The following is a 1,153,433-nucleotide window of genomic DNA, read 5'->3' on the forward strand; positions in this document are numbered from 1 at the left end:
GAGCCTGGCATGAGTGCCCCTTATGTTCACATGCCCTTGAGCATTACCCAGAGTTTTCTTGGAATATGACCCCACCCCTTTCTCTCCTACTCATGACAGCATATGGGAATGTTAGTGACAGTTATTTATAAAGAAACTCTTGAATCTGCTTGAGTTTATTTTCTTAAGTAAATCAGATACAAGCTTTGGTATTTGATTATTAGAAACAAATACTAACTGATTGTCAGACACCAGAGTGTCCTGAAATCAAAGATGAGAACCTGTGGTCCAAAGACTTTCTCCTTCATGACCCATCTGGAGGCTTCAGAGAGGTATAACTCAGCTCAATCAACCTTCCCCTGGGACTGGAGATCGGATTACTGTAAACAAAGGTCTTGGGTGGCCTTCATGAGGCAGCCTCGAAGGCTGTGCACCTGATGTCTGGACTTTTGAACATGACTCTGGCTGCATTTGACACAGACTCCCATGCCCAGTCACGTATGTAAGAGATAGTCAGGGCCTGACTCAAGTTCACTAGCCAAAGTTGGGGAAAAGGGAAAGGAAAACGGGTGTTGTCCCACTGTTTTCTAGACTCCAGGATGTATGTTTCAAAGCTCCACCAATGGGAGTGGCACTCCGGAAAGTTCAATGGAACTGAAAGCGACAAATATTGATACTCGACAGTCAGCTTCTATAATAATAATAACGGTACCGCCTGAATGCAAATAAGCAGAACAGATGTTCCTCATGTGTTATGAGTTGAAAATCATTCCTTCATGTGGGATCAGTTAAAATCAAGCTTGAGACTTAGTGTATGTTTAATATAAAAATTCTCAATAAAAAGACTTTGGAGGCAAAATCCGAGTGAGGGCATGCTAAAATCATCTGGGCAAATAATCAACCATTCAGCATTCGCCTGGAAAATATCAAGGGATATAAGCATAGGAGGATAGCAATCCTGGGAACAGAGGTGTTGATGAGAGAAATGTCCTTTGCAATCAGATCTAACCAGAGGTCAGTGTGTTCAGTTCTTCTCAGCGTAAGTGTGGCTTAGAGCTTGCTGCTCTAAGGTGAGGCCTGGAGGAAAGGAAAACCCAATTCTTTTGACATTTAATATACAATGGAAAAATTTTCAAAAGCTGGGTTCTTAGAAGAGCTAACTTCACCTTGAACCATCTCAGCCCAGTAACTGGCATGGGGATTAATGAGAGAACTTCAGCCTTGTTCACTGCCTTCAGGACCCCATCCACACCGTAGAAGAACTTCATATTTGAGCTGGCAGACACACTAGGAACCGTGATCCAACACTCTCAGCTCACTGACAAGGAGACAGGTACAGGAGTGTCTTTGATGTGCCCAAGGTCACACAGTGAAATGAAACCCAGGCAGAGGTGAGACATGACTCCACTCTGGGAGCCCAGCTGAAACAGGCAGAAGTCAAAATGGAATATAAAAGCATGACTGCTTTTTCACAATAACAGCATAAAATTAGCATTCTACAAGGAAAAAAAAACAGAACTGGCATGCCGTTTCATTCCATAGCACCAGCTAACAGCCCTTTTGGTTTTAAAGAATTTGTGTGATGTAAAATAGTCACCTGATCCCAAGGAAGATAAACAAAACAGGCAACCATAAAGAAAGTCTTAAAGAAGCCAAGAAAAGGCCAAAGGCGATGAGAGACTGCCCTATGAGGCCAGGCAGGAAATATTAGAGCAAAATAGCAAGGGAAGATGAAGGCATAGAAGGGATGTCATATGATCAAAGTTTATAGAGAAACTCCAGAAGACTATAGATCCAAAGGACTTAAACATGCCCTCCAGATTCTAGAGTACGAGAGGGGCAGCCTTTGTAGCGCATATCAGGAAAAATGGACAAAAGGCAGCCTTACTGTACACAGTGAGTACTAGTGTTAGTTGTGTCCAACTCCTTGTGACCCCATGGACTGTAGCCCACTAGGCTCCTTGAGTACTAGATGCCCAGTAAACATGAAGGAAATGCACAAACCTTCTCCACCTGAAAGGTGTTACAAAGTTACAAAGCATTTCTCAGAGAACTTCAAATAAACCAATTTTTGGTGTAATAATAATAACAGCTACCATCTACTGAGTGCTTACTATGTGCCAGGCACCATGCTGAGCTCGTCACATGATTTTCTCATTTCATCCTCACAACCACCCTGTCACTACTTTCGGATGGGGAAACTGAAGCTCAGAGAGGTTGATTCATTTGCCCTAAGTCACACAGCTAGTCAGTGGTGGAACCTACCCTCAAATCCAGGTCTCCCTTCATTCCAGAGCATGGAAACACTCCACTGTCCTGCCTCTGTCATCATAAGGGCTTCGTTTCTTGGGACTCTCCCTCTGGCAGTAAATAGCTGACAAAAGTGATGTTCTAGAACACTCATTCCAGTTGGTGGGAAAGATGAACTGGAAAGAGAAACCCTGGGATTAGGGAACCAGTTAGGAGCCTAAACCAATAAGAGGGGATGAAAAGCAAGGACTTGGTGAGATGATTGGGAGGAGGAACTGACAGACTCTAAAGACATATGGGATCCTACTGTACCGAACTTTGCTGGTTTCCTTTAGGACATCCTGGAGATCTCTCCGTGACCATACATGTAGATCTGTCTTACCCTTTTGGTGACTGCTCAGGGTTCCATTCTATGGGAGCACCACTATTACAAACAGTTTCAGTGAATACTCTGGATGTGCATACATCTTTGCATCCTGGTATAGATGTGGGATCAATTCCAAGCAATAGAATTTCCAGGCTAAAAGAAACACATTTGAAATTGTGATAGACTTTTTTGAAAAGATTTTCAGCGTTGAGATGATTAATATTTTAAACTAGGGATAAGGGAAAACCTTTCTTGGTACTATTAGGGAATGATATATTATAGCAGATATAAATGGATTGGTCACCATTCAATCATATAATCAAAAAGCACAGGGCCTTCCATTCCTTTCTAAAACAAATGAACACCCATATTGTCGCATCTAGTGACAGGTAGAAAGGGAACCGAAGGCCTGGTAACCCTTTGGGAATCATTTTCAAATGTTGGAAATCTGGTAACTCGTCTCTCTTCATTACTTAATTTCAAAGGAAGAGGGACTAAGCTGGAGTGTGTAACAACAGGATGGCTGTGGCCATTATTTAATAAAGCGTACAGAGGCTCCCAGAAGGAAGGCTGGCAAACTGAAAGGAAGGAAGTCTTCAGACATCATAGGAATTTGACTTTATTTGTAGCTTCGAGAACGTTGGCCATTGTTTTCAGGTAGGTAATCTAAGTAGCTTCTTAAAAGTAGCACCCAAAGGGAAGGGAGGGTAAACTCAAGTATTATTATTAAGCATCAAAATCTGGTCCCCAGGAGACATTTTGTTACACTGCTATTAGAGTCAGTTCCACCTGCAAATCCCCAGCTTCTGACCAAAAAGCTACCTGACCATGGGCATCATGGGCCAACAAAAATGGAGGAAGAGGACAGGGAAAGGAGGTAGCTGAGAGATAGCTAGCTGTCTCTCCCCAGAGAGACAAGTGGTCAAATGTAAGAAGTTTTAGCAAGAGACCTGTGCATGAAGACAATAGGTGTGCTTTTTAAATTTCCACTGAATGGACTAGTGAACAGAATCCCAGCATTCTATTCATTCATGCAACAAGTATTTATTGAGCATCTACTATGTGCCAAGCACTGTGGTAGGCATTTGGGAAGTACAGCATTGAACAAACTAAAGGTGGCCCCTGCCTTCATGGAGCTTACTGTGTCAGAGGATAGATGAGCATTAAGCAAGCAAACACACAAATAAATCCATAGTTATAAACAGTCATAAGTGCTGTGAGCAGGAAAAAAATAGTTTCTGGGAAACGGAACATTCAAATGGGGCCCAGCCTGAGGAGTCAGGATGGTCTCGCCAAGGTAGCCTAGCGTTTAGACCTAGTCCTGAGTGGCTTAAAGAGCCAGGCAGAGAGCCTTTAAGGCTGAGAGAAACGTGTGAAAGGACTTTGTGCAATCAGACCCATAGAGTTGCTGGGCAGGCAGGAGGCTACTTGGGAGCTGCTCCCTCTCTGGACAAACCAAAGTGCTCTAGGCCTTGTGGTGGCTCCGGGACCCAAGTGAGTTCCAGAGACCAACCTGGAAGTTACCCAGTGAGGATCCATGGTGACAGGCTGCTTGGAGGTTCAGCCAGTTCGATATGGTGAGCTTCCAAAGGATTCCTAGTCTCCCTGACCTCAGAGAATCACGTCCCAGTGATTTCTGTCTCTGCTCATTGCTTGCCATGGGCGGGGAATGCCTGCTTGCCAAAACACTGAGCCTCACCTTGGTTAGGGTTAACGATGGATTGAGGCAGCTCTGGCCTTCAGGAAAAGCGCAAGCAGCAATGGGGAGTGAGAGCAAGAGCCGGAGCCAAGGAGGCAGCCCCTGCCAACAACTTCCGCTCCTTCCCTTCCCTCCGGCATGGCTGCCCAAGGAGCCCCGGTGACTGTGTATGGTGATCTGTTTGTTTTGCAACTGACAAAGAAGGAGGGAGCCCTTTCTGACATTTTTGCCCAGAGGCCCCAGATTTCTCAAGTATGAAACTGCCAAATACGCAACTTTGGGTGGATATTTGGCTGAATCACTTTGAAGGGCCTGTCAGTGCCTAAAATGGAAATTGTTAGAAAGCAGAGGAGGGTGGTTGCCAGCAACCATGAAATGGTAATGACCAAATCATTTATTTTTGCAATGAAATGTCATCCCCTAACACTACAAAGGCCGGGTTTTTTTCCCTAGCTTAGAAGTACTGAATACCTATAAGAAATCTTCAAAAGTGACTCTGTGTGCCATGTACACATCCACATGCGCCCCTGTCCCTCTCTCACCCTCTGTCTTCCCTCCTGAACCAAAGCTCCTCCATGCTTCCGAAGCCCAACTGCAACCTGGGATGAATTAAGAAGTTGGCTGATTGTGAAAGGTAATCAGGCTTTAGCTACCCTATAAAATGAAAGGGAGTTCATTTGGCTATTTATAAGATGGTGTGTGGCCAGCTTTACCACGTGGGAAAGTCAGTAGGCAGTAATAGACTATACCCCAAAGCATGATGTGGGTCTTTGAATGATCTGTTCCAGTATAGCTATAGTTGCACTTAGGAGACAAGACACTTCATAAGGTTTTACCGTACGTAAAATTCAGTAGCAGGCAAATTAGGCCAAATCTCCAATTCTGTGCCTTTTATTTTTAAACTCTGGTACTTTTTTTTTTTTCTTTTTTGAGTTTACGAGGAAAAAACTGGAAAGTACATTGTGGGTTAACACTGGGGAATGGAAGAAGATCTACTATTTCTTTGAAAACAGCTATTAAGATACCATTCCTTCGGGCCAATTCCTGGGCGGCTTAACCAAAGACAAAGCCTCAGGTCCTTTCTGTTTTTCCACATTGACTCCCGGTTAGGATCAGTGAAATTTTATATGGCCATAAAATTCATTTTAAAATAATACTTTACAAGCCTTTTGGCCTGAAAAATATTTCAATAATGTCTGCACATTCAATACGGAAAAGTAAGCTAGTTCTCTTGAGCTCTTATTATGATAAGCTTTGAGAGGGATCCTTGGATCACAATCATCACTCTGAACTCTTTGATCACCTGTTTTTTTCAACAGAAGTGGTTTTCCCCAAAGTTGTTTGTGATTGTCACTATGAGATCCATTTTGTAAGCGGGTCTGGTGTTAAGACAGGTAATAGGGACATTATGGTTTAGCTGTGGACCATGGCCAACTGAATGTGGCAGTGGCATGATGTCTCGCTGCATTTGAAGCCCACACTGCATGGGATCCCCATTATGCCAGGGGTTGGGGTAGCACACAGGAAGAAGTGTCTCTGTTGTGGGTGAATCCCTCCTTCTGATTTCCTTGGAGGGTTGATTCAAAGAGGAATTATAAACTAGTCCAACTCTGTCATTTCTGTCACTTTCCCAACCTTTGAAGAACTCTCTAACCCTCAGTCCCCATGAGTCTAATCCCACTCTCTCAGCTTTGGCTTCCTCACCTATAAACATGAAGGACTTTGACTAGACAAGCTGTCAGTTCTTCCCAAACTCTGACACTTGACAAATCTAATGGACTTACCAGCACAGAGCAATGTGGCCATTTTCCAGCACTTTCTGTAGTTTGGGGATACCCATTTTCTTTAGTGTTCTTTCCCTCTGTGACCCTTTTAAGAGGGAAACACAACCCATTTCCAGTGTCATAAAGTCAACATTTGGCATCACTGCCTGTGAAAACTTTATTCTCTGTAGAAGGGACACAGAATGCCGTGGAAGCCAGGGCAAGCCCCTGTGACTGACAAGGGTTGCAGGGATGTGAGGAAGGTGGAGTGCGCAGCCCTCACAAGAGCCAGAAACATAGTTACCAGCTTAGTCCTCTCATGGTGCTTGTCCCACTCAGAAGTATGATGGCTCAGGGCAGACCCCCAAGCTAGCAGTCCTGGATTAGAATGCTTGTCTGCGTGCTCAGTTGCTTTAGTCATGTCCGACTCTGTGTGACCCTATGGACTGTAGTCTGCCAGGCTCCTCTGTCCATGGGATTCTCCAAGGCAAGGATACTGGAGTGGGTTGCCATGCCCTCCTCCAGGGGATCTTCCCGACCCAAGGATCAAACCCATGGCATCTCCTGCATCTTCTGCATCGCAGGCAGGTTCTTTACCACTGAGCCTCCCAGGAAGCCCCATGGGTTAGAATAGCAGCTACTTAACCTTGAGCCAGCTAATGAACCTCTTTGTGGCTCAGTTTCCTAGTCTGTAAAATATGATTAATAATCATACTGTTGTGAGGATTAAATGAGATCAGATGAGCATGTTAAAGTGCCTAGAACAATGTACAACACATTGTTCATTGAACATTATTAAGTTCAGTAAATGCCAACCATTTTCATCATCAGGCATCCATGTCCAGGTATGGAGCCAGGAGTGGCAAGGGTCACATTACACAGAGCTATCCTTTCTCATGTGTCATGTGTCTCTGGGGTCTAGGTCACCTTTTGTGAGGTGTCTGCTCTGGATGAGGTGAATTTCTTCCATCCGCAGAGCTAACTGCCCACTGGATAGTTCATCTACCCCAGTCTTAGTCTCTCTAGATTCACAAGTCAGGGATAATGACTGAAAAAAAGGGTGGGAATCTATTCCATGAGAGGAAAAGTGTGGTCATTTAAACCAAGCAAGTTAAGTCCCCCAAGTTAGTGGAGGACTTAACAGAACTCTGACTTGAAGGCTCTTGGAGTTGACAAAGCATCTTTAGAAAAGAATGTTCCCTGGGGGTACTCCATGTCCACAGAGGTCCAAACAAGAGAAAACAGATTGTGGTTAGACCCAGGGAAGAGATTTTTACCACAGATGGATAAAATACTGGGCTAGATTCCCAAAACAGGTTATATAGTGTCTTTCCCTGGTAAATTGCGCAAAGAGTAGCTGGCCATCTGTCCTAGATTGTGTTATAGACCATCCAAGCAGGAAAAGCCCTTAGAGGTCATTTTATCCAAGGCTTGATTATAAGAATGAGAATGCTAAGATCCAGAGAGAAGGGACAATTGCCCTATAGCCAGAGAGCTAATTATTAGCAGACCCAGGATTTAAATCCTAGGCCAAAAGCTTAGGCCATTGCACCACGTTGTTGTTCAATTGCTAAGTGGGGTCTGACTCTTTGCCACCCCATGGACTGCAGCACCCAGGCTTCCCTGTCCTTCACCATCTCCTGGAGCTTGCTCAAACCCATGTTCATTGAGTCAGTGATGCCATCCAACCATCTCGTCCTCTGTCATCCGCTCCTCCTCCTGCCCTCAATCTTTCCCAGCATCAGGGTCTCTTCTAATGAGTCAGCTCTCTGCATCAGGTGGTCAAAGTATTGGAGCTTCAGCTTCAGCATCAGTCCTTCCAATGAATATTCACGATTGATTTCCTTTAGGATTGACTGGTTTGATCTCCTTGCAATCCAAGAGACTCTCTGGTTCTATAGTACCAACATACTAAAAAGTAATTGAGGCCCACCCAGAAGGACTCAGGGGTAATGAACAGGGCCCAACTTGCCAGTCCACCCATGTATCCATCTGATTTTGAAGCTCCGGCTGTCCAAGTGTTTCAGCCAAGCCTCCTCACCCAGCTAACTTGTCTTCTTAGCTTACTATTTGAAAGCAGCTGTGGTTAAAGCAGAGCTTGCTGACTCAGCCCATGTAGTAAGGATGACTAAACACAAGAATTTCCTGTGGGGGGGGTAAGGGGGATGGAAAATATCTTTCGAATGCATTTGTTTCAGGGAACCATTCTGATCAGTCAGGAGCTGGCCCACCGTGGGCCCATGAGGAAAAGCCGCAGGCTGTCCCCGCTCAGCACCAAGGCAGGGTTTACAGATGTTTCCTTTCTTTTCTGCTAAACAACACTGTGGCTGTCTCGGCACCATTTTGGTCTGGCCAGCATTTGCACAGAGCTTCATCTGCCAACTGGTACAGCCCAAAGCCAAGGGGAGCAGATGTCTCCCCTGACCGGAGGGCCCTTTCACATCCCCCTACGTGGAGGCCTTCCCCCAGGGGTGAATGGGCCTGATCTGCTTTATCTCAAGGCAGCTTCAATCCTGAGCCCACCTTGAACTCGAAAGAGAGGATCATTTCTGCTGACTGATCAGAAAGCAATGTGGGCTGCCTTCCATCTCCAGGGTGCACTTGGGGGAGTTTGCAATCTGGAGTCGAGTCATCATTTTCAGGTCTGAATACCACACAGACATTGGACAACTTTAGGAAACGAACATTGACTTCAGTTGGATTGCTCACCAGCTTAAGGCATTAATTCAGTGAAACTAAAATGCGGATAAATATTTCAAGGCTCTTGGCTGGGAAGGAGTCTGCCTTGCTCAATTAGAAAGTTAGAGACACCTGGTGCATTTGGGGTCGACATATTTTTATAACTTGCAAATTAGAAACGGGGGGCCAGGAGAGAGGAAGAGGGAACACACAGCCATCTTCTGAAAGCCATAGACCACAGCAAAGGTTCCCACACAGAGGAGTCAAGTTCGAGGGGCCTGCCTCACCCTCTCCCCATGACCTCTATCCCCACCCACTTAGTCACAAGGAGAAAACAGGACCAACTGCCAACTGTCTCTAAGAGGGTCGAGAATTTATTTTTCAGAAGTGAGTAACAGTTTCTTATTCCAATGAAGAGGAGTGTTCTGGGTCAGCCAATGTGGTCTTGGGGGAGGGGAAGGGGGAGAAGGAGGGTGCCCCAGTTCCTTGTACACCTAGCAGTGTGAGCTTGGAAGTGTAATTTCACTTTTCTAAGCCTGTTTCTGATTCTGTAAGCACTTACTTGAGCTACACATTGTGCCTGATAATAATCCAGCCTCTAAATATTCAGTGAATGAAAGGGAGGGAGAGGGCAAAAGAGTCAAAAATGTAAGACAGGACAATAAGGATCTGTGCAGCCCACAGAGTTGGTTTGAAACTTAAATGAAATAGTTATGAATTCTTCTGCTTGTCTAACACTTTACAGTTAATGAAGTAAGTATACACCCACTATCTTATTTGAATCTCACAAGACGCCTGTGAGAGAAGCAGAGTAAAGATTATGTGTCTGATAGAGGTGAGGCTCATAGAGGTGGGAAGGAATACATGAAGGAACTAGGCTCCAGATCTGGTGCGCCATCAAACATTGGGCTGGCCAAAAAGTTCATTCGGATTTTTTTCCATAGGCACGTATGGAAAACCCAAACAAAGTTTTTGGCCAACCCAATACTACACACTACTCTTATTTTCAAAGAAAGGGTTTTTAAAGGAGAAAGTGCTACTGGATCAAAGCCTTGTAACTAAGCATACTTTGTATGAGGGCGCAAACACTGGAGGTAGGCGCAGAAGAAGAAATATCAGTCCATGACTAACAATGATATTCAAGATCACAGTTAAGACCTGTCCACTCAAAACACAAGAAGCCAGGGGGAAATGTCCTTGGAATGACTTGGGCTGGGATTATCTGATATTTTTGTAAAAGAACAATAGGGCCTCTGGTTGGCAGGGAGCTAACGGTTGCTATTTGCAACAACATGGGCTAGTGTAAGGAGGTTGACTCTGGCTTCAGGTGAGCGAGCCAATATATACTTAGTTCACCCCCATCAGGTACCTCTCATGAAGCCATTAGCAGCTGAGCGGGAGTGGACTTGTGGTCTGAAACTTCTCCAGGTTTATGTGGATCTTAGAACCTTTGACATATCCTGAATGGGGCTATTCAGATTATGAGTCCAATCCCCATCCGATGAAGACACTTCTCTCTGCTGAGTGGCTGCCCAGCTTCCAGTGACAAAAAAAAACGTACTACCACTCTATGTAGTTTCTAGCTCTGGGTTCTGGCCAGTTCTAATGATGGCTGTCTGTGCCACTGACGTTTCTGACTGCCTTTCTATGGGAATACAGAGATGTTGATTGCAAATGCACCTCGTGGAGGCCATCAGTCATGTTCCTAAAATGTTATATGAAAACAAAATTTTCACAAAACACATCCTGGTTTTTGTGCCCTAGGTTGGTTTGTGATTTAAAAGAATCATTGTTTCTGAATTGATCACTTTTTAAAATATAGAATTAGGTTTGCTTAAAGCAGGAGTTTTTAACTTAGGGTCTGTAGTTCTTGAAGGAGATACAGAAAATTGCATGAATTTTTCTGAAACTATCTGCAAAATTGTGTATTTGCATCTATACATATTTCTGACAAGAGACGTTTTTCTCAGATTCTCAAAGGGCTCTACCCTCAAAAAGGTTAAGAATGATGGGCTTAGAGGAAGGTGGAAATGTAATTGTGTTATGAATCATGCAACTTCAACTGCAATTTAGTAAGAAAGTGACTTCATCTATGTCAATGTCCATGGTCAGATTCTCTTCCCTTGTGCGACCTCTGAAGGATGAGCACCCATAGGACATGCTGCCATGCTTTGATCTTCTCCCTGACCTATTTGCAGGGTAATGGTCACACTAATAGGATGTGAGTGGTGCTTGTTGTAGACTGAAATAAAGTACCTGATAACATTTCCAGTCATCGAGTGGGCCAAAAATTTCATTTGAGTTTCTCTGTAAGATGGTACAAAAAACCCGAATGAACTTTTTGGCCCACCCAGTACTTGTCTTCAGTTCTCAATCCCAGAGTGCAGCCTATAAGGCAGACATGTGTGTTTCACATTATGAACTTTGGAGGCTGATAGTTCTGATTGTGAGCAAGTCACTTAATCTATCTGAGCCTCAGTTTCCTCACCCAATAGATGGGGGTAGTATCATGGTTGTCTGAGGATTGTGAGATGGTGGATGTAATGTGCTTGACATATAGTAAGTGCTCAATAAATAACAATGCCAACAGTATCTATGCCAGATGACCAAGTCTTTCAGTCCAGTTCAGTTCAGTTCAGGTGCTCAGTGGGTGTCTGACTCTTTGCGACCCCATGGACTGCAGCATGCCAGGCCTCCCTGTCCATCACCAACTCCCGGAGTTTACTCAATCTCATGTGTATTGAGTTGGTGATGCCATCCAATCATCTCATCCTCTGTCAACCGCTTCTCCTTCCACTTTCAATCCTTCCCAGCATCAGGGTCTTTTCAAATGAGTCAGTTCTTCACATCAGGTGGCCAAAGTATTGGAATTTCAGCTTCAGCATCAGTCCTTCCAATGAATATTCAGGACCGATTTCCTTTAGGATGGACGGGTTGGATCTCCTTGCAGTCCAAGGGACTCTCAAGAGTCTTCTCCAACACCACAGTTCAAAAGCATCAATTCTTTGGTGCTCAGCTTTCTTTACAGTCCAACTCTCACATCCATACATGACTACTGGAAAAACCATAGCTTTGACTAGACGGACCTTTGTTGACAAAGCAATGTACCTGCTTTTTAATATGCTGTCTAGGTTAGTCATAACTTTTCTTCCAAGGAGCAAGCATCTTTTAATTTCATGGCTGCAGTCACCATCTGCAGTGATTTTGGAGCCCCCAAAAATAAAGTCTGCCACTTTTTCCATTGCTTCCCCACCTATTTCCCATGAAGTGATGGGATCAGATGCCATGATCTTAGTTTTCTGAATGTTGAGTTCTAAGCCAACTTTTTCACTCTCCTCTTTCACTTTCATCAAGAGGCTCTTTAGTTCTTCTTTGCTTTCTGCAAAGCAGAAAGGGTGATGTCATCTGCATATATCTGAGGTTATAGATATTTCCCCCAACAACCTTGATTCCAGTTTGTGCTTCATCCAGCCCAGCGTTTCTCATGATGTACTCTGCATATAAGTTAAATAAGCAGGGTGACAATATACAGCCTTGACGTACTTTCCCAATTTGGAACCAGTCTGTTGTTCCATGTCCAGTTCTAACTGTTGCTTCCTGACCTGCATACAGATTTCTCATAAGGCAGGTAAGGTGGTCTGGTATTCCCATCTCTTGAAGAATTTTCCACAGTTTATTGTGATCCACACAGTTAAAGGCTTTGGCATAGTCAATAAAGCAGAAATAGATGTTTTTCTGGAACTCTCTTGTTTTTTTGATGATCCAGCAGATGTTGGCAATTTGATCTCTGGTTCTTCTGCCTTTTCTAAATCCACCTTGAACATCTGGAAGTTCACTGTTCACGTACTGCTGAAGCCTGGCTTGGAGAATTTTGAGCATTATTTTGCTAACATGTGAGATGAGTGCAATTGTGCGGTAGTTTGAGCATTCTTTGGCATTGTTTTTCTTTGGAATCAGAATGAAAACTGACCTTTTCTAGTCCTGTGGCCACTGCTGAGTTTTCCAAATTTGTTGACATACTGAGTGCAGCACTTTTACAGCATAATCTCTTAGGATTTAAAATAGCTGAACTGGAATTCCATCACCTCCACTAGCTTTGTTCATAGTGATGGTTCCTAAGGCCCACTTGACTTCACATTCCTGGATATCTGGCTCTAGGTGAGTAATCCCACCATCATGATTATCTGGGTCATAAAGATGTTTTTTGTATAGTTCTTCTGTGTATTCTTGCCACCCCTTCTTAATATCTTCTGCTTCTGTTAGGTCCATACCGTTTCTGTCCTTTATTGTGCCCATCTTTGCATGAAATGTTCCTTTGGTATCTCTAATTTTCTTGAAGAGATCTCTAGTCTTTCCCATTCTATTGTTTTCCTCTACTTCTTTGCACTGATCACTGAGGAAGGCTTTCTTATCTCTCCTTGCTATTCTTTGGAACTCTGCATTCAATTGGGTATATCTTTCCTTTTTTCCTTTGCCTTTCGCTTCTCTTCTCTTCACAGCTATTTGTAAGGCCTCCTCAGACAACCGTTTTGCCTTTTTGCATTTCTTTTTCTTGGGGATGGTCTTGATCCCTGCCTGCTGTACAATGTCACAAACCTCCATCCATCTATCAGATCTAGTCTGTCTATCAGATCTAGTCCCTTGAATCTATTTCTCACTTCCACTGTATAATCGTTAGGGATTTGATTTAGGTCATACCTGAATGGACTAGTGGTTTTCCCTGCTTTCTTCAATTTAAGTCTGAATTTGGCAATAAGGAGTTCATGATCTGAGCCATAGTCAGCTGCCAGTCTGGTTTTTGCTGACTGTATAGAGCTTCTCCATCTTTGGCTGCAAAGAATATAATCAATCTGATTTCGGTGTTGACCATCTGGTGATGTCCATGTGTAGAGTCTTCTCTTGTGTTGTTGGAAGAGGGTTTTTGCTATGACCAGTGCGTTCTCTTGGCAGAACTCTATTAGCCTTTGCCCTGATTCATTCTGTACTCCAAGGCCAAATTTGGCTGTTACTCGAGGTGTTTCTTGACTTGCTACTTTTGCATTCCAGTCCCCTATAATGAAAAGGACATCTTTTTTGGGTGTTAGTTCTAAAAGGTCTTGTAGGTCTTCATAGAACCATTCAGCTTCAGCTTCAGCTTCTTCAGCATTACTGGTCGGGGCATAGTCTTGGATTACCGTGATATTGAATGGTGTGCCTTGGAAACGAACAGAGGTCATTTATCGTTTTTTTGAGATTGCATCCAAGTACTGCCTTTTGGACTCTTTTGTTGACCATGATGGCTACTCCATTTCTTCTAAGGGATTCTTTCCCACAGTAGTAGATATAACGGTCATCTGAGTTAAATTCACCCATTCCAGTCCATTTTAGTTCGCTGATTCCTAAAATGTCGACGTTCACTCTTGCCATCTCCTGTGTGACCACTTCCAATTTGCCTTGATTCATGGACCTAACATTCCAGGTTCCTATGCAATATTGCTCTCTACAGCATCGGACTTTACTTCCATCACCAGTCACACCCACAACTGGGTGTTGTTGTTGTTTGGATCTTCAAGTCTTTATGAAGATCCAAAGCTCTTTTCAGAGGACATGAGGACATGGATCACTCTAGGGCCCACCCTGCTGCCTGGGGCCATGCTCAGTGACCCATTCATGGGCATAGAAACAAAACCCATTGGACCATTGTCATCTTGTCAAAATATAAGCTTTGGCCTGTTCAGCACTTGTCCTCTGCTAAAAGCTGCTAAGGAACCCTGAAACCACATTTGATTATTGAATGGAATTCTATGTAGAGATTCAGGCAGTGAGTATAGGAGGCTAGAGCAACTGGTGCAGTCAAATCAGCTCAAAACCTTCATTCAGTGCTTTGGCCCAGTAGCAATCATAGTGTCCACAGGGTTTTCCCACCCCTCTTCCTATCTGAGCCTCAAAACATCTGGATGAGGTCAGCAGGACAGATGTTGGAGAAGCCATTTATTACAGCAATAATATAAACAAGTCTGGGAGTTTTGAGGACTTGGCGAAAATGCAGTGTTTTGCACAAAACAAACAAACAAAAATGAGTGTGTTAGCAAGAAATGGTAATTGAGTATTAGTTTGTGAGTATTGAGTCTATAAATGAGTATAGCACAGAGCTGGGCATGTGGAAAGGCTTACCTACATTGGGGTGTCTAGAATCCCATAAAAGGAAAAAACACAAGAGAGTCTAACTGAACGCTGGATGCTCTCATCCAATTAAAGGCAGTAAGTCTTTGGAGACAGGAAGTCCTAAGTCAGTTGTAGGACACCAGAGAGCCTACCTCAAGGAAGCAGTATTTGGGCTGTTCAGAGAGGCAGAGGGAAGAGGTAAAGGCTAGGAGGCAGATAAGCAAGAGCAAAGAAGCTGGGAAGAGCCTGCAGGAGAAGGGAGGAGCTCAAACAGGGTGATGAGACAGGGTGCTGCTTTGGAAAGAGTTTTGGGTAAAGAGGTTCTGGAGACCACACCCAGTTGCCCAAATGAAAACAGAAGGCATCTGGAGCAGCTAAGTGTGGCAGCAGAGGGACAAAATGAGGGAATGGAGTCAAAGTGTCCAGCTGGGAGCCAGGAATGAGAATCCAAACTTAAATGGTTAGAGTCTGGGCTGAGATGAAGCCACAGAAACCCAGGAAGGTGAATGATGCAAGGGAGAGCGTGCTGGTCTCGAGCCTTTACCTAGAGGAGCGCAAAGACTTTCCTTTCTGTATGGAGCAAGCTGATTTGGGGCCTTTATATTTCTCTGGCATGAGAAATTTATATTTCTTCAGCATGCCTCCTTCATGCAGAAGCACGTGGCTGCCTGGCTTTAAGACAATCAGCAAAATCACTTGCGAACGACAGAAACCGAGAGGTGATTCTTCATGTTGCGAAATGATTCTTTACCAAAGGACATGCAGAGAGTGCCTTGACTTAGACCCTCCCTGAAGTGCCTTTTTGAATGTAGGATGAACCAACTCGAAATTCTATTGAAAATGTTTGTTTAAATAGCTTTAAAAAGTAAAAAAAAAAGGGGGGGGTAGGGAAAAAAAGCCAAATGTTTCCAGTTGTCTTTTCTTGTGATACATGGGAACTGTATAAAACTTACACTTTCTGAAAATAATACTAAGCTATGGTAATTTACTGAGATGAAATATCTGAGGATTAACCAATAATAATAATAGTAGGCAACGTGTATTGAAGGCTTGCTAAGTATGACATATTACTAAACAAGTTAAAGTCATTATCCTGTTTTATCTTCACAACAGTCTTTTGAGGTATTCTCTGAATTTCAGAGATGAGGAAAATGAGACTTTAAGAGGAATTAGCTAAATTGCACACTATCGAAAGAAAGAAAGAGAGGGAAGGAGGAAGGAAGAGGGAAAGAAAAGCAAAGGAAAGGAGAAAAGGGAAGGAATGTAACTCCCTTAGGTTATATGCAGGGTAGCACCCTGTGTCCTGAGAGGCTTTGGAGGGTAGGGTGACAAAACCCCTAGGCAGTCCCCCTCCTCAGCCTTTGCCCAGGCTTCTATTAATACTTAATGTAACAGGTCTTGTGAAACTTCTCTGATGGAAAGACACCTCTGTCAGCCTGCAGAGATTGGTCAAGGCCCTAGTCCAGCGGTGAAACAATTTTGTTGACATTTCAGCATGAAAGGTACAGAAGCAAGGTCTGCAAAGGGGGCTCAGGATTCAGTTCCCTGGGTCGTCCTGAGATTTTCTTCCTCAGATTTGATCACTTCCCTCAGTTGAGAAAACCCAGGGCTGTGAAGCAGTTCTTCACTCCTGCTCTGGACACTGGGTGAAGAGTGGTGAGAGTTGACCCCTCCGAGCATCACATTGGCTGGAGCTCTGAAGCGCTGCTTCTACCTGCCTCGCGTGCCTGAGAGGCCAAGCCTGGATCAGCCCCAGAAACCCCCAGAGGGCAGGGGCCGTGCACTTGATCAAGGCTGCCGACAGTTACTGGATTCATTCCGGGTTCAGCTCCTCAGCGGGGTAGGTGAAGGTGCCATACATTCATGCTCAAGGGAGGAAGAGAATTTTGTTTTTACAAACTTTAAAGGAATATAAAAATGACTTTGTGGTGTTTGAATTACCTTTGCTGGATAAATAGAGCCCTGTGGCCCGAGGGCTTAAGGAGCATTGTGGGGCGATCACGTATTTCCTTATGCATGTTTCTATATAGATATGTTTCCTTATATGCATGTGCCTGAGAGCTTGTCACTGGTTCTCACTGAAACTGGTTGTTTCCTGTGGGTGACTTCTCTCTGTCCATCTAGGTGGTAAGTCCTTAGTTTAATATCTGAGCCTGTGTACTCTGAGGGGTCCTAGGCAGTTGTGTTTGGGGATCTCAGGCTGAAACTAAGACTGATATTTTTGAAACTTTCTTGGATGGAAGATAGGGGTCTTGTTTGTTGTTGGTTAGTCGCTAACTTGCGTCTGACTCTTTTTGCAGCCTATTAGACTGTAGCCCACCAGGCTTCTCTGTCCACGGGATTTCCCAGGCAAGAATACTGGTGTGGGTTGCCATTTCCTTCTCTAGGGGTCTGGAAACCCTATTTAATTGCTGCTAGCAGTCTGTAGCTTACAAGAGATGAAACTTTTGATTTTCATTGTTAACAAACTATTCTTGTTTTAGTGGTGACAGCAGCTCCTGTATATTGAGATCTTCCCATGTGCCTGACTCTACTAAACCCTTTACATACATAAACTCGTTTAAGCTTCACCATCTTTCGGATCACTTATCCTCCATTTTGCAGATGAGGAAACTGATAGAGAGCTGAAGGGATTTGACTAAAGTAAGGCTCCTAGTAAGTGGAGAGGTGGGGTTTGAACCTGTAATCTTTTTTTTTTTAAGATCTAATTGGCTTTATTTATTTTATTTTTAATTGAAGAGTAATAGCTTTACAATATTGTGCTGGTTTCTGCCATACATCAACATGAATCAGCCATATGTATACATATATTCCCTCCCTCTTGAACCTCCCTTCCACCTCCCGTCCCATCCCACCCCTCTAAGCTGTCACAGAGCACCAGATTTTGGTTCCCTGTGTTGTATAGCAAATTCCCGCTATCTGTTTTACATATGGTAATATATATGTTTCAATGCTAGTGTCTCAATTCATCCCACCCTCTCCTTCCCCCACTGTGTCCAAAAGTCTGTTCTTTATGTCTTCATCTCCTTTGCTGCCCTGCAAATAGGATCCTCAGTATGGTCTTTCTAGATTTCATATATATGTGTTAATATATGATATTTGTTTTTCTCTTTCTGACTTACTTCACTCTGTATAATAGGCTCTCAGTTCATCTACCTCATTACAACTGACTCAAATGTGTTCCTTTTTATGGCTGAGTAATATTCCATTGTGTATATGTAGCCCAATTTGTTTATCCATTCATCTGTCGATGGACATCTAGGCTGTTTTCATGTCCTAGCTATTGTAAATAGTGCTGCAATGAACATTGGGGTATGTGTGTCCTTTTAAATTACGGTTTCCTTGGGGTATATGCCTAGTAGTGAGATTGTTGAATCATATGGTACTTTTATTCCTAGTTTTTTTTTTAAAGGAATCTCCATACTTGAACCCACAATCTTAATGACAATGCAAATCTTCCCTGGGAAAATTGCTCAGAATTCTTCTCCCTGCAAATTTCAAGCAGGTACTCTTTAAGGGAATTAATATGTGTTTCAAGAAGTAAAAGTGGCTTTGGGAGGAGAAAGATACATAAAGTTGTCCATGAGCCAGGCTGGGAACCATTTGTGCAAACTAGTCTGCTTTGGAAACAATTGTATCTTGACTGGGGAGAGAACAAGGAAGTTGATAGGACCATCTGGAGCTAGACAGCCAGTCCCTGAACTGGGCTTAAGCCTCGAGAGGGAGAAGGCCAAGGCCAAGGCCAGAGGCTAATAGGCCTGGGAAACTGGCACCATGGCACTGCTTCTAGGCCTAGGTGTCCTAGAATTGTATAGCGGAGACACCCAGCTCTTTGTACTGGGTAATATTCCCATGCACACCTCTGTTATGACTTGTGTCTTTTTTGCATATTTTCTAACTGGTTATTGCTGGTATATAAGAAAGTTTTTATTTCTGCATGTTCACTGTACATTTAAGTACCCTACTGAACTCTCATTAACTTTTGATGTAAAATTATAATTCACTCACATCTCAGATTTTCTAGATCTGCAAGGATATCATTACAAAAATAGAGAGAGAGAAAGAAAAAACTTAGTCACTCAGTTGTGTCCAACTCTTTGAGACCCCATGGACTGTAACCACCAGGCTCCTCTGTCCATGGGATTTCTCCAGGCAAGAATACTGGAGTGGGTTGCCATTTCCTTTTCCAGGGGATCTTCCCAACTCCAGGATTGAACCCAGGTCTCCTGCATTGCAGGCAAATTCTTTACCGTTTTTGCCATATATATATATGTATATATATATATATGTGTGTGTGTGTGTGTGTATAAATATATACACACAGTATGTATATATATGCATCTACATATTGGGACTTCCCTGGTGCTCAGGTGGTTAAGATTCCATGTTTCCACCTCAGTTAACGTTTGTTGGTGGAAGAAAGACAGGAATGCCATGCAGCTCCCTGGGAGAGATGGTCTTGGATAGAGCCTCTCTTTGCCTTCCCGCCACAGGGCATGAACCACCCCTCCTCTCACATCAACCTCCTTTCCATCATCCATAACTTTGGGTAGCACCACCACAATCACTCAGTGACAAGCAAGCCAGGTTACAGCACTTTTCACATCAACAAATTGGCAAATCACAAAAACCAGTGTTTGTCATTACCAGGTATTCTGATTTTTGTTTTGAACACTATTATCATTGTTCCCTTGGGTAAATCCCTAGTGTCCAGGTGTTTGCCTTTCCCCACTGTAAAATGAGAATCTTATTACTGGTTTCTAGTCACCTCAGAGCATTGTGGGGAGAGTTGAAGCCAGTCTGGAAGCTGGATGTCTAAACATCCCTGGGCTTGTGGAGTTCTCACCAAGCCTGTCACTGCTGTTGACATTGAGAATACTGGTGTGGGAACAAGTGCTGTCTTTGTCACAGGCTCAACTCCAGGGGCCTCTCCTTCCCTAAGCTGGCAGCTGAGGCTAAGTACTCGAGATCCCTGGGCCAGCTGTTGTGAAGTAAACGCCAGGCAGTAGGTAAGGCAAGATTCAGAACTGGGCAGACAGCCAGGCTTGAGTGGGAGCCCTGATTCAGGAGTGGAGGGGGGCACAAAAGTTGGCAAACAAGTGTTTTCCAAGGGAGGAAAACTAAAAAAATACAATCTTATTTCTAAGGTAGACAGTGCACCAACGGGCTGTGGGGAGGCTGCCTGAAAATTCCTTCTTTAACTCACTTATCAGCTGAAGAAGATTCTAGTACTAGAAGGGCACTGTGAGCGATGTTTCCCAAGGAGGCTTCCCTGGGAGCACAGAGAGATAGCCACACCCTTTGAAGTTCGCTGGGAGCTTACAAAGGGCAGCGTTGTTTCCACTGAGGAAGAATGATAGCCCCACATAATGGTGTCCTTATTCTCTAAATCTCAGACCTTGTGCGATGAGGGGCCAGTGAGCCTTCAGGCTCAGGCAAAGGGGCGGGGGGTGGGGGGGAGACACTTGGCACAACGCACATGCTCACAGCTTGCTTGCTAGCCAACATGGAAGGTCTTTCCTAAGAAGATAGTGTGGTCAAAGTCTGGGGTCTGTTTCAACTCGCTTTCTAGGAGGATTGCTAAACCATATCCAGGTATTGTTTTAATTTGATGATGGCTGATAAATGTTTCCAAGTGGAGTATCTATCATACTTCATAGATTTTGGTGAAATATGTCATGCGCTTAGAGGCTGTAGAGATAAAAGACCGATGAGAAAAATATTGTTTTAAATTAGAATGAAAAGGGTGGTATTTCTGAGTGGTGGGATTCCTAGCGCACAAAAAGGAAAGGGAGTGGGCTGGCAGGAGCTGTCTAAGGTGGTCAATTCTCCAATTATTAGTAAGTGGAGTCCTCAGATTGGGCTCTAACATAGCCTTAATCAACTTGGGGATGCCTATGGTACTGCATCATCCATGCTTCTGTCAGGGACCACTTCCAAAATTCTGACTCATTTCCCAGGCCAATGGAACCATGTAAGCATATGAGTTTCATGTCTGGTGTCATCTCTGGGAATTTCTGTCAGCTTTGGTGCCTGGGAATAATTCCATTAGACCCAGTAGAAGCTGGGTGGTGCAATGGCAAGAGTTCGGGCGGAGACCTAAGCTCCAGTCCTAGCTCTGTGCCAATTAACTGTCATTCCAAGTGGGTCTTTTAATGAATCTGTGTCTTGGTTTCTTCAGTGGTTAAAAAGAGTCTTTAATTTGATGATTGAGTCCCTTCCAGGTTTAAAAATAAGAATGTCTGTTTCTTAGCTTTGGGTTCAATAAAGAATTGTTGTAGGTATGCCAGTCATCTGATGTTATAAATTCTTTCAGGTCCGAAAGGGATCTTAAAGGTCATCTAGTTTAATCTCTTTATATTATGGATATATCAATAGAAACCAAGACTCAGAGAGAAGGGAGTTGCTCAATTAGTGCAGATTGAAGGTTAGAGATCAGGTTTCATGATTCCCAGTCCAGTGCATTTTCCATTGCCTTTATTTTTAAATCAAAGCAATACATGAGAATGATTTTTAAAAATCAAATAATATAGGAACGCTTGTAATTTAAAAAAAAAAAAAGAGTTTTCTGCCCTACCCCTAGTGCCACTCCTCAGAAGCAACCATTTTTAAGAGATTCTGTTTTCAATTCATCTGGTGGTTATTTCAATATTTCTAAATATGTCTCTATCCTACTTCTTAATTTATCAATTTGGGGGCTTATCTATTGACTCCTTGCTGTAAAAACTATAGATTTAGCTCACTTAGCATTACTCTCAACCTCCTTTTTTTCTCCACCTCCCCATGTTTGATAGTATTATCTTTATGAGGTTTTTTAATTCACCTTTTAAAATAGTATTCAGTAAAGTTTCCTATTTGGGTTATACAATTCTATGAGTTTAGACAAATACAAAAAGTCATATAACTACCATCACAATCAATCTATATCACCCCCCAAAACTTCCTTATGCTGCCCTTTGTAATCAACCCCATCCTTCACTCCCAACCCTTGGTAACCACTGATCTGTTTTATGTTCCTATACTTTTGCCTTTTCCAGAATGTCATAGAAATGGAACCAGCAAATATGTGATCTTTTTACACTGCTTTTCTCACTCATTATAATTATTTTGAGATTTATGTCTCAATAGTTCGTTGTTTTTATTGCTGAGTAGTATTCCATCACTTGAATGTACCAGTGTACTCATTCACCAGCTGAAGACATTTACATTGCTTCTAGTTGGATAGTATTATTTTTAGTGAATTCCATTGGTCACCTTTTAACTTGAAATCATATACTAAAACTTCTATTTCTATTTCTCTAGACAGTATCCACTATATATTAAGTGGGTCTTCCTTTTCAGAATAGTAAATGCTTTTGACTAGATTTCAAAACATGATACTTTCATTCATTTCATCTCTGTTTTAAATGGATTGCATTTGAGGGTATAATTTTTCATGTGGGTGAGAGCGCTTGTTTAAATGCTATCCAGCAGCCCCATTCAGGGCTACTACTATTCTCAGTGGCTCCTGTAGCACATGGGCCTTCTCTAACTCCGGACATGCTTGTTGCTGGGAACATATACATGTACTTTCTGTTCTGACCGTTGCTAAGTCAGGCAGTAATTTTGGGGAAAAAGACCTTTCTTCATGTGGATTTCAGCTTTTGTCTGTCATGCTTTTGCTGTTCCAGCTGCCTTCACCAGTGAGCACAAAGCCACATTTCAAAGGAGACTGACAAATTATCCCCAGCTGCCAGAAGGAGGTTAGCTTTCTGTGTGTTCTGTGTCCCCCTTCTCTGATAACTAACAGGTTAACTTTCTAAAGGGAATTGACAAAAGCAGAAATTGTCCTTTCACCCAAATAGGTTTTTTGATTTTTGAAAAGTTGTGGATTTGTCATATTCCTCTCCATTCTGACCTTAATTTACATCGGGAAATACAGTGTAGATGACTACAACTGAACCCCTGTTGTTTGAAAGGTTCACATTAGTGCGTTTCTTTTTTTTTTACAGCATGTATGAGATTGCAATTCTGTTTGAAAATTTGCTAGCACAGTGTCTTTCTTCAAAAAGTGGCTATTTGAAGACTGAATGATATCAAGCCTGGCCATAGAAATTGATATGCGATTACATTTACTTGTATTTTTACCCATCTTTGTATGTGTGTTATCTGCCTAGCACTTACACTGCATAATGGGGGGTGAGTCTCATACCTAGCCTGGTATGCTACACATAGTAGGTGCTCAGTAAATGCCTTTTGAATGTAAATGATCCAAAATATTGTCATGCACACGTATGGTGAAGTATTCTGTATCAATGCAGTGAGTCAGGCATTCTCAAACACTACTGGGCATGCAAATTGGTACAACTTTCTCACAGGGTCATTTGCCAAAATGTGCCAAAGCCTTAACAAAGTTCTTGTCCTTTCACCCAGTAACTTTCTTTCTAAGGACTTACCCTAAAAAAAAAAAAAAACAGAAATGCACAAAAGATATAATACTAAGAAACTCATTGTAGTATCATTTAAAATAGAGAAAAAGTGAAATCAACTTCAATGTCTATATTTTAAAATCTTATGTAGTAACATTTATACTATAAATGCTATGTAGTTATTTAAAATCATGTTTAAGAGAGTCTATAACAACATGAGAAAATGCTCACAACCTAAATTAAGTGGAGAAAGGGAGGATACAGATGAACATACAGTATGATCTCCTGCATGTGTGTGTATGCACATGCAAAAAGAAAGAAGACAGAAAGGAAAAATAAAATATTAACAATGATTCTAATAATAAAATTATGAATTATTTTCATATTTCAAATATTTCTAATATTTGTAACTTCCAAATTCTCTACAATGAGCTTGTATTACTTTACAACCTGAAAAATACCTTTTTAATTAGAAAGAAAGAAATACTATCCTAGTCACAAAATGTGAAATGATTTCTCAAACCAGAAGAGTCTACTCTTCAGATGCCATGTGGAAAGTCATGGCAGCGCTGTTTTCAGAAAAACAAAATTATGCCTACAAGTCTTTTTGAGTTTTATTAAGAGCCTCAGTTTGATATTGAAAGGCAAAAGTGTTCTTCCTTTTCTCTAGGCCTAGTTAGGTTTCATCCTTCTCTCTCCTCATCCCCACCCATTTTAAAACTGTCCAGATCTGTGGAACAAATGTTGAGCAAACTGGAAATAAATAAAATCCAATAGCTTTAAGATATCACAAAGCCCTCCCTTCCTGTGTACTAATGGCTACCTGCCCATTGTACTCCCCAGAGTGGAGGGCTGGAGTCAGCCAAAATGGAGGCTTTTCTGATTCAAGCATGAAAACTGCAAATGCTCAAAATTTAGGAAGTCTGAGAAGATTGAGACACAACATGTACAACCTTCCCTCCCTCACATTCTGACCTTTACATAATATAAACTGGTGGGCTCTGCTGGGAAAAAAGCTACTAAGTGAAAACTCAGTCATAGAAGGCAGATACAGTAAGTACTCTTCACATTTCAAAGAAATCTCAGAATCCTAGAACTTCACAGCTAGAAGAAAAATATTCCAACAAGTACAGAGTTCTTTCCAAATACCAGATACTATGCTGGTTGCTGATCAAATGTTATCTCATTAAAAACCACCTAGCAATGCACCCCACTTTACAGATAAGGAAATCAAAACCCAGGGAGGTGTTGTAAATTGCCTTGGACTACATAGTTTTTTTGGCTGCAAAGCTGGAGCTAGGGCCTACATCTTCTGGAGACTCCCAGGTGAAAAGATGAGTTTTTCTAATATCATCTTGTCCCCCTCAGTTCCAGATGGTCCAAATACCGTGCAGTTGTGCTTGGATCTTTTGCTAACAACTTAAGCTAATCAGGTCCAAGATCAAACATATAGTCTTCTGCTTGGCTCCCAGTGACACAGGATCTGAACCAAAGTCTGGCTTTTTACTCTCTTTCATGCCCCACTCCCCACATAAACAGTCTGTTAACAAGTACTGTCCATTTTTCCTTCAAAAAAAATACCTTCAAAAAGGCACAAACTTCCAGTTACAAAATAAATAAGTCATGAGGATGTGATGTACAGCATGGACACTATAATTAAAAAAGCCGTATTATTATATTTGCAAGTTGCTAAAAAGTAGATCTTAAAAATTCTTATCACAAGAAAGAAACATTTGTAACTATGTATGGTGACAGATGTTAACTAGACTTATTGCGGTGATCACTTCACAATATATACAAATATTGAATCACTATGCAGTATACCTGAAACTAATATAATGTTATATGTCAATTATACCTCAGTAAAAAAAATACTTCTATATCCAACCCAACCTACAAAACAACCCAACCTCTTCCTCCTTCTTGACTACTCCAAACCACAGCACTGCTTGTCTTCTGGCTTCAGACAACAATTCTAGTCTGCATCACACAATTATTTTAGCACCTGTCATTCAGGGACAGTTAACATTTGTTCAGCAGCACTCATCCTAGCATCAAGCAAGTATTGAGTGTCTACTATATGCCAAGTCCTGAGATGGAGAATTCATTTGCCTTTTCTCCTCAACTAGACATTAAACATCCTGAGAGTGAAGGCTACAGCTTTCTCTATAACCTCTTAAAAACCCGTTGCAGCTCTGGGCACATACTGAAGACTTGTTTATTCAAGAGCAGAACAGATTTAAGGAATCTGTCACCAGCTCAGCAGCTGGAGAACTCTGGGGATGCCTTAATCTATGGATCTGCTTCAATATCTCACAGGCTACTTGAGCATGATCCACTCACTCAATGAGGACCACATATCAAACTGTGACTTTTTAACACCATACCTTCAAGGATAAGTGAAGAAGTTTAGCTAATAAGAGGTGTGGAGTCCAAAGCATCAAATGAGGATTTCTACCTCCAAGAAAAGAAGCTGGAATAGATGTACTCATCCTTATTTTTGTCACTAAATACAGCTAAAAACCCTGGGTGTTATATATAAAACAAATATAAGAAGACCAAGAAAGGTGGGAAGAAGAAGGCAGAGTGACTAAGGACCTCAGTAACCAATGAATGACGTGATGGTGAGTTCCCTGGATTTTCTTTTTGCCTCATTGATTCTAGACTGGATGCTGGAGACACCAGAAGTTAAGAAAAAACCAAGTGGGAGCAAACAAACAAGAAACGCCTGCTCTCTTTAGCCAAAGGACCAATAAAGGGGCAGCCTAGCAAAGTAGACAACTTTTAGACAAGTACTATTCTACTGTAGCCAAACACCACAGGAAAAACTATGACTTCCACACACACTCATGCCAACGAATGATGAGTGGAGAGCCTGACCTTCTACCCCATTGTGGCAGTAACAAGGCAGCAACTCTCTTTTCCCTGCCAGAGTAGGGGAAACTTCTCCAAACAGGAAAAACAAAGGCTTAAGTAAGAGCCTCATTATATGATACCCAAAATGAACAGTATTCAACTGAAAATCATTCATTATACCAAGACCAAGGAAGATCTCAAGTTGAATGAAAAAAGGAATCAACAGATGCCCAAATCAAGATAAGAGATGTTACAGTTATCTGACAAAGATTTTGAAGAAGCTACCATAAAAACACTTCAATGAACAATTACAAACATACTTGAAACAAATGAAAAGGCTAGAAAGTCTCAGCAAAGAAATATAGCATCCCAGTAAACAAATACAAAGATACAAATAAGAACTAAATGAAAAATTTAGAAATGAAAAACTCAGTGGATGAGCTCAAGAGAATAGAGCAGACAAATGAAAGAATTAATGAACCTGAAGGTATAACAATAGAAATTACACAGTGAGAACTGGGAAAAAATGAAAAGAGCCTCAGGAACTTATGGGACTATAACAAAAGATGTAACATTCATATCACTGGAGTCTCAGGAAGAGGGAAGAAAGAGAAAGGGGCTGAAGACCACTTGAAAAAATAAAATCTTAAAATTTCCAAGTTTGGAAAAAAATATAAACCTACATATTCAAAGAACTGAAAGGACCCTAAGCAGGATAGACGCAAAGAAATTCACACTAAGACCCATCATAGTCAAACTTCTGAAAACTAAAAACAAAGAAAGTCTTGAAGGCAGAAAGAAAAGAGAGCAAGGAGACAATGTTCTAATAAGGAATTGGCACATTTTTCAAGCACTAAAACAAAAGGACTGCTAACCCAGAATCCTACATCCCTCAAAAATGTCCATCAGGAATGAAAGGGAAATGGAGACATTCTCAGATGAAGAAAAATTAAGAGAATTTGTCATCATCACACCCACCCTAAAAAATAGCTAGAAGAACTTCTCCAAACAGAAAGAAAATAATAAAAGAAGGACTCTTGGAATATAAGGAAAAAAGAACACAATAAACAAAAACATGAATAAATCCAGTAGACTTTCCTTCCCCTCTTGAGTCTATGAGGAAAGTAAATGAACATAAATGGAGGTAAGGTTTCCACTTCACCCAAAATGGTAAAATAACACCATAACTAGAGTGTGATAAGATATATATATATATATATATATATACAATAAATATATAATAAATATATATATTTATAATATATATATTTATATATAAAATATCTAAAGGAACCACTAAAAATCTATACAAAGATATACACTCAAAGCCATGACAGATAAATCAAAATGATATTCCAAAAAATATTCAAGAAACCCACAGGAAGGAAGAAAAAAGAAATCTGAGGAATAAAAGGCAGAAAACAAAAAATAAAATGGCAGATTTAGATTCTAATTCATAAAAAATTGCATTAAGTATAAATGGTCTGAGTATATCAATTAGAAGACAAAGACTGGTGGAGTGGATAAGAAAAATATGTCCCAATTATATGCATTCTACTAGAAACTTACTTCAAATATAATGATATAAAGAAGCTGAAAGTAAAAGGATGTAAAGAGATACCTCATGCAAACATTAATAAAAAGAAAGTATGTGTCTATCAAAGAAGAGCAAAATAAGCACAAAGCAAGCAGAAGGAAGGAATTCATAAGGAGCAGAAATCAATGAAATTGAAAAAAGGAAAACAAGAAAGAAAATAAATGAAAGAAAAGCTGTTCCTTTGTAAAGATCAATAGACTTGACAATCTCTAGCAAGACAGACAAAGGAAAAAGAGAAGAAGCAAATTACCAATATCAGGAACAAAATAGGAGATATCACTACAGATCATGCAGATAAGGGTGGGGTACAATAAGGTAATCCCATGAACAACTCTACACACTTGTATTTAAAACCTTAAATGCAATGGACCAGTTCCTTGAAAAACACAAACTACCGCAAGTCACCCAATATAAATAGAGTTCATAGCCCTGTAACTATTAAGGAAATAAACTGCATAATTTTAAAACTCCCAACAAAGAGCTCTCTAGTTCCAGATGATTTCACTGGATAATTTTACCAACTATTCAAAGTAACAGCAATTCTACATTATCTCTTCCAGAAAATAGAAGTAGTGGGAACATTTCCCTATTAATTTTATGAAGTTAGCATTACCTTGATACCAAAACCACCTAGAGACAGTACAAGAAAACTACAGACCAATATCCCTCATGAATATAGATGTAAAAATGTTTAGCAAAATATTAGCAAGTAGAATTCACCAGTATAAAAGGAATTATATGCCATGACCGAGTAGGGTTCATTACAAGTATCCAATTCAGTTCAGTTCAATCGCTCAGTAGGGTCCAACTCTTTGCGACCCCATGGACTGCACCACTAACACCCAGAGCTGGCCCAAACCCATGTCCATCGAGTTGGTGATGCCATCCAACCTTCTCATCCTCTGTTGTCCCCTTCTCCTCCTGCCTTCAATCTTTCCCAGCATCAGGGTCCTTTCCAATGAGTCAGTTCCTCACATCAGGTGGCCAAATTATTGGAGCTTCAGCATCAGTCCTTCCAATGAATATTCAGGACTGATTTCCTTTAGGATTGACTGGTTTGATCTCCTTGCAGTCCAAGGGACTCTCAAGAGTCTTCTCCAACACCACAGTTCAAAAGCATCACTTCTTCAGCGCTCAGCTTTCTTTATGGTCCAACTCTCACATCCATACATGACTACTGGAAAAACCATAGCTTTGACTAGATGGACCTTTGTTGGCAAAGTAATGTCTCTGCCTTTTAATATGCTGTCTAGGTTGGTCATAGCTTTTCTTCCAAGGAGCAAGCATCTTTTAATTTCTTGGCTGTACTCCTGGACACTCACAGGCAATTCTGGCTCAATCTTTTATGAGGTCCCTGCTCCTTTCTCCTGGGTCCTGGTGTGCACAAGGTTTTGTTTGTGCCCTCCAAGAGTCTGTTTCCCAGTCCTGTGGAAGTTCTGTAATCAAATCCCATTGGCCTTCAAAGTCTAATTCCCTGGGGGTTCTCAGTCCCTTTGCTGGATCCCCAGGTTAGGAAATCTGTTGTGGGCCCTAGAACTTTCACAACAGTGCAAGAACTTCTTTGGTATAATTGTTCTCCAGTTTGTGGGTTGTCTGCTCAGTGGCTCTATGGTGGGGCTCACACACTGTGCCTCCCAGGTCTGCTGCAGCCAGAGCCCCTGTCTCTGTGGCAGGCCACTGCTGACCCATGACTCTGCAGGAGACACTCAAACACTCACAGGCAGGTCTGACTCAGTCTCTTGTGGGGGTCACTGCTCCTTTCCCTGGGTCCTGGTGTGCACAAGGTTTTGTTTGTGCCCTCCGAGCATCTCTGGCAGGTAAAGGGTTTGATTCAAAACACAATTTTGCCCCTCCTACCATTGGCTTCCCTGATAGCTCAGTTGGCAAAGAATCCACCTGCAATATGACAGACCCCGGTTTGATTCCTGGCTTGGGAAGATCTGCTCAAGAAGGGATAGGCTACCCACTCCAGTATTCTTGGGCTTCCCTTGTGGCTCAGATGGTAAAGAATCTGCCTGCAATGCAGAAGACTTGGGTTCTATCCCTAGGTTGGGAAGATCCCCTGGAAAAGGGAAAGGCTATCCACTCCAGTATTCTGGCCTGGAGAATTCCATGGACTGTATAGTTCATGGGGCTGCGAAGAGTCGGATATGACTGAGCAACTTTCACTCTCCCTTTCACCATCTTGCTGGGGCTTCTCCTTTGCCCTTGGATGCGGGATGTCTTTTTCTGCTGGGATCATTCTCCTGTCAATGGCTGTTCAGTAGTTAGTTGCAATTTTGGAGTTCTCACAGGAGAAGATGAGCACACATCCTTCTACTCCATCATCTTGTGGGACAGTGACAAGTATCCAAGTCTGGTTCAATATTAAAAACCAATCAGTGTAAACCGTCATATTAACAGGCCGAGAGAAGAAAAATCACATGAGCATGACAACTGATGAAGCAAAGACATTTGACAAAATTCAGCATCCAGTCATGACAAAATCTCTCAGCAAGCAAGGAATAGAAGGAAACTTCCTTAACTTGCTAAAGGGTACCTACCAAAAAAAGCCCTACAAACTAATATTATATTTAAGGGTGGAAAACTGAATGCTTTCACTCTAAGATCAGGTAGCAGGCAAGGATGTCCATTTCTACTATTCTTTTTTATCTTAGTGCTAGAAGTTCTAGTTAGTACAATAATGACAGATAAGACATATAGACTTGAAAGGAAGAAATGAAACTTTCTATTTGCAGGTGGCATGATAATTTACATAGATAATCTCAAGGAATCAATTTTTTTATTCATTTTATTCAAGGTATAGCTGACTTACAGTGTTAATTTCTGCTATACAATAAAGTGAGTCAGTTATATATATACATATACATAGATACATACATACATACATATATATATATATATAGTATTGTTTTCCATTTATCACAGGATATTGAATATAGTTTCCTGTGCTATACAGTAAGGCCTTAAGTTTATTCATTCTCTATATAATAGTTTGCATCTGCTAATCCTAAACTCCCAATCCTTTCCTCCCCCACCTAACTCCCCCTTAGCAACCACAAGTCTGTTCTCAATATCTGTGAGTCTGTTTTATAGATAAGTTCAATTGTGTCATATTCTAGGAATCTTCTTTTTTTGGCTTCATTGGATCTTCATTACTGTGCACAGGCTTACTCTAATTGTGGTGAGCAGAGGCTACTCTCTAGTTGTGGTACATAGGCTTCTCATTGTGATGGCTTCTCTTGTGGAGTACAGGCTCTAGGGCATTCAGGCTTAGTTGCTTCGGCATGTGGGCTCAGTAGTTGTAAAGTATGGACGTAGTTGCCCCAAGGCATGTGGGATCTTCCTGGACCAGGGATTGAACCTTTGTCCCCTGCATTGGCAGGCAGATTCTTAACCACTGGACCACCAGGGAAGTCCAGGAATCTATTTTTTAAACTCTTAAAACTAATAAGTGAGTTCAGCAAGGTCACAGAATAAACATTAAAAATCTATTATGCTTCTATATACTAACAATGAAACATGGGCACCAAAATAAAAAATATAATACCATTTAAAATTGCTTAAAAAAAAAGACTTCAACATATACCTAACAAATATGAATAAGACTTGTATGCTGAAATATACAAAATGCTAATGAAAGAAAACAAAGAAGAGGGGAATTCGCTGGCGGTCCAGTGGTTAGGACGCCATGCTTTCATAGCCGGGGACCTGGGTTCAATCACTGGCAGGGGAACTAAGATCCCACAAGCTGCTTGTGGCATGGCCGAAAAAAAAAAAAAGAAATTAAAGAAGATCTAAATAAATGGAGAGACATGCCATGTTCCTGGATATGAAGACTCAACATAATAAAGATGTCAGCTCTCCTCAAAATGATATACAAGTTGGTTCAGTTCAGTCGCTCAGTTGTGTCCGACTCTTTGCAACCCCATGAACCGCAACATGCCAGGCCTCCCTGTCCATCACCAACTCCCAGAGTTTACCCAAACTCATGTTCATTGAGTCAGTGATGCCATCCAACCATCTCATCCCCCGTCAGCCCCTTCTCCTACATTCAATCTTTCCCAGCATCAGGGTCTTTTCAAACGAGTCAGCCCTTCACATCAGGTGGCCAAAATATTGGAGTTTCAGCTTCAGCATCAGTCCTTCCAATGAATATTCAGGACTGATTTCCTTTAGGATGGACTGGTTGGGTCTCTTTGCAGTCCAAGGGACTCTCAAGAGTTTTCTCCAACACCACAGTTCAAAAGCATCAATTCTTCAGCATTCAGTTTTCTTTATAGTCCAACTCTCACATCCATACATGACTACTGGAAACACCATAGCTTTGACTAGACGGACCTTTGTCGGCAAAGTGATGTCTCTGCTTTTTAATATGCTGTCTAGGTTGATCATAGCTTTTCTTCCAAGGAGAAAGTGTCTTTTAATTTCATGGCTGCAATCACCATCTGTAGTGATTTTGGAGCCCAAAAAAATAAAGTCTGCCACTGTTTCCATCATTTCCCCATCTATTTGCCATGAAGTGATGGGACCTAATGCCAGGATCTTAGTTTTTTGAATGTTGAGTTTTAAGCCAGCTTTTTCACTCTCCTCTTTCATGTTCATCAAGAGGCTCTTTTGTTCTTCTTCACTTTCTGCCATAAGGGTGGTGTCATCTGCATGTCTAAGGTTATTGATATTTCTCCCAGCAATCTTGATTCTAGCTTGCATTTCATCCAGCCTGGCATTTCACATGATGTACTCTGCATATAAGTTAAATAAGCAGGGTGACAATATACAGCCTTGACATACTCCTTTCCCAATTTTGAACCAGTCCATTGTTCCATGCCCGGTTCTAACTGTTGCTTCTTGACCTGCATACAGATTTCTCAGGAGGTAGGTAAGGTGGTCTGGTGTAACCATCTCTTGAAGAATTTTCCACATTTTGTTGTGATCCACACAGTCAAAAGCTTTGGCGTAGTCAGCAAAGCAGAAATAGTTGTTTTTCTGGAACTCTCTTGCTTTTTCGATGATCCAGCGGATGTTGGCAATTTGATCTCTGTTTCCTCTGTCTTTTCGAAATCCAGCTTGAGCATCTGGAAGTTCACAGTTCACGCACTGTTGAAGCCTGGCTTGGAGAATTTTAGCATTATTTTGCTAGTGTGTGAGATGAGTGCAACTGTGTGATAGTTTGAACATTCTTTGGCATTGCCCTTCTTTGGGATTGGAATGAAAACAGACCTTTTCCAGTCCTGTGGCCACTGCTGAGTTTTCCAAATTTGCTGGCATATTGAGTGCAACACTTTCACAGCATCATCTTTTAGGATTTGAAATAGATGAACTGGAATTCTATCACCTCCACTAGCTTTGTTCATAGTGATGCTTCCTAAGGCCCACTTGACTTTGCATTCGAGGATGTCTGGCTCTAGGTGAGTGATCACACCATCGTGATTATCTGGGTCATTATGATCTTTTTTGTACAGTTCTTCTGTGTATTCTTGTCACCTCTTCTTAATATATTCTGCTTCTGTTAGGTCCATACCGTTTCTGTCCTTTATTGTGCCCATCTTTGCATGAAATGTTCCTTTGGTATCGCTAATTTTCTTGAAGAGATCTCTAGCCTTTCCCATTCTATTGTTTTTCTCTATTTCTTTGCACTGATCACTGAGGCAGGCTTTCTTATCTCTCCTTGCTATTCATTGGAACTCTGCATTCAAATGGGTATATCTTCCCCTTTCTCTTGTGCCTTTCACTTCTCTTCTTTTCTCAGCTACTTGTAAGGCATTCTCAGACAACCATTTTGCCCTTTTGCATTTCGTTTTCTTGGGAATAGTCTTGATCACTGCCTCCTGTACAATGTTTCGAAAATCCGTCCATAGTTCTTCAGTTGGTAGTTCCTAATCAAGTTGGTAGCTCCTAACATACAAGTTGGTAGTTCCTAATAAAAATCTCAGCAAGACTTTTGTAGAATTTTATCTAAAATTTACACAAAAAGTCAAAGGAACTAGAATAGCTAAAGCAATTTTGAAAAAAGAAAAAAAAAAGGAAAGAATCAGTTAGCCCTACTATGTATCTATAGTAATCAAGACTATGGTGGGAACTTCCCTGGTGGTCCAGTGGCTAAGACTCTGAGCTCCCAATGCAGGGGACCTGGGTTCGATTCCTGGTCAGGGAACTAGCTCCCATATGCCACAACTAAGGCCCAGCACAACCAAATAAATATTTTTTAAGCCTGTGGTATTGGCAGGAGGATATATAGACCAACAGATCTGAGTAGAATCCAGAATGCACCCACATAAACATGCTCAACTGATTTTTTTTAACTATAACTACAATTCAGTGAAGGAAAGATGGCATTTTCAACAAATGGTGCTGGAGAAATTGGATATCTATGGGCAAAAAAAAAAGAACCTTAGAGTTCTTTAGCGAAACATAGCCAATAAAGTGTGTGTGTTTGTGTAGAGACTGTGTGTGTATAGAAAGAATGTGAGAATGTGTGTGTATATATATATGTATATATGTGTGTATATGTGTGTATATACATACATCCAATTTCTCCAGCACCATTTATTGAAAAGACTATCCACCTTTCCTTCTTTGAATTCCATTTGTACTTTAAATATATACAGAAAGAAAGAGAGAGGTGTTTATTTTAAGAAATTGGCTCATGCCATTGTGGATACTGGCAAGTCCAAACCTGCAAGTCAGGCCAGCAGGCTGGAGACCCAGGGAAGAGTTGATATTGCAGCTCTAATCTGAAGGTAGTCTTCTAGAAAACTGCCTCCTCCTTGGGGGAGGTCAATCTTTTTATTAAGGCCTTTGACTGATCAGATCAAGCCCACCTATATTTTGGAGGGCAATCTGCCTTATAGTCTACTGAATTGAATATTAATCTTTTCTAAAAATAAAAAATACCTTCACAGCAACATTCAGCTGTTTTACCAATATCTGGGCACCATGGCCTAGCCAACCTGACACATAAAATTACTCATCAAAAACCTCATCCTAAGTCTCATAACATACAAAAATTAAGTCAAAAAGTATCACAGACTTGTATGTAAAACTAAAAATTTTAAAAACAAACAGAAAATCTTCAGGACATAGGACTAGGGAAAAAGTGCATAGACTTGACATCAAAAGCACAATACAGAAAATGAAAAATCAATAAATTGAACCTGATCAAAATTTAAAACTTTTGCTCCATGAAAGGTCCTGTTAAAGAGGATGAAAAGACAACCTATAAAATGGGAGACAATATGGGTAAACAATACATCTGATAAATAACTCATATCTAGACTATATGAAGAACTTTTTAAAAACTCATCAGTGAAGAAAACAGACAATCCAACCAGAAAATGGGTAAAGGACATAAAGACACATTTCACCAAAGAGGAAATACAGATGATAAATACACAAGATGTTCACCATCATTAACCATTAAGGAAATGCAAACTTAGATAATGAAATGTTATTAATACTACACACCTATTAGAACAATTGAATAAAAAGCAGTGACAATATCAAATGCTGGCAAGAATGTGGAAAAAACAGAACTCTCTGATACTGTGGGTGGGAAAGCGAAATGCTGCAGCCACTCTGGAAAAATAGTTTGGCAGTTTCCTATAAAACTAAACATGCAATTATCATAGGACCCAGAAATCACACTCCTGGACATTTATCTCAGAGAAATGAAAACTAATGCCCCCTACAAATTCTTGTACATTAATGTTTATAGCAGCTTTCCCTCTAATGGCCCCAAACTGAAAACAACCAAAATGTCCTCTGATAGATGAACAGTTAGGCAAACTCTGGGTGTGATGAAAGGAATGGATAACAACTTGGATGGACCTCAAGGGTATTATCCTGAGTGGCAAAATTGTTTGCATCAAGATCTCCACCCCTCACTCTGTAGTCTCCGTACCCCACCATCCCAACTGCAAACATTCTAGATTCAGTTCCCTAAGATTCAAAAGATAAATTGATAAAAAGAAACACCCTGGTGATTTCAATTTTGTGGCAGTGTATGAGGAATGGTAGTTTCTAAAGTAATATATTTTATTTATTTATTTATGGCTGTGCTGGATCTTTGTTGCTGTGCATGTGCTTTCTTTTTTTCAATTAATTAATTTATTTTAATTGGAGGATAATTATTTTACAATATTGTGATGGGTTTTGCTATACATCAATGAGTTTTCTCTAGTTTTGGCAAGCAGAGGCTACTCTCTAGTTGCAGTGCATGGGCTTCTCATTGTGATGGCTTCTCTTGTGGCAGAGCATGTGCTTTAGGGCATGCAGGCTTCAGTAGCTGCAACTCCAATCTTCTAGATCACAGACTCAGTAGTTGTGGTGTACAGGTTTAGTTGCCCCACAGTATGTGAAGTCTTCCTGGATCAGTGATCGAACACATGTCCCCTGCATTCGCAGGCAGATTCTTAATCACCAGACAGCCAGGGAGATCCCTAAAGCAATGTTTCTTAAATATTATCATTATCTTCCCACATCTACATGACACACACTCATGTACACATATACATAACCAAGATGTCGGGCTTTTCATGCTATCGGATTCTCTGTTGCCTCATTTTCAAAGATGAAAGATAGAGACCCACCTAAGCTGTACTCAGATGAGGGGAGAAAGTGATGGCTGGTGGCAGCGTAGGGGAAAGAGGAGCAGGGAAAAGAGGAAGATAAAGCCAGTAAGAGTTGCAGGGCTGGCTTGTGCTGACCTGTTCTGCAGCTCTGTAGCTTTGGTCTTGGTCATTCTGTTGACATGTGCTCACTATCTCACCATCTGCAGCCCCAGTTCAGAGTCTGAGAACTAGTGTGGAAATGGCCCTTCTTCGGGGAGGCCTTAAGCCAGACCCCAAGACTAGGTAAGATCCTTGTGTTACACACTCTCACAGCACTTGAGTCTGACCTTGGTGTCATTTATCACAATTTTAGTTACATGTTTTTGAGGCTAACTATTGAGTGTTAGATAATGATGTGAGTTTATCACATGTCTCCCATTTAGGACTGTAACTGGAATGAATGTTGGAACCTTGTCTTAGTTCATTGTTGTATATTTCCAAGCATCTAACAGGGCTTCCCAGGTGGCACTAGTGGTAAAGAACCTGCCTCCAAATGCAGGAGACATAAGAGGTGCAGGTTTGATCCCTGGGTCAAGAAGATCCCCTGGAGAAGGGCATGGCAAACCACTCCAGTATTCTTGATTGGAGAATCCCATGGACAGAGGGGCCTTGCTGGCTATGGTCCATAGGGTCGCAAAGAGTTGGACCCGAATGAGGTGACTTATCATGCATGCATGCAAGCATCTAACACACTAGGGTTACTAAAAAGTGCTCGGTAGGTATTTGTTAGATGAATGAAGACCCTGCAAGATTCTCACTGAATTAAACATAGTTACTGAAAACCATTTTAAGAAAAATAAACTTTGATTTGTATTTACTTTCTCTATTATGAAAATAGGAAAAACATTACTTATCCCCCATGTCACACTGTGTACTGTGCTAAGTCACTTCAGTCGTGTCTGACTTTGTGACCCCATGGACTGTAGCCGGCCAGGCTCCTCTGTCCATGGAATTCTCCAGGCAAGAATACTGGAGTGGGTCGTCATTTCCTTCTCCAGGGGATCTTCCTGACCCAGGTATCGAGCCCGTGTCTCTTACATCTCCTGCATTGGCAGGTGGGTTCTTTATCACTAGCACCACCTGGGAAGTCACACTGGATAGAGTGAATAGATATGGAGATACTCCGGAGTAAAAAGCACTATTCAAGTCCATGGGCTAATGATAATAAAGCACAGACTTCCTACCTATCGAGTTTGGGGAGCCATTGTACATTCTTTTCATGGAATCCAGGCCCTGGAGATGCTATGTATGAAAATATGTCCACCTCTAGGGGGCTTCTTTAGACCCACCAAGGATCTCTCCAAATCACCCTGCAGGAACCATGTGCTAGGTTAGAATGCCTGCCCAAGCTACATAAGGACTGTGAGGGATCAAAAATTATAGTTTCCATTACCTTTATTTATTTCCCCCATGGGAATAACTGAGTTAAGTTGAGTGAGTACAAAAGATTTGAGAAAAGAGTCTCCTTTAGACTTTGACTGTAGAGCCCAAATACTGTTTCCCATGCTTCTCCAAGTTTCCATTCCCTGTCACTCACATAGGAGGCCCCCTCCCCACCAGTCAGCAAGTAAGCCAGATTTTTCCAGTGGGAGGAATTGGAAGGGGGGTACAGATGTTCCATGTCAGTACATTTCAGGGACAGGTCCAACCTGTTTAGCCTTTAACTCATAAACTTGCCTTTTCTTCTCAATATACCATGATCCAGCCCCAAGCCACTCAGGCTCCCCCCAACCCCCAGTCCCTTAGGGGAAACAAGGTCCTTGCTGGCTGAATTTCACATGCAATTCCCAAGTTACAATGAACACTGCTTTCCTCATGGCCACCTGACACCAGAGCGGTTGCTCAACCCTCCCTCATTCCTATGCCTGCAGGGCTGGAATTAACTTGGTTCCCTGGGCCCCTGACTAAGTCAACTATTTCCCAAGGTGCCCTTCTGTTTTCTACTGCTCTTGATTGATTTCATACCGAGTTTCCACTCCTTTCCTCCAGCTTGAACTTTCTACATCCTTGAGGATTCTCCCCTTGCCTGTCATACTCAAGTCGACTGTTTTCTCATAATGCCCCTCCCCACATCTGGCCCAGGCTCTTGTTTGGATACAGGAGTGGTCCTTTACCCATCAGCAACTGGCAATCGCCAAACACACAGTTTCCTGAAATCACCTCAGTGTCCCCTGCCAAGAGGATCTAATTCCAGTACACACAGAACAGGGCAGATGCCTATAGAAAAAAACAACCAAGATACAAATATTACCGAGTTTTCCGACGAGAGTGGTTTTCAACAAAATAGCTTGAACTGGGAATGGCTAATCAAACTATAATCCATGAAAATATACTCAAGGGCATTTTACAACACTTTCCTAGGAGCATATTTTTTGTATACAGACCTTATTCAGCATTCTCTGAGGATACAAGTATCAGAACTTTATACATTGGTCTTATTTCTAGGCCTGACCAGATTTTTTAAGCAGGGGAAAATGTTACCAGTTCAGAAAACAAAGAAATGTGTTGGCATTTGATTTATTCTGCATGAAACTTGCTCCTTTTTCTAGTTTGGAGGTTAAGCATGGGGCCAGAAAGGACAACCACATTGACGTTAATACCTGTCCCCTTCCCTACCCCCACCTACTACCTTGAAACCTAGCGGGTCTCCTAAATAAGCTGATGTGCCAAGCAGAGGCCATTGTAAGTAGCACATGAATGAAGTGAGAGAGAAAGGAAACTTAGGAAGGCTCAGAGAGCCCTTAGTGGGGTGTTGGGCATATTGTGAGCACACAGTGAATGTTAGAGGTGCGGAGGAAGAGGAAGGAGAAGTGATATGGAACCAATGGCCAGATGACCTTGGATTCTACTGGAAAGAAGGGGTCTGACAGCCAGGGTCTCTTTGCCCCGCCACTCTGCCTTTCCAGCCGTGGCCCCTCAGGTAGAACAGTTGAGACTTTGTTCCCAAACTCACAGGTGTTCAGTCCTGCACACCTGGATGGAATGTGGTTCTCGCCTTCCTGCAGTTACTGAGTTGCTCTGAGGGAAATGCTGTACATTTTTTCCAAGGGAACCTGCACTTACATTTGCTCACAGTGATTTTTAAAATTCAGAAGATGATGAGCTTGTTGACTAACTAAATATGTCTGTTTGGATCCATTTGTAGCCTCTCCCAGGCAGATGCCTCTCCCTCCGGTGGCTGTGGGCTCCAGAAGCAGGGAGGGCAGTGGGGTATGAACATGTGAGTCGTTGGTCTTCTTGGACCCAAAACTTATTTACAGAGCACAGGATTTACAGTCAAAAAGGGTTTTTTTTTAAACATAAGTGGGCAAATCCTAGATACTCTCTATGTATACAAACCTCCCTTCCAACAGTTATGAAAGGACATTCTAAACTTTAAATGAGAACCCTGTTGGTGAAGCTCCACCCAAACATCGCATTGAGAGGAAGGAGATCACATAAGAATTGCTACCTTCAGGACCTGAAATCTCCCCAGTAATGCTGTGACTCCAGAAGTAGGCAAAGGTCCTTGTTATGGCCCTGGCTCACTTCCCCACCGCTGTTCATCTCACGTCAAAGCATAAGCTGGTAATGTACACCGAGGGATCGAATTCGACCCAGGGTCAGGTCAGCTTGAACAGTTCTGCACAGAAGTCCAACTTTAAATTCTACCCTCTGTGGAAGCAGTCCCCTCCTGCAGCTGCTCACTCCCAGCTGCCCAGCCAGCTGCCACCAGGCCAAAATTACCCCTACCTCAGGGTCCTCTCCACATACTGCCTAGGGCTCATATGCTGACCCATTAGCTGGAATTGCCCACAGTGGAAGTCAGCTCTGATTTTCACTAATATATATATATATATATTTTAACTATAAAAGGGCAACTTAGAGATACCCCTCACCCTCAGCATATGTGGAATGAGATAATACAAAAGCTTGCTGAGTCAAACCCCAAGAACCAAATTGAGCCAGAGATGATGTGAATGTGGAACCAATCAAAAGTTTCCTGGCTTAGAAAGGCCTGGCTTAATGGTTCTCTTTAAAATATTTTTAAAATTTTCAATCACGTAGGATGGAATCCTCACACTCTTTTTCCAGATCCTTGTTGGTGGTGGTGGTTTTATTTTTTTCTTTTCGAGATGTTGAGCCTGTTTCTATGTGTCATTAGCAGAGTTTGTGGGCAATAGGAGACTAGGTGTGACATTGAGGCTGGGAGTCCCAGGCAGCAAGAGGTCAAGAATCAAGGATTCAGGATCAAATCACTGTTGCTTCTGTAGTGAGAGGTTGTCACCCAGGCAATTAAGTGTACATTAATTTTCCAGCAATGTAGTTTGAAAACCGGCACATCAAATAAAATATTTCATACCCAGGAAAGGCCAAATGCACATTCCTGCATGTGGGTCCTTAAGTGGTATTTTTATGGAAGGAAACTTTATTTGAAACAAATGTCAGAACAGAAGTTGAACGTATGAAAGGCACTGAGAGACCATGGCACAGAAGGTTTTAAGACATCACCGGTAAAAAGCACAATCCTCCACCTCAGTGCCTTGCACAGTCGTCATGCACGTTCAATGCCCAGATGGTCCACCTGTGTGTGCAGGTGTGCACACTCACTTGCACATCGTTCACAGTGAAACCTGGTGGTCAGACTGCTTGTGTGTGAAATGAGAAATGGAAGTGGCTGGTGGATCGGTCATCTGGCCCTGCAACTGCTCAGCCTCAGGACAAGAAGGGATCTCACAAGGCTGGATGGGGCTCTATCTGCACATCCTTGGATGAGCAAGGAAATTAAGCTGTTTTCTTACACAGCTTAGAGATTCAGGTGCTCTGAACCCCAAGTGGAGAGCTTGGATCCACCACCACACTTCTGTCTGGGTGTCTTGGAGTGGGTGTGATGGGTATTTGCCGGTAACCTGTGCCTGAGGAAGGAGAGGATTAGGGTTGGCCTTGGTCCCCTGCCTGGGGAGGCCTCTGCAATTGAGAGATGTTGCGGGTGCATCATCAGGAAAAGGTTGCCACGAATCTCATTTCTGTCTCTGCCTTCCCGGATGCCTGCCCACCACCTCTTTTTTTTCATTCATTTGTACATACATTCCTCAAGTATTTACCGAACACCTATTTCAGGCATAAGCCTGGGCTCGCCAGGGCAAGAGTGTACAGAAGACGCTTGTTTTCTCCTCTCCCTCTCAATGGGTCTTCTCTCCTTCTCTCTCTCCCCATAATTCAAGTGGTAACAGGGGTGGATGGAGGAATATCCAAAATCCATCCCTGTTTGAGACATCCTTGCCAGGAATTTCCAGCAACCCCCTGGGGAGAGTGGCAGATTGATGAGAGTCCAGCTGGGACTCACAAGGGGGTGGAGGGAAGTGGGGGTGAAGGGAAACCCGAAGCCAGGCTGTCTGCCCAAGCCCAGGCTATAGGTCTCGTTTATCAGGCACTTGCTCTGTGCCAGGCCCTGGTTGTGCCATCCCTCCTACTTCATTCAACCCTCCAACCCAAGAGGTAGTTATTATACCTGGGCCTGTCTCTTTATGGGGAAACTAAGGCCAGGAGGGAGGAATGACTTGCCCAAGGTCACCTAGCTAGGAAGCAACATAGCTCCAGTTCAAGCTTAGGTCTATTTCCAATGCCCAGGCATTTAAAAAACTCAGAATGTGGTTTAGACATCAGCATTAAAATAGTTTGAAAGTATAGTATTAGTCGCTCAGTCGTGTCCGACTCTTTGACACCCCATGGACTGTAGCTTTCCAGGCTCCTCTGTCCATGGGATTCTCCAGGCAAGAATACTGGAGTGGGTTGCCATTTCCTTCTCCAGGGGAACTTCCCAACCCAGGGACTGAACCCAGGTCTCCTGCATTACAGGCAGATTCTTTACCATCTGAGCCACCAGGGAAGTAGTTTAGGAGCTTCTAAAAGGTTCTAAGAGCCCTGTTTCTCTGCCTAGTTTACTTGAGTTTCTGTATTCAAGAATCATGATTTTAGAGGACTCCCGATGGTCCAGTGGTTAAGACTCAGCACTTTCATTGCTGTGGGCCTGGGTTAGATCCCTAGTCAGGAGACTAAAATCCTGTACATCTGTGCCATGGCCAAAAAAAAAAAAGGAATGGTTTTTAATAATAGCTCCCATTTTTTGAGCACTACTAAGCACTTTTACACTCATTGGTTTCATTTACTCCTCACAACAACCCTAAGAAGTATTGTGTTGTTGTTACTATCCTTGTTTTACAAATGAGGAAAGAAACACTTAGAAAGTAACACTTAGAGGAGTAACAAATGAGTAACAAATGAGGAAAGCGACACTTGCAAAGTAACAGAGGAGTAACAAATGAGTAACACATGGGGAAAGCGACACTTGCAAAGTAACAAATGAGTAACAAATGAAGAAAGCGACACTTGCAAAGTAACAGAGGAGTAACAAATGAGTAACACATGTGGAAAGCGACACTTGCAAAGTAACAGAGGAGTAACAAGTGAGTAACAAATGTGGAAAGCGACACTTGCAAAGTAACAGAGGAGTAACAAGTGAGTAACAAATGTGGAAAGCGATACTTGCAAAGTAACAGAGGAGTAACAAATGGGGAAAGCGAAACTTGCAAAGTAACAAATGAGTAACAAATGAAGAAAGCGACACTTGCAAAGTAACAGGGGAGTAACAAACGAGTAACAAATGAGGAAAGCGACACTTGCAAAGTAACAGAGGAGTAACAAATGAAGAAAGCGACACTTGCAAAGTAACAGGGGAGTAACAAACGAGTAACAAACGGGGAAAGTGACACTTGCAAAGTAACAGAGGAGTAACAAACGAGTAACAAATGTGGAAAGCGACGTTTGCAAAGTAACAAATGAGTAACAAATGAAGAAAGTGACACTTGCAAAGTAACAGAGGAGTAACAAATGAGTAACAAACGGGGAAAGCGACACTTGCAAGTAACAAATGAGTAACAAATGAGTAACAAATGAAGAAATCGACACTTGCAAAGTAACAGAGGAGTAACAAATGGGGAAAGCGACACTTGCAAAGAAACAAATGAGCAACAAATGGGGAAAGCGACACTTGCAAAGTAACAGAGGAGTAACAAATGAGTAACACATGAGGAAAGCGACACTTCCAAAGTAACTGAGGAGTAACAGAGGAGTAACAAATGGGGAAAGCGACACTTGCAATGTAACATGGGAGTAACAAATGAGTAACACATGGGGAAAGCGACACTTGCAAAGTAACAGAGGAGTAACAAATGAGTAACACATGGGGAAAGCGACACTTGCAAAGTAACAAATGAGTAACAAATGAAGAAAGCGACACTTGCAAAGTAACAGAGGAGTAACAAATGAGTAACACATGTGGAAAGCGACACTTGCAAAGTAACAGAGGAGTAACAAGTGAGTAACAAATGTGGAAAGCGATACTTGCAAAGTAACAGAGGAGTAACAAATGGGGAAAGCGACACTTGCAAAGTAACAGAGGAGTAACAAATGAAGAAAGCGACACTTGCAAAGTAACAGGGGAGTAACAAACGAGTAACAAATGAGGAAAGCGACACTTGCAAAGTAACAGAGGAGTAACAAATGAAGAAAGCGACACTTGCAAAGTAACAGGGGAGTAACAAACGAGTAACAAACGGGGAAAGTGACACTTGCAAAGTAACAGAGGAGTAACAAACGAGTAACAAATGTGGAAAGCGACGTTTGCAAAGTAACAAATGAGTAACAAATGAAGAAAGCGACACTTGCAAAGTAACAGAGGAGTAACAAATGAGTAACAAATGGGGAAAGCGACACTTGCAAGTAACAAATGAGTAACAAATGAGTAACAAATGAAGAAATCGACACTTGCAAAGTAACAGGGGAGTAACAAACGAGTAACAAATGTGGAAAGCGACATTTGCAAAGTAACAAATGAGTAACAAATGAGGAAAGCGACACTTGCAAAGTAACAGGGGAGTAACAAATGAAGAAAGCGACACTTGCAAAGTAACAGGGGAGTAACAAACGAGTAACAAACGGGGAAAGTGACACTTGCAAAGTAACAGAGGAGTAACAAACGAGTAACAAATGTGGAAAGCGACGTTTGCAAAGTAACAAATGAGTAACAAATGAAGAAAGCGACACTTGCAAAGTAACAGAGGAGTAACAAATGAGTAACAAATGGGGAAAGCGACACTTGCAAGTAACAAATGAGTAACAAATGAGTAACAAATGAAGAAATCGACACTTGCAAAGTAACAGGGGAGTAACAAACGAGTAACAAATGTGGAAAGCGACATTTGCAAAGTAACAAATGAGTAACAAATGAAGAAAGCGACATTTGCAAAGTAACAGGGGAGTAACAAATGAAGAAAGCGACACTTGCAAAGTAACAGAGGAGTAACAAATGAGTAACACATGTGGAAAGCGACACTTGCAAAGTAACAGAGGAGTAACAAATGGGGAAAGTGAAACTTGCAAAGTAACAAATGAGTAACAAATGAAGAAAGCGACACTTGCAAAGTAACAGGGGAGTAACAAACGAGTAACAAATGAGGAAAGCGACACTTGCAAAGTAACAGAGGAGTAACAAATGAAGAAAGCGACACTTGCAAAGTAACAGGGGAGTAACAAACGAGTAACAAACGGGGAAAGTGACACTTGCAAAGTAACAGAGGAGTAACAAACGAGTAACAAATGTGGAAAGCGACGTTTGCAAAGTAACAAATGAGTAACAAATGAAGAAAGTGACACTTGCAAAGTAACAGAGGAGTAACAAATGAGTAACAAATGGGGAAAGCGACACTTGCAAGTAACAAATGAGTAACAAATGAGTAACAAATGAAGAAATCGACACTTGCAAAGTAACAGAGGAGTAACAAATGGGGAAAGCGACACTTGCAAAGAAACAAATGAGCAACAAATGGGGAAAGTGACACTTGCAAAGTAACAGAGGAGTAACAAATGAGTAACAAATGGGGAAAGCGACACTTCCAAAGTAACTGAGGAGTAACAGAGGAGTAACAAATGGGGAAAGCGACACTTGCAATGTAACATGGGAGTAACAAATGAGTAACAAATGGGGAAAGCGACACTTGCAAAGTAACAGAGGAGTAACAAATGGGGAAAGCAACACTTGCAAAGTAACAAATGAGTAACAAATGAAGAAAGCGACACTTGCAAAGTAACAGGGGAGTAACAAATGAGTAACAAACGGTGAAAGCGACACTTGCAAAGTAACAGAGGAGTAACAAATGAGTAACAAATGAAGAAAGTGACACTTCCAAAGTAACAGTGGAGTAACAAACGAGTAACACATGGGGAAACGACACTTCCAAAGTAACTGAGGAGTAACAAATGAGTAACACATGGGGAAAGCGACACTTGCAAAGTAACAAATGAGTAACAAATGAAGAAAGCCACACTTGCAAAGTAACAGGGGAGTAACAAATGAGTAACAAATGAGGAAAGCGACACTTGCAAAGTAACAAATGAGTAACAAATGAAGAAAGCGACACTTGCAAAGTAACAGGGGAGTAACAAATGAGTAACAAACGGTGAAAGCGACACTTGCAAAGTAACAGAGGAGTAACAAATGAGTAACAAATGAAGAAAGCGACACTTGCAAAGTAACAGGGGAGTAACAAACGAGTAACAAACGGGGAAAGTGACACTTGCAAAGTAACAGGGGAGTAACAAACGAGTAACAAATGTGGAAAGCGACATTTGCAAAGTAACAAATGAGTAACAAATGAAGAAAGTGACACTTGCAAAGTAACAGAGGAGTAACAAACGAGTAACAAATGTGGAAAGCGACACTTGCAAGTAACAAATGAGTAACAAATGAAGAAATCGACACTTGCAAAGTAACAGAGGAGTAACAAATGGGGAAAGCGACACTCGCAAAGAAACAAATGAGTAACAAATGGGGAAAGTGACACTTGCAAAGTAACAGAGGAGTAACAAATGAGTAACAAATGGGGAAAGCGACACTTCCAAAGTAACTGAGGAGTAACAGAGGAGTAACAAATGGGGAAAGTGACACTTGCAAAGTAACAGAGGAGTAACAAGCGAGTAACAAATGTGGAAAGCGATACTTGCAAAGTAACAGAGGAGTAACAAATGAGTAACAAATGTGGAAAGTGACACTTGCAAGTAACAAATGAGTAACAAATGAGTAACAAATGAAGAAAGCGACACTTGCAAAGTAACAGAGGAGTAACAAACGAGTAACACATGGGGAAAGCGACACTTCCAAAGTAACTGAGGAGTAACAGAGGAGTAACAAATGTGGAAAGCGACATCTGCAAAGTAACAAATGAAGAAAGTGACACTTGCAAAGTAACAGAGGAATAACAAATGAGTAACAAATGGGGAAAGCGACACTTGCAAAGTAACAAATGAGTAACACATGAGGAAAGCGACACTTCCAAAGTAACTGAGGAGTAACAAATGAGTAACACATGGAGAAAGCGACAGTTGCAAAGTAACAGAGGAGTAACAAACGAGTAACAAATGAAGAAAGCGACACTTGCAAAGTAACAGGGGAGTAACAAATGAGTAACAAATGAGGAAAGCAACACTTAGAAAGCCCAGGGTTACTCAGCATGTAAAAACTGAGCATAGTTTTATACCACGTTTCTCTGACACATCAAAGCCACTTAGCTGCTGGAGTATCACCTTGCCTTGAGCCCTCTATGATATTATTTCGAAGAGTCTTTCCTCAGACTTTCTTCTCACCCTTTCCCTGTCCATATAAATCTCACCCATTTCTGTCCTGTAAGGTGAGCTGTGTCACTGTCTCCTCTATAATCCCCTCCCCAAGAACACTTATTATTCCTGATACCAATCAGCCTAAAACTCCCAAGCATGTATCCATATAGGAGGAATCATAACCAGAACGTTACCAGCACCAAATTTTTAGTCACCTTTATAGATAAGCTCATGGAATCTTCAGAAGACAAAGTAAAACCATAAATTCTTATATTTAGAAATAACAAATACTACTTAAAACTTGATTTTTAAAAAAATGCCTCCTAGTTTGATGATCTCTCACCAGCAAAATCTCTCAAATGAAGGGGAAAATCCCCCTTCCTGAAAATCAGTTTATTTTATAAACAATGATGAGGTGACCCTTTTGAAAGTGTTGCTTAATTAGAGATTCAGAATTTAAACATACATTCCTAGTGATGTGTCCCAAATGACCATATCCCTTGAGAAGGACAATCCTTCCTATTTCATTAATCTGCTCCTTCCCCCTGGTTTTGTAGCACAAACACCAGGACAGCTGCCATTTTGTGCCAAGAGTTTGTCTTTCCATTTTCCAAGGGAGCAAAGAACAAGGAATATCTCCCTTATCTCCCAATCCCCTGGATGGGGTCATGCCCTTTGAGGACTTACTCTATTTCAGCCTCTACCTCTAGGCAGTCAGAAAAATAACTCTGAACCACCCAGAGAATGAGCACCTGCTTCAGTGACTGTCCCAACGTGAACACACTAATCCCCGGGTTTAGCAGAGGGCCGCCTTCCATGCAAAATGGCCAGGCTTTTCTGCCAGGTCGGCCGTGCTGGTTTTAATAGCGCTGTCTTGATTTCTAACAGCTGGGGGCCACAGTTGTTCAGTTCTTATTGTGAGCTAGTGCATGGCTCAAACAATGTAAGATTCTTCATGAGGAGTCTGAGAGAATGCCAGATGGTAGTATTAGGGGAAACCAGCTCAGTTCCTTTCTCCAACAACTCAAGCTAGTGCCTTTGACCAGGAACGAAGAGCACCCCAGCCCCACAGCTTTCTTAACGCTCACCATGTGGGCTTTTTTTAAAGTGACTACTAAAATGTTTCTAGAAGCTCAACTTTTATGAGGGCCCCAGGGCTGCCCAGCAAGTTATTTAGAACATGGAGCCAATGTGAAGTCCCTTTCAGCGGTCTGTTCCCTTCCCCCTCCCATCCAAGCCCTGTGCATAGCTTCACAAACATCCAGGCCTGGTAAACATACCCCAGCATTCCTTTTAAAGACATGATGAAATCAAAAAGAGACACAATCTCTGTCCTCGGGGTGTAAGTAGGACCATGTGATTCCCCACTTCTGTAACAAATGCAAGAGTTTGAGAAAGTGCGGTACCTTTTTTCCAGTCATAGAGATCTTGGGGGTTGAGCTTGCAGGCCATTCTTCAGAGTTGGGGTTGCCATATTTGGTGGCTTTGTACAGAAGCCATGCCCATTTCCCTTGTCAAAATAGACGGGGAAGGCCTGAATATACAGCGTGTCCTAAGGTGCATTATACTCTGGGTCACCATGCACCTCATGGAATAAATGTGTTCCATTGAAATCAGGAATGACAGCTTGGTCTTAAGAAGTCAAAACTACAAGGAGTGATCAGTGACCTCAAATTGTCTTCTCTGAGTACTTCTGAATTTCTGTCTCTCATTTATTGCTTTTTTTCTCGATTCCTTCTGTTTGAAAAGCTATTAATTTTCTCACCTTCCCATCTGTCATCACCCCATAAATAATCTATGCCTCTTTTTGTAATGTCCTCTTTGTCAGACACCTGCCCTGTATTACTTTCCTAGCATTGGCAAATACTAGAGAGAAAACTCTGGAAGCACCATGCTTATGGCAGATGCTTCCAGGCCTGTCTTTGCCACTTACTAGCTTTGTGTCTTTAGTGAGTTCCCTAATGTATCTGATCCTCAATTTCTTCTTCTGTAAAATGGGGCTATTACTAACAGTACCTCCCACAAGGGGCTGCTGTGAGGATTCAGTGAGATACTGTAAGTAAAGCTCCTTAGCACAGTGTCTCAGTAAATGTTTGTTTCCTTCCTTCTTCAGAGGAATTTCAGTTTCTCCACCAGATAGCTGCCTCTAATGAACAGCCTTGGGTGGACTCTTTGTTCCCATAACTTAGGAATACAAAGAAAACTTTAAAAAGTGACAGGGGAAACACAAATGACACGTTCAGCTGCTGTCTAACAGGACTGCCATCTTCAGCCTGTGAATACTCTGTTCTTCCTCTTGTCATTTTCAAACCTTGGGCTATTCTGGAAAGTTCGGTCTCTGCCCCTCACTGCCATTTGCCCTCTTAGAGCTTCTCTCAGCTTTTTGCAGCTGTGGAAAGTTGCTCCCAGAGGCCCTCTGTTTCTTTTGTTTGCTCTGCTCCCTTGGCTGAGTTTGAGAGTCAATTCTTCTCCCTCTCCTAAACAACCCGGCCGCCAGCACTGACGCAAAATTCACCACGTATCTTGAAGCAGTGGTCCATAGGTCAAGTCACTGCAGGACTTTCCCTTCCTTGCCACAATGATTTGCTCACTATAGTATCTTCCAATTTTGTATCTGGTGTAAAGGCGGAGAGAAACTAGGCAGGCTCCTGGGAAGGCCCAAGGCCTAGAGTCTCCGCCCTTCTGGGCCTCTATTTCCACAGTTTTAACATGTGATGTTTGCCTTTGAGGACCTTACAGGATTGCTGCAAGGATCAATGGAGATAACAAGAGAACACACTCTACGGGAGGAGTGTCTCTATACACAGAAAAGATAGCCAAATTAAAGCCAAAAGCGGAGATTTATTGCCATATGTGACTCATATATATTGAAACAAACTTCCAAAAATCCTCAGATTCTGCAATTGCTTAGAACATTGCAAAGAAGCATAAAAAGGGGGGGGGGGTTGTTGTTCCCCCCACTCCTTTCTAGGTTAAATAAAGAATATTTAAACTTTTGAGCACTTGCCCTATAGCTATGATGCTAATTCCAAGGAGCAGAGCCCCAACACTTCCATTCAGTGCAGGAAGTTTGAAAAGAGAACCCCCAGTGTGAGACTTTCAGAGGTTGTGCTGCTTGAAAGGGCCAAGTCAGTCCCCAGTCATTTAGAGCTGGACAGTAAGCCCCATTCTGATGCCTACATTGTGACTCACCCTCCCTTCTCCCCTGGCACCTTATCCTTGTCACTGCCACCAATATCAGCAAGGGCCAATCACAACAAAAACCTGGCTGAAGACTCAGGTCCCTGTGAGGCCGTATTGTGTAGTCCTGTAAATATCAAGAAGATGTATATAAATAACTGCATACTGTGTGTGTGTGTGTGTGTGTGTGTGTGTGTGTGTATTCTCTCCTGCCTGTATTCATAATATATGCACTAATTATGACCACATTATGATACATGATTACGAACACATTATGAATTATGATCATATATTACGAACACACACATGGGAACACACATGAGGCATTTGGTGATAGAGCCTTCAAGACACTGTAACCTAGCCTCCCACACAGGACAGGAATTCCCTCTCCAGCCATCCTGACAAGTGACCACCCAGACTCTACCGGAAGGCCTGCAGAGAACCAAGGAAGCTTAGTTCTACAACAGACTTCTCTGTGCATTTTTGGACAACTTTGAAAGTCAGAAAAAGCCTTCCCGATGTTACATTAAAATCTCCCTCTCTCCTTCCACTCTCTTGCAGGCATCCAGTACCACTAGCAGCTTTAGACAGTAACTTTCTTTAGACAGGCTTCTTTCTTTCTAACTTCCTGTCTCCATTCTTGGTTAGTTATCATCTTCCTAATCCCAAGTGGAATTTAATGTTGTAACAAGACAAAGAGTCAGAACGTTCATCCTTTCAAACTCTTATCTCAGGAAGGAGGCATGTGTGTCTGTTCAATTTGTTGGAAAAATATATTTATTAGTTTCCTAAGGCTGCTGTACAAAGTAGCCCAAACTGGGAGGCTTAAAAACAACAAAAATATATTCTCTCACAGTTCTGGAAGCTAGAAGTCCAAGATCAAAATGTCATCAGGGCCGTGCTCTCTCTCTGACGGCTCTAGGAGAGGATCCTTCATTGCCTCTTCTAGTTTCTGATGTTTGATGAAAATCCTGGGCCTTCTTTGGCTTGTAAGTGCATCGCTCCAGTCACATGGCTGTCTTCTCCCTGTGACTTCACATCATCTTCCCTCTGTGTCCAAATTTCCCCTTTTAGTAAGAGCATCAGTTATATTGGATTAGAGCCCACCCTAATGATCTCATTTTAATTTCATTATCTCTGTAAAGACCCTATTTCCAAATAAGGTTACATTCTGGGGTACCAGGGGTGAGGACTTCAACATGTGAATAGGAGGGGACACAATTCCACATGTATATGTGTATACATATACACACATATACATTTATAGCTAAATGATGTAAGTTCAACAGCTTGGCCCTTGAGAAATATTTCAGAAAAGAGGCCTTTGTTCTTAGTTAAGAGGAAGATAGATTTTCAGGAGTAGAGGCCCTCCTCTTTTTGTTGTTAATATATATTTTAATAGTATTATATATCACATATGTATATATTATCAGATATAATAATGTAATAGGTTAGCCTGACACTATTTATATGCTATATATTTACTTTTAAATATATATACATTATAACAGACAGATGATGAACACAGGTTCAACGTATCATGTATCTATTTTAACAAAAGACTAATTGCATAGAGAAGGTACCAAGCCTACACTCTGCCTTAAGTATTTTGACATTGCTGGGATAAGGACCTATGATACCAAAAGTCAAATTTTTGTTATATAAAAGTTACAGATGGCAGAGATGGAGAGTGATATCTGCCAGTGAAATACAATAGCATATGTGGAGATGGGGTCAACTTCAAAGCATTCTAGGGGAGCACTCAGGCTGGGGGCGCTGAAACAAAACCTGGAGTTGGCCTGGATCTCTCAGTTTGGAGTTGGTGGAGTGGATTGAGCGAGTCTGGCCCAGAGTGAGCCAAGGGTCAGCTTGCACTGGGGGAGACTTAATCCATCTTGCCTCTGATTTTTCAGGAACCTCTGGTGCTTTTTGATTTCCACCTCTGTGCTCAGAACTGACAGTGGACATGTAGATGAGCTCTGAGGAGGAACAGACATCCAGCCCATGTTTTGGTTCCTCCTTGTAGCCAAGGGAATCCATCCATGGGCAACTTAGGAGATCTGTGTCCATTGGCTTCAGTCAACCCAGTGGTTCCAGGAAGCCCCTTCTAGGCACCCAGTGCTCTTCAGTACCTTGTGGACCTGGGACTTTTGGTTCTGATGATACTGTGTCTCTCAATTGCCTGACTTGGTCTGGGTGGTCTTAAGAATTTCTTCTCTCCTCCCATGTAAAGTCAGACCAGAGGAAAGTTGTACCTATCTTCTGTGTAGAGGTTGACTTCTTTCACTTATCTGAGACCATCAGAGTGGGGGTAGCCTGTGAATCTCCCATTACATCTAGGCATGCTGACACTTGTTGTGATTGGTTGCTTGATAGCAGGAAGGAGGACAGTGACCCGGGTTGGGGAGTTAGTGCATGGAGTGCTGGCTCTGTTTGGAGTGGCTGGCTAGCAGCTAATCGAGAGGGCAGTGGGTACAGTTGTCCTGGGCTAACATACAGCCCTTGGCATCAGTGAGCTCAGTAGACAGTCAGGTGGGTAAGTGGGCAGGACTCTTGATGTGGGCCCTACACTTTCTACCAAGAAAATTTTCACTGTTGCCCCAGGACATCAAGGAGGAGTTTGGGGAATGAGTGGAGGAGAGATTTAGCCAGTAACAAGGTTCAGGCCTGTAGGGGCTAGATAAGGAGGCACAGGGGAAGATGGTAATTTCTGGTGGTTTCTTCATTCTTTTATTCAATAACTATGTACTGAGTACTTACCATGTACCAGACACTATAGTAGATCAAGACTCAGCTCTCCAAGAAATTTATAGCCCAAGAATTAAGGGATGGGAAAAAATAGTAAGGATGATGGCAACAGCAGGAAATGGATTTGGGTTTTCCTTTCTTCTTAATGTGTGTGTCTGTGTATTCGTCCATCTGTCCATCTGTGTGTGCCTGTATATGTGTGTGTGAGAGAGAGAGAGAGGGAGAGAAGGATTTGCTTTTCCCTCAATGTCCTGGCCTCAGGGCAATGCCTCTTTACCTATTCCAATATGCAGGCAAACCTCCCAAACTATAGGCTCCCTAACAATGGGCAACAGCTTTCCTACCAAAGGAACCTTTTCTAAACCTTTTTTCCCCCTCTCGGGAGCCAAGGGATGGTGAATGGCCTCAGTCAGGGTGTACACACATGGACCAAGTGGCCACATTCTGGGTGGGGGCATACACAAGGTAGCTTTGGGTTTGGGAGAGCCACATATTAGTCAAGTCAGGTAAAAATCAGCCAAACAGTCTGTAAAGTAAACTGTGGTTTGATTTGGACTTAAGCCATCCTTCAGCTGGGGCCGTAGACGTGCACCTCACTTTAAGAAAACCTGTACCCAAAAATCCCAACTTTGAAAGGGAGAGAGGAATGTGCCTGACCATTTTTGAAAGCCATCTAGAGCCCTTGTTTATTGACACAGGTGTATCAAAGAGGTGGTGAAGCCCTTGAAGGAGCATCTGATTCAGTCCTCTGCCTTCTGATGGTAACACCCGGAAGTCATCTTGGGAGAAGGAGCCTTTCTCTGGTTTGGGCAGCCCTCCAGAGATGACTAATGGGTTAAAAAGGCGGCCATGCTGCTGCGGACTTGCAACCTCTGCCCAGACACAAACTTACCTTGTCTTTTGAAATGAGAAGGAACTCTGGGGCTTTGTGGCAAAGGGTGTCATTTTCTGAAAAATCAGACTCAAATAAATTATTAAATTAACACATAAACTGGGTTAGGGACACGCATTTGGGATTTTCCTTACATTTTATGGAAATTATGAAATACATCCCTTCATTCAACTTTAAAAACTGAACTAACTCACTTCTCTTCACGAAAGGGAATGAGTTCCCATAACCTGATATTTGCCATTTCCATTAAAATACAGCTTTCTATATTTATTTGGAAATGCTTATGTTCAGTCAGGGTATGGTTTACCCTTGTTTCATAGGCTTATTATAACTTGATTTCACATCAGACTCCTCACCTTTTAGTAACCAAATTTATGACCCAGCGAAAACTTCTCTCTCTTACAAGGAGCTTGGATTCTTACTTATTTCGCAACCTTTATTTGTGCATGAGATGAACCATGACATTTAAACTATGCTTGATAGCTTAACAGATTATAAGAACAAAACCAGATGGCCCAAACAAAAATAATGCTTTGATTGCCTTCAAATTCAATGTCAAAAATTAAAAACAGCTTTCAAAAAGCCTTGCCTTTTTTTTCCAGAAATGACTTTGGATCATATATATGTATATAGACTTTTTCTGCTCCCCCCAAAACTAAAAGTATAGAAACTAAAAATTTAACAATGATTATTTTGAGATCAAAGAATGCTTTCTTTTTTTTTTTCTGTATCTCCCAATTTGTCTACAGTTTTTTCCCTCCACTGTTTCCACCTTTAGACTCAGAGGAAAAAAAAAAAAAACACTTTTAATGATTAGTTTAATTTGAATGAAATCTTTCCTAGGGTTGAGTCAAGGTGTTTTCCTCGGTTGAGAGAATGGACATTGTTAAGCATTAGCAGTTCATAATTCTTCTTCCTCACCAAACAATGAATAATGTGTGGTTACTTTAACAGCTTGCTTCATGAGGCTGGAAAACGAAACTGGGCCCAGATTTCTTTAGAATGAATGTAAATTCTACAAAAGCAGTAATTTAATTTTCTAACTCACCTTAATGTACCTTCAACATCATTAATATAATCACAATCCTCACTTTCTTTGAGAGCAGCGAACCAAGTAATTCTTTAAAACTGGGCCTCAATTTTAAAAGGCTCCCAAGCTTTGAGATAGTTGGCTGGGAAAGTCAACATGAGACTATTTGAATTTCTAAACTAAAGGGTCCACAGAGTGTTAGGATTCTTTTGTTTTTATTTTTTAGAAGGATTTTTATTCCAACTCAGATTCATTTTTCTTCAAATCAGCTGCAAGAGCGTGAACAAACTTTGCTGCAAATCAATGCCCTGACAGTTATATTTCCCTGAGATAATTGCATACTGCTTTGGAGTTTCCTTTTCCCCTCTGTTTCCTTTTGTTTTGACAACAAGATTCTGGGAAAACAATATACAAGTGATAACTCTGCTGTCATGAGTATACTGAATTTTAAAAATAAATAACTGTCGATCCCAAAAGCTTCCAGGAGCCTATGGAGTGAATTCTTTTTCCAAACCGTTCTCAAACCAGATGTGGAAATGTTTAGCTAATTCCCCTCCCCATTCCCCATGCAAAGAGTTCATATGTGTCTCTAACGACATCAGAGGCGATGGGGAGGCAAAAGTCCTGTCTGCTTTCAAGGAGATTTGTGTTACACATCTCCATTCGCTCACCAACATCACAAGACTAAGTTGGATTTCAGCTTTTGTCTCTCTTAAAAAGTATCTTCTTTTCCCTGAGATTAAAAATGCTCTGTGTTTAGGCCAATATTCAATCTCTTTCTTGTAAGACATTAAGAAATAGAGTTCATATTCCCAGAATGAAACGTTTCATGTTTTTTTAAAAAAAAAAAATGTAAAGGATGTATTAAGATTTAGGCTTATTAGGGAATTTTTTTTAAAAGGGGAAAGGAGGAAAACTCTTTTAAAAGAACTGATGGAAACTGTGTATGCATAAACCACATTTAGAAAAACAGAAAGCCACTGTACTCTATAGCTGCAAGGAAAGCAAACATTTTGCATCCACGTGTCATTAGCAGCTCTGGATTTGCTGGCCTCTCTATAGCTCAGTTCAGGACTGTAGGTACCAATAGCTGAGCCCTGTTTGATTATACAAATGCATCGAAGCTCATAGCTTCTGGGATGTCACAGGGATAATTTGCAGTTTTTCTAACAGTCCAACCTCCTCTAAGAAGCCAGGGTGAGCGTTCCACTCTCTGCAGTTATTTCTTCCCCAGATCTCAAGTCCCTTAGCTCCTGTGATGCTGTGCACAGACTATGGCTAAAAATAGCTCTAATTTGCCATCCTCGCACAGCCCTCTCTTCTCGCACCCCCTTGCCATCTTTACCCCTTCAGCCCTCTTTTTCCTCTGCTCCCCCTCACCCTATAATCAGCGCCCACCCTCTCCCTCCCCAGTCAAGTCCAAGATCCCATTCTACCAGCACATCTCAGCTGGATGTTAGAAAGGGCTGCTGACTTGATGAATTCACACTGTGTTGTGAATGACTTATAACCATCCCTTAACTCACACCCACACTCCCACACACACACCCTCTAACTTTCCTGGGAATTGCAGGCATTAGGGAAGGGAGGCTGCCCAGTTCTGATGACCTGTGCTCAGCAAAACGGAGCAACTCCCCAAGAGTGGCATTAAGCTAAGCCTTAGCAAGTTCATTAGCAAGTGCATTCTGCTCTCTCCTGATGTCCCAACTCCTCTATCTCATCTTAGAGATGCAGCCATTTTTTTCCTTTGGTCACACACAGCTTATGGGATCTTAGTTCCCCAACCAGGTATCAAACCAGCACCCCATGCATTGGAAGCACAGAGTCTTAACCTCTGGACCACCAGGGAAGTCCCTAGAGATGCAGTCTTAAACATGGGTCCCACTAACTTCATTTTTCAGTTTTATCTGAGCCCAAGCTATGTTGTCACACACATATATTGCTCCAATCTTGTGGCTACAAGAAAATCAGAGGAAACAAATTCTGTCCTATGCTAAATAAACTCCCAAACTCAGTGATGTTTACTAACCCCCTTCCTTCAAGACTGACTCAGTGAATGTAATTCAAAAAGTTAATGTTGGGGGTGAGAGTGAGGTAGTCTAAAATGATTGGTTAGGGGACAACTGTAATGTTTCTCACACAATCTGTGCTTTTTATAATTCTCTTTGGATTAACCATGAGAAGGAGGAGAAGGGAAGACAGAAAAGATACTCAAGGGAGGGAGAAGAAGTGGATGGTGAACTCCTTGGAAGAGAACACAGCCTTAAACTTGGTCTCAGTTTCCCTGGCCTATTCCAAGAAGTACTTAAAAGGGAAGTTTTTGTTCAGGGCAAATAGGTCCAGACTGTGAGACGTGAAGGAAGGAGGAAAGAGGGAGAGAGAGAGAGAGAGAAGGACACTCCTAAAGCGAGCTCAGGACAAGGTGGTCTCTTCCTGAGACCAAGACAATAGTTCAGCAGTGATGGAGTAATGACCTCAGCTTCCAGAAGCAACCTCAGCAAATACACATCATTCTGGAGCAAGTAGCTTGTTTATTTAGCTGTTGAGTCATTATCCAGGAGCAGCTGGCATCAGAATTTACTTGGTTTTTGTTGTTGCTGTGGTCATGATCATTGTATTTTGTTTGGTTGGTTTTTTGGAGGGGTAAGAGGGTTGAGTTTTCGGTTTGTTGCTGCTGTTGTTTTTTCTTTCTTTTTCTTTGTGAAAAACAAACAAAAAAATAGTCTTAAGAGAGACATTTCAGAACAAAGAGGAAAGGAAGGAGCCAGGTAAACCTCTTAGGCTTCTCTTTACACCTCAATATCCTCAAGAGAATGAGGAGTCAGTAACAAGGGAAAGAAAGACAGGGGCACCAATCAGATCAAGTGCTGATATAAAAACAAAAGTTTTCATCCAGGCCAGAGCACCTGGCTAGTGGGCTCCTCTGCCATTAAAGAAAACAGCGAATTCATCAGTATCAAAGGAAGAGAAAGAGCTGTATTTTTGAAACTGAGAAAGAGGGGAAGAAAGAACTGTCTTGGGATGCTTTTTATTTAGCACAGTGCTGGGCACATAGTAGACACTCAATAGATCGAATGAGTTCATTTACTCAAGGATTACTTAACTCTTCAGGGAACAAAAGTAAAACCCTGCATAGACACTTCCTTTGAAATTTTAGGCACTTTTCTATTTGATTTATTCTATTTTCACTTTTAAAATGAAAGCTGAGTTGAACAATATGTGATTATATTCGTGTTCCTTCCTTCTTTCTTCATGTGTACACCTTCTGAAGCTGTGTTTTAGACACTGTTCTTAGCATGACTCCTTTTTTCTCTTTATTACTCTGCCTGTCACTCTTTAGGAGGTAAAAGGCAATAGGACTGGGAAATGGCTACAAAGCTTCCTATTGAAAAAGAAAATAAATGTAAAAGACCAGTGAAAATAAAAGAATGTCAAGCAAAGCATATGACTCCACAAGGTGCAAGCCATGGCCACAAAGAGCACCTTAGGAGATGCCTTGACAATCAATGTGTAAAGTGCAAACCCATGACTTGCTTTCTTCAATATGGGACTTTTGGGTAGTTTTCATGTGTAATATGGATGGGAAAATGTCAAAATAAAAACCATTATGTTTTTATTTCTGCAATTTTACTATTTTACAAATAATATATTAGGGAATCTGTTGGTTATAATGACTTATGATGCTACTGCTGGCATTTTTAAAGCATTCATTTGATCACTTTAAGTGAGCCACTTGTTTGTCGGAAATAAACCACAATTTCTTGCTGGGTTTTCATTTAATTAAATTTGTTGCTAACCAAAAGAAGGCAATAGAGAAGAGTTCATTAGTATGGTATAGGGGAGGACATTGGGCCTTCAGGAGGAAAGTGCTGTCAGCTTGAATTAAACTGTTATTTTCTGTCACCTTATTTAATGTTTGGCATGAAAACAGTTTTGTTTTCTTTTTTGTTGGGGTTGCACACAAAGGAATGCTACTCCTAATCATTGACTTTCATTGTATATGTGAGGGAGTTGTGTTTTATACCAAAACAACATGGTAAAGTCATTTAAAGAAATCATTGTAGTTATCTAGAAACCCATGAGTTCCAACAATGAAATAAAAATTCAGTTCTCTCTCACAAAGATATTTTCCTTTGCTTCTTTTTTTTTCAGTTTTATTGAGGTATAATAGACAAATAAAATTGGAAAAGATTTAAAGTGTACAACATGCTGATTTGACATGCATTTACATTGTGAAAGAAGTCTCCCTACTGAGTTAATTAAACACATCCCTCACCTCACATGTTTAGCTTTTTTTCTTTTCAGTGAGGACATTTAAGTTCTACTCTCTTAATTTTTTTTTCAGTGCTTTAGGAATGGCCTCTTTTTTTTTTTTTTTTTGGCTGCAGTATGTGGCATACAGGATCTTAGTTCCTGGACCAGGAATCGAACCCGTGTTCCCTGCGGTGGACGCAAGGAACCTTAACCAATGGACCACCAATTTTTTTTAAAAATGGTCACGTTTGAACTTACCATAAGAAATACAATGATTTGCCTTTTGTGTTTTTGTGTGCTCTAGAACTCCTCACGGGATAGCTTCCTGTTTCCTGAGAGTTGTTACCTGATAACCTACCAGAATGAAAGTTTTCGAGCTGATAAGAGGCCTGATCATCCTCACCTCTGTGTTTCCAGCCTGTTCCGGGCAAAATCCAGTGACTGTACTGTGCTCCACAGATTGGTTCATGGTCACGGTACACCCCTTCATGTTGAACAACGATGTATATGTGCACTTTCATGAGTTACATTTGGGCCTGGATTGCCCTGTCAACCATGTTCAGCCACATGCCTACCAATTTACCTACCGTGTGACAGAATGTGGTATCAGGGCCAAGGCTATCTCTCAGGACATGGTTCTCTACAGTACCGAGATATACTACACTTCCAAGCGTACCTCATCTAAGTATGTGATTCCAGTGTCATGTACTGCCCCGCTATGTTCCCCGTGGCTCACAACGCCCTGCTCCAGGAACTTAGCACCCAACGGAGGGCTCACCACCCGGAATGGCGAGACATGCTACGAAGTGTCCACCTTGTCACAGTGCAGCCCAAGGCCCAACTGCTATTGTCTGCCTTGTGTCTACAATGAAAGAGGGAAGAGCCAAGGCCCACGTCACCAATCAGACAAATAGAAGCTCTTATGACCCTCCTATGTGTGTTTTTGAGAAAAAACAACTCATAGTGATTTCATGAATGAGCTTTTTTAAAAATTTTTTTGTGTATTTTTAGGGGAAAAATAAAACCCTGCTGGCATAGAAATATCAGTTGGGCATTTTTATTTCATAAACACATACAAACCTTTTACTATGCACCAGACACTCTTGTAAGTGCTTTACAAACATGAGTGCCTCGTCCCTTCTCTAAGATGACTTTTCTCTCCTTCAAGGGCCCCCAATGAATCCCTCCATCTGTCTATGCATGTCCCTGAAACTCTACACCACCCAACTTAGCACTTAGCCACATACCTTCTTAGTTTGATTTATCAATTTTCTGTATCACTTTTTGTCCATGGAAGGCAGAATTCACACTCAGTTCAGTTCAGTCGCTCAGTCGTGTCCAACTCTTTGCGACCCCATGAATCGCAGCATACCAGGCCTCTCTGTCCATCACCAACTCCCTGAGTCTACCCAAACCCATGTCCATCGAGTCGGTGATGCCATCCAACCATCTCATCCTTTATCGTCCCCTTCTCCTCCTGCCCCCAATCCTTCCCAGCATTAGGGTCTTTTCCAATGAGTCAACTCTTCCCATGAGGTGGCCAAAGTATTGGAGTTTCAGCTTCAACATCAGTCCTTCCAATGAACACCCAGGACTGATCTCCTTTAGGATGGACTGTTTGGTTCTTCTTGCAGTCCAAGGGACTCTCACGAGTCTTCTACAACACCACAGTTCAAAAGCATCAATTCTTCAGTGCTCAGCTTTCTTCACTGTCCAACTCTCACATCCATACATGACTACTGGAAAAACCATAGCCTTGACTAGATGGACTTTTGTTGGCAAAGTAATGTCTCTACTTTTAAATATGCTATCTAGGTTGGTCATAACCCTCCTTCCAAGGAGTAAGCGTCTTTTAATTTCATGGCTGCATCACCATCTACAGTGATTTTGGAGCCCCCAAAAATAAAGTCTGACACTGTTTCCACTGTTTCCCCATCTATTTCCCATGAAGTGATGGGACCAGATGCCATGATCTTAGTTTTCTGAACGTTGAGCTTTCAGCCAACTTTTTCACTCTCCTCTTTCACTTTCATCAAGAGGCTCTTTAGTTCTTCTTCGCTGTCCGCCATAAGGGTGGTGTCATCTGCATATCTGAGGTCATTGATATTTCTCCCGGCAATCTTGATTCCAGCTTGTGTTTCTCCCAGCCCAGCGTTTCTCATGATGTACTCTGCATATAAGTTAAATAAGCAAGGTGACAATATACAGCCTTGATTTATAAACCACCAGTGGTTCTAGGAATCACTCAACTCACATCCCACCAAATAGAGGGTAAACTCCTGAGGCCACGGGGTAGATCTTATACTCAGTCACAGACTGATAGTACTCTGAAAAGTTGCCCAACATATGTGATCAGAAATTTTTCAGCCAAGCCTGGCTATCCATTACTGTTCTCAAAGACTTACCAAAGGAAGGTACATCAGTTTATTCAACAGTGAGTTCTCTGGGTCTCTTTTATAAGTGCACTAATCCCATTCATGAAGACTCAATTCTCATGACCTAGTTACCTTCCAGGGGCCCCACCTCCTAATACTATCACATTGGGGGTTAGGATTTCAACATACAAATTAGGGAGGGGGGACAAATACCCAGTATATTGCAGTCATGGCCATTGAAGAAACACATCTGTTCATTTAAAAATCTCCTGCCCCTTCTTGAGGAAAACTAGGTAGCAATCCCTGAAAACAGTGTGTTCATTCAACAAACATTTAGCACCCTCATCCTATGTTCCAGGTATCATGTTAGATGCTGAGCATGCATTGGTGAACAAGACTAACACGGTCTAATCAGGAGAAGACAAGTAAACAAGCCTAGGGAGCTAGAAGCTATTCTAGCCCAGAGAATGAGCCTGTTCAGAGGCCTGAGGATCAGGGCTGTGGCCATCAGAGAAACTACAATTAGTTTAATCCAATGCAATTGTGGTGGAGGGCAGTTGACAGTGGTGAGAAATGGGGTAGAAAAGTAGCAATAAACAAGGCTATGTACAAGAGAACGAGGACTGCCCTTCCCCATCCTCTCTTCAGAAGCTTATGGATTATTAAACACTGCTGCTGCTGCTGCTAAGTCACTTCAGTCGTGTCCAACTCCTAGCAACCCCATGGACTGCAGCCTACAAGGCTCCTCCATCCATGGGATTTTCCAGGCGAGAGTACTGGAGTGGGTTGCCATTGCCTTCTCTGTATTAAACACTAAAACATCTATAAATAACGTAGCAAACTGTCAGTACTAGATATAGTAGACCTGGACTACACGTGCAAGTTTTGCACTTGACAACTGCAAGGGGCAGTATTCGTGGAGACACCCCCCGGGGCTGTGCAATGTACCAGCCTTGGAGGACACTCAAGACCTACTAGCTAATAACAGTTGTTACCATATGCCTGATACATTATACACATGACCTTTTCTAATCCTCACAACTGCTCTGCAAGATAAAAATTATTTTCTCTGTTTTCTAGATGAGGAACCCGAGTCTCAGAGAAATTGAGGCTAGACAGTTAATACGTAACATCACTGGGATTCAAACCCAGGTTTGACTAGCTCCGAAATGCATTTTCCTCCCCTACACTCCACACTCCCTCCCAGAGAGGAGAAGCTTCCAGTTGGGTTGAAAGATCCAGGAAGATTTCCTGGTTAAGATGGGCAGTGATCTCATTCTTAGAAGATAAGGAGGAGTTGGCTAAGCAGAAAGTAGGACAAGGGGCATCCTTTGTGAGCATAAGAACTGGCACAGGACAGTTATGTGCACTGTTGATGGGAAGACACCTAGTGTGTTAGGGCTGTAAGTTAGGTGAGAGGACATGAGAAGAACAAATAGGGGAAGATGTAGAAGTGTAGGAAGAGATGAAAATGAGACTGATTTCACGTGAAGAACAACAAGACTTCATTCATTTTAGCCTATGAAACAGTTAAATGTCTATAGAAGCCCCATTCCTGATCAAGAGAGAAAGTGAGCTGTGCAGGCAAATTTGGAGTGTGACAGACTCCAGACCCTGGAGCAGAGCGGACACGCTCCACAGAGGCCATGAGTTTGGAGCTAAGCCCTGATCTGTCTGACAGGATATATGTAAAAAAGAAGAGACTGAATCAAAGAAGATGTCATCACTTAGAGCCCTGGGAGCTCAGAAGACATGGTCAGTTCTGGCTTTAAGTAAGGAAACTAGAATGAGGGTAGAGGATAAGGGTGAAGATGAGTCCAGGTTGGACAAGTTGAGTTGGAGATGATAGTGATATCCAAGGGAACATGCCCAGGAATTAGTTCAAGAAATTGAGCTTCCTTGAACTGGAGCTCAAGAAATGGGTATAAGAGGTAATTACTGGGAGATAAAGCCCTGGGAAGATGACATGAATCTAGGCGATTAGGATCAGAGAATGAAAACTCCCTAACATTCAATCTTCAAGGCACAGTTGCAAAAAAAAAGAGAGACAACAAAGGTTACCAAAGAGAAGTGATCAAGAGATGAAAGAAGTATGACTCATGGGATTCTAGACCAGAGACCTGGATGGGTTAGTTTTTCCAGTGCAACAGATAAGGCAAGATGGAATAAGCCTAGGCCTCATGGAATTGGGGGCCTTTGAATTAGGCCTTAAGTGAGAGAGAAGATTTCATCAGGTGAAGATGGAGGGCAAAGGCATTCTAGGCAAAGGAAACAGCAAGAACAAAGATCCAAAGCAATATTGTATCAAGAATCAAGCGAAGCAATGGACAAAGAATTAATCTCAAAAATATACAAGCAACTCCTGCAGCTCAATTCCAGAAAAATAAACGACCCAATCAAAAAGTGGGCCAAAGAACTAAACAGACACTTCTCCAAAGAGGACATACAGATGGCTAACAAACACATGAAAAGATGCTCAACATCATTCATTATCAGAGAAATGCAAATCAAAACCACAATGAGGTACCATTTCACACCCGTCAGAATGGCTGCTATCCAAAAGTCTACAAGCAATAAATGCTGGAGAGGGTGTGGAGAAAAGGGAACCCTCTTACACTGTTGGTGGGAATGCAAACTAGTACAGCCACTATGGAGAACAGTGCGGAGATTCCTTAAAAAACTGGAAATAGAACTGCCATATGACCCAACAATCCCACTGCTGGGCATACACACTGAGGAAACCAGAATTGAAAGAGACTCATGTACCCCAGTGTTCATCACAGCACTGTTTACAATAGCCAGGACATGGAAGCAACCTAGATGTCCATCAGCAGATGAATGGATGAGGAAGCTGTGGTACATATACACAATGGAATATTACTCAACCATTTAAAAGAATACAGTTCTAATGAGGTGGATGAAACTGCAGCCTATTATACAGAGTGAAGTAAGCCAGAAAGAAAAACACCAATACAGTATACTAACACATATATATGGTATTTAGTTAATCGGTAAAGATAACCCTGTATGCGAGACATCAAAAGAGACACAGATAAATAGAACAGTATTATGGACTCTATGAGAGAGGGCGAGAGCGGGATGATATGGGAGAATGGCATTTAAGTATGTAAATTATCATATGTGAAACGAATCCAGGTTCGATGCATGATACAGGGTGCTCGGGGCTGGTGCACTGGGATGACCTGGAGGGATGGGATGGGGAGGGAGGTGGGAGGGGGTTCTGGAAGGGGAAACCATGTACACTCATGGTGGATTCATGTCAATGTATGGCAAAACAAATACAATATTGTAAAGTTAAAAAATAGATAAATAAACTAATTTTAAAAAACAAAGTAAAATTAAGCCTTATGAATATATTAAAATAAAAAGACCTTCCCATTAAAGTTAATAAAAAAAAAAAGAATCATATTTTACCTGGGTAAAAATCTCTGTATAATTAAGCATAGTTTTTTTCAGAATTTAAGAGTAATCTGCACTTGTTGACTCAGACATGTCATTACTTAGTAAAAGCAAACTTCAACCAGTTCAGTTCCATGTTTGATCTTTTCTGCTTGATCATGTGCTTCTTGAGCATAGGAGACCCTGTCCTATTTGTTTGTTTGTGTTGCTTTTCTCTTATATAGTACTTGGTGAAGGTATTCAGTAGGTGCTCAAGCCTGTTTGGCGACTGTTACTGAGAAAGGGCCTGGCAGTTCATAAGCATAGAAACCATTCAAAAGATGGGAAGATAAAAATGCTTTAAGAAAAAAACGCATTTTGAGTTGGCTAATTTATTTACCTTTTGACATGCCGCTCTGAAAGGGTGTTTTCTTCCTTTATTGTGGTCATGTCCATTTCACTTTTAAAGTGACATGATTTATAAAAATCTACCACATAGTTTTAATCATATTTGTGATAATAATAAGAAATGCTTTATGGCCCTCAAAAGAAATGAGCATTTTCACATTTCACATTTTGTTCACTCTCTGAGAAAGCCAAAAATGTTTGAAACCATGGGTTATGATAATTGCTTGTCAAATATTTAAAAATATTTCACTGATAGAAGGAGAGTCAAAGTAACATTTAAATTTTAATTCCTATATCCTGAAAACAGGGTATTATAATACTAATTATAAAACAGCAGCCAGATTTTTAAAAAACAGTATAAAGTATATATAAATGTCAAGGGCAAAAAGTCTTTTATCCCTGATTTTAACTAATAGGCCATTTTGCAGCTGCATGTCAATATTCCCATCCATCAAGAATGAAAGTCTGACCAAGTGTTAAACTAAACACAGCATGTTCACATACACACACACACACACACACACATGCAGAGGCACACACACCATGTTTATAAGAAATACACTATCCAAAAAAAGAAATACATTATCAAAGATCAAGTGTTTAAAGAAAGGCTAATTTATGAAGTAACATCTTTTAATTCTTTTTCTCTGTTTTCTTTAAATCTAATTAGTATTGCAATCCCTGTGGTTGATCTCTATGATATACTGCTTAAAGTGTAATCATAGTTGTTTATTCCAATACAAGAGAGAAAGAGAGGGACAGGGAGAGAGACAGAGACAGAGAGAGACGTAAGGAGAGAGCTTTCAGTCTTGTGACTTTCTACAACTTTTTCAGAAGAAAACAAATGATTTGATTAGATTTCAGCTTATAAACTTATACACTGATTATACAATTATAAAACTTTCTGTGTTAGTTATCTATTGCTGAACAATGTGCATGCATGCCAAGTTGCTTCAGTCGTGTCCAACTCTTTTCGACTCTACAGGCTGAAGACCACCAGACTCCTCTCTCCATGGGATTCTTCAGGCAAGAATACTGGAGTGAGTTGCCATTTCCTCCTCCAGGGGATCTTCCCGACACAGGGATCAAACACATGTCTCCTATGTCTCCTGCATTGGTAGATGGGTTCTTTACCACTAGCGCCTCTTGGGAAGCCCTTGCTGAATAACAAATTACCCCAAAACAGGACTTCCCTGGTGACCCAGGGGGCTCAATTCCTGGTCAGGGAACTAAGATCCCACAGGCCATTTGGTGCAGCAAAAAAAAAAATTACCCCAGAACAACAACTAGTTATTCTCTCATGGTTTCTGCGGATCAAGAACCTGGGCACAATGTAGCCAAGTGCCTCTGGCTCAAGATCTCTGAGGAGATGCCATGAAATTGTCATTTCAAGATGCAACTGGGGTTGGAGATTCCACTTCCAAGCTCACTCAAGGGGCTGTTGGCAGGAGGCCTCATTTCCTCTCTGTGAGCCTCTCCATAGGCTGCCTGAGTGTCCTCATGGTATGGAAGATGATAATGACAACAAAGATAGGAAGTGGGAGCGGGGGGAGGGAAGGAAAGGAGGGACAGAGTCCAAGTTGGAAGTACAGGCTTTTTATAAACCAGCCTCAGAAGAGACATCTTGCTACTTCTGCCATGTTCTATTTGTTAGGGAAGTGACTCTGGAGGTCCAGCCCCTACAGGAGGGGAGGGGATTACACAAAGGTGGGAGCACCAGGATGCGGGATCACTGGGGACCATCCTAGTGATGACCTGAACTCCACAAATGAGACATTCTTCAATTTATCTGTGTATATACAATCAATTTACAATCAATGGCAGGACACAGCCTGGGTGGAAAAATACATGATAAGTCACTGCTGTACCCTTGCCTCTGTCGGTTCTATTTTCCTTCTCTGGGGAAAATAAGTCCTACCAGCTGCAAATTACAAGTCCAAGTGATTGGTGAAAAGTATTCCAGAGGAAGCTTCTATTTATTTTTCTAAGAGGACATTGCTGAAGACATTTAAAGCCAAAGGGGAAAAGTGTAAAAGGTAAATCAAATAACATAAATGATGATACTAGTTCAGATCAGACCAATGATTTCCTAATGCAACTCAGTGGGAGTGGGGAGATGGGGGAATCTGAGTCATATATATGTGTATGCACATATATTTTTTATATATCCCTGGAGAAGGAAACGTCAACCCACTCCAGTATTCTTGCCTGGAAAATTCCATGGACAGAGGAACCTGGAAAGCTACAGTCCATGGGGTTGCAAAAAGTGGGACACAATGAGTGACTGAGCACACACACACACTATATATATGTGTGTGTGTGTGTGTGTGTGTGTGTGTGTGTGTGTGTATGGCATTTTAGCCAGCTTCAAAACTGAGAGGCAGGGGACTTTGCTCATTGATTTATATATATATATACACTAACACAATGCTTCCCGTCACTCTTCCCATTACTACTTTCTTTCTTTTTTTTTTTTTTTGCTTTGTTCTTATCCAATCCACAACTATCTGGCTTGGCCATTGGTGAAGTTCCTGTAAGTTATCTGAAGGGTAATGCAATGAAATCAGAGTAGCTCCCCGAATTATGAAACAGCAGGAACCGAGAGGGGCTAACAGGGTCTGAGCAGGTGGGGGATTGCAGGAGGCTTCATAAACAAGTTCCTGGAAGTGAAATGACAGGCTTGCCCTTCCCTGCCTGGCTCTGTCAGCCTTCATTTGTAGATGTTCTCTGACAGGCAAGGGGGAATTGCTCTGAGTCAGAGAATTAAATGCTAATACCAGTTTTCAAATGTAAAGGAACACACACAAAAAAATTCCCTGCCAGCTGTCTAAAAACTTAGCACTCCCCCCCTTCAAAAGCACTTATATTCTACAGTTACCAGGAGGAATATTTAAATGACTCAAGTTATTTTCAATGTTATTTTAACTTTGTCACACACACCCTATTATATAAACACCAGGCTAATGTAAATTATTCACCTTTTAAAGTTACTTCAAAATTTTTGACTTCTAGCCAAATACGTATTTCTTTCTAGTAAGAATTCTTTTGAGTTGAAACTCTACAACTTAAGTACATACACATCTTTAAAAGTTTATTTTCCAAGTAATGCCCATAGAATATTTATTGTGTTTTCTAAACTGCATTTACATGACAACATACTGAAAGAAAGCCAGTGTGAGGAGAGGAGAAATAAGTCTTAAAGCCAAGTCCTAAAGCCATAGTGAGACTGGTTTCTTTGGGGTTAGAGAAACCTCAGCCCTCCCCACTACCAACAGAGGGTCAAGTTGGGAACAAATCGAACCAAAAGTAAGCCTCAAAGTCATTCCTACACTAACTCCCTATAATAATTTACAGTCTGCAATCAAAATAAAATTATCTCTTCAAAAATCTGGCTTTTATGATCTAAGCTACAAATTAATTCTGGTGTTCATTTCATATTTCATCTCCTTAATTTTTGCTCTACCAAGCTATAGAGAAATCACACTTTTCTGATTATATTGAGGCACCTAAGCTCTAAATATGTTGGGATATTTGGTTACAGCAACTACAGTGAATATTTAAGTTGTCCAAGTTGCTTTCAGTGTTGTTTTAACTTCTTGAAAATATTTAAGGACAATTTTTTAAGCTGCCCATGAAAAAAAACATTCTCCAGTTTGAAGCTCTGCCATCACTCCAAAACGATTAGCCTCAGTCCAGAAGGTGTGTTTCCGTTCCTCTCAAATCAGCACATGAGGTTAAATTTCTGTATTCTTCTGGTGAATTTTTTTGCCTGATATTTACTGGTATTTTAAAACATATTTTTATGACTAATGTCACAGGAAATTGATTATCCTTAAAGGCCAGTAAAGTCCTAGTCAGGGGCAGGGGGTTATATTTTGGTGGGGGCCTATGCAGTTGTCTGAGAAATAGAGGAAAGGGAAGAAAGGGGGGTAGGGAGAGGGAGAAAGAGAAAAGCTGCTGGGGAAAAAAAGTCTAGCACATCACCTGATACACAGTAGGCATATATGAAGCAGTATTTTCCCATCTGTTCTCTTCTCCAGTAAGAAAACTCACTCCTGTGTGCATGAAGAAGAGGATATTCCAATGGTTCAAATCGTCCTAGATTTATCACAGTTTTAGTTTGTAGAGTTACCAGGTAAGCCCAGTGAATCTACTGCAAACAGTTTTCATTACATCACACTCCTCAAGGCCCTTCAAAGACTCTTCACAGTCCCATAATTAAAGACTCCTCTGCCTACTTCCACACCCCTCTAATCTATTTGTCCTGGAGGGGCGGACCTTATTTGTCCAGTTCAATCTCCACCTAATTCCCCAAAAGATAGCCTCTGTCTTGCTGAGTCTCCTTTTAACTCTTCTCTATCTGCAGGTCCCTGAACATACTGTTTTCCCCATTCCACTCAAATTGCACCTTCCCTTCAAAAATTGGCTTGAAACTTAAAAGTATGAAATGATGGTGGTTGGGCCAGGGGTTAAGACTCCATGTTTCCAATGCAGGGGGCATGGGTTTGATCCCTGGTCAGGGAACTAAGAACTAAGATCCCATACACTGTGCCGCACAGACAAAAAAATAAAAAAATAAAAATAAATCAAATGATGGAGGTAGTTTTTCAGGAGAGGGTTTCTAGTACTGAGTAGCAAATTTTAAATAAACTAATTCCATATTATTAAAGAGGATGAGTTTCAAATGTCAATCTCAGACCAACTTGTTAAGCAACCATGTTGGCTTTGGGTTAGACAACCCTTGGCACCATGGGTGCCAAAGGGCACCTAAGCCAACTGTTGAGGATATTGGCCACAAGCTTCACCAGCAACACAATCTTTCTCCTCACTCCCTCCATCTCTTTTCCCTTCTCAGGTAGCATTTATTTGACAAATCCACGTTGGACACCAACTGACACAAGTAATTGTGCAAAGTGCTGAGAAGAGATCCATAGATGGGCATGTCCTTACACTCTAGGGGCTTCCTATCTGCTAGGAAGAGACTTAGAATGACTAGCTTTATTAATGTGCTGTGATGGGACAGGCCAGAGGCAGTTAACTCCAACCTGAGATCATCTGAGAAGGCTTCAAGGAGGAGATGGCATTTGGGCTGAGCCTTGAGGGATGAGGAAATGAGAAGAGCAAAACTCTCCTGCGTGGAAGGATAAAAAGGAAGCTATGGTTGGAGGGTGGAGGGGTACAACCAGAGGGGCATATCGGAGTCAGGTTGGAGAGGGCCTTGAAGGCCACATTCAAGGACTACACTTTTCGTTGTGTGATTTTTTAGTGCCAAGGATCAATATGATTAGAATTGTGTTTTTAGAGTTGAACTTAGGGAACTAGGGTGAGAGGGGGCAAACTAAGCTGGGAGATGAGCAGGGAGCCTGAGAAGGTTACCTTGGTGACCTAGGGGTGGCAAGTTAAGGGTTTGCATTAGAAGACAGAGAAGAAATGGGGGGAAGGACTTGGTTTTCTTTTTCTTCTTTCACCTTCCTCCTTTCTCTTTTTTGTCCTTGCCCTTACTCTCTGCCTCCCTCCTCTTTCCTTGCCTGAGGCCTAAGCATTCCTTGGGGACGCTGAGCTAAGGAAGCTGCTGAAGCCCTGGGTTTAGGGCACATGCTAAAATGGAAAACTGGACCCAGAACTCCAGCTCCATTTCCTGCCAATGGATGGAGCTCACCCTGGTCATTAGCTTCTGTGGAATCCCACCTGATTTTAAACCCGAGAATTATTTTAAGAGACAGGAGGTAAAAGAAACGACATTTTCCACCAGTCCTAGAAACTCTACATATCAAGTCTTTTAAATATTTTTTAATGTAAACAGCTATGTTATGGACACAAGAAGTTCTGGATATTTTGGCATTAATAGCTTTAATATTAATGCTTCAGTTATACATACTGACTTTCCCTCCTTTCCTATTTCAACAAATATTTCATGGTTTGGAAAACACATCTTGGTTTTAAACAAAGATAGCATCCCTTAGCACTGTTCACTTTCCTGTCCCCTCCTCCTATCTCTGCCCAGCGAGATATTATTTTTCCCCAGGAGTAGCAAGATCCTAAAAGTGAAGTCGTTCCAACTTGGGGAGCTCTGTGCTTTTGACAGCACCTCCTTGGTGCTGGCCAATTTGGAGCTTTAAAAAAAAATTTTTTTTTATATAAAAGGAGTAACCAACTGTCCAAATGCACTTCAGCCTCCCTGAATCCAATTGCATTTGATGTGTTGACATTGCTCTATACTGTTTTTGTTTTTATTTCTTCTGTATAATTAGGTAATAAGACTCAAGGAAAGTGCTAAAAGTGTAAGACTAGAAATTGATCATAATGTTTATGGTAAAAGCAAGTGACCAAATCTTGTCCAGGAGGTGGGCTTTCATCTCCATGCCCCTGTCATTATACTGTGCTGTGAGCTCACCCTGGTGCAAAGGAGAGTCCAGCTGGCTTACAGGATGGAGACCCTGTAGGGCCAGCACAGTGTAGAGACTGAAGTCACCCTCCACCCCTTTGCTGTGGCCTTCCTTTGTGCAAAGATTCGATCATTTCTGTCATCTGAGAGAATCTTTGATTTCATGGGCCAAAATCCAGGAATAATTAAGACAATAATAGTGCACACCCAACAAGAAAAACATGCCCTGTTTAAAGAAGAAATCCCAGCAGCACTGAAGGCAGTGATTCTGCATCTTTGAAAAGAGACTTCGAAATCAAAAGCAACAGCCATCAAGGACTTACTAAGCTTCTCCTTGGCAGAAAGGAAAAATTTACTAATTTATTTTACTTTTTCCTGGTGAGATCATGGGGTTGGGAGAAGTTAAGATTTGACATTTCCCACTACCCCCCACCCCACGAAGTTCTAAGTTTTGCAAAGAACTATTTTTTATCATAACCAATTTCTCAAAATAAAATAAAAATTACTAAGGTGCACTATATATTTTGTTTAATCTGACAGTAGGGCAAGCATGAGTCTATTATTTCTGCTCACTACTAGCCTTTTCTTGAACCCTGAAAAAAAAAAAAAAGCTTTTACAAATAACACAGTAGAAGCTTCATAACACAATTCCAGTTGTTTTCTTTCTGTTAAATCTGTAACTCTATCCTGATTTTATCTCTCTGAAGACTTCTGGATATTTACAACATAAGGAAAATCTTGTTTCCCTAACTCAAGGCCTTCGTGAAAAACATAATCATAAAAGACACTTCTAGTTAAAATGAAAATGCTAAATTCTAGACATTTTGTTTACAGTGTAAAAAAGATTTTCAATTCAACTCCTTTTCCTAGTATCTAATTCCAAAGATTTATTTGCAATTGCTTTTCAGAAAACACTTTCCAAAAATTCTTCTAAATACCTTGTTATGGGTTACTTCCTTGCTGAATTTCTCCAGTCTAGGGCTAATTTATTTTCCTCAGCTGCACCTTCAGAGCCTTCAAAGCTTTTTTAAAACTCTCCTCCCACGGCTGACTAGAATTATTTCTTATCAAGGTAATTTCTGAACGTTTTAGGGAGGAAAAAAATATGTGCTATTTTCCTGAAAATACCTGCTTTGAAGCTGAATTTCAGAAAAGACAAAAAAAAACAAAAACAAAAACAAATAGTGAGTGGTGTCCACTTCATTGGGGGATTCCCGGTTGCCCAGCGAGAAGTTCCCTCCTTGACACCCGGGGTTGGTGGGCTGCGGCTGGGTTTTTAATGCCAGGCTGAGTTTCTAAGCGACTCTTGGAGCAACTTCTGTTTTGTGAGGTTGGGAAGGGCCTACTAAACTGAGAAGCCATTTGCAGAATCAGGGTTTGTTTCAGAAGTCCTAAGAAAACCTAAGGAAATCCTTAAGACATCATATTTGAAAAATACTCGAAGATTGTTCACTTGAGTAAATACTTAGCTTGCCCGCCCTCACTTTCTGCGGCCTGTAGCCATATTACTCACCCTCAAAGCATTCATCAATATTCAACTGGTTCTCTAATTTGCTGATGTAGCAAGAAGAGTTTAATAAAGGAAACTTGCTTCCCCCCCCCCTTTGGAGGACGTGCCACAAACTCCACTTTTATCTTATAGTGCTGGAATCTTCTGCCCTTCTGCTAATCCAAGGAGGGGAATGCACGCTTGCGCGCAGCTAGATCAACCCAAGCAAATTTACCCACGAAGCCGAGCCTTAAAAGCCCAGAAAAGTCTTTCACCCCAAGGACACTGGAGCTTTATAAATGATCTATCTGAGGATTTAGAAGCTTGTTCAGTCACGTCTGACAGCCCGACAAACTTTCAGCCCTATCCACGAAGCATTCTGAAAACTTTCAGAGGGAAATTATCGTTTAGAAATAACTTCTTAGCGCCCACCGAACCCTTACATGTCACTGCAGTCTTAAAACCTTTCCTGAAAATCAAATCTTGGCCTGTAAAATCTTTTTGGTTAATTTTTGAAAATAGTTTTGCAGACCCTGGAAGACTCTACTCTCCCTCCCACCCCCCCACCTCTAAAAAAATGAAAGAAAGAAAACTGCCTCAGAGGCAAGCGACAGGCCGCGCAGCACTTGCAGCGCCTCGGGTCTGCGCGATCGCCCTTGCAAGGAAATTAAGAGTTGACATCGGCGCTCCAGAAACCTCAGTGAAATGCATGCGAGAGTTAAGTAGCTCAAGAAACTTGAGCGCCGAGCAAGGCAGAATCCGCGGTTTTATTTTTGTATACTGATTTCGTTTGTGTGGTGTGTGTGTGTGTGTTGCTCTTTTTCTTTCAGCACCTGATTTTTTTTCCAGTGCAGCTCGCGATTCCCCACCACCCCGCGCGCAGGGCGCAGGCCGCTACAGCCCCGGCCTCCCTCGGGGAACGTGGGGGACCCGGGCCGCGGCGGCGGCGGCGTCAGGCGCGCGGCTCCAGCTCTCCGCGGCCCATCCGTTTTCTCGCCCGACCGCCGCGCGGGCGGCTGGGCAGAGCTGAGCCGAGCGAGTCGGAATCGCACCCGGGATGGTTGAGTCGCCCGCGGAGCCCCCTGCCCAGACCGGCGCACTCGGCAGCTCCTCCACCGTGCTGTGCGCCTGGCTGCCCACCTGCCCAGAAGCCCCCGGGTCCCTCCGGGCCTGCGTCCCGTGTCCGGGGCGGTGGCCGCTGCAGGCCAGCGCTACCCATTGCCCTTCCCGTCCAGAACTCGCTGGTCTGAGCCCTGCGTGCTGACTGATTTGTTCCACCCGGGACAGGGAGGGAGAAAGGAGTCGCGCTCATTTTCCTAGACAGCATTCAGGCGCTGTTTTTTTAACGAGGAGAGGGAGTTCTCACAAATTTTTTATTATGACATTTTGCAAGTAGACAGGGAAGTTGAAAGAACAGTACAACAAACGTCCACTTATCCTCCACCTGGATGTAACAACTTAACACACTATAACACTTGCTCCCTCTGTCTGGCACAATGTGTGCGTGTGTAGGCTGTATCATCTGAAAACTGCAGACACGGTGACACTTCACCTCTCCACTCCAGCCTTCATCTTCTAAGGGCATCCTCCTACTTACCATCAATACTATTCTCACTATTCTCACCTAAGAAAATCAATTCTCCGTCCCTAACAGCCGCTAGCATTTACTATAAGGGCTCATTTCCCTCCTGTTGCCCCGGGTCAATCATAAAAATGTTTCCCCTTCTTGGACTGGGACGTGTGCAGACAGTTGTTCATCCCTCCGGGCTCTGTGCCCCCAGCGGACGGCCTGCAAGTACGGGGCCCGCACCGGGGCCGCTCTCCCTGAGGGCTTGGAGGGGTGGCGTGGGCAGGGGAGTCCCCACGAGGCTGGCCTCAAACGCTTGGGGAAAGCGCTACGCTCACGCGGTCCGAAGCACCCCCCCTCGCCGTTTCCTCCCTCAACAAGTCAGGCACCCCCAGCCGGCACAGCGCCAGGGGCGTTGCTCAGTCACCTTGCTCCCTCCTGGCAGCTCAGGGGGTACCGAGAGGGGACCAGTGGGCGCGGGGTGGCTACCGTCCTACACATCTGGGTGCGCGCTGCGCTACCCTGTCCCCGTGGCTTTGCCTTGTCCCATTCTTTTTTCTCCCTGAACCCCGGCTCTTCGACTCTGTACCGGCTCTACTGGATGCCCCGCGCCCTTCTCGGCCCCATCCCGGCTGCGGGCCAAGGCTGTGGCGTGGAGCGCCGGCACACACACACACACACACACACACACACTCACACCGCCCCCCCATCTCTCCCCTCTTCCCCTCCCCCTTTCCGCCCCCGGGCCGGGAGCAGCGCGCCGAAGGGGGGGGCGTGGGCACCGCGTGGCCACGCCCCCAGAGCCGGCTTTTTCTAGAGCTGCTGCTGGAGGCTCTCCGCCGGCCGCCCAGCTTGCCTCCCAGGGTGCGCGCGGCTCCGGTCCCGCGCTCCGCTCCGCTCCGCTCCGCCTCCGCCACGCCGCTCTCCGAGCTTCGGCCGCAGCCAACGCAGAAGCGCGCCCTCCGCGCCACCACCCCGAACCCTGGCCCCGGGCTCCCGCCTCTCCGCGCCCGGCTCCGGTCCCTATGGCTCGGGACCCGGTCCCTCGCCCCCCGCGCCCTCGCCGACCCCAAGCCCCGACCCCGCTTCCCTCCCGGGCCCCGCTCTCTCGCTGTCTGTCTGTCTCACCCCTCCGCACCCCCTCCGTTCCTCCCTCTCTCTTTTGCTTGCTTGCTCGTTCGCTAGCTCTCAGACGCGGCGAAGCAGCTTCGCAGGAAAATCCCAGAAACCTTTGCAAAAAGCTGACAATGAAATTTAAGAAATTCTTCGATTTCGGCGCCATTTTCGAGTGGATCGTGAGGTGACATGCGATTTTTTTAAAAGGGATTTGTTGGCTGGCATTTCTCCCTTTAATCACGTTGGTTACGGCAGACTGAAAAAAATTCGAGTTACCACGCTGAAAAAGTTATGTGTTGCTTTGGGGTTGTAAAGTATGTAGGGGGGCCGGGGTGCGGGCGAAACAGACATATGAGTGGGCTGGGAGAATTCTTAGGAAACGGGCTGGAAAAAGCTAAGATGGAGGGGTGGGGAGGGAAAATCGAGTAAGGGGCTGTGACCGCTTGTCAGCTTCGCTAGAGTCGGAATCCACTGGTTTTGACGGACTGTATATGAACTTTTCGTGACTCTTACTTGTAAGCCGTAAAATATGTCTTGGAAATAAATGTGTGATTAGTTTTGCACTGTCTTTTCCCAACTAAAACTTTCAAGGTTGTTTTCGTTTTCCCTGTAGGAAACATGACATTGGGATAAATGAGCCGAGGGAAGGTACATCGTGTTTGTGGTGGGGGGAAGAAGGCATCTGCAAAATTAAGACAAAACGTTGTAAAATATGAACAGAGGAAGAGGCGTATTCTTTGGCTCTTAAATGATTTGGCCAAACACAGTTCAGTTCAGAAGGGGAGGGGTGGGGCTGTGGGCAACTCGAAAGTATCGATTCTTTGTCTATTGTATCAGCGACTGACTCTCTTCTGAAGTGACAAGACACCACTTTGTAATCTCTTTTCGTAAGTAAACTTTAATCTAAGGGGAAATCCATAAACTAGGGGAGCGAACTGGCTTTTTAAGAATGTAAGTCGTTGTACTGTCACTGGGAGAGAAAAAAGGGGTTAAATGACAGGTACAAATCAATTCGATTCCAGTGAGTTTGCAGAGCAATCTGGAAGGGACCTTCGCCTTTGACACCATTGCTATTTCTAGTGAACTTTTGTTTTTCTAAGTAGTCAACTAAGGAAATGTTAAATTAGGGACGACTTTAATATCTGATGTGAGGGTTCTCATATTTGTGTGGGGCATAAATATTTAATTGGGAGAAGGTTGTGGAGTTTTAAAGTAAAACTGTACATTTGCTAAACATGTTTTTTTTCTTTCTTTTTAAGGGCAACCAAGGACGTTTATCTCCATTAATCCCCAAAGTGAGAGTTGTTTGTAAATAGCATAGCCAAAACAAGATGGAATTTACAGACACTTAAATGTATGTCTCAATTTAGGGAGCGAGTTATTAATAAATTAGTTTACCATAAGTAGTGCACTTGGTAACACTGGACCTCAGTCTGGCGTTATGAATTTTGTAATTAGTCTCATTGAATACTCTGAACATTTTATCATCTAATAAACAGGACACAGCATCCGTTATACTGGTGTTGGAAAACCGATGTAAATTTTAAATGAACCAAAACACTTAACAGACGTGGATACTTGTCGTGTCTATTACTTATATTGAAACGTATTTTAACTTTCAAAACCATTAGCATTTTGTACTAGTTGTGTTGTTTTAACTTACAGGTTTGTGATTGAGGGTTACAGATTTATTTTCTTCTGCTTGACTATTCCGTTTAAACACTGTAGGAAAGGATGCATGTAACTTATTGCTAATGTGTGTCCATTTCAAAAAGGAAATAGCGGTATGTAATGAGTTAATCATTAAGGAGTATGCACAGTGCCGGCCATTTCAGAACGGGAAAGCATTTCTGGGGAACTGCTTGAGACAAGAAGGATTGATTTGACATCAAGCATTTAAACTTTTTGACTTATGTTTTGATAGCTGATATTAAAAGGTACAAAGTATTTATGAATAAGTTTGAGTTAGTTTCACATGTAAACATCCAGATATTTCATCTCAGAACAGTTATCTCTCATTCTTTAATACCTTTAAAGAGAACTCAAGGCACGGTGTTTGCTGTAATAAGGAAGCACTGGTTAGCTCAAGAGGACATCTCATGCTTCTAGGGATGGATCTGTATTTCCCAACTATCACATATGTTAAAATCAGCTGAAGCCGCCAGAGACATTTTGGTGATCTTCTTTAAGTCAATAAATGAAAAGTTATTTTTTTTTAGTGGGGACACTGAGTGAGGCTTATTTATAACATACACCAGGAAGAAGTTCCAGGAAGACTTTGAAGCAGGCAAGAGTGATCCAGATGTTGCCAAACTGCCTTAATTTCTTTTCTTACTATTCTTTCCTTCAGAAGTAAGATTCTTTCCCACCCTAATTCCTCTCTCTCAGCCCTCTGTCTTTCACCACTACACTTTTCCAAGATTCATCTTCTGAGGGAAAAAAAGAAGAAATCGAGTAACATTCTTCACTCTACCTGCTGATCCTGGAAATCAAATTTCTAAAAAGTATGTCGATTTGGACTGACGTTTTGCTTTATTCCTCGCCATCGGGCGGGGGTGGGGGGGGGTCTTCCTTCCAGTCACCTTGTCTTTCTCCACCTGCAGGTACCCCAGAGCGATCCTCCTTCGTTGACTCCGAGGGGATGCAGCAGCAATTCATGTTTTGAAGTGCTTTAAACGGTTCAAAACGTGAGGCGCTGCTATACCCCCTTGAGAGGAAGTAGGAAGGTGGGGTTCTGCTGGACGCGCGTGCGTTCCTGAGGAGCACCGGCTCCCCAGGCCAGCTCTGGAACAGGTAGGTAGGCGGAGGCTTGCATCTCTCTTCCTCTTCCCTCGGTGCCCTTTCACCTCCTACGAGTCTCTGTCAGAATCCGAAGAGAGTGCTACTGCTCGCCGGGGGCTGGGGGCTGAGGGTGGTCGGGGCCACGAGCACCGAGCACCGAGAAGGGGGTTGCCGTGCAACACTCAGCCGTGCCCTAGCAGCGGGAACAGTACTGCAGTGGGTGATCGGTGATCTGGAGTATTGTTTCTGCTGCCCGGGCAAGGCTGGGACTCCCGCACGGGCCTACCCACCAGGTAAGTCCTAGTCCAGTGCCCGCCGCGTCTGCTCCAGCAGCGAGACTCGGTGAGGCGAGTTTGTCCTCGGTCCAACCTTTGCCCGCCTTTGAATAGATGTGAAAGAAACTGCATTTTAGCACTCTTTTCCCTGTCTGGGTAAAATTTAAACGAGGGTGGGGGGAGAGAACCCTCCTGATCACCTAGACTACCACTCATAGGACAAAACACGGAGAAAGACTACCTTCAAGTCTCAGCAACTAAATGGTGTGGGGCGGCGGGGAGGGGAGTAGTTGGAAAAGAAGTAAGGGGACGCCTTAAGGTGACCCATTGCAAGCAGTCGCCAGGCTGCTGTGCGGCTCCTGGTAAATGACTCACGTCCTGCATGTGGAAAGGACACTGGAGTCCAGGAAAGACAATGTTTCTGGCCCCTTCTCGACACCTTCCCAACTCTTCTCCCTGTCTCTGTTGGGGGGAGCTTCTGTCGAGATCTGGCGAGGCACAGGGCCTGGCCCGCAGGTGAATCCCAAGCTGTCGCGTGGAAAGGTGCTGACCTGAGTGATCTGAGGCCTGCAGGGAGCGAGGTTACCCGAGGGGGTGGCTGTGGAATGAGGCCCGGCGTTTCAAGCTGCTTCTTGCCCTATCTCCCAAAATCTGGTACCAGAATTCCACTCTGGAGGCGCTGCCCCAAGGCCACCGCGGTCGCCCAGGGGCCCGCCCACAAGGGATTGCCCCGCTGGCAGGGCACTGGCTGGACAGCTCCTAAGAAAACGGCAGCCCCTGAGCTGTCGACTCTGGGGCCCTCCGTGCCTGCAGAACTCCAAGCACTGTTGCCAAGGTACCCTCACTGTGCGCCCCCCACCCCCCAGTCTAGGCGAGGAGCTTGAGAGCCGACCTAGAAAAGAGAGGACTCATTCTCTGGCTGAGGTCGCACTTTGCCTGTGAAAATCACTTTAGGTTTTTTGGTTTGATCCAGCGCATGGGCAGGTCAGGGACTCTTGGCAAAGACAGAGAGAGGTGTGGAATCTTTCCCACGCTTTCTGTCATTCTAAAAGAAACCAAAGACACGAAAACCCCTCTGGTCTGTACGGGCTGCCTGGAACTTTCTTCCCGGGGGCCGGGAGTGGGACCCCTGGAGGAGGAGCAGGAGGAGGTCGGGTTTGGGGAGCCCGGGGTTCCAGGCAGCCCGAGCCGGGGCTCAGGCTCCCGCCGCCCCCACGCGCGCTCTCCCAGACTCCCTGGCGCTGCGGCCGGCGCGGGCGGGTCGAGGCCCTTCCGGCCGCCGCGGACCCTTGGGCTCCGGGGGCGCCGCCACCCGGCTGCTTGGGGCCAGCCCGGCTCCCCGCGGCCGCCGCTGCCCCGCCCCGGCCTCGATCCCGGACCGCGAACCCCGAGAGTTGGCTCTTAGCCGGCCCAGGGCCCCGCAGGCCCGCAATCCCGAGGCCTGAACGGCGAACAGGTTCCCGCACCCGCCTGGCTTTGCGCTTAGGATGGGAAAGGCGCCTCGAGACTGCCCCCGCGCCTCTCATCTTCTCCCTTTCTCCCTGCTCAGGACGGGTCCCCTCGAGCCAGAAGGAGGCCTGGCAGCAGCCAGCGCCCATCCCACAGGAGGACCACGCCCGCGCCCTCTTGCTCCCTCCAGTGAGACCCAGGTGAGAGACCCGGCCGGTTGGGGACCGCAAGTGGCGGAGGGTGGGAGCCACGATCTGGATTGGGGGCATTGCCTTCCAGATGCGCTGTGGCCCTTGGCCCCAGGCCCCCAAGAGGCATCGAGCTTGAGGGCGTCCACACAGCCTTCGGACTGCGTAGTGCCCTTTTTCTGACTTAAAGCAGTCTTCTTACACCATTATTCACACGGTCGAAGTTGCAGTGTGCCTAGATTTTCCTCCAAGGACAAAAATGTGAATAAAGCAATATTTTAGCCAAACATTTCCGTGTCAATTAAGAAGATGGCAATTCGTTCCTGACTATAAATTCTCTTTAACTCTCTAAGGTATTCATTCAAATTGTTTTTCAACGTTGCTAAATGTGCATCATAATATGTGGGAGTGTGAAAGGAATCCACTTATAGTCAGCAGATCAATTGATCCAATGTTACCACCTTCAAGGAGGCACCTTTCCATTGTTTTCTCGTCTTTTCCCCAGCACATGTTATTTGTTAGGAAGCTGCGTGCACACAGCCTTGTATTAAGTTTATTAGACAGATGTGGCCCATAAACTAGGAAAAGTTTAGTCAGGCTCTAAATTTAAAATTACACATTTCTGTAAGTTGTGGGACAAGATATATAGGTTACATTTATAAGCTAGAATTGAACATAATTTAAAATATTTTAATCACAAGGATATTTTTTGAAGGCATCCAGCATTTCCAGTTAGCAGTAATAACTTTTTTTCCAACAAAGGAACACTGCATCAACACTCTTGGCCCGGATCTGGACACAGAAGACTTCTGTTTCAAGAAAATACAGTCATCTCTCAAATCCTGTAATTTATATGCATTCTAAACTCACTAGGTATTGAAAACCACCCAAATGTCCCACAACATGGGATAAAATATAATCAATCACTCAGTGTAATATTATACATCCTTTAAAAATGTTATTGGAAAATGTTTTATGATCTGTAAGTCAAAATAACCCTCTCCCACCATTTCTTTCTCCCTGCTGCTCCCTGATACCCACGCTTCTTTGTTCCAATTGGCATGTAAACTTGTTTTCCCCGCCAAATGAGTCAGTCATGATGGGAACGTCAATTGATTTGAACAGATGTGTGTCAATGTTACTTGGAAAAGTAGATGCCAATAACCACAGCCACAAAAAAAAAAAAAGGCAGCGGTTGCAACTATGTAAAAATTTATGCATGCATACAGACAGTGACTAAAGTGGAACCCTAAACAGGAAAACAGTTGGATATACTCCAGTCCTGGGACATTAAATGATTGTATGCTGCTTTTGATTTTTATTAATATGAATAACTGTCCAATTAAAAAGACCTACTAAGGACTCTGCAGTGCAAATTATTTTGCTGATTGTTTTAAAAACACCATACCAATCAAATCATCAAGGCAGATGGGACAGCAGGGGACTGGGTTTGTTCACCCAATCCTGGAACAGGCTCAGGGCAACACTTGGAGAAAAAGTCATCCTACACAGGTGTGAGGTAACTTCTAGGCAGCTTTCCTGAGAAACTGCACAAGATGAAAATAAAAATAGGTCCAAAAAGCATTTTTTGGAAGATCAATGAAAGTTTATAAATAGGAATTAAAGATAGTCTTTAATTGGGAGTTGGGAGCTATATCCAAGTTGGAGTAAATTTTTAGAGACCTATTTTCCCATCAGCCTACAGTGTAACTTATCCTCATAACCCTAAAACTTGGTATGCATTTGTGTTTAGAATGATTACATTACTCCTAAAGGAAAATCGATCTATGCACCAATTATAGCAAATGTGTATCTCCCTGCTTTTCTACACTCCAGTTATCCTTCCCATTAGTTACTGCTTAGAAAATGAACAAACATCTGCTAGCTCTTTCATAATATCTCACCTACCTTCAGCCTTTACCTCCCTCCCCTGCTCCAAGAGTGATCTCTTTGGCAAGTTTAAAAAGACATAGACCCCTGTAGGGATAGTAAATTAAACCATTGGGGAGGAGCCCTGACAAGACCTCCATTTCCAGGCAGCTGCTCAGCTTTGGAGCACTCCACTTATGCCAGTGAGCTCTAGAATCTGAGCAGCCAGTTCGGGAGTCAGTGGCCCTGGCTTGGCTGCTGCTGTTAGTCAAGGAGCTGAGAACAGAGCAGTGTCCATGAGCTCCGAAGGCTTTGAAGCATGCCTCTCCCAAAGCAGCTCCCTCACCTGTCCTCTAACCCACCCTGACCTGCCCTCCAAACCAGACTGTTGCCCCAAGGCCAGACATTTTAAAGTCCTGGCCACAAAAACTGCAATAATCTGAAACATAAGAATCCTAACATTTTTCCTTTTTTTTTGAAAAAAAATTGTGCTTTTACATGCTTTTTCAAATGTTTTCATATTTTCTACTTGCAACAACCCCAAGAGATAGATAGGATAAGACATCAAGAAAAGCAATTGCTGACAAGAAACCCGGGCCTTAGGCTTTTATGGGGGTCTGAGGCTAGTCTGGGGCCTCTTCCTCCTGAGCTCATGTTGTACTTCTTGTTTCATTACCTGTTAATCAGAACCAACTACACAGTAGTGACTAGAGCAGGAAGTGGAGTTGAATTTGTTTGTTTAGAAAAATTAGAGGTGAAACTGATTAGTTGTCCGATGAGCTTTTGCCTCTACCCTGGACAATTCCTGCTTGAGGCCCAAGATAGGCCCCTGGATGGGTAAATAGTGACAGTAAATAACCAAGGTATATACACATAAGTATGCACAAACCAAAACAAAAGTGTGATTGAAAATCATTTAAAGTCTCTGACCTGTATTGGATGCTTTCTAAAGACTCAACCAAATTAATCTTAAGCAAAGAGATGGAATGTCCAACGATAAGAGTTAATGTAGTCACTCGCTCAGTGGAACCTCTTTGAGCCATGACGAATAATAATTTTAAAGAGTGCGTTGAAACCTGGAAAACACTTATGATATCAAGTTTTAGAAATCAGGAACACAGAATCATGTGGACACTACAATTGACAAGGGGGGTCTATGTAGGAGCAGAAACTGGAAAGAACATCAAAACAAACATACTTGTTGCTTAAGATGGTGGGATTCGAGCCGAAGTTCTTTCTCTGCTTTTCCATGTGTTTTTTGTTATGCCGTGTTTTTTGTTACATTGTCAAACATAATTCTCTGAAAAGTCTTTAGGGGTCACAGACGATACAGAAGTTTTGAGTCAAGGATGCACAGACCTCAGACATCTCGGGGATCATCATGTCACGAGATACCACTGTGCACTTGTGACAGATTGATAACTGAAAGGTCTGGGAGCCGCTCATCTTCACAGCAATACAACTGGTAAGTATTACAAGACCCATTGATGAAAAGATCAAAAAGTGGGTTTTGAGCGAGGAAGAAAGAGGTTGCTGAGGTGGAAGGAATGGGACAAGCTGTACTTTACAGTTTAATGGGAGGTGGGGGGAGTCAGACTTTGTGTCTTTAGTTGTTTTAAGTCCCTTGTAATGAATTGCCATTCATTTAAGGCATAAGATTTTATATTCTGGCTAGAATGTTAAAGAATTTATGCTCAAGCAAACAACTGAAAAAACATGAACCATAAGCACTACAGACACAGGGTCATCCTTAACATGTTGTTGATATAAGTTGTTAAGAAAAGGCATAAAAACTCCATGAGCAAAAACTCACAGAAGAAGAATACATAAAAGATGCTCATTTCAGTACTTTTTTTTTTTTTCCTGTCCACGCCATGCTGCATGTGAGATCTTAGTTCCCCGACAAGGGCTGGAACCTGCACCCCCTGCATTGGAAGCGTGGAGTCTTAACCACTCGACTGCCGGGGAAGTCCCTCATTTCAGTATTTTTAAGAATAGAAATTAGAAACATCTTGATGACCAATGAAAAAGGATTGGGTAACTAAAAGATGGTGCCTCTGATATGTGGCAAGAGAATATGCTCCTGCTGAAGTATTTAGTAATAAAAGAAATGAGCAAATTTTTGCACCTTTCCCATCTATGCAATCTGAGGATACAGGGGACATTCTGTATGTAGTTTTGTGTCAGTATACAGATAAAAGGCTAGGAGGAAATGTATCAAAACGTTAAAAGTGGTTATCTATGAATTGTGGTATAAAAAGTGTTCAAAGAAAGATGCTAAACTATTTTTGCGATGTGTTCCTAATATGTAATCTAAATGTATTGGGAACATTTTGCATTCATAGTTTTGTATCAATATTCATATTATTATATGGAAAGAAGGCTAGGAGGACGGATACCAAAAGTCCATCAAAGAAAGATGCTAAACTATTTTTGCGATGTGTTCCTAATATGCAGTATAAATATATTGGGAGCATTTTGCATGCATGGTTTTGTATCAATATACAGATAAAAGACTGGCAGGAAGAAACCAAAAATTATATCATGGTTATCTGTGGGTTATGATGTCATAAAGTGATAAAAGTAAGATGCAAAATTATTTTTGCAATATGTTCCTGAATATTTAATATAAGTATATTGGGAACATTTTGCATCCATAGTTTTGTATCAGTATTTAGAAAAAAGGCTAGAAAGAAATATACCCAAATTTAATAGTAGTTATTTCTGGGTTTTAGTATTATAGATGATATCTGTCTTTCTCTTTATACTTTTATGTATTTTCCAAGTAATACTTGTATAAACAACAAGATTCATTACTTTTATAGCGATAATAAAACTTATTTTATGTTTTTAAAGAGTTTGTACTTATTTAAAAAAAAAAAAAAAAGCATGGTCCTTTGACCCGGGGATGGGGGAAGACTTCCTATTTGGGCAGCAATGGGCCTAGAATACATTTTCAAACCTGTCTGAGCAGCTTTGGTTGGCTCTGTGGTGCAAATGTATGTTATCATTTACTCTTGGCAAAGGAAAGAGAAAGTATAATTTAAAAATATAACCATGACAGAGTAATAATAGTAATATTGCTAACCAGACTGCTATCTCCTGTCTAATCAGAGTAACACTTTCAGAAGTACAGAACGTTGAAACAGGCTGCTTTTCCCCATGAGCAATTGAGGCTGGTGGGACTTGGATTGTTGCCCAGGGCCTCAAGACACATTGGCCAGCTTGGGACAGGCCTGAGTCAGGAAAACACCTTACAGAAAGTTTAATTCCACTTAGCTAACTTTTGCAGATGCAGATAAACCCCCTGCATTCCCCCACAATTCTGCTGCACTTCATAGCAACCCTGGTGGTGAAAAACACATGTGCCACCCGAAATTTAAGCTTTCCCTGTTCTTTTAAGAGACAGAGACCTAGAGGGGTGGGATGGGGGGTGGTGGGAGGGAGGCTCTAGAGGGAGGGGATATATATATATATACTTATAGCTGATTCACATTGTTGTACAGTAGAAACTAACATAACACTGTAAAAAATAAATAAATAAATAATTTTTTTTAAAAAAAGGAAGAGTCAAAATAACCTACCCAAGGTCAAGCATGAGGCCGGCAGATAGAATTTAAAAGAGACAGACAGAGGCATTTGGAGACACATCAGGCTCACAGCCTGACAAGACAGCCACCAAGGGTCGAACGTTCCTCAGTTGCACTGATTTGAACAGAGACACTTTATCAGAAGAGGACTAGGGTCCCACCCCCATCCTTTAAGAAGCACTCTGGGGAAATTGTCTCCCCTCAAAGAATCATTCACACCCTATAGCAAGTCCATATTATTAGACATTACTTTCGAAATAAGACTTTGAGAACAGCCTTCCAATTTCCTGGTGTCATGCCCCTTTTCTGCTTAAGGACAGTTACCATACAACCAAACATGTCCTTTTGCATAAATGGTCATGCTCCTCTTTAATCTTTCATACGCACTTTTCTCTGCCGCATTCTAGCAATCTGAGCACATTTTCAGGATACCTAGCTCTGTGCTACTTACTTTTGCAGGGAGGAGAGGACAGAAGAGAAGCGGGTGAACCTGATACTAAACCAGAGTGCCCTTGAACACACCAATCCTGTCCTCTGTCTGCCACCGAGAACAGAGCTGCGGCTTTGACCTTCTGAGACAGGGCAGACCATACGGAGAATCTGCTTTGCTCGGCTGAATTATCCAGCATCCTTTTCACCTAGATCCAGAGCATGGAATGGGGGAAGGGTTTGGGAGGGCCCACAGTGGAAGCTTTCCTGTACAGCTGAGAGAGAGAGAGAGGGTGGTGGGGAGAAGGAGAGAAAGAGAGAGAGAGAACCCTTAACATAAGCACTGACCATAAACTCTTCGTTACCAGAGAAAAAAGCCCTCAACTCCTGATTTTCTGAACCAATAAAATGTCCTAGAATTTGGCCACTAAAGAGAGTACTCCTAGTTGGGAATGTGCCAAGAAGGGCAGGGCAGCGGGGGGCAGGGGGCCGGTGCAGGAGCTGGGAGCTGCCCTTTGCTAGCAGGGTCAATGCAATCCCTCATTTTACAGAAGAGGAAACCGAGTTGCTGAGAGAGAGGAAATAACTTGCAGAGCAGTCGCAACTTGCAAAGAATTGGTGGTGACGTTAGAGCTTGAACCTTGATCTTCAGGGCTCTTTCCACTGTAATTCATTGCATCTAAAGGACAGAGAGAGTGACTCAGGAAGATGCTAGATAGGATGTGGGGCTTGATGAACATCTGCAAAGGTAGATGGAGCCAGAAGAGGCAGAGAGGCATGTGAGGACACTCTAGGTGGGGGACAATGACCTGGCGCAGGCACAGGCAGGGTGGGCGTGCTGTGGCACTAGGGCAGTCAGGAGGCAGGTCTGGAGGGAATTGCTAAGGTCAAGTCTAGATTCTCAACGTGGGCTATGCAGAGCCTACAGGGGATAAGATATTGTCCCAAGTGGTACAAAAAGCCACGGAATACAGATGACACAACTTCTGAGAGAAAAATTTGATTCAACAGTGGGTCATTTAAAGCACTGTTTTTCTGTTAAGCACAGATTCAGGAAGATAAAACTGAGATCTCAAAATCATTTCAAGTTTGTTGCAGGCCCATGTGGGCTGCCCCACATCTTCCATCCCAGTCTTATCCTGAGGGAGGATTTATGCATTTGTCTCTAGACATTTGGCTTTCTGCTTGTTTTACCTGCCAGTTCCAGGATCCTTGACTTCTGATAACAGCTGCTCTGCCCTTTAATGTGATTGCTGCTCACAAGCCAGTCACATGATTCTGGAAAAGCTGCTCACCCCCAGGAAACTGCTAGAGCCCCATGTCAGGAACAGGACCCAGGTCAGGCCAGTCCCATAGTACCTCATGTCCCTTTACACATCAGTTACATTCTAAAAATCTCATGTGACCCCAGCCTAATCAATGAGAATACTTCTCTGATTGATGGGGGTAGGAATGGGTTAATCCTGAAATGGGGAGTCTTTCTTGCAGTTTCTAAGCTTGGGGCTGTATGTGGCTATGCCCTCACCAACCTTGCTCTTCCATGTCCATCACTGGGAGGAAGTCCATCTTCAGCAGGAGAGAATGAGAATAGCATGCACCTAGAAATACTTAGAAACACAGCAGGAAGGGGAGGAGCAGTGGGGAAGGGGAGGGAGGCAAATGACCTAACTTTAGTCCAGTCCCAGGTTGGGAACACGTATGGTCTGTTCCTTTTTTGTTTAAGCTGGTTTCATTTGATTTGTTAGAAAAATACTGAGCACCTTCTAGGTGCCAGGCACCATCCTAGGGCCTGGACATAGAGCAGTAAACAATGCTCTCATGGAATTTACATTCTAGATTGAGTTGTGCTTCTGTCACTTGCAACAGATTGCGGAGGAATGTACATGCTAAGGATAAGGACCAGAGAGAGAGAGTCTGTACTATAAACAAAGGAGTCTGAAATTTCTTGAGCAGGGGACTCATGTGATCTTTTACAGCAGGCCTGACTGGAAGCAGTGACTATGAAAAGACTGGAATGGCTGGGGCTCCAATTTGCTCCATTTTTGAGATACCCTCGTGAAGAGAATGTCATGGTTCCTGCAATGAAAGTCAGCTTCAAAGGAAAATAAAATCCTTCCAGAAAGTGTTCCAGGCCCAGCTCTTCTGGCCCTCCCACCACCCCTACTCCCTCTGGTTGTGTGGTTCTGCCTTTGCTGGGCTGCTCCATTTTCCTGCCCTTTGCCCATGTGCAGTACAATGACAGCTGTCTGCATGTGAAGTGCAGATGCCACTGACCAGAACATAGTAGCTGAAGGGAAGGCCCACAGGAGCTGCCATCTAGGCTGCCCTCTCCCTGCCCCAACCCACCCACCTAAGACCCATCCCAAGTGCTTCATTCTCTAGAAGACTCCCTTGACTGCCCCACCCAGGTAGAACCTCCTTTGGGCTCCTGCCACTCTCGTATCCGGACGCTTGCTTATAGCAGAGGTGGCCTTTTTTTTTTTTTTCAGATGATCCTCCTACAATTCAGTAGGAAGCTGTCTGAAGACCAGAGCCAGGCTCCCCTATGCTACCTCCCCCCACGGAGCCTAGCCCTGTGCCTGACACTGCAGAGAGGGTGCTCCACCCCAGTTAGTTGATGAGACTGAGTGTGGAGATGACTGAGAGGTAATGATCTGAAGTCCTTTTCCTGGAACAGTCCTGGTTTCAGCCTACGTTATTGCCATAATCATCAGCAGCATCCTCCCACTTTCAAAAGTATCTTGTGATAAAATACACTGTTGCCTACTTGTCTGGAGGGCACCAAAGGAGCTGTTGTCACAGCCAAGTTGAAAGGGCTCCTGATATAAGACAAAATGCTTGTAAAATCAAAGCAGCGTTATATTGCAATTCTGTGCTCTGGTTACTTGGAACTGAACATGCTCCTTATAGAGCTCCGAAGAGACTTGCCTGCTAGGCTGCATCTGGTTCCCACACTCGCTCAAGCACATGAAGTGTTAAAGTCACAGTCCAGCCTGTCACAACATCCTGGTATTGCCTCCATTTATTTCATGCCATGGGTATATAAAATAGTGCTGTTACACCCCACAAAGACTGAAAAGGCACTGGAGCTCAGTCCAGAAGCAGAAAGAGTTCAAAGGCAATCATGAACACACCAGAAATCCAGCAGATGGGGCAAACTGCTGCTTGATGATTCTTTTCAGCTCTTAGCTTGTGAGAATCTGCCTCCCAGGGGCAACCAAAAAAGAAAAAACAGCCTCACCCCATCACCCTCCCATCTCCCTCTCTACCTCTGTCTCCCCACGGTTACAGCATCATTTTGCCACTGCTCCACTTGGGAAGTTCGAAGTGCTCACCATACTCACTGGCTTCTGCGTGGAGCCCTGTGAGACAAACATTTCTCCCTTGGATGGATTAAAGAGGGCCACAAATTCTTTGACACATGGTTCCCACTGGGATATGAGGTCTATGTCCTCTCCCCTCAAATCTGGCCTGGCCTCAGTGCCTTGCTGCCCCGGGTGGCAGAAGTGGCCTTGCAGCTTCCACCTGGGCCTCTTGGAGCCTCATGCTTCCATGTATGAGTCCAGTTGCTCTGAGGAGCATGCTCCAGTTGCTCTGGAGAAACCATGTGAAGAGATGCCATGGAGAGGACCCGAGACTCCAATAAGGAGAGAAAGAGATGCCCAGGCTGCCCCTAATTGTTCCAGCTCCCAGCAGTTTAGGTCACCCCAGCCAAGTCCCTGGATATCACAAGTCATCTCTGCCAAACTGCAGATTCCTGAGCAAAATCAATGATCTTCATTGTCTTAAGAGACTAAGTTTTGGGGTGGTTGTTCTCTAGCAACCCATAAGCAGGGTACTCCCTCTTGCCAATATTGATTTATCAATTCTTGTAGCATAAGTCTGGTGCACTGTTCAGCTCTAGGACCAAAAGTGAGGATGGGGAAGGATCCAGGGGTGAGAAGAAGAGGGAACCCTACACTGCTGCATTCCTGGTTCAGTAACCTGAGAGCACAGCTGGGGGTAGGTGACAGAATGGTTAGACAGTAAAGGGGAATTTTTTTTAAATTTAGTACTATGATTGTTTTTAGCGTCCTTTTTTTATGGCAAGCAGAAATGGTTTTGTGTTTACCATGTTGCTGTTGTTGTTGTTGCTGTTCAGTCACTAAGTCATGTCCAACTCTTTGTGACCCCTGGACTGTTGCACGCCAGGCTTCCCTGTCCTTCACTATCTCCCAGAGTTTGCTCAAACTCATGTCCATTGAGTCAGTGATGTTATCTAACCATCTCATCCTCTGCTGCCCCCTTCTCCTCTTGCCTTCAATCTTTCCCATCATCAGGGTCTTTTCCAATGTGTCGGCTCTTCGGATCAGGTGGCCAAAGTATTGGAGCTTCAGTTTCAGCATCAGTCCTTCCAATGAATATTCAGGGTTGATTTCCTTTAGGATTGACTAGTTTGATCTCCTTGTTGTCCAAGGGACTCTCAAGAGTCTTCTCCAGTACCACAATTCTAAGGCATCAATTCTTCAGTGCTCACCCTTCTTTGCAGTCCATCTCTCACATCCATACTTCCCTGGTGGCTCAGACAGTAAAACGTTTGTCTACAATGAGGGAGACCCGGGTTTGATCCCTGGGTCAGGAAGATCCCCTGGAGAAGGAAATGGCAGCCCATTCCAGTACTATTGCCTGGAAAATCCCATGGACGGAGGAGCCTGTTAGGCTACAGTCCATGGGGTCACAAAGAGTCAGACATGACTGAGCAACTCCACTTCCATACATGACTACTGTAAAAACAATAGCTTTGACTATACAGACCTTTGTCAACAAAGTGATGTCTCTGCTTTTTAATATGTTGTCTAGGTTTGTCATAGCTTTCCTTCCAAGGATCAAATGTCTTTTAATTTCATGTGTTTACCATAGTGAAATCAAATTATACTTAAAAAATAAATGTATGTCACACTCTTTAGGATGGCTACTATGGAAAAAAACCAGAAAATAATAAGTGTTGGCAAGGATATGGAGAATTTGGAACACTTGTGCATTTCTTATAAAATGGTACAGCTGCTGTGGACAACCACCTGGCAGTTCCTCAAAATTAAACATAGAATTACCATGTTATCCAGCAATCCCACCTCTGCATATATATACAAAAGAAAGCAGAGATTCAAATAGATATGTGTACACCAGTCGGTGTTCATAGCAGCATTATTCACAATAGCCAAAATGTGGACATAATACAAATATCCATCTACAGATGCATAGATAAAGAAAATGTGATATATCCATATAATAGAATATTATTCAGCCTTTAATGGAATATTATTTGGGCTTCCCTGGTAGCTCAGTTGGTAAAGAATCTGCCTGCAATGCAGGAGATGCAGGTTCGATCCCTGGGTCGGAAAGATACCCTGGAGAAGGAAATGGCAACCCACTCGTGTATTCTTGCCTGGAAAAGCTCATGGACAGAGGAGCCTGGTGGGCTACAATCCATGGGGTTGCAAAGAGTCAGACATGACTTAAGGACTAACCACCATTCAGCCTTTAAAAGGAAGGAAATTCTAACGCAGGCTACAACATGGATGAATCTTGAAGCCATTATGCTAAGTGAAATAAGCCAGACACAAAGGGGCAAATATTGTATGAGTCTACTTATATGAGTTATATGCTTTTATGAGTAATCAAACTCATACAGACATTAATTCTGGCAGCTAGCCACATTCTTCAAGGGCCCAGCAGCAGAGTCATCCACAATTAAGAGTCTTCCCGGTTTTATTCCCAGGGTCCCAGCAGCAGGGGAGCCCCTCTGGCACAGCACATTCTGGGAGAGTGTCTCTAGACATCCAGTAAGAGATCAGACTCTGGACAGGTCAGAATGCTGACCAGGATGCTGGGACATCCTTCAGGCACCCAGGGGGTCCCCACCTCCCCCAATAACGGTGGGGATGTGCTCTGCCCCACGACTCTGACAGACTCCCTCCCAGAAGACTCGGGGATGGACCCACTTGTATTACCCCAGTATACCTGGCGGTGGAGTCTGGGGGAGAAAGGTCAGGCCTTCTGGCTCTCCCAAGGTCAACCACCAGGACCCAAGGAGACTGACGACCGCCCAAGGGTGTTTAAGCCTCCGCCCCCGATGCTCTTTGGTACTTGGACGAGGACGCACGACACTGGAGCTGGAAGCTCTGTCTGCGACCTGCCTCAGGACACAAACCTCAGCGCAGCACTGCCGACCTGTGAGCACACATCCATGCGGAGGGATACCCTGACACATGTGGGGCATCTTGGCCCAAGTGGGTTAAGGAAGGCATCAATATAGGGGGTAGGGGTGAATTCTAGAAGATCTGCCCTTGGTAACACTTGACACAACTAAGAATGGGAGCTATTCACCAAACCAAAATGGAAAGGATTAACTGAAACTCCAAATGAATGAGAACTATATTACCATCACCCCAACCTGTCTTTCCCACTGAGCTTCCAGAATGCTGGCAACTGGGCTTATGTCCCCCAGACAGCAGGTGGGATTTTATTCTATGCAGTAGAGACACCTCTGGTACCTCTTGTCCCTTCCCCTTGGGGCACCTCTGATTTCAGTTACACAAGTGCACTGTTTTGTAGATCAGACTCACCTCATATTGGCAGTGTTTGACCTTCAGAGAGTATTAGGTCTCTCTTTGCTTTCAGTTCCAAGGCCTTTTCTAATGCTGTGTGTGTTATGATGTGGATGTTTATATCTCCACTCCTGAAAATTTATATGTTGAAACCTAACCCTCAAGGTGATGGTATTGGGGGATGGGGCTGATTAGGTCAGGGTGGGAGGCAATTAGGTCCTGAGGGTGGAGCTGTCCTCAGGAACGGGAGTAGTAACCTCATAACGAAAGCTGAGCACTGAAGAATTGATGCTTTCGAACTGTGGTGTTGGAGAAGACTCTTGAGGGTCCCTTGGACTGCAAAGAGATCAAACCAGTCCTTCCTAAAGGAAATTAGTCCTGAATATTCATTGGAAGGACTGATGCTGAAGCTGAAGCTCCAATGCTTTGGCCACCTGATGCAAAGAACTGACTCATTGGAAAAGACCCTGATGCTGGAAAAGATTGAGGGCAGGAGGAGAAGGGTACGACAGAGGATGAGATGGTTGGATGGCATCACTGACTCGATGGACATGAGTTTGAGCAAGCTCTGGGAGTTGGTGATGGGCAGGGAAGCCTGGCATGCTGCACTCCTTGGGGTTGCAAAGAGTTGGACATGAATGAGCAACTGAACTGAACCTCATGGAAGAGGCTGGAGAAAGATCCCTTCCCCCTTCTGCCAGCTGAGGACACAGTGGAAAGAGGCCAGTCTATGAATCAGGAGGCAGACACCATGATGCTGCACTTCCCAGCCCCTAGAATGGTGAGCAAAGAATGTCCGTTGTTGATAAGCCCCTCAGTTTGTGGTATTTTGTTTTGGCAGCCCCAGTGGACTAGGAGGCTGTAGGAGCTACTTATAAAAGTAGCTTGTAAGTGTGGTCAATTAACACCCAAGGGTTAATAAGACTTTATTAAGGGTTAGTAAGGCTTTACCCTCTCCCAACAGGGATATGGGAGCTGGTGTTTAAAGGCTATAGCTTCTTGTTCTTCAGTGGTCAATTCCGGAAGGTCTCTGAAAGCTTCTAGGGAGGCCCCAGGTGGAATAAAACTCATGTTTCCCACAAGAGTGACCTCAATAACACTTGGTTATATTGGCTTTTCCTCTTGCCCTGTGTCACTCTCTTAGCTCCCTCATTCCAACTTCCCAAGATCAACTCCCAAATAAACTACCTGCTCTCAATTTTTTTTTCTGAGCCTCTGCTTTTGAGAGAATGCAAATTAAAATAGTCTCCATTTGAAGATGCCAGAATGAAAAGCCTGTGTGCTGGTCCAGCTGTTCTAGATTGGAGCCAGTGGACAGGCCTGACATAGGTCACAAAGCTTCCAGTCAGCATGTTAGTGTCTCATCCCTAAATGTGGATCAGGGCCCAGAGCTGGGATGAGAGTGAGGCAAGGGAGGCACCCAGGGTGTCCTGTTTGCCTCTCCCGTGAGTCCTGGCACTGGCTGAGACAGTAGCAAAATGCCTTAAGACTAAAACCAACAAATGGGAAAAAGAAACACTAATAAAGGAAACAATGCACACAGCAGAACACAACTTTGAAAAATCCACCGTATCTCCAGAAACATAATTTATGCATTCTTCAAGAAGAAAAGAAGGAGCATTTAAAGAACAAGAAATGAAAAGTTTAGGGCATCTCTCAGAGAGTAGAACAAAAAGGCAGAGTAGGAAAATAGAAAAGAAAAGGAAAAGAGCGGAAAAGAGCATTAGAGAATTGTTCCAAGAGACAAATCATAGATGTTTCTAGAAAGAGAGCCAGAAAAAAATAAAGGGGGAGAGGATATTATCAAAGAAATAATACATAAAAATGCCCAGGACTGAAGGACATGAATTTCCTGTTTGGCAGAATACAATGTGTGCCTAGCATAGTGAATGAAAAAAACCCCACATTAAGGCACCTCATCATGAAAATTTCAAACGGAAAAATAAAGAAAAGATTCTAGGAGCTTCCAAGAGAAAAAAAAAAATAGATTACACGCAAAGGATCAGAAACCAGGATGACTTTGGGTTTTTCAAGAGGAAAACAGGCAGCTAGACGACAGGAAACAATATTCTGAAGGAAAATTAAGATCCAACCTAGAATTCTGTATGCAGCTAAAGCAACAATTAAGCATGAGGAGAGAATATAAACATTTGCACACATGCAGGGTCTCAGAAAAGTTGCTTCCTTTCTCAGGAAGCTCCTGGAGGCTATATGCCGCCAAAATGAGAACGAGAGACTTCAGCTTCTGCGCATGGCAGGCTAGGTCACTTGGACCAACACTCCTGCTGAAGACATCAAAGAAGGTGGATAACATAATTTTAAAATATCCTTAAAAGCATGAAACACTTAACAAGATAGAAAGTAGTGAGCCAAGATCCAGGAGAGATGAGACCAGCTCTTGGGGTCACTTTGGTTCAAGGAGATTTTTCCAATCAGAAAGAAGAAGCCAAGAGACTGAGCATTTGCAGTGGCCTCGCATGGGTAGGGAACAGAAGTCAGAGTCCAGGGTCAGGCCATGACAAAGATTCTGGTAAATCATCACCTGTCTTGGGCTGGTATTTGGAAAAGCTGTAGCCTAGGAGTCAGGATGGCTTGGAAAAAAAACCAGCTGTCACAAGCAATGCAGCTGGCCTTCCATTCTTCCAAGTAACCCCCAAAACCTCATGCCCTGAAATTGTATTCAGTGTATTTCACATAGCTAGCAGTCCCAGGCACCTGGGAAAAACAAATCAAAATCTTTGGAGGAATAGAACAGTATCCTAGGCTTCATATAAAAAAGTTATGCCCAACACATAATCAAATTGCTAAAGTTTTTAGACACTATGATGAGCAAAAACCAGTAGAAATGATAAGCAATACAAATTAAAGCAGAACTCCCAGCACCACAATTTTCAACCATGATTGTAAAACAGTGATGTGTATTTTGTTCAGAGGCGAAATGTCAAGTTTTACAACTGTAGCAGGAAGCTGAAAACCATAAAACAAGTCATAGAAGATTTAAAAAAAAAAGTGAGAGTAAACCAATTAAGACGAAGACATGGGATCCATCAAATAGAGAATGTAACACAGGTGAAATACAAAGGAAATTCCCATGGCAATAGGGAAGGAGGATGCCAGGATGAAATCTGTACACTAGACCTTGAGAGCTACCGGTTCAGGTTGGAGCAGGAACTGGAAGGCCTCAAGAGGGTTGTTTTCCAGGAGGAAAAAAGTGGAGCAGGAAAAAAAAATAGAGTGGAGTTGGTAGATTCTCTAATGTATTTCCCATATGAAAAACTGAGTTGAAAGTTGTTGTTCAAAGTTATTGGACATTGAGAATTCCTCTGCAGTCCAGTGGTTAGGCCTTGGCACTTTCACTGCCTAGGGCACAGGTTCCATCCCTGGTTGGAGAATTAAGATCCCATAAGCCACATGGCACAGCCAAAACAAAAATAAGTTATTGGGTATTATGAAAATATTTAGCCAAAGATTTGAAGAAAGTCAAGGAGAGAAGGAGAAGGTGAGGAAGAGGGAGGGAGAGAGAGAGCACAAGAGACGGGACAGAGGCAGTCAATAGGAAATATTTAAAATTTTAAAATCAGGAAAGAGCGGTGTTACCACAGAATTTTATTTGTTTGTAAGTCTAATATCTCACATAGCTTCTTCTTTGATCTATGGGTTATTTAGAAGTGTGTTAGTTTTCTAATATTTGGGGATTTCCTGCCTTCCTTGGATTAATATTTCTTTGTGATGATGTAATTTTTCTCTTTTGTCTTCTTAGCTTTACTTCTTTTTGTTATGTTTTAGCAGTTGCTCTAGGGTTAACAACATACATCCTTAACTTAGAAAGTCTATTGAGCGTCATTATTGATACAGAGACAAAACATCAGACTTCCAGCTTTCCCCTTCTCACCTTATGTGTGATACTTCACAAATCTAAGAACCTTAACAACACAATAATTCTGTACACTTGCCCTCCTGTTCTCTGAGCAATCATTGTCACATCTTTTACTTCTACAAATCTTATAAAGCCCAGCTGACAGTTTCTATTGTTTATTTTTATAGTCATTTGTCTTCTAAGTAAATGACAGGAAGAAAGCACAGTCTTTCATGTTTACTCACTTACTTGCTATTTCCAAAGCTCTTCATACCTTCTTGTATATCCAGAAAAAAAATGATAAGGCTATTTTGATTAACAAATTAATCACTCTGGTTAATTTTAAAAATCCCACCATTGGGGGTATGGGTCAAACAAAGACCCTATTTTGGAAGCTTTAACCCATCTCAGTTGAACTGTGAAAGGACCTGCTCTAAGTCAGGGCCCTCCAGAAACCACAGGGAAGAAAAAAAATATTTTGATTTTGAAATAGTTACTGTTTTAAAAATTATATACAGCTGTTAAGGGCTTCCCTGGTGGTCCAGTGGTTAAGAATCCACCTTGCAATACAAGGGACACTGGTTCGATCCCTGGTCCAGGAAGATCCCACATGTTTCGGAGCAATGGAGCCCACCTGCCACAACTACTAAAGCCACACACCTAGGTCCCATGCTCCACAACAGGAGAAGCCACTGTGATGAAAAGCTCTCACACCACAACTAAAGAGTAGCCCCTGCTTGCCGCAACTAGAGAAAACCCCTGTGCAGCAACGAGGTCCCAGTACAGCCAAAAATAAATATTAAAAAATAATTATAATATACAGCTATTAAGAAGATTGGTAATAAAAGTCTGTGTAACAATTGTAATAAGGATTTTCATTTATTGACTATCTACCCCATGATGTTGGAATTGGACACTCAGTGGGAACTGAACCTTGTTCAGAAGCCAGGGGTAGGGAGGAAGTGGAGGTGAGCACATAAATTCAATTCTGACAGTAGATACATGTTGGTTTTCTCATGCAATAGCCTGGAAATGTGTATGACACACAAATGTTAGTGTTAGTTGCTCAGTTGTGTCCAACTCTTTGTGACCCTATGGACTGTAGCCCACCTGGCTCCTCTGTCCATGGAATTCTCCTAACAAGAATACTGGAGTGGGCAGCCATTCTGTTCTCCAGGGGATCTTCCAGACAAAGATCAAACCTGAGTCTCCTGCATTGCAGGCAGATTCTTTACTGTCTGAGTCACCAGGGAAGGCACAAAGCTAAGCCCCAAAAAATGTCATGGTCATATATAAAGTATGATTAAAATTAGGATAAAAAAATACCATGCACTATGACTGTGTTTGGATATGTCCTACTTTTCTCTAATCTCCACATTTTTAAAAATCAGAGAGCATTAAAATCTATAGGAGCACAAACAGGTTTTCTTCTTGATGTAATCAGAAAGATTGAAAAATAATTGAAAAGAGGAAAAATCACAGAGCGTTAGCTTCATTTTAAAAATTATTTTCTTCTTTCTCTGTTTTAGCTACAATGCAAATAGTTTCATCTTTTTCTGATTATATGCTTTTATCATGCATGCTCAGTTGCTCAGTCATGTCCGACTCTTTGAGACCCCACGTACTGTAGCCCACCAGACTCCTTTGTCCATGGGGTTCTCCAGGCAAGAATACTGGAGTGGGTTGCCATTTTCTCCTCCAGGGATCTTCCCAACCCAGGGATTGGACCTGTATCTCCTGCATTGGCAGGCAGATTCTTTACCACTGAGACACCTGGGAAGCCCCATAAACATTTAGATATATACATAAAAGTTCAAAAATCAAATAAACAACCTGATTAAAATGGGCAAAGGACTTGAATAGACATTTCTCTGAAGAAGGTATACAAATAGCTAATAAACAGAGGAAAAGATGCTCAACATCACTAATCATAAGAAGATGCAAATCAAAACCACAATGCAATGCTATTGATACTTCAGACCTGTGAGAATGGCTGTTATCAAGAAAACAAACAGTAATAAGTGTTGGTGAGGATGTGGAAAGTTTGCAACCCTTGTCCATTTTTGGTGGGAATATAAAATGGTGGAGTCACTGTGTAAAGCAGGATGGCAGTTCTTCCAAAAAAAAAGTTAACAGAATTATATAGTAAACATCAATTCCATTTCTGAATATATACCCAAAAGAATTTAAAGCAGACACAAATGGATATTTGTATACCCATGTGCATAGCAACCTTATTCACAATAGCCAAAAGGTAGAAGCAAACCCAAGTGTGTTAATTTGCTAAGGGCTGCCATAACAAAATACTACAGACTGGGTGACTTAAATAGCAGAAATTTCTTTTCTCAGTTTTGGAGACTGGAAGTCTAAGATCAAGCTGTCAGTAGGGTTGGTTTCTCTTGAGACCTCTCTCGTTGGCTTATAGATGGCCACCTTCTTGCTGTGTCTTCACACAGGCCTTTTGCACTCGGTGTCTTGGACTAGGGTCTTATACCTATGACTTCATTAACTCCATTAGCTCTTGAAAGTCCTATCTCAAATGCAGTCACGTTAGGGATTATGAATTTTCAGGAGACACAATTCAGTCCATGACACCAAATGACTATCAATGGATGAATGGATACAGAAAAAGGCTATATATACATGCAATGGAATATTATTCAGCCTTAAAAAGGAAATTCTGACACATGCTACATGGATAAACCTTGCAGACATTATGCTAACCGACATAAGCCAGTCACAAAAGGACAAACACTGTGTGATTCCACTTATGTGGGGAATCTAGAGGAATTAAATTCATAGAGACAGAAAGTAGAATGCTGACTGCCAAGGGCTAGGGGAAGGAGAGACTGGGGAATTATTGTTCAATGGGTACAGAATTTCAGTTTTGGAAGATGAAAAAGTTCTGGAGATGGATGATGGTGATGGTTGCACAACAATGTGAATGTGCTTCATGCCACTGAATTCTACACTTACAAATAGTTAACATGGTATGTTTTATGCTGTGTATATATACCACAATAAAAAATGTGCAAGAACTTCCCTGAGATAGTAATCATTAAAACTAGGGAACAGGACTTCTCTGGTGGACCAGTGGATTAGAATCTGCCTGCCAATACAGGGGACACGGATTTGATCCCTGGTCTAGGAAGATCTCACAGGCTGTAGGGCAACTAAGCCCATGTGCCACAACTCCTGAGCCTGTGCTCTAGAGCCCGGGAGCCACAACTATTGAGCCCACACACCACAGCTGCTGAAGCCCATGGACCCTAGAGCCTGTGCCTTGCAACGAAGATTATCTCCTGCTTGCTGCAACTAGACAAAGTCTGCAAGCAGCAACACAGACCCAGAACCTCCAATAATTAATTTGTTAATTAATTTAAAACACACAAAAACTTGGGGAACTCATCTTTTCATGCATCTTTACACTTACATGTATATATATTATGTGTTTTTTGTCCTCATAGAAATCCTTTTAATTTCAAAATATTTTATTATGGTATGATATTTCAAATGTATAGAGAATCATAACGCAGATGCCCATGTACCCACCACTCAAGTTTAAAAATTTTTTTGTATTTTCCCATTCTTGCTTGAGACCTTTTATAAAAGTCTCTTATCATGTAATATTCAGTACCTATAATATTCTGTGTGTAATGTGCATATTTTTTTGGGCTCCAAGATCACTGCTGATGGTGATTGCAGCCATGAAATTAAAAGACGCTTACTCCTTGGAAGGAAGGTTATGACCAACCTAGATAGCATATTTAAAAGCAGAGACATTACTTTACCAACAAAAGTCCATCTAGTCAAGGCTATGGTTTTTCCAGTAGTCATGTATGGATGGGAGAGTTGGACGGTGAAGAAAGCTGAGAGCCGAAGAATTGATGCTTTTGAACTGTGGTGTTGGAGAAGACTCTTGAGAGTCCCTTGGGCTGCAAGAAGATCCAACCAGTCCATCCTAAAGGAGATCAGTCCTGGGTGTTCATTGGAAGGACTGATGTTGAAGCTGAAACTCCAATACTTTGGCCACCTCATGAGAAGAGTTGACTCATTGGAAAAGACCCTAATGCTGGGAAGGATTGGGGGCAGGAGGAGAAGGGGACGACAGAGGATGAGATGGTTGGATGGCATCACCGACTCGATGGACATGGGTTTGGGTAGACTCCGGGAGTTGGTGATGGACAGGGAGGCCTGGTGTGCTGCGATTTATGGGGTCTCAAGGAGTCGGACACGACTGAGTGACTGAACTGAACTGAACTGAATGTGCATATAAAATTAAAATGCACACTTAAGAACCCTCCACAACACCCAGGCTTGGAACTAGGCCCTGTGGATACCTTTGAATCCATCTGTGTCCAACACCATGTCATGTCATCCCCCTGCCTCTGCCTACCTGCACCCTGTCCCCTGCCACCAAGAAACACTGTTCTGACTTTTGTGTTTATTCTTCTCTTGCTTGTCACATATGTATCTAGCTCTATTCTGGCCACTTCTTGCTGCCTGAAAACCTGTTTCAAAACAGTGATTTAAAGCATCAAGCATTTAATTATATCTCATGATTCTGTGTGTCAGGAATTCAAGCAGTGTTCTGGTAGGAGATTCTTCTATTACAAAGAGTGGATGGGCTGGGCTGGAAGGCCTACATGGGCTCAGCACAAGTCTGGAGCCTTGGTGGAGATGGATGGGTAGAAGGCTGGATTCAGCTGGGACTGTTTACCGGAGCCAAACCTCCTGAATAACTGACTCTGGGTAGTCAGACTTTTCCTAGGGTAGCTCAGGGCTCTCAGTGTCCCAAGAAAGCCAAATAAAGCTATAAGACTTCTTATGACTTAGTCTAGAAGTCTGGAATGTCACCCTGCTAGTCTATTGCTCAAGCAAGTCTCTAAGGCCAGCCCAGATTCAGGAGGAGGGGAATTTTCTCCACCTCTTGATGGGAGGATTAGAGAAGAATTCTTGGCCATATTTAATCTATCACAACAGCCCCTAGACTATATTTTTAGTATTTTTATTGCTAGATGGTGACAGGGGTCCTGTACATGCTGAGCATTCCACCTCAAACATCACCTTCTCAATTAGGCTTATCCGGATATTTCATTTTTCTTCCTTTCATTAAAAACAGTTTTATTATGGAAAATTTCAAATGTATAGAAACGTACAATAGATCCATCACCCTGCTTCAATGATCATCAGCTCATGGCCAATCTTGCTTTCACGCCCCCACCTATTTCCCCCCACTCCCATATTATTTTGAAATAAATCCCAGACATCAAAACTTTTGTCTATAGATAATTGAATATTATTGTATTTCTAAAAGACAGGACTCTTAAAAAAAAAACACACAGTATATTATTTCATATTCTAAAGTGAAGTTGCTCAGTCGTGTCCAACTGTTTGTGACCCCATGGACTGTAGCCTACCAGGCTCCTCTGTCCATGGGATTTTTCCAGGCAAGGGTACTAGAGGGGGGTGCCATTTCCTTCTCCAGGGGATCTTTCCAACCCAGGGATCAAACTCGGGTCTCCCACATTGCAGGCAGGCACTTTACCATCTGAGCCTTCTAAAAGCCACAACAATTCCTTGATATTAATGTACGTTCAAGTGTGTGCAAATTTCCAGTTGTCTCCTAAGTGTCATAAATGTGTATTTTTTTCTACACCAACTCTCCCTTTTTAAAATGCGTGTGTATTTTAAAGTTTATTTGAATTGGGATCCAAATGAAGTCCATATGTCACTATTGATTGATATTTCTACTTCTTTTTTGGCCATGCCACATGCATGACATGTGGGATCTTAGTTCTCTGACCAGGAATCAAACCTGTGCTCCCTGCAGTGGAAGCCCAGAGTGAACCTCCAGGGAAGTCCCTAATTGATATTTCTTGAATCTCTATCTATTGGTTTCTCCCTTATGTCTTTTTTCCTTGCAACTTATTTGTTAAAGAAACCAGGTTGTTATCTGTATAAAAAACAATTGATAGCATCTTAGATTAGAAACCGGAGAATGCAATGGCATCCCACTCCAGTGCTCTTGCCTGGAAAATCCCATGGATGGAGGAGCCTGGTAGGCTGCAGTCCATGGGGTCCCTAAGAGTTGGACACGACTGAGTGACTTCACTTTCACTTTTCACTTTCATGCATTGGAGAAGGAAATGGCAACCCACTCCAGTGTTCTTGCCGGGAGAATCCCAGGGACGGGGAAGCCTGGTAGGCTGCCGTCTATGGGGTCGCACAGAGTCGGACACGACTGAAGCGACTTAGCAGCAGTAGCAGCAGCAGTAGATTAGAAACACAGGAATATTTTTGCTTTATGAACCCTAGAAAGTTTTCCAGGTTCTCCAATTTTTCACTTAACAGACATAATACAGTTTCTTGGTGCTTTTTGCCTCCTTAGCACAAATTTCTCTCTTATTCCTTCTTCATTGAATCCTGAATTTGTTCAACATGTTCCCAGGGAAATTAACTATAATCTTAGCTTTAAAACTGGTCTTGACTGGGGAAAAGGCAATCCCATCCCCAGTTTCCAGTGATTGATTAAGAAATGGGACATTTGAGCCATTCTGGCTAGTGGGACTTGAGAGATTTGTCACTGCTGTTGAGAATTGACTCAGAAAGCCTTTCTCAAGGAAGCTTGCACTCACATGACTATTGTCAGCCTTTCTTCTGAATATTCATTGGAAGAACTGATGCTGAAGCTGAAACTCCAATACTTTGGCCACCTGATGTGAAGAGTTGACTCATTGGAAAAGACCCTGATGCTGAGAAAGATTGAAGGCAGGAGGAGAAGGGGACACAGAGGATGAGATGGTTGGATGGCATCACCGACTCAATGGATGTGAGTTTGAGCAAACTCTGGGAGATTGTGAAGGACAGGGAAGCCTGGTGTGCTACAGTCCATGGGGTTGCAAAGAGTTGGACATGACTGAGTGACTGAACAACAATTCCTGACCGCAAGAAGGCACAGACTTAGGATGAAGTTGGCATTATGGACCGCAGAGTAGAGCAATGGAAACCCCGTGAGTCCTTGGCATCCTAGTGGAGCAGTGGATCAACTGGTTATGCCTGAGCTACCTCTGGATTTCCCAGTTACATAGCCAATAAATCTTATTGTGTAAGCCAGTTTGATCTGGGCAATATGACTGGGAGCCTAGAACATCCTAACTGATACAAAGGCCATTCTGATGACTCCAGTCCACCTGTCTGGCTTCCTGTCTTGTCACTCCCCTCTACCTTCCCTTTTGCAACCAGAATAGGTTACTCACCATTTCCCACACTCCCCTGAGATTTTTTTCCCTATGCCTTTGCCCAAGCAGACTTTATGGCTGAAACATTTTCCCCAGCTTTGTTTCCTCTATATCTCCATGTCAAAACCTTTCCCACTCTCCCAGGTTACATTTCAAATATTGTTTCTCCCTGAAGCTTCTCCCAGAATGCCCCCCCCACCTCCACCTCCTTCTTCTGAGTTCCGTCTTTGAATTCCTGTTGCATTAAATGTGTCCCTCTTCTAGCACTGAAGGAAGAGTTGCCTTGCTTTACAAACGCTTATATACTTGATCCCTCTCCCCTACTAGACTTTAACCCCATCAAGTGCAGGGATAATTTTCTTTATTCTCTATCCCTGAAGAACCTAGCACAGAGCGTGAGACACAGAAAGGCCTCATAATAAGTCCCTCACATACAAAATATTTCCATTTCAAGTGTGCCTTCGTAAGTCCAACAAAGTTAGCCTAGGTACCCAACTAGCACAATTGACTGTATGGTACTGTACTGTAATAGGTTTACAATAATTTTCACACAAATAATACATGAAAAAACACAAAAAATAAAGAAAACACTTTTAATCTTACAGTACACTACCTTGAAAAGTACAGTAGTGCAGTACAACAGCTGGTACATCTTAGCAGTACCAGCTACATCACTACTGCTTTTACACTTGCTTCCAGACATCCTGGGTTTGAAGTAAAGATACTGTACTACTATACTCTATATAGCACTGTACAGTAAAGTACACTAAAGTACAATCACTTGTAGAGGATGCACGCATGTGACAATGTATGCCAGACACACATGTTCGCATCTTTGAAAGTTCGCAACTTGAAGGTTCTTGTGTAGGGCGCTTGTACTGAGCTGAACAGCAACAATACCAAATGTGGTTGCTTCTTTAACTTATGTGACTCCAGACAGTTGTTTCCTATGAAGGCTCAGTGACTTTTTAAAGAAATTGTTATGTCTCCAAATTTACAAGTAACATATGTAAACACATTTTGAAAATGGGGAAGTCAGATTCAACTGAAGGCAGTGTCTTCCCTCAAGTTCCAACAAAAGGCCAGGTGGCCCCTTGTGAAACTTGTTTGACCACACCTGACCAACTAGAGCAAGTGCTGCAACCATTAACAAAATGTCTTCAGAAAGGTGATTTTGGAAGTGCTGAGTTTCAGGAAGACCCAGACTGAGGAAAGACCAGATAACTTTAAGAAAGGGGTGGTTTGAACACCATCCCTGGTGTCAGACAGATCCCGGTTTCAGTACTGGTTATGTTCCAGATATGTCACCTTGGACAAATTCCTTCCACTCTTTGGGAGCTCAGCTCCCTCATCTAAGAAAATGGGAAGGGGAAATAATAGTGCATAGTCAAGAGGTTGTTGTGAATAGGAATGAAGCAGTGCGTGCCCGTTGTCCACACGTAGTAAGTGCTCGGTAAAGATGTAACTGCCATTAACAACAAGGAGGGTGATTCTCAAAGGATGGGAGGGGAAAGCAGGGGAAAGTAAGGGTAATGGGGACAGGATAGTGTGGACTGGGGAGGGAACATCTAAGTAGACCTTTTTGTATAGCTCTGACTCTTATGTTTTGCCATAATAAGTAATTACGACTGAGAGCTGGAAGGCCTACATGAAGTATAAACACTAACAAGTGAATCAAATTCCATTACAGGTGAATAAAGTAATTGTGGAAAACAGCATTTTGACAGAATACTGTAAGTCTTATGACAAAGATCTGTCCACAAATACTGGACTCTAGTTAATAAATCTGTCACAGGCATATGTAACTACTTTATGATACTAGGGTCGAACAAGCTAGTGAATTGAGCCACATTCTCTCTGTCAAAGAAAAAAATGTTTAAGAATAAAGAAAAGGGGAAGGTTAGAATGAATCTTGTGGTGTGGATGAGAGTGAAGACAATAGACATATGGAAATAAATATACTGACGTCTCCACTCTCACTCAAACTACAGGATTCATTCTAGCCCAGATACAGAAGTAAACATAGATGTGTGTGTACATGGGTTAGCATGCATGCTTGTATTTCCTAGCTCTGTCCACTGGGAGCACATAGAAGCAAGAACACCCCAATAGTCATAAGCACATCTAGCCCTTGGATCTTGATTTCTAATACCATTGTCCAGTAAAGGAACCAGAGCTTCTTGAAGTAATGGTTGATTCCATACCAGGGCAGGGTAAACACAAGGTAAACCTGTAACATCCCATGGTGCCAGGAAATAGGAAAGTGCTTGAAAAAGGGTAGGACTAATGGGAAGATGCACAGCAAATGTTCCAGGGGAAAAAATGTGCAATATAAATGAACCTGTGATTTACGTTCAAAACTCTCAAATATTGCCATAATGAAAGGAATAGGAGAAAAAATGTTAAGAAGAGAAATTCTACTGAAAAGCTACCAAGTTTGAAAGTCATTTCAGTCATGAATCATAATGAGAAGGCTCATTATGATGTACACTCAGGCTGTATAAAGAGAAAACTTGAAACTTAATTTGGCAGTTTTTATTGGTAATGCTTGAAGTTACAAATAATAATGAAAAACCATTAAAAAATCATTATTCTTTCAAGTGGTTTGAAGTATCTATAAAATTCACATTTAAAAATGGCAAAGAGCACACACAATCCTTCATGCCAGAAAGTTATTTTGTCTGAAGCTGCCCACGGGATCATAAAATAAGCCAGCAGAAAAATTTGAAGATCACATTAGAAGAACTCTGTAATCATCTTTGAAAATGCTTCCCAGTGCCAGAGGAAGTCAGTTTACATTCTTAAAGATCAGCCATGACCTCAAAAAAGCACTTTAATGTACAAGTCATTTGGAATTATTACCTTCAATGAGCTTAATATTTTCCTCTATGCCATCAGTGTATTCATTTCCACTTAAGAGCTGAGTGCCAAAGGTTAAGTGGCAGTGAATGAAGAGCCAGGTTCTGGACTAAGATTGCCTGGGTTCAAATTCCTCATCTGCCACTTCTAGCTGTGTGATCCTGGGCAAATGATGCAGCCTCTCCAGGCTTGCATTTCTTTATATAAAAAATTTGGGTAATTTAAAAAACCAACCCACCATCATAGTGTTTATCATAAAGATTCAAAAGTGCTTAGTATGGTTCTATTGCATATGGTGATAATTCAATAAAAGATTAATAATAAATAGGGTTTGGGGGTTTTGTGTGGGTTTTTTTTTTTTTGTTTGGGTTTTTTTTGGTTCAATCTGAACAAGTTTTGCTTCTTATTCTAGGTAATTCAGATACAATTTTAAAATATTATATTTACCTTTTAACTTTCTATCATTTATTCAACAAATATTTATTGGGCACTATAATTTGCCAGGCACTGTTGTAGGGCTCTGGGATAAAGCAGTGAACAAGACTGTCCAGGGCCTGCCCTCACGGAGCTGATGGTGTACCACCAGAGACAGCCAATAAATAGAAAAATAAAGGAAAAGCTCCACTAGGCAGGTGCTTGAAAGGGAACAGCTCTGCCATAGGCCATGTGGACAAAGTCAACTGCAGTCAGACCCAAGTCTCAGAACAATGACCCGTGACCCTCCCAGGAACATGGTAAACAGCTTTGTGAGGAGCTGTCCTGAGGCTATTGGTCACCCACCTCCCAATCTTGAGGGGGCTGCCTCAGTAGGCAGTTTCTGGTCCCTCTCCTTGGTTCCCGAAAGGCATGGGACTTCCAACCTTGCACCACTGAGGGTACAACTGAGGGCGATACAATCATTAAGTTGGAGTATGGAGCTGACTCCACCACGACAGGGCAACCCACCACTTGTGTCATCTGTCCTCCCTGGTTTGGTGCCATCCTGCAGGGACTGGGGATGCAGGAAGCTGACATCATGCTGGGATCTCGCCTATGCTTCAAAGTAATAAACTCTCTGCATCCATCGTGGGCTTTGTTTCCTCCCCACCCCAATCGATGGCAGAGTAGCGAGTCCCACCTAGCATCTGTGGCAGCAGTTGCCATTTAGTGACTGCCTGACCGCTTGACAGAGCTAAGGACCATGAGGAAATTAGAACAGAGGCAATGGAGAGAGACTTTGAGGCTATTAGGCAGACCAGGGACATGTCCACCAAGGTGATAGGTGAGCTCAGCTGGGGGAACAGAGTAATAGGTGGAAGGAACAGCAGTGTGAAGTGAAGTGAGACAGGAGGTGGAGGATAAATGAAGTTAGAGGAGCGGGTAGGGGCTGATTTACACATGGGCTTGCAGGTCTGAGGATAGCTTGAGTTTTCAAGGGTTAAGAAGGCAAGCAATATACAGTTGACACTTGAACAACACAGAGATTAGGGCCGCTGACCCTTTAAGTAGTCAGAAATCCACAGAGAAGTTGTCAGTTCCACGTGCACAGATTCAATGCACAGCAGAGTGTGTAGCCCTGTAGGTATTTTTTGTAACACATCGGTGTATAAGTGGTCCACACTGGTGAACATTGTTATTCAAGGGTCAACTGTAATATGATTTGCATTTTTCAAAAGACTATCATCCAAAAAAGACCAAAAAAACACATAAGAATGTAAAAAGGATGTCCCAAACTATGGCAACCCATTCCAGTATTCTTGCCTAGAGAATCCCATGGACAAAGGAGCCTGGTGGGCTACAGTCCATGGGGTCACAAAGAGTCAGACACGACTGAAAGCAGGGACCTAGCATTCTGGTGAAATATGCTCAGAGTGCTAGGAGCCTGGTGCTAGGAGCAGCAAGGTGGGGAAGAGATTATCCACCCTTGTAGGAGTTTGGCTTGAACTCTGAAACCAGGAGCCACATGAAGGATTTGAGCCCTGTACACATGCACACACAGCCCTGTCAAGAAAGATACACTCTAGGTAAGATTTAAATTAGGATCACATAGGCTGCTGTGTTGAGAGACTGTCTCTGTTGGTCAGGGGAATAGGGGACAAGAATGGAAGCTGGATTTCTAATCAAATCGAATCAGAGGTTACTACCATAATCCACGGAAGAAAGTATGGCCAATTTGTCCATGGCAGCCTTCCCTCCACGATTTTGGCAACTGAAGCTCAGAGATAGTCTCTTCTGTGAAATGTGCTTAGAATGGATAAAAAATAATGTATATAAAGAATTTAGCACAGCATCTGACATATATTAAACCTATTAATTAGTAGCTAGAAGCGAGGCGGCTGCGACGGCTCTGTGCAGAAGCGTGGCCGAGAGGAACTAGGCCGGGCCGGGGGCCGGGGGCGGCGGCGAGAGGATTTACCCAAGGCCCAAGAAGCAGGGGCTGCATGGGCACAGGAGGGCCGAGAGGAGTTACTCCACATTCAAGGTCAGGAGGGGCCGTCGTGAGTAGATACCCGTTGTCCAAGGTAAGGAGCAACGGCTGCACTTTGCTGGAGCAGCCGTGAAGAAATACCCCACGTCCAAGGTAAGAGAAAATCAAGTTAAGACGGTAAGTGTTGCGAGAGGGCATCAGAGGGCAGACACACTGAAACTAAAATTACAGAAAACTAGCTAATCTGATCACACGGACCACAGCCTTGTCTATCTCAATGAAACTAAGCCATGCCGTGTGGGGCCACCCAAGACAGATGGGTCATGGTGGAGAGGTCTGACAGAATGTGGTCCACTGGAGAAGGGCATGGCAAACCACTTCAGTATTCTTGCCTTGAGAACCCCATGAACAGTATGAAAAGGCAAAAAGATAGGACACTGAAAGATGAACTCCCCAGGTCAGTAGGTGCCCAATATGCTAATGGAGATCAGTGGAGAAATAACTCCAGAAAAAATGATGGGATGGAGCCAACGCAAAAACGATACCCAGCTGTGGATGTGACTGGTGATAGACGCAAAGTCCGATGCAGTAAAGAGCAATACTGCATAGGAACCTGGAATGTTAGGTCCATGAATCAAGGCAAATTGGAAGTGGTCAAACAGGAGATGGCAAGAGTGAACGTCGACATTCTAGGAATCAGTGAACTAAGATGGACTGGAATGGGTGAATTTAACTCAGATGACCATTATATCTACTACTGTGGGCAAGAATCCCTTAGAAGAAATGGAGTAGCCATCATGGTCAACAAAAGAGTCCGAAAGGCAGTACTTGGATGCAGTCTCAAAAACGATAGAATGATCTCTGTTCGTTTCCAAGGCAAACCATTCAATATCACAGTCATCCAAGTCTATGCCCCGACCAGTAATGCCGAAGAAGCTGAAATTGAACGGTTCTATGAAGACCTACAAGACCTTCTAGAACTAACACCCAAAAAAGATGTCCTTTTCATTATAGGGGACTGGAATGCAAAAGTAGGAAGTCAAGAAACACCTGGAGTAACAGGCAAATTTGGCCTTGGAGTACAGAATGAAGCAGGGCAAAGGCTACTAGAGTTTTGCCAAGAGAACGCACTGGTAATAGCAAACACCCTATTCCAACAACACAAGAGAAGACTCTACATGTGGACATCACCAGATGGTCAACATCGAAATCAGATTGATTATATTCTTTGCAGCCAAAGATGGAGAAGCTCTATACAGTCAGCAAAAACAAGACCAGGAGCAGACTGTGGCTCAGATCATGAACTGCTTATTGCCAAATTCAGACTTAAATTGAAGAAAGTAGGGAAAACTACTAGCCCATTCAGGTATGACCTAGATCAAATCCCTTATGAGTATACAGTAGAAGTGACAAATAGATTTAAGGGACTAGATCTGATAGACAGAGTGCCTGATGAACTATGGACAGAGGTTCGTGACATTGTACAGGAGACAGGGATCAAGACAATCCCCATGGAAAAGAAATGCAAAAAAGCAAAATGGCTGTCTGAGGAGGCCTTACATATAGCTGGGAAGAGAAGAGAAGAGAAGCGAAAAGCAAAGGAGAAAAGGAAAGATATTCTCATCTGAATGCAGAGTTCCAAAGAATAGCAAGGAGAGATAAGAAAGCCTTCCTCAGCAATCAGTGCAAAGAAATAGAGGAAAACAACAGATCGGGAAAGACTAGAGATCTCTTCAAGAAAATTAGAGATACCAAAGGAACATTTCATGCAAAGATAGGCTCGATAAAGGACAGAAATGGTATGGACCTAACAGAAGCAGAAGATATTAAGAAGAGGTGGCAAGAATATACAGAAGAATTGTACAAAAAATATCTTCATGACCCAGATAATCACGAGGGTGTGATCATTCACCTAGAGCCAGACATCCTGGAATGTGAAGTCAAGTGGGCCTTAGAAAGCATCACTATGAACAAAGCTAGTGGAGGTGATGGAATTCCAGTTGAGATATTTCAAATCCTCAAAGGTGATGCTGTGAAAGTGCTGCACTCGATATGCCAGCAAATTTGGAAAACTCAGCAGTGGCCACAGGACTGGAAAAGGTCAGTTTTCATTCCAATCCCAAAGAAAGGCAATGCCAAAGAATGCTCAAACTACTGCACAATTGCACTCATCTCACATGCTAGTAAAGTAATGCTCAAAATTCTCCAAGCCAGGCTTCAGCAATACGTGAACCGTGAACTTCCAGATGTTCAAGCTGGTTTTAGAAAAGGCAGAGGAACCAGAGATCAAATTGCCAACATCTGCTGGATCATCGAAAAAGCAAGAGAGTTCCAGAAAAACATCTATTTCTGCTTTATTGACTATGCCAAAGCCTTTGACTGTGTGGATCACAATAAACTGTGGAAAATTCTGAAAGAGATGGGAATACCAGACCATCTGACCTGTCTCTTGAGAAACCTGTATGCAGGTCAGGAAGCAACAGTTAAAACTGGACATGGAACCATAGACTGGTTCCAAATAGGAAAAGGAGTACGTCAAGGCTGTATATTGTCACCCTGCTTATTTAACTTATATGCAGAGTACATCATGAGAAATGCTGGGCTGGAAGAAACACAAGCTGGAATCAAGATTGCCGGGAGAAATATCAATGACCTCAGATATGCAGATGACACCACCCTTATGGCAGAAAGTGAAGAACTAAAGAGCCTCTTGATGAAGGTGAAAGAGGAGAGTGAAAAAGTTGGCTTAAAGCTCAATGTTCAGAAAACTAAGATCATGGCATCTGGTCCCATCACTTCATGGGAAATAGATGGGGAAACAGTGGAAACAGTGTCAGACATTATTTTTGGGGGCTCCAAAATCACTGCTGATGGTGATTGCAGCCATGAAATTAAAAGACACTTACTCCTTGGAAGGAAGGTTATGGCCAACCTAGATAGCATATTTAAAAGCAGAAACGTTACTTTGCCAACAAGTCCATCTAGTCAAGGCTATGGTTTTTCCAGCGGTCATGTATGGACGTGAGAGTTGGATGGTGAAGAAAGCTGAGCGCCGAAGAATTGATGCTTTTGAACTGTGGTGTTGGAGAGGACTCTTCAGAGTCCCTTGGACTGCAAGGAGGTCTAATCAATCCATCCTAAAGGAGATCAATCCTGGGTGTTCATTGGAAGGACTGATGTTGAAGCTGAAACTCCAATACTTTGGCCACCTCATGCAAAGAGTTGACTCATTGGAAAAGACCCTAATGTTGGGTAGGATTGGGGGCGGGAGAAGAAGGGGATGACAGAGGATGAGATGGTTGGATGGCATCACTGACTCGATGGACATGGGTTTGGGTGGACTCCGGGAGTTGGTGATGGACAGAGAGGCCTGGCGTGCTGCAATTCATGGGGTCGCAGAGAGTCGGACATGACTGAGCGACTGAACTGAAGTGAACTGAACTGGCTTTGCCAGTTTCATTCCTGAAGCCTCTGCACCTACCTTCAGAACCGCTCTTACAGGTTCTTGTGTCTTTAAAAAATGCAAATACAACCTTATCTCTGTCTACTTAAAAACCCTGAAGTGCCTTCTTCGAACTGTGGAATGCAGAAAATCTACCTTCCTGGTCACAGCCTACTGGGTGGTCCATGTCTGGCCTTGACCTTCCTCTCCAATCTCAGGGCCTGCCTCTCTCCTGGCTCAAAGACACTGGCTTTTCTTCTTTCCCTCCAACCCCTCAGATGGTTGTCACCATCAGCTCATCTCTTCATGTGGCTGGTTTCTCTTCCATTCAGTTGCAGCTCAACCATGACCTTCCCTAACTGCCTTATCTAACATAGGGCATCCACCCCTCACCCACCAGTCCCTAGCACATTGCTGTTTTATGTCCTTCACAACCTGCCACTGTTGGAAATTATTTGATTTGCTGTCCCTCTCCCCAACTAGAATGAAATCTTTGTGAAACTAGGAACCTTGCCCAGCTTTCCCAGGACCTAGCATATTGTAGATGCTCAATGTATTTCTAGGATCTCAAATGCAGGGAAGGACATTACTTGATTAACTTAAGCCTAGCTAAAGGATTAAGGCACTAGCCCAGGTTATCTATAAATCTTTTATACATGGAATTAAAATGGGGACCTACCTATATTTACAGGTATGATTCATAGAATATTATAAGCATTCACAATATGGGAACATATGAAGGCTTTGACATAATGAATTTTCCAGGTTGCTGAGGTTTTCTTCTTTAAGCACCAACATTTCCCTGTATGGCAACATTCCTAAAACAGAGTCTGTGTTGCCCTAGCTCCTAAAATCAAGTAAGTGAAATTTCCTTTTCCCTTCCTTATGAACATTCCTTATTGTAAGAGGTTGAAGTGAAAGAGCAGCCCTGAGGGATTACTGAGGTATGACATTTATGACCATCTGCTCCAATCCTCAATGACTAAATGGTCCCGAAGCCTGCAGCTTTTTCCTTTCAAATATTCTTCCTCTACCTTGACAGGCTGTTATCCTAAAAATTACTGCTATTCCTGTCGGTATCTCCCCTCCCCTTTCTTATAAATGGACTACATCTGATCTGTTGAAAGTTGGTTAAAGAAATAAATCAGAAGAGGAAACAGTTCTGATTCTTCATGATATTGTGCCAACAGGCAGGCAGATCTCGGTTTAATCCTTACCACTTACTAGCCATGCACCTATCTTCTCAAAACATTTTTTTCTCATCAGCAACTCATGTTTATGGAGCACTTGCTATGCCCCAGGCTGCTGTCCTGTTACACCTGCACAATCCCATCTAACAAATCCTTACAGTAAGCCTGTGAAGGACACATCTTCATCCCCATTAATCAGTTAAGAAATGTTTCCAAAGTTAAGTAACTCGTCACATAGCTAATAAGGAATGGTCAGTGTAACCCAGAACTCTTAGTTATTATGCTACTATTTTTGAAGCACTAGGTATACCTCAGTGACAGATAAAAATTCTTGGCCTCCTTTATTTTACAGATAGTAGTTTGAACCTCTTAATCTCCTCCCCCTTATCCTTCCCTCCTCTCTTCACTCTATATTTGAATAAAATGAAAAAATTCTTGCCCTCCTTTGGAGCCTGCCTTCTAGAAGACATGAGAGAGACAAACAGTGAGCAACAAATACAAATGTAAATTATATCTCACGTTAATAGGTTATGTCACTCAAAATTGCCAATAGATCAACTATTTAGACCTATACAAATGGTAATTTCATATGGTTCGACATAAGAGAAGGTGGTGGGCTTCCCTGATAGTTCAGATGGTAAAGAACCCGCCTGCCAGTGCAGGAGATGTAAGAGACACGGGTTTGATCCCTGGGTAAGGAAGATCCCTGGAGAAGGAAATGGCAACCCACTCCAGTGTTCTTGTCTGGAAAATCCCATGAACAGAGAAGCCCGGTAGGCTACAGTCCATAGGGTCACAAAGAGTCAGACACGATTTAGTGACTAACACAGAGAAGGTGGTAAGTGCAACTGGAAAGAGGAGGGTGAGGCAGGTCTGCAGTGGGAGGCAGGATGCAGTGGTGAGTAGGGTGGCCTGGGACACCTAGTGGGGGGGACGTGGCGAGGAGAGGACTCGGGAGTCATCCTCTCCCTGATCCTGGATGCTACACTCACAGGGTAACACTTACCTCAGACTCACAGCTACGAAGACCAAATGAGATAACAAAAGTGAAAATATTTTGCAAACTAGGAAGTTCTAGGACTATAACACATTATTATTCATTAGCATTCAAAGTTCCCTGTGGGGAATTACAGCAAAGTTTTTAAGGCACAAATATAGCTGGATGGCCTACACAGTTGCTAGTTCATACCATACCTGAAGCAGAGAAGCAATGAAGAGTTTTGGTTTAAAACTTACCTTCCTGCTCCCAGAAAACAAAAGGTTTTGTTGTTGTTCTTTAGTCAATCGAGTATTCTCTACCCAAAGAAGGTAGCAGTCTATGTTTGAAAAGCTGTGGAAGTATAGGTGAAGTTGTGACTGAAACAATTTAACAGAATTACAAAAGAGAGAGAGCCATGTTATTTTATATTATTTTATTTTTGGTTGCCCCTCTCAGTTTGTGGGATCTTTCTTCCATGACAAGGGATCGAACTTGGGCCCTTGGCAGTAGAAGTGCGGAGTCCTAACCGCTAGACCACCAGGGAATTCCCTGAGCCGTGTTATTTTAGCATAGGAAAATATAATAAACTATATACTATGTGTCTAAAATCTAAGGCCTCTGAAGAAGGTCTAGCTCCACCAACCCATTTTAACAGATAATCATTATTTGCTGTGTTTGGTAAAGATTACAATTAAACTATCTACTAAAATTTAACAGACAAGGAAAAGGTAGCCAACAGAAAACTAAACTAGGTTAATTTGTAGAGAAATGACAGGTATACATAATTTCCTTTAAAGAGACAGCCTTTATTTGAAGGATTTTTACACTGAAGAATTCAAAAAGTGGTAGGTGTTTGGAACTTATTGATCTATATTGAAAAGGAACTGCTGACAAAGATTCACCAGAAATAATCTGAAGAAGCAAGAAAATATAGTTAATACTACTGATACCTACTAAAAAAGTTCCAGGACATACGGTTTCTCTGACATAACAATACCTCTAAGTGCTGTCATGGATATGAAACTGACTGCTTGTTACTTTTCTAAACACACAGTGGTATAGTTAACAATATTCAGTCACTTCTGTTCTTTCCTATATATATAAAAATTAAAATACCAATTAAAAAACTAATATATTCTTCTCTTTAAATGTTTCTTACAGATACAATTTCCATATTTTCAGTCAATAGTGGTGTGGTTTAAGAGATATTTCATTCACAAGTCAAACAACAATCTACCCAAAGGGAACTGATAGTCTTTAGGTTCATAGTGCAAATGAAGAGTTCGGGAATGCAGCAACTGACATTTCTAAAATACAAAACAGATCAAATTCTTAGGAGATACATGCAGTAAGCTCTACTAAGCAGCTGGCCACAGAACGAGAACATTGGATCATGTCACTAGTGATTTCAATGGGACGCCAGGTATTTCCAAACTCAACTCGAACTCTCATCTTAGGCTTTGTATTTTGCTTTTCCAGTTTCGCTAATGACACACACATGCTATAAAATAAAAATTGAGAAATTTACATTGGAAAAGTCTCATCTGAAGTGAAAGGCAAGAACAATATTTGGCATGTCTTCTATGAATAGTATTATGCTGCGGGGGTTTTAGTGAAACCAACAGAGGTCTGTGTGCCTTCATCTTCCTCACCCATGCTCACAAATGCATTCTCCAGATTCCTGCCTCCAGAGGAGGAGGTGGGTATTTGAAGGAGAGTGACTTAAGAGACTGAAACTAGTTCCTTTCTTTCTTATGACCACATCCATCATCTGAAATAATAATGGGATGGTTATTGTATATTAAAGCTATTCAACTGTTGAGCCAGCAAGAAGTGTCACCCTCGCCTGGCCAAGTTCCAGCTCTAAGGACGTCTGTACTTGACTACAGCTTTATGTGACTAATGGGAACCATCAGTCTGTTCGAATTATGAGGTGCTGGAAAGAGAAAACAAGTCTTCCCTTTTGTAAATTTTTATATGGGTTCTGAAAACTGAGAGCGAAGAAAAGAAGCATTACTTACATTCAAGTCCCTGAAGTATTCATTATAGTCAAGGGCATATCCCACAACAAACTTGTCTGGAATTTCAAATCCAACAACTAAAAAGAACCATAATTCATCATTCAGATACAGAAAACATCACTTTCAAACCTAATATGTGTAAACATTCTCTAAAGTAACTCTAAACCATTTCATATAAAACTTGTTTGGGTTAAAGATGGTTAACTGATTGACGAAAAGTAATTCACTTACAGTCTGGTCTGTATCCAACACTTCGAGGGGTCCTTTTCACCAGCAAGCTGTTAATTATAAAATGTGACATGTGACACATGGAGACACCAGAGGGCATTACAGAAGAGAACATGTGTGTTCTGCAACATAGTTGCATCTGCCGTTTAGCATGCTAAGGTCAGTCTTCAGAAACTCAAAGAAAGACTGTGAAATGGAGAGCAACGTCACAGGGCTCCCTGGGCAGGGGCAGCAATGAGTTCACACTACAGACGGGGCCCTTGACTGATCTCCACCTGGGACAGAAGGGACTGTACTGACAGCTGCCCCCTGACTACCCACATGCCCATCAAAGGGCAGCCCATTGGGAGGATGAATGGGTGGGGAATGCCAATGAGCAAAGATGATAAGATAAAGGCTCTTAGTCCCAAATTCCCAGAAAACAATCCCTAAGCCACAAATAAGTGGCTTACAAAGAGGCACTTTAGCCAAAAAAAAAAAAAAAACTACCACGCTAAAGGAGTTGGTATTTACTTTGGAGAGCAGAAACTGCTGGTAGGATGCAGCAACCCTACAAAAGCTAATTTCATAACCCAAATGCCGCCTGCAGAATTTTTTCAGCTGTTAAAAAAAAAAAACTGTAATGGTGCTTTGAAAGTCTTTACATATGATAAGGGCAGTCCCAATAAAACTCAAGATTTCACACCTTCAAAGATAAGTATATTAAAAGGGCTGGAAAGGACCTACACATTAGAATCATCTGGGAACCTTAACAAATATGTAACAGAACTCAGATGCCCAAGCCATACCCCTCACCAATTACATCTGAAGCTCAGGGGAAGGGACTTTTAAATTCTCAGGTGAGGGACTTCCTTGGTGGTTCAATGGCTGGGACTTCCCACTCCAAATACAGGGGGTCTGGGTTCGATCTCTGGTCAGGGAAGTGGATCCTATGTATCAGAGATGTGAGTTCACAATGTCACAACTCATGATTCCACATGCCGCAGCTGGGGATCAAGGATCCCAAGTGCCATGGCTAGGACCTGGGGCAGCCAAACAAATAAATTAAATTAATAATTATTAAAAAAAACCTCTCAGGTGATTACAACGTGCAGCCTAAGTTGAGAAGCACTAGCCTAAGCCTTAGCCTCCAAGAGATCATAGTCTAGTAAGTCCTTCGTGATTCTCCTTCCAGTAACGAGAGGAGACACTTGGACTCGGTTTTTATTTAGAAAGAAAATAACAAATCGATCACAGCAAAACCCCTTCCATCTACCTAAACTCATTCAGGAACAATCCAGAAAAGGTATCATTAAACTCAGTAGAAGCTGTACTAAGAGCTCAGGGGAACTCAGCACCTTATGTTCCTATAGATCTGAATGAAATAACTGGAAGTTACTGAAAAATGCACAGGGAGGACCCCTGTGTCCTCTCTCCAGTTTCTTCCAATGAACATCTCACATCATGTGGCAGATTACTACAACCAGGACGTGGACACTGGTGGACTGACCCTGTCCAGATTTCACCAGCTTTACACGCTCATATTTATATATGTGCAGTTCTAGGCAATTGTATCACGTGTGGATTCAAGTAACCACCACCACAATCAGGATACAGAACTTTCCATCACACATGGCTTTCTCTTGCTACCTCTTTATTTATAGTCACCTCTAAACATCACCTCCTAACCCTTGGCAAACACTAATCTGTTCTCCATTTCTATCATTTTGTCACTTTAAGAGGTTGTATAAATGGAATTATACAGCATGCACCCTTTTTAAGATTGGCTTTTATCGAACAGTCCCTTGATCCTCCTCCAAGTCATTGTGTGGATCAGTAGCTTGTTCTTTTTTAGGGCTGAGTAGGATTCCATGGTAGGGTGGGCCATAGTTTAATCAGTCACCTACCAAAGGACATTCTCGTTCTTTCCAGTTTGGGGCTATTACAAATGCAGCTGCCATGAACATCCACACATGGGTTTTTGTGCGGATGCAAGTTCGCATTTCCCTGGGAGAAAAGCCCAGTGTAAATCTGTTGGGAGTTGTATGGCAGATACAGGTTTAGTTTCTTAAGAAACTGCCAAACTGTTTCCCAAAGTGGCTGCAGCATTTGACATGCCTCTCAGTTAATAGTTTTTTAATTTGCAATTTAACTTTGAAGTTAAAAAGCTTTCTAGTCATTCTTAACCCTGCTCTGAATAAAAAGAATAAGCTTTATGTTTCCTCTCTTTATGCATAAAGCACAGATACACATACACTACACAAACAAATGCACAATATATCTGTGATGGTAAAATGTAATGGCAAGGAAGAGATTAAAAAAAAAAAGGTTGCAAAACAACTGACTTGGGTCAAGTCCATCACTGAAATGACCTCAGTATTCTTTGAATACTTCACACCTCCAGCACCAGGAGGCAGTCTTTCTCAGTTTCTCAGCGTATTCCAGGAGAGAGGCACAAAAGAATATCTAGAGAAGTACATACCACGGTAGGTTGACATTTAAAACCCTAAAAGCACGCAGAGAAATAAGCAAGTGCACTGATTGGTTTACAGGAAATCGCTTAGAGCACTAGAATGCATCATTTCTACACTTTCATCATGCCTGTCCCAAATCCTGATAATAAACTTGCACCAGCTATCAGAAAAGCCCCAAAGGACAAACTGCAGACATATGACTCAGTAGAAGGCTTACTCTGATTCAAAGATGTTCAACAAATACTTTGTTCCTTTAAGAGAGGTTTATAAAAACCAGGTAATCATTTAGGGGAAGAAATTGCAGATTGGTCAAATTTAAAAAAAAAAAATAAGGAAAAAAAAAATCCGCACAGGAATGTCAGTCGACAAAACACTTAAAATAGTACAGCATAAACTCAGCCAGGTTTCTGGGTTCAAATCTCACGTTTACAGTGATCCAGCTCTGTGCTTTTGGGATAATTCCCTATGCCTTGCTATCCCCATCAGTGAAGTGGGACTAACAACTGACTTCAGAGTGGGGGGGGGGGCAGGTGGTGAAACTATAATTAGGGATAAAATAAACACAGGTAGAATAAAGCAAAAGCCAGACAGCATAGGTAGGACCAGGAGGTGAGGATGATTCAGAAGAAAGGAAGCAGGCATTGTCCATTTTCAATGTAGTTACAAAACAAGATGCAATACACAGGACCACTCCATCACTCAACTGCAGGAGCTAAGGAGCTTCAGGGCCTACCCTTTCCCACCATCTCCTAACTTGTCTTTAGGATCCTTGGCCTCAATTTTGCAAAGTGGCCCCAAATCCTCTGCCATGCTACACTGGACAAGTTGGTATCAATTATTATATTGTTGAAAAACCAAATATTAATAACATAAGACAATAAGGCAACTGCACTGAAAGGCTTTAAAACATGATGAATGATTTACAAGGACGTTTACTGAGTCCTATTTGAGATTATATTACTTTTTGAAGATAAAACTGGAGTTGAGAAAATTTACCCTCACAAAGAAGCAAGTACTCTTTTTTCAAATGAAGTAGCTTATGTCAAAATGTTGTATACATACCTCGCAACCTTGACCATCTTTGGTTTATACTTCTTGACTATGGAAAGCAAAGTCTGCATTGTCTTCCCAGTGTCAATTATATCCTTTAAAAACAAAGAAAAGATATTTAAATGGAAAATAAAACCATCACAGCTTTAAATTCAGTCATTATACAAACACAAACAAAAAAACCAAAATCTCATGTATAACTGGAATAATGCCACTTTTTTCAGTGCAGTTATTCTCACCACAATTCATACTGAGATATTCTGGAATCTGAAAATCAGTTGGCTCTCAGCAAGCAGTAGGAACGCAAGTCCTCAGGGCTGGATTTTATAGGCACCAAGAGGTCAATGACAGCTAGTTGTAATATATATGCAAGTATGTACACACGTATTTTATTAGAGAGTTGTGGTGCTGCCCTTCATTATAAGAGATTAGATATTTTTTCATAAATTCAAGATGAGGATGCTCTCCTTCCAACTCTTAGATGCGGGTGGTTAAAAGACCACACTGAGAAACACTGTTTTATATCATCTTAAAAGTATCCAAGGGACTTCCCTGGTGGTCCAGTGGCTAAGACTCCACATTCCCAATGCAGGGGCCGGGGTTCCGTCCCTGGTGAGGGAACTAGATCCTGCATGCCGCCACTAAGACCAGGTGCAGCCAAGTAAATAAAGACTAAAAAAAAAGTATCCAAAATATTAAGATTTTACCATATAGAATGACTTTACATGAAAGTGAATTTTAGCTATTTAGTCAAAAGTAGGACATTATTCAAAAGAAACCCATCTCTAATTGGGAAAATATTTCTTCAACCATAACCCTAATGTTCTTCAGTGAAAATATTCTCTACAGATGGTCTAAAGCAGTGCTCAGAAAATGAAGCTGTAAATCATCAGAAACATCAGAGCTGGGGATTTGTGAAAAATACAGATTTCTGGGCTGTGGTAGACAGACTCTGACTCCAGCCCCCTAGTGGACACATCGAGAATAATCCCCTGCTCCCTGAATGTGAGCAGGACTTGTGAAATGATGGAGTCGTCATTAGGTCGTGTTACACAAAACGGCTGGAGCAGCCTGGAGAGAGATTCGGTTGGTTTTGAAGAAGTCAGCTGCCATGTGAGAGGGCCGTGTGCTAGGATATGAGGACAGCCTAGCAAGAAAATGAGGCTCCCAGTCTCACAACCACAGGAACTCAAGTTGTGCCAACAATGGAAATGAATTTAGAAGAGAGTACCAGAGTACCATGAACCACAGGTGAGATCAGAGTGCCAGCCTTGATTCAGCCTGATGAGACCTGGGGCAGAGGACTCAGCTACCCTGAACTCAGGCTCCTGATCCCTGAACCCTGAGATAATAAATGTGTGTTGTTTTAAGCTGCTTAGTTTGTAGTAATTTCTTAAGTGGCACTGCCCTAGACAAAATGAATCAGTCTGAAGTGGAGTTAGTGAATCTGCATTTTAAAAAAGCAACCAGTTCCCAGGGATACTCATGTACACAAACCCTTTGGAAAGAGTCTTACTTGTTTATTTATTTTTTTAATCTATAAGCTAAAATCTAAGAACCCTGATAACAATAAAAAAAAAATGAACTAGGGGTTACTGGCGGCTCAGATGGTAAAGAATCCGCCTGTAATGTGGGAGGCCTGGGTTCGACCCCTGGGTCGGGAAGATCCCCTGGAGAAAGAAATGGCAACCCACTCCAGTATTCTTGCCGGGAGAATCCCCATGGACTGTAGCCCGCCAGGCTCCTCTGTCCATGGGGCTGCAAAGAGTCGGACACGACTGAGCAACTAAGCACATGCTGCTCTTAAGCCTTACACCATTTTACATAAGAGTAAAGAGAATTTATTCTATATAGTACTTTGATGAGTAATTTGGCAATAACAGTCAAATTGAAAATGTACAAATTCTACAACCAAGTCATTCCACTTCTAAGTACCTGTATCCAGAGGGAACTCAAACACATGCACACAGGACATTGCAAAAAGATGCTCTTAGCAACCCTGTTGTAGTAGGAAAAATTGGAAGCAAACTCTCTATTTGTAGGGCAACAAATAGGTTGATTCATACACTGCAATGTTATGATGGATTTTGAAGTCAAGTAACTCTATATGTCTCAACATGAATAACCTCAAAACCAATTCTGAGTAAGAATAACAAGTTGCAAGAGAGAAAATATAGAGACTATGGGCTTCCCTGATAGCTCAGTTGGTAAAGAATCTGCCTGCAATGCAGGAGACCCCGGTTTGATTCCTGGGTCAGGAAGATCCACTGGAGAAGGGATAGGCTACCCACTCCAGTATTCTTGGGCTTCCCTTGTGGCTCAGCTGGTAAAGAATCCACCTGCAATGTGGAGGACCTGGGTCGGGAAGATCCCCTGGAGAAGGTAAAGGTTACCCAATCCAGTATTCTGGCCTGGAGAATTTCATGGACTGTACAGTCCATGGGGTCACAAAGAGTCAGACACGACTGAGTGACTTTCACATGCAAATTATCAAAAGATATGCTTTGTATATGGTTATATATATGCAAGAGAAGCATAAAAACATGGATGGGAATGATATATGTAACTTTAAAAAAAATTTTTAAATTCCAAGCCAGAAAGAGAGAGGTAAGATATATACCATAATGTTTCCACTATCCAATTTAACTTAAAAATAAATTACTAAATACTTCTTACAAACAATCTCATTCCCTTATAACACAAGCCCATCACTAAAACTGATAAAAAGGAATTTCTTTCCTTGGGTTACCTTTAGTACTGCGTATATCAAGTTAGAAAATCATAAACACCATGTTAAAAATATGTAAAACTTACTTCGACAATCAAGACATTCTGGAAGAAAAAGAGAAATGAAAATCAGTACAATGAATCAGACACTGTTTCCAATTATAGTTGAAGTCACATCATAACAAACTCTAAGGATTTCTCCAAATTCCTGTTTTAACCTACTTTACTATATCAAACCCTGATTTAAACAAATGGGCCATCTGTTGGGATTTGGAACTCTTTAATATAAAATTTTCACTGCAATGGAGTTTTTAAAATAAAATTTGACCCATATGTTCAATTTTTTAAAAGAGTTTCCATTACTTAAACAAAATAATCTTGGGAAAGTTGAAAAATTTCTCTGGGCCTCAGTTTCCCATGTAGAAATACACTAATGTGTATTCCAACTCTAACATTCAAAAACTGTAATTTGTACAATAACTCCAAAATCATGCATTTAATTTACCATATGGAATCCTATTAAAACCCCCATTTTCTTGGTAGGCTGAAATTGATCTGCATGTGCTCATATTCTTGGACTAAACTAAAAAAAGATGCCAATGCTTCCTGCTACCATAAACCCTTTATCCCAATTTCTACCTCTCAGAATTTTATAGCTGAAAGAACCCTTAGAGGAAATACTGCCTTAACCATCTAAGGTAGAGAAGAGTCCTATCTATTCTTGGGAATGAGGTAGCATTTCATATACTGATTATAATCAGTCATAAGAAGATTCATGTTATATTATTTATTTGTAGTTCTCATTTCTCTGTCACATACCTATAGCATCAGGTATGATGTTCTCTATACTTTTCTAAGTCAGTGGTTATCAAGGGAGGTTTGAAAGAAACATTAGAAATTTTTTAAACCTCACCTTATTTAATCTATAATTTTATAACTGCATGTATTTTATAATATACATTGTATTACTACAATAGTTCATATACAATACTCTCTTCCTCATATTACAACTAATTTCTCTCTTCTCAAAAGATACCGTAACCTATATCTTTAGGAAAATTGAATATACAGTTGACCCTTGAACAACAAGGAGGCTAGGGACACCAACCTTCCACACACTTGAAAATCCATATATACCTTTACAGTCGGCCCTCCATATCCACAGTTCCTCCATATTCACAGATTCAGCCAACTACAGATTGTATAGTAGTATAGTACAGATTGATGGAAAAAATGCGCATATGAGTGGACTCACACAGTTCAAACCCATGTTGTCCAAGGGCCAACTGCAATCAATTAATGAACCAATAATTGTTTCACCACCCACCATGTGGTTTTCTCAGCATTTTCTCTAGCCCAGCTAGCATATCTGAAGGATAATATTTTCCCATCAGTAACTTTGGCTCATTGATGTGGCAATCAGAACCATGGGATGGAGTTATAGTTTGAAAACAGCATTGAATTATGAGACAGAGAAACTGGAGTCTAGTCTTGGCTCTGATACTAAGTAGCTACAAAAGCTTGTCTAAATCATAATCAAAGACTTTTAGTACTATGAGACAGTTTACACAAGTCAAAGTCTAGAGAGATTAAATATTTGCCACACAAAAGTATAGTATCCAGAGTATGGTATCATTACTGTTTAAAAGATGAGAATTGCTACCATTATTGAGAGTTTATTTTATATCAAATAGCTACCTCTTTATTTAATAAATGAAAAAAAATGAGGCTCAGAGGTCAAACGATTTGCTTAAAGTTATAAAAATAGTCAAGTGGATAGTCCTGAAGAGAAGCTTTCAGTGTTCAAAGCCCATATTCTCAGCTACTAACTGGAAAAAAAGGGAAAACTACTCATAGAGACAAACTGAGATAGAAAGTCTAAATAATCCATAATCTCACCACTAAGAAATAACTTCACCCAACTTCTGCATCTTGATTTTTTTCCACAATAAATGAGCTTACTCTAAGTTATTTCAGAAGCAAAGAACTTGTAAGATCACAGAGCTATGCAGTGGGGCAGCCATTAGGTGGGAAAGGCGAGGTCAAATGGAATCGGAAAGCTTTGAAGGCTAGGTCCCTTCCAGCACTAAAAACTGATTCTGGGAGTAAGGGCTTCAAATGACTTCTAAATATGGACAAAGCATGCTGAAAGGGAAGGAGGATATGTCTGGCAGAAAGGGAGAAGAGTCAAACAGATTATGATTTCTCCTTTGAAGTTTTCAAAAGATGTTGAGGAAGATAACATTATTTTGGCATGACCCTGATATGGGACCATAGAATTTGACACAAGTGTTGTATGTTAAAATTGCCTTACAGATACTCACTCATGTAAGTAAGCTATAAACATTAACATCTAAAAACCAGAGGAAGAAAAGATCTTTGGAGCTAGACAGACCTAAATTTAAATTCAACTTCTATCATTCGCCAGCTTCCCTGGCAGCTCAGATGGTAAAGCATCTGCCTGCAGCGCAGGAGGCCTGGGTTCAATCCCTCGGTTGGGAAGATCCCCTGGAGAAGGGAATGGCAACCCACTCCAGTATTCTTGCTTGGAGAATCCCATGGACAGACCGTGGGGTAGCAAAGAGTCGGACATGACTGAGCGACTAACACTTGAACTTTCTTTCACTGTGCTGGCAGAGTGACTTTGGACAAGTCCTTCAACTTTTCTGAGTCTTAAGTCTCCTGATCTATAAAACGAGAATGATAATATCTACCCCACAAGATTCTTGTGAAACTTTTATAAGTTTATGCCTTTATATTTGGTACTGTGTCTATCAGCAAAAAAAAAAATAAAATAAAATAACTGGCAGCTGAAAAAGAAATCATAGCATTCCATCATTTATCGCTGGTTACTCAAAAATCATTTCAGTGTATCAGAAGAATAATATTCAAATATTTTAATAGCTCTATTATCTCAGCTAAACGTCTATACTGGAAGATTTTTGATGTATTTAAAACTCTTTTTGCGATTCCTTAAAATAATAGTATATTTGAAGTGTTTGAACTACCAGAAACTGCTGAAAGAGTTCTACACGATTATTATCTCTTGACCCTTTTAACTCGCTGAGGTGGTTGCCAGTATCACCCCACTGTACATACGGGAGACAGAGAAGTTAAAGAACCTGCCCAGGGTCACGCAGTTAGGAAGCACTGAGTCAGGCATTGAATTGAAGTTCTCCAGCTCCGAAAACCACACTTTCCGTCACTACGTTATACTGTTTCTCTTTTAAGAAACTCTGGGTGATCTATTTTTGAAAAGGAGGCTTTTCCCTCCATATATTCTTTTGAAGGATCCCAAATTAGATCCCCACAGGAGCATACCAACAGTACTTGGCAACAAGAGATTTGAAGTTTAATGTTGGATTCTGCGGCCTCTTTGCTATATGACCTAGCTTAGACGTCTAACTTAGATTGTTTCCAAGGGCTACATAACTTGTGGTTGAGTCCATAAATAACTATCTAAACTGCCTCTTGGTGATGGATTGAAAGCACAGTATGACTCTTGGTATGGAGTGTTCTTTCCTTCTCCCTCAAGATACATACCTTTCCCTAACAGGAAGCTTATCTATGAGCTTGCCTCAAGAAATAAGGAAAACGTCAAATACACAACCTCACCTTATACCTAAGAGAACCAGAAAAAGAACAACAACAACAAGATACATACCTTTCCAGTTAAAGTTGAGAGATCATCTCCACCAATCACTTTTATGTCGCCTGTTGACTGGTCGTTCTAATTGAAAACAAAAAGGTATAAATATACATGTATATCCTTCCATATATACACACACATTTCAAGTTATCAAATGGGAACTAGGAGATTTAAGAAGTTAGCTATCTCATGTCACAGCATTATGAGATTCTAAGAATTATGTTTCTAGAAATGAATGACAAAAAAATTAAGAAGTTCTAACTGGCCATTACTGATTTGATGCTTTGAAGGGTCCTAAAAATGAAGCACACGCATTTTCGAGTGGGCAGTGTTACAGCAGCCATCCATCTTCAGTCTCAGTAATTTCTGAACCATGAAAGAATTTATTAGCATGACAGGTGTCTGGTTCTGGCCCTGGACCATTCCCATGAGTCAATCAAACTGTAGAGTCTGGTCTATATCACGCTCAACTCCAAAGATATCTCCCTCAAAACTCTAGCTGAGGCCCAGGCCATCTTCAGCACAGTCTGGGAAATCAGGTCTTATCAGCAGTCCCCTTTAAAGCATACCTCTTAGGCTCCCAGTTTTCTGCTATCACAGAATCTATTAGAAACCATTAAAGGAGTTTCAAAAAGGAATGCTCCACACCCACTCTAGCTGGTGGTGATAATGATCGTAATTCAGCTGTGCTGGATTCAAGACAGAAAACTAGTGAAAGAACAGTGAATGAAAGAGCTTAGATTTGCCCTACCAGAAAGCAAACCATACCAAAGTTCTGCCAATTACAATGGTGCTATACCAGCACAGTAATAGACAGAGATCAAGGAACAGAATGGACCCCAGAAACAGACCCAGGAATATATGAGGATTTAGTATATGATAAACATGGTTATTTTAAGTCAATAAGAAAAAGATGAATTATTCAATAAATGGTGTTTCATCAACTAGTAATCCATTTGGGAATAAAATAATGTATGACCCCTACCTCACAGCATACACAAAAATAAATTGCAGATGGATTACAATCTAAACATAAAAAATAAAGCCATAAGCAGACCAGAAGAAAACGCAGAATATTTTCACATTCTCAACAAAAATTGGAGACAACCAACATGTCTATTAACAGGGAATTATTTAAATTAAGTTCATCCACACAGTGTAATACTGTACAGCTATTAAAAAGAATCTGACAATCTGTACATACTGTCACGAACAACAGTAACTAAAAATACCAAGTTGTAGAGCAATGTGCTGCCTATGAAGCCGTTTCTGTTCAGCATTTTTAAAAAGCTTACAATTGCAATTACCTCTGAGCAGTGACAAGGGATAAGAAGACTTTCTACTTTTACATGTAGGAATACTTCAGAGATATTTTGGGTTTGGTTCCAGACCATCACGATAACATGAATGTCACAATAAAGTAAGTCACACAAACTTTTTGGTTTCTCAATGGACATAAAAGTTACGTTTACACTGTACCGTAGTCTATGAAGTGTGAAACAGCATTACGTCTGAAAAACAATGTACATTCCTTAAATTAAAAATACTTTATTGCTAGAAAATGTTATCATTTATATGTGGAATCTTAAAAAATGGTACAAATGAACCTGTTTACAAAACAGAAATAGAATCAAAGATGTAGAAAACAAACTTAGGGTTACCAGGGGTGAGGGATACATGGGGAGATTAGGATTGACATATGCACACTACTATATATAAAATAGATAAAAAGGACCTACTGTGTGTAGTGCAGGAAACTCCACTCAATACCCTATAGTCGCTTCTATGTGAAAAGACTAAAAAAAATGGATATATGCCTATGTGGGGCTTCCCAGGTGGTGCTAGTGGTAAAGAACCTGTCTGGTAGACAAGATGTGGGTTCGGGAAGATCCCCCAGAGGGCGTGGCAACCCACTCCAGTATTCTTGCTTGGAGAATCCCATGGACAAGGGAGCTTGGCGGGCTACAGTCCATAGGGTCGAAAAGAGTCAGACACGACTGAAGCAACTTAGCATGCATGCATGCATATGTGTAGCTGATTCACTGCTGTACACTTGAAACTAACACAACACTGTAAATCAACTATATTCCAATAAAAATTAACTGAAAATAAAATAAAGTAGTGACAGCAAACACTGTGGTGGATGCAGAGAAACTGGACCATTTATACTTTATGTGAGTGTAGAATGGTTCAGGTACTCTGGAAATCAGAGTTTCTTTAAAAATAAAACATGAAACTATGGTACAACCTCCCTCCAAAATATATAAATAAAAATAAAAATTCTAACCATCATCGGAGCCTTCAGTAAGTCTTAATCTTTTTGTAATGGTAACATCAAAGATCACTAATCACAGATCACCATAACAAATATAATAATAATAATGAAAGCTTGAACTGTTGTGTGAATTATAAAAATGTAACTCAGATGCAAAGAGCACAAAAGTGTTGCTGGAAAAATGGCATCAATAGACTTGCTTGACACAGAACTGCCAAAAACCTTCAATTTATTTTTAAAAATGCACTATAAAGTGAAGCACAATAAAACAAGGTGTGCCTGGTGCCGAATGCTTCTATATACATGTCCATATTTGATGGAGTGTTGTTTTTGAAAAACACAAATGGGCCAACAGAACACAGTGATGCAAACTAATATAAGATACATAAGTATGACTTCCAATATCAAAAAACCCTTGCATATCACTTCTCATCTCCATCTCTTTTTCTAACTAACTTAAAACCTAGAGTTTCAAACACAGAATAGAAAACAAAGTGTGTAAAACCTGAAGCGGTCAATGAGCACAACAAATCAAGGTAAATAGCGACATCTTCTGTTGTAATTTGGTATTACACTCCAACTTCAATTGACCCTTTTGAACAGAGGAAAGATCTGAGAACTGAAAAGTATGGAAAGTATGAAATCATGGAAAAAACCCTGTGATCCAAAGGCGATGGCAATAGGGAAACAGACAAGAGAACTCCAAGTATGCAAGACATTGCTGCTCTGGTAGATCGAAATCTTCATATTCGTGTTTGCCCCAAGGGTTTTAGCTTCTAAGGCTTCTTTGATGAAAACACAGACTTTTAAAACGCAGGCTAAAACAGAACATTCATTTAAGAAAAATGTTACAGTCCACTGTGCTAGAATACAGGTACATGTTCCCAAATCACATACAAATGACAACCATGAATCCATTACCCCACCAGAGGATTTTCCCTCACTCCCTCCATTCCCATCTAGGACAAGGTTCCCACTGTCTCCCTGCTACATTTCATTACTGAGTGACTCTCAAGTACTTCATCCTTCATGAGATGATGGTACTGGCATGGGAGAGCCCAATCTGTCCTTAACTCAGAATGTCACTGTCCACTACATAAAATTCCCAGAGAAGCTCTTTGGGTTTACAAATACATACCCTTAGTGTCTGTGTTTCCATTTTATCAAACTTTCTTTCTTTTTAAAAAATATTTATTTATATGGCTGCACAAGGTCTTAGCTGTGGCACTGGAACTCTTAGTTGCAGCATGTAGGATCTAGTTCCCTGACCAGGGATTGAACTCAGGCCCCCTGCATTGGGAGTGCAGAGTCTTAGCCACTGGACCACCAGGAAAATCCCTCAATTAAAAAAAAAACAACTGTGGTTTCATTGGGCCAAACGGGACTACTTCCTTCATGTTCTATGAGTCAGGGTGCTTGTATAAAACCTAAGCTGTGCAACAAGGACTGCTGCTAATCCGCTTCAGTAGTGTCTGACTCTGTGCGACCCCATAGACGGCAGCCCACCAGGCTCCGCCGTCCCTGAGATTCTCCAGGCAAGAACACTGGAGTGGGTTGCCATTTCCTTCTCCAATGCATGAAAGGGAAAAGTGAAAGTGAAGTCGCTCAGTCGTGTCCGACTCTTCGCGACTCCATGGACTGCAGCCCACCAGGCTCCTCCGTCCATGGGATTTTCCAGGCAAGAGTACTGGAGTGGGGTGCCATCGCCTTCTCCGAACAAGGACTACATCAAAGTAAAAATCCACAGGCAAGGATGAGAAAGTACACTTTTGACCTTTCTGTTAGAGTTTCTTTATACCGTGGACAGTACATATCCCCATTCCTGCCAATTTAAACTGAACAAATTCTTTCCCCCATCAATGTCCAATGGTCTTAGTTCAATAAGCAGAAGAAAGGCATAAATCACTTCATTTGCTTTATATATATATATAAATAGATTTACAGAAGATAAGCTTTAGACCACATCAAAGTGGTACTTTACATTTAAACTTCAACTGTTCTGGAGAAAAAAGCATACCTTAAAGCAATTGACTAAATACATACAGACTGAAAGCTACTGACCTCTTCTTAGAAGAGATACTTTAAGAAACTACTCCAATATTTTCTGCATTTTTCTTTAACAAACTCACTCAAAAAGCCAGCTTCTTACAAATAACAAATCGCTATAAGTAATTTGCACCTTTCATGTATTAAACAGCTGGCCTAATCAAGCTACTAATCAAGTGACCTCCAAGATTAAGAATGAAACTTACAGCTTTATGAATCTTGATTATAATTGAGGAAAAATCCCATAATTGGCAAAATGAATTGTCTTTGCATGCAAAACGGATGAAGAAATAATAGGAAGCCCATATCAGAGGATACAAGTCAGTTAAAAAGTTTTCCCAAGTAAGACTCTTCTGCACAAAATTAACGGCCTGGGTTCAAATCAAAGGCCTGCAAGATCTTGGGTAAGTCACTTAATCCCTCTGCCCCTCATTGTTCTCAAATGTGTTGTTGTTGTTTAGTTGTATCCAACTCTTTTGTGACCCCATGGACTGTAGCCCGCCAGGTTCCTCTGTCCATGGGATTTCTCAGGGAAGAATACTGGGGTGGGTTGCCATTTCCTTCTCCAGGGGATCTTCCTCACCCAGGGATCGAACCCGGGTCTCCTGTGTCTCCTGTGTTGGCAGGTGGATTCTTTACTGCTGAGCCACCAGCGAAGCCCTCCCAAATGCACATTGAGATAATTCCTAACTCAAAAAAGTTTTCTGAGAGATTTAAAATCCTAAGAACAATTTCATTTTAAGGTAAGCCACTTAGTCTGAACACATCACAAATCAGGCTAGTTTTTCCTTTGATTACAGCCCACAAAAAATTTACTCATCTGACAACTTTCCCTCCTGAGGCTTTCCTCTTTTTTTAAAAAAAGTATTTATTTTTAATTAGAAGGTAATTGCTTTACAATGTTGTGTGGGTTTCTGTTGTACATCAACATGAATTAGCCATAGGTATACATATGTCCCCTCCCTCTCAAACCTTCCTCCCATCTCCCAACCCATCCACTCCTCTACATTGTCACAGAGCACCTGATTTGAGCTCCCAGCATCACACAGCAAATTTCCACTGGCTATCTATTTCACATATGGTTATTTATATGTTTCCATGCTACTCTCTCAATTCGTCCCACCCTCTCTCCTTCCCCTGCTGTGTCCACAAGTCTGTTCTCTATGTCTGCATCTCCACTGCTGCCCTACAAATAGGTTCATTGGTACCATTTTTCTATATTCCATATATATGTTAATACATGATACTTGTTTTTCTCTTTCTGACCTACTTCATTCTGTATAACAAGGTCTAGATTTATCCACTTCACTAGAACTGACTTTATGGCTGACTAATATTCCATTGTATACATGTACCACAACTTCTTTATCCATTCATCTTGTCGATGGATATCTCGGTTGCTTCCACGTCCTAGTTATAGTAAATGGTGCTGTAATGAACATTGGGGTACATGTGTCTTTTAAAATTGTGGTTTTCTCAGAGTATTATGCTCTTGGAGAAGGAAATGGCAACCCACTCCAGTATTCGTGCCTGGAAAATCTCATGGACATAGGTATATCCTCAGTAGTGGGATTGCTGGGTCATATGGTAGTATTAGTTTTTAAAGAAATCTCCATAGTGTTCTCCATAGTGGCTGTCTCATTTTTTTAATTAAACTATTTTAGTAAAAAAAATTACTACAAAATTGAACTCACAATAGAGAAAACACATTTGCACACTTAACTGCTTTTTTTTTAAATATCATAGATCTTTAGTGATAGAAAAGGTCACTGAATATATAACATTTTATTTTTGAAGGATATATATATATATATATATATATATATATACATCTTAACACCTCCTGAAATTGACATATGACAGTTGCCAGCAATTTACAGCTATAACTGGCAGTGTCTTCTTTCTTAGCAGTACAAAAAGTAGTGGTAAATCTTAAAATCGAGGCTATCTTAGATTTAAACATGGTATCTGGAATCCCTAGGCAATTTCTCAACTAGGCAGGAAGCAAATAAAAATCTGAATAGCTAGTCTAAAAGTATGTAAATTATAATATGTGTGTGTATACACAGAAAATTCTTCAAAATATTAAAATTAAAAGAGGTACTGGAATTTAATTCCTTTATAATTTTTTATGGTTGTATGTTCTTTTACAGTTTTTTTTTTTTAATCAGAAAAATTTACTTTTCATTCTGAAGAAAAACTAGATAGGGTGTGTTAACACTGTTATGGCTGTTCATATATCCGGGAAAATTTAATAGTTCATGGAGCATTTCTTTAGGATAAGTACAGATCAGTTAATGTTTAATTCACTACTTCAAACTGGTGAAGATTACACTAACATCATTGTTACCGATGCTACAAACAATTTTAAATGTCTATTTTACGATTATATCAAGCTGTTTTATAATATGCACATGTAAATATCTTCCACAACAAGTTGATGAATTATTAAAGAGGGTAGAAATGTTACTTCAAATCAACGAAGTATATATGGTTTTCCTAATTTCTATTGTTTAGTAGTAAATCGACACAAAATGTCACATAAAATAGAACAGATAATTTTTTTCTCTATGGGAAAATTTACCTAAATGCTTGCTTTAATTATGTTCAAGATTTCAACACTTTTTATCAGTTGAGGAGTTCAGCTTAACAATCCTCTAAGATCTAAAACTAACAGGAAAAAACTAGCAATTCCTTGGTGGTCCTGTGGTCGGGACTCCACACTTCCACTGCAGGGGCACAAGTTCAGCCTCTGATCAGGGAACTAAAATCCTGCATGCTGTGTGGCGTAGCCAAAACAACGGAATTAAAATGTCAATGTTCCTACTGCTTCAAATTGCTCTACGACTATAAATACACTTAAAAAGAAAATATTAAACTCCCTTCATTTTTTAATGAGCTTTCTTTTCAAAGAAAGAACATTCCACACAAGTCTCCAGAGTGATGAAGTAGAAGTCATAAAGTAACAAAACTGATTTTTATGTGTATGTGTGTGGGCAGGAGGATTCTTAAGAAGATCAAAAAGAGAAACTATGCCCTGGACTGTGAGCCTCTAAGCAACAGCATATTAAAGTCAGTTATATTGACTAGAATTAAATCTTAGTGTAAATCAGCAAAACAACTTCTGTTAAGTAAAAATCCAAATTTTGCATTTAAGCAAGTCTTTAATTCAAGCGAGACTTTGACAAGTTAAAAGGAGTTGATAATGACAAAGTAATGTCATGATATATGAGCACAAAGATTTTTAACAGGATAGGGAAACTGTCTATGATGATACTTAAATAGTTGTCCAGTCACCGGCAGGACTGATGAAAATGGGGGAAAGATCAAAGACTTGGGTCAAATAGATGATTAACGAAAAGAAAGGGGGTTGAAAGTTAAATGTAGATAAGTGGTCCTTATTTCCAAATGAAAGTGTAAACATAAGGCGAGTTTCTACAAAGATGCCCTTCAATACTGATTTATGAAACAGGAAAAGATCGGAAATTCATTCTAATCCTTGAAGAAGCTAGGAAAAAATTCTATTATTTAAGGAAAATAGTAACTCTCAGGAATTACAATGCCAACATGCAACCAGAAAAAAGGCAACAGTATGAAGTAATAAAAATCAAACATACAGATGATGAAATGCACGTGAAAAGATGACATGGATTTTGGTTCACCCCACAAGCATCAGTAATGCTTACCTTGTCAATATTCTGAAGCATTTGAGACTGTGTGACCCAGACAGAGCGACTGTGACTCAAAGGTGGTTTCTTCAATGTGCTGACAATGCTCGCACTCCAACACGCTTTCTAAGGGACAACTGCTAACCCTCCTTATGCAAGTCAATCTAGTGCCAGAGAGGATATCTGCCACCAGTAAGTAGAGGATCCCCTAAGTCCCAAGAGCAATTCCTCAAGGGGGTTTTAAAAATCCAGAAAACCAAAACTAAACCAAAAAACTTTAAAACAAATATAGGCTTTGGGGGAGAATGGATACATGTATATGTATGGCTGAGTCCCTTCACTGTTCAGCTGAAACTACCACAACAGTGCAAATGTCCCTAAGACAAAATACAAAGTTAAAAGTTTGAAAAAAACTAAAATAAATACTGGCAACTGTATAAGGCAACTAGTTTGAAAAAGACAATATTCACTTGGATATAAAGTACTAGGGAATATATTAGAAAAGCTCAGTAACCATGTAAAATGAACATATAAGTATAGTTTGAAGAGCTTCAAAACATAGGAAATCCTACAGCTGCCATGGGTTTTTTTGGTTTTGTTTTTTCTTTCAGCAAAACATCTTGCTTCACAATAAATTCATGTTAATCTGAATTTTAGAATCCATGTAGTTTTGTTTTTATTTATTAATATAGATCAATTTTGATTCTTGTATAAAATTTATAAACAAAAGGAATTTATGCGTAATCAGTTAAAGCTGATACATATAGGATACATATAATAAAAATGCCATGTTTATGTTAAACATGTATGAAATATACTTACACAGTAGCTCTTCAGTCTGATAAAATCTACAGTCATAGGAATGGATTTGTCACTATTTCTGTTCAGTGCTTTGATGTAATCCAACAGGTCGGCAAAGAACTTATAGCCCCCCTTGAGCACACAGAGGGCCACGATGTGATGGCCACCCATCTCCTTCATCACATCTCGAGCCAGTCGTTCGGTCCTACAGAAATTAAAATCAATAATTTAATAGAAATTAAATTATATTATTAAAAAAAAAACATTTAAACTTTATGGGAATTCCCTGGCAGTCCAGTGGTTAGGAGTGCATGCTTTCACTGGTGAGGGTCTGGGTTTGATCTCTGGTAAGGGAACTTAGATCCTGCAAGCCAAGGGGAGTGGACAGACATTTAGAAAAAAAAAAAAAAAAGGAGGTTCAAGTCAGTAAACCTATGGCTGATTCATGCTGATGTATGGCAGAAACCAACACAATATTGTAAAGCAAGTATCCTTCAATTAAAAATAAATAAGTTCAAATGAAGCAACAGACAAATAATTAATCTCAAAAATATACAAGCAACTCCTGCAGCTGAATTCCAGAAAAATAAATGACCCAATCAAAAAGTGGGCCAAAGAACTAAACAGACATTTCTCCAAAGAAGACATACAGATGGCTAACAAACACATGAAAAGATGCTCAACATCACTCATTATTAGAGAAATGCAAATCAAAACCACAATGAGGCACCATTTCACACCAGTCAGAATGGCTGCTATCCAAAAGTCTACAAGCAATAAATGCTGGAGAGGGTGTGGAGAAAAGGGAACCCTCTTACACTGTTGGTGGGAATGCAAACTAGCACTGCCGCTATGGAGAACAGTGTGGAGATTCCTTAAAAAACTGGGAATAGAACTGCCATATGACCCAGCAATCCCACTGCTGGGCATACACACCGAGGAAACCAGAATTGAAAGAGACGCGTGTACCCCAATGTTCATCGCAGCACTGTTTACAATAGCCAGGACATGGAAGCAACCTAGATGTCCATCAGCAAACGAATGGATAAGGAAGCTGTGGTACATATACACAATGGAATATTACTCAGCCATTAAAAAAATCATTTGAATCGGTTCTACTGAGATGGATGAAACTGGAGCCCATTATACAGAGTGAAGTAAGCCAGAAAGAAAAACAACAATACAGTATACTAATGCATACATATGGAATTTGAAAGATGGTAACAATAACCCTATATGCGAGACAGAATAAGAGACACAGATGCATAGAACAGTCTTATGGACTCTGAGGGAGAAGGTGAGGGTGGGACGTTCTGGGACAATAGCATTGAAACATGTATATTATCATATGTGAAACAGAACACCATTCCAGGTTCAATGCATGAGACAAATGCTCAGGGCTGGGGCAATGGGATGACCCAGAGGGATGGGGAACACATGTAAACCCATGGCTGATTCATGTCAATGTATGGCAAAAACCACTACAATATTGTAAAGTAATTAGCCCCCAACTAAAATAAATAAATTTATTAAAAATAAAAATAAATAAATAAGTTCAAAAAAATATGAATAAATAAATAAAATCAACGCATTACAAATGTAAAAAAAAAGGATTAAACTTCCACAAAACACATTCTCTGTCTCCATGAAGTCTATCTGTGCTCATAAGGCGAAGGTAAAAATTTCAAAACCCTTCAAAATCCATGTGTACTATAACATCTATCATGAAAATTTTAAAGAAGCAAATTAAAATAAGATACAATTTTCACCTATCAAACTGGCAAATTCTGATAATACAATATTAGAAGAGATGGTGAGGAAAACAGCACTCTCATATACCATTGGGAGTATAAATTAATATAACTTTCTGGAGGATACTTTGACAGTATCAAAACATTCAATAAATACTTTCCCTTTGGCCCAAAATTTCCCCATGGATAAAGTTAACTGCCCAAATATCTGTAAAAGGATGTTCCCTTCTAGTATGATCTGTAAAAGCAAAATCATGGAGACATCTTGCATCCATCAACAAGGAACTGGTTATATCAATTATGGTACAGCCAGAAAGTGGAATGCCATGCAACCTTTAAATATATTTTAAAGGTTGAGACAGCTCCAGATGTACTAATCTGAAAAAATGTCCAATAAATTGTAGATCTATACAATAGCAATACTCATGTGTTAAAATATATGGTATGCATACATAGGCAGTGAGTAGGGAAGAAATGTATACAGGAGACTGAGAGAACTTTACTCTTCATGTTTAAGCCTCTAGAGTTAGAATATTTTAGAATATAGCTAGAATAATGATATTATAATCTTAGAATAAAAAGGAACAGCCAGACACACAAGGCAGGCATTTAAATAAAGTGAAGTTTTTCACTGCAATTCATTTAACAGAAAATTTTCAAGCTAGTGTGCATAATAATCAAAATATGACCTTGCCTTCCCATGATTGAGCCCCAGTTCATTACCCTGTTCAGGGTTGAGAAATCAAAGACTTTGTGACTAAAGTTCATTCTTCCAGTTTCCCTTCAATATTTACTTTATTCTACTCCATACAAATTCCCAGTATACCATGACTTATACTGGATTATTCATAAGTTCTCCTTCCCTCCCTTTTTTGTCAAGAGGGCTTCTAAAACAGAAAGCATCAATTATGTGAAAAGCTGGCCTAGTTTATGTTCAAATATCAACTACTTAAAACAGTTGCTGACACTAGAAATTAATATAAGAAAAGACAAAATTCCAACTTGAAATCATACTAACCTGTCCATAATTAGTCCATGAGGAATAAACACCTTCTCCAAATCCTCAGCATAATGATTGGGTATACAAAATAAATTTAGGTCATAACCTGGTTCATCATCTTTAATCTGAAAAAGAAATACAGCTGTGTTCATGAGAGCATTTCAGGATACAAACACTTGATTGGATTTAGATGTTTAAAAACCTTAGCCTATCACAGAAGTTTAGATATTATGAGATATCTTATGTGTGCTAAGTTGCTTCAGTTGTTTCCAACTCTGTGACCCTATGGACTGTGGCCAAGAACTTTCTGTAATTTCATAGGTACAATGAATCGTAGTTATAGAAGAAATCAACCACATGTTTCAGAGATGAACAGTTAAGATTACAGAAGTAGAATGAGATGAAAATTTCTTTAGTTCAGCAGAGAAGAAAAACTTTAAATAGCTAAGACAAATATGGCAAAATCTTGATAATATTATAAACATGGGTGATAAGTATATGGAGATCAATTATACTTTTAATATGCTCTCCACTTTTGCATGTTTGAAAATTTAGTAAAAAATGTTTAATACACTATAGTCTCACAAGTCAAAATATCACAGTGAACAAGAAAAATTGATGTTCCCTAACTCAAATCAAAATAGTCTCATCTCACAGTAGGGAAAAAAAACCCTCCAAAGAAGTTAAGTGATTCCTTAAAAACCCACACTTGCATAAGTCTGAGATTGTTATAATCAACTCATGGGGAGCCTTCATACTAGACACTCTAAGATTGTTTGAGTAGGACCACATATTGGTCATCTTGGTATGTGCAGTTCCTGGAAAATAAAATATTAATAACACTGATGATGTGGTACCTGTGGTGGTAAAATATACTATGACTACAGCTTTCTAAATTTTATATATGAACCTATACACACAGAGGACTTCCCAGGTGGTGCTAGTAGTAAAGAAGCTGTCTGTCAATGCAGGAGATGTAAGAGATGCGGGTTCGACCCCTGGGTCAGGAATATCCCCTAGAGGAAGAAATGGCAATCCATTACAGTATTCTTGCCTGGAGAATCCCATGGACATAGGAGCCTGGCAGGCTATAGTCCATAGGGTCACACAGAGTCAGACACAACTGAAGTGATTTAAAATGCATTCACACAGAAAAACTATAATAAAATCACAAAAACCTTTATCTGGGGGAGTGGAGTTATAGTGATTTTATTTAGCTATATATTTCAAATTGTCTTCGATGAGTATATATTGCTTTTTAAAAATTTCAAGTCCTCATTAATTGGTTGTGGTAGTATGCCTTTTCATACATATATATGAAAAGCATAGGGAAATTTTCCAAGATATATTAAAACCAAATCTATAAACAAAAAATTATAATAGAAATAAAAGGAAGACAAGAAAAAAAAGAAAGGTTGGTATGCAAGAATATACCAAACAATGGTCAACTGTAAGAACTGGGGACCTGCCACTTTCTGCACATTAATCTTGACTTGGGTTTTTCTCATTGTCAATTTCACTTTTTTAAAAAAATTATAGTTTCTTTATAATTTCTATTCGGCGTTATATTTAACTTATTCAGCACCTGGCCAGTTAGCTCAATTGGTAAGAGTGGTGCTAATATAGCTTATTCAAAGACACCAGCCAGAATTATAATATTTTGTTTCACATTTTATTCAAGATGGAATATCTTCCAAATCACATTCAAGAAGCTGAAGACATGAACTTTGGCAGTTGGCAAGAAATAATGGTCAAACCATAATTAAATCTTGCCAAGTCAGTTATTATCTGTTGAGCATCTTCTGCTCCAGTCAGCACTGTGTTAGGTGCTTAAGGACAAGTAGCTTGGTTTTCAATAAATTTTAAAAATATATATTTAAGATGCATCTATTATCCACAGAATTGATAATTATATTTTAAGAAATTTGAAGTTCATGTCTTCTTTCCTTCAGGCCCCCGAGCTCTGAGTTTTCCAGACTTTGGTGGAGTTTCAAGTGCTGTCAGACTGGTAGTAGCTGCACGCCACTTCCGTCTGGAGCTGTGGCTAGGATGCTGGTGGTCATCTGGGCAGGTGGATCGGGACATGTCCACGGGCAAGGTCCAGCAGCATGCAGTGCACAGGCGCTCGCTGGGGATGCAGCCTGAAGTCAATATTGGTTTGTTTTAAAAACAAACATGTATTACTTTCATACGCAGGGGGGAAAATCCTATTTTGGGTATGGGAGAAAGATTATGCCAGATCCTCTAGGGTGAAGTACTAATGTATCCACTCAACATTCACATCAGGCTTATTTCAGAAGACATTACTACAAAAAGAATGGCAATGGGACATCTGTGACACCTACAGGAGTATTTTAAGTGAGTATTATTTTTACAATGCTTCATAACAAGCAAGGTACTGCTTTTCTAAATTTTATAAACTGAAATCTAATGAAAGTTTTAGGAAAAGGAGAGGTAGACCTTGCTAGATCCTATGAGAGGATAAACATTCATGTCGGGCTTGTCAGACTAGATCTGCTATTACCTACCAAGAATGAAAATGTACCATTTCAGAGTGCTTTAAAATCAAGATCCAGAGCACTAAAATGGCTTCCCTGAGGCTTACTCACCCCTTCCTCCCAGTTACTCACTGTTTCTGTCACAAGCATAAACCAGGACACACCCAGGACTCGGAAACATGCAACACTTTCACAGAAGACTACCGCTTCTGTGAAAATGGCTCAGTATCTGGCTATGGGTTTTGCATGCATCCCAAGAACTTCAAGAGTCTTGTTTGTCTCCATCAGAGCTAATGTAAATTCTGCCCAGAGTTCATCCCAGACACACAGTCTAACACAGACAGACCAGCAGGGATATATCCCCAAACAGGAATTCTCTCTGTCAACATGCCAAATTCATTTCCAACTCAGGGAATTCCCTGGCAGTCCAGTGGTTAGGACTCCATGCTTTCACTGCTGAGTGCCCAGATTCGATCCCTGGTCAGGGAACTAAGATCCCTCCAGCTGCGTGGCACAGCTGAAAAATGAAATTTTTTAAAAAAAGTTTTTCTAATTCAAAAGGTTTCATTTTCAATCAGTACTATTCGATTTATATATCACATTCAGCATAAAAGGACTGATTTGTTATTTGAAGCATTAAAAAAAATACATCAATATAACTCTTTCCAAAAGGCAAAAACAAGAATTCATAAAATCTGCATCACTTGAGGTACTTTGGACATAAATTCACAACTTTGTTATAATTCACTATAAATACATGGGGTATATTTATGAGGGTCCTAATTTGAGAAACATGATTTTGTCAGAACTGGGCAGACTACATGAGGGTTCATTATACTAATATGTGCACTTGTGCATGTTGTGAATAAAGTTAAACAAGGAGCAATTTATTTTAATGACAAGGCACCAACATCAATTTTTCTCAATTTTACACTTAAGAAAAAATATCCAAGTTTTAAAAGTTTATATTTAATGATCAAATATGTATTAGAATAGCAATTTTTAAAGTGGTTAGGACCTTACTCAGAACCTGTAATTCTTATTGCCAATACTCAAATATTTATTGAGTACATACTATGTTGCACATACTAGAGATGATTAGATAAATTTGACACCGCTACCCTCAAAGGGCTTATAGTGTAATAGAAACATGACATATAAAGGAATAACCATAAGACAGTGTTAAACTACTTTAAAAATAAAGAAGTATTATGGGAGCTTAAGAGGGTATGAAACTCTCACTCATTAGCCTTGCTTGCACCTAGATCACTATTAAGAAGAATTAACATAAAATATAATTCAATAAACAGGAATTTGCTTTTATCACCCCAAACACCAAAGCTTCATATTAAATAGGCCCAATAATCTCAATCCTTAGAAGAGCTAGACAGAAATATACTTGGCGGTCTTTAATCTTATTAGCCCTTATTTGTTTCATCTGATGTTGGTTATTTGGTTAATGTTGTTGTTGCTCAGTTGCTCAGTTATGTCTGACTCTTTGCCACCCCATGGACTGTAGCCCACCAGGCTCCTCTGTCCATGGGATTCTCCAGGCAAGAATATTTGCCTGGAAGTGGGTTGCCATTTCCTCCTCCAGGAGATCTTCCCAACCCAGGGATCGAACCAGTGTCTCCTGCCTTGGCAGGTGGATTTTTTTACCACTAAGCCACCTGGGAATCTCAATATTAATTGATTAATATCTGATATGAATTAACCCCATCTAATATGGATCAGTTAACAAACCAGTGGGTACTTTGACAGGAAGGGATCATAATATATTTAATTACATAAAAATGCATTCAGCATCCACCTTGATTACAGCACTACGCCACAGATTTTGTAGGAGGATACAAAGATGATTATAAATCGAGAGACTTCAAAGAGTTCATAATCTAATGGAAAAGATATCTATATATACAACTAACTATACAGCACATTAAAGCTTATAATCTGTACCATATCTAATTCCACAAGCCCACAAATGTGTGATTATCAAAAGTGCTTATACGCACTGAAGATGAATGGAACCCAAGGTCACCTAGCACCAATGACTCCCTCCTAAAGAAATATTAAGCTTAAAGTATATGATAAAGTATTATATTCTGTTGCCTAAATTGCAAACTGAGTAAATTAGACTGGCATGTCTCTGGCACCGAATTAGCACAGCCTTCTAAATCAACTAGGTGACAGAAATGCCCAACTTTGTATATGAGTATAAATTACATGTTATTATTTGTAGCTTGGTGTTGTGTGTTTAAGGACAGTGGTTACTACCAACACTTCCTAAAAGAACTGTATTAGTGTGCTGTAACAAAAAATCATAGACTGGGTGGCTTAAACAACAGTAACTTATTTCTCACTGTTCTGGAGGCTGTGAAGTCCAAGATCAAGGTGTCAGCAGAGTAGGTTCCGTTATGAGGCCTCTTCTCCTGGCTTGTAGGCAGCTATCTTCTAGCTATGTGTGTGTTGAAGGAGGGGCCGCGGGGCAGGGAACTCTGGTGTCTTTCTTCAAAGACCAATGCCCCACCCTCACAACCTTATCTAATCCTAATTACCTTCCCAAGGCCCCATATCCAAATACCATTGCTTGGAGGGGGGTGGGCTAAAGCTTCAACATGTGAACATAAAATGGCTCAAGCTCACAAAGAAGCTTCTGGATGGCTTTGGGAAGGGCCCAACCCCAAAATATTTAGGGGAGAGCTCTGGAGGGGCTGGAAGTGGTAAACAAATGAAAGTGTGGTTTCTCTGCAGATACACCTTTCCTACTATGATTCCCAGTTCAGCCAGAAATGGCCAAAAGATAGGTTATTAATGGCTCTGAGATACTTACCACTTACTCAGTTCAGAAATCTGACTGCTTCTCTTCAGAGCTTTAGAAGGTAGCTTTCAAATTCTAACTTATCTATAATAAACTTGTTAATGGTAACATCTACAAGGCACTTTTATTAATATGAAAGATTACTGAAAAATGTAACACTACTATATATCTTTTGTTTAGGACCAAAGTCAATCTTTTGCTATCATAAATTATCAAAATTATTTTATTTTCCAGTAAAACTGGAGCCACAAATTCTTAATAATTATATGTGTCACATCTATAATAATGGTTTTCATACATGAAAATGTTGTGGTTTGTACATAAGATGTCTAATTACAAAGATATATTATCTAAAATTATAGTAAGCAAGGAAATTAACTAGAACTAAGATAACACATGCAACATCAATTCATCATCTGTGAGCTGGATGGCTTAGGTCTATTTGTGATCAAAAAATGACAATGTTTATGGGTCTAAACAAGACTAAATGGAAGTGAGGAAGTGAGTTTTAAAATGTGAATTAAAAGGTGTACAGTAATAGATAAAATACATTTTATTTTATTCTTAGTAACCAACCATACAGACTTCCCAGGTGGTGATAGTGGTGAAGAACCTGCCTGCCAAGGCAGGAGACTTAAGAGACAGGAGTTCAGTCTCTGAGTCAGGAAGATCCCCTGAAGGAGGAAATGGCTACCCACTTCAGTACTCTTGCCTGGAAAATCCCATGGACGGAGGAGCCTGGTAGGCTGCAGTCCAGGGGGTTGCCAAGAGTCGGACACGACTGAGCGACTTCACTTTCACTTTTCACTTTCATGCATTGGGGAAGGAAATAGCAACCCACTCCAGTGTTCTTGCCTGGCGAATCCCAGGGACGGGGGAGCCTGGTGGGCTGCTGTCTATGGGGTCGCACAGAGTCAGACACGACTGAAGCGTCTTAGCAGCAGCAGCAGCCTGGAGAATCCCATGGACAAAGGGGCCTGGTGGGCTACAGTCCATAGGGTCTCAAAGAGTTGGACACGACTGAAGCAACTTAGCACGCACACACCAACAATAATTCCAAGCTTCTAGAATGGGCAGAAATGACCAGGTGGCATATTTTTACCTTTTATATTCAGACACTTCAAAACTCTCAAAAAACACCAAAGCAGATATGTCATACCCTTGGGATAATTTGTGATAACTCAGGGTATCTTAAGACCAAAATTATGAACTATTGATGCATTTATTCCTAAATGTGAAAATAATTTAAGCTAGTAGTATGTTCATTTTCCAATTTTATATCAGCCTTACAAATAAATTACATATATCACTTGCTTGCCCTCCCTTCTAATAGGTAAAGAATTAAAAGCTTTACAAGAATCTAAGGCTTACAAGAATTAAAATCAGCATTCTATTCAACTCAGGGATAAATTATTACCTGCTTCTCTGTAAGCAGGCCCATAACTACTATCTACATGAACAAGGACATGCATTTAGCCAACATTATCATCTTTCCTTTCCAGTGTGCAGAGTAGAATAACAGGCATGTTAACTCTGGGCAAAATATATGCCTATCAATTATCAGAAGCACAGTGCTGAAGATGGTAGTTCACAGCAATTGAAAATGTTTGTTTGAATTCTTATTTGTAGCAAATTTTTCCAAATATTAGAAATTTGGCAGCCACTGGTAGGGAAATAACAATCTAGTCTCAATATTGATATTAACAATGGTGGCTGACAATTTTACAGCATATAAATCTTACTGATGTACACAATATACAATTACAGAGGAAGAAGAGGGCACTTTCACATCTTCATCTTCAGCATCTCTTCACACTGGGGGTAAAAATGACATGGCCTAATTACTGCCTAGTGAACTACAGAAAGCTAAAAGAACTCCAAGACCCTTCTTCTCTGCTGATCTGGTTGGTCCTTTTGTCTTTTTCCCACCTCCTGCCTACGGACTTTCTGTGATACCTAGATATAAACAATGCACAGAAAAAGTTAAGATGAATCTATAGGATGCATGTCACATTAATTAATCAATTTGTAGAATGAAACTGCCAATTTCAACTACTCCATTTCTCAGTGGTCACCAAGGATAATTTTGGTCTACACTGTCAGCCTGTTGATAAAATGGTAGTGTTGTGGACCCCCAAAAAGCACTATTTTATCAATTCTGTGAAAATCTGGCAGGGTAAGATTTAAGCCCAGTTAATAGGGATTACATTTCCAGCACTACCATCCTGAAATGTAGAACATACTTTATCCACATAATGTATTTCTGATGCTTCATAATAACCTGCAAAAATTCAGAAGCTTGTTCTTTGTTCAAGTGTGTCCAAGTTTATCCTGGTAGTTTAGAGACATAGTTAGAAGTAGCATGGGTCTTACCAGGCAGATCTGGGGGGTCAATTTCATCTGATTGATATTGGGTAAGTTACTTCATCCATCTATGCCTCCAAGGTCCTACCAGTATTTATCTACCTCCCTCAGTCTCCCTCGGAATATCTATTATGTATTCTTAGGGCATTTACATTAGATAATGTTGTAAAATAATTACCTCAATGCCTAAGACATAGTATGTACTAAATAAATACCTACTACTGTCACTTTGAACTTAAAAGTGGAGAGGTTAAGAGCAGACTCTGGGGCCAGATAGCTTAGATTTAAATTCTAGTATTGCTGGGTCATCTTGGGAAAGTTACTTAACCTCTCTGAGACAGGTAAATTTTTTAAATAAACATCAAACCAATTAATATGTTTAAAGGGCTTAGTAACCAGCATATAGTAAGCAGTATTTGAAAGTGAAAGTGAAGTCGCTCAGTCGTGTCCGACTCTTTGCGACCCCATGGACTGTAGCCTACCAGGCTCCTCAGTCCGTGGAATTTTTCAGGCAAGAGTATTGGAGTGGGGTGCCATTGCCTTCTCCAGGAGATCTTCCTGACTCGGGTCGAACCCGCCGTCTCCCACATTGCCGGCAGATGCTTTACCGTCTGAGCCACCAGGGAAACCCCAGTAACAAGCACTATTTAAGTGTTTGTTATTGCTAACATGCCAACAATTTCTGGGAAGGAAATAAAAAAGGGAACAGGAATTTGCAAACCAAAAACACAACGAATATCTTGATGTCCAAACAAAACTAACAGCCAGTTATAGCAAAAATAATTCACTGTATGCTGGGGCAAGCATTGGACCTCAAAACTTAAAACCAATGAACCTCCTCAGCAACTGAATAAAAATAGCTGAGTACGTACTATTAGCATCATATTTAAGCACAAGGGCGCTTGATAGAGACCTAGGTTTGAGTCTGAGCTCCTCTCAATAACTTCAAAGATTTAGAGCCTAAAAGGATTCAAGGATTCCTCATCTGTAAAATGATAATCATACTTCTGTTAGCGGGTTGTTTTGAGGACTAAATAGGGATAGGTAGGTAACGACAATTATAGATAGGATCCCAGGGTAGACTCCATTAAGAGCACTGCTCTTTAAGTCACAAGGCCTAATATGAAATAGAATCCTTTCTTTTTTAGGGCTCAATGGTTTATTTAATTTACTCATTCAACAGAAAATCATTGAGAATTTCTTACGTGCAAGGCACTGTGATTCCTGCCTGTGTGGGAGAGACAATCAACAGGTAATAATGTAACTGTTAAAATAATAATAATAGTAACAATGCAGGCTAAGGCATTTAACTATTGATAGAGGGTTGGCTGGGAGAAGGCACTGGCAGCCCACTCCAGTACTCTTGCCTGGAAAATCCCATGGACGGAGGAGCCTGGTAGGCTGCAGTCTATGGGGTCGCTACGAGTCGGACACGACTGAGCGACTTCACTTTCACTTTTCCCTTTCATGCACTGGAGAAGGAAATGGCAATCCACTCCAGTGTTCTTGCCTGGAGAATCCCAGGGACGGCGCAGCCTGGTGGGCTGCCGTCTATGGGGTCGCACAGAGTCGGACACGGCTGAAGCGACTTAGCAGCAGCAGCAGAGGGTTGGCTCTTTTAGCAAGCATGATCAGAAGGGGAGAGCAAGGGGAGGGAGCAGCTTGGCTTCTCGGAGAAACAAGAACCAATGAGGTTGCAGACAGGATACCAGAGACGGATTATGGTACCAATGTCCTTGAAGGTAAGAACCAATTCGCATTTTTTTGTCCCCTGAGACATCAAAGAGCAAAGGATTGGGATTCAAGCATATCTGATTACGAGGCCTGGCTTACCTCTGGGCTGTGGGAAAATTACCTAATATCAGTTAACTATTTTCTACGCGTGTAGGCATAGTTACCGCTGCCAAGGCTGCCGCGAGGATGCAATGAGGCAATGCGCATTCCCAGAAATATTCATCATAGTGTTTGCAGAACTAAGTGAAAATACCAGTCCCCACATGCCTCCCATGTGGGTGTTTCCTAGCTCTGCCCCGGGGCCCTCTCCGGAGCTGCCCTGAGGACCTCACTCCCACACCCCAAACCTACAGAGAAGAGCCTCTCCTAAAAAAGCCCCCACCCTCACCGCGCCAGATCATTCCCGGACTGGCCCACGGCCCCTCCCCATAGCACGCTCGCCAGCGGCACATGTCAACCAAAACGCCATTTCCACCCTCTCCTCCCACACGCAGCCCTCCTTCCCGGGGCTCCCCGGAGGCGGCCACCCCGACCTCGCTGTTCCGTCACCCCAGCGCCCCGGGGTGACACGCGGCCGAAACCAGGAAGATGCGGCCGCCCCCCCCTTCCCGCGACCCCGGGCCACCCGGATCCAAGCCCGCACTGCGGCCCCGCGGCTCGGGGGGCCGGCCGCCGCCGCCACGGGCCTGGCGGGCCAGGCTGCTCACCACCACGCTGGGGCTGCGGGCCGCCATAACGGAGCCGGCTGGAGCGGGGGCTGAAGGCAATCTGGGGAGCAGGAAGCTGGCGGCTGGGCCGAGCAGGAGGCGGAGGCGCGGCGGTGGGCGGTGCCGCGCGGGAAGCCGAGAGGTCTGCGGGAGCGCTCCCCGCGCCGCTCCAAGCTCCGGCGCAATAGGCCCCGCCCCGGGCCGCCCGCGCGCTCTCCGCGAGCCTCCGTGGGCGCCTGCGGGTCTCCACGCTCCGGGAGTGGCCGTGGGAATTTTCTTCCCAAGGAAGAGGAGAGTCGTCCGCAACCTCTCTTTTTCCTTCCCTCAGTCTCTGTCCAGACGGCCCCCAAATTCCCAGACCTGCCGCCGCCCTCCTTTCCTCCCAGTGGCCCTAAATCGGCTTTCTGTCGCCAAGTGGTTCCTCTCGCCCAGCGTCCCCTTCCCAAGACCTTGGACTGCATTGCGGCTTCCATTTTCCTGACTCGTGGCCCAATTCTAACAAAAATCTAACTGGGTGTAAGAGTTGAGACCTAGAACCGTAGAGTCAGCCTGAACAGGGTACAAATCTGAAGGGAAACCTTAACTGTTCTTTGGCTTTGTGCGAATCAGACTCACTGAGCCACTCTTTTGCGTCTCAGTAAAGTGAGGATATTAACGAGGATCGTTGAGAAGTAATGATATGTACGTAGACGTTGTTCTATGAGCACACATTATATTTATATATATGTGTGTGTGTATATATATATATATATATATATATATGTAATGTATGTGTGTGTGTGGTACAACACTGAGGACGGTGCATGATCAGTAAATGAGAACTATCGCCTTCACTGATCTTTTTTCTTTGCCACCACAATTCCCGATATGAACATCTTCCCCTACACTCCAATAGGTCGAGCACGCCAATAACAGTTGTTCCATTTCTACTGTGCTCATCTGTGTAGCTCCAGCACCCACCACAGCGCCTAGCACATAGTTGGTGGCCTCCATTAAGGCCACTGACAGGTACGTGGTGGGAGGAGATTTGTGAAACTGGGCAAGTCATTGAACTCGGAGCCTCAATCCCTTTCTCTAAAAAGTAGTGCAGTTATGAACTTTTTTGTACCTATCTTTTAGTAATCATGAGTGTATTTCCATTGGTATAGACTTGGACGTTCATATCAGCACATTTTTATTACTTCCTCCTTTAACAAACACGGTTGCCCTGGGAAGTTAATTCGGAGAAGTTTCAATTACACATTTGACCCCTGATACTTTCGGATTCAGCCACATACACTGGTTTCTAAATCACGAACCAACAGCTTGCTTCTGCTTTGCAGTTTCTTTCTCCAACTCCTATACTCCTGTATTTTAACAGAGATTTGAAATAAATGGTGAAAGCCAGTGATTTTAAAGACAAAGGAACAAGTCATTATTTCAACCCTGTCATTGTAGGTGACAACTTGGAGCTTTTACTTGTGTTTAAAAGTTTAAAACAGCATACAGAGTGCAATCTACAAGAGGTAATCCTTTTGTTTGGTAAGTGAAAATCTGGTTCATATATGATATCTTTTGCTGATTTTGGACAATATATTTTAGTATATGTGCTGCCGAAGTGAGCACTGATTTTGGACAATATATTTTAAATTGAAATGTATTCATTTAAATTTTTAATTGTTTTAAAACTAAAGATGAAACAAGAAAATAATGGTTTTTACTAATTACTATTTTTTCTGTAGTAATTAGTAATAACCATTATTTTAACAGAAAATAATTTTGTCAGGTAGGCAAAATAATTTTCTCACATAATTTTGTCATTCTGGGTGTCAAATACGCTAGGTATGCCACCATTCTTTACTAGAAGATCTGCATGCAGGAAGAAATAAAGAAAGCATGGGTATAACGCAACATTACCCTGCCTGCCCCACCTCTGCCTTTCAAGAAACAATTTTGGAATCCACTTATGTGGACAGAATGAGGAATTATTTCTGTACTACAGCCAATTCTGAGTATATTTCTGCTCCACAGGTTTCTTTGTTTAGTAAGAACCTTGTTTTTACCATGGTGCTGTGTATTTCTATGAAAAAAAAATCACTGAAAAAATTCTTATCCTAAATGTTGAATTTTCAAACTGCATTTACAATAGCTTTCTCAATGTCAGATGTTTCTCCATCAGAATAAATTCCCATTAGCTTTACTTTAATTCCATGAATTGGATGAGAAACTGAACAATTACCGGAATTAACTAATGGGATGGTTTATTTTATGTGCCAACTTTGCTGGGTTGTGGTGCCCAGATATTTCATCAAACATTATTTTGGATGTTTCTGTGCAGGTGTTTTTTGGATGAGATTAGCATTTAAATCACTGGACTTTGAGTATACCAGATTGCTGCTGCTGCTGCTGCTAAGTCGCTTCAGTCGTGTCCGACTCTGTGCGACCCCATGGACGGCAGCTCACCAGGCTCCGCCGTCCCTAGGATTCTCCAGGCAAGAATACTGGAGTGGGTTGCCATTTCCTTCTCCAGTGCATGAAAGGGAAAAGTGAAAGTGAAGTCGCTCAGTCATGTCCGACTCGTAGCGACCCCATGGACTGTAGCCTACCAGGCTCCTCCATCCATGGGATTTTCCAGGCAAGAGTACTGAAGTGGGGTGCCATTGCCTTCTCCGGAGTATACCAGATTACCTTTCCTTATATGGGTGGACCTCCATTTCAAGGCCTAAATAGAACAAAGGCTGACCTCCTCTGCAGGCAAGAAAGAATTCTGCCAGCCAGACTGGAACTGCAACTCTTCCCTGTCTCCAGCCTGCTAGCCTTCTCCATCAGATTTTGGACTCACCAGGCCTCCACAATCGCATGAGCCAAGTCCATAAAATCTCTCTCTCTCTTTCTACACACACACACACACACACACACACACACACACACACACACATCCTGTTGGTTCTGTTTCTCTTAAGAATCCTGACTAATATAACTGATTTTCAATTTAATCATCTCACGATATCAGTATAAAACTGACGTCATTTAACTGTGAAGTTCTCCTGCTAATAGAGGTACATCTTAAAAGCTGTTGTTTCACTTTTCATCATGTACAAGGAAACTTGACACCAAAAAATAAGTAAATGAATGTTGAAAAGTATTTGATCTAAACAAAAGTCATTCATGAGCAATATGAAGCTACCCTCTCTGCAGCTGGACCTCCTTAAGTCATCCTCTTTGGGCACAATTTTCTTAAAATAACTACAAACCTTTGAGGTAGATGATGCTGTCTCTGCAGGCATGCATACGGCTTCTGGTTTTCATGTGATCAGTGATATCACTGAGGAGCCCCACCCACATGTGGATGATAATTATCAACAAACGTTTTGTTCACGTTACACATTCATGATCAATTTTCTTAAATAACAAGTTCAGTATTTTTCATTAGTTATGTACTTTAGTTTTTTAAACTCATGCTGAAAGGGTGGACTGCAAGTTTTAAAAAAAAAATAAGGGTTGTAGATTTGCAACATATAATGAATAACTATTGTACCAAGAGCACTCAGATTAGTTGCTGTATTATGTTCTATGGCAGAACATATTTCTACTTCTATTTCCTGAATATATTTTACATACACGTACATATTCTTGCCTGGAAAATCCCATGGATGGAGGAGCCTGGTAGGCTGCAGTCTGTGGGGTCGCTAAGAGTCAGACACGACTGAGCAACTTCACTTTCACTTTTCCCTTTCATGCACTGGAGAAGGAAATGGCAACCCACTCCAGTGTTCTTGCCTGGAGAATCCCAGGGACGGCAGAGCCTGGTGGGCTGCCGTCTATATGGTCGCACAGAGTCGGACACGACTGAAGCGACTTAGCAGCAGCAGCAGCACATATGTAATTTCCTATGTCCACTGGCCTAGTGGCTTCATGTATCTCGCAGGTTTTGGCATGGGCACACCCAGCTGGCACACCCAATGTCCAGCAAGAGGCAGAGTAGTGAATACTGCTCCCCCAACCCCCACCCAGGACAGGAATGAGTAGGTTGTCTCTAAATTATAGTGTCAGTGCCCTTGCTGACACCAGTGAACACCCAACACACTGTCCTTGAGAGGAAAAGGGAGAAGGTTTATCACTGGCTGTCCACTGGTTGTTGCTTAGGTTTAACTGTGTTAAAGTGTGAATTTGGTTCTCTGCATATTGCATCTCACAAGCTAGTAGACAAGACCAAGGCAGAAGCTGGAATTAAAAAGTGGTATGCAACTGACCCATCCTGGCTTATTTCGATTCAACTATTAATACTTACACTTGAGACTTCCCTGGTGGTCCAGTGATTAAGAATCTGCCTGCCAGTGCAGGCAACATGGGTTTGATCCCTGGTGCGGGAAGATCCTACATACCATGGTACAGCTAAGCCCATGAACTGCAACTAGTGAAGCCCTCGTGCCTAGAGCCTGTGCTCCACAAGAGAAGCCACCACAATGAGAAGCCCACACACAGTGCAACAAAGAGTAGCCCCTGCTTGCCACAACTAGAAAAAGCCCACGTGCAGCAACAAAGACCCAGCGCAGCAAAACATAATTAATTAATTAGTAAAAAGAAATACTTGATAGGAAAATGAAAAATCTGGGACAAATACTAAATTGGACAAGATGCAGGGTAACACATAAACTGGGATGTCTTTGGCAAACTGGAATATATAGTCTCCCTACAATGGTGTAGGCCAGGTTGAGGATGCTTTCCAATGCACCTGATTGGCAGCTCCCAATCTCTGACCAGTTTTCTTCCTCTCCAGTTCATGTTGGCCACCATGCCTAACATAATTTGTGCTTCAGATTCATGGCAGGTCTCCAATTTCATCGTCTAGCATTCTGTTCTTGGCTCTCCTTACAACCTTTACTTCCCACTTCAGTTTGGATTCCACCTGTACCACTCTCTCACCACCGCCAGAGGTCCTTTGTACCCTTCTAATTCTGCTCTGCCACAATGGCAGTGCCACACCCTTGTTCAACCCACAGCCTGCTTTGCCCACCCTATTAGGCCATGAAGGGCTGCAGGAGAATATCCCACAACCGTGGACATTGATTCCTCTACAGATTCATGGTCTCAAACCTCAACTGGGCCCTAAACACCCATGCACAATCCTTTACAAGTGCTTGGTCAGTTCCCCCTCTTGTTCTCCTCAGGAATGTTCTGAACACATCCTCCTTCAACTCCATCAAATTCACCCTAGAACACAGATTCAACCCATTAGTTTATGAAGAGATGGAAGGAATCAGACCTGTATCCCATCAGTTCCTTCCGCCAACAACTACACTGCTTCTTCACCTCTTTTCTCCAGGCCAAGAGGTGATGAGTCTCTCCATACTTGCTCCATCTGCTTTTTCATTTCCCATCTCCTCTCAACAAACCTTCATTACCTCTGTCTCCTGCACCAACCATTGTACTGAAAAAACTTTAACAAAGAACACCATTGACTGCTATCTTGCCAAATCCAATGGACATTCTTTTTGGCCTTACATAATTGTCCTTCACACTGCATTTGATACCATTTATCACTTTGTTTGGGAGAAGGCAATGGCATCCCACTCCAGTGCTCTTGCCTGGAGAATCCCATGGACAGAGGAGCCTGGTAGGCTGCAGTCCATGGGGTCGCTAAGAGTCAGACACGACTGAGCAACTTCACTTTCGCTTTTCCCTTTCATCCATTGGAGAAGGAAATGGCAACCCACTCCAGTGTTCTTGCCTGGAGAATCCCAGGGACGGGGGAGCCTGGTGGGCTGCCGTCTATGGGGTCGCACAGAGTCGGACACGACTGAAGCGACTTAGCAGCAGCAGCAGTAGCAGCATCACTTTGTTCTTGAATGTTTCTATATCTCTTTGGCAGCTGGAACACCACCTTCCTGATTCTCCTACTGCCCTATTTCTTCTTGCTCTTTCTCTCAAACTTCCCAATATACCCTTCCCATGTTAACATCCAATACAATCACACCTAGTACAATTATCAAAATCAGGAAATTAACATTGCTACCAACAGTGTTAAGTAATCTAGAACCCTTATTTCAATTTCACCCATTGCCTCATTAATGTCCTTCCTGGACCACGACTGGTTCCAGGAATGCATATTGCATTTCCTTCACTCTCCTTCATTCTGGAACAGTTCCCCAGTCTCTGTGGTCTTGACATTTTTGAAGGGCACTGGTGAATTACTCTGAACAATGTCCCTCAATTTGGGTTCATCCAATGGTATGACATCATTAGATTTTAGGCAGTCCAGTTTGGGTCAGAAAGACAATAGTTGTGATGGTGTGTTCCTCACAGTGCTTCACCTTAGGTGGCACACGCTACCCATCTGTCCCATTATGGATGTTCACTTGGATTTCTTAGTTAAGGCAGTGTCTGCTAGGTTTCTTCACTATAAAGGTACTATTTTCCCCTTTGTAACTAATAAAGATTATGAGGAATGATACTTTAACACTATGTAAAAAATATTGTTTCTCATCAAACTTTCACCAATTTTAGCATTCTTGCCTGAAATAACTATCACTGGGGTGTTTGTCAAATGTTGATTTTCCTATTAATATAATTCCTTTTTAGTTTATTAGCTTGAAGATGCATAGAACAGTCTTATGGCCTCTGAGGGAGAAGGTGAGGGTGGGACGTTCTGGGACAATAGCATTGAAACATGTATATTATCATATGTGGAACAGAACACCATTGCAGGTTCAATGCATGAGACAAATGCTCAGGGCTGGGGCAATGGGATGACCCAGAGGGATGGGATGGGGAGGGAGGTGGGAGGGGGGTTCAGGATGGGGAACACATGTAAACCCATGGCTGATTCATGTCAATGTATGGCAAAAACCACTACAATATTGTAAAGTAATTAGCCCCCAAGTAAAATAAATAAATTTATTAAAAGATAAAATAAAATAAAATACTTCTGTTGTTTGAAAGTGATTATATAGTACACATTGTACAGGACAGATTTTAATACTGAAGATTTATCAAGGCTTCCTATGTTCATGATATGTTCTTGCCTCAGGGTTATCATACACTAAGGAAATAAAAAGCTACAAGTAGGTCCATTTGCTTGTGTACTGTTGTGGTCCTTTAATGGACCGGAACTTGGGGGTACAGAGATAAGAAAAGAAGGAAGAAAAGAGGCTGATATTCCCTGGTTTGCACAGTATGCCAATATAACTCTAGGACAAAGAGCTAGCACCGGCTACGTAGGCTCAGGGCGCCCTCTCGAAGGGGTCTTGAAAGCCCGGGCAATAAGCAGACACGATGGACACCTGTGCTCCGTGGAAACAGCCTGAAACGGAGAGAGGGAGAGAGCGAGAGGAAGAGAGAGAAAATGAGGAAAGACACTGTGACCAGTGTTCTGGTGGAACAGAGGCATTTATTCAACATATTGTGGGCATATGTATACTCTCTTACCAGATAGCCCTTTTTAGCAGAGATAGGGATCAAAAGTCTAACAAGTCATCTAGAAAGCCGGATGCTAGAATTATTCTCTAGAGAGGGGGTTGTAACAGTTACTTTACATATCAGAAAGGAGGAGACTTGTAAATGGCTGCTGTTCACCATATGGAATTTCCATATGAATGAGATACATGAATTTCTATTATCCCCGAAAGCCGGCTTGCCAGCTCTCTGGCACCTGTATTCAGGTGCTGTTAAGGAACATAGAATTCATGCAAGACTGAAAGTAGCACACAGGAAGCCTCCTATTAAATGTATCCTGACAGCTCCCTGTTTTATTATATTTGTAAAAAAAAAAGTCCCTGATCATATGAGTTTGTTTAGTATAAACCAATCTTATAGAAAGGCAATGGTAAACAACAAATAAAGTCACCAAGGTAACCACCAAAGTTACAGTTTCAGACCTGATGCTGTGAATAATATTTTGAAATCAACCTCGTGGATATAGCCCAGATAATTAAACTGCTAGTTGCTCAGCTAAAGTCTCTAGATTAGTGGAAGAAGGCAGACGTTTTAACAAGGAGTTCTTTTTGTACATACAGTGAGGCATTATTATGTATGTTTCATAAATGAATTTTGATTTGTACCCAGTTGTAGGTACTATGATTAGATTGAACAGAAGTAACACAGTATTGAGTAGAATCTCAATCACAATCAAAAGGGAATCATTTTTTAACAAGTATATAGTTAGCAATTAATACAGGTTACAGAAAGTAAAGTCTTATTAGCATGTCCTTGTAAAATGTCTGTTCCAAGTTTCAAGTTTTTAGGTGCTCCCAACAGGTTTCCAGGTGTCTCCTAGTTTAGGCCCAATCTGTTTATTGATCTGAAGGCGAGGTGGGGAGATTTTTCTGTTAAGTCACTCAAGAAGTCCTTTGTCATGGTAATGAACTCTTTCCCTAATTCTTTCCCTAAGGTTTTTGTAGTGTAACCATGGTTTACAATTTAAGCAAAGTCTGAAAGTCTTTTTTGGGAGGCAGGGCGAAAGTCCAAGTTTGTTGGAATTCTGTTGGTCCCATGCACAAAGGAAGGACTGCATAACCTAGAGAAATATTAATTAGTTTTTTCTTCTACTTCAGGGTGTGAGGGCCCTTTAATGCTCTAGGAAGAAGGCATATGTATAGAGTCATTAGTAGAAACAACTGATCTCGCCATCCATTTTATCACCTGTAGTGAAAAAAGGGGTTGGGTATGAATGATTAATTTGCCTCGGGCGAGGGGGTGGCACAGGAAAATGTTTTCTGGATTCTTCGGCATTCCCTGTTGAGAGAACAAATTTTCAGCTCGATTAGTAAGAGTTTTTATGTGTCCCCAAGTGGGGAGGTTATAAGGTTGATGTCGCCAAGGGTGGCGCTTCCTGGAGATCTTTAGAGCTGCCAAGGCCCGTATTGGAATTTCCTCCTCCTGGGGTTTTTGTTGTTTCGTCTCTGTTTTGAAGGCTGGGGGGGCCCCCTTGAGTCCAATTTTCTGAAGAGGAAGCTATGTGAGTTCGTTGGATCCTTCTGGGGAGACACAAGAATACCCTTTTCCCTGTAAGATTAGTTTCCCAGATTTACACTGTATTGTTAACCCGTCTTGGTACCAAATGGGCAGAAGAAGAGAAGTGTCCTTCAATTTCTCAAAATGTTTTTCTGCTCTAGTTAAAATATCTCTCTGTGGAAAAAAAAAATCTCTCTGTGGTAAATTTTAAAAATTTAAAACAATGCTGTATTCTAGTAAAGTCTGCTTTAGATAGGGGAGACAGTACTGTTCCTGTGTATTCCCCCTTTTTTAATTTTTAGAAAACATACACTAATCACCCCTGTCTCCAGACAGGCCATAAATTTTTTTGTACCTCTCAGAGTGTAACCTCGGGCTTATTGATTATTGGCCAATTGTTTAACTGTTTGAACACACAACACACAAATGATGGGATTACTGTGATTGCATTTACCCTTCCTAGTTTATGTAAGTCTCAAGGAATTTGGAGTGGTGAGTTTGGACACGTACACATAGGGTATCAAAGATTTTTACAAATGCTAGTCGGGGTCTTTGGCTAAGAGAAGACTCTGCCTTGGGCCCACCGGTGCAATAAATTGTACTCTACTATCTGCATTGTCCTTCTGAGTGGGTTTGTATCTCAGAACACGTGGCTGCAACAGGGTGAGTAAAGCTTCTCCCTATTAAATTAAGGGGGGCATCTATCACATAAAATTTTAATGTTGTAGGTTGGTCTTCTGGTCCCTCACATGGATATATTTGAGTACTATGATAAACCTCCTGTACTTTAGTTTGAGAAATTCCTGCAATTTGGCAAGAAATTTGTTGTATAGGCCAAGATTTGGGCCATAAATGTTTGGAAATGATAGTAATATTAGATCCAGTGTCGAGGAGACCAGAAAATTTGTTACCATTAATTTTGATATTTATATTTGGTTGGGCAAATTCAGATACTAATGAAGTCCACAAGGATTGTTTTTGATCTGTACTGCCGAATCCGCCCATCCTTACATCTTTAGAGGAGTTAATAGAAATGTAAGGAAAAAGAAATAATTGAGCCATTTTGTCTCCCTTTTTAAATTGCCATAAAATCTGGGATGACATCACAACTTGAATTTCTCTTCTATAGTCTGAATCAATTACTCCAGGATGAACAGTAATTCCTTTAGAAGTCAAACTAGAGCGGCCAAGTAAAAGACCAAAAGTTTGTCGGGGCAGGGCTTCAAACAGTCTGGTAGGTATTGGAGAGGGGACTGTTTGAGGGTTTGAGAGAAAAGATGGAATTTTTCCCTGGTTATTGTTGGAGGCGACCTGCGGGGTCCCCTGCTTGGAGTTTTTCGGAATAGGTTTTCCTTCAATGTCAAATCTCGATTTACAATCTTTGGCCCAATGCATTCCTCTATGGCAGCAAGGGCAGATTTTGGGGGAGTTATTATTAACCTTCTTAGAGCAATCCCTTTTTAAATGGCTTTTATCTCTACATGTAAAACAGCTTTCATTTCTCTTTTTAAGGGCAGCAACCATTGTTTTAGCTAGCATTTGCATCTTTTGAGTTTCTGATCCTAGATTGTAACAAGTCTTTAAATAATCTAGAATAGTCTCTGCCTCCTGAATAGGAGCTATGGTCTTTTGGCATTCCTGATTTGCAATCTCATAAGCAAGTAGTTTCTCTATTTGTCTTTTAGCTTTTTTTTCAATTACACTACGGGAAATAGCAGTTTGTAATCTAGCTAAAAAATCAGCATATGTTTTATTAGGTCCTTGCAATATTTTAGGGTAGCTACCGTAGGCTCCCCTTGAGGAGTAATTCGCTCCCAAGCTTTAAGGGCCACTGTTCTTACTTGTTCATATAGCAACGGAGGGCACTGTATTTGAGCTTCTAAAGCGTCAAATGGTCCTGTACCAGTTAACATCTCAAAAGTAATTTGATTTTGGGGAGCACCAGCTCGAGCATTTCTGTTAGCATGATCTCTGGCTATGTCATGAAACCACATTGTCCATTGAAGATATTCTCCTGGTTTAAGGAGAGCTTTTATTAAAGTATGCCAATCATGGGGAACAAAATTTCCCAGAGTGGATGTAATAGAATTTAGAAGTACTTTAGTAAAAGGTGAATGTGGGCCGTACATAATTATAGCCTTTTTTATTTGTTGCATATGATAAAAGTTAATAGCCTCATATTGAGGTATTACGTGCCCTTGAGCATCAGGATTTCTTAAAACTGGAAAAGCGGAAAAACCTTCGGCTTCAGAGACCTGTGATTGTAAAGTCAGCAATTTAGAAAGCCTCTGTCGAGAAGGAGAGTGGGCAGGTAGCAAATTTTTACAATTAAGAGTATGTGGTAAAAACTCATCATTGTTATTTAGAAAGGTGTTAATTTTAATGTCAAAAGGTGTACTGGATGAGTCATTGCTAGAATCATTAGGTTTTAGCAGAGGAGCTGCTTTTAAATTTGCATCTGCTGGCAGACAGGGAACGCTTGGAACAACCCGGGGAGGGCTTGTAAGTATATTATGTTTTTCCAATTGGGCCTTTTGTAAGGTTTCATCTTTTAGTTCATGTTCATGTACTAAGTGTTCTGCCTGTTGCTGAATATCAGGAGGGCCAGGGTTAAGTGGCAGAAGCACAGTTTCAATAGGAGCCCATAAAGGCCAGAAATCTGTAGGAATGTTTTTTCCCTTTTTGGTGGCTCATTTAGCATTCTTTTTGACCTGGTGCCAAATTTCTAAATTAATATCGCTTTCCTCAGGGAACCGAGGGTTACATTCAACCACTGTTTGAAGGCCAGTCTCTATTTTCTGGCGTAAAACTAAAAATCCCTGAGCTTTAAATAAGTGATAAAGTAAAAATAAGTGATAAAGTAAAAATAAGTGATAAAGTAAACTAAAAAAGTGATTGGGATTTCCCACCATTATATTTACGTCTTTAATATTTACCAGCCTCAATAGGCTCGCCGTTATACCCATGTCTTTAGTACTTACCAGCTTCAATAAGCTTTCCGGGGTCACTCTGCCCGACCTGCCATATCCCAAGTCCCTGTTCTGGCGCGCCAATTGTTGTGGTCCTTTAATGGACCGGAACTTGGGGGTACAAAGTCGACCGATAAGAAAAGAAGGAAGAAAAGAGGCTGATATTCCCTGGTTTGCACAGTATGCCAATATAACTCTAGGACAAAGAGCTAGCACCGGCTACGTAGGCTCAGGGCGCCCTCTCGAAGGGGTCTTGAAAGCCCGGGCAGATAAGTAGACACGGTGGACACCTGTGCTCCGTGGAAGCAGCCTGAAACGGAGAGAGGGAGAGAGCGAGAGGGAGAGAGTGTGAGAGTGAGAGAGAGAGAGAGAGAATGAAGAAAATGAGGAAAGACATGGTGACCAGTGTTTTGGTGGAACAAAGGCATTTATTCAACATATTGTGGGCATGTATATACTCTCTTACCAGATAGCCCTTTTTAGCAGAGATAGGGATCAAAAGTCTAACAAGTCATCTAGAAAGCCAGAGGTTAGAATTATTCTCTAGAGAGGGGGTTGTAACAGTTACTTTACATATCAGAAAGGAGGAGACTTGTAAATGGCTGCTGTTCACCATATGGAATTTCCATATGAATGAGATACATGAATTTCTATTATCCCCGAAAGCCGAAAGCCAGCTTGCCAGCTCTCTGGCACCTGTATTCAGGTGCTGTTAAGGAACATAGAATTCATGCAAGACTGAAAACAGCACACAGGAAGCCTCCTATTAAATGTATCCTGACAGTGTACTATTCTCTAATCAGACATTCCATTTTCCTCCATTCTGATACTTTTGATTACTCAAATGAAGCAATCATTCCATCATTCAGCACAGTAGTCTCTGCTCTCCCTTCATGCTTACTTAAAGGGCCCTACTATAAATAAGATAGAGCTGTGCTAAGAGAGCAGTCACTAACCACATGTGGCTCTTTAGATCTAATTTAAATGAACTACAATAAAATCAAATTTAAAAATTGGTTCCTCAGTCCTACTTAGCCACATTTCTTTTAAAAAATTTTAAATTGGAGTATAATTGCTTTACACTGTTGTGTTGGTTTCTGCTGTACAACATGAATCAGCCATATGTATACATATGTCCCATCCCTCTTAGACCTCCCTCCTGGTGGCTCAGATGGTAAAGAATCTGCCTGCAATGCAGGAGACTCAGGTTCGATCCCTGGGTTGAGAAGATCCCCTGGAGAAGGGAATGGCAACCCACTCCAGTATTCTTGCCTGGAGAATTCCATGGACAGTGGAGCCTGGCAGGCTACAGTCCATGGAATCAAAGAGTCAGACACAACTGAGTGACTAACACAACACCCCCCCCAATCAGTTCCCTCTAGGTCATCACAGAGCATCAGGCTAAGCTCCCTGTGTTATACAGCAGGTTCCCTCTGCTGCTGCTACTGCTAAGTCGCCTCAGTCGTGTCCGACTCGGTGCCACCCCATAGACGGCAGCCCACCAGGCTCCGACATCCCTGGGATTCTCCAGGCAAGAATACTGGAGCGGGTTGGCATTTCCTTCTCCAGTGCATGAAAGGGAAAAGTGAAAGTGAGGTTGCTCAGTCGTGTCCGACTCTTAGCGACCCCATGGACTGTAGCCTATCAGGCTCCTCTGTCCATGGGATTTTCCAGGCAAGAGTACTGGAGTGGGGTGCCATTAGCTATCTATTTAACACATGGTAGTGTACATACGTCAAAGCTACTCTCAATTCATTCCACCCGCTCCTTCCCCAAGTCTGTTCTCTGCATCTGTGCCTCTATTCGGGCTTCCCTGATAGCTCAGTTGGTAAAGAATCCTGCATTGCAAATACATTTATCGGTACCATTGTTCTAGATTCTATATATATTTAGCCACATTTCAAATGCTTAATAGCCATTTGCAGGTAGTGGCTACTGTATTAGTGCGGACACAGAACATTTCCATCACTGTAGAAAGTAGAGTGGGTCTTCTGGAAGGAATGCCAAAGAACAGTCTCAGAGCCTCAGGAGGAAGGAAGCAGGCTTCTCAGTGTAAGCTGATACTGATCCCCAGGTGCATAAAACTGACAGACTGTTGCAGTGTACCAAAGACTCACAATTTCCAGGACTATTTTAGTGCAGAGGGAGATGAGTTCACAAAAGCAGATGACTATGGGGGGAACACATGTATACCTGTGGGTGATTCATGTTGATGCATGGCAAAAACCATCACAATACTGTAAGTATCCTCCAATTAAAATGTTAATTTTTTAAAAAGTAGATGACTACTCCAAGTGGAAAACAAAATAGGACTGAGTAAAATGGATGAGAAATCTAGTTGTGGTTGTTTTAGACTTTTATCAGAATTGCTTTCAATATTCTATTTTCCATTCTTTCTTTTTTGCTCTATTTGTAACGCTAGTTAGCAGGTGGCATCAGTGCCCTTAAAATGAACACATTTGCTCAAAAACCACTTAAAATGAACACATTTGCTCAAAAACCACTATCAGTGGACTTCCAACTGAAACAACATTTCTAAAACAAAAGCATAAATTCTTCCTCCGGCTGATACATTGTTTCCATTATCTGAGGGAGGAATAGAAACAGGAGAGTGAGAGTTGTGGGCAAGGATACAGAACCCCGGACTGATCCCCTTCAGGAGTCCTGCCTTCGAGCCCAGGTGACAAGGATTTTGTATTCTGGTATCACTGGCTACCTGGGAAGATGGGGGGGTGGACCGTCTCAAGCTCCTATCAGTCAAGTGCAAGAAACCAGAGGTCCCTGTGTAAGGTACACTTGAAGCTAATGCAGGATAGGGGCATAGCTAGTAAAGGGGCCTGGCAGGGCACTGCCAGCACAGAGCCATAGGCTGCACAAAATAGCTACCAGTGGAAATGAAGTATCATGGGGTTTTCCTTGGAAACACCTTCCTAATATAGGAAACTAGTTTGAAGGACTATTATCGGTATGACTAAAAATAATGCTAATAATGACTTTGTTACTATATAATTAAGACTATGCCTAATTTCCACCATTTATTAGAAATTTAAAAAGCAGCTGCTTTTTAAATAACTCATTTTCACCGGTAGCTATTTCAAAATAATTTAATGTTTGGCTGAATCCAAGTAAAATTCTGTAATTTTCATGAATATATAGAAATGTTTCCACTCACCTTTGTGTGTGGACTTTTAAAGGCATACTATCTGACAGATGTTTGTGATAATTATTTAGCAATTGTATTTTGCCTCTATTATTTTGATTGTACCTCCTAATCTTCTTAAGAATCTTTGGAGAGTTTAAATTAGCATTAAACTAGATGAATAAGCACTTGATTTTATATATCTACCAGAATTGCCTGTATACCTATATAACACATAATATAGGGGTACTTATATGTAAGTGAATTTTGACCTTTAAGATGATTTCAAACAAAACCTCAAGAACTAGTGTTTGCTTCTTCCTCCTCAAATCTGTGGAAATTCAGATAATAGCAAACACTTAAGTAGCGTTTACCATTGGAGAAATTTAAACACTGGAGGGGTTCAATAATATTATTGTGATTATATTTTTTAAAGTCTTCATGCTATATATATATATATATGTGTGTGTGTGTGTGTATATATGTATAATAATGGGATTTGATTAAAAATAAACCATGGTGTGTGGGAGAGGAATAGGTAGGGGTATATATGAAACAAGATTGGAAATTAGTAATTGTTGTATCTGGCTACTGTGTTCACAATAAAAATTTTCTGCAGGGTATTTAGTTATGTGAATTAATGGACTTTAAAAAATGTGCACAGAACTTTGACTTGGGAGTTTCTGTTTAGAAATTCACCTTAAGGAGATAATCAGACAGGGCAGAAAGCTATATGTTTAAGAATGTTCATCTCAGCATTATTTTTAAATCTTTTTTACTCATGTATCATATAAGAAAAAAAGAAATGTTACTTTAACAAAATGAAAAGGAATCTAAGATGAAGACATCAAATACAAAGCAAAACAGTGGCAGGTGAAGGGTCAAAACAGCTCAAAAGATCAGTGTCCTCTATTTTGGGTGTATGTCAGTAGAAAAGGTAGAGAATCCTCTGATTCTTGATTCCCTGATTACTAAATGGGAAAGGAGAGAGTCCTCTCTAGGCCACCTGATCCAAACACAGTTTATACCCTTTCCTCCAGATGTGGTTCCTTAGTGAAACATCCTGATGACTCACCAAGGCTTACTCCTGTTTCCTGAGACTGGGCCTTCTTCAGGCTCCCTTAACAAGAGCTGCTGTTTCTGCTTGTGTGTTTAACTTTAAAAATAAATAATAATTTCAAAATTACAAATAAGCTACAAGAATAGTACAAAGAACTCCCGTACATCCTTTACCAAGACTTACCAACCTGTGACATTTTGCCCTATTTGTTTTGTGTCTTTTTATACATAAACACACATGGATTACTTTTTTGAACCAGTTAAAATGCAGACATGACACACCTTTGCTCCTCAACACTTCAGTATGTATTTTCTAAGAACAAGGATATTCTCTTATATAACAATAATCACAATCAGAAAATTAACACTGATACAATATCATCTAATATTCAATCCATATTTACATTTAGTTAACAGTCCCCAAATGTCCTGCATAGCAAGAATTCTTTTTCTGAACCAGGACCCAACTCAGGGTCTCACATTGCTTTTAGTTGTCATGTCTCTTTGGTCACTTTTAACTTGAAACAGTTCCTCTGCCTTTGTTTTTCAAGACGTTGACTTTTCTGAACAGTACAGGCCAGTTGTTCTGTAGAATATTCTTCAATCTAGAGTTCCCTGTTGTCTCTTCATGATTAGATCAGCCCTCTTTGCACTCGCAAAATAATGGCAACAACAAAACCTGCAAGCAACTTAACTTTGTCTGATGATAGGGAAATGGTTAAATAAACTGTGATACAACCACAAAAGGTACTATCATGCCACAGACAAAAATGATAGAGTGTATTTACTGAGCTGTGAAGAAATTTTCAATTTTCAATTGAAAAAAGCAGAATACAACTTAATAGTTATAACATGAGCCCATTTTATATAATTACATATATGCATAGAAACCCTGAAGATTTTACAAAAAAATATAATGATGACCTATAGTCAACAGGAATATGATGGATTAAATTATTTTTTTCTTTTTTTTGGTGCCATGACTGAGATGATGGATTAAATTTTTAAAAATTTATCTGTATTTTCTATGACTGTACTACCAAATGCAATACAGACTCAATGTGATCCCTATCAAATTATCAATGACATTTTTCACAGAACTAGAACAAAAAATTTCACAATTCATATGGAAACACAAAAGACTCCAAATAGCCAAAGCAGCCTTGAGAAAGAAAAATGGAGCTTGAGGAATCAACCTTCCTGACTTCAGACTATACTACAAAGCTACAGTCATCAAGACAGTATGGTACTGGCACAAAACAAATGTAGACCAATGGAACAAGATAGAGAACCCAGAGATAAACCCATGCACCTGTGGGTACCTTATTTTTGACAAAAGAGATACGAATATATGATGGGGAAAAGATAGCCTCTTCAATAAGTGGTGCTGGAAAAACTGGATAGCTACGTACAAAAGAATGAAATTAGAACACTACCTAATGCCATACACAAAGATAAACTCAAAATGGATTAAAGACCTAAATGTAAGACCAGAAACTATAAAACTCTTAGAGGAAAACATAGGCAGAAAACTCAGTGGCATAAATCAAAGCAAGATCTTCTATGACCCACTTCCTATAGTAATGGAAATAAAAACAAAAATAAACGAGTGGGACCTAATTAAACTTAAAAGCTTTTGCACAGCAAAGGAAACTACAAATAAGATGAAAAGACAACCCTCAGAATGAGAGAAAATACTGGTAAAGGAAACAACTGACAAATAATTCCCAAAATATACAAGCAGCTCATACAACTTAATACCAGAAAAGCAAACAACCCAATTAAGAAGTGGGAAAGGGACCTGAAGAGACATTTCTCCAACGAAGACATACAGATAGCTAACAGGCACATGAAAAGATGCTCAGCATCACTCATTATTAGAGAAATGCAAATCAAAACTACAATGAGATATGCCTCACACTGGTCAGAATGGCCATCATCAAACAGTCTACAAGCAATAAACGCTGGAGAGGGTGTGGAGAAAAGGGAACACTCTTGCATTGCTGGTAAACTTATGGATGTAAACTGGTAAACTGGAATGTAAACTGATAGAGCCACTATGGAAGACGGTATGGAGATTCCTTAAAAAGCTAGGAATAAAACCACCATATGACCCAGCAATCCTACTCCTAGGCATATACCCTGAGGAAACCAAAACTGAAAAGGACACATGTACCCCAATGTTCGCTGCAGCTCTATTTACAATAGCTAGAACATGGAAGCAACCTAGATATCCATTGACAGATGAATGGAAAAAGAAGTTGTGATACATATATATATACAATGGAATATTACTCAGCCATAAAAAAGGAACACATCTGAGTCAGTTCTAATGAGGTGGACAAACCTACAGCCTAATATACAGAGCGAAGTAAGTCAGAAAGAGAAATATAAATATCGAATACTGACACATATATATGGAATCTAAAAAGATGGCACTGATTAATTTATTTTCAGGGCAGCAATGGAGAAACAGACATAGAGTACAGACCTATGGACATGGGGGAGGGGAGGAGGGAGAAGGGGAGATGTATGGAGAAAATAACATGGAAATTTTACAATAGCATATGTAAAATAGATAGCCAATGGGAATTTGCTGTATGACTCAGGGAACTCAAACAGGGGCTCTGTGATGGGCTGAAGGTTGGGATGGGGAGGGAGATGGGAGGGAGGTTTGGGAGGGAGGGGACATGGGTGTACTTAGGGCTGATTCTTGTTGATGTATTGAACAGAAAACCACAAAATTCTGTAAAGCAATTATCCTTCAATTTAAAATTTTTTTAAAAAACTTAAAACATTATCTGCATTTTCTAATTTTGTCATATGAGCATCAAGTCATCTGTGAATAGTGAAAATATCTTTTAAATAAAACTTTTAAAAGTAACAGGATAGCTTCACTTTTATATCTGAAGGATCACCATGTGGAAAAGGAAATACTTATTACTTTTCTGTACCATGAACCAGCTAATTTCACTTAAAATCACTTCATCTTATTTGCTCTTTATGACAACCCAGTGGTTTAAGGGATATATATTACATATAACATGGATACTATTTTGACAGAGGTGTAGGGGCTGAGACTGAGAAGAGAAAGGTACCTTGCTCAGAGTTTACCACTTACTGGACACAAAGCTAGGACTCAAACCCAGGACTTTCAGACCATAAAGTTCCTAATTTATCCACCTCACTCTGCTCTTGTGTGGCTCTTTTTCAGGTGTCTGCTGCCTGACTCTATCTGCATAATGGGCTTAGAATTTTGACAGTTTCCCAGATTTTGGTCTTACCATCATACCTCTGATGATTTTCATAGGTTTCATAAGTAGGCACATACCTTAACTTTTAATTTTTTCTACTAAGCAAGAATTATATATGTGTATCTATGTACATTGGAGAAGGCAATGGCACCCCACTCCAGTACTCTTTTGCCTTGAAAATCCCATGGACAGAGGAGCCTGGCAGGCTTCAGTCCATGGGGTCGCTGAGTCGGACACGACTGAGCGACTTCACTTTCACTTTTCACTTTCATGCTTTGGAGAAGGAAATGGCAACCCACTCCAGTGTTCTTGCCTGGAGAATCCCAGGGACGGGGGAGCCTGGTGGGCTGCCATCTATGGGGTCGCACAGAGTCAGACATGACTGAAGCGACTTAGCAGCAGCAACATCTATGTACATTGGAGGAGGAAATGGCAACCCATTCTAGTATAGTCTTGCCTGGAAAAATCCCATGGACAGAGGATCCTGGTGGGCTTCAGCCCATGGGGTCACAAAGAGTCGGACACAACTGAGTGACTGAGCATCTATGTACAGTAAATGATTTTGCTTTCTGATGTGCCTCAAGCTTTGAGTTATCTTTATTATGTGGCATTTTCCCAAGCAAGGTGGCTAATCAACTTCATTACCTCACGACACCATTGGCCTCAACATCTTCCTTCTCTCAACTTTCCCTTCCACCATTTTACCTCTCAGGTACCTATGGTTCCCTCCACTCTGTATTTGTAGGTCCTCTGCCAAGGAAAGGAAACCAGATGGTGATTTTGCACAGGCACCTATTAAATCTCTCCTAGTGGGGAGGGGCTAGGTAGACAGTCCACACACAGTCCTAACCAACAGAAGGACTTTTCAGTATTGGTCTTGTCATCTAGTGGGTTACTCTTCTCTTTGGGTCATCTGCAAAAGCAGATTGGCAGAGAACCGTGTGATGGTGCATGGACTATCATGGACACTAAATAGAGTCAAGGAAGTCAAGTAAAATAGGAACTCAAAAGCGCAAACTGGCTTTAGCGACAGTCACTGGTGAACTGTGCCCGAGTGGTTTTAGTGTAGTTGAGAGAAATGGAGAGATGTAGACAGAAGTGAATACAGTGAGCCAAAGAGTGTATAATAAAAATATTGAGTGGAAATATCAAGTGAAGACTTGACTTTCAAGAAAATTATATGAAAAGAGAAGGGAAAGTAAAACTAGAACGGAGCACAGGAACAAGGGACAGCGTATTAGGGGATGGACATCTTCAGTCTGTGTTCTCTCCTCTAATTCTCACAGCTCATGCATGGGGTACTAGCTTCAACTGCATTTAAAAGATGAGAGATAATGTAAGTGGAGAGTCAGCAAAGTCATCAAGGCCACCGAAATCTGGAGTCCATCTGTAAGCACAAAGGACTGCAGACTGATGTGGAGAATCTGAGACTAAACACCAGTATTTATGGGGCATCAGTCTGCATTGTGATTTCCTCTAGCAGGTCATCTTCCACCAAAGTAAGAGTACGGTAAACTCTAGGCAGAGGAGAAGCAAAAAGTGGAAGAGAATTACGAGAAGTGGGAAGTTGAGGCCAGTGGTGTCAAGGGGTCATGGAGGTCATTAACCATCTTATCCAAACTGGGTAGTTAAGGACGCAAGACCAAAGAAAATGAAGGAACTAAGAGTCTGGTGAACATGGGCACAGAGTAGAAGTTAGGAATCTTGGCAAAAAGTTCAAAAGAAAAACAAAGAAACAAACAAAACCCAGTAGAATCCAAACTAGTTTATCAGTGGTAAAAATAGATCCAAAAGACAGAATGAGATTCTCAAGGAGTATATGTGGAAATCAAAGCAGATCAATTTTATCACTATGATTGATAGTATCATTAACAGGCAGATAAAATTCAGGTCAGAACAATTTGATGTGACACTCATACTTGAGTAGCCAGCACATTGGGTAAAAACGTCCAGAAGAATAGCATAGTGTCCCATTTGAGACTCAGCTTCAGTGAGTGGAGCAGACTGTGGATAGGGACTGGAACTAATCAGCAGACCAGACAGGTGACAGTTTGATCAGTTGATTGTAGTGACAAGTGAGAACAATACAAGAGGGCAAAGACCAGGACACCATGGAACACTTAGACCAGGGTAGGGGGAAGAGTCAGGAAAGGAGTAGTATTGAATGGGTGGTATAGATCATGGAAATTAAGGTAAGAGAGTTTCCAGGAGGGCATCAAAGGAAAAAAGAATAAAGATAGGAATGTTTTAAAGTTTTATGTCAACCACCTTTCTAGGAAATGGCCTACAAATAGTTGGCTGCATTTCCAAGTTTCATGAAATGGAGTGACTCTAGTTATTAAATGCAGTAAAGGTGGCCTAAATCCTTTCCTACCTTGCCTCTTTCCCAGGGAAAAAGAAAACCTGTCAAGCCTTTTTCCTAAGCAATGTATGTTTTCTTTAACCCCTTTCCCTGCCCCCTGCCCCCCGCCCCCATCTCCACCCCCAGCATACTGGACACCTGCCCTAGGCTGTTTGGACACATGGGATGAGCTGAATCACTTAAGAACCGTTCTTCCAAGGGAGGTCTGAGAAGACTATCGTATTTGAGGATAATGCCAAAATCTCAGCTCTCTGATCTGCAAACTTTCAGACACTGCTTATCTTTTATGCTTGCTCTCTAACAGAGAACACAGGACCGGGGTCCGAAGAATTACTGCTTCCTGGTAACACTAAATCAATACTAAATATAGAACAGAAGCCTATTGGGCTTAAGGATCAGGAACATTTGAAAATAAGCCTTTGTGTTAAGTTGTCTGGCTAAACTCTGAAATGAAAATAATACCAGTCTTCATTCTCACTGAAGTTTCAAGTTACAAAAATGAACTCCCTAGTGTAGTTATCCGGTTTTTGGCTCCTCCTTAAAGACTTAATTATTTCATAAGCATATGAAAAAAAGGGAAGGAAACATGACCAAAGGTCAAGTTATTGGTAAAATATTTCAAAAAAATTTTTGTAAAAAAAAAAAGACAGTGTACCAGCCTCGGGGCTGGTGCACTGGGATGACCCGGAGGGATGGGATGGGGAGGGAGGTGGAAGGGGGGTTTTGGAAGGGGAAAACATGTACACCCATGGTGGATTCATGTCAATGTATGGCAAAACAAACAAACAAAAAAGACAAAAAAAAGAAAAGCTATTTGTAATATTATACATCTGACTTAAATCTATTTAAGTAAAATAGTTGTTTGGCTAAAGTCATAATACCCAATTAGCACAAAATGTTAAACTAATGGCATCAACTCCTGGTTCCAAATCAGGAAAGGAGTACATCAAGGCTGTATATTGTCGTCACCCTGCTTATTTAACTTATATGCAGAGTACATCATGAGAAACGCTGGGCTGGAGGAAACACAAACTGGAATCAAGATTGCCGGGAGAAATATCAATAACCTCAGACATGCAGATGACACCACCCTTATGGCGAAAAGCAAAGATGAACTAAAGAGCCTCTTGATGAAAGTGAAAGAGAAGAGTGAAAAAGTTGGCTTAAAACTCAACCTTCAGAAAACTAAGATCATGGCATCTGGTCCCATCACTTCATGGAAAATAGATAGGGAAGCACTGGAAATAGTGAGAGACTTTATTTTGGAGGGCTCCAAAATCACTGCAGATGGTGACTGCAGCCATGAAATTAAAAGATGTTTGCTCCTTGGAAGAAAGGCTATGACCAACCTAGACGGCATATTAAAAAGCACAGACATTACTTTGCCAACTAAGGTCTGTCTAGTCAAAGTTATGGTTTTTCCAATAGTCATGTATGGATGTGAGAGTTGGACTATAAAGAAAGCTGAGCGCAGAAGAATTGATGCTTTTGAACTGTGGTGTTGGAGAAGACTCTTGAGAGTCCCTTGGACTGCAAGGAGATCCAACCAGTCCATCCTAAAGGAGATCAGTCCTGAATATTCATTGGAAGGACTGATGCTCAAGCTGAAGCTCCAATACTTTGGCCACCTGATACGAAGAACTGACTCATTTGAAAAGACCCTGATGCTGGGAAAGATTGAAGGCGGGAGGAGAAAGGGACGACAGAGGATGAGATGGTTGGATGGCATCACTGAATCAATGGACGTGAGTTTGAGTAAATTCCGGGAGTTGGTGATGGACAGGGAGGCCTGGCGTGCTGCAGTCCCTGGGGTCGCAAAGAGTTGGACACGACTGAGTGACTGAACTGAACTGACTGAATGGCATCAATTCATTCTTGACTACATTCAATTTATTCTTTAGAAACTTTCTTGATAACCAAATATTCACATTTTTTCCCCTAATTTATTTATTTTCTTATGGCTATGCTAGGTCTTCTTGCTGCTCAGGCCTGTCTCTAGTGTGGCAAGCGGCGGCTCCTCTCTAGTTGCAGCGTACAGGCTTCTCATTCTGTGGCTTCTCTTGTTGAAGCACAGGCTCTAGGGCACTTGGGCTTCAGTAGTTGCAGCACTTGGGCTCAGTAGTTGTGGCTCCCAGGCTCTAGAACACAAGCTCAATAGTTGTGGCTTATGGGCTTGGTTGCTCCATGGCATGTGGCGTCTTTCCGGACCAGGGATCAAACCCATGTCTCCTGCATTCACAAGTGGATTCTCTACCACTGAGTTACCAGGGAGGCCCCTATTCACATTATTTTTACTCTTATTTCTTATTTAATATTCAGACATGCAGGTAACTGGTGCTTGAAATTCTTAAATGAAAAAAAATTTCTAGCAGATAAGCTAAAAGCATGATATGTACATCAGGTCAGATTTTCTAGTTAGTCTTAGATTTTATTCATACAAGGACAAACCAACTAGTTGAAAAGGTCAAGTGATTCTACCTTACTTTTTACATAATTGACCAGTTGTTAGACAGTGTTTGGGGAGTAGGAACCATCTGGACAGAAAAAGGTCATAGGAATTCTTCAACTAAACAGAACACAACCCCTTCAAGTACACTGAATTGATAACATCTGACCCTGGACACACAGAGAAGATACATCTGGCAACAAAGAAACGCTATGAGCAAGCTGTTACTTTTCAGAAAGCAGAATGAAGGGAAACAATTCACCAATAATTAATACGAATAATAACACATACAAAACTGTTGATAATACATACGAAACAAACCTTTTGACTTAATCTTCTCACAAATGATAATATAGTGTCCAGTTTCCCAAATATAATTCATATTCCACTTTAAGATATAGGCTATTTGGTCTTTACAACAAAATCAAAACTCCACAGAATTCTCTATAGAGCATGTATGATTTTTTTTTTTAAAGGCACCACACCTCTTTTTCATTAAAAAGCACTCCTTTGGAGTAGCAGAGCAGGGACGCTTAGTCCCTATAGGTGGACTTTTAAATTGGTACAAATTTTTTGGATGGTGACTTTTTTATCAAAACTTTCAATGTACATACCCTTTACTTAGAAGTTCCACTTCTGAAATGTAGCCTAAGAAATTACTTGCTTAAGAACATGAAGATGTACATGAGACTGGACAGAACTCCAGTTCATCCATACACTCCAATGCCATGGCGCTGCTAAACAGAATGTGAGAAATCTAGCTGTGCTGACACTTTATAGTGGTGTTCAAGTGAAAAAGACAAGGTGCAGAACTGGAAGTACAGCATGAGACTATTTATGCTAAGTTATATCTTAACATAAGCATTTGGCAGAATACACATCAAGTACAGGGGACTAGGCTGGTGGAGAAAGGGGGATTTTAGCATTTTGCTTTATACATCTGTATATTTTCATGTTGCACAATGACTACATTTTTTTTAGACTGAGGTAAAGTTCACATAACATAAAATTCACCCTTTGAAGTATATAATTTGTGGGTTTTAGTGTGGTCACAAAGTTGTATAACCATCACTACTATTTAATTTCACATCTTTTCATCAGCCCCAAAAGAAACTCCATGCCAGTTATTTCTTACCCACCTCCCTTGACAGCTCCTGGCACCCACTAATCTGCATTCCATCTCTATGAATTTGCCTCTTCTGGACATTTCATATAAATGGAATCCTACACTATGATGATCATAGTGTAGGAAACTGGCTTCATCCATGTTTAGTATGAATCAGCACTTCATTTCTTCTCATGGCTATATATGACTAATAAATAACAAATCTGTAAGTAGCTCTGATTTTAAAGCTATTCAAATAAACAGAAAAACCTTACCCTTTTGTACAAATGACTTTATAGAAACTCAACAGCTCTAAATCCAGTGTCCATATTAAAGTACAGTTTATTTCTACCTCCCTGCTCCTAACTCCCTTGACTATTTACTCTCTCAGGTCCCATTTAAAAGGCTGCCTCTTCAAACAGTACTTTTGTTTTCACATAAATCTGTTAGACTATTATCATTCACACAGCAGATCTAGTTAGCTTTTTGCCCAGTTGTACCTTCCCTATCGCCCCACCACTGGCCCCACTCCCAACATAAAACACATTTGTAAGTCTATAGACGTGTATAGGCAAAGGTAGAATTGGGGAGTTTATGGATCCGCTATCTTTTGACAAGGACCCAGGTCTGGAAGACTTCAGTACATTGACCACAGGCAGAACATGTCTGCTACAGTGTAACAAAATAAAAAGCTATCATTAACTTCCATAGTAACTGGTATTTTATAGCTTTCATCTTCTGAATAAAAATCAAGACTATATTTTTGCCTTGTCCTTCGAGTTTGGTTACCTCATTATCTGAACAAGGCAAAATTATGTAATACTGGTTGACACATAAAGCAGCACTGTCATAGGGACTGGGTTTTTCCCTTAAAAACATGGACTGGCCATAGAATTTTCCTAGGAAATTCTACCACATTTATGCTTTGGAATGACCTCAGCAATGCTGAAAAAAGAAAACAAAAAACACCCCAGTCCCAAACCCCAGCTGTAAATAGTTTCAATCAGCTAAAGAAAAACCACATAATTCTCTTCTCCATATTTTTATTGGGTAATTAAAATAAAGCTAAGTAATGGATTTTCAATGTGCCCGCACACACACACACACACTCACTCACTCACTCACTCACTCACTCAAACATGACAGGTAACATTTGCAATAAAGCACACTATAATTCTAGTTCCAGCGTTCATCAGAAATCTCTTACTTGATTTCTTTTTCCTCTTGAGTAGGGATGCAGGCATGCAGGTTAGAAATTATATGTATGAAATGAGCATATTCTACCAACTAAAACTTTGATTTCTGCCCTCAATAGGACCACCTCAATGTATGAGCACTACTGCTAGAAATAAGTTGTCCACAGTAAAGGGAGTACATTTAAATCTTTAAGGTGGAATTCCTTTATGACAAGGATATTAACCTTGCACCCTTATGAGCAAGCTGATAAACTATACTAGGAATTTGGGTTTATCTTTAAAATCACCTTCTAACTAGGTTTCAGAGGATCTGATGTAAGTCATAGGTATCCGAATCATGTGATGATAAAAGAAACTAGATGTAATGCAGTTCTATCATACTTTTGAAAGATTTGCTGTTTCTCTCCCTGATAAAGCCTTATGTGTGAACGTTGAAATTAACTCAAATTCACATTTTTTCTCTCTCTCATACTTGTTTAACCACAAAGTTATTAAACAAACTAGGCATTTCACCTTGAAATAATAGCAAGACTAAAAGGAACAGTTACAGATAAGCTTCATCATACCCTTGCACAAAAAAGACATACGTACAAACATGAAAGTCATAACTCATTTATTGAATGAATAGTATATGCAAGAATACCAATAAAAGGAAACTAATACTACAAACTACAATTTTGAAAATAAAGCCAATATAACAGGAACAAAATATACATAATATGAGAGGAATGTTTGATTTTGACCCATAATGCATTCCTTATCTTTACAATAACCTAAATGTCTGTTAGAACAAAACTGTATACCTTGGTCTAACTTTAGTGCTTCTTAAAAAAGCAACAACATTCTAGAACACTTTTCTTTTCTTTGAGATATTTAAGATTCACACATTTGTTCAAGTACATAGATTCTGATTCAACAGTAGATCTACATATCTTGTTATTCTCTTAATATCTTGAGTAACATGTACTCCTGAGCAAGTACTATCTGAAATTCTAAAACTGCTGATCCTTGAAATAAAATGTACTTCAGTTGTGGGTTTTTAATAAATTGAGATGAAAGTAAAACTCACCCTTCCCACCCCTCCTCCCCCCAGGAACAAAGAGCTTTATTAAAGTATAGAAACTCAAGTCTATCTTTCTACTCTAAAGAACATTTCTTACTAACATTTCTGGTAAGGCAATAAATGCTCCAGAATAATCTTCAATATATGCTTGCAAAGATTACACTGTTTAATATCGATAACAAAAACAAAACAAAAAAAAGGGAAAAAAGGAAAAAAGAAAAAATGCTTCAAAATTTTAAGCTAAAATATGCATAAAGGACAGTCATGGCAGTATTTTTGAAATGATGTAAATGTTATATACTTATCAAATAATGTCATGCTTATTAAAACTACAGTTAAGGACTTAGGAGATGAACAGTAAATACACTGCTGAGGTCCATTTTTCTAAATATTCATACCACAATGTAATTACTACCCAAAAGATGATGATGCTACTTGGGAACATAAGTACTGTACAATTTTTACATTGTAAGGCACTTTTACTCAGCATGTGACGAAAACATGGATAGAGAATCAAAATATTGGAAGTTTACAACCAAAGGTGATTTTTCATGTGACTTCAATTTACATTTCAATTTTTAATGAAAGACTGTTTAGCCAATGACACCACAGTGAGAAAAATAGGTAGCCAGCCACTTATCTAGCCAACCAAATGGTAAAGTGCTATTCTGGTTGCTAGTGGCAGAGAAAGGGTTGAAGAAACCCATACAAAGTCATACACTTTATTACATAACAAATTAACTGACAGCTATAGTATTTGAAGTCCATTACATGATTATTGACTGGCCATTATTACCCCTTGGCACCTTCCATTTTTCCTAAAAATATCATTACAGTAGTTGTCCAAAAATGAAGGTGCTCTATTATTCCGTGGGTAAGTCTATGGCACACAATGTAAAAATGATCTAGACACAGTGATTCAAAGATTTAAAATAATGGGTTTCAAGCTGCTGTAAGGAAATAAAGTACAGATCCTTTGGGAAAAGTCACATAGCTTGGTAAACAAACATCTAGATCTGTTGTTGCACTTCAAGTCATGGTGAATTTTGAAAATCCATCACATACATACACAGAAAAATCCAATGGTATATTTAGAACAAAAGGAGAAAAACGTATAGGGCAATCCACTACTAAAGCTAGTTTCCTTCTAAAAATAATAAAAGATGGTTAAAATAAAGCAATCATTGAGTCCCTTGATTTAAGTAAATGTGTGAATACACACTTGACAAATGTGACTTTAAGGGACTAGCAGTTAAAAAAAATCAGTCATTAAGCACAGTGTAATTTTCCACCTGTTACATTTTTAAAATGCTTTTCCATAAGCTGAAGAACATCTCAATGTACAGTCAAGTTAACATGTTATTTCTTGTTGGCTAATCTGCTTTAATGTGGTAGGTTAACTAATAAATCAGAAATCAGAATCCTACCCTTGATACTGAGGTGCTATGGTAATATTAGGCAGAACACAACTAGTTTTTTGGTTTTGCCACAAAGAAATAGATAAATGTGCTTTAGCAGGTAAGTGGAAGAAAATATCACTAGCTAGAAATGCCAGTGTGAAAATCCTTTCTAAAAAGCAGGGTTCTTAGGCTTTGAGAAACAATTCTGATGATCAATAAAACAATACAGAACGTTACCAGAAGGAAAATAGGTCACAGAAGCCTATTTTATAGATAAGCAAAGCAATGAATGAAAACATTAAAAACATTAAATAAAGTTTCTAAAATAGTGGTCACAAAATTAAAAATAAATACTGTTTTATGCAAAGACTGGTTTTTTTTTTTTTACTTCTACAGCACATGAGACCTCCTTACATACTTTGGGCCAATATATGAAGTGTTCCACAAAAACACGGCACTTGAGAGGAACAAGTTTCAGACATGGTGGCTAAAGTCCTTAGTAAGTGGTAACCCCTTAAATCTTAAAGAGGTTTCATTTGCTGTTGCCAAATGTTAGTTTAAACTTGAAAAGATCCAATCATTTTGCTAGAAGCTCTTTGTATGACATGAAAAGAGAAGAGGTTTACTGTCAAGAGAATTTTGGCATAAGCACTGGAGCTCAAAGCTTATAATCACCAGTTGCCCGAGTCCATGCTGGTCAGTGAGAACAACTTTAACAGGAACCAAATGAAAAGCTTTAGCACACTTCTTGGAAGAGATTTTTTAGCATGTGCTGTCAAAGCCAAGAGAAAAAGAAGGTTCTCTTCATTTCTAGCCTCCGTTACTTGAGCGTGGAAAAAAAATTCAAAAATTCCCATGTGTTGCCACCAGAGGCGTGTTTGCACTGTAAAGTGAAATTTGCTTACGCTTTCCCTTGAGTATGAATCCACTAAACAAACTTATACACTCTAAACAGTAGAACTTTGTTCAGTCCAGAAATATAGCTTACTTCATTTCAATGTCTGCTTTAACTATTGACACTATACACAGGGTTAATAGTGTTTCAATTGCTTCCCAGAAACTGCAAACTACAGCTACGTAATATCAACATGTCAAACTCTGCCATCTAATGAAGGCTCATAAAACAAACAAGATGCTTTTAGGCAGTTCAATGAAGGATCTAAGAGTTGGGCAGTAAAAAGTTACAAACCCTTTTTGATTTTAGAAAACAGTGAAAAAAGAATAGTAGTTATGGATGTCTTATTCATTCCCAGTTTTCTAACTCTGTCCCATGAACCTGTTTAAAAGATGATAAAAAAATGTAAAATATGATGCTTGAGGGGAGCACAATAAATAAAATGTTATTGAGGAGCAAGAATATCTTATTGGTTTGACACTACAACTACATTTATTGATAAAGTGGATAGCTTGTTTTTACAGTTACAAAATCAGCTAGCTAAAAGAAAAAAAACTATGCAAGCCTACACATCCTCAGCATTCTAGTAACATGCTTAACTAAATATAATAGCATTAAAAAAAAACCAAACTGCACATTATTAGTTCAATATATATTTATCAGTGTGTACTGTATTCTGACAACACAGCCAATATAGTTAACTTTCATACCTAGTTTCCATTAAGCTGCTGCTGAGTTAGTTGTTGCTGATCAATTTCTACTTTTCCTCGGCTTTTACTCTCTCGTTCTTCATCTTCTTCATCTCTCTCATCATTTCCACTATGATTTTTACAATATAGTCTACAACGATGAAAGATAAAAATCTCAAAATGTTTTGTCATTATTGATGAGAACATATTTACATCATTAGTAGATGAGGTTGACGCCCATTTAAAATATGGTCTCCTCATCCATGCTTAAAAACACTCCACAATTAGGTAAAGGTTCATTTCTATTTAATAGAAAGGAAAGCACTCTATTAATGAGATTACAAAAAGTTCATCTCAAATAAAACCTCTGGTTTAGGATGAAAGTTACCACATATGTCCAAATATAAGGCAATTCCTCACTTTGCCCAATGAGATTAAAAAGGTTTTCAGCCAACATGAAAATATCAACTTTCAGTATATATGTGAAAGTGTCAGTTGCTCAGTTGTGTCTGACTCTTTGTGACCCCATGGACGGTAGCCCACCAGGTTCCTCTGCATGGAATTCTCCAGGCAAAAATACTGGAGTGGGTAGCCACTGCCTTCTCCAGGGGATGGTCCCAACCCAGGGATCGAACCTGGGTCTCCTGTATTGGCAGGTGGATTCTTTACCATCTGAGCCACCAGGTAAGCTTTACTATTGGTGCTTTACTATATACACACCAATATATTTTGCATAATCAATCATCTCCACCATAGTCAAAGAAGGGTGGGGGATGATCTGAGCTTAGTTTTAGGTCAATTATACACAAGATGACAAGATGGAACAATGCTTAAAAAATGTTCAGTAGATGCCCTCTTGTGGGCAGCAACGGATAAAAGATGATCACATAAGAATTCATCTGCCACAAACGATGTAAGAGTAGCTTTCACATCAAAGTTTCTAACAAGTGAGTAGAATAAACAGGAGAGGTGGGGATGGGGGGCAACAGGATAACCGACTTCTGAAATAGTTTTGCTCATCACTTTTTATTCTTAAAACATTTTCAATAATTTTCAAAGAACTATGGAGAATTTCTACTTTTCAAACACTCCACATTAGGAGTCACTTTTTAAATCATGACTTCAAATATCAAGAGTGAGACTTCTATATAGTGTACCTGTGAAGTATCTTCCTCCAAAATACAACCTGAATCTTTGAACCAAGTTATAAATACAGGAAATACAGAGGGGTAGGAAATGAGGTATATGAAACCACGAACAAGCAAATAGATAAAATCTAGAACATAGGGCTTCTCCAGGACAACTTATCAGGGTTCTTCAATAAGTAGGAGGAAAAGGCAAGGGTGGAGTGGGGACTGCTCTTTATTGACAGAGACTTAAGTGACTTCCATTAAATGCTATGTAAGGACTGTGAATGTATTGAAATTTGAACAAATCAAGGCCAAAAGAACATTTTCAAGACAACTGGGGAAAGGTGCAAGTGGACTGGGTATGAGATGATACTAAGAACTTACTGTTAATTTTAAAAAGTGTGATAATAATCACATAGTGATACTAAAGTATATAAGGATAAAATGACAGAAGATCTGGGATTCTGCTTTAACATACCTCAGAAAGAAAAAAAAAATGTAGATGAAACAACTGTGGCAATAACTTGGTACCTACTGAGACTGGGAGTTGTGTAGTTGTAGAAATTTTTATAACAGAATTTTATCTAAAAGATGAGCTCTTTCTTTGTTAGAAAAATTTTAATCTTTTCTGGGGTTATTTTTCACTCAAGGAGTATTTCCCATAGGCCTATTATGTGTTTTTCCCCACTCTGGACACCCAGGCCACAGGTGTCGACCAGTCAAAGAAGATCTCTGCTGCCGCAGAACTTACTGTTTTATGGTGGGAGGCTGAAATTTTAGAAAACTATATATTTATATAGTTTAGAAATACAATAAAACAGGATACATAGATCACTATATAATCTTCCCTTGCCTTTTTAATATGAATATATTCATGATCCATCCTAAAGGAAATCAGTCGTGAATATTCATTGGAAGGACTGATGCTGAAGCTGAAGCTCCAATTCTTTGGCCACCTGATGCGAAGAACTGACTCATTTGAAAAGACCCTGATGCTGGGAAAGATTGAAGGCGGGAGGAGAAGGGGATGACAGAGGATGAGATGGTTGGATGGCATCACCAACTCAATGGACATGAGTTTGAATAAACTCTGGGAGTTGGTGATGGACAGGGAGGCCTGGTGTGCTGTAGTTCATGGGGTCGCAAAGAGTCAGACATGACTGAGCGACTGAACTGAACTGATTCATGATCCAGAGAGGGCTGGTAAAGAAAGAAGGGAAGGAAGCCATTTCATGCAGAAATATTCCTCCTTTCATTTCCTCCTATCTGCCCATTCTTCTCTCCCCAAACTACTCGGTTATGGACTTCTTTGAACTCAATGATCTCCATGAAAAAAGCTAGACTCCACCTTCTAATTTTAGAAACAAATTTCAATGTGAAAAAATAAAAACATTTCAAATCATCATAGATCCCAGTCCAAATATTTTTGTTCAGAGATGACCACTGCAACATGGTGTTCTAACAACTAAAAAAACCATGTAAACATCTAAAATAACTGATTAAACAAGCTTATACACCCATTCAATGGCATACTAGGCAACCATTAAAATGGTGATGTACTACTGTTTAACATCACAGAAAAAATGCCTCTACTAAAGATAAAGGAAGTGGAAAACAGGTTATAAAATATTATATGTAAGAAAGTTTTGTTTTTATAAATGTATACATGTAAATAATCACATAAATGTCTAGAAGAAAACATTCCAAAAGATTTAAAAGTTATCTTGGATGCTAGAATTAAAGTTGATACTAAGTTTTATTTTTATCTATAGTTTCCATTTTCTTTCTGAAATGAAAATGGATAACTATTGTGAAAAGAATATCTAAATAAAGTTAAAATTTAAATACAATAATTCTCCATATATTTGATCTTAAATATTTTAAATGAGCTTGTTATTTTAAAATATTATTGGGGGACTCCCCAGTGGTCCAGTGGCTAAGACTCCATGCTCCCAATGCAGGGGGCTGGGGTTCAATCCCTGGTCAGGGAACTAGGTCCCATATGCCACAACTAAGACCCAGCCTAGCCAAATAAAATAAATAAGTAAATAAAATTAAAAATAAAATATCATTGGCTACTTTAAAAAATAATGTATTGCTCCAGTACTCTTGCCTGGAAAATCCCATGGACGGAGGAGCCTGGTAGGCTACAGTCCATGGGGTCGCTAAGAGTCGGTCATGACTGAGCGACTTCACTTTCACTTTTCCCTTTCATGCACTGGAGAAGGCAATGGCAATCCACTCCAGTATTCTTGCCTGGAGAATCCCAGGGACGGGGGAGCCTGGTGGGCTGCCGTCTATGGGGTCGCACAGAGTCGGACACAACTGAAGCGACTTAGCAGCAGCAGCAGCAGCTCATGAACTATATAAAGGAGACTATAAAATTGCCTCTTCTCCTTCCCTATGCAATGAATAAGAGGTGACAACTATTACATCTGCTGACTATGCTCCTAGAAATTTTTCTATGTATAAAAACCATGCAACTTCCCTGGTGGTCCAGTGGTTAAGACTCTGTGCTTTAAATGCAGGGAGCATGGGTTTGATCCTTGTTCAGGAAATTAAGATCCCACATGCTGTGCAGTGTGGCCAAAAACAATCCTATAATGTGATGGGATCCAAATATAATTTGGACAAATAGGCTTTAAAAAATACACATATCTTGTATACATGTGTGCATGCATGTACTTTTCATATGCTAAAATAGAATTATGCAACATTTTCCCCGACTGGAAATACATCTTTCACAACTCTACACATGGATCTACTTTATTCTTTAATTGCTGCATAGCATTCCACTAGATGCTTGTATGTACTAAAATTCATTTACTAAGTCTCTTGATGGAATTCTGATTTTTTTCTTTCTTCCTTTCTTTTCTTCTTGCTATTGTAGGTGAAAAGTTAATAAAAATATTTCCCCCTTCTGCATGAGAATTTCACCTTTGGTTAACTCTTTAGCTCTGTTCCCCTGGCAACTTAACAAACATTACTGTGTCACTATTTTACTAATCTATGTTATCCCCCAATTGGTAGACTACATCTGGACTGGGGGCTTCCCCGACGGCTCAGCAGGTAAAGAATCTGCCTGCAATGCAGGAAACAGAGGAGACACAGGTTCGATCCCTGGGTCAGGAAGATCCCCTGAAGAAGAAAATGGCAACCCACTTCAGTTTTCTTGCCTGAAAAATAAATCCCATGGACAGAGGAGCCTGGCAGGCTATAGTCCAAAGGGTCACAAAGAGTTGGACACGACTGAGTGACTAAGCACATCATTGAAACATTACAACTTCTCTAAGCAGAAAGCCTCCAACTCTGAACATTTCCCTTTCTAAAATTAGTTTTAATGGCGTCCAAGTCCTTACTGGCAACACACACAGTTTAACCAGGAGAGGAAAGTTCCTCTGTAAACTGTGCCTCCCCCCAAATAAAAGCAAAATATTTAAATTCTCTAAAGAACCACAGATATAAAATGGAGAGCAGTTTATCATTGGAGACCTAAACCTTAAACAATATATATCTTTTACTACTAGTCTGCTTGTGTGGACTGTGCAGACAACAGTGCAAGAACATGTATGTGCAAGAAGTTTCACTGCATTGTTAGTGATAGCAGCAATACCCACTAAGGCATCTTCTTAGATTCTAAGATTTCACCAAAGATATGGATCTGTCTTCAGTGATCTTTACCCCTGGGCCAGTACCATACTATTTTCCCTACTATACTATATGATTGGCTTTGATATATAACAGGAAGATTTCTCTTCTCAATTGCATTAAAAATTTTCTTGGCTTCATGTGATAAAGATTAGTTGGCTACTCCAATATCTATCCCTGCCCTTACCTACATAGTACTAAACCATATTTCGTTTGGGTAGCAATGTGTCCACTAAGAGTATATTTCCCAGACTCCTTTGGACATGTGACTAAATTCTGGCAAATGAGGTGCTGAGTGTATGGAAATTCCAGGAAGGCTGATTAGAGCCTGACTGAGGTGGAGCAAGAGCAACTTTGTCCTTTCATCTTCCTTTGCTCCTGTTTCCTCCTGCTTCCATTCGGGAAGATGGAAATGGGGACCAATAATAACACTGAAAAGCTGCCTACCACATCTGCATTGCTTTCCCTTGGACGTCTTTCAGAAGAGAAACAAACTTCTATCTTGTTTAAGTTTCTATTTCTTTTTCCAGTTATATAAGGTAATAATCATTACTAATAGACAATAATACTACATTTATTTTTTAGATAAAACTGTCAAAAAGTTGGATTTCATGAAAATTGTATTAAAATATATAACTTGGGAAGAAGAGGTATCTTTCAAAGTTGAGTCTATCAAGGATCATAATATACTTTGTCATTCATTGGGGTCCTGTGTAAGATGCTATTTTTTTTTAAAACAAAGTTCACCTTTGGTATATGTGAGTGTGTGTGAAGAGGGGTGAGAGTTGGGGGTGGGAGTAGGAGACAGTTTTCCTTTACATTTTTTAACTAGCTATTTGTTGTTTAGTTGCTAAGTCGTGTCTGAATCTCTTGTAACCCCATGGACTATAGTCTGCCAGGCTTCTCTGTTCATGGGATTCTCCAGGCAAGTGTACTGGAGTGTGTTGCCATGGAACTGTGGCTTTTTTTTTTTGGTCATGGAATTATTTTTAAAAATTCATCTCATATTCAGCAGCCTTACTGACTGAGCTCTTATAAATTTTTAATAAATTCAGAGTTGATTTCTTTGGATTTTCTTGGTAGACAATGAAATCAATAATATTGACAATTTTTTCTCCTTCACAATATTTTCTATACATTTTCCTTCCTTTCCTTGTACCAGCTTAACCCTCCAGAAGAACAGTGAAAGTGACATTGGTAGTTGGCACCCTTGTCTTGTTGCTGATTTGAATGAAAGTGCACTGGTATAGTGGTTCTCAGTTACAGATGAACTTGAGAATCACTTGGCGAGTCATAAAATACATGGTTTGGGCCTCAACCTACTGTGAGGGGAAGGCCCAGGCATAACCATTTTTAAAGAGGACTCTCTCTACCTCCAGGTGATTCTAAGGCTCAGTTCTGGTTAAGAACCATGGTCCATTTACTTTAATGCCAAAGAAGCTGTTTTTTCCTCTTAACACTCTAGTAAGACTCCTAGCTTACAACCAAGAGCACTTTTGCTACCTTACTTTACAATTCAGAAATGGATATTGAATGATATCAAATGTCTTTTCAGTTTCCACTAGGAAAGCGCTAGGATTTTTCTTTATTAATTATAATGGGTCACATTCCTAATTTTGAAAAATCTTGAAACTGTTAGACTACAGCCCTGGGTTTGATTTTCTAATATTTTATTTTGGATTTTGGTACATTTATTTATAAAAGTAAGATCAGTCTCTAGTTTTTAAATTTTTGTTGTTAAATGGTATCTTTGTCAGGTTTACTGTCACAACTATGCAAGTGTTACAGAAGTTTTCCATTTTTTGCTATGTGCTAGACTTTTAAAAATAACATTGGAATTATCTGTTCCTTAAAGGCTTGATAGAATTCATTTGCAAAACATGTGCCTTTATTATTAAGCAAAGTTTGGCCAAGTTTATAATACAGCATTAGCACCTCATGCAGTCACCCAAATGGCTTGGTGACTGCTGACACAAACTGCTTTGTCCATGAAGTAGTTGACTCTGGGTCATTGGTTTACTGCACACTGGGAATGTGTGAGCAAAGAAGTCCTTTACAACTTGCAAAGACAAACCAAATAAATATTCAGGGATTCCTATCAACTTACTCTCCATTTGATTAAACAATGGGAACCATTATAGATTCATATTGATACCACTAGTCCAATGCAGCACAGGTAAGGAGAAGACCATAAAAAAAGAAGGTAACGTGTAATCCCAAATCTCCAAACCTTACTCTTTCATCAGTCTTCCAAGAGTACCTTTAGACTTCTATCTTCACAACTACTATTCTAATCTACCAGCAATTCTCACCTGGACTTTCAGCACCATTTGCACCCTGGCTTTGTGTACCATCTTAGGGCCTTGCACATGCTGTGCTCTCTGCCTAGAACACCTTCCCAATACCCACATCCATTTTGCCTTTCATATCTCAGCTCAAGCACTATTTCCTTAAGGAAATTATCTTAGACACTCCTCCACTACAGACTAGGTTAGCTCCTCCTTGTTATACGCTCTCACAGCACTTTGTAACAGAACTTTTACATCAGGGGTCCCAACCCCCACCAGTACCAGTCCATGGCCTGTTAGGAACCAGGCCACACAGCAGGAGGTGAGCAGTGAGTGAGCAAACCAAGCTTCATCTGTATTTACAGCTGCTCCCCATTGCTTGCATTACCGCCTGAGCTCCGCCTCCTGTCAGATCAGTGGCGGCACTGAATTCTCATAGAAGGGAGAACTCTACTGTGAACTGCACGTGCAAGGGATCTAGGTTGCACACTCCTTATGAGAATCTAATGCCTGATGGTTGGAGGTGGAGTTGAGGTGGTAATGCTATCGCTGGGGAGTGACTGCAAATAAAGATTATCATTAGCACAATAAATGTAGTGGGCTTGAATCATCCTGAAACCATCCCCCCACTCCCCCCAGTCCATGGGAAAATTGTCTTCTGGTTCGGAACCAGAAACCTGGTGCCAAAAAAGTTGAGGACCAATGTTTCATACCATTTATGAAGTTTGTGATTGTATATTTATTTATGTGGCCATTTGATTGATGTTTCTCCCACTAGACTGTGAGCTTCCATGAAGACACAGTCTGTGTCCATTTTGATCACTGTTGTATGCCCAGCTCCTAGCCCAATGCCAGGCACATAGGAAGCATAACAAACACTGGATAAACAAATGCTAATCCAGAGATGTCTAGGCAGAGGAAAATGCCATTGCAGTACTCATACAGAGTCCTCAGTATTCTATACTTGGCTAAACATCACCTAAGAAGAGTGAGCAAGTAAACTAATGTCAGCTATTTAAGGGCGGTTACTTACTGACAAGTTTAGGAAAATGGACAATTGTTGTTCTCTTACTTGTAAATTCCTCGTGACATATTTTCAATGTATTTAGCTTTGTCTTGTACTCCACAGTGGTAATGGTAAGTCTTAACACAGGCTTTTATTTCACATCCAATAGTAGCACCGGGCTGACTGCAAAGTGTACATTTCTGTTTAGGGGAAGAGAAAGAATAATTATAAGCAGTATTTCCAAGTTTATGCAATCTTATTTTTTCTATTTTAGCCATATTTCAGCCAAACATTCCATGTTACAAAGAAAACAGCCAGTTTTTCTACTGAAAGAGAGTGCACTGAACTTATAGTATAGCATATATATTAAATAATGTTGCAATCTAAATCATACTTTGACTTTCTAATATGTAGTCAGCCCTGATGTTTCCATTATTTAACTCTACTAACCATCAGCAATCTGACATTGAAACATAAAGGGAACACTCCTTAATACTGGCAAACACACATAAAAAATATATTGTATATTTTAGTGGTTGGCTTCTTCTCTTTCCTGCAATCGGTCCCTTTCTTATTATGAACAAGGGGAAGAATGAGAAGATAGGAAAGCAATGTCCCCCAGAGAGGGATTGCTACCAAGTAGGCAAAAGGGCAGAAAGAGACTAAGGGGCTGAAATTCTTGTAAGACTTAAGGTGATTGTTGGCAAAAGAGTTTCATAGTCAAAGAAGTTTGAGAAATGCTCGTTTTAAACAGATTACTTGATTGCAGAACTTCTGACAGCTTTTCCTCCAGGAAGGAGGGTATAGTAAACAGTTTCCAACTTTATTGAATTCCAGATGCCCTTTTAATTTTGGAGCAGTGGGAGAGCATCTTGATGGAGCGATTTCCTTTGAAGCACACATGGGAAAATGCTAGGTTAGTGCTGCCACTAATGGTCAACAGTGTAGAAGTAAGCAAGCTGATCAAGAGAACTGAATTGTTATCCTAGTCACCTATTTGACTTCAGATGTATGACATAACCACACTGCTCAACATGATATGATTGTTTTCCCCTTTATTTTTTTAGTACTCCACATTCTGTTTTAAAGGAGTTTCCTTTTTTAAAAGAATAATCAAAGTATCAAGAAACTGAACTGGATTTAAATGGAACAGATGATATCAATAATCTTTATACCTTCAAAAATGCAATTCCACAGAGAAAAAGTCATTTCTAATGAATTCAGACAAAGATCAACCATGTCTGAAACAAATCGAAGGGGAACTTCACAATGGAGGGATTGACTCACCACCTGAATCCAAGGATCAGACATTATGACTTGTCTGATGTGATAAAATATGGACGATATAGTCCCACCTGTGAAGAGTTCTTACCCCCCAAAATGTTGGAAACTGAATCTAATCAGTTTTTTACATCTAACTTCCACTTTAAAAGAAAATCTGGCGGATAGAGGGACAAGTTAAATGGCATTGTGCAAAAGCAAACAGACAAATAAAACATGTGGGATGTTCTATAGGACAATTAATTCATTTTCTACAACAAGTCAATGGCATACAACAAAACAGAAACAATAAAGACAGGGAGGACGGAGTGCCCTAAATTACTCAAGGGATATGTAACAACCAAATGTAATGTGTGAACCTCCTCTGACTCACACAAACCAACTTTAAAAAGATAGCTTTAAGACAATTGGGGAAATACAAATACGAACTAGGTATTAAATGACACTGAAGACTCACTGTTAATTTATAAGTTGTAATAACATTGTGGTTAGGTAAGAAAATGCCCAACTTTTAAGAGATACATACTGAAATATGTAGAGGTGAAATGATATGAAGTCTCAGCTCTGCTTTAAAATACTTCAAGCAACAAGAATAAAAGGCATAGATGAAACGAGTGCCGCAAATTCTTGATAACTGATGAGTCAAGGTGATGGATAGACGTGTGTTACTAGTCTTTCTAATTTTGATGTTTGAAATTTTTCACAATAAAAATTTTTTAAATAAAGTCATTTCTAGAGACAACTGCTGTCTTAAATATTTTGCATTCCTAGGACATTTTATAATATTCATAAACTGTAAAGGAGTAAGTGATCAAATAAAGATGCCAATATTTCTTAAAGCTATTTATTAGTAATTCAGTATGTTTAAAAACATGAGACTTAGGCACATTTTATAAAGGAAACTTTAAAGCTATGATAAACATATTAAGAGACAACTATGTATGTGAACTTTAAACAGAAGGCTCTGCAAAAAATCTTTTCCTTTTATTAAAAAAAATGAATAACAACATGGGGAGGGTCTCAATACTCTATTGGGGTCATGAGATTTTTCTTAAAGCGAGCTTAAACAGTTTAACATTTTAAACTTAATAAGGTGTGTCACATTCACATCTTCATTTATTTTATTAAAAGACTCTCAAAATACCCTGAAATATAAATCTCCATATAATTCTCTTAAGTAATGAAGTTACATAGAAAGGAGAATAACTTTCAGTAACATCAGCATCCTTTATTATATTACAAATGAGTCAAATATATACTTTGCTTTAACACATGAACTACTTTATATTGAAAGTTTTGGTGACTGGATGAATTTAAGATGTGTTCTAAATTTAAAGCACAAAGTCAGAAGAGTAACGTTGCATAGCATAAACATAAAAGCACAGACCATTCTCTTCCCTCGCTTAATCTCCTGAAGTACAGTTTTAATATCAAAATCTCCAAATTCTGCTCTTGAAGTTGTTGTGAGCTGAACGGTGCCAGAAGAAAATAACTAGAGAAGAAAAATGCAAAAAACATGTAATATTCAGAATACTCGTGAGAAAAAGATGAAACAATGTGTGAACGAACGTGTTATATTATTTTAATATCCTGAGAAAGATGACTTTTCCTTAATCAAGTACTGCCTCAAATATTTTTTTTAATCTATTCACATTTCTGATTAAAATATAACTCAAAATAAGAACAATGGAATAAAACTAATGTTGCCAGTATAGCACCAAGATTAAATGCTTCATTAAACAAGAAGAGTTTAGCAGTGTCATCCTGTCATCTCAACTACTTTACATTTCCACCAAGTTTAAAAAAATAGTTTCAAATGACAAATTTCAACCACAGATACAGATCAGAATCACCTGGAGGTTTTTTTTTCAAACTAGACATGTTTGGGATCTACTCCAGGGATATATATTTTGGGAAAACCTCCCCAGGTAAATTTGATATGCATCTCTGATTAAGAACTCCTGAAGTAAGTAATATAATTTTTAAAAATTTTCGGCCATGTCACATGACTTGTGGGATCTTCCTTCCCTGACCAGGGATTGAACCCAGGCCCTCAGCAGTGAAAGTATAGCGTCCTAACCACTGGACCACTAGGGAATTCTATAAATAATATAATTTTTAAAATCTAATCATCAGTGGGATGAGTAATTTCAATACAACCTATTTCAAAAATGCTTACATATACTATATGTCAGACCTGTATCTAAGGATGCAAAGATAAGATATGCACTCAAGGAATTAAGGCTCATAAATGAATAACTGCAATACAGTGTAAGAAGTACAATAAGAGAGATTTTTACCAGGTTATAGTGGAGTCTAAACATAGCTTCCAAGAGAAGTTTATAAAGGTGATGTTTTTAGTTATAAGACTGTTAATTATGGATTATCTGGAACATAGTAACTACAATCAGGATTACTTTAAATCCCACTAAAATCATAAAAACTATACATTTTAAAATCTAGAGTTTATGCAGATTTGGGATTATAGAACATAATCTAAAAGAGACGCTCAGAGGGCTCAAACAAACTTTGTGGGCACCCGGACCCAGGGATCCCACAGAGACTGAGACAGAACTGTGTTTGAGTGTCTCCTGAGGAGGCACGGGTCAGCAGTGGACTGCTGCAGGGGCAGGGGCTTTAAGGTGCAGCAGACCTGGGTGTGGCATAAGCCCTCTTGGAGGAGGCCGCCATTAACCCCACCATAGAGCCACCAGAACTTACACAGGACTGGGGAAACAGACTCCTGGAGGGCACAAAAAAAACCTTGTGCACACCAGGACCCAGGAGAAAGGAGCAGTGACCCCACAAGAGACTGACCCAGACTTGCCCGTGAGTGTCCAGGAGTCTCGGCAGAGGCGTGGGTCGGCAGTGGCCTACTTCAGGGTTAGGGGCACTGAGTGTAGCACTGCCTGGATGGGACCTTTTGAAGGAGGTTTCCATTATCTTCATTACCCCCACCATAGTTTGGCCCCAGGTAAATAACAGGGAGGAAACAAAGCCCCACCCATCAACAGAAAATTGGATTAAAGATTTACTGAGCATGGCCTCACCCATCAGAACAAGACCCAGTTTCCCCCTCAGTCAGTCTCTCCCATCAGGAAGCTTCTGTAAGCCTCTTATCCTTCTCCATCAGACGGCAGAAAGACTGAAAACCAGTCACAGAAAACTAACCCATCTGATCACGTGGACCACAGCCTTGGCTAACTCAATGAAACTATGAGCCATGCCGTGTAGGGCGACCCAAGACAGATGGGTCATGGTGGAGAGTTCTGACAAAACGTGATCCACTGGAGAAGGAAATGGCAAACCAAGGCAAGGTATTCTTGCCTTGAGAACCCCATGAACAGTATGAAAAGGCAAAAAGATAGGACACTGAAAGATGAACTCCCCAGGTCAGAAGGTGCCCAATATGCTACTGGAGATCAGTGGAGAAGTGACTCCAGAAAGAATGAAGAGACAGAGCCACAGCAAAAACAACACCCAGTTGTGGATGTGAGTGGTGATGGAAGTAAAGTCCAATGCTGTAAAGAGCAATATTGCATGGGAACCTGGAATCTTAGGTCCGTGAATCAAGGAAAAATGGAAGTGGTCAAACAGGAGATGGCAAGAGTTAACATTGACATTTTAGGAATCAGCGAACTAAAATGGACTGGAATGGGTGAATTTAACTTAGATGACCATTATAACTATGACTGTGGGCAAGAATCCCTTAGAAGAAATGGAGTTGCCATCATGGTCAACAAAAGAGTCTGAAATGCAGTACTTGGATGCAATTTCAAAAACGACAGAATGATCTCTATTCGTTTCCAAGGCAAACCATTCAATATCACGGTAATCCAAGTCTATGCCCCGACCAGTAATGCTGTAGAAGCTGAAGTTGAATGGTTCCATGAAGACCTACAAGACCTTGTAGAACTAACACTCCAAAAAAAATGTCCTTTTCATTATAAGGGACTGGAATGCCAAAGTGGGAAGTCAAGAAATACCTGGCGTAACAGGCAAATTTGGCCTTGGAGTACAGAATGAAGCAGCTGCTGCTGCTAAGTCGCTTCAGTCGTGTGCAACTCTGTGCGACCCCATAGACGGCAGCCCACCAGGCTCTGCTGTCCCTGGGATTCCCCAGGCAAGAACACGGAAGTGGGTTGCCATTTCCTTCTCCAATGCATGAAAGTGAAAAGTGAAAGTGAAGTTGCTCAGTCGCGTTCAACTTTTCGCGACCCCATGGACTGCAGCCTACCAGGCTCCTCCGTCCATGGGATTTTTCCAGGCAAGAGTACTGGAGTGGGGTGCCATTGCCTTCTCCGAATGAAGCAGGGCAAAGGCTAATAGAGTTTTGCCAAGAGAACATACTGGTCAGAGCAAACACCCTCTTCCAACAACAGAAGAGGAGACTCTACACATGGACATCATCAGATGGTCAACACCGAAATCAGACTGATTATATTCTTTGCAGCCAAAGATGGAGAAGCTCTATACAGTCAGCAAAAACAAGACCAGGAGCTGACTGTGGCTCAGATCATGAACTCCTTATTGCCAAATTCAGACTGAAATTGAAGAAAGCAGGGAAAACCACTAGAACATTAAGGTATGACCTAAATCAAATCCCTTACGATTATACAGTAGAAGTGAGAAATAGATTCAAGGGATTAGATCTGATAGAGTGCCTGAAGAACTATGGACGGAGGTTCGTGACACTATACAGGAGGCAGGGATCAAGACCATCCGAAGAAAAAGAAATGCAAACAGGCAAAATGGCTGTCTGAGGAGGCCTTACAAATAGCTGTGAAGAGAAGAGAAGTGAAAGGCAAAGGAGAAAAGGAAAGATATACCCGTCTGAATGCAGAGTTCCAAAGAATAGCAAGGAGAGATAAGAAAGCTTTCCTCAGTGATCAGCACAAAGAAATAGAGGAAAATAATAGAATGGGAAAGATGAGAGATCTCTTCAAGAAAAGATACCAAGGGAAGATTTTTTGCAAAGATGGGCACAATAACAGACACAAATGGTATGGACCTAACAGAAGCAGAAGATATTAAGAAAAGGTGGCAAGAATACACAGAAGAACTATACAAAAAAGATCTTCACAACCCAGATAATCATGATGGTGTGATCACTCACCTAGAGCCAGACATGCTGGAATATGAAGTCAAGTGGGCTTCAGGAAGCATCACTACAAACAAAGCTAGTGGAGGTGATGGAATTCCAGTTCAGCTATTTCAAATCCTAAAAGATGATTTTGTCAAAGTGCTGCACTCAATATGTCAGCAAATTTGGAAAACTCAGCAGGACTGGAAAAGGTCAGTTTTCATTCCAATCCCAAAGAAAGGCAATGCTAAACAATGCTCAAACTACCGCACAATTGCACTCAACTCACACGCTAGCAAAGTAATGCTCAAAATTCTCCAAGCCAGGTTTTAACAGTACATGAACCGTGTATTTCCAGATGTTCAAGCTGGATTTAGAAAAAGCAGAGGAACCAGAGATCAAATTGCCGACATCTGTCAGATCATCGAAAAAGCAAGAGAGTTCCAGAAAAACATCTACTTCTGCTTTATTGACTATGCCAAAGCCTTTGACTGTGTGGATCACAATAAACTGTGTAAAGAGATGGGAATACCAGACCACCTGGCCTGCATCCTGAGAAACCTGTATGCAAGTCAGGAAACAACAGTTAGAACTGGACATGGAACAACAGACTGGTTCCAAATCGGGAAAGGAGTACGTCAAGGCTGTATGTTGTCACCCTGCTTATTTAACTTATATGCAGAGTACATCATGAGAAACGCTGGGCTGGAGGAAGCACAAGCTGGAATCAAGATTGTTGGGAGAAATATCAATAACCTCAGATATGCAGATGACACCACCCTTATGGCAGAAAGTGAACATGAACTAAAGAGCCTCTTGATGAAAGTGAAAGAGGAGAGGGAGAAAGTTGGCTTAAAACTCAACATTAAAAAAACTAAGATCATGGCATCTGGTCCCATCACTTCATGGCAAATAGATGGGGAAGCAATGGAAACAGTGAGAGACTTTATTTTGGGGGGCTCCAAAATCACTGCAGATGGTGACTGCAGCCATGAAATTAAAAGACGCCTGCTCCTTGGAAGAAAAGCTATGACCAACCTAGACAGCATATTAAAAAGCAGAGACATTACTTTGCCAGCAAAGGTCCGTCTAGTCAAAGCTATGGCTTTTCCAGTAGTCATGTGTGGATGTGAGATTTGGAGTATAAAGAAAGCTGAGCGCCAAAGAACTGATGCTTTTGAACTGTGGTGTTGGAGAAGACTCTTGAGAATCCGTCAGACTGCAAGGAGATCCAACCATTCCATCCTAAAGAAATCAGTCCTGAATATTCATTGGAAGGACTGATGCTGAAGATGAAATTCCAAAACTTTGGCCACCTGATGCGAAGAACTGACTCATTTGAAAAGACCCTGATGCTGCGAAAGATTGAAGGCAGGAGGAGAAGGGGACGACAGAGGATGAGATGGTTGGATGGCATCACTGACTCGATGGACATGGGTTTGGGTAGACTCCGGGAGTTGGTGATGGACAGGGAGGCCTGGCGTGCTGCAATCCATGAGGTCACAAAGAGTCGGACACGACTGAGCGACTGAAGTGAACTGAACTGGGGATGTAATGTACAGCATAGGAGACCTAGTTAATAATGTTCTAGTAACTTTGTATGATACATGGTAACTAGTCTTATTGTGGTGATCATTTTGTAATATATAAAAACATTGAATTGCTATGGTGTATGCCTGAAATATATAATATTGTAAGTCAATTATAATTTTAAAAAAGATTTGGGATTACAGGATATGCTGTTCCTAATTTGAAAACACCAATACTGTGGAGGGAAGTTCTATATTTGGTTACTAGCTAAATGACTTTCCAAAACTTGGATTTAAAAGCATATAAAAAGAACCATACTTACCATGCACTTATAATGTGCAGCTGCCTTCTTGGCATTAAATATATGCAATTTTCCTCTTGCTTCATTTTCTTCCTCCCCTACATGACAAAATCCACATTTAGGCCTGGTGTCACTAGGGCTGCTTCTATGTGGAGACCGATCTCTCTGCAAATGTGAAAGAAAAAGAAAAACTTGAAAAAAATCCATAAAAAATATGCTACCAGTACCTCAAGCTTAGTTAACACTTCAAATGATTAACTTTACCTATAAACACAGTTTAGATTAAATACTCATGTTGCCACAAAAGTAAGAATCCAACATTTTTCTACTTACATAGGAACTACTTTCCATTTCATCTGTTCCATGGGAGGATGTGGACCTGGTATCTTCCGACAGTCCTTTAAAGTTAGTTTTTCGTGGCCTTCCTTTGCGACTTTTCTTTTTACTTTTAGGTGATGAAGGCTCCAGTTCATGTTCATTAAAACTTTCTTCTAAATCAGCTGCTTAAAATTGAACAAAAGCTTTATTCACATGGACCAATCTTAAAATGAGCATTAGTTCATGGATCCTTAGAACATACGTTTCTCCTCAGAATATCACCTCAAGATATGAGGAGAAATGGTCTGTGGTATGTTTGATGTAACAGCCTAACATTTCATATAAATGCAATGAAAATCAAATACAAAGAAATAGTTTTATGATAACCATTGTAAGTTAATTATTTCCATCAAATATATAATTCTATGCAAATGAGTTTTGTGATCCTGACTGTGCACATAATTCAGTAAACATTTCCAAATATTAATAAGGGAAATTTTAGAATTAGATCTTGTTGGACTTCCCTGGTGGTGCAGTGGACAGGAATCCGCCTGCCAATGCAGGGGATACAGGTTTGATCTCTGGTCTAAGAAGATTCCACATGCCATGAAGCAAGTAAGCCCATGAGCCACAACTACTGAGGCCACAATTTAGAGCCCGCGAGCCACAAATACTGAGCCTGTGGGCCATAATTACTGAAGCCTGCACACTCTAGAGCCTGTGCTCCACTAGAGAAGTCATTACAGTGAGAAGCTCACACACCACGACTGGAGTATAGTGCCCGCTTGCCACAACGAGAGAAAGCCCATGCAAAGCAACAGACACTCAGTGCAGCCAAAATAATAATAATAATAAAATAAATAATTAAAAAAAAAATAATTAGATCTTGTGGGTTTTTTTTTTTTACACCATAGGTTTCAAAGAGTTTTCCCTCACACTATTGGTGAAATCAGAAAAATTACCCAGAAAATAAACTTACCATAACTTGGAAAACTAAATGAAAATAAAGCAGGTATAACATGCATGTGTGCTCAGTCCCTCAGTCGTGTCTGACTCTTTGTGACCCCATGGACTGTAGCCTGCCAGTCTCCTCTGTCCTTGGAATTTTCCAGACAAGAATACTGGAGTGGTTTGCCATTTCCTCCTCCAAGTGGTGGTGGTGGTTTAGTCACCAAGTCATGTCTGATTCTTGCGATCTCATGGACTGTAGCCTGCCAGGCTTCTCTGTCCATGGAATTCTCTAGGCAAGAATACTGGAGTGGTTTGCCATTTCCTTCTCCAGGGGATCTTCCCAACCCAGATATCAAACCTGGGTCTCCTGCACTGCAGGCGGATTCTTTACTGACTGAGCTACCAGGGAAGCTCAGTCACCTCCTCCAGGGGATCTTCTCAACCCAGGGATTGAACCTGTGTCTCCTGCATTGCCATGTGGATTCTTTACCACTGTGCCACCTGGGAAGCCCATGGTATATCTGTGCTGTCCAATATAGCAGCCACTGGCAACATGCGTTTTTTAAAATTTAAGTCATTTATAATTAAATAAGATTAAACCATCAGTTTCTAAGTCTGACTGACCACATTTAAGTATTTATTAGTCACATGCAGTAAGCTGAGTCTCTACTGGACATCACAGATATAGAATGTTTCTATCGTGGCAATAAAGTTTTATTGGACAGCACTGTTCTAGATAGCTCTTTAAACTAACATGAAAATCAAAAGGCCTAATTCAACAAAGAAGTCATCTACAAACGAGCTAACCAACTGATCAAGTAATTAAACAAATATTAAGCCCTGCTGGCTCTCAGATGGTCAAGAATCTGCTTGCAATGCAGGAGATATAGGAGACCTGGGTTCAATTCCCGGGTTGGGAAGATCCCCTGAAGAAGGAAATGGCAACCCACTCCAGTATTCTTGCCTGGAGAATTCCGTGGACAGAGGACCCTGGCAGGCTACAGTCCATGGGGTTGCAAGAGTCAGACACAACTGAGCGACTAACACTTTCATTTCCTAAACATAAAAGGAATTTCTAACGTAAGTGGTAGGAAAGCTATGTTGCAGGCTGTCTGTATATACTTCAATGGATTAAACAAAATTAATGTGAAGTTTCAGAACTGTACTTCCCAGCAATTTGAAAAGAATTTGTACCATTAATAGAGGTGTTTCATTTGGTTATTCACTACAAATATTTTATTCATTGAGGGCATACAGTATATAAGACAATGTATTTAGTATTCAAAAGACATAAAAACCAAATATTCACTGTCTTAGAGTCAAACTACAGAAAGTTTTAGGTACAGTTCTAATACCTATTTTGATTTTTCTTTTTACCATAAATTATTGACTACAATTCCATGGACTAATTTCTCCATGAGAAAGCATATTAACTCCTATTCTCAGATGCTGATCTTTCCTAATAAATATTTTAAGGGGTTTTATAAAGCAATAAAAACACATTCATTATGATAAGAAAGGGGTAATTTAAGTAGTGTACTTGCATATATAAACTCCAGGAACTGAGAGCATTAGATCATTTGCAAAACAGTTACTAAAACTTGTATCAATGTAACTTCACCTAACCATGGTAGAATTTGAGAGAAGAAAAAGGGGAGGGGGAGAGTTTTACAGGCAAAAATCTGGATAACTCTCCCTGTGAAGACAGACAAGTCAATTAAAGATATATTCTAATCTTAACACTATAGCAGGGACGTCCCTGGTGGTCCAGTGGTTAAGACTCTGTGCTCCTAATGCAGGAGTAACAAGTTCAATTCCTGGTTGGGAAGCTAAGATTCCCACATGCCCAAACATGGCCAAAAAAAAAAACAAAACACTATAGCAAATTTAACATCAGAACACACCACCTACTTTCTTTAAACATTTAATCTGAGAATTCTTAAGACACAATTTCATTAAAGCTATTAGAATTACTTGCATGTACCAAAAATTAAAATGAAAAATCATAACCAAATGTTTCAATCATCTTGGTACATACTATATCATATATGTAAAATACATAATATTCTGTCATTTACAATGAAAATAAAAATCATTAGCACTATAATAACACTACATTGTTAAATACCTATAAAGAAATTACTTAACTGATTCCATTATCAGGCCAACATGTCTAGCTTTCTACATGGCATATCTGTCTGTCCTAAATATGAAATCATTCAGTATAAAATTTCAGGGGACTTTAATAGCAATAGTAAAAAAAAAAATCACAAAAGATTGACAAAATTTAACTATATTAGACTCTTAAACTTCTGAAAGTAAAAAAAAAAAGTGATAAATTTAAAAGGCAAGCAACAAACTGGAAAAATATCTTCTGTACTTATGACAAAGGATTAGTATCTTTATGATCTGATAAGCTCATAAAAGATTAAGAACCTAACAGAAAAATATGATCAAATAATTCATAGACCATAAGCAGTTAAATATACTTTGATAAAATTTGACTTCGCTAGAGTCAAAGTGTAAATTAAGTGATATATCATTTTCACCTATCAAAATAGCAATCTCTAGTTATAAAAAGCTGCAATAAATCCAACAAGAAATGTGTTAGAAATACAAACATAAAAGAAACCCCACAAATATATTGAGATAAATGATGCTTCTGGATGAACCGGATCAAGATTAGAATGGTATCAGTTCTTGCTAACCTTACTTAATGAAATGTTGAAAAGACAGAACTTAAGTTGATTCCCCAGTTTTCTAGAATAGCAAATGTACAATACTATCTTTTTAAAAAAGATATCAAAATACACCATAAAGCAACAGTACTTCAAAACACTGGCATAGGAATAGACACATATCAGCAGAAGAGAAAGCCAGGTTGAAAACAAACCCATATGGATACGGGAAATCAGAGTATAATGGTGGCATTTCAAATGAGTTGGGGAGAGACATAATGGCACAAATGGCTACCTATTTTCTAAAAACTGAGATTCCTATTCTCATACAATATGAAAAAATTAGAGATGGAGCCAAAAAATCTAGTAAAATAACAAACTATAAATGTAATAGAAAATGGAAGAGAATTTTGGGGTTAGGACACCTAAGAAGCCATTTAGTGGCAGGGAATTAATATCTATACTTTACAGAGAGCACTTCAAATCAATTTTGAAAAGATAAACCTTGAAAGAAAAACATGTAAAAGATAGAACTGACAGTTTACAGAAGAAATATAAATGACCAAAAAAATGGGCAGAAGCACAACCTTATTAGTGATAAGAGAAATGGAAATTAGGAAATTAAATGAGATAATCAGATGGGTAAAAGTTACAAGGCTGATAATATCCAGCAGAGGTATAGGGAACTGGACACTCTCATACAATGTTGGTACATATTATAGTACTTATTTCCAATGTTAAATGCATAGACTCTCACCTGCCATCCCCATTTCTAAGATTTTATCCTATAGAATCACTTGCATAAGTACATAAGTATATATGTATAAGGAAAATCAATGCAGTTTTATTTGTATGTGGAAAAAATAGATATAGGTGATTTTTTAAAATACTTTTGTGTTTATTTGCTTGGTTGCACTGGGTCTTAGTTGCAGAATGTGGGATCTAGTTCCCTCACCAGGGATCAAACCTGGGGCCCCTGCATTGGGAGCTGCCGGGAGCCAGCTCACGAGATTCCCACTCATGACAGGGTCATGAGAAAAAGGACTGATTCGAGCAAGACTTCTCAGGCCTCAGGGATTCTCGGAAGGCTGCCTCAGCGCTCACCTTAAGGATATCTGTCTTTCTGATGTTTACTATAATAAACCTCTTCTTATTTTCTATGATTTAGGCAAAAGGCCTTTCCTGATTCCCTTCTAAAAAAGATCATTCTGAAACCTCAAATCAACAAGGCCCCTGAACAGTAGCACCCTAAATAAAATTATCTGGGATATAGAGTATGCTGATCTAAATTCCTTTTGCTAACATATTAGTTTGTTTAATAAACGTACCTGTGCCTTTGGAGCTAATGTACATAACTGCTCCCTAGTAATAAAACAGCATTGAGAGCCTCCGCACAGAAAGCCCCTATGGGCACAAAACCCTTCACAGGAAAAAAGGCTTGTTAGGAAATACAAAAAATATTGTTTTATGAAACTGTTACTTAATCTATATTTACTCACTATGTTTTTACTCTTAACATATTTAGCCTATATAATGAAAGCATAATAGTTAGGGATTTATATAAATAGAAGTTTAGCTTTAATACAAATAATAAGACAATTGTTGATTTAACTGATGATTCTTACTTAGAGCTGAATTTCAGCTTGCTGTTCTTTGACTTTATGGAACTACATTGTTTTCTGTTAAGCTCAAGGCATAGAGTAAATTACCAAAAACAGGTTTTACCTCCTTAAAACTTCCTGTTGATGAATTGTTTCCTGGTGTGCCCTATACAAAAGTGTTCTGATTGATCAACCTCCATCAATGGAGAGTCACAAGGTGTTAGCAGGCCACCAGGCCAGAAGATGATGCAAACAAAATGAGGCTTTTTGTAACTAAAGACATGCAAACGGCTTCGATGAGGGTCGAAACCGCTGGCCCATTGAGCTAACTTGATAGCGCATTAAAATATACCCATTAAGCTAAGTTGGTATGTCCCTTAAGCTGAATCGGTATGTCCCTTAAGCTGAATTGGTATGACTCTACTTTACATTTGTTTCTATATACCACTAAAAATAGAAAAGCTGTCTTAAAACAATCAAGTGGAGAGACACTTGGAAACGCTGAGACTCGCTGTGTCTTCTCATTCGTATCGCCGACGCCCTCCTTCCTGAGGGAACTCTGGACCCGCTGGAGCTGGACTCCGGCAAGTGGCGCCCGGGACAGGGACCTGAAGGTAATTCCCCCCAATTGTTCAGTTTTCGGGACGGATAGGACCTCACTAAGGGTGCTGCAGACCCCCCTGCATAAGATAGGTAGGGTGAGGAGTAGTGGGTAGTGCTGAGAACTTGGAGAAAGAATTTTGAGAACAAAAAGGAGATTAAGATGGGTAATAGCGAGTCAAAAGAACAATAACTTTTTATACAAGTAATCTTACAATTATTGAATAAAAGAGGAATTAAGGTGAAAAAAGCTAGCGTTCAAGAGCAATGTCCTTGGTTTCCAAAAGAAGGTACTGTTAACTTAGAAACTTGGGAGAAGGTAGGAGAGCAATTGAAAACTTATTCCACTCTGCATGGTCCAGAAAAGGTACCTACTGATACCTTTTCCTTATGGAACATGATTAGAGATGCCCTAGATCCCGTGCATGAATCTAAAAAAATATCTATTAAAGAAAAAAATGAGGAAGAGGAGCCCAAACCTAGCTATCAACAATTAAGAAATATGCTGGCTGCCATGACCACCGATGGGCCTGTAGAAAGTAAGAGATAAAAAAGAGGAACAACTTTCACCGCGGGATGAGGGAGATTTAGAAGAAGCTGCAGCTCATTACCACTCTGATGAAAATTGGTCTTTTTTAGTCAGAGACGCTCCTAAAAGTTTAAAAGCAACGTCTCCAAGTATACCATCCATAAATATGTGGGGAAAAGAGCGAGGCAAAAAAAGGTATGAGATAGACATCAGAGAGAAAAAATACAGAAAGAAAAGCAAAAAAGGCAAATAGACATTTTAAATTTGAAGTGGAAAACTGTGAGGTTTTTGTCTGTCCAGATTCATGTGTGTCTCAGTGTGTGTCTCTGTCGTTGTACAACATTGCTGAAGCCTAATTAGTCAATGAGCTCTACTTAATTGGCCTAAAAGAAAAGTAAGCGCTTACAAATCAGACAATTCTAAACACAAGAAAAATTAACCTAACTAAATTTCAGATTCACGTGAACTGAAAAATATTCAATATTAAGTATCTAGTATTAATGTTTATTTGCTAATCTAATATAGACATGTCTAATAGTCATTAACATTAAGCATATTTTATTGTACCTAGGTTTATTATAAGTTAAATATTGTTATATTGTTATATCTGTCACAAGTTTGTCGGCAAGGAAGGTACCTCGAGTGAAGAAACTTAAAATATATATATATAAAAATGAGATATGAACTTTTAGATAAACTCTATTAAGATTAAAAATGTCTGTCTAAAACAGTCTCTCTAGATTTCAGTAACCTGAATTTCTAAGGTTGTGCTAAACTAAATAACAGAAGTTTATTGAATAGCTAGGTCATTTCCAAATAAAATAAGATTCTAAAACATTCATTACTAAATACTAACTTACAAAAAAACTAAAGATTTTGGACTATTAAATACTGTTTGATGCCATCCTGAGATGTTCGCTAGAATTTTTAAAAAAAACTATCACTGGTATTTATGTTCACCAATCTATAGAATGCTAATATAAAGGTCAGTTCTTGATTGTTTAAAGAAAGTAAGATGTGTGTTTTCAGTAAAGAAGGTATGAAGAATGAAGTTACATTTTATGAAGAGAAAAAGAAGTAGGTCTGACTTACAGGTGGCTATTTCAAGATGGGAAAACAAACGGGTACAGTAAGTGATAGAAAGTTTTTGTGGAAAGTGGACCCCAAGGAAAGAGTTTTGCAAGTTTTCTTGAGATGGTGAACTGCCTTTGATAATGAATTTTAAGTTTCTTTACATCTGAAGTGATCTATTCTATGTTTACCTTACCTAAAATCTTCCTTGCTACTTTGGCTAAGTAAACATATTATTTCATAGTGATCTATATGATTTTATCTGACTGAGTGTTATAAACTCTTTTGATATTTATCGACAAAACTGCCTAAATAACTTAAGACTTCTAGCTGACTTTGGGATGCTTCAGAGGGCCCCTGAGACATCCCAAAGAGCTATTAAACTACCTGAGTTCATTTTCTTTCAATAACAGATTATGAATTTCTTTACCTTTAAGTGATTTATATTTGTTTTTAAAGTCTTTTGTTACTTTGGAAAAGTAAATAAGCATTATTTAAGATTATGGTACATGTAAAAGCTCATTCTGCTTATACAAAAAATAACCCCTCACTGTTAGACTTGTGTTATCCTAATGTCCTTAAAACATGACAACAGTCTACTCCTAAACTGGGAAATTAAAAATGGGTGAACAATAGCTAAAAATCAAAGAGTCAGGGCTATGGGAAATCCAAGACGGCCGCTTGGCTTTTCCCAGCTCCCTGACAAACCTCATTTTTATTTGATGGGTTAAAGCCTTCCTTGGCTACAGGGTTAATGCCTCCATAATAAAAAAAAAATCATGTTTCACTAAATATTAAGTTTTATAAATTGTTAAACTAAGTTTCTAGTTTTGTTAATTAAAGTCTAGTGTTTACTAAGACTCACTTCTGAGATAGTTCTTCCTTATGTTATATTGCAAAAAATTTAACTAAGTTATTAAAAGGACACTCTAAGTTTGTTTCTAAGGCTTATCTCAGTAACCAATCTTCAGATAAAGATCAGATGCTCCATGATGTACAGCCAAGAGATTAACACCGTGCTTTGTTTATAATTAATCATTTAAACGCAGACACACAGGGGCGGACTGCAATGATGAGGCACTGGATTCCTGAAGGGGCTACGACTCGGCCCCTGGTCAAGTAAAAAGATCTCCTTACTAGAGAGTAGAAAGGGCCATTTGTGCTGTTAACTTGCGGGAGAGGGTATGCTTGTGTTTCCGCAGGATTCCACTTCTCCTGTTTAAATTACTGACTTAAAAAAACCAAGAAAAAGCCGAGAGGCGAGTGGTCTTTCACCTGAGGCTTCACTTCGAGTACATCGTCTCAGGCACCTGGCGCTTCAAGAGAGACACACTGCTCGAGTCCATCTTCAGCCGCCGCTGGAAAAGCAGCCCCCACTCCCTCCCTACTTTCTTTTCAAAAAACCACAGCCTCTTTCAGAACAGGCACCGCCCTGTCAGCAGTTTCAGAATCTCACTGGGAGCGACGCGCCAATACCCATTCGCCCCAGACGGCGACCTACACCTGTGCCGCGCAGACATCCTCCCCCTGCTGCTTCGACCGGAGCCGCTGATCCTCTGCCTGGGGCCGAGTTAGGAGGTGGGCTGGGGACGCTCAGTGGGGAGCCGCCCCAACTCCCGGGCATCTTTTTGTTGTTATTGTTATGCTTACATTGCTTGCCTGTCACAGTAAATACCTATTGGTATGACAATTACAGTCTAGCTGTTCTACAATAATTATAAGATTTAATGTGTCCCCGACGGTTTGTAGGGCTACTTGTCTTAAAAATCGCTTTAATAACAGCAATTACTTCTGTTACTGTGGCAACAATATCGTTGACTCAACAAGTACATACTGCTCAATATGTCAATACTATGTCCGAAAATGTTTCTTTAACTCTAGCTATGCAAGAGATTATAGACAAAAAATTAAAAATGAAAGTGGACGCTCTAGAGGAGGCAGTTATGCATATTGGAACCGAGTTACAGGCTTTAAAGGTAAAGTTAACATTATCCTGTCACTCCGACTATCGGTGGATTTGTGTGACACCCTTAAAAGTAAATGATACAGATTATAATTGGGAAAAAATTAAAAATCATATTTCAGGTATTTGGAATAGCTCCAGCATTGGCATAGATCTGAAAAAACTTCATGATCAAATAAGGACCCTAGAGCAGTCCCGTCTAGATTTTACTACTGCAGGGGCCGCTAATGATTTCTTTCATACCTTTTCTGACTTTATTACTAAAAAAAAATCTTATCAACTATCTTCAGTTATGTTGCTGTAGCTGCCTTGATTCTGCTTCTCATTATAATCCTTCCTTGTATTGTCAGAGCTCTTCGGCTGAGTACTCAGAAGCTCGCGACTAAAATCCATTTGGCCATCTTAAAAAATAAAAAAGGGGGAGATGCCGGGAGCCAGCTCATGTGAGTCCCACTCATGACAGGGTCATGAGAAAAAGGACTCATTTGAGCAAGACTTCTCAGGCCTCAGGGATTCTCGGAAGGCTGCCTCAGCGCTCACCTTAAGGATATCTGTCTTTCTGATGTTTACTATAATAAACCTCTTCTTATTTTCTATGACTTAGGCAAAAGGCCTTTCCTGATTCCCTTCTAAAAAAGATCATTCTGAAACCTCAAATCAACAAGGCCCCTGAACGGTAGCACCCTAAATAAAATTATCTGGGATATAGAGTATGCTGATCTAAATTCCTTTTGCTAACATATTAGTTTGTTTAATAAATGTACCTGTGCCTTTGGAGCTAATGTACATAACTGCTCCCTAGTAATAAAACAGCATTGAGAGCCTCCGCACAGAAAGCCCCTATGGGCACAAAACCCTTCACAGGAAAAAAAGGCTTGTTAGGAAATACAAAAAATATTGTTTTATGAAACTGTTACTTAATCTATATTTACTCACTATGTTTTTACTCTTAACATATTTAGCCTATATAATGAAAGCATAATAGTTAGGGATTTATATAAATAGAAGTTTAGCTTTAATACAAATAATAAGACAATTGTTGATTTAACTGATGATTCTTACTTAGAGCTGAATTTCAGCTTGCTGTTCTTTGACTTTATGGAACTACATTGTTTCCTGTTAAGCTCAAGGCATAGAGTAAATTACCAAAAACAGGTTTTACCTCCTTAAAACTTCCTGTTGATGAATTGTTTCCTGGTGTGCCCTATACAAAAGTGTTCTGATTGATCAACCTCCATCAATGGAGAGTCACAAGGTGTTAGCAGGCCACCAGGCCAGAAGATGATGTAAACAAAATGAGGCTTTTTGTAACTAAAGACATGCAAACGGCTTCCATGAGGGTCGAAACTGCTGGCCCATTGAGCTAACTTGATAGGCCCATTAAGATATACCCATTAAGCTAAGTTGGTATGTCCCTTAAGCTAAGTTGGTATGTTCCTTGAGCCAAGTTGGTATGTCCCTTAAGCTGAATTGGTATGACTCTATACTTTACATTTGTTTCTATATGCCACTAAAAATAGAAAAGCTGTCTTAAGTGGAGAGACACTTGGAAACGCTGAGACTCGCTGTGTCTTCTCATTTGTATCGCAGACGCCGTCCTTCCTGAGGGAACGCTGAAGCCGGACTCCGGCAGGGAGCACAGAGTCTCAACCACTGGAGCATCAGGGAAGTCCCAAGGTGATTTTTTAAAGTAGAGAAATCTAGAAGTAAACTACAGTTCTATTTATTCTATGGGATATAATACAACTATTAAAAAGAATGAGGTTGATCTGTACGCAGACAGAGAAGGGTGTCTGATATATCACAGAAAGAAAAAAACAAGTTGCACAACATCACCTACTATGATGCCATTGTATTATGAATAGTGCATATATGGATACATATGTAAGATTGTACGTATGTAAGAAAGGTTCTGAGAAGATATACAAACCATTATTAGTAGTTACTTATAGTGTGATTCTTGGGTGAAGAGGGGGCTTTCTGAATTACTTTAATAGTACGATTGTAGTATTTAAATTTTTTTAACAATAGGCAGTATACTACCTTTGTATTTAAAAGAATTCATAACATACAATTTGGTGAAAGGAGGGGGTAAAGTCAGCCACTGCTGATGGGAATATAATCTAGCACAATCTTTCTAGAAAGTAGCATGGCAGTGTGGACTGAGAACCTTAAAAGATTAAACCTTTTGACCCCAGCAATATTATTTTGGGGAACTTATTCTGAAAATTATTTGCACATGAAAATGTGAGTAGGAAGCTAGTCACAGCACCTTTGTTTAAATTTTTCATGGTTGCTTACTGGTTTTTTTCCTATTCAAAACTGTGAAAATATTTTAACATTTTTAAAGTTATCCTTTTTAATAATAAAGAATTATCTGCATGAAAGAAGGAAAAATCTTCCTTTCCACCTTCCAATTCCAACTGCTCTGCACTCCCAGCTCTTGCCCTAATTTTCTTGCTTCCCTTTCTTCATATTCACCCCCTCCCTTCTCAAGGTACTACTGTTAAGGCTTCTTTTCTCAATCTCAAGGGTAGAGAGCTTGGTTTTGAATCCTGGATCTGTTGTCACAGACTTTGTGTGCTTGGACCTGAGACCTACCTCAGAGGGTTCTTGAATTAAAAGAGTTAAGTAAGGTACTTAATCTAGAACAGGGCCTGGCAGAGAAGACACTCTCAATACATGTCAGCTGTTATTTTCTATGCATATGCAAATCCAAGCACACTGCTCTACCTCTTGCCCTTTTCCACTTAATATATAAACGCAAATACGCAAAATATAAGACCTAACATTTGAGCTTTTACTATACCAGATGTGCTATGCAGTTTACATGGATTATTTCATTTGAGTCTCGAAACAGCCCCATGAGGTTGTATCAGTCATCATCCCCATCCCCCATTTTACAGATAAGAAAAGTAAATTCAGAAAAGTTAAAATTATTTTGCCCAAGATCCCAAAGCTGGGGAATAGCAGAGCTGGGACAGACACGTTTCAGTGAGTGATGATTGGCTCTATAAGTATTAATACTGACTATCAAGGAGATAAACATTTTCATATGCTCCTGCAAGGTAGAAAACTGATAGCTATACATATGCTTATGTATGCATATTAGTGCTCTCGAAGGACACAGAAGAAACTGATCCTAGATGTTGCCTTCAGCGAAAAAATTTGGAAACTGAAAAACAAGGATAAGGATGAGAGGAAAGCTGCCTTTCCAGTACTTAGTAAATCTTTTCTATGCACCTGAACTTAAAAGGTTTTTAAAGACCTTGATACCACATTAAGATCTCCCTAAATTTCCATTTAATTGAGAAGGAAATGGCAACCCACTCCAGTGTTCTTGCCTGGAGAATCCCAGGGACGGCGGAGCCTGGGGACGCACAGAGTCGGACACGACTGAAGCGACTTAGTAGTAGTAGTAGCAAATTTCCATTTAATAAAAGTGATGAAGATTGGAAATTGCCATCATCCTAGGTGATTTCACTGTCCACATGGACAGTCCAAGCAACACATAGTCATTCAGCTCCTTAATCTTCACTAATGTCCTCCATCGACCTCCTAATCCCTATAATCACACTCAGATACCTCATAATCACCTAAAAGGATTCTATCTCTGAAATCACTGCCTCATACCTTCTGACCACAGATGATTGCTTTCCTAAGTAGTTTCATTCTCATTGTTCTTCAATTTTACCAGGACCTCCAGTCTATTAATTCCTTTCAGTTCATTTCTCTCTAGCAAATATCCTAAACTTCCTATCCCTTTACTTCTTTGTTGAACTCATTTGGAAAAAATCCTGCTTCTGAATGAACCAACTAGCCACTTCCTCTGTGCTACACCCAGGATCCCAAATTGCTGGAGGAAATGTCACACAACGTGACGGCATCATTTTATAAACTCAAGGTTACTAACCTCAACTGTTCCAATAAGGTCTGGAAACTTTACATTTCTTTAGGTAAACTTTCTCCCCTGGTTTTCACAACTAGTATTTCAAAACTCTCTCCTTCAACTTCCAACCCTCACCACTTTCTTTCCCTCACAGAGAAAACAGACCTAATAGGAACCACCTATCTCCCTTCTCTCCTATCACAGTGGAAAGGTTCTCCTTATCACGGGGCAATTGTTCCACCTGTGCACTCAACCCTCCTTCTTGTACCTTCAATCTCTTCTTGTCCATTGAATCCTTTCCTGGAAGCATTAACAACTAATCCCCCTCCCCGCAAAGGCCAACTAAGTGAAAGAAACCAACCTGAAAAGGCTACATATTGTATGACTCCAAGTATATAACATTCTGGAAAAGGCAAAAGTATGGAAGATGGTACAGAGATTCTCAAATTTAAGATTTCAAAACACAGTTCATGTTATATCAAGCTAACATAACAGACTGAATTATATAGTATTTATCACTTTAAGTATTAGCAAAGTAGGTAGTGAGCCACAGATGGCACATGATCAAGAAACTGCCAAAGGTATCAATTCCTCTTTGCTCTATAGACTAGTGCTGTACAGTTCTCAAAGACAGTCCCTGAAATACAATCCTATAACCCCCCACCATAAATTACAATCATAAAGTAGAACATATGTTTCCCATTAGATAATAATGAAATAAGTGGAAGTTCTGTTTCTGACAAAGCACCCAATATCTAATAAATTCAAGCTAGATAAATGTGATAAAAGTCTAAGTTCAGTAAATAGAAGTTGCCATATTTTTAAATTGCAAAGTTATGCTCTCAAGTTCTACAATATGAGTATATACACAGACTACATATGTCACTAATACAGGGAACCCCGATGTGCTATCAAAGTATACACCGAACCCAAATTTCCAATCAATTGTATCATAAGTTTGAATTGTAGTATTCCTGCCAGTTCTATTGAAAGAAAAATCCTCTCGAAAAGTATGAATTTAGATCTTCCTCATTAAAAAGTTTCTCAAAGCAAAACGGTGGTTAAAATTATTCTCCTTTGTGTAGTCTGCAGTGACTTATCTCCACCACTAGATGGTACTATCGGCTTCAGAAACTAAGGGAATAAGAGGGCCGATGGCTATATGACTCACTGTTGCCACGCTTAAATACCCTGCCCCAGTATGCTGATACACTTGCCTTTGTCAGATCTTTAAGTCTCAGTCCTCCGTTTACTACATACGCTCACTAAAATTTTGAAGAGAATCAAAATACAGTGTTAAAATCTGAAGCAATGAAAGGTGAGAAAGCTTACTCTTAACCTTTCACTAAAGGCTTTTCAACTCAATTCCAGAATTAAATGAAAAAACTGAAGGAAAACACTATAAAGTTTATCAGTTGCACTTTATCAATTCAAAAACATTCTGTTCTTATATTTGTCCAATGTGTTTACCTTAATGATAAGCTTTTGCTAAAGACAATCTTTAACCAGCACTTCTAAAGTATTTAGATTAATCTGGTCCTAAAGGGAAAACAACATTATTTTGTATTTTAAAACCAAGACCTAAGAAATCAAAAAGGGCCACAAACTTTAATGTGCTAACACTGATAATTAGGTAAGTCTTTATAAAAGAGACAACTTCCTAAAGCAACAGGCTCAAGTCATTCTTAATTCTAAGCAACATGCTCTCAGAAGCTAACAAAAACTAGAAAGATCTCTAATCTAAATGGAAGGATAGAACAATCTCAGATTAAATCTAAGCTTTTCATATTGCTAGTAAGAGTATCAAAACTATCTGTGTGAGAAATTTGAAACTAGTCAGAATTCAGTTTCAGAACTTTCCCATACCTTTTAAAGACCAACTATACAGCTTGGCTAACTATATATAAACATGACTGTCCTGGTTTTGTACAAATTTAAGTGGAAACAAACCATAAAATAATTTTAAAGGTTTGTATTTTAAAATTGATTACTTCTTAGGAACATGTCTGTATTAAGGGGGGTGAAAGTACTGCAATGTGAATAAAAATTCAACAGAAAGCTTGTTTATCACAAAATGTACCAGTATTTCTAGTCCACGTTTTATCTGACAGTAGCAAGGATTCTATAACTATTACCTTTACAATCCACTAACATAGTTACCTGAACACAGAAACCCATAACCACTAGCATCACTTCCCCCTAAAGATAAATATATTCTCCATGTACTCTTTACAGGAATTTTAAGGTAAAAGTTTTCTTTAAAAATTCAGATCTTTTTCACTATTAGTTTAATGTAAACTTTTCACATTAGTTTATCCGAATACTCTTCTCTCTTTTTCCCACTGTTCTGGTTCATTCATAACTTGAGTCATTTTTATAGTGCCTTAACTTAATTAAAAATGAACAAAAGTGTTCTCTATACTTAAATATCTTCATTATAAATCTTAATAATAGGAATAAAAATTCATTTGCAGATATAATAAAACTGCTCTCAAAAGGCTTTGAACCTCTGTAGGAACTGGGTTAAGTATTCTTTTAAAAAAAAAAAACTGTAGTTGATTTACAATGCTGTGAAAAATATGGAATGCTTCATGAATTTGCATGTCATGCTTACACAGGGGCCATGCTAATCTTCTCTGTATTGTTCCAATTTTAGTATATGTGCTGCTAAAGCAAGCACCCGAGTGCTTTTCTTAATTCTTCAAATAGCATTTAATTTTACGATACCTCTTGTGGTGAAAATTAATATAGTATAATTCGCTCATATTTTACTCAAATTTCCTCTTGAAATTAAAAAGTGCCTGAATGACGTACCTTCAGAATTATGTGCAGTTTTCTTGTGTTTTCGACAATAAACCCTACAAAAAATGAAAAAAATTAAAAGTTACCAAGTAAACAAACCAACTCATTTTTCAAATTAAGAATGAGCAGTATACTTCACCCCATTCACTAGATTCCAAAAACCTTATCATTAAACTTTCTATGCCATTTCTCGAAGCAGTCAGTTCCCTACCAAAAACACCCTTTACAACAGATGATGAGATGCTTGGAAACAGGCAAAAGTTTTTTACAAAGACCTAAAGAAAGTATGACTGTTTTAAAAAAGCTAAGAGAAGGTAAATAATTACATGTATATTCCTTGTGAAGGTTTCTCTCGGATTTGAGCTTTATCATGCAATGCACAGTGGTAGTGGTATGTCCTGTGACAAGTTTTCACATCACAACCAATTGTTGCTCCGGGACAATGGCACAAAGAACACATCTACAGCAAAACAATAAAATATTATTAGTGTGAGGTTTTGCTACAGCTATGATATCAGGTTAGAGGCATAGCAAATCTCTGTCAAGGAAAAGAAACTAGTTATTGAAAAGTTCTGTAGCTAATATTGTTATTTTTCTTATTTTTCTCACCTAGAAATAATTCAAATAAAATTCTACTGGGAGTATTTTTTCCCATGTTAAACAATGACAAAATTAATGGAATATTATTGATGTCTATTGTGTTATTGTGGTCAAGAGAAAATCTGAAATGTTGCAGGAATACAAACTGTAGACCTTTTCACAATCTAGATATTCCTGGAAGTGAGTAACCGGGGAAAATGGCTCATACCAGACAAAACCACCCTTCACATTTCCACTTATCAGGGAGGATGTTTAGAAAAGAAATTTCACATACTATTTGCGAACCTGGTAAAATCAATTTCAAGTGAGGGAGGGAAAGAAGATAAAAGAATTAGGTTGATTTTTAAATCCCTCGAGCCCTAAAAATATTCTGTGATGTCAAATTGATTGTGAAAACATGCTCATCTATTTGAATTTAATCTGTTACTTACCTCTCACATTAGGAATTCAAGCAAATAGATAAAACAGATACTTTCAACATATTTTAATATAATTTACCTTCTGACTTTACTGGATAATTCATATTGTTTAACTAGCTCATATCTAAATTTAGAAAAAAAAATCTTTAAGAAAAGTACATAACGATGACTGTTAGTGGTTTTGATTAACATATCATAGCCTACTGTACTATGGTGGTGGTTTAGTCGCCAAGTCGTGTCCAACTCTTGCAACCCCGTAGACTGTAGCCTGGCAGGCTCCTCTGTCCACGGAATTCTCCAGGTAAGAATACTGGAGTGGGTTGCCATTTCCTTATCCAGGGGATCTTCCCTGCCCAGGAATCAAACCCAGGTCTCCTGCATTGCAGGCAGATTCTTGACCGACTGAACTACGAGGGAAGCCCATACTGAGTGGACTTTTAATGAGGCTCTCTCCTAAGCTATAAATGCCATGCCAAAATAACTTCACAGTAAGGTAAATCTTAAAAACTGTTCACTTGTTTCTTGGTAGGGATGCCTCATTGGGAACTGTTCTCATTCCTCTTTACTTGGCCCCTAAGTAATTTTGGTGCACCAAGAGGCTAATGTAAATTCTAATAAAATACTTTCTATTTCTCTAAGCAAGTCAAACACTCAACCTTTCATTCAAGCTATCATTTAAAAAAGACTCCTATATAAGTCAGAAACAGAAACATTCTCAATACAGGTACTTCCCAGAAAACACGAGGGCCAGTGCCCATTATTAATGCTAAAGAAATACACCACTTCCTTAAATAAATACAGAAACTTCAAAGCAATACTGTAAAAAGAAACACTGTGCCAAATTATCAAGCAGGGAAAGTTGTTAAATCCTTTTGGGTGGCTTATAAATTGTTAAGGACATGGAACATTTGTACTCAGCTTACTTATGAGGTTATATTATTTTAGTAAATTATACTTCTAATTAAAAAAACATAGACTTATTATAGAAATTGCAGAAAACATCAAAGAGCACAAAGAAAATTAAAAAATCACTCATACCAACCAAGTGTAGACACCATTACAGTGTTGCAATGCTTATGTGAAAGTATTTTTCTCTGTAATTCTATACATATTATTTTGTCACCCGGTTTTTAACTTAATAAATTGAACATTACCACTACTTCATTAAGAACTGTACTGCAAGTAGCTCATTTTGAAATTACACTGAAAATGGGTTTGCACAGGTACATTTTGAAAATATTGAATGCAATGAGCAAGCAAAAATAAAAGGAGAGGTACTGTTAAAAATCCTGTACCAGCTCAGCACTGGCACACATATAGTGAGATGGGCAATTTCAGATACTGCTGGAAATTGGTATACTCTCTGGAAAGCAACTTGCCTTATTTATCACAGAGCTTATTAAAAGTTTATATACTCTCTGATCCAATAATTTGCCTTCTATTAACCTAGTCTACAAAACAAATCAGACTTAATTTATATGCAATCACATTCACTGAAGAATTATTTAGAATAACTCCAAATGTAAAACCACCTGTGGAAAACAGCCATTGAAAAGCGTTTAAATAAGTTACATAGTACAACCATATGCAGGAATGTTGTTTACTCTTTTCAAAAACATTTTAATGGCATGGGAAAAGGTTTATGCATATTAAGTGAAAAAACAGGATACAAAGGTATGCAAATTATGACCCCAATTATGTTTATAACTTTATTGTTTGAAAACAGGTGAAAGTAAACAGTGAAATGCTGAGTGGCAATCTCTGATTGGTTTTCTGTCTCATAATTTCCTGTATTTTCTGATTTTTCTACAATGGGAAAATTACTTTTATACATGAAAAATTATTTTAAAACCATTGGGAATACTCCAGCAAATGATTTCAATCCCCATCTCTCAGTTTATTGAGAATGAGAAGGAAACCAAATACCAAAATATATCAAAATGTGTTTTGGTTGGTTATAAATTCAAATCTGCCTAAAGTATAACCAGTTAACTACAGCAACTCAGGACAAATAAATTTTTTGAGTGAGAAAAAGCTTCTTATTTTTGTCAGTTTCTCTCAAGGAAGAAAGGAAAGAGGAAGATATATCAATAAAAATGTTTTCAGAGAGGAAGATTCTTCTCAAGGTTAGCAGTAGGAATTTTTCTTAGTTAGAATTTATAGGAAAAAGAAAGAATTTACAAGATTTTATGCAGCATTCATATACCAGCACGTATTTCTGCTTATAAATACATTCTGCGAAGGTACAAAGAAAATACCAAAATACTATCCATAATAAAACTAAATATGAAATGTAAATCTGATTGTGTACCTGTGAATACAGAATGAGAACACTACTGTTATGTTCAAGATATCATTGCTATATTGCAAACCCTGAAATAATACTTGAACTCCTATGGGACTTAAGATAGAGTATTCATTTTGGCTCTTACCATTTTACTTCTTTGTATGACTAATTATCTTTGTAAATGTACAGATTTTATCCACCGATTGCTTCTAGACCAAGTTTTTTGAAAGATAAACACTGTGACTACCATGTAGTCCTCAATAAATAATTTGATTTTAAGCTTACTATGTTATTGAAAATTTTCATATCATATACCATATTTTTTCTCATTCGTGTTTCTAACACCTGCAGACTTCACATAATTATCTTCAAGCATGTCTAAAAAATATTTTCAAAGTCTGATTTGAAAAGGTAAAATTGAGAACAATCCAGTTGAAGGGGCAGAGAATGAGCAGAGAGAATGAGGAAGAGATAAAAAGACAATTAAAGACATAAAAATCCCAATTAAAGTTTGGAAACTAGATAGGTGGCTAGTATACTTTTCTTTTAAAAAATATTATGGAAAATAAAATAAAGAAGACCTCTACCGAAAAAAAACAAAGTTGAACAATAGGAAAATAACCCCTGCCCTGACACAGCAAGGCACTAGCTGGCTGGACCAGGGTGATGTTATCCTGAGTTCCTCTTTACACAAAACATTTATTTCACCTTCCATCAGTTATAGGCTCTATTCGGCCCTCATCAGAAGAGTGTTAACCTGCCATTTAACGTCATGCTTGCACTGCACTCAGAGTGCTCTCAAATGTGGAGAAATGAAAGTTAACCTGATGGGAACACGTTTTTCAAGGACAATGGTGGACTTCTTCCTCCTTGAAAAAAGGTCTTTTCCCTCATATCAAATATTCTGTTCAAGGTCAACTTCCTGTCTTCAGGATAGGTATAATGTCAATTCTCAGCTTATTATGCCTCTACCCTGATTTCAAGTTCTTTAAATAGAGGTGAAAATTTCTTTGTTGTTAACAATTTTTCTGTTACTTTTATCCCTCTATTCAGTTTGCTATCTAGTAGACCTAATGAATTCAACAAACAATTTGTCTTCCAAAATGGGGAGATTAGAAAACAAGACTCAACAGATGCTTGCATAACATGGTATCTTTTTTAAAATTTTTAATAAAAATTACATATATTTAGGGTATACAGCATGTTTTAATGTACATATACATAGTGAAATAATTACTATAGTTGAGCTAATTAACATACCCATCTCTCCAATATAGTTGCCATTTTTTGGTGCATTGGTATAAGCCCCAGAAGTCTACTGTCAGCAAATTTCCAGGATACCACAGAGTATCATTAACTACGGTCATCATGTTGTACAACAGATCTCTAGACTTATTCATCCTACATAAGTGCCACTTTGTACCTTTTGACAAACATCTCCCATTTCCCCGACTCCTCCTGCCCCTGGTAACCAGGGTTCTACTCTCTGGGAAGCTATACTATATTAATATTAAGTTGAGCCATACAAGCAGAGTCTCAAGGAGCTAATCCACAAACAAAAGAGGAACGAAGTCATGCATGAGAGGAGATCAACAGAACTGAAAGGACTATGACTTAGCTAAAGTCCTGCAGGAGCCCGAGGTTGGAACTTATCTGCTCCTCAGTCAACTGACTGAGGCCAGGACTGAAATTCACTCTACAGAAGGAAGAAGTCTTGAGTAATAAGAGGAAAAATACGGCTTTGTTAGTAGCTATGGGGGAAACTCGGGGAAAAACTCAATTAAGACCACAGACAGAGACAAGGCAAAACAAATGAGATGCCAACTTCTAGGACAGGTAGAAAGAAAAGGCTCTCGAAGAAAAGTTCTAAGACTTAGTTTGCCCAGCTCAACTGCTGTGTATCTACTACGTATGTCAGTAACTGCCCACAAGTGTATAGGTATAAATTCTCACAGCCAAGTAGTTACTACTCTCAAGATACTTGTTCCAAGAAAACTGCTACAAATGTACAGAGAATGCAAGAGATTTCAAAAAAAAAGTCTGTAAGAAAAAAAATACCAAAAGCACTTGGAGTTGGGACTAGGGTACCTAAGATATTTTCACAGGAGAGATGAGACAAAAATTCAGTGAGAGCAGTTTCCCTTACACTGGTGTTTGTCACTTTGCTTTTTTCTTAATAACAGAAAACACTACCTGTAGTTATTAATAATAAAATAATTAGGTCTAAATGGAAAGCTAGAAAGCAAAACTGAACTCTTAAAGTTGTCTAAGTCATTTAAAAAATGACTTGATAGATTGGGACCTTAAATTCTCCAAGTGCTTCTAAAAAACAGGGCCACTGAAAAGTATTCTACTAGAGTGACAGACTAAATCTAAGCAGTTACTGAATAAATAATTTCAGAAGTCTTTTAGAAATCAGAGGGCAAGGAACTAATAAGTAAGCCTATCAAGCTCTTACTTAACCTAGTCTCTTGACCCTGCTCTCAATATCACATACCCCAACTCCATCCAACTTTATGAATCTTCATTATGAGGAATATAAATTCTCTTATTGGAGCTTTTGAGATTTGTTTTATTTATCTGAAAGATTCCGATTCAGCGTTTTTTGGAGCTCAGATCTTTATGTTTAAGCTCTTCTAAGATGTAGGTCTTACAGGCTGAGGGTACTCTAAAGTGCCACACCGCTTGCTATACTTAATCTATGAACACCAAAAATCCATGCTCAAATAAGTACCAAGACATCCCCCCCAAATCAGACATAGATTATTTTATATTATTGGTTGGGTTCTCTTCCATTACCACAAGTAATTACAAAATGACATAAATTTACAGTATTCTCAATTGCAAAGAAGTATTAAATGAAGGCAAAGGAGAAAAAAATTTGAATTTTTTTTTTTTATTTTATAAATTTATTTATTTTAGTTGGGGGCTAATTACTTTACAATATTGTAATAGTTTTTGCCATACATTGACATGAATCAGCCATGGGTTTACAAAAATTAATTTATTCACTAATAGCCAAAGACCTGATTTTCTCCATCATTAGACTTGAAGTTTCTCTTTGGCCTCACATTTATTCTCTTTAATCACCTCCAAAGTAAAACAAAGTTCATTTTTTAATAAATGACAAGTAAAACATCTGCACATTTAATCTGCATGCCATAATCTGAGCTTTGAAAATAATTCACATTTATACAAATACCTTCATGCTGCGTCTACACTTAGTTACACAGAGGACAATGAAGCCAGGGAAATCTTCTGGAAAAAATTTACCTGTTTTCTCCCAGAAATACTCCAAGGCAGGGATCCTGCAAGCCCAATTCAGCCCATCACCTGTCTTCACAAAGAAGGTCTTACTGGAACACAGTCACACTCACTTCTTTGGGTACTGTCTATAACTGCAACTGAAACAATATGGCTAGCAAAACCTTAAACATTAATTATCTAATCCTTTATACAAAGTGCCGCCAACCCCTGTCCTAAGGCAATGATCCATAACTGAGTGCTCGTCAAACATCATTTGGGAACCTTTTTCAACCCACCCACCCTCCTTTCTGATTGCTGGTTAAGTATCCCTGATTTAAGGATTTAGTAGCACCATTAAGTCACTGGGCATTTTGTGCTTCTTTGTATGTAGTAAGCAGTGGTAACATTCTATACACTTTGGGTGCTTCATTTTACCCTTACTGAATGCCAAATAAGCCACATACTCTAAATAGCTCTGGGGGTGATATATGTATAATTGTGGCTGATTTGCATTGTTGTATGGCAGAAACCAACACAACATTGTAAAGCAATTTTCTTCCAATTAAAAAATAAATTTTAAAAATAGCACTGGCATGCACTACTCTATACTTGTCAAAAGTACTTCCTCCTCCTTGAAACTCTTCCCTCTTTTGAGTTCTACAGTATCATTTTCCCAGTGGAACACACTTCAAATGTTACTCTCTCTGAAGTCTTCTGATTTCTCTGCTGCTGCTGCTGCTGCTGCTAAGTCGCTTCAGTCGTGTCCGACTCTGTGCGACCCCATAGACGGCAGCCCACCAGGCTCTGCCATCCCTGGGATTCTCCAGGCAAGAATACTGGAGTGGGTTGCCATTTCCTTCTCCAGTGCATGAAAGGGAAAAGTGAAAGTGAAGTCGCTCAGTCGTGTCCGACTCTCAGCGACCCCATGGACTGTAGCCTACCAGGCTCCTCGGTCCATGGGATTCTCCAGGCAAGAGTACTGGAGTGGGGTGCCATTGCCTTCTCCCTCAGGTAGAATTACTTATGGTCTTCTCTCCCAGATCCCCTGTGGCATTCTTCACATTCTAAGGCTAAAGTACATTTATTCATGATCACATACAAAGTGTCTAACGTTGTGCTTGGTACAAAGTAGGTGCTCAATTAAGTATCTGATAAATAGACAGACAGATGATTTCTAGACTCTAGATAGAGGCCTTGATAAATATAATGCCTAAGGAAAACAACAAAAATTTAACACCCTACTGGGAGAATGAAGGTTGAAGAAATATGGAAACACCCTTGTTTGAGGCATACACAGCTCTTCACAATCCTGAACAAATAAGCAACCTGATCTTTTCCTCTATATTTCTTTCATTCCTCTTCAAACAGCTAGAATTGCAAACAGCACTAAAACACTGATTAGCCAAAACAGGAATTTTATGCCTATACTCTTATCTCCGTGGTCGATTTACACCTAGCCCATTATTAAAGCTTCACGCTATTGTCCCACTGAAGCCCTTCCCTCCTTCAAATTCAGCCAACAATTAAGGAGTGCCCACTTACTAGAATACAACTGAGCACAAATGAGATGTCAAGCACTGTGCTAAGTGTTTTCCATGGATGCCCCAGCCCCCACCCCCACTTAATCCTATGCTGGACAAAAAGAATACAGTCTCTGCTCTCCCAGAGCTCACAACACAGTGGAGAAGAAAGGCTTGCGCACGTGTAACAAATACAATGCAGGGTGTTAAACCCTATGTCAGAGATGAAGGTTGAGTTGGACTCAAAAACCGAAGTTCTGAGAGGCAGCTAGGAGATGAATAACGTCAGTACATGCACAGCAGTGGGGGACAAGTTGAGGATATTCAGGAAACAGCTAGAATGAGATAGGGGATGAGATAAACAATGGAAATGGTGGGTTAAGTTATGACTTCTGAAGGGTAGATATTCTATAGGCAGAAAGGAATCAGTAAAGATTTGGAGTCAGGGAGTGAGTGATATTAGGTTATAAAGGTAGAGATCAAGTAATTACCAGCAGTACGCTAGAAGGATGGAAAGAGGAAGGCTGGCTATAGGGTCGCAATAAGAAAGAAGGCTGAGACATCCCAGAAATAGAACTGATGTGAGTGATATGGAAGAAGGAAGGTAAAGGATTCAGAAAGAGAATCGGGTTTCAGGGCAGGGAGATGATGAACAGTGGAATAGACAGGTTGAGTTTAAGATGCCTGCAGGACATCTAGGTACAGCAGACAAGTATGCTGCCATTATTGTATTTCATTTTCCACAATGACTTGTATATCACTTGTCTCCTGAAAAATCCTGCTTTGCCCTTCCCTTCCCTTCTTACCTGAGTTGAAATTCCTGTCTAACGTTTAAAAACCCTGCAATCATTCCACCTTTTTCAATTCTAATCCATTACTGCCAGTCTCAATGGCCCATTCTCATATAGTTAACCTATTTCATGGACTCATACTTCTTTTCCCTTTTAAATCTTACCATCTCTGGGAGGTAGTCTTAGCTACCTAAATTGGCATGACTCCTCCCACACAAAATAAAAAGGTGTTTCTATAAATTGTCATACTGCAGATTCATATATGCAGATGATATCTAGATTATGATCTCTCAAAACCAGACATCCTGTTTCTCTGCGGTGCCAAGCACTCAACTGGTAGTTAGTAAATAACAAAGTCAATATGTAGAATTGTAGAATTGGTCTTTTTATTTTCAGAGGCTACTAAAAATATCTTGCAGGTAACACAGACTCAGAATATTCTTAGATAGTATGTAGGCAGGATTTTTGTTCTAAAAACTAACAATGCTATTAACAGACTATATTAATAGGAGCCTGATAATGTCCTAAATTCAGTATTATTTCCATCTTTCTTAGAAAACTATTAAGCTTTACTTTTAAAATGTGATTTTGGGTTAGGGAGCTTAAAAAACAGTCTAGTATAGCCTAGTGATTAAGAGTTCTGGCTTTGGAGTTAACTGGCCCTGGATTCAAATTCTAGCTCTGCCACTTACCAGCTATATGATCATAGTCAGGTTACTTCTCTGAGCCTTGGGGTCCTAATCTATAAAGTGAGAATAAATACCTTGCTATCTCACAATATCCCTGTGAGGATTAAAAAGGATCATGTATTTAAAGTACTTAGCCCAGTCCCTGCTGCTACTGCTACTGCTAAGTCACTTCAGTCGTGTCCGACTCTGTGCGACCCCATAGACGGCAGCCCACCAGGCTCCACCGTCCCTGGGATTCTCCAGGCAAGAATACTGGAGTGGGTTGCCATTTCCTTCTCCAGTGCATGAAAGGGAAAAGTGAAAGTGAAGTTGCTCAGTCGTATCTGACTCTTAGTGACCCCATGGGCTGCAGCCCACCAGGCTCCTCCATCCAGGGATTCTCCAGGCAAGAGTACTGGAGTGGGATGCCATTGCCTTCTCTGACTATTAAACATAACTACCTCAAATTGAGCTTAAAGCAATTCTGTACTTATTATATAAGTGTTTTATATTTAAGAATGAAAGTAACATACTTTTCTATTTTTGTCAAGTGAAAACAGTCCCTAGCACATACTAAATGTTCAATAAATGTTAGCTATCTCTGGCTACTGAAAAAAAAAACAAGAAAAATGTTCAGAGGATTTCTCAAGACGTGAGAAAAATTTAGTTTAAAAAGAGGAACGTTTAGGAACGATCTGAGGATAGTCATCAAGTATACGAAGGACTTTTCATTCTTAACACAGGAAAAAAAATACTTCCCTTAATGGAAAGAGACAGACTTAGAATAAATGACTAAATTAAATGAGATATTTGATTTATATAGAAGGACGAATTTCTCAATTGTGAAGAGTGTTATATAATACTGGTCCTGTTTCAGCTTGCTTGGGTAGAATCACAATTTCTTAATATATTTAAACATAAGATAGACAAAAAAATCTGTTACATGGCTTGTAGGTAATCTTGCCTAAGAGGAAGGAAAATGAACTAAATGGCTTCTTAACCCCTTTTGGTCTTAAGAGTCCTTGATATATTTGACACAGGTACCAATTAAAACAGTTAATTATTTGATGTAGGTATCTTTTGGGGGGGGGGTGTTGGATTTTAGTTCCCTGACCAGGGCTCGAACCTGGGCCCAGCAGTGAAAGTGAGTTCTGATCACTGGGCTGCCAGGGAATTCCCCCATAGATACTCTTAACGATCTCACCACCTAGCTCCATTCATCAAGAGTATGTTCTTCAATATTCCTCCCAAGTATCTCCTTAAACAAAATGAAAACAGCAACAATAACTCATAATTTTACTTGGAAATTTGCATTTCTTGGCTAGATAGCTAGAGAATAAGAGTAAATGGTATAGATGTTGTATCTCCACACATGGATTCAACAGGAACTAGAAACCATTCTGGAAAAAAAATTGTCTTAATTGCAAAAAGACTTTCAAATTATAAAAGCCTTATATGCTGGCAAATGTCTTGATGTAAAAGAGATAAACATGTTGATGCAGAATGGCTTTTCTCTCCAATTCTTGTGGCTGACATGATAATCTTGGAAAATGGATGATGGCAGCAAGAACACAGAAACTAGCCACCTGTACCCCCTTCTTGTTTGTGGCTTCCCATCCTCTCAAGACTCTGACGCACCTGGCCACCTATATATTTTCACCTTACATCCCAGTCTCTTCTGTTTATGGTTTTCTTTGGGGCAAGCACAAGATACAGACTGGAACCTGCCTTAAAAGCACCTATGGACCAGCACTCTTGCTTTTCATTATTCTCAATGGGTATTGACCCACTTCTCACCTAGAAGTCTAGATGAACAAGAGCCAGGGCATACAGACTCACAAGATAAACTGCCTTAAAAAGTGAATTGTGCTTAGTTGCTCAGTTGTGTCCAACTCTTTGTGATCCCATGGACTGTAGTCCACCAGACTCCTCTGTCCATAGGGATTCTCCAATCAAGAATACTGGAGTAGGTTGCCATGCCTTCCTCCAGGGGATTCTGCCATATTGCAGGTGGATTCTTCACCATCTGAGCCACCAGAGAACCCCAAAAAGTCAATTAGGGAAGCTGATTATCTAGTTTTCATACAGTTTACCTACTTACATGAAACTCTTCACTTTTTGTCTTTCTGATTTATGCCCTTGTAATTGCTTACACAAATCTACACAGGGAAAAGTAAAGAAAAAAACCAAAATCTGGAATTTTGGTTACTTGATAATATTTCATGTACAAATGATATTATGGAAGGACCAAAACTAAGGGCTAAAAGGAGACTTAAAAATTATTTCAAAATTTAACATATAAATGCTACTCTAGTCCTAGGCCCTACGTAAATTATTTAAATTCTGACATTTTAAGAGAAGGAAAGGGAGCAAAATTATATACCTGGCTCAAAAGTTCTCTCCTTCTGCCACTATTACTCAAGGCTGGATGCCCACAGCCTCAAAATTTTGGCTACAAAACACCTTTCCTAAGGAACTTCCCTGGCAGTCCAGTGGCTAAGACTATGCTATATCACTGCCAAGGGAGCGGGTTCAATCCCTGGTCGGGGAGTGTCAAAAAAGAAAAGGAAAAAAAAACAAAAAACCTTCCCTAAGGTAACTCTTTACGTAGTTTATAGCACGTTTTAGTTATGCAACATCACTGTATAGCAAGCAGTGATACAGCATTATCCATTTATACTGCTGGTAAAAATACAAATAAGGTAATGACTTGTCTAAAGTTACATAATGTATCAGTGGCAGCTACTAACAAAACAGGCGTCATGAATTCTCAACCCAGTAGGCTTTTCATTAGCCTACAACAATATTAGCAGGATCTTATTATTACTTATGAACAATAACTACAACAGGGCTGCCATTTTTCAAGTCTTAACTATGTGCCAGGCACCATGCTAAGTCCTGTACAGTTTCTTTTTAATTCTCACAATATCCCTGGGAGGCAGGGACTATCGTTATCTCCATTAGGCAGGTGAAGAAAACACGGTGTAGAGAAGTAAATAACTTGTGCAGGGTCACCCAGCTAGATAGTAAGAGAGCTGAGATTCAAATCCCAGTCTGTTACTATAGCTTGTGGTCTTAACCTCCAGCACTGTTCTACCCCCTAGATCAAGGAATAAGCTTAGTTATTAATAACTCACTAGGGCAAAAAAAATTAACTCCCTACATCTTGCCATTAAAAATTAATCAAGACAATTCATAATAGTGAAATTTGTACAAAGTTCTGATGCTTTCTGCACAAAGGGGAAATTTTATCTAATTTAAATAAAGTAAATCTCCACTGAATTTAGCAATACTGATAGATGTATGTTACTGCTTCTTATAAAAATAGGCATCGCATTTGTTAGTAACACAGTAATATCAGGGACCAAAACTGCTCCTGTTCTGACTAGAGCAGCCGTGTAGAATAACAACAATGCTAACAAGTCAGGATGTAGACACGTTTTCCATGAATATTCATCATGCCAAGGAAAAAACAATGGGTGATAAGGGTTACAGTACAACTAGTTTCAAGTAAATAGTATTCTTTCTTCATATCCAAATTGGTTTTTAAGGACTAGGAAATAAAAACATACTGCTCCGGTTCTCAAAACTCAGCAAGCACAGTAACATGAAGAAATCTAAAACCACCAAATGAAAAAAAGATCACATTTTTTTTTTAAATGGAGCATTCTATTGTTATCTGCAGTATTGGGGATGGGAAAGATAAACATTGTCATGGTTAAGGTCTCACTGCAACAACAACAACAAAAATGTCTGACCTCTGAATTCCCATTTCTGCCTATAGTGACTCTAGAGTTTAAGACTATTTATCCTAAAAACAAATCTCAAATGTTCTCTTTGAACTTCTTCATACTGCTTTTATTATTAAACTATAAAAAACTGACTTTTCAAAATAGATTATTCCCTATATCAAAATGATAGCCCTCCTTCCTATCAGATTCTTTATGAAGTAGGAGATTACTCAGTGACTAAGGACATAGATATATGTTCTGCCAAACCCATCTTTAAAATAATGAAACACTTGATAGTGAAGTTACTGAAGGTACATTTACAGATTCAATAAAGAGCTCAGAAGAGAAAAATAACCATATAAGAAGAAATTGTTTCACTGTAAACCATAATGTATCAAATAGCACCTGAGACAATACTACTTTTCCACCAGAATAACATAGTATCTTGCCAAACTGGTTACTTGGTAGTGAAGGCAAATGCAGGAACATTACACTGGTGAAGTTTCAGAAAAACTGTAAAATTCACCAAAAGTTATCCAAAGTCATAAACACTGTGTTGTATAACTGAATCACAATAAAATATGCTATTCAGACACTGCTAACATTTTCTTGTTGAAAGGGTTCTGTCATCTTCATTTGTAATGATCACAATTACTTTATGGAAAGTAAAATCATTTCAGAATTTTAATTATGAAAATAAACTTGAATGATGACTTTAACATGAAACATTCAAATTAAGCAAACAGCTTGTTTCTAAGTGAACACAGCCCCCAAGAAGATTTTAATACTTTTTGGGAAAAAAAAGATAAATATACATATTGATTTACTCCTTTTTTGTTCATTGGCAGACAAGTTAAAACTAGCCTTGCAATTTGCTGGTTTGGGGGAAAAAAACAAGACTGCAATTTAAAAAAAATTGCACTCAGTTAATAAGGCAATACATTTTAAAATAAGCAATTTCCTCGTTAATGAGCTTAAAATAAGTTTTATTCTCAAGAGGCAGAAATGGCAACTTACCAGCTTCGTGCCTCTTTTAATTTCCTTTTGGACATCTTCAATAGAAAATCCACCAAGACTTTCGTTATCAGAGTGTGATGATACCAAAGCAGATGAGAAGAGCTATAAATTACATTTAAAAGAAATTAAGGCTCATATAAAAAGAAATTACAGTGAAACAGTGAATAAGATGCTAAATTTAAAAGGAAACATTAAAGTAAAAATGACACAACATTAGTGAGGAACCATTTCTTAGACGTCTAGCTGGTTTTGTTGTTGTTTTATTTAGTATTCAGGAATATTCATTGTTAAGATTCTCCTGGTTTCAGGTCTCTTAGTTGCTGCGAGCATACTTACCATGCACTTATGGTGTGCTGCCACCTTCTGGTTTTCAGATATTAGTAACTGTCCACATTCCTTGTCTCTATTTGACTTACAAAAGCCACATTTGCGCTGTCTTGTAGGCCCTTTTTTCTGTTCAACAGAGCTTGACATGATTTTTAAATTGCCTTTAGAATGCCACTTTATGCCTCAAGAAAAGCTACAGAGGATAAGAAGGGCAACAAAATGGTTAATTTGTTTTAAAAATCAATTTACACATTCATGTAAATGGTTTAATATTTGACCTAGGTTTTAATATATATAATTAAAAATAGCTATTAGTATAGACAAATTAACATTGAAACCTCCATAATTTTAAAAAGTGTACTATCTACGCATAAAGATAAATTAATGAAGTAACAGGGAAAAATCAAACTGCTCTCAAATTAAGGGACATGTGAAATAATTAGAACTACTTCTGCATGGATAAATAAAGCATGAACAATGTGTGATATTAAAATAGTCATCTGCTGACATAATTAATGAAAAACATTTTTCATGTATACCGGGGTGCCCCTTCAAGGAGACAAAGAATTATATATCTAAGAGCAGAGCAAAAACCACTGAGAACTACACAATATCCAGAGTGAACAGAACTCTTTAATTGCACAATTCTGTAAAGTTCACATATTGATAATCCAACAAATGAGAAATGAATTTTACATAACCATGACTTTGGAACACTTATTTTTAAAATTTGAGTTCTTTTCAAGTTTAAAAAAATCATTTATACATCTTTATTAGTTTTTGCTATTGTATTCCTTTTGCAAGTAAAGGAAAACTTAAGTTTTACAGCAGTCGATTAAAAAACATAGACTTTAAGAACCAATTATTTATAAAAACAACTATGTTATCTGACTCTGAGATTTACTCCAAAAGTCTGCTAATTATTAAAGTTACAAACTGACAGTGGTGTTCTACATGCAGTAACTTTCATACTTAAATTAGTAATACTGTATAAAGGATGGGAAATTTTTCTGAATGAGCCTTCAATTTAGTCAAAATTATAATTATAGGTACTATAGTCAAACAAAAAAGGGAAGAAAAGTTCTAACATGGAAGGTTTCAGATTTAGATCATCAGTCTCAACATGGATTCTTCAGAAGAACAAAAACAAATGTAAAATCAGTTATTTGAATTGTGCCGTTTTCCCAAATCAACAAAACTAAGCAGTTCAGGACCCAGGTTACCATAACACACATTACAATCAATAAAATCTCAAATTTTTATCTTAAAACTTACTAAATTCTTTCCATTCTTTCATGTATTTGAACCTCTTCATAAAATGCTGAAAAAATGGACTCACTAACACTACACCACTACACGGTGGCTTTCTGAGAAGCACTTGTTCACCAACAGAACAGCAGCAGCTGGATGCCAGCAAGGTGGTAGCTGCAAACCATTCAGTGCTTCACAATATAAAAACACAAATACTTCAAATTGAACATAAAGTCACAAAGAAACAGGCCTTCTCATTAATTTATATCTAGGTTTTTCTGTGTAAGGAAACTTCACAGGCCCTGACAGTCTCTGCATTGATGGGTTTAACAAACTCTTAATGCTATCAACAATTTTAAATACCTCCCTCTTTCAAATGGCATCGGATACTTTACAACAGTACTGTATTCACAGCACTGGCTATAAACTGTGAAACTGATTGAAAACAGGCAGCAAATACTTTTAGGATTAAAGAAAAAAAAAGAACATTACAGAGAAACAAAAGAAACAAAAGGGGAAGTGTGTTTGCATTTGCTCAGGCAAATATGTGTTCAGTTGCTTTATCAAGAATATAGCTGCCAACATCTTTAGAATTAAATATGCAAAACACCAAAATTCATAAATAGCACCAGAATTTGCTACTTGAGTTGTAAATTAGCTTTCTTTACTACTGTGCAATGAACAGTAAACACTCTGAAAGCACTGTAATGTATTCAGCATTTTTTCCAGTCATCCTTGGCCAGTTGAAAGGATGGTACCACTACGAATCCAATCTATACAGACATCTTAATGTGTAATTTCTGTACAACCCCAGCATAAGCTATAAAATCAGCTTAAGATAAATTCCTAGATTAGAAAATTACTCTTTATTCTTAAAATTAATTCTGAAAATGATGTCCCCAAAATTCTACTCATATTGAATTCTACCTCTTTCTGTTTATAAACAGATAAATGTCTCATCCTAATTTTGAGAAGCTACTTTACTACATATCAAAGACCCCAAAATCTAAAAGAGAAAAAAAGGTACACTTTATTTTGCATTCAAAAATATTCTAGTGTATCTTTTCTGTAATCAGTTTAAATATAATTTGTTAAGTGAACAGAAACGCACACAAAAGTGCACCAAACCAATTAAAAACTTTCCCCAACGTGCAATGACTAAATGGATTTTTCCACTAAAATTCAAATAATGCATCTGTGCATATCTTGCTAATTTTTTTTTTACAACCTCCTTGTAAAACATGAAGTGGAGAACATCATGGAAACAATGACTCCTAGCAAAAAATGTCTTTATCATAAAAATATAGATTTTTATCTAATGCTGTCACATTCGTGGTTTCTACTTAAGGAGAAAAAGGGCATCCCAAGGACCAATATTAAGTTCATAATGATCCATACAATATATGGCATTTTAATTCTAGTCTAAAAGGTTTTTCCGGGCATGCAGAGATCAAACTTTGATGCTTTCGCCCAACAATGAAACCTTTTCCTTAAAAGAAATACAGCATTATGAATAATGTTATAAAGCAGAAATAAACAGGCAAAGATACCAGACTGAGAAACATTGTCTGAAAAAGTAGAAAAGCCTGATTAGTTACGCTGAAGCAATCAGTGCATTTCTGATTTTCTAAGATGCTGTAAAGCACCAAGGTGGCAATAACCTGAAACATCAAGGAGAGTCTTCAAGAACCAACTCGAGAGCTCATTCAATGTCTGGTATCTGAAAGACCATTTTCATAGAAAAACAAAACAAAAACTGCAGTTCCGGAAGATCAAACAATTCCACACGCAAGCAAGTTGAAATATACAGATCAAAATATATATAAACATGATCCAAGAAGCAGTATTTCTCTCAGTTACACTGGAGAGAATTTAACGAGTAAGAGACGAACCGGAAGGGCACCTGAATTTGGTTGCACGATATTATTACATGCTTCGCACTGTTTTTGCGGTTATTCAAAAGGAAACTGAAGGAATTTTCCAGTTGTTTCAAACCCAAGGGTAGAGAAAGAATTTGAACTGTATGAAGAAGACCTGATATTACGTAGTAAGCCGATGAAAAGAAAAGGCATTTCAAAAATAAAGGCTTTTTCAACTTCCACGCAGAATATCGAAACGAAGAAATTTCAAAAGAATGCCGAGCTGCTCGTCCATATAATAAAGGATGGTACACAGAACGTACCGGATCCTCTCCGTTATTTATTCCTCAATACACACTAGACTCCAAGATCTCCCTCTAATCAAGCGCTAGATAAACTCGCAAAACTATCTTCCACTAAAACACTTGAGCAGGTTCCTTTCGGTCGTGAAGTCAGGGTCCCCTAATTGTCCTTTTCCAATCCTCCCGGATCCAGGAAAAGATCACCCTACCACTTTCTTGAACCCTCCTCCTCCCAGGAGTTCGCCCTCTAATAGTCTCCGTTTCGTATCTCAGTTTCACCCCCAATTCCCCCCACCCCGGAGTTTTTCCTCATTCCGAAAGGCTAACCTTCTTGTCATCCTAACAATTTTTCCTCTCACTCTTCCCAAACTGGGAGTCCCCCTCCTCCCCAAATACGTCCTAAGCGATGGTTAAGACTAAAAATTCCCTCTATTTTGTCCTCCTTAAACGTTGCGCCCCCTCCCCCGAAGTCTAGGCTTAAGCCTAACGTCTCCCTCCGCTCCTCCGAAGCACTTTTCTCAGCAGCCGCTTTGCCCAGCGCCTTCAATGAGTGGCGCTTCTGGGGTCCCTGACAATAAAGCGAGACCACCAAGAGTCCCCCTTAACAACGGGCAGGGGCGGCGGCCTGGCCACCGCCATCCTCCTTGTCTTTCCCCGCTGGGCAGAGAACGGGGGGCCCCAGGGTGCCGTGGGGACTCACCGGCGGGGCCCAGAGGCGAAGGGAAGGGGAGAAGCGCCAATAAGGGGGAAGAGAAAGAAGTCGATCTCGGTTCTCCGGCAGCGCCTGGGAGCGGGGCTCTGTCGCCGGAGGTTGTTTCCTTTCATTCGAGGAGAGACGGGCTCGCGGAGCGCCCTTACGTCGCCCCCCTCGCACGCAACGACACACTCAGCGTTAATACGTCTCGAGCGCGCCGCGGGCCCTGATTGGCCGCAGAGAGGACAGCTGAAGCCGCCCAGCCAGGACGCATGTGTAGAAGCCACCCCCAGGATGGATCCGGGCAGCAGGCCCCACCTCCTGCTCGCGCGCGTACCTTCTATTCTCCGGTCCACCGCTCAGCCAAGTGTTTGGGGGCAGGATCCTAGGAGATGGAGAAAGAGATTCAAAGATATCGCTGTGGGTTGGGCGGAGAACGGACTGGGCTGGGACTAGAAACCGTTGGCCAGGGGCCCTGGGTAACCAGTTTTCAACAGTGATTCAAGTGGGTAGGCCTTATCCCTTGCACTTGTTCACTGAGGCCTTTTCACATCCATTATTTCATTGTACTCTCGTGGCATCTCTTTTAGGTCCTCCATTCTGTCGTTTTACTGCCAGGAAAAACTGAGAAGCTGGTCGTGGAGTCAGTCTGCCTGGATTTCAGTCTGTGGGCGAATCATGTTTCACCTCTGTGCCTTAAATTTGTGTGTATCTTTAAAATGGAGATAAAAATAGTAGCTCACGGGTTTATTGTGAGGTAGAAATGAGATAATGCCAGTAAACCGTGTATTAGCATCCCTGACGTATACCAGGCCCTGTATAAGTTCTGAGATTTTCACAATCAGAAAAGATAAGTGATTTTCTTCATAATTTGCACAGGTAAACCCGACACCTAAACTGAGCAGTTTCCTCTTTAACCGTATGAAGCCAGACTGCGTGGGTTTGAATCTCAGCTCCCCCCACTAATAGTTCAGTGACCTTGAGCACGTTGTATTACCTGTGTCCCTCAGTTTCGAGACATCGAAAATGGAGATCACAGTGGTATCCATCTCATAGGGTTGTTAAGAGAAATGGATTGGTATATGTAAATCACATAGAATAATGCTTGCGCACATAGTATGCCATAAGGGTCAGCTTTTGTTATTTTTCTCCTGGGCTCACAGACTGCTAACTAGTGGTTTAAAAGAACAACAACAACAACAAAAAGCCCTAATAAACCGATGAAAATTTAAAGATGTCCTTCAAGTAGCTATTTTTCCCGTCTAAAAAAAAAGAGGGGAGCAGTGTATTTCCATCGTTTTGATCCACTACCGTTTCAATGCTGTTTCACCATGTTTTTTTTTTCCGACTGCAATGGCAGCATTCAGTTGTAATCCTCAACAGTAACTGCGTTTTGACGTAATGTTGTATCCCGTTTGAAAGTGTTAATCGCACAGTCCTGTCTGACTCTTTGGGATCGCATGGACTTAACACCTGTCAAGCTCCTCTGTTCATGGGATTTTACAGGCAAGAATACTGGAGTGGGTTGCCATTTTCTTCTCCAGGGGATCTTCCTGACCCAGGAATCAAACCCATGTTTCCTGCGTTGCAGGCAGATTCTTTACCCGCTGAACATATACCTAATAAGGGTAGACAAAGCAGGACCCTTTGCCCTTTCATGCAGGCCCTGTACCCTTGAAAGGGAGAGACTAGAGATTTACATAAGATCCAGAATGTGTATTCCAAATGTTTACAGTCTGCTTGAAAACAGGTTCCCCCTCCCCCCTCCCCAGCATCGTTTTCCACCAGCTTCACACACTTACTGATGTGAGGATGAGACTGATGATTGTGTAAGTGACAAAATGTAGTGCCTGTGCAGTATGTCATCATTTTAGATTTCCTCACAAGTCCCCGTATTTTGCTCTCTTTTATTCATTCTCTCATCCATGCATTCCTTCTAACACAATTTGAGTAAACATCTGCACAGCTACTAAGTTCCAAACACAAGAAGAGACATGCTGCCGCTGCTGCCAAGTCGCTTCAGTCGTGTGCGACTCTGTGCGACCCCATAGACGGCAGCCCACCAGGCTCTGCCATCCCTGGGATTCTCCAGGCAAGAATACTGGAGTGGGTTGCCATTTCCTTCTCCAGTGCATGAAAGGGAAAAGTGAAAGTGAAGTCGCTCAGTCATGTCCGACTCTTAGCGACCCCATGGACTGTAGCCTACCAGGCTCCTCCATCCATGGGATTTTCCAGGCAAGAGTACTGGAGTGGGGTGCCATTGCCTTCTCCGAAGAAGAGACATAGATCAACTCAATCCCTGACGTTGAACTCATGGTCTAAAAAGGGAGACAGACAAGCAAACAAAAACATTATGATGTGAAATATGCTATATTAGGTGTGTGCCTGGTACAGACATCCTCTATTATGTACAAAGTACCATGCTAGGGTACAACGCAACTGTGAATAAGACACAGTCTTTGCCCTCAACTCTTTACAGTGTAACAAGGTTAAGATGAATAGCTGCGATAGGGGATAGACTATAGCAAGTGACTTTACAGTGGAAAGGAAGTACAGGGAGAGTCCAGGAGAAGAAGAGATCAGTGACCCTAGTTAGTTTCAGGTCCCAGGTCTGGTAACTAGTTCAAGTTAGCCTGACTGATAGATGCAGCCTGTTATTTCAAGGGCTACAGAAAGGAGTCAGATGGTGATAACTTGCTCTTAACAATGCCTGAGGATGGAACATCGGCTCTCTTAATGTCTTACTGATTCACCAGCACACTCCCACCCGCTTTTTCTTCAGGCTCTAGGTCTGGTTTTTTGTACCTGATTCTCAGCAAAGTCTTTAGTCCTGAATAAGTCCTGACTTATTTAGTGTAGGGCCATCTGAGCTACGCTACTTTATCTTGTACACCCATCCTCTCTGGCTTCCTTCAAGATGCAGAGACAGAATTGTCCTTCCTGCTTTTTAAAGTTAAAGCTGTAGTTTTAATCACATTGTTTCTGTACTCTGGAGGAACTGATTCCCTACTTATTTTTTGCTTCAGCAGCATCAGTTGCCCTGCTCTCATTTACCTGCACTGCCAGACTCTACCTTCACTGATAGACTGTGTTATTTCCCTCAAATTGCTCTCCCATCACACATTAAGCAGGCATTTGCAGATATTTTCTGTATGCCAGGTATTATGCCAGACATTGCATGTTTGGAAAGGAGTAAGACACAGCTCCTGCCTTCAAGGAATTCTCAGTCTAATGAGATAGACAGAATTTCAGTGCAATAGTGAAATGCTACAATAGAATTACATACCTCCAAGATTTATGGACTCTGTCCAGTGGAGCAGGAAATACATCCCTGAAGAGGAAATGTTTTGAGTTGAGTCTTAAAAGACAGGTCCTGGTCTAGAAAACTCTGGATCCCATCTTCATGACTCTTCTGTCTTCATTCTTTACATCTTTGTTACATTTGACTCTTTAGGCCATTTACTTGTTCTGAAACTTTCACCTTCTTTGTCTTGTAACATGGACTCTGACTCTGGCTTTCTGGCTGTTATTTCAGTCTCTTTTGTAGGTTTCCCTTCTTCTCTTTTTAAATGCAGGCTTCTCCCTATACAGAATCCTATACCCTCCCCTGTTCTACTGTTCTATAAGCCCGTGTGTGTGCTATGTTGCTTCTCTCGTGTCCAACTCTTTGCAACCCTATGGATTGTAGCCCACCAGCCTTCTCTGTCCCATGGGATTCTCCAGGCAGGAATACTGGAGTGGGTTGCCATTTCCCTCTCCAGGGGATCTTCCCAACCCAGGGATCGAACCTGCGTCTTTTATGTCTCCTGTACTGGCAGGCAGGTTCTTTACCACTAGCACCACCTGGGTTGAACCCAGGTCTCCCGCATTGCAGGCAGATTCTTTACCAGCTGAGCCACAAGGGAATCCCAAGAATACTGGAGTGGGTAGCCTATCCCTTCTCCAGTGAATCTTCCCAACCCAGGAATTGAACTGGGGTCTCATGCATTGCAGGCAGATTCTTTACCATCTGAGCTATCAAGGAAGCCCTCTATCAGCCCAGCCAATCTTAAACTTTGGAGGTGAGAATTACCCGAGGAATTTGTTAAAAATGCAGAATTTTTGGCAACCCTCCTCTGAGGATTCTGAAGGTTTGGGTCCAGGAATCTGTGTGCTTAAACTGGCCAGATAGTCTGATGTGGTTATGCTGGGAATCACACATAAGAAACTTCCCTGCTTTCTTTTTTTGTAGAACAGATACAGTCTCTTGACTTTTGCTACCCTGTAAACAACCATTTAGCAACTGCGCTTGCTCTGCTTAGATCAGCCCTGTCCTTGAGCTTAAATCATTAAGTCCAGTACAAGCAAATTCATCCTCTCCAGCAACTACAAAGTACTTTTTCTTCCGTCTTCAGTTTTTTTTGTGTAAGATACCACTAGCATTTCTGCTCCTGCCTGAACCAAAGGCTAAATTCACCTAGTGCCATGACCTCCCTTCTAGCCGTAATCAACACCAGTGGATTATGCATTCATTCATTAAGTACCTATTGATTACCTACTATATTGTTAGATAAATATGGACATGGTCCATTTGGGTCGAGTGGGGGAGACAGACAGTAATCAATTAATCACATAAACCAATGTAAAATTATAATCATGACAAATTTTGCACAACTTGTTCAAAAAGAAGCAAATGTCCCTTATATGAAACTGAAGTCCATTTGCATTTTGTATATTTGATACATTTTTTTTATTCTTCATTTTTAAAGTGGATGGATTAAGCATTTTAAATGTTTCTGTGGAAAAAAACGATGCTATGTATTTGTGTGAGATGCTGCATAAGAGTCAGAAGACCTGAGTTTGAATTGCTGGCCTGCCACTAACTAGGAGAGTTACCTCAGGTTATTCATTTGGCTTTGTTTCCACATCAGTCAGATGAGATTACTGTTACTTGAAAAATTGATTGCAGGTCACTTGCGAGATTTCTGTTACTTGCAAGGACAGATAATGAGGTACATGAATGTTCTTGCCCAATAAATATGAAGGACAATTTTGTATCCCTGAACTGCCGTATCATCTGCTTGACCTACCTGCTAACGTAGGCTCCCAGCATTTGGCCGCTATACTCTTCTACTTAGTTTTTGTTGTTGTTGTTGTTTCAACTTCCACTTAGTGTGTTGATGAGCCTTTATAATATTGTTAACTCTCTCCACCCTATGGAGCTATTCTGGTACCTAAGTGAGGAGATGGGGACCTTGAGGGAATTTGTATAGATCTCTTTCCCTAGTTTAGCAGTTTGAAGCTGAATGTGGAGAATGGGCAATGGAAAAGAGAGCAGAAAATGGAGAATGGGAAAGAGACTGTAATGAAGAACAGGAAGAAGTGAAATTGGAATGGGATGACATCATCTCAAAAGTTTGTTAATAATACAGCAGCCCAAGCCCCTACCCCAATAATTCTGGCATAGGTATGAAATGAGGCCCAGCAACTATATTTTTAGCAAGCTCCCCAGGTAAAAAACTGTGATAGATACAAAAGTTTGAGAATGACTGGCCTGTAGCCATCAAGATGAAAGGAAGAAAAAAAAAACCTATCACTTGGGCAATTCATCAGTTTCACTTGACTCCCCAAGAGATTTCATTCTGATAAATATCATTCTTAGACATAGATGTTAGTGAGGACGTGCTTATAACTGGCTTTGCCATTGGGTCCCAGGTGATCTTGAACAACGTGGTTCTCTGGCCCTATTTTGGCTGTTGGCTAAATAGCATGATCAGACAAGTCTACACTAATCTCACATATTATAATAATGTTTTAAAACCAGAAGAATTGTACGTGAATAAGATTTGTGGAGAGCTAATATTCACAATGAGATATAGTCTGAGCCAGGAGACAAAAACCAAATGATCTGGACAAAAATTCTGGTTTCAGGTTAACTTTTCAGTGCCTTAGTTTCCTCATCTGTACACTGAAGATGATGGAAGTGCCTGTCTCAAGGATGTTTTTTAGGATGGCTGGAGATAATCCACATATAGCATCTGGCACAGTTCCTGGCCCACAGAGCTCAATAAACACTTAATGAGCAGCTATAGTTGTCTTCAGTTTTTCTGATAAGTGGAATGGAGAGACAAAAGGCTTTTGTTTCTTTCTGCTGTATTTGCTTCCTACAACTCCTTTGACAGCTTTCTTGGACTTGCTAGGACCTAGGAGCCTTCAAACTCTGGTTCAGTTGTCAGCCCTTAGCTTCCCAAAGCTTTAATTACCCTGCCACTGGGCGAAGCTCCCATCCTCTGTTTCCAAAGCATCCTGGCCAGACCTTGATCTTGTCATTTTCCACCTTGTATTGGAGTTATTCGTACTTCTGTCTCTCCCACTAGACAGTGAGCTCTTCGGGAGAACAGGCCATGTCCTATTCATTTTTCTACCCTTTTCACCTAACACAGTGCTTGCCCCATAAATGTTTGCTGAACTTTCTCAGAGGAACATGCTAGGGAGCCAATGGTTACTACTTTTGGAAGACTTTTTCCTGTCTGAGACTGCTGTCTTTATTATTTTATTTATTTATTTGGCTGCACTGTGTCTTAGTTGGGGCATGCAGATCTTTAGTTGTGACATGTGGGATCTAGCTCCCTGACCAGGGATTGAACCCAGGCCCCCTGCATTGGGAGTGCAGTCTTAGCCGCTGGATCACCAGAGAAGTCTCTGAGACTGCTATTTTGTTCTCTGAGCCTTGGCTCCTACACCTTTCTGTTGTGCTGAGAATCATTCAATGCAACTTAGCAATTAATTGTATACTATATACACTATGCTATTTTAATTGTTTCATATGTTAATCTTATTTCCTCTTCCCTCAGGCATTAAGAGGAGACTGGGCGATAAATGGAAAGTGGATAATCTAGCTGGAAGCCACACCCAGTTGTCAGTCAGGTCTGCTTATTGAATGCACAGGATATCGTGGATGATACTATCAATCACCAGAGGTAAATGCAAATGAAAAAGTAGCATAATTTACCACAAGTGCCTAGAACACTTAGGCACTCAGTATTTGTTAAATGAATGAGCAATTTTGTGAAAAACAGTAGTGTACTTGATTAGACTAGAAATCAGGAGCCCTGGCTTCCAATCACATTTCTGTCACTTCATTTTGAAGTTGAAAAGTCACTTCATCTTCCTGGGACACATTTTCTTGTTCTAAAAAATATGAAATCAGACTAGATTATCTTTAAGATCTCTTCTAGTTTTAATATGCAGTTCTTCTGCCCAATAGTTAGGCTCCTCAAGGGTAAACCTGGTAGATATCACCTCTTACCTTCTCCATAGCACCTAGCACAGTGGTGAGCACACAGGAGGACTTGTTGAGTTCAGTTCAGTGGTTCAGTCGTGTCCGACACTTTGCGACCCCATGAACTGCAGCACGCCAGGCCTCCCTGTCCATCACCAACTCCTGGAGTCCACCCAAACCCATGTCCATTGAGTCAGTGATGCCATCCAACCACCTCATCCTCTGTCGTCCCCTTCTCCTCCTGCCCTCAATCTTTCCCACATCAGGGTCTTTTCCAGTGAGTCAACCCTTCGCATGAGGTGGCCAAAGTATTGGAGTTTCAGCTTCAACATCAGTCCTTCCAATGAAAACCCAGGACTGATCTCCTTTAGGACGGACTGGTTGGATCTCCTTGCAGTCCAAGGGACTCTCAAGAGTCTTCTCCAACACCACAGTTCAAAAGCATCAATTCTTCGGTGCTCAGCTTTCTTTATAGTCCAATTCTCACATCCATATATGACCACTGGAAAAACCATAGCCTTGACTGGACGGACCTTTGTTGACAAAGTAATGTGTCTGTGCTTTTTAATATGCTATCTAGGTTGGTCATAACTTTCCTTCCAAGGAGTAAGCGTCTTTTAAGTTCATGGCTGCAATCACCATCTGCAGTGATTTTGGAGCCCAGAAAAATAGTCAGCCACTGTTTCCACTGTTTCCCCATCTATTTGCCATGAAGTGATAGGACTGGATGCCATGATCTTAGTTTTCTGAATGTTGAGCTTTAAGCCAACTTTTTCACTCTCCTCTTTCACTTTCATCAAGAGGCTCTTTAGTTCTTCTTCACTTTCTTCCGTAGGGTGGTGTCATCTGCATATCTGAGGTTATTGATATTTCTCCCAGCAATCTTGATTCCAGCTTGTGCTTCTTCCAGTCCACCGTTTCTCATGATGCACTCTGCATATAAGTTAAATAAGCAGGGTGATGATATACAACCATACTCAAAGTCAGAAACTTCACCAAGATATTTTTTTTACCAAGATATTTTTTTTTTAACGCACAACCGATGGATACCAAGTGTGCCATGAAACATGCCTCATCTCTAAAAATGGGACCTAAAAAAAAGTAGGAGAAAACCTGGAAACCTGAATTGTTGCATTGCAAAATCATTAAAATATTTATGATTTGAAATCCTAACTTAGGCTCCAGTTGACAATCAAGTGATTTCCTTTCCTTAATCCAAGTGAAAACTTGAGTGCATGTGGGGTACAATTACAGCTTGATCTTAGACTCTGTTCTCTCTCTTACTTGGTAATCATCCACCCCCACCACTTTATTTACCACCCACTGGGATTGACAGCACACTCATTTAGCTCTCTAGCCAAAACATCTCTCCTCTGAATTCTAGGGCCATATAGCCAACTGCCTATTTGAAATTGCTTAGTCACCTTAAAAGCATCTCAGACTCAGTATGTCTGAAACAGAACTCGTTATCTTCTCCCTATAACCCTGGTACTGGTCCACTGTTTGCTAACTCACTGACTGGTACCTCTGTCCACCAGTTCTGCAGGCCAGAGATCAAGAAGTCATCCTTGACACCTCCCTCTATTTCACTCCCCACACTCATCTCTAGTCTATCAATAATCATGGTAATTTTGACTCCTAATGATCTCTAAAATCAGCCTACTACTTGTTATCTCTACTGCCTCTAGCATCTCCGACCTGGGCCACTCCACCAGTTTACTCACTTGGCTATCTGATTTAATTTTCTCTCTTCCAATCTATCTCCAGCACTCTTGCAAGTGTCATTAATTCATTTATTCACCAAAAAAAATATTTATTAAAAAAGGAAAAAGAAAGAATATTTATTGAATACCACCTACAAATGATGTGCCAAGCATTCAGGATATAGCAGTGTACAAAACAAGCAAAAATCCCTATTTTCATGGAGTTTGCATTTTAGTAAAAGAGAAACACACTAAAAATAATACGTAGGGACTTCCCTGGCAGTCCAGTGGTTGAGACTTCACCGTCCAGTGCAGGGGTTACAGGTTCGATCCCTGGTCAGGGAGCTAAGATCCCACATGCCTCGGGGCTGAAAAAGCCAAAATATAAACAGAAACAATGTTGTAACAAATTCAATAAAAGATTAAAAAAATAAAAATAATATGGAGAATACATAGTATGGGAAATTTATTTCCAGCATAATGAATTAAGAAAGTTAACAAGTCTTCTCCACCCAAAGCAACTATGAAGCTTTACTAAACTATCAAAAACAGCCCTTTCAGTGCTCTGGAAAGCTGCCAAAGGCATAACAGGGTGACCAATTATCCTGCTCTTCTTGGTTCTGTCCCAGTTTCAGCACTGAAAGTCCTGCATCCCAGGAAACTCTTCCCCAGTATGCAAAAATCAGTTTTCAGCAATGGCTGCTCAGGTTTGAGGGAAAGGTATCAAACTCATACTGTGGCTCCAAATACAGGGGCTGAAAGCAATGCTATTTTCAGTGTCCAATGAATATGGTATCAATTATCTACCCCTAGTTACCCGTTGCTGTTTTTAATCCTGACCACTGATCTTGGCAACAATGATTCACTGTTCACAATAGCCCATCATTCATTGTTGTATCAGTCAGAGATGCAACTTTAAGTTTACAACTTATATATACTGTAGTCATGATTTGTAACATTCTGTCTTTGACTTTGCCTGTGGATTAACTGTTGTGATTTGTATGGAGATAGTGGTACTGTAATTTTTTAAAAAGATTTTTATTTTGTGTTGGGGTATAGCCAATGTTGTGATAGTTTCAAGTGAACAGTGAAGGGACTCAGCCATACATATACATGTATCCATTCTCCCCAAAATGGGATTCCCTCATAGCTCATTTGTAAAGAATCCACCTGCAATGCAGGAGACCCTGGTTTGATTCCTGGGTCAGGAAGATCTGCTGGAGAAGGGATAGGCTACCCACTCCAGTATTCTTGGGCTTCCCTTGTGGCTCAGCTGGTAAAGAATCTGCCTGCAATGCGGGAGACCTGGGTTCCATTCCTGGGTTGGCAAGATCCTCTGGAGAAGGGAAAGGCTACCCACTCCAGTATTCTGGCCTGGAGAAAGTCACAGAGGGACTGAGTGACTTTCACTCACTATTTTCCCCCAAACTCCCCTCCCATCCAGGCTGCCACATAACATTGAGCAGAGTTCTATGTGCTATTCAGTAGGTCTTTCTTGGTTATCCATTTTAAAATAGCAGTGTAGTGGTACTTTAATTTTAAACTTTATGAACATTGTGTTCGAAGTGTTCAGATAAAGAAAATGAGAACAATTACAATACCAACAGCAGCTTGACCCAGAAATTACCCAAAAGGAAAACTAAATAAATGACTATGTTATTTTGATGACAGACGGAAGGACACATAGAAATGGATTAGGGAGGTAAACAATGAAAACAACATACTGGATAATAAACTGAAAAGAATTTGGAACTGAGCATGTCAGAGAAGGAAACGTGTAAGCACATATGGCGATTAAATCTCACAGGTGAAGGGTAAGACAGATAAGTGCTTATAAATCAGTCAAAGGCTTTTGGTCTTCCAAAAAGACACTAATATTTGGTTGAAATTGGTGGCCACTAATTTACCCTAGGCATATTGTAACAAGTATGTGTTATTCTATCATTCCTATCATTGCTCTCTCACAAGTTGTAACTTTTACAAAGTTGTAACTTTGTAAAGTTACATTTCCTGATTCTAAGACAGCAACTAAAATGTCCTGTGGGTGAACAAAAGGGGAAATTTTGGTATAAGATGTTTGCCTCCTAGCAGTCTGGAGTTGATTTTACCAAAGATCTTACCAAGGATCATGCTTTGTACAGTAAATCAAATGATGTGTCAAATCATGGCAACTGAAAAATGTTCCTAGCTTTCAGGTACTTTGATTTGAAAAGGAGGATTTCAAATCATCTTCTTGACTTTTTTGAAGATCATAATGAAGCTTCAAAAAATAATAAAAATAAAAGATTGTTGATATCTATCTTTGGTCATTGTTCTGCATATTCAGTAGACAGTGCCAATGTAAATTTTGGAAAGCAGATGGTTTTAGAACTCAAAATAAAATGTCACCCAGTAAAGGGCAGTCAAGTTAAACAGTGCTTCCTCAATTTCTTATGAAAATTCTAACTTGTTTGGAATCCAATTTTGATTTCACAATTTCAAATTTCCTCTGTACTTTTTTTACCTTGAGAACAAGGGTTAACTTATGAGTAAAAATTATAGACATTTTAGGCATGGATAAACCCATACAATGAATTTATATATACAAAAGACCTGATTGGCAAACAGCTAGTCTAACAAAAGTAGCTTGAAGATACAAAGTGAATGAATGTACATTTTTGGAGAGTTGGAAAATAATTCCTGCAAGTCTAGCAATCTCTTTCCACTTAGTAAAATCTATGTATTCTGTGCTCAACACTTTTGTTGAGAAGATATTTTAGCTCTTACAGTTAAGTCTTTGATCAATTTTTGGTTAATTTTTGCATATGGTGGGAGGTAGGGTTCCAACTTGACTCTTTTGCATGTGGATATCCTGTTGTCCCAGCACCATTTGTTGAAAACGAAATTCTTTCTGCATTGAATGGTCTTGGCACCCTTGTTGGAAATCAATTGACCATAAATGTGAGAGCTTATTTCTGGACTCTCAATGCTCTTCCATTGATCAATATGTGTATTCTTTTGCTAGTACCTCACTGTCTTGATTATTAGAGCTTTGCAGAAAGTTTTAAAGTTAGGAAATGTGAATCCTCCAACTTTGTTCTTCTTTTGCAAGGTTGTTTTGACTATTCTGGGTCCTTTGAATTTACAGATGAATTTTAGGATCAGCTTATCAAATTCTGCAACAAAACCAGCTGTGTTCTTAATAAAAGATTGTGTTGAATCTGTAAATCAGTTTGGGAGGTATTTCTATCTTTGAAATATTAAGTCTTCTGATCTGTGAACATGGGGCTGTTTTTAATATTTTAGGTTTTTTAATTTCTTTTTTTAAATGCAATTTTATTTTATTTATTTTTTGCCATTTTTTAAATTTTAATTGGAGGCTAATTACGTTACAATACTGTGGTGGTTTTTGCCATACATTCACATGAATCAGCCATGGGTGTACATGTGTTCCCCATCCTGACCCTCCCTCCCACCTGCCTCCCCATCCCATCCCTCAGGGTCATCCCAGTGCACCAGCCCTGAGCACCCTGTCTCATGCATTGAACCACAGTTTTCAGTGTACAAGTCAGCACATCTTTTGTTAAATTTATTCCAAGATATTTTATTCTTTTTGATGCCATTGTGAATGGAGTCATTTTATTTTTTATTAATTGAAGTATAGTTGATTTACAGTGTTGTGTTAATTTCAGCTGTACAGAAAAGTGGTTCCATTATGCATATATATACATTCTTTTTTATATTATTTTCCATTATGGTTTATCACAGGATATTGAATATAGTTCCCTTGCTATACAGTAGGACCTTGTTTTTATCCATTCTGTATATAACACTTTGCATTTTATGGAATTGTTTTCTTAATTTCACTTTCTATTTGATCATTGCTAGTATATAGAAATACATGTGATTTTTGTATTTTGGTTCTGTGTCCATGACTTTGCTGAACTCATGTATTATTTATACTAGGTTTTTAATGTATTTGTTAGAATTTGCTATATATAAGATCAGTTCAGTTCAGTTCAGTCACTCAGTCGTGTCTGACTCTTTGCAACCCCATGGACTGCAGCATGCCAGGCCACCCTGTCCATCACCAACTCCTGTAATTTACTCAAACCCATGTCCATCGAGTCGATGATGCCATCCAACCATCTCATCCTCTGTCGTCCCCTTCTCCTCCTGCCTTCAATCTTTCCCAGCACCAGGGTCTTTTCAAAAGAGTCAGTTCTTCGCATCAGGTGGCCAAAGTATTGGAGTTTCAGCTTCAACATCAGTCCTTCCAATGAACACCCAGGACTGATCTCTTTTAGGATGGACTGGCTGGATCTCCTTGCAGTCCAAGGAACTCTGAAGAGTCTTCTCCAACCACAACAGTTCAAAAGCATCAATTCTGTGGCACTCAGCTTTCTTTAGAGTCCAACTCTCACATCCATACATGACTACTGGAAAAACCATAGATTGGACTAGACAGACCTTTGTTGACAAAGTAATGTCTCTGCTTTTTAATATGCTATTTAGGTTGGTCATAACTTTCCTTCCAAGAAGTAAGCTTCTTTTAATTTCATGGCTGCAGTCACCATCTGTAGTGATTTTGGAGCCCAGAAAAATAAAGTCTGACACTGTTTCCACTGTTTCTCCGTCTATTTGCCATGAAGTGATGGGACCAGATGCCATGATCTTAGTTTTCTGAATGTTGAGCTTTAAGCCAACTGTTTCCCCTCTCCTCTTTCACTTTCATCAAGAGGCTCTTTAGTTCATCTTCACTTTCTGCCATAAGGGTGATGTCATCTGCATATCTGAGGCTACTGATATTTCTCCTGGCAATCTTGATTCCAGCCGGTGCTTCATCCAACCCAGCGTGTCTCATGATGTACTCTGCATGTAAGTTGAAAAAGCAGGGTGACAATATACAGCCTTGACGTACACCTTTCCCGATTTGAAACCAGTCTGTTGTTCCATGTCCAGTTCTAACTGTTGCTTCCTGACCTGCATACAGATTTCTCAAGAGGCAGGTCAGGTGGTCTGGTATTCCCATCTCTTGAAGAATTTTCCACAGTTTGTTGTGATCCACACAGTCAATAAAGCAGAAATAGATGTTTTCATGGAACTCTCTTGCTTTTTCAATGATCCAACAGATGTTGGCAATTTGATCTCTGGTTCCTCTGCCTTTTCTAAAAACAGCTTGAGCATCTGGAAGTTCATGATTCATGTATTGTTGAAGCCTGGCTTGGAGAATTTTGGGCATTACTTTACTAGTGTGTGAGATGAGTGCAATTGTGTGGTAGTTTGAGCATTCTTTGGCATTGCCTTTCTTTGGGATTGGAATGAAAACTGATCCTTTCCAGTCCTGTGACCACTGCTGAATTTTCCAAATTTGCTGGCATATTGAGTGCAGCACTTTCACAGCATCATCTTTTAGGATTTGAAATAGCTCAGCTGGAATTCCATCACCTCCACTAGCTTTGTTTGTAGTGATGCTTCCTAAGGCCCACTTGATTTCACATTCCAGGATGTCTGACTCTAGGTGAATGATCACACCATCATGATCATCTGGGTCATGAAGATATTTTTTGTACAGTTCTTCTGTGTATTCTTGCCACCTCTTCTTAATATCTTCTGCTTCTGTTAGATCCATACCATTTCTGTCCTTTACTGAGCCCATCTTTGCATGAAATTTTCCCTTGGTATCTCTAATTTTCTTTAAGAGATCTCTAGTCTTTCCCATTCTACTGTTTTCCTCTATTTCTTTGCATTGATCACTGAGGAAGGCTTTCTTATCTCTCCTTGCTCTTCTTTGGAACTCTGCATTCAGATGGGTATTCTTTCCTTTTCTCCTTTGCTTTTCACATCTATTTGTAAGGCCTCCTCAGAAAGCCATTTTGCTTTTTTGTATTGCTTTTTCTTGGGGATGATCTTGCTCTCTGTCTCCTGTACATTGTCATGAACCTCCATCCATAGTTCATCAGGCACTCTGTCTATCAGATCTTGTCCCTTAAATCTATTTCTCACTTCCACTGCATAATCATAAGGGATTTGATTTAGGTCATACCTGAATGGTCTAGTGGTTTTTCCCTACTTTCTTCAATTTCAGTCTGAATTTGGCAATAAGCAGTTCATGATCTGAGCCACAGTCAGCCCCTGGTCTTGTTTTGCTGACTGTATAGAGCTTCTCCATCTTTGGCTGCAAAACATATAGTCAATCTGATTTCAGTGTTGACCATCTGGTGATGTCCATGTGTAGAGTCTCCTCTTGTGTTGTTGGAAGAGGGTGTTTGCTATGACCAGTGTGTTCTATTGGCAAAACTCTATTAGCCTTTGCCCTGCTTCATTCTATACTCCAAGGCCAATTTTGCCTGTTATTCCAGGTGTTTCTTGACTTCCTACTTTTGCATTCCAGTCCCCTATAATGAAAAGGACATCTTTTCGAGGTGTTACTTCTAGAAGGTCTTGAAGGTCTTCATAGAACTGTTTAACTTCAGCTTCTTCAGCATTACTGGTCGGGGCATAGACTTGGATTACCATGATATTGAATGGTTTGCCTTGGAAACGAACAGAGATCATTCTGTCATTTTTGAGATTGCATTCAAGTACTGCATTTCGGACTCTTTTGTTGACCATGATGGCTACTCCATTTCTTCTAAGGGATTCTTGCCCACAGTAGTAGATATAATGGTCATCTAAGTTAAATTCTCCCATTCCAGTTCATTTTAGTTCGCTGATTCCTAATATGTCAATGTTCACTCTTGCCATCTCCTGTCATTTTGCCTTTTCATACTGTTCATGAGGTTCTCAAGGAAAGAATACTGAAGTGGTTTGCCATTCCCTTGATAAGATCAAATTATTTGCAAATAGAGATAATATTGTTTACATTTTCATTTCCCATCTGGATGCCTAGTTTCCTTGCTAAAGCCCTGGTTAGAACCACCAGAGATGTTGCTTATGGATGAAAACTTGCTACTAGTAGGTAAATAAATCCTGGAAATCTAATACACAGTATGGTGAATATAGACAACAATATTGTATTATGATCATCAAACTTGCAAAGAGACTAGATCTTAATTATTCCCACCACAAAAAAGAATGATAATTATGTGATATAATAGAGGTGCTAACTATCCCTACACTGACAATCATATTACTATGTATATATGTATAACACAGTGTTATATGTCAAATATATTTCTTTTTTTAAAAAATATTTATTTATTTAGCTTAGTTGTGGCACATAGTATCCAGTTCCTTGACCAGGGATCGATCCTTGGCCCCCTGCATTGAGAGTGTAGATTCTTAGCCACTGGACCACGAGGGGAGTCCCTACGGCAAATATATTTCAAAAAAAATGTTGAAACATGTGGTTGACTACTATTGACTTGAGCAGACATCCATGTTTCACTCCTGATCTTAGGGAAAAACTTTTAATCTTTCATCATTAAGTATGATGTTAGTTGTGGGTTTTTCAAAGATATTCTTCATCAGATCGAGAAAGTTTCCTTCAATTCTTAGTTTATTGAGCCCTTTTATCATTAAGGGATGGTGAATTTCATCAAATACTTTTTCTGCATCTATTGAGATGATTGTGTTAGCTTTGTCCTTTATTCTAGTTATATGGTATATTATTAATACATTAATTGAGTTGTGGGTATTAAAACAACTTTGGAATCCTGGGATGAATCCCACTTGGTCATGGTATGTAATTCTTTTTTATATATTGCAGGATTCAATTTGCCAGTATTTGAATGAGGATTTTTGTTTCTGTTTTTATAAGAGATACTGGTCTTTAGCTTGCTTTATTTGCCGTATTTTTGTCTGATTTTGGTGTCAGAGTAATAGCGGCCTCATAAAATGAGTTAGGAAGTGTTCCCTCCTCTTCTATTTTTTGGAAGAGTTTGTGGGAAAGTGCTATTAATTCTTCTTTAAATATTTGGTAGAATTCGCCAGTGAAGTCTTTTGTGTGTGTGGGTAGTTTTTTTTAATTAATTTATTTTTTATTGAAGGATAATTGCTTTACAGAATTTTGCTGTTTTCTGTCAAACCTCAACATGAATTAGCCATTGGTATACATATATCCCCTCCCTTTTGAACCTCCCTCCCATCTCCCTCCCCAGCCCACCCCTCTAGGTTGATACAGAGCCCCTGTTTGAGTTTCCTGAGCCATACAGCAAATTCCCATTGGCTATCTATTAAAATGACAAATTCAGTCTCTTTGCTTATTATAGTTCTATTCATAATTTTCTATTTCTTATTCTGTCCGGTACAGTAGTTTGTGTCTTTCTAGTAATGTATTAATTTTATCTAAGTTATCTAATTTGTTGGCATATAGTTGTCCTGGTGGTGCTAGTGGTAAAGAACCCGCCTGCCAATGCAGGAGATATAAGAGACATGGGTTCAATCTGTGGTTCGGGAAGATTTCCTGGAGTAGGAAATGGAAAGCCACTCCAGTATTCTTGCCTGGAGAATCCCATGGACAGAGGAGTCTAGCAGGTTACAGTCCATAGAGTCGCAAAGAGTTGGACGTGACCGAAGTGACTTAGCACACAATTGTTCATAGCATATGCTTATAATCCTTTTTATTTCTGCAAGGTTGGTAGTAATGTCCTCTATTTCATTCTTGTCTTTAGTAAATTTTTTCTTGGATAGTCTAGTTAAATGTTTTTCAATTTCCTTGAACTTTTCAAAGAACCAACTTTTGGTTACATTAATTTTTTTCTATTTTTTCCTATTCTCTACTTTATTAATTTCCACTCTACTCTTTATTATTCCCTTCTAATTGCTTTGGGTTTCAGGTTTAGTTTTTTGTTTGTTTTTTAGTTTCTTAAGGGGGAAATTTAGGCTATTGATTTGAATCTTTCTTCTTTTTTTAATGTAGGTGGTTTACAGCTATACATTTCTCTGTAAACAATAATGTAGCTGCATCACAGAAATTTTGTATGTTGTGTCTACATTTTCATTTATCTCAAAGTATTCTGTAATCACTCTTGTGATTTCTTTGGCCCATTGTTTATTTAGGAATATGTTGTTTAATTTCCACATATTTGACTCCTATTTCCTATATGCACACCTATGTTTATTGCAACATTATTTATAATAGCCAAGATATAGAACAATCTAAGTGTCCATCAATGGATGAATGGATAAAGAAGATATATACAATGAAACATGACTCAGCCATAAAAAAATGAAATCTTGCCATTTGTGACAACATGAATGGACCTAGATGATATTATGCTACACAAAATAAGTCAGAGAAAGACAAATACGGTATGATTTCACTTATATGTGGAATCTAAAACAAAATAAATGAACAAACATAGCAAAACAGAAATAGAAATATAGAGAACAAGCAGGTGGTTGCCAGAGGGGATGGGGTGGGGAGAGGACCGAGATAGGTAAGGGAGATTAACAGGTACAAACTTCCAGTTATAAAATAAATGAGTCACAAGGATGAAATGTATAGTATGGGGAATACAGTCAATAATAATGTAATATCTTCATATGGTGACAGGTGGTAACTAGACTTTTCATGGTGATTATTTTGAAATGTTAGAAATATCAAATCACTATGTTGTATAATAAGAACTAACATATGGTTTTAGGTCAATTATACTTCAAAAACAAACAAATAGAAAAAGAGATCAGATTTGTGGTTACCAGATACAGGAGTTAGGGGGAAGGGGAATTAGATAAAGGTGGTCAAAAGGTACAAATTTCCAGTTATAAGATAAACAAGTACTAGATATGTAATGTACAACTAAGTATAACTAACACTGCTGCATGTTATATATGAAAGTTGTAAAGAGAGTAAATCTTTTTTTTTTTTTTTACTCAAAGACTTGCTTTATTATAGTACACATGGGATGGAACTGATGGGAGGGGTTGGATGTTGTGGGCAACCACTGCCCCGGTTAGCATCGGATGCCCATCCCGATGGCCATGAATGTGCCAAAGGTGCCGCCACTCTGCATCATGGTTTTTCCGATGCCGCCCATCAGCTTACGACCCCGCATTCCGATCCTGAGACAGGAAAAAGTGCCGAACAGCGCCCCCGCCGCCATGCCCACGGCGCAACCCATCACGAAGCCCATCTTCACGCGGTCGAAGCAGCTTGGCTGGGACTGTCCATAGGGACCCACGGCCACCGGCATCTCGCTCCTGGCTTCGGTCGCTCAGATCTACGTCTTACACGGAACGCGAGCTGGAGCGTTCTCATCACAAGGAAAAAATAATTTTTCTCTTCCTTTAATTTTGTATCTATATGAGATGATGGATATTCACTAAACCTACTATATCATCATTTCATGACATATGTAAGTCAAATCATTATGTTGCTGCCGCTGCTGCTAAGTCGCTTCAGTCGTGTCCGACTCTGTGCGACCCCATAGACGGCAGCCCACCAGGCTCCCCCGTCCCTGGGATTCTCCAGGCAAGAACACTGGAGTGGGGTGCCATTTCCTTCTCCAATGCAGGAAAGTGAAAGGTGAAAGTGAAGTCGCTCAGTCGTGTCCGACTCTTAGCGACCCCACAGACTGCAGCCTACCAGGCTCCTCCGTCCATGGGATTTTCCAGGCAAGAGGACTGGAGTGGGTCGCCATTGCCTTCTCCGAATCATTATGCTGTACACCTTAAATTTATACAGTGCAATATGTCAATCATATCTTGATAAAACTGAAAGGAAAAAAACGCTTTTATTTCCTTTTCGTCTTCTGCATAGTTTTTCTGTCCATTATCAAAAGTAAGGTGTTGAAATCTTCAATTGTTGTTGTTGAATTCTCTAATTTCTTGTTTCACTTAAGTCAGTTTTTGCTTCATGTATTTTGGGGCTCTGTTGTAGGTGTATATGTTTATACTTCATATATGATCTTGGTGGAATGACTCTATCAATATGTAATGTTTTTCTTTGTGTCTAGTGATGATTTCTCTTTTGGCGTCCACTTTCTCTGATACTAATAGAGCCATTCCAGCCTTCTCATGGTTGCTATTTGCATTATGTATCTTATTCCATTTTTTAATTTTTAACCTATTTGTATCTTTGAATCTAAAGTGTGACTCCTCCAGTAAATAGCATACATTTGGATCTTATCTTCTTTTATCAAGTCTGATATTCTCTGCCTTTTGATTGAATCGTTTAATCCATTCACTTTTGATTTTATTATTGATGGAGTACTTGCATTGATACTTCCCTTTTTGTTTACTGTATACAGTTGACCTCTGAACAACATAGGTTTGAACTGGGTGGGTCCACTTATACATGGATTCTTCTCAATAAATCCATACTACAGTATTACACAATCCCTTGTTGGTTGAATCCTCCAATGCAGAACTGTGGATACAAATGAACAGTATCTAGGGAGGGCTGACTATAAATTATACTCGGATTTTCATCTGCAGGGGTGAGAGAGTTGGGGCCCCATGATGCTCAAGGGTCAACTGTAATCTCTTGCCTTTTATATTCCTCTATTCTTCCTTACTACTTTCTTTTGCATTAAGTATTTTCTAATATAATAATTGAATACTTTTAATGATTTTTTATTCTGTTTTTAAAGTTACTTTCTTAGTGGTTGCTCTATGGCTTCTCATGTACATATGAACTTATCAGAAGCTAAATTTATACTAACTTATTTCCAGCAACATATAGAAGTACTCTTATATGGCTCTGTTCCCTCTTCCTCATTTTGTGCTATTATTCTTATACATATTATATTTACATATGTTACCAACCCAAACATACATGTTACAATTATCTACAATTTATGTCTAGTATAGAACCTGAGAAAAGAAAAGAGACAAAGTATATGTTTATAGAGGTTTTCATATTTACCTTCTAATTATTCACTACTTCTAGTCCTCTTCATTTATTCCTGTGGATTTGAGTAACTATCTGGTATCATTTCTTTACCCTGATACAACTTGCTCCCACCTACCTCTTTTGTGCTCTTATTATCAAATATAGTATATTACATTTTTCTATGCTATAACAATACAATTATACACATATTAATACAATTGCTTTTTAAATTAATGAAGAGAAGAAAGGAGATGAAATATAGATCTGTACTGTCTTTTATAGTTACTTAATTACCTTTACTAGGGCTCTTTGTTTTCTCATGTGGATTTGAATTAACTTCTAGGGTTACTTGCTTTCAGTCCAAAGAACTCCTTTAGTATTTCTGGTAAGGCAAGCCTGCTAGACTATATCTTAGGTGATAAAACAAATTTGATAGAATTGAAAATTTCTCTGACTGTAACAGAATAAAACTAGAAACCAAGAAAACAACAACAAAAGAAAACCTCCCAAGCTCTTAGAAACTCAGCAACAGATTTCCATATAATCCATAGGTCTAGCTGAAAATCAGAAGGTAAATTAGAAGATATTTTGAATGAATTACAATGAAAATTACAATATATCAAAATCCATGGGATGTAGCTAAAGCAGTGCTAAAAGGGAAACACCTCTTCAAGTCTTTTCTCCATTTTTCTTTAAAGTTGTCTGCTGCCTTCATAATTATTTGTAGGAATTCTTTATATATTTTGGATAAAAGCAAGCCCTTTGTCAATTATACAATATGCAAATATCATTTCCCACTTGGTGCCTTGCTTTTTACTCTCTTAACAGTGTCTCTTAACACAATTTCTTAAATTTAATTGAGCCCAGTTTATCAACATTTTCCTTTTTAAAAATATTTTGTAAAATTTTACTTGGTAAAAATTTTTGTAAAGTTTATTTTATAAAATAATTTGTAAATTTAATCTTATACATTAATAATGATGTGTAAAAAAACATAACATGAAATTCAAAGTTCAGTGTCCATAAAATTTTATTGGAATAGAGGCACACCCATTTCTGTATTGTTTATTTTATGGTCAATATCTTTGGTTGTCCTCAGGAAATCACTGCTTTTGCCAAGGTCATATAGATAGTCTTATTTCTTTTCTTGTAAAAGTTTTGTTGACATACCATTCTCATTTAGAACCACAATTTTTGTCATTGTTATTCAGTCGCCAAATAGTGTCTGACTCTTCATGACTCCATGGACTGCAGCATGCCAGGCCTCCCTGTCCCTCACCACCTCCCGGAGTTTGCCCAAGTTCATGTCCATTGAATTGGTCATGCCATCCAACAATCTTAACCTCTGTCTCCCTCTTATCCTTCTGCCTTCAGTCTTTGCCAGCATAAGGGTCTTTTCCAATGAGTCAGCTGTTCTCATGGATACGTCCGGACTATTTTTGACCCTTTGCATTTCCATATAAATATTATAATCAGTGTGTCAATGTTTTTAGTTGAATAAAAATAACCTATGCTGCTAAAGAATCTGCCTGCAATGCTGGAGACCTGGGTTTGATCCCTGGGTTGGGAAGATCCCCTGGAGAAGGGAACAGCTACCCACTCCAGTATTCTGGCCTGGAGAATTCCATGGACTACATAGTCCATGAGGTCACAGAGACAGACACGACTGAATGACTTTCACTTCACTTCACTTCATTGGTATTTTGATTACTATTGCGTTCAGTTTACAGATCAATTTGGGGAAAATTGATACTTTCACTGTATTGAGTCATGTAATCCATAAACATGGCATATCACTATTTTTTTTTATCTTTTTCTGAATTTTCTCAATATATTTTAGTTTTCAGTTTATAGCTCTTTGGCATCTTTTGTTAGATTTATTCCTTATTGCTTGATGTTGTTTGATACTATTATAAATGGTATCTTTAAAAATTTCATTTTGAAAGAAAATTTCATTTCCTATTTGCTTGATGCTAGTATATAGAAATACTATTGATTTTTAGTATTTTTATATATAAACTATCCAGTAGATTTGCTAAATTTGCTTATTAATTCTGATAGATTTTCTGTAGATTCTTTTGGATCTTTTTTTTGGGTGCAAATCATGTTGTAAATAATGACAGTTTTATTTCTTCCTTTCCTACCATATACTCTTTATAGCTTTTCCTGGTGTTATTGCCACCAGACTCCAAGCTTCATTGAATAGAAGTTGTGATAACAAACTTCCTTGTCTCAGTCCTGATCTCAGGGAGAAATTTTTCAGTAATTCATCATGATGTTTGATATAGAGGGGTTTTTTTTATAGGTACACTTTATATGATTAAGAGTTTCTATTACTAATGTACTATGAGTTACTTTTTTCCTAATCATGAATGAATGTTGTATTTTTAAAGATTTGCTCTTCATCCATTGGATCATTCTTACTGTGGCTGCAAATTTGTCTATTTCACCTTTTAGTTCCGTCAATTTTTGCTTTTTATCTGGTATGGGTGTGTATGGCTTTGGAATTTGTAATATTCTCCAAGTCGATTGATTCTTTCATTTTTACAAAATATTCTCTATCTCTGATCATGTTTTGTCTGTGATTAGTACAGCTGCATCAGCTTTCTTCTGACTAGTGTTTGCAGAATATATCTTTTCTCGTTCTTTAACTTTCAACTTATATTTAAGGTGTATCTTTTGTAAGCCGTTTGTAGTTGAGTTTTATTTTTATCCAGTCTGACAATTTTGACCTTTTGATTGGTATATTTTATCCATTCACTTTTTAAAAAACAACTTTATTGAGATATGATTCACATGCTACACAATTCACCCATTAAACTGTAGAACTCAATGACTTTCAGTAAATCCATAGAGTTGTACAACTCAATGACTTTTAGTATATTCATAGAGTTGTGCAACCATTACCACAACCAGATTTTCAACATTTTTATCACCAGTCCATTCACTTTGAATGAAATTAGAAACATGTTTGGGTTTTTAACTCCAACTGTTTTTCGTCTATTTGGTTCAGCTGTTTTATGTTCACTTCTCTTTTTGCTTTCTTTTACATCTCTCCTAGCCTGTGGCTTGTGCATTCTTTTGTTATTCTTTTAGTGATTACCTTGGAGATTACACGTGTATCCTTAGCTTATTGCAGCCTAATACATAGTATTGCTTTTCTTCTTTACCAATAATTTTATATAACCTTAAAGTTCTTTAACTCCATTTACACTCTCATTTTGCATTATTGGCTTCATACTTTAAAAAGGAACTTAATTTACAGAATCGCAAATTTCAGAGATAGGCTAGCTTTCAGGGATGGGTGGACTCAGGACCTTACATCCAAAATAGACCTCTGTCCATCTAACATCTCTGATTCCTTCTGTTCTGGATTCATTTCAGATAGGCCATCCCACTGTTATATTAAGCCTTGGAATCTTAAGGTATGCAACCTGCTGCTTAGCAACCCCAGTGGGAAAAAACACCTATACCATAATACTTCCAGCTAAAGTTTCAGGGTTGGTGCTTGCTGGCTTTTTATGGGTTCATCTTTGATCAAATACCCTACACTCAACCAATCATCATGGTATTTTGTTGACCACATCTATATCACATGCCTAACCCTGAAGTTAGAGATTGGAATGAACTCCACCCAAACTCCATGGTGTTGTAATGCATTTAAATTCTCTTTATATTTTACACCCTAATAAGCATTATTATTACTGTTTTGTACAATTAAATCAACCTGTTTTTATTCCAATATTTAGTTCTCTATAGCTCTTCATTTTTTCCTGCATTTTTAGTATCCATCTGGGATCATTTCCTTCTGCCTAAAGAATTCCTTTTAGCGTAGGTTTGCTGACTATAAATTCACTCTGATTTTGTGTATCTGACATAAAATAAGTATGGCACCTTTGTTTTTCAAGAATATTTTTACTGACTGTGGATTTTTACTTTTGCGAGTCACTTTCCTTTATGCTATAATAACACCATTGTGTTCTGGCTTCTATGGTTCCCATTGAGAAGTTAGTTTTTTTAATGCAGTATTTTATTTGCTAATTGCATAATTAAAATGGCATAGTGTTTATATGTTTCATGTATCACCTGTTTGGAACTGGTACATTTCCCTCAAAATGTGTTATTGTTTATAAATGCCCTCTAGATTGAATAGGTGTATTTTTCAAGGCATAATAGTATATTGCTTTAGTTTGTTATGGCAATATGCTTCCATTTATAGATATTTATATTTATAAATCTAATTTTTCAAAGTTATTCAAAATGAAATGAAATGCTTTAAGCGTATATCTCTAAGTGCACTGTGTGTGTCTCTCTCTCTGTGTTTGTTTTATTCTTTTTTTTCCTTAAATGTCTTCTTCTGATCTCAGATTTCACTTGCTCAAAAACATCATCATCTACCATTTCATTATCAACTTTCCACATCACAACTCATTCACTCATTGAGGAAAGAAACTTTGAAATCATCTTGGGATCCTTTCCTTCCTCCATTTATGTATACTATATCACAGAATAAAGGAAGCAGGCAACAGAAATGCATCAGGAGAGATGCTTATGTTTTAACTATTTATCTTGAAATGTGTAGAATGGGACTATGTAATAAAGCAAACAATGTAAGATGTGAATGTAAATCCATATTTCAAATTGTCTTCTTGATAATTAGAAAAACTTTTGCCTGACTTTTTGTTATATCTGCTTACAGTGACTCAGTCTTCACCTGAAATAGAGATGAAGAAGCACTTATATTGGGACAATGGGAAACCTCTGCTCTTCCATTTTCTTTGCTTGTTTTGTGCTTGCATCATTAGCATTCGCTTCAACCCATGGCTTCTTTGCAAAGATCTTCTGAAATATTTTGTCCATTGTATTAGAGTTGGTTTAGCTCAAATTAGATAACATTATGCATAAACATATTTAACCCTCCACAGGTAAACTGCAAGACTAAAGGGCCAAGGAATGTGGGAGAACACCATGAGCAAGTCATTTGCTTTGTAGAACTCCTCTCTGACCCATGAATCCCCCAGGCCTTGTTTGTGACCATCTGATATATGGATCCAGGGAAGGTGCTGATGTCAACTTGTATATTAAACATTAGTGAAGCTGACTTTTAAAATTTTCTTTGGATTAAAAAAACTATCACTATAAGCTCTAATATTTTCTCACAGTATCCAATGGTGCATCTTGCACCTCCCCTGGGGATATACACCCCATTGGGGATCATTACTATCTACTGTCCTGAAATGGGAGAAGGCAATGGCACCCCACTCCAGTACTCTTGCCTGGAAAATCCCATGGACAGAGGAGCCTGGTAGGCTGCAGTCCATGGGGTCGCTAAGAGTTGGACACGACTGAGCGACTTCACTTTCACTTTTCACTTTCATGCATTGGAGAAGTAAATGGCAACCCACTCCAGTGTTCTTGCCTGGAGAATCCCAGGGATGGCGGAGCCTGGTGGGTTGCCGTCTATGGGGTCGCAAAGAGTCGGACACGACTGAAGCGACTTAGCAGCAGCAGCAGCAGCAGCAGTCCTGAAATGATGACCCATAAGTAACAGAACCTCACTACAGAAAGTCAGGCAAACGACAGTGTACATTTTTCTTCCTCCTTCCTGTCTCAACCCTAAAGTTCTCCGTGCAGAAGAGGGAAGAGAGAGCAAAAGAGAAGGAAACCCCCTACTCTGTTCTAGACCCATGTTGGGAACTCCTCCTTGCCCTGAGAAAAGAGCTTTGAAGGAACTCAAAGACTGAAGCTTGGAAATCAGCATAACTGGATCTTAATTACTAAAATGAAACTCATGGAAGGGGTTGGAAACTCTTGGGATTGGACCAAGATGTCATTGAAACAAATGAAAAGAAAGAAAGGGAATTTCAACTGGGTAGGATGGTCACCAGCCCATTAAAAAAAATCCTAAGGAAATGTCATATTTTGAAACTTCAGAGGTATCCAGTTGTGGACAAGTCCAAAAGACAAAGAGTGAAGGAACTACAGAGAAAACTGGGCCAGGCCAATGGAAGGAGGCATGGAAGTAGTATCACTGTGGGGTGTGACACAAGCCTTCCAGATGGATCGTGTAGATGGTCTTGCCAAGAGACTTGGCCAACCTGGCATAAATGAGTGGTGTGGATCACCTAAGATCTCAAGCACAACCTCAAAGGTGAGGACATATTAGTTTGGATCTAGGCTCTGCCATTTTCACTTTAAGCATGTTGTTTAACCTCCTTAAGCCCCAGTTGCCCCAACTGAAAATAGGAATGATAATAGTACTGGTTTTATAGGGTTGCTGTAAGGAGTAAATAAAGGTAAATGGGCACACAGTAAGTGCTCCAATAAATGGTAGGTAGAGTCATCATCTTTATCACCATCACCTTCTTTATCATTAGATGGTTGCAGTTGCTTCTGCTGAAAGTGAAACGTTTGGTAAATTCTTTACCTGCTCTGATGAAAATGTTCCATCTTGAAAGGAGACATTGGCTGCCTTTCACAGAACTCCTATGTTATTACAGGTACTGTGCTAAAAGCATTTCTCACTTAATTGCCACATAACTCCCACAAGATGGGTTGTTGCCATTGTTCAGTCGCTAAGTCATGTCAGACATTTTGCAACCCAATGGACGGCAGCATGGACTGAATTTTACAGATAAGATCTATCACCAGGTTTTAAAGAGCTTAGTTCACCAACTTGCCCAAGTTCACAATGCTTGTTGGAGACAGAGCCCTACTATTTCCACCGTACCACAGTGCCTCCCACTGAGCATGGACCTTGTTCTGGAGAATCTGCTAATAATATGGAAATGTCAGTAACAAAGAAAGAAAGTGACTGGGTTGACAGCAAGTTGCAATTGTCAGAAAAAGAACTAAAGGCATACTCATAAATGTACCTTGATTTTAGGGAAGTCAATTTCAAAATGTTCCAGGTTGCAAAGTCATTTTTAAGACTTCTTTCACTTTTTTTTTTTTTGAAGGTAATTTAGCTTTTTCTCTTTGGTTGCTTCTAAGACTTTGTCTCTGACTTCTGCAATTTTACTCTGACATCCCTATAAGTGGTTTTTTTGTGTGTACTTAGCCTGTATGTGATTCCATCTGTGTGTTAATGTCTTTACTTGATTTTGGAAAATGCTCATCCATAATCTCTTCAAATATTACTTCTTCCCAAGTTGTTTTCACTCCTGTCCTTCTGGGACTTAAAGGACATTTATATTAGGCATTTTCAATGTGTCCCACATGTCTTTTTGTTCTCTCTATTTTTTATTCTTTTTTCTTTCAGCACTACAGTTTAAGTATTATGTATTTAACTCTCAATTCACTGATCCTGTCTTCTGCCAGGTCTGTTTTGTTGTTAAATGTTTCTAGCTAGTTCTTAATTTCAGATATTAGTTTTCTGTTCTATAATTTCCATTTGATTCTTTTTTCCAGCTTTATTGAAATATCATTGACATAAAATATGGTGCAGCTTTAAGGTATACAATGTGATGATTTGACACATGTATATATTACAAAATGTTTACTATGATTAGGTTAACTCATCAACCTCACACATTTACTGTTTTGTTGTTGCTGTTGTTATGGCAAGAATACTTAAGATTTACTCATAGCAACTTTTAAGTATACAATACAGTATTGTTAACTACCCTCACCATGCTGTACATTATGCTCTTGGAATTCATTCATCTCATAACTGGAAGTTTGTATCTTTTCACCAATATCTTCCCATTTCTCTACCACCCCAGCCCTGGTAACCATTAATCTGATCTCTGTTTGTATGCCTTTGATATTTATTTATTTTAAAAAAATGTTTATTTATTTATTTGGCTGCACCAGATCTCAGTTGTGGCATGTGGGATCTAGTTCCTTAACTCGGGATCAAACCTGGGCCCCTGCACTGGAGGCACGGAATCTTGGTCACTGGATGACCAGGGAAGTCCCCCAACTGTCTTTCTCATTTGACTATAAACTCCATGAGGAAAAGAACCCTGCCCATCATGTTTACCACCACAGTCTCAAAGTTTAACCCATATGGTACTTAGTTAATGTTTACTAATTCAATGAGTGAGTGGATGAAAACAAGAAGGCAAGGGGACACACATGCAAGGAAAAATACAAGAGGGTGTCATAGTTAACTATAAATTAATTATTATGGATTAGTTAATTAACTAGTTAATTATGAATTAATTAACCTATTGACTTTGTCGCTTAATTACACTAATTAATTATGTTAATTTGTTTATTAATTATGAATGAACTATTAACAAGAAGGAACTGAGACTTGCAGTAAATGTTGAAAATGAAGAAAATATACAAAAAGCCCAAAGATAAAACAAACAATAACAAAAAGACCTCTTAGGGAACTTATATTCAGAGAAGGAGAAGGAAGATTAAGAAAGGTATATACCTGATGCTTAGAGCTAATGATTAGATTTGATGGATGACACAGAAAATGAATAACTCCAACTCTCCTTGTGTTTATTTCTGCTTTTACTGAGGAATTGTTGGAGGAAAGAGATGTTCTGCAAGAGTGGAAGTAAGCAAAGGAGCTTAGAGGAATAAATGTGGACATTAGAACTAGACAACAGCGGGATGAATTCTGGCTCTGACATTGGCCTTAGTTAAATCACATAAATAATTCTCAGAGCCTCAGTTTTTCCCATATGTTAAATGAGGATATAATTATTGGACAAGGTAAGGATTTGAATAATAAATGTTGTATGTTTAATGTTTAATATACCATAGAGCTTTCTCCTCAAAGAGAAGGTAGATTCCTTAAAAATTACTTGTTATTAATATAACAGCTAATTCTAGCAAGGATTATTAAGGAAAATGTTCTTGAGTATTTGGATAAAGAAGGGACCAACTGACATGATATGTTTATATATGATCTAATCACATTTATATACAGGGGAGGAGAAGAGGATGTGTTCAGTTCAGTTCAGTCGCTCAGTCGTGTCCTTCTCTGTGACCCCATGGACTGCAGCATGCCAGGTTTTCCTGTCCATCACCAATTCCCAGAGTTTCCTCAAACTCATGTCCATTGAGTCGGTGATGCCATCCAACCATCTCATCCTCTGTCATCCCCTTCTCCTCCTGCCTTCAATCTTTCCCAGCATCAGGGTCTTTTTCAATGAGTCAGTTCTTCCCATCAGGTGGCCAAAATATTGGAGCTTTAGTTTTAGCATCAATGCTTCCAATGAATATTCAGGACTGATTTCCTTTACGACTGACTGGTTTGATCTCCTTGCAATCCAACGGACTCTCAAGAGCCTTCTCCAACACCACAGTTCAAAAGCATCAATTCTTCGATGTTCAGCTTTCTTTATGGTTCACCTCTCACATCCATATGTGTTTACTGGAAATACCACAGCTTTGACTAGATGGATCTTTGTCAGCAAAGTAATGTATCTGCTTTTTAATATGCTGTCTAGGTTGGTCATAGCTTGTCTTCCAAGGAGCAAGCATCTTTTAATTTCATGGCTTCAGTCACCATCTGCAGTGATTTTGGAGACCAAGAGGATATATGTACATATTTCTAAGTAGTTAGAGATACATATATCAAACTAACTTGATTTCTTTCTTTGATAGAGTAATTTAGACAGGTTGAATTGGATTACCAAATTGATCATAAAATGACAATGTCAGCAAGGCATTTGACAAGGGTTCTTTAAGTGCAGAAATACGGGTGGACTTTTTTTTTAATTGTGGTAAAATATTCTGTGATATTGTGATTAATAATAAGAAATATATATTTGGTCTTCATCTCCAGCTCTAGCACAGAGCTCCTAAAACCTTTTGAATTTCCTAAGTGATGAGAACCATTAAGGTATCTTTTCTATGTTAATCAATAACCTCAGATGTTCAGCTAACACCACCCTTATGTCAGAAAGTGAAGAACTAAAGAGCCTCTTGATGAAAGTGAGAGAGTGAAAGAGCTGGCTTAAAACTCAACATTCAGAAAACTAAGATCATGACATCTGGTCCCATCACTTCATGGCATATAGAGGGGAAACAATGGAAACAGTGAGAGACTTTATTTTCTTGGGCTCCAAAAATCACTGCAGATAGTGACTGAGCCATGAAATTAAAAGACACTTGCTCCTTGGAAGGAAAGCTATGACCAACCTAGACAGCATATTAAAAAGCAGATACATTACTTTGCTGACAAAGGTCCATCTAGTCAAAGTTATGGCTTTTCCAGTAGCCATATATGGATGTGAGAGGTGGACCATAAAGAAAGCTGAACATCGAAGAATTGATGCTTTTGAACTGTGGTGTTGGAGAAGGCTCTTGAGAGTCCGTTGGATTGCAAGGAGATCAAACCAGTCAGTCGTAAAGGAAATCAGTCCTGAATATTCACTGGAAGGACTGATGCTAAAACTGAAGCTCCAATACTTTGGCATTGGAAGGACTGATGCTGAAGCTGAAGCTCCAGTGCTTTGGCCAGGTGATGCAAAGAACTGACTCATTAGAAAAGACCCTGATGCTGGGAAAGATTGAAGGCAGGAGGAGAAGGGGACGACAGAGGATGAGATGGTTGGATGGCATCACCAACTCGACGGACATGAGTTTGGGCAAGCTCTGGGAGTTGGTGAGGACAGGGAAGCCTGGCGTGCTGCAGTCCGTGGGGTCACAAAGAATCGGACATGACTGAGCAACTGAACTGAAGTGATAAGAGCCATAAAGGTGTCTTTTGTGTGTTAATGAGTGAATTTGGAACTCATCTAAGGATAGGGATGGGTTGTCAGGGTAACCAATTGGGATTAGAGGGTTGGCATTTTCAGTTCCACTTCTTGATTTCTGGGGAGGGGAGAGGGGCTGAAGGTTGAATAAGTCAGCAACAGCTAATGATTTAATGATTTAATCAGTCATGCCTACATAATGAAACTGTCATAAAAATCCAAAAGGATGGGGTTCAGGGAGCTTCCAGGTTGATGAACCTGTGGAGGGTTGGGACAGAGCATGGATGCTCCATGCCCTCACGCCATACCTTGTCCTCTGCATCTCTTCCATCTGCTGTTCCTGAAGTCTATCCTTTTATAATGGGCTTTCCTGGTAACTCAGCTGGTAAAGAATCTGCCTGCAATGCAGGAGATCCCGGTTCAATTCCCAGGTTGGGAAGATCCCCTGGGGAAGGGATAAGGTATTCATGGGCTCCAGTATTCATGGGCTTCCCTGGTGGCACAGACAGTAAAGAATCCGCCTGCAATGTGGGAAACCTGGGTTTAATTCCTGGATTGGGAAGATCCCCTGGAGGAGGGCATAGTAATCCACTCCAGTATTCTTGCCTGAAGAACCCCATGGACAGAGGAGCCTGGAGGCTACAGTCTATGGGGTCACAAAGAGTCAGACATGACTGAGTGACTAAGCATAATTTGGTGAACCTGTGTAGGTCTGAGACAGAGCATGGACACTCTGTGCCCTTACCCTATACCTTGCCCTCTGCATCTCTTCCATCTGCTGTTCCTGAGGTCTATCCTTTTATAATACACTGGAGATCTAGTAAGGAAAATGTTTCTGAGTTCATGAGCTGCTCTAGCAAATTAATCAGGAGAGTTGTAGGAACCTCTGATCTATAGCTGCTCTGTCAGAAGTGCAGGTGATAACTTGAAGTGGGGCTGGGGGTGTGAGCTGGGGGACAGTCTTGTAGAACTTAACCCTTAACCTGTGGAATCTCATGCTATCTCAGGGTAGATAGCATCGAAATCGCTTTGAATTATAGGATAACTTGGAGGCTTCCCAGGTGGCTAAGTAGTAAAGAATCCTCCTGCAATGCAGGAGACATAGGAGACCAGAGTTCAATCCCTGGGTCGGGAAGTAGGAAATGGCAACACACTCTAGTATTCTTGCCTGGAAAAAGAAATTCTTCCCTGGAGGCGGAAATGGCAACCCACTCCAGTATTCTTGTCTGGAAAATTCCACAGACAGAGGAGCCTACCAGGCTGCAGTCCATGGGGTAGCAAAGAGTCAGACATGACTGAAGCGACTGAGCATGGCATGGCACGGCATAGGACAGTTTACCAGAACAATTCACCTGCTGATGTCCAAGAATTGTTTGGTGGATATGTGGATAAGTCTCCACTCCACATGTTGGAAATTTTGTCCCGGAATTCAAATAACATACATAGCATAAAATTTACCATTTTAATCATTTTAAGTGTGTAATCCAGTGGCCTTAACTATATTCACAACGTTGTAAATTCGTCACCTCTATCCATTTCCAGAACTTTTTTTTAGCCTCCTAAATAGAAATTCTGTATCTGTTAATCACTCACATTTTCCCCTCCTCTGAGCTCCTGCTAATTTTTCTTCTTTTTCTGTCTTTATGAATTTGAACACTCTAGATACTTCTTATAAGTGGAGTCATAATATTTGTCCTTCTGTGTCTGGCTTATTTCATTCAGCATAATGTTTTTAAGGTTCCATGTTGACAGTATCAGACTTTCATTTCAAGGTTAAATTATATTCCATTTCATGTATATGCCATGTTTTGCTTATCCATTCATCTGTTCTTGGATATTCTTATTGTTTCCAACTTTTGGCTATTGTGAACAATGCTGCTGTGAATAAGATGTTTAAACAATTTGATGAATTAATGACTGGTTGATACAGTTGTACTCAAAGGGTGCTGCTAAGTGATGGCACCCTTGAAGGAAGTTTCTAGTGGTTTGCCACAGGGTTCTTTTCTGCAGCCTTCCTCTGTTCATCAGTCTTTTCAAAAAAATATAGAACATAAGACTGGCTCCTTGTGTTGCAGTAAATACAAACTTGGGGGAATGATAACAATATCATATGGAAAGATTAGAACTCAAAGAGATATTGGCAAGTTATAGACACTGAATGAATTAAGAAAGATGAAAGTTTACAGGGGCAAAATATAATATTTGAGTTCAAAAAACCAACTGCATGAGTACAGTTTAGGTATGCTGTCACTTTGAAAGAATAAGCTTAATGTGTGCCAATAATATAAATTGTCCCCTCCAAACATTCAACTGATGCTAGGCTACATTCGAGAAAATGTAATATCTAAAAAGGAGATCATAGCCATACTTACTTTGTGCCACACCTAAGGTATTGGTGTTCATTTGTGAGCAACACTCTTAAGAATGCAGAATAGTGTGATGTGGGCTTTACTGTCACAATTGCCCTACCCCACATTTCAGTTTTGTCACTTTTAATTCAATTTGTCACTTTTCATGTATTTTTAGTTTTGTGACGTTGGGCAAGTTAACTTCTGTGTTTCTTCAACTGTCAGATAGAGATAATAATAATGATATTGTGAAAATTAAATGAAGTAACACATAGTAAGTACTCCATAAATATTAATTTTTAAAATGATGTGGTCAAAACAGAGTATTAGTATAGTCAAAGAAAAGGAACCACTTATCTTTTCAACCCACAAATATTTATTAAGCTCCTCCACGGTTATAGGAGGAACACTTGAAGAAACTAGGGATGTTCAGCCTAAAGAAGACGTAACATGGGGGGTATGAGAGCTGTCTTTAAATCTTTGAAGGACTGTCATGTGGAAGAGGCATTATACATTTTTTGAATGGCTTCCTGGAGTAGAACTAAAACCAGTGGGTGGAAGCTACAGATTTTGGATCAATGTAAGGAAGATGGAATTCTCTGCCTTCTGAGATAGTGAGTTAACTGTCATTGCAAATATCCAAGCAGAAGCTAGACAAAGATTTGGCAAGGTACTGTAAAGGAGATTCTAGAATCACATGGGTGATTTGAGTATATGACCTTTAATGTTCATTAATCCTTCATTAATCCTGAAGAGTCTATGATGATATGAAAACGCTTTTGCTCTTTCTTCACTGTGGGATTTTATAAGGTCTGCACACCTTCTACCTGCTTCCAATTTTTTTTTTGTCAAATCACATTTAGACCTAAACAGAATGACTTGAAGTCAAATGCAGGTTGACCTGGGAAATCTTAGTGGTTTATTTTTCAGCTATCTAGTTTATAAGTGATTCTTTTGGAACCACATTACTCAGAGTCCCCAACCACTACCCCAACTCCTGTTTGGAATTACTGAGCAAAATGGTAGCCCAGACTCCTGGGATACAGAGGCTGAGGGAAGTCTGATGAATTTTTAAAGAAACTATTGAAATGTTCCTAAGTGCTTATTAGAATAAGTGTCATTTGGTAGAAGTGTGGGGAAGGTGTATATTTAAAATTTCAACCATAAATTCAGGAATATCATCTGAGAACAACTGAGGTTTAGTAGAGTTTTCTGAAGAGTTGAGAATGAAAAATAAAGCTTGTTATTTTTATAGACTAGAGTTTAGGAATTCATAAACTGTAACTGTTGTCATCAGAAAATTTGAATCAGGGAAGTTTGACTTATCAAGTGGCTCAAACATGCTCTTTATTTGTCATCTAAATTAAAATGTGAAACAAGATGAACTAAAACAGAAAGTTACATAGAAAAATGTATTATGCATTATTTTTCATTACCACCTAAATAGATAAGGATGAGCTAGAGAACAAAGGCACTAGGTAAATCTACTAAATAAATGAATAAATTGTAAGAAGACTTTGTCATTTAGAGGAGACAGCTAGCATTTATCCACAAAATACATAAATGACCCAGCAATTTACATGAATCTGTGACATGATTTGTCTGACATACATTAAAAAAAGAGGTTGATAAGTACATTTAAAAATTTCACAACCAGTTTTGTTGGCACTTTGAGATAGTGTCTTAAAAAATACAGAGAAAAATTTGAAATGTAAGCCAACAATACAGTCTTTATTTCCATTTCTGGATTAGACACTAATGGATAGTATCAATAATTCTGGAGCCCGTAGAAGCATATACTGGTTTGGCTACACTCATCTTTATTTGTAAGTTAATTGCTTTTCAAGTGACAACAAAAATCCTGGTAGATTTTGTTTGTGGGACTTTTTTTCTCACAGTAATTATTTTCTTACCAAAAGGTAATTCATTTCCAAGAGGCTGCTCAGGGAAAAGTTAAAAATAGAACACATACTATAGTAGGTGTCAAAAGCACACTACAGTTCATGAACTACATTGATATCTCATAAATCTATTTTTGAATAGCTACAGAGAATAACTGTTGGAATTCAGTAACTAATAAAATCATAGCTTATACAACGAAGTCAAGGTACACTGGAACTATTTTGTGGCACTAGAACTGTGCCACAAAATATCTAATACCATCTGATATACTTGTGTAGCACCTCACTGTGTACAAAAGCATGTTCACACCCCTTCTCATTTGATCCTCATAACAGTTCTATGAATAGACAATATTATCCAGATCTTGCAGATGAGGAAACTGATATTTAAAGACTGTAATTGATTTGCCCAAGGTCTTACAATGAGAAAAGACAGTTCTAGGACTCAAACTCAAGATGGCTGGCTCTGTGCTCCAGAGCACTCATCTTTTATCTCCTGAAGGATACATTCAGCCTAGAAGTGACAACTTGTTGCTCCATTAGTAACAAAACCACTCTATTCCTATACACTAACAATGAGAAAACAGAAAGAGAAATTAAGGAAACAATTCCACTAACCATTGCAAATAAAAGAATAAAATACTTAGAAATAAATCTACCTAAAGAAACAAAAGACCTATATATAGAAAACCATAAAACACTGATGAAAGAAATCAAAGATGACACAAATAGATGGAGAAATATACCATGTTCATTGTTCGGAAGAATCAATATAGTGAAAATGAGTATACTACACAAAGCAATCCATAGATTCAATGCAATCCCTATCAAGTTACCAATGGCATTTTTCAGAGAATTAGAACAAATAATTTCACAATTTGTATGGAAATACAAAAAACCTCGAATAGCCAAAGCAATCTTGAGAAAGAAGAATGGAACTGGAGGAATCAAACTGCCTGAGTTCAGGCTATACTACAAAGCAACAGTCATCAAGACAGTATGGTACTGGCACAAAGACAGAAACATAGGTCAATGGAACAAAATAGAAAGCCCAGAGATAAATCCACGCACCTATGGACACCTTATCTTTGACAAAGGAGGCAAGACTATACAATGGAGAAAAGACAATCTCTTTAACAAGTGGTGCTGGGAAAACTGGTCAACCACTTGTAAAAGAATGAAACTAGAACACTTTCTAACACCATACACAAAAATAAACTCAAAATGGATTAAAGATCTAAATGTAAGACCAGAAACCATAAAACTCCTAGAGGAAAACATAGGCAAAACACTCTCTGACATAAATCACAGCAGGATCCTCTATGACCCACCTCCCACAGTAATGGAAGTAAAAGCAAAAATAAACAAAAGGGACCTAATTAAACGTAAAAGCTTCTGCACAACGAAGGAAACTATAAGCAAGGTGAAAAGACAGCCTTCAGAATGGGAGAAAATAATAGAAAATGGAGCAACTGACAAAGAATTAATCTCAAAAATATACAAGCAGCTCCTGCAGCTCAATTCCAGAAAAATAAGCGACCCAACCAAAAAATGGGCCAAAGAACTAAACAGACATTTCTCCGAAGAAGACATACAGCTGGCTAACAAACACATGAAAAGATGCTCAACATCACTCATTATCAGAGGAATGCAAATCAAAACCACAATGAGGTACCATCTCATGCTGGTCAGAATGGCTGCTATCAAAAAGTCTGCAAGCAATAAATGCTGGAGAGGGTGCGGAGAAAAAGGAACCCTCTTACACTGTTGGTGGGAATGCAAACTAGTACAGCCACTATGGAGAACAGTGTGGAGATTCCTTAAAAAGCTGGAAACAGAACTGCCATACGACCCAGCAATCCCATTGCTGGGCATACACACCGAGGAAACCAGAATTGAAAGAGACAAGTGTACCCCAATATTCATCGCAGCACCGTTTACAATAGCCAGGACATGGAAGCAACCTAGATGCCCATCGGCAGATGAATTGATAAGAAAGCTGTGGTACATATACACAATGGAATATTACTCAGCCATTAAAAAGAATGCATTTGAATCAGTTCTAATGAGGTGGATGAAACTGGAGCCTATTATACAGAGTGAAGGAAGTCAGAAAGAAAAACACCAATACAGGATATTAATGTATATATATGGAATTTAGAAAGATGGTAACGATGACCCTATATGTGAAACAACAAAAGAGACACAGATGTAAAGAACAGACTGTTGGACTCTGCGGGAGAAGGCGAGGGTGGGATAATCTGAGAGAATAGCATTGAAGCATCTATATTATCATATGTGAAATAGATCGCCAGTCCAGGTTCGATGCATGAGACAGAGTGCTCGGGGCTGGTGCACTGGGATGACCCTGAGAGATGGAATGGGGAGGGAGGAGGAAGGGAGGGTCAGGATGGGGAACACATGTACACCCATGGCTGATTCATGTGAATGTATGGCAGAAACCACCACAATATTGTAAAGTAATTAGCCTTCAATTAAAAAATTTTTTAAAAAGTAACTAAACCACTCTGATTAAAAGCCCAAAATACAAAGTATTTCTTATGTTGTTTCTCTCCTTTGGGAAGAATTACAGCAAGTGTTACAATTTTTAAATATTCTGACAATGTCAAGACTTCCAAGAAAGTGTATGAATATGTAACATCAGAATAGATAAGTTATGTGATGTTTCCTCTGGGTACCTGAATTAGACACAAAGCTCTGTTTATTTTTCTTACTTGTGAGGAAACAATATACCAGAACTGTATTGCTTGGATTACTCAGATATTGGGTATCTATAGTCTACTGGGCACTCTATGTACACAACCCCGTGAGTAACATAACTATTACTCTCATTTTAGAGATCAAGTATCCAAGCTTCACAGAGATTAAATAACTTGATTGAAACCACATAGCTAATAACTGAAAAAGTTGGGATTTAAACACAGATGCTCTGACTTCAGAACTCATTCTATTAATCAAAACTACATTACTTCTAACATAAAAGAAGTATAGAACCATATATGACTTCAAAAAGAAAAGGATATTTTAAAGGTTAAAAAAAAGAATAAAAGCAGGAACACAAATTCCGGGTTGCTTTCAAAACTTTTTAAGATCATTTCTTTTAATTTTTATTGGAGTATAGTTGATTTACAATGTTATGTTAGTTTTAGGTGTACTGCAAAGTGAATCAGTTATACATAAACATATACACACTCTTTTTTAGATTCTTTTCCCATTTGGGCCTTTATAGACTATTGAGTAGATTTCCCTGTGCTATACAGTAAGTCCTTATTCAGTTATCTGTTTCAAATATAGTAATGTGTATATGTCAATCCCAATCTGGGATCATTTCAGTCAAAAAAAAATTTTTTGGCACACACTGTGGCATATGGGATCTTACTTCCCTGACCAGGGATCAAACTCTCACTTCCTGAATTGGAAAAGGGGGTCTTAAGCAGTGGACCACTAGGGAAGACCCTGGGATCATTTCTTAATAAGTAGTTATATAGGTATCTCTCTTTTTCTCTGTATAAATAATAATCTCTAGTAGAAATAAAATCGATCTGTATGTACACTATATACATATACAGATATATTTAATACTTTCTAGTCTACATTCCAATTTTTTTCTTGATTTTGGAGAAATTATGAGTACAGTCTGATACTTCTAACTCCATTCCAACTCCACGAGTTATTTCCTGTTGATGACCATTTTAAAATTTTTATCTCCCTTCTTCCAGCAAGAAGTCTGATTTCTAACAGTATTAACTCATTTTCTCCAATACACATAAAATAGTTTCAGAATTACTGTATTCATACTACTATATAAAACAACTCTACTTAAATGGATTGAAGATCTGTATGCAGTTCTTTTTTATCCCTAGTCAGAGAATATACAGACCAAGTACTTTGTTTGAAAGTTATTTGGATTAGTCATTTTCCATGTGGTGATATTATTCATTTGAAATACAATTGGGTTCATTTGTTTCTGTTTGCATTTAGTTTTAAGTTTCTTCTCCCTTCCTATTGATTCAATTTTATCTTTGAAAATGTAGAACATTGGCACAATTTCAAAAGCTAAAACTGCAAAAATGTATCCTCAAAGAAGTGTGATTCCCTCTCCATCCTTGCCAACATGCCCCTGCCCCCTCCTCCCTGAAAAAGAACCTTAGCCATAACGATAATTTGTCGCTTTCCAACCCTCAGTCCTACCTGATAAAATCTTCTTCCTTGGTATTTCATTTGGGAGGAAGCTATTAGAAAAGAATGTCTAAAAACTCTTCTCAGGGGGGCCAAAAATAAAAAAAAAAGTTAAAAAACACTGATCTATTCTACATCTTTATAATTTTGTCATTTTTATCATGTTAAATAAATTGAATCATACAGTATGTAACCTTCTGAGATTGAATTTTTATCACTAAACATAATGTCTTTCAGACCCATCCAAGTCGTTGTGTATATGAGAAGTTCTTTCCTTTATATTGCTATGTGGTGTTTCATGGCATGAATATATCAGTTTGCTTATCGATTCATCCACTGAAGGTCTCTTGGGTAGTTTCTAGTTTTTAGAGATGGGATTGAAGCCTCTATAAACATTTGCATATGGGTTTCTTTCTGAACATAAAGTTTTATTTCTCTGGAATAAGTACCAAGCATACAGTTGCTGGGATGCATGGCAAGTACATGTTTAACTTTGTAAGAAACTGACAAACTATTTCTAGAATATCTGTACCATTTTAGATTCCCACTAGCAATGTATGAGAGATCCAGTTTCTCCACATCTTCACCAGCATTTGCTAACATCAGTATTTTTAATTTTAGCTATTTTGGTGAAAGTGAAAGTGTTAGTCACTCAGTCGTGTCTGACTCTTTACGACCCCATGGACTGTAGACCACTAGGCTCCTCTGTCCATGGAATTCTCCAGGCAAGAATACTAGAGGGGGTTGCTATTCCTTTCTCCAGGGGATTTTCCCAACCCAGGGATCGAATCTTGGCCTCCTGCATTTTCTGGCAGAACTGTTTGAGCCACTGGGGAAGCCCAGGTGTGTATTAATCTCATTGTGGTTTCAATTTACATTTCTCTAGTGGCTAATGATGTTGAACATCTTTTCATGTGTTTATTTGTAGTCTTTGAGCACTTAGATCTTGTACATGTTTTGTAACATTTTACCTAATTATTTTAGTTTATTTCATGATTGAAAATAGTCTTGTTTTTAATTCTGGTTTCCACCTGTTCAATGCCAGCATATAAAAATACAGCTGATATTTATGTGTTATCCTGGACCCAGTGACCTTTGGCCTTGCTTAATTCATTTATTTTAGTGCTTTCTGGTAGATTCTTGGGATTTTCTACTTAGACAAAATGACATCTTCAAATAAGGACAGTTTTATTTCCTCCTTTCTAATTTGCATATCTTTTTCTTGCCTTCTTGTACTGTTTAGGAGTTTCAGTACCATGATGAATAAGAGTAGAGAGAGTAGAAGGCATCTTTTTGCCTTTTGCTTGTTTTCTGGGGAAAGCATTCAATAGTGCACCATTAATTATAATGTTAGCTATAGGGTTTTTTAGTGGGATGATCTTTATTAAGTTGAGCAAGTTCCCCTTTATTCTTAGTTGGGAAAGAGTTTTTATCATCCATTTTATGGACTGAATGTTTACCTCCCCCCAAAATTCATATGACAGCACTGGCCTTAATTCCCAAACCATCCACCTTCGCCAGGCACAATGATAACGACTTGCGTGAGTTGTCTTACAACAGTAGGTCCCAATAAGGAACATGGTGCTGCCACCAAAAGCTAATTACGAGAATTTGGGAGGGGCCAAAAGAGGGAGGAGACTCTGGCCCATAATATGTCTTATAAAACTAACCGGAAGTATTCGGGAGGGGTCAAAAGGAGGTAGGAGATGCCATCCCATAATATTGACCTGCCAACCTCCCAGAATCCTTATCACTGGAATCCATCTTGGCTGCGAGATGCACGTACCACCAGGAAGGATCCTGCGTCAGACCAAATATGGGCACAAGCATGATGACTGACCAGAGACAACCGGGCAACTAACCCCATTGCAATAAAACCTGAGACTGTGAGGCATGTGGCAGAGCAGTTCTCCTGGATTCCCTTACCCTGCTGCTCTCCACCCAGGCACCCTTCTCAATAACGTCTCTTGCTTTGTCAGCACGTGTGTCTCCTCAGACAATTCATCTCTGAATGTTAGACAAGAGCCCACTCTCGGGCCCTGGAAGGGGTCCCCCTTCCTGCAACACTTTCTTTTGATTAACGTTTACAGGATACATGTATTTTCATTCTTTTGGTTTCAACTTCCCTATATCGTTATATTTGAAGTGAGTTTGTGTAGACAGCATCTAATTGAACCATATTCATTTATCCACTCTTCCAGTCACTGTTTTTCAACAAATGTGCTTACATTTACTTTTAATGAAATATTGCTATATTAAGGCTTATGGTTTCCATTTTGTTATTTATTTCTCTTTGTTCATTTTCTCTTTTTTATTGAAGTAGAATTCATATAACTTAAAGTTAACAATTTTAAATCATACAGTTCAGTGGAACATTCATAATGTTGTATACCTCTATCTAGTTTCAGAACAGTTTCATTACTACAAAAAGAAATCCTGCACCCTTTAAGCAGTCGTTCCTCATTCCCTCCTCCCCTTAGACCTTGACAACCACTATTTTACTTCCTGTTTCTGTGGATTTGCCTGTTCTAGGTACTTCATATGAGTGTGGCCTTTTATGTCTGACTTTTTTTTACTTCGCATGTTTCTAAGTTTCACCCAGAATGCATTATGTATCACTACTTCATTCCTATTTGTAACTCAATAATGTTCCATTGTATGTTTGTATCACATTTTACTCATTCATGCATGATTTTATGCATTTGAGTTATTTCAAACTATCAGTAATTGGGAATAGTGCTGTTATGAACATTTTGTGTACAAGTATTAAATACTTATACAAGTTAAAACAGATGTCTGATTTTAGCCAGTAGATAAGAAGAAAAGATAACAGCTGTACTTGAAGTGTGTGTTGGTGGGGAGGGGTCAGTCTTGTGGGACTGAGACCTTAATTTGTGGACTCTGACGCTATTTCCAGGTAGATAGTGTCAGAATTGAGCTGAATCATAGGACACTCAAAGACTTTATCGTTTGGTGGTGTGTGAAGCCAACCACCCCCAACACATATACACATTGCAGTTGGTGACTAGAACTTTTTCATACCTATTTTCAATTCTTTTGCATATCTCCCTAGGAGTGGAATTGCTGAGTCATTTAGTGATTCTATATTTATTGTTTTTAGAAACTTTCAGACTGTTTCTAATGTGGTTGCCCCATTTACAAATCTACCAGAAGTGTATAAAACTTCTAGTTTCTCCACATCCTCACCTACACTTTTTTAAATGTTTTTTTAAAATAAGCATCCTAGTGGGTTTGAAATGTATATGAGCTGTATCTCATTGTGAATTTGAATTGCATGTCTCTGATGCCTAATTTTGCTGAGCATCTTTTCTTGTGCTTCTTGTCCATTAGTACATCTTAAGAGAAATGTCTATTCAGATCCTTTTTCCATTTTAAAATTGTATCATTTGTCTTTCTGTTGCTGAGTTTAAAAAGTTCTTTATATATTCTGGTTAAAAGACCCATATTGGGCTTGTAAGGTGGCTCAGTAGTAAAGAACATGCCTGTCAATGCAGCAGACACGGGTTTGATCCCTGGGTCGGGAAGATCCTCTGGAGGAGGAATGGCAGCCCACTCCAGTATTCTTGCCTGGGAAATCCTATAGACAGAGAAGCCTGGTGGGCTACAGTCCATGGGGTCACAAAGAGTAGAACATGAGTTAGTGACTAAACAACAACAATAGAAAAGATAAAGATTAATAAATTGATCTTCCTTAAAATGAAGAATTTCTGTACACCAAAAGACACCATTTAAAAAGCGGAAAGACAAGAGATAGAGAGATAAGATTTGAAATCCGTATATCCAATGAAGGACTCCTGTGTGGCGTGCGTGTGTGCTGAGTTGCTTCAGTGATGTCTGACTCTTTGCGATCCTATGGACTATAGCCCGCCAGGCTCCTCTGTCCATGGAGTTCTCCAGGCAAGATTACAGGAATGGGTTGCCAAGGCCATCTCCAGAGGATCTTCCCCACCCAGGGATTGAACCTGTGTCTCTTATGTCACCTGCATTGGCAGGTGGGTTCTATGACTATATAAAGAATTGTTACATATCAAGAAAAAGAAAGTTAATTTTTTAATGAATAAAAAGACTTAACTGATATTTCAAAAATAGTATCTACAGATGGCCAATTACCACATACAAAAGTGCTTAACATATTATCAAATTAAATCCATAATGTGATAACAAATCTATCTGAAAAATCTAAAATTTAAAAGCCTGATGATAGAAGGTTTGGCAAGTTTGTGGAGTAATTCTTATATCTATTCATTGTAGTAAAAATTGGTACAACCATTGGGGAAAACTGTTTGACAGTATCTACCGAGCTGAACACATTTTTCCTATGACCTAGTAATCAGGGTGCCAAATATATACCCCATACAAAAATTAATACAACATTGTAAATCAGCTCTACTTCAATAAAATAAATTTTAATAATAAATAAATCAATAAATACCCAAGGAAATTAAGAAAATATGTCCACCAAAAGACATCTGTAAAAATGTTCACAGCAATATTATTCAGAATTGCCCCAAACTTGAAACCACCCAAATATCTATCAACTGTAGAATGCATAAATATATTTAATATTTATACAAAAGAATTTTATATAAACATATGTATAAATTACAAATATATCAATTTATAGAGAGGCATATATGTATATACACATAAATAATATATGTGTGTATATATACCCCTTTAAGTGTTTTTTAAAGTTATGCACAAATAATAATGTGGATTGACTTCATAGATACAAGGTTGAAACAAAGAAGGCTAACACAAAAGAGTATACTCTATTACTCTATTTACATAAAGTTCAAAAACAGTCAAAGGTAATCAATAATAATAGAACTGAAAGTCACAATTATTGATAGCCAGTTAGTGACTTGGAAAGGGGCATGAGGCAGGCTTCTGTGATGTCAGACATATTCTTTTTTTTTAATTAAGAAAAATTTTTGGCTGCACAGTGTACCATGTGAGATTCCAGTTCCCCAACCAGGGACCAAACCCATCCCTTGCATTGGAAGCACCAAGTCTTAGCCACTGGACCAGCAGGGAAGTCCCTGTTCTTCATTTTCATCTGGGTGGTTAGGACACGACTGTGTTCACTTTGTGACAATTCACTGGGCTATGCATTTAAGATCTGTGTACTTTATGTAGTATGTAGATTTTACTTCAAAAGAAAATTAACCTGAAAATTTGCCTTTGAAAATTCTCATAAAGGTAAATGGAATCCAAGAGAGAATAGAGAGAAAGAAAACCATATTTGGTTATTTTCTGTGATTTGAATTTGTATAAAAATACCTTTTCCCAGAAGTATAATACAGATCTAGTGGGTGGGACATATTTCCTGACTTTATAGTTGATCATAAGAAGGATAATAAAAGTAAGTGAAATGTATATTCTAAGGATCAAATTACATCCCTTTCCCCTCACTCAGTTCCCCTCACCTTTTCCTTATTTTAGCACCAAAAATGAGGCAGTATGCTATGGTTAAAGGAACATAGGCTCCTTGAGTCAGGTAGACCTAGCTTTCAATCCCTGCTCGGCCACAAGCCAGCTAACTGTGTGAGCTGACCCAAGCATTGTATCCTCTTTGAGCTTCGTGTCCTTCAACATTAAAATCAGGCTGATGAGACCTCATTCATAGGGCTTTATGTCAAATACTTAGCCCCTAGTGCCCATTCAATAGATGCTAGCCATTGTTCTTCTTCTTCTTTTTTGGGCCATTGTTCTTTTTGTTATTACTGTTAAGTGTAGAGGCTTCTTCAGTTGGAAGTATGGAGATGGCTGTCTTGCAAAGACAGGCGGAGGAAAGGTGCTAGGATTGTGTCTGCTGCTGCTGCTTAGTCACTTCAGTTGCGTCTGACTCTGTGCGACCCTATGGATTGTAGCCTGCCCAGCTCCTCTGCATATGGAATTCTCCAGGCAAGAATACTGGAGTGGGTTGCCATGCCCTCCTCCAGGGGATCTTACCAACTCAGGGATTGAACCCAGATCACCTGCATTGCAGGCAGATTCTTTACTGCTGAGCCAGGGAAGCCCCAGGATTGTTTCTACTATCCCCTAATCCTTACCTTTTTAAATAAAAAAAATTGTTCAATTTATCTAATGAAAAACATCTGCCAGAACAGTTCACCCATTCCTCCCACCCTCCACTCCCTGTCTCTTACAACTACCAATCTGTTCTCTGTATCTATGAACTTGGTGGCTGTTTCCCCTTAGATTCCACATATAAGAGAGATCATACAGGGACTTCCCTGGAAGTCTAGTGGTTAAGACTCTGCACTTCCACTGCAGGGGGTGAGGTTTCATCCTTATTCAAAGAACTAAGTTCCTGCATGCCATGGTAAATGGCCAAAAAAGAAAAAAAGAGAGAGAGGGAGAGAGAGAGAGATCATACAGTAGTTTTCTTTCTCTGTTCGACTTATTTCACTTAGAATAATGCTTTTAATGTCCATCCATGTTGTGGAAAATGATAAGAATTTACTCTTTTTTATGACTGAATAATATTTTGTTGCATATATATACCACAATTTCTTTGCCAATTTAATCATTGATGGACACTTAGGTTGTTTTCCTATCTTGGTTATTGTAAATAATGTTGCAATGAACACAAGGGTGCCTATATCTTTTTGAATTAGTGTTTTCATTTTCTTCAGATAAATTTCTTAAGTATTTCCTATGTTCATAGTTGTATGCTGGCCAGCATGGAAATGATGTGACCCCAGTGCTTAGAACATACCTTTTGGCAGAAATAAGACATGTTTAGAAAGGATTGGTGGAAAGTAGGCATAGAGGTGGACTAGGTCTGAAAGATAGGGATAAAAGTTACATATGAGCTTGGTAGCAGTAGGGGTCTGGGACCAAATTGTAATGATAAAAGTCCACGCAAACTTCCAAGTTCAGTTGAGAAATTGAGACGGCAGAAAGACTTTTGCAGCAAGAAAGGAATTTGGACTTGCCAGTTAGTTTAGTAATTCCCTGAGTAATTACCAGGGATACCACTGTTGTCCAAGTGAGGGTGGTGTTCAGGTTGGAGCTTACAGACCTTTCACGACACTTTCAAAGAAGGGGAGAAAAACAGGGCCAGTGAATGGTTTAGGAACAGGGCAAGCAAGGACTTCTGTGAGCTGAGCACTGTCATCCGTAAGTGAGCAATCAAAGCGACTTTCAACTTTAACACTGGAGTTGTCCTTAATAATTGACAACTGTTGGCTAAGACTTTTCAACTTCTGATTATTTCATCTCCCACGATGAAGCTATCTGTTCCTTGTTATCAGTTTATCTGGCTGTAAGCCTTTCGAGCACCCACAAGGGGCAACAGAGAGCGTTAAGTGTTCCCAAGGGCTTCCCTTGTGGTTCAGCTGGTAAAGAACCTGCCTGCAATGTGGGAGACATGGGTTCAATCCTCGGGTCGGGAAGATCCCCTGGAGAAGGAAATGGCAACCCACTCCAGTACTCTTGCCTGGAAAATTCCATCGACAGAGGAGTGGGACAGGCTTCAGTCCATGGAATCACAAAGAGTCGGACATGACTGTGCGACTAACTTTCACTTTTTTTCACTTTAGGCTCAACAAACCCAATCTTTGGGGGTCTTTTAAGAAACTGCACTCCATGCCAATATGAAGCCTTCATTCGGGAACTAGAGTTAAGGGGCGGTCAATTGCTTGGAAGAGGAAGTAAAGAGACTGTGCATAGGGAGACCTACCTTCTTTTATGGCCTAACCCTCACTCTTGCCTGGCTCTTTCCTGGACTCCTAGGAATCATGCTATTGGCTGGGGACAAAGTGAACCACGTTCATAACAGATCCCATCATACTACTGTCTATCTGCTTCCTGGCCTTTGACTTTTCATTTAAATGATGTTGGACCTAATTTCTTTATGGCTGACTCACAACATAAAGCATTTATTTATGAAAAATAAACAAGAAAAGCACATCATTCATTCATTCATTAGACATTCGTGCAGAATCTACTATTGCAGAATTCTTTTAGACAAGATGACAATGTGGGGTAATTGTTATTGAACTGGCAGGAAGCCAAGCAGCATTAACAACAAACAAGTGAAAGAAAAACTTTTCACTGGCAAACTAGGTGGCAAAATCATTACACACAAGCCTAAGTATTTATATTCTCCCATTTCAATATAAAAACAAATGCCTTGATCACAAATTTATGGGATTTAAACTACAAACAAGAGCATGTCACTTAACTGACACTGCATTAATCCTCTTTCATAGGCCAGCAATGTAAGTGAGACAGCTTCTCATCAGACATGATCTGCTCCCTGGCATGTCCATAGCTCAGCTGGAGAAGAAAATGTCTTTCAAGAACAGCCTGTGCATCTAAGTTTTGGATAAACATAGAACAGAAAACATCACTGTGCTTTTAACAGAAATTTTGGGGGAAAGCAAAATGTACTGCGCACATTTCTGGAGAAATTACCAGAGTAACTATTAGAGGAGTGTTATTAAAATGTGTCCTGCAGGGTCCTGGAGCACAGCCATTCCCAATTAGTTGTTGGCTTTATCAGAAACTTGCCCCTTCCCTTCATAGAGAAAATAATTGGCACCTTAGGAGAATCTGTGACAACATCAGCAATTTCATTTGCTTGGTAGTGGTATTTTTTTCCCTCCTCCTTTTCTTCCTCTCCCCCCTTAAGATATAATTCACATGCCACATACCATTTTTAAATGTACAGTTCATTGCTTTTTAGTGTATTCACAAAGTTGTGCAACCTTGACCTCTAATTAACTTTCTGTCTCTATGGATTTGTCTATCCTGGATGTTTCAAATGAATGGAATTATCCATATGGGGCCTTTTGTGTCTGGCTTCTTTGATTTAACGTCATTTTTTTCAAGGTTCATCTATGTTGTGGTATGGATCAGTACTGCATCCCTTTTATGGCTGATTGATATTCCATTTTAGTGATATACCACACTTTATTAATGTGTCAATGGACATAGATTATTTCCACATTTTGGCTATTATATATACATAATGTTGCTATGAACATTCACAGACAAGTCTTGTGAGATTGTATATTTTATTTCTCTTGGATGCATACCTAGAAGTGGAATTGCTAGGTCATGTAATAAATATGTTTAACTTTTTGAGGAACTGTCTAATGGTTTTCCAAATCGGCTGCACCATTTTGCTTCACACCAGCAATGTATGAGGTTTCAAATTTTCTCCATATCATTACCAATACTTGTTATTGTCCTTCTTTTTGTTTATTGCCATCTTAGTGGGTGTGAAGTGGTATTTCACTGTGGTTTTGATTTGCATTTCCCTAATGAGTAACGACATTATTAGACATGAAGGAAGCTTAAATACATATTACCAAGTGAAAGAAGTCAGTCTTAAGAGGTTACATAATGTATAATTCTAACTATCTGACATTTTGGAAAAGGTGACAGTAAAAAACATCAGTAGTTGCCAGGGATTGGGGCAGGGGTGAGAGGAAGATAGATGAACAGGCAGAGTACAGTGGATTTTTAGGGCAGTGAAAATACTCTGTGGGCTTCCCAGGTGGCTCAGTGGGTAAAGAATCCACCTGCAAAGCAGGAGACCCAGGTTCGATCCCTGGATCGGGAAGATCCCCTGGAGGAGGGCATGACAACCGAACTCCAGTATTCTTGCTTGGAGAACCCCATGGACAGAGGAGCCTGGTGGACTATAGTCCATAGGGTTGTAAAGAGTTGAAGCGACTGAGCACCCAGGCACAAATACTCTGTATCATTATATAATGGTGGATACATATTATTATCCATTTATCTAAACTCATAAAATGTATAATATCAAGAGTGAATGGTAATCTAAACTATGGATTTGGATGATTATATTTCAGTGTCGGTTCATCATTTGTAACAAATGTACCACTCTGGTGGGGGAAGTAAATAATGGGAGAGGATATGCATACATGGAGGTAGGAGGTACATGGGAAATCTCTGTACCTACTACTGAGTCTTGCTGTGAACATAAAATGGCTCTAAAATATAAAGTCTATTTAAAAAAACAGAAAGCAGGGTTTCCCTGGTAGCTCAGTGATAAAGAATCTACCTGCCAGTTCAGGAGACACAGGTTCAATGCTTGATCCAGGAAGACTCCACATGCCTCAGAGCAACTATTGAGCTTGTGTTCTAGAGCCCAAGAGCCACAACTACTGAGCCCACATGCTGCAGTTACTGAAATTTGAGTACCTAGAGCCTGTGCTTCACAACAAGAGAAGCCACTGCAATGAGAAGCCCATGCACTGCAACTAGAGAATGGCCACCACTTGCCAGAACTAGACAAAGCCCCACGCAGGGACAAAGACCCAGCACAGCCCAAAAAAAGACCTTGTTAAAAAAATCAAGATAATACAAGAGGTATTTAGGCAATAGTCCTAAAAAAAACATGTATATGCCTCATATTCAATTATAATAATTGTATTTTTAATGTATTAACTTTCGTATTCTTGACTCAGCTCTTAAATTATAAAGACCTTGAAACTATAAAAGAAAAACCATGGTTTCTTTTTTATGTTATATTTAAGCTCTAGCACAATGAATATAATAAATTTTCAATACATACTTTTACCAAGAAAAAGAAAAGAGAATGGATAATGTCTCAAATGAATGAATCAAGAAACAATAATATGCATATAATATTATTTGGAAATATGGTAAATACAGTCAAGATTTGTTTAAATATTTTGAAAGTGGTTGTCTTTTGAAAATGAAAACAGCACTCCAACTCACATATTTAAAAAAACCCAACAAATGAAGCCTTATTTTGAATGAAATTTATAAATTCTTAAATATATTCACTATTACACTCCCCTTGGTTCTTCTGACTCCTCTTGTTTTCAAAAAATATTTTTGAGTCTTTCGCTTAAAGTATATTTTACCTGGTTTCTATTTCTTCTCCTGTTTTCAAAATGCAAGCAACTTTTCAAATATATGTTATCAAACTTTTTAAAATTAATTTTTACTGGAGTATAGTTTATTAATAATGTATTAGTTTTTGCTGTACAGCAAAGTACATCACTTATACATATATGCACTTTTTTTAGATTCCATTCCCATATAGGCCATTTTGAAATGAGTTTACTCTTTAAAAAATCTTAATAATTTTCTTTTGTTTTTTCCATTATGTCTTATTTAATTTAAACTTATTTTTAATTGGACAATAATTGCTTTACAATATTGTGCTGGTTTCCGCCATATATCAACATGAATCAGCCACAGGTCCACATATGTTCCCTCCCTCTTGAACCTCCCTCCCACTCCCACCCCATCCCATCCTTTTAGGTTGTCACAGAGCACTGGTTTTGAGCTCCCTGCATCACACAGCAAACTCATGGATCTCAAAACTACTCCTGAAGAGGTTTACGGGAGAAATCTTAGATTGTACCCAGGTATATCTGGTTAACTTTTGTCTGGGAGTTCCTTACTTCCTTTATCTCTTCCTGAAAGCAATTTTTTAAAAGTAAATGGCCAAAGTCATATCCCCAAAGTTTCCAGATCTTATGGTCTTATATTCAAAACATTCTAAATCATTTAAAAGTTTAAAAAGAGTTCAAGTGTCCATCAGTAAGGGCTTGGTTAAATTATGGTGCATCTACCCAATGTTAAATTTCAAATTCAGCTACTTCCTTTCACCATCTTTCTAAAATAACAACAGGAATACAATTAGTGAGATATAAGTAGTGTACTCAATTTTTCATCATTTTTCAAATTGATTAGAGTAAAAATGTTTGACCTAAATACAAAAGGGACAGTGGATAAATTAAGTAGTAATGGCAACTAATTAACCAAAATTTATATATATATATATATTTTGTTGTTTTCAGTTGCCTAATTATATTTGTGATTAGATCAATAATTAAATTTACTTTTATTCCCCGAGAAGACACCAAATGATCATGGAACATATGAATAACAGAGATGCAAGTGTGAGATTAAACTGGCTGGTGAATAATCCATGAAGTAAAAAATTTACATGCTGAGAATTCATCAATTTTCTATGAAACGCATCCTCAGTTCCTCGACAAGTTAGAGTTACCATGTGACTCTAAGTCAATTCTCCAATATGACTGACGAAAGCATATGTCCTCATAGAAACCTGTACGTGAATGTTCATAGCAGCATTATTCATAATAGCCAAAAAAGTGGAAACTATACACTGTTCACAACAGATGAACAAAAAGTGGTATGTCCATACAATGGAGCTATTACTCAGCCATAAAAAGAATGAAGCACTGATACATGCTACAATCTAGATGAACCTCAAAAACATTATGTGCAAGGAAAGAAAACAGAAAGGAAACAATGTTTCCATTGACATAACATATCCAGAACAGGCAAATCAGTAGAGACAAAGCAGACTGGTATTTGCTTGAGGGTGGGGTTAGGGAAATGGGAAACTACTGCTTAATCAGCACAAGTTTTCCTTTTGGGATGATAAAAATGTTCTAAAATTAGATGGTGGTGATTTTTCCAGTGGTCATGTATGGATGTGAGAGTTGGACGGTGAAGAAAGCTGAGCACCGCAGAATTGATGCTTTTGAACTGTGGTCTTGGAGAGGACTCTTGAGAGTCCCTTGGACTGCAAGGAGATCCAATCAATCCATCCTAAAAGAGATCAATCCTGGGTGTTCATTGGAAGGTCTGATGTTGAAGCTGAAACTCCAATACTTTGGCCACCTCATGCGAAGAGTTGACTCATTGGAAAAGACCCTGATGCTGGGTAGGATTGGGGGCGGGAGGAGAAGGGGACGACAGAGGATGAGATGGTTGGGTGGCATCACCAACTCGATGGACATGGGTTTGGGTAAACTCCGGGAGTTGGTGATGGACAGTGAGGCCTGGAGTGCTGCGATTCATGGGGTCGCAAAGAGTCGGACACGACTGAGCGACTGAACTGAACTGATGGTTGGACAAGCCTATGAATACAGTAAAAATCACTGGATTGTACATATTAAATGAGTGAATTATATGTATTAGGAATTTATATGAATAAAACTGTCAACAAAAAAGAAAGGAGCAATTAGGACAGATAAGGGGAGGGTAGCAGCTCTCTCTGGCAGATTTAAGTGAACACAGCTAGATGTGAAGTCCCTCGGGTTTCTGTTCTCAGACCCTTGGGATTTGGAAGGAGCCACAACTGTGGTTTGCCAAGCCCCTGAAAGGCTCCGATCAGTCACAGGCCTAGAGAAACATCATGAGCTGAGAGAAGCAGGATTCTTGATCCGCATGGCAGTCAGCCGGATCTCCAGCCACCCATGCTTATGGGTGAATGAAATCACCAATATGGCAGGGGATACCAACCACTTGGTACTGGGAAATGGAAGTCAGAGGCCCAAGCAAGTGTGGTACCACTTGGAAGAAGAGCACAGTAGAAGGTGGGTGGGAAGCCAGCCCTCCCCTGGGATGCCCATGGGATACACGAGGAGACTGTCAACATCCAGTTCTGACAGAGATCAATATATGCTAACTACAAAGTCATTCCAAAAAAGAAAAAAAGATACATGAACATTTTATCCTATCTTAAAACCTGTACACTTGCTCACCAATTTATTGATTTAAGGCCAATGCTTTTTTTCCCCCAAACGTGAATATGCTGATGGGTTTTTCTCCTTATCCTTCTTGTTTAAATAGCACATTTATGCAGCATCTGATTTCCAGTGTCTGTTTACTCAAAATAAATAAAGGACTTAGAGATATGGGTAGTGAAATCAGAGCAGAATATTTCTAGATTTTCATATGTTTTCGCATCTTTACTGATATCTCAACCACAACTAAACTGACAATGATATTTTAGCTATTTGAGTCTTTTAACAGTTTCTATAATCATTAAATTTCGCTTTTATAAAACGTTTTTACAGCCATATCTATTCAATTTATGTAATATTTAGTTATAATTACAATAACTAGTGTTATTAGGGGTTAGGGGACTGCTTTGGTATGAATGTGTCCCTCCAAAATTCATATATTGACATTCTTACCCCTAAGATGATGATATTAGGAGGTGACTATGTCATGAGGTTGGAACCATCTTGAATGAAATTAGTGCTCTTATACAAGGAGTTCCCAATCCAGTATTCTGGCTTAGAGAATTCCATGGACTGTATAGTCCATGGGGTTGCAAAGAGTTGGACACAACTGAGCGACTTTCACTCACAAGGAGCTCCAGAGAGCTCACTCACCCCTTTCATCATGTGAGGATACAGTGAGAAGCTATCAGTCTGCAACCTAAAAAGAGGCATTCAATAGAATGAGACTGTTCTGACTCATTCACATTGGACTTCCAAATTCCAGAAGTGTGAGGAAAAATTCATTGTTTATAAGCCACCCAGTCTGTGATATTTTGTTATAGCAACCTGAACGGTCCAAAATAGGGACAGACTGAAAACTGACTTGTGGAAGGTATACCACCCCAGTGGACGAGATGGGAGTACTCAGAACTGACTAGTGGGAAGCCTTCCACAGGCAGGTGACTCCTGTGGTCAGACAACTCAGATATTAGTGAGCACATCCACAGAGACTGGAAAGTATCTGTGAGTTCAGCTACTCAGATTAGGGGAGGTTGTCTAAGAGGCCTTTTGTTGTACCCAGTTCACCTCTTGGCCACAGTCAATCTTAATAGAGCCCTGCTCCTGAGTGATTGGACCCCACTCTGAAGGTTGTTTTGAACCTTGATTTTATCTGTCACTCTAGGTCTGAGGTGTGATATGCTGGCTTTCAGATGCTCCCAATGACCCCCATCTCCTGGCATTCACACCTTGTGTAATTGTCTCCCTTCAAGTGTGGTCTGAAACTTGCTTTTAACCAGTAGAATGTGGCAGGGGCTATGGGTGTCACTTCCATGATTACGTTACATAAAATGGTAACCTCTGTCTTGCTAAGCAGACTCTCTGTTGCTGTCTCAGCAGTTTTGTGAAGCAGGCAGCCATATTAGGGAAGCCTAGGTGACAAGAAAATGAGGTGAGCGTCTGGCCAGCAGATAGCCAGGGACTGAGTCCCTTGGTCCAACAGAGACCACAAGGACATAAACCCTGTGAGATTTTACGAATGGATCCTTCCCTAGTTGAGTCTCAGAAGAGGCCCCAGCACCAGTCAACACTTTGCAGCTTGTGAGAGACCCTGAAGCGAAGGACTCAGCTAAACCAAGCCTGGATTCCTGGAACTGTGAGGTAATAAATATATGTGTTGTTTTAATTTAAGCTGCCTTTTTTTTTGGTGAGGGGGGCTACTCTACACGGCATATAGGATCTTAGTTCACCGACCATGGATTGAACCCCTGCCCTTTGCTGGACTGCCAGGGAAGTCCTTTAAGCTGCTTTCGAAAAATGTAGAATTAGGGCTTCCCTGGTGGTCCAGTGGTGAAGATCTGTCTTGCAATGCAAAGGACACTATCCCTAGTGTTCTATCCCTAGTCTGGGAAGATCTCACATGCTATGAGGCAACCAAGCCCATGTGCCATAAGTACTGAAGCCCGTGTGCCTAGAGCCTGTGCTCCGCAACAAGAAGTCCCCACAATGAGAAGCCCATGAGCTACAAGTAGTGAAAGCCTGCTTGCAGCAATGAAGACCCAGTGCAGCCAACGATAAAACAAAGATAGAATACAGGATTAAATACCAATACTGCCTTGTTGAGAATATTTGATTTTACATTTTCCTCAAGGAGATTAATATTGTTATAGATACCAGTAAACAAACACGACATGGCAAATACTTCTTTCAAAATAGTTTTTACAAACTGAAGTATTGATTGGTGAAATGATATGTTGTCTAGGATTTGCTTTAAAATTGTCCTGTAGGAGTTGGGTGAGGAAGAATGGAGGGAATATACTTGACACAAGTTGGGTTATGTGCTAGTAATTATTGAAGCTGAGTGACGTATCTGTGGGGGTTCATTATATTATTGTCTACTTTTCTGTATGTTTGAAATTTTCCATAATAAAACCCAAACAATTTCTATAATGTCACACTGTTCAGCAAAGGTAACAATAGTTAAACAACTAGTATTTCAGAAGCTATTATAATCTATGTTTAAACACTGTACAAAGTAATGGAAATATTGTGATTCAAAGTAGGTGGTATGGATACTTTTATACTTGATTTGAGATATTGTTTTTCAAATACTATATATACATACAAGTTATGACATTGTTAATCATTCAGTTTTGGAGAGGGAGGGGGTCCAAGACTATAGCTTTCTAAATGTATTTTGGTTATTTAAGCTCTATGTAATCAGTGCATCAATGGCCATATTAATTGGCAATGACTTTGTATAGAAAATTTAATTAGAAAATTTTAAGCAGAAAAAGTTACAAATATATTGACTGTAACATAGGTTGACTCTCTCCCTATATATGTGTATTTCTCTTTTCATATACATATATATAGTAGCATAAATAAAACTGAAATCATACGTAAAAAAGAAAGAGTTCCTATGTAAAGTTCTATGAAACTTGGGGAAAGCCTAGAGTGAAAAAAAGTAGTTCAGTTCTTCTCTTGGAACCAGAACATTTAATAGAATGGGAACAAATGAGGCCTTCTATTTAGCAATAAACATCTCTTTTTAAAATTGCCTTTTAAAAATATTTCATTCAGTCACTTAGTCATTCAGCAAATATTATTGAATATCTGTACTGTGATAATCAAGGAGCTCATGTTTTGGTAGGAAAGAAAGAGGAAATTACTTAAAGTCCAGCCTCCAGTGAGAAAGTGACACTTTTGGGCAAGGCCTCAAGGCAAGGACTTTTAAAAATTATTTTATTTATTTATGGTTATGCTGGGTCTTGTTGCTATGGGCAAGCTTTCTCTACTTGCGGCAAGCAGAGGCTACTCTTTGTTGCGGTGTGCAGCTTCTCGTTGTGGTGACCTCTTCTATTGCAGAGCACAGGCTCTAAGCACACAGGCTTCAGTAATTATGGCACTTGGGCTCAGTAGTTGTGGCCCACAGGCTATAGATTGCAGGCTCAGTAGTTGTGGTGCCTGGGCCCAGCCACTCCACTGCACATGGAATCCTCCCAGACCAGGGCTCAAACCTGTGTTCCCTGCATTGGCAGGCTGATTCCTATGCAATGTACCACCACAGAAGTCCAGAAAGGACTTCTTGACAGTGGCTTGAAATTATCTTTCAGGGAGGGACTGATTGGTCAGAAAATAATATTAATGGAAATGAAAGCATGTATGCAGTCATTTACAAAGCTTCTTATGTACATGATCACATAGGATCCTCATAGGATAGAAAGAAGCATTGTCTACCTAAACAAGAGCTTACTTGCATGAACATGATTATAAAGCCACCAGGTAAATACTGCTAACAATTTGTGCCTGTTACAAGGAAGCCAACGACTGTTGTCTCAGATCATGCAGGACCCATCTGATGGGAAATTCTCAGTCCATTGGTAATGGCATATTCAAACTAAAGGATTTCACAACCTGTTGGTCTACTAATGTAGCTATATCATGAAAATAAAATATTATGGGTTTATTATTTAATCTAATTTTCCATATAATTACTCATTTCTGATTACATTTTCTGTCTCCTCTAAAAGTGGGCACAACTTTTCCCATTCACTCACTAATTGAGCAAATATTTATTGAGTGCTAAGCTCTGTATTGGGTTTCCCAGGTGGCTCAGCATTAGAGAATATGCCTGCAGTGCAGGAGACTTTTGATCCCTGGGTCAGGAAGATCCCTTTGAGAAGGAAGTGGCAACTCACTTCAGCATTATTGTGTGCAAAATCCCAAGGACAGAGGCGCATGGTGGGCTATAGTCCAAAAGAGTCGTACACGACTTAGTGACTAAACAACAACAATCAAAGCTCTGTATTAGGCACTATTGGCTATCCAGATTAAGTCAAACATGGATCTTCACATGAAAGGATATTAAATACCCCAATACAGGAAAAATGCTGGATAAGACTTTACTCAGTGCATCACCTTAATTTACGAGGCTGAAAGAAGTGGAAGTAGTTCAGAGAAAGGGAAAAAACCCTATAAATCCCACTTAATCTGGACTTTTTTGCATGTGGAGATTTATAATACACCTTAGAGTTTACAAAGTGATATCATATGTGTATTGCTTCCTTTAATCTTCCCATAACAACCCCATGAAGGAGGAATTTCCATAAAGATTCAGCAATGTAGAACTTTGTCTGGTGTCACACAGTGAGTCAGGACTCAGATCCTCCTCATCTTCTCTGTAATAGACACAAAGAAGTCCACCTCGAGGAAGGAAATGCTGCCTAGCTGTGGCGAGTTCAGTCAGCAAACAGCCTCCAGCTGTCAGCTCCTTCCACAGCTACAGAGAGTTACCTCCCAGCCAGATCGCACCTTTTCTGAGACAGCCAGCATCTGTTGACTCAGAGAGGTAGGATTATAAAGGTGTAGCTATTTTGGCTTGATAACAGAGCACTTAGGTCATCATTGGTTGCTCCAGAGTCCCACAGAAGTAGAGAAAAAACAATCCTAAAATTCATATGGAAACACAAAAGACCCCCAATAGCCAAAGCGATCTTGAGAAAGAAGAGCAAGCCTGGAGGCATCATGTGTTCTGATTTCATACTATATAACAAAGCTATAGTAATCAAAATAGTATGGTATTGGCATAAAAATGATACATACATCAACGGAAGAGGATAGAGAGCCCAGAAATAAACTCATACATATATAGCCAAGTCATCTGTGACCAGGGTGTCAAGAGCACACAGTGGGCAAAGGCTAGTCCCTGCAACAAATGGTGCTGTGAAAACAGGATAAGTCTAAACGTAACCCAGATGCACGGGGCCTGATAAGGGAGGAAAAGGACTATACTCCAAAGAAGCTGCAAGAGGTAGCTGGTAGCTGCTTCAGCAGAAGAAGGGAGAATATACATGAGATTGGATTTTGAGGTTGGTTGATCTATGTGGGGATGGATAAACTCAGAGAGATGTAATTGAGTTTATTGAGTACTTTTCTGAAATACAGGTATAATGCCTTGTTACAGACCCCAGGAAGTGGTGTAAATTTTCTATTAGGATGGCTCCTAGAAGGAAAACGTGATAGCCTATGCTGTATGGATTTGAAATGTCAATTACTGTGATGGCAAATAGTTGAGGATGGGATTAGAAGGCTCAAGGAAGTGGACATGCTGGAATGGGCATCCCCACATCCAACCACAAGAACCAGCAGAAAATTTTGTCTTCCATAGGAAGAGCCAGAGAGCACACTATTTAACAAAGCTGTCAGGAATGCTTGGGTGAGATGGACACCAACATTACTCACGAGTTCAGTAATGGCCTCCTTTGCCATCCAGGTCTGAGAAAAAACTGTCATAAACTTAGGTTACTGATAGCATTATAGATGAAAAAACTCATGACAACAGAAGCCAGGTTGTGGTGCTTAATCACCAGATGCCAGGAGTTTGCAGTTATTGTAATATAACCAAGTTCACATTGGCAGCCAAGGGGTCCGACCCACAGAGTTATGGAGATGGTGAATAGAATGTAGCATTCCTAGGGGAAAATTTATGGGCACTATTACTACTCCATTTGTGATAACAGAAACAATCTGGGAAACCAAGGCCAGTTGTTTCAAAAAAAAATTTATGATCCCCTGTCCAGTTTCCAGACCCGATTCAGTTTTCGATTCACTGATAGAAGACGTGGCTGAATCCCTCAGAGAAAGGACCCTGCAATATCACAGCAAGTATTCACTATAGTGATTCCCCTTCTGCAAAGGGACCTCTGGTCATTTATCTGGGTAACTGTGTACTGGAGAAAGAGTACACTTCGATATTTTGAGAACTATAGGACATAGGATCTGAGTTGACATAGATACCTGGATACTCAAAATATCATCATAGCCTCCAGTGAAAGTGGGAACATACGAGACTCAGGTAATAAGTGGAGTCCGGGCCAAGATCCAGTTCATGGAAGGTCCGTGGGTGCAAGAACTCCGTGGTCATCACTCCAGTCTCCCAGGGTACAATTAGGTAGTTGGCACAACTACCACTTTGTCCTTGGCCAGTGAGATAAGAGCTATCCCAGTGGGGAAGGCAAGTGGAAACCTCTGATACTAAATCACCACCACCACACTGCACTGCTTGGCTGTGACAGTAAATTGTTACATGGCAGAAGGTGCTTGTGGAGATTAATACCACCCTTAAGGTTCTAAAGGATTGCAGGGTGGTGATTCTCATCATATTTCTATTTAATTTGCCAGTCTTGCACCTGCAGACATTAGCTGGGATAGGACTGTAGACCACCACAAGTTCAACTAAGTAGTAGCTCCAATCACATCAGCTGTGCTAGATGTGATAACCTTAAATACATCCTTATGGCCACTGATTTGGCAAATACTTTATTTTCTGTCCCAATCAGAAAGGAGAATCAAAAAGAATTGGCATTCAAATAGAATAGGAAACAGTATATACATTTACAGTTGTTGGGTTTTTGGGGGGGCAGTTCTAGTGGATCTTCATTTCTTTGGGAGGCCTTTCTCTAGTTGCGGGGGGGGGCTGCTCTTTATTGCAGTGCGTGGGCTTCTCATTGTGGTGGCTTCTTTTGTTGTGGAGCATAGGCTCTAGGCACGTGGGCTTTAGTGGTTGCAACTCGTGGGCCCTAGAACATGGGCTCAGTAGTTGTGGCGCACGGGCTTAGTTGCTCCATGGCATGTGGAATCTTCCTGGACCAGGGATCGAGCCTATGTCCCCTGCACTGGCAGATAAATGCCTATCCATTGTGCTAACAGCGAAGTCCCACACTTACAGCTTTGTCCCAGGGCTATATTAGCTCTGCTATCCTCTGTCATAATTTAGTCTGAAGAGATCAGAACCTTCTGGGAATCCTGCAGAACATCTCACTAGCCTACTATATTGACAATATTTCATTGATCAGACTAGAAGAGCAAGAGGGAGCTATTGTTCCACTTCTTGGTAAGATGCATGTACTCCTGAGGATGGCAGATAAACCCTACAAAGATTCAGAGGCTTACCAGATCCATAAAATATTTAAAGGTCCAATGGTCAGGGATTTTCTGGGGCATCCCCTTCAAAGCAAAAGACAACTCCTTACACTTGTACCTCTTGCCACAAGAGAAGGAATCATGACCTCTGATGGGTCTTCATGGGTTGTAGAGGCAGTGTATCTCACATCCAGAGATTCTACTCCATCCCAAGTGACAAGGCAACACGCATCAGCTATGACTGGGGCCCAGAGCAGTGAAGGGCTTTGCAGCAGGTCCAGGCTGCCATGCATGCTGCCCAGCCATGCAATCTTGGCAGATCACATGGAATTAAAGGTATCAGCGGTGGGAAAAGACACAGTATGGAATCCATGGCAAACCCCCATGGGAGAAGCACAATGCAGGCCCATGGGGTTCAGGAACAAGGCCATGCCATCTTTAGAAGAGAGTCACATGCCTTTAGAAAAACAATTCCTGGTATGCTGCTGGGCCCTGGAGAAGATGAAACACCTGACCACAGGACACGAAGTAACCATGCAACTAGAACTGTCTATCATAAACTGGGTCTTATCAGGTCCATTAAATCATAAGGTCAGGCAGACCCAGCAACAATTCATTACAAGATGAAAGGGAGGTATCCAAGGGTGATCATGAACAGTACTAAAGGGCATAAGCAAGCTGCCAGCTCAGGTAGCTCAGACACCCATGGCATGCACCACTGTTGTACAGAGCACCTCCCTCAGTTGGGGGACCCCCATCAGATGAACTGGAGGAGGAGGGAAAAGCCTGGTTTATGGATGGGTTGGGTCAGTATGTGGGCAGAAGTGAAAAATGGATGGTAGCTGTATTAGCTGTATTAGCCTCCCTCAGGGGATGGGGGACTTGAAAGAGAGTGTTGCATGAAAGTCCTGCCAATGGGCAGTGATTTGGGTGATACACTTAATCGTCCACTTCAGGTGGAAAGAGAAGTAGCTCTAGGTTAAAATATTTATACATTGATGGTCAGTGGTGAATGTCCTGAATAGCTGGTTAAGGGTTTGGAAGGAAAAAGCCTGGTAGATGAGGAACAAGGAGATCTGAGACAGAAGCATGTGAATGGACATGTGAGAATTGGCTCTACGCATGAAGATCTTTGTATCACGTGTTAACATCCACCAGAGAGCATACTGCTCAGAGGAGTAACTGAATAACCAAGTAAACAAAACGACCTGGGCAGCCGACATCAGCCAATCTTTGTCATTGGCCACCCCAGTGATGGCAAGATGGGCATATGAACACAGTGTCCACGGTGGCAGACATGGAGGCTACACATGGCTCCAACAGCATGGACTCCTGCTTACGAAGGCTGATCTTGCTAATGCTACTGCAGAATGTTCAACGTGCCACATACAGAGACCAACACAAAGCCCCCAAGATGGCACTATTCCTTGAGACCAACTGGCCACCTGGTAGCAAGCTCACAACATTATGTCCCTTCCATCCTGAAAGGGCCAATGGGTCATTCTCATAGAAATAGACACAGATTTCAAGTATGGGCTTCATTCTCCCGCCTGCAGGTCCTCAGCCAGCAACTTCTTTCTCTGGACTTATTATGGGATGCCATATAACATCGTGTCACACCATCTCTGATGTCTCTATCTATAGATGATAGATAGGTAGACAGATAGACAGGTGATAGAGAAATGTAGAAGATATAGGTATAGATATAAAAATAAAATCTCCTAATGGTTCTACTTCTCTGTTTGAATCCTGCCTAATGCAGGAACTTTGCACTTACCCTCCCTGTAACTCTACAGGACTTGAGGACCTGGTTTCCAAAGGAGGCATCCCTTCTCTGGGGACACAGCTAGAATCCCATTGAGTTTGTTTCCTTTCCTTTCCTTTTGGTTGCACTGTGCAGCTTGTGGGATCTTAGTTCCCTGACCAGGGATCAAACCAGGGCCCCAGCAGTGAGAGCACCATGTCCTAACCACTGGAACACCAGGGAATTCCCAAGAATCCTGTTGAATTCTAAGCTACAGCTTCTGCCTAAGCCTTTTAGGGCCTTTGTGTCCAGTGTCCAGCAGGCCAGAAGAGAGGTCAGTGACACAGCAGGGGTAATGGACTCTGATTGTCAGGAGCAGGGCTGCTGTTAAATGACACAGCCCTGAAGAAGCTCGTGTGGAACTGTGTGGCTACTTGGGCCTCTGTGAGTTCTCTTTTGCCCAATGATGACAGGAGGTGGACAGATACAGCAGCCCCAGCCTGAGAAGGGCATGATGACCAGGGGCTCCCTCCCTTCAAAGATGGTCTGGGTCAGGCCCGCCAGTAAGGCACTGAGGCCACCAGAGGGCGGTAGCAGCAGGAGAGCATGACCTAGAACAGAGAGTGAAAGGACATCCTGTGTGCATGCATGCTGTCGTGTCTCACTCTTCGCCACCCCACTGACTGTAGCCCGCCAGGCTCCTCTCTCCACGGGATTCTCCAGGCAAGAATACTGGAGTGGGTTGCCATTTACTTCCCCAGGGGATCTTCCTGACCAGGGATCAAACCCACATCTCCTGCATTGGCAGGTGGGTTCTTTACCAGTGAGCCCCCTGGGAAGCCTAAGAAGCTGAAGGAAGGAGATGCTGAATGATAATTGCAGCCCCAAGAGCAGCTGCAGAGGTGGCGGTTGTCGTCAGTCCCACGAACATAACTCTTCTAAGTTTCCCCTCTGGAAGAGAGGCCTGAAGGAGGCCAGAAAGAGAGGTTGGAGGACAGGGTGGTGGACGCAAAGATGCACCTCCCAGGTCTCCTTAAGGATGGACTCTACCCGACAGGGGCAGTGAAGGCTGCAGACATCTCTAGCCATCAGCTCTTTGAGGAACAGTTTTATCCTCAGAGAGCCACTCCACCTTCCAGAGACCACCGGCATTTGGCGAGGCACAAAGGCCCAGCCATTTCCACCCGATGGAGGTCACTTTGATGAATAAAACTCCAGAGCTTCTGCCCGGTTGTCAAGACTTTGCTGTTCACATGGCAATTCCCTCTCTGCTCAATCTTGCTTCCTCCTCTTTTCCTTCACAGGTGTCGATCCCTCATAAATTTCTGGGACCCTAGACTCTATCTTCTATCAGTGACCCAACAAGGCAAACTCCACATCTCCTGCTTTTCTAGTACACTGCCCTGCCTTGGCACAAACATATGAGCTGGAGCCCTTCAATCTCAGCTCTATTTATAAACATACCTTAATATATACCCAAAGGAAAAGATTTCAGATAACTCATGTTTTATGGAAGAAAAGTCCTTATGCTACATGTAAAGGTATTTTCTGTACTCATTAAAACCACATAAAATATATTAAGCATTTTAAAAGGTTGATTACCTTATAACCAGAAATGCCCTCCAGGCTCACTGCTGACATAACCCACATTCATGAATGTCAAGAGCAGTTCTCCAGATTTTCTTCTACTTCATTATATGAAGGGGACATGTTGTTTTATAAAATCTTGAATAAATTTGTAAATCTAAAGGAAACATTTTGTCTGTTATTGAAGATATTTTAATAAAGAGCTATTGAAATGGTTTTTCTGAGAACTGTTTAGTTATGAATGAACACAATATGATTCCTTCGTTGGAACTTTCAGAAATTTACCAAAGCATCAAGCATACTTAACAGTGTCCAAGCAGTAAGGGCGGCTTAGAGCATTTTTTTTCTTAAAAAGTAGCCATCTTTCAATGAAAACACTTCAGGAAGAAAAGATACAAAGGAAAAAATTGGGTGAAATATGATTAGTAATTTTGAATTATAAAGAAAAAACTCAGACCCCAAAGCTATGATGAGCATCAAAAGACTCCTTGTTGTTTATTAATTTGGTTCTATTAGTGCTGGAGCTTGTTTTTGAGAGCTGTCAATTGGTCTTCATGTTTCCACTGTTTTTGTTTATGTTACTGTGTGTTGTTTCCTTCATGTAGACCTAGTAATCCACCATCCGAAGATGTATACTTTATGGTCTTTCCAATAATCAGATGCATCTTCACTACTCAGCCTTGCCATTTAAGAGATGGTTGACTCAAGTTGAGTCCGGATTGTGGAAATAAACCAATTTATCCTTGAGAAAGTTAAATAACCTCTATGGTGACTGACCATTCAGGTATGACCTAGATCAAATCCCTTATGAGTATACAGTGGAAGTGACAAACAGATTTAAGGGACTAGACCTGATAGACAGAGTGCCTGATGAACTATGGACAGAGGTTCGTGACATTGTACAGGAGACAGGGATCAAGAAAATCCCCATGGAAAAGAAATGCAAAAAAGCAAAATGGCTGTCTGAGGAGGCCTTACAGATAGCTGGGAAGAGAAGAGAAGCAAAAAGCAAAGGAGACAAGGAAAGATATTCCCATCTGAATGCAGAGTTCCAAAGAATAGCAAGGAGAGATAAGAAAGCCTTCCTCAATGATCAGTGCAAAGATATAGAGGAAAACAACAGATTGGGAAAGACTAGAGACCTCTTCAAGAAAATTAGAGATACCAAAGGAACATTTCATGCAAAGATACGCTCGATAAAGGACAGAAATGGTATGGACCTAACAGAAGCAGAAGATATTAAGAAGAGGTGGCAAGAATACACAGAACTGTACAAAAAAGATCTTCACGACCCAGATAATCATGATGGTGTGATCACTCACCTAGAGTCAGACATCCTGGAATGTGAAGTCAAGTGGGCCTTAGAAAGCATCACTACGAACAGAGCTAGTGGAGGTGATGGAATTCCGGTTGAGCTATTTCAAATCCTCAAAGGTGATGCTGTGAAAGTGCTGCACTCGATATGCCAGCAAATTTGGAAAACTCAGCAGTGGCCACAGGACTGGAAAAGGTCAGTTTTTATTCCAATCCCAAAGAAAGGCAATGCCAAAGAATGCTCAAACTACTGCACAATTGCACTCATATCACATGCTAGTAAAGTAATGCTCAAAATTCTCCAAGCCAGGCTTCAGCAATACGTGAACCGTGAACTTCCAGATGTTCAAGCTGGTTTTAGAAAAGGCAGAGGAACCAGAGATCAAATTGCCAATATCCGCTGGATCATCAAAAAAGCAAGAGAGTTCCAGAAAAACATCTATTTCTGCTTTATTGACTATGCCAAAGCCTTTGAGTGTGTGGATCACAATAAACTGTGGAAAATTCTGAAAGAGATGGGAATACCAGACCATCTGACCTGTCTCTTGAGAAACCTGTATGCAGGTCAGGAAGCAACAGTTAGAACTGGACATGGAACAACAGACTGGTTCCAAATAGGAAAAGGAGTACATCAAGACTGTATATTGTCACCCTGCTTATTTAACTTATATGCAGAGTACATCATGAGAAATGCTGGGCTGGAAGAAACACAAGCTGGAATCAAGATTGCCGGGAGAAATATCAATAACCTCAGATATGCGGATGACACCACCCTTATGGCAGAAAGTGAAGAAGAACTAAAGAGCCTCTTGATGAAGGTGAAAGAGGAGAGAGAAAAAGTTGGCTTAAAGCTCAACATTCAGAAAACTAAGATCATGGCATCTGGTCCCATCACTCCATGGGAAATAGATGGGGAAACAGTGGAAACAGTGTCAGACTTTATTTTTTTGGGCTCCAGAATCACTGCTGATGGTGATTGCAGCCATGAAATTAAAAGACGCTTACTCCTGGGAAGGAAGGTTATGGCCAACCTAGATAGCATATTTAAAAGCAGAGACATTACTTTGCCAACAAAAGTCCGTCTAGTCAAGGCTATGGTTTTTCCAGTGGTCATGTATGGATGTGAGAGTTGGACGGTGAAGAAAGCTGAGCACTGAAGAATTGATGCTTTTGAACTGTGGTGTTGGAGAAGACTCTTGAGAGTCCCTTGGACTGCAAGGAGATCCAATCAATCCATCCTAACAGAGATCAATCCTGGGTGTTCATTGGAAGGTCTGATGTTGAAGCTGAAACTCCAATACTTTGGCCACCTCATTTGAAGAGTTGACTCATTGGAAAAGACCCTGATGCTGGGAAGGATTGGGGGCAAGAGGAGAAGGGGACGACAGAGGATAAGATGGTTGGATGGCATCACTGACTCGATGGACATGGGTTTGGGTGGACTCTGGGAGTTGGTGATGGACAGGGAGGCCTGGCATGCTGCAACTCATGGGGTCGCAAAGAGTCGGACACAACTGAGCAACTGAACTGAACTGAACTGATGGTGATTGAACCTTTGGCTCATTAATTTTTGTACAAAAAGTGACCTGATATAATGGAACAAACATCACATGTGGAGTTGGACAAGCTGGGTTGAATTCCAGATCCACTACTTACTGTGTGATATTGAAAAAGTCATTCAATATCTTTGAGCCTTGGTTTCCTCATCTAATGATCAAGGATTTTTGTGCAGATTACAGAAGACAAGGTACACGGAAGTATGTGACACAAAATAAACTAGGCTCCAACCAACAGTCCAAGTGCAGGCTACAGTACTACTGACATAAAAAAGAATCTCTCAGGTTATGTCTCCTATCATGGTCTGGAATATACATGACAACACCTGTTGTGGAGTTAGCAGGCATGGGCTGAAAGGCCAAAGAAATTCTTCAAGGGTACCCCAGAACATGTCCTCAGAGAACCAGGTATAAACTGAGTCTCCTGGGAAATGCAACTTGAGCCCACTGAAATGTTGCAATCATCAAAAGTTGGGTGTGATCAATGGTGAGAAAGAGAATGAGAATGAGAGGGAGAGAGAGAAAGCGAGGGAGAAGGAGGCTGTGTGAACAGTAGCTCTGGCTACTCAACAGGGGAGACACCACCTTGATACTCAGTGTGGAAAGGAGGGCATGCCTACAATACATGGGAAACTACAGCTTCAGTGTCTTAAGAGTACAGAAAACAAGACAATGACTTATTCTTATCCGAGCAGCTGTAGTAGTGGGTCCCCAGCTGCATGGCTCCCTGTGCCAAGGGGAAATGGAAAATACTATAATAGCCTCTCTTGTCTCCATTCCCTCTTCCTAGATGAGCTTTTTTCCCACTGGAACACTAGAGCGGGGCTTTCTTCCTCCTTCTGGTATTGTGCCTGCCAAGGCCGGGGGCCAGCCTTACTCTGACCTGATTGGAAGCGGGGCTGGGTGGGCTCTGACCCAAGAAAATTCCCTTTATAGGATCTGTCTTGAGGCTAGAAAGTCCATCATGACAGATTCACTACTTTGGCTTAAGGCTTCATACACTAATAAAATCAAAATATTCCCTTCCCCCCTGCAACTTGTTGCATCTTCCCAAATATATCACACATCATTGATACATATCTTATGAATGAGTTTATCGTATTTCTCCATAGAACACAATTTGAGGGTCAATAAGTATAAAAAGCTTAATGAAAATAATAGCTGGGAGGAGACAGATGGACTTGATCAACTTCCCCTTGTCAGTTATATAATAATAATAATAATAATAATAAAGATGGTGGTATTTACTGACTATATGTGATCTCATCTTATCCTTCTGACAACACTATTTATTAACCCCATCCTGCAAAGTGAGAAAATTGAGCTATAGGGAATCACACAACTTGACCAGTCACAGGGCTAGTAAGTAGATAACCAAAGTTTGGGCATTTCATCTCTGTGTTACACTGCTTCTTGAAGACAGGACCCTCTGTGGTGTTTCTGTTTCATATGTCTCTTTGAAATCGGACCACTTACAGTGGACTTAGATGGGTACTATGAAGAAAATCTCTTAGATCTTTCATTTCCAAAACAAAAATGATGGCACCCACAGGTACAGTGGCACCAGTAAAAAAAATTTTCCTGCAGTTTGTTATCTGGAATGTCGTGTTTATGTCATGAGAACTTCATTCTCCAGTTTATCTGCAAAGAGCTGGAATCCAGGCAGTTTTCAGAGTAGAACCTCGAATGGGGCTTTAAAACGTAGTCAGCAGAATGTAACATCGTGGTGTTCTAATTCATTGCTGTTAAAAAGAGTTTTCTTTGAAGCCAAATAGACTTTCCACATTCACATTCCAGAAATGCCCCTGCCCCTGCCCCCATGCTTTGCCTGGAAAAATCCTTCTTATCCTTCAAGGCCCAGCTCAAATGTCACCTCCTTTATGAAGTCCTTCCCAGCCCCACAGGCAGAATTAATTGATCCTCCTCTGTGCTCCCACAGCACTTTGTATTAGCACTGCTAGTAGAGCCCTTGCCACATTGTTTTAGTTAGTTGCATAAGTAAGGTCCCTGAGGTCAGAGACCTGTCTTACTCATAAATCCTTTTATCCCCATATCCCTGGCCTAGCTCATAACACATTTCATCAAATCTAAAACCCCATTGATTGTAAGATACACCATTATTTTATGAACTACTAAGAGAGATTTAAAAAACCAAACACAGACAATTATACTATGACATGCCATCAATTTAAAGATGTGTCCCAAATTTAGGGATGTTTATTTATTTATTTATTTGGGGCTTCCCAGGTGGTGCTAGTGGTAAAGAAGCTGCCTGACAATGCAGGAGACAAAAGAGATGCAGGTTTGATCCCTGGGTTGGGAAGATCCCCTGGAGAAGGAAATGGCAACCCACTCCAGTATTCTTACCTGGAGAATCCCAAGGACAGAGGAACCTGGTGGGGTGCAGTCGGAGGGGTCGCAAAGAGTCATACATGACTGAAGCAACTTAGCACTTAGTATATATATGTCTTAGAAGTGATTAACTATGGTAATAACTGCTCAGCAAATGTTTCTAGAACTGGGTTGTAAACTCAAGGTGGAGCAGCTATTCCTAGAGCCCATTTTTGAATAATTGTGGAATTGGGAGTTGATAGGAATGGTGTGCATTTGTATTGCTGATTTCAAATATTTTACCCAACATATTGAAGGGATAAGTGGCTTGACATGCCATTCCTGTTAAGAAACACCACCACATTGCTCATTCAATGGACTAGAAGGTACAGTGACAATATGTTCTGATCTAAATTGGGGGCCACCTAATGCCCACAATCACACAAATGAGTGTGATTACAGAGACAATGGGACAGGGTATTTGCAACAGCCTTGATTCTGGTTCTGTAAGCCAATTCAATCCACTGCTGTTCCCATCTGCCCATGAAGATGAACAGTAACTTCTCAGCTTGCTGCAGCCCTGCTTTGAAAAAGTAAAGCATCAAAAGATATGGTCCTTTCTCAGCTCCAAACTGTTGGCTCTCCTTGGCCCTCTGGACTTGGTGATTTTATATTGTTCTCCCTGGATTGTTTCTGGTTCTAGGCTTTCTAAAGGGTCTTTCCACAGGGTGAAACTTGCTGGGACTCATCATCCCAGGCTGTCTCGTCAGGAGACTGTTTCAGTTCCATGCTAGAAATACAAAGCCCCCCATCCAACAGCTGGGCTAAGTGATGCACTTATCTTTTCTGCAGCTCTCAAAACCACACTCCTTCCTCACCCCCCAAGCACTCATAAACACACACACATGCAAGATAAACGAAGCTGTCACCAAAGACTATTGATGTGTGGTTGGTTGATAAGAGATTCTAGAGTAAAAACTCCTCTTTAAAAATTGAAATATACTAAGAGGATGGAGCATAATAGCTTAATACAATTTGTGAAATATTTTAAACATGTAAGCTTATGTGCACACTAGCAGTCAGGGGCTGAGGGTCTTTGTCGGGGTAGGAAAGACCCTGGGTTGGAAGCAGTGACTATTAAAAACCTGAAAGTCAGCTTCCTCTTTGAGCAGGCTGCCAGCTCCTGGGTGAAGCTATCAGGATGAAGTCAGAAAGTTCCAAAGATGATTATCTTCCAATTTAATCCAATCTTCCCAGGCCAGGCAAGTTCTGCTCAACTCCAGGTCAACCTAGTTTCTCTCTATTCAAGTGCCTTCCCTGACCTTAATGAGTAAAAAGGAATCAAGAGAAAGGAGAAGAAATAATCTCATTTATTCCCTCTCCTGATTTATTATTGACATGGTATTCGGAGATGTTCAAACTATAAAAAAGAGCCTTTGTGCATTTGCTTTGAAGGGAGAAGCTCTGTAAAGTAGGTGCCCTGAAGCATTAAGAGCTGAACACTTCCAAAGCCATAGGTAGTTACACTTGTGATTAAAATCACTGTGATGAAATCACAGAATGTTAGAACTGAACAGAATCTGGATGATAGATCTACTTCTACATTTTATAGATGAGGACTTTTAGGTCTAGAAGGTTAATTAGCTAGTTAGTAACAACAAAGCAGGTCCTAGAACTCAGATGTCTAGACTCCCAGTCTGGGGATTTCCCATGAGGGAAAATACTTGAACCCTTACAACTGTATCTCACCATCACAGGCTGTAATTACATTTGGCTCACTGGACTTAAAAATACCATGCAAATAGAGCTCCAATTACAAAAAAAATCTTGACCAATACAAACAAACGCAACAATCTACTGGCCCAGAGTCTCCACCAAAGGCCTGAGGCAGTACATTTTTATTCTTTTTAAGTAAAAAGAAACTGTCATTGTCTGGGCTCTTTACACAGCTGGATTCCTGTATAAATCAAGCCAGCTCAGTTAAAGCTTACCTAGATGACATCCAACACCTTTCACTCCATCTCAGCCAGCTGGTGAAGTAAACTGGGCAGGAAGCTTACGAAATTTCCCCTGGTAGAATTTTGGAAGAACTGTGTCAACATCGCCCCTTGCTGGTCAATATAAGAAAAGGCAAAAGCCAAGGCTGGCAAAATCAGGGCTCTAGCCAAGGTCACAGCCATGTCTCTAAGCTGTCTTCCAGTCTATGGGAACCATGGCCAGGTCAAGTGAGAAAGCATGGGGAAAACAGCAGGAAGGAGGAAAAGCCTGCATTTGGGGGAGATGTTTATCTATTCCTAATTAAGGATAGATCTCAGGGAAAGCAGACACATTTTCAGTATCCTGTTGAGTCTTTAAGTCCCATATACACATTATACTTACATCCATAAATGAAATTTTTATTGTTAATATCAACGAACACAGACATAAGAATATTCATGTGCCAAGGAAATATTGCTCACAAGATCACAAATGTCTGTTGATTTGTATTTATCAATGATTTGGTGAATCACTATTATGTCTCTGAGTTAAAATATATATATATAAGGAGGTTTCTGAAGCTTCATTTCTATTTGGACTTAGGCAATAAATTCATTAGAAAGCGAAAGCAGAAGCTTTGAAGTTAACGTCTATAGCCTTTATGGATAGCCTGATTCACCAAACATGAAAACTATACCCCGTCTCACACATTTTAAGTCATACACAAGGAAAGCACAAGAAACACTGATTTGGCTCAATGATTTGCCCAATGAAAGGGTGTTTTATTTTCTTTTGTTAAGTTTTAAAGAAATCCTCCATAAAGTTGTCAGAGGTACCTGATGGTATTACAGAAGCAAAGTGTTTCTTAAGCAATTCCAGGGCTCTGTTATTTCTTGCTTGTAGGCTCTTTTCTGTTATCAGTTCATTTTTGATGGCACTGAGTTCTCCACGGATCTTTTCTATTTCTAAATCATAATACAATTTCATTTCTTCTTTTAGGAGTGTATTTTTAAACTCAGTCTGCTGCTTTAACTTCTTAATAGCTTCTTTTAAATCCTTGTTCTCAAGGCTCAATTTGTGGATGACCTCTTTGGCTTGCCAGAGCTCTTCAGTTAAGTTTTGAATACTTGCTGCTTTTTCCGAGAGGTCATTTCTTAAAGCTTGAAGCTCCCAGTATTTCTTGGAAGTTTCCACCCCTGCTTCTTGAAAATTTAGGGGTTTTGTGGAGACTTCATTTTTGGAATTCAAAAGTTGTTTTTCTGCACTTTCAAATTCTTCTTCAATTTTTCTGCATCTCATATCAAGCACTTCCAGCTCTTCATTCAAAACATTCCTGCGAAGTTTTGAAGACATTCCTTCGATGTACTTCTTTTTCTTGTCTTTTTGTAGTGGAGTTGATAACTCCTCTGTACCACAGGTAGGAAGCTCTTCTGTGCTATTAAAGCTTTCTTCAGTTGCAATGTCCAAATTAGATGATTTACAGGAGGCAGAATTTGTGTCTGCCTCACTCTTTGCCATGTTTATAATTGTCTCGATTAAATTTGGTTTTCGCTCATTTTCATTTGGTTCGGAAATAAATTCCTCCCTTTTAAATTTATTTTCTTCTGGAAACTTCCCACTAGACAAATTAAATATTCTTGCCATTCTCTTGGTCTTATCTGAAGTCAGCTGTTCAGAACATTCCAGCTGAGCAGCTTTGTCTAGAATATCCTGTGTACTGAGAAGAGGAGGAAACATATTCTCCTTCCAGTGTTTTCTCCTAGCATCCATTTCTTCAGGCACCTCTTCCAATTCCTGAAAAACAAAATTTAAAATCAAGGCACATATTTATACTGGCAGCTGGGATAGTGGAAAGAACTAAGAATCCTGGCCCATTGGTGAAAGAACCTAAATATTTGAGGGCTGGCACTCCCTCTAATTCACCACGCGACTCAGGCCTCAGTTCCCTCTATTACAAATGGAAAAGGCTAAACTGGCTAAGTTCTACAGACCCTTCCAGCTTTAAAGTTCTCTGATCCTAGGAAGTATAACCAATAAATGGACAAGCTTGGCTTGGCTATTTATTATAGAGAAAATAATCCTATGAGAAAGCAACATGAAAACAGACTGTTTCAAAACAGTATAAGTGATTTTTAATTAATAGGTAAGCCTGTGTTTCCAATGTGCTTGATTTTTTTTTCTAGTTCTATTTGGTTGGACTACTGTTTATTCATTCTTTAAAGTGACTAAAACATCAGTGCTTAATGCAATGTGAGCTGCTTTTGGTAAAGTATACCATTCAGACTTCCTTATGACTAACTCTGCCAAATGCCCTTCTGTCTTGACCTGTAAATTCCTGTTATTCCAGTCTTGGGCTTTGCTTTTAGGCAAGACTGCCAAGTGTACAGAATTCAATCCATTTTGACAGCAACTTCATGATGAGAACCGAATGTCAACAATTGGAAATACTAATGCCACCGAATGGGTTTCTTTTTCCAAGATACTGACTCCAAGTATAATTTTTGGATGAAAAATTAGCATGTTAAACCACAACCAACTTTCTAAATTTACAAAAGTTACAGGATATTTATTTTGTTTCAAAGGGAGTGTTCCCTATTCAAAGAGAGTCCATAACATACAGGTTTCCTAAAACACAAAAATACTTGATCAGTGACTACTTTTGAAAAAAGGGAGAAAGAAGGACCCAAGCAGCACACTGATGGGCCACTGGCATCTGAAGCCACCAAACTGGTGACTGCAGTTACCACTAAAGGGTGGGAAGAAAAAGGAGGGGATCACTTTATTCATTTTAACATTAAATTGCTGCAATATATTTGCAACATCAGCACTGAGAAAAACCAAAGTATGTTTGCATCTATTTTTCCTATGCACACAAATGTAGTTTTATCTTGGTAACAAAAATGGCAGTTGTGTTTATTTTTAAATTAATTTTTTAATATTATTAAAGAGTATAAATGTTATATTAATATAATATTTCATATAAAGATGCTAATAGTCATGCATGTTATCTGTAAAACTTTGGAAAATACAGAAAATCACACACACACACACAGAAATATTCCTCATGATCCCATGGCACTGAGATAACCACTCTTTGGTATATCACTTCTTGATTTATTTTTAACAAATATAGCTTAAATTCTAACAAATTTTTCTTGCTACAGACAATGAGAGAATAAACTCAATACCTACATGCCTGACACCTTCCCCTCAAAAGAAGAGGGAAGGTAACTCATTATACCCAAGGATATATCTCCACTGACAAGTATTTGGCTTTGAGGAAAGGAAAAGGTACAAATATTCAGTGAAGGTGTTAAAATGATTGGTTCAAAAGCCATAACCCAAACTTTAAGGTTAGTCAATCAGACCACAGAAGTAAGTCGAGACTTGAAATTCATGATATGTATCAATATTTGCCGTTGGAGCATCCTCTGCTTTCTCTTGAAATAGTCCTCTCTGACTTTGTTATCCTATTAGTCACCATCCAGAAGCATCAATGATGTATCTGCCCTTAGAGAGGAAGATGACCATAATCGCACTTGCTCTCCTCTCTAGAAATATGAATGCAAATGCTGGGGATTATTACAGTGATCATAAAGGAAAGGAACAGAGAAAAGAGAAAAGATGCTAATTGCCAGTCACAGTTTTTAGCAGTCAAATTTTTACCAGACAACTCTCTAAGAGTTTAAAAATGCATCTAGGGAATTCCCTGGCAGTCCAGTGGTTAGAACTGCATGCTTTCACTGCTGAGGGCTCAGGTTCCAACCGTGGTTGGGGTACTAAGATCCCACAAGTTGTGCAGAGTGGCCCAAAAAATGCTTCTAATCAGGTGGCAGTGGGAGAGAAATTATTATTATTCTTCCTACCAAATTCTGAGTGAAAGGTATCGGTGAGGTTGATCAGGGAAGAGGTGTGCAGCAGGGCAAGTCAGGTGAGGCCACTTTATACTTGGAGATAGCAATAATGACAAATCTGAGATAGAGGTCTGGGTGTAGATAAAGGCTAAAATAGAAAGCTCTTTTCATTAATGATTTTGCACCTTGGAAAAGTCACCTCTATCTCCAACCCTCTCATAAATCTCTGGCTATATATATATATATATATTTTTTTTTTTTTCCAGTGTCACTACCTTTCTTTCCTGGGCCTCTGTACAATTTCCTGATACAGCCAATGCTTTTCACAGAACTGGGAAGAGTCCACTTATTTTCTAACTGAGGCTCAAAGAAGTTAAGTGACTTGTCCAAGTCCTCACAGCCTATAGTGGTAAAACTGAGACCCTGTCTCCCAGGTCAGCGCTTATTCTAAAATTTCTCTTTATTCTTCTGATAGGTTTCATTCCACAGATTGAAAGAAAACAACCCACTATTTTCAGAGCTTAGGTGTTTTTTAAAGGGCCACAAAAGGAGAGAGGAAAAATGAATGGAGGAGGGTAAGGAGAATTGCATGTCACATATCAAAGGACAGAAAGAGAAAGGTTTGAAAAGCCTTTTGGAATTTCCCTCCCCTGGCTTACACAGGGCAGGGTCAAGAGGTCTCTGAACTGCTTCTTTCTCTCTCCCTTTCTTTCTTTCCTTTCTCTTTCTTTTTTTCCTCTTTCATTGGCAAGATATGCTTTAAGGGATTGTTCCCAAATCGAGTCACAGAGAATGGCAAAGCCCAGACTGGGGGTAAAAGGTTCCAGGCTCATTTTCTCTTCACAAATTGTGCTCTTTGTTTTTTCCGCGGAACAAGTATGACATTAGTATTCTCTGGCAAAGACAAGAAATATGCTTTGAGACAATGACACTCCTTCCTCTAGTCTGGCATGGCAGCCATTTTGCTTTCAATAAACTTGACTAGGTAATTTGTTGCAGAATAAGGCAAATCAAACCAGAGCCATTATTGAGAGAATAAGCATGCCTTTTTAGTGGGTCAATTGCGAACACTTTTTATTACAAGTGCCTACCCAACACAATATTGGGTGTTGAAGGACCGAAGGGTAGGGGAAGGAGGTCCAAGAGAAATCAAACACTTAAAGAAACAAATAGCCAGAACACAGGAAAACAATATAGAGTCATATGACAAAAATGACGTTAATAGTCCTCTAAGCCAGTGATCTCCCAGAAGTCTTTGGGACTGCATGCTTGTCCATTATATGGCTACATGTATTCATTTGTGTCTAACGTGAATTGATAATGGACTCCTGATTATTCTAGTTAGTGTCTCTCTAAAAACATCACCATTCATCCTTTGGTGACTTCCTTATTTTTGCAAAGGTAAAGTAGTAGTGTATCTTAGTGGAGTAAGGAAATTTATTGACTCATGGAAATGGTTTCTACTCACCTCAAGAATTTGGGAACCACTGATAAAATAAATTGAAAATGATTTATAATGTAATATAACATTGTGTAATTGTTGAGAGCTAAGTGAAGAGTGATCACTTATTATGGATTTTTAGGTAAACTATTACATAAAAATCTTAGGTGAATGCATATCTGTCTTCAAATAGCTCCAGAAACTAATACACTTTTTATTGTGAAAGGAGAAACCCACTAAACGATCTCATTTTCATTTTCAAGGTATGGGGCCCTGGGGAATATGCTCATATTAAGATGGATAAGTGATCAAATATAGGAAATCTAATTATTTTCTAAAATATTCATACTTTAAATCACATGCTTTAGGGAAATTTGATGACATAAAAATCAAAGATCTTTTTTCTCTATTTCCTTATCTCATTTACATTAGATTTTATTTCAAAATGTCAGGAGCATCTCTTTTGCATAAATCTCGATCTGCCTGCAAAAGGCAAATATTCTTCCAGGCAGGGGGAGCCAGGGACGGGGAAACCTCCAGCTTTTTCCCATCCTGCAACAGTGCTTTGCCCCAAACTTTGTAAACTGGGAGTGATGTTTAGAAAAGGTCATTTCCAACCTGTGATAGACAACCTTATGTCATAACCCTCAGCCCTTCAGCCACACTCAAATAAAACTGTGGCTTTTAATCACAGCTTAGGGGCAGTAAGGGGGAAGACAAAAGGCCCTTCTTAGCCTAGGGAATTTTTTCCCATTATTCTTGGATGGTTTTAGTTCTCTCAACGCTCAGAAAAACTGGTTGGCCAAGATAGGAATAGAAAAGTTTGTACAAAGAAGATCACTGGCCTTCCTTCATTGCCCAACTGTCCAATCTGTTCTCACATAAAAGCAGTAGTTCTCAACCTATTTTTCTGCTTCCCCTGTTCCCAAGCACAAAACAGTGCCACCGTTACTCTCTTCCCTTGCTCCAGAAGATTCTGACCTGCCCCCTCTATTGGAGCTTCTCCATTATGAGGACTCTCCAAAGCTGTCTGAAAGAAGGTGGGTAAACATGTTTTGCCGTGCAAAATTGTGGGGAAGAAGGAAAAGAAAGTTCTTGAGAAAGGAATTGTGTCAACTCTAATGAAAAAAAAAAAAGACTGAAGAAGTCAGATATCTTGGCTCCCACATTTTAGAACTTCGTAAAAACTCATCTTTTGTGAACCTCAGTTTCTTCAGGTGTAATATACGGCCAATATACCTTTTTCCAGGTGGTTAAGAGAAATTAGTGAAAACGAAAATGCAAGCAATTTTATACTGTACACAATGGGTTTTGTTCTTTTTTAGATTTTCCTTATCTTCCCTTGGAACATCAACCAACAACCCAACCCTTCTCCAAAGATATGTGCTTCAGAGTTGCCAGTCTGAAGTCATCAGACCTCAGAAAAAGCCAGTTTAAGAAAAAGAAAGTACATTAAGGTAAGTAGAGGGGAACTTAAACTTGAATCTTACATTAATTTGAGCTGTATATTCATGGAAGAATTAGCCCTAAATCCTGTAAGTTGTTGATGTCCCCAGATTTCCAAGCTAAACTGATTCTAAGCAGAAGAGTGGTAGTCTTTCTACACCAAAGAGATTTACATTTTTTAAATCATTAATTGCTTTGCCATGAACTTACCAAATGTCCCAGTCTTTTTCAGAGTCACCAATAAACATCTTAGAAATATTACAATTGGGACATCAGTTTGAAGATTAGCAAGGATGACTCTGCAAGTTTTTTCTGTGCTTCAGCATCATTTCATACAGTTTCATTTTACCAATATGCTGAGATCTCCTGGCATCTTATTCATCATTGTACCCCTTGTTGTTGCCTGACATATAGTAGCTCTCAATAAATATTTGTTGAGTGAATAATTCTTAATATTCTTCCCGAAAATTCTATAATGTTTTGATTCTAATTGAGTTTCTGTAAATACTTGTAATTTCTCCTTTGGCTTATGAGGTTTTTGGGGTGGCATTTTAGGGAAAGAACTTTTATTTTTCCCTCAAAGTTTATTTGGCTCAGCTAAAGTCTTTAGGACACTTTTCTTTTGTATTTCTATGAGGCATTTTTGATAGCGTACTGACAGTGCAGACTAATGGTCTTGTTAAAAGATTGAAGATTTATGTTGGGTGAGGCTCTGTGCTTCTCAACACCCATAGCAAGCTCTCAGCCAGCACAACGGTACTTACAGTTCCTGAAGTCCGAGGTCTTCTGTTGGTTGCCGCTGCTCTCCTTCTCCAGGTTGGACTGAAAAAGAAAATGCCACAGCTTAATTAGAAAATATAATTTACCAGAATGCCCAAATCTGTGTTAATATCTGAGATGTAGCTTAAAATTACAAGTGATAGCCTTAATGTTGTTTGGCTGATCTGAAATGCAACATCAGACACTTTGAAGCAAGTTTTCATTTTAACTTGTCAACCCAATTTCCCAGCTATTACGCCGTTAAGTCTTCCTTCCTCCAGCAACGCAAATATCAGATGGGAGGACAATCATGGTGGCATCTTACTCAACACTGTACCATCTTGCTTTTAGCAACTACTGAACAAATGAGCCACCACTGGCAGCCACAGCAGCATGCTTGTTAGTAAGGAGCATGCCAAGAGCCACGTTAGCAGAGGCTGGAGCCAAAGCCTTGGCTCCCTCCTCCAGAGTGTCCAGTTATTTTGAAAAACCATTAAAAAGGAAAGTGATCCTGATTTTTGCCTTAATCTTTCAGGGTCCTCACATATGAGCCAAGTGTCCACTTCATGGGACAAACTGTCTCGTCTATTGTTTGGCGGATATTGAGAGTGAAGCCAAGAACCATTGAAAACTGGGCCCTGTGAACGGTTCTTACCCTCAATTCTTTGTTATTAGTGTGGAATTACTCCTTCTAGAAGAAAAGATACAAAGTCACCTTAATTCTGAAAGGCTGAGTACATTATTAGTATGAAAGTCACATTTTTACTATAAAGCTGCATCTAAGCATGCAGAGTTTGGGGGTTTTCTCTGTAAATGGTTAACTAAACTCCTGCCACCGCAGCTTCCCATGCAGAGGAGATGGTAAGGCTCGGGTGCTGCCCGGGAGGCCACTGCAGGTGACACCTCCCACCTCCCCAGGCCCTACCCTCACCTACCCCTTGGCTGGGAGGAAGCAGGGACGAGGCCTGACCCCACTCCTTCCACACCCCGACTTCCACGCCCAGTCACCTTCGTTCCCAAACGCCCGCCAGTTCCTGGCCGGAGCCCTGAAGAGCGAGGAAACCGCAGTGGGCGTCGAGGCGAGGAGCACGGTGCCTCCGCCCGGGTCACCCAGGGAGGGCGAGGGGCGAACCTGGGAAGCCCCGGCCTGACTGGGCGCAGACGTACCTGGCGGCGTGGGTGGAGTCCAGTGGGCCCTGGTCCTTCTTCCCCGAAGATGGTCTCCAGCGGCGGGCAGATGACCTGGGTTCGGCGCTGGCCACAGCGACCCGGCCGCGCCGGCCGGGGGCAGAGCCTCTGCAGTGCAGCGCCATCGTGGGCCGTGCCGTTGCCTGACAACCGGCCTGCCCGATTTAAAGGGACCCGCGCGCCGCTGCCCGGCGCGCGGGGCCCGGCGCTGCCTGGCGGTAGTCACAGCCCGCCCGAGCACCGAGAAGGCCCGGTGGGGCGGGCGCTGCGGTGGGTTCTGCCTGTACGAAAGCCGAGCTTGAAGAGCAGGAGGGAAGAGTCAGGGCGGGAAGGAGTGAGAAACTGCGAGGCAGCCCCGCCCATGGGTGGGCCTATTACGGAGGGTCTGGGTGACTCACAAAGCCACCTGGACACTGCGATTGTTGGGGAGGAGGGAGTGGCACATGGATAATCCCTAGGCCTGCAGTTTAGTGACGTTCCCTCGAGGACGGTCAGCTCTGGAAGGTCGCCTGGATTTGGTTCAGAGTCCCTGACAACGTGGGAATTGCACACCCCACCCCCCACGCACATCCTTGCTAGTCAGCACAATGGTCTGGCCGGAATTCCTGCCTCTGACCAAGGTTCTAAGGGCCTGTATGAGGAAAGCATGTGTCCTGGTCGCTCGCCTATGGGAGACCAGGCTGGTTCCCCAGCTAGCCCATGGGATCCTCACCCATCACCCAGGAATATCTCTAAACCACTCTTGCCCCTATTTGAATTTAAAACCAGTTGCTGGCAACGGGGCTTCCCTGATGGCTCAGATGGTAAAGAATCCGCCTCCAATGCAGGAGACCTGGGTTCAATCCCTGGGTTGGAAAGATCCCCTGGAGGAGAGCATGGCAACCCACTCCAGTTTTCTTGAAGGCAGCTATTCCAACACTGGGCTTCCCTGGTGGCTCAGACAGTAAAGAATCTGCCTATAATACGGGAGACATGGGTTCGATCCCTGGGTTGGGAAGATCCCCTGGAGAAGGGCTTGGCAACTCACTCCAGTATTCTTGCCTGGAGAATCCCATGGACAGAGGAGCCTGGAAAGTTACAGTCCATGGGGTTGCAAAGAGTCACATAGGACTGAGCGACTAACACACACACACACACACACACACACACATGCCGGGAGCCAGCTCACGAGATCCCCACTCATGACAGAGTCATGAGGAGAAGGACTGGCGAGCAGAGCAACTCAGGCCTCAGGGATTCTCGAGAGGCTGCCTCAGTGCTCACCTTAAAGATGACATCTCTCTTTCTGATGCTTGCTATAATAAACCTCTTCCTATTTTCTGTGACTTAGGCAAAAGGCCTTTCCTGATTCCCTTCTAAAATAGATCATTCTGAAACCTCCAATCAACAAGGCCCTTGAACGGTAGCACCCTAAATAAAATTATCTGGGATATAGAGTATGCTGATCTAAATTCCTTTTGCTAACATATTGGTTTGTTTAATAAATGTACCTGTGCCTTTGGAGCTAATGTGCATAACTGCTCCCTAGTAATAAAACAGCATTGAGAGCCTCCGCACAGAAAGCCCCTATGGGCACAAAACCCTTCACAGGAAAAAAGGCTTGTTAGGAAATACAAAAAATATTGTTTTATGAAACTGTTACTTAATCTATATTTACTCACTATGTTTTTACTCTTAACATATTTAGCCTATATAATGAAAGCATAATAGTTAGAGATTTATATAAGTAGAAGTTTAGCTTTAATACAAATAATAAGACAATTGTTGATTTAACTGATGATTCTTACTTAGAGCTGAATTTCAGCTTGCTGTTCTTTGACTTTATGGAACTACATTATTTTCTGTTAAGCTCAAGGCATGGAGTAAATTACCAAAAACAGGTTTTACCTTAAAACTTCCTGTTGATGAATTCTTTCCTGATGTGCCCGATACAAAAGTGTTCTGACTGATCAACCCTTATCAATGGAGAGTCACAAGGTGTTAGCAGGCCACCAGGCCAGAAGACAATGTAAACAAAATGAGGCTTTTTGTAACTAAAGACGTGCAAACGGCTTCGATGAGGGTCGAAACTGCTGGCCCATTGAGCTAACTTGATAGGACCATTAAGATATACCCATTAAGCTAAGTTTGTATGTTCCTTGAGCCAAGTTGGTATGTCCCTTAAGCTGAATTGGTATGACTCTATACTTTACATTTGTTTCTATATACCACTAAAAATATAAAAGCTGTCTTAAAAACAATAAAGTTAGAAGACACTTGGAAATGCCGAGACTCACTGTGTCTTCTCATTCGTATTGCCGACACCGTCCATCCTGAGGGAACCCCTGGACCTGCTGGAGCTGGACTCCGGCACACACACACACACACACACACACTCACACACACAGAGTCTAATGCTACTGGCAGTGTAAAGTGGTTTCCTTTGATCAGCCCCCAAGCTACTCTCTTCCAGCTTCAAAGGTTGCTCACAATTTTCCTGATTTGGTTGGGGAACAAGCCCATGTTCTTCATCATGTGATAGATTTAAGTCCTACTATTTTGTCAAATAGATTAATGATCTCTTCAGACTTTGATTAGCCTTGTTGCAAATGATGATTCTTCCATCATCAAATTGGCTACACACACTGACAATGCACCTTGGCTATAGTCTGATTGGTACCCAGCCTGGGCTTAACAGAAAGATGGACCAGACAAAGGTTGTGAGGCCTGAAACAGAGAGGGACTGGAGTGTCCAAAATAGTAATCCTTGTGACTTTTAGGAAACCTGGTATTTTCTAGAAAGTAGGAAGGTGAAAAGAAACTTTGGCTCTGGAATCTCAAGTGAGAGGAGGTTTATACACATTTTAAAAATGACGGTCTAAGGGCTTCCCTGGTGGTCTAGTGATTAAGAATCCACCTACCAATGCAGGGGACACCATTTCGATCCCTAGTGCTGGAAGATGCCACGTGCCAGAGAGCAACTAAAGCCTATGTGCCGCAACTACTGGGTCACTGTAACTGGAGAAAGCCCGCATGTAGCAACAAAGACCCAGTGCAGCCAAAAATACACAAACAAATAAATCTTAAAAAAATAAATAAAGAGAAAAGGATGTTAAAAAAGAAAGTGACAGTCTAATTTTTCAAGACCTAGCAAGGGAATGACTTAGAAACAAGACCAGGATTCATTTCAAAACTTCTTGGGAATCAGATCTAACAGGTGTTTGGTGGCTGACAATGTTGCGTTCAGGTGCCCAGAGGCCTAGTTCTCAGTCTCTTTTTCCTCCTTAGAGAACCAATGTCAACAAGAGTTGGTGACAGGAAGAGGCTCAGTGCCAACACTGATTTTGTTATGGACCCCATCAGAATTAGTTTCTGGGGTTCTGACAAAACTACTTTCCTTGACATTTAGTCTCCAAACTACTTTGCATTTTATCATGTCTATTTTCATTCTTTTAAAAGGACTTCATTTTCCCCCCTGATATAAGATCCTTTATTAATATGATAAAAGAATGTTTCCTAGTTGCTCTGTGCATCAGTTTCCCTGTTCATACAATAGGAGTTATAATTGTACCTAACTCATAGGAGTGTTGTGAGGATTGGGTGAGTTAGTATCTTTAAAACCCTTAGAGTAATCCCTGACATGTTGTTGTCCAGTTGCTAAGTCGTGTCCGTCTATTTGTGACCCCATGGACTGCAGCATGTCAGACTCCTCTGTCCTCCACTATCTCCCAGAGTTTGCTCCAATTCATATCCACTGAGACGGTTATGCTATCTAACCATCTCATCCTTTGCTACCCCTTTCTCACATAGCCAACCCTATATAAATGTTTGCTATTATCATTAGTACTAATATTATCTTGTCTTATAAATTCATTACCCTCCTAAAATATAAATATAAACACACTGATGGAGGGCACTTCTATGGCATTCCAGTGGTGAGGACTCTGCTTCTGTTGCAGGAGGTCACTCCTTCATATAGTCAAGTATCAAATGGCAGAGTGTAAACAACAGTGAGGACAGAGTTTTGTTATTTGAAGGTTCTCAGACTTGGAGATAGATTTTTCAAATATGGAAGACAGAAAACAGTTTACCCCTCTAGAACCTTTATCAATACCAAAACAACAAGGCACCTGATAATAACAAGATCATACACTCACACAATGGAACCCAATCTTCTTGTTTTACCAAGTAGGATATTAAGACTCAGACAAGTAATGTGATTTACTCCTTGATCACACAGCAAAATAAGCTTCTTTTTAATCTCCCTGGCAAACTTGCTTGAGTAGTCTCAAATGCAGGATATTTGGGAGAATGAAAAAATACACATTTATTGATATATGCATCATGTTTATAAATATTTAAATTATTCATGCAGATAATAACAGCGAATATTTCTTGCACTTCATATCCTATACATCAGCAGATTCTGTTGGCTGTACCTTCATAATGTATTCAGGATCTGATGGCTTCTCACTGTCTCTATTGTCACTACTCTGATCCTGACCCCCACCATCTCTTGCCTGGACTATAGCAATAGCCTCCTAACTGTTTCCACACTTGACCTATATTAGTTTCTTATGGCTGGCATATCAAAGTATCACAAACTGGGCACTTAAAACAACAGACACTTATTCTCTCATAGTTCTAGAGGCTAGCAGTCTGAAATCAGGGTGTCGTTAGGGCTGACTCCTTCTTGAGCTTCTGAGGAACAGTGTGTCTATCCTAACTTCTGGGGGTTGCCAGCCATCTGTCGCCTTCCCTGGCTTGTAGACACATCATTCCTATCTCTGCCTCTGTCTTCTTGTGGTGTTCTTATGTGTTTGTGTGTCTCCACATAGCTGTCTCTTCTCTGTGTGTCTGTGTGCCCAAAGTCCCCTCCTCTTGTAAGAATGTTAGTTAACTGGGTTAGGGCCCACGTTAATTCAGTACGACCTCATCTTAACTTGATTATATTTGCAAAGACCCTGTTTCTAACAAGAGCACATTCATAGGTACAGGAAGAGGGGTAAGGATGTGATCATATCTTTTGGGGGGGACACAATTTAACTCACAACCCCCTCACCATCTATTCTCAACACAGATCCAGAGAGACTGTTATAAAATACTAAGTCAGACCATGTTAACACTCTGCTCAAAAGCCTACAAAGGCTTTCAGTTTGACTTGTAGTAAAAACCAAAATCCTTATTGACTTGTACTAAAAACCAAAATCCTTATAACAGCCTACAAGGTCCTACAGGATTTGCATGGAGAATCCCCACCCCCCCTTTCTCCACTCCCACCTCCATACAATACCTCTTTGACCTCCTCTCCTGCCACTTTGTCCCTTGATGATGCCACTCTAGCAATACTGGCTGCCTTGTTCCTATAACACCTAGGCACCCTCTCACCGTTAGGGATTTGGCTGCCTGTTCCCTCTGCCTTGAATGCTCTTCAAAAGGTACATGATATTCACATATCTTATTGCCTTATACCTTCCTCAAGTGTTTGTTCAAATCTTAGCTTCTCTGTGAGGCCTACCCTGACCCTTCTATTTAATCCTGTCAACTTTCAACCTCTCCAGCATTTCCACTTCTCCTTATCCTACTCTACTTGAAAAAATATAACACTTTATCACTTTTGAACGTACTATACTGCTTTTCTTCTGTGCTCTCCATCCACCCCACTTCCAGGTTGCACTACACTATGCTCCAAGAGGCCACGATCTTTGATTTGTTCACTGATACATCCCAAGCATCAAAGTGCCTGGCACGTGCTAAGCACGAACAAATATTTGTTGAATAGGTGAATGAATGAATGAAGCTCACACCTTATGCCAGGAATGATTCCTTTAACTTTCACAAAAATCATATGACCTAGGTGCTATTACTGCCTACAGTTTTGGATGAGAAAACTGGGCCACAAAAAGGTTAAGTAACTAAATGCCTAAGGTCACAGGGTTAGTGAGCAGCAGAGCTGGGGTTTGAACTCAGGAAAGTCTGGTTTTCAACAACTATGCAGCATTGACACATAAAGGGCATCTGACCACAAGTGCCTGGGAGACCCTGCATGTCTTGTTCTGACATTCACGTTTTGCAACTGCAGGTGATGCAAAGTAACCATTTTAAACTATTGTCATATGTTGCTGAGATAGTTTGATGTTGTTTGTAGATTGCACTGAACAAACTCCATTGCACTGGAGACTTGTTATCTGGGGTCAGATACCAGCTTCACCACTTAGCTATTATGCATCTTTGAACAAATTGGTTAACTTCTTTCTATGCCAGATTCTTCATTGGTAAATGGGGAGTAATTATAGTACCTACTTCACAGGGTGGCTTTGAGGATAAATTAGTTAATATATGTAAAGCAATTAGAACTGCACTTGGTAAACAGAAAGCACTCAACAAGCCTTAGCCACTGCTGGTAGTAGTGGTGGATAGTAAAATTGTATAATGAAGGTATCAAATTTTGATCCAGTCTTGGCTGTAATACAGAAGTTGTTATACAGACAAGACTTATCTTTGGTGTTAGAAGTTAGATTAATAGTTATCTTAGGGGAGATAGTGACTGAGAAAGGGTACCAGGTAGGCTTTTGGGGTTTTGGTAATGTTCTATTATTTCTTGACCTGGGCATTGGTTATATGGATGCTTTTACATGTAAAAAAAACCATGAATTGTACACTTGAGATTTGCAAATTTTTTTGAGTACCTCAATAAATATTTTATTTAAAAGCAACTGAATCCAGCCTTAGATGACTTTCTTCTAGTGTCTCTACTCTTTTTCTTCAAATTCACCCCATCTTCCATTTATTCAAGCAACAATTGTAGAGAACATATATGTTTTATGTATACATATATAAATTGAATCACTTTGCTGCACACCTGAAACTAACACAGTTATTGTAAATCAACTATACTTCAATTTAAAAATAAGTTTTAAAAATCAATTGACTATACATTTTAGGATTTATTTCTGCACTTTCAATTCTATCCCTTTGATCTATATGTATATCTTTGTACCAGTACAACACTGTCTTGGTTACTGTAGTGCTGTAGTCAGTTTTGAAATTGGGATATGCAAGTCCTTCTACTTTGTTCTATTTCAAGGTTGTTTTGGTTGTTTTGATCTCCCTGGATTTCCATATGAATTTTACAATCAACCTGTCAGTCTCCACAAAGAAATCACCTGAGATTTTGATAGGAATTGCCTCGAATCTGTAGATCAAGTTGGGTTGCATACTGTTCTATGATATATACGTTTCCCATTCTTTTTCTTTAAATATTTTTGCTTTCTTATGTTTTTTTAATATGTCTCAGTAAATAACTGGTTGTATGTTTCTAAGACCAATCTGTCATCTTTGTTCATTTCAGCTAGTTAAATACTTTAAATACTTAAATATTTGGCTTAACTTTGTAGCCTTATTTTTGTTCTATAAGCTCCTCTTTACCACATTTCTTTCCTTTCTTTCTTACCTTTTTTTATTTCACGGTTTTCTTTTCTTTTAATCCCAAGATTATGCCCTCTGATTTTATTTTTAAATAGTTATTAATTCCTGAGACTGAAATATGAAAACCTACAAAAATTTAGAACTAATCAACACTCTTCAGACAACAAAAGGACCTTTAAATACTAGGTTCATTTACTGCTCCCTCTCAGTTTGTGCTGTTATCATATCCTAATTCTATATATTTATATACTTTAACCCACTAAGAATTATTTTTATACAGTTAATATTTATTTAGATTTATTCATATGTTTTCACTTGTTTTGCTCTGTTCTTCTTTCTATATCTCTGGCATCCGCAATAACTTATTTTGCCTTTGGAATTTCCTTAAATGAGATTCCACTGGTGGCAATTCCTCTCATTATATTTCACCGTCTTAGTTGAAAGATATTTCTGCAAGGCATACACTTGTAGGTTGATAGTTCTTTTCCATTAGCACATTAAAGCTATAATTCAATTGTCTTTTGGTTCCACCATTGTTGGGAATCAGCTGTCAGTTAGCTGTCTGATGTCTCTCCTTTCTTTGAAAGTAATCTGTGTTATTTCTCTGGCTGCTTTACTCTGTATCTCTGCTTAGTTCTGAAAAGCTCTTAGCTATTACTTCTACTTTCTTTTTAGAACTCTGATTAAGTGTATTAATTCAGATCTATCACTCTAAATTCCAAGTTTCTTTCTTGGAAATTTTGCTTTATTTTATCTGTTGATTTTTTTGATCAGAAAAAAATTTATTATAACATCTACTAGATGTTATATTATACAACTTGGATCAAAACTTATCAAATAGCAAAGCCTGTCTATAAAATCACTTTGTAGACTCTTTCATATATTTTACCTCTTTGCCTCTCTGTGCTGATTTCTGATTTTTTTTTTTAAAAAAACGGAGGGACTTCTCTGGTGATCCAGTGGTTAAGACTCCACTCTTCCACTGCAAGGGACGTGGGTTGGATTCCTTTGTGGGGAAACTAAGATCCTACATCCCACACACCATATGCAGTGTGGCCAAAAAATTGAGATATTATTGACGTATGGCATTGTATCAGTTTCAGGTGTACTACAAAGTGATTTGATATTTGTATATATTGTGACATGATCAACATGATAAATCTAGTTAACATCTATTACCACCACAGTTATAATTTTTTTCTTGTGGTGAGAACTTTTAAGATTTATTGTCTTATAAATTATTTCTTCTGAAATGTCTTCCAATAAACTAATTCTCTAATTAATTGTGTCTAATTTGCTGTTAATCTCTTCAGTTTGAGTTCCTAATTTCAATCTTGATTTTTTTTAACTTTCAGAAGTTTAATGAAATAATTTTTCAAATATGGTCATTCTTTAGAATTTCTTGTTTCTCACACACATTTTTATTTCTTTAAACATAATAAGTATAGATCTTCATATTCTGTGTTTAATAATTCCAAAATCTAAATTATTTCAGCATATGGCTCTGTTGTCTGGTACTTTCGCTAATTCTCACTTATGGTAATTCAATTCCTTTTTTGATTATTAACTTTTTTTGTGAGCTGCTCATTTTCCTTATAAAATAATTTGTACAAATTCTTTGCGATCTTGGACAAAGAATCTATGTTTGCTTTTGCTAATTGTCTGGAACATTAACTTGCCAGAATCACTTTAAATTTATGACTAGAGATATCTTGGAGAAGGAAATGGCAACCCACTCCAGTATTCTTGCCTGGAGAATGCCATGGACAGAGGAGCCTGGCAGGTCCATGGGGTCACAAGAGTTGGGCATGACTTAGCAACCAATACCACCACCAGAGATATCTTGAGTCACCCCAGCGGTGTGATTTGGGGCTACAAGATGACAGTTTCTGGGTCATCTTTTTCCTCCTTGTCCTGCTTGACATCATCAAGAAAATATTCCTTTGTAGTCCCTGGGTAAGTGGGTGGGAAAGCAAGTTAAGTTCTCCTTTATTGAGGGTTTATTCCTCTGGGGCACCAATTTAATAGAAAAAGACTTCTATTAGACTGTTCACCTTTAATTGGTCCCTGGGCTTGCGTCTTTTACCCCAATGTTTTAGATTGCTTTTGCAAAGTTGAACTCCTCAATCACCCAAATTTCTCAGTTGTTTTCAGGACAAAGCTGATTTCATGACTTCACTTCTCTGTGTTCCCAGAGTCTCAGAGGTTTTATCCCGATAATTTCTTACCTTGCAGATCTTCAAGGCTTTTTCAGTGGATGTTTTCTATCTATGAACTGTACTTTCTGTCATCTTCAGCAGTGATGACATGCCAGAAACAGAAAGCCTATACTCCCTCTTTGGCCCACATCAACACAGCTTTTGGATTCACTAAAACCTTTCACAGAGATCAGAAAAGATCACTCAACTGCCATATCGATTTGACATACTTTTCATTCCTATCGAATTCAATCTCTCCATGGTTTCTGACACACCTGATTATATTCCTTCTTTCTTGGAATCAGATTCTGCTTTCACAACACCTCACTTTGCTATACAGCTCATCAGTGACCACTTCTCATGGCTCATATCTGACTCCTCATTTCTACATTTCCTCTGCCACCATTCTACCTTCACCTACTAACATCTATCTCTTATATTACTTCAGCAGCCTTCTTGTGATGTCCTCTACCCACTCTTCTCTCCAACCAATTCATTCTCCCCACAGCAACCAGAGTGATCTTTTAAAAATGAAAATTATTAGGATCTTGGGATTAACATACACCCACTGCTGCTGCTGCTAAGTCGCTTCAGTCGTGTCTGACTCTTCGCAACCCCATGGACAGTAGCCTTCCAGGCTCCTCCGTCTATGGGATTGTCCAGGCAAGAGTACTGGAGTGGGGTGCCATTGCCTTCTCCCATACACCCGCTACTACATACAAAATAGATAACCAATAAGGATCTATGGTATAACACAGGAAACTCTGCTCAATATTCTGTAACAACCTGAATGGGAAAAGAATCTGAAGAAGAGTGAATGTATGTATATGTATAGCTGAATCACTATGCTGTAAACCTGAAACCAACACAACATTGTAAATCAACTATACTTCAATAAAAAATTTAAAAAATAGAGTTCTTTGAGAACAACATAAAAAATAAAAATGAAAATTAGGTCATGTCATTTTGCCTGGGCCAAACCCTTCAAAGCACTGCATTTGGTAGATAAATTTCAAACTATTTACCATTATCCATAACCACAAACTTTATATAATCTAATTCCAGATTATATATGGCTAATTGTCCCCTTATTTAATGCTATAGACAAGCTGATTTTTTTTTCGGTTCCTCAAACATGTTACACTCTTTCTCACCTCAGATTCTTGCAGTTGCTGTTCCCTCTTCCTGGAATACTGTTTCCATGCTTTTTACATGACTAACTTCTATTTATGGTTTCCTATCTCACCTTTAACTGTAAATTTGTCAGAGACTTCTCCTAACCACCTAATCTAATGGCATCCTGTTCTTTTCCTTTAGAAAGTTTATCCTAATTTGTGATTAAATATTTATTGTAGGTTTATTTATTTAAAGTCTCTTCCCCCAATTATCTTTTTTTTTTTTATAAATTTATTTATTTTAGTTGGGGGCTAATTACTTTACAATATTGTAATAGTTTTTGCCATACATTGACATGAATCAGCCATGGGTTTACATGTGTTCCCCTTCCTGGACCCCCCACCCACCTCCCTCCCCATCCCATCCCTCTGGGTCATCCCATTGCCCCGGCCCTGAGCCCTTGTCTCATGCATCGAACATGGAATGGTGTTCTCTTTCACATACGATAATATACATGTTTCAATGCTATTCTCCCAGAACGTCCCACCCTCACCTTCTCCCTCAGAGTCCATAAAATTGTTCCATGCATCTGTGTCTCTTATTCTGTCTCGCATATAGGGTTATCGTTACCATCTTTCAAATTCCATATATATGCATTAGTATACTGTATTGTTGTTTTTCTTTCTGGCTTACTTCACTCTGTATAATGGGCTCCAGTTTCATCCATCTCAGTAGAACCGGTTCAAATGTATTTTTTTTAATGGCTGAGTAATATTCCATTGTGTATATGTACCACAGCTTCCTTATCCATTCGTCTGCTGATGGACATCTAGGTTGCTTGCTTCCATGTCCTGGCTATTGTAAACAGTGCTGCGATGAACATTGGGGTACACGTGTCTCTTTCAATTCTGGTTTCCTCGGTGTATATGCCCAGCAGTGGGATTGCTGGGTCATATGGCAGTTCTATTCCCAGTTTTTTAAGGAATCTCCACACTGTTCTCCATAGTGGCTGTACTAGTTTGCATTCCCACCAACAGTGTAAGAGGGTTCCCTTTTCTCCACACCCTCTCCAGCATTTATTGCTTGTAGACTTTTGGATAGCAGCCATTCTGACTGGTGTGAAATGATACCTCATTGTGGTTTTGATTTGCATTTCTCTAATAATGAGTGATGTTGAGCATCTTTTCATGTGTTTGTTAGCCATCTGTATGTCTTCTTTGGAGAAATGTCTGTTTAGTTCTTTGGCCCATTTTTTGATTGGGTCGTTTATTTTTCTGGAATTCAGCTGCAGAAGTTGCTTGTATATTTTTGAGATTAATTGTTTGTCTGTTGCTTCATTTGCTATTATTTTCTCCCATTCTGAAGGCTGTCTTTTCACCTTGCTTATAGTTTCCTTTGTTGTGCAAAAGCTTTTAATTTTAATTAGGTCCCATTTGTTTATTTTTGCTTTTATTTCCAATATTCTGGGAGGTGGGTCATGGAGGATCCTGCTGTGATTTATGTCGGAGAGTGTTTTGCCTATGTTTTCCTCTAGGAGTTTTATAGTTTCTGGTCTTACGTTTAGATCTTTAATCCATTTTGAGTTTATTTTTGTGTACGGTGTTAGGAAGTGTTCTAGTTTCATTCTTTTACAAGTGGTTGACCAGTTTTCCCAGCACCACTTGTTAAAGAGATTGTCTTTTCTCCATTGTATATTCTTGCCTCCTTTGTCGAAGATAAGGTGTCCATATGTGCGTGGGTTTATCTCTGGGCTTTCTATTTTGTTCCATTGATCTATATTTCTATCTTTGTGCCAGTACCATACTGTCTTGATGACTGTGGCTTTGTAGTAGAGCCTGAAGTCAGGCAGGTTGATTCCTCCAGTTCCATTCTTCTTCCTCAAGATTGCTTTGGCTATTCAAGGTTTCTTATATTTCCATACAAATTGTGAGATGATTTGTTCTAGTTCTGTGAAAAATACCATTGGTAGCTTGATAGGGATTGCATTGAATCTATAGATTGCTTTGGGTAGTATACTCATTTTCACTATATTAATTCTTCCAATCCATGAACATGGTATATTTCTCCATCTATTTGTGTCCTCTTTGATTTCTTTCATCAGTGTTTTATAGTTTTCTATATATAAGTCTTTTGTTTCTTTAGGTAGATATATTCCTAAGTATTTTATTCTTTTTGTTGCAATGGTGAATGGTATTGTTTCCTTAATTTCTCTTTCTGTTTTCTCATTCTTGGAGTATAGGAATGCAAGGGATTTCTGTGTGTTAATTTTATATCCTGCAACTTTACTATATTCATTGATCAACTCTAGTAATTTTCTAGTAGAGTCTTTAGGGTTTTCTATGTAGAGGATCATGTCATCTGCAAACAGTGAGAGTTTTACTTCTTCTTTTCCTATCTGTATTCCTTTTATTTCTTTTTCAGCTCTGATTGCTGTGGCCAAAACTTCCAAAACTATGTTGAATAGTAGTGGTGAGAGTGGGCATCCTTGCCTTGTTCCTGACTTTAGGGGAAATGCTTTCAATTTTTCACCATTGAGGATAATGTTTGCCGTGGGTTTGTCATATATAGCTTTTATTATGTTGAGATATGTTCCTTCTATTCCTGCTTTCTGGAGGGTTTTTATCATAAATGGATGCTGAATTTTGTCAAAGGCTTTTTCTGCATCTATTGAGATAACCATATGGTTTTTTTCTTTCAATTTGTTAATGTGGTGTATTACATTGATTGATTTGCGGATGTTAAAAAAACCTTGCATTCCTGGGATAAAACCCACTTGGTCATGATGTATGATCTTTTTAATATGATGTTGGATTCTGTTTGCTAGAATTTTATTAAGGATTTTTGCATCTATGTTCATCAGTGATATTGGCCTGTAGTTTTCCTTTTTTGTGACATCTTTGTCTGGTTTTGGAATTAGGGTGATGGTGGCCTCATAGAATGAGTTTGGAAGTTTACCATCTTCTGCAATTTTCTGGAAGAGTTTGAGTAGGATAGGTGTTAGCTCTTTAAATTTTTGGTAGAATTCCGCTGTGAAGCCATCTGGTCCTGGGCTTTTGTTTGCTGGAAGATTTCTGATTACAGTTTCGATTTCCGTGCTTGTGATGGGTCTGTTAAGATCTTCTATTTCTTCCTGGTTCAGTTTTGGAAAGTTATACTTTTCTAAGAATTTGTCCATTTCTTCCAAGTTGTCCATTTTATTGGCATATAGCTGTTGGTAGTAGTCTCTTATGATCCTTTGTATTTCTGTGGAGTCTGTTGTGATCTCTCCATTTTCATTTCTAATTTTGTTGATCTGATTCTTCTCCCGTTGTTTCTTGATGAGTCTGGCTAATGGCTTGTCAATTTTGTTTATCTTCTCGAAAAACCAGCTTTTAGTTTTGTTGATTTTTGCTATGGTCTCTTTTGTTTCTTTTGCATTTATTTCTGCCCTAATTTTTAAGATTTCTTTCCTTCTACTGACCCTGGGGTTTTTCATTTCTTCCTTCTCTAGTTGCTTTAGGTGTAGAGTTAGTTGATTTTATTTGATTTTTTTCTTGTTTCTTGAGGTACGCCTGTATTGCTATGAACCTTCCCCTTAGTATTGCTTTTACAGTGTCCCATAGGATTTGGGTTGTTGTGTTTTCATTTTCATTCGTTTCTATGCATAATTTGATTTCTTTTTTGATTTCTTCTGTGATTTGTTGGTTATTCAGAAGCGTGTTGTTTAGCCTCCATATGTTGGAATTTTTAATAGTTTTTTTCCTGTAATTGAGGTCTAATCTTACTGCATTGTGGTCAGAGAAGATGGCTGGGATGATTTCAATTTTTTTGAATTTACCAAGGCTAGATTTATGGCCCAGGATGTGATCTATCCTGGAGAAAGTTCCATGTGCACTTCCCCAATTATCTTTAAATGTTAAGAAGGTGGAGGCCTTACTTGGTTCACATAGCTGAGATGATTATTACCAGGCTAAGGGACAAGCATATGAATTCAGTCTGTTCATAATAAATTCCTTCTTATGAAATGTTTTCATTCCTTCTGATGAGAAAGCACCTCCTTATTTTGAAGAGTTTATAAAATTTCACCCCCAAAAGCAAGGGTTTTTAGTCAGTGAGTGCTAATAATTTTTGGTAATTGAAGAATTCACTATGCTGTCATTTAGATAAGATAAAGTCATTATACTTTTCAGGCTCAGGCTATAACTGTCAGAGGGAATATTTGAGGGAATTGTTCAAATTTAACATAATTTATTTCTATTCAAAATTTTATAAATAAAGATTCAAGTTTATAGACTATTGTCATCTTAACAATACTAAGTCTTCCAGTTCATGAACATGGAGATCTTTTCATTTATTTGGATCTTTAATTCCTTTCAATTATATTTTGTAGTTTCCAGTCTTGCACTTCTTTTGTGTTAAATTTACCCATAAGTGTTTTATTCTTTTTAATGCTATTGTAAGTAAGATTTTTTTTTGGCTGCACTGGATCTTTAGCACGTGGACTTTGTCTAGTTGTAGCACATACGGGCTTAGTTGTTCCGATGAATGTGGGTTTCTAGTTCCCTGACCAGGGATTGAACTTAGTCCCATGCATTGGAAGGTGAATTGTTAATCACTAGACCACCAGGAAAGTCCCTGTGAATAGGATTATTTTCATTTCATTTCTGGAATGTTCTTTACTAGTGTATACAAATACAAGTGATTGAGGCCTCCTTGGTGGCTCAGTGGTAAAGAATCTGCCTGCCAATGCAGGAGACACAGGTTTGATCCTCAATCCAGGAAGATTCCACATGCCGTGGAGCAACTAAATCCATGCACCACAATTACTGAGCCCGTGTTGTAGACCTTGCGAGACACAGCTCCTGAAGCCCATGTGCCCTAGAGACCATGCTCTGCAACAAGAGAAGCCAACACAATGAGAAATTTGCACACCACAAATAGAGAGTAGACCTTGCTCGCTGCAATCAGAGAAAAGCCCTCGCAGCAACGAAGACCCAGTACAGCCAAAAATAAATAAATAAAGTATATATATATATATATATGTGTATATATATATATATATATATATATATATATATAACAAATACAAGTGATTGACCTTTTATCTTGCTATCTTGCTATACTGGTCTATTAGCTCTAAGAAGTTTGTTGTGGGGGGGGTAGGTGTGTATGTGTTTATGAATTCTTCAAAATTTTCTATACACAAGATAAATTCCCAATTTAAAAATTCCCCCCAAAGAAATCTTCAGATCCAAATGGTTTTACTAATGCATTCTACCAAATGTTTAAAGATTTAACTCCAGGTTTGCACAATCCCATCCAGTTCATTTTATTAAACTATTATTACCTCTAGCATCATTCCAGTGGGGAGGGGAAGGAGCATCTCATTGTTGCCAGGGGTGGCAAATCCAAGCTCTCCATGAGGTCTCCACTGATGCATTTTTGGTGGAGAGTGGAAGAGGGGAAGCTTATTATGGGTAAGCAGAGTGACCTGATTTGGCTTTCTAACTTGGCTTTCTCTGACACCACTCTGGTGGGGGTGTTACAGAACTTTGTTGCTGCCTGCTTACTGTGGAATTTTAAGCCAGCTCCTGAGCATTTTCTGTTAGGGCTAGGGGTGGGATCGCAGATTTTTCTGTGGTGTTTGGCTGGAGTAGAGCAGTTACTGCAAAATGTTTTCTTTCTTTCTAGGCTGCCCCTTTCTTGGCCCTTTGGCTAAAGAGTACAGGCTTTTACTGGGACTATTTTGAGTCTGTTCCTGTTGGCATTTCTGGGTTGCCAACTTCTTCTCCATGTCTGGGAAAAATGAGGCAAAAAAGAAAACGCAGGGAACTCAACACCATGCTATTCCTCAGGGCCTAAAGTTCTTAACCAATTTGGTTTGTCTGTTTCAGTCCAGCTTTCAGAGTCTTCTTTTGTTGCTTCATATATGATATATATATATGCTATGCTATGCTAAGTCGCTTCAGTCGTGTCCGACTCTGTGCGACCCCATAGACGGCAGCTCACCAGGCTCTGCCGTCCCTAGGATTCTCCAGGCAAGAATACTGAAGTGGGTTGCCATTTCTTTCTCCAGTGCATGAAAGGGAAAAGTGAAAGTGAAGTCGCTCAGTCGTGTCCGACTCTTAGCGACCCCATGGACTGTAGCCTACCAGGCTCCTCCGTCCATGGGATTTTCCAGGCAAGAGTACTGGAGTGGGGTGCCATTGCCTTCTCCGATATATATATGAATTGTGTATATATCAATACACAATTGGAGGAAGGAATATGAACAAGTATGTCTATACCATATTCGTGGAAGAGGAAGTTTTCTTGCTTAGCTTTTTTAAACAAAGAAATAAAGCATTTTAGTTCTCAACGTTTTAATATTTTAAATGACAATATACTAAACAAATACTCTCTTTACTACATTTTTCTTTTCTCTATACACTTATAAACAACAGCAGAAGAGTTTTGATATTTTGATAAAAATTTCCAAGCTCACAGAACTATTGTTACTTTCTCATTATTAAGATCTCTTGTACAGTTCAGCTTGTGTGGTCACTTTTACAGTCCAGCAGTATCATGCAAAGAGATGACTTTCTGTACTACAAGCCCTTGAAAGCAATAATTAAAATACAACTACAAAGAGTTATAAATAATGTCAACAAAGGAGATAAGAAGTATTATAATAATTAAAAACACTCAATCCAAGGGAAGGCAGAAAAAGGAACAAAAAGAGATGGGACAAATAGAAGATACATAGGAGACTTAAATCCAAGCATACCAATAATTATATTAAATATGAATAGTTGATATATCTCCGGAGAAGGCAATGGCACCCACTCCAGTACTCTTGCCTGAAAAATCCCATGGACGGAGGAGCCCGGTGGGCTGCCATCTATGGGGTAGCACAGAGTCAGACACGACTGAAGCGACTTAGCAGCAGCAGCAGCAGTTGATATATCTCAATTAAAAGACAGAGATTGTCATATTGAATAACAAAGAAAACCTTAAACATATGTCACTTTCAAGAAAGTTTAAATACAAAGACACATAGGTTGAAATCAAACTGATGGATTAAGGCACTGTGCTAACACTAATCAAAAGAAAGCTGAGGTGGTTATATTAATATCAAACAAAGTAGATTTCAGAGTAAAAACTGTTACCAGGGATAAAGAATATCATTGCATAATGATAAAGCAGTCGATTCTTCTAGATAAGAAGACTAAATATTTTTGTGCCTAATATCCAAGCTTCAAATTACATGAAATATAAACTTACAGAATGCAAAGAGAAACAGAGAAATCCACAATAATAGCTGGAGGCTTCAACACGCCTCCCTCAATAATTGATAGGACAAGTAAACAGAAAATTGTTAAGCATATAGAAGACTCAAACAACATTATCAGCTAATTTGACCTAATTGATATTTATACAACATTCCACCACTACCAGCAGAATACATATTTTTTTAATTACACACATTGACCAAGATAAAACATTCTGGGCCATTAAGTCTCAATGAATTTTAAAGAATTAAAACAAAACATGCTCTCTGTTCACAATGGAATTAAATTAGAAATCAACAACAGAAGGACATCTGAGAAATCCTCAAATATTTGAAAACTAAATAACACACTTTTCAATGATATATGGGTCAAAGTAGAGCTCAGAAGGATTTTTAAAATATTTGAAACTGAATGCAAATGAAAACACAGCATATAAAATTTTATTATAGACAGCTAAAGCAGTGCTCAGGGAAAAATTTAAAGCGCTAAATACTTATGTTATAAAAGGAGCCAGTTCTATCTTCTCAAATCAATGACTTCAACTTCTGCTTTAAAAATCTAGAAAAATAAGAACTAATGAAACTCAAAGTAAGCCAAAGAAAAGAAGTAACAAAGATAGAAGTAAAAATAAATAAAAATTTAAAATATAAAGATAACAGAAAAAAAATCTGTGAAATTAGTTCTTCTTTTTGAGAAAACTAATAATACCTATAAACCTCTAGCCAGATTGATCAAGAAAAGAGAGAGAAGACCCAAAAAACTAAAGTGGAATGAGACAGAAGACATCATTACAGATATTAAAAGGACAGAAAGGGAATGTTATGAACAATTTTACATCTATAAATTCAATGACAGAGGAAATGGAGAAAGTCTTTTAACAAACTACCTACTAAAACTCACTCAAGAAGAAATATATGACTTGAGTAGCAATTTATTAAAATAATCGAACTTATTGAAAAGGTTTCTACAAAGAAGACTCCAATCCCAGATAACATTATTTGTGATTCTTCCCAGCACCTAGGAACAAAATATTAATTCTACACAAAGATTTTTAGAAAAGGAAAAAGTTGGGATACCTCCCAATTCAGTCTATGAAGCCACCAAAGCTATACAAAGGAATCACAAGCTACAGACAATAATCTTTCATGAACATAGATACCAAAATTCTTAATAAAATATTAACAAATCAAATTTAACTATATAAAGGATAATCCACCAAGTGACGTTTTTCCTGGGAATGTAAGTTTGGGTTAACATTTGTAAATCAATCTATGTAACTCAGGATTTTATTCCAAAAATGAAAAAATATGATCATCAAAACAGATATATAAAAAGTATTTGACAAAAATCAACATTCATCTCTGATAAAAATTCTCAGCAAACCAGGAATAGAAAAAAACTTCCTCCACCTGACAAAGGGCATCTATCAATACTAAAACCTCCAGCTGATATCATACTCAGTGATGAGAGGCTGAATGGTTTTGCACTAAGATTAGGAGTAAGGTAAGGATGTCTGTTCTCTCCATTCATATTCAGTATATTACCAGAGTTTCTAACCAGTGCAACTAGGGAAGAAAAAGAAAATCTTTCCACATTGAGAAGAAAGAAGTAATACCAATTTTATTCTTTGAGACATGATCATCTTTGCACAAAATCCTACAAAGTATCACAAATAATAAGTTTAACAAGGTTGTAGGATACAAGATCAATATCAAAAAAATCAATTGCATTGCTATATACCACTCTAATGGCAAAAAGTGAAGAGGAACTAAAGAGTCTCTTGATGAGGGTGAAAGAGGAGAGTGAGGAAGCTGATTTAAAACTTAATATTAAAAAAGTAAGATTATGGCATCTGGTCACATCACTCATAGCAAACACATGGGGGGAAAGGGGAAGCAGTGACAGATATTATTTTCTTGGGCTCCAAAATCACTGCAGACGGTGACTGCAGCCATGAAATTAAAAGACGCTTGCTCCTTGGAAGGAAAGCTATGAGAAACCTAACAGCATATTAAAATGCAAAGACATCACTTTGCCAACCAAAGTCTCTCTAGTTAAAGCTAGTCTAGAGACATTACTTTGCCTACAAAGGTCCATATAGTCAAAGCTGTGGCTGTTCTAGTAGTCATGTACAGATGTGAAAGTTGGACCATAAAGAAGGCTGAGTGTGGAAGAATTGATGCCTTTGAATTGTGGTGTTGGAGAGACTCTTTGAGAGTCCCTTGGACTGCAAGGAGATCAAACCAGTCAATTCTAAAGGAAATCAACCCTGAATATTCATTGGAAGGACTGATGCTGAAGCTCCAATACTTTGGCCACCTGATGCAAAGAGCTGACTCATTGGAAAAGACCCTGAGTCTGGGAAAGATTGAAAGCAAAAGGGAAAGAGGCTGACAGAGAGGATGAAATGGTTGGATGGCATCATCAAAATGAGTTCTGGGAGATAGAGAAGGACAGTGAAGCCGGCTGTGCTGCACTTCATGGCATTGCAAAGAGTCGGACACGACTTAGCAACTGAACGACAACAGGTCCCTCAGCTGGTAAAGAATCTGTCTGCAATTCAGGAGACCTGGGTTCGATCCCTAGGTTGGGAAGATCCCCTGGAGAAGAGCATGGCAACCCACTCCAGTATTCTTGCCTGGAGAATCGCCATGGACTGTAGCCTTCCAGGCTCCTTTGTCCATGGGGTCACAAAGAGTTGGACATGACTGAGCAATGAAACACATGCACACTGTTTAGCTATTAATTCTCCTCCAAATTTATTTCTGGTTCAACACAACCCTAATCCAAATCCTAGAAATTTTTTTTTGGTGAAAATCAAAAAGCTGATTTTAAAATTCATATAGGATGTATGAATATATGTACACAAGTGATTTTTGACAAAGTGCAAAGGCAACTCATGGAGAAAGCATTGTATTTTCAACAAATTGTGCTGGAATATTTTAATACCCATATGCAAAAAAATAATTTTTATACATATCTTGTATCAGATACATTCACTCTAAATATGTCACAGATCTCGTCCAAACTATAGTCTTAAAACTACATAACATATGGGGTTTTCCCTGGTGGTTCAGTGATAAAGAATCTGCCTGCCAATGCAGGAGGACACAGGTTCTATCCCTGGTCCAGGAAGATCTCACATGCCTCAGAGCTACTAAGCCCATGAACCACATCTATTGAGCCTGTGCTCTACAGCCCGAGAACTGCAACTGCTGAGACCTCGCACCCCAACTACTGAAGTCCCCGCTCCCTAGAGCCCGTGCTCCACAACAAGAGAAGCCACCAAAATGATGAGAAGCCTGAGCAGTGCAACTAGAGTAGCCCCCACTTTCTTCAACTAGAGAAAAGCCAGCACATCAATGAAGACCCAGCACAGCCACGAATAAACAAATAAAATTTTAATATTAAAACCTATATAATTTATAAAAGAAAATCTTAGAGAAAATCTTTTTTGACTGTAGATGAGGCATCCCAGGTGGCGCTAGTGGTAAAGAACCTGCCTGCCAATGCAGGATACTAAAGAGATGCTGGTTCGATTCCTGGGTTGGGAAGATCCCCTGAAGAAGGGAATGGCTACCCACTCCAGTATTCTTGCCTGGAGAATCCCATGGACAGAGGAGCCTGACGGGCTACAGTCCATGGGGTCGCAAAGAGTTGGACATGACTGAAGTGACTAAACGTGTGCATGCAGAGGCATAGGTTTCTTAGATATAACACCAACAGCACATCCATGAAAGAATAAATTTATAAACTGGGCTTCATCAAAATCTAAAACATCTGCTCTTCATGGTACCCAGTTTAAAAAATATAAAGGTAAAGCATGGACTGGGAGAAAATAATCACAAATCTCATATCTAATGAAAGATGCATACAAAATATATAACACTCTTACAGCTCAATAATAAAAAGACAAGTAACACAATTATGAAAAAAAAAGCAAAAAACTTGAATCAACATGTTACCAAAGAAGATATATCTATATATTGATGGCAAATAAACACATGCAAAAGATGTTCAATGTCATTAGTCATTAATGAAATGCAAATTAAAACCACTTCATGCCTATTAAAATGACTAAAATTTGAAAGACTGTTTGTACCAAACGTTGGCAAGGATGTAGAAGAGCTAGAACTTTTATACACCACTAGTGTGAATGTAAAATGATACAAGCATTTCAGAAAGCAATTTGGTAATTAAAAAATTTTTATTATTATTTTTTTTCTTGAGATACAATTTACAAACCACATTATGTACATTTCATGTGTACTGTACAACATAATGATTAAATATTTGTATACATTGCAAAATGGTCACCACAATTAGTCTAACTAGCATCTATCACCATACATAGTTACAGAATTTTGTTTTCTTGTGATGAGAAATTTTGGCAAATTCTTAAAAAGCTTAATATACGTCTACTATATGATCCAGCCATTTTACTCCTAGGTATTTATGCAAGAGACATGAAACCATATGTCCATTTCAAAGACTTGTACATAGATATTTATAGCAACTTTAATTGTAATGGCCCAAAATGGAAAGCAACTCAAATGTCCATTCCACAGCTGAGTGGATAAACAAATTCTAGTATATTCACACAGTGTAACTGCTGGATCATCGAAAAAGCAAGAGAGTTCCAGAAAAACATCTATTTCTGCTTTATTGACTATGCCAAAGCCTTTGACTGTGTGGATCACAATAAACTGGAAAATTCTGAAAGAGATGGGAATACCAGACCACCTGACCTGCCTCTTGAGAAACCTGTGTGCAGATCAGGAAGTAACAGTTAGAACTGGACATGGAACAACAGGCTGGTTCCAAATAGGAAAAGGAGTACGTCAAGGCTGTATATTGTCACCCTGCTTATTTAACTTATATGCAGAGTACATCATGAGAAACGCTGGGCTGGAAGAAGCACAAGCTGGAATCAAGATTGCCGGGAGAAATATCAATAACCTCAGATATGCAAATGACACCATCCTTATGGCAGAAAGTGAAGAAGAACTAAAGAGCCTCCTGATGAAAGTGAAAGAGGAGAGTGAAAAAGTTGGCTTAAGGCTCAACATTCAGAAAACGAAGATCACGGCGTCTGGTCCCATCACTTCATGGCAGATAGATGGGGAAACAGTGGAAACAGTGACTGACTTTATTTTTCTGGGCTCCAAAGTCACTGCAGATGGTAATTGCAGCCATGAAATTAAAAGACGCTTACTCCTTGGAAGGAAAGTTATGACCAACCTAGACAGCATATTAAAAAACAGAGACATTACTTTGTCAACAAAGGTTTGTCTAGTCAAGGCTATGGTTTTTCCAGTAGTCATGTATGGATGTTAGAGTTGGACTATAAAGAAAGCTGAGCACCAAAGAATTGATACTTTTGAACTGTGGTGTTGGAGAAGACTCTTGAGAGTCCCTTGGACTGCAAGGAGATCCAACCAGTCCATCCTAAAGGAGATCAGTCCTGGGTGTTCATTGGAAGGACTGATGCTGAAGCTGAAACTCCAATACTTTGGCCACCTGATGCGAAGAGCTGACTCATTTGAAAAGACCCTGATGCTGGGAAAGATTGAGGGCAGGAGGAGAAGGGGACGACAAAGGATGAAATGGTTGGATGGCATCACCAACACAGTTGGTGATGGACAGGGAGGCCTGGCATGCTGCGGTTCATGAGGTCGCAAAGAGTCAGACATGACTGACCGACTGAACTGAACTGAACACTATTCAGCAACAAAAAGGAATGAACTTTTGTTATACATAACATCATGAATCATTATCCTAAATGAAAAAAGCCAGACAAAATGACCATATACTATGTGATTCCATTTATAAAGAAAATTCTGGAAATGCAAATTCACCTATAGTAACATAAAGCAGGTCAGAGGTTTTCAAAGGATGGGGTGGGGTGGGGTGGGGACTACACAAGGGCACAAGGAAACTTCGTGGGTGATGGATACGTTCATTATCTTGATTGTGGTGATGATTCCATGGGTATATACAGATGGCAAGATGTACAGTTTGTTTTATGTCAGTTATATCTCAGTAAAGCTGTTTAACAAGTATTGGGTAGAAAAGCCTGAACAAATGTTTTGGCTAACCCAATATTTTTAAAAGTTGCAACTAGATGGGTAAGTTCTGGAGAGCTAATTCACTGCCGTAGTGATTATAGACAACAACTCTGTATTACATGTTTCAAAATTGCTAAGAGGCTAGATCTTAAGCGCTCTCACCACAAAAAGAAATAGCACTTATGGTGGTAATCACATTACAATATATAAATGTATCAAATCAACATGTGGCACACCTTAAACCTGTACAGTGTTACACGTCAATTATATCTCAATAAAAAACAAGCAACCAAAAAAGAGGAATAGGATTACTGAGCATTCTGGAGACTGTTAAGGGAGATTGTAGGATAAGATAGTGTTAGAATCTCTAGAATCTCTAGGAAGTTTGAAAGCAAGACATTTTGTTGCATTGCCATGATTTATTTTCAGTTGTGTGTGTTAGTCGCTCAGTCGTGTCCGACTCTTTGTGACCCCATGGACTGTAGCCCGCCAGGCTCCTCTGTGCATAGGATTCTCCAGGCAAGAATACTGGAGTGGGTTGCCATGCCCTTCCCCAGGGGATCTTCCCAACCCAGGGATCAAACCCAGGTCTCCCACATTGCGGACAGATTCTCTACCATCTGAGCCACCAGGGAAGCCCAAGAATACTGGAGTGGGTAGCCTATCCCTTCCCCAGGCGATCTTCCTGATCCAGGGATCGAACCTCGGTCTCCTGCATTGGCAGGCGGATTCTTTACCACTGAACCACCTGGGAAGCTCCTTGTTTATAGTTACAATGTTCAATTTATTTTAAAATTTCAAAAAGCACTAAAGGAGAACATGATATTTTTAAATGTACCGAAAGAGAGCCATGGGGTTTCAGGGGTTCTTTTGGCCACATCCCCCAGCTTGTGGGATCTTAGTTCCTCTACCAGGGATCAAACCCACGCGCCCTGCAGTGGAAGTGCAGAGTCCTAACCACTGGACCACTAGAGCAGTCCCTATAGGTTCTTAAAAGTTAACAAAGCTATGGTATTTTCTTTTCTTTTTCTATTTTATTTATTTATGGGTACACTGGGTCTTCATTGCTGTGCGTGGGTTTTCTCTAGTTGCAGCAAGCAGGGAGATACTCTCTAGTTGCGATGCACGGATTTCTTCATGCTGTGGCTTCTCTTGTTGTGGAGCACAGGCTCTAGGTACCCAGGCTTCAGTAGTGGTGGCACCCGGGCTAACTTGCTCCGCGGCACGTGGAATCTTCCCCGACCAGGGATCAAAGTATTGGCAGGCAGATTCTTAACCACTGGATCACCAGAGCATTTCCTATAAGTTTTTAAAAGTTACAAAATTATGGTATTTTATTTTCAAAGAACTTTTTCAGCATCTCTTTTCTATTATTTTAGATACGTATGCATGTTTTAAAAGTCAAACAAAACAATAAGGTAAAAAATGAAAACTCTTCCTTTGTCCTTGTCTCACTGTAATGTTGCCTCCTGGACATTACCATCATTAACGATATCTTTCAAATTCATTCCAGATTTTCTACAATATAAAAGCAGAGAAAGATTTTTGGGGGGTTTATTTTTGTTTTGCTTGGATGCCAATGGGATCACATTAAACAGAGTCCAATACAAACAGATCTTTCATTATTTTTAACAGCTGCCTGTTACTCCATTGCCTGATGTACCTTAATTTATGTAACTAGTCACTCATTCATGGGTATTTTTGCTCTTTCTAGCTGTTTACTATTTCAATATTGTAATGAACATTCTTCAACGATGTTTCCTGTACTGGTGGGCATATATTTGTAGGAGAAAAATCACAAAACTTGGACAGCAGGTGGTATAGAGTGATTCAGTGCATGGACGTTGGTCCCAAAGAGGTTGCCAAGATTTGTATTCTCACTATTATTGTTTGGAGAGTGCCTATGGATTTCCCCAGCACCCCTGCCAACATGGGAAGGTGAATAATGCTGTTTTAATGTGCATTCTTGAACTCTGAGTGAGGCTGAGCGTTTTCTTATGTTTTACTGGAGATGTGTATTTCTTTAAAGAAGCACTTTGCTAAAGAGAGTTGAAAATGAATGGATGTATATACACTTTAGGGGAATACAGCAATTATGGTAAATGAAACACACTTCTCTGTTACTTGCACTTAAAAAAACTTTTCTATCACTAACATAAGTGGTAAACGTATAAAGAACAATAGAAATACAGTCTTCTGGCATTTAAAAAATAGACCAGTGATCTGCAATGTGCCATGGGCAGTAAAACATATGGTGGGAATTAAGATTTTCAGAGGGATAGAAAGGATGGCTTGTATCTTTCACTGGCTTAAAGGTTATGACCCACCGTGCACCACGTGACCTGTCAGGACCTAGTGACCCACCAATTATCCTGTGGAAAATGGAACTCACTAACTCTTCCTAACTTTTGCCCAAATCTGCAGCTCCTGCTGTGTTCCCCATCTCTGTTAAAGGCATCACATCTACCCAGTCAGCCAAGCTAGAAATCTAGGGGGCGTCACCACTTCTTTCTCTGCTCCATGCAGCTGCTCCCAGCCCTCACCTCTTTCACAGGGTCTTTGTGAGCCTGAAATGAGATCCTACGTCTAGAAGTGCCCGGTACACTGTTAGGCAGGCAGTGGTCAGGAAAAGGGATTTCATTCTTTTGCCTTTGGCAGGTTTATCCATCAGTTCCATGCCCCCAAACAACAATCTCCCACAAAAAAGCAACAAAAATATTTTTAAAAGCAATGCCCTCTTACCAGCCACCCAGGGACTTTCCACGTTGTCTACCTAAGGCTTCTGCCCTACTTGTTAAACTGTGTACCTGGAGGAATCAGTGTACTGGATAATCACCTTCCACTAGGCAGGAATAATGGAGTTGCCCATGTGAAACATATTAATTGAAAAATACCCTAATCTTTTTACTTTAAATAGAAAGGATGCTAATGATTTCTTCTCTTCTTATAGACAAGTATTGTTATTTTAAACTTTGGTTTGGAAGGAAAATTTTATGGAATGCTCTCAGAAAGATTTTGGAGGGGAGGTCATATGAAGGCAAAGGCAGAATGTCTAAATGGTGATGGGAAGTGAAATAAAAATCTTCAGTCACCACCTTATGACCCAGTTATAGGTTATCAGCATCTCCTTTATCACAAAGCTGATTTCTGGCCCATGTCTTCCACCACCTTCTGTTGGTGGGTGCTCAGAGACTACAAATTCACTTTAATATGTCTATTACCCTCAGCAAAACATAATTAAGAACATAAATGGCCTGTTTCTAAAAATAATATTATGCATTTAAAAACAAAATATTATGAAGTTTGGATTATCTGCTGTTTTGGATTATCTCTTCCACCGCCTGAGAGGGTTGAATTTCCTTTGCAGTTTCATAGCCCTTGAAAACATGTGTTTAGTTATAAACATAGGTCCCTCTGGGGAATCTCCAAATGGGAACATTTCTCTCGTTTGTGAGTGAGAAGTGCATGCATTTCCTTGACACAAAGGAGAGCATTAATGCTTGCCAATTTGCACATAATTTCCAAATGTGTTCTAACCCCCCAACTTTTACCAGTCAGCAAAATTTCTTGTCTAGCATCTATTTGGCAATGAGCATGAGTTGACTCAAGAAGTTTAGTTCTTAGATACTACTCTAGGCCATATTTTCAAGCGTGAAAAAAATGAAAAGTGTTTTTTAAATTAGAAAAGTTGTCAGAAGCAGTCTCTCTCACCCCATTCTCTTTCAACAGCTAGATTCTTATGCTGGGGCAACCACCATTAGCAATTTCTTAAGAATATCTTTGAAAATAACTTCTACAAATACATATACATATGGGTATATTTATCCCTTCCTTTTCATGTAAATGGGAACATTTTATTCATATTGTCCTACATTATTTTTCACTTGTTGTATCTGAAAGATTGTTTCACATCAGGAGATCTATCTGTTGATCCATCTGTCTTTTACTTTTAACAATATCACAGTATCCTATTGTGTGACTATACATTTATTTTATTTAACTAATCATTATTCTAGATATATGGGCTTCTCTGGTGGCTCAGATGGTAAAGAATCCACCTGCAATGCAGGAGACCTGGGTTTGATCCCTGGGTTGGGAAGATACCCTGGAGGGGTGTGTGACAACCCACTCCAGTATTCTTGCCTGGAGAGTCCCATGGACAGAGGAGCCTGGTGGGCTACAGTCCATCATGTCACAAAGAGCGACAACTGAGCGACTAAGCACACAGCACAGCATAGTCCTTATTCTAGATATATAGGTTGTTCATAAGTTTCTTTCCAATTGTAAGCAATACTGCTATAAAACTTGACACTTCACTATTTTTAAAAAGTCAATGTAAAAGATATTCAACACTATTTTTAAAAAGTCAATGTAAAAGATATTCAAAAGTAAAAAAACAAAAAAGATATACGAAAGTAGAGAAACAACACAACAAACTCCCATATACAGAACAGCTATCTTTAACAGTAGTCAACTAACTCATGGGCAAAATTGTCTCATCCATACTCCTCCACTTCCCCCACCACATTTTGAGGCAAATTTCTTCTGTAAAATAGCCAGGACATGGAAGCAACCTAGATGTCCATCAGCAGATGAATGGATAAGGAAGCTGTGGTACATATACACAATGGAATATTACTCAGCCATTAAAAAAAATACATTTGAACCGGTTCTACTGAGATGGATGAAACTGGAGCCCATTATACAGAGTGAAGTAAGCCAGAAAGAAAAACAACAATACAGTATACTAATGCATATATATGGAATCTGAAAGATGGTAATGATAACCCTATATGCGAGACAGAATAAGAGACACAGATGCATGGAACAATTTTATGGACTCTGAGGGAGAAGGTGAGGGTGGGACGTTCTGGGAGAATGGCATTGAGACATGTGTATTGTCATATGTGAAACAGAGCACCATTCCATGTTCGATGCATGTGACAAGGGCTCAGGGCCGGGGCAATGGGATGATCCAGAAGGATGAGAGGGGGAGGGAGGTGGGTGGGGGGTTCGGGAAGGGGAACACATGTAAACCCATGGCTGATTCTTGTCAATGTATGGCAAAAACTATTACAATATTGTAAAGTAATTAGCCCCCAACTAAAATAAATAAATTTATTAAAAAAAAAAAAAAGAAACAATAAAAAAAAAAAAATTTCTTCTGTAAAAATTTCATTATCTATCTATAGAGGTAAGGACTCTTTAAAAAAAATAAACACACACCATTGCCATACCTAAAAAATAACAATAATTTCTTCATGACAAAAATATGCTGTCAGTGTTCAAATTTCCCCTAAGGACAACTGTATACTGCTAACCTATTAAAAGTCAGAATCCAAACAAAGTCCACATATTATACTTGATCAACATGCTTCTTAAGTCACTTTTAATGTAGAAATTCTCCCTCCTCTTTTCTTCCCTTGCAATTTATTTGTTGGCAAAATTCAGTTGTTTGTCCTGCAGTTTCCCATATTCGGGGTTTTGCTGAGTGCTTTGCATGGTTTTGTTTAACATGTTCTCTCTTCTTTGTCTTTCCTCCAAACTGGTAGTTTGATAAGCAGGCTTTGTCATATTCAGGTTCAATGTTTTGGCAAGAATGCTTCCAATACGGTGCTACATACTTCCCTCAGGAGACCATAAGCATTCTGCTATAGAGGTGGGGCTTCCTGGGTGGTGCAGCGTAAAGAATACACCTGCCAATACAAGAGACACAAGAGAGGTGGGTTCAATCCCTGGGTCAGGACGATCCCCTGGAGGAGGAAATGGCAACACACTCCACTACTCTTGCCTGGGAAATTCCACAGACAGAGGAGCCTGGTGGGCTACTGTCCATAGGATCACAAAAGAGTCAGAGGCGACTGAGCACACAGGCATAGAGGTGGGAGGGTGACTGTTGAATACATAACTTTAAGTAAGATTGCTTGTTCCATTTTAAAATTTTGACAGCTATTACCAAATTACCATATGTCTTCCACAGAAATTATGCCAATTTACATTCTCTTCTGAAATAAATAAGAATCTCTATTTCTCTATACCAACACTGCTTTATCAAGCTCTTCTTATTCTTTGCCAACTTGATACACAAAAAATGTTATCTTGTCAAGTGTTCATACAATCTAGATTTGACAAGAACCAGAGTTCACATTGCTGCAGCCCAATTTTTTTCTTCCCTGGCTCATATGAGTACAATATCGTACATCGATATATCTATAACCACAGCAATATTACAAATGATCTATATAAGCCACAATGAATTGGCATGTGTGAAATAATTGTTAAAATTTAATATAAAGCCACATGTACAATGCTAGTGCCTTTGGTTTGTCAGTGTCAAGTGCAAAGAAATTTGTGCGTATATTTAGAAAATAGGTAGAATTTCCCAAGTCTAGAACACCTGTCCTGTGCTGACTATATGGAGAGATCCAGTGATGACTGAGACCAAGATCTTTGTGCCAACAAGCTTACAGTCCAGTAAAGGAGGTGAGACACTTAATTATTATGCAGTTAAAATTTAGAGGAAGAAGGGGTTCCTTACTTCTTCAAACAGGTGGCATTGCAAACAGGCTTTGACAAATGAATAAGTCTCAGAAAAGCAGAGGTGGATATTGCATTCCAGATCACAAAAGGGCATGAGCCAAAACTGGAGTGAAGCAAGCACAGAATATATTCAAGGAATTCTGAGCAAGCCAGTTGGAATGAGGAGTAGGTAAAGGACTGGATAATTGAAAGGATCGCAAACCTAGGAAGTATGGAAAATCAAGCTAATTAGCATAGTTATTTCTGAGATACAATGTTTTGAAAGATTAAAAGGAAATAACTGTTACTGTAAAAACTAAAAAGCCAACAAGGTGATTTTTAAAAAAATAACATCATGTGGATCTTTTGAATAGTAGTCAGTTTACAACATGCTACCATTATATCTTCTCTTAACAATCTTCCATGATAATTTTGTGTTCATTTAATGTATGCCAGCCAAACACAGTTTCCATAGTGTTCTAAATATCCTGGTTAGGGGAAAAAAATAGAAGAAGCTACCTTTCTTCTTTGGTTAATCAAAGCTAGAGGTCACTGAGGAGTTTGATTTGGTTTTGTTGTTTATTTTTAATTGTAGGTTAGAGTAACAAACAACTCTTGAGGGGAATTTTCAGAGTTCTTAATAATCACACTAAATTACCAGCCCCAGTGAATTTCTCAAATACATTATGACTGGGAGAAGAGATACCACTCAGCTTCTAGAAAGTTGGGCTTCTGTGGACAGGAAGCTACAACAGTCATCAGCATTTTCTGCTGCCAGATATGAAGAGTTATGTCAAAGAATAAGTACCCTTTGAAGCAGTGCTGTCCAATAGAACTTTCAGCAATGAGGGAAACACTCTACATCTTCACTGTCCAGGTTAGTGAGACTGAGGAACTGCATTTTGTGTGTTGCTGAATTTTCATTAATTAAACTTCAAATATAAAATAGCGACATATGACTAGTGGCTAGTGGTGCAGTTTTTAACTGTAAATGTTTATTCATTTTTTTCCTGAAAGATTGAGTTATCAATGAAAATAACATACAACATGAACTCACAAAACACTTTAATGCTCATACTCTAATGAGGCCAAGAGATTCAGTCTGGAGCAATGGAACTTTTCACGCCTTGAACATTCCACTTATAGTCAAAGGCAATGGTAATCTACTTCTTTAGGCCAGTTTACCGGGTCCTATTCTTTTAACAAAGGCAAGCAAACCTGTGTTGTTTAACATTTTAAAGTAGAGACAATAAAACATTAAAATCCTTAGTGGCAATGCTCAAACTATGCATATTGCTGCTAAATTCTTTAACTTTAACTGAGCTGGATTTTCTTTTTCTCCAAAAGTCTTGAGTGCTAACCCCTCTGACATGAGCAGTGGAATTATGCCTTAAATTGCCAACCAATGGCCCTTTTTGCATATTTTTAAAAATGGAATTTCAGATTCATTAGAACAAAAGGATGCACTTTTCTCGACCTTAGGAGCTTGTGATCGTTGGGAGATGAAAAGAGTAGTGACATTAAGGAAAACTATTGTCCAGAAAAATAAGCCTCTCCAAGGGGCACCAGGAATCCACAATAAAATCCCTGTTTCCAAGAAAATCCAGGCATTTCCATCAAAAAAGCCTGGAAAGATAAATAGAATGTCCTTAAAAGCCACAGGTTTTTAATAATACAAAATGTCTAAGTCCAGGGTAAACAAAGAGCTAAGAAAAACTAACATCTACTAACTCAAGTTTCTCAAGACCCAGGTCGTGACCTAGAGCCTGATCACAAGGTATTTTCAAAAGAGCTGCTTTTCCTGCGCCTGCGATGAGTTTATTTTGTAGAACTTACTTGGCTACAGAACTCAACAACTGCGAGAAATTTTAAAGCCAGGTGAATTACCACGACTCCTTCAGTTCACAACAAGAAGAAACGGGGTTTGGGGGCTCATGTAAAAAGTGATGTCAATTTTTACATGATGTCATTTTAAAAAGGGATGCCCTTCATATAACAACCAAAATGAACCGGGCTGATTTGTTGAATCCAAAGTTAACACTTACTTTTATCATATCATTATCCTGATACATTACTTCCCCTCTCATCTGAATTCCCCAAAGTGATGAGTGAAGCTTTTCAAAATGGAATGTTTCTTCATTTTCTATGCTTTCTGAATGAGCTATTTAAATATAGTTCCTTCTGATTTCAACCCTCTAGGAGGCAGAAGTCAACAGAACTCTCTTCCCTTTGTTGCACAAGCTATTTAAACTTGCTGCTACACCACATCCTTTCTCTGACCGGCTGACTTCCAGGAACTAACCTGTGGTTTTGAAAACAGAGTATTTTCCATAGCAGGCTGTATTAGTTATTATTGACATTATTCATGTATTCTGAAGGTGTGCCCCAGGGCTTTTACAATGGGCTACTAAAAGAATAAAAGGGCAATAAACAAAAATCAGAAGTCTTGCTCAACCACCTAAATGTTAATTCACTTGTTTTTGGACTTAGCATTTTATTCACTGAGATAGACTCTGAAAATGTTAAAAGCAAGGACAAAATGAATTTCCCATGGTCCCTAAAGTGTATTTTGCACGATTTTTATAAATAATTCAAGAATATGTCATTTGGCTTTTTAAAGTTCTGTTAAGTAACAGCTCTTGAGAATTAAGCTGTCACTACCAAGTCTCTATTCTACCCTGGAAAAGGCTACTCTAACCTTTTCGATCTTTATCCCAACAATGAGGCAGACCATCCTCTTTTGTACTTGAGGATTTGTTTAATGTAAACTATTTTGATTTTTTAATGATTTAGAATAGATGATGTAAGGCAGGCAAAAAAATCATTAAGGAGCAGCCTCTCATCATGCTCATTAGAAGAACAGTTTTCTGAGCACTTTTTAAAAGTCATGTTGAGGTTGTGTCAGGGCTCAAGTTTCACAGCCATCTCCACTTTGAAACATAATATATAAAAGCCGAGGTTTTTGTTTTAGCCGAAATCAAGTGTGTTTTGTGCTTAAGTGGGAAACATTTCAACATTTAAACTATGGTCAAGCTCTCCACTTTGAAATACAAGGATCCGAGGAAAGAAGGATGGCTAGTTCGAGGCTGAAAGAGAATCTTTGTGAGATGTTACTGCTGTCCCTTTGGCTGCAATGGCAACCAGCACTAATCTAAAGGTCAAGCTGGTAACAATGCTTTCTGAGTAGTGCGTCTTAACATCATTTAATAAAATCTATAAAATGAAAGGGCTAAATCCAACCTCCTCATACTGATAATTGTACAATTTCAATTGTGTTAATTACATATTTATTACAGGCTCAGAATTAGGACAGTAGAGAATTTAGATAAATGTATGATAGTGTCTTAATCCTTAAAGAACCTTATATGTGAATTTAAATAAATGTATGATGGTGTCTTAATCCTTAAAGAGCTTAATATGGGATTGGCCGGGTGAATCATTAAGTAAACAATGTAAATGCCTGACTAACGGGTGTAAACAAGGGAAGGCAAGAGGAATCCACTTTAACTCTGAGTTCTCCAATTTTAAATTTCTAAAAAACACAAATGCTTTTTGTAAATGCTGACACAATAAAAAAAATGCTATTGTAGCAGAAAGGATAAACATTTGATAAAGTGTATATTAGTGAGAATAGAATTGCCACACTGTTGCCACTCCTATCTTTCACATGTGAAGCATCCTGGCTGGGTAAGAGGTAGTTAGTAGATACAAAATTACTTGAAGTCAGATTATCTGGGTTCTACTTCAGCTGTGGAATTCCTTGGAGCAGTGCTGGCTTCACTGCATTTTCTTGATGAGATTGGTCTTTCAGAGCTCTTCCGGGTCTACAATTCTCTGGTTTTTATGAATACTCTCTAAAGTTTGTGTTTGATCTGTGTATGTGTGTGTGCGTGCGTGTAGGTACAGATCTACACAGAGAGATATCTACAAACCCTATATATTGTACTATGGACTAGTTACTATGGGCAACCACGACAGCAAATGTCCAGATTCCTCGCAGGTCTGGCATGGTCCAGGAGGACGTGAGACCAAGTTGTACCTCTGTCACAGAGTCAGATGAAGTTCTCCTTAGTCAGCTGTCTGTGACTCTGATTCTAGAGCATGGAGTGGATGCAGAGGTGGTTAAGCTTGTGGGGCTGAAATCATGGCTCCTTCACTTCCCAGTTGTGTGGCTTTCGACAGTTAAATGACTTTCGTTTCCTTAATTGTATAATGGAGAGATGGTAAAAAGATTAGCTCATATGGTTGGTGTGAGGATTTTTATGACTTAATACATGTAAGGCTAAAGCTCTTAGAAGCGTGCCTGGCACATAATACATATTCAATAAATGTTAATGTTATTATGAGATGGATATAGAGTGAACCTCTTATTAACAGAGATGGCTTGATGACCTGGAAACATTGGGAAAGCAATATTAACAGCTAACAGCCACACTGTGGATAATGAATAAAAAGAGGGAAGACTAGTTGGTGGTATTAATAGAGTGGTTAGTGCCACAAGGCGGTGAAAATCCCCTAAGCCCTTGCTGCCTGGTATGTTCACCACCAGCCACATGTGCCATGAAGCACTTGAAATGCATTTAGTCTGAAATAAGATGTGCTGTAAATATGAAATACACACCGAATTTGGTAAAAAAGAAAAAAAAGGTAAACTATCTCATTCATAATTGTATATTGATTACATAGTCAAACAAGTATATCTTGCATATATTGGGTTAAATATAGTATTGAAGTTAATTTCACCTGTTTCTTTTTCCTTTTTTAATGTGGCTATAAGAAAATTTTAAATTACACGTGCAGCTTGCTTTATCTTTCTATCGGACCGTGCTGCTTTGAAGTGTTAAAGGAGCCAACTATCCCTGTCCTTAAATATTTTTTCCCCAACAAGTCTCTCACTGAAGGCTAAATCACTCTGTGACTCTGTCCTGGAAAGTTCTATTTCCCTTCCTCCCAGATACCTTCCCAGAGGAGTCACGTTCTATCACTGCTACCAGCACTGAGCTCTACTTTGACTTATCATGGCTTTGCTGTGTGTCCTTTGGTGTGAGGATAAAGATTTCTGAAACGATGCTGAGTGACAGGCCAACCTGGCTTCAAGTACAGGCTCCCTCATGTCAAATTACCGATCCTCTCAGAGCTTCAGCTCACCATCTAGAATAGAAGGATAACAGTAACAATTACCTATCTAATAGGGTCACAGTGGGAGATATTTATACACAGTATTTAGAGCAGTTCCTGGCACATAGTAAACCTTCCATCAGTGTTACAGATTATTAACCTCTTTGCCTGGAGTGTTTTTTGGGGTGAAGGGTCTGCATTAATAAATCTGTTTCGAGTTTAGGTGAAAAATCTACCCAAGCTATTCTGCTGATAATGATAAGACAATGGGATCACCAACGATTTTGCATTTTGGGTATTGGTATCCTTCATTTAAGGGAACTGATGGAGTAGAGATAGCAGCTGAAACTATTTTCTAGGGGCCAACTGACAGTGGAGAGCAGACTTTGTGTACATGAAGCTAATGAAGGAATGAGATCTCCTGGAGCTGTGGCATTTGGGATTGCTAAGGAGTGATTGAGCAAGGTGCTTGGAGACCTGAATTGCTCATTCAACCTCTGTCAGCCCCATTTTCTGCAAACAGAAAACACCAAATGCCAAAGCACACAATTGAAACAAAATGGAAGTTCAGTTCCATGATAGACTGGAGGAGGCAGAAATCACTGCGTGCTGGACTGAGCAAGGAAGCCTTCCTGCAGGAGGCGTAATGTGAAATGGTGCTTAAAGAATGGGAGGAGAGAGACCTAGAGACCGCAGATTTGCCCACATCTCTGCCAAGCCTGCATCCTTGTCATGAAGTAAATCCATTTTGGACATAATCATAGTCAAAGGGGTCTGCAGAACCTTTCTGCTGAGTTACATGAATGAAAACCCTTATTTATAGCTTAAAAGATGAGGTCAAATGCAACTTGAGCCTCAGGTTCCAATGCTCACCCTTGTAGAATATTTTTCTATATGATAGACCTATGTAAAATAATGCCACATTAATTCCTGATTTACTGCACTCCTTGTGGCCAAATGTTTTGTGTTAACATTCATATCCACAAAAGAGGAACATTTTTGGCAGATTATTGAATACTTCAAGGTAATAACCACCTTAATGGATGAGAAATGGTAATTTAATCAATAAAGAAAACAGACAGAAAGAAAGAAAAAAGTTCACAGCAGAGAGATAAAAAGCCAGTCTCCATTAATTCTCCACACACCATCTCAAGTCTCTCTCCAGAGGTAACTAATTCATTATTACTATTATTGCAGTTAAAAGGAAGACCAGGAAGAGGGGGTGGGGTGGGGGGAAAGGAAGAACAAAAAGGAGGGGGGAATAAGATAAAGAGCAAAGATTTATGGAGTGGGAAGAGACCTCAGAGGTAATCTAGTAAGTGATTTGCTTAAATGTCATTCAGCTAGTTAGTGACAGAGAGCAGACTCAAACTGAGGGCTCCTGCTTCTAACTCCTGGTCCCTTACTACACTACCACAGGGTTTGGGGAGAGGGTCGGTTAGAGCAATCAGCAGGAAGGGCAAGGCCCCCATTCCCAGCCTCAGTCTTCTTAGAGTTCCAACCCCTCCCCCTCTTTGAGATGCAAAACCCTCTTTCTAACACTTTGAACCGGCTTCCCTTAATCTTCCCCTACCCCTTTCTATTCCAAATCACCAAACTTCTCTGTGAGCTGTCTAAATCTTTATAGAGAAACTCCCTGGACTTATCTTTATTTACTAGGGGAACGCTTGATCTCTCAGTTACATATTTTTAGACAGAGTTAAAGAGTTGCTCGTGTTATCTAGTACTTTACATATGGTTTGTGATCGTTAGTAAACACTTAGTGTTGAAATAGAATTAACAAAGTGGAAAAGAGCTGCCATTTCTGTATCCCCCAACACAAATATTCAACCTAGTCACTAGACCAACAGTGGAAGTGTCAACATACTCTGATAGCGTCTCAAAACTACAAAGTTGAAGTTGTCTCCACCATCACGGAGTTTACAATCTAGTTGGGTGGATGGACAAAGCTCAATTATCCATAATGGCCTCAGCAAAGATGTGATAATACCTCATCTCATTAGCATGTTAGCATATGCTATAAAATATGATAATTTTAAACTCAGATGAACGCTTTTTATTCTTTTTCTCTATAAAAGGCTGGGGTGGGGATCCAATTCATGACATTCCTATACAACAATGGGGACACTGTTTCCACATTGCTCACTCCAAAAGGCATTTCTGAAAGCTAGAGATAGATGCCTTTTAGAAAGTAGACCACATTTTCTGGCACAATACTTAATTTATTCTCCTTTGATGACACGCCTGGTGGAATGAAGGAAACGGAGGGGGGGCATTTCCATAAAACCTGATGAGGCAGAATTATAACACAGATGGTATAACAGTTTATACAATATTAACAGCTCTTTTACTGTCAAACTAGTACCGATAAAGGCGTCAGAGAATGAGCTGTGTTTCTCCTTTTTAACTGCATAGTTGAAGAAAAGCCTAAGACGCAAGGAACAAAGGAGGCAAACTTAAGTTTGCAGGTTACGAAGTTGAACATAAAGTTGCATCTGGATGGTCAAATGTTCATTATTATTTATCATGATTTGGGATCCCAGTTTGGAGTGGGGCTGTGAGGCGTGAGAAGTGTGCCCATTTCCCTGTGTAACAGCCAGGTTCCTTGGAACACTTGAGTAGGAGGGTGGTAGTTTGTGTGTCATTTCAGCTGGCATAATCAGATCCTAGTTAAAGTGTGAGGATGATTCGATTGTTACATTTTTGGATAGCATGAGTCTGTCCAAACTCTCTTTCAGTGCCTTGCTGGCAACTCTGGTGCCCCAAATGCTGACAGTAAGAACTTGGGATCTTGGCAAGGAGACTGAGAAATAGGCATAGGGCATCAGTTGGAAAGAGAAGGGAAGGAGGAAGAACATTCACTGAACACTGTCAAGTGCTGCACGTTGTGATCCCTCTGATGCTTTCCCGCATGATCGCATTGAATCTTCACAGCAGCCCTATGGGGAAATCGAGCTTGAAAATACGTCAAAAACCATCTAGATTTCTTTCCAAATTAACCCAAAGCGTGGTTTTCTTTATTCTGGCTTTGTGCCAATTTAGTGAAGGCATCTTAGGCAAATTATTTTGGGGGTCTTAGTTTCTTTGTCTGTATAACTAAGTGATTGGGTTAGATGCCTACTAAGGACCTTTCAACCTAAAATATTGGCTCAAACTATCCTTTAAAAGATATCTTGCTATGTCCTTTCAAGGTTTAATGCTGTTATTTCAGTGTTTCATCACTTAGTGCTGAAAAAACATACAAACTTGACCGGGAGTTAGGCAAAATGAAAGGCAAATTGGAATTTGGGATTTTTTTTTCAAAAATTGTGCTAATCTGTCAAATACTAGGATTAATTTCTGTCGCTGCAAATATATGACAGTGTTAAAAGCCAGCAAAATTAATTTTAGGATTAATTTGTTAGGAACTTTAGATCTTAAATATCAAAACTTTTGTGTATACTTGGTAACTTTCTTAGTGAAGTTAAAAAGAAGATGCAGTATGCTTGCAGGGATTAATCAAGTATAGAGATTAGTTTAAGAATGGTGCGTTTGAATTGTAAATGAAATAGTTGAAATTGCAGAAAACCAAGGAACTGTAGACCAAAACAAGCATAAATAGGACACTTTGTTTAGGAACCAAAATATAAAATGAATTCTCTTAACTTTTCTATTTAAATTTCTGACACAGAAGTAAAAATCAAGTAAATGTATTGACTACCCTCCCCTCCTCCCAGCAGATTTTAAAGATGTTATAAACTGCTATTTAAAGAAGAGCTTTTTGAAGCTTAATGAAGAAGGGTAATTAGTTTAGTGGGACAAATATAGGAAATGAAAATTGGTCGTGTTTTGTCAGGTGATTAACCAAACCGATGGGATCTATTCAATTTCTAATTTGTTGATTATCCTTAGACACAGTAAATGTTTGTAAATAATTTGGGTTGAGGTATAAATCAAAGGCTATAATTGTATCTATATCTAATAAAAGATATAACATCTAGATACACTAAGAAATAAGATAATGTCAGAAGAATAAGTACATTTCCAATAACTGAAAAAAACATGATTAAAATATACAGAGGGAGAAAAGCAAATTTTCTTTCAGACTAAATTAAAGAAAGCCTAAAAGAGTATAATTTGGTCTGAAGGTAAGTTGTATATCTTACTTTAAAGAAGCTATCTACTACTGTTCATCAAGATCTAGTGGTTTCTATGCTTTTGTTTAAAGAGTCTTGAAAGAAAAAATACAAATGAAATAAATATGAAAAGACTTACAGATTAGTCAAGTATTACATTCTAAAAATATAATTTAACCCTAGATATTCACTAGGATTATTTGTCTTGCTGTTTCTCCAAAATCAACAAGCAGACTCTGTATTTAAAATAGCTTTGTTTATTAGCCTTGATATCCTCCAAGGAAACACTGAACTTTGGTCTAGTTAATTAATTATAAAAAGCAAAAAGGGTTTAAATGCTATAATACAGTATTTTTTGTAATACATACCAACATATCATGTTTGCTTCCTTAACCTCAAGTTCTAGTATATTTAAAACCATCCTATAATAATGTTATTTAGTTCAGCAAGTTTATCTATTTGATATCTAAACATTTTCTCAAATATGCAACCCATACTTAAATCTTAACTTCCACATTTCCTTCTTGCTTTAATCTTCTAGCAGCACATAAACTGTTTTAATTCTTAAAGATGGTTTAATAAGTAGCAGCTATAGAAATGGGATCACTAGCAGCTATAAAGGAGCCGTTTGTCTTAGTGATGTGAATCATATTTTAAATCTGGGGAGTAAAGTTTCAAGTAGTTAAATTCATTAGGACTTGAAAAAGTGGGGGATGCTACAGACAGATCACTCTTCTCTAAAAGGAAAAAATATATATATACAGAGCTCCAAGTAGGGTTATAAATGCTATGATTTTTAAAAAAAGAGAACTGTGTCCTTCCATGCTGGAATTTTAAATCATTAGTCTTCCTGTTGACTTAGACGTCCTTTCAAAAATGTCAAAAGTAAGCTAGATTACATTTGTTTTGAGAAAATAAATTCTCTCTTTCATTTTGAAAGTAGATATCTTCTGTAGGCTGTATCTGTTGAAAGATTCCCTTTTACAGTGAGTGGTAGTCCTGTTATTTAGGTTGTTCCAAGCTTTCATTGCAGTCCTTTCAGGCATCTGGATAATTCAACACATTTCACTGTGCCTTCCTCCTCAGCGTGAAAAAGGCCAGACAATAGTTCTACTTCCTTCAGCAATCACAAGTCAGGAGACAGTTAAAGGGAATCTCTAAGCTTAGCAGAGGACTACCAAACTGAGGATAAACGTTATCTTTGAGGAGAGGGAAGAGAGAGAAGCTCTAAAAAATACTACTGTGCTCTCTCTACACAAGGTAGTAGAACTTTGCCATGCTTTACTGCAGTGATAGCAGAAAGAATACTGAATGACTGAAATTTTTCTAACATTAAAGGAATACTTGGGATCTTGAGTCTTTACTTCTGAATCACGACCTTTTCAAGTAACACTTAATACTGTAAAATTATTATATAAGTGGATAATCCTTAACATTACGATTTGCTTGCTTTGGAAGAAAATGTGATGATAAGTTTTGGGAGATTGTATTTTGAATATAAAACTGTATCTTTCATCATGTTCCATGTCATGACTATTTCCTTAGAAAATTTATAATGGTGCAAAGATGGACAAATTTAATCTGAAAAAATGATTGAAAAAAGTGATGTGTGTAAAATATTTCTGCTTTATAGCTTTTTCTTTGATTATAGTATTACAGTCTGCTAGCAATTTTATGGTTTGTAATACCAGAAGTTCTACTTCTAAGGTCACATAAACAGGAAAATCAAACAGAGTGTAAAAATACCTTTAACACTATTTAATCTTAATAGTGAATCACTTTAATGTCTACTGAGTCTATTTTCAAGGTAGGAGAATTAATTTAAGAAATTTTTCTACCGATGGAAGGCAGGTTATTTTGATATCTTTTCAATATTTGCATAAGTATTTTGACTTGAAATATTTGACTTGTAAAAAATAATGCTGTTAGTGGGAGGAAACTGTTTTATCATACTACTGAGAGAAGCAAAGATGGGCAGAACTGTAATTTTAAAGCATCACATAATAACAAAATTAGTTCCATGCTGTAAGTGCTAGTACTCACATACTTCATCCGATTTACGAAAGATGTAATTTTATTCTATTGTAACTTATTCTCGCTATTCAAAACAAGATTAACTCATTAATAAGGATAAGAGATGTTTGTAAATAATGAAACACTTTTACTTTTAAAAATCAAAGTTAGCAAAGATGAATTCATAAAAGTAAAGTTTACTAACAAATGAAATTTAAGAAAATGTGTATTTTAAACTTATTCACATTTCAGAAAGTTGACCCACCTCTTGCTGCCATTTGATCTTCATAAAACCCTTTGAGATTGGGATAAATGTATTTTTGCTTTCTGCATTTAAAACCAAATTATATAATTGTGCATGTTCAATTAGTGAAATTTCCTGCTTCTTAACAAGGGATAAATCTTTTGAAATTGATATTTAATTCACATTGACACTATTTAGTTGAAGATGTATTGTTTACTTATATGATTTATGTTGGTATATGTTATTGAAAAGAAATGACATTCAGAAGTTCATTATTAATGCAAATATTTTCCTTTGTTTCATTGACACCAATTTTCTCAAACAAATTAAGCCTTGGTAACAAAAAATTCAAATTTCTTTTATTCAGATTAATTTATCTTAGTATTCTTGCCATTCAAAACAAGATGATTCATTTTTAAAACAGGAAATGCTTGTAAATAAATGAATACTTTGAAAAGAAACAAAGTTAGTCAAGACCAGTTTAAAGTGAATCTCCTGAAATCCCAGTTCTTGTTCTAGAATCAAATACCAAAATAGTATTTGAAATATTTTCTCTTTGGTACCTCCACACGCCCCCCCCCATATTGTTCAGCGAGTGTTCTGATCTGCTGGCTTTGTTTTAGGCCCCCTGGGCCCACACTCACATATGAACACAGAACCATGCAAATGGAGCAAAACACAGAGTGCAGGAGGATGCTGAGTTCCTGATCCCAGGCAAAACTGAGTGCAAGAGACATTTGGAAGTGTAGTCCAAAAAATTCAAGTAGTAAATACACATAGAACAAAAGCTCTATTCTAGTTGTGTCAGGAACATAATACTCTTAAATTACTTTCTGGTTTCCATGGGGACCTTTTTGTCCTAAGATACCAATCATTAGGTTTAACAGAGCCACTTAATATTATTTCTAAATCAAGTCAAATGATTTCGCAAATGGGTAAAACGTTTATTACCAGTATTTTTAAAGGTGCTAAAATTCAAATTGCTTGAGATTGCTGCTTTTGGTGGCACAATTAAATCTAGAGTCAATACAGAGGTATCCTCCTCTCCTTTTCAGGCAGATGAACGCTCCAAGTATCTCTATTTGGGGGGCAATTCTTCACAGGATATCTGGTTTTTAAATTCATCAGAAACTCAAAATAGTGTCAAGAATTTTACATTGTGATGAGAATTCTTAGGTAAGTTCTCTCTTCCTCCCTCTGGCCTTCCTTACATATTCTTATATAACATCTGGGCTTCTGTGTAAGTGTATGTTCTATATGAGATATACATATATATATTATACCTACACCCATACACATATACACACACACAGAGGCCAATCTGTTTGGGCGTAAATGATGTGACTGGGACTGGGAGTTGTGGCTCCTTTTTTTTGCAGAATGCTTTAAGTATTGTTTGTCTCACAATACTGGGAGGGAGAAGGAGCCTGGTGGGAGCCTGGAGCCTTAAGCCCTGGGCTGCGGTCTGGGGGAGGGGACGGGGTTGCGGGGTCACAAGCTCTTAGCTTTTAGCCTCAGCATGACCACAAGTTTTAAAGCATGAAGGGATCACGTGCTTTTCTTTGAGCTGTTAGTTATTCTGACTTTTGGGGTGTGTGTGTGTGAAATGCTTTGTTCTTTCGCTTTTTTTGATTCTCTAGGTATTTTGGCTGATGATTATTATAATTTTTTTTCCCAAAATAAAAAGACCAAAATAAGTGACTTATGTATCAAATGACGTCCTAGTTTTTTCTGGATAGTAACATATAGCTTGTGCTTAATTTTACCTTACACTACCCAGGTACTGAGATGGAATAAATTATTTTCGCCAGTTGAGAACTTGATCCAGACATTCTATATGTTGCAAGCCATAAAAAAAATCAAGAACAAGAAAATATCCTGGTAAAGCAATCTCAAAATACCTTATTCCGGGTATTGTTCTGGCTTTAAAGGGAAGGGGGGTGGGAGGAGGGGTGTAAGTTGGGGGAGCGAGTAGGAAGACTCTGGAGGATGTCTTGTTTAATGAACTGTTTAAAACTTTTGGAAAATCTTAAGCTACTGAAGTCCCTCAACATGGTATTTCCATTTGAAAGCCTCTACTCTGATCTTTCACTTTTGGGTAGCTGCTTCTGCTAGTTCCCTTTTAAAAGGATGATTTCATCTTTTCCAACTCTCTTCTCTCTCTCAAACCAAGACACATAGACAGAGCCGGAATGCCAAATTAAGACTTCTGATGATAATGAGATTTATTTGGGAACATTTTCCAAAATCAGGGTAATGGGTCTTTTTGTTCTGATGGCGAAGAGGATGAGGATATGTTTACTCATTGACTGGGAGCTCTGGCTGCAGCTGCAGGACACAATTAATTATGCTAATAGTTCGTCAGGAGCGGATGTAACTCCCCTACCCCCCTTTTTTTTGGGGGGGAGGGGAGTTTGGCAAAAGGGGAAGGAGACGCCCTGGGGTCGGATCACATGATATTATCTTCGCGCCACTTTTGCAAAAACCCTTTTTTTACTCCAGGTTTTGCTCGAGCTCAAAGGTACTGTTCTTATCTTGCTTGAATACAATGTTTCTTGAAGTCGAGTTTAAGATCTCTTCCCTCCCCCTTTTCTTCTTTCCACTGTTAGTCGTTACCATTAAAGGTCGAAAATTGCATTGAAGTCGGTGCAATCTCACAGGACAGATCTGGTTGAGTAGTAAACTTTGGGCTGCGTAGTTTCCAGAAAGTATCAGGCAGAAGCGCCAGGGTGAGCTGCAAAGTCTGTTTGCGTGTTTTATGAAAAAATGAGAAAGCCCACCTGTAGGAGTGACTCCCATTGAAGAAATGAGTGTGGCTTTCGTTGCCTCCACCGCAGACTCCTAAGAGGCACGGGCCGTTCAGGTTGGACTCCATCGCGGACCAGGGGCCGGAGAGGCCAGTCTTTTGTAATCGGCTTGCCTGAGCTACTACTGTACACCAGGTTGAGAATCACATGGCGCCCTTGTCCCCGTCTGGGCTTTGGGCTGCCACAATCTCCTGCGGTAACAATAGTGGGTAGGAAGAGGTCGGCTTCATTTGGCACACCCCTTTCCCCATCCCCCGCTAGCGCCCCAGTGCTTTCCTCTCTGGATTTTGCGTGCTCATTCCCTTCTCTGATTTGTAACTGTCTCCCGCACTCCCAAGCTCCCTCCCCGCTCCCGGGTCCGCCCGGAACCTGGAGTGGGTATAGTCTGATGACCGCATTTTGCCCAGTGTTCCAAGTCTGGTATGCTTAATTCCGTTTTTATTGGGCTTCTTAAAAACTAAGACGTCGTCTTACTTTTCACAGAGAGTGTACTTGGGCTTTGGCCTTTAAGCAGCCGGCCCTCAATTGGTTCTCATTAGCTGTGGAATGAGAAGAGAAAGCCAGATAATTGCACCGTATCTTCTTTGCATTTGTGCGTGTACTCGGTGGCTGCTACCGTTAACGATGCCTGCCAAGAAAGCCTGATTTACTGGGTGAGGGGGGCTCCTGGCAAAGGCAAAACCCTCCCAACAGTAGCACAAGGTGCCAGAGGTTAGAACTTTCACATGTGCACACAGTGAATATGCTGTGTCTGTATTTCTTTCCTCCTGGGGCCTTAGGAACACTTTCAATCTAGCGGCGAGGTGGCGCGCATGCGCGCGCCGGGTGGGGGACACCCCGGTCCCACGGCTCCGTGGGCCTCGTCGTCTATCTCCGGTGGGGGGATGGGGCGAGCGCCGCGGGAGCGGGACCGGACGAGGTGGTAGCGAGTGCGCCCTCCTGGGCTCGCCGCCAGTGGCACCGGCTCTAGCACCGGACGCCGCCCGCCCGCGACGGAGGTGCGCCTTTAATTAAAAGACTTCGGCTCGCGGGAAAGAGGGGAAAATGCCGACTGCGCTCGGCCCGTGGGTAACTGGGACTCGGTGGGGTTTTCGCTTTGGCGGGGTGGGGGTTCCGTTTCCTAATTCCTGTGCGGGCCGGGTGGGCGGGGGCGGGCTTTTTCCCTGGGCTATTAAAGGCAGAGGGGCGGGCTTTTCCCAGGGATAGAGCGTCGGACGGAGGGCCGAGGGGACGGAGCGCTCCTCGAGTGGTGGCAGGACGGCTGGTGGCCCCGCGTCGTGCTGGCCGGGGGCGCTTTGGGTGAGGCGGGCTCTCGCGGCCCCGATTAATTTCCTGAACGCTGCTTCTCGCTTCTCTTCCTCCTCGGGCTTTCCGCGGGAGGCTGCGCTCGCGCCGGGTCCGCGGAGCGCTCGGGGGGCGCGCGCCGCCCAGGGTGTGTGGTGGGGCGCCGGGGGGACGGGAAGAGGGGTGGCCGTTGCGGGATCGCCGCGCGCGCCACCTGCGAGGGGCGGGGGCGGGCCGGGTCCCGTGCCGGGATGGCCCGGGCCGGCGGCCGGAGCAGAAGGGGCGAACCTTCGTTAGGGCAGCTCTGATGGGGAGACTTGACTGGCTGGGTGGGAGGGGACGGAGCGGGCGGGACTTGAGAAAAGCAAAGTACCCGAGTGCAGTTGAGGGGTAGCGGGGAGCGCGCGGGAAACGACTCCCCTTTTCTTTTCCATCACTGACCTTTAGGTTCCAGGAGAACTTTGGGTGTGCGGGATGAGGGGGTGCACGTGGAGGGAAAAAAAGGACTCCCCTCCCCCTTGGCTCGTCTCCCACCAACCCGGGAATGGAGGGGGAGGGAGGCGTGGGCTTGGCGCGTTTTTGGGGCTTTGAATGGAGAACTCCGTTTCCCATGATGCTTTGTTTCTTTCTCTTTAATCTCGGCGGCGGCGGCTGCAGCACGAGGACGGGAGCGCGTGGTGTGAGCAGCTGGAGCACACCCTGGGCGCGCGGGCGGCTCCCGGACTTCAACGGGAGCACTAAGTAAGTGTGTGAGAGGCGCGGGCAGAACCCGAGGGATGCACAAAGGCGGAGGTGGAGGCTTTCTTCGTGGGTGGGTGGGGGAGTGTCTTCTTTTTACATGTTAAAGAAGTGGGAGAGTGGTTGTCCAGCGCGGGCGAGGTATACCAGATGAAGGGCTCATTAAAGAAAGATATTAACTGTGGCAGGCGCGCTCTCCGACTCGTGTGGGGCTCAGTGTTGCCAAGATGAATCAAATACAATACACTTTTGAGTCCGTTTAGGAGTATTTTTTTAAGGGGGAAAAAGTACAGGTGGAGAAATCTAATTTAAGAGGAAAAACGGTTCTCTTTCTCTACTAATTCTAGTCTCCGTTCTCCATAGAATTTAGATTTTTAGATTTAAGTGTAGTTTTTATGCATCAGTTTAAGGAGTTTTCTTATAAAAACTACATTAGCGGTCTGGGGGTACCATGAAGGAAGACCAACATTTAAAATTCCCTCACTAGTTAAACATACTACGGATTCCGAGTCTCTGAATTTTTCTTTTTCTTTTTTGACAAAACTTAACCCATCATGGAAGAGGTAGGGTAACCTTGTGAACCCTTTTCAAATAGGGGCTCATTTCCTTGCTGCATGTTCTTAGGTAAGATAAGCACTTGGGAATGGAGAAGGTTTGCTTATGGACGATAATGACATGAAGGAAAGAGAAGCTAATCTGCCTTCTTTGGGTTTAATGGAGAAAATGGGTCCATAAATGTTTAAACAGAACAAGAGCCCTTTGAAATAGATCAAAAGGTGACATCTCTAGGCCATCTGTGCATTATGTGAAGAGCGTGGAAGGCTATGTTTCTTAAACCAGCTTTAAAATTTCTCTTAATAGTCTATTAATGGAGTGGGGGCAGGGAATGTTCATTTAATCTTAACAGTCACTTTTTCTATATGCCTCTTTCTCTAGATAAACCTCTTCTATAGGGCGTGGGTAGGTAATGGACCTGCACATTTTCTGGGATGCAGATATCAAGTTTTCTTAGATGGAGAGGGGAAGTCCAAAATCCGCTTATACATAAAAATTGGACTTTTGAAATTGCCAGTGTTATTTGTGTTCAACTCTGTGTAAATAATTCAGAGTATTAATATTTCTCAGGACTTGGCTGAAACTCCAAAACCTATCTGGCACTCTCTAAGCCAAAGAAAAGCTTGTTTCGGGAATATTAACTAGTAGTTTACTTGTTCAGTATCTAATTTGGTTTTTTTTTTTTTTTTGAACCAGGTGAGTCTGAATAGATCAGTGAGGATGGAAAAGAAGAGCTCATGAAAGACACTTCTGCTTTTTTGCTTCAGGAATAGGCCTTGGCCATGTAAAAGTGCTTACAGTGCAGGTAGCTTTTTGAGATCTACTGCAATGCAAGCACTTCTTACATTACCATGGTGATTTAATCAATGGCTACTGAGACCTGTAGTTTGTGCATAATGAAGCTGTTGGTGCTTTGGAGCTGTTTCCCATAATGTGTCTCTTGTGTTAAGGTGCATCTAGTGCAGTTAGTGAAGCAGCTTAGAATCTACTGCCCTAAATGCTCCTTCTGGCACAGGCTGCCTGACAACACAGCATTGGAAAATATGCCTTGACTAATAATTTGCATAGGACGCCTTTCAAAGGTTTGTCTTTGGTTTCATCCTTATTTGTTGGGAGCAGAGGGGTGAGGGTTGTGTGCAGCACACGGTTTTTTGTACCAAAGCATAAGATCAGGTCCCAGTAGTACCAAAGTGCTCACAGTGCAGGTAGTTTTGGCAAGACTCTACTGTAGTGTGGGCACTTTCAGTACTCTTGGATAACGGCTCTTGCTGATGCTGAGAACATTCAAACACACTGCGACTTACAGTTAGTTTTGCTTATTTGCATTTCAGCGTGTGTATATGTGGCTGTGCAAATCCATGCAAAACTGATTGTGATACTGTGTTTCTTCTGCGGCCCTGTAACTACCTTCTCACAAATCTCCAGTCTTCGCACTCACTCATCCATAGGTCGGGATTTGTTGCACTGCTTGTGTTATCTATGAAGTATTGCACTTGTCCCGGCCTATGGAGGAAACGAGGAATTGATCGTCTTCTTTTAATGTTGAAAGGTTGTAAGTTCCGATATTTGATCATTGTAAAATGACCTGTTTTGCTGTTGTCGGGTGGATCACGATGCAATTTTGATTAGTATAATAGGAGAAAAATTGCACGGTATCCATCTGCGAACCGCAGGACCCTTGTTGACAACAGTCTGTCGGTACTTAAGTAAGATGTCATTTCTCTAGTTAACTACAGTTAAAAAGTGTTCTGAAACACATCTGGAGTTTTAAAAATGATAAGGTTTTAAAATAAAATATTTGAAATCATGAAGGTGTATTTTGGCAGTTGAGTGAAGGAGCAGATTGTTGCTGAATGTAAGTGGACATTTAAATGTAAATTTGCAAAATAAATAATATTTATAGATCTGAAAAAATTTGACTTTTTTTTCAAACAGTTAAAAATGCTGGTAGATTCAAAAGAAAAAAACACCTCATGGTTGGATGACATGGGGTCCTAAAGGGAAACTTGCGCATATCTGCTTTTCAAGTGTGCATCTACAGAAAGCAGCAAGACACCTAATTTGGGGGATTTTATGATACAGACACATATCTGGACAAAATGTACTCATTTAAGTACCCGTGCTTATCCATATGAGGGAGATGCAAAGTTATAGATCAATGGGACACCTACCCTTGAGGAACCAGGCACCCTTGAGATTTAACAGAGTAGAGGGAGCTTGTGGATCCACTCACTTTGGGATTGTCAGAGGAAATCATTTGGTGGAAGGGCCACTGAGATGGAGAAATACTGCCTTGCTTTGGAAACTAGTGAATGTTGGAAAACTGGATGTGGGCTTAGTAGAATTTGGGGCCCAGGGGTTCTATAGGGTGACTAACCGTGAGCAGAAATTACCCACGTTAGCTGTTTGAGACAGATCACATGGTAGAAAATGAAGATTGACTAATAACACAATAAAAGTGTTAAGTTTATTCAGCCAGTTGCCACCCCGGATAAGGCAGCTGGAATCCTGTAGTGGTTCTTGAACATTAGCACTTGTTAAAATACAGATCCCCAGCCTTACCTCCAAAGATTGATTCAGTAGGTCTGGAGTGAGGCCTGAGGGTTTACATTTCTAACCCAGGTACTGCTGATGGCTGGAGACCACAATTGGAGAACTATTGTTCAAAAACAAAGACCTCTGTTTCTAGGACACACAAGGTCAGTTTCTAGTCAACAAAGGAAGGTGTCTATTTGAAATGTCATCCTTTAGTCTTTATTGCTTATCAAAAAGAGATACGGACAAACTAAAGGTGGTGTATGTGTGTGTCATTCTTAATTTATTTCCTGTTGCCATAGAATTTTTGAATTTTCAAACCATTTTAATTTTCCCTTGTAACAGTCCAGTTTAATCAAGAAGAGGAGCTCTGACTGAATTGCGCTTAGCCTTGAGCTAGTTGCCTAAGGCTTCCGTTTCCTCATAAGGGGAAACAATGATAATGTTGGTCTACCTCAAGGATATGTGGGTTCAGTATGTTTTCTTTGGTGGTAGTGGTTTGGGGGATGGATTTTAATTCTTGGTGATGAAGTGAAATCTTAATGAAAAGAGACTTGGTAGTAAATTCTCTTTTCCATTATTAAGTGTGTGATTTTTTTTAACGTGACTAATGCTTGAGGCAATTATACAAGCGTAAAGAACTCGACAGATATTTCCTGTGCTGTCTAATGCTTACTACTTGGTTGGTGCCTAATCATAGTTAAGTTTGCTGTGGCAGCAAAGCAAAGGTCTCCCTCCCCCCTAATAAAGTAGCTCAGTAAAAGAGGGGATTAAAGCTTATTTGTTATAATCCTTAACACCACCAAACCTCCGCTTTAATAATGCAAGTTTATTGTCTCTAGTGGTTCACTGGTGCTTTAGCAAAGGTGGCTAGTATGCAGACAGTTATTGCAGTTTCCACTTTTAATGGGCATGTGTGGAAGGGCTGTGTTCCTGAGGGGTAAACCACTTGGCCTCTTTTGAGTCTCAGTTCCTTCATCTAAAATAAGGGCTGATCTGGGTGATTCTAGCTTCCAGTATTCTGATCTACCTTTGGAGGAGAAATGTCATATGGCGTCTCATGTATGCAGAATCTAAAAGGAAATGATGTGATGCAAATAAACTTATTACAAAACAGAAACGGACTCAGAGAACAAACTGGTTGCTGGTTGCTGGAGGGGAAGGATGAGGGGAAGAGATAGTGAGTTTGGGATGGATATGTACACACTGGTAACTTTAAAATGGATAACCAACAAGGACCTACTGTATAGCACATGGAACTTTACTCAATATGGCAGTTTGGATAAGAGGGGAGTTTCAGGAAGAATGGATACGTATGTATGGCCAAGTCCACCTGAACTATCACTATCAGTCGCTGTCCACCTGAAACTATCACAACATTGTTAATGGACTATACTCCAATATAAAAAGTTTAAAAAATAAAAATAATCTCTTTGTTAAAGTTCAGTTCAGTTCAGTGACTCAGTTGTGTCCGACTCTTTGCTACCCCATGGACTGCACCACGCCAGGCTTCCCTGTCTATCACCAACTCTCAGCGCTTGTTAATGGACTATACTCTGATATAAAATTAAAACTTTAAAAATAATCTGTTAAAGTCAGACATCTCCAATAATTCTAAGAGTGCTTTGCATTTAAGTCATTTGTTTAGAATTTGAGGGGAGATGGGTCACTTAAATCGGTAGTTATGGAGAAAATTTGGAGAAGGAAATGGCAACCCACTCTAGTATTCTTGCCTGGAGAATCTCACAGACAGAGGAGCCTGGCAGGCTACACTCCATGGGGTCGCAAGAGTCAGACACGATTTAGCAACTAAACCACCACATGGGGAAAACGAGTAACATACCACATACTGCTTACTTATTTCTAAAGATTTGCAATAAGTTCAGGAGAAACGCTACAAGTATATGATTTGCCTTTGATTCAGTTTTTTTTCCCAAGGTCATCAGTGTGGGCATTTATTTTCCCCAGACAGAAGAGTCAATGTGGCATCAGTTTAATTAGCACAAACATATGTTGATTGAGAAGTTGGCTTTTTGGCAATTCTGTTACATTAGCTTTGAAGCAAGGGACTGTATAAAATTTAAGCAGAAAGAATCCTACTTTATACATCACTGTTGTTATTGTTCAGTTGCTCAGTCGTGTCCGACTCTGCAACCCTATGGACTATAGCACGCGGGGCTTCCCTGTCCTTCACCATCTCCCGGAGCTTGCTCAAACTCACGTCCATTGAGTCGGTGATGCCATCCAACAATCTCGTCCTCTGTCGTCCCCTTCTCCTCCTGCCTTCAATCTTTCCCTGCATCAGAATCTTTTCTAATGAGTCAGCTCTTTCCATCAGGTGGCCAAAGTATTAGAGCTTCAGCTTCAGCATCAGTCCTTCCAATGAACATTCAGGGTTGATTTTCTTTAGGACTGACTGGTTTAATCTCCTTGCAGTCCAAGGGACTCTCAAGAGTCTTCTCCAACACCACAGTTCAAAAGCATCAATTCTTCGGCACTCAGCCTTCTTTATGGTCCAGCTCTCACATCCATACATGACTACTGGAAAAACCATAGCTTTGACTAGATGGACCTTTGTCAGGAAAGTAATGTCTCTGCTTTTTAATAGACTGTCTAGGTTTGCCATAGCTTTTCTTCCAAGGAGCAGGTGTCTTTTAATTTCATGGCTGCAGTCACCATCTGCAGTGATTTGGGAGCCCAAGAAAATAAAGTCTGTCACTGTTTTCATTGTTTCCCCATCTATTTGCCATGAAGTGATGGGATCGGATGCCATTGTCTTTGTTTTTTGAATGTTCAGTTTTAAGCCAGCTTTTTCACTCTCCTCTTTCACCTTCATCAAGAGGCTCTTTAGTTCCTCTTCACTTTCTGCCATAAGGGTGGTGTCATCTGCATATCTGAGGTTATTGATATTTCTCCCTTTAATCTTGATTCCAGCTTGTGCTTCATCCAGCCTAGTGTTTCTCCTGATGTACTCTGAATATAAGTTAAATAGGCTGAGTGACTATAGGCAGCCTAGACATACTCCTTTCCCAATTTGGAACGAGTCTGTTGTACCATGTCCGGTTCTAACTTGGCTTCTTGACCTTCATACAGGTTTCTCAGGAGGCAGGTGAAATGATCTGGTATTCTCATCTCTTTAAGAATTTTCCACAGTTTGTTGTGATCCACATAGTCAAAGGCTTTAGCATAGTCATTAAAGCAGAAGTACACATTTTTCTGGAATTCTCTTGCTTTTTCGATGATCCAGTGTATGTTGGCAATTTGATCTCTGGTTCCTCTGCCTTTTCTAAATCCAGCTTGAACATCTGGAAGTTCTTGGTTCAGGTACTGTTGATGCCTAGCTTGGAGAACCTTGAGCATTACTTTGCTAGTATATGAGATGAGTGCAATTGTGCAGTAGTTTGAACATTCTTTGGCACTACCTTTCTTTGGGATTGGAATGAAAACTGACCTTTTCCTGTCCTGTGGCCACTGCTGAGTTTTCCAAATTTGCTAGCATATAGATCATAGTCCAGCTTTATTCTTAAGTGGGGAGACTGAAGCCCAGGATTAAGTGACTTGCTCAAGGTTTTGATAAATAAGCAATTAGGGACCAATATGTAGAGTGCCAGGCTAGATGTCCAGAGGCAGGGAAGAGGACATGAAACCCAGGCTGGATCAGGAAGTCCTTCCCAGGGGGCCTTCAGGAAAGGGGGCCTGAGGGGAGGTAGACAAAAAGGTCAGTGAAGGGTCTTTTTTAGGCAGAGTGGTTTATGTAAAAAGACGAGAGCAGATGGAGGTTCTTCTAAAGAACTATACTTGGTTCAGAATGGCTGGCCCATGTGAGGAGAGAAGTAAGTTGGGGCCAGATCACAGAACCTTGTCCTGAATGGAAAGGGAAGTCACTTAAGAGTTTTAAGCAGAGAAGTGACCCACATTTGCCCATTTAGTAAGACCTCTCTGACAGCAGTGTAGAGACTGGCTTGGAGAGCACTGGGCCCAAAGCCAGCTAGGAGGCTTAAGTGGGAGGTGAAGATGTGAATCAAGACAGCAGCCTCAGCACAGAGGTAGTGGCAGCTTTCTCCTCTAAATACATGGATAAATTTAACACAGTTCCAACCAGTTTCCAAACTTCATGATGATTCTGAAGTTCATCTATAAGAATACACAGGGAAGACATGTGTACTCCAATGGTCACTGAAGCACTGTTTACAATAGCTAGGACATGGAAGCATGTTCATCAGCAGACAAATGGATAAGAAAGCTGTGGTACATATACACAATGGAATATTACTCAGCTATAAAAAAGAACACATTTGAGTCAGTCCTAATGTGGTGGATGAAACTGGTGCCTATTATACAGAGGGAAGTAAGTCAGAAAGAGAAACACCAATACAATACATTAAAGCATATATATGTAATTTAGAAAGCTGGTAATGACAACCCTATATGCAAGACAGCAACACAGACACAGATGTAAAGAACAGACTTTTGGACTCTGAGAGAAGGCGAGGGTGGGACAATTTGAGAGAATAGCATGGAAACATATATATTACCATATGTAAAATAGATGACCAGTGCAAGTTCGATGCATGAAGCAGGACACTCAAAGCTGCTGCTCTGGGACAACCCAGTGGGGTGGGGTGGCGAGAGTGGGGGGGTTCAGGATGGGGGTTCACATGTACACCTGTAGCTGATTCATGTCAATGTATGGCAAAACCACCACAATATTGTGAAGTAATTATCCTCCAGTTAAAATATATAAATAACCTACTTTTATAAAAGAAAAATGGTGAGGAGAAAAAGGAGCCATGAAGTAGAACTTAACAGATATTAAAACTTATAAAGTAGCATTTTAAAAGTGATGCTAGGAAAAAATAAAAGTGATGCTAAGATAAAAATAGATGCCTGTTGCTGAGATTTTACTGCTGTTCTACTGATTGAAATATATATAAGTATTTAGATGGTCATTCAGTTCAGTTCAGTCACTCAGTCATGTCTGACGCTTTGTGACCCCATGAATCGCAGCATGCCAGGCCTCTCCATCACCAACTCCCGGAGTTTACCCAAACCCATGTCCATCGAGTCGGTGATGCCATCCAGCCATCTCATCCTCTGTCGTCCCCTTCTCCTCCTGCCTTCAATCCTTCCCAGCATCAGGGTCTTTTCCAATGAGTCAACTCTTCGCATGCAGTGGCCAAAGTATTGGAGTTTCAGCTTCAACATCAGTCCTTCCAATGAATACTCAGGACTGATCTCCTTTAGGATGGAGTGATTGGATCTCCTTGCAGTCCAAGGGACTCTCAAGAGTCTTCTCCAACACCACAGTTCAAAAGCATCAATTCTTCGGCGCTCAGCTTTCTTCACCATCCAACTCTCACATCCATACATGACCACTGGAAAAACCATAGCATTGACTAGACAGACCTTTGTTGGCAAAGTAATGTCTCTGCTTTTCAATATGCTATCTAGGTTGGCCATAACCTTCCTTCCAAGGAGTAAGCGTCTTTTAATTTCATGGCTGCAATCACCATCTGCAGTGATTTTGGAGCCCGCCCCAAAAAAGTCTGACACTGTTTCCACTGTTTCCCCATCTATTTGCCATGAAGTGATGGGACTAGATGCCATGATCTTAGTTTTCTGAACATTGAGCTTTAAGCCAGCTTTTTCACTCTCCTCTTTCACTTTCATCAAGAGGCTCTTTAGTTCTTCTTCACTTTCTGCCATAAGGGTGGTGTCATCTGCATATCTGAGGTTATTGGTATTTCTCCCGGCAATCTTGATTCCAGCTTGTGTTTCTTCCAGCCCAGCATTTCTCATGATGTACTCTGCATATAAGTTAAATAAGCAGGGTGACAATATACAGCCTTGACGTACTCCTTTTCCTATTTGGAACCAGTCTGTTGTTCCATGTCCAGTTCTAACTGTTGCTTCCTGACCTGCATACAGGTTTCTCAAGAGACAGGTCAGATGGTCTGGTATTCCCATCTCTTTCAGAATTTTCCACAGTTCATTGTGATCCACACAGTCAAAGGCTTTGGCATAGTCAATAAAGCAGAAATAGATGTTTTCCTGGAACTCTCTTGCTTTTTCGATGATCCAGCGGATATTGGCAATTTGATCTCTGGTTCCTCTGCCTTTTCTAAAACCAGCTTGAACATCTGGAAGTTCACAGTTCACGTATTGCTGAAGCCTGGCTTGGAGAATTTTGAGCATTACTTTACTAGCGTGTGAGATGAGTGCAATTGTGCGGTAGTTTGATCATTCTTTGGCATTGCCTTTCTTTGGGATTGGAATGAAAACTGACCTTTTCCAGTCCTGTGGCCACTGCTGAGTTTTCCAAATTTGCTGGCATATCGAGTGCAGCACTTTCACAGCATCAGCTTTCAGGATTTGAAATAGCTGAACTGGAATTCCATCACCTCCACTAGCTTTGTTCGTAGTGATGCTTTCTAAGGCCCACTTGACTTCACATTCCAGGATGTCTGGCTCTAGGTGAGTGATCACACCGTCATGATTATCTGGGTCATGAAGATCTTTTTTGTACAGTTCTTCTGTGTATTCTTGCCACCTCTTCTTATTATCTTCTGCTTCTGTTAGGTCCCTACCATTAAGGAGTATGTCAAGGCTGTATTTTGTCACCCTGCTTATTTAACTTATATGCAGAGTACATCATGAGAAACGCTGGGCTGGAAGAAGCACAAGCTGGAATCAAGATTGCCAGGAGAAATATCAATAACCTCAGATATGCAGATGACACCACCCTTATGGCAGAAAGTGAAGAAGAACTAAAGAGCCTCTTGATGAAAGTGAGAGAGGAGAGTGAGAAAGTTGACCTAAGGCTCAACATTCAGAAAACTAAGATCATGGCATCTGGTCCCATCACTTCATGGCAGATAGATGGGGAAACAGTGGAAACAGTGGCTGACTTTATTTTTCTGGCCTCCAAAATCACTGCAGTTGGTGATTGCAGCCATGAAATTAAAAGATGCTTACTCCTTGGAAGGAAGGTTATGACCAACCTAGATAACATATTTAAAGGCAGAGACATTACTTTGCCAACAAAGGTCCGTCTAGTCAATGCTATGGTTTTTCCAGTGGTCATGTATCGATGTGAGAGTTGGACGGTGAAGAAAGCTGAGAACCGAAGAATTGATGCTTTTGAACTGTGGTGTTGGAGAAGACTCTTGAGAGTCCCTTGGACTGCAAGGAGATCCAACCAGTCCTTCCTAAAGGAGATCAGTCCTGAGTATTCATTGGAAGGACTGATGCTGAAGCTGAAACTCCAATACTTTGGCCACCTGATGCGAAGAACTGACTCTTTTGAAAAGACCCTGATGCTGGGAAAGCTTGAAGGCAGGAGGAGAAGGGCACAACAGAGGATGAGATGGCTGGATGGCATCACCGACTCAATGGACATGAGTTTATGTAAGCTCTGGGAGTTGGTGATGAACAGGGAAGCCTGGCGTGGTGCAGTCCATGGGGTCACAGAGTTGGGCACGACTGAGCGACTGAAGTGAACTGAACTGAAGTTGGAGAATCTTGTTGATAGTTTATCTAATTAGAATGTGGCTGCACCTGGAGTAGCCTAACTCCAAAGTCCATACACTTTATCTCTATTTCTTGCATTTTCTTTGGAGTGGCTCCCAAAATTCTATCAAGCACAGCTGAAATACAGAGGAACAGCAGGTAGTGGCAATAGATAAAAGGCTGTGGGAAACGATGCGGGGTTGGTGGAGGTGATGGAGAAAGACAACGAGATCACTTTTGTACAAGTGAGCTTAGGAGGTTTTGGGGACATCCAGGGAGAGATGGGGACAGCAGGACTAGAGCAGAGGACACAGATATGGTTCTGCCTGTCCATTAAAGCCTTAGCAATGAGCAGAGCAGAGAGTGCTGAGGACAAAAACTCATTTAAAGAACTGATGGAAAAAGAGCATGCAGCCAAGCTGAGGGTCCAAGAAAAAGCAGAGGAAAGTGGTGTCATAAAGATCTACATTTGCTGTGTATCCCAATTTCACAGCATTTTCACTTAAGAACATCTGGTCTTGTGTTGGAAAATACCCAAGCAGCTTTATGTAGCCTGTATTCTATAGGAACATATGAGAAAATATCCTCATGACATATTCACCATATATTTTTTTTTAATAAGACAAAGGAAAAGCAAGTTCACTCTAGGAACCATAACATTGTTTCATGGTGAAGTGCAGGTTCTTTCATATTCCAGTAATTCCTCTTTTTCTCCAAGAATTTTTCCAGCCATAGATTACTTTGACTATAAGCCAGAACACTTTGAATGCTTTAGAAGAAACAAAGTGTCAAACGGCATCTGTTTTACAGTGACTTCTGTTCTTTTGTTGCTTTGAGTAATTTTTGTAGAATTATGCTTAAAGGACAATCCTATTTAGACACTATGTTGGAGGTCTGGGATGGTTTTTCAACTGACTTGTTGGAAGCAATTATAATTACTATCTATAATATTGGTTTTTAAAGTGTATCAAATTTGATTTTAGTACAGTCATTCGACAAAAGCTTAAGCATCTCTAATTTGCTTAAATTGCTTTGGCTACCAAACCGGGGATATTACTAGTGCTATTTCTAGGAGCTGCTCAAAAGCATCAACTTGGGACACACTGTTACAGCCATTGCTTCTAATTTATTTCAAGCATACGCCATGGTTATTTGCATTGAATAATTTGAAAACAGCCATAGTTTAACTTAATGCATAAGTATGCTATTTTAATTTTGACAGGGCTCTTAAATTTTAGGTTGGAGACTGACTATATTGAAAGCAATTGAAAGTAAGTATACCTGTTTTGGGCTTCCCAGGTGGCACTAGTGGTAAAGAACCCACCTGCCAATGCAAGAGATGTAAGAGACACAGGTTCGATCCCTGGGTCTGGAAGATCCTCTGGAAGAGAGCGTGGGAATCCAGTCTGGTATTCCCGCCTAGAGAATCCCATGGACAGAGGAGCCTGGCAGGCTACAGTCCATGGGGTTGCAAAAAGTTGGACACAACTGAAGCAACTTAGCATAGCGCAGCAGCATACCTGTTTAAGGGTAAAAACATATCATCAGTAATTTTTCTAAAGACAAAAACTTCATAATGTCCCCAGGGTTTTAGGTACTGATTTATGTTATACCATGGTTGATTCAGACAAAATTTAAGTGAGAGATTTATCCTCCTTAATACTGATAATTGGAAGCAGTATTTGAATAAATAGCAATTCTTTCTTGAACATGAAAAATATCTTAAATCAGAAACCAAGAACATTGTTTTTGCTTTGTCAGGTTGAGCAACCTTTACCTCCTTTCTTCCTGGCCCAACAGTGTGATCTTCCACACATTTCAGGCTGTAACTGAAACATGGTTTAAACTTTTACTTGTAGGTACATTATTAACAATAAGCACTTCTTAAAAAAAGTTTGACTACCTTGGTGGTGGTGGTATGTGTGTGTTTAGCACTGTGTTTTTAAAGTGTGGTCAAATGAGATTCTACCAAGTGACCTTCAGGGGACTGGCCTATTGTATAATAATCTCCATCTTAGCTCTAAGTACAGATTCTGTAAGATAGTGAGTGTCAGCCGCAAATCATCACATCATTCTTAACAAAACCAACATCGCTCTGTCAATTAGTGTGTGTGTGTCTTGTGATGGGATGACCAGTCAGTAGGGGTTTTAGCTCTGCTGAATTGATTTTTTAATCATCACCCTAGGCAAGGACTAGTCTAAGCAAGAAAATAATGGCAAAGCCACTATTGAATTCTGGTTTGAGCTTGCTAGTGAATTTGCTATGTGACCTTGGGCGTCAAAATTAAACTCTGCTAGTCCTTCACCCGGAGAAGGCAATGGCACCCCACTCCAGTATTCTTGCCTGGAGAATCCCAGGGACAGCGGAGCCTGGTGGGATGCCGTCTGTGGGGTCGCACAGAGTTGGACACGACTGAAGCGACTTAGCAGCAGCAGCAGCAGCAGCAGTCCTTCACCTGTAAGAGGTGAGAACCACAGCCTCCTTTCCCTATTAAAGGTTTGTTTCACCGTACAGAGAAATCAAGGAGCCAGATCCTTGGGCAGTACAAGGATCCAGTAGTGGATATCTCCCATAACTTTTTGTTGAAGGTTAAGTCAGTGATAGGGAAGTCTGGCTGGAGCCAGCTTGGAAAATTACAGGACATTAATTCACTGCTTGGACAGCTGATTATTTATTTATTTATTTATTTTTGGCTGCACAGCATACAAGATCCTAGTTCTGTGGCCAGGAATGGAAGCCACAGTCCCCCGCATTAGAAGTACGGAGTCTCAACCACCGGACCACCAAGGAAATCTCAGACAGCTGGTTATTTTAGAGGAAGGATTATCCAGACTTCATGATGGGGAGACCCTAAATTGAAAGCGTCTAGATTCAATCCTAAAGTGTAAGTGCATATTATTTTTGCAGATTTCCGGGGTGTCTTGGTTTGTCCACTGAAATCCTGACAATTGAACTAGATAAGTAAACATTTGCCAAAGCAGATTGTGTGATCTTAAGCAATTTTCAGGATGGAAAATGTCAATTGCTCAAGCTAGAAGGGGAAAGGAATGAACATTCATAGAGTACTTACTATGTGTTGGTTGTTTTATACATATTATCTGATTGGATCATCACAAGAATCCTGGGAAGTAGGAGTTACACCCATTGAGATTCAGAGCAATTACCTATTGTATTTTTTTAGCTTACTGTAATTTTGGCCAAGGTCACAAATCTATTAAAATAATAAAAAATTAAATGCCACCTTTTCTTTGCCTTTCAATTTTTATTTTTATTTATTTAATGTCTTAAATTTTATTTTATTGAAGCAAAGTTTATCTACAATGTTGTGTTAGTTTCTGGTGTATAGCAAAGTGATTCAGTTATACATATATATGTATTCTTTTTCATAATCTTTTACATTATGGTTTATTACAGGTTATTGAATGTAATTCCCTGTGCTATATAGTAGGGCCTTGTTGCTTATCTATTCTACATATACTAGTTTGCATCTACCAATCTTAAACTCCCAGTCCATCCCTCCTCCAATCCCTCTTGGCAACCACAAGTCTGTTCTCTATGTTTGTGAGTCTGTTTCTGTTTCATAGATAAGTTCATTTTAGATTCCACGTGTAAGTGATATCATATGGTGTTTGTCTTTCTCTGTCAACTTACTTCACTTTGTATGATAATCTCTAGGTCCATCCATGTTGCAAATGGCATTAGTTCACTCCTTTTTGTGGTTGAGTAGTATTCGCTCATCTATATATACCATATCTTTAACCATTCAGCTGTTGATGGACACTTAGATTGTTTCCATGTCTTGGCTAGTGTAAATAGTGTTGCCATGAACACAGGGGTGCACATATCTTTTCAAATTATAGTTTTGTCTGGACATATGCCCAGGAATGGGATTGCTGGATCATGTGGCAACTCTATTATAAGTTTAGTGGTTTTTTTTTGGCCATGCCTCATGGCTTGCGAGATCTTAGTCCCTCAACTAGGGATTGAATCCACTCCCTTGACAGTGAAAGTGCAAAGTTCTTACCATGGACCCCCAGGGAATTCTTTACTTTTAGTTTTTTAAGGAATCTCCATACTGTTTTCCATAGTGGCTGCACCAGTTCACATTCCTACCAACAGTGTATGAGGCTTCCCTTTCCTCCACACTCTCTCCAGAGTTTATTGTTTGTGGACTTTCTAATGATGGCTATTCTGACTGGTGTGAGGTGGTACCTCATTGCAGTTTTGATTTGCATTAAATATCACTTGAGAGAAACTTTACTTGATATTCTGTGAAAAGTAAACTTGCCCCTACCCCCATCTCCACACACTATTTCTATCACAGTGTTTACTGTGTGACATTTATCCAAATTAATAGTATTTGCTTATTTGCTCATCTCTTGCCTATTTTCCCAACTAGAATGTAAACTTTGTAAGGGCTGGGACTACCCCAATATCAGTCTTGTTCATCTCTCTGTCTCTAGTGCCTGACCTGGTGACTGACACAGAGTGGACACTCCATAAATATTGCTTTAGTGAATGAATGAATGAAAAAGCTTGTCTGACACAGAACTTTTTTTTTCTTTCTACAACATAGCACTGACTCATATGTTTAGAAATGGAAAAGTTGAGACTCAGAGATGTTGAATAACTTGCCCAGGAGGTCTGATATTGGTCAGACCATGAAAGCTGATTGTGGTCCAAAGACCTAGGATTATATTAATCAGAGTATCAACTCACACTGGCCCAAAGTTGCGTGTTTGGTTTGCTCTAGAGCCATCAAATACTCAGTACAAAGGGTGTGGGATCAAGGACATAAGTGAGGGAGTGGATGCAGTTTCCAGTGACTCTGTTTCTTGCACAGGTCTGGTGGTCAAGGCAGTCTTCCAAGGGTGAGAAACCTGCCAAGTGGGAAGAGCCCTGGAGCCAGGCTTGCAACCTTCTGTAACACTCTGCTGGGAATAGCCACATCCTTCCTCAAGGGGCTTCCCACTACAGCAGGCAATTCTTGGCTGCAATATTGGTGCCATGCTGAAGCCTTCTCTGTCCTACTGGGTTTTGGGGCTCCCCAAATGTGACAGCTGGTTAGTGGCAGAGCAAATTCAGCTCTCTTGGCTGAAAGCCAGACTCATGTCACAGTGCATACTGATATAGTTTGCTATTACTGCCCAACATAGTAGGAGATGATGTGATCATTATCTGGTAAATATCCACATAGGAGAAGAAGGGAAGAGTGGGTTGTGGGGCTGCAAGAGTAAAGTCAGAATCATGAGGTTATGGTCCAGAAATGACCCACAATGGAAGAAAGTGTGTGACCTTGGGGAATTTATTTAACCTCTCTGTGACCCAGTATCCTTATCTATACAATGAGAATATGGGGAAGTTTTTAACACCCTTAGTTTCAGCTCATTTTTCCATTAAGTGGAGATAATGAGGGCTAATGTGAGGTTTTCATGAATAATAAGACATAAAAATTTAGCAAATTCTTGGTCCATAGCAGGCACCCAATAAATGTTAGTTGTTATTATGAATACTAAAAAATAAAAAGGAGTGATTGATGAAAATTAAATGAGTTAATATCTGTAAAACACTTAGAATAGTGTCTGACACATAGTAAACTACCTATTTGAACCTGTTAAATAAGACAAATAAAAATGAAATAGGATACCAAAAAAGAGATTTGGGTAAAGTGGCTTAATCTATTTTGATACCTTTTATCATTTTGGGTCCTTAAACGTCAACTGGGATTTTTCCCTCAATGGCAATATATCTCTGATTTTTATCATTTTCTTTGTAGGTTTCCAAAATCAACTTTATAGGAACATACTTTATAGTAAGCTTTGTTAAAAACAAAGCAATTTCTCCTGACTCTCACACCAGAAAGTTTCAAAGAGGCCCAGGGAGCCCAGGGGTTAAATGTCAGAAAATCTTTCAAGAGAACAAGGAAAAGCTAGAATTATATGTTTCAACAGGTGTTTTATGATGGAAACTCATTAAACTATATGAATACGTGAAAATAATACCCTGCACTTGTATGACACTTTTCACTATTTCCTTCAAAGTGCTTTCATGTCTAGTATTTCAATTGTCCTTGTAAGGTCTGCATGTGGTAGGGAGAGCAGGTATTCTCATTTGACATAAGAAGAAACTGAATCCAGAAACTCAACCAACATTTATTGAGCCCTTACAATGTGTGAGGCATTTGTGATACAAAGATGGATAAAACATAGTTGTTCTTGCTCAGTCATGTCCGACTCTTTGCGACCCCATGGACTGTAGCATGCCAGACTTCCCTGTCCTTCATCATCTCCCAGAGTTTGCTCAAACTCATGTCCATTGAGTCAGTGATACCATCCAACCATCTCATCCTCTGTCGTCCCCTTCTCCTCCTGCCTTCAATCTTTCCCAGCATCACGGTCTTTTCCAATGAGTCAGTTCTTCACATCAGGTGGCCAAAGTATTGGAGTTTCAGCTTCAGTATCAGTTATTCCAATGAATATTCAGGACTGATTTCCTTTAGGATGGACTGGTCGAATCTCCTTGCAGTCCAAGGGACTCTCAAGAGTCTTCTCCAACACCACAGTTCAAAAGCATCAATTATTTGGCGCTCAGCCTTCTTTATGGTCCAACTCTCACACCCGTACGTGACTACTGGAAAAACATAGTACCTGCCTTTAATTAAACCAACTATTGAAATACAGTATGTTAAAATGCTATCATGGGATATAGGAGGGGTGTGGTGATCAACTGATGTGTGTGTGTGTGTGTATGTATGTGCATGTGTGTGCACACGTGCATCTAAGGAGGAGAGAATCAGGGCAGGCTGCACAGAGGTGCTCCTCGAGTTGGGTTATAACATTGGTGTGCTGGGAAATACTTAACAATGGGCTCTGTAGGGAAAACCAAGTCTTGACTTGTGGCACTTACTGATTTCTGTGCTGTAAATACTCCCACCCACTTCAAGCTATCAATGTGAAGTCCATGAATGCAGAGCTGGGAAGAGATGTACTGTAGCACACATTTATAGAATATTTCTACCACATAGGTGCAATGGATGGAGATAGCATCACAAACAGATAACAATAAAATGTGGGAAAATAATTAGGAAATGATGAGTTTTGAGTATTTATTACCTTTACTTTTAATATAGTTTACTTAATTCGGAGAAGGCAATGGCAACCCACTCCGGTAATCTTCCCTGGAAAATCCCATGGGTGGAGGAGCCTGGTAGGCTGCAGTCCATGGGGTCGAGAAGAGTCAGACATGACTGGACGACTTCACTTTCACTTTTCACTTTCACGCATCGGAGAAAGAAATGGCAACCCACTCCAGTGTTCTTGCCTGGAGAATCCCAGGGACGACGGAGCCTGGTGGGCTGCCGTCTATTGGGTCACACAGAGTTGGACACGACTGAAGTGACTTAGCAGCAGCAGCAGCAGTTTACTTAATTGGAAATTTATTTGATTAAACTCTGAATAATGTCTGTGTTTAACAACCAGTTCACAAAATTATTGTTTAACAATCAGCTCTCTTGAGCCTGTGATCTGGTTCCAGCACACCACTGGCAAAGCATGAGTTGCTAGGTAATAAGGGGGGAAGGGACATTTCAGGTAGGGAGACACATGTGTCAAGGTAGCAAGCATATGAAGCAGCATGGTGCTTTTACCAAACTGGTGAGTCTTCTTAGAAATTGATTTTCTGTGATGCTAATGAATTTTAAGCTTCAGGGTTCCTCACTTGCAGGGCCTACCCCATCCCTCGCCCAGAGTCTCCTACCTAATTTTTTATTCTTTTTCTTAAAGAGACCTCATTAGTGGTATAAACTTCAGATGCTGAATTAACTCAATCCCTGAGTGCCCTGTATAAGAAAGAACAGAGCCAGAGCTGAGGTTGTTGAGGATAATAGAGAATCTTTTACGTCACATAAAAAGTGGACTTGATCTTTTAGGCACTAAGGGAAGTTATCTGCTCCGACTCATGCTTTGTTAGCAGCGTCTCTGCTTGTATGTGGAGAATGAGTGGAGGAGTTTGAGCAAGTGTGCGGAAGTCAGTTAGCAGTCCAGGTGGTTTGGACTAGAGAGGTGGTGATGGAGATAGAGGGAGGTAGATGGATTCAAAGATATTATGAGGTAGAATCAGCAGGACTTGGTAATGGAGTAGATTATATTACATGAGGAGAGGTAGTGAGGAAGAAGAGATGAGGATAACTCTCAGGTTTCTGGTTTAGGTAACATGGTGAATGGTGGTTCCACTGAGCAGGACAGAGCCTTGTAAGTAAGGCATATAAAATTCCAAAATTATCAAAGGGCACTCATGAATGGAGGATGGGATTTTCAGTCAGCCAGACTTAGGCTCAGGCTCAAATCCCAGCCCTGACGATTGTAGCAGACCTGGAAACCGGGCAAGTTGTGTTAACAGAGCCTCAGTTTTCTCATCTCTAAAATTTGAGTGTTCTTATGTAAATTACGTTTGTAAAATAAGGCTCAATACATTGGAAGAAGACTAAATAGGAGGTGGGGAGGAGAATGAGCTGGACAAGTCTGTTGTGCTGGATCTGAAGGGCTTGTGGGATAGCCAACTGGAGAGGTCCAGTATGGCGACTGAGTCCTGGACATATGACTATGTTAAAGGGCAGTTGAAGAAAGAAGGTTCAATGAAAGAGACTGTAAATGAGTGACCATGAAGATAGAAGTGGACTAGGATATAGTGATGTCATGGAAATCACCGCTGAACCTCTTAGCACCACAACCTCACAGTAAATTGACTTCAACTCTGCCTACTTCCAACCTCCACACCACCCTCCCTTTGCACTATCTTTTTTCCCCCCAAATCCTGATCTTTACCATTGAATCTAGTGTCCGTGGTCCATCCATTCAACATCTGTCATGCCATACTACTACCTCCCTTGTGCTTGAACTGATACAATACTCATTATACAAAATCCCAACTGTGGCTCAATACAATAGCTCTCCTTTCTCTGTTCCTGCACCTGGCTGGCTGGACACTGCCAGAGAACATGACACACCCAAGTGGGGATTGATGTCTTCATGATCTCAGAGGGGTTCACAATGCTGCTATTTTACCATCCATATTCTGATTCTCCCAATTTTCTCACAGCACTAGCTTGTGAGAATGTTAAGGAACTGTTAACTAAAACCGTCCACCTTGGCCAGGCATGATGATAACCACTTGCATGAATTGTCTCACAATAGGAGGTCCCAATAAGGAACATGGTGCTGCCACCAAATATTAATTGGGAGAATTTGGGAGGGGCCAAAAAGAGGGAGAGACTCTGGCCCATAATACGCCTTGTGAAACTAACCAGAAGTATTCAGGCAGGGTCAAAAGGAGGCAGGAGATGCCAGCCCATAATATTGCCCTGCCAACCTCCCAGAATCCTTTTCACTGGAATCCACCTTGGCTGCAAGATGTACGCACCACCAGGAAGGACCCTGAGTCAGACCAAATATGGGCACAAGCATGATGACTGACCAGAGACAACCCAGAAACTAAGCCCATTACAATAAAACCTCAGACTGTGAGGCACGTGGCAGAGCAGTTCTCCTGGGTTCCCTCACCCCGCTGCTCCCCACCCAGGTGCCTCTTCTCAATAAAGTCTCTTGCTTTGTCAGCACATGTGTCTCCTCGGACAATTCATCTCTGAATGTTAGACAAGAGCCCACTCTCAGGCCCTGGAAGGGGTCCCCCTTCCTGCAACAAAAACAGTTGAATTTTCCTGTAACCTCTAAGAAGGGCACTGAAGTTATCTGAGAAAAAGAGGAAGCTGGCACATTGGAAGAAGGCCGCTAGTCACCACTGTGTGCACTCAGGGCATGACTGTTAGGCTGGGAATAAGATGAGCCTGGGCTTATCTCAGTGGAGCAATGTGGAGGAGGGACATTAGCCCAGATCCAATGGAATAATGCAGTCAGCATTAGAGGCTGATTTACCTTGAAGCCATTGAAGTTTCAGCTTCAGGGCCCTTCATTTGCACAAATTCCAAGGCCTGTACTTAATATTTATTCACAATTCTTAAAAAAAAAACTCTCCAGGGATTTCCCTGGCTGTCCATTGGTTAAGACTCCATGCTTCCAATGCAGGCAGCATGGGTTTGATCCCTGGTCAGGTAACTAAGATCCTGCGTGCCATACAGCATGGCCAAAAAAGAAAAAAAGGCTCTCCAAATTGTGTAAATAGGGCCCCATCAACCTGAATCCACCTCCGATCTGAGCATTTCCAGGTTGAATAGCTGCTTTGTACTGCAGCCACTGGGCTTCCTTGGTGGCTCAGATGGTAAAGAATCTGCCTGCAATGCAAGAGATCTGGGTTCAGTCCTTGGATGGGGATGATCTTCTGGAGAAGAAGGGAATAGCTACCCAATGCAGTACTCTTGCTTGGAAAATTCTATGGACAAAGGATCCTGGTGGGCCACAGTCCATGGGGTCACAAAGAGTCAGACATGACTGAGCAACTAACATTTTCAGTTTTTCCATGCAGCCTCTGGGCTGTTCAAGCCTGCTAGAACTGAGATGCTAACCCAGGAAGGAGAATGAAGGAAAAATCCTCAACCGATGAAGTTTTATTTATGTAAGTGATACTTTTTAGGCAAAATATGTAGATTGTAGATCATCTTCAATTCAATAGGCATTGCCTATCCCTTCTCCAGGGGATCTTTCCGACCCAAGAATCCAACCGGGGTCTCCTGCACTGCAGGCTGAACTTCCAGGGAATCCCCAAAGAATATACAAGTCTCCTTCTCACCACCCCCTTCTTTCCCAAGGCATATCCACTTGTTACTAGTTTTTTGGGCATTCTTTTTAGAGATAGATGCATACATACAAACAAGCATGTATATTCTTTGATTTGGCTTCTCCTTTTTTACATACATTTATAGCTTGCTATTCCCAATGTTCTTAAACATGTTTTTTCACTTTGCAATATGTTTTGGTGTTCATTCCACGTTAATCCAAAGAGAGCTACCTAATTCTTTTTAGCAGTTGTAGGCTGTTCCATTGCGGAAATAGACCATAATTTATTTTGTGAATCCCTTATGCTGGACATTTTGTTTGTTTTCAACCTTTTGCTATTGTTATCACAAACAATATAGACAGAACTGAAATCTGATTGTAACTTGAGATAGAGACTGAGCTCATTGAAATAATAATAAAGTCACTTTTTTTTGGTTATGCTGTGTAACTTGCAGGATCTTAGTTCCCAGGGAAGTAAGGAATAGAACCTGTGCCCCCTGCAGTGGAAGTGTGGCATCTTAACCACTGGAGTGGTTAACCAAGGAGTTCTCTAAAGTCACTTCTTGTGCACAACTGAGCACAACTTAAAACTTGTACTTTTTACAATACTGGCCCTGAAGTGTTGCAATGATTAGGTTAGATATATTTATAAGGCACTTAGTATCTAGAATGTGCTCAGCCAATGTGAGTTCTTGTCCCCTTCCTGAGGGCTCACAGAACGAGAAGTGTCTGTTCCTAACCAGAGCACATCCCTCCCTCTGTGTCCCAGGTCTCCATCCCTTCCATGCCCTCATTAACCTTACCTGTCAACTGGGTCTGCTATCTCCCTTTCTACTGACTCCTTTCTCTAGCTATAAACATTATCTTATCTCTCCCATCCTAAAGAAAACCACCCTTTGTATTTCTTAGGATTAGACTTTGCTGTGAGTAACAGAAAAACCCGACCTAACAATGGCTTAAACAAAATTGAAGTTTCTTTCTCATGTGAAGCGTGTGAGGAGGGCAATCCAAGGCTGATGTGGCAGTTGCACAGTTATCCGGGACTCGAGTTTCTTCCAGCTTTCTGCTCTGCCATTCCCAGAGTGTGGCTCTCTTCCTCAGGGACCAAGAGGAGGTGCCAACCATTGTATCAATATTCCAAGCAGTAAGAAGGAGGAAGGGGTAGGAAGAGGCAAGGGGCACACATCAATGACCTTTTCAGGGAAATATGCAAAATTCTACCACACAACATTTCTGCTTATATCCCAATGGCCACATAGAGTTTCAAGAGAGTCAGGAAATATAGACTTTATTCCAGTTTAGATGATCATGTGCCCAGTGGAAGCCAGTCTTTTATAGGGGACAATGAATATTGGTTAGGGAACTAGCAATCTCTGTAACATCTTCCCTCAGCCTTCGTTTCTTCCTCCCCCCCAACCATTTTTTCATGGTCTATACTCATCTTCTCCATTTAATCCCCCTTCAGTTGTTTTTTAGCCTTTTAGAAACAAGGTTACTCTTGAATGTGCTTCTCCAAGGTCACTATTTGTTCACCAGTTCATTCAGTTCAGTCGCTCAGTCATGTCTGACTCTTTGCAATCTCATGGACTGCAGCACGCCAGGCTTCCCTGTCCATCACCAACTCCTGGAGCTTGCTCAAACTCATGTTCATAAAGTCGGTGATGCCATCCAACCATGTCATCCTCTGTCATCCCCTTCTCCTTCTGCCTTCAATCTTTCCCAGCATCAGGGTCTTTTCCATTGAGTCAGTTCTTCGCATCAGGCATCCAAAATATTGGCGTTTCAGTTTCAACATCAGTCCTTCCAATGAATATTCAGGACTGATTTCCTTTAGGATGGACTGGTTGGATCTCCTTGCAGTCCAAGGGACTCTCAAGAGTCTTCTCCAACACCACAGTTCAAAAGCATTAATTCTTTGGTGCTCAGCATTCTTTATGGTCCAACTTTCACATCCATATGTGACTACTGGAAAAACCATAGCTTTGACTAGATGGACCTTTGTTGGCAAAGTAATGTCTCTGCTTTTTAATATGCTGTCTAGGTTTGTCATAGCTTTTCTTATTTGTTCATAAGTTCATGTATTAATAACTTATTCAAGAGACATTTATTGATGCCTAGTACGCATCAGGTACTGGGCTAAATATCAGTGATATAGAGATAAATAAGTCAAAGTTGTCCTTGCCTTACAGGCTTCTCATGGTTTCATGAAAGGAACAGAAAATAAATGCAATGATTAAAATACAGGCTAGTACGTGACATGATAGGGAAGGCATGAGAACATCTGGAAGCACAAAGGCAGCTAGGATGGTGAAAGTGAAGAAAATGTTAGAAAATGACACTTAAACTTGCTATCTAAAGAGAAGCAGTAGTAAGTCAAGTGGATGAAGAAGTCAAGGGCTTCTTGGAAGAGAGTGTCATGGGCAAGAACATACAGCATTCTTAGAATTGCAGGTAGGCTAAAATGGTTAGAGTGAGGGTTCATAGGAGGCAGCGAGGAGAAGAGATCAGCTGGAGATAGATTACAAAGGCCTTGACGTACATGTAATGCCTCCAAGCTCGGTGGGCTTTGTACACATGTTTATGGAGCCCTGTCTTTAACTTTCTCCTAGATGTAAGGTGCATTGTGGGAAGCTGATGAGCAGAAAGACCTGATTAGATTTCTGTTTGGATAGATGACTAGCTACTTGGTGGAGGGTGGAGAGTAGGACAAGATTAGAAGAAGCAAGATCAACTAGGAGTCTACAACTCTAGTCCAAGTGAGAGACAGTGCTCACCTGGACTGAGAGAGAGAGATAATTTGATGAGTTTGAAAGGTATTTAGGGGGGTGAAGGGTAGGATTCAGTGACTAGGTTGCTGCATGAGTACAGGAAGAGTCAAGAATGATTTTTGGCTTGGGCATGTAGGTTGATGATGGTGCCAGTACTGAGTAGGGAAAGGCTAAGAGGAAGAGTTTGAGTTGGAAGGATAATTAAGAATTCCAATTTGATCATGTTAAAAGTTTGAGATGCCTAAGAGACCAATAAGCAAATAAGTTAAGTAGCTAGTCATTTATGGAAGACTAGAGCTAGCAATGTCTAAAATACATGGCTAGAGACATAATTTTGGGCAACATTGGGATCTGGAAACTGCATTCCTTGGTCATTCATGAGATCTCCTTAGAAGAATGCAGATTAAAAAAAAGAAGAGAGCATAAGACCAAATCTTTTGGATCTTCAATATCTAATTGTTTGATAGAAGAAGATAAGCCTGAGGGGGATGGGCCAGAGAAAAACAATGAGACTATAGTTTCATGGAGGCCAAGAGAAAGAGCTCAACTGAAGAGACTGCTAAAAGAAGAAGGAAAGAGTTTCCAGTGTTGAATGTGTGGAAGATGATAACTAAAAGCATGCCCAGTAGACTTGAAGTAATGTAGATCATTTGTGACCCTAATGAGAGATGGTTTGATAGAGTTATGGGGAAGGACGGTTGATTAGTTGAGTGGAGAAGTGAGTAGAGGGTGAAAAATGGAGACTTTCGGTATAGATAACAATTTTCAGAAATTTGGCTTATGACTGGGAACATAGCAACAGTAGGAAATGGAAGGATTCAGTGAAAAGGAAGCCATTGCATATATTTAGAAGGAAAAGATAGTTGAGAGTGTAAGTTTTCTGAGGAAGTAGGAGGGGTGAGGTCAGTGGTTCTCAGGTGTGGTCCCCTGACCACTATCACTTGGAGCTGCTTAGAAAAGCAGATTTTTGCGCCTCATTTCAGACTAACTGAATCAGAAACTTGGGGTAGGGCTGTATTTTAACAAGTTGTAGTTTAGAGTCCTGTATTTTAACAAGCCTTCCAGGGAATTCTGATGTGCACTCGTTTGAGGTTCACTGTACCATAGATAAAAGGGAGAATATCTCCTTCACTGTTACAGGAGAGAAGGAGAATCAGAAAAATACAGATGTGGACAGATGCATCAGTTTGGTTTGGGGTAGTTCATTCATTCAACAAATATTCATTAAGTATATAACATGTTCCAGGCACTAAGGATCAGTTCAGTTCAGTTCAGTTCAGTCGCTCAGTCGTGTCCGACTCTTTGCAACCCCATGAATTGCAGCACGCCAGGCCTCTCTGTCCATCACCAACTCCCGGAGTCTACCCAAATTCCTGACTTCATCCAATCTACTTTCTAGTAGCAGGAGACATGGGCTTCCTAGGTGGCGCTAGTGGTAAAGAACCTCCTTGCCAATGCAGGAGACAAAAGAGATGGTTTGATCCCTGGGTCGGGAAGATTCCCTGGAGGAGGGCATGGCAACCCACTCCAGTGTTCTTTCCTGGGAAATCCCATGAACAGAGAAGCCAGGTGGGCTACAGTTCATGGGGTCACAAAGAGACAGACACGACTGAAGCGACTTAGCACGCACGCATGCAGCAGGAGACACAATAAGCTATTAAATAAAGAAATCTATCATAATAAGGACTTCAGATATTCTGAGTGAGCAGGAAAGTCATTACTAGAATGTAAGTTCCATGAAGGTAGGAATTTTTATCTGTTTTGTTCAGTGCTGTGTCTCATGGCCTTGAAAGGTACATTGATTATGTTTGTTGAATGAAAAAATTAAAGAGTTTTGAACTGACATGATTTGGTTTACATTTTTAAAATTCTCACTATGTTGAGAATAGACATTTGAGATCAACAGTGGGAGCAATGACACCAGTTAGAGGCAGCTGCAATATGCCAAGCCAGAGCTGATCATGGGGGTTAGTACACAGTGCTAGTGGTGGAAATGGTACGAAGTAGTCAGGTTCTCAATATATTTAGAGTAGAGGCAGCAGGATTTTCTGACATACTAGATGTAGGGTTGGAGAAAAAGGAGAGTCACTGATGACTGGACAGGTTTAGGCCTGATAAGCTTGAAGGTTGGAGTTGCCATTGGCTAGGAGAGGCAGGACTATCGGACACATGTGGTGGAGCGGAGGTGGTGCAGGAATGAACACAAGGAGCAGAGGTAGGTTAACTGTAAAGCTAGTGAACTTAGCACTCTCATTTGCTCTGGCTCTAGCAATATGTTACGAAGTATTTTTAAGTTCTTCCTAAGGAAGGAACTCTACATTGTATCAGTTTCAGGAACCAAACATTTGGATCAGAAGTTCCATTTTGGAAACATTAAAGTTGAGATGTCTGTTAGACATCCTCTATAGACTGAATTGTGTTCCTCCCAAATCATATGTTAAAACCCTAATCCCCAATGTGGTAGTATGTGAAAATAGGGCCTTTAGGGAGGTAATGAAGGCTAAATGAAGTCAAAAGAAGGGAGCCCGAATTCGACAGGATTGGTATCCTTGTAAAAAGAGAAAGACACACCAGAGAATTCTCTTTCTCTCCATGAGCACACAGAAGAAAAACTTGGGCTTTCCTGGTGGTCTAGTGGTTAATAATCTACCTTCCAATGCAGGGGACATGGGTTCAGTCTCTGGTCCTGGAAGATTCCATGTGCCAAGGAGCAACGAAGCCTGTGTGCCACAACTACTGAGCCTGAGTTCTAGAGCCTGGGAGCTGCAACTATTGAAGCCTGGGAGCCTAGAGACCATGCTCTGCAACAAAAGAAGCCACTGCAATGAGAAGCCTGTGCACTGCAACTAGAGAGTAACCCCCACTTGCTGCAACTAGAGAAAGCTGGTGTGTAGCAACAAAGACCCAGAGCTGCCAAAAATAAATAAATCTTTTTTTTTTTTAAAGAAAAACTATGTGAGATCACAGCAAGAAGGTGGTCATATACAAACCAGGAAGAAGTCTCACCAGACACCGAACATGACAGCAACTTGCTCTTGGACTTCCGGCTTCCAGAACTGTGAAAAAGTAAATGTCTGTCGTTTAAGGCATCCAGTCCATGGGGATATCTAATGGGCAGCAGAATATTGGTCTGGAATTCAGGAGAGAGGTCTAGACTAAAGATATAAACTTGGTGTCATCAATGTATAGACAGTAGTTAGTCATGAAACGATGCATTCATCAAGGAAGTAAAGTAGATGACAACAGAAGAAGTCCAAGGACAGAGCTGTGGGGCTCTCAGATATTAAAAGTTGACTTGATGACGAGAAACCAGCAATGGAGGGTGAAGAAGAGCTGCCACTAAGGGAAAAGGGGAAGCAAGGGATTGTAGCATCTAGAAACCAAGGAATGAAAGTGTATCAAGGAGAGGGAATGACTCTATCAAATGCTGCCAGAAAGGGGAGGACAGAACATCCTGACAGTCAGATTCATCAACACTGTGTGATGGTTTTGCAGCTGATAGCTTCACCTTACTCTGTGAAGTAGGGCAACCCTTGAGAGGCAGTGGTGGAGTGGAGAGTGCTGAGGAGATAGCAAGTGGGGAGATTTAAGAAGAATGAGGACAGTTTGAGAACATCTTCGGGGAAAATGAAAGCACAAGCTGACCTGAGAGAATGAGTAGGATTGTTGGGCAGTGTGGAGTGCCTGTTTGAGACATCTGAAAGGCCACTGGCTTCACCGTTGCCAGAGGGGAAAAGACTGCTAAGGGTTAATAAAGTTTTTTTCCACCTATTTAAAAATGAGAACAGCAGATCCTTGTTTAGGGTCTCAAAGACAGTTTCAAGATAAGAAAGAACAGGATGCTGACAGTCTAGGAGAGGCCACTTGGACCTCAGGGGGTGTCACGTAGCAATGTACAGCTGTAAGAAATCACACAGCTAGAGCTCGCTGAACCAGCTTTTATCCCCACACAAAGAGCTGCCCCTGGAGCTCTTTGACACTGGGTGGCACCAGGTGACGTTTGTTGTCCTGATGTTGCTTCCCATTTCCTGGCTGGCCTCAAGGAGCATGTATACGTGTGTCTAGTATATGGCAAGGGGAATCGGGAATGAGACCCAGATGGCTATGCCCTGACAGGCTCACAGATACATTCCCTGCCTTGCTGAGGAGAGCACTAGCACGAATATTTCATCCTTTTGGAGCACCGTTCTAAGTGTTAGACATGTCCACTTAGTGAATGTCCAGAGAGAACTGAGGCTCTGAGACGTTAAGTAACTTGCTATTAGTCACACCAGCAGGAAGCAGTAGAGCTAGAATCCAACCCCAGGAAGACTGACCAACACAACATAAAACAGAGTGAGTGTTTGCCATGTCGGTGCCAGGCCACGCACTAAGCACTTCATGTGGATTATCTCATTTCATCCTCACCACAACCTATTAAGGTTGACACCATTATTAATCTCATTTTACTAATCAGGTCAAGTAACTTAAGCCAGATCACATAGCTAAGAAGTGATAGAGGGCACTTTTGAACTCAGCAGAGGGGTTAGGAGCAGGAGAGCTAGTCCCAGTGTAGATAGATGTGAAAAGAAATGGATATTTCTTGTAAGCATGTGGGTTTTCTCTTAAAGGACCCTTAGCCCCAGCAGTAATAAGGGCTCTGTAGTCCACAGTGGAGGACCAGGCTGGAGACCTGAGGGCAGAGAGAAATTTGTACTGGGTGGGGGTGTGGAGAGAGAAATCAGTGGGAGGTGAGAAAGTGGAGATAATGAGCCCAGACCACTCTCTGAAGAAGCTTGACTGTGAAAGGAAAGAGAGATGTGATTTAGAGCCAAGAGAGAAAGAAATTTTTTTTAAGATGGGGGAGACCTGAGCATGTGTATGACCTGAGGCGATGGGGCAGGAAAGGGGGACGATACAGGTGAGAAAAGGGGTGGACTGAGCGAGTATCTGACTCAAGGGAGGGACCAGTCTGGGTAAAGAGGAGTGGTCCCTCCTTCTCGAAGACTAGATGCAAGTTAGTGCAGGTGGGTGTCAGTCAAGTTTGTAGATTCAGGACGGTACAGCACCCCATCTTCCCCATACCTCATGCCTTCTCTTTTCCCTGTGAGATAAGGTGGTTTGTTTAGAGTGAGGGAAATGCAGATGGTGTTGGGTGCCAGAAAAGTGGCAATAAATGAGCTATGTATATGAATGACCTGCAGTGTGCCAGGCCATTTATGTGCATACCTGTCATTCTTCACAACAACCTGCAGGATAGATATGATCACCCCAGCTTGTCTATGAGGAAGCAGAGATACTCAGAGGCATAGGAGGTTGGGCAGAGCTGAAGGATGACAAGGAGAGGTAGCTGATGCAGGACAGGTGAAAGCCAAAGGAAAGCTCTGAGGCCTGAGCTGAACTGGGCTCTCTTAACGGTGGGCTGGCACCCGTTTCTCCCGCTGTGCCACTTGCTTCAGCTGCAGTCATCCTCCTTCAGGGGGTTGCTGACAGATGATCAGACTGAGGCAGAATTAGGGGCCAGGCTGACAGACAGAGGCCAAGGAGTTCAGGTGCTGGTGAGAATGCCGTTCAAGTGGTCACATGAGGTCTCCAGGGTGAGGGAAGGATGTGAAGTCGGGAGAGGGTGGATAAGCTGGGAAAAGAGGGATGAGTGACGGTTCTGAAAGCCTGCTGAAAGTTAAAAGAATAGTCTCAGTGGGAAGGTGAGCAAGTGGAAAGAATAGACAGTCGTGGTCCAGTCTGAGAGTGAGATTTTGGAGTTGGACACGTCAGAAGAGGAGGTGGACCCAGAGATGGCAAAGCCAAAGTTATGTATGTGGGCATGTGTGTGAGGTTGTGAGTGAGACCCTGGAGGAACCATGAGGCCTGGTGTTTGGGGGGTGCCCACTTAGATACTGGAATCACTTTGGACGATGGCAACCTCATCTGTTCTTGTTCTCACGTTTGGGGACAATGAGCCACCTGCATTGGGGGAGAGGACCAGGAAGGATACTCTATGGGGACTGGCTACCCACTAAAGTTAATGATCAGGAAAGGCGTGCAAACCAGGCTTTCCTCACATTCAAGGTCACCATGGTGGCTTTCAAATTTTTTAATCAATTTGGCCATGCCACATGGCTTGTGGGATCTCAGTTCCCTGACCAAGGATTGAACTCTGGCCACGGCAGGGAGAGCACCGAATCCTAACCACCAGGCCATCAGGGAACTCCCTGCATGGTGGTTTTTTAACTGACAATATTGAAATAGTACTTTACCGTCTAGAGAGTGTGTCTCGATTGAAATATTCTACTGCATGAGTTTTAGGCAGTCTCTTAAAGTATTTTCACACCCAAATAGCTTGGAAACAGATTATGTTGGTTTGCACAGAGTTACAAATGTGTTTCAAATCATTTTAAAAAGCTGTTTTAACAATACTCTCCTGGTATCTGAGACATAAAGTCTATTCATCTTTTGTTCATTCCTCTCCTGTCCCTCACCTGCGTAAACAAACAAACACACTCCTAGTAACACATCCTCCTTTTCAGATCACAAGCCTCTGTTGTGCCTGTTGCCCCAATGAGCTGAAAGACCAGATTTAAGGCTTCTGGCCTTATACTTTTCTCCTGCCACATGAGGGCAGACTTTTTAACAAAAAAAAGAGGAAACAACTGTTTATCTTATACTATATAGAACTGAAACAGTGCTGGGGATGTATCGTACAATGTGATGACTATAGCCAACAATGCTGTTTTGCATATTTGAACACTGGTAAGAGGGTAGACCTGAAAAGTTCTCACCACGAGAAAAAAGAATTGTAACTACGTGAGTTGATGGATGTTAATTTTTTTTTTTTTTACCATGGTGACCATGTCCCAATAACCACCTATATCACATTATCATATTGTACACCTTTAACTTAGACAGTGTTATATATCAATTCTATTTCAATAAAACTGGAGGAAAAAGGAAGAAGAAAGGAAATAATGAGAAGTTATATTAAATCCAGATATTCTGTGGTTTCTAGGCCTTGACAAATCTAGCGGTTTCCTCAAGCCTGCAACACTTCCTGCACACACTCCATCAGGGGATGAACTGGCTCCTTTCTTCCCTGCCTTGCTTCTTTTCTTCTTTCCTCTGCGATTCCCTTACTCCCATAAATATCTGTTGAACATTTACTCTTAGTAGGGTTGCCAGACAAAATACAGGATGCCCAGTTAAATCTGAACTGCAGATAAATGACAAAAATTTTGTAGTATAAGGATGTCCCATGTGTATACTTGGCGAGTCCTTATACTATAAAATATTTGTTGTTCAAGAAATACAAATTTAACTGGGTAGCTTGTGTTTTTGTTTGTTTTTTGCCACACCTCGCATCTGTGAGATCTTAGTCTCCCCACCAGGAGTCAAACCCATGCCCTTGGCACTGAAAGTGAGGCATTCTAACCACTGGACCGTCAGAGAATTCCCAACCTGTGTTTTTGTTAAATCTGGTGACCCTAACTCTGGGCCAAGAGCAGTGCTGGAAGCTGCAGGGTGGGGCTAGGTCTAGAGGTCGGGGCTCCTGGTGGAGGCACGCCTAAGACTGAGCAGTGCAATGCGAAAGTCATGGGTCCATCCAAGATGACCTCAGTAACCTCACCTTCAATGCTGCCTCTTACCTCTTCAGCCTGCAAAGCCCAACTGGAGGATCTCTTCCCTGGGATAGCTGTCACCTCAATACCTTGTATCCATACCACTATGATTTACGTTTCTGTCTCATCCACCAGACTATCGGGGAACTAGACGTTAGAGATTTTTGTTGTTGTTGTTCACCTCTGTTTCCCAGTGGCTTAACACAGTGCCTGGCACAGAATAAGCATGGAGTGTTGTGGGAGCACAGACAAGGGGCATCTTATTCAGATGGGGGTCATCTAAGCTGAGACCAAAGGGTGAGTAGGACTTAACCAGGCAAAGTCAAGGTGTATGTGTGTGACTGGGGTGGGTATGGCGGTTGCAAGCAGTATTGGAGGTAGGAAAAAACATTATGTGCAAAGATCTAGAGGGGAGAGAGTAAGTGTGGTTAGCTTTGGGGAGTGCTACATCTCCTAAGATTTCAGTGCGAACTCTGAAACTCCCATCTTTACCAAAGCCTTCTATATTTGATCTGACCACATGTAGGCCTTTAAGTTCTTTCTATGCTTTCAGGCTCCCTCTGCTTTGCCTTCCCCTGCCCCCCACACCCATCACCATCCCACTCTCTTGGTTATGCTCACTTCCCAACTAAGCTTATGTTCAGTCACACCGGAACTGAACTCTGAGGTCCTCTGACCAATCCCAGGCTTCGGGGAAACCGCACACCTCTAACTCTCAAGCAAGAGTCAGGCAGTGGCTAATTTTCTTATAATTTCCTGCTAATCTTGGCCAAGCCTTGGCTGTATGATATATGGCAAGAACCTGAGCTGTAGAGTCATACAAACATGGGTTTGAATCCTGACTCCTCTTGCCATCACTATGGCCTTGGATGAGGTCCTCATCATTGAAAATTTGTTTCCTTTTCTGTAAAATAGGAATACCAATACTATCTACCTTCAAGAATTGTTGAGAAAATTCAAAATAATATAGGCGGGGACATCCCCCCTGGTCCAGTGACTAAGACTCTGCACTTCCACTGCAGAGGGCATGGGTTCAATCCCTGGTTGGAGAACTAAGATTCCACATGCCACGTGGCATGGTGATAATAATAGTAATAATAATAGGCAAAGAACAATAAACTCAAAATGGACCAGGGACCTAAGTAAGACCTAAAACAATAAAACTCTTAGAAGACATGAGACAAAAACTTCACAACATTGGATTTGGTAATGATTCCTTGGATATGACGTTAAAGGCATGGGTAACAAAAGGAAAAAATAGACAAATTGGGCTTCAATGAAAAACTTAAAATTAGTGCATCAGAAGATACTATCCACAGAATAAAAAGGCAACCCACATAATGGGAGAAAATATTTGAAAATCATATATCTGATATTCAGAATATAAAGAGAACTTCAAAGACTCAACAATAAAGAAAACAAGCAACCCGATTCAAAAATGGGCAAAGAATCTGAATAGAAATTTCTCCAAATAAAAATACAGATGGCAATAACCATAAAAGATGCTCAACATCACTAATCATTAGCAAAATGCAAATCAAAACTACAATGAGATACTACTTCTCACCCATTAGGATGGCTGCTATCAAAAAACCCAAAACAAATCCAGAAAATAACAGATGTTGGTGAAAATGTGAAGAAATTGGGACCCTTGGGCACTGTTGGTAGAAATGTAAAATGGTACAGCTGCTGTAGAATACAGTATGGCAGCTCCTCAAAAAAAAATTAAAAATAGAATTACCATATGATCCAGCAATTCCATTTTTGGGTATATACCCAAAATAATTGAAAGCAGTGTCTCAAAGAGTTATTTGTGCATCCATGCTCACAGCAACATTATTCACAACAGCTAAATCATGGAGGCAAACCAAGTGTCCATCAGTGGATGAATGGACAAGCAAAATGTGGTTGTAAAGAGGAAAAACCTAGTAGCCTCTCCTTTACTCTCACACTTCTACTAGTTCACAATACTTCTGACACCTGATGTGGTGGGAGGGCAATTCCTCCACTAAGCACTTCTCTGATATCTCAGTTGGATATCTTATAATTTCACTCAATTATGACACTATCTACCTGGAGATAGAGTCAGACCCCACAGGTTAAGCACTCAGTCCCAAGAAACTGCCCCCATCTCGACTTCAGATGCCAATTGCCAGGTAGTAGATCCCTGGGTTACCCACAACTTCTATCCAACATGGCTACAGACTGAAGGATCCCATGACCCCCTCCTGAAGTTTTATTAATTTGCTTTAACAGCTCAGGGAAACAATTATGTTTACCAGTTTATTAAGGGATATGATAAAAGGCACAGAACAGCCAGATGAAGAAATACTCATAGGGCAAAGTCTGGGAGGGTCGCAAGTTCAGGAGCTCCTGTCCCTGCAGAATTTGGGTTTATCACCCTCCTGGTACATGGACGTGTTCACCAACCTGGAAGCTCCCTTTACCACCTACTATTGGGATTTTGGGGCTTCCTAGGTGGTGCTAGTGGTAACAAGCCCGCCTCCCAATGCAAGAGATGTTAAGAGACATGGGTTCGATCCCTGGGTCTGGAAGATCCCCCAGAGGAGGGCATGGCAATCCACTCCAGTATTCTTGCCTGAAGAATCCCACAGACAGAGGAGCCTGGTGGGCTATGGTCCATAGGGCAGCACAGAGTTGAACATGACTGAGCAACTTAGTAAACACACACTGGGATTTTTATGAAAGTTTCATCACATAGGCATAATCAATTATTAACTCTATTTCCAGCCCTTCTTCCCTCTCTAGAGAAGTGGGGTTGGGGCTGAAAGTTCCAATCTAATCATGACGAAGTATTTCTGGTGACCAGCCTCCATCCAGGAGCTCACCCAGAGTTACTGCTCATCAGAACAAATGATGCTCCTACCACCTAGGAAATTCCAGGGGATTTAGGAGCCTTGAGTCAGGGTCCAGAGTCAAAAACCAAATATTAGAACATAAGATGTTCCTCGTGCTCTTATTACTTAGGAGTTTGCAAGGTTTTCTGGGGCCCTGTGCCAGGAACTAGGGGCACAGACCAATATATATATTTTCTATGATCTCACAGTAGTATATGCATACAATGGAATATTATTGAGCCTTAAAAAGGAAGGCAAGTCTGTGACATGCTACAATAAGGATGAATCTTGGGGACACTACCCTAAGTGAAATGACCAGTCACAAAAAGACAAATACTGTATGATTCCACAACTATGTGATACTTAGTCAAAATCATAAGGACAGAAAGTGTAATAATGGTTGTTAGGAGCTGAGGGGAGGAGGGAGTGGGGAGTTAATATTTAATAGATATAGAGTTTCAGTTTTGCAAGATGAAAAGAGTTATGGCAGTGGATGGTGGCAATGGTTACACAACAAAATGAACGTGTTTAATGCCGCTGAACTGTACACTTAAGAATAGTTGAGATGGTAAATATTATATTGTGTAGATTCTACCATGATAAAAACAATGATCCAGGCAAAGTTCTTGTCACAGTGCCTGCTGTTTAATAGGTGCTGAATAGTTGGGAGCTGCCTGGAGGGCTACAGTCCATGGCGGTGGCAAAGAGTTGGACATGACTTAGCAACTAAATAACAATAACAAAGCTGGAAGCTTTCTTTATCATCTACCTCTTTTTTGTTTATCACTAGGTGAATCCCCACAGTTTTATTTAGAGGACCTACTCTAAAATTTTTCACTTTCCTGAGCCTTCAGTTCTCACTTTCTTTCCTTGCCTTCTATGTTCTTGGTTCTCCTTTTACTTCTTTGACAGTCTCTTGTGTTGCCTTTACTGGCCCTTCTTCCTTTTCTTTATTTCCTAAATGTAGATATGCCCTCAAGATCTCGTGCTCAAAATTCTTCTTGTTCTGCATTCTCTCTGTTAGTAATTTCATTTCAGGCTTATGTGAACAACTTCTAAATGCATACCTCTGGTTCCAATTTTCCACTTGAACTCCAGACCTGATTTCCAGATTCCCAACTTGGCCATCTTCACCTGGATATCTCAAAGGCCCCGCACATCTAGTATATGCCAATGTCATCATTTCCAATTCTGCTCCCTGCCCCCACCTCACACCTGTCCTTTTGAATATTTTATGTCTGTTAATGGAATTATCATATTCTCAGGCCCTAAGCTTAAACTCTTGACCTCTCAGGGTTCTAAGGAGTTGTCATGCAATCTTCATATTTCCATTCTCACTGTTGTCAGCCAGTTTTATACTTCAGCATCTTGTCCTCCAATAGAGGTAATCACTTTTCCATAAATAGAATGTTTGATTACTGTCTTATGTAAAGTATTTCCTTTTCCTGATATCAAAATTGTTGAGAGATACAATTCACGAATCTGCTTGGTGAGCAAGGACTTAAAATAAAGGGAGGGGAATAGTCTTGAGGGACATTTTATTCCAGCTATGATGAAGCCCGAAGAACTGTCTCTGCTTTGCAGCAAATGGTACCTAAGTTCAACTTTTCACTCCCTCATAAGGTGCAAGATATATGTTGCCAAACTATGCTCATGCAACACTTTTTTCAATGCTGAGTTCTACAAAGAGACATTATTGAGTGTTGTTAACACCATTGGCTGAGTGACGTGGAGTTGACAGTCTCCTTCCATTTTGAGTTGATGTAATCAGATGTCATCTCAAAAAAGCAGTCTTAATCCTTGGATCATGGCCTTGCCATGGCGAAGGGGCTTGCATAACTCAGTGAAGCTATGAGCCATGCCGTGCAGGGCTACTCAAGATGGATGGGTCATAGTGAAGAGTTCTGACAAAACGTGGCCCACCTGAGGAGGAAATGGCAACCCATTCCAGTATTCTTGCCAGGAGAGTTCTATGAACAGTATGAAAAAGCAAAAAGATATGACACCAGAAGGTCATCCCACCAGGTCAGGAGGTGGCCAATATGCTACTGAGGAAGAGTGGAGGGCAATTACTAATAGCTCCAGAAAGAATGAAGCAGCCAGGCCAAAGTAGAAACGACGCTCAGTTGTGGATGTGTCTAGTGATGAAAGTAAAGTCTGATGCTGTAAAGAACAATATTGCACAGGAACCTAGAATGTTAAGTCCATGAATCAAGGTAAATTGGACATAGTCAGATAGGAGATGGCAAGATTGAACATCGACATCTTAGTAATCAGTGAACTAAAATGGACAGGAATCAGTGAATTTAATTCAGATGACCACTATATATACTACTGTGGGCAAGAATCCCTTAGAAGAAATGGAGAAGCCCTCATAGTCAATAAAAGTCTGAAATGCAGTACTTGGGTGCAAGCTCAAAAACGACACAATGATCTCTGTTCATTTCCAAGGCAAACCATTTCAACATCACAGTAATCCAAACCTATGTGCTAATCACTGATGCTGAAGAAGCTGAAATTGACCAGTTTTATGAAGACCTACAACACCTTCTAGAACTAACACCAAGAAAAGATGTCCTTTTCATCATAGGGGATTGGAATGCAATAGGAAGTCAAGAAATACCTGGAAATTCTTGGTACCCCAAGGCAAGTTTAGCCTTGGAGTACAAAATGAGCCAGGGCAAAGACTAACATAAATATGTCAAGAGAACACACTGGTCTTAGTAAACTCCCCTTTCCAACAAGACAAGAGACAACTCTGCACATGAACATCACTAGGTGGTCAATACTGAAATCAGATTGATTACGTTCTTGGCAGCCAAAGATGGAGAAGCTCTATACATTCACCAAAAACAAGACCTGGAGCTGACTGTGGCTCAGATCATGAGCTCCTTATTGCAGAATTCAGACTTAAATTGAAGAAAGTAGGGAAAACCACTAGGCCATTCAGGTATGATCTAAATAAAATCCCTTATGATTATACAGGTGTGGATGACGAATAGGTTCATGAGATTAGATCTGGTAGACAGAGTGCCCGAAGGACTATGGATGGAGGTTCATACATTTTACAGGAGGCAGTGACCAAAACCATCCCCAAGAAAAAGAAATGCAAGAAGGCAAAGTGGTTGTCTGAGGAGGTTTTACAAATAGCTGAGGACAGAACTGAAGCAAAAGGCAAGGGAGAAAAGAAATAGTCAGCTTAATGCAAAGTTCCAGAGAATAGCAAGGAGAGATAAGAAGGTCTTCTTAAAAAAACATTGCAAAGAAATAGAGGAAAACAATAGAATGGGAAAGACAAGAGATCTCTTCAAGAAAACTGGACATACTAAGAGAACATTTCATGCAAGGATGGGCATGATAAAGGACAGAAACGGCAAGGATCTAACAACAGAAGCAGAAGAGATTAAGAGGAGGCAAGAATACACAGAAGAACTATACAAAAAAGATCTTAATGACCTGGATAACCATGATGGTGTGATCACTCATCTAGAGCCAGACATCCTGGAGTGCGAAGTCAAGTGGGCCTTAGGAAGGATCACTACGAACAAAGCTAGTGGAGGTGACAGAATTCCAGCTGAGCTATTTCAAATCCTGGGCTTCCCTGGTGGCTCAGACGGTAAAGAAACCACCTGAAATGTGGGAGACATGGGTTCGATCCCTGGGTTGGGAAGACCCCCTGGAGGAGAGCATGGCAACCCACTCCAGTATTCTTGCCTGGAGAATCCGCATGAACAGAGGAGACTGGCAGGCTATAGTCCAAGGGGTCACAAAGAGTCAGACACGACTGAGTGACTAAGCACAGCAAAAAAACAAAACCCCACAAAAACTATTTAAAATCCTAAAAGATGATGCTGTGAAAGTGCTGCACTCAATATGTCAGCAAATTTGGAAAACTCAGCAGTGACCATAGGACTGGAAAAAGTCAGTTTTCATTCCAATCCCAAAGAAAGGCAATGCCCAAAAGTGTTAAAACTACTGTACCTTGGGTTCATTTCTTGCTAGCAAAGTTATGCTCCATATCCTTCAAGCTAGGATTCAGCAGTACATGAGCTGAGAACTTCCAGATGTACAAGTTGGGTTTAGAAAAGGCAGAGGAACCAGAGATCAAATTGCCAACATCCATTGGATCATAGAAAAAGCAAGGGAATTCCAGAAAAACATCTACTTCTGCTTCATTGACTACGTTAAAGCCTTTGACTGTGTGGAGCACAACAAACTGTGGAAAACTCTTAAAGAGATGGAAGTACCAGACCACTTTACCTGTCTCCTGAGAAACCTGTATGCAGGTTAAAAAGCAACAGTTAGAACCGGATATAGAATAACTGACTGGTTCCAAATTGGGAAAGGGGTATGACAAGGCTGAATATTGTCACCCAGCTTATTTAACTTATATGCAGAGTACATTGTGTGAAATGCTGGGCTGGATGAATCAAAAACTGGAATCAAGACTGCTGGGAGAACTATCAACAACATCAGATATGCAGGTGATACCATTTTAATGGCATAAGGTGAAGAGGCATGAAAAAATTTCTTGATGAGGGTGAAAGAGGTGAGTGAAAAAGCTGGTTTAACACTCAACATTCAAAAAACTAAGATCATGGTGTCTGGTCCCATCACTTCACAGCAAAAAGAAAGGGAAAAAATGGAAGCAATGTCAGATTTTATTTTCTTGAGTTTCAAAGTCACTGTGGACAGTGACTGCAACCACGTAATTAAAAGACACTTGCTCCTTGGAAGGAAAGGAACAACAAACCTAGACAGCATATTAACATGCAGAGATATCACTTTGCAGACAAAGGTCCATATAGTCAAAGCTATGGTTTTTGCAGGAGTCATGTATGGATGTGAGAGTTGGGCCATACAGAAGGCTGAGCACTGAAGAATTGATGCTTTTGAACTGTGGTGATGTAGAAGACTCATGAGAATCCCTTGGACTGCAAGGAGATCAAACCAGTCAATCCTAAAGGAAATCAACCCTGAATATTCATGAGAAGGACTGATGCTGAAGCTGAAGCTCCAATAATTTGGCCACCTGATGCAAAGAGCCAACTCATTGCAAAAGCCTCTGATGCTGGGAAAGATTGAAGCCAAAAGGAGAATGGGGTAGCAGAGGATGAGATGGTTAGATAGCATCACCAACTCAATGGACATGAATTTGAACAAACACTGGGAGATAGCAGAGAACAGAGGAACCTGGCATGATGCAGTCCATGGGGTTGCAAAGAGTAGGACATGACTTTGTGAGTGAACGACAACAGCAACAATCCTACACTTAAATTCTACTCTAAAGCCATTCAGTGCAGTTCAGTCACTCAGTCGTGTTTGACTCTTTGCAACCCAATGGACTGCAGCATGCCAGGCTTCCCTGTCCATTGCCAACTCCCAGAGCTTGCTCAAACTCAAGTCCATTGAGTCGGTGATGCCATCCAACCATCTCAACCTCTGTCATCCCCTTCTCCTCCTGCCTTCACTCTTTCCCAGCATCAGGGTCTTTTCAAATGAGTCAGCTCTTTGCATCAGGTGGCCAAAATATTGGGGCTTCAGCTTCAACATCAGTCCTTCCAATGAACACCCAGGACTGATCTCCTTTAGGATGGACTGGTTGGATCTCCTTGCAGTCCAAGGGACTCTCAAGAGTCTTCTCCAACACCACAGTTCAAAAGCATCAATTCTTCGGTGCTCAGCTTCCTTTATAGTCCAACTCTCACATCCATACATCACTACTGGAAAAACCATAGCTTTGACTAGACGGACCTCAGCAAAGTAATGTCTCTGCTTTTTAATATGCTGTCTAGGTTGGTCATAGTTTTCCTTCCAAGGAGTTTGAACATTCTTTGGCATTGCCTTTCTTTGGGATTGAAATGAAAACTGACCTTTTCTTTCTTTTAATTTCATGAATGCAGTCACCATCTGCAGTGATTTTAGAGTCCAAAAAAAAGTCTCTCCCCGATTCCATTGTTTCCCCATCTATTTGCCATGAAGTGATGGGAATGGATGCCATGATCTTAGTTTTCTGAATGTTGAGTTTTAAGCCAGCTTTTTCACTCTCCTCTTTCACTTTCATCAAAAGGCTCTTTAGTTCCTCTTCACTTTCTGCCATAAGGGTGGTGTCATCTGCATATCTGAGGTTATTGATATTTCTCCTGGCAATCTTGATTCCAGCTTAGGCTTCATCCAGTCCAACGATTCTCATGATGTACTCTGCATATAAGTTAAATAAGCAGGGTGACAATATACAGCCTTGAAGTACTCCTTTCCTGATATGGAAAGAATCTGTTGTTCCATGTCCAGTTCTAACTGTTGCTTCCTGACCTGCATACAGATTTCTCAGGAGGCAGGTCATGTGGTCTGGTATTCTCATCTCTTGAAGAATTTTCCACAATTTGTTGTGATCCACACAGTCAAAGGCTTCGGCGTAGTCAATAATGCATAAGTAGATGTTTTCTGGAATTCTCTTGCTTTATCTATGATCCAGTAGATGTTGGCAATTTGATCTCTGGTTCCTCTGCCTTTTTTAAATCCAGTTTGAACATATGGAAATTCATGGTTCATGTACAGTTGAAGCCTGGCCTGGAGAATTTTAAGCATTACTTTGCTAGTGTGTGAGATGAGTGCAATTGTGCAGTAGTTTGAACATTCTTTGGCACTGCCTTTCTTTGGGATTGGAATGAAAACTGAACTTTTCCAGTCCTAGGAAAACCCTTGCGTCTGTGCTCGAAAGACATGTAAATGATTATTTTTAGTAGCAAGCTGCCCCAAACTGAAGGCAACATAAACATTCATCAGTTGTATAAATTATATCTATGGTTGAATAATTATGGCATATTCATAAAATGGAATACCAAAACAAAAGAATAATCTGCAAGTACCAAAAAGAATCACAGATAAATCTCGAAAACGTTGAACAAAGTAAGTCAGAGAATACATGCAGTATAATTTCATTTCTTTGAAGTTCAAAAACAGGTAAAACTAAGTAATATCTTATTGGTTTGTTATTGGTTTGAGGTTATGGAGGTAAACACATGTGATAAAAACTCTAAAGGTAAACATAAAATAGCACAAAATTGAATAAAAAAATGAATAAATAGCACAATATTCAGCAGAGTGGCTAGCTCTTGGAGGTGGTGAGAAGGGGATGTTAGGCTGAGGAGTGGCTTGGAAGGTTTTAAAGGCATTCTTTTTTTTTGTCCCAGACGCGCGGGCGCCGCCCCCCTCCCCCGACCACCCCCCTAAGGCATTCTTTTTTAAGCTGGGTGGTATATCATAGATATTCATTGTATTTTTGTTCTTTAAACTATGTATTTGCCTTAAATACACTATTACACGCATGATATACTTCACAGTTTTTATGTTATTTTTTTAAAGGTACTATTATTTTTAAGTTCTTTGAGATGAGAGGATGGCCCTTTTTTTTTCCCCCAGCTAGATAGCTCTTGTCCACCTTCAAAACTCACTTCAAATTTCCTTTGGGAAGCCTCCTCTGACTCCCTAAGATGATTTATTTAATATGGAATATTTCAAACATACACAAAAGTAAAGAGAATAATAAGATGAACCACCATGTAACTGTCTCCTAGCTTCAAAAATTTTTAACATATAGTCAATTATGTTTATTTTACAGCCTGCCACATTCCCTGCCCCCCTGTTAGATCATTTGAAAGCAAATCTCTACCATCCTATCACTTCATCTGTAAATACTTTGGTAAGAGTCTCTAAGAGATAAGAATTCAAAAAAAGGCACAACTCGAATACCATTATCCACTTAAAAAAATTGACAATGACTCCTTAATGTCAAATATCCAGAGAGTGTTAAATTTCCTCTGTGTCCTATAGCTTTTGATTTGTTTGAATAAGGATCCAGGCAAACTTCACACATTGCATTTGGTTATTATGTTTTTTAAATCTCTTTAAATCTAAGGTTTCTGCTCCCTCTTTTTTTTTTTTCCCTTGGAATTTATTTGTTGACAAAGCGAGAAATGGTCAATTTCATGCATTCTGGATTTCTGGCTGATTTAGCTATCCTCTGCTCATTTCATAAGCCTCTCTATCTTTCCTTTTCCTAACGTTTTCTATTTTCATCTATACATTTTGGGGGAATAGATGAGAAAGGATGCCAGGAGGGTATAGAATGAAGATGGGGGTAACCTCTACATGGATACACCCTAGGGTTCCCTACACTTGATTGGAATCATAAGTTTATTTGCCTGTCTCCCTCCAACATACCTCTTGGGGGCCAACACCAGTGTCTTCTTTGATTCTGTATCCTCTATATTTACACAGAATTTTACATGCAGTGGGTACTAAATACATGCTTATTGAATGAATGAATAATGTTGCTCTCTTGTACTGCTATGTGCTACATCTTCTTTTCCAACTTTGTAGGAATATTAAGAATTTGTGAAAACTTTGATTTCAACCCCCTGGGGTAAGGTATTATGCAAAATTCTTTTGATAGTTACTTTTCTCGAAAAGTATGACAAATTTCATTGTGAAGAGCACTTTATTTATTGTACTTTCCTTTGTTGCCTATTTCCTGAACCACCATGGTCTTGATAAGCTTGTTTGAATTTAAACACAAAAGTCCCTGCTCTGTCACTTGATGAGAGGTTGAGGGGGACTCCCAGCAGACCTGTCTTCAGGGGGAATTGTGGGTTAACGGCTTCTGAGTAATGCATTACTCACCACAGCTTCTTAGAAACTTCTGAACCAAATTGTTACTTTCTGAGATATCTTTGCTCTGTTCCTTGAATTTCATGGGTCATCCCCTCTTGTAGGTTTTCTGACTTCACTCGATGAAAAACAAACTTCCTTCTTTGCACTTGCTCTAGTATTTCCTCCTGATTTATGCTTGAGGCATATGTACTCTCCAGGGCACGTGGCTAAATACCCCCGCTGTTAGCTCTGTAGCAGGTACTTGGACTTGTATTTGTTGTCTGTTTTACTTTGTCACAAACACAAAACATACCAGTCCCACCAAATAAGGACACTTTTCTATATGCTATTGGATTTGATAATATTGTACTCATCTGTTTGATCCTGTGAATACCACTGATGTCTTTAAAATTCTTTTAGAAATACTTCCTGTTTTCCTAATTCCAGGTAATGAACCTGGTTCATGGAACTTGCAATGTAATTTTTGTAAAACTGTTATAAACTGGACTCAATAATTTAAAAGCCAACCAAACTAACCACGCTGTAGCTCTGAGTGTGTAGGGTTTATGAAATTATGTTTGAAATGGTAGGTGATGAAGTCCCTCCTTCATTATTTTTTAATGCAGCAGTTAGATAATAGTGAATTAAGATTTCCTAGAGAGGCAATTTTAAGCCATAAACTGTCAGTGAAAGATGAACAAAGACTGGATGACATATTGAAATTATACCTAGTACATAAACTTATATCAAACACTTCTAATCTGGCAAACAATGCAATGAATGACAGCAGATGCAATAAAACAGAAACCTAGATCAATTATCTTAGAAAGATTGCAGTCAGCAGATAAAAATGGGACTGTGGAGTCTTCTGAATTAACTAGCACTGAGAACATGAATCAGTCTTTCATCTTTTATTATTTCATCCTTTTCCTTTGAAGTAAACTTAAAAATAATCTTTTTGCCAACTCCTGAAAATGAAATATTCACTATATCACTCTTACTCCTTATTAAAAACTGGTATTAGTGTGCCTTTATACTGAAGACATCAAAGAAACTATGGAGTATACTTGTATAAACATAAGGAAGCCTGAAGCATATTGTTTATTTTTCTATGGAATAAATGCAAAATCATGATACTTCATTGTTGTGCATTTACTGAATTCTACTTGGATTTTTTGAAAGAAATTTTCCTTCCCTTTTTGATCCGATCCTTGTTGAATGGATGAAATATGTGGTAATTTGTTTATAGCATTTTGAGATCAGCTCCACTTTTCATCCATGATAATATCCACCAAGTAGACCACTGCATTAGTTTAGTTTTTCCAATGGGCTTTGGTTTTAATAGTTTTATTCCACTGCCAAATAGTATCTAACTATATATAATCATGCAAGTACATCTGGATGTTATCTGTTCATTCCACATTTTAAAGTGTGGAATGAAAAAAGTGGAATATCCTGGTACATGTTGCAGACACCATTGATTGCCTACCATCACCACCTCTTCCATGATAACAGAACCCCAATTTGTACTGGTTTGAGGCACTGTAGGTTTCAACAGAGGCTCGTTCCCTTCTAGCTCAGTCCATAACCCAGCTAAGCTGGTCTTGGTAAATTTGTGTAATTAAAACTTATTTTATTTTTTGAAGAAGTTTTAGATTTGTTATTGACTCTCCTTAGCTGGGCTCCAACAACAGTCCTCCTGCCCAGTGTCATTGGAGCCAACAGAAGGAGACCAAGTTCCTTTGCAAAGGAAAGCAAAGGAAGGCTCTGATCAAAGAGTGGAGAGGTGCGAGCTTGTGCTGTGGAGCACACGTCTGTGGGCAGGGCTGCTTTATAGGGCTTTTGTCAGTGGGCAGGGGCCAGGATTTCTCACGGATGGGGTATGGTTGTGCTGTTCATAGCACTCAATCCAGATCCAAGTGCTGGGCGCAACGCTTCTGCATTTGGCCTGTCACCGCCATCTTGGATTGCAGTGTCGTGTGCAACATTATCAGCATCTAGTCTGCTGCCCGGAGAGGGCAATGGCGCCCCACTCCAGTACTCTTGCCTGGAAAATCCCATGGCCGGAGGAGCCTGGTGAGCTGCCGTCTATGGGGTCACACAGAGTCAGACACGACTGAAGCGACTTAGCAGCAGCAGCAGCAGCAGCAGTCTGCTGCCACCATCTTGGGTTGCAACGTCATGTACAGCGCTTCTGCACAGGGCCCGCTAAGCTGAGGCGTCAGGCACAGCCATTTCACACTAGGACTTTGTTCTGAAGTGCCGGATGCGAGGTCTCCATACACAACCCCCCAGGAACAAGTGAAACTGGACTAAGAACAAAGGACAAGAGAAGAAAAAAAAGGGTTAGATTTCATTTTATTACCTAGATTCTATTTTTATTTCCTGGGAATCATTAATGGCCTTTGCCAGTAACAGATTCACAGCAACAGGTACAGCGATTTTTCTGTTTACCTCTGCTCCCACCTATGAACAGCCTCCCTCCTGCTCCTTCCCTCTTACCCACATCCCCTCCATCATGGTAAGTTTGTTACAGTTGTTGAACCTATGTTGTCACATCGTTATCAGCCAAAGTCCATAGTTTACATTACCATTCACTCTTGGTGTTGAACATTCTATGCATTTGGACAAATGCTTAATGACATATATCCATAATCATGGTATCATACAGAGTATTTTCACTGCCTTAAAAATCTTCTGTGCTCTGCCTATTCATCCCTCTCTGACCCCCAACTCCTGGCAACTACTGACTGATCTTTGTGATATCTTCATAGTTTTCCTTTCTCCAGAATGTCATATAGTTGGCATCATCCAGTATGTAGCCTTTTCAGATTGTCTTCTTTTACTTAGTCATATGCATCTGAGTTTCCTCCATGTCTGCTCATAGCCTGATCATTCATTACTTTTTAGCATCACATAACAGTCCAATATCTAGATGAACCACGGTTTATGCATCCATTTACCTACTGAAGGACATCTGGGTTGCTTCCAAGTTTTGGCAATTAGGAGGCACGTTGCTATAAACATCGTGCACAAGTTTTTGTGTGGACAAAAATTTTCAACTCCTTTGGGTGAATATCAAGCAAGGAGATTGCTGGATTGTATGGCAACAAAGAGTATGTTTAGTTCTATAAGAAATCATCAAAATGGCTATACCATTTTACATTCCCCTCAGCTGTGAATGAGAGTTCCTATTGTTCCACATCCTGGCCAGCACTTGGTATTGTCAGTGTTCTGGATTTTGGCTGTTCTTTAGGAGTGTACTGGTATCTTGTTGTTTTAATTTACATTTCCCTGAATACATATGCTGTAGAGCATCTTTTCATATGCTTACTTGCCATCTGTATGTCTTCTTTGTTGAGGTGTCTGTTAAGGTCTTTGACTCATTTTTTTTTTTTTACAGGTTGCTTGTTTTCTTATTGAGTTGTAAGTGTTCTTCATATATTTGGTATAATAGTCCTTTTTATCAGATGTGTCTTTTGCAGTATTTTCCCCATTCTGCAGCCATGAGAATTCCATTATCCTTGTTAATGACAGGCTTAGGCAAGGACATGTGATTTAATTCTGATAATGACACAAATGGAAAAGTCTGTTGGAGACCTTTTGGGAAGTCTTTATCTCAGTCTTAGAAAGAAGCACCAGAAAAGAATGTCCTCTCTCCTGGCCTTTGGAAATTGTTTGAGGACATAGTGCCTGGAGGTGTTGTAACCATTCTGCAGCTATGAGAACGGTAGCAGACAAAGAGAACCTCAGAGGAGAAAAATGGAAAGAATGAATACTTGATAATATTGTTGAACCTGTGAATCGCTAACACTGCTTTATCTCTGTTTTCCTCATTATATGATTTAATAAGCTGACAATTGTTGAAGTCAGTTTGGGTTGAGTTTTCTATTAGTCACATCCAGACATCCTACATAAAGCTGATGGTTCCTATATTGCATTAGGCGAAGTCACTCTCTTAGTTTCCAAACACTGCACTAAAGTTTCATAGCTTCAGCCCCATTAGGGCTGAATATCAACATGAAATAATTAAAACCAAATTACAGAATATGCTTTCTTATTGTCATTACTTTTATTTTATTCATTAAATGTGTAGCTATCAAACCAATAGTTGATGTCATAGACAATTAGGAATTTTTAAAATCTTTTTCTCTTTCAAACTGAAGAATTATTGGAGAAGGTGTGTTTAGAAAATTTGTGATGATACAAAGATAGGAGAGCACCATATGACAGGATTCAGAACTATTTCAACAGGCTGTAAAGATGAGCCACAAACAAGTGAAATGTAATAGAGAGAAATGTATGTTTTTTTGCATTAAGGTTAATGAGGTGTGAGCTAAGGTGGTTTAGGATGAGAGTTAAAGTCTGCTTATATGACAAGCATCTGGTGATTTCAGTTTACTGTTAATTCTGTAAGTGCCAAGATTAGGACAAAGCCAAAAAATTACTAAAAGAGTAAATATATAAATCCTTCCTTCATTCAACAAGAATTTATTAAACATGCATTCCACAAATGCATATTAAGAGCTGGTTGAGAGAAAAGGCTTTGAATGTCAACTGGTCTCAGCTTGGACTCTGATCTTAGGCAAGTTACTTCTTGGTGCCTCCATTTTGTTATTTGTAAAATATGACTAATAATAATGCATAATGATTGAGAGAACCAAAATAATATATGTAAAGACCCTGGAAAAGTATTTAGTAGCAATAATAAATTTTTAGCATTTAGCCTTGTTCTAGATCAGCTGTGGTAATTGTTCCACACTAATCTGCTTTGTTCAAGTTATACCTGGAGAACTTTGTTTTTGTATTATATTTTGAAGCACCCTGAGAGACTAGGGAGCAACCAAGTAAGTGTGAAAAGAGGATCTCTGGAAACAATATCAGATAAGGAATAATATCAGGAATTAAATATTTGGCCTCAAAAGGCTTCTTATATTTAAAAGGGAGCCATATAAATCGGGTAATAAATTTATTTTGTGTTGTTCCAAAGGGAACCCTGGGCACAATAAGGAGAAGCAGAATTCAGCTTAATACACTGACAACTTTTAGCTGTAACTGCTATGCAACAATTGCATGGCCTAATTGGAAAAGCAGTGACCTCCCTATCATTGGAAGTACTTGGGCAGAGGCCAGATGAGCATCTGTCAGGGATGATACAGGGAATTCAATGACTCCTGCAATTTCTGCAGTTGTGTATTTAACTTGAGTCCTTTTTAGCAATGAGGTTCTGATTGAATTTTCATCCATATATCCTTGGAAGGTTTTTTAACCTACAAGAAATATTAATACAACAACAAGAAAACTATTTTGCGGAATTAAAAATTTCAGAACTGAAATGTCCGTCAGAGACTAAATAGATACATTTCTCAATTACTAGTCCCTGAATTAATTGGTAAGGGAATTAAACATTTATTCTTATTTTTACATTTGATAAATTTTCCTTTCATTATAAAAGAGATACATTAGATAAAATGGTAGAAGAGAAAGAAAAAATCAGTTTCATCACATTATTTTTATGCATAGTTGATCACATATGACTTGAATTTATATATACAAATATAAATATATTACATAATATATAACATATAAATATATTTTTGCTATTTTAATTGTATAAGGGTTTTGTTAGTTTTCTAGGGCTGCCATAACAAAATACCACAAATTAGGCGGTTTAAACAACAAAAATTTAATTTCCCCCTTTCCTAAGGATGCTAGTCATATTGGATTAGGGGCCCACCATACTCCAGCATCATGTCATCCTAACTTAACTAATTACATCTGCAACAATCTTATTTCCATATATAAGGCTACATTAAGGGTGAGGATTTCAACATATGAATTTTAGGGGTACACGGTTCAACCCACACAAGGATCAAACCAATTACAGTGCCATCTATAATGTATAAGAGCACTGTTTTCCTGTATCCTCAATGACATTTAAGCTTTATTTTTTATTTATTTATTTTAATTGGAGGCTAATTACTTTACAATATTGCAGTGTTTTTTTGCCATTCATTGCCATGAATCAGCCATGGGTTAAGCTTTATTTTTAAAAGAAGTTGTTTTGCCAGTTAGGTGAAGAATTGCACCATAGTGATGCTTTAATATATATTCTTTTTCTAGTGAGTGCAAAATTTTTTTATGTTTGCTTACTAGTTGAATTTCCTCTTTTGTGAAGTGTCTATTCCTGTCTACTGCCTCTATTTTTTTAATTATGAAAATAATATATTACAAAAGATTTGAAAAACAGAGAAAATAAAAGCCACCCATAATGCCACTATTCCAACACAGTTAATATCATTTTTATTGATTTCTGGGCTATTTTCATATGCATGTTTTACCCTTTTGTAATTGTAGTGTACAAGTAGTCTTATCTCCTGCTTTCTTTTTTACCATACAATGTATTATAATATGGAAATGGGTTAATCCTCAGTGCACCAGAATAGCTCATTCAACAATTATGAATTTGAACTAGGCTTCTAGTATTAGACAAATAGAAACTTTTTTCAAGGATATACTACCTGGCCATTAATGGGGTACAAAATAAGAGTATTCCTGGTTGCAAGAAAGTTAAAATTACATTTCCATACCATGGCCTAGCTTTGGGTATCTGGTGCTCATGTGTCCAATACATGTTAAATGAATTAATGATCTAGTTATTAGACATCGTTTTTATTCATTTTTTTGGTGAGATATCTCCATTTTCAGAATTTTCTTTATTCTAGGCTCATGCATGAAATACAGCATTAAGACTATACAGCATAAGCGTTAATGCATTATCAATCATGCATTTAAGAACCAGCATCATACTGGATGAAACAGAAGTTAAACTAGTATAAGATCCACCATTTAAAAAACATATTTTAAAAGTCATAAGTGAAAGGAGGATTTTAAAAAATGTCTTTCAAAGTAAACTTGTGTGTATCAAGAACTATGGTTCACAAAAACAAATTTATTTTGTGGACAAAATCCAAACATGGAATTCCTTTTTATCCCTTGTAATAAAAAGCTTCACATTAGAACCAAGAGATGTTACAAGTTATCATTGACCTATTGTCGGAGATATACTGAGCTAAAATAAATATCTGATGGTGTCTATAATGCTACGGGTGTATATTGATAATATACACCAAAGATTTATTTTTTTCTTTCTTCTCCTTCTTCTCATTTCATTGGGAATATTTTGCACATACTGTCACTTGTATTTCAGTCTTTATAATTAAACAATAAAATGGAACAGACTAGAGATCTCTTCAAGAAAACTAGAGATACCAAGGGAACATTTCATGTAAAGATAGGCACAAACAAGGACAGAAAATGGTATGGACCTAACAGAAGAAGATATTAAGAAGAGGTGGCAAGAACACAGAACTACACAAAAAAGATCTTAATGACCCAGATAACCATGTTGGTGTGATCACTCACCTGGAGCCAGACATCCTGGAGTGCAAAGTCAAGTGGGCCTTAGGAAGCATCACTACAAACAAAGCTAGTGGAGGTGATGGAATTCCAGCTGAGCTATTTCAGATCCTAAAAGATGATGCTGTTAAAGTGCTGCACTCAATATGCCAGCAAATTTGGAAAACTCAGCAGTGGCCACAGGACTGGAAAAGGTCGGCTTCCATTCCAATTCCAAAGAAAGTCAGTGCCGAAGAATGTTTAAACTACCACACAATTGCACTCATTTCACATCCTAGCAAAGAAATGTTCAAAATCCTTCAATATAGGCTTCAACAGTATGTAAACCAAGAACTTTCAGATGTACAAGCTGGATTTAGAATAGGCAGAGGAACCAGAGATCAAATTGCCAACATCTATTGGATCATAGAAAAAGCAAGAGAATTCCAGAAAAACATCTATTTCTGCTTCATTGATTATGCTAAAATCTTTGACTGTGTGGATCACAACAAACTGGGGAAAATTCTTAAAGACTTGAGAATACCAGACCACCTTACCTGCCTCCTATGAAACCTGTATGCAGGTCAAGAAGCAATAGTTAGAACTGGACATGGAACAATGGACTGGTTCAAAAGTGGCACAGGAGTACATCAAGCCTGTATATTGTCACCCTGCTTATTTAACTTATATGCAGAGTACATCATGAGAAATGCTGGATTGGAGGAAGCACAAGCTGGAATCAAGATTGCCTGGAGAAGTATCAATAACCTCATATATGCAGATAACACCACCCTTATGGCAGAAAGTGAAGAGGAACTAAAGAGCCTCTTGATGAAGGTGAAAGAGGAGAGTGAAAAAGCTGGCTTAAACCTCAACGTTCAGAAAACTAAGATCATGGCATCTGGTCCCATCACTTCATGGCAAATAGATGGGGAAACAATGGAAACAGTGACAGACTTTATTTTCTTGGGCTCCCAAATCACTGCAGATGGTGACTGCAGCCATGAAATTAAAAGATGCTTGCTCCTTGGAAGAAAAGCAATGAGAAACCTAGACAGCATATGAAAAAGCAGAGACATTACTTTGCCTACAAAGGTCCATATAGTCAAAGCTGTGGCTGTTCTAGTAGTCATGTACAGATGTGAAAGTTGGACAATAAAAAAAGGCTTAGTGCCAAAGAATTGATGCCTTCGAACTGTGGTGTTGGAGAAGACTCTTGAGAGTCCCTTGGACTGCAAGGAGATCAAACCAGTCAATCGTAAAGGAAATCAGTCCTGAATTTTCATTGGAAGGACTGATGTTGAAGCTGAAGCTCCAATGCTTTGGCCACCTGTTAGGAAGAACGGACTCATTGGAAAAGACCCTGATGCTGGGAAAGATTGAATGCAGGAGGAGAAGGGGATGACAGAGGATGAGATGATTGGATGGCATCTCCAACTCAATGGACATGAGTTTGAGCAAATTCCGGGAGATGGTGATGGACCAGGAAGCCTGATGTGCTGCAGTCCATGAGGTTGGAAAGAGTTGGGCATGACTGAGTGACCAAGCAACAACAAATTAAACTGTAAAAAGTGGCATCAAACTTAAATTCAAAAGCTTCACATCCTTCTTCTCTGCCATCTTGTCTTCTCAAAAGCTTCCAATTAAAAAAAAGTGATATAAATATACTGCTTCTCAAAATATGTGGTGAAGGACATTTCCAAAAATTTCCAAATTGTAGTGAACTAATACTTTTATAAAATACAATAAAAACAAACTATTAGAAGAATTAAAAAATCAATGTCATAGATAATAAAAATCCAAAAAATTTTAAAGATTCTATAGACATGAAAATCACCTTGTGAAATTTCTTTAAATAATTAAAAATGCTTAATCTTAATTCCTGTACTTGTCTAGTTATGGACTGGTAATATAGAGTCCACACACTACACTTTGAGTAACGTTGATATAAAGCAAAGACCCTGTCCTTAAGGAGTTGAGAATCTTGTTAGGATGAACACTATGAGAGTAAAAAATTGTATTACATTTTATAATTGTATTTTTATATTGTACAAAATTGTATTATAATCTATGCTATCCCAGACCACACCAGCCTGGGGTGACATAAAAGACATGTTCACTGTGAGAGAGTAGAAAAATGTTATCTTGGTCTCTTCCCTGGTTACTGATACAAGGCTCCTAAAACCCAGGTCATTTTCTGGGTGATAGAAGTGTCTTTTGTTCTATTGAGGCAACTCTAGGGGGAAAGGGGCTCCTGGCTGTCTCCTGAATGAAGGCTGGTCACCAGAAAGACCAAGCCATGATTAGTAGCTTGCAGTTTTCAGCCCTGCCCCCTTTCTTTTGAGAAAGGAGAAGGGCTGGTACTGGAGTTAATGGTCAGTCATAAGGTGCCATATACCAACCTCATGGGGACAGAAGCTCCTGTTCTCAGGACCCCCTCAGATCTTGCCTTGTGTATCTTTTCATCTGGTGGTTCATCTGTATCTTTTATCATATCCTTTAATAAACTGGTAAATATAAGTAAATGTCTTCCTGAGTTCTGCGAGCCACTCTAACAAATTAATCAAACCTGAGGAGAGGGTCCTTGAAATTTCTGATCTATAGCCAGTTGGTCAGACAGGTCTGGGCTTGTGACTGGCATCTGAAGTGTGTGTGTGTGTGGCAGAGGGCAGTCTTGTGGGACTGAGCTCACCTGTGGGATCTGACATATCTCCAAATAGATCCTATCAGAATTGAGTTAAATCTTAGGACAGCCAGCTGGTGGCACAGAGAATTTGCTTGGTGGGGGAAAACCTCCACACATCTGGTGCCAGAAGTGTGAGTGCAGTAGTAGTGAGGATAAAAGAGAGACACAGGAGGAGGACTGAGGTTTTTCCTTTTCTCATCTTAAAGGTAAAGATGGGTACAACATTGATAAGGGAGCACATATATACATACACAGAGATACAAAAAATGTTAATAGTTAAAAGAAATAAGACGATCAAAAATATATCAAAACATCTGTATAAATTGTAAAACATAAGTCATGATTCTTTCAGCTGCATGACTGTAAAATTCACAGATTTCATGGAAAAAATTGCCATTATCATGTTTAAATAATCACAATATGGTCAGAGTGTCACACTCATCATTTCTCTGGGTTTGCTTGAGTTCCTTCTTGTGGAGTCTCTAGTTTCTCTCCACATCAAAACTCAACCACATTATTTCTTGGAACTCCCAGGCATAAAATCTCATTCATATTCACAGCTTTCAGGTGGTCTTGTCCATACTTTTTCCATTGTCTGGTGACCTGCTGCCAAGACTTTTGATGTAATGAAGTTGTCATTACTGCCAGAGTCTATCAAAGATACTACTGTGCTCAACTTCTAAGTTTCAAGTATGGGAAACAAAGGTTTGTCAATGGACCATTAGGTTTAATGATTCATGAGAGATGCCAGTAACCTTTTTAACTTCTTGGCTCCCAGTCCCATGTATTCGGACAATGAAAGAAATAGCATTATGTTTACTATTGGCTGACTCAGAGTGATTCCACATCCTGTAGCAGCATCCCAACCTTGCAAGGTGTTAGTTTCCTAGGTGGTACCGTAACTGAGTCTTCAGTAACCTTTCCAACGATCTATAAGACCTGCACCTTCGGGGATGGTGTACATAACACCAGTGAATCTCGTGGACTTCAACTCAGTTTATCAGCAGCAACACACTTTGAGCCCCTGGTAAAGTACCATACTTTGAGGTGACTAGCCATAACCTTAGGGAAGGTTGATTGCATTAGACCCCTTCCTTTATGGATGGGGTAACAACTTCCCTCACTAAAGTAGAAACTGTTTCTGGATTCACTCTCTCTCCGACCCTGCTGGTACAATACATTTGCAATGGAGACTAAGGCCTTTTAGCATGCATTCTACTTGAGACATGAAAGTTCTCATTCTTGAGGCCCATTCTGAAGACTGCTTAACCATTTTGTCTTTCAAAAGCTTGATAGTCTGGTAAAGCTCATGAAACCATTCTCAGAGTAGTATTTTTAAGTGCAACAGACAAAATACATAAGATTATTAAGAAAACCAGGATTATATAATATTATATTGTTCTATCTTCCAGCCACTTAGGATTCTGTGGACCCCAAATTAAGAGGCTAATCTAGTTACCAATTTTCTATTTTCACATCTTCCAAATCCATAACAACAAATCAGACCATTAGATTCTGCCAGTGAATTGTATAGATAAGAGGCTGGTAAACTCCAGTTTATTAACTGCTTTTATAAATAAAGTTTTATTGAAATACATATCCTTCTATTTACATATTATCTATGGTCATTTTTGCACTACAAGGGTAAAATTAAGTAGTTGCAACAAGATCATATGTGGCCTGAAAGTTGAAAGCTCTAAACCTAGCCGTTTAGAGAAAAAGTTTGCCAACCACTGGTATAGATCCTGGCCTAAAGGCCAAGCAAGCAAAGTGGACCTGAAGTTGCACTCCTTGAAGTTCTGTGCACTGGGAGGACTTTACTTCTCCACTATTCTTCTGGGATAGCTCTCAGGGCTATAATGCTGGAACAATTCACTTCTGGCTGTTGCAGGCATATTATGCAGAGCCAGTTTTAAATAAGCCTTGAACTTCCCATGAGGTTGTAGGTATTGCAAAAATAGCTATGAAGCAGGAGTAGATATGCTGGGACTTGTAACTTCAATATCTACTCAGGCCACATTCTGAATATGTACTCAATAGCTTCCATTGAAGAGGAAATGCTTCAGGGTACATCTAAGGTTATAGCTAGGCAGCTGACTCTTAGCATTGAATTCATGATGGGCAGTTTGGGTTATAATTAGTCACTTGAAGATCTGTGTTAGAAATTCAACCAGAAACTAAAAGCAACCAGAAACTAGAAGCAAGACATGGATTGGTTTTAAAGGAGAAAAGTTACTTCCTTAAGGGAACATAAGTTTGTTTAAGAACTCCAGGGACTCCTTGCTGTGATTCTTAGGTATGGACTTTCCACAAGCTATCATAACATCCCAATCTGCCACAAATATTTCTGGTACCATTGGGTTTATTGGGTTATAGTGGCCAAGTGGTAGAACCACTCCTTGGATTAGGTGGAGCACCATCTCTTGCTCTGTGGTCTCTCAAATATGGAAGATTACAGCATTGTAGGCCAGTAAATGGAAAGAAGCAACCAGTCAAACATGATCTATGTTATCTACAAAATCCGTTGAAATTCTTTAAATGATAGGGAGTCAACGATGCAACAACTTATTTACTTTGGAAGGGATATTCAGTATCTCCCAAATCCTGGATGTACCTGCCCCGCTTCCACCAAAACTTTACTGATGTGTCAGGAGAACCTTGTATTTTGGGGAGGACTGTTGCCCATTTTCTAGCATCTGGGGTACCTGTTAATTTTTTCTTTCTGTGTTTAGTCAGTATGATGTTATCAGTGGTAGACTAGCATAATGATAGGGGCTTCCCTGGTGGCTCACCAGTAAAGAAACTACCTGAAATGCAGGAAACCCCGGTTCGATCACTGTGTTGGGAAGATCCCCTGGAGGAGAGCATGGCAACCCACTCCAGTACCCTTGCCTAGAGAATCCCATAGACACAGGAGCCTGGCAGGCTGCAGTCCATAGGGTCACACAGTTGGACACATCTGAAGTGACTCAGCAGCAGCAGCAGCAGCACAATGATGTGCTGTGGGATGGTGAGATGATCAGTGTTCCCTGCAAATTAGTAGCACATGGCTGAAGAATTGACATAATCTGTGGTATTCTGCTTCTGCTATTCTCTGTTGCTAACCTTGCCTCTATTTAAAATTTTTCTATTTTGTATGTCATGGGTTTTTGCATTAGTTTTAGTTTTATAAAATATTGCATTAAAATATTATTTATCTTGGTTACTGATTTTGGGGGGAGTCCCTTGAATTTTGTGCCAGAGGCAACTGCTTCACTCACCTCACCCTAATCTTTGTCCTGATTGATATATAGAGAAAATGCTTCTTTAGATCAGTAGCTACTTGCCAACTGTTTACAAGATCACATCTGGAACAGTAGCCAGATTTAGAGTTGACATGCAATTAATGATAATTTAAGGTCACTTTCAGACTCACCTGACTTTTAAAGTAGCCAAATATGAATTAAATCATCACTTCTATATCTCCTATGTTGATTTCAAAGTCACTCAGTCATGTCTGATTCTTTGCAAGCCCATGAACTGTAGCCCCCCAAGCTCCTCTGTCCATAGAATTCTCCAGGCAAGAATACTGGAGTGGGTAGCCATTCCTTTCTCCAGGGAATCTTCCCAATCCAGGGATCAAACCTGGGTCTACTGCCTTGCAGGTGGATGGATTCTCTACCATCTGAGCCACAATGGTGACATTTATCTCTGCTGTTCTACCAGGGAGGCAATATTGCTTCCTTGTTCGGGAGGTGGAGTTCCAAGAGTCTATACTTGGCCCTTTCTTCCATAATAGTCTCAAAAGTCCTATCTCTGTGGCTCAAGAAGTCCAGGTGGGAATGCTGTCATTTGCTGAGGATATGCATTTCATTTATACCTTTAAGAACTGGGAATATTTTCATTGAATTGGGCCAGGTGGTTTCATTGGGCCTATGGTGAGACTGCCTAGGGTCAAAACTGTATGTATATTCTGTCAGTCCTTATCCTAAAAGTCTATGGCTGGTGGCCATAGCATTCTGACTGTCCAGAAAATAGTGTTAACTCAAAATTAGGATCTACTGTTCTCCAAAATGTGGATATTACCTTTCCGCAGGGAAAATGGCTTCAGTGTCACTGGGGGGAAAATGTATACATACTTGTGGTATTCTTCTTTAAGGGTACCTGGACTCCTTTTCATTTGTGAGAGCCTAAATCTATAAACTGACTCAGATATGATAATGGGGCGAAAGGTCGTGACTCTCTATTGTGGTAGATCAAACCATATTTCCCTTCACTAAACCAGGAATTTTGTTAGTTGTAGAAGGACCTCAGTGGGCTGCACATCTATATGTCCCTAGGGTACCTGCTCAGTTATATAATGCCAAAGGACCAGTGAACTACAATTTCTGATTACCTATATAGGCTCTGTTACCTATCCTAGTAGCTCCCCCCACCACACCATATTATCCTCATTGAGACCAACAAGCTGGTTTTGACTGCAATATGTCATACTAGCTTCCCCACCTAGAAAGGATCATCGATAAAACTGTTTTAAAATATGAGTCCTTGAGTATTAAATGGTAATTGTAGAGGGAGCGCTGGTGCTGGAAAATCATCATTTTTCAACCATCATAGTAAAGACTGATTTAAGCAGGAATCATCAATTGATGCTAAACCAAAGGGAAATTTTTTCTGAGGATCAGAATATTTACATTGTTCTTAAAATGTCTCTCCACAGACTACTAATTAGTTGTTAGAGAAAAAATATTATGTGTAAAGCGGAAAAATCAGCAAACAACTTGATTGGATGATCAAAATTTACATCAACCATAGAGGTCAGATAAACATCTTATGTCTCTCAATATTAAACCCTATGAATGACACAGCAGCAAGTATGTAGTTTTCTAGCCAGGAATATATAACATGGATCTAAATATGAGGAAATACTAGACAAACTCCAAATGAGGAATAGTCTATTAAAACAAAAGGAATGAAGGCTTTATTCTTAAAAAATCTCAATGTCATAAAAGAAAGACTGTGTGCATGCTCCAAACTAAAGAGATGTGACAAATAAATGCAATATCTGATCTTAGGCTGGATCCTGTGCTAAAGGATAATAAAGTGCTGTAAAGGATATTACTGGTCAATCTATATATCTATATATAAGTGACAGAATTTCCCATTTTAATACTCTACTTCAATGTGGGTAAGTGATATACACATTAATACATAAAAAGACAAGGATCCTGTCTTACACAGAAGTTTTATGCTGGTTTGTGAAAGAAAGAAAGTGAAGTCGCACACTCATGTCCCACTCTTTGTGACCCTATGCAATGTAGCCCACCAGGTTCTTCTGTCCATGGGGATCCTCCACGCAAGAATACTGGAGTGGGTTGCCATTTCCTTCTCCAGGGGATCTTCCCGACCTAGGGATCGAACCCGAGTCTCCCACATTGCAGGCAGACTCTTTACCCTCTGGGCCACCAGGGAAGCCCAAATGCATGTGATAACCCGTGATTCTGTTACCTATTCAATTCCTAGAAAGCTGCACAAGTTGGTCTAATAACATTTGGTGCAAAGGAGGAGGAAGTAGTGGAGGTTAAAAACTCAGATCTAGATAACTTCAAGAATGATGAAATGAGGAACTCTGAAAACCCTCCCTTCCATAAAAGCAATAAAAACACTAACCAAAAAATGTCAAAAGTAACTTTTCCAGTATTCCAGAAAATAACTGAAAGCTTGCAAAAATCCAGAGAGCATTTCTTCAAGAAAATGGGTTAATCTTGGTAAGAACAGTAAGCTTTGTGTTATTAGAATGTCCCTCTGTTTCCATGCTCCCTCCCCAGTCCTGTGGTAGCCTTAAAAATCAACAGCCCACAACCACAGTGAAAACCGGCAACTAAGCAGCCACTGGAGGGATCAGAAGGACGAAGAATGTGAACTTTACATTTCCTGATTTCAAAACTTACTATTAAACTACTTTAATGAAGGCAGTGTGATACTGGCCTAAAGACATATAGATCAAAGGAGTAAGAAAGAAAGTCCGTAAGTAAACCCTCACTTCTAAGGTCAATTGATTTTCAACAAGGGTGCCAGGACCATTCTATGGGGAAAGAATAGTCTTTTCAACAAAAGGTACTGAGATAAATGTATATTTGCATGCAAAAGAGGGAAGTTACCTCACACCATATACCAAAAATTAATTTAAAATGGATCAAAGAGCTAACACTATCAAACGTTTAGAAGGAAAATAGGTATAAATCTTCATGACCTGGATTAGAGAATCTAGGCACTTTTTAGATAAGAAACCAAAAGCACAAGAAACCAAAAGAAAAAAACAGATAATTTCATGAATATTAAAACTTTTATACTTGAAAGGGTGCCATCGAGAAAGTGATGAAACAACCCACAGAATGGGAGAAAACATTTGCAGATCACATATATGATATGTCTTACATACAAAATATATAAAGAACTCTTACAACTCAACAATAAAAAGGCATTTCAATTAGAAAATGGGCAATGGGGATTTCCCTGGCAGTCCAGTGGATAAGACTCTTCTTTGGCTTTCCTTGTAGCTCAGTCGGTAAAGAATCTGCCTGCAGTGCAGGAGACCCGGGTTCGATCCCTGGGTTGGGAAGATCCCCTGGAGAAGGAAATGGCAACCCACTCCGGTATCCTTGCCTGGAAAATCTCATGGACAGAGGAGCCTGGTGGGCTGCAGTCCATGGGGTTGCAAAGAGTCAGGCAAGAATGAGTGAGTAACACTTACTTACTTAACTTACTTTCCAATGCAAGGGGTGTAGGTTCAACCCCTCGTCAGGGAACTAAGGTCCCACATGCTATGGGGGTGTGACTAAATATTTTTTTAAAAAAGAGAATGGGCAATGAATTTGAATATACACTTTCCCAAAGATGATACACAAATGGTTAAAAAGCACCTGAAAAGATGCTCAAAATCATTAGTCATTAAGGAAATGCAAATCAAAACATGATGAGATACCACTTCATACCCACTAGGGTAGCTATAATGGCTAGGGTATTATATAAATATATAAAAGCAAACAATATTAAATGTTGGTGAAAGGAGAACACTGACTCACGCTAGTGATCGTATAAGGTGGTGCAGTCACTATGGAATACAGACTGGCAATTCCTTTAGTGGTCAAACATAGAGTTATCATATATTCAAGGAACTCCACTCCTAGGTATGTATCCAAGGGAAACGAAAACTGATATCCACACAAAAACTAGTATACAAATGTTCATAGAAGCATTATTCATAATAGCCCCAAAGTGGAAAGAACTCAAATGTCCACCAACTGATGAATGAATAAGTAAAATGTGGTATATACAGACATTGGAATAGTATTTGGCAATTAAAAGTAATGAAGCACTCAATAACATGGATGGACCTAGAAATTATCATACTAAGCGAAGTAAGTCAGACAAAGATAAATATCACATGATATCATTCATATGTGGAATCTAATTTTAAAACATGATACAAATGAACTTATTTACAAAAGAGAAACAAGATTACAGATATCAAAAACAGATCTATGGTTACCAAAAGTGAACTGTGGCGGGGCAGGGGAGGAATAAATCAGGAGCCTGGGATTAACATATACACACTACCATATGTTGTTGTTTAGTCACTCAGTTGTGTCCAACTCTTGTGCAACCCCATGGACTGGAGCCTGCCAGCCTCCTCTGTCCATGGGATTTCCCAGGCAAGAATACTGGAGTGGGTTGCCATTTCTTTCTCCAGGGGTTCTTCCCTGGCCCAGAGATCAAACCCACGTCTTCTGCATTGGCAGGCACATTCTTTACCACTGAGCCACCAGGGAAGCCTCACTACTATATATAAGATAAACAAACAACAAGGACCTACTGTTGAGGAATTCTGCTCAATATTCTGTGATAATCTATATGAGAAAAGAATCTGAAAAATAATGAATATATGTACATGTATAATTGAACCACTTTGCTATACATCTGAAACCAACACATTGGATTAACCATAATCCAATAAAAATTTTTAAAAAGTAATGAAGCACTGATACCTGCTACATCATTGATGGACCTTGAAAACATGCTTCATGAAAACACCCAGTCAGAAAGACCATGTATTGTTTGATTCCTTTCATATGAGATGTCCAGAATAGGAAAATCCATAAAGGCAGAAAGTGCATTAGTGGTTGTCATTGGCTGGTGGGAAGAAGGAGAGGGGAGTGACTGCTACTGAGTGTGGGGTTTCTCTTTAGGGTGATGAAAATTTCCTGGATTTAAGGAGTGGTGAGGATTGCACAACCTTTTAAATATACTAAAAAACACTGAATTGCATACTTTAAAATGGTGAAGTTTTTGGTACATAAATTAAATCTCAGTGAGAATATCAGACCTTTAAAACTGCTTGGTACTTCTTTGCAAACAAATAAAATGATCTAGAATTCCACTTATCAAGTTGGGGGCTGAGATGTAAATGCAACTCACTTGTTTGGATTCCCAGCATGAGGCAAAAAAGCTATGTCCTGTTGTGTCTTAAAAGTATACTCTTTCCTACAAATGAAATTCAAATGGATTGTTGAGAATATGCTTAAATATTGCTTCCAACTTTGCCATTCCTCTTCTCATGTAAGAAAACTACATAACTCTCTTCAAAACAATTTTGTACGTTTAAGATATGTTTAAAAATAGCAAATTTCAAAATTGGAAAAACCTCTTTACTAGGAGCTGCAATTACTTAAAAATTGTCAGTGCCTACATATTTGAGAATTTTCATGGCATTTTAAAGGCTGATTCATCATAAAGAAAATGGAAACAGAAGAGTGAATAGTACAGAAAGGAAAGACAACAGGAGCTTCCTACATGGAGTCATGGTTTCTTAGGTAATCATGTTCTGATTTTACAAAAACCATTACAGGATCTTAGGCTTTTGGGGTGAAAGAAGGGCAGCATGTTACATTATCCATCTTTCTTCCTTCAAGTTTTGATTAGTGTAGACAAAGAAGTAGGTGGAAAGCCAATTGACATTATGGAGAAATACAAACACCCCTCTAGTGAAAACTGTTCTTTCACCTTTAAAGCATCATCATATAGTAGAGTGGTAATAAAAAGTTTCTGGAAGACCATTCCTTTGGGAGCATCTATATGCTCTCAAAGCAGGAAACATAAATCAAACAACTTAATCAGTTCATCTTGCTTTAGCCTACTGCTCGAATTAACCCCACTACAGAGGTTCAGCAGGAAGACTTTGAACACACTCCATCTGAGACAACCATAGTGAGGGAAGGCTAACAAAGTGCTGAGAAACAAAGAAGTCTATTGATAAGAAAACCCAAATATTTGGAAGATAAATAATAACAAATATTGGTAAAGACATGAAGAAATTGGAAACTTCATACATTGTTGGTTGGAATATAAAAGGTTTAGTTTATTAGAAAACAGTTTGGTAGTTTCTAAAGAAATTAAACAAAGTAACCATATGATTCAGCAATACCACTCCTAAAGATATTGAAAATGTCCAAGTGAATTGAAAACATACATCCACACAAAAACTTGTATACAAATGTTCCCAGCAACACTATTCATGAAAGCTAAAAAGTGGAAACAATACAAATGCTCATCAGCTGACTAACTGATAAACAGATGTTGTATATTCATAAAATGGAGTATTATTCAGTCATAAAAAAGAATGAAATCCTTATTCAACATGGAGGAAACTAGAAAGCATTATGCTAAGTGAAAGAAACAGACACAAAAGGACAAAGATCATATGATTCCCCTTATATGAAATGTCCAAAATAGGCAAATATATATAGAGACAGAAAGTAGAATAGTGGTTGCCAAAGTCTGGGTGGGAGTAGAGAATGGGGAATGACTACATAGGTATAGGGTTTCTTTTTTGGGTAGGTGAAAATATTCTGGAATTAGAGAATGGCGATTGTTGCATGTTGTTGTTCAGTCAGTAAGTCATGTCCGACTCTTTGCACCCCATGGACTGCAGCACGCAAGGCTCCTCTGTCCTCCACTATCTCCTGAAGTTTGCTCAAATTCATGTCCGTAGAGTCGGTGATGCTATCTAACAATCTCATCCTCTGCCACCCTCTTCTCCTTTTGCCTTCAATCTTTCTCAGCATCAGAGGCTTTTGCAATGAGTTGGCTCTTTGCATCAGGTGGCCAAATTATTGGAGCTTCAGCTTCAGCATCAGTCCTTCTCATGAATATTCAGGGTTGATTTCCTTTAGGATTGACCGGTTTGATCTCCTTGTAGTCCAAGGGATTGTCAAGAGTCTTCTCCAGCACCACAATTTGAAAGCATCAGTTCTTCAGCCCTCAGCTTTCTTTATGGTCCAACTCTCACATCTGTACATGACTCCTGGAAAAAACATAGCTTTGATTATACGGACCTTTGTAGCCAAAGTGATGTCTCTGCTATTTAATATGTTATCTAAGTTTGTCATAGCTTTTCTTCCAAGGAGCAAGTGTCTTTTAATTTCATGGCGGCAGTCACTGTCCGCAATGATTTTGGAGCCCAAGAAAATAAAGTCTCTCACTGTTTCCATTTTTTCTTCTTTTATTTGCCATGAAGTAATGGGACAAAATGCCATGGTCTTAGTTTTTTGAATGTTGAGTTTCAAGCCAGCTTTTTCATGCTTCTCTTTCACCCTCATCAAGAAGCTCTTTAGTTCCTCTTCACTTTCTGCCGTAAAGTGGTGTCATCTGCATATCTGAGGTTTGATATTTCTCCTGTTGAGTACTAACCAAGTTCTGAGATCAGAGAAAATCAGGTATATTCAGGGTAGTGTGACTGTAGGACTGTTACATAGGCTTGTAAATATACTAAAAGACATTGAATTGAAAGAATACATATAAACAAAACTTGTACACTGATTTTCATAACAGCATTATTTATAATAGCCAAGAAATGAAAATAACTCAAATGTCCATCCACTAATGAATGGATAAACAAAATGTGGCATATTAATACAACTAGCTATCATTCATTAAAAAAAACTATATAACTCTAGATAAAAGAAAACAGACACAAATAAATGGAGAAATATCCCATGTCCATGGATCAGAAGTATTAGTATTGCTAAAAGGTCCATATTACCCAAAGCTATCTACAGATTCAATGCAATCTCTATCAAAACACAATGGCATTTCTTAAAAAAATAGAAAAACAATCATAAAATTCATATGGAACCACAAAAACCCCACATAAACAAAGAAATCTTGTGCAAAAAAGAGCAAAGTTGGGGGCATCCCATATCCTGATTTCAAAATATATTACAAAGATACAGTAAACTAAACAGTATGGCACTGGCATAAAAAAGGACACACAGACAAAAGGCACAGCCTAGAGAGCCCAGAAATAAACCAACACAAATATAGCCAATTGATCTTCAATAAGACTCTCAAGACCATTGAATGGGGAAAAGACAGTCCTTCAACAAATGGTGCTGGGAAAACTGGATGTCCACATGCAAAAGAATGAAATATGGAACCTTATCTTACATAATATACAAAATCAACAAAAAATGAATTAAAGACTTAAATGAGACCCAAATCCATAGAAATCCTAGAAGAAAAAAGGGGGAAAATCTTCTTGACATTGATTTTAGCAATGATTTCTTAAATACGACACTGAAAGCACAGCCAACAAAGGCATGGATAGACAAATGTTACTATGTAAATTAAAAAGTTCTGAACAGCAAATGAGCCCATCAACAAAATAAAAGGCAACCTATGGACTGAGAGAAAAATATTTGGAACTCCAAAATGAGGGAGTTTTATGGTATATTAATTATATCTTAGTACAGTTATTTTTTTTTTTTAAGAACAGAGAAGACACATAAATGGAAAACATCTTGTGTTTATGGATTAGAAAACTTAATATTGTTAAGATGTCAATAGTACCCAAAGTAATCTACAGATTTAATTGCATTTTTTGTGGAAACAGAAAGATCCATCCTGAAGTGGTTGAGAATCCACCTGTGAATGCAGGGGACATGGGTTCAATCCCTGGTCTGGGAAGATTCCACATGCCATTGAGCAGCCAGGTCTGTGTGTTACAACTACTGAGTCCACACTTTAGCCCACAAGCCACAACTCCTGAGCCTGCATGCTGCAACTACTAAAGCCCATGTGCCTAGAGTCTGTGCTCTGCAATAAGAGAAGCCATCACAATAAGAAGTCCCGTGCACTGCAACTAGAGAAAGATCGTGTGCAGCAACAATGACCCAGAACAACAACAAAAATTTTTTTTTAAATAAATAAATTAAGAAAAGAAAGATCCATCTAAAATTCATATAGAATCTTCAGGGACTCTGAATAGCCCAAGACAGTCTTTGGAAAAAAAGAAAGAGATTGGAGGTCTCACACTTGCTGATTTCAAAACTTATTATAAACCTACAGTTATGAAAATAGTGTTGTACTGGCATAAAGACAGACCTACAGATCGTTGGAATAGAACAGAGACCTTAGAAATAAATTTTCATATATATGGTCAAATTTTTTTTTTACAAGGCTGTCAAGACCATGAATTTCAAAAGGGAAAAATATCCTCTTAAACAAATGGTGCTGAAACAACTGCAAATCCATATGCAAACAAACCAAGTTTGACCCTTACTTTATAGCATGTATGAAAATTAACTCAATATGGATCAAATATCTAAATGTAGAACCTTCATGACATTAGATTTTTCAAGGATTTCCTAGTTGTGATACCAAAAGTACAGGTAACAAAAATAAAAATAGAGAAATACAACTATGTTAAAATTTAAAACTTCTGTGCATAAAAAGACACAATAAACAGAGTTAAAAAGTAACCTATATAATGGTAGAAAAGATTTGTAAATCCTATGTCTGATGAGGAGGTAATATCCAGAATATATAAAGAACTTCTACGACTGAACAACAGGAAAACGAATAACGCAATTAAAAAATGGACAGAAAATTTGAAAAGACATTTCTCAAAGACATATACAAATGGCCAACAATGCTCAACATCATTAGTCATTAGGGAAATGTAAATCAAAACCACAAAGAGATACCACGTCACATCCCACTAGGATGGCTACTATAAAAAAGAACAGAAAATAAGATGTGGAGAAATTGAAACCTTTGTGCACTGAAGGGAAATGAAAAATGGTACAGATGCTATGGAAAACAGTATGGTGATTGCTCAAAAAATTAAAAATAGAATTACTATATGATCCATCAATCCCATGATTGGATATAGGTTCTGAACAGTTGAAATCAGGATCTTGCAGAGATACTTGCACACTCATGTCCATAACAACATTATCTACAATAGCTAAGAGGCAGAAGAAAGTGTCCATGGTGGTACAGTGGTAAAGAAGTGGCCTGCCAGTGCAGGAGATACTGATTCTATCCCTGGGTCAAGAAGATTGCCTGGAGGAGGAAATGGCAACCCACTCTAGTATTTTTGCCAGATAAATTCCATGGACAGAGGAGCCTGGCAGACTACAGTCCATAGGGTCACAATGAGTCAGACGTGACTGAGCGACTGAACACACACACACACCATCAATGGATGAATGGATAAACAAAGCGTGGTATATGCATACAATGGAATATTATTCACCCTTAAAAAGAAAGGAAATCCTGTCACGTGATATAACATGGATGAACTTTGAGTCATCATGCTCAGTGAAATAAGCCAGCTACAAAAAGACAAACAAATATGGTATGATTCCATCTATATGAGGTACCTCAAATGATCAAATTCATAGAAACAAAATAAAATGGTGGTTGCTAGGAGCTGAATTGGAGGGGGGAAGGGGGACGTGTTGTTTAATGGGTATAATTTCAGTTTTGCAAGACAAAAAAGTTTTAGAGATTGATTGCACAACCATGTGAATATACTTAACACTACTGAACGGGACACTTAGAAAGGGTTAAGATGGTAAATTTTATGTTAAGTGTGTTTTTTTAACCACAATAAAATTTTTTTAAAAAGAAAAAAAGTTGGAGGTGCTACTTAACACCATAGGCAGCAGATTTAATGAGCCATTCAAGAGCTGGTATTGGTTCATATTGTAAATAAATTTAACAAAAGTTTTAGCACAATTATAAGTGATAACATTAAAATGGATTTTTTAACAGAATTTGGGATGTTTCTGTGAATCCAGATCTTTGAAATCATCATTAACAAGGGATTATTAGGCTATCAAAAAACACAGCTTCTAGTACATGGAAAAGAGAGACTTCTGGCCTGAATGGACCATAGCTCTGATAGAATGAGACTATTATTATGTTTCAATAAAATTTAATGTCAAAGTGTGCTTGTTTAATTACTCAGTTGCTTAAATAGTAGTAAAGTGATACTGCACAGAGCTTTGTGAAACAACCAAACCCAAACAGTGGTATATATTTTAAAAAAAACCTGAAAGGACCCTTAATCATTATTTTATAGTTCTATATTTTCATGGCAGATGTTGACATTTTACCATTGTTCCAGAAGCAAATGTCAAGTTATTCCTGTTCAGAATTTTCCATTTCCATTTGCAAAGAATTCCATCTGCAGCTGTATTTATAAGTGAACTCTCTGCTTGCAAAAGCCCAGCATTTCTAAGCAGGTTTGTAAATAGGTTTTGAAGGAGGACATGCAAGCACTAGAGACCTGCCTGGGTTAATTAATTCTCTTTTCAGGCACTAGAACCTACACAAGTAGGCCAGCTGGAGGTGAGTGTTTCCTTTGAAAGAGATAATTATATGCCCTACCAATTGTTTGCTTTTCTACATCTCCCCCAGTCCGATTCCCCAGAATTCATAAACTAAGTGTCAGGAGAGGTTTTTACCTTCCTGGGAAACTGAGCATGTAGATGAGTTGCAATAATTGTAGATAATACAGATAGTTTGAAGGTCCGGATGATGCATACAAATAATTACAAAGAGGAGACTGTGAACTTCTGTTAAATATAGTATATAGAAGCTGCTATGGCTCTATGAAAACAGGACGTTGCTTCAGTTCACGTTTTCTTTCTTTTATTTCTTCTGAGATGCCCTTCCTCTGTTCCACACTATCCACTTTCTTTCCAGCAGAGCACTGTGCAAAATAGCTCCCCGCCTCACCTGGCAAGAGTAAGAGCAAGGGGACCAGCCCCTTCCATCCCGGGGGAGGGGAGAGCATGTGACCCTAGCAGCAGCAGGGGCAGCGAGGACTCTGAGAGCCCCTCGCACAGCTAACTGGCCTTGCCCCTCCAAAGCCCACCTCATCCAGGAGCTGGATTTCCTGAGCATTTTGTTAGACAGACCAAAGTTCTCATTCTTCCTCCCTGTTTGGAATTCAAGCACACCTGACAGACTCTCAGAGGCAGGCTGCTTCTTCAAGTGGTGTGAGATGGGGAGAAGGTTCTGTGTCCCAGGCTGCCTATTCGGGTGAATGCGTGGACTTAGATGCCAGTCTGAATCTTACTCCCAATACTCTTTTCTTTACAGCTATTTAGAACATGAGCTGTAAAGGTTACAAGTTTCATGTATTCCACTTCTGTCATGCCTAAAACCTTGTTTGTTCTACAGTATTGGGCTAGTGTAACTTTATAAAGCTGGAGGACTTGATGCCTTCCCTCTTCCAGCCTTATCTTCACTCAAGGGAAGGAATACATGGGGAACAGGTCAAGAGTGACCTCTGCTTCCTTTGGAGGAATAGGAGGGGCCAGGAGGGGGTTTGTCTTGTAGCACGTGAGACACAAGTTAACGACTTTTTCCACAGAAAAAAACAGCAGGGACAAGGGAGAAGATCACATCTGCCTCAGCTTCACAGGTCAGTGCTGCTCTGAGCTTCAGGCTCATGGAGATTTCCTTTCTCATTTTACCAGGACTGCTGTATTAGTGCCACTATAGAGGCAAGGAGCTCATGGTATCTAATGTCTTTACCCCTGTCTTGCTGTTCAGGGGCAAAGTGTGTGGTGGTTCGTAAAAGGGATAGATCAACAAAGACACCAGACTTGCTGGTTGGAGTGGAAGTTAGTCCAAAGGGAGAAACAGTGGGAGGCTCGGATGGGAGCCTCTGGTCTTAGTCCATGATGTAGCAGATGAAGGGTGAAGGCTGACCTGCCTTATCACACTGGCTCCTTCGTCATGAGTCTCTCATCCTGTGGATCCCATCCTATCAGTTACAGAACTAGAGGCTGGGAGTTCCTGGTGGCTTCCTTTTTCCTTTATTTTTTTTTTTATTCTTACAGGCAAGGAATATCTGTAAAAAGGGGGAATTGAAGATGACTGAATCTTGCCATAATTAGTAGAATGAAAGTTTCACAGAGTGAAATGTGTGGGAGCAGGTACCCAAAGAGTGATGCCAGCTATGCTGATTTGGAAGCAAGATAGAAGCTTCTCTGTAAAATTTTCTTTTTTAACACCAACATCTCCTTCATAAACCTCTATGCCCTGGGCTTATGAGCTTTAGAAAACTTGCTCCCTCTCCTTTGCAAGAGTGAAAAAGGGCAGCTGTATTAGCGCTTTTTACAGAGACTGGGGACTGGAAACATCATCAGATTTTCCGTTTTCCTGGTCCGTAATCTATTTCCAATAGAAACAACTGTGCAGCGGCTCCAAGGGAGCTGGATCAGGAGTGATCCACACCTTGCTTCATATGTTGGAAGGCAGCCCAAAAGGAGACTTAGGGGGAGCTCTGGTATATGTCTCCAGAGAGGAAGTAGTGGTGGAGGAAATGTTGCTGCCCTGGGAAGTCTAGAACACTGAATGCAGGCCTCTGCTACCCTGTACCTGTGGGCTTGGCTACTTTTCCTCTATTCTTGTTAAAATAAACTTTTAATTTTAGAGTAGTTTAGATGTATAAAAAAGTCGTACTATCATTGGATAGTACAGAGAACTCCTGTGTAGCCCACACCCAGTTTCCACTATTATTGACGTATTATTATAGTCTATTTGCCATAACTAATGAGCCCAAACTGGTACATTACTATTAACTAAATTCCACACTTATTCACATTTCATTGGTTTCCCCCTAATATCCTCTTTCTGTTTCAGGATCCCATCCAGGATACCACCTGTAGTAGTCTGCTCAGGCTACCATAATAAAATTCCACAGACAGGGCAGCTTGAAAAACAGAAATTCATTTTTTCCACAGTTCTGTAGGCTGCAAATGTAAGATTAAAGTGTCGACAGGTTTGGTTTCTCCTGAGACCTCTCTTTGTGGCTTGCAGATGGCTGTCTTCTTTCTGTGTCCACACATGGCCTTCCCTCTACGTACATATGCTGTTGGTGCCTCCTCCTTATCAGGACACCAGTACTATTCGGCCCCCACCCTAATGACCTCTGTGCTGTGCTTAGTCGCTCAGTCATGTCCAACTCTTTGTGAACCCATGGGCGGTAGCCCGTCAGACTCCTCTGTCTATGGGGATTCTCTAGGCAAGGATACTGGAGTGGGTTGCTGCGCCCTCCTCCAGGAGATTTCCCCAATCCAGGGATCAAACCCAGGTCTCCTGCATTTCAGGTGGATTCTTTACCATCTGAGCCCCCAGGGAAGCCCAGGAATACTGGAGTGGGTAGCCTATCCCTTCTCCAGTGAATCTTCTCAACCCAGGGAACTGAACCAGGATCTCCTGCATTGCAGTCAGAGTCTTTACCAGCTGAGCTACCAGGGAAGCCCAAATGACCTCATTTAACCCTAATTATCTCTTTAACAAAAGAGATAATTACTTTGCCAACAAAGGTCCATCTAGTCAAGGCTGTGGTTTTTCCAGTAGTCATGTATGGATGTGAGAGTTGGAGCATAAAGAAAGCTGAGCGCCGAAGAACTGATGTTTTTGAACTGTGGTGTTGGAGAAGACTCTTGAGAGTCCCTTGGACTGCAAGGAGATCCAACAAGTCCATCCTAAAGGAAATCAGTCCTGAATATTCATTGGAAGGACTGATGCTGAAGTTGAAACTCCAATACTTTGGCCACCTGATGGGAAGAGCTGACTCATTTGAAAAGACCCTGATGCTGGGAAAGATAGAAGGCAAGAGGAGAAGGGGACGACAGAGGATGAGATGGTTGGATGGCATCACCGACTCAATGGACATGGATTTGAGTAACCTCCAGGAGTTGGTGATGGACAGGGAGGCCTGACATGCTGCAGTCCATGGGGTCGCAAAGAGTCAAACACGACTGAGCAACTGAACTGACCTGAATGATGTCTTTAACCCTAATTACCTCTTTAAAGGCCCTATATTCAAATACAGTCACATTGGGGATTTGAGATTCAACATGAATTTTGTGGGGACACAATTCAGCCCACAACACCACATCTCCTCTCTTTTTCATTAATAAAAACTTTTATTTTGTATTGGAGTATATTCAATGAACAATGTTGTGATGGTTTCAGGTGAACACTGAATGGACGCAGCCATACATGTACATGTATGTATCCATTCTCCCCCAAACTCCCCTCCCATCCTGGCTGCCATATAACATTGAGCAGAGTTCCATGTGCTATACAGTAGGTCCTTGTTGATTATCCATTTAAAATATAGCAGGGTGTACATGTCCATCCCAAACTCCCACTCCTTTCTTTTTAATAAGTTGAGACTGAGCAACCATGTTTCTGCTATTATGGAGGTTGGAAACTGGAATGACTGTCAGATTTTTCATTCTCCCAGAAGTATTTTTTATTTAACTTAATTGATTCACAATATTGTGTTAGTTTCAGGAGTTACTGCACATGGTATTATTTTGTTCTTTTTGTGGCTGAGTAATTTTCAGTTGCATATATTAATATGCAACACAACTTTATCCATTCATCTGTCAATGGGCATTTAGGTTGTTTCCATGTCTTGGATATTGTAAAGAGTCAGTTCAGTTCAGTTCAGTCGCTCAGTCGTGTCCGACTCTCTGCGACCCCATGAACTGCAGCACGCCAGGCCTCTCTGTCCATCACCAACTCCCGGAGTCTACCCAAACCCATGTTCATCGAGTCGGTGATGCCATCCAACCATCTCATGCTCTGTCGTCCCCTTCTCCTCCCGCCCCCAATCCTACCCAGCATTAGGGTCTTTTCCAATGAGTCAACCCTTCGCATGAGGTGGCCAAAGTATTGGAGCTTCAGCTTCAACATCAGACCTTCCAATGAACACCCAGGATTGATCTCTTTTAGGATGGATTGATTGGATCTCCTTGCAGTCCAAGGGACTCTCAAGAGTCTTCTCCAACACCACAGTTCAAAAGCATCAATTCTGCGGTGCTCAGCTTTCTTCACCGTCCAACTCTCACATCCATACATGACCACTGGAAAAACCATAGCCTTGACTAGACGGACTTTTGTTGGCAAAGTAATGTCTCTGCTTTTAAACATGCTATCTAGGTGGGCCATAACCTTCCTTCCAAGGAGTAAGCGTCTTTTAATTTCATGGCTGCAGTCACCATCAGCAGTGATTCTGGAGCCCAAAAAAGTAAAGTCTGACACTGTTTCCACTGTTTCCCCATCTATTTCCCATGGAGTGATGGGACCAGATGCAATGATCTTAGTTTTCTGAACGTTGAGCTTTAAGCCAACTTTTTCACTCTCCTCCTTCACCTTCATCAAGAGGCTCTTTAGTTCTTCTTCACTTTCTGCCATAAGGGTGGTGTCATCCGCATATCTGAGGTTATTGATATTTTTCCCGGCAATCTTGATTCCAGCTTGTGCTTCTTCCAGCCCAGCGTTTCTCATGATGTACTCTGCATATAAGTTAAATAAGCAGGGTGACAATATACAGCCTTGACGTACTCCTTTTCCTATTTGGAACCAGTCTGTTGTTCCATGTCCAGTTCTAACTGTTGCTTCCTGACCTGCATACAGGTTTCTCAAGAGACAGGTCAGATGGTCTGGTATTCCCATCTCTTTAAGAATTTTCCACAGTTTATTGTGATCCACACAGTCAAAGGCTTTGGCATAGTCAATAAAGCAGAAATAGATGTTTTTCTGGAACTCTCTTGCTTTTTCAATGATCCAGTGGATATTGGCAATTTGATCTCTGGTTCCTCTGCCTTTTCTAAAACCAGCTTGACCATCTGGAAGTTCACGGTTCACGTATTGCTGAAGCCTGGCTTGGAGAATTTTGAGCATTAATTTACTAGCATGTGAGATGAGTGCAATTGTGTGGTAGTTTGAGCATTCTTTGGCATTGCCTTTCTTTGGGATTGGAACGAAAACTGACCTTTTCCCGTCCTGTGGCCACTGCTGAGTTGTCCAAATTTGCTGGCATATTGAGTGCAGCACTTTCACAGCATCACCTTTGAGGATTTGAAATAGCTCAACTGGAATTCCATCACCTCCACTAGCTTTGTTCGTAGTGATGCTTTCTAAGGCCCACTTAACTTCACATTCCAGGATGTCTGGCTCTAGGTGAGTGATCACACCATCGTGATTATCTGGGTCGTGAAGATCTTTTTTGTACAGTTCTTCTGTGTATTCTTGCCACCTCTTCTTAATATCTTCTGCTTCTGTTAGGTCCATATCACTTCTGTCCTTTATCGAGCCTATCTTTGCATGAAATGTTCCTTTGGTATCTCTAATTTTCTTGAAGAGGTCTCTAGTCTTTCCCAATCTGTTGTTTTCCTCTATTTGTTTGCACTGATCGCTGAGGAAGGCTTTCTTTCTTTCTTTTTTTTTTTTTGCCAACTGAAGAAGAATCTTTATTACTTTTATTTACAGAAAACTCAATAGTGTACACTCAGCCCAGCTTGGTGGCCAGTTCTTTAGCCTTCGCCTTTTCCAGCTTGGCGATGCGAGCCACTGACTTTGGCCCCAGGACATTGCCTCCCCAATGACGACGGATCTCATCGTATCTGTCATTGTAATCGGTCCTGATGGCTTCCACCAGCTTAGCCAGGGCACTCTTGTCCTCCGAGTTGACCTGTGTGAAGGCTACGGTGGTGCACGTCTTCCTGTTGACCAGGCGCCCCAGCTGGGCCTTGCCCTTGATGATACAGTAGGGAACCCCCATCTTGCGGCACAGGGCGGGCAGGAAGACCACGAGCTCGATGGGATCCACATCGTGAGCGATCACCACCAGCTGAGGGAAGGCTTTCTTATCTCTCCTTGCTATTCTTTGGAACTCTGCATTCAGATGAGAATATCTTTCCTTTTCTCCTTTGCTTTTCGATTCTCTCCCAATGAATATTGGGGTACATGTATCTTTTTGAATTATAGTTTTCTACAGACATATGCCCAAGAATGGGAATATTGTATCATATAGTATTCTATTTTTGGTTTTTTAAGGAATCTCCATACTGTTTTCCATATGGCTGCATCAATTTAGATTCCCATCAACAGTGTAGAAGGCTTCCCTTTTCTCCACCATTTACTGTTTGTAGACTTTTTGATGATGGTCATTCTGGCCAATGTGATATCTTATTACAGTTTTTTAAATCACTTAAAAAGTTTTTTGGCCACACCATGTAACTTGTGGGATTTTAGCTTCCCAATCAGGGACTGAACCCGGGGCCTCTGCAATGAGAACATGGAGTTCTAACCACTGGACCTCCAGAGAATTCACTACCTCATTGTAGTTTTGATTTGCATTTCTCTAATAATTAGCAATGTGGAGCATCTTGTCATGTGCCTACTGGCCATCTGTGTGTCTTCTTTGGAGAAATGTTCATTTTTCCATTGGTTTTTTTTGTTGTTGTTGTTATTGAATTGTGCGAGCTGTTTCTGTATTTTGGAAATTAAACCCTTGTTGGTTGCACCATTTTCTAATATTTTCTCTCAGTCCATAGGTTGTCTTTTTGTTTTGTTTATGGTTACCTTTGCTGTGCAAAAACTTATTATATTTGGCTAGATACCAATCGTTTATTATTGCTTTCATTTCTATTGTCATGGAAAACCGACCCAAGAAAATATTGGTACAATGATTTATGTCAATTTATGTCAGAGAATGTTTTTCTTATGTTCTCTTTAGGAGTTTTATGGTGTCATGTCTTATATTCAAGTCTTTAAACCATTTTGAGTTTATTTTTGTGTATGGTGAGAGAATGTGTTCTAACGTCATTGATTTACATGAAGCTGTCCAGCTTTCTCAATATAATTTGCTGAAGAGACTGTTTTTTTCCCCACTGTATATTCTTGCATCCTTTGTCAAAGGTTAATTGACCATAGGTGTGTGGGTTTATTTATGGGCTCCGAAATCTGCTCCATTGATCTATATGTCTGCTTTTGTGCCGATTGGATTACTGTAACTTTGTGGTATTGTCTGAAGTCTGGGAGGGTTATTCTTCCAATTTTGTTCTTTTTCCTCAGGATTGCATTGGCAATATTAAGTCTTTTATGATTCCATATAAATTTTAGAATTATTTGTTCTATTTCTGTGAAAAATGTCATAGATAATTTCATAGTTCAGTTCAGTTAAGTTCAGTCGCTCAGTTATGTCCGACTCTTTGTGACCCCATGGACGGCACCACGCCAGGCCTTTCTGTCCATCACCAACTCCCGGAGTTTACCCAAACTCATGTCCATTGAGTCGCTGATGCCATCCAACCATCTCATCCTCTGTCGTCCCCTTCTCCTCTTTCCTTCAATCTTTCCCAGCATCAGGGTCTTATCAAATGAGTCAGCTCCTCACATCAGGCGGCCAAAGTATTGGAGTTTCAGCTTCAACATCAGTCCTTCCAATGAATATTCAGGACTGATTTCCTTTAGGATGGACTTGTTGGATCTCCTTGCAGTCCAAGGGACTCTTAAGAGTCTTCTCCAACACCATAGTTCAAAAGCATCAATTCTTCAGGGCTCAGCTTTCTTTATAGTCCAACTCTCACATCCATACATGATTACTGGAAAAACCATAGCTTGACTAGACGGATCTTTGCTGGCAAAGTAATGTCTCTGCTTTTTAATATGCTGGCTAGCTTGGTCATAACTTTCCTTCCAAGGAGTAAGCGGCTTTTAATTTCATGGCTGCAATCACCATCTGCAGTTATTTGAAGCCCCCAAAAATAGTCAGCCACTGTTTCAACTGTTTCCCCATCTATTTGCCATGAAGTGATGGGACCAGATGCCATGATCTTAGTTTTCTGAACGTTGAGCTTTAAGCCAGCTTTTTCGCTCTCCTCTTTCACTTTCATCAAGAGGCTTTTTAGTTCCTCTTCACTTTCTGCCATAAGGGTGGTGTCATCTGCATATCTGAGGTTATTGATATTTCTCCTGGCAATCTTGATTCCAGCTTGGGCTTCATCCAGCCCAGCGTTTCTCATGATGTACTCTGCATATAAGTTAAATAAGCAGGGTGACAATATACAGCCTTGACGTACTCCTTTTCCTATTTGGAACCAGTCTGTTGTTCCATGTCTAGTTCTAACTGTTGCTTCCTGACCTGCATACAAGTTTCTCAAGAGACAGGTCAGATGGTCTGGTATTCCCATCTCTTTCAGAATTTTCCACAGTTTATTGTGATCCACACACTCAAAGGCTTTGGCATAGTCAATAAAGCAGAAATAGATGTTTTTCTGGAACTCTCTTGCTTTTTCTATGATCCAACGGATGTTAGCAATTTGATCTCTGGTTCCTCTGCCTTTTTTAAAACCAGCTTGAACATCTGGAAGTTCATGGTTCACGTATTGTTGAAGCCTGGCTTGGAGAATTTTGAGCATTACTTTACTAGCGTGTGAGATGAGTGCAATTGTGCAGTAGTTTGAACAATCTTTGGCATTGCCTTTCTTTGGGATTGGAATGAAAAGTGACCTTTTCCAGTCCTGTGGCCACTGCTGAGTTTTCCAAATTTGCTGGCATGTCGAGTGCAGCACTTTCACAGCATCACCTTTGAGGATTTGAAATAGCTGAACTGGAATTCCATCACCTCCACTAGCTTTGTTTGTAGTGATGCTTCCTAAGGCCCACTTGAATTCACATTCCAGGATGTCTGGCTCTAGGTGAGTGTGAGTGATCACACCATCGTGATTATCTGGGTCGTGAAGATCTTTTTTGTACAGTTCTTCTGTGTATTCTTGCCACCTCTTCTTCATATCTTCTGCTTCTGTTAGGGCCACACCATTTCTGTCCTTTACTGAGCCCATCTTTGCATGAAATGTTCCCTTGGTATCTCTAATTTTCTTCAAGTAATCTCTAGTCTTTCCCATTCTATTGTTTTCCTCTATTTCTTTGCACTGATCACTGAGGAAGGCTTTCTTATCTCTCCTTGCTATTCTTTGGAACTCTGCATTCAAATGGGTATATCTTTCCTTTTCTCCTTTAGTTTCATTGGGATCGCATTAAATCTGTACACTGCTTTGGGTTGTGTGGCCATTTTGATAATATTAATTCTTCCAATCCCAGAACATGAGATATCTTTTCATTTCTTTGAATCATCTTCAACTTCCTTTATCACTGTTTTATATTCTCAGTGTATGTCTTTCACCTTTCAGTCAACCAAGAATTCTAAATACATTGAAACTATACTTCATAAAAGAAGAAGCAACTAAGACATTCCCAGAAGAATAAAAGCAAATAATTCTTTGCTTTTCTTGAAGGACTTTCCCTCCAAGTCATACTAAAGGGAGCTCATTAGACTGAAGTGAAAGGACACTCACTAGACAGTAACTTGAACCCACATGAATAAATAAAGAGCACCAGAAAAGTTAGCTGCATAGATAAAGATAAAAGACTGTATATAAGTATATAAGTGTATGTATACATACACATATATATAGTTTGTAAATTTTTTTTCCTACCTGATTTAAAAAGACAGCTGCATAAAACAATGATTTTAAACCTGTGTTCATGGACATACAATGTATAAAATGTAAAGCAAAAAGGAAGGGAGAAGGAATGGAATTTTAGGAAAGCATACATTTTGTAAACTATTAAAGTAAGTTGATTTTAGTAAAAAACTAGACTGTTATAGATTAAGATGTTAACTATAATCACCAGCACAACCACTCAACGTTACTATGCCATACAATGTTAGTTTATTCTCTTTACATTTATCTGCTCTCTGCCTATAGCATGATTTGCTCTCCCTTACTCAGTTCCCTGTATTTTTCCTCCAGTGCTACTAAGTTACAATCGTTACAGAGCTGGGAGTGTGGAGTGAGGGAGACATGGTTTATTCCAACAACACAAGAGAAGACTTTACACGTGGACATCACCAGATGGTCAACACCAAAATCAGATTGATTATATTCTTTGCAGCCAAAGATGGAGAAGCTCTATACAGTCAGCAAAAACAAGACTGGGAGCAGACTGTGGCTCAGATCATGAACTGCTTATGGCCAAATTCAGACTTAAATTGAAGAAAGTTGGGAAAACCACTAGTCCACGCAGGTATGACCTAGATCAAATCCCTTATGAGTATACAGTAGAAGTGACAAATAGATTTAAGGGACTAGATCTGATAGACAGAGTGCCTGATGAACTATGGACAGAGGTTCATGACACTGTACAGCAGACAGGGATCAAGACCATCCCCATGAAAAAGAAATGCAAAAAAGCAAAATGGTTGTCTGAGGAGGCCTTACAGATAGCTGGGAACAGAAGAGAAGCAAAAAGCAAAGGAGAAAAGGAAAGATATTCCCATCTGAATGCAGAGTTCCAGAGAATAGCAAGGAGAGATAAGAAAGCCTTCCTCAGCGATCAGTGCAAACAAATAGAGGAAAACAACAGATTGGGAAAGACTAGAGACCTCTTCAAGAAAATTAGAGATACCAAAGGAACATTTCATGCAAAGATAGGCTCGATAAAGGACAGAAGTGATATGGACCTAACAGAAGCAGAAGATATTAAGAAGAGGTGGCAAGAATACACAGAAGAACTGTACAAAAAAGATCTTCACGACCCAGATAATCACGATAGTGTGATCACTCACCTAGAGCCAGACATCCTGGAATGTGAAGTCAAGTGGGCCTTAGAAAGCATCACTACGAACAAAGCTAGTGGAGGTGGTGGAATTCCAGTTGAGCTATTTCAAATCCTCAAAGGTGATGCTGTGAAAGTGCTGCACTCGATATGCCAGCAAATTTGGAATACTCAACAGTGGCCACAGGACTGGAAAAGGTCACTTTTCATTCCAATCCCCAAAAAAGGCAATGCCAAAGAATGCTCAAACTACCACACAATTGCACTCATCTCACATGCTAGTAAAGTAATGCTCAAAATTCTCCAAGCCAGGCTTCAGCAATAAGTGAACCGTGAACTTCCAGATGTTCAAGCTGGTTTTAGAAAAGGCAGAGGAACCGGAGAAACCCGTATGCAGGTCAGGAATCAACAGTTAGAACTGGACATGGAACAACAGACTGGTTCCAAATAGGAAAAGGAGTACGTCAAGGCTGTATATTGTCACCCTGCTTATTTAACTTATATGCAGAGTACATCATGAGAAATGCTGGGCTGGAAGAAACACAAGCTGGAATCAAGATTGCCGGGAGAAATATCAATAACCTCAGATATGCGGATGACACCACCCTTATGGCAGAAAGTGAAGAAGAACTAAGGAGCCTCTTGATGAAGGTGAAAGAGGAGAGTGAAAAAGTTGGCTTAAAGCTCAACGTTCAGAAAACTAAGATCATGGCATCTGGTCCCATCACTTCATGGGAAATAGATGGGGAAACAGTGGAAACAGTGTCAGACTTTATTTTTGGGGGCTCCAAAATCACTGCTGATGGTGATTGCAGCCATGAAATTAAAAGACGCTTACTCCTTGGAAGGAAGGTTATGGCCAACCTAGATAGCATATTTAAAAGCAGAGACATTACTTTGCCAACAAATGTCCGTCTAGTCAAGGCTATGGTTTTTCCAGGAGTCATGTATGGATGTCAGATTTGGACGGTGAAGAAAGCTGAGTGCCGAAGAATTGATGCTTTTGAACTGTGGTGTTGGAGAAGACTCTTGAGAGTCCCTTGGACTGCAAGGAGATCCAATCAATCCATCCTAAAAGAGATCAATCCTGGGTGTTCATTGGAAGGACTGATGTTGAAGCTGAAACTCCAATACTTTGGCCACCTCATGCGAAGAGTTGACTCATTGGAAAATACCCTAATGCTGGGTAGGATTGGGGGCCAGAGGAGAAGGGGATGACAGAGGATGAGATGGTTGGATGGCATCACCGACTCAATGGACATGGGTTTGGGTTGACTCCGGGTGTTGGTGATGGACAGAGAGGCCTGGCGTGCTGCAATTCATGGGGTCGCAAAGAGTCCAACATGACTGAGCGACTGAACTGAACTGAAGGTAAAATAATTCATTATGTCCAATTCTGTATTAGTCACAGGCTATTTTCATCCAAAGTGAATTGTAGTGAAAATCATACTTTTGTGGAATTATCTTTGATTAGTGAAGCAGTTCCATCTGGAAGGCTTGCCTTCCTGGGCACTTTCTCCACCTTAGTCATGCTGGCCACAGGCAGACCACATGCAGATGATGTGTCTATAGTCTCAACAGGCTTCCACTGTGGCTCATTCAGTAAAGAGTTCGCCTGCAATATGGGAGACCTGGGTTGGATCCGTGGCTTGGAAAGATCCCCTGGAGGAGGGCATGGTGACCCACTCCAGTATTCTTGCCTGGAGAATCCCCATGGACAGAGGAGCCTGGTGGGCTACAGTCCATGGGGTCGCAAAGAGTTGGACATGACTGAACGACTAAACAGAGAACAGCACATAGTCTCTCTATATAGTTTGTAACATGTTTATGAATGTAGGCTTTCACTTGATGGAGCCTGGGGACTGAAGAAGGATTTTCAGAGACAGTGTTGGTATACCTAATGAGTCACAGTACAGCTGAGAAGGATCAAATGAGTTCATGAAAAGATGACAGTCTGGACATTACACACGAGCTTCTCTTTCACAGGCCTTGGCTGCTTGGTGCCAAAAACCTTTGTTGATCTCTCTGCATTTGATGTCCCCCTTTTAAACTTTGCTTTCCTTTTTGCCCTTCCGCAACTGCTGGGTTAGTGGTTTGGTGTTTTGTTCCCCCTAAAATAAATGCACTTTTTACCACAATCTTGTCATGCTCACATGCTGCCCTACATTTCGAAGAGAAAGGAAAAATGTTTATTGGATTCCCTCTCTATCTTACTTCTCTGCCTTCCTTCCCTTCTCTTCAGGCTTGAGAGGTTATCTCCATCCCTAGAACAATGGGCTGTGGCTCAGATTTTGTCTGTGAGGATCTGAGGAGTACCTCGAGGGAATCACACTGGGATAGACAGGGCCCAAGACCACCAGGTAACATTGGAAAGTGTTTGATGTAAAGGCTTCTGTTTTTTCTTTGCTAGAGATCTGGTGCAAAGGCCAGACCAGCAGGCAAAGTGTGACCACAATAGGCAATCAGTGGTGGGGGTAGGAGTCGTGCTCCATGTCTGTGGCCAAAGAAGTGGGAAGCGCCACCAGACTAGCAGGGAATCTGGTTAGATAACATGAGAAATCATGGTAGGTTGACAGGACGAAACTGTGAACATGTATCAAAGTCTGGATATGAATAGGATTTCAGTTGTAGGAGGGAAGATAGCAAGGCTGGTGTTGTGGAATTAGGGGTTTAGGTAGGACACCAGAGTGAGGGTTTTGGCTCAGGAGGAGGCATACATCCAAAGACCAGAACTGGACCACAGGTAGGGCCTGGACCTTAGGACAAGGTGTGTGCAGAGCAATAAAGAGCACAACTTGGTAAGCTTTCATTCATCCTAAACTTCTACCCTGTACGAGGTGCAAGCACTGGGCTAGGTGCTCGGTATTTAATGATGACTAAGACAGGATGATTCCAGCTTTGCAAAGTTGGGGAATAAAATGACTCTCCTACTAGCTGTGTGACCTTGGGCAAGTCACCGAACTACCTTGCAGCCTAGTTTTCTCAACTGTAAAATGTTTTGAGGGTATGGCAGCTCCCGAATTTCCAGTCTGGGTGGAAGAAGCAGAGGTGTGGTAGACTAAGGAACAGGTTTTGAGGACGCTTTCATACAAAAGCAGTTTGTTTTTTCTCCAACACTTTATTATGAAGCTTTCAAATGTTTAAAAAGTTGAAAGAAGTACAGAGCAAACACCAGACACCCACCACCTGGATTCTGCGGTGATTGACATTTTACTCTGTTTGCTTTACCACCATTCATCAATCAAAGTAAGTTGCAGACATTGGTACCCTTCACCCCTAAATGCTTCAGCATGTATCAAAATGTCGTTAACTATAATTCAATATTTATTGATGGTACTTTTTCTTTTTGAGGTAAATCTCAAGTGTACTATTAGCTGAGTTGTGACAAACGGATATATTCATGTAACCCAAGCCCCTTTCAAAATATAGAACATTTTCTTTACCCCAGAAAGTTCCCTAATGCTTCTTTCCAGCCAGTCCCCACTTCACCCACCTTGTATTAGTTTCCTACTGTAACAAGTTATTACAAACTGGATGGCTTAAAACAACAGAAACTTATTCTCTCACAGTTCTGGAGGGTTCAGCTCAGTCACTCAGTCATGTCTGACTCTTTGCGACCCCATGGACTGCATGCATCATGCCAGGCTTCCCTGTCCATCACCAACTCTCGGAGCTTGCTCAAACTCATGTCCATTGAGTCAGTGATGCCATCCAGCCATCTCATCCTCTTTCGTCCCCTTCTCCTCCTGCCTTCAATCTTTCCCAGCATCAGGGTCTTTTCAAATGAGTCAGTTCTTCACATCAGTTGGCCAAAGTATTGGAGTTTCAGCTTCAGCATCAGTCCTTTCAATGTATACAAATCAGGGTATCCACAGAGACACAGTGTCTCTGAGGCCTCTAGGAAAGAATCCATTTGATTCCCTTGTTTTTGCTGCTGGTATTCCTGGCAGTACTTGGTGTTTCTTGGCTTATAGATGCACCACTACAACCTCTGTCTCTGTCGTCACGTGGCGTTCTCCTTGTGGGCTTCTGTCTTTGTCTCTCTTATAAGACACCAGTCATATTGGATTAGGACTCACTCTAATGACATTTAAATTTGATTCTATCTGCAAAGACCCTGTTTCTAAATAAGGTCACATTCACAGGTATTTAGGATTAGAACTTCAACATATATTTTGGGGGGACATAATTCAGGTGGTGCTAGTGGTAAAGAACCCTCCTGCCAATGCAGGAAACATAAGAGACTCGAGTTTGCTCCCTGGGTCGGGAAGATCCCCTGCCGGAGGGCATGACAACCCACTCCAGTATTCTTGCCTGGAGAACCCCCATGGACAGAGAAGCCTGGTAGGCTACAGTCCATAGCGTCGGGAAGAGTTGGACATGACTGAATCAACTGACAGGCCTAATTCAAACCATAACACATCCTAGATGCAACTACTATTCTGATTTTTCCACCATTGATTTTGCCTGTTCTAGAATTTCATGTACATGGAATTATGCAGTATATGTTGTTTTGTGTCTAGCTTTTGCACTCAGCACGTTTTCATAATTCATTCATCTCATTGCATGTATCAGTTTGTATTTCCCTTCTATTGTTGAGTAGTATTCCATTGTATGAAATCACCCTGGTGGCTCAGACAGTAAAGAATCTGCCTGCAATGCAGGAGACCTGGGTTCAGTCCCTGGATTGGGAAGATCCCCTGGAGGAGGAAATGGCAACCCACTCCAGTATTCATGCCTGGAGAATACCATGGACAGGGGACCCTGGTGGGCTACAGTCCATGGGGTCACAAGGAGTTGGATATGACTTAGTGACTAACACTTTCAACACTTCTTTCCATCGTATGTATGTTTATCCACTCTTCTGTTGATGGACATTTGGGCTGTTTCTAGATTTTTAGCTATTAAAAATAAAGTTGCTTTGAATATTGATATTCAAGTCTTTTTGTAGACATGTTTTCATTTCTCTTGGGTAAAAACCTAGAGGTGGAATTGCTGGATGATAGGGAGGAAGGAAGGAGAGGGAGGAAAGGAAGAAGGGAAGGGAATTCCATTTTAACAAACTGGGCTACGAGGACAGAACTTGCAGCAAGTTGACATTGAGTCTTAAGAGTGTTCTTAAAGCTTTGCTGACAGAACTGTGTCTGTGGCTAGCAATAAGCCTGTAGCTGGGATCAAATTGATGTCTTAGCTATGGGTAAAGGAGGTCCTGGAGACTGGAATCAGACCCTTGTGAATAACCTTAGAGCCAGGATCAGGAATTAAGGTTAAATTGTCATGTGTGTATTCCATCAGCCCCTTACTGATGTTTATGGATAAAAGTTGTAGTGACTGGGGTCCATGTGTTTCTCATTTTTTTCCCTTTGGCTAGCTGTGCCACTTGCAGTATCTTAGTTCCCTGAGCAGGGATTGAACCCATGCCCCCTGCTGTGGAAGTATGGAGTTCTAACCACTGGACTGCCAGGGAAGTCCCTGAGGTTTGTTTTCTTAAACATCAGTTGCTGTTTCTTTGTCTAATATATATTTTAATCAAAGATCCTAGAGGATTAAGATAAATCATATTCTGGTTTCTAAATGTTATTAGTGGCCCTGTTGTGGCCATGTTTTCACAGAAGAAAGGAGATGGAATGAAGCAGAATTGGAGAGTCGAGTTCTCTAGGAACCACCCCTTGATACTCTCTGGCCACACTAGAGTTAAGTGGTCCTGCCAGACTGCTGGAATGGCTAGCCTATGCATCTGGCTGGGATCCAGTTTTTTGGCTGCAGCCAGCCCTTGCTGCAGACCATGTTTAGTTCATCTCTATGTCTGGTATTTCTCTGACTCTACTCCTGGATTTATTCCAAGTGGGTATCTTTCTTGTTCTTAATGAGTTCCAGGGCAGAAGATTCCGCAGCCTCCTCTGACAGCTTATATCATAGAGCTTTATAACATTGTCAAGAAATGCCTATTTCTACTACAACTCATTTCATCCTTTTATGAATTAATGAAAATAGAGGTGAAGCCACCACTGCCTTCTTCCATGATACCCCTTATGTTCTGTGCTCTTGTAAAAGCAATTTAGTGCATTAGCTCTCAGACATGTCTGGTTCTCTCATGCATTCTGCATTGGCAGGCGGGTTCTTTACCACTAGAGCGACCTGGGAAGCCCTATATTACCTATGAAAGATTATTCATAGTAGATTTCCTTTAGGATTGACTGGTTTGATCTTGCTGTCCAAGGGACTCTCAAGAGTCTTCAGCACCACAATTCAAAAGCATCAATGCTTCAGCGCTCAGCCTTCTTTATGGTCCAACTCTCACATCCCTACATGACTACTGGAAAAATTATAGCTTTGACTAGATGGATCTTTGTCGGCAAAGTGATGTCTCTGTTTTTTAATATTCTGTCTTGGTTTGTCATAGCTTTCCTTCCAAGGGACAAGTGTCTTTTAATTCCATGGCTGTAGTCACTGTCCACAGTGATTTTGGAGCCTAAGAAAATAAAATCTGTCAGTGTTTCCACTTTTCCCCCTTCTATTTGCCATGAAGTGATGGGACTGGATGCCATGATTTTAGTTTTTTTCTTCCAATTTTATTAAGATATAATCGAGAACAGCATTGTAAAACTTTAAGATGCAAAGCATAATGATATGATTTTCATATATCATAAAATGATTATCACAATAAGTTTAGTGAACATTTATCATCTCATATAGATACAAAATTAAAGAAATACGGAAAGACCTTTCTTCTTGTGATGAGAACTCTTAAGCTTTCTAAACAACTTTCATATATAACATAAGAAGTGTTAATTATATTTATCATGTTGTACATTACATCTCCAGTACTTATTTAACTATTTTTTCCTTAAAATTTTTTACAATTGTAGGACAATTACAATATTGTGATGATTTTTGCCATACACCAACATGAAATGGCCATAGGTATACTATGTCCCCTCCCTCTCATACCCCCCTCTCACTTCCTTCACCTTCCCACCCCTCTAGGTTGTCACAAAGCACAAGCTTTGGGTTCCCTGCATCATACATCAAACTCCCATTGTCTATCTATTTTACATAAGGTAATATTGTGTAAAGACCTAAACGAAAGACCAGAAACTATAAAACTCTTAGAGGAAAACATAGGCAGGACACTCGCTGACACAGAGCACAGCAAGATCTTCTAAGACCTGCCTCCTAGAATAATGGAAATAAAAACAAAAATAAACAAATGGGATGTAATTAAACTTAAAAGCTTTTGCACAGTGAAGGAAACTATAAGCAAGGTGAAGAGACAACCCTCAGAAAGGGAGAAAATAACAGCAAATGAAACAACTGACAAAGAATTAATCTCTAAAATATACAAGCAGCTCATGCAGCTCAATATCAGAAAAACAAACAACCCAGTCAAACAGTGGACAGAAGACCTAAACAGACATTTCTCCAATGATCTTAGTTTTTTAATGCTAAGTTTCAAGCCAGTTTTTTCACTCTCCTCTTTCACTGTGAATAGAATTTTATTGAAGTATAGTTGATTTACAATGTTGTGTTAGTTTATGCTGGACAGAAAAGTGATTCAGTTATACATATATATACATTCTTTTCATATTCTTTTCCATTATGGTTTATCACAAGATATTGAATATAGTTCTCTGTGCTATACATTAGGACCTTGTTTATTCTATGTATAAAAGCTTACATCTGCTAACCTCAACCTCCCAATCCTTCCCTTCCCCACCCCTCCTCTCCCTTGACAATCACAATCTATTCTGAATAGACAACATTTCTATCCAGAGGAAATATTTTAAATTTTTGTTGAATATGTTGGAAGTAAGAATGAAAGAAGTGGGGTCTAAAAACATTTTCTATAAGGTTTCTTGCAGAATATAAAGTTTCTTGTAGCCTCAAGTCTTGTTACTCAAATTGCGGTCCAGCAAGATGAACACCACCTGGGAACTTGTTAGAAATGCAGAATCATGGGTCCCATGGAGACTTATTGAATCAGAATCTGCATTTTAACAAGATCCGCAGGTGTTTGGCATGCACATTACAGTCTGAGAGCATTAGCCTGAAGGTTAGCAGGATGACTTCATGACACTTTAATTTGCCCTGTAATCAGTCTGTAAGTGACATGGTGACAACATATTTAATATTGTATTACGCTGAATATTCTCTATATAGATTAATCATAGATGTAAACATAATCTTAAAAATTGAAGGTGAGTCCATTTTAGTATGATTTCTGCCCTTACTTTTAATATTACCTCTCACAGCTCTTTGTAAAATCCTATGATACATTTCTTTTCAATAATATTTCAGTGGTAATTTGTCATTAGAATGGTTAATATTTGCACATTCCAAGAAGACACATCTGGTTAGTATACTTTTAAAAAATTCTTGGAATTTTAAATTAAAAGTATGGGTACAATGATAATTTCCAGTTTTTAAGTGAAACTCAATAGTAAGGAAAACTATTTAGTATTTAGTGTATTATTTGCTTAGTATGCCAAGTAGGTACATTATACTACTTAGTTAAAAGCTGTTCATTTTCAAAGGATTGCTGTGTCCTTGTTAAATTGCTAAATCACATTTTCAATTTTATGGGACTGCTCTTTCATTCATGTAGAAATTAAGATAAAACGACAGACTGGTTTCATAAATGTTAAGTACATTAATTTGAGCAATATTCAGTAACTATATATTGTATGTATTTTGGAGGAGGGACCATATAGTAAACTCATTTTTGAGATATCAATCATATATACACATTTTGTAACATCCAAGTAATTCTTTTCTTGCCTTCTTATAGCAATATTATGCCTTTTGAATGCCCATTTGGATGATAAAAAGGTTTTCTTGATTTTAGTATATTGTTGGGGATTTTATTTTGCAATTCAACTGCAAAATCTCTCAAGAATGATCATTATTAATCATTGTGTAGGCCAGAACTCATTAGCCAAAGCAGCGGCTGTGTGCCATGTTGCTATGTTGTTGTTGTTTAGTTGCTAAATTGTATTCAACTCTTTTGCTGCCCTGGGGACTGTAGCCTGCCAGGTTCCTCTGTCCATGAGGTTTCCCAGGCAGGAATACTGGAGTGGGCTGCCATTTCCTGCTTCAAGGGAATCTTCTTGACTCAGGTGGTGCAGTGGTAAAGAATCTGCCTGCCAATGCAGGAGATGTGGCTTGGACCCCTGGGTTGGGAAGATCCCTTGGAATAGGAAATGGCAGTCCACTCCAGTATTCTTGCCTGGAAAATTCCCTGAACAGTGAAGACTAGTGGGCAGGTTATAATCCATGGGATCCAAAAGAGTCACACACGACTGAGTGGCAGAGTACACACGCAGGTCAGAACCTGTGTTCATTTTCTTCCTAAGTCATTGTGGCATAAATAGAATGTAGTTTATTTGTGGTTTAAGTATACTTCATTAACATTGTTTGATAGTATATATAGTATATATGGACCCATTTCTTCTTGCCTTTGCTCAAGGACAACTTGTTGTTATTCAGTCACTAAGTCATGTCCGACTCTTTGCAGCCCCATGGACTGCAGCACACCAGGGTTCGCTGTCCTGCACTATCTCCCGGAGTTTGCTCAAACTCATGTCCATTGATGACAACTTACTCTTTAAGAATTACTCTGTTGGGGTAATCCATGGAGATTGCGAGGTAAGGTGTCAGGTGTGAAAGAGAATGGTCTTCCCGGTAGGATCATGGTCAGAGCTGTCCACTAGTATTTTATTGTTGAAAACAGTTTTGAGTATTAAGTGCATAGTAAAGACCAAAATTCTTCACATGATCTAAAAGCCCTGCATCATCTGGCCCCTTCCTCACTCACTAAGAAGAAACTCTAGAAATATTACAGCTATTTTATTTTACCTGTTGTTCAGTTGCTCAGTAGTGTCTGACTCTTTGCAATCCCATGGACTGCAGCACGCCAGACTTCCCTGTCCTTCACCATCTCCCAGAGTTTGCTCAAACTCATATCCATTGAGTCAGTGATGCCATTCAGTCATCTCATGCTCTGTTGCCCCCTTCTCCTCCTGCCTTCAATCTTTCCCAGCATTAGAGTCTTTTCCAATGAGTCAGTTCTTCACATCAGGTGGCCAAAGTATTGGACTTTCAGCTTCAGCATCAGTCCTTCCAATAAATATTCAGGAGTGATTTCCTTTAGGATGGACTGGTTGGATCTCCTTGCAGTCCAAGGGACTCTCAAGAGTCTTCTCCAGCACCACAGTTCGAAAGCATCAATTCTTCAGTTCTCAGCCTTCTTTATGGTCCAACTCTCACATCCATACGTGACTGCTGGGAAAACCATGGCTTTGACTACATAGACCTTTGTCAGCAAAGTGATGTCTCAGCTTTTTAATATGCTGTCTAGGTTGGTCATAGCTTTTCTTTCAAGGAGCAAGTGTCTTTTAATTTGATATCTGCAGTCACTGTCTGCAGTGATTTTGGAGCTCAAGAAAATAAAATATGTCACTGTTTCCATTTTTTCCCCATCTATTTGCTATGAAGTGATGGGACCAGATGCCATGATCTTAGTTTTCTGAATGTTGAGCTTTAAGCCAACTTTTTCACTCTCCTCTTTCACTTTCATCAAGAGGCTCTTTAGTTCCTCTTAGCTTTCTGCCATAAAGGTGATGTCATCTGCATATCTGAGGTTATTGATATTTCTCCCAGAAATCTTGATTCCAGCTTGTGATTCATCCAGCCTGGCATTTCACATTATTTTGCTTGGTCTATGTCTAAAGTTTAAATGAGCTCTTTCATTAAACATAGAGTAAGAATTCCAAATGAAATGAAGGCATCAAGTTTTTTGTTTGGTTGGAAGTGTTTATCTTCTCTTAGTATTGCATAAAATAACAATGTGTCTTATAATCATTGGTGGCTTAGATTCACTGAAACTTAGCACTTGTGATTATTATGTACATCTTAGTGAGTTTCCCTATTCAGTTACCTCAGCCTGGAATCTTTTTCCCCTTTCTATGCATACTACAACCTCTCCAATCTTTCAAGCTCTAGGAGCTGCATCACCTCCTCTGTGAAGACTCACCTAATATCATCAGTTTGAAATAATTTATTGCCTTGAATTTGTGAATCACTTAGTCCTATTTATGTACTTCTTATTTTCATCATTTTATTATGGTTATTTGTATATAGGCCTATCCCTTCTTCTAGTCTGTGATTTTTATTCATATTTATATCTCTAACAATGTCTTGAGTTTAGTAATTAAATAAACATTTGGATAATAGACACTTGACAGGTACTGGAAGGCCTCTTCTCTTCCATCTTCAAAATTAACCCTCATTTTTCATTTCCAAAATTGAACTGAATCAAAGCATCAGTTCTCATCTCTTTATTTCTTTACACTGAGCTTTGTGCACCCTACCTCAACTTTGTAAGTCCTCCCACAAGGGAACCTCAATGAAAATGAGTTTATAAGATCTTCTTGACAATGTTCGACAATTCCGGGAAACATAGAGATCAGTGGAGGAAGGGATGCAAAAATAGGAAAAGGAAACCAAAAAAGAAAGGGAGTATTTGGTGATGATGACAGGCCAACATATTGAAGAGCAGCTCTGCCCAGGATTTGATGGAGCCACTGGCTTAACCTAGAATCTGACTTCTTTGATAGAGTACACATGCTTCTCAGGAATATCTCAGTTATTGGATTTTAAATAAAATCCAAGTCTCACTTTGTTTTTAAAATCCATTGTTAGGACAAAATTAAGGCAATTTTAGAAGGAAAAAAATCACCTTTAATTCTCATACCTAAATATGACTCTTTTTGGGACTTCCCTGGTGGTCCAGTGGTTAAGACTCTGTGCTTCCAATGCAGGGGACACAGGTTTGATCTCTGATTAGGGAACTAGGATCCTGCGTACTGCATGGGCACAGATAAATAGATAAACAAATACTTATCTGCTTAAAAAATGACTCTTTTCATCTTTTCATGTTCTGTTCCATTATTTGTATATACAGAATTTTGTATTCAGTTTTTTATATTATAGTATATATGTATATTATGTAAGAATGTTTATATATCTTAGTGTCATTAGATTATCTTTGTAATTATTACCTTTAACAGTTACATACTATTCCATTGAATATTGATTTATATAGCATACTTTTCTTTAAATTTTTCTCAGTAGTTGTGCTTTTAAGTTATTACAGTATTTGCTAGTATGAGTTCAGTTCAGTCACTCAGTTGTGTCTGACTCTTTGCGACCCCACGAACTGCAGCACGCCAGGCCTCCCTGTCCATCACCAACACCTGGAGTTTACCCAAACTCATGTCCATTGAGTTGGTGATGCCATCCAACCATCTCATCCTCTGTCGTCCCCTTCTCCTCTTGCCTTCAATCTTTCCCAGCATCAGGGTCTTTTCCAATGAGTCAGCTCTTCACATCAGGCGGCCAAAGTATTGGAGTTTCAGCTTCAACATCAGTCCTTCCAATGAATATTCAGGACTGAGCTCCTTTAGGATGGACTGGTTGGATCTCCTTGCAGTCCAAGGGACTCTCAAGAGTCTTCTCCAACACCACAGTTCAAAAGCATCAGTTCTTCAGCGCTCAGCTTACTTTATAGTCCAACTCTCACATACATACATGACTACTGGGAAAACCATAGCTTGACTAGACGGACCTTTGTTGGCAAAGTAATGTCTCTGCTTTTAAATATGCTGTCTAGCTTGGTCATAACTTTCCTTCCAAGGAGTAAGCGTCTTTTAATTTCATGGCTGCAATCACCATCTGCAGTGATTTTGGAGCCCCCAAAAATAAAGTCAGCCATTGTTTCCCCATCTATTTGCCATGAAGTGATGGGACCAGATGCCATGATCTTAGTTTTCTGAATGTTGAGCTTTAAGCCAACTTTCACTCTCCTCTTTCACTTTCATCAAGAGGCTCTTTAGTTCTTCTTCACTTTCTGCCATAAGGGTGGTGTCATCTGCATATCTGAGGTTATTGATATTTCTCCCTTGCAATCTTGATTCCAGCTTGTGCTTCATCCAGCAGAGCATTTCTCATGATGTATTCTGCATATAAGTTAAACAACCAGGGTGACAACATACAGCCTTGACGTACTCCTTTTCCTATTTGGAACCAGTCTGTTGTTTCATGTCCAGTTCTAACTGTTGCTTCCTGACCTGTATACAGGTTTCTCAAGAGACAGGTCAGGTGGTCTGGTATTCCCATCTCTTTCAGAATTTTCCACAGTTTATTGTGATCCACACAGTCAAAGGCTTTGGTGTAGTCAATAAAGCAGAAATATATGTTTTTCTGGAACTCTCTTGCTTTTTCAATGATCCATCGGAAGTTGGCAATTTGATCTCTGGTTCCTCTGCCCTTTCTAAAACCAGCTTGAACATCCGGAAGTTCACGGTTCACGTATTGCTGAAGCCTGGCTTGGGGAATTTTGAGCATTACTAGTGTGTGAGATGAGTGCAATTGTGCAGTAGTTTGAGCATTCTTTGGCATTTCCTTTCTTTGGGATTAGAATGAAAACTGACCTTTTTGCTAGTATAGGTTAATACAATTATTCATATAATACAGAGCTGAAGTAAATATGGATTTATATAGTTATTCTTCATTTGAATTCCTTCCTCAGGATAAGTTCCCAGGCATGCGATTACTGGGTTAACATTCTTGATAGGTCTTTCCAAATTACTTTCTTCAGTGGACATTGTGGTTCTCTTCCAAGGAACTACTTGATATGGGTGGAACTGATTCTACCACCACCTCCAACTCTGATCCCTTATTACTCTTAACCACTCTGGGTAAACCATTCTCTGCCATAGTATTTGGTTGAGGCAACCCAGGCCTAACCTACTTAGCCTATGGTATTCTGCTGGTCACAGACATCAGTTTGGTGGTGGCCCAGTCAGTATGAAGCTCAGGACTTCTTTCCATGCTTATAAAGCACAGTGGACTCTCTTTCCCAAGATCCCAAGAGGAAGTATATATCCTCATTCCTTTGCCAGACATTTTGCAGCAATGAGGAGCAGCAACCTGAAGATGAAGCCAACACAAAGACGCAGGCAGAGGTGAAGGGATTACCAAGAAACAGAGCTAGAACCTTAATTAAACTGTGTGTTGGAACCTCCTTACCCCTGAACTCTTAGTTATATGATTCAATAAATTCCCTTTAAGTGAATTTGAATTGGGCATCCTGTTACAATCAGAAACATACTGACATACTTTTAAAAGAGAGGTCTATCAATTTGTATTGCTACTATTTGAACTGAAACTTCATTGAGCATTTTAAATGGCTAATTTGTCTTAATCCCTTTTTATTTGAATATTTTTTCCATGTTTGCTTCCTACTTTTATTTTCTCATGTGAATTGATTGCTCATGTCCCTAATTCATTTATATACTCATTCATTTGTTCATTCATTCATTTATTTAGCACATTTTGCTTGACTGCTATTATGAGCCTAGTCTTAATGTCATTTTTATAAATTCAGACAAATTCTTTACCTAGAAGAGCCATTAAGCCTTTGCTTATCATGTTTGATGGAATTTTTCAATGGTAAAATCTTACTCTTATTTTAGTCTTTTGTTCATTCATTTAGCAAATATTTACTGAGCTCTACTATATGCCAGGTTTGATTTCAGGCCCCAGGTGTATAGCAATAAAAAAATCAAATTTCTTGCCTTCACAGTCCTTAAATTCTACTATGGTCATTAATTCAGAACTAAAAAAACAAGTAAATTTATAATATGTTAGAGGATAATAAATGCTATAGTTCAAGGAAAATAATGGTCAGTAAGAAGAGGTGGCAAGAATACACAGAAGAGCTGTACAAAAAAGATCTTCACGACCCAGATAATCATGATGATGTGATCACTCACTTAGAGCCTGACATCTTGGATGTGAAGTCAAGTGGGCCTTAGGAAGCATCACTACGAACAAACCTAGTGGAGGTGATAGAATTCTGGTTGAGCTATTCCAAATCCTGAAAGATGATGCTGTGAAAGTGCTGCACTCGATATGCCAGCAGATTTGGAAGGCTCAGCAGTGGCCACGGGACTGGAAAAGGTCAGTTTTCATTCCAATCCCACCTCCCAGAGTAATGGAAATAAAAGCAAAAATAAACAAATGGGACCTAATTAAACTTAAAAGCTTTTGCACAACGAAGGAAACTATAAGCAAGGTGAAAAGACAGCCTTCAGAATGGGAGAAAATAATAGCAAGCAAAGCAACTGACAAGGAATTAATCTAAAAAATATACAAGCAGCTCCTGCAGCTCAATTCCAGAAAAATAAACGACCCAATCAAAAAATGGGCCAAAGAACTAAACAGACATTTCTCCACAGAAAACATACAGATGGCTAACAAACACATGAAAAGATGCTCAACATCACTCCTTATCAGAGATATGCAAATCAAAACCACAATGAGGTACCATCTCATGCTGGTCAGAATGGCTGCTATCAAAAAGTGTACAAACAATAAATGCTGGAGAGGGTGCAGAGAAAAGGGAACCCCCTTACACTGTTGGTGGGAATGCAAACTATTACAGCCACTATGGAGAACAGTGTGGAGATCCCTTAAAAAACTGGAAATAGAACTGCCATATGACCCAGCAATCCCACTGCTGGGCATACACACTGAGGAAACCAGAATTGAAAGAGACATGTGTACCCCAATGTTCATCACAACACTGTTTACTATAGCCAGGACATGGAAGCACCTAGATGTCCATCGGCAGACGAATGGTTAAGAAAGCTGTGGTACATATACACAATGGAATATTACTCAGCTATTAAAAAGAATGCATTTGAATCAGTTCTAATGAGGTGGATGAAACTGGAGCCTATTATACAGAGTGAAGTAAGTCAGAAAGAAAAACACCAATACAGTATATTAACACATATATATGGAATTTAGAAAGGTGGTAATGATGATTCTATATGCAAGACAGCAAAAGAGACACAGATGTAAAGAACAGACTTTTGGACTCTGTGGAAGAAGGCGAGGGTGGGATGATGCGAGAGAATAGCATTGAAACATGTATATTATCATATGTGAAATAGATCGCCAGTCCAGGTTTGATGCATGAGACAGGGTGCTCAGGGGTGGTGCACTGGGATGACCCTGAGGGATGGGATGGGGAGGGAGGTAGGAGAGGGGTTCAGGATGGGCAACACATGTATACTCATGGCTGATTCATGTCAATGTATGGCAAAAACCACTACAATAATTAGCCTCCAATTAAAATAAATTAATTAGGTTTAAAAAAAGAATTTTCTTTATTGCTTAGAAGTTTACTTTTTTAAACAGTGCAGCCATAAAAGTTCATAATTTCCTTTTAAATTTCTTTTCCTGGAAAGTATCTTTCCAAAGATATAATATGTGTTCTTTCCTAAACCCAGTTTGCTTTTCATTAACTGAATTTTCAATATTTTATCCATCCAAAATTTATGTTGCATAATGTAAGGTATGTAATTCAACCAAATTTTCCCCTATAGTGGCTATAGTTATCCTAGCACTATTACATAGATATTTCTTTCCCAGTGTTTGACAGTGCTTACCTTATTTGCATAGTAAATTCTTATATATAATATATAAATGATTTCTTTCTGGATTGCTTTCCTTTTCTACTAGTTCTCTTTATTTTTCTGTTTTATATTAGTACTATGTTGTTTTGATTGTTATTATCTTATGTTGTGTTCCAATATTTGGCAAGGTTGTACCTTCTCCTTTTTATTCCTTTGCAAAATGTTCTTTTGATATTATTGATGTTTATTTTTTCCAAATGAATTTTAGAATCATTTTGTTGAGTGTCGTAGCAAACATTTTGGGATTTGGATTAGGAATTTATCGAAGTTGATACATTATCATTGAGGAGTGGTCTAGTACAATGGGAGAAATCATTTTAGCTGGGTTAATATACAACTAATTGAATTTTTCCTTGGTGTGGGGATATGTTCAAATGGTGATTTTACTTTTTGTGGGAATAAGTTAGTGTCAATTAACTTAGTTAAAATTGGGGGATTTAAAATTTTTAAATAAGTAATAAGTATTTCATTTTAATTTCTTTGGGGATTAATGGCTGGGGAGTGTGTGGCACACCATAACGTAAAATTGAGAATGTAGTTATTTATACATTCAAAAAAATTTGTTGAATGCCTCCTGTTGTGCTAGGTTCTGGGAGCACAACAAAATAGAAAACAAACCCAAATCCCTGCCTTCCTGGAGCTCATAATCTAATCACAGAGTGTTTAATGATCAATGGTGACAACTGAAATACTAGCTCCCAGGCTACAGAAGATTTTACTGAGAAATGCTAGGAGATTCCTTGTCCAAAATTTAGTGTGCTTTCTGCTTGCTTCATTTAGAACTGGTTCTGAGGTTTTGCCAAGGATGGCTGGGAAAGACTTGTAATGATATTGGGTAATATCCAGAATGTAATATGAACACAGAACCATCACCGAAATATGCTACCCCTGCACCTGGATTGCAGCTGTACCCATGAATCTTTATTCTGAGAAGAATGGGTTTCTTGTTTGGCTTTAGATGAGTTATGTGATCTCATGCTCAGTGACCCAGGCACTGTTGTGAATGTTGCATTGGGCTTATGGGACTTCTTGGTATATTTCTCTTAACTGTTCTTAATATTTGATTTGATTCTTTATGGGGCTTCCCAGGTGGCTCAGTGGTAAAGAATCCACCTGCCAATTCAGGAGATGTGGGTTCGATCCCTGGGTTGGAAAGATCCCCTGGAAGAGGAAATGGCAACCCACTCCAGTATTCTTGCCTGGGAAATCCCACGGACAGAGGAGCCTACAGTTCATGGGGTCACAGAGTTGGACAAAACTGACCACGCACACAAGCAGTGATTTAGTCTGATATTCTTGATTGGCTATCTGCTCAGGGACTTGGAGGGAGTTGAAAATAAAGGACAAAATGCAAAGGCAAATATTAAAAACCTTTATGGGAGGGATTTGAAGAACAGATGGCATCAGTATGTAGTGGTAGCTGGCATGGGGACATGGGAAGTTTGAGGGAAGATGGCAAAAAAAGTCCAAAGTAAGGTAAATGAAGGTTTGTAGAAATCTCCTGGTCACTGAGGGAGTTAGACTTGGCCTCAACATTAATTAGGGCATGCTCAGTGGTCTGAAAAAATTTCTTTTGGCATGGGTCTAATCTGAGCAGTTTGAATTTCTCAAAAACAACAGTTGTGGTAGAACAGCTGTTATTTTACATCGGCAAATCTCCACAGGACAAACCCTATGCCCTGTATTTGGCTATTTTTCATTAATAGGGCTAGAATTCCTGGAAGAGAAAGCAATCTTGGGTCTTGGGATTGAGAGAGTACTGAGCCTTGACACTCTGGAGCTTTAACAGCAGCTTGCAAAAGGGCATTTGGCAGGGAGCGATGTTTGAAGAGGCAGTAAGAGAAGTCAAAGAAGAGGGGAGGGAATCAACAGTAAAGCTGCCTGCGACAAAAGGATAAGCAATTGGATCAGTGCAGAAAAACATGAAAGAAGTCATCTTGGGGTTCTGGCAGAGGAGGCAGAGTTTATTAATATATGTAATTGTCAACAGTGTAACAATTACCTTATACATGTTATCTCATTTAATCCTCACAGCAATTCTCTGAGGTAATTATTATCATTACCCCATTTTACAAATAAGCAAACTAAAGAACACAGAGGTGAAGGGACTTAGCTAAAGTTATCCAGGTAGTAAGTGGCAGAGTCGGGATTCTAGTCTCAACAGTTCGGTCTTGAGTCTATTCTCTCAACTACTACACTTACTCAGTCTTTCTCAGACTATGTGGAATCAGAGCAGGATTTTGACATCATCCCAAGCCCATTTTTTTTTCTTTAGTTATTACTAATCTGCGTTTAGTGTATGAAGATTTATTTTGTGATATGGGATGCTTTGGGGGTCCTCTTTGAGTGGAGGTTACTTTTGCTTTTTTTTCCTTCAGGGTGCCCAGTGGAGAACAGTTGGATCTCTGTATTTCTGAACTAATGCCAGGGTTAAATCCAGGATCACTGGGCTGGCTCATGCTTTTAATGCTTTAAGTGTTTTATTTGTGAACCCCTTCCATTCTTGAAGCAGCTCAATCTTCGATGATTTAGTGGGCTTCTATTCATTCATATAAAAGCAACAAGCTTATAAAACAAAACAAAAAGTAGGGATGTTGAAGTGATTATAAAAGGGGAAAATGAGTCTTGAGGAGAAAAAGTCTTTAGAAAAGATGGAGAAAGCAAAATCAAAACACACAAGAGTCTTCAGATTGCATTCCTGTCTCTTAGGAAGGAGGGAGCTAAAAGTGGGTGATGGTCTTAATAATGGCCAAGTACAAGGGTCTGCCTGTGTTCTGAGAATCTCTGGCATGAAGTTACCAGGGGAGAAGCTAGAGCTATAGAACTCTATACTTTAAACAGGGTTGAAGAAGACACCCCAGTGGACTCCGAGGTATCTCTCTTAAGGACATCAAGTAAAATACATTAATAAATACATCCAAAGACTCTCCTTTCATAAGCTATCTAGATTCTGTGCATCTCTGGAGTTACTTTTACTCTAGTATGTGGCACTTAAAAATAACAACTGATTCAAGGAGAATTTATATCCTTATAACATTTAGGGTTTCCATCTATGAACATAGCATGTGTTCTATTTATTTAATTCATCTTTTATATCCCATAAAAGGAAAACATCTACCTTTGTTAATTAAATTAAGCCTAGAACCCTTAACTCTGTCCTGAACAAATTGTCTTTCCATAGGGGTTTTTTGAAGTAGGTCGCAGTAAAGAACAAGCGCTTGAAGTTGGACAGAGCTGTGTTTCTATTTCACCTCTGCCATTTTCTTTGCTGTATAATTTTGGGTGCATCGTTACACTTTTCTGAGTTTCAGTTTTCTCATCTGTAAATTGAGGTTTAAGAAGTATCCACCTCCCTGGTTTGTTGAGAGGTTTAAATGAGATTATGTGTGAATTCCCTGGTGGTCTAGTGGTTAGGACTTCAAGCTTTCACTGCGGAAGGCTGGGGTTCAATCTCTGGTTGGGGAACCAAGATCTCAAGGCCTAAATAAATAAATAAATATAATGAGATTATGTAAAGCAGTGCCTAGTTCAAGCACTCAATTACCTACATAATTACCCACAACCCATGACTGCCTGTCTGTGAAAGAAGAGATTCTGCTCCCCCATGAACACTTCGGTCTAAATGTGGCAACATCAACTTTACCTGAATACTTTCTAGCATAGTTGAGATAAGGCTGGAACATTTAACAAAATTGTTCTAAAGGCTAGGGAATAACAATAGATCAATAAACACAGAGAATAATAGAAACCAGATCATTGTACTTTACAAAAGACTTGCTTTTTAGAACCCCATTTTATCCTTGATCCACAACTGTTTCCACAAGATGGGTACCATCTTAGCAACCCACCACCCAGGAGCATAAGGAGAGAACATCTGGATCTAAGAGCTCCAGACTTAAAGAAAGACAAGCAGTTCATTTCCTTGCATTCATTCAAGACCTGCCTTCTTAGTTTTACATTCTTGTCTTTTCGCTCAGATGATTGATAATCTGAAATAAGCACTGTTTTCTAGGGATACTCCATTCATGCTTTGCCCATAGGAGTGTGATCTTACCCTGCAGACGTAACTTGACAACAATTTTAGAAAATAGCATAAAATATCATTCATTCATACTAAAAACACATATATGGTTGGTTGAGGGTGGAGGCTTTTTGTTACATCTTCCAATAGTTTTTATAGTTTTATTTATATGGGTTATATAAATTGTCTTGTTTATTCTTTTTTTTTAAAATTTTTTATGTGGACCATTTTTTAAAGTCTTTGTTGAATTTGTTACAATATTGCTTCTGTTATATATACATATATACATATATATATTTTTTTGGCTGTAAGGCGTGTGGGATCTTAGTTCTCTGACTAGATATTGAACCTGTACCCCCTGCATTGGAAGGTGAGGTCCTAACCACTGGACTGCTAAGGAAGTCCCTCTCTTGTTTATTCTTAAATTCCTTATATTTTGTATTTTCCATCATAATTTATTTAAAACTTGTATCTTATTTCTTTTTTATATCTTATTGGATTGATCAGAAGTTCTAAAATAATGTTGAAAATGATAGAAGATATCTTTTTTCTTGTTTTTTTAAAACGGAAATACTGTTAATTATCTTCAGTAAATATTATTATGCTTCATGTTTAAAATAGATGTTCTGGGACTTCCCTGGTGTTCCAGTGGTTAAGACTCCGTGCACCCAGTGTAGGGAAATAGATCCCACATGCCAGAACTAAAGATCCTGCATACTGCAACTGAGAACCAGTGCAGCCAAATAAATAAATACTTAAAAATAAAGTAGATGTTCTTTGTCATATTATCATTTTCAAATATATCCTTAGCATATTCATCATTCTATTCCTAATTTTACAGAATGCATGTTAAATATTATTATTTGCTCTTTTGGTTATCTCTTGGAATTAAATCTTGATCCATCTGGCAAACACTTATTAAGGTTCTACTCTGTGTCAGGCACTATATGAGGGCGCTGGAGAGACAAAGATGAACAGTATCATAGACTAGTCATAAGGACAAAACGCCAACCATTAAAATACAGGGTGGTAAGTCCTAAAACAGACTAAGAGTGCAGGTTAATCCAGATCTTCCCAAGTGATTCACATGACGGACTGGGTGTGGATTGCAGACAGAGCTTATATTCAACTGATCCTCACTAAAACAATTGGATCATTTAAAATACTGAAATACTTCCAGAGTAAATCTCTGTTGCCTTAAGCACCCTGAGCACTCACTCACTGACCCAGCTGTTTCCTGGAACTCACCTCAGCCCAGACCTCCTGGGAATTTACCAACTAAAGGAGTAACACCTGCTACAGTATGACACCATAAGGACCCAGATTTAATGCTACCACCCAGAATCCAAGTACATTCTGATTGGTCAATTCTTGTATCTTATCACTTGATAAATACTGTGAATAGTGCCCTTGGTTATGGATGTACCAATATATCCATCCTCTCGGCTCTCAAGATGACCAGTGATTTGGGACAGCCAGAGACCCCTTCTCCTCTCCTCCAGCTAGGAGAAGCCTCATCTGCATACCCCAGTGACCCATACAAATATTTTTATTTTCGATCTATGCTATGAAAAAAGTTGGCAAGCACTGATTTAACCTATTTGTTGTTGTTGTTTAGTTGCCAAGTCGTGCCCGACTCTTTTATGACCCCATGGACTGTAGCCCGCCAGGCTCCTCTGTCCATGGGATTTCCCAGGCAAGAATACTAGATTGGGTTGCATTCCCTTCTCTAGGGAATCTTCCTGACCTAGGGACTGAACCCAAGTCTCCTGCATTGCAGGCAGATTCTTTACCACTGGGCCACCAGACCTATATAGATAGTCTTATACTAATAGACTGCGTTAGTCTCAACCATTGTTGCTTTCCTAGAATCAGTCCTTTATGATTGTGAAGTTTTGCTCCTTTTAAGTTTTGCTAAATCATGACTGCTAGGATCTTCAAGATTTTTTCCTTATATTCAGAGTTTATACGGGTCTCTGATTTTCATGTTTTATTTTATCTTTGTCAGGTTTTGGGATCAGGACTAGATTTGTTTATCATGGAGTAAATTAGGTATATCCTAACTTTCTCTATGCTTTCTTCCTTGGAAATTTGAAAATACTTATTTATTAGTTTTAAGAACTTTATGTGGTGACAGTTTCTCAATTTATTCCTCAATTATTAATTTATTCAAATTTTCTACTTGTAGTATGAATTTTAGTATTTTATATTTTGAAGAAAAAAACCATCCATTGCATTATATTTTAAAATGTATTAGCATACAACTGTGCATAGCATTTCTTTACAATTAAAAAATATTGTTTATCCTGGTTGTTATATTCCCTGTCTCATTTCTAATTTTATGTGTATGTTTTTCTTACATAGGTTTGCCAGAGGTTCATCTACTTTATTAGCCCTTTCAAGCAACCAGATCTTGAATTTACTTATTAATTCCACTGCTTTTACATCCTCTAATTAATTTTTTTGCTTTTATCTTTATTATTTCCTTCCTCCTATTTTCTCATGCAATATTTTGCTCTTTTTCTAAAATGTTTTATTTATTTTACTGGCTTTAACTTTGAACAGTGAGAGGTGAAGACGATGCTATTATACATCTGTCAGAAATCCTTTTCTCTGAGCTAGACAGGTGTTGGAGGAAATGGAAAATGGGGGCTGCTAGAAACCCAAAACCAGAGACTACTGCAACTAATATATTTCTTCGCTTTCCTGAAAGCGTTTCTCCACAGTGGGGCAGTAGGGAGTAAGAAGTGTTGGACCTGGCTTTCAAGAGAGGAAAAGGTTTCCCTCTGTGCTCTGAGACCTGGGCATGTTTGTGCTAGGAGCCCTCCACCCAGCCTGTCTGCTGTTGGTGCAGAGGCTGTGCTTGTAATTCTCATCCCCAGTGTTTGCTTTCTCTGAGTCTTGCTTTCCTTCCCGCTCACCATAGTAGTTGGGAAGCTCACCCTCTAGACTGGTGTTTTAACCAAACTAAAATGGTCTGAATCTCTCCAGGAGTCAGGCAAAAGAAGCCCTAGAGCTTTGAGCTCAGGCTGGGATGTGGCTGCTGCATTGTCCCCATCACTCCCTCTTATTTGACTCCAGGGTTTCAGCATTAAAGGCTCAGGCACAGCTTGGCTGTCTCATGGCGTCAGGAGGAGTTGAAGGATATGGCTTGCATGCTTAAATTGTTTAGAGATGTGTGTGGAGGAGGAGGCAGAAGGAGGGTAAAAAGTGGGAGAAGGCTACAGAGATAGGCATTCCCAGGGAACAGGGGAAGCAGGTGCAGGGAAGACCCATGCCTTCCTTCCTGAGCCCAGGGATCTTGCCTTTGAATATCCCCCTTCATAAATGTGTTTCTTCCAGCCTGGCTCTTGTTATGAATCAGTAGGGGGCAGCAGTCCCAATCCTAAGTGTAGGTACAACCGGAGGTGCCCAGGGCCTGCACTGTCCTGTAGGATCTGACATCTATCAGTCACCCCTTCGCTTCCTGTGCTCGGCCCACACTAGCCCTCTTTTCTGTCCTTTAATGTGCCAAACACTTTCTCAGCTCCTGGCCCCTATACATCCTGGCTCATCTGCTTGAAACATGCATCTTCTGGCTCTTATCGTGGTTGGCTCTTTCTCATCATTTAAGTTGCAGCTCAAATGAATCATCACCTATTTAGAGAAGCCTTCCCTGACCACCTGCCTTAGTCTCATAAAGCACTGCCCACCTCCACCCCAAGCTACTGTTATTTCCACTTTCTGGCTTTATTTTCTTCATAGAAAAATCTTGGTTTTTTACTTGCCTGTCTCCCTCACCTGAGTGTAAGCTCCATTAGGCCAGGGGTCTCACTGCCTTGTTCACTGATGTATGGTCTAGTCCTACAATCAGTGTTTAGTATCTAGTACACATTCAATAGATCTGTTTTGAAGGAATGAATGAACCAATGTGCCAAGCATTATGCTAGGTGCTGGTGGCACAAACCCAGAGGGAGCTTATAGCACAGTGGGAGAGGAAGATATGTAAATGAATAATTACTAATGGAAGGCAGGTATACTGTACCATCATAAGCCATGCCTCTGCATTTGGACAGGCCTGGTTTAAATCTTGGCTCTATCATTTACTGGATGCATGACTTTGGGTGGTTGCTCAAGCTCTCTGTGGCTCAGTTTCCTTATTTGTAAAATGAGGATAATAATAATAATAATACTTATTCCATGGGATTGTTATGAACATTACACTATGTTATAAAGAGTCAATATGGTGTTTGATAAATGGGAGTTATTATATTGAAGCCTTAGAGTGTGTTTATAGATGGAGTGTGCTGTGCTTCTAAATTTTTTTTTGTTGCTTTTGACAATTTTAGCTCTAGTTGCTCTAATGGAGAACAGTCTAGACTGAGAAGGAACCACAGTGATATTCATTAACAGCAAGCCCACTCAGAAGAGTTCAGGCCTGGCTGATGGAGCTGGGAAAGGCTTCTCTGAGAGAGAGCAGTACCTCCTACTTTCTATTCCATCTTACAAAGCCAGGCCAGTGGAGGGAAATTAAATGCTGATAAGTGCAGAGACACTTGCTACTAAAAATTCAATCAAGTGTCAAGATAGAACTGATTAAAAGAGGATTCAGAAGCTTCTAGCTGATGGATGCTGTAGTCCTTAACTGTTCTAATGTAAGACATTATTTTAATTTTTTTTGTTTATTTGACCCCAGCAAATGCCACATTGCTAATACTTTAAGGGGAATAAAAGCAATATTTTGTACAGTGCCACTTTGTATTAATTTGAGAGAAATGTACTTTTATTGCATTTTGTTTCATTTTGGCTCTCCTTCACAATTGTAAGACTAAACATATCAGTTCAGTTCAGTTGTTCAGTCATGTCCCACTCTTTGCGACCCCATGGACTGCAGCACACTAGGCTTCCCTGTCCATCACCAACTCCCAGAGCTTACTCAAACTCATGTCCATCAAGTTGGTGATGCCATCCAACCATCTCATCCTCTGTTGTCCTCTTCTCCTCCCGCCTTCAATCTTTCCCAGCATTAGGGTCTTTTCCAATGAGTCAGTTCTTCTCATCAGATGGCCAAAGTATTGGAGTTTCAGCTTCAACATCAGTCCTTCCAATGAATATTCAGGACTGATTTCCTTTAGGATGGACTTGTTGGATCTCCTTCAGTCCAAGGGACTCTCAAGAGTCTTCTCCAATACCACATTTCAAAAGCATCAATTCTTCTGCACTCAGCTTTCTTTATAGTCCAACTCTTACATCCATACATGACTACTGGAAAAACCATAGCTTTGACTAGACAGACCTTTGTGGGCAAAGTAATGTCTCTGCTTTTTAATATGCTGGCTAGGTTGGTCATAACTTTCCTTCCAAGGAGTAAGCGGCTTTTAATTTCATGGCTGCAATCACCATCTGCAGTTATTTGAAGCCCCCCAAAATAGTCAGCCACTGTTTCAACTGTTTCCCCATCTATTTGCCATGAAGTGATGGGACCGGACGCCATGATCTTAGTTTTCTGAATGTTGAGCTTTGAGCCAACTTTTTCACTCTCCTCTTTCACTTTCATCAAGAGGCTCTTTAGTTCTTCTTCACTTTCTGCCATAAGGGTGGTGTCATCTGCATATCTGAGGTTATTGATACTTCTCCTGGCAATCTTGATTCCAGCTTGTGCTTCATCCATCCTGGCATTTTGCATGATGTACTCTGCATATAAGTTAAATAAGCAGGGTGATAATATACTTGACATACCCTATTTGGAACCAGTCTGTTGTTCCATGTCTGGTTCTAACTGTTGCTTCTTGACCTACATACAGATTTCTCAAGAGGCAGGTCAGGTGGTCTGGTATTCCCATCTCTTGAAGAATTTTCCACAGTTTGTTGTGATCCACACAGTCAAAGGCTTTGGCATAGTCAATAAAGCAGAAGTAGAAGTTCTTCTGGAACTCTCTTACTTTTTTGATGATCCAACAGATGTTGGCAATTTGATCTTTGGTTCCTCTGCCTTTTCTATATCCAGCTTGAACATCTGAAATTTCATGGTTCACGTACTGTTGAAGCCTGGCTTGGAGAATTTTAAGCATTACTTTGCTAGCACATAAGATGAGTGCAATTGTGTGGTAGTTTGAACATTCTTTGGCATTACCTTTCTTTGGGATTGGAATGAAAACTGAGCTTTTCCAGGCCTGTGGCCACTGCTGTTTTCCAAATTTGCTGGCATATTGAGTGCAGCACTTTCACAGCATCTTTTTTAAAGATTTGAAATAGCTGACCTGGAATTCTATCACCTCCACCAGCTTTGTTCATAGTGATGCTTCCTAAGGCCCACTTGACTTCTCATTCCAGGATGTCTGGCTCTAGGTGAGTGATCACAACATCGTGATTATCTGGGTCATGAAGACCTTTTTTGTACAGTTCTTCTGTGTATTCTTGCCACCTCTTCTTAATATCTTCTGCTTCTGTTAGGTCCATACCATTTCTGTCCTTTATTGTGCCCATCTTTGCATGAAATGTTCCCTTGGTATCTCTAATTTTCTTGAAGAGATCTCTAGTCTTTCCCATTCTATTGTTTTCTTCTATTTCTTTGCACTGATCACTGAGGAAGGCTTTCTTACCTCTCCTTGCTATTGTTTGGAACTCTGCATTCAAGTTACAAGTATCACTGATACTTGAAAGCAATCAGTGTCTGAGCTGAAAGAAACTGTAGGGATTATTCAGGTGAACTCTTCATTTTGTAGAGGAAAAACTGAGGCCCAGCATCTTGCAGGAGGACATTAGGTTTGAAAAGAGCAGTGTTTTAGAAAGTTTAATCTGGTAACACAGCAAAAAACCTACTGTTGGTCTGCTACCAATAAAATGTCCACTTTTCTGTTCTGGGACAGCTTCTCATGTTCCTGTTTCATAAATTCAACAAAGTAATTCAGTGTTTACTATGTCCCATACACTGCTCGTGCTGGGTACAAGCAATATGCACACAGCCCGCCTTACTGTTCAGCTGGCAAACTGAGAGAAATACAGACAAAAAACAAGCAAGAAAGGATGCACAGGATATTGGGGGAGCACCTAGGAAGCTTGCTTAATTGAGGCTGAAGCAGGAGGGGATATGGAAGAGGGCTGTCATCAAAGGCTTCTAGGGGGAAATCTTATCATTCCATCTAAATTAAGAACTGAAGTTTTACTGGGAGTTAGCCATGTGAGTCGAGGTGGAGGGCAGCTATATGTTACTACCAGAGGGGATACCAAGTACAAAGGTCAATGAAAGAACACATGGTATGGCCATAAACAAGGAATGAAGTACTGATATATGCTACCACATAGAGAAAGGTTGACAACATTATGCTAAGTGAAAGAAGTCAGACACAAAAGGCCACATATTGCATGATTCCACTTATATGAAAAGTCCAGAATAGGTAAATCCATGGAGGCAGAAAATAGATTAATTAGTGGTTGCCTAGAGCTAGGGCAGAGGGAGGTGGCTGGGGATGTTCAGTAAGGGGTGTGGGACTTATTTGGGGGGTAATGAAAATATTCTAAAATTGAGTGCAATGATGGATGCATGATTCTACGAATATACTAGAAGCCATTGAATAGTGCACTTAAAAAAAGGAGAATGTGTTATGCTGTAGAAACTAAAAGACATATGATATGACTAGAGGATAGAGAGAGAGGAGAAGAAATAGCAAGAGATAAGGTTGAAGAGGTAATATTACTATGAAAAGCTAACATTTATAGAGCACTATTTGAAAACTATGCATATATTAACAAAGTATTAAAAAAACTCTAGAATGTAGGTACTGTAATTACCTCATTTTACAGATGAGAAAACTAAGACATAGGGAAGTTAACTTGCTCAAAGTTACACAGCTACTAAAAATGGTAAAGCTGAGATATAAACCCAGCCAGTCTTGCTCCTGAGTGTAACCATTACACTTTACTGTGAAAGCAAGATCTGATGATGAAGGGCTTTGGAAATCACGTTCAGTGCTCAGTCGTGTCCAACTCTTTGCAACTCCATGGACTGTAGCCCACCAGGCTCCTCTGTCCATGGAATTCTCCAGGCAAGAATACTGGAGTGGGTAGCCATTTCCTCCTCCAGAGGATCTTCCTGACCTAGGGATCGAACCTGTATTGGCAGGTGGATTCTTTACCAATGGGCCACCTGGGAAGCCCAGAAATCATGTTAAAGAGTTTTAATTTTTTATTGAGGTCCTCTTGAAGTGTTTTAAGCAGAGGTGATAAGATCAGACCTGTGTTGGAAAAGACCAATTGCATTCGTGTTGCAATGTGACCAAATGGATTGGGTGGGGTTGGGGGGAGGAGTAGCAAGATCAGAGGCGGTGAGTTCTGTAAGGAGTTGATCTGAACTGGGGGCTGTGAAATAAGAATGGCAGTAGCAATGAGGATGAAGGATGAAGAGAAGATGGATTTCAGAAATATTTAGGAAAATTAATTGACAGAATGTGATGATTGACTGGAGAGAGAGAGAGTCGAGGTTGACTCAAAGGGTTTTCACTGGGGCAGCTGGCTTGCTGATGATGCTGTTTTCTGAGCTCATAAAAAGAAGATGAGTTCAGATTTTTGTATGTTGAGTAAGTGCTGTGCTGTGCTTAGTTGCTCGGTCATGTCCTACTCTTTGTGACCCTCTGAACTGTAGCCTGCCAGGCTCCTCTCTCCATGGGGATTCTCCAGGCAAGTATACTGGAATGGGTTGCAATGCCCTCCTCCAGGGGATCTTCCCCACCCAGGGATCGAATCCAGGTCTCCTGCATTGCAGGCAGATTCCTTACCACTGAGCCACCAGGCAGGGAAGCCCATGTTGAGTATAAGTTCAAGTTTAAATGTTGAGTAGGATGTTGGATATTATGGTCCAAAAATCAAGGGGACATACCACACCGGGAATATGGATTTGGGGAGTTATCAGCCTACAGACGGTATTCGAAGCCATGGGAGTAGGTGAGTGCTCAGAATAACGTGTCAAGTGAGAAGAGAAGAAGGCCTAGGACACATTCTCAAAGCATACCACTATTTAAAGATTGACAATCTGAGGAGATTGAGCTGGAGAAGCCAAAGAAATATGACCAAAATCAGGAGAATCTGATTTTGTAGAAGGCAAACGAACAAAATGCTTCAAGAATGAGGGAGTGTCGACTGCGTCAGATACATCTGAGAGCTAATGACGGGAAAGTGCCCATTGAGTTTTGCAATAAGGGGTCAGTCCATTGGTGAGTGCACTTTCAGTGGAGTGTGGGGAGAGGAAGACTGATTATAGTCATTGAGAGAATGATTCATAAGAAACTTGCCTTTTGCCTTTTTTCCACAGATCCCACTAGCTGATTTTTCTACTTGAGTTCCTCTCTGCCTTGTCCAGTCTTTCCAGGGCTTTGCTGCACTCTAATCTTGGTAGCTCCTACTGAACACTCAGCTTCCTTTCCCTTTAAAGCTCCATTATGCTGGTGATAACTAAATGGAAACAGGCAGCAGATAAAAAAAAATCTAGGGAAGGGATTTAAGGCTTCTAGAAATCTGATAACTTTCTTATCATGGTTATTTCCTAGACCAGTTTTTTTCTACAATATTTTCCACAGATATTAGATGATAAAAGGGTTCTGTGATTAAGCATGTTTCTTTCCTATCTGACATTTGAAAGCCTTTAATATGCTTATATACCTTGTGAATCTGTGGGTGCACTGAGTGTAGAATTAATGATGCTGTGTTTCTCAAACTTACTTGATCATGGAACTTTTTGTTGAGAAGCATTCATAAAGTTAGTGTTCCCAAGTATACACTTTGGGCAAGTCTACTCATGTTTATTATTCCAAATAACACTCTTCTGATGGCTCTAGAAGTTTTAAAACCCTCTTACTGTTACTCTTCCACTCTTGAGGGTGTAGCTCCTACTCCTTCACCACCTCTTCAAAGTCTACATTTTCCTTCTCTTACCACCACCTGAGTGAAGCCTAATACGGAGGTGCATACAGGATTGGAGAGATTGGAGTATGAAAGCCCAGCCAGGATCCCATTGCAAATGTCTAGCGTTTCATTTATTTATCCATCTATCCATTCATTCAGAGACTAACTAAGCACCTACTGTGTGCCAGACACTGTACATGGTTCTGGAGATATTTTAATGAATCCGACAGCAAAAAAATGCAAACTTGCTCTCACGGAACTTATATTCATAGTAGCAGGTGACAGATGGTAATCAAGTAGACAAAAATATAGAATGATTTCAGGCATGAAAGGATGAACTCCTAAACCAAGTAAGGTAGAGGGAATAAGAATAGATTAGTTAAGTCTCAGGAGCAGGTATAGGGCATAGGGAGAGAAATTTCAGTTTGGCAAAGCTGAATGAATGAAACCCAGTCCAGAGCTTGGCATTGCCAGTCCTTTTTTGCTTACATCTTTCTCACACAGAGAAGCTCTGGGCAGCTCTTTCTCTGCTTACTTAGAAAACCAATTGTCTTTCTTCACATCTATTGCCTGGGTAAGGATGTTAAGGAAAGCACAGAACATTCTGAAGGGCGTCAGAGGGGTAGTTTTAGACCTCCTAACTTGACACAAGTTGAAGTAATAACTTATCTTGTGTTTGTAGTCTTCAAAATGCTTTTTCATACAAGGTAGAATTTATTAGCCCCATTATATAGAAAAGGATGTTGAAACTTATAGTCTGACTTGCTGAAGATTGTATAGCTGTTTATCCTTGGGATTGGGTCTTGAATTCAAGTCTAGCTGGCAGAACATCGGTTGTATTATTGCAGATTTATTTATGTATTTATTTTAGGATGCATTTTTTAATTTTTTAAATTAGTTTATTTATTTTTTATCTTTACAATATTGTATTTGTTTTGCCATACATTGACATGAATCCACCATGGGTGTACATGTTTTCCCCTTCCAGAAACCCCCTTCCACCTCCCTCCCCATCCCATCCCTCCGGGTCATCTCGGTGCACCAGTCCCGAGCACCCTGTATCATGCATTGAACCTGGACTGGCGATTCGTTTCACATATTGATAATTTACATGCTTCAGTGCCATTCTTCCATATCATCCCGCCCTCGCCTTCTCCCATAGAGTCCATAATACCGTTCTATTTATCTGTGTCTCTTTTGATGTCTCGCATACAGGGTTATCTTTACCGATTAACTAAATACCATATATATGTGTTAGTATACTGTATTGGTGTTTTTCTTTCTGGCTTACTTCACTCCGTATAATAGGCTCCAGTTTCATCCACCTCATTAGAACTGATTCGAATGTATTCTTTTTAATGGCTGAATAATATTCCATTGTGTATATGTACCACAACTTTCTTAACCATTCATCTGCCGATGGACATCTAGGTTGCTTCCATGTCCTGGCTATAGTAAACAGTGCTGTGATGAACATTGGGGTACACATGTCCCCTTCAATTCTGGTTTCCTCCGTGTGTATGCCCAGCAGTGGGATTGCTGGGTCGTATGGCAGTTCTATTCCCAGTTTTTTAAGGGATCTCCACACTGTTCTCCATAGTGGCTGTACTAGTTTGCATTCCCACCAACAGTGTAAGGGGGTTCCCTTTTCTCTGCACCCTCTCCAGCATTTATTGTTTGTAGACTTTTTGATAGCAGGCATTCTGACCAGCATGAGATGGTACCTCATTGTGGTTTTGATTTGCATTTATCTGATAAGGAGTGATGTTGAGCATCTTTTCATGTGTTTGTTAGCCATCTGTATGTCTTCTTTGGAGAAGTGTCTATTATTGCAGATTTAAAAATTCTCATGCTCATGGCCATGTCTGGATTATTCCTGTGTTGGGGGGGGGGAGTGGTAGGGAGTGGAGAGGGTAGAGAGGAAGAGGTGGAGTAATGATTAACTCTCCTTGAGGGGAAAATGGTCCCTGTTAATGCATTTGGATCAAATGAAAGAGTTGTCAGGGCAAGGGCCAAATAGCGATTAGATCTTTTTCCCTCCGAGTAATCTCCATTCAGGCCACATAAATTAGAATCCTGAGGGGAGGAACTGCGAAGCAACAAACCCTTTAGTCTCTCTCCCAACTAGTCAGACACTTTGAATGAGAGAATCTGGGAGGAGTTTATGTGAAGGTTTAGGTTTGTAGCTTAAAGGCAGATGTGGTGAACTTGAAGAAGGCTCAGAGGAGCTGATAAAAGGATTGCAGAATAGAGGTTGAATTAAAAAGGTTGAAAGGACTGGAATTGTTCTGCTTGAGACTTGCCTACCTCTCACATCATCCCTCATAACTTCCTGCTTGCAGTTTGTGTTTCCGAGGTACTGAAATGCTTATAGCATTTCACATCCCTCCCCACATTTCTATGGCATTTCTCACACCGTGTCTGTGTATCACGTTGTCCAATTTGCTCAGGATGTCCTTTCTCCACATACCCAGGCTTTACTAAGAGTCTGCACTTGACGAACTCTTACTTGGTATCTAGGACTGTGCTAAATATTTTAGAGGCAGTGATTCATTTCATCCTCATAGAAACCTTCTGAGGTAGACAGTGTTGCCTCCATTTTCCATACAAGTGAACGGGGTTCAGAGAAGTGTGGTAACTTGCCCAAGGCCACACAGTTGAATCCAGATATTTCTGATACCAGAGTCTGGCTGCCTATGTTAGTCTGGGTCTTCTGAGAAGCAGAAACCAATATGGGATTAAACGTGCAAAAATCTCATTAGGGAAGACACCAGTTGGAGAGAAACTGGGCAGGTTGCTGGAGAAGGCTGAGAGCTATCAGACTGAGATACAAATCTGAGCCCTGTTGGAAAGAGAGGGAAAGATCTGGTAGGAATATCCTAGATTGCCAGGTAGTCAAAGAAAGATGCAGAGAGGCTTTCATTGTTTTCTTGAGCCAAAGTCTGGTGTTGGTGGATTCCTGCATCTCCCCCACAACAGGTCTATCTTACTGTTCCTGATGGCCTTAGTCTCTTCGCTAGAGATAGCCTGTGGAAGTGCTGCCTTGTGCACATTCAGTGATGAATTTCAGAATACAGCACCTCAGGCCTGTGATCAAATTATGCCCCTTGTAGTTCAATATCACCTGGGCTAATTTTGTCCCTCCAGGGGACATTTGACAACACCTGGGACATTTTTGATTGCCAAAAGTTGGAGGAGGGTGCTCCTGACATCCAGTGGGTAGAGGCCAGGGAGGCTGCTCAACATCCTGCAATGCACAGCACAGCCCCTACAGCAGAGAATGTAGTCTAAAATATCAATAGTGTTGAGGTTGAGAAAGGCTGCTTAGTGAGAAGCCTGCGAGGACCATTCTCTTGGCCTCTGTGATTCTTCCCCTCTCCATCATACTGCCTCTGTTGTTGCTGTCATGTCTGACTCTTTTGCAACCCCATGGACTGTAGCCCTCCAGGCTCCTCTGTCCATGGGATTCTTCAGGCAAGTATACTGGAGTGGGTGGCCATTTTCTTCTTCAGGGGATCTTCCCGACCCAGGGACTGAACTCACATTTCCTTTATTAGCGGGTGAATTCTTTACCACTGAGCCACAGGGAAACCCCATATTCCCTCTATCAGCAAGCTTTCTCTGCCTTTCTGCCTTACCCTCACTCCATTAGGTGCTCTTCCTCTCCTGCTCTTATAGCATTCTGCATATATGCATCATAGTGCTTATCAAACTGCATTATTATTGCATGTGTACTTATCTGTCTCCCTCTGTGGACTGTGAGAACCTTGAAGGCTCTGAGCTGTTTAGTGGCAAATGTAGTAGTATATGACAGGAAGTCACATAGCTCCTTTTCAGAACCCATTTACCCTAGTAGCTCCCATAACTCTCTGCTTAATGCTCACCAATATGGCAAATCCCCTTCTGAATGTTTTCTCTTGAATGTCCTATAGTAGTTCAAACTCAACATACAGTAATAAAATGTATGCTGCTGCTGCTTAGTCGCTTCAGTCATGTCCGACTCTGTGTGACCCTGTGGACTGTAGCCCAGGTCTGTCCATGGAATTCACCAGGCAAGAACACTGGAGTGGGTTGTCATGTCCTCCTCCAGGGGATCTTCCCAACCCAGGGATCGAATCCAGGTCTCCTGCATTGTGGGCAGTTTCTTTACCACTGAGCTACCAGGGAAGCCCAATAAAATGTATAGGCCTCCTCAAACCTGATTTTCTTCTTATGTTTTCTTCATCTGTGAACGGCCCCATAATTTATCCAACTATTGAAACTAGAAACTTTGGAGTCACATCTTTTTCTTCATCTCCCCAATATCCCTAAATCACTAAATCCTCCCAAGAATTTTACTTTTATTCATATCTCGCAAATCTTCCCCCTTTACTCCATTCCCAGAGCCATTGCCTAAACACTGACTCTCATCACTTCCTTTCTACATGATTGCAAGAGTCTTTGAACTCATCACCCTGCTTCCACTCTTTCCACACATCCCCTTCAAATTTACACTCGACACTGCTGCCAGAGTGATAAGTCTTGCACATCTGAGCATATTATCTTTTGGCTTGAAATACTTCAAGGGCTTCTTGTGATCTTCAGGATAAAGTCCAAACTTCTTATCACAGTGCACATGACTTTCATGACCTGGACCCCTGCCTGGCCTTCCAATCTTGTTTCCCATCACTTCCTCACACAAACCTTTGCCTCTAACTGTTTCTCAACTGGGAATGATTTTGCCCCCTGAGGAACATCTGGCAATAACTGGAGACATTTTTGGTTGTTGCAACTCAGGGAAGTGAGGTGCTACTCAAGTAGTAGGTCAGATCTAGAGCTATTGCTGCTCAACATCCTACAATGCACAGGACAGCCTCCCACAACAGTAAATTATCCAGGCCAAAATGTCAATAGCTGTATCAACTGGGCTTCCCAGATGGCTCAATGATAAAGAATCCGCCTGCCAATGCAGGAGACACGGGTTCGATCCTTGGGTTGGGAAGATCCCCTGGAGGAGGAAAGAGCAACCCACTCCAGTATTCTTGCCTGGGAAATCCCACAGATAGAGGAGCCTGGTGGGTTACAGTCCATGGGGTCACAATGAATTAGAGATGACTTTGTGACTAAACAACAACAAACTGTATCAACTACCTATAGTTCCTCGGAAACAGCATGCCGGTTTCACCAGCCTGTGTCTAAAACATGCCTGCCTAAAACATGCCTTTCTCTTTTTCATCTTGGCTAACTTCCACCTGCCCTACAAAACTCCAGTTAATTTTCACCTCTCCTGGGAAGCCTTTCCTGACCTCTCAGCCTAAATTAGATGTCCCTCCTTTGTGATCCCACGGCCCTTAGTGCTTATCCCCTCAAGCGCTTATAAAATAGCATTGCAATTATTTTATTGTCTATTCCCTAGACAGATTGAATTCCTTGACAGCCAGTACCACAGTTTATTCATGTTTGTATTACCTGCATTTGGCACATGGTACGTTTCAATAAATGTTTATTACATTAATGAATGACCACATGATCTAAACACATGACTGCTCAGATCCAAAACAGAGTAGAAGCTATTCCTTGTCATCATCCTCACCATTTGTCTTTATGAGATGCCTAAAATATTTACTGTGATGTTTTGCCAGCAAACTTATTAGAAGTTGGTCTGAAAGGATTCCTTCATTTATTCATCAGTGTTTCATTGGTTATCTAGTAGGTGCCAGACACTGAGCTAGGCACTGAGGACACAGCAATGAATAAGACAGACATTTGTAAGTTGTCTCAAGGAATTTATAAATCTAGCAGGTTATACATGCTTGACTGAAATCTAGTTTGTCTAAGTAGACCACCTTGGGGATCCCAGTTAAGGGTCTGGAAATAATATCTATTAGAAAGAGTGCTTTCCAGTCTGGTTTGATTTGCTTGTAGTAAATTGACCATCTTGCAAATCCTTGCTGTAACAGGCGTGTCCTTCCCCTTAGCCATACACAGAGTAAAAATGCAGCTAAACTTGCTCTATTTCTGGCCCTGAGTATTCAGCCATAGGACTATATCTGAAAGGAAGAAGAAGGTTACTGATCTGAATAAGCTGAAAAATAAGTGCAGCCAGTTCCTTAATTGGCCTTGTATAAAGAACATGAAAGCTCATTACATATCTTGTCAATTGCCCCCATCTCTGGAACTGGGGCAGCAATTGAATAATGACAAGCTCACTAGCACAGAAACAGTTAACATTAACTATGGTACTGGGTGTCAGGTGAGGTTTGGGCCTGTTATCTCTTTTCTAAGAGTGTCTCAAACTCAGCTACAGCACTAAGGTATCCAAAGCAAAGGAGTAAATCATTACATTTTTCAAGTGGATCAAATGATATTCATTCAACTTATTTGAGTAGCTTTGGGATGAACTAACACTGAAAGTGAAAGCGTTAGTTGTAGTTACTCAGTCGTGTCTGACTCTTTGGGACCCCATGGATTGTAGCCTGCCAAGTTGCTCTGTCCACAGAATTCTCCAGGCAAGAATACTGGAGTGGGTTGCCATTTCCTTCTCCAGGGGATCTTCCTGACCCAGGGATTGAACCTAGTTCTCCTGCATTGCAGGCAGATTCTTTTTCATCTGAGCCATCAGGGAAGCACTACTAAAAGACTTATTTTGACCACGATTGGGAGAAAAATGCCACAGGAAAGGTTAAGTGTTAAACTCCAGTATATGAGAGAATGGAAGGGACAGTATCCCCCAAATGCCCAGAGCAATTTCCAACTGACATAACCTTGGGAGTTATTATGGAGTCTTTGGGCACCAGAGGAAACCTCCGCTTTCATCTGTTTAACAAATATTTATTGAGCACATACTATACATCAGGCACCACGCTGTGTGCTAGAGATGCTGCAATGGAGGGGGCGGTAAGACAAAAATCCCTGACCTGGTGGAGTTTACATATCATTGCGTAAACATTTGGTGAACAAAGATAAGCTGTTCTGCGTGTATGGGAGAATTCCTGCTGGGTTTATGTTCAGCCTTTCTCCTCACCCCTTTGCCCCCCTCCCCCAGGAAGGGCTAGTAATTCTTTTACAGATTCTGTAACTTTGGGGGGAACTGAACTAGATGGATATATCAAATCATTGATGAAACTGTCTTGACCCTTTAGGTACAATTGGAGTTTTCCCTTAAACACTTACCTTGCCTTTCAGGACTTTATTGCTATAAATGGAATCATTCTGGTTCTCAGTATCCATGATTAAGCTCCTCTGTTTGCATGTTCAAACCTTGAGGGTGCCCCTTGGGCATTTGGAGAGCATTTAGCACACTCAGCAGCCTCTGCAACAGAAGCCGAAGTGGCAGCAGGAGTGCATTCCATAAAAGCAGCTCTCTTCCTAGAGCCCATAATTAGAATGTGTTAACTACATCCTCTTTGCATCTGGTACAGAGCAATTGAAGGGTGACAGAGGCAGAATGGAAATGGTACCCATAAAAACGTCTCACTATCTGTAAAGGTAAGAAGTTGGTCTTTATTCTCACTTGTCCACTGGAAGTTAGGTTTTTTTTCCTGCCCTAGATTAGACACCTATGGAATCCGCACTATTTTCAGAGCAAAGCATTCTATGCTAAACTCCACAGTTCCTGGCACATTGTAAGAGTTAAAAAAAAAACAAAAACATGACAGCTATCATCATCATCATCATCATCATCATCATGTTAGCAGAGAATGAGATAACTGTAGAAGTAAATTCATTGGATTGAGAGGAGTTCAGGTCTGTGATCTGATTTTGTCACTAAATAGTCATGGGGTGTCTCGGATGCCATGATAAGAAGTGCAGTCTGGTGTATGGAATAGGGAGGAAGGAGGAAGCGGAAGGAATCTGCTCTCAGGAGCAGATTGGGGCTAGGGAGGAAATAATCAAGTTGCACCATGTTACTAGATATGCAGATCCGCCCTTCACCCAGCTCTGTGCCACAGGAGGCGGATCCATCTGGATTGCATTAATGGGCTCCCTTGCCTCCTGACTTCTGGTTGTGTTTGGCACCAACTGGAGATCGGAGGGTGGACGGAGAGTGAAGTTGGAGTCTTTATTCCCCAGGCTCTCTCCTGATGGGCCGAGTACTGGCAGCAGCTGCTTCCCTCTGCTGAAGGCCACAGGTCCTGTAAAACCACACTCTTCATACTGTTCCCTCTCCTTAGCCCTTAGGGTGGGTAACAGCTCCCTGCTATTACTTCTCCTGGGTACAACCTAGTCTCTTGTGAGGTTCGTACACTCTACTCATAGCTTTATAAATAACCTCTTTATGAAATTCTCCCAACATTACTCAATTTGAGTATGCCATCTGTTTCCTGCCCAGACCTTAACTGATAAACCTGGGTGATTCTTGTACTATATCCCCAAACCCAAGGCATCAGCATCATCACATCAGAAAATGTCCCTCCTTTTGGTCCTTCAAGCCCCTAACACAGTGCTTGGCAAATAGAGGGCACACGGTAAAGACTAGTTAAACGAATAAATTAATGAACTTTAGTGAGGAGAGCTGGGTGGTCCAAAGGAAAGAGTTAACTAACTCAGGTATAGTTCTGGTCATCAGGAGTTCTCGAAGGGCCAGTCTGGCAAAAGGAGCCGCTTTATGGTGGGGGCATAGGATTTAGGGAGAGCAGAATCCAGCTCTTAGAAGAAGGTTGGCAGAAATCGAGCAAGAATAGTCTCTTAAGACCCTAGTCACTGTCTGAGGTTCAAGATAGGGCCCAGATATGGGTGTTTAAGGACAGAAAAAGCAGCATTGCAGAGTTAGACTTAATCACTGGAGTTCTGGAGGAGAGTGTCCTGATTGATTGATTTATAGGCCTGGAATCTATTGAGTATGAGTGAAAGAGTCTAATTCACTAGGCTGGCATAGTTTGAGGACTCTTAACTAGTCATCCATGGAAGGTATTTATTGGGCTCCTTATTCTGATTTTGACACTTACCAAACAATCTTCAAGACTTAACTCAGTTTTCATTATCTTCATTCTTGGAGAGAGAGTGCACAAAGTATCCAACAAGTACCATTTTTCAGTATAAAATAATCAGTGATGGTGGGTGTAAGGTTAAGAACATGGGCATTAGAATCAGATAGACTTTTATTAATACAGGAATCCTAACTTGCCCAGCTTGGGTAAGTCCTAACCTTTCTGAGTCTTCTTTGTTTATTTACTTTAAAAATGAAGGTGGCAGTAGTAGTTTTCTCATAGTGTTGCTATGACTGTTAAATAAGATAATTCATATAAAGCACTTAGAACACTTCTTGGCATATAGTAAATACATAGTAAAGTAATTTTAGTGCATCATTTATATTAGTACTTGACTTTCTTGTTTATCAGACCCTTGGAGTTTGATTGGCCCTAGAGCAACTCATAAAAATAAGTTTCTGAATCTGCAATACTGAGGCCTGTGGCCAATCTTCATGATGCCACCACAGCCATTCCTTAGCTTAGTTCTATGTCAATCACTAGCATTGGCCAGAGGAGAACAGTTCTCTCTCCTCCGGGCTCTCACAGCTTTTGGTTTGTGCTTCTGTCATAGTGAGCCATGTGAATGCAGGGTGAGGCACAAGAGTATGAGATCAGATACAGTTTTTGAAGAGTTTTAAAATAAAATTTCATTTGCATACATCCTTCTAGGATGTCAACCTCTTCTGAAGAATAAGTTGGGTACTTTCAGCATATGAGGGCACCTGCTTCTCTCCTCTTGTTCCAATCCCTGTTCCTTCCACTCCCAGACACCTGCCTCCTGTTCTGAACAAGTGTTGGAAAGCAAATATGGCTGAAATAAATACCATTCAAGCAGTGCCTACCCTGCAGGGAGCCCATAAAAGGAGAAGGCCCCTCTAAACTGGAGATCTGTTTATTTTGCAATTAACAAAAGGTCAGGAGGCCTGGCATAGAATCCAAGTGTTACTCTGCTGTGTTAGCAAGAATTGTGGAGTTTGAAAGTTATTGCTGGGGATTTGGTATTTTTATTATGAATTCTGGGAAGCCAAAGGTTTCTGGGTAATATGTGAATCACAGCAAAGTATTCTGCCATAGTTTGACCCAAAGTTAGCTCCTTTTTGGTGATATAAAAGGTCAATAGGTCATGGGAGCTCCTCTGTGTTACCTTAAAATGACCCCTTTTGAGGATGTAACAGATTATTAATCAGGAGCCATATCAAGGAGCTATGGCTAGGGAGGAGCCAGCTTTCAACCTTTGATTTAGGACCTGGGGATTTACAGTTCTCTTTCTTCCGCAGGGCCCTAAATTGGCTTGACATAAGTTTAACAGGAACGTTTATTTAGCTGTGGTTCTTTTCAGCACAGGGTATTATGGGATATCATCCATTCAAAAAAAGTTTCGAGCACCTATTATGCACTAGGTACTGAATTAGAGTGATGAGAAGACACACAAAAGAATCATAGGACCTTGTCCTCAAAGTACTTGAAGTCCAGTGGGGACACAGACATGAAAACAGAAATGCAGTAAGTTGTTATGGATGATGTGATGGAGTGTGTACCAGGGCACAGTGAGACCAAAAGGAAAGAAAGAAAGTGAAATTGCTTAGTCGTGTCTGACTCTTTGTGACCCCATGGGCTGTAGCCTGCCATGCTCCTCCATCCATGGGATTTTCCAGGCAAGAGTACTGGAGTGGGTTGCCATTTCCTTCTCCAGAGGATCTTCCTGACCCAGGGATCAAACCTGGGTCTCCCGCATTATAGGCAGGTGCTTTACCGTCTGAGCCACCAGGGAAATCCAACCAAAAGGAAAGAGTGGCCCAATGTAGCCAGGGGAAGAGTGAGGGACAGGAAAGACTTCATAGAGGAGGTAGCGTATTTCAACTGCATGAGCCAAAAAGCATCTTTTAAATGAGCAAAGTGCCTCCCTAAGATTCGCTTCATCGTTGCATTGGCCACAGCATCACTGATCCTGCATTCACTTTAGCCCTCTTCTATTGGCTTGTATCTACTTGTACTTTGAAAATTGGTTTTGAAGTCTTAATTGTAAGATTGTGCATCTCAAATTCGTTGACTTTGCCTTTGAAGCTAAAGCGCTTATGCTCCTCTATCCCTCAGTTAATGCATATATTACGTTGGTTAACAATGGAACATTTCTGTACTACGTGTGTCATCTCAGGCTGGAAGCTTCTTGGAAGGGGAATCCCTTTGTTGTTATAAGCTGCCTGCCTTGTAAGCTTTTAAAGCTTATTACATGAGGTGCATGCTGGGAGGTAAGGGATGATAAAGTATTTGGGCTACAAAACCCAGTTCAGAACACTTTCCTCTTAGTACCAAACTACCTCAAACCCTCAGTCACATGTCTTACCTGCTGCTAACCAGGTAAGCTCCTATCACCAAGCCTTAACACTCCCTTTCTATCAATGAGACTCAGAACCAGAGCAGCATCATTGCTTCTTTTTTATTCCTGGGGCTCTCAAAATGCTTTTCCAACAGCAAGTCATAATTCCTGTCGTATAGGAAGCAAATATCAATACAACTATCAATTGACATATGTGTGTATACACACATATATAAAACCAAAGATCTACGTAAAACTTCTGAACCTGGCTTAATGTCTTCCTGGGAAACTTCAGCTACTGCACACAGACTAGAACCCTTGGCACGATAGGCTCCCACAGGCTTTAGAGATGAAGTGCTCTTAATATGATTAGAAAAATTAAATTCTTATTTAAATATTCTCTTTACACATGTCCCTTAAATGACTTATGGCTCACTTTTTCTGAGCATGCACTTTATAGCTTGATGATCTTAGAAAATATTGTTCAAAGGTAACACATCACAGGTGTCATTGCAATCCAAAGAGATGTCTCAAAGGGAGTGACCGGCCAGAGCATCTTCTAGGATACCTCTAAGTTATCTTATTATGGCATACCTCTAAGTTATCTTATTGATGAGCATTTGAGCTTCATGTTTGAAGCCCAAATGCTTGAAAGCTAACTTAATTTGACATTAGCTTAATAACATTCATGAAACCAAAGAAGAAAAACAAAGTTGTTTGGCACTTGGCAAGAAAGTCAGTGCTCATTCTTGTTCTAACACAACTTTCTAGTGAGAACCAAGGTAAATAACGAGTTGGGAAAAATGGTCACCTATTGCTCCTAATAGTGAGATATCAAACCATGTGTCTCAAATTTAGAAAGAGGGTGAGAGAAACCTCCTCTTCCTTACCACTTGCAAACTACTTGAAAATCTGCCTCAGTAAAATCTCATCTATTTGGACTAATGGGGGTGGGGGAAGGCAGACCAATCTGAATTAGTGACAGGTTGGAATTTTGGAATGTCTTAAAACATGCCCTTTTATTAGTTGAAGTCTATGTGTACAATAACTCAAACTAACTGCTCACAATGGTTCCCAAGAGAGATTCTCAGAGACTTGCTTTCTAGAGTAGATAAGACCCATTTGTTATTAGCAGTTTCCATTGACTCATAAACCATGTGCTGAAGTCCTTAAAAAGTTTGTTCCTTTAAGGAGATAGAAATGCATTTGCAGTGGTTTAAAGAATCCTGCCCAGCAAACTTTTTCTTCATGGGGAATGCAAAGAGATCTCTCCCTAGAATCTCTCACACACAGTTGCTTGTGGGGTGAGGTAAAGGAGGTTAAGAGAAGTACAGAATGTAGAGTTGGGAGAAACATACCTTCCCCACCCCAGCCTCTGCTTGAGTCCTCCTAGTCACAGGAATGGAGATCACTACCTCTGGAAGCTGATCAGTGCTAATGTTTAGAAAAGGTGTTCCTTTACTCTCCATTATTTGAGGGGAGGACAGCTTCTCAAAGCCTCTGTGAGGGTGGATTTGTCACATCAGTATCTTTTGCCTCCCTGCCTCCTTCAGTTGGGTGTAAAAGTGGAAAGCTGATCTTGGTTGCCCACCCATCTCCTGTCCTCCCCCACTGCTTCCTCTCTCATCCTGAAGCCCTGTAATAAAAAACAGGAAACAAACTGTTAGCTGAAAACCAGTCATGTCCCTTCTTGGGTTATTTGCCTACTCATTAGGAGTTGTGGAAGATCCTAATCCTTCAAGATTTGAAAAAAGGACTATAATTTTGGAATGCATGACAGGCGGTGGCGTTGATATATTTTTGAGAAATGTATTGGGAGCAGCATCTAGTCAAATTACCCTGTATGGACAGCCTGCCTCCTTCCATCTCAAAATGCACTCACCTTTGCTCTGTTGGGTAATGTAAATACCCAGCTGCCTCTCCATATCTGGGCTGAATGTTTGTGTTCTCTTGTCTGTGTGGCCTTGACACGCCTGACCACATCATGAAGGGTCTGTATTACAATGTAAACTTCAGCAAAGGGTTTGTGTTTGTTAATCTTTGAACAATGCTCACAAAAAAAGGTTTAATAAGTGTTTAAAATTTTTTAATTGTGGTGAAATACACTTAACAGAAAATTTACCATCACAATCATTGTTAAGTGTACAACTCAGTAATATTAAGTATATTCAAGGTGTGCTACAGAGCTCTAGAACTTTTTCATTTTGCTAAACTGAAACTCTATACCTGTTAACATGAGAAACTCTCCATTCCTCCCTCTTCCTGGCCCCTGGCAGACAACGATTCTACTTTCTGGTCTTTTTGTGGCTGGTTTAATTCACTCAGCATAATGTCCTCAAGGTCTATCCAGTTATACCATGTATCAGAATTTCCTTCCTTTTAAAGGCTGAATAATATTCTATTTGTATGCATAAATGCTACTATGAGCACTGGTATACAAATAGCTGCTAAAGCTTCTACTTTCAGTTCTTTTGGACACATACATAGGAATGAAATGACTAGATCATATGGTAATTATATTCTTACTTTTTTGAGGATAATAAGTTTTTTTTAATGAGACTGAGGAGGCAGAGAAACATAAAGTAGATGCATTATTATATTAGAGTCTCTCATTTCACCACACATCTATTGGGTACTCACCATGTGCTCAGTGTGTCTGATATAACTTGAGACCTTATAGTTCTTTACAGTTCCTTGTAGTTCCTTCTTTTCTCTCACTACAATGTCATCTCCATAAAGGTGAGGATTTTTGCTTATTTTCTTCTTCTTTACTGCTGAATGCCCAGAACCTAGGATAGCACCTGACATTCATTAATTTTTTCAGCAAATACTACTGAATATCTAGTATGTATCAAGTACAAAATGATCATGAAAGTCAGTGAGGAAAGCGATGTTTCCTGTCTTCTTGACTTGTGACCAGAGTGGATGAAAGGAGGCAACAGGGTCTTTCCCCATGACTCTGTGCTAAACATTGGTGATACCCTACTTGCAAAGGGAGAAAGGGGTGAATTTAAGACCAAGAGAGAGCAGCTCAGCTAGAAATAAAGATCAGCGGAGACAGAAGCTTTTTGTGTTCCTAGACAGACAGCTGCCCATTCAAAATACTGAAGCCATATTGAATTAGGAAGAGAGCAGAGAGCAGTACTTGATTATCCAAATCAACTGCTTATCTTGGCAGGGCACAATGAGCTCTTGACTGAAAAGAATTTTATTTTACTTTTGCATCAAATTGAAGTGAGGAGTTGGGGAGCTGCTATGGCCCAAGCAGTGCTTTCAAATTAGGGGATTTTAGATGTTACCTCATACTTACTCATTTCCACTTACAGAATATTACAGAATATTCTCAGAGTTCTCTTGGGTTCAAAAAATGGTGCATTCACATAACAATGCCCATTCAAGGTCCCTCCCCTAAGTTAGCATGAGATATACTATTGCAAAAGTTTGTCTGGTAGGGAAATACCTAGGGTTCTTCACAAAGTCCTCAAAGGATTTGGCAGTCCTGTGCTGGTTCCAGGTATGCAGCATTTCTTATCCCTTCTGTGAGCCTCAGAGATTTTCCTTGTCTATTTTCTACTTTTAAAACCACTACCACCGCTTATTCCATTCCTTAGGGTCCTTTTCACTTCCTCTGGGGTAGGCTGTATGCTCTCCCGTTATTCTCTTCTTGCGGTAATCCCAGTGCTGATACTTCAAGGGAATAAGAAAGTCACAAATACAGAGAAGAGTTACACAAACTCAAGCCATTTCACAAAGTTCTTGTAATTAGTTCCTGCTTCCTTTCCTCGAAGGTACCCAGAAGCCCCAGTGGTCTGTTTTCTTTTATCTGTGAGGGTGGCACTCCTTCTTGCTTATAGGATAAGGCAACACTAATTAGCCTAGCATTCAAGGTCCTCTATAAGCAGACTAAGGTCTAGCGCTCCATTATTATCTCCCACTTGTCTTCCAGTCTACACAAACTGTCTGCTCCCATCAAATGGTCTCCTAATTGTTTCCCCCCAAACTATTTTCATTCCTGTTTCCTGGTCTTTGTTCACATTAATTCTCTCAGGCTCTCTGCTACTCTTTCCTCAGGGCTTGGAGTCTTACCTTTTGTGACCACCTGGGCCCTTTGGGCAGAATTGCTCCTTCCTTGGAATTCCAGTAATCCTTCTAGCGTGAGCCACTTCTCTGGATTTAGCACACGGGAGTACATATGTGTGCAGGTGTGCCTAAAGGCAGGTGGTTATTCCATCTCTAGGACTAACAGTACTATGCACTGAGTAGGTACTCAGTAAACATTTATTTTTAATGATGATGTCATGTTCTTGAAGCCTGTTCTTTCTTTCTCTAGGTAATGTTTACTAATGTGAATGAAGTGCTGCTGAGACTTGCTCATGTTTTTAAAAAGATGAGGATGGTGATGACTCAGTGGCAAGATCTTTTGGCAGAGAATTCATCTTGAAAATACTTGTATTATCCTAGCAACACACATGTAACAAGGGGAAACAGCCCAACAGTCTTAAGATAAAGCAGGAAAGATTTTTAGGATTTTAGTAAGCAAGACTTTCTTTCTTTCATGCTTGCTTTCTTTCTTTCTTTCTTTCTTTCTTTCTTTCATCAAAGTGATTAAACACTGGCATGAGCTACAGAGGTAGATTATTGAGAAAATTTGAAGGGCTGGACAATTTATTCATTCATTCAAAGGAAAACTGGGAGGCAAAGTAAAGGAAGGGGGAAAAGTTTAAGTATGAAGGATTTGGCATTTATCCATGGAAAACAGAGGAAGGCGGATACAATCTTTTTTTTTTCTTTTGCACTTTTTGGTCTTTCAACTATGTATGGCTTCCCCAGCAGGATGAAGAGCCTTGTGGTGGGTGGGGCTCCTTCTTCACTGGGTTGTAGAGCCATCAAGCAGGCCAATAAAATTAAAAAGGCAGCAGATGTTTTTCTCCCCAAAGAAGGGGTTGAAATGGTTATTGAGTAACTGTTTTTGTGATAATGTCCATATACATTTAATCACAAAAAGATACAAACAAATGACAATTGTAGCTCTGATATACTTCACCCAAAGAAGTGTTGGGGGTGAGGGGTAGAAAAGAACTTGCTAGTACAACAAAGGGGCATCGGGAGTTGGAAAAAAGATAGGCTCATACATGTAGCAGGACAGGAAGTAAAAGAAAAAAAAGAAATACAAAAAGTCACTGAATGGAAAGCACGAAAACAAAAATATAATGTTAGTGAGATACTCACTACTGGATAGCAAGTTTGGAAGTTTGCGATTCGATTCTTGGAGGAAAGTACAGACAATTTGGCATGTATTGCACAAAAAGCTGGTGATCAATATAGAATACATCAATCCCAGAAACATCAGACTTTTGACTGCTCATTGACACAGTAATTTCAGGTGTCCAAGAGTAGGAATCTGTGTTTTTAATAAGTGATTTTGTTGATTCTTTGTTGTTCTTATTCAGTCGCTTACTCATGTCCAACTCTTTGCAACTCCATGAACTGCAGCACGCCAGGCTTCCTTGTCCTTCACTATCTCCCTGAGTTTGATCAAACTCATGTCCATTGAGTCAGTGATGCCATCCCACCATCTCATCTTCTGTTGCCCCTTTCTCCTCTTGCCCTCAATCTTTCCCAGCATCAGGGTCTTTTCCAATAAGATCAAAGAAGTTTGGGGAGCACTCTCCTATAAGGTAGTAGGAGTTTCATCAAAGTGTGAAACATCAAACGATTTCACTTGAAAGACAAATCATACAGAAGACAGAAGGAGAAGTGGGATAAAAGATTGAAAATATGATTTGAGGAATAATTATTTTTTTTTGCCCTTCTTGCTCCCAAAATGATTAAAGGTAACATAGTTATTAATAATGGATACTATCTGCTTGGCACTATACATGTATTTTATTATTTAATGCCTACAACAACCCCATGAGGGAGAAACTACGGTTGTTATCTCCATTTTACAGATGAGGAAACTGAGACTCAGGTTAAACTATGAAAGGGTGGAGCTAGGAGCTAGAGCCTCTGCTGCTCTTGTTTCATGAAACGGTTTACAAACATCAAAACAGACCAATCCAGAAATCCCAGAAACAACAGCAAAAAACACAACTAAGTGAAGAAATTTGGATGAAGAGAAAGCAAAGGAAGGAAAGTGGGTGAAGCTGAGATAGGGTACTGTTCATTAATTCTACATTTGGCTCTGAGCTTTCCAACAGTCAAAGGGAAAGAGGCAACATCTCTTGATTCAGAGTATCCATAAGATGAAAGCAAACCTGCTTTTTAGGAGAAACATAACGATCTCCGGTAGAATTTCCTGAGAGCAGTGTCCCATGTGGGTCCTCAAAAAGAGGAGAAATGCTTCTATTGAAAGGATTTTTTCAAAGGAGAAAGGAAACTTTACTGTATTAATTTTTTTAAAGCTTGGGAAAGCAAATGTTTAAAAAAGGAAATAATTTGAAGATGGATTATAATATTATTCCCTTGTAAATATGTTTTACAGTTCACACTTTTTATAATAAAAGAACTACATGTGGAGTTTTTGTCTTTGGAGATCTTAAAGAGAAAGGTGGCTATTCCTCTGGCGTGGATGCCTGAAGGCAAGGACTGGCTTAATGGGGCCCCCTCCAACTCAGGGGCTGTGATTCTATACTTCTGTTGCTGTGCAAACACTTCTACCTGGGGCAGCTTAACCAGTCTTAAACCTAAAGACTCAGCCACAGCCATGGCAATGAATGCTTCCATTGTGAGAATCCTTTCTGATAAAATAAATGTTTTTTTTTTTTAAAAAACACACACACACACACACACATACACACACACACACAATAAAACAAAACCTCCACAACATTCAGGATTAAGACACACCCAAGTAAGACATTTGCAGTAACAAAAGTTTCACTTAGTAAATGCTTGTCACTGGGGATGGAGAGTCAGCACTTAAGCACCACTCGTTTAACTCTGAGCGTTTGCCGAAGTCCTTTGTGTCTTAGATGTCAAAGAAATCTTTTCTAAGGGAGCCATCAGCACCACCTCAGGGGTGATGTTTTAAGCCTAATGTGAAAAAGAGAGCTTCTCTAAAACTTCTTATATGATTAACACAGTTGAATGCCCTTTATGACAAAGCATGGGGAGTGCAAATAAAATTCTCTTCAGGAGGAGACCTTCGTCCCTGCTTTTTTCTTAAATCATTTCTTAGCAATGTAACACTGGGAAAGAACTTTCACATTTCAGGGGGAGAAAAGCTCAGGGACATATAGCTGTGCGGTTTAAACTGACTCAACTCATCATGAATCGGGTCAAATGGCTCAGAAGAGGCTTCCTGGCTGTATGCAGTGAGACTGAAACCTGTAAAAGAGGAGAGACAATCGAGTTACCATCACCGTGTGTGTGGGGAAATGTGTTATGTGGCAATAGCTAACCCAATAGCATTTGCCTTTGAGGGTCTACTTGAATCTTTGGCCTTCTGTCTAGTGTGGCACGTCCAGGAAGAAGTGCACAGGAGGTTTCTCTAAAAAAAGAATGAGATGCTTGCTTCTGCAAAGAGAAGGGTATGGTTATGCCGCTGTCAAATGAAAGACTTCAGCCTTCCAACAGAAGGTGTCACCCTCTGGAGTGCTTGATGGACTGCTACCCTAACAGGTTCCCCCTTTATAAACAGAGTCCAGCCGCTTTGGCCTTATCTACTTGATTCCGAAATAGCTCGTCAATTTAATAGCATTCAGGTTGTTTATGCACACACAAGGCCCTTTGAAAATAACCCTTTTCATGTCGCCAAACAGGCATTTTGAAATCAACTAATTGGATGGTTGTCTGAATTCAACTCGTTGTTTTAAAAATAACCAGTTGTTCCACTGAATTACATTTTTTTACCCCCAAGCCAATTGGTGTGTGTAGACAGAGTTTGAGTCAATCCAGATGGCTGGCTGCATTTTTGACTTGAACTGACTGGATGTTTTGTGGTCAGATATATACAGCTCTTGATAGCCACTGGGGAAATGGAGTAGAAGGGAAGGAAGGTGTAGGAAAGTTAGGAGAAATTATATCAACAAAAGTTTCCATCTTGAGTGCTGTGGATCCAGACATTTTCTGCAATCAATCCTCCCTCCCCCTCAACACACATGCACACGCACACGTGCACACACACACACACATGCACACACACACACATAGTTAAGAAAACAGAAATAAAGTAATAACATCCCTCCCAGCTGGCTCTGCTCACGGCTGTGGGTCTTTTCTTTATTTCTCTCCATGAATTTCTTCACCGCTTGGGTGGCCTGTGGAGGGATTCTGGCAACTCAGCATCATCGGTTTAGCTCCCTCTTAGGCTAACTTTTCCTTACTGTGGGGAGCTCTCCTTTGAGGGACTTAGTGCTTCTCTCAGTCTGTAAAAGCAAGGCGGGAAGAAGAGGGCTTCAGGCAGACCTGAAACCCTAATTCCAAGCATGAGGCCTGACTCTGACCCATGGAACCACTTTTCCTGAGGGAAACGGTGAATTTCCTGTAATGAATGTAACCAGTTCTCCCTGCTCAGGCATTACTACTATGTTTTGAGAAATTCTGAGTTTTATATCATCTATGGGCTCCATAATTAGCTGTCAAATTCCACTGGCATGAGGAAGTGCAGTTCAGATGCTTCCAAAGGCTACTTCATTCAGACTTAATTTAATTTCTTCATCTGCCTTTCTGATAACATGATGACAGTAGAACAGGGACAGCCTTCCCCTGAACCACCCTACAAGGAAGAAAAGGTTCTTCAAACATTTAAAATCAAACTGCAGGGGCAATTTCCAAAATGCCTTCCACTTTTTTCCCACAAACTTTGAGTGAATTATATGATACAAACTCACTTTTCTACTGCCAACATGGTGCCTTTCCTACCTTGTGCCAATGTCATTGTTTGCAGTGAATCGAAGAGCAAAAGAAATATTCTGTCCGAAACCTGGCTCTGTCTCTGTTGTCCCCAACTTCTCTCTCTCATTCAGTAAATCTCAAATTGGCATGCTTCTCAGAACATGTCATTTTTCATGCCTGGCTCTTTAAGGTGCGTATTGAATCCTGTGAGGCTTTCAGAGACATCTGGATAACATTCAAAAGTTTTTGGCTATGACATTTAGGTTTTAAACCACTGCCACATGGCTTGTTGGGATTTTGTAGTTTGGGAGGTATTGGAGGTATTTGACTTGTGTTAAGGCCCCGTCTTCATTGCTGACCTGCTATCTATGTGACCTTGGGAACATCACTTTACTCTCTGAATCTCAGAGGTTTTCTCATCAAATATTATGGGGGCAATAATATTTGCATGCCTGATCTATCTCAGAGGGCTGTTGGGAAGAACAATCCAGATAAGGTACAGGGAAGCCCTTTGTAAGAAGAATGAAGTCTTAAACAAATGTAAGAGATTCTCAAAGGAGACAATTTAACTGGGATTATTATTTAATAGGTAGTCCTGAAAACTTGGCCCTTCTTTCCCAGATCAAGAGGTTTGTTGTCAGCTCACAAAATTGCACTGTGTGCTACCATTACTTTAATTCCTGTTTGTTGGATTTAAAAAAAAAAAACAACCCAAAGATCAAATTCTAAGGAAAAATGGTATGAGTAAATATATTGCCTCAGTTTTCAGAATCCATAATAATACTAGCATAGGTTTAAGGAAACTTGGCAGGCTTAAAGGTTTTTTTTTTAGTATTAATGACACTAAATATAATGACTATGTTAAAGTAATCAGTAATATTACAAGTTCTGTTTGCAGCAAAACTAAAGTGAGAAAGTGAATTTCTCCCTGGATTTCAGATTCAGTTCTGCTTCAGTTGTGAACACAACTGCTCATAGAAAGGTAACCTGCTGTTCTTCTCATTTTAGAGGCAAGAACTAAGCCATATCTGTGAAAATACACAAAAGGACAACAGGCACATCCATCCTTTATTCTTTGATGTTTCTGTTTAACTGTCTCAGGGTTTCCCATCCTTGAGTGGTGTAGGGGCAGCTGATAAAGCCCCGATGATTTAGAAGCACACAGAATCCTGCTTTATATTATCATCTTGTCTAGCTGCTCCCATGTGATTAAATGACCTTTTTGCCATAGGAGCAGTTATACTGAGGAAGATGAACTTTCCCTTCCATCTGTGTGTGAAATGTTGTTCCTCCACATGCAGACTATCAGCCAAGAGAATGGCATTCTTTCCGGTTGTCAGGATATCATTGGCCTTCTTCCTCTGAAGAAGAGTCAATTCATAGCCTAGTATCAAGCAGAGAAAAAAGAAAAATAAATATATCATGATGTTTCTGTACAATGGTAAGTTAGAAATGATATGAGTATATGTGAGTATGACTGTGAAGTTTAAAACTAGGGTAGATCTGGCTGCAAGCTTAAGTTTGAAAACTTTTTTTTCAGAAGTGAATTTGAGCTCCTGTAGTTACATCCAGGAAATACGAGCCATTACTAAGGCTGGGAATTGAGGGTAAGGCCGAAAAAAAAAAAAGGTCTGGAAATGTAATTGTAATTGGGGAGGCCAAACGACAGAGGTTAAGCCCTGGGAAATGGAATGGCAAATCGGTGTCTGAGAATTCCTGGGCCTGTGGCAGGTCTCTTGCTGGACTCTGGCCATCAATGAACACTGCTTAGCTCTCATACTCTCCACATGGACCTGTTTTAAGGGAGGCTGAAGGAGGACTGAGCAGCAGCCAAGACTGTGAAGTTCAAGGAGACCCTCTGAGAGCATATGCCGCCTTTAAACTTATGAATCGTGTAAAACCTTGATAATCTGGCAGTCCCAGTGCTGGCACTGAGGTAAGCCTGGCAGTGAACTGACAACTGAAGATACCTGCTCACTCAGATGGTTACAACAAGCCTGGAAAATGTACATGAGGGCAAAAATTTTGCCCTCGTCACTATATCACCAGTGCCTAGAACATAGTGACTGTTCTATAAATGTTGGTAATAAAAATATTAATTAAGGTTTATTACAAATAAATAAACCTGGCTTTGATGGCTTTTAAAAGAAATAGCCTTGAAGTTCATAGGATAATATGAATACCTACAACATGCCAGAAGCTTTACCTATTTTATCTCCAGTCTCTCAAAGATCTTACAAGGTTATATTTTTCCTAACATACAGAAAAGCTGAAAGAATGTTATAGTGGACCCTAGTATTCTGACTGCCTATATTCTATAAGTAGCATTGTATTCTATTTGTATTATCACATGGATCTATCTATTCATCCATTCATCAACTGAGGTTAAGTGTTTAATCCTCATTTTGTAAGTGAAGTCTCAATCAGGTAAGGCGGCTTATCCAAGGTCCCCCAGCTAGTAAGTAATAGAGCTGAAATTTGGACTTGGAACTATCGAACTGCGTAACCTATGCCCACTTCACCACGCTGTGCGGACTTTTGTGATCACTGTGTTGCAACATAAGTTAAAGCAAGTAAACTGGAGGGTGGGTTGAAATCGACTGAGAGGTTGAAGGTACTTGTGCTGAAATCAGAGGAACATCCTAGGAAGGGCTAACTTAGCCTTTGACCTCAGAATTACAATGTGTAAATAGCAGACTAACGCAGGAGGGCACCGATCTATACATTCTACATCAGATGTTAAAGAGGAAGGGATAAATCATTACAGGGCATTCTTTTTAGAAATTAGTTGGTTTTCACTGTGCTGGATCTTTGTTGCTTCATGTGGGCTTTCTCTAGGTGCAGAGAGTGGGGGCTACTCTCTAGTGTGGTGCATAGGCCTCTCACTGTAGGGATTTCTCTTGTTGCGGAGCATGGGCTCCAGGCACCGGGGATTCAGTAGTTGTCGCACGTGGGCTTAGCTGTCCCGCAGGATGTGGGATCTTCTCAGACCAGGGATCGAACCTGTGTCCCCTGCATTGGCAGGTGAATTCTTATCCACTGTGCCACCAGGGAAGTCCTCCTACAGGGGATTCTTGTTATTGTTTTTAAGAAAGCAACTTTAATGCCATGCCGTAGACCCAGCACAGACTCAGCTTACTGTCTCACTGTTTCTGTAGATTCATAGCATAGTATAAAAATTGAATATGATACAACAGAAGATCAAGAATAGATTAGATTAGATTTCATATACTTTGTTTACTAAGGCAGGGAAATATGTAATATGGTTCAGAAAGATTTCCATAGGAAGGATTGTCACAGGTTTTCAACAGGGAAAAATGAATACGAAACCCCCCTAAAAGTTTATTACCATAATTTCCAAACAACGAAGTAATTTGTTAGGCCTCTGTATACTGAGATTTAGGTAAACATAGTCTCTTACCTTTAGTACTTTACAATCTTGAAGAGTCAACATCAAAGCCTCAGTTATTTAAAAATTTTAATGACTTAATTACAGAAATCTCTAATTTAGATTTTTGGAGATAAAGAAAACACAAAAGAAGTATGTCTGTTTATATTTCCACTCTTGCAATATTGCTTACAACAAGCATTACTGTGCCGCTCATTAGGAAAAAAATTAGATTTTATGTGTTGTACACAATACTTTGATTAAAGACAGCGCTAATGAATCAACAAATATACCTTGAGAATCTCCTATGAAGCCATTTCTGGGGTCTGTGTTGGGGATGCATTCAGCCTTCCATTCAATAAATAGGTACTGGGGGCCTACCATATCCTAGGCACTGCTCTAGATTCTGGGTACAGAAGTGTAAGAACTCTTCCTTCAAGGAGTTCACAATCATAGAGACACAGACTGTCAGAGGTAGAAGGAACCTTAGAGCACATGAAGTTGGCCATCCTCAATTTACAGTTAAGGAGGCTGTGATTCAGAGATGTTAAGTTGCATATTCAGGGTCACAATGCTCAGAGAGGCAGGATAAGAATGAGAAAACCAGCGCTTTTGACTGCTGCTCCCCTGCTCCTTCGATTATTCCAATTTATTTGGGAAGACAGGGTACTCTCACATGAAACAACTTCAGAACGATATGAGACAAAAAGCTGCTAACAAACCATATGGCATTAAGCATAAGCTTAACAGCAGTTAGGGAAGGACTGGAGACATCCAACAGAGCTTAAATCTTCTGAGTAATGACATGCAATTTATTTATGGCAGGGGAGACTTGCTGTATTTCTGACATGAGAATGAATGAGATGAAGGCATTCCAAGGAAGCCTGCTTCCCTCTGGATCTTATCATCCTGTTTTGTTTTGGTATGTTTGCTATGTTTTGGTACATAGGCAAGCATCTCTTTCATTTACAACAGAAAACATGACATAAATTAGGGGGGAAATAATGGATATAATAAAACATGAAGGTTGCGGAGATCAACCTCCATTCTGTAATTTACACCAAGTTCTACTGAGAGGCAAAATCTCATGCAAACCATATTTCCTGTCTTCTGAGTATTACTTGAATAAGAGTGAGCCAAAGAAGAGTGTTCCCATGGGATAATTTTTGTAGGAGAAATCTTTTAGTTACACATTTATCCTCACATGGGCTACCTATTATTAGAAAGTTTTTATGCCTTGTGATTTGAATAGGAATTCCCTATAATTAGGGAATGTGGGAATTTATTTTTGTAAAGAAAAGCATTTCAGAGCTTTATTTAAAAACATTTACTCAGTGACTACCATGGGCCAAGGCACTGTGCACATACTTAGCATAATGCTTCTCAAACAGTTTGTAGTGAAGGGTCAATTTATTTAATATTATTTTTATTTTCTGATATTAATGTGAACTCCTGATCATCTAAAGCTCAAAAGTCATGATAGAGACAAAAAGGTAAACATATATTTACCCAATGTGGTAAATGCAGTGGTCACCCCAGGGTTTGGTACAGCAAGTGTAGCAGCCTCTGGGCTTGGTTGGTAGGGAATGGAACCATCTAGCACTTCTCTTCCCTTCCTTTGGCTGCAGGTCCCACCCATACTGCTTCTGAACAACACAGTTTCTAATGGGTAGACTTTACAATGACCATAGAGTTAGCAGTGGGGTGGTGGCCTTTTCTTATGAGATGCTGCTGTTGAAATTCCCCAAGACTTGGTGCTGTGGGTGAGGCTTGGGAAGATGGACGAGGCCGCTGAAAGCATGAATTGCTGTCTGTGGTGGCTGTTGACTCCCTCCCATATGTTGTTCGGAACTCAGGGAGCTCTGGGGGTGGGAAAAGGCCTTGAGAGAAGCAAACATGTGAGCGGTCAATGGTTAGAGGGCAACTATTGACCTATTGGGCACCCAGGCTCCAGAGCAAAAAGACCCAGAAAAAACTTAGCAAATTTACTTATAGATTCTACACAGCATACATCCAAATAAACATATTACATTACCTGAACCAGTGAGTTTTGGGGGCCACAATAATTCAAAGCAAAACAAAGTATTCATGAATTGCCATGTGGCACCTAAAGCCATGCCTCAGGTGTCACCAGTCTTTCCATTTAAAGCTACCATCTTCTCAATCACCTAACTACAAGCTCCTTAAATTTTAGTAGAAAACTGTCTATCCTACGCAATAGAGACAAAATGTTAGATATACATTTATCTGCCCAATCAAAAAAAATAAATAAATGGACTAGGGGTAGGAAGAAATATGTTAGGAATCTAGATCAATATCCTTTATACATATGAAGACAGAATGGAAAAATTTCTTATTTGCAGCAATCAACATGATGCCACAAATAAAAATCTCAATAGTTTTTTTTTTCAAAGTCTTGAACTCTAACTTACAAGAACCTCAGGATATTTTGTGGATTTAGTGATGGCAAAGTCTAGTCCTGGTCTGGGGAGAGGCTATCCATCCACAACTCATAATGCAGGCATCTCAGCTGGGTCTATTAATTTTCCACACACATGGAGCCAAATTCTGCCTAGGATTATTATGCAATTTTCAAAATGGCTTTAAGTCTTTCAACTTACAAAGTTACCATTTACATTGCACTGGCCTGCTGGCTGGGATGAATGAATGAACACTCTTTCCCAAAGGACCATAATTCATTCTCTGATCATAGCTTATACGTTTGGGAGAATTGGGATCAGTGTGCCTGGCGCCTCCCCTCCCCTCCACCCCACAAAGGAGTCATACACTGCAAGAGAAGGAGACAAAGTGGCTGTGTGCCATAGAGCACAGAGGTGTGGCTAGGGAGGTGCTGACTGTGAGCAGGACCAGTCTAACATATAAGCAACTGTCTACATGATGTGATTTCAGGTGTACCAAAAAAGGCCTCATTGCCCCTCAGTTTAAACACTCCCTTCCCACTGGCAAATGCCTGGAATTCCACAGTTTTTAGAGCCCTGTTCCTTTGGTTTAAAGCTTTGATCCCTGTGAAAATACCCCCTACCCTGGGTGGGCAGCCCCATTGTATCCCATCGACCATATACACTGCGAGTGGATGAGTTTTAAAATTTCTTCTCAGAAAGGAGGTTTTGAGGGTGGTGTGAAGGGGAGAAGATACTGTGTACCTCAGGGGGATGGGGAGAGAGAGCATCACCTGGAGGGGGGGTGGTGGCAAGGGGAACTGGGCCCAACACAAACCATGTGTGCGTGTGTGGCCGTGTGCATGGCTATAGATGAGCCCCTCCCATGGCGGCAGCTGTTGAACACCCTTTTTTAACCCTCTCCCAGAAACCTTGATTTATGCTGCTTTTGGAGTCATAGAACCAGACTCTCCTCCCAGCTACAGCAAGATAATAGCTGCCGGCTACAGCTGGGAATTCTCGAATTCTTTCAAACTAGAGACTAGGAACGAAAGGTGAAGAAAAGTTCTTCTGGGCCTGTTGTGCTAGGTAGCCTTCCTCTGAGGCCCAAAGAGGGAAATGGGGCCCAATGGTGTTATCTAAATGCTTCCAACTGGGCCTGAAAGCACAGAGCCATGAATTGTGGAAAGTGAACACCGGTGCTCAATCAGCACATCCTTTTGTGTTTCTAGACTGATTGTTTCTCTTTGTCTCTTCCAGCTGAAGAGTAAGGATGAGTCATTGGCCTGACTTCGAAAATGAGGAAAGGAGCCCTGAAAAGTAAGATGGTTGTTTATGTAAAAAGAAAAATAAAACCCAATCTTAATTCACAGTCACCCATCTTGGCGGTATATAGCAGATAAAGTAACAGCTTTAACACTTTGGTAAAGGAATGGGATTTTGTCAGTAAAACTCCACACACTGGACACTGGCAGAATGGACAGCTGTCCACAATGTCCCTGCAGTCTGTCCTGACCAAAAGCTTATTCTTCAGTGCCTATTCCAGGGCCTGAAATCCCACAGGCAGAGTCTTAGCTTGGGGACTGAAACGTTAGAAAGTCTTGGGGAGTCACTTATAAGAAAAATGCAACCACTCCTTAAGCCTAGCAAGTTTTATTAACTCCTACCTTAGGTCGGCTTAAAGCCCTCGAGTAGCTGCTTGTAGGGGGAGCAGAAGCTTTAAGGCCAAAACCTTAAATATTTGCCAAAACCTCAGGGTGAGTTTGCTTATGACCGAAGTCCAAATTCTACTCTTTCACATACCACCACACAAGTTTTGCTAAATCCTCATATTCTCAGTACTATTAAAAAATTTTAAAGCTAACTCACAGTTTAAGTTAATTTATCATAGCATTGTCTACTAACTTTGTCTTAATGAAATCATGGGTTGGATGTACTACTATGCATGTTCATACATTTCTGATCCACATTACAACAAAAATTTATTAAAAAAAAAAACCCCAAACTTCACTGGTCCACATACCACCAGAGATTCACACACCTCACTTAGGGAAGCACTGCCCTGGCTCATATAAAGTATATTAGATATAAAAGTATATATTAAAAATAAGTCATAGTCCCTCCGTTCAAGGTACTCAATACCCAGTAGTTGAAAACAACTGTTGCCTTTGTAGTTAGTTGCATGAGCTCTGGAAGATCATGAATTTATGGGAGGTCATGTCTTCCTCTGCGAGGTCATGAAATTCAATCAATGCTTGCCTTCCAATCTGCCCTTTGGTCACAGGGCTCCACAGGTGGAACATATCAAACTCACCAGCCAAATTATGACTCTTAATTGGTGTTTCTTTTAAAGTGGATATGTCATTTGTCAAATGTTCAATGCAGGCGCAGGCCTAGCCCCAGGCAAAATTATGAAGTAGGAGAAGAATGCCAGAGACATAGGCCGCACTCAAATGTTTGTTGAAAAAAGAATGAATGAGCCCTCCGTCCTTGAATCCCTCTCTCCCAACCCCCGCATCCACTTGGTGCCTTTTAAAATTCTATCTCCTAAATATCTCCAGCAGTGTTTTCCCTTTCCAAGTCTCCTCTGCCACAGGACTTTATCATTTCTTGTCTGGATTATTTTCACAGCCTCTTAACTTGCTTCCAATCTGCTTCCTTCTCTAAGCCATTCCCCACAATGTTGGTGTAGAGTTATTTTCATAGGGCAAACAAGATCATATCACCCCTCTGCTTAGAAGTTCCTTCAGTGCTTCCCCAGGCTCCTTTGCATGGTTTGGGGACTCATAATCTGACCCTTGCATACCTCTGCTGCTTTAGCTTCCCTAACTCCCCAGCCTGAGACCCTTACTTGCACCTCCCATCATCCAACTGGGTCATGCTCTCTCCCTTCAGAATCTTTGTTCATATGGCTTCTTTTCCCCTGGCACCCTCCCCCCATTTTCTTTTCTCACCTCAACTCCTACTGGTGTTTCAAGCCTGACTTTAGGATATCACCACTTCTGGGAAACTTTCTGTGACTTGCCTTCTCATCCCTTAGAACTTTGCATTTGCCCCCATGTTAGCAGTTACCACATGCTGGGTTGACATTTTTCTGTTTGGTTGTCTTTCCCACAAGACCCATAGATCTTTGAGGTCAGGTACCACAGGTTAACCTTTGTATCTCATTGTTTGTACCTCACAGTGTCTGGCACGTAGCAGCAATTCAAATATTTGTTAGTGAATGAATGAATGAGCCCCTCAGTCACCTACCTTTCCTTTGCCTCTCTTCTCAGCCCACAAGTTCTGGCACACAGCCTCTTCCCCCATGGCCTGGCATTCACTGCAGAATTCTGGGGTGGAGGCTCTCCTTTTCCTTTCTTTATCTGAACCTGCTTCTCCCTAGATCAGAGACAACAGGATCAGATGGTAAACTAATTCACGCTGAGGTGTTAAGTCATTTCATTATACAAATACTTAGTGAGTTCCTACTATGTGCCAGGCATTGTGCTAAGGTGTGTGTGAGCCACTAGAAAGAATATGGCAGTTAAAGATCCCTACTTATGGGTAATGACTAAATGTGTTTCTCCTCTGAGACGTATTTGATTTTCAAAGAAGTGGATTTCAAATGATGAAATTTAAGCAGGAGAGGTGGGATTTGGGGTAGGAGACCTCTCAAACAGGCTAGCTCAGGCTCAATGAATTTGCTGTGTGAAACGGCTTTCTAATGAATTAGGCTGACTTTAAGCCTCAGGTTATCTTGTTGTCACCAGCTGTGCTTTGCTTCATGAAGGGTCACCAGGGGCTACTGTACAGGAGACATTCTTTTAACATCCTGGGATCAGGTGCCTTCTCTCACTTTGTGTGCGTCTATTAAATTAAACCCCACGGGCTGTCAGATTTTTAGCTATTCAAAGATAGCTAAACCTCCCGCCCCTCCACCAGCGGTCCCCAGCTGCCCTGAATGTGACTATTTGTGGGGTAGGTTTGTGAGCTGCGTTGGGAAAAAGAATCGAGGGAAGCCCCTCAGAGAGCAGGAAGAAGAGGTGGATTTTGTGCGGAGGAGGAAGACCTCTTGTGAGGCTCTGGTGGCCAGAGACGAGCGGGACCTGGCTGGGAGGAGGGTTACCGAAGCCAGGGACCTCCACGCACCCCAAGGAAGGATGGAGAGGTTGCAAAAATCCTCAAGGGAAAAGCCCACTCGGCTGTAGGCCAATGAGCGGCGGGAAGGAGGCGTGAGGCTGGGGAACTTCTCCCAGAGCCAGTCAGAGGGGACGGCTGCTGGGAAGCCAATCAGCGCGCCGGAGCCTGCAGCCCCTCTGCAGTAGTTATGCCAGAGCGCCCTGTGTAGAGCGGCGGCGAGCCAGCAGCTGGGCTGGGCGGCCAGGAGCCACCGCACGCGCTCCGCGTCCTCCTCTCGCGCGGCTCCTGCAGGATCCCAACACTGCGGTACCCCAGCAGTTCCAGCAGCCCCGCGCCCGCAGGCTGGCCGCGCGGCCGCCGCCGCCCCCTGGCCGCGCAGTTCGCCTCGCCCCGCCCCGCCCGGTCCCTCCTCGCCCCGCCCCAATCCGGTCAGCCCCGCCCCGCCCCGAGCCACCAAGCAGTTCCCGCCCTCGCCCAGCGCCCAGGTAGCTGCGAGGAAACTTTTGCAGCGGCTGGGTAGCGGCACGTCTCCAGCTCCTTAGGGCCACTGCCAGGCTTGCCGAGTCCTGGGACCTCTCTCGCCCCCGCTTCCACTCTCCCACTCTCTCCTCGCTCCCTGCGAAGCAGGATGGCAGGGACCGTGCGCACCGCGTGCTTGGTGGTGGCGATGCTGCTCAGCTTGGACTGCCCGGGACAGGCGCAGCCCCCGCCGCCGCCGCCGGACGCCACCTGTCACCAGGTCCGCTCCTTCTTCCAGAGACTGCAGCCCGGACTCAAGTGGGTGCCTGAAACCCCGGTGCCAGGTGAGGAGTCGTCCCTCGCGCGTTCCCCGCGCTGGGCGGTGAGCCAAGGGGCGCATGGTGGCCGTAACCCGAGCGCGCTAGCCCCACGGGGCCGCGATCGTGAGCCCAGCGGCTGGGTACCTGGGAGTGGTCCCCGCGCTCGAGCCGGGCCAGGTCTCCCGAGGAAGAGAAGAAGGGTATATGTAGACCGTGTCCGCATCTCCCAGGCTCGCTGGGCTGTCAGCGAAGATGCGAGTGGGAGAAACGGCGAGCATGGCCTTCTAGCGGGCGCCCATTTTTTGGGGAGGGGGCAGGGCGGGAAGGCTGGAGTTGGTTCTCCCAGCCTCGGCGAACTGGCGCCGCACATCCGAGCTGGTGCCTCGGGAATTTGCCACCATCACTCGCACTTACATGCCAGAATTTCAGCCTCAGCTGGACCGCGGCTCCAGCCATTCTTTCCCCAACCTGCCCTCACGCCCTCCTTTCTGCAGCCTGGGTTCCCGAGGCTCGCGGGCCCAAGTGCAAGCAAAGTTGAGGACAGATCTCTGAATCCGCAGTGACAGGTAAAGACACGCGGAGGGAAACTTTTGAGTAGGAGGGTCCCCCAAATAAGGAGGACTGAGCCTTTTCCCTTCAAAACAGCGTCTGTTCTCTAGGCTGGCAAAATTGTTTCCAAAACCATGCTGCTGGCCGGGGGAGCAAGAGTCCAAAGATGATTTAACTCCTCCCCTTCTCAAATTCATCTGCCTTCTTGACAGGCTGGACCCTGAAGGGAAGACGATTTTAGGTGGAGGAAAGTTTCTGAACGCTTGCCTTTTGTTCAGCACAACCAGATCGTGTTGTAAGGGCATATTTTAACCTTCCCTGAGCGCTGCCGCTGTCAACAGATGAATATTAATAGCCTTGTGTGATTGACTGTCCCACGGTTGGAGTCCTAAAAGCCTGCCTTAGAATCCAATTAGGACAAGTTGCTACACTGACAATGCAGGCAAGAAGAGTCGGCTTCAAACAGGTTAATTTATCAGAGGTGCGCTCTAAAAAACGGCTGGTTGTGTTCACAAACCGTAAAACGTTTGTGGCCTCCGGGGTCTCTTCACCACCCATGCATCCACCAAGGCGCGCGTCCCGCGCTTCCGAGGGATCGGGGAGCAGCCCTCGCCAAAACTTGGCTCGTGGCTCTCAACAAGTCGGGGAGGCGGGCCTGCTGGTTGGGCCAAGTTGTGAATGCGATGCGCGCCCTATGGGCGCTGCCGGCGAGCGTTCACTAGCAGGAGGTTACCTAGGCAGCCAGCGCGCCCTCAGCCTTTTCTTTAGGTGGATGAAAAGAGCCGAGCAAGCCTGCTGTTTAGTTGCAAAGGTAATTGGTCACCCTTTTTGATGACTGAAATGCATTTACGCATATGTTAAATATTGCTTTGCAGGATTTTGCTCTACGAGAGGGTAAAACTACCTCTTCCACTGTTAAGTGTTAATAACATACCACGTGGGCGTGTGCAGGAGCTGTAAGGGGCAACCTATGAATCAGTTCCACAGAGCTGAAACAGCGGGGCGAATCTCTCTCCCCTCGAAGTGCCATGGTAACTAGACTGCTAAGGCCAGAGACATGCTTTTGTTGATAATGTAAAAATTGGTCCTCGCAGGATGAGCCCCCACAAGATGAATGGGTCCAAGGTTGGGGCTGGGGCCACACTGGGCGGATTTGAAGCCAAGGAGTAAAGATTGTACTTAAAAGAGGAAAAAAGACCAGAGGGAATGCATAGATACTCATTTAGCAACCCCCCTCTACAGAGACTCAAACAGGCCCTCAGCCTCCCTTGCTCTCCCCCAGCTCTCTGGCTGCCTGCCTCTTTGCAGCATCTGTATAAAAGTATTGGGAGGGCCCACACACTGTGTGTATGAGATTTGGCCTGGGCTCCCTCCTTCCAAGTTCCCTTACTCCTGGCCTAAGGATGGCCATATTCCATGTAGAGAACAGGGACTTGTGATGGAGATTTTTCATTTTCCTCAACTATCCCCCAAACTCGATAGGAAAAATCATGTTCCGAGCGTCTTTACCATATAAACCCAGAGTTCACTACTTCACTTCTATTTAACAAACATATGCCCTGTTGAGCACCTTCTATATGGCAGGCACTGTTCTGACTCGCCCTGGAGCAAAGCCATACTTCAAATATGGTGGATGATACCCACACAGCTACCATATAGCCTGGATTTTCTGGGGGCGGTGCAGATTTCCAGCACCCCTGGCATGAAACCATGTGTCCCAAATTTTAGCTGGGCAAATACAGTCTTTGTAGATACAGAAAGCATGGTGAAAATCCTAATGTCCGTGTGTGGAAAGAGCTCATCAGTATTTCAGAGAAGAGATGATAATGGCGGACTTAAATACAATGGCAAGTGCATAATTTCAAAATGAATAAATGTGTGATTTGCTGCTGTCATTCAGTGGTTGGAAATTGAAAAAGAGCTGCAAATTACTTGATAGTTATGAACCATCATGATGACCGCTTGACATTTTTTTCCCTGTCTAAATTTTAAGCCATGTTCAGCTTGCCCGCTCCACTGTATTAACTGAATTAAAGCTTTCTTTGTCCCAGATAAAATGAGATTTGGTCACAGTAAGAAGAAATCCTCAAGAATGTCCTGTGTCACTTAGGGGGAGCATTTGGGATTGACTGCTAACTTCGACCATTAGCAGAATTGGGTTAGAGTGGAGAAGGTACATTTCTTATGCTAATATGGATGAGACTAAATAGCATTTGAGATCGGCCAGCCTAAATAAATCACTGGTGCTGAAGGACTACGCTAGACTTCCACAAAGCTGATCTAAAGCCTTACAGTCTCGTGTTCCCATTTTTTTTAAGTGTTCAAACACACAGGATAGCAATTCTAAATGGCATGTCCCCCAAATCCATAGATCTTTTCATACCCCACTCTTTTTTTTTTAAAGGATTTGTAACTTGGAAAGCACCACAGATGGAAACCAGGCACACAGTTAGCATTTGGCAGAAAAATCCATATAACTGACTTTCAGTGCAGCTCTTTTGCCCTTATTTAATTTAGAAAAATTCAGAAAAAAGCCAATGAGCTCATAAGTCTAGATGTTTATTTTGTTTTGCTTAACCTACCCACAGGCGCAATCAAGAATGGATACAATTTTAGGCAAGGAAAGTGAGCTAGTAATCAGACAATGATGTTTCCAATTGTCTCAAGGGAATGTTACAGAAGTCTGAAAAAAAATTCCTCTAAACAAAAATCAAGTGTAATTCACTTTATGAATGCCATACACCACTTTTGCTGGGGGGGGGGTGGGGTGGGTGGGGAGGAGAGGATGGTGGTGGTGAGGGGAACGGATGGAAATGAGAAAAACAAACCGTGGTAGTGTTGCAACTCCCCAGAAGATTGAGGAATCTTGCCTTAGAGGGCCTTGGAAAGTGCAAGAACCAATCCAGAAGGCCAAATGCCTGTATGGGTAAAAGGCAGCCTTGAAGAGCCAAAATCGACTTGGAGTTTCTCAAAATAGATGAAACAACATAAAAATAAAAATCAACATTCTTGAAAAAAGAGAGAGTTTGGTATTCGTTGCTGTTGTTTTCAAGTATGAGAACTAGCAATCTCATCCGGGTTGCCAGCTGTGGCTCCCCAATTAGTTGGAAGCTGTTAGTGGTGCTAAAGCAGGGAGAGAGAATAAGTGAGGCATGGGAGGGTTTCTCTCCCCTGAGATTGCACTAGACATTTGAGTGAGCAGGTGATTTGTTGAAACTTTGGAAAAGTCGTATTATCATGTGCTAACTTGGACTAGTTTGGAGAACTTGCTCAGATGTGGTCTGAATATATTTATTACGCTAATCCTGATGATTGGTACCGAGATGTACTTAGAGGGAAGCATCAATCTGATTGAGGTGGCTGATGATCGGTGGAGCACCTTGGCTTGAAAGGAGTCTCAGATTGCCTGTTCCTTGGCAGGCTCTCTGTTAGGTGTTGGGGGGTGCCCAGAGGAAGAAGACATAGTCCCTTTTGTCAAGGCACTCACAGTCTAGTGGGGGAGCATACGAGTAAACAGGCTTCTCAGGAAACTTGTAGGATTAAATAGGGTGAAAAGGGCTAGAAAATACCTTCAGGAAATTGGCTGAAATGGTCACAATAGCCAGCCTGGTCAATGGAAAAAGAAACTGAAGAGATGAAGTGGGAGATAGGGAGAAGTCGCTTAATAGGGCCGCCATCTTAAAAAGAGTTTTCTTAATTCTTGGAGCAAATTCTGTTTGTAAGCATTAGGAAATACGGGCATGAGAAGATTTCGATGGATGTTAGATGACACAGATGGTGTCAGTTTGGCAATGTGGTTTTTTTCTTATGGGCTGGTAGGTTGTATCCATGTTTTGATGCAATATTTTTGAGCATTCTGCTGCTTCCATCTTTATAGAGTTGCAATGTTTGCTGTTCACTGTAGCCTAGAAAGAGGCTGCTTATTACCAACCTGGGAGAAAAGAGGTCCGGATTTGTCTGCTATGAGACAAGACAGAAAATATGTTTTCTTCTTAAATGGCAGCTCAATAGGACCACGCCAACTCTAGTGTTTGATGCATATACAAAAGCACGGGTCTTAAGAGGTATCTTATTACTCATTTCTAAGAAAATTGAAGATAATCACTTATAACTTGTGCACATGATACATCATTTGGAAAGAATTTCACTGGGGATCATATTGCTCAACTGAAAAGTTCTGGCATGCTGAATTTGTACATTTTTGTGAATGCTTCCTTTTACTCTGATCTCTAGCTTTTTTTCTGCATATGGTTATTTGTATGTTTTAGATTATAAGCTCCTTAAAGGGAAAGCACTGCATTTGATGCAGTGTGGAGCCCAATGGTAAGAGTACTATAGCATGTTTCATAAATAATAGATAATAGCATTTCTGTATCATTATGTATTCTTCGATGAAACTCTCAAATCCTTTCTTACTTAAAGTCTAAGTCCAAATTTTTATGAGACATATTGGGGTATGTGGACAAACTTCAAGCTGCATATATTTTGACTGGAGACTGATTCAGGCTTACCTCAGTTAGCTGGCGACTCTTACCGTCAGGCAGGGCTTATTAAGGTTGAGATTAAGGTTGAGTACTCAGAGAACAAATTGAAATTAGCTACATTGTTATGACTGGCTTAGTATCATTAAAGATCAACAATTATTATAGCACATAAATTGTAAGACATCTCTTAAATCAAACTCTCTTTGATTTAATGTCAGCTAGACCTTTCTCACTAATGTTGACATTACCATATTTGGGAGTTGAGCTATAACACATGCATGGACCTGTTGAAGTATCTCACAGGTTTCTGTAACCTGGAATCAGAATTTGTGCACAGCCTCAATTCCACAGATGACACCAGGAGCCAGCATCTCATCAGCCCTAGCTGAGCTTCTAAGGGGGTTTGGTGTTTTTTGTTAATCTAAGGTCTAATGGAAAGTGTGGGCTGAAAAATCCCCTCTCTTCTGCCCATGTTTAGCAAGTTGTCAGGCTTGAAACAGGATCCCGAGCACTCCATTAAGAAATGAGTACCAGAAAATAAGAGTCCAAGTCATGGGCCCCCAACTGGCTTTAGAAAGAGCATAAAGTAATGGGAATTTATCTCCTGAAACATAATGACAGTAAAAATGTGATTCACAAAGCATCCTGAAGGTGAGCATTATCAGCAGAGAAAAACGTGCCTTTTGAAATGCTGTGTGTGAGCGGAAAACGCTCACTGGAACATTATAGTCTTACTTGAATGCCTGTTGAACAGACAATGTAAAGATTTAGTTCTCTTCTTCAGATTAGGCCAATTGAATATTAATTATCCAAGTGCTAATTATTAGAAATACTCGTTTGCCATTTTTAAACAAAAATGAATCCAGATTGATTAACAGGGAACTCATTTCCATGTTACAGCCTTATTTGAGAGTTTGTATTTTTTTTCTCATGAATAAAAAGGAGTCAATATTAGGACCAAAATGCGTTGCTAGTGTTCTGAACAGTTAATTACGTCTAGTAGGTGAAATTGCATTTATATGCTAGATTAGTAAATCTACTAAGCTCTTTGAAGTATACTTAATAGGCTTATATTGATAAATAATTGATAGGAAGACAGATAAAATACAAGCGAAAGTGACAGTAAAAAGGGACAGAGAAGTTAAAGCAATTATAAGTGAAACCTCCACCCACTGGATTCCAACCATTCACCTGAAAGTTGAAAGATGTACATTTCTCAGAAGTGGAACTTTTGGGAGTTTTCAGTATTTTTCAAAATTTACACAATGAAGCATGCATTTATTTCTTATAAATTCAGCAAAACTTTAGAATTTTCATTGGCTTTTTTGAATCTGCCTTTTGAATATAAGTTTATTACTGGAAGATTAGAAATCCTGATTATTGTATCTTTAAGGTATGTGTTTGTAATTATTTATATCTCCTTACTAGACTGTGATTTTCTCAGGGTTATAGGGGCTGTATTTTATCTTTGTATCCCCAGTGTCTAGAATAGTGCATAGTACAAATAACAGGTACTCAAGAAAATTTGTAGGCTAAACAAATAAACGGAATTATAAATGTATTTTAACCATAAAATTTCCATAAAACCATTATTTAAGTAGTTGATTCATTTTTACTAATATACTAAAATTTCTAAAAAAGGAACTACTTTTTCAGGTCAAAAATCATTTGTTGCCTATAGGTAAGTGATAAAGGACATTGGTTTAATGCATTTGGCTGTACTATTAACTCCCTGGAAAAAGTAGAATAGCCAAGACTTACAAGAGGTAAGTAGTTTGTACTTGTTTACAAGGTTATTTTAAGTAGTTAAAAATAAATTTAATATGTCTACATGTACATAAATGCATACATTTAACTTCACTTTACAGATCTGTAGTATTTAGTGTGAAAATAATGCAACTGGTGTCAGTTACAGAAACATACACTAAATGTATATCAGTTTTTCTTCAGTGTTTGCTGTTTCTTACTTACAACATCAAGCTTCATAAATGTACATCTAAAAAGACATAATTCAAAGTGGATTTTCAGCCATGGGAATTTTACTGAAGTAGTATAAAGGGCCTTATGAAAGTCCTCTTAATTTCTGTATGCATTAGGGCATACTTTTAAAGTTGGCTAGTGATGTTCCTGCAGATACAGGCCCAAGTGGTAAAGACGGGAAAAGAGAAAAAGATTATGATTGTTTAAAAAGAATATTAGATTTGCGTAGTTTCCTTCTTAATTATGATTCTGTTCTCTGTCTCCCAAACTCTGCATACTGGTACTTCCAGTATGTATCATGGCATCCTGGGATTCTCCATTGCTCTTTGTCAAATTTTGGTTTGGGTGATTGAAGCTGAGGGAAACATGGTAAGACAGGAAGTTAGGGTGACAGATACAGGGAGTAGGTAAAAAGCCCTCCCTCTGGTATGTATCAGAAAGTTAACTCACACATAACAGACTAAAAGGATTTGCAAACATTTGAATGTGGAAATTAACATGTGTACAGAGACAATACAGAGGTATGCCCCAATTACATTCGGCTCCCAGAATTACCTTATTTGTACTTCTTACTTAGTATCCATGATTTTGAAGTTCATTGTTTATTCATAGCCTCTGACAGACCCTATGCTCATTGAATGTAGGAGTCATGTTTGATTGTCACAGTATTCTCTAGAGTGGTGAGCAGGGTGCCTTGTACAGAGTTATTATTAAAAGTTGAAATGAATGTAAGAATAAACACATAAAGACATAGTTTGGAGGACTTTATCACTGTCAAATGACATCCTAGGATGCCATGTGTGCTAAGTCTCTCAGCCGTGTCTGACTCTTTGTGACCCCATGGACTGTAGCCCACCAGGCTCCCCTGTCCATGGGATTCTCCAGGCAAGAATTCTGGAGTGGGTTGCCATGCCCTCCTCCAGGGGATCTTCCTGACCCAGGGATTGAACCCAAGTCTCTTTAAGTCTCCTCCATTGGCAAGTGGGTTCTTTACCACTAGCACCACCTGGGAAGCCCTCAGGATGCTATGTACCTAGAGAAACATTGATTCTCTGAATGCATCATTTTCTAAATTGATTTGTAGCAGAGACTGAGGAAGGGGGGTGGTGAAGTTGAAGCATATTTTTCTATTCTTTGTGACCCTGGGAGCCTTGTTGCCCCTCTTTAAAAACTGAAGTTTGACAAGTAGAGAGACTTTTAGCTGCAGCTTTATCTGAATGTGGTATTTGTGTATGTTTTATGTATATATTAATAGATTATATATGTATAAATATATGTTTCTGTTATTTTGATAGCAACAATTAATAATTATGTGTTATTTAAACTGTTTGAAAGTTGTGAGTTGCTACTCTTTGCAGTGGGTGGTCTTTCACAATCATACCTTACATTTGTGTCATGAAAGCTTTGCTTTTATATCTTATGTACAAACAATGCAACCACACATAAAGTGTCTGCAGGTTCTGAGTTCCACAGATCTGCTTGGTTCCAACACCCCCCATACATATGTGTATACTTGTACATACACACATGTAAAATATCTCTGTAACTGTTCACCCTTAATAATCCAGAGAATAAGCCTAACCTACACTGGGAAGAACTAAGTATAGTTCTAAGAACTAAGAACTGAGTAAACCATTTTCAGTTGGATTCACCCCAAAGTGTTGCAGACCTAATTGTTACTGATATAGAGCTACTGCTCATTTATTGAGTTCCATCATTTCCCTAAGTACAGAGATATGATCCTTGTTCAAGTTGTGATGGTACTGTGAATTTGGCTCATTTTGGAGAACTACATCTAGCGCTGGCTGTATTGCATCTTGAGCTCCCTGGAAATGAGACTATGACCCAAGAGATACTTTTCAAGTTAGGTTTCATAGAGTGATTTTATTGGGGAACCACATTTAACTATTTTGAAAAACAGATGGAAATTCTCAGAAAATGAACCTATTAATAATGAACTTTGTATGCTATCTCTGAATAAATATTACAAGTTTTTCATTCATTCTTCAACCAACATTTATTGAGCACTGATTCTATGCCAGGTACTGAGCTAGGAGCTGATGAATAAGATAAAACCACTGCTTAGGGAGGGAGCCAGTAAGGAAAACTATGGATGTCAAGGCAATGTGATGAGCTGGGTGTCCTGTGGGGATCTGGTCACTGTTGAATTATCGAAGAGGGTAACCAGTTGCCTTAAGTGGGCTGCCCTGTAAAGGTATGTGCAAAGGTACAGAATTACTAGACAAAATGAGACATTTGTTGTATTGGACTAGTTTGGATTGTTTGGGATACAGATGTGGGGAAAGTAGAGGAAAGATGAAGAAGAGAAGTAGGTAGGAAATGCTAAGGAGTTTTGATGAACTGTATCCAAGGATGATGAGGAGCCATGAAAGCATTTTAAGAAGAGGAAACACTATTCACTATGGAGGATAACTGGAGAGTGAGTGGTGGCAGGGAGTGTTAATAATGCAGGTGAAAAGGCAGGGCAGTAAATAGAATAAAAGATCAAGTTGAGAGAATAGAGGAAGTAGAATAGACATGACTTGTTGACTGGTTACAAGGAGAGAAGGGAGAGTCTAGAACTTCTAGTTTTGCTGGGTGGTGGGGCCACAGCAGATAATAGGTGCTCAGTAAATATTTGCTGAATGAATGAGTGAAACATAGGAGGAACATGTTTTTGAGGGGTAAAATAATAAGTTTGATTTTGAATAGGTTGAGTCTGAGGGGTCCTTTGATCATTGGGGCAGAAATGCCTGGTAGGTAGTTGAGGTTGTGTTTTGGACCATGGAAGAGAGAGCAGTCAGGGCTGGAGGTATCTATTTGGACATTATCAGCATGTGGGTGGTAACTTAAAACTGGGGATAGATAGATGAGATCACGGGGAAAGAGTATATATACTCTTCTGGAGTTCCGGAGAAGCAGGATTGCAACTCATTAGCATATAGGCTCAAGTTGGAACTCATGGGTGTGGATGATATTTTCCAGGCTTTTGCATGTGACATGTCTTAAAATGTGTTTTGCCAACATCTGGTGATTTTTCAGAAAAAAAAAAAAAAAAACAGCCAAAGACTTTAAGAACTCTCTTGATTAAAAGTATGAGTATATGTTGTCATAGTGCAAGACTTTGCAAAAAAGATAATGTCCTCCAACATACACACACACAGACTTCTATGTAGAAAAATATATTAGAAGCAACGGATCAGACTTCTATTATTTTTGATAGCAGTAATTAATAATTATGTGTGCCATTTAAACTGTTTGGAAGTTGTTGTTAACTCTTAGTGGTGGGTGGTCTTTCACAATCATACCTTACATTTACATTGGTAAAGCCTTGTTTTTATATATCTTATGTGCAAACAATTCAGCCACTCATAAAGTGTCAGCAGGTTCTGAGTTCCACAGATCTGCTTCGTTCCAACATGGAGGTCCCTCTGGCTCTCCTGCTTTGGAGAGAAAGAAAGGTATAACTGTGTAGCTTTGGAGCTCTGGTCTCTATTCCATTTTAGACTGGGCCCTGCTGGCTGGTCTTTGAAACATGTGGTTCCAAGCAAATACTAGGAATACTTATGTAATTGGGCTGGTCTTTTCCTTTTTTCTTTGTTTGTTTTTAATTGGAGGATAATTGCTTTACAATATTGTGTTGGCTTCTGCCATACAACAACACGAATCAGCCACAAGCATACATATTTCCCTTCCCTCATAAACCTCCCCGCCAAGTGTCTATGGCGATGGGAATTTTTTTTGGTTGGTGGAGGGGAAAGGGTTGTATGCTTTTCTGTTTCTCTGACAAAATTGTTTCTTTAATTTCTCTGTTGTTGCTGAGGTTACCATTTTCACTCAACATAAGCTTGAAACTCGTTGTTCTTCAGTAGATTTTTTGAGTCTACTTTGATGGACTTGTTTGGAAGGGCACAAGAGAAGAGCATGGAGACTACAATTCACTGAGTGCCTACTGGATGTCACTTGTTTTATGTTTAATCTCTCATGTAATCTACACAGCAAAGTTAAAAGGTAGGTGATGTCATCTCCATTTTACAGATGAAGAAACTGAGGCCCGGAACAGTTTCCTTTCCCCAAGGTGGTTTAAGTAGTGGAGCCGGGATTTACATCCAGAATAGTCTCACTCCATAGCTCATGCTCTTTCCAGTATTCACATTGTATTATGAGGGGAAAGAATATGGTCTGGATGGATGTAAAGTGTTTGGCCTAAATTCCCACTCTCCTTTGACTTTGGTGATACTGTACACTCTGGCTTCCCCTCCTAATTGTAAAACTGATTCTGTCTTCACTTGTTTATGCTCTTCCTCCCACCCTTCATTAGACACAAGTGTTCCAGTCGGGTTTGTCCTTTGCCCTTTCTGTTCTCTTTGTTCATTCCCACAACCATTCCCATGACTTCATTATCTTCACTGCTTGAATGACTCCCCCATCTCTTTCCAACCTGACCTCTTCCTTGCTGTCCAGTTCAGTATTTCCCAGTTGCCTGCTGGATATCTCCATCCAAAAGTCCTGCCAGTGCTTCACTTTCAACACAGTAAACAATTAGTCCATCATTTTCTTTTTCTATCTGCACAAACCTGCCTCTCTCCAACATTCTTATTTCTGGCAATAGCATCTCTGCATGGTACCCAACTTGAAACCTTGAAATCATCTTTGACTTCTCTTTTTATACATCTCACATCCAAATCAAATGGCTGAGTCCTGCAAGTCTGCCTCCATCTTGCCTCTCTTATCCTGGTGACATGTGTGCCCTCTATTTAAGCATAACAGGCTGCTGACTCATTACTGAGAGGATCCTGTAGTTGTCTGCCTTTAAGCCTTTAGTTATAGACCACCTGACTATCTTCCTCTCTTCAGTGCCTGCGGCCCTCTTACCCATTTTTCAAGGTGTCAGTGCAATATCATGTTCTTCAGAAATCACTTTATGATTCCCCAAGACTAGATGTGGTTGTCCCTTTGAACCCCATGATCAATGAACTTCTCCTATGGCCTTGGTTCTTCTTTGCTCTTGTAATTATTTATACACTTGTTTCTTCTTACTAGATCCTTGCTCATTAAAGTGTGGCCCTTGGATCAGCAGCATCTGGGAGCTTGTAAGAAAATGTAGAATCTGGGTTTCAAAACAGAAAGAAAAAAGCAGAATCTCAGGTGCCACCCCAGACCTATTGAATCCGAGTTTCTATTTTTTTAAACAGGATTCCTCCCAGGTTACTTACATGCATGTATAAACTCCTTGAGAGTAAGAACCTTGGAGCACTTAAGAGAGGGTCTTGCATATAATAGATCATTATTCTTTTGACTTCTCAAGTTTGTGCTCTGCTTCAGCTGTTTATTCACTGATGTGGATGCGTGGGGTGAGGGTGGGAAGGAGGGTGGGAGGAGGGGGAAGGAGAGAGATTCAGAGAGAGAGTGGGGGGAGAGGGAGAGAATGTAGGGGTGTAAGAAAGTGAGAAGGGGTAGGCTAGAGAGAGCCTACAGGATCTTTGCTCATTTGCTAATAACTTTGTGACTAGTTTGGAATAGTCTTTGCTCCCCTATAGTCTAGGCCTTGGCTTAATTTAACGTGGCCAGGGGCAGGATCTCTTGTGATCATTTTGCTCTTATTCTAGGGAACTAGGAACTTCCTTGTAGTTCATAAGAATCTGCATGCAATGCAGGAGACCCGGGTTTGACCCCTGAGTCGGGAAGATCCTCTGGAGAAGGGAATGGCAACCCACACCAGTCTTCTTGCCTGTAGAATCTAGGGCTTCCCAGGTGGCATAAAGAATCTGCCTGCCAATGCAGGAGACACAGGTTCCATCGCTGGGTTAGGAAAATGCCCTGAAGGAGGACATGGCAACCCACTTCAGTATCCTTGCTTGGGAAATCCCATGGACAGAGGAGCCTGGTGGGCTACAGTCCACGGGGTTGCAGACTCAGACACGACTGAGCACGCGCACATGCAGTAGGGAAGGAATGCTTTGCCACGTTCTCTTCGGCTGCGTTCTGTGGTGTGTCTTCTCCGGCCATCGCCAGGAGTCAAGAGTGGAGCCTGTGAGGAGTTTCAAAGAGCCACAGGAGAACTGTGCTCAGTGTTTCAAGTAGTCCCTTCTGTTTTCAGAAACAGATTTTCTGCTTTGTTTTCAAACTTCAAAGTCTATTTCTGAAATAAGGTTTATTTCCCCCCACGGAATTCTGAAGGTCTTATACAAGTGTGAATTTCTAAAACCCCAAGTCATTTCTTGCCTTTGAAACTTCAGTGCTGTGGGTCAATTTAATAACGTTGCCTGAAGGTTCTTTTGGTCTTAAAAGCTGTCAGATTGCCTTTTTGTTCTTTGAGAGAGTGAGGTTGCCTCATTCACAATGCCTGAAGGTGATGTTGGAATCAACATTTATTCAGTTATTCAGAGTCGTCCCCCACCCCTCAACAATATTCAGTTTTATTTTCAAGTGAGGTCTTGGTGGCCGCAATGTTTTACCAAGTAACAAATTCCTCAAAGCGCAGGAGCATTCCATAGAGGAGTGATAAGTAGCCCAGGTTCCTCTGCCACCCACAGTAAAGGGAAGAGTGAGTGTTCTGTGTGCTCTTGTCTTCCTTTTTCGCCTTCCTCTTTCCCACCCGCACACTCTTTCAAGTGGTGATAGTTTCGAACAGAAGGTGTTTTATGGTTTGCTGTATTTATTGAATGGTTTTGTGTTTCTTGTTCTCTTAAAAAGATGAGTGGAATGCTTTGTATTTTCCTCACTATTTTTAAAGTTGCGTTTCCTTTTCTATGGCTCCTGATTTCCTTTTCTCCCCTCTTTTCCCCTGTCTTCCTCCGCCTCCTCCACATCCGCTTGCCCTCAGCGATTCTGGAGAGAAAACAGGCTTTGCATTTCTGCAAATTCTGCAAATTCAAGCCACATATTGGCTTGGGGCACCTGGTTACTTCTCTTGGGATATTGTGAAATTCACTTCCTTAGTTTGGAAATGAAGAGGTCTGAAATGTGCACTGATGAATTTACACTCCACTTTCTAAGAACTCTTGAGTAGTTGAGAGGCTTCTTGTACAGATAGAACATGGCTAAATATATCTGACTTGAATACCTCTGATCGTTGCAATATAGTTTACATTTGTTCTTACTTTGTCATAATTCTCAATGAATGCAAATTGCATCTCTGTTCTTCAAAATCTCTTTTCTTACATGGAATGCCTTTCCTTTTTCTCAGGTTAAGGGAGCCCCTTTGAAACACTGCTAACATGGAGTAGAACTGCCACTTACCTTGTAGGCTAACCAAACTGTAGTCTGCTTTTCTGTGATGAAGGGATCACATTTCAAGACATTGCTTCATTTGTAGGATTTTAGTGGCCTAGTTTCAAATTTGACTGCAGGTTAGAGAGTGTATTCCAATTGGAGTATTCTGTGGTATTTTTTTCTTTGTGTTCACACTTTGGGGATCTTGGGTTGGTCCTATATCTATTATCTCTTCCAAGCCTGGCTAAGGTTGTTAGGTTATGCAGTTATGTATAAATATTTAACAAGATAAGTTAGACAAAATGTGCTTAAAGATACTTTAGCCCTCCCCCCAACCTCCTCACCACCCCGGGCCCCAGCTCAGTTTTGTGTGGACTCACAGATGGTTGCTTTATCTCACATGTTTAGATTTGGAAGACATTCCTTTGCACTTTGCTTGATGGACACAGTGAAATGGAAGCTTTTCAGTCAATCTTGACTACCAAAATGGTAGCACCAAGTAACAGATAACATTAGGTTCCTCTTCCTATTTTTTTTTCTTGACCAGTTATCCAAACTCCCCTAAGCCAGAAGAGTTTTAAGCATGAGATTGTATGTTTTTTAAGAAAATATTTTGGATAAAGACTAATGCTCTCAAGTCCGGAATAACAATTAGTACCATTCATTAATCAGGGGCATGTTTTGACTTTGAGTCCTGGCAAGGAAATATAAACTGTGAAAGTCACACATATATATGAACCTCAGGCAAATTTATGACTTGTCAACCTTTTAAGGTTAAATTCTTAACCCCAAATCGGGGCTGGCTTTATATGTGGAGTTTGACACATTCCTCTGGGCCACTGAACACCCCCCTCCCTGAGCCCTTTGCTTAACAGCAGCTAATGGCCTAATGAGCAAGAAGGATTTCTGCCTCTTATCAGCTGCCTAAACAGCAACAGGAAGGCTGATATACAGAGTATAGGTCAAAACCTGAGTTCTTGAACCAAAAAAAACCACAGGGTCAGTTTAAAACTCTGGATATATGGCATCGCTATAGTCATCAATACCTGTCAGTAAAGGAGCTGGACACTTGAGTTCAAACAAATAGTTAATAGTTGTCAAAAGCATGAACAGTCTAATTAATTTTGCTAGTAGTCCTTTCCTTCTTTGTTTAGTTCTTCTATAAATAGCCTTCATATAGTCTTTAATGAGCTTTTAGTTTGTGCCTGGAAGTTGTTATGGTCATGCGGCAGGAGTGTTTGATTGTCAGATGGTGATGATGATGGAGGCAAGGGTATTTATATTTTGGCCCCGATTTTGGAAGGGGCTGCCAGATAAAGGTAAATAGATCTCTACTACTACTTTTCTTCCTTTTCGAAATGGAGTTTTTGAATAAATACACACTCAACTTGCCACAGAGTCAGAGAAACCTTTGTGGTTCTTCATATTGTACTCAGACCTTTTTAAGGAGAAAAGAGTCATGGCTTGTTTCTTAGATCCACTTGGAATCCAGGCTCAGATGCGCATAGGATAAATATTTTAGGGGATTCAGTGCCCATCATAGTGAAAGCCCCTTGACTTTCATCTTCCGCATTTGCATTTTTTCAGAGACAATAATGAAAACGTTTTTTTCAGATTCCGTTCCGTTATTGAAAATCCTATTTACATAAACAGGCATTGTTGTGGCTTAGGGAAGAATGTGGGGTCCCATTCTTTAGCTCCTTGTATATCTTTGCTAAGGCTTGTCTAAATAGAAGTAATGACGCTTTAGTCTAAGCAGCTTTTCTCATTTAGGTAAGCAGGGTGGTTTGAAATTTCAGTTTACTAGATAATTGAGTTTCTTCTTCTTAATTATTTCAGGCATGCAGGTTGCTCTCTTGATAGCAAAGACCCTAAAAATCTAGTAATCTCCTCCGGCATCCGTTGGGTAATAAAATCCTGTGCATTTTCAGGGGTTAATTTTCATGACAATTGTGTATCCCCTCCCCACCCACAACCCAACCCCCACCCCTGAAGAAATTCTGCTATCTATTAGGGCTTTGATCTCCTCACATTTGCAAAAAGCACACTTAAAAAATATATAAGGATGATGCTGGAGTAACTGGATCTAGAGGAAATTTAAATATATTCAGATTCATGCTCATTACACAACTTTCATTTAGGATTTATAATAGCCTTGTCATATTCTTCAGAAGATCATCTGCCTGACTTTGCCAGACTTCGTTTTCTGCCCTGAATGAAGAACTGAAGATCAGCAAAACTGGAGCCTAACTATCCCCTATTCTATCCTATTTCTCGAAAAAAAGAAAAGAAAGGAAAAAAAATGAAAGAAAGAGAAAAATTCTCACAGGTCATCTAGCGCGTAGTGAGGTGAGGAAAAACCTTTTAAAAAAAAAACAAGCTCAGGCTGCCTTCACATCTGCTATTCATTCCCACTGGTGTGACTTCAATTCAGCAAGTTTTTATTGAGCACCTGTGCTGGGGGCGGTGCTAATAATCATTAACATTTATTGAGCCAGGCGCTGTGCTAAGCTTTTTATGGGCAACATCCCATTTAATCTTTACAATAGAACTACCAGGTGGGTATGATTTCTCCCATTTTACAGATAAGGAAATGGAGGCTTACAGAGGTTTAGTGACTTGTCCAAGTTTGAATAACCACGAAATGAATTAAATCTACTTAGGCTGGTTTCAGAGCCGTGTTCCTAATCACTACTCTTGTGGTGGGCTCAGCATTTCTGGGGATTATTTCGGAAACCAGTTTTGAGAATCCAGTATATGTCAGATACTAGGGGTTTGAAGTAAAACAACAACAGCAACAACAACAACTCTACTCTCTGTTCTTGATGGGGGAGGCAGACATGGAGACAGATGAGGACCAGGCGTGGAGGGGTCTCTGTATCTGTTGAGGGTGAGGAGGAGGGCATGGGAAGAGCGAAGGCTTGAATCTGTGGGAATGCTGCATCCCAAATGTAGCTCAGCAGACAGGGGTCATGGGCATTTGATTTTCCTGTTCAGTGAAGGTTATCATCTCTGGGTTGATCTGCCTCAGTGATTGCATCAAATGGTTTCCATCACTGCCCTAGTTGTCTGTAGCATCAGCTACTTTGAACCCCCAAGCTCTTCAGATATACATGCAGGGTCAGCACGGTTTGGGGAGAATTGGCCCCATAGTTCCCACATTGTTTCTACTTTATTTCAGTTCTTTCTTTTAAAAAAGTAAAAATTAAATGAGGCAGATATTCCCAAACCAAATTACTGTGGTCTCAAGAGCTGGTGGCTTTCTGAAGGCAGGTCATATAAGAGTAGCAGCTTGGAGGGAGGTCCTAGATCCAGGCTTAGTTCATTCAGCTTGATCTGGAGCCCTCCTGGCACTGCCTCTTGGAGCCCACACTGGGCTCTGGAGAGCTCTGTATCTGAATCATCCTTAGCCAGACGGGAGAATGAAGTTACTATTAGCAATTTTTGAGTTTTTCAGTGAAATCTTGGGATGGGAAGGCAAATCCCCAAATCACCTGTTTGGGTAATTTATTTTTGTTTTTCGTAGCTCTCGAAGAAAGCAAGGAGGAAAAAAGTCACTACTGAGCATCACGGAACCATCTTTTACGTGTGGCAGTAATAACTTACAATTTCTTCAATTTTTGGAAACCTTTGGTTCAGGGCAAAGTAAATTCACCAACGTGTGTGTGTGTGTGTGTGTGTGTATGTGTGTTTGAAACAATATTCTTTAGTTTCCAATCTCAGCTTACCCCAAACTCATGTCTCCAAGTTTCTTATAGCTGCTTTGCTTGCCAACTCCTTTCCCATGCACTTTCTCCTTCATTAAATCTCTTCCACAGAAGGGGTTGCCACCAAGTCTAGACTTCAGTAACACACAAGAAGAGGGCCAATTAGTGAAGATTTTGATTCATATTACATGAGAGTCAGGGGAGGAGGAGGAGGAAAATCTGTCCTTCCCAGTCCTTCAGATACTAAAGTTCTAACACAACTGTGCTGAAGATGTATAAAATTACTGGAGCATTTACACAGCTATTCCCCAAGATGGCATAAATGCCACAGCACTAGAGCATGTCAGTGTAGACACTCAGATCAGCTGAAGGATAGGAAAAGGGAAAAGATCAATAATGTTGCTTCTCACTAAGGGATCAAGAGTGAGGGTTTGATTTTCTTTTGGTTGCATTTTGCTCAGGTGCAATGTGTCTGTTATACTAACAAGGCAACCGGCTCCCTTTTCCATAGGTTCCTATCATAGGGAAAGGGGAAAGATAAAATAGAGGGCACAGATTATTTACAGTGGCTGAGAAAGTAATTACAAGGTGCAATGGCTTGAAACTGAAATTTAGGTTAGCCATTAGAGCTGGGAGAAGCATCTTAACAGTAAGGGCAATTGGGCATTGGAAAGATTTGCTTGGGAGCTGGTTAAACGGCATCTCCAGAAGTGCTGGAAGACTAGGGCACCTATAATGTGAAGAAAGACAGTGGGATATGCCAGCTCTCTTTGTGGTTGTTCGGTTGCTAATAGCTTAAAACTCTTTTTTCATGTATATGAAATACATCTAATTTATCAGACTTAAGAAAACAAACAGAGATTTCCCTGGAGGTCCAGTGGCTAAGACTCTGCACTCCCCATACAGGGCCCCCAGGTTCAATCCCTGGTCAGGTAGCTACATCCCACACTCAGCAACTAAAGAGCCTACACGCTGCAATGAAGATTGAGGATGCTGAGTGGTATAACGAAGACCTGGTGCAGCGAAATAAATAAATACTTAAAAAAGATAACAAACACATTTGAGCACTGAGAATTAGGCATTTGGATTAGTCTGAGAAAGTCTGAGAAAGTCTTCTAACAACTTTTCTGGAATACAAGCCAAGGATTAAGGCAATATTATTATTTTTCGCTTCTGCAAGATGTCTATTTTATGGCTTGGAACTAATGCTGTTAAAGTGGCTTTGTCAGTAGGACTTTCTCAAGGCTGAACATAGATAAAATTTGGGTTTTGTCCCTTTTGATCTTTTTTAAAACTTTCACTTTGACATCGCCCCTTGTCCCTGTCCAGGTGTTCGGGGTTAACTCCCACCCCCTCTTTCCTGTGCTGAAGGAAGCTCCCACATAAACTCTTTAGGTTTGAAGTAAGAGAATTACTCAAGAAATGTTGCACTTTAAGACAACACCTGGTGAAATTGCTTAATCAAAGTAGTGACTCATCCATGATGAAACATTGAGACATTACTAGGCAGATACTTGGGGACTTCCCAGGTGGCTCAGTGGGTAAAGAAACCGTCTGCAATGCAGGAGATGCAGGTTTGATCCCTGGGTCGGGAAGATCCGCTGGAGAAGGAAATGGCAACCCACTCCAGTATTCTTGCCTGGAGAATCCCATGGACAGAGGAGCCTGGCGGGCTGCAGTTCAGGGGGTCGCAAAAAGTCAGACATGACTGAGCAACTGACCACACACACATAGGCAGATACTTATAGGTGGTAGAGAGGAGGGTGTACTAGTTTCCTTGGGCTGTCATAATAAATTACTTCAAATTTTGTGACTTAAAACAAGTGAGTTTATTATCTCATAGTTCTGGAGGCCAGAAGTACAAAATCAAGGTATCAGCTGAATTCCCTCCATAGGCTGTAAGTGATTCCTCCCTAGCCTCTTCAGCTTCTTTTGGCTCCAAGCCTTCCTTGGCTTGTGGCCGCATCAATCCAGTCCCTGCCTCCATCTTCACATGGACTTCTGTTCTTCCTGTCTCTCCTCTGTGTGTGTGTTGTTCATAAGGACATGTCATTGGGTTTAGGGCCCACCTAGATAATCCAGGATGACCTCATCTCGAGATCTTTAATTTAATCACATCTTCAAGACCCTTTTTTCCAAATAAGATCACATTCACTGGTTCTAGGGGTTAGGAGGTAGACATCATCTTTTTAGGGGTACCATTCAATCCACTATAGAAGAGAACTTTCCGGGCCTCTTGAATCATACCAATTTACCAGAGCTTTCTACTCTAAGGGTAACTTGTTCTAGGGACGCTTAAATTTGGTTGCAACATTTCAGTGTGTTTTCTGCAGGGGATGTGTGTGGCAACTGTTGTTAACCCACTTTCTAAATGGGAGTGAAATGACTTACCTAGTCACGCTGGATCAGAAGAAGAGTTCTGAAACAGAGTAGGCTACCATATTATTATTCAGCATGGACTCGGTGTCTTAACTCGTGGCCTTATTGGATTGGGTTTTTTTTCTTATAAAAATATATCTTTTTCTAAATACTTTAGCCATAAGAAGGCAATCATTGCTTATTAGCCACTTGAAAAACCTTTCAGATCCTTTTCAGGGGATCTGTAGGGTCAAGGTGGTTGGTGTGTTTTCAATCTAGTTTTTGTGGTTTGCAGAAACATCAGGTACAGGGATTTTATAAACAAGATCATCTGTGAAGCAAAAGACTGCTTTTTTAGGGTCAGGTATACTGAGTGTTGGTCTTCCCTGGTGGCTCAGTGGTAAAGAATCCGCCTGCAATGAGAGAGCTTCAGGAGACACAGATTCGATCCTTGGGTCGGGAAGATCCCCCGGAGAAGGGAATGGCAACCCACTCCAGTATTCTTGCCTGGAGAATTCCATGGACAGAGGAACCTGGCGGGATACAGTCTATGGAGTTGCAAAGAGTTGGACACAACTGAGTGACTAAACAACAATTCCTAATCTAGAATGGGCTCAGTGATTATCTATTAACCTATAGTTGGAAACTTAGACTCTCAGACTGGAAATTATCTATGCGGTCATCTAGTGAGGCGCAAATTTGAAAAGGTTTTTGGTTGAGTTGTCCTTGGTAGCAGAGCAGATAATAACACTTTAGTCTTGATACAGAAGGGTTCTTTCTTCCCCCTCTGCCCCAATGTGATTTCATACACAGAGGGAAATGGCCTAGCGCTTAGATTGGGCCTAGGTTGTTGAAATTCTCAGCTATGCTTCAGGCCTACAAGTTTGAGGATTATATCTGAAAAATAAAAATTATACATCTCCTAAAATATGGGATCTCTGCTGCCTATCTGAGTAGAATAGCAATTAGTGAAAGAGTGACTTGGGGAGACAGGAAAATTGCCTTGGTTTAGTTCTTCTGGCAGATTTCTAAAAGATTCTTTATCCCAAGTGGCATATCCTCCAACCCTATTTTGTTTTTATTAGGGTTTTCCCCTGTCTAAGTAATATATGTGGGTGGGAGGGGGTTGGAGGGAAGAGAAGAGGGGAAAAGAAGAGGAGAGAGAGATCTTAATTTTGGGCTCTGAGGACTCTTCATTTTCCCTGGAATACTGTTCTACAAGTTGCTCTAGCAGCATCAATTGGTCTGACCTAGTTCCTTTAAAATTGAACTCTCTTGAAGTTCTGGCGTTGGTTCCAAGTCAAAGGCGAGGGCATGAAGCCCAAACCTCAGTGAGCCCCTTGAGACACAAAGATGAGTCAGTTAAGGGTCTTTCCATCAAGGAACTTAAATCTAGCAAAGATAAGGCATGCAAATATAACCATGATGCAAGTTACAGAGTGTGAGAAGTGTCTGTATAAAGGATGTAGAGTGCTGTGGGAATTCAAAGGGTAGACAGCTTGTGGAGGATGGCGGACATCTCTGCTTCTACAAACACTCTCCTGTGAGAATCCAATCCAAAGATAACTGAGTCAGTGAGACCTCAGTAAAGCTGGAAAAAGTATTTAAAAAGACAACAAAACAAAAAGTAGCCAAAGATAACTAGGAATCATCTTGTGGCAGGGCTCATATCACTCCTCCTCATCTGGCCCCAGCCACTTTCCACCAGCTCACTTTTGCCTCTAGCCTTACCAGTTTCCTTGGCAATGCCTGAATATGCCACCCCTTTCACACCACTGTGCACTTGCTCTGTTTTAAGAAGGAGAAGGATGTGAGCAGATATACATGTTAGCAACATCTCTCTAGGGCTTAGATGGAAGAGTGTGTAGAGGCAGGAAGGCCAGTTTGGAGGCTGTAATAGTTTTCCAAGTGAAAAGAGGTGAGGTGATGAGGCAGAGATGGAAAGAAGTGGAATGGTGAGGGATATTTAAAAAAGCAGAATCAGTAGGAGTGGGCTTCCCTTGTAGCTCAGTTGGGAAAGAACCTGCCTGCAATGCAGGAGACCCGGGTTTGATTCCTGGCTCGGGAAGATCCCCTGGAGAATGAAATGGCAACCCACTCCAGTATTCTTGCCTGGGAAATCTCATGGACAGAGAAGCCTGGCAGGCTACAGTCCGTGGGGTCGCAAGAATTGGACACGACTTAGCAACTAAACCACCACCACCAGTGACAGTTGGCTATAGGGGATAAAGGTGAATGAGGTGTCCTGAGTGATCTAAGGTTTCTCATTAGTTTGGGAGTCCATTTCCTGCACCAGTCTGTGAACTCCAGGGCAGGGACTATGTCCTGTTCATTATTGTATTCCTTGAGTTGGGCAGGGACCCTAGCACAGAGTAGGCATTCAGTAAATGTTGGATGAATGAATTGTTCACCACTTTGGCAGGCTGCGTGTAATTAGTGAATTTGTATTCCCAGAGCACATGTTGATGGCTGGTTGGCAATGTGGTCCAGAAAGAACCTCTTTGTGGGAGAGTGTAGCGATCAAGGGATTCAGCCTTTACTGGGCATGAAATGATATGCAATTAATTGACAGTTGGCAGTAGAGATAAAGGTAATTCGTTCTTTAATTCTCAGGCTTAGAGAATGGCTTATCTCCAGGGTTGCTTTAAACTCCCAGTACTCCAGTGTGGTAGCGACATTTTTGGCCTGTCTTTTACAGAGGCAGAATCTGTGGCGGCCCCAGGCATGATCTTTGATTTAAAGTCTGAGCTCATGATACCCAGGTGTGCCCTCTGCAAGGTCATGTTCTTTCAGGCTAAATAATAGAAGAGCAACCTTCATCTGGGTTCCCTAAGACAATTTCTTCTACCAGCAATTCTCACTTCCCCATTGGTTTCAAATGCAGCCATTTCTTTCATCTGTATTCCTATCTTGATTAGTAAGAAATTAATGAGCGTGTAAGATTTGATTTAGATAATGATTAATTAGGGGAAAAGGCACCGTTCTAACAGCAAGTCACTGTTACATGCTAAGGAAATTAGTTAATATTTTTGGATGGCAAATTGACTTGTCCTCTGTTTTTTAAAAAAACCTTTTAAAAATGGTTGATATGATTTTTTTTTGGTTCATTAGTAGAGCAATCTGCACTTAATCCTTTGGATGATTCTAATAGGCATCTATTATTTTCCCAATAAGTCATGAAGCAACCAGTTTTGGATATCATTCATTTCTTTGCTTAGTATTACTTTAATGGTAATATTGCATTATTATTTTTAGCACAACATACCTTTGTTAGCAAAAAAATCTGCTGTTCATAAAGCAGACCTTGGCAATAAAATATGTCAAATCATCACATACACACATACACACATACACACATATATATGGGAAAGATTTCAATTTTCACTGTTACTGAGCCCTGACGATTTATTCTCTTCTGTTGCTGTTTGAATATGTTCTATCTGCTTTTAGAAAAGTATGAGGATAAAGGTCTACATTAATATTTCTTCTGTTCTTTAGTGTGTTTTTAAATGTGATTTTTAACAATTTATAGTCATTAGCTAAAATTGCAGTGTAGTAAAATAACCAACATGTAGAACATAATAAAGGTAATTACAGAATCAGAGGGCTGGAAGTGACCTTGAGGGGTTATTTCGCCCATTTCCCAATTTCAAGCTTTAAGACTAATCTTCCTAGACAGCACCCTTCATCATATTATGTCTCTGCTTGAGACTCAACTGGGGTTCTTTATTGTCTGTACAGTCAAGCTCATAGTCTTTTAACTCCATTCCAGGCCTTTCAGACTCTGGCCCCTCTTGTCTGGTAAGCTAGCTACACCCCAGAGTCTAGCTTTTCTCCAGACAGGTTAGTCTTGCCCCACTATTCCACTGGTGCCAAACACATTTCCCCTATTAGCTTCATCTTTGACTGTTTAGCTTAAGCCCCACCTCCTCCTGGAAGTTTTGTTTGACCCCTAGAGCCTCTGATGAGCATTTACGTATATAGCAAATGTTGTCTCTATTTCATATTTTAAAAAATCAACTGTATTGAAATATAATTTACAAATAACAAAGTACATTTTGAGTGAAGAATTTACTGAGTTTTGACATTTATATACCCATGTAACTACCACCCCGATTAAAATATAGACTATTTCCATTCCCTCAGAAAATATACTGCATATTTTTTCACCTAACCATATATCAGCTTTAACTGTTCTCTAGCTATTTTTGTGTGTGAAAGTCTGGTCTCTTAGCGTGAATTTATTTTTTGTTTATTTTAATTTTACTTAACATATATTGAATATTTACCTTGTACCAAGTAGGCTAAGAGCTTCATATGCATAGTTACTCAGTCCTTGCAACAACTTCGCAGGGTAAGTGCTGTTGATAATAAGGATTGAAAAACCATGTATAGGTTAAATAATCCATCTTTGCTTGCAAGCTGGTAAGTGGTGGGGTTAGGACTAAATTGTAAACTACTTGACTAGAGGGGCCGTAAGTGTTTTGCTCTTTCCTGCCTACTAGTCTCTTACAATGATGTAAGGCCGTTAAAACTTACTGACTTAGAATAAAATCTGATAGAACAGATGCATTTAAACAGCCTCATACACAGTGTTCACTGTCCCCTTCCAATTAGGGACCAGGCTCAGGCCGGGAATGGGGTCTCCAAGTGAATGTGGTGCTGACGTCCCAGTACTGGCAGAGGTGGCTAAGGGAATCCAGAGCAGTCTAAAATGTTAAGTCTTTGAATGGAGCTAAAGAAAGACCAAGAACTAGGCCCGAAGGAAAGAGTCTGTGTTATGGGTCAAGAAGGTAAGGCTGGGGAACTTCACTGCTGGTAGAGTAGCTAAGACTCCATGCTCCAGGGCAGGGGGCCCAGGTTCACTCCCTAGTTGGGAAACTAGATTCCACATGCCACAACTTAAGAGTTCGTATGCTGCAACTAGAGATCCTGAATGTAACTAAGACCCAGGACAGCCAGATAAACAAATAAAAGAAGGCAAGGCCATAGGTAGCCAAACCTAAGAGATCCCTTTACACAAGAGTACACAGGAGGGAGCCTGCTGTGTGGACCTCTTGTGATTTAGCCTCTGGAAGGGAAAGTAACTGGTAAAGGTGCCCAGCATGGATACACATGGGAATAATCCTCCAGAGAAGAGCTTCCATAACTCAAATATCCCTTCTCAGTTGGAAGACCCAGAACTGGACCCAATGTGCAAGCAGGACATTGTCTCAAAATAACTAGAAATAAATTACTTTATAGTTTCTTCAAGTGAAGCATCTATTTGTGAATCTTCAAGGTATTTGGAAATTGATTTTTGTGGTATTTTAAAATATTTTTCAAAGATCAAAGTTAAGCATACAGATGTAACATTTTCAGGGTTGTCTATCTCCACTCCTCCTTTTTCTATCAGACAGAAAGTTCTTTACTAGTGCTCTCAGACTGCAGCCCTCATTAATCACCACTACATGCACAGGGCTGGCTGAGATCGACAGAGCATCCCAAAGGAGATGGGAGTCATTTTCTGCTCTTCAGGAACTCAAAATCTAGGAGAGGAGATTATAGTATGAAGGTACTTTTTAATCCTCCAAAATAAATGGGAACTAGCAGCCCCATAATGACTTCAATTTTTTTTTTTTTTTTTAGCATCTGGGAATGCAAGTTATTAAGCCCTAAAGAGTTGAACCTTTGTGACTCATTTGAATAGTCAATTGCTAAGTCTTCTCCTTATCTCCATCCCAGGCTATACTGCTTGTCTTTAGTCCCATTTCCCAGCTGAATTCCATTTAAAAAAAAAAAATGAGCACCTCTTCGATGAGTGTGGCCCGCGGTTACTTTTCTTTCCCGCTTAATAAAGGAGCACTTTTCCCTTAACCTTCTTTTGTTCCTGACATACTTAAAGAATGCTTTGCTACTTACTATGTCTTTTGTAGGTTGCATCTTATTTCTTGAATTGGCCTTTCTGCTTTTATTCACACAAGTGTGTACCAGTTCTCAGTGTGCCTCCTCAGTCATCTGCCCTGGGTTTTACTTTTTATTCATCCCACTTGGCATTTGGTTCCCAGAGTAATTCTTTGTTTTGTTGATGAGGATTCCCCTCTAAATTCTTTCTGTATTTCTTTCTGTTTTGCACATTCTTTCTGTCTTGTTTCTTTCCTGTGCTTGTTCATGCATTAAAATGGTTATATTTCATTGTTGTCATTTAATTTAGGTATGTCTAGCTCTCCTGGCCCACTGTTCCTTATGCTATCATGTACTGAGGCTTATTTTAACCTGGGCCGTGAGTTATATGAAACTTACTTAAAAGAAAATGTTTTTCCCTTTGGCATTTATTTCTCTCCTTCGTGGTTTGGAAATTCTGAATTCTTATCAGTTTATAGATGTTTTATTTCCTCAAATCTGTAGCTCACTCTTAGTCCCCAGATCAATTGTACTGGCTTATTGATTAACCCGGAGAAGGCAATGGCACCCCACTCCAGTACTCTTGCCTGGAAAATCCCATGGACGGAGGAGCCTGGTAGGCTGTAGTTCATGGGGTCGCTAAGAGTCAGACATGACTGAGCGACTTCACTTTCACTTTTCCTGTTCATGCACTGGAGAAGGAAATGGCAACCCACTCCAGTATTCTTGCCTGGAGAATCCCAGGGATGGCGGAGCCTGGTGGGCTGCTGTCTATGGGGTCGCACAGAGTCGGACACGACTGAAGCGACTTAGCAGCAGCAGCAGCATTGATTAACCAGGCAGTGATAAGTTGGAGGGAGGAAAAATATTGCTATATATACATTTTTTATATTTGGATATAATAAGTACCTTTCTTCATGACATCTGACATGTTTTCCCATAAGTTCTCATTAAAGATTTTAGGCCTTTAAAGATTTTGGCTAAACAAATTCTTGAGGTAGTGGGAGTCTGTACAATGATGAGACTTGATCAACTCAGGGAACGGTTACCCCTATGCTTACTCTAAGTTACTTTGTGAATTATCATATTAAGGCAAACCAAATTGGGGTCATGGTAATTTAAAGAGCCATTCCTGGGCTTTTGTTGATACATCAAGTGGCAGTTTGTTACCTTCTAGTAAGGCGCTCAGGGCACTTAACAAAGAAAAACTATGAGCCCTATTATTTTATGACTCCCACAGGTTGGAGCTGGTGGGAGAAAAGCAGTACTAACAGCCACCCTGTCAAATAAACTCCACCATTCTTGAAAACTGGAAATCATCACCAGTGGAAATTTAGAAACACAAAGAGTTTATCTATAACATTTAATTTTAAGAATGTATGCAAATAAAGGTATTTTAAACACACACTACTTAGGTATCAGTTTACTAAGAAAATAAATTAAACCTTGCTAAATGGACAGGAACTTGGTATAAGGAAATTGCCTGCTATGTAGGATTTTTCATATCTACACATCTGTCCCAACTACCCTTGTTTAAATCTAGATTAACCACATGTCCCCAAGGGGACTCTTTCCTTTCTCGGTCCAGTAAACTGCATCAGTTTCTACTTTTAGAAAAGCATTACATTTTGTAACTTCATATAGAAAGAACACCATGAGCTAGAGAACTCTGTTGGGTTTTTTTTCCTGAAGATAATAATAAAGCCTTTGAGCTTAGACCCTATTTAAAATTGGTTTAAGGCTTGTATATGAGATTGACATTTATAGGAGATAAATCTGAACTCTGTGTCTCCGGACCCCAAATTGTATTTTTACACATTAAATATCACCTTTCCATCCAGTACTATAAATCGCAGTGCTGGATTAGGTTCGGTGATACATATTATCTGTGCTCTCCTTCACTACTTTTGTCAGCAGCTCCCTTGAGGAGGGGGAAGTGGAGAGGCTGGAGTCAATACTGTGAACTCCAACAGTGATGTCATGTGAGGTTGAACTTGATTAATTTCATTCCTAAATTAACAAAACTTGGACACATACATTAAGGCCGTGATTAACTGGAATTCATAGGGAAATGAGCCATTGTAATAATCAATTTTCTGATAACTTATGGCTAATTAATCCCCCCCTACCAAAAACAACACCTCAGGTACTGAAAAGCTGTCTAAAATGTCTGAATATGGGGACTTCCTTGGTGGTCCAGTGGCTAAGACTCTGCACTCTCAATGCAGGGGGCCCAGGTTCAACCCCTGGTCAGAGAACTAGATTCCCACATGTCACAACTAAAGATCCCACATGCTGCAATGAAGATCGAAGATTCCCTGTGCAGCAAGCAACTAAGACCCAGCATAGCTAAATAAAAAATAAATATTGAAAAAAAAGTCTGAATATGCTTTCTAGCCTCACTTCAGTAAGATTTGATGTTTATTATGAAACTTTACTTTGCCAGGGCTTCCCAGGTGGCACAGTGGTAAAGAACTGGCCTGGGTTGGGGAGATCCCCTGGAGAAGGGAATGGCAACCCACTCCAGTATTCTTGCCTGGAGAATCCCATGGACAGAGGAGCCTGGTGAGCTACAACCCATGGGTTTGGAAAGAGTTGAACACGACTGAACACACATACACTTACGTTACTTTGCCAACTACACCCCCAACTTTTGGGGTGTCCCCCCTCTGGGGGATATCCCATATAAATGTTTTGTCAACCTAGCTAATGATGTTGCTTTATTGCACTCATTTATATGCACTAGGTATTCATCTCTTAACCCCTTTAGACAGTCCACGTTTCTCTTGTTGAAAGCTGTACCTATGTAGCACACAGTGCTTGGCACATAGAAGATATGTTATCCTGGGTCCTCTGAGAAGCAGATGTCAACTAGATGTGCAAGAAATTTATTGGGGAAAACACTGGGGAAGGAAATCAGCAGGGAATTGAAGAATTCTGGAGAATCCATTCAACTGTGGTGTAGGTCTGACCCCTGCAGAGGAGAGAGGGAAGGAAGGAGGATTGAGTAGAAAGGATGTAAACTGCAGGGCAGTTTTAAGGAAGTTTTGTCAAGGTCAGTGGGGAGTCCTCAAGCCAAAATGCCTGCTCAGTCATTGGCTGGGAGCAGCCCCTAAGGTTAGTAGCATAGGTATAACATGGCAGTGAATGCAGAGTGCAGCAGCTGGGGTCATTAGTCAGTTATACACCCTGCGGCAGGAGGTCTGAGATACCCATGTTCATGGCCACTACAGAAGGAGCTCAACAAATGCTTATTGAAGGGAAAGTTTGAGTAAAACAGGAATTACAGAAGAGGGGGATTAGACTTAAATATTCATTGAGCCCTAATATTTGCTACTACTGGTTGCTGCTAAGTCGCTTCAGTTGTGTCCGACTCTGTGCGACCCCATAGACGGCAGCCCACCGGTCTTCCCCGTCCCTGGGATTCTCCATGCAAGAACACTGGAGTGGGTTTCCATTTCCTTCTCCAGTGCATGAAAGTGAAAAGTTCAAGTGAAGTCGCTCAGTCATGTCCGACCCTCCGTGACCCCATGGACTGTAGCCTACCAGGCTCCTCCGTCCATGGGATTTTCCAGGCAAGAGCACTGGAGTGGGGTGCCATCGCCTTCTCCGGCTAGTACTGGTAGAGGATATAAAATTATGGAACTCCCTCCTGTTTCTCGCTTCTCTTCAAACGTCACCTTGTGAAAGAAACCATCCCTGATTACCCAATATAAATAGAATCATCCCTGCAGCCACCACATCCCCTATGTCCCTTAGTTTGTTTCTTAAACATTAAAAAATCAGCAGCTTTATTGAAGTTTAATTGACATACCACAAATATTTTAAGGGTACCCTTTGACAGTCTGACATATGCCTACAGCCATGAAACAGTCATCACAATCAAAATAACGAGCATACCAGTCACTCTCCCAAATTTCCTCACTCTCATCCCCTCCTTGCCCTCCATCTCCCCCAACAACCACTGAACTGCTTTCTGTCACTATGAATTTTCACTTTCTAGGTGGAACCATACAGTAGGTAATATTCAAATTGGGTTTCTTTTTCCCAGCATAATGTTTTGGGGGTACATCCGTGTGGTGGCATGTATCAATAGTTTGTTTCTTTTTATGGCTGAGTAGTATTCCATTGTGTGTATATACTACAGTTTGTTTTCCCTTTACTTAGTTTCTTTTTTATCTGTAGTATTTATCACTACTTGACCTTACATATGCAGTTTGTTGTCTCCCAGAATATAAGCTCCACAGGGGCAAGGATGTTACAGGACTGCTATATCTGCAGTGCTTGGCACATAGTGGATACCCAATAAAACATTTGTTGAATGACTCTTACTCTCACGGCTTCAATTTTCTTTCACATACTGATGACTTTCATGGATACAGGAATGTGTTGAGTCACCAGTCAAGAGCAGAAAACAGCAAAAGGGGTTTTTATCATTGGGAAACTTGGTAGATGGTAATTGTTAACTGAGATACAGAATACAGGAGACTTGGTGTTTGTGCTTCTGGGATATATTGAGTTCAGTCTAGGGTATGCTGAATTTGAGATTCCCAAAGAGTAGTTTGAAAATGTGGGATTTTGGAGCTGAGAAGAGAGGTGAAGTCAGGATTAGAGAGTTCAGCAGTCATAGGAGTTATATCAGATCATCAGGGTTGAGAGAGATGCAGAATGAGAAAGGGAGTCAACAACATTTGTGTGTTAGGCAGAAGACTAGGAAGCAAGAAAAGACAGATAAAAATAGCCATAGCAGTAGGGGGTTGTATGTAGGTGTAGGGGATGTGTGGGGTCAGAGTAGGTTCACTAAAGCAAGGGATGGGGAGAGTTTTAAATAGGGATTGGTTTACTGTGAGGACTGCAAGGTGTCACATTGAATAAGGACTGAGAAGAAAAGGTTCTGATTCCCTAATTTTGGAATAATCGAGAAGATGATTCATTTGGAAAATCTTTATCAAGATACAAAAATAAAAAAGTATTCTGCATCCCTTGGGAGGTGGTGAAGAGGTGGCTCAGAAATTCAGAGGAACAAGAGTTTGGCATTTGTGATAGAGCTAGAATTGTTGGAGTTGTAAGGCATTTGGGGGATTGTCTGCATGTTAATGTTAGCACGGGATTGGTCAGACATACATTTCACTTGGAAATCATAACTGGAAGTTTTAAAATTGCTTCTTGGTTGTGTTCTCATTCATAAATTATAGTCATGAAAGAGAAACTGTAGGAGTGAAGACTGATCTTTTAACAGGCAAATTAAATATTGGTGTTCAATGATGTATACTTTGTGCTATAAATTAGTTTATGCAGAATTTATGAGTCAAACCTAGGCAATTAGGCAATAAGTTCTCATGGTTATTCAAAAAGATTCAGTCATAAGGATAACGGAGAAATCAGGGATTATTTAAGATAAACTGATTTTAAATAATCAAGATTTTACTGTATTTTAAAAGAAATGCATCGTTTCGCTGTATTTGCCTTGTGTGTGTAACATTTTGCTTACTGAAACATGAAAAACTTATTTGTTTCAGGATCAGATTTGCAAGTGTGTCTCCCCAAGGGCCCAACATGCTGCTCAAGAAAGATGGAAGAAAAGTATCAACTAACAGCACGATTGAACATGGAACAACTGCTCCAGTCTGCAAGTATGGAGCTCAAGTTCTTAATTATTCAGAATGCTGCAGTTTTCCAAGGTGAGTTCTGGGCATTATTTGAGATGTGCTGTGCAATGGCATCATTATTTGGGCACTGGGCTTTTCACATGCTAAGTATAATTTAGAAATTACCATTCCAGTATTAATGCTTGATATAAAAACCTCCCAGTGAGAGATTCTGGTTAAGGAAAAACATGGTTTTTAGAGAAGCCACATTACAATCGTTGGAAAGGTGGGTATTGTCAAAAATCATTGTCCAAGGACATTCTGTTTACCTGTATGGAAAGGATGTAAATCTCTGAAGAAAGAGTAAATGGTACTTTTTCTCCACTAGCCCATTAAACTTGTTTAAAACACAAAAAAGTTTACTTAAATACCAGTTTTCTGCACAAGTTAGCTGGATATTTGTGGAACATGCACAAACTCTTTCTGACCACTGGGACTATTTTCATTTAAGAGGGAGAAACTGGCTTAATGGCTCCACATTTTCTCATCTGTGTGAGTGGCTATCTTTCCTCTCTTTCTGAGTCTCAGTACTGACTATGTCTGTGTATAACTGTAAAGGATAGCTAGGATGATGATGATAGTGGTGATAGCAAATATGTGTGTAGCATTATGTGCTAGGCACTCTTTTAAGTGTTTTACATATATTAACTCATTTAATCCTCACAGTAAACCCTATGAAGTAGGTGGTATTATTAGTTTCCCCATTTTATGGATGAAAACTCAAGGCACAGAGTGGTTAAGTAACTTGCCCAAGGTCATACAACTAATACATGGGGAAAGTAGGATTTGAGCCTAGACAGCCTGACTCTCCTAGCGTTTGCTTTTAGCTGTTTCACTACACCACTTTCTGTGAAGGAGAGTTAATTATGGATATTGGAGGTTTCTTCTATCCTTCCTTAAGCAGATGGAATGAGCTGCCTTCTTGTCCTGCAAGGAGAGAATTGGGGTCAGGTGAAAAAAAGAACCCCTTCTGACTAACTGGCATTCAAAATATTTTGATTTAGAGCACCTTTATAAGAATTAACCTGTTTGAATTGTAAGGTGGGCTGATGATAGCTTATTTTGTCTATTGTAACAAAATACGTAGAATTAGCTAAGAAAATTATTCAAATTAGCTAATAAAACATACATTCACAACAGTTTCTTGGATCAAAGCCTCAGGGGACATTGGGCTGATTGTATGAAGTATAATACACAAGCTTGAAGTATTTGTTAAAGCTATTTATTTATGCAGTCAGACTCTTGTGAAGAGTTTGTTGAGACTAACAATTTGGCAAAAGAATGAATAATTTAAGCTCATTTTAAAAATACATGTACCATTCATGTACTTCTTAAATTAGTTTTGGAGCTGATCGGTTGGGTGAAAGTGGGGTGATGAGAAGTGATGTGACACCGACAATCGAGTCGAAGTAAGGCTGAATGTTACTCTGTGGGGTGTCAAGGTGCTTTTCTAGAATGTAGTATTTGTGATTTGTTTCATTCCTGGAGAAACCAGGCTCACAGATGTTATCTTGCTACCTTTTCCTGCCTGGAGCGGGGTGGTGGCATGATCACACTGGTATTGTAGTGCAGAGTAAGCTGATGTGGCTGTCCATCTGAGGACCTTGCATGTCAGCATTCATATCTCCATCCAGTTCTGCATTTTGCATGCTGTGTTTTCTACTTCTGGAACAGCACAAGAGTAGGAGAGAAAGTTTTGACAAGATTTTGGATTAGCTTCCAACTGTGGCTGCTTTAGAATAGAAGCTGAACACTTGTCATGTGAATAGATGGTAGAGAGGGGGGGACAATACGTATTAGTTGTCCTCTGTCTCGCGCCAGTGCGCACACACACACACACACACACACACACACACACACATCATTTCTCAAATTGTGGGGACAGGCAGAAGGACAACCCTAGCAAAGGAGCCTGAAGGCAACTGATGTGTAAACTCATTGCTGCTGCCACCTTCTCAAGGCTGGTGCCTTGTCTCCATGTGTAGTCATTTGGTATCTGTTTCATTCTGTCTTCTTATTCCTTTCCTGCTTATTTTTTCTTAGAAAAAATAAACCCCAAAAGAAAAAATAAAACATGGTCCTAGACCTCAAGGCAATTATACCATGCTTGTAGAGACATCGCCCCAAATCTTTTCTGTACGATTGTCCCCTTGTTTGGAGAGACAAGACTACAATCAGGGTCTGCTACAAGATGATGTATTATTAATTACTGAGAAAAAGAGTATCTCCTTTTTTTTCTTATGACTACTTAGTATTCCAATTAATTTAAGTTGGGAGCACAGTTGCTTTTTCTCTAAAATACACCCCATCCCCAAGATTCTGGTAGAACAATTTATTGAGAAACTTGTTCCAATACTTCACTCCTGTGAAATTTGATGTGAGCTGTTTTCACCACATGAAGTTGAAGAAAACACATCTTGATCTTGGCCTACATCCACAATCTCTTTAGGATTCCTTCACTAGTCCACATTGGGGGTATTAAGCAGCGAGTGCATTCTGCAAATATGTGCATAGTTCCACGAGCAATCCTTACTGCCTCGATTTGGAGTTTATGTCTTCTTTCGCAGGAATCCTTTGCCCTCATAAATGAGCCTGGGGCCCTTTGCTACAGTGGTTGGAATGCTCTACTGCTAATGTTGTTTTGATAATGATTGAAGCATTAAAAAAGTTGTTCTTTATTTTCAATCTTTGCATTGCCTCGTTTCCTAAATTTCATTTACTTTGATGTGCTAAGTAAAATGGGGCAGCACAATCGTTTTTGGTTTCTGCTTAATTAATTCTTTTTGAAAAACCCCTTCACTTAAAGTAGATTTCCTTTTCTCTTTTTCTTCTCCACTACCTAATAATGATGATGATGATGATGATAATGATAATAATAATAGTGATAGTGACAGTTAGTTAAGTGCCTACTATATGATGCTTACTTTTATATAATCATGTCTCATTCAATTTTCCCAGCAGCCCTATGAAGTTCATACTGTAATCATCTCCATTTTACAGATGAGGAAACTCATTGATGCCCAGCTTTTTCCAAGCCACCATGTGACATGGTTTTCCTTGTTCTTAGTGTGCTTGAGGTAAAACAAAATTAAGAAGTTGTAGGATTTGTGGTCCTTGAGAAGAAAAATGGGATAGAATTCTGAATTTTTCATCATAGCTCCACCACCTCTATACCTTCAAACCTTGAGTTCTGCTTTCTTTGTAGAATTTTAACCTTGTATGGGAAGATCCCCTGGAGGAGGGCATGGCCACCCACTCTAGTAGTCTCGCATGGAGAATCCCATGGACTGAGGAGCCTGGCAGGCTGCAGTCCATGGGGTCGCAAAGAGTTGGACACAGATGAAGTGACTTAGCACACACACACCATCAGGAAATATTTGGGGTGTGTCCAGGTTTTTTCTGTATGTTAGAGGATTCCATCTTCCCCAAGTTACCACTGACTTGGAGTGAGAATACTCTTCAGAATGTAGCAACACTTTGCTTTTCTGGAAGTTGCCTCTCTCACAACTGGAAGTCTCTCTATCAGAGAGGAGAAATGGTGGATAAGCAGAAAACACCTCTGTGAACCTAAAATGAAGCTCTTGCTTATGTAGTTGACTTATCTGAGAGCTCCTGGGTCCTTGTTCAGAGCCTACTACTGTTCTGCATTTATGCACAGTCTTTACAAACTGATTTTCTAGTTTTCTAGTCACTAGTAGATAAGCAGTTAACTAGAAGTGTGTTTTGAAAGACTGCCAAAGGAAAGTACATATGAGGAGCAAGAAGTTAATGAGTGACAGAAAGAGTAGAGGACATAAAAGTGACTCAAGCACTCATTGAATGTGGCAGCTGGGAGCATCTTATAGAGGGTTGTATTGCTACGTGCCTCATAGCCCCTCGGTTATAGTAGATCCAACAACTAATGTCCCTAGTGATGGCTATGAATCAATAAGGAATGATCAAGTTATGTTCATTTTTTGCCCCTGAATATTTCCATTTTGAATGGCTAAAAATATTTTTGGTGCTGAAAGGCAAAGGAGGACATGCTGGACTTGGAGTCAGAAAAATCTAAATTCTGGTTCTATGTTTATGGGCTTTATGACTTTGAGTGGTTATTTAGACTCTAATAGCCTCAGTTTTCTTATCTGCAAAATGGAGACAAAATGGAGAAGTCCTGCTTCGCTCAGGAGTAGAGGTAATGTCCGCGAAAATGTCTTGAAAACTCTAAAACACTATATACATGCAATATTAGCTAGACAGTTTATTTTTGTGGCTGCTTCACCCCACATGGGCCAGATAAATGATGCATTACCATTTCAGACAGTAACCTAGATAAAGCTGGAGTTCCTGATGTAATTCAACAACTTTTGCCAGATGTAAGTGATGCTGAAGCAGCTCTAGTGCACAGGTGAGAGATCACTTAGGCAAAGGACCCTTTGAAAGAGAGGTTTATTTTATGCATTCATAGATATGAAGCTGCGCTGTGTGAAATGCCAATACTTCCATGAGCAATCCTCTTTTTCAGCTTCTGAAATCTTCTCAGAAGGCCCCTACCTGGTATATTTTACACACAAATGAGAGGCTAGATCGCAAAGGCATTGTTGTGTTCAGGTCATGTTTTCATTGCATTTTCTGGTCCATTCTATCAGGGCAGGGAGGAAGAGAAGCGCTGTCTTCATCCAGTGTTGGAAGCCTTTCTCCTACCTGTTCTCCATGGGAGAGATGAATGGGGCGGGGGCAGTGCTTTGTGCTTCTTTTCTTGCTCCTCTCCCTTATTTTCCATTTCCATCTGCTCTTCTTTTTTTATTCTGTCAGATTCCTGTCTCTCCCACTCCCCCCTAAATAAAATTGTCCTTGGTTAGAACACCGTTTTCCATCAGCTCAGAGCAATTTCTCGTCATTTCTGCTTGAGATAACTGTTTAGGGACATTATTTAAGCAAAGCTTTTTTCCTTCACAGTTAATATGTGACTAAGTAATTGCTTGAATGTTGATAAACATGTTTTTGAGATTCAATCATTTGTTAATTTAGTTTTTATAATGTGGTGGGGGTTTTAAGTGAGTACTGAGCAATTTTTCTCCATTTCACACTCTTTTTTTCCTCCTGCCTAGTCTGACAGTTCTCCTGCCCATGCTGAGCTACAGTGAGTCCTCGGCACAAACTGTGGGCCATTCTGTCACAACCCTTTCTTTTTCGAAAACAACATACAGGAGACAATAATTACACTGATGTCTAATCAGGACTTAATTCATTTGCCAGGACCAAATATAATAACATTAAACTGAATCGGAGAATTTTAGGAACGTAGACCATGACCATGAGTGAGGTTATATATCCTTAAAAATGTAAATTATTAATCAAACCACTCATCTGTACAGCAAAGCTCTAGTAATCCCATTATAAAAGGGTGAATTTCTCATCAGAGGGCAGAAGATGCTGGCTTTAATTAGTGGACTTTTATGGTGCTAACTGAAAGAGATATTTTGGTTATAAAGTTTTTAAAAATGTGATTAATTATTACTACTATTGGAAAAACAATTGGAAACTGGGTGTTTAAAGTTATTTTGATTTTAAACTAAGAACTTTTTGGATTTAGTTCAGTTTCAAAATTCTGTGCCTGTAGCAGAGCCAGAGACGGTGCGGGTGTTGGGGGCGGGTAGAGTTGTAAATCTTTCCTGTGCCCTCTATTGATTTGGAAGTCAGTCATTAGACTGAAAACTGTTTAATAAAAGGAGCTTAGAAATATGACTCAGTGGGCAGGTGGGGACTGTTCTTGGGCCAGTAGTGGGGTGAGGAGATTATGCAGATTAACCCTTTACCCTGGCCTGTGCCCCTTGGTTCTGAACTCCCCCCTGGAGCTGCCATCATCACTGCCCACCTTCTCACTAGTGGGCCTGACAAAGCAAATTAAAGGAAATTGTCCCTGCCCTCTAGAAGCTTCCAGGAAAAATACCACTTTTGCCTGGAGTGATTACTCACTCCCCTCCCCTACTGGGATTTGTTTACTTTCTGAAAACATATGTTCCTCCTCCTCTTTCTGTCTCACTGAGTTGTACTACCTGATAGTGGAGTAATGAAGCATATGTTCCAGAGATTTGAATTCTCCTGTCAATCGAGTGGAGGTAGAAACAATTTTCCTTTAAGCTGGAAGTGGTATCACAGAAATGAAAAACACCTTTCCTTCTATTCACTGTGAGATGCTTCCAGGGGCTGCTGCACACCGTGGTACTCCTCCTTTTGCTGTCTGCTCTTTGATTCAGTCATCAGGTCTTGCTTCTTTCGTACTTCCTCCCATCTTTCCCCCACATTCTGTTCCCCTTTGCCTTCGCTGAGTCTGTCATCTCATTAATCACATACCATTGCCTTCTAGCTCTGTTTCTCTGATTTTAGTTTCAGGCTCCATCAGCTCACATCCAGGCCACCTGCAAAAGCTGAACTGGGTTTCATGTCTTTGGTCTCCTCCTTTGCTTCCCAATTCAGCAGTGGAGTGTAAGTTCAAGATGGGAGGCTCTGGGATCACTTGGGCTGGGTTTGAATGAGTCTAGGTGGCAGAGGTAGGAGATGTGGAGCTGGTGTGGAGGAGAGAAAGTTGAAGGCTTGCAGTAAGAATCAGAACCCTCCTGTCTGAATATGTATTTAAGTCAGTGAGAGGTGAATGAAAAATTTCCTGTTGTAAAGTGTTTTACTTATATTATCTCATTTAGACTTCACACCAACCCTGCAAAGTTGGTACTATTTATTATTAGCCTCATTTTATTGCTGAGGAAGTAGAGGCTTAGAGAGATTAAGTAACTTGTCTAAAGTTGCATAGCCAATAAATAAATGGAAGAGACGGGAGTTGAACCCTGGACATACAGCTCCAGAGCCTGTGCCCTTAATTACCCTGTGTTTTATAGCCACTGTATATTTTGTTTCATGGTCATGGACAATCGCCCCAGTTCTAGCTTTCTTGCATGGGAATTCTATTATATTTAACTAAGTAACGTTTGCTGAGCAAGTGTCTAGCACATCTGAAGGCAGGCAGGTGTAGGGAATTCAAAGATAAAAACTATTTCATGCCTACTTTCAAATAGCTCAAATTTCAGAAACCAAGACTTTTATACATGAGTAATTTGGGTACAAGACATCCTATGAGAAATTCAGTAAGAAAAATGTTAGCAAGTTTCTCTATAGGGGTTAGGAATGGATCCAGGTTTTTTAAGGCTCAAAGCTTACAGAATTTGAAGGCCCTGTTAGAAAAAGGAGACAAATGTGCAAAAACAAAATGCCTGTGGTTCTTCTAGAAGAAGGCTTGCAAGTGTGGGTCCCTGTAGTTTGTTTCATTAATTTCATAGGAAATTCACCTCTGTATGGGGCTGTGGGGTTGGAAGAGATTAATTTCAACCAGAGGGCAGAGATTCTTGGAAGAGATTGCCTGTATGAATTCTCCAGACAGATGTGGCTCTTGATCAAAGAGAAGGGCCAGTGAGGGAGTTAGGTAAATCAGTACACATCTTTCTGTAAATTTAAACTAAACTTTAAACGTTATTAATTGCCTACTAGATACAAGTCTTTCTGGACTCCCTAGCTAGCCCTTTGGAAAGTTAGTCATCCCTTTGGAAAGGGCAAAACACCTAGGCAAGAAGCAGGAGGGGCGTAATGAGATGGGCATGTGCTCTGGCTTCAGGCAGACTGGAATCTAAGTCCCAGCTCTCCTACCTCCTCTCTTTGTAACCAAGGGCAAGTCACTTCTCTCTGAGCCATGAATTAAAGAGGGTTAAATCTAGTGAGGATGGAAGAACTCAGCTCTGTGCTGGTCTAGAGGAACCAAATGCATGGTAGCTGTTGTTTTTTGTTATTCCTTCTCGTACATTTATAAGCATAACTGTGTATGAAATATAATACCTGCTTTGCAGTATTGAATGTCACATACCTGGCACATATCCATTAAAAATGCTTTTCATGTTATAATATCATTTAATTAATATTGCAGTGCTCTAATATACCCACTCATAATCTTGTCATTCAGAGAAAACTATGTTTTCAGAAAATAGCGTTTCTGTGTGTTTTCATTCTTTCTCTGTGTGTATGTGTATACTTAAGACTAAAGAGTATACGTTTTCTCCATAGTCCCCTAGTGGTCTGAATGAGTTAATGTAGCCTCTTGATCTAAGTAGCAATGGCAGACTCTAATTTCATTGGGTTGATTAGGAGAGGAAGGAGAACAAAAATGATGAAATCAGGATGTTTATCTTGCTTCCCTCCTTTGGTTGAAGTTCTTTAGCATTAGTACTGGACTTGATTAGCTGAAATGTAATTATCAGATTAGACCAAGTTCTACTGTATTCTCTCACCTGGGATCCTTTGTTTTTTCTTTCTAGCACTTACCGAGTTGATAGTGATATATAATGGTTATTTTATTAACACGCATCTCCTTTACTAGAGAATAACCTCTCTGAAGGTGGGGCTTATGTATATTCTACCTCAACCCTGTATCCCCCAATGAGATAGTGGACACTCAGTAAATGTTTCAGAAACATGCACATACACACACAATTAAAATAAGTAATATTAATAGAAGCAGGTTACTGTCTCTTCCACTTCCTCTGCAGTCACTACCACAATGACCAGATGGACAGAAAAGGATAAGCTATTGCCTACAGCATTTATTCCTAGGTTTTGAAGTCTACTCAGATATAAGATCTTAAAAGTCTAGATAGTGGATTGATGCTTGCCCATTGAGACAGAATGTCTTATGTTTACCTGAGCCTCTGCCTCTGTGTCTAGCCTCACCATTTCCTGGCTGGTCTTTTCCTCCAGTATAACCTCTTCACAGAGAACTGAACAAAGTGCAAAGCCAAAGATGTACATCTTGTGACCAAGAATAACAAGAATGGTGGCATCTATCAGCTTTTCCAGATACACTCTTCTATGTCATTCTTGATTACTGTGGGCACTTTCAAATAATACAGCAAACTTTGTTTGAGAATATTCTTTTTTTTAAAAATAAGTTTTTAGTATACAAATGAATATACATGTTTATTAGATAAAATGAAAAAAAAAAACACAAAGAATTGAAGCAGTAGAAAATAAAATGACCCACATTCTATCCCCCAGAGGATAACTACTATTAATGTTTTAGTATATAATTTAACATACTTTTGTTCAGTATAGTACAAATATAGATATGTATATATTTTAAAAATGGATTACACTGCTTTTTCAAGTAATGCAATATAACCATCTTTCCATGTAAATATTTCTATAATATAATAGCAATAGAATATTTAGAGGCTACCTAGTACTTAGTCATGCTGTTTTCTCTTATATGTTATTAATCCAACCCTCTCTATTGTTAGAAATTTAGGTTGCTTTCAGTAGACCATAGTAAAATAATGTCCATGTAGATAAGTATTTATGCATATCTTTATTTCCTTAGGATAAATTCCTGGAACTGGAATTGCTCGGTCAGGGGCTTATGCAGTTTTTAAGGTTTCTCACATTTATTGCCTATTTGATTTCCATTAAGTTGTATCTCTTCTCACTCTTGCTAGCAATGTATGAATGAGCATTTTCCTGACCATTTGTCCTTTTAGAATAACCCCAGTTTAGGTGAAGAAATAGTACTCTTTTCTCATCAGGAAACTTTGTTGATCATTTGTACTTTTTATTTTGTGATTTTTCTCAGTAATATTCTTTCATCATTTAAAAAATTTAGCTATTCATTGTTCTTATTGAAATGCCCTTTTCTTATTGATTTTTAAGAGCTCTTTATATATTCAGGATCATAGCCCATTTTATATGTTATAAATTGATTTTACTGATTTGTTAATTCAATATTCATTTTTAATGGTGCTTTAAAAACACTTCCAGTCAAATGTATCAATATCTTCCTTAGGCTTTCAATATAGCCTTTGGATTTTGCCTAATTGATATTAGCCTTTGATACGTTCTGTTTCCTATTCTGACAGTAGCTGTGTAAGAATTGGTAAGTAATTTAAAGTGTCTGAATTTGTTTTTTTATGTGTGTGATAACACCCGATCTACCGACTTGCCAGAGCTTTTGAGGACCAAAAGAGGTAATGTATGTAAAAATGCTTTGAAAAGTTTAAAGGATTATTGTTGTTATTATTCAGTTATCTTTGATACTGACCATTAGTCTGAATGAGTTCCTGTTTATAGTACTGCTATCAGCATTGCCTTTTTTCCCCTGTGGATTTGAGACCTTTCTGACCATTTACTAGGATATAATCTTGGTCTAGAATTGCACTGGAGTCTGTGCTCTGGTAGCTGGAAAGGCCCTGGGAGGGTGGTGAAATGCTGCCTGCCACCAGTCTCGGCCTGGAGCATGGATTCTGGGCATCCTTCCCACCTTCCCAGCTGGGAAAATGGGCCCTGGAACTATTCTTTGAAGTAATATGCGTGTTTACTCCCACATGCCCAGCCCATGAAGGGTAGCTAAAGAAACTCATTCAGTGAGGCCAAAGTGCCTGTTCCTGTCCAACAGAGCAGTAGGTGGGAGAAAACCCAAAGCCTTCTGTCCACACTGGTATTCCCCGGGGACTGGAAAAACAGTACTCTTTCTAGCAATTAACATTTGAAATGGACACACTGACCTATCAGATAAATCAGAAGTTTAGCATTGTTTTGTGGTACATATTCTGGAAAGAGTTGTTTATTAGGAAAACCTTTTTTTTTTAAAAAAAATTATGAAATGACCAGAATTCTCCCTCTCTAAATGCCAGCTTAAAAAAATCAGAGGCAGGAAAAACAATTAAGCTATCTCATGCATCAAGTAATCATTAGTAGAAAAACAAAGTATGTTCTTTCTGGCAATCTCTGCCAGATGGTTGACATGGGTGATAGTGGAAGAAGAGGCTTAAATGATACACATATTATTTCAAATATAACCTTGAAGGCTTTTGTTTGTGTTTTGATGGGAGGGGAAGATAGTGTATATTTGCATAACTTAAGCCTTCTTGAAGGTCAGAGGCCTCTGGATAGCTGGTGAGGTTAGACATTTGAACTTATCTGGGTCACTTACATGAAGGAGAAGCAAGGTTAACTAAGTTTACTGAAAGTCTCTGTGCTAGGTTTGATTAATCTTCCTTATGGTAGTGATATGGCTAGGTATTATTATCCCCATTTCACAGACGTGGAAGCTGGAGTTCAGAGCCATTAAGCAATCTGCCCAGGGCCACATAACCAGTAAGTGGCAGCATTAAGTTTCTAACTTCAAAGTCATTGCTCTTTTCATTGAGCCACACTGTCTCCCTTGGAGGTAAAAGATAAAAATAAGATTTATGAAGTGATAAAAATGATCATAGAGAGTTTTGAGAAATAGAAAGTGCTGTTAGGAATCTGTACAGTAATGGAGAAATAAACAAAATGCCCCAAGAATGGCCCCCAAATTTTATTTGGCATAAGGCTTCAAATTCCATTGATGTAAAACGATTCTCTGTAGGGACATACTCTGGCGAGTTAATTGTACCCCGAGTATTCTATGGCAGCGCAGCAGCCTTTCCTATTGCCTCATAAAGAATCACACACACCCCCTTCAGAGTTCATTTTAGTACTTTTCAGGCTGACATCTAAAGAGGCTGCTGCTCTGACAAACACAATCTGGCCAGATGTTATTATTTTGCACTACATTTAATTTCTTCCTGCCAAAGATTTAGACTTCTTTTCCCTGATAAAGATCAGGGGAAATTGTCTGGTATTTACAAAATCCCATCCAGGCGTATCTGTTACAATGTTCACTTAGCAAAGTTTATTAGATTATTAGGGCTTTAAACCCTTGGGCTCTTTCGGTATTGAAATTAAAAAAAGAAAAACCCAAACATCTTCAACAAATTTAAGTGGCATAATTAGACCCTGGGCTTGTCTTACAGGCATTTAGAATTATGAAAATGATTTAAATAGTATTTGCTTCCTGAGAAACTTGCTGAGTTTGACAGGGATGAAAGGAAGGCGGTTATGCTCCCTTGGTCTCCTGAGTTAATGGGGAAAGTGATATCTGGAACTGAAATAAATTTGCTATAGTGGTGTGGTGAAATCACTCTCATAAGTAGCTAGCCATACCACACAGGGCCTCTCTTTCTTGGCCTGGTTAAAATGTGGGCACTATAGTGTTAGAGAAACATGGGGGTCTGTCATTTCTTTGCTCATAAAATCTACTTAGAGGAAACACTTACCTGGACTCCTTGAACTCGAATTCTCTGCTCATATCTTCTATACTAGGCATATTAAGACTGTAATAGAAAGATTCAATATTTTAAAGGTATGGTTTGTACATACTTTTCCTCCAGAGATTTCAATGTGCTTTATGTTCACTGATTATATTTTCAAGCATTTCCCAGTTGAAGCTTCGTGGCACTCTTGTTATTTTTTCTTTTGTGTGAATGTAGATATTGGAGGGTTGAGAGGGTGACCTGTATTAGTCAAGATAAGGAACTCAGAACTGATCTGAAGCTTTGCCTATATGATGTACATGGGAGAGAGAAGCTAGACAGAAGCAGTCTAATTATGCTTATTTATTTGGGAAGTGGGGTGGACTGGTACTAATTTAGGCACCAGAATTCTGGACCATCAGACTTGGCATAACAAAGAGAGAGGACTGTTTAAGAACATTGACTGCAAGTGTTAATTACATATGCCAACTTGGGCACTTTCTTCCATTGTATGTTTATTTGGCATTAGACTAGGTTTTTAACAAATTATTAAAGCATAGTTCTTTAGAGACTATGTTAGAAATGTCTCACAAATAAAGCAGGACCACAGTTGGGCTTTTCCTTCTTATTTTGAAGGTGGTCAGAAGCCCGTTATATGAAAACTGGAATCATGCAAACATACATCTGTACAGTGCCGTAAGTGTAACTGTAAGTGTAGCAGTAAGTGCTGAAATGGCAGAAGTGAAGGCAAGGCAGGAGGTAAATATTTTGTAAAAATTAATGATCTAGAGTGAACTCTCATTAACTTTTGGCTCTGTTAATTTGAATATTGTGATAATTTGACTTGGACTGAAGTTTATGAAAGAATCTGCTAGACAAATTAATAGTGTATATAAGATTTGTAGGAAGGCATGTTTAACTTGCTTGAAGGACTTGAGCAAGCCCATTAATTGGGGCTGCTAATTATAATGAGCTTTGCTTATTAAAGCAAACCTGATAGAAACTCTACTTGGAAACACTTTATTAGCAGTGATTTAGAGTTACTCCAGGTATGGAAAAAAATAATAAAAAGTAGTGTAGTTTTTAAGAGAATAGATTCTGGAATAAATTGACTTTGAGCTTGAATCTTGTTACCTAAGGGAGCCCACTTAACCTCTCTAAGCCTCAATTTCCTTAAACAGGGATAATCAATAATAGGACCTAACCACATACTGTTGTGAGAAATAAATGATATGATGCTTGTAAAACTTAACTTAGAATAGTGCCTAGTATACAGCAAGTGCTCAGTAAATGTTAGCTGATGTTTGTTATTCTTGGAAAGTAGTTGTTAATCACACTTAACTAACTTAAACTATCCTTTCCTTTATCAGATCAAATTAGTGACGATGTTCCAGGACAACATCCTGCTTGTTGAGCTAGCCACTCCTAAATTTGAATAAGAGGCTCTCTGGGGACAGTAACCTAAGAAATTGCTTTCCATATTCTATAGACCAAACGTACACATGGAAAGGGATGATGACCAGATTCAAAGGCTTTTTAGTTTCCCAGGAAGGAAATTCTAATTGAGCATATTTTATGTTATAAGCCTAGTTGACCATGAGTTGAGGTTGTGAAGTCATTTTGGAGCCTGAAAAATACCAAGAGTTTATATGTCTGAATATTGTAACATTTCTAATACTATTCCTTTTCTGGTATCCTGTTGATGCTACATAAATAATAGGTGTTTGTTTTGAAAGAAAAATTGGTAAATATTGGCAAATATAAAATAGAATATAAATACCACCCAGAATCCTAACACCTAGAAGATGACCATAAGTTTTCTGGCTTTCTCTCTGCATATATTCAAATACACATATGTAGATTTTCTTACAAAAATGAAATCATACTGCACTCATTAAAAGCAATGCTGGTGATAAAGCAGAGAGCATACATGTTATTTTCAGGTATGCTTTAAAATAGGGCATTGATTGGTAATCAAGAGGTGGACTTGAACTTGAAAAATTGCATATAATTTTACATCTGAGAGTCCTTGATCTGTTTCTGTTGAGCCCAATAGAAATTCAGCACAGAGAATATGGACTCAATTATCTTTATAGGTCCATTATTATTCATATTTGATGTCTGTGTGTATAAGTGTGTGTGTGTGAGAGAAACAGAGAGAGAGAGGGAGGGAGGCAGGCAGGCAGGCAGGCAGGCAGGCAGGCTGCCTGTGTATCCTGGGTGGAGATTTCTCCCTGTTGTGTGGTCTAGTGACAAGAGCATTGGACAGGGAATAAAAAGATAGCAGCTTGTAGCTCTGACTCCATCGTGACTCACTGGATGACCTTAGGCAATTAATTTCGTTTCTCTGGGCCTTTGTTCATTTTCTCATATATGAAATGTGGGGTTAGACCAGATAATTTCTACATCTGCTTGCAGCTCAGAGAATTGGAGTTTTTTTGTTTGTAAGTCAAAGTTGCCTGTCTGCCTGGAAGAACCCGAGGTTCTGTGGAGATCTTCCTAAAGAGAGGACAATGATGAATTTCAACAGTTTCTTTGGCGCCAGATAGACCAAAGCTATAATTTTTAGCCTATCAGGCATTTGACTTTTGAAAGTGCTAAATCCTCCATTAGGAATAAATGTGGAAGCTTCAGGTTATTTATTGTTATTTACACTTTCCATTCATAACTGTCAGTGTCACAGGCTCTGTCGACATAACTGCATCAATGAGGTTAGCTTTAATCAGTTTAGTGGCGGCTAAGTCACAAATATATCAAATAGCCAATCATAATGCAGGAGTCCTCTAAAGCCTGACTGAATTATTTATTTTGTTATGATGAAAATGTCTGGGCTTTATTGGTGTTTTTTTTTTAAGAACTTGATTCGGCTTGAAGTCTAGAAGATAAAAGATCAGTGATTGTCTCTTAGATTTTTATTCTGCCTTCCTTCAAGGCTTTTCATTTTTCACAAGCCGTTGTTAACACTTTTAAGTCAAGGTGAGAGAGCTGTGATATTTTTTATCCTAAGGGTTTAAGCATATGTGAAAAACGTTTACCTTTGATTTCTTGTCCCATTTCTGTCATGTGGAAGCTGTGTGACCTTGAACTAACCACTTAACCTGTTTGAGCCTCATTTTCTTTGTCTGTAAAATGGGGATAGTCTTAGTCTTTTCTAAATCTCAAATTGTTATGAGACACAAATAAGATAATGCTTTAGTTGTCAGACAAATGTATGATAAACTTATGATTATCATTAAGTTTAGTGTTATCATTGAGGCCTTCAGTGGGTAGGTCTGACTTGATATAACAGATATTTGCATGTGTGCATATCTGTCATGTCTGACTGTTTGCGACCCCATGGACCACCAGGCTCCTCTGTCCATGGGTTTCCCAGGCAAGAATACTGGAGTGGGTTGCCATTTCCTTCTCTAGAGGATCTTCCTGACACAGGTATTGAACCCGTGTCATGCTGAAAAATTATATGGAAGCCAATTTTATCAGTCAAAACTCTTCTGTGTCTTACATTATATCGTGATAATATTACCCACAGAAAATTTTGTCCTCCAGAGGTCATTAAAAAATTAAAGGATTCAATAAATTTAAAATATACTCGGTACTAAAAAATGAGCAATATTCAAATTAAACATGTGTACTGCAAATCATATTAAATACAGTGCTACAAATATAGCTCCAGAGACTCTGAAAAGGGAAATAATTCATCATGATTCAAAAATGCTCAGGACATTTTAGGGGCTGGGTTGAGAAGGGTGGGGGAATGGGCCACTGGCAGTGGGAGGTTAGGGAGAGAAGACAAGAAGAAAAACATTTAAAATATAGTTGAACAATCCTCTCTGTGTCAACCCATACAGCTATTACCAACCCCCACTACACACATATTATTCTTTTTCCAGACATCTTTAATACAGACAGTGAAACTATAGTAGAAATGTGGCTTTGTACTTACAATACAGTTGTATGGGCTCTCTAAGAATCACTTTTGTTTTCTTTTTTTCTACCTAGCCATTCAGAGGCCCTGATTACCAGCATAACAGCAAAGAAAAGAGAAATAGTTAGACCCAAAGCAAAACACAAAGGAAGCAAGATTAGAAAATGGAGAACCATGGAGGGAGAACATCTGATTATAGTAACATGGTCACTTGTAGGGAGAAACTGTTTCAGGTTTACATACTTAATTATCTCATGTTTAAGTTGAATCATGGCTAATTAATTTTCCTGTGCTAAAGCCGATTTGCAGGTACTGAGCATGTACTAACTGAGAGTGACACTTACTGAAAATTGAAGAGTTAGGTGGATTTATTCCTGATGTGACTGAATCTGTGCTCCCAGGAATGATTTTTCAGCCTCATCTGATTTCAAAGTCCTTGGGAAGCTCATCCCATGGGGAAGTACCAGCCTTAGGACCCAAACATATAGGTTCCAATTCCACCTTGGTCATTCTTCTAGCTGTGGGACCTGCAACCAGCATGGATCTTTTGTCAAACTTGCAAGTCTCTCTGCCGTCTTGCTCAGGCCTGCCTGCTCCACGCTCCTTTCCTGTATCCTGTGCTGTGCTGTGTGCTCAGTTACTTCAGTTGTGTCCGACTCTCTGTGACCCCATGGACTGTAACCCACCAGGCTCCCCTGTCCATGGGATTCTCCAGGCAAGAATACTGGAGTGGGTTGTCATGCCCTTGTCCAGGGGATCGTCCCAACCCAGGGATTGAACTCACATCTCCTGTATCTCCTGCGTTGGCAGGTGGATTCTTTATGACTAGTGCTACCTGGCCAAACTAGAAATGATGTGCTTTGGATGAAGGAGGAGGATTTCTGTCCCCTTCACTGAACTGAAGCTCCTCGAGGATCTTCTTTGAGCCCATCTTTGTATCTCTACCTCCTAACTGAGTGTTGGTGGGTAGATGTACATAATAGATTTTCAACACATGTTGGTGGAACTTTAATGTCTCTAAACCTTGGGTTCTCATCTATAAAATGAAGCAGCTGCTTTTCCAATCTATCTTATTTAGGAGAATATGAAGATGTGTATATAAAATTGCATATTAAACCAAACAGCACTATACACTCATTCATGTAAGGGGCTATTACAAATTAGAGTTGTTACGTGTAATTCACATTTTAAAATTTAGGGCTGTCTTCTTAATGGAACTTGATCAAGTTAACCTTTCTGAAGTGCAGGTTGTCTGTCCAAAGAGGTGAGTAGATTACCACATTGGTCTTTTAACTGGACAGGTTGCAGGGGATCCACAAAGCCCCTGAAATTGTATATAAAATGTTTTGTATATGTGACTGTTTTTGGAAGAGAGAGAACATATCTCAAATCAGATTTAGGGGTCTTTGTACCTCCAAACAGTTAAGAACCACAAGGCTAACTAATCTCTAGATTTCATTCTGCTCTAATCTGATTCTATGAAGAATCCTAGTCTGAGTAAATAGATTCAAATTTCTGATTACTTAATGGACTTAAGTAAGTAGCCTCAGTTATTTTAATGGCACTTAAGTCAGGATTCCCAGATTTAATAATACCCATTTCAGTACTCATCGTTGGCATATTCTGCTACCACTCAGATGCCAACTTGGCTTGAGGGAAGAACTATAATTTCAAATGTTGCCTCCCATCTACTTTCTCAAATGTAGTTACTTTGTCGTCACCTATGTTGCTTTTTAAGAGGGGCTGTATTTTGGTCTGTAGAATTAGAAGCTTTACTCATGTTTGTCAACTGAGTGCAGTAAACATCCCTTAAAGAAATAAAAGAGCAATAGCAAAATTAAAGCCCAGGAAAGGCATTGGAGGAGTTACACCATTTAGGAGCCCAGCTGTGTTTGTTCTGATCATAATGAAGCTATTGTATACCATTTAGTTCTCTTGGGAAGTGATACAGTTAAAGTCCCAACATCTGTAGAAATAGCAAGGTGGATTTGACTTTGTTATGTACGCTGAGCTTTCTATTTTCATGAAGAGAGATGGGAGAAAAACTACCCGATTAGGAAGTACGGGCAGTTTTTACAGTGAGTAGAAGGAAGTGGTCTCCCAGTCTGTTTTAGAATCTTATTCATTGCTGGCACTGGAAGGAGAAGACTGCTAACCATGTAGGTGATCTCACCATAATCTTTGGGAGGAGAGCATCTCTAGCCAATCACTTGGAATGATATAGTGGGAAGAAAAAAAAAAACCAGCCATTGACTAGGATGCAGAAGATAAAAGAGTTTTTGTTTATGGCTCTGCCACTAAGCAGATAGTGTATCACTGGGCAAGTCTCTTCCTGATCCTGAGCCTCTTGGCCTAGTTATCATGTAGGGGCCGGTTACAGTGTCAGTTGCTCAGTTGTGTCTGACTTTTTGCGACCCTAAGGACTGTAGCCCACCAGGTTCCTCTGTCCATGGAATTCTCCAGGCAAGAATACTGGAGTGGGTAGCCATTCCCTTCTCCAGGGGATCGTCCCCACCCAGGGATCCAACCTAGGTCTCCTGCATTGCAGGCAGATTCTTTACCATCTGAGCCAATGCTGTAATTATTTTTAAGAATAATTATAATAATAGAGTTTCCATTTAATTGTGTACTGGGTGCAACTATGTTAGTGTTAGTGGCTCAGTCATGTCTGAGTCTTTGTGGGCCCATGGGCTATAGCCTGCCAGGCTCCTCTGTCCATGGAATTCTCCAGGCAATAATATTAGAGTCGGTTGCCATTCCCTTCTCCAGGGGGTCTTCTTGACTGAGGGATCAAACCCATGTCTCTGAATTGCAGGCAGATTCTTTACTGTCTGAGCCACCAGGGGAGTCCCCACTATGTTATGGGTTTTACAATAAAATTGATTTACTTACAGTAATCCTGTTAGGTAGGTGGTATTATCTCCATTTTATGGATGAGGAAAACTGAAGTCCAGAGAGGATAAGCAACTTGCTCAAGTGCTGGCATCTGCCCACTCCTTCCTGATTTCTCTTCCCTGCAGCCAGTCACCACCAAGTCCTGCTAGTTATTCCTCTTCACTATCTCTACCATCACTGCCCTGGTTTCAATGCTTAGCTCTAGTCTGGACTTTTAAACCACTTCCTAACTAATCTCTCTGCCTCCAGTTTTATATCCTTCCTCTAGTGTCTATCAGTTTTTAAGAAGTAACTCAGATATCATTTCTTTTAAGAAACCTTCCCTGTCTGCCCCCTCCACTGGATTATGTTACCTTCTTCTGTGTCCCATAGTACCTTGTTTATCTCTGGTCTGCTTCGTTAACAATATAATACTAGCCAATATTTAATTATTTAATTTAAATATCTAATAGGTGTCTACTATCTACCAAGTATACTACTACTCTAAGCTCATTATATCCATTAAGGCATTGAATCCTCACAGCAGCCATATGAAGTGTAGATACTATTAATACCGTGTTTTACAGATGTTCAGTAAGTTGCCCATGATCACAGAGCTATTGTGTACCAGAGCTGGAATTTCAAGCCCAGACACACTTGAGAGCCTGGGTTCTCAGTCTCTGCTCTGTACTGTCTTTTGCCTCAAGTACTGCCTTCACCAGGGAGCCTTCGATGGCTCTTTTTAAAATTACTTTAAAAAATAATTTGGATTTCATGAAGTCCAAATTAAAGTTTGAAGCTGAAAATGAACCATTGTCAGGCACTTCTGATAGACTTGGGGGCTTCCCTGATTGCTCAGTTGGTAAAGAATCTGCCTGCAATGCAGGAGACCCCAGTTCTATTCTTGGGTTGGGAAAATACACTGGAGAAGGTTAGTCTACCTACTGCAGTATTCTTGGGCTTCCCTTGTGTCTCAGCTGGTAAAGAATCTGCCTGCAATGTGGGAGACCTGGGTTTGATCCCTGGATTGGGAAGATCCCCTGGAGAAGGGAAAGGCTACCCACTCCAGTATTCTGGCCTAGAGAATTCCATTGACTATACTGTATAGTCCATGGGGTCACAAAGAGTCGGACGCAACTGAGTGACTTTCACTTACACTTTGATAGACTTGAAGCACTAAATTGACCCTGGGATCAGATAATTCTATATTTATATAAAGCTAAACACTTCAGAACATTTACATTTTCAGGAGACACATGGTTCCTATTTTCCAGGTAACAAAATTGAGGATAGAGTTGTCTTCCATTCACATTCTGATGAGGAAGACCTTGGTCCAGGAGGTGCTTTTTCATGTTAACCTTTTCTTTCATGAAGCACAGAAAGTGTTTGGTGTCTAACGGAAGAAGCACTCACGAGTGATTTACAGGGGTGCTTTGTTGATTCAATCTAGTTATTTGATGCTGTCTCATTTTCTTTTCCTAAACAACTTGTGCGTGAGCGTGTCTGGGAGGATTGGATAGAAAAGAACACGTGTATCAAGGTTTTATTGCCTGGAGGCTTATGTGAATCAGCACCTTCATTTTACTGAGTTTCTTTTTGCCTCAAGTGCCAGATTTTCTCCACCTTTCTTCGACAATGTCAAGTAGCTTGGTAGGTGCATTACATAATTTTTATAGTGAGCACTGCTGTTGTTTATTACGAGAAGGCTTTTTGAGAAAGGGTTCTAATGAGACAGGATTGTTGATTCTCCGTGGGTTTTGACTTTCTAAGAAAGTCACTTATTCATAAATTGTCCCTCCACTTGGGGCTATGTACCACCCTGAGAACTTGTCTCTCCTGAAACCCCTCACCCCCGAGAGAGAGTGGGAATGACTTGAGTGGAGCAGGGAAGCTAAGTGGGTCTGGCTATACTCCTTCACCATGGCCCTCTGTGAAGTCCCTGGAGGCTTGGCGAGAGCTTGAGTCCTTAGTTTTTGATATTTTTTCAAATTATGCATGTAATTTTCTGAGATGGAAAAGTGCATGTAGTATTTAGATGTGCCTAATGCAAAAAAAGTAATATGGAAATATCTATAGAGTTAAAAGTGAAAATAGAGAAGTTCCACATCCCCCATTTGTCCATCTCCCTCTGTCTGACTGACTATGCTGACTGGAAATACTGTACAGTTTGATGCGTGTGTCCTTCCTAAACCATTTCCCATGCCTTTTTGTATGTACATACACACTCACTAGTCACTCTCAATTTTTTCCCTATGTAAATGTGACCGTACCATATGTGCTGTTTTACAATATAATTTTTCACTTCATATATCTTATGACATCTTTCAAAATAAGTACTGAAAGGTTTTGTCCTTTTTAAAAACAGTTGTGTAATATTCCTATCCATCTTCTCTCCTGTTGGCACCCATTTGGGTTTGTTATTTGCTTTTTTTCTCTGACACACAGTGCTGAAGGGAATATGCTTAGTCATATCTTTTCATGCACTTGAAAAGTTATACCTGGAGCAGAAGCCGTTTAGGCTATCCCTAGAAGGAGGACTTTTGGGTCCAAGGCAACAGGCCAGTTTTACATTCTGTGTTACCTCCCAACATGCAGAGAGAGCCAGCATTTTCCATATGTCACTGGGGAAGCTCCAGTGATTGCTCCAGAGGACTGACCCTGAGCAATCTGCCTAGGAGACTGTCCTTTTTTCAGTGACCCAGAAGTCAAGGAATAGCAAGGACAACTTAACATGGCTGAGCCCTGTTACGTTGTCTCAAGTAGAAGACGGTCTTCTAAATCCTGCTGTCATACTATAGGCTGGAATTTTGAGGGCAGTTTTTGGTTAAATGCCTCAAAAATTTTCTGTTTTTGTTAGCCAGTCAACAACTATTCAGAAGCATCTACTGTATGCCATGTACTGCAGTGCATTTTCAGACACGCACATGGGATTATGCAGCTGTATTCCTCAAAAACATAGTCTTGTCTGCTTATGGATATGCTCTCCATTATTTTTTATGTCTTAATTAAGGGCTCACAGAAGAGATGCTTTGACTTAGATGGAATTTCAGTTGCATTTCACAAATAATATTCTTAAAGTGGGTTAGTTAGTTTTTTGTGTGTGTCCCTTTTCATATAAATCACTCTATCTATAGAAAAACATCAAACTGTTTTCACAGAAGGCAGGGAAATAAGTTGTTTACACATCACCATTTGACTCTCTTTACCCTCATCCTCATTATAAACATCTCAGCCACCCAAGTGAAGTTAGTTTAAACCTCCAAGCTATCTATGCAAACAAGACCCCTACAGCTAAGGAGTTTGGAGCAAGAAAGCATGGGGATTGTCTGCTATTTTTGTAGTCTCTCTTCTGGGTTCAGAATATTTTTTCCTGTGTTAATTCACTACCAAGAGGTTTGGTTTTAGTTCTGTGTCCTTTTTTAGTTCTATAAATTAAGGAAGGTGGTTCCATAATGTCACAGTATCTCAGAGTTGACAGGGAGCATTAAAGGTCCATCAAATGCAGCCCTCCTGCCTTCGTGTGACTCCTCTGTACAATGTATTCTGAGCCAGTGATCATTTGGTCTTGGAGTGAAAACCTCCTCTGATGAAGGAATCCTGCCCTTTAAGAAACAGCCCATTTCATTTTTGGTCAGCTTTAATTGCTAGTTTTTATGTTTGTTCGGGCCAAAATCAATCTCCTTGTAACTCTTTTGCCATACTGGTCACTCTCATGTGGATAACCTTCTATTTGGTGATTAGTCCCCTAAATTGCAATGCCCAGAATTGCCCAATACAGAGCACAGAGTAGCCTTCACCTCCTGTAGTCTACATACGATTCTTTTACTGAGACAGCCAGCCTAAGACACTATTGAGTCAATGAGTGTTGATCTTAAAGTCAAGCAAAATTCTCCAAATTGATGTCACCAGTCTTCATCCCATGTTTGAGGTGTTGGTCTTATATGATAATAACATCTTGTCAAATTTCAGCTAAAACTGTAGCCTGTTGAGATCACTAGGGTTTCAAAATGAGTTAACTGTGCCTACCAGCTTCATGCAGTTTGTAAATTTGATCAATGTACCATTACACCATCATACTGCTAAGTCACCTCAGTCGTGTCCAACTCTGTGTGACCCCACAGACGGCAGCCCACCAGGCTCCGCCGTCCCTGGGATTCTCCAGGCAAGAGTACTGGAGTGGGTTGCCATTTCCTTCTCCAATGCAGGAAAGTGAAAAGTGAAAGCGAAGTCGCTCAGTCGTGTCCGACTCTTAGTGACCCCGAGGACTGCAGCCCACCAGGCTCCTCCATCCATGGGATTTTCCAGGCAAGAGTACTGGAGTGGGGTGCCATTTCCTTCTCCAATGCAGGAAAGTGAAAAGTGAAAGTGAAGTCGCTCAGTCATGTCCGACTCTTAGTGACCCCGTGGACTGCAGCCCACCAGGCTCCTCCATCCATGGGATCTTCCAGGCAAGAGTACTGGAATGGGGTGCCATTGCCTTCTCCTACGCCGTCATACTAGCCATTGATAAAAATGCTGAGCAGAGCAGATCACGTAGGTTCCCCATCAGAAATTTCCTTTTGGATTGACATTAGTCTACTAACTAGCACCTTTGGATATAGCCATTAAAGCAGTGAAGGAACCAGCCAGCAGTATTCTTTTCAATCTCTAATAGTCTATTTTGGACATGACTGTTCACTTTGTTCTCAACCCTCTTGAAATCCAGAAGCAGTATATCCACTGTTTTCCCTTAGTTTTCAGTCCAATACTCCCATCATAAAAGGAAATGAGGTTACTCTGGCATGACTTGTTCTTGTAAAACTATGCCAGCTTCTTGTGATTGCTTATTTCTTTGCTCACAAATCTGCTTGATGCTGTGTTCTGAAATCCTGCTTGAGACTGATGTTAGACTGATGAGATTATTATCTGTGACAGACACCACTTTTCCCCTTTAAGGAATATGGGAACCAGAGGGGCTTTGTTTTCTGGTTCCCCCTCACCAGTGTTTCCCAAATACTCCTTTCTTTGTCACCTTTTCCTATGCTGGGCTGACTCTACTTCCCATTCCATCAGAACACTGCCCTCAGTTTTCCTAGGTGACACCTACTTAGTATGCTAATGGGTGCTAATGGACTAAAATGTATTCAACAATGAGTAATCTGTTTGCTTTCTGAGCAGGGCCTAAATCCCAACGTGTGATTAGGATGGTGGTAATTTGGGGCATCATGGTGGTTATTAATGTAGTGTGGAAGGCTAAAACCTTTTGTTTCCTTTCAAATAGGTGACTGCCATTTAAACTCCATGTATGGCTTTCTGCCAATTGTGTTGGGGGCAACTTGAAGCGAAATTGATTGGCTAATTGCTTGTGGTCATCCTGCTTTTCAGCTGCCCGAGTAGCATCCCTGGAGGTAATTAGCACTTCCAGAATTGGGGGTGAATTGGAGTTATTCATGGTCATGGCTTCTGTTGTGGGAGCCAGGGCAGCAGTAGCTTAGTTATGAGTGAATCAGTTTTACTTTAAAATGATTACTGAGGATTGATGAGTTTCTTTAACAATTTTAAAAAATCCATTATGGAGGAGTTTGATGTACAATTGCCTTCTAGAGTCATTTAAAGTGGCCAGTTGGGTTTTGTATATTGTGTGATAAACTCATTGGTAGGAAATAGCTTCAAAAATGTTGAGCATTTTCCAAAAGCGACTGGAATTTCAATTGCAGCCCTGTAACAGCACACATAGTGGAATATTTTTCAGCCAGTGTTATGCTAAACAGTATAGAATATATTTTTCATTAAGAATGTCTTCATATGTAAATGTCATGTAAAAACCACCGATATTTGTCTGCGATCCCCAAATTTAGAATCATCAGCACTTCAAGGTGATTGCTCTCTTTTAAAAACAATGTTCCTGGGCAATTTACAAGGACAGAGAATACCCAAGCAGAGCATCTCAGGATTCTGCCATTTCCCCCCAAAACCTGGCATTTGTCATTGTCAATCAGCATTGAAATTCTACCTGTGGCAGTAGAGGAAAGCCCAGAGTCATCTGCTTATTTTGATTGTTCCTTTTTCATAATTAAATGGCAACCGATGTTATCATCTTTGGAAGATCCAGCTTGAGGGTGATACGCTTTTGCAATGCAAAGAAACAGTGGGTTTGGGTCAATGCCGAGCCTAAGGCTGGGAAGCCTTGGCCCAACCAGCTGTTGTGTTCCAGTTGTTCCCATCCTCTTCAGTGTGGTCCCCTAGTCCCTTGACCTGCTGGTCACAATGTACAGCCCTCCTCTTAGGAATTCGTCTAGTTTTCCCCATTTCTATCTTGGATTCCCAGCTTGACTGATGCTGGAATTCAGGGAAGGCTAGAAGGAGAAGGCAATAATTCCTTCTGTCTTCCCAATGATCAGACAAGCCCTACCCTGTATTTCAGGATGAGGTTGTAAGAGAGGACGTGACTTAGACTATTCTCTTTTATATTCTTGTTTTAAAGCATCTCACAAACGAGGAACCAGTGCCTGACATCTACTGTGTTCCATCTCTGATCACAGCTTCCAGCCTGCTTTCTCTACTTCCTGTTTTGAACAAGTTTGATTTTTTACTTTCACTTGCTTGTCTATTCTTGGCCCGTCTTTTCTCCGTGACTAAATTGGTCAGATTTTGTTTCCTAAAAGGAGATTAAATTGCTGTTTGCTGGAAAAGACAGTCACTGGCATGGTGGGAGTAGGGGTGTGTACGTGTGTGTGTGTTGGCAAGGGGTGCTGTGACAGGATGTGTAAGGCTTCTTTTCTAAAGTCTGTCTTTAATCCTCATGCCTCTCTTAGTTCTAAGACTCTGAATTCAAATCCTAGTTCTGCCTCTCTGTGATCTTGGGAGTTGTTTCCTTAGTGTTTCAGTTTCCCCATCTTTAAAATGGGTGGTAGAAGACTCTATCTCATACAGTTCTTGTGTGGACCAGGTGAATAAACTCATGTAAGCGTACACTGATGGTTTCTAAAAAAGGTCAGAGGAAAGGTGGGAAGAGGGTAGTGGTGGTGGTACCTTTGTATTCACCCCCCTTCACTCCCATCAACAGACAACACAGGGAAAGTCACTGATTTCTCCTGAGGATTCCCTGTTTGACCCAGAGGAAATTGCACAACCCATCTATCCCCAAACCGTTTCTGTCCCCAGAGTACAAGCTGGATCTTCTGCTGGGGGATCAATCAAAGAGCTGTCTTTGGCAGGGGGAAGTGTCATGAGAATAAACAGCTGCTCTCTCCACCCCACAACCCCTCCTGCTGCTAAATGACTCTAGGGAAGAGGAAACCAGTCATCAAAGGCTTCTGCCACCTGTGCACAGCTGGTAGTTCCTGAGGTCACTTGGTAGTGACTGGAGGAGTTTAGAAAGTATCCGCGGGGCTAGATCACTGATATATCCCTTTCCCGAAGGCTCAAGGACTTGCTGTCTTCTCTGTCTTTCATTCCCAGAGTGGGGAAGCTCCTTTGTAAGCTGGAACACACTAGGCTGAGATTGCCCTAGGTCTTCCCTAGTGCTGTTTTGTGAATAGCATCCTTTGAGTGATTCTCAGTGTGAAGAAAAGGAGCAGGACTAGGCTTTCTTCCTCCTTCTTCTTCAGCCTTCTTTAAAAAAGGAAGACTAGGAAGTCATTTCCTTTGACCTACTTGCTGCCAACTGTCACTCTCCCAGGAAATCCAGGTTGCTTCAGCTAGAATTCCCTTTTCCTGTCTCCAAGGTTGCCAAGCCAACTGGCAGAGTACAGGGCCCAAAGGGAAAGCTAGTCCTGTGTTCCAGATGGGGCAGAGTGGCTGGTGACTGCTAGAGGGCAGCAGAGGGCCAGGAGCAGGTCTCTTAATGGCCAGAATGGCAACCAGACTGGCTGACAGAGCAAAGGACACCGGAGGCCCCTCATTGTTGGGGACAGGCAGGATGGTCCCCAACCAGGCACATCCGGAAAGCTGTAACAGAACATGATTGAGACACATTACAGAGGGGTCAACTTGGTTGGTATATATACAGCACATCTGAGCAGGTAAGGCCAAGGTTTAGTAAAAGGGGAAGGAAGGCACATGGCCACAAATATCAAGTCAGAACCAGTGCTGGGTCAGAGTTCTGTTCAAGGTTGGAATAGTCAGGGTTTAAGAACTAGAACTGGAATGATTCGGCTCCATCATTTATTGAGAGTTTCTCAAGGAGGAACAACAAGACAATCAAGAGCATGGATTTAGAGTCACAGAGGAACTGGGGTTAGAATCACTACTCTGCCATCTATTAACTAATAGACTTTTTGTGGAGTTACTCAGCCTCTGCACCACTCTGAAACAACACACATGATGCTAAAAATTTTATGATTTTATGTATAGATGCTAAAGAAATATTTGTTAAGTGAATCATTTTTATCCAGAGGTTATTTCTAGCAATATTGAGGTTATTGATGGTAGCTCCCTACCTTCAAGTTCTACTCCATTCAGTTTAGTACTTTATCTGTGTCTGAGATGGTGCTGCCCTAGTGCCCAGCCACCAGGGGCCTGATCATTAGGGGAATGTGAAACCAGTTAACAGGGACCCAGGGACCACAGGAGAGGGAAAACACAAAGTTCTCTGGGAAGAATTCTGAGATAAATTCATGTGAAAATCAGGAAAACAGATTATTTTGACTTATTTTAAAATGATATCTTCTTTATACTTTCATGGCTGTTCAGTAGAAATGGCTTAAGCTAAAAGAAAACTTAATTAAATGAATAGGCAACTTATGAGTCTTGGGTGAGGTGCAAGTTTGAATTCTCCTGTTAAAATTAAGTGACCAACTAAATGCAATGTGGTATCTTGAATTAGAGCTTGGAACACATAAAAGACATTAGTGGAAAACCTGGGGAAATCTGAATCAAGGCTGTAGTTTGGTCAATAGCATTGTACCAATGTCAACATTTTAATTTTGACAAATGGCCCATGGTTATTTAAGATGTTACTATTAGGGGAAGCCAAGTGAAACTAGCTTTGTAACCCTACTGTAAATCTAAAATTATTGCAAAATAAAAAGTTTTTTTTTAAATCAAGTGGTCAAACTCTTACTTTCAATGGTGATAATCTCTGCTTTTCAAAAAAAATTGAAATGTAATTGAATTACAATGTTATATAAATTTCAGGTGTACAGCATAATGATTCAGTATATTTACAAATTATACCCCATTAACCATTATTACAAGATAATGGCTATAATTCCCTGTGCTATACGATATTTGCTTGTTGCTCATCTATTTTATGTGTAGTAGTTTGTATCTCATACCCCTAATTTGCCCCATCTTCCCAATGGCAACCAGTAAGTAGTTTGTTATCTAGATCTGTGAGTCTGTTTCTCTTTTGTATATACGTTCATTTGTACTATGGTTCCATATATAAGTGATACCATATAGTATTTGTCTTTCTTTGTCTGACATTTCAGTAAGCACAACAGTTTCTAGTTTCATCGCCGTTTCTGCTTTTCTTTTTTTCACGCACTTTGTTTGAAGATGTTTTTGAAATTACATGGGAGTGGGATGAGGGCACTAGGATACTTGCTTCTACTACATACAGTTGTGAACTCTGCCCTTTTCCTTAACAATATATACATGCATTTTCACATGCCATTAGAAGTTCATGTGAAGTGTGATTGTTAATATGCATAATGTATTTAACCACCCCCTTACTGATGTACATTTAGGTTGTTTCCAATTTCATACTGGTATAAACAATGTTGCAGCGAACATTTGTGTACATATAACTTTGTGCTGATTTCTGATGTTTCTGTGGGCTAGAGACCTAAGGAAACTGCATCAAAGAATATAAATTTTAGGAAGATCTAGATACTTAATACTGTATCACTTTCCAGAAGAGTTTTATCAGTTTATACACCCAGGAGCAGTGTACAAGTGCCCGTCTCACTACATCCTAATCAACATTGAGTCTTACTATTAAGAACAAGCATCTTTTTTCTGCATGCACTTGCTTTAACTTGGCTCCCTGCTTAGAATCTGAGTGTCAACCTGTGGTTTAAGAATGGCCAGACTTGGCCCTTCCCCCACTCATCCTTTTACCATTTTTGTATAATTCCTTAACATGGTAGCTAACTGGGACATGTTCTTTTTAAAGACAATATCATATTGACAAGTAACTGGAGATTCTCTTTCTTTTTAACCTTGTTTCCAGGAATATTGTGAAATTCACAGACAAACCTTTTGATTCTTATTGATATTTACATGCACACACACACTTTAATACCACTGAATGGAAGGGGTGGGGAAAACAAAAAGTTGTCCCTTAGAGAGTCACTACATACCTGAGGTTTGGAGAATACCAACTTGGCATGGCCTGGGGTTGCTAAATGCACCATTGCCTAGCACTCTACGCTCCTCACATATAGTAAGCAGCTTCTCAACAAGCAGGACTAATGACTACATTCTGCCTGTTTAACCTGCAGAAGTATAATGGAGACAGAAGGTGTAGAATGTTCTTGGTGGTGGCAGTGTCATTTCTGCTCCTATCTCGCTGTGTTGGGTCTCAGTTGAGCTCAGAGACTTCTTTGACACCAGTCATTGAGGAGGAGCGCACCCTAGCCCGCAAGCCGGCCTCCTGTTCTGCTGTAGGGACTGCTCTCAGAAAACGAGCTGCCATCACTGGGGAAGTAGTTCTTTCCGCTTCTGTCGCCCTTCACAGTCTTAGCTCCTCTTGTATTTATAAGACTGCTTTAATAGTCTTGTCTTGTAATTACATCTGGAGACAGGAGACAGCATCTTTTGATAGTTCAAGTCCTAACGCATTTAAATTGCCCTCCTAATGCTGTAAAAGAGTCAAATTATATATTCTGGTTTGCACTAGACAGCAATAAATGTCAAGGTGCCATTCACTCTGGTATTTAACTCCTTGATGCTATCTGTTTTCGTGCACCTCGCACTGACGGTACACTAGTGTTTTCCCATCTCCAGGCTTGAAAGGATCAAGTTGGGGAGATAAATTTCACTATTCAAAATATATTAAAAGGCAGAGGAAGTTTGTAAACATTGCTTTGGAAAGCTAAGCAAAGCAATAAAGTCAAGGACAGGAACCTGATTCAGTAAAGGAAACATTTCACAAGATTGTCATCTACTTTATTTTTAAAGCTGCAATAAGATGTAACGATAAAAAGGCCAATGATGCATTTCAGCCAAGTGATATGAACTCTTGCTAAACCAATTAAACTGTCAGTATACTATGGTTTCACATTTTCTATAACATACTAGGTCACCTTAGGACACTTAGTCACTTATGACTTTTTACCACTGATGCAAAATCAATTTGGCAATTTATAATCTTACATTTCATTATGAAAGTATATTATTCTGTAAGAAAGCTGCTGGAAAAATAAGAGGTTTCTGAAGCCCATTCATTCCTCTCCTGTTCAGGTGATGTCATAAAAGAATGAAATCAATCATATTATCTGATGTTTTGAGACTTCTGGTAGTTTTTGATTTATATGGTTTTTAAAGAAGATGTACCAAGTATACAATTCTAACCCAGGATGCAATTCTGAATGTTAGATAAAATTGCAGACATTAAAAAGTGAGAATTTTGACTGAAGAGCTCATTTTTCACCTACCTCTTTAAGATGTTCGAGTGTATGGATTGAAAGAACCCTTTTGCTTAAGTATCTATATGTCAGAGGGCAGGCTTTTTTGTTTTCCTGAATTTGGAGTTCCTGCTCTTCTCAAAGAGATGGCACAGATGGTTATTCATGTTTAATACCATCACATTTCTCAGTTTATTTTTTGGAAATTGTGAGTGACAGAATGATACACCAGCTTATTTGAGAGAGAGGTGGAAAAAAGAAAGAGGAAGAGTTGGAGGCTTATTATTATAACTCTCATTTGGAAATACCTTCCTTTTTTCACTCTAGGACAAACATGACACTGCTTTTGGAAGAAACCAATGGCAGTAATAAAATGCACATGACAGATCCTTAGTTTTAGGTGCTCATTAGCACAGAAGCAGACAGAACTGTTCTCATAAGATCATATGGCTAACAAGAGCATATTTAACATTGATTGTACATATAGCCCTTTTCTTCTGTTATGAAGTCAACAAGAGTTTCCTTTAACCTTCCCTTATGACTATTAACCACACTTGTTAATATATCTCCCCGTTCTTAAAGCTCAAATCAGATGTGTGCCTCTGGCAATTACAGCTGCAGTAACACTGGACCATTTAAATATGAGATTTAAACCTGAGGTTCTATTCTTTTTTGGTTTAGGTCAGGGTTACAGGGTAGGTAGGGGCAAGGAACTGCATTAATTTTGATACTGCTTGTGATCAAGCATCTCATGATACAAGGACTGTGTGATACTCAGCTATTTGTCTACTCCCATTGTCTCAGGTATTTCCACTCTCGTTGGCATCTCTCCTGTTTGCGTATTCTTTTTTACATTCCAGTCTGAACACAGAAGGACACATTGAATGAAAAGAGAAACACAGAGTAGAAACTGAATAATTATAATGAGAGTCACTTTGCACTTTGTATCTTGCTGAGAAAGGTATTGGAACTAGGTTTAGCTGACTTTCCGTTTACCAAGTATAGGAAGAGGCACTTCCACCTGCACTATCTCATTTCAACTCGCAACAACCCTGTGAGGTAGACAGTATACTCCCTACTTTAGAGATGAGGGCTGTGGTTCCAGGAGATTAAGCAATTTGCCAAGGGCATAATGTTAGGAACAGGTTGAGTTTAGTTTCCAGTTCAAGAGTTAGACTCTAATTCCAGTATTCTATTGGCTCCATCATGGTTATTTATTATTGTTGATATAATTAAGTCTTGACAAGCCAGAATACATAGGGAATGGTAGCACACACCATATAGGGGTTTAGAATGTGAATGAATGTACAATTCTGGCTTTTTTAAAAGTAAGAATAATTTATTGGTATGATGCCTGTTAATGTTAGAAAATGCAACAATATAGGTAAGATAGTGAAGCAAACAATTCACTCATGATACTAAGACCTATTAACAGTTTGGCTAATAGACTTTTTTTTAGATCTTTAAATTATATGTATACATTACAAGGGATGGTTAGAAAACATCTCCGACTCAGTGGACATGAATTTCAGCAAACTCCAGGAGACAGTGGAGGACAGAGGAGCCTGCCTGGTGTGCTGCAGTCCGTGGGGTCACAGAGAGTTGGACACAACTTAGCAACTAAACAAAAACAAACATACATACCATTTTATACCCTGCTTTTTAAAAAACGTAACTATTTTCAGAGCATTTTCTTGTGTTATTACATAGATGTCAACATGATTTTAATGGCTATTTAATACTCTACTCTCTGGGTGTCCCATAAAATATTTAAGCAATCTATCTTGGATATATTAATGAGAACCAGTCCTCTAGTTTGATAATGCTCCTCTGATGTCACAAAATACATGGTAATGTGGTTTGTTAAAATGTTCAGAATATGTACTTTATTATTAGTTAGCTGTGGTTAAATGTACATCATGTTGCATCTTTTTTGAGCTAGTGATTGCCTTGGACATGGCCCAAAAGTCTTAACTTTCAAAGCTTCTGCTTAGATATATGCAGGTAACACTAAAGCCAGTAACCCCTGACAGAGATGGCTGGAAGCTTGGGGGCTGAACATGAGGTGTAATTTAAGGGAAACAGAAACTCTTCCCTGGAATTCTCATTGAAAGAATCCTCTGGGTTGAGCTACAGAGGCCTATGGTGAAAAGTCAATTGTTTCTGTTTAATCAGTGTTGTGTCTGTTAAATTAGTTATGGTGAATTTATTCAGTGAAATATTATGAAGCTGTTAACACTGATATTTCCAAAGAATATTTTATGATATATGTTAGCACCTTATAAAGAATGGGATATGTATGTGTGTGTGTCTGTGTGTGTGTGTATATATATATATAATTCCAGTTTGGTGGAAAAAACACGTATACATATATGCTGAAATATCTCTGGGCCTATTTTTGGATGGTGGGAATGATAGTTCATTTTTTTCTCTATGTTTTTCTGAACTTAAAAAAAATAACGTTTTTTATTATTCACTATGTGGTAGGCACTGTACTAGTATCTCAGTCTTCACAACAACACTGAAGTTACTGTGATTGTCTGTTTGGCTAAGACCACACAGATTGGTTGGGGACAGAGCCAGGATATGAACTTGGGGTCTTGTTATTTAGTCACTAAGTCATGTCTGACTCTTTCATGACCCCATGGACTGTAACTTGCCAAGCTCCTCTGTTCATGGGATTTCCCAGGCAAGAATACTGGAGTGGGTTGTCATTTCATTCTCTAGGGGATCTTTCCATCCCAGGGGTCAAACCTGTGTCTCCTGCATTGACAGGTAGATTCTTTACCACTGAACCACCAGGGAAACCCAACTTGGGGTCTGTTTATTTCCAAAACCCATATGACATCAGATAAAAAAGGGAGAAGATATATTTTTAATTTTTTCTTAACTGTTGAAAACCAAGCAGTCAAAGCAGTACTAGGACAAGAAAATACAAGTCCATGGCCAGACGATAGGGCATTTATGCTGGTGAATCCTGGGAGGTCCTTTGGCAACAGGGGTTAGCCTAAGGGCTCTGCATCCCTGGGATTAATAATATCTAACCTCTTAGAGCTATTGTGAGGATTAAATGAGGCAATGCATGTAAAGGGCACATGGTACATGCTTGCTCAATAATGGTAGCTGGTATTATTATTTCTCTTATTTAGGACCTTGCTTGTTATAAGGGATTAGAGACTCCAAGAAGCCTGAGGTATGACATGTTTACCTAGGGAATCTTGTCACATCTTAATAGTCCTCAAACATTCCTGACCAGCTGAAATACCTTTTATTTGAAACTTTCAAGTAAATAAGTCCTAATCAGCTTTGTGGACCCTACCAGCTTTTCCCGGAAAACTACTCTGCTTTTTGGGGAGTTATTTATTTACTCAATGAAAATAGGGACGTTGTGTAACACAAGGGAAGCAGGAAGTGATTGGTTTGGAGTTAATAGGCAAGCCTTTTCTTTTCCCTGTAACCTGAGGAGGCTTGATTGGGTTATGCTCCTTAAGAGTCTTGGAGGGTCTGGGAATTTTGAGAACAAAAGCTCTACAGGGAGGCCACCTGAGAGAGAAGGCTCTTCACAAATCTTTGTACATTCTGAAATTTTTCATTCTGTTTTTCTCCTCTCTCAGTCCCTAGAATTGAGTGGCATTATCTTGAAGCCATAGAGATTTAAGAAACAACCAAGGTTGGCCTCTCTTTGTTGAGCTTATGAAAGCCATATTTAGTTTTAGTAGGAATGTGTTTTTCCCTTGGGAGGCCCTCTATACCTGCAGCCATCAGAAATTCCATATTAAAATCCCACATTTAAGTCTTTACGGCTGAAGTCTGTTCTTGCGTGTCTGGACCAAGTCCAGCTGTCAGACTGCAATATTATTGACTTTGTCTTCTCAAGTGAGTGCTTTATATCTGCTGGCTCCATTTCTTTACCACTCATTCTGAAACACCTTGTAATCTGGCTTCTGCCACTGCCTCTTTAGTAAAATTGCTCCCCTGCAGGTTACCAATGACTGACTTTTTACTGAATTCATTGGGGCTTATTTTTCTTTCTCCTCCTTGAATGTTTCTTTTCCGTTGGCTTGTGGCAATACATATATATCTGTTTCCCTCCCACCTCTCTGAGCATTCCTTCTCTCCTTTTTGATGACAAATCTTCCTCTTCCATTCAAATGACTGTTCTCAAAAGGGGATGGCTTTAGTGCTCCCTTCCCGCTCTACTCTTCACTCATTTTCATGGTTTCAACTACTATCTCAATATCATTAATTCTCCAGTTCTCACTTCTTACCTATGCCCCAGTCCTATAGATCTTAGAGACTAATAATAAAGTTTTCTTTTGTTGTCGTTGTTCAGTTGCTCAGTCGAGGTTGACTCTTTGGGACGCCATGGACTGCAGCACTTCATGCTTCCCTGTCCTCCACCATTTCCTGGAGCTTGCTCAAACTCATGTCCATTGAGTTGGTGATGCCATCCAACCATTTCGTCCTCTGTCATCCCCGCCTCCTCCTGCCTTCAATCTTTCCCAGCATCAGGGTCTTTTCTAGTGAGTCAGTTCTTCGCATCAGGTGGCCAAAGTATTGGAGCTTCAGCATCAGCCCTTCCAATGAATATTCAGGGTTGATTTCCTTTAGAATTGACTGGATTGATCTCCTTGCAGTCCAAGGGACTCTCAAGAATCTTCTCCAACACCACAGTTCAAAAGCATCAATTCTTCAGTGCTCATTCTTCTTTATGGTCCAACACTCGTATCCATACATGACTATCACAAAAACCATAGCTTTCACTATATGGACCTTTGTTGGCAAAGAAATGTCTCTGCTTTTTAATACACTGTCTAGGTTTGTCATAGCTTTTCTTCCAAGGAGCAAGCCTCTTTTAATTTCATGGCTGCAGTCACCATCTGCAGTGATTTTGGAGCACAAGAAAATAAAGTCTGTCATTGTTTCCATTGTTTCCCCATCTGTTTGCCATGAAGTGATGGGACTGGATGCATGATCTTCATTTTTTGAAAGTTGAGTTTTAAGTCAGCTTTTTACTCTCCTCTCTCACCTTCATCAAGAGGCTCTTTAGTGCCTCTTTGCTTTCTGCCATAAGGATGGTGTTATCTCCATATCTGAGGTTACTGATTTTTCTCCCAGCAATCTTGATCCAGCTTGTACTTCCTCCAGTTCAGCATTTCGCATGATGTACTCTGCATGTAAGTTAAATAAGCATGGTGACAATATATAGCCATGACGTATTCCTTTCCCAATTTGGAACCCATCCATTGTTTCATATCCGGTTCTAACTTTTGCTTCTTGACCTGCTTAAAGGTTTCTCGGGAGGCAGGTCAGGTGGTCTGGTATTCCCATCTCTGAGAATTTTCCACAGTTTGTTGTGATCCACACAGTCACAATCCATACCGTCACTTTGGTGTACTCAATGAAGCAGTAGTAGATTTTTTCTGGAATTCTCTTGCTTTTTCTATGATCCAATGGATGTTGGCAATTTGATCTCTGGTTCCTCTGTCTTTTCTAAATCCAGCTTGAACATCTGGAAGTTCTTGGTTCACATACTGTTGAAGCCTTGCTTGGAGAGTTTTGAGCATTACTTGGCTAGCATGTGAAATGAGTGCAATTGTGCAGTAGTTTGAACATTCTTTGGCATTGCCTTTCTTTGGGATTGGAATGAAAGCTAATCTTTTCCAGTCCTGTGGTCCCTGCTCAGTTTTCCAGATTTGCTGGCATATTAAGTGCAGCACTTTCACAGCATCATCTTTTGGGATTTGAAATAACTCAGCTGGAATTCCATTACCTCCACTAGCTTTGTTCGTAGTGATGCTTCCTAAAGCTCACTTGACGTAGCACTCCAAGATGTCTGGCTCTAGGTGAGTGATCATGCCATTGTGGTTATCTGGGTCATGAAGATCATTTTTGTATAGTTCTTCTGTGTATTGTTGCCACCTCTTCTTAATATCTTCTGCTTCTGTTAGGTCCATACCATTTCTGTCCTTTATTGTGCCCATCTTTGCATGAAATATTCCCTTGGTTTCTCTGATTTTCTTGAAGAGATCTCTAATTTTTCGCATTCTATTGTTTTCCTCTATTTCTTTGCATTGATCACTGAGGAAGGCTTTCTTATCTCTCCTTGCTATTCTTTGGAACTCTGCATTCAGATGGGTATATCCTTCCTTTTCTCCTTTGCCTTTCGCTTCAACTAAAAGTTGTCTTTAAGAGTCAGGCATTGTGCTCTGTACTTATTTATGTTATCTCTAATTTTCATAACATTCTTCAAGGCAGATAGTCTTAAGTCTATTTTACATAAGAGGAAACCAGCTCAAATAAGTTACATGTGTTTGTATTTTTCCATTCAGTCTCCTACCATCAACTGAAACTCAGCAGGTCCAAAAGAGAATTCCTTCTCTGGCTCCAAACTCCTTCTGACTTTAAGGCAGTGCCACTCTCCCACTTTCTGTTATATCACTTGCAGGCTGAGAGAGTTGAAAATCAGACAGGTATTTGCTTTGGAATATTGCCCTCCCTCTCCAATAAAACAACACCCTCAAAATCCCCCAAGCCCAAATTATTACAGCTTCATATCTTGAAAATTAAAGTTTAGGCTATCCTACAGATGAGCAGTTCCCAACTATTAGGAGAGCGCAGTCTCATAACTTTCCAATACTGCATGTTCTGGGCTGCCTAGAGTTAAACTTCAATTCTCAGCCCCAGCTGTGTTTTCTTCACCCCTCAAGATACACCTCCCAAGTAGGTCCGTCCCATAGGTGGGGCTAGCCTGGCTTCTGCTCACTTCCCAATGTACCAGCGGTAATCCCGCCCCTTTCTTCTCTCTTGGACTGGAAAGCCTACTGGAATGTGAGTGATTTAGTGATGGTATTTCTGTAGTATAGGAACAGCTTTCAATGTACTATTTTTTAAAAAGAAAATTACTTACAAATGTTGGTAGTTCAGTATTAGTAACAGCTGATGCAAAACATATTCACAGCTGATCTGCACATACCGATGTGTTGAGACCATGAGTTTGAAAACACACAGATTATCAGGGAAGGCCCAAAGGCCCATTGGTGAGGACTAGCTTTCTTCTGCATGTGGTGTATTTGCCTAATACTACAACATTTTAAACTTGATACAACTTAAGAATCATTGAAGTGAGAAACTCCACATCTTTTTGCAGTCTACTAATAGGATCACCAGGTGACAAGACCTTATTGCAGATTCTTTATGTGCCATTCTTTACTTGGGCTGTTTTTACTAGTACAGCTAGCATCTCTGTGACCATTTCATTTAAAAGCAGAAATCTGCCATAGCTGCTATCATTTTTTATGGAAGCAGTACAGAAGGTCAAAAGTTCACTTATATTTCATTCTTATGAAGTCAGGCTAAAGGAAAGTGTAGACCCGTTGAGAAATTGTGGTTAGCTGTTCAGTACTTCAGTTTCTTCTCTTAGTAAGGAATGGGAGTCTGGAATTAAGTGGCATGACTCTTTAATCAGACTTGACCAGGATGGTAGTAACATGTATCAAAAGAGAAACATAGATTAGCCTTTGGTGAATGGTCTTCTTAATAAGGAACTTGAAGCATACCTTTTAAAAAATCTGAGAAGCTGGTTGTTTAATCACTGTCATGAAAAGAAGATAAAAAAACTGATGGTGCTTTCCAGGATTGTAACCTATATCTAATTGAGCAAACTAGCGACTAGCGGTGTCCAGCATGTACTTGGGGTTCAATAAACACTTGTGGAATGAATTTGTTACTTTAGCAAAAAGAAGATTAAAATGTTCTGAATTATTATGACATTCCCTGTGGTCGTTAGCATAAATTAAAGTTTGATAGGAGTAAAATCTACTTTGAAAAAAATCACTGAAATACTTAGGTTGTAAGAAAAGCTTTATCCTAGGATGTAAAATATCAGTGATATCTCACCAGGCTACTTTTTCCTTCTTGGACCGTAGGGTGCTTTTCATCTTTGACTTAACATATACTGTTTAGGCCAAGGGCAGTGGAGAGGTGATGAAGTTGAGAGGAGGGATCACTTGGAAGCATCAGTCCATCTGGCCAGGGTCTACCATGGAGGACCTTGCATCAGATTTGCTTTTGGGGGGCTCAGTATTTTCTCAGTCATCCTTGTAAATTTTTATGTTCTGTAAGCAAAGAGTTTGGCCTGATGGTTACAGTCTGACCAGCAACCAAGGTTACCCGTGGTGTCATATGCTCTTCAGAGAAAAATTATTGAATAGAAGCCTAATTATAGCCAGTTTAGCTCACAAATGGGAAATCAGTTCAATTGAAAAATGGTAAATGCCGACTATGGGCCCAGATTGTGTGATGCCTTCTGTAGAAGTTTGAGATGTGGTCCTTGACCCAGAGATGCTTAAAGGCAAGATAATTACATATGAAATAGTAATAACAGTACCAGGCATCTGAGAATCATAGCTTGAGAAAGAACTATGAAGATCATTTAGCCCAAACTTTCCAGTTACAAGGAAGACAGGCTCAGATTAGGAATAGAATTTCCCAAGCTCTGCCAAATGATTGGTAGAAATCATAAATATATACTCAAATCTTCTGATTCTTAAGTACTTCTTTCATTCCATCATTTAGGTAGTTATATGGCATTTGGACACACTTGCTTTGATCTGTTCTTTTGATGCTGGGAACTTTTTGACAAGACCATTTTAACATGGGCAGGGAGGGGAGACTTCTGCAAAAGCCTACAAAACAAACTAGTAAAATGTCCAGCTACTTTGTAAAAACTACCAAGTAATGTGCAAAACAGGCATCCTCACCCCATCCCTCAGCTTCACCTCATCCCTTAGCCTGGAGGGTGGAGATCAGGGATGAGGTGGGAGAGGAGGTCAAAGACGGAATGGGCGTCATGGGTGGGGTAAAGCTCCAAGGAGGGATGAAGGATGGGGTGGAGGGTCAGGCACCATCTGGCAGGCAAAGCACACATTGCCAGGAGTCATGTGTTTCCCACACTTGCTCATCTTTGAAAGGCCATTAATCATGCTGGGCACATTATCTGCTCATTCTCTGAGAATTCTTTTGTTTCTTAAACAGTCTATTTCTTAAAATCTCGGACTCCAGACTTTCAAGGGACAGGAATGGAGTGGGGAGGGATATTTGGGGGGTAATATAGTCTCAGACCCAGGCTTCACTGTTGCCTTAAGTCAGCGTCTGTCAGTTCTCTCATTACTATTCCATGTAAAATACTATATGTTTCTGCCAGTTTAAAAATTGTAAACTTTGATAGGTTCCTTTGAAGGAATAAGACTGTGTAGGCTCTTTTGAGGTTTATCCTCTTTCAAAAGCTAATAAACCTAAATATACATCTGCTGCTGCTGCTGCTGCTACATCTAGGTTTTTTTTTTAATAAAAAATGTATGAGTTTTTCACTTTCTCAGTGCAGTTTTTAATGTAAAATTATTTTTTAAAAATTGCCTCTCTAAAGAACCTAAAGGCATACAAGGACTGAATATTCAAGAATATTCATATAGGAGGAAGTAGAAAATGGAAGTTCCCCCATAATCTGGGTAAGGATTGAGGAGAAAGTGTCAGGGAGGTAAATGATAAACAGCCTCTAGTAGTCTGTTTTTTTCATGTCTGCATCGTGCTGTCTGCATCCTAACAACTGTGCCAGAATGTCAAATATAAATATAGGATGTCTGGATTTTAGCCAAACATTAGAAAGTTTTCTGTAATATCTTGTGCATAAGATTGTAAAATTTGACTGCATAACCAGTAATTAGGCAAATTCACAGCTGGTTGAGCAACAGATTCAGCGTCAACTTGGAGGAAGATGTTTTCGTGAAGGGCCACAGGACTGTTTTGGCTCTGCCTGGCATTTGTTCACGCAACAAATACTGAGCACCTACTGTGTAAAAGGCACCCTACTTAGTACTGTGAGGGGTACAAAGGTGTCCATATCATGGCCCCCGCCTTAATGGAGCAAAGTCTTGATCACAATTGATCACAAAGACCGGCTTTTCACTTTGCAGATAACGTAAAACTGGGTGGCATAGTTTAATATATATAGGATGACAGAATCCAGATTTAAAATGACCTCAGCTTGTAGGAACTCTAGGTCAAAACCTACAAGATGAAATTTAACAGTGATAGATGTAAAGTCTTGAATTTAGGTTTAAAAAATTGCATATGTACAGGATATGAGAGATGTGACTTGGCAGCAGTTTATGTAAAAAGTTCTTGGGGATTTAGCTGATCACAAGTTTAATATGAGCCAACAATGTGGTGTAGCTTATTTTTTTTTAAAAAAAACCAAACAATTTTAGGCTGTATTAGAAGCATGTGTGCTGATCAGACCACATCTGGAGTATTATGTTCAAGTATAGTCACCACATTTTACGAACATTGACAAAGTTGAGTATATCCAGAAGACAGTGACCAGGATGGGTCTGAAAATCCTATCACATGAAAAATGGTTGAGAGAAAGACCTGCAGGGTGGGGGTAGAGTGTCAGCTTTTGCTTTAAGCCTCAGCTTAGACCCTTCAAGTCTTGGTTAGGTTTCGTGGCTGTGTACTTCCACATTCCTCTGGACAACCCTCTTGCCTTCTGCACTAGACTAGGGTTTTGTTAGACCAGGATTCAGTCTTTGTTCAATGTGACATCCGTTGGTCCAGCACTGTGTTTGATAACAAGGTCTGTCCCCAGCAATGCTTAGAGAATGATGGAGTGAAATTTCCAAGTGTGACACCTTATGTACAGCTGGGGAAAAACGGATGAAGAACTATAGTGCCTGGCATCTGTAGTCGTTAAATGAACAGAAAAGAAACATCAAAGTTCCTAAAAAGTTTTTGAATGATTCTCCTTTAATCATTTTCTTTTGCTTTCTGCTAGCATCTAATACTAGATTTGCATGTCTGTTTTAACAGAAATCCTAAAAATGCATTCTCTCCAAAAGGAGCATTTTCAAAACTAAGTTAAAGTTCAGGCACTAGTATCAAGGAGATACAAATGAAAACAATGAGGTATCATTTTTTCACTTGCAGATTAGGGAAAGAATCCATGGTGGTCTTTCCATGGCTTTGGTTGAAGAGAGTCAGACATGACTGAGCGACTGAACGACAACAACAACAACAAGGGAAAGAGTGGATAAAAAATCATTTGCCAGTGAGGGTTTAGTTAAATGGACACACATATGCATTTCTGGTACAACCCTTTTGGAACAGCAGTTTGGCAATTTGTATTATCAAGGGCCTGAAAATATTCATAGTTTGATCCAATAATTCTACTTCTGGGACTTTCTCCTATGAAAACCATCCTGAATACAGGAAAAAAAGCCTTATGAACAGAGGTGTTTTCTGATAACAAAAATATTGGAAACAACAAAGTATTTAATAATAGAGAAGTGAATGGTTACATAAACTGTGATATGTCCCTTTGATACAAGGTTATAAAGCCATTAAAGTTTATAGTTGCCACAGGATATAAAGCTGTGCATATAATATGATACAAGTGCATGAAAACAAATAAACCTAAACTTACATGGAGAAAAATCCTGGAAAGTCTTGTACTAAAATATCAATAGTAGCTGTTGTTCAGTGTGAGATTGAAATTACTTTTGCATTTGTCTTCTTTTTTGCATTTTCTAAATTTCTTTTTTAAAAAGCATTTTTATATCAAAGAGAATTTACAATGAGTCCTGTAATATCTAGGAATAGATCCATAGAGTCTAGGTCTTTAGTTCTCCTGCATGTCACCAGTTATATCAAGGGCATTCAGAAATTGTGAGGAAAAAGCAAATCCAAACAACTTCAGAGCAAAATTGATTTTAATTCTAAATTTAATTAATATTAATTTTAATTCACTTTCATTGAAAGCACATAAGTGTAAATATATACCGGACACACTTGTATCAAGGGTATGTTAATGAACTTTACAAATAAAAGATGATACAACTCTTACAAAGGAAATAATCAGCATCTCAGATTCTAAAGAGCCAGGTACCTTTTGTAAATGGACATGAAAAAGTGCCTTGTAGTAACAGGCACTTAATAAAGTCTTGAATGACTGGCTCCTGGATGTGAGGAGGGAAGAATGAGAGATTGATTGCAAATGGATAAGATTGAATGGCTTGATGTGTACTGGAAGAACCTGGATATGAGGTATTATCTTGTTAAATCAAAATCTGTTCTAATGGATATTTATATATTGCTCAGATGTATGAAAGTTCAAGCTGTCAGAACTCTGTATACTGTAAAAATGCATCCATTACAAGTAATTTCTACTAACCCATGACTCTAGACATTCAATTCAGTCCAATTTTCTTCTATCAAAATTACAAGTAGGTTTTCCGATATCTGTTGTTTAATTTAACACACGGTTTACCTTCTACAAAGAAGACATGTTCACAGGCACGTTTGATGCAAACTTCATTGTGGGCTACATATTAATGCAGCCTGGCCCCACCTCTTCCTCTAATGAGATTTTTGGTCCCTGAGTCTCTTGCATTATCATTTTCCCCTTCATTTCTACTTTAAAAAAAGGACCATGCAGACCTCAGAAAACGAACTGGTTCTAAATTTGATCTGTGATGTTGATGGTTGTGGGTGGCAGGGATCAGGATTCTATCAGAGGTAAATAACAGATCCAGTTTCATTGAGGATGTTCAGAATGTTTGAAGAAAGTCTAGATTTGAAGAGAAAATAGAGTTTTCATACATGTTCACATTTGATAATCCTGTTTTTTTTAGAGTTGTCTAATCCTGTTGTCTTAGAGTTCTGCATAGCATGTATATCTATTTCTGTGGAATTAATTTTCTTCTCTGTTTTCTTGTATATTGCATATTAAGGATAATGAAGCACTATTAAGCAGATGGCTTCCCAGGTGGCTCTAGTGGTAAAGAACCCACCTGCCAATGCAGGAGACTTGGGAGACATGGGTTTGATCCCTGGGTCAGGAATATCCCGTGGAGGAGGGCATGGCAACCCACTCGAGTATTCTTGCCTGGAGAATACCATGGACAGAGGAGCCTGGCGAGCTATGGTCCATAGGGTTGCAAAGAATCAGACATGGCTGAAGCAACCTAGCACACACGCATTCAGTTCAGTTCAGTTCAGTCACTCAGTCATGTCCAACTCTTTGCGACCTCATGAACCGCAGCACACCAGGCCTCCCTGTCCATCACCAACTCCCGGAGTTTACGCAAACTCATGTCCGTTGAGTCGGTGATGCCATCCAGCCATCTCATCCTCTGTCAACTCCTTCTCCTCCTGTCCTCAATCTTTCCCAGCATCAGGGTCTTTTCAAATTAGTCAGCTCTTCGCATGGGGTGGCCAAAGTATTGAAGCTTTAGCTTCAACATCAGTCCTTCCAGTGAACACCCAGGACTGATCGCCATTAGGATGGACTGGTTGGATCTCCTTGCAGTCCAAGGGACTCTCAAGAGTCTTCTCCAACACCACAGTTCAAAAACACAAATTCTTCAGTGCTCAGCTTTCTTTATAGTCCAACTCTCGCATCCATACATGACTACTGGAAAAACCATAGCCTTGATTAGACGGACCTTTGTTGGCAAAGTAACGTCTCTGCTTTTTAATATGCTATCTAGGTTGGTCATAACTTTCCTTCCAAGGAGTAAGTTCGGTTCAGTTCAGTCGCTCAGTCGTGTCCAATGCTTTGCGACCCCATGAATCGCAGCACGCCAGGCCTCCCTGCCCATCACCAACTCCCGGAGTTTACCCAAACCCATGTCCATCGAGTCGGTGACGCCATCCAGCCATCTCATCCTCTATCGTCCCCTTCTCCTCCTGCCCCCAATCCTTCCCAGCATCAGGGTTTTTTCCAATGAGTCAACTCTTCACATGAGGTGGCCAAATTATTGGAGTTTCAGCTTCAACATCAGTCCTTCCAATGAACACCCAGGACAGATCGCCTTTAGGATGGACTGGTTAGATCTTCTTGCAGTCCAAGGGACTCTCAAGAGTCTTCTCCAACACCACAGTTCAAAAGCATCAATTCTTTGGCGCTCAGCTTTCTTCACCGTCCAACTCTCACATCCATACATGACCACTGGAAAAACCATAGCCTTGACTAGATGGACCTTTGTTGGCAAAGTAATGTCTCTGCTTTTAAATATGCTATCTAGGTTGGTCATAACCTTCCTTCCAAGGAGTAAGCATCTTAATGTCTCTGCTTTTAACTATGCTATCTAGGTTGGTCATAACCTTCCTTCCAAGGAGTAAGCATCTTTTAATTTCATAGCTGCAGTCACCATCTGCAGTGATTTTGGAGCCCAGAAAAATAAAGTCTGACACTGTTTCCACTGTTTCCTCATCTTTGCCATGAAGTGATGGGACCAGATGCCATGATCTTAGTTTTCTGAATGTTGAGCTTTAAGCCAACTTTTTCACTCTCCTCTTTCACTTTCATCAAGAGGCTCTTTAGTTCTTCTTCACTTTCTGCCATAAGGGTGGTGTCATCTGCATATCTGAGGTTATTGATATTTCTCCCGGCAATCTTGACTCCAGCTTCTGCTTCTTCCAGCCCAGCGTTTCTCATGATGTACTCTGCATATAAGTTAAATAAGCAAGGTGACAATATACAGCCTTGACGTACTCCTTTTCCTATTTGGAACCAGTCTGTTGTTCCATGTCCAGTTCTAACTGTTGCTTCCTGATCTGCATACAGATTTCTCAAGAGGCAGGTCAGGTGGTCTGGTATTCCCATCTCTTTCAGAATTGTCCACAGTTTATTGTGGTCCACACAGTCAAAGGCTTTGGCATAGTCAATAAAGCAGAAATAGATGTTTTTCTGGAACTCACTTGCTTTTTCGATGATCCAGCGGATGTTGGAAATTTAATCTGTGGTTTCTCTGCCTTTTCTAAAACCAGCTTGATCATCTGGAAGTTCACAGTTCACGTATTCCTGAAGCCTGGCTTGGAGAATTTTGAGTGTTACTTTACTAGCATGTGAGATGAGTGCAATTGTGTGGTAGTTTGAGCATTCTTTGGCATTGCCTTTCTTTGGGATGGGAATGAAAACTGACCTTTTCCAGTCCTGTGGCCACTGCCGGGTTTTCCAAATTTGCTGACATATTGAGTGCAGCACTTTCACAGCATCACCTTTGAAGATTTGAAATAGCTCAACTGGAATTCCACCACCTCCACTAGCTTTGTTCATAGTGATGCTTCCTAAGGCCCACTTGCAGATGAATTTGATAACTTATTTCTGTTCCTTGCCTGTGTTTTGTTCTTTTTTCTCCATCTCTAGTGTTTTCCCTCCTCTTATTTAAAAATGCTTTCTTCTTATTTTCTTGTATCCCCTTGTTTTCTGTCTTGGTGGAAAGCAAACTATTCTTCAGAAATGGTCACTTCCTTTGTTTTTTTTTTAACCTCAAATGCTCTGTTAAATGAAAATTTTCATTCAACATTGAATTGACATGTCTATAGAGCCCCAGAATTGAAAGTATTTAAGAATGGATTTGATATGAATTTTCTTGTAAGATGTCCTAGATTGGTTGATACTGACAAGAGATTTTCCACTTGATAACCTGAAGCTGTGATCCCAGGGATGAGTATACTTAAATGGGAATCTGGATTACTTGAAAGAACGGTATGCACTTCAAAGCTCCTTTCCCCTCAACTGCAGTTAACTTTAGAGTCTTGTTGGTCTGGCAAGTGTTAATAATAGCTAGATCATTTGCCTGCAGATGACTCCATTGGAACTGTAGGTCGTTTTAGTGGGGGAAGAGGCGGTGAGTCTTTGATCTCCATATAGATAGAGGATAATTCAGAAAGAATTCTATTGGAGTGATTTATGGCAGAAACAGCACAATTTTATGAATGTTTTCCCCCAGGATGTCCAAAATATGTTGGCAAAACTAAATGGAAGATGCACTCTTTCCATTGCTCCAACTTTCCTTTGAAATGGGCTTCTTGATTATATGATTTTTCAACCCCTGTTTTTTTCTTTTTTAATAAAATGTTTTTAAGAATAAGTAAGTGTCTCCTGATAGTTAAACATGTGAAATATTGGTGCTTGGTGAGGATAGGGGAAAATTTATTTGAAAGGAGCAGATGGTACCCCATGGGGTGAAGATGATGTGGTAAATTTGCTTTCTTTACAGTGTGCATAAGGTCATGTACAAATGGCCAGAAAGCAAATGAAAGGTACCCTGGAGGCCATTTGCACTTGGATGTCAACTTTCTTTCAGGAAAGGCTATTTTTCTTTATTTTTGTTTTTATACAGATCTGGGCCCCAATGCTGGTTGTTAGTTTCTCTTTTTTTATTGCTGCTTATTTAGTGCTGCTTCATCAAAGGCTTAGGTTTCTCTTTGAAGTATCTGGGTCCTTCCTACCTCTAGAATGCAGCCTCTTAAGGCCTTTAGTGATAAACCAGATTTGAGCCAGTAGCCTAGCCAGCATATTTTGCCTATCTGTCTCCTGCCGTCTCAGCATCATTTGAGTCTGTGGGGGTAGATATGCTAGATTGATCACTGATGGGGGCACAGTCCCTCTTCGGTGGTTTTCTTAATCTTAGGAACACCTTCCCTGTCTCTCTCTGCGTAGCCAGAGACTATCCATTTTCATTGCTCTTTCGCATGTCTGACTTCTCAGAGCACGAAATGCTAGTCTGACAATAGTCTCCCTGCTTCATTTTATTATTCTCTAGTCCTTCCTTGTATTTTCCTTTCTGCTTCCCGATTAGTTTGCAATGCTCTGCAAGGAGAAACCGTGTTTTACAGAATAATTCCTTTGTTAACAAGCTGTATGTGGTCCGGTGACACACCTTGATGTCAAACCATTTTTGGCCAAAGGAAGAAATACTATAAGAAACACAGGGCTCCACAAAGTCAAAGAAAAAGTTGTGTCAGATATATCAGAAAAAATAAACTGGACATTGATGAGAGTACTAATGTTTACTTTCTGGTTATAGTATATTGAGGTTTTTTTTTTAAGCCCTTCAGCTGTACTTCTATTTTGTCCTCTGAATTGTGTTGGAAATTTGTACCTCAGTAATGACATGCGTGCATGCTCAGTCACTTCAGTCATGTCCGACTCTTTGAGACCCTATGGACTGTAGCCCTCCAGGCTCCTCTGTCCATGGGGTTCTCCAGGCAAGAATACTGGAATGAGTTGCCATGCCCTTCTCCAGGGGATCTTCCTGACCCAGGGGTTAAACCTATGTCTTCTGCATTGCAGGTAAATTCTTTACCTGCTAAGCCATCAGGGCTGCAGTGTGTGCTCAGTCGTGTCTGACTCTGTGACACCCTATGGAATATAGCCCGCTAGGCTCCTCTGTCCATGGGGTTCTCCAGGCAAGAATACTGGAGTGTGTTGCCATGCCCGTCTCCAGGGGATCTTCCCTATGCGGGGATGAAACCTGAGTCTCCTGCATCTCCTGCATTGCAGGTGGATTCTTTACTGTTGAGCCACCTGGGAAGCCCAGAGCCAGTAATGGCATGGCTATTGCCTGAGGCTCAGGGGCTATGTCTATGCAGAGCTTGTGGTCCCTTTCCCATCCTGACCCAAGCTGGGAAAACCAGTCACTTCTTGTCTGGTGTCTAGTGCTGTTCAGATCACCAGCCAGAGAGTGGATGGCCCTGTGGGCCAGGTCACTGATGCCTTCTTTTCTAGCTGCAACCTTATGTGTGTTTGCCTGTCTCCTTAGCCACTTCTGCTCAGTGCAGCAGGGTTCTAATCAATCAGAATCCAGAGCCAAATTTAACACAGTGAGGGAGAGGAAAACTGAATAGTAGAAAGGCAAGTAAAAAAGGGAAGAGGTGGGAATGGGGCAAGTTAGCTCACTCTTGGCTTCCCACAGGGTTGCTCTTTCCTTCTTGGGCAGTGAGTTGCTGCAAGGAGATACAAGTTAAGGTGTACCTGAGATGTGCACAAAAACATTTATATAGGAGTTCATTGCAGCATTATTTGTAATAGTGAACAATTTGGATTGGTTGTATAGAGTACACTATGATAAAGCCATTAAAAGGGTGTTTTCACATATTTTTAATGACTGAAAAGTACTCACAAAATAATACACATGAAAAAGTAAAATATGGAATAATAGATCTGATCGCAGTTGACTATAATATACATAGAGAAAATACTATAAGGAAATATACTAAAATATTAATGGAGACTGTTTTTGGTGGATTCATGAAACATTTCTTTTTGTATTATATATTGTAAAATTTCTATAATGCAGATTTATAATTTTATACTCAGAAAAATAAAATGTTCCTTACTACCATCTTTAACCTCCAAATCCACATCCCAATATAGAGAGAATTACTTTTTCTGAGAATCAAAATTGTATTTGTATTATGGAAGCTTTTTTAAATATAGAAAAAATAAGGAAAAATAGCAGCAATGAAATGTCTTAAAATGCCCGTAAAACTTTATTCCTTTTAAGAGGAGCTTACTATGAAGTATCACTGTAGTTTCTGTTACCTATCAAATTAGTGAGGGTTCAAATACAAGATACTTTAAAATAGGTCCTTATATTTTAGATGGCATCTTCATGCATGATTTTTAGAAACCGCAAAGATCTTATACATCCTCTGGCCCAACTCTGGATAAAGTTAAACAGTAGATTTTGACAGTATTCTTTGCTAAGCATGGCTCTAACATACCTAAACTGAGTGAGAGTCTAAATGACTTCTTTCTGGTTATACAGCTAGCTCCAGAATCCTGGAGATACCCAGTACTTTGCTCTATCAGTTATATTTCCAATGAGGAAACACATTTTGATATTCCTAGGGGTAGTGGCTTTCTTAAAAGCATGTACCTCACATTTCTAAAAAGGGACCTACCTTTTGTTTTCCTTTCAGATATGTAACTGTAACTCAAAAATAGAGACAAATTTAAAATATATGTGTGTATGTGTGTTCATATACAAATGAACAAATTACTTGCTTTGGGGAAATAAAAAGTTGGTGCTTGTTTTTAAGAATGTTTCAAAATTAAAAACTGCTCTAATATTAAGTGAGTAAATATTTGGTGTAAAAATTCACTCAGGTTAATGTCTTCTAAGCCTTTTTGCTATACCCTCTTTAAGAAGTCAGAATTATTTGACTTACAGTTAATTTTTTATTAAAAGATAGCATTTCACATGCCTTTAAATACATCTATCATAGAAATGGTTCTTTCAGCAGATTTATATTATGGTATGTTAACAGAAGAAGTTGGTTTGATTCAAACAGGAACTCCTGGAAAACCTATGTGATTGTATTTGTAAACAATTTAACAATATATTATTCCAAAGAAAGAGAGAGAGATGGACAAAGCAGAACATAATTTACCTTAAAAAATGAATCCTACTTTGTGAAAAAATTCCCATTTTCCTTCTGGATGGTGCTTGGTGGGCCTTTTTGTATAAGTAGTTTGTTCTTTGACAACTTTGGCCAGTTGAATCTTGATTAGAAGCCTGCTTTGCTCAGTGCAGCAAGCTAGCAGAAGAACATGAATGGTAACTGAGCAGAGGGATCTCCATGAGAGAAGATTCCAGCAAATGGGGAACCCTTAGAGGACCTTTAAAATGGTCCTAGGTAAGATCTTATATCCTGGGATCAGTTTCCTTCCTCCTCCTTGTCATTTTGTTGGAAGAGCATTCAAGAAGGAAATTGGTTTTCAGTGATGGTTGGTAAAATGTTTAAAGAAGATGAAGCCTTGTACCTCTGCTTTGTTTAATCTCTAGACCTTCCACATGGAGTGAGGTATATACATCTGGTATTTTCTCAGGTCCCACAGCTAGTCTGTCTGGATGGCTTTGTACTCTTAAGAACAAGTGTACAGAGTTGATGCTTTGTAATTGTTACCACCACTTGATCGCATTACTTTATTGAAAACACATCCTTTTTTTTTTTCTCACAGACTTTTTGCACAGGGCCTGTATGTGCCAAGCAATCAATAAATATTTGATTGACTGTTATCTTTTAAATGTAAATTCAACATTTAGCATTCAAATATTGAAGTTTCCCTGTGCCAAAACCCAAAGAAATCTCTGCCAGGAGAATGCCTGCTTGAATACTTGGACTAGCTCTCCATAGGTCAGTTGGCATGTGTGTGTTCTGCTTCTATGCCTTAGTCTGTGAGGAATCTAATAACCAGTAGACTGTTAGTCAGTTCACTTGTTTAACAGCCACTCAGAGAATAAGGATCTTCCAATAGCTGGTAGGCAACCTAGAATCCTGAAGTTTCAATCAAACTGTTTATTGAACATTCCTTGAACTAGGTTTGGGTCATGATGGAGGGTTGGAGGTAGATTTTACCTACAGTGATGGCTTGGATTTAGTCTCTATTCTCGGAGATCCTATAATATAGTGTACTGGAATTCATTGAAGAAGACTGATGATATCCAATTTGAAGAAGACATACTTTGACAACTTAGAAGAAACAGGTGCTGGAGTTGGTTGGTTGTACCTGGGAATGCCAGGCTCCTTGAGGTACTGGAACAAAGAGGAGAAACAGGAGGTATGTGAGTGCAAGAAATAGCAAGAAACAATGGAAGAAGGGACAGAGGATGATTGTAAGAAAGTAGATGGGGCCCCAGGGAAGTAGCAGGAGGTCAGTGCACACCCAGCTCCATGTCCCACACTGTGGAGACTGATGTTCATTATAATGAACCAGAGCCATTAAATAGTTTATGTTTCATATACAGAACTCCATTTACAGAGACAAACAAATGTAAGAAATATCCATACAGCAATGTGTAAGTATTTAAAAAGTTACTTTTCACGCAGAAGACCTTAATCTGCAAATACTTAACAAGGTCAGACATCGTGGGGGATACAAAAAAACATGTGTGTGCCTTTGAGCAGTTTATTTAGCTGAGAAGACCAGACATATACAAATGAAAATTTAACTCTTGTTACAAGGCGGTATAGGCCAATTGCTTCTAGATGGTGACTTCCAGTGGGCTCCAGGGGTTGGCCAGCTCCCTGGGGCCTTGAACAGTCAGGAAAAGTTTCCAGGTTCTTGAGCTGGCCTTGGTGGTTGGGCAAGATTTAGGTTGAGCAAACATAATGCAAGATCTGCAAAAACGTTCTCGTTTGCCCTCGGAGAAGTTGCAGTGTCTGAGCTGCTCTCATAAACGCCTCCCTAAAAAAGGCTTGTGCACTTAGCAGTAATAGATTGAACCATCAACTCCTTAAAGCACACCTGGTTGATAATTAGCTCAATCGCGTTGTGTTTCAGTCATTACCCTTGGATTTCCCAAGGATGAGCTTAATTCATCTCCCACATTAAAGTGAGTGCCTGCATGACCAAAACTTGACTGAATAGAATTTCTGTCTCTATTATGTCAATTTAATGCTGTGGTAGTTTTATTGCAAAATAGGTATTGGGTTACAATTTGCCATCTAAATATCTGCTCGGAAATTGTTAATGTATGCTGTAAAAAAAGGTCCGATGGCAAAAGACTGTCTTTTTTTTTTTTTCTAAACGGTGCTTCATCTGAAGGAAGACAAAGAGGAAATGAGCTAAAACTTTGAGTTGAGAAATTTAAAGTTGATAAGATCAACTGTTGTTTATTCAGAGACTACTTACTCTGGTTTTATAGCTTATAAACGTATTGATGATGGATACAGCCCCTTGCTTCTCAGGTTTTACAGAGTTTACTTTGTGTTTTAACCACACTTTCTTTGCCACTGACCTGCTGCTGGATATGAAGGGATAAACTGGTGGTGCATAGGCTATATTACCAAAGTGGAAAGGGAAGGGGTACCTTTATTATATTGGATTACTAGCCAGATGCCTGGAATGCTCAAATCTACTCACTGGTTGCTATTTAACAGGGAAAAATACAGATCTAACCACTTCTAGGAATGGTGCCAGGTGTCTGTACTAAGGCAACCCAACTCCAGAAGGCTATAAAAATAGCCCCCAAGTAGAAAGTTCTGATTTCCCACTGAGCTGACCAATAAATCCAACAACCAGTTAATTAAAAATGCTGGGAGGGAATGTTCATTCTCCATTACCCACCTGTCCTGTGAATACTCATTGGTTATGAACAGGAGGCTACAACCTAGCGTGTCAGTGTCTGGATTAGGAAACTTGCTCTTTCCTTTTTATAGTAACCTGGAGATATAAATGGCCTTTGTGGTTGCCTGGTACTCCTGCTTGGGTGTCAAGGTTTATTTGAGGCCAAAGTGATGTGGACCTTCTAAAAGATGAACCCAGTTACTTTATTTGTCTCAGGGCTTCCTGGCACCATCTACGACAGCATGTTTCAATAGACTACCTCATCTCTCCCTTGTTCAGGCTGTAAGTTTTCTTATAGTCTGCTGAAACCTGATGGGAAGCCTTCCTGTCCTAACTGCTGCTATAGGTAGGACACCATCATAGTCTAATATGCAAAGAAGAGTGATAAAAGTTGGATCTTTGAGAATTTCAACCCGATAAAGCTTAAAATCAATTTGTGAAGCAAGTAAGAAAGAACTTGGATCGAGTAGACCATCAATACCATCCTAACCATCAAAGTTATTAAAAGGGACACAGAGAAAGTATCAGAGAGAGTACTGGACTTGGAGTTGAAAGTTCTGGGTTTGAATCCTGGCTATACTACGTGGTTTCTCTGAGCTGAGCTCCAGTGATTCATCTCGAAAACGGGCATAGTAGCACCTACTTCATTGAGTTATTATGAAGAATAAATGAGATCCTGTGTGTGAAAGTGCCTAGCACTTAGTGGATGTCCAGTAAATAGTATTTGAGTCTAATTTTGTTTACAAACTTAGTGTCCTCTGTTGCCTTAGGTGGATACAGGAAACACACATTTATAGGGAGCTGCTGAAAAGAGGAAAAAGTGGTGGTGGTAAGGTGGAACAGACCCAAACTCATTGCATACAACTTTGGTCACCAGGAACCATTTTTCCCCAAGACACCACTATTAGTTGAATTATGTCTCTTGATGTTTTTTGCAGACTTTTTTTTTTTTTAACTTAGATGCATTTTGATAGAAAACAGAGAAAAGTCATGAAACTTGAGTTCTAGTCAGGGCTCTGCCACTTACAAGTCACTTTTTCCCTAAGGCTCACTTTATTCTACCTAAAAAACATATTGGATTGGAGAAGCATTGTGATTCTCTGTTCACACCCTAACTTCATGGGGATGATTGGCTTTTGCATCTTTTAATAACTGTAACTGGAAGTTTTTTATATAGAGTGAAAAGTTAGGGGAGAGACTGCTGAGTCCAAGGGTGCAGAAACTTAGCAAGGATAGAAACTTCTCTTGCCAGTGAGCAGTAATCAGGAGACCTGATTGAGATGAATATACAGGTTGCTTTTTTAAAAAATTCATGCTTTTGAGCTGTGCTGTGAGCGTGTGTTCAGTTTCAAGACCTTGCTAAAGCTGAAGCTCTAATGTGATTTGCTGTACATGAGCAGGGTATGAATTATTATCCTTGATAATATATACTTGATCATAAAGACCACAAACTGGGGCCCTATTATTTGAGGACCTAATGCATCCCTTTTCCACCATCAAAATATGTTTGTAAATTGTTATCGGGGCCCAGCTATCAACCTTCTAAATAACTCTATCTGCTGCTGCCTGGAATTACTTTAATAAGGGATGGCAGAGGGACTCAGAATCACGTTACATGAGAAAAAGTTGAGAGACCTATAATTTTTTAGCTTGGGGAATGAGAGTTTCAGGGGGCCATATTGGCTGATGTGAAAAGCATGAAGTTTTCTCAAGTCCAATAGAATTAAGCTTGTGTGTGTGTATGTGTGTGTGGTTTTGGTGTGGGAGGAGGCACACTAGGCTTGATAGAGGAGAGTTATAGGAAGATACAGCTTTCTCAAGCCAGGCGATAACTTTCCAGCAATCTAAGCTACCCGAAAAGGGAATAATAGGCCACCTCACAGAGGTGGCAAAATTCCCACGAGCAGTGCCTATTTATAATCCTAGCTGAAGTAAAAAATGAGTCCCTTTGATTGGAAGGTTGACTCTTTTCTAGAATAGATCTGTAGGAATCCAGTGGTCTGGTGCTGTTTCCACTACACTCTGAATACTTCCAGGGCCTAGACTAGGTCTCATTTGTGTCCTCAGCACCTAGCATAGGGCCTGGTCATAGAAGGAGCTCAGAAAATGTTTGTTGATTGGCTGATTGAAATTGTACTTGCAAGTAACCAAGTAGATGCTTTTGGTCCTTAGATCAAGTGTGTTAAATTGATTTCCACATAACTGTAATGTCCACACTTTTCTTCAGGTGTTTCTATGCATTTCACTCAGAAATCCACCCATTAACAACTTGTCATTGGTAGAGAACCAAGAGAGAAGAAACATAATGTTAGCATTTTAGCTAGCCAGCTTTATGCTCAGTCATGTCCAACTCTTTGAGACCCCATGGACTGTAGCCCACCAGGCTTCTCTGTCCTTGGGATTTCCCGGGCAAGAATACTGGAGTGGGTTGCCATTTCCTCCTACAGGGTATCTTCCTGACCCAGGGATTGAACCTGGGTCTCCTCCATTGCAGGCAGATTCTTTACCATCTGAGCCACCAGGGAAGCTCAGTTTTAATACTGAATAAGCATTATTACAGTTACATGCATATATGCTAGCACAAAATTCACTACAAACTCTGGAAAGAATTTTAGGCATTTTAATGATGAAAACGTTTACACAGAAAAGTAGAAGAGAGAACAATTTAAATCTTCTTTTGTTTCCTTGAGAGATAAGAGGATGTACCTTGTGATTGTCCTGTGTGTACCTTGCAAGAGACCTCTGAGCCAGTTCTGAAGGTAAGTGTTTGTAGTTCCAGTGGCCAGAGGCCCATGAACAAACATTATAAAACCAAAAGATCAAAATTTTTTTTGTCAGGCCTATTATGTTCACAATGAGACAGCCTGAAGAAAGGAAGATGAGTATGCTGGGACTCCTGTCTTCAACACTGGTTTCATCAGTTTAGTCTTACATCACCTGGCATGATTGGATACTACATGTTCTTCCTGGTATTGTCAAGCTTCCTGAGGGTTAGCTCGTTTATCCGGTAAAACATCTTCCCTATCAGATGCCATTCCACTGATGCTCTAAATCTGCCTCTCATTACTTCATTGGTTGATTCTATAATTACTAGTTTGTTTTTTGTTTGCTTCTTTTTCTTCTCTTTAAACTTTTGACTGTACTGCTAGGCATGTGGGATCTTAGTTCCCTGACCAGGGATAGAACCTGCAGTGGAAGCTTGAAATCCTAACCACTGGACCGTATAATTACTAGTTTTTTAAATGAAGCACTTTGAACGATGCCTCCTAAAAATAAGTAAAAATCGTATTAAAGGAGTACACAGGCTAAACCTAGTGGGAGAATGCAGTTTTCTTCCTCCAGTACCTCACAGGTATCACAATGACTTTAGAAGCTACTGAGAAGTGACAGGAACTTCAAAAATATAATTTGATTAGAAACCGAGGGAAGATATGGATGGCTCTTTGAAAGACTGGCCCCTGAGAAATACTTGGGCTAGTACCTAATAAAGTAATTAAAGATGCATCTGAAGCTTTCGTTTTGTTTGCCTGATGGCCTAACCTAACCTGCATTCTCCTGGCAGTGATTTTCCTGACTAGCCAGTTGTGTGGACACTTTATTCCTCTCCAAGGTATGTAAAGTTCTTCACAGGGACTTCCTAGGCATTTCTTCCCAAGTATTCATATAGGCAGCTCTCAAAGGTAGTTTATCTCCCTCTTTCCAGCTTGTCTTTCTCTCTCTTTTGGTGTGAAGTGGCTTGAGGGTGTCATCATAGGAATACTACTTTTGAGCCACTCTGGTCACCATTTAGAAAAAAAAAATCCAAGCATCCTGTTTGGACAGATTGTAGGCTGTGACATTAGACCTTCCTGGTATGCAGAATGGCTTTCATCACGCTCCCACCCCATTCGACAAGGTTAAAGGTCTCAGGAAGGTATTTGACTTGTGGCTTAATCTTGCCCTCACTGCTGAGCAATGATGGGTCTTTTTGCTTGAACCACTTAGGAGGTGCCTGTGAGAGAAGGAAACCAGAGAGGAGAAATGAAGAGCAAAAGTGAGTTCATTGCAGCATTTGAAATGAAGAGGGCACTGAGAGGAAAGTAGAATGTACACTGAAGGCTTTGCTTGTAGCCTTTTTTTTTTTTAAAGTTCTACTCAGAAAGTAAAATGGTGTTTAGTGGTATTTTGTTCAGAGACAGCAGAGGGAATCTGAAAAAACGCTGTAATGTATCTTCGATAAGATGACCCTTAGAGCCAGGTACTAATGTCCCTTCTGCCATTTCTGTCTTGACCCAGGATCTGGCATTTTGCATGGTATCACTACAGGTAACCTTATTGACTACTGAAAACTGTTGTATACTTTCATGTTAAAAAAATGTGTGTGTGTGTGTGTGTATTACGCAAAAAAGAATTCTGTCCTTTCTGGATTTTGTAATATATAAATAATAAAGCTATAAGTGTTCATGTTTATGCCAAGGTTAAGTCTCAGTCTAGGTGGTTTTCAGCTCAACTGTTTATTTAGGTGATCTTACTAGTTGTTGCACAACATTCGGAACACTCTCAAAAGGCAATTTTAGTTCATTTAAAATAATTTTTTTAAATCAGAAGCTTAGAATTTTTGCATAACCTTTGACCAAACAGTATCAGACCTCAGACTTTTTAATAACTTTATTGAGATATAGACATAATATTTTATCTCTAATAAATATTTATATCTAATATGTATTGAGATAAAAATTGCTTTATTGAGATAAAATTCATCCCTTTAAAGTGTACAACTCCGTGTGGTTTTTTTTTAGTATATTTGCATGGTTATGCAGCTATCACTACTGTCTAATTTCAGAATATTTTCATTACCACCAAAAGAAAGCTTATATCCATTTGCAGTCCTTTCCCGTTCCTAATTTCTGTCAGCCCCTGGCAACAGCATTATACTTTCTGTCTTTATGGATTTGCCTGTTTTGAACATCTTGTGTAAATGGAATCATACAATATTTGTCCTTTCCTATCTGACTTCTTTCACTTAGCGATGTTTTCAAGGTTCATCCATGTTTTAGCATGTATCAGAACTTCATTCCTTTTCATGGCTGAGTAATATTCACTGGGTTTCTCTGGTGGCTCAGACAGTAAAGAATCTGCCTCCAGTGCAGGAGACCTGTATTTGATCCCTGGGTTGGGAAGACACCCCGGAGAAGGAAATGGCATCCCACTCCAATATTCTTGCTTAGGAAATCCTATGGACAGAGGAGCCTGGTGGACTATAATCCATGGAGTGCTTAAGAGTCAGACATGACTGAGCAGAGTAACAGACACAGTATTCCACTGTATGGATATACATAATTTATTCATCTATCATGGTTGTTTCCCTTTTTTGCACATCCAGGAATTTATCCTGAGGAAATAACTAAGTGGGTACCTAAAGAATTAGTTATAAGGTTATTCATTGTGGTGTTAATGCAGTTAAGAAACTGGAAATAACCTGAATCTCCAACATTAAGGGATTGGCTCCATTATGGGATATTTATATGATGGAATATTGTATAGCTCTTAAAAATGACATAGGAAAATGCTGACAACTTATTTTTAAGTGACAAAATATTACATATAGTGTGATCCTGTTTTTATAAAAAATTATTTAATATGCCCAGAAATAAGGCTGGAATCATGGATAACAGGAAACAGTGATTTTCTCTAGATAATGGGGTTATGGGGGTTTTACTGTCTTCTTTTTATCTGTGTTTTCTAATTTTTCTAAAATTACATCATAATTATTTATTAAGTACTTTGTATGTGCAAGACATTTTGTGGTGTACATGTATTTTGTAATAAGGAAATGAAAATCAATGTTATTATTAAAAACAATCCAAAAGGGAATGGGGGATTATGTATTGTGTCCACCCACATGGGCATACACCAGCTTCTGGAGATGTGAAAGGATCTTACAAGCAGCACTAGGGTGTGATGCCTGAACTCCAAACAGATTAAGATGTACTGATAATGACATGTTTATCAGATAAGAAAGACACTGGGTCACTTTTCTGAAGCAGTCCTGTGCATTTCTGCTTTCTCAATGGAATGTCTAGCTATTCTTTCCCTACAGGAAGTGATTGGAGGTGGAATGCAGAGTTTATTTCCACCTACATGGTCTGACATTTTGACATTTCCTGAACTGCAGGATGTTTGAGCACAAACAATTTGGCTTTTACTGCAAAAATTAATTATACTGCCACTTTTGCATAGTGATGGGCCTTTCTTTGTAAGAGGACAAAGCTATTCAAGTGGAGAAAATGAGATGGTTAACAGGATGACGGTAACATAAAGGTCTTGAGTCTGGAGAAAAGGACCTCATTAAGCATTGATTATCAGCGTGGTGTAAACTCTTTGAGAAAGTGTTACTACATTGAGCACCACTGTTGAGTGAGGGAATTTAAATCTGTGTTCCATTTACATCATAAATGAGATGTGTGTGTTTTAATAATAGGCTGGTCTTGCCTTTTGCTGCATCAGTACACACACATTTGTTCAGTTGCTCTGACTGGTTTGTCACATCAAGCCAGTCGTTTGTGTGTTGGCATGCAACCCTTCTGACTGTCTGGAGATGAAGACAATTTGGTCCACCAGGAATATGTGTCTTGAGTTACTTTTTTGCGCAGGACATAGCGTAGGATAGAAGTTACTGAGTACAGTCAGACCAACCTGAGTTCTAATCCCTGACAAGATCAAGACTCTGAGCCTCAATTTTCTCATCCTTAGAATGGGGATGATAATATCTGTCTCACAGAGTTGATGCACAGATTAAATGAAGTTATCTTTTCAAGGCACTCAACATATTGCCTGGTACATTGTAAGGGTTCAATAAACTTTTATACTTTTAATGGGTGTGCAAAGGAATTTAGGGAAGAAAATTGAATTCCTGTTATTTTCCTTTTTTCCCTCTTCAGTACATCTCAACTTTCTCATTCCTTTTTTTTTTTATCTTTGCCTAAAGTGAATTTTTAAAAATTTCTAAACTGTAAACTTTTCACTGTAAGCTTTAAGATTACTTTATAGCCCAATGAGGAAATCCCGACATTGTCACGGAACAAAACAAAATGCACAAAGACCTATAACACTCATACCCAACAAAGCTTGTGCTTAGTAATCTCGAAGTCATATTTACTTATAGTCATCTAATTTTTGCTTTTTTCTTCTCAGCCTTAGGCCTTTCATAATGATAAGCATATATCTAGATCTAGATAGATTTGGCCTCTTAAGATATAAGGCTTTTGTGGGGTTTTCTATAATCCTCACCAGAACACCAATGTATTAGTACATTCCTTTCCCCCTCTAACTTGGTGCTTTTAATCTGTTTGGGGCTGAACAACTAGGTTACAAAACTTATCAGAACTGCAGATAAATGAAAAATATTCAGCTCTGAATGAGGACTGGGGGTGGAGAGAGAGGAATCTACATTGTTCCTGCTGAGATGCCTTTTCTTTGATTATATTCTGATTCTTTTTTAACTCTGGCCACTGAGGATACCTCTAAGGGAGATCCAAATAATATTTCTCAGTAAAATGTGTGACCCTGTTAACATAGGAGAGGAATCTTCTTTGACTCCCTGAAAAGAGTTATTTAGGAAGCTATATGTAATGACTCTATGCCACATAACCCAAGCTGCAGTGAATTGTTACATTGGGTCAGGTAGTCACCGCAAATAAGCTTTCCAAAAGTGATAGGTGATGTGGAGTCAAATATCTTGGGGAAGGGGAATCTTTGAAATTAAGTCAAATGGCATGTTTACAAGAGTGAAATATTTAGTGCTGTGATAATTGTCCTCTTGATAGACAAAGGGGAAATATTTCTATCCAAAATATCTGGTTAATGTTTGACAATAGACAGTAGTCAGAATGGCAGGCTAATGTTTCGAGAGTAAACTAAAATTACCAGAAAGCACCTAATTTAGATGTGAAAAAATTTTTGACTTTGTGGTTTGTGCCTTTCCTAATTTGATATGACAAATGAACAGTTCATCTCTGATATCTTTCGATGAATTTTCTTGGACTATAGTTTATGTTGAACATGGATTAGGCTTTTAAGTGAATGTGAGATGCAAGCTTTGACAGTTACATACAGATGACTTATAATTTTCATTCAGGTAGATTCTTGTCTATTAATGTGCCCGAGGTTCTCTCTATAGATACACAGTTACATTGTAGCTGGGACCTTGCAGTCAGCATCTGTTGGTTGTTTAATCTCAGTATCCCAGTTTCCTGATATGTATTGATATAATGGAATGGGTAACAGCCCATTCAAAAGGTTGCTGTAAAGATTAAATGAGAGAATATGTGCCACGCACCTAATACAGTGCTTGTACATCATAGAAATCCATAAGGTAATATTATCACCTGGAGCTGGTCTTGGCTTTGATGATTGGCTAAGGAGACAGACATCCACCAAGTGACCTAGCTATGGCTTTTGCTTGTGATTTGTTAAATCTCTTGAAGACCCAAGGGCTTATTGCAGTCTAGAGGAATGAGACTCTGAGAAGTGAAGATGGCTTGCTTGCAGAAAATTGATAGGCAATCATGATGGAGTATTCTTGACTCACCAAAATGAAAACTTCTTAGGGCAATTGGTAAACGTAGCTAGAGGCTGTTTATTTCTTTTGCTAGTGAAACCTTGCTATTCAGTGCCTCAAGTCTCTGTCTTCCTTAGGATATAGCCTTTTAGAGGAGGACCTATGGAAACTTTCCTGGGATCTCAATGAGCTTAATAAACTTCATCTAGGAATGAGCTGGAGGAGATTCCTTCATCTAGGAATAGGCAGGAGGAGAAGGGGACAACAGAGGATGAGATGGTTGGATGGCATCACCGACTCATTGGACTTGAGTTTGAGCAAGCTCCCGGAGTTGATGACGGACAGGGAAGCCTGGCGTGCTGCAGTCCATGGGGTCACAAAGAATTGTACACGACTGAGCGACTGAACTGAAGTGACTGAGGAATGAGCCATCATTACCATAATAAAGGCTCACTAATCACTGTTGAAAGCCACAGGTTAATTATTGTATAAGGGTTGTATAATGTAGTTTCAGGAACTGAATAATTAAAAAATTTAAAAGACCATTTAACATATCTTTGACACAGAGCCAGAAAGTTGAAGACAACCTTACTTTAATCATTTAACAGGGATTTAGCAACTCAAGCAACATATATCTGAAACAGTTATTAATAGTATATTGTGGTTGCAGTGTTGAAGAATAACATTTCCTCAGAATAATTGGAATTCAGTAATGAAAGCTAAAATTGAATACAAATGGGTGGGTTACTGGGGGAAGAGTATTGGTAATGAGGACCATGCAGTGTTCAGAATTTGAGTGTCTAGATTCTAGAGTATATCCCAATACACTTTTAATTTCTACCCCCGTAAAGTTGCTTAAAAGATTTCTTTGGCTTAATTGCCCTCTCTTTCATGCCCTTCTTGAGCTTAAATTCCTTATATTCTGTAAAAACTGACTTGAAATTCCCCTGTCTCATTCTGTGTTCTTTCAGTACATACACAGTAAGTATATATTGCACGCAGAATCCTATTAAAGGGCAGGATGGCAATAATGATCACATTGTATTAGAGACTTATTGAAACAAATGCCTACCACGAAACCTACAGTTTTGATTTGGCCATGCTAAGCTGGGTACTCTAAATGCTCTTACAAATGAAGGGATAGGGAAGATTGTACAAAAGAGGCTATTTTGCTGATTCCAGAGCAGTGGTGTTTCTAAGTAAATACCTCTATAGCCTTCTACTATAATTGTATTGGAAAGCAATACAAGTGGGATCTATAAGTATTGAAAAGCCCATAATAAAGACAGTCAGAATAAAGGTATTCTTAACCTTTTGTAGGTTTTAAAATTTGTTTACTGTTCATGGGGTATGTCCAACTGAATGCAGAGTTCCAAAGAATACCAAGTAGAGATAATAAAACCTTAAGTGAACAATGCAAAGAAATAGAGGAAAACAATAGAATGGGAAACATTAGAGATGTCTTCAAGAAAATTATAGATACCAAGGGAACATTTCATGCAAAGATGGACACAATAAAGGACAGAAATGGTATGGACCTAACAGAAGCAGAAGATATTAAGAAGAAGTGGCATGAATACATAGAAGAACTATACAAAAAAGATCTTAATGACCCAGATAACCACGATGGTGTGATCACTCACCTAGAGCCAAAGATCCTGGGGTGTCAAGTCAAGTGGGCCTTAGGAAGAATTACTACGAACAAAGCTAGTGGAGTTGATGGAAGTCTAGCTGAGCTATTTCAAATCCTACAAGATAATAATGCCCTCAATATGTCAGCAAATTTGCAAAACTCGGTCGTGGTCACAGGACTGGAAAAGGTCAGTTTTCATTCCAATCCCAAAGAAAAGGGAATGTCAAAGAATGTTCAAATTACCTATAATTGCACTCATTTCACATGCTAGCAGGGTTATGCTCAAACTCCTTAAAGCTAGGCTTCAACAGTACGTGAAGCAAGAACTTCCAGATGTACAGGCTGGATTTAGAAAAGGCAGAGGAACCAGAGAAATTGCCAACATCTGTTGGATCATAGAGAAAGCAAGGGAATTCCAGAAGAGCTTCTACTTCTGCTTCATTGACTACGTTAAAGCCTTTGACTGTGTGGATCACAACAAACTGTGGGAAATTCTTAAAGAGATGGGAATACCAGACCACCTTACCTGCCTCCTGAAAAACCTGTATGCGGGTCAAGAAGCAACAGTTAGAACCGGACATGAAATAACTGACTTCATTTTGAACCAGGAAATTGGGAAAGGAGTACGTCACGGCTGTATATTGTCACCCTGCTTATTTAACTCATATGCAGAATGCATCATGCGAAATGCCAGGCTGGATGAAGCACAAGCTGGAATCAAGATTGCCGGGAGAAATATCAACAACCTCAGATATGCAGATGACACCACCCTTATGGCAGAAAGTGAAGAACTAAAGAGCCTCTTGATGAAAGTGAAAGAGGAGAGTTAAAAAGCTGGCTTAAAACTCAACATTCAAAAAACTAACAGCTATGGCTGACTCATGTTGAAGTTTGACAGAAAACAACAAAATTCTGTAAAGCAATTACATTTCAATTGAAAAATAAATAAATTAAAAACTAAGATCATGGCATCCTGTCCCATCATTTCATGGCAAATAGATGGGGAAAGTGGAAACGGTGACAGATTTTATTTTGGGGGGCTCCAAAATCACTGCAGATGGTGACTGCAACCACAAAATTAAAAGATGCTTGCTCCTTGGAAGAAAAGCTATGACAAACCTCGACAGCATATTAAAAAGCAGAGACATCACTTTGCTGACAAAGGTATGGGTAGTCAAAGCTATGGTTTTTCCAGAAGTCATGTATAGATATGAGAGTTGGACCATAAAGAAGGTTGAGCACCAAAGAATTGATGCTTTCAAACTGGTGCTGGAGAAGACTCGTGAGAGTCTCTTGGACTTCAAGGAGTTAAAACCAGTCAGTCCTAAAGGAAATCAATCTTGAATATTCATTGGAAGGACTGATGTAGAAGCTGAAGCTCCAATACTTTGGCCACCTGATGTGAAGAGCTGATTCATTGCAAACGACCCTGATGCTGTGAAAGACTGAAGGCAGGAGGAGAAGGGGACAACAGAGGATGGGATGGTTGGATGGCATCACCAACTCAATGGACGTGAGTTTGAGCCAACTCTGGGAGATGGTGAAGGGCAGGGAAACCTGGTATGGTACAGTCCATGGGGTTGCAAAGAATTGGACATGGCTTAGTGACTGAACACCAACAAATTTGTTTAAAAGGTGATTAGGGAAGGACTTTAGATACACGTATTCATATATGTGTATATGTGTGTGTACACACACAGGCATGTACTTATACATATGTATATTTCTAAATTTAGACTAGCAGACTGTGAAGTCATTCTCAGCAAAGTTCAAAGCCTGTCTTTAAGTAAATGATGGCTCAGCTTGAGACATTTTGTTGGACCTAGGGGACTGTTTTAGCAGAAGATGGATATTATCTTAGGCTCTCTGGGGAAGGGAAAATGGGAGCAGCTGTGGAAAAATTTGAGTTATCTAGTGGGAGTCAGATTAGAAATAAGGTTGTCAGGGGATTGGATAGGCCTCCCTCCACCATGTCTCCTGCCTCTGAACAGGACATCTTCCCATTCAATCCAACTTCTGCGTTGTCCCCTGCCTGTTTGCACAATTAGTGCAAGGTCACGTGATGAGGTAATGGCAGAGCGAGACAGTAATTCTCTGTAGGCGAAGACTTGGTGTGCAGCGTTGCTCTTGTTTAGGGGCAGAGTTGTTGAGCACAATTTAGGTTTTGTAAGTGCTGGCTGGCTTGTACCCCACAGGCAACTCCTTGTTAATTAAATTGGCAGCTAAGCCACAAAAAGTTGTTTCAAATATCTAGTGGTCATTTAAATGGAAATCAAGCAAAATTATTTGTCTTTCATTCTAGGGACAAAAAAAGCATGATGCATCTAAACACATCCAAAGGTATAAAAAGCACATTTCTAAAGAGCAAGTCCAAGGTCCAGTGTCTTTCAGGAGCAAAAATAGACAAATGCAAGCAGGATTTAAGGGCCATGCCTCTCAGTAGCACCTATGAACAGTTTTAGTCAAGGTCCAGATTTAAATGGTTGTTAGCCAGGTCAAGCTAGAGATTAGGAAAGGTGGTAGATGAAATCAACTCAGGGTCTGGCACCAGTTACAAAAGGAAGCAGGTCATTGGGTTGTGTTTATAGAGGAAAGAGAATGGATTGTAAGATTGTTATCGCTGGAATCATGGTAGGGGAGGGGAGACCCTCATTTGAAGCCTTGGCCCCCAGACTAAAGGAGCCCAGAGTGCTTTAAGGACTCACATTTAATTGGCCATACATTCCACAGGAAGAAGCTCTGCCTCTGGCTACATCCCTTTGCCTTGAAGAAAGGAAAAGGAGGGGAGGGGTGGGGGAGAGCCCTCTGGCATCCTGGGAAGACGTTTCTAAAGCATCTCCAGATTTTCCAGCCTGGTTTCAGGCTTTGTACTGAACACTGGCAGATATTTACACCCCCTGGTTAACAACTTGGTGGAGAGTTTCTTTTATTGTTGCATCAGTGAGCAGTGGCATATAGAGTTTATACAACCCGGGTTGTTTGGAGCTGGATGATCTCCTAGCCCCTTCGATGTAAATGTTTTGTACTGCTTTACAGTTTGCAGCAATACTGTCCCTGACCCTAGAGGGAGGGAAAAAAAAGAACTAAATTCTTCACTTTGAGGATCCGGGTAACAAAGTGAAAAAAACAGAAGTACAGTTTCACGAGCTACAGGTCTTGGGTGTAGTTCACCCTGGTGAATCATACATGATGATCAACATGAATACAAGCAGCTAAGTAGTTTCCATTAGGATCCAATTAGTAGGTGATTTGGTTGCTAAATGTGTTTGCTAATTCATTAACAATTAGGTAAATTAAATTTAATGGAAATGATTTAAATTTGAAAATAAAATGCTGTACATATTAATTTTCACTTTATAGATTAAAATCCATTTGCTGCCTCCCCCATCCCCTTCCTCCCTCCCTCTCTTTTTAAATCGTACACAGCACACAGGCAATTAGAGCACACGGGGTAGATTGTTTTTCTCATTTAAAGTGTCTCTTCGCTCTGGAAATCAGTCCCCCAGTGGAGCATGTCTGTTTGTGTCTCTGGTTGAGTGTCAGCAACAAATGGTGCATGTGCACATAATACTGATGGGGATTGTTGGTGCAAGTGAGAGCAGGAAAAGCCCTTTGCAATACTGGGAGGGATTCTGGAAGGTATTTTAGAATTTGAAGGGGCTTAAGGCTTGATTCCGCTGCTGATATTGAATTGCAGCATGACCAAATGATTAACAAACTTGTCTTTCTTGAAATATCTCAGGGCAGAGAGGTTCTCAAATGATTGCAAATTGGTTAATGACTTTAAAAAGCATGTTTCTTGCTGTAAACATGTAACTTTGCTGGGTTTTCCTAAACAGTTGGATATGTTTGGGAGGTAACAATATAGATCAAGATATACCGAACTAGAACTGTTATGTTCCTTTTTTGGTAAATCTCAGAAAAAGCTCTTCAGTTCAGGATGATTCTTTGAAGACGGGTACCTCGATTTATTTTAAATAAGTTCATTTCAGCTTTACTATCAGTGATTGTAAAAGTTGCAACACATTTCCTATTGTAACGTTTTGGGTTGTTTTCATTGTCTTTCTGATTTTTTTCTGATCTTTGAATAGATCTCATTGACAACTTCCTGGAAAAACAACCAGTCTTTTCCCACAGGGGATCATATTATGTAATTTTTCCTTGTTATCAAATAGAAGATTGAATTATCAAAACTAAACAGGTAGGCAAGGCAAACCTCAATGTGGATTGGTCTTTTCATTTTTAAATATCGTATTCAAATGGGATGGTTGTTATTGTGTGTATCTGAAAGCAATAAGATGCTGTAGGCCTTTGCTCTTTGGACTTCCCTGGTGGCTCAGTTGGTAAAGCATCTGCCTGCAATGCAGGAGACCTGGATTTGATCCCTGGGTAGGGAAGATCCCCTGGAGAAGGAAATGGCAACCCACTCCAGTATCCTTGCCTGGAGAATTCCATGGACAGAGGAGCCTGGTGGGCTACAATCCATGGGGTTGCAAAGAGAGACTAACACTTTCACTTTTCACTTTCACTTTGATCTTTACTATGGAACAGTGTGAGGAGAATATGTGACCCAGTATGGTTGGTGACTTGCCAGGGTAGGTTCACGTTTCTGAGAAACTGGCTGTGGTTGTACAGTTAACATCAGTATTTTGCTTTCATCTCATGTTAATAGGTTGTTGAAAGTTCAAGTGAACATTGTTGAGGTTGAGTGAGTAAAAAAATATTTAATGGGGTCTGTTAAGTATAAGAAGAGATCATTCAGTGCTGGCTTCCATCAGGATATCTAATTTCTCCTTGAGGACCTGACCTGATTTTTTGTCATATGAGGGTCAGATTACTATTTACCTCAAAGTCAGCTACTGTGCTCATAAAAGTTGTGTTTATTTTCTCTCTCGGATATGTGGCCATAAATATTGGGTTAGAAGCATCCTTGGATTTTTGTCCTCCTTTTACAGTGCCTTCTCTCAGTGAACTTGTCCTGTTTTCTCCCTTTTACATTCAGTTTTATGGGATTGTATAGAAAAATCTTCATAATATGAAATGGGTGATGACTTTTATCTTTTTAAAGAGTTTAAGCTATGAAAAAGGGGAGAATCTTGGAGTTAAGCAAGATAGTGATAATTGGTTCAAAAAATAATGAGGATTCAAGTAAGGATTGCATTCTTATTTTTTTTTAAATATGGATCTATTCATTGGATTGTCCTTATTGTTTCCATTCATCAACCTTGTCAAGTGATCATTTGACTGATAGACCTCTCAGTATCACCAATTTTTGAATTTTCATTTAGATGTTACAGAGATAATCACTGAGTTGTTTGATTTTGCATTTGAAGCGTACTTTGTAGAAGCTTGAATTCTATATATAGATAGACTAAATCTTTAAAAAGCCATAGATGGAAATTCGAGTAATTTTCTTATCCCTCAGGATGCGTGAGGGGACAGGGAGTCAAAGCAGTTAATCCTATGCAGATAGTTCACTGATGTCTCAGTTTTAAAATGTCTCCCTGGATGTACCGTGGCCCTTTCTCTTTGAGGCTGATTCAGTCCAATAAAGCACAGTCGTCAAGTGAACACATTTAAAAATTCTGTCATTTATACCTCTAATATCTATGTTTGTCATGTATACTCCCATTTTCCTATATTTTCCAAAATAAACATTCGAGTTTTGTATAGTTTTCTAGTTGTGCTCTCTTATCTAGCAGTTTATAGGTTCTAAGTTTGTCTTCTAGACTGGAGGCCTTGCCAGTGATGACGGATAGATAAATGTACTGTATCCTTATTTGTCATACTAACAGAACACTTCTTCACTTGACTCCTGCAGTCATGTGGACATTTTTGCTGTGTATCCAACTGGACAGAGTAATGGCATGTACTTTCTCACCTTAGAAAACAAAAATGTTGTATAGCTAAAATAACTCTAAGGAGTTTTCAACAGCTTCTGACCCATGTTATCAGGTACTATATGTAGAATGAAAAGAAAAGGTAAGAAGCACATTTAAGGTGTGGAAAGTCAAACAAGGTCACAGAAGGAACTTTCTCAATACAGTTGTTTTCAGAAACACTTTTTTTGAGTTGAATTATTTAATTTTTGTCTGTTAACAGTGAGGATTTGAAATTCCCTACCAATAATAATATGATCTTATTTTTGTAATGGGCTTCCTAGGTGGTGCTAGTGGTAAAGAACCTACCTGCCAATTCAGGAAACAGTATGGCAAAAACCACTATGATATTGTAAAGTAATTAGCCTCCAATTAAAACAAATTTTAAAAAAAGAAAAAGAAAAAAAAAAAAGAGATGTGGGTTTTATCCTTGGATGGGGAAGATCCCCTGGAGGAGGGCATGTCAACCCACTGCAGTATTCTTGCCTGGAGAATTCCATGGACAGAGGAGCCTGACCGACTACAGTCCATGGGGTCACAAAGAGTCCAACATGACTTAGCAATGTATTATTCTTGTAATATTATCTTAGAGTTTACAAATATACTTTCACAAATATTTCATACCACCATCCAAAATAGCGGTAGACAGGCAATATTACTTAAAATTATTTTTCAGATTATAAATACAATGCATGGTTTTTAAAGAAAATTTGAAAATGCTGAGTATAAAAAGACAATAAAAATCATCCATAATTCCTTCTAAAGATAACAATGAGTCAGTAGTTCGTGTTTTGGCTTATTTCACTCCAGTCTTTTTCCTTTGCAAATAAGTGTTTGTATCATAGTTTGCATTAGGTTTTATGTACTGCTTTGAATCCCACTTTTCTGCTATGTATTTATTGTGAACCTACTAGTTCATTAAGTATTCTTCTCAATATTGCATAGTTTCCATTGTATGGATATAGCACAATTTATTTGGACTTCATCATCTATTTAGATTGTTTCTGACTTTTTCAATAAGAGTTCATGCTGTGATTAACATTCTGGTACATAAATATTTGGGTGCATTTCTAGTTATTTTATCAGGATAAAATCTTGAAATTTCAGATTACTGGGTTAAAAAACGTGTATGAAGTTATCAAATTCTTTGATGTATTTTCCAAGTTACACTTTGAAAAGTTGTTTCTGGTTAGTCCCATCAGCAGTGTGTAAGGAAAGAACAATTGATACTATCCCAAAAGCTCAGGTCTAGAGAGATTCAAGACTTGCCCAGGGTCATATGACTAATATCACTTGTCCTTTGGTTTTCTGACAGTTCTACAGTCTTTCCACTCCACCACTGCTGTTGTAAAGTTAGTGACAGATCTATAGCGATTTAGCTGTGCAATTTGTGAAGGGAAACCTCATGCAGCCATGGCTTTAAAATAAATTTAGTTCTATTATTATTTACAAACTCTAATGTGTTTGGAATTTGATAAATAATGAGAACTAGACATGAATGCATGGGTCACTTCCCAAAGGCATTCTTTTATATTTGCAATATGTTTTCTGACTTACACCTAAAATATCCACTACAGAGGTTATGCTTAACTGAGAAATGATAGCCTAAAATGATTTTGTTGTTTTTTTTTGGTCACAAAAAGGTAGTTTAAAGTACTATTCTTTATTAAGTAACAGTTTTTCCAGTTCAGCATCAAGACATTGAAAAGATTACTTCTGTCAGGATCAAATCTTCTCTCAAACCATAATAAGTAAACCTTAACATCTACAAAATGAACTGAAACTTTTGTTGACTCTCATTTTTGGAAAAAGAAGGCAAAAAAACCCCACATAATTTTTATGTGTTTTTTATGTCAGGACTTCAGAATGAGATGGAATATAGCAATTAAAGATGGTTTCCTTAATTGGAATAGAACCAAACCAAATGTGGGAAGTAAAACAAACCTCTGCTCCACCACCACCAAAACAAAAACAAAACAATACTGCCAAAAGGAAAAACCACATCGGTAGCCTTTACTTCTTTCCATAGCACACACTCAATTCTTAGAACAGCTCAGCACCATGGTTGTTTGAGGATGGCCCATTCACAATTTCTAGGTCACCAGGGAGCCATATTTGGACTCTGATGAAGGCCTTTTGCTCTTTGTCTTAGGGAATCAATGTGATGATATTGTTTTACTTCTGGATTCCAAGGTATTGGAATCGATAGATGGGACATAAACTGAAACTAAAACATTCAGATTCTGAAAGCTGGGGTAAGGCTTTATCTTATGAAGGCCATGTTCTCTTTAGTATCACCTTACCCTGGGGGCCCTGTGTAAGTGTTTAATCGGTACCATTGCTTCTGGAGTTAGTAGTATGTTGTTGGAAGTCGTCTTTTTGTATCATGATATGCCTTTGAGGGGAAAATGTTTTCCAAGTGTTAATAGGATCTGTATTCTGTTTTAGGCCTTGTCATTATTATTTCAAATCATATTATCTTAATGAAATAGGAATCTATGTAATTTGAATTTTGTTATGTTTAACAAAAATTAAAGATGCCTGGGAATGGTGATCATGTTACACTAATTGCCTGAAATGTGTTAATGTTCCTTACTTCAGTTGTTTTGTGTTGGTTGAACAGCTTTCCAGGTAGATGGCAAATCTCAATGGCTTTAGTAATAAGGATCTAAATAGCCTATTAATATTTCTGAATGTAGCAGTTCTTCAGTGTTTCGGGAAAAGACTGTTTTTTCCAGCTTTATTGAGACATAATTGACATATTGTCTGAGTGTAAGGTGAACAGTGTAATGATTTGATATATGTATATATCATGAAATGATTACCACAATAACATTAGTTAACACATTCCTTACCTCACATAGTTATATTATCTGTGTGTATGTGCATATGGTGAGAACTTTTTGTTAAAATTAATTAATTTATTTGGCATGAACCCCATGAACAGAGGAGCCTGGTGGGCTACAGTCCATGTGGTCACAAAAGAGTCAGTCACGACTGAGCAAACAAGCACAAAAAAAACCTCCAGGTCTTAGTTGCAGCACATGAAATCTTTAGTTGCGGCATGTGGGATCTAGTTTCCTGACCAGGGATTGAACCCAGGCCCTCTGCATCAGGAGTGCTAAGTCTTAGCCTCTGGACCACCAGGGAAGTCCTATGTGAAGAAGTTTTAAGACTTACTCTCTTTGCAACTTTCAAATAAACAACACAGCATTGTTAACTATGGTCACCACGTTGTATATTACATCCCCAGAACTTTTAGTCATGTTGTTACTCTTTGAGCATCTTCACCCAAGGAAATGGCAATTTCTTATCAAGGTGTTTACACTGAATTCAGATGGTGATAGTAGTGGAGGTCTCTGTTGCTTAACTGTTATCAGACAACAAGAACTATATTTTGAATATGTGCATTTTCTGAAGTTAGATTCTCAAGATGTCCATGATACAGTAAGCATCTTGAGACAGATATCAGTTGACAGGTTCATTCAATCTGCAAGTATTTATTGAGCATCTACCAAGTGCCAAGTACTGTGCTAGATACTGTGAGGGTGGTATGTCAGATGCAATTTCTACTTTAAGTGGGGGTTTATAGTCTAGTTGACAAAGAGGTCATGCACATACTATCCCTTTTTGAGCTAAGCCTGAATGATGGAGAGGCTATTGATGAAAGGATATGAGAGACTGTGATATGTATTGTATATATAATGGCCTGACCAAAATCTTGGAGCCAGGAAAAATGAGCCTTGTGGGTGCCAAAGTAACTATTTGGGCTGGAATAAAAGGTTCCTTAAAGGGAACAGTGTAGTGAAAGAGAAAGTTGAAAAGGCAGGCAAGGGACAGAACACCCTCATTTTCATTTCCCAGCTGTTTTCTAGGGCTATATGCCTAGAGCTCAATAAATATGAATAAATTTTAAAAAACTTGTCTAGTTTAAAGCAACACCCAAGGAACAATATCTTTAATCTGTACAACATGTGGCATTGTAAAATAACCCTTCAGGGTGTCCTACTTTAAACAGCCCCCTTTTTAGTCTCTGCATATATCATGTGGGCCACCCAATGAGACTAGTTGGAAATGAAAGACTTGGATTAGAAAATTTGCCAGAGTGGTTAACATCTCTTTGGATCAAGCTGAGCAGCTGTGTGATTTCAAACTCACTACTTTCTAGTTAAATGATGTAGTATGTATTCCTGGATGTTTGAAAGTAAAAGTTGTTGATCAAATGATCTCATATGTGAGCCCTTTATATGAGACATTCCACTAGCCAGAGGATGGCTCAGAGTCTGTCTTTGACATATAATCTGTGTTTGTTTGTTTTTTTATTCTGTCTTGGCCACTGCCTTCATCTGACATATTATTTTAAAAGGAAGACCCTAGAAGTTTACCTTTGAAGTCAATATTCTAAGGCAAATTTTCTGATGCATTTAATTAATGGCAGTAAACCAGAAGTATGAGCAATTACAAATGGCAGATGATGAATAACTCATTTATATGAGACTTAGAAAGTCTGTTTATATTTACATTTGACTATGGGTGAGTCTGTTTTTGAAATTCACTTTCAAACTAAATAATGAAGTCTTACTATAAAGGTCTGACTTGAGCCGCTGAGAGGCTGGCCTAATTTCCTGCAACTGCTCCATGCTGGCTAGAGAACAAAAACATCGCCCGTTGTCCAACATATTACTTACATAGCATCATTCTCAGTCTAACTGATATGACTACCTGAAAAATTTTACTCTGTGGCTTACAGCTATTTCCTCTTGGTTTGTCCTCAACAAATATGGAAGGGAACACAATCAGAGGACTTGAAAAGTAAGATAGTTGTGTATAGGGAACTATAGGGAAAGAAATATAAGCATAAAATGGAAGGATTAAGATTCAGCAACATAAGCAAATCTCTATAATTTTATTTATTTATTTTTGGCTGTGCTGCTCTGAGTCTTCATTGCTATATGGGCTTTTCTCTAGTTGTAGTGAGCGGGGGCTACCCCCTAGTTGTGGAGTGAGGGCTTCCCGTAGTGGTGGCTTCTCTTGTCACACAGCACAAGCTCTAGGGTGCGTAGGCTTCAGTAGTTGTGGCATGTGGACTCAGTAGTTATGGCAAATGGGCTTAGTTTATTGGTGGCATGTAGGGTCTTCTTGGACCAGTGTTCGAACCTGTGTCTCCTGCATTGGCAAGGGTATTATTTACCAATGAGCCACCAAGGAAGCCGAACAAATCTTTAAAAGATTGTATGAGTTGCAGCAAAACTAAGATAACATGACATTTAATGCTCAAGTAGTTATTGGTCAAACCAAACAGAAACAAGGTTTCTCTGAGATTAAAAAAAAAATTGGATGGCTTATGCACTCCCAAAATGCAATTGCAAAAGATTAGGGGATGGGGAAGATGGCTATAGAACATGGAATAGAAGGATTGTAACAGTATTCTAGAAAAACAATTGAGAATAATCGTGTTCCTTAATAAGAAGGAAATGTTCATAAAAATGTCATTGTGATTTAATGATTATTTTGGGGTACAAATAAGATCCCTAGTAAACCTTGGGAACTCTTCTTAGATATCATAATTAGAACTGGGTCATTTCTGCACTTTCAAGGAGTCTGCTTCTGAAGATCAGGATCTATTTTGAAATTATGCTCATTCAATAAACCGTTGTGGAATTAAATCTTATGAATGTGTCTTACCCAATTTTGGGGAAACTATGTAGTTTCAGCCATTAGCTCCTCTTGGTTTGAATAATGTAATGTGTTCTCTATGTTTAAATTGGCTCCTTCCCACCATCACCCATTTAAATCTGTTTTAAGCTTAGCTTTGTTTACTTTTGAAAGTCTTCTTTATCTCTACTGTATTAGGATTTGGCGAATAAGTTCACTTCACCTCATCAATATCCATTATTATTTGACAGACTGATTATATCCTTTCTTAGCCTCAATCTATTTTGACTGAAGTGCCTGAGGTCTGTAATCTGCCTTCCTATAGCACCCCCTGAAGATACCAGCTAAATTTCTCAAGCTTGATTCTGTCTTGTCACCAGGGAGCCCAGAATAGTATGTTGCAACCCAGGTGAAAAAGCATCTTGCTTACACCCCTGGTGCCATGTTGTTCATTTTAATACTTTGTGGATGGTTTACATCTCAGCAACAGTCTTTGGATTTTTGAGGGGAGAGTATATACAATAGGCCTAGCTAGTATTTTCTGTACTTTTTGTTGGTTGGTGTACCTGGGGACCTGCAGAGTTGTCTGTGATATTTGTTAAATGGCAAAAGAATGCCAAAGGGTAGTGTTTATGCCTGGCATCATTTTAAAATTCATTAGCCTTGCATTTTACTTTTGTAGTAAACTTCTGGGATGGCAGCCTGCCAGGGCCTATTAACCAAAGTTTAGAAGACTGCGTGGTTGAGGTTCCAGCCTTCTGTTACCTGTACAATTCCTGCCAGTTAGATGACTTTCACTAGGGCTACTTTATGAGGGTATAAAAAACTTCTTAGCAAATTCAGCTTTTTATTATGTACTGCACAATTCCTATTTCAGCAAGACAGTCTATACCAGGAAATATAAGGGAAAGGAAAGACTTTTAAGTGGTCTCTGTGGGTGCCTTTTAAACATTTTAGCTACCTTGGCAGTTGGCACTCAGTGAGGGGGGGCAGTTGTCTTTCAAAAGGGATGATTTTCACATCTGTGATTTGGGGACACAACGTGAGGTGAATGCCCTAGCCATCAGGCAGTTAGGTCAGGCAATTTTCTTCCAATATTGATGCTGTTCCTACCCAAGATTTCCTTATCAGTAGTTAAACCCATACAGCATAATGGAACTGAAGGAAAAAGAGAGGCAGACTTTGAAGCCAGTAGGCAAATGATTAGTTGAAGTAGCCAGGCTCACAGAAGTTGTAAAAACTTAGAAATGCCATCTGTATCTTCCTTTCTTCCACTCTCCTTATCTCTGTTTCCCTCCATCCCCATCCCTTTCAAGGTCCCATCAAACGCCCAGAGCAATACAGGAACAAAGAAAAGACAGTTGAGAGGAAGCAGAAATCATTCTAGTTTTCTCCTCTTTCCAACCTCCACTTCAACACTGTTTGTTGAATGAATAGTTTTGAGCTCCAGAGGACCATGAATTATATAAACAAAACCAGGAATGTGTCTTTAACTGATGATATTAGATGTTTTAGTGTGATCAGGATACCCGCAGAGGCAGTTAGGTAGCCCTACACAGCTAGTTCTTTTTCTGTAAGAAGCTGCATTTGCATCCTTTAATATCCGCTTGGCATTCTCTGAATGTCTGACACTCAGAGAAAAAGAAATATGAGGTTCATGGGTACTTGAAACAGAAAATTGCACTTTTTCTTTCTGTCATGTTTCTTCAGAGTCTTTGGAGAAGATATTGTATGATGTGCCTGGAGACAGTTAATATAAAAGGTAACCTGTTATCATCTTCCAGTTCTTTGGGTATTAAATGGGGTTGAAACCATTTAAGGGACAACGTCTTGTTTGGCATCCTGTTGCTCCCTTTGGAAGGGACTAAATATGTCGGCCCCATTTTCATTGTTGTATGGTTATCTTTGTCAGTGTGAGATAGCACATTTCTACTTAATGTGTACCATACAGTTGCACTACTTGAGGATAGTGGACTGCCACATTATATCACCTAATCACTTCTTCCATCCTACTTTATATGTGGTTAAAAGTGTATGATCTCTCACATGAAACTTTTTAGTCAAGGCTTTTATGTGTTTAAAATAAAATTCTTCTGGGATTGCCAGTTCGTGGTGATGGTTGTTAATAGTTGCTTGGCATCATCTGTAGGAAAATGATGGCGTATCAAACAAAGATTTATTGTTCACCTGCTGTGTGAGCCATGCTGTGTAAAGCACTGAGCACAGTGTCCCTTGCATTGCACAGATGATGAAGATCTTAACTTGGGAAGTAGCAGTGCAGATAGAGAAAAGCTGGAGATGGGTGTGAGAAATATTGAGGAAAAGAGAACTGGTAAGGCTTGATGAGTGGATGGATAGGGATGAGTGAGAGGAACGAATGAAAAGTTTTTTACTTTCAGAGCTCTTAGTAACTGGGCATGCTGATGTCCTGAGTAGAAATGGGGAGATCAGCTGAAGCAGTAAGAATTGAGCAGCAGTCACTCCAGGAGAGAAGATGATAACCTTAGTAATATGTTAAGACAGAGAGGCAAGGCATCATAGGAACTCAGAATATCTTCTGTTTAATATCTTCAATTTTATCTGGTAAAAAGGAATGTTATTTGCTAGAAGTGAAGAGGATAGGATTGGATTTGGGACTTGGGAAACTTGGAAAGAGTAGAAAATGGGAAAGATTTAGATTGGCTGTCCTGGAAGATGCTAGGTAATCTGCAAGATATCACTAAAAGGCTTGCTTAACACCAACCAGGGCTTAGCTAAAGTTAAGCTTTATTTTGAATGTATACCGTCAACATGGCAAAATTTCAAGATTATCTGGAGAAAGTCATTAAATTAAGAAGGGAAGCAGTGGAAGTAAATGATTTAGGAGTTGGCAAACTGATGATGGTCACACAGTCACGATTTTGGGGGGACTACCAAGAGCACTGGATATTCGGAAAAGAAAAGTGATCACTTAAATCATACATTTTCCAACCATGCATTCCTTTTGAAATGAATGAATTTAATTGTCCTTCCAAATGTTGCTTGGAAAGAAGAGGATCCCCTCCACTCCCTAACTTATTGCTGTTAGAGTGATGATTGATACATCATCACCGGAAAAAAAAAAATCAAAGTTGAATTTCCATGTGTGAGAATTCATTGAAGTTGTATGAAATGTAAAGTGGTGATTTCTGTAGTTGTCCAGGACTCTTAGAACCAAAAAAACAGTCCCTCTCCTTCCCCACCCTTTGGAAAGTTCCTGTTACTATTCTGAGCTCATTATTAAAGCAGACTGGGCCATTCAAGCTTGAAATGTGTTTGTGTTGCCATGGTTTGTGTCAATATTCTTCCCATCACGCTTACAGTTGCTTGTGTTCAGTGAACCCCAACAGGTGTGACTTAATGTAGAATGTAAAGAAAGACGCATGAAAACATCTGTTAGTGCTAGATTCTGTGTGCACTTCAAATGAAGTTATAATTGTGACATTTACAATTACTTACACAGGTTAAATTTGCAAAGCATTCCTTCTACAAGTCATTAGTTCTTCCCAGGCACCATGCATCTGATCTAAGATGACTGTTCTTGCACAGAAGCTATTAAATCTAGCTCATATTTTCTGAGATGTAGAGGACTGTCATGTTTCCTTCCAGGGACACCCAGTTTTGTACCATTACATTTCCTCTTCAAGTTTTAAGTGTGTGAAAGAAAAGGATGGGAACAGGGGCGAAGAAAGGTGGGTAGTGCTGAATACCGGAAGAAGCCTTGAGCTCAGTGAAAGGAACTAGGGAAATCAGGCCTAATCCCATCTCCATTCCACTTAGGATCTGTGCTAGTTGTTTCTGGAGGCTTTTTAGGTTTCTTAGAACTTCTCCGTGTGTGTTATTAAACCTTGTCTGTTCCCCTATAGTTATTAGCTGTAAAACCCTTTACAAAACCTCAAAAGGGTTTCTGGGCTTAAGTAGATACAGATGGGGAAACTATATAGCTGTGTTCTGCTTGGCAGTGAGCCCAAGAGAAAACCTGAGTCAAAGAATAAGTGCTGGCAGCAGAGGAGGGGCGGGAGGGAGCCAGCACCAAGGGCCTATTGAAAAGAAACTGAATGAAGGTCGATTCGAAGGGCTCCAAGAGAGGGTGCCCTTTTCAAATGGCTCCTTCTTATGAGGTCCTCTCTTTTTCCTCCAGCTGGAATTCATCTTCCATTGCTCTAGACTTCATGTGTATCCCTTTAAAGCAGCAGTCCCCAACCTTTTTGGCACCGGGGACCCGTTTCATGGAAGACAATTTTTCCACCAACCGGGGTTGGGGGATGGTTTTGGGAAGATTCAAGCACATTATATTTATTGTGTACTTTATTTTTATTATTATTACATCAGCTCCACCTCAGATCATCAGGCATTAGATCCTGGAGGTTGGGGACCCCTGCCTTAAAGGAATCTGTTATTTAGTATCTTGCGTTTGTTGTTGTTGTTATTTTGTACTTGAACAGCTAATTGTAAACATGTCTTATCTTCCCAATTAGACCCTGAGCTACTTGAGGGAGCTCTTTGTCTCTCCCGTGGCGTCTGCTCCAGTGACTTGCCCATAGTGACTATTTAATAAAGTTTGACTGATTGGCCAAGTGAATGTGTGCTACAGTATGCCATTTCCCCCATAGATTCTGCCAGTATTCTTTGAGCATTGCCACTATGGGAAGAGAGGGGATTTTCAAGATGGAGGCCTGCCCTCCAGGAGTTGCCTAGCTAGATAGGAAGACCAGACACCAAAGACTATTCTACCTGTGATTCCTTAGGCTTCATTCAGTTCTGTGCTTGCGGTGACTTGTTCAGGTGTTTTTCTCATTTCCCCAGTTTTCAGCTAACATTCTCTTTGCTCTGAACACTATTATCAATTCTCCTTCTGTCATTTATTTTCTGGGCCTGGGCACCTAATAATCCAGCATCTGATTCAGTGAAGACTTGTTGCCAAACGTGACAGTGATGGTAACAAGCTCTTTCCTGGGAGTTAGTCATTTCAAGTCACAAAAGAATCTTAGCGTAAATGATATTATTCAGGCACTAAATGCCTAGCCTAGAAGCCTGAGAGAGAATGATGGCTTCTTTCCTTAGTAGTTTCAACCCTCGAGGAGCCACTTCCACCTCTTATTTACCTATTCCCTTTTGTAGTTTTGATGATTGACTCAAGAGATCTGGGGGCTTGATCTCTAAATAAACATGGAACTTCTTTGAAAATGACTTTAGTTTTATTGAAGAACATTGAAGTAGCAGGTTAGTCAGGACTTTTTGTTTTTAATCGGGGAAATTCCATTTCCTGTATTTGCTAAGAATATTATGAATGAGTTAATATGTTACTGTAGGTTAAGATAATCTTGAAATGTATCTGGAAAATCTATTTCAATTACCTTCTGGGTGCTTTTAGTGAAAACAATAAATTTCAAAGAATTAGGAGAGTCATAAAAATAAGTGTTATGAGGGGATGATGTCTCGTTTTTCACCTTCAAAATTAAACATGCGCTGTGGAATTATGCACTGCCAGGGTCACTGTCTTGCTTGTGGGTATTAATAGCTGCCATAGGTAACCTCTGAAGGAGGTGAAGGGAACATTTCCCATAACACAGAGAGTAAAGCATGCAATTTACTGAAAATTTCCTAAATAAATAGCGACCTAATGCTGGATTGTGCAGTAAAAGGAATGCTGCTTCATATTTACAATTTGCATATGGATACCCTGTTGAAACTTGCATTTGCATATATAAGGTATTGATTTTGGTTAATGGAACATGAGGTCATTTCTCTTTAGTTTCTTTCCATTTAAGTATCATTTTCTTTCTCATTGCTCACAGAGAAGAAGGCAGAAAAATAGCTTCAGATGATTGTGTCTGGAAATACTACACATATTTGTCTGTTTTTATTTCAATTTTTCATATTTAAATTGTCTGTATTCCTTAGTAATCTCTGTAGCTGGCCACTTCTTAAAATTAGAAATTTGCATGACAAGTAATATTTACTTTACCGAGCTACATTAAGTGGATCTAAAATGCCCTCAGACATCCCCCTACCATTGTCTCCTAAAACCAGTAAGGCCCAGCATCTCCGGCCCATGTGAAATGGCTTGGTTGAGTTTTTTGCTGTACAATTCAGTAAATTGCCTGGCCCTCCTAATTGTGCTGAAGATTTAATGTCAAAATGGTGCCAGGGCTTAATTAGCTTTAGGCTTCAGGTTTTTGTAACTATTATGTTGGTTGCTTACCAATTACCACATGTTAGAAAAGATGAAAAAGGCACTCCATTTTACTGAGACAACAGAATCAGCTGATTTACATCTGCCTATACATTTTCTTTTTTTTTTTTTTTTTTTATAAATTTATTTATTTTACTTGGGGGCTAATTACTTTACAATATTGTAATAGTTTTTGCCATACATTGACAAGAATCAGCCATGGGTTTACATGTGTTCCCCTTCCCGAACCCCCCACCCACCTCCCTCCCCCTCCCATCCCTCTGGATCATCCCACTGCCCCGGCCCCGAGCCCTTGTCACATGCATCGAACATGGAATGGTGCTCTGTTTCACATATGACAATACACATGTCTCAATGCCATTCTCCCAGAACGACCCACCCTCACCTTCTCCCTCAGAGTCCATAAAATTGTTCCATGCATCTGTGTCTCTCATTCTGTCTCGCATATAGGGTATACATTTTCAAGTAAGCAAACTTTATATAAGTTTTTGTTGCAGCAACCAAAACCCAAACTGATTTCTCCTTCCATGAGTGCTTTTTCCTGTGTGAAATGTTTCTTGTTCTTTCTGCCCTCCTGCTTGATTCAATAACATACACAGCTCATTATAGAGTAGGCACTCCATGGAGAGGATTGCTTGTGACTTTCCAACATGAAATGACAGCATCGATATGCAACTATTTTGTGAAAAAGTGCAAAAGGATTTTGAAACATACCATCTGTAATACTGTAACCTCAATTACATTGTTTTGTTGGCTTATATGTAGAAAAATGAGAATGACCCTTATTGCTTCTTAGTACCAAAATCACCCAGTGTAATGTTATCTCTTTTAGAATTTATGGTTTCCATGATAGGTTTGAATTTTTAACTTATACAGGGAGAAAACATTAATATTAAAATATCATTTCATTTTGGGGGGGATATAAATAAAAAGACATCCCACAGATAGCTGTAATTGAATTTTATTGAAAGAAGAGAACTTGTAAATAGAGCAACAGCTGGATATGTTAAATTAAAAAACAGAAAACAACACCACATTTAAAGTACTTATGTCTAAGAGTAAGTTTATTGTGCCCATATCACATTTTCAGTTCAAGAAGATCAAGGACATCCTTTTCCCATTGGCAAGTTATAATTTGTGTAAAACACCAGGTATCTTTCCATAGGCTATATAAATGCAGGGACATTCAGAATGAAAGAAGACCCCAAATCAACACTAGTTATTTTAGTTTCATTTCATTCACAGTTTGAGAGTTGTGTTTCACACTCATATTTGAGTAAGAAACTTCCTGGCTTCATGAATAAAAATGTTCAACAGAAAAGTTAAATCAAATGTTTGGAAATAGCAACACATTTCTCCATAAATTTTCACCAAAACTTTAGAATTGTATTCCCAAGAAGAAATATTTTTAAATTGGGCAACTTAGCCCATCTGTCAGTTACACTTGGGTTCAGAGGAGACAAGGCTGCTGGAGATGTGAGTGTAGCCTGTTCACAGAGATTAGGGATGGGGCTGAAGAGCGATCAGGGCCAGGTGGAAATGAGAGGCGATGGGAGTTGCAGCTGTTTGTATCTACCCACCATCATGCTATGCCAACAGCTGGAGAACAAATTTGGTATAAATTCCCAGGAGCTACTGTCGGTTAATGCGAGCCTTCCAGGAACACATACCAAATGATAGCCTACTTTCCTAATTCTATTATGGGAAATTTCTTCAGAGTCAATCCGTGTGAAATGGGATCAGGAAAGGTTTTAGCCAAAACCATGAAGTGAGTACAATTTGGGTTTCCTGCCCTTTAACCTTTCCTTCAACTTTCATCCCTTCCTCTCCTTTCCCCTCCTAAGGCGTCCAGTATTTGATGCCTTTAAAATACTACCCCAACTGTCCTTAGCCCTCCCATCCCAAAACCAGCACCCTGCTGCACTCTTTCTAGAAAATAGCCCTGTGATCAAGGTTTTGAATCTATTGCCCTATGCCGTTCTTGCTCTACTTAAAGTTAGCTGGGTATTCCTTTTCTTCCAGACACTGTCTGTGGGAAGGAAAATGTGCCAGTAATCAGAGGTGCTTAATTTGTTATCTCTCTTAGGAACATTTTCATGTTAACTAGGGGGGTGTGTGTGTGTGTGGCAATACTGGTCGGTGACTGCACAGTTCCCTTGATAAAGAGTGATGTAGCATAAATGATAGCATTTATTAGTTGTGTGGCCTTCTCAGCACTCTTCAAATTCCATCACTTGGGTGACCCCCTTCTCTGCCTGCTAACGCTATCCTGGAATCAGAGATGTTTGCATCTATTTATTTACTGCCTGCCAGAAATATAATTTAAAATTATTCCTGTGGCCCAGTGGAACCAAGAAGAAACTTTCAAGATTATCAAAATGTTGGTTCTTACTTAGAGTGAGAGAGGGATAACATCATTCTTCAACATTCTCTTACTATGCTTAAAATGTTTTTTCCTTAGAGCATTGGTCAGAGTATTGCAATCCAGATTTATGGCTATTCTATTGACAAGGGGTTATTGCACAAATGTTTTACTTGCTGTTCCTAGGGGCTTATCAAAAATAATTGAATGGATGTCATTTTCTATTTGAGACCAACTACTATTGACCCAGCTTTGCTTATTGTTTTCATTAATGTCCAATAACGAGTGAAAATGTTGCTGAATGTTCTTAGAATTGACATGAAAAGAGCAGTGTTAAGAAGTGAGCAGGTATCTCTTGTGCTTTCCTAGTGCTGCTGAACAGAGCCAATATTCAGTGCCAGGAGATTGTGTGAACAAAAGCATCTCCAGAATGTAAAAATAAAACTGCCCAAGCTATGTTTCGTGATAACTGGGGGGGGGGGGTAGCAGTGGGGAAATATAGTAGACCGATATATGAAATTGTGTGGGTTATGCTCTGCATATAAACATCATAGTCCGTGTGCAAGGCACCCTCTAGAGTTGTGCAAGTCACAGCCATACGTGAAAGCCTGGGAGGCACTAGGATAGCTTTTGTCGCTTCTGTGATTAATATTGTCTAGAAGTGGGACGGCTATAATGTATGAATTGGCACCTTATAAAGATGTTAGTTGCCTGTTGTGCTTTTGTTATATGGCCTATTGGTTGACATTAACTATATCTTGATACATCCTTGTGCTGTCATCTAGGGATGATTGTTATTTCTACAGTGGGAAGAGCCTGGCAAATGATATTTTGGCATATGCTGATTAGACAGGAAACTAGATGTGACTTATTAAATGTGTTCCATTCTTCATAGGTAGAGTGGAAAGTAAACCCTCTCAGTTAGTGAGTGGCAAAGAAATGCCCCTTTCCCCAAAATACTAAGACTATAGCCAATAAAGAGGAAATGCAAGTTTATATTCACATGTAAGACTAATTTATTTATGAGTTTGGTTTAAGGAGCTGAAAACTACTCTTATATAAATTGGGGCTTTCTCTCTTCAGTTTCTTTAAGCATCTCCAAATATATTTAGTATCATCCATGATCCAATCCCCATTTAAACTAGTACAGAAGACATACTGTAGCTTATCCAACTTTGGGGGTGTTAATCTTATGGAAACAAGAACTAAAAGTTGAGACTTTACATAGTAGCTGGCCGGGTTTCAGTTCTTAGGATCCAAATTTCAGATATGCCTAAGTAGGTTTCATTCCTGGATTTAAATCAAATGATCCCAGTCATAGATCCTGTTTTTGAGGGCCCAGACAAGATGCAGATTAGTCACTTACTATGGTGAAATTATCTATAAATGAAAATTTAAGGCCCTGCAGTTTTATGCTTATTATTTATATAGTTGCCTCCTCCCAACTGGGTTAAAACGAATATTCCAATCAACATTTTTTCTTCCAGTTTTATTGAGATATAATTAACATTCTACATTATATATATTTAAGGTGTACGGCATAATGATTTGATTTACAGACATCATGAAATGATGTCCACGATAAGTTTAGTGAACATCCATCATCTCATATAGATACAAAATTTAAAAAAAAATTTTTTCTTGTGATAATCAAATATGGAGTCATGTGATGAACAAGGCCCCTGTCTTTTCTTTCCTGTTGAGATAGTATACATATAAGCATGTTATCAGAATTTAGTTTTCAGAAGCATCTCATCCCTACTAAGCCATTCTTCCTTTTTTGGTTATTATTTGCCAATAATATTTGCTGATTTACACCAACTATTCTTATGAACTCTTTGGATTTACTCTCTTGACAACTTTCATATATAACATAGAGCAGTATTAATCACATTGTACATTACATCCTTAGTATTTGTTTATTTTATAGCTGGAATATTGTGCCTTTTCACCACCTTCATCCAATTCATCCTCCCTTCATCCCTCAAATCTGGTAACCACAGATCTCATCTCTTTTTTTCTGAGTTTGTTTTTTCAAAGTATCATTGACCTACAACAAACGCTGTTAGTTCCTGTTACAGAAAATAGTGATTCTGTGTTCATTGCATCACTATTTACAATAGCCAAGATATGGAAGCCTAAGTGCTCATCAGTAGATGAATGGGTAAAGGAAATGTGGTATACAGATTCAGTGCAAAAAGAATGAAATCTTGCCATTTGTGACAACCTAGATGGACCTAGAGAGTATTATGCTAAAAATGAAATAAGTCAAAGGAAGACACATACATGATTTTACTTATATGTGGAATCCAAAAACCAAAACAAATGAACAAATGTAACAAAACAAAGTCATAGATACAAAGACAAATAAGTGGTTGCCAGAGGGGTGGGAGGCAGGGAGGAGAAGTAAAGAAATAAATGAGGGAGATTAAGAGGTACAGACTTCCAGTTGCAAATTAAATGAATCATGAGTATGAAATGTACAGTGTGGAGAATATAGTTGATAATGAAGTAGTATCTTTGTATGGTGACATATCGTAGACTTAATCATGGTGATCATTTTGAAATGTATAGAAATATCCAATTAACTTTTTAAAAAGATTCACTATGTATACTAGAATATGAAGCTTAAGATGCTCTCAATGTTTGGTCCATAGGACCCTCTACAATTCGTAGTTAACATCTCGTGCATGCGTGCTAAGTCGCTTCAGTCATGTTCGACTTTTTGCGACCCTGTGAACTTAGCCTGCCAGGTTCCTCTGTCTATGTAATTCTCCAGGCAAGAATATTCGAGTGGATAGCTACTCCCTTCTCCAAGGGATCTTCCTGACCCACCGACTGAACCCGCGTTCCTTCATTGGCAGGCGGGTTCTTTACCACCAGCGCCACCTGGGAAGCCCAGTTAACAGCACATCTATTGTTAAATCAATTCGAGTTAGAATTCTGGATTTACTTGATCCTAGATGGTCAACTCTGAAATAGTCTGTCTTTCTCAGGCCTTTCCTCATTTCTAGAATAGGAATAAGGATAGACCTTTCTTCCTTGGAATGTTGTCAGGATTAAATAGGACAATATCCCTAAAGCACTTAGCACAGAGCCTAGTATTTAGTAAGCACTGATTAAGTGCTAGCCACTATCATGATTTTTAACTGTTCTGGTAGTTTTCACAATGGTCTGAGTGTCACTTATCAGCTGATCTCCCCCATTAGGCTGTGAATTTTTCCAGGAAAGGACTATGTCTGCCTGATTCTCCTTTGTATTCCCAACGCCTCGCCCAGTGACTATTACAAAGCAAGCCCTCTGAGTCTCAGTTTCCAAGTCTAGACAAAAGGGGGATAAGAATGGTGCTTACCATCACAGGTTTGTTATGAAGATTTAAATTATTCACTAGGATAACATATAGATGAAAGTCTCAGTGATTTACACATATATATCAATACTAGGAATTTACTTCCCCTTTTAAATATTTTTTTTATGTGGACCATTAAAAAAAAAAAAAAGCCTTTACTGAATTTGTTACAATATTGCTTCTGTTTTATGTTTTGGTTTTTTGGTCATGAGGCAAAAAACCTTGGGACCTTAGCTCAGAGATCGAACCCACACTCCCTGCATTGGAAGGCAAAGTGTTAACTGCTGGACCACCAGGGAAATCCCTACTTCCCCTTTTTAATTCAGAGGATTGCTGAGGGTCCAGTGAGATAATGCCATTATCGCTTTGCAAACTCAAAATCTTGACATAGAGGGTGTCTGTAAATCTGTTGAAATTTTCTTTTTGTCAGGAACCTGGCACCTGCACAGACATGCAGTGTTTCTTTCCCAAGCCTCAGACCTTGTTTTCTAAAGTCCGTCATCATGATTGGAAGAACCCAGAGATGGTCTCCCCTTCATCTCCACCCCCGCACACCCAAACCGGGTTCTGGGGTTCCTGGCAGAGCACAGTTCCTCGACAAAAGCTTTCCTTCACCAGGTGCACGCCTTGGCATCCTGAGGGACACACGGAGCCAGGGGCTTCCAGTCTGGAATCATTGCTCTCTGGGAACCCTGTACTTAGGCTCCAATAGCTCTGCTTTCAGACATCCTCTCCTCTCCAGGAAGGCTAGCCAGAGTGAGCAGAAGGCCTGTTTTCCTGGGGAGTGTACTGGTAAGGAAGCCTGGAATGCAAGGAAGATGAGGCCTTCTCATTAGATTCCACGGTTTATAAGTTTGAGTAATTGTGGGTGAAACAGAGCCTTTTCCACTAATGTGTGATTTTAATTTCCAGGGGATACAGTAGATAGAATTTCCAAGACACCAAGGAGTAGTTAATGGCACTACCAGTGAGACTCATTCAGGTTTCCATATCCCAAAATGATGTTCTTCTCATCAAGATACTGACCGAAACCTTTAATTTTCATTCACTGAGGGATGAATCTGGTCCCAATCCAAAGCACAATGAGAAATGACAATAGTACCCAGTATGATTGGATCAGTGATGGAGGTCAGGGAGTCGAATGCAGGAGTGGGTAGCAGTTTGTCAGAAGTTAACCTGACCTGGGCTAATGCTGGAGCAGGGGTGTGGAATTGGAGGTAAGGAGTAGGAGCTAGGAGCATGCGCCATCAGGGTCCCAGAGTATGCTAGATGGCAGGCTGAAGGGTACATCATGTGGGAGCTGAGAGCCAGCCAGGGTATTGGTTGCTAACCATTGCTTTTTGTGGGGGGGAGTCTGCCCCCAAAGGGCACTATTTGCACTCCCTCATCATTTTTCCAGCTGATTGAGCCAGAGGGAGTGTCATTTGGTGCCAGAAGGTAGCCTTTTCCTACTTTGCACAAAGGCACACCGTGTGCTAGCAGTGGCCCTAAGGGTAATTACTGGAGATGGTGTGAAGGCAAGAATGTCTGTTTGGTGTTAGATGGGATGGGTGGAGGGAAGATTAGTGATTGCTTGGAATTTTCTCTGGATAATGGTGGGGCACTCCATCAGCAGTCCATTTTCCTGAACTGTCCACTTATGAGACTGTCCACATGGCCTGTTCTGTGTACTCACATATCCATTCATCTTGATAACAATCTGATCTCACATCCACCATACCATCTCAGAATATTGTCTGGCAGACTAAAATATTTCCTCAGCTTTGCTCCTCGACTCTTATAACAAGACTAGCTCCCTTTTCCCCCTTTTATCCCTTTATCTATAAGTACTTTTTAAAAAAAAAACAAGGGCTGACAGCTTTATTGTTCAGGAATAATTGCCAAAAGGCTTAGTGGACTGTACTTGCCAGTAAAAGGTTATTTGCTGGCTTGGGATGTGGGCTCCCGTGCTGTAGTGTGTTATTCCAATTATGTTGTCATGTATTGAGCTCCTGGATTGTGCCTTGTGCTGTTCTGGGCAAGGGCATAGTGAACAGTAGAGGCAGCTCATTTATACGGTGGTATGTTCCCATTTCATATCTATCATCTGGGTCTTTTAGATAATCCAGGCTGCTCCTTTCATCTTAAAGGGGTGGAGACAGGCCCAGAAAGGAGGTGTGACTTACCTAAGGTACACTGTGGGTTGGTGATGAGGCCAAATAGAACTCAGCTCCCCTGACTCTGAGGCAAGGAGTCTTGAACTTACTTACAGCTTTTGAGGCTGAACTCATAGGGTGAAAGGGGTGATGACATTCATATTTGAATGTTTCCTAACTTATACACTTTCAGGAGTCAAAGAATGGCAATTGAAAAATAGTTCTATAAACTTCATATCCAAGTTAATGAAACAAACTTTTATTGATTCAAGAGAAACTGGTTAGTCAAGTTCATGATTCATTCATAATCAATTTAACTTGATATGACAATATTTGTGGTGTGAGCAAGAAATGTAGGCAAAACGAGCTAGAGAACAAGAAGAATAGGACAGAAGAAGGGATATTTGGGGAAAAGAAATGCTTCATGGGGGTGGACAGTGGTAGACAGAAATCTGGGAGTCAATATGCACATAGATAGAGAAATGACAGTGGGTGAAACTGCTGAAGATGATCTAAAAAAACATTATATAGTAGAGAATTAAAATCTCCATTACTGCTTGCTGTATATCTTTATTTCCTGAGTTCAAAGCATTTCACCAATGCTATCACACTCACCATCACAGAATCCCTTTGAGGCATGCAGTAATTATTGATTTCCTAAAACAGACACGAGTTAAGTGACCTGGCCTGAACCAGAGCCAGTGGAGACAGAGCCTGAAGTATTGCAAAGCTCCATGGCAGTAGAATGGACTCATTTAAATAACACATGGTTATTCATGTCTGTCTTTGCTAACTCCTTGGACAATCTAGTTTTTCTTAGTTGAGTTTTAGCCCTGTAAAATTAGTGCATGTTCACTCTAGAAATTTTTTTAAATTACAGAAACCATGAGGAACATAAAACCCAGACTTTCATCCTGCCATCCAAAGAAAATTGCTATTAACTTTTTAGTGTATGTACTTCCTTTTTATATGCATTGTTATACCTTTTTATTACTACAAAGCAATACTACTGTTACAGAAAATTTGGAAAATTCAGAGAAATATTAAAAAGAACAGTAAAATCACCTGTAATCACACTACCCAGCAATAATTACTGTTAACATTTTGGTATATTTCAGTCTTTTTTCTCTATGCATTCACAAAGAAAAATATATTGTTTTAACAGAATCTCATTAAGCTTATATTCACTTTGATACTTGCCATATTCCCTTAATATTACATCATGAGTATTTTACCATATCATTACATATTCTTAAAAAGTTTCTTTTTAATGGTTGTATAGAATTCACTTTTGTGGTTTTACCATGATGTATTATGGATGCACTATACTTTATTTACCATTTCCACTAATAGTGTATGAGTACCCATCTCACTACACTATTGTCATTGCAGTTTATCTTTTTGTATCTTTGCCAATTTGCTAGGAGAATGATGGAATTTCATTGTTTTAACTTAAATTTCTTTGATGACTAATGGGTTTAGCTTTTTTTAAGCAGCTCAGTTTTGTGACATGTGGCTTTCAACGCCTACTGAATGTACAACTTCTAGTCAAAACCACATATACATGTTGAGGACTCGTGGCTCCAGTTGTGACAGAACAAAGATTGCCTTGCTAATATGTTTTATATAGTACTGGGCTCAGTGCCACAGCTGCTAAATAAATCATAAGCTCACTGACAACCAGGCCCATATCTTAATCATTTCTGCATCTCCCATAGCCCCCAGCCTAATGCCTGACACAGAGAAAGCCTTAATAAATGTTTGTTAAATGGCTATGGAGGTGGAGCTTTTGTGAGGGTCAACATTAGGTTACTAAAATAGTATTTGAAGTCTTGACGTGTTAGAAAGAAAGAATCTGCGGATTTAAAATTTTAAATCATTGCCCAGGACTCAACCTATCATCTTATTTTACAAGGAACAAGGAAAAAACTGATCCTTTCATACTAGGGAGCTTCTTTTTGCCAAAAGAGCTGTTTTGCAACCATAATATCAAATCTGTAAACACAACACCATCATGATAGAAGAGAGTCAAAAGCAAAGCTACCAGAAATGACTAGTTGGCTGCAAGGGAAAATGAATGGATGAGAATAGGAGGAAAGAAGAAATAAATGTGGAATTCAGAGCTATTTTCCCTTCACTTGCCTAGTTGGTAAAAAGTTCCAGACTTTTAAAGCCACAATGACTAATGGAGATTGTTGACTCCTATCCGTTCACTTTTCTGATAAGGAAAATGGGCTTAAAGGGGTGAGCTGAATTGGCCAAGGTGATGCAGCTTGGATAAAAGCATAGCTAAGACTGGAACGAGTGTCTTTTTCTAAGAGATCTTCTTTGACTACTATCCTACTCCCACCCCCAGTTCCCACATCAGTACAATACAGCAGTTTGGGTTTCCCCATCCTCCTTGCCAGCTTTGTATTCATACATCTCTCACTCTCTTTATTGAGGCATAATAAACATACAACGTTGTCATAGTTTCAGGTGTACACATGATGTTCCATGTTTGTTTATATTGTGAAATGATCACCACTGTAAGTCTAGTTAACATCCATCACTATACACAGTTACAGAATTTTTTCCTCTGTGATGAGAATCTTTAAGATTTATTTTCTTAGCAACTTACAGTCACCATACTGTACATTGTGTCCTCATGTCTTATTTATTTTATAACTGGAAGTTTTGACCTTTTGACTTCTTTCACCCATTTACCCACCTCCAGCCCCTGCCACTGACAACCTCCTGTTCTCTATATCTATGAGCTTGTTGTTTTTTTTCAGATTCCGCATTTAAGCAGTATCATACAGTATTTGTCTTTCTCTGTCTTACGTTTTACTAAGCATAATATTCTCTACGTGTATCCACATTGGTGCAAATGCCAGAATTTCATTCTTTTATGGCTAAATAGTATTCCAGCACACACACACACACCAGCACACACACACACACACCAGCACACACACACACACACACACACACACACACACACACACACACACACACACCAGCACATCTTTATACGTTCATCTGTTGATGTGTCCTTGGGTTGCTTCCAAATCTTGGCTATTGTAAATAGTGCTGTTGTGACTATCGGGGTGCATGCATCTTCTCGAATTAGTGCTTTTTCTGGATATACACCTAAGAGAGAGATTGCTGGAATGTATGGTAAATATTTTTAATTTTCTGTGGATCCTCCATATTGTCTTCCATAGCAGCTGCACCAAATTTAATTCCCACTAACAGTGTAGTAGGGTTCCCACATATCTTTATTCTTGTGTTTCTTACACTCTGCTACAATTATTTGTTTTTAAGTCTGTCTCCTCCAATAGACTGATTTCTTTGAGAACCTAGCATAATGCTCTATCTAGATGCTCATGATGATCCCCCAAGGTGTGTTGTTACATTTTGGCATTTAAACTCAAAGTGTCTAGAAGTCTTCCTAGTCCTATAAATCTGCAAGGTATCCAATCAGTCCCAATAATTACTGCTAATTACTGCTGATTTTACCATAAGGCTTCAGTTGGAAAGAATAACTATTAAAAATTCTTTATTTTATATTGAAGCATGAATGATTAACAATGTTGTGTTAGTTTCAGGTATACAGCAAAGTGATTCAGTTATACATATATATGTATCTGATCATTTTCAAATTCTTTTCCCATTTAGGTTGTTATGTAATATTGAGCAGTGTTCCCTGTGCTATGCAGTAGTCCTTGTTGGTTATCCATTTTAGATATAGCAGTGTGTAATAACTATTGTAGAGAAATGAAAACTGGCTGTGGAAGGGGAGCATGAAGGAAACAGAGGAGATCAGGGTAAACTGAAGAGGCTAGTCGGTAGAAGGAGATCCTAAGGGAAATGAATAGTTATTGTTAAGCATATGCTGTTGCACTATGTGTTTTAACATGCACACATTTCTCAAAATAGTTCTCACTGTAGTATCACACCCATTTTACAGATGAGAGAAATGAGAGATGTTAACGGTATCACCCAGGATTACACAGTTATGAAGTGGCAGTGGTGGAATCCAAATTCTTGTTTCTCTCATTTCGAAACCTCTATTTTTCCTTAGGTTTTCTGATACTCCATGCTGCCTCTTTCTATATAGTTGGAGGTCACTAACATTTAAAGGAATAAAACATAAGATGCTTTTTTTAAAGAAGTTAAAAAATTACATGTCATATTCACCAAATATTAATGATATGCCATACCTTCTTCTTCTGAGACTTTCCCTTAAATTTCCTTGATAATTGTTAGCCCTTGAGTTTGCTTATTTATGTAACATTACCTGTGATGTGCTCTACAAGGAAAAGTCATAGGCGACAGTGATATTAATGAAAGACTATAACAGTATTTTAAAGCATCAAAGTTATATGTGTTATCTTGCCTTATTATTGAAATAGCAGACTGTGTGCTGGCTACCTTGAACCTCTTCCCACACTTTTGCCTCTCTCTTGGTCCTGCCAAACTCCTACCAGCTCTATGATCCTCGTCTCAGCATGTTGTTTATTTCTTGACTGGCAAAGTTCCTACTTGTTAGTCTCTCTCAACCAATTGGCAGATAATTAGAAATGATATGTTGCTTGCCAGGATTTGTAAAAGTTTAGGGTGTATTTAGTCCCCAAACAATGAGGAAATCTTGCCCTGATCTTCAAAGAATTCCATTTGACCTATGTGTTCTCAAAAGTAAAGTTAATACCCATAGCAGTTGATTGCACCTAGTTGGCTGAACAATACGCCAGACTCAGTAAATTTTCTAACAATTTCCCTCCTCCTTTCTAGAGGCAACCTGGCACCAGCTTTAAGGAAAGGCAGGAAGATAGGTCTGTCTCACCCCTTCACCCCTCAAAGGCCTTATTAAATTACAGATTCCATCTTTTTCCCAAGAGGAGCTCAAACTGAATAAAATATTGAGTCATTTGGTATAATATCTTGACTTGGCTTTGTTTTAATGAATTTTATCTTCATTCTACAAGAATCTAAAAATTTTCTTAGCAAAATTTGAGACATGTAGCTGAATGAGTATATTGTAACCTTAAACCTTGAATAAGTAAGCCCCTCAATGCATCCATCTGCTTAGGTATCCCTACACCTAAATCATATATGAGTTGTGGTTTTCCATCCTATTTGAAAAGATTTTGAGATGTAGATATTTTGTATCTTTTTTTTTTTCTCATGGTCTGTTTCAGTGTTTAGGTCTAAATCTCTTTCATGGGCAAGAAGTTATTTCTAATGTTTGAATTCTCTTCTAGCTATGCTTTTAAGCCCAAATGATTGGAGAAGTTTTGAAATCTTGGCAAGATTCATGACATTGAAATTTGCTAAAAAGTACTCAGCGTTGGATTACGGTAGAAACAATGAAGGATTGTGCCAATCTGTAGGGATGTAAACAGAAAAGGAAAATGTGTAGCTGATTTTATCGTGAATTTGCATGCAAATAAGGATGAACCCATGTATGGGAGAAGGAAAAACAACAGGAAGGGAAAGTAGAACTTACATTAATGTTATTGGAACTGAATCAGTAGAGGAGAAAGATTTTAAAGTAATAGTATGAAATAATTGGAGGAAATAAGGCCTACTTCACAGAGAGCAGCAAGATGTGTGGGGATAGCTTTTCAGTGGCGGAGAAGGCAATGGCACCCCACTCCAGTACTCTTGCCTGGAAAATCCCATGGAAGGAGGATTTTCCGTCCATGGGGTCGCTAAGAGTGGGACACGACTGAGCGACTTCACTTTCACTTTTCACTTTCCTGCATTGGAGAAGGAAATGGCAACCCACTCCAGTGTTCTTGCCTGGAGAATCCCAGGGACGGGGGAGCCTGGTGGGCTGCCGTCTATGGGGTCACACAGAGTCGGACACGACTGAAGCGACTTGCAGCAGCAGCAGCAGCAGCAGCAGCTTTTCAATGGAGAGAACAAGATTGATTGTATGAAACCCACGCAATCTTCATTATAATTAGTGTACTGGCAAGTTGGAAAGTAGATAGATAAAATATTAACTGGTTTACCAGTGTGTGGGGTAGTGCTACAGTATCTAATAAGCGAAGTAATCCACTGATTTTTAAGCATAAATGAAGAAAAACTCTTTGATGCTGTAATTGGAGTGATGTGCATTATGGGGTTTTATTTAGCAAGGATTTATGTTAAGGCCTTGGCAAAATTAGAAGTCATGTTTGAGAAGTATCCATTTTGAACAAGTATTCATGTGGGCCAGGGTAAAGGCCTTTCTGGAGGTTAGGGGAAAATGAATGAGGAATAGGATCTTTGAGGGGTGAGTTTTGAAATAGCTCTTTTAGACAAACCAAAGTTTTCTTTTAACCCTGAATGTTATCACTGTTTCACTCCTAATTGGAGATTCTGCCCAAGGAAAGAGGAAAGTGTACTAGGTGAAGACTATTCTCATTCAGAATCCATTGTTGGGCACCTATGCTGAGGAGTTGCCATTGATGAAGAAAGATGAACTCATCAAATACATATGTCTTATACATACTTGAAGGCTTCCCTGGTTTCTCAGATGGTAAAGAATCTGCCTGCAATGCAGGAGACCCAGGTTATATCTATGGGCTGGGAAGATCCCCTGGAAAAAGGAATGGCTACCTATTCCAGTATTCATGCCTGGATAATTCCATAGACAGAGGAGCCTGGTGGGCTACAGTCCATGGGGTCTCAAAGAGTTGAACACGACTGAGTGACTAACACTTTCACTTTCATACATACTTGAAGTTACATGATTATTGCACTAGTATTTAAATGCAGCTTCCATGACTCTGCACAGCTCAGCTAACATTTCTTGGTACTTAAAGTTGGAAGTTTTTGACGGAGGCTGGCAGCTATTGTAAGGATTACTGAGTAAATACCACATCTCTGTTTGGTAGAGTGATATTACCTACTGATCTCCACCCCCCCCTCAGAAATTGGACAGTACTGATCTTTTCTCATTTTTCAGGGTACTTCCCGAGCTTTGGAGGTTCTGATAATTGTGTGAAGTTCTGAACCTTCACTTTTCAAATCATTTTACAAGCGACTGTGGAGAAGCTAATGAGAATCCTGTGAATTTGCTGGGTTTGAACTTTTTTTTTCATCTTAAGCTTTAAGGAAGGAGCACAGTTGGCTTTATTTAACAAAAAACTCATGTCAGACCATAAAGAACATATCTGGTGAATAGAATTTTAGTATCTTAGAGTTTAATTTTAAGGCTCAAAGTAAAGATTATTGATTTTATCTATTATAATATTTTGCACAATAATCCAGACTTGAAAGAAATAGACAATTAAGTAAGTTCCTGTCAGGGACCTGTTAGGTTCAAACCATGGCTTTAAACCTAGGAAAGGGCTGTAATTCAACTCATTGAATTTCAATACCCAGGCAGTTTTCTTGAAGTCATAGGGATCCTGAGATGAGTCAGCCATAATCTCTGCCCTCAATGGATTTCTAGTCTGCTAGAAAAGAGAAGATACAGCCCAGTAATAATCCAAGGTAGAATTTGTCAAATTTGCTAAGACAGGTAAACACAGAGCTCTACAAGTTTAGAAGTGGTTGAGGTTACCTTTGAGTGGGGGTAGGGAGATCAAGTAAGGACTGGACCAAAGGATCATGTGACAGTTAAGTGGGTCCTGTCTCCAGCAAGGATCAGGCAGACTGGGCACAGGAAATGAGATTTTTCTGTGACTTTTTCTGCCAGATGGAAAAGATTTTGAAAGTGGATGAGGGGAGCTTACCAAAAAAAAAAAAAAAAGAGGTTGATGAAATAGAAATGGTTACCTCTTAAGCTGAATGCTGGTATTAAACTTTATTAGAAAGTTATGGTGAGTTACGGGCATATTATTGTTATATGTTGACAGATCAGGATGGATGTTAAGTACAGTGATTGGAAAAAAACATGTATCTCCAAGGTCTCTATAAAATTTGTATTTTAATTTTAGAGTTCTTGCTAGAATTGATCAGAAACGGATCAGAGCCATATGGAACTTCAGTGAACTTCTTTATTCTGTTGTCCAGCCTGGTTCATCTTGGTTATATGAGAATCCATGTTATTTTAAGGTATTTTCAGTTTCCCTTAGTAATCTTGGGCTTCCCTGGTGGCTCAGATGGTAAAGATGGTAAATGAGGGAGATCCAGGTTCGATCCCCAGGTTGGAAAGATACCCTGAAGAAGGAAATGGCAACCCACTCCAGTATTCTTGCCTGGAGAACCGCATGGACAGAGAAGACTGGCGGGCTACAGTCCATGGGGTCACAAGAATCAGATATGACTGAGTGACTGACACTTTTCATTTTCACTTAGTAATCTGTTCAAGTATTTGACAAGAAATCTTCTTTATATGTAACTTAAATTTAACCTAACTCATGTAAACAGTGTTTCATCTTGTTCTCTCTTCAGCAGAGATGGAGATCAGCCATGCCCATTCCCTTCTCCAGGGAATCTTCCTGACCCAGGGATCAAACCCAGGTCTTCCACATTGCAGGCAGATTCTTTACCGTCTGAGTCATCAGGGAAGCCCAAAATATTCTGGTGTGTGTGTGTGTGTGTGTGTGTGTGTGTGTTAGTGGCTCAGTTGTATATGACCCTTTGTGACCCCATGGACTGTAGCCTGTCAGGCGCCTCTGTCCATGGAATTCTCCAGGCAAGAATACTGTAGTGGGTTGTCATGCCCTTTTCCAGGAGATCTTCCCAACCCAGGGATCGAACCCAGGTTTCCTGCATTGCAGGCAGATTGTTTATTGTCTGAGCCACCAAGGAAGCCCATAGTATCCTGGAGGACTTATGAAATGTTTTCTCCATTTTATCTAAGCATAAATAATTCCACTGTTGTTACCTTTACTTAAAAACTTACTCCCAAACTTTTAAATGATCTTCTTTTTCTCTAAACATCTTTATTCTGTACATCCTTCCTCCCTCCCACAGATATTTAGAGAGCATTTGAGTCACTGTGCTAAATGCTATAGTGTATCAGCCTTCCTTCCCCTATAACACTGATGTGTACTTTGCTGGTTATGGGACCACCTGGCCCTTATGAGGATAATATACCATAAAGGAAGGGTGTGCCTTTGAACCTTACAGTTTTAATGACTTCGCTAAAAAAATACATCAGCATCACTGGAAACGTTGGATTTCTTGTCTGTTTCCAATTGATTTCAGTTTCCTCTAGGAATGTGATCAGCATTGATATTCTTGCAGTCCATCAGCATGCATGCTTCAATGCTGCTTTTTGTTTGGTTATGACCACTTCAGTTGGTTTATGTGAAGATTGTGTATCTCCTAGTTCATCTTCCAGTCCATTACCCTTCTCCATCTGTGAGCTCTATGGGAGGAATACCACAGAATCTTTTAGGAAGCAGGACTATGATAAATTTTTTTCAAGGTAACAAATTCTTCCTTCTGTTTGTTCCTTAATTCCCCTTGGCTCCAACCTCTTCTCTCACCCCCACCCCATATTTCTTTTCCCCCTAAAACAAGGAGAAAATATGTGGCCATGAAGTGTCAGTGGACTCTGACTTAGGTTAGCCTGAACTAATTTTGAATTCTTGGATGTCATGAATGTCTCTGCAGTAATTAGCAGCATCTCTTTCCACCGTTGTTTTTATTAATACTGATTGACCTTCCTTGTTCTATGATTTCATGTATTTGAAATGACACTCCTTTCTCTTCCTTCACTGAAGTGGCAGCATTGATTTTCTATGCTTCTGTTTTCAGAAAAAACAATCAGACACACATTGTTTCTGTGAGTAGCTGTTTCTTTTGTCTCTTCTGGCTGGTATTTTTAAAACAAATTTCCTTTCTTATGATCACATTCTTTTGTACATTAATAGAAGCAGGCATCAGAGAAATAAGCACATAATGTTAATTCTGATTCTGACTCCCATCCAACAAGTCAGGCACTCTGCATTGTGCTTTTTTCTCTTTAAGTGAACACAATCCTGAGTATTAACTTACTGTAATTTGAAAAATAGTTCATTCTTATTTTTAAGTTATGAAAAATCTCCTGTTTGTAGATAACAGGTCTGTTGCTGTAAAAGTTCTTTATTTCAGATTCAAAAGCTGTGAGCTGGAGAACTGTCATGGAAAGTAGACAATGGAAAAGTCTCCCAAAATTGGTCCAATTTAAGCCAACTTGTTCCATTTATAAAAACATTATATAGTCAGTTGGATTTCTACTTTCAGTGAGTACATATACAGTGGTATCTGAAATTGAGAGCATATGAAATCCACATTTCATATAAGATATCCTTTCTGAATAATGAAAATTATGGTAGGGAAATAAATCTTCAAGCAGGAATCAGCTTTTAAAGAGTTTTTTGAAGCTATCTATGCCCACTCTGAAGTAAAGAGGATAAAATACCTCCTTTGGTGAGAGAAATAAAAATACTCCTTACTACAGATGGCAAATGGTAGCGAAATGCCCTATATGTGGTATCATGTGTAATTATATAGTTTTATCTTGAAACATTTTATGGGTTTTGCCTTGCTGGATGTCTGTTGTCTTTATCATATGTCATATACTTATATTCAGTGTATATGTAGGTATACATATAATTTGTTTCTATAAACCCACTTAAGTTAGGTGCTCTTGGCCTTTTCTTTGCTTTGTAACTGGAAGGGTCACATATCAAAAGTTTCAAAATACAGAATATTTAAGATGTCAGTCTTTATTTAAAAATGTCTGTCATGTGTTAGCTCTCATAAGGAGTAGTTTGAGTAACGGAAGCTTTAGGATGAGTTCTATAGGCACAACTAGTTTAGGTGATGAAGTTCTGTTTAATAAAATGATATTGAATCTGGTGATATCAAATCTTAGAACTATTCATCTGTAACTCATAGGCACAAAACTATACAGTATGTATTTATTACGGCTGGTTAAACTATAAAAATAAAATATTTTGGTGGCACTTAGAACATTTTTCAGGATTTCTGAAAGAACACAGTTTTGTAGAACTGAGTGAATTCTGCCTTTTCATGTTGGATATCATTCTGGGTCTCATCCAGATTGGGTCACAAGTTCAGTATCATAAATTTATGATGACTGTAAAACCAAACCATCCCTTCAGGTCTTTGGAGAGAAATATGGAAAAAGTACTGGAGAAAACAAATATGTAGTTTTGTTAGCCAGGTTGTGTTTAAAGGACGTAAATGTTAGAGTATTTGTCATTCACTTCAAAATGGTGCCATTGGAAAGTGAATCTTTGGCAAGAATTCTTCAGTAGCTCCCAAAAGAAAAGTTATGTTTTTGAGGTCGGGTGTATCATTGGGGTGGGATGAGAATTATTTCCATGTGTCTTAAAGTTAGCCTGTATTTGAAGTTATTTAAAAAGATCACAGTTAGACCTCATTAATTCAGAATTCTGTTAATTTGTAAACAAGATTGCTGTATTTTTCTCACCATCTCAAGAATTTTGGATTAACATTACAGAAATCTCCATTTATTGTCAGTTGTGAGTTAGGGAGTGTTATCTAGGGACTCAGTATCAAAACATTTGGATGGAGGAAGGAAAAAATGTCTCTTAATATTTTATTTGTAACATTAGCTGCTTAGTCACTCAGTCGTGTTTGACTCTTTGCGACCCCATGGATTCGAGCCCACCAGGTTCCTCTGTCCACGGAATTTTCCAGGCAAGAATACTGGAGTGGGTTGCCATTTCCTTCTCCAGAGGATCTCCCCGACCGAGGCATCAAACCCGGGTCTCCTGCATTGGCAGGTGGATTTTTTACAATATGAGCAAGTGAATTTATAAAGATCTCACTCAAACTATCGTGGCAGAAGATCCTGGAAAGTTTGTAGTCAGCAGATAATGGTAAATAAAAGTTAATTGTATAGCATCCTTTTGCGCTCATTTACCAAATATTATTGATATTCTTTTTACTTATTGTGCTATTTTTCTTGTCTTATTTTGATGAACATTAATAGATATTTATAAAAGTTGTTCTAGAGGTTTCCTGGCAGTCCAGTGGTTAAGACTCTGCACTTTCAATGCAGGAGGCATGGGTTTGATCCCTGGCTGGGGAACCAGGATTGTACATGACTCGTGGTGTGTCCAAAAAATAAAATTAAAAAAATTATTTTTAACAAAGGAGTTTTCCTAGGGTCACTTCTATCACAGTCTCCTGAACTCTAGGGAGTGTGGTAACTAAAGAGAGACTTCTGATGGAGCCTTGAAGGTACTGGGTGTTTATGTTCAGCTCCTGGGACCCACACTGATCTCAGACTTGGATCTTCTTTTCCTGAGTATCTGAGAGGTGGGCCTTCTATTTCTTGTTTTATTCTGTTATTCTTGTCAAATGCTGAACTTCTCTAGGCTCCTCTCATCTTTGAAGAAAGAAAAACTTCCATACAAACCACACCTTCTGTCCTCAGCCAGTCACATTGGTACCCCAGGCCTAATTCTCATCATTTTAAGTCAGCAGGACTGTGCTAGCTGGTAGCTATACCCTTCCCCTACTTTAGTTTGGACTTTTGTCATTTTTCTCACAGTTTTCAGCTCCTTCCAGGCCTGACTTCCCCTGTCACCTCATCTGATCTATTATTAAGTCGCAGCTTGTTGTTTCTCCTGACCAGCACCTTATCTCTTCAAAAGTAGCATATACAAATGGAGTCATTTGTCTAAACTGGGAAGTTTGGATCCTAGCTCCAACCGTGAGGAATATGAGAGGAGTGCAAAAAAGGGACTTGGTATTTCTGCTCCTTCCACTGTTGCCTACAACCTACTTGCCTTCTGAGCCAGGACCCTCAGGGTTTGTCCCTGGACTAGTCATTTTCTTTGTATAGTTTCTTCCAGTAGTCTCACTGGCTTATTTACTCATTATCTGCAGTGACTGTTATTTTGTGCAGTGAATATGGTGGAGGCATGTGATGTAAAATGGGACCAAACATTTAAACATCAGAACTGTTCCTTATGTGCTGCCACTCTTGTGAGTCAGTCATATGTTTCTGTCTTTCCCTCACCTTCCAGAAGCTTAAGGGTAAAGGTGGGAGGTGGGAAGAGTGAGGGGGTTTTGTGAAATAAGCCTTGCTTCTCTTTGAATGTGAAAAATAAGTTCTGATTTTTTTCCTTTTTTTTTTTCCTGAAGCAAGGTGGATTTACCAAATAAGGTTTCACAAATAGGTCTGCTTTGTCTTCCATAAACCTGGGCTCCTGTACAATCATCCTTGGTGCGAGTGGTTAATTTGGCCTCCTCATATGCTTTCTTTTGGAGAACAAGTTTAATCAATTTACCATGAGTGTCCAGTCACATTTTTAAGATTCTACTGGCCTTCCATGTCATGGTTAACTTGTCTTTATTTACAAGTATATTTTGCCAGGAAGATATTAGGATTATTGTTTTAGTTTCCTTTCAATGATTGTCTTCTGTGGCATCTATTACCCAGGACTTCGTCTCTTGCTAAAAGGGTGTATAAACCAAGGAATGACCCCTGGCAACAGCCATGTAGTATTAAGATATTAGCTGACATAAAGGACAGGGGGGAAAAGGCTAATGAAATGTACCAATAATGACTGTGTGGAAGAAACTTTTCATAGCAGGAAATGTATGGTTCTGAATAAAGTGTTACATATTTTTTAAACATTGTTGATTAGATTTAGGAGAAAGAGGCATTTGTACAGTTATCTATTTCTGCATGACAAATCACTCCAAACTTACTTGCTTAAAACAGCAATGACAGTTTATCTCTTGTGGTTTCTGTGGATAAGGAATTGGGGAATGGCTCAGTTGCATGGTTCATATTGTGGATTCTCTAGTAGGATTGCAGTCAGATGGTGGCTGGCGCTACATTTATCTGAAGTCTTGACTGGGGCTGGAGGATATATTTCCAGATGGCTCACTCACTTGGCTGGCAAATTGATGCTGACTGAACGTGGGGAGTCTCAGTTCTTCTACATGGGCTTCTCTGTAGTTTGGCTTGAATGTCCTCCTAGCATGATAGTTGGCTTTTCATAGGACAAATGATCCGAGAGACCAAAATAGAATCCACAATGCCTGTTTTGATCTAGACTTGGAAGTCCTACATCATCACTTCTGTATTCTGTTGCTCAAGCGGAGCCAGGTCTGATTCATTTTGGAAGGAGACTCTTCTAGGGCAGAGATACCAAGAGGTATGCGTCATTGTGAGCCACCTTGGAAGCTGGCTACTGCACCATCTACATGAATAAGGAAAAGCCCTCTGAGTACTGAAAATAGGAATGATCATAACAGTGATTCTGGACTGACATTCTTTCCTGATTGTCTTCTTTACTCTTGGCCTCTATTTTGTCTATCTCTTTCTTTCAGTTTACCCTTTCAATATGTTTCCTCAGGGGCTCATCTTTGCTTTTCCTCATTGCATACAATGTACCTGGGTGACTCACAGGCTTACTGCTGAGGACCCAAGTATATTCATAGTTTCAGCCTAGACTTCTGTCATTATAAGCAGCTATCTAAGGGCACTGCAAACTGAACATGTTCAAAACGTGATTGAGCACTTTCCTCTCTAAGTTTGCCCTTCCTGCATTCCCTTTCTGGATACCTCATCACTGGACTGTGAACTCCTTGAGACTAGGGCCAGTGTCTCATAACCTTTTTATTTATTTAGTTAGTTATACTAGATCTTAGTTGTGGCACGTGAGATCTTCAGTTCTTGTTGTGGTATCTTTAGTTGGGGCATGCAGGATCCTTAGTTGCCGCATGAGGGTTCTTTTATTTGTGGCATACAAACTCCTACTTGTGGCTTGTGGGATCTAGTTCCCTGACCAGGGTTCGAACCTGGGCTCCTGCATTGGGAGCGTGGAGTGCAGCATAGCCACTGGACCACCAGGGAAGTGCCATCATCACCTTTTTAATCCCATGCCTACCTGAAATAAACATGGGAGTGTTTGCCAAATGATGATATGCATTATGAAGTCTCTGTCTATAGGTATCTTTATGCTTTTGAGAGTAGCAGAATGTGACACTGGTAAAAATAAGTTGATAAAATTTTAAAAGTATAGGTGATGCATTAGGATTACATGGGATATATATATATAATTGTAATATTTAAGGAATGTTTCAATTGCTTATTTATGGACCAGAAGAGATGTCTGAGAGTCACTGCAAATGTTCCTTGGCATCTCAATATCCAGTTCTACCAGAAGGGGCCCACATAGACAGGCATCCTCAGGATAGGAACAAAGCTTTGCCTTTAAAAAAATTCCTTTATTGGGTACTTTGCCATGTGGCCCTTTGTAACCATTCCTTGCTCCAACTTCAGCAGAACTCTAACTTTCTCCTTTGACCCACATATCTTCCATATAATGCACTAGTTCTGAGATGCTGAAACTGAAATCTCGGTCAAAGGAGAAGGAAAGAGGGTGATGACAATCATGATGATAGTTGACAGATTCAGAATGTTTTCTAATATTCCAAGTACTGGGCTAAAGTGATCTATCTGCATTATCTCATTTAAAGTTCACAACAGCTTAATGGAAAAGATGCTACTATCTTTAACCCCATTTTAGACATGAGGAAACTGAATCTTCCATCACACAGTGAAAGAGAGATGGATTCAGATTGGGATTGAAGACTTTCTTACTCAAGACCTTTCTGTGGCACCTTTTCCATCCCTGAGCCTTACCTTAATAGTTGCTAGCTGTATGTATGTATGTATATATTATAGAGGAGATGTATGTATGTATGTATGTATTATAGAGGAGATAATTTTGTATGTATGTATCATAGAGGAAATAATTTTGCCTAGAGTCATTGTTAGAGGGAACTCTAGGTCATATATGTTGTTTATAAATAGACATATGTTGGATACAAAACAGTATAACTTCTGTTAATACTTTAGTATCCTAATTTGAAACTCTATACAGTTCAGTGAAGTATCTATGAAAGCTGTTATCACCATTTATGGAAGAAAAGAATCTGAAATAGCTACGTAGCTTGTCAAAAGTCATCCATTGAGCTTGGAACTGAGCTGGGACTAGAACCTAGGTCTCCGAAAACCTAGTTCATTGTTTTTTCTTCTTTTTTAGTGTTTCTAGTCACATGTTTAATCATTATTAGCCAGTAGGTACACATGAATGCTTTGTGTTCTGAGTAATCTCAAATGATATTTATTTTTAAAATTAGGGAACAAAGGACTAATATTAGTTGTGAGCTTGAGAATCACCCTCAAAGGTTTTGATGACTCATTTGCCTTCACCCAAGCACCTCTTCATTCCTTTAACTTAATTAAAATAAGTATATTCTCCCAGGACCCCGGATAAAAGTTAGCTCCTAGGTCCTGGCACAGAGTGTGCGTTAATACAGCTTCTCCCCACAAGGGGGAGCCAAAAATGCTTCGGGGCCTTGGCGACAAACTACTCAAATACCAAGTTCTGAAAATCCTGCTGCCTCTTGCTTGTTTTCTCAGTAAGGACCTCCCAGTACCATCACCAGAAAGGAAAAGCAGATGGTGCTTATATTGATGGTGGTGTGTTTGGGTATGGACATGGGATGTGGGTGGGGGATTTTCATCTGAAGAAACTCAGCTCTGAGGAATAAAGCTATTATGAATCAGTCCTATGCTCTCCTTACCTATTTCTCCTGCTGGAACTTTGTCCTTCAAGCCGTTCTTTGGCTACCGTACATGTGAATCAGATAGCTGCCTGCTGAAGTCAGCTCCCTTAGCCCTGGATCAATAATCTTTCCACGTCATCACACTGGAGCTGTTTCTGCCACCTTCCATTAAGGGAGTTGAAGAGGACCTGGTAAAAAGGCTTCTACTGCTTTCTTTGCAGATGGTGGGTGGATGTGGGGAGGAGGCAGACCCCACAGGATTATGCCCTTTGCTCAGCTTTAACTTTAGTACTTCAGTTAGGCCAGGAGCAAGAATAGTTGTGGCTTTGACAGATACAGCAAACATCTGAATTTGCATTTGAAGAATAAATTTGGACAACAACCAGGCATATAAGGGGTGGGGAAATGAAAGCTTTTTCTTTGCATAGAAATGAAACTATTGTTTTCATTGACACCATGTGGATCTCTTTTCTATCAGAAATATTTAAGAAATTTACGTGTGATAATAACTTTCAAATATAATGTTTCCAAGTGTCAAGTTAATGTGTTCAGGGAACAGAAAGACTCAAATACTCAGTGTGAGTCTCACGTAACATCTGCTTCCACAAGTACTTTGGGGACCCTTTGAGGCAAAGACAGTGGGGAACCTTGACTTATCTGCTAGACATGGAGGTGGAGATGGTAACATCCCTCCCACCTACCTTTCTTTTTGAAAATGAGGATTTCTGAACATAACCTATCATTTCAGGAGAAAACAAATTATGAGTCATTTCAGTTACATAGATAACAATATTCATAAATGAAAAATGGGGTTATTTTTTAGGACAGAGAGAAGCAGGCTGTTACCACAATGTATTCTGAACAGTGTAACCCCCAGCTAAGATGTAATTACTGAATTTTTAAAATAGTAAAGCAATAATCTAGTAATTCTAAAAAGCCACCCAGCTTTCTCTAGGCATTTAAGAATTACTGTTTGTTTTTTGGAGTGGAAGTAACATCTTTCTCAGTTATTTTTTGGAACATGGCCACTGCTGAATAAAGGGGTCCAGTTTGTACATTGTATTTCTTCTGCATAATTTCACTAAAAGAATACATTGGCATATTGTATGGTTTATAATGAGCTGGCAAAAACCTCCAGAAACCCTCCACAATGAATTAGGTATTCTGAAAACTTTATTTTATTTTTTAAACAGTGATACTATGTAAATTGAACAAAATGTCAAAAAAAGGTTTGTTGGTATTTAGTGTTAACCACTCAGTCGTGTTTGACTCTTTGTGACCCCACGGACTGTAGCCCACCAGGCTCCTCTGTCCGTGGGATTTCCCAGGCAAGAATACTGGAGTGGGTTGCCATTTCCTCCTCCAGTGGATCTTCCCGACCCAGGGGGATCAAACCCGGCTCTCCTGCATTGCAGGCAGACTCCTTACTGACTGAGCCATCAGGGAAGCCCTTTGTTGGTCTTTAAGCCGAGAGTTAAACCAAAGCTCTCCCAGATACAGAACAGGTCAGTGACTGGACTTTTGATTCTTCCAAGGAGGTCATTCATAAGGCAGTTCAGCTTCTGTCTAAACCTGCCCTTGAAGACATGGTGGATTAGGTCTAAACCTGTTGTTTTATCACTGTGGCCCCAAATCAAGCACTGATGAGGTTTTGTGACCCCCATGGCCCCAGTTGCAACTAAAGTAGTTAATTGTTAAAAACACATGCATTTGTTCTGTGACAGTGACTGTCTTGAACCACGAGCAATCCTTTCACCTTTTGGCTGTAGGGTCTGGACTTTTTTCCTAATTGCTTCTGTGGATTTTATACGAGTCTAGTCAGAGAGTACAGATTGTTAAGAACTGTAATGGGTTAAATTTTTACCTATTTTGCTGGCAGGAGGCACAAGGTTCCTGGGTCAGAGATGAAGAACAGTTCCTTATTCACAGCAGTAGTCAGAGTATTAGCACTTTTGCCGTGGCCCTCTGAGTCCTAGTACCCACAGATGATGCAAAGAGAGCCGAGTGGTAGCTGCACACTCAGTGGGTTGAATTATAGGAGAGGAACCCTGAGTTTAGGGAGCTCAAATCTTTTATAATGGGCAGTAAGTACACCATCCGTTTGCTCCAGAGAGACATTATCTTCATTATACTGGACCACACTCAGCTATATCTTCTAAGTGAGCCCACTCTTTCCTTCAGAGTTAGACACTCTCTCTGTCTTCCGAGGCTGTTTGCTATACATACATCCTCGAAAAAATATTCCAGAACAAAGGCACTCAGTGCCTCTGTTCACAAGATATGTAGAAACATGAGTTGTCCATGGAGAATTGTCTCCCAACACAGACCAAAGCCAAGAGGGCCTCTGAAGAACTGTTGGGTTGCTCCATCTTTGGGAGTCCTGCTGAGAGGATGAAGCACTACAGTCATCACCGTTACTACTATTGCTATTGTCTGGTAGAGTATGGTCCTGAAGGTACTTTATCTCCCCTAAACAAAAAGTCTGGACTCCATGCCTGACTCCATGTTTGGCCAAGAGATTAGGGAGGATGTCTCTTGGTTACCATAATTTGTCTTGTGATCAGAGATTGGGAACCATTGGTCCAAAAGTTACCATGTTCCTTTGATTTGCCACCGTTCCCTCACTTAAAACACAATAAACTTATCTGACTGAGGCTTTATGTAGCCCTAACTCAGAGGCACAGAACTTTTAAAAGGAAAGACCATTCTATTGTAAGGAAAGAGGTGGAATTTGAAAGCTCAGGCCAACTCCTAGTCCCTGAATAAAAATCAGTCTCCCAACATATCCTTTAATAAGCTCTGGATCAAGAGGTCAGGAGGCCAGCCAAAAGAACTGTCTTTGTCTGCCATATTTTCTTCATTTAGGTAGAAATGTTATTTTTAAGCAAGCAAGATGTATAATCTGAAATTTTAAAAAAAAATATTGAATCCTAGAACGGTGTCTGTCATGGAGGTCCAAAAATGATTCTGTGTCTTTAAAAATTTTTTTGCCTTAAAAAATACATTGTTTCTCTGTTGTCTGATTTTAGGTCTTCCAACCTGAGAGAAGGCTGTATTGCCAGACTGTATTTGATGGACAAAGTTGTAAGGAACCTTTGAGTCTTGTAGCTTAGCTGGGCCCCTGTGGCTAAGTCCTTGCTCTATCATCTTGCCAGAGCTCAGATGGTAGCTGGGGCATCAGAGCTCTGTACTGGGTGGAGCCCTGAATCTGTTCTAACTTCTGCCATTGATTTGGCTATGACACTCTGTGGACATCATGAGTCTTCTCCCAGCCTAGGTGTACTCAATCTAAAGAGAGAGGCTTATAGTATTCTACCAGCTCTGGCATGCCTCTGGGTGGGTGGGTGGAGTTATATCTAATTTCTGGAATACGTGAATATTGGAACTTTGCAGAAGGATGATTCTCTTTTCTTGATAACAGCACTAACACATGCTTATTTTAGAAAAGTAAGAATATGTTGATTTACAAAAAAGGATAATTTTTAACCCTATTTTCAATTTCAGTGTCATTTAATAGACCACTTTTGGTCTATTTTATTTCTGTATCTGTGATATAATTGTGATCATATTGTTGTGTAGTTTGCCTTTTTTACTTAAGCTAGCATGAACATCTTACCATTGCATTTGGACTTTACCCTGAAGATGAAAACTCTTGTTAAGTGGAGAGCCATTGAAGAGTTTTAAGTAGGTTTCACTGTAAGTCCTCTCTCTTCAGATCAGAGATGGAGAAAAGAGCCTAGTCATACAATTTTGAGTTGGATTCATTCCATTCTTTATTGCTGTCTGCACAGAAAAAGAATGGCTCAGGGTTATATGCATTAAAGATGGGAGTTATAGATTACTCTAGAGGTTTAGTTATCTTGAGATGCTATATTATTAGCACTTGCATGTGCACATTTATGTTATGAAAATGAATTAGAATGGCGCAAATCAAGACATTAATCACACGGACACTAATAAACCACAGTCAAAACTATCAACTACCAAATATCAAATCTCACAAGCCCCAATCAGATATGGATAGCTATTGAGCCAGCATGTGTCTCAGTTGTTACCATAAAGCTTTTACTGACTGTATTTAAGATTCCTTTCATTCCATGTACCTTCAAAATGATCCAAGGTAGTATATAAAATTAAAAAAAAATAAACATAGGACCTTTAAAATATACAAATGGAGACAAACTAAAGGAACCAGAAAGGGTGGATGCCATGAGGTATTTGGACAGGCCAATCCAATAGTCTGTTTCCTAGCAGCAAAAAGTAAACAGGAAAATACATTGGCGTGTATAGTTTTCATTGTTACTGAAGAAAAATATGTATACTTCTTTTCACCAGACAAATTTTATCATGAAAATTATTATACGGACCCTTCTGTGAGAGATAATAGATTATAGCAGACATCTTCAAACTACAGTTTTGCAAAGGAATAACAGCCCTGTTGAAGTGGATAATTCCTGTATCAACCTTGTATATAAAGGGTGAGAATGTGATATTAAATTATAATTCAGTTTAGGCATTTCTTTGGAGGCTGAGATAATGTGGTCCAGGTACTTGGCTTTCTGATTATTTAAATTAATATGAGAATAGAACTTAGGAAACACAGGTTATCATCTTGGAACATGCCCAGTCAGGTTTTCGTCAAAACTTTTGAGTTTTGATTTGAGGTCAGATGCCTCAAATAAACTATTGATTGATGATAGCTTGTGTCAGAAATCATACTGGAACCCTTGGTTGGGTTATTCTAAGACTAAGGGTCTGAGTTGATTCATATGTTTTGAATAGGCGAGGTATAAGGTTTTCTTGAGTGAATAACTTAACCAGGGCCCACAGCATGGACAGTCTTTCCTCCCTCTTACTATTTCCTCTCTAGTAGGAACCAGCTTACCTGAATTCATTTTTTCTTTTCACAAAGTGCCCAACTTCTCTCCTTATTTATCACTGAAGGGTCTTCCACTCTTCCTTTTTCTCTTCAGCAGCTGTACCCTGGGGCAGCCTGAAACCGCCATGTGTCTGGACAATAGCTGTCACAGAATGCAAACACGATTGCATTTCAAAAATAACTCCTGGTATAATTGCAAAAATAGGAAACAACAAGTCATAAAGGACTGGTTAAATCATGAAAGAGCAATATGATGGAATCCTAGGCAGCTATTAAAAAGATGCTGTTGAAGAAGATTTAATGATATGAATAAATAGTCATTCTATATTTTAAGTGGGAAAAACCCTGAGTGTGTGTGTGAGAGAGAGAGTGTACATATATTTCTAAGTCCATGGATATAAAAAGAGAGACATACCTGTCTATCTAGAAAGAGGGAAAGACAGACTGAGATGCAAAGAGAGACTATGCAGCTTTGGGTGGTAGAGGTACAGTTTTTTTTTTGTTTTTAACATTTTTCTGTATTCTTAAAATATTGTACAGTAAACATGGATTATTTATGTTTAAACAAAGGACATAAAATGTGAAAGTCCTTGGCATAGAATACAAAGCCCTTCAGTATGTGTTTGCTGCATATTCCTTCAGCTTCTTTCTTGGTGATTTCCCATCCTTTGTCGTATGCCCTGAAAACTCCAGTTACACAGCCCACTAGTATTTTCCCAAAGGCTTTGGGATCTTAGTGGATTGCCCAGCACTTAGCAGGTGCTCAGTGCCTGTTTGTTGAATGAATAGCAGATGTACCACTCTCCCCTCCCAGTTTTCGTCAGAACTTCACTCCTCCTTCCTGGTCCCTGGTGCACTTCTTCCCTCACACTTTCCAAATGCTGGCAGAGTCAGGCATTTGAAATATAAACGGGCAGTTTAGTTCTCAAATGGTGGACCTTAGAGCATACAGCTGGCTGGGGTATGTTAATAACGGATTTGGGAAAAGTCAGAATGTGTCTGCGGTTGTTTAATAGTGAACTTATATACATTCTTTTTTTTTTTTTGGTCTTTTTTTTTAATTAGTTTATTTATCTATTTTTTAACTTTACAATATTGTATTTGTTTTGCCATACATGGACATGAATCCACCATGGGTGTACTTTTGTTCCCCTTCCAGAACCCTCCTCCCACCTCCCTCCCCATCCCATCCCTCCGGGTCATCCCGGTGCACCAGCCCCGAGTGCTCTTGCTCTTAAACATTTCCTTACCTCTAAGCAAGCTCATTCCTTGTCTACTTAATGAAATTAGCCCTTCATTTTTTTTTTTAAATTTTTGAGTAATTTTTATTGACATGGTGAAATGCTCACAATATCATTTATTTATTTTTTATTTTTTTAAAATGAATTTATTTATTTTAGTTGGGGGCTAATTACAATATTGTAGTGGTTTTTGCCATACATTGACATGAATCAGCCATGGGTTTACATGTGTTCCCCTTCCTGGACCCCCCTCCCACCTCCCTCCCCATCGCATCCCTCTGGGACATCCCATTGCCCCAGCCCTGAGCATCTGTCTCATGCATTGAACCTGGAATGGTGTTCTGTTTCACATATGATAATATACATGTTTCAATGCTATTCTCCCAGAACGTCCCACCCTCACCTTCTCCCTCAGAGTCCATAAGACTTTTCTGTGCATCTGTGTCTCTTATTCTGTCTCACATATAGGGTTATCGTTACCATCTTTCAAATTCCATATATGTGCATTAGTATACTGTATTGGTGTTTTTCTTTCTGGCTTACTTCACTCTGTATAATGGGCTCCAGTTTCATCCATCTCAGTAGAACCGATTCAAATGTATTTTTTTAATGGAAATTAGCCCTTCATTTTAGGACTTACTTTGAACATATCAAAGAAGGAAACCATCCAAAGGCATCTTAACTATAAAAACCCGCAGGATCCATTTCCTTCCCCAAACAATGTATCTGGCTCTGTTTTCCCTTCAAAGTAAAATCAGTCCTTGAAGAGACAGTACAATTTACACAGCGCCACCCAATTAATTTTTCTGGTCAATTTTATTTCAAAAACAATAACTAAACATGGTCCTCTGTAACATCTATTCCTTCTCCCCAAGGAGAGATTTTGTGTTACTTGTTTTTGTCTTTGCTCAGCACTTTGGTGTGTGTGAGTTTTCATTAACTATTCTGAATGTAGGCAAAGGCAATGTAGTTGGAACAAACACAAATCAAGACCACATAAATTAATAATCTCTTTAGTACCATTGTCCTACATGCCTTTAGAAATTAATTTTAATATCAGCAAACAAGTTAAAAAAACTCCTCTTCCACTTCTGCAGCTACTATAGGAAACCCAAACCTCTTTTGGCAATTTTGTGAACGATAAAGGTTCATTTTTGTCTGTGTTTAAATAGCAAGTGTCATATGGATTTATGCAAAGAGACCAAAAAAATTCATGGCAAGAAACCAGCCACCTGTGTTAATCAGTACAGTTTGTGGGAAAGTGAGATGTCAATTCCGACAGGTAGGTCTTTTGCTTCTGCTTTTCGTCTCTTCTTGGCTGATTGGTTGTTTGAATTTAAATCTTAAGGACTTTCTTTAGAAAGTATGAGTTAATAAGCACCTCAAATAGGGTTATTAATGAGGAGAGAGTATCTTCTAAAGAGCGCATAGTATAGAGCATAGAACGCGGTAAAGCTTTGTAGTTAACAGTAGAGACTCTGGACTTAGACTGAAGTTTGGCTATAATCTTAGCCCCACCTCATCCCAACTCTTGTCATTTTAGACAAATTATTTAAGCTCAATATGCATCACTTTCCTTGTGTGTAAAATGGGGAGAATTCTAGTACTTACCTCCTAGGATTACTGTAAAAATTAAATGAGTTAATATTTGTCAAATACTTAGAAAATGCCTGGACTCTATAAGCACTATGCACATATGTGCTCCTACTTTTAAATCTCTAGGTTGTGAAATGACAGTATTACTGGAATAATTGTTATTTTATTTAAAATTAGCATACAATAAATTAGCATACAGACTCTTTTGGTGTAGAGGTTTTTTTTTACTATTAACACATGCATAAATGCATGTGACCACTATTGAAATGAGGATTCAGAACAGACATCACTTCAAAAAAACTTTCTCTTGCTACTCCTTTGTAACACCCCAGTCCTGTTCTCTATCGCTCTGGTTTTGCGTTTTAAAGAATGTCACATAAATGGCATCTTATAATGTTGCAGCCTTTTGAGACTGACTTCCCTCACTCAGCATAATGCCTTTGAGATTCATCCAACTTGTTGCATGTATGAAAACTGTGTTCCTTTTTACTGTCAAGTAGTATTCCATGATTTAGATGTACTACATTTTGTTCTTATATTCTTAAGTTGAAGGATATTTGGGTTGTTTCCAGTTTGGGGAAACTACAAATAAGGATGCTATACACAACTGAGTATAAGTTTTTGTGTTAATATAAGTTCTATAAGTTTTCATTTCTCTGGGATAAATGCCCAGATGTGGAATTTCTGGATCATATGATAAGTATATGGTTAAATTTATCAGAAACTGCCAAATGGTTTTCCAGAGTAGCTGTACCGTTTTGCATTCCCACCAGCAATGGATGAGAGTTGCTGTCACTTCATATCCTAGTCAGCACTTGGTGTTATTGTCAGCAATATTTATTTTAGCCATTTTAATAGGGGTATAATGGTATCTCAACAGTGACTTTAATTCGCATTCCTGCAGTAGCTAATGATAGAAGCATCTTTTCATGTGTTTACTGGTCATATATGTATTCTTTTTAGCAAAATGTCTTTTCAAGTTGTTTGCCCATTTTTAAATTGGATTGTTTGTTTTCATATTGCTGAGCTCTTTTAGTACAAATTTAATTTTGAAAAAGTTTACAAATTACAAGAAATTACAAAAATAGTACCGAGATTTTCTATGTACCCTTCACCTAGATTGACCCAATGATAATATTTTATATAACCTTAGTGCGTTGTCAAAACCAGAAAACTGGCACTGGCATAGTACTATTAACTCAGGTATAGACTTAATTAAGGTTTCACTAATTTTTACACATACTTTTTCACGTATCATTCTCTGAAATTTTATTGCATGTGTCAGTTTGAATACACATCATGAAAACCAGGATACTAAACTGTTCCATCACAAGTAAACTCCCTTGTGTTACTCTTTGATGGTCATACTGTTCCCTCAACACGAACGTGTAGTAACCAGTGATCTCTCTTCTATCACTTTAATTTGGTCACCTCAAGAACATCATATCAGTGGAATTTGACAGTAACCATTTAGGATTTTTTTTTCTCTCAGGGTAATGCCCTTGAAGATCTATTACACGAGGTCTCTTCATATACTGTAAATGTAAATCCCTTGTAATAAATAGGATTTGCAAATATTTTCTTCCACTCTGTAGCTTGTCTTTTTGTTCTCTTTAAAAGTTTATTTCTCAGGGTTTCTCTGGTGGTTCAGTGGCTAAGATTCCTTGCACCCCAAGCACGGGGCCCAGGTTCAGTGCCTGATTGGGGAACTAGACACACATGCGGCAACTAAAAAAAAAAAGAAAAGAAATCCAACATGCCACAACAAAGATCCTGAGTGCCCAGCTAAGACCTGGCACAGCCAAAAACATAAAGAAATAATAAATAAATTAAGATAAGATTTAAAAGTCTCTTTCTCAGAGCAAAAGTTTTACTTGTGATGAATCAGTCCAAGTGATCATTTTTTTCTGGGATAGATTATGCTTTAGGTGTCATTGAAAAGAACTCTTTGCCCAAACCCAGGTCAAAATATTTTCTCACATATGTTCTCTTCTAAAAGTTTTATAGTTTTGCAATTTACATTTAAATCTATAATCAATTTTTTTGATCTGTAATCAATTTTTGTGTAAGACATGATTTTAGGGAGAGGTTCATTATTTTTCAGTACATGTGTGCAATTACTCCAGCACCATTGCGGAAAAGACTTGTTTTTGCTCCATTAAATCTCCTTTGAACTCTTATCAAAACCCAATTGGTTATATTTGTGTAGATCTATTTCTGGACTCTCAGTTCTATTCCATAGGTCTTTATCAATACTGTCAACTGTCTATACTATTGGAGCTTTAAGGCAGACTTAAAATTGTGTGCTGTGATTGCTTTAATTTCATTTTTCTTTTTCAAAATTGTTTTGGTTATTCTAGGTATTTTGGATTTCCATAGGAATTTTAAGATCAGCTTGTCTGTGTGTACAGAGAAAATCTTGGAGGAATTTTGGTTGGAATTATGTTAATTCTATAGATAACTTGGGGAAAATTGACATGTTTACTATATTATGTCTTCATGTATCTTGAAGCCCTTTTGTTACGTGAGTGCACATTTATAACGGGTAGGCTTTCTTGGTGGATTGACTCTTGTCATTATGTAATGTGATATCTCTGATAATTCTTTTTGCTTTATAATCTACATTTTCTGGTTTTAAAATAAGCACTCCAGTTTTCTTTTGATTAATGTTGGCATGGTAAATTATTTTCTACCTTTTGCTTTTAATGTCCACATATTTTGTGAATTTCTCAAATTTCCTTTTGTTAACGATTTCTAATTTCACTCCATTATGGTCAGAAAATCCTGTGTATCATTTCAATCTTTTAAAATTTTTTTAAATTGTTTTAGGTTTGTGGTCTATCCTGAAGAATGTGCCATGGACACTTGTAAAGAATATGTATTCTACAGGTTTTGGAGGGAGCATTGTATAAATGTTGAGTCTAGTTGGTTTATAGTGTAGTTTGTGCCTTCTGTTTCTCTGTTCATCTTCTGTATAGTTGTGCTATATGTTAATTCTTGAAAATGGGTTGTTGAAGTCTGCAACTATTATTGTTAAATTTTTTCTTTCTTTCTTTAATTCTGTCATCTTTTGTTCCATGTATTTTGGTTTCTGTGATTAGATTCAGATATGTTTATTTATTATTATTATTATTATTTTGGCTGCCCTGGGTCTTCACTGCCTTTGTGCGGGCTTTCTCTAGTTGCAGCCAGTGGGAGTCATTCTTTGTTGTGGGCTTCTCATTGTGGTGGCTTCTCTTGTTGCAGAGCACAGGCTCTAGGCACATGGGCTTCAGTAGTTGCAGCATGCAGGATCATTAGTTATGGCATACGTGCTCTGTAGTTGCAGCTCACGGGCTCTCAAGTACAGGCTCAGTAGTTATGGTGCAGGGGCTTCTTGGCATGTGGTATCTTCCCAGACAGAGATTGAACCCATGTCCCCTGCATTGCCAAGTAGATTCCTATCCACTGTGCCACCAGGGAAGTCCAGATATGTTTATAATTGTTATATCTTCTTGTTGGATTAACTTTTTAACTTTATAAAATGTCCTTTGTGTCTAGTAACAATTTTTGACAGTGTTATTAGTATAATACTTTAGCATAGCCACTCAAGCTCTCTTTTGATTACTGTTTTCATGGTATATCTATATCTTTTTCCATACATTTACTTTGAAAGTTTTTGTTTTTTTTTAATTTAAAGTGTGTCTCTTGTAGACAAAATATAGTTAGATTATATTTTATATTCATTTTGTCAATCTCTGTCTTTCAATTAGTGTAATAAATTTCCATTTAATGTGATTACTAATACATTGCTGCTGCTGCTGCTGCTGCTAAGTCGCTTCAGTTGTGTCCGACTCTGTGCGACCCCATAGACGGCAGCCCACCAGGCTCCCCTGTCCCTGGGATTCTCCAGGCAAGAACACTGGAGTGGGTTGCCATTTCCTTCTCCAATGCATGAAAGGGAAAAGTGAAAGTGAAGTTGCTCAGTCGTGTCCGACTCTTAGCGACCCCATGGGCGGTAGCCTACCAGGCTCCTCTGTCCATGGGATTTTCCAGGCAAGAGTACTGGAGTGGGGTGCCATTTCCTTCTCCAGAATACATTAATGTGATTACTAAGTACTAATAAAAGGTAGCATTTACATCTGTCATTGTACTATTTATTTTCTATGTCATATCTTTTCTTATTCTAGTATTCTTCCATTTCTGACTTGTTTTGTTTTAAATATATGTTATTTTACTATGCCATTTTAATTCCCTTGTCACTTCTGCTGTAGAGTATCTAGCTATTTTCTTAGTGCTTGTCCTATTAACTTCTTTTTTTTTTTTGCTCTTTTTCTTAACAGCTTTATTGAGATATAATTTACATACTACACAATTCACCCATTTAAAGTATACAGTTCAGTGGCGTTTAGTATTAATTTATTCAGAGTTGTGCATCCATAATAACAATCAATTTTAGAGTATTTTCATTACCCGAAAGAAATCTTGCACCTGCTAGCCATGATCTCCAGTGCTGCCATTCCCTCTAGTCCTAGGCAGCTACTAATTTACTTTCTATCGCTATAGGTTTGCTTACGCTGGATATTTGTTTTCTTGTTTTTTTTATTTTTCCCTCCATTACCAAAGGAAAAGCCCTTTTATTTCTAAATTTTTTTAATTAAAAAATTTTTATTGGCAAATAGTTGATTTACATGGAGAAGGCAACGGCACCCCACTCCAGTCCTCTTGCCTGGAAAATCCCATGGATGGAGGAGCCTGGTAGGCTACCGTCCATGGGGTCGCGAAGAGTCAGACATGACTGAGCGACTTCACTTTCACTTTTCCCTTTCATGCATTGGAGAAGGAAATGGCAACCCACTCCAGTGTTCTTGCCTGGAGAATCCCAGGGACAGGGGAGCCTGGTGGGCTGCCGTCTATGGGGTCGCACAGAGTCGGACACAACTGAAGCGACTTAGGAGCAGCAGTAGCAGCAGTTGATTTACAATATTGTCTTAGTTTCAGGTGTACAGTAAAGTGATTCAGTTATGCATATATATATATTCATTCTTTTTCAGATTCTTTTCTCATGTAGGTTATAGAGTTATCTTTTTAATTTTTGATGATCTAGTTCAGGTTAATATCATCTTAAAATAATATATAAAAACTTTGCTCCTCCTTCTTCTTTATGCTATTATTTTCATAAATTATATATTATACATTGTGTTTCCAAACAGATTTATAATGTTTGCTTTATGCCCTTGTTTTTTAAATAAAGTAAGAGGAAAAATAATTATTAAAAAATACATTTATGCTCTTTTTTATATTTACCTATGGAATTACCTTTACTGGTATTCTGTGTTTCTTCCTGTAGATTGGGGTCACTGTTTTTTTTTTCCAGTCATTAGTCTAGTGATTAGAATATGCATACTCTACTTTTCACAGTTTTTACAATCCATAGTTTACCATCCTAAGCTGAATGCAGAAATCTTCCACTGTATAGATCCCTTTTATATTCTTTTTATATTGTATTATTTTATCCAAATATACTGAAAATCTTGCCAGACATTGCTATAATGGTTGCTTTTAATTGTGAAGCATATTTTAAAGAACTCAAGAAGAGGAAAATAGTATATTTTATTTATCTGAATATTCATTATTTTTGTGTCTCTTACTTCAGTCTTAATTTTCCAATTTTCCTTCTGGTATCATTTCCCTTCTCTACAAAGGACTCCCTTTATAGCAATTCAGTGGCTGTGAATTCTCATAGTTTTCCGTCACCTGAGAATGTTTTTTTTTCTCATCTTCATTTCTTAAAAAATATTTTCACTAGATACAGAGTTGTGGGTTGATAGTTCTTTTCTGCAGTTTAAAAATGTGCTGCTTTTTATCTTAGCGCCATGGTTTCACGTGAGAAATCCGTAGTCATTCAAATTGTTATTTCCTTGTAAGCAATATATTAGTTTTCTCTGGCCAGTTTCAAGATTTTTTTCTTTTTCTTTAACTTCAGCAGTTTATCATGTGCCTGAGTACAGATCTCTTTGGCGTTATCCAGTTCAAAGTTTGCTGAGCTTCTTGAATGTGTGGATTTATGTATTTTGCCAAATTGGGGTAAATTTCTTCTATTTATTTATGTTTTTCTGTACACTCTTCCTTATCTTTTTGGACTCTGATGGTACAAATATTAGACTTTGTGTTTTATCTTTCTTCGATAAGCCTATGTTCGTTTTCGTTTTCAATCGTTTTCCTCGCTATTATTCAGATTGGAGAACTTATATTGCTTTATCTTTGTCATCTCCATTCTGCCATTGAATGAACCTAGTGAAGTTTTTTTGTTTGTTTCTTCAGTTTTTTTTATTGTGTTGCTCAGACCTGAACTTTCCATCTGATCTTATTTATGCCTTCTATTTCTTTGCAGGAACATACTATCTTTCCATTCCTTTCAAGAGGGTTTATCCTTATTTTTTGCAGCATTTTTGTAATAACTGCTTTAGTATCTTTGTCTGACAACTCTATCATCTTTGTTATCTCAGTGTTGGCGAGATAAGATTGATCATCTTTGCCCTTGTGAGTTGTTTTATTTTAGTTTTTGTATGCTAAGTAATTTTTGATCATATCCTGGACATTTGTATATTATACTGTGAGACTCTGAATCTTTTAATATCCTATGGTAATTAGGTTAATTGTATCTTCTAAATATGCTTGAATGTTTGGCATGTGTTACTTATGCATGTTCTTTAGGAAGGTAAAATGCATGGTCTCTGCAGTATATAGTTACCTGTTTACTAGGTCAAGTGATGCCAATTCATAAAAGAAGTTTTGGGTACATATATACAATGGAATATTACTCAGCCATGAAAGGAACAAAATTTGGTCACTTACAGTGATGTAGATGAACCTAGAGTCTGTCATACAGGGTGAAGTAAGTCAGAAAGAGAAAGAAACGTTGTATATTAACACATATATATGGAATGTAAAAAAAAGGTACAGATGAATCTATTTGCAGAGCAGGAATAGAGATGTAGAGATTGGACATGTGAACATGAGGGGGAAGAGGAAGCTGGGCCGAACTGGGCAAGTAGTACTGACGTGCATACAATACCATGTGTAAAAGAGATAGCTAGTGGGAACCTGCTGTATCACAGGGAGCTCAGCTCAGTGCTCTGTGATGACCTAGAGAGGTGGGAGGGAGGGGATATATGTATACATATAGCTTATTAATGCTGTTATACAGTAGAAACTAACACAACATTGTAAAGCAGTTATAATTAAAAATAATAATAGTGCCTATCTTAGAATTGTTACAAGGTTTAATAAAGCATTTTTAAAAGTTATAAAAATAAAATTATTTTAAAAATAAATAAATTCAAGGCATATAGTTCGATAAAATGATTTTGAGGAGTGTGATAATTGTAGAATTATTATAATATTTGTTTTTAATATGCATGTCTTTCTGGCAAACAAAAAATTCCAGGGTCAACTATTATGTTTTTCTTGAAATTTTCATCACCAAGCAACAAATGTTTCTAGGGCATCTGCTCACTGTTTGTCTGGCACAATTTTCATGTCAGTAACAGATATAAAGATGAATAATATCTTCACTGAGAGAGGTAACCTTGGTTAATGAGGTGGGGGATCTGAGGCACAGAAAGTTAGCTCATCTAGTAAGTGGTAGAACTAGGCCTTGGTCTCAGGTTTTCTGACTCTAAATAATTTGCTTCTCTCTAGCCCCAGGTTGTCTCTATTAAGTACACAATCTAAGAAAAAAGGGTGACAGGGCTTCAAAAGAGATATAAAGTAACTCTCCATTCTACCACAATTTGAACAGAATCATCAGTGTGCTAATATTCCTAAATGATAGATACAATTGACAGTATAAGAATTATGGCATTGCTGTTCTTCCCTTATTTGGGCCAGTTAAGAATGTGCCAGGATTATATAGAAATTCTAAATATGAATAATTGGTGTATATTTAACCAAAATTCTTTTTTCTTTCTTATGAAGTCAGAAAGCGTATTAGTCATTGTAGTAGACATGTTACTAGCTGGCAATAATTAGTGTACATTCGTATTTCCAAAATAAGCTGTTTAGAGGTTATCCTTGGTTATTAACTTACCCTCATTTTTAATTATGTATTGAAAAATATGATTTTATAAAAAATGTTGCTGTGTAGATGTGTGACTAGAAAGATCACTTTGCATACACTTGGAAATTTTCATCCTTTGGTTTTTAGGTATAATCTCTTTTGCAGGACTTAAAAAATGTGTTGAGATCCTATTGTGTGCTGGCAATTGGACTAGCTTCCTGGTATATTTTCTCAGTCATAACTTTGAACACAGTCATTTTGAAACTCTATTGCCAGAGTGCCTAATCACATTTCTGTACTGTCTCCCACCTACCAGCTAGTTATTCCTGTGTCTGTTTTGCTCAGCTAGATATCATTTCCCTTTTGCTACTAGCTGAAGACATAACCGGAGTATTTTTTCTGTGAGAGAAAGTACATAAGAGTATCTGGTTCAAGCTAGGTGCCTCAAAGAATGATTTTTTTGTATGGACTTCTCCCATTTACTCCACTCAAACACATGACTCCACTGCCTGCTCTGAATTCTGATGTCTTTATCTCTGCATAATCTCCTTGGCTTCCTGACTTTTCAGTTGTGCTAACTACTTGTATGGTCTTAGCAAACTTCGCAGTCCCGTAATTTATCCAATGGCCCCAGCATTACTGTCACTCAAAGTCCTAGCATGACATTTTATGGAAAACAAGGCATTCTATTTATGATTACTTCACACCAGGTTGAAATAGCTGCTTCTGCTACCCCTAGCTAAACTGCATCATCTGACGTCATGATCAGTAAGTATTGTACTAATTGGCAAGGAAAAAATGCATTAGCAGCACTACTGTAAAATCAAAATCAAGTAGACTAAATAAAATATATGTCTCATGCCGCCCTTTGTATTCTTGTTACAGCGTCCATTTTTTGCCCTTAGTGTTGAGACACTTGTTTCTCTTCGATTAGATATATTATTAATGGTGACATTGATAACAAACATGGCTTGAAGAAGTGAGGTTTCCATGTTTTAATTCTAAGTGTTTCCTGAGCAGGTATCTAAGTTGTCATTGACTGTTCAGTCTAGATGGGATTATACGGTTCTGTTCTGGTGAGCTTTATGTGGCCCAATCCTGATTTCTCAGTAACCAGAGGGACAGTGGAGAAAACAACTCAGGCTTAGATTGAACTCGAAGGGCTGATGGATGTCTTGATGGTAGCTGATGGAACCAGTGGTAAAAGTTGATTTTAGAACCATCTTGACCCTGGTTTGAATATAAACTCTACAACTATGTATGACTTTGAGCAAGTTTACTTAAGCTCACTGAATCAGTTTTTTCATATTAAAATGGAGATAACAATCTAATAGGATTGTTATGAAGATCAAATGAGATATTATGTACAACATACCTATTGTGCCTGCCACTGATGCACAGAGAGGCCAAGTACTTTGCCTAAGATCACACTGCTATTAAGTTGCAGAGTCTAGTCATGGGCCCAAGTCAGTTTGGTTGCAAAGACTTATGTTCTTTTTACTCTGTTTTTTTCCCTACTAGCAATAGGGCATGTGAGCTGTTAATACTTAGAAACATAGAACTTTAGGACTGGAAGGAATTCAGACATTGTCTATTATGCCACTGAATAGATATTTGAATTCCCTTCACAACATATTTCACAAAAGCCCTCTCAAGATATCATCCTGCTTCTTGTGAACACTTCTATTTTATCTGTAATTTGTCTTATCTGTTGTTATGTAAAGTGCCCAACCATGTTTGTGTTATGTTGGAGAGGACATTATGAGAAAGATGTGCAAAGAGAATAGGCACATCGTTGAATGAGGAGAAGCCCCTGCCTCCTTCAGTGTTGGTAGCAAGTTTAAAAAAGAAAACCAACAGGAGAGAAAATCACCAAGGCATTCTCCATTCCAGCATTCCTTAGAGCTGGCTTTATCGGTCAATCCTAAAGAAAATCAGTCCTGAATATTCATTGGAAGGACTGATGCTGAAGCTGAAGCTCCAATACTTTGACCACCTGATGCGAAGAACTGACTCATTGGAAAAGACCCTGCTGCTGGGAAAGATTGAAGGCAGGAGGAGAAGGAGATGACAGAGGATGAGATGGTTGGATGGCATCACCGACTTGATAGACATGAGTTTGAGCAAGCTTTGGGAGTTGGTGATGGACAGGGAGGCCTGGCGTGCTGCAGTCCATGGGGTCACAAAGACACGACTGAGTGACTGAACTGAACTGATGTGGGGTTGGGGTTGTGGCACATCAGTTTTAGAAAGAACTGCTTTGATCTGTACCCAGCTCCTTTTTTTTTTTTTTGCTAAACTACAGAATCATCCCAGAATCCCAAGGGGATTGGGCAGCCTTTTGTTGCCATAGTGGAGATAGCCATAACTTTACGACTTACCCAGATTAGATGTGGCCAACCACTCTGTTGAGCTTGTTAAGCTGTTTGGGTAATTTGCTTTTCGGCTTCCTGCAACAAGTGTTATATTCTGGGGAGCAACCAGTCTATTTCACTCTTCATTACCTATCGTTCAATATCAACATCTAAGGAATTCAGGATGTTTGGTTCTGGTTGTTGTTTAGTCGCTAAGTCATGTCTAACTCTGTGCAACCCCTTTGGACTGTAGCCTGCCAGGCTCCTCTGTCCATGGGATTTCCCAGGCAACAATACTAGAGTGGGTTTCCATTTCCTTGTCCTGGAGTCCTGGTGTAAATCCTCTTTATTGGGATTACACAGCTGAAGCAGTGCTCTGAGGTGTAGTAGTTAGGCTAACTCTGGAAATGCCCAGCTGCTTTAGACCAAGGTGGGGAGAGTGGTCCTCCATTCTCAGCTCATTTCAATTCCATATCTTGGGGAGGATGCTACTCCATCTTGTTTGATGTCGTAATTTTAAACCACTTGGAATAATATTCTCCTTTGCTTTAATGTTATACATCCCTGTGCATGTTCTTCGGTAATTGAAAGGGATATCGGACAAATTTGATCTGTCTAGCTTTGACTTATGCTGTCCTTATCTTGGCCTTTGTGTCATTAAGAAAAAAATTGGTATTGATCTCGGAGCATACCACTACATTGTGCTGCAATTTTTCTTCCTTGCTAGTGGAATATAAATCGATAAAAGGCAGCTGCTTTAGACAAGGGCCAGATATGGTGCTGTCATTTATATATTGTAAATCCAATGATAGCTGATCAAATCAGTGCCTCTCCTGTTCCAAACTTGACATGATTGAATTGTCAATAAAAAGGATTTTACAGTAAGGGAAGGAGAGCTGACAGTGTAGATGTCTGAAAACCCAATGAAATTCAGCGTAAAATGAAACAATGAGCTAGGATATCATTTTATAATTTCCAATGGAAAAAAATATTTAGTGAATCGCAGCTGAAATTGGGGACAATCATGGGAGGGGGGAAGCAGGAATGAAAAGCCAGCTAGCTCACATTATGATTTTTGAGAAATCTGAAATGCAGATTTGCAGATGTAAATTTTTGGAATTATGCATCATACTCACTGACTTGTTTATTTACAGAAGTGGTTCAAATACTCTCCACCTCCTCCCTCTTCTGTGCACATATTTTCTAGTGATAATACCCACTTGCTGGGGAAAAATAAGCATTTCCTTCCCCAGGAGTCCTACTGACTTCTCACACGTGATTCAGGAACAGATCTGGTAGAATTTAACCCTACATTCTTCAAGTCAACCAGTAGAGCTCTAGTTTCACTTAGTAGGTCCCTAGAAGTAGTCAAAAAATTTTAAAGGAAAAACTATAAATAAGAAGCTCTGACAGATATAACTCTCTTGGTATGTGGCCCATCAAGCTTAGTTTAGGTAACTAAGATCTGACCCCTTGAAAGCTGAAGAAATCCTGCCAATTTTTCATGAGACCTGATTAATCTATTTGCAAATGTAAGAGCATGGCACTTAATTGTATGTTGAGAAGCATATGCTGAGAGAGGCCAGGTTGGGAACTGATAAGAGGATGCTGTTTCATTTATATGCTGCCAGAGGCATGTTTGCATGACATTCTTGCCTCTGGACCTGATTAGAGGAGAATTGGCTTCTGAGAGATGCTTGACTTCTGAATTTTCAGCTTGAAAACTGTATTCCGAGTTTGATATATATTTTTGGAGGGCTCATTTTCCACATTTTCTCGTGATGACAGGGTTAAGTTATAAACTGTAGCAACCATGACTACCACTGCAACAAGCGTGTTCTTGTGGCATCATGAGGTACCTTATAGGAGAGGAGATTAATCACCACTGTGCATCTTGGGAAGTATTATTTTGACCAGGAGTAAGGCAAGTCTTCTTTCCCGATTTGAACTTGAGACAATTCAAGTAAAATCTAACCTTGTTCCTTTGCTCTTGTTGAGGCACCTTACACCACTAAGAATCCTCTTCCTCCGTCTGTGATATGCTCTTCTCCTTGGGCTTCTCTAATACTGCTCTTATGTGAAACTTGTCAAAGCTTGTTCTTTGTCTCATTCAACCAATTTCTTCTGTTTTTCTCAACTTACTATCATGGCTACCATTTCTAGGAGTGATACACAAACCAGGGACTGTGCCCTTCAAATTACACCTATTATTTCATTTAATATTCTCAAAATCTTTATAAAAATCAACCAACTGAACCTGTACAGAGAAAAAAAGAGGGCCAAGGATATGCTAGATTCTTGGTTAACACCCAGTTTTACTGAAAAGAGTAGGAGCGAAAGAAAGAAATGGAGAAGTAGTGATCAGACAGGAAGGAGGGAACCAGAAAGGGCAGGATCCTGGAAGTCAAGAGAAGTTCATGTGATACCCACTATGAATAAAGCTCCCCAATCTGTCTGTCTTCATTCTCAATGTATTACTCATGGCTTGTACCAAAGGTATTGTGAGTGGGTTTTGAAGAGTGGCTGGCCCTATGAACTGTGAAGCAAAATTTCAAGTACATACTAGTATGCATTTTCTGGGGAATGGATTGGCAGATTGCTTTAGTGATCCATACATGAAACAAAGGTATATCTTCAAGCTCACACCTTCAGCTTTCCACTGGACATTTTCCATCGTTCTTTCAAAGTCAACACGTCTAAAATTTAACCTTTGTACCACCTCTCTGCAAACGACTCATCTTACCCCTCCCCTACCTTCTCCTAGGAATCTTGTGCTTTCCCCTTCGCATCACCATTGTCTCTAGGGTTTATCCTTTCTGTGTTCTTAATTTTCACTACCTCTTCTTGGAACCTCTTCTCCTAGTTGGCTGGATTATTGAGGTTACTCTCTTAAATTTTTTTAAAATTTGTTTGACTGTGCCAGGTCTTCATTATAGCACGGAGGATCTTTAGCTGTGGTATGATAGATCTTGTTCCCTGACCAGGGATTGAACCTGGGCCCCCTGCATTGGGAGCATGGAGCTTTAGCCATTGGACCACCAGGGAAGTCTCTTGTGCATGTGTGCTCAGTCACTCAGTGATATTTGACTTTTTGCAACTCTATAGACTGTAGCCCACCAGGCTCTTTTGTCTCTGGGATTTCCCAGGCAAGAATATTGGAGTGGGTTGCCATTTCCTTTTCCAGGCAATCTTCCCAACCCAGGGATCAAAACTGAGTCTTCTGCATTGGTAGACGGATGCTTTACTACTGAGCCACCTGGGAATCCCAAAGTCCCTTGAGGTTGCTCTTAACCAGTATTGTTGCTTCCTAACCTTCTCTGTTTTATAATAATGTCATACTTATTTTTTGAAAGTTACCCTCATCACATAAAGCAAGCTATTTAAGAGCACAGTGATTATGGGCAGTGGAATCTGACATAAAGTGAAAGTGTTAGTCACTCAGTCGTGTCCAACTCTTTGTGACCCCATGGACTGTATAGCCTGCCAGGCTCCTCTGTCCATGGAATTCTCCAGGCAAGAATACTGGAGTGGTTACCTATTCCCTTTTCCAGGGGATCTTCCCAGTCCAGGGATAGAACCCAGGTCTGCCGCATTTCAGGTGGATTCTTTACTGTCTGAGTCACCAGGGAATCTGACATATCTGGGTTACAGTTCTGATTTTTCCTTTTATTCGCTGTGTAGTCCTAGTCAAGTTGCTTACTATTTCTGATCTTCATTTTTTCCCCCTTTAAGAAAATAGGGGTAATGCTAGTAGTACCTCCTGGGCTTACTGTGAATACTCAATGAGATAATCCTTGTAAGGAGCTTAGCAGAGCGCTAGCACGTTTGTAAGCTTTCAGGAGAGAGCTGTTATTTTCTACCAGAGAACATAAAATGTCTCCTTAATGCTTACCTCACCACACATAAAATCTGTGTGATTTTTCAGACCTACCAGAAACTGGTCCCCACTGTGACCTCTCCAACCTTACCTGACTCCCAGAAGATGTGTACATCAAGGTTCTCTGTCCTAAATGTGCTCTCATCATGCATACCTCACTCCCACCTCTGCATTTTCTCTCATGCTGTTTCCTCATCCTAAAATGTTTGAGCCCATTCATTCAGCCTTCCTTCATACTCGAGCTCCTGTACTTTCTCTGAATTCCCCTGGTTCTCACCACATTCTAATTTCTCTTGTACTTGGGCATTGTCTGCAGTGCCCAATTAGTACCTTATAATACACTGTTCAGCACAATTTGTGCTTTACTTCTGAGTTTATAGTGTTGCAAAATATGAAGCTGTTCATTTTCTTCCTGCTTGTTTTTATGTTTTTATTTTTTTTCTGTCTAAGCACTTATGGGCAGGGATCAGGTCTTGCCTTTTTTCTTCTGTTCCATGTGACTTGTAACAGTTTCTCTGTAATTATGTGCTGTATTTGTTGGGTTTTCTTTCTTTTCTTTTTTTCTTTTTTGGTTGGTTTGATCAAACTATCAAAGTTTGGATGCAGAAGATATGTTATGTAAAACTTGCTGCCATGCCTTATTTTTTTATGAACTCATATCTGGAGACATGGAATCTAAAGCCAAGGTCGCTGGCTTGGGGAAAGCTAAGCACCTCCTTTCTCTTATTTCTAGAAATATTGGGTTTTCCTGGTGGCTCAGATGGTAAAGAATCCACCTGCAATGCAGGAGACCTGGGTTGGATCCCTGGGTTGGGAAGATCCCCTGGAGAAGGGCATGGCAACCCACTCCAGTGTTCTTGCCTGGAGAATCCCATGGACAGAGGAGCCTCACAGGCTACAATCCATGGGATCACAAGGAGTCGGACATGACGAAGCAACTAAGCACAAGCAAGACCATCAGGCTGGGTGAAGTCTCTTAAATCCTCTCTGATCTCCTAGAACTCTGGGATTCTGATAAAACTAAGAACCTGCTCCAAAGACCTTACTTGGCTTTACTCTCAGCCTTTGCCCTGGCTTGCTGTGGTTTTGACAGAATGTAGCATCTCAAACAAGGCTTACGTGCTGTCCTTAATTGAAACTGTTTGTCCCTCCTAGTGAGCAGACAAGCCTCAGTTGAGGAAACCACGTCAGCAGATTTCATTCCAGGGTGGGGAACTGTTTCTGACAAGGAGCCCCATAAAGTATGTGTGCTTCAGAGAAAAGGGAAAACTGGGTAAACAAATACTCCCTTTGCTGAAGGGGGATGTGGGCTGAAAATCATATTATAGAGGAGGTATCCTGGAGTGTCCTGGGTAACCAGCCAAAAATTTGATCTGGTTTCTCTTAGCATGGGGTAACTCACCACGCCAACTGACATATTTCTCCAGTGACCTCTGCATCCGAAAATGTCCCCTAAAAGCACAGCTGTCAGTTCTCCATGCTCCAAGCCTCACCATTAGCCCTAACAGCCTGCAAGATGCCATTGCGCGGGCATTTCTTCAGCATTTCTCAACACAGGGGCATGTTCAGCTCCTTTCCATTTCTGACATTTGTGCGATTGAATCCCTGCCTAGAGAACAGGAGTGGCTTTTTTATGGCCTAGGCCCTCCGTGCTTGGCAAGCCTGGGCTTTGTTCTAGCAGCAGCTTACAGTTGTTCATCCGCTATTTACCCACTGCCCCAATCTGGGTCAACAGCAAGTTGAAAGTTGCTTCCTCAGGATATTCTAGGGAGCAGAGTGGAAAGAAGAAACATTGGCATGTCCTCTAGAATTTTAACTAACCAGAGAGCTGTCTGCTGATGGGTGCTCCGTGCACCACTAGCTCCAAACCCTCACTAATTATACAAACTCCTCGGGAATGTCACCTAGTGTTCTTCTATTTAATGGGTGGTTGTGCACCACACTCCTTTCATTCTGACATAATATTGACATTCATGGGCAGGTTAGTTTTCTAATGATGGTCAGAAAAATCAAAGGTTTTTTTTTTTTTTTTTGTATTTCCTGACTTGACCTATCCTTTCAGAAAACCTGAGAGTGTTATTAATACTTAATGCTGCATACAGTGTTTGCACCAGTATTCCTTTCCCCAGAGGTTAGTCTCAGAGTACACAGGACAGGGTAATGAGGTCTATTGATCTTTGCTACAGCCAGTGTTATCAGAATGGCTATCAACTGTATAAGTAAGATGTGGATATTCATTTTAGTTAAGGAGCTACGACAGCTCTTGCTTCTTGAACATTCTTTACCCTAACAGAGGCATTTCTCAGCAGCAGCTATCTCCGTCTCTCTTTTCCTAGGGCTGGTATTAGGGGCCAGACTGAATAGGTGCTGTGCCGAGAATGGGAAAACCTTAAACTTAAGTAGATTTGGCCTGTGGGGCAAGTTTCAGCAAGTCAAAAACTCTCTTAAGGAGTTCTGTCCCTGCCATTTAAGTTGACAAGTGAATTCTCTGAAAGAGAGTCCTCAGGTAAAATGTTCCATATTGAACCCGTCTCAGGAGACTCTTCTTTCACTTCACTGAACTTCCAAGTGGGGCAGTTAATAGTTTAGCTCATAGCTGGAGATGTCTTAACCAAGTGGCTTTGACAATGGTATTGGAACTTCAGTTCAGTTCAATCACTCGGTCGTGTCTGACTCTTTGCAACCCAATGGACTGCAGCATGCCAGGCTTCCCTGTCCATCACCAACTCCCAGAGCTTGCTCAAACTCAAGTCCATTGAGTCAGTGATGTCATCCAACCATCTCATCCTCTGTCATCCCCTTCTCCTCCTGCCTTCAATCTTTCCCAGCATCAGGGTCTTTTCTAATGAGTCAGTTCTTAGCATCAGGTGGCCAAAGTATTGGAGCTTCAGCATCAGACCTTCCAATGAATATTCAGGACTGATTTCCTTGAGGACTGACTGGTTTGATCGCCTTGCTGTCCAAGGGACTCTCAAGAGTCTTCTCCAACACCACAGTTCAAAAACATCAATTCTTCGGTGCTCAGTTTTCTTTACGGTCCAACTCTCACATCCATATGTGACTATTGAAAAAACCATAGCTTTGACTAGATGGGCCTTTGTCAGCAAAGTAATGTCTCTGCTTTTTAATATGCTATCTAGGTTGATCATAGCTTTTCTTCCAAGGAGCAAGCATCTTTTAATTTCATGGCTGCAGTCACCATCTGCAGTGATTTTGGAGCTCAAGAAAATAAAGTCTGTCATTGTTTCCATTGTTTCCCCATCTATTTGCCATGAAGTGATGGGAACAGATGTCGTGATCTTCATTTTTTGAATGTTGAATTTTAAGCCAGCTTTTTCACTCTTCTCTTTCACTTTCATCAAGAGGCTCTTCAGTACCTCTCCGCTCTCTGCCATAAGAACGGTGTCATCTACATATTTGAGGTTATTGATATTTCTCCCAGCAATCTTGATTCCAACTTGTGCTTCATCCAGCCCAGCATTTCGCATGATGTACTCTGCATAGATGTTAGATAAGCAGGGGACAATATACACCCTTGATGTACTCCTTTCCCAATTTGGAACCAGTCCGTTCTTCCAAGTCTGGTTCTAACTGTTGCTTCTTGACCTGCATACAGGTTTCTCAGGAGGCAGGTAAGGTGGTTTGGTATTCCCATCTCTTTAAGAATTTTCCACAGTTTATTGTGATCCACACAGTCAAAGGCTTTAGCATAGTCAATGAAACAGAAGTAGATTTTTTTTGTTTGAATTCTCTTGCTTTTTCTATGATCCAGTGGATGTTGGCAATTTGATCTCTGGTTCCTCTGCCTTTTCTTAGTCCAGCTTGAACATCTGGAAGTTCTTGGTTCACGTACTGTTGAAGCTTAGCTTGGAAAATTTTGAGAATTAATTTGCTTGCATAGAGAGGTACATCAACATCTACCCAGAGGGCCAGACAGTCTGAGTTCTGGGTAGGATTGTTTCCTGGATTGTCTGGTATATAATTCCTAGAGTCAAAGATGATGAGGTCGCTGAACCCCTGAAAATAGCTCACAGGGAGTCAGGACCCCTTGTGTTTATTGCTGACAGTAGCCACCCTATGCTACTTTCTCTTTGGTTTCCCAAGGAGGGATTGTTTTTAAAAAATGGAAGCTCAAATATTCAGGGGCAGTAGGTTCAGATATTTGTCTGGCAAGAGATGTGGTGGGAGAGGATGGAGACTATACTACCAGGCAGGCATATACCAAGTGAGCAAGAGTCTAAAACGTGAGTCACCTCCCAGGCAGCAAGATCAATTCAAAGTCAAGCTAAAAAGGTCTGGACTGAGATCTCTTTATATCTCCTTGCCCCCCATGTCCACCCTTCGCCTCCAATTTTCCATAGGGTTTATGGAAATTGTGGCCACTGCTTTCCACACACACCTGTACATCTGTATACATAGCCTGAGCCAAATACATCAAGATCCAGAATCATTTGAGTTTAAATATAAACAACATTTTGTTTCTCAAATGGCTTTGTAATTAAAAAGTAGATCCTTCTGGCTTGAATGGTAAACAGTTTTTGAGATTAGACCTGTCTGCCAGGTACTTCTTCAATGGAAGTATCTAAATATTTTTTATATGATGAAATCCATTAGATACTCATACATATTTGCTTCTAGATTGAAAAAACAAGCAAAATATTTAGATTCCAATGAAATTTCCGTAAGTTTTAACCCAAATAGTATGAATATTTGTTGAAATTTTGTTCTATTTCATTAGTTTAGATATGATTTTGGGTTTTTGTTGTAAACTTTTGTAATCCCAGGAAAGGAAGACTTGGGAATTATCATCACTGTTTCCAACAAAAACCTCTTTTCCTTATTTGGTTTTTAAAGTAAAACTTCTATGTGAGACATACATTTTAAATTAGATTTAGGTGCTTTTGAGGAATTTCTTTTAAGTAGCCTCAATATTTGAAGAAGTTATTTAAGCCTGAAATTCTCAAGACACGTTTAAACTAGTACCCTAAACTCTGTGATTATTTGGATAAGAATTGTTGGTGGCCACCTGAGGGCAGATTTCGGCCTATGTGAGCAGCTATGTTGAGTTTTGTGACTTCAGAATGGCTAGTTTTTAGAATTAGACCCTTTTCCCTCAATTTAACTTATGTGCCTTGACCAATACTATATATAAACGGTGTTTGATGATAAAAGGGAGTGAGCAACAACAGTCAAGCAGCAACATCAGTGCTCATTAAGCAGAATATAAATAACCCTTTCTAGATACACAATAGAGATTTAAAATGGTCCCATGGGAGATGAATTATATAGAAGAACTTCCTGTGTAATTATTCTGAAACAAAAAAACAAACAAAAACCCTCAGTAATTTCAGTTAGACTCCTTACGTCTCTTTAGCCAAATAGAGGAAACTCAACTTTACATTCACTTTACTCACACTTATTTCTTTTTATGTCACTGGTTTTATCCCCCCTCCCTCACTTCCTTCCTCTTTTTCCTCCTTCCTTTCTTTAGGAATGAAGCTCTGCAATTTTAAGCATGTTAGCTAGAGATATGTAATTATCTAGAGCTGTGTAACTAAGTACAAAACTTACAGTTAAAAATGACTCAGAGTTAGAATGACAATGTAAATCATTGTCTTAAATCCTAAAAGGGGTACTATTGAGATTGAAAGAAGAGCTAAAAACAATCAACAGTTTGGATGATCTACAAGCTGTAAATGGAGACTTTAGCAGTTTGTTGTTGTTCAATCACTAAGTTGTGTCTGACTCTTTTCAACCCCATGGACTGTAGCAGCACTTCCCTGTCCTTCACTTATCTCCATGTCCATTGAGTTGGTGATGCTCTCTAACCATCTCATCCTCTTCTGCTCCCCTCTCCTTTTGCCTTCAATCTTTCCCAGCATCAGGATCTTTTCCAGTGGGTCAGTTCTTTGCATCAGGTGGCCAAAGTATTGGAGCTTCAGCTTCAGCATCAGTCCTTCCAATGAATATTCAGGGTTGATTTCCTTTAAGATTGACTGGTTTGATCTCCTTGCTGTCCACGGGACTCTCAAGAGCTTTTCCAGAACCACAATTTGGAAGTATCAATTCTTTGGTACTCTGCCTTCTTTATGGTCAACTCTCATATCTGTATATGACTAATGGAAAAACCATAGCTTTAACTATACAGACCTTAGTCAGCAAAATGATGTCTCTGGTTTTTAATATGCTGTCTAGGTTGGTCATAGCTTTCCTTCCAAGGAGCAAGGGTCTTTGAATTTCATGGCTTCAGTCACCATCCTCGGTGATTATAGATCCCAAGAAAATTAAATCTGTCGCTGCTTCCACTTTTTCCCCGTCTATTTGCCATGAAGTGATGGGACCAGATGCCATGATCTTAGTTTTCTGTATATTGAGCTTTAAGCAAGTTTTTCACTCTCCTCTTTCACCCTCATCAAGAGGTAGCAGGTTAATCAGGATGTATGGTCACCTGATTCACAGGGAAGACTAGGGTTGTTAAGGTGTAAGAGGCTTTAGAAAGCATGTAGTGTATACTTTTTCACAGAGGAAACTGAGATTCTGGACCCACAATGACTGGTTCTAATCCAGGTCTTCTGGCTCTCAGCCCAGGCTTCTTTCAGTTACTCCCCCTGCCTCACCACTCTAGCAAGATGAAAGAACAGACAGCACAGAGCCATTTCATATTTGAAATGAGAGCCATTTCTCATGTTTTCTTTCTCCTAACAGATAGCTTTTTAGATGTGAAATCTCTCAGACATGAGACTCAGCAGCCCCTCTTCCCTCCAAATCAGTGCTTCACAGTTAAGTGCACTGATTCTTATTGAATCTTCAGTACAAATTCATTGTGATCTTTCTCTCACTTTCTTGGGGTTTAGTTAGGATGATAAGTTCACAAAATCTAAGCCAATTAGATATTATAGAAGCATTTGGATAGTTTAAATCCAAAAATACTTTTCTTTTGAGAACGGAACCAAGTGAATCCTTAATGGATTTTGAGGCATATTTTTCAGACTAGCCAACATTAGGCAATGGAGTGCAGTTTTTCCTGAAATAATAAACTTGAACTTTTGCATCTGGTTGAGAGGTAAGAATGAATAAGAATCTTTGCTGTTGACTGACATATTTGAAACTGCACAAAATGTAACTGAAAGAAATGGGCCAGAAACTGAGATTAAGGTTATAAATGTAATACTCATTGTCTCCTCTGGCTTTTATCCTGTGTGTATTCTTTCATCCCTGTGATTGAAACACTAGATTCACTTTCCCTGGTGATAGACAGGCAGTGTAGTGATAACCTCATTAATGAAGGGGATGTGCACCAATGATATACTTTGTTGTCAGAAACTTCATCACCAGTGATACAGATGACAGAGAAAATGTTCAGATGAGTTTAGGGATACATGAACAAAAAAGATATAGACTAAAAATATTGTCATATTGTAATGGAAATCAGCGTGACTGATATAAGGCCCTCAGCATTGACATCAACATCTCATTCCCCTTTTATGTATAGCTCAGTCATCATTTGTTGACTGAATGGCATTGTTGGATGCCACCACTGAGTCTCCAAGCCAATTGTTCTTCCTTTCATTCATTCAATCGCTTGGCTGGGAAACTTGGAAGCTGTAGCCCATCACCCCTGGGCTGGCCTGGGATGGAATATGAGGGTGTCTCTAGCTCCTTCTCGCTACCCTCTGTTTTTCCCTCCTGGTTGGCACTTTCAAACTAGTAAATTGATTACTTTGGAACTTCCTCTCTCATCCAAACAAACCTCTGATATTCAGGCAAGCTAGCCATTTGGCTTCACAAGTTACAAAGTTTTAAGAAATGAATGAAAAGGAGCCCAATACAACTAACTTCTTTGGAAGCTAATTTCCTAGAGAGTTTGATGGTGGACGTATATGAAATTGTCTGCGTGTTGCTGGGGGTTGGTCAGTTATTTTCTCGAGTCATTTGTGCATTTGTTGGTCCTTCCACGACCTAACGTCTCATCCTCCTCTCACATACTTTATAGAATTGATGTTTCTTCTCTTGGCCCTCATATTGGTTCACTTTCTAACCTTACTTTTATATATAGCTTGCAGTTTTTTCTCCATCTTCTGTCTTTCCTCCACATCATTGATCTCATTTAAATTAAGGGAACAAGAATTTGAATAGGAAAATGAGAATAACCTGAAAGATACAGTGAAAAACTAACTTTTCTAATGCATTCAGAACATATTTTCATTTAAATGCATCTTCTTTGTTTGTATTTGGGAACACTGAAGCCATACAAAGTACTATCTTTTTATTATGTATGAAGTTTCTTTCTGTGTGTTATGCATCTTTGTGTGCGGGAGGGTATGTAGGAATATAGTCAAAACTGTAGGTGCTGGTATTATAAATTTGCAAACTTAGAACAGTTATTTGGTTGTTTCCTGGTTTTATAATAGTTATTATATGACAGGTACTTTACATATATTATCTCATTTAATTCTCACCGCAATCCTGTTAATGGAGTCTTTTCTGTCATCTTATAGCTAGTAAGTGGTAGAACCAGAATTTGAATACAGATTTCTCTCCCTCCAAAGCCCCAGTCTCTTTTCATTATATTATACTGCTTCCAAACATAAAAGATTCTGGGGTTTTCTATTTCCTAATGTTATAGCATATAAGGACCAGGCATATTTCCCCACTGACTTGCGTGTTCTTGTATTCAATTTTTTATATCCAAAAGTCTGTAATTTTTTATTTACGAAGCATTCTAAGCTTTGATTTGTATTTTGGGATTGGACGACCCTTCTCCCATTTTCTTTCCCCAACACATATGGATTACTTTGAAAAATTAAACTGTCATTTGAGACTAAGAAGGAAAGGCAGAGTGTGTTAAATTTCTCCTTGTCTTGAGGGCATGTTTTTCATTAAGCTCTCTGAATTCTTGCAGGGAGCAACTCTTTGGGGCTGGGCTTATGTTTAATTTGTTTTATGTAGACATGGTCTCCTCCCTATTCTCAGGGTCCTTTCATGATTGCTTCATAGTAGCGTAGCCAAGTCCTGCCAATGGCATTGCAGTGGTTTGGGCTTCAGTACTTGGCTAGTATTATTAACAGAGTTACTTTCTCTCTGTTCAGCACTAAGTACCAGATATTCATCCTTCAACTACATAGTCATTCATTCCTTAGAGACTGTGCATTTGCCAAATATAACCAGGTATTAAACACAATGTACGCCTTTCCCAGGATATACTTCTTAAAATTTTAGACTGAAACACATAAAACTGCTGATACTTGACTTTTTTAAACTGAAAAAATGGCAGTTTAGTATGATTCAACCCCTGGTGACTCAGTGGTAAAGAACCTCCCCGCCAATGCAAGAGATGCAGGAGACACGAGGTCAATTCCTGGGTGGAGAAGGTCTGCTGGAGAAGGAAATGGCAACCCACTCCAGTATTCTTGCCTGGGAATCCCATGGGCAGAGCAGCCTGGAGGGCTACAGTCCATGGGGTCACAAAAGCCTCAGGACTAAACAACAACAAACTTAATACTTTCAGATAATAAAATTTTCAAATAGAAATGTAGAGTAATTCCTCAAGGTATCTAATAATGATGATAATAGGGATAAAAGCTAGCATTTACACAGGGCCTGCTAATGTGCCATGTACTTAATATGTGATTTCTCATTAACTCCTCTCAACAAACATAGAAGGTATTATTAACACTATTAGTATCCTCTCTTTATAAAGGAAGACACTGACTCTCAGAGAGGTTAAGGAATTTGCTCAAAGTCATACACAATCAGTTAGCAAAGCTGGGATCCCAACCTAGGTTTGGCTGACTCCAAAGCTTGGGCTTTTTCCAATGCACCATCACTCTTATGTTGTAATTGAGTATGTGGAATTGTGAATGGTGAGACAGAGGAGTGACAGAGTTCACTGCTGATCACATTCAAAGATAAGCTGTCTTACATCCAGCTCTAACTTTGGCCTAGAACTTGACCTTATATTTCACTATCTCCAAATTCTAGACCGCGCGTCTCTTCCCTTTCATCAGTTCAATTCTTCCCTGAGGCATTATCAGAAAGGGAGTTTCAGACAAGGCACCTACTTTTATTTTCTTCCTAGTATTAGATGGGGGTGAGGGATAGTTGAAGAGGTGAGGGGAGGATCAAGATGAAGCTGTGTAGATGACCCAGTTGGTGACATTACCACAGCTTTCTGTGTCTAATATTTGTCCTCTTTATATTTCCCTTTGGTTGTCAAGACCAAATGATGGATCAGATAATTCTAACAAAGGCTACAGCTTAAATTCTATTCTCATATACTCAGCACAACTCCAGGGCCAATTTTAACCCCCATGTGCTTGCTTTTGTGTAATCTGGTGGATAAACAATCTCTCTGAAAAGCCAATGATGGAACTTGCCTCTTCTGATACTTAACTGATACTTCAATCAAGGCCTATTTTAAAAGGACCCAATTTGGTAAATAAAGGTGATATTCCATGTCTGCATACCAACAATATAATAAGCCTGGTTGATTTTTGTAAAAAAAAAGAATGTTTCCTGGAGTCCATTCCTTTAAAAAATATATGTGGCCCCAAGAAAACTGGCAAATAGAGGATGGTAAAAGTTTGTAACAAGTTTTTTAATTATCACTTAAAAAATAATTTTAAAGGAATGTTAAGGTATAAGGTTGGGCTTGCCAGGTGACTCAGTGGTAAAAAATCCACCTGCCAATGCAGGAGAGGTGGGTTCGATCCCTGGGTTGGGAAGATCCCCTGGAGAAGGAAATGACAACCCACTCCAGTATTCTTGCCTGGGAAATCCCACGGACAGAGCCGCCTGGTGAGCTACAGTCCAGAGGGTCACAGAGAGTTAGACACGACTTAGCTACTTAACAACAACAGCAAGGTATAAGGTTGGGAGCCAGCTAGAATTCTAGTTCATAGAAGTGCAACTGATCTTGGCACTTGTCTGTTTTTCATGTTAAAAGCAACCTGAAATGAGACTTAAAGAAGGAACAAGTTGGAGAGGAAAAGAAATAGATTCAGTATTTTGGCCTTAGTGCATTGGAAGTGCCCCTCAGATACCCAGAGGGCTTATCTGGAGCTCAAGAGAAAGGTCAGGACTGGAGAGAGACAGGAGCATCCTCAGAAGAGAGCCGAGTTGATACCTTAGGATGCTATGGGTTGGTACAGATGTTTTGGAACTAGTTAAAAGTACAGATTCTTTGGCCTTGCACTTGGAGGTATTTATATAGGGCCTGTGTTTGTTGTCGCCATTTTTGTTTTTGTTTTTTTCCCCTTTTGTTTAACAAGCTCCCCAGGCCATTCTGATTTGCAGCCAGGTTAGATCATTGCCTTGTCCATCACCTCAGGACTTGGCTGCTGCTTTGTTACCTCCAACAGGGATCATAAAATGTGAAAGATTCTTCTCCTGTCCTTTCAAAAGAGGGTAGTTTCCAAAGCAAAGCAAGTTTTCGAGATATATTTAAAGGAAATATGTAGGAAAATCCCAGAGACAATGGAGTCATCTCCACTGCAATCCTGAGTTTAACTTGTTTATCTGTTTAAAGGAAAGGAAATCATTTTTGTGGACTTAGATATTGAATGGGTAAGTTACACACATTTTCCAAAGTTGCCTAAAGAGTAATAATTTAGGAAAAAATAGGATACTGCGTTGATTTTATTATGTTAAATAAATAGAACATTCTTCGCTTTAGTGGCTTCCACACTAAAAATATTGTTTTATTTTTTTTAAAAAAATAGAGGTCTATAGATATGAAAGACATGTGCGGGCTTTGGGAAAAATTTGTATTTGGTCAGTAATATAGGATAAATGATAGTTGTGGTTCAAATTAACCTGAATCAAGTATAGATGCCAGGCCATTTTTGAGGTTGAATATCGGATTTTTCCCCTCCAAGCATTGTCTCCAGGTCTAACTGTAAGCCCTGGACACTCCAGGCTTCTCGAATTGGATCTGTTTCTCATTTGAAACAGATGGAACCATCAAGGGTTTTTCCCATTTGACTGTACCTGGGAGAGGAGGATGCTATTCCTTTTGGGCACATTTAAGGCCAGACCAGTCAAACTGCAGGATGGAGGGAGCAGTCTCTATTTTAGGCCTCAAAGGGTCAGAAGGGGAGTTATCTTCTCAGGTGACCTAGAAGCCCAGAAAGGGATCTTTTGGACCACGGTAGGGAACCTGGAAATTTCAGTTGGTCTACATTCTTGGTTATGGAATTAAAACAAGTTATAGCTACTTTGGTTATCAACTTAGTCCAGTATTTTGTCTCGGCTGCGTCCTCCTGGAGTCATATTTTACTCTGTGAATTTCTTCTCTTGTGACCCTTGCATCTTTCACACATCTCCAAGTCTTCTGCTCATTAGACAGATGTTTCCCAGTGGAGCTGGGCCGGTCCCTAGTCTCTGGCAGGATCTTTCATTAGATGAGAAACTGGGAAAAATGGAAAAATTTTTGCATGCTTAATCAATCACTAGCATGTAATATATAGATTGTTTTTATTGATAAAGTATTATTGTTGCATATCTGGAGGGATGTTTTTTAGAAGTTTTATGTGTGTTATCTGCTTCTCACAATAGGCCTGTGAGATAGAGAGGGTAGGGGGGTTTAATACCACCATTTTCCAGACTGGAAACCGAGGTTTTTCCAGAGCCCTTGCCATTCGTCTTCCTGTAGATTGAGGAAGACAAGGAGTGATGGAGAAGAAAATATGGATGCATGGGCTTTGAAACAGCTTTGCAGATATGCAGGCAGAGGATCATCATGATTATTAATTTGCCCATAGGAGGAAAATTATTAAGCACATTAATAACCATGAAGTTCATATAAGACTGTTTACAGGCTAGACTGAGTCACAGATTTGGCTTTTAATTTATTACATTGTTTTGAAGATAACACCTGCTCCTTAAATACCATTAACTTTTTATCTTTTCAAATTAATTTTTATTGGACTATAATTGCTTTACAATGTTGTGTCAGTTTCTACTGCACAACAAAATGAATCAGCGGTACATATACATATAACCCATCTCTTTTGGATTTCCTTCCTATTCAGGTCGCCACAGAGTATTGAGCTATACAGTAGGTTCTCATCAGTTATCTATTTTCATGAGTTGATGAGTGTGTGCGTGTCAATGTATATAAAAAGTAGAGTTCCTGGACTTCTCCCTAGATGATGGAGACCTTTTGCGCTTAGCAATGTGCTTATTTTGTATACTGTACTTCAGATATAGAATACATGGTTCTATGAAATGCTACTTCTATCCAGACCTTCAGAAAGTTTAATTATTCATCGTATTGTTCTGTTTGTATTGAGTCTCACATTGGGAAGGGGTTATAAGGCTTGGGATTTATGATCAAGAGTGTTAGAGTTTATAATTAAGTGTGTTAGCAATGGTCATCAGAAATGGAGATGTCAGCAAGAGCTTTTTTCCCTCTAGGCCCATTTTATGTTTCTTCATTGTATTCTCTCACTATCTTTGAACACACACAGATAGACAGACACACACACACACACACTCACTCCCCTCTAGATGGTTAATTCATTCACGTGCAATTAAACTTAAAATGCAGACTTCCTGGAGACAAAACATAAAAAACCAAAGCTTAAGAGACCTATTAGTGAAGTTCATCTGAGTGCCTGAGGTATAAAGAGTCTTTACAGCCTTGACAAAATGTATCTGTAAGTGTTTTTTGTTTAACTAAGATGTGCTAATACATGTTGTGTTGTATTTTAGTGTTCTTGACCTTTTAATTAAAATCCCTTGAAATGAAGACTTGAAGAGATAACCGAGATTTAGTTGAAGCTACCCAAGATTAGTATTTGTTAAGGTCATGCCAGTTTTGCTGTCAGTTTTTTAAAAACACACTAGCTGTTTCTTTCCTTAGAGAAAAAGAAGTGCTTTTTCCTGCATGATTTTTTAAAATTATACTAGCCTTTACGTGGATTTACTGTATTCTTAAGCAGAAAGATGCATACATAAGCACACATTAGCAAGCATATTTTTATGAAAGATTAGACTTATGAACCTCCATTTTCCAAAGTAGAAAGGAAGAAAGCTACAACTCCATTGCTTAGAATACTTTCAATTGAACCTGACAAAAAGTAGAAAATGTATTTCAAAGACCATCTCTGCATGGGCTAGTAAAAGATTGGGACCACCTATCTATCTAATTTCTATGGCTGATTCAGATGAAAAGCTCTTGGTGGTCACATTTCTCTTTGAATTAAAAGGAACCCCCTTGGTGAACTCTGTTACCACATTTTTTTTCTCTTGTGAGATATTCCTTACAAGAAAGTTTCAGAAGTCATTGATCAATTCTGCTGTTTCTACTAACCTTGATTACTAGTGCTCAGATCTCCTAGTTAATTTACTGGGGAGACTCTTGTTTATTCAATTAGTTGCATGTATGACATGAGTAGACTTCAGATGAAAGCAGTGATGGCGTCATTGCAGCTTAGACTGTTTGAAATCGACATGTAGATGTGCTTAAACAATAGGCTTACTTCTCCCATTAATTGGCCATTTAAGCCTTCCCCTAGGGAGAGAAGTAGAGTTCAGTTCAGTTTGGGAGTTCTCTCAGACATTGGTGGTCTTTAATGATGCTTTTTAATTTAGTTAAACTCCAAGCCTTCCTAAGTGATCAATGCAAAGAAATAGAGGAAAACAATAGAATGGGAAAGACTAGAGATCTCTTCAAGAAAATTAGAGATTAGAACATTTCATGCAAAGTTGGACACAATAAGGACAGTATGTACCTAACAGAAGCAGAAGATACTAAGAAGAGGTGACAAGAATACACAGAAGACCTACACAAAAAAGATCTTAATGACCCAAGATAACCACGATGGTGTGATCACTCACCTACAGCCAGATATGCTGGAGTGTGAAGTCAAGTGGGCCTTAGGAAGCATCACTATGAACAAAGCTAGTGGAGGTAATGGAATTCCAGCTGAGCTATTTCAAATCCTAAAAGATGATGCTGTGAAAGTTCTGTACTCAATATACCAGCAAATTTGGGAAACTCAGCAGTGGTCACAGGACTGGAAAAGTCAGTTTTCATTCCAATCCCAAAGAAAGGCAATGTCAAAGAATGTTCCAACTACTGCTCAAATGCACTCATTTCACATGCTTGCAAAGTAATGCTCAAAATTCTCCAAGCTAGCCTTCAACAGTACATGAACCAAAAACTTCCAGATGGACAAGCTGGATTTAGAGAAGGCAGAGGAATCAGAGATCAAATTGCCAAGATCCATTGGATCACAGATAAAGCAAGAGAATTCCAGAAAAACATCTACTTCTGCTTCATGGACTACACTAAAGCCTTTGACTGTGTGGATCACAACAAACTGTGGAAACTTCTTCAAGAGATGGGAATACCATACCACCTTACTTGCCTCCTGAGCAATCTGTATGCAGGTCAAGAAGCAACAGTTAGAACTGGACATGGAATAACAGACTGGCTCAAAATTAGGAAAGGAGTACGTCAAGGCTGTATACTGTAACCCTGCTTATTTAACTTCTAGGCAGAGTACATCATGCAAAATGCTGGGCTAGATGAAGCACAAGCTGGAATCAAGATTGCTGGGAGAAATATCAATAACCTCAGATATGCAGATGACACCACCCTGGAACTTCCTACTGTACACAGCTCCAATGGTTCTCTCTACAATCTTTCCACAATGCACAGGACTTGTTTTTTTGCTTTTGCTTTTTAAATATACATCCTACTCTATTATTTGGAAAACCATTCACATGTGCTTTTTTCTTTTGTTTTCTTGTTTAAATAAATGACTGCCTAAAGAGATTTCAGAGCAAAATGAACCCCCAAAGGCTAGCTTGACAGACACCATAATAACCAATATCTCGGAGTTCTGCATGCTTGAGTTTTATAATACAGTGGGTGAACTCAGATTGAGTGTGGAACCTGGGATTCTTTGCTCAAGTCCCCAGAAATCTAAACACCCTGATTTATCATCTATAATATCTGGGCTGGTCTATGTATTTATAAGATGTTCTCTGTGTTGAGAAGATGAACATTTCTGTGGAACATTAAGTAAGGTCTTTGGTTCTGGGGAATTCTCAGATGGTGAAGTGAAGTAAAGTGAAAGTCACTCAATTGTGTCCGACTGTTTGCGATCCCATGGACTATACAGTCCATGGAATTCTCCAGGGCAGTATACTGGAGCGGATAGCCGTTCCCTTCTCCGGGGGATCGTCCCAACCCAGGGATCAAATCCAGGTCTCCCACATTGCAGGCAGATTCTTTACCAGCTGAGTCACCAGGGAAGCCATCTCAGATGGTAGAAGTGGTCATTTGAAGGCAAAACAGCCATTTAATCATAGGGTGACATAATTATTTTTACCTATTCCAATTATTGAATTTGACTCTTTTTTTTCATTTTGTCTGTTTTTTTGTACAAACTCAATTTCCCCAAGGCAGTCAATCTTTGGGAGGCCAAAGAAAGAAGGGATTAGAGGTATCACAGGTCAAAGGAAATGCAAGGTCACTTGGCCAGCTCTGTTCAGCAGGGTGCTGCCAATTCTAGGTGGCTCTCAGCACACTGGTAAGAGAACAGAGACCTCTCTGTAAAGTCATTCATGTTCCCTTGGGTTGACACACTGACCCATCAGGTCACCCTGGAAAAAGTGGAGCCTATCCTTTATCCTTTGAGGCTTCCCTGGCGGCTCAGCTGGTAGAGAATCTGCCGGCACTGTGGGAGACCTGGGTTCAATCCCTGGGTGGGATCCCTGGGAAGATCCCCTGGAGAAGGGAATGGCTACCCACTCCAGTATTCTGGCCTGGAGAATTCCATGGACTGTATAGTCCATGGGGTCACAAAGAGTCGGACATGACTGAACGACTTTCACTTTCACTTCATCCTTTAGACAGAGGGCTAGATAAAGTGTTGGTGGAAAATTCTGCCTTTTTTTTCCTTAGTCTCAGACTTTTGACCTTCTAGTCTCCAGGAACATGCAACCTGTATAGTCATACAGAGGGGTTCCCTGGTGGCTCAGCAGTGGAGAATCCACCTGCAATGCAGGAGCCACAGGAGATGCGGGCTTGATCCTTGGGTCGGGAAGATTGCCTGGAGTAGGAAACGGCAACCCACTCCAGTATTCTTGCCTAGAGAATCCCATGGACAGAGAAGCCTGGCGGGCTATAGTTCATGGGGTCAAAAAGAATTGGACACGACTGAAGTGACTTAGCTCTCATGCATGCACAATCATACAGAGCCCTGTGCTTAGGAGAGCATAGCACTTGGTTAAATGTTGTCCACTTGCAATTCTTAATTTTTTAAACAAAAGGATGCCCTGCATTTTTGTTTGCACTGTTGTGGTTTAGTTGCTAAGGCACGTCTGACTCTTGAGACCCCATGGGCTGTAGCCTGCCAGACTCCTCTGTCCATGGGATTTTCCAGGCAAGAAGACTGGAGTGGGTTGCCATTTCCTTCTCCAGGGGATCTTCCCAACCCAGGGATCAAGCCCAGGTCTCCTATGCTGCAGGTGATCTCCTGCATTGCAGGCAGATTTTTTAACTGACTGAGCCACCAGGGAAGCCTTGTTTGCACTGGGACCCACAAATTATGAGGACTGATCTGCTTGTACCATGTCCTACTTTAACAAGTGTTGGCCTGAGATGAAATAAAAACATCCACCACCCTTTTTTGCACACTTTCATCTTCAATATACCACCCCAGTTCTGTCCCAGTGAAGGAAGCACCAGATTATACTAATTTCTACCTAAGTTTAGAGGACCTAATGGCTCTCACTTCCAAGGACAATTTTCTTTCTAAAAGAAGGTAGCAGACAAAGGGTAGTGTTCAAAGGAATGCATTTTTAGGTCGTTTTTTTGTTTGTTTTTGGCCTTTTAAAAAATATAAATTGTTTATTGGGACTTCCCTGGTGATCCAGTGGTTAGCACTCTGTGCTTCCACTCTAAGGGGTTTAGGTTTGATCCCTGATCTGGGAACTAAGTTCCCACATGCCTAACACTAACCCTAAGATCCCACAAGCCATTCGGTTAAAAAAATGTGTGTGTATATATATTAATATGTGTGTGCATAATATAAATATGTTTATTATAGTTATGGCAAAAACAGGAACAACAGCAACAGTTGAACTTAGCTGTTTACAAAACTCATTATTGCAGATTGTTCCACATACAAAGCACAGGCGGTGTGATAGTGTCTGTGTTCTATTCAAGAAAGGTAAATAAACAAGCTAGATGGATCAGAGAAGTTCCTGAAAATAAGCACGTTCATCCTGTGTCCCCTGGGGTTCAAATGCCTGTCCTCAATATCTAACAGCCTTGGTACTGGCTGTTGGAGGACTGAGCCCTACTCCTTCTTCCCTTGCCAGCATCAATTAAGGCAGAAGTTTTGAGAACCAAAGCATACAAAAGGGGGAGGTAGTGCCATGCCGAGGGGCCCTTTCAACATAGGCCAGCAGATCTGAAGACATATAGACCAGGATCTCCTCTCTCATGAACACCATCATTGTACCATCTATCTGATCAGCACCTCTTTTAATTATTAACAATCTGATCTTTCAGTGAAGGAAAGCTGGTTTGCTCTGTTATTTTTGCCAGATAAATATAAAATGAAGTGTACCATCTTAATGTGTTACTGAGCTCCAGCTGAATTTGAAGTTGACCTTTCTTCACCTGTGCTTCACCTGTGCTAAAGAAATATAGAAAGGGATTTCTTGATGTTTTGACAAACTTAGTCTATTGAGAAAAGATTTGTAAACACAAGATATCGGGAAATTTCTTACAATTTTTTTTTCAGGAAGTGGGAATTTTTTTCTGAATAACGTTGAGAGATTTGAGAGAAGACTTAAGAAGAATAGAACTAAGATTTAACAATTATTTATGCACTTGAGATACAAAAACTAAGAAACTTGTCCCTAAGCCTTTAAAGAAACTCAGGAACATAGGACTGGTGATCAGAGAAAATTCCAGAAGTTTAGCTTTATGAGGACAACATCGGGTTCAAGTAAACATGGCAGTAAATGATAAATATGGTAGAGGCCTACTGATTCAGTCCTCTCTACGCTTTCTATATGCTGCGCCTTGTGTTCAGTTCTACGGAATAAAGAAGAATATAGTGAGGTTTTTGTTCTTGAGTCCAAAGTCTAGGAGGGGAGATAGACCTGTGCCCATTTGGGATATCTGATTTCAGCTGAGCCCATCTGACTCTAGTTAAGAACATGGATTTTTAATCCTTGGCTCTAAGGGCAGGACCATAAGGAGCAACAGCAAGGGAATCCAGAAGAACTAGAGTTCTAGCCAGGAAATCAAGACAAGAACTGAGTCAGGCAAGATAGAGTGTCAAGGACAGGCACAGGATTCCCGGAACTGACCGAGGTATATAAATCTTATTGAGTTACTATAGGCTCCCTTACTGCAACTGGAGTAAAATGTCAGAGCAGGACTAGAAGCTCGGGGAGACTTGATGCTGAGCATTGTGCTTTCTACGAGCTTCCCTGGTTTCAGAGATTATCCTGAGACAAGGAAGGACTGGGCTTGTCTGTGGTCACTCAAAAGTAGTAGTGATGAAATTTAGTTAGGTTAACTGTGAAGGCAAAGTGGACAGCGTTATGGTTTCTTGAACAAAAAAGAAAAAGTAATCTCTGACAGCTTATAAATTGTACCACTTAAGCTTTGGGTAATTTGAAAAAAATGTATCCTCAGAAATCCTAATTTGACTGGTGACTACCCAAGTAATTGAAGCAGTGGATATTAGAGAAACCTCATCTAAATAAGCACTGAACTGATCTATAGGAATAGAGAATGATCCAGAATTTAAGTAGGCTTCCTTCTAAGTAGTTTCTGTTTTGAATCCCAGAAAAGGTATAGCCAGTTCCTAATTACCATGTTTTCACTGAAAACCATTTGTTTTCTCCCAGTGCACCCCTTTCTTGGTATTACTATGGCAAATGTCTAACTTGTCAGTACATTTATCTTCAGGCACATTTAAGGATTTGTCATATATGGTAGAAAGTGCTATTTTTAAACTCATACTTAAAAAACTGTATCAGCTTAGGGTTGATTTTGTACTTATACTTTAGCATTCAGAAATGAAAATTTCTTGATCATGTTGAAAATGTTTCTCATTGCCTTCTAAGTTTAAAAGTGAAAATATAAATTACTGAAATATTAAACTATTAAGAAATGGCTCTAGTCTATGTCCCTGAGGACTTTTGCTCCATGGAATGTACTTGAATCCATGTACAATATAGATGATGATTGTTTATTTGAGATCCTTATGAGAGGGTCGACCCACCATTTTTCATATCATAGCAGCACAAGGAAGTAGAATAGTATTCTAGCACATAATGTGTTTTTCAAAAGCTTCAAGATAATTTATATTACTTGTAATATAACCTTTTTAAAACAGATTTTTAGGTCCATAAGTATTTAGATACATACACAAGATAGTAAAGTTGTTTTACTGTTTTTTTCTTTTTGAAGATTTGAATGAAAAATTACATTTCACTGGATAGTTTTCATGACAATCTATCTTATCGGACCAAAGCCAGGTTGTTCAGAATAGAAGCTGGAAATTTTCTCTTGTCTCACCCCACCTTGACCAGGCATTGCAACATGAATTTGGAATTGGGACCATGTGTGACCCTTATCCATTTATTTAATATCTAATCCTAGCAAAGCATAAGCAGACTCTGCCTTTGTAGTTTTTCATGGCTATGACCACTTTATGTGAATTACCACAAGGGGAGAACATGGTTCCTGACAGGCAGATAAAGGATAGTGTTTATAAAGGACATTTTTCCTGAGGGATATAACAACTTCTTGAATGTTCCTTGCTTCTTTTGATTATATCAGTTGTTTTCTGGTTGGAATAATCATATGTGTCTTAACTACTAAGTTTTTAAAAACATTCTATGATCCACACATGAGATTATTTTCAGTTGGCAGATTTTAGGCTGAAGGCACTGTTTTGTTGACTCTTGAAACAGAACTTGATTCAGCTAAACAAATAGTTATCGAGTGCCTCCTTGTGTGTCAGGCTCTGAAGTAAATACTAAGACACAAAGATGAGAGAGACAAAGCCCCTAGCCTCTAAGGGTTCACAGTCCAATGGGGTAGACGAAGAGATAAATAGATAGTTTCAGTATATCGTGATATACTCAGATGGAGGTATGCAAAACTGTGCGACTGGAGCAAGTACAAAGATATTGTTTCTGCCTCTTAGAATTTGTTTGCCTACTTGCTAGTCACCAAATTTTTACATATTCCTTAAGCTAGACTAGGAAGCCAGTAGCATCTTCTGCTGCTTAGTAGCCAACCTTCTGTCCTGTGGAAGGGCATTTACAGTGGATATGCTTTTGAGCTCAGATACATTTAGGCTCTGAGATACCTGAGGCCATTGTGGAGGTAGGTTTCCAACCCCAATTCAGGGTAGTTGGTATTGGCCTATTCCACAAGGTTGAGAAGGAACAGACAATGAGTGGAAGCAGGAGAAGGGGAAAAAATGGGGAAAGCTGGAGAAGTACTGGGAGGAAGAAGTAGAGAAAATAAAACAGCACAAATGGTACACTCCTCCGGTCCCCCAAATCTAGGTGCCTTGGAGGCTAAAAAGGTTACTGACCCGGGTGTAGACTTTGTGTATTTTCAGTAAGCTATATTTAGCTGTCTACTCCTCCAGCTCCTTCTTAGCAACTTTCACACAAAGGAGGCCTCCTTTGTGCTTAGGCACATTCTCAAGCACTTAGGTTTTTTTCCCTGGAATTCACAGGCCCTGCTCTGTTCTGTGTTTTATTGCTTTCAGCTTACTTCCTGTTCTTTTGATTAAAAACTAAAGCCTCTGTAGAAATGATAAGAAGTTTAAAAATGGAGCAGACACCAAGCAGTGCTTACTGGTGTCCACACCCTGTCCAGGTGCCGTGAATCTAGGGCAGCTGGGGTAAAAACGCTAAATGGAACCAGCTTTCTGCACATGTCTTGTGCATAGGAAAAAGGAGTGCTTTTCAAAACGCTTTGCTTTTTTGAATTTTCTGTGGAGTTATTCACGTAAGTTTAGAGCTGCTTATTTTTTTTCTTTCATTCTGCTGTGTCGTATGTAGATGGAGGAGAAGTCTCCTATATTAGCTTGGTTTAAATGATGCTAAAGGGGATACATTTGCTGGCACTATCAGGGGGCCGTCTGAAAACGATCACCTCCGACAGTCCAAGATGGACCAGCTCTTTCTTTTTACCTCCTGAGGGTTGAAACACTCTCAACTTTAACAGGAACTTGTAGAGACAAGCCTGCTAAGCTTATCTAGTTCCAAATGAATACTTTAATTCATCAAAAGCTTACAGCAAGGCTCTGCAGGTTTATAGAAGAAACACCATACAGAAGCCTCTCAGAGGTCCCAGGCAGTGATGTAGTTCTGAAGCTAGAGATTATTGGTTTGCCACACAAATATATAGAAGCTGTTAGTATTTTGAGCAGACTGCAGTTTGTGGCCTGAGGGGTTGTGTGTAACACTGGAGTCCATAAAAGGATATACCCAGGGAGTCGAATTTGGATATTCTGGGTTTGGTGAATTAGGGGGACAATATGAAGAAAATCTGTTTAGGCATAAGACTTGGACTATATTTACTAAAAGCATCAAACCTGTTATTTCACAGGAAGGAATGGTTAAAATTAAATATGTACATTATAGGCGCTAAGAATTCAAAACCAATAGAATATGACATCACAATCGAAATTCACATACTGAATGGTTTTGGATTTTCATTAAGCCCTTAAATTTCTTAATAGAAATTATGTACATATGCCCCTACGTATTAACTGTAATAAGGTTTTCTTTATATATATTTTCATACACACCTTTAATATTGTAGCCGAGTGCTCAATTTTTGGATTTAATTATACTCTTAAAAAAAAAGCCCCAGTTTATAATGGGTACAGTATTTTAATTAAAATGCACTTTTAGCAAGTCACAATGATAAATTTCTTGGAGAGGCAAATAATCAGCTTGTAATGTCAGCTTACTTTGATGCCAGGAGTTGGCTTTTTTTCTGGGTGAGGGGGAACCTGGGATGAGCATAAACCAAAAGATTATCATTATCATTTTATTACATTACTCTAATTAAAGAGAACACATCAAAAAGAAGATTGCGTTTGGCAGCCCTTTACATAATGGGCTTTTGTTACGAGGAAACGTGGCTCCCTCCCCTAGTGTGCATAGAGCAACCCGGGACACTTCTGGCAGCTGGCCATGGAGTCCGTCCTGGCTTTGGCAAGAACAGATGGTTTTGGGGTCTGTTGTTCACATTTGATTTCCATGTTACAAATTTTGAATGAAGTCTTTACTGAACCCTTTGTCCTGCAGTCTACAGCTCCTCACGTCAGGGGGCAGTTAGGCGCCATTCCTGACATGCCAATTTGACACCCGAGTCCTGCCATTTCTCCAGAACTTGGATTCTCCCTGCCTCTGGCCCTCTGCTGGATGGAAGCAGTAAGTGTGGGTCTACTGCCCTCCGGTGTCCAGCTCGGAGAGGTGCCGAATAGCCCTGCTCTAAGCTCTAGGAACCCAGGGGAGACAAATGCCTGAGCTGTCTCTCTGGCTCTTGGGAGCAGATGTGGAGGTGCCTGCTTGAGTACCAAATTCTTATCAGGACATGCAGATGCCATGTCTGTAGACTTTCTGCTTTGGGAAGGACCTTGCGTTCATCCATTTCACCGCTTTAATTGTCCCACTCTATACACATTTATTGAGCATCTACTATGCTTTTAATTTTTAATTCAACAGATACTTTTGGCATCTACTGTGTGATAGGCACTGTGCCCTGAAACTAGGGCTCTAGCAGTGGAATGGAGGCAGTGAAAAAGACAACTCTCTGCCTTAATAGAACTCAAATTCTATTGGCAGGTAAGGAGGTGGAGGGCAAGGAGACAGCAAACAAGGAAATGTGTAAATAAGGCGATTGAAAATTTGTGCCAAGTGCTATTATGATGTAAAGGTAAGGCAGACTCAAGTAAAAGAGTGGGGTGGGTGGTGATGAGATGGTAGATAGGGTGGTCAGAAAAGCCTTTCCAATGAAGTAGTATTTGAAAGGAGAGCTGAATCAAGTGAGAGAACACACCATTGTGAGGTGGCTATGGAATGGAGGCCAGAGAGGCGAAGAGACTGGCCTAAAGACACAGCTTTTTTCACAATGGAAGTATGACTAGAATACATGTGTTCCCTGACTCCAAAGCAATGATCTGTCTCTGCACTGCATCCAGATAAAATAAGTGGAAAAAAAATTGTTACTGAGCTTCTATATATCAAGAGGACACCTGGACCCTGGCTTATGAGGAGAGACACAAACATGAGTTAAAGTTAAGAGAGAGGCTAAATCTCTAAATGTTTGTGTCTGGCAGGTATCTTTGGCATAGAAAAGTGTGCAGTTACCTGCATGAATGGCAATCTTCTTGCTCAAATATCTCATTGTAATCCTGTGGTGTCTGAGAGTAGCCAGGTGAGTGCTAGGTGGCCTGTGTGTCTTAGAGGAAGGGCTTCCAGGATAGATACATCACTAGATCATTTGCTGTTTCTCCCCTCACCTCCTAATCATCCCCCCTCCCAGCAGAATGGCTGCTCCTTGTATTCTCCTAAAGTGCTTGTTGGAAGAGAGGGGCTGTCTCTGCTTGCTTTAAAAGGCGCCGAGTCAGAAGAACTGTGTGGAGGGAAAGTCTCTATTATTCACAAAATGCCAGGGGTTATGCTCAAAGGTCATCAGATTCAGAGAAAGGGTCAAAGCACTAATGAAGTGGAACCCTCATCCACATGGCAGTCTAGTCACTTAGGATGGATGGAGGAGACACTGGTTTGTTGAGAGCCTGCCCTATGCGCACTTTCTGGCATAACCTTGGCCCTCCCTGCTTTTTACGACTCAACTCCCATTCCTTTCATGGGGTTATCTATACTGTGTGTTTTGACTTCGGATCTTTCTTTAGAAGAAATAGCCTCCTGTTCTCATTTCTTTTTATATAACGATTCAAAGATTGGAAGGGAGGATTTTCCTAGTTGATCTTTAAGGTCTGGTTTTCATCTCTTTAAAATCTATTGTCATATGTAGATATGATGTCATATCTGACAGCCTAATTGTGGACATGCCTTTGAACACACCAATAGGTGTGTAGTATAAGGGTGTAGCAAGTGACCAGCTTAACCTTTATTTACCTCTGGTTTTTCTGCTGCCAAAGGGAATTTTTTTTAAGTGAGCATTTTTGGAGTAAAGAAATTTCTAGCAGAAAACATGTCCTTTTGAAAGATAAGGATGTTTCATCTCCTATAATAACATAGCCTTTTATGTCCCCCACCTCCAACTTGGAAAATGACACATATGACAATCAAAGAAGAAGAGTTTGAAATGAAATGTGATGGATATAATTGGAGGTCAGCTTTTAGAATGGTCAGTGTGAGTGTAATCAGTCTCCTGAGGAAATGATCGGCCCCTCTTCCCAGGGAGAGATGCTTCTTGTGGCTAGTAGGAGAGGAACAGGTTCTTTCCTTGCCTCTGACGCTTGCTAATATCCAGGACTTCTTTGCTGCACATACTTCTTTCTTGGGGCTTTATCATTCATTTTCATTCTCTCTCCCCCTCTTCCTCCTTTGTCTCTCTCATAAATCAGCTGGTATATATGTGTGTGTGCGGGCATGCGTGCGTGCGTGTGTGTGTGTGTGTGTGTGTGTGTGTGTATGGCTGATCTCCACTTCCATGTAATCTAGCCAATTGACTCCTCACTTATCAGTTAATAACTAATAGTGCACTGATTATCCTAGACTTCTCCCAGTCCCGTCTGGGGAGGAATCTGCCCTCATTGACCTCATTTCATTGTATCTCTTTCATCAGCATTGTTTTGGAAATAAGTAATAGCCTTGGGGAGCTTAAATAAAAGCCGTAGTTAAGCAGGAGTTCCCCTAAGCTTTTAGCTGACTGAGAATTTTTCCCTTTGGGAAATTCTTCCACCAAGTGTGCTCTGGTCTCATTTACAACTTTATTTGATAAAGTTGAAGAATAGCAAAATGATCCATTTGTGTTTTTTTCAAATGATAATAGCTTGTATTTGCAGGGTCCTTTAAAAGCATTTTTTTATTTGTTTCATTTTTCTCCTGTAACAACCCTGTGAAGGATATAGCGTCATCCTGTTTGATGGTGAGGCAGCAAGGTGTAGTTGAAAGCCTTGCAGGCTCAGAATCAAAGGACCTGGTCTCGGTTGACAGTCCATGGAGGTGACAGGTGTTCCCTGAAGACTCTGAAAATAGGTTGTTCTCTGATAATTAAACTTTAAACAAGATGCAATAGATCAAAGCAAAGAGGTGTCACCGGAAGGTATTAACATTGTTAAAGAAGTGATATGTCAAGGAGAACGGAGGCTAGAGAGAGTAATTGAGGGCATTCTGCAGAGCCTGTCTAGTTCTGTCTAAGGGCCAGTTCCTGTAGCAGGTTTATCTTCATTGCGGAGATGGTTCATTAGATTATGAAGACCTGATACCACTGAATGTGATTTCACTGACTCATCTGGTAATGATTCTGACTCACTAATCAACCCTCTGATTATAATTCATCTTTTCATGTAGCTTGTCAGTGGAGATATGGCCAGGAATATGAGAATCTAGTCTCCCTAGTAGTAATAATTCATATTGCAAGTGAATATTTAGGCATTCTGGTTGCATATGCCAGTTACTCGGGATCTTTCTTAGCATGAGTAAGGAGAACACTGGGACACTGACAAAATAAAATTTGTCAAAATGAAGCCTCTTTTCAGTGGTTGCCTGGTCAGTTGGCTTTCCCTGATGACACCCTTCGTTATTACTATGCACACATTCTTTTGAACATCTAAGGATTTTTTGTATTTATAGACTGTGCAAACTTGAGCAAGTCATTCCTCTGCTCTGAACTTGGTTTCAAATCGGGAAAGGAGTATGTCAAGGCTGTATAGTGTCACCCTGCTTATTTAACTTATACGCAGAGTACATCATGAGAAATGTTGGACTGGATGAAACACAAGCTAGAATCAAGATTGCCGGGAGAAATATCAATAACCTCAGATAGGCAGATGACATCACCTTTAAGGCAGAAAGCGAAGAAGAACTAGAGAGCCTCTTGATGAAAGTGAAAGAGGAGAGTGAAAAAGTTGGCTTAAAACTCAACATTCAGAAAACTAAGATTATGGCATCCAGTCCCATCACTTCATGGCAAATAGATGGGGAAACAGTGGAAACAGCGACAGACTTTATTTTCTTGGGCTCCCAAAGCATTGCAGATGGTGACTGCAGTCATGAAATTAAAAGACACTTGCTGCTTGGAAGGAAACTTATGACCAACCTAGACAGCATATTAAAAAGCAGAGACATTACTTTGCCAACAAAGGTCCGTCTAGTCAAAGCTATGGTTTTTCCAGTAGTCATGTATGGATGTGAGAGTTGGACTATAAAGAAAGCTGAGCAGAGAAGAATTGATGCTTTTGAACCGTGGTGTTGGAGAAAACTCTTGAGAGTAGTCCCTTGGACTGCAAGGAGATCCAACCAGTCCATCCTAAAGGAGATAAGTCCTGAGCATTCATTGGAAGGACTGATGTTGAAGCTGAAACTCCAATACTTTGGCCACCTGATGCCACCTTTTCATTTGAAAAGACCCTGATGCTGGGAAAGATTGAAGGCAGGAGGAGGAGGGGACGACAGAAGATGAGATGGTTGGATGGCATCACCAACTCAATGAACATGAGTTTGAGTAAACTCTGGGAGTTGATGATGGACAGGGAGGCCTGGCGTGCTGCAGTCCATGGAGTCGCAAAGAGTCGGACACGACTGAGCAACTGAACTGAACTGAGCCTTGGTGTCTGCATTTTTTGAGTGCTTTGGAAACTGAAGAAATGTAAGGTAGTAGTAGAATGATAAGGAGGAAGGAAAAAAACAGGTTTGAGGTTTGGCATCAAAGGTAATTTGCCTGCATATATGTGGAATCTAGAAAGATGGTACTGATGAACCTGTTTGTAGGGCAGGAATAGAGATGCAGACATAGAAAACAGACTTGTGGACACAACGGTGTAAGAGTGGGAGGAACTGAGAGAGTAGCATGTAAACATATACGTTACTGTATGTAAAATAGATAGCCAGTCGGAATTTGCTGTATGATGTGGAGCTCAAACCCAGTGCTCTGTGACAACCTAGAGGGGTGGGATGGGGTGGGATGTGGGAGGGAGGTTCCAGAGGGAGGGGATATATGTATACCTATGACTGATTCATGTTTGTATATGGCAGAAACCAACACAACACTGTACAGCAATTTTTTTCTAACTAAGAAAAAGGTAATTTGCCTAACATCACATATCTAGCTGATGGCAGCCATAAGTAGCATATGACCCTCACTGTATTCTAGGCACACAGGAGCAAGAGATGGGGCCAGAAGCCAGATTTAGGATAGGATAGGCTAGAATCCCATGGACAGAGGAGCCTGTCCGGCTACAGTCCATGGGGTCACAAAGCATTGGGCACAACTGAAGTGACTTAGCCCACACACAGCAGGATAGGATAGGACAGGGAAGGGTAGATATAAGTTGTGAAGCAGGGGACTGGCCTTGCTTCTACGTGGCATTTAGGCTTCTACCACTCTGTTTAGTCCACCTTGTTCAAAACTTCTTTGTGCTGGAGGGAAATGGTTAACTAAATTCCCAGGTGCTCTTCACCATGTGTTCAGTGTTCTTTCTGTTTAAAATCAAAGCCTGATTGCTGGAAGAACTGAAGACCAGATTTTTTTTTTCAGAAAAAAATTCCAAAAAGTTAGTTTCATACAGTCATTCACTCTGCCATGGGACCTTCAGAACCTAGCTAGCATCCAGGAGTGTTTCTTTTAGATGGTTTTGGTGAGAGAAAAATATATACAGTCCCATATCAGGTTAATGATACACAGTTGTATCTTAATCCTCATTCCTTTGATATTGATAAATGTTAGTAGCTCCAGTCTGTTCTTCCTGGGTGTAATTTTATGAGGTCCAGGTAGTTGTGGACCAGAGATTCAAATGGCCCTAGTTCTTAAGGATTATAGGAAATCCTATAGAAATGGAATTCCGTTGGGAACCCACTGCTTTGTGATTATATTCTATTGCTGTAAACGGTATTATTGGTCATCAAACCTGATGTAGTTAAATAATCACTACAGGTAGAGACCTATGGTAATTCCCTTGTTTTTGTCCACCTACCAGATGGACTGTGTATACAGTTATAAACTATTTGACTTGGAACTTTTATTAGTAAAGATACATGCTTGATGGTGTTTAAAAATCCTGTTGGAATTTCACACATACTTTATAAAATATGTATTCTTTATTTTGACAGGATTGTGTTTAAAGGAGTCTTTTGATGATAGACATTTATCTTTTCTAGATCTTTTGTCCCTGGCGATTTGCTGTAACTTTTATAAGTCAGAGGGCTTATTGATCTATAGATTTTATATTATGCTGTGCACGAATAGCTATTGCTGTATTACTGGAGAAACTGACTGCTGTATAGTCGGGGTGAAACATATTGATTTTCATGGACTGTAGTATTCTTCACAGAAAGAACATGTTGAATTTTAATTTCCTGAGAATGTCAACTTGCCTTGCCTGTCAAGAAATTAATCTGAAGCTAGTGTTTACTGGTGTGATAGCAGTCTTTTACTTGCTCAGACATCATGTCATCTTATTACATCAGTATCTTTTATAGGCATTGCCAATCCTTGTATTCAGAATCTCATCTTTCCTTTTAATGGAAAGTAAGTAACCAGTGAATACAAAAACCTGTACCTGGCACATAATAGGCATTTAATTTGAGATATTTAATGAGATATTGCAAATACCTACTCTAGTACCAAGTTATCTATATCTATATTCACATCTATCTGTCTAGCTATCTGTATCTCATTTAGTCCTCAAAATGAATCCTGTGAGGTAGATACTACTCTTTCTTTTTCACAGGTGAAAAACTGAGGCTCAGAGAGGTCATTAAAACTTGCCCATAGTCACACAGCTGGGAATACATAAAAAGTGGAAGAGCTATGGTTTGGACCTAGTTTACCTGATTTTGGAGTCTACTTGGCTATGCTACTTCCTACAAACAGACTGGGACTGACTTTGAGATATTCAAATCTACCCTGTCTCTGACAAACAGCAAAATAAGACCCTTCTACTTCCGGAAAGAGAATTATACCTGGTGGGAAGGTCTGTGCTCAAGCAGTGCTGTCTTTTGACACCTGTCCACATCCAGAAGTAAAGGCCCTAAGGGAAGTTTCTCCCAAGGAAATTCTCAGGCTGGTTTGTTGAAAGACGTAAATTTTAAATGGAACCACCTCAACATTTCCTACTGATTTATTGTTTCCTGAAGGGGAAAATCCAGTGGTTACTTAAAAAACAAAATAAAAGTCAAAAACCCTTATGCTAAAAGGAATGATTGTCCAGAAGAGGCAAATCCATGCAGACAGAAAGAGTCGGGCTTGCCAGGGCTGGGAGTGGGGAGAAGGGTAATGAGGAGTGACTCCTAATGTGTCCAAGGTTTCTTTTTGGAGTGGTTAAAATGTTTTGGAATCAGATGGCAGTGATGGTTACACATCTTTGTGAATATACCAAAACCCACTGAATTGTTTTAAAGGGGTGAATTTTATATTACGGGAATTATATCTCAGTATTATTTTTAAAAAGGAAATGGAACATCTGCTTAGAACATCCCCTAAGTGTTCACAGTGCTCTGAGATGCCTTTTTGTGGCCTATGACTTTTTGACCAAAGATCAGTGAGTAACGTTAAAATCACCTCTTCCCAGGGGCTGGTCAACATGGGCTCCTAGTTACCAGTGGAGATTTTTAACTTGATTACAATTTTCCTATGAAAATCAGAGTGCCAGTTTGGGTCCCTGACCCTCTGCAGGATATCCAGGTAAAGGCTGTGTTTTTCTCCTTAGAAAAAAATGTGAATAGTTAAAGTGTAACTTCCCCAAATAACTTGATTTATCTTAAAGTGCAGCAATTTGCTACACGTGTGGTTTTCAGAAAGCACTAATCAATTCCAGGTCAGAATCAGTTAAAGCGCCCCACAAATTGATAGTGAGGTCTTAAAAAGGCTCAGCAGCTTTGGAACGTTAAATTTACTTGCTGTAAATTTGGAATAAGAACATAAAGAATCACTTTCCAGCAAGATGATGAAAATTCATCATGTACATTATGTGTTTCTTCAGAAGCACACTACATTAATTTTCCAGCTCAACTAAGTGGAGGAAGTAAGGTTTCTTGTTACTAAAAAGTTGCTGTGATGTTTAGAGAGGCAGACCAATTCCATTAATGAATCCAATGTGCTCTGACTTGTGATACTGCCTAATGTGTCCTAAAAACCCTAATGTTGATAAATGTCATACAAACCAGTATCAGGCTTTTTTCCCTTAAAACAAGACTGAGAAGGTGTTTATAAAACTTAGTTTTGTTTCCCAAGGATCCGAATGCTTACAGTTAGCTCTTGATCATCCAGGCCAATCGTGGAGAGCAGAGGCATGGCTCCTCTGAAAATCTCTCTTCCCCTTTGGTGTATGTATTAGCCCTCATTTGACTCTGAGGGCTGCATAAGAATGAAAGAAGGCGGAAAATTTTAAAAAAGTCCCTGCTGGTCAGCATCTCTCCTCAAAACCCTCTTCAGACATCTGTCCCACTGTAGGCTATGCTGAATAATTATGGCATCCCCACTCAGCCCAGAGGGGCCTTCTCCTAGCTAGATGAAAATCATGAGTGTTTTCATGTTTAAAAGGCCTCCTACTTGGTTGCAGGCCCACAGAGAGAAGTGAAAAGAAGAGCAAGGCAACATCAGCCATTCTTTCACCTGCTTTGCTTAACTTTGTTAATAAGCACGTGAAAGCAAGGTAATCCACCCTAGAATCCACCCTAGGATTTGCTGGCTTATCTTTGTTGGCCTGTCAAACACAGCTTTCTATCTCATCTTAAAGCACCCCCAAAAGCTTTGCAAATCTACACTGTGGTCTAGAACTGCTTCACAGTTCCTGAAATGCAGTCTCTGTTGTTGTGAATGATGGCAGCTATTAAATAAATCCTGGAGATGCTGCCCAGAAACTCAGATCAGGAAAGGCTGGTTGTACCTTGGCTTCCTGTGGTCCCAGCACCTCCAGCTCTAGGATCCCTGACTCTCTGTGGCCCCTATCTGCTTGGACTCTCCTGACCAAGCTGAATAGTACCTTGACACGTTTTTTGGCCTGATTTCTGCTATGGTGGCACAGGTCTCTTGGTCCCCTCCTTGCCCACGGATTCTTTGACATCTGCCAGACTTCTTTGGTGGCTCAGTCACTGAAAAACCTGCCTGCAATGCAGGAGACCACCTGCAGTGTAGGAGACCTGGGTTCAATCCCTGCGTGGGGGAGATCCCCTGGAGGAGGAATTGGCAACCCACTGCAGTATTGTTGCCTGGAAAATCCCTTGGACAGAGGAGCCTGGCGGGCTACAGTCTGTGGGGTTGCCAGAGTTGGACACGACTTAGTGACTAAACCACCACCAGGCTCTGCAGGCCCAGCAAACTCTGAGGGCTGGTCTCTGCTAAGCCATCTCCTTGCTGTCTGAGTTGAAAGCTTTGGCAGCCAGTTTGCATAGATGTGTAACACCTATTCTTGTGACAGATCTCTGTTACCATGGGAACTAGGCACAGGAAGTCCATATGACAGACATCCAGTCTGAATTTCTATGGTCATTTCTTGGTTGTTAGTGCTAATGGAGGGAAGCAGGGGCATTGGTAATCTGATTGAGTGGATGATCCCAAATTCATTTGTGTTTGATGTTGGAATGGACATGCACAGTCCATCAGCAGCCATGGATACGCAGACTACTCTGAGTCTGACTAGGACTTCTATCCTCTAGTAAGATGCTAGGAGAGTATAGAGAAGAAGAAATGCGGAGAAGGGATGGAGTAAGAGGGAGAGAGAGAGGATGGGGTGGCATGTGGAATAGGAAATGTGAAGAGATGTACTGAGAGAAGGAGTATGTCTATGAGTTAAAACAGGTGGAGCTCTGAGACCTTCCCAAGGTAACTGGCTGGCTCTGCTTGGCTCTCCTTTTCCTTGTTCACTAACCAGCAACCTCAGGTTTGCATTTCTCTTACGGTTTCAAGTGTGATTACTCTTAACAACTGCTTCTCAGAGAGAGAGCCACCTGTTTATTATACTTTCCGTAGAGATGAAATTTAGCAAGTGGTGGTAATTATGGTTAGGTCCCCAGCCCCTAGGCAGAGAGTATGAGCTTGCACAAGGGTTTCTGTATGCACCATGATGTTGCTTTGGGGCTGGGCCAGGGGCTTAGGGCTAATACTCTGTCTCGCACAGAGAAGATGGAAGGGAAGGTCTGCCCTTTCTGTAAGTAGGATCCCTATGGTGACTTTTGGGGCTTTCCTGGTAGCTCAGCTGGTAAAGAATCCACTTGCAATGCAGGAGACCCCGGCTCGATTCCTGGGTCAGGAAGATCCACTGGAGAAGGGATAGGCCACCCACTCCAGTATTCTTGGGCTTCCCTGGTGGCTCAGACGGTAAAGAATCCACCTGCAATGTGGGAGACCTGGGTTCAATCCCTGGGTTCAATCCCTGGGTTGGGAAGGTCCCCTGGAGAAGAGCATGGCAACCCGTTCCAGTATTCTTGCCTGAAGAGTCCCCATGGACAGAGGTGCCCAGCAGGCTACAGTCCATGGGGTCGCAAAGAGTTGGACACGACTGAGTGACTAAGCATAGCACATGATGGCTTTTAGGGCTGTCTCTTCTTAGAGCAGTTCCTATTTTGGGAATGAGCTCTCTGATGAATCTCTAGTTTGCATGATTCATGGAGGTCTTTGCAAATGACAGTGCTTCTGACTCAAAATTTCTGTCCTCAGAAGTGCGTGTAACATTAAAGCCCCCAGGAAGCCTAAATAAACCATTGATGACATAGCAGAGGTTGGATTTCACACCAGGCAAGGTCCTTCTGGACAAGACTCGCATCTGATTCTCTTTGGGGCACTTGGCACCCATAATACAGTGCAGGCCCTCACTGTACATGGGAGCAGAAGCTAAACAAGCAAGATAGCTTTTAGCTATTGCATTTGCCTGGCCTTGGCCAGCTCCTCACTACCAACCTGCCTCTTCCCCGCTTTCCTGTGGCATACTTACACCTAGTTTCTGCTTCATCAGCCTTGTCCAGAGGGTTTCAGAAGAGAAGTCTACTCTAATGTATCACTTCCTCCAAGCAATCTAGACTTGGCCCTTGCAAATAGAAATCTGCTAGTAAAGACAAGGGTGCAAGTTATTATTTTCTCAGTTTGTTGGAAAAGTGTTTTATTGGTCTCCTGTCATCCTGGCCTTAAAGTCATTTCATGGAGTCCCCAGTTGCCTCATTTTGAGCGGTGACACCTGGCCCAGCTTTAGCCTCTATGATCCTGGCAGTATACCCAACCAGCTGCAACAGTTGCCATCTGGCCTGGCCTTTCACTCCTCTTGCATCAGGATTGACTCATCTGGCAGGAAAACATTCCCATTACCTTTTTGTGGATGAGGCATACCAGTGGATTTACTTCTGTAGTGAAGGAAATGAGACCGAGAGAGATTTCCTTGTAGCCTATATTGCCAGAGAATATCACTGTGAGGCACTTGGGAAAGAAAGTATCGAGCTACCTTTGTAGATGCAGAGGATCAATTCAGAGAGAAAATAATAAAAAAAAAATACAGAATTAAAAAGAAACACAATGTAAGGCTGTAATTGAAGGAGGAAACGCAATATTGCTCATACTGAGAACATCATTTCTGCAATAATTTTCAATAAGTCAGTGAGAACATTGTAATTCCACTGGGATTTGAGATATGAGAAAAATAAAGTAAATATTTGGAATAAGCCATTATGGAGAAAGGTCCCCGATGAGTTGCTATTCACTATGACTATACTATAATGATGCTAACACAGAAATCCTTTGGAGCCTCCTTTTTGGAAGTTTTATTGAAGTACTGCAGTTCATTGTTCTCTTTCCCTTTTGGGGTAACAACACCCCAGGTAGACTGTGAGGGGTTTGATCAAGGTGGTGATGTTGCCTATCGATCTCTCTTTAAATCTCTGGCGATAGAACCTGCTTGTTTCCCAGGCGAAGGACCACATTTCTGAAGGGTGGCTATCACTGAGACCACAGTTCCAGTGTTGCAGAAGCAAGTTGGTCGGTAATTATATGTTCTTATATAGATTGCTTTCAGAGATAGGTAATTATTGTGAAACTGACCAGCTGGAACTCACAGTTAGCTCAGGTCTAGACTTCCCTGGCTACCAGCAACTACCTGTCTTTCAGACAGGGTAATCTTGGACATACATTGTTTCTCTTTACTATTATAAAACAGAAAAGCAATTAAAATGAGATCTGAGTGAACCCTTTAGAAAAAAGAATCTGTTATTAAAACAAAGTACAAAAGCAACTGTTGTATCTTTTTAAAAGCTTCCTTGTGGAGAAAAGGGTAAGAAAAGGGATTGCTCTGAAACAGTTGTGGCAAGGTTAAAGAGAAATGAACTTTACTATTGAATAGTGAGAAAGCTATAAACTGCTCTTTTAGCCTCCAAATAGCTTTCCCTTTTTCTTTTCTTTCCCGCTTTTATAACTCAGAAAAATGTATTGACCCTCCATAGCTTATAAGATCAAACCTAAACTTGAGCATGGTGTCTAGGTCCCTTCTCAACCTGGCCTCAGCCTGCTTCCAGCCTCCTCTTCCACATAGCCCCCATACCCACCTCATTTCATCTATCTATATGACATTTATACAGAGGCACCATGTACAAGACTTCGCTAGGTTCATTGTGATCACTTTGGTGGGGGCTTTATTAGTTTACCATGCATCCTACATGAGCTTCATTAAAATATTATGAGGTGCTATGTGCCTGGGCTGGGGTTGTAGCAATAACCTGAAGGGAAAAAAGGAGTCTAGGATGTGGTGGGAAAGGAAAGAGTTGAAACAATGAGGGAGTTTGAAAAAAATACCATTGAATAACAAAAATGATAGGTATGATCTACCTCCTATTTTTAATTTTTAGTGATTTTTTTCTAAACTCCTATGAACTCGTCTAAAATTATGCAAGATGAAATTGGCTAAGCCAATGAAACATTGCATAGTTACATGAAAATGTGCATATGAAATAATGCTATTAATAATACTTAACATTGAGTATTAATATATTATGTGCCAGGCACTCTTCTAAGCATTTTTATAAATATTTTCTCTTGTAACCCTCAGAACAACCTTCTGGGGGTAGGTACTATTATTTTCCCAATTTTACAGGTAGAGAACCCAAGGTAATGAAAGTTTGAGTGACTGACTGAATATCACCCATCTAGCCTGCAGCAGAGCCAGGATTTGAAAGGACATGTATTCTGGGTCCAGAATTCATACTTTTAACTACTATAATACAGCTGTCTCTGTAAATGGAAAAGAATGTCAAAAAGTATGTAAATATATCTATGCACATATAGATACATTGACAAAGACAATTCAGATGAATAGATTTAAAATTAGACTCATTCTCTGGTTGTTGTTGTTGCGTTGCGTCCGACTCTTTGCTACCCCATGGACTGCAGCACGCCAGGCTTCTCTGTCCTTCACCATCTCCCGGAGCTTGCTCAAACGCATGTCCATTGAGTCGGTGATGCCATCCAATCATCTCGTCCTCTGTCATCCCTTCTCCTCCTGCCTTCAATCTTTCCCAGCATCAGTGACTTTTCCAGTGAGTCAGTTCTTCACATCAGGTGGTCAAAGTATTGGAGCTTCAGCTTCAGCATCAGTCCTTCTAATGAATATTCAGGATTGATTTCCTTTAGGATTACTGGTAAAGAAGTTTAAATTCATAAGAAAAGGAAGAGTAAGAATGGTTTAGTGTCAGAGAGGTCAAGGGAAAACAATTTAGGAAGGAGGCTATCAACAGGGTCAAATGTCAACTGAATTAGTAATTAACTGATTAACTTAATAACTTTAAGTAAGTCACTTAGCTCCCTTTGTAATTGTTTTCTCATCGGTAAAAATTGCTGTTGCCTTACAGCTATGTTTAGAAGATCACTGAAATAATTTTAAAAAAGTCTTTGTCGTTTCCTTTGATAATAAAGACTTTTTTGAAATACCCCCACACTATTGCAAACCATGTCCTAACAGATAAAGCTAACAGCAGAATATGTGTGAATTTTCCAAGTCTTGTGCAGTAGTCTGAGGTGTTTTATGGGCTTCCCTGGTTTCTCATTGGTAAAGAGTCTGCCTGCGGATGCAAGAGACACAGGTTCAATCCCTGGGTTGGGAAGATCCTTTGGAGAAGGAAATGGCTACCCACTCCAGTATTCTTGCCTGGGAAATCCCATGGACAGAGGAGCCTGGGAAACAACAAACAGTCCATGGGGGGTCGCAAAAGAATTGGACATGTCTTAGCGACTGAACAACAACAAAAGTGTTTTATGTCCTTCAGTTCTAGTTGAGTGCCAGCGTAACCTGAAATGTCTTGATATTCGGAGAGAGTAAAAGCAAGCATATTCCTAGTTTGGTATCATGTAGAAAAACCAATTGATTGTCTAATTTTTCATTTTTAGCATTCATTGTACCCAGCAAGAACCATCCATGATGTCTAGTTGACGTCCTTTGATTTCTCATTCATCTGTTAACTCATTCATCCATTCATTTAGCAAACACACATTGGAAACCAGGCTTCCCTGGTGGCTCAGTGGTAAAGACTCCACCTGCCAATGCAGGAGCTGCAGGAGACTGTAGGTTTGATCCCTGGGTTTGGAAGATCCTCTGGAGAAAGAAATGGCAACCCACTCCAGTATTGTTGCCTGGAATAGCCCATGGACAGAGGAGCCTGGCAGGTTTCAGTCCGTGGGGTTGCAAAGAGCTGGACATGATGAGCAACTAAACAACAACATTGGGAGCCTCCTATGTAACCAGAATCTATCTAGGTGCTGTAGTTAAGATGAATGAGACACATAGTTTTTGCCCTTAGAGTACTCATATGGAGAGATAGGTTTGTAAGTATAGACTGTCATTACACCTTAGTGAGTATGCTTTAATATAAGAAGTACACACAATGTACTCTGGGTGCACGGAAGAGAGGTAGAGACTAAGATAGGCAGGCTTGTTCTTTCTTTTTTTTTTTTTAATTTAGTTTTTTATTGAAGGATAATTGCTTTATAGAATTTTGTTGTTTTCTGTCAAACCTCAACATGAATCAGCCATAGGTATACATATATCCCCTCCCTTTTGAACCTCCCTCCCATCTCTTGCCCCATTCTACCCATCTAGATTGATACAGAGCCCCTGTTTGAATTTCCTGAGGTAGGCTTGTTCTTATTCAATTGCTAACTCGTGTCCAAATCTTTGCAACCCTGTGGACTGCAGCATGCCAGGCTTCCCTGTCCTTCATTATCTCCTGGAATTTGTTCAAACTCATGTTCATTGAGTTGGTGATGCCATCCAACCATATCATCCTTTGTCACCCCCTTCTCCTGCCCTTAATCCTTCCCAGCATCGGGATCTTTTCCAGTGAATCGGCTCTTTGCATTAAGTGGCCAAAGTATTGTAGCTTCAGCTTCAGCATCAGTCCTTCCAATGAATATTCAAGGTTGATTTCCTTTAGGATTGACTGGTTTGATCTCCTTGTTGTCCAGGCTGTTGATTCTTTTTCATTAAATTGGAAGTTTGTATAATCTTTCTCTCTTTCCAGGTGACCAAAATAGCAATAAGTTGAGTAGAGAAGATAACTAAAATTTCTTAATCTTAGCAAATACACAGCACAGACTTCCAGACTCTAAGGCCCTGTGCCTTTGTAGGCAATTGCCATACAAGTGTTCACCACCTTTATTACATTTGGATCTAGCTAAACTCATAGCCAAATACTTTTGATGTCAGCTCTGATCACATATATAAGCCCAGTGCCTTTGGCACATCTTTATATAACTCCTTTTCCCACCTGCTATTTCTTTTTTTTTTTTGACATTTGAAAGAGGTAATTTTATTTTTTATTTTTTTAAATTTATTTATTTAATTGGAGGCTAATTATGTTACAGTATTGTAGTGGTTTTCCCATACACTGACATGAATCAGCCATGGGTGTACATGTGTTCCCCATCCTGAAACCCCCACCCACCTCCCTCCCCATCCCATCCCTCTGGGTCATCCCAGTGCACCAGCCCTGAGCACCCTGTCTCATGCATCAAACCTGGACTGGCAATCTGTTTCACATATGATAATATACATGTTTCAATGCTATTCTCTCAAATCATCCCACCCTCGCCTTCTCCCACAGAGTCCAAAAGACTGTTCTATACATCTGTGTCTCTTTTGCTGTCTCGCAAGGGTCATCATTACCATCTTTCTAAATTCCATATATATGTGTTAGTATACTGTATTGGTGTTTTTCTTTCTGGCTTACTTCACTCTGTATAATAGGCTCCAGTTTCATCCACCTCATTAGAACTGATTTGAATGCATTCTTTTTAATGGCTGAGTAATATTCCATTGTGTATATGTACCACAGCTTTCTTATCCGTTCGTCTGCTGATGGACATCTAGGTTGCTTCCATGTCCTGGCTATTATAAACAGTGCTGCGATGAACATTGGGGTACACGCGTCTCTTTCAATTCTGGTTTCCTCAGTGTGTATGCCCAGCAGTGGGATCGCTGGGTCATATGGCAGTTCTATTTCCAGTTTTTTAAGGAATCTCCACACTGTTCTCCTTAGTGGCTGTATTAGTTTGCATTCCCACCAACAGTATAAGAGGGTTCCCTTTCCTCCACACCCTCTCCAGCATTTATTGTTTGTAGCCTTTTGGATAGCAGCTATTCTGACTGGCGTGAAATGGTACCTCATTGTGGTTTTGATTTGCATTTCTCTGATAATGAGTGATGTTGAGCATCTTTTCATGTGTTTGTTAGCCATCTGTATGTCTTCTTTGGAGAAATGTCTGTTTAGTTCTTTGGCCCATTTTTTGACTGGGTCGTTTATTTTTCTGGAACTGAGCTGCAGGAGTTGCTTGTATATTTTTGAGATTAATTCTTTGTCCGTTGCTTCATTTGCTATTATTTTCTCCCATTCTGAAGGCTGTCTTTTCACCCCACCTGCTATTTCTTGAATCACCCATGGGCCCTATTCTGTCATATTCAAACCAAGCTTTCAGAGGCTGTCAGGCAGTCCCAGGTCAAGAAAACAACCTGGTATTTCCAGTGGAGTCTTGCATGTCTTTGGCTACTATATTTAACTAAGTTTGAAGTGATTTTTTACATTTTTACCAAGTGAGAGATCATGATAATGCTGTAATAGACTTTATGGTCATCTGACCCAGGCCCAAAAGTAGTTGATTATTACCTTAAATTCTCAGTTGTTTGTATTGTCAAATAATCACACTATTGTTTCTATTAATGTCACTTGATAAGAGTTCATTACTAATTTTGTTTCCAAAATATTTATCTATAATGGAAAAAATTCTTTGTGTGAGTCTCTTCTCTTTTTTCTCTTCGTTTAAAACTTTTATTAGGTGGAAAATTGTCTTATGATTTTTTGTTAGTTTCTGCTGTACAGCAACGTGAATAAGTCATAATTTTGCATATATATATATATCCCTTCCCTCTTGAGCAGCCCACCCCTCTAAGTCATCACAGGGCACCAGGCTGGGCTCCCTGTGTTATTTAGCAACTTCCCACTAACTATCTGTTTTGCACATAATAGTGTATGTATGTCAATGCTACTTTTTCAGTTTGTCCTACCTTCTCCATCCCCTGCTTTGTCCACAAGTCTGTTCTCTACTAGGTTCATCAGTACCATTTTTCTAGATTCCACGTATATATATGCGTTAATATAAGATACCTGTTTTTCTCTTTCTGACTTAACTTCACTCTGTATAAGAGGCTCTAGGTTCATCCACCTCACTATAAGTGCCTCAAATTTGTTCCTTTTTATGGCTGAGTAATAGTCCATTGTATAAATGCACCACAACTTCTTTATCCATTCATCTGTCTATGGACATCTAGGTTGCTTCCATGTCCTGACTATTGTAAATATTGCTGCAATGAACACTGGTGTACATCTGTCTTTTAGAATTGTGGTTTTCTTAGGACATATGCCCAGTAGTGAGATTACTGGGTCATATGGTAGATTTATTCCTGGTTTTTTAAGGAATCGTCATACTGTTTGCCATACTGGCTGTATCAGTTTACATTCCCACCAATGGTATAGGAAGGTGTCCTTTTCTTTACATCCTTTCCAGAATTTATTGTTTGTAAATTTTTTGATGATGGCCATTCTGACCAGTGTGAGGTGATACCTCATGGTAGTTTTGTTTTGCATCTTTCTAATAATGAGCAATGTTGAGCATCTTTTCAAGTGTTTATTGGCCATCTGTATGTCTTCTTTAGAGAAATGTCTGTTTAGGTCTTCTGCTAATTTTTTTTTGTTTGTTTTTTGTTTTTCCTTCATATTGAGCTGTTTGAACTGTTTATATATTTTAGAGATAAATCCTTAGTTGGTTCATTTGCAATTATTTTCTCCCATTCTGAGGGTTGTCTTTTTGTCTTGTTTATAGTTTCCTTTGCTGTGCAAAAACTTTTGAATTTTATTAGGTCTAATTTGTTTATTTTTGTTTTTATATTCATTAAACTAGGAGGTGAGTCAGAGAGAATCTTGCTGTGATTTATGTCAAAGAGTGTAATGCAAATGTTTTCCTCTAAGAGTTTTATTGTTTCTGGCCTTACATTTAAGTCTTTAATCCATTTTGAGTTTATTTTTTTATGTGATATTAGGAATTATTCTAATTTCATTCTTTTACGCATAGCTTTCCTGTTTTCCCAGCACCATTTATTAAGGCTATCTTTTCTCCATTGTTTATTCTTGCCTCCTTTGTCAAAGATAAGGTGCCCATGTGTGCATGGGTTTATCTCTGGGCTTTCTATCTTGTTCCATTGGTCTATATTTCTGTTTTTGTGCCAGTAACATACTGTCTTGATGACTGTAGCTTTGTAGTATAGTCTGAAGTCAGGGAGGTTGATTCCTCTAGCTCCATTTTTCTTTCTCAAGCTTGCTTTGGCTATTTGGGGTCTTTTGTGTTTCTATATAAATTGTGAAATTTTTTGTTCTAGTTCTGTGAAAGATGCCATTGGTAATTTGATAGGGCTTCCCTGGTGGCTCAGATGGTAAAGCGTCTACCTGCAATGCAGGAGACCCAGGTTCGATCCCTGGGTTGGGAAGATCCTCTGGAGAAGAAAATGGCAATCCACTCCAGTACTCTTGCCTGGAAAATTCCATGGACAGAGGAGCCTGGTAGGCTACAGTCCATGGGGTCACAAAGAGTCGGACACGACTGAGTGACTTCACTTTTCAATGAATCCATAGGTTGCTCTGGGCAGTATAGTCATTTTGACAATATCATTCTTCCAATCCAATAACATAGTATCTCACCATCTATTTGTGTTATCTTTGATTTCTTTCATCAGTGTCATAGTTTTCTGCATACAAGTCGTTTGTCTCTTTAGGTTGGTTTACTCCTAAATATTTTTTTCTTTTTGTTGCAATTGTGAATTGGATCATTTCCTTAATTTCTCTTTCTGATTTTTCACTGTTAGTATATCGGAATGCAAGGGATTTCTGTGTATTAATTTTATATCCTGCAACTTTACTAAATTAACTGATTAGCTCTAGTAGTTTTTTGGTGGCATTTTTAGAGTTAGGTTGTGTGTAAGTTATAACTAAACTGTAAGCTGAACTGTAAGCAACTAAAGCCTAAGGCTGTCTGAAGGGCTTCAAATTCCTTCTTTCTTAGTGCTTCTTTTCCATTTTGCTTTTGGCTGTTTGGTTCTCATCCTGTTGTCTTTATAAAGAAGGGGTAATAGGTAGATTACATAGCTCATGTAATCATTCTCATATAATTCTCTTGTGCTCCAATGCAATGCTCAAAGTCAACATTCTCTCCTGTTTGTGACCCATTTAAGCTTTGTGGAGGAGAAATCATAAATACACAGGAGTTAATATGTGTCACCACGAGATGGCTGTCTTCAGTAGTGTGCAACCCTTTTAAAAGGAGGGTTTTGAAAGAGTTTTGAGAGGGTTTTGAGAGACTGCAGCCATGAAATTAAAAGACACTTACTCCTTTGAAGGAAAGTTATCACCAACGTAGACAGCATATTAAAAAGCAGAGACATTACTTTGCCAACAAAGGTCCGTCTAGTCAAGACTATAGTTTTTCCAGTGGTCATGTATGGATGTGACAGTTGTACTATAAAGAAAGCTGAGTGCCGAAGAATTGATGCTTTTGAACTGTGGTGTTGGAGAAGACTCTTGAGAGTCCCTTGGACAGCAAGGAGTTCCAACCAGTCCATCCTAAAGGAGATCAGTCCTGGGTGTTCATTGGAAGGACTGATGTTGAAGCTGAAACTCCAAACTTTGGCCACCTGATGAGAAGAGCTGACCCATTTGAAAAGACCCTGATGCTGGGAAAGACTAAAGGTGGGAGGAGAAGGGGCCGACAGAGGATAAGATGGTTGGATGGCATCACCGACTCAATGGAAATGAATTTGAGTAAACTCCGGGAATTGGTGATGGACAGGGAGGCCTGGTGTGCTGTGGTCCATGGGGTCGCAAAGAGTCAGACACGACTGAGTGACTGAACTGAACTGAGAGAATTTAGCTGATAGGCCACTGTATTCTTTACAAACAAGTTTTTTATGGTCATGGACATTATAACTGGGTCTTATGCAAGATAGTCTCAAATGCTTCTCCCTGCAGGAGAGACAGTAATATGATAGAAAGAACAAAAGACTGGGACTGATGAGCTTTGGGTTTTTTAGTACCTTCTCTCTAAGTTTCCTCATCTGTAAAATGACAGGCTTGATAGTCAGTAGGCCCAGACTTATTTCTATGCCAGACTTACCTTGGGAACTTGTTAAAATGTGGATTCTTGGGACCAATGCCTAGAAACTCTGAGTTTATATATTTGTAGTAGGGCCTACAACAAGCACCCCAGGAGATTCTGGTATCATAGATTTCCAGACCAAAAATGTCTAGGAGACACTGAATTCGATGTAAACAGAATTGATAAAATGATCCTTATATTAATATTTTCACACTAGGCTTTTGTTTTCTGGAATTAGAGTTCTCGGTGTCAGGCCCAACTAGAATATATTGGTGAGGTTGTGGATTCAGCCAGTGTGCTGGAATCAGGGTTCATTTTTCTAACCTGGGAAGGGGAGGTGAGCACTATGACGCCATGATTTCAGGTCAAGAAATTGGCCTCCAAGGATCTGGGGCAGATAGGAAAGAATGAAGAGGAGTAGAAGCCAACCTTTTACAGGAGTTGGTTGATTTGAAATGCAAGTAATTTGTGGATCAAGAGGGGCAGAGACCAGGGGAGAAGTGGAGAAAGAGAAGGTGAGACGGGGAGAATAAAATCTCAGTTCTTAGAATGGCTGATGGTCCATGCATTAGTAAAGGAAGGCTGTGACTGTCTCCTTTTTCACTAATTTTGGAGTATACTCATTGCTATAAGGCTGTAAGAGGATGTGCTCAAGCAAGTGCATGGACTGTGATTGGAACAGAAATGTCTTTTACGTCATAAGGTATTAGAGATGCACCTGGCTCCGTATTCTTCTGGGCTTTGGACTATCACTGCAGGGGCTGAGGAAAATGACCAGAAAGGGATGACTGCCAGACAGTGTGAGCAGAGATAGGAAGATGAAGGTGGATCAGAAGGAGCCTGGGCTGTTCAGCTCAAATGATCCAGAGAGATTTGATAACACAGAATAATGAGGAATAATGAAGGGTTCATGGCATTAGTAACTAAATTTAAAGGACAGGCTCTTCTCTTGTTGATTTTCTATGTATAAAACAATGATATGAATAGGTAGATTTTGCTACTCCAGTTGAAAGCCCAGAGAATAATAGGATTATACAGTTGTTTGCCTTAATACTGGCAGTAGAACACTGTGGATCTCTGCATAGTAGGAGTGTGCCAGATGGTGTCTGAGAGGTTCTGTGAAGGGCTTAGGCAGGAGGGATGTGTTATGTCGTACCTGGGGTGGCCAGGAGGGGGAGCAAGTCATTTGGTTGATACCTCATAATCTATGATAAGATTCTTTGAACAGTATCTTGATCAGAAATAGCAATGAGTTTAGTTTATAATATCTCCTCTGTTTTCTTCTATATATATATTATGAGAAAGATATATTTAGAGTAGATAAACTATAAAAATGACTCTATAATGACAACCCTAGAAGTTTAATGTATCACAGACTGAAAAAGGCTTCTTTGATTCAATAGAAAAGGTTTCTTTGACCATTGTTCCCTGGGCTCGCTTGTTGATATTTGCCATGCACACCACAGTTTTCCCCTTCAGGGAGGCTTTTTAGTTTCCATTAATTTTGTGGTCTTATCCTTTCTGCAGATAACCTTTAAAAATAGTTCTGGGCGTACATCTTTCTTTAAACCCCAAAACCAACACCCCCTTTAATTTTTTGTTTTGAAATAAATATAACTGTCATTCATCTGATATCGTGAATTATGTCTGTGAGTTTCAGAAATGTTCAGAGGTGCTTCTAAATAGGTTACTTTTCTGTTTCCAAGGTATCTCTTTTTCGAAATGATGCCCTCAGTTTTGCTAAAGTCACCCACGTAATTAATTGTTTATATTCAATCCTGTAATTTCCTTGTCAAAATACAAATACTTTTGCATTGTTGGGGAAAGCTTGTGTAGTCACTGACTCCTGCAAAATGCCATTTTTTGTGATCTTTTATGCTGATCTGGATTTTTCTTAACAATTAAGAGAGTTAAGCAAGCTAGACAAAGTATATGGTTTTGAATTCTGATGTTAATAAGATGGTCAGTCTTATCTACCTGTTTTTTATACCAGTCTTACCATATCTGGTAATAGGTAGTTGGGGCATGACAGCAGCTTGAAGCAGCCTCCCCAAGCACCTAAAAATATTGAAAATGAAATTTCCCCCTAAGAGGTAAGCTAGGAAATCAACAAGTTATAAAGGAGAACAGAGTTATGGAAATTCCCTTTGATGAGAGTAAATTATAAAAGAAGAATGTCATCACATATTATCTGTATAATTTTTAAAGCATACACGTGGAAGAAAAGACTGGAAGCAAACTGGCAAAATTTACCTATTGTTGATAATAGTTCTCAGGAATATGGGTGATTATTACATTGCTTCTTTGAATTTTATTTTTTAAATTTCAAAAAGAGAGAGCAATACTGAGACAGAGACAGGCAGATTTAATGGCTCCTGGGGAAAAAGACCAGACAGTAGCCTGATTCACCATGTTAACACAGCTGGAGAAAGAATATGTCAATTAGGCAGCGGGAATTAGGGGCTGTTGGTCATGAAAGCAGAGAAAAAGGAGAAAGTCACAGAGAAAGCTAGTAGCTCTGATCAGCCCACTCTTCCCAGGTGAGAGACTGCCTTGTATGGCTCTGGAATAGGCATCACAGCAGTGACGCAGCATGGTTATGAGTGACGTCCCATAATCAGACTGATTAGTGTTCATGTCTCATGCCTAACACTCCCTAGTTTTATGATCTTGGGCAAGTGGTTATATGTTTCAAAGCCTCAGGTTCAGTCTTTATTTTAATAATGTTACTTACTGCATAGAGCCTTTGTGAGAATAAAGGAAGATAATTTATATAGTTAGCACAGTGCCTGGCATACTGTAATCCCTCAATAAATGTTAGCTATTGTTGTAACATGTTATTACAAAATCCTAGTTATAGAGATATATCTTAACATGATGCCATTATTAAACATTCAAATCTTATAACTTGAGTTGATACTGACTCTATGTTTATTAAGCAAGTCTTAGATGATAATTTGGGTTCCCGTGTTATTTACCAGGGAGATTAGTGAGGATCTGTCATGTTGTAAATTATATTTATAATTACAAATTTATACATTGGCATTTAGCTTTGATACAGCAGTCTTAAGAGGGTTTGATACTATGTGTTTAATTAATTTGAGACATTGTCAAAATTAAGTTTGGAGTCTCCAAAGCCTGGGAATTTAAAAATTTTACACACAGCCCTTTGTGAGCTTGGTTGATGTGAATCTACACCTGAGAGAAGTATTACTCAACTCTGGACCTAGTGAGGTTTCTTTGAAGCCAGTCTTCAGCATCCTCCAGCCAATTAACTCCCTCTGTTTCTATAAAAAAATTCCACAGAATAAAAACAAAAATCACATGCCCTCTTTTTTTTTAGCGTTTTTATAAAGACATTTATTTTATAAAAGAGAGTAACAATAGATTTAGGTACTCCTCCACAAAGTACTAAGAAGTAAATGTCATTCTATGGCATTGAAATCAATGATGTTAACTCGAGAATCTAGGGGTCACTAGGCAACTTAGTACTGCCTAGCAACACAGGTCTTAACAAGGATCTTGACACTGTATCCTATGGGGCTTTCTCCCAACTAGAAACTCTTCTGCCTGAGTGGAAAAAGTCCTGATGCTCTTTTTCAAAATTCTTAACAACCTAACTTTTCCCGTACTCCATGTATGATCTTTGTAACACAGAAATTGCTTTAATAGTCTGATCACTTGAAAGTATAAGAAACACCCAAGAAAGCTTCCTGACTTTTTGAAAGATGTCTTCTAAACCGACATGCCCTCTTTTTATTGTGTGAAATTTTAGTAATAGTGAATATGCCATTTCAAACTACCCTCTTCTCTCCTTCTCCAAGGAGAATCAAGTCTCCCATATTTGGCATTAGAGAGAGGTGCTTAAGAACTTTGAAACCAGACAGACCTCACTCTGAATTCCAGCTGTGCACCACTTACTAGCTGTGTGGGCTTGGGCAAGTTAAATTTTGCTCTCTGATCCTCAGTTTTCTCATCTTATAAAATGGGAATACTAATTGTAATGCCTATATCATAAGGTGGTTGTGAGGATTAAAATGAATTAATAAATGTAAAGGGCTTAGAATAGTGCCTAGTTCAAATGAATGTGTTAGGCAGATGTTGGGCTTCCCTGGTGGCTCAGGTGATAAACAATCTGCCTGCAATGTGGGAGACCCAGGTTTGATCCCTGGACTGGGAAAACCCCTTGGAGAAGGGAAAGGCTACCCATTCCAGTATTCTTGCCTGGAGAATTCTATGGACAGAAGAGCCTGGCGGACTACAGATCATGAGGTCTCAAAGAGTCAGACATGACTGAGTGAATGAATGCATGCATGCAGATATTAGTTGTTGTTACTGTTGTCATTATTATTGTTGTTAGAATATTGTCAGTTAGTCATCATTATAGAACCAGTCTGTTGTTGTTGTTCAGTCACTAAGTTGTATCCAACTCTTTTCGACCCCATGGACTGCAGCACACCAGGCTCCTCTGTCCTCTACTCTCTCCTGGAATTTGCTCAGATTCATTTCCATTGAGTCAGTGATGCCATCTAACCATCTCAGGATGTGGCAGAGGATGAGATGGTTAGAACCAGCCTGCTGACATGTTAACCAATGATGCTCAACCTGGATTGTCAGTGTCAGCACTCCCAGGGCTGTCATGGCATTCCTGAAACAAAATTAAATTAACTTTAATTTTACTTTAAAGAAAAAAGGACACTTGGCACTTATGGCAGTAGGGTATGATCATAATATTAGCCAAAATGAGCTAATGATAGAGACACAGTTCCAGCTAGGTTGAGACCAATTACGGTGGATCTTTTCACCAGGTTGCTGTCAGCAACATACCTTTCTCAGCATTGGTATGTGCTGGCAGAACACACCAGCACCTTTGTTTATGATCAACACTGACAAATGTCTGCTCAGATAAATTAACATTGTCATCTGGCCTAATGCATTTTGTGGAAACAAGTTGGAAAGCCAGTGTATGAGCTGACCCATAAAACCTCTTCGCTTAAAAAAAAAAAGTACTGTCTATAGTTGTTTTTTTTTTAATTAGTTTATTTATCTATTTTTAAACTTTACAGTATTGTATTTGCTTTGCCATACATTGACATGAATCCACCATGGGTGTACATGATTTCCCCTTCCAGAATATAGTTGTTGTTTAATCAGTGTGTTGTGTCCAACTCTTTGCGACCCTGTGGACAGTAGCTCGCCAGGCTCCTCTGTCCATGGGATGTCCCAGGCAAGAATACTGGAGTGGGTTGCCATTTCTTCTCCAGGGGATCTTCCCAACCCATGGATCGAACCCGCATCTCCTACATTGGGAGGTGCTTCTTTACCACTGAGCCACCTCAGAAGTACAAGTATCATTGTACTTGTAGTCTAACAAGTATTGAGAAATGGCAGATAAACTTTTGTTTTTTCCTTCTGTGGCCACATTTGTTGACCTCCACTTGGTGTTTTTGAGAGGCCCATAGAAAGAAAACTGAAAATTCAGTAGTGGAGGAGGAAAAGATCACGGGGAAAAGGGGCATCTTATAATTTGTCAGCATGAGTACTGGTCACTTGTTCCACAGTAAAAACTCAGATCCAAACAGTCCTGAAAAGCCTAAACATGTAGTACAGCAACAGGGCAGCCTCATAATGGGTCTATCACAGGGGCAGTTTGAGCATCATTCACATTACTATTCCAATGAACCATTGATGTTGTGGTATGCCTGGACCACACCACACTTCTATTTCCTTACCCTTTCCCTGCTAAAAGAATTTAGAGCCTGGGGAAGACTGGAAAACAATCCACGTCTCTACTTTGGTTTTAGTCATTTTGGACCAGAGTCATTGACTTTAGTGACTTCCACAGGCAGATTTTGGAAAATGAGAAAATTGAATTGTAATTTGTCCTTTTATCGTACGTGGCTCAATTGGGAACAGTAATGTTTTAGGGATTTCCCCTCAACTTTCCTTCTTAAAACACAGAGAATTTTCAGTGCTGTCAGCTCCAGGATTCTAGACCCCGTGAGATGGAATTTTTTAAATTATTTATTTATAATTGAAGGGTAATTGCTTTACAATATTGTGTTGGTTTCTGCCATACATCAACATGAATCAACCATCGGTATACATATGTCCCCTCCTTCTTGAACCTCCCTCCCACCTCCCACCTTTCCCCACCCCTCTAGGTTGTTACAGAACCTTGGTTTGAGTTCTCTGAGTCATACAGCAAACTCCCATTGGCTACCTATTTTACATATGGTAGTGTATATGCTTCCATGCTACTCTCTCCATTCATCTCACCCTCTCCTTCCTCTCCCCTGTTGTTGTCCATAAGTCTGTTCTCTATGTCTGCATCTCCATTGCTGCCCTGCAAATACATTCATCATTACCATCTTTCTGGATTCCATATATATGTTAATATATGATATTTATTTTTTTCTTTCTGACTTACTTCACTCTGTATAATAGGCTCTAGGTTTATCCACCTCATTAGGATTGACTCAAATGTGTTCCTTTTTATGGCTGAGTAATAATCCATTGTATATATGTACCACAGCCTTTTTATCCATTCATCTGTCAATGGACATCTAGGTTGCTTCCATGTCCCAGCTGTTGTAAATAGAGCTGCAATGAACATTGGGATACATATATCTTTTTCAATTTTGGTTTCCTTGGGATATATGCCTAGTACTGGGATTGCTGGATCATATGGTAGTTTTATTCCAGGTTTTTTAAGGAATCTCCACACTGTCTTCCATAGTGGCTGTATCAATTTATATTCCCACCAACAGTGCAAGAGAGTTCCCTTTTTTTCACATTCTTTCCAGCATTTATTGTCTGTGGATTTTTTGATGATAGCCATTCTGACCGGTGCAAGGTGATACCTCATTGTAGTTTTGATTTTCATTTCACTAATAATGAGCGATGTTGAGCATCTTTTCCTGTTTATTAGCCATCTGTATATCTTCTTTGGAGAGCAAGCTGGAATTTATAGCTCAGCTGAGGACAGTTAGGTCAGTGGAGGAGGACACAGTGCAATTGTGCTGTGTCTTCCTTTGCACTGGCATCGGGGCTGCCCGCAGTCCTGCAAGGGGAGCCCCAAGCATGATTAAGGGAACTGCTAAGCAACAGGATCAGAAGGTCTCATTAGAGAAAGTGACTGTAGGTTATATTTTAGAGATTGTCTTTAAAATGCCCAATCACAAGATCAGCTTTTTCCAGGCATGTTGCCAAGTTACAGCAATGGACCAGTTTTCAAATGTCCATTTAAAAATCAGCTCTCTTGAATGTAGCACTGTGGCAAAGGTCCTTCTGGCAGGAAGCCACTTTAGACATCAGATCACTCCATGCATTATTTTAAAATAGTGCCCAGGCCTTTTAGTAATTTAGGCACTATTTTCTTTGAACCCAGAAAATGTCAGTGTACCAGAAGCAAACCTAAGTGATGCTGCCTGGCCAACAACTGGATTTCCTTTTGCACAGATGTTCCCTTCTTGAGGCTTGAGCCTTGATATTTGTTTATATTGTCCCCTGTCCATCTACCCCATGGAACTGTCTTGATTCAATCCTTCTCCCTATTCCCTCCTAGATTTAAAAATTAGGTTGAGTTTGTGGAGGTTTAGGAATAGAAGAGTTAAAGGGAAGGAAATCCATTGTGGCCTATTGAGGATGACACTCCTAGAATATAAAAGAAAATCATCCTGCTGTGAGGAGGCGCCTGTGCTCAGTCCCCCCACCCCTTTATCTGGAAAAGGGGGGAGGGATTGGCAAAGGCTGCCAGAGAAGTTTTCTAAAGACATTTCTAAAATCATGAGCTTAAATCTTCTTCAAATAAAGACCTGCGGTTTGCTAGAAGCTCATGGGCAAATGGCCAGTCAAGGTGGCCCATGCCTGGGATGCTGTAAGTAACTGAGGTACCTCTGAGTGGCTTGTTTCCTATTTTCTTGCTCAGGACCTGGGATTCTCTCACTGATTTTAATATTATTGCATATGATGGTTGCCAGAGGTACTCAGACAACACGAAATGGGAAGCTGAATCAAGCATTTATGTTTGTGGGAATGGCTGCTTATCTTTCTCAGAGGGTACCTTTCTTCTTCCAGGTTGTAATTCTAGGATTGTTTCAGTCACCAGCTCTCCATTTTTATAACTCCCTGTTAAGGCCATTTTGTTAAAATAATCGGCTGTTCAAGATTGTTCGGATTGTCAGATTCCATTAGGTCACCTCGTCCTTAGTCATTAACATTGTTCAACAGTACGACACTGACAGCCTCCGTGGCTGGTGATGTCACGCTTCTGTGGAAGGAGGGTGGTATACTCTTCTTGCATGCATGGCATTCAGCATGTCCTTCATGTATCTTAAGAAATGTGCCCTTTAAAAACAAATACAATTGTGTGTTTAATAAAAGATGTTTCTGTAACTAATTTCTTTGACTATGTACTAGAAGTTTCACCTCTTCAGATAGTTGCCAAAGCCCTCAATAACTGTTACAAAATTCAGGTAGCAGTCAAGCCTCAAAATTTAGCTCGTTTGGTGCTAATAGGTACCAATTAATAATTTATGCAAGCCTAGAGAGAAGATGATGGAGGATGGGATGTTTGGATGGCATCACCAACACAATGAACATGAGTTTGAATAGGCTCTGGGAGTTGGTGATGGGCAGGGAAGCCTGGCGTGCTGCAGTCCATAGGGCTGCAAAGAGTCGGACACGACTGAGTGACTGAACTGAACTGAGGGAGATTAGATGACCCGCTTCATAGATCCTACTGATACTGTAGTGTTTTTTTTTTCCTACTGCATTTCACCATTCTAGAGGTCACTAGAACTGGTTCTTCATCCAAAGACTAAGGTGGAGAGGAGGAGGTATGGAAGAGGAAAGAAATCACAGGCAGTACTCAGATATGTTCACATGTATTTTTAGATACATAACAATAATTTTCTTGTTAAACAAAAGAAAGATAATGTCAAAAAAGAGATTATCAAGCATCTATTTTTAGAAGAAAGAAAAGTACTTCATGAGAATGTCCATGGAGTCACATTTACTTACTCTCAACTTTTTCCTGAAGGAAGAATTTAGGTCCTTGCTGCTAAGTAAATTGCGAAACACTTCTCTTTTTGCATGTAAACATTTTTTGACTTCTTGAGAAGCATCCAGCATTTATCAAAGCAGCCGGCAGTCAAGTCATAATTGCAGATCATAGTGGTTGCTCCAGTGCCTTGATGTCCTTGAGAATCTGAGGGAAACATAGGCTACCTTGCCCAGCTTCACCAGGGACGTCTTCAGATATTACTATAATTTTTTTCTACCCGCTGGCTTTTTTTTTGGTCAGGTTCTAACCTTAATCCTATAGATCCACCGCTTCTCCTACCCCATTCTTTCACATAGACACATACCAGATGCACACACAGTGTGAGTCAGTTCTAATGTGGAGGCAAAAAGCATTTTATAAAGTTTATAGAATATAATAGCAGCTTGCTAAAGTGAAATATTCCCTCCTTTAACAAGCTCAGGGGAAAGCCACGTGGTTGACCTTTGCTGGCGTTCCTTGCCTTCCTCCCTGCCTTTGAATTCAGCTGAAGTCACTGTTGTGATTCCGACCTCCCTGCCAAGTCTTTGGCCACTCCCAGAGCCCGTTGAGTTCCCCCGAGCAGTGTTCTCCCCCGAGTTTATCAAGCCAGCCCTCACCTTCCCTGTGTTGCCTGAGCTGGAGTGTCCTGCAGGAGGCTGATTCCCAAGAAACTGTCAAGATCCTGGCCCTTGAATCCTGTCTCTGCCAGTGGCACTTTGAAGGAACTGTGGGCTCAGGGAGGGCCTGGCCTTTTTGCAAAGGCTAGCTTTTCAATTAAATACCATAGTTTTATGATTAGAGCTGAGAGCTCTAAGATTTCATACCCGTATCTATAATCCCAAGGAAATGCACAGTATTGACCTTTTTCTCTTATTTTCTTATAATTTCCATTTCATTGTGGCTATAAGGCACTCCAGGCTATGTGTTTCTGGGGAATTATTGTTCTCTGTAAGTAGTTGGAATCATTCAGACTTTTGCCTTGTTCTCACATCCTACCCAAGTTATAAAGTTATTTTCCTGAGATATCCTGGAAACCCAGGATAGCCAAACAGCTGAAATATTTTTTAGCGTTGAACCAAGAGGGGAAAAAAAGGTAAAGCAAGCTACTCATACCTCAAGGAATTATTGCATAGTGTTTTAGTGTGTAAGCTCTGGGGTCAAAGTGCTTGAATTCAAACCTTGGCTTTTCTACTTACTGACTATATATCCTTTGGTAAGTTACTTAATCTCTCTGTGCCTCAGTTTTCTCATTTTTAAAATGGAGATAATAATATACTCACCTCATAGGAGGGTTCTGATAATACATGAAACACTGCAGTGTTTCATATCTATGAGGTATTTTATGTTTTTCAAAGTATATAGTAAGAAGATGCTCATTCTTACTACACATAAAACTAATCTTTAAGTGCTATGCAATAGTTTCCTTGGAAGGAGATAGTAATAATGGCAAAAACATCGCACAGATAGTCAGGAGTCCTGTGTTTTGTTGCTGTCACCAACTGCTGCATAGTTCCATGACTTATGGCCAGTCATAGTTTCAGTTATCTCAGCTGTGAAAGTGGGCTAGTAATAGTTCCCTTCACTACGGTTTGCATACATGAGTGTGGGCACACACACAGACAAATACAGATACACGCACACACACACACATTCACTTTCCATGATAGAGAAGGAGGAGAAGTAAATGAGAACACAAACGTTAAAACTCTGCAAGGGCATGCAACACTTCAGTTATGGTGATTGTGTTGCCATGTATACTATGTATACTTAAGCTATAGTATTCTCGGAACAAAAATTACTTTTTTATCTATAAGGTATTTTGTGCTTTTCAAAGAAAATAGGCCATCCAGTAGTTTATCACAGCTGGCTACAGCAAGCCTCTAGGGCATAAGGACCATGTTTGCTTGGTATATTCAAGGTGCAGCAGATAGTGTACATTCAGTAAATGTTAAGTGGAAAAAAATGTAATTTTATACAAGTGCAGTTGATCTAATGAGAGAGGTAAGATGCCTCGAAAATGGTCTTTAAATAGTTTTCTAGCAAGTTGTTGACTTCACATAATGTCAGGGGCCTGTGATAATTTAGGTTTCAAACAAATTGAAATGTGGTTCAGACACATATCTTGAGAGACTATGTTAATGGCTCAGCAGGAAAAGCCATAGCTCAAGCCTCTGAGGCTTGGAAACTCCTATCCCAGATCTATCTTATCTTTCACTTGAGAGGAGACGATAGCCTTTTGGCTCTATATGTGTAAAAAGTGAAAACTAGTTATAAAGAGTGCTCTGTGAATGAATACTTGTTGAGTGTACGAGTGAATAAGACCTTGGCAGAGTGTGTGAATAAACTTAAACCAACTCAAATCTGGTACTTCTCGTTAGTGTGAGAGGAAGGAGGATGGGACTGCCTCTTCCAGTAACCATGGGGAAGAGGAGCCTGTTCCTTTAATAGTCACTAAAGTGTTGGCTGTGAAGCACTTGGAGCAATATAAAGTGCTATGGAAATTCCTAATAACAGGTTACAGACAGACTCTTTTGTTGCATAAACTACTGACAATTAACTTTTCTTAGGTTGCTCATTTAGTGTCTAAGTGGTTAAAGGAGGAAAGAAGAGCAAACAAGAGTGAGACTGTATCAAACAAATACATTAATTGTCCTAATATCAACAGAAAAATCCCCTTCTTGTGCTCTTTCTTTTCAATATATAATGGTATATTGAAAAGAAATATAGGTTTTTATTATATAAAGGTACTACCAGAATCTTTGCATTTAAACCTTTCAATGAAGCTATTCCATCTTTATTCAGCAAAATCTTTCATTCAGTAGTTCCATAAAAGACTATTTTTATTTTCCTCATGTATGGTTAGTAACAGTAGGAAGTACAGAAACTCTTTATCCCTGATTCATGGAATTATAGTTCAGTTCAGCTGCTCAGTCATGTCCGACTCTTTCTGACCCCATGGACTGCAGCATGTCAGGCCTCCCTGTCCATCACCAACTCCCGGAGCTTACTTAAACTCATGTCCATTGCGTTGGTGATGCCATCCAACCATCTCATCCTCTGTTGTCCCCTTCTCCTCCAGCCTTCAGTCTTTCCCAGCATCAGGGTCTTTTCAAATGAGTCAGTTCTTTGCATCAGGTGGTCAAAGTATTGGAGTTTCAGCTTCAGCATCAGTCCTTCCAATGAATATTCATGGCTGATCTCCTTTAGGATGGACTGGTTGGATCTCCTTGCAGTCCAAGGGACTCGCAACAGTCTTCTCCAACACCACAGTTCAAAAGCATCAATTCTTCAGTGCTCAGCTTTCTTTATAGTCCAACTCTCACATTCATACATGAGTACTGGAAAAACCATAGCTTTGACTAGATGGACCTTTGTCAGCAAAGTAATGTCTCTGCTTTTTAATATGCTGTCTAGGTTGGTCATAACTTTTCTCCCAAGGAGCAAGCGTATTTTATGTTTATGGCTGCAGTCACCATCTACAGTTTTAGAGCCAAAAAAAACCCCATAAAATCTGTCACTGTTTCCATTGTTTCCCCATCTATTTGCCATGAAGTGATGGGACAGAATGTCATGATCTTAGTTTTCTGAATGTTGAGTTTTAAGCCAACTTTTTCACTCTCCTCTTTCACTTTCATCAAGAGGCTCTTTAGTTCTTCTTCGCTTTATGCCATAAGGGTGGTGTCATCTGCATATCTGAGGTTATTGATATTTCTCCCAGCAATCTTGATTCCAGCTTGTGCTTTATCCAGCCAAGCATTTCTTGTGATGTACTCTGCATATAAGTTAAATAAGCAGGGTGACAATATACAGCCTTGACGTTCTCCTTTTCCTATTTGGAACCACTCTGTTGTTCCATGTCCAGTTCTAACTGTTGCTTCTTGACCTGCATACAGATTTCTTGGGAAGCAGGTCAGGTGGTCTGGTATTCCCATCTCTTGAAGAATTTTCCACAGTTTGTTGTGATCCAGTCAAAGGCTTTGGCATAGTCAATAAAGCAGAAGTAGATGGTTTTCTGGAACTCTCTTGGTCTTTCTATGATCCAACGGATGTTGGCAATCTGATCTCTGGTTCTTCTGCCTTTCCTAAATCCAGCTTGAACATCTGGAAATTCATGGTTCATGCACTGTTGAAGCCTGGCTTAGAGAATTTTGAGCATTACTTTGCTAGTGTGTGAGATGAGTGCAGTTGTGTGGTAGTTTGAACATTCTTTGGCATTGCCTTTCTTTAGGATTAGAATGAAAACTGACCTTTTCCAGTCCTGTGGCCACTGCTGAGTTTTCCAAATTTGCTGGCATATTGAGTGCAGCACTTTCACAGCATCATCTTTTAGGATTTGAAATAGCTTAGCTGGAATTCCATCACCTCCACTAGCTTTGTTCATGGTGATGCTTCCTAAGGCCCACTTGACTTCGCATTCCAGGATGTTTGGCTCTAGGTGAGGGATCACACCATCATGGTTATCTGGGTCATTAAGATTTTTTTGTATAGTTCTTCTGTGTATTCTTTCCACCTCTTCTTAACATCTTCTGCTTTTGTTAGGTCCATACCGTTTCTGTCCTTTGTTGAGCCCATCTTTGCATGAAATGTTCCCTTGGTATCTCTAATTTTCTTGGAGAGATCTCTAGTCTTTCCCATTCTATTGTTTTCCTCTATTTCTTTGCATTGCTCACTGAGGAAGGCTTTCTTATCTCTCCTTGCTATTCTTTGGAACTCTGCATTCAAATGGGTATAGCTTTCCTTTTCACCTTAGCCTTTTGCATCTTTTCTTTTCTCAGCTATTTGTAAGGCCTCATCAGACAAACATTTTACCTTTCTTTTTCTTGGGGATGGTCTTGATTACTGCCTCCTGTACAGTGTGATGAACCTCTGTCCATAGTTCTTCAGGTACTCTATCAGATCTACTCCCTTGAATGTAATTGGTCACAAAAAGAAAATTTCACAAGCTGAGAAGATAATAACCAAACCTAGAATGTCTTTGTGATTTTTTTTGTTTGGCTAGGACATAAACCATTCTTGTGACTGTTTGTTTGGAGCGATCCATGTCCCATAAACTCTATTGTGGGGGAAAATTTTATTTTTACTAAAATATTTTAGTTAAGTAGAATGATTTGGTGAGCTCTGGGGACTTTAATAAAGTAATTGTGTATTCTGGGAGGAACTACATACAAAACTTGACTTCCTTGGATACTGTCAGGCTTTCCGTTGTAAACAGTAAACTACAAGATCTAAGAACATGATCCTGATGCCTCTTTTTGTAGGAGTCATTTATTAGCCACGGCAACCTTGAATATGTAAGAATATTTCCTAATTAATCAAGGATTGGCTTCTTCAAGTGAAAGCATGGGAGACAGAAAAATGAAAAAAAAAGACTAAAACTTGAATCTTAGAACTTACTCACCAAGATGAAGGGCAAGATATGGTCTAGCATGAAAAACCTGAACCACAAGATTATCACATAAGAATCAGCATTACTCTTGGTGTGTCCACAGTAAAATGAGTTTCAGGAGAAATTATTCTTAAAGTCAACATCTGGAATTCGCTTATATTCTTCTATTAAGCCACTTTCCTGATTTCTCAAAGGTGGCTTGTTCCTGAATCCAATGTGAAAACAGACATATTCCAAGCCATGGTGAAGTCAGCCTTGTTCATGCCTACCCAATTTTAATATTGTTATATATACTTGACCAGTGTTTTAAGATATAGTAGAAGGGCAGAAAGATAAAAGGTTTTGAAAGGATCATGTATGCAGATTGAATCTCAGGCCCTGACAACTGTAAGGGAAGACAGTGTTGGGCTGCTAATGAGCCCCTGGGAAGTGTCTGGCATTTATGAATACAAACATTGCTATCATTGCTACTAAAACTAAAACTCATGAGAATACATTGTCGAAATAATATTTTGTCTTGAAATAGTAGGTATAGCTGCTCTTTTTCTCCTTCTCTTTATTTATCTACCTACATATTTATTTATATCCCACCTTCTCCTGAAAAGAGTTTAAAGTACTCTACAAAAGGGCACATAGTAAAAGCAAGATCCAATGCAACTAAAATACTTGGGAACAATTAGGCAAAGGGAAAAATACAGGTAGGGAAGTAAGATAGAGCGAGGACTAGGGTTGTGACACAAAATGCATGACATGAAGTTTACTATGCTTGATAGAGGTAGACCACAAATTTGGTGTATGCTTTCAACCAACATATGTGAAGAGAGAAAAAGGATTGACTACATGAATCAGAATGTACAGAAGGTTAAAACAAAGTAGTTTTTCAGAAAAGCTAATGGAGGGTGAAGAATAAGAACTAATTGGGCTAATGGGGCAAAAGTTGGTCAACTGTTGCCAAGAGTCATAAATTTCCTAGTAGCTATCGATATTCATCTTTGTCTCTGGAGATCCTTTGAGTGAATCATTTTAACTGTCTTCTCTGGTCTGGAATAGTCTTTGGGGGAAAATTGATCGTATCTATGTATCTATCTATCCATCTATCTATGAAATGATATATATAATGGCCCTTAAAATATGTTTCCTTCATGTTTTCTTTCATTTATCTATTTATTTCCAGTTCATGTACCTTGTATTGATATTTAGAAGTCTAGCATGTGAGACTTAGATTGTAAGGCTACATGCATCTACAGTCTGGTCATAGACCTGCACCAGCCAATGGTTCATGTGTAATAGCAACTTATTTCTAAGCTTGTCAATTCTGTCTAAATTAATGCGGAGCATAAAATTCCAGAAAATTTCAATAGAAATTGCAACAGAACTTCTAGTATCCTCTATATTAGATACTGTGAAAAATGTGGGAGCCTTTCTTACCACCTAAACTTGTATTTTTATGTGGTTGATTTTTTTTTAAAAAATCATTCAATATTCAAAAGTAGCATTAAAATGTGTTACCTATTTGGGTGTTTTGGTCCATTAACTTTTTCCAGTGGTTTTTCCAATTAAAATTACATTGACGCCATATGGCATCTATTTGTATGATAAAACTCCCTAACTCTTGAAAGAAATGCCAAAGCAGATTGAACAGAAGGAGTCAGTTAACACTTTTCAGTGGTTCTAGTCACTAGTTCCATCAAGTACTAATTTCCAAGGTTCAGTTTTTCTCATTTGAAAAGTTAGTAGACTTTTTTAAAGAACAGTTTTACATTTAAACAAAAGTCAAGCAGATAATACAGAGGTCCTATTTGCTTCCATTTCCCTGCACATAGTTTCCTCTATTATTAATATTATTAGCATTAATATGTTATGTTTCTTGTAATTATTGATTGTTGATATTATTATTTACTGAAGTCCATAGTTTACTTTAAAATTTACTCTGTTTCACAGTTCTGTGGGTTTTAACAAATGCATTATGTCTTGTATCCTCTATTAGTATATCATACAGAACTCTGTTACCATTCTAATAATATTTGTGCTTCACCTATTTACTTTCTCCCTGCCTCTCCACCACCCTCAAATCCCTGGTTACTGATCGTAGTTTGCCAATAGTTTTGCCTTTTCCAGAATGCCAAATAGTTGGAATCATATAGTATACAACTTTTCAAAACTGGCTTCTTTTACTTAGCAATAAATGATCTAAGACTCTTCCAAGTCTCTTTGTGGCTTGATAGCTCATTTCTTTTTATTGCTAAATAGTATTCCATTGTGTGGATACACCACTGTTTATCCTTTGAAGGGTATCTTGCTTGTTTCTAGTTGAATATAAATAAAGACTCTATAAACATTCATGCATAGCTTTTTGTGTGAACTTGTTTTCAATTTGATCCAACAGATTTCTAGGAGCACAATTGCTGGATCATAATTTTATTTGTAATAAACTATCAAACTGTCTTCTAAAATGACTTTGCTACTTTGCATTCCCATCAGCAATGTTGTGCTGCATCTTTGTCAGCATTTGGTATTGTCAGTGTTAAGGATTTTAGCCATTCTAATAGCTGTGTATTGGTATCTCATTGTTGGCTTAGTTTGCAATTCCCTAATGGCATAAGATATTGAGCATATTTTCTCATGCTTATTTTCCATCTACATATTTTCATTGATGAGATGTTTGTTCAGATATTTTGTCCATTTTTAAATGAATTGGCTTTTTATTGTTAAATTTTAACAGTTCTTTGTTTATTTGGGGTATAAGCACTTTATCAGATATATTTTGCAAATATTTTCTCACAGGCTGTGATTTGTTTTTCCATTCTCCTAACAGATGTTTGTCTCTTCATTCTTTTAACAAAACAAATGTTCTAAATTTTAATAAATTCCAGCTTATCAATTGTTTATTTCATGTATTGTACTTTTGATAGTCTATCTAAAACCTTATTGCTAAACTCAGAGTAATCAAGATCTTTTCTCATGTTATCATCTACAAGTTTTATAATTTATATTTAGGTCTACAGTCCTTTTTGAGTTAATTTTTATGAAGAGTGTAAGGTCTGTATCTAAGATTTATTTCTTTGCATATAAGTGTCTAGTTGTTTCAGAACTATTTGTTAAGACTATCCTTTTTTCATTGAATTGCTTTTCTTCTTTTTGTCAGTCTATTTCGAGGTTTTGTATTCAGTTCCATTGATCTATTTCTTTATTCTTTTGCTAACACTCTGTTGTCTTGGGGGCTTCCCTGGTGGCTCAAACAGTGAAGAATCTGCCTGCAACGCAGGAGACAGAAAAGACTCAGGTTCAAGCTCTGCATTGGGAAGATCCCTGGAGGAAGGCATGGCAACCCAACCAGTATTCTTGCCTGGAGAATTCCGTGGACAGAGGAGCCTGGCAGGCTACAGTCCATGGGGTTGCAAAGAGTCAGACACTACTGCATGGCTAACACTTTTGCTTGATGCCATCTTAATTAATGTAACTTTATAAGAATTTCTTTTCCCTCTTTGAAAATTTATTTTGGTCTCAATGTTTCTCATGTATCTGATTGTGGGTACAGGCACTTTGAGAAAACAATAATAATTAACAATTTGATTGTCTGGTAGTTCTTCTTTTTAAAATTTTCAATATTGTATTAGTTTCAGGTGTAGAACACAGTGATGCAGTTTTTTTTTTCAGATTATACTCCATTGTAAATTATTACCAAAGGGGAGAGGAAAGGGACACAGTACAAACTAGGGGTATGGGATTAGTAGACACAAAGTACTATATATAAAATAGATAAGGAACAAGGATATACTGTATAGCACAGGGAATTATAGCCATTATCTTGTAATAACCTATAGAAATTCTTGAACTTGGGTGTCCCAGTCCTGTGATTTTGTAATTCTTCAGTGTTGTGATGTCTATTCTGGGTCTTTTGCCTTTCCATATAAATTTTAGTGTTGTTATCCACAAAATAACCTGCAAGGATTTTGACTGGTATTCCATGGAATGTATAGATCATGTTTGGAAGAATTTACATCATAATAATATTGAGCCTTTCTATTCATGAACACAGAATATCTCTCCACTTATTCTTATACATATTTTATTAAAATTACATCTAAGCTTTCCATTGGGGATGCTAATGTAAATGATATGTGTTTTCCATTTGAAATACCAGTTCATCATTGTTGGTGTATAGAAAACAATTGACTTCTGTATATTAACTTTGTATCCTGCAACCATGCTATATAAGCTTATTAATTCAAGCAGAGTTTTATATCAATTCTTTGTGATGATCTATATAAACAAGCATGTCATTTTTGAACAAAGACAGCTTATTTTTTCCTTTCCAATCTTTTTCCTTTCCATTTCTTCACCTTGTCTTAATGTGTTAGGTAGGACTCTAAATACAATATTAAGTAGAAGCACTAAAAGGGACATCCTTGCCTTGTTCCCTGATCTTAAGTTGAGGAGCAAGCCTCTAGTTCCTCACCATTAAGTATGATATTAGCTGTAAATTTCTTGTGGATATACTTTATCAAGTAGAGAAATTTCCCCTCTATTTCTAGTTAACTGAGAGTTTTTATCATGAATGGTGTTGGATTTTGGTAAATGCTTTTTCTGTACCTATTGGTACCATCATATGATTTTTCTTCTTTATAGCCCATTAATATGATGGATTACATGAACTGATTTAATAATATTTTATTGTGGGTTTTTGCATTTATATTTGTGAGAAATATTGGTATCTAGCTTTCCTTTCTTGTAATGCCTTTATCTGGTTTTGGTTTTAGGGTAATGATGGTCTCATAGAATGAATTAGGAAATGTTCTCTCTGCTTGTATTTCCTGGAAGAGATTGTATAGAGTTGGTATTCTTTCTTCCTTAAATGTTTGATAGAATTCAGCTGCAAAACCATCTGGACCTGCATTGCTTTTGGAAGTTTATTAATTGATCACTTAATTTTTCTGATGAACAGAGAATAATTCAGTTTGCCTATTTGTCATTTTGTAAGTTTTGGTGGTTTTTGTCTTTTAAGCAATTGGTGGTGCATTTTATCAACTGTACCAAGTCCTGGGACATAGAGTTGTTCATAATATTCATATATTATCCTATTAATATCCATATGATTATTAATGACTCCTCTTTCATTTCTAATATTAATAAATTGTATCTTTTGTTTTATTCTTGATTAGCCTGACCAGATATTTTAAAACTTTATTTATCTTTTCAAAGAACTAGCTTTTTGTTTCTTTGGATTTATCTATTGATGTTTATTTTCAATTTCACTGAATTTTGCTCTAATTTTTTATAACTTGTTTTCTTTTACTTGCTTTAGATTTATATTGCTCTTAATTCTCTAGTTTTGTTTGGTGAAATCTTAAATTATTGATCTGAGATCTTTTTTCCTTTTCTAATATAAGCATTCAATGCTACAAATTTCCCTCTAAACACTGCTTTTGCTACATCACACAAATTTCAGTAAGTTGTATGGTCATTTTCATTTAGTTAAACATTTTAAAAAATTTCTCTTAAGACATTTTTTGTCCCATATGTTGTATTGAAATGTGTTGTTTAGTTTGCAGAGGACTGGATATTGTCTTACCTTTCTGTTATTGGCTGCGCACTATACTGGTCTCCATGGCGGGGGCCTTGGAACCAAGACGAGGTTGAGTAGACTCGTTTTGAATTTTCTCCCCTCTGCTCCAGCACTTTGTGGACTTCCCTTCTCGCCCTCTAGGGCGCTCTGCAGCGGCGGGACTGGGGAAGTCGGAGGTTTGGCAGAGCTGTCTATGCTGGCGGGCGAGACGGTACCTCCCAACCCGCCCCCCCCAACTTTCTTTCTGCTGCCTCCTCCCCCTGTCACCTTCTGACCCGCCGGGTTCCTGAGCAACCGCCAGCCCCCGCCCCCGGGCGCCGCGGGCCTCAGTGGCGCCTTCCGGGCCCCGCCTCGGGCCGTGTTCGGGACCCTACCTGAAGAGGCCTATTGCCCCCCTCCTCGCCCCCGCCCGGACGGGGGCCCCGGGCCCGGGACGGGCAGGCTGGAGGACGTGCAAGTTAGCTGTCGTGAGGAGGGCTACCGAGCCCGACGACGCACTGGCGCGGAGGAGGAGGACTGCACCCCTGGGCGGGAGCGCCCACTGTGTGGTCCCTTGCACCGCCCCGCTTTTCAGGATTCTTTTTTCTCTTTATGAGACCCTTTATACCTTCCGTAGGCTTCCCTGGTCGTTCAGAGGGTAAAGCGTCTGGCTGCAATGTGGCAGACCCAGGTTCAATCCCTAGGTTGGGAAGATCCCCTGGAGAAGGCAATGGCAACCCACTCCAGTACTCTTGCCTGGAAAATTCCATGGACGGAGCAGCCTGGTAGGCTACAGTCCATGAGGTCGCAAAGTCGGACATGACTGAGCGACTTCACTTTCACTTTCTGTTATTGACTTGTAATTTAAATTCATTGTGGGCTAAGAACATTATTTGTATGATTTCTGTGCTTTTAAATTTGTTAAGGTGTATTTTATGGCTAAGTGTTATGGTCTGTTTTGCTGAATGTTCCAAGTAAGCCTGAGAATGTATATTCTGCTGTTGATGGATGAATTATCCTATAAATGTCAATTAGATCTAGTTCATTGATGATGCTAATCAGTTCAACCATGTCTTTAGTCAGTTTCTGCATGATGGATTTATTAGGTATTGATAGATGGGTGCTGATGTCTCCAACTATAATTGTGGGTTTGTATATGTAAGAATTACGTCTTTTTGGAGAATTGACACCCTTTTTTATTCCTGATAATATTCTTTCTTCCAAAGTGTGCTCTGAAACTAATTTGGCTATTCCAGTTTTTTCTATCTGGTGTTAGTATGATATGTCTTTCTTCATCCCTTTATCTCTATCTTTATATTGAAGATGTGTTACCTTAGACAATCTATAGTTGGGTTTTATTTTTATGTTTATTCTGATCATCTCTTTTACTTTTTGTATTTAAACCATTCACATTTAAAGTGATTAGTGAGGTAATGTGTTAATATTCATCATCTATAAATGCTTTTTGTTTATTGAACATATTATTTGTTTTGGTTATTTTTAATCTTCCTCTCTTTTTTGCCTTCTCAGGCTTTAATTGAAGCCTTAGATATATAATTCCATCTTTTTCTCCCCTTTAAGTTTATCAATTATGCTTCATTTTTAAAATTTTTAGTGGTTCCTGTCCAGTTTGCAATATGCATTCTAAACTACTTTAAGTCCACTTTCAAGTCTACACTAAATTGCTTCACTGGTAGTTCGAGTGCCTTATAATATTCCTTTTACTTATCCATATACTATAATCACCAATGTATTATTGCTGTTATTGCTTTGAACAAAGTTATATGTTAAATCAATTTTTTTTTTAAAAAGAAAAGGTTTTATTTTGCCCTTATATATATTCCTTCTCTGATGCTCTTCCTTTATGTAGATCTGATTTTCTGGCTTATATACTTTTCCTGAAAAACATATTTTTAACATTTTTTTGCAAGCCATGTCTACTGATGACAAATTTCTTCTATTCTTGTTTGTCTGAGAAAGTTTTTTTGTTTTCCTTTTTGATGATAATTTTGCTGGAAAGAGAATTCTAGGTTGTTGTTTTTTCTTTCAATGCAAGATATTTCCTTCTACTCTCTTCTTTCTTGCATGATTTCTGATAAGATGTTCAGTGTAATTCTTATCCTGTTCCTCTATAGGTAAGATGGTTTTTTTCTTCCTCTGCCTTCTTAGAAGATTTTCTCTTTGTCTTTGATTTTTTACCATTTGAATATGATATGCCTTGGAGTAGGTACTTTGGTATTCAACCTGCTTGTAATTGTCTGAGTTTCATGGATCTGTGGATGGTATCTATTATGAATTTTGTGAAATTTTTGGTATCATTTCCTCAAATATTTCTTTTGCTCTCTTTTGGCTTTCTTCTCTTTCTAGAATTGCAATTATACATATTTTACAGCTTTTGATTTGTCCCACAGTTCTTGGATGTTCTTTTTTGTGTCTTGTTTGTTTTTTTCTCTCCATATTTTCATTTGGGAAGTTTCTATCACCATTTCTTTAAGCTCATTGGTTCTTTCCTTGGTCATTTCCAGTATACTGATAAGACCATGAAAGGCATACTTCATTTCTGTTTGTGTTTTTGATTGCTAGCATTTCCTTTTAATATTTCTTGGCATTTCTGTCTGTGTATTTACATTATCCATATGTTCTTGTGTGTTGTCCACTTATTCTATTAGAGCTCTTAACATATTAATGCTAGTTATTTTAAATCCTGTGTCTGATATTTCCAAAATCTGTGCCATATCTGAGTGTGGCTATGATAACTGCTTTGTCTCTTCAGACTGTTGGGTTTTTGTTTTTTTTCCTTTTTGCATGGCTTACAATTGTTTGTTAAAAGCAGAATATGATATTGGGTAGTAGGAACTGAGGTAATTAGACTTTTAGTGTGAAGTTTTATGTTAATGTGATTTGGAGTTGGGCTATTTATTGTTTGCTGCAGTCATAGATGCCAGAGCCTTTAGTTTCCTCTGGTGTCTATTTTTTTTTTCACCTATTTTTGGTGGGTTTCTCTAAGAACTCCTTCTGAAATAGGATCTATGTCTTTCTGATGGTAATGTATGGGGGGAGTTGAAGTGATGTATAATATTACAATTAATCAGTCTTTTAGTGGGCTTAAGTCCATGGACTATAACCCTCATAATTTTTTTCAGCCTTTTTTCCCTCCCTTTAGGTGTTACAGAACGGCTAGAGGGGACTGGAGTTGTCTAACTGCCCCTTCTTCTAGGTTTATTCGGCTCTGGTAAAGTTGTGTCCCTTGGCAAACAGGCGTTTGTTATGGAGAATGCTCATGGTATATTTCTAAATTATTACTTTTCCTCTGCCAAAAAAACAAGATTTTTCTTAGATCTTAACCATGAGAACTCTGTATGTTTTCTTGAAGTAAATCCCATGGGAATGTGGGAGACCCACAAAATTGGGTACCCAAGAGTTTTTAACTCTAAAGTCAGTTCCCATTCAGCCTCTAGCAATTTGTCTGAATTACTGTGTAAGTGTTCTGAGTAGTTTATGGCTTCAGTGGTGTCTGCTCCAGGTTAGCAGATCTCAGCTGTGGTTCTCTGTATTTGCCTCTCTTTCCAGATTTCAAGGTAACAGTTTGCCTTGTGACCTCAGTTCCCTGAGGAGTCTAAGAATAATTGATTTTCAGTTTGTTCATTATTATCTTGTAGAGAATGGGAATGACAATTTATAATTTCCAATCTCTTTACATGTTGTAGCTAAAACCAGAAGTCTCCCAATGTCCAGTTTTCAAGACTGGAGCATGTTGTGGAATTAGCAGGGATATTGGTGTTAAGAATGACTACATTCAAATTCAAGCCATGGTATTCATCTAGAGACACTATCTTGTCTGAGTCACTTAATCTGTCTGAACCTCAATATCCTCACCAGTCAAAAATAGTTCTAAATACATAGGGTTGTGTTAAATTTAAATAACAGAACATATGTGAACAGGTTAATCATAGATCCAGGCATGTACTTTACAAGTATCTCATAAATGTCAGTTTTCTTTTTACATTGAGGTACCTGTGTTTGAAAACAAAGACTGTTTGCAGTCCAACCCATTGTGTGACATTTATTCTAGAAATTTAAAAAGTTCTTATGAAGTCTTTGCCATTCTTACAATGCTGGAAAAACTACCTTGAGAAAAGTAACTTGCCTCTATAAGACTGCTTTATTCCTGAGGCCTTGAAGGGAACTCAATAGTTTATTTATTCCTCTCTCCAAACTGCAAGTATAGTCTCCTTTAAAAAAAAAAAAAATCTGGTCTTCTACTGAAAAGACCCTTGAAAGCACATTTTTTTTTTGGTCTGGGTCTGAATGAAGAAACATCTGCACCAAGTACTAAGGACAGTCATTTTGCTCTGGTGATAGGATATATGTCCTGGGTTGGAATAGGGGAGAAGTTACTGATTAGTTTAAAGAGAGGCGATAGTTTGATTGCACACTTTACATATCAAACCATATTGGAGAGTTGTGTCCCTTTTGGAGCAACATAATTTAAGAAAGAAGTTGATAACAGTAGAGTGTGTCCAAAACAGGTGACCTGGATATTGATAGGGGCATTAGTAAATCTAGAAACCTTGCTATATTTGGATGTGTATTAATTTATTAGATGTATTTATCTGTATCATCTATCTTTCTATGTAGTGTTAAAAATAGAATGTTTTCTGTTTGGTGACAAATTTTTCATACTATCTCTGATTTTACATTGTTCCAATTTTTCCTGGATATACTGCTTGACATTTTCCCAGGAAAGAGACAGAGGAAAACCTCCCCTAGCGTAAGTGTACATTATTATCTGACCAAAAAATCAGTGGGCTGGACATTTTTTGCAGTAATTCTAGCTCTTGGCTTCATTTCAGGAAACCTCAAGTTGGCAACTTCAAGCTGAGCATCACTTTTCACCTAGTGTTGGTTCCTATAAATCCCCAAGGAGTCTTTGCTTGAGTAGTTATGGTTTGGGCTGTTGTTCTGTGATATAGAAGTAAGGGGGTTGGGTAAAACCCAGAGATGTGCTAAGTGAATTCTGAGCTGTGAAAGTTGGAGCAGGGAGCACATGTGAGTTTGAGGTTGAATATGAACCCCTAGCCCTTTCCCCCTGCAATATGTGTTGTTGTTATTATTTCTGGAGAAGAGTTCATGATCTTTTATAATTTTCTTTTCCTATTGATCCAGCAGTGCTAGTCACAGAAACTTAAAACAGTTATGGCATATAGTGTATCGAATTTCACTGTCATATATCTTGCACATTAGAGAATAAATGCACTGTGCCAAAAATGAAATTTGCCTTGTAGAGAATTCATTTTAGGGTAGTTTTGATGACTAAGATCCACAGGGTAGCATCTCAGCAGCCGTCTTCCTTCTCTGACTTCATGCAGCCCCAAGACAAAGGTGAAAGTACAATTGGCTTTAGCTGCAATTTCTCCCAGTACTTTTCCATTCGGAGAAGAGAAGCCAACAGAAATATAATGAGCTTAAAAATGAACTTGACTTTCAAAGATTTTTGAGAATGTGTGTGTTTAGCCATACGGCTGAGGGCAGCTATAGTGAAACAATTTCTGGGAGACAGTAGTTTGAGTTGACTACTTCTGCTTTGCCTGACTGTGGGGAAATGCTTAAAATCTGCTTGCCTCAATTTCATCATCTATAAAGTAGGGATTGCAAAACCAAACTCAGAAGATTGTGGTAAAAAGTGGATATTATAATATACTTAGAAATGCTTTGTAAGTGCTATGCATGCGTTTTCAGTCGCTACAGTCGTGTCTGACTCTTTGTGACCCTAGAGACTGTAGCCTGCCAGGCTCTCTGTCCGTGGGATTCTCCAGGCGAGAACACTCGAGTGGGTTGCCATGCCCTTCCTCAGGGGATCCTCCCAACCCAGGGATCGAAGCTGCATTTCCTGTCTCCTGTGACTCCTGCATTGCAGGCAGATTCTTTACCACTGAGCCACCAGGGAAGCCCCACTTATAAGGTATATGGTATAGCATTTAAGGGCTTCCCAGGTGGCACTGAGCCACCAGTAGTCATATATGGATGTGAAAGCTGGACCATAAAGAAGGCTGAGCATTGAAGAATTGATGCTTTTAAACTGTGGCATTGGAGAAGACTCTTGAGAGTCCCTTGGACTGCAGGGAGATCCAATCAGTCAGTCCTAAAGGAAATCAACCCTGAATATTCATTGGAAGGACTGATGCTGAAGCCAAAGCTCCAATACTTTGGCCACCTGTTAGGAAGAACTGAATCATTTGAAAAGACCCTGATGCTGGGAAAGATTGAAGGCAGGAGGAGAAGGGGCCGACAGAGGATGAGATGGTTGGATGGTATCTCTGACTCAATGGACATGAGTTTGAGCAAGCTCCAGGAGTTGGTGATGGACAGGGGAGCCTGGTGTGCTGCAGTTGATGGGGTCACAAAGAGTCGGACACGACTGAGCGACTGAACAACAACAGGTGGCACTAGTGGTAAAGAATCTGCTTGCCAATGCAGAGTTCAATCCCCGGGTTGGGAAGATCCCCTGAAGTAGGAATGGCTACCCACTCCAGTATTCTTGCCTGGAGAATCCCATGGACAGAGGAGCCTGGTGGGCTCCAGTCCATGGGGTTGCAAAGAGTTGAACATAACTGAAGCAACTTAGCATGCACACACATACCTTATAAATACTTTCAAGACAAGGATAGTGTATTATTTATCTCCATCTACCTAGCACTTATATACCCCTAGTACCTAGCACAGAGTCTAGTATTAATAAAGGATTGGTAGCTAAAATTCAGAGAAGGCAATGGCACCCCACTCCAGTACTCTTGCCTGGAAACTCCCATGGACAGAGGAGCCTGGTAGGCTGCAGTCCATGGGGTCGCGAAGAGTCAGACACGACTGAGCGACTTCACTTTCACTTTTCACTCTCATGCATTGGAGAAGGAAATGGCAACCCACTCCAGTGTTCTTGCCTGGAGAATCCCAGGGACGGGGGAGCCTGCTGGGCTGCCGTCTATGGGGTCACACAGAGTCGAACACGACTGAAGCGACTTAGCAGCAGCAGCAGCAGCAGCTAAAATTAATGAATAATTTTAACTCTTCAAATTTCTGATGATTTTGAAGGATTAATTGACTGATCCTTTGGATTGCATTAGAAAATCTCTTGAGTTCATTCAATATTTTGGTTCAAGGATTGAGAATAGTGTATGAGGTTAAGAAGAGATTGTTATAGATAAGCTTTCCAAGAACAACAAAAGTCACAAATGAACATTTAGCAATTGATGAAAATGAAGATTAACTTTCTCAAGTGGGCTTGGAAACCCAGTAGAATTGCTCAGGCATCTGCTCAACATTGCTGGGCATGGTCATAAACCCAAGGGAAGAATCTAGTATGCATGTTCTACCTTGTGAGGGATCTGGGGCAGATGGTGGTGCTACAACCTAGAACTCACTTCTGCCACAGATGACTGAGATGTTTGGCTAAGTGATCCCAAGGAGCAATTGGAATGCAGTCTCTCTAGGTAGTCTGAAAATGGTAATAATTTGATTTTTCAAGGCTCACGAAATGGCATCATTTGGGGGTACATCTTTTGTGGACCTCTGTTCTTTGGAAGAAAATCAAAGAAAGTGCTAAGTTAATTTTAAAAGTCTTGGGAAACTTGATGATTTTTGTTTTTAAACTATGTCTTATTTCTTGAAAAATCTGTTATTGTTGTTTTCCTTTCTCTCATAAGTAATGCAGAACTCGAATTATTTGGGATAAATTGTGTCTAGAGGGCTTCAGTTTGGAGGAAATGGGGTGGTGACATTATTACTTTCTCTCTCAAACCAGTGACACTAATCAGGCCTTATGCCAAGGGTAAGGGGCAGCAGATGTAATCCTGAACCCATAGTCTCTGTAGAGTGGATAAGGCTTCCAAGCCATGTGGAAGCCGAACTTACCAAGGAAGCTTAGCTATTATCCTTCCAGAAGTTCAGCTTGCAAATAGCAGAGGTGTTATTTTCAGTATCAAATGTATAGATAAGTACATGCCTTGTTTTTTTCATCCTGATACCCATTTAGGGGATAAATTCCATTGTCGGGTCTGGCAATCTGTCAGATAGCTCCGTTTAAAGTTATCTACCAAAATGATTAAATTGGTGATAGCTTTTATTCTTGGCTAAGAACTTGCCTTTCCTCCAGAGATGAACAGGCTTAAATCGTTATGTGAGTTTATATAGTATATGGTTTGTTGTCAAATATTTATCTTTGTCTAAAAATGGAATGTCTTGAAATACAGTTTCTTTTTAACTGAATAAATCAATGAGAGAAAAAGAACTTCTTATTTAGCAAATTTTTAATCGATATTTTTATGAGAGGCCAGAATGTTAACTGAATCCTGACTTTTGTCATTTGAAATATAATTTGTGTGTTTAAGAATTTATGTGCACATTAAGGTTTGGACTGCATGTTCAGAAAGGAAAACTGATTTATAGGAACAAACAACTGCAGGAGTAGAGGCAATGCCAGAAGTAAACACAAGTCAATTATTTAAGGCAAATGGGACCTTAATCACCACAGCAATAGAGAAATCTCAAATTCAATTAAATAATGGATTTTCATGCTTTAATTTGTGGACATTTCTATATCTCTTATTTTGCAGAGGCCTTTGAAATTGTTGTTCGCCACGCCAAGAACTACACCAATGCCATGTTCAAGAACAACTATCCGAGCCTGACCCCACAAGCTTTTGACTTTGTGGGTGAATTTTTCACTGATGTATCTCTCTACATCCTGGGTTCTGACATCAACGTGGACGACATGGTCAATGAATTGTTTGACAGCCTGTTTCCAGTCATCTATACCCAGCTAATGAACCCAGGCCTTCCAGAGTCCACCTTAGACATCAATGAGTGCCTCCGAGGGGCAAGGCGTGACCTGAAAGTATTTGGGAATTTCCCCAAGCTTATTATGACCCAGGTTTCCAAGTCACTGCAAGTCACTAGGATCTTCCTCCAGGCCCTGAATCTTGGAATTGAAGTGATCAACACAACGGATCACCTGAAGTTCAGTAAGGACTGTGGCCGAATGCTCACCAGAATGTGGTACTGCTCTTACTGCCAGGGACTGATGATGGTTAAGCCATGCGGTGGCTACTGCAATGTGGTCATGCAGGGCTGTATGGCAGGTGTGGTGGAGATTGACAAGTATTGGAGAGAATACATCCTGTCTCTGGAAGAACTGGTGAATGGCATGTACAGAATCTACGACATGGAAAATGTCCTGCTTGGTCTCTTCTCTACGATCCATGACTCCATCCAGTATGTCCAGAAGAACGGAGGAAAGCTCATCACCACGGTGAGTACCATTCTACAGTTTTCCAAGGAATTGGATTCTATTGGGGGTATGGTGGCATGGCCAGTAGCGGGTGCTGATGGAGAGAACTAAGAAAAATAGGGGCAGGGATGATAGGGGGCCTGAATGTCCTCACAAAGCTGGGCAGTGCATTAAATCCACAGGTTATAGAGTCCAAAGCCTGGCTTTGCATTTTAGCTTCACCTACTTTCTTGTTTTCGGACCTTGGTTATGAGGCTCTGTATGATTGATAAAATAAGGATAAAAAGAATATCTTCTTCACTGGGAGTAACATAGGTTACAGTTCTTCAGTAATTATTAGTTATTATTACCACTGCTGTTAGTTAACACAACATTCTTGACAACCCTGTGGGGTATGAGCTACTATCTCCATTTTGTAAATGAGGGAACTGAAGCTCAGGGAAACTGAAACTTGACCAAGGGCACCCAGCTATAGTTAATGAAAGAGCCATGATTCCCAAATTGACCAGGTGTCCTTTTAATTAGGTTATCACCAGTTTCTCCGGAGAAGGCAATGGCACCCCACTCCAGTACTCTTGCCTGGAAAATCCCATGGACGGAGGAGCCTGGTAGGCTACAGTCCATGGGGTCGCTAAGAGTCGGACACGACTGAGCGACTTCACTTTCACTTTTCCCTTTCATGCACTGGAGAAGGACATGGCAACCCACTCCAGTATTCTTGCCTGGAGAATCCCAGGGACGGCGGAGCCTGGTGGGCTGCCGTCTATGGGGTCGCACAGAGTCAGACACGACTGAAGCGACTTAGCAGCAGCAGCAGCACCAGTTTCTCTGATTCTGATTTCACTCTTGTGCTCTTAATCATATATATCACATTACTATTTTGAGTAGTTGATTTGTGATGTTAGTTTTGATTTGCATTTTGAGTAGTGACTTTAAAAGTAGGAAACCCAGCTAGAACCCACTAACTAAAGCTACAAATGAATGAGGCAAAACATTCATATTTTCCAACAGTTGTTTTTGCAGCCTTGATTTATACCAGTGTAAGCCTGATGGTGTTTGTGATGGGGTGGGACAGTTCTGTGAGGGAGCAGCTTGCTTGGTTTCAGTCAGACATTATTAGTTACATTGTACCTGCTAAGCCAGGATGCACACATTCAGAACCACAGGAGCACACACTTTTCAAAACAGAAAAGAACATACAGCCAAGAGCTATCAGTTAGATCTCACTAAGGTTATAGTGACTGATTCCTGAATGTTGCCATCTTTGTTGAAGGAGGTGGCAGAATCATCTAATACACTAGCCTTGTTGGGATCCTACCACATTTGAAGTGCTCTGCTGACCATTTTACATAATATTGTGTCTCAGTAATCCATGGGATAGATCCTAATATTATCCCCATTTTACACAGGAGTAGATGAAGCCAGCTTCAGAGCCAACTTAAGAGTAAATATTAAAAATAACTAAGGTCATGGCATCTGGCCCCATTACTGCATGGAAAATAGAAGGGGAAAAGGTGGAAGTAGTGACAGATTTCCTCTTCTCGGGCTCCAAAATCACTGCGGACGGTGACTGCAGCCATGAAATCAGAAGATGATTGCTTCTTGGCAGGAAAGCTATGACAAACCTAGACAGTGTGTTGAAAAGCAGAGACATTACTCTGCTGACAAAAGTCTGTATAGTCAAGGCTACGATCTTTCCAGTGATCACGAACGGTTGTGAGAGCTGGACTGTAAAGAAGGCAGAATGCTAAAGAATTGATGCCTTCAAACTGTGGTACTGGAGCAGACTCCTGAAAGTCCCTTGAACAGCAAGGAGTTCAAACCAGTCAATCTTAAGAGAGATCAGCTCTGAATATTCACTGGAAGGACTGATGCTGAAGCTGAAGCTCCGGTATTGTGGTCATCTGACACTCACAGATGACTCATTGGAAAAGTCCCTGATACTGGGAAAGATTAAGGGTAGAAGGAGAAGAGGGCATCAGAGGATGAGATGGCTGGACGGCATCACCGACGCAATGAATATGAACTAGGGCAAACTCAGAGAGATAGTGAGGGACAAGGAGGCCTGGCGTGCTACAGTCCATGGGGTTGCACACAGCAACAAGATGAAGTTTAGTGGCTCAGCTGGTAAAGAATCTGCCTGCAATGCGGGAGACCTGGGTTTGATCCCTGGGTTGGCAGGATCCCCTGAAGAAGGGAAAGGCTACCCACTCCAGTATTCTGGCCTGGAGAATTCCATGGACTGTATAGTCCATGGGGCGCAAAGAGTCAGACACGACTGAGCTACTTTCACTTCACTTCAGAGAGCCTAAATACCTTGCCCAGACATCAAAGCTAGTTAAATGGCAGTAGGAAAACTGGGATTCCAACCCTGGCTTGTTGCCTTGCTTGACTCATGCTCTTACCTTCTATACAGTGCAGCTGCTGTGTACTCTGAACCATCGCTTACCTAGAATGTGAAGGGCAGATTGGGCCATTTAGCCCTGTGTTTAAACTCTGCAAGTACGAAATGATAGGGGTAATTGGTTTCTTTGGTGAATTAAACTAGAAAGGAGAACAAAAAAATGATGCAACCCACAGGATGGCTACTTACGGAGCTGCTCTAATTGTCCCATTCAGAATGTTAGCCATTTAAAACACATTTGCTGAGAAAATATTTTATAGTAAAATGAACAGAAATGTCCTAACGATAGTGTTCTTCAGTGGTTAATTATTCCTCTGATTGCTTTATAATTCAAGGCCAGATTCTTGGGCCTTAAACAAAAGTGAATCTCAGAGAACTAGAAAAATGAAAAGCCAGTGCATTCATATGTTCATTTCACCTGATGTTCGTTGAGGGCCCTCTATGTGTCCAACACAAAGCAAGAGTGCCAGGGGTGTGGAAATGTCTTCAATAAGAGGCAAAATAAGAAGATAACATTAAAGACAGAGTATGGGAGCGCTTAAAGTTTGCCTCTGATATTGGTCACTTGACAGCAACATTTTGAAAACTGATATTGGTCACTTGGACAGCAACATTTTGAAAATGTGTTTTCTCCTCTAGTTACTTTCAACACAGAAAAATAGAGTGGGGAGCTGGTAGTGGATTGAGTCCACTATGTTGATCAGGCTCTAGACATGAAAGTTTATTTAGTCAGCATTTCTTTTTTAATTGTTTATTCCTTGCATAGATTATTACATTTATTTAAGTCACCCCAATTCTTAAGCATCTGCTCTGTTCATGGCACTTTGTCAGGTGCTGGGTACTCAGTTGCCCCAGACATAGTTCTTAAGTCTTTAAAAGGTCAGTTTAGCTTTGTTGACAGACGGATGTGTAACTGAATTATTTTCAGCACAGTGAACATCACACTATAACGTGAATGTTAGAAGGCCTGAAAGAGATTACCTAGTCCAGTTCCTTTGATATACAAGTGAAAAAATAAAGTTCAGAGAGGCTTGCCCACAGTTAAATAGTTAGTGGAAGAGCCAGAAGTAGAGTCCAAGATCTGCTGCTGCTACAGTCGAGCACTCTTTCCACCGCACTGATCTGTCTCCCATAAGACCCCCCCAGATTTTCACTCAAAAAGCTCCATTAGGATTCTGCAAAGACATCATGAACTTAAACTGAATAGCTATTTGGGGGTGCCAAACCTGCTGTGTGTTAGGTGCACGTGGGCCTGTCTGTGTGTGCGCACATGCACACACACAGAGGGAGTACATTTCATGTCATTATCATTCAGGAAGAAAAGCCTTGACTGTCAAGAGGTGCTCAGTGATGCAGTCAGTCCCTTTCTGTTTTGGCCATTAAGGGCCTGATTGCTCCCAGCTCCCAGCTGGTTATGAGAGCGTGAAGTCTATCTTCCCCAGGGAATGCATAAACTAGAACAGAAAGCTTATGTAAACTCTGCCTTGTTACTGTTTTATGATTGCCAGCTCTAAGTAATGTATACCAAATGGTGCGGGTGGGGAATCATTGCCCAGGTGTGATCCAGCTATATACTCTGTATGCGCCATCAAGGGGCTGGGTCATTTATGGGTGGTAAGGGGAAGTGAGGGCTGGGTGGACTGCAGAACCCTATTCCTGTTAACAAAACCACAGAATGCCCCCAAGCCTAAAATCCTTGAAAACTAAAGCATTAATGAGATTCTGCTGCAGCACCTTCACCTTCCGGTTGCGGTCAAATGTGAGATCCAGCCAGTTAGTCCTGATTGAGGTTAAGTTGTGGTGAGAGACCTCTTTGAAAATCAGCTCTTCCAGAGCTCTGTTGCTGCTGCTGCTGCTAAGTCGCTTCAGTCGTGTCCGACTCTGTGCGACCCCATAGACGGCAGCCCACCAGGCTCCGCCGTCCCTGGGATTCTCCAGGCAAGAATACTGGAGTGGATTGCCATGTCCTTCTCCAGTGCATGAAAGGGAAAAGTGAAAGTGAAGTCGCTCAGTCGTGTCCGACTCTTAGCGACCCCATGGACTGTAGCCTACCAGGCTCCTCCGTCCATGGGATTTTCCAGGCAAGAGTACTGGAGTGGGGTGCCATTGCCTTCTCCGAGAGCTCTGTTAGGACAGCATTTTTAGCTAGCTATAAGCTATGCATGAAGTCTGCCATGGGCTTACCCAGTGGCTCTGCGGTAAAGAATCCACCTACAATGCAGGAGCCATGAAGTCTGCCAAGCAGGGACTTTGCTCATCTACCCCAGATCATGAAGGACATTTTGCTCTTATCTAAGTGAGTGGGGCATTGTGAATTTTTTATAATTGTGGCCTATTAGTGTTTTAGTTTTCCCTAAGATATTTTTCCGTTCTTCAGACTACCAAGTGAAGACATATGAGCAAATGTTAGGATGTTGTTCCTTGCTGCACTCCTGGAGGTGGTAAGCATGTGGTTCTCAAACTTGACTCATCACCACAATCATCTAGGGAACTCATTAAACAGATTCCTGGAGCCCCTCTCCCTACCCTGGGGATTCTGATACCATAGGTCTGTGCCGGAGAATTTGTCACTTAAAAAGTACTCCATTTGATTCTGATACTTCCTTGGAAGCAAATCCAGCCACCTTGTTTAGAAGATAAGGCCCAGAGGTTGGAAGTGAATGACAATGGCAAAGCTGTGAGCACATCTATCAAATGGGGCCGATATATGGGAATTCATTGAAATGATAGGTTCAAAGTACCTGGCAGAGTTCGAGGCACATGGCAAGTACTAACTAAGCTGCAGTGCAGTACTCTTTCTACAACATGTTTCTAAGTGCCAAATGGATAATGAGTTTTTTCTTAAACTTGTTTTTAAGTGCCAGGGGGTTTCATGTTATTTTAACCCAAAGAAGTGAATAAAAATACCAAGATTTTATTGTGTGTGTGTATGTGTAAGAGAGAGAAAGAGAGCAGAGGGGAGAGGAAGGTAAGGAAAGAGAAAAGTTTTACTGAAAAGTATTAATGATGGGGCTGTAAATAGATCCATCTTGATTCTTCATCTACATCAGTGAACTAAGTTAAATATCATGGCCCCAAGTGAGTTCTGAGTAGGTCTTTAATAGTAGTGGGGCATCATTTGGGTAGTATTTGAGAGTGTCATTTTTAAATTTATCAGCACATTATTAAATTCCATACCTTATGGATGTGCTCAGTCCTTCAGCTGTATCTGAGTCTTTGCGACCCCATGGACAGGATTCTCCAGGCAAGAATATTGGAGCGGGTTGCCATTCCCTTCTCCAGGGAATCTACCTGACCTAGGGATTGAACCCGGGTTTTCTGCATTGCAGGCAGATTCTTTACTGTCTGAGCTACCAGGGAAGCCCAGTAATCAGCATGTTGGACGTTTATTGCTAATTCAGAAAGTTTCCTAAGAATCTCTATGATTGTACTTACTTTCTTTAACCCCCTAAAGTAATTGCTCATATGTCCTCACATGGCTGTTTACACTTTTATTTTTCCATTTTTACTTATGTACTTTCTTTATTGATTCATCTCAGAGTTTCTCAGCATTAGTGTTTCCTCTCCCACAATCTCGTTACCTTGACTAGTTATGTGCTTCATTGAATGTTGTCCAAAACTGCAACCTTTTCTACCTTCTCTGTTTCTCCCCTTCTTTCCTCACTTCAGTCTCTCAGTCGTGTCCAACTCCTTGTGACCCCATGGACTGCAGCACACCAGGCTTCCCTGTCCATCACCAACTCCTGGAGCTTGCTCAAACTCATGTCCATCGAGTCAGTGATGCCACCCAACCATCTCATCCTCTGTCAGCCCCTTCCCCTCCTGCCTTCAATCTTTCCCAGCATCAGGGTCTTTTCCAATGAGTCCGTTCTTCCTAACAGGTGGCCAAAGTATTGGAGCTTCAGCATCAGTCCTTTCAATGAATATTCAAGGTTGATTTCCTTTAGAATTGACTGGTTTGACCTTGCTGTCCAAGGGACTCTCAAGAGTCTTCTCCAACACCAGAGCTCAAAAGTATCAATTCTTAGGCATTCAGCTTTCTTTATGGTCCAACTCGCACATCCATACATGGCTACTGCAAAAACCATAGTCTTGAATAGATGGACCTTTGTCAGCGAAGTAATGTCTCTGCTTGTTAATATGCTCTCTAGGTTGGTCATAGCTTTTCTTCCAGGGAGCAAGCATCTTTTAATTTCAAGGCTGCAGTCACCATCTGCAGTGATTTTGGAGCCCTAAAAAATAAAGTCTGTCACTGTTTCCATTGTTTCCCCATCTATTTGCCATGAAGTGATGGGACCAGATGCCATGATCTTAGTTTTTTTTAATGTCGTTTTAAGCCAACTTTTTCACTCTCCTCTTTCACTTTCATCAAGAGGCTCTTTAGTTCTTCTTCACTTTCTGCCATGAGGGTGGTGTCATCTGCATATCTGAGGTTATTGGTATTTCTCCCAGCAACCTTGATTCCAGCTTGTGCTTCATCCAGCCTGGCGTTTCGCATGATGTACTCTGCATATAAGTTTAATAAGCAAGGTGACAATATACAGCCTTGACGTACTCTTTTATCAATTTGAAACCAGTCTTTCCTCACTATGATATTTATTTTAGCACTATCTGAAATAGCATTCATCTCAGGGAACATTTAGTGAGTGTCCAATTGTGGAGCTACTAATAGACACAGGAGGTGCAAGAAGTGGCTGGAAAGATGACCGTGACTGTTGCTGTCCTCATAAATCATTTGCCCAGAAGGTAGCAGAGCTGGGATTCAAAGCTGGATCTGTTGGACTCCAAAGCACATGCTTCTCACAATTTCTCTACATTGCTCTTTCAAATATGTTCACTCTCTTCTCACCAAAATTTTCATTCCTTTACCACAGGGTATGTGGGTCTTGATTATCTTATTTAATATCCTGTATTACTCTCTACTGTTTTTACAGCTGCACAATCAGTTTGTGAATTCATTCTCCCTCCTTGGAGATTTCTCCTATAGCATTCCTCAATCAAGTACTAAAAAACATGAGATTTTTCATCTTCATAACATTTAAAGGCACAGAATATTTTCTAGGGGAAGAATGAATGTTTTTGTAGGTGATGGAAGACCCAGTCACACGGTGAAATGACTTTGCCTAGAATCTGTATGCACTGTGCCAACGATGAGGTATAGATTATCTTCCAGCTGCAGTGTTTGGAGTCTGCCTGTTGGATCAACATACAGTTTTTAATGCATTTGTCTTTGATTCTGGACCTCAGTACACCCTGGTCTCCATTATGGAGCCTCCTTAATATTAGTAACACTGCCTACTGAGTACCTAACATAGTCTGGTATTCAGGTACATCCATTTTCTTAGGTAGAATTTCTGAAGGTATCTTCAGTGAAGTCAGTATTTATTTATGTGTGCTAGGAAGCTCTGGGGAAGATTCTCTGTTGATCCTCAATAATAATTCACTCTATCAAATTCTTATATTTTGCTGTCTATGTGAGTGACTGTAGCTCATCAGAATTTCCAAGATTAGCCCTATGCTTTTGAAGGCTGAGGTTATTTCTCAGGTGTCAGAATGTCAGTTTTTCTCTCCTCACACCATCACTTTGGACTTTCATTTTTTAGTCTCATATAGAGATAGCTTGTCTGAATTCATACAAGCTGTTGTCAGTAGCAAGTGATTTCAAAGTGATAAAAACAAGTAAATGGCTCACTGCCTAATTACTGTCTGCAGGTCAGCATCTGGAACTGTGGTAGGCAGCTTTATTTGCATGAGGTCCATTTCTGGAGAGAGAAAAATGTTTACAGGATGCCATCTTTTTTTCGTTCACAATAAAAATAGCTTTAGTGATTCCCATGGGGAAAATATATAGTTTTAAAACATAGAGTACCTATTTATTGACGAGCCAAATACAAATGAAAAAATCTACATCACTTTCAGGCGCCTAATGTTAATTTTGGGACAAGTTTCAAACTGTTCACACAAGGAAAGCTCTTTACAATGCTTCATCTTGAAGTTATGTATATTATGGGTCATATCAGGGAATCCAATGGGCTCCTCACAAATCTAGAATTACTTGCCTTTGCCTTGGCAAGAGTGGTAGTGTGATTGTATGTTCTGAATCTTTAGAAGGAAATGTTCCCCCCTTGCTGTGGTCTCTGGACTAATGTGGCAAGAAAATGTCCTCAAGAACTGTGAAACATCTGAGATTTTTACCCTGATTACAAACTGATGCTGGATAAGGACAGGAGACTCCAGCTCAGAGATGCAGCACAGTTTACTTCTCACAATGAGAGCAATAGCCAGAGTATCAGCATTTGTGCCAGGTCCGCAAGCCCCAGCTCCCATGGGGAAAGGCAAAGAGGACCAGATGACTCCTACACACACAGTGAGCTGCATTACAGGAGAGGAGGCTTGAGCTTCAGTTCAGTTCAGTCGCTCAGTCATGTCCGACTCTTTGTGACCCCATGAATTGCAGCACGCCAGGCCTCCCTGTCCATCACCAACTCCCGGAGTTTACCCAAACCCATGTCCATCGAGTCGGTGATGCCATCCAACCATCTCATCCTCTGTTGTCCCCTTCTCCTCCTGTCTTCAATCTTTCCCAGCATCAGGGTCTTTTCCAATGAGTCAGCTCTTCGCATCAGGTGGCCAAAGTACTGGAGTTTCAGCTTCAACATCAGTCCTTCAAATGAATATTCAGAACTGATTTCCTTTAGGATGGACTGGTTGGATCTCCTTTCAGTCCAAGAGACTCTCAAGAGTCTTCTCCAACACCATAGTTCAAAAGCATCAGTTCCTTGGCGCTCAGCTTTCTTTATAGTCCAACTCTCACATCCATACATGACTACTGGAAAAACCGTAGCCTTGACTAGATGGACCTTTGTTGGCAAAGTAATGTCTCTGCTTTTTATATGCTGTCTAGGTTGGTCATAACTTTTCTTCCAAGGAGTAAGCGTCTTTAATTTCATGGCTGCAGTCACCATCTGCAGTGATTTTGGAGCCCCCCAAAATAAAGTCTGTCACTGTTTCCATTGCTTTGCCATTTACTTGCCATGAAGTGATCAGACCAGATGCCATGATCTTAGTTTTCTGAATGCTGAGTTTTAAGCCAAATTTTTCACTCTCCTCTTTCACTTTCATCAAGAGGCTGTTTAGTTCTTCTTCCCTTTCTGCCATAAGGGTGGTGTCATCTGCATATCTGAGGTTACTGATATTTCTCCCAGCAATCTTTTTTTTAATTTAGTTGGAGGCTAATTACTTTACAATATTGTGGTGGTTTTTGCCATACATTCACATGAATCAGTCATGGGTGTACATATGTTCCCCATCCTGAACCTTCCTCCCACCTCCCTCCCCATCCCATCCCTCAGGGTCATCCCAGTGCACCAGCCCTGAGCACCCTGTCTCATGCATCAAAGCTGGACTGGTGATCTATTTCACATATGATAATATACATGTTTCAATGCTATTCTCTCAAATCATCCCACCCTCACCTTCTCCCAGAGTCCAAAAGTCTATTCTTTATATCTGTGTCTCTTCCACTGTCTCACATAGCGTCATCATTACCATCTTTCTAAATTCCATATATATGCGTTAATATACTGTATTGGTGTTTTTCTTTCTGACTTACTTCACTCTGTATAATAGACTCCAGTTTCATCCACCTCATTAGAACTGATTCAAATGCATTCTTTTTTAATAGCTGAGTAATATTCCATTGTGTATATGTACCACAGCTTTCTTATCCATTGGCCTGCCATTGGACATCTAGGTTGCTTCCATGTCCTGGCGATTGTAAACAGTGCTGCAATGAACATTGTCTCCTGGCAATCTTGATTCCAGCTTGTGCTTCATCCAGCCCAGCGTTTCTCATGATGTACTCTGCATATAAGTTAAATAAGCATGGTGACAAGATACAGCCTTGACATACTCCTTTGCCAATTTGGAACCAGTCTGTTGTTCCATGTCCACTTCTAACTATTGCTTCCTGACCTGCATACAGATTTCTCAAGAGGCAGGTCAGGTAGTCTGGTATTCCCATTTCTTTAAGAATTTTCCATAGTTTGTGGTGAGCCACACAGTCAAAAGATTTGGCATAGTCAATAAAGCAGAAGGAAATGTTTTTTTGGAACTCTCTTGCTTTTTCTATGATCCAACAGATGTTGGCAATTTGATCTCTGGTTCCTCTGCCTTTTCTAAATCCAGCTTGAACATCTGGAAGTTCACAGTTCATGTACTGTTGAAGCGTGGCTTGGAGAATTTTGAGCATTGCTTTGCTAGCTTGTGAGATGAGGGCAATTGTGCAATAGTTTGAGCATTTTTTGGATTGCCTTTCTTTGGGATTGGGATGAAAACTGACCTTTTCCAGTCCTGTGGCCACTGCTGAGTTGTCCAAATTTGCTGGCATATTGAGTGCAGCACTTTCACAGCATCATCTTCTAGGATTTGAAATAGCTCAACTGGAATTTCATCACCTCCACTAGCTTTGTTCATAGTGATGCTTCCTAGGCCCACTTGACTTCACATTCCAGGATGTCTGGCTTTAGGTGAGTGATCACACCATCGTGATTATCTGGGTCATGAAGATCTTTTTTGTATAGTTTTTCTGTGTATTCTTGCCACTTCTTCTTAATATCTTCTGCTTCTGTTAGGTCCATACCATTTCTGTCCTTTATTGTGCCCATCTTTGCATGAAAGTTTCCCTTGGTATCTCTGGTTTTCTTGAAGAGATCTCTAGTCTTTCCCATTCTACTGTTTTCCTCTATTTCTTTGCATTGATCACTGAGGAAGGCTTTTGTATCTCTCCTTGCTATTCTTTGAACTCTGCATTCAAATGGCTGTATCTTTCCTTTTGTCCTTTGCTTTTTACTTCTCTTCTTTTCACAGTTATTTGTAAGGCCTCCTCAGACAGCCATTTTGCCTTTTTTGCATTTCACTTTCTTGGGGGATGGTCTTGATCCCTGTCTCCTGTACAGTGTCACAAACCTCCGTCCATAGTTCATCAGGCACTCTGTCTATCATATCTAGTCCCTTAAATCTATTTGTCACTTCCACTGTATAATCATAAGGGATTTGATTTAGATCATACCTGAATGGCCTAATGGTTTTTCCTACTTTATTCAATTTAAGTCTGAATTTGGCAATAAGGAGTTCATGATCTGAGCCACAGTCAGCTCCTTGTCTTGTTTTTGCTGACTGTATAGAGCTTCTCCATGTTTGGCTGCAAAGAATATAATCAATGTGATTTCGGTACTGACCATCTCGTGATGTCCATGTGTAGAGTCTTGTCTTGTGTTGTTGGAAGAGGGTGTTTGCTATGACCAGTATGTTTTCTTGGCAAAACTCTGTTAGCCTTTGCCCTGCTTCATTCTGTACTCCAAGGCCAAATTTGCCTGTTACCCCAGTTGTCTCTTGACTTCCTACTTTTGCATTCCAGTCCCCTGTAATGAAAAGGACATCTTTTTTGGGTGTTAGTTCTAAAAGGTCTTGGAGGTTTTCATAGAACCGTTCAAGTTCAGCTTCTTCAGCATTACTGGTCGGGGCATAGACTTGGATTACTGTGATATTGAATGGTTTGCCTTGGAAACAAACAGAGATCATTCTGTCATTTTTGAGATTGCATCCAAGTACTGCATTTCGGACTCTTTTGTTGACCAAAATGGCTACTCCATTTCTTCTAAGGGATTCCTGCCCACAGTAGTAGATACAATGGTCATCTGAGTTAAATTCACCCATTGCAGTCCCTTTTAGTTTGCTGATTCCTAGAATGTCGACGTTCACTCTTGCCATCTCCTGTTTGACCACTTCCAATTTGCCTTGATTCATGGACCTAACATTCCAGGTTCCTATGCAATATTGCTCTTTACAGCATCGGACTTTACTTCTATCACCAGTCACATCCACAGCCGGGTATTGTTTTTGCTTTGGCTCCATCCCTTCATTCTTTCTGAAGTTATTTCTCCACTGATCTCCAGTAGCATATTGGGCACCTACCGACCTGGGGAGTTCATCTTTCAGTGTCCTATCTTTTTGCCTTTTCATGCTGTTCATTGGGTTCTCAAGGCAAGAATACTGAAGTGTTTTGCCATTTCCTTCTCTAGTGGACCACATTTTGTCAGATCTCTCCACCATGACCCATCCATCTTGGGTGACCCTACATGGCATGGCTCATAGTTTCATTGAATTAGACAAGGCTGTGGTCCAAGTGATCAGATTGGTTAGTTTTCTGTGATTGTGGTTTTCAGTCTGTCTGCCCTCTGATGGAGAAGGATAAGAGGCTTATGGAAGCTTCCTGATGGAATAGACTGACTGAGGGGGAAACTGGGGCTTGTTCTGATGGGTGGGGCCATGCTCAGTAATCTTTAATCCAATTTTCTGTTGATGGGTGTAGCTATGTTCCCTCACACAAACTTTTAGGGAGCTCAAATCTTTTCTGATAGATACTAAGACTGTCCACTGCTTTCTCTGACAGAGTTACCATTACTATCTTCCAAGACTATTTGCTATGGAAAGATACTTGATACAGATAGTCTAGGGGCCGGGAGGGATGTGCCTCTGTTTAAAAGACATGCAGAGGACCTTGGAGAATTGTCTTGCAACACATGAGTCCCCCAACCTTGGATGGCTGCCAAAACTTCTCAAGTTCATGACGTTTCTGGAGGATCCATCAAGGAAATAAGAAGTTGCTGAAAGACACTTAGCTCAGCCTTGACTGGTTAGTCAAAAGGCTGGATGTGTGCCAACTGTTGGAGGCTAGCATAAGGAACATCGAAGAATAGACGGCAGCTGTTTTCTCAGCTCTTCAGAGAATACTTTAAAAGGTATAAAAGGGACACTTGACTAGTTGCCTCTGGTTAGGAGTAAACTCGCCACTTTGGGCCTCCACCTACTTACTACACTATTGCTGTCTCGTTCAGTCTCCAAACTCTTGTTTCCTTTCTTGCTTGTTCAGGCTCTGGGTTTGGCAGTTTTGTGTTGCTAAGTAGCTTGCCAGAGAGTTTTCTCTTTTACTGCAGTTCTATGATGAAGCAAGTGATAGCCACAGAGTAGTAAGCAGATGCTTATCCATGTCTGTGGGAGTGCTGTGGAGGACAGATTTGTGCTTGGAATATATTCAGAAAGGTTAGAAAATCAGGAATATTTGTTCAAGTGGGCAGAAGTCTAGGAAGGTCTCACCGATGACCTGATATTCAGAGAATCCATATGTTGCCATGATGAGAATGAGGGAGTCCAAAATGCCTTTTTAATGTTGGATGGCCCGGGAATCAGAGCAGAGGGAAAGCTGCCTTCTTTCTGGTGAAGGCAGAAAAGCTCCTGAATACTTGTTTCTTTTTTTTTATTGCAAAACCTTAAACACCTCAGAAAACATGGAGTCATGTACACAGTGTAATTCCTCTGATTCTTTTTTACCCACTTGATATAAGGTTACTGTTGGCAACTGTAGGGCTACATCATTCACTCTCAGTAGTGTCGCAGATGGCCTCCGCTATGCATTTTGCTGTGTTCCTTAGGTCTCAGGCAGGAAATGCTTTCTACTTGGCTTGTTTCTTAAAGGGGCCCCACATTAAAAATTAAGCATGTATTGTGAACATCAGAGAAGCATTTTTAAACAAACTTACACTGTAGTATAGTAATTTCCTCCTGGGAAGGGGCAGTTATAATATTTGCTGTAATAAAGTATTTCACAAAAGGCCACAATGACAGAATTTGGGGCAGATTTCTTCCACTGTGTTACAGCCTTCATAAGATAAAACACAAACTTTCATCATCACCAGCAGCCACAACTTTCTGAGTCCTGTTACTGGGTACTGTTCTAGGTCTTTCTGTTTGCCATTATTTTCCTTACTGGGGAGACTGTTAATAAAGTAAGACAAATAACCTTTGTTTTGGTGAAGGTATAGAGTTCTTAGTGTCCTTTAAAATGTTCCTTTTAAAGGGGATAGGGATTCAGAATGCATCAGTAGTAGTGTAGTGTTAGTCACTCAGTTGTGTCTGACTCTTTGTGACCCCACGGACTGTAGCCTGCCAGGTTCCTCTGTCCATGGGGATTCTCCAGGCAAGAACACTGGAGTGGGTTACCATTCCTTTCTCCAATGGATCTTCCTGACCTGGGGATTGAACCCAGGTCTCCTACATTGCAGGCAGATTCTTTATCATCTGAGCTACAGGGAATGCATCAGACTTCTCAAAAGGAATGCTAGAATGGGCATGAGGGATCTTATTGGGGAGATGAAAATGTTGCCAAACAGGTTTGTCATGATGGTCACACAACTTCATAAATTTAGTAAAAATCATTAAATTGTATACTTGAAATGGGCAAATTGTATAAATCCAAAATTACACCTGAGTAACATTGTGGAAAGAAGGACTTTGTAAAATTTAAAAACTGTAGAATTAACATATAAAGCGTTTCAAATACAACGTTATCAGCATATTATAAAACACCTAGTAAAATAACACATGTATAAATATTAATCATATCATTCCAATAGATTACTCTCCTGAAAGACTTTAGCCCTTTTATCCCAGTTGCCCAGTTTCAACCTCTGACTACCCTCTCTTCTAAGCCTATAAAGTAAACAAAAACAAATAAAAGCAGTACTAGAAACTAGAAGGTAAAAAAAAATGTCTCTTTGGGAAGTGCACCCTCCAACAAGGTGGCTTTCTTGTTTTATATGGAGGGGGAGTGGGTGGTAGGGGAGGGTTGATTCTGACTTTCTATTACCCAAATTCAGATCCTTTCTGAAGAACATTCAGAAAGTGAATTAATTTTTCCTTTTTTTCATTCCACTCAGAATGCCTAAAACAGATAAAGTAGGAAACAGAGTCATTATATTTGGGTGCTGTCTATTATCATTTACTGACTGAGAGTCTATCTAAGCCTTTCTGCTTTTTGCAGATAATTAATTTTGTTCCTAAATGTAGGAAAGAGTGATTGTAATCAGTATGTTTGTACTTTCAGACACAAATAGAGCCCATCAAAGATATGCAGTCCAAATAAACCTCATAAAATATGCAGCCCAAGCAATGCTTGAAGTGAATGTTGTATCTTTTTTTTCCAAAGAAAAAATTTAAATGTATGATTTTTAAAAGTCGTTCTTGGTATTCTTGTGTAGTTAGTAGATGAACCCCTCTTTTTCTAACTCAAGCCTACACTGTGAATTATTTTTATCATTAAATTTCATGAAGTAGAGCTGAAAGAGACTTTGATTTGGCCCAGAAATCACCTTGTCAGCATACACATATCTCTGAGTTCTGGGCGCAGGTTGCTCTTATGCTTCTAGAAAATTATGAATAATCAGATCTAAGTTCAAGGCTCAAGTTCATGCGATAAAACCTAACAGCGCATATATATGGAATTTGAAAGATGGTAACGATAACCCTATATGCGAGACAGAATAAGAGACACAGATGCATGGAACAATTTTATGGACTCTGAGGGAGAAGGTGAGGGTGGGACGTTCTGGGAGAATAGCATTGAAACATGTATATTATCATATCTGAAACAGAACACCATTCCAGGTTCAATGCATGAGACAAATGCTCAGGGCTGGGGCAATGGGATGACCCAGAGGGATGGGATGGGGAGGGAGGTGGGTGGGGGGTCCAGGAAGGGGAACACATGTAAACGCATGGCTGATTCATGTCAATGTATGGCAAAAACTATTACAATATTGTAAAGTAATTAGCCCCCAACTAAAATAAATAAATTTATAAAAAAAAAAATAAATAAAATAAAATAAAATACATGTGTGTTGTGCTAGGTGCACAGTACCTGCTCAATTAAACTTTAAAAAAAAAAAAAAAACCTAACAGCATAATGTTTGTGAATGAAGTTAAAGTCCCCTAACCCTCCTGAAAGACTTTAGCCCTTTTTTTTCTCAGTTGCCTGGTCTCCACCTCTGACCACCCTCTCTTCTAAACCTATCCCTCCTCCGTCTTCTTCAAAATTATACCTTTCTCAGTGTCTTCTTCATTCAGGGCCTGCATTTGGTTTAAAATGATGTTTAATGACGGTTTTGTCATCACGGGAAGTCCATTTCTGCTTTTGCTAGTTCTCTAATGTGTTCCCTCTCCTGAGACAAACCCACTTCACTTAACAAAATTTTATATCACCAGAAAACTCTTCAAAGGGGTTATTAAGGCTGGAGATCTCAGTCACCGTGACACAGCTGTAGGGGGAACTATTTAAATGTGTGAGGGACCTTTCAGTGCTTTTGAAATCACCTGCTATGCATCATACAAGGGAAATAACATCAGTTCAGGAATCAGAATATTGATATAGAGTCTGTGCCTTGTGCTACCACAGGAGACTGGTGTTGGAAAAGCAACTTAATCTGTACAGTGAAGAATGGAATGACAATGAAAGTGATTATTTATTAAGCACTTGCCATGTGCCACACATAGTTCTAAGCCCTTACGTGGATTAACTCATTTAATGTTTATGACAATCCCAACAAGGAGGGAAAAAGTATCATTAGTACCATTTTTCCAGGTTAAAGAACTGAGGCAGATAGACTGGGAAGTAGGCGACAGCTACAAGGTTGCTTTCTACTGCAGGAGCTTCTTAGGGTCTTCTGCCCAGAGCCACAACCAGTCTTCGAGTGTGAAAGTGGAGCCTGGCTCCCTCTGCAGGTGGACACAAGATGACTTAGAAATGAGGCAGAATGTGGAGCCAGGGAATTGCTAAGGGGCTTTCATTCCTTCCTGCTTTCAGTTACCATTCATCCTGTTTCCTATATGTGGCCTTGAAAACAGCATGGAAACCATTCTTATGGGCTTAGCTTTTATTCTCTGCATTTTCTCATACTTAAATAAATCCTAATTAGATTTTTCTAAATCTGTTTAGAGCTCAGACTTCCCCCCAGGATCAGGGTCTATTCCATTTATCTTCTAAAAAAAATCCATTTTTGATAAGCTTAGGTTTAAGAGATACTTTAAAAGATAATGGCACTTAAGGTTTCCCTTTTTCAGATCAGAAATCCAATGAAATACTAAGTTCTGTGCCTTTCTTATTCTGCATTAAACCCTGCAATGATCTCTTTCCAAACAGGGAAAGGGATTCCATAGTAATTCCATAGTAATTGAGTTTCTGATTTACTCTACTGCCCCATTCTGCTGAACAATTCTCAGTGTAAAGTGAATAGGTTTCTTGACTATGGCAACCTCCTAGCAGATTTTTTTTTTAATTATGAACACTTTAAATTCCCTTTGGACAGTCTCTTCACAAGTTTTCTAGACAAAGTACTGTGGACAAAAGAGCAAGAAACTAAATTAGTGCTCTTATTCTGATTAAAAATAAAACAGTAATTGTGATAAATTGGCATAATCAAACTTGACAGATAGAAGCTATAGAGTGCATGTTATATTTCCTTCCAGCATGAAAAGGATAGTAACAAGCCCTGGATCACAGAGGGTGAAAGAATACAGTACTTATGGCAATGTTTCCCTCATACATCTGTGTTTATCAAGTTTTAAAGTCTGTTTCTTCCTCCATCATTTCTTCTGAATCTGTAATCCATTGATTTAAAAAAAAAATTAACGCATGACTCAAACTGCTCTGCTGTGAAAAGCCACATTCAGAATTGTCTCAGCTTTAGTTATCATTGACCAAAGAGTCTTCAAGAAACCAGGGATAATAAATTGCAACATTCATTTTAATGGCACCATAGAGATTTTTAAGAGCAAAGCTTTTAAGATGGAAAGCCAAGTCAACACCATGCACCAGAATGGGTCAGCCTGGCATTGCAAGGAGCAGCGTAAAAAAAAAAAGGTGCTGTGATGTAGTAGAAGGAACACAGGCTTCAGGAGTTATGGTGTGAATCTCTGCTCAGCCAGTCCTTATCTTAGTGACACTGGGCATAGTGTTTAATCTCCCTATTCTTAGTTGTATCATCTGTAAAATGGGGAGGAAAATGCCAACCTCTTAGAACTATTATGCAAATTAGCAGTGATACCTACCACCTGGTAGCAGTATAAAATCTGACATGTAACATGATAGATTTCATATGCTGTGATACCAAGTGGCCTTTTCTTCCTAGGTCTTTCCTCACATGGGGGCATTCATCTTTGGGATCCTCTTAATAGCAACACCATCATTGATAAATATTTACCGAGTTCTTGTGACAAAAACCCTATGACAGAAGCTGGTAGCACAAATATTAGGCTGCTGTTTCAATAGATGAAACCAGATGGGTTGGAGCAGAATTTCTGGATTCTTTTCCTAACACTAAGATAGCTCTTTCAGGTGAGGTTGCTTGTCTAGGTACTCCACATGTCTTCTGAGGACTTGAAGTTCCTACAGGTCTTTTCATTCAGAGTTTGGTGTGTTTTATTTATTTGTTTGTTTGTTTATTTTTATTTTTGGCTGTGCTAGGTCTTCATTGCTGCACAGGCTTTTCTCCAGTTATGGCGAGTGGGGGTTGCTCTCTAGTTGTGGTGCATGGGTTGCTTATTGTGGTGGCTTCTCTTGTTGGGAAGCACAGGCTCTAGGATGCGTGGGCTTCAGTAGTTGTGGTTCACGGGCTCCAGAGCACTGACTCAGGAATTGTGGCATTTGGACTTAACTGCTCCATGGCATGTGGAGTCCTCCCAGACCACGGATCGGACCCGTGTTTTCTGTATTGGCGGGCAGACTCCTATCCACTGAGCCACAGGGAAGTCCTTGGTGTGGTTTTGAACAAGTTTATTCAGCCTGTATGGCTATAGGCCTTTCCTTCCATTCGTCCAAACGCTCGCCACTAACAACCAGGAGGATCAATCATGTTCCCCCAGGCATTCAGGTGAGTTGATGCCCAGCCAGGCAGATCAAGTTGAACACATAAGTTTTCCAGCTGCTCAGAGAGGTCTTCACAGAAGACTCATGAATAAAGGGCAGTGTGATATGTCTAGATTCCCGATGGGGATTTCTAGCATTCATTGAATTTGCTTGGGTTTAGTGCTGAAATTCTTGGGAGTGGAAGAGGACTCAAGCTGTGTTGATGGTCCCTTTGTTTTGGAGTGTATCTGGTGCAGTTGAGTTCAGTCTCTCAGTCGTGTCGGACTCTTTGCGACCCCATGAATCGCAGTGCTCCAGGCCTCGCTGTCCATCACCAACTCCCGGAGTTTACCCAAACCCATGTCCATCGAGTTGGTAATGCCATCCAACCATCTCATCCTCTGTCATCCCCTTCTCCTCCTGCCCCCAATCCTTCCCAGCATCAGGGTCTTTTCCAGTGAGTCAACTCTTAACACGAGGTGGCCAAAGTATTGGAGTTTCAGCTTCAACATCAGCCCTTCCAATGAACACCCAGGACTGATCTCCTTTAGGATGGACTGGTTGGATCTCCTTGTAGTCCAAGGGACTCTCAAGAGTCTTCTCCAACACCACAGTTCAAAAGCATCAATTCCTCAGTGCTCTGCTTTCATTATAGTCAACTCTCACATCCATACATGACTACTGGAAAAACCATAGCCTTGACTAGATGGACTTTTGTTGACAAAGTAATATCTCTGCTTTTTAATATGCTGTCTAGGTTGGTCATAACTTTTCTTCCAAGAAGTAAGCGTCTTTTAATTTCATGGCTGCAATCACCATCTGCAGTGATTTTGGAGCCCCCCAAAATAAAGTCAGCCACTGTTTCCACTGTTTCCCCATCTATTTGCCATGAAGTGATGGGACCAGATGCCATGATCTTAGTTTTCTGAATGTTGAGTTTTAAGCCAACTTTTTCACTCTCCTCTTTCACTTTCATCAAGAGGCTGTTTAGTTCTTCTTCCCTTTCTGCCATAAGGGTGATGTCATCTCCATATCTGAGGTTATTGATATTTCTCCTGGCAATCTTGATTCCAGTTTATGCTTCATCCAGCCCAGCATTTCTCATGATGTACTCTGCATATAAGTTAAATAAGCAGGGTGACAAAACAACTAACTGCCCTTCTAAGTTGCCCTGCTGAAAAGTGCTCACAAGTAGAAGAAAGTAACTCAGAAGAAAGTGTGTGGTCTCTCTGACACACAATTTCTCATCCAAAGCATACTTGCAGGCAATGAAAAATTAATTTGTGGGAACTAGTTAATATTTCGAGGAAGGCATGGCAAACTACTCCAGTATTCTTGCCTGCAGAATCCCCGTGGACAGAGGAGCCTGGGAGGCTACAGTCCAAGGAGTTGGACATGACTGAGCAACTAAGCACAGCACAGTTAATATTTCAGTTAATGATAGTTCTTTATGTATATAGAAAAAAAGTGTAGAAATTAAAAGGCTTTTTTAGATTTGCTATGCAAGCTCTTTAATACTAACATTCTGGGGTGGATACCCTATATAGGATTGAATCAGGCCTAAGCAAGGGGAAAGCCGCACAGTGACTGTACAGATTTGAGCCATTTCAAATGCCATTTTGGGTGATCCAGTCCCTCCAGACACCTCTCCCTCCAGAAGAGTGTATTTTGCATTGTTTTGTTTTTGACTGGTGTTTAGGAGGTCGTGAGATGAATAGAACCGTCTGTATATTTGCCCAAATCTCTCCCTCTATCCTTTCGTCTGATTTGGATGATTACAGGTTTCTTGTCACTTGAATATTGCTTATTCTCAGTTTACTTTTGGTTTTTAAGGAAGAGCTACCACTTGTTCTCTCATTTAATTCTTAACTTTTCCTGTTTCATATAATTTTATTTATTTCTTTTTGGCTGTGCTGAGTCTTTGTTGCTGTGGGTTTTTCTCTAGTTGTGGTGAGGGGGGCCTGCTCTCTAGTTGTAGTGCGTGGGCTTCCCATTGTGGTGACTTCTCTTGTTGCGGAGCATGGGCTCTAGGTGTGCATGCTTCTGTAGTTGTGGCGCATGGGCGTAGTTGCCCCATGGCATTTGAGATCTTCCTGGACCAGGGATTGAACCACATTGGCAGGAGGGTTCTTTACCACTGAACCACCAGGGAAGTCCAATTCTTCACTTTTCTTAGTCACTCAATTTGATATCTATCCTTTTTGCCTTAGGTTTGGGGACAGTCCAGATAACTAATTTAGGCCTCTGTCTTTTTATAAGGTTTTGCATGTTCTCTCTGGCTTTGACAGTAGTGCCTTAGGATTCATGTTCCCTTTTTGTTAATTCCATCTGTCTGCCATTCAGACTCTTTGCCCAGACGCTGCTGTCTTCTTGTCTAGATTCTGTTATCAGGTCTCTGGGCTCGTGTTTTCTAGATCCTTATCTGGAAACCTGAAACTTGTGGCCTGAATCTAGTGGCCATCAGGCTTGCCTGGATCTAAATTACTTGTCTGTTTCTCCTTCCATTCCTTCACTCCCCTCTCTTAATACAGCATCTAAATTTCCTTGCTTAGATTATTAGCCAGATTATTAGCCACCCCATGCCAGCCAACCCTCCTGGGCTTGGCCTTGGATTTCAAAGTGACAGAAAAAGAGGAAGAAAGAAACACTCCTTGAATGCAACTTTCAAGGCAATAAACAGCTTTTAGGAAGTAACAAGTGAAGACTCTATATGGGGAGCTTAACTCTGCAAAATTAAAGACCCTATTGGATAAAAAAAAGAAAGAAACTTATCACCCCAGCAGGTACAAAGAGTTATCACAGGGAAGACATTTCCTTGTTTTATCTGTCAAGCCAGAATGGGGAGATTTAGTTGATAGAATGTGGTAGACAAATCAGCAAGACAGAAAAGTGAGGATGAGAAACACAGCAAAGTAAGCAAATATGATATGACTGCCTGTTGTAAAGACTGGAATAACAAATACTAAGTTGGACGGTGAAGAAAGCTGAGCGCCACAGAATTGATGCTTTTGAACTGTGGTGTTGGAGAAGACTCTTGAGAGTCCCTTGGACTGCAAGGAGATCCAACCAGTCCATCCTAAAGGAGATCAGTCCTGGGTGTTCATTGGAAGGACTGATGTTGAAGCTGAAACTCCAATACTTTGGCCACTTCATGTGAAGAGTTGACTCATTGGAAAAGACCCTAATGCTGGGAAGGATTGGGGGCAGGAGGAGAAGGGGACGACAGAGGATGAGATGGTTGGATGGCATCACCAACTCAATGGACATGGGTTTGGGTAAACTCCGGGAGTTGGCGATGGACAGAGAGTCCTGGCATGCTGCAGTTCATGGGGTCGCAAAGAGTTGGACACGACTGAGCGACTGAACTGAACTGAAGTGGGTATTTTATTAGCATCTGTAAGTTCTGGGATCAAAGGAAAAATCCATAAATACTTCAAGATGTTTGCTTTGTACAATTTGGCTAATTGGCCAAATGTAATATCAACTTATAGGGGAAAGTAAAACACTGAAGTGTAGAAATAAAGACAAATAGCCCAGGTTAGCACAAGCATACATGTCCATAAAGGAAGACAATGATAACCTGGAACTTCTTTCTTGGGATTGGCCTCGTGTCAGTTTTAAAAAGCTGAGGTTCTGCTCTGTCAGGGATGCCACAGGAAGTATCCTCCGAAACCACAAGCTTCCTTCACCATCTGTTCTCAAAAACATCCTTGGGAAACGCTGACTGTGGGTTAGGACTTTTGTTTCTGTTATTGAAACCTCCTGATCTCTGATCCTGGGAAAAGTTCTCACTTGGTCTATCTTCCTTCTTTGTCCTATAGGTAGTATAAAGTTATGCATTTTTTTCAGTTATACATATATATTCTTTTCCATTATGGCTTATCACAGGATATTGCATATAATCACCTGTACTGTACTGTAGGATCTTGTTTATCCATCTTATATATAATAGTTTGTATCTGCTAATCCCAACCCCCAAACCTCCTCTCTTGTTAACCACAAGTCTGTTCTCTATGTCTGTGAGTCTGTTTTTGTTTCATAAATATGTTCATTTGTGTTGTATTTTAGATGCCATATATAAGTGATATCATATGGTGTTTGTCTTTCTCTTTCTGACTCAGTTCATTTAGTATAATAATCTCTAAGTCCATGTATGTTACCGCATATGGTATTATTTCATTCTTTTATGGCTGAGTAGGAAATGGTAACCCACTCCAGTATTCTTGCCTGGAAAATTCCATCAAGAGAGGAACCTGGCGATCTACAGTCCATGGGGTTGCAAAGAGTCGGACATGACTGAGCACACACACACAATATTCCATTGTATGCATATATCACATCTTCTGTATGCCTTCATCTGTCAGTGGATATTCAGGTTGTTTCCATGTCTTGCTTATTGTAAATGGGTCTGCTTTGAACATAGGGGTGCATATACCTTTTCAAATTGTAGTTTTGTCTCACTATGTGACCAGGAGTGTGATTCCTGGATCACATGACAAGTCTATTTTTAGTTTTAGTTTTTTTTTTTTTAAGGAAACTTCAGACTGTTTTCTATAGTGGCTGTACCAGTTTACATGTTCACCAACAGTGTAAGAGGATTCCTTTTTCTCCATACCCTCTGCAACATTTATTATTTCTAGACTTTTTAACAGTGGCCATTCTTTCTGTTATGGGGTGGTAACTTAATATAGTTTTGATTTTCATTTCTCCAATAATTAGTGATAATGAGTATCTTTTCATGTGCCTATTGACCATCTGTATGTCTTCTTTGGAAAAATGTATATTTAGGTCTTCTGCCCATTTTTCAACTGGGTTTTTGTTTTCTTGTTATTGAATTGAACTAGTTGTTTGTATGGTTTGGAAATTAAGCCCTTGTCAGTTGCATCATTTTCAAATATTTTCTGCCAGCCCTTTGCTTGTCTTTTATTTTGTTTATAGTTTCTTTACTGTGCAACAGCTTGTAAATTTGAGTAGGTTCTATTTGTTTATTTTTGCTTTTATTTCTGGTGCCTTGAAAGACAGACCTAAGAAAACGTTTGTACGATTTATGTCACAGAATGTTTTGCCTTTGTTCTCTTCTAGGAGTTTTATGGTATCATGTCTTATATTTAAGCCATTTTGAGTTTATTTTTGTATATGGTGTGATGGTGTGTTCTAATTTCATTGATTTGCATGTGGTTCTCTAATTTTCGTAACACCACTTGCTGAAGAGACTATCTTTTCTCCATTATATACTCTTGCCTCCTTTGTTGAAAATTAATTGACATAGATGTGTGGGTTTATTCTGTTCCATCGATCCACATGTCTGTTTCTGTGCCAGTACTACACTGTTTTGATTACTGTAGCTTTGTAGTATTATCTGATGTATGAGAGGGTTATACCTGCTGCTTTGTTCTTTTTCTTCAGGTTTGCTTTGGCAATTCTGAATATCTTACGGTTCCATATAAATTTTAAGATTGTTTATTCTAGTTCTGTGGAAAATTTCATGAGTCATTTGATGTTGTTGTTGTTGTTTAGTTGCTGAGTTGTATCTGACTCTTTTGTGACCCCATGGACTGTAGCCTGCCAGGCTCCTCTGTTAATGGGATTTCTCAGGCAAGAATACTGAAGTGGGTTGCCATTTCCTTCTCCAGTGGATCTTCCTGACCCAGGGATCGAACCCACATCTCCTGCACTGGCAGGCAGATTCTTTACTACTGAGCCACCAGGGAAACCCGGGTATTTGATACAGATTGCATTGAATCTATAGAGTGCTTTGAGTTGTGGCCATCTCAACAATATTAATTCTTCCAATTTACAGGCATAGAATATCTTTCCATTTCTTTGAATCCTCTTTCATTTCCTTTATTAATGTTTTATAGTTCTCAGCATATGTCTTTCACCTCCTTGGTGAGGTTTCTAAGTATTTTGAAATGAGATTTTAAAGGGGATTGTTTGCTTACACTCCGTTTCTGATATTTCATTGTTAGTATAAAGAAATGCAACCAATTTCTGTGTGTTAATTTTGTATACTGCTACCTTGCTGAATGTATGAGTTCTAATAGTTTGTATGGAGTCTTTAGAGTTTTTGATATATAATATCATGTCTCTTCCCTACTAATATCAATACCTTTTATTTCTTTTTCTTGTCTAAGTGCTGTGACTAGGACTTCCAATAGTGTATTGAATTGAAGTGATGAGAGTGGGCATCCTTGTCTTACTTCAGATTTTGGTGGGAAGGCTTTCAGCTTTTCACTGATGAGTATTATATTTGCTGTGGGTTTGTCATAAATAGCTTTTATTGTGTTGAGATATGTTCCCACTATACCCACTTTCATAAGAATTTTCATCATGAATGGATGTTGAATTTTATTAAATTAAAGCTTCTTTTTTAAATCAACTTTCCACTTCATATTTAGAGTCAGAAATAACCCTCAAAGATCCACTCTAGTCTCATTACTTTGAAGATGAGAATACTGAGGCATATGATTTGGGGTGAACGATTTTCCAAAGATGAACCAGTTAATGTCAAAGTAGGGTGTCAAACCTATGGTTTCTGACAAACACGCCAGTATTCTTTCTAAAATACTATCCGATTCTTTGATAGGACATAGTGAGTATGCTAACTTTCATTATTGGACATGCAAACACATTTGCATCTTTGAAAGTTCACAACTTGAAGGTTCATATGGAAGGGATTTACTGTATCTTCTCCTACCAAAAAATATTCAAAATAACATCTAAGATGCTTCTTGATTCTCTTTGTTTCTTGATTATAGGATTCCTAGAAATCACAATAAATGCATTATGAGTGTGGATTTCAATGCATAGACTCTTATGAGCCTTTCTTCAAATATGATCTTTTTAATTTTATTTTTAATTTATTTTTTAATTTGAGGAAAATTGCTTTACAATGTTGTATTGGTTTCTGCCATACAACAACACAGATCACCCATAATTATATATTATGAGCATTTTTATGTAAAGAAAATTAAAATAGGCAGAGGATGAAATTTCTTGCCAAGGTATTCCGGATTTATGTGTTTATAAGTTACCTGAGAAATTCTTTATGCAGAAGGAATCAAATATAAATATGCAGTTTAGACTTGGAGAACATCTTAAAGATGGCACGCTATATAAATAGTGAATAGAAATCGTCAGTCTTGTTTCTCTTAGACTCTTGCAGAAGTCTAAGCAAATCAGTGTGAAAGTGTTGCTCAGAATGTGCTCCAGTTATAGCCAATTAAAGGTCAGCATATATAATTTACACAAAATAGATGAGCAGAAACAAAAAGTATCTGTTGTGCCATGAGGAATGATTCTATTTCCTCTGCAGATGAGTACTACAAAGGTCATTGAAAATGCAAGATGCAAATCATTGGGTTTTTTTTTTTTTTCAATAAAACATTTGTTCTAGGTTTGGTCTTTCAGCCAGTTTTATTCTCTTGTTTGCATGCATGCCATAGTCATTAGTACAATTGAATTATAGAATGACCTATACTATTAGACTGTTAGGCTGCTTGATTGAAATTATCTTTATAATGGAAATCAGAGAACACTTTTAACCTTGTTAGAGCACCACTGTACTGTTGATTAATATATAAAGCAAGTCATAAATTTCATAGTGAGCTATTTATTTCCAGACTATCTTGTGAAAGCAGTTTGGGCTATATTACAGAAACTTTCTTCATACCTTTGTCTAGCTGATACTAATCATCCTGATTATTTCTAGGACTTTCAAAGCATCAGTGTTAATTAAACTAATGCTTAAAAATAGGGGTACAAAAGAACATTTCACTGTTATATCTTCAATGTTTGACAATGTGTGTGGCACTTCTTTTGTTAGGTGGTTAATTTCAGACAACTGATTTCATTTGATAAGGTTTTTCTCCAGAAGCAAGTACTTGCCTGACTCAGTGGTAATAACCAATATTACCAAGGTCACGGCTTTATCTATATATCTAATGAGTATTTGTTGAGTACTTTAGGAATGTTCTGTGCTGGTTTGTGTGGTATGAATAAAAAGATTTTTTAGAAAGTCAGCCCCTGCCCTCGAAAGAGTTCATGGTCTTGTGAGGGATACAATTGATAGAAACAGATCATCCAATGCACAATCTAAGGACATAGGTTAAGGGGCTCCTAACCTAGCCTGGGAAGCTGTCACAGAGAACTTCCCAGTGAATAAAGGCTCTTCCAGCCAGTGAAGAGGCAAGCACCAAGTTTGTGGGGAATAGATGATTGTTGACAAGGAACCATAGAGGCATGGAACTTAGGTAGAGACTAAGGAATATGGAAGGAAGAGGGTCTTTCTTAATCACTTCCAGAACCCATCCTATGGCCCAGACTTCTGTCCTAGGCAGTAGCAGGCCACCCGGATCCTGAGACCTTGGATCAACTCTGGAAGAAAGGAATCTGATATACTGCCTTTCCCCAAGGCCCACTGTAGCTGGCTCCAGCAGCAAAAGGGCAACATGGGGGCTGGAGAGGTCAGGCCTCCCACTCTGGACCAGTCACCTGCATATATGGGAGGTTTGGAAACAGTAGCTTGGATGTCTGGGTGGGCCTGGATTGTTTCCAGAAAAGAAAACAGAAAAGGTTTGGTGGGGAAGGGAACTGGTCCTGTTTCTAAAGAAACCACTTCTATAAAATTAAATTATACCCTTGCTTTTAGACTCTTATTAAGGGAAAGTAGGACTAATTAAGAAACCTGAACATAATCAATAATTTTTTTACTTGAGTTTTATGAGTAGTAATTTTTTTAAAAAAAGCACTCATGAAGTTGCTGGTAGAAAAGCTAATGCACAGCTTTTCAGCAAATGCCCTTGAAGACTCAAGTTTTATTCAGTCATAAATTGCATACAAATAGCTAATTGCTAGCTTCCAGAATAAAACGTACTTATTGTCTCAAATTGGATACATAGCTTTAAAAGTCAAGCCCTAGCCAATCTTTGTTTTTAGAGAACATTGCTAAAGGAGATACCAAATCAAATGGCCTGGGTGATACCATGCTAAACCCTCTAGGCTGGATTGGTGTACTTTTAGTTAGTGGAAATAGAATTGGATAAACTCATTGAGTACATGATGGTTTCAAATAAACTATGCAACAGCAGAGATTTATAGGATGATTCCTAGTTCACACGAGAATAATATACCCTAATAGGTAACTTTGTTTCTTGTCTAAATTGTCCTTCATCTTCTGCTCCTTCTCTTGATTGCTTTCCTTCCCCCCTTCCTTCTCCCTCCTCTTCCTTCTCAATCCTTCTTCTTCAATAAAAATGTAATAGTGAGAACAGATTGCAATTTCCTTTTATGGGAATACCTGCTACACGGTGTTTTATCTCCAGAGGCAGATCTTTAACTGAAGAAGTGAAGGCAGAGGATGGGCATTGCCACACAGGCCACACAGGCCACTGGCATGTAGCAGTTTGCTTGTGGGGAGAACTAGGGCTAGCCTTGTGCCTTTTTATTGCCTTTAGGACAGTTTTCAGGTCTCAAAGTGATAACTCAATAAAACTTTCAGAAGCAAATAAATAGAACCTAGAAGGCTTGTTTCCCTGGGGATGGGGAAGCACCGTATGTCAGTTTCATGCTTTTAATAAAAAGGCCATGGCTTCATCTAAATCGTAGTAGTAAGTGTTTGCTTTTCAGAGATTTTCATTGAAATGACAAATGTCTGACTGTTTCTTATGCGCTTTTCCCTGACCAGAGAAAAATCCAGTTCAAAATAAAATGCCCACAATAATTTCATATTGGACAATTTCCTGTATGATGTACTGTCATTATCTAATCTATTTCTGAGGGAGTAGTTATAACAGCTGTTTGCCCAAGGGGCATTGGAACCCAGACTGTGGCTATAGTTGTGCTGTTTGCAACCCTTAGAGCTTGTTTAGTCCATTCATATTCTTGTACCAGTGAGGAACTGGAGAACCAGATTGGAGAGGAAAGGTGCATATAGAGGAGAACTGGAAGTTGGAGATAACCATGATAAGAGGGAGTCAAGAGGAAGAACATAAAGTATGTTCAGAAGTACCCTCTGTCACTTTTTAAAATTTTAGGTAAGATTAAAGAGTAGAGTGACAGGGTGGGCATGCAGTATGCATTGGAAGAAAGGGAATTGCTGTTTATTGAGTCCCTTTTATATATCAAGCTTAGTGCTGGGCACTTTATATAGATTCTTTCTTTTAACCGTCACCACAATGACATAAAGTGAAACTTATTATTGTCCCCATTCTAGAGATGAGGAAGCCGAGGTTGAGTGGAGTGAAATCACATATATTTCCTCTCCATTTACGAAGAGGCAGGAGGGGACTTCCCTAGAGGTTCAGTGGTTAAGATTCTGTTTTTCCCTGGCAAGGGGTGGAGGGGCAGGTGTGGGTTCAATCCTTGGTTCAGGAACTAAGATCCCACTTGCCATGTGGTACAGCAGAAAAAAAAAAGCAGCAGCAGCAGGAGACCTGGGATCAGATGTGTGTATTTCGGGGGCTCAAGTGAAGCACCTTGCCTCCCGGCCCATGTTGTGAAGTCTATAACCTGAGAGTGAATACAAAGACTGACAGGTCAGTCATGAAGTCAATACACAGAGAAGGGCAAATCAGAGGTAAGAAATTTAGATCTGAAGGGAATTCTTGATAAGAAGAGCACATGAGTGCCAGCGTTTTCATTGGACAACATAGAAGGCCACCCAGATAGGGAATGATTTCTTTGGAAGACACAGTTGAAGTAAAATCCTCCTTGCAGAGTAAACAGAAAGATTTGTGAGCGTGGAGGTGAGTGGGGCGATGGAGAGAAGGACTATTTGAACACATAAGAGTAAGAATAGGAAGATAGACAGGAGAGTGACTGTCTGCTGAGAGGGGAGCCTGTGAGAAGGGGATGGCAGATTGATACATCAGAGAGGTGAGTGACCAAGAAAGTGAATGAGTAGGTGACTGCAAGACTCTACAGAGCTCCTCATAGCTTTGTTTGCTCTTTGGACATGTGTGTAAGGACTATTTTTATGGCGTGATCCATAAAACTGAATGCTGACTTCATGCAGGCATTCTACTTCATGTGTTTTTCTTATGATTATTTAATTAGTTGCTTTTTAAGCATTTATTTTTACTCAGTAATTCAGATTCCCTGTCTCAGAGTTGATATTTGAGGCAGTGTCTAAAGGGAGACCTACTTAGTGGGCTTTTGCAGGGGAGCTGGAACCTGAATGTCATCATGTTCTTTTGTTGCTGTACTCTGCCAGTGTTTGGATCAAAACAATCCACTTCTGATTCATGTATGTTATTAGCTCTGGCAGGATAGCAAGACGTGGGGCAGATATTATTTTATATGTTAGGGAAACATAGATAAGGAAACAGAATGAAGAGACTGTCTTTATTCTTTATTAGAAAAGCAATCTTTTGTGATACATCTTAGCAACAAGCAATGAGTTTTTAATAAAACTGAGCAGATAGAGCACTCATATGTCCAGCCTTGCTCCCCCTCTTTGGCTGCAGAAACATATGATTTCATGACACTAGCGAGAGGTGTGCTGATTTGTCAGTTGATCAAAAGTTGCTGAAGGAAAGTCAATACAAAAAAGCTACTCATCATCTTGTCTTTTCCCAGTAACTCTATTGGACTTCCAGTGTCCACTTGCCTGTTCTCCATGGCAGTGTTCCTAGCACTAGTGCCTGTACTTTTGTTGTAAAGAGTGAGAATCTCATTTTGTTTCTTTTCCTCTTGTTAAAAGACTGGGGGCTGACTCCTTGGAAGATCTGGAAGAATTATTATCACCAGCTATGTGTAGCCAAGGGTTGCTTTTCTTCCCTTTCTTCTTCGGTCATTTTCACAGTAATTCATTTCTTTATCACACTTGCCCTCCTCTGGACATGTGTCTTAGAAGCCCTGCTCTTACTCACTGTAAATTGACTCAAAAATGAAGCAATTTGATTTTCCTTCAAGTAGAACAGTATGTTTCAGGTGTCCCCAATCCAAGTGGGTTTGCATAGCTGCCATGCATGCTGTGGAATCGGCATAATTGCCTCTACCAGTATTTTGTAATAGAAGTCATTAATTTTGTGCAGACAATTCCCACATGGGCAGAATCCGATGCTACAACAAGGATTTCTGCTAAAAGTACCTTTCCTCCTTGGAACAAACTTGTTTTGCAATTCTCCTGTGTTATGTAGAGGCTAAATGATTTGTCTTAGAGGACTATAGCTGACCTGAGAGTATTTCTATTAACAATAATTCTGGGTATCATTGAAGGGCCTTTGAAATCAGTGGGCGATTCTCTGTGACCTGACCTATAAACGTGCTCTGAGCCTCAGCTGCCCAAGGTAATATGTTCTCTTGACAGGTTGCAGACTCTCTGATCTGATGGTGCCCATCAGGAGCCCCGTGTATGCCCCTCAAACTTCCGTTTATTTTTCATTATTATTTGTCACACTACTATGTTAAATTATGAAACCTGGTAAAAGATCATGATACAGTGAGCAAGCTTCTTGTCTGAGTCTTACATAACTTTATTATGGCCACTGCAAAACCATGAGGGGAAAAAAAGGCAAAATGATGGGCAAGGAAGGAGACAGCCTCTCCTTTCAAAGGGAAATGACTCCTTTTTCCTGGCATCAGACCTGCTCTTAGAGCCATAGAATTTTAAGATGCCATAGTTGGGAGTGCTTATTTAATCCTATCCCCTTCATCTTGTAGATGAGAAAACTAAGGCCCCGAGAAGACCTTACCAAGGGCACAAAAGTACCAGTAGCAGAGCTAGGGCTAGAATAGGCCTTGGATATTCACCCTCCTAATTCAGTAACTCATAAAGAATAAGAGATGGGTTTTAAAGTTCAGATCTGGGGTACCTAAGACACATTTCAAGTAAAGTCTTTATTATTCTTCAGCATAAATCAAAAATAGGTCCCATTTTTCAATCACCATATCAAACTGGACAATGTGGGTGTCATTTGAGACCATTTATTGTTAAGAAATAAATATAGGAAACACTTGGCCAGGGTTATTTCTGTTGCTACTCGTTGTTTTTTTCCATCTTCTTGAAGACCACAGTTTCTCAAGTATTAACTTTGAACTTAGTGAATCTTTGATTCTAAGTTACTCCCAAAGAGTTTCCTCAATAGGGACTATAAAGAAGCATGTTAGAATTTGGAGTGTTAGGTCCTGGTTTAAAGGCCCTTTTTTGTCCCTTATTAGCTGTGTGGCCTTGAGCAATCACTTAACTTCTTGGATCCTCTCTTGGTAAAAATAGGCATAAGATCTTCACAGACCTGGTTATAAAGCACCTATGTCATAATGTAATATGGACAAGTGTTTTGTAAAGAGCAAAGGGCTATAACTAACCACAATGTTAGTTATTAGAATGCTTACCATACAGATTTCCTGAAACTGGTCTGGAATATCCTTCATTCTTGAATGATCTATAAGCAGTAGATCCTTCAATTTCAATAGTTTCTCGATTATTTACATTAATGGTAGGGTGGAGGAGCACAGATGATACAAAACAGTAATTCATTTCAATACCATTTCTGTTTGAGTTTTATTGTATTTGGGAAAGCTTCTGAAATCTCTTTGCAGAAAGCGAAATTCAACCGAGATGAATTCTGTGGGCACATCCAGCACTTCCAAAAGCTAGCCATGTGTATACCCGTGACCTTCTTTGGACCTCAGTTTTCTATCTGTAAAAGGGAGAATTGACCTAACTAATTGCATGGTGCCTGCCAGCTCTGACATCCATATGTTTGTAAGTCTAAGCATATTGAAGGCAGCAGGTGAAAGCCCATTTTAGATGATGCCCAAAAGTTCTGTGGGGTGGCTAGAGTTGTGCAAATACTAGGGAACAAAAAGAAGCACAAGCTGACAAAATGGCACTACCTCATTAATTTTTTTTGATATATGAATTTTAAATATTTATTTATATTTGTTTTCAAATATATAGTCACACCCTGATTTAGATCAATGGTTTACTCATTAGATACACATATATAAATAGACCTTAGAATTTGAGGCTCTATATTACCTCATTAATTGCACAGGCAAGGACAGAAGCAAGTCCAGGGTATAGGAAAACCGTGACTGACACTTAAGGAAGTGACCAAAAGAAGAGATTGGAGGAAAAAGTGAAAATAACATCTATAGGCAGAAAGGGTTAGAATGATAGCAGTGTTCAACGCTGCTGTCACAGAGGAAACACACAAGATGAGTCTCTTTGTGCTATTTCTGTTCAGAGGTCACAACTCTTCTCAATTCACCTTACTTTTTTTTCTCTCTTTTCAATCATGTCCTTTTCAAAATTCATCTCAGCAGTATTTCTGAACCCTTCTGATCTTTTGCTAAAACCAATCAGCAGAGGTCTGTCTACAGTGCAGGGCAATCAGCAGAGACTACAGGTATTGGTCAGAGACCATGTCTTTATTTAGATGGACTGTGGCTAGTGGGCTTGGCTGAAGTTACAGTAGGAACAATCCTGGAACAGTGCTGCTGCCATCTGTCAGTACATGGCTTCCCATACAATTTTAGGAGTAATGCCTGGCAGTACAGTGGTTTTTGAATATTTGCATGAGAAATGGAGTATATAAATAATGTATGTTGTAGTCTTAATATTTTTTCTTTTTAACCCATCTCATACTCTACCCCTTCAGCCTCTCAGAATTTAACAACAGTGATAATCAGAGTGAGTTAAAGAAAATCCAAAATTCGGCTCTCCTGACATATTGTACTAGGTGGTGGTAGCCTGTACCTGGGATAGCATGGACATTGCTGTATGTGATTTGGAGTTCTGTGATAGAGTGGTAGGTAATGTTGCACGATAGTTAGCCCCAGTTTTACATACTATGCATTCCCATTACATACTATACATCTTAAGTCAGACTCAAGTTTTAATTGTGCATAGTGAATAGGAAGTGAAAGTGTTAGTTGCTCAGTCGTGTCCAACTCTTTGCCACCCCATGAGCTGTAGCCCTCCAGGCTCCTCTGTCCATGGGATTCTCCAGGCAAGAATACTGGAGTGGATTGCCATTCCCTTCTTCAGGAGATCTTCCTGACCCAGGGGTCGAACCCAGGTCTCCTGCATTACAGGCAGATTCCTTACCCACTGAGCCACCAGGGAAGCCCAGTGAATAGGAACAGACACATGAATAGCAACAAGCTATGAGAAATGAAGATGCATAATTAGTATCAGGTAAGTGACAGACTATAAAGGGGCTAATCAGATTATATCCATGTATTTAATATTATTATTATTTTATTGTTGAGTCATAAGAGTTCTTTAGCATTCAGAATACTAGATGCTTATCAGATATATGATTTGAAAATATCATCTCATTCTGTAGGTTTTCTTTTCACATTCTTAATAGTGTCCTTTGAGGCATGAAAGTACTTAATTTATATGAAGTCCAGTTTATCTATTTTTTTCTTTTGTCACTTGTATTTTTAGTGTCCTATCTAAGAAATTATTGCCAAATAAATCCAGTGTCACAAAACTTTATGCCTATATTTTCTTCTAAAAGTTTTATTTTTTTAGCACTTAAGTCTTTATGAGATAGGGTTCCAAATTCAGGGATGTGTTACCAGATGCAGCTTGTTAGAATTTTGTTGAGGATTTTTTAGTCCATCTTCATAAGTGATATCTTTCTGTAGTTTTCTTTTCTTGTGATATCTTTGTGCAATTTTTATATCAGGCTATTGCTGGCTTCATAGAATGCTCACTACTCTTTCAGAGTTTCAGTCATTTTCTTGAATAAATACTTCTTGGATCTTTGCAGTCCTTTTGTTAACTTCTCGAGCTATGAAAATGTTGATTCTGACATTTTTTTGCCAGTTTTTTCACAGCTTTTTTGAAGGAGAGATTTCTCCTCAATCCATATGCAGAAATTTTTGCTGATGTCCTATGATTGGTATTTTAATACATATGTTATATAACATTTTATTGCTTAATTTATTACTCATTCAACAAATATTTATTAATCACCTAATAAGTAGAGTGTTTTGCTGAGCACTGCAAATTCAGTGATGAACAAGACAGCTTTTGTCTATGTCCTCGTGAAGCTTACACCTTTGTGGACGAAGACAGGCTGAAAGAAGTAATATTACAGTGCGGTGTCATAAGTACCATGGTCAGGGAGGTATAGAGGACTGTAGGAGATTTTAGAATTAGATCAAATCCAGACTTTGGGGGTCAGGAAATGTTTCTGGAAGGAAGTCAAATGTAAATTGGAACCCTAAGAACAAGGGGATGGTTTCCAGGCAGAATGTAGAGCATGTGTAAAAAGCTTGTGATGCTATGAAAGAACTCAGCATAGAATGTGATGGGAGGAGGGTGACACAAAGCTCGGAGTTTTGCAGGAACAAGATCATCAAGGATATTGTTAAGTGAAGGTAAGATATATATTTTATCCTAAGGGCTATGGGAAGCCACTGAGGGCTTTTAAGCTGAGTAATGAGATTATCTTTGCTGTGACTCCAGCACTCAGAACACATTTTGTTGTTGTTTTGTTGCTAAGTCATGTCCAACTCTTTGCAACCCTATGGACTGTAGCCCGCCAGACTCCTCTGTCCATGGGACTTCCCAGGCAAGAATACTAGAGTGGGTTGCCATGCCCTTCTCCAGGGGATCTTCCCCACCCAGGGATTGAGCCTGCGTATCCTTCATTGTAGGTGAACTCCTTACCACTGAGCTACCTGGGAAGCTCTCCAAACACAGTAGATAAATAATGCTTTATTTACTATAAATACTTTGTAATTTACTTATAAATTACTGCTTTCTGATTATTCTGGGTGTTAGTATGCAGAAAACCTTTGGTGTCAGGACTCTTTTTCACTCTTAAAAAGTATAGAAGCCTCCAAAGAGACTTGCTTATGTGAATAATATCTATTATTATTTATTGTGTTAGAAATTAAAACAGGATTTTAAAATACTTATTTACTATTTTATTTAAAAAATAATAGGGACTTCCCTGGTGGTCCAGGGACTAAGATTCTGTGCTCCCAATGCAGGGGACCTGGGTTCAATCCCTGCTCAGGGAACCGGATCCCACATGCTATAACTAAAGATCCCCCATGCTGCAACTAAGAGCTGGTACAAGCCAAATAAATACAAATGATTTTTTTTAATAGTAAAGTCATCATGCTCACATATATTTTTCTAAGAAAATAGATATGTTTTCCAAAACAAAATCCTTTAATGGGATGAGTGGCATTGTTTTACGTTTTGTAAATCTCTTTCTTTTGACTTAATAATAGACAGCTGGATTATCATATCTGCTTCTGCACTCAATGTGGTTAAACTGATGAAAATTCGATCTCACACAGATAAACAGTTGGAAAAAGAGCAGTGTTTTAATATGCTTTCAAGATAACTAAGGCTATATTTCTCTGATATTACATAAAAATTTGACAAGTGACAGTTTCTTAAAGGTTAGCTGCAATATGGAACCTGAAACATATCAATTAACTTTTTATTTTCTGTTACAAAAAAAAAATCTTCCTTGCAGTTTTAGTGGATCTTTAGCCATTGTTCCGCAGAAGGCAATGGCACCCCACTCCAGTACTCTTGCCTGGAAAACCCCATGGATGGAGGAGCCTGGTAGGCTGCAGTCCATGGGGTCGCTAGGAGTCGGAGACGACTGAGCGACTTCACTTTCACTTTTCACTTTCATGCATTGGAGGAGGAAATGGCAACCCACTCCAGTGTTCTTGCCTGGAGAATCCCAGGGACGGGGGAGCCTGTTGGGCTGCCGTCTATGGGGTCACGCAGAGTCGGACACGACTGAAGCGACTTAGCAGCAGCAGCAGCCATTGTGTGATTTTGTATCATTTGAAAAATGGGGGTTCACTGAGTTATGCAGATCTGCCAAAGGTTAACACACTTTACTATACAATATCAAAATACCATATGTGTTAATATCACCACAGCCTCATCAAAAGCTGTAAAGCTCATCGTGGAAGAATTTTTACCAAATCCTGATTTTTACTTGATAGTGAAAGCTTTCTTTTATTGAAAGACTTTATTGGGACTTCCCTGACAGTCCAGTGGTTAAGACTCCACACTTCCATTGCAGGGGCCACTTGTTTGATCCCTGGTTGGGAAACTAAGATCCTGCATACTGCACAATGTGGCCAAAAAGAAAGGTTTTATTTTTTAGAGCGGTTTTAGGTTTACAACAAAATTGAGAGGAAGGTACAGAGATTTCTTATATAGCCCCTGACCTCACACATGCATAACTTTCCCCATTATCAACATCCTTTACCAGACCAGTCCTTTTTAAAAAAATTTTACAAGGATGAACCTACATTGGCACATCATCACCCAAAGTCCATAGTTTATGTTAGGGTTCACTAGATATTATGTGTTTTATGGCTTTGAACAAAAGTATAATGACATATATCTATCAGTGTAATATAACAGAGTACTTTCACTCATCTAAAAATCCTCTATCCTCTGCCTATTCATGTCTGCTCCTACCCCTGACCCTGACAACCACTGATCTTTTCACTGTCTCCATAGTTTTTCCTTTACCAGGATATCATCTAATTAGAATCATGTAGTAAGTAGCCTTTTTCATATGGGCTTTTTTTACTTACTAATATGCATGTAAGTTTCCTCCATGTTTTTCATGACTTGATAGCTACTTTCTTTTTAGTGCTGAATTAAATCCCATTGTGTGGCTGTATCACAACTTTTATTCATTTCACCTACTAAGGGACATCTTGATTGCTTCTGAGTTTCAGCAATTATGGAATAAAGCTTCTATAAACATCCTTGTGTGGGTTTTTGTGTAGACATGTTTTCAGCTCCTTTAGGAAACTAGGAAGGAGTGCAATTGGTGGGTCATGTGGTAAGAGTGTGGTTAGTTTTGTAAGAAACCACCAAACTGTCTTCCCAAATGGCTATACCATTTTGCATTCCCACCAGCAATGTATGAGAATACCTGCTTCTCCACATCCTCATCAGCATTTGGTGTTGTTAGTTTTACAGATTTGGGGCATTCTAATAGCCAGAATGAGCCTATAGTCCTTCTAATAGATATGTAGTGGTATCTAATTTTAATTTGTATTTCTTTTATGACATATAATATGAAAGATCTTTTCATATAATGTCTTTATTTGGGGGGCTTCCCCAATGGCTCAGCGGGTAAAGAATCTGCCTGCAATACTGGAGACCCAGGACACTCCAGTTCGATCCCTGGCTTGGGAACATCCCCTGGAGAAGGAAATGGCTACCCACTCCAGTATTCTTGTCTGAAAAAAATCCCATGGACAGAGGAGCCTGGCAGGCTACAGCCCATGGGGTTGCAAAGAGTTGGACATGACTGAGCATACAAGCATGTTCATGTTCATTAGCTATTTTGGTGTCAGTGATTTCCTATAGTGAGTGAAGAGGTATTCCCTTTCCTTGTATCCTGTGAAAGAGATTGTAGAGAACTGGCATAATTTCTTCTTTAAATATTTGGTGGAATTCACCAGTGAACCCATCTGAGCCTGGTTCTTTCTGCTTTGGAAATATATTCATCATTGATTCAATTTCTTTGAATCAGGTGTAGGTGTAGTTCTAGTCAGATCATCTAATTATTGGGTAAGTTTTGGCAGATCATGTCTTTAAGGGAATTGGTCCATTTCGTATAGCTTATCAAATTTGTGGGCATAGAGTTGTTCATAGTATTCCCTTATTTCCTTTTAATTTATTTTCACTTCTGTTATTAGTAATATGTGTCCTCTACTTTTTTCTTAGCCTGACCAGAGGATTATCAATTAAATCAGTTTTTACCAAGAATCAGCTTTTGGTTTCATTGATCTCCTCTACTGATTTCCTGTTTTCATTTTTATTGATTTCTGCTCTAATTCATATTATTTCTTTTCTTCTGTTTACTTGAGATTTAAGTTGCTTGTCCTTTTCTAGTTTCTTAAGGTAGAAACTTATGATTTTAGAACTTTCTGATTTTTTAATTACATATTTAAGGCTATACATTTCACTCTGAGCACTACTTTCACTGCATCCTACAAATTTTGTTAATTGTACTTTCATCTTCTTTTAGTCTTCTTTGACCCAAGTGTTATTTCTTCCAGTATTTTGCAATATTCCAGTTATGTTTCTGTTATTGATTTCCAGTTTCATTCTTTTGTGGTCAAAGAGCAGATATTGTATGATTCCTTTGCTTTTATACATTTTAAGATGTGTTTATAGCCTAGAATGTGGTCCATCTTGGTGGATGTCCCATGTGTATTTGAGAAGAATGTATATTCTGCTGTTGGTAGATGACATAGTCTATAGATGTCAATTATATCCAGTTGATTGATGGTGTTGTTAAGTTCCACTATGTCCTTGCTGATTTTCTGCCTGCTGGGATTTGTTTATTTCTGAGAGAGGTGTGTTGAAGCCTCTGATAGTGAATTCATCTATTTTCCCTGGCAGTGCTATCAGTTTTTGCCTCATGTGGCTTGATGTTGTATTGTTATGTGCATGTTAAGAATTGTTGGAGAATTGACCTCTCTATCAATGTGTAATGCCCTTTTATATCCCTGATAAATTTTCTTACTTTGAAATCTGCTCTATCTGAAATCAATATAGCTATGCCTGCTGTCTTTTGATTAGTGTTAGCATGGTACATTTTTCTCCACCCATTTACTTTTAATCTATATGGGTTTTTATATTTAAAGTGGGTTTCTTGTAGACAACATATAGTTAGGTCACGTTTTTGATCTACCCTGAAAATTTCTGTCTTTTAGTTAATTCATGTAGACCACTGACATTCAAAGTTAATATTTATGTATGTATTAATGTTTACTATCTTGGTCACCGTGTTTTCTATTTGCTGCCCTTGTACATTGTTCTTGGTTTTGTCTTCCACTCTTCTCCTGCTTTTTGTAGTTTTAACTGAGCTTTTTATGTGACTCCATTATTTTCTCCTTTCTTAGTCTATCAATTTTAGTTCTTTTAAGCTTTTTCTATTGGTTGCCCTGGAGTTTGCAATATACATTTACAACTAATCCAAGTTCATGTTCAAATAACACTACACCACTTTGCAGGTAGTGTGAGTACCTTATAATAACAAAATAATTCCAATTCCTTCCTCCCATTTCTTGTATTATTGCTGTCATTCATTTCATTTATATATGTGTATATACCTTGAACAAACTGTTACCTGTTAGTTTAAGAGTAAGAAAAGAGATTTTATTTTTATTTCATCTTCACTTATTCCTTTTTCAGTGCTCTTCTTTCTTCATATAGATCTAAGTTTCTGAGCTATATTATTTTTCATCTCTCTAAAGAACTTCTTTTAATGTTTCTTGCAAGGCAAGTCTACCAGCAACAAACTGTCTTAATTTTTGTTTGTCAGAGAAAGTTTCAATTTCTCCTTCACTTTTGAATGATAATTTTTCAGATTACTCTCAACTTTCTAGATTGGTAATTTTTTTTTTCTCTCCACACTTTATTTTTGCTCCACTCTCTTCTTGCTTGCATGGTTCCTAAAGAAATGTCAGCTATAATTATTATCTTTGTTTCTCTATAGGTAGGATATTTCCCCCCATCCCAGATTTCTTTCAGGAATTTTTCTTCATCTTTGATTTTCTGTATTTTTAAAATTGTATGCCTAGGTGTGGGGTTTTTTTTGGGGGGGGGGGGTGCGCATTTATCCTGCTAGATGTTCTCCAAGCTTTCTGTATCTATGATTCGGTGTCTAACATTAATTTAGAGAAATTTTCAGTCATTACTATTTTAAATATTTCTTCTGTTCTTTTCTCTCCTTCTGATAGTCCCATTACGTATATGTTACACCTTTTGAAGTTGTCACACAGTTCTTAGATATTCTATTGTTTTTGTCTCTTTATTCTCTTTGCTTTTCTGTTTTAGAGCATTCTGTTGACATATCCTCCAGTTAGAGATTCTTTTCTCAGCTGTGTCCAATCTGCTAATAAGCCCATCAAAGGCATACTTCATTTCTGTTAGTAGTTTTCTGTTTAGTGTTTCTTTTTGGCTTTCTTAGAATTTCCATCTCTGTGCTTATATTGCCAATCTGTTCTTGAGTACTGTTTACTGTATCCATTATTAATAGGTCATAGTTGTTTTAAATTCCCAGTCTGATAATTCCTACATCTTGCTATCTCTTTAATTTGTGCTTTTTGCCTCTTGGTATGCTTTGTAATTTTCTTCTTGATAGCTGGACATGATCTATTGGTTAAAAGGAACTGCAATAAATAGGCCTGTAATGATACGATAGTAAGATGTACAGAAGAGAGGAGGCAGTCTACAGTTCTGTATTTAGGTCTTGGTCTTTTAATGAGCCTAAGCCTCTGGAGCATAAACCTCCCAACAGTTTCTCAGTTTTTAAAATTCCACCTCCACTATTAGGTGGGACAGGATGGCTAGAGTGGGCTGGAGTTGGGTATTTCTCTTGCCCAGGTGAGTTAGGTTCTGAAAATACCCTATAGCATTAGGCTTTAGTTAATAGGTTTCTGCTGAGGGCAAGCCTTGTTGAGAAGAACAGAGTGCTCTGGTGTATTTCAAAATGATTCCTTTCCCCCTCTCCACGCTGGAAGCATAAGGAATTTTCTTCTCAGACATTTACTGTGCGAATCTGGTCAAACTCCTGAAGGTAAAATTCACATTGTTGGGGTGCCTTTATGACTAGGTATCTCTGGAGAGCTTAACTTTCAAAAGTTGTCTTTGTTGAGCCTCCAGCAGTTTGCCAGTTACAGTTTGTTTTCCTACTCCAGCACTGGGTTCCCAAGGCAGTTTCTGCTCCTGAGTCTCTGCTTTGGTAAGCCCTTACTCCTTGTATTTGTTTATCTGTTTCTCTCATCTTGGTGGTAGTAGTTTACCATCTCTCCCCTCCTCTCTTATAGATCTGGAAAGAGTTGAATTTTTAGTCTGTTTAGCTTCTTACTTGTTTTTTGGATGGAGTGGCAACTTCCAAACTCCTTACATGTGGAACTGCTGCTGCTGCTGCTAAGTCGCTTCAGTCGTGTCCGACTCTGTGCAACTCCACAGACGGCAGCCCACCAGGCTCCGCCGTCCCTGGGATTCTCCAGGCAAGAACACTGGAGTGGGGTGCCATTTCCTTCTCCAGTGCATGAAAGGGAAAAGTGAAAGTGAAGTTGCTCAGTCGTCTCCGAATCTTAGCGACCCCATGGACTGCAGCCTACCAGGCTCCTCCGTCCATGGGATTTTCCAGGCAAGAGTACTGGAGTGGGGTGCCATTGCCTTCTCCAACATGTGGAACTGGGAGCCCTGATAATGCAAATTTTATCATTGGTTACAAGCTGTCCATTGTTTTCTTTAAAGTAACTGGCTTATTTTGTTCCTTTCCAAGGGTCAACATTTGCTAAAATTTTTACTGTTTCTTCAAGTGCACTCTTAAGTGAAATTGGCTTTTTTAAAAACTGGGAGTGCTTAGCAGTGGGAAGTACAGTGACTACTATTAAGAGTTTGGTGCCTCTAACCTGATTCATGCTAAGCTGCCAGCAGTTTTACCTACTATATCTTTTGCATCATCAATGTAAATGCTGTCATAGTTTTTTGAAGATAAATCATGAATTTCAACATTATTCAACACAGTATTTCCACACTGCTCATGTTTTTCCCCCAAATTCTCATAGATCTTCACTGATTAGTTATACTGGATGGATATAAGCAAAATAGCAAGTCCAGCTCATGACTGTAAATTTGTCCATTTGAGAGGCAAGTGAAGTAAGCCAGAAAGAAAAACACCAGTACAGTATACTAACACATATATATGGAATTTAGTAACTCGGTAAAGATAACCCTGTATGCGAGACAGCAAAAGAGACACAGATAAATAGAACAGTATTATGGACTCTGTGGGAGAGGGAGAGGGCGGGATGATATGGGAGAATGGCATTGAAGCATGTAAATTATCATATGTGAAACGAATCGCCAGCCCAGGTTCAACGCATGATACAGGGCGCTCGGGGCTGGTGCACCGGGATGACCCGGAGGGATGGGATGAGGAGGGAGGTGGGAGGGGGGTTCTGGAAGGGGAAAACATGTACACCCACGGTGGATTCATGTCAATGTACGACAAAACAAATACAATATTGTAAAGCTAAAAAATAGATAAGTAAACTAATTTAAAAAAAGGCAAAAACTCAATTCTGTTGAGGTATAAACTCCATCTTTATGTTTGCAGCTAAATCTTTAATTTGGTGAGTTACCTTCTTTCATTGGAAGATGGTGTGATTTTTTTTCTACTGAGTCTTCATCCTGTAGACAATTGAGCAAATATCAATCCTACAGTGTTTATTTGTTCCTTTACCCCATATGTACCTCTCCAGCTACTGTAGTATAACAGCTTACCCTAAACTATGCTTCAGTTGTTTTTCCATTTCTATTTTGAAAAACTCTAACAAATAATTTTGACTTTTAAAGAGCTCATAACATCTTTTAAATATCTAACTCCTTTTACTCCTTTTTCTTTAAACTGAATGATTTTCAAGATGACTACAACTTAGCTCACACTACAATACTATTCTGAAATGTTGAATCATACACAGTAAGATGAATTATTAATGTATATAAGGTCGAAGGAATGAGGTTTTGTTGTATTTTTGTTTATAGTTAATCTTAATACTTTTTCAAGAAATGTTTATTATTGCAAATAAGACTACAAACTGTAGTTACTCCCTGTGTTTTCACATAGACACAAAGCTTCCAGATTTTAAAATTAAATGATAATGAAATTACAAAAATTATAGTAGACATAACCTAAGTAGATAGCCAATGAGAGCACTAAGGACTGAGAATAAATTAACCTCTGAAATAAAATATATTTGTGCCCTAAACCTGCTATCTAGACACACATATTCCAGAGCAATGATGTCATTATACAATATGATGTCTCTGGAAAATTATTCAATTTATTTGTGAGGGAATAAGAGGGAAAAGACCAAGTTAAGTCTTAGTACTATTATGATAATAGGTTTGACCTCTAGGACTTCCTAAGAGGGTCTCAGAGAACTGCTGTTAGCAGGAATGAATTTGTTGTTGTTCAGTCGCTCAGTCGTGTCTGACGCTTTGCAACCCCATGGACTGTAGCATGTCAGGTTCCTCTGAATTGGAAGAGGTCAAAACTGGAGGTTGGGAGGCCAATTAAGAGGATGTTGGGCTCATCTGTGTACTGGTTTTCCAACTTGAAGTGTATCAAAATCCCCTGGAGGATGGCCAGACCCTACTCCCAGGGTTTTTGATTCAATAGGTTTAAGGTCAGGCCTTAAAATTTGCATTTGTAACGAGTTCCCAGGTGATACTGATGCTGCTTGTTTTGGAGCCATACTCTGAAAACCACTGCCCAAGGACCTTGCTGCTCATTCCAGACCTCACCCCAAATATACTGTGTGTGTTCACATCTAAACGTGTAGGATTCCCAGGTGATTTGTATACATATCCAAGTTTGAGAAGCACTGCTCTGAGAGGCAGTTTCAGTTCAGTGCAGTCGCTCAGTCGTGTCTGACTCTTTGTGACCCCATGGACTGCAGCACACCAGGCTTCCCTGTCCATCACCAACTCCCAGAGCTTACTCAAACTCATGTCCATTGAGTCGGTGATGCCATCCAACCATCTCATCCTCTGTCGTCCCCTTCTCCTCTCGCCTTCTATCTTTCCCAGCATCAGGATCTTTCCCAATGAATCAGTTCGTTGGATCAGGTGGCCAGAGTATTGGAGTTTCTTTAGGCAGTTTATGGTGTCCTAAAAGCTGAGTATGGAGAAAAGCCCACAAGTTTAAAAGTTACATGAGAGAAAAAAAATAAGACTTAGTGGCTGGACATAGAGAAGACAGGGAGAGGGAGAATTCACCAGAAACGCTTTCATTTCTTCTGGCTTGAGCAACTGTGAGTAGGTATTGATTCCTATTCACTGAGATAGGGAACAGCACAAGCAGATGCGTACATTTGGAGGAGTGGTGTTTGAATTCAGTATTGAGTTTATTGACTGCATGGAGTTCTCTTTTAACCCCCACAATATTGGTCATATGTTATTAAACAATAAAGTCGTAGGCTCCCAGTGCTGAGAAGGGATTGGTATTATATAAAAAAACTTTAGGCTCACATGCAGGGTTCTATTTCGTCTCAGAATCCACTTATGGCAGTTATAAATTAGTAAAAATGCAAGTCTCTTCCACAAAATGGTTTTTTAAAACCTGTCTCACCTCCTCACAGCATTCATTCCCATGGGCACAAGTAAACAGGTTAAAGACACAGATTCACTGGCGAAGATCATGTACCACCCATCAATAGTTGGAACCCTGAAGAACAAAATGGGATATTCCAGGTGTCCCAGAGCAAAACAGATCAGACTGTGATGCATGAACAACGTGGGCGAACTCAGTACAGCTCCCTTTCGGAGTGGGGATCCAGTCTCACCAAACAGTTTCACTAGTTTGCCAAAGTCCCCCTTTTAAAGAACTCCTCCAAACATTACTTATAGGTAGCTATGTACCTGACCAGCTGGGCCAGGATTCTAATTCACAAAGAGGGTTGCCAAAGGTAAGCAGTCGCACCTTATGGAATGAATGAGTCAGTTTTCTGTCTGGATGTGGGAGACATTTCACTTTCATCCATTATTTTATTTGATCTTCACACTACTGCCAGGTACAGCAGGCATTATTATCTTCAGTTTTCAGATGAGGAAGCTGAGTTTTAAGGTGATTAAAGGACTCTTCTAGAGTTATTGAAATAGTAGGAGGATGCACTGGAACTTGAACCCAGGTCTCCTGACTCCAAATTGTGTGCACTTTTCACTGTAAGTGCTATAGTTCAACTAAACAGCAGACTGATCTGTAGGACATTAGTCCCGTTTTTAAAAATTCCAGCTTATTTAAAGAGCTGACTTGAATGAAATGTTCAAACAATGGCACCTGATTTTTTAAAATAGCTTGATTCAGAATATATTACAGATTATTAGTGAACTTTTATTTTAATGGTCAAGCAATTAACGATGAGTCACAGCAAATCTGTGGGAGCATAAAATGCTCACATTGTCCCCAGGTCTGTTCATTATCCTCTGTGCTCTCTATCCAGACCAATCAATAGTTAATTAATAATGATGTGCTTCCCAAAGTACAAGGTTGTAAATTAATTTAATACTCATATGCATATATTCTGTAGGAAAAATGAGTGGAAACTGCCTGCCATGCCCATCTCATTGTAAGAAAATGTATGTAATGATTACAAGCATATAATAAGAATGGTTGGCCCAGCCAAATGTTTGTTCATTTCTGTTAATCAGTATTCATTTGAGCTACTTCCATGCAGTTTGTGGAAGCAGTGTAATCAGTTGAGTAGTGTGGCAGATTTAAATCAGTAATAAAAGCCCTGGGGAAATTAACAAGACAAAACATTAACCACAGACTAAACATTAACATATATTAGCATTTTTATTATACCTGTAGAATTGTTAAATGGGCATGGTTGCTACTGTTTAAAAGTTTATGTTGTATATCACATAATTTCAATGTATATTTTGTTTTAAAACTTTTAAGATTTAATTAAGTGAAATTGAACAATGATATGATAGACAATTGAACAAAATGAACTGAAGTTCATTCTTTTAGTTTAACTGGAAACTTACGGCCTTTCCACGCTACCCTCTCTCCAGCCCCAAGGTTCCCTAAAACAAAGACCACACATAATATTCTGCCAGAGTGGACTGCAGGGTCAGAATCGATATTAAATTGTATAACCATATAGGATATTTTATTTTTAATTCTTCAGGATTCTGCTACATCCATCGACAATGGAAGACTAAATTTATACCAATTATTTAGCAACAGTTCTCAGAAAAATACTCCTTGGGACCGCAGTCATCAGCTGGATTCTAGCAGAATAGTTGTTCTGTCATTAAATAAAACTGAAAAGGTCCCCTAGAGGTCCTCAAGTCTTGGTGGCCTCAGGCACAGCTCTTGAGAGGAAGGGAACTGAGGACAAGTCAGTGGGATATCCATCTTCCCAATTAGAAGCGGTCAGATTGCTGCGGGCAGTAGGTGTCGTCCCTGGCTCAGCTCCCAATGCCACTGACTCAGTGATGGGAACTTTTCTCTTTTCACTTCTGCTGCTTCCTCTCCTTCTTCCTCTTGGCCCTGTCCCTCCTGCTCTTTCTTCTGTTATGGACCATATAAGTTAAAGTGCGTGCACACACACACACACAGACACACACACCCGCCACCCCACCACCCCTCCTTAGCTGCTTTTTGAGAAAGAGAAGGTAAAGTCACACATCTGATGTTTAAATCAAGAGCAGTTAGGGCTAGTTAAGAGTAGAGGCGAGTCAGAGATACTCATTAATGTAGGCCATTATAGCTAAAAGCTTAAACCTCTTGAATTCTTGTAGCCATAGGATTAACCTGGAATTTCCATTTGGAGAGAAACTGTAAAGAACATACTCATGCCAGATACCAGAGCAGACCTAGGTTAAATTGTAGAAATTACAGAAGATTTTGTAGCCAATCCAAGAATCTGCCTTTAGGAGACAGGGTAGAGGGATATCCTGCATGCAATAAGCAGCTGGCTGGACCTACTTGAGAACCACCTTCCCACATCCAACAGAACTTGACATTCAGTGCTTTGGTATGGTTATGAAATGAATCTTGTCTGGCAGGTCAAAGAGATTAAAACATTCCATGAGCAATACTTTCTGAAACTTTGGTTAAAATTGGGTATCACTTTTCTATTGATCTTTAAGAACAAGCCCTTCTTTGAAGTACAGTTTTAGAGGTTTCATGATCATTATCTTTCTGCAGTTATGGGTGGGATGTCCACATGACTGTGGAACCAGGCCACACCAAGCCTGAGTCGATCCTCTTGATAGAAATCCATGGCATAGGGGGGAAAAGCAAAAAACAAAAACATAGGTTTTAAAGTCAGACAGATCTGGGTTCTAGTCCCCAGCTCTGCCATTTACTAAGCATTTGACTCTGTTTTAGTTCCTTAAACTTTGTGAGCCTCAGTTGCCTTATGTTTAAGATAGGGTCAATAATACTTGTACTGTATGCCTCAGAGCACTGTGGTAGGACTCACTGGATAGAAAAGAGAATGGATGGAGGGGTTTTCTGTGAAGCACCAGGCTGGAGTGAGATACTATGTTGCAAATGCAAGGCATTGGTATTGATGAGAAGCTTACAACATAGACTCTCTTTCTCTGCTCAGCCATCTGGAGGGAAAGATCAAGTCTGAGTTTTTTGTCACCTGAGAATTACTAGAACCAACAGTGAATGGGAGCCTGAGAATGAATTTAATCAGTAGAGTATCTGCATTTCTTGACATGTCGATTATGGGGTGTATGTGTGAATTGCATCAAACCCAAATGCTTGGCATGGTTTCAAAATCTTCAGTAAAGTACTCTACTGGGAAAGGAATCCCCACCTTTTCAAAGGAGCCCAGAATAAAATATGGCACTTCAAATACCACATCTTCCTCTTTTGTTTGAGGCTAGAGTTACAGGTGGATTGAAACTATGGGAGGTCAAAAGGAGGTCATTCTCTCAGTGACAGGTAGAAGTGGGGTTGTAGGCCACACTTCCTGATGTCCAGTCTACTGGACTCTTACTTAAAAATACCTTGCTGAGCCCAGCAGTGTATTTTTCTTCATGTATGTGCAAAGCCAGTGCTTCTGGACTCTGGTTAGAGGGAAAGATCAAGTCTGAGTTTTTTTGTCACCTGAGAGTTCCTAGAACCAACAATGACCTGCTAGCCTGGATATGATCAGAGGTCCTGGCTTCTTCTAACACTTTGGATCTTATAACACTTCAGAGCACTATTGCTTTCCCTGCCACAGGTTCTGGCACATAAATAAAGGCACCATTAGGAATCACAGTTCATGGAGAACAAAAAGATTTTATATTCCAAGTCTACTGATAGAGACACCTTTGTATCCAATAAATTCACTCCAACTAAGTAGATTTAAAGGTAGTGGTATCCTTGACTAGGTACATTAGTCAGTGAGAAGAAATTGGACTGCACTTTTTATTTAAGAGTCTAAAACTCCTGGACAGGATACTGATTGCTCAAATGCCACTTGGGAGGCTGACTTCTTTAGCAAGTGCAGCTGTAGAGTAAGATCCAGGTCTCTCAGTAGAGCCTGAGGTTTCCCAAGTAGGAAGCTGAAAGGACCTCTTTAATGTGAATACCGCATCTCTTTGTAAATTATGTTTTCTTTTTATGTCCACTTCTCAAAATAAGCTCATAATATTCACCTACAGCTCACACAGTGTGGAGGTGAAAGATGTGGAGCGAAGGGCCCAAAGAAGGGGGGTCTACATTTGACAAATGCTTTGTATATGAGAAGAATTTGCTTCATGGTAGATTTGTGGAAGAAAATACAGCCTGTCTGATAAGATGTGGCAGATTTCAGATGGGGCAGTGGGGGTGTTGGCAGGATACCATTGTTTGCCCCTTACCCCACACAGAGCCTTGGGAAGTCGGCTTGATAATGCCACATTGGGTGGCTTGGGAAGAAAGGTAGGACTGCAGGCTTGCTACATTCTCATTTATTCTTAACCTTCCTACTTTTGCTTCAGCTGCCCCCCTTTCCAGTAGATTGGGAGGGACTCAAAACTTTAAAGTCTTGCTGGGGTCCAATTAGTATTCACTGGTACAAAGGGCAGACTTTCAATGGCGAGGGAGATTTCGCAGCTGTGGGTTGCAAGTAGGCAAGTTACTGTGTAAGATGTGTGAAAGATTTTGATGTTGGTGCTGGATTTGAAACAGATGTCGATCAAGAAAGTGTGTCCTGTGCTCCTGAATGTGCTGATTAGAATACTTGGATCTCTATGAAATAAACTCTAACATTGATATGTGTTCACAGAGTCATAAACAGATATTTATGGAAGGAAAATCAAGATTTTGTTCCATGAACATTCATCTGCAGTTTAACAAAGAAATGCCTATGTGTCTAAGGACATAATTTTATGATGCACAGTCTGCCCTCAGTTATTTGTAGCTGCATTATTTAAGTTATTAGAACTTAACTCCCCAGTACAGCCAGGCAGCCCCTACCTAAAGTACCGTACCAAATGGGGCAAATTCAGAGAATACAGACTCTTCATTTGAAGTTAATTAGCCCAAGTCAAATGGAATTATATAAACACATCTGAAAAATTCAGTATCATACATTCCAAAGCCAAATGGAATGTTTTAAAATGTCTGCAACTTTTGTTTTATTCTCATTAAGATAAACTATTGAGAAGAGGTAGTCTGAATATCATACTATATAGGCGCTGTCTTTCATAAATGGAGGTGCTATTACTGCTGATTCTAGATTTTTTTATACTTCAAAAATACATTTATATATGGATAACTTTCCAAAGCTATACCAACTACATGCTATTTGTCCCTTTATTAAGAGATTGATAACTTAGTGAATATGATCAGGACCATCTTCAGAAATCCAAAAGCTGGGATTAGCACTCAGAGCCTATGGCCTCTTGGTGGACTGGTATGCCAGATCAGATACTAGGATTTTCCTTCAATTCACTTCAATTATGTCTTTACTAAATGCCTAACAGTGTGTAAAATCCAGTGTGAATTCCATGGAGGTATAGAAGTTGACAAAGATATAACCTCTGTCTTCACGAGGTATCTCTAGTATTTTCCCTAAAGTATACCATCTATATTTAAACCTTGTCTATGTTTTTGAGAACTGGGAATTCTTTCTTATCCCCCAAAACAAAGAATGTAAGCAACTGGAAACCAAGCATCATCTTCTTGGAAGGCAATGTTGCGTTAGGTTTGAAGTCAGACATGTGGGTTCCAAGTCAGACAGTGAATCCACTGCCTGTTTGTCTCAGGCAAGTCACATAACCTCTCTGAGCCTCAGTTTCCTCAGCTATAAAAATGGGAAGTCTGAATCTGATTATGAATTGAAAAGCCCTTTGCCTTATTAAAGTGGTGGCGCTAGTGGTGAAGAACCCACCTGCCAATGCAAGAGATGTAAAGAGACGTGGGTTCAATCCCTGGGTCAGGAAGATCCCCTGGAGAAGGAAATGATACCCTACTCCAGTATTCTTGCCTGGAGAATTCCCTGGACAGAGGAACCTCGTGGGCTACAGTCCATAGAGTCGCAAAGATCTGGACACGACTGAAGCGACTTAGCACATAGTGAGTTGCCTTATTAAAATAACACACAAGGAAACAAAGCATAGCGTCTGGCACAAAGGGAAACATATGTTAATATTCATACTTACTTATATAGAAGTTTATTCATGCTTTTGACTGAAAGTGAACAAATAACAAATCTACAAATATTTTCACCAAATAAATCATTTAGATTTGAGATGAGAAAGCTGATGCCATTTTTATCATTGCTATGAGTGTAATAGAGCTAAGCTTTAAATTTTAATGCTGTACACCTGAAATTTATATAATTTTAAAAAGAGCTAGCAAAATGCTCAGAAGAATCAGATCACTTTGTGTGCAGGAGGTTGCTCTTCTATTAACAGACTGCTCTGTACATTTCCCACGCACCCCTCACTTCCTACACCAAACCTTCCTAAACTTGGCAGTTTCCATTTGTGAACTTGCTAGGGATAAATATCAAGTGCCATTGAAAGGTATCAGTAGCATAAGTCCTGCGTAGAGGGTCCTTTCTAATGTGTACTTCACTATAGAAAAAAGGCATTTTCATCTTAGGAAATCTGTGAATAGACTGCTCAAAAGTGCCCCCACCAGTCTTCAGCCTTCCTTTCCACAGATGGTTCTTTGCCTTAAAAGCGTATCACCTTTTTTGACTCCAGTAATAGCTTCGTTCTGCTCTTTAAAAGGAAATTGGGGAAGAAATTGAAGTGCTTTTCAGAATTTGTTTCTACTATCGTACTTGTGAAAGTATCATATAATTATATTGCATTTCTTTTTTCAGATTGGCAAGTTATGTGCCCATTCTCAACAACGTCAATACAGATCTGCTTATTATCCTGAAGATCTATTTATTGACAAGAAGGTATTAAAAGTTGCTCGTGTAGAACGTGAAGAAACCTTATCCAGCCGAAGAAGGTGAGAGGGTTTTTTTTTTTTCTTCTCTATTTCAGCATACAATTAGCAATTGTGTTTTAAGGTCAAAAACCACTGGAGTGAAGCTTCTTAAATACATGTTATTTAGTTCTTCCGAGTAGAGTATTCAATTAATTAAATTCTATCCTCTGTTAATGTTAAAAGCAAAAAGATATTGTATTATATCCAAGCCATATTTAAATGTAAATTTACCATATGTAACTATCCAGTACAGCAACACAGAGTGGAATAGATTTCTCAAGATCTTTATTGATTAAACAGAACCTTTTTTATTTCTGATCTGGTCTCACAATTCCATGGCTTGGTTTGTGTCTTTCCCAATTACTGACATTGAATCTGGGGTGAGTTCACCAAAGAGAAACTGGCAAGACACTCTCATGCGTACACACCTACACTGTGCACTCTACACACTCTTTTAAGAATGATAAAATGAAGGATCTGGTTTCAATTCCTTAAGACAGCAGTTGAGGGACCAAATTAAAGCTTCTTATTCTCTTCATTCCTCCCTCCCCCATCCAGATTCCCTCCTTCCCTATTCTAGTTTCATGCTTACCAATAAAGGGTAGAAATTGGATTGGGAAGTTCAGTGCACATCTTAAAGAACTGATTTCCCCAAAGGGATTGCACCAGTAGCCAACCCTGCCACTGGCCCAGAAATAGCTAGACATGAGTTTAGCCTTGTGATGACTTTGAGAGGATCGGGAGAGATTGGCGTCGAGATGGGAAATTAAGAGATGAAATAAGTAACAGTCTCAGATTTGGGCTAAATTATTTCTTTCATATCCCTTTACTACAAGAGATTTTGAAATGGCAATGGTTAGGCATATATGGCACAGTTTAGAGTGAGAGAGGGCAGTAAGGCCACTTGAGAGATAGTCCTCCAAAGCATTTCAGGAAGTCCCATTTTCTTTGTTGACTTCCGACCTAATACATTTCTAGTTTCCCTAGAGCAGCAGTTTTGAAGTGTGATTTGAGAACTCAGGGAGTCCCAGAAACTCTTTCAGAGGTGTGTAAGCTCTTCCTTTTACTAACTACATATCTGTGTGAAGCTGGTTTTTAGTCACACACTTCAACCAAAAGAACATATGGCAACACATTAAATACAGAAGCCAATGCAGAAATTTAGCTGTCTCCTGTTCAGCCAGGCAGTGAAGATATTTTGCAAAAACACAAAAGCTTTACTGCTTTTCATACTTTTTTCGTTAAAATGTTATTTATGCTAACATATCAAGACTCGTTGGTTTAAAATTAATAATAAATAAATTAAAATTTTTTTCCTGAGTGTTAATTTCTAAAACAGTAGATGTCACTAAACATATATCGTGTGAACAAAAGCTCTTTGGGGTCCTCAATAATTCTTAAGAACCTTTTGGGTTGTGTTGGTTACTATATAAAAAGTGACAACAAAACATAGTTATTTAAAACAACAAACATTTATTGTCTCCTAGTTTCTGTCAGGACTTTGGGAGCAGCTTAGCTGGGTGCTCCTTAGTCTCAAAGAAATTTCGGTCAAGGTGTTACCTGGAGCTGTAGTTCGCTGACAGGTGACGGGAGACAGGAGGGTCCACCTCCAAGGGGACTCATTTACACGTGAGACAAGTTAGTTGATTGGAAGGAGGCCTCTGTTTCTTACCACATGGACCTTCTGAGTGTCCTTACAACATGGCTGCTGACCTCCCCAGAATAAGTGAGCCATGGAAGAGAGCAAGGAGAAAGCCACAATGTTTCTTCCAACCTAGTCTCAGAAGTGAAACACTGTCATTTCTGATGTATTTGATTTGTTAGAAACAAGTCACCAGTTCTAGTCCACATTCAAGGGGAGGGAAATTGAGCTCCACCTCTTGAATAGAGGAGTGTCAAAGATTTTGTGGACATGTTTTTTATTTTGGCAGTGCCACAAGGCATGCAGGATCTTAGTTCCCTGACCAGGGATCAAACCTGCACTCCCTGCAGGGGAAGTGTGGAGTCCTAATCACTGGACCACTAAGAAAGTCCTTGGACGTATTTAAAACCATCTCAGGGGTCCTGGCACCAGAGTACTCTCAGAACCATTTCCACATAGCAAAGGGGTTCTTTGGGAAATTGTTGTCTTTCTGGGAAGACAAAATTAAGGCATTTCTCGAGGCCCTTTTTAGCTTCTGTCTGTCCCCTGTCCATTGTTCTCCATTGCTTTCACTCTGCCCAAATCACCTGAGAAATTAACATTACTTGTTGATCTTTAACTAGCGGAAATCTCTTGCATATTGCACTGAAATGAAGAATTTATATAATATTATGTATTAATTATTTATAAATAATACATAAAATGAAACAGAAATTGTAATATGTTTGTTTTTGTTATATTTATTTTTATTTACAGCATAATATACATTAAATATATAGTACTGTGTATATATACATGTGTGTGTATGTGCATGTTATGTGTGTATATATATATTTTTGTTGTTGTTGCTATTGTTCAGTTCAGCAGAAATTTGGGGAACGCCTATTATGTGCCAGAATGTATACTGGGCACTGAAAGTCAAAACACAGTCTCTGCTCTCCCAAGTCACTCTAATGTGGAAATAGACTTAAGTACAAATAATTTCAAACCAGTTTTATAAGTGCAAAAGAATGTGCAGAGTCTATGGAGGCAGCCAACAGGGGAGGAGAGAGCTCTGCCCAGGTAGAGTGGAGGCTTCATGGGAGATGTGGTATATTAATTTGTAACAGAATCACATGTAAAGCTTTTTCAAAATAGCACACTATTCCAGTCATATTTTGAGTTTACCCTGTCAATCTAAACACACTTATAAGTAAATAGGAGGTTTAAAACGTAAGATCCTGCTGCCTTCTATCTTGGGCTCTGTGAGATCTATTCCCTTTTGCCTTATTGGGGAGAGCTCTATGGGTGTTGATTCCTCCAGGGAAAAGAAATAAATTGGTAAATGAGTTTCTGGCTGAGCACCCAGATTTGGCACTTTGTTTAGACTCATTTTTTAATTTGTTGCTAACCCCCAAAGAAAAGAAAGGGTAGTGAGAAAAATGGCAAAACCTGTAGACTTGAGTAAGTTGCAGTCAGGTATGACTCCTTGGGTGTTGGAAACATGAGCCCACCCCATGATGCTTCTCATCTTTTTTGCAAATAAGCAAAACTGAGATGTTCTTCTTTCTGAATTCTCTGCTGGAATAAGAAAACAAAACAACAGGAGAGTGCCTGATTTCATTTAACTCTCTCAAATAGGCAATGTAAACCCTCTTAGGGAGAGTGGCAAATTGAGGGTTAAGATGCTCTCTTGCTAAATGCACTGCCCCCTGCAATCTGATGTTATTAAGAGGGCTTGTTTGGGCAGAGTGGTAGTACCTTTGTAAATTTCTCTGTATGTACTGCACAGCATTTCACACTGTCCAAAAAATATATGTGCCTCCAGCACCCCTCACACCCATGCTCCAGGGCCATCTTCTGTGGCTGAAAATCTGATAATTGGAAAGGAACCCAATTGTAGCTTTCAGTCTGTGGATGTTGTAAGCAAGCTGTCTGAATCTGATTATGAGTTGAAAAGCTCCATTGCCTTATTAAAATAAAAACACACAAAGAAATGCAGGATTCCTTTGGTAGCATTCAGAAATCATCTGTTTGTTTTGTCTGCCCCCAACTGGGTAGTTTGCAACACACAACTAATCTTAGAAATTGCTTAGTTCAATTTAAAGGCGATTTGATAACTCAGCTGGTGGTCTAAGTATGGGACTCAGCAATCCTTGCAGATACAAATATTGAAAATATCTGTCATCAGATTTCAACCAGTGAGGATAGGACAAGATGTACAAGTAGGACAGTGAGAATAGAAGAAATGATATTTTCACAGCCCTTTCCAACTCGAATATTTTCAGCCCATCTGAGATGTCAGCCTGTTCCTCCTTTGCTCTATCGAATGTCTCTTTCACCACTTCCCCTATGATACTGCTTACCTTGTCATTTGCATATCCCCCCCACAAAGTTTGGTATTTTATGACACGAGCACTGTCTTTCCCTTTTCCAAACACAAAATCTGTAGTTGAATATAGTCGATTCAGCATCTACATACCAAGCTTCTGGCCCAACTGCTAACCTGTGAGAAAGTCACACGGTCCCTCTACCCTCGTGAAATTACATCTCTGTATTCCAGCCATCCTTGTCCTGCACTCCCCCTCCTCCCTTTCCTCTCTGACTTGGTCTAAAGGGGCAATGGATTAGGTGACACTAGTAAATGACCTAGAAAGAAAAGAACAAAAGCTGATCTCAGCTCCCTGGTCCAAAATCAATGCTTACTCCCACTGCCTCTCAGATTGCTGCTCTAGTTTGGCCGGGCAGCTTTGTAAGCTCAGTGGTGCCTTCCACCCTCTGAACAAAACAACAAAACATGTCCTGAATGAATCAATGAGTTTCAGGTCTGGTACAAGTTACTCTGCCCTAAATAGGACTCTGCTGCTTTCAACATTTGTCAACACCATCTGCTGCTGCTGCTGCTAAGTCGCTTCAGTCATGTCCGACCCTGTGTGACCCCATAGACGGCATCCCATCAGGCTCCCCTGTCCCTGGGATTCTCCAGGCAAAAACGCTGGAGTGGGTTGCCATTTCCTTCTCCAGTGCAAGAAACTGAAAGTGAAAGTGAAGTCGCTCAGTCATGTCCGACTCTTCGCGACCCCATGGACTGCAGCCTACCAGGCTCCTCTGTCCATGGGATTTTCCAGGCAAGAGTACTGGAGTGGGTTGCCATTGCCTTCTCTGCAACACCATCTATGTTGGTGTAAGGATTAGGCTCTGATAAATAGGAGGAGCTCCTAGCCTAGTTAGGGAGACAGAGACACACAATTTTGATATATTGATGAGTGAGTACCAAAACAGAGCCATGTACAAAAGAATGGCAGCATCATAGATGGGAAAGTTAGCAGCTCTCTTGTGAAAAGGTAACTCTTAAGGTGGGCCTTGAAGGAAGAACAGAAATTCTACAAATGAAAGAAGGAAAAGAGTGTATTCCAGGCAAAGGGAACAGTATGAGAAAAAGTCTGGGCTAGTCTTTGGAATGGTAGAAAATGATAGTTTAGGGTCAGACTGTGAAAGGTTCTCTGCAGCAGAATTAAGCACGATTCTGCATCATTCCAATGATAATTATTTTAGTTTACATGCTTTTTTGTGTTTTCAATTTTTTTTGAGCTCATATTATTTTATATTAAGAAAAAAATCCTTCATGATAAAGGAGAAAAGTTCAAGATCTGCAGCTGGGGATGAAAGGCTGTTTTTACTTGCAGTGGTTTCCAATTAGCGCTGCTTTGATGCCTGGCCCAAGCAAATCATTGCAAGAAAGCCAAGGGAATCCCCTCCCCCACAACCCAAGAAGGAAATGCTCCTCTTGAGGATGGTGGGAGACCCCAGGGAAGATCACGTGTGCCCAGCTGCAATATCTCAAAATAGTTCGTGCATGCAAAGGGGCCCTCTCCTTTAGTTCCGCATTTAACACATTGAAGAGACTCTTTTTCCTGAGTAGACTGCTGTGAGCAAGCATTGGGTTTGTCCCAAGCGAGAGCCTACGGCTCCACTATTTTTATGTCAAATGATATGTTTGACATGTATGATTAGAATAAAGTGGAATTGGAATCAAAGAACATTCCCTTCAATTAAATTGTTTTTCCCATTCCAGGCAGCTAATTGTCCAAACTTTTTTCTTTTTTTTTAACCAGAGACAATTCAGTTGAGCAGACTGCCTTATTTCATGGGTGGAGATTTTTTTGTTGTCTGTCATGGGCTACTAGCACAAAGAAAAGAAATCTGAACTGAGTCATACATGGGTAATTCATATGTCAATTTAGTTTTAGGTATCTTTCTTTAAAGAAATAAAATATTCAACTCATCTCCTTCTAAACTTACTAGTATAAGCAGGGAGACAGAAAGTTATTTAAGAAAAGGTAAAAGTAAAATATACTTAGTTCCCATGCCAGGACAAGTGTAGGAAGGAGTGACAAAGAAGGGGAGAAATAGATGCCCAGTAAACCCAGTAGGCAGTAAACTGCTTCTGTCCTACTCTACTGCTTTGGGGGCTGTGGTGTCATCAACTCTCCATCAGTTTAGACAGTCTTCTATCCTGAAAAATATAACATCTGGCTTTCTTTTAAAAAAAATCAAAGTTTCTTTGGAAACCAAGATTTATTTTCTCAGTCTTTTGGAAGGTTTTGCATGAAGGCCTGGCATGCACCAAAACACCGTATTTGGGGACTCAGAGTATTAGCCAGTTTTCTAGATGTGCTAGAGCCCTGCTCTTTGTTCCTCATCGAGCAGCTACTGCCTCATCCCACAGGTCCTGGGAGTTACTTGAGAAAAAGCATTTATTTCATTATTTCGATGTTCTTTGTATACCAAACCCACCCTGGATTCTTGGTGGATTCTAATGGGGGTAATATACACTGAGAACCAAAAAGAACTCAGTGGATAGCATATCAAGACGAATAGGTTTTAGAGAAATGAAAGTAAAGCTTTTCTGGAGAGGAAAGTCTAGAAAGGAAATATATCCAAATATTAACAGTGATTATCTCTGGCTGGTAGGACTATAAATAAGGGGGTTTTTTCCTTTCTGCATTTCTATATTCTATAAATTCTCAATAGTGAACATATATTTCTTTTATAATGAGAGAAAAGCAGCAGACTTCATTTTCTAAGATGGAAGAAATAGATTTTAACCACTCTGCAGCTCTTACAAATTTCTTTTCTCACGCCTCACCCTTATCTTTTTTTCAAGTCCATCCAAACTGGCTCTTTCCCAGCTCTCCTGACTGTCTCTTTCCACTATTTAAAGGAGTATCTCTTTCTTGTAGACAAGCCCTCTCTTTCTCTAAGACATATTTCACCTTGTAGCTTTTCTGGAGTTATATCTCAGTAACAGCTTTATTGAGATATAATCCACACACCATACAATTCATCCATTTAAAGTATATAATTCAGCTGTTTTTACTATATTCACAGAGTTGTACAACCCTCACCACATCAATTTTAGAACATTTTCGTCACCTTCAGAAGAAATCCCATACCTTTTAGCTATCATTCCCCAACCCTCATCTGCCCCAGCCCAAAGCAACCACTGATCTACCTAATGTCTGTCTACATTTACCTATTCTGGACATTTCACGTTAATGGAATCATATATTATGTGGTCTTTCATGACTGGTTTCTTTCACTTAGCATAATGTTCTCGAGATACACCTATGTTATAGAATGTAGGAATACTGTTTTTCATTTTAAGACCGAATAATATTCCATCATATAGAATATGTAATTGTTTATCCATTTATCAGTTGATGCACATCTGTCTTGTTCTGCCTTTTGCTATTGTTAATAGTACTGCTATGAGCAGGTGTGTACGTGTACTTATTAGGAGTACTTGTTTTTAATTATTTTGTGTATATACCTGTTACAGTAGTGGAATTGCTGGGTCATGTGGGAACTCTATGCTTAACTTTGTGAAGAACCACCAAACTATTTTCCACAGTGGTCGCACTATTTTGCATTCCCACCAGCAATATGTGGGAGTTCCAGTTTCTTCACTTCCTGTCTTTTTTTTATTATAGTCATCCTGGTGAAGTGGTATCTTACTGTGGTTTTTATTTACATTTCCCTGAGGAATAACCTACCTTTTTATTTAAAAAAATTTTTTTAAATTGTTTTTGAATCTCAATTCTTTTTTTAAATTGGCATATAGCTGCTTTACATTGTTCTTAGTTTCTGCTGTATAGCAAAGTGAATCAGTTATGCTGCTGCTGCTGCTGCTGCTAAGTCACTTCAGTCGTGTCCGACTCTGTGCGACCCCATAGACGGCAGCCCACCAGGCTCCGCCATCCCTGGGATTCTCCAGGCAAGAATACTGGAGTGGGTTGCCATTTCCTTCTCCAGTGCTTGAACAGGAAAAGTGAAAGTGAAGTCGCTCAGTCATGTCTGACTCTTAGCGACCCCATGGACTACAGCCTACCAGGCTCCTCCGTCCATGGGATTTTCCAGGCAAGAGTACTGGAGTGGGGTGCCATTGCCTTCTCCGGAATCAGTTATACATATACATATATCCCCTCATTTTTAGATTCTCTTCCCATATAGGCCATTACACCGAGTATCGCGTAGAGTTCCCTGTGCTATATTGTCGGTTCTCATCAGTTACATATTTTATGCATAGTAGTGTATATATGCCAACCCTAATCTCCTAATCCATCCCATCTCTTCTCTTCCCCCCTTGGTATCCCACCTGATGATTAACCTACCTTTTAAAACTCAACATCAGATTCTTAGACACGAATCCTTGTGAAGGCCACCACCACTTTCCTACCAAGTAAAGACCATCCAAACTGCTGTACCAGATTAGTCCAGTGATTTACCCAGTCCAATAGCTAGCTAGTCTCTAAAAAAAAGAGTAACAGGAAAAATATTTAGGGAGAGAACATGGTTGTACTTTTTAATACCCACTTTAACAGATGAAATATTATTTATCTTGTGCATATAAAGTTATCTGGAACTTGAAAAAGCGTAATTATCTTGCATACATAAGTTTATCTGGAATATAATATATATTTATATAGATTATATTCTACAGGCTCATAATAATGGAAATAAATTGCCAAATGGCTAACATTGTGGGGTATTATTCTGTGACAGGTACTATGCTAAACACTTTACATGCATTATCTCATTTAATCATCCCAGCAACCTATCATTTGCTTCATTTTAAAATAAAGAAACTAAGCCTCAGAGAAGTGTAGTCTGTCTAGTAAGGTTTTCCTGCTAGGTAAGAGAGGGAATAATTGGCATTCAAAACTCATGTAAGTCAGACTCCAAAATCAGTGCTCTTAGCTACTACTCCTAATAGGTTTTAAGGGGCTGTCCTGAGAACCCAACCATCATTATATCATAGCTCCTAGATGATACTGTGTTCTAAATTCAAAATAACTAATGCAGGAACAAGTTTTAAAAATACAGTCTATTAGGTCCATCGTCTGTGTCCTACGGAGGTAATGAGTACTCTGTGAAGTAAGATGATCTTTTATTTCCCTAGGTTACCTTGTTCAAGTGTCAGAGAGATTCCCTAAGTTCTAGAATTTGATGAGCCAGACATTATTTACATTCCTTGTGGCTTTCTTAGATTTTTATCTTGACCCAACCAAGTAATATCTTTCCATACTAAAGTGGGAGGTCTTAGGTTTACCACAGCCCTTCGTCCCCTCGACACTTAGATAGACCCTCTCTGACTCTGCTTCAGTGTGTCAATGATTTTTATGATCAGCCCAGAAAAAGACTCCAAGAGTTGGGAGGCTGGAAGCAGTTCAGAGTGTTATGCTGTTTTGTTTTGTTTTTTTTTTTAACTTCTAGAGAAGTCAAATTGGAAGGCTTTGCTATGAGTTCAATTTTTCTTGCCAGCACTATGTTAGTGAGAGAGAATTGGGAGGTAGGAGGAGGCCTAAGGGAAACTTTCATTAAAGGGAGGGCCATCACTTCTCATAGACTAATAGCCATATTCCATTTCCTCATGTAAGGAGGGGAATTACTCGGCCTCAGCCTTTAGTCTTTCAATTTCCACTCTTGGGAACCGTATTATTACCTTGTAAAACGGAGCATCTCCCCTATTAGCGTTAATTGAACCCATTGTTTTCCTCTGTGAGAAACTATAATGTTGACTTTTATGTTCAGAGCCCTATACTGAGCCTCTTCACTTTGGAGATTGACGAAGCGCAGCCACCAGCTATGAGAGAGTTTGAGCATAACAGGAAGTAACTGTTGGGGTATCAGGAGTTATATATGTCTCAATAACCCTTCCCCAGTTGTTCTGTCCATCACCCTGGCTTTACTGTGACTCGAGCCTTTCTGAAGATGTGCCAAGTATTGTAAGCACGCGCTCTCTCTCTCTTCCTCTGAATCATTAGTTGAAATGAGTCGTCTTATGGTAATAAAATGGAAAATGGCATTAAATGCAAGAAAATAATTTCCACCAGTCTTCCTCTTTTAGCCAAATCTGAGAACAATCCCCAGAAGGCATTTCTGGGCTCTCACCAGTGTCCAAATGAGATTCAGGCCTCTGGCTCCTCTAAAGGCCTATATATCAGGTCAGTCCATTCTTAATCTGGAGACAATATTGAATAATTACTCCACTGCCAGGAAATTCCCTGGTGAGACTCTCTAAAAACTTAGTGGAGACTTAAGATAAACTTGGATATACAGGAAGTACTCTTTAACTTCCTTTCTATTGATACTAGAAATATTGCTGTAGAAAATAGAGAGTATTTTATTTTGGTTTGTTTACTACTGGACATCTGTTGCATAGATATTTTAATATTTCTTTATAAGCATATACACTTCCCTCCTTATTTTGTGTGTTCATGTACATCTGAAAGAAGATAATAGGCCAAAAATTTTGCAGGGTATTTATGGGTGTGAGTTTATACATATTTGCATATATAATATGTTCTCTCTCTCTCTCTGTCTGTCTCTCACACACACACTCCTGTAACATGAAAGCCAGAGCAAATATAAAATATACTAGGAGCCCTCCCAACCCCCTTATAGGGACAACAATATACAAACAAAGAACAAAGAAACCTTCCTCCTCTAGCAGATGTGAGTTTCTCTGATGACATTGTCAGGAGAATTTCATAGAGCTTATACTACTCTAAGCACCCTGCGATTCTGATCTGCAACTAATAGCCAGAGTCTCTATGGAAAGGGGCCATCTCTAGGGTAATAGCATTGAAAATTACAATCAATGCAGTCAATTACACTCAGAAGCCAAAAGATATGTAGCGCTTCAGTGTGCCTTGTAATCAGCACCTTTGAGAATGTAGGTAACAGCATCTGAATGAAAAATGGAAGCTGAACGTGTTAGAAAATGGATGTTGGAATTAAATCATCCTCCTAATAGCACCTTATATGGCAGGCAGCTTTTTTTTCTAATATCATTTTATTGATTTAAAAAAAAAAAACCCTAAATTGTGACCTTGTAGCCAAGAATGTCTTTAAAAATCATTTATTGCTCTAATCAGCCTGGCAGAGCCTTTCTGTCATGCTGATAAGGAAATGAAACCTCCCTCATACTGGGTTTACTTGCATCTTATGCACAGATGTTTTGTTTTTCTTTCAGGGAACTAATTCAGAAGTTAAAATCTTTCATCAGCTTCTACAGTGCTTTGCCTGGCTACATCTGCAGCCATAGCCCTGTGGCTGAAAATGATACTCTTTGCTGGAATGGACAAGAACTCGTGGAGAGGTAATCTTTTCTGAATGTTAAATGTAGCAGTATATGAGAAATACTCATCATATGCTCATCTCAGGCTTAGTTATGTCTTCTCTCCATTAATTTCATGAGAAAAATACTAGAAAAAACATATACATGAACATCTATGACATGGCACATGCTGTCTAGGACTTATAGCCCTCATACAACTTACAAACTTTGAAGCGCACAGAGAACTATGGATTCAGGAACATTTTACAAATTGTAAGCATAAGGCAAGTGTTTTTCCTGTGGGTCTTTGGCTTCTTCCACCTCCTCATTATGTGGGCCCTTATTGATTGATTGATTTAAAGAAATCATATTTGTACTAATGGCTGTTATTTATGACAATTAACTACATATTGAGCACCATGCTAAGTGCTTGTATGTGTTAACTCTCTTTATCCTTATATCAATCCTATGAAATTGCATTATTTCCCCTTGTGTTATAGATGAAGATGGAGAAAAGAAGAAAGGGGAGGAAAGGAGGAGTACCATTTCACATCATTTTTATTGAAATGTTTGATCCTTTGAGTGTTTCTTAGTATTATCTGTACTAACATTTGTCATCTCTGAAGAATTTGCTTATCACTGGAAAGGAAATAATATATATTCTTTTTCAGCAAATATTTACTGAGCATTGTCTAAGTGCCTCTCATGTAAAAGTAAACAGAACAGGCACATTTTCCTATCCTCAAGGAGCCTCATTCTAGTGGGCTAGTGATATTCCTGACTGCCATTGTTTTGTAAAATGTGTAAAAAATGGCTTGCAATTAAAGAATTAAATCAGGAGGGTAAAATGCTTAGGAAACTCCATAATGGGGTTGATGAACATGCTTTCAAAAATGTTTGTGCAAGGGGTAACATATTGTAGAGGGGAGTACAGAAGAGACCTGGATGCAAGTTCTGAATCTTTCACTGACCAGTTGTTTAACCCAGGGCAAGTGACTTGAGGCAAGAACTGAGGTGGTTGGATTAAAGCACCACTAGTTCCGACAGTCTGTATGTTTTATTTCCTTATCAATTCATTCATTCACCCATACCTTCAACATTTATGTTTTGAGATTTATGTTTATGATTATCTTCTGAGATACTATGCATTAGGCATCGAGGTAGGTGCTAGGGGTATGAAGGTGAACAAGATGACAGGCAAGTTACTTGCTTTGAGGACCTTTACATTCTAGCAGAACCCAATATCCGGACATAGGATAATTAATCATGATGCTAAATGGAATTAATTAGCAGTGTAATGTCATGGACAGAAGAACACTTTGGAGCCAGATGAACGTGGGTTTTCATCTCAGCTCTGCTACTGACTCGGCGGGGCCTTGGTTGAGTCACTTCACCTAGAAAGTGTCAAGATCCTCTTCTGTAAGGAAGGGGTATCTCCCAGTATTGTTGTAACTAGTAGGTGAGATAAAGCCCCTAGCAGGCAGACACATACTGGAAGCTCAGTTCATGTTAGTTCTCTTCTTTCTACCCTCCCTCACCACCCCTTCTCTTCCCAGGGCAAAGTAGAACATAGGCCTGAAAACAGCTTGTTTCTCAACTAAGCTTTGTGCGGACCTGGAACAATGAGAATGGGGTGTATATTTATCACCCTAAAGGTTCTATCAGGTACTGAGTAGAATCATGAAAATGTATCCAACTATTGAGACACATTCATTTAAATTATCAAAGAGAAGCAGTTGGTATTTGGCTTGATAAAAAGCAGATGCTTTAAAACAGGTATGCTGTTTAGTCACTTAGTTGTGTCTGACTCTGTGCGACCCCATGGACTGTAGCCCGCCAGGCTCCTTTGTACATGGAATTCTCCAGGCAAGAATACTGGAGTGGGTTGCCATTTCCTTCTCCATTAAAACAGATATAAATGATATCATATTTCAAAAAGAAAATTCCCAGAGGTTCAATATGTGGTTCTTGCATAAACTTGATGAGAAACCATCCCAATAACTTACCCACTGGTATATTAAGATGGTGAAACATGAACAATTTTTCATTTGTTTTGAGCAGCATAACCATGGGTTTTTTTTTTATTAAAAAGCAAATTTTAGTTTATACTTATTTACTATTGTAATCATTCATTCATTCATTTATTTACTCATTTAACAAATATTTGAGTACCTACCATGTATCAAGCACTAATATTTGTTTCCTGCTTGTTGTGATCATTTAGAGCAAATGTTGTCACCGCACTGGATTTATCTTCTGATATATCAGATGATCCAGTTTTAGTTAATTCAAAAGAGTTTCCTCTTAGGCAGTCCTATGATTTTTGAATTAGTGGGATTTTTTTAAATTGAATTTTACTCATATAAACTATTCATGTTTGGTATACTTTCATGAAGAATGTTGTCCTAAAACTGAGAAAATCCTTTTCTATCAAATGGTGGAGTCCAAAGCCTTCTAACTTTGAATGAGTCCAGAAGTTAACCAAGGGCACTTTTGCACAATTAAAATAGCTCTGCTAAACAAAAACTTTTCTGTTTAATTTGCCAGCTTTTAATATCTTAGGATATTGAACAAAATAATAAATATTGTAGTATGGAGGAAAGCCATTATTTCAAGCTCTTATTTGTTACTTCTGCAAAACCTATTGTTTTCAAAGCAACTTTTATTGTTAATATATATGATGCAGAAAATGAAGGAAGGAAGAGAAAGAAAGTGGGAGGAAGGAAGGAAGTCAAATGTTATTTGTAGACAGAATACGGGTAATGTAATACAGGAAGTGCTTCTTCCATGGTTGGCAACCTTGCCTTATCATTAACCTGTACTTTAATAACTGACCTAATGCAATGATTAGAGAAGGAAATGGCAACCCACTCCAGTGTTCTTGCCTGGAGAATCCCAGGGACAGAGGAGCCTGGTGGGCTGCCGTCTATGGGGTCGCACAGAGTCGGACACGACTGAAGCGACTTGGCATGCATAGCATGCAATGCAATGATGGGAGCAGGAAATAGTCTTAAACTAGGTTTTTACCAAATTATTCAGGAGTATACATTTAATAATATGAAGTTCTGTAGCCTGAGCATATGTGTGCCCTCTCTTTGTACCATTTATAAAGAGTAGCCTTGCGCTGCATGTCTCATCTATAGTTACATCCCCTCTCTGAGGCTTTTCATTGAATTTCTCATTTAGTCTTAAGTAACAGTTGCCACTTCATATTGTCAAATGGGTTGTGACTTTGTTATCTTTATAGGTTGGGTTTGTGTTCCTTTGAAAATATTTTGCTTTTAATCAAGAAAATTAATGAAAATCAAGGATCCTGAAAAAGAATAAGACTTGTCAGTGGAGACACATGATTAAAATGAAAATATTAATGTTGAAAATCCATACCAGCTGGGTTATCCTATTTATACCCTCCCACTGTGGGTCTACCTATTTCTCAACTTTTAAAGAGTCAAACAAGTCACTGTCTCTCTAAACAGAGCCATATCTCACATCCTTTCAGTTTTTATCTCTTTGGAATAAAATTAATCGAACTATGCAGGAAAAGAACGTTTTCATACATCTAGTCTCAGGGAGTACCACGTAAGCATCATTTGTCTTCTCCCCTCCCCCTCCCTCCACCTCCTCCCCATCTTGGCTGGAAATAAATATTGGCTTCCAGGATTTCACAAACAAGTCTTCAAATTAGCAAGCTTGACTCATGTGAGGTATACTCCATCATGAGAGCCAGCATGTATCCTACAGGCAAAAACCTCCTACTATTGCCAAAGGCAGAAATTCCTCCATCTTTTGCCTTTGTAGAACCACAGAGAATTTCAATTAGAGAATCCCTGAGACCAAGATAAATATAAAGGTGCCCACGGAAGTAAGCTAACACTGGGCTTAAAAACAGCTAAATGTAGGCTTTGCCTGCAGTGATGCTGAAAATACCCGTATGAAGAGTGAACAATTTAGCAAATACATTCTCAAGCACATTTTTATAACTATTAGGTCAACTATCTGGATAATTGGCTGAAATTTTCATTCTTTCTTTTAAACGGTTTGATACGATGTAAGCCCCATTTTATTATTTAATCGTTTATTTTAAATTAGCATGAGAGAAATTATTTGAACCTATACATATTCAAAAACCTTAGAAAAAGTGCTGTTTTTTTTACATTTAACATCTGATAATTGAGGTTCCTTCAACAAAAATTGAGCACTTAGTATGTACTAGGCCCTGTGGGGCATCAGTGATAGGTATTAGAAGCCAGTGCCTGCCCCTGCTGAGGGGTTTACAACTCAATGAGGAGAAAAATAAGGGAAAAAATCAGCCAGCCTTTTTTTCTCAGCAGTCCAGAGAGAGCTCCCCTTAGAGGTGTCAAAGCAGAGGCTCTACCATCTGTATTGGGTATCTTTTCTTGCATAGTACGTTTATACAAGAGATAAAACTGAAAGGATATGAAGTATGGCCTTGTTTAGAGTGACAATCACTTGTTTGACTCTTTAAAAGTTGAGAGATCTGTGGATCCATAGTGGGAGGGTATAAATAGCTATGATAACCCAGCTGATATGGATACTGATTGATATTTTCTTCAACATCAGTATTTTCATTTTAATCAGGTGTCTCCACTGACAAATCTTATTCTTTTTCAAGATTCTTGATTTTCATAAATTTTCTTGACTAAAAGTAAGGAATTTTCAAAGGAACAAAAACCCAACCTACAAAGATAACTGTATGCTTGTGTGTGTGTGTGTGTGTGTGTGTGTGTGTGTGTGTGTGTGTGTTGAGGTAGAATTCATATAAAAGTAACCATTTTACGGTATACAATGCAGTGGCATTTAGTACATTCACAGTGTTGTACAATCACCACCTCTATCTTGTTCTAAGACTATATCATCACCCCAGAAGAAACCTTGTACCCTTGTAGTGCTCACTTCCCATTTTTCCCTTCCTCCAGCCTCTGGCAACTAACCACCTGCTTTCTATCTCTAGATTTACCTATTCTGAATATTTCGTATAAATGGAACAATTCACTTAGCATAATGCTTTTTAAGGTTCATCCAAGTTGTAGCATGTACCAGCACTTCTTTTCTTCTTATGGCCAATAATATTTCATTGTATGCTGCTGCTGCTGCTGCTGCTAAGTCGCTTCAGTCGTGTCCGACTCTGTGCGACCCCGCAGAACCCCGCAGACGGCAGCCCACCAGGCTCTGCCGTCCCTGGGATTCTCTAGGCAAGAACACTGGAGTGGGTTGCCATTTCCTTCTCCAGAGCATGAAAGGGAAAAGTGAAAGTGAAGTTGCTCAGTCGTGTCTGACTCTTAGCGACCCCATGGACTGTAGCCTACCAGGCTCCTCCGTCCATGGGATTTTCCAGGCAAGAGGACTGGAGTGGGGTGCCATTGCCTTCTCCATTCATTGTATGGATATAGTACATTTTGTTTATCCAGTCATCAGTTTTCCATCCTTTTTTTTTTCTGGTTGCGCTGAGTCTTTGTTGCTGCGTGTGGGCTTTCTGTAGTTGTGATGAGTGGGGACTACTCTCTAGTTGCGGTGTGCGGGCTTCTCATTGCGGTGACTTCTCTTGTTGAGGGGTACAGACTCAATATTTGTGGCACCCAGACTTAATTGCCCCATGGCATGTGAATCTTCCTGGACCAGATATCAAACCTCTGTCTCCTGCACTGACAGGCAGATTCCCATCCAGTGTACCACCAGGGAAGTCCCTCCACCCATTTTTACGTTAACCCTGAGCAACTACTGCTCTGGTTAGGCTTTTCCCACCACCTCTGAATCAGCTTGGCTGACCCTTAACCTTGAGGATAAGAGAGGCAAAGCTTAGGTCTTCCATCCCCATCATACTTGAGCAGCATTTCCGTGCTAGGCTCTCCTCCACCTGGCCTTATCTCCGTATGCCTTTGCAGTCATTCTCCTCTGAGTCCTTTTTTCTCAGCGTTGTATGTATACTCAGCTGGCTTCTCCTACAGTCAGCATACCTCCTACAGGAGTTTCTACTTCCCTGGTGACTTTGACGTTTATCAGTTCCACATATACAACTATTTGTGCTTTGTGGCACGATGCCTCAGTTCATTCTCTGATCCAGTCCTAGCTGGTTTTGCTGCTCTTCTGCCGTGTTGCCTCCATGGGCCTGGATCTAGATGTCAGCCCCAGAATATTGCTGTTCTCTTCTGGCTGATAGATCTGCACAGCCACTTGTGTTCATTGTCGATCAGTATCCATTTTGCATTTCCTCAGTATGACACTGGGACTCGCAGTGGGGCACCTGGCATTGGAGAATCAACTCCATGAGATCTGCGGGGTCACACGTGAAGGTCCGTCCTCTGCCTCCTCCATAATCTCACCTTCCACTTCACCTGAGAAACTATAGACACATACTCTTACTGCGAAATTTTCCCTGTTCCCACTGGTCAGACAAGTCTTCCAATGTTTATAAGGCCTCTCCAGGATTTCTCTGCTTGATTGGAAAGGCAGAAGCAGGAATATACAAAGCAATTATTTTAATTCTCGAGGAGTTTTGTTCTTGTCTCGAAACCTTCTGAATGCTTCAGAAAAGTAGAGTGATGAGATTATTTTTCTTCTGCTGGATTGGAGGGATAGACTATGTCATAGCAACAAGTGGGAATGAATGTGAGAACCATTAACACCCAATTTCTGACATGTACAAAATAATTTTTTAAAATTGAGATGAACAAAATGGCTGATTTTTGCGCTATATGCAGGAAAGATTAGGGGAAATAGTTGATTCTGTTTTTATAACGCAGTTATTTAAAGAACACTGTTTTGACGATTTGAGGTAGGGGGAGGGGCCAATTTGTAAGACTAAAAGGTTTTTCATTGGTTCACAGAGCAAAATGGAAAGACCTTCAGAATCTTCAATCTGGTAATGAATGATGAATTGCAGAAAAGACCTATGTGCGGAGTGTGTAGATATTCAAACATACACATTTGCACAGCTCATTCCAATCACATCAGAACAGGCCAGCAGTATGCAGCAGTTGCTACATATAGCTCCCATATTCTCATGCTAAAATAAGTTATTATTATTGTTTGCCTTCTGTTCATTTAGGATTATGTTGTAGTTTTTGAAGGCTCAAGGCCATATACATAGAATTTTAAATATGGTATAGCCAGTGAAAACACCAATGGAGAAGCAAATATAAGATTACAAAAAACAGAGCCAAGAGGAAGTGGGCAGAGGAAAGAAAGTAAACAGTGGATCGTGGAAATAATATTGAATGATATTGAGTCAAGTCCTAAAGTCATTTGCTTCTGAGCTGGTTTAGGCACAAGCCAGACTAAACTTGTGCTGGAGCCAGGGCTTATAGCTCTTCTCAGCAGCCCCTGTTGTGATGGTTGGAGGATTAGAATCTGAGGTGCAGTCTTCAGTATCCCAGCTCTTCTCATTGCTAGTTCTTCCTCTGCCCCCTATCCTGCAGGAAGTTCTGCTTGTGAAAGGCTGGTAGGAGGGAGAGAGGGACAAATAGGGATTTGGTTGTTGTTGGTTTTTGGGTTTGTTTTTTTTTTTGACCAGGAAAATAACTTTATTTTGTTTGGAGCACTGTCTACCTCCACAGCTTCTCAGTCCCCTTCAGACATTTTTGGATTTCATTTTATTCAGTTTTCCTGGAAGCAGAAACATGACACTTTAATTTTTTCTGATTTGACTGTGTGTCCTAGAATGAAAGTACTGAGATATAGCTAGTATGGCAGCTTACATTTTCTAACTTGCTTTAGGTAAACATAATTGTTCGTGGAAAAGTTTTGAAGGAAAAATAGATTACATAGAAAATGGCTTAACTTGGTGTAGCATGAAATATTTGTGTCAGTGAAAGATTTTTAATAATCCTGATAAGGTAAGATAGATAAATTCGGCATGCACCCCCATGTAATAATTCCTCTAAGGGCTTAGATTGGCATATTCTCCATCATATGTTTATTTCAAAACTTGTTTCTAGTGACAGCTATTTTTCAGGACCTACTCCATGGCAATACAGTGACATTTATCCCTTAAGATTATAGTGTCACATACAGCAGCTCAACCTGCAGAATTGAGTGAGAAAAACCCAGCTTATCCTAGTGACTAACAGCATAATATGGTCTGCCACATTCAGGATGGGCTTGTCAACTGTCAGGTCTAAAGTAGTGAGAGGAGACACCGTCACGGCTCAGCACAGATGTCTATAACCACCTGTTGAAGGCGGGATGACTTATTCTTGAAGCAGAGTGTGCCCTATTAGTACTTATGCCAGCCCCATCCATGCTCATCTCATTATAAGAGTTGGATCATCTCATTATAAGAAGAGCATTTGGGCCTCCAAGACAGGTCCCCATACATCCATACCCTCACCAAACCAATCTCACCACACAGCTTCCTCTTTGAAATGTGATTCTGAAGGTGAAGTAAGGCCTGTGTCCTATTACTATCACTGCTCCATTTTTGCTTGGAAGGCTTAGGAGATGGATCCATGAAGGACTATAATTGCTTTTAAGAAATTATTTATTTAACACATCAGGGCTTTTATGTATTTGAGGTATTATTGCTTCCTTCAGAGTAGGCAACTTTAGTAGGTCATGGACTGACTTCACTGAGGCCACCAGTCCTCAAAATATTTTTTGACATCTTCTTTAGGAAAGGGTCCCTGATAGCTCAGTTGGTAAAGAATCCGCCTGCAATGCAGGAGACCCCGGTTTGATTCCTAGGTCAAGAAGATCCGCTGGAGAAGGAATAGGCTACCCACTCCAGTACTCTTGGGCTTCCCTTGTGGCTCAGCTGGTAAAGAATCTGCCTGCAGTGCGGGAGACCTGGATTTGATCCCTGGGTTGGGAAGATCCCCTGGAGAAAAAGCCTTGAGGGCATATGGTCAATTCCACAGTCTGCAAGTTGTTGGTGTTCAGCCCATTGATCATCAGTGATACAGACAGAGAATTAGAGAGAGAAGACCCCGAGAGGTTAGGATGCATGAGCCAGGTGATTGGTGCATGTCTGGAAGAGTGAGCGCAGTCATTAGAATGATACAGGTGGAGGTTTTAATCTTGGTTTAGACGTTGACTGTGTGCTTCTGGCAGGTCATTTAACAGCACAACCTGTTCCCTTATTTTGAGATGGGCATAATGGTACCTATTCTGCAGGACTGTTGTGAAGGGGTATGCTGACACATGAGTACATGATAGCTGTTGTTGATATTGGCACATCACTAGAGTGTGGTTGAGCAGGTCAGGTAAACGTCCAAGGCCAGGGTGAAGAGTTGTAGGCCATTCTTCCTGTCAAGGCAAACTGGATTTGGGGTAAATATCTGTAAGTCTTTTGGAACCAAACTGTTGAATGGGGAGGCCGCTTAAGCTGCGTTATAACATTTGGGATCCATTTGGGGTAAGAGGATAAAAGAAGCTGTGTATTTCTTGTGACACTTAAACTGGTTTTACATAGACTTTCCAGAGAGGCATCCAGAAATGTTTTAAGTAATGTCAGAATCACTGATGGGACCCAACACGGTTTTGGCTGTATACATTCTGATTGATATTTATTTACAAATTTGAAGTCTGCCATTGCTTTCTATTCACCCCTTTGAGAGCATGTAAGAGAGGTGGCAAATTGATTGAAACAAGGATGCTGGGCGGGGCAAGTGCCCTGGCCTTTTCTGTCTGAAGTGGACAGTCAGTCCTTGAGTGATAGCACTGTTGCTTCATCTGAACGCCTTTGACTGACACAAGCAGAACCCACCTGAAACATTTTCATCCAGGTGCTCTGACCCAGAAGAGTGATTTCTGGAAGTCACTGAGCATCAAGAAAATGGACTCTTGAGACTCTGAGTTTGAAGGACAGGCAGAGGCCTATTAGGGGAGCCTCTTGGGAGGCTCTTGCCAGTGGCTCTGTCCTTAGACCCCTCTGGCTGCCTTGTTGTTGGGGCTGTTGTGGTCATGCTATAGATTTTACTCGCTGCAGGAAACGATGGGCAGGTGCCCCTTCTCTACTGCCACTGGCCCCAGTTTTTGCCCCAGGGTAAGCTTTTCGGGGCTCCCTTGCAAGAAACTCAGCTCTGCAGGGTGGTTTTTTTTTTTTTTTTTTTTTTTTGCCCTTTTCCTCCTATACTTAAGCAAATGCAAAATACTGCTTGCATTTCTCTGGTGATCTTTACTGATAAAGTCAAGCAGTTAGGAATTAACAAAAAGGACCCAGAGGCAAATTGCAAAGTTATGGGGCAGTCGTAAAAAGCCATGGGGTAGTTGTTTCAATGTACAGCTTTGGGGTCAGCAAGCCTGGGGTTGGATTTCTGCTCCTGTAAGCATTATCTCTTTCTCTTCTCTGAGCCCATTTCCACATCTGCCCAATGGAGTTAATAATTTCTACCTTTAATGAATTGTTGACAGGATTCAGAGAGATTGTGAAATTCAGAGTACAGTGCCCGAAACACAGTAGGCCCTCAAGAAATGGTAGGTGCTATTGCTGTTCTTCAATAAAATAAGCCTATAAAAATGGTCCTTCTAGTTCTTTACTGGAAGAGAGATGGAGCTCTGCGTGACTTTAATTCCCCTGGCGTGCTGCGGTTCATGGGGTCACAAAGAGTCGGACATGACTGAGCAACTGAACTGATCCATTTCTGAAATCTTTTACCAACAAAGGTCCATCTAGTCAAAACTATGGTTTTTCCAGTACTCATGTATGGATGTGAGAGGTGGACTATAAAGAAAGCTGAGCGCTGAAGAATTGATGCTTTTGAACTGTGGTGTTAGGGAAGACTCTTGAGAGTCCCTTGGACTGCAAGGAGATCCGACCAGTCAATCCTAAAGGAAATCAGTCCTGAATATTCATTGGAAGGACTGATGCTGAAGCTGAAACTCCAATACTTTCCAACCTGATGTGAAGAACTGACTCATTGGAAAAGACCGTGATGCTGGGAAAGATTAAAGGCAGGAGGAGAAGGGGATGACCGAGGATGAGGTGGTTGGATGGCATCACAGACGTGATGGACATGAATTGGAGTAGGCTCTGGGAGTTAGTGATGGACAGGCAAGCCTAGCGTGCTGCAGTCCATGGGGTTGCAAAGAGTCAGATACGACTGAGCAACTGAACTGAGCAGGGAGACAGCTTCACCCACTCCCTCTCATCTTTATCTTTTTTTCTTCTCCCTCCTGCAAAAACGTGAAAATCCTCACCCTTGCCCCTGTTCAGCACAGGTGGTGGGCATTTGGGTCCACTGCTGATAAAGTGAGAGTTAATTGCATCTATGGATATGCCCTGGACTAGACTTCCTACCTTCAATATCTTGTTTTATAGCAAAGGCCGTTTCAACAGTTCCACCTAGAACTTTTTAACAGTGATTCGCTCAGGTAATCTTTCTATTTTACTTACATTAGAAACCAGAAAGGGTCAAGTTGCAGGGCTAATCTAGTTGCCCAATTCTCTGAAGTCCTTTCTGTCACCCTTGGGTTAACCTTTGTGGAAAAGGAGAGAGGTCATTAAAATCAGTCGTGATTGCCCAATTTCTCAAGCCAATGAATGTTACTTTTTTACGTGAGTGTGCCTTTGATCCTTGGATTTGTCACCTCTGTAATGAAGTTTCACTTCCCTCTGAAGGAAAATTTACTTTCATTTGTAGCTCCGGTGTCACAGGAGCTTCTACATTTTGTCCCTTGGTATTTTAGTGGTCCACGTGTCTCTGAATGGATGGATCTGAAACCACCATAGTTTGAGTTACTTGATGGCCCATTTTGTCCCCCTTCTTGCTTCTGGGCACAACTTCAGGCCCAGAGCTGGGATAAGTCCCTCTTTAAAGAGAGCCAGAGTGAGCTGGCCTCACCTGAGGTCAGGGTACACCAGCCTTGGGTCAGAGGGATGTGTAGAGGGTTATGCTACACAAGAACTCAGGCTGGGGACTTCCCTGGTAATCAAGTGGTTAAGCCTCCGAGCTGCCAGTACAGGGAGTGAGGGTTCGATCCCTGGTCAAGGAACTAAGATCCCACATGCCATGCAGTGTGCCCCCCACCCCCCCCCAAAAAAAAACAACAACTCAGGCTGAAAAGCTTAATGTCCAGGACCAGAAAGGGCCTGAAGGGGCCAGAAAAAGCTATTGGTGTGACCTACCTACTCCTCCTTATCCTTGACTCAATGGCATCTCCTCTGAATCCTTCTGCCCCATGCCCAGTCTGAGTTAAGACTCTCAGCACATAGGTGTCCCTCTGGCACATCTCCAGTGAGCATGTTTTATCTAATCTTCCACTAGAAGACAAGCACTGTGTCTTCTCTGTGTATCCTCACTGTTCAGTTGTACCTGCCATAGAACTGACTCTCCATACTGTTGAATACTGTTGAATTCAATAAATGAACAAGCAAACATACTTGTTGGTAACAAACCTGAGCGCCAGATCCAGCTTGCTCAAGGTACGTGTGTCCGCCTTTGGACAGGTCGACTTGAACTCTGTGTTTCATTTCCTCCTTCTATGAAATGGTGAAATTAACGCCTCCCCTGCCGACCTCATAGGGTTGTTGGGAGCCTCCAATAAGCAAATGCATGTGAAATATCTTTGAAAATTGTGAGGCGCCCTCCATTTCTAGGTGTTAATGTAGAAAAGTGCTTCCCAAGTGGCTCAGTGGTAAAGAATCTGCTTGCCAATGCAAGAGATGCAGGTTTGATCCCTGGGTCGGGAAGATCCCCTGGAGAAGGGAAAGGCTACCCACTCCAGTATTCTGGCCTGGAGAATTCCATGGACTGTATAGTGCATGGGATCGCAAAGAGTTGGACACGACTGAGCAACTTTCACTTCACTTCACTTCACTTCGGGAAGATCATCTGGAGAAGGAAATGGCAACCCACTCCAGTATTCTTGCCTGGTGGGCTGCAGCCCATGGGGTCACAAAAAAGTCAGAGACAACTTAGGGACTAAACAACAAAAATGTAGAAAAGTAGATCAGATACGGAGGGAAGTTTTACCTTGAATAAATGCCATTATGTGTTGGCTAATTAGCACAGCATTACTGGGCTCTCTTTATGAACACACAGCTTTGAGCAGCTTCCTGAGTATCTCTCTCTCTGTGCATCTCTCCAGAAGTAGTACTTTAAAAAAATTGGGGACTTCCCTGGTGATCCAGTGGTTAAGACTTCACCTTCCCATGGATGGCGGTGCAGGTTCGATCCCTGGTCAGGGAGCTAAGATCCTACATGCTTTGCGGCCAAAAAACCAAAACATGACACAGAAGAATATTGTAGCAAATTCAATAAAAACTTAAAAAATGGTCCACATCAAAAACATCTTTAAATTCCTTTTTTCCTTAAGCAAATCCACCCCCACAAGCTTCTATTTTTAAACAAGCCATTCCACAGTGTTGAATAAACTGATGGGCCCTGCTTAAGGAGATACTTGGGGGATTTGTAGCATCAGTTTAAATTAATGAAAAGTCTCAGTGACAGACTGTTTTAAAATAAATGGAGCTTTATTACATTCAAACACATATAACAACACCACTGGGAATAGAACTTGAAGAAAGCCTGCATCAGAGAATCAAAGTGAACAAATAAGGATCGTTGATAATGAGGCTATTGTTGTGTGAATATCCTGCTGAAGACCAACATCCTCAAACTGGCTAACATACCCCTGATGAAACCCATTAATTTAAGAAACTCTTCCCCTGCTCTTCATAGATATGAAGAAAGTCCAATTAAAACCCCCTTCGCATGGCTTCTGGATAACCCAGCTTTTCCAAACCCCAGTGGATGGCATCTAGCAGGAGTGCTCTGTGCTCTGGTTATAACAAATAGTGATCCCGAACAGCAAACACCCTCTGGCCCCTATGGTGATCAGCTTGGTCAGGTTTGCCCAGGACTTTCTAATTTGGGCACAGAATGTCCCGAGTCCGGGAAATGTCTCAGTCTTAGGCAAAGAGGGACAGTTGGTCATCTCCTGGCACCTATGCCCTTAGGAGCATAGAGAAAAGGCGCCACCATAGGAGGTTTACATTGGATGGTTGAAGTGTTGCTGGAGAACTGCACTATCTGTTGGGCTTTCAGCCTTCACAATTTACCTTCTCTTACCTTTTCTTCCCTGAGGCATTCTGAGACCTTCTCTCTTCCCTTTGCCCCCTCTAATTCCTGTCTGAGCATGCAATGAAACTTCAGAAAATAGGACTGAGTGGAGGGGGCATAGCCCAGGGGTAGAGCATTTGACTGTAGAAAGTAGGACTGAAACAGTGAAAGTCTTAATCATAAGAATGGCTAACATTTCTATGGTGCTTATCATGGGTGCATTAAGTAAGTTAATTCTCACCACAGCCTTCTGATCTGGACGTGATTATTGTTGTTGTTCAGTTGCTCAGTTGTGTCCAACTCTTTGTGACCTCATGGACTGCAGCACGCCAGGCCCCCCAGTCCTTCACCATCTCCCAGAGCTTGCTCAAACTCATGCCCATTGAGTCGCCGATGCCATCCAACCATCTCATCCTCTGTCGTCCCCTTCTCCTCCTGCCTTCAATCTTTCCCAGCATCAGGGTCTTTTCCAACAAGTCAGTTCTCCGCATCAGGTGGCCAAAGTATTTGGAGCTTCAGCTTCAGCATCAGTCCTTCCAGTGAATATTCAGGACTTGATTTCCTTTAGGATTGACTGGTTAGATCTCCTTGCTGTCCAAGGGACTCTCAAGAGTCTTCTCAAGCACCACAGTTCAAAAGCATCAATTCTTCAGCGCTGAACCTTTTTCATTGTCCAGCTCTAACATCCATACACGACTACCGGAAAAACCATAGCTTTGACTATACAGACCTTTGTCTGCAAATTAATGTCTCTGCTTTTTAATATGCTGTCTAGGTTTGTCATTTCCTTTCTTCCAAAGAGCAAACATCTTTTAATTTTGTGGCTACAGTCACCATGCACAGTAATTTTGGAGCCCAAGAAAATAAAGTCTGTCACTGTTTCCATTGTTTCCCCATCTTTTTGCCATGAAATGATGGGACTGGATGCCATGATCTTCATTTTTTGAATGTTGATGTTTAAGCCAGCTTTTCCACTCTCCTCTTTGACCTTCATCAAGCCGCTCTTTAATCCTTTTTGCTTTCTGCCATAAGGGCCGTGTCATCTGCATATCTGAGGTTATTGATATTTCTCTCTGAAGTCTTGATTCCAGCTTGTGCTTCATCCAGCCCAGCATTTCACATGATGTACTCTGCATATAAGTTAAATAAGCAGGGTGACAATATACAGCCTTGACGTACTCCTTTCCCAATTTGGAACCAGTCTGTTGTTCCATGTCTGGTTCTATCTGTTGCTTCTTGACCTGCATACAGATGTCTCAGGAGGCAAGTAAGTGGTCTGGTATTCCCATCTCTTGAAGAATTTTCCACAGTTTGTTGTGATCTACACAGTCAAAGGTTTTACTGTAGTCAGTGAAGCAGAAGTAGATGTTTTTCTGAAATTCTCTTGCTTTTTCTATGATCCAGTGGATGTTGGCAATTTGATCTCTGATTCCTCTGCCTTTTCTAAATCCAGCTTGAACATCTGGAAGTTCTCAGTTCATGTACTGTTGAAGCCTAGCTTGAAGGATTTTGAGCACTTTGCTAGCATGTGAAATGAGTACAATTGTGCGGTAGTTTGAACATTCTTTGGCATTGCCCTTCTTTGGGATTAAAATGAAAACTGACCTTTTCCAGTCCCGTGGCCACTACTGAGTGTTCCAAATTTGCTGGCATATTGAGTGCAGCACTTTCACAGCATCATCTTTTAGGATTTGAAATAGCTTAGCTGGAATTCCGTCACCTCCACTAGCTTTGTTGATAGTGATGCTTCCTAAGGCCCACTTGACTTCACACTCCAAGATGTCTGGCTCTAGGTGAGCGATCACACCATCATGGTTATCTGTGTCATGAAGATCTTTTTTGCATAGTTTTTCTGTGTCTTCTTGCCACCTCTTCGTACTATCTTCTGCTTCTGTTAGGTCCATACCATTTCTGTCCTTTATTCATCTTTGCATGAAATGTTCCCTTGGTATCTCTAATTTTCTTGAAGAGACCTCTAGTCTTTCTCATTCTGTTGTCTTCCTCTATTTCTTTGTATTGTTCACTGGCAAAGGCTTTCTTATCTCCTTGCTCTTCTTTGGAACTCTGCATTCATATGGATATATCTTTCTTTTTCCCCTTTGCCTTTCGCTTCTCGTCTTTTCTCAGCTACTTGAGAATAGCTAGTCAACCATTTTGCCTTTTTGCATTTCTTTTTCTTGGAGATGGTTTTGATCAGTGCCTGTTGTACAGTGTTATGAATCTCCATCCATAGTTCTTCAGGACATGATTATTACCCTCATTTATTGATGTGGTTGAAAGTGAAAGTTACTCAGTCATATCTGACTCTTTGCAACCCCATGGACTATCCAGTCCATGGAATTCTCCAGGCCAGAATACTGGTGTGGGTAGACTTTTCCTTCTCCAGGGGATCTTTCCAAGCCAGGGATTGAACCCAGGTCTCCCACATTGCAGGCAGATTCTTTACCAGCTGAGACACAAGGGAAGCCCCATTGAAGAGGTTAAATAACAACCAAAGCCACAGCACTATTAAGAGATATGGGATCCAAAATCAAGTAGTCTGTGCTCTCTTGTCCATGACACTGCCTGTCACATGCTTGGCTTCTCTTCTTCCTGTTCTTGATGGAAACCCTAATCTAACCTTGTTCTCCTTGTCCAGCACACTTGGGACAGGTGTTCTGTCTGGCCTTTCTTGGCCTGTGCTGCTAAATTCTAACCTTCCCTTGGTCTCTCCCCAGTCCTGGCCCAGGAAATCACAGAACTTTTTCTGCCTCTTGCACTATGTTTCTCAGCTTTCAGATTTTCTCAGGGCTGGAGGGTGGCATCCCCTGGGAGAAAGAGCCAGTGACTTTCACCTCCCTCTGAGGCCAGTCCTCCATTCCATCTCCCCTACACCATGGCTCCTATGATAACACCATTACCTGTGAATGTGGAGCCCATGCAAGTCGAGACCCCTTTAGCCCTAGACTGGAAGTCCAGCTTGGCTCTTTACCACAAACTGGTTTGTGTGACCTTGGGCAAGTCACTGACCACCAGTCTTTTATTTATAAAATGGAGTTAGACAAGATGACCTCTAAAGCTCTTTCCAGCTCTAACAGTCCATGAGTTTCAATGACAAGGATATTTGAGGGAGTGGGGAGTCTGAATGGAAGAGGATCGCCCTAAAGCCTCCTTGATGACATTGAATATCCAGTTCTTTCTCTGATGGCTTCCCAAACAGACCAAAGTGAAAGCAATTGAAAAGGAGCCCTGGGGTGTAATCATTCTCATCAGAACAGATCCTTCGGGTATCTTTGGGGCTACAGGAGGGCAGGTAGGTTGGCTGTTTGAGATGTTGTCAGAGTTCTCAGTTTCTGATATTGGAGAGTTTGGGGTGAAATTCACATAATTAAGCCTTAAAGAAACTGCCACTCCCATGGCGCCACACGACCCCAGTGGAGCTTCTGAGCAAAAGAAATGGAATTCAGTGTCTGTTGCTCCAAATAATATTTGACACAACCACCCAGAATGAAAATGAGAAGCCCTGAAACCACAGAGCTCTATCAGTGTGGGGAGAGATCCATCGAGTGGAGTGCCAGGGGCTGAAGGGCAGGTCAGAGCAGGGGGATACAAAGTGGCTGTGAAAACCGAAGGGAGGGAGACAATTCTCTCTTTTGCTGAGACCCTCCGGGCTAGAGAGCTAGGGTAATTTTTGACCTAGCTGTCCTTATGTGCATTGCTGTGAGCTTTTATTAAGTATTTATGTAGAAGTTTATATTACACCCAGTGCTTTACAATCACTTTTATTTGGCTGAGTAAAGTTTTCCTGGAATCCCATCTATTTTATGATCAGGAGAGGCACTTCTTGTTTGCTCAGCACCACCCTGCACACAGCTTCACACAATAGGCCCCTTGTTCTGGCAGGAGAGCAGGTGCAAAGAGTCGAGGACCTGGAGGCACCTGCAACTACCGGGGCGGTTGGAGTAGGGCTGGTTTACACTTCAGTTCACCTTTCCTTCCCTCTGTTACTCTTGAGTGTTATTTTATTGCTGGCAACTAGAGAGCAGCCGTGCCAGACATGGGCCCACCAAGGGCAGAGCTCTTCTGCTATTGGCAGTGGTAGGGCCAGTGGCTCTATTCTAGTTCCTCTGGCCACGCTCACCATGGGCACCGTCTTCCACCAGGGGAGTACTGGAACACACTTCCACCAGAGTGTGTTTCCTTCTGCTCCCCAGGGCTCTGACTGCAGCCTGCATCCTGGGGCTCTGGGACTGAGTTTAAGAGAAGGCAGCAGAAGTGGCAGTTGCGCTTTGTTCAGTGCAGAGCCCGGTGGGCTGCCGTCTACGGAGTCGCACAGAGTCGGACACGACTGAAGCGACTTAGCAGCAGTAGCAGGCCAGACTTTTTAGTGTGCTTGAGCAAGTCTAACACCTTCTTCTTGCTAGTTTCTTCTCCTTCCCATCGGCCACAGAGGCGCCCTCTGCTGGCTCTCTGGGTGTCATGGTGGAGGCTGGTGTGTGTGTCCTCAGCTCATGAAGTGATAGAGCTGCACGTTCTCAAGCATCAGTTTACAGGGAAATCCCACACAGTCACTAGTTGAAGATTTCATTTTCTGAGGACCAGATTTGCCAAAGCCCAAACCAGAATCTGGTCTGTGAAGTCCAAACTGGGGATAGTGGGCCTAGAACACTGGACAGTTCAGTGTCTCCGATTCCCAGGGTTCTGTGACTGAGCACAGAGCTGCATAGATGCTTAATAGGCAAGTGCAGAATAGAAGGTATTTGCATTCTGCACTGACATGTGTTAAGTCGTTTCAGTCGTGTCCGACTCTTTGCAACCCCATGGACCATAGCCCACCAGGATCCTCTGTCCGTGGGATTCTCCAGGTAAGGATACTGGAGTGGGTTGCCATGCCCTCCTCCAGGGGATCTTCCCAACCCAGGGATCTAACCCAGGTGTCCCACATTGCAGGTGGATTCTTTACTGTCTGAACCACCAGGGAATCACAGTGGTTAAGGTTAACGTAGCACAAATCTCTTCTCCTTACTTCTAAGCTCAGATACCTTTTTGTCACTGGCTTGTCATTCCCTTCTCCAGGGGATCTTCCTAACCCAGGAATCGAACCCATGTCTCTTACACCTCCTGCATTGGCAGGTGGGTTCTTTACCACTAGCGCCACCTGGGAAGCCTCTGTACTGATGGAAGACAGCAAATCCTTTCTCTGACCCCCAAAACGGAGAACCTGGAAATTTCACCATCAGATCTGAAACCCTCTGGAAGTTATTGCCTTGACCATAGTGAATATAACAGATGGGTTCAAAGAATTGTTTTCACAATGGTAAAATCTTCTCAGAAGTGGGCCAAAGTTTAGACCATTGGAATAGGGTTTGTGATGCAAATTGATATTGTGTACTTTGGGTGGGCTCAGTGTGGGAGCCCAGTAGTTGGTCCCTGGCGATGGAACACAGGCTGCAGGAGTGATGCTTGGGCTGTGGCAATTCTCCTGTTTGGCTGGCCCAAGTGGGAAGTGACCCACCACTTGAATGATGGTGTTCCCTGGGGCCTCAGGCAGGAACTCTACCATCCCCTACCTGGCCATTGGTTTCCAAAGTGCTGCGATCTGGTGGCTTGGGACACAGTGGCAGGTTTTCCTGGCAGGGCCCAGACAGAAGTCCAGTATAAGGCAGGTCCTCAGTCACTGGCTCCAGATTCGGGGGGAAGACCCCAGGGGAACAGACTGACAAGAGCTGGGCAAAATAGGTCAGCTTTGGATGAAGTCTTCAGTCTCAATTCATTTCAACAGAGGTTTATTGACTGCCTGTTGTGTGCTGGACACTGGGTAAAGCAGAGGACTGACTCAGGGGTGAATATAAACACAGAAACCAGGACAGAATTTGGTCATATGGCCCAGAAAAATATATCTGACAAGACAAAGCCATGCCTGAACATGTAGGGTTCACCCCAAAAGCATGAAATACTGGCTCCAAGGATAGGTCAGACAGCTAAGCTCTCACCTTTGTCTCCATTGGTTCAGGATCTCAGTAGGCCTAATCCCATGCACTGAAGATTTGTTGTTGTTCAGTCGTTAAGTCATGTCTGACTCTTTGTGACCCCATGGAGTGCAGCACGCCAGGTTTCCCTGACCTTCACTGTCTCCTGGAGTTTGCTCAAACTCATGTCCATTGAGTCAGTGATGCCATCCAACCATCTCATCCTCTGTTGTCCCCTTCTTCTGCCTTCCATCTTTCCCAGCATCAGGGTCTTTCCCAATGAATCGGCTCTTATCAGGTGTCCGCAGTATTGGAGCTTCAGCATCAGTCCTTCCAATGAATATTCAGGACTGATTTCCTTTAGAATTGACTGGTTTGATCTCCTTGCAGTCCAAGGGACTCGCAAGAATGTTCTCAAGCACCACAGCTCGAAAGCATCAATTCTTCAGCGCTCAGCCTTCTATATGGTCTAACTCTCACATCCGTACATGACTACTGAAAAAACCATAGCTTTGGCTATATGGACCTTTGTTGGCAAAGTGATATTTCTCCTCTTTAATACGCTGTCTAGGTTTGTTATCACTTTCCTTCCAAGGAGCAAGGGTCTTTTAATTTCGTGTCTGTACTCACTGTCCACAGTGATTTTGGAGCCCAAGAAAATAAAATCTGCCACTGTTTCCACTTTTTCCCCATCTATTTGCCATGAAGTGATGGGACAGGATGCCATGATCTTAGTTTTTTCAACGCTGAGTTTTAAGCCAGGTTTTTCTCTCTCCTCTCACCCTCATCAAGAGGCTGTTTACTTCCTCTTCACTTTATGCCATTAGAGTGGTATCATTGGCATATATGAGGTTGTCAATATTTCTCCCTGCAACCTTGATTCCAGTTTGGGATTCATCCAGCCCAGCATTTTGCATTATGTACTCTGAATATAAGTTAAATAAACAAGGTGACAATATACAGCCTTGACAAACTCCTTTGTCATGTCTGGTGTTTCATGTCTGGTTCTAACTGTTGCTTCTTGACCTGCATACAGGTTTCTCAAGGATTAGGGGTCTGTAGAGGACTGTAGCTTAGACAAGAGAAACTGACAACAAAATAGTGACAGGAATGTTGAGCTTTCTTTTAAAGTATTTCAGTAGTACCCATTCATGTAAAAACAGTTTATCCTTTGCTCGCATTCTTTGGCAGTTCATGAAATAAGGTTCAGCAAGACATCCAAAGCAACATTTAGGAGGCTTTTCTTGTGAAACGCAATGAAAGAAAAAAATTCACAGGTTACACTCTTCTCTAACTCAGACTTGCCTCTCCCTGAAACTGGTCTTGGGTCTGTGAAGTGTGATTGTAGGTAGACTTTGAAAGTTCTCTTCTTCATTTTGAAGATCCTTGCTTTAAAGAATAGATGTTTGTTCTGGATCCCGCAGGGACCCGGGACAAACAAAGCAGTGTTCTGAAGAGAAAGATTTGAAAAAGTGTGTGGGTGTTTCCAAGAGCCATCTAATTCATTACTTGTGACAGTTATATGCAAAGTGGAAGCAGAATATTTTCTGTCACAGAGAGCAGGAAACATGAAATGTGGAGGGAGGAGAGAGTGAAAAGGCTTCTGACACCCAAAGTTGATCACTCAGGAAACTTGGCTGTCTGCCCTTGGGCACAGGTCAACAATGTCTTCTTCAATGCACTAAAATCAATTCTGAGCTGTTTGAAGTCCTAACCATAAGTTCCCTGCCTCAGATGCCCCATCCCCTGGCAGTTTTGTGAGGACCTCTCTGAAGAGTAGTTCCTTTCAGTCAGGCCTGCCTGCTCAGTGCTGGCTACTCACCCAACAGAGACTCTTCCATTTCCCCAGTTCTCTCAGTACAGGGATGAGCAGACTTGAAGCTTCCCCTAAGTGTTCATGGCAAGATTTATTCATTCAACTTCAGAAAATCCTTTTCCAAATAACATTTACTGAACACCTATTTTGTGTTGGATATTTTCGCAAAACAATACCAGTGCTCATATAAATGTGTTGGGCCGTCTCCTAAACATTTAACCTATGTTATCTTAAATTTGCTAACATTCATTACATCAACTAATCCTCAAAACAAATGTAGGTGGCATTATCCCTATTTCAGAGATAAGGACACTCAAGTCCAGCAGAGTTTAGTTACTTGTCAAAAGTCACACAATACCAGCCTTTGAACGTATGTCTTGACTCCAGGACCAGTGCTCTTTCCACCATATTATTCAGTCTTTCTAAAGTATACTGTCTTTGCTGTCTCAGTAAACTATGTAGACAGGACTGAATTTTACCTTTTAAAAATAATTATTGATCATTATTTTCAACATCAGTTACTTTCATACAATGTTCTCATGTGTGTGACCTGTTCTTTGACCTCTTCTTCTTGGCTTTTCTATTTGGGGGAGGTAGTAGCTCTAACCACATTCCATCAGCAGTGATACCAATAATAATTTGGATGGCTACTGTTTGGTCTCTCTGGGACTCAGTTTGCCCATCTGTAAGAGGGGTGCCTTGAAGTAAATGATTTCACGGGTCCTTTACACTCAAATATTTTTGAGTTAAAATCTAACTTTCAAAAAAAAATTAAAAAAAGGGAAAGACCATTTCTTTATGGTTTAACTCCAGTGGGACAAGAAAACATCTGGTTTTCTGGGCTACTTCTCTGGGCTAGAAAGTAAAAGTCACTCAGTCGTGTCCGATTCTTTGGAATTCTCCAGGCCAGAATACTGGAGTGGGTAGCCTTTCCCTTCTCCAGGGGATCTTCCCAACCCAGGGGTTGAACCCAGGTCTCCCACACTGCAGGCAGATTCTTTACCAGCTGAGCCACAAGGGAAGCCCAAAAAGACTGGAGTGGGTAGCCTGTCCCTTCTCCAGTGGATCTTCCTGACCCAGGAATCGAACCAGAGTTTCCTGCATTGCAGGCAGATTCTTTACCAACTGAGCTATCAGGGAATCCCACTCTCTGTGCTAGAGGGACTCGGTAAATGAGTTTGGGGTGATTTAATGATAAATCACCATTACACACCTTGCTCTGCTACATCTCCACTCCCAATTATTGAACTTTGAATTGCATTTTTTTTTTTTTGGTATTTTTGGAAGTCTTACACTGGCTCAGATTCCTCTCCTCCTTGGTATGTTCCCCTCAAGGACACCCCTCAGAGAACCCTTCAGCAACCCTGCCCGCCCTGGCTTGGTGTCCTGGCTGCCCGTGGTCAGGGCTCAAAGCCCAGGAGGCTGTTCTCACCAGCGTTCCCACACATCAGGCTCTGCCTATGCCGCGGTTCTCACAGGAATCACTTTTGCTTCCTTATTTACTTTTCTCTCTTCTTACCTCCAGGCTCCTCTGTGGGGTTTGCCTCTTCAGACATTCAGGCATTTTCTCTCTACCTCCGCATCTCTGCAGGAGGCTGCTTCCCACAGCGGGTGATATCAACTTCTCAAGCTTTCCTCACCATCTGGAAAATATTCTTCGCTTCTTGAGGTTTAAATGACTTCTTGATTATATTCCAAGACCAATCTTTTAGTCTCTCCTCACAATGAGGTTTGAAACTAGGCTAAAAGCAGATTCTAATATAGCTATTCCCTTATATAGGTAATGTCCACTAAATGAGGTATAAATGGGCTTTCAGCCCCCTCATTTCTACTCTAAATTTTGCTTCCTTTCTGTTGAAATATATCTGTAATTTCTGAGCGGCTACTGTTTGAGAATCAAAGTAGTTCTTGGAGTCTGGTGGTCGTATCTGTTTCTGGCACTCTCCTGTCTGATATTTGCTCTGAAGTGGTACTGCTGTACCAACAAATTATGAAAACCATTTTTCTTTATATTTGTGCATACATAAATTAGAAGCGAATTGTTGCCTTCTTTATTAAACATATTTATAAAACTCAGCAACTTTTGCTTTATTTTTCTGTTCATTTATGTAAATGAAGACTGCATCTTGGATAGAAAAAGAACATTTTCTTAGGCCTATTGATAAAGTGGGTTTTCTACTCTGTGTTCTAGTTTGTTTTTAAAGCTATTTATACTGTTTAAATTATGCCATTTTTTCACAGTGATTGTTGCCACTGGAGTGCTTTCCAAGGAAACAGTCTGATCAATCACTGTTTGGGCAAAGGGCTACTTGCAATACTGCAGCCTTTCCATAAGATGGCGAACTGAGAATGTGAGATCTGTAACTTATTTGTAGCTCATCTGTAACCCCAGCAGTAAATGAAACAAACTTCTGTGAAATTAAATATTTGGTGGGGGGAGGGGGCAAGTTGGTTTTTCTAAGACTTGCTTTCAAATACTTTCCAGTAGTCTAATGCCTAGAAGAAGGAGGAAAGTGAATTTGCTAGCAACTTCTCTCTCCTGCACCAGTACTAGCAATGCTCAAAATCACCAACATGTACTTAAGGAACCATTTAAAGAAGAAATTTCTTCTAAAGGTGAGAGTTATGATACTAACTACCTGTGCTGCAAAAGTCCCTCTCTGGGTCTCAGTTTCTTCATCTACACCATCAGTGGATTGGACAAGGGTGCTTCCTATTTGAATGTTCTGTATTTGAATCCATTGATTTCCTTCCACTTCACCTGCGCTGCCTCAGCCAGCACAGAACCAGGAAGAAAAGATTGCCCCTTTTACACATGTTTGACTCTGTTTCTCTTCTACAAGTGCTCTCTTTGTGTCAGTCGTCCTAACACCATCACTCCCAGATGTCCTATTTTCATTAGGTTCCTTTTCTCTTTACGGCTTTTGCAAGGTGTCCCCCCTCCATCCCTGCCCAATCTACCTGAACAGAGACGTGTCTTCCTTTCACTTCACAAATCAGATTTGCTATTTTTGTGCTAATAAGCAGGTACCACATTGGATGGGGGAAGAAAACACCACAGGTAATTCTTTATGGGGACACTTCTAACATCACGCATAACGTGTCCAGTTAAGAAGAGTTTAGATTTAGGAGGCAGGAGCTCCTCTCTATTTTTCCTCCTCCACTGGCCTTCATTGCCAGAACCATGTCAAAGCTTTAGGAAAAAGCGGTGTTCTGAAGAGAGGACAGTTAATCTAATTAGAGATGAGTGTTGCTAAGCAGATAACCCATCCTTAAAATCCCCCATGGCCAACAGTGTCCCCATTCCTGACACTCTGGGCAGTCTGGGTGAGGAGAATTGTGGCCACGGTGGCTCAGCCTCATTCAAAACCTGTCAGGAACCATTGTACACCAGGAGCACAGAGGGAGTGAGTGAAAATAAAATGCTGGATGAATGAATTAATTAATGCAACTCTACATAGACACCCCTAACTGAGTCCATCTGAGCTTAAAGCTTGGAGCATGTATGTTACATAAAATTCCCTGGGGTTACATTACATATGTCATATTGCTACATGGCAGGGAGGCCTTCACCAGCATTCATTTTCCTATTGTCCTCAGAGATTTCAGATAACCTTTGGTGTTTGTCTATATGGTGGTGGTGGAGGAGGATTATTTATATGTCTAACTTCAATACCTTATCTTTCAAGAATGCAAATATTTCACTGAATGGTGATGCTGTTGGATCTCTGTTTGGGAGAAGAAACTCCATACACAGGGCTCTCCCCAAGGGCTTTTAAAGGGCAAGCCCAGGAATCCGCTGATTAGGTAAAGAGAGCTGTTGTGGCAGGCCCTGTTGTGAGCCTCGTAGATCACCAGCTAATTGTATCATACCATGAATTGGGCAGTGTGAAATGGAAACGTCAAATATTTAGTCAGCGTGGATTGTTTCTAAGGAATAATAGTAGTGGAGCAGTTAAGAACAGAGGCAGCTGGACATAGACTCAAAAGTTCAAACTCTAGCTTAGCTATTGAGTAACTGTGTGACCTTCGGCAAGTGGCTTCACTTCATGCCTCTTATCTGCAAGAAGGAGCTGATTATAATACTGTCCATCTTGTAGGGCTCTTAGGAGGACTCAGTGTGGTGATGTAGGTTGAATTTTTCCTCAGTGCTTGGAACAATATCTGGCACAGAGAAAGCACTCAGTACTGACAGCTGGTGTTACTATGTGCACTAGGAGGTGCTTTGGGTGGTACGCAGGAGAACTAACCAAGCCTCTGCCTTCAAAGAGCTCGCAGACTATACGGGTTGGCAAATGGAATGTATGTGGAAGGAGCACAAGCCACTCAGCGTGGTACCCACAATGCATTTGGGTGCAAGAGCAGCAGTTCAGAATGAATCCCGGGGAGGCCCTCAACTCCCATCAGGAGAGGACTTTAGGCATCTTCCAGGAAGTGGGCAAGAACTTGAATGGCTTTTTTGCCTCTGTTTAGAGGCAGGGTCCTCATAATAATACACATTCAGTCACATCCTTACTGACTGTCCTTTTGAAATAGGTTAGCATTACCTCATTGAAGAGTAGAAAACATATAGGCTGTGTTTAACCTAACAAAGTACAGTTTGTGACCTGATGATAACCATCTGAGGTGTGAAGGAATTCCAGGGTGACGTTGTGTGTATTGGCCCAAACATGTGTTCTCATAAGGGATCACCTTTAAGCCGGGGCTCTACTTACGGCCGACATAACTCTGATTAACAGGAAGAATTTCCCAGAGACTCTGGGCGAGGCCTAGGAGTTAGGCCCACTTTTTATTTTCCTTTGGTTTGTTTTTTGTTGTTGTTATTGTTATTTCATGTTGTTTTCTTTTGCCTTAAAAATAACTGCTATATAAAATTTCACTCATTAAAAATTATTTTAAAGATTTTAAAGTGTAAAAGATATAGAAGGACATAAAAAAGTAAAATTTCCCCCAATATCTTACTTACTGGAAGTAACTGCTTTTACCATTCTTTTTTTCTCATTAAATTTTTTAAGTGTCTCAAATTCTATGACATATTTTTAGTCAAGTTGTTTCCATTAAAAAATACTGATTTTAAAGACCAATGGCTTAGAACTGCAACACAAAAAAATGAATGGTCCACAAAACATTCTCCTTTCCTTCTGAAGGTTTATCATGCCTGGTTACCATTAACTGGTCTTTCACTATTGAGCTTAAATGGCCAATTGAGACAACCTGTTCTGAGACCATTCTTCCACCACTGATTAAGATGGCAGCTATTGAGGATGTTGTTCATTTAGCCTTCTGAGCTTTCTGGGCAGACTTGGTGACCTTGCCAGCTCCAGTTGCCTTCTTGTCTACTGCTTTGATGACACCCACAGGAACCATCTGTCTCATGTCGTGAACAGCAAAATGGCTCAGAGGAGGATAGAGAAGCTCTCAACACACGTGCGCTTCCAGGAAACCTATCAATGATGGTAGCATCACCAGATTTCAAGAATTTGGGGCCATCTTCAGCTTTGTTCTAACTTTGTTCTTTTGATGTCTGCATAGTATTCCATTTTAACACTCATGATTTTTAAGATTCTGCTCTACATTTTGTCTGGCTAAGGAGAAAAGGGTAGAGGTGTGAGAAACAGAACATAGTATTGGGGATGGGGGAGAGGTATTCACACGCCTAAATGGATAGGGGAAGAGCAGAGTTCTTGAATAGTTTTAAAATAGTGCCACTAAATTTAAAAATAGGGCCACTAAATTTTAGCAGATGTAGACATCAATCGAACCAGTACTTTTGGTTATTGCTTTGTGGAGTAAATAAACTAAAGTTTTAGGTCTAAGCCATAAGCCAGCTCTTCCCAACACTTCTGTAACCAGAAACCATGCTTAATTTACTAAGTCTTTTGAGAATTTAAATAGCACATAGATAGAGCAAAATAGTGGATGCTATTTCAACTTTCAAAAAGTTTGGCGAGCTTTTAAACTCAAGGCTGTTTTTAAAAAATTGAGTCACCAAGGGATTGGGGAGCAGTGTTTAGTCCTGGCTCCTTATCCAAGACTTGGAGGTAAGAAACAAAAAAATAGAGCTGAAAGGGCATTTTTCTGAATGGTAGAAAATAGACAGTAGGGCCGCAAGGGATCAGCTATGGGACTAATTTGACTTAATATTTATAAATGATTTGGAAGAAGGAGTACAGGGCAAAGTCACTAAGTTGGCAGATGTCTTTACACTATTCCACTGAGGATAATAAACTTTAGAAGGAGACTTATTTTGTAGGAGTAGGCAGGCTTCGATAGGAACAAGGCCAGGGACATGTCTCTAGGGACACTTTCCTAAAGTTCATTTTAGAACTGCTTACCTCTTTACCTGTGAATCAGCTCTCTGCTTCAGGTATCAGTAGATATAAAGAAAAAGAAGATGGAGTTGGTGGTCATCAAGAGGGAGATGATATTTAAACAGACAGCGTTATATACAAGCACACAAAAGGAGGCTAGTGGGGAGCTGATTCTCATCAGATATATAAACAAAGAATTTCCCTTAAAGAAATGCATTACATTTCTTTAACACAGCCCCCAAAGGCAATTGATATGTGGTGGGTGATCTGTATATTCACTGGAGAAGGACATGGCAACCCACTCCTGTATTCTTGCTTGGAGAATCCCTTGAACAGAGGAGCCTGGCAGGCTACAGTCTATGGGGTTGCAAAGAGTTGGGCACAACTGAAGTACTTCACACGCACACACACTGTGTATTCACTAACTTTTAATGTTAGGTAAGCTAAATATGTTAGGCTACCATTTTAGAAGAATTGCAGTCAAATGTTCTCTTCAATGTTCCCACAAGATATTTTCCTTCTCAGAAGATGACTTTTAATTATAAAAGTCAGACCTAGATTTCCTGACCTCCTCTGCTATCATGCATGGTAGCATCAAAGCATATCCTTAATATTGGCAGAAGTATTATACAATGGAAGGAAGCATCTACTAGATCAGTATCTTCTGAAGTTGTGAAATTTTCAGTAATAAAGGGATAATGAGATCTGCCCTATCTCCTCACAGTGTGGCTGAGAAGCTCAAATGAGCTGACTGATACAAAACCGCTTTGTAAAATGCTGTGCACAAATACAGTGGTGTTAATTATTCTTTGCATGTCGTAATTTGGGATTAGAAGTACAAATTGATTAAATTCTAGAAACTTATCCTTAATAAATATTCATGAAATGTACAAAGATCACCATACAAGGATGTTCTTTGCAGCGTTGTTTATATTACAAAATATTAGGAATATCTCACTTGTTTATCAGTAAGAGATTGGATAAATAATTTATGATCTAGCCATACAGAGGAATAAAAACAAAGCAGTTATTTATGTTCTGACCCAGAAATGTATCCAAGATACATATTAAGTGATAAGTTGCAAATCAACATAACTAGTACAATTCCAATTTTGGTTAGACTTGCATGTTAGTATACGCCTATGAAGGGCTTCCCACGTGGCTCAGTGGGTAAAGAATCTGCTTGCAATGCATGAGATGAAGGCAGACGTGAGTTCGATCCCCATGTTGGGACGATTCCCTGGAGGAGTGCATGGCAACTCACCCTAGTATTCTTACCTGGAGAATACCGTGGACAGAGGAGCCTGGCAGGCTACAGTCCATAGGGTTGCAAAGAGTCGGACACGACTGAGCGGCTGAGCGCACACGCATGCACGCATATGCATGTGGAAACCTCTAGAAGAATATATATCAAACTTAAACATGATTCTCTCTTGGAAGGATAGGGTGATGCAAGAACTTGTGCTGTATGCTTTGATTATGTCTGTATATTTTAACTGTTTTCAATGAGCACTGTTATTTTTGTAGTTAAAAATATGAGTAAAAAAGTATTAATTTGCCCTTAATTCAACTGCTCTATTGTAATTTTTTTTTAAGTGTATAAAGTAGGGGCAAAAGACCTGCAAATTTTTCCATTTCTTTAAGAAAATATTCCATTATCAGGATGAGGAAAAAGCGAAAAAAAGAGATCAAAACCTTTTCCCCCTTTGGTAACAGTGTTCTGGTCTTTCTACATGGGAAAAGATAAAGGAGAAAATGAAATCTGTTTCTTGTTTTTGTTTTGTGTTTGTTTGCCTTGTTTTGAAAGATGAGTAACTGTACAGAGGTCTGGAACCATGAAGCCAGCAAAGAAACCACCTCAGTAGTGAATTACTGTTCCAGTCAAAGTTGACAAAGCCCCACACTGAAAGGCAGAATTGCCCAGGATTGTAAATATCCCCCATTCTCATGCTGGTGAGGATGTCTATAGACGCCTTGAAACTTCAATCTTGAAGCAAAAACTTGTCTTATCCTGGGGGACCACGTTAAAACCTTCCCTTGAGCTGCTGGTCTGCCTCCCTGTGGAGAACAGAAGCTGGCAGGCATAATTTATGCTGCATATGGGTTGGGAAAGCCTTTTCAGGAGGAGCTGGGCTGCCCAGACCTGCAGGAAATGATGGGAGGAGGAAGAAGTAAAGAACATGCAAGAGTCTTTATCCTTCAAATGAGTAGAAAGCACACCCAGAATTAAGGACCCTCCTGTGTGCTTCCCTGGCCAAGACCCAGCACCTCCCTTAGTGCTCTTCTGGACTCTACACTAGACGGAGGGCAAAATAAGGGCAGAGACCTTGTCTCTGTCTTGTTCATTGCTGTATCCCCAACACTGAGAAAAAAGGATTGGTGAATTAATACTTGTTGACTTTTGAATGAATGTTCTCCAGTACAAGTGACTCTTATCTGGAGTAGTCTACCTTTGTACCACACAGTCATCCCACGGGCTGGAAGGCTACAGGTAGCTTGTGGTCAGCTCGACCATGTGCCAAATACAGTCAACTTGCAATTTGCTTGGAACTCTCTTGTGACAAAACTTTTCTTTACCTTCATATTTCCAGATACAGCCAAAAGGCAGCGAGGAATGGAATGAAAAATCAGTTCAACCTCCATGAGCTGAAAATGAAGGGCCCTGAGCCAGTGGTCAGTCAAATTATTGACAAGCTGAAGCACATTAACCAGGTATGTGTCTATCCAACAAAAACAGATATGGCAAAAAATTGAGCGATGGGTGATGTTGAGTGTTCAAACTGTATTCTTGGGCTTTTGGAAAGGCAGCCATGTTCATTTTCTTCAGAGTCTCTCTGCTAAAAAGGACTTCTGACCTTTGTTTTTCACCCCACTTTTAAATTATAAAGAAAATATTGCAACATAAGAGAAAGCTTGGAAAACAGAAGGAGAAGTATTTGTCTCAACCCCACTAGTCTATCCTGTTTTCATTTTTACGTATTCTTTTTTAATATTTGGTCAGAAAATCACACATAGACTTTTTACATAATTAGAAGTATATTAGTGATTTCTGCTTCTTAAAATTAACACTGTATTGGAAACACTTTTTCATATTGCCACAAATCTGCATACTAATCATCTTTTGTGGCCCCAAAAGATTCCTTTGAATGTTAATTATAATTAATTTGCTTTTGCTATGCATTCAGATTGCTTCAAATTTTTACTATTAAATAAAGCAACCTCCTGCATAGTGCTGTCTCCTGATCTTAGATCAATTTCTTAACATACTGGAGTTAAGGGGTTAAAGGATATGAGCATTTTACTGCATGTTTCCAAACTGCTGTCCAATGGGGATGTGACAGCTTTCACTGCCACCAGCAAGATACGAGAGGGCCAGCTTCACTGCACCCGTGCCAACTTCTGAGTCACTGCCATGCACAGAGCACCCATGGATTCCCTTGACTTGTACACAGTTTTTCTTCTCAGAAGTTTAGTAACTGAGACACAAATAGAAGTTAGTTGTACCATCTGCTTGTGATTGCTTTGTGGCCACAGTTTAAAAAATGCTATCAAAAATGCCACCAGATACCAGAGTGGCATTCCTACCCCATGGTCCATGGGTGGGAGGGCCTTGACACCGCTGACTTCTATTCGTAGCCGAGGAAGGGCTTAAAGAAATTAAACTCCTTCTGCAAGGACAGAGGTTTCTGTAGGATGACATTGGCATGGTTTTGTCTTTTTCTATGAAGTTTAGCAGTGAAATCTTTATGGTTTTTAGGAAAAATGTTTGGAAGTGCTTCCTAATAATGACATATTTCATGGCGAATGGCATTGTGAAAGTATTTACTACACTTTTGAGTGAGATTCCTCCAGAGCCTAATAAAGTGCTCTGCTCCCCGTGAGCACCTAATAAATAGTTGTTACTGCTTCTGAGCACAGAATAGTGGTAGTATTTGCACAACAGATCCTTCTTTTGGTGAACTCACAACCTCACTAAGTTCTATAAAGCCTGGTTACATACAGGATATTTCAGAACACATCTCTGAAGAGTTCAGAGCACAGCATAAACCTCCCATTGCTGATGGTGTGCTTTACCTGGGGACAATGGTGGTGTTTCTTTGAATTATTTCTAAATTATCTCAAACCAAATGTGTCTGGGTGACTCCACTCGACTGGTTAGATCCAAGCACTGGTGAGGCCAGAACCTCAAGGTCCATCTCTGTGCCCCTCATTTTAAATGAAGAATAGTGTCAACAGATGTCTTTGGTCACCAGACGTGAAGGAATACCTACTATGTGCTCAGCCATGTGCCAGGGAGTTTGAAGATCAAAAGAAGTCTGGCCTTCTGTTTTCATACCTTCCTTGGAGGAGAAACACAAGCATGTTTAAATACAAAGAAAAGGCAGCCAATAATGAAGAAGAGCTAGACAGTGATGTTGCTCATCAGTTTTGGGGTGGTTTGCTTAGGCCTGAGGTCGGCTGGGCTACTGTGAGAAGGATCTCAGAAGAAATATCAGAGAAAGACCTGTGGATGGAGCCCCACCCTGTAAAAAGGGAAAGCTGCATCAGAGCATATGATCTGGCAGTCACTAAAAGTGACTATTTATAGCAAGCCCCTCAGTAAAGACTTTGGGTGTTTGATATTAATGCTCTGGGAGACCATGTCGTATAGTGAATAGAACATGGGCTTTGAATCCAGGTGGATCCCAATTCAACTGTGGATCTTACTAGATACGTAACTTTGGGCAAATCATTCAACCTCTCTGAGCTTTAGTTTTCTCATCTGTAGTAGAGTTAGCAAAATGGTCTGTTACAAGATTATTGTGAGTATAAGAAATTATATCTACGTATCTATGTCTATTCATATCCCATTATATAAAATTTATGTATAATTATACATTTTACATATATGTGTATACACACAAATATATAATTGCATGTGCATGACACAGTTAAGGTGATTATTATAGTCAAGATTTCCTCTGTAGTCAGGACTTGAATGAGTCTGAAAGAGAGCAGTATTCCAATACTTCTTCCCAGTCTAATTCTGCCACCCAGATTTTGGGTGGATCAAAGAGATCCCTTTGATACATCTTTCTCTCCCATGTTGTTTCCTTCTTTCTCTTCATGCTAACTTTCAGCCACAAAAGGTGAAGCCTCTTCATAGGTAGGGAGGTGTATATTGTTGGTGTCAGAAAGGTCACCATTATAATTACATTCTTCTACCTTTGCCATGGTCGTACGTGTGGACATTTTTGGTTCCCTTATAAATACCATTGAGCAACCAATTAATTCTCATTGATAGACCAGTTTTACCTGTTTAAGTTGAGCTGTTAAAATTGGTTGGGCTCCAAACACCCACGCTGGTTTTTTCTTGTCTCATCTGTATTGCTTTACATGGCCAAAACATATCTTCTTTCAGACCTTCAGTAAAATTCATATTTTGGCCATGGTTCAATTTGAAAGTGAGATACTTTAGGGAAGTCATAATGAAGAATGGGATGATGATGATAATTTGTTGTATTTGTATAGCATTGAACCATATTTCAAAGTGCTTTTATGTCCTAAAAGTCTAACTGCTCATATTGGAAAAAAATATCCAGCCTGGAATTGTATAAGATATAGTACTGTCAAAGAATCATTCTTTTCAGGAACTCATTGTTACCCTTGGGTATTATTTCATCCTCACTGCCTCCTGGGAGGTAAGTGATAATGTTTGTCCCTTTTTTATAGCTAGGGAAACTGAGGCAGAAAGCCATTAAGGGCTGTGTGGGCATGCTGCCAAAACATCCAGTAAGTTCAGTTGAAAATTCGACCAATCATCCAGATGTTGTTTCCTATTCACTGCCAAACATCTGGATTCACTGAATGCCTGGCTACATTGACCTAAAGTTTTAGTGATGAGGAGGTAGAATCAAGTTAACTTGCCTCAGTTTACATGTAAGTGAGTGGAGAATCCAGGAGTATAATGTTATTTTCCTAAGCTCCTCGCTTGGTGCTGCAACTATTAAACTACCGTAGGAGGCTGCAACATATGCAACTGTCAGTGCAGAGGTACTTTTGTCTATGCATGCATGCCCATATGTGTCCATCCAGATGGACTCTGGCTAGGCCGTTTATGAGCACATCCCCAAAGACCTCTTCACTTTCTTCCATGGAAATTCTCAGCTGCCTCCTTTCAAGTTATGGTTGCTGTTGATAGGACTTGAAATAATATATTCACTGAGGGAATAATGTAACATTATTTCCGTATTGACAGCCCCACGATGTAACCTGGAGGGGACGTGTTCAGGGTCAGGCCCGGGGGCCCCTTTCCTGGGAAGGCCTGCAGGTGTGGAATGTCCTCCCCTCCTCCTTCCAAACCAGAGTTCTTGTGTAACATTCCCACGATTGGAAATGAGGACCCTTTTATTTCCTTTTCAGTTTCTAATTTGTGTGTGAGGATTTATTGTCTTGTGTTAGGAGAGGAATTGAGCTCTTAAGTCCTCAATGTCAGTCCCGGAATTTGCTGGGCCATGTTGCTTTAAAAAAAGAAAATTGTGTTTTTCTTAATATCCTGCTTCAAGGCTCCTGCATGGAGAGAAGACCCCACAAATACCAAGAATGATCATGATACACTCTTACCCACAGGCCACTGTGGCCTAAGCATCCTCTAACCCAGTTTGTTGATGACAGTTTCTCTCTAAGAGTCGCTGTGTCGTTAGTGTTAATGTCGCAGACCTTAAACTACTACAGACGCTATTGTTTCCAAGAAAAACCTAGCTGTTTATTATTTTCCCTCAGTTTCAGTTCGGGTTCAAATGAAATTCCAGAAATTGTTTTCCTGCCTGTTGGAAACAGTTGAAGCCAGAGCAGTCAATACCTGCTCATTTGGTGTCAGAGCTTTTCATTCAAAGTTGGATAGTCTCATCTGTTTGGGATGGTTGAAATGTCCTGCTGAATGGTTGGGGGTGTGGACGAGGTGGCCTCTTAAGATTCCTTCCAGCCGTGTGATTCAGTGATTTGTGGCTCAAGGTCAGGCTTTAACCCAGCATCCTCTTGTGAACAAGTCTTGTGACTTTATTCTCTGCCCTGCCACTCTCTTTTAAACACCCTGTTCCCAGGTCACCCCTTTCTACTTTGTAACCTCTCATCTTTTCAGAGATTCTTCCCTTCCCACCAGTCTTCCAGCCTGGGCAGATGGAACTTAAACTTGCCCTTCCCCCTACCCAATTCTTCTGTTCTCCTGCCTTGTTCTCATTAGGCCATGAAAACATTAAACTACAAAAACACTTTGCATTTATCACCCTCCTCCAGAACCAGATAGGTGATCTGTCTTCAGATCTTGTTAGCCATGTGACTCCATATGAATGATAATAATTCTGCCATCAATTTGCACAGCACAATTCAGTTTGTAAAGCTCTTTCATGAACATTACATAAATTGATCTTCACAATGACTCTGAGAAGCAGACATTATTACCTAGATTTACCAGATGAAGGACCTATGGGCACTGGACGTCTAAGTGACCTTCATATAGTAAGTGGTCAAACTAGACCTAGAATCCAGGGGGACGGATTTCAGTCTCTGTGCTCTTTCCTTCTATGTCTTTGAAGACACAGCATGCCTTGCCCTGGTTAGCATGATCCGTATATAAAAGATGTGCAGAAAGAAGTACAAATAGCAGAAACTCCTTAATTTGTCTAACAATTTCCAAGTCCCTAATGTAGTAATGTCTATGGTCTGAAGCTCTAAAATCAGCAGCCAAGAAAGAATAAGCACGTTGTTTACCAAGCATCCACTGGGAAGAGTCTTAGAAAACTGACCACAACTGTGTATGGTGTGGAAACTGAGGCACTTTGTGACATAGACAGCAGACAAAGTTTCTATTAGCTATCTCTAACTCATAAAATGAGTTTAAATGGCCAAAAAAATTTTAAATGTAGATCAGACAGTGGAATGTCTCCACTTCATCCCCCTTCTTAAATACTTGAAAAGTAATTTTAAGATGTCTGACAAATTATTTTGGTATCGTGAAAAGACACTGATTTTGAAATAGAAAGTTGCAACTTTAATAAATTAATTAATAAAGTTGTTACATGTCAGAAAAGTATCCAGGACATACTTTAGCATGTAAGTTTTAAAAATCTTTAAATGAATCTCAAGCATGATCAAAAATGCTTTGAGTAACTTTTTTCATAGTCTTTTCACAATAAAACCAGTGAGAGTCATAAAATGCTGGCCTACTCCAGTGGTTGCTAGAAAAGCCAACACTGATCTAAAATTTCTAAACCAAAGGAGAAACCTTTTGAGAGTCAAATTTAAACAAAAGGCCTTTCCAAATGAAATTATGTCCCAGTGTCTCTCACACTTCTTCACATACAAATAGTGTAGCAGAACTCTAATAATTGCCATTTCCATATGGAGTCAGAATGTGTGTGTGGAAGACAGAGTATCTACAATGGCATGTTAACAACAGCCAATGAATGACTTCTGAGTTATAAAAGAACAATGCAAGTTGGTCTTCAAATACCAGACCTAGACTCTGTGGAGCTAAACATGATTTCATGAAGTAAAAGGGAATTAGCTGATGCATTCCAAAACACATTTATCATTAAAAAAATCTTCTGTCATTTTGCTTAATAGCTTGAAAAATAATTACAATGTCTGGTGGCTTTGGGGAGCATGTGTTTTTAATATCTTAATTACTATGTACAGTTTAATAACACCGTACCAAGATGAATTCCCAAGTATTTCATATTAAATTTCTTGAAAATGAACTATTTGCTTTTTTTAGAAGATACAGGATTAAAGGCACTTAAATTGGGTCATGTATTTTAATCTTTGCACATTAAGTTAAATTATTCAAAAACAGAAGATAAGTCAAGAGTGGTAAGCCAAAATGTTGTTGATAGCAGTCTTGTGGTGATTGTGACTTAGCAGTGAAAGGAAGTACATGATCTTTTATCATTGCAGTATTATACTCTTTCATAAGGTTTTTTTAGTAAGAAGTATTGGAAGTGCTAGCTATGGAAAGACAAGTTCTACATATGAAAAGGAAATTCTATCAAACTATAAAGGCTATTGGGTTTACAAATTTAGAAATATATTTCCAAAATATCTATGAAATCCATAGAGTCTCTTATTTACATCTACCTGCTGGCCAAATACAACACAGCAAAAATAAATGCTTACAAATGATTGCTCTCTACCCCCATAAACCTGTATTATAAGCAGTGTATTGGTGTACATATGTTCAAATACTATTCGGAAATTCAGAGAAAACTTTTTTCCTGATATATTTATGAATATATATGTATCCTGCTCTGGATTGTCAGCTCCTTAAGTCTGAGATCATGCATACAGCTCTGTTTTCTATAGCACCTAACATAGTGGCATATACAAAATAGACCCTCATATACAGTATTTTATAGATCAGTTCATTCAAAGAACTTAATCTTTGTTGCCCTAAGTTTATTTCTGGACTTTGATTTAATTTAAGGCACTTTTCACATTCAGTATTAACCAGTTTTTGTGCTAAAGAAGAGGGTTATGTAAGTGCAGGGTTATAGTTTGCAGGGATGTTTCGATCATAGGGTCCAGCCCTTTGATTTTATAGATGAGGAAATGAAAACCTAGAGAGAGAAATGACTTGTCCAAAGTCACGCTACTGGTAAATGACAAAGCTGGGCCTGGGAAACAGATTGATAGTTTGTAGTGCCTTTGCTCTGCTTCCAAAGGCTCTTGTGTAATGTAAAACATGCTTGTAAACACGCAAGCACATTTTCTTATACAGAACTCCCAACCACAGCAGAAGCCCCTACTGAAGCAGTTCATCTTTGGAGCAAAAATGGTCATAGCAAGAGACAGGAACTTGCTAATTATTTATCTCTTGTCATATCTATTAACTAGTGTTTGGTCATAACAAGTACACCTCAGTGCCTCCTGCCTCATTAAACCCAGTGAGCAATGGTTGCACGTGGGCAGGGGGGCGGCTCTCTGCTGGGATCACTGGACCCAAACCGGGCAGAGTCAGCAGGACCTGTTGCTCGTGGTCTTATGCCCACTCACACAGTCTGGCTTGGGCTCCTGTCCACATTCAGGATTAGTCATTAGTCATTCTTTCACTCTCATGCTCATATCTCAACTCCTCCACCTTCCTGGGTACCCTATAATGATTTATCCAGTGCTTCTCTCTCCTTCCAGAATGACAAAATTAGCATCATATTAGTCAGTGGGCTTATGTGCCAGTTAGCTCAGTTGTCAAGGCAGTGTGTTCAGATTCTGTTCCACGGGGAGTAGAGATGTGGGAGACGTGCTGTGGGGGTTATTCTGCATCCCCCATTCGTATTTTAACCAGAGTGTGTCTAAAATCTGCTTTACATATGGGTCTTCTAAATAAGATTTCCCTTAAACAAAGGGCTTCAACTGCTAAAACAATAAAAAGTCTCAGACTGCCCTTGAAGCTAATATTAAAGGTTTAATCCCATATGGAGCCATTTCTTCATGTGAGTATTCACTCACTGAATGTACTAAGTATCTACAATACACAAGGCAGTCACAGAATGCCTTCCAATCTCCATCTGCGACTCCTAAAATGAACTGTTAGTTAAAATGGAGACAGCATGGAAAGTATGAATGGGTTGGTGGAGACGTTATTCCCATTGGAAATGATGTTCCCATTGGAAGGCCCATTATTCTCGAATTGGTGAGCCAAAAGTATCTTCTTTGAAGCTGAAGACCAAAACAAAGTTTTCCTTGCCCATGTCATTAGGATTTTGACAAAATTCAATAGGAATAAAACTAACTTTTGTATAGAGAGCAGATATTTTTGCCCCAGGATGGCAGCCCTATGTTAATTGACTCAACCAAAAGTTTGGCCTTACTCCTTTGTACCCATGGTTATTGAGACCTAGGGCTTCCCCAGGTGGCATTAGTGGTAAAGAACCGGCCTGCCAATGCAGGAGACTTAAGAGACATGGGTTCAATCCCTGGGTCAGGAAGATCTCATGGAGGAGGGCATGGCAACCCACTCCAATATCCTTGCCTGGAGAATCCCATGGACAGAGGAGCCTGGTGGGCTATAGTCCATAGGTCGCAGAGTCAGACACAACTGAAGTGACTTAGCACACACACACACACTGAGACCTAACCTTCAACTGTAAACTTATTTGACATATGGCCAGGGATGTTTCCATATTCTGTGTAGGCTCGGTGTTAGTATTTAGTGAATGCAAAATAATAATAATGAGGTCAGCTCTGTGTGCCTAACTATATACTTTCCTTAGATAGCAACCATGGTAATTTTCATAGCAATTATTGAGTGGAATATTTCCAGCAGAGTTATAGTTAATGTTCAAAGTAAAAATTGTGTTATTATTCATAAGTACTTCGTTTTCTTGGGTAATTTCCTAATATAGTTAAAGTATGGTCTTATTTGTTTAGTTGATCTGTGTTATTTACTTCATAGTCCATATCTTGCTAGTTCATAACTTCTCAAGGTAGTAACTATTCTGCACTATGGGTAAGCAGTTGACAAGACCAAAACAGCTAAGAGAATTCCCATTGTGATATGTCCTAGATAATGACGCCCAGGTTCAGATCAGTTTATATCCCATGTCGCTGAAGACTCTTCTGGTTATTCTCATGGTATCATTATTAGCAAATTTTGAGTCATCACAACAAGAAGAAGAGCCAAAAGACTGGAGACAGGCACAAAGTTTTACCCTCACCTTGAATAAGGAGGGGCAGTTGGATTGTGGAAACCACACATCAGGGAACCTGGTATCACATCTTCCCCAAATTCTAGACTAGAATCTTGGGGACTGTGAGCTTCCAGACACCATGGTGATGGTTACTAGGAGCCACTTTGGGCTCACTCAGAACAAATCAGACCACTTCCCCTTACTTGTGTGTACATGTGATACAGATATGGTATACCTAGATTCCAGCAAAGTGTTTGACAGAAATTCCTATGATCATTTTTAAACAAGTGGCACAAAATGTTGGCTAAGTAATCATATGGTTTGGTGAATATGTAGCTAATTCAGCATCATTCCTAAAGAGTGTTTTCTTAATGTGTCAGTGTTAGCCTGGAGAGAGGCTTTTAGCTGTTTGCTTTGACCTTTACTGCCTAAAGTTTTTACCAATGACTTACTACAGACAGAGAAGACATACTTCTTAGTGATGGCATGAAGCTAGATGGGGTTAGCTGATGCATAGATAACACAATCAGGATCTCAAAACATCTCAGTAGGACAGAATGACAGAGAAAACTAGCAAGGTGAAATGTTTCGGGGAAGAATGGGAAGTATTACATGAAGGTTCACAAACATGATTTAGCCACTCTTCTGATGTGGCCATTATTGGAGGGTGGGGGGAACAGAGGCAGGTAAATATATACATATGTGTTGGAGTAGAGGAGGGAGAGCATGCAAGTAAGTAGCTAGAGAAATACTATCTATCCTGTTTAAAGGTTCAGAAGAATTCTTTGAGGATTGTAAGGTTCACTATTCCACATGAGTTTTTAATAAACCAATACTACCTGTTTCCATTGTAAAGTCTTATTGGTATGTGACTTAGAGTCATAATGAGAAATTGGAGAGCCACAACACTATATAATCTAGTTTGGGGGAAAGTACAAAGGCTTTAGAACCAAACATAGATCTATGTTTAAGTCCCACATGTGTCACTTTGTGATTGCCTAGCTTATGGCCGAATTATTTAACTTCATTGTACCTCAAGTCCCCTAATCTGTGAAACAGCTATACTGCAATCTATCTTGAAGGTTTAATAGTAGTGTTAGAGATAATACATATAGTAGCACAGTAAATCATTGGTCTCCAACCTCTTTGCCACCAGGGACCGGTTTCGTGGAAGACAATTTTCCATGGAGCAGGGTTGTGGGGGCATGGTTTTGAGATGATTCAAGTGCATTACATTTACTGAGCACTTTATTTGTTTCTTTTTTTAATTAATTAATTTATTTTAATTGGAGGCTAATTACTTTATACTACTGTAGTGGTTTTTGCCATACATCAACACGAATCAGCCACTGGTGGACATGTGTTCCTGTTCCCCATCTGGAACCCCCCTCCCACCTCTCTCCCTATCCCATCCCCCAGGGTCATCCCAGTGAGCACTTTATTTCTAATCTAATGCTGCCACTGATGTGATGGGAGGTACCAGTCTGTGGCCTGGAGGATGGGGACCCTTGCAATAAATTATAGCTACTCTTTTTCTTCATATTATGATAGTCTGAAGAGTTAACATAAAGGAAAGTCACAGGTAACCTTTTAAGTAACTTGATTCACTGTGCCTCAGTTTATCAGTTTTTGGAATGTAGAAACTATAACTTTTCTAGGTTGAATTATTGTTTAAATGATTTTAAATATAATTATCTCAACCATAAAGATTCTTGGAAAAATATGTCTAGCCAATCCTTGACGGATTTTTTAACTATTTAAAGTTCAGTTTGGCTCAAGGTAACTGAATGGAAAATGAAAAAAATTTTAATTATATATACATACATATGTATTAATATGTTCATATGTGTATGTACACACACACACACACACACACACACACACACACACACACACACACACACACACACACACACACACACACACACACACACACACACATACATATATATGAAGGAGCATGTGTTTAAATTCAGTTCCTCAGATTTTTCCAAGTTTGAACTCTGCCCTAAAGTGGAGGATCTATAAATAGGCAGGCTATCCTTAGAGTATAGCTTAGAGACCATGATCCAGAAGTGCGATTTTAATCTTCAGCCCCACCAGGACCTTTCATGGAAGGATGGTATCAAGTGAAAAGACTTCAGAGCTATAAAGTTCAGGGCAAATTAATCTGCATTCCTTTTGAACATCTTGCTCTCTGGTTGAAGATGGTGAGCAGTTCCTATATTTAAAACCCGGCTGACATGTTATCCTTATTGGCAGATGTCTCACAGGAGGTATTTAGAATGATTTTGAGTGGCATATAATATGTTCATGAGTATGTGTGTGTGTATTTCACATGCCGACAGAGCAGAAAGAATTCACAGGGCTTGGGGCTACTGAGCTTTCTTGAGACACCATCACTTTCAGCTGTCGGGGTGATGTCACAAATGCCAGAACACTGCCTAGGCCCAGATTCCCAAAGCTCAATTTTGCATTGCAGAGTCTAAGGCAGACAAGACCCCTTCCTTGGGCTCTGCCACCTAAGAACCATGGAATTTGTTAGCTACAGGCTGGGACCAGCCGCCACTTGTTGTCAAGCAAAAAGAGAGCTGCCCCCTGCTGCCTGAGCCTTTATCCCTGCCTGGGATACCATGGAAAATGGGGAAGGAATCCAGACTCATTAATGGGCTAGTACAAAAGGTTAAGCCAAGCTAGAGGCAGTTCGTTATAGCTGCATATGGATTCTTGAAGGCAGTTGAAGGATCTCCAGACCAGAATCCGGTGGTGCTGTTGCCTTTGTTCGCCAGACCCAAGTATATGATAAGGGTGTTCCTGTAGGGAGCAGTTTTCTTATTGCTAGTTTCTATTTTACAGAATGTCATTCCCCCGGCTATTGTATAGCAAATTGGTTGATCAATAATTGCAATCTGATAACCCACAGTACCAATTATTGTTAAAGCTACAGGTTTTATTGTAAGAGGCTGAGATGGAGCTCAGGTCTAAGCTTCTACTTGAATGAACAGCCTTTGTTCTTATCTGTTGTTCTTGGAAATCAGTTAAACCATGGTTGCTTCTATGACTCCTTTTCAAAATGAAACTCAATCAGGAAAATAAGTAAAACATATATATAATTTATATAATATATAGTATACTTTATATATATATCTCCTCACTGTTCATTTAGCGCTTATTTATTGAATGCACACCTTATGTGCAATGCTGAGTCTGGTGGGCTCTATTGTTATGATATAGAGAATCCCTCCTCCTTGTATAGACTTCTCACATATACGTGTATCATTATCATTTGAATTCATTTGTCCACTATTGAGCAGCTCTATGTACTGGAGGTAGGGGCTGTGGACAAGGATATAGGAATAAGTTTAAGCACACTTCTTGCTTTGAAGGAGGGTGATGAAAACATACCTATATAGCTATAATCCAATGCATAGTATAAGTGTCACTAGACAAATATAAACCAAGTACTCTGTTCACCCAGAGCAGGGAAGGATTAATTTCTACCCATTAGACAAGACTTCAAAAATAGGTAGCCTTTAAGCCTGTACGGCTTTGAAAGATGAGGAGAATTTTGACAGATAGAGGTTGGTGGGAAGGATCTTCCTGGCAGAGAAATGTGGTATGCACAGTGGCACAAAGACATGAAAGTGCATCAATAGCCAGAGTGGAAGAGGATGTAAACAGTGAGAGATGAGACTGAAAAGATGGTATACTGCAAAATTTGGGAGGGTCATGAATAGTACAGAGAATCTGAATTTCCCTCTGTTATCAGTGTTAGTTGGGGTAGAGAGAGAGGGGCATGCAAGTGAGTAGCTAGAGAAATACTATCTATTCTCTTTAAAGGTTCAGAAGAACTCTTTGGGGATTGTAAATTTCACTATTCCACATGAGTTTTTAATAAACCGATACTACCTGTTTAATAAACCAATATTCCCTGAGCCAGTGCAGAGGTTGGAGCCAGAGTGACGAGGTCAGATCAGTGTTTTATGATGTTAACTCCACGAGGAGCATGAAGGGTAGCTTGGACATCAGAAATTGGGAGCAAAGAGTTCAGTTAAGCTTGCTCGGGTTCACGAGGCAAAGATGCAAAGCTTGCTACTAAAAATCATTCACCTTCCTTTCCACTTCCTGATGGAACAGTTCAGGGGATGAAAACTGCTCTGTACCTAGTCGAGCCAGTCATCTTCTGACTGTTAGCCAGGATGCAGGGAAACTGGAGTGTGCATTGGTTCAGGCTTCAAGAGTGAAGGTAGCGTGGTGTGACCTCACAGCAGACCAGTACCTAACTCAGGTCTCACAGAAAAAAAATTATTTTGAATTCTGGTATTTCATTGAACCTGAAGTAGAAGTTCTCACAATAGAGTATTTAGAGTCCCTGGTGAATGTGTTAACTATTACTTTTTAATCAATTTGTTACACACTTTTTTATTCAGGATTCCAATTAAAAGTGGCTCCTTGGCTGTTGAATGTTGAGCGTCATCCATTCACCGAAGCCTCAAAAATTACCAAAACTGTGAGAAAGAGTGAGAGAGATTATAGTGGTTTTTCTTCAGCTGCCACCGTGGGTGCTTAGATGTGCTGGAGAGACGACTGTGTTTCGTGACAGCCTCACAAAGAGGAGGGGGCGGGACCCGAGGGAAGCGGTGACTGTTCGCCTTCTCCAACCTCCTTAAAACACATTTTCCCATTTGTTACCAACTCCTGTGTCTTTCTAATTATGGCAGCTACTTACAATTTGTGCTGTTTCCCTAGAATGGTCTTCAAGAACTTTATACCCTTTATATATAGGGCCCTGCTTGTTCATTTTACTCAAACGTCTGCTGACAATGAGCTGACCTGACCTTTCACCGAGGCTGGCTGGCTGGCAGGCACTCGATACCACTTTTTCTCTCCACCTTAGCACTCTTGTGCCCTTGCTGGTCAGAGCAGATATAGAGAAGGCAAGCAGTGTAAAAGCTTGTTTACAGCACTTCCACAAGGGTAGGGTCTTATCTGCCCCACTCACCAATGTATCTTCTGCTTCTAGAACAGTGCCTGGCACATCTTAGGCAATGACTTTTTATTGCGTGAATAAGTGAAGTATTCTGTTCCAGCTTTTGAACCATCTGTTTAACTCCAGTGTAGGGAGTCTATAAGTTTTATCCTATGCCTGTTTCACCGTGGAATTTGGGGAGCAGAAAACTTGCTTTCTAGTTTCACAGGTACATAGAGGAAATTCTGACCTAGAATGGACCATGTGCAGTGTCTCACTAGTACCTGATTGAGATGATGAGATTTGGGACTTTTCAGCTAAGATGATTAATGAGATTTTTGGACTTAGAGTTGAGTCTGTAATGGGTTGAGACTTTCAGGAATATTGGGATAGGGCAAATGTATTTTGTTCCTAGGGAGATAGTGTGCATGCACGAAAGAGAGAAAGCAGGGGCATTCTTTCCAGCATTAAAAAAGTTAGTAAATATTACACTACAGTTTAACCTTTAAAGTATGTACAGAATATGCTAAATCTGCCAAAACCATCTAGAATAGTGCTTCCTTCACTTTAAAATTTTATTTTACTTTTACTTTTTCCAGTTTTATTGAGTATAATTGACATATAACATCGTGAAAGTTTAAGATGTACAATGTGTTGATTTGATACACTTCTATATCATAAAATGATGACCACCATAGCATTAGCTAACATCTCCATTCAATCACAGCATTACCATTTCTTTTTTATGATGAGAACATTTAAGATCTCTCTTTCTTCACTTTCTTGAGAAACATGGTGGAATTGTACCGTGTCCACCCCATGAGTCCTCCATTCCATTCGTTCAGAAGTTCCTTAACTTGGCAGAACCTGGAAAATTCGTGATCTCACTGTTCTGTCTTCCTTTGTTGACCTTCATTTGGCGGCTATGCCATGGTTCCCATTCAGTGCAATGATTTTTGACAGAGACCCCAGGCTGTGGCCTGCTCCCTCCTATTATGCCTACTCTGTCTCTGTAAAATACGGTATTGAGAGGAGATGGGAAACCTACTTTATCTGCCAGAGCCTGAGTAACAGGAACTTTCATTTTCTGGCTGTCTCCTTTCTACTTCAAGCTCAGCTTGTTGAGGCTTGAAGAGCTAAGATGAAATAATAATTCATGTCCCTGTTTTATTTCTCAACTCATCTTCCTGGATTCTAAAGACTGTGATGATTCCTGCCTCAGTTATATGTGAGAAACTTTCTTATTTGCAGGCTACAAAAGTGAATCAAGTGATCAAAATCTTTATCATCATCTATCCTGTTTACACATATTTCTTGTGCTTTTCTATACGAAATAGTTTCTGTGAGGGAAGACAAATGGGTCTGTGATCTTATCTATCCTCAGCATCATCTAGTCCTGATCTCTCTTCCCTGGACCCCGTCAATCACCAAGTGCTTTTGTGTCATTCTTTGTAACCTTCTTTGTCTGAGATCCTTTTCTATCTGTATACCATCACCCTTCCTCCAGGCCTGCCTTACTTCACCGCCAATCCCCTGATGGGCACAGTGACTAGAAAAATCGATGAGACACTCACTGCCCTTGGCTTCTAGGGATGGGCAATCTTTTTTTTTTAAACATCTTTGTTTTCTTAAGGCACTGAAGTCTCCAATATGATTTTACATTTCACTTTATATTTTTCTTTTTTTGATCCATTTGTACAACTTCTGTCTCTACCACAAAAATACTTGTTAAAAATGACTCCTGGAGAAAGACAGTGATCAAGACTACATAGCATTTATTGAGTACTTGCTGAGTGCTGGTACTACTGGGTGTTTCAAAACATCTAATAAGAAGCACCATGCTTGCTATATGCTCCTTCTAGATTTTAAAAAATCTATAATCTATAAATGCTTTTGGCTTGAGAACCATACTTGCTATGTGCTCCTTTCTAGATTAAAAAAAAAATCCATAATCTATAAATGTTTTTGGCTAGTGATAATGAACAGCAGCACTTTTTTTTTCCAAAGCAAAAACACCAGAAGTTTGGAAAGGAATTTGCAAGTTGTGTTGTAATGCAACTGATCTCTTTCTTCCTGAGAAAGCTGGTTTCTTGCCAGAGCGTTCAATTCAGGCCCATGCAAACTGGGTATATTTATAGAGGGCTGAAGGAGGAAGAAAACATGATAAACTTTTCTCCCCAGTACAGCAGACAATGGTAAACAATCACCAGGTGAATACCACATAGCACACAACTTGGAGAATCAAATGCCATCTTGGTATATGGCAGCCAGACATCTATTAGGTTGAAGGGTTCCCCCTTGCCCCTGTGGGCAGACAGTTGAGGTCTGGAGACTCAGAAATGCTATTCTGGATGATGGCAAGCTCTCAGAAGTTTCTTTGAGCACTCTTAGTGTGGGGGACATCTAGGAGAATATACTCCCTAAAAGTGCCTCCAAATTCTTAATATAAAATGTTAAGAAAATCAGAATTTCTGCATTTAAAGTGCTTTAAGGGGCTTCCTTGTTGGCTCAGATGGTAAAGAATCTGCCTCCAATGTGGGAGACCTGGGTCAGGAAGATTCCCTGAAGAAGGGAATGGCAACCCACTCCAGTATTCTTGCCTGGAGAATCCCATGGACAGACGACCCTGGTGGGTTACAGTACATGGGGTCACAAAGAGTTGGACATAGCTGAGAGATTAACACACACAAAGTGCTTTAAAGTGTATGAGGCTCTTTAATTTACATGACCGTGTGTATTTCTCACAAATATTCTGTGAGCTGGTTATCATTAATATTCTCTTTTACAGATGAAGATATTGACACTCAGATTTTAAGTGACTAAAAGGTTGCATTTACTCTAAGTTCTATGATCTTTCTTCCACTCTTTGGAGGGAAGAAGAACCATTAAGACAGTCTCTATATATGGCAGGTCATTGGAAGTAGCCTGGAACTAGTAGCTCTACCTCTAGTAATTTCTGCCAGGGCAAGTGTAACAGTCCACAAAGATGTGTGTATAAGGACATTTCAGTGGTGGTGTTTGCATGGAAAAATTAAAAGCCGCCCACATGTCTATCAATAGGAGATTTATCATGTGAACTATGCCACTTTTATACAATGGAATAATCTGCAGCCATTAAAAATATTGTTAAAATTTTGTTATGGATAGAAAGCTATCCGTGATATACTGTGAAGTACAAAAAGCAGGTGATGAGACAGTGCTAAGGTACAATCCAGTTTTAACAAAAAATTAGCACATGTGTAAAGGTATGTACAGGGAAAGAGTCTGTAAAACTACATATCAAAACATTAACTATAGTGGGGTAGTTTTCATTTTATTTTCTACTTCTCTGTTCTCTTCCCAAGTACTTTTTTTTTTTTTTTGAATTGTGAGTTAAGTTTTATTTGGGGCAAAATGAGGACTGCAGCCCAGAAGGCAACATCTCAGATAGCTCTGAGAGACTGCTGTCAAGCAGCAGTGGGGGAAAGACAATATATAAGGTTTGGGGGAAGTAGTAGTAGTAGTAGTAGTTTAGTCGGTAAGTCATGTACAACTCTTGCGACCCCATGGACTGTAGCCCACCAGGCTCCTCTGTCCATGGGATTCTCCAGGCAAGAATACTGGAGTGGCTTGCCATTTCCTTCTCCTTCCCAAGTACTTTTTAAAAATCATCTTCAAATCTGAAAAAGCAGTGTTCTGAGACACAGATTATAGTTACCCTACCCATCACAGCTATATGCATTTCTCTCATTTTTCCCATTAGCCTTCATCTTTTCAAACTCAGGGTATCAGTGATTTTCATCTGTCATCATATGGCTTTGCCTTCTTCTCCACCTTTCATTATCTTACTTCCCCTTCTCTGGACATTTTCCTGTTACATTTTGCCTTTAATACACCATCAGCAGAAGGTAATCCCAAATATTCTTGGAATAAGGTACAGTAGCACATATACAGTAGCTCTAAAGTCAGTATTGCAGCTTTGAAGCAACATCTCTCTTAGTGGGTTGCTAGGTGCAGACATTTAGAAGTTGAGCTTTCACTGGGAGAAGAGTAGTAAGGAGCTGTGGACGCTGGTTGTTTTGACTTAACTCAGAGATGTGTCTCCACTTCATGTTGTCTGCTACACCAACATCCAGCTAAACCCCAAACTAAGTTTGATTTGGGGAAAAAAACCTTTCAAATCTATGGAATAAATGCTGATTCCAGATATAATATCCAGACTCTATGAAATAAGACAGCCCTGATCTCTCAGAGACCAAAGATAAGACCATCTGACAGCTTTGCAACGTCAGAGATTTTCAGTCATTCCTTTACACACATGTAAAACCTTCAGACTTTCTTGCGAAAATAATCTTTATTTCAAAAACTAGCTTTGAAGTTTGAAAATCAAAGCAGACCAGCTGTTTCTCAGCACAGAGAGGACTTTTCTGAAACTGCTAGAAAGCTAATAAGGATTTCAAAGGCCGGTGATAACTTAACTCTAATACCCAGAGTACAGGGAGCACCGGGGGTGGGTACAAGCTGTTTACTGCAACTAACACATTAACTAGGGAGTCTGCCAAACCTATCTCTTGTTTTCCCCTCTTTTCCTTTCTCTCGGAATCTGTTTTTGTACTTCCTTTCACAATCTCCTGGCTTCTTTCTTTTCCTTATCTTTCATTTTTTTTCCTTTTTCTCCCCAATTTTTCTCTTATCTCTCCCTCCACATCTTTTTATTTAACCACCTCATTGCCCAAACTTGCTGTAGCATAGACCTGGACTATATTTTAACCATTTATTATATCTTCAGAGTGGAGTTTTTTCTCCCTCTGTTATTTCTCTACAGGAGATGAAGCCAATATTTTATATTTATTCCACAAAAACAAACAAAAACTAGACTAAATCAAGTGGTTTCTTAACTTGTGTGTGGCCCCCATTGATTTTTTTTCCCTCTGTGGGTCAGTGGCCCTTGGTAGAATAAAGGTCCCCACCCTTGCACTAAGGGGTCTTGCCAATTTAATTCTTCTTCAGAAAAGGAGATGAATAACAGTATGGACAATTAGTTACTGTGGGTGGGAGAAGGAATTTGACTGGAGGCCATTTTCTTTGGAAAGAGATAGGAAAGCACAAGAGGTTGCAATAGTTTTACTTGTGAAAAATAGAGGGTATGAAACAACTTGGTGGAAAGTTCAGCCGAGAACGGGAACATCTGGGGCTTATTCATGGTTTTTCAGAAGTTTTTGAAGTTTTTTTATTAGCTGGGTTGACCTCAGATTGAGGAGGAGATTTTTCAACTGTTAAACAGTTTTTTCTTTGCATTCCTAAAGTCATATTGTGCTCAGCTTGTTAATATCTGCACAGGGGGCCTTGGGCAGAGTCGCTGAGCGGCATGCTTTTGGGACATATTTCCCCAGAGCTGGTATTTCCCTTTCTTGTTGAGGATTTGCATGTGTCCCTTTCATCCATGCACACAGCAGATTCCTCTGCAAATAATTGCATTTGACATCACAGTTGTTGGATAAGATGCAGGGGAGGGGGGGAAAAACCCCCATTTCCCCTACACTGAGACAGCTGGAGGGAGGAAGCAGGTTAGACAGGGAAATACATAAACATACCTGGAATGTAGCAGCAGGTAATTCTGTCTGTGTTAGTCATGATAATAACTTGCATGTTGGAATATCAACGAATGTAGATTCCAAGATGTCTAGAATTCAGAAAGGGGAAAAAAAACCACCACAAATTGACACCTAGCATCTCACTGATTTACTGGGCCTGATGCTGGAAACACTGGCAAACATGTTTAGTTAGTATCAATGGAGCATGTTCCAAGGCACTTTCCCCTAATTTTTTCTAGGGAAGGATTGTAGGTCATTTATTGGGAGCTTCTGGTGGCCACAGCAAGAACATCCTGCAGGGAGACCACCACCCGCCCCACCCAGCTCCCGATAGGCTGAAGGGGAGGGGATGTCATCAGTAGAGGTTTCTATTATTTGGGACCCTCAGAAGGGCAGACTCTCCAAAAAAGAGTGTTTGTTCACCGCATGACAGTGCTGAGAAAAGTGAAAAATAATCTATGCCCTAACACTGTGACCAGAAATAACTCTCTGTGTTAGAAATTAACCAGTACTGCCTAAACAGAAGCCTTCATTCTTAATGTCTGCAGAATGTTCTGTGGCTGAAACTCTTGGAGGTAAGTCAGTGATTTTTTTTTTCTATTAACTGCCAGGCCTACAAAGGTTTCGTGCAAGCAAAAGAATTCAAACAAATTTCCAAAAATTTGACATTGAAAAATTTGGGGAATTATTCTGACACAGATGTTCTGTGTTCTGTATTGGGTTTGTGGTCTATGCCAGGCTCCTTGATTAACAGCTAGAAGACATAGACAGTTCAATAAATCAACACATAGTACTGAGCTCCTATTCTAAATGCTTATTGTTTATTTAGCTACTGAGTACCAGGCACTTGGCTAGGCCCTGGGAATCTGTAGAGGCACAAAGATGAATCAGACACAGTTCCACCTTCAAAAAGCCATTGGTCTCATAGAGGAGACAGACAGAGACACAAATAATTATAATACAAGGCAGAATGTGATTTGGGATTTTAAGACAGGCCCAAACAAAGTGTTGTGGGAGCACAGATGAAACAATTAGATTCAGCTACAGGAATTGGGGAAGAATCTGTGAAGGAAATGACATATGAGATGATTCTTGGAAGATACATAGAATTTTAACAGGAGGTTACACAAGGCTAAGAGCATAGCATGGACAAAGCATGGAGGTGTGAAACCGTATGGTGTATTTGGAGGACGGGGATTAGTGAAGGTACCTGGAGAGGGTTATGAGAGTTGGGAGACTCACTGAAAGTGTAGCTTGGGCAGTTATGAACTTGAGTTAGCAGCCTGAGAGAAAAGTCTAACCGCAGATTTAAAAAAAAAAAAAAATCTGACTCATATCATTCCTTTGACGCCAAGTTCCTTGGGTACAATGTTAGAACTCTGCCTCTACTCTTAGGATCCACAATTAAATTTAGAGGCAAGGCATTCATATATACCTACACTAGAAAACAGAAAGATGTACACAGTACATGATACAGTATACATGGACACCAGCTGAGGAGTGGAAGGAGGAAAGCACAAGATATATTATTGGTGATTTATTGTTCTTGAGGCCAATTTGGAGCCTTGGTATATCCCCCACCCTATTCAAATATCACACCCTTCCTAGATAAACACTGCCACAAACCACAAACAGACTTCATTTATCAACACTAATGGCTGGGAAGGAAGGGAACGGGAGAAAAGGCTGGTGGGTGAGGAACAATCAATTCATTTTTAGGTTGGAGAATGAGAAAATTAACTGATCATAAATTCCCAGTGATTGGTTTTTCTCCTGTTTTATCATGAATAAAGAATCTGTTCACATTTTTAAAGTAACACCTCATAGTACAAAATGGAATAAGCAGGTAGGCCAGATTCCTTCTTTGTGTTTGTAAAGGTGTGAGAACAGTAGTTTGTCTGACCCACATGTGGACTCCCTAGGGGACAAAAACCCTTCTCGTCATGTAGGAACACATAAATATTTGACACTTCCTGCTGTACTGAAAATAGATTCAATTAAAATATCTAGTAATGACTCATTTTGATAACCAGGTACTTACACATCCTTATTATTTTGCCTTCAAGAATTTAATAGATTTGAAAGACAATCCCTGGGTGAATTTATGTTGCCCCTAGTAGAGTTTCTTTCTGGACATCATTGTTTAAGTCATCATGGATAGCCTGAGACAGGAAGCCCTGGGGAGAGTAGAGTTTACTAAGAGTGAACCTTACTCTCCCTTTGGATCTGGTTGGCTAAGGCATCTACTGCCTTTTAGAGCATCATTCTTCCCATTACATTTCCATTGCCCTACACTACAAGCACCAGTGCACCTGTTTTGTACTGGAAAGGAAATAAGTGTCAAAGTGCGAACAAAATAAGGACAATTGGTTCATTCCTAGTTCATGTGTGACTGGAGTACAATTGCTCTTCCCAGCATGTTGGAGGGGGGAAAGGCAGCTACATGGGGAAGGAGTATTAAATTGTGGCTTGTGTCCAGATCCATTCCAGCTATCATCCCTTTAAATCATTCCAAAATAATGCCAAGTTCATATTTAGAAGTGAATTTTCCAGAGAGCCTACCTTCTGAATAGCAAGGGGAGATCTACTAGTAAAACCATGTAAGTCACCCCCGGCCCCCAGTCAAAACTAGATTGATGCAAATGCAAAGGGCCAGGGCTCCAGAAGTTTCCGCTTTGAATAAGATGTGATGCCAGGGTTTCAGTGACTTTGGGGGCATTAAAGGCCCCATGGCACTTCTTAAAGGAGAGTTTGCCCAGACCGCCTTGGCCAGAGTTCACATCTGGTAATTGCATCTGTTGACATTGGCTTGCCTTGTCCTTTCAGCGGCATACAATATTGCCTTGCTCGCATCCTGTCTCAGACCCTTGCATAGTGTTGCTATATGCTGTTAAATAGCAGTTGCATCTCACCCAGTGGGGAATGCATGTGGAAATCCTTCAGGGAAAGTGGTGCAATAGAAATGATGTTTTTTCTTTTGTGAGCCAGGAAGTGTTAGTGTAAGAAACAGATTCAAACACTGTGCAGACTAACCATTAATGTGTGCAGCAGAGTAAGAAACCACCATATGCAAGGCCAGATATGTTAGGGATCAGCAAGACCCCTTAGAGATAGGAAAATGAAAACAGTGTTTTCTGAAGTAATCTTGAGGCGTGCCCTATAAGTTCAGAGTAACATCTAAAGAATTTTGAAGTTTTCTGGAAAGTAGAAAGCTTCTATTGGCATGGGTCTCTGCAGTTTACAAAGCCCTTTTTATATACACAAGCACATTTAATTCCTATAACCCTGTGAGGTAGGTATTACTGTTATCCTAATTTTATAGCATACGAAACTAGGGATTTGTGAGGTTCAGAGATCTGCCGAAGGTTTCACTTCCAGTAAGTGGAGGAAACAAAGGAGATAGGAATCCAGGTCTTCAGACTCCAAATTCTTTACTCTTTGCAGTATACCATAGCACAATGAATGTGTTGTTTGTGGTTTGATAAACAAATCATGGGTCTGGCATATCATCTTAGGTACATTTTAAACATTGAGTTACTAAATTTCTTGGGGATTCTGGAAAGCCCTGGTAGTTTTGACACCTCAAAGTTAGGACCAAAATTTCAAAATATTAACTCTTTTTTATTTTTTTTTAAAGAAACCTTTCTAAAGTAGACTTCCTTACCTTTTATGACTACATTGTACTATAGATAGAGATGCTTTAAGGTGTCACTTCAGTGTCCAAGACTCTTCTTGTCTACCTCTGCCTTTGGTTCAGGACTTTACCTGGTGGCTTAGTGGTAAAGAATCTGCCTGCAATGCAGGTGACACAGGAGATGCGGGTTCGATCCCTGGGTTGGGAAGATCCCCTATAAAAGGGCAAGGCAATCCACTCCAGTATTCTTGCCTGGAAAATCCCATGGACAGAGGAGCCTGGCAGTGCTGCAAAGAGTCAGACATGACTAAAGCACTCACACACGCAGTGCATTTGTCTGATGCCAAGTCCTCCAGTCCTCACAGAGTAACTCAAATAAGTATTGTCTAGCTGGCCTATTTTCATTTTCTGGTCACTTATGCATTATTGGATAAATAACGATATTTTGCATCCATACAAGAGTGAGTATAGATTGGAAATCACTAGTTCTACAAGTAAGTAGTTCAGTTATCTGTCGGGATCTGTCTGTTCCAATATAAATTCATTATTATGAAATACTGACTGTAAGAGCCATGAGTATGGAATTAAGAAAGAGGAAGAGAAAAGAGCTCATGCAGACTGTAGAAGGAAGAAGTGTGTATAAATTGAGCAAAACAACACATTTCCGGGGGGAACAACATAAAATAAAACAAATACTGAAAAAACTGAAAGACATGGGATGGAAAAGAGAAATCTCAGAGGAGTAGTAATTGAGTTTTTAAAAGTATCAACTTGAACTTCCTGTAGTTAATGTGTCTCCCGGCTAATGGCATGATTACAGTGGCTGAAAGCTAGGATAAGCAAGGAGTCTGGGAAGACATTGCTGGCTTCCTATTGGGTTTTGATTCCAAGGGCAGGCATTTTCATTAAAGCTTGTTTTTCTCCTTTGTCACATTGACTAACATTTCTCCCTTTTTTACAAAGAGATTTTTAACCACTTTAGTGAAATATAATTTACATTTAATAAAATTCACCCATTGTTGCTCAGTCGCTCAGTTGTGTCCAACCCTTTGAGACCCCATGGACTGCAGCACACCAGGCTTCCCTGTCCTTCACCAACTCCCGGAGCTTGCTCAAACCCATGTCCATTGAGTCGGTGATGCCATCCAACCATCTCGTCCTCTGTCATCACCTTCTCCTGCCTTCAGTCTTTCCCAGCATCAGGGTCTTTTCTAAAGAGTCAGCTCTTTGCATCAAGTGGCCAAAGTATTGGAGCTTTAGCTTCATCATCAGTTCTACCAATGAATATTCAGAACTGATTTCCTTTAGAATTGACTGGTTTGATCTCCTTGCAGCCCAAGGGACTCTCAACAGTCTTCTCCAACACCACAGTTCAAAAGCATCAATTCTTTGGCGCTCAGCTTTCTTTATGGTCCAACTCTCACACCAATACATGACTACTGGAAAAATCATAGCTTTGATTATACAGACCTTTGTTGGCAAAGTAATGTCTCTGCCTTTTAATATGCTGTCTAGGTTTGTCATAGGTACAGTCTGAAGAGTTTTACTAAATGTATACAGTTGAGCAACCATCACCCCAGTCCAATTTGGAACATTTCCATCAGCCCAACAATTTCTCCATGCCTGTTTGGAGTCACTTTCTGTACTCATTCCCAGCCCCAAGCAACCACTAAACTGCTTTCTGTCCCTATAGATTTACCTTTTCTGAATATTTTGTATAAACACAATTATATAAAATATGGTCTTCCGTGTCTGCCTTTTTTTCACTTAGTATAATGTTTTTGAGGTTCATATATGTTGTAGCATATATCAATATTTTGTTCCTTTTTTTTGCTGAGTAGTCTTTCAGTGTTTGGATATATACCCCATTTTGTTTATCCATTCACCAGTTGTTGGACGTTTGGATTGTTTCCGGATTTGGACTACTATAAATAATGCTACTATGAACATTCACGTAGAAGGCTTTGTATGGACATATGTGTCGTGGTCTGTGTGCAGGTTGGAAAAGAATTTCCAGATACAGTATTTCAGAAAGGAGTGAGTTTATGAGAAACAAAGATTAGAGATAATCAGGGCACTGAGAGCTCAGAAGGCTTGACCTCCTGACAGACCAGGGAGAGCTGACTGTTGGAACAGCAGGCTGGCTCAAGGGAGAGCTGACCCCTTTCATAGGCTAGCAGCCCATTTTTATAGCTTCAAAACAAATAAAATTCCCACTGGAAGGGTGGCATTAGGTGATTGGTTAGGGTGGGCATTTTTACCTAATATGGGGTCAGGGAGCTGGCCAGTTTAGATCAGGGGGGGCTCATGGCAATGACTGATGTGGGGCTCAGTCATTTCCAGAGATGATCTTGTTCTGGGCTCCATGTCTGTGGCCTTGGAACAAGGCCTCACACCTGTGACCTTGGTATGGGACTCCACAGTATGTTTTAATTTCTTCTGGGTAGATAACCCAGGAGAGTCATATGATAAATAAATGTTTAACTTTTTAAGAAACTCTAAACTGTTTTCCAAAGTGGTTGTACCATTTTATAGTCCCACAAGCAATGTAGGAGAGCTCTAATTTGTCTGCATTCTATTCAACACTTGGTATTGTCATTCTTTGAGTGTAGACTTTTAAGTAGATGTGTAGTAGTACCTCATTGTGGTTTTAATTTGTGTTTCCCTAGTGGGTCATGGTGGTAAGCACCTTTTCATGTGTTTCTTGGCAACTTGTATATCTTCTTTAATGAAATGCCTGCTCAGTCATTTTGCATGGATATTTTATAGTTTAAATAAGAGAGGAGAAGGGGAAAAATGTGACTATGCTAGGATATTATACACTCCTCTCTTCTACATATTAATTAGCTTGTTTCTCTTTCAGTTGTTTTGGGGCTTTTGTTTGTTTTGTTTTGAATAAGTGAAGGACTAAAATGGTCCATAATAGTTCCCTGGGTTAAACAGAATTTCTGAAGACATTGATAATCTTCTAAGTAGAGTTTCTCTGTAGTGGGTGTGTGTGAAGGTCGCTCAGTTGTGTCCAACTCTTTGCGACCCCACGGACTATACAGTCCATGGGATTCTCCAGGCCAGAATACTGGAGTGGGTAGCCTTTCCCTTCTCCAGGGATCTTCCCAACCCAGGGATAGAACCCAGGTCTCCCACATTGCAGGCAGAATCTTTACCAGCTGAGCCACCAAGAAACTTACCGTAAATTACTATGGGTGACATATTACAAAATTCTTTTACATGTATCATCTCATTGATTCCTCACAGTTGCTCTATTAGGTACTATAGTCAGTCTTCTACCTGAAGTTTCCACATCTATGGATTCGACCTACCTCAAATTGAAAGTATTCAGGAAAAAAAAAAATTCCAGACAGTTCCAAAGAGCAAAACTTGAATTTGCTGACCATGGGCAACTATTTAGAAAGCATACTACATCACATTTACAACTGTATTAGATATTGCAAGTAGTCTATAGGTGATTTAAAGTATACAGAAGGATGTGCATAGGTTGTATGCAAATACTTTGCCATTTTATATAAGCGTTATGAGCAGCTGAGGATCTTGGTATCCACATGGGGAACTAGAATGAAAACCCCATGAATACAGAGGGATGACTGCATTTTAATCTGCTTATTACAGATGAGACTGATTAGGGAAGTGACTTGTACATGTGTAATCAGTTGGTAAGTTGGTAGAGCTGAGTTTTGACCCCAGGTCTGGCTCCCAATACTCGACTCTTTCCACTCTATCAGGCAGCCACACATAAAGGTCCACTCTGGTTTTTTGTATCAGAATTTCAGCAAAGCCCAGATTAGTAACTTCAGGATATCACTTGTGGGAATAGCTGCTGGATAAACTTACAGGAAGCATTTCCTCCATTACCTGATTGAATGGTTTTGCCCATTTTCCCTTGGCCCAGATGTTTGGATTTCTGTATTATGGACAACTTGATTGTAATCTGGAAACAATGAGGACTCAGAACATCTGTTGAGAGGAAGAAAGCTAATAGATGAGATGGCATATTCTGATTGGATATTATTTTAGGAACAAGTCAGTTTACATAAAACCAATTAAACAATGTTTGACAAAATGCTAAGTTGTAGGATCAAAATATTGTCCAAAAATTAAATGGAGAAATAAGAATATTAGTGTCTATAATATTGGAGAAATTATTGTTTAATTTCTTATATTCAGTGGCCTCTAAGGTTTTAAGAATGTTTTATTGTTGGGGTTTAGGTAACAGTTCTGCATCATTCAAGAGCACACTTTTATTTATTTATTTATTTAATAAATTTATTTATTTTAGTTGGGGGCTAATTACTTTACAATATTGTGGTGGTTTTTGCCATACATTGACATGAATCAGCCATGGGTTTACATGTGTTCCCCATCCTGAACCCCCCTCCCACCTCCCTCCCCACCCCATCCCTCTGGGTCATCCCATTGCCCCAGCCCTGAGCATTTGTCTCATGCATCGAACATGGAATGGTGTTCTGTTTCACATATGATAATATACATGTTTCAATGCTATTGTCCCAGAACGTCCCACCCTCACCTTCTCCCTCAGAGTCCATAAGACTGTTCTATGCATCTGTGTCTCTTATTCTGTCTCGCATATAGGGTTATCGTTACCATCTTTCAAATTCCATATATATGCATTTGTGTACTGTATTGGTGTTTTTCTTTCTGGCTTACTTCACTCTGTATAATGGGCTCCAGTTTCATCCATCTCAATAGAACTGATTCAAATGTATTCTTTTTAATGGCTGAGTAATATTCCATTGTGTATATGTACCACAGCTTCCTTATCCATTCGTCTGCTGATGGACATCTAGGTTGCTTCCATGTCCTGGCTATTGTAAACAGAAGAGCACACTTTTAAACATTTTGTCTGTTTTGCCTCATAAATCACTGAGAATGCACCAGAATTTCAGTATTGTAATATTCATATGAAGACTCCCAAACTGCTTCACGTAGTCCAATACCACATAACACAGAGAAACACATCCTTTGTTAGACGATATGGCTTGTTAGGGTTGGAAATTGTGGTTATTATTACTGGGGTATGCAAAAGAAATATAAAACACAGTGCCTTCGCCTAAAGATCTTGCAAATATTGAAGCTGTCAATATTCATGCATAGAGAATAATTAGGAAATGATATAAGTCAGAACCTAAGAAACTGCTAAATGGAGCACAAGAACATAAAAATTGTGACAAGAAAAGAATCATTGGAAGCTGAGTGCTATGGCCAAAACAGCTAGCACAGTACTGCACTCTAGCTATTTATCATCAAGTATACTAAAGTTTGGGTTTCCCTGGTGGGTCAGATGGTGAAGAATCTGCCTGCAGTGCAGGAGACTCGGGTTCAGTCCCTGGGTTGGGAAGATCCCCTGGAGGAGAGAATGGCTACCCATTCCAGTATTCTTGCCTGGAGAATTCCATGGACACAGGAGCCTGGCAAGCTATTATCCATAGGGTCACACAGAGTCAGACATGACTGAAGCTACTAAGCAGCAGCAGCATACTATAGTCTAAAAATTACTTAATAGAGGTTAATTGTAGAAATTTAGAAATTACATAAAAGTAAAAATAAATTAATTCATTCCTAATCCTAACACCCAGAGATAATCACTGTTTGGACACATACTAACTGTATACGTGTTACCTTCAAACTAGTAAATATTAGCTGCTCTTAAAATAAATGGACAAAAACTCCTCTAGCCTGAAAAGCAGTCATTATCATTCATCTGCTCTTGCAATATACCTCTGAGTGTGTTCCCCAGAAATTTTATTTGCATGATTTAAAAAAAAAAAACAAAAACCAAACCATTCCTTCAACAAGCAGATGGAAAGATGCTCAAAATCACTAATCATTAGGAAAATGCAAATCAAAACCACAGTGAGATCCACCTACTTGGGTGCCTTGTTGTTGTTGTTTAGTTGCTAAGTCATGTCTGACTCTTGCAACCCTGTCAGGGTCCTCTGTCCATGGGATTTCCCAGGCAAGAATACTGGAGTGGGTTGCCGTTTCCTTCTTCAGGGGATATTCCTGACCCAGGGATCAAACTCTAGTCTCCTGCACTGGCAGGCAGATTCTTTACCACCGAGCCACAAGGGAAGCTCATTTGGGTGCCTACTGTCAATAGAAACAGTAAATAACAAGTGTTCTCAAGACAGTGGAGAAACTGGGATCCTTGTGCCCTGTTGATGGGAATGTAAGATGGTGCAACCACCATGGAAAACAGTATGGTGGTTCCTCAAAAAATTAAATATTAAATTACCATATGATATAGCAATTCCATTTCTGAGTATATATCGAAAAGAATTGAAAGCAGAATCTCAAAGAGATATTTGCACACCCACATTCATAGCAGCATTATTTACAATAGCCAAGAGGTAAGAGAAACCCAAATGTCCATCAATGGATAAATGGATACACAAAATGTAGTATGTACATGCAATGAAATATTACTCAGCCTAGGAGGAAATCCTCTCACTTGCTACAACATGGATGAACCTTGCAGGCATTATGCTAAGTGAAATAAGCCGGGCACAAAAGGACGAATACCATATTATTATACTTACATGAAGTATCTAGAGGAGTCAAATTCATAGAGACAGAAAGTAGAACAGTGGTTGCCAGGGGCTGGGAGAAGGGAGAGATGGGAAGTTGTTGTTTAATGGATGAGAAGTTTTAGTTTTGCAAAATGAAAATGTTCTGGAAATTGGTTGCACAGCAATGTGAACATACATGACACTAGTGAACTATATATTTTTAAATAGTTAAGATGGTAAATGTTACGTGTATTGGACCACAATTTAAATTTTTTTCAGAAGCATTCCATATGCTCACATAAGGATTAAACAGTGGATGAAATAAAATTTGTTTACATCAGGACTTAGAACCTTTACTATGCTAATATGCATTATGACACTTCATGAAGAGATGTAGCGTCATGTGTTTTCCCAACTTATCTGACCATGGATCTCTTTTTCCACAGTATTATGGAACAAGGGAAAATATATTAAGGATTTCACCCTAGGAAATATTACTACAAAGTGTTGATGATTTAATAACTTACCTCTCCAACAGACGTTTTATTTCAGGAAGACACCTGAGATGATCAATGTTTATCCCAAAGGAATGTGTCTCTAGAGTTGGAATGTCAAGCCCTGCAAGTGCCTAAGAAGGAAAAGATTTGGGGACACAGTGCCACCCAGCACCTCTCAGATCTCTGCTTGTCTACAGCCAGCTCTTCTGCCTGCTTGCAAGTTCAGCCCTGCAGTTTGGCAGTTGAGAGAGGAGGCCATCAGGCTTAGAAAGTATTCTTAGGGAGGGGACAATCTTTAGTATCTCATTATAAAGTTTCATGGTTTCATTAAGGCATCCAGTCATTCTAGTATAGACAGCAGGCCCTCGTAAGCAGGAACTTTAATGCAGTGCTGGAACCTTTGGATGAACAGGATTCAGGTCAAGAGAAAGACAATTCTCTGTGTAATTCAAAACAAGAGGTTGCTAGTAGGTTTAAATGTCCTGTAGTTGAATTAAAGGAGGATGTCATAGTTAAAAGCCAAGAATTTCCTCTAGGAACAGGTGAAAAAACAGCTGACATTCCCGATTGTTTTTCTAAGTGTTTAAAATGACTTTTCCAGACCTAAAGCCTGTAAGCATTTTATTAACATTTGATTAGCAATTATTCCTTACTGTGTTGAAGCTAAAATTAGATCAGGTTTCCTTGCATCACCACCAAAAAAAAAAAAAATCCTGAGTCCCCAAAACTCAAGTCTCTTTCACAAAGAATCATTCCAAAATAATTTCCCCTTTTCCTGTCCTTACCTCTTCTTAACAGTCTCCAAAAATCATAGCCTGTCAGAGGTAGAAAAGACTTGGAGCTCATGCAGTCCAAACCCCTCGTTGTATGTGTGGGGAAACCAAGGCTCAGAAAAGGGAAGAGATTTCCCCCAAGACCCAGAGAGTGTCAAAGCCGAGAAGACCTGCCTGTCCTTTACAGTACACTGTGCTACCCCATTAGAAGATGATCTGCAGGGGCCCAATATAGCTGTGACTCCAGATCAAACTTGTTTATAATTTATTAGACAGGCAAATAACAAGGGTTTTTATTTGAAAGCCAGAATGCAATTTCTCTTAGGTAATACAATTTGTAGGCTGAACATGAAACTTAAAACCTGAAATAAATCAGCGTTCACAGCATGTAAGAATGTACAGTCAACTATAATGTAACATTTTGTTTTATGTGTAAACATATAGCAATTAGGGCAAATATATCTGCTGGAATTACTTGGTGGCTTTGATTTGTGCAGATGCCTATAGCAGATTTATTCAGATTCTGAAGGGAATTGTTATTGTGAATTATCAGGTTTTATAGTAACTCTGTATTTGTAAATGATACACAGGCTATGTAGCTTAATAAAAACCAGGAAATAGTTTACTTGATAGGAAAGTTTGGTAAGAATATAATATAGATAAAATGTATGTTGCTTAAAAAATGGGGGTAGGGTACTTTTTGGTAATGCTCATATTCACTTGCTAATTAACATGCTGGTGTGTATGTATTTAAGGTCATGTGCCATTAGCCAGTTTAAGAGCTATCAACAATCAACCAGTTATTAGGATGACACTTCTGATGTCAACCTTGGGAGTCATAAGTCTGTAATCTATGGGAGTCATACTTGGCAGCTCAGATGGTCAAGAATCTGCCTGCAATGTGGGAAAGCCAGGTTCGATCCCTGGGTTGGGAAGATCCCCTGGAGAAGGGAATGGCAACCTACTCCAGTATTCTTGCCTGGAAAATTCCATGGAAAGAAGAGCCTGATGGGCTACAGTCCATGGGGTCACAAAGAGTCAGACACAACTGAGAACTCACTTGGGAGTCTGATGTCAACCAGTGGTTTATTTCATTGTTTTCTTCAGGGATTCTTGGTATATTAGAATAGTTAGAATTGGGACATGTGGGTTTCAATAGTTTCTTGGGAGAAGCCATCAACTACATAAACAACCCCAATGCAGGTGTTGAGATAGGTTCAGTCTAGTTGTTTTAAGATAGCTAAACTCTATCTATATAACAACCTCAGATGCAAAGGTAATAAACAATAGTAACAACAACAAAAATAAAGATGGCATTAACTATTGTTAAAATGCCTAACCCATCAACACTAAAAGTCAAATTAAGCCATATCTTCTCCTTGTCCTAGACTCCAGGTTCCTGGTATGATTGACAGATGTCAATAAGGTGCAGTGGTACAAACAAGAAGCCTAGTAGGCAGCTCTTTCATAAAGAGAATTAGTAGTTTCGTAACTGTGTAGTACTTGGAATAAGCAGTACAGAATGGCTGTACTCCCACAGCCAATGCCCACAAGGCAGTCTGTTAACTCGGAGCCTGGGGAGGCAATCACCATAGAGAGATTGTCCACAGAATCATTTGTTTTCCTTATATGTTTGAAATGTATTTAGAATTTACCATTTTTCTGTTTGTGTAAAAATAGGCTCCAAAATATTACATGTGGTGCCCTAAGTTACCTATGGATTGGAACAGATAAAGCTTTGAATCATCCAACCAGGTTTAGAAGTAGGCTTTTGTTGAATTTGTATTTATCAGAAAGCTAGCACTGTTAGTTTAAAGGAAAGAGTGTAGCCATGTTCCAAAAGCATCAGATGGTAATATTTCTCTTGTAAGATGAAACTGGAAATATGATGGAAATTTCAGAAATATAACAACCTCATTTGCCAAGTTTCCCACTTGGTATCCAGAGAGTCATTTGCACAGCACTATTACTATTAACAGTAGGAGTGAATTCAACTCCCCCAGGAAACCATAACTTTCCAATACATTATTCATGGTTTAGGAATCATTTTCATTTTCTACCTCAAGAATTTAGCCAATGACAACTATTTACTGAACTCTTTTTCCCACTGTTTCATCATGTGCTAAAACTCTACAGGCCCTTGTCATATCAGGACTAGCTATGTTGCTTCTCTTTAATGGCCCTCCTCGCATGACTCACTTTCCATGGTTTGAATGAGTACTGAAAGCAAATCCATGAGATTCTTGTGGAAGATTGAGGTCACTGAGACTTTGGTGTAATAAGATAATTGATATGCTGTGCTGTGCTTAGTTGCTCAGTCATGTCCCACTCTTTGTGACCCCATGGACTATAGCCCAGTAGGCTCCTCTGTCCACAGAGTAGAATTTTTCAGTGACCTTTTCAATTCCAGCAATAGAAAGTTTATTTCTAAATTTGGGGTTGCAAATTTTTCCTAATTAGTTGTTTCCATATTTTTCTCTTTTTATTGAGAAATAAAATACACATACTACAAAATTTATCTTATTAAAATTATAGTCTACTGGTTATTAGTATATTGACCAAGTTGTGCAACCATCACCACTATCTAATTCCAGAACATTTTCATCACCCCAAAAAAGAAAACCCATATTATTAGCAGCCACTCCCCATTCTCCCCTCACCCAACTTGTGGGAACCACTAATCTACTTTCTGTTCCTATGAATTTGCCTATTCTGAACATTTTATATAAATGGCATCATATAATGTATGGTCCTTTTAACTGGCTTATTTCACTTAGCATAATGTGTTCAAGGTTCACCCATGTTGCAGTATGTATCAGTGCTTTATTCCTTTTCATGGCTGAGTAATATCCATTGTGTGTATATACTATATTTTATGTATCCATTAATTCACTGATGGACATTTGGGTTGTTTCTACCTTTTGTCTATTATGAATAATACTGCTTTGAACATTTGTGTGCAGGTATCTGCTGGAGTCTTTGATTTCAATTATTTCGGGTATATACCTAGGAGTAAAATTGCTGGGTTATATGGTAATTATATATTTATAATGTATATAATTTTATTAAGTTATATGTAACAATTTAACTTATTGAAGAACAGCGAAACCATTTCAACAATGACTGTACCATTTTACATTCCCATAAGCAATGTATGAGGATTCCCCTTTTTCTATATCCTAACTTGTTATTTTCTGGTTATTATTGTTGCCATCTTAGTGGGTGTGAAGTGATAACTCATTGTGATTTTTGATTTGCCTGTCAGTAATGACTCATGACACAGAAGGCAATGGCACCCCACTCCAGTACTCCTGCCTGGAAAATTCCATGGACGGAGGAGCCGGGTAGGCTACTGCCCATGGGGTCGCTAAGAGTTGGACACGACTGAGCGACTTCACTTTCACTTTTCCCTTTCATGCACTGGAGAAGGAAATGGCAACCCACTCCAGTATTCTTGCCTGGAGAATCCCAGGGATGGTGGAGCCTGGTGGGCTGCCGTCTATGGGGTCGCACAGAGTCGGACACGACTGAAGCGACTTTGCAGCAGCAGCAGCAGCAATGACTCATGATGTTGAATATCTTTTAATTGACCATTTCCATATCTTTAGATAAATGTTTATTCAGATCCTTTTTACATTTTAAAAATCAGTTCTCTTTTCATTTTTTACTTATGAGAGTTCATTAGATAATCTGGGTATAAAACCCTTATCAGATATGTGGTTTTCAAAGAATTTTTTCTCAGTCTATGAGTTGTCTTTTCACTTTTTTGATAGTCTTTTTTTCTGCACAAAAGTTTTTCCTTTTGATGAAGTCCAGTTGATTTTCTTTTGTCACTTACACTTTGCCTCACTGAAGTTCACAAAGATTTACCCCTGTATTTTCTCCTAAGAGCTTTATAATTTTAGGTCTTACATTTTGACCTCCAGTCACTTTGAGTTAACTGTTGTATATGAGGTAGGGATCAAAAATCATTTATATGAAGTAGGAATCAAAATCATTCTTTTGCATATGGATATCCAGTTTCCTCAGCACCAGTTAGTTTATAATGTTGTTTAAGTCATTTATATCCTGTTTATATTCTATTTGCTCTCGCCATTATTTAAAATAGGATATTAATATCTATAGTTATGAATGTGCCAGTTTTTAAAATTTATTTTCTAATTGCAGGAAAATTGCTTTACAATATAATTTTATTTATTTTTGCCTATGCTAGGGCTTCATTGCTGCTCGGGCTTTTCACTAGTTGCAGCGAGCGGGGACTACTCTACTAGTGGTGCACGGTCTTCTCCAAGTGGTGGCTTCTCTTGATTTGGAGCGTGGGCTGTAGGGTATGTGGGCTCAGTAGTCATGGCTCCTGGGCTCTAGAGCACTGGCTCAGTAGTTGTGGTGCATGGGCTTAGTTGCTGCATGGCATGTGGGTTCTTCCCAGATCAGGGATCGAACAAGTGTCTCCTGCACTGGCAGATGGATTCTTTACCACTGAGCCACCAGGGAAGCCCCTAGTTGTTATTTTTAAATTGCTTACTTTTCCTTTCAATTCTGTCAGTTTTTACTTCATGTCTTTTCAAGTTCTGTTGTTAGATGCATATACATTTATAATTGTAAATGATTGGTATTGACCCTCAATGTTTTTAAAACATGAACTTCTTTGTCTATAGTACCAATTTTTGTCTTAAAATGTATCTTATCTGATATTAGTATAACAATTCTAGCTCTTTTTAAGTTACTCTTTGCATAGTATATTTTTTTATCTGTTTACTTTCAACCTATTTTTATCTTTGAATGTGAAGTGTGTCTCTTGTAGGCAGTTTATAATTAGATCTCTGCCTTTAGATTGGAGAGTTTAATCCAATTACAGTTAATGTCATATTGATACAATAGGATTCCCATCTATCATCTTGCTTGTTTTCTACATATCTTATGTCTCTTTCTCTATTTCTCCACTACTGCCTTTTGCATTAAATATTTTCTAGTTTGTAATTTAATTCCCTTGTTATCTATTTTATTACATTTAAAAATTATTTTATTTGTAGTTGCCCTGTGGATTACAGTTGACATCTTAACTATAACAATTGGGCTTCCCAGGTGGCGCTTGTAGTAAAGAATCCACCTGCCGATGCAGGAGACCCAAGAGTTGTGGGTTTGATCCCTGAGTCGACCAATCCCTGAGTCAAGAAGATCCCTTGGAGGAGGGCATGGCAACCCACTCAAGTGTTCTTGGCAGGGAAACCCCACAGACAGAGGACCCTGGTGGGTTACAGTCCATGAGGTTGCAAAGAGTCAGACATGACTAAGGGACTGAGCATGCACATTGATAGTTTGGATTAATACTAACTTAGTGTTACTACTATATAGTTTTGTTCCCTCTCTCCTCTGTGCTGTTATTACCATACACTTTATATCTTTATAAGTCCATCCATACCTAATTGTAATTATTGCTTTATGCAATTTTCCTTTAAAAGAAATAGGAGGGAGTTCCCTGGTGGTCCAATGGTTAAGATTCTGCACTTCCACCGCAGGGCGTGTTGGTTCAATGCATTGTACAATTGCATGCCACATGGTACAGCCAAAGAAAAAATTAATTGAAAATAAAAATAATAAAAGAAATAGGAAAATATTTACCAAGTAAAAATTTAATAATAATAATCTATGGAGTTACTTTTTCTAGTTTTCTTCATTTCTTCCTACAGCTTTTGGGATATTGTCTAGTATCTTTTCATTTCAGCTGAAAGGATTCCCTTTACCATTTCTTGAAGGCATGTTTAATAGTGACAGACTCCTTCACTCTTTTTCTGGAAATGTCTTCAGTTTTTGAAGGATTGTTTTGCTGGATATAGAATTCTTACGTGCATGCTCAGTCATATCCGAGTCTTTGTGACCCTATGGACTGTAGTCCCCCAGGCTCCTCTGTCCATGAGATTCTCCATGGACAAGAATACTGGAGTGGGTTACCATTTCCTTCTCCAGGGGATCTTCCTGACCCAAGGATTGTGCCCACAGTCTCCTGCAGCTCCTGCACTGGCAGGTGGATTTTTAACAAGGAGCCATCAGGGAAACCCACAGAATTCTTGGTTGACAGGGTTTTTTAAATTTTTTTTTCAGTGTTTTGAATCTTTTATCCCACTGTCTTCTGGCTTCTTGGTTTTGATGAGAAATTGGTTGTTAATCCTATTGATTATTGCTTGTACATGATGAGTTGCTTCTCTCACTGCTTTCATAATTCTCCCTTTGTCTTTGATTTTAAATACAGAGCTGTTAGAAATAGTAGGTTTGGATAATTATTTAACATAGAGCTAGAAAGTGGAACTTCACAAAGCATATAGGGAATGATTTGCTCCTCTAAAAGGAAGGTAGTGTAGACAAAAGTGAAGGATCTATTCTCCCAGCTGAGCTGATAGAAAATATTTTTTCTGGCTTGTGTAACCAGAATAAGAAATAGAAGTCAAGTTGGGGGTGGCCTGGACTAGGGTCATGTTTGGGAAAGGAGAAGAATTTGTTTAGCTGTAACAGCAGCTTCCTGTAAACCCCTATGGCCCTCTAGGTTTATATTACTAATTAAGGCAGTTATGCACTTGTTTTCCATGAATTAAGGTATCTGCATAAGTTTGAGTACCTAAGTGTGTAAATTTGTTGAACACTTTGTCTCTGATGTTGTGGGTGATGCATTTGTAGCAGAAAGTTTCTGCACTGTAAACTGACAGATAATGATGCTGGAATTTAGTTCAAACTTGTAGAATCACTACATATAACATCACTGATGATTACACTACATATTCTTCTTTCTGGAACCATGAAAACACAAGATGTCAACCATCTGAAATATCATGGTAGTCCCTAGACATAATTATTATTTAAAGATATAAAGATTATAACAAGCCTACCAAACCTAATCTTCTGGACAGCAACATATTTGAAGTTTCAATTTAGTTGAAAGCTACCATAACTTAGGAATTTACCATTTATTTTAACAAAATACTTAAATGTAATGAGAGTAGGAAACAAAATGGAATTATGTGTAATTGAATGCAAGTGCAATATTTCAGTATAATTAAGCCTCTCTCAGATGTTTTCAACCAGAATTATTTGGGAATAGACAGGAAGAGATGAATGGGAGAAAACAAAGAAGTACCAACACTTTGGCAGGTGAATTTATCCACCTAATCGGAAGTGGATAAGATGACTTTGCAAGGTGTTATTCCACTGCTTTTTACACCTTCTAGAGAAGAACTGCTTTTGGACTATATACTTCTTGAGGGCAGGCTTCATGTTCTATTATTACCTCTTACGCATGCCAACCTGGAAATTGGCTGCCAAGTTCTCAGGGGCCATGCTGTCCTCTTTGTAGCCTGTGCTTTGACTACCTTTGGTTAAGGATCCAGGAGGAAGAACCTCATCGCCCTCCTTTCTGTTTTTAAAGTCATTTTGCAAGTCCCTTTGCCTCTCTCCTATCTGCTGTCAACTGATTCTCCTGTGATATCCAGGTCTATGACCTGATTCCCTTAGTAACAGGTTGAATATGATGCTGACTACTTCAGGGTGCTCAATACACCTAATGTCTCCATTTCTTACATTGGACCCCATTCTCTGAGAGGTAAGTTCTCTGCTTCCCAACCATCTCCTTACCTGTTGCATGGGCAGATGAGCTAATTTCTTCAAAGATGAAAATTACCATGGCTGTATCCAGAAATGTGTTGAATAAACAGGATGTTCAGAATGTGTGCATATTACCGCTATATTAAAAGAGGTTAAACATTGTGGGGGAGGGAAACAGGTGTTCATTTAACAAAACGTTAATATGACTAAAAAGAGTCTCAGAAGATGGTGTAGAAGTCCATGTTAGAACTGATAAAGCCATTCTTACTTACTGAGCTCAATGAAGTTCAGTTCAGTTCAGTCGCTCAGTCGTGTCCGACTCTCTGCGACCCCATGAATTGCAGCACGCCAGGCCTCTCTGTCCATCACCAACTCCCGGAGTCTACCCAAACCCATGTTCATCGAGTCAGTGATGCCATCCAACCATCTCATCCTCTGTCGTCCCCTTCTCCTCCCGCCCCCAATCCTTCCCAGCATTAGGGTCTTTCCAATGAGTCAACCCTTCGCATGAGGTGGCCAAAGTATTGGAGTTTCAGCTTCAACATCAAACCTTCCAATGAACACCCAGGATTGATCTCTTTTAGGATGGATTGATTGGATCTCCTTGCAGTCCAAGGGACTCTCAAGAGTCTTCTCCAACACCACAGTTCAAAAGCATCAATTCTGCGGCGCTCAGCTTTCTTCACCGTCCAACTCTCACATCCATACATGACCACTGGAAAAACCATAGCCTTGACTAGACAGACTTTTGTTGGCAAAGTAATGTCTCTGCTTTTAAACAGGCTATCTAGGTTGGCCATAACCTTCCTTCCAAGGAGTAAGCGTCTTTTAATTTCATGGCTGCAGTCACCATCAGCAGTGATTCTGGAGCCCAAAAAAGTAAAGTCTGACACTGTTTCCACTGTTTCCCCATCTATTTCCCATGGAGTGATGCTCAATGAAGAGAAACAAATAGAGGTGAAATTATAAATATGTGTTGGCTGCAGCCTGTCATAAGCTGTCCTTTTCCCCTCCCACACCTACACTCTCCTATTCCTGCTACTCTATCACTACCATCACCAGCAAACAGTTGTGTGAAATAGAGAAGGAACTCAGGTAAGATAGCCAGCTAAGCTCTGCAGTTCTAGTAACAAGCAAAATGTACATACCCCATCTACCAAAGAGCCAACAAGGAAAATAATTCTTCATAATCTCTGGGACAGATATGTCACCGAAATAGCACAGAATCAAGCTCTGCCTAACAGTGAGTACAAATTAGCTGGACTTGGCTACATGGTGCTCTTCCTAGACCTTGTGGTTAAATCGTAATGAGCTTTCTAGGAAAAACAAGGGGCCTGTCTGAGAAATGGATTCCTAGGCAGAGCCAATAGGAGAAATGCTTGATGAGGTTTGGAAGTTAAGAATAAGAAGCAATGATTAGAGAAACCCAGATTATATCTGTACTAGACTCCAACTCTGCTTATTTACTTCAGAGAAGTGAAATTAATCTAAGATGTGCTACCAAGTGGCAAGTATTTCCATATACTAAATGAGTGAGTGTTTTATTTAGAGGATGAAAGGTGAGTGTGAAGGATAGTTTAGCCAAATGCTGCTGCTACTGCTGCTAAGTCGCTTCAGTCGTGTCTGACTCTGTGCAACCCTATAGACGGCAGCCCACCAGGCTCCACCGTCCCTAGGATTCTCCAGGCAGGAATACTGGAGTGGGTTGCCATTTCCTTCTCCAGTAGCCAAATACTAAGTAGCAGTTATTTCATAAGTATATACAATCAACCCAGCAGAAAATTCTGCAGGTGGAATTTCTAAAAGTATTTGTGTTTTGTAAATAAGTTCATTTGTATCTTAGTTTACATTCCACATATAAGTGATATCATATGACATTTGTCTTTGGGTTATTTCACCTAATATGGTAATCTATAGATTCATTCATGTTGGTGCATTTTGTGTTATTTCTTTTTATGACTAATATGCCTTTGTATGTATGTATTTGTATGTGTATATATGTGTATTACCACATCTTCTTTATCCATTCATTTGTCAGTGGGCATTTAGGTTGCTTCCATGTCTTGGCTATTGTGAATAATGCTGCTATGAACATTGTTGAAGAGCACCATTCTTTTGATTCACCTATTTCAACCTTTAAAAGTACGTGATTAGATATGATTATTAAAATAATTTTACTCGTGTTTTCTGTTTCCTATGGGAGCCTCCTTCCCTCTTAGGAATCTACAGCCCAACGCTTGGAAAAGTAAGGGTTTAAAGCTCTCTGACCTCCAAGGAAAGAATAATTAGAAACTCAGAAGCTAGTTTTTCATCAAGTCCCAGCTAATTTACTTGTACCAGAGGCACCGGGCCATTTATTACACTTCAGAATAATACAATGCAGCCTTAATTATCTGAAGCATATTTGAAATTCATATTTTTCTAAGAGTACACCAGAGAAGGAAAATGGTTTTCACTGAAAACCTGTTTATCAACCCTGATCTAGACCTCACCTTTAAAGGCAGGAAGCTCTCACAGGAAAACTAGAGGCATCTCACTAACCCTTGGTGGGCCACCTTCTGAAAGATAGTGAACCCTCTACTCTGGCCATTGAGGTTGACTCTTAAAGCCCTGTGCTTGATGACATAGCTGCTGTGGTTCATTCACAGAGGTTATTTTTAGAGGCAAGAATTCTCATTTCCCAAAAGTATAACCACAAAATGTCTATTTGGAATGAATCCCATTTATACAGTAGGACAACAGTAAATGTGCAGATCATGTCTGTGTAACCTCAGTTCCGTGAGGAAACGTGATATCCTAGTATACTCTCACCCTGGGACCTTTACCCTCCATCAGTGGCCCTCCCACATCTAACAAGGTGATTCCTTTGGAAACCAAGTAGGGCTATGGGGTTTCACAGATGTCTTCAAAGTAAGTTTTCATTCCAGAATAAAAGATATATTTCATCCCTGAGACTTTTCACAATTTAAAACTGACATGGGGACCAAAAGTCACTCATCTTCAACAGTGGTGGTGGCCAGGGTCGAATGCCTTCCGAGGAAAACTAGACTTGGCGGCCTGAAAGGTTACCCTGCTGTATTTGCATTTTGCAGCCACACTGGCAAATCAGCCCAATCTGGCCAGCTCCTGGAGGCTAGGTAGGCCAGCCTTGACTCCAGCTTCAGAACCAGAACTGTGTTTGTGGCACTTTTGGACCCCTAAAATGAGATTTATTCTAGTAATGCTAAAGACGCTAAAGGAGGTCATTACAGAGCACAGAACTGACACCCATTAGGCCAACTAATCCAGAAACAGAAGACTCATCTGGGGGTTGGAAAAGGCTCACCAGGTGGCCTTAAGGAACCATGTTCAGCCCCTTAGTGCTTTGGTTGGTTTTGGCTACTTCCTTTTAATTAATTGGTTCATTTGCTTAAAAAGATTAATATTCTGCCTTCCTCTTTCACTTTATTCCACTTTATCAGAGGAGGGGGCTCCCTCAGCCAGGGGGGAGTAAAGGACCTACTGGCAGTTAGTCACTCTGTATCTGTACATCTGTCTGCTGCTGCTGCTAAGTCGCTTCAGTCGTGTCCGACTCTGTGCGACCCCATAGACGGCAGCCCACCAGGCTCCGCCATCCCTGGGATTCTCCAGGCAAGAGTACTGGAGTGGGTTGTCATTGCTTTCTGCATACATCTGTCTAGCCTCAGTATATCCAGGGCTCTCTGGCAGGAATCAGCTAAAACCATGCGAAAGCAATCCTCTTCAGAGATTCAGATCCTGTAAATATATTATTTTAATATAAAATTTAATGGCTTATCAGACCAGGGTCAAAGAGAGGGAGATTGAGAGAACCAAAATTCGGTGAATAAATTGCTTGTTTATTTTGTTAGCCCTTTGGTTCATTCATTCTTTCAATCATCAAGCATTTCCTAAGCACCTGTTATGTGTCAGGAAATGTGCTAGTCCCAGGGCAATACCCTTTCCAATTTAACTCTGGAGTACAAAAGCCCTCCTTCCTGGCCCCGTTCCAAATCCTAACCACCTTAAAGTACCTACACTTGAACTTTTTCAAGGTAAAAATGAGTACATTGCCTCACATCTCCCTCAGCTCCAAGTTCTTTATTTGTAGAAGTGAACCTAATAATACTTGCCCTGCTGCCTTACAGGGGTGCAGGATGGATCCACTGAGAAAATAGAAATACCTTTAATTATAAAAAGAACGAAATGCTGATAGTAATGAGACAATAACTAAGATTTATTGAGAGCTTATAGGCTTCCCGGTAGTAAAGAATCTGCCTGCCAATGCAGTAGACATGGGTTCGATCCCTGGGTTGGGAAGATCCCCTGGAGAAAGGGAATGGCAACCCACTCCATTATTCTTGCCTGGACAATTCCATGGACGGGGGAGCCTGGTTGCAGAGTCAGACATGACTGAGCGACTGAACAACAGGTGTTCCACAGAACAAGTCTTACCCAGGCCATAACTGAATGTTAACTGGAACCAAAAATTCAGAATTCATCCTCTTCAGAGATTCAGATCTTGTAAATACATTATTTAATATAAAATTTAATACACTATTGTGTAACTACTTACTATGTGCCAGATACTAAGTTTAGTGCTTTACATGGATTACCTCATTTTATCCCCATGATAATGCAATGTGGGAGATAGGAATAGGTATTATTAAACACATTTTATAGATAAGAAATATAAGACTCAGAGAGGTGAAAGAAGAACTTGCTTATAGTAACAAAGCTAGTAAACGATAAAGTCTAGATTTGAATACAAGTTTTCTTTCTCCAGAGTGAGCTTTTTAACCACTGTGCTTTGCCTCCTCTTAGAAAAGTATAAAACTCTATACAGTTCTAAGCTATTAGTAATATTATTGTAGATATTTTTATTTTAAGGCAGTGGACAACTTCCTAAAACTGCAGAGAACCATTTCTACCCCTGGGAGGGAGCCCCACAGGAATAGTTTTCATTTCATCCCAAGTTTGCTTCTCTCACATCCTGGCTTGTTTTACTATCCAGGTACTTATTGAATTGGGAGGACTGATTTTCACACGTTTCCACTCTACACTAACAAACATCAAGTAAGAATCAGGGAAGCTAGAAGTGGTAGAGAAAGCTTGTGCTGTGGGTAAGAGGCAGAAGTGGAAGCAATGCCCAGGCAAGAGTGTATCCGGGTGTGGGTGGCCTTCTGACTTGACACCACATGAAAGCCCAGCCTCTGACAGGCCCCATTGCTATTTATTACTGCACAGTTCTCTCTCTGCATGCATTCTTAGTGCACAGACCCTTATCTTCCTGGGAGCATCCAGAAGGCTTTCCCCAGACTCTTAAAAAAATTTCACCCACCCTCTCTCCTGGTGCCTCAGGATACGGCTGTGGAGTGTTATTTGTTTTGCTTCACAAGGCATTTGTAATAAGCTCTTCATGGTGGCCACTGTGCCTGCTACGGCTTCTCCTCTTCCCTTTCCTCATCTTTAAGATCACCACCATCAACCTCAGCAACAGAGTTAACACGTTTGAGCCTTGCCAGGCAATGTGCTAAGCACTTTATACCCATTCTTCTATGTATTCATTCATCCATTTAATGAATATTTAGTAAATGTTTACATTGTACTAAACACTGCACTACACACTGGTAATCAAAACAGACGGTTATTTCTTCTGTTAGTAGGGGTGCAACAGGGGACTGTATAATTACAAACTGTGGAAAGTTCTATGAAAGAAAGATACATGGGACTATGAAAGGTGAAAGGTACTATTGAATTTAAATCTTCAACAACCCTGTGAAGCTAATAAATAGCATTATCCTCTATTTTACAGGCATGGAAACTGAAACTCAAAGAGGTTGAGTGACTTGCCCAAAGTTACACAGATAGTAAGTAGGCTGAGTAGAGATTCAAATCCATGCTGGTCAGATTCCAGAGCTCACACTCTTAAGGGCTATACTTTATTGCTTCTCCAGTGTGTGAAGTGCCTATATAGCCATTCATTCTAGCCCTATGCACTTTGGTTCTGGCTTCTCCTCAAACGTGTGGAGTTGCAATTGTTTCCAATTAGTTGTGGCTGTGGTTTGGTGCATTAGTTCAAAGAAACTGTGCACGCAAAGCAGAGGTCACGTGCCCTAGGTCTCGTGGATGTGCACAACGTATAAATAATAATGGCATTCCTCCAAAGCTGGGATTCATTGGAGCCTCTACATTTGTTTCCCATTAGCTTATGCTACTCAAATACAAACAGTAAAGCATGTATTTACATTGCTGTAGACATGGAAAGCCGAGCCCCCAAAGCATTCCTTGCAGGTTGTATAATGCTGAGCACCCAAATAGTTCAAAATCAGTTTTGTAAGCCCAGCTCAATAGCTTTAAAAGGTAACTTGGATTCCAGGCATTTTGAAAAATGCCTAGAGAGAGGTATGTGAGTGGCCAAAAGAGACAAAACTAGCTAAATCCTCATATTTGTAGTATCTACTTTGTTATTTATCCTTTATTTTTAAAATGCTTAAGTGCTTGAAGTCAAGAAAACTCTTAGCTATGTAACAGCAGTGATGGAATTCTTCATTCTATTCTAACCAGCTGTCTGAAGCTTTTCAAAACAAATGTGTTTGTGATAAGATGGTTTGGTTCTTTAAGACACAGGAGATGCAAGGCTGAGAAAAAAGCAGGAGGCATCCGATGTCATTATCTCCCCCTCCACCCCTGTCCCCCCAGCCAGCTCTCCCAGCCAATAACAGAAGGCTTTCCCATCAAGGTATAGTTCATGGATAGTGTCTGAGGAAATGAGATTGAACTGGAAATTATCTTAGGTAAAGAAGTCAAGATGGCAAAAAAATGTGAATGAAGGCCCCATTAGTTGATGTCTTTACCTAAGAGAGCATAGGGGTTTTTTTTTGTTTTTTTTTTTTTAAGACCTGTGGCCTTGGAAGCAGAAGACTCTATTTTTAATGAGGACTCTATCACTTAATTAGTGCTTGGTCTAGTCTTATCTTCTCTCTGAGTCTCCCTTGACATGGAAAATGGGGATGGCAATCTTCCTTGTTTATACCAATTGATAGTGTGGATTTGAGGATTACGTGAGAGAGCCTGTGTTAAGTCCTAGCAAAGTGTGTGGCTGATAAAGTTCATATCTTTACAATCAAGATAATTCCAAGAGGCGCACTACTTATACCATATAGGCAGATCAAGAATTGCTGCTGTCTCTGGTCTAATTTCAGCATATTTGATCCCCCTAAGAACAAGTACGTCGTTTGATCTTTGTTCTCCTGTCAGCCAAGCATGAAAATGAGCTTTGGCCAAATCACACTGTCCCGTGCTGCAGCGCTCTTTTGTTATCTTGGTTATGGTTTTAAGAACATGAAATTGCTGTACCCTAGAAAGCCTTTTTTGCTCTTATGCTGTGGTTCTAATTTTCTTAAGTAATTATTCGAGGCTTATTGTTTCCTTTTATCACACAACCCTGAGCACCTGTTCCAAGGAAACTTAAATATTTCCCTTTGTAATCCTGAAGTCACTCACTTTACACAACAGTATTTTCATTAACTACAAAGACAAAAGGTCATGATGTCCATAACTAAGTAAAAAGGAAATCATCAGATTTGTAATAAAATGGTTTGAAGAACATGCATTAAGGATTCAGACACCTGTGGGGCTGAGGTGACTGCTTGTCCAAAGATGGTTTCACTGGGTTTCTGGGAGGTGGAGTAACACCAGAGTAGCCCTTCTTAAAGTGTGGCCTGTGGGTCACTCACAGGAAGGTGGGGACAGGGCAGGGTGGGGCCGTGCTCCACCCCAGACCTACTCAATTAAAAGCTCTGTGGGTGGGGCCTGGAAGCTGGAGTTTTTAACAAACATCCTAGGTAATTCAGGTGGAAATTGAAGACTCACTCTCATGGTGTATAAAAGTGTGCATACCATTTGACCCAGCAATCCTACTAATGGGAAACTAAGGAAATAATCCAAAATATGGAAAGAACTATTGAATACTCCTGATGATCCATCTTTATTTATAGGAGCAAAGGAACTAGAAGCAAGGTAATATTTTCAAAATTAGGAAAATGGTTAGGTAGATTTTGGTAGATCCCTGAAGGGCACTGTGTAGCTGTTTTAAACACATTTGAAGTATTACGTTGATCACATTTATTCATTACAGCAATTCTAGGAGACAGGCATTTTCCTCATTTTACAGATGAGGGCATTTAGGTTTAGGGAGATTAAGCAGCAAAGTTAGTAAGTGGGAAAAAAAAGTTAATAAGGGGAAAACCAGGATTCCAACCTGAGTCAGTCTAATTCTAAAATGCAAGTTCAACTGTGTAAAAATACAGCCATTAGAAACAAACCCTACCCTCAAAAACCAAACACTGGTTCTTAAAGTTTGGAAATTGGAACTTCCCCCTTATATCCCTTTCTTTCATCTATTTTAATACTTACATAGTGAAAATATGACATCATAAAATAAAAAGTGATCGTATATTTAAGGAGCTGTGAAAGTTTCATGTGAGTCAACAGAGGAGCAAGAAGGGTAGAAAATGGAAAAAGCTGCGCAGTGGAAAGGCCTCGTGTACTTCCCGCTAAGGCCGGCTGAATGATGCAAGGCAGAAATGTCAGGTTTAGTGAATGCTTCAGTGGGGTCGTGGAGCAAAATCATCAGACCAGTGTTTTAATAAGATAGTTGACATTAATAATCATTATTCTGAGCCCTGGCTTTTAAAAAGCTGCTAGGATATTGTCCTTTGAAAATGGCAGTTAATCAAAAGCATTAGGCACCTAAAGTTAACTGTACAAAGTCCTCATAACTTTCCTTTCATAAAGTGAGCGTTCAGTCTGGAAGACATTGTAAAGAGTGAGAGAGGGAACGAAAAGGTCAATATTGTGAATTGTAATTAGCTGATTTGATTTCTGGGCCAAATTCCAGGCTGTACTAAATCCACAGTCCTCACTGGTAACTCTTCATCTCTGACACATTACCCTTCTTTCAACACTCTGGTGCTTCAGAGTCCTGTAAGACTTGTGCATTAACAATAGCTTTCTAGGTTTGGATTGGTTTTGTTAATGTGTGAGGGTTAGGTTCATCAGCAACGTCTATGTAATATGGTTGGAAAGTGTGCTGTAATCTTTCTTCAATGCTGAAGTTGTCGCCCAAGTGGGAGTAATCTAAGAACTAAAGAAGTAATTTCACTGGCAAAGTTTTAAAGTTTTTTTTTAATTGCACTTAAAAAAAACCTGAAATACCAGAGAATACTGGGGGCATTGTACACAAGGTTGGAAAACAGCCTCTCAAAGATTAGCTACAGATCTTAGCCAGGGTTGTCCAAAAGCCTTTAGCTATTCATTCACAAGTTTTTCTATAATTCATCTGTGCTTTGGCTTTCTCTTTTTTCATGAGGTTGTGGAAGTAGCTCTTAGAGAATTAAAGATGCCATGCCACTTCCTTTTGTTTCAGTTCAATAGCACTGAAGTGCTATTGAGTACCTATCATGTGCCAGGGGCTTCCCTGGTAGATCAGTGGTAAAGAGCCCGCCTGCCAATGCAGGAGATGTGGGTTCAATCCCGGGGTCTGAAAAATCCCCTTGAGGAGGAAATGGCAACCCATTCCAATATTCTTGCCTGGAGAATCCCATGGACAGAGAACACTGGAAAGCTACAGTCCATGGGGTCACAAAAGAGTTGGCTACGATTTAGTGACTAAACAACAACTGTGTACCAGACACTGCCTTAAATGGTATGTGGTTCAAAGATAAATAAGGCATTCACTGTCTGGTGGTGGAGTGAAGCCACATGTACAATAAACAATACCAGGTTGCATTCATAAAGTGCTATTTGGGAGGTACAGATACAGGGAGCAGTGCTGGAAGAGGGAAGGGGAGAATTATAATGACCATCTGTGGTGGCCAAGAAGGCTTTATTAAGGAAGTGACATTTGAACTTGGCTTGAAAGGATGGAGTGCTTTCAATAGACGGAAATTGAGCACATTAGGTGCTCAATTAATGTTTGCTGAAGGGATTAATAAAAGGCACAGATGTGAGACGTGCTTGAGAAATCACAAGTCCACAAAGCTGTATCTAACCACAGATTCCCCTTATGTGAACAATTCTAATTCAGGTAATCCGTGACATGCATGAAGGATGTATTTTTCAAAACTGACCTCAAAACGTGTATGTCAAAAGCAGTTTTCCCGTACATTTCATAATGGTAATGGAAGAAATTAGGGTGGTTTGGTCAAACTGAAATGACATTATTGTCTAGCTTAGTAGTACTCAAATAGTTAATGAACCCTGGTAGTCCATGAAACCCAAGGATCCACACAGTAAAAATGACTTGCACAACAATACTAAATATTATTTGCCTTTCCACTGTGCTGATATTTGCACTGATGGTACAGAAGCAATAGTGAGTACAACTGTCAGTACCACAGTATGAATCAAGGCAGTGACACCAAATTGTACTCGTAATCATTACACTTGCAGGAAAATAAAAGGCACTCCACTTAAGAATATCATTGCTAAAGCAGTCAAAATGGTTAATATATTAAACCTTAACAATTGAGTGTACTTTAAAAAAAATATTCTGTGTTATGACGTTTGACTTACGTGTAAGGTACTTATGCTACGAACTGTGTTGGTATGTGTCTCAAGGAAAAGGATTTGTGAGATTATTTAAGCCATGAGCTAAATTAGCCTTTTTAATGACTGACAAACTATGGTTATGCAGGCTTGAGTATTTGTTAGACATTTTGTTCGAAAGGAACAAAGAGAGCCTGACAGTTAAAGGAAATACTGACAGTGTTTGTTGCCAAGGATAAAATTCAAACTTTAAAGAGTAAATTAAAATTTTGGAAAACTTATATCTACCACCATGACCTGGAGTGCTTCCCAGTGCTTCAAAGACTCTTTAAATGAGATTGGAGGTGATGTTAATGAATGTGAATTTTAAAATATCATATAATGAAAGGTGCCAACATTTGGGAGACCAGCAGAGCTCAGTGAACCAATATTTTCCCGATGATCTGTGCATGATGAGACAAAATGGGTAAAAGGCCCATTCAAAACATACCAATGGATTTTAATGTAACATAACATGAAAAGTTTACTTATGTGGTTTCATATTCAACATTGCAAGTAACCTTTCACACTTGTTGAGTTTTTATGTAGTTTCAATGAAAAATATCCAGAATTATCTGAAAAGGCTACTCCTAATAAAATATTTCCGTCTTTTCCCGTTAAATACCTGTGAGAGGCTGGATTTTCTGCGAATGTTTCAACCGAAACAACACATAACAACAGATTGAAGGGAGAAGTAGATATGATAATCCAGGTATCATATGAAGCTAGATATTAAAGATATGTGCAAAAATGTAAAACTATGCCAGCCTTCTAATAGTTTTATGTCAGGGGAAAATATATTTCTTTTTCATTAAAAATGCTATTTATGTTAACATGTTATGGGTTTTTTATTTGTTATGCTTAAATTAGTTTTTAAATATTTCTTTTAATTTCTCGGTTGTAATATCTGAGATGGTAATGTTGATAGATACAACTGTATAATCAAAAGTTCCCTGATATTCCCAATGAGAGTATAAAGGGGTCCTGAAATCTAAATGTTAGAGAACTGCTGGTCTAGCTTATCCCAGCCTTTGTGTCTATATTATACGTTTAGATGCGTAGGATGGGGGGAAGGGTAGAGAAAGAAATATGTTTAGAGTTTCATGGTGGATATGGTGCTGGAGTAGAAGATGATAGAGGGGTTGGCTTCACTGATACCATTAGAGGCTGTTGGCCAGGAAAGAACCAGCTTTTTGTTGTGGATTTTTCTTTCTTTGCTTAGAAAGAGAAACAAACCTGCAGAGTCACATTTCTCTATGGTATATAGCTTGTTCCAAGTAGATCATGGTGTAATAGCTAAATCACAGGTGGAGAGCAGAAAAGTATATTTTTCAGGGACAGTGAACATAGACAGTGAAAGCCACGGAAACCAAAATGTGCTTGTGTATATATGCAGCGTTTCTTTTCTTGGATACCTGTTCTGCAATTGCAAAAGTCTCACTTTCTGCATATCCACATCTTTTGTTGTCCATTATTTAAAAATAGGAGGTGGACTGATATTTAGGACTAAACATGAATGGTGGGGCAGAAGCTACAGTAGGAATAGAGGGTGTTGGAATACAGCCTTGGAGGGAGATGGTGAGGAAAAGTAAAATTGCCCTCAGAAGACCACTCATGCTGTGAGCTGGGCTTCTGAGTCCGCAGTGAGACTTTTGGGAGGTGGAAGTCACCCTAAAATTAAAAAGACATTGACTGTGACTGAAAGGCCAGATACTGCAGAGCAAAACAGGCATGCCTCTTATTCGGTATATGATCTACAATAAAGCAGAATGAATTTCAAAGCATCTTATTGAAACTGTAGAAGATGGAGATATTTTTTAAGTTTTTCAAGTGGTCGGGGCATAGTATGAAATAATTAATTATAAGTATTCATCTAAATGTATAAAATGTCACTGCCATTTTCTTCATGTGGTGGGATGCATTTGCTGCTTTAATTAAGTGAATGTAAATATAGATATAGTGGGCTTTCATAGGCATCTTTTCTGAACTTGGTGTTCTCTCAGCCTATAAATATGCTTTGCCTATCACGGCTTAAGTTCCTCATCAGTGACTTCTCCCACGGAGGCTTAAGACGTGGGAAAGTTCTGATACAATATTCATTCTGGCTACTGATGGTGGAAGTAGAGTGGAAGAGTGGAGAATCGTGTCAAATGCTATGGAAAGGTCCAGAGGTATGCAGCTCTAAAGAGTATAAGCAATGTATGTCTATATAAGTTTGAAAATTATTTTTAAAACTTTCTGCGTAGCTCTTTTGAACGTTTTAAAATGCCTCCCGTTAACAACACACTGTCTTAGACCTCCCTGAGAAATATGAAAAGTTGCTGCAATCCTGGTTGTTTTCTTTCAGCTCCTGAGGACCATGTCTGTACCCAAAGGTAGAGTTCTGGAGAAAAACCTTGATGAGGAAGGGCTTGAAAGTGGAGACTGTGGCGATGATGAAGATGAGTGCATCGGAGGCTCTGGTGATGGAATGATGAAAGTGAAGAACCAGCTCCGCTTCCTTGCAGGTAAGGGATTAGTGCTGGTTCAAATCTGAGCTAAAATGGTGATGCTTGGGAATTAAATACCAATTGAATCGGCTCGTTATAACTTCACTAAAATCTCTGTAACACACAATGCCATCAATTCTTCAAGGAAAGGTGACACTTTAGAAAAATGAAGTTTTCAGGTAGCTTTTTAAAAAAATCTCTGGACCTAAAAGGGTAACTTCCTGTTTTTCATTGTCTAAAATGAACTGACCTAAATCAGTTGGCTTTGTTTCCTACTGGAAATTTCCTTGGTTCTTCTCAGTTATAAAAAGAGATGCAAAAAGAAATGCAATCTTGAGAACCTAGTGAAAAACCAATTGTGGGGTAACTTTCAAAGGAAAGACATTAGGTGACCTTCTCCTCTTAGAATGTCACATTTGGTTTTTTCCACTAGTAGTTTAACACTGATAGGCTATGCTACGTAACTGTACAGCTACATGAAAACAGTAGAAGAAAAATAGCTGATGCTGCCAAGAAGGCAAAACAACCATAACAAAAAATATTTCTTCACAAGCCACATTTGTATTGATTAGCCCAATGTACAAAATGCTTTCGTCTGGATAGGCGTTCTTGTTTCCATTTATACAGAGAGATAAAATAGTGTTTGACTACAAGAAAACTGGGGCTCAGAGAAGAAATGAGATTCATCTAAATGAAAGAGCTAGAAATCCAACTTGGGTCTTAAGACTTCTGGTGTCCGTTCTTCCTTCTGCAATGCACAGCCTTCTCCTTGAAATCCTATTGCCTGTGGCCTCTTGAGACCCTATAAGCTCCTCTTTTTCAACCTCTTTCCTTCCCTATTTCTTTCTAATGCTGCCCTGAAACTGAGTCTCTCTTCTTAAGCTTCTATGTTTTCTCACTTCTCCAGAGAAAATACGTATCTTATCTACTTTGGCTATTTCATTTTTTTTTAATGATTTGTGTAAGTTCTTTTTTTTTATTCTGGCAAAAAAAAAAATCTAACATGAAATCTACCCTCTTAACAAACTTTTTCAAATATTTATTTTTTTGACTGTACCAAGTCTTTAACTGCAGCGCACAAGAATTTTGATCTTCATTGTGACGTGTAGGATCTTTAGTTGCAGCATGTGAACCCTTAGTTGTGGGATGTAGGATCTAGTTCTCTGACCAGGGTTGGAACCTGGACCCCCTGCCTTGGGAGCACAGAGTCTTAGCCACTGTACCACCAGGGAAGTCCCTTATAACAAACTTTTAAGTGTACAGTATTGTTATTAATAATAATATACAGATTGTACAGCAGATCTCTAGACTTCTTCACTTGTATAACTGAAAATCTGTCCCCATTAAACACTAACTTCCCTTTCCCTGTCCCTCAGTCCCTGGCACCACCATTTGACTTCCTGCATCTATGAGTTTGGCTACTTAGCTACCCCATAGAAGTGGAGTCATGTAGCCCTTCTGTGACTGGCTTATTTCACTCAGCATGATGTCCTCAAGTTTCATCCACGTTGTAGTGTATGACTGCAGGATTTCCCTCTTTTTCAGGCTAAATAATGCTCCACTGTATGCCTGTCCTATGATTACTTTATTCCTTTAGCCATCAGTGGCCATTTAGGTTGTTTCTACCTCTTAGCTGTTGTGGTTAATGCTGCAGTGAACATTCTTTAAGTATTATACTACTGTGGGGATAACTCATAAAATCATTACCTCCAGTCTTCACTGGTCTCCTGAACTACCTTCCCAGATCTCCAGCTGCTTACTAGCTTTCTTCTACCTGACTTTCCTACCATTACCCCTAACTCTATGTATCATAAATCAAACTTAACAATAGACCATATCAAACTGGTTCCCCCCTTAATATCATTATTTTTCTAACACCGCTACCATTATCCCAGTCACTGAGGCTTAACACTGAAGTCATCTTTGACTCGTCTCCCTTGCCTTTCATATACAGTTGGGCACCAAATCTCTGTAGATGATTTATCATTTTTTTCTGCTTCTCTCACTGTTTCCTTTCTATCCTCCTTTCCTCACATCCCCCACCCCTCGCATATGCTAAATCACATAGTAAGTGGTCTCCAGGCTTCTAGGCTAAGCCAGGAGTACTGAGAGCCTTAGGCTAACAGATTAGAGAACAAAGAATCAGAGACCCAGGCAGAAGATTCCACCAAATTCACCTTGTACAGCTGCCAGGTTAATCTTTCTAAAGCATCTCCTGCCTCTTCCTAGCTCAGCTCCCTTCATCCTGTCCCCATTGCCTGGAGGGTTATGCTCAGACTCCTTAGCAGAGTTCGGAGGGCTTTCTGGTCTAGCGTAAAGTAGCCTTCCAGTGTCTTTTCCCACCACTAGCCCCGCAGCAACCCTACAGCAGACCATACTCATCCCCCAGGGGCGTGAATTGACACACTGTTCTTAGTCTTCAAATGTTCCCCACATTTATTTCTATGTACATACCCTTTTATTTTCTATTGAATTACACCCATCCCTAAAAGTGCATTTCAAGTGTGATGCAGTGAAAATACTTTTAGGGGTCGAGTAAACTTGTATTTGAATTCTGGCTCTATTCCCTATGAGCTAGCAGGACCTGGGTCAGTTCTTAGTCTCCTAGCTAAATCTGCATTCCCTCATCCATCAAAAGGGGATCCATTTGATCCATCCATCATTAAGCAACTAGTTCAGGATCAAATCAAGGGAAAACGTTTGTGAAGCATCTGTCCCAGTATCTGCAGCATACTAGGTGCTCCGTAATTGTTCGTTTCCTTCAATGAAATCTTTCACAACCATCTCATTGTATACTTATCTCTGCCCTCTGAATTACTAAAACAAATTCTGCCAATACTTTCAAGAAATAGTCTGCACTGGCTCCCAAGTTCCATTCCTAAGGCATAACATGGTCACTCAGAGCCTGGCATCCTACAGAAAGAATGTTGAGTAAACATAATAAGTAAAACTCATAGAAGGTTTTGTTTATTGGACACTTACCATGCTGCAAGTGCTGTGCCAGAAATTCACACACGTTGCCTCATGTCATTTTCACAACACCACTATTACTATTCCCACTTTACAGATGAGAAAACTGATGCTGGAAGAGGTAGAGTAATTTGCTTAAGGTCATGCAGTGGCTAAGGTCAGAGTCAGGATTCAGAGTCAGGCAATCAGCTTTCAGAGGCCATTTATTGGACAAATCTGCCTTGCATTTTGCTCCCCCCAAAAAGCTTTTGGTCAGCTAAAGGTTGCTTAGATGACTCAGCAAACTAGTAACTGGTCCCCACGCTGATCCTTAGTACACACCACTGTTCATGTTTCTCCAAAAGTCCCTGTTTATCCCTCCTCTTGCTCTCCTGCCTATAAGCCACTTCCCTATCCATTTCAAAGTGCAATTCCATGATTCCATGGTGACTTAACTTTTTTAAAGAGTGTTTGGTGTGGGACCTTGTCAAGGGCCTTTTCAAAATATAAATAGATTACATCTACTGGTTTCCCTTTGTCCAAATGCACATTTATCCTCTCAAAGAATTCTAGTCAATTAGTTAAGCATGATTAACCCTAAGAGCTTTGTCAACTGTAAAATGCTACACAAATGGTGGTTAATTTAATTTACAGGAAAAATGATGCTTTACTCCCAATAGGGTACACTTGCCTAACATGTTCAGTGATCCTACCTGCCTGGAATTCCTTGGGTCCCCTTTGAAATGCTTCTCATGAAGAGGAGACTCACTGGCAATCTGCCAGGCTCGTGGCACAATAGCTATTTGGAATAACAAGCTATACACTTTGGTCAGCTGTTACACAATTTTACCCAAAATCTGGGTAGATGCCATCTGATCCTGGTGATTCATCAACATCCACTTAGTCAGCTAGACTTGGAACACTGTGTGCGTTTACCTCTATCTCATTTCGAGCTTCCAAATTCTTCCTCCAAAAGACAACTTGAAAATAAAAAACAAGGCTCCGAGTATGTTCAGACTCTCTTCTGTCTCCCTTTTGTCCCCGAACAGTTCTTTTGCACTCTAGCCAGCAAGCAGCCCTACTGGCTGCTTTCCCTGGCTCACTGATTCCCATCTTTTGATGCACTGGAGGAAGTGCAGGACACTGAGCTTCTATTCTTGGCTTTGCTTCTAACTCCCATGTGTCCTGGGGCAAGCCCCTTCCTCTTTTGAGAAGTCAGTTTCTCCGTTTGTAAAATCAGGAGAATGCCCAGACATCTCTCGCTGGCCGTGCTAGTGCCAACAGTCTGTGATGATGTTCGAATATTTGGCTTTAGTCTCTGGCAACATGCTTACTGGAGTCTTTCAGGGACACCTTCTTCTGACCATGCAGATTCCCTGTGTTCTGTTCTCCTGAGCTATTTACACATTAAAACAGATCTTATTTTCTCTACACTAGCTCTTTTGACTTTTCCAGTCAGACAAGCCAGGCTTCTTACCAAGGGCTGCCCACACCTGGCCCTCAGCACACTTGTAGGCCAGGATGCTCATAAGAAGTTCTGAGCAGTATCCAGGCCTTCTGTGCTATATTCACTTTTAAAAGTCGTCATCCTAAAGTTGCCCAAGTGTTCTCTTTTTTTTCTATAATTCTTCTTTCTGAATTTGGAGCCTGACCCTTCTTTCCGATTGTTGAATTTAATTGCCACTGAGATGACCACTAAACGATGTCTTCTTACCCACAGTTACAGCTGACCTATTCCTTTCACTTCTCAGAACAAGGCTAATATGTTTTCCTTTTGGAGAGTTACCTCCTTTCTCAGCCTGTTTCATAGTGTTGTGGCCGTTAAATAAAATAATCCACGCAAAGCACTTGGCACAAGGTCTGGACCTAGTAAACACTCCAAAAATGTTACCTACTGTTAAAGCACCTGGGGTGTTGCTGTCACTACTGACCTATGGGAACTCCAAGAGCCTGCAAATATAGATCAGAATTAATCACCTTGTTTTTTGGTTTATTTAAGACCCATAAAAGGCAACTAAAGCCAGGTAACTGACATTCTGCAATCTCCCCTTACCCCGTGCTACTCCAAGTGGGGTCCATGGGGCAGCAGCATCTGTATCAGCTGGGAGCTTGTTAGAAATGCAGGATCTTAGGCCCCACCTCAAGACCTACTGAATCAGAAGGTCATGTTAACACAATCCCTAGGTGATTTGTTTAAAGTCATTACCACCTTCTAATTGAACTCTTGTGGCATTTAGGCTTAATATTTGAAGCATCCAAGAAGCCACTAACCTGCCCCTGCATTGGGCTAAGTACTCTAAGGAGTATAAGAGAGGCCCAAGGCCCATCATCCCTGTGATAGGTTAGGATACTTCGGTTCTAGTCCTCGCATATTTACTACAGTGGGACCTTGAGCAAGTTATGTAGCTGCTCTGAGCCTCAGTTTCTCCAGCTATAAAATGGGGATAATCATACTTGCCTACCTCAATGGGTGGTTGTGAAAATCAAATGTGATAATAAGTATGAAAGAGCTTTGTAACCTATGAAGCTCTACAAATATTTATAACCCCCAGAGGACTATTGTTATTATCCAAAGTCTCTGGAAGCTCTTTGGCTTTCTCAGCAACCCTAGTTCAGCATATATTTTCTGAAAAGATTGAATTTAGCACATGAGTTATAAAGCACTCGCATTGAACACCCATGTTCAGACTCCCTTCCAAAGATGGATCATCCATGATGGACCTGGTGCAATAAGATGACTGTTTCATTGCCAGGTTGCCATCAGCATTGTTCCTAGTTTTTGGCCTTGTCAAAGCTCTTATTGTAAGCTATTTGGGTAGCTGGCAACTCCCACAGCTTTGGCTAGGGCTGATCCCTGAGAAGCTTTGCAAGCTCTGGCCATGTGTCCCTGGCCAAGACATGATGACTAAGCATCTTAAGCATCTGCTCCCTGTCCGCCAAGTCTCACCCACAGAGAAAACACACACACATGCCCATGCGCACACATGTACACACACACACACGTAGGTGTGCACATGTGCATACCTGCTGTTGGAAACACAATTGAAATTTATGCTCACAGAAAAACTCCCAGCAAGAAGTACCTGTCTCAGAGACATCTGTGTTACCACTCCCTCACCCCTGTCCTCCCTGGACCTCTTCTTGCTCCAGCTTGTGCTATTCTGTGGGTACAGCCAAAGCATGCTGGCGAGCCTAACATCTTTATAACAGTGAGTCAGAAAACAAAGATACTCTTGTCTCAGGCTGGGCCAAAGAATGGATACTGTGAAAGCTGATTTCTTTGGATGAGGAAAGCAGAAACAGACCATAGAATATAGGAACATTCCTTGTGGCTCTGTGGGAGTCAGAGGGGCTTCAGCCTGTTGGTGGCAGTGTGAGGAGAACAGTTCATGGAACATACCTCAGGCCTAGGACTTGAACCAGTACTAGAACCAAAGGGCAGTTTCCTGCCATACTCAACCAGTGTTTCTTGTGGAAATATTTGCCCTCAAGAAACATTCGGTCTCTTCATGTCAGTGTGAGGACTGAAAAGAGAAAACTTAACACTTGTTCCCTGACTGGAAGTGAAGGTGAAATCCAAGTCTCAGCAGGTCCCTTTTGCCATTCTTCTGTCTTCCCCAGCTGTTGGGAGGGACGGAAGCTGTCTGCTTCCCCACCCCTTCTAGTCACCCCTTCCCAGCAGTTCTGGAGAGAAGCTGTCAGCCTCATGAGTCTCTGCAACCCATATTCCCTCGCTACAGTTACTTTACAACCTGGAAGCAAAAGAACAATGACTCTCCTCTTTCTAAAAACAGAGATCAGAAAATATTTTTAAGCCAATGATTTTCATTCTTTTTTTTTTAAGTGGATCCAATGTAGCCTTATACTCCAATTCCTAACACGCTTGTGCACATAGAAGAAGGGAAGGATACTTCAGGGGCTTAACTGTTCTTCTGAACTGTCAAATCAAACCCTCACAAATGTGGGCTGGTAGTCACATTTTTTAAATTCATTGACTGGTTGGTTTGGTGAAAAGGGTGAAATTAATGGAGGAACTCTAAAATGGGCCTTTGATCATGGGTAACATCTGCAAATTTTTCACACTTGAGAACAAATCATATTGCCTGCTGAAGAATGAGTACAAGGTTTGTAGGAGAATGAAATATCCTCGGATTTTTTTAATGGGAAAGTGATCGAGTCCTGTTCAGAGCTCAAAATATATGTGGATTTATACTGCCCCGCTGGTAATGAGTCCAGGAATAGATTATGGCAGTGTTCCCACAATGTATTCTATAGTTTGAATGACCTGATCTCACTTCCTTTGCACTCCTTGGAAACCCAGCAGTCAGATCTTTGGCACTTATGTTGAAGGTTGCTAACCACTAAGTAATCCACTTCTGAAATTCTCAGCTAAGATCCTGTAGTGACTTCCTTCAACCTTCTTCCTTGGGATATCAGTCCCTCAACCATGAGATCTCAGCATAAGTGGACCCCTTGTCATTTACCCTGGGAGTTAGGTCCCATCTGATGGGTGAACGGGACACTCTCCTACCCTTAGGCTGCTGAAGCTTGAGATATCACGGGAAGGAGGGCATTTATCTATGGAGTTAGACAAACTGAGTCTCAGTTCTGCTCTGTTACCTCCTACTGTTGGAGAGAATCACTCAACTCCTCTGAGCCTCATATTCCTCATATGCAAAAATAATAAAATATTTCCTGATCTGCCCACTTCATAAGGTATTGAATGAAACACATGTGATAATGAATATAAAAATACTTTATAAACTGTAAAGCAATTACCCACTTAGGGTAACATTATTAATATTATTTGGTACCATGGGGTCATAAGTGAATTTTATTCATCAAAAGCCTACAGCTAAAATTGTAAATTAAATTCCCAATGTTCTGGCCAACAAATTTCACTATAATGTGCTCCCTCTTTTTTCATCCCCAGGGTAGCATTTTCAGTTGCTCATTAACTTGTTTTTAGCCCAGTAAGAAGGTATTTAAACAATGACAAATATGTCTGCTGAGTTGTGCAAATAACCAGTCACAAAAGTAGTAGTCACCTACATCTTGAAAGAATCTCAGCTAGTTATGTTTTGTTTTCTTTGGTGTTAGTGGGGCAGTGAGGGCAGGGGAGGACAATGAGTTGGGTAGGGTCATGAAAGGGCCCCTGATTCTTTCCATTCTATCTTGCTCTTAGCTACAAGCAATCTGCTTTCAGGCCTTGATCTTCTCTTTTAGAGATCAAATGCCATAGGGAAGCTGAAGGAACCAAAGTTCACTATAATAGCACTTCTCTCCCAGACACAGACCAGGTGGTTCAGGCTAATACACGGACAAGACAGTCATTCCCACCTCACCCCAGAGCTTTGTGCAGTTCCCATGGCTCACAAAGAGGGATTTGGATGCAAACTTTCATAGTGACATTACCAGCCTACTGAGTAAGTGTACCCAGAAAGGGGCCATCCCTATGCCTTAGTGTTGACTAGGGAATTACTTCAGGTAAGCTGGTGGAAGATGAGAATAAGGAAAGGTAAAAACTAAAGTTACCATCTTGTTATTTTAAAGGACATATGCTGGGGTTCGCATTTGTGGGTCTACTGCCTTCTGAACCATTAGGCCATGAGGCTTTTATCAGGGGAAATGCTATAATGCTTCTGCTTATTGGTAGACCTTCCATACAACTGTAAGAATTGGGGGAGTGTTGGGGATAGTGTGAGCAATTTGTGACCATTGTATTATATTTTGTCATCAATTTTCAAATTAAAAGGAAACAGTTGACTATATGAATGTGGCTAAATGGGGTGATTGATTTTCCCTGGAGGAAGCCGTGTTGGCCACTTGGTGACAGCCTCAACTAATTGCTGTGATCTAGTGCAACTAGAAAGGAATAGGAGGAGGAGGTGCAATACTTACTAGTAGAAAAGAAAGAACAGAACCAGCAGGAAGGGGGCCAGCCTAGAGCTTCCACCTGAGCTGCCAGATAGAAGTGAAGGGATCCTTACTTCATCCCCAAGGGATCTGGGAGCACCAGCTGTGGGTCCTTCAGTGGGAAGTGCTTTCTGCAAGAAGAAATATCCAATCAGAAAGAGAGATTCAATGTCTAATCAAACCTGTGTGATGGCTCTACATTCCCCCGATGAACAATGGACTCTAGAGGGAGCCAAATCAGAGGAGCCCAGGGGAGCAAGGAACCATGAGCCTGCAGAACAAGGGAGAAGCTGAGAGCACGTGGTGAGCACAGTCCCAGGGGCTGCAGGTGGAGATTAGATATGAAGCCAGGCTGAGGTCCCGTTCTTAGAGGAGGGACTCAGAGTCATCAGCTGCCCTACAGTCACTGGCCTTCCACAAAACCCCTGAAACTACACGCATGCACAAGTGTGCACACATGTTATCAAGTCTCTTTCCAATTCAGACAATGCTATCTGTTAACTTTGTTAATATGGCGAAAAGAATAGAGGTACGGCCATCACCTCTTTCTCCCTCTTATTTGCCTCTGCCAGGGACAGGAGAGTTCCAGTTTCCTTTGGTAGGAATGATGTTACTGGCAGTTTTTGTTTTGTTCATCTTTTTGAAAGGAAATCTTCTTACAGACCCTGTCTACATACACACCTGTCCAAGAGATGTTTAATGATCCAGAAAAATGATCCAAAGCACTACTGGTTCTTGATGTTTCTAAATAGACTTACTTACTGCCTTTTGATTTTTTAAACAATCCTAATGGATATGGGTGATGGTAAATAAAACCTTTAAAGATGAGAATGGGAATACCTTTGCAGACAGAATCTTAATTTGTAGTGCATTGGTGGACTTAAGCAATAATATAATTACCAAGTAAACAAAAATGGAGTCAAGGCTATTCTGCAAATTCTGGTGTCTGAGAACAGTCTCTGTTAGACCAGGGGGCAATCTCATTAGTACATTCAGGATGGCTCTCCGAGTGAAGTGGTTTCCTTGATTAATGATGTGCCTTTCAGAGGTTAGAAAGCAAGTCTTTGTCATCAGCAATCAGTCGCTAACCTCTGCTTCCTTCTCCTGCCTTGCCCCACAGTTGTCACTCAGTAGGTGTTTGATAAATACTTCAGTTATCCGTGGGCAAGGTTTACTTGTCAGCATTTGCTTCTTTTTGTATCCTACTTGGTAGCTTTCACCCTCGCTGCTTCTTTCATCGTGTGTGTGCGCTCAGTTGCGTCAGTCATGTCCAACTCTGTGCAACCCCATGGACTGTAGTCTGCCAGGCTCCTCTGTCCATGGGATTCTCCCAGCAAGAATACTGGAGTGGGTTGTCATGCCCTCCTCCAGAGGATCTTCCCGACCCAGGGATCAAACCCGAGTTTTATGTCTCCTGCATTGGCAGGCGGGTTCTTTACCACTAGCGCCTCCTGGGAAGCTTCTTTCATTAGCTTCCTCAAAGTATCCTTCTAGCAATGGAAGTTGTGAGCCAAGAGCCATGAGATCCCTCTTCCAGTCAACACCTGGGTAGGGCCTCCTGTGAGGGGAAGGACACACTGTGTGAGACATTATGAGTCTGTAGCCTCAAGTGCATCCTGAGGAGAATGAGCAGGATGGAGAAGAATCTGCAAGCAGGGTCAGTGGAAGGACAACTGAAAAAAAGTCCCAACGTTCAATCTCTACAAGAGGAGAATTAGGGAGCTCTTCTACTATTTAGAGGTCTTGCATATGGAAGATGAGAGTAGATCTGGAACCGATACTTAGAATTTATAAGGAGATATATTTTGACTGACAAAATGGTTAAACTTTCCAACACTTTGAGCGATTCCTCAGTGGAATGAATTGCTCTAGGAAATCAGCTTCCTGACTCTGGAGGTGTTTGACTAGAGAGTAAGTAACCATGTATCTGAAGCTGAAGCTCCAATACTTTGGCCACCTGATGCAAAGAGCTGACTCATTGGAACAGACCCCGATGCTGGGAATGATTGAAGGCAAAAGGAGAAGGGGGTGGCAGAGGATGAGATGGTTGGATGGCATCATCGGCTCAATGGACATGAGTTTGAGCAAACTCTGGGAGATAGTGAAGGACAGGGAAGCCTGGCATGCTGCCATCCATGGGGTTGCAGAGTCGGACACGACTGAGTGAACAACCATATATCAAAAAAATTGGCTTGGTGTGAGGGTAGAGTGAAGTGTCAGAGAATGGATAGATACCTACATTAGGGGCTCTTGACTTCCATGGTCCTGAATAGCTCTAAGATGCTGTGGTTTTATGATGCAGACATGTAAGTAGAACATAAGAGAACCAAGATGTTGGAGCAAACCAATGAGGCAGTTTTTCGGGCTCTGGGAAGGAAAGAGGAGTGGAGAAGAGATTCTCTGGTTGTATTTGAGCACCTGTCACCAATTACGATTTTCTGCAACTATTTTCCTAAGCAAACGGATCCTTACAAATGGCAGACTTTTCCAGGGAGCAATTCTTTTCAACATCCTGTCTGTCACTCACAGCCTCTAGATTTGTTTTACTACTATGAGAATACAGTTCTCATTTCTCCCCAATTATTTCCAGGCTTGTAGCTTCCTGCCCTGTGTTAGAAAAGCAAACTGGGATATGGACCCTCCTCCAGTTACACATCTTTATCCTTAATGGCTGAATGGTCAATATCAAGGTTGTCCAGTTCACCCTTATCTCTCCCTTCCAACCCTGGCTTCAAAGAATAAGCCAGTACATTCAGGTTATCTAGGGAAGAACCAGAGTATTTTTTGGTTTGCTGTTTTGTTGCAATTGTTGTTCCTCCCAAATCTGTCATGGACCAATACTTTTGCACAATGTAATAAAAAGAAATGATAAAAAGACCTACAAAAATAAAAGCCACAGTTTTTAATTATGAGACTCAGCAGATCTAAAAAATCTCTCTGTCAAATTGCTATAAAAATGTCTAAGTGCTTATTGCAACTTCTGGACTTATCTCCTCGCAGACTGACAATAAAGAGCAGCAGACCCCACTCTTGAGCGGGAAGAAGTAGCCCACTGTCTGTCTCTGCCTTGGATCACTCCCTACCCTTGAACTCAGAGGTGGAATAGACTCAAGCAGCGGTCTAGATGGGGGTGGGGGCAGTGTGGTACTGCTGCTGGCTTGCACTGGCTCACATGAGCCAACTGTTGTTTTCAGAATTTTCATGACTCAGTTGTTTAAAATAGCCATTATTAAAAATTAAATTCTATATAGCTATAATTATATTCTATTAAAAACAAGCCATTCAAAATTCATCACATCCTGGTTCTTTTAGTACTTTTACCATTGTTGTTGTTCAGTCACTCAGTCACGTCTGACTATTTGCGACCCCATGAACTGCAGCACGCCAGGCTTCCCTGTCTTTCATTATCTCCCGGAGTTTGCTCAAACTCATGTCCATTGATTCGGTGATGTTATCTAACCGTCTCATCCTCCGCCACCCCCTTCTTCTCTTGCCATCAATCTTTCCCAGCATTAGGGTCTTTTCCAATGAGTTGGCTCTTCATATCAGGTGACCAAAGTATTGGAGCTTCAGCTTCAGCATCAGTCTTTCCAATGGATATTCAGGGTTCGATTCCTTTAGAATTGACTGGTTTGATATTATCTATGCCTTTTTGACATTATCTGTGTCTCCTTGTGCCTGAGTGGTAGAAGTACTCTATACTCTTCCCAACTCTGTGTGTAGTGTCTTCACATCATTAGCTTGAAATTGACCATGACAGAAATATTTACACCCCAGAAATCACTGAAAACTACAAATGAGGGCTTGACTTATTGTTTTGTTGATTGTCTAGAATCTAGAGTCAAGAAAGGGATGGAAAAAAATGTTAGCAGTGCAGATTAAACTTTAAATTCGGGTAGTCTCTGTAGCTACTACGTTGTGGATAAATAGCACAATACCTCGAGAAACTATTCTTCCACTATTTGAAAACTATTATCCAATTTAGCAGAAAAGTCACTCCTGTCATTGATGAAGGAGTGATGTTCCCACATAAGTCTTTGTTATTTCATTTTTGTCCTGTTCCTTAATGTAAACCAATATATCAAGCAGTGTTCTTGCAGGAACTACACTTGCTTGTCAATTGCAACCTTGGTTTGGCTACAGATGCCAGAGTCTGGCAGAAGTTAGTGAAAGCATTCTGTGAAACCAACTGGCTTTTTTTGGAGTTTACAGTAAAGAATATTGATAGATTTTATGATACGTAAATTGTATGACCCACATCCTTTATTCCAACAAAATTTAAAATAAGCCAACATGCATGCTTTTTTTTTTTTGAGAGCCAGTTATTAAACGTTTATCAGCACATCATGGGGTAAAGGGAATGCTTTGAAAGATTATTTTCCTTCCTTTATCCTTAAAGTTTCTAGGCTTGAATCAATAGCTCTTTCTACCACAAGTGGGAGAAAATTTCTCTCTTCCAAAGTTATGCTGGCAAATGAAAGAACCCCTCATTTTCAGTTAGTCTGAAATCTAAGATGCCTTTGGAATTCCTTAGGAATCCTAGAATTGGAAACTTGGAAACTATTAACCAGATGCATAAAGTTTCTTTTTTCTTCCTCAAAAGCCCTTATTCCCTGTTGAGGCTGATGGACTGCCATTGAAATCTCTCTGCTAACCAATGGAAATCTCTTCAGCTCCATCCCAAATCTAGATGGGAGTCTTATAGGCCAGCTCGTGGGGCACCAAAGCAAGGACCACTTTCAGAGCTGAGTCTCCCTATATCAGCCGGTATTAAGACAAATGAATACCGTGTGCTGGTATTAGCCCTGGTTTCACAGACTGAGAGTGGAACTCCTAATATCAGGTTACATTTTGTTGGCTTGGTAATAATTTTTTTAACCACCAACCATATGGGCAGAGGTTGGAAGGAAAGCTAAATTTGGAACACACCCCCACTCTCCCTTTTAACATTTCTTTCTTGTTTGTGCCGGGAGGCAACATATTACTCATACTCACATTAACAACACTGGTTGCTATAGGACTGAGGAATGAGATTCTCCCAAAATGCAGTTGGAGCAGAGTATTGGAGATTTTCTACCCAAGTACGCAGCAGTGCAGTCAGAACGTCTGTGCTCTGCTTCTGCAGATTTCTGAATGTGTCTGTGCACACAGCACTAGAAGACTAAATCAATAATGAAAGGATTTCATGTGTATTGGCTCATAAGTGCTTTATCATTTTTAGTTGACATCCAGAGATAGCACTTTTCTGCACTAATATCTTTCTGACTCAGGCGTTTTAGAGCATGGAGCCATGAATTCTCTCTCCGTTTAGTTTTTTGTGTTCTGGCTTTTCCTTCTCCCCATCCGCCACTTCATGAAGATGGATTAGGTTTTGGTAGTGGTAATGATTTGGGCAGTATCTGTAGAAATTATGCACATTTCAGTTCCAGGGCTTTCTCAACCTGAATACATAAGGCATACTTTAGCCTAAAACAGGAGTTTTAGCATCTCAAAGGAATTTAAAATTGGATTCAGCTTAAGGAATGGAAATTAGTCTACCTTCCTTCAAGGAGATGTTGTAGTCTCCCAACGATGGCAACTTGAAGTCAGAAGGGCATTCTCCTTGCTGTCCCTGGATCCAGGAAACAATGAGAAGTCATGAAGCCAGATCTCACAGCCCAGCCTTTCTCAATCAGGCCCAGTCTCCTCCTCTAATCTTGTCTCCCACTAATCCCTACCCCACCCTATGTTCCAACTACTTTGAATTTCTCACTGTTCCTGAACTTGCTGTTCTGCTCTTTAAGGCCTGCCTGAGCCTTTATAAATCCCTGTATTTGCAACACACATAAAGCACTTAGCTCCGTGTGTGCCCCTCGGTGGGTTCTAATAAATGTTGGCTGTTAATACTCTGCACATGCTGGTTTTTTAGCCCAGAAGAGTTTCCCCTTCTTTACCTTTAAAACTCGGCTCAGATGTGCCTTCCTCCACAGTGAATCCTTGCCCTCGGCAGAATGCTTTGTTTTGTTAATACCCATTCTAGCCATTATGAGCTTGAAGTCAGGTAATTGCCAGTGCCCCACACATAACTGGTGCTCAGTAAGTTTCTGTTGCATGATCCTGGCCATACAGCTATGAATAAGCACAGTACCTGCCCATGTAACCTCCTAATCCAGTCGGGAGCATGGGGGCCAGACACTGAACTAGATAATGATGATGTGATGTGATTAAGGTACTGACTGCTATATGCACATGGGGTTGTGGCAACACAAAGGAAAAGCTTCAAACCCAGACAGGGTGGTCAGAAAGTAAGCTGAGTCTTAAAACAATGTCTGAGAGTCAGGGGAAAGGTGGAAGGCATTGCAAGGCAGGAGGATAATATGAGAAAAGACATGGAGGTGAGAAAGAGCATGGTGGTTCTGGGAACAATATGCAGCGTGATGGGCCACAGCAAAGAGAGGCGAGAGGTGAGGCCAGAAGATTAGTTAGGGTCAGAGCATGAAAGCCTTCTCTGCCTTGTTAAGGAGCTTGGCCTTGATCCTATAGCAGGGTCTATAAATTCACAACATATGGGTCATCAGCCTCCCCACCCCCACCCCTCTCATGGCAGACATTGATAATCAATCACAGCACCCCATTCCACTGGGCCCAGATGTGACCTCATCAGCCTTCTCAACATACTACTGCAGGGCACACCACTGAGAGATCAGAGGTGGCACTCTGGTCAGCTGGTGTAAGATTTTCCACGTGTGTGTATATGAAGGTTGGGAGTTTGGGAGAGTATGAGTTATGGGAGAATTATGACCTGGTCAGACTTGCATTTTGGAAATCTCTATGCACATTAAGAAGAAGAATCAACAGAGCCCTATTGTTTAGATGTGACAAGATGAAGAAGAAAGAGTAGTCAAGAACCAGGTGATTGTTCCCACCTTGGGCAAGTGGGCAGATCCCAGTGCCATTCAGAGAAAGCATGAAGGAGGTAGTGATAGATTTGGCATGATAACAAGAGCTCACTTTTTTTTGAGTGTTTACTATATACCAAGTAATGTTTTCAGCATTTTATGTGAAGCAATCGATTTTATCCTCCCAACAACCGTGTGGGGTAGGTACCATTATTATTTCTGTTTTGCAGATGAAGAAACTGCACAGAGAGGTGTAAAATATTAAAGACCTAACAAAATCAGTGGCACTGAGAGAGATCATTAGGGCAAGAAAAGCTGGAAACACATCACTGAGTCATTTGGATGAATACAGGTAGACCCAGTCGAGTCACCAGGCACCCATGCTAGGGTTTATCTCTTTGTCTTTAATGTTTTGGAAACCAAAGCATTTATCATTCTTGGAAAAGGACCACTGTGATGTGTACAAATCCATCCAGCCTTCAACACATCTGTTCTACTCACAGGGCAAACATCAGTAGGAAAGTGAACTCAGTCTATCAGTTCAGTTGCTCAGTCATGTCCAACTCTTTGGGACTCCATGAACTGCAGCATGCCAGGCTTCCCTGTCCATCACCAACTCCCAGAGCTTACCCAAACTCATGTCCATCGAGTCGGTGATGCCATCTAACCATCACATCCTCTGCTGTCCCCTTCTCCTCCTGCCTTCAACCTTTCCCAGCATCAGGGTCTTTTCCAATGAGTCAGTTCTTCACATCAAGTGACCAAGTATTGGAGCTTCAGCTTCAGCATCAGTCCTTCCAATGAATATTCAAGACTGATTTCCTTTAGGATTGACTGGTTTGAATACCTTACAGTCCAAGAGACTCTCAAAAGTCTTCTCCAACACCACAGTTCAAAACCATCAATTCTTTGGTGCTCAGCTTTCATTATAGTCCAACTCTCACATCCATACATGATTACTGGAAAAGCCATCGCTTTGACTAGACGGACCTTTGTTGGTAAAGTAATGTCTCTGCTTTTTACTATGCTGTCTAGGTTGGTCAGAGCTTTCCTTCCAAGGAGCAAGCAACTTTTAATTTCATGAATTCAGTCACCATCTGCAGTGATTTTGGAGTTCAAGAAAATAAAGTCCGTCACTGTTACCATTGTTTTCCCATCTATTTGCCATGATGTGATGGGACCAGATGCCATGATCTTAGTTTTCTGAATGTTGAGTTTCAAGCCAGCTTTTTCATTCTCCTCTTTCACTTTCATCAAGAGGCTCTTCAGTTCCTCTTCGCTTTCTTCCATAAGAATGGTATCATCTACATATCTGAGGTCTATATTTCTCCCGGCAATCTTGATTCCAGGTTGTGCTTCATCCAGCCTGGCATTTCACATGATGTATTCTGCATATAAGTTAAATAAGCAGGGTGACAATATACAGCGTTGATGTACTCCTTTTAAATTTGGAACCAGTCTCTTTTTCCATGTCTGGTTCTAACTGTTGCTTCTTGACCTGCATACAGATTTCTCAGGAGGCAGGTAAGGTGGTCTGGTATTCCCATCTCTTGAAGAAGTTTCCACAGTACTGTTGAAACCTAGCTTAGAGAATTTTTAGCATTACTTTGCTAGCGTGTGAGAAGAGTGCAATTGTGTGATAGTTTAAACATTCTTCGGCATTGCCTTTCTTTGGGATTGGGATGAAAACTGACCTTTTCCAGTTCTGTGGTCTCTGCTGATTTTTTTTTAGTTTCTTTGCATTGATCACTGAGGAAGGCTTTCTTATTTCCCCTTGCTATTCTTTGGAACTCTGCATTCAGATGGGTATATCTTTCTTTATCTCCTCTGCCTTTACCTTCTCTTCTTTTCTCAGCTATTTGTAAGAGGCAGGCAGAATGAAATCCACAATCACAGAAAACTAACCAAACTGATCACATGGATCACAGCCTTGTCTAACTCAATGAAACTGTGAGCCATGCCATGTAGGGCCACCCAAGACAGACAGGTCATGGTGGAGAGTTTTGACAAAACGTGGTCCACTGGAGAAGGGAATGGCAAAACACTTCAGTATTCTTGCCTTGAGAACCCCATGAACAGTATGAAAAGGCAAAGAGATAGACACTGAAAGATGAACTTCCCAGGTCAGTAGGTGCCCAATATGCTACTGGAGAAGAGTAGAGAAATAACTCCAGAAAGAAGAAAGAGACAGAGCCAAAGAGAAAACAACGCCCAGTTGTGGATGTGACTGGTAATGGAAGTAAAGTCCAATTCTGTAAAGAACAATATTGCCTGGGAACCTGGGATGTTAGGTGCATGAATCAAGGTAAATTGGAAGTGGTCAAATAGGAGATGGCAAGAGCGAACATCAACATATTAGGAATCAGTGAACTAAAATGGACTGGAATGGGCGAATTTAATTCAGATGACCATTTTATCTACTACTGTAGGCAAGAATCCCTTAGAAGTGATGGAGTAGCCCTCATAGTCAATAAGAGTCCAAAATGCAGTACAATCTCAAAAACAACAGAATGATCTCTGTTTGTTTCCAAGACAAACCATTCAACATCACAGTAATCCAAGTCTTTGCCCCAACCACTAATGCCGAAGAAGCTGAAGTTGAACAGTTCTATGATGACCTACAAAAACTTCTAGATCTAACACCAAAAAAGATGCCCTTTTCATCAGAAGGGACTGGAATGCAAAAGTAGGAAGTCAAGAAACACCTGGAATAACAGGCAAGTTTGGCCTTGGAGTACAAAATGAACCAGGGCAAAGGCTAACAGAGTTTTGCCAACCAAACGTACTAGTCATAGCAAACACCCTCTTCCAACAACTCAAGAGAAGACTCTACATATGGACATCACCAGATGGTCAATACTGAAATTAGATTGATTATAGTCTTTGCAGCCAAAGATGGAGAAGGTCTATGCAGTCAGCAAAAGCAAGACCAAGAGCTGACTGTGGCTCAGATCATGAACTCCTTATTGCAAAATTCAGACTTCAATTGAAGAAAGCAGGGAAAACCACTAGACCATTCAGGTATGACCTAAATCAAATCTCTTACAATTATACAGTGGAAATGACAAATAGGTTCAAGGGATTAGATATGATAGAGTCCCTGAAGAGCTATGGACGGAGGTTCCTGAAGAACTATGGATGGAACTTCATGACATTGTACAAGAGGCAGTGATCAAAACCATCCCCAAGAAAAAGAAATGCAAAAAGGAAAGTGAATTAAAACAAGCCTATCCAAATGATGACCTATGTGATTTCCAAATGAATCTTCAGAAGCAAAAGGCAAATGATAAAAGGAGAGATATGTCCATTTGAATGCAGAGTTCCAGAGAATAGCGAGGAGAGATAAGAAAGCCTTCCTCAGTGATCAGTGCAAAGAAATAGAAGAAAACAATAGAATGGGAAAGACTAGAGATCTCTTCAAGAAAATTAGAGATACCACAGGAACATTTCATGCAAAGATGGGCACAATAAAAGACAGAAATGTTCTTAATGACCCAGATAACCATGATAGTGTGATCACTCACCTAGAGCCAGACATCCTAGAATGCGAAGTCAAGTGGGCCTTAGGAAGCATCACTACCAACAAAGCTAGTGGAGGTGATGGAATTCCAGCTGAGCTACTTAAAATCCTAAAAGATGATGCTGTGGAAGTGCTGCACTCAATATACCAGCAAATTTGGAAAACTGCAGTGGCCACAGGACTGAAAAGGTCAGTTTTCATTCCAGTCCCAAGGAAAGGCAATGCCAAAGAATGTTTAAACTACCACACAACTGCAGTCACCTCACATGCTAGCAAAGTAATACTTAAAATTCTCTAAGCTAGGCTTCAACAGTATGTGAACCGAGAACCTCCAGATATTCAAGCTGGGTTTAGAAAAGGCATGGCAATCAGAGATCAAATTGCCAACATCTGCTGGATCATTGGAGAAGGCAATGGCAACCTACTCCAGTACTCTTGCCTGGAAAATCCCATGGACGGAGGAGCCCAGTAGGCTGCAGTCCATGGGGTTGCTAAGAGTCAGACATGACTGAGCGGCTTCACTTTCATGCATTGGAGAAGGAAATGGCAACCCCCTCCAGTGTTCTTGCCTGGAGAATCCCAGGGACGGGGGAGCCTGGTGGGCTGCCATCTATGGGGTCGCACAAAGTCGGACACGACTGAAGCGACTTAGCAGCAGCAGCAGTTGGATCATAGAAAAAGCAAGAGAGTTCCAGAGAAACATCTATTTCTTTTTCATTGACTACATTAAAGCCTTTGTGTGGATCACAACAAACTATGGAAAATTCTTCAAGAGATGGGAATACCAGACCACCTTACCTGCCTCCTGAGAAATCTGTATGCAGGTCAGGAAGCAACAGTTAGTACTGGACATGGAACAACAGACTGGTTCCAAATCAGGAAAGGAGTACTTCAAGGCTGTATGTTGTCATCCTGCTTCTTTAACTTATATGCAGAATGCATCATGCGAAATGCTGGGCTGGATGAAGCACAAGCTGGAATCAAGACTGCAGGGAGAAATATCAATAACCTCAGATATGCAGATGATACTACCCTTATGGCAGAAAGCAAAGAGGAACTGAAGAGCCTCTTGATGAAAGTGAAAAAGGAGAGTGAAAAAGCTGACTTAAAACTCAGCATTCAGAAAACCAAGATCATGGCATCTGATCTCATCATTTCATGACAAATAGATGGGGATACAATGGAAAAAGTGACAGACTTGATTTTCTTGGACTCCAAACTCACTGCAGATGGTGACTGCACCCATGAAATTAAAAGATGCTTGCTCCTGGAAGAAAAGTTCTGACCAACCTAGACATCATATTAAAAAGCAGAGACATTACTTTGCCAACAAAGGTCCATCTAGTCAAAGCTGTGGCTTTTCCAGTAGTCATGTGTGGATGTGAGATTTGAACTATAAAGAAAGCTGAGTGCTGAAGAATTGATGCTTTTGAACTGTGTTGTTGGAGAAGACTCTTGAGTCCCTTGGAGTGCAAGGAGATCCAACCAGTCAATCCTAAAGAAAATCAGTCCTGAATATTCATTGGAAGGACTGATGCTGAAGCTCTAATACTTTGGCCACCTGATGGGAATAACTGACTCATTGGAAAAGACCCTGATGCAGGGAAAGTTTGAAGGCAGGAGGAGAAGGGGATGACGGAGGATGAGATGGTTGGATGGTATCATCAACTCTATGGACATGACTTTGTGTAAGCTCCAGGAGTTGGTGATGGACAGGGAAGCCTGGTGTGCTGCAGTCCATGGGGTCACAAAGAGTTGGACACAACTGAGTGACTGAACTGAGTGTTCATAAAATTAAAAGAGCAAGATTAGAGGGGTATTGGATTTTAAAAGAATACATCATGATGAATTGTGCTGTGTTTTTCCAATGATTAACCTTTTCTTATTTCAATGATGATATGCAGTGTACATTTGTGTGTATGTAAATGTATGTATTTGATCCATTTGTTTAGTAACTTCTTGCCTTCCAAAGCACTTTTTCATTCCCCATTAAAGTGTTCTAATCAGGAATCTAATTGCTTTAAGGAATAGGCTATTTTGATGGGTAATAGACGTGTTGTTATTTTCATCTTAGCTTCATGTCTGGCTGTCTGGGCTGCATCAGTGGCATAGTGGCAAGCACTACCAGGAGACAAGGCACTTTGGCTGGGAGAGAAAAAATGTCCTTGCCTGTGACCTGAGCAGACAGCTCTGCATTGGTGTCAAATAGTAGTGAGGAATGTACAGCCTATATTTCCTGATCCCCAGACCAAGTTGCCTATTAACCCTGAACTCAGATCATGAGACCATGGGTGTGCTAATGATTCCAGTGTCGTCTGGAACTTTTTATAGCTACAGGTGTCCGTCTTTTGCCTGAACATACCAATCTCATTACCACTTACTTCTCTTTGATCAGATCATTCATTACATCTGCCTGTGATGCCCTCTGTTCTCCCCTCCAGTACTTAAATCCTCCTCCACAAAACTCATGTTTGATGGCCTCAGCCTTCCATGTCTCTTTCTTTTCCAAAACTCTGGATCCACCATTCTGCACATAACAAAAATCAACTAGCAGATTGTGATTTACAAACAGCTTTCAAATTCATCATCTGATTAAACCCTCCTGACAATCCTTTGTGGCTTTAATATTAGCTTGTGTACAGGAGAAAACCCTTGGAATACTGGCCCAAGGTCAATGCATGGTAAGAACTAGAATTGGAGCCCAGCTCTTTCTGATGACAAAAAGCATTTCCATAACTACCTTGATACATGGCTCAGCACATGTAGCTGATGAAATATTTGTTGATGATGATGATGATGATGACAGTCCTCTTATGCCAGTAAATAGCCATTGACTTTCTCCATTGACTTGATGCTCAAAATCAGAACAGCCTCGGCAGGCGTAGTTCAGGGTCTCTCCAGCCTTTAGGGATTAGGTCATGAAGGGATGAGCTGAAAGCGTGGTACTGAGTTGGACACAAAGAGTTGTGTCCAACTCTTTGTTGGGCTAGTTTGGGTTCCCTCTCCTTTCTCTCTTTCTATAACACATAGTTCCTCTGGGTGCCTGAGTCTGGCCCTAAAGCAGAGACCATAGAACACATAGTGTTCGAGTAACTCACTCTCCATGCTTGGGAAATCTGAGTTCACGCCTCTCTGCTCCACTTGAGACCTATAATTATTGACCCACAGCGCATTCTTGTCTTCTGTGACCATCTGGCCTGAGTACGTCCTAGGCTATCATTTGCTGGGGCAGCAGTTGGTTTAGACAGCTTATCCTGAACATATCTTTGGAAACCTGCATAATCTTGGTTCTGGGAGACTGAGCAGGCAGCCAGGCTAAAGGCCCCATGTGCTGTTCTTGGGCCCAATGCCCCAGCTAAAATAATACACTTGGAATTATTCATTATCCCTTCCATGCAACTCTAAATTTTAAATTGCATACTTGTGAGTGAGCCTGGCTTTTTGTAGGTCTTTCGTACATTAGAGAATTGCATGTTACAGAGATTCAAAATGATTGTGGGAATGAACTTCATTCTAGCAGTAACAGCAACAACAATAGTCAGAAACATAGTAACACTCAACACTGGTAATTCTCTCTGTGATTACACTGGCCTGAATATTACCACATTTAATCTCTATAATATCCTATGAAAGGTTGGTGATATTATATCCCCCATTTTACAGATGAGGAAAATGAAGCTCAGAGAGATTAAGTAAATGTCTTAAGATTATGCAACTAATAAATGGTTGAACCAAGATTCCAACCCATGCCTTTTTGGCTCCAAAGGCCATGAAATTCTTAAGACTAACCTCTGCTCTGCTTTCTCCCTTCTTGCCTCATAGGACACTTGTCTGTGCTATGTAAGCCTTCAGTTGGCAGCCCGTGAGACCCCCAGCACTGCTTCATCTAGTGTTGAGGTCCACAAACAGGTCATGACCAGGATTCAGCACTAAGGTCCTGAAACTGGTCATTCTATCTATGCTGTGCTCCACTGGCCAACCCTGAGCCTCCTTGTTCTTGGTTCTCCCAACAAGAAAAGGTAGACACAAGAAAGCAAACAGAGTGCATGGGAGGATCCCACTAAATTGGTCAACTTGGACTTTTGTAAAAATATAAACAAATCTGGTCTAGTATTTATTCCTCTTTTCCTTGGGCCTAGACATGCTCACAAAATCAGTCCGCTTTTCTGGCCAGCCAAAGATTGGACATGTTCCATGTAGAAGAGATCAGTTTTAAACATCTACAACCTTGGCTGAAAAGTATAAATTTGTTCACAGAAAAGTCTGGTAAGAAATGACAAAAAATCTAAAATAACTTGAACCAGTGGTTATCTTTGGCTCATATGATGTGGCCAATGAATATAGATAATCTCCACTTTATAAAGAATGTTGCATTTATTAATGTGGGCCTCTATGGAATCTCATTTTAAATATGAGTTGATGAACTGGTCTTTTTTTTTTCTTAGTAACACCTTTTTTTAAGATATAATTCAAACACCTATATAATCAACCATTTTAAGTGTAGAATTCAGTGGTTTTTAGTATATTCACAGAGTTGCACAACTGTTACCACACTTTGAGAATATGTTCATTATCTGAAAAAGGAACTCCATGCCCCTTAGTCAAAGCCCTTTATCCCTCCCAGCCATCCCCCCATCAACTCTAGGTAAGCACTAATCTACTTTCTGTTTCTATGAATTTGCCTATTTTTGAAATTTTGTATAGATGGAATCTTACTACATGTGATCCTTTGTGACTGGCTTCTCTTATTCAGCATAATACTTTCAAGATTCATTCATGTTGAAGTATGTATAGTACTTTAGTTTTTTTATTGCCAGATAGTATTTCAGTGTATGAATAGATCACAATTTACTATTGATGGAAGTTTGGGTCGTTCCCACTTTTTGGCTATTATAAATAATGCTGCTATGAACAAGATTTTGTGTGAATATGTTTTTGTTGCTCTTAGAAATAAAACTAGGAGTGGAATTTCTGAGTCTTATGGTAAGTCTTTGTTTGATATTTTGAGAACTGCCAGATTGTTTGTCAAAGTGACTACACTATTTTACATTATCACCAGTGATATGTGAATGTTTCAGTTTCTCCACATCCTTTCCAATATTTATTACCTTTTTTATTATATCCTAGTAGATGTGATGTGGTTTCTCCTTGTGGTTTGGATTTGCCTTTTCCTGGTAACTAATGATGTTGAGCATCTTTTCATGTGCTTATTGGCCGTTTGTAGATCTTCTTTGTGGAAAAATGTCTATTCAGATCCTTTGACCATTTTAAATTGTTATTTTCTTTTTACTGTTGAGTTGTATTTATATATTCTAGATACAAAACTTCTATCAGATATATGACTTGCAAATGTATTCTCCAATTCTTGAGTTACCTTTTCACTTTCTTAAGGTATTGTTGGCAGCACAAAAGTTTTTTATTTTGGTAGTGTCCAATTTATTTTTTTCTTTTTTCACTTGTGCTTTTCATGTCATATATAAGGAATGATTGCCTAATCTCAGGTCAGAAAGATTTACACTTCTTCTAGGAGTTTTATAGTGTTAGTTCTTACATTCAGGTCTTCGATCCATTTTAATTTTGGCACATAGTGTGAGATAGGGATCCGAATTCATTCTTCTGCACATGGATATCCAGTTATGCCACCACGTGTTGAAAAGGCTGTTCTTTATCCATTAAATGATGTTTATACTGTCATCAAAGTCAGTTTATTACAAATGTGAAAGTTTATTTCTAGACTTTCAATTTTATTCTATTAATATATACTTTTGCCAGTTCCTCACTGTCTTGATTTCTATATGTGCAATAAGTTTTTAAACATGGAAATGTGAGGTCTCCAACTTTGTTCTCCTTTTTCAAGATTGTTTTGGCTATTGTGGGTATTTTGAATTTCCTTACGAATTTTAGGATCTGCTTGTCAATTTCTAGATTTGTAGATAAATTTGGGGGAGTTGACACCTTATCAATATTAAGTCTCCCAGTCCATGAATGGGGTGACTTTTCGCTTATCTAGGTCTTTAATTTTTTTCAACAGTGTTTTGTAGTATTCAGAATATAGGTTTTGCATGTCTCTTATTAAATGTATTCCTACATATTTTATTGTTTTTGATATTATTGTAAATGGAATTGTTTCCCTAATTTAATTTTCTGATTGCTCATCCTGAATGTATAGAAATACAATTCACTTTTGTATATTGATCTAGTATTCTGCTACCTTGCTGAACTCATTTATTACTTCTAATGTTTTTTAGTAATTTCCTCAGAATTTTATACATGTAGAATCATGTTGTCTGCAAATAAAGATAATATCACTGCCTCCTTTCCAGTCTGGATACTTTGTCTTTCTTTTCTGGCCTGACTACACTGGCTATAACTTCTACTACAATGTTGAATAGAAGAGGCAAGATCTGACATCCTTCTTGTTTCTGACCTTATAGGGAAAGCTTTTATACATTCACCCTTATATATGATGTTAGCGCTGGGTTTTTTATGGATGCTCTTTATCATTTTGAGGAAATTCCCTACTATTCTTAAATTGTTAAATGCTTTTATCATGAAAAAATGTTGAATTTTGTCAAATCCTTTTTCTGCATTTATTGAAATAAGTATGTGGGATTTGTCTTTATTCTGATAATACGGTGTATTATATTGTTTACATTTTGTATGTTAAACCAACCTTGCATTCCTAGGATAAATCTCACTTGGTCATGGTATATGGTCCTTTTTACATGTTGCTGGATTTGCTTTGCTTACATTTTGTAAAGTTTTGTGCTTATACTTATCATGGATATTGGTCTGTAGGTTTTTTCCCCTTGTGTTATATTTACATAGCTTTGGTATCATGGCCTCATATAATAAGTTAGTAGTGTTTCCTCTTCTGCTTTTTGGAAGAGTTATGAAGGATTGTTGTTCATTCTTCCTTCAACATTTGATAGAAAAAGCCATCTGGGCCTGGGCTTTGTCACTTCAGATTTTCTATTTCTTCTTAAGTCAGTTTTGGTAGTTTGTATATTTCTATTAATATATCCATTTCATCTAGGTTATCTAATGGTGTTGGTATACAGCTGTTCACAATATTTCCTTATAATTTTTTTCCCATAAGGTCAGTTGTAATGTTCCTTTTTCATTCCTGATTTTAGTAATTTTTTTCCCTTTCTTTTCCTTATTCATTGAGCTAAATGTTGGTCAATTTTTTGATATTTCAAAGAACCAACTTTTGGTTTTGTTGATTTCATCTATTGGTTTTTCTGTTTTCTGTTACATGATTTTGGTTAATTTCCCAAATGACTTTCTTCTTTGATCTAATTTATTTATTTATTTATTTATGTACACAATACAACCCTAAATAAACTATATTGAAAAAGAAATCATAAAGTAAATTAGAAAATACTTTGAGATAAGTGAAAATGAAGATACAACATACTAAAACTTAATAGATTCAGGGAAAGCAGTGCTGTGCCATGACCTGCCCATCAAACTTCCCTTCAACCTTCCTTTCAAACTTCCATTCCCTTCCATTCAAACTTCCCTTGTCTTCCCTTGCCTATCCTTCCTACTATTCCCTATCCTTTCCTCCCTCCCCTTTCCTACCCTTCCCTTCCCTATCCTTCCCTTCTTTTCCCTATCCTTCCCTATCTTTGCCTTCCCTTCCCTATCTTTCCCTATCCTTTCCTTTCCTATCCTTCTTTCCCCTTTTCTATCCTTCCTTCCTCATCCCTATCCTTCCCTTCCCTATCCTTCCTTTTCCCTTTCCCTTCAGAAGAGACTTCTATAGGTCTGTTTTTAACCCTAAAATCAAATGGTAATTGTGAATCACATGCCCTCTTCTAAAGGACATGGAGGAAGGATCTTTGACTGAACTATCCGCTTCGTGGCTTATCTGAACTTGCAGTTTTCAATCCTTCTGCCACGCCTCCCAGGCTGAAGCTACTGATGTAAACCAGCACAGAAATGAGGGGATTTTGAGTACTTGAATGTGGTGGTTTGTTATCCTGTTGCTGAAGCCATAAGAGCCCAGAAAGTAAGAAACCTCTATTTGACCAGTATTCTCAGTCTCCTCAGTGACAAAATCAGATCAGCTATAGAAAATGGCTATCAATACACCTGAAAAGAAGTAGACAGCCTAAATGAGTAGAACACAATGGCTGACTCTGAGTGAGTGGATGAAGTCAAACATGATGCCTAAATTGTCTATTGCTATCATTTATGCCATTTTTAAAAGCTGGCTATACCTCAAAAAAATAAGTTCTGGAACTAATTTCCTATTTTAAATGGTGTTCAATATTGCCTTTTGTCAGTGAAAATTTCTCACTTGTAGATTTATAAGGTAATGCAAATAAACATCAAAGAAATAAAAATATTATGATCAAGATGTGAGTTTCAAGACAAAAAGAAAAAATCCGATCTCTTTTCATTATTCTAAATTCTCATGATACTTATGCCATGCACATATGTATAAGTTTATAAAGCTATGCAATAATAAAAATCACAGACATTCACAGTAGGTAAGTTTAAGTTTGAAACACAAGAGAACCATTTCTTATGAGATTTTTTTTTTTTACTTCTTACATAAATGCTCTTAAAATCAACCACAAAATATCCTGTCTCTAAGTACTAAAATTGGGTACACACTGGCTACAGTAATATAAAGATGGCCAAAGACCAGGTTCTCAGACCTGGACTGTGTATCTAATTCTCTTTCAGTAAATCAAGCTACTAAAGGCAGTGAATCTCATGCTGAGAAGACAGAAGCCCAAGCTCAGTAGGGCCTAATTCTACTGAGAGCTGAGACATTGGATGCCTTTAAGAGAATTCTTCTGTTCAACTTAAAATGAGCCATCCACAGATGTGCCCATTTCATTTTACATTCATTAATATCTCTGTTTTAAAATGTTCTTTTTTGATACAAATGTGTTAAAGCTGATGTTTCTAGTGTAACCAAAATTTATGTAATCTAAAATAACTTCCATCTGCTAATACTCTTTATGCAATATGAAGATGGCTCTTAAGAGCTTACTGTCTGTATCTATAGGGACACTATGCAGATATGGCCACATGTGTCTCACATTTAACCATAAAATGGATACCAGCGTCCGTTCAGCACAGAGTAATGTGAAATACAACATTTAATTCCCAAATGCTAGTTTTGCTAAGAAAAATATAAAACCTTTCTGGTTGGAGAAGAATTTATAGAATCAGGCTTCGAGGCTATTATAATTGAAGTTGTATCTTTACTTCAATTAAAGTTCCCATCAACAGTGATGGTGAGGAACTAGGTTCATGGCAGTGGGCTCTCCTGTGAAGAAAGGCAACTTCTGTCCCCAGCTCCGAGGAACTGGGATCATGGTTTCTAAGTCACACACACACACACTAGCAATACATTGTTGGTCCTAAAATCTTCCTAATGTTTGTCTGTATACAGAAATAGAGTAGGAACACCACAGCTTTGAAAGGATTATAGCTCCAAGGGTAAAAGCTCATCTGCATTGGACAACTGCTTTAAATTTGTTCATTTATTGGATTGAAGGCGGGAGAAGGGGTCGACAGAGGATGAGATGGTTGGATGGCGTCACTGACGTGATGGACATGAGTTTGAGTAGGCTCCAGGAGTTGGTGATGGACAGGAAAGCCTGGCGTGCTGCAGTCCATGGGGTTGCAAGGAGTCTCATGTGACTGGACTGAACTACTCATTTTTTTTATGGCCCTCTACATTTTCATCCTACTCAGCCTTTTCCATCTAATCCCTTGCTTCTTCTCACTCAGTACAGCCAAAGTGTTTCCTGAATATTTTCCATTTTTCCATGCCTCTGTGCCTCTCTATATACCATTCTTTTTCCATCTGAAATATTTATATCTGTCCTTCCACTTCCTCCTTCCCCTTAATCTCCACTTATCCATATCTACCCATGCTTTCCAGCCTCCTTTTCAGTGCTTTTTCCATCATAAAATCTCCGCGACTTGAAAACATACATACCCAACCCAGAAGTGCTCAATTCCTCCTCTAAACTTTCTCTGTACCTGACTGAGACAGTATAACATAGTAGATAAGAACGTAGCCACATACAAGTTTTTTGGACAACCATGCTTCTCTGAGTTTCAGTCCCTAAATTTGTAAAATGGAGATATCACTACTTCATAGGATTCTTACGAGGGTTAAATGAAATTATGTGCACTAAGAACCCACATGGTAGATGCTCTGTCAATTGTAGCTGGCCTTAAGGACAAGGGACCATGTCTTGTTCAACTTTGTACCCTCAGCACTTAGCATTGTTCCTGGCCCAGAGTGGGTACTATGTGAATGAATGTTTCTGGAGTCAGTAGGCACCCCTTTAATAAAGGGAACATGGTGGAGAGGGAGGACGTGCTTTCTAGACATCTGGGAGGTAATCTATTGGGTCTGTCACTTGCCTTCCACTAACTTCCTTGTTAGCCTACAAAGGGGAGCTGCTCACTGTGGACTGTAGTAGCTTTCTCTCTGCTTAAGTTGGCCATCAGGTTGACCAATACAAATTGGGTGTTCGGTGCTTCATTCTAGCCTTCTGATTATTCTCTGAGGATTTGTTCTCCTATGTCGGACCTGGAGCTTATCCTTTGTTAAGGATTGAATTCATTCAGAATTTTGCACTGTTGGGTTTTTAAACCAATTTCAACTGGTTTGGTAGTTTGTTTATCGTTGGCCAATATGACTTCCTTTTCTCTCAAAATCTCTTTGAAAAGTTCCGTAAAGTTTTTGGTACATTCAAAAGAACATGAAAGGTTTTATGTGTAAATAAATGAGAAATGCTTTGGTTTCTCTTAAAGTGCTTCTCTGGTAAAGTCAAGAGGAAAACATGTGTTGTAAATGGGCCCCAGTTTTTATTTGTTGGATTTGGGCCTCTCTGCAATCCCTTTTTGGCAGATATGTGGAGCACGTTGAATTCCAAATTGACTTTCAATTAAACTACGTTTCTATATTTTGTTTAAAAAAGTATTCTTAGGGAGATGGGGGAAATTTTTTAGTGCCAGAGACACTGGTCAATAGCTTGACCACATTTTCAGGAGATAAAGGCAAGGATAAATCCAAATGAGGATCAGGAAACTCAAATGGAAGAAAAGTAAGCAACTGAAAGGGCTCTGCTATGGACCATTGGTTTGACTGCCAAGGAGAATGTGAGTTTCGTCCATCACAGGCAAAATGTGCAACTCTTAACTGTGCTTTCAGAATTGGAGGATGCTACTCCAATGGGATGTGACCATGATTTTTAAGTGGTCAGAGTCTTTAGTCTGTGTTGTTTCTCTTCTTAGAGCCAAGGTAAGGGTCTCGTGGCAAGGCAGATTGGACATGCAGTTCTGTGCCACCGTTACACACTTAGATGCACTCTAGGAAGGGGAAGAGACTGGGTCCACCCAGGAAACTCGGCATTCAATCCACAGTATGGTACACAGTATACACTCCAAATTACTTGAACAAAGGGAAAGAACTAGCCTGATAAGAATGTGTTCCTTGCAGCTTCCTGCTGGCATCAGTGCAGGAGAAATAAGGGAAATAGTGACCTTTTCTCTGCCCTTGTGACTCTTGAGCTAATTCCTGCTTGGGTGTCACTGAATGTCAGAAAAAGGTGGAAGGAAAGGGGAAGATTCCCTTTCTGATTTTATCCTATCTTTCCTGTCTCTGCTTGGAAGCTACTGACATCTGGACAGACTCAAAGGTTTTTGGTTTTGTTCATTGTTCATCACTTTTGTGGTCTAGAAGTCAAGCTTGAGCTAGATCACAGGACACAGTGGTGATTGTCTCCTCGGGCCCTGTATACCTGGTGGTGAGAGGTGAAGTGGAGCTGAGGGGATGAGGCCCTCTCTGTAGGAAGAAGAGGCCTGAGGTCATGTTTTGACCTCATGTCTGCTCACCTTCTGCAGCATAAACCAATTGGTGAGTATTTCATTTGCATAGGATACCTGAAGCTATACAGGTATGTTATATTCATTTTGATACCTCATGCGGTGGTTGTAGGTTTCACAGGCTTAGCTGAAGTACAGCTAAAGGTTTTGGAAAAATGGAAGACAAGTAGTGATGTCAGTGCACGTTTGACTTACATACCACCATGTGGGTAGAGTTTGTGTGTGTGTGTTTTAATTAAAAATTGAATTCAGAATATTGTAAAGCAATTATCCTTCAAATAAAAATAAATTTTAAAAAATCGAATTCAGTTCTCAGGAAGCCAAAAAAAAAAAAAAAGTTGAAAAGCCACGATAAGTCCTAGTGCCCCATGTTATGAACAGAAGTGCCTTCATACAGGTCAGCCCCATGTGTCCTCTCCACAGGAGGGCCACCCTGTTGGAGTCTGCAGGTGGATGATAGTTCTTAAACTACACATAGGAATCCCTCACTGCCGCCGTCAACACCTGCACTCTAGACAAATGACTCACTCATTGTGCTAGAAGACACATCATTGAAACAGACTGTAATCTTCAAAAGAATCCGTTGGGCCAGCAATACACATTGGGGGGTGGGTATCATCATGGAGCCTGGCAAGCTTACATGGAAAAATGATTAAAAGGAAGCATTCTGGCCAGTCCAGTTCTGAGGCTAATGGCTTTATTTGGGAAAATTAGTCATTCTTCCACTTTTGACCAACAAATATTTATTGAGATCCCACTAAATATCAAGCCTTCTACGAGGAACTTGACATAAATGCTCTCATGTCATGCGCTCAGCAGCTAGTGGGGGAGGTAATTAAGCTCCCTTTAGAGATAACAAAACTGAGGCTAAAAGAAGTCAAGTGATTTACTCCAAGTCTTACTGCTGGCAAGGGGTGGAGTTTGGATTTGCTCTCAGGTCTGTCTTTTCCTCAAAATCTCCCTTTGCTGCCTGTGGCATGCCAGAAATGCTTTCTCCTTCTTATTTCATAGCTCACTTCTCCCAAAAAGCATACATCTGTTAAGGGCTCCATAGTTGCAAGGGTCCCTTGAGGATGGGCCACTTGATGATTTTTAGTGGCCACCTTCAAAGTTTTCCAAGTTCCTCTCTGGTTAACTGTCTGCAGGTAGTTGATGGCATGGGAAAATGCCCTCATCTGCATTAACTTGGGAAGGTGCAAGGGCTGAAGACAAGGTGCTCAGAGAGAGAGAATTTAATTCGGCCAGTTATTTCAGCTCAACTGACACATTTTTATGGCATACCTCCTCTGTGCCTCACACATTGTTAGACATGATGAGGATGAAGAGGCCACATGTGATAATATGTGCTCTCTAGGAGGAAGGAAGGTATAGAACCAAAGAGTTTGTACTTAATCCTGGAAACAGTGGGGAGGCACTGGTGATTCTTGAGCAGAGATGTGACAACTGCTCCCAAGGTATGCTTTCATTCACTCCTGCAAGGCTACTTTGGAGGTCAGGAGTGGAGCCCAGGGAACTGAAAGAGCACAGGGTGGTGGGCGTTGGGAAAGCCTGACTGCACGCTCCTGGGGTATTCAAGACGTGACAGTTTCTGCATCTTTGCCTAGCACCTCCCATACATGTGAAATCCCACAGTTGAGTGGAAAGGATATAAACCATCTGCAGTAACATATTTGTTTAAAAAGGAGACACCAGCATGAAGACTTAGCAACTTTGAACCAGTTGAAAGAAGAGCAGCTGCCTGATATTTTTGTAGTGGTTATATTGATTGTTCATCTTCCATTCTTCTTGTGGTTTGTGTTACTACCATATTTGTATTGGTTCTGCCAAAAGAATCCTTGAGAGAAGAAAAATTCATAAATTATTTTGGAGAGATTTAAATCTACATAAGAATTAAAGTCCCCTGTAGCTTTGGTCTACTGCTGTGCACAAGTGAAGTACATAAGATTGTGTGTGCTGTGTGCTAAGTCACTTCAGTCATGTCTGACTCTGTGCGACACGATGGACTGTAGCCCGCCAGGCTCCTCTGTCCATGGGATTCTCCAGGCAAGAATGCTGGAGTGGGTTGCCATGCCCTCCTCCAGGTGATCTTCCTGACCCAGGGATCAAAGCCATGTCTCTTAGGTCTCCTGGATTGGCAGGCAGGTTCTTTACCACTAGCACCACCTTGGAAGGTTCAGTTCAGTTCATTCGCTCAGTCGTGTCCGACTCTTTGTGACCCCATGGACTGCAGCATGCCAGGCTTCCCTTTCCATCACCAACTCCTGGAGCTTACTCAAACTCATGTCCATAGGGTCGGTGATGCCATCCAATTGTCTCATCCTCTGTCATCCCCTTTATGAGTGGCCTTTTATATCTTGAGGGCCTGGGGGAGGGGCCAGGAATCTCCCATCCCTATTTGCCTTTTTCTGGAATATTTACATTTTGGAGGTACCCGCTCTGTGCCAGACACCATGCTAAGTGTTCTCACACAACCTTAACAGCAACAGTGTTTTACAGGTGAGGAAACTATGGTCCAGAGAAGTTATGTAACTTGCCCGAAGTCAGAGTTCAGTATATAGTCGGTCCGTTATTCACATCTCTGTTTCTGGCCCCCAGTCTAGGACTCTTACCACTATACTATATTACCTTCCTCCCCGATCTATTTTGCATTCCTAGAGTGTACATAGTATGTATCACAGGAAAGAGATGACAGTCTCTGATTTGTTCATGAGCACTCATTGTCACTTAAACAAAACCCAGGGCTCTGCAGAAATAGGGCTTGAGACTGTTGTATTGTGATGGGAGAGAGGGACATGTTGAGAGAATTGGGTACTGATGGAGCACTGCTAGCCCAGGAAAGTTGCCCTGATCTGCTACAAGACAGCATGAAGTCAGCAAATCTCTTGAGAAGACAAGGAAGGACCATGATGCAAAGGACATTAAAATGGGAGGAGATACACTTGCCTTCTCAATTTTGTCCCAGGTAGATGCGTAACAATGATGAGGCTGTCTGATTTCTTCCTATTCCTTCTGCAGATCCAGGATCCATCTCCCCCAAGGAGCTTGTGGACTGGTAACAGAAATCAAGGTTGATAAATGGTCTCAAGGCCAACTAACAGTGGCAGGTCACTTGAGGGTGGGTCAAAATCTCAGACTTGATTCTGGGATCCCTTTAAGCTCCTGAACTCCTCTATTGGGTTATGAATTCATAATCTGGCATTGTCCCAACCCCTCGGCACACTCCTCCAAAGTACTTCTAGAAAAAGCATTGGCATGGGAAATGAAGTCTGGTGAATAGTTGGCCAGAGCCCCACCCCTACATTTTTGAGGGCCACGACACAGGACACCCCATCTTTAGAAACGGTCATAGTACACACATAGGAAATGGGACATAGAGCCGGACCTAGCTAAATCACATACTTACAGATGCCTGGGCCCAGAGTCCTGGCTTTGGAGGAATAAAATTTAGGGAAGCCTTGTCAGCAAATGAAGGGTTAAGTAGACTGAACTGCCTGCAAAGGAAAAAGGAAGTATTTGAACTTTGTTATTTCAAAAATGCTTGATGTGCTAGCCTATTGCTTTTTACCACTCACAAAGCTATGAGGAGTGACAACTTGATTTATATCTGAAATCTAATATCTAGCATTTCAAAACAGTCACAGGAACTTTATGCAAGAAAACATTTCATAGCTTTAGTTTACCTGTAACCGCCTCTTTATTTTCTCATTTGAGCAGGTTTTGTGTATCAGATTATTTCTAATATATGTAACATTAAGTACCACTAATTGAATGTTCAAACTCAATCTATCTAGACACAAATCAATTGGACTGACTTTCTAAAAAAGAAAGTTGAATTGTCTTATTTCCATAGCATTAGATAGCCAGCTTGCCCCTTTCATCCTCCAAGTGTTTTGGATTCTTGTAGCTCAGCTTCATTTATTGGTTCCTAAACAAAGTTTAAATATACTCAAACTCAGCCTATTCAGGGAACAGAAACATACTTCAGTTGTCTTTTTCTCTTTGTTCCTGACCATTTCCCTCTCTTTGGTCCACAAACTAAGACTTATGTATTATTTCAGTCAATTCCCTCGATAAACCTGTGAAGGCTATTATGTTCGCTTTTCAGATTAGCAATCAAGAGCTCAGATTTTCAAAAAATGTGGTCACATAGCTAGTAGGTGAAGGACCTGGGAGAATAGGTTAGGAACCTGGGACCCTCAGTCTCTGACACTGCCCTTCTGGATCCTAACATTCCCAGGACAGCTCCATGATGGTGATCCTCATTTCAAACTAATCCAGTGGAAGCAGACTAGCATCTCTCCAGAATGGACCTGGCCGTGCAAATTCCATATGAGTCCTACTTTACCAGTTACCTATATTGCAGATGGAAACTAAGGCACAGACATCAAGTTATTTATTCTTTGGTTTTAAATTTATTTAATTGGAGGATAATTACAATATCGGGCATAGGCATACATGTGTCCCCTCCATCCTGAACCTCCCTCCCACCTCCTCATTTATTCTTGATCTTGGGGAAACTCAAGACTAGAACCTCATACCTCTAAGGGAAACTGAGCCAGGTGGCCTCCTTATTTTAATGCTGCTTGGGAAGGTTTTCGTGACTCCTTCACCTTTTTGATTTTACACAAATATTCCAAGATGCCCAGAAGTTTTCCAGGGCCTAATTTCATTCTTTTGAGTTCTCTTAAAGTTAAAACAGAAAGTCTATACGTGTGTGCCATGTGTATATTTTAGAACTTTGTGTTTTATGTACTATGGCTTTCAAGCCATATTATTATGAATTTATACAGGTTTTCATAATCACTCAAACGGTGCAGTTCATGCTTTTGTCATCAAACATAAACTAAATTTCCTAATGGAGAATGCACTTGGTCTGGAACAATGCCAAAAAGAGTCCAAAGAAGCCACTGGAAGTTTGCTTCCCCAAATATGTGTTGATGAATTACCAGGTGTTCAATTAAAAATACAGAACTGATTTTTAATTCCTATTGCAATCGTCGCAAGTGCTCCAAGTTCTATCACTTGTGGACTTTACATGCCTTCTACATTATTAACATAAAGAAATTAATGTCTTACAAGCTTCAATACTTGATGCCATATGCGTCCTGAGGATATTTAAAGGAAGAAGAAATGTAAATAGAATGAAATTCTTAAGCAAGATTACTGATATGACAGGACTAAAGAGCTTGGGAGTCTGTGAAAAGTGCCTCTTTTCTTCCCTTTAATAAGTCCATTACTTGCACTTGGGCATATTTTAAGGTCCTTTTCATGCTGAATCTAGAGTTGAGCATGCTTTGCATTTCAAGCTTTGTCTATGAATCAGTAGAAGCCAAAGTTATTTCTGCTTTAAAATAACAGGAGCCAGGAACAGTTAATCTCTTTTCATTCTGAGTTCTTGACATTATTTTACTGGACAAAGTTTGTGTTGGCTACAAAACAGGCCATTCATAACATCTATGAGAAGGAATTTAGGTAAGAATGAAGAGAGATTGTAGGATGTATAAAGACTCTCTCTCCTGAGGCCATTAAGAAATTCCAAATTGGTGCTGTTTTGAATAGTGACATTGCATTAGCCTTGCTAATTTCAGTCATTCAGGCTGATAGTGTGTTTACCAATCTACTGGATGAAACCTTCCCGTCACTACAGCTTCTTACCCAAGGTGAGTTGGTATTTTTAGACAGGCGTGGGGGTGCGGGGGGTGGGTAGGTAGTGAGAGAAGTTGGAAGGTGATCAAGACTAGCACAGTAGAGCCTCTCAGCCAGAAACTCTTTGGAAAGGGGTGTATGTGTTCAATGCCTCAGTAAGATATGTCCTACATTGTTGAAGTAAATTTACTTTCCTTTCCTTAAGGAGGAATGAGAATATGAGATTTTGTCACACCCTTGGCTCATTGCATCCAACCTCTTGGATTATCTCTGACTTTTGTCTGTATTTCAGTAATCAGGACTGGCAAAATAATCCATTCATGTGTGTTTGTTTTTAAGTGGGCATATATTTGCTCTTCAGTTCATAAAATGTGCAAATAAACTGACAGATAAATTAGTGGCAAAAACTCCAGGGGATAGGGAACTCCTTTTTAAAGGAGACTACGTTTAAATGGCATTCTCATAAATCTCTCTGGACTAACTGGCATCTCACATCACGCTGGAAAAATGTACAGAGGGAAATCTTCGGAGCCTCGCAAACAGAGAAAGTAGAAAGATTGCCGAGTGTTTGAAAGGGTTTAGGGTTTCACTTGAAGAGCAGCTGCACCCCACCACGCCTGTGCTCAGATACACCGAACACCAGTGAAGCGGTGCGTTGGAAATCGTGCAGTGACAGAGAACCTCGTGTGAGAGGGCAGGTGACCCTCCACGCCTACTCACATCCGGCCCTGAGTTACTGACCTAGGTTTCTTGTCAGTCAGTGACTAAGACCAAAGGACAAGACAAGATCCTTCCCTGAGCTCCATGGATCATCACACAGTAAAGATGAGAGAGAGAGGAGGGGTGAGGTGGGGGGTGGAAAAGCAGGAGAGATTTACTTAGGTTCTAGAGCAATGTCTCTCCAGAGAAAGGTCTAATATTTATGGTTTTTCTCAAGTAACAAAAAGGAACACACTTGTAGAGCACGTTAAGGTTTACAAATCACGTTTACATATCTTCTCATACTTCTCACTTAAGAAGCAGCACAACTTTGGTGCTCAGTAACCAAGGATTCTCTGCTTACAGGCAGAGCTGGAAAGGTGCGAGGGTCAGGCTCCACCCCTGCCCAGAACCCCCATGCACTCAGCTCCTGCCTCTCTTCGGAGAAGGCAATGGCACCCCACTCCAGTACTCTTGCCTGGAAAATCCCATGGACGGAGGAGCCTGGTAGGCTGCAGTCCATGGGGTCGTGAAGAGTCGGACACGACTGAGCAACTTCACTTTCACTTTTCCCTTTCAAGCATTGGAGAAGGAAATGGCAACCCACTCCAGTGTTCTTGTCTGGAGAATCCCAGGGACGATGGAGCCTGGTGGGCTGCTGTCTACGGGGTCGCACAGAGTCGGACACGACTGAAGCGACTTAGCAGCAGCAGCAGCAGCAGCCTGCCTCTCTTGTGGCACTTCCCCCATTCTAACCTGGATACAGTGATTTTTGTTGCTGTCTCTTCTTCCTGACAGGATAGAGAGGTCCTTGAGGCCAACGACTGAGTTTTCCTCATCTCTGTATCCCCCATGGCACCTGGCACAGTGTCTAGCAAACAACAGGCTCCCAGTTCATACTCATGGTCTGTTCCTCCCCAGATGGAGCTCCTTGAGGGTGGGTGCCATCTGTGAGAACTGCAGTGCCGGGCCTGCATGGTTTTCAGGACATCAATAAATGTTCCTAGTGCTCAGCAAGTAATTAGTTAATTACACTGGACTAACCATACATAACACAAACCCTTCCATTCAGCCATGGCTGCCACTCATCCACCTCAAGGGGTTATCGGTGATATCACATTTAAAATGACATCTTTTAGAACAACTCAGGTATTTGTAACAAATATAAGGACTCAGAATTTGATACATTTTCAGTCCTATTTTCTGCCAAAAGAGCACTATGGAAACGGCAAGGGTTAGAAGAGGTTTTAGGGAAAGAGGAAAAAGTCACGAGGTAAGCAAGGCAGGCTGAGAGAGACTGGGGGGTAAAGAATGCTGCCTAAGTCTGTATCCAGGGCCCCGCACCCTCTACATTCTGCCTGCCTGCCTAGGGCATGAGAAAGGTGAAGCCAAAAAAAGAAAAAAAATCAAATTGAAAAGGAGGCCTCCTAAACTTGGTCTTAGGCTTAATACTAAGGGGAAAAAAAGATTTGAGGATTACTTACCTTGTTGTTAGTCAAAAGGGGGCTTCGGATTTCTCCCCTGGGTGACCTAAGCTGTAATCTGTCTCTATAGTCCTCTGTTAATACTTCTTCCATTTGTGAGGAAATTATAGTGACTGCAAAAGCTCGACTTACTTCCTCTAATCTCTTGGCAGAGAAATTAAAAAGACAACAGAAATTGCTGTCCAACTGGAATACTGCATGACATAGGGGGAATTGATTGGGACAAATCAATGGAAGAAAACAATCTCTATTTAAGGATAATGCATCTTTAATCATGGTAATCCCTTTAGTAAATTACTTTCTCTGGTGACATGGCATACCTAATTACCGTTTGCTCATTTTGATTCCCCCTTATAGTGTTGCTTGCTGCTAATGCGGTGGTGGATTTGCAGGCTGAGCAATGAACTTATTAGTGGCATTAAAAACTCAGCCAAGTGGGTCTCAGGACCAAGATGTCACCACTTTTAGAAGTGAAATCAGAGATCACAGGACAATTATATTTTCATTTCACTTCCTCAGATGTAGTTTCCATCCCCTTAATGATCTGGATTCTCTGCTCTGAGAAGTATTCTCAATATCCTTCTAAAATTGTGAAAATAAAAATGGAATACAATAGTAAAATGGGTATAACCAAAGACCATACTAACAGCTTATGTACTGGGATTTGTTCCACAATCCAGTTTATATAGTTTAGCATAATATTAGGGGTTTTTTGTGTTGGGGGAACTGTGCTGCACAGCATGTGGGGTCTTAGTTCCCTAACTAGGGATCGAACCTACGCCCCTTGCATTGGAAGCAGGTCATTGTGACTCCCAGGTCTTCTGTGGCTGTTGTGCCCAGACGGATTTGTTATAACTCAGAAATACCTCCTTTGTTTTAAATGAATATCTGTCTGTTTTAAAAATAGCTGTTGCAATAGGGTGATAACATGATAAGATGATTTTTCCCCAAAGATGCTTTAATATCATCGTATGTTTTTGATGGGCTTCCCAGGTGGCACTAGTGGTAAAGAATCTGCCTGCTGATGGAGATGTAAAAGATATGGGTTCGATCCCTGGGTCAGGAAGGTTCCCTGGAGGACGGCATGGCAACCCACTCCAGCATTCTTGCCTGAAGAATCCTATGGACAGAAGAGCCTGGTGGGTTCCAGTCCATAGTGTTGCAGAGAGTCAGACACAACTGAAGTGACTTAACGCACACAAACATATTATTAATATCCTCTATGAGTGACTGAACTGAACTGAACGTCATCATTTTAAGAAAAAAATAATCTCCTTAGTCTCAAAATCTTCTCCAACCCAGCTTTCCCAACTTCTGTCCTACTGTCCTGCAACTTATCTCCCATGCATAGCCTCCATCCCTACTTGCCAGTGTTATTCTCGGAATATTCCTGAAAGAAAGACACCATGTATTCAAAGGTGTATGTCAGAGGATGTTCACTACAGCCTTGTTCATGCTAGGGAGAGATTAAAAACAAACTAAATGCCTATCAGTGGGAAAATGCCTAATAGCACCGTTATATCTATTCATACTATGGAATTTCTCACAGTCTTTAAAGGAATGAGGCAGTTCTCCATGCATTAACATTCAAAGATTTCCAAGACCTTGTAGCATATGCATAGGAAATACTTTTACTGGCAATTATCTCTTTGGAGTCATGGAAAGGGACATGTTGAAAAGGTGGCTGGCTTTTTTGTTTACTCCATATATTCAGGTATTGTTTCGATCTTTAGCTTCAAGAACATATTCATGTGTTGAGTACTTCAAAAATTAACAAAATAAAAGGAGTCTATCAACTGTGTGGAGGATGATTTACATGAGAAAGAGACCAGGGGAGAGGTCAGAGGAATGTCATCTAAAGGGTAGTGGGAATAAGCAGTGGCACTGGGAAGGGAAAGAAGTCACAAAATAGTAAGGAAGCAGAATTCATGGGGTGTGAGAATTAATTAGTCCTGGAGGATGAAAAAGGAAAAGGAATCTAGAGTGACTTGTGGGTTTCTGGCTCGGGCAACTGGATGGCTCAGTTCAGTTCAGTTGAGTCGCTCAGTCATGTCTGACTCTTTGTGACCCCATGGACTGCAGCACGCCAGGCCTCCCTGTCCATCACCAACCCCCAGAGTTTATTCAAACTCATGTCCATTGAGTCGGTGATGCCATCCAACCATCTCATCCTCTCGTCCCCTTCTCCTCCTGCCCCAAATCCTTCCCAGCATCAGGGTCTTTTCAAATGAGTCAGTTCTTCCCATCAAGTGGCCAAAGTATTGGAGTTTCAGCTTCAGCATCAGTCCTTCCAATGAATATTCAGGACTGGTTTCCTTTAGATGGACTGGTTGGATCTCCTTGCAGTCTTCTCCAACACCACAGTCCAAAAGCATCAATTCTTCAGCACTCAGCTTTCTTTACAGTCCAACTCTCACATCCATACATGACCACTGGAAAAACCATAGCTTTGACTTAGATGGACCTTTGTTGGCAAAGTAATGTCTCTGCTTTTTAATATGCTGTCTAGGTAATAACTTTTCCAAGGAGCAAGCGTCTTTTAATTTCATGGCTGCAGTTACCATCTCCAGTGATTTGGGAGCCCAAGAAAATAAAGTCTGTCACTGTTTCCACTGTTTCCCCATCTATTTGCCGTGAAGTGATGGGACCAGATGCCATGATCTTAGTTTTCTGAATGTTGAGTTTTAAGCCAACTTTTTCACTCTCCTCTTTCACTTTCATCAAGTCTCTTTAGTTCTTCTTTGCTTTTTGCCATAAGGGTGATGTCTTCTGCATATCTGAGGTTATTGATATTTCTCCTGGCAATCTTGATTCCAGCTTGTGCTTCATCCAGTTTTCACATACTGGATGGCTAGTTGAGGCTAATCTGAACTGGGGTGAGGGTGGGGCAGCAGGGGCCCACTGGAAGAAGAGCAGCTAAGGGAATAGAAATGCTGTGTTGTTTGTGGCTTGTTGAGTCTGAGTTGCCTGAGGAGCATCCAGGTCAGAACAGTTCGCTTTCCAGAGATGTCTGAGCAAGAGATAGATTTGGGACTCTGGGGAGAGAGAAAACCAGGGCCACAGATGAGAATGTTCAAGAAGGCTTATCAAGGGAGAAGAGAGGAGAGTCAAAGGAGGAGAGAATACCTGTCTTTAAGAAAAACAGCCCCCAGAGCAGTCTGAGAATGATTAGAGGAAGGACCCGAGAGGAAGTAGTATCAGATAGTGAGGGGGACAGCAAGTTTCAAGACAGAGTAGCCAACAACAGTATTGGATGATGCAGAGAGGTCAAGATGAGAAACTCAAAAGAAACCATTGAGGGATTAACTGTAAACTGGCACGAGGGGCCTTATGGGTAAAGCTCCATGACTGATAAAAATGGTCTAAAATTGAATTACAGTGGTTGCACACCTTGCTAAATTTACTAAAAGTCATTGAACTGTATACCTGAAATTTACTTGAAGTAGGTGATGTGGTATGTACTCAATAAATTTCTTTAAAAAGTAAAAGTGAAGGGGGGGGGAAGTATCTATTGGAACTCAGTTTGAAGCAACCTGTGATTCCAGGGAGAACCTCTTCTTCCTAATTGATTAGAAAAAGTCCCATGAAATAAAAGCAGAAAGCGCACATTGTTGATGCCACATCCTGATCCTTCCCCAATCTCTTACAACATCAAAAACTCCTTTACGTGTGTGATTTGCTTTTCACCAGGCAATAAATACTACCACCCTATTCCCTGTCTTCCTTCAGATGATTGCAGTATAATTTCTGTGTTCATTATTTGTATTAACTTCTAGCATATGTTTCCATTTTAGAGTGCCAGGCTATAAGGCCCTGGTTCTGATCTGTTTTTGTTGTTGTTGATTTCATTTTAGTGTCTTTAAATGTAGCTTCTTTATTGCCCCTGCAAGGCCTTTCAGTCTGAAATCTCATAATTCATTTTCTAACACCTCTCTATGCTTATGGCCTGATGCCTCGTTCTTCTTAGTCATTTCCCTTCTTAAATTGATTTGGCCAAAGAGATGTATTTGTCTTAGTTAACAGGCACATTTGTCTTATTCTGTAGACAGGTAAAAACAATATGGAAAACTTCTGCCCTTTTTAGTTATAAGGAACTAGGGCTACCCTTGACCATATGAATTTTTTTTAAATATGGAATACTTCATGAATTTGCATGTCATCCTTGAACACAGACCATGCTAGTTCTCTCTGTATCATTCCAATTTTAGTATACGTGCTGCCAAAGCAAGCACAACCCTATGTGTTTTTTATGTATTTATTCTTTTAATTGAAGTATAGTTGGTCTACAACATTCTGTTAGTTTCAGGTGAATGGCAAAGTGATTCTCACACACACACACACGTATACGCATACATACTCCTTTTCAGATTTTTTTCCATTATGGTTTATTTTTGTTGTTGTTGTTCAGTCGCTAACTCGTGTGCCATACTCTTTTGCAACCATATGGACTGCAGCACGCCAGACTCCTCTGTCCTATACTATCTCCCAGATTTTGCTCAAATTCATATCCGTTGAGTCAGTGATGCTATGGTTTATTACAAGATACTCTTTTCTTCCTCTGGATCCTGAATGATACCATTATGTGGCTGCACTGAGCGAGGTGTCTACCACCTGCAAGTTACTGATAATTGTTTCCTATTGATAGGGGAAAATTTCCATGGAAACAGTTCCTAAGATGCTTGTTCTGTCTTCTATATAGACAGCATCCTCTTATGACCATCCCATACCATATATGCATGTTTCATAGTGTGTGAGTTACTCAGTCGTGTCCAACTCTTTGCGACCCCATGGACTGTACCTGGTTAGGCTCCTCTGTCTCATGGAATTTTCCAGGCAAGAATACTAGAGTGAGTTGCCATTTCCTTTTCCAGGGATCCTTCCGACCCAGGGCCAGGGATCAAACCTGGATCATCTGCATTGCAGGCAGATTCTTTACCGTCTGAGCGGCCAGGGAGGCCCATGCACAGTTCATAATGCCTGATAAATAGTCATGTTATTTCTGAGACTTAGCCTCTATTTTAATACATGGGACAGATTTTGTGGGGGGTTTTCTCCCTACCCTAGGCAGGTCAGTAGTTACTCCCTTAAATTTATGTCTTGGTTGATAACTCTTACTTAAAGCCCTCGTCTCTAAACTACTCATGGTCTCCAAAAGACACTGATCCCTTTCTTTGAAAGAGAGACTCCAAAGCAGTCTCTTTAGATTCCTCTCCAGACAGTGTCTGTGTCAAAGGGAGGAATGCAAAGGTCACTTTAACTCTGTCCCTTCACCCTTTATCCCTGCCATGAGACCTAGAAAAACCTGAATGAAATTCTAGAATCTCAGGGTTGGAAGGGTCATCAGAAACTATTTACCTTCACTCCCTCATTCTATGTTTGAATCCCTTCACCAGTCTCTCTAACAAATGGCTGTCCAAGCTGTCATGGACCACCTCCAGAGATGGATCTCACTGCCTAGGGGCACCCTACACAATTGTCAGATTGCAGTAATTATAGAACGGAGAAGGCAATGGCACCCCACTCCAGTATTCTTGCCTGGAAAATCCCATGGACGGAGGAGCCTGGTAGGCTGCAGTCCATGGGGTCGCTAAGAGTCGGACACAACTGAGCGACTTCACTTTCACTTTTCACTTTCATGCATTGGGGAAGGAAATGGCAACCCACTCCAGTGTTCTTGCCTGGAGAATCCCAGGGACGGCGGAGCCGGGTGGGCTGCCGTCTATGGGGTTGCACAGAGTCGGACACGACTGAAGTGACTTAGCAGCAGCAGCAGTAATTATAGAAAGTTCTTTATCTCTTTTAACTTTAAATCATTTTCCCCTTAGAAGAATGACAAGGCTGTGAAACAGAAGTACTAAAATGGCATGGCCATGAAGCAAGAAGAGTCTGAGATGAGAAAGAGAAGGGAAGTAACAACAGTGGTATGCATGGTGCAGGGGGTGGAGCAGTGGCAGACAAGTAGGTCAGTGGAGCTGGCGGGTGAGGGGGCAGGGCAATGAAGGAGACTGAGCTGAGAGGCAGGAATGGTGCTGAAGGGTAAACAGGAAGGCTATGGATATGTTGATGGAAGATTAAGAAGATACTAGAACCTCTTCTAAAACAAATGGAACCCAGGTTAGAGGTTTAAATCAAAGGGCAGAGGAACGGAAAAGCATCTTTAACATTTGGAATCCATCAGAGGATTCCAACCTCGCCCTTTGCCTAAGGATATGGAAAAGATCACTGTAGAGACGGGAGAGAATGTTTAGTAGAGCAACAACTAGACAGAAGAGAAGGGAATAATTGGGCAGAGGAAATGAGTTTAAAGAGCAATGGAAAGAGAAAAAGAAGTGAATAGAGAAATGGAAAGGGGGGGAAATGAAAACACAGAACTTTTAGGTTAAGGAATTGTATTTATTCTCATGCCAGCACATAATTGTATTTTCCTGGCAGTCATTCCACAGACCTCTGCAAGGGGAAGGGGTGCCGGCACGTGTGACTATAGGGATTGAGGTCTTACTGCTCAGTGCTTTTACAGGCAAGCAAGGGACTTCATTAATGAAGCTGTATTGTGATGTTGCAGGGGCAGGCACTGAAATGTCAATCACCAACAAACAGCTCCTCATTTGGGGATTGGTGGTGATGGAAAGGGCAGAGTGTGGTCCAGCGGTGGGTAGATTCCGGGGCAAAGGCAAGGGTCAAAGGTATGGGAAGCCAATCACAATGATTCCAAGTGAGAAATAAATGGAACCTGCTCACCAGCAATCCTGTTTCACACCCAGTGTGGCACACTGAATGCTGGCATGTGTCCCTTGCTTACATAGTAAGGCATCGAGTTCTAGACAGTGAAAGGGAGTAAGAAACAAATCTTGTAGATTCCGTCCACACTGAGTACAGTGAACTGACGCTGTGGGTGATGAGAACTGGCTATTGAAGGAGGGTTTTGGTATCTAAAGGTCAGGGTTTGAACCCTGCCGTGTGCTTCCTGGGCCACCCACACTGTTGGCCCTGCCTTTGTCTTATGTTTATCATTGCTCAGTGGGACTCCTTCCGCTAAGGATTATCAGTTGATGAAGACAGACTCCTCAAGAAGGCTATCTACTAAGGAGGTAGCCTTTCACCTTCATATTCTCAGTAGACTGGGGTTACATGTTCATTTGTGTGGCCATTGATTCACGCATTCATTCACAGTTTTTCAGTGTCTCTGCTAGCTCAGTACCAGGTGGGAGCTAAAGAGAGGAGTAAGATTCATTTCTTCCTTTGCTGGGGCTCCAAGTCTAGCTGAGTGACAAACTCTACTATGTATGTTGCAGATTGAAATTAGTGCTATGATAGAAGTACAATCCAATTAATAATCAGAGAGAGAAGTGATTCATCTGGACTGGGGTAATAAGGGAAAGAAAGCTTCCTAGAGGAAGTGTCATGTAAGTTGAAGCCTGAGAGAGAAAAAAGAGATACCATCCCAAGCTGAGGGAACAGCATGAAGAAAGACATGGGAACCTCAAAGCACTTGCCACTCTCAGCAAATGATAAATGGGGTGGTATGACCACAGTATATGGTACTTGGGGAAATATATGGGCAGTTGAAACTGGAAAGCAAGACAAGATGAGTTGGAAAAGCTCATGAATGCCCATGCTAAGGAACTAGGACTTTACCCACATACAGTAGGGAGCCATCATCAGATTTTGAGAAGAGAGAAATGTGATTCAATAGGTGATCGAGGAAAAGGGTATTGTCTTATTTCTACTGTCACAGAATAGAACATATTCTTTCTTCCTGGACAGCAGTGGGCCGTTGGAGAGCAATGGACATCTTGTCTAGCTAGGGCACTGAGGACTGTGGTGGGTGGGGAGAAAGCAGGGGTAGAGAGGCTGAGGAGAAGAGGAGTAATGGTCACTGCCCAAAGACTGAGGAGGGGGGACTTCCCTGGTGGTCCAGTGGTGAAGTCTCCATGCTTGCACTGCAGGGGAGCATAGGTTCCATCCCTGGTCGGGGAGCTAAGATCCCACATGCCAAGCAGCTCAGCCAAACACAGACACAGGGAGTGGTACCTTTGTGAATGGTGGCGTACTGACAGTCCAGACCCAAAGATGGGAAGGGAGAAGGGAGCCAGGACGACAATGTGTTCTTCCAAGTAAATTGACGGGAAAATAGACTCAGTTCCCCAAATCCCATTAATGATGAGGGGGGCATTTCACAACTGGAGAGTTTTTAGGGAACAGCTTCAGATAGAACAACTTAGAGAGGCTTTTCATCTTTCATTTATGAGGACACCTGCCTCCTGTTGATTTCTGGCCTGTAATGTTCCTACACCCAGGCTGAGTGTTTTCAGGGACTTGAGCCATTTTGACCCATTGGCTATTGTTCTAGTAACTTTCCTTTGCTGTTGGATATTGCAAGCAGTTTAGTTCTCAGGTACATTTTTTGTAAGATCCACCATGGCTGATTAAAAATGGAAGATTACCAGATTTGGGGCTTTCCCATTCAAATCTGTCTAAAGCCCTATGTCAAATACTATCAAAGAGTTTTTTATTAAGCATCTTGGAGCGTGGGCTCCAAGGGACTATAAGCCTATTCCCTCACTCCTAACTGCCCCCTCAGCAATTTGATTTGGCTACAAAAAGTGACATTTTGTATCTTCCTTCTACATCTTCAAAGCCCAATGATGCATACCTCTGTAGCCACATCGTGTTCGAAATTTATATTATAAACAGAGCTCTGTGAATCTAAACCATTAAGATTTTTAAAGTAATGAGGACAGAGTGTATTTATTCCTTCATTGATTTTTTTAAAAATGCATTTTCAGCTTAGCATTTGTGTGACTCACAAAAGTAAATGTAAGTTTCCTGTGGTTGTATATAAATTTCTCTTAAAATAGCCTCAGATTAAAATTCTTGACAAAAATTGCCCTCTTCCTTCACTCCCAGTTGGGGAGCCATATTTGCAATTCTAAGGTAGTACCTAAATATCCATTTAAATTTTTTGGACAACTTGAATTTCAAAGCATACCTTTTGGGGGTGGGTGCTTTGGTATCAGGTATATTCACACATACTCCTATATAAAGTAAAATGCCAGAGGAACCCTGCATTCACACTCCCCTTAGGAACTAGGATGTACCTGTAAATGCCATTATCCTTTGGCTTCTATAGCTTTTTAATCATGGTGAAATATATATCACAAAACACTTGTCTTTTTAACCATTATGTATACAATTCACAGGCATTATTTACACTTGTAATGTGTGCAACCATTACCACTATTGCCAAAATTCGCATATTCTGCCTAGTTATATTTATAGAAATGGAATCATATACTATGTGGTATTTAGTGGCTGGCTGCTTTCAGTTAGTGTCAGGTTTTTAAGGTTAATATAATCTTGTAGCAGGCAGCAGTACTTCATTCCTTTCTATGGCTGAATAATATTCCATCATATGGGTAGACCACGTTTTGTTTATCCATTAATCGATAGATAGACATTTGGGTTTCTTCCACCTCCTGGCTGCTGTGAATAATCTGCTATAAACATCGGTATACAGGTATCTGGTATCTAATACAGGTTGTTAATGCATCAGGGATAACAAGAATATAGCATTTTCAAGACCATCTTGAGTTGGAACTCTGGAGACACCTTCTAATGAAGCTTGGTTGTACAGGTGTTTGCTGATAGCTCTGCCACAATACACAGTTCTGACTACAGTGCTTCATCTCACTCACTCTCAAACTTCTCCAAAGGCTAATCAGTATTAAGTGAATCCACATCAGCTCCCACTCTCTTCTCAATTCAGTACTATCTTGTTTTTGGCCCAACCCAACCACCCGATCAAAAGTTCTCTCAAAAATCTTCCATTACCTTCTTGTTGACACTTTGAGTAGCTTCTCAGTCCTTACTTTCATTGACCTCTCTATAACATTCTACTGTGCTTTTCCTCCTGTCTTTAAAGTGTTCTCTTCACTTGCCTTCTTGAAGCCTGTTTTCTTCATCTTCTCCCCTGGCCCTGGCTGAATCATGTCTCTGTCACCAGCTTCTCATATTCCAATGAGTCTCAGGCCATTACTTCCCGTGGGAAGGAAAGGCTTTGAGGAACTGTGATTCCTGTGGAGCCCTTAGGCAGCCTCAGGTGAGAAGGGTCTGAATCTCTGAGAGTAATAGTTGTGACACTCCTGTGGAAGGTGGTGATCATTCTCAGGCTGGTGGAGGAAAGCCAGCACCCACACCACCCACCCACACTGTCAGTTTCCAGGATGAAGTTGTTCTGTTTTGGGGAATATGACTTAACTCACGATGTACCTAAACAAGTGTAGCATTGGCTCACATCATAATAAGATTCTACAGCAAAATGACAGTTTCTAAATGTATTACATGATGTTCTTCTTTGTTCCTTTCTCAGTGGCTGGACACAAAAGTGAGACATAGTGGCCGAATCCCCTGGACACCATTTTGTATTAGACACTAAGCTTTCTGAGCCCATTTAAGGGCAATTACTGTGGCATTCATCTCCTGACAAGGAAGCTGTCATCACAAAAGTTACTTTAAGTCATTAATCAGGAATATGTGGTCAGAATAGCCCAGCTTTGATAGTATACAAAGCCTGGGTGACCCAAGTGTCCCATGGTGCTCTTAAAACCATTATACTAAGTACCCCATACAGCAGTGATGAGTAGGAGTGAACACCTGATTCTGAGGATCTGGGACATAACCTGAAGGTCCAAGTAAACGGGAAATACTTTATGAAATCTTAACTGAGTTTGCAAATAACACCCTTTTGCTCCATCATACAGCCTTGTGTGTCCCAGTGTAAAATAGTGTGCTTTTCCCTCTAAATCCCTGGGAAGAAGCATGCCATGGCCTCATGTCCCCACAGCCCACTGCAGTGTAGCCTGAAGGTACACCCAGCCCAGACTGAGAAACAGAGCCTATAGGAAGAGAGGCCATGCCTATACTAGTGGCAAAATCCATTGTATTCTTTCAACATCCTAGCAGTGTACCTGAGGGTATTTGTAGGCTGGAATTAGCTGTAGGAAATGAAGTGGGCATCTCATTGCCCCAGCCCTCTTCCAGGAGTGGTGACTGGATTGTTCCCAGAATTTACAGTCACTTAGTTGGCGAAATTGGCAGCTCACTTATTTGTCACAACGGCACGTTGTGAAATGGACCCTAAAAGGAGTCCCATTAGACCAATTAAAACCAGAGGCCTCAAGTGTGCCATTTCCCTCGTCTGATCTATGAAGAAGAAAATCTCCAACTCACTCCCGGAGACCTGAGGTTCATTAACAAAGTCATTTTCCTCTGCTTTCAAGTCTTAAGTAGTCATTTCACACCTGAAAGTTCACAAAGGTGGTGGTGGGGGCCGTTGATGTGGCAGGAAGGAAGGTTGTATTGAGGGGAGGACAAGGAAAACCAAGATCCATTAGGGATTCAGAAGCCAACGGCCCAAAGGCTTCTGTGGGAAGGGGCAGCAGAGTGTGCAATAGTACAATTTCTAGTGATTTCCCCAATTTCAGCCTCGGGGGCCTACCAAGCAGTGCACTGCTGGTTTCACATACTCATGTCCCAGGGCCCAAGCATACATAGCAGATACAAAACACAGGGAGAGCAGTGTTGCTCTGTTGCCATATTAGGGCCTGGATTGAAGCTTTCGGCTGGTGAAGGCTTGGCAAGGAAGACACCCCCCATTTGGCTCAGCAACAGCATTTGCTCCCCTGGTATTGCAGTGACAGCTCTTCTCTTAGACTGCCCCTGTGAAGTCCGCCAGCTGGGGTGGGTGAGGCCCCTGTAGCAATGCCTTGCCCTGCTTGATGCCCATGCCACCAGAGGGTGAGTGTTTGAATCTTCTTTTATGTTCAAGACCCCAGTGGCTCTGTAAGGGCCCAAAGGCTTGTCTCACTGGCTGACAGATTTTTCTTGGCTGCCTATGCACACCTGCTTGATGTACCCCAGCAACTTCTCCCCCAGGGCTTGGTGTTTACAGCCTTTAGGAGACATCAGGGTTTAAAGAAAATAAAAACAGTCCAGCATGGATTTATTTCTTGCCAGAGTCTCTTATTAGACCAGCTTAAGAAGAAAGATGATTCAGAATTTGGTAGCTGGTGAACATCACTAGGAAGGCTCACACCCCAGGAGAAGCAACTGATTGCATCTACTTGCTTCCAGGTGCTCTGGTCGGGGGCAGCCATCTTGGCTGCTGTGGGTAGAGGAATGATGGTGGCCTGAGCAGACTGTGCTCCTCACTGGGCCCCAAGAGCCTTGGAATCAGAGAGAAATAAAACTAGAAGGAAATTTAGAGTTCATCTAGTCCAGTACCTTGATTTAGAAAAATGGGGCGACTGAGGCCCAGGAGAGGTGACTTGCCAAAGGTGAAATAGTAACTCAGTGACTGAGCCAGGCCTGGAACCCAGGGCTCCAGACTCCCAGGATGGAGGCATCTTCCTTAGAAGCTCCCCTAGGAGATTCTGAATAACTAAGAATGGGGTTGTTGGTGGTGTTGTTCAGTCGCTCAGTCGTCTCTGACTCTGTGACCCTGTGGACCGCAGTATGCCAGGCTTCCCTGTCCTTCACCATCTCCCAGAGTTTGCTCAAACTCATGTCCATTGAATCGGTGATGCCATCCAACCATCTCATCTTCTGTTGTCCCCTTCACCTCCTCCCTTCAACCTTTCCCAGCATCAGGGTTTTGTTTTTTCTAGTGAGTCAGCTCTTCACATCAAGTGGCCAAAATATTGGAGCTTCAGCTTTAGCATCAGTCTTTCCAATAAATATTCAGGGTTGTGCCCCAATAAGTGCTTCATCCAATGCAGAAAACTTTTTCCACACAAAGCTCAGGCCTAAATGACTGATGATAATTTAAAGGGATTATCTAATATGCAACACAAAGGACATAAGAGCAAAATGAGAGTCATGGCTGAGTGTGTAATTAGTACAGATTGTTGGGTCTAACCCTCTGGGTGTAGTTAAACTGATGACAAATAGACACAGATTTTTGAATTTAGCATGAAAATCTCCTTGCTGGCCCAAAAGGTTCTCAGTGACATTCAACTGCAAGACAGAAACAATTTATGTACATTTTACACTATGTACCTAACCAAACATCACTTATGAAAATATGAGTTATTTAAGAGTATGGTTTGTGGTGATCCCCATTATGCATCTGGCATGTAGCAAAATGAGATGGTCTTGGTTTGGTGTAGATTTAGCTTCTTCATAGGTTTTTTATTTTTTTTGTTTGTTAATATTTGCTACTGGCAGATCCCCAGATACTGTTCTCACAGACTTCTTGTTTTTCCCAAGACAAGATGTCTGACAAGTCTCTCCCACCCACTTAGGGCTGTCCTCCAAACTGTTAACAATGATCTTTATGAAAAGCACAAAACAGATTGTGTGGATTCCTTTCTTAAAAACCTGCAGTGGCTCCCTATTGCCCACAGAATAGTCTTATCTTTCTAATCTGTCAAGATCTGGCCTTTATTTTCTTGTCCTTCCTGCCTTACCCTTTATCATCCAGCAAGCACCACATGCACAAACACACCCCCCCCCACAACTGTGACCACACAACATTGCTTCCCTCCATAGAGGCAACTGGCTCGCACTGAGCGTGCCCTCTCAGCGTTCTTAGGTATTGATGATTTGACTCAAGCGGAACCCTCTGCCTGAAATGGGTAACCATCTCATTCAGCCCTGCCACAGTCCACCCATGCTTCATGGCACAGTTATAACCCAATTGTCCAAAGGAGCCTTCCAGTAAGCTTTTGTTTGGAATTTTTCTCAATCCCTTCTTTGTTTTTAAAATTTATATTTTGGCCATGCTGGGTCTTCATTGCAGCACGCAGGCTTTCTCCAGTTGTGGTGCAGCCTTAGCTGCCCTGTGGCATGTTGGATCTTAGTTTCTTGACCCAAGGTCAAATCTGCACCCCCTGCATTGGAAGGCGGATTTTATTTATTTATTTTTTTTGGCAGTATAATTGCTTTACAATGTTGTGTTAGTTTCTGCTGTACAACAACGTGAATCAGACATCCCCTTCCTTTTGAACCTCCCTCCCAACCCCCATCCCACCCCGTAGATCATCATAAAGCACCAGGTTTCCCACTAGCTATCTATTTTATACATGGTAGTCAGTGTTACTCTCTCAATATGTCCCACCCTCCCCTTCTCCACCCCATGTCTACATGTCTATTCGCTATGTCTGCATCTCTAGTCCTGCCCTGCAAATAGGTTCATTGGTACCATTTTTCTAGATTTCGCATATATGCATTAATATATGATATTTTTCTCTTTCTGACTTACTTCACTCTGTATGACATACTCTAAGACCATCCACATCACTACAAATGACCCAGTTTCATTCCTTTTTATGGCTGAGTAATACTTCATTGTGTATATGTACCATATCTTCTTTATCCAGTCATCTGTCAATGCACATCTAGATTGGGAAGGCTGATTCTTACCCACTAGACAAGGGAAGTCCCTTCTCTCCTTTCTAACCCCCTGGTGTTTCATTTTTGCCTTTATCTGAACCCTTTGAACTTTCTGCCAAGTGTCTTGTTGGTTTGTCTATTGGTCTGTAATCTCACCATAGTGTGGGATTCCTGAAGGCAGACATTAAGTCTTTCTCTAACCTTCTAGCTCAATCTTCTAGCTTGGGACATAGTAGGCTGCTGTTAAGTTTGTTGAGTTAAATTGGATTATATTTCCCCTGTCCAGGAATGCCCAAGCTTATCTTAACCAAATCTCTGTTTCCTCTGTGTCCCATAGTGCTTCCTTGTCATGCTAAGCTCTCCTCTTCATCTGTATTCTTCGTGATGGTGGCCCAGGCCCAGAATGTATCTTTGCTGGGACCCCCATCAGTATCAGCCACAGAAGCCTGGCTATAGGACTGAGTGATAAAGCTTTGCTACTGCTGGGTGGGAAGCCTCAGGAAACCCATAACCACAGCTTAGGAAGCACAGGAAGGCATTATTCTGAATATTCCTAGGATCATTTGGAGGTAGGAGACTTGGCCCAGCTTTGTGCCAGGTGTGTGTCTGATGGCCTTGGCCATCATTGCTGATTGCTTCAGGAAAATAGAGCTGATATAAAACCCATTTGGGGTCCCAAAGCCTAAAACTCTTTTCAGTATTTCACAAAGCTTAAGAAGGCTATTTAATCAACTATGTGATCGGTTGTAGGCGGAAACGTTGACTTCTCTCATGTGCTTTTTCCTATTGATGTATAGTTGATTTACAATGTTCTGTTTCTGCTGTATAGCAAAGTGATTCAGTTATACACATATATGTATTTTTTATATTTTCCATTATGGTTTATCACCAGATATTGACTACAGTTCCTTGTGCTATACAGTAGGACCTTGTTGTTTATCCATTTTATATGTAGTAGTAGTTTGTATCTGCTAATCCCAAACTCCCATCCTTCCCCTGCCCTCCCTCTTCCTTGACAACCACAGATCTGTTCCCTATATCTGTGAGTCTCTTTCTGTTTCATAGATAAGTTCATTTGTGTCATATTTTAGATTCCACACATATAAGTGATATCATATGGTATTTGTATTTCTCTTTCTGACTTCACTTAGTATGATAATCTCTAGATCCATCCATGTTGCTACAAATGGCATTACTTCATTCTTTTTTATGGCTGAGTGATAGTACATATATATGGGTGTATATATATACACACACCAGATCTTTATTCATTCATCTGTGGATGAACATTTAAGTTGCTTCCATATCTTGGCAATTGTAAATAATGATGCTGTGAACACTGAGGTGCATGTATCTTTTTGAATTATAGTTTTGTTAAGATATACACACAGGAGTGGGATTGATGGATCACATGTCAACTCTATTTTTAGTTTTCTGGAAGACCCTCCATAATGTTTTCCATTATGGCTGCACCAACTTACATTGCCACTAACAGTGTAGGAGGGTTCCCTTTTCTCCACACCCTCTCCAGCATTTGTTATTTGTAGTCTTTCTAATGATAGCCATTCTGACTGGTGTGAGGTGATATCTCATTGTGGTTTTGATTTACATTTTTCTAACAATTAGTGATGTTGAGCATCTTTTTATTGCCTGTTGGCCACCTGTATGTCTTCTTTGGAGAAATGTTGATTTAGGTCTTAAGCCCATAAGACCTAAGTTGGGTTGTTGGGGTTGTTGTTGTTGTTGAGTTGTATGAACTGTTTGTATGTTTTGGAAATTAAGCCGTTGTTGGTCACATCATTTGCAAATATTTTCTCCCAGTCTGTAAGTTGTCTTTTTGCTTCATTTATTTCATCTGGTTTTTAGTTCTCATTGGCAGGATATTTTCACTAATTGAGGTTTTTTTTTTCCAAGAAGGAACCCATTACTACTTAATCAGTGCAGTATATTTGGTATATAAAATTTTTCAATTTGTGTATGGTATAGCTCCATGTGAGGTTCAGAGTCAGCCCTGTGTTCAAAGAACATCTCTGCCACTTACCAACTGTGTAAATAGGGGCAAAAAAGTAACCTGAGCTTGAGCTTCCTCATCAGTAAAATGGGAATTATAATACCTATTTCATAACACTGCTGAGAAGGTTCAATTACATGAGATCATGTATATAAAGGGTACTTAGAACAGTGCCTGGCACACAATGAGGACTCAATAATAGGTAGTCATTTTTATAATTTCAAAACATAGGTCCTAGAGATAGACATAACAAAAGATGTATTGAGTGGTACAAAGATGAGAAACTGCTGGATTTAACATAACTCATGGGTGTACCATAACTGCTATAGTAGACAAAAGTGTGTAGTGTTCATGGATTATTTGAAGAGCAAGATAAATAGTAGAGGAACTGAGTCACAGTAGTAGATGTTGTTTGTTTAATCCTGATGTTGGGCAAGGGGAATATCCGGAGAAGGAATCTGAAAGCACTGCTGAGAGGGCTCTCATTCAGGTCAGTCCTAAAAATACTCCTCTTCATTGAAGTTGAGAAGCTGCCGTGAGACTCAAGGCTGGGCTTTCAACAGATCCAGCCATATGCGTTCTCAGTGCGGGTGCAATCTGATCAGGCCCTAAGCCTGCACTGTCCTTGCCGACTGACAGCTGACCTCCGCCTGCTCTCTGGGCTCTGCACTGTCCACCTTGCAGAGACAGAGGTCTGATTTCCAAGCAAAGCATTGCTCTTTGTTCTTTTTCTCTTTGATTTTCTTTGTATCTAGCTATTTTGGGGGGAGAAGGAATGGAGATTAGTCTGCTGATTGGCTTTTTCCCCAGTAAGAGGGTTCGTGGGAAATTTTGATTTGAATTATTAACAACAATGAAGAAGAAACGCTTTCTCAGCTTCAGAAGAGCACAATGTGGTCAGATTCCTATATATATATATATAGGACATCATTTCTTTGTACAGCAATGAAAAATAATTATAATTCATAATAGAAAAATTAATTTTATTGAATATGATAAGCAAAGGACTCAATGAAATATGCATCAGATTAATAGGAAAAACATCAATACCAATTAGATAAGAAGGCAAAGGATATGTACTGTCCTTCATGGAGAAATATAATTAGTGAACAAAAAAAAGTTCATCTATACTAGTAATTGCACATGTGTGCTCAGTCGTGTCCGACTCTTTGTGACCCCATGGACTGACTGCACCCCACCAGGCTCCTCTGTCCATGGGATTCTCCAGGCAAGAATACTGGAGTGGGTTGCCATGCCCTCCTCCAGGGGATCGTCCCAATCCAGGGAATGAACCCTCATCTGCGTCTCCTGCGTTAGCAGGCAGACCCTTTACCACTGCGCCACCTCGGAAGCCCACACTAGTAATCAGATACATGCAAATTAAAGAAACTGTGAGGTGTCTTATACAGACTACAGTATCTTTTTTTATTGAGACATAATAAATTTGGTTCCCTCATCATTGCTCGGAGAAGGCAATGGCACCCCACTCCAGTATTCTTGCCTGGAAAATCCCATGGACGGAGGAGCCTGGTAGACTGCAGTCCATGGGGTCGCGAAGAGTCGGACACGACTGAGCAACTTCACTTTCACTTTTCCCTTTCATGCACTGGAGAAGGAAATGGCACCCCACTCCAGTGTTCTTGCCTGGAGAATCCCAGGGACGGGGGAGCCTGGTGGGCTGCCGTCTATGGGGTCACACAGAGTCGGACACGACTGAAGCGACTTAGCAGCAGCAGCATTGCTAGGTGGCATTATAAACTGCACTAGCCCTTTGGAAAGTAGCACTGTGGACTGTGTAATCAGACCCTTTGGCTCTGATCACCTCGACTTTGCTGTCTGCTCTCAGCAGTGCCAGCCTGTTAACAGCAGCCCTGGTCTTAGGCCCTGCTCTGCACACATCCTGGACCAGCTGAGTCCCCACACCTTCTTCCTGTGACTTATTGCACGTTTCATCCGCTGTAAGAGGAGCTCTTCCTTCCTCTTCCTTCCTTCCTTCTGCAGAATCCCAGTCATTTCCTCTGTGCCTGTTGCTAAGCATCTCCATGTCCCCAAGAGATCTTTCTGGTTCCATTGGCCACAGGACAGTTGGCTGCTGAAGTTGCTCACATCACATCACCTTCATAAGATATTGAAATAGAAACCTTGGCGACCGAGTCTAGAAGAGCCAAAGGAAAAGATTTGCACTCTAAATCTGGAAAAGCAAATCTAAAAGAAACTGAGCCCTGGGCAAACCATCTTTAATTTCCTGATACACCACTATCAACTTAGGTTTGCCTTCTGGGGGACTTTTGAGTTAGGCCAACCCCAGTACCCCAGTTTCTTTTCGGAATCATGACGGTATCTCATAAATGATTGGCAGTCGAAGAAGAACTGTTACCCATAGGCCTCTCTTTAGTCTTAATTTACTTGATATTGGTTTAAATCCTCATGTGTGTGTGTGTGTGTGTGTTGACAGTCAGCAGTGAAAAGACCATATAGATAAGAAATATTTCAGAAAAATAAAACAACTTTCAATGGCAAACTACCCTACTGTCAACTCTAAGGCAAGGTTCCCAGGGGTGTAGGACACAGGAAAGGTACACTGGGGGTTCACCACATCCCCTCCCCCACAAACACACATACACATGAGAACACGCAGGTAGTCACCCACATGGCACAGCCTTGCCAACCAGGCGACATGACAAGGGCCAGTGTGCACCCCAGGGTGTGGGTGGAGCCAAAGGCAGGAGGGCAGTGGCCAGCTTGTATGTGCCTTTTTGGTGTGCTCTCTGGCAGGAACACCACTAGCCCTCTTCCTCGGGCGGGCCCCCCCCACTCCACACCCATGTTTTCTTCCCATCTCCCGGTGGCCTTCCTTTCAAAGAAAGGAAGAACTCAAAACCAGGCTACCCCAGCAGTCCAGACAGGTGCCTGGGCCATGAAGAGTGCACACCTGAGGTCATTGGTGAGCCTGCATTTAAAGTCTTTCTTCTCTTTCGGCAGAACTGGCTTATGATCTGGACGTGGATGATGCTCCTGGAAGCAAGCAACATGTGAATCAGAAGGACAATGAGATAGTTGCCTCTCACAACCTTGGGAATGGCCATCCTCCCCTGAAGCTCCTCACCAGCTTGGCAATCTCTGTGCTGTGCTTTTTCCTCCTGGTGCACTGACTGCCAAGCTCACAGCATATGTGCTGCCCTTCAGCACCCTGTGGTCTCCCTCTATAAAGGGAACCACCTTTTTCTTTTTCCCTATTTTTTTATCTTCTATACCTCCTTCAGCCATTAAGTAGAAGACTAACCCTGCGTTACGTTTTCGAAAATCAAATGGCATCTTCATGAGGAGGGCAAATTTTAGTGGTAGTATAGATTGTCTTTTGCAATAAAAAAAAAATTGTGCCAAATTATTTTCCTATGTTTGGCTGCTAGAACATGGTTGCCATGTCTCTCTCTCTCTCTGTCTTTCCCTTTGCATGGATTTCTTTGGAAAAAAAAAATAATAAAAACATTCAAATAAAAATGCATTGAGTCTTTTTTGTAAGCCCTCGTACATGGTGACCATGCAGTGCTTTCTTCCTCCTCACCTAGCTTTCTATTCCATATAAGAAAATCCCCCTCCCTCCCTGCCTACCTTTTAGGTGAGTACCAGTCTTGGCCCCAAGCTCCAGTCAAAGCCAATCCCTCCCAACACATACCCCATCCATAATCTCCACTTAGAAATAGGTTAGAAGGAATTCCCTGATGGTCCAGTGGGTAAGACCCCATGCTCCCAATGCAGGGGGCCTAGGTTCAACCCCTGATCAAGGAACTAGATCCCACATGCTGCTACTAAAGCTCCCACATACTGCAACTAAGACCCAGCACAGCCAAATAAATAATTGAAAAAAATAAATGGGTTAGAGTGTCTTGCCTGTGAAACTGAAGACACTTCAAAATAGTCCCCCCATCTCTCTTTACAAATTTCACTTTTTGCTGAAAATGTTTTGCCCAACTAGAAATCCTCTGTATGGATCATGTACACAATATTCTTCCTTCCCCCCTACCCAGAGAGGGATCCCCAAGGGTACAAAGGAGTACTTCCCCCAGCTTCCTTGCTCCCTGTCACTCTTCTCCAGGGGTTGCCACATGGCAAGGCCAGCAGTTGCCCTGGGTCAGGTCATAGGAGTTGTTGCCGAGAGACCCAGGATTATAGGAAGCAATGCAGCTCTTGGCCTCAGATGGGCTCCTTCAACAGTTGTTTTTTCCACAACTAGGCCTTGCATACCTGTTGGCTGTCAGGCACTCTACCAGCTGCAAGATGATAGAAAACCAAACAGATTGGATCCCACTCTCATGGAGCTGAAGGTCTGGCACCAATACTAATTAATTCCAACACCAACTTTCTGTCCATTGTAGGCCCAGTATTATCACTGAAGACTGTGTTTCACACATACGCCATCCCAATAATGATGCCGATGCTGCTCTTTGAATGCTCTGCTGCCAAAGAACCTCAGGAATGACTGACTTGACACTGTTTCCAAGGCCTGGCAATAATGCCCATTTGCCAGATCAGGTCAGCAGAAACATTGTTGACTCTTTTTATAAGTGGGACCTCAACTCCCACCTGAGAGCAAGGAGAAGCAAAGCTGAAGGATGAGGAGAGAGAGGGGCTGGGCACACACCCAGAGTGTGAGCCAAGGTCAGGGAGGGGCTGAGACGTCCCCTTTGATTCTCGGAGGCAGTCCCAACCAGGAGCTCCCATTTCTGCAGGGTGACGGGGGGCGGGGGGGGGCGTCATTTCTCACAACTTATGGGTCACCAACACACTTTCATGAGGGTCTCCTGAGGAGCACAAGTTTCTGGTAGCCATGTTCATCCTTTGCAGAAATTTTTGCAAATGCAAATTGGAAACTTCTGGTTTAGCATTTCCTTCGCTTGGTTTTGGTCAAGGCTACAATCAGTGGTATTTGTTAGCATCTTTCAGTGATTTATAGTGGTTGGTAAAACTTGAACAGGCATTATCTTTTAAACATCATTATTTCTGTATTTGAGTAAGATTTGTGAGAATCGTTATTCTTTAATTCATGAAACCTAAATACTGCAGAAGTTTGTTCCTTGGACTCAAGAGTACGCCAGGCTACACTACAAGCAGATTAGAAGGCTCAAAAGCCCAGTCAGCACCTAATGGCTGTCCCTGTCACTTGACAGCAAGGTTTTATTTAATGTGGCAAAAGTATGACCCTGAGATTGGGTTTTATGCCTGCAAACAGAAGGGCACCATCTTAAAGTCCTTTTCTCCTCTCTAGGAGACGAAAGGGACTGTTTCTGAACTTTCACATTCACTTCCCTTTTTTAGTGCTCAGTTTCCCTCTTGTAAAATGGACAATCCAGTCCAGATGTCTAGCTTCTTTGTTGCTCTGATTTTGTGACATCATTGGTCCCAAAAGGAAGTTAAGTGCCGGTCCCTCTGCCCAGTGATGGGATTATGCATGTGCTGTTGCCACGTGCCTCTCAAGACGTTGCCATCTTCAGGTCATATTTGATACACTTCAGTTCCCAGAACATGACACAAGCCAGGCAGCGTTTCTGTAATCTCGGTACACCGCCACTACAGTCCATGCCCGCTGAGTGATGATCAGCAGAAGACTTATAAAGTCCAAGGCCTTCTGGCTTCAGCTAAATGGTCGGAATTAAAATAACCATTCACACTTACAAAACGTGGAAAATCCACCATCTCCTATTGACATTTTACTTTTACTCAATGGCCTGTCTCAGCATTTTATCCATGCCTTTTCCTATTTCTCTGTATTTATTCTCCTAGTTCAGAATCTAGTTTCACAGCTAGTTGCTGGTAGCTTTATACCTTTGAAGTGTTTATCTTACCCTTTGCTTTAAACATGCTACATGAATTCTGTTAAGATGACAGTTTTGTCCTTAGACTAAGCCTGTGTACATGTGTGCTAAGATGCTTCAGTCATGTCTGACTCTTTGCGATCCTATGGAGTGTAACCTGCTGGGCTCCTCTGTCCATGAGATTCTTTAGGCAAGAATACTGGAGAGGGTTGCCATGCTCTCCTCCAGGGAATCTTCCTGACCCAGGGATCGAACCCACATCTCTTATGTTTCCTGCACTGACAGGTGGGTTCTTTACCACTAGCACCACCTGGAGAGCCTTAGACTAGGCTCAGTAGTTGGAAAGTTGCACCATCTTGGGAGTTTTTAGGCCTCTTTCTCGTTGGATCCATGTGTGAACTTCCACCAGCTCAACTCTGGTAGTTTGAACAAGGTTAAATCATGTAACAACATACTGAATCCCTAGGTTGAAAACGGCCCATTAGTTCATCCCACAACCTGTGTTTGATTAGCACCTAAGGCAGAGCTCTCACTAGGTTGCAAAGCAGACTATTTGGTTGCTGGACACCTCCGATTTTTAGAAAGTTCATTTTTTTCAAAAGGAATATACACAGATAATCAAAATCTAATTGTACATCATCATGTAAAGTTTAAAAGATGACATTTGTCTCATGATTCCATATCCCATAGTTTTTAAGTATTAAATATTTGAAATCTTTCCACTTATTTTTCTTGCTTTGTATATATATATTCACACACATGAGATTATAATGAATGTATAAGTCTATAATATGAATCAGTCTTTGATAGGTTGAGCCTAAATCTGCCTTCCTGTAATTTCTACCCATTGTTCTTGGCTCTTCCTTAATGACCAACATGAGAGTAAGATGATACCACTTTTCACACAGCTGTCTTTAATCATTTTCAGTCAGTGACTCTTGCCTCTTCTGGGCTGGTTTCTTCAATTCATTCACCTGTTCCCTGCTCCAGTGGGTCAGTGGTCCTTTCATGCTGTTGTGCCAATGGCTGAGCTCAAGGTGCAGCTTGGAGCCTGTTCAGAATGGAACATGGGTTTTCAAGTTCCCACAGAGCCCAAGACCTTCACCTCCTTAGAATGCAGACACTTAAAAGCCACGTCATATTCTTCATGAAGGACGAGCTTGTGGCCAACTGAAACCCCCAGGTGTTTTTGCATGAATGGCTGCCAAGCCAGGTCTCTTCCATCCCATACTCATGTAACTGATTTTTTTAAACCAAATTCCAAGGGCCTCTGATTTTATTTGTCTAGATATTGGGCCAGACAGTGCATGAGAGAGAGAGAGACAGAGAACAAGAACAGGGGGAAAAAATTTTCTTCTTGCCAAGGCCACACATTTTTGGAAGTCTTCTTTTGGAATGACTGTTGAGCCAGTTTATGTACCATACAAGAAAATTAGCCTCATTTCTTTATAGTCACACCTTGTTTGGAACCAAAAATAATGTTCTTCAGCTTGATCACCCACCTCATTCACTAGATTTGCTGCCAAGGAGCTTTTAGCTGTTTCCAAAAATCAAATTTGCCTCCAAGAAACAAAGGCCTCCCTGAGAAGATTCCAAAGAATATGCTATGGGATATGGAGGGGTTTTCCCCCCAAAGAAAAGTTCTACAGTATTTGAGGACACTGTATATCTTGGAAGGACACAGCATTAGTTTGAATATAAAAGGTCTGCTAGGTTTGCCAAGGAACAGACAAAATAAGCTCATCGCTTTTTATTCATTTTTATATGTTTGGAAACAAATATATTGGTTTTGAAAGTTTCACATTAAAAATAGATGGAAAAGAACAAAATGGCAGAGTAGGAAAACGCAGAATTCACCTCCTCCCTGACAAACATATCAAAAATACCTCTACATTTGGAGCAATCTCACTGAAAACTAACAAGACTAATGCAAAGGCTCTTCTACAACCAAGGCTAAAAGAAAGATCCACACAGAATCAGATAGGAAGGGAAGAGAAATGATCGAGTTGAGACCTTTGCCCCTGGAAGGGGACACAGAATTGGGGGAGGGGGTAAAAAATGCAGAGATCCTCAGTGGGGAGGGAGCAGTTCCAGCCACACATTGGGCATGGAGGCCTGGGAAGATGAGCCCTCTTAGCTACTTTGAGAACCAGTGGGACTAACAGGAGGGCTGTAAGAAACCTAGACTCTGCTAGTGAATTGCATACACACACTTGCTTACTCCGGAAACAAGGCAGGAAAAGAGTGAAATTGTATGAGATTCTGTCTAGTTTCCCACAACCACTCCAACGAGCACCCTAGCCAGAGCCAAAGTTCACTGTGCCCACTTGCTTCACAATGCAGCTCTACACTAGGGTAAAGGCTGCTGTGAGAGGAGTGATCAATCATGAGGGGATGTGCCAACCCAGACCCAGAAGGGCATCTGAACAGCATAGGGGCAGCCATTACTGGTACTTACAGAAGCAGCGCCTCAGAAGTGGTCCCAGACTCTGACTGGTCAGGTGGCCACAGCCCAGGCCAGTAGCCCTCCACTATGCACCCGCACCTGACCCCTCTTCTGTAGGGAACCCTGCTCCCTCTAGGGTAAGGGTTCTGGTGCTGGGAGGAGGGAGAGCACACACTTGGAAGGAATGGAGCCAGCTTGGACGCAAACTTTAGGGCTTCTGCTCCAGCAAGTTGGGACCCAACCCCTACTCTAATAGGGTGTTTTTTTGGCCACTAAGCAAAGAAGTTGATCATATCTGGCTCTGGTTCTAGCCCCTCCATCTCCAGCCCCACCTCCCACCATGGTGATAGCTGCCAGTACACCCTGGATAAAGACATAACTCACATGCATGTCAGATCCAGCTCTCCCACCAAAGCCACTGGGCACATGCAGACTACAAAGGGACACTCCCACACAAGGACACACCTTCAAGACTACAACAGGTAACTCTTTCAGTTGTCTAATTTCACAGAAACAGAGAAAGTTAAGCAAACTAAAAAGCAGAGAAATTTGTTTCAATTGACAAAACAAAAGAAAGTCCCTGAAAAACAGAACTAGTGAAACAAAAATAACGTACCAGATAAAGAGTTCAAAGCATAAGTCATAGGAATGCTAACTGAATTAAAGAAAAGAATAGATGAACACAATCAGAATTTTAACAAGGAACTAGAAACTGTAAAAAAAAAAAAAAAAAAACACCCAGTCAGAAGTAAAAACTACAATAAATGGAGTGAAAAACATACTCTGGTGGCTCAGATGGTAAAGAAAAACACACTAGAAGGAATTAATAACAGACTAGGTGATACAGAAGAACACATAAGTGATCTGGAAGATAGAATAGTGGAAAGTGTTAGTCACTCAGTCAGGTCTGACTCTTTACAACTTCATGAACTATAGCCCGCCAGGCTCCTCTCTCTATGGAATTCTCCAGACAAGAATACTGGAGTGGGTAGCAATTCCCTTCTGCAAGGGATCTTCCCAACCCAGGGATGGAACCTGGGTCTCCCGCATTGCAGGAAGATTCTTTACCATCTGAACCACCAAGAATAGTGGAAATGATCCAGTGATCCAATAAGAACAGCACAAAGGATTTCCCTGGTGGTCAGTGGTTAAGAATCCACCTGCCAATGCAGGGGACATGGGTTTGATCCCTGGTATGGGAAGATTCCACCTGCTGTGGAACAACTAAGCCCTTGCACCACAACTATTCAGCCTGTGCTCTAGAGCCCAAGAGCCACAACTAAGAATAGTCCCCACCCGCCACAACTAGAGAGAGCCTGTGTGCAGCAATGAAGACCCAGTGTAGCCAAAACATTAACAAAACAAACCAGCAAAAAGAAAAACAAATTTTAAAAAATGAGAATAGTTTAAGGGATCCCTGAAGCTATATAAAGTATACCAACATTTTCATTATAGGAGTCTCTAAAGGAGAAGAGAGAAAAAGGTGAAAAATGTACTTGATGAAATTGGAATGGAAGAAATAAAACTGTCACTATTTGCAGATGAACTGATACTACATATACAAAACCCTACCATATAACTACACAAATCAGCCATAATTATACATATGGCTGATTTCTGTTTTTGTACAGCGGAAACCAATACGGCATTGTAAAGCAAATTTCCCCTGATTAAAAATAAATTTAAAACTAAATGAAAGTTGAGAAAAATAAAATTAACAGCTAATGAAAAAAAGAAAATCCTAAAGTCTTCACCAGAAAGAGAAATCAAAGAAAAAAAATATCCTGTTTAAGACCACATCAAAAAGAGGAAACTACCTAGATATAAAATTAACCAAGGATGCAAAAGGCCTATTCTCTGAAAACTATAAAACACTGATGAAGGAAATTGAGGACAATACAAAGAAATGGAAAGATAACCTGGGTTCACTGATTGGAAGAATTAATATTGCTAAAATGTCCATATGCCCAAAGCAATCTATAGACTTAAGGCAATCCCTTTAAAAAAAAAAACTCATATTTTTCAGAATTACAAATAACCCTAAAATTTATACAGAACCACAAAAGATCCCAGATTTCCAAGGCAACCTTGAGAGGGAAAAAAAACAACAAAACTAGACATATCATGCTCCCTAACTTAGACTATATAACAAAGCTACAGTAATTAAAACAGCATGGTACTGGCACAAAAACAGACACATAGATCGGTGAAACCAATAACCCAAAAATAAATCGACTCACCTATGATCAATTAATCTACAACAAAGGAGGCAAGAATATACAAAGGGGAAAAGATAATTTCTTCAACAAGTGGTACTGAGAAAACTGGACAGCCACATGTAAAACAATGAGATTTGAACATACCCTCATACCATATACAAAAATAAACTCAAAAGGCTTTAAAGACTTAAACACAAGAGGGAAACCATAAAACTCCTAGAAGAGAACAGAGGCAGACTACTCATTGACATAAACTGTAGCAATATTTTCTTGGATCAGTCTCCTAAGGTAAAAGAAATAAAAGCAAAAATAAATAAATGGGACCTAGTTAAACATTAAAGGTTTTGCACAGAAAAGGAAACCATTGACAATACAAAAAGACAACCTATGGAATGACAGAATATTTGCAGGTCATGTGATGAACAAGAAGTTAATATACAAAATATACAAATAGCACAGACAACTTAATATATAAAAAAAAACAACACAATCAAAAAATGGACAGAAGGCCCAAATAGACATTTTTCCAAAATAGACATACAGATGGCCAACAGACACATGAAAAAATGCTCAACATCACTAATTATTAGAGAAATGCAAATCACAATGTAATATCACCTCACACCTGTCAGAATGTCTGTCATCAAAAAGTTACAAATAACAAATGTTGGAGAGGATGTGGAGAAAAAGTAATATTGATACACTATTGGTGGGAATGTAAATTGGTACAGCCACTATGGAAAATAGTATTTAACATGAAGATTCTTAAAAAAAATGAAAATAGAACTACCATAGGATCAAGCAATTCCACTCCTGGGGAATATATACCCCCTAAAATGGAGACACTAATTTGAAAAGATAAATGCACCCCAATGTTCATTGCAGCATTATTCATCATAGTCATGACATGGAAGCAATCCCTGCTCTTGGGGGATTCACATCTATTGGGGGAGACAAGAAATTACAATGTAATATAAACATTAGAATAGAAGTATACACAGGATGTGAGGGAGAGCATAGAATGGGGAACATACTATGGTCAATGGTGAGGGCTATAACCCTTGAAGAAAGTGTAGAAGAAAAGACAGAAATTTCCCAGTTTTCAAAGAAAATGTAGAAATGCTCCAGATTACAAAGGAGACAGAGTGTCTTTGGCATAGCAGTATGACACATGTCCATAGTGGACCATGCACACGGCTGTCGCATTATTGGCCATTGTGGGGCACTGTTGGACTCCAGGGTGCCCATCCACGAGACAGGAGAAACTTATGTGGAGCATACACAAAGCATGCAAGGATGGGCACAGTAAAGGATAGAAATGGTAGGGACCTAATAGAAGCAGAAGAGATTAAGAAGAGGTGGCAAGAATATACAGAAGAACTGTACAAAAAAGGCCTTAATGACCTGGATAACCACGATGGTGTGGTCACTCACCTAGAGCCAGACATTCTGGAGTGTAAAGTCAGATAGGCTATGAACAAAGCTAGTGGAGGTGATAGAATTCCAGCTGAGCTATTTAAAATCCTAAAAGATGATGCTGTCAAACTGCTACATTAAATATGCCACCAAATTTGGAAAACTCAGCAGTGGCCACAGGACTGGAAAAGGTCAGTTTTCATTCCAATCCCAAAGAAAGACAACGCCAAAAAAATGTTCAAACTACCACACAATTGCACTCAATTCACATGCTAGCAAGGTAATACTCAAAATCCTTCATGCTAGGCTTCAACAGTATGTTAACTGAGAACTTCCAGATGTATAAGCTGGGTTAAGGAAAAGCAGAGGAACCAGAGCTCAAATTGCTAACATCTGCTGGATCGTAGAGAAAGCAAGGGGATTCCAGAGAAACATCTACTTCTGTTTCATTGACTATGCTAAAGCCTTTGACTGTGTGGATCACAGCAAACTGTGGGAAATTATTCAAGAGATGGGTATACCAGACCACCTTACCTGCCTCCCAAAAAACCTGTATGCAGGTCAAGAAGCAACAGCTAGGACTGGACATGGAACAACAGACTGGTTCCAAATTGGGAAGGGAGTACATCAAGGCTATATATTGTCACCCTGTTTATTTTAACTTATATGCAGAGTAGATCATGTGAAATGCCAGGCTGGATGACTCACAAGCTGGAATCAAGATTGCTGGGAGAACTATCAATTAACTCAGATATGCAGATGATACCACTCTAATGGCAGAAAGTGAAGTGGAACTAAAGAGCCTCTTGATGAGGGTGAAATGAGAGTGAAAAGGTTGGCTTAAAATTCAACATTCAAAAACAAATCATTGCATCTGGTCTCATCACTTCATGGCAAATAGATGGGGGGTGGGGAATGGAAACAGTGGCCAATTTTATTTTCTTGGGCTCCAAAATCACTGCAGATAGTGACTGCAACCATGAAATTAAAAGACGCTTGCTACTTGGAAGAAAAGGCATGACAAACCTAGACAGGGTATTAAAAAATAGAGACATCACTTTGCCAACAAAGGTCCGTATAGTCAAAGTTACAATTTTTCCAGTAGTCATGTATGGATGTGAGAGGGGAACCATAAAGAAGGCTGAGTGCCAAAGAATTGATGCTTTCAAACTGTGGTGCTCAAGAAGACTCTTGAGATTCCTTTGGACACCAAGGAGGTCAAACCAGTCAGTCCTAAAGGAAATCAACCCTGAATATTCATTGGAAGGACTGATGTTGAAGCTGAAGCTCCAATACTGTGGCCACCTGATGCCAAGAACTGACTCATTGGAAAAGACCCTGATGCTGGGAAAGATTGAAGGTGGGAGGAGAAGGGGACGACAGAGGATGAGATGGTTAGATGGCATCGCCGACTCCATGGACATGAATTTGAGCTAACTCTGGGAGATAGTGAAGGACAGGGAATCCTGGCATGCTGCAGTCCGTGGGGTTACAAAGAGTCAGACGTGACTTAGTGCCTGAACAACACAGAGCACCACACAGTGGTTAGAAGAAATGAGAAGTATTTACAGCCAGAAGGATGAGTCTATCTCAAAAGCGTAGTATGGGCAAAAAAGCAAGAAACCAATTGGACTATATCACATCTAACCTTTGCAATGAATGAAGATATATTCACAGAAGACAATACGCATTTTACAAAAAAACGTACACGCTAAAGAGCATACACTGAGCACGTTAGAATGATTGCCTTTGCACGGAGGGGAATGGGAATGGGCTTTGGGAATAAAAAGGAATAAAGAAGTCAAACAGAGCAAGAAAAAAAGCCTAGTCTTGACCAACTCTGATGATATACAGTGAACTGAGCAGTTACCTTTAACTCAACCTTTTGTACCCGAGGTCACAAACAACACTAAACTTGAAGAAGAGAGAGAAAGAGGGAGGCTTAGGATTTCGGGAGAAACATCTTCTTTCTAAGGCCTGGCATAGAGTCGGTGCTCAGTAAATACATATTGAAAGAATGAACAAATGAGCAGTCCACATGTTCTACCTCAGGCCACTTGAAACTATTGGCTAATCAAATGCGCTTTCAAACATGTGGCGTGTGGAGGTGATTCAGAAGTGACCCATAGAATCCCCAAAGTTTCAGTTTGAGACAACATACTTAAGAGCTCCTTCAGACAGATAATTATTGCTTTCTTTTGGGGTGAAAATCCCATTTCTAGTACCCTTAGGCAATGGAACTGTAATATTTATTCTGCTTGAGCTCATAGAGATAGATGATGAACATTAACTCCCTCATTTTACCAATGTAGAAACGGAGGCCCAGAGAGGCTAGGGGACATGCATAAAGTCACACAGCAAGGTAAGTGCAAAGTCAACACTGACTCACCCAGAGCCTCTCCCATCACATTATATATACCCTGTCACCTGGAAAGAGCAGAATTAACAAATGGTTACACCGGAGAGCTAGAGTCAAGGCTGAAGTTTCCTGAAATCTGTGTGCATACAGAGTTAGTTATACTGATCTTCATTTTGATCCTAGTGTGAGTTAAAAAAAAAATCTCTTATCTAACAAAACACATTGCCCTTCCAAATGAATGCGTTCAAGCCAGGGCCTGCTTCTAGACGCTTTGTGTTGCCCTTACAAATTGGAACCTGGGGTGCGGGAATTCCATCCTCCTCAGGAAGACTCCCTGGCACAACGGCTGCATTGTTCTCCTCTCTCACACTGTTTGGTTTCGTGCCTTTGCTGTAAGATGTTAGGTATTTATTTTGTTTTGTTGGCACTTTTGTAATCAGTCTAGACATGGGCATACATGGAACCATCCAGGAGGCAGATAAATCTCCCACGGTGGAACTGGGGAACCCCCTTGGTGCTGTTCTCTCAGGGAAGGAAGGGCGGCAGCTCCTGGTCACCCAGCTCCCCAGCCAAAAGTTCATGAAAACGACCGCAGGATGGACTGAGTTCACTAACAGAGGAGGTAGGAAGTGTTCCATCTCTGAAAATATTCCCAGTCCCGTAGTAATCCTCACTTGGTCCTTGGGATGAATTTGCTGCCCACATTTTTGTCTTAGCCAGAGCACTAAACGCTGTCTCACTGGAGATGAAAAGTGTCTTTTTGCATGAATCACAGAGACTGCATTCTTAGGTGTCTCCACAATGGAGGATCTGGAGATCTGACTTAACCTTAGACAAGCAAACATACATATTAAGACAAAAATACAGGGGGAGGGCAAAGCTGACTCAGATTGAATAGAGGTGGGTTTTATTTCGACTCTCTTGATGCGAACTGTTTTGGATTCTTATACTATTACAGAACAAATAGAAGCATGACAACTGTTTCACAATTTACAGGGCTGACTACTTTGGCCATTAGGATAAGTGCTGATAGATAGTAACAATTTTTTACCCTTCTGGAAATTAAAAAAAATGTATACCCTTCCCCGATAGCCTCCCCCAGCACCACACTGCCAACAGGAGAAGCTTCTAGGGCATTGAGAATTCCAAATAAAAAATGTGTCTTAGGCTTGCAGTCAATAAAATCAGTTAGCCTGGGTTCTGCCACTGCACTGAGGTCCACCTCTTACACATGGCAGCACCATAGATGTTTGTGGCATGAACATCAATTTGAGTGGCCGCATCCCTGGCAGATAATGTGGAAACTGTTCACTTTCCCTCGGACAACAGTACCAAAGATTCCCACATCTATACAGCGAGGCCACCAAGCACCAGCCAAATGGAACATTGACCATAAGCTTCAAGTCTGACGTGCTACTGATGGAGCATGTATCAGTAACCTAGGGCATGCTTAACTTGGAATAATATCATCTTGTGTTCTGCCATTTTACCAACAAGAAAGTTTTATTCTCCCACAGTTTTCTAGAACTTGTTTATGGTTACAGTTGCAAAACTACTACAGGGCAGAAGTATTGTTTAGGAACAACACCAAAAATACGGCTACTTCCAAATGGCCATGAGGCTGTCTAAACTTCTCCTTATGCCCTATTTAGAGTGATCAGAGTCCTCAACCATCAAAGAGTCAATGCTTTCTCCATATGCCTTCCTTCAGTCTGTTTCACTGTATTTTAATTCTGGGAATATCAGGAAGCTGTGTATATACATACACAAAACAAAAATGGCTTATTTAGTTTTGCCAAATCTATAATTATAGTTTACTACATTATAACTTTTTCAGTCTAGAAGCTGCTAGTTAAAGGTTGTCTTTCCATTATAATGAATATTTAAAACACAGTTCTGGCTCCTAACAAATTAGAATCTGTCCAAAATATATTGCCACACCCCTCCCTTTCCAAGGGTAAACTTCCATCTCTTTAGTTCCTTAAAGTTGCTGATAAACTTTGGTATTGCCTGTGCCATCAAAATGGTTATATCTAGTATTGATGAGCTAAGTCCCTGTGATTTCAGATGCCCCTTTAGTCCTACCTCAATGGATCATAAAAAATCTATGATTCCCCAGCATGGGTCCCTCACCTGGCTTTGAGAAACCTAGAAAACTGAAAAAGTTTTAGTTAGCAAATTTTCACTGCCTATCATCAGGTCAGCCAAAGAGTATCAATAAAAACATTTTGGTAGATTTTAAAAGTTCTCATAAGGGAGAAAAATGTAACTTTAGGAGTTGATGGATGTTACCTAAACTTATTGTGATCACTCATTTATCTATACATATATTCATCACGCTGTACACCTTAAACTAAGCAATGTTATATGTCAACTAGAACTCAATAAAACTGGGGGAAAAAGAATATCAAGTATTACTTTAAGCCCCGTACTGCTTACTGTCAGGCTTGTCCTGAGGCTCACATAGGGAAATGGACAGGAAAGTCTTTTAAGTGGCTTGACACATCCACTAGAGGGTTTTGAAAAAAGAACTACCAAATTTTTGGTGGGAAGAGAGCACTGTGGTTTGCCCCATGAGAGTAGGAAGCTGTCAGCTCTCTTAAGCCTTTGTAACTGCCTAGCGTCACCTGACTTACGCAGGACCCTGCCTGTCAGGATGAGAGCTCTCCTCGGCCTCAAATGGGCAGTGGTCCTCATATCAAAAGAATCTCTTAGAGGCATCACTTGAAAAGGCTTACAGCTTCAGAACTTTGCTCTCCTCATCCTCTTCCAACCATTTCACACTTGAAGTTGAGAGGACACCTTCAGAAGGAAGAGAATAAGATGGATATGAAGAATTGAACACTCTGGCTTCTTTTGATCCAAAGAATCAATGTTCCTTTTGAAGGGAACATTATTGAAAACTCACGAATGACCAAGGCAGAGAGCCTGCATGACCACTGCAAAACATTGTTCTTAATCAATTCTGCCTCATCTCTTGTTTTATTTCTCCTAAAAGAGCCTTTTTAAAGCTTCGCCAGTGGTCTGATTCCACCTGACACTGCAGTAAAAATTTGGTCCCCTACCTTTTGTATTTAGGGGCTCAGGTCCTGCTAGGTATTCTCCAACATCTTTCTCATTGGTCACTCTTGCGTTACCCCCTAGCTAGGGCAGGAGGGAAGGCCCAAGGGGCTGCCTACCCATGACAGTAACCTGAAGGAGATAGTCAAAACCACTTGAAGTCACCAGTCAACTCTTAGTCCTGGTCTAGGTTTTTCAGAATGCTTATGTTTGTTATAAAGCCATCAGGGATGTGTGTGTACAGGTTACAGCCCAGCAGGACTTTGGGAGGGGAATGAGGAGCCTCTAAAGATGAGGCTATAAAGAGCCAAACTGTGAGGAAAGCTTAGGATTCCCAAGAATTGACCAGAAACAATGAAGCCTGTGCTCCGAGCCGGCCACAGACACAAGGACAAAGGTACTTGTGTTTTCCAAGGGCCTGTCAGATCTTCAGTTCAGTCCAGTTCAGTCACTCAGTCGTGTCTGACTCTTTGCAACCCCATGGACTGCAGAGCGCCAGGCTTCCTTGTCCATCACCAACTCCTAGAGCTTACTCAAACTCATGTTCATTGAGTCAGTGATGCCATCCAACCATCTCATCCTCTGTCATCCACTTCTCCTCCTGCTTTCAATCTTTCCCAGCATCAGGGTGTTTTCAAATCAGTCAGTTCTGCACATCAGGTGGCCAAAGTATTGGAGTTTCAGCTTCAGCCTCAGTCCTTCCAATGAATATTCAGGACTGATTTCCTTTAGGATGGACTGGTTGGATCTCCTTGCTGTCCAAGGGACTCTCAAGAGTCTTCTCCAACACCATAGTTCAAGAGCATCAATTCTTCAGCACTCAGCTTTCTTTATGATCCAACTCTCACATCCATACATGACTACTGGAAAAACCATAACCTTGACTAGACGGACCTTTGTTGACAAAGTAATGTCTCTGCTTTTTAATATGCTGTCTAGGTTGGTCATAACTTTTCTTCCAAGCAGCAAGCGTCTTTTAATTTCATGGTTGCAATCACCATCTGCAGTGATTTTGGAGCCCCCAAAAATAAAGCCTGTCCCTGTTTCCACTGTTTCCCCATCTATTTGCCGTGAAGTGATGGGACCAGATGCCATGACCTTAGTTTTCTGAATGTTGAGTTTTAAGCCAGCTTTTTCACATTCCTCTTTCACTTTCATCAAGAGGCTCCTTAGTTCTTCTTCATTTTCTGCCATAAGAATGGTGTCATCTGCATATCTGAGGTTATTAATATTTCTCCTGGAAATCTTGATTCCAGCTTGTGCTTCTTCCAGTCCAGCATTTCTCATGATGTACTCTGCATATAAGTTAAATAAGCAGGGTGACAATATACAGTCTTGACGTACTCCTTTCCCGATTTGGAGCCAGTCTATTGTTCCATGTCCAGTTCTGACTCTTGCTTCTTGACCTGAATACAGATTTCTCAGGAGACAGGCCAAGTGGTCTGATATTCCTATCTCTTTCAGAATTTTCCACAGTTTGTTGTGATCCACACAGTCAAACGCTTTGGCATAGTCAATAAAGCAGAAGTACGTGTTTTTCTGGAACTCTCTTGCTTTATTGATGATCCAATGGATGTTGTCAATTTGATCTCTGGTTCCTCTACCTTTTCTAAATCCAGCTTGAACATCTGGAATCTCATGGTTCATGTACTGTTGAAGCCTGGCTTGGAGGATTTTGAGCATTACTTTGCTAGTGAGTGAGATGTGTGCAATTGTGCATCAGTTTGAGCATTCTTTGGCATTGCCTTTCTTTGGGATTGGAATGAAAACTGACCTTTTCCAGTCCTGTGGCCACTGCTGAGTTTTCCAAATTTGCTGGCATATTGAGTGCAGCACTTCCACACCATCATCTTTTAAGATTTGAAATAGCTCAACTGGGATTCCATCACCTCCATTAGCTTTGTTCGTAGTGATGCTTCCTAAGGCCCACTTGACTTTGCATTCCAGGATGTATGGCTCTAGAGTGATCACACCTTTGTGATTATCTGGGTTGTGAAGATCGTTTTTGTATAGTTCTTCTGTGTATTCTTGCCACCTCTTCTTAATATCTTCTGCTTCTGTTAGGTCCATACCATTTCTGTCCTTTATTGAGCCCATCTTTGCATGAAAATTTCCCTTGGTATCTCTAATTTTCTTGAAGAGATCTCTAGTCTTTCCCATTCTATTGTTTTCCTCTATTTCTTTGCACTGATCACTGAGGAAGGCTTTTGTATCTCTCCTTGCTATTCTTTGGAATTCTGCATTCAAATTGGTATATCTTTCCTTTTCTCCTTTGCCTTTTGCTTCTCTTCTTTTCATAGCTATTTGTAAGGCCTCCTCAGACAACCATTTTGCCTTTTTGCATTTCTTTTTCTTGGGGATGGTCTTGATCACTGCCTCCTGTACAATGTCATGAACCTCTGTCCATAGTTCTTCAGGCACTCTATCAGATCTAATCCCTTGAATCTATTTGTCACTTCCACTGTATAATCGTAAGGGATTTGATTTAGATCATAGCTGAATGGTCTAGTGGTTTTCCTTACTTTCTTCAATTTAAGTCTGAATTTGGCAATAAGGAGTTCATGATCTGAGCCATAGTCAGCTCACAGTCTTGCTTTTGCTGATTGTATAGACTCTCTCCATCTTTGGCTGCAAAGAATATGATCAATCTGATTTTGGTACTGACCATCTCGTGATGTCCATGTGTAGAGTATTCTCTTGTGTTGTTGGAAGAGGGTGTTTGCTATGACCAGTGCGTTCTCTTGGCAGAACTCTATTAGCCTTTGCCCTGCTTCATTCTGCACTCCAAGGCCAAATTTGCCCGTTACTCCAGGTATTTCTTGACTTCCTACTTTGGTATTCCAGTCCTTTATAATGAAAAGGACATCTTTATTGGGTGTTTAGTTCTAGAAGGTCTTGTAGGTCTTCACAGAACTGTTCAACTTCAGCTTCTTCAGTATTACTGGTCGGGACATAGACTTGGATTACGATGATATTGAATGGTTTGCCTTGGAAACAAACAGAGATCATTCTGTCGTTTTTGATATTGCACCCAAGTACTGCATTTCAGACTCTTTTGTTGACTATGATGGCTACTCCATTTCTTCTAAGGGATTCTTGCCTACAGTAGTAGATATAATGGTCATCTGAGTTAAATTCACCCATTCCAGTCCATTTTAGTTCCCTGATTCCTAAAATGTCAATGTTCATTCTTGCCATCTCCTGTTCAACCATTTCCAATTTGCCTTGATTCATGGACCTAACACTCCAGGTTCCTGTGCAATATTGCTCTTTACAGCATTGGTCTTTACTTCCATCACCAGTTACATCCACAACTGGGTGTTGTTTTTGCTTTGGTTCTGTCTCTTCATTCTTTCTGGAGTTATTTCTCCACTGATCTCCAATAGCATATCGGGCATCTACCGACCTGGGGAGTTCATCTTTCAATATCCTATATTTTTGCCTTTTCATACTGTTCATGGAGATCTCAAGGCAAGAATACTGAAGTGATTTGCCATTCCCTTCTCCAGTGGACCACGTTTTGTCAGACCTCTCCACCATGACCTGTCCATCTTGGGTGGCCCTACACAGCATGGCTCATAGTTTCATTGAGTTAGACAAGGCTGTGGTCCATGTGATCAGATTGGTTAGTTTTTTGTGCCTGTGGTTTTCAGTCTGTCTGCCCTCTGATGGAGAAGAATAAGAGGCCTGTGGAAACTCCCTGATGGGAGAGACTGACTGAGGCTAAACTGGGTCTTGTTTTGATGGGCAGGGCCATGCTCAGTAAATCTTTAATCCAATTTTCTGTTGATGGGCGGGGCTGTGTTCCTCCCTGTTATTTGACCTGAGACCAAACTATGGTGGAGGTAATGAAGATAATGGAGACCTCCTTCAAAAAGTCCCATATAGGCACTGCTACACTCAGTGCCCCAACCCTCCAGCAGGCCACTGCTGACCCATGCCTCTGCTGAGACTCCTGGACACTCATGGGCAAGTCTGCGTCAGTCTCTTGTGGGGTCACTGCTCCTTTCTCCTGGGTCTTGGTGCACACAAAGTTCTGTTTGTGCCCTCCAGGAGTCTGTTTCCCCAGTCCTGTGTAAGTTCTGGCAGCTCTGTGGTGGGGTTAATGGCAACGTCCTCCAAGAGGCCTTATGCCATACCCAGGTCTACTGCACCCAGAGCCCCTGCCCCTGCAGCAGTCCACTGCTGACCCTTACCTCCGCAGGAGACACTCAAACCGTTCTGTCTTGGTCTCTGTGGGGTCTCTGGGTCCTGGTGTGCACACAAGGTTTGTTTGAGCCCTCTGAGCATCTCTGGCGGGTATGAGGTTTGATTCTAAACACGGTTTCGCCCCTCCTACCATCTTGATGGGGCTTCTCCTTTGCACTTGGACATGGAGTATCTCCTCAAAGTCACTCCAGCACTACGCAGCTGCCATTCCAGCACCCGCCGTCTTGCTGGGGCTTCTCTGCCCTTAGACACGGGGTATCTCTTCACAGCTGCTCCAGCGCCACACAGCCGCCACTCCAGCGCCATGCAGCCACTGCTCCAGGTCTAGCCACCCACTGAATTCAAATGAGAGCTTCAGGTACAGAGTTGCTTTGCCCAGAAGTGAGGTGGGACATCCAACTGCCACCAGAAGGAGCCTGCAGCTCACACAACAAAGCTCTGTGGAGACTCCCTCCTCTGCTCTTGGCTCTGCTGGTCACCGGTTCCCCTTCCTGGCTGGCAGTCCATAGGCCCTGCCCCTGTGGCTTCAGAGGACACTTTTAGGCCTGGTCTGTGCCCTGAAGGAGGGAGTCACAGATCTTCTTACGTGGTCTGGCCCAGGACCTTCCAGAAGCTCTTCTCCCAGGTGGGATGGAGTCCGTTCACCAATGCAGCTCAGCCCAAAGGTCTTCTGAGGGTCCCATTTTGCTTTTGACCTTAAGCTCTAAAAAAGCAAGGTGGAGTACCAGAACCTGACATCCTCAGAGGCGCCATCCATCACATCCCTGTAAGTCCAGATGAAACCGGAGGCTTCGGAGCCGGCAGCCTGCCAGGCTTGGTTTCATGCGCTTCCACATTCTTCTTCCCTAAGACGTTTCCGGAAGCTGCAGAGCTTAGTGTTTCTGATCCAAAAATCTTCTGGCATTTTTTATTTGTAATAATTCCAAACCCACTGAACATTCCTTGTAACAATTGAGATTTGGGAGCGAGAGTGGAAAAAAAGGATCAGTGAGATGATGAGGGGCCTACTCACTGTTAGACACTAGGTTTCAAAGCGAAAGGAATTTGATGGCCCTGTTTGAGCTCCCAGGAAGTGTTGATCTCCTGCCTGAGGCCCCACAAGGGTTTTTTATTGTGGATCAGGGTAGCGCAGGTATGGGACTCAGGGCTATGATCCAGCAAGAGTCTGGCAGCTCTTGGAGGAAGTGCCCTGATGCCTCTCAAACCCAGGCACCTTATTCTCAGCCTGTCCTCCTCTACATGCTGCAGCCAGGGGCAGAGCAGGCAGGCCCTTGAAGTCAACTAGTCCAGTCCCCTCAGCTAATAGAGGGGGAAAGTAAGGCCCTGGGGTGAGGGACCTTGGGATTGTTCTAGAGCCTAGGGCCTCCTGGCCCCAGTCCAGGGCGCTCTTGGTCCTAGCCCATGAGTAGAATCAAAAACAAAATCACATCTGCCAAGTTACAGTCTAAAGCTTCCTCCATCTTAGAGTCCCTGACGTCTTATTTCTAACCCCTCCTATCACCAGTCCTTGTGACAAGAATCAGACCAATAAACACCTTGTAGAATCCTTAAATTGCCTGGAAACAGGAAGACAGGTGCAAGGGCAGTGAATAGAGAGCTTATTAGAATCGGTGTTTCCTACGAGTCCTAACAGACATGAATTTTCCTCAGAGAAACAGATGGAGATTCATTTCAAGGGCCATGAAGAAGAAAAAACACATTTGCTCAAATGGCATGGTCTTTTTCTTCTGCTCCGTCCCCTGAGCGCTCACAAATGCGCATGTCTGGAGATCTGCCTCTCCCGTCTGCTCAGCCCTTATTATAGGGAGGGAGGATTCAACCGCTGATTCCAAAAACTATTTTCCAAGAATAACAGCATATCTGGCCCAGCACAAGGCTTTCACTTCCACTTGCTGGCAGAATATGGAGGCTGGGCATTCCCTTTGATCCATCCCTGTCACTGAGGCTTGGCCCAGGCTCTTTGGAAATCTCAGCTCAAAGAGGGGTTCACACACTCAGTTCTTAGAACCAAAAGGAGAGGCTGACAAAAGCAAGGCAGTGTAAGTGAAGAGAAACCAATACCCTCCCTACAGTAGGAGCTAATTGGATTGGAAACATAACTCTGGCAAGACTAAGTCATGGGGCCACAAGGATTTGGCTCGACTAGGGCCTCAGGAAACCTTCTCCAGAGGCCTGCTGGCTCCTGGAGTATAGAGAACCCTGCCTGAGAGGTTGTGGGGAGAAAGTGAGCTCCTCCAGACACTGTAAAACCATCTGACCTAGGGCAATCTATATTTGCATCTTAAATCTATTGTCACAGAATACCACAGAGCTATCTACCAGACCTTTCTGAGAGGTGAATTCCCACAAGGGGAACACATAATATTAGCAGCTCAGAAAATCTAATGGGCCTGGGGGGAGGGGGATGTAGAACAGACCTTGCAATCATTTCGCTTAAGTAAACTTTGAGTTTTTAATCCTACATGGGTCCCTTTCCTTACAATTCTTTAAACATGAGAAAGAGGTTAGATCTTATATTTAAATTTGAAATTTTGGAACAAAATCTCTTCCTTAGTCAAAATCTCCATTTCAATTTCCTCCAAACTAGTTCTTAAACTGTCTAGGGGCAAGAGGGAATGTTGAGGGTGGTATAAGATTTCTTTGCAAATCATATGAAGGCTTAGATTTCTCTATAAAAAAAATAGCATAGATACACTGTGATAGGCAACCTCTCTGATGGCTCCCAATAATCCATTGATAGTCACATCCTTCAGTAACTGTTTCCCTTGAGTGGAGGCTGAACTTCGTGATTTGTTTCTAATGAGTAGGATATGACAAAAGTGGTGGGATTAGGTTAAAAATAGATTGCGGCTTCCTTATATATATTTTCCCACAATAATGATAATAAAGGACTGTTGCTTCCATCTTCCTGCTCACTCTCTTGCTCACTCACTGAAGAAGCCAACTGCCATGTTGCAAGATACACTACGGAGAAATTCACATGGCAAAAAAGGAATGTCTCTGGACAGTAGCTAGCAAGGAACTGAGACTTGCCAACAGTCGTGTGAGTGACTGTAGAAGCAGACAAGCCCTGAGATGAATGCAGCACTGGCCAATACTTGGTTGCAGCCTATGAAAGAACCTAAGCCACACCTGTGTTTCTGACACATAGAATCATGTGATAATAAGTTGTTGGCTTTTTAAGCTGCTAAATATGGATATAGGGCTTCCCTGGTGGCTCAGCTGGTAAAGAATCTGCCTGCAAGCAGGAGACCTGGGTTCGATCCCTGGGTTGAGAAGATCCCCTGGAGGAGGGCATGGCAACCCACTCCAGTATCCTTGCCTAGAGAATTCCACGGACAGAGGAGCCTGGCAGGCTACAGTCCATGGGGTCACAAAGAGTCAGACATGACTGAGCAACCAAGCACAGCACAAATATGGATATAACTTGTTACACAGCAATAAATAACTAATGCATACCCATGCACAAAGATTTTGCACAGATGTTCAGGGGATTTCAGAACATCCTAAATCTCACGCCATGGCCCTTCTAAGTTAACTCCTTGTTAAGAACCCCTGGACCAGTGATGACCAACAGAAATACAATACAACCTACACAGATATTTTAAATTTTCTAGGAGCCATGCTTAAAAAGTAAAAAGAAATAGGTAAAAAAATTTCAATAGCACATTTAGTTTAAACTAGTATGCCTCAAATATCATCATTTCAGCATATAATCAATATTATTTGTGAAGCTTTTTCCTTTTGTTCCAAATGCTTGAAATCAGACATGTCTCCTCAATTTGGACTAGCAACATTTCAAGTGCTCAATAACCACAGGTGGTCAGTGGCTTCTGTAAATGGACAGCACAGCCCAGGACTAATATGAAATTCAAATAATGAACAAATATTGGCTTCTTTGGTCATTACAGCACCTGCTGCACTAAATGCCTGGCACTGATAGGGAAGTTAGCAGGGCTTACTGCTATTGAAAAAGCCCAAGAGGGTAAGGATGGTAATATTCTCCAAATTGCTCTATAGATCCAAAAAAATTCCTGTCAAATCCTAGCTAGCCTTTTTCGGCAGAAATCAACAAATTGATCTTAAAAATCATATGAAAACATGAGGACACATAATAGCTTAAAAATATTGAAAAAGAACAAAGCTGTATAAATCACATTTCCCCATTTTAAAACTGAAGACAAAGCAACCAAAATCAAGACAGTATAGAACTGAAATTGGACTAACATATAAATTAATGGATACTGTTTGGTGGTGTAGTGGCAAAGAATCCACCTGCCAATGCAGGAGATGCAAGAGAGGTGGGTTCAATTCCTGGGTCAGGAAAATCCCCTGGAGTAGAAAATGGCAACATGCTCCAGTATTCTTGCCTGGGAAACTTCTATGGTCAGAGGAGCCTGGCGGGCTACAGTCCATGGAGGTCGCAAAGAGTTGGACACGACTGAACACGTATAGACCAATGGAACAGAACTGAGAGTCCAGAAATCAGCCTATACACTGATTTTTGACAAGGGTGCCAAGATAATTCAATGGAGAAAGAATAGTCTCTTTCAATAAATGGTGCTAGGAAAGCTGGATACCCATATGCACAAGGGTGAAGCTAGACCCCCCCACCTCACACCATTTATAAAAATTAACTGAAAATGGATCAAAGACTTAAACACGAGAGCTAAAACTATAAACTTATTAGAAGAAAACTTAAGAGTAAACCCTATGACATTTGATTTGGTAATAGTTACTTAGATATATCATCAAAAGCACATGCAACAACAACAACAAAAAAATTGGACATCACATCAAAATTTTAAAGATTGTGCTTTAAAGGAAACCATGAAGAAAATGAAAAGACAACTCACAGAATGGGAAAATAAATTTTCAAATCATATATCTCATAAGGGACATGTATCTAAAACATATAAAGAATTCTTACAACTCAATAAAAAGGCAAACAACTCAATTTTTTCATGGGCAAAGGATCTGAATAAGCATTCCTTAAAAGATATACAAATGACCCATAAATTCTTTAAAAGATGCTCAATATCACCATTAGCCATTAGGGAAATGCAAATCAAAACCACAATGACATCCTACTTCACACCAATTAGGATGACTATAGTTTTTTTAAAAACGAAAAAAATAAGTGATGGCAAGGATATAAAGAAATTGAAACTCCTCTACATTGCTGATGGGAATGTAAACTTGTGCAACTATTTTGGAAAACAATCTGGCAGTTCCTCAAAATGTTAAACATCATATGACTCAACAATTTGACTCTTAGGTATGTATCTAAGAGAAATGAAAACATATGTCCACATAAAAAACTTGTTCATGGTTTGGCAGTTTCTCAAAAGCCATAGAATTACCATATAATCTAACAATTCCACTCCTGGGTATATATTCAAAAGCATTAAAAGTAGGGACACAACAGGTATTTGTACACCAATGTCTATTTCAGCATTATTCAGAATAGCCAAAAGGTGGAAAAATTAAATGCCCATCAATGGATGAATGGATGAATGAAAATGGTATATCCATACAGTGGAATATTATTCAGTCACAAAAAGGAATGAAGTAATGATATGTGTTATAACTTCAATAAACTTTAAGAACATTATGCTGAGTAAAAGAAGCCAGTCACAAAAGGTTATGTATTAGTTGATTCCATTTTAATAAAATGTCCAGAACCAGGGAAATCAAGACTGAAAGCAAATACTTTAAATTTTTTTTTAACTGTTAAATTTTATTTAGTAAACTAATATTATATAAGTTTCACATGTACAGGTTCAGATTCTTTTCCATTATAGGTTATTATAAGATACTGAATATAGTTCCCTGTGCTATACAGTAGGAGCTTGCTGTGTAGCTACTTTATATATAGTAGTGTATATCTGTTAATCCTAAACTCCTGGTTTATCCCTCTCCCTCCCCTTTTCCCTTTGGTAACCATAAGTTTGTTTTCTATGTCTGTATGTGAGTTTGTTTCTTTTTGTAAATAAGTTGATTTGTATTGTTGTTTTAGATTCCATATATAAGTGACATCATGTAATATTTGTCTTTCTCTTACTTACTTAACTTAGTATGACAATCTCTAGGTCCACCCATGTTGTTGCAAATAGCATTATTTCATTCTTTTTTGTGGGTGATGCCCATGCCCTTCCATCTACACAAGGCAAAAGTGGATTTTTCCCTGCCGGCTCTGCACACTCACATATACACATCAAGTCTGCTCCTGAGAGACTGATTCCTCTTAGGGCCTTCCCCTGTGGCCCATGGAAGCATGGACTAGAAAAAGGTACTATCCAGTTATAGGCATTGCCTCCTCCCCTCTCCCCGTACAGAGCCCCATCTCTGTTTACAGAATTGTCTAGAACAAACTTGTTGGTCCTCACTTCTGACCTCCATTTAACTCTGTACCCTAGCTCCTCACCCAGTCTTTGACAACCTCTTTGGAATATACACCTATGACAGTACCAGCTCACCCTCTCAATGCCACCCTTTCTTGCCTTTAGGAGATATGGTAGGATGAAATATGGCCTCTTGAAAGATATCTGTATCCTAATCCCCAGAACCTGTGAATATATCCTTACATGGGAATAGAATTTTGCTGATATGATTAAAGTAAATGTTTTATAGATAAGCAACAAGGAATTTACGATAGCATAGCACAGCAAACTATATTTGATAATCTGAAATATATATATATATATATATATATATATATAACTGAATCACTTTGCTTTACACCTGAAATTAACACAATATTGTAAATCAACTGTACTTCAGTTTAAAAAATAAAATAATAAGAAAGTGAAACTTGTTCAGTCATATCTGACTCTTTGTGACCCCATGGACTGTAGCCCGCTAGGCTCCTCTGCCCATGGAATTCTCCAGGCAAGAATACTGGAGTGGGTAGCCATTCCCTTCTCCAAGGGATCTTCCTGATCCAAGGATTGAACCTGGCTCTCCTGCATTGCAGGCAGAGTCTTTCCCATCTGAGCCACCAGGGAAAGGGTTCTAAGATAGGGAAATTATCTTGGATTATCTGAGTGGACTCTAAATGCAATTATAAGTGTCCTTAAGAGAGGGAGGAGACTTCCCTGGTGGTCCAGTGACTAAGACTCTGAGCTCCCAATACAGGGGGCCAAGACTCAATTCCTAGTCAGGGAGCTAGATCCCACATGCCTCAGCTAAAGATTCCTCATGCTGCTACTAAAAGATCTGGCATGCCATAATAAAGATCAAAGATCATGCAGACCCTGTACAGCCAAATACATAAGTAAATAAATATTTTTTTTTAAAGAAGGAGATAAATGAGATTTGGTAGACAGAAGAGGGGGCAATGTGACCTACCAGAGAGGAAGATATTGGGATGATGCAGTCACAAGCCAAGGAATGCTGGCAGACACCAGAAGCAGAAAGAGGCTATGAAGGAACTCTTCCCTAGAGACTCTAGAGGTAGTACAGCCCTGCGGGCCCCTGATTTTGGACTTCTGGCTTCCAGAACTGTGAAAGGAGAAATTGTGTGGCTTTCAACCACCAAGTTTATATTAACCTGTTGCAGCACACACAGGAAACTAATACAGGAGGGATGCTCCTCAACTTCAGGCAAGACTCCTTCCTGCTTGAGGATTTCGCTTGGCCCCTAGGCAAAGTCTATTCCCTGTGTGACAAACCAAAGAGGGGAGACCAACAGGGCCAACACAGGCCTCGGTTCCTTAGAGTGAGACTTTGAGGCCCAGGAATCCTGGGGAAGCCCAGGGAAATAAGTGGATTACTTTATCTAAAGTCACAGAAATTTAGAGCTTACAGAGGACACAAGAGTGGTGAAATGCTTTGTAACAGCACTGAGAACTCCAAGCTAATTCACTGGCAAGGCCTAACTGTGGGGAACTCGGTTCTGATGCTTCCAAAATCTTCCTGGCAAGTGGTTCAGAAAGTGCTAACCAGAAAGTATTTTGCATAAACTTATTTATTAAATACAAGCTCTTCCTCTTGGCTTTGGTTGCATCCTGGTGTCACCTGGGGAGCTGTGAAAAATCCCAACACACAAGCCACAACCTAAACCAACTAGATCAGAATCTCTAGGGATGAGACCCAGGTATCAGTATTATTAAAGCTCTCCAGATGGTACCAACGTACAGCCAAGGTTGAAGACTGCTGCCTAAGTCTTAACCTTCAGCTTCTTCCATCGCCTTGTATAATGCAATCCTGGGAGGTCAGGATAGAAGAAGACAAAGGAAAAGGCTCTTTGAAGATCTCACCTCCAACCTAGCTGGAAAGAGGGAGAGAGAGGCAAAAAGTAAGTGGAACCAAAAGGTCTTCAGAGGCTCCTCCAAAGACCCCAGGAGCGCCTGCAGACTGGAGAATCTCTCTCTCTGGGGGGCCTTACGGAACCATCTGATGGTACCCTTGGATTGGAAGTGAACCTAGAGTCCTGGGACTGGCTTGATTTAAGATGACACAAGGCCTAGACCAGATAGGAGCATCCCTGCACTCAGTTATCCTGATAAGAAGCTGCTGTAGGGTGTTGTCAGGGGCATGACTTACCTCCTCCAGCAGAGAAGACTAAAGACAACAAACTCTCCTTTCTTCTCTGTTTCCAGAGTTTTCTTCCTAGAATAATTATTTTGACTATACAGAAATCTGAGTATTTACTGCCATTTCTGTGAGCTATCTCTCATTTACACTTGGTTATCAAGTCCTGTAGAGCTGAGTGTAAAAACTGTCACATGAGTCTGCTTGGGTTGTGAGGTTTGATCAACAGTAAACTTTGTTTGCATGCATGCTAAGTCACTTCAGTCATGTCCAAGACTCTTTGAGACCCCAGGGACTGTAGCCTGCCAGGCTTCTCTGTCCCTGGGGATTCTCTAGGCAAGAATACTAGAGTGGGTTGCCATTTCCTTTTCTTCCTAGCTCTTGGCTTTGTTGAGTAATGAATGCTGTCCATTAAGTAACTGACATTCATAGCAGAGTTCCATGCTTGAGAAATTTGTGACCTTGGAAAATACCAGTCTAGCTTCAGAGGTGAGGAAGATGCGCCCTTAAGGAGACCTATCTGAATAAAACATGACCAAATCTGCACCTTTCTTGTCTGTGTTTTACAGCTACGTGATCCACAGTACCAACAGTGCTGGTTTATCATGGAAAATATAAATGCAGTAGAATAGCTGGGAGTCCAAATAATGAAAAGGTGGATTTGGGTCTTCTGTAGGCAGCCAAGAATAATGGAGCTGAAGCAGTCCTTGGAGAGAAAGGGGGCTCAGTCAGGAATGTGTGGGAAAACCAAACTCCTCTGTGTCTCTCCAGCCCAACTTGAGAGGAGAGAATGCATCAGCAAAGACAAGTTTCAGGACTCTTCCAGGAAGCTCAGTGTGAGCCAAGGGATCTGCTTGGGAGTCATTGTCCAAGAAGGAACACCAGGGCTTTGAAGATGGAGAAAATCATAGGATCTAGCCTGGCTCCGTCCAGCTGCTGACTAGATACAGCAAGTACAGCCACCTTGGGACCACTGCTGTGTCCTCGGAGAGATGGATCAGAAAAAAAGGATCCTATGGGGGGAGCAGGGCCAGGGGGAGGCTGGGGGTGGTAGCAGCAGGCAAAGAAGCAGAACATGTAAGAAGCACTCATCTCTTTGGGTTACAACTTTCTGGCATTCCCCTCAGCTGAGGTAAGGGGCTTCCTGTTAGAAGCAGATGAACAGCTCCTGGCATGTTTATACAACTAGTGATTTTGTTGTTGAAGAAAGTTTCTGTTAATCAAATAGAGTATATTTTGCTCAGAGTTTGGATCCTTTTGAAAATAAACATCTGATCTTATTTCACTAGAAATCTGCTGGTTGCTGTCTATGGGGAATCTCTTGGGAGTTTTTCTCTCTTTAAATGCCACATCAAATAGATTTTATTTGGGAATTTTTACCCTCTTCCCCAAAAACATTTCATTAAAAAAATCCAAACTGCAGCCCCAAATCCTGAACTGAATGAGAATCGGGGGGTTCATGTCTGCTGGTAGGACTCATTGGAGTTTGGAGTCACATTATATTTGATCCCCATTAGTTTTCCTCCTGAAACTTGAGGTTTGGGGAGCTTGACATACCACATTTCCTTTGAAATTCAAGGGTGTACACATTAACAGTAAATCTTTCCTCATGGACATAACCAATTTTAACCGCCTTGTTTTGTACCCATGAAAGAGAAATCAACTCAAAGTTCCCAGAGCCTAAATAAATAGAAGTGGAATTGGTACATGCATTTTTCAAATGTTTCAAACACTTCAATAACTATGGAAATATCAACAATAGAATTCAAAATAACAGTGAAGAAAAATATAATCCAAATATGTTTGTGTTTAAACAGAGCCCTAATACACCCGAGAGAAACATTATAATGAAGTTAATTAAGAATTAATGAAGTTTACTAACTAGCAATTAATAAAGCTCTCACAATGTGACACCTGACATTTAGTTCCATGATTTCTTTTTTCTGGTTCCAGATGTTTTTTAACTATAAAAACAGCACCAACCCCATAAATGATGCTCCTCTGTCTTTTTAACAGTCATTATTGATCAACAGACATTTTTTCCCACTCTGTGACTCCTAGTAAATGTCATTTTTCTTATTCCTTTGATGTTTGCAGATACATTTACATTCAAACAAATACACAAAATCCCAGAGATTGCTACAGGAAGACACACTTCTTTGGGAATACGTATCAGCTGTGGAAGGTTTTCAAAAATGCTAATATATAAGTCAGTCAAGCCTAACATGGAGCTTCATTCAGCCTCATATTCCGTCTTAGACATAAACATGGGGGCAACAAAATGCCTGGCTTGACTGCAGTGATCAGAGTTCCAAAACACAACAAATTAGTTTCACACCAAGGGAAAGGTCATCGCTTTAATCCATGTCTTTGGGGAATGTACACAAATGTCATTCTTCCCAACCTACGTAATTAAACAGTTTAACTGGTGTGGCCATTCACTGTTTATTTTCCCATTGGGTAATGGAAGGAGTTAGCATCACATGACAAGGAGAGGATACAGGGAGTTGCAAGTGGGTTGATGATTCTCCCTCTCTCTTCCCATCTCTCCCTCTCTCTGTGCCAAGTGGCTTTCCTTCTCTCTAAGGAATCCAGAAAAGGCTTGCCTCAGCCCCCAGGGCAAGATTCAATATCATAGAGCCTCTCTGCCAGTGAGGATTGGCTGCCCCAGCTTTCCTACCCCCCTACCAATGTGGCCACTGCATTTAGCTCTGTGACAATTGCTAAATTCACAAAGTCAGGCATCCTCCGGGATAGGGTACTATTCAGAACTCAACTGGGAGGTACAGCATATGGGAGGGTGGGGGAAGAAAACAGGATTGGAAGTAAAATCCACTAGGGTGACAGTCCTGGCTCTAGCAGCATGTGACCTTGAAGACATTTTCACGCCCCTCGGAAGTCCATTTTCTGCATCTCTAAAATGGGAATAATAGTATCTAATTCATAGGGTAGCTGTACTGATTAAATGAGAGACCATACATGAAGCGTGCTTAGTACAGTCCTAGCAGGAATGAAGTGCTCAATACATGGAAATTCTGTCTCTATGTACAACGGAAGATTCCAGTGGTTGCATTTTCACCGAAGGAGAGGCTATGATTGGCACAGGGCTTGTGGAAAGACTTCTGGAGTGGCGGGCAAATTGCTATTTTGTGTCCTAGGTGGTGGTGACAAGGCTACCAAATTTAGTAGCTACTCACTGAGCCATACCTTTGTTTTATGTGATTTTCTGTATCTGAGTTTCATTTCATAATAAAAAGATCATGATAAAGAGGAACAAATATTTGTTTAGGAAGGAAGGGAGGAAGGAAGAAAACCAACATGTGTGAGGAGAGGGAGATGAGGGGGAAAACATACAGGAAGGGAAAAGGAGTCTCACCACACCCACCTGAGGTCAAAGGGATGCACAGAGCCAGGCAGGTAGGCAGGACCAGAGGGTATCACAGTGGTCCATGTGCCTGGGAACAGGCGCCATGCAGAGCCCCCCAGTGAGCTGAGGGCCAAGGGCCAACATGGCAGGGAAGCAGCACCTAGAGCCCGGTATGACGAGGAGAGTGGGTCACAAGCATGAGGCACCAGGTGAGCAAAGCCCTAGCAAGAAGGTGCCCTGAGCTACAACCTCTTCAACTCCCCTTGAACGAGGAGAGGAAGTGGGTTCTCTTAGCCACCTCCTGTCTGCCCTCTGACTCAAGAATATAGGTGACTTTCTGTGTCGCCCATAGAAAGGCCTCTTGTGGCTCATCCTTTTCACTTGGGTGCCTGCTGACTCCTTCCTCCTCGTTCCTCCCGCTGCCAGCCCCTCACACACCAGCACTTCCCAGGGTATAGACTGAAGCCTCTTCACTCCTCCGCCCTCCTCCCTAGTGAGCTCATCCAGGCCCGTGGCTTCCATTTCCATTCCCATCTCTGCCGGGGCTTCCGGGTCTCTTGCTCCAGTTCTGGTCTCTTCCTCAGGCCTCAGACTCTATTGCTAATCTCTCAGTTTGGCCTTCACCCCCAAGCTGTCCAGAGGCACACAGGTTTAGCCTGTCCCCCATGCTTTCAGTCCCCCACCGCAGGTGCTACTTGCACCTCACCTCGCTCCGAACTGTTCAGCCTGCCTCCTGCAGCCGGCCCACCCCTAGATCTCCACACTTCATCCTGTCCCTGCCCCAATTCCCAAACAGTCCCCAACTTCCGGAACTCCTGTCTCTTGTCCTGATGGAGACCTCACATCCACCTTGTAGAGTTCAAGGCAGATGTGGCTGTTGTGACCAGCCCCTAAAGTCCCCTGAATGAGCCCTGTTCTCTGTTACACCAGATACCTCGCTGGTCCCATCCAAACCAGGTTCTAACACCAACTGATAAGCTTGGTGCTCTTTTTCTGTTTGCCTAGCCTTCTAGAGAACAAATGAGATATCCATCCCACAGAGAGGCGCTCTCTGAGGACAGGTCCCGCTGAGATGAGAAGATTATGGGGGACACTATTCAATGCCTTGACTACCTCTTAGTGCTGTGCATCTGGCCTCCACAGTCATAGACTCGAGCTCAGTTTATGCAGAAGGAGGAGAGAACGGTGCTGTGGTAGGGACATACTATCTATGGACACCAACTGAAAGATTCTCACTCAGAAGACTAATAGTGCTTGTGTTAAGGAATATTCTACAGCTGTTACTGAGCAACACCATGGCTTACTGGCTGAAGGGTGATGAGAAAACCAACAAATCCTAGACACAGCTCTCTTTATCTGTGCGCTACAAAGAGCCAGAGACTGTCTTGAATGCCACTGGAATGACCAGAGAACCAAATCTGTATGTGGACCCATGTGACAATGGACTCTAGTCCAAGAGGCCCCAGCTCAGGACCCATCCTAAGATCCCATTCTTCATAACTGTACAGCACCTACTACTAACCTCACATCCCTCCTTCTCATTTCTGATTCCAGATGTTCCAAAGTAACACCAGCCTAATCAGCTCTTCTCCCAGTCCTACGTTTGCCAGCCACAACCCCTGCCAGTTTCTCTCTAGAACATCAGACAAAAGAACTGAGACTTACTATTTTCTCTCCTCACTGATGGCTTCCTTTGACCTGTTGAATGGATGGGTTTATTTTCGCTTTCCCCACCATCTGTTCTGCACCACTAAATGGCACCCCATTCACTTACTCACATAAACCAACCAAGGCATTATTCAACTGTGAACATGACTGCTATGAACATTCATTTCCAAGGTTTTGTTTGAATACCTGTTTTCAGTTGTCTCGGATGTATACCTAGAAGAGGGATTGCTAGGTCACATGGTAATTCTATGTTTACTTACTGAGGAACCACTGAACTATATTCCATAATGGCTGCACCATTTTATATCCCAAGTGATGCATGAGGGTTCCAATGTCTTCCTATCTTCACCAACACTTGTTATTGCAACGAAAAGAATAAAATACTTAGGAATATATCTACCTAAAGAAACAAAAGACTTATATATAGAAAACTATAAAACACTGATGAAAGAAATCAAAGGGGATGCAAACAGATGGAGAAATATATTGTGTTCATGGGTTGGAAGAATTAATATAGTGAAAATGAGTATACTACCCAAAGCAATCTATAGATTCAATGCAATCCCTATCAAGCTACCAACAGTATTTTTCACAGAACTAGAACAAATAATTTCACAATTTGTATGGAAATATAAAAAACCTCGAATAGCCAAAGCAATCTTGAGAAAGAAGGATGGAACTGGAGGAATCAACCTGCCTGACTTCAGGCTCTACTACAAAGCCACAGTCATCAAGACAGTATGGTACTGGCACAAGGACAGAAATATAGATCAATGGAACAAAATAGAAAGCCCAGAGATAAATCCACGCACCTATGGACACCTTATCTTCGACAAAGGAGACAAGAATATACAATGGAGAAAAGACAATCTCTTTAACAAGTGGTGCTGGGAAAACTGGTCAACCACTTGTAAAAGAATGAAACTAGAACACTTTCTAACACCATACACAAAAATAAACTCAAAATGGATTAAAGATCTAAACGTAAGACCAGAAACTATAAAACTCCTAGAGGAAAACATAGGCAAAACACTCTCCGACATAAATCACAGCAGGATCCTCTATGACCCACCTCCCAGAATATTGGAAATAAAAGCAAAAATAAACAAATGGGACCTAATTAAGCTTAAAAGCTTTTGCACAACAAAGGAAACTATAAGCAAGGTGAAAAGACAGCCTTCAGAATGGGAGAAAATAATAGCAAACGAAGCAACAGACAAACAATTAATCTCAAAAATATACAAGCAACTCCTGCAGCTCAGTTCCAGAAAAATAAACGATCCAATCAAAAAATGGGCCAAAGAACTAAACAGACATTTCTCCAAAGAAGACATACAGATGGCTAACAAACACATGAAAAGATGCTCAACATCACTCATTATTAGAGAAATGCAAATCAAAACCACAATGAGGTACCATTTCATGCCAGTCAGAATGGCTGCTATCCAAAAGTCTACAAGCAATAAATGCTGGAGAGGGTGTGGAGAAAAGGGAACCCTCTTACACTGTTGGTGGGAATGCAAACTAGTACAGCCACTAAGGAGAACAGTTTGGAGATTCCTTAAAAAACTGGGAATAGAACTGCCATATGACCCAGCAATCCCACTGCTGGGCATACACACTGAGGAAACCAGAATTGAAAGAGACACATGTACCCCAATGTTCATCGCAGCACTGTTTATAATAGCCAGGACATGGAAGATGTCCATCATCAGATGAATGGATAAGGAAGCTGTGGTACATATACACAATGGAATATTACTCAGCCATTAAAAAGGATACATTTGAATCTGTTCTATTGAGATGGATGAAACTGGAGCCCATTATACAGAGTGAAGTAAGCCAGAAAGAAAAACACCAATACAGTATACTAATGCATATATATGGAATTTGAAAGATGGTAACGATAACGAGACAGAATAAGAGACACAGATGCATAGAACAGTCTTTTTATGGACTCTGAGGGAGAAGGTGAGGGTGGGACGTTCTGAGAGAATAGCATTGAAACATGTATATTATCATATGTGAAACAGAACACCATTCCAGGTTCAATGCATGAGACAAATGCTCAGGGCTGGGGCAATGATATGACCCAGAGGGATGGGATGGGGAGGGAGGTGGGAGGGGGGTTCAGGATGGGGAACACATGTAAACCCATGGCTGATTCATGTCAATGTATGGCAAAAACCACTACAATATTGTAAAGTAATTAGCCCCCAACTAAAATAAATAAATTAAAAAAAAAAATGCAGCCATCCTAGCGGATGTAAAGAGGTACTTCACTGTGATTTTGAGTCGCATTTTCCTGATGACTAATGCTACTAAGCATCTTTTCCAGTGCTTCTTGGCCATTAGTAGGCTTATTGCTCCACAAATCTCCTCTTCCTTTGTTTTCTCTTTTTTTCCTCCTACCACTGTCTTGTTCCCCTTCCTCCCTGCTTCTTACTCCCCTTCTTCTTAGTCTCCTTCATGGGCTCCTACTCTTCTCTCTGTCCACCTCTAAATCTGATCTTCCCTGGGGTTCCATCCCAAGTGCTTTTTTCTCCCCACTCCACCCGCTGTGTTTGGGTGATTTCATCCACCCATGGCTTCACCTCTGTCTCCACACTGGCAACTTCCAGACCTTCATCTAGAGCCTAGCCTCTTTCGTAGGCTCCAGGCCCATACCTCCAGCTGCCTTCCCAATGGCTTCACTTGGACATCTCACAGCACCTCACACACTTGGCTTTTGCATGGACAGCACTCACCCCATCCCCACTATTCCAGACCTGCTCCTCCTCCACTCAGTGCCATGGGCCCAAGACCCTGCAGTCTTCTTAGGCTCCTCATCCCAAATTTCTCATTAGTCACAACAGCCTATAGGTTCAGTTTTGCAAATGTTTCCAAATAGACCAGAAGCCCAACAAAGACTTAAAACGTTGAATTATTTGCTGACCTAGCACTCTAGGTGATAAAGTACTCAAAGCGATCATGTTCAGAAAATGTTTCCAGTTCAAATGAGTAATTGATTTGCCTGAAATCTACCCCCTAGATCAGGTATGAGAGGTGAGGACCCAATTTCTGGGTTCAATATCACTTCTCTCCAGGCTAGTGACCCCTTCATCCCTGGTCTGGGCCCGCATTGTCTCTCACCTAGACTATGGCAAGTCTCCTCACTGGTCTTCCCATCTCCAGTCCCCCCAGTCCTGAAATTGATTCTCTACACTGACAACAGGGTAACTTTCCAGAAGCACCCCTCTGATTATGCTCTACCTGTTTGAAAGATTCTTCAGTGATTATCCTTTGACAGCACAAACAGGCTAAAATCTAAACTCACAGGCAAGCACTGAAGATGCTGCGTGATTTGGCCCATCCTGAGTCTTCCAGACTCATTTACTCTCTGCAGCTGCCCCAAACCACCTGCCATGCCAGGAACACACTCAATGACACCCTGATCTTTTGCATACGTTCTGGTTCTGTCTGTCTAGGAGGAGCCAGGCCTCCCTTCTTCCCTTCCTGTTCCACTCCCTCAGCCACTGACCAACTTGGATTTTCCAAGACCCAGTATAAACATAATCTCCTCCACAAAGCTTCATTGAATTGTCCAGGATAGAATCAGTCACTTGATTCCACTTCATTCAGCTGTCTCACACTCAGCTCCCATTACATGTCATGCAGTGCTAGGCACAAGGATACAAAAATGAGAAAGTCTACAGGTCCTGCCCTAAAGGAACTCACAGAATGGCTGGGGAGGCCAGGTGAGAAAAACATCACAAGACAGTGCAATAAATGCTGTGGGTTTGCACCAAGGGCCATAGAAACACCTAAGAGGCAGTCAGTAAACCTGCCTGTCAGGATGCAAGGAAACACGAGTTATGTCTCAAAAGAGACTCCAATATGAGACTAAAGATGCAGGAGAAGGGGGACCTCCCTGGTGGTCCAGTGATTAAGACTTGAAGCTTCCAATGCAGGGGAACTGGGTTTGATTCCTGGTCAGGGAACTAAGATCCTGCATGCCACACAGCATGGCCAAAAAATAAACAAAGATACCGAAAGAGAGCAATGAATTCTGAGTTTGATGTAGGATGTGTTGAGTTTAATGGACCTGTAGACCATTCATCCAGGAGGGCATATCAAATGGGCACCTGGAAACACTAAGTGTCTGAAGGTCAGAGAAGAGTTGTGAGGTGGCGGGGGTGGTTCTGGAAGATGTCAGCACTTAATGGTGGTAGATGCCTTGACAGCGAGTGGATGGTAAGTCTGGGAAGGAGGCTGGTTGCAGATGGTTCCTTTACCACAGATTGTTGCAGTCTCACCTCTCATTCCTTTTTCAAAAAAATTTTTTTTTAATTTTTTGGCCATACCAAGCAGCTTGCAGGATCTTAGTTTCCCAGCCAGGGATCGAACCCATGCCCCAGCAGTGAAAGCATGGAGTCCCAGCAGTGGGCCATCAGGAAACTCCCTCTCACCCCCTCTTTGTGTAGCTCAACTGCTAGGTTGAGTGCAACTCAAGAGTAGATGTTGATGTCTGCTTATGTCAACATCACTCCATCTCCCCACACTTGGTTACTGCCTGGCATAGAGTAGGTGCCCAATACCTGGTTGTTGAATACTTAAATACTAGTCACTAAAATGAGAGGCAGGTGTCCAGTGACCACAGCCATGAGAGAGGACTAACAAGACAATGACACTAGTGGCTGTTTTCAGTGATGCTATTAAGGATCTCATAACCTTTGAGATGGGACATGGAATAGGCATGGGGGAAAGGGCAGCAGAGAGAAGAAGGCATCAAGAAACAGAGGTCAAAGTTCCTCCAAAAAAGCTTACACACAATTAAGGCCAACACTGTCACTTTGTCACCAGCATCATGTTGGAATCAGTTCTGGCACAATCAGATCAAGGCCAGAGTGAAGCATGTTTCTGGAAAAGCATGACAAAACAGGATTTGGTAAATAACATGTGCATTTCACTTCTAGTTGTTGGAGTACTGAAGCTGGGCAGGTGGCAAGGAGGGAGCACAGGGAAGACGCTGCTTCTGTGGTTGACATTTGGCTATCAGGTCAGGAGAAGACTAAGGAGACGTACCTGACCTTGCCCAAGCATCTCTCAACTTGTGTCCAATGCACTGGACCACTGGTTTTGACAAACGCTGGAAGCAAAGAGGTGCACTGCCAGCTGGGTAAGGGCTGATGAGGACCCAATGTCCTCTATCTTGGTTTGGGGACTCATCACTCAGTGCCTGAGTGAGATGACAATGAGGAGAAGACAAGACAGTGCCTCGATGTAAGCCTTAAACCCACCCAGGTGACAACTTCATTTTCCGTTAGTACTTTGCTGTATTTGCTCTCTATCACATGTTATCCATTTACCCATCTGCACAGAGTCGGACATGACTGAAGCGACTTAGCAGCAGCAGCAGCAGCAGCAATCCATCGTATCTTTTGGATTCACCTCATAATAAGCTGCAGACATGAGTACACTTAACTCCTAAACTCCTAGCATTCATGACATTAACTAGAGTGTAAAATGTGTTTATTGTTCTTTCTTTGAGGTAAAATTTACATCTAGGAAATGCACAAAGCTTAAAAGAGCCACTTGATGGGTTCATTTTGATGAGTATCCACCTATGTATCACAAGCTCCCATCATAGCAGAAAACTTGAGTTATTTTTGCTCCCTTTGGCAGACTCCTCTGTTGACTGTATTCTCAGGACATCTGATTGAGAAGCTAATATGTTTTTGGAGGATGCTAAGGTGACATTTGTAAATGTAGCAGACACCAGAGTGGAAAGAGCCGGTGAGCTTTATGAAGTACAATGGAATTCTAAATGCTCAAGGGCGCACAATTTCCTTTAGGGTAGAAGGAACTTGCAGCTGCAGGAAACCTCAGAGGTTGGGGAATGGGAGTAGAGAAAGGGTCTGGGAGTAATCAGTTTGAAAGCATACAGAGTTGAGCTTCATTCTCACTCCAGTAAATCTAGAATTGCAATAGTTTCGATAGGCTGTGTATAGGTTGACCTTTGGACTCTCAAGGGGAAAGCAGGGATGGGCCAGAAGAGAATGGCTAGCCATGTGGTGTCTCCAGAAGGCAGATCTCCAATCTGAGGACCCTCAGGACTTTGTGAAGCCCTTGGTCCCCACCCTTCCAGTGCTGCTCATCCAGGATATGATCTCTGCCCCAGGTCTAACCACTGACTTCCATAATGCTCTTACCGCTGCTGCTGTTGTTGTTCAGTTGCTAAGTAATGTCCGATTCTTTATGACCCCATGGACTGCAGCACATCAGGCTTCCCTGTCCTTCACTATCTCCTGGAGCTTGCTCAAACTCATGTCCATTGAGTTGGTGATGCCATCCAACCATCTAGTCCTCTGTCACCCCCTTCTCCTGCCCTCAATCTTTCCCATCATCAGGATCTTTTCTAGCGAGTCAGCTCTTTGCAGCAGGTGGCCAAAATATTGGAGCTTCAGCTTCAACATCAGGCTTTCCAATGAATATTTAGGGTTGATTTCCTTTAAGATTGAGTGGTTGGATCTCCCTACTGTCCAAGGGACTCTCAAGAGTCTTCTCCAGCACCACAGTTCAAAAGCATCAATTCCTTGGCATTCAGCCTTCTTTAGGGTCCAGTTCTCATATCCATACATGACTACTGGAAAAACCAGAGCTTTGACTATATGGACCTTTGTCAGCAAAGTGATGTCTCTCTTTTTTAATATGCTGTCTAGGTTGGTCATAGCTTTTCTTCCAAGGAGCAAGTGTCTTTTAATTTCATGGCTGCAGTCACCATCTGCAGTGATTTTGGAGTCCAAGAAAATAAAATCTGTCACTGCTTCCACTTTTTCCCCATCTATTTTGCCATGAAGTGATGGGAACAGATGCCATGATTTTAGGTTTTTGAATGCTGAGTTTTAAACCACCTTCTTCTCTCTCCTCTTTCACGTTCGTCAAGAGGCTCTTTAGCTCCTCTTTACTTTCTACAATTAGAGTGGTATCATCTGCATATCTGAGGTTGTTGATATTTCTCCCAGCAATATTGATTCCAGCTTGTGAGTCATCTAGCCCGGCATTTCTCATGATGTAATCTGCATATAAGTTAAATAAGCAGGGTGACAATATACAGCCTTGACGTACTCCTTTCCCAGTTTTGAACCAGTCTGTTGTTCCATGTCTGATCCTAACAGTTGCTTCTTGATGAGGAGCTCCTAAAAAAATAGCTGAAAGTATTTTTCAGAAAGTCTATGTACACTTCTCCCCCCAGTTTGAGTGATTCAGGAATGTCTGGGCATTATGGAAGGACTCTTGTCTTTGTGAAAACCGAAAGCTGAGATGTGTAAGGCCAGTGGTTGATATAGCAAGCAAGGCACCCCTTCTCTTCTCACAGGTTCGTCAAGCCCCAGGCTTCAAATAAGAGGCCCCCACCTGGTCCAGCTATCTTTAGCAATGCCCTGCTGATAGCCTGAGCTAACCAAATGGGTCAGATGCCACAGTCAAGGGCAGGGAACCTCTCCTCCATGGTGGCTGCTGCTGCTGCTAAGTCGCTTCAGTCGTGTCCGACTCTGTGCGACTCCATAGACGGCAGCCCACCAGGCTCCGCCATCCCTGGGATTCTCCAGGCAAGAACACTGGAGTGGGTTGCCATTTCCTTCTCCAATGCATGAAAGGGAAAAGTAAAAGTGAAGTTGCTCAGTCGTGTCCGACTCTTAGCGAACCCATGGACTATGGCCTACCAGGCTCCTCCATCCATGGGATTTTCCAGGCAAGAGTACTGGAGTGGGGTGCCAGTGCCTTCTCCATCCATGGTGGCTACTGACCCACAAAACCAATGTCGATTGTAGGTCACACACGGTTATCAAAGGAAACTCCTGTTTACAGTGCCTGCTTCTTAAGGAAGGGTAAGGTACTGGGACTCTGTTTTTATCTTCAAGCAACCCACAGCAGATAATTACGAGAATGGACCATAGCACTCAATTCAACACTGAATTCTATTTTCCAAATATGCTTCATTCCTTCCAGTGGCTATTTAAGAAAAATATGGAGGGCATGTAGGGGAATGGGAATAGCAGTGCAGGAAGAAGACAGTTGGGAGGGACGTGGAAGATAGAAGGTGACTGAAAAAAATGATAAAAGGAAGAGTCAGGGGTTGGCAGTGGGGGAGGGGAATGAGGAGAGGGTGCTGAGAAAAAGAAAAAAAAAGGCAAGTAGAAAGATAAATCGGTGTAGTACACAAAAGGGACAGAAAGATACAAAATGGGAGAGAAAATGAAACAGAAAACCAGAATATCAGCCGGGCCAACTCCTTAATTTTATTAAGGGGAAAATTGAGGCCCAGAAAGGGGAAGTGATTTGGCCAAAGTTTTGCTGTCAGTTGATTCTTGAGCTAAGGCTAGGACTCCAGTCTCTAGATTCCCAGATCAGGAGCATGGCAGCCTAGGTACCAGGCTTTCTGGGAGAGACCGGACATTGTTCACTCAATCAACAAGTTACATGATGAATCTGAATCTAGGAAGGAAAACAGAAAGCCTCAGATCTCACCAGACCAAGTCAGGCAACTGACAGATCATCAGAACCAGAAGTCCCAGGTCCACAAGGTACTGAAGAGCGCTGGGTGCCTAGAAGGGGCTTCCTGGAACCACTGGGTTGACTGAGACCAATGGGCCCAGTCCTCCTAAGTGGCTCGTGGATGGATTCCCTTAGCTACAAGGAGGAAACAAAACAGGCTGGATGTCTGTTCCTCCTCAAAGCTCATCTACATGTCTACTGCCAGTTCTGAGCACAGAGGTGGAAATCAAAAAATGTCAGAGGTTCCTGGGAAATTGGAGGCAAGATGGACTAAGTCTCCCCCAGCACAAGCTGACCCTTGGTTCACTCTGGGCCAGACTCACTCAATCCACTCCACCAACTCTAGACTGAGAGATCCAGGCCAACTCCAGGTTTATCTTTCTGTTAGGGCCCCTCAAGGCTGATTGCTCCAGATAGTACTTCATGGTTGCCCCAGAGTACCTGGCAATTCACGAGCAAACTCAATCTAACCTGTCCCCCTCCCACAGAGTCACAAACTTTTGACTGGACTTTGCCAGGGCTGGATATAATTAGGCATGGAACCAGAGGTTCCCAAAGTCTGCTATATGCCTACATATATACCCATATGCACGTGTAGAAAATGCTTTTGATCCACAAATCTTATATAGAAAATCAGCTTATGATGGAGTTTCTTAAAAACTCTCTTCTATGGAGCATTTATCCTCTTCAGGGATAAATCTTAATTCCCACTTAGCCTCATCAAACCACACAGGCAAGTTTCCTCAGTCTTCTAGTGTTCTGGTTTAAAAACCCAATGGGTGTTCCTTTAGTTCCATTCTGTCACCTAGGCTTAGAGTGGGATGATCTGGAGAGGCTGTGGTGAACATGACAAAGAGGAAATGCTGTGAATCAGTAATGTCCTAGGCGGCAGAAATAGCTGAGTACAGCGACTAATGCATAGTAGCTGCTCAATAAATATTGTTGCCAGAGTCCTTTGATACCAGCCGAACTGCTAAAGCCCAGAGAGATTAAGTCACTTATACAGGATCATACAGCTGGTCAGTGACAGAGACTCCACTAGGTCATTGATGATTCATATGAAAGAGGAATATTTTAAACACAGGAACCTTCTAATACTTCTAATATATATAATTATATATGCAATACAATGGAATACTACTTGGCCATAACAAAGAATGAAATAATGCCATTGGCAGCAACATGGATGGACCTAGAAATTATCATGCTGAGTGAAGTAAGTCAGAAAGAGAAAGCCAAATACCATTGATTTCACTTATATATGGAATCTAAAATATAACAGAAAGGAACATATTTATGAAACAGAAACATTCAGAGAGCAGACTTATGGTTAGCAATGGATATTGGGGGTGGGGGAGGGAAAGATTGGGAGTTTGGGAGTAGCAAACTACTATATATAGGATGAATAAACAACAAGGTCCTAACTCTATAGCACAGGGAACAATATTCGACATCCTGTGATAAACCATAATGGAAAAGAATAGGAAAAAGAATATCTATGTATAACCAAATCTTTGCTGTACAGCAGAAATTAACACAACATTGTAAATCAACTATACTTCAATAAAATTAAAAAATTTAAGTATTATTTATTCTTACCACTAAAAAAGTAGAAGAAATTAGGATGTAGGGATTCCACAGCCATCCAAGAGAGGTTAGGACTCGGCTCTTTCACTGCCGAGGGCCCAGGTTCAAACCCTGGTCAGGGAACTAAGATTACACAATCCTCATGGCAGGGCAAAAAAAAATAAATAAATTGAACATTAAAAAATACATATATATATATATAGTAACCTTCTAGAATCACAGTCTCTTAGAATGACCAGTGTGATCTCCCTGGAGCCAGCATCCAATGAGAAGTTGAAAGTGCTCAGAATTACCACCCAGGGATTTTAGTCCTTCCCCCCTGGTACCACACGAAGCAGCCAAATCCTTCCACTTGACAAGGATTTGAAGACAGTCAGTGGAGCCTCTGCAAATCCCTGGTTCCTTCAACCACCCTCCACGTGACACTCCTTCCACTCAGTATCTTCTTTGCCCTCCTGTGGATTCACCAAAATCCCTGTGATGCCCAGAAGTGGGTGCATCCTCTGAAGGGGACTTACTCTTCTCCTTCCTCTGGGTGTTATGAGAGCATGCTGCATCTCTCAGCACTCACATGGCACTGTTTGCCCTTCTTTAATCTGTGGTTAGCTCAGACCCCTCAAGATCTTTTTTATATGATCTCTTATCAAACTGTCTCCTTCATCTGAAAAACGTACAACTAAATATTTATAAACTCTGTACTGCACTTCATGTGGGTCCCACTTTTTAAGGTCTGATTCCTGGAGGAAGATGCCATCAAATTCTTCTAGGCCAGAAAACCTAAGTCTAAATGGTAAATCTTCAGTGAAGTCCTCTTCCACAACCTTAGTTTTTTTCCTGCCTCACATATTTTCTTTTATTTATAAATTTATTTTTCAATAAATTTATTTATTTTAGTTGGGGGCTAATTACTTTACAATATTGTAGTGGTTTTTGCCATACATTGACATGAATCAGCCATGGGTTTACATGTGTTCCCTATGCTGAACCCCCCTCCCACCTCCCTCCCCATCCCATCCCTCTGCGTCATCCCATTGCCCCAGCCCTGAGCATTTGTCTCATGCATCGAACCTGGAACCTACCTCACATATTTTCATCTGTGTGTACAACCTCATGGACTACGGCCTGCCAGGCTCTTCTGTCCATGGGAATCTCTAGGCAAGAGTACTGGAGTGCGTTGCCATTTCCTCCTCCAGGGGATCTTCCTGACCCAGGGATTGAACCCAAGTCTCTTATATCTCCTGCACTGGCAGGCAGGTTTTTGTTTTCTTTTCTTTTTTTTTTTTTTTTTACCAGTAGCGCCTCATGGGAAGCCCATTTTCATCTATATAAAACTTAAATAAAGATCATTTCTACAAACTATTAGAGCTTACTGGTTTAGAGATAGCATACATGTGTTCAGCAGAGTGACGTTTATTTAGTGAATATCATGCACCGGACATTGTGAAGGGCTTTCTATACATTAGCTCATTCCCTCTGACAGATGGAGGATTGTTCTCCCAAGTTTATAGACAAGGAAACTGAAGCTCGAGAGACTCCACTGTTATTAAGGGGAAGAGGCATGACTTGAACCTAGTTCTGACTAATCCCAAAGACCATGTCCTTTCATTTAAGCCAGTGGCTCTTAACCGTGGCTGCACATTAGAATCAGCTGGGGAGCACTCAAGACTCCCAACACCCAGGCCCCACCCCAGCCAATTAAAGTGGAGTCCCTGGAGGCGGGCTCCAGGCAGGGGTAGGTTGTAAAGGCTCCCCAGGTGAATCTAATATATAGCAGTAAAACCACTGCTTTGTACCATGCTGTTTCCAAGGTATATTAGGCCAGCATAGATGTGAAAACAACTATTAGGCCCTCTGTATATTTGTAGCACTGGTTGCTTCAAAAAGCAAGACTGAAGTTATTTAAAGACACTAACATCAAACGAATAGTGCTGGAGAGGCTAAGCCTGCAGCCCCCTGTTCTGATGGGGGAACAAGGGTAGCCACCTACACTTCCTTGTAATTTCCCACCCCCTTGAAGCTTCCGCAGCTTATCTCTCTGCTGCTGCTGCTGCTAAGTTGCTTCAGTCGTGTCCGACTCTGTGCGACCCCATAGACAGCAGCCCACCAGGCTCCTCCGTCCCTGGGATTCTCCAGGCAAGAATACTGGAGTGGGTTGCCATTTCCTTCTCCATTATTTCTCTGAGTCATGTGCTTTCCCTGCTCACTGCGTTCAGTTCTAGAAGATAGGCCTGGCCTATCTACTGGGTGAGCAGACTACAGGTGAGTCCTAAACATTTGTAGCTGTGGTGGGGCATTTCTGTGTCTCTTTAATGTACGAGGACAAAAGTCTTGGGTTTTCTGTTTTGCTTTTCCCTTTCTGAGTAGGTTGACCGAGATGGTGCCTGAGAGGTTTGCCTGGGGAATCAAGACTCTATAGTCCTTCCTGTACCCCTCTGGTGGGTCCTTATACGATGTTTGCAAAATTAGGAACGGACATGATGCACCGGGGAAAATAATTCGTACATTAGCCGGAGGTGCAAATCCCCAAAGAGCCCATTGCCAAACTAAGAAAACTCCAAGTCACTGGGAAGTTGTAAAACCTAGCAGTGCGAGAACAAAGGGCCCAGGCATATGGAATAGCTTATCAGAGGCCGGGCAACAGAGCCCGCGTGAGAACAGTGCCGGCTCCAGAGAGAGACACCTAGGTCTGTTCAAGGAGAGGTCAGGAAGCGTTGGGGATAGAGAGAAGGTTGAAAGATGTGATTAAAGTAAATCCTCCAAAGATGGAAAAGCTGGCCTCAATGGCTCCTTCCTGTGCTTAATACACTTTCTCGTTTTCCTGGGGGTGGGCGTGGGCACTCTGGGCCATTTGCTTCTTGCCTGTGGCTCCCTGTCCTTCCTCCAGCGCTGGAAGACATTCTTTGCAAATCCTGGGTGTGTGTTTCCCCTTTTACAAGCAGTCAGGGCTCTGGGAAGAAAATGGATCTCTCTTCAAAATCATAATACCATCGTAGAGGCAAAAAGGGTCTCTTCTCATAGCCTTCCCAGAGACTCCACTGTAATAACCCCTAAGTAGAAAGGGCTTCTGGGACAGTTTCCACACACACACATCGAGTGCTGAGGAGAATGAAAGCAGAGACCCAACTTAGGTCTCTAAATACACATGTTCCCATGGACTGTGATGAAAAATGGGACTGAGTGGTTTTTTTATCTCCTCTTTATCCTGTCTTTCCTTTCCTTTTTTTTGGCCTTGAAGGAGTCAGGTAATCTAATCTCCACAGACCTCCATTTTCCTCAGTTTCTCTGGGCAGCAGACACCACTGACGAGAGTCTTGGAAGATAAACAGAATGTGTCAACACATCTGAAATGTTTCCCTCATGTGGCTCTCAGCTCACACTTCTTTCGAGCATTGGAGCCATGCGACATTTCCATGCAAAGACAGTCTCAAAATAGCAAGCAGTAAACAGAGCCAGGGAGCCTGATGTAGCCCTGCCCCGTGCCAGCCCTGGGCCCTGCTCCCATCCACAGGGAAGCCAACTCTTTCCCTCCTCAGACAGCCAAGCCAGGCTACACGGTCAGATAATCAATGACAGGTGTCACGCCCCATAATAAACCTGAAGGAAACAAACAGACACATACAGAAACCTCCAGGCTTGATTGCTGCAGGAGCAGCATTGACTGGCACTTTACAAAGAAGCCCTGCACGTGGGCCTGGATTCTTCCATCCCAGGTGCCCTTGGATCGGCAAGGAAGGTGAGAGAGCGGAAGGGGCCCCAGGAACTGCTCAATTGGGGAGGCTCTAGCCAGCAGGGACTGGGCCGAAACACCGGCAATGTTTATTCAGCTTACAGCTTTCATTTTTCCTAAGTCATTTCAATGAGTTCAAGGAAAGAAATCATTCTACTGGATTGAGTCCATCCCTAAATATTTGGGACACACGCTGAAAGGTTAGAAGCAAACTCCTGCAAAGAAATGATTGCTGGAATGAGGGAGTTGGCTACCAGAGGAAGCCTGGGACGAAGGCCAACCACGACCCGGGAGGGAATCAAGCACAGTGAAATGATCCATGAAGTTTCTTGGCATTTTCAAGCACTCCTGGAAAGAGAGTGGCTCATCAACTTCACTGAAGAATCTCCGAACAAATAGCTCCACTGTCTCTGGGTTTCCTGGCCTCAGAAATGGGCTGGGCAACTTGACTGAACACTGGGAAATGAACATTTCAAGTCTGGCATCTGAGGCTTTCTACTGGGGTTCAGGGTGCTTCAAACAGCTTGCCCTGATCTTCAAGGTTACCCAAGTGCCAGGCAGAGTCCCAGGAGAACAGGTTTTCTCAGCCCTATCTGAACCTACATCTCTTGGCCTCTATTGTTGTGTAGGGATAGATTTGAGTCAAGCATGTCCTTTGTCTCGAAAACAACAAAATGAAAAAACAAACCTATCAAAACTACTCCAATGAGGCGGTGACTAATTTTCCAACAGAAACTTCCTGAGAAAAAGAGAGAAGGGACTAATAGAGTCAGTATCCTATTGGATTGAGGCTTCCCTGGTGGCTCAGATGGTAAAGAATCCACCTGCAATGCAGGAGACCAGGGTTCAATCCCTGGGAAGGGAAGATTCCCTGGAGAAGGAAATGGCAACCCACTCCAGTACTCTTGCCTGGAGAATTCCATGGACAGAGGAGCCTGGCAGCGGGCTACAGTCCATAGGGTAGCAAAGAGTCAGACACGACTGAACGACTAACACACACATTGTTAGAATAAAGGGTCAAGAGCAAATTTCCTGTTTTGGAGAGCTTGGGCCACACTTTTGGGCTTTGTTATCGGAAACCTAGTACCAGCGGGAGGAGGTGGTGAGCTCTCGCTGTGGGAGTTCTCCACCAAGAATCGGGGACCCAGGCCCGGACCCTGGATCCAGTCCTGGAGGCCAAGGTGGAGCCTGCTACAAAGAATGGACTGGGTTTGCTACAAAGAGGGGAACAAAAAAGGGGATTGGAGAATGAAGACAACCTGGATGGCCACAACAAACCAGGGTGGAGGCTGGGACTTGTGTGAGACACAAAGCTGGAGGGGCTCCACAGACACTCTGCTTCCCAGGCCCAGGAGAAAGGGTGCCGTGAAGGAAGGATGCACCCCTGGTGAAGACAGTCATGTCACCCGCACGTTATGGCACGTTGTATTTTTTGAAGCATATACTTCTGCTTCTAAGAAAGAGATCACAGTTTCATTTGTGGGAGCAGAACCCCCAAAGTACCCAACAAAAGACCAGAAATGAAGAAGCAGGCACAAAGACCTCTCACCAACATTCCTTTGAGCAGAGCAAAGCATTACCACGGGGCTATTTTCATGGCAAGAGGCTCATACGCACATTTAATCCTGAAGAAGCAAGATGAAACACCCTACAATCTCTATTCCAAATCCATGTTTAAATTTTACTTTGAATGTTTTATGATAAGGGATACAAAGTCATACTTAGTGTACCTTCTAAGGATTTCTTGTCCTGAAGCAATTTGTAAATGTTGCAGGGTGTCAGAAGTTGGTTTCAGTGCAGAAAAGCAGATGTGTTCTGAAATCCCAAGGGGCACAGGGCTAGGAGGAGGCCCTGGGGCCATCTGATGGGAAGAGGAGGTTTCTCATTGCCCTGGAGTCTCCCCAAGAGTTTATTACTTATGATTGGGAAACCTTGAGCTTTGGGATTTCATCTCAAAATCCTCTAGGCAGAAGATTGCTCACTTTGGGATGCTGCTGTGTGCTAACAAGGGGTGGGTTAGAGCGTCTGCAGCAGATGCAGGGCAAAGCATGAGCAGGTCCTAGTCTCCTTAGAGGTAAGCTGATAGTGCTGGGCCCAAGTTGGAGTCAGCAAACTTTTTGTAGGAAGGACTAGCTAGTTAACAACAGGAAATATGGATCACATATGGTCCCTATCATATTCTTCTTTCTTTTCATTTTTTAAACAGCTTTATTGTGATATAATCTGCATATCATGCAATTCAGCCGTTTAAAGTATATCATTTAGGGACTTCCCTGGTGGTCCAGTCGTTAAGACTACATGCTTCCACTACAGATGGCATGGGTTCGATCCCTGTTCTTGGAACTAAGATCCCACATGCCATGGGGTGTGGCCAAAAATTTAAAAAAGAACTATCATTTAGTGGTTTTCTGTGCATTCACTGTGTTGTACAATCATCACTATAATCATTTTCTTTTCATGTTTATCATCACAAAATTAAACAAACCTATATCCATTAGCCATCATTCCCTTTTCTCCATCATCCTAAGCTCTAGATATATTGGCCTATTCTGTTCATTTCATACAAATGGAATCACAAAATATGTGTTTGGCAAATGGCTTCTCTCACTTAGCATAGTGTTTCCAAGTTCATAAATGAGGAACATGTATCAGGAATTCATCCCTTTTTTTGACCAAATAATACTCTATTGTATGGATATTCCATACTTTGTAATTCTTTCCTCAATGGACAGTTGGATTATTCCCTCCTTTGGGTTATTGCTAATAATGCTGCTATGAAATTCCTGTACAATGGTCTGTATGGATCTGTGTATTCATTTCTTCTGGATATATACCTAGGATTGGAATTGTTATGCCATACAGTAACTTTATGTGTAATCTTTTGAGGAACTTCTGTATTTATGAATTGATGGCACCGTTTTCCCATTGCACTAGCAATATACAAGAGTTCTAATTTATTCACAGTTCTCACCAGCACTTGCTTTTGTCTTTTTGATCATTACCATACTAGTGAGGGGCTTCCCTGGTAGCTCAGTTGGTAAAGAATCTGCCTCCAGTACGGGAGGCCTGGGTTTGATCCTTGGGTTGGGAAGATCCCCTGGAGGAGGGCATGGCAACCCACCCCAGTATTCTTGCCTGGAGAATCCCCATGGACAGAGGAGCCTGGCGGGCTGCAGTCCATGGGGTCACAAAGAGTTGGACATGACTGAGCGAGTGAGTGTGAAGTATGATCTCACTGTGGTTTTAATGTATTTAATGTATTTTAATGTATTTAGTGTATTTTCCTAATGACTCTTGATGTCAAGCATCTTTTCAAGTTTGGTTTTTTTTTTTTGGCATCAACATTCTATCAAGAGAGTGTTAAAAACTACAGCCATACCACCCTGAAGTAACTGAATCTCATCTGATCTACAAAGCTAAGCAGGGTTGGGCCCAGTTGGTACTTCAGTGGGAGACCACCTGAGAATTCTGGATACTATAGGCTTAAAAAACAAAACTAGACTTGGCATCTATCCCGAAGCTAATTTTAAAGAATTCTGGAAGTTCCCTGGTGACCTAGTGGTTAGGATTCTAGATTCTTTTTACTGCCGTGGCACAGGTTCAAGCCCTAGTCATAGAACTGAGATCCAGCAAGCCATGTGGCATGGCCAAAAAAAAAAAAGTGCTCCAATAAGAAATCTGGAACTCTTGACATAAATGGAAAAATAGAAAGTTTCAGCAAAGAAAAAGAAGATGTAAAGAACCAAACAGACATTTAGGGGGGGGAAAAAGTGTGGAAAAAAATAACTCACATATGCTGCTGCTGCTAAGTCGCTTCAGTAGTGTCCGACTCTGTGCGACCCCATAGACAGCAGCCCACCAGGTCCTTCGCCCCTGGAATTCTCCAGGCAAGAATATTGGAGTGGGTTGCCATTTCCTTCTCCAGTGCATGAAAGTGAAAAGTGAAAGTGGAGTTGCTCAGTCGTGTCTGACTCTTCGAAACCCCATGGGCTGCAGCCTACCAGGCTCCTCCGTCCATGGGGTTTCCCAGGTAACAGTACTGGAGTGGGGTGAACTCACATATGGAAGAAAACATTTGTAAGTCATATATTTGATGAGGGTTTGATATCCAGAAGGATATTTAAAAAACTCCTAATACTCAACAACAACAAGACAAACATCCTAATTGAAATGAGCAAAGGACTAGAACAGACATTTCTCCAAGGAAGATATATAAATGGGTTATAAGTACATGAAAAGATGCTCATCAATAGTCATCAGGGAAATGCAATTCAAAACCACAGAAGATACCACATCATACCCAGCAGGATGGCTATAATTTTTTATATGGAAAATAATAAGTGTTGGCACAGACGTAGAGAAACTGAAACCCTCATACATTGCTGGTGGGAATATAAAAAGATGGAGCCTCTGTGGAAAATAGTTTGCTGGTTCCTCTAAAGTAGTATTGCCATATGATCCAACAATTCTACTGCCAGGTATATACCCCAAAGAATTGAAAACAGGAACTCAAACATGTATTTGTACAACCCACATTCATAACAGCATTGTTCGCCATAGCCCAAAGGTGGAAACAACCCAAGTGTCCATCAGCAGGTGAATGAATAAAGAAAATCCTTACAATGGAACATTGTTCAGTTTTATAAAGAAATGAGGTTCTAAAACATAGCTGCAACTTTAGATGAACTTTGAAAACATTATAAATTATATAACCAGACATAAAAAGCTTATATGGTTCCGCTTATATGAAATATCTAGAATACATCAATTCATAGCGACAGATTAGATTAGAGGTTACCAGGGACTGGAGGGAGTGGGGGATGGGGAGTTATTGTTTAATGGGTACAGAGTTTCTGTTTGGGGTGATGAAATATTTTTAAAATGATAGCTGTATAACCCTGTAAATGTAATTAATGCTATTGAATTGTACACTTAAAATGGCTAAAATGGCAGTCTATTTTATTTTGAATTGCAATAAAATATAGTAAAAAGAAGTACTATCTTTAACCCATATATAGTGAATATAATAGTAAAAATGATTTGGGGGGCTAAGAAGCAAGTCCTTGGGTCAATTGAAATAAGGATTTCCAAACAAAGAAAGGAGAGGAAAGTGACCCTAATTATCAGGAAAACAAGAACTCCATCTGCAGGAGGAGAGAACAGAAGCCTCCTGGCTTGTGTGGGACCCCTCCTGACCGTCAGTCAGGAGGAAATGCTTCAAGTACAAATACGCATGGGGTCTTTCAAGGGCACCCAGTCCGGTGTTTGGGGACCTTGCCCTCTGTCCTTTTGACAGAATGGCACTGCAAAACTTAAAAGTTAAAGCTACCAGGATGCCCAAACATGACTTGTGAGACCAGACCAGTAAAAGCTGGCCGAGAGCTATCAGTAATCATGGTGGGGGCAGGGGGGGGAGGTTCTTACTCTTAACTGATCTCAGGAGCTGCACAAGAAAGCATTGGCAGGAATACAGTAAGACAACAGAACTGCAGAGTACAACAAATTCCATGGCCACACAAAGAGGAATTTGAACCTCTCAGGACCCAGGGACAGTCAGAAGTCCAGGGGTTAGAGATCCAGATCTGAGATTGGGTGGGACTCAGCCATATGCTCTAACCATGCACTGAGTCTATGTACTAGATGAGCCAGCACCTTTGCCAGTGGGTGTTTTGTGAACAAGGTTGGCACCTGGTTACCACTCAGGTCCTGGACTATCCCATAGTCTAAGGTGGCCTGGGCAAACAAGAGTTTCTCTATTCATTTTCATCTCTATCTTGGATAAAACGTGCACCTTTCCATTGGGCTCATCAGACCAAGTGAATCAGAGTCCATGTGCCCCTCTCCCAGATCCCTTAGCTTCACCATCAGTCACACTCCACCACTTAGCTGCTCACACCTGTCTATTTGGGGCTGTCCATATCCTGGGACCAGGTTTTGCAGTACCAATGGATATAAAGCACTTTTGGACAAAACTGATATTTGTTGTACATTCTCTAGGTTTTCTTTTCTTTTTTTTTGGCCATGACACGCAACTTGCAGGATCTTAGTTTCCTGACCAGGCATCGAACCTCGGGCCCTCAGCAGTCAAAGTACCAAGTCCTAACCACTCGACCACCAGGAAATCCCTAGGTCTCCTAATTTGAGTCTTACGCTTGCTGAGTCAAATGCTTGCCTGAATGAGTTCCTGACCTTCTCTCTTGTCCCCACCTTGTGGTCCCCAAGAACTACTTTCCTTTTCCTTCTCCTTTTCATTTTGGGAAGGGTTCTAGTATACCCCTCTGCTTTTTCTAATGGCTTACCCTCAGAACCAGACTTGTGTGGACCCTGACCCGGAATCTCTGGGCTTTGCCCCACTGTACATGCTGTCCTAGGCATTTTTAACTCTAGTCCACCCCCCTGCTCCAGCAGCCCAGCTCCAATTCATCTGAAAGTCTGATGTTTCCCAACCCATTCAATGATCAGCAGTTGCCTATGGTCCTAGCTCTGAGAGCAGCTAGTCCATGACCAGTGATTGAACCCAGGCCCCGTGCAGAGGAAGCACAGAGTCCTAACCACTGGACTGCCAAGGAATTCCCAGAACCTTCTTTCTCTTAATGGCAATGAGACCAAGCTCTAAGCTCAGTCCTTTTAAATAGAAAACAGTTCTCTTAAAGGTTGTTTCAGGAAGTACAAAGTGATAATGAACACCCCAAGTACACATTTTATCCCCAGTTACTTTTGGAGCTAAACATGGTGACAAAATATTCATTGGCAACAGCAATGGTTTACCCAATAGACAAATTCATCCCATGCTTAGGATTCCTATGAAGCTAGGTGCCCCCCAAAAAAGTAGCTGAAAGCATTTGAGGTTTGGTATTTCAGAAATAGAACTGAATTATATAATCATCATGGAAAAAAACAACTTTGTTGGGCTTCCTTATACTTATTTTCAGTTTAATATTATTTTTCAGTTGATTAACATGTAGCATCAGGAGACATTGTAATCTCCTCCATACCTAGGGTCGCCAAACATTTTTATAAAACCCTAGGTGGCTATTTCATTACAGAGTTCTGTGGATTCCCCATAGTCCCTTCGGGACTCCATAGGCAACGCGGACAGGGCAGAAAAATGATTGAGTTCAGTAATGGGTGAAATCCAGGTTGGGACATTTGTTTCAGGCATTCTCTTGGGTGCAGAGGCTGAATAATTGAAATTCAAAGCTAAAGCAAGGCTAAGACTAACAGACATCCAGATTCAGGTTTCAGCGAGTCATAGAAAGGCAACTTAAGTTCAAAGAACAGGCATTTGGCTCTATTTTTTCTTTTTATAAAGACCTCTTATGAAAAGAAAGTTAATTTCTGTGACTCATAAACAGAAGATCTCCAAAGCGCCATAAGGTTTCTATGCAATTATGTCAGAAGAACGTGATGAGAAAATAAATAATTCCATGCTTCCTGCCAGTATATCCATGTACACAATGTGCAGTCCGTAAGAGCAGGGTTTAGGAATAGTGTCAGTTATCAAGGAAAGAAGAGGATTCATTCTGGTTAATAACTACAGCATCTCCATGTGCACCAGGGCACCCCAAATTTGATTTTATCTGTGATTGGCTGCTTAGCCACATGCCAAGAACATGTGATATTGCCACACACCTGGGAAATAGTAGCTCATTCTCCAACCCACTGGTACCAAGTGGGGTTGCTAAGCAATTACAGAGGTTAAGTTATCTGAGGGTTTCTGGGTTTGGAAAACCTAAGTGACCCTCTGCATCAGGAGGAGATGGGAACAGGTAGTACCCTCCAGCGACCTGACAGCACCAAGACAGAAAATGGAGAATCAGAAAAGAAGACTCAGGCACATGTCCAAGAAAGACTCCAGTATTTATGCACTTGTACGTGTTGCTACACCATCACAAGGAAAAAAATCCCTTCTGCAAACATGAGAAATGTAACCTCCAAAGATGTTAATTGTACTTATGGGTTCAAAGAACATACTAATTGCGGTATTCCCAGCACTTTATTCTTATAAGTTATTTCTGAAATTGATGCCAATAGCCAGTGACCCCGAGGGAACTCCAGGCTGACTGCAACCAACCTACCCTCCACCCAACTTTGGAGTCTAGCCTGCTCCTCCTTTCCCAGAGCTTCCTAAAGGAAAAGGACAGTGAGAGGGGCCAAGAGGTGTGGAACTCTGAGCAGCCAAAGTAGTACAGGGAGCCTAGGACCTGAGGAAGACAGACAGACCAAGACAAGCCAAGGAGACAGCAAAGGAAGGGAGAATCTCAGCTTTGTCCAAAGATGGATTCTGTACCTGATCCAGCTCCAGCCCTGAGAACAGAGTAAAGGAGCTAGCTAGGGCCCTGCCTCCATGTAGCTGCCCGGACCCCTACCCTTTGTCAATCAAAGGTCAACTCAGGCCTATTCCATCAATTCCAAGTTCATCTATTCCACTGTCTACTCTACCTTTCCACTTAGAAGTCAGAGAAGTTCCTCAAATTCAACATGCCAAAACCTCAACACTTGACCTGTGTCTACTTCCTTCCCCAAACACACCCACAACCTTCTCAATCTCTCTAATGCAACTCTGTTCCTCCAGTTGCATAAACCAAAGTCCTGGGCATCATTTTTGATTCTTCCTTTTCTCTTAAGCCCTCAATCCAATCCATCAGCAAATGCTTTTGGCTCTACCTTCAAACTCTATGGAGAAGGGAATGGCAGCCCACTCCAATATTCTTGCCTGGAGAATCCTATGGACAGAGGAGTCTAGTGGGCTTCAGTCCATGGGGTCACAAAGAGCTGGACGTGATTGTGTGACTAACATTTTCAACACTTTCAAACTCTATCTGGAATCTGACCACTTCTCATTTTCTCTACCTGTACCACCCTGGCCTGAGCTGCCATCATCTCTACCCCAGGACTATGTCAATAATCCCCCTCCATGCTTCTACCTTAATTCTCCCACACTCTCATCTAAACATAGCAGCCAATAATAAAAAAGTCTACAAATAATAAATGCTGGAGAGGGTGTGGAGAAAAGGGAACACTCCTACACTGTTGGTGGGAATGTAAATTGGTACAGTCACTATGGAAAACAATATGCAGGCTCCTTAAAAAACTAGAGAAACCACGTGACTGAGCAATCTTACTCCTGGGCATATAACCAGAAAAGATGAAAACTCTAATCTGAAAACATCCATGCACCCCAATGTTCAGTGAAGCGTTATTTACAATAGCCAAGACACGGAAGCAACCCAAGTATCCACCAATAGACAACTGGCTTAAGAAGGTGTGATACATCACACTACCGTATATACAGCACAGAGAACTCTGCTCAATGTTATGTGGCAACCTGGATGGGAAGGGAGTTTGGGGGAGAATGGATACATGTATATGTATAGCTGAGTCCCTTCTCTGTTCACCTGAAACTATCACAATCTTGTTAATTGGCTATCAGTTCAGTTCAGTCACTCAGTCTTGTCCGACTCTTTGTGGCCCCATGAACTGCAGCACGCCAGGCCTCCCTATCACCAACTGCCGGAGCTTACCCAAACTCACGTCCATTGAGTCGGTGATGCCATCCAACCATCTCATCCTCTGTCGTCCTCTTCTCCTCCTGCCCTCAATCTTTCCCAGTATCAGGGTCTTTTCAAATGAGTAAGCTCTTTGCATCAGGTGGCCAAAGTATTGAAGTTTCAGCTTCAACATCAGTCCTTCCAATGAACACCCAGGGCTGATCTCCCTTAGGATGGACTGGTTGGATCTCCTTGCAGTCCAAGGGACTCTCAAGAGTCTTCTCCAGCACCACAGTTCAAAAGCATTAATTCTTTTAGTCCAACTCTCACATCCATACATGACTACTGGAAAAACCATAGCCTTGGCTAGACGGACCTTTGTTGACAAAGTAATGTCTCTGCTTTTTAATAAGATGTCTAGGCTGGTCATAACTTTCCTTCCGAGGAGTGTCTTTTAATTTCATGGCTGCAATCACCATCTGCAGTGATTTTGGAGCCCAGAAAAATAAAGTCAGCCACTGTTTCCACTGTTTACCCATCTATTTGCCATGAAGTGATGGGACCAGATGCCATGATCTTAGTTTTCTGAATGTTGAGCTTTAAGCCAACTTTTTCACTCTCCTCTTTCGCTTTCATCAGAGGATCTTTAGTTCTTCTTCACTTTCTGCCATAAGGGTGGTGTCATCTGCATATCTGAGGTTATTGATATTTCTCCTGGCAATCTTGATTCCAGCTTGTGCTTCCTCCAGCCTAGCATTTCTCATGATGTATTCTGCATATAAGTTAAATAAGCAGGGTGACAATATACAGCCTTGACGTACTCCTTTCCCGATATGGAACCAGTCTGTTGTTCCATGTCCAGTTCTAACTGTTGTTTCCTGACCTGCATACAGGTTTCTCAAGAGGCAGGTCAGGTGGTCTGGAATTCCCATCTCCTTCAGAATTTTCCACAGTTTAAGGTGATCCACATAGTCAAAGGCTTTGGCATAGTCAATAAAGCAGATGTTTTACTGAAACTCTCTTGCTTTTTCAATGATCCAGCGGATGTTGGCAATTTGATCTCTGGTTCCTCTGCCTTTTCTAAAACCAGCTTGAACATCTGGAAGTTCACGGTTCACGTATTGCTGAAGCCTGGCTTGGAGAATTTTGAGCATTACTTTGCTATTATGTGAGATGAGTGCAATTGTGCGGTAGTTTGAATATTCTTTGGCATTGCCTTTCTTTGGGATTGGAATGAAAACTGACCTTTTCCAGTCCTGTGGCCACTGCTGAGTTTTCCAAATTTGCTGGCATATTGAGTGCAGCACTTTCACAGCATCATCTTTTAGGATTTGAATAGCTCAACTGGAATTCCATCACCTCCACTAGCTTTGTTCATAGTGATGCTTTCTAAGGCCCACTAGACTTCGCATTCCAGGATGTCTGGCTCTAGGTGATTGTGAGTGATCACACCACCGTGATTATCTGGGTTGTGAAGATCTTTTTTGTCCAGTTCTTCTGTGTATTCTTGCCACCGCTTCTTAATATCTTCTGCTTCTGTTAGGTCCATACCATTTCTGTCCTTTATTGAGCCCATCTTTGCATGAAATATTTCCTTGGTATCTCTAATTTTCTTGAAGAGATCTCTAGTCTTTCCCATTCTATTATTTTCCTCTATTTCTTTGCATTGGTCGCTGAGGAAGGCTTTCTTATCTCTCCTTGCTCTTCTTTGGAACTCTGCGTTCAAATGGGTATATCTTTTCTTTTCCCCTTTGCTTTTCACTTCTCTTCTTTTCACAGCTATTTGTAAGTCCTCCTCAGACAGCCATTTTCCTTTTTTGCATTTCTTTTTCTTGGGGATGGTCTTGATTCGTGTCTCCTCTACAATGTCACGAACCTCCGTCCATAGTTCATCAGGCACTCTGTCTATCAGATCTAGTCCCTTAAATCTATTTCTCACTTCCACTGTATAGTCATAAGGGATTTGATTTAGATCATACCTGAATGATCTAGTGGTTTTCCCTACTTTCTTCAATTTAAGTCCGAATTTGGCAATAAGATGTTCATGATCTGAGCCACAGTTAGCTCATCATTTTATCCCAAGTCAAAGCCAAAGTCTTAACCATGGTCCACAAGGCCCCACGTGATCTGGCTTCCCATCATGCCAGTGTATACTGCTCCCCTCTCACACATTCTGCTCCAGCCACAACTTGTAGATTGTTCCTCCAAAATGCTGGGCACAAGGACTTCCCTGGTGGTCCAGTGGCTAAGACTCCATGCTCCCAATGAAGGGGGCCCAGTTTCGATCCCTGGTCGGGGAACTAGATCCCACAACTAGATGCCACAACTAAGACCCGGTACAGCAAAATAAATAAATAAAAATTAATTTTAAAAAAGATTCATTAATAAAAAGAAAAAGAAAATGCCAGGCACAATCTTACTTTAGAGTCTTTGCTCAGACTGTTCCATCTTTCTGGAATTCTCTCTCCCACCTGAGATCTACGTGGCTCACCTCCTCTCCTCCTTCAGTTTTCCACTGAAATGGAATCTTATTGAAATGACTCCCTGACTCCCCTGTATAAACTGAGGGCCCTCCCCCCAACACTCCCCTTCCCTTTCCCCTGCTTGATTCCCCCTAGTGATTAGCATTCATCATTTAGTTAGTTTAGCTTTTACTTTCCCTAGTGTATTCGGATCTTGAGATGGGAAAAATTAGGCTTTCTTCTCTGTGGAAGGCATTTCTGGCCACAGGAGACAGGAACAGAAAACAGACTTCTTCCCCCAGAAATAGTCCTCAGTGTCAGGGGTCTCCTGTGCCTCCAGGCAGAACAGGCCCTGTCAAGGAGCTTGGGGTGGGATTGGCCCCACTATTCAGGGCAGATCACCACTGAGAAGGACCGAGCTGAACCACTTCTGGGTTCCCATTTGGTTGGTTCCACAGTTTGGGTAGGTAAGCTTTGGACTACGACTCTCCAGGCCCAGCCCCAAACCTCTTTTGTCGCCTATTGCCATGAGTCTGTAAATTCTGTTGGAGAAGCGTCCCTCTCTTAATTTATTTGCTGCTGAATCACCAGCACCTAGATCGGGGCTTAGGACATAGTAGATGCTCAATAAATAGTGAGTAAAGTCACTCAGTCGTGTCCGACTCTTTGCGACCCCATGGATTATAGCCTGCTAGGCTCCTCCGTCCATTGGATTCTCCAGGCAAGAGTACTGGAGTGGGTTGTCATTTTCTTCTCCAGGGGATCTTCCCAACACAGGGATTGAACCCGGGTCTCCTGCACTCCAGGCAGACTCTTCACCGTCTGAGCCACCAGGGGCTCTCGATAAATACTTGTTAGCTAAATGAATGAATGAATCAATGAAATGACCAAGTATACCAGGGAGAACTTGTTCCCTGCCAGCCTCCTAATCACTACTCTTTCTATACCTTTCTCCCCTATCCTGTTGGCTGTCCCTGGCTTGGCTCCCCCCAAGCCCTTTCTGTCTGTCTTCTCCCTCATACCACTCTTCTGCATTGCCTCCCTATTTCCAACCCCCAACCCAAGTCCTGCCTGGACCTGCAGCACAGTTGGCAGGGCTGCTGACAGCCCTCATCTCCTGCTTGCTTGAGGGCCTACTATGTGCCAGGTATCATACTAAGCACATGCTACACACTTTCTTTATTCCACAGGATGACACATCTGTGAACAAAGCCAGCTATCATCCACCTGCCCTCAGATTGAGCCTCTTCCCTCAGACCAAGGGAAGGGGTGTTTCCCTGCCCTTCGCACACTGAATGCTGAGCTGGCCCACTGTCCTACCTCAGCTTTGCCTTCCACAGTCCTTCACAAAAAACCTCCCAGCGTCCACCTCACTCCACTCGTTGTAAGGCCCCAGTCTGACTTCTCAGGATACCTCGCACTGAGGACACCTCAGGGATGACCCACAGAAGAACAAAGGCCTGGATTTCAGCTGCCAATGGTAGCTAATTTTCCCAGAACCCAAATTTTCATCTTGTCTGCTGATAATCCAGCCCCAGGGACCCACATCATTATATAGTGCATTATCTGTATATGTGATCTCTACCCAAAGACTGGAAAATACTTGCCTGGGAATGGAGTGAAAAGCATTTTTGGAAATATTCAAAACATGCATCTCGGTTCCTCAATGAGAACCAAAGCTAAGGATGTGACGTTTATAGGACATGTCAGTGGAAAAGATTACTTTTCTTAAAATACATTTGTTAAATGATAGGTAAAACAGCAAACGGATGGGAACCTACAACTGGGAGACATCACAGGAAGAGGGAAATATGATTTTTATTATAAACATATGCATTTTATTATTTCTCCCAGTGAGGATCAGGATTGGGAATCTGCAGCTGTGAAAGGGCAAGGAGACAGCAGTATTTTTAGACCTGTCACTTTAAAATATACCTTCTTCTGCTTTGCTGCAGTGTTTCTCTAAACAAGGCCCTCTCACAGCCTGAGCACAGGGAAGATGAATATACATATGAAACAGATGACTAGAAGGCAGTTCCTCTTCCCCTGGCAAACACTGTCTGAAACAACTTGGCTTGTCACCACCCCCACCCAGGACCAGCTCATTCCCCAGACTCAGGCATCTGGGCCACTGTCCCCCACCCTACCCCACTCCCATCCCACCATCCCCCACAAGTCTAGTCCTAGCTGGTACCCAGTCCTGCTGGTTCTTTCTCAAAAAGTCTCTTCAAATGAGTATGAACATGTGAAGCCACTGCTTAATAGCCTGTGTGCTAGAGACATATTTCTTTACATCTAGGTCCTTTTCCCATGAGGCAAGCAAGAGGGTTTTGCCCCAGCTTACAGAGAAGGAAACTGAGGCTCAAAGAGGTGAGGTTTCTTACTCAAGGCTACACAGCTTGTAAGTGGTGAATGGGCGGATTGGAACCCAGGTGTGTGGTTTCAGAGTTCTGGCCTATGCCATAGCCGTGCTGTCTTGCATCCTCCCTGCCTCCCCACCCCCCCACCCCGGAGGAGGGCATGGCAACCCACTCCAGTATTCTTGCCTGGAGAATCCCATGGACGGGAGGAGCCTGGCGGGCTGCAGTCGGTGGGGTCTCAAAGAGTCAGACACGACTGAAGCGACTTGGCACGGACTCAAGTCTTCCCAGCCCTCAGCCTAGGCTAAGCATTCACCGCTGCATGACTGCAATGACCCCTTCCCACAACTCCAAGTCCTGCACACAGAGCCACAGGCATTTGCCACAAACACTTCTCTCTTTAGGAAGCTCCTGTCTCTCCAGGGCCCTCGGTATTGCCCAGGTATCACATTCCAAAGCCCTCACTGTGGCACTGAACCCTTCCTGAGCCCAACTCTAACTCCAACTTGTCTCCAACCGTTTCCCTCCCTGACTTCATCCTCATCGATCCCACACCTGCCTCAGCATCTTTGCTCACATTCTAATCCTCGACTGGACCTCCTTCCACCCTCTTCACCTCCTTCACAAACTTTCACTGGTGACTCCATACAGCTGTGAGCCCTCTCCCACAGTAAATTCCACTGCTTGAGTCTATGCCTGTCATAACATTTTCTAGGTGTACTGTGTGTCTCTCTTCTCCCCACAATAAGCAGATGTACTACTTCTCCCCTGTCTGCCTGGTACCATATTGGGTACAGAATATGTGGCTTGTAGTTTCTGACCAGTTTTGATTTGAGTCTGTTTAGCACCAAGCTAATGGGGTTTCCCCAAAGAGGCGGGCTTATAGGAAGGGATGTGACTCATATAGAAGCCCCTACTTTGTCCACAGCGAGGGCCAGCATCTCAAAGACAGTCAGAGCTGGCTGTTCAGAGAGCTGAAAGCACTGGATCAGCCCTTTCAATCAATGGTTCTGTTTGTGCCATTAAGTTAAGCAGTCCTTTCTTCCCTGTGGCATCCAGAACCAGAGGCCTGACGCAAGTGGGAGTGACAGGCACTTTATTACTGACATGTCATCACCTACATGGGACTGCTCTGCCAACAAGAAGGCGATTTCTCCAGCCACTTCACAAATGACTGAATTATGGGCTTACTCAGTCTTTCATGCTGCCAGGCTCAACATTTTCGTTTACTCCTCTCATTACCCTTGGCATGGTTTCCACACTGGAGAAGGCAGAGCACTCCCAGGCTCACATCTCCTCAGGGACTCTTAAAAAATACGCTGCTTTAAACCGAAGATCTTCCTTGGTTCATAGATATTGCTCTCCCTCCCTGCCCATGGGCCCAGGCCACTGTTGGGGTCTCAGGCCTGTGGAGAACATTGGAGAACTTGTCCACCTCTTGGCCCTTGATTTCAAACCATTTCCTAGTGAAATACTGTCATTTTGGGAAGCAAGTCTGTCAGGAAGTCATTTCAAGCAAAAATCAAATCCGCAGCACTCCACACAAATAACAAACAGCCTGCAAAGCCCTTCAGTGGGACTCCAAGAACTGCCATTTGGAAGGGAGGTCAGGAAGTAGAGCATAAACATCTGGCGTTCCAAAGGGCTGGCCTGGGGGCTGCTTGCAGATGGGAGAAGCCATGGGTCCTGGGCCTGGCCTCTCGGTACCTTCTCTTTGTTTTTTTTTGTTTTTTTCACAACTGATTTTTGGCCACCAGGGCACTGAGTCACCAGACCTCAATTAACACTGGAAATGCTACTCAAACAGATTAACTGTATATCAAGGTGATGGGCCATTTTCACTGACTATTTCGAGTATTTATTTTTTAGTTAGCCAAAGTGCTAATTTGCTTACCATTTCTTGGCATCAATTGTCCTGAGAGGTCTTTGAATCTTCAGAGGGTCCCTTTTGTCCTTCATTTCCAAGTCACGCTGGCTCCTTGGGCATTTTGCAGAAATGGATTAACTTGGTCCAGTCCTGAAACCAATGTGAAAACACTCTGACTTCTGGAGTGTCTCAAAAAGAAGACGATGTTAACAATAGTAGACTCTTCTCAAACCACCTTGCATTGAAAGAGCATGACATGTTTCACAAATGTTAACTACTTAAATCACCCAACACACCTGCATCCTGAATAAAAGCCATCCAGATAGCTCTCCCTGGATGACATGTAGTCTCATCTAGAGTAAAATTCCCATGCGGAAGCTATAATTGCTGGAGTTGCAAGTTGATGGACAGTTTTTGGTTAACATCCAACATTTTGCTAACACTGTAATGGGATCTTCATTGGAGGTCCCATTGGATCAAGAGCTCCACCCCCCATCTAATTGGAAAGATGATGCCTCTAGGCCTGTGTTTCTCAAGTGTAACCTGTGGTCTGTAAGTTGCCTTCACTTTTGCACTAGCTGGTTTAAAATCTAAGAACAGGATGTGCTGATGGCTGGGTGAGAATTCCAGGCAGCACAAAAAGCAAAGAGAAGATGGAGGCAAAGGCTGACTGAATTCATTCTGGTTTGATGGCCCAAAATTCCCCAGGTGTCAACTAAGAATATTGGGAGTGCTACTATTGGGTTGGCCAAAAAGTTTGCTCGGGAAAACCCTGCATGAACTTTTTGGCCTATCCAGTACCTCACTGCTGCCACCAGGGGTGGGCACAAAGGTATGCAGCTAGATCTCAAGACTTAAAGCAAGGTAAGGGAATCCAGCCACAGGCAGAAGAGAGAAGTGACCAGAGCAGAGACAGATGAGAAACGTAGCAGAAAGATATCACATCAGACAGGGCCTCACTTCCTCTTCCCATCACTCAATGACATGTTGAGAATTTCCTCCCACCTTAATCTCCACCAAAAGCCACTTTTCCTGATACCCCTTCAGCAAAATGGAAAAGTCCTGAAGCTCAGCAGAAAGTGGATTCCTAGGGTGTTGGCCCCAGGATAGTTACTTGTTTGTTTTTAACCAAGGCTCTCCCTGAGTTGGGAAACCTTGACTTACTTGGTAGCTGACCTTGTAAAGACTTCAAGGCTACTCTGCAATCTTATTGTTGATAGGAGCCCTCTGTACCTCCCATTCACCACAATGACTAATCCAAACCTTAGCACTCTTCAAATCCCCGGCCCCAGCTCTGCCGCCTTCACTCTTAGCAGGACGCCTGGCAGATGTCCTCACCAAGATACATGCCATAATGTATGAACTTTTTATCCCTTCCCTTGTCTTCAAACTTATTTATAGGTACATGTGTCCAAACCTATCCTTTCTTCATTTCTTCCCCAGGGTCAGCAACAGGTGTCCCTCCCCATTTCTGAGTCCTTGCTACCTGGCTCATCATGTCTCCTTCCTATGTCTTCAGCCTTTCCCTCTATGCTTGCTTCCTGTCCCCAACCTAGAAGTATGCAGAAGCCTCAATTTGGAGAAGGTCATCTTCTACCATTTGCCTTTTAAAGGTGAGATTCCACAGGGTTCTGTCCTAAGCTTGCTCACAATCTCCCTATTGATCTCATGCACTCCTATGGTTCAGATACTCCAAAACACCAAATATCCCTCAAATAATATCCACAACACAGGACTTCCCCGGTGGCCCAGTGGCTAAGACTCTGTCCTCCCAATGCAGGGGGCCCAGATTTGATCCCTGGTCAGGGACCTAGATCCCACATCCTGCAACTAAAAGTCTCCACATGGGCAACTAAAAAGAAAAAAAAAAAGATTCCGCATGCCACAAATAAGACCCAGTGCAGCCAAGTAAATAAATGTTCAAAAATATCCACAGTTCTCTCCCATCACTCTCTTATGAGCTCCAGGCCCCTATATCCAAATGCCTACTGATGATAGCTCCACCTAGACAGCCCACAGGCCTTTCAAACTTGGCATGTCCAAACTGAAGATATCTTTCCCACCTCCCACTGTCAAACTCTTTCTTTACCTGGTTTCTCTCTTTTAATGGATAACAATAGCATCCACTCAGACACCTGGATCCAAAACCTGGAGTCACCATTGATAACTTTCTGATTTTGCACATTGCATGGGATGTCTCCCTGTCCATTCTGCTTCCTTAATATCACTGTCTGTTAATTCCATCCCCTCTCTTCATATCTTGAAAGTTGCTCAGTCATATCTAACTCTTTGTGACCCCATGGACTGTAGCCCAACAGGCTCCTCTGTCCGTGGGATTCTCCAGGCAAGAATGAAGTGAAGTGAAAGTCGCTCAGTCGTGTCCAACTCTTTGCGACCCCATGGACTATACAGTCCATGGAATTCTCTAGGCCAGAATATTGGAGTTGGTAGCCTTTCCCTTCTCCAGGGGATCTTCCCAACCCAGGGATGGAACCCAGGTCTTCCACAGTGTGGGCAGATTCTTTACCAGCTGAGCCACAAGGGAAGCCCAAGAATACTGGAGTGGGTAGCCTATCCCTTCTCCAGCGGATCTTCCCAACCCAGGAATAAAACCAGGGTCCCCTGCATTGCAGGCGGATTCTTTACCAACTGAGCTATCAGGAAAGCCCCTCTAGGCAAGAATACTGGAGTCGGTTACCATTTCTTTCTCCAGGGGATCTCCTGACCCAGGGATTGAACCCGGGTCCCCTGTGTTACAGGTAGATTCTTTACCTTCTGAGCCACCAGGCAAGCCCATGTCTTAGTAGTCATTTATTTAGTCATGTCATGTCAATTCTACCTACTTGACAGTTTCAGTGGCTTTGTTTTTTTATTCACCTCCCAGTTGTTCTATTTTAATAGTCAACTAACTTGTATCCTTCCTTCTTCTAGGCCCCTCCAGTCTGGGCCTCCAACTGTGAACACAGCCAACTACTTCCTCTATACTAACAAAGCACAATATCTTGCCTCCACTCTGATACTCACAATAGCACATATTTTATATTGCAATTATTTGTTTACATGTCAGGGAGTCTCCCACTGGATTTAGAGCTGCTTGAGGACAGGCTCTCATTTTAACTTGACTCACTTTTAATTCAGAGCAAATGAATACATTTGATGCTGCTTGGTTGTCTCTAGTAGAAGGGCAGCAAAAGACACTACCAGGATAGCTAAAATTTAAAAAGGCAGATAAGATAAACAACAAGGACCTACTGTACAGCACAGGGAAATATACTCAATATTTTGTGATAATCTATAAGGGAAAGGAATCTGAAAAAAAGAATATATGTTTATATATAACTGAATCACTGTGCTATACACTTGAAAGTAACACAATATTGTAAATCCACTGTAGGTCAACAAAAAATAAAATATTTTAAAAATAAAGATAATTAGATAATATTGGTCTCAATTTTTTGAATTTATTTTTAATTGCAGGATTCTTGCTTTACAATGTTGTGTCAGTTTCTGCCAACTCAGCTGTTTAAATTGGTAGTCCAGTGGTTCGGACTTGGCACTTCCACTGCAGAGGCACAAGTTTGATCCCTGGTCAAGGATCTAAGATCCCACATGCCACACTGTGTGGCTAAAATAAAATAAAAGGTAGATAATACCAAGTGTTGGAACTGGAATTCTCTTATATTGCTAGGCAGAGTATAAATTGGTACAAATACATTGGATAAGTATATGGCAGTATCATAAATATAGATATATATTGTCCTATGAAACCAGCAAAGTTCACTCCTAAATATATTCCTGACATAAATATATAGACACATGTACCAAAAAGACATATACAAGCATGTTCATATAGCACTATTCATAATAGCTTCCAGTTGGAAACATAAAAATTATAAGCAATAGATCAAATTCTATGCAGCACTGAGAAGCAAAGAACTATTTCTATTAAAACAACAGCAACACATGGATAAATCTCACCAAAAAAATACTGTTGCATGCAAGAAGCCAGACAATATAATCTACCCTATAGAATTTCATTAATATGAAGTTAAAAGACAGACAAAATTAATCTATGGCATTAGTTGTCAGGTTAATGACTATCTTGGAGGAGGACTAAATTACTGGAAGGGGACATAAAGGCGGCTTTTATGGTGCTGGTCATGCACTGTTTCTTGATCTGGGTAATAGTTACAGAGGTGTGTTCAGATTGTGATTGTTCATCAAGCTGACACTTATGATACACACTTTTCCTGTGTATACTATACTTTCTTTAAAAATTTACTTTAAATAAGTATATCTTGAACTACATTAACCATCTTTTCAACTTTTAAGAGTTCTTCTGTTTTTGAAAATGTTTACATATTTCATTTATGAGTTGCCTCTTGAAATCCTCTCCTCCATGTCACGGTTTCTATTCTCATCTCTTTTGTGGTCTTTTGCTGTTTTCCAAACTGGACTCTCTGCCTTACATCCTGTCTCTCCCCCCACCACACATACACATAATTCATTTTACATACTATTAATAAAGCCCACAGCTCATCACATCCTACCCTCTACTGAAAAGACTTTAGTGGTTCCACTTCAAGGAATCAAAGGCATTGAGATGCAGCAACTGATTGGAAGATGGAAGCCTGAGAGAGAGGGAAGAGTCAGCAAAGATTCTTGGCAACTGGGTGACCTATGGGTAGTGTCCTAAACAAAAACAGGAAACACAATGAGTGAGCTCTGAAGGGAAATGATGAGCTCAGATTAGAATACAGTGACTTTGAAGTCAGTGGTTAACCAAATTGAGTGGAGCTCTGACAATCAAATGAAAGATGGATAAGCAGTGAAGAGTAGTGAGTATCTCAGGTCAAATAGATACAAAGGGAGACTGATTCTAAAGAACAAGGAGTAGATTCTCATTAGATCATTTGAATCTGAAGGAAGTTCACCTCAGCTATAGCTGATAACACCTGAAAATTCTAATCAATGCAGCAAATGTTAGCTCAGCTCCACTGACTCAGAGCCCCACTCCTCACCTCCTCCATGTGCAGTTAGTACTGCATGGTCAGGACCTGCAGCTGGACAGGCCACCCAGGAGCTGCAGTGGCTCCCAGTGTCCTGCAGATCTGCCTGTGTGGCCTGCCTAATCCACCACAAACTCTAGGGCTGGGACTTCCAGTCTCTAACAGCCAGGAGTCAGCAGAAGAAACCACAGCCCTATCCCAAATCCTCAGCCACTCCCCAGGTATTTAGGGTTGAGAAAAGACACTGTTCTCTCTACACTATTATGCCTGCAAGGACAGGGTCTTGAGACCCTTCTGTGGATCTCATCCTCAAAAGGTACCACCTCTCAGCACCATGCCCTTTTAGATCAAAGTTCTCATTTTTCAATTTGTCTTCAGTAAGCTCACCAACTCTTTATTCTTAAATCCTGAACAGCTCTTTTTCATTGTTTATTATACATTGCTATATTGGGTTGGGAGGAGAAGCAGGTTATAATATATCTATAGTATGTTTCTGTTTTAGTTATAAGAAATATACATATTTCTATACTTAAATAAGCACATTGGATATATATACACATTAAAAAAAAACTGGAAGGAAATATACCAAAATGTTAACAGTAGGTTTACTTTCTTCTTTGTCTTTTTCTATGTCATTTTTAAATGCATGTATATTAATTTTTTAACTAGAGGTAAATTTTCCAATGTCCTTTTTTATTCAAAAATTGAAAACAATTTCCACTTTCAGTATGGTAGAATAAGTCATTAACAGAACAACCTCCCTGAAGATATCAACTATAAACTCTGAGGAAAATGACAAAAAAAAGAAAAAAAGAAATCTAGAGATGCTAGAGAGTGAAAAAAGGGGGCATATTCTGGATGGAAGCTGAAAAGGAAAGCCTGGGATATGGGGTGAGTTTCCACTTTTACAGCTTGAGCACAGACTTCATCAGAAACTCTGCCATCTTTCTGGCCTGAAAAAACAGATGATGTCAGAACCCAGGGTAACTATAGCCATCTGAAAATGCCACAGGAATCCTATAAATTAGAGAAGCAGAATAGGAAGTCCCCATATTCCATGCATAAACTCAGCCAAGGTTTCTGGCTGAACCCTGGGCCCTTGAACCATGCATTCCTGGGGGCAGACTCAAGTCTTATCACAGTTAAGGCTAAAAGATTTGAACTGCTAATTGAGCTGATGACCTCCATAGGTGAGGCAGAGTTTGCAGTCTGAGGCTAACCAAGTTAATAGCTTACTAAAACAAAAAAGTGTCAACCCTTTTTGGAGGAATGTAGTATAATCCAGAGTCTCCACAAGCTAACAATTACAATGCCTGGTATACAATCTGAAATTACCCAACGTACAAAAAAAAAAAAGAAAAGAAACCAAAAAACCAGGAAAATGTGACCCATTGATTCTCAAGAGAAAAGATAACCCATTGAGTTCAACACAGAGATGACCCAGGTGCTGAAATTATCAGACAGGAACTTTAAAAGAGCTATTTTAACTATAGTCAATGGGGTAAAGGAAAATATGCTCATAATGAGTGAGGAAAAGAAGGAAATCAAGAAAGAAAATAGAAACTATGTTTTTTAATCTAAGAAATTCTAAAACTGAAAGATACAGTAACTAGAAAGAAACCTCAATGCACTCAAAAGCAGAATGGAAAGACAGAGAAAGAGTCAGTGAATGGGAAGATAGATCAGCAGAAATTCTCCAATCCAAAGGAGAATAAAGGTCAGAAAATAAAATGAGCAAAGCCTCAGGAATCTGTGGGACATTATCAAAAGATCTCAGACTTTATTTGGGGGGGCTCCAAAATCACTGCAGATAGTGACTGCAGCCATGAAATTAAAAGACGCTTACTCCTTGGGAGGAAAGTTATGACCAACCTAGACAGCATATTAAAAAGCAGAGACATTACTTTGCCAACAAAGGTCCGTCTAGTCAAGGCTATGGTTTTTCCAGTAGTCATGTATGGATGTGCGAGTTGGACTGTGAAGAAAGCTGAGCGCCGAAGAATTGATGCTTTTGAACTGTGATGTTGGAGAAGACTCTTGAGAGTCCCTCGGACTGCAAGGAGATCCAACCAGTTCATCCTAAAGGAGATCAGTCCTGGGTGTTCACTGGAAGGACTGATGTTGAAGCTGAAACTCCAATACTTTGGCGACCTCATGAGAAGAGTTGACCCATTGCAAAAGACCCTGATGATGGGAAGGATTGAGGGCAGGAAGAGAAGGGGACGACAGAGGATGAGATGGCTGGATGGCATCACCGACTCGATGGACATGAGTTTGGGTAAACTCTGGGAGTTGGTGATGGACAGGGAGGCCTGGCGTGCTGCGATTCATGGGGTCGCAAAGAGTCAGACATGACTGAACAACTGAACTGAACTGAATATACAAGTAATTAGCCCAGGAGAGAAGAAAAAAATTTTAAAATGGCCAGAAACTTCCAATTTGGTGAACCTCAAACAGAATTTAATATGAAGAAACTTATGTCTAATCCAGCATGATCAAGTGGATGAAAGCCAAGGATAAAAAGTAAATCTTGTGTGTAGCCAGAAAGAAACAAAATATTATATATGGAGGAATAATTATTCAAATGACCATGGTCTTCTTATCAGAAACCATGAAGGCCAGAAGGCAGTGGCACAACATCTTTAAAGTGCTAAAGACAAAATATTGTCAACCCAGAATTCTGTAGCCAGTGAAATGATCCTTCAAGAGTGAAGATGAGGGACTTCCCTGGTGGTCCAGTGACTAAGCCTCCATGCTCCCAGTGCAGGAGGCCCAGGTTCGATCCCACATGCTGCAACTAAGACCCAGAGCAGCCAAATGAAACAATAAATATTTAAAAAAAGAGTGAAGAGTATGAATTACATGAAAGTAGTAAAGTAGTATTAGTCACTCAGTCATGTCCGACCCTTTGCGACCCCATGGACTATAGCCAGCCAGGCTCCTCTGTCCATAGAATTCTCCAGGCAAGAATACTGGACTGGGTTGCCACTCCCTTCTCCAGGGGATCTTCCTGACCCAGGGATCAAACCCACGTCTCCTGTACTGCAGGCATATTCTTGACCATCAGAGCCACCAGGGAAGCTCTGAATTACATATAGAACTCAAATTAAATGTACTCATTAAATTTTATTGAAATGGGATGGAAAAAATGAAAAATATGAGATAATATTTGAAAACAATTATAAACATAATTTTAAAACAATACTGAAATAAAAAACCACAATGCTGACAGAACTGTGGTTAAAATTGTCACCTCCATACAAAGTTAATGCAAATTGGTTTAACTTCCTTGAGAAGCAACATGTTACCAAGAACTAAAAAGAAATGTTGATCTCACTCTTGGAAATTTCATTCACTGCAAAAACTAACAAGTGTATAAAGGTATTCGATTCAGTGTAATTATGAACAGTGTGAAGCTGAAAGCAACCATTCCCATTAAGAGGGCAATGATTAGCAAATGACTGTCCGTTAATGAAATAGAAATAGAAAACTATTAAAGTATATTATGTGAAAAATAAACAATGGACAAATGTGTACTGTGATGTTAAGAAAAGCAAATTATAAAATTACATGTTTATCATGAGTATGCACATACATGTATTAATTCCTTTGAGAACACTTATTGAACACTTAATATGTCCCAGGTGTTGTGCTTTTCACAAAAGTGAAAAGACATGATCTCCTACTTTCAAGGAGATTCAGTCTAAGTGGAAATTATACAAACAAACTGAAAGGTGTTGTAATTCGCAAAATGCTTTTGTGAAAGGGAAGGAACACGAAAGCCTGATGAAGAAGGAAATACTTCACAAAGGGGCTAAGACGTTTGTAGACCACGACAAAAGAGAACATGAAAAAAAGAAACCACTTGTATTAGGGCAGAGAAATTGGGAGTCATTTATCTCTGTACTTCAAAATTTCTTATGTTAAATGTTTCAATATTTATAGAATTGAAAAAAACTGAAGATGTAAAAAGTGAAGCCTTCTATATTTGGCTACTGTGGGAAAGGTTTATGTGAAATAAACCACAAATACATTGTAAAAATAAAGAAAGTAAATTTTTAAAGAAAATAAAAACGCTCTCTGGTCATTTCCCCCCATTCTCACTTTCCTTAGGGACAGGCCAGGCAAATCCCCTGAGTGGGCAGCAGCATCTCCTGGCCCCCACCCAGGTTGACACCATACTTAAAATATCCACCCCAGATGGTCATCAACTTACCTCCTTGCACTGGGATGATTATTAATAGTCTGGAGTCTTTGTGGGGGGTTTTTGGTTTGTTTTTTTTTTAACCTGAAGTTAGGAAGTGGCCATGCCAGAACTTCTCAGATTCCCATGGCAGAATTCCACAGTAGTGGGTTGAACGGTGCCCCCCCTCCAAATATACGTCCATGTCCTAACATCCAGAAATTGTGATTGTGACCTTATTTGGAAAAAGGGTCTTTGCAGATGTAATTAGGCTAAGGATCTCGAGATGAATGCATCCTATATTTAGGAGGAGCCCTCAGTTCAGTGACAGGTGGCCTTATAAGAGAAAGACAGAGGGAGATTTGGGACACATAGGGGAGAAAGCCATGTGAAGATGGAGGCAGAGATTGGAGCCATGCAGACAAAAGACAACAAATGCCTGAAGCCACCAGGAGCTAGGAGAGGCCAGGAACGTATGACAGTTAATTTCATGTGTCAGCTTGGCTGGGCCATGTGATACTCAGATATTTGGTCAAACATTATTCTGGGCATTTCTGTGAGGGTGTTTTGGGTGAGATTAATATGTAAATTGGTGGAATTAGAATAAAACAAGTTGCCTTCCGTACTCTAGATGGGCTTCATCTAATCAGCTGAAGGTCTGAATACAGAACAAAAAGACTAGACTCCCCTAACCAAAAGACAATTCTCTAGGAGATGGCCTTCTGATTTGATCCAAGACCCTGGATCTTCCTGGTTCTAGAGCAGACTGTCTTCGGACTCAAACTGGGACAATAGCTCTCCTGGGTCTTCAGCTTGCTAGCCCACTTAGCAGATTCTGGACTTGCCAGCTTCCATATTCCTTATAAATAATTGATGGATACAGCAATGGATCAACAGGTCCTATTGTTTCTGTTTCCCTGGAGAACCCTAACACAGGATGTTCCCCAAGAAGCTTCAGAAGGAACATGGCCTTGCTGACACCATGATTTCAGACTCTTGGCCTCCAGAACTGTGAGAAAATATATTTCCATAAAAAAATACATTGTTTTAAGATATCCAGTTTATAGTAATTTTTTTTATCACAGCTGTAAAGACTCCAAGACAGTTACTGTGGCCTCTGACTTTTTAAGGACCTTGGTCAGGGGAACTTTGGAACATTTGCAGAAACAGACTTCCCTTTTGATATTTTTAAGCTCAACATATGAGTCAGGGGCATGTGAAGAAGTAGGAAAAGCATATTGTCACAGAATCACACAGACTAGAATTCAAATTCTGGTTCTAGCACTTAACACCTGAATGGATTCAAGAACCTCACTTATTTTATATATAGTAGTGTGTGTATGTTAATTCCAAGCTCCTAATTTATCCACCCCCCCCCCACATTTCCACTTTGGTAATCATAAGTTTGGTTTTCAATATCTGTGAGTCTGTTTCTGTTTTGTAAATAAGTTCATTTATATCATTTTTAAAAAATAGAATCCACATATGAGTGATATCCTATGATATTTGTCTTTCTTTCTGACTTAGTATGATAATCTCTAGTTGCATCCATGTTGATGCAAATGGCATTATTTTATTCTTTATGACTGAGCAGTATTCCATTGTGGGGTTCCCATGGGAAACTGGCGCTAGTGGTAAAGAACCTCCCAGCCAATGCAAGAGATGAAAGAGACACGGGTCCAATCCCTAGGCCAGGAAGATCCCCTGGAGGAGGAAATGGCAACCCACTCCAGTATTCTTGCCTACAGAATCCCATGGACAGGGAAGCCTGGTAGGCTACAGTCTATAGGGTCACAAAGAGTCAGACACAACTGGAAAAAACAGCACAGCACAGTATCCCCTTGTATATATGTACCACAGGAAAAGAAACAATATATGTATAACTGAGTCACTGTGTTGTACACTTGAAACTAACACAACATTGGAAATCAGTTACACGCCAATGAAATTTAAAAGAAAAAAAAAGAACCTCACTTAACCTCTACAAAGCTCTTTCCTCATCGAAGCAATACCTCCTATCTTTCTGGGGTCCTATGAGGAATAGAGACACCCTTGGTAAAGCACCTGGCCCAGAGTAGTAATTATAAATTGTTTTTCTTCTCCTATCCACCTCCTTCCCTCCTTCTCTAATTTGAAAGCTCTGCAGACAACGCTTCTTCCAATCCCACCTGGTCTGACATCTCATGACTACAAGGAAAATGCCTCGATCCGATTTTCCCAGCATTCCCCATGAGCATCCCCCCCCATTCCTGCCTCAGTCCTTTGCATGCCTTTGCCCCACTTACCAAAATCCTCTTCCTCCTGAAAGGCACAGCTCAAGCTCTCTTGCTCTAGGAAGTTTTCTGTCAACACCCTGCCCATGGACCTCCCTCCCTCCTCCTGAGGAATCGTCTCACACACTGAGCTTCCTCCCTGTGTAGCCAGTTCCCACATGCCATCAGGCACTGCGGGAACTGAAAAACATTTCCCACGGAAACGACATTACAGATAGTAGCCAGACTAGCAAAAGTGTGCGCAATATCCTACTGGGCTTTGCACTTCTGGAAAGCAGGCCCCACATACATTCCAAGTATTATAATCATGATCCATTAGGCATAACGAGAAGCAATATAGACGGTGCCCCTCTGTTCTGGCTGCACCAATCCTCCAGCACTGCCTCCTAGGCTCATATCCATCCATTCCATCCCAGGAAGGCTGCCTGTCCACCAGGGCCTGCTGCCAGGCATGTCTGGGACCAGACCACCCTGACAGGTGACAACAGGTGTCCAGAGAGAGGCCACCAGCACAGCTGGGCACCTAGCACAGAGGTGACCCGGCCTGACACGAAGCAAGTGCTTCCCAGCCCCAACAGGGAGGAGGGGGGTCCCCGTGCCCTGGTCTGTGGCTAGTGGCAGGGGCTGCAGGGGGCAGAGGCCTGGAGGAAGGGCGAGCCTGGCCCACAAGGAGGCCACAGGGAGCCCAGCAGCTTTCCTGGGACAGGTCTGCCTTTTCAGCCCCAACCAAAGCCTAGTCGCAAGTCAACTGCTTGCTTTTCAGTGGGGTGAGGGTCAGAGACGGGCCGTCCCTCCCTCCGGCTGCAGTTCAGCTCTAAGGGGTGCTTCCTTGGACTCACAGGGAAGTAGAAAGCTGCTCATCACTTTGCCTGGGGCTGGAAGGACAAAACTGAGGCCTAGGTAAGCTCATTTAACTCCTTGGTGCCTTCTACCCAATCCTGAAACTAATTAGATCAGCATCACCTGGGAGCTTATTAGAAATGCAGACTGTCAGCTCCCACCCCCTCCACCTACGCATTCAAAATCTGCATTTTAATAAGATCCCCAGGTGATTCCGCCCCACGTTAAAGCTTGAGAAGCACTGCCTTAATTGTTCAAGGCAGAAGGGCAGGAAACCTAGATTTGCAATTTGATGACTGAGGACACGGAGAAGACAATGGCACCCCACTCCAGTACTCTTGCCTAGAAAATCCCATGGACGGAGGAGCCTGGTAGGCTGCAGTCCATGGGGTCTCGAAGAGTCAGACACGACTGAGCAACTCCACTTTCACTTTTCACTTTCATGCACTGGAGAAGGAAATGGCAACCCACTCCAGTGTTCTTGCCTGGAGAATCCCAGGGACGGGGGAGCCTGGTGGGCTGTCTATGGGGTCGCACAGAGTTGGACACAACTGAAGTGACTTAGCAGCAGCAGAATGAGGACAGCAATGGTGGATTTCAGCCATGGTCCAAGCAGAAAAACTTGAGCAGTAAGGCTGGTGTGGATAAAAGCCAAATTCCCTACAGCCCAGTCCAGCCTTCCAAAACTCCAGACGTGGAGATTCCAGCTGAGATACAGAAGGGACTTGTGACTGTGATGAGTGTCCATAAACCAGCGACTGCCAGTACTTGTTTTGTATTTGCATTTCTCATCTCAACTAGACTACAAGGGCTAAAAGGTCGGGATTCACATTGTATGAGTGTGTACATCATAGGAGAAAAGTGGTATATCATTAATGAGCACAAACTCTAAAGTAGGCAGACCTGCCTTGTGGGCTCAGAATTTCCAGTAATTTACAACGTGGTCTTAGCCATGGCACAAGCCCTTTCAGAGACCTTCAGTGACTCGGTTTCCTCACCTGTAGTACTGAAGTGAAAGTGAAAGTCGCTCAGTCCTGTCCGACTCTTTGCGACCCCATGGACTATATAATCCATGGAATTCTCCAGGCCAGAATACTGGAGTGGCCTTTCCCTTCTCCAGGGGATCTTCCCAACCCAGGGATGGAACCGAGGTCTTCCAGTACTAGTGAAAACATACCTCCCAGGATTCTTGAAGGATGAAAGATTGTACCCAGCAAATAACCGGTCCTCCAGGAAACAGTCACGCCTTCCCCTTTGAATCTCCCCACCCCCAGTGCCTAGCTCCAAGCCAGCACATTTTAAATGCTAAATTAAAAAATGCTAGGTGATTGATCCCCAATGGTCCTGAATAAAATGCATTTTCAGTAAATAACTCTTGCTGTTTTCTTACTGTTTTGCCAAATTTCAAAGCAAATCATCCTTGTTATGGAAATTTGGGCAAAACACAGGAAGGTCCTAATGAGAAGTCTAGCTGTTTTCCCTACCACCCTCAGTCACCCGGAGGCTCCAAGGAATTCAAGATTTGGCTCCCCTAGGAACCCAGAGCCATGGCTTTACAAGGGGTGCTAAGATTGTCCCGTCGGGGATGGCCTAGCAAATGGAATTCAAGAAACTGCCAAAGCTTCCCTTTGTGAGCTTGGATCCAACTGGGATGAGCCTGTGTCTGTCAGCTGATGGAGGCCCTTTGTGCTGAACACCAAAGCAGCCTAATTAAGGCTGCTGAGGACAAGTAACTAGGGGATTGGGTAGACCTGTGTAAAACTGACAAGAGGCAACCCACCTGGAGTGGCTGGTTGCTGTCGTGTGGTAGTTAAGGACTTGAGCAGAGTTTCAGGCCAAGGATGATGTCGAGGAGGAGAACTTCAAATGCAAGAAATGAACAAATAACCAACTTGGCTTTTGCTCCTCCCCCCCAAAAAAAAAATCTGAAGAATTTTGCTGTAATACCACCACCCAGCAACGTAACATGTTGATGCTAACATTTTGGAGTATTTCCTTTCAGATAGAGAATGAATATGAAGGTCATAATAATTGTCTGTTATTTCTGTTGTTTTACACAAAAGTTTGTTATCTCTGAAGACAATGGCCAGCTGGATTTCCTTCCTTGCTGAGATGTGGGGGTTCTGGAAACCCAGGCCTTGAAAACAGCTAAACTAAGCCATTTCCCTGGTCCCATGGCTCGCCTCTGTCACTCAGATCACCAAGTGATGTGTGTTGCACAAGCATACTTTCAAAGACTCTGTGCACAATAGAAAGTCATGAAATAAAGCCGGGCAGTTTCCACTTTAATTCAGAGAGAGAGGAGGTACTTGAAATTGAGCAGTAGACATTCTCTCATTGACCTAGGGGAGTGGAGAGTCTATTAGGCAAACAGGAATCCTTGCAATGTCACTGGTCCTAAGAGTAGTTGGCATCCCAAATGAGGCAATGACAAAGCTCTAAGGCACTTGGCCTTCAAATAACTGAGGATTTAGAAATCAGAATTCTTGTTCAGCCTTGCTCAGTGGCCACCGGGGCCAACATACTCAGATGCAGCCTGGGATTCTGACAGCTCTGAGCCCCTACTCCTCAAAGAATTTGGAGATGTGAGCCTGACCCCCGGGCTTTCATGATCTGGATAATTGCTGTTTCTCTTCCCTCCTTTGTCCTAATCTTATTCATGATCCCAAAGGAATTAGGTTTGATGCACTAAGGCATGCTTTCAAACCCTGATTTTGGTCACTCCTAATATATATGAGGCCTTGGCTGCTGCACTGAACCCTTCAGATCCTGTTTCCATATCTGTAAAATGAAGCTAATGGTATGACTTCTCTCCTTGGTTTAGTGTGAGGATTCATTGAGACAGCTTCCAGAAAGTTCCCTGGGCTCAGGGAATGTGTTCAATCAATGAGAGAGTGGGGGATTCCCTCCCCTCTGTACCTGAGAGACTCCATTATTTCTTCAACTAATCCAAAATATACTTCTCTTTCATCTCTTCGCCAAATCCTTGATGCTGATTTCATGTCTGGAGTCCAGCCTCTTTTGCTTTCAATTGGTCCAAACCGATGTTACTAAACTGGGTACATCTTTCTCCCACCTGCGGCTAGGACCTGGCTCCACTGTTTAGCCCCTCCCAAACTCATCTCTGACTTCCCTGTCCTTTCCTTTCCATGGAGAACTTTCATTCACTTCGCCATTTCTCCTTTAACATCATTACTGGGACAACATCCCAGTTTCTATTCACTAAGCCATCTTTCTTCATTTAAATCCCACTCACTTCAAAAGGCTTGCTTAAAAAATAAAACCAGAAAAAAACGTAGTAATCAAACTCAAGCAGATTCTTTACCAGCTGAGCCAAGAGGGAAGCCCAGTCAAACTCAAGGGGTAGGGAAGAAAGTGTTTTTTCCTCTCACTGTCAATCAGATCATAGTTACCCTGAAAAAAAAAATCAACATTTTTTTTAAAAGCTGATAGCCTGTGCTGGAAAGGGTGTGATGAAAAAACACTATCACGTGCTGTAGGTCAGAGTATATATCAGCTCAACTCTTTGGAAAGCATCTGGGCAAGATTTATAGAACCATAAACATGTTCCTGCTCATTAACCCCGTATTTCAATTTCTAGGAGATGACTTTAAGGAAATAGTAAGAAATTTGAGTGAAAAGGCGCTACACTAATATATATTCATTGCAGTGTTAGTTAAGATAGAATAACATTGGAAACTACCTAAAGGGCCAACAAGAAAAGTGTAAAAAAAGTGACAGGGAATTCCCTAGGTGTATTCCACAGGTATTAAACTAATAACTATGAAGTATCTACCTAAAAAAGTTTATAGTGTGAAAAGCAAAGTAAAATAAAGTGTGTGTGTGTGTAGAAATAAATAGGGAAAGATTTAAATTAAAAAAAACAAAACAGCAAAGTACTACCAGTGTCTGTGTTGAGTTGTTAATTCTGAATAGGGAGGGATTTTCTTTTTCTCTACTTTTCAAAGGTTCTGTCATGTGGTTATATTACTATTATAAATATATATATATATTACATTGTGTTACTTTATATTTATATGTTACATCATATTTATAATATATAGCTGAAGCTTCCCTGAAATTAAGGAGTTCAGAACCAGAAATTCCCAAAAAAGGACCACCACAAACAAACCCGTGCCAGGTTGGTCAAACCACCAAGAAACCAGCCCCCCAAGGGACCCTATTTTGGGACCCACTAAATCGCAAAGCCAGAGCCTGGAAGATGAGCTAGGTCTGTGCCCTTCCTCAACGGGAAACACTTGCTATATCTTGGGCTTTGCAACCTAACACCTGGAGGATAGGGACTAGGAGGCAGAGAGGAGCTCAGCCCCGGGGCTGTCCCTTCCCCGCCCCCTTCCCAACGCCTGGGGGCAGGGAATTCGAAGTGGAGTCTGAGAAGAAAAAGCAGTGACTCAACACTCCTAAGAGATGGTGAATTGGGGCAAATACTTCCCAGGAAGAAAGTTTTAGTGGTCATTTGTAAAACTGAAAGAAGCAATTCAGGTGTGTGTGCTCCCGCAGTGACTGGGAATTAGGGCTTTTTCCAAGCCATGGACTGGATTTGGAAGACAAAGGAACTGGATCGGAGCCAGAGTGTTTTAGGGTTGGAAGGGACTTACAGAGGACGCCAGAAAGGAACAAAAGTTTCCTGAGTGCTGGCTTCTATGTGCCAGACACTTTAAAAACAGTATCTCTTTAATCCTCAGGATAGCTCAGTCAGGAAGGCATTATGGTCCTCGAGTTTCCAGGGAAGGGAACTGAGGCTCAGAGAATGTCTGTCCAAGGTTAGGCATCGGCCAGTGGCCAAGCCAAGAGGCAGACCTGCAGCTGTCTCCAGAGCCGTGCCCTTTCCTCTAGGTCTAGGCCAACCCCTTTCTTTTGAAGATGAGGAACCTGAAAGTCAGGGAGGGAAAGTGATTATACCTTGTTGGAGAGCTCATCAGAAGGAGGGCAGGACTTGAAGCCCAGTCTTGTGATCCCTGCCTGGCCGGGCGCTCTCCACTCTCCTAACCCAGGGCTGCCGCCCACCTTTGCCTTTAGGCTTCTGCCCAACCTGCTGCTTCTATCCACTTCCCCTTTCCAGGACAATTCCTCCTTGACTGGGGAGCCCAGGTTGACACAATCTCTGGGATCTTTGCAATTTGGGACTTATTAACATCACTATTATTTTTATTTCGTTTGATTGTTCACTTCTGTGTTTTCTCCCGCGGGGGGGGGGGTAAGTATTTGTGGCAAAACATTATCTGTGAAGTAAGGAACATGTAACTGAATACAGAAAAGCTGTTTGCCCTGGGGCTTTATGTTTGAAACCAAAGGCAGCACGACCATTGAGTGTACTATCTGGATGATATCTAATACCACCGGTTTAGAGTGTGAGAATGAACCCTTTTCTTAACAGAAAAAAAAAAATCAGAAAAGAATATTGACCTTCCTAATGTTTCCCAGCACAAAGAAATCCATCTACTGTAGATTCCAAGACAGACCAGACCAATATGTTGACATGCTGGGCTCAGATTTCATTCCTGAAAATCTGGAACCTTATGCTGTATAAATAACATGATCTTTTCCTTCGTTCGAATCATGGGGGAAAACAATTGCTGGCAGATCTAAGTTCGCCCTCCCCGCTAACTGTCCCCACAAGTCCTAACTTGCTACCCGCAAGTCATGACTCGCATATTTTCATTTGAAGAGTTTTGAAACGTTCTGGAAACCATAGGGGGAAAGAGAACCAAATCCTCCTGTGACATAGAGTAAGGGGCAAATTTTTTTAAGAGAAAAAAAAACATAAAAGGAAATGTCTTGCATATATCAGGGTATATTGAAATAGTTCACGGGACTTCATGGTACATTTTCTGGCATTGCCTTGTCAGATACAGAAGCACTGTTAGATCTGTCTTAATTTTCCAGAAGAACAAACTGGTCTGCACAGAGGGGATATGCCCAAAGCCATAGAAGGAACTGGCTAACTTTGACTTCTGGTCCCTTTCTCAGTTCTCTGTGCCAATCAGAAGAGCTAAATACCATATTTTAGCCTTTGTAGAAGAAATTTCTGCCTAAACCAGTATCATTTCCTGGTTAAAGATTTTTACATTAGCAAAGTGATTATTATAAGTTGTTATCATTCTAAACCTGTTTACACCTCTTAGTGTTACATTTGTTCCCGTTTAAATTACAGCCATGGGAATTCTCTGGTGGTCCAGTGCTTCCAATGCAGGTGGCACAAGTTGGATCCCTGGCTGAGGAACTAAGGTCCCACATGCCGTTGGGCATGGCCAAAAGTAAAATAAAATAATAACAAAATAAATTTAAAGTTACAGTCAAACCCTCTGACACATTTCTAGATTATTCAAACAGCAGAAGAGTTGAGGGGCACTGACCATGTCTTATTCTTCTCTATAGTCCCGGAGTGCTTAAATAAGGTTTAGTACTGTGCCTTGCAATTTGGGTCATTCGTAAGAAATCAGTTGAATAGAATGGAAATTAGCTTATTGGCCCGTTCCTAGGCTGTTACCTGTGGTACATTTTCAGAGACTATGGAATATACTGTAGAGATAGAATTTGGTTGGAAGCTGAGTGACCTTGAGTGAGTGATTCCAATAAATATCTTGGGAGTGGAAGCAAGGTCTTTCACACTCTACTGATTTATTCCATGCACTCTTACTCCCCTCTAGTCCATTCTCACCAGTATGTCTTCCAGTGTGTTCCCCTGGTCATCGAGTCCAAACTCCTAAGGTGCTCTGTGGCTTACCATGACAAGTCCATCACCCAAGTGATGGGTCACCCAACTCCTGCCCACCCCTGCCCTGTGCTGAAGCCACAGCTAACTGCTTTTAGTCTTTTCTCCCCACCATCCAAGGCCAGAGTTTTCAACGCCTCAACGCTTCTCCCTTGAACACCCAACTCTCCACTGTTCTTGGCTAGTGAACTTCTACTCATCCTTTATTTCTCGTGTCATCTCCAGGAATCTTCCCTTATTTCTGCATTCAGAGTGCAGCATTCCCTTTCCTGTACTCTCATAACACCCTGTACATCTATACATAGCACCTGCCCACTGACTTGAAATACACTGTTTAGATGTCTATTTCCCCTGCAAAAGTATGATTTTTTTGAGGGCAGGGACCAGATCTTGCTCATTTCTGAGTCCATGGTGCCTAGCACATGAACCTGGTCAGAGAAGCTTGGACCATTTAATGATGTTTAAACTTGCCTGAGGAGTTTTAATGGGTGAGACCACAGCAAGAGTGCAGTAAGGGTGTTCTCTCTTGGTAGAGGAGGAGTTGGAGGGAAAAGAGTAGCATGTCTGGGGCCTCCCCATCTCCTTATAAGGATGATATTTTTATTTCCTTGAAGTGTTAAGATAAATAGTCAAATGTCACTGTTGCCTGGGTTGACCCCACTTCCCACCTCTTCACTCTTATTTCTACTCTGTCCCACACCCCCACTCCCCACTATAAGGCCTGGGAGCCTGGTTTTCTTTTCTTTTTTTTTTTTGGCTGTGCCACTTGGCCCACAGGAACTTAGTTCTCAGACCAGGGATTGAACCTGGGCCACAGCAATGAAAGCCTGGCATCCTAACCATTAGGCCACCGGGGAACTCCCTAAGGCCTAGTTTTCTCTAAGGTATGAGGGCAATAACTAGCTTTTAAAATCTTATCAGACATTTTAAGATCTGGGATGGGAGACCTCATCTGTCCTGCAAAACCTCTCAGATGGACCAGTTGTCTTATTGAAAGATGGTGGAAGCTGGATCTTTCCATGAGTTATGGTCATGGAAAAAGTGATAAGATCATACTTTCAGGAAATAGGGTTTTATTACTTTTGACCAAGTAGTAACAGTAAGAAAGTGTTCCCCAAAGAGGTTAGGTTCCCCTTTTTGAATGAATATAAGGAAGTAAAGTGAAACAATCAGGTTACCATAAGCAAAGGATTCCAAGTAGGTGCTTTCAAGACATTTGGTCTCTTTAGTAGGGCTGGGTACCATTAGCACACATTTGATATGACTTTGATTTTCAACCATATTTTCATAGATGTTCCAAAGCAGCACTATCCAGTAGAACTTTCTGAGATGACAGAAATATTCTATATTTGTCCAAAATGGCAGTCACTAGTACAAGTGGCTGTTAGGCACTTGAAATGTGGCTGGTGCAACTGAACTGAATTTTAAATTTTTCTTAATTCCAATTAATTTTATTTCTAAATAACTATGCTTAACTAGTGGGTAGCATATTGGACAGTACAATTCCAAAGTAAATCTCAGTCCAGTGAAGGCCCCAATCACCTTGCCACCTGTAGATCAAGATCAGTTTGCTTCTGGCAAACTTACTTTTAACACAGCAATTTTTATTTATTTTTATTTTTTTGGCTGTGCCACACAGCTTGTGGGATCTTACTTCCTACAAGGGGTTTATCCTGGGCCCAGGCAGCAAAAGCACTGAGTCCTAACCACTGGACACCACGGAATTTCCATAACAAAGCAATTTTTAGAACAATCAATATAAACGCTTTCCTGAAAATTTGGAAAATAAGGAAAAGAAGAAAAGTTCTTATCCCTAATCTCAGCATTGTTACCACCGCTGAAACATTTTGGTACATATTTTTCCCACTTTGCCCAGCTTGCTCATTAGCAATTGTGCCTTTTGGCAGTCAGAAGGTGTGCTCTTCAGTGGAACCTAGGGACCCTTGGAGGCAGCCATGACTGGTAGTCTCACACAAGTACTTCCAGAGGGGTGAGCAGAGGGACCACGGCTGTTGCCTGTGGCAGCAGCAACCATCATGGTGTCCTAGTTTTGACTCTCCAGGTGGAAAGGTCTTCTGTGTGTTCCGGACTCATGTTCTGTCTCATCCAGGTAAACACTGGAATATTGGAGCTTCAAGGTCCCTAGCAATGAGCTAGTCCAACCTACTTAGCTGCTGCTGCTGCTGCTAAGTCGCTTCAGTCGTGTCCGACTCTGTGCGACCCCATAGATGGCAGCCCACGAGGCTCCCCCGTCCCTGGGATTCTCCAGGCAAGAACACTGGAGTGGGGTGCCATTTCCTTCTCCAATGCCTGAAAGTGAAAAGTGAAAGTGAAGTCGCTCAGTCGTGTCCGACTCTTCGAGACCCCATGGACTGCAGCCTACCAGGCTCCTCAGTCCATGGGATTTTCCAGGCAAGAGTACTGGAGTGGGGTGCCATTGCCTTCTCCAAACCCCCTTAGAGTGTACATAAAAAAGACACAGGACAGAGACTGAAAGAGATTGAACCCCTGACTCTTGATTCCAGTCTAGCACTCCTTCCTCTCAATCACCAGTCTTTATAGCAGCTTCCCAAGTCCAGTGACCAGGGCCTTCTCCTCCTCCTGGTACTGCCATACCACAGCTGCTGAGGAGAAGCAGGAGAAAAACTGAATGTGAGGCACTTGTCCTCTCCCAGATCTCCTGTTTTCATTTGCTCGGCAAAGTAGGAGCAAGTGCCTGTAACTACATCTGACCTCTGTCCTTTGGGTAGCCCCAATCAGATAGCAAGGCCACCGTCACATCTCCTCCAGGCCTGCCACCATTGCCATCATGAAATAAAGCCTTGGTCGCCTGTTCCCACAATCCCATTCTCTCCGGGCCTTCTCAGAATGGCCTGCTTGAAACCTGAGCCCAGTTCTTTCCCACACAGGAAAGAAAGGTTCCCACGATGGAGGCCATCTTTTCCAAGACTTCCATGGCACACCAGAGGGAGGGCCACATTCCTCCAGAAGGCCAGTCCTGGCCTCAGGGAGGGTGATATGCCCACACAACTCCTGCCTCTTAGGAGGAGTGCCTGAAGCTAAGGCACACGTTCACCACTCTCTTTCTATGACCTCAGAGTTTCTCCATGAGCCCTGGCCATCACGCAGCCTCTAGTAACTTGGACCCCATTGCTACCTTCCAAATCCCCTAGCCCCATTTGCTCCCAGTAAATTTAAACAACCGCATGAGTGGGTCTAAATTCCCCTTTGTGCTATAATTAGGCTGGAACAAGGCTCACCCCAGGACAGAAATACTGTATGGGGCAGGTTATAGACTGCTGCTGGTCCCCACAGTAGGGAAGGAGCGACCTTCTGAATAGGAGGATTAACACATTAGCACATAGATTCCTGCTTCCGGGGAGGGTTGAATTCTAAGATAAGAGCTCCAGTTTGTAGAGAGGGGGAGGGGAAGGGGAAGCCGGCACACTACAGCCTGTGTGTTTCCTTCTCGGGGTACCTGGGGAGTCGGCTCAGGAATACGCCGACAGGCACCAGTCAGAGGAGCAGAGCCTCCCCAGTTCCTCCCCAGTTCGGGGTTGTGCCTGGAAAATGCAGAAACCCAGGAGAGAAAAGTTTCTCCTGCCAGCGCTCCTTTCTCTTTCCCTGTCAGGTAGTGTTGGGGCAGCTGAGAGGCTGCAGAGAAGCTCAGAAAACGAGCGCTGAAGCTAGCCACACAGGAGTACCCCGGGGAGTAGCTGTGTGGTCTCGAGCAGGTGTGGCATCCATCCGGGCCATCGGTTTCTTTATCCACACAAAAGCGGATATTAACATTCATCTCACAAGGTTGTTAGGAAGATTGCATGAGATAACATAAGAAAGCACCTAGAAATGAATAAGTAACACCTAGCAGATCCTCAACAATGATAAGGGCTCCCTCTCCAACATCCTCTCTGCCACCCACGTAGGCAAGAATTTCCTCAGCAGGTTCCCCACTGAGTCTTCTGTTTGACTCAGTTTCCTGCTATGCTCCAAGACAGTCGTCCCACGCCTGTCCCCTCTCCTTGCCCATGAGTGCACGGGGTAGAGTAGAGGTCGTCTTGTCCACTCTCCTAGCTCTCCTTCAAAGGGCTCAGCCCTGGAACATGGTCGGCCCAAGTTGGTGATAAGCTCTGCCTTGCTTCTCTTCACAAGAATACATGGAAAGGAAACTCTTGATGTCTTCAAGGGCCATAAGGGAGGTGATGGTGGCTGGGAGGGCCCACAGGGTCTCTACAGCCACTTATGACAACGCATTGAAGTGGGTTCCAAGCCAGCAACACACAAAGCCAACAATCAAGGAGGCTTAAAAAAAGTAAAATAAATTTTTTTTAATTAAAAATATTTTAAAAACACAAATAATCAAAGGGCCTAGGTGACAGGTTCATTTAAATGAGAGAGAAGTTGGGACATTACCAGCTTTCTACTTGTCCCTCTTAAGAAAGATGGGAAAAAAAGAGAAAAAAAAACTAAAAAAAAAAAAAAGCCCTGAAAAACTTTTGAAAACCAAAGAGAACCTGATAATGAAGTTTTTCTCAAATCTAACAAAAACAGCAAAGAAACTCGGCAAAGAAATGCCTGGGTTGTTGAGTTACTAAAATAATGAAAAGCTTTTCCTTTACCTCTAGTGTAAGATTTGAAGGGAGCAAAAGATGTTTCTGTCCCCAGACCTGCTGGACAGCCATGACTCTGTGGCTTAGATGTGAGGTAGGGTGCAGAACAGCATAAAGGATGGTAACAAAGCACCATTTGCCTGCAGAAGATTTGCCTTCCCCAGAACAGCACGGGGTCAGTACATTTTCATGGCTTGTGCTTGCCAGGTTTAGCTCAAGAGTGAGATAGTTGGATGGCACCACCGACTTGATGGACATGAGTTTGAGCAAGCTCTGGGAGTTGGCAATGGATAAGGAAGCCTGGCGTGCTGCAGTCCATGGGGTCGCAAAGAGTCGGACATGACTGAAAGGAACTAGCTGGCAGATGAGGCCAGAGAATAACCCACTGAATGTCTGTAAGTCTCAGTTTCCTCACCTGTAATTGTGGGTGGGTGACCCTAATCTACCTTCACCCCAGTGGAGCTCTGACATCCGAGTTTTCATCGAGATCTTAACACTCAGTGAGTACATATGTTCCTGTGCTAGGCTGAGGCTTTGCTCCTTTGATTAAGTCCAGGAAATGAAATGCTTTGTAAAGTATAAATTAATACCCACACCCCCCTCCCCCCATAAAGTATCATGATTGAAAATAGTACTCAAGAGTCTTGAACGCCTTCTTTAAATTGAATATTCACGTAAGGGCTGAATACACTTAAAACTTAGATGGAACTCAACATACAGGCTCTAAATCTGCCTCTCCGAGTGCACATCTCCAGGTTGAGTCTATCAGGCCTGAATAGCTGAATTCTGCCTGTGAACAACCACTCTTTCAGAGAAGATGATTTATGTAGGATCAAAGGTCAAGAATGCTAATTTCACATCTTTTACTCTTAGAGTACCTTTAAGGCGTTGGCAAACTGGTGAAAAACAGTTTGGAGTTTGTAAACGTCTCATATTTACTTGCCAAGCTTGCTTGGTGGTAGCTCTTCACTGGGACAGAAGAATGGACTTGCCTTGGGGAGTGACTGAACAGGTGGGATGCTAGAGCCAGAGGGCCTGCCTGGCACCCAGAAAGCCCAATAACAGAAGGAAGGTCCAACACCTGGAGGGCCCAGCTCCCTGAGGGTCAAAGCAGGAGCATCTCAACTCACTCCAGGAAGTATTAATATCTAGTCTGGAGCCATGCCCCCTACAGGAGACAGACTTGGGGGACCCTATTTACATTTCTAAGGGAAGAAATCTTCATTGTACCAGCTGGCACTGGCATTGGCCCTGGACTCAACAGCCACCGAAGTCAGCATGCCAGGATCTCATCTTTAGTCACTTTGAATCATGGGCAGTTAGGGCTTTGGTTTTGCAAATTTGGGCAGAGAAGCAGGATATGTGGTTAGAAGGACTAACTCAGAAACTTAAACACTTACCCACATGGAGAACTCATTACCTTAGCAGGCAACCCATTTAGATTTTAACAGCTCTAGTGGGTTAGAAATCTCTTCCTTATATAGCATTGAAATCTGCATCCTTGTAACTTCCACCCTTTGTTCCCAGTTTCTCATTCAGAAACCACATGGACTAAATCTGTTCTCTTCCCCCAAGAGGCCTTAAGAACATTGTTCCTTGACTCTCAGATTTGGCTGGGCATTGGCTATAGTGATAGGCAGTTGGTTAGATAGATGCCTTTCCATCCTTATGATTCTATGTGCGAAGGAAATAAGGAAATTGATCCTAAAAGGAGACATGACAGTTCCTAAGTTACAAAGTTTCTCAGTGGTTTCACTAGGAATTCTTCCTGACTCCAGGTATGCACTCCTCTACACCCACCCATCCCCACCCACAATAAAAAGGCTCCCTTGAATTTCCATTATCAACCAGAATGTCCTGCTCTGGCTAGTATGATCAATGACTCCTTAGCCAACAGAAGCAAATATCACACAAATCCCTTTACTGTGGTGGGAGTAGTAGCAACAGAAGATATCCGAAGTTTACAGTATTAAATATACCTTAAAAAGTCAGGCTTTTCAATATAGACATCCCAGTTTCCCTACCCCCACCCCCTACCCCTCCTTCCCCTTCCCCACTCCCTTTCACTTTATCGCTTTTAAAAATTTTTTAATTTTCTTTGTAATTAGAGGATAATTACAATATTTTGATGGTTTCCATCATACATCAACATGAATCAGCCTTAGGTATACAGACTTTTAATAGGCAATTTGGAGACTTCCAAATGGAAGTGGTCCACCAGTTTTAAGACTTGGTGCTTCCACTTCAAAGAGGTGCGGTTTGGATCCTTGGTTGAGGAACCAAGATCCTGCATGCCACACAGTGTGGCCAAAAGTCAAAAATAAATAAATAAAATTTAATTTAAAAAAATAGGCAGTTTGCTGTCAATGACTCAATTCCACAGAAGGTAATCTGGGTTCATGTTGGAGAAGTAAGCAAATACAATCTACTGAAAGAGATGACTGAGCCATCGTGCTGTGCCACCACCACCCCCCATCTGCTCACAGGGTGGTTTTCTGAACCAAACTGCCCTTGGCATGCTTGCACTTTGTGGTTCCTTTTGCCTTGTCTGAGCCAGCCAGGGTCACCAGTGAATGCCACTTAACACTACTTTAGCTGGGGCTTCTAACTAGCGTGTTGATCAAGTCCCAAGGTCAGACAGTCAGTAACTTCTATTCAGCCTCTGCCCTTTGCTGAGTACAGTTCTAGTCGCCTTGAGAGGGAAACAAAAGAAGTGAAAGCCAGGGCCCTTGTCTCAGATGAGTTTACAGGCCCATTAGCGACTCTTGAGAAGAGACTTAAGGACACTTAAAAAACAACATACAAATGGGTATAATAGGGAGGAGACAGAGCCAAGCAGAGATTCTAAGTTCCCTGAGGGAAGGGCTCTGCCTTTGTGTCCCCCCAGGAAGAGCCTCTCCACTTCCTCATTAACCTTTTGTTTGGAGCAATTAAATAGACCTCAAGGCTGGTCAGCCTCCACTTTTTCTCTGATCTCAGGCTCAATGATCAAGTTGACAACACTGGGGACTTCATTGACTTCAGATGGGAGTATTTCAATATCTTGGTGAGATGGCTGAATAGTCCTTTGGTGTCTTGTATATCCATGTGGATCTCGGCATTCCATCCAGGAGAGGAACGATAAAGCTTTCCTCTGGAGTATCTTCCCCTACTGGCTTCTGCTTTACAATAATAATAGCAGCTGCTAATTATTGAATACCTACCCTATGCCACTTTACATACGATATTTCATTTAAAACAATAGAAAGGATTATTATTAAGTTTAATGAAAGCAGTACCACCAGTATTTCACTTGTTCAGAAATATTAATCTGCAAAAACAAGAAAGCCTGGGTCCAACCTGGAGTTCTTATGCGGAGTGGGGAAAAATAAATCTGAGGAAGACACAGAAAAAAAAAACAACACAGGAATAAAACATGCTGAGTATACAGATGAGATTCTCCTATAAAATAAGTCATCCCAGCCACATTTCCCTGTAGCAAAGTGCTGGTTAAAAGTCTAGGCAGTGGTACATTTATTAAAGTAATATTTAGATCAACAGAAATTGACATAGATCTTTCATGGTTTTTTGAAATGGATTTTTAAAAAATCGATATGGCGCACTGATGTAAAAAACGAAGGGAACTAATATTTGTCATCTGTATATTATGTTCAAGATACTTTCAAGCTTCACAACCCCTCTTTGAGGAATGCCTCATTTTTATTCCCATTTTTCAGATGAGGAAACTGAAGCCCAAAAGATTAAATATTTTTCCTGAGATCATGTATGAACAAAATGCAGAGTAAGGATTCAAACACAAGTTTACCTAGTTCTAAAAATATCAATAGGATTCTTACCTCTACATCATGTTGCTTCCAAGCAATGAATGAGTTAATCCAGATAATGAGACAACAGAGGAAAAAACTCAGTTGAATCCATACAGCCCCAGACTAAGTGCTAAGCTGCTCTCTGCCTTCCTGCAGGTCCAAGGGAGTGCCCCTAGCCCTGAACTGCAGCCAGAGGGATGGCCCATCTTTGAGTCTCACCCCACTGAAAGGCAAGTGATTGACTATCCAGGCTTGGTTTGGGGCTGAAAAGGAAGCCAGGAATGTCACCAGGCTCCCTGTGGCCTCCTTGTGGGCCAGGCTCGCCCTTCCTCCAGGCCTCTGCCCCCTGCAGCCCCTGCCACTAGCCACAGACCAGGGCACGGGGACCCCCTTCCTCCCTGTTGGGACTGGGAAGCACTTGCTTCATGTCAGGCCGGGTCACCTCTGTGCCAGGTGCCCAGCTGTGCTGGTGGCCTCTCTCTGGACACCTGTTGTCACCTGTCAGGGTGGTCTGGTCCCAGACATGCCTGGCAGCAGGCCCTGGTGGACAGGCAGCCTTCCTGGGACGGAATGGATGGATATGAGCCTAGGAGGCAGTGCTGGAGAACTGGTGCAGCCAGAACAGAGGGGCACCATCTATATTGCTTCTCGTTATGCCTAATGGATCGTGATTATAATACTTGGAATGTATGTGGGGCCTGCTTTCCAGAAGCGCAAAGCCCAATAGAGTACTTTAGTTTCCCAGTCAGTCTCTCACACACAGAGGGAGGCACGCAAGCACACTTTAAAGGGCAGGCCAAAAAGTGTTATAAATAAAATTCTAGAACATGAGTGGGAGGAATAAACAGGACAATTTCACTGTAAGAGATGAAAATGCACCAACTACTTGTAGGATGGCTTTGCTCCAACAGCCCACAATTGTGCTGTTAACCAGAAAGCGGGAGAGATCTCTCTTGTTGCTCTGCTCAGGCTTTTTCTCCTTTTCCTTGTCAATACACACTAGAGATGGTGTAAATATGGTTGTTTTTCAGGGTTAAGCTAACAGTAAGAAAAAGAAGGCAGTCTTCATTGGTACAGTGACAGAACACAACCTGATGGGTCACACTGACATTACAGAGCATCCCTCCCACCCAGCCAGTCTGGGCTCCTGGCTGCCAACCCCAGGGACTCAGCTCACTTGCTCCTCTCCACCTGTATCCACTCTTCCCGCAAGCTGAAATGTCCCTCACAGTCCTCCCTCTGCTCATCCCCAAAGCCTCCACATCCTCTAGCCCTTTGTTCAAGATAGTCTGATGATCCTGCAAGCCTTCTGCCATCTTCCCATCCCTTTAGGGGTCTTGCTGGTGTGGATAACTAAATCCAGCCCCGGAAGGCCCAGCCACCTGACCCCTCCTCTGACCATGAGGACCACAGTCTATCTGGATCTAATACATGGCCTGCTTTGTGAGTTAATAGCTCAGTCCTCACCAAAAGTAGATGCTCCCAGAGGCCAGGCCAGGGCTGTGGCTTATTCCCTCTTCATAATATATGCTTGACTTTTATCAAAATTTGAAAAACAGAGAAGTTGTCCAGGGCATGGTCCCTATTTTGATCTCTTTCATCAAAGCGTAACTTACTAAATGGCTATGTATATGATTCATAACTCTCCTGACAAGTCCTCTATCAGTTCATTCTTCTCTTACTCACACAACCCCTCCTCTGCCCCAACCCTGGCCTTTGGCTCAGTGGTTGTGATGGGCCAGTAATTCCTACTTTTCAGGCCAGGGTAGTATTTTCAAAATAACACAAGAGCCAGCTCCATAGCGCTAGAACTTCTTTCAGTTCTTATATTGTACAAGCCCAGGAAATACACATACGGAGGTTGCTAGGAAGTAAGACAGATTTTTTCTTTTTCCTTTGGGCCTCCACGAATTAGAAATAAAAGAGCCCATGGGGAAAGACGGGTTCTGGAAGGCTCAGAAGAACTTTTAGAAAATCTGCTAAATAATATTTCTGTCTGTTTGTAGACGTGACTTGCTTTGAAACCATCTGTCATGCAGTCCTTTGGAGAGAGCTGAGAAGTATTTAAATCTGTGAAAATGAGTATATTTTGGTATATACCAAAGCAGTGTTTTAATGGGTCCCTGCTGCACATCGTCCAGTGCATTCTTTCAAATGCGATTTTTATCCAATTGTCAAGTAACATTCAGAAGAGAGTTGAAAGAAGGGAGAGGGCAAGGAACGGCCAGGTCGCGGGGCAGTCTGTAGCTGTGCTTCTTTGCGGAATGGGCAGAGAGGCTGCCATGCAGGTGGGAGAGCTCTGTTTCCTCAAGGGTCTGGGGTGGAGTTAGAGTGTTCCCTGCTTTTCCTTCCGCTTAGGGAAGGGGAAGGGCTGAGGCCAGCTGCTCCTGTTTCCTAGTAAAGGGCTAGCTTTGTGCAGCCAGAATGGGGCATGCTGACAGCCCAGCACTTCAACCTTTGTAACGTTTCTGTTTTCACTGCTGCCCTTGGTCCCTCTGGGTAATATCCCAACTTAGCAGTGCCCAAGATGTCTAAATTTCTGGCAGCAACAGCAGCTGTTGCAATAAAAAAAATATTAATAATTGAAAATCATCAAAAAGGGCTTCTTCATGTTGAGTGGAGAAAGTAGATGGAAATAAAACTCCTTTCTCCCAACACCAGGAAGACTAATTCTTGGTGTTTCACATATGCTGTGGCCTTGTTTGCCCAGCTAAATTGTAAATTTCTTGAGGGCTAGAATCTTGTTTAGAGCAAAAATCAAGCATCAGAACCAGAAGGAACTCCAGAGCTCACATATCAGAGATGAGAAAATTGAAGTAAAAAAAGTGGGCAGTGGATTTCCCTGGCAGTCCAGTGGCTAAGACTCTGCATTCCCAATGCAGGGGCACAGGTGTGATCCCTGATCAGGGAGCTAGACCCCCCATGCCACAACTAAAGAACATGCCACAGTGAAGACCAAAGAGCCATGTGCCACAACTAAGACCCTGAACAGCCAAATAAATAAATAAAAATTTTTTAAAAAACTAGGCAAAACTGATATAAAAAAAGAAAATGGGAAGTAGCAAGGTTAGGACTCATCAGAGATGTCCAGATTCACAGTCCAATGGCTTCTTACTATGGCATTCTCCAAGATCTGCCAAATACAGACTCCTCAACTACTGTGCCACAGAGGGCAGCAGGCTAGAAACTTCTCTTATAATAGCTGGATACAATCCATGATAAAGAAAGTATGTCAATACCCCAAAGAATTGGAAATTGGTACGCAAATATATGTGTGTGCATGTTCATAGCAGAGGATGAATGGATTAACAAATTTCAGTATACATGCACAATAAATACCCTTATAAAAATCTCTTTATATGTCTCTGCTTATTTATTTAGGGTAAATTTCTGGGCATGCAAAAAATGGAAAGCCAAATGTTCATCAACTGATAAATGGATAAATAAAATGTGTATGGTCATACGATGGAATATTATTCGGCCATAAAAAGGAATGAAGTACTGACACATGCTACAGTATGCATAAACCTCAAAAAATTATGCTAAATGAAATGAGCCAGATAAAAGAACCAATATTGTATGATCCCACTTATATGAACCATGGGGGTCACAAAGAGTCGGACATGACTTAGGGACTGAACAACAACTTATATGAAATGTCCAGAACAGGAAAATTAATAGAGAGAGGAAGTAGATGAGAGGTTATTAGGGCTTAGTAGGAGGGAGAGATGAGGAGTTATTACTTAATGGGTAAAGAGTTTCTTTGTGGGGTGATGAAAAGGATTGGACCTAATTAGATGTGGTCCTTTTACAACATTGTGAATGCACCAAATGTCACTCAGCTCTTCACTTTAAAATGGTTAATTTGGGGCTCCCCTGGTGGTCCAGTGGCTAAGAATCCACCTTGCAATCAAGGTCCACTGATTTGATCCCTGGTCTGGAAGATCCCACATGTAACTAAGCCCATGTGCTACAACTACTGAGCCTGAACTCTAAAGACTGCAAGCCTCAACTACTGACCCACTCACTGCAGCTACTGAAGCCCATGTGCCTAGAGCCTGTGCTCTGCAATAAGAGAAACCACCACAATGAAGAGAAGTCCACGCACCACAATGAAGAGTAGCCTCCGCTTGCCGCAACTAGAGAAAGTCCACACGCATCAACAAAGACCCACCACAGTCAAAAAATAATAATATAATAATAATAAATGGTTAATTTTATGTTACGTGAATTCCAAGTCAGTTGAAACAAAAAAGAAGGGGGAAAAAAAAGCATGTCAGCATCTTAGCTCATAAGCCTAGGCCATGTCTGACTGCTGGCTGCTCCCAGCATCCCACATGGTCTCACTGCTATGTAAATAATGTTGTAAGGATAGCCTGGCAGTCAAGGGCAGGGCTTTACTATCAGAATCAGGCATAGTTCTCAGCTCTGCCATGGGCCATCTGGGTGCCCTCGGGCAAGTGATTTAATCTCCCTGAGCCTTAGTTTCAGTTCAGTTCAGTCGCTCAGTCATGTCTGACTCTTTGCGACCCCATGAACCGCAGCACGCCAGGCCTCCCTGTCCATCACCAACTCCTGGAGTTTACCCAAACCCATGTCCATCAAGTTGATGATGCCATCCAACCATCTCATCCTCTGTCGTCCCCTTCTCCTCCTGCCCTCAATCTTTCCCAGCACCAGGGTCTTTGCAAATGAGTCAGCTCTTCGCATGAGGTGGCCAAAGTGTTGGAGTTTCAGCTTCAACATCAGTCCTTCCAATGAACACCCAGGACTGATTTCCTTTAGGATGGACTGGTTGGATCTCCTTGCAGTCCAAGGGACTCTCAAGAGTCTTCTCCAACACCACAGTTCAAAAGCATCAATTCTTCGGTGCTCAGCTTTCTTTATAGTCCAACTCTCACATTCATACATGACTACTGGAAAAACCATAGCCTTGACTAGGTGGACCTTTGTTGGCAAAGTAATGTCTCTGCTTTTTAATATGCTGTCTAGGTTGGTCATAACTTTCCTTCCAAGGAGTAAGCATCTTTTAATTTCATGGCTGCAATCACCATCTGCAGTGATTTTGGAGTCCAGAAAAATAAAGTCTGACACTGTTTCCACTGTTTCCCCATCTATCTGCCATGAAGTGATGGGACCGGATGCCATGATCTTAGTTTTCTGAATGTTGAGCTTTGAGCCAACTTTTTCACTCTCCTCTTTCACTTTCATCAGAGGATCTTTAGTTCTTCTTCACTTTCTGCCATGAGGGTGGTGTCATCTGCATATCTGAGGTTACTGATATTTCTCCTGGCAAGCTTGATTCCAGCTTGTGCTTCCTCCAGCCCAGCATTTCTCATGATGTATTCTGCATATAAGTTAAATAAGCAGGGTGACAATATACAGCCTTGACGTACTCCTTTTCCTATTTGGAACCAGTCTGTTGTTCCATGTCTTACTTATCTGTAAAATGAAGATTCAGAACCTACCTCATGGAGTTGCCACAAAGTCTAAATAACACATAGCAGGTGCTCAAAAGGTGGTAAATTATATTTTTATGGAGGCTGTAGAGATGAGAAGAGTTCAATAGAGAGTAGCTGTTAGCTATGGTAGGACAGTAACCTCTTCCACCAGCCTGAAAGAAACAACAAAGGAGCCAAATGAGTACTGGACCTTAAAAGTGCAGCATCTAACAACCATCCTAATATATGTTTAATATTTTTGAGACCGTAAAAGTCACACATATTTACTGTAAAATACAGAGAAGTTTCCAAATTTTATGTATATACACACACACACACACCCCTCAACCCACCCACTGAAAAAAATTATAGTTGTGGCTTGTTGTATTCCCCTTTTATATAATGTACATAAAGTGCATACATCTGCAATGTATATATAGCCTGATGAATTTTTACATGTGTATACACTCATGTAATCAGCACATGGATCAAGATATAGAACATTCTGGCACTCCCAGAAGGTTTTCTTGAAGTCTTTTTTTCATAAATACTGCCTGTGATGCCTGCTCAGTCGCTTCAGTTGTGTCTGACTCTTTGTGACCCTAGGGACTGGAGTCCACCAGGCTCCTGTGGCATGAGATTCTCCAGACAAGAGTTCTCTTGGACTGGGTTGCCATACCCTCCTCTAGGGGATCTTCCTGACCCAGGAATCAAACCCACGTTTGTTTCCTGCATCTCTTGCGTTGCAGGTGGATTCTTTACTGCTGAGCCACTAGGGCAGGGAAGTCCCAAATATTGCCTAACACCAGCAAATTTTAAAAACCATATCATTTGTATATATGTATTAAAAGTAGACAATGGATCTGTACTTCAAAGGAAGTAAAGTTAGGAGTCAGGCATGAGAGCATTTATTTTTATGTAAATTATTTATTTATTTACTTATCTTTGGCTGTGCTGGGTTTTCATCACTGTGTGCGGGCTTTTCTCTAGTTGAGGCAAGCTGGGGCTACTCTCTAGTTGTGGTGCTCAGGCTTCTCATTATGGTGGCTTCTCTTATTGCGGAGCACCGGCTCTGGACACATGGGCTTCAGTAGTTGCAGCTCCCGGGCTATAGAGCACAGGCTCAACAATTGTGGTGCACGGGCTTAGTTGGTCTGTGGCATGTGGGATCTTCCAGGACCAGGGATTGAACCCGTGTCCCCTGCATTGGCAGGCAGATTCTTAACCACTGGATCACCAGGGAAGTCCCACATGAGAGCATTTAAATTGGAGCTTTGACATGAAAATCAGTTTCTCTTGATACATTGTGTAGCTGCCTCCTTACCTTGCCCCTGAAGAGTCAAGGGCAGAAAGGAAAGGTTCTCTTGGAGGCAGTGGAAGTGGAAGAGCAGGGAAGAGCCTCTTTATCATTTCTACCAGTTCCTGTGCGTCCTCCCCCCACCCCCAGCCACCAAACCGCATGCATGCTGTGTACTTGGAGAATTAAGAAAACGGCCTGGCCGTTTGAATTCTGGAAAATCAGTCTGGGTAAGGGAAGATGTCAGCAGAGAGGGACATGGGAAAGGCCAACCCCCTGTGCTGCCTGTGCAGCCTGGATTCAGCGAGGGGCTCGGAATGTCTGTCCAGGTTTAATGGTTTCCTTGCTTATTTGAATGCGTTATTGTTAGAGCAGCAGCAACAGCAGCCGTTCTGTAGACTTTACCCATCACTGGTTAGAAAATGACAAATGTCAAACTATGTCTGACCCTGACTCTCTTCAGCTCTTTTTATCTGTGGTATCTCTTTGGAATAAAAATGCCGGCTCCCTGCTGGGTCTTCTTAAAAATGCACATTGTCTCTTCACATAAAAGCAGGGATGATGGTGCTAGGGAAAAAGAAGAGGAGGAGACAAAAAAAAAAAAAGAAAAGGCATTCATTCAGACTTCTCAGGTTTGAAGTGCAAGTCCAAAAACCTGTTGGGCTAAACTGACACTTCATTAAGAACTTCCTTCTGTCCCTTTAAAACATTCTGCAGCTTTCTAATGGGGCCTTGGTTTTGTAGCTCAGTGTCCTGATCCTCACAGAGAAGGAACTGGTTTTAGAATGTTCAGGGCCAGCGTTGGGGAGAGTGCCCTTCAGCACCAGATGCCTTGTCTGTTTTTCCAAACAAGGTGGAGAATGAATATAAAATGCACAAGGCAGTGTCACATGTCCCTGAGGTCCTTCGCCACGTTGAGCCACAATGTTCCCTATATCTAGGAGTCTGTGTTCTCAGGTGAATCCTGAGTAGAAGCACGCAGCTTGGACAAACATCATTACTATGACCACTGTTCTAGTCAGAACCTATGTTTTTGCCTCTGACAGTCTTTTGCTGGCTTGAAATTTCAAACCGAAAAGGAAAGGTCAAGTTTGAGGTGGATTGACTAAACAAATGCCAAGGTCCCTTCCAGATCTCACATTCTAGAAGCCTCTGCTCAGACTAGAAAGAAGCCTCTGTTGGTTTCCTGCCTCCATGCTACTTTTTTTTTTTTAATAAATATATTTATTTTAGTTGGGGGCTAATTACTTTACAATATTGTAGTGGTTTTTGCCATACATTGACATGAATCAGCTATGGGTTTACATGTGTTCCCCATCCTGAACCCCCCTCCCACCTCCCTCCATGCTACGTTTTTGTCTGTGCAATTTTCTCATCAGCTAGGCGAGATGTGGAAGTTACAGAAACAATTTTGAATAACAAATGTTCCAGAATGCTTTCACAATCTAAGTACCACACACCGAGTTATTAGTATTTTTATTTAATCAAAGCAATATGAAGAAATAATTTTCTTTCCATGTATGAACCATTTATGTCCAGTGGGTAAATTAGAGAAGGAACTCTCCCAATTATATTGAAATACACATTTTATATCTAAAGCTGTAGGTCAAATCATGGTCAACAAGCTAGAGTAATGAATATCTATGGCAACAATTTTGCCATCACATGGAAATGTACCCACTGAAAAATGTACCCATATTTTCCCCAGTAATTAGAAATCCTCTTTATAAATTAGACTATAAATAAGAGCTTAGGTGTACAGAACACCAAGACCAGAGACCAAAGATTTCTTTCCCACACAACCCCTGGTTTTTGTTCTTCTACAAGCATGAGACATTAGTTGGAATTTATACAGAAGCTACAGACTTTATGAAACTTTTGCCCCAGTAATAAAGTATAAGAAAATATCAATACCAGTGAATATGTGATTATTGCCTAAAAAATGTCCATGTTACTCTCTGGGCCTCAGTTCTCATCAAGAAAATTGGGATAATAAGAAACATCTTCCCTATAGTGAGAGAGCCGTACTGTATGAAAGTAACTCAGATCCCTCTCTGCTCTACAACTTGTATAATTTATAATTCGATGCTAATTATGGACCAGAACAGAGGTAATTCATGTATCCCAATACAAAATTATTAGACCAATTTATTGTCATGCTAAACAACATTCAATACTTATAGGGCTGGATCAGAGCAAACTGTGAAGTAGATGGAATTTATAACAACCATTGGGCTTCCCAGGTGACTCAATGGTAAAGAATCCACCTGCCAATGCAGGAGACACAGGTTCGATGCCTGGGTCAGGAAGATCCCCTGGAGAAGGAAATGGCAACCCACTCCAGTATTCTTGCCTGGGAAATCCCATGGACAGAGGAGCCTATTGGGTGGTAGTCCATAGGGTCACAAAGAGTCAGACATGACTGAGTGACTGAGCAAACACACAATTAGCTCATGTTGATCGAGCCTCAACTTTTAGGCTCCATGAGAGAAGAGATGTTGTTTTATTCATAAATATATTCCCAAAGACTAAAAGAGTGTTGATCTTCTAAAAATGGGTTGAATGAAGGAATGAGTGGATGGACAAGTAAATGAATGCTTTATACCAGGCTGTATGCTAAGTGCTTTCTGATGACTTCAATATATTTGTATTTTATCCTCCATGCCTGGAGCTGAGGGCACTAAAAGGAATTCGACACACTCCAGGCCAAGAGGAATGATTTCATATGTTTTGGTGTTTTTTGTTTTTTTTTGTACTCAAATGTTTTACTGGTTTTATTCATAATCACCAAAACCTGGAAACAATCTAAATATCAACTAGGGAATAGGTTAACAAACTGCGGTACATCCACACAAAGGAAGAGTACTCAGCTCTACAAAGCAACAAGCGATGGTTATGGGCAACTGCGTGGAGGCACCCCAAAGGCACAGTTTCCTGTTGTAATCTTCACAGAGTAGGCATGACAGATGAGAAAAGGGAGACTTGGAGAGGCTAAGTTACTTATCTAGGACACACAGACAGGAGATAGCAGAGCCAGGATTTAGCTCTCGGGCTGCCCGAACCTTTAGCATCGCCTTCTTCACTGAGCAGCACCACCTTTCTTCTGTCTGTCTTACATTTATTTTCTGCTCTTCATGTAGAACACCCAGATGAGAATTGTTGGGACTTCATCACTTGGTTAAAGAGACTGCCAGGGCCTAACCTGCCTTTTTTCAGTCCATTCTATGCCTCTTCACTTCCTCATTTCAGTCTTTTGAATGTACTACTTGCACCGTTTGACTCTGCTTACATTATCTTTTCCCAGGGTATTGTGCCACCATTATCTGGCACCGTATTTCATGATAGTCATCCAGATGAACCTGTACTTGGTCAAAATGTTGTCATCACTGGCCTCAAAATTCCCACTCCTCTCTGCCTAGTGATTCTTCCCCATCCTTCACGGTCCAAAGGGAGACCTACCTTCTCCACTCATTTGCACATCAGCCTTGCACTGTCTTGGAAGTTTTCCTGGGCATATTTTGGGCTTGGGGCATAATGAGAAGTGACTGTGTCATTGAACTTGGACTCAGAGGGCCTTGATTTAAGGTTCCGAACCAGTTTCCTCACCCACAAATTATGGAAAATAATGCAGGCTTCACAGATAATACATGTAGAAGCAATACCTAAACTCTGCTACACTAAACAAATGTGTTATTAGCATGAGATTGCCTTCCTGTGGAATTCTTTTTTCACCAAAGAGTGTGACACTTGGAAATCATGCTATAGGAAGGTTAATTTTGTGATAGTCCCTGGATGGGTGGATGGAGGGAGAGGTTGGAGATCTCTTAGGCTTTGGCTCTACAGTCCAGACAAGACGTAATGGAACTTGGACAAGGGTTGATGGAGGTTGAGTGGAAAGGAAGACTCAGTTCGGGTTTTTAATGAAGAGAGAAGTGTGGCAACTATGGCCCTGGGATAACAGTAGGCAACACAGGCACAAAGAGGGAAGTATGGCGAGGTACCTGGAGCTGGTGATTAAATCTGTAAACACAAATGAGCTCTCAGAGAGAAGAGAAACTAAGGCGAACTTCAGGCACTAGAGAAAGAATACTGAAGGAGGTAAGGAATAAGGAGATAGGAACAGAGCACATCCATCAACTTCTTCAAAGTCGCTGATCCCTCTATTACTGGTACTTCTGTAAATTTGCAGAGGGACCAAAAGAAAGAGTGGCATCCACGGAACAAACAGCAAATTGGGATGAGTGTCCTAAGGGCTGTGCATTGTCTTGTGTTTTTTTTGCTAGTGTCTTTCTCCACATGGATATGGATCCTACCTCCCCAAGCAGGGTGCCAGCTTCACAAAGGTCTCTGGTCTTTGGAGTTTCTAGGGCCTTTGCAGAACCAACTTTTGCACACAGGAAGTAGTCAGAAGACAGCACTTGGTTGGTTGCTTTCTTTTTTTCTTCAAGTTTTCATTCTTTTTTTTAAAATTTATTTATTTATGACTGTGCTGGGTCTTTGCTGCTGAAGGGGCTCTTCTCTAGTTGCAGCACACGGACTCAGCTGCTCCACGACACGTGGGGTCTTCTCAGCTCAGGGATTGAACCTGTGTCTCCTGCATTGCAGGCAGATTCTTTACCACTGAGCCACCTGGGAAGTCCACTTGGTTGCTTGAAAAGGGGCAAGGGAGGAGGAAAGTTTCTTGGTAGATCTAGGCTGAAGACAGGCTTAATTTTTCCAGTAAACTTTTAAGAGTTCTGAAGTAATCACTAACATTTAAGCAATAGGAGATTTCTGGGAATTCCCTAGTGGGAATCCCTAGTGGTCCAGTGGTTAGGATCTGACACTTTCACTGCCATGGCCCAGGTTCAATCCCTGGTCAGGGGACTGAGATACTGCAAGCTGCACTGTGGGCCCAAAAACAAAAAATCAGATTTCAGATACAATTCTAGGTCTTTTTTCCCCCTGGAAAACTGCCCATCGGGCAAGAGGCATTCAAATGAAAAGCCTAAAGGACCTTTTGGAGGCTGCTGGGGGTGGGGTCAAAGAATCCTCAGAGAAATTAGGACCTCTGCTAAGGCGCAAGTGTAGTAGTCATTTTGTATAGACAGGGCTCTGGAGGCCTAGAAGCAGGAGCCATTAGCTCTTTTGTGTGGGGGGATGCAGATCCATGAAGGTTTTCCAAGAAGAGATGCTATCTCAGCTGAGTTCTGATTTTATTTTATTTTTTTTAATATTTATTTGGTTGCACTGGGTCTTAGTTGCTGCATGTGGGATCTTTAGTTGTGGCATGCGAACTCTTAAGTTTTGGCATGTGGGATCTAGTTCCCTGATCAGGAACTGAACCTGGACTCCCTGCATTGGGAGCGAGGAGTCTTAGCCACTGGACCATCAGGGAAGTCCCCTCAGCTGAATTTTTTCTCAGCTGAATTTTGATGGATAAGTATGAACGACTTGTTCAAGGAATGGAGGGGAAGGAAAAAGTATTCCCAGCAGGGGCAGGGTGAGGATGCAGGCATGATGTAGAATGGTGATGCATTCTTGTGGGGCCAAGCACTAGATACAGGGTAGGGAAGGGCCAGTGAGAAAGCTGGTAATGGAGACTCTGGCCCAGTGGAAAAAATCCAGAGCTGTCGAGTGACTTGGCAATTGATCTGGAAAGCAATACGGTACGACGGGGGGAGAGGTGCAAGGTTAAGCAGGAGAGGGACATTGTTCAAGCGATGTGAAAAGCTCACTGTGATGGCTGTGGGAGGGCTGGGTATGGTAGCGGAGAGATTGGAGGGCTGCAAGACAAGCAAGTATTAAGGAAGGAAGCCACATCCTACTCCTCATCCGCATATTTGGCAACCAAAGCAGCTCCTCAGCAGGCCATCTCTTGGCCATCTCATCCCAAGGCTAAGAAAGTGAACGGGGCTCGAGTACTTTCTGGCTTGGAAGCCAGCAGCAGTGAGTATATACTTTGTTCTCTCTGCCCGCCAGTGAGTGACCCCAGTGCTGCCTCAGGAGAAATGCCTCACCTGGAAAAACCAACTCTACCACACATACAAGCCAAATACATTTTGGCCAAATGTATTTGGCTTGTATATCTCTCCTCCCTCTCAGGCTGGGTAGCATCTGGCATGTAGTAGGTGCTCAACGAACATTTATTAATCTGAAATGCTGCTGCTGCTGCTGCTGCTGAGTCGCTTCAGTCGTGTCCGACTCTGTGCAACCCCATAGACAGCAGCCCACCAGGCTCCGCCGTCCCTGGGATTCTCCAGGCAGGAATACTGGAGTGGGTTGCCATTTCCTTCTCCAATGCATGAAAGTGAAAAGTGAAAGTGAAGTCGCTCAGTCGTGTCCGACTCTTAGCGACCCCATGGACTGCAGCCTACCAGGCTCCTCTGTCCATGGGATTTTCCAGGCAAGAGTACTGGAGTGGGGTGCCATTGCCTTCTCCGATTAATCTGAAATAGGGGCATTCATATGGGATTTGGGCTTCCTAGGTGGTGCTAGTGGTAAAGAACCCACCTGCCAACACAGGAGACATAAGAGATACAGATTCAATCCCTGGGTGGGGAAGATTCCCTGGAGTAGGGAATGGCAACCCACTCCAGTACTTTTGCCTGGAGAATCTCATGGACAGAGGAGCCTGGTGGGCTACTGTCCATAGGGTTGCAAAGAGATGGACATGACTGAAGCGACTTAGCATGCACGCACACATATGACTAAAAAAGCTGGCTTAAAACTCAACATTAAAAAAACTAAGATCATGGCATATGGTCCCATCACTTCATGGCAAGTAGATGGGGAAACAGTGGAAACAGTGGAAGACTTTTATTTTGGGGGGCTCTGAAATCACTGCTGATGGTGACTGCAGCCATGAAATTAAAAGATGCTTGCTCCTTGGAAGAAAAGCTATGAACAACCTAGACAGCATATTAAAAAGCAGAGACATTACTTTGCCCACAAAGGTCTGTCTAGTCAAAGCTATGGTTTTTCCAGTAGTCACGTATGGATGTGAGAGTTGGACTATAAAGAAAGCTGAGCACCGAAGAATTGATGTTTTTTAACTGTGGTGTTGGAGAAGACTCTTGAGAGTCCGTTGGACAATGAGGAGATCAAACCAGTCAATCCTAAAGAAAATCAGTCCTGAATATTAATTGGAAGGACTGATGCTGAAGTTCCAATACTTTGGGCACCTGATGAGAAGAACTGACTCATTGGAAAAGATCCTGATGCTGGGAAAGATTGAGGGCAGGAGGAGAAGGGGACGACAGAGGATGAGATGGTTGGATGGCATCACTGACTCGATGGACATGAGTGTGAGCCAGGAGTTGATGATGATCCAGGAGCTGATGATGGACAGGGAAGCACGGCATGCTGCAGTTCAAGGGGTCACAAAGAGTCGGACACGACTGAGCGACTGAACTGAACACATATGGGATTCAGTCAAAGGCCTTACACTTTTTTCAGTCTTGCTTCAGCTACCTAAGAGCTCTGTGGCTGTGGATAAGCCACATAACTTCAGTGAGACTCAGTTTGCTGATCTATTTTCAAAATCATTAAAATTTTCTATGAGTATGAGAGTGTGCCTAGAAGCACTGTGCAAACTCTAAAGAACTGTATGACCCAAAGTGGTGTATCCATAAAATGGGATACTATCCATCCACAAAAAGGAAATATAGACACATGCCACTACATGGATGGATCTTAAAAAAAAAAACAAACATGATGCTAGAACAAAAGGCCACATATGACATGATTCCTTTTATGCAAAATGTCCAGAATTGGCAAATCTACAGAGACAGAAAGAAGATGAGTGGTTGCTAGGGGCTAAGGGGGAGAAGGGAATGGACTTTAATTACTCAATGTGTTTTCTTTTGAAATGCTGAAAATATTCCAAAACTAGTTAGTGGTGATGGCTGCACACCATGGTGAATGAATTAAATGCCACCAAATTGTACACTTTTTTTTTTGGCCACACTAGGTGACTTGCAGGATCATATTTGCCTGACCTGGGATGGAACCCAGCCCCATGAGTAAAAGCGAAAGTCCTAATCACTGGGCCACCAGGCAATTCCTGGTTAGTGTATTTTATCTCAATTTAAAAAACAAACCCAAAAGGCAATATGAAAGTCGATCATCCTGAGAAGTTGTTGATTCCTGCACTCTACCTGCAGCCCCCGGTCCATTTTTTGGCATTCAGAGAACTTACAGAGTAGGTGCATCTCCACTAAGTAGTGCAGAAAAACTGGAAGGGGGAAGGGGGAGGAGGAGAGCTACAGGCCATCAGAAAAGGGAAGCTAGATGGTATTTGTTTCGAAGATTGCCAGTTGTTCACCCTGTTTGTATTTAAATGAAAGGAAGCTTTGAAGTGGGAGCTGCCTCAGAGCAGGGTTTGGGGTTCCTGCCTCTAGTGGTAAAGTTCAGACTTGTCCAGATTTGTTTCTAGCCAGAGATTACTGTTTCTGGTGGAAAAGGTTCAGGTTTTGGTTAATAATACGTGAACAGGAAGAGCTGGAGTAACTGGGGGACAAGGAATGAGTTCACCCTGTAATTGATGTGAAAGGAAGTTTTCTATGCTTTGGGCTGCATATTTTGGGAGTATCTTTTTCTCGTTTAAGATAGTTGGGTTTCATTTTATTATTAACGTTGGTCCCATCTCAGATCGTATTCTCTTTGGGAAAGAACATCTTTAAGCAAATGCATCAGTGAATGGAAAGTTAAAATTGCTGGGCTAAGTTCTAGCAATGCCTTGAGGACCTGATGATTATCAGTTTAAGGAAAACCTGAACCATTTGAAAGTTCCTTGAAAATGGCAGGAAATTCTTTTGTACTGGAGTTTGCATGTTTAGAAAGAGTCCTCTCACAGTTGCAGAGTTACTGCTGTTACTGCTGCTAAGTCGCTTCAGTCGTGTCCGACTCTGTGCGACCCCACAGACGGCAGCTCACCAAGCTCCACCGTTCCTGGGATTCTCCAGGCAAGAATACTGGAGTGGGTTGCCATTTCCTTCTCCAGTGCATGAAAGGGAAAAGTGAAAGTGAAGTCGCTCAGTCGTGTCCGACTTAGCGACCCCATGGACTGTAGCCTACCAGGCTCCTCCATCCATGGGATTTTCCAGGCAAGAGTACTGGAGTGGGGTGCCATTGCCTTCTCCGGTTGCAGAGTTAACCATTCCGCCAACCCACAGAAACTGGAAGTCCCACTTACTGATGGGACACAATCCGTCTGTTTATGCTGATGATCTCCAAGAATTAATAAAATGTAGAAGAGTCTATAGTGAGCTTTCAAACCAACAGCTAGCTACTTTCTACAGCTCCTCACAGCCAACCACATCAACCAGATTTACAAACAACAGAGGGGGGGAAGTCTCAACAAACCCTATGAGGGCGATAATTGTAATGATGGTTCATATCTTCACCCTATGTAATTTTATGGGAATTGAAAGTCTAGCCAAATAATAAGTTCCAGCCCCTTTTATCTGCCCAGTTCCCAGCACACTCCCGAGGTGTATGAGGCACTTCTCACCCTAACCTCTTACAGCAGATTGTAACAATAACAAGGGTAATGACAAGCTCCCAATCTGCACAGTTCCCTTCATTAAGGAGCCCTGGGAGCTTCAAAAACATTCATTAATGGAATCTGACAAAGCTTAGAAGGTGGGAAGACTCACCCATTTACAGTTTTTAGGTGGCTACGTGGAGACGGGGTCCTAGAGAGGTCTGAGTTTCTGTCAAGAGGCTTAAGGGCAGAGGGGAACTCGGGGGTCCTTGGCAACCTTTATTCCATGTGACCTGGGATTCATCTCTGGATCTGGGGGCACCCCCCAGCCGCATGCTATCAGCAAGTGACTTTCCTTCTCTGGGCCTCAGTTTCCCTTCGTGCAGAAGGAGAGTTTGGGCCAGAAGGTTTCCAGGGCGACCCCCCCCCGCCCCGCCCACGCGGCAGTTGGGGGTGGGGAGTCCAGAACCTCCCGGTTTGGGGTTTGATTAGACTTGTAGCAGAACCAGCTTGGGGGTGGTGGTGGGGTGTGGGTGGGCAGAGAATGCCTGCCAGGTTTCCAAACAGGTGAGCACCATTTGATGGAAAGCAGGTCTGAGGAGGCCAGGTGAGGCTCTAGGGCCAGCTCGAAGTCACAAGTCTCTAGGCTGCCTGCAGCAAACAATGAGGTTAATGCCAGCGTTTTCCATTCCTAGCCCAGGAGCTGGGCGGTGAGGAGCGTACTCCTGGCTTCGGGGCGGCAGCGGCGGGGGTGGGGTGGGGGGGATGGGTTGGGGGGGTAGGGTTGGGGGGGTAGGTATCGCGACCTCGGTCCGGCTTTGGCCCGCGGGCAGCGGGTCAGGTGGCGGCGCGCAGAAGGCCTAGGACTCGGACGTAGGTTTCAAGTCCCAGCCTCTCGGCCTGGTCCCCCGGGACTTCGGCCCTTCGACCAGGAGAAGTTAGCCGGTCCTCTCCGGGTGGGGGGCAGCGGGCAGGCTCCCCGCCTCCCGGGAGAAGGGAAGGAGGGAGGAGTCCGGCGGGGCGTGTCGCGCGAGGGAGCGCCGCGCGCCCGGTGCGGCCCCCTAGGAAGTGGATTTGGTTGCTCCGGATCCAACCCCGCTTCCAGGTTTTCTCCCGTCCCGGCCCTGCGTGCTCCCGCCCGTCTCCGGCCCCCCCACCGCCGCCCGCCCCCTCCCCCTGTGCCGCCTGCTGGGCCAAGTTTGTCTAGCGTCGCCGCGCACGCCGGCCAGTCAATCAGCGGTAGAGCTGAAGAGGGCACAGCCGCGCGGCCGAAGGCAGAGCGAGCCGAGCCGACTCGAGCCAGCGGAGCGGACCAGCGCCGGGCAGCCCGACTCGCGCGCCGCGAGCGCCCGCCGCCGCCCACGCCCTCCTCGGCCCCCGCGGCGCCTACCACCTTCCCCTCCTTCCCCGTGCCCCTGTCCCGCCGCAGACCAGCTCGCCCGGATCGCTGCCCCTGCGGAGCCCGGAGGTCACCGGCCCGCGCCTCCGCTCCCTCTGGGCCGCGCAGCGCCTCCACGCATTCCTCCTCCTCCTGCTCCCCGGGCCGGGCGCCTGGCACCGGGGACCGTTGCCTGACGCGCGAGGCCCAGCTCCACTTTTCGCCCCGCGTCTCCTTCTCCTACTCTCCTTCTCCAACTCCTCCAACTCCCTCGCCCTCTGACTCCGCTCTCGAGCCCCCGTCTCCGAGCCCGCCCGCCCGCCACTTTCCGTCCGGTCCCAAAGGTGGGAGCGCGTCCGCCCCGGCCCGCACCATGGCACGGTTCGGCTTGCCCGCGCTGTTCTGCACCCTGGCCGCGCTCAGCGCCGCGCTGCTGGCTGCCGAGCCCAAGTCGCAAAGTTGCTCGGAAGTGCAACGTCTCTACGTGTCCAAAGGCTTCGACAAGAACGATGCCCCCATGCACGAGATCAACGGTAGGTGGGAGCCCCTGGGAGGCAAGCTCCGAGACGGGCACCCCGGAGTAGGGGCCGCGGCAGCCCACTTGCCCCGCCGGTCTCCGCGCCGCCGGACGCAGGTAGCCGAGACGGAGAAACGGACGGGCGCTCTGGAGCGAGCCCCGGCGCAGAGCGTGCCCCGCGGCGCGGCGGCCCCCGGTGCGCCGCGGGCGAAGGGCCACCCCGGAGTTGCCCGGTGTCACTGTCGCGCTCTGCTTTCATCCCCCAACCCCCTCCCACGGTCTCCCGGGTCCCAGGAAGCCCCAGAGGACTCTGGCCCGCAAAGTGCGTGTCACCGGCTCCCTCGCCTTTTCCGGGTTGAACTCCTTACTGGGCTCCCCGCTTTGTTGTCGGGGTGACTAGAGGTCGGGTGGGGTGGGGACCGCCAGTGAGAGGGGCTTCTAGAGCTTGCCAGATTCCCGGGGGCGCGAAACATGGAATTTGAGTTGATGTTTCATTGATTTTCTTTAAACCCACTCCCCGCCTCTCCCACCCCTGACGTGGATTAGGACTTTTCGTAGCTCCAGCGGCTTTAGAAGTGGCCTTTAAAAAGAAAAACGACTCTCCAGCCCTCCAAACCCTGACTTTTGGGAACTCTCCTGCTTTCGGGAAGGTGTTCGACGAGAAGGGTATTCCCCCCCCCCTTTCTTTTTTTCTCACCTCATTTTAAGGGTTAATTGCACTAAATTACAAACCTTTGAAAGGACTGATTACAGGAAACCTGAATCTCAGTTTGGAGAAAGTTATGCAAATAGAGACGGTTTAGCCAGTGAAAAAGTTACCCGGATTTCAGCGCTGGGGATGCGTGGGGTGTTTGTGAAAGCCCTTCTCCGAGCGCCGGGGAGGCAGCTTTGCGTCGGGTGCCCTTCGGCCCTCCTCGCCAGGCGGGCGGCGGTGGCCGGGCCGGTCCCCTCTGGGTGGCACTCAAGCATTCGCAGAGAGGCCAACTGTTCCGCGCAGCCCCGCGGGCCGCGCCGGGGCAGGTAGCCTGTTCGCCCTGAGGGTTCAGAAAGAATCACGAATCTAGCTGGCCGATGGCCAGCTTAACCTAACGGAGAAGTGAGCGATTCGAGCCCCGGGGGCCAAGCCTCCATTCCGAACCTTTCATGGAAGTGAGCAGAGCGCGCCTTTGCCTCGCGGTGTTGATCACCCGGGTGGGGCGGGCAGGGGGGCGGCAGCCCCAGAGGAAATACTGTAATTTCAACCAGGCGCTTCCAAAGGCTTAGGAAGACTCGGGGGTCATTTTTTGGAAAGGGCTATTAATACCCTTGGAGATTAAGTGCAGTCATCAATTACACATAAATTACAAAGGTAACTGAGGGAAGTTGCTGGGCACTTTTAAGAGTGTGACCGGGATCTATCTAGAAATAGAAGCCAAGAAATCGGTGGAGCAGCCTAGGAGCCCACGGCACCTGGGCAGTTATCATGTAACTCGCACATTACTGATTCGAGACTGTTTGCCCTTGAGCTGCTTGTCTTTTGGGGAACTCAAGTCTGTCTTCCCAGCCGCTCGAGTTTATTGGCTGGAGAGCCCTAAAAAAGCCCTCTTTCTTTCCCCTCTCCCTCCCGCCCCTCCAGAAAAAGTAGTTAAGCCAGCAGCCACTGAAGCTTGGAGGCTCCACAGGTCAGACCTAGGGTCTTTGTGCCCTGCACGGTTTGGGCCCCGGGGCCCAGGGGAGATGATTGGCGTGAAGGTTACAGTTGTCATTCCCACGTTTTGAAGGGATAGATGCAGCGATGCACTTAATGGGAATGTGACAAGTTTTCATCTTCTGCCCATGCAAAACAGTATGTGCCTTTGAGGTGCAGTGGAGGCGTTGGGGGAGTGGGTGGTGAAATTGCCCTCCCCACCTTCTCCAGCTTTGCTTGGTGCAGCCTTGCCAGGCAGGGACATCTTTCCCAGCCAGCATCTCAGGAAAAAGGAAGTTTGCAGGGTGCTCAAGGACAGTGCTAGGTGTTCCCTTCGATTGTCATGATCCCCAGAAAACACCTGAGGAATATTTTTGCATAAATGTTTCTCTGGACATATCCCCCCTAAAGATAGGAGCGTTATTAGTGACCAGCAGCAGGAAATGGAAGCTAATGTGCTCACACCCAAAACATTTTATTCTTTTTGTCTTGTCCTTCATCTCCCTCCCAGGGCTGCTGCTTTTATTTCCCCTTTTGAATGACCTACTGGACTGCATTCTCCCGAGGAACAAAGGAAGTGCCTTTTTAGCTGGAATCCTTGGAAGACCACCAAGGACTTTAGCTCATGCAGTGCAATTTCGCACCACTTTCAACAATAACAAAAATGCATGACTGAATGGCTCAAAAATGTGGAGTGTTAGAGGCATTCATTTGAGTCTAGGACACTGTCACAACACAGACAGACCCAAGTAAATACCTTTAGATGGTCAGTATAGAAACAGGGGTAATCTTTACCATCACCCTGGCCTCTCCAGATGCCTACATTGTCCTTGTCTTCCCTATGCTCCACTCAGATAATTTTGGTCATTTGGGAGAGCATAGTCAATGGGGTGATTTGAATGATTTAATTGCCAGGCACTTTCCTTGGTTGAGGCAGGAGGTGTGTGTATTTTCTTAAGTGCAAAAAGTCCACGATTGTTTTCCAGGCAAAGGGTCACGGCGTCTGAGTGCCTAGCCCCAGGCTTAGCCCAAGTTGAAGGTTTGATTCCCAACGGCCTTGCACTTGCCTTCTAGAGGTTTGAACAGGCTTTGAGACTACTCCACATTCTTAAGGACTCTCAGTCTTTTAAGATCATAATTAAGATAATTTGATGTGCTTTCAAGGGTGTCAGGGAATACATTAGGCTGACAGGGCCTCCAACCTAGGTCTTTCTTGCATTGCCTATCCGCTTGACCCCTGTACTTACCAAATAATGGGCAACTCAGATGCCATGATCAAAAGGGATCTTTAACACAAAATATAGATTTTTGTTCAGCTTTCAATAGGCATGTCTTCTGGAGCACCTACTATGTGTGATTTTCCATGGAGGCACTCAGTATCATGGAGGCAGCAAAGAGGACAGGAGGGGTCTGCCACTAGGACCTTCCCAGGTAATAGATAAGCTGTGTGTACACATGATGGGAATACAACATAGTGTGTGATAAGTACCATATGAGTGGTGCAGATGAGGAGAAAGGAGGGCCTGGGGAGTTCAGGGGAGAAGGGATTTGGGACTAGGGTATTAACTCACTAATGGTAGTTCAATAGTTAAAAAGAAAAGAAAATATTTATAATGAAAAATTGTAAAATCTTAGCATTCTCATTGTGCTTCCCTCCATAAGATAAAGGACATGCAACAGTTGGCATTTTATTATTCATCTAATCTTTGCTTGAAATTATCTTGAGGAGTGAGCCAGTTTGGTTAGAAACCTTGAGCTTGCCAAGGTGAGATCGAAGGCTACCAAGGAGAACTTGGCATCATAGTTGTGATTTGGGAGTTTTTGTTTTCCTGTTCCCATTTACGTTTGTGCACCTGTGAGTGTGCTCGCACGCTCATGCGTATATTTCCAAGGGAATCACATAAGCTATGCTAGGATTACGTGGGAGAATGTGTGTTGGAGAAGTAGGGCTACTTTCTGGTATTGCATTGATTATTACATGTAAGACACGCAGCATGTCTTCAAGGTTGTATTCCCCCTTACATACTTTAACTCTGTGGGTTAGATTGTGCTGGGAACTTGTGATTTTTTTCACCTGTCAGTATAGAAATTATCCCAAGTTTCCTGGACATGCTCAGAAAAGAATTTAGGAAAAGTTCTAGCTTACGCAGCCCAGTCTCTAGTTAGAACATACAAATATAAAACGTTTGACTCAGCATAATTACTCTTTTTCCTTTTTGATTTGACTCACGTTGGGTTGCATGCAATTTCAGGATTAGCTGGAGACTAGACTGAGGAATGAAAAAGGAAGTTTTCTTTTGTTGTCTCAACAAGAGAAACAGCATCGGTGTTCTAAGTCAGTTGGCTCCTGAATAACATCATCTGTTTTAGCACTGAATTGGTTGCCATATATGTTCTCCAAAAATGCATTTTGGCCTCAGTGAAAAGATGAGTGGCTATTAAGTGCTTTCTCTTGGCCTGGTCCTGAACATGATCGTCTCAACTCCCATAGAGGGCTGGTTTTGGAAACATAGGCTATGAGAGAACCTATACTTGTGCACGCAGTGGTGTTTAACTCTCTGTGACCCCATGGGCTGTAGCCCACTAGGCTCCTCTGTTCATGGGATTATCCCAGCAAGAATACTGAAGTTGGTTGCCATTCCCCACTCCAGGAGATCTTCCTGACCCAGGGATCAAACCTGTGTCTCCTGCATTGGCAGGCAGATTCTTTACCACTGAACCACCTGGGAAGCCCATGAAAGAACCAGTAACTAACTAGTTAAAGGCCATCATCACAGCACTATGCTGATGCTGTACCCTAATGGAGACAATCTAATGTTAACTGTAAATTGTATTTCCTGGGCCATGGGGAACCAAAGATAGCTTCTGAGGAGGGGAATGTTATTAATCACACTGTTTCTGGAAGATAACTAGTGGCACTGGGAGTTCAGGGTTGGTGAGGCAAGGGGGATAAAGGTATGGAGGCTGTTTTAAATAGTTCTTATCTGGTCTACCTGCCTCTTGTCTGTCTCCCTCCCCCATTCCATGCTAAGTATCACCAGCTTCCTTTCCTTTCAGCAGTGCTGTGAGTGGAATCATTCCTCCGCTTTGAGCTTCCCTGACTTCAAGCATCTCAAATGATAGGTTCATTGAATCACTCCTGAACCCCCCAGGGTTATGTGCCTTCTTCTTCCGAAACCCTGGCTTGAATCAGATCCATGGTCTTTGCACCCAGCTGTCTTGTATCCTAGTTCATCGTGTGCGCAGGCACATGTGTGTCTTCTTGCCTCAGCTGTAAGTAAACCGAGGGCACATGGCAGCTCCTGGCGTTTTGTGTGCCCAGTGATACCAGGTACAGGAGTGCAGTGCAGTATTTGTTAAACAGTTGTGTGTATGGTGGTGGGGGGGAAAGAGTCACATAGACAATTAGATCATGTTGTCTGGCAGGACACCGGTGCTATCATCGGATTATGCTGCCTTGATGATAGATAGTCATCCCATGGTCTCTTGCTCTCCTGGGAAACTTTTGGGTCTAAACATTCTGAAAAGAAGTAAATTTAGAGTAAACCTCCTAGAAATGTTGTTATAACTTGGAGACTGTTTTTATTCTTTGATGGGACTACTCGTCTTTAGCACTTCATTAATAACTGAGTGTCATACGAATTTTTCAGAAGGATTCGGAGTTCTGATTTTCTTCCTGCTTTCTTTAAGAAACAAACAATTGAGACTTTTGTGATTAGGCAATTTAAAGCAAATGGAGAAGAGTAATTTAACACCTTAGATTCAGCATATAGAGCTGTTTGATGCACATCAATGACCTTTTAAAAAAATCTTGTTTGTTGTCTTTACCCAGGTGAACAACACAGGCTTCAGGATATCGATAGTTTATATAAGCAGAGACTTTCTTGGAGGGCCAGTGGTTAGGCCTCCATGCTTTCATTGCCAAGGGCCTGGGTTCAATCCCTGGTCTGAGCACTAAGATCCTACAAGCAATGCGATGTGACCAAAAAAAAAAATGTTTTTTTAATATAAGCAGACACACTAAAATGTGAACAGGTAAAAACTAGCATTTTCAATTCCACTTGGTTAAACATCTGTTTCTTACTATAGAGAACATGAAAGTGCAGAAAATTCATGAAGCGATTCCATCCTGGAGGTAATTTGAAATATTATATTTAAGTTCTGATGCATTTAATTCAGCAATCTGGTGGGAGAGAAAAATCAAAGCGATCCATCAGCCAGGTATTCAACTTTTGAAAAAGAAACTCTAACAAATGTTAGAAATTAGGAAAAAAAATTGAATGGAAGAGTTAAAAAAAAAAGTCAATAACCTCCAGGAAGCCTGGAAACTATGTAAAAACATCTTATTGGAAGCCCAGATAAATGTGTGCCAGACATCAAAAAGACCAGCTGCTTGGGGGAAGAAAAAAAGAACCCGGCATGACTAACTGGCAGAGTAAAAGAGGCTGCTTCGGGGAAAAAGGCATCTTTCACAAAATGGGAAGAGTTTAGGAAGTCCACGAGGTATAGCAGGGCAGGTACAAACTAGAAATTAAGTGAGCTGAAAGAGAATCGGAGGTGAGTCTTGCCAGGGACTTGAAAGAGGGCCCAGGTGATGATAATGGTGAAAAGGGTGGGCTAAGTGAGTCCAGCCTCTCAGAGGAAAAGCAATATGGCTTCTTTAAGGGGCAGCCATGCCTGATTAACCTCCCAGAATTCTTTGAGAGAAAAGGACCAAGTGCATACAGGGAAACAGACCTAGTTTCAACTGTCAAGAATTAGGCAATGGGATTCCAAGGCTGAGTATATTCAGGAAGTTCATTTACTTTGGGATAGGTGAGAATGTTTGTTTATTGAAAAGAGGAAATAATAGAGGAAAAGGGAAGGGAGGGGGAAAGGGAAGAAACCCCACTGTCCTAGGTGGAGTAGTTTACATGGAAAGACCATGGTTTCTTGGAAAGAGCAGGTCTAGCCCAGCTCTGTGACAAATTGGTTATTTGATCCCTTTGGTCAGGTTCTTTCACCTCCATTTGAAAAATGGGTGTGGGGTTGTTAGAAGACTGGATTACATCAGGGATTCTCAACCCTGGCCATGCTTTAGAACCACCTGGAGAGCTTTTAAAATCCACTAGTGCCTGGGCACTGCCCCCAGGCCAATTAAATCATACTTTTTGCCAGTAGGGCTAGGTAAGTATTCAATTTTTCTTTTTTCTTTTTTTCCTTTGGCCATGCTTGCCTGGCACATGGAATCTTAGTTCCCCTACCAGGGGTCGAACCCTCACCCCCTGCATTTGAAGCCCCTTGTAATTTTTTCAAAGCTCCTTAGTGGTTCCGATGAGCTGCCATGGTTGAGAAACAGTGCCCTGGAGAATCTGAGGTCCCTTCCACCTCAGATTCTGTGATTCTGAAGTTTCCAATAAATTTCATCAGAAACTTATCTCAGAAGAGCACTTTGATTGAGATCCAGTGCATGCTGCTTTTGATTTTGGGTAACTTGGTTTTAAGAGAAGGATCTGTTAAACTTGGGGAAAATATTTTGTAGTCAAGATGCAAGTACATGCCATCACCAGTGATGCTTTGCTGATGGTTGAGAAATAAAGACTAGGACATTGAGAGTACTTCGGAGAGATTTAGACAGGAATCCAGCCTGGCTGTTGTTTATTGATTAAGTGTCAGTGTGCTGGGTGATCTTCTTTATCTTTATTGGTAAAATAAAAAAAATCTCTTTATCCCTTACTTTAATGTCCTCTTTGCCATGTGTTTATTCTCTTCAAGTATCTTATCAAGAAATAGAAGTACAGTAAATCCCTAGGCTTCTGGCCGGCATAGTCATCCAGAACGCAGCTGGGAATGTGGAAGTAAGCAGAAAAGCTAAATGATGGAAACAGCTGTCATAAAGCCCATGCATTCTACTTGGAGAAAAGACCTTCGGAAATTTATCATCCCTGATCATTGATTGAATGCCTTTTGTATCGAGCAGAATGCTAGGTGCTGGGGATTCAAAGATTTTGTTCAAAACCAGAATCCAGCTTTTTGGAGGCACTTATGTTCAAATTTGGTAGATAAGGTTTATAGGTGAGAAGATAAAAAGCTTAAGTTACCTGGCTTCCCAGTCCAAAACTGATTAGGAGTAGGCATAGAAGTAGCCAGTGGTGCCAGCTGGAGAGTGGATGGGTCAGAGGAACGGGTAGGTTTAGAGGCTTGACATCTGGGAGGAGTGAGAGGTGACAGTGTGAAACAAGTTGGGTGGCCAGGGGCTGAATAGTAGACCCAGAACTTGCTGATCCTTGGCAGTTGGAGCCCTATTAGGATGGGTGAATACTCAGAGACACCTCTCTAACCATTGAGGGCACTGGTATATTTCAGGGCAGTATTAAATAATTGTGTTTGGAATATTCTGATTTAAAAGTTAAGAAAGTGTATGTGTGTTTGTGTGTGTGTATGTTTGACTATACCACATGGCTTGTGGAATCTTAGTTCCCTGACCAGGGATCGAACCCACATCTCCCTGCAGTAAAAGCACAGTCTTAATCACTGGACTGCCAGAAAAGTCCCAGAAAGTATATTTTAGAAAAAGTGGACGCCTTCAAAATACAGAAATTGCCCTTGAAAGCATATTGCCTTTTTAGAGCACCTAGTTTCCCGACAGTGCTGGGTCAATAAGGAGTCATTTCTGTGTGTCACTTTGTCGTTTTCTAGGGGGGGCCGGACCCACTCCAGTCCTCTTGCCTGGAAAATCCCGTGGACGGAGGAGCCTGGTAGGCTGCAGTCCACGCGGTCGCTAAGAGTCGGACATGACTGAGCGACCTCACTTTCACTTTTCCCTTTCATGCACTGGAGAAGGAAATGGCAACCCACTCCAGTATTCTTGCCTGAGAATCCCAGGGACGGAGGAGCCTGGTGGGCTGCCGTCTGTGGGGTCGCACAGAGTCGGACACGACTGAAGCGACTTAGCAGCAACAGTAGGGGGGGCTGGAAAGTTAAAGGCTGTACATCTTTCTGACCCAGGGATCAAACCTGGGTCTCCTGCATTGCACACAGATTCTTTACCATCTCAGCCACCAGGGAAGCCCGCTAATAATTCAGGGATTTACTCACAGTCAGAACTTGTGGTTGGTGATTTTGTTGCTCTGCACTTTGTCTTCTAAGGCCCCTAGAACGTCCCAGGTAGATTTTGTTCTTATACTCTCACCACCTGCTAAACTCACCTTGGGAAACTGACATTCTGACCTGAAGTCATCAAAGGCAAGAGTTGGTTTTGAGTTAGAGGTGACAGGTTGTTTTTCTTTTAATTTAATTGAGTGTAGATACTCCTTTTTCATCAGCCAGATTTTCTTTCTTTTTTAAAATTTATTTATTTATTTTTGGCTGCGCTGCACGGACTTTCTATAGTTGGGGCGATCGGGGGCTACTCTCTAGTTGTGGAGTTGAGGCTGTAGGGCACACAGGCTTCAGTAGTTGTGACACACCAGCTTAGTTGCCCCACGACATATAAGATCTTCCCAGACTAGGGATCAAACTCATGTCCCCTGCATTGGCAGGTGGGTTCTTAACCACTGGACCACCAAGGAAACCCGTGACAGGTTTCAATATGTGTATGTTGGTTTCCCCTTTAAACATTTACCAAACTAAGTAAATGGATAATCATATATAAAGAAACAGTAGAAGTTAAGGACAGGGTACTAGATTAAAAGTGAGGACACATTTGAGGGTTCCCATCTCTGATGAGGTGGCTGTTTGAACCTTTAAAGAAAAAGAAGCCGTTCCTGACAGATCACACATGCTCTGAGAGGCTGTGTAGCTCCAGGTTCTATCACACTGCCTGGCACATGGTAGGTGTTAGAGAAATGTTTTGGTTGACGAATAAGTTCAAGCATGATTTGTGACTTTGGTAAATTCATTCTTGGAATGAATATTTCTATCCATCCATCCCTTTTAATTCAATTAATTAATTTTAACTATTTATTTTAAAATTTCTAATACATTCAGTACTAGATGCCTAAGTGAGAAAAATAAATAACCTTTTTTAAAAAAAACCAAAACCAACTTGTGTTATTTTTCAGTTCATCCAGAGATGGGAGCTAAGTATTGCACGTGCTTTGTTTTAATCCTGGGGCTGCTTCTTACATTGTCTGTTCCAGACATTAACAGGAACTCCACTGTACCTGCCGAGGTGCTTCTAGAGAAAAAGAACCATTGCTCCTGTTTGTTCCTTGCTTTGACTTCTCAGCCTGGTGTTCATGCCCTTCCCCTTCCTCAGGCAGCTCAGGTTGGGTCCCAGGCAGGATTGCCTGTCTTTGTCTAGTCTAGCTCAAGGTCACCTGGTTCCCGCCAACCCCCCAGCCATTCTTTTCATGCCAATCCTTTCTCCTCCCAGCTACTTTGTCCGTTGGCTTTTTTGCAAGCCTCTTTAAGCTTGGCTTCTTCTTGATGTTGGGCTTCTGTCTACAGGAGCAGCCTGGGAAGTGGTTTCTCTTGGACTGCAGAGGTTTCCTTAGTTCTCCAAACCCTTGACGTCGGCATCCCAGCAAGCATCAAACCACAGGAAAATTTTTTTCCCTTCAGTTATTGTTTCTATTCCACCACCCGGGTTTGTCTCCATTGAGTTTTCAGTCTGGTGTTTGGTTAGAGATGAAAACAAAGCACTGTGTCCTTGCAAACTGCAGTGTGAAGCATGTGGTTAACAGTTACTACTTGCAATGGTCCAGCCTGAGTGGGAGTATCATTTTTCTTGGCAGTCACTTCACAGAAAGTCCTGCCTCTTTGGTGCCAGAATAAGCAGTCATTACATTCCTTACAATTTATAGTCAAATTATTATCTACTATTGTTAAAATTGCCTTAATTATAGAATATTTCCCCATGCGAAGATTTTAAAAAGCAACGCAAGACAACTTTTTACTGGTGTACTTAAGAAATGGTCCTTAAAAATCGCTCGCTGACTAGGATGTCAGAAGCTATGATGAGGAATAGTTTTTTTTGTGTGTTTATGGGGAGACATTTTTTTTAAGGGGAGGCGTGTGGTGGGTTCACTTTAAACTGAATCTGAGCTAAATGCCCCCAGCTGGCTGGTTCGCTAATATTCTGCCTTGTTTATCCTCAGTTTGGAACTAATTTTTTTTTCCCCTGCCCCTTCAGGTCCCATGGGCCTGGATACATTCTGGGAAGAAGGCTGTACTGGTGGGAGGTGGACTGATCATTAAGCCGTGTGGCGATGGGAGAAGATGGTCTTGTATCTTTCAGTTTGGAGGGCAAATGAAGAAACCGGAACCTTCCAAAATAAGAGACTGTCCATTTTCTTGTGATCAGAACACAGATTGAGATGACTGTGAGAAATGTTTCTGTTTAGATTCTTTCAGAATCTCTGCCTTTGGGCTCTGCTTTCAAGATGTATCCAAGAATCTGTCCTCCTCTTTACCACCCCAATAACTACAGTCCTGATCTCATCCCCCATCACTCCTTCCCTGGATTATCACAGTTGGCTCTGACACATCTCTGCTGTGGCTCTCACTCCCTCCTCCTCCCCATCAGTCTATTCCCAGCACATCAGCCAGTGTGATACTATTCTGTTAAACCTCACTGGGATCTTATCACTTTTGCTCAAAGAGCTCCAGTGACTCCCCTTGCCACCCAGACGGAAAGCCAGAGCTTAGTGAGCCTTACAGGGTCTGCCTCTTGCCCCCTCCCATGCTAGATGGTACTGTCTTCTTTGTGTTTTTTGTTGTTGTCTCCACATGCTGGTCATTCTTCCTTCTGGGTTTTGCTTACCTATCACCTTCATGGGGAAGTCTTTCTTGACTTCTGTGTGAACTAGAATGCCCCCTTCCACATAAACTTTGTCTCTCTCCCCCACTGTTCTGTTCAGATTTCACAATCTGACCCAAGGGCAGGGACTTTGCCTCTTGAGTCACTGTCCTATCTACGCCTGGTGTCTAGCACATTGCCTGGTACTCGGGTGTTCATTGAATGAATGCATGAGTGAGTACTCCTGGCAAGTAGCATGCTCTTTACCCTCCAAAAGCCTTTTCCTAAGAACAGCCTACTTGTGAGTCTGAGGCTACATACCTTACCCTCCCTCTGTAGAAAGAGGGTGTCTAGGCTGAAGGTTTATTTAACAACTGTTTACCAAGTGCCTCTGAATTGAGGGGCATCATCCTAGGCACTGGGGGTAAGGCAGCCACCAGTGCCTTACAGGCCCAGCCTCACACGCATGGGGCTCATGGTCTAAATGAGGAGACTGATACTGACTTGACAAATCTCCAGATCAGGATTTAGTGACAGCTGTTGTGACTTCTTCCAAGGAGAAGCCCTTGGGCTTGGGTGAATGATGATCAGAGTGAAGCAGAGTGTTTTGGGACTTTAGAACCTGCACTTAGGCCCATAGGGCTGTTCTCACTTCCTAGGAGGTGTGCGTTTTACACCATCACACCCCCCCCAACACATACATACATTTGAATGGCAGGGTCTTGAGATGTAAGTCTGGAGCAGTTGGGGCGGCACAGGGGAGATGGGCCTGCATTAGCACCCTTCTCGGGTTTTATCCCTTGGCCATCATTTTAGAGTTGGGACTTCTGTAGGCACCAGGAAATGCAGAGAACTCTTGTGTCACTTTGCACAGTTGTCTTCTGTCCTCGGAGTACTCTGCAGAGGAACCACTAGATACTCTTGAGTGCTGAACCCTCCAGGTTTCTGTGAAAGCTCAGTGTCCATTCTTAATCCTGTAGAGACCACAGAAGGGCAAGTTAAAAAAATTTATTGAAGTATAGTTGATTTACAATGTTGTATTTAATTTCTGTTGTGCAGCAAAGTGACTCAGTTATACATATTCTTTTCCAGTATGGATTTATCACAGGATATTGAATATAGTTCCCTGTGCTATACAGTAGGACCTTGTTGTTTCTCCATCCTATATATAATAGTTTGCATCTTGTTTTTGTTGTTCAGTCTCTCAGTTGTGCCCAACTCTGTGACTCCATGGACTACAGCATGCCAGGCTTCCCTGTCCTTCACCATCTCCCAGAGCTTGCTCAAATTCATGTCCGTTGAGTCAGTGATGGCGTCTAACCATCTCATCCTCTGTCGTCCCCTTCTCCTCCTGCCCTCAATCTTTCCCATCATGAGGGTCTTTCCCATCATGAGGGTCTTTCCCAATAAGTCAGCTCTTTGCATCAGGTGGCCAAAGTATTGGAGCTTCAGCATCAGTCTTTCTAATGAATATTCAGGGCTGACTTCCTTTAGGATTGACTGGTTTGATATTATGTATGCTTTTTTGACATTATCTGTGTCTCATTGTGCATCCGTCACATCTGACTCTTTGTGACCCCATGGACTGCAGCTCGCCAGGCTTCCCTGTCCTTCACTATCTCTCAGAGTTTTCTCAGATTCATGTCTGAGTCAATGATGCCATCCAACCATCTGCTAATCCCAAACGCCCAATTCTTCCCTCAGCCACCCTTCCTCTTTGACTCCCAATTCTTCCCTCAGAAACCCTTTCCCCTTGACAAGTCTATTCTCTATATTTGTGGTTTTTTTTGTTTTGTATATATGTTCATTTGTGTTGTATTTTAGATTCTACATATACGTGATATCTTATGGTATTTGTCTTTGTCTGGCTTATCTCAGTATGATAACCTCTAGGTCCATCCATGTTGCTGCCAATGGCATTATTTCATTCTTTTTAATGGTTGAGTAATATTCTCTCTCTGTGTGTGTATGTGTGCAGGGGCTTCCCTGGTGGTTCAGTTGGTAAAGAATCCATCTGCCAAGCAGGAGACGTGGGTTTGATCCCTGGATCAGGAAGATCCCCTGGAGAAAGAAATGGCAATCCACTCTAGTGTTCTTGCCTGGGAAATTCCATGGACAAAGGAGCCTGGTGGGCTACAGTCCATGGGGTCACAAAAGAGTTGGACATGACTTAACAACTAAAGCAACAACAAATATGTCTGTGTGTATACAGCACATCTTGATCCATTCATCTGCTGATTGACATTTAGGTTGGTTAGATGTCTTGGCTATTGTAAATGGTGCTGCAGTGAGCGTAGGAATGCATGTATCTTTTCAAATTAGTATACTGTTGTCTGGGTAAATGCCCAGGCATGGCATTATAGGATTATATGGCAACTCGGGGGCTTCCCTGGTAGCTTAGATGGTAAAGAATCTGCCTACAGTGTGAGAGACCCAGGTTTGATCCCTGGGTCGGGAAGATCTCCTGGAGAAGAAAACGGCAGCCCACCCCAGTATTTTCACCTGAAGAATTCCATGGACTGACCATGGGATCTCAAAGAGTCAGACACCACTGAACGACTAACACTTTTCACTTTTTCATGGCAACTCTACTAGTTTTAAGAAACCTCCAGACTGTTTTTCCATAGTGGCTGCACCAATTTACATTCCCATCAACAGTGTATGTGGGTTCCCTTTTTTCCACACCCTCTCCAGTATTTCGGAGAAGGCACTGGCACCCCACTCCAGTACTTTTGCCTGGAAAATCCCATGGACGGAGGAGCCTGGTAGGCTGCAGTCCATGGGGTCGTGAAGAGTCAGATGCGACTTCACTTTTCACTTTTCACTTTCATGCACCGGAGAAGGAAATGGCAACCCACTCCAGTGTTCTTGCCTGGAGAATCCCAGGAACGGGGGAGCCTGGTGGGCTGCTGTCTATGGGGTCGCACAGAGTCGGACACGACTGACGCGACTTAGCAGCAGCAGCAGCAGCTCCAGTATTTATTATTTGTAGACTTTTAAATGATGCCCATTCTGACTGGTGTGAGGTGGTGCCTCATTTTAGTTTTGACTTGCCTTTCTCTAATAATTGAAATGCTAGGGGTTTTTTTGACCAAGTGGCTCAGAACAAAGCCCTCTGGCCCCACGGTGACTGTTCAGTAGAATTCTGGTTCAGCAGGAATGGATCTGATGCTCCTGCCAGTCGGCAGCAGAATTCCTTACCTCTCCAAGCCTTTATGAATGGCAACCAAGTGTGCATGTCTCCCTGGCTGTGTGTGTATGTGGAGGGGGGGTGGGTGAGCGCGGAGGCTGGCCAGGGAGATAGGATTGTAAGCAAATGCAGCCTGAGTGATAAGTGTTCCGCACAGTTATCAAGTGAACAGAATGAGAAGGAGCCTTCCTTGCCATACACTGTGCCGCTCAGAACAGGGTTGACTCCATTTCAGAGTTTGATACTATTTTATTTTTTTTAAAAATTGAAATAGGATTGATAGTTTTCAGAATTTTTGATGAGTGCTCTGGATAAAAATAGGGCCTTATTTTTATTAGTATGTTCAGAAATTCCAGGCTCTAATGAGGGACCCTGAGGCTGAATTATGTATAGGCAGCACCTTGCATGCTTGGCAGTTTTACGAACTGGTACACAAGTATTCATGAGATCCCAGTATTACCAGTGTTTTGCAGTGTTGAAGGCTGAAGTCCCAAGTTCTTGATTTAATGCAGTGAACTGACTGCACCTGTAGTATAATAGGTATATATGTTTGTATGCAAGGACCAAATCTTGTTTAGATACACAGATTTACGTGTACCCTATTTTATATATGGATTAAAATATGAAGCTTTTGGTATATGTCCTATTCTAAATAATATGGGCTTGCACTGTCACTATATAAAGACAAGTTGCCTGATTAAAAATAGACATAAGCATTTTGTTTCTTGTTGTCCACGCAAGCAAATGGTTCATATGCTATGAAGTACTCATGGTGTGGACTAAGATATGTAGGTTCATGCTGAGGCAAACCAATCATTAGATCTCTAAACATAGCTTTACCTTTAGGGAGAAGTGATTAATTGTTTCTGCTTTTATTTTATTTTATTTTAGTTTTACACAGCATGGACCATTTTCACCAATAACCTATTGTTTCTCTTGGAGCCCAGAGATTTTCTCTTGGTTCCTTCTAAGTTTAAGAATGAGAGATTCTGGGATGAAGGAAGCTGAGGCTAAGCTTGTTTATCTCTGCTGGGTCTGTAATAAAAGGGTTTGCTAAGCAAATGAATAAGTACATTAATAGATGTTTGACACCTGCATGGGGGAAGGGAGTTATCACTAAACACCTCAAGGACAGCCATTTTCATTGAGACCATTGTGTTCATTACAAATATGTCTGTTTATTGAAGTAGGTCTCTAAGGTGCTTTAAAACTTTGGCGGGGGGTGTGGGGAGAAGTCACTTTGTGTTTAAAAAGTGATAAGTCTTCGTTTCTTTAAAATATTGTATAATTCAACCCATATTCCCTCCAATTAGTCAAATTTATAGAAGGCACTTCTATAATTGACCATAGCAACATGAGTGACTAATGGCAGTTCTGCTGTTAGGGTAGGATATTTGTTTTCTTTCTTGAAATCCCAGCAGCTGTTGTATCCTCAGAGTTTGCAGAAGGGAAAAACAGCCCCCCAAATTGAGATGTGTTTTTCATGTGAGAGGAATGCAAGCTGATCACTAAGAATAAAGGGAAATGATTGCATTGGCATAGTTATTAATTTCAGAAATGTCTTTGAATCTGTGCTATGTGCTGGAGTGTTATGCCAGTGCTTTGTGGCTTCCTGGGGTGACATTTAAGAAATGTAAGACTTAGATTGTGTATTTTTCCAAATATAAATTGCCTCTAATATTAAGTGTTTTTCTTAACAAAAATTGGTTGTAAAGGAATTTTTCACCATTTTCAATTTACTTTGTGTGATCAAATTTTCATCATAGTCTATATTTAGTAGTGTACACTCTTGTGGGAGAAAGAATGCCAACTGTAGACAGCTTCCTTAAGGTATGTCACTTATGATAGTAATACTTGGAAATGAAGGACAATCTTGATCCTTAATTTTAAAAAGGAAGAATAGGAACTGCCCTGGGAGTCCACTGGTTAGAACTTTGCTTCTGCTGCAGGGGGCATGGGTTCAATCCCTGGTTGGGAAACTTAAGATCCTGCAATGCTGCACAGAGTGGCCAAATAAATAAATAAAAACTAAAAAAAAAAAAAAAAGGAAGTATAGGGCATTTTACTCCAGCTAAATGTAAAATGCTGGCAATTTCTTTAAATACCACATCACTCGAGTATGTTTCTTGCTTGTATTGAATTTTGTCCACTGAAGCAGTTGACTTTGTGCTTTTGTTCCTTTTTAAACAATTTATTGTAACCTTGATGGGACCTTTCTGACCTCCTTTCTCTTCTCTCCCTTTCCTAATATTTGTTTTGTTTAATCAGTCAATATTGATATATTTTTCCCATTAAAAAAAAAACAGCCGAGAAGAGGCTAACATGGTTTCATCAGCTTTCTAATTGCTTTACTAATGGAAATCTGTTGGTCCCTTCAACATCAAGGGTGCAGTTTTAAAAGGAGCTGGTGACCGATTCTTCAGCCATATGTCTTTAATTTTTAAAAATCTGGCAGGGCCTGAAATTTTGAGAAGGCACATCATTTTCTTCCAAGGCTTTAAAATTTTAATTGTAAAATAAACCCTACCTACTTAAGATCATTTAATCCATATTCAGGAAGATTCCTACAAGCATAGTGATCATTATTATTTTAGTTACAATAGATAGCATGTACTGAGTACTCGCCTTGGGTCTTTTTGGAAAGCATTATGTAGATTAACCCATTTTATATAAATAAAATAAAAAGACACATGATGGAAGGAGAGGGGAATGAGGAATTCTAAAAAAGAGGCTTATGCCAGTGAATGGGCAAGCCAGTAGGCTTTCTAGGTAGCTTTTATCAGCCAGTGGGAATTTGCTGTATGACTCAGGGAGCTGAAACTGGGGCTCAGTGACAACTTAGAGGAGTGGGATGGGGTGGGAGGTGGGAAGGAGGTTCAAGAGGGAGGGGACAGATGTATACCTATGGCTGATTCATGTTGATGTGTGGCAGAAACCAACACAATATTGTAAAGCAATTATCCTTCAATTAAAAATAAATTAAAAACAAGAAAATAAAAAATATAAATCAAATCACATTAAAAAAAAAAGAAACCTGACAGTTCTTAAGGCAAGACATTTTGTTTTTGCTACTAAACCTAGAAAGAATTTATTATATAGGTTCTTAAGTAAAAGACATCAAACAGTGTAATAATCAGTGTCATCAACCTGATTTCATTTCTTGTACTGATCTCCCATAAAACCCCAAGAAACAACATTTGAGAAATTCAGTCTGGCTTTTGAATCCATGGGATTATCTTAAGTCGAAAGAATTCAACTCTTCTATCACTCTAGATAACTGCTTCCTTTTCGTGTATGAATTCATATCTCTTGGTTTCTGAGTCAGAGCTCTCCTGTAATGGCCCCTTGATAGCAGCCATTACAGCCACCTGCAATGTTCAGAAGACCAGGAAGAGTTACACACCAAGGGAAATGAGATCCTGCGGGCTGAAGCCACTTTAAATCTAGGGATTGAAACCATTTGAGGGAAGCTGGACAGCATGTTTGATTCTTCAGCCATTTTCCTTCTCCCTGTCCTGATTAACTCTGTGCTCAGGACTTTGTACCTGGCCCTCAGAATTGTCACAGTGTCATTTGGTCTCCAGAAGTGAAAGTGTTAGTCACTCAGACGTGACTGACTCTTTGTGACACCATGGACTTGTAGCTTGCCAGGCTTCCCCTGTCCATAGGATTCTCCAGGCAAGAATACTGAAGTGGGTTGCCATGCCCTCCTCCGCCAGGGAATCTTCCCAACACAGGGATTGAACACAGGTCTCCCTCATTGCAGGCAGATTCTTTACTGTCTGAGCCACCATGGAAGCCCATTGGTCTCCAGAGATACTGTTTATAGTCGGCTAAATTTTTTCCAGTTGAAAAGATGACATGACAGTAGTAATAAAGAGTAACTTTTATGTCCTTTTCACATGATAGTTCAAACCCTATTCACATGAACACGTTTTTATGTGATTGGAATTATAGTGCTTGGTGTATCTGCTGTTTTTGTTCCAGTTTTATTGAGGTATCATTGAGATACAACATAATGTTGTGGTTTACATATACCATGAAGTGATTATCACAAGTTTAGTCAACATTCATCATCTCGTGTAGATATAACATTAAAGAAATAGAAAAGAACTTTTTTCTTGTAATGAGAACACTTAGGATTTACTCTTTTAACAACTTTTATATATAACATACAGCTATCATGCTGTACATTACATCTTTAGTACTTATAACTGGACATTTGTACATTTTGACCACCTTCATCCAATTCCTCCGGTATCTGCTGTTTGAAACAGAGCATGAAAAGTGCTTCTGTAGTTCTATACAGTTCAGATTTTCTAATGGCCACTTAGATGTCTGTGAAGTTGATGCACTCGAATCTATTTTACGTATACCATACGACTGAAGTTATTTTTGGTGGTTTGTAGATGCACGTGTTTGTGTGTGTTGGGTATTACATTGAGGGCAACAGTGATCATCTACATACTTATGTGTTTGGCTTCTGTCAAAGAACTTCCTCCAGTTAAATTTTACGTAAATCTGTTTTTTTTTTTTAACTTTCAGGAAGTTTGGGGCGGGGGGTGTGAAACGACACATTCCTCTGGTGTCTAAAGCCTGTTGGCGGCACACACCAGACCCCTCTGTTTCAGGTGTGCAGGGAATCTGAGGTTTAACCTAGGGGCTTGGTCAGCTCTAAGAGTTCAGTTGTTTTTTCCAGCATTTCCCACATGCGCTCTCTCTCAGCTCTTGCCAGGAACCTACATGTACTTTGCTTCCTAAAAACGTAGTTCAGCAATATTTCTAGAAACAGCTCAAATGTTGGCTGGTGGGGGGTTGGTGATTAACCCTGAAGGAGAGTATGAATTCTTTGCTTGCAGGGCCTTTTTCTGTGGTTCTTATGCCCTTTGACTAGAGGAAAGTTTCCCACATGTTTATGCGTCCTACTTGAAAAAAAAAAAAGTGTGTGTGGGGGAACCCAAACAAAACCCGTCCTAAAAACATCTGTCATCTAAACAGAACTTTCTAGAAAGCAGTGCCATTGTTTCTCAAAGGAGGGGCTCGTAATAACCCTCCTTCTCACTCCTCTCCCAGTTTTTGACAATGAAAAGATTTTATGACTATTAGTTGTGAAATGGCTTAATTCAGTTTCTTATTCTTTATGGAAAATAACTTTGCTATGCCTAGTGTCTGTCTCTGGTCAAAGGGCGTTTCCTCTGTCATTGGCTTCCACGGTTTGTCTGCTTTCAGCTTTGTGATCGGGAGGGTACAGTCTCGCCTTTTAAATTGTCCGCTTCATCTTTTATCTTTCAACAGGTCCTGGAAGAAAAATCGTCCAACGGCTTCTTTCCAGGGTCAGTTTTTGAAAGATCCGGGGCTTGCTTTATTTTGACAGGTGGCTGGTGAAAGAGGTGCTTACAGGGTGGGGTAAAGGAGGAGGGACATCTAAGTGCAGGAAGAGGAGAATGGTTGGCTGTTGCTTCTGGGGCTTTCTGATACAACGGCGAGTAGTTATGATGCTCTTTCTCCTCAATGGGGTGTTGAAGGAAGAGTTTGCCAACAAGTCCTCCAGTTGGAAGACAGCTGTACCCTTTTTAGAGCCATTTTGGGGTCTTTGGGAACAGAATTAGGATCTATAGAAGATGCAACTGTGTAGATTAATTGGCTGCAATGATGCACAGGAGTGATGAATCATTCAAAAGGTGTCCTTCTCCCGAGGACGTGTCATTTTTGATCAGTCCCAGAGGCCAGGCCAGCGTGGTATCTCAGGTGGTCTCAACGACCCTGGTGTTCCGGGGTATCTTCCAGTAGTCCTGACTTGCTTTAGCCACGCTTGCTTTAGTTTATAGCACTCCTGGGGATGGCTAATTACTGACTGCCTACTCGATAAGGTAGTGCCTCTTTGTTATAACTGAAGCAACTCCCCAGGTCATTTAAACTTGGGTTATTGGTAGCTTCCAGAGATTGCCACTTGTAGGGTTCATGGGCCTTTAGTGATGTTTGAAGCGTTAGAACTATGTGTGGATTCCTTACATCTTCTCTCCTGTACCAGGCTGCCCTCACCTCTCTTCCCACTCTACATCCGACTCTTCATCACTTCAGCTTCTCTTTCCTGAGCCGTCAGTTCAGTTTATGTCTTGTTTCATTTGCACAACTCAGAATTATACAGTAATATTCCAGGTGGTTGGAAGAAAAGGAGGAGAGTATTTTCTTTTCTGATTCCCACAGCCTCCCTAGGTTCAGGAACAGTTTTATTTTTGGTGTTTTTGACTACATTTAACAGATTAAGTCCTGTTAATAATTAAGAACAAGATGTAAGATGTAAACCGGTCTAAAAAATTAACTAGTAAAACAAATGAAGCTCATACAGTTCGGAACTGAAGCTCATACAGTTCGGAACTGAAAGGATTCGAGATCCAGGAGGTTCTTTTCCAGACCCCCTTTTCTTGCTCTAGGCCAGTTCCGGCTTCCAAGTGGCTTTGTGGGAGGATACAGAGTGATTAGTTAGGGTGAAAGCAGGGAGCAGAAGATGGTCCATGTTGCCTTTTTGTACTAGAACACTGTGATAACAAAGGCCTCTTGGAAAGAGGGCCATCTGCTGAGGAAGCATAAGCCTTCTATCATGAAGGAGGATGCTTGTTACATGGGGTTTTAGGAATTCACTGTAAATTAAAGAGCCTTGATATGAAAGAAGATGGCTCAGTTTACTAAGTGAAGGCAGGTGCTGATAACAACAGTAATAATATGTTTTTTTTATGGAAGGGTTTCAAGAAACTTGACAGTATGCTTTTTAAGAGCTTTTAATTCCTTTGCTGACCTTTTCCGAAGTTCTAAGCCATTTCATTATGCTATTCAATTTCAATATTTACATTAGACTTTAAGCCAATTGGTTTGGTTTGGTTTGGTTTTTCCCCTAAGTGTACACAAGCTATAACATAAGCACAGAAATATAGCACTGCCAGGCAGGAGAGAGCCTTCCTTGGACCATGTGTAACTCAGGAAGCCTGGGTCCTGTGCCCTGCTTGGCCCCTGACCAGCAGGGTGGTGGGCATTCAATAACTCATCATTATCAGGGCCTTGTTTGTCCCTGGTGTTCATTAAAGGAGGGCATTTAACTAGATTATCCCTAAGATCCTTTCCAGCTCTGATACTCTATATTTCACTGCAAATGTGTTGAGAGCTGATGAGATGATCTGGAAAGATGTGGAATATGAGGAAAGCCCTTTCCTCATTGCATATGTATTCTTGAGTACAATAAAACCTTGAAATGAGCAGTTCTGGGTAACTGAGCTTTCTGAATGGTTTTTGTCTCCTTGCTCGCTGTCAGCTGTCATTCTGTACCGCTGTCAGCATGCCCGCTTTTAGCAACTCCTATCCATCGCAACCCCCCCACCCCACCCCCCGTCTTGGCTGCTTCCCTTGTGGTCTTAGGAACCGTAGCATTACACTCATCAGAACTCTGTGCCAAGTAAGCATACAGAAGCCATAGGGGGAGGGCCTCTCCTATGACCCTAGCCCACGGACTTTGGCCGATCAGAGCCTTTGGAGGCTTATTTTTAGGTTCCAGATAGGCTGTGTGTCACTCTATCCCTGTTTGTCTCAGGCTAGACATTAGTGTAGTTAATAATAAGCACATTTCTTCTCTAAGCTAACTAGTAAGAGTCGGTGGATGAGAGGAGGCTAGGATGCACTGAGACTGGAAAGGGGCTGGGAACGCACTGTGTATCCCAGGGCCTAGCCAGACGGCTCATTTTGTAAAAGATCAAAAAAGTGGTTTGGAGAGTGAAGTAAGTCACAAAGAGAAAAACAAATAGTGTATATAAACACATATATATATGGAATCTAGAAAAATAGTACCAATAAACCTATTTGCAGGGCAGGAATAGAGACGCAGACGTCGAGAACTGACTTGTGGAAAGACATACAGCAGGGGAAGGAGAGGGTGGGATGAACTGAGAGATTAGCAGTGACATATATACGCTACCGTGTGTAATATAGATAGCTGGTTGGAAGCTGCTGTATAGTGTTCTGTGACAACCTGGGGTGGAGGGCGATGGAGAGGTAGGAAGGAGGCTCAAGAGGGAGGGTATATATGTATGCGTGAGTGCATGCTAAGTTGCTTCAGTCGTGTCTACCTCTGTGACCCTATGGACTGTAGCTTGCCAGGCTCCACTGTCCATGGATATTCTCCAGGAGAGAATACTGGAGTGAGTTGCTGTGCCCTCCTCCAGGGGACCTTCCTGACCCAGGGATCAAATGCTGTGTCTCCTGCAGCTCCTGCATTGCAGACAGATTCTTTACTGCTGATTCACTTGGAAGCCCTGTAAAGTAGTTACCCTCCAATTAAAAAATTGAAACAAAATTTTTAAAAAGACAAAAAAGTGGTTTGGGGTGAAGAGCTAGGCTAAGGAGCCATTTGAGAAAGTTGGAGTCACATTGTAGCTTGGATGCTTGGATTCTAAAGATAAACGTGCCCCGGGCGTGTCTCTCTGCTTGAAGCAGGATGCTGGCAAGCACAGGCTGCCCCAGCAAATGTGTGTATGTTCAGGGTTTGCTTGTCTGGCTGGTGCCTGGAATGTTTCATGCGAGCTTCTGAAAGGCCACAGACATCCTGCTCCCTGTGACTCAGGGCGTAGTCCCAGAGTGGGAATTTGAATCGAGTTAACCCTTCAGCAAGTTCAATGGCTAGGCATTAACATCCCCATATGCTTCCTTTTTCTGAAGTCAAAGGATTCATCATTATGGCACAGCAGTCTCTCTGGCCATCAGGCCAATGGCAGTACGTAACCCACAGTCGAGGGCACTGGCCACACAATGTATTTTGCGGTCACAACACAGTCCTCTGGGATAGAGGTCCTTCATCCCATCTTTCTACCTTCCCAGTGTTCTGCCCCCCCTCTTCCTACACCCTGTACTCTTATCTACATGGTAGCCAAAGCAGACAGCCTGTCTGTCCCTTCCCTCTAACTGTGGTACATGGGTTCTTCCTTCTGCCTAAACTTGCGCCTCCCTACTTCTGCCCATTGAAGTCTCTGCATCTCTCTCAGACCTTTGCATCCATTTTCTCTGATACCCACAGTTGGACAGCTCTTCTGCTTACCCATAGCATTTTGCGAGGAAGGAATACAAGGATGAATGAGTGAACATTAGAATAATGAATGTTCATTCACTTATTCTGTAAGTGTTTGTGCAACATCGTCTATGTGCTCAACTAAGTGGCAGTTACTAGGAATATAAAAAGACCGCGTCTCAGTCCTCAAGGGAATAATCCTCACCTATTAAAATTGGCTATCAGTTTTATTACTTCTCCAGGTCTGGAAGCTCCTTGAAGTCAGTCATCCCGTCTTGCTCAGTTCTATAATCCCCACACCATGCCTTGCACACAGTACAGGGGCTCCATAAGTGTTTATTAGCTTGATCTGAAAAACACCCAACTTTCTGCCCATGAAAAAGAAAAAAAACGGGCTTACATTCCCAGAAGCTTTTTCCAGACCATCATCTTTGGCTTGATGCTTTCTTTGATCTAACAACAGCAGGCATGTTAGTCTTTGAAGCACACACTGCCCTCGACATCAAGTGGACTGAAAACACTGGTCACTGTCAGCCAGGTACCGAAAGGGTCCTCTTTTTATTGGGAAGCCTTCAAAGTAAGGACTTGTGCCCATTCGTACTCCCGGATAAGTGCACATTCCAGCCCACCACCAATCTTGTTATGCCCAGAGTTGCTAAAGTGCTTTAGCTACAAACATTTGCATCTATTGAAAAGATTTGATGCCATATACTCAGCTGTAGGAAAGCCCAGCAGAAGAATTGTCCCAGGAAGAATAAGGCTTTTAGACCACACAGCAGTGTTGGAAAAAACAACGTCTAATCATCTAGTTCTTGAGCTTAAGTCTAGCGTGAAAATAATATAGCTAGGGATAATTTACGCTGAGGGTAAATGGGTGTTCAGAGTTAGCAACTGAAGAACTTACTGGGGGAATTCAATTCAAGCATTGGAGCCCTTTGATTCAAGCATAAGTGCTGCACGGAACTTGAAGAGCTGCTACCTCACAGGTCACATGATTAATAATCAGCAAGCCTTTCGAAGTACAATGATAAAATTAAATCCAGCTCTCATTTACAGGAAACGCTGCCTCTAGTACAGATTATAGACTTATTAGGTTTATCTGGCAAGGCCTGTCCTTTAAGTGCTATATAATTATTCCTAAACCTTTCAGGAAAGAATTTGAGAAATAATATTTGAAACCCATAAGCTATAATTCACTAACAAGGTGGAAATTTCATTTAGTCGTCTGTGCTTGCTTGCTTATTTATTTATTTTATTGTTCAAAAATTAACCTTTACTCACCAGAATTGCTTCCAGTTCTCTGCTGTTTCCATTCTGGCAGACAACTATAAATAACAGAATTAATATCACTACAAAATGCTTCATTCACAGCATATAATTGAAACCCACTGCTGTTTGCATGGGGCATGACTGCAATAACAGGAAATGCTGGGAGACCAAAGGAGACACTCAGCCCACCCCAAGGATAACTGGAGGCCTTCTCCCATAAAGCTACTTGGCCCTCGTGAATGGAGGCCGGTGTGTTTTGGCCAAGGATGATTTAGCAGACATCTGTGCATACAGGCTTCTGTCAGGACACAGCTGGTCAGAAGTCATGCGGCAGACTTGAACAGCCCTTTGGCCAGCCGCACAGGTATCTGCCTTTATGGGCTGTAGGTCCCGACCTCTGCTCCCACTAGCAGGCTGGGGTGCATGAAATTTCTTGATTGAGCCCTCAGAGGGAGGCGCTGGGAGCTTCTGGCTGCTGTCCCCCTTCAAGGCTTACAACAGAATCTGGTCTCTAATCGCCATGAGAATTAGCCTGGGGTCCAGAAGCGCCGGGTGTGAGTTCTTTCTTCCTAAAATCAAATTTCTGCATAAAACGAGCCCTCCTCTGAAACACATAAACTAAACGGAGTAGAAACTGGGCGGGGGTGGGGTGGGGTGTCCTTTGTACTCAGAGAATAGGTACTTTTACTTCAAATGTGTCAGCGTGAATTAGCACTATTAATGCTTTCACAACTCAGCTAGTTATTGAGCCGGTCCTTAAAACAAGGGAGGCGAGGGGGATTTGAATAGACAGATCTCTGACTTAATAGCCACTTCTCAGGTTGTTCTTTAGGCTCTGAGCATGTGCACCTGCCTCCCATTTCCATTAACGTCATTAAGAGCTGCGTATCATGTGTAATACAGGACCATCAGGGTCCTTTATGGCTGTTCTTTGAAAGGGAATAAAATCATGTTCTTTTCATTCTCCCTAAAACATTATGTGTTAAAATTAAGAGCCATGGTGCTTTTGCCCAATTACTTTTGCAGATAAAGTTTCTTGATAATCGCCTAGAAGTGAATTTTAATTTAAACAAGCAAGTTGTGTATTCTTTGTTTGAACATTTTCCAATTCCATTTGTGTCCCTGGTAGAATCCTCTGAAAGAACTGCTGAGATTTAGGGAAAAAAAAAAATCAAAGAACACTCCTCCACCACCAAACACAAGTAAAATGGATGCCAGTGCCCTTACCACTATTTCACAGCCCACTCCCTCCCCATGGGGCCTCCATATCAAAAAGCTGCTGCACAAAGTTGAAACCCCCATCCTATCCCCTCTGCCCAACTATTCTTGTAGAAATGGCTCTTAATTGTAGCATTCACTTAATAAGATAAGCCATTCACAAATCAAACATGAGGGAGTTTTGGCTCCCTCACTTTTGGAGATGTAGGTCAGAGCAGCAGAAGGACCTCAGCAGTTAAATGACCTGCATTGTGACTAGTACTGAGCACCACCTGTTCTGGGATAAGCTTCAGGGAATCTTTCATCAACTTCACAAGCATCTTAGAAGATGATTATATTTTTCTTCATTTTTCTGATCAGAAACTGAGCCTCAGTTTTTCTAACTGTAAAACAGGATATTACTTTCAGGGCTTCTGGTGATGACAAAATAAAACAATATATGGAAAGATGCTTCAAGAACCATATGAACCATACCAGGTGCCATTATTGAGACAGCTACTCTGATTACACATAGGTGCTTGGAGTAAAACATGAAGCAGGGCAAAAGCTAACAGTTTTTTCAAGAGAACACACTGGTCATAGCAAAACCCTCTTCCAACAACACAAGAGACGACTCTATACATGGACATCTCCAGATGGTCAATACCAAAATCAGATTGATTATATTCTTTGCAGCCAAAGATGGAGAAGCTCTATACAGTCAGAAAAAACAAGACTGGGAGCTGACTGTGACTCAAATCATGAGCTCTTTATTGCCAAATTCAGACTTAAATTGAAGAAAGTAGGGGAAACCACTAGGCCATTCAGATATGACCTTAGGATTATACAGTTGAGGTGACAAATAGATTCAAGGGATTATATCTGGTAGATAGAGTGCCTGAAGAACTATGGATGGAGGTTTGTAGCATTGTACAGAAGACAGGGACCAAAACTATTCCAAAGAAAAAGGCAAGATGGCAAAGTGGTTGTCTGAAGAGGAAAACAGCTGAGGAAAGAAGAGGAAAGGCAAGGGAGGAAGGAAAGATATGCCTAACTGAATGCAGAGTTCCAGAGATTAGCAAGGAGAGATGTGGTTGAGTTGCTAAGTCACGTCTGACTCTTACAACCCCATGGGCCATAGCCTGCCAGGCTCCTCTGTCCATGGGATTTCCCAGACAAGAATACTGGAGTGAGTTGCCATTTCCTCAAAGAGAGATAAGAAAACCTTATTAAGTGAACAATGCAAAGAAATAGAGGAAAACAATAGAATGGGAAAGACTAGAGATCCCTTTCAGAAAATTGGAGATACCAAGGAAACATTTCATGTAAGGATGGGCATGATAAAGGACCGAAATGGTAAGGACAGAAGTTGAAGAGATTAAAGAAGAGGTGACAAGAATATACAGAAGAACTATACAGAAAAGGTCTTAATGTCCTGGAGAACCATGATGGTGTACCATCACTTTATGGCAATAGAAAGGGACAAAGGTGGAAGCAGTGACAGATTTAATTTTCTTGGGCTCAAAAATCACTGGGGATGGTTGGTGACAGCAGCCATGAAATTAAAAGATGCTTGCTTCTTGGAAGGATAGCTATGACAAACCTAGACAGCGTATTAAAAAGCAGTGACATCCCTTTGCCAACAAAGGTCCATCTAGTCAAAGCTATGGTTTTTCCAGTAGTCATGTAGGGATGTGAGAGTTGGACCTTAAAGAAGACTGAGCACCGAAGAATTGGTGGTTTTGAAGTGTGGTGCTCGAGAAGACTTTCAGAGTCCCTTGGACTGCAAAGAGATCAAACCAGTCAATACTAAAGGAAATCAACCCTGAATATTCATTGGAAGGACTGATGCTGAAGCTCCAATACTTTGGCCAACTGATGTGAAGAGCCAACTCATTGGAAAAGACCCTGGTGCTGGGAAAGATTGTGGGCAGGAGAAGGGGATGACAGAGGATGAGGTGGTTAGATAGCATCACTGACTCAATGGAGATGAATCTGAGCAAAGTGTGGGAGGTAGTGAGGGACAGAGGAGCCTGGCGTGCTGCAGTTCATGGGGTCACAAAGAGTCAGACATGACTTAGCAGCTGAACAGCAACTTTCAAGTAAAGATCACAACCAAATGAGCCCAATCTTTTGACTGTTTCTGATGTTTAACAACAGAATTAAAAATTTTTAATCAATTCTGACATTTCTCCTAAGACCACCTCGATTATATTTTTAGACTCCTTTTCCCCAACCTGCCACCCCATAAAAATTGATTTGTAAATGTCACTTCAGGTCACCGTATTTGTGAGCAATATTGAGTCCTTCAATGAAATGCTCTACTACAAAGTCAAAAAGGACATATTCCTGTGAGGCAGAGGTTGTGTCGCCCCTAAATACATTTTCTTTATTCACTTACAAGTTGGAAAGCTGCAGGGACTTGGTAAGGAAGTAATCCTAGGCTCTTGGAGGCATCAATTATCTGTATTAAGGTACATTCTGATACTCTTTTGCACACAGATGTGCATTTGTTATGAGTCCTGGCTTAGGGTTCTCTGGCCCTGATCTGGGTTCAGAAGGGCTGCTGAGGGGATCCTCAAGGGCAGTGTCTCCCAAGAGGCTCTTAAAGACTAGAGAGAGGGGGACTTAGTCTTTTCAAGCTGGAACCAGTTAGTCTTCCTGTTTTTCAGGGGTTGGGGTTATACCCCTGTGCCCAAGATGTGACATTTGTGCTAGGAGCTTCTTAAAGTGAAAGTGAAACTCTCTCAGTCATGTCCAACTCTTTGCGACCTCATGGACTACATAGTCCATGGAATTTTCCAGGCCAGAATACTGGAGTGGGTAGCCTATCCCTTCTCGAGCTGATCTTCCTGACCCAGGAATCGAACCAGGGTCTCCTGCATTGTAGGTGGATTCTTTCCCAGCTGAGCTATCAGGGAATCCCAGGATCTTCTTAGGGCTCCTGGTTACTGGTAAGGTCTTTGATGACACCGTTGGGGAGTGATGTCTGACCTAGGACCTTTCAAGGTTCCTGCTTGTACATGTAGCCCAAGGTCTGAAGCCTTCCAGAAACACTTTACATGTGCCAAAGACAAGGGCCAGAGTCTGCTTTTGGCTTGGGCTCTCCCTCCCACTCAGGTAATTGTGCATCCTTAAGTAACCTTTCAAACTGAAGACTGACACATTTATAGCAACCCTAAAGTTCCTCTCATCTCATCATCTCTTCTTCCCCTTTCAAAGTTTGAACTTTGAGATCCAGGGTAGGGATAGGGGTGGGGTTGTTTGGTTTTTTGGTTTTTTTTTTTTAAGAAATGAGTTTAATTCACTGAAGATTTAACAACAGGGTATGGCCCTGCTCCCAGCTTCAGCTGAAGGACATGGCCTTTGTTTGACAAAGATCCTTGAGACTTATTAACTTGTAAAAAACTGATAGCATGATCCCTTCCAGGAAAAAGGAGAAAGAAAGATTGTATGGGTCCTTCTCATAAAAGAGTCAAAATTGTCCCAATCAGTTAGGGCTTTTTTTATTTTGGGCATGGCCATTTGCTGTAGGTGGTGGGTTCCTATGGACACATTAAAGTGCAATTCTTTGTGCGTTTTTAGTTCTCTGAAGAAAATTCTCATGTTGCATGATCACAATAATAAGCTACATGTTTTTGAAAGCCCTTTTTAACTTTAAGAGCACCTCGTAATATTTTTAATGGACTTTATTTTTTAGAGCAAGTTTAGCCTCAGAGCAAATTTGAGCACAGAGTACAAAGAGTTCCCATATAGCTCCTGCCTGCCCACATGCACAGCCTCCCCCACTATCAACCTCTTGCACCAGGGTCCTACATCTGTCACAATCTGAGCCTACGTTGATATATCAGCGAGCCTGCATTATCAGCCAAAGCCCATCCTTTCTTTACATTAGGGTTCTCTGGTACATTCTGTGGGTTTTTGACAAATGTATAATGACAGGGATCCACCATTACAATATCACATGGAATAGTGTCACTGCCTTAAAAATCCTCTGTGCTCTGCGTATTCATCCTTGCCTCCTCCCCTGCCACCCATCTACCCCACCCCCAACCCCTGGCAAGCCCTGATCTTCCAACTGTCTCCATAGTTTCGCTTTTTCCAGAATGTCCTATAATTGGCATCAGATAGTATGTGGTCTTTTCAGATTGGCTTCTTTCAGTTAGTAACACGCATTTAAGCTTCCTTCATGTCTTTTCATGGGTTGATAGTTCATTTCTTTTTAGCACTGTGTAATATTTCATTGTCTGGATGCACCACAGTTTGCTTATCCATTCACCTACCGAAGGATGTATTGGCTGCTTCTAGATTTTGGTAATTATGAATAAATCTATAAACATCCTTGTGCAAGCTTTTGAGTGGACATAGTTTCCAGCTCATGGATAAATACCATCTAGCGTGTTTAGTTTTATAGGAAACTTCCAAACTGTTCCAGAGTGACTGTGCTGTTTTGTATTCCTATCAGCAATGAATGAGAGTTACTTTTATTCCACACCCTCACCAGCATTTGGTGTTGTCAGTGTTTTGGATTTTAGCCATTCTATTAGGTGTGTAGTGGTATCTCATTGTTGTTTTAATTTGCAGTTCTCCAGTGATGACATGGTACATTTTTTCAAATGCATTTTTGCCATCTGTGTGTCTTTGGTGAGGTATCTTCTTAGGTCTCATGTTTTTAATCAGGTTGTTCATTTTCTCATTAATATTTTTTCATCCTATGATAGATGTTCATTTGTTCTCTTCTAGACCGCTGGACATTTTGATTTTGGTTACATCTCTTACCTAAGATATGTAGGTTTTAAGGCAGATCATGCTTGGTAAATATTCCCCCTGGGTTTGCTGAAGGATTCACTTTTATTACCACGATTCTGGTGAAAGGGCAAGTAAAAAGTTAGTGATCAACTCAGTGTGCAGCTGCCAGTTAACCTGTTGAATGTATAAACTTGTTGAATGTATAAGCCCAGTTGGTTCTGCTATATATAACACAATGTATTCCTTCTTAAAAATCATTGTGCTATGCAAAACCGTGCAGTAAAACCAGAGGCCTTAATGGGAATATTGGGGTTAGGGTACAACACTAAGTATCTTCACCAGTGGCACATTTAAATAGCAGGAAACCTAATAAAAACAATAACCTAGTTTTGTACATTCCAAATGGTCTAAAAATATATACAAACTACAATAAATATGACACTTTGAAGAACCACCTCAAGTTTGCATGGGGGTTCAGAAGGGTTCAGCCTGTGAGTTGTGGTGAAGTGGTGAATGGAAGGTTATCTGAAATCAGATGGTAAATGAATGTGAATGGGTGTGACTCAGCACAGTGAACTGAGGGAACTGGTTGATGTTTGTGTGTTTATGTGTGTGCTTGCATACACGTTTTGTGGATTTCTACGTGATTTGTTTCAGCTGGTGGAATTGTCTGCTTTCTTTTGTTTTGTTTTGTTTTTTTACCTAGGGTTTCTTGATGAAATCACCAGTGAAGGAATCATGTGGGAGCTGTGAAATTCACATTATGCCCAAATTGTTTCCTAATATAACAATTGCAGTGGAAGAAATTTACATTTTCAAAATAAGCATTGTAGCCTATTAGACTAGTCAATTTCTTGAACAGGGGGTGGGGGGGTTCATTTCATCCTCAGAGTAACTGCTCACATATGACCTCCTTTGTCCAGCTGCTCTTGAGGGCCCACCAACCAGGGCTCTTATCACCAGTCAGTCCCTCCTCGAGGGGCCTCTTGTGCTGCCTGGGGAAGCTGGTTAGCATGTGAAGAGTGATTTCTGGTTTTATATTGATGGGAGAATGCTGGGTTGTTTAAGACCTCTGGCTTACTCAAAATTGCTGGTGTGGATGAGGCATTGGCCAGCACTGAGTGGCGAACAGGCTTCGCTGGAGCTGGTCTAAGTAAGGCTGACTGCATATTTGAGCCCTCAAATGGACTGTCTTCCTAGAGTAATTAAAAGCATATTGAAAGCTGGTCTTCTTTGCAGTCTCTGGCATGGATTGTAACAGGACTGGATTCCAAGTGTCTCTTTTCTGTGCACGTTTCCCCTTATGGATTATAGAAACCATCTCTTGCTAAGGAGAACTTTCAATCATGTCAAAACCTCCTTTTCCAAGGGCAAACAACACCTTAGAGAGGAATTTATTTTCAAAAATAGACATTCACTTTGCATATAGACAAGTGCTCTAACAACAACACCATGTTGCCCTTCTGTTCTGGGGAATAAATACATTATTGTTAGTTTGGAAGGAGAGATTCTCCTTAAAAGACAGATGCTCTGCTCTATTTGTATTTCCAATGATCACCCTCACTAAAGATGCCGTGGCTCTATCATTCTTGGGAAGCTTTGGGGTTTCCTGTAGAATGGCTGAGACAGATAGATCCCTAGCCTTAAAACTTCTTGCTACCTGGGAGCTACATCAAAGGTATGGCACTGCTCTGCTTGATTGGGAATGGGTCCTTGGAATTAGGAGCTAACATTTTAAAAAGGTTTTGTGAACAAAATTCAGGACCATCCCATCTCCCGGTCAAAGCCATGTAGTTCTCCTGGAGCCCCATGTTTCTCTGTAATTACTTGTTCTTTAGAACCACTCTCTTCTCTACAGAAACTCCATTTCAGCACTGCTTTTCATGTGTTTCTCCTTTCATCCTTACAAAACATTGTAAAGTTACTCTTCTCTCCGCAATTTTCCACTTACGGGATTTAGCTCCAAGTCCCTTGCACTGGATCAAGCAACATGCAGTTTGAACCCAAAACTTTTGTTTTTTAACTCTTTTTGTTGTTGTTGTTGCATTAGATTTCATATAATAGAGAATCTACCATTTTTCACCCATTTCCTTCTTTTTTTCATTTTTGGCCATACCACGTGGCTTGTGGGATTTGAGTTCCCTAACCAGGGATCAAACCCACGCCCTCAGCAATAAAAATGCAGAGTCCTAACCACTGGACCCCCAGACAGGTTGCCATTTTAACCATTTTAAAATGTCACAGTTCAGTGAAGTTTAGTACATCCCACAATATTGTGCAACAGTCAACACTAATTCTTTTTTCACGTCAAAAGTAAAATCCTGTATCATTCTTCATCTGCTCCCCCTGCCCCCCAGCAGTCATTAATCAGCTTTCTGTATGTAAGCATCTCGTCTATTCTGGGTATTTCCTATAAATGAAGTCATATAATGTTGGAACTTTTGTGTCCGACTTCTTCACTTAGCAAAGTTTATCCCCACAGTTGCATCTGTTGGTATTTTGTTCTTTTTACAGCCAAATAATAGTCCATTGAACGGACATACCACATTTGTAATCCATTCCTCATTTGATGGATGACCTGTGGGTTGTTTGTACCTTTTGGCAATTTCAATAGTGGTACTATGAACATTCATGTACATGTTTCTGTCTGAACACCTGTTTTCATTTTTCTTGAGTCTATATGGATGAGTGGAGTTTGGGGTCATATGGTAATTCTATGTTTCACTTTTTGTGGAGCTGCCAAACTGTTTTCCACAGTGGCTGTGCTGTTTCACACTCCCATCAGCAGGTGTGAAGTGCATGCAGGTCTTTCTGAAGCCAGAGGCTGTGTTCATTTTCTTAGGCCATACCATCTCATAACAAGTCCCCAAAGGTTCCAGCAGCCCCTTGCCAAGTGTCCCCTCCAGCCAACAACAGAAGCAGGTTTCAGGGGGTCTTGTGTTGTGAGTGGAAGTTGTTGGTAATTACATCTTGGGCTTGGGGAAAAGAACAGGTGTTTGCAATTCGTCAGTGGCCATCCTCTTCCTCCGTGTCAGATAGAGAAGAGTGTAGGTGCTGGAACCACACACTGTGTGAGCTGCCAGGGAAGCCCAAGAAATACCCAGAATGGGCAAATCAGTTACTACCTAGGATTTAGGGAGTGATAACTGTGGTATCTTCCCTGGTGGCTTAGTTGGTAAAGAATCTGCCTGTAATGTGGGAGACCCAAGTTCGATCCCTGGGTGGGGAAGATCCCCCAGAGAAGGAAATAGCAACCCACTCCAGTATTCTTGCCTGGAGAACTCCATGGACCGAGGAGCCTGGTAGGCTACAGTCCATGGGATCACAGAGTCAGACACGACTGAGCGACTAACACGCAACTGTTGTATGGAGACTTTAGGAGTTACAAAAGTATTTTAATATTGGCTGTGGTGATGGTTGCAGTAATTATACTAAAAACCATTGTGTGGTATATATTTTTTTTTGCCACACTATGCAGCTTGTGGGATCTTGGTTCTCTGAGCAGGGATTGAACCTGCATTCACAGCAGTGAAAGCACTGGACCACCGGCAAATTCCCTGTGTTTTACTTGAAATGAGTAAATATTATATTAATATCTCATTAAAACCTTAAAAACCAGAGTTGGCTCTGGAGCCTTACTGCTGCTTATTAGCTCTTGCCTGGGACAAGTTCATTAGTGCCTCTGTTCCAGGGTTCATATGTGTAAAAGGTGGTAAAATAATACGTTGTACCTACCTCATAGAGTTGTGAAGATCAAAGGGGCTAATATACATAATATAGTGCTTGGCATGGTGCCTGACACATAACCAGTGCTCGGTGCATGCTGGTAACTATTTAATATTAGCATCATAAAATAATTTTTGAAGATCCAACTGATAGATGGTATTCATGATGGGACAATGAGGACAGGAAATAGGTAGAATTCCTCTTAAAATTTGAATTCTTAGTTCAACCCTACTGCTGAGGGCAATCAGCAATACAGGACCACGTAATGAGGCAATAATTCGGATAGTAATGGGAGATGAGGTCATGTGGCAGGGGGTGTTGGGTAGACCTAAGGGCTAGAAAAAGTATATTGGTACTGATGTGGGAGAGGAAATTGTATTAAAAAGCTGCCCTGCCTTCACTGACGACAGATGTTGGGAGGTCTCGGGCTCTGGGCTCCAGGGCCTCTGACCCCCTTGGAATTCTCTCCAGTTCCTTTGGAGGTCACAATCTGATAGTTGGAGGAGTTGTCGTGTGGAGGAGTCATGGTATAGAGTAGCCTTGGATAGGTTTTCCTCTCGCTTCGCCTAATGCATCCCATCCCCAGGAACCTGGGAGGTGGTAGGTTCCCGAGCTAGCAAAGAAAGCAGCCACTTTTCAAGAGTGATGGAGGAAAAAGCTGGAATGGGGTGGAAGGATAGAGAAGGACCTGTGAGTGAAAAAGAAAGCTGAACAAAATGCCGAGCTGCTCCTGCCGGTCCAGTTGCTCTCAGGCTGAAGGGCCTCCAGAGAGAGCCGAGACATTGTCTGTGTTCACACTGGCAGGCTCCAGGCATGGGACAACCTCCCACAGGAGAGGCACACAAGAGCCAAGACAGCCACCCTCCCCCCAGTACTTGAGAGAGACTCAGAGTAAACACATAAAGGGACTGAAGGTCATGTCCAGAGAACAAGCTCACAAGTGCCACGGGCTGGCCAAAAACCGAGTGTATCAAGGGCCCAGAGAGTCAATATGGTTGTGTTTAGGTTCACCGGGTGCTTTTCTTCTATCTCTGCGCCTCCTTTCCATAACCCGGTGTCCTGCATGGACTGATCATGTTTTACAGCTGGGAACACCCTGGGTTCCCGACCCGCCAAGTGATTTGTCACCAAGAGACGGTTCAGCATCGCCGTCTGCTTCTGCGAGGGTATTTGTGTTGGATTCCATCATTGGGGTAGATTGCCTCTGCCAGCTGAAGCCACACACGCACACGCCGTGCCTGAGCCCAGGCCCCGGGCCGTCGCGGCAGATACATTGCCAGGATGCCGGCAAGTGTGAAATGCCGTTGGCAAGGACCAGGGGCCGGAGCGTGCAGCCCTGTTCCCTCGGGGGAGGTGGTTGTGGGCTCAGATGTACAGCTTCTTCCTGCCCGCTCTCCAGCCCCTCCCCAGCCTGCTGTCTGTCCATCAGCTGCAGGACCGCTGCCCAGTGCCCGCGGGCTGCTCCTTGGCACCAAGCCAGTGGCAAGCTAGGAGCCTGTGACTTTGAGACTTGGCCCTTTTCAGTTCTCTTTGTTCCGAAAGAAGTTTCATCCTGGCTCTCTTCAGTGGCTGCGGAGGATTAGGAGAACCCCAGGGAGACTTGGCTATAGGACAGCTCTCAGTGCTGTGCTGGGAAATTTGAAGAGGGGCCATCTCTCTCTGTCTTAGTTCAAGTGACATTCTTCTCTACTCTTCTAAATGGGTTTTTACTGTTGCAAACCCTACAGCATAATCCCTGCGTGTACTTTTGTGATTTTGCGGCTATGGAGGGGATTAGACCAGTATCTGGACCAATAAAATATGGTAAGGACTGTTGAAATGGACAATATGAAGGAAAGTTCAAATCTCAGTGCTTGTTTTTAACAGTTGGACTAGTTAGAATCAGTGCTAACTTTTCCAGGTTAGCATTTCTCATTCTTTAAAAAAAAAACAAAAAAACGAGAAGTCTGCTTTTCAGTGCCTTGAAAAAAGAAATCCCTCAACGGAGCTTGACAATCAGATCACTAAATGGCCAAAGGCTATGGTATCCCCAAGTACAAGTGGGCCATTTTCCAGAATGTGTAACTACTTGTACTTTTCCCAGTTTAATATTCTTAAGAAATGGAAATCGCCTCAGTTGTAAAGTGGTTTCGTATTAAGCTTTCTTTTATTAGTGTCAGTGGTTTTTAGCTTTTTTAAAAAATGCTATTTACTCCATAACTGTGAATAACTTGTTTTCTGAGCATCTGATTATTAAAATAAATGGACAGATTTTTCCATTTTCCATAAACTGCCCTTTGGTGTAAATATGAAATAAATGCCTCTATCCATCTTGTTAACCATGTTTCTTTTGGTATCTTGGGGTGAACTTAACTGTGAGCTGCTTCTGTTAGATTTATTACCTTGAGGACACATTAACAAATCAAAAAGCTATAACCGACTGCATATATACATACCAGAGGTGTGGAGTTCAGTTTCTGTAATCCCACAATATACAAATGTTGGCAGAATTTCCATGATTGTATTAATTCTGTGAGCTACTCCGTCATGCGTGGTAGCTGATACTTACAAATTGAGGTCTGGAATGGTCAGAAGCTTTGAAGATGTTTTATTATGCAGTATGTGAAAGTGGAAGTGTTTTAGATTCTATTGGCTAACCGGGCAGCAAAAAATACAGTCTCCTAATAGGCTGCAGCAATCTCCTAACAAACCTGAAGGCTCCTGGAGAGTTTTTACAGCCTAAACCAACAATGTTTTGTCAAAGGTTTCACCAAGGTCTTACTCCCTGTGGATGGGTTTTTGATATCTGCTCTGAAATGTTAGTTCATTTGTATGTCATCCACCTACGTGTTGACTGACTTGCTTAGTCAATTTCTGTATTGTGAGCTCAAATGGAATAGGATAGCCTTGCTACAAGGAGCTCCTGGGTCTTGATTAATGGGAGAGGATTTGAGCATAATTAGGAATCACATTGTGTTTGAAGACTGGAAGTGGAAGCCCAAGAAGGGTCACTGATTTGTCCTCAAGGTCATAGAGTTAGACTGAGTCAGCCTTGCTTCCTCACAACATATGTAACAATCTGTATGGAGGTTGCTTTTGCCCACCCCGCCCCGTGGATACTTTCACCATTTTAAAGGTTTCTGTGATCAAAGAAAGCCTTGGCTCACCCTGGCCACGCTCTTTGTGCCTTTCCACATTTCTCTTTGCTCCATTCACCTTCCACCAGTTGTCTTTTTCTCCCATCTGCCTTCTCCCTTCTTGTTCCTTTCATTTTGTTGTTATTGCCCTTCTCTAGAAAGTCTCTAGGTAGTGTTCAGTAGTTTCAGAACAGCAGATGATATTCCAGGGACAAAAGAATTACCCTTTGGTTTGTCTAAAGAGTAGGACTTTCTTTTTCCTTTGGTGACTATGAGGGGAGTGTTTGTTCTGATTTCTCAAAGCCTTCCCCAACCACAGCAGCCTCATGGATTGGAGTATATTTTCCCCCAGCTCTACAAGTCATACTATGAAAGTCATCATGTTAAAGTGTACAATTCAGTGGTTTTTAATATAGTCACAGAGTCACTAACTCTACTTTAGAACATTTTTGTCACCCTCCCCAAAGAAACCCCTTTAGCAATCAGTCTCCCTTTAGCCCCCTGCTTAGTCCTAAGTAACCACACATCTGCTCTCTGTGGACAGAGGGGCGTCCTGAGGGCCCTGTCTCTGGTCCCTTCCCTGTGATAAGAGGAGTCGTGGACAGTGGCCTTCCTGATTTTTGCCCGTTTTCCCTCAATAACTTGGAGATGAGTGTGCCCTGTATTCCAATTCCTATTCTATAGGCTCCACAGTTGGACTTTGCAGAGGCTCCCTTTCTGATGTCTGACTTCCTGCAACCTTGTTGTCAGATGATGGCGTCCCCTTTGCCTCGGAGCCCTGGTAATGGGAAAGCCCAAGACTGGAAGCTTCCTTAAGGCAGGGACTTGGAGACCCCGGCTCTGAGCCCAGTGCATGCCTGCCACATGGGAGATGCTCAGTGTTGACTCAATAAGTGAACTTATGCACTGATATTAACGAAGATGAATGCCGTTGTGTGTGTGTGTGTTCTTTAAATAACCCAACTTTGGAATCATTTTTAAAATAGCATGTAAAGCTATTGTCAGAACAAATTTGAAATGTATCTCATTTTGTGTGCTAGTGAGACATGGGTGCTTTTCTCTCAACTGTTTTGTGTATTGTCTTGTGAGTCTGGTGCTCTGTCTGTTTGAAGGGGGAGAAACAGAAGGTTTAGAGGATACAGTCAGACTAGTGCTATAGACATCAGTACTCCATGTAGCTGTTTTGGTTCTTTTTAGCATTGTTCTCCTTTATCTGAGGATGAGCATCTGGTAAGGAATGCTTTTACTTGCCACTGAGGACATGCCTGTTGTGCATTCAGAAAATAAGTGGTATTGAGAGATTCTATCTCAAATTCCTCTGAGTACCGTAACAGGAGGCCTGGCGTCCAAGTTGAGAAGGTGTCAATAAAACATTAATGGGAAGAGTGCAGGAGTTCAGGGCATTTTGAAGCTCAGCACATGTTCGCATCCCTCTCAAATCGGTGAAGACTCCAAAGTGAAACCTGTAGGATCATGTGGTTTTAATGTTGTCCTGCAATAAGATATGAAAAGCCACACACTAAGGAGCACAATATTGAAAATTGCTTTGAACTTGCAAAGCTCGCTATCTCAGCTGTCCCGGCAACTTTCAAAACATGATAAGCAGGAATGCAGCAGTTCCAAAGACATGTGCTTGCTCTTAAGCAAACGCCTCAAATGCTCCTAATTTGTACCAGAGACCTTATCAAAGGCCTTGGCAAAACTTCCAGTTTGGCAATTATGAGTATTAGTTGAGCTTAACCTCTGTGGCGTGGGGTGGGGGTGGGGAATGAGCATTTCATGCAACTCTCTTCAAGGCAGGTGGACAGAGAGTGGAAAAGGAATTGGGAAGCAAAGGGGCAGGAATTTGAGAGGATCCTCTTTTTGAGCCACCAGAACTTTCCCTCCAAGAGCACTGTCCCCACCGGGCAGGCTGTGAGAGCTCATAATTTATTAATAACAATGTTAATCCCATCGGTGAACACTTGGCTTCGTGTTGAGCTTTGGATTGTTGCTGCTCCCACCCTTAGGCTCCATTTTAGGAGCCTGATACCGCTAGGAATCAAGCCTTTCTAAAGAAATTGCTTTCATTGTTCATTCTTATTAAAGACTTTTTAACAGTCCAGAAGACAAATTTCGTGTTAGGAAAATAAGTGACGCATATCTGGGTGTCTGTGACCTTGAAGTAATGACTGGTTTTCCTAGAATTAGGATCTGTATTTCTTGAGAAGCTTTTAAGTAGATTGTAAAAGACCAGGTCAGAGGAATATTTTCAGAGATGCGAAGTATCGATAACTTTGCAAATACAATGGTCGGCAACAAGAATTTTGAAATAACTCCATCTTCCTCAGGAAGGCTGAACAAATAGTGTTTATCAGTAAATGGAGGCCACAGCTGTTCTTCTCTGGCATGTGACAGAGGAATAAAAATCTTTTACTATATTTTGGCATTTAGGAAAATGTTATAATGTGCTTTTTGGGGGAGTGGGGAGTGTGTGTGTGCGCATGTGTGTGAGTGAGTGAGGAGGGGAAACACGTTTTCCTTTATACTATGTGTTTCAATCTTCATTCATTTTCAGAAAATGCAAGAAACGGGAAGAATTTTGAAGGAACTAGTAAGTTAGGTATTACTATTGAACCAGAAACCACATTTGCTGGTATTTTCTCCATGAACATCTGAGAGTTTTGGTTATCAGGAGTAGTCCTGAAGCTGATTGACTGTGGGGGGGTGGTCGTTGGTCACAAGTAGAGGTAGATGACTCGGAAGAGAGGGGCCCAAGTGTTAAGCTTGAGAGTGGGTCAGGAGGTTTCGTTCCAGAAAATGAACACCAGCATGTTATGATTGCCCTTAATTTATACCCTTAGGGCCTCCTTAAAAAACAGAAAGACATAAATTGTAAAGCAAAATTTGGGCTTCGTGGAGACTCCTCAAACTGTTGAGCCAGGGTCTGGGTGGAGTGGCTTGGTATTGGCCTTGGTTGTTAAGGGAATGGAGGTGCTTATTTAGGGTAGGTGGCCTCACTCATTGCTATGAAAACACCTGCAGCCCTTGTCTCAATTTTAGAATGACTTTTAGAATGTCCTGGAAAGCAAATTATCTTGGGGCCTCAGTTTCTTTTGGGTCAGTGAATTGCCTCTCCCTGAGAGAAACCTTGTAACTCATATAATGGCCTAAGGGTTTTCTTATATTTATACGAACCAATTTGGAAAAAGAGAAATCAACTCATGCTTGTTTTTTTCTATCAAAGAAAGGGTATGCCCATGAAAGACAAGCTTTGTGTATGAAGATGGCTTTATTTATATTCAGAAATGATGGCTGCAGGCTTCTCTTTGAGTTTATTTAGATTCCAAAACCTGAGCATGTTTCAGCACTGGGGCAGAGAGGACACTGACACTTCCCCGCCAAAGACAGTAGTGATTTGAGTAAAGCAGAAGTTTGAGTAATGTGTGTGTGTGCGCACGTGCGTGTGTGTGCGTGTGTGTGTGTGTGAGAGAGTTTTTAGTCCTGCAGGGAGGACACTGACACTTCCCCGCCAAAGACAGTAGTGATTTGAGTAAAGCAGAAGTTTGAGTAATATGTGTGTGTGTGTGAGAGAGAGAGAGAGAGAGAGAGGGAGAGAGAGAGAGTTTTTAGTCCTGCAACTGAAAGTTATTTAAAACAAACACCGTGATTCAAAGGACTGCATATTTGCCTTAAGAATATCAGTGAGTATGAGTTGCTTCTTAGTTTTTGTAGTTCTGCCCTGTCTTGTTTGTTGTGGGGGTCATGACAGACTCTGAGAGAAGAGATATTGAGGCTAGTTCAGGCCTGGAAGTCAAGAATAAAGTAGGCTTTTAATGAACAGTTTCAAAATTTGCCATAGTTTCCATTTATTATTTGAACACAAAGATGGCTTAGGACTTTTAAGAAAAATGATGTTCATAAAACACAGTGAAGGGGAACTTGCTGAAAGACTAATTTTCATATATGTGTACACACATACACACACACGCATACACAGCAGCTAAATTGGGATGCCACAGCTTGATGAATTTTTCAAATATTTTAGCAGAGGTTTCAGAGCACTCATGAAACAAGCTAAGGATTGCTTGTCATAGCTAATAAAGTTTGCTTGGATCTCACTTAATTTTTCTGCTTCACTTCACAAAGTAATTGAAACTTCCTTTTTGCTTCGAAACCCCCGGCCCCCGCCCCAAGAGCTAGTCTTAAAAGAACCTCTCTTTTGGTTAGCAATTCTATGGAATTTTTCGGAATGTAGGACTAGGTCCTTAAATAGTTATTGAGCTAGTGATCATTCAATCCTCGAAAGGGAAATTAGTTAAATCTGTAAGTGGCTTCTGGAGGCTGAAGAACATCCAAGGAGGAAAAAATGGCTCATTACAACTGGAGCATTTAAAGCATCTCTTGGGTAAGACTGGAAGTATGACCCAAGTTGAAAAGTGGAGATGGAACTGTCCACCTGGAACAATGAAGGTATGAAAAAAGGATCTCCAAACAACCTGAAGAACTTAGGTATGGGAACTCTGAATTGATGCAGATGAGTCCAAATGATGAGCTTTCCCAATGTTCCAGCGTCTGCTTGTTGGCTTCTTGATTTCAAGTGGTTCTCTAGAAAATTGCTTTTTTCCATCAAATAAACCAACCCAGAACCCTTAACCAACTCTTGCAAAATAGCCTCTCCGTCCCTCCCTTCCACCCATGGTTTGTTTTGGGTTGACAGTAAAAGACAAGACAGATTGTTGACTTTACCAGAAAATTTGGCGCTGTGGACAGATTTTGCTGCTGTAGCTGTGAGGTGAACAAAAACCTCAGATTGAATATCCCATATTCTCAGGGCAAAAACACTTATTTTGGGAGCAATGTGGGTGGGTTTTGAGGCGCTTTTCTGTTTTTGTTTTAAAGCATTTGGTAAGAAGACACTTGACTTTGAAATTTTATTTTCATATGTACTGGCTTGAGAACTCTGACCTCCCACCTCTGCTCAATCCACCTTGTCAGCTTTCATTTTTAACTAAGTAATCAACTGGTTGACATAACTTGCTTATTTTAAAAGCAATCATATGGGAGTAATTTGGCCTTTTTTTTTATCAACTCGAGTGTTAATTATTTTGATCTGCCTCTTGAATGGTGGGTTGTTAATAGTAATATTAGTCACAGCTGGGCTGTGAGTGCTTGATTCCTGATTCCTTGGTTGAATGTTTCATAGGTCACTAAACAATTTTCTGATGAAAATGATTTTTTTAAAGCCTAATTCTTGACCTCTCTCTTCCCCCAGTGCCTTAGGATAATTAAATGCTCAGTACTGTATCTCTAGTTACTTGCTGTTCAAGAATTTCTCATTTCAATGTTCATATCATATGCAGAAAGAATTATGTATCCTGGAAGGAAAGCTTTGTAAATACTGGGGTGTTTAATTCAATTTAAATAAATCATTTAGGAGAGACTAGTACCATGGATGGAGTGACTGCATTATAATTCACCATGCAAGTGAAGCATTTGAAAAAAATTGACATTCTTGACTAGGTTTCTTGTCATTCATAATAGTATATTAGGTTTCTTAGCTTAGCTCAAATGGTCTAATGTGTATACATTTAATATCATTTAAGACAGACTCTGGTTATCTCATGTAAGTGACAGTGGCTCTGTGAGAACTATAACTTCACAGAAATATAAGAAAAAACAGGGTCAAAAGCCCCACAGGGTATAAAAAGGTCATAACCTTTCTCAGAGGAGGCAAACTTAACTGATAAACTAGTTTTTGAAGAGCACTTTATTACATGACCCCAGAGAAGGAAATGGCACCCCACTCTAGTACTCTTGCCTGGAAAAATCCCATGGACAGAGAATCCCGGTAGGCTACAGTCCATGGGGTCACAAAGAGTCAGACACGACTGAGCGACTTCACTTCTTTCACTTTATTACATGAAGGAATGTAGTAACGGGACTGAAAGCAAACATATAGCAGTAGTAAAGGTTAAATCAGTTGTATGTCCTGCTTTGGGGGGAGGATGCAGTTTTATATGAAATTACTTAATTATAAGTAGGCTAAAAATGTCCTGGTTTTGCATATCAAAAAGGTACAGATCTTCCTCAACTTAACAATAAGTTGAAAATACATTTAATGCACCTAACCTACAGAGCATCATAGCTTAGCCTAGTCTACCTTAAACATGCTCAGAACACTTAAAAATAGCCTACAGCAGGGCAAAATCATCTAGCACAAAGCCTATTTTATGATAGTGCTGGAAATATCATGTAGTTTATTAAATACTGTCCTGAAAGTGGAAAACAGAATGGTGGTCTAGGTACAGTGGTGTATGGATGGTTTCCCTCATGAATGCATGGCTGACGGGAGCTTCAGTGGCAGCCACTGCCCAACATCACCAGAGAGTCTCCTACCACATATCCCTAGCCCAGGAAAAGATCAACATTCAAATTTTGAAGTGTGGTTTCAAGGGGAAGGGGCTTCCCTTGTAGCTCAGTCGGTAAAGAATCTGTCTGCAGTGCAGGAGACCTGGGTTCGATCCCTGGGTTGGGAAGATCCCCTGGAGAAGGAAATGGCAACCCACTCCAGTATCCTTGCCTGAAAAATCTCATGGACAGAGGAGCCTGGTGGGCTGCAGTCCATGGGGTCGCAAAGAGTCAGACACGACTGAGCAACTAACACTAACACTTCAAGTGGAAGAATGGTAAGTTGAACCACTGTAAATTGGGAACGGTCTTGACTGTATTTTATGACATCCTGCACTTATACATTTATGTATAAGTAGGATTTGGGCTTCCCTGGTAGCTCAGATGGTAAAGAATCAGTCTGCAATGCAGGAGACCCAGGTTGGATCCCTGGGTCAGGAAGATCCCCTGGAGAAGGGAATGGCTACCCACCCCAGTATTCTTGCCTGGAGAATCCCATGGACAGAGGAGCCTGGCGGGCTGCAGTCCCTGGGTCGCAAAGATTTGGACACACGACTGAGCGACTAAGCACACATAAGTAGGATTTACACTTGGATATGTGAGCAGAATCAAGAAGCCATGTCAAAGTCTAAAGATTCAATATTTGTTTTTTTTTTTTGCCACACCAGTTCCCCATTCCTGAGCTCAAACCCCTGTCCCCTGCATTGGAAGCGCAGAGTCTTAACCACTAGCTTGCCATGGATGTTCGCTCTTATATCCCTTAATATTGAAGTAATGTTGTCAATATTTTCTTAGATGACAAAATTACCATCTTCTTGAAGATCTTGAGAATGAAGCTCTAAGTGAATCAATAAAATCTTTTAGATCATAAGTAATGAGAGGACAAAAGATGTTGAAACATGAATACTTTTCTTAACAGTGTTTTGTGAAATGAAGACATTCCATTAGACCTTGGTGTGATGGGTGGAAAGAATGGGATGTATTTAGCATGGATGTTGGAAGTTCTGTACAATATGCTGTATCACTGGCCCCGGGGCTTTCCAGGTGGCCCAGTGGTAAAGAATGCCGGCAATGCAGGAGATGCCGGTTCGATCCCTGAGTCAGGAAGATGCCCTGGAGAAGGAAATGGCAACCCGCTCCAGTATTCTTGCCTGGAAAATCCTATGGACAGAGGAGCCTGGTGAGTCCATGGGGGTGGTAAAGAGTCAGACATGACTTAGTGACTGAGCATGCATGCATCATTATCAAAGGGTTTGGTTTGACCATTCAGATAATTGAGATTGAAGGATGGTTTGGCCATCCAGATAATTGAGATAATTGAGATTAAATTAAGACGTCAGATGCTGCCAGGAAAAATAATAGCATATACATTTCATCCCCAGTACTGTTTCAAGATGATTCACAGTTGGAAGACAGACAGCATAGAGTTTAACTACTAGGCATTTTTTTACCCCTTTTATTTGAAAATCTCAGCAAATACTTTACTTGAAATATTATAGGTGAGGGAGGGGCTCATTTTTCCGGTTTGCCCAGCACAGCCCAGCCAGGTTCACACCTGTTGCCAGCGTGATTGTTAATAGTACCTCTTTTCACTCTCTTAATGTGTCCTGGTGTGGACTGTAATTTACGGTCACTTTAAGGACAGGAAATGGTATATTCACAAAAAGAACTAAATAATTTAAAATGATTTATAAGAGTCTTGCTCCAAAAAAATAAATGGGTAAGTGAACTTGCAAATCTTTTCTAGACGTGACTTAGCGTAAGGTTGAGGAATGAAGCAGCAGAAGGTTGATGTCCTGGCAGGTTCTGTGTATGTAGGAAGAGCACTAGAGGCAAGAAAGCCATCTAGATGATGTCTAGAAAGAATCACTCAGAATTGAGGCCGATTCTGATGACATTCCAAGGCCACCATTATGAATAGCACTTCTGTCGCTGGCTGCGCACGCAGGTGCAGTAGGTGCAGAACAGTCAGGGCTTATGTCCTGGGAGGGGTTTTGTGGGCTCTCAAGTGTATTCCTCCCTCCATAGTGCTTCTGCCTGAGAGTTGAATATGCAACTGTCTTCCTCCAGGGCTTGCCAGTGTTTTTGTTTTTGAAATGACCAATAAAGGGAATCTTTTCTTCTTTGTGAACCTCTTTCCAGGGAACAACAAAGAACAGCAAAGGAGTGCTCTTTTCTGTTTTATTTGTGCATTAAAAAAAAAAAAAAACTGGTTACAATACTAGAGGGCGAAACTATGAATTATGGTTTTGTGCCCAGTGATCAAATATCCTCAGCCTAGGGAACACCATAATACCCGAGTTGTACAGAAATATCCAAATAGTGCAGAGGAGGTGTTTTTTGGATCAGATTTATGTGTTTATTATGATGGCATGTAGTTTAGTGGACTTAGAGCTGGGAGACTGATTTCTGGGCTACATTGGATGACCTTGGATAAGTCACTTAATCCCTCTGTGCTTTAGGTCCCTTTTCTATTTTTTGAGGCTTAACAAGGCTACAGAAATCCTCTTCTGGGGTTGAAGGAGTGAACTGCTGGCTTCCAGGAGATGTATTCACTCACTCAGCCTGTGTCTCACTTGCTAAAACAGGAGAGGTCATGGAGGGCTTTGTAAGTGCCTTCAGCTCTAACCCTTGCCCCAAGCAGAATGAGATTCCGAATGTGGAAAGTTCCCGGGACAGGAATGTGCAACCTAAGTGCAGTGGGAGGTAAGAGGGCCTGGAACTGGCCTGCCTGCAGGACTATTTTTAGTTCTGGGGCTCTAGGGTGGGTCAGCTCCTTTTCCAGGGTAGTGTTTTAAACTAGAGCTTTGAGTGGCAGGCCCCTCTGGGGAAGCTTTAAATTGGGCCAGGATGGGGTCCCAGTCCAGCCCTGGCTGACGATAGGAAAACTTAGTTGGGCAGCAGTGGTAGGGCAGTTAAAGTTATTTACAAGCAGAGTATCTCAGTTGAGAAACCTGGATTACCTTGGAGCAGTCAGAAAGTGCTTCTTATGCAGTGTGGTTCAGAGAGATGTGACAGAATAGGGCAAGGAGCAAGGACAGACCCAGAGATCCCCGTGTTTTAAAAGCACCTTCGTTCATTAAGTCCAGATTCGGACCATCTCAGCCTGCTTTCTGTGGAGCCCTGTCCCCTTGGAGTTCGTTGTCAGAGAGCTTCACCTGTGGACCTTTATGGTCATGGGAACAGGTTATGTTCATCCTGCTGATTGTCAGTGGTGATTAGAACACTTTTTAGGCTTTTCTTACCTTAATTGCAAGTGATTTGGCCTCTATTCTTTTCGATATTAAATAGAGAAAGACCATACTATATTAGACCTGAAGCTAGCCCAAAACTTAAGTTCGTTGCTTGGACACAGTTTATGAAGTTGGTTCTAGGGACTTACCTCCGTCCTGCTAGGCTGGCAATGAGAGTAGATTAGCCATTCTGGCAGTGGTCCTGGGAAGAATGTTTTGCTTTACTATCACTGCTTCAGTCCTCTACCCTTTGATAGAATGGGAATCGTTTTCTGTTTGTCTGTGGTAGAAGTTTAAAATTCGTTTCCAAAGCACAAGTCTGCAAAGGGGCTCCATTTATTTGTCTAGAAATGTCCCCCCATTAGCCTCGGCAGGCCTCCAGCCTTGCAGACGTAATGGACCGAAAACTCTGCTAGTTTCCAGATTTTGGCATTCATACATTGAAATGTACAAACTGAACCACCCCCACAGAGGTAGACAAAACTGTAGTCTCATAATTTACAAAAATACAGCTACTCTGTTTGGCCTGCTACCATATGCAGAATGAAGAAGTTGCCTTTGAACTCAGAGAAGTGGGCTTGGAGATGAGAAAGTACACTGCCGAAGGAATTCAAAGTGATCAGGAGATCTACCTAAGAACCTCTAAGGACTTGCATTGACTAAGAAATCAGAGATTTAGTCTGAAGGCCGTTTCCAGCCCTCCTATTCATTCACACATTTATTGAGAACTCAGCCAGGTACTGTGGCCCTAAGGACACTCAGGAGAATAAAAGAAACTGTTGACTGTGAGAGGAGCATTAAGTCTAGGAGCTCATTTGGGGGCCGATGTTCCTCAGCACTGCCCTCCACTGGAAGCCCCTGGGTGCCCCTGAGAAGCAGAATCGTGGCAACATAAAATCTTAGAGCTCTTTTGAATGTTAGAGCCAGAGGGGAGGTCAAAAGTCATTTAATATACAAGGTCATTGAGACTAAGACAGCCAGTTACTTGCCCCACTTCACCCAGCTGCCTTTTTGCAGAGCTCGTTCGAGGACCAAGGCTTCTCATCTTTACTGCTCTTTAAATGATACTGTGCTACTTGTGCTCTCTTTTTGGCCTCAATAGAACTTGGGAGACTTAATAAATCCATAGATGTTTGGGAATGTCTCTTAAGACCAACAGGTTGGGAACCACTGAACTGAACCACTGAAAACATGTGTGTGTGCTTTAATGTAATGATAACATTTGGTGCTTTGGTCTTGGAACTTAATGTTATGATCTGAAATGCTTTTAAACTTGAGTCACCTCAGTGCATACCTGATCCATGCGTGCCTTCATTACATACTTTTGACCTGAAATACATAAAGCTGATAAGGACTTGAGAAGGCTGCTCTGATAGCATGTAAACACTTGGAGGGCTGATGAATGTCCTGCTGTATCCTTGCTGTCCAGCTCTTGAGGGATTGCTTCTTAACATTTCATCAGCCAGTCATTTGCCATTTCTAATCTTACCGTCTAAAAAGCACACCCTCTAACCTAACATCCAGTACAGGATGTTGCTCCATCTTTTTGCAGGGAAAAAGCATGTGAAACAGCTGCAACTATTTAGGAAAGATGAGTAATGCAGAAAATAGTGCATATTTGCAGGTTTTAACAGACTTGTTTCCTTTTCTAACAAAAAATAAAGGAAAATAATCAGAGTCTGTAGGTTTGGAAGACTTTTGAAAATAAAATCACTCTAACTTTGGTTTATTAAATGATGGAAATTCTTAGGATTTTCATGTTCTGAAGAGATTTACCACTCAGTGTTTCTATTAAACATCAGAATAAAAATGGAGTAATTTGAGTATGAGAGATCAGTAAGTCAGAGGGTATTCTGGCAAGAAATCTCAAATTCAACAGGCTTTCCAACAGATGGTTTTGACGTGGAAGCTTGGTAGGATATTGTTATAATTGCAATGGAAATGGGTAGGGGTGGGTTGGTGGAATTAGACTCCGAGCTCCTTTAGGGCAGAGAGTATGCTCATTTTTTATCCTCACCATCTGGCACCATGCCTGAAATACACTGGGGCCCCAATAAATGTTCATTGAGTGACCGGAGAAGGAAAACTGGTGGAGATAGGTACAGCAAGCAAGGTAGTGGTGAATGACTAATGATACCAGGATAAAAAGGGGAAGTGTTAAAAATTAGGTGGAAGCCACAGGTTGTATCTACAGGCAGTCACCAAAACTACAGTTGAACTAGAATGAGAGATTAAGAAAAAACAAACTGGGGATGTTGAAAAAATTAGTTATTTGTCTTTGGGGCTAAAATTCTGCAACTGTGATCAGGGAAAAAGCTCAGCTCAGCAGCCTGAGTAATGAATAAAAAAAATTTTTCAGAATGAAAATAAATCAACAAGCTCTGTGACTCTCCAGTGAAAGGCCAATTGCTGCCTCCTAGCATCTTTAAGAATGACATTTTACCCACCCAAGCCATTCTCCTCTAAAATTAATTGATAATGTTTGCCTTAGTAGTATCTCTTGTTAGAGAATGAGACTGCGTTAAATTTCTTACTCAGGTTTTAGCTGTGTAAGAAGCAGTGGATATTCTTAGATTTTCAACAGCATTCATATCTGGATATCTTTGGGATAATTTGTGTTCTGATCCGGAAACTTGATTAGGTGTTCCTTTTACCATTTCTGAAAGATGTGATTCACATGAGAGTTATTAAAAAACGAGGAGAGTGTTAATCTGATTCTTATTTACTATTTCATTCCAGTTTTACAAGTGTGTGTGTGTGTGTGTGTGTGTGTGTGTGTGTGTGTGTGTGTGTGTATGGAAGTTCAGAATGCTCTGGCTAAATTCTAGGATGAAAACAGGAAGTAGTAACTATATTTAAGTGTTTTCTTATTTGAGGGATTAAAACCCATGTTTTGGAGTTTGTTCTGTTTTGGTCATCACTCCCAATTTAAATGTCATTGTTGTTTTCTGGTGGCCAGAGCAGCTTGTGGAGACCGATAACTTGTGTTAAATTTGTATATGAGGCCATTTCAGATGGTATTCTTAACTCTAAGATGTCTCTGGATGGCATTCAGCATACTCTTTGGCCTATATGACTGATTCAGTAATTCCACTCCTAGGTACATACTTAAGAGAAATGAAGCCTTTTGGGCAGACAAAAGAAAAACAAAACATGTAAATTTGGGGATTACTGAGATTTTAGTGTTGTAAAGATGGTTTCCTATTTAATGTTTGTATCTAGTATCAAAATAAAAACCTAATATAATGTTTGTGACAACACTATCCACAGTTGGTTGTCACAAGGTGGAAACAACCTAAATGTCCATCAACGGATGAATGCATAAACAAAATACAGGCCTACCTCATTTTATTGTGCTTTACTTTATTACACTTCACCAATTCTTGCGTGTGTTTTTTTTTTATACAAATTGAAGGTTTGTGGCAACCCCGCATGTTGACTAATCTGTCAGTGCCAAGTTGCTCATTCCACCTCTCTGTCTCACATTTTGGTAATTCTCACAATATTTCAGACTTTCTTTATATTTGTTATGGTCAGTAGTCTTTGTTACTATTGTAATTGGTTCTGGCATTTTTTAGCAGTAAAGTATTTTAAAATTAAGGTCTGTACTAAAGAAGGAATGTAGAATTGAGGCATGCTACAGTGTAAACATGGGGTTCCTGGTTGCTCAGGCGGTAATTCAGTTTATTGTGGTGGTCTGGAACCAAACCTGCAGTATTTCTGAGATATTCTTCTTTGCTATATCCATACAATGAAATATTCTATAGCCACAAAAGGAAATACTATATAGCCACAAAGAGGAATGAAGCACTGATACATGTTACAACACAGAGGAACCTTGAAATCTTCATGCTTTGTGAGAAAAGCCAGTATAGAAAGACTGTATATTGTATGATTCCTTCTATAGGAAATGTCCAGAATAGGTAAATTCATAGAGTCAGAAAATAGATTACTGGTTGCCTAGGGCTGATGTATGTAGGCAGTTGGAGGGGGGAGAGTGATGGTGACTACATAATAGGCATGAGATTTCTTTTGAGGGTGAGGAAAATGTTTAGAATTAGATAGCTGTGATGGTTGCCAAACTCTATGAACATACCAGAACCCAGTGAATTGTACACTTGAAATGGGCAAAGTGTATATTATGTGAATTATATTAGAATTTTTAGAAGTTGGTGAGGTGGTTGTGGAAAGAAGCATGTTCGTGTCATGTCTGATCTCCAGTTCTCCAATGGCTAATGTCAGGGTTCACCTGACTGATGGGATTCAAGAATTACAACCTGGACCACAGGAGACCAGAGTTCCAGCCATAACCAGATAAGTTGTGCCCCCTTGCATACGTTCATCCACATTGGCAGGGAACTTCATTTCCTCTTCTATAGACTGAGGAAACGCGATCACAAGATCATTAAGTCCCTTCTAGTTTTTAGCACATGGAAACTTTGATGGCATTACTAACATACAAGCTTATTTCACCGTTTTCCATTCCCAGAGAATGAAGGGTGATGTTGAGAAACGAGCAGTGGGAAAAACAGCATCTCTTTTTTCATAATAAAAGGATTGAGGATGTCTGGAGAAGAGTGAAAGAAAAGGAACTTGGCTTAGTCTCTTTGAGCTGCCATAACAAAAATACCATAGATTCGGTGACTTAACAGAATTTTTTTCTCACAGTTCTGGAGGCTAAGACCATGGTGGCAGCAGAGACTAGTGAGTGTCTAGAGGCAGTGTCTTGGAGAAGAAAATGGCAGCCTACTCCAGTATTCTTGCCTGGAGAATCCTGTGGATGGAGGAGCCTGGTGGGCTGCTGTCCATAGGGTGGCATAGAGTCGGACACGACTGAGGTGACTTAGCATGCATGCATGCATTGGAGAAGGAAATGGCAACCCACTCCAGTATTCTTGCCTGGAGAATCCCAGGGACAGAGGAGCCTGGTGGGCTGCCGTCCATGGAGTCGCACAGAGTCGGACACGACTGAAGCAACTTAGCAGCAGCAGAGTCGGTGTCTAGTGAGAGCCCCTGGAGTATTTTTGTAAGGTCCTTTATCCCATTCATGAGGGCTCCACCCTCATGACCTAATCACCTCCCAAAGGCCCCACCTCCAGATACCATCACATTGCGGGGTTAAGTTTCAACATAGGAGTTTGGGGGGTGGAGGTACACAAACATTCAGCCGATAGCAGAGCTATATGTTTAAAAAAACAAATATGATTTTTCAGACTGTTAGGCAAGGGAACGAATGTCCAGGTAATTCATATTAGTGATCCAGGCCAGGAGTTGACAATAATTTACCCATGCACTCCTTGGCCTCTGTCATGGCATTCCCAGCTCTCGGTCATGCCTCAGTTTTCTGTCCCTCATCACCATTTGTTTTTACCAATAGGAGCATCGTCTCTGGCACACACACCCCCAAACTCCTTCTGCCTTTAGGCTGGCTTGCCTGACTTGACTTACCTGTTATTTGTTTTATTTATTTATTTTTGGCCAAGGGGCCTGTGGGATCTTAGTTCCCCCACCAGGGATGGAACCCACACCCCCTGCAGTGGAAGCACAGAGTCTTAACCACTAACCCTGACTTACCTGTTCTTTGTAGTAGGAGGCAGCTGTGCAGATCCACAGCAGCACCCATTCATCGCTCTGAGAGGAAGCAAGGAGTGTACAAGCTTTTTCTAAAAAGTCATCATTGTGGAGGTTTTCAGGAAATAAAGCTTGTGTGAGCGAGCCATCCCAGAGGACTGTTTTCAGGACATCTCTCATCTAGGATGCTCGTTCCCCTCAGAAATGCTGGCAGCATGTAGGCTTTTCATCCCTTCTTTAGCAAGGCATTACTCAGTGTCCAAATCAGGGCCCTTTAAAATTGTAAAACTGTTCTGAACTTGTTCTTACCAGCGTAGAACATTCGTATTGTGTTTGTGTTACATGTAGGGTACAGGTATGGCAAGTGACATTTTGGTCCTGGCAGTTTTAGAATGAGAAATAGTGAGTTACTGTTTGCTCCATCTTCTTCCCTTCTCTGTCGTTTTTCTTCATGGTTTTGATTTCCGTATTGTTTCCCTTGTGGTTCAGCTGGTAAAGAATCCACCTGCAATGCGGGAGACCTGGGTTCGATCCCCGGGTTGGGAAGATCCCCTGGAGAAGGGAAAGGCTACCCACTCCAGTATTCTGGCCTAGAGAATTCCATGGACTGTATAGTCCATGGGGTCACAAAGAGTCGGACATAACTGAGCGACTTTCAAATTGTATTTAATTTGTTTAGGGGTCTTTTCCTTGCTGAGTCCTGCCTTGTCACTTGTTCTCTTTTGGGAGAGATGAGCAACTTTTGCATGGGTACTGTAAAATGAATGAATGAGAAAACTTATGCAATTTTGTTTTCCAGAAACTTTGGGTATTTTGGTCTTTGATATTACCCAGGTTTTCTTCCATTTCATTTCCCTGGAGTACTTCAGATAGCAGTGGTGTTTTTCCTGGTGTGAGCAGTGGCTTCTTCTAAAGGCATGTGGTTCAAGAGATTGCTCCACTTCAGGATCTTATTTTTGCTTTCTTCTTGGATGTTTCAAATCAATTTCCTTCACTAAGATCAGGTTGTCTTGAGAGAAATAAAGAATGATCTGAAGTGCAGATAGCAGAGTTTCTCTCCCCAAATTGAGAAAGTAGGTGCTTGAAGAAATAAGCCCACTTTGAGAAATAAACCTTATTTTCATGTTTACTTAACTCTTCTCTTTTCAATCTTCTGGGATTAATATTTTTGGTAATATGAATCAGCTGTTTGATGTCCTTTGAAAGGAAAAAACAGCGCTCTGGTCAGTTGTATCTCTGGTATGGACACCACACTCAGGTGAAAGGAAGAGAAATGTTTTGTTGAAACATAAAATCTAAGGATTTAAATGTATACAAAAGAAGCCAGTTTTCCCTAATGAATTGCCCCATTGATCTCTCTCTGAACATATCTAGAACTTTTTGTGACGCTCTTGAGTTGTAGCCTCAGACAACTGTTGACCTTACCCTTGTGACATTAAAATGTTATGTGTTAGTTGTGTTGCTTCCTCTGAAAAGGAAATATTTGGAGTAACAGATTTTTCTAGATAATTATTCTTTTACACATCAAACAAACTTAAAAAATGTTCTAAACATCTCTGTGAAAATATCTTGGAAATATTTATTCTCTTGCCTAATTAAATAGAATGATAAAAAATTATAATTAATTAGTTAAAGAAGACCCAGGGCCATCATGAAAATAACTTAATAAGTGATATTCTAACGTGGTCATGTCCTTAGGGCTTTTTGAAGGACGAGAACTCTTTGCCCCTAAGCTAAATGGCCCCACACTGTTCTGCCTCTGTTGCTTCTGCCTCCCTTTTCAGCCGTCACTTGAGCTGTCATTGATTTGGGTTCACTCTTTGTCCGTTTTCACCCAAGGCAGAACTGAACGTCTAGAAATCAGACAGCAGCAGCAGAGTGGGTTAAATAGGCAACTGGAATATTTGTGTGCAAAATAAAGCTATGTCCCAGAGGGTGGCTCCAATATTCTACAGTAAATTTCACAGACTCTGTCCCTGCGCCCCACCTCCACCCTCCATCGTTGTTGTTGTTAAAGTCAGGCTTCTCTTACTCACTGGGTTGTCTCAAAAGTTGAAGCAATGTGTACGTGAGAGATTGCTATGCTTCTGGGGTTGTTTATTGAATGAGTTTAATATATGAGGAGACAATAGAAAGAATACTCTTAAAGCCTCTTTTAAAACTTTGGAATTCTGCTTCTCTCTTGTATCTTTTACGGTTCAGTGCCAGTATACAGGAGCACAGGTACATGGTAATGCTTTCTGTTAGCACCCTCCGTAAATTGTATATTCAGGGTCCCATTTATTCAAATGCATATTCTCCTTGCCTCACCAATAAGCTCTGGTTTATTAGGTGAATTTTCTCCTTTGCCAAAATATTTGGTGTTCTGTCTCCTCCATAGGGTTTATTTTTGTAAATATGCAGTGATTTCACCTTTATCATAAAGTTGGCCAGCCTACTTGATACGGAAATGAGCCCTACTGGTTTCTACTTCCCCAGGGTCCCCTTCGGAACCCTTCTTATGAATAGGAATTGCATTGACAAGCACCAGTCTCTCGGGCAGTGGCTGTTTGTAAAGATGGCCTACACATGTTGGCCAAAACAGTTTCACCCTTGAGTTACTTCAAAACTGACTGGTGGATACCATCTGGTCCCAGTGATTTATCTACTCCTGGTTTGTGATTAGATGCATAGCATCGTGTTTACCACTATTTGATCTAGTACCTCTGACCTGCCGAGTTCAGTGTTCTGGTTTGGGAATGCGAACCTCCAAGACAAAGAATTCATTCAGTCTCTCGACCCGTCTCCTTTTTAGCTCTGTGACTGTGATTAAGTGAGTCCTTGGATGCTCTAAATGGCTTCCTCCCTTTGATAGAGAGAAAGAGCCTCTTAGTCTGTTGACTTGGCAATCTCTTGCAAGTTGCTCCTGCCTAATTTTGATTTTGTGTCTAACATGCCTGCCTTTTGGGCTTTTCTCTATACCCAGTCTGGGATTAGCTTTTTGTTTCATCAAAGATAACTTCACTTCTTTTTCACTCTGGCCTTTTAGCCGTGCTGAAATTTCTCTCTTCTCTCTCTCTCTCCAGCCCTCTTCTCAAAATATAAGTGCTTGGGAGCACTTAACTCTGAAGTAACAGGTAAAAGACTCTTCCCCTCACCCCCGATTTTCAAACTAGTCTCCAGACATCTTGCATGTTGTTTACTTTTTGAACTCTTTTTTTTTTTCTCCCTCAATAATGCCTGGTTTTGTAATAGCTTTTTACTCTTAAAATGGGGGGGGAAAATCCATGCGTTGTGTTTTGCACTTTGCTTTTCCTCTCCCCATCAGTTGTTGAATTGCACAGGGCTGTGATCCCCATTACATACTCTTTATCCTGTTCCTCAGTGACTGAGTTCTGTATACTACTCAGGATCAAGGCCAGGGTATCTCAGGCCCCTGTTCTCCCCTCTCTCCCTGCACCACCCCCCACACACTCTGTAGAAACACTTGTTCAGGAAGCATTCTTTCTCTCTCCAAACCTTGCCTATACATCCTGGCAAGTAAATATTATGGTGATGAATTTTCCTTTTCTCACTCATGTCCATAAATCTTAGGCACAATTGTGAGGGGTAATGGAGGGAAATCTATGGTCCCAATCTAAAACCTAGTAGAGGAAGACCTGTTTGACAGAAATAGCAAAGAAATAAAGCGAGTAGAAGGAGGTGATCGGGTAATAAACTGACAGATGCTCTGAGGTCAATATACTCTCATCAGCAACATCAAAAAATCAGCACTTAAATGCACCACAATTGTGCAGGGAGCTGTCATTTCCATCTTTGTTCTCCCTTCCTTTGATGTGATAGGGAATGAATTCCCTTCATCTCAGGGTGAGTTTTTTTTTTTTTCTGGTTTTTATTTGACACACATTTATCCTTACATATTCTAAATTTCTGAATCATCCACCTTTATCTTATAGAGCACAGTGTTCTTTCAACAAAATGATTGGCTCATAAGAAAGAACTGATCATTTGTCAGGATAGTGCACTTAACATGGTACGTACTCCAGGCATGTGTATTCTTTTTTCAAAGTAAGATGCTTATTTTAAGTAAGTGAATAGGAGTGTCTTATTTCAACCTTTGATTTGTATTTGTGAGTGCAGGAGTCCTAGCATGCAAATGATTCATACTTTACATGTAAGAATACTTAGATATTGATGTAGAGTTGAGTTCTCAAAATATTAGGCTAGGCTCTTGCTGGTATTTCACCCTTTTGACCTGAAATAATGTCAACTTCATATGAATCAACCTTTATTATTTTGGTTTTTTATCTCCAACAGTATAACAGAGTCATTTTAGAACTAAAGAAAAGGTTCTCTAACCTGTAATCCCAAAGTGATATTGCTATAGCCTGAATTTTTACCAAGGGATAGTCTGTGTTTTGGCTAAATAAAGCTAAATTGCTGTTTTTTTCTGTAATTTTTAGAAATAATGATTCCTAAGCCTAATAATAGTAGCTGTATTAGTAGTAGCAGCAGTAATAATCACAACAGGAAAATACTCTTCCTTTAATTAAATATAGTTGAACCCCAAGGCATAGAAAGGATCCCCCTTCTAAGAAATATACAGCCATTCCTCGAGGTGAGGGGTTTATGGTTACAAGATTCCCCGGGAAACCAAAATCCACAGCACATCCTAGCACATCGTTCCATATGCTTTAACTCATCTGTATATTATTTATAATACCTAACACAATGTAAATATTATATAAAGAGTTGCTGGACATTGAGTGGGCTTCAGCTTTTGAAATGTCCTTTCCTCACTACACTGAAATTGATTCCAGAATATGATTGAAAATCTTGAACTGTGGTAACGCAGAAACTGAAGCTCCAATACTTTGGCCACCTGATGTGAAGAGCTGACCCATTGGCAAAGACCCCGATGCTGGGAAAGATTGAGGGCAGGAAAGAAGGGGGCAACAGAGGATGAGATGGTTGGATGGCATCACCGACTCAATGAACATGAGTTTGAGCAAGCTCTGGGAGATGGTAAAGGACAGGGAAGCCTGACGTGCTACAGTCCATGGGGTCACAAAGAATCAGACACGACTGAGGGGATGAACAACAACAATGCATATGATCTTGTAACATTGGTGGTAGTTTGGGATCATGCTACCTTGACACAGAGTTAGAATGTAAGATGAATAGCATTGAAACATGTAGATTATCACATGTGAAACAGAGCACCGTTCGATGTTTGATGCATGAGACAAATGCTCAGGGCTGGGGCAATGGGATGACCCAGAGGGATGGGATGGGGAGGGAGGTGGGAGGGGGGTCCAGGAAGGGGAACACATGTAAACCCATGGCTGATTCATGTCAATGTATGGAAAAAACCACTACAATATTGTAAAGTAATTAGCCCCCAACTAAAATAAATAAATTTATTAAAAAAAATAAATACATTTTATTTTTCAAGTGAAAAATAAAAATAAAAATTTTCAGGTGCACAATTTATGGTTCTATGAAAAGGGACAAGGAAAGCTATTTCCTGTTCATTATTTCTAGTTACCAATACTCATTTAAGTACACTAAAATGTTTTCTAATTCAAACAGATAAGCGCAGTGTTATCTTTAAAAGAGATGGACATTTAATGTCACTTGGCATTTGTTTTCATCCTCAAAGACAGTTTAAAAAATTGCCTCTCTTGGGTTACTGTGGGATCCGGAAAAACTACGAACTTGCACAAATATATGTGTGTCTGCAAGAAGGTTACTTTAGTTTTATTTTCCTTTGAAGTACCTTTAAGTATATTGTTAAAATATATCCTGAACCACATACCATTGTTCATTTTTCACATAGTATAAAACATCTTCAAGGAGAGGAGCCGAAAACAAGTACATTAAAGTGACATACTCTTTGCTGGCAGAAAGTCCCAGTATGAAACTGGGTCCTTGAATTTTCCAAAGGAGACTGTATTTATTGCCCTTCTTTTCTAAGAGGGGCCATTTTAATAATTTTGCTATCACTTCAAAGACTTTTCACAATAATTATAGCCAATAATTGCAGTAGTAATGCAGTATGCCATCTGCAGACTCTGTGTAATGGAAACTAAAGAGAAAAACATGTCCCTCTGTTTGATGGGAGTTACCGTGAACTTGAGACCCTGGTGCCAGATTGTCACCAGCATCAGTTTTAGGTGGCCCTCCTAATACTCAGCCCTGGATCCTATACCACTTTCCTTTTCTTTTTCTTTCCCTGAACCCATTTCTCTTTAGTTCTTGCTGTCTCTCTCTCTCCTACCCCGGCCACCAGCACCTCCCCCACCCCTCTTAGCTGATGGATCACCTTCTCAGACTGGAGGAGTAATTGGAACTTCTTTGGGGTCAGATATTTGATCAGATCAGTTGCTTTATGAGTGAGTAGTTGGCCCATGGCCCCAAAGATTTATGGAAAGCAAGTTGTATATTGAAATAATGAAACAGATGCTTACTCTGCCATTGCTCCAGGCCGTGGAAAGCTGTTTGATGCTTTGAATTTGTGAACATCCGGCCTCCAGACTGTGTCCTGGCCAGATTCAGATCCTGATGCTCTGGTGGCTCTCTGAGATCCTGTGACAGACACTGTTCTTTAGTGACTCCAATGGCAGCTCTAGGGCAGGAACCTTCCTGTCCTCTTTGAGGCTCAGACCAGAATGGCCTCTCTGCTTTCATCCCCACCCAAAGCAAAAAATGGGAAGAGGAAACCCCTTTATACCTAGTTTTCTGACAGTTCTGCAGGAAACAGGGCCAGGCCACCTCCAATGTACTAGTTGCTTTCTGGAACATTCATATCTATCTCTGTGGCCCTGGATCTGGCAGGCCTATATCTGAGGACGTTCAGGAATTAAATAGGCCTGTGGGGACTTGAACACAGAGCAAATGACTGTTTTTTCTCTTTTCCTTGTCACTTGCTGGCAAGGGCAATCACTTTTGCATCTTCTTCTGTAAGGAAGTAAATTTTTGTTTGTGTCATAAATAAGTAATCACGTTAATCCGTTAATTTAGTGCCCAAGATCGGCCCTTATTTTTCCCTTCTCTGTGATACTTAAACCAGAGGAAAATGGTAGGTGACTGGCATGGCAGCCCAGCCGAAGAATTTCCTAATTGATACCTTCATTTAACTACCTTTTTATTGGAGTTTCAGAGCCCAGAACAAACAGGGATTTTTCCTAGCATGGTAGAAAGGAATTGTGTAGTATCTCAGTTCCTTTGCTGTTTGGTGTGTCAGTCACTTGAGGGCAGAGAAGCTCCTCTCCTGAGACCACAGCAGCAAAAATTGAATGGGGTATCACACCAGTGATTTATTGACTACTGGATATTAAGGTTAGGGAAGTTCATCATCAGGGGATCAGGTTTAGATTCACAGACTTCTCAAAAATCAAAGCACGAACATTGTCTGAAAGATGGAGTTTTAAAATTAATTTAAGTGGTTAGTGACCTGATTTGGCAAGCTGAATAGCTAAAGCATTTGTGTGAAGCTTTTCCGTTGTGGATTTTGCTTTATTAACCAAGAAAGGCAGCAGATCTTTAAGGAATTTGCTCATTGCAAGATTTTGCTTTGAGTCTAAACTAAATATCTTCTGTTACTGTTGAGGACTCAAAAAATGGCCACAGCGTATCTGGCAATGTATTATATATGAGCATGTAACTCTCTCCCCGCTTGTCCAAGGGACGTACTATAAGGCACATCTCTTGAAGCCTCAGTGTAAGATGCATGAGTTGTGGTGGATTTACCTGGGATAGAATCACCTCCTCTCCTGTCTTTTGAACTTGAGTTGTTTCTAGAGATCAGAAGACCACAGAGATCTTTTGGGGAGAGGATGGAGAAGTGGAGTAATTCAGAATATACAGTAAGAGGGAGAGAGAAAAGCCTATAGAACAGCAATAAAGTCCACGTCAGATTATCTTGTCATTTTCAAGAGGGTGGATCCCAAGCATTTTACCTTCTCTGCACTGAGGAGTGGCATCTGGCATGTAAGACACACTGGGTAAAAGTACTAGATTAAGCACCCCAAATTTTTTGTGTTGCCAAATTGGGCCAAAGGTTAGTTTTGAAGAAGTGAGTCAATACTTTGATATAGACTTGGGAAAAATTTTAGGACAGGGTTCCATTTCCAGATAATCTCTTGAGGTGGACTGGTTGAAGTAGTAAATATACTGAATTTTCTAATTCTAATGAACAAACAAAATATAATTAATCAACAGGTCTGAGCCTAAAGGAGAGATTCTGAAAGGTGAGATTGGGGAATTGGATGGTGTCAAGAAGACAGTCATTAGAATAAATAGGGAGCTGGCCATTAAAATAAATCCCAGTTGTACCTGGGATGCCTCACTTATAAAGACAGGCAGGGAGAAGATATAATAAAGAATGGGACCATTGAAAGTTAAGCAAATTTAATCTTCTAGGAAGGCCAAGATCATTTCTATAAGTGGAGTCTCTGCTTGACTAATGACCTTGTGTTTTACCAGAGACTAAAGCATATGTGGATAAAGGGAAACCAGTGAACTTGATCTATCTAGGCTTTCAAAAAGCTTCTCCTGGGATTGCACGGCAAGCCAAGGCAACGTAAAATAACTGGCATCACCATAGAATTGTGGGAGTGTTTCACCAAGTACTACGATTGGCTTAGAGGCAGGATGCAGAGGGTTAGGGATAATAAGTCAAGTCTCTGTATAGCTACATTAAAGTGGCATTCTCTCCAAAATTAGGATGGAGAAAATTTTGCTTAAAACTCTAGTAAATGGCCTAGAAGAGGAAATGTACTTTACTTGTGGCAACAAAATGGGAATGAATTCTAGGGGTCCGTCCCAGGGGTGGCAGGCCCAGGTGTTAGGATACTAGATAATGGTGAAGAGGGTTTTTTTGTGGGTTGGGGAAAACCCTCCAAACGAAGGCTCTGCCTTTCTTCCATATGCCTGTGCTAAGGTGTGCTAAGGCTGAGTTTTTCTCTCGTGTTATAAAATGAACCCCTATTGAACTGTGGTCCATGCCCATGTCCATGGGAATGGAGACCAAGAATCCTTACATGCAGATCTGTAGTCGCTCAGGCATGTCTGACTCTTTGCAACCCCATGGACTGCAGCACGCCAGGCTTCCCTGTCCATCGCCACCTCCTGGAGCTTGCTCAAACTCATGTCCATTGAGTCGGTGATGCTATCCAACCATCTCATCCTCTGTCAGCCCCTTCTCCCCTTGCCCTCAGTCTTTTCCAGCATCAAAGTCTTTTCCGATGAATTGGCTCTTCATACCAGGTAGCCAAAGTATTGGAGCTTCAGCTTCAGCATCAGTCTTTCCAATGAATATTCAGGGTTGATTTCCTTTATCATTGATGGGTTTGATCTCCTTGCTGTCCAAGAGACTCTCAAGAGTCTTCTCTAGTACCACAGTTTGAAAGCATCAATTCTGTATTAGGGTAACCTGTAACTTACTGTGACCCTTAAGAAGAGTTTTGTGGAAGTGGATTTTAAGGGTTGTAATGAAGTACAAACTAATCTATTTCATTGATATCTGGCTAGAATTTTTAATGTATTTATTTATTTATTTGCCTGCATCAGGTCTTAGTTGTGGCATGTGGGATCAATTTTCCTGGCCAGGGATTGAACCTGGGCCCCCTTCACTGGGGAAAGTGTCCTGGCTAGAATTTTAAAGACAGGTTCATGTGGCTTGAAATCTGTTGTTAGAGAATAATTTTTCTTTATGTGAATCAGTGAACTTTGTTATCATTCATAGTAAAAGCATTCTAAATAGCCATTTGGAGAAATATCCTTGGGTGAATTCCTAATGAATGACTATGTTCTTTAGGTATATTTTCACTAGAAAGTAGATTTACTGAAAACCTATTCTCACACTATTCTGGAGAGAGGAATTTTAGGTATGTCTTGAAAAGGGGTGAGTAAAGAGAAGCTTAGGAGGGTTTTTATTTTTCTAGTTACCCAAGCTGAAAAGAAGCATGGAAAAAAAGAGAGAAAATAATGTTAAAAATATACATGACCCACACGACCTGTGACATGTCTATAAAACAAAAGGTATTAATATTTGTATTAGATCAAGTGTCTGGTATTGATAAGCCTCCCCACCTACTACATTTTTTAAAATAAACTTTTAATTTTGTATCGAGGTATAGCTGATCAGGGTTTCCCAGGTGGCTCTAGTGGTAAAGAATCCACCTGCCAGTACAGGAGACAAAAGAGACACGGGTTCAGTCCTGGGTCCAGAAGATCCCTGGAGGAGAGCATGGCAACCCACTCCAGGATTCTTGCCTGGAGAATCCCATGGACAGAGGAGCCTGGCAGGCTACACAATCCATAGTATTGCACAGAGTCGTATATGACTGAAGCGACTTAGCACGCACACACACATAGCTGATCAACAAACAATGTTGTGATAGTTTCAGGTGAACAGTGAAGGGACTCAGCCATATGTATCCATTCTCCCCCAAACCCCTTTCCCATCCAGGCTGCCACATAACATTGAGCAGAGTTCCATGTGCTATACAGTAGGTGATTGTTGGTTGTCCATTTTACATATAGCAGTGTGTACCTGTCCATCCCAAACTCCCCAAGTATCCATTCCCCCCATCTTTCCCACCAGCAGCCATAAGTTCAGTCTCTTAAGTCTGAGTCTCTTTCTATTTTGTAAGTAAGTTCATTTGTATCATTTCTTTTTAGATCCCACCATATAAGGGATGCCCACCAACTGCATTTTTCTCCTACACATGGAAGAAAGTTGGTACCCAGATGTTGACCCAGATGAGTGGGAAATAATAGGGAAAATCGCTCCCTATTAGAAGTGTGGTGTTCAATCAGCCCCAGGGAGGAGGGGGAAAGGAATATAGCCAGTGTTCTTTCTGAGGATGCCTTCTTCCTTGCCTTTCTCTGAGGTCTGATGCGCTTGCCTGCAGGAGACTGCTCACAGAGACCATCTTAAGACTTACACTAGGGGTGCAGAGAAAGGACAAGACGCTGCTGGCCAGCATCGCCCCATCCTGAGAATCCCCATCCTGAGACTTCTCTGAGCCTGGTCTTAGAGATGTCTGAGACCTTTGTACTGTCTTAGAAATGGCCCTCCCGAGGCCTTGGTCTGCCAGGAATTCAGACACATGATGTGGGTACATAAGTTCCAGAAAGAAGTACCATTGGGCACCAAAGAAAAAATGTTCCAGCCAGTAGTGTTTCCTCTCTAGGCTACTTTTTATTTGTAGTTGAATATGAAATAGGCATATTTGGTCTCAGGAATTCTGTTAAATGATGAGCCCAATGGAAATGATAGATTAGTATTTGCAAGAAACTCTGAAATGATGCTACCCTAGGTATGTGCGCCTGACTCATTGACATGAAAGTTCTTTGTTACTTGCAAAACAAGTAAGAGACCTCCTTCTTTTCCTGCCTCCTGCTCCCCCTCCCCTGATCTAAGATCCCCAATGCATTTCAGTGAGCCTTTTATTAGAAACGATTGCTTATGTGGTATTTACTGGATCCTCAGAATTGTTGAAGAGATTTGGGTTAATTGCCAGCATTATTATTCCTGTTGAGTCCTAGATCTGGATGAAGTGGTTGGAAATGTGCAAAATAGATGCAGTCACTGTGGCTGCTCTAAAGTAATGGTAACATAAGGTCAAAGTATGCATTTCAGGCCATTCACTCAGTTTGGTTGATGTGCCTTACTTTAGTAAACCTTTGGTACAGTTAAAATGGGGTTTTAAGATTGTCAGATAAAAACTTAGGTTCATAATTTGCTTATCAGTATAAAGCAATAAAAAGCCCTGCTTGATTTCAATCTGGAGTGGGTTTTAAAGCTGTTGCAAGCTCCCTGAAAGTGTGGAGTTTGAAAGTAGCAACCCTAACTCTTCCAACTACACTTATATGAAGTATTCTTAGAAAAATATAATAAAACTGACGTTTGAAATGTATGTGTTTCTGATTGGCTTTCTAGAGTACCTTGCAGGATTAGTGGACCTAAAAATAATTGGCAGCTAAGCCCTCCAGAGCTATATTTTGGCAAGGTTTTGCAAAATGCTCACTAGCTGCCTTTCTCCTACTGATTGGTAGGTGATCTCAAATCATACATCTCCATAATGACTATAATTTATGTGCTTTATTATTAAGGTTTAGGTCAAGTGACTTCAGGCTTTGGATGTGCACAGCACTTTACTTGCAGGCATTTCATTGCTGCTTTGCAAGGGAGGAAGGATGGGTTAATATATACATTCCCCTGCCCCCCTGGGATTATTAAAACCTTTCGAGATTTTGTTTCTTTGTTCCCATGAAGCAGAGCATTGTATATTCCTCCTGGGGTTCTTAGGTAGCCTGGAGGGGCTGGAGTTATACAGCAACCTGTGTTTTAGCTCACTGTGTGGCTCCATGAATTTAGATCGAAAAAGTGAGCAGAAACTATTTTGGTAACCCTTGAGACCAATGGCTAGGAATTGTTTACTTCAGAACAAATAAAAATTAGGAAAAGAGTAAAGTAGCAATTGAGGGATTAGGAAAATTACCCCAGCAAATAATAGCTTGATGTGATTCCCCAATCCTAGGATTAAATCAAGTGTTTGATGTAATAGTGATGAAAGGCAACTCCCCCACATATTTATCCTTTTTACTTTGAAAACTGAAGCTTACTTTTTGAAAAAAAAAAAAAGGAAAAAAACTTTATCCTAGAAGTGTTAGATTTACAGAATTTGGGAAGATAGAGCCCAGAGTTTTCCTGTACCCTACATCCAGTTTTTCACATTATTAACATCTTATATTTCTGTGGTACCTTGACACAATTGCTAAACCAATATTGATGCATTATTAACAACCTGTACATTTTTTAAACTAATGGTTTCATTGAGATATGATTTATAACCCAAACAATTCACCCATTTAAAGTATACAATGGCTTTTAATATACTCACAGAATTGTGTTTATCACCAACATCAATTAGAACATTTTCATTATCCCAGAGAGAAATCACACCTTTAAGCTTTAACCCCTTCCTTACTTCTCACTCCTGACCGCCACCCTCCCCCCTCAGCTCCATGCAACCACTTTCTTTCTCTATAGATTGACCTAGGCTGGACATTTCACATAAATGGCATCATACAATATATGGACTTTTGCAAGTGGCTCATTCACTTAATATAATATTTTCAAGAGTTCACCATATTGGAAAACGTTTCAGAACTTCTTTCCTTCTTATGGCTGAATAAGATTTCATTGTTCAGATACATCCCATTGTGTTTATCCATCCATTGTTGGGCATTTGGCTATTATGAATAATGCTGCTATTAACATTTGCATGTAAGTCTTTGTGTGATTTCCTTTGTGTGTTTTCCCCAAATGTGTTTTTCTGTTCCAGGATCCCAGCCAGGGCACCACATTACATCTTGTCATCATGTCTTCTTAGGCTTCCAAGGCTTTGCTTCTGAAGGCCCTTTAGATAAATAAACATCTGTACTTACTTGTCATCAGTTCCCTATCACTTATGCATGCCACTCAACTCCTAATTGATAATGCTCTCTTTTCTGGCTATCTTTATTCCCCCAAATTCCACTTCCAATAAGAAATTTCCCCGTAATAGCTGGAAGAAAGAAGATGCCCCTCTTCTAGGCCCTCTCCCCCACAAAGTACAAGTCATCAATGAAGTCTCTTCCTGGAGAACTTTAGTAGCTTATCAGTAGAATAGATGTTCTTCATTTCTGTCTTGGTTTTATTATTGCACTATATTCATAATGCTTCCCCCTTTACAAAGGGCTCAGCCTCCAGAGGGTAAGTGACTTTCCCTAGAGCTTACAGTGAATCATGTAGGGCTGAGACTCAAACCCATATTTCCAACTCCCTGTATCAGTCTTCTTATCCCCAGACTACCATTAGACCTGCAGAATGAAAGACTCAGATAGTATCAAGTATTTGGAAGTTTTTAAAATTCACTTCTTTAATACTGCTTGTCAAGAGCTACGTTTTCATAAGCCTCACCAAGGAGGTGAAAGAATTATATACTGAGAAATATAAAACACTAATAAAGGAAATTGAAGATGATTCAAAGAATTGGAAAGATATTCCATGCTCTTCGATTGAAAAAATTAATGTTGTTAAACTGGCCAAAAAGCGATCTATAGATTTAATGTGATCACTATCAAATTACCCATGAAATTTTTCACAGAACTAGAACAAATAATCTTGAAATTTACATAGAAGCACAAAAGATCCAGAATTGCCAGTGGAATTCTGAGGAAAATGCACAAAGCAGGAGGCATAACCCTTTCAGACTTCAGACAATTCTACAAAGCTACACCTATCAAAACAGTGTTGTATTGGCACAAAAACAGACATCTAGATCAGTGGAACAGAATAGAGAGCTCAGAAATAAACCCACACACTTAGAGACAATCTTCAACAAGGGAGGCAAGAATACACAATGGGGAAAAGATGCTCTTCAAGTCGTGTTGGGAAAGTTGGGCAGTACATGTAAATCAGTGAAGCTAGAATACACTCTTACAACATACACAAAAATGACAAGATACCATAAGACTCCTATAAGAAAATATAGGCAAAAGATTGTCTGTCATAAATTGTACCATTGTTAGGTCACTCTACCAAGGCAATAGAAATAAAGAAAAAATAAACAAAATGGGACCTAATCAAATTTACAACTTTTCCACAGCAAAAGAAACCATAAACAAAACAAAAAGACAGCCTACAGACTGGGATGTATATTTGCAAATGATGCAACCTACAAAGGCCTAATTTTCAAAATATGCAAATAGCTCCCACAATTCAATAACAAAACCCCCAAACAACCATTTTTTTTAAAAAAGGACACAATACCTAAATAGACATTTCTTCAAAGAAGACATACAGATGGCCAACAGGCACATGAAAAGATAGTCTACGTTGCTAGTTATTGGGTAAATGCAAATCAAAATTACAATGAGGTCTCACCACACCAGTCAGAATGGCCATCATCAAAAAATCTACAAACAATAAATGCTGGAGAGGGTGTGGAGAAAAGGGAACCCTCCTACACTGTTAGTGGGAATGCAAATTGTTATAGTTACTATGGAGAATAGTATGAGGGTTCCTCAAAAAAACTTAAAAAAAAACTACCATATGACCCAGCACACCTACTCCTGGGCATATATTCAGAAAAGATAACTCCTAAAAAGATACATGCACCCCAGTGTTTATTGCAGCATTATTTACAATAGCCAAGACATGGAAGCAAAGTGAGCATCAATAGACTGTTGGTTTAAGAAGTTGTGGTATTTATATATAATGAAGTATTACTCAGCCATTAAAAAGAATGAAGCAATGCCATTAGCCACAAATGGACCTAGCGATTAACTAAGCCAGAACGAGAAAGGTAAATACCATATGATGTCACTTACATGTGGAATCTTAATACAGTACAAATGAACATATCTATGAAACAAAAAGAGACACAGATGGAGAACAAACTTGTTGTATTCGAGGGGAAGGAAGGACTGGGAATTTGGGATTAGCAGATGTGAACTATTATATGTAAGATGGATAAACAACAAGGTTGTTGCCTGTATAGCACAGGGAACTATATTCAGTGTCCTGTGATAAATTATAATGGAAAAGAATATACATGTATGTGGGAGTGTGTGTGTGTAACTGAGTCACTTTGCTCAATAGCAGAAATTAAATACAACATTGTAAATTAACCATACTTCAATACAATTAATAAAGCAAAAAGCTAAGTTTTCTCCAAATTCCTTTCTGCTTGAAAGGCTTTTGCAAAATCAAAACCTCTTACATTGGCAGTTTTTCTAAGTACTTTCCAGTCGGTTCTTCTCAAATGCCCCTCACTGCAGTGCTCACCCTTAGGGTGCAGTTTGTATATTTGTTATTTACCAAAGGCATTTGATTTGCTTCTTGAGTAAAATCAGTGTGGCATCAGAGAATGTCTGCTTTCCAAATTGTGCTGGCGCAGGCAAGCCTGAGTTTTCTGCATTGTGTCCCATACACTGGCTGCTGTTTCCTCCATTTAGGACTCTGGCAGAGTAATCCTGAATAGACTTATTCTGTCTCCTACAGGTACAGAAAGCTGACACCCTAGTAGTAATTACAAGTATTCCTGTATAACCATCTCCCTCCAAATGTGTGAGAATCAGAGAGACATTTTCTTGCCTTCTAGTTGGAGTTCAAAATGAAATTATAGTTAGAAGTAGTTAGGTTTATAGTACATAGGCTGGGAGCTGGCTAAGAACCTAACCACCATTTTTAACATTTTCTATAGGTAGGTGGGTTATGAGTAATTAGAAGTAAATGGACGTTAGCTGCACCTCGTCTGTACATCAGAGCCAGCTTTGGTGGGAGGAGTAAATGAAATAAAATGAGAAAGCCTAGTTCTGCAGATTCCCTGCTGCAGAGCTGTGTTAAAGGATGGACTGGATTCCTCATATTGAATGCCTGCTTCTTTAACCATTGATTTGAAGTGCTGCAGAAAAAAAAAAAGAGCCAATCCACACTCGGCAGGATTGAGTAGTAATTTATTGCGATTGTCTTTGTTCAGCTTTGAAAAACTAAGGCATTGATATTAGGACTAAGGAGAAATTACATCGAGCTGGTGTGATTGAAAAAAGTTTGGCTCTTTCGAGTGATTTTTTTGTTTTTAATGCCACAGAGTTAGGCTTTAAAAGCACGCTTCATTGACTCTCATCCAAGCCTCTGAGGACAAGGCTAAGGGACCTTTTTTCTTTTGAGGGCCACTGACCCACAAAGAAAAAAACCTAATCAAGGGCCATGTACAAAAAACAACTTAATTTAGGTGCTTCCTTAGAAATCCATAAAGCCTTCAATACACCTGCTTTTGAACTTAAGAACAGGGAACTCTCAACAAGTATAACAAATACAAAAAGTCCTTCAGTTTCTCATTATGTGCTGTTAAAAGAGGTGGAGTGGGCTAAGAGAGAATAGGATGAGAAGAGTGAAAAGGGGTGAAAAGCAGACAGGAGAGGTAAGGGACCAGAAGAAGGCTATGAAGAACACAGCCAGGGTCCCAGAAGCAGGAGGTTAAGTTAGGGACGTGGAGGAGGTAAATGATGGTTGTAGATCATAACCCTGTTTACTTGAACTACTGGATGAACTAAGACTCCCAAGTCTTCTGTGGCTCTAATGCTTCAGGCTTTGAAGCTAGAATTCTTCAGAAAGGACATGTGTCAGAAGCTCCTTTCAGGACCTCACCCCCCTCCTCCCGGCAGTGACTGTCGTCTGCCTGTCTGCTGTCCCTGTACTCTACTCTTTCAGCCTAAAGACCAAATTGTGACATCCTTCTTAAATGAGAAGTATGTAGGATCACCAAGTTTAGAGGAGATCTCCAGTAACAAAAGGCATTTCTCATTCAGACCCAGCATTTTAGAAGCAATCTCCAACAAAGTGGAATGTCTTTCCATCGATATGTATGGCCTGGCTTTGAATCACAGAAATCATTTTTTGGTGTTAAAGTAGAACTATTTATGTTTTAAAAATCAGAGTTGCTAGAGTTCTTACCAGTGTGCAGGGCCGTAATTTCTTCTTCAGATGCACCAAGACTTGTCCCATTTCCTCCCTTTGAACGTCTCATCAATCAAAACTGGTTATGGCACCAAATCCCTAGTAGCCCAAGTATGGTTTGGGATTTAATTCACAAGTGTGTCTTGGGCAGGGCTTCTGGCAAGAATGTCACATTACATTTTCAAGTAACACTTTTTAGAAATGCACACAGATTACATGGTGTATTCAAGGCTCAAATGAGCAGAAGTGGCTCTCTGATGATTTTTAGCCTGTGAAAATCTTAAAAAGTGGCTACTCTCTTATTATAATTCATTTATGTAGTTTTGTACATCCTACGTTCTCATCGTATTTCAATTCATTTTTCTGTGTGGGGTGTGAGTGTGATATGGATTTTTTTTAACACAGTTACAGCAAGTAGTGTAACTTGTACTTGCTGTTGTAATTGGCGACCTTTGCATTATTTTTTGTGTGAAGATTGTGTTGAGGGGGAATCCTCCACCCTAAAACCAGGAGACAACTGAGTATCTCTTTGCTAATTAGATGTCTCAGTACCAAAGACCTGCTGTGAACTTGTTAAGCCAGTGAGGAGGCAGTTTTGTTTTTGGTTGTAACAAGGTGTTTCCAGAAAACTGGGCTTCTTCCACTAATGAGATGTTCGGCAACCTCACAGCTCTAAACTCTTTCACATCCTTCCTTAGCCCTCACCCCACCCCATCCCCACCCCATCCCCACCCCAAAGGTTTCAAAATGGCAAAAGAAGCATTTCGTAGTTTCTGGATGAGGAAGTTATTTGAAGATTTTTTCCCTTCTCCTCTTTAAAGTGAGTAGTGAAAGTGAAGTCTCTTAGTCGCGTCTGACTCTTTGTGACCCTATGGACTGTAGCCTACCAGGCTCCTCAGTCCATGGAATTTTCCAGGCAGAAGTACTGGAGTGGGGTACCATTTCCTTCTCCAGGGTATCTTCCCAACCCAGGGATCGAACCCAGGTCTCCCGCATTGCGGGCAGATGCTTTACCGTCTGAGCCACCAGGGAAGCCATAAGGTTCCTCTTCTTTAAATAGCCCTTTAATGCTACAAACCCGTTTTTGTCTGGCAGTAACACTTTCCCTACTTTTTAATTGCCAGGAAGGAAGAATGATCAGGAATATGTCTGATTATGTAATTATTTGCATCTGTGCAGTTGACAACACTAGTGTTAGTCAAATAAATTGCCAACACCATGTTATCTGAAGTCTGCCCCTGCCACAAGGCTATCTGTCCGAGGTGAAGACTTATTTCCTCTAAGCACCCACAGCCAAGAAGCAGCAGTGGTCGGCTCCTGGCCCAGTTTATGTCCACGATTAGTGTTGTAACACAGATTTTACTCTTCATTCCTCATCCCTTGATTTATTATTCACACTTAACCAGTGAAAGGTTCATATGTCTTCAGTATATGTCTTCCTGAGTTCCTGAGACCTTAGGTCTTTTCAGAACCCTTTTGTCTATCATGGAACATGAATTGCAACAACAGGAGGAACAGTGAAGGTAAATCCTTGTAAACATAGTAGAAAATTATACAAGGGTACCTATACCACACAATTAATATTGGCATAACTGATGTGATGGTACCTGGTGGGATTATTTTTGAGTGGCACAGTATCTCTTGGTCCTTATAAGAGAAAGGCATGGTCTGTTCAAAGGGTAAATTTTGGGTCTGTGACAGAGGAGGAACAAGGCAGGAGTGAAGTTTGGGGTTTATAAAAAAGAAGCTTTCTAGACTCTCACATCCAAACCACAAACAGAATGCTGTTGGTGTAGGGGAGGCAGATGGTTTGTACATTGAGCTGCTATGGAGTGAAGGTGCCTTGGACATTTTCCTTGACTCTTTGAGCTACCTGAAGATTACATTTATTGAAAGCTATTAGTCTGTATTTGGATGAATGAGTGACTACACCATACACAGTCATAAGGGCAATCTTCTAGTGTCTTAACACCTGTACAGAAGATGCTGGACAAGAAAATCTTGACATCTGGGCTTTTGCAGGAATATCACGGACAGAGATGAAGCCAAGCATGCGCACCTGAATCAACCTCTTCCCTCTTGAACTTGATGTCTTATGGTGGAGATTGATTGTCCTACATTTTATCTTCCAGGTGATCATTTGAAAATCTGTCTCCAGGGTTATACCTGCTGCTCTCAAGAGATGGAGGAGAAGTACAGCCTACAAAGTAAGGAGGATTTCAAAAGTGTGGTCAGCGAACAGTGCGATCATTTACAAGCTGTTTTTGCCTCCCGCTACAATAAGTTTGATGGTATGTATTGGAACTTTTGTCTCAGTAAGTGTAGTCATTTGCTTATTTATTTATTTATTTTTAGCCATGTTGCTTGTAGGATCTTATTTCCCTGACCAGGCATTGAACCTGGACCACGGCAGTGAAGTGCTGAGTCCTAACCACTGGATGGCCAGGGAACTCCCTTGAATTCATTTTATACCTTTTAGTCAAGTCACATCCATGAGCTGCCAGTGAAATCTGCACAGTTGCTTCTCCCTGAGCACCCTTCTCCTCTCAGTGCTCATTTTCTCTCAAGATGCTCTCTTTCCTGGATCCCAGGGGCAAGTGAGCCTTACAGCTTTAGTGCTAGAATCCTTCCAGACACACTAGGATCTGTATGGTATGGTAGCCATTATGGAAATATGGTCACAAGAAGCCAAGGAAGAGATTAAAGTTGTTTAAATGCTTTCATTTATTTTCTTGGGTGAACACACAATAGTGTTGTTGACGCAAGTCACTTAAAAAAAAAGCTTTCTAACAAAAAACAGGCATCTGAAAACTTAGCCAAAATAACCATAGATACTCTGCAGATGCTGGACTTCAAATTTAATTTCAAAATGGCTCCCCCAAAGCCAACCAGAATTCCTAGAAATCCTGTAGAACACAGGATTAAAGCTCAACTCTCGAGTGTCCATGCAGCGGCGACCCAGAGGAAGCTCCTGGGCTCTAGTCTTCAGTATACTGGGCTCCATCCAGGGCCTCATTTTAGCTGGAGCTTCAGTAGCTTAGATGGTAAAGAATCTGCCTGCAGTGCAGGAGACCTGGGTTTGATCCCTGGGTTGGGAAATCCCCTGAAGTAGGACATGGCAACCCACTCCAGTGTTCTTGGTTGGAGAATCCCCATAGAGGAGCCTGGTGGGCTCTGGTCCATGGGGTCGCAAAGAGTTGGACACGACTGAGTGACTAACACTTTCAATTTCACACTTGGTCTATCTATGTGACACTTGATCTTAGCCAAAAGGCCAAGAAGCAATGGTCTATCCATGTTAAAGCCACGAATGAACATATTTCAGTCCCCTGTGCCAAATACAGATTCTCAGATGCACGCTTCATCTTTTCAGAGTGAAAAAATAGCCAATCTGAGTTAGATGAGAGGAGCTTCAACATATCTTAAGCAATGTAATAGATAACAGACTTTCAAAACTAGAGTTATGTGGTCCCAAACACCTCAGGATTCCTTTCTCTGGTGCTGTTCACTCAGTCTGAAGATTGTTGTGAAGTAGATGTAATTTTAATAGAAATGATTTCCTTTGTGCCTGTTGTAAAGGCCATTCTAATTACATAGTACCTTTGAAGCATGCTTTTCCTGACATTCTGTGTGGTGAAGAAGTACAAGGCAAATTTTCAAGATGTGAAATGTCTTTGAGCATTTCTGCAAAGGGCTCATTACCATGGTGAGAAGTGGGACTAAATTAGATTTGATCTAGCTGATAAGGCAGTCCCCAGTTAAAGAACAGGTTGTATTTCAAATGTTGGCTTTGAGATTCATTATTTGAAACTGATAACTGATTTAATAAGTGTTAGTAGGTTCCCAGGCTACATGACAAATGCATAATTAAACTGTAATGTAGGTGAACTAAATTTTTCTATGTACCAATTTTTGTGCCCACTTTCTCCAGCACTTTGTATGAGGAATTATGCTTAGTCTGTATCTCCTTTCCCTAAATAGATGGAAATAATTTGTATATTTCTGTATCCTGTTGACACCACGTGAAGATGAGTGTTATTGGCAAAAGACATCATTAGACCACCTATGTCTCCTGGTCACAAAATTTATCAGTATGATCATTGAAAAGAATGGTATTCTCTTGACTATGGCATTTCCCGTTCAAGACAATAACTGAGAAAAACTTAGGAAGATAGTCAGACGGTCGTCTTTCAAAACATGAGATGCTGATAATTAAAAATTACAACTTGGGGGTTTACTAATGGGACTTAAAAGGGAAAATTGCAGGTCTTTAAAAGTGGCTAGCCTGTTTGTAGTCTGCTGGAGTGGAGAGATGAGGCTGTTAACTTTCAAGGTCACCACCTCCAGATCACCCCATTTCTTATTAGACATGTGTGCTCCTGGTGTGGAGCACAGACATTTAGTGATTTCTCTTGCCGATGGGCCTGCTGGTTTTGCTATTCTTTCCCCTTCACATTCCCCATGGTTTTATAGCATTATTTGTATGACTCCAGTGTGTAGTTTTTAAAAAGCCATACAAAGAAACTTTATCAGTAAGTGTTAACATATGTTTTTTGAAAAAGTAGAGAAAAACAGTTTCTCTTGCCCATCCCTGCCAGGCTTCGCCTTCAATATATGTGTTTAACACTGTTTCTTTATCAGTTTCAAAACTGGCCGTGAAAAATGATTATGAAACTCCAGCTTGTTTCTTCTGACTTCACATTAGACTATGGCATAGACAATAAAGGTAAGGCAGCATAGATTTAAATTATTTTGAAGGTGTAGTAGCTAAAATGTGTTTGGCCTGCAGATCAGAACAGAGCTTGGATATTTTGCTTTCCCCTCCCCCGCAAGTTAGGCTTTCTGAGACAATTAACTGCTTCTGTATGGTAAAAGTTGATTGGTAGCCAAGATACCGTAATCCTCTGGTGGGTGCTGCATTTATTGATTGATTTTTAAGGTTGGCGATTATGACCTGCCAGTACTCCACAAGGCCTAAAGATAATGTTGAGTGAAGCTGTACAGGGGCTGGTGTGACTCTGAGAAATTCAAGGGTGGGGTGATTTGGACACCACCTTTGTAAAAGCCAAACCAGGGGTTATTGATGTGAATGGAAGGCAGGAAGTTGAGCAGAGTAACAAGATGGCGACTGGAGAGACAATATGGGGCGGCAAGGTGGCACAAAGAAGGCTAGCGGTAAGTACTGAGAAAATAGTGAAGGACGCATGGGAACAGAGGTCAGACTACTTCAAAGAAGCATCTTTGGCCATCTCCAAGCTTACAGTGTACATTCAAAGTGGCTATCCTGAGCTCAGGCAACTTCTTCTATCATCAAAACCTCAGTCATGTTTATGAGATACCATGTTTTTCTAAGGCAGAAACAAGTATTTTTTATAAAATTTCAAATGAAAACAAGGTTTTTTTGAGGCTTTTCAGGAATTCACCCTTTTTAACCAGAAAGCATCCCATTATCATATTGCCTCAATGAGCTCTGGGCAGAGTCCGAGCGCCAGCTCTGGCGTTTTGGAATCAGTTAGTCCCCTTATCTCTAAGGTCCATTGTTTTACACATTTAACTTTCTATTCTTTGCACCTGTACAGTGTATAAACCAGTTTTTAAGTTGTAAACTCTACACGTGTGTGTTTTGAGACCTGGCTGAAGTATAGAACTTCCTTAGGCATCAGTCCCCCCACCCACATCCCCCATTCTTAGATATCCCATATATTAAACCCATACCTCTGAGTTTAGGACTCACCTTTGTATTCTCCTATAGTTAAATCTATTCTTTGACTTAGAATGTTCAATACCAGAAATCTACTATCCTGGGCTAGAGACATGGAGCCAGACAGAGTTAGCTGCTCCCCCTCTTGGTCAGTTCTGGGAATTTTTCTTTCTTTTTTTTTTTTGAAGTATGGAACTGCTAATTAACATAGCTGAATCAGTTGTCTCATAAATATGCTAATCAGATACTCCGTTCAGGGAGCTTTGAAAGAGTTGCTTGGCAAAAGGAATACAAATAATAGAAGTAGGGCATAATCCGTGTTTGGGGACCACAACATAAAGACCCACCCCCAAATGTCACATTTTGTGAGGCTAGTTGTTTTTAAAAGAATCAGAGCTAAATCAAACAACCCAAATAGATTAAGAAGATTAGAGCTGCCATGTTAAATATATTTCCAAATGACATAGTAAAAATGATGGTAACAACCACAAAGATAGATTCTTGCTTACAGACTCCCCAAATCAAATTATTTGCACATTGTTTTGCAGGTTCAAAAAGACTTTTTAAGGAAATTGCAATGTTGTCTGATGGTAGTCCATTGGGGAAACTGCTTTCATTTGCCATTGTGGGAGCAAATGTAGCGACTTTGGGCAGGAGGCAGTGCCTACCGAGTTATCAGCCTGGTTCTGCTATGAACCCACTGTGACCTGGGGCAATTAACTGGTCTCAGTTTTCCCATCCATAAAATGAAGGGGTTGAGTTGGATGCTCTCTAAAGACCCTTTCAATTCTACAAATTCTGTGAATCTTCTAAACATGTGACCAGACCAGCTGCTTCAGTGAAAGGTCTTACAAGATGTTAATTAGGCGTCTGCATGGTCCCCTCTATTTTCCTCCTATCATTTCTTAACCCTCCACTACTTTCACCAGGTCTTTGAAAACCCTCTCATGGGCCTGAAGCTTGTTAACTCGAATAATAGTAGAAATGTTCTGAATTAGCTTAAAACGCACATAAAAGAAACAATTGTCTGTCCCATCTATCTGAAGAGTGCTTCATGTCCTGCTTTTGTGAAATGATAGAAAACAAGAGGGCTCGAGAGCTTAAGTGAAGGGTGGCCACTCTTCAGATTGAGCCAAATTTGTGTTTTAATCACTGACTAAAAATTTTCCATGGTTCATCCTGGCCATTACTTCATTAGGCCAATAGGCAAAGCAGTGTGGAGATTCAGTGAGTTGAAGGCGTTCAAATTCACATGCCTATGAAAAAACAGATATATAGCCAACTAAACTTCATGGACATTAGCTAAGCTGAAATTTCTGGAATTTTCCTGACCCCTGACCATAAGTATTTTTCAACTGCACAGTTCTCTTACTGTCCTTTGCAAGGCCATACCAACTTACTAAAGACTTCCTGGGTCTTTAAGTCTTAGATATCCTTAAGATAGATGTGTCATAGAGATGTGTAACATACACAAAACATAGTGTTGTTTTTAAGCCTTACCTGTGGTTTCATTCATTAAGATGTCTTTTTTAAATTTGTTGCTTCTTACTGCTACTGCTGCTGCTAAGTTGCTTCAGTCGTGTCCGACTCTGTGCAACCCCATAGACGGCAGCCCACCAGGCTCCCCCGTTCCTGGGATTCTCCAGGCAAGAATACTGGAGTGGGTTGCCATTTCCTTCCCCAGTGCATGAAAGGGAAAAGTGAAAGTGAAGTCGCTCAGTCGTGTCCAACTCTTAGCAACCCCATGGACTGTAGCCTACCAGGCTCCTCCGTCCATGGGATTCTCCAGGCAAGAGGACTGGAGTGGGGTGCCATTGCCTTCTCCGGTTGCTTCTTAAAACTTCTATTAAAGCACAGCAGGCAAGATGAGTAGCTACAAAAAGTATAGAAAAAGACATAAGGCCTCTGGCCTTGCTGCAAATCCAGTGCTCCTTTCCGATCATACTGTGCTTGGAAAGCATTGCTACTCTGTGTTTGACAATTCTCTTTTCTTTATTTTGTTTTTTCCCTCCATGCAAAAGAGACTACAACGCTGGGTATTTTTTCCAATTCTTTGATAATCTCTCTGTGAATCGTGACTAGAACGAGCCACTACCAGTTTACTGTAATCAAATCAAGAGCTCAGACAAAACACACGCGTTTCTGTATTGACAAAGGTTTTCTGCCTTTTGAGTTGTTATCTCAGGTGTGACCAATTGTGACCGTGGTGTTGGCGCTCTCATTGAAAATGCCTGTGCAGCTTTCAGCGCGCTCTGAGCACTCTCTCTTTGGGCCTCTGCTGTTAGGTGTGGCTTCAACAAGAAGCAGCTGATCTGTGTGGAGGCGAGTAAATACACAGAAGACCTTGAGCCAAACTGCTTGTATCTGTTTTGTTGGTTCATCGTGCTTTGAGCCTGGGAGTGGAGAACCTTGTTGATCATCTCTGCTCACCCTTTTTTTCCATGCGTCTGTCTGTCCTGGCAAAGAAAAGGGCTTATTTGATCTAGCAGTTATTCTGATTGACTGAGAGAATTCCCAAGCCATTCAGGCCTTTCTTGTTCATTGTCCTGGCCCATCTCCATCTCTCTCTCTCTCTCTCTCATAATAAAGGGGAGTGCTACATGGGTACACCTTTTCTGTAGGTCACTTTGGCAGGGTGTCAGATGTGTCACATAGGTTCATTCATACCCTTTGATTCAATAGTTCTGCTCCTAGGTATTGATCACAAGGAAAGAAAAATCTGCATACAGGTTTATGTGCAGGAATGTTCATCACAGTGTTATCTGTAATTAATGAAAAATAGGAAATCAGTCTAAACGTCCCATAGTGATTACATTATGATTTGGCCAAATAGTGTCATAGTATGCAGTTGCTGAAAATGATACTTCTGGAAGCTTTTTAATCACATCGGAAGTGCTAACCATACAGTGGTACGTGAGAACAGGGTATAAATACAGTATGACTTCAACCGTGTGACAACACATTCCTTCATAGAAAAGACAGGAAAGAAATTCAATAAACCATTGTTCTTCTCTCTTAATGGCGGGATTATGGGTAATTTTTATTTTCTTCATACTTTGCCATATTTTCCACATTGCTACGACTTCAAAGGAATGGTTTGTAGGAAAAAACAGTATTTTTTAACAAAAAATGTAAGAACTGCTTTGGTGTTTTGCCACTTTGGGGATATTTTCGGCATCATGATACTCACTGTAGACAATTAGGAAAAAGTAGAAAAAAATGCGTTGAAGCATTTAAGTTGGATTAATATGATAAGGGAAAAAGTCATTTTTGAAAGCATGAGGTGGATTACTTTTCTGATTATGTCACTGCAAAATTGGAGTGAACGAAATTGACAATCATATTGAAAAACATCACGCTGATTCCCCAATATCCCACCATCACCATTGTATGCCTCATCTTTTTTTGGTCAGGTAGATAATGTATATATGTACATAGAAATCAGAATCATAACTGATTATGCTACTGTGCATCCTCATTTTTCATTTCATATTAGATCATGAACAGATAGACTGTATATGAGGTTTGTGTATAAGGTCATATCATATAATAGATAGACGTGGAGGTTAGTAGTATATGGAGCACTTGAACACTACTCCAGCCTCTTTTTTTGTTGTTGTTGTTGGAGGTTTCTTAAACCTGCCCCCATGGGCCCTTCTCAGCGAGAAGGGATACAGCTGTGCTAAGGTGACTTGGCTAGCTGGTGCTGGGAGGATCATTACTAGAAATGGAACAAGGTCCAGGGGAAGGGCTTACAGCACTGAGCCTTGTGTCCTGGGCCAAGTTACCCGGGAGAGAGAAAGGAAAGGGGCTTTAGCATTCAACATGCATTAACTACTGAAAGCAACCTTCGGAAGAAAGGGCTGCTCCTACTGTGGCTGGATCCCCCAGCCCCTTTCATATGTTAACAGCCCCTAATAAGGGCCGCAGCTGGCAGTGGCCTTGTCATCCTAGGAGAGGTCCATTGTTGGGCTATAGCTGATGAACATTAGTCAAGTACAAGTCCTTTTAGTGCACCATGCCCTCCCTAGCAGGCACTCCTGAGGAAGGAGATTATGCCAAGCTAGAGGACAGTGCCTGTTAAAAACTTAACATGGATTTGGCCAGAAAAGCAAGACAGAGGAGATAGTCAGAGCCAAAGTTTCAGTTTGGTTTGGTCAGTAAAATGCTTGTTTAATTTTCTCCCCCCGCCTCCATTTGTAGATGCCTATGTTAGCTGTTCTTCATCAAATACTTAAGATCTTGGGTGAAAGCATGGATAGCTATAATTCTCTGAGTTTTCTTAACTGTGAGAAGTATGATTTGTAGCATTTACCAGGAGGTTTCTTTCTCAGAAATTTTGTGGATGTGGTAACTTACTGTTTGCACACCACACCAGGGCTGTGAAATAAGGCCTTTACAGTAAAGAGGAAATTAATCCTTATATGTAAAAGGCAGCTTCCTAATAACATAAATACAAGGGGGTAATTTATAGCATCAAGCAAATGGATTGAATAGAAAGGGCTCCCAGTCTCTTCAGGTCACGGGTTAATTCTAGAATGCATTCTAACTCATTAATCAATAGCCGGTCGATTGTTTATAAAGTAGTAACTAATGGCATTTAATAGCAGAACTGAAGACCTTTTGACCCGTTTCAAGAATTTTGAATGTTTATTTGATGCAAGACAAGTGGCAGTGGATAGAAGTTCCAAAAGCACACGATGTTCTTTTTGTAAAAGACAGGATATTTACATAGAAAACTTTTATATGGAAAAGTTTTGCTTTTTCACTCTGGTAGTTTTTCCCATCTTGAATGGGTACTACTGACAAGAAGAATAATCACGTTTGAAAAAAGGAACAATCACATGTTAAAGGTGGAAAATAGTTCCAGTCTCCCAGTCTCTTAGCTCAACCCTTGCATTGAGCTGCTTCTGGCAAAGAACATAGATGAAATACATGGGGGTGGGGCATTGACCTACTGTTTCTGAATTCCTAATTTTCCTTTCCCTAATTCTTTGCTTTGATCTTTTTGTGTTGGGTTAACCAAAAAATTGATTCAGGTTCTCTCCATACTGTCTTCCAGGAAAACCTGAATGACCTTTTTGGCCAACGCAATATATATATGTGTGCTATCTATGATATTCTGTTTAATATCATGTGTAATCTCTTCCCTGGATTTCTCCGTGTTTTTCACTCAGGAGTTGCTCCACCCTTGTGGATGTCTGGGACATTTTACAGCATTGGCTTAACTGTTCTCCAACAGCTTTGGCTTAATTTATGTTCCCCCAAGATCAATAATATTTGACTCTGCCAAGAAAGATAAAAACCAGCCTTGAAAGATTTTTTTATGATTGTAGATATAAAGAAACTCTAAAGGTGACAATATCATTTCATATATCATGAATGGTGTCCATTTATTGAGCAGCTATTTTGTGCGAGGCATGATCCATAATGAGGGGAGCAGTGATAGTCCCATTTAATGTAGGAAGAAGCAACAGAGGCTCACTGAGGTTTAGATCTGATGTCCCATCAAGGTCACACAGCTCATAAATGAGAGGTCTCATGCCTTTCCCACTGTGTGATGCTGCTTTAGATCCTGGCATGTTACACTGTTTATTTCCATTCCTACGTTAAGTGGTCATTCATGAGCCCTAGGTGTAACAGCTGTTTGATCCTTAGAACATAAACCCTTAAGCCCCCAAACTGAAAATTGAAGGAGAAATAAACCCTGATCAGAGACACCATATTTCAAGTGCTTATAAACTGTCTCCTCTCTGACTCTTCTTTCAGACACCAATAGCATCACTTAAAACTGACTCCCTGAGCAGCATTTTTCACGAACACAAACGGTTCCTACAAGGGAGATCTGATTTCCAATTAATTCAGCTTCTGATTGTGGTGGAACTCTGGTTGACACTGCCCCTGACTGGTTCTGTTTTAGCCACCAACTGTCTTATAATTGGCTTCAGGCATAATGTTTATGAAGGAATGATTGCTAGGTATCTCAGGCCTGCACGGTTTTTCTTCAGGAGTTAAGATCTGATTTTGAATAATGGGGTAGAAAGTAGAGATGAGCTTTGCAGCAATGAATGAAGTTGCTATTGATGGCTGGGGACCATGTCCTGAATGTCTAGTTTGTGTTCTGTACCCCACTGTAGAAGGAAATGTAGGACGAGAAGGGGATGGGGTGTGAAGGAATCTGCAAGAACATATGAGAGCTGCCAGTTTGGTAAGAGGAACAGATGCAAAAGCTTTCCTTCCCCCTTTTTCCCTTACAGCAAATTGTTATGCTTTGATTGGTATTGTACCTAATTGGTATGGATTTTAGAATCTCAATTACGTCTGCCATCCTTAAAAGATCTCTTTGAGACAAAAAACATGGGTGGAATAGTCACATTTACCAGGCTGGTAAGAACAGGTCTGGGGCTTCCCAGGTGGTGCTAGTGATAAAGAACCCGCCTGCCAATACAGGAGACATAAGAGGTGCAGGTTCGATCCCTGGGTCAGGAAGATTCCCTGGAGGAGGACACCGCAACCCACTCTAGTATTCTTGCCTAAAGAATCCCTTGGACAGAGGAGCCTGGTGGGGCTCCTCCATGGGGTCCCAAAGAGTCAGACACAACTGAAACGACTGAGCAAGAACATGTCTAAGGAAGGACCCCTGGTGGTCCAGTGGCTAAGATTCCCTACTAACAATCCTGCATTTGATCCCTGGTCAGGGAACTTGATCCTACATGTTCCATCTAAAGAGCCCACAAGCCACAACTAAGACCGAACATGGCTAGATAAAAAAACTAAATATTTTTAAAAAAGAACACTTCTAAGGAGAAATGAGGTTGAGTCTCTTGGATCACTTGACTTTTGTTCTGTTGACTTCGTAGGTGAGAAATAGATGAATATTAAAAAAAAAAAAAAACTTGCTATATGAAATGAAAGATTAAGGATTTTATAGATGCTTTAAAAATCTCTGGTGCCTCCATAAAACCATGTGCGGAAAGTAGCAGGATAGTAAAGGTGAATTTGATGGAGAAAATTCATCTTCCTAGAAATTTTCATTACAGTCTGCTCGGGCAGGAATGTTAAGATGCATGGCAAAACCATGTGCTTTGATTTGAGCACATAGCAACCACTTGGTACATACTTGTCAAATTGCATAGTTTGGAGAGATCAAATTATCAGATTTCTAACTCCTTATATCAGTGTTACAAAATTTCTATATATAATCCACTCAGCCTTTATATTTGCAAGTTATGGCCACACTAAAGAATCTTTTAAAATGTGAAGAAAAGGAAATCAATTTTCTGAACAGTTAAATGAGTTAGAGCCTAATATGTATGTAGCACCAAACTAAACTCTGAAAAATGTAAGCTAACATCACACACACACACACACACACACACACACACACACACACACACACACACACACACACACACACACACACACACACACACACACACACACACACACACACACACACACACACACAACCTTCCTAGACAGAATTTGAGTCCTGGGAAATAAAGCCCATTGTGGTAATTGGCAGAGAACATGCTGTGTTAAAATCAGATCTGTTCTCCATTGGATCATTGATCTTGTACCTCAGTGTAGCTATATAAATATATCTACACCGACCCACAGGCTTTTGACAGAAATGAGGCAGCTTGAGAATGTTTTATTTTTACCATAAAATTCTCAAGTGTCTTAGTGATTCTTTGACCTCGAACACTTTTAAGCCTAAAAAAATAAACTTTGACCTTTCATAGTAGTTTTCGGTTAAAACCAAGCTATCCATGCCATTCTGCCCCCACCTTTAAAAAGAGCATTCATTAGAAATGTGAGTATTCAGAATTATTTAATGAGTCATGAAATCACAAGTCAAATCATTCTCAACTTCCCATTTCTACAGTAAATGATGTGTGCCAAGTTTAGGGAAGGACCTGTGCTTGTCTTTGCCATCCACTCTTTTGGATGGTGAAATATTAGTACCACTGGGTTGACACAAGTTTTCCATATTGATCTCAGTGACCAGGCTTTATTTTTCCAGTATGTGAGAGCCAGCACCACTTGGCAAGGATGCTAGTGACTCAAGGACGGTATGGCAAGTGGACCAGCTGACGTTTAACGTCTTTTCTCACCCCAACTTCCCCCAACTTTGAAGTCTTAGAAAAATGCTACCTCCATCCTGACTCTTAGTTTCGAGATACTTCCACACGAGGAAATTCACCCCCAACCACCTTCAAGAAATGACCCCCAAGAATGCAACAAAAAAAGCTAAAACCCAATTTATTGGAAATGTATTTTCTTCTAATTAAAGCATTAACCCTTACCCTGAATGCTTCACATTCAGCACAGTTCCTGAGCTGGTGGTGACTGCTAGTGAGAGGCAAAATGGGAGAAGTTTCATTGAGAGTCTTTTTTTTAATTTAATTTTATTTATTTTTTATTTTTTTAATTAGTTTATTTTTTTAACTTTACGAGTCTTTTTTTTTAATTAATTTATTTTTTAACTGAAGGATAATTGCCCTACAGAATTTTGTTGGTCTCTGTCAAACCTCAACATGAATCAGCCATAGGTATACATATGTCCCCTCCTTCTTGAACCCCCCTCCCATCTCCCTCCCCATCACACCCCTCATTGAGAGTCTTGATTCTCAAACTGTAGGGTGTAGCAGAGTCCCAGATGGCTGCCCCCTCCCCCCAGGGTTTCTGATCCAGTAGGTTTAAGGTGGGATCCAGGAACTTGTGACCCAGTGATGTCGATGCATGTCCATACCATAGGACTACAGTTGAGAACCACTTGGGATCTTGCTGAGAATGACAGCCATTCCCAGGTACCTGATAAGTGTAACTCTTTTCATATGGTTCCCCTAGCTCCTTCTGTACTTTCTGTCCTTTCAGGGAGAGAATTTTGGTAAAAATGCCAGGCTGTACAGTATAATGGGGATTTCCCTTTCTCTCACTGAAGAAAACCCAGGAAATAAAAGGCAAACAGTAGAGAAGGGTTTTGTAGCGCTATTACATTTTGATAAGCTCACTAGTGTTCTTTTGGCTTTGAAGGAGTTGTCTTATTTTTCTTTCTGCTCCATGTTCACTTGGACGTAGCTTCTTTCTTGATGCAGTCGTTATATTTTGCTTTGGTATTTATTACATTTCCTGCTTATAAAAGTGATACCATGAGGTGTTTATTTTTATACCAGACATAGATTCTTTAAGAATGATTAATGTTACAGAAGACTGTTAACTCCTCTCTTTAGTGAACTTCCTGAGAAAAGATTCAGGAGAAACTAATTTACTATTTGTATTTAAGAGATTAAGTCTTTAACATTTAGGCTGTGGGAGTATGTGATGGCCAAAAAGTAAATCAGGGCTGAAGGGGGAACAGGTATTCTTTTTTCCCTATTTATTTTCCTGTGTTATCTTATAAATATACCAGATCTATGGTTGAATCTGTTATGCATTACATTTCTGTCTTTCTGGACTGATGTTACTGTATGAATCCTTTAGGAACCCAAGGCCACCTTGATTACCCCAATTTATACTGATGTCACAGGAATACCTGAGAACTTCTTTTCTTGCTTATGTGGGGTGTTTCATTATGTTTCTTGGCCTCAAGCATCTCCCAGGCAGTTTTCTTATATGTCATGTAGATGTAAGGAAGAGAAAAGCGGTTAAAATCATGTCTAAGTAAACAGCACATCTTGAAAACACCTGTCGTGGTGTCAGTTTACAGTGAGGAGGCATTATTCACTTCGGTTTAGATTCTTACAGTAAAAAGTTCGGAGAAATTTTATGTATTCATTTTCGTCCAGTTCTTTATTTACCTTGTGACTGACTGAGAAAAGGAGGAAGGGAGGGAGGGAGACAGTTTTACATTGAGTCCTGAGAAATTGCTGGTTTAAAGTTTCTTTTTTTATGTAAGTATCTTTGTGACATAGGTTTCCTTTCACTGACAAACTATCAGAGGTGCCAAATTCCCCCAAAGAAATCCACCCTATATACAAGCATGTTTTCCATTTTAATATCAGGATTTTGTTTTTAGTTTTCAGATTTACCTGAAAAGCACTCCCATTAGTTAATTATTGAGAACCCTTTCCGTTTTGGTTTTGTGTTTAGAATTCTTCAAAGAACTACTTGAAAATGCGGAAAAGTCCCTGAATGACATGTTTGTGAAGACATACGGCCACTTGTACATGCAGAATTCTGAGCTATTTAAAGATCTCTTCGAAGAGTTGAAGCGCTACTATGTGGCAGGGAATGTGAACCTGGAAGAAATGCTGAATGACTTCTGGGCCCGCCTCCTGGAGCGCATGTTTCGCCTGGTGAACTCCCAGTACCACTTCACAGACGAATATCTGGAGTGCGTGAGCAAGTACACAGAGCAGCTGAAGCCCTTTGGAGATGTCCCTCGGAAACTGAAGCTCCAGGTCACTCGTGCATTTGTGGCAGCCCGCACTTTTGCTCAGGGCTTAGCAGTTGCAAGAGATGTAGTGAGCAAAGTCTCAGTGGTAAGTACTGTTTACATTCTACATTATCGTTTTGTTTCATGTTAAAAGAAGGTTTGGGAGGTGTGGGAAAATAACTGACTAGAATTCCATTGTCTTAATAACAGTCATCTTTTCTTTCTCTCCCCTCTTGTCACCTACACTTTGTCCTGATACATGAGCATTGTATCGCTATAAACAATACACTGATGAACATCTTCATGTATCGTCATCATTCTTTTCATAGTTTCCTTGGTAGCCATTCTTAGAAATGTGCACTACCTGCTCTTGACTTAATGACTTTGCAGAATTATCGGGAAAGAGAATGAAATTGTAGTATGCAGGAAACAGATGCAGTGAACCATGTTTTCCTCATTTGTAAATTATAAGAATCAGATGAGACCAGTATTCTTCAGACTGTTCTTTGAGGCCAGCTAAGGGGGTACCTCGTAGAAGGCAATGGCACCCCACTCCAGGACTCTTGCCTGGAAAATCCCACGGACGGAGGAGCCTGGTAGGCTGCAGTCCATGGGATCGTGAAGAGTCAGACACGACTGAGCGACTTCACTTTCACTTTTCCCTTTCATGCACTGGAGAAGGCAATGGCAACCCACTCCAGTGTTCTTGCCTGGAGAATCCCAGGGACGGTGGAGCCTGGTGGGCTGCCGTCTATGGGGTCGCACAGAGTCGGACACGACTGAAGCGACTTAGCAGCAGCAGCAGCAGCAAGGGGGTACCTTAGAGGCCTCCTTGACAGGAGACAAGGGAGACACAGACTTAGTGGGCAAGACTCTACATCTGTGCCTTTACCTCCTGGCTGCCCTAGGAAACCTTTGCTCTCCTCAGTTTTATGTAGCAGGGTTTTTTGTTTGGTTGGGTTTTGTTTTTGTGTTTTTGGCTGCACCAGGTGGCGTCTTCGTTCCCCAACCAGGGATCAAATCCTGGACCCCTGCAATTGGAAGCATGGAGGCTTAACCACTGCACTACCAGGAAAATACCTGTAGTAGGATTTTGAGCAACATTTCAAGGAGGGAAAAACTCTATGCCTCCTTCACCCACCCCCTCCCCACGGTGCAATTTGAAAACGTTTTGAAGGCCTTTCTGCCTCTACCTTTCTGTGACTCAGTGCCAGTGAAGACAGACTATTCCAGAGCAAAGTTATCTGTGCAGGACTGATCTTAGTGCTATTACCATTAGACCCTCAAAGGGTCATTCCCAGACAACATGGGCAGACCAGGATTCATGGCCCCCCTGATTATAGAGGAAACTTAATATAACAGAGTGAAGATAAAGAATTATGCATTGTGAAAATTAGGTGCTTATCAGATGTTTTGTTTTAGTGTTGCATGGTGTATTAGTTGCATTCATTTTTACAGTTGTGTGTATTTGCATTTCCCAGCCATAAAATGACAGGAAACAATTCTTTATGGCACGTTTTGTTCACTCCTTTTCCTCCTGATATTTTCGTCATAAATTGCAAAAAAAAAAAAAAAATGTTGGGGCATAGGAGAGTTGGGTGGGAGCAAGTAGGTAGATGATGGTTATAATTAAAGGAATAGCCTGGTTCCTGAACTTCTGCCCACCCCAGCACCCATTATTAATTTTGGAGATGCTCATGTCAGAGTCCCTAAACAATGCATAGTGAACCCAGATGAAAGTTATTGACATCATAGTTCCCCTCACACATCTGCCCTCTTTCAGCAATTCCTTGCATTTATCCTAAGCTGAGTAGCCAGTAAGGCACTGCTGTGTGATTTTGAATGTCTGTGTGCATGTGCATTTGTGTGCCAGAGAAAAAAGCAAGGACTAGAAAACCCTTTGCAAGTGTTTTAAAATGGTTTCTTTACATTTACCTCCCCCTTCCCTTTGAGTTTATTCCTGGGAAGAAGGACCAGGCTGACACAAGCCTGCTGTGGTGTTAAAGGTCGGGGCCCCTTTAGAGAACTGAGATTCTAGAATCCCGAACTGCAGGAGGAAGGTGGTGGTCGGAACAAGGAAGCAGGTTAGAAGCTTGAGGGCTAGAAGGCTAGTCTTCATCACGCCACCTCCCAGAGGAGAGAGAAATGAACACTTCCAGCTTCCTTGTGTTGCATTCGTCTTGACATAGTTTTCAGAATTAACTGTGGGCAATCAGTAAGACTGACCATTCACCCTTACTTACCTATGCAGTAAAGAGTATGTGACCCAAAAGGAAATAATCACAATTTCTGATGTTGCTTTTGATATGAAATTTTTTTAAGCAAGAAACAAATTTCTGTGTACCTTAGTTTTGACAAGTTGTATAAGAAAGTTACTTTCCACATACGACCCTAGTTTTTTTCAGAATTGATCCCTATTCTGTATTCTCTTGTCTGCCTAAGAGGTTTTACATCATTATGTGAGAATGCAATGAATACAAGCTATAGAGCTCAATTTACTTTGAGTAAAACATTACTTGCCAATTGTTTAGTAGAAAATACTGTTACGACTTAAAACATTTTTTATTAAAATATAGTTTATTTCCAATGTTAGTTTCTCATGTACAACCAAGCGATTCAGTCATATATATATATACACATACACATATTTTTCATATTCTTTTCCATTATGATTTATCCCAGGATTTGAATATAGTTCCTTGTGCTATACAGTAAGACCTTGTTGTTTATCTATTATATATAGCAGTGTGTATCTGTTAATCTCAAACTCTTAATTTCTCCCTCCCCATCCCCTTTTCCCTTTACTAAGCATAATTTTGTTTTCTACGTCTATGAGTCTGTTTCTGTTTTGTAAATAGGTTCATTTGCATCATCTTTTAGATTCTACATATAAATACTACCATATGGTATTTGTCTTACTGTCTGACATACTTTACTGAACATGACACTCTCTCGCTCCATCCATGTTGCTGTAATGGCATTATTTCATTCTTGTTTATAATAGGATAGTATTCCATTGAACAGGTACCATGTGTTCTTTATCCATTTGTCTGTTGATGGGCATTTAGGTTGCTGCCATGTCATGGCTATTGTAAATAATGCTGCTATGAACATTGGAGTGCCTGTATTTTTTCAAGTTAGAGTTTTTGCCAAGGAATGAGGTTGCAAAATCATGTGGTAAACTGTTTCTAGTTTTGTAAGGAACCTCCATATGGGGCTTCCCTGATAGCTCAGTTGGTAAAGAATCTGCCTGTAACGCAGGAGACCCTGGTTCGATTCCTGGGTCAGGAAGATCCACTGGAGAAGGGAATGGCTACCCACCCCAGTATTCTGGCCTGGAGAATTCCATGGACTATATAGTCTCTGGGGTCGCAAAGAGTCGGACACAACTGACGACTTTCACTTTCCATATGGTTCTTCATAGTGGCTGTACCAATTTACACTCGCACCAGCAATGTAGTAGGGTTCGTTTTTCTCCACATCCTCTCCAGCATTTATTATTTGTAGACTTTTTAATGATGGCCAATCTGACTGGACTGAGGTGGTTTTGATTTGCATTTCTCTTAACAATTATTGAAGGTGAGCATCTTTTCGTGTGCTTATTGGCCATCTGTATGTCTTGCTTAGAGAAATGTGATTATTCTAAATGTTATATTTATAATTAGAAACCTTAAAAAGTAATATTTTGCTCCACTACTGAGCATCTTCTCAACCTAAGGACTGACTTGAAATCAAACTCTTCAACTAGGTTGAGTTGTATCTAAATTACATAATAATAAGACACTCAAGTATGAAATCATTTTCTAAAACTGCCAAAACACAAATTATGTAAAAATCTATCATCTATGTAATGTTCATTTTAGAAGGTTGTAAATTCATTACATTTGTTTTTGGACTATGACTACCAGTTCAACAGAGATTTTAATTTAAGGTGTAGTGTGTATTTCAAATTGAAGATGTTGAAGAAACTACATTTGATTAATCAAATAAGTAAGCTCTAACAGTTTGGGGACTCAGGGAATGTTTTTTCATATAGATTCCCACCCCTGCTGACTGTTGTCCAGTTGTACTTTACAGGTGGACTAGAACAACCCAAGAAATAAATATTTCCTTCTTTTAGTATCCAGTAGAATTAATTACCTTTTTAAAAAGACCCACCTCACCCACTTCATCTAACAAGAGGTCTGCAAAGTCAAATATGAAGACCATTGTGGTCTTGGGGCTAGTTATTGCTTACTTAACTCAGAGATGTTCCCACTTTCTCTTCATGAGCATATGCCCTGCTTTTCCAGTTTACTTGTGCAACAGAAGGGTTGCGGTTACGTGTTGAGCAATGATTTGATTGTCACTAAGCCTTTTAAAGGCCTTTAGCACCAGGAGGCTTAACTGACGGCAAGAGAAGTCAGTTCTTAAAGTATACTTGCCTTGCCTCAGTTTTTCTGGGCACAGACATCCAGAGATTTCAGCTTACTCCATTGAGCTTTGCAATTCAAACTGCAGAAAAGTTCCTTTAATTAGGAACAGATGGTTCAAGAATACCCCGGTGCTCCCACATCTTTGTATTACTTATTCCATCTTTACTTGTCATGGTTCATGATACATTTCTTATTTACCTGCTTGCAGCAGCAGTTTTGCCTGGAAGGGTGAAGTCTGTTGTGGTCTTTCAAAAATGCACAAGTGGTTACATGCACCATGAAAATCAATAGCTCCTATGCCAAAGAGAGTTGCATTCTCATGGTTTCAATTAACACTGACATAATGGGGCTATGTCTACACCCCCATCCCAAACCACGGGACTATAATTAGAAATCAGTGCCTTAGCACTGTGATGTCTAAATGACTATCCTGGCTTGAAAAGGAGATCCATTGATCCCTCTTCATTTCTGTCTATTTGCAATGCACCAACACCTACAAGAGTACTATACAAATTATTTTTCCATTTTCCCAAATTGTTATAAATGTCTATTTAAAAAATGAGCAATACAAAAAAGCTTTTATTCAGCCCTTAAGATTCTTTTTCAGTCACAGTCTTAAAGACTAGAATTGCAAAGAGGAAGGAAGGATGTATATATATTCTCTACACTATAATATATACAGAGGTAGAGATGAGGAAGGTAGGGGTATGGGAAGTGTCACAGAGTAAAGATTCTCAAAACAGTAATAGAGCCCTCTACAAGGGGGGAATACAAGGATGCTTCAATTTAATCACTAAGTCGTGTCTGACTCTTTGTGACCCCATGGACTATAGCCTGCCAGGCTCCTCTGTCCATGGGATTCTCCAGGCAAGATTCCTGGAGTGGGTTGCCATTTCCTTCTCCAGGGGATCTTCCGGACCCTGGAATTGAACCTGCATCGCCTGCCTGGCAGGTGGATTCTTTAACCCCTGAGCCACCTGGGAAGCCCCTTGACTTATCATTAACAAGTCTAATTAAAAACACAACAACACTTATTTTCAAGCATGTATGTAGTTTCAGTTTTACCTACCATGTGGCCCTAAACACTCCTGAATGAATTCTAGCTTATTTCATGTTTTTTGTTACATCTTTGAAATTCTATTATTAGGGAAATAGGAGCATCTTCGCCCTCTTTCTTTGCAGGTGTGCGTATTGAATCCAAAACTAGTTGGGAAATTGTTGGATAAACCCTTCACGTCTCATAGCGTATTTGGGTTCCCTATCTTTTTCTTTAACCATAATTTGGAAAACGATTTCCTGTTATTTTTATTGGGTGCTTATGTTACCAAGCAATGGATAAAAATCTAGACCCTTTCTGTTTGTTCAGTACTATTGGCAGCACAGGGGAAAAAATGTTGTAGTGAATGTATGTTAGGAACTGGAAGAAACTAGGAGGAAATGTGTTTTTAACTTGAGTGCCGCATGTTGACTGCCATCACTGTGTAATGTGGCTGAAGGCTCATTCTGAATTACTGAAATGAAATCCAGGCTGTGTGAAGAGCTCAGCTCCAGCATTTCTCTTTTTTCAGGCGGCTTGCAGTAGTTTTTAATGTGGTGTTTTGAAAATGCAGGTTATTTGGTAGAAAGTCCCGATCTATATTAAGAGAATCTTTTCAGAGAAAAGGACATTTCTGCAAAAGCTTTTTATAGCAGAAATGGCGTGCAGATGTCATGTTAAATGTATATTTTGAGGAAGGTAGGAACGAGTATTTTCAAGAGTCTTTACTAAGTTACAGTCTTTACTAGTTAAAAAGGGAAATGAGGATTCCCCCCACCCCCAACACCCTGACTGACTTTTACCATAAAACATAGACTAGCAGCTAAGATCTAAATGCTTGTTTATCTTACCATTTAGAAACACTTTAGTCAGTCTTGAGGGGCTTCCCTGGTAGCTCTGTTGGTAAAGAATCCACCTGCAATGCAGCAGACCCTGGTTCAATTCCTGGGTCGGGAAGATCCCCTGGAGAAGGGATAGGCCACCCACTCCCATATTCCTGGGCTTCCCTGATGGCTCAGACAGTAAAGAATCTGCCTGCAATGTGGGAGACCCAGGTTTGATCCCTGGGTTGGGAAGATCCCCTGGAGGAGGACATGACACCCAACTCTAGCATTCTTGCCTAGAGAATCCTCATGAACAGAGGAGCCTGGTGGGCTACAGTCCATGGGGTCACAAAGAGTCAGACACGACTGAGCGACTAAGCACAGCATAGTCAGTCTTGAGGATTTCATAAGGCTTGTAAATTGGCTATTAATGTATTGTCATTATGCTCAGTAGTTCAGATTGATTTTGATTTGCATTAATAATGAAATATTGAGTCCAGATGATGTTCCATTTCTTTTAGGTCCCCCAAAGTAAACAAACTAAGCCATCCCATTCTTCTATAAATAATGTCCAAAACTTCTTATGTTCAGCCAGTAAAGAATCCACCTGCAGTGTGGGAGACCTGGGTTCGATCCCAGGGTTGGGAAGATCCCCTGGAGGAGGGCATGGCAACCCACTCTAGTATTCTTGCCTGGAGAATCTGCATGGAAAGAGGAGTCTGATGGGCTACAGCCCATGGGGTCACAAAGAGTTGGACACAACTGAGCGACTAAGCACATATAAATAATATATCATGTTCTAGTAGGAATTGATCATCCCTGCTAATTTGGCTGCAAGTTTTTCAAAATGTGAAAACTTTGGCAAAATATATATTGTTTTTGGTTTGGTTCAAGTAACCTCTTTTCTCTCCATGTCTACCGGTGTTTACTTGAGCTTTTGAATTCTTTGTATCTCTACTGCTGGTAAATATTTTCTTTCCCACCCTGTAGCACCTTGAAGCATTCTAAGGATATAGCATTTAGTGCACGAGTCATTAATCTTTGTTAAAAACTATGTCATCTCATCCATAGTTGTCCAGTCATATACTGTTCCATGTAGAACAGTTGCATCCTAACTTGCTCTCCCACCTTAAAAACTGGTGAATAAATTTGAAGCCTGCAAATTCTCATTAGAAAATATCCAGCCCCAGAGCTGAGATAGTGACTGCATGTGGATACCTTATGGTAGATCATGGAGCTGTGGAGAAGGGCCAGCCCCATGGGCTTCCCTCAAGGTTCCTATGTAATCTGTTACTCAAAAGATACACAGTAAGGAAATTCAGTGTACTTGCTCCCAGACAAAACTGCCCGAGTTCAAATCTTGGCCATTTACTGGAAGATCTTGTGTGTGTTTCTTAATCTCTTTGGGTCTCTGCTTCCTCATGTGTGAAATGAAATGATAATATTCATCTCCTGATTATATTGAAGCTTAAATGAGTTAATATGCATAAAGTACTTTGAATGGAACCTGGCACACATAGTAAGTACTCAATATCGTATAAATCTGTGAAATCCAATAAAAGGTATCAGAAAATGAATTCTGACATTGAAGAGAATATTTTTCTCTTTAATGTTTACATCTCAACCTTCGTGATCATGGTGGTTTAGTCGCTAAAGTGCTGTCCGACTCTTGCGACCGCATGGACTGTAGCCTGTCAAGGCTCCTCTGTCCATGGGATTCTCCAGGCAAGAATACTGGAGTCAGTTGCCATTTCCTCATCCAGGAGATCTTCCTGACCCAGGGATCAAACCCAGGTCCTCCTGCATTCCAGGCAGATTCTTTACCAACTAAGCTACGAGGGAAGCCCAACATAGAAATTGAATTAAGCATTCTCTCTGAGACCTTTAACCCATTCTTTATGTAAGAGGTTCAGAGCAGGAAGAGAGGAGTGTATAGTTTTCCTGTTCTTTCCAAATATCATTTTGAGAAATAACTATTAACTGCTAAGAGAGGTCTGAAATATCTGACTTTTATAAAAGCCATCATAACTAACCCCCACCCAACTCCTACCCCAGCCTCAAGGATTCTGGAAGTCACAGGTAGACTCAAGAGACCCTTCTAAATAAAAATAAAACATATCAAATATTAGTCAAGAGCTGTGACCCAAGGGAATAATCAGATTGATCATTTTAAGTGCCATGCCATGCCATGCCATAGAGAATCAGTACATAAGTGAGGATTAAAGAAAGATCTTAGAGTATGGTTACCTCTTTTGTTAATCCCCACGTGGCACGATCTACCACTCAGCCTTGGGTCTTCTGGAGTAAATTACTTCAGTAAGTAAGTTCTTTGAGGACTTCAGAGGAGTAATTGATTTTGAGTGTTACAAGGGAGTAGAATGTGAATGAAGTTGAATTTATATTCAAAATTAATAAATCCCCAGAACAAAGTATGACTTAGTCCACTATTACATCTGCCTATGGGTGAAAGGTTTGCCCTTGGAATCGTGCAAGACCGTTGAGAGCTTGTAAGGGAGCATGGTAGTCCAGAGTCAAAAAGTAGAGCTTGTCCTCGGTACTCTGGATTCACCATCCTGAGCTTGGTCAGGTCAGTGAGAGTGGGGACCCAACATCTGACGTGGGGTGGTTTCATCACTTCTTCTGGGGGCACTTCTTTTGGGGGAATGAGCATTGCAGGAGATCCCTATTTCTGTAGTTCTCATGACTGTTTTAAAAGCCTTTGTCTTTTACTGGGGCCTCATCCCACACAAGGGGTTTATCTCCCAGGTTCTGAATTCCCTTCATGTAAAATACTGCACGGTGGTCTGAGTAGTGGCTGGGAGACAAAAGACAGATTTTCTCTAACTTTGGTGTTTCAAATGTCCTTTCTCATCCTAGCTTTCTTATAATTTCCCCATCTCTCTTCTCAGCCTGGTATTTAATGTTTCCATAGCATGTTATAGCTGAGTTACTTGTGATCATTTTTAGTAGTTACACAACAAATCATGTGCAGAACATGAGCCAGTACTTAGCCAAAGTATGAAATGGAAAAACTCTGCCAAACCCAGCTTCATAATCTTCCTTTCATAAAACTCGACTGTGTCACTTGGTTTGATCTCTCTTTTTAAAACTTCAGCCTCCATCAACCTATTTAAGGAAAGGATAGTACTACAAGGCCTACTGCCTAAATGATCTAGCTTACAGTTGAACCAAGGATACGGTGAACCCATCCTAGAGTTAAAAAAGAAAGAAGGGGAAAAGGACTTTTTGACCAAAGTGTTTCTTGAACACAGTTACAGAGTTTAAATTTTTGCCTATTTCCTAATGGTCTATACCATTTTGAAATTTCTTTTGTGTTTTCTAGAACAAGTCCCACAGACTAGAAATTCCTACTTGCCTTGCTACCTAATCAGAAATGCATTCCAGAAAAATCTATGGCCCATAGTAGGTGCCCAGTAACTACTTGCTGACATTTTAACTCTTTCTACATTGTTTTCTGCATTGTAGTGAAAAAATGTCACGCACTAGCCTGCTTTTCACAGGCATTTTTTATAATAACTCTTTACCTCTCCAAAATCCAGCCATTGTAGCAGTCTCACCAGTGTGGAACCTAATTAAAGATCAGAAAACAAGCAATGTTTAACATTTAAGTTTCATATTCTTTTCTTTAAAGAGGCAGTGACACATGAGAGATGTGGGAAATGATTTCATTGTTTGCTAGACTCAGATGCAGCGAAGTGGCTGTCCACAAGTCAATTGTTCTCTCCGGCTTTGGTTTTTTCATCTCTTAAATGTGAGAGCTGTACTCGGTGATCTCTAGGGTCTCTTCCAACTCTAAGACTTCTGTGATTCTCTGACCACCTCCTCTCCTCCCTCCAGGCCTGTTTATTCCTCTGTCAAATGAGAGGGTGAGAAAGTATCAAAGTCCTAAGTCTCTGTAACTTTAAAGGCGTGCTCTTGTTTTCTTGTCCAGAAAACCTAGCTTTCCAGCATGGCTATTCCTTAAGGGTGTTGGTTAGCCAGGATTTTACTGTACATTAATACGTGGTTAAAAGGACCAATTTAGTGCCTAGGAAGACATTTGGCATTGGTTAAAAGTGTGGAAAAGTCCTAATTCTTCCTAGGGAACCTTGACTTCAGTGTATACAATTACATCCTGTTGGACAGTCATCCCCCTTTACACTTGAGTTCTGCTTGAGATAAGAGAGTGTGTGTGTACATCAGATAGGAGCCTAACAGTGTGAAGTTTTCCTCCTGACAGTGTTAATCCCCCATTCCTGTTCCTAAGGCTACTGTTGATAAGTGGTATCCAAAGTTACACTCCAGAGCAGGTGAAGTGCACTGCTGCACTGCCCTGTGTCCCAGCATCTGTTCCCTGCGGTGGTATCTGCTTTCACAAGTCTGTTTGTAGAACTGGTTGGTACTGATAGAGAGGAATGCAGTAATCCTCTGATACTGACTCCAAAAGGAGGGTAGGGCGGAGAGACTGAGAAGACAGGACCTCTTGGGGAGCTGCCAGCTCGTGATCCTGGCCATGATCCTTTCTAAGCATTGATGGAATAAGTGACAGGATGGGATCAGCTCTTCTATGCCCCAGACAGTTGCATCCTATAGAAGCAGAAAGATGAAACTAAGTCTCATTTATCTACAGAGGCCATTGAGCCCCATCCGACTTCGGTGCCGCCTTCATCCTTGCTGCTTCCCTTGTTCATGAACTTTTAGTAGCTCTTAGTAGCTGCCATATGGTGTCTTGGTTTCTGCCTGGTGTCCAAGCCCCTTAATAGCCTGGCCACATATGCAGTCCGTCCTATACGCAGGCAACTTTATTTCCCAGAATTCCTCAACCCCATCCACAGTCTGCTCCGTATCATGTATGCTTTTGTTGATTTCATTCTCCCTTAACTGCAGTGTTCTCCCTTCATATGATCATTTCAATCTAAACCGCCTGTGATCAGCAGATGCAAACTGTTATATATAGAATGGATAAACAAGATCCTACTGTATGGCATAAGGAACTATATTCAACATCCTGTTATAAAACATAATGGAAAAGAATCCGAAAAATATAAATATATGCACAACTGAGTCCTGGTGCTGTACAACAGAAATGAAGCACAACGTGGTAAATCAACCATACGTCAATAAAATTTAAGAAATAAATAAATCAACCCCTTCTTCAGAATGTAACTAAGTCCCACATCTCCTATCAAGTGGGCCCTGAACACTCCATGCTTTGCTGCTCCCAAGCCTCAGACAGCTTTCACATAACCCCATGTTCCAATTTATTCATATTCTTCCATGTAGGATACATCCATTTTGCCTTCTGTGCAGCTATGGGCACAGAAAGGAGTACACATGAGCTACCCTTCTAAACCTTGACTGGGGGGCTTACATTTGAAAGGGCGGTCTAGTAGTTTGAAAAGAAGACGTGCTCAGATTATAGTCTGGCATGGCACACACAGTGATGACTGTCTAAAATGAGATGACCGTCTAACATGAGTGGAAGTAGTTGAGTGTGTGTGTCATATACAGCTGAGTTGCTGAATTCCTACCTCCCCATGCCTTTCTAGCATACCCTTTTTCTTTATCTAATCTTGCTGTAATTCACCTCTTCAGTAAGCACACCAGGCCGTGCTACATGTGATCCATTGTAACTCATACGTGAAATTCATGGCCAAGCCTTCAAAGTCAAGTTGCTGGATCTGCAATAGGTAGGCAGTTGCTGTCTCTATCCTGGCCCCACCATTGTCTGTTTCTTCTCCCAAATTAGGTGAATCCCACCACCGAGTGTACCCATGCCCTGGTGAAGATGATGTACTGCTCCCACTGCCAAGGTCTCGTGACTGTGAAACCCTGTTACAACTATTGCTCCAACATCATGAGAGGCTGTTTGGCCAACCAAGGGGATCTTGATCTCGAGTGGAACAATTTCATAGGTGAGCAGGCGATTAATGTGTTTGTGTCACTCCCGGGCTTCCCAGGTGGCCCACTGGTAAAGAACTCACCTGCCAATGCAGGAGACATGGATTCGACCCCTGGGTTGGGAAGATCCCCTAGAGGAGAGCATGGTAACCCACTTCAGTATTCTTGCCTGGAGAATCCCATGGACAGAGGAGCCTTGTGGGCTATAGTCCATGGGGTTGCCAAGAGTCAGACACGACTGAGCGACTAAGCACCCACACACGCACATCACTCATTAGGGATAGCTCACCTTCCAGCCACAAGAAATGTTTTATCTTTTAATTAAAAAAAAATTTGGGGGGGGGGGCTGTGCTGCATGGCTTGTGGGTTCCCTGACCAGGGATTGAACCCCTAGCCCCAGTAGTGAAAGTGCCAAGTCTTACCCACTGGACCAGCAGGGAATTCCCCAAGGGATGTTTTAATTGTAAGTGATGGAATTTCTGTTTATTATATAGTGATTCCCGGAGTTCTGATGGTACTCAAAGTTTATACCACTCTACAAGTAAATGTTCCCTTGAACTAATGGTGGCATCTCTGAAGACAGTGGGTACCAAGCAAATACGAAGTTTCAATAGTGAGAAAGTGACTTTTTGACATTTTCCCCCAAAGGTTAGTTTTAGTTCTACATCGTAGGCTTGTATCCATGTAAACGCTGGAGTACAGCCATCACTGACCTGTGGAAGGAGCTTTTCAAATGTTACATTTGTGACATTGCAACTGAATCTTCTGCATACCTGCCAGATACCACTTAGATATTTGGATCAAGTGCAATCTGACTGTGGAAATTTAGCGGTTATATTTCTGTAGAGGATTTAACAATCACAGACTGCTCTGGTGAGAATGGAAGGACTTTTGCCCTGAGAATTTCAGAGGTCAATGTTCTCACCTAAAACCTAAAAGCTAGAAAAGTTATTACTGGAACCCAGACAGCGATGGAAGTGACCTAGCCAGTTTCCAAGAGGGTTAAGTATGATTTGTGGGAAATGACAAAATAGGGACAATTGAAATATCCAGTCATCAACTCCCTGGATGCCTGCTTAATGCATATGGGAATCCTGGAATGTTAGTGGCAGGTGTTGAAGGTACTATCGGTGTGGCTGCACACAGACTATCAGTACCCCAAAACAAACTCTCCCATCCCCCAGTTGCATTTGCATAATTGCAGATTTAGCCCCTATTTTTCACTTATTTGTCCACATCATGGGAACATGTATGCAATTTTCTGAGGATTTTTTTGTGGGGAGGGCAATGGGGGGATTGGAGCTGGGGAATGCTTTTTAGTCTGCATGAGATCTAATTATATTAACTCTGAAAGTACATCCATAAATTGGCTCCAACAGATTCCTGAGAATACTGACACAAGGAAAAAAAGATGTGAATATTAAACACCGCAGCACAATTGTAGGCTAAATAGTTCAAAGCTAGAAGACCTAAAAAAAGTCCACACACAGAAAAGCAGAATCCCATGAAAGAGAAGGCCTAAGACCAGACACACACACACCAGTGGCACATCATGCCCAGAAGGAAGCCATGGGAGAAACTGTTACTTGAAGATATTTCCAGATCTAAATTAAAGTTGATATACTTTTACTTTTCTTTCTTTTTTACTCGCCTTCTCACCTCCAGCCACAAATGTCATGTTTGCAATTCACTTTGGCTTAATTCATTTTTAAGAAACCAGATGGTTTGCCTTTTCACTTTTCCCTGTAACATCCAATGCACTAGTTCTCTGGGCAAAGCAGTAACTGCACACAGTGATCTAGATTGGCTAACTTTTCTACAGGCACATCATGAATAATGTGAACTATTCTGTTATTCTGACGTGTCTGGGAGAAAGTGTAACTCATAAATTTGTCTTAAAATACAAATTCTAGGGACTCCCCCGGTGGTCCAGTGGCTAAGACTCTGAGCTTTCAATGCTGGGGCCCTGGGTTTGATCCCTGGTTGGGGAGCTAGATCCCACATGTCACAACCAAGAACCTGTGCAGCCAAAGAAATTAGTAAACATAAACATTTAAAAAAGCAAATTCTATATATTTTTCCAAGAGCTTGCAGGTCCATATCAAAACCATACTCTGGCTTCCTTAATTGACGTCTTCAGCCACTTACTCTAAATCAAGGAGGACTTCCATGGCTGCTGTTCTTGCTGTGTGTTTTACAAATTACATTTGTTATCTTTAGAAACAAACTCAAGTGGAAATTGGTAGGATTTCAGAATCAATTTTCCTCATTTATTTTAAATGATGTTTTTTTGGAGGGAGGAGGAATATAGTTCTATCTAAACTGCATTTTTAATGGGTATTTTATTCTTTATTTCTAATAAGCTGATATAAAAGGCCAGGAGTAACAGACATTGTTAATCTCCGGAGCTTTTTCATGGATTTTCACAAGGGTTTAATTAATTTGCTCTGTGGTTGTCGAATTCAGTCCCAATTTACATGCCTGTGCCATAAGTTCAGTTTTTTTTTCCCCTTCACAAGAAATTTTTCCTCCTTTAAATGACTGCAGTTAATGAATGGTCAAGGGCTTTTTCCCCCTGCTTCTTTAAATCAGATCATGGGGTTAAGTCGGAAAACTGCCTTTTGTTCATCCAGTCTGGTCATGAGGCTAAAGATGTGGGTTGGTGATTATCAGCAGCACAGAGCAAAAGGAACCACTTTTTCTTGTGAGAAGGGGCTGCTTTGTTGCAGGGTGGGAGGGAGCTGTCCTGAACACTGAAATGCTGCAATCGGACTAGAACCTTTAAATAGACTAAGGATGAGTTTTCAAATCTGCCTTACCACTGTGCCCTCCTCTCTCTCTTGAACTGCACCTATTAAACTGTCACCCACCTTGATAAAGGTGGGTCCAAATAGTTAAAACACCTTGGACTTGCTTTCTAAGCGGTTATAGAAAACCCTCTTTTTGAAAAATAGTGCCGCCCCCCCACACACACACAAAAGTCCATTTCTGGAGAATCATAAATTATGTGTAGGTGCAACTTGCTCTTCGCCATATACTACCATTGTGCTAACATTCATTTGATTCCCAGCCAACCTTATTCACATCACATGTCACTGCCATTGGGGATTTAATATGAGGGGGTTGGGATTGCTGGCTAGGCCAGTGGCCAGTTCCTGGCAGGAGGCAGGAGCTGGTCAGCTATCCCACAAAGGGAGACCTGCAGCCTAGATTCATCAGAAGCAATGATACTGGATCTCACATCATCAGATCATGGAGGCGCCCAGTGGATGGCTTAGCAGGACCTGTCCCAGGACTGAGCAGGGACTTTGGCTCCCGGGCTGCAGGCTCTGGGCAAAAACACAGCCTCACATTCTTCAGCAACACCACACGCAACGCTGGTATGACAATTCCAGCCCCACTCCCTTCTCAGGCCCTTGTGCGTGGCCAGCCGGCCTGGAGTTGACAGAGACGCCAAACAGCCAGAAGAACCGGGGTTTATGTTCCCTTTCACAAGCACGTTCGTGATCTGGCCTTTCCTCACCACTAGGGAAATCAGTAGTGACGAGATGCACTGTTTCCTTCCTATGTAAACCTCTGTATTTGGGATTTTTCTCTGGAGCTGGCAACTTCTTGGCTCTGAAGGCCTGTGCTCTGCAGACATGGTGGTGCTGATGCTTTGACAATGATGAACACGTTTAGCTTGTGCTTCACGTGTTTACAGAACTCCCCTTTCACTAGCACATCAAACGCATTTTTCCTTTCCTGGAAAAATGGTATATTCATGGCGGCAGGCTTTCCTTAGAGGTTGGGAGGATCAGTTTTTGGTGATTACCACAATGTGACCTGAAACTTCATTCATTATGACTTTCCCCCCAAATCTGCATTGCTCAGAAGTCTACGGTGACATTGGAATTCTGGTTGAGAGAATGAGCCTGTGCTTTAAAATGCTGGGCCACATTTGTTCTTGGGGTGGTGAAAGGTTGCTGACCACCTGCGAGCTTAGGTAGAAGTTCAGCTGTGGCCTGTGCTTTGAGAGGGACACACTATGTTCTAGAACCTTGCCCTTCTTTCCGGCAGCTGTCCTTGGACTACCTGAAGGCTGTGGAGTATGTGGGCCTAACTCTCCTTTAAGGGGAAAGAGCACATGGAAAAGTTCACTGCGTGTCATAAATGAGGCATCCTTTTTCTCATTTGGAGATGACCTTTCCAGTTTCTTCTAATTTTGCACAATAAGTATCAGGGAAAACTACTAACTAAAATCTCAAGAACCATGGATGACAAGAAAACCAGTACAGGGGGTGTTTTTCTTTAAGAGATTCAACGTGTCCTAAAAATTTCTAGACTTTTCCAAAATGTAGAAGTGATTTTCTGAGTAATTAGTGAAGACACACATTGTAAACACAGATTTTGTGCCCTGTCTGTTTTTTTCATTTGAATAAAAAGTGGCACATGTTTTTTGCTTTAAAATAACTCAGGACCCTTGTATTTGAAATTGGAAGTTTATCTTAATACAGAAATTGCATTTTACAAAATGCCATTATTTATAAAGTCCTTAGAATTCCTAAGGAGGCGCCTAGAATTCCTAGGAACACTTTCATTTATATTTTCTAACTGCGTACCCAAGGATCTGAAAGGGTTTCATTTAAAAAATGAAAGAAAAGAATTGCTATGCCAGGATTTGAGCTGATTTATGGTTTTGACTCTTATAAATCGAACATGAAATGGGAAGAGGCGTGCAAGTCCCTGGGCGAGCTAGCATGTTATTCTGCTCCCAGCCTTAGGTGTGTGAGGCAGGATGTAGGTCAGAGCTGTGCAGTGACAGCCCCTGACACATAGAGGGATGAATTACCAGTGTAATAGAAGGTTCCCAATTGTGTTTTCTTGCTGGGGAAGAAAGTCTTCATCTGGCCACTTCCCACTCTAGAGAGCTGGTGGTACATAAGAGACTGAATGCAGTTTTGTGTCCTAGAAAAAGATACGAAAGCATGAATTAATGATGATCATGCCTCCCCCTCCAACACTCCACCCCCCCCCCACCCCCCCGCAAGGGAAACAAAGACAGTAAAATAATCAGACTGATCGCTCAAGGCCAAGCTAATGATTTACTTTGCATGCTGTATTGTTCTGCCCCAAACCTCTTGTCAGATGCTATGCTGATGGTGGCCGAGAGGCTAGAGGGTCCTTTCAACATTGAGTCAGTCATGGACCCCATCGACGTGAAGATCTCGGACGCTATTATGAACATGCAGGAGAACAGTGTACAGGTGTCTCAGAAGGTAAGGAAGGCGGGCCCTGGATTGGAGAGGCGGGGGCCGCTCTAGCCTGCTATGCCTCACGTGGCCACATTTATGCCCATGCAGGTTTTCCAGGGATGTGGACCCCCCAAGCCCCTCCCAGCTGGTCGGATTTCCCGTTCCATCTCAGAAGGCACCTTCAGTCCCCGCTTCAGGCCCTTCCATCCCGAGGAGCGCCCCACCACAGCAGCTGGCACCAGTTTGGACCGATTGGTGAGCCCTGGGGCAGGAATGGCCATGTTTAATGGCAAAAAACTGAAAACATTTGCTGAAAATTCAGTTTGATTTGGAGGATTCCAAGCACGGGGTCTTTTCAGGTGAAACTTTTCCAGCAAATTGCACAGGGATGTTGGTGAACCTGCTTCTCTGATTTCCTCGCTCAGAAAGTTCATCCATAGACCTAGGAAGTGGGGTGCTCTGAGGCTTATCTGAACACCTACCTTTTATGTCACAATGCGGGTAACTCATAGGCTGGATCCTGAGTCATCAAAGCCCTGCAAGAAGATACTGTGTTTTTCCAGTGTATCTCTGGGACGTGGGACCCAGTAGGCCCCAGATGGTAGTTCTAATGAAGAACAGGAATGGACAGTCAGTGTAGGCACTAGGCAGCTTTTTTTTTTTTTTAAATAGCAACTTAACTCAGAGCTTGCATTTCACCTGTTAATTCTTTTGGTGATTTTATACATTTTACATAGAAGTACTGGGGTGACCAGAAAGGTCGTTTGGGTTTTCCCACAAAATGGTGTGGGAAAACCTGAACGAATTTTTGGCCAAGCCAAGATCTGCATTTTTCTCTTCAGGCTACAGAGAGATTCTGCAGATACTTTAGACATGATCTGAAGGCACATCTGTAGGTAGTTTTGGGCTTTTACAGAGGGTTTTTTTTTTTCTCTCTCTTTCTCTCTCAATGAGGTTACTGATGTCAAGGAGAAACTGAAGCAGGCCAAGAAGTTCTGGTCCTCTCTTCCTAGCAATGTCTGCAACGATGAGAGGATGGCTGCAGGGAATGGCAATGAGGATGACTGCTGGAATGGAAAAGGCAAAAGCAGGTGAGCCATCATTGGGCAAGTGTGCAGTTTCTCCCTACATGCCTGGGGAACTTGCAGAGAAGGTTTGCTCGGTTGTTTCATCGAGGCATTGTGAAGCCTTTCACGAGCAGGTGGCAACAACATGGACGATTTCTAGGCATTCTTAGGAATTGGCTTAGAAGTGTCGGGAAGGCCCCCAGCTACTTGCAGAGAGTCTCGGTGCAAAGGTTTGTGCCCGTGGTTATATGATAGCGTTACTGCTGCAACCAAGGATTCAGTTGTTCTAATAGTGTCATTATTTTTCATATTTAATACCTGTGGCCCTGTGCCTGATGGCGTGGCCTCGTCAAGTACCAGTTCTCAAAAGGTCTCATTGTCTTCCTTGATGATGCTCTGTCGCCCTCCCCTACATACCCAGTAACTTAGACAAGTGTCCACTTAACTCTGCCCCCCCAACCTCCACAAAATGGGTAGTTTTCCAAAAGGTCCCAGAGTGGAGGAACATGTATATCCCCAGGAAGAGAAGAGATTCCAAGTGATTCAAAAGGCAAGCACTTGCAGTTCACCGCACGTGGCAAATACTAGAACCTAGCAAGAATCTTTGCCAATCTTCAGCAGCTTTTGGTTCACTCATCCTCTTAACAAGGTCATTTCTCATTGCAGGTACTTGTTTGCTGTGACTGGAAATGGTCTAGCCAACCAGGGCAATAATCCGGAGGTCCAGGTTGACACCAGCAAACCGGACATACTGATCCTTCGTCAAGTCATGGCTCTTCGAGTTATGACCAGTAAGATGAAGAATGCTTACAATGGGAATGATGTGGACTTCTTTGATAACAGTAAGCACGTGTGCTTCTAAAGAACAAATTGCTATATGCTTGTTTGTACACTTTGAGATGAGAAAGAGCAGAATAAACATTCCCTTTTTTTCTCCAAAAAATAGGTGACGAAAGCAGTGGAGAAGGAAGTGGTAGTGGATGTGAGTCTCAGCAGTGTCCTTCGGAGTTTGAGTATAATGCAACTGACCACTCTGGGAAGAGTGCCAACGATAAAGCCAGCGCCGGGGTCCCTGCGGGGACCTGGCCCTACCTCCTCACTGTCTTCTGCATCTTACCCCTGGTTATGCAGAGAGAGTGGAGATAATTCTCAACCTTAGAGAACAAGTGTTCATCGTCAGTTACAAAGGCACTGGTTATCACTTTTATACCATCCTAGTGACTTTGCTTTTTAAACAAATGGACAACAATGTACAGTTTTTACTATGTGGCCACTGGTTTAAAAGATGCTGACTTTGTTTTTTTCATTCAGTTTTGTGGGAGAAGGGGACTTGTACGTAAGGTCAGTCCGGCCTCCTCAGAATCATGTTAAATGTGGCTAACAGTGTAGGTACAGAACTGTAGTTAGTTGTGCATTTGTGATTTTTATCACTCTGTTTGTTTGTTTTCTTTCTGTTTGTGGGGTTTTTTTCCTTTCAATATGATCTCACCTTGTTTATTACAAGAAAACCAGGGTCCTTTCTTGGCATGTAACATGTACGTGTTTCTGAAATATTAAATAGCTGTACAGAAGCAGGTTTTATTTATCACGTTATCTTATTAAAAGAAAAAGCCCAACAAGCAGTAAAATTGCTATCTATCCCTGTTATTTTAGTTGCCTTATCTGGAGAGAAGAGGAGGTATTGTATTTTTTTTTCTGCAATGTGAAGGCACAAAGGGGCTTCTGAGCCACTTGTCAGGTTGTGTTCAGGCATCAATACAAAAAGAAGGTTATACTTCATTTATAGCTGGTGACTGGAAGAGGCTGTAGACTACCCATTTTGGTTGAGCTGGGTTGTATAAACTTCAATCACAGATCAGTCCATTTCAGGAAGCCGCTTATCCGTCTAGAAGATTCTTGATCTCCCTCGAAAGATATAAGGCATTCAGGGTATCCCAGGGTATCACACTTAATTTGGGTGTGGGTTTGGTTTGGTGTGTTTTTTTTTTTTTTTTAATACAGGCAAGTTAGCAAGCCACTGTGCTGGTCTTGTGTCCACACTTGACCCTCTTTGACAAGATCAGGTGTGTTCAGGGTGGCATGGCCATAGACCACCCTCTTTGAACTGATATCCCACCAGCAGAAGTAAGTGGCTAGCAATCTCACTTGGTCCCTCTTGTTCCCGATTCCAAACCCAGTCATATTGAGGGAGCCGTCTGAGGGGCTAACCAGAATTGGGGTACAGCCTAGGCTCAGGCAGTAAGTATCAATACTCAAGCAAAGTTTTTGTCCATGCATGTGTATTTGCATTTATTTGGTTTTGGATCCCAGTGTTTTGTTTTGTTTTTAAAAAAAGAGATTCTAAGGTGTCTTATTGAGTCTTTTTCTTGCCCAGTCCTGCCCCATCTGAAAGCCAAAGGTCTTGCCATGGTTCACAGCTGTGTGCTACCCTATCAGCCAAGCACCCCAGTTGGGGAGCTCTGAGTGTCCAGATTTTTCTTCTCATGTTGTTGGGCATTTGGGTGGGGGGCAGGGAGGAATGGGAGTAGGTAAAACTAAGAAGAACACATCTTTGGGGTGACCTTTAATCACGCAGGTGAACTGACAAAGGCCATTGACTCTTGTCCCAGACCAAAGAGTAACCACTGCCTTGGCCCCTTTGGGGCCATTTCCTTGTGTCTTTACCAAATGACAGCTCATAAAACTGTGAGAATGTAACAAATCATGTTAAAAGGAGTTCCAGAAGTCTTCAGGAAGAATCACATTCTGCAAAGTCTCTTCTTGCTTTAGACAGCCATTCAGATCCCAACCAATTCCCCAAAAGCTGAAACCCACAGAGAGGTTGGTGTGTTATTGTTCAATCTTCAGTTATAAGAGTAATTCTCTATTTTTATATTGAAACGTAATTACTTGATAGCTCAGGGTCTACATTTCATTCAGCTTTTTACACCAAATTCTGCAGAATGGACAAAATGGAATATTGGAGCTGTTATAAACAGAGGCTTAATTTTATTAGAAGTAGCCAGTTATTTATTAAAGCATGGTGTTAATAAAATAGGCATATTCTGGCTCATGTGTATAAGTTTTGTTTCTTTTAAACAAATCACAGAAGACGTAAAATTGAGAAAGCGCTCCATTTATGTATGAGGAAAAATTGATTGTAAATAGCTAAGCTGCCTTGTGAGAACTTGGAAAATGTGCTGATACTTAGTAACTACCTCAGTTGTGAGGAATTTCCTTTTTAGTTTAGACTGCTATTACTTTTACTTGGTAGAAATGAATCTGGTCTCCAAAATGTGGCTCAGAGAGTTATCCCCATAGACCTTGTTAGATTGTTTTTAATTTAAAACCTTGAACTCTGCCCAGCTGTTTTCTTTCAGTCAAGTTCTTGAAACCAATAACATTTTCCGAATTAAATATTCTTGAAGGTTCTTCTGGAGTCTAAATGATTTGTTTTCTTTCTTTGCAATTTTTCCTGTTACTCTTATTATTTAAATTGTCTCTTGCCTTTGAACTTGAACTATGAAATAAACAAATCATAGATTTTTCCATTCAGGTCTGACTGGATAACTGTTGGCTTCCAACCAGCTGGCAGGCTCACACCCCCACCCTCCCCAAAACAGGAATAAAGGCAAGTTGAATATTTTAAAAATCTTAAAGAGTTCAGTATATGAGGTAGAAGGAAAGCTTTGTGAGGAGACCTTACTTTTCCAAAGCCTCAGTTAATAGCATGTGAAGAGTTTGTGCCTTACAAAGTCATTAATTAATTACTGGTTACTTTCAAACACTTCACCCACTCTGTACCTTAAGAAACACGTTACGACACTTAGATTGTATTTTATTTCAAAACTAGTAATTAGCACCTGTTATTTTGATAAAACCGTACAAACAATTGACTTAGATGTTTGAACTTTAGTTTCCTGGGTGTTAGAAACCTAACAGTATACAAATAATTTTTTATGAAAATTAACAGTTAAATCTTTAAAGTAAAACTTACTGTATGTGATTACAAAAGCACAATAAAAATAGGTATAGATGGTGCTACACAAAATTCTACTTCCCCTTTTGTGTTGGCAGAATATGTCTATTTGCATAGCTAAAAGGTAGTATGTTAATAACAGTATCTACTACAGGAAGCCTGTGTGTGTGTGTGTGTGTGTGTGTGTACTCTCAAGCAAATACCACACTATCAAATGCAACTTTCTTTTTGAAATAAAAACACCAAGAAGAATCTTCTAATTAGAACTTAGTGGGAAAAATATAATTTGGCATTCTGTGATATACTTTAAAAATTCAGTTTCTACCTTTAAACTCCTGATTGTTTTCTTTTAAAAATCCTTTTTATATATATGAAAAATACCTGAAAGATAACATGGTAATACAGGAATTCAAGCCCATCAGTAAGGCTAATGGCCATGTAATAATTGCTTATCTAATTGAGGTTTTAAGTAGGTCTTATACTGACAGGGTTTAAAAACAAAAACCTGTACTACAAAAGTACAGAGTGAAAGTTTCTGTCCTGTTCTTGCATCCATCTGCTCAGTTATCCCTACACCCTAGATAAACTTATTAGTTATTTCTATATATCTTCTTCCAAAGTTTCTTTATACAAATATAAGCAAATATGAATAGAGGTGTTTCTTTTTTGTCTCTTTACCTGAAAGGTAGAATATTATGCCAAATCATCTCATATTTTTTTAGATTTCTCATAACTTTAAAAAGTATTGAGAGGAAGAGGAGACCCTAAAGGACTCCTGTTGAAAAGGCATGGCTTCTCTGTGCTACCACAATTTGGATTTTTACTGCATTTTGGCCCAGATTAATCTGAGTAATTTTTCAAGAAATAAACATGGAATTGATGAGAAGCAGTTTGGCATTGTAGTGCTATAATCCCAGAGTGCACAATTAGGATGCTCTCTGTGCTTCATTTAGGTTCATTTTTGGCACTTTGTTTCCGTATCAGCACCAGCAAAGAAGACCTTGGGCAAAGCGATTGGATAGATCCTCTTAGAGCACAGCACATTAATACCACTGTTAATGCTTGGAAATGGTTCAAGAAGGAAATGTCATGCCCTAGAGTGGACTCATATTCTATTAAAGTACTCTTAATGTTTCCTCAAGCTCAAATGCCTTGAAATAGCATCAGCCACCACACAGGAAGGAGATGAGAGTGTTAGGAAAATGTGTAACTAGATTGTCTGGGATACCACATGAATTATCTGTCTAGTTTTCAAGGAATCATTAGGATATGCACGTGTCCAAGTTCAGTTTTCATGGAAGATTAAGTTTTTACTCATCAGGGCATGAAGTGACTTCTAAATTCAGAAGTAATCAGAAAAATTCCGAAATTCATTTTTCAGCTTGAGGGTCCGTGTGAGAAATTAAATGCCCAATTTTACTCTACTTTTGACATTTCTTAAAGAAATATCAGGAATTCTGGGGGGAAAAGTATAGGATCATTGGAAAGAAAAAGATTTTCATGCATCAATCCTGCCAGGTTCATGCTAATAAAAGGTGAAAAGTATGGTTAAAGAATTGAAGAAACAACACGTGTGATGACACAAGATGCTTTTCTAAAGGGTTCATGGTCTGGGACTTCCCTGGCGTCCAGTGGTTGGGACTCCACACAGGAGGCATGGGTTCAGTCCTTAGGGAACTAACATCCCATATGCCTCTTTGGCACAGCCAGAAAAAAAAATCATTAAAGAAAATAAAGGGCTTGTGGTCTCTATAAGAGAACTTTAATCAAAGTTCTCTGCACTTTGGGGAAGTTTTGCAACAACTTTCTTGCCCTACTATGTGTTGCTGTGTTTCTTACCAGAGAGAGTTGGAAGTCTTGTGTGTTTGTGAGTATAAACAGAGGTATCTACACACAGAGGTGTATTTGTGTGTTTTCAAACAATCCCAGTTAGACTTTACCCTGTCACTTAGGGCTGCCTTCTCCCTGTTGGTAGTGGTGTATGCTTGGGGAACACAGACAAATTTTAATAATAGCCTAAGGGAAACATAATTAGGAAGGTAAGTCTCCTGCCAAGGGGAAAAAAAAATACACGCACATATAAAATGCATTCCAGATAGAATTTCTTAGATTTACCGCTGCCTGGGATATGTTTTTCTGACTCACCATCGACAGCCTCAAGCTGCCCATAACCCTCTCTTGGTGACCTGCTGCATGGGGCAGTTTGTGCCAAGTTGGCCAGAAAGAAATAATCTTGGTCAGTGGGTGGTTTTCTGAACACATCCTAGGATCTCAACTCTCTCACTACAGTTGACTTTAAAAGTCTTTAGTGGCCCTGCTCTCACTTCTCTTTTGTTGTTATTGTTCAGCCACTAAGTTGTGTCCGACTCTTTATGACCCCATGGACTGCAGCACACCAGGCTTCCCTGTTCTTCTGCATCTCCCAGAGCTTGCTCATATTCATGTACATTGAGTCAGGTGGCCAAAATATTGGAGCTTCAACTTCAGCATTGCTCCTTCCCATGAATATTAAGAGTTGATTTCCTTTAGGATTGACTGGGTTGATCTCCTTGCAGTCCAAGGGACTTTAAAGATTCTTCTACAACACCACAGTTCAAAAGCATCAATTCTTCGGCGCTCAGCCTTTATGGTCCTACTCACATCCGTACGTGACTACTGAAAAAACCATAGCTTTTACTATATGGACCTTTGTCTGCAAAGTAATGTCTTTGCTTTCTAATATGCTGTCTAGGTTTGTCAGAGCTTTCCTTCCAAGGAGCAAGCATTCATGGCTGAAGTCACTATCCACAGTGATTTTGGAGTCCAAGAAAATAAAATCTGTCATGCTTCTGCTTTCCCCCTTTCTATTTGCCATGAAGTGATGGGACCAGATGCCATGATCTTAGTTTTTTGAATGCTGAGTTTTCAGCCAGCATTTTCACTTCTCATTTAAGTATAAGGAAAAATTGTTGTTACTCTGTTGGAGTTCTGAATACTTTGCAACAAGTTCTGGCAGCAGCAATGAACAGAAAAACAGCACATTGACTGTAAAAAACAAAGTCATTCCTTTGTACTTCTGTTTAATTCACCTGCAGTGAGGCAAGATGAACCTGTGTGCCTGGCGCTAAAGCTGGGCCATGGCCATTATCTCACAGGATCTTGCAGAGTAGAAACCCTTCCATTTTGCAGATGTGTCAAGGGGATAAGTTGGGTGACTTGTCCAAGGGGCGACAGGTAAGAAATGCAAAACCAAGAGCTGGAACAGGGCTTGGTCTGCCACAAGGGCCTGCTTATCTGAGGTGCTATTTTTCCTTCTATTACCCTTTCCCCCTTATTTCACGTCTGAATCAGCAGGAAGGGATGGTGCTTG

The 1,153,433-nt window shown here is 40.7% G+C and overlaps 6 protein-coding genes, 2 long non-coding RNA genes, 6 other non-coding genes and 3 pseudogenes across 30 annotated transcripts; 8 read left to right on the forward strand and 9 right to left on the reverse strand.

Annotated features, from left to right (window-relative positions):
- Positions 1-20,366: 20,366 nt before the first annotated feature.
- Positions 20,367-60,149, forward strand: PLAC1 (placenta enriched 1). Its single transcript, XM_081566507.1, has 2 exons — positions 20,367-20,476; positions 59,413-60,149. Exon 2 carries the CDS (start codon positions 59,471-59,473, stop codon positions 60,020-60,022), a length of 552 nt encoding a protein of 183 aa, XP_081422633.1. The 5' UTR covers positions 20,367-20,476; positions 59,413-59,470; the 3' UTR covers positions 60,023-60,149.
- TRNAE-UUC (transfer RNA glutamic acid (anticodon UUC)) lies at positions 42,314-42,386 on the forward strand. The gene has a single exon. It is a non-coding gene; the product is annotated as a tRNA-Glu (tRNA).
- Positions 60,150-115,774: 55,625 nt separating the features above from the next.
- Positions 115,775-148,849, reverse strand: HPRT1 (hypoxanthine phosphoribosyltransferase 1). Of its 2 annotated transcripts, none has more exons than XM_081567078.1 (9): positions 148,780-148,849; positions 138,677-138,783; positions 135,929-136,112; positions 127,133-127,198; positions 123,556-123,573; positions 120,754-120,836; positions 117,242-117,288; positions 117,011-117,087; positions 115,775-116,490 (listed from the first exon to the last, which is right to left on the reverse strand). In XM_081567078.1, the coding sequence occupies exons 1-9, from the start codon at positions 148,804-148,806 to the stop codon at positions 116,443-116,445; spliced, it is 657 nt and encodes a 218-aa protein (XP_081423204.1). In that variant the 5' UTR covers positions 148,807-148,849; the 3' UTR covers positions 115,775-116,442. The 2 variants fall into 2 exon arrangements, with proteins under 2 accessions (XP_081423204.1, XP_081423203.1); XM_081567077.1 differs by lacking the exon at positions 148,780-148,849 and adding an exon at positions 139,330-139,414 and having other exon boundaries at positions 138,677-138,776.
- Positions 148,850-175,836: 26,987 nt separating this feature from the next.
- On the reverse strand, positions 175,837-230,801 carry PHF6 (PHD finger protein 6). Of its 8 annotated transcripts, none has more exons than XM_081567071.1 (11): positions 230,675-230,801; positions 226,572-226,755; positions 226,236-226,337; positions 212,283-212,416; positions 211,969-212,012; positions 195,888-196,054; positions 195,576-195,719; positions 190,028-190,132; positions 187,426-187,559; positions 179,309-179,438; positions 175,837-178,297 (listed from the first exon to the last, which is right to left on the reverse strand). In XM_081567071.1, the coding sequence occupies exons 2-10, from the start codon at positions 226,707-226,709 to the stop codon at positions 179,309-179,311; spliced, it is 1,098 nt and encodes a 365-aa protein (XP_081423197.1). In that variant the 5' UTR covers positions 226,710-226,755; positions 230,675-230,801; the 3' UTR covers positions 175,837-178,297. The 8 variants fall into 8 exon arrangements, with proteins under 8 accessions (XP_081423197.1, XP_081423196.1, XP_081423195.1 ...); XM_081567070.1 differs by having other exon boundaries at positions 175,837-178,979; XM_081567069.1 differs by having other exon boundaries at positions 195,888-196,057.
- On the reverse strand, positions 211,728-211,834 carry LOC145537343 (U6 spliceosomal RNA). The gene has a single exon (XR_014076362.1). It is a non-coding gene; the product is annotated as a U6 spliceosomal RNA (small nuclear RNA).
- LOC145536887 (uncharacterized) lies at positions 218,149-223,632 on the reverse strand. The gene is made up of 2 exons (XR_014076069.1): positions 221,694-223,632; positions 218,149-219,278 (listed from the first exon to the last, which is right to left on the reverse strand). It is a non-coding gene; the product is annotated as an uncharacterized LOC145536887 (long non-coding RNA).
- Positions 230,802-249,413: 18,612 nt separating the features above from the next.
- LOC145536888 (reactive oxygen species modulator 1 pseudogene) lies at positions 249,414-249,801 on the reverse strand (annotated as a pseudogene).
- Positions 249,802-302,705: 52,904 nt separating this feature from the next.
- On the reverse strand, positions 302,706-310,952 carry CCDC160 (coiled-coil domain containing 160). The gene is made up of 3 exons (XM_081564245.1): positions 310,625-310,952; positions 309,463-309,520; positions 302,706-303,751 (listed from the first exon to the last, which is right to left on the reverse strand). The coding sequence occupies exons 1-3, from the start codon at positions 310,768-310,770 to the stop codon at positions 302,753-302,755; spliced, it is 1,203 nt and encodes a 400-aa protein (XP_081420371.1). The 5' UTR covers positions 310,771-310,952; the 3' UTR covers positions 302,706-302,752.
- Positions 310,953-402,956: 92,004 nt separating this feature from the next.
- Positions 402,957-934,017, forward strand: GPC3 (glypican 3). 7 transcript variants are annotated; one of them, XM_081563858.1, is made up of 10 exons: positions 402,957-403,064; positions 438,810-438,927; positions 494,162-494,221; positions 529,498-529,659; positions 728,738-729,432; positions 781,380-781,513; positions 792,652-792,777; positions 823,420-823,540; positions 875,010-875,169; positions 933,499-934,017. In XM_081563858.1, exons 3-10 carry the CDS (start codon positions 494,200-494,202, stop codon positions 933,666-933,668), a joined length of 1,590 nt encoding a protein of 529 aa, XP_081419984.1. In that variant the 5' UTR covers positions 402,957-403,064; positions 438,810-438,927; positions 494,162-494,199; the 3' UTR covers positions 933,669-934,017. The 7 variants fall into 7 exon arrangements, with proteins under 7 accessions (XP_081419984.1, XP_081419980.1, XP_081419981.1 ...); XM_081563854.1 differs by lacking the exons at positions 402,957-403,064; positions 438,810-438,927; positions 494,162-494,221 and adding exons at positions 497,507-497,826; positions 777,904-777,968 and having other exon boundaries at positions 728,738-729,436; XM_081563855.1 differs by lacking the exons at positions 402,957-403,064; positions 438,810-438,927; positions 494,162-494,221 and adding an exon at positions 497,507-497,826.
- LOC145535577 (large ribosomal subunit protein eL8 pseudogene) lies at positions 431,403-474,217 on the reverse strand (annotated as a pseudogene). Its single transcript, XR_014075480.1, has 3 exons — positions 474,161-474,217; positions 469,652-469,721; positions 431,403-431,839 (listed from the first exon to the last, which is right to left on the reverse strand). The product of XR_014075480.1 is annotated as a large ribosomal subunit protein eL8 pseudogene (transcript).
- LOC145535426 (uncharacterized) lies at positions 487,679-497,415 on the reverse strand. The gene is made up of 3 exons (XR_014075413.1): positions 497,033-497,415; positions 496,154-496,282; positions 487,679-488,498 (listed from the first exon to the last, which is right to left on the reverse strand). It is a non-coding gene; the product is annotated as an uncharacterized LOC145535426 (long non-coding RNA).
- TRNAE-CUC (transfer RNA glutamic acid (anticodon CUC)) lies at positions 526,164-526,236 on the forward strand. Its single transcript has one exon. It is a non-coding gene; the product is annotated as a tRNA-Glu (tRNA).
- TRNAC-GCA (transfer RNA cysteine (anticodon GCA)) lies at positions 698,419-698,490 on the forward strand. Its single transcript has one exon. It is a non-coding gene; the product is annotated as a tRNA-Cys (tRNA).
- On the reverse strand, positions 918,240-918,346 carry LOC145537258 (U6 spliceosomal RNA). The gene has a single exon (XR_014076288.1). It is a non-coding gene; the product is annotated as a U6 spliceosomal RNA (small nuclear RNA).
- A 48,805-nt stretch (positions 934,018-982,822) lies between the features above and the next one.
- LOC145537234 (5S ribosomal RNA) lies at positions 982,823-982,941 on the forward strand (annotated as a pseudogene).
- Positions 982,942-1,040,525: 57,584 nt separating this feature from the next.
- GPC4 (glypican 4) lies at positions 1,040,526-1,149,536 on the forward strand. Of its 2 annotated transcripts, none has more exons than XM_081566056.1 (9): positions 1,040,526-1,041,209; positions 1,113,700-1,113,858; positions 1,127,364-1,127,755; positions 1,139,674-1,139,839; positions 1,144,953-1,145,083; positions 1,145,168-1,145,314; positions 1,146,014-1,146,150; positions 1,146,793-1,146,968; positions 1,147,073-1,149,536. In XM_081566056.1, exons 1-9 carry the CDS (start codon positions 1,041,050-1,041,052, stop codon positions 1,147,270-1,147,272), a joined length of 1,668 nt encoding a protein of 555 aa, XP_081422182.1. In that variant the 5' UTR covers positions 1,040,526-1,041,049; the 3' UTR covers positions 1,147,273-1,149,536. The 2 variants fall into 2 exon arrangements, with proteins under 2 accessions (XP_081422182.1, XP_081422183.1); XM_081566057.1 differs by lacking the exon at positions 1,040,526-1,041,209 and adding an exon at positions 1,097,065-1,097,186.
- Positions 1,130,869-1,130,941, forward strand: TRNAY-GUA (transfer RNA tyrosine (anticodon GUA)). Its single transcript has one exon. It is a non-coding gene; the product is annotated as a tRNA-Tyr (tRNA).
- Positions 1,149,537-1,153,433: the final 3,897 nt, after the last annotated feature.

This window comes from Giraffa tippelskirchi, chromosome X (genome assembly GCF_054371585.1).
Source record: "Giraffa tippelskirchi isolate mGirTip1 chromosome X, T2T-mGirTip1v1.2.pri, whole genome shotgun sequence".
Lineage (NCBI taxonomy): Eukaryota > Metazoa > Chordata > Mammalia > Artiodactyla > Giraffidae > Giraffa > Giraffa tippelskirchi.

Excerpts from the sequence above, each read along its gene's own strand:
- PLAC1 (XM_081566507.1), top strand. The coding sequence starts at position 59,471 with ATGAAAGTTTTCGAGCTGATAAGAGGCCTGATCATCCTCACCTCTGTG.
- HPRT1 (XM_081567077.1), bottom strand. The coding sequence starts at position 139,414 with ATGAAGGCTCCCCATGAGTTGATTATAACAATCTCAGACTTATGCAAG. Across the intron at positions 136,113-138,676 it reads CATGGACTAATTATGGACAG|GACCGAACGACTGGCTCGAG; the intron begins GTTAGTATGATT and ends TAATTTCTGTAG. Across the intron at positions 117,088-117,241 it reads TGTTGGATACAGACCAGACT|TTGTTGGATTTGAAATTCCA; the intron begins GTAAGTGAATTA and ends GGTTCTTTTTAG.
- PHF6 (XM_081567069.1), bottom strand. The coding sequence starts at position 226,709 with ATGTCAAGCTCTGTTGAACAGAAAAAAGGGCCTACAAGACAGCGCAAA. Across the intron at positions 226,338-226,571 it reads CAGCACACCATAAGTGCATG|CTCTTCTCATCTGCTTTGGT; the intron begins GTAAGTATGCTC and ends TGTAATTTATAG. Across the intron at positions 196,058-211,968 it reads AACTGCACATAATTCTGAAG|CAGCTGATTTAGAAGAAAGT; the intron begins GTACGTCATTCA and ends TTCAATTTTAAG.
- CCDC160 (XM_081564245.1), bottom strand. The coding sequence starts at position 310,770 with ATGGCGCTGCACTGCAGAGGCTCTGCCCCCGGCCGGCGCGGCCGGGTC. Across the intron at positions 309,521-310,624 it reads GACTCCACCCACGCCGCCAG|TCCAACCTGGAGAAGGAGAG; the intron begins GTACGTCTGCGC and ends TTTCTTTTTCAG. Across the intron at positions 303,752-309,462 it reads GACCTCGGACTTCAGGAACT|GAATTGGAAGAGGTGCCTGA; the intron begins GTAAGTACCGTT and ends TTTGTTTTTCAG.
- GPC3 (XM_081563854.1), top strand. The coding sequence starts at position 497,652 with ATGGCAGGGACCGTGCGCACCGCGTGCTTGGTGGTGGCGATGCTGCTC. Across the intron at positions 792,778-823,419 it reads GGACAAGAACTCGTGGAGAG|ATACAGCCAAAAGGCAGCGA; the intron begins GTAATCTTTTCT and ends TCATATTTCCAG. Across the intron at positions 823,541-875,009 it reads AGCTGAAGCACATTAACCAG|CTCCTGAGGACCATGTCTGT; the intron begins GTATGTGTCTAT and ends GTTTTCTTTCAG.
- GPC4 (XM_081566056.1), top strand. The coding sequence starts at position 1,041,050 with ATGGCACGGTTCGGCTTGCCCGCGCTGTTCTGCACCCTGGCCGCGCTC. Across the intron at positions 1,145,084-1,145,167 it reads GTGTACAGGTGTCTCAGAAG|GTTTTCCAGGGATGTGGACC; the intron begins GTAAGGAAGGCG and ends ATGCCCATGCAG. Across the intron at positions 1,146,151-1,146,792 it reads AATGGAAAAGGCAAAAGCAG|GTACTTGTTTGCTGTGACTG; the intron begins GTGAGCCATCAT and ends TTCTCATTGCAG.